General features: G+C 41.1%; 2 protein-coding genes and 1 long non-coding RNA gene across 10 annotated transcripts; 2 read left to right on the top strand and 1 right to left on the bottom strand.

Annotated features, from left to right (window-relative positions):
- Positions 1-26,313: 26,313 nt before the first annotated feature.
- Positions 26,314-29,939, bottom strand: LOC135981102 (uncharacterized). The gene is made up of 3 exons (XR_010598066.1): positions 29,814-29,939; positions 28,236-28,343; positions 26,314-27,824 (listed from the first exon to the last, which is right to left on the bottom strand). It is a non-coding gene; the product is annotated as an uncharacterized LOC135981102 (long non-coding RNA).
- A 60,985-nt stretch (positions 29,940-90,924) lies between these two features.
- On the top strand, positions 90,925-93,012 carry LOC135981350 (uncharacterized). Its single transcript, XM_065583475.1, has 2 exons — positions 90,925-91,448; positions 92,443-93,012. Exons 1-2 carry the CDS (start codon positions 91,046-91,048, stop codon positions 92,916-92,918), a joined length of 879 nt encoding a protein of 292 aa, XP_065439547.1. The 5' UTR covers positions 90,925-91,045; the 3' UTR covers positions 92,919-93,012.
- A 255,603-nt stretch (positions 93,013-348,615) lies between these two features.
- On the top strand, positions 348,616-952,639 carry ZNF385D (zinc finger protein 385D). 8 transcript variants are annotated; one of them, XM_005297057.5, is made up of 9 exons: positions 348,687-348,940; positions 491,252-491,530; positions 763,076-763,218; positions 830,132-830,242; positions 870,677-870,839; positions 942,290-942,520; positions 944,784-944,962; positions 946,528-946,629; positions 950,464-952,639. In XM_005297057.5, the coding sequence occupies exons 1-9, from the start codon at positions 348,877-348,879 to the stop codon at positions 950,695-950,697; spliced, it is 1,506 nt and encodes a 501-aa protein (XP_005297114.1). In that variant the 5' UTR covers positions 348,687-348,876; the 3' UTR covers positions 950,698-952,639. The 8 variants fall into 8 exon arrangements, with proteins under 8 accessions (XP_065439546.1, XP_005297114.1, XP_005297116.1 ...); XM_005297058.5 differs by having other exon boundaries at positions 348,799-349,164; XM_065583473.1 differs by lacking the exon at positions 348,687-348,940 and adding an exon at positions 490,408-490,719.
- The last annotated feature ends 21,932 nt before the right edge of the window (positions 952,640-974,571 follow it).

Below are 974,571 nucleotides of genomic sequence, written 5' to 3'. Positions count from 1 at the left end.
CAAGGCGAGGGAGGGCACAGGAGGCAAGGATCTGCCCTAGGTCAGACAGGTGGTCTCTGGAGAGTTTCATCATCCTAGAGGGAGATTTGGAATTTCCCCTTCTGCTTTTTTTTTTATTTATTATTATATATTGTAATAAGTTCCAGAGGCCCCAATCAGGATCAGTGCCCCATGGTGCTGGTTGTTGTGCAAACACATAATAAAAGGCCATACCCCCAAAGAAGTCAGGTTGTAAATTAAAACACGATGAAGCAGAAGTGTAGCACACAAAGGAGGACAAAGCGTGGCTTCTGTCTCTTCCACCAAAGGACAGAGGAAGTAGGAGAGAGAGAAGGATAACCATAGTAAGAGCACATGGGAATGCAGATTAATGGTCTTTCTTCTGTTTCTTTGTCCCCTCTGATTTTCTCCCTCTCCTCTGCTCCTCACCGCTCTCTCTGATCCTGCCAGTGAGTGCTGCACACTTTTAGAGTGCCAGTCCACCCCCTCCTTTCATCAGTCCAACTCCTGTTTCTGCCTCAAAAACATAGCCAGGGAGGGAAGCCAAATGCCAATCAGGGAGCAAGACCAGAGTAAAGAACTCCCTGATGGATGCTTACATCCTCACACTGGCGGTGTGTTTCAGACGTGAGGGACAAGAATGGAATAGTAATGTGCTGCACAACTCCACCCCAGGAAGGATTGAGGGATATGGCACAGTGCTCTGAACCCCTGTCCAGGGTTTAAAGATGCCAAACATGTTAATTTATAATACTAAGCATTTGTATTTACCTGAATGATTTAAATCACAGGGCTCTGCAGTCCATGAGCAGAGCTTGATGATATTAACAACCTGGGGCAACTAGCAACATAAGATAACTTGAAGAACCCCAGTTGGCCATAGGTACTGTGGGATAACTATTTTAAAGTAAATTAATATCACTTACCACATGCAGGTAAACATTACATTTAAGAATGGGAGAGGCCAAAATGGGAGCACACATGAATGAGACAAGTTTAGATGTATTACGAATTGTGACATTAACCGGGAACTAGACAAACCTGTAAAAGAATAGATTATGTTATTGAAACATTGCTATATCTTAAAAGATAATACTTAGATTCAAAGCATTATATAGATGTTAATTCTTTAATCTTCTCATCATCTATAATTAATTTTAGCTATATTTCACTAAACTTTTTATTAATACAACCCCCTTTTCAATTAACATGGAAGAAACACAAACAATAGATAAATATTTAATGATGAATCACCATATTTTCCCTTTTTTGGTATCTAAAGTTTTTTTTTAAATCTTCACACTCTTCCACATTTACATTTCAGTGCTCATCTCTATTTTAGGTGCAAATCATGTCACAGTACTTATCCTAATTGATGGATGTAGACTACATGGAGATCACAAATATAAATCTCAGGAACCACTGCTGATAAACCTAAACACTGGAAATGCTGTTGACACATGTCTCTGGATGCTCTCCCCATTCTTCCTAAATATTATTTCTGTATGTTACTGTATAATAAACAATCTTTCTCTCCTCTGAGAAATTGACTATTTTGAAATAACCTGTTTTCATGTCCTAATCACTCTCATTTACAAGTTTCTCCTAGAGAGCGAGCCTGGTTTCCCATATTGGCCTATCTAGGGCACAGGCATGAAGATCCTGGAGTCAAGGGCTGGTAAGCCCCAAAAGCCTGAATTTGGACTAAACCTCCAGTGTGACACTGCCAGACCTGGCATGTTGGACTCAGGCTTGTTCCCAAGGGCAAGGAAAGCCAAGTCTCAGGAAGAGGCAGCTCACCACAGGGCCAGAGCAACTGTCTGCAGGGACACCAAAGGAGTAGGAGACCCACTATACCAAGCCCAACCACAGTGGCAGACTTTTCCACAGGGAGTTTTCCCATTGACTTCAATGAGGCCTGGATTTCGCCAAGGGAGAGCAAAAGTAACCAAAAGGTACCTTTGATCCCCTACCCTTGTCCCTACAGGTGTAAGAACTGAGTAACTGAGAATCAGGCCCAATATTATTCCATCAGTGTCCAACCTCTGGCTCTGGGCTCTAAACGGTAGCCTTCAAGGACCACTATGTTAAGAAGAAGAACAGGAGTACTTGTGGCACCTTAGAGACTAACAAATTTATTAGAGCATAAGCTTTCGTGGACTACAGCCCACTTCTTCGGATGCATATAGAATATGTTAAGAAGAAAATTTGTATTGGATTATGAATTGGCAATGTGTTCCCTGAGCCATGCCTTGCAATTTTTAAGCTTAAGTTTTTGAAAGAAACTAAACAGTGTAAATGGGGTAGAACAGGGAAAACCATCTGCACCAAAATATTGATTTTGGCTTTTTTGAAATAATGGTTCACCCTCAGACAGAAAAGGTTGGTTACCACTGTATTATTCAATATGCTTTTGAAAACGTTTGTAATTTATTAATATATATGGTGAAATCCTGGCCTTTTGAAGTCAATGACAAAACTCCCATGATGGATTTCACCCATAATGCTGGAATGCTAAGACATGCACATAAGAATATTTTCTGTCCAGTTTTACATGTTTTTTAAAAACTAATGCTATTTAGAACGTTGGAACACAGTAAACAACTTTAGTTTTGAATTCTTATAAAAGTTCATGGCTTCCTGAGGTAGAGACACCACAGTTGAGATCATCCAAGGTAGGGTCCCCTGGCTTAAGCATCTTATAAGCAGCTACATACTATTGAGTGAAGGACCTTTCTGTTAAGGTTTCTTCATTTAAGGAAGCCTCTGTGGGTATGTTGCCACAGGGATTAAAAAAAAACATGGCTGGCCCAGATCAGCTGACTTGGGTTGGCAGGGCTTGGGTTCTGGGACTGAAAAATCACTGGAGTCTGAGATCTGGGATTCTGCGAGGGTGGAGCATTTGAGTAGCCCCTTAGCAGGTTTGAGTAGCTTCAGGGCTTTGGCCCTGAGGCTGTTCTGCCAACTGAGTAGAGTAGCTGACTATACCCCCTTTTTCCTAGCTGTGCACCTATGCCTGGAGGCTGAGATTGGAAGGAGGGTTGACGTAGGAGCCTCTACAGTAGCTCTATGTTACCCAGGGATTCCCCTCCTATTGCTGGTTGCATGACTCCTTCACACTGCTAGAATAACACAAAGCCAAAATAGACCAGAGGATATGTGGCCCACTACATATTTTCTTTTTTCCCTTTGCTCCCGTACTTTACTTTTCCTCCCTCTTTCCAATTTGGTTTTCCTCACACTCTCCCCAAATGTGTGTCTCTTCCCCATGATTTCCTGTTGCTTTTATTGCTACTTGGCTAAACTCTGCTATTATGCTGGCAACTGTAAAGAGAAATTTACAAGAATCCTGATCTCTGAAGCACTGAGACGCAGCAATTCAGAGATCAAAATTCTTATTCATTTTACATTACAGCTGCCAGCACATAGAGTGGAGTGCAGTGGACCAGCAGGGAAAAATCTTAGGGCAGTAGCAACAACAGAAATAATATTAGATTTTCAATTTAATTTCATGAATTGTGATTGCTAAAAAAAATCATGCTCGAAATCAAAACAGTCATGGTTGAATCCTGAACAATGACAAGCTTGTTGTTTTCCTAGTGCCTTGACAGAAAACTATTTTAAGCAAAGTATTTTTCCTACCATCCTAAGGGAAAATAATTTTATGGGCACGGAGACAAGTGATTAGTAGTTTGTCGTCTTTATTTGTTCTGAAACAGAACAAAAAAAACCCCCCAGAAGATTGGATTATACTTAATTATCCCAATTTGTTCAAACCACTAAATATGAAAATACACTTAAGTCTCATGCAAACACCTACAGACCTTTTTTCTTCCACTATCCCTATAAAATCAGGACTCTTCAGTTGCTCTTCCTCTCCTGTGCTCTGAAGCAGCTTTCACTAACTATCATTCAACTGGAACCAGAAGAAAAAAATTAGAACAATAACAATGTGGAATCAGCGATCCTCACGGGTCTCAAGTGCTTTACCATCCAGGAGTCTAAAGAATAAAGATAAAACATATTAGGGATGGGTGGGAGTGGGAGGGAAGTAATAACTTGCTTCTGCGTTCTTAATAAAATCCTGACTTTTTCTTCAAGGTAGGAAATAAATCACTGCTTAGTGTCAAGAGTGGAGGCTTGTTTTTACGTGCTAGTTTAAAGCCTAACTTAAGATAATTGCAGAGGATAATACCATGATAGGTTAAAGACAGAAACTGTTAACAACTGAATCCACTATTTTAAGAATAATCTCTTCTAGCTGCTACAGCAAAAACCTTTATTTTTAATGCCATTCTAATGCAGTGGCTGCAAATGTGGAAACACTCTTTGCATTATCTATCTAATTCTGAGGTGGAAGAAAACATTGAGAGGTAAGGGTAGATAAAATAAGTCAGTATCTTCTGTCCTTTTCCAAATTCCTGTTAGTTTGTACTGGCTTCATAACCTCTTTAACCACATGATCAAAGATGGGTTTCTAATCTAAGATGGATAAAATACAGAAGAGCTATTAATTCTTCTACCTATGGAGGAAATGGGACAAACAGGTTATGCATGGTTGAGGAGAAGGTTTCTACAACAAAAGAAATCAGTGTCCAACCTTTTCAGCATGAGAGCTGAACATATTTCAAAAATCTCAGGGGCCACAATCAATACTTAAAGCAGATTGTATGCTCTGGCCCTCTTCCTTTGTACTGCTTTAGGCAGTGTAAAGGAAACAGAAATTACCCACAAATTCTCTGCTGGGGATTCCCCTAGAGAAAGGGAAGTCCCCAACAGCATCAAGACAGTATAGCCAAAGCTTATACTCCCTCCCTGCAGATCCTGGCACAATGGGGACATTGAAGGTGGGCAGAGGTGTACTGGGGCTGGGAAAGGGGCGTGGCTGGAGTTCAATACATTCCAATTATCCCCACTGGTTTATTGAGGATTGGGGACCATAACCAGTTTATGTAACTTAGGGCAGCCACCAGCTGCTCTAACCAGATGCCAGGCCTAGGGCCAGGGCCAGCTCTAGGTTTTTTGCACCCCAAGCAAAAAAACAAAAAGAATGGCCAGAATGCCGCCCCTGGAATTGTGCCACCCTATGCACATGCTTGCTTTGCCTAGAGCCGGTCCCGCCTAGGGCCAAGCAGAGAATGAGGGAACCGTAACTGGTTGTTGATTCTCAGTTTCTCTGTCTTTTGCCCTCTCCTGGACTGCGCTGGGTAACTGTGGTGTGAGTGTTGCTGTCCTTTGCTACATGCTCCCTTAAGCACAGGTAGAGCCCATCAAACTCCTATCCCGTGCTCCCTTGGGATTCCACAGGAAGCAGGAAACAAAGGATCAAGAATTTTTATCTCCTCCTTCCCCTGCAATGCAGCAGTTGGCCCACATAGGAGCTATTGGAGCAGTTGGAGCAGGGAAGGGACAGCAGCCACATAGAGCTCTCTTAAATTACATCATAGCTGTTCCTGGGCCTGCAGGGTAAGTGGTGAGAGGTAACTCGGAGGCAACAGGGGTGGACAAAGTTTTTGGCTCGAGGGCCACATCTGGGAATAAAAATTGTATGGTGGGCCATGAATGCTCACAAAATTGGGGTTGGGATGCAGGAGGGGGTGAGGGCTCTGGCTGGGGGGGTGGGCTCAGGGTTGGGGCAAAGGATGAGGGGCTTGGGGTGCAGGAGGGTGCTCCAGGCTGGGATCAAGGAGTTTGGAGAATGGGAGGGGGATCATGGCTGGGGCAGGGGGTTGGGGCGTGGGGAGAGGCTCAGGGGTGGAGGCTCTGGGCGGCGCTTACCTCAAGCAGCTCCCAGAAAGAGTAGCATGTCCCACCTCTGGCTCCTCCACGGAGGTGCGGCCAGGCAGCTCTGCACGCTGCCCCATCTGCAGGCACCACCCCTGCAGCTCCCACTGGAGAACATAGAAGCCAAAGGGGGGCCATGCCGCAGCTTCCGGGAGCCACGTGGAAAGGCCCCCGACACTTCTCCCTGGCTGGAGTGCCAGAGCGGGGCCATGCGGCTGCTTCTGCGAGCTGTATGGAGCGACCCCCGACCCTGCTCCCCAGATGGAGCGCCGGAGCGCAGCCACGTGGCTACTTCCACCAGCCATGTGGAGCGGCCCCCGATCTGCTCCCCGCCTGGAGTGCCGGAGTGCTGGAGTAGGGCAAGCCCCAGGCCCTGCTCCCCAGCAGGAGCTCGAGGGCTGGATTAAAATTGCTGGCGGGCTGGATCCGGCCCACAGGCCATAGTTACCCACCCCTGTGCTAGAACAATTTGTATAGTGGGGTTGTTCAGAGCCATTGAACCAAACTGTAAACTCTGTATATAATGGAAACCATTTCAAGCCACTCGGTGGGGCAGCACCCCCAGCACCACTACTTCCGTCACCTGTGGGAGGCAGTGCTTTCTACTACCTCCCCATAGTGATGGGATTGATTCAAATATTTCAATTTAAAAATTGCAACTTGTGGCTCAGGGAAACACATTTTCTTTTTACAAATAAAAATACATTTTTTCTTTTTCACACAGTTGCCCTCAAAGGGCACAATTTAGTATACCTCTATCCTGATATAACGCTGTCCTCGGGAGCCAAAAAATCTTACCGCGTTATAGGTGAAACTGCGTTATATTGAACTTGCTTTGATCTGCCGGAGCACACGGCCCCGCCCCCCTGAAGCACTGCTTTACCGCATTATATCCGAATTCGTGTTATATCGGGTCGCGTTATATCAGGGTAGAGGTGTACTATCCCTTGAACACCAGAAATAGACCCCTGGCCATTGGTAGGACCTATGCCATAGAAACTGAACTCAAACCAGATCTACTACTCTAAAGCTTGGCCAGTTATGATGCAATCCTCAAATGCTAATTTAAGATTGGACATTTGAATATTAGCCTATAAGAAAAAGGACAGAGCATATTTCTTGTGGTCTATGGCTACTTGGTTTGAAAAGAGGTCATAACATTTAAATGGGCTACAAGGAAGTATTGGGTGGGAACTGGAAGAAGAAAAAAGCCTGTTTTTCGTATTAAAGAATGTTCTGGAACTTGATCCGCATTCATATCTTTGTGATACTTGGCTGCACCTATGATTCTGAGAGAGCGAGTTTGGTGAAAGACAACATAAATGAGAGCAGATTTTAACTGGAAATCAAATAAAAGACCTTCCTAAGATATTCCTTTGTAACTAAGTTTAGGCCCATCTAGCTATACTTATTGCAATAGTTTAAACTAGCTGGGCCTGGTTCTCTTCTATATTTGCATCTTATATAGACATTTCTCCCTGTGCAAAGTGGCTGTAAAACATTAATACATTTTACATTTACATTGCACAAATGGAAGGTAGTAGAGAATCTGGCCCACTGTTTTTACCTTCTCTTTTAAGTTTATTTTGATTTTGATTTTCCACTTTATGAAGAGCTTTTGGGACTGAATCCTGAGGGAATGGTTAGTGCCCACTCAGATCTCATGGGGGGTCCTCTGACTTCTAGATTTTAGTTACAAGGTCAAAACAGTAAAATAAATTTCAGAATGAAAGTAGCAGAGATTCAAATATGCTGTAAAACTGAATACTAATACAGTGTCTAAGACATCCAAGTATCCAGATCAACCCAAATGAGATTAAGATGCCTGATATTACAGATGAAGTGCCACTTACTGTGAAGATTACTTTTCCTTAAAAGTTCCTGAAGTATCATATTAGTGGAAATGGCTTTCAATAACCATTTATTTTTGAATAAGAGTGTTATTGTGACTAAATACACTGACGGAGTGTAACTCTGAATCTAACAATTTCTAACTTCAGTTAATATAGCTGTCATATAGTAATGCACTGTAGAGCCATGTTCTTTAGATACAGAGTAATGTTATCTTTACAAATCCTGTATGGAAAAGCAGAAGACAGTCACTCCTAGGAATGTCTACTAATTCAGATGGGTGATTATTATATTCTGCAATCAGCCAGCCACCGTTTATTATTCCTTTGAGATAATAGAAGATATAATTTGTTTTTAGAAGAATTTCAATGGTAGCTTTGCACGCCTGTGAGTCTTCAGAATTGGCTGCACTGCTTTACTTGCCTAGAGTTCCTTAGTGCAGTGGAGACCAGCTAAATGGTTTGCTACATTTCATCTCCCATGAGGTGAAATGACACAGAAGCTGTGAGTATCTCAGCTGCCTGTACATCTGCTTACTGAGTTCAGGAAAATGATGGACCAGAAATTGGCTGGCAATTTAAATATAATGGACTGGTCATTGCTGGCAATTAAAAATACATTGGTCGGAGCCCAGAAGGTGAGATAGACACATGTGGACCATCCACATATTTTCTCCCTCCTCTCTGTATAGTGCAAGGACCCAAAGAATGGTGAACATTCCTAGTAGGTCCTGATCCAAAATCCATTTAAATCAATGCAGCTATTCCCATTGACATTAATGGGCTTTGGATCAGGTCCTAGTTGCCATTGTAAAATCTTTTATAGATGCTATAAATTATTTGCCATGTATGTATTTGAATCAAACAGCCCATAATACACTCTGGGGAATATGCGCCTTACATTGTATGTTTATAATAATAAATAGAGATATCCCATCTCCTAGAACTGGAAGGGACCTTGATAGGTCATTGAGTCCAGCCCCCTGCCTTCACTAGCAGGACCAAGTACTTATTTTGCCCCAGATCCCCAAGTGGCCCCCTGAAGGATTGAACTCACAACCCTAGGTTTAGCAGGCCAATGCTCAAACCACTGAGCTATCCCTCCCCCCAACCATAACAAGAGTTCTGACATCAGAATTCAGGTTTTCTTTGTTTCTGCCCCAAAGCACCATTAAATTTTATAGGAAAAATAGAGAACTGTGCAAAACTGTGTGGGCTATGCAAGGCTGTTGTTGATTCATAAGAGTTCACACCCTCAAGTATGACTTTGGGTTTAATTGTCAAAAGTCAAACCAAACTCAGTCAAAAGCATCAAATATAATCCATTTTCATATATTTTACATCATGGTTGGTCACCAAGCCACATATCTGGCCAGGTTTGCTCAATCCTGGGTCTAGATTCACTCTAAAAGTTCACAAAAGTCACAACAAGTCTGTTGGCAAAGCTGCACTGAGTCTTGAGTTTGTATTGAAACCCTAAACCAGGTTACTTTTATGTGGTTTCAGGTTGCGCGGTGAACATTGTGGAGGAAGAATGGTCTTTTCCATTAAGTATGGGGGGTGGAGACCTAGGCAGATTGACTGTATGACCTCAGACAAGTCACTTAATTGCTCTCTTCCTCAGTTTCTCTTTTGCAAAGCGGAGATAATAATACTCAGTTCCTATGAAAAGTGGAATCAATTAACTGATGTGTGTAAAGCACTTTCAGAGCCTCAGATCAAAGTATAATTATTATAATTCTTGAAAATGAAAGTGAACACTACAATAGCACTGGTTTACTTTCATTTTCCAGAGTGCAGTTACAAAAAGCTGAATTGTGCTACACTTTTCACTCCAGGAATAGGGGGAAATAAATATCTGAGATCTCAGATGACAGTTTGCATTTGCACTAACAACAGTGCATACACTTTGAAAAATGGTATGGGAACTCAGAAATCCTAAGTGAGTGGGCTAAACACCAAATGGTTATTCACTATTCAAGAGCCTCACCACTCCCGGGACGGATTGGGAGGGACTGTGCCTGAGCAAAGGCTCCCCTTTTTTGCTCCCAATCCCTTTCAGAATTTCGTTGTACACAAAGGGGCTGCGCAGGCTGCACCAAACTGCACCTTCTCCCCCACAGTGAGCCCAATGGCAGAGCCATAGCCCTGTCTCCTCACCTGATCCTTTTGCGACATTTTGTACCACCTAGAGATGTCTGGAGTAAGCAATCCCTGAGCACCTCTAAACACAGGCCCTGCAATTGTGGCTGCTGCTAAATAGGCATTGGGAGTGACGGAGATTCCTTGCAACCCATGCTCTGCAGACCTGTGTAAAGAGCAGCCACAATTTGGCCCTAAAAACTTGAAAGTCTAGGCAGACTGAGACAGGTTATTATGATGTACGCAGACTCTGTTTTATCCATTTCACAGAACAGATGAGATATTATAATTTGACTTGTCTGTCAGTTTATGGTCTCATTTATTTATTTAGTAATAAATGGCTTTTGACATCTGGAATGAAGTTCTCTTTTTGCTCACTAACTCGAGAAAACAGATAGATTTGAGTGTTTTCAACTTTAACAAAATAAAACTCAACATGTTAAGGAAAGTGAAGAAGAGTTGTGTTGGGGAGAAACAGGATGTGATGAATAACGGGAACATCTGGGGGCCTTGTCTTGTTTGACTTATCTTCCCATTGGCTTCTGGCACATTTTTGCACCCTTTTATCTCTTCTCTCCTTTCCTTCACCTTCACACTTCCCTCTTACCTTCATACCCATTCTTTGCCATTCTTTCTCCACAGCAATGACCACCTCAGCCCTTCGTTGGCTTCCTGCCTGTCTTCCTACCTCAACCTTTTCCCACTTGCCTCCTTTGCTGCTTCACTTCCCTTTGCCAGTCACTCTCTTGGCATGTCTTTCTCTCGATTACTTTTCCACCTCCTAATCCAACCCCTTGGTTACTTACTCCTCACAAGTGTGGTAAACTTAGATTGTAAGCTCTTTGGGGCAGGGACTTTTTGTTCTGTGCTTATACAAAGCCTAGCAGAATGGGGTCATGGTCCATGACTGGAGCTTTTACAATAATACAAATAATAAGTAATAAGAATTGCCTTAGACCAGCACTTCTCAAACTGTGGCTCATGGACAATTTGCTGGTAGTATGTGGAGATTTGGCTGATTACATAGTGCTGATCTCTTCCTTGTTTCCAGCTGCTAAATTGCATTAAAAGACAGCTAAAATACATCAAATACTTTTCTGATAGTATTTTCAACATAACCAATCACGGGAGTGGCCACGGATGTTATGAAATCATGAAGGAGCAGGCCCATATAGTTGTGATCGAGACAGGAAGTTCTCCATGAGTCAATAGCTCTGTTAACATGTGACCCACACTATGAAAATGTTTGAGAACTCCTGCATTAGACCTTAGTAGCATTGCTAATATCCAGCATTAGAAGTACCACCACCGACAACCTTCAGAGGTGAAACCATTTAGATTCTAGTGCTGGAAGTCACCAAAGATATTGATAGTACTAGCAGTGTCGAAAGGTTGGATGTCTAATACCAGTATGGCAGCTCATGTCTAATATGAGTAACACTGTAATGAAAGGTTGGAGTTCTATGCCTAGGGATCAGTCTCACAGCCTGACAGAAACCATTCCATATATTGGGGCCAAAATGTGGCCGCATGGAGCCAAAGAAGATGTAAGTTCCATTCCCCCAATGTCCCTGAATTGCCTTCTTAGGCTCTGCATCCCTCAAATGAGTGAGTGGGGAGCCTTGACTTTGTCCCCAGTGCACCAGTCAGCATAGGGTTGATCAGCAGTGTAGGAGCAAAGAAAAAGAGAAGGAACGGTGCCTCTCTGAAGCATGAGCCTTTCCTTGTGCTGCTTCTGTGGCAACACATGTACATTTTGCAGGGCAGATTGTAATTCCACACTTTAGCTCTTACACCTCAATTCAGGGCAGCACTTAAGCACTGAATTGGGATGCTTTTCTGAATCAAGGCCTTAATGAACAGGAAGCCAGTTTGTGACCTGTTTTCTTATAAACTGGGGGTGGGGAGGGGGGGAGAAATTCCCTCTTTAACTTTGGAGCACAATAAAGTAATTTCTAAGAGTGGATTCACATGCAGAACAAAAGCACTCTCTCCAGTCAAACTATAAATACTATACATATTTCCAGAATCTTTATTTCAGTTGTGCAATCTAGCCCTAAATATATATTCACCAGATCATCTATCATGTCTTTTCTTTAACACATTTTCATGGAGCATTCCTTCTCTTTCTTAAAAAATGATCATTAAGTTTAGAAACAAGATATACAAACAAAGGGTCCACTGCTGATTTTAAGCTGAAACAGCTCAATAGTGGTAATGTGATATTGTGATAAGCTTTACCCACACTTGTTTCAGTTGGGTAGCATACTTATCTTCAGGGAATACTTCAAAGAACGACGCACAGCAACTGGGAGGATACTTCTTTATCCACCGCAGGCAATTCTCACAGACTGCATACTTGCACAGCCTTGACTCACACCAATGATTCCATCATCTTCCTGGATGGTGGTCACCAGGAAGTATCTAAATTGCTTTCTATTCAATGCTCTTCTGTCACAGCATTATTTAAGCAGAAAAATAAGATTAAACAGGATCAATCTTAACTGCGGGATGCAAAACAGTCTTTCATGACCTTTTACTATAGGAAATTAACATAAAGCTTTTGATACTGTCTTGCATGACCTTCTCATAAACAAACTAGGGAAATGCAACCTAGATGGAGCTATGGTGGGTGCATAACTGGTTGGAAAATTGTTCCCAGAGAGTAGTTATCAGTGGTTCACAGTCATGCTGGAAGGGCATAATGAGTGGGGTCCCACAAGGATCAGTTCTGGGTCTGGTTCTGTTCAATATCTTCATCAATGATTTAAATAATGGCATAGAGAGAACACTTATAAAGTTTGTGGATGATACCAAGCTGGAAGGGGTGCATGTGCTTTGGAGGATAGGATTATAATTCAAAATGATCTGGACAAACTGGAGAAATGGTCTGAAGTAAACAGGATGAAATTCAATAATGACAAATGCAAAGTACTCCACTTAGGAAGGAACAATCAGGTGCATTCATACACAATGGGAAATGACTGCCTAGGACGGAGTATTGTAGAAAGGGATCTGGGGGTCGTAATGGACCACAAGCTAAATATGAGTCAACAGTGTAACGCTGTTGCAAAAAAACCGAACATCATTCTGGGATTAGCAGGAATGTTGTAAACAAGACACAAGAAGTAATTCTTCCGTGCTGATTAAGCCTCAACTGGAGTATTATGTCCAGTTCTGGGCACCACAATTCAGGAAAGATGTGGACAAATTGGAGAAAGTCCAGAGAAGAGCAACAAAAATGATTAAAGGTCTAGAAAACGTGACCTATGAGGGAAGATTGAAAAAATTGGGTTTGTTTAGTCTGGAGAAGAGAAGACTGAGAGGGGACACGATAACAGTTTTCAAGTACATAAAAGATTGTTACAAGGAGGAGGGAAAGGAATAGTTCTTCTCAACTTCTGATGATAGGACAAGAAGCAATGGGCTTAAATTGCAGCAAGGGAGGTTTAGGTTGGACATTAGGAAAAATTTCTTAACTGTCAGGGTGGTTAAGCACTGGAATAAATTGCCTAGGGAGGCTGTGGAATCTCCGTCATTGGAGCTTTTAAATAGCAGGTTAGACAATCACCTGTCAGGGATGGTCTAGATCAGGGGTTCTAGCAACACATTTTTGGATGGCCTCAGAATGGGGCCACCAACTCTTTCTGGTTGCTGCTCTGACAATTTTTCCTAAAATACTTAATTAACTTTAGGAAAAACAAATATATATGCGCATATACACGTCCAAATCATTGTAATTTATTTATGTAGGGTTTTCTTGCAGACTCAATAATTAAAAATAATGTACAATTGTCTATTCATTACTGGACCTAAACAGAATAGAAACACAAATAAGGTTCTTTGCATGTTTTGCTTTTTTTTTTTTTGGTTGCTTTTTTTTCCCCCGACTTGCTAGCTAGTAAGTCGGCTGTGAAAAGTGACATTTTGTATATTTGTTAATATCACTTTTCACCGCAGACTTACTCAGCCCTGGCAAGCCGGGGGACAAATTAAGCCCTGGATGGGGAGGTGGGTAGGGGGCCAAGGGGCTTAGATGGGGGATAGATGGGAGGCAGTGGGAGTCAGGGGAGATGGGGGAGGTGAGCCCAGAGCGAGAGCCTGGGGCCCTGGTGCACAGATGAAGACTGGAGGAGGCAGCGAGGGCCGGGGCGATGTGCAGGGGGTGAGCCCGGAGCCTGGAGTCCTGCAGCTGGGGGATGGAGCCTGCTGCTACATGGCCAGAGCCTGTCGCCCACTACCCCAGGGCTTAAGCCTGAAGCCCAAGCCCCACTGTCCCCAGGAAGGTGGGAATTCACGCTGGCCGCCTGCTCCTACAGTTTTGTGGCTCCAGAAGGGGACAGAGACCAGCCCCTGCTGGTGGCCCTGGGGGAGGGTTACTCCCCACCCCACCCCCATCATCATCCAGGAGGTTGTGGCCACAAGAAAAGCCCCTGGTGGCTGCATGTGGCCACGGTGGCCACATTTGAGAAACGCTAGCCTAGATAGTACTTGGTCCTGCCATGAGTGCAGGGGACTGGACTAGATGATCTCTCAAGGTCCCTTCCAGTCTTATGATTCTATAATCTCTCAGGCCCACTTTATGACACTCTCAGAACATGTCTACACTGCAATTGGTGATGTGATTGCTGCACATGTAGACATACCTGAGCTACTTGTGCTCTAGCTAGCTTGGGTACCAATAGAAGTGAAGCCACAGCAGCACAGATTTCAGTGTGGGCTAACTGCCTGAGTAAGCACCTAGGGCAGGCCTGTACAACCCGTGCTAACATGGCTTCACAGTTATAGGTAGCAGAATTAGCTCGATCAAAGCTAGCTTGAGTATGCCTACACATGCTACAATCACACCTCCGATTGGAGTGTAAACATACCTTAGTAACAGTGGTGTAAGATGGCCACTAGTAAAGTACTACTTAGTGACTTACTATCCGTAAGGGGCGCAGAATCTGACCCTTGATTATACCAGTGTAAATCCAGATGAATTTAACAATCAGATTCACACCGGTGTAAATGAGAACGGAATTTGATCCTTGTTGTAGAAAACGGCACAATCTCTTTGGCATCCACTCAGGCAGGGTTCTGCTCTGTAAACAGCATTCAGCTTCAATGAACTTTTAGCTATTAATATTTAATCTTTCATGTAGGGTAAGCCATAGCTTTGGTTTCCTTTTTCAACTTAAGTCTCTGGAGAAGATTTTTTCCCTCCAAATGAAAGTAAAAATAGCTGCAAACTAATCTATCACTTGACTATTTTTGGAATGAAGTGGCCAGAACTAGGGGGCTGGGAGAAGGGAGGAGCTGAGAGGGAGGGTGGCAGGGATGCAAGAACTTCCAAGTACTTCTGATCCTCATTGCACAAACCAATGAAATTAATAACCATTGCTAAACTCATTTGCTGCCGAATTTGGCCTGGCCTGAGTGGACAGGATTAAACCATGTTACTGTACAATCTAATTAAAAAAATATATTCTAGATTAGTCTATATCTTTAGCTCATGTATTCCACAGCAAAATGATAACAGAAAATAGAATTTGGAACTGCACATGTTAATCAGGCTATGAATTAGAAGCAAATTTTACTATAAAGTAAGAAGAGCATTTAAACAACCAGGTTTTCAAAATAAAAATGGCAGCAGAAGACTTTTTTTTCCCACAGACCCTTCTCCTTCTCCTGTCTCAATATTTTTTAAAACAATTCTGATGTGGAAAAGCATTTTCTCTAATAAAAAACTGACCTTTTCTATAAACCGATTCCACTTAAAACTCCACTTTTTTACAGCAGTGAGCAGAGGTTAAGACACACATTTCCTGCCAATGTCAGCAAGACTCATGAGATTGAATATCCATGCAATGCTGACAAAATTTTGTGAGACAGAGTTTGCTGAATAATTTATAATTAATCCTTTGTTCAGTGAATTTTTCTGATTGTGAATTGTCTGGAAACAAATCACAAAAGTTTCAATTAAATTATCCAGACCACTCTCTCCATTTTCACTATTCAGGCAGTGCAAAATGGGCAGATTCTGGCTGAAAACGTGCAAGCACTCAAACGTTTGCAGAAAGCATACAGAAAAGAATCATGAATATGGTCAAATCAAAATGTTAACAAATAGCACAAATATATGCTTCCACTGTTTGGTCATCTGTATAAAAATACATTTTTTACATTAAAACTGAAAAAGAAGCAGCAAAGAGAACAACACATTTTTAAACTAATCTAATCTGGTACTAATCACTGTGGTATCAGGGCACTACATTGTTTAGATCAAAATTCCTTTCTTTAGAGCTTACTTTAATTCCTGTTTTATTTCATCTGTAAAAATTATTTTGGGGGTTCATCCCACTCCCTATTTGTGTAGAATAGAAAATCATTGTCAAGAAAATCAATCTCTAGTCAAGCAGGCCGATATCATCACAGCAGTATGGGGAAAACTGCACTATGCTCCTTCCAGCCTGTGCTATTGTTTTCTTTTGTACGGACTATATTCACTTACACATTTTGGGAGGGAAGAAAGTTAAAGTAATAGTTTTAACACTCGTTGGGTCAAATCTGAGGTCCTTACTTGCTATTAGCTCAACACTTGGGCAAACACTTATCGTCCACAGGGAGGATCTGAGGATTTGGCTTGTAGTGTACACTCATGATGGGAGAAGCTTCTCCATTCTTGGCAGAGCACCAATTCTAATTTACTTTCAATTTCCAGAAGAAAACATGTAAAAGAATCCCCCCCCCCATTGGTCAGAGCAGTGAAATGAGTTGCAACTGTGCAATCTAAATTGCAGCAAAGGAACCAAAAGAGGAACATTCAGCTCTGCCAGTACTGGTGATGTCAGCAAATCAGTCTCCTGAGAACAAACAGTCAGCACAGCAACCTTTGTTGTATTTTTTTTCTTTTGGCAAGTTCCCTTTAGCACATAGACTTAATGTTAACAAAACAGTGATGTTGACACGTTTTCCACGTCACCTTCAGAACTAAACAACAATAACTGTGGGCTGCACACTGCCTTGGCTCGTGTGCCGAGGAATGGAGAGCAGAGGCACAAATCAGTTAATGCAATGAATTCCTAAAAACGTCATGTGCAGGGAGGAAGTGGTATGATACGATACTGTCTCACCACGGTGGTCCCATTTGCACAAGACTAATAAACAGAGAAAAAGGGTTGTGCGGTCAGTAGAAAGATGTGAGAAGTTGAGAGACAGTTTAATTTGGTATAATACCTCTGAAAAGCTGCCCAGTTCACCAGAGGGAAACATAACAAACTACAGTACTGTTCTTCTAGGCAGCAGTACCTGCAGCCTGTGCACCTTGAGGCTCCATGTCAGTACCAACTGCAGCTGGCAAATGTCTGATTGTATAGAGCAAGGGCTTCAGAGAGGTTCTCCTTATAAACATTCAAATACCCTGGTCCCGCACCTGATCAAGCCCTTGTGCAGCAGCTCAGGGCTATGCAGTCTCTCTTGAAGTAAGGGCTCTGTACAATGGGTCCTTGAGCCATACCCAGTAGGACAAACTCTGTTTGCAGTTAGACCTGGGTAAATCTAGAGTACTTCCACTGAATTCAGTGAAGTTGCTCTGGATTTGCACCAGCATAAGTGATAATGCATAACCATGCCGCTATGGATAGCATGAGGATCAGGGGGTATGAATGCAATGCAATATCTGATGTTTTTTGTCATAATTTTTAGCACATCTCAGTTGCCTTCTCTCTGATTTCCACTACAGGATAGTGTAAGGCTCACAGTATCCCCAAATGCTTACCGCAAGGGTGAGTGGTCACCAAACAAAGAAATTCTGAAGGGATGACCCTACCTGCTGAGTTTCAAATGGCAGCTGAAACGGATGTAGTGGGTGAGGATGGAACCCACATGAAAGTGATAGGGCTCAGGATTCCCCCCACCTTGGGAAATTAGGGTAGGAGCATCCTTCAACTGTCCCGCACTAGTGATCCTGGGGGAGAGCTTCCAAATCTACCTGTTAGCTTAAAACACACTCATCAACTAGGAGGCAGCGTTGTACTGTAGAGCGGGCGCAGGACTGGGACTTGGGGAACCCGGGTTCCATTCCTGGCTCTGTTATGGACCTGCTGGGTCACCTTGGGTAAGTCACTTCACTTCTCTGTGCCTCTGTCAGAAAGGTGGGATTCATTAGTCATCGCAGGCAGTTCCTGTAGGAGAAGGAAAACTCTGATTTCAAACTAAGACTATCAGGCCGGGCCAGATGGTTTGTAAAAGTTGTGCCAATCACACCTGCTCTATGGGTCTGCACTGCTGACCCCAGTTAATGGGACAAGGCAAAGCAACTACACCAAACCCATCCATCTCTCCATAATGGGGCTGTAGAGCATAGGTTAGCTCGGCCCTAGTTTGGGGATTCACAGGCTTTTTTCCCTCTGGGTATGGCTGGGGTACAGAGAGGATTAGCTGCAGGATAAAGAATTGTGGTCTGAGGAAGACAGAGAGAGAATTTACATGAGCACTCACTAATCATTTGCAGCTCTCTGCTGTTTTTTCCTTTTGGCCTTGTGCTGTATAATTTTGGCTAAACAGGCCTTTAAGTCTGTATTTGCTCTCAAAAAGACAGCAGCTCATATTGAAGCAACTCTGCCTATGTGTGTAGAATCTTTATGTCTGATAACAGATTGGAAGCCACTGGCTGCCTCCAAAACACATGTATCAGTTGTAGTAGAACAAACAGGTTGGGTATTTTTTAATCTAAGAATTATGTTTTTGTGAAGCTTGGGGGAAACAGGCTATTTCTACTTAGACCTCTTAGAGGATGAAATTTCAGCATTATGGAATTATCTTGATACGGAATTTTGAACACATATATTTGTCCAATTTTGGCTCCTAATACTTTCCATGATTGAATCCTGATTGAAATCCACACTGTGCTTGCTACTTTACTCCATTGTATTATAATTCCCCCAAGTACATTTTCTTAACACCAGGTTCTTATATAGTATTGTTTGCATATTTATAATTATGTAATCTTACAGTGTATCTTGTGCGCACCTCTGTATTTTGTATTTTTCTGTCCAAATGAAAAAAAAATCCATTCCTTTTATTAGCATCATAATTACATTTTCACAGAGTTTTGCAAAACAGGGGAAGCTTGAAAAGTAATTAAGAGATTCTCAAGAACAGCAGGAGTTTTTTGTTAGAAAAGAGAACTAATTCAAACCATAGTTTGAAGATATACGAGGAGCTAGGGCTTGAATCCAAAAGACTCCTAATCTTCAAGAAAAGTAGCTTCTCTGAAAACCATGGGGAAGGAGAAGTTATTCATATACTTTTATTTTCCTTTCAAAAAAGAGCAAACTATTAGGAGCTTATCTAACAATTAAAACATCTGGCTTACAAGGAAAGCAAACGTCAGTTTGTTTTATTTTCATATAAAGAACGTATTTTGTTACATAACTTAATTCAGATTTTTTTTTTAAATACTACATTGATTTGTGTTCTGAAGAAACTACTGTTTTCAAAAGGTTAATAACAGGTTACACACATACATCTTTGGCCTAATGACATAAATTATAGTTCCCAAATACACATTTGATATATATTTAACCAAATTATGCACAGCCCACTGTACACATTACAGCTATAATTCAATCCAAGGATTCTGGTGCCCAATTCTGGTGTCATCATGATGTGTTAGCCTCTTCTGAACTGCAGTCTGTTGAGCACAATTTTGCACAGTTACAAATATAGATTGTAACACATGGTAACAAAGAACCCATTTATAAATCTTTGCCTCTCTTGTTACTGCTTTCCATATCTGCCCTGCCCTCTTCTGTTGCTTTGCTGCTATCTGCCACTTCTCCTGCTTCTTTGGCCCTACTAGGCAGATGCAGGTTTTATTAGCACTTTTCAGCAGCTGTGCTTGCCGTTAAACGTTTATTTTCTAACAAAAATACAAGTCTGGAATCATAAAAACTATTTTAATAGAAAGAATAAATTGGTGCAGTCACTGGTGCTATATAAGGTACTGCGGTCCTTCAGAATTCAGTTTCATTCCTTTAAATATAATAATTACCTTTTAAAATGTACATGTGGCTTAATCTTTTTTTATGGTGTATGATAATGGAGGAGTTTTATATGATTCACTTATAAATGGTGATAAGACTGTACATTGTAGATTATTGCTCTATCACCATGCACTAGAAAAGAGCTCCCTTATGCCAATAAAATAATAATGGGATTGATTGCCTTCTGAAACCCACAGGAGAGCGCTACGGGGTTGGAAATCTCCATGAGACTTGGAGCACAAAGTATCCCCTGCCCTTAAACTGCTCTGTTGAGGGACCAAGGTTTACTTGCCCTATAGAAAGCCGTAGGTCCAGCCCCTAATAGATCCCCAAGAAGCGGAAGCCATCGTCATAGAGGCTCTGTGCAAATTCTAGTTGTCCAGCGATATCTCCCCCTTCTTCCAGCAGCACTTCCACAGCCAACAGCTGCCCCAAGACTTTGTTTTAAATTCTCCTCCAGCTGCGTTTTGTGTGGAATTCAATTCAGTTTGAGTTCTATGAGGTGGCCTCTGAGTATGCCTACCGGATCAGTTCCCACCACAATTGCCAGCTTCCAATTTTCCCTGGGGGGTGCTCAATTCTCGCTCAGACCCAGGACCCGCCCCCATTCCCACTCAACCCCTTCCTCCAAGGCCCCACCCCCACCCGCCTCTTTCCATCCACTCCCCTGAGTGTGCCCCATCACCGCTCCTCCCCCTCCCTCCCAGTGCCTCCTACACACCGCAGATCAGCTGTTCCACGGGGGACGGGAGGTGTGGGAAGGGAGGGGGAGGAGTTGATCGGCGGGGCCCCTGGCAGGCGCGAGACACTGGGGGAAGAGAGGGAGCTAATTTTTTTCCGTGGGTGCTGCAGCCCTGGAGCACCCACTGAGTTGGCACCTATGGTCCCCACAGCTGAGAAAAGCAGAAGAATGCCTAGTTTGTGAATCCCACTGGGGCTTAGCCATGAGCTAAGGGAATGGATATCGGGATTTAGGCAGCTGTGCGCATGCCCACCAGCAGAAATATAAATGCTTAGGGAATTAGGATGCCTACAGGGTTAGGCAGTAGCTGAGCGGGGCTTTTGGGGATCTAAATTTTGGATTTAGGCACCTAAAGTCCACTGTGGATCTAGCCCTAAATGTATGTGTTAAGCACTGCCAGCAGCAATCTTCTCGCATACTGTTCTGTGTGTGAATATGCTGAGCATAGCCCCAAAAGAGGGACTCCTGCAGGCAGCATTCTGCAGCGCCAAACATCAGTGTTGATAATTCTTGCTATATTTATTATTAATTACTATTATTATTTGTATTACTGCTTAGGAGCTCTAGTCATGAATCAGGGCCCTGTCGTGCCACATGCTATACAAAACATATTTAGTGTTTTTCTTAAAGGCCCAGCTCCTGGAGTCATGTGATTATTGGAGAATCTCTGCTTTCATTTAAAAGAATAAAAATGGTTTTAGCCCTCATGGTTATCAAGAAAAGCTTGAAAACATGAACCTTACAGGCCCAAAAGGCAAATAAAAAGACTCCAACATTTATTATTTTTACAATCTCATGATTTTTGAGCCAATATAATGAGCTTTAGGGTCTGACATGATTTTTGCATGCTCGGGGTGGCAATATTGCTATATACAAAAGCAGAGGAGACATTGTGGCTGATATCTGATGCCTGGGTGCCAGGGTTGGGGCCTCATGCCAGATCAGAACAGTAGTCACAATCCTAAAGTACATTGTGGTTAATCTAGCACTGTTAAAAAGGCTTCTCTCAGATGTGTCCTACCTGGGGAAAGTCCATGGGCACAGTGCCCTGAAGTGGCTACTAATTAGAAACTGTTAGAAAGTGGAGTGGAGCAAGGATGTGCCACAGAGGTGTGCTGGTGAGAGGCTGCTCTTTATTGCATTGCTGCAATCACATGGCATGGTTCACAAGAGGTTTACCTTTCTTATATAATAGTAGTCAGTATCTCCTACCCTCCTTATGGTGGATCTCTTTATGTCATGTGATTGCCTCCACTTTTATTGCAAACAAGTATGATCACTGCCATTTATTTACACTATATGCTGTTATTTTGCCTTGGTATGAATTTATAATTAGCTTTAGTTCTGTTTTTTCACTGCTTGTGTAATCCATTGTTCAGTGTGTGTTACACATGCCCCTCTATTATTGCCCTCCTCTTGAGAGTTTAGCTCAAGCTGTAACGTCTTATGCTTTTAGCTCTGGAAGTCCCCAGTTCACTCCCTGTTTTGTCTTGGTTACTATAAGGCTGTCATATTTGCTAATGTGTTCATCTGAGATGTATAGTTTTCACTAACCTTGCAAATATCTACTATCAAGTCCATTTCTCACAATAACCTTGACCTAGTTATCAGTTATGCCACAAATAACTTGGTCTCCAGTTAGTCTATCTGTTAACTATTCACATTATTTAGCTTCATAGGTCTGTAACATACTGGTCAACGATCACAGCTTATAAAGACTTGCAAAAGGCGCAGTTTGACAGTTTTGCACGGAGCAAAACTTTTTCTGAAACTTTTGAATGACTGTCTTCATACTCCCCTGCAGGACACTGTAGATTGCCAACACATCTCAGCTTGCCATACATCGCACTATGGAGGATTTCACCTTCTCCAGATTTTCTGGAATACCATTCACTTCCAAGATTGTGAGCACCACTCCTCCAGTTCTCTGCAATGTTCCTTGGATACTTAGGGATTCAGGTGATTTCGCTCATTCCATTTTGCCCAAGGTTAAATTTTCCATGATATTGAAGGCATAACATAAAGGACTGCTGGCAGAAGACTGATTTTTATTTCCTGATCCCACTTACATGGCATGGGGCAATATCTGCTGACTCCAGTGGCTGCTGCTACATAGCATGGGAGGGGACCAGGCAGGCACTGGCTCTCTACTGCTACTGTAACTGGTGCAGGACTGTCTTGTAGAGAAGTGTACTGTATGTGTTCCAGTGGCTACCAGCTGGGGCTTGATGGGCAGCTGCTTGCTGCACCGATGGATTATGAGAAAGGTAGGGTGACCATCTTTCCCAATGCTGAATATGGGACACCTGGTAAAATTACTCATATTCAAGTGAGTTCAATGGCAACCAATTAGAACTATGCAGTACAAAGGTTCAAATTAACCTCACATTGACTGAACCCCTATTAAAAAGAAATACTGTGTAGTTGAATTCTTTTTATTTACTGTCTTATGTTTAAGACTTTAGGGTTCACACAGGGAGGGGTGATACACATAGACCCACTCCTCCCCCACCCCCCAAAACACACACCTCTTATACAAGGGCTCCTTGTTAGCTGCCCCAATCTCAGTTGAGCTGAGGGAGGAGGAAAGTGAAGGCCTTCAGCCAGGTCAAGAAGTCAGGGCATGCACAGGTGGTTTAAAGCCATCTTTGCCCCTTTCCCTCCTGGAACGCAACTCCTGAAAGATGCAGCTCAGAATCAGTACCTATTCTTTCATAAACCCAGTTCAATTTTTCAGTGTCTGTTTTCACCATTTTGCCATTTAAAATTTAGCAATTTCAAAGTTTTGTAGCCATATTGTAATTAACTCCACCCAAGTCAAGGAGTCTTGGAAAATAATCCTATGCCCTTCATCGATTAATAGTTTTTAAGGCCAGAAGAGACCATTAGCTCAGTCTGACTTCCTGTATGACATAGGCCACAGAATTTAATTCAGTTACCCCTGTACCCCAGTAACTTGTGTTTGCCTAAAGCATGCCTTCTAGAAAGGCATCCAGTCTAGATATGTAGATTTTGAGAAATGGAGAATCCACCATGTTTCTTGGTTTGTTGCATGACCAATCATCCTTAATCCTTCCACTGGAGTCTATGTGGCTAGGGATTACAGTTTCTGAGAGACCATTATTAGCATGCCATATTTAAACACTTTGAGGTTTCTGACTTTTCATGTGCAAAATTCATTTGGCTCTTGTAAACCCCTTTCTAGGCTGCTGTGTGTTTTTTATTTTATTCCTCTTGTTCTTCAAGCAGGAGAGTGAGAAGTGGCATGAGGGCCCTTTCCTCCTACCACTTCCCTGGAAGTGGCAGCAGAGACTCAACCCCTTGGGATTACCAGGAGCCCTCTTTCCTCTCCACAGAAGAGCAGGGATGCCTCCCAGTATTTACTGCAGCAACCAGGATGTATTCTCTCACCTGTGTCCTCTGCTGGGGTAGTAGTAGCAGCAGGGTCCCCAAAGTAGTGGTTCTTGGAGTCATCACACCTTTCAGAGCTAATAGTCTAGGCTGTCTGCAGACTCAGGCAGACCTCACTGCATGGGTCTATAGTGCCTATGACTTAATCTGGCTCCATGGTTAAACTTTCATTCTTATCAGCTATTTATACAATTGCATTTTATTTATAAATAAATATTCCATAAAATCAGCTTTTTGGCAAACAATGTCTGAGGGGCTAAGTTTCAGGATACAACATTTTTTACTGATTTGAATCCAGCCCAAATTGTCACAAGTGAACAAATAATGTATTCTAAATTATTTACATAGTGAAGATAGCTTTTTTTTTTTGGTGAGTTGTTCATTGGCAGACTGAAATTCTTGAATATATTTGTAATTCAAAATTATTCACAAATTTCTTTAAATAATTCTTAGTCTGAAAATTATGTATGAAAAGATCATTATAGCTTTAGCTTGAAGTGACATGAAGGAGTGGAAAATACATTTGGATCAAAATTTGCTTTGAAATTTGGATGAGTAGTCTAGATATGGTGAGAGCAATATTCATTAGTCAATGAATTTGGCATTTTTTTTTTTTTTTTTGGTATTCAACCAGCTCTGATATTCTTAGAGAATTCCCCTCTTACCCTCCCCACCCCCCTTGCCTCACCTCAGCTGAAAGCTTTGCAGTCTGACAGTTGTTTTGTGGCCTATATGAACTGGATTGGTTGTCTCATAATTCCCAGTGGACAGGTGCACCCATGATGAAAACTATGACCACAGCTAGCACTAACTGGCCTTCTCAGAAGCTGGCCCTTAGCCTCAGGGCTGCATGGCCCAATGGCTGGAGTCAACAGGACTACCCACTGACTGCCAGGCAGTGCAGCCCAATTGCCAGAGTCAATCAGGGGAGAGAGGTAGTGACGAATGAGTTAGCCACCAAGTTGGCAGGAAATCCAACCAAAACACACCAAATGCTGCAGGGACACTGGCTAGTCCCTCCCTGGGCTACTTCCTACCATAACTTCCACAGTTGAAGTTAGGGTGTCTTCAGAGTCTCCATGCTCCTTGGGTGGCACCACTCCCGGCAACTGCAGTCTCCCTGGGGTGTCTGCAGGTACCTGGGTGCCTGTCTGGGCCTCGGTGTCTCCTGCTCCCGCGGTTCAGGATTCCGGCTGCTCTGCAGTTGGAACCAGCAAGGTGCATCCTTCCTCCTCAGCAATCAGCCCAGACTGAGCTAGGCTGCTTCCTTTTATACTGCAGCAGCAGTTAGAGTAGGGTGACCAGATAGCAAGTGTGAAAAATCAGGACAAGGGTGGGCAGGGGTGGTGGGGGTAATAGGAGCCCATATTAAAAAAAGCCCCAAATATCAGGATTGTCCCTATAAAATCAGGACATCTGGTCACCCTAAGTTAGAGCATGCCCAGCACAGGCAAGAGGGTGTGGTTTCTGCTGCCAAGAGTACTGTCTTAACCCTTTTGTTCCCAGTGTGGGGCAAGTACATCCTGTCACAAGCACTTTTGCCCTCAGTCCCATTCCTGTTCTTTTGTTGTTGTTGCTGTCCAAAGCCATTTACTTGACCCTTGTGTCATTGTGGACCTTGTCCTCAGTTAAGCGGGGGGGGGGGGGGGAGAAAAGGGTGGAGATCACCACAAGGATGTGGGTGAGCTCACAAATAAACTGTTCCCTTTCACTTGTCTAGCCTTTTCTGGTCAGCATCCCTCACTAACTCTCTCCTTCTACACTTCCAGCCCCGCCCTACCCCCCCGGGTGTTTTCTTTTGTCTCCCCACTTGATTGACCCCCCCCAATTTCTTTTTAATCCTTCCCCTCTTAGTGAAAGTATGGCTTTTATTGGCCCAGGCAGGCCTTTTTCAGGGGCCTTCACTGTTTACCCTACATTTATTATCTGTATTACAATAGCAACTGAAGTCCCTATTAGACACTGTAGATGTATATAGTGAAAACACAGTTTTTGCCCCAAAGAGTTTAGAATCTAAGTACGTTAAGACTGGAGGTTAAACAGACCTTTCACATAACTCTTTAACAAGTTAATTTAGTGTAAGTAAAAAAAAAAATAGATTTTAAATGTCAATGCCAGGTTTATAAATATTTAGTTTAGGAAACTTACTATTCTGAAGATTCTTACTTATTTAATAGTTGACTTTTATTCTTGTGTTGGCAACTTTACCATTTTATTTATTTTTTTCCATTCCATCACTACAACAGAATGGTTACAAACCCAATTATTTTGGCCCTCTGTATTTAATGCCTCCTCACTCAATTCTTCTTCCTTGGTACAAGTAGCCCTCTACAAGGGGAAGGTGGGATAAATACTTTTATCTGAGCTGCAGGTGGTGAAAGCCATAAAACATTAGAATGTGTCCTTTTAAAACAGCTGTGAACCAAAATGATGCTAGTAAACTGAAATACTGCTCTTTTGTTTGGCCTGAATTTTAAAATAGTTTCATGAGGTAATTGAGCCTGAACGGATCTGTTTTTTTTTTTTTTTTTTTAAACTATATGATGTTGTTACGTAGTTGCCACAGGGGGAGCATATCTTAAAGTTGCCAAAAAATCTAAAACTAGATCCTCAGATGTTAAACAGATTAGATTAAATCTTAGACTTCAGCTCTAGTAGAGGCATGCACAACATTCATCTGAAGCCTGAGACTGCTATGTCCTGGAAAACTCTTTCTAGAGAGATATTCTTGGCTGCATTAGAAGACTAAACTGGGTCACTTACATTCATACTCTGAAGTTTCTAAGCACCTTTATAGAACTTCTCAACTGAATATTTTCAAGTTCTAAATTTAGTGGAGCGTGGCAGCCGTTCTTTAAGGAGAGTTGCAAATGAATTCTTTAATCGAATAATCTTCTAAAAGCACTAAAATATCCTCATATTCCCATTGATATTACTGGGCACCAAATATAGAAATTGACATCTGATTTTTTTAAGTTTGTTAAAATAGTCTTGACTGTAAAAGGAATTTTGAGTCTATAATGAGAACCTCTATAATTTATGCTCAATATTTATTATTTTACAGAGCCAAGCAAATTAAGAGGCACTTTACAGAACAAAAAGACAGACATGGTCCCTCTCCTGGGTACGTTATCATCTAATCTGAGATTAGAATGAAAGTAATAAACAACAGAGGAGGGATTGAGGAATTAGCCCACATATTGCAGCAGGTTGTGCTGTTACATTGTTTGTGAACATCTTGATTGCTCAATTAAAAGTGTTTATTTAAAATAATTATGGTTATTGACTCACGCTTGTAGGCATCACAGACAGGAATCTAAAGGAGGGATAGAATGAACAGAGGTTACTTAGTTGGTGGAACAGAATCAGAAGGTTATTGTTGGAGAATGGGGGTGGCATGGAATAAAGACACTGACATGGTTGTATTAGAGGTGGATCAACAGGACATAAAGACTGACATCACTGGCAAGTGGAGAGGGTAGGTGGGTGATAGGAGAGAGACTAGGTTGTATATGTAGCGGGAGAGAAGTTATGAAGGGCCTTGAAGATGAGGGCACAACTGTTATGTTTGATGTGTTGGAGAAAGTGAAGTCGGATTAATTCAAAATCCACTTAAGTCAATAGGAGTCTTTCTTCTGACTTCAATGGGCTTTGGATCAGGCCCTCAGAAAGCAGAAGTCATATTGCCAGGTGAGGAGCATAATTGTAGAGGTTACACTTTTGATGGACTGGAGGGGAGGTATGGCATTAAAAGGTGTAGCTGGAGATAGAACATAGATGAGAGCATTAGCCATTGGGGGTAGAAGGTTGGATCTTCAAAATGTTGCGTAGAAAAAAAAATCAGCAAGATTTGGACTTGGCTTGGATCTGTAGATGAAGGTGACAAAGATGATCCTCGGGTTACAAGTCTCATTAAAAGAAAGTTAGTATCTAATGGTTGTTTCTATCTATTCTTTTCTGTAGCATCCATCACTATTATATCTTGGAGCAGATTTGGTGACTTATAATTAAGGCGAAGATTGGCATTGTTATTTTTAGTAAAAGTCATGGGCAGGTCATGGGCAATAAACAAAAATTCACAGAAGCTGTGACCTGTCTGTGACTTTTGCTGCTGTGGCTCCATGGTTTCCCCCACTGCCGTGGTGGCTGAGAGCTGCAGGGTGACCATATTTCCCAAAGAGAAAATGGGACACCCCAGCTGCTCGCCTGAGGCATCCCCCTCCCCACATGCGAGGTTGTCGCTGGAACCCTGAGGAGGCCCCCTCAGGAGTCTGTCACCTGTTGTTGGAACTTTACAGGGGGCCCTCCGTCACTTGTTGCTGCTGTCTCCGGAACCCTGCCAGGGCCCCACTGGCTGTCAGCTCCAGAGTCCTGCAGCTCCTGGGGCTGAAGCAGAGAATGTCATGGAGGTCTCTGGAAGTCACGGAGTCCGTGACATAACATAGCCTTACTTATAAGCAATGGGTTAGTGGTTACACTTCAGTTCTTAATGGAGATATGAGTACATCACAAAAAATCCCCTGGCAAGAGGCACCCACATTTCCTGGCAATCTCAACAGAGGCGCCCAGGACTGAATTTGCAATGAAGACTCAAAACTCCCCTCTTCTAAGTTAGGGTCAAGGCACGCTGTCAGAACAGTATGGGGAAATTCACACCACCACTGATCATGTACTACCTGTTCTGCTAAGAAACAGAAAACTTTAAAAGGGTAAATCTAGCAACATTAAAAAAATATAAACTCCAAGTTTCATTTTGTATCATAGATCAAAAACATTCTTCTTGCTAATTTTTAAACAAGAAATTTGGGCATCATAGGTGATCTAACTTGTATTTCAAGTCTCACAACCTCCTTTGAGTCTCTGAGGGTTAATATCTTGATTTTGCTATGTTGCTGTATCTTGTATACTGTCAAGCAGCACTATGTCGATTAAATCACACTCAAGAGAGAGTTAACCACAAAGTTGTAAGTATTCTTGACAGGGCATCCTTGCTTGTGCTTGGTTTCTCTTGTATAAAGATTAAAAATCTTGTCACAGCTGATAAAGAACGAAGTACTTGCAAAACCATGGAGCATCAATAACTCATAGAAGGCACTTAACTAAAGTGGCAGAACTCAAATGTGAAGGGGTATACGTTAAACAAAATAAGACAGAGTAATGTCAAAGATATTTAGAGTACTGTACAATAGACTTTAAGGATTGAATTCAAGTTTGAATTGATAAAGATTGTCATCAATATGATGAATACATGAGGTTTGTATGTTTAGTACTGTACTGAGTCAAGGCAAATAAAGTAATTTGAATTTTGTTTTATTTGCACAATGGGATTTCCTAAATATGCATTAACAGTAATATCTGAAATATATTGGCCCAGAGCCTATTCTGTGGTAGGGCTGATTTGCACTGCTCCTCCAGCAGAAAGCAACCCTAAATCTGGCAGATCCAGACATTAGAGAATTTCCCCAGTATGGGGGACTGTAATGAAGTGAGACTCAACAGCATGGCACCTCCTGCTGGTTATCCTGGAAATTACCCTCAATTCCAGCTCAGAGCACCCTCTACAGGCTGGTGGCTTACCTGCCTCAGCCCCCCCCCCTCCATATGTCCCTCCCAGACCACAACACCCCATTATCTCAGGGTTCTACCCCCTCAGTACCCCACAGTCTGGGTCTCCCTTCCCAGGGGAACCCCCCCAACCCTCTAACCCCACCTTGCCTCAGTAGCTACTGCCAGTCATCATCTAGCCCCGACTCATGGGGTCAGACTGCAGTCTGTCATGACCACTCATCATCAGCAAGGGGGTTTAGACCAGCTGCCTCTGCCTAACTCCAGACTGCACCTCTGCAGCCCCAGTACCTTCTTTAGGCCTTCTGCAGCCTGGTGAGTTGCCAAGCTAAAGCTCCCCAGCTCCTCTTGCCTTTCCCCAGCACTGCTCTACCTCTAGTATGCTGCTCCCAGGTCCTTCTTTCTCCACTGCTAGAGAGAGACTACCCCAGTGCCTGGCTCACAGCCCTTTTATAGGGCCAGCTGTCTCCTAATTGGGATTGGCCCCAGCTGTGGCTGCCTTCCCAATCAGCCTACCCTATTGACTCCCCTGGGCAGCCCTTTCCCAGGGCTGTTTTAACCCCTTCAGGGCCGGAGCGGGGTGACTGCCCCGCTACAGGGACCCTTGAGTCCCCATCAGGTTCCCTTCTTTTGACCCTCTGACCGCCCTCCTGTCCCTGTTTTTACATTAGTTGTCCCCTGAAATCAGTTTGATTTCATCAGTTTGATTTCAGGTCCTGTGGATCCTCCCTTTAGGCTGGGGGGGTGGATCCTTTAACAGTGGGCAGGCTTCCGCCTGCCCACTTCCCGGAACCCAATAGGTACAGGGACCCTTGGGTAATGTTGTGGTGCCTACTCTACTGCCTCCTGCTGGTTGCCAGTGTGGGAGGCCTGGCTAAGGAAAAGGAAGAGTGGTCAAGTCATCCTTACACTAGGGCTTATTCCTGCCTGTGATAATGTGCCTTGCAGGCTGTTGGTAGCTGGTGTAAATTAGAGCACCCCTTAGACTGCTCTGACAACAGGCCTGGTACCTGGAAAGCCCCAGGATCAAGGGAGCACAAAGTTGGCTCAAAGCCCCCTTCATAGACAGCCCTCCATGCTTGCATCAAACATTCTTCAGCTGTACTGGAGAATTGGGGTTCTTATATCTACTTTGCTTAACACCTTTTAATCTAAACAATTTACACGTACAGGAAACACTGCTGAAGCACAGTGCTGCCAGCTCTGGGGTAATAAATGACAACTGTTTCAGTGTTTAGCAATGTTACATTATAATCTAAAACAGAAATGAAGGAAGGATACAATATCCATTTGATACTGGTGGGGGAGTTTATGTCTTCAGAATGTAGTTACCAACAGAATTAACACCTCTACTCTTGGGGAAAAGTGCTCTAGGAGCTTTATGGACCATAAGCAGTCAAGTCCCTGGATTATGTTTTATTTAAGAGACAGGACTGTCCCCTAAAAATACACTAGAGCACTTGTTTGGTATTGATGCAGAGGGGAAAATGTTCCTTCTGATACTGAATAACCAAAACGACTTCTGGGTTTTTCCTAGAGATTTTCTATCCAATTAGGCTTGACTCTGCTCTACCTCATGAAAGCCAATGGGATCACAGCCTGAGGTGGTAAGACTGCAGGCCATGATAAAAAGAAACCCACAATATTTGAGATTGCTCTTCCATGTTACTGTTATTTCATATGTAGTTACACTGCTGCAAACAGAGTAGATGTGCTTGTGAGTTTGAGGTTCTTCTGTTCTGTTTAAATTGGCAAAGGATTGAGACAACCTTTCTAAGTAATGGGAGGGCACACAGCAATCCAGGATATGTCACGCAGCTTCTGAGGGTCCTGTGCAAAGTTAGACATGCTGGGCCTCAGGCAGATTTCTGTAACCCACATAGCAAATCACCTTTGCGGGTGTGAACATTTGGCAGCTGGATGGGTCAGGGTTGCTTGTGATTATAGGAACACAGCCATATTTTAGCATTTGGGGAGGGGGTTGAGGTTGACCAGTGTACTCATCATTACTGGTGGGATTGGCTAAAAGGGTTAGGTTTTGTCTTGATTAGGATTTAAAGGTGGAGTGTTTGATGGTGTTAGTTAGTTCAATCTAGCCAACCTCTTCTGAAACTCTAGTCAAGACAAGGCAAGTTGTATTAAGCAATTAAAAAATTAATTGTGATTAATTGCCCTGTTAAACAACAATAGAATACCATTTATTTAAATATTTTTGGATGTTTTCCACATTTTCAAATACATTGATTTCAATTACAACACCACAGTGCTCACTCTATATTTATTTTTTATTACATATATTTGCACTATAAAAAACAAAAGAAATAGTATTTTTCAATTCACCTAATACAAGTACTGTAGTACAGTCTCTTTATCATGAAAGTTGAACTTACAAATGTAGAATTATGTACAAAAATACTGCACTCAAAAATAAAACAATGTTAAACTTTAGAGCCTACTTCTTGTTCAGCCAATCATTAAGACAAACAAGTCTGTTTACGTTTACATTTGATAATGCTGCCTGCTTCTTATTTACAATGTCACCTGAAAGTGAAAACAGGCATTCGTATGACACTTTTGTAGCCGGCGTTGCAAGGTATTTATGTGCCAGATGTATTAAAGATTCATATGTTCCTTCATGCTTTGACCATCATTCCAGAGGACACGTGTCCATGCTGATGATGGGTTCTGCTCGATAATGATCCAAAGCAGTGCGAACCAACGCATGTTCATTTTCATCATCTGAGTCAGATGCCCCCTGCAGAAGGTTGATTTTCTTTTTTGGTGGTTCGGGTTCTGTACTTTCTGCATCGGAGTGTTGCTCTTTTGAGACTTCTGATAGCATGTTCCACAGCTTGTCCCTCTCAGATTTTGGAAGGAACTTCAGATTCTTAAACCTTGGGTTGAGTGCTGTAGCTATCTCAGGGCCGGCTCTAACTTTTTTGCTGCCCCAAGCAGCAAAAAAAAGCGCCGCCCCCCGAACCCCTCCACCGAGCGCCGCGCCGCCCCCCCCAGCCGAGCGCCGCCGGAACCCCCCCAGAGCGCCGCCCCCCGCCGAGCGCCGGAGCCCGCCCCCCCCCTGCGCCGAGCGCCGCCGGAACCCCACCCCGAGCGCCGAGCCCCGCGCCGCCCCCCCCCACCGAGTGCCGCGCCGCCGGAGCCCACCCCCGCCCCCTGCCGAGCACAGCCGGAAACCCCCTCCAGCGCCGCGCCCACGCTGCCCCCCCTGCCGAGCGCCGCGCCGCCGGAGCCCACCCCCCCCCCCCCTGCCGAGCGCCGCGCCACCGGAGCACCCCCCCCCCCGCGGAATGCCGCACCGCGCTCCCCCCGCCGCCCCTTACCAGGTGCCGCCCCAAGCATATGCTTGGGTGCCTGGTGCCTGGAGCTGGCCCTGAGCTATCTTTAGAAAGCTCACATTGGAACCTTCTTTGCATTCTGCTGAAAGGTTGCAACAGAATACTATTGTATTTCTTAGAATTCAGAATAACACACAGAAACACAGTTGCCAACTTTCACAATAAGCCAAAAATTAAGCTAATCCCATTTCAAAACAAGCCAATCCCTAAAAACCCCAACACTCTATGTGACTAGATTTCCCTGGCATGCCGTCTAGGACTGTGCTGGGCCCATTCTACACCCCATACTCTCTCCCTCCCGTGCCCCTGCTTGCTTGGAGCTGATTTAAAAAAAAAAAAAAAAAAAAAAAAGCAACAAGCTACAAGCCAAAAACTAGCCAACAAGCAACTCACAAGCCAATTAAGCCAAAAACTAGTCCAATTTCTGCATTTTTTTCCACAGGTTTGGCATGTCTGTACCGAACCCAAAACAGACAGAGAAAAAACAAGCTACTCCCTTAGGCAGTGAGGCACAATTCACCCTACCTTGCCTTAAGTTGGTTGGCTCCAGGTTGGCTGGCTATTGACTGACTCACATGACCCAGATACCATAACTTCCTTCAGAGCCACCTGCAAGCAGAACTAGGAAACCCCTCACAATTAAAGTGACAGTTTGACATTTTTAACCAATTTCCAACACACCATCTTCCCTAGGTCTGTCTTTAAAGTGATTAGGGCTAGATTGTCCCACAACTATCCTCATACATCACTGCAAATAATTCCATTGAAATCTTGGGGTGACTCCAGGAATAAGTCCTACTCAGCATGAATAAGGGCGAAACAAATTGGACCTTACTGTTGTTACTGATTAGACAGACAAGAAAATATCAATAACAAAGCTAGTCTTGCCATCATATTTTCTCCTTCCCTGTTATCCATGATGCTCATTACATGATGTCAGAGTAGGAAATAATCACCTTTTTGTCATTAACGCTGCTTCCTGACCCACTGTTTAAGCCCTCCCCCCTTGAACAATCTGATCCACAGGTCCATTGTATTACTGAAAACAGTCAGTCTCCCTTAGCTTCTCTTTCATTTTGGAGAAATTAGAACTTTAATCCTTTAATTCATTAATGTCCCTTCAAAGACCCTTTTAGCTAAGCACAGATAAACAATGAATTTGGTGAATTTAGTAATTTCCAACCTGGGATTGGAGTGACACCTTCAAAAAGGCTTGAATAAATTTCACATCAGCTTTTGAACTGCCCTAATGTTTGGAAGTTTGCCCATCATTACTTCCTAGGTGATCTGGCAGGATACCACAAGCAACTATCAAATGTTAATCAAATCTCAAGTAGAACTGAAGTAGAGATCCAGTAATAGGAGATCATATCTTGTAAACTGATTCAGCAAGGGAGAAAGAAAGTAACTTGTTGCCTGGTGGATTACAGTAAGAGTTCAGACTACATAACTGACCAGTAAAGGTGAAGTAGCTATAAGATTGTGACATATAAATTTCCCAAATTGAATGCTACTGATTGAGAGCCTTTAGTTGAACTACTACAAGCAGTAGAGGACTGTGGTTTTTGGAGTGTTAGGAACAGGTTTCAAGCCTTATCTCCTTGTATGTGTGTGATTTGTATAATAATTATGTCTGTGTGCAGAAAATTGAGTAATTATAGAGTGGTGCCCCACGGTTGGATATACATTCTTGTGAACCTTACAAGTATAGGATATTTGGTCTAATAGGCAAGCAGGGGAAATATGTAAGATACCAGCTTTATGCAAGTGAATCATGTTCCCAACTACTGACTGACCACAGAGAACAAGATCCCTACTAGTAGCAAAGTTAAAGGAGCTCCTCTTTAACTTAAATGGTAGACATCTGTGTTGTTTGAGACTTGGGGAGTAGAGTTTTAGCCCTATCTTCCAGGTTAAATAGGAGTTAGTAATTGTTGCAGTGGGAATTGTGAGTGCTCAGGATTTTTAAAAATACAGCTACTAATTTAGGGTTTTAAATATGGATTTAGGAACCTGTGATGGGAGGCGGGGGGGGACACACTGGGACAGAAAAGGTTATGGAGTGGTTCTGTGCCCAGGTGACTCTACCCTATTACACCTGCAGAACCTGCTCCAGCTGGAGGAGGAGTTTAATAGGGACAGGGCCGGCTCCAGCCACCAGCCGACCAAGCACGTGCTTGGGGTGGCACCTGGTAAGGGGGGCAGGCAATCTTGGGGTGGTGGGGGGCACTCAGGGTTTTTTGTTTTGGGGGGGGGTTCGGTTGGGCGGCGCTGGGGGTGGGGTGGGTTGTTTTTGTTTTGGCGGCTGTGGGGGATTCGGCAGTGGTGCTCCGGGGGGAGAGGGGTGTTCGGCAGCGCGGCTCGGCGGTGGGGATGTTTAGCGGTGCTTGGCGGGAGGTGTGTGTGGCAGCGGGAGGGTTTGGCGGCGCAGCGCTCCGTGTGTGTGTGGGGGGTGTTCAGCGGCGCTCGGCGGCACTCCGTGGGGGGCTGGCGTGTTCAGCGGTGCTCCGCGGGGGCTGAGGGGGTTTGGTGGCACTCCATGGGGGGTGTGGGGTTTGGCAGGGGGGGGGTTCGGCGGCGCTCCGCGGGGGGCTGGCATGTTTGGCAGCACAGTGCTCCACAGGGGTTGGCGGCGCGGCGCTCCGTGCGGGGACGGAGTGGCAGTGCGGTGCTGAGGGGGTGTGTTATGGTGGCGCTATGGAGGGCAGCACTCTTTTTTTTTTTTTTTTTTTTGCTTGGGGCGGCAAAAAAGTTAGAGCCGGTCCTGAATAGGGAGCCCTACAGTTCAGAAAGGTGGGGGTGGTAGAGAGGAGGACAGGCTTATCTTGAGAGCTGCTGGGTATGAATATGACAGAAGTCCTTTCTGCAAGTAGCAATGACCCTACATGAGAGCCCAGGGAGGAAATCTATGTAAGAGGGAACTTGGAGCTTTCTCTTTTGGAAGAGAGAGAGAGAGAGAGAGAGAGGGGCAGAGGCTGAGTCATGAGCTAAGAGTGAAGAGCCTGCCTGAAGACAGGCTGATCAGGGCCTGCAGCCTGCCTGAGACCCTGGGTAAAGGGTGAGGGTGACAGACCCCAGGCAGGGAAATGCAAGCCAGGAACTTGCCCAGGTGTGGAGCTGGGACTAGCCTTCAAAGAACAAGACTACTAGCTGAGCCTTGTTGGACTGAATATTCATTTTTTTGCTATTTTATGTCAGACTTGAAGTGAAGGAATTGAAGGCCTTGTGGGCAACTTGCTGCTGGAAGTGGCTTCTGAAGGGAGCCTCAAAGCATTCCAGTGGGTTTGATATTGCCGCCTCTCCTAGGGCACTGGGTTTGAGCTTGGTGGAGAGGAAGAGCCTGGGCTCTCCTACCAACCACACAGTATGTGGAGGGGTATAAACTCCCATCACCTTTCCTGTTGTAGAAATGGAAAGGGTAGAGACAGTGTGAGCCCTGAGCCAAGTATCTCACCCACAGTGGCCTGGACATGGCTGTTTCTGCTGTGGGACCTTGTACTATATATATTTTGTTGGACTCTGTTACCCCAGGAGGGGGTGAACTCAACTGGTGACTGCTTTGGAGGGCTGAGTTTGCTACCTACCAAAAGGGGACCACAGTGGAGTGGCTAATGGTGGGGGATGATGGAGGCAGGGGAGAGCTGGGATCCAGTAATCTAAACACTAAGTGACACCACTGGTAAGCCCAGCCCCTGTCACAGAGCCTAACTATAGGCACCCATTTTTAAAAAAAATCTTGACCAGAGTGTCTGTAATATGTCACAATTATCACCCTGTAACAGATTGGTAGCTTCTGGGGTCCTGAATAGGAATTCAGGGTTTCTCTTCTGAGCCACCTTAAACTTTAGGTGATCCTGAATAAAGATGCATAGTAATCACTATTTACATATGCTGGCAGGTGGATTGTGTTAGCTCCAATCAGGATATAAGAAAGAATGGTGTCTCCTCCTGAGACAGAAAAAATGCAGGGCTGGGACAGAAGGATCCTGAGGGAAATGCCTAAGAATGGCCAACTATGGGAAGAAAACTGTGATGTTTGTATCTTGTTTGTTACCAATAAAGCCACATTTCAAGAATGGGGTAAGCTTATGATACACATTGGGCCAGATTCTCAGTTGTGAACTTTCGTAGCTCCATAGGTTTAGCTGGAGTTATGGCTAAAGATCTGGTGCAGCGTGCATAGACTGTGTTCAAAGCACCACCAACAATTTTTGATATGAGTGAAATCAGTTTTAAATCTGCAGTACAGGACATGGAGTCTGGTAGGGTCCATCCCATCATGAAATCAATAGTGGACAATGGATTGTACAGCTAAAGGCTGTGGACAAGATCAAAAGAAATGACTGAGTAAAGTTAGGGATGTAAAATACAATGCTTCTGTATTATCTCTTGAGTTGACTATCAAATTCTAAATATGGCCTTTAGTATCATTTTAAATTGGTGTAGTTCTTGCATTCACTAATTTGTTAGTCCACTCTGCATGTTTTCACATATTTTAGTTTATTCAGTCATCTCCGAAGATTTACTTACACCTGTTCCTTAGGCCTTAGGCACAACTCATAAAGTAATGAGGGCCATATTATTCCAAAGAAAACAGCTGAGGGTTGAAACCCCTGAGCACCGCCAACCCCCCCCCACAGCGCCACCCAGCCCCCCCGAAACACAACACCCCCCGTGCTGCCCGCCCCATGGAAACAACCCCTCCCCAGTGCCGCCGAAACACCCCCGCCCCCCAGTGCCACCTGCCCCGTGGAAACAAACCCTCCTTCCCCAGTGCCGCCCCACCGAAACAGCAGTATTGAACCTTGGTAATTTTTATAGCGGGCCCCTAAGGTAGTATAATTAAGGTAAAAGAAAAATGTCTTTTTGCTAGAAGTAGAATAAGATCTTCTCCCCCACTTTGTAATCGATTGCCCTGTTGAATGAATGAGGTGGGAATGAGGAAAGTGTGGAAAGCAGGCACCTCCAGACAGCTGCAACCCTTGGAGAGGGCAGGGCCTGCTCTAGGATTTTTGCCGCCCAAGCAACAAAAATTTTGGCCGCCCTCCCCCCCCCCTTTTTTTTTGTGCCCCTCTGCTCCCGGCCCCAACTCCTGTGGGCCCCCCGCGACCTCCTGCCCTAGCTCACCTCCGCTCTGCCTGCTCCTCCGGGCGTGCCACCGCTCCACTTCTCCCCCCTCCCTCTCAGGTGAGGGAGGGCAGAGCAGTGGCGGAGCGGAGGTGAGCTAGGGTGGGGGTCGCAGGAAGTAACGGGGGGGGGGTAGGAACCGCTCCCAGCTCCAGCTCACCTCCGCTCCACCACCGCCACCTCCTCCGAGTGCCCGCTGCTCAGCTTCTCCTCCCTCCCTCCCCCCAGCCTTGCTGTGTGAAATAGCGGTTTCGTGTGTGGCAAGCCTGGGAGGGAGGGGGGAGAAGCAGAGCGGCGGCGCGTTCGGGGGAGCAGGTGGAGCGGAGGTGAGCTGGGGGGGGGCACGCAGGAAGTAACGGGGGGGGGGTAGAGGAACCACTCCCTGCTCCAGCTCACTGCTGCCGCCTCCCCTAAGCGCCCCGCAGCTCGGCTTCTCCTCCCTCCCAGCCTTGCTGCACGAAATAGCGGTTTCGCGCATGGCAAGCCTGGGAGGGAGGGGGGAGAAGCGGCGCGGCGGTGGCGCGCTCAGGGGAGCAGGCGGAGGCGGAGTGGAGGCGAGCTGGGGCACTTTTCCCCCATGCCCCAGAGTCGGCGCCTATGATGGCCGGCGCCAGAATGCCGCCCCTAGAAATGTGCCACCCCAAGCACCTGGTGCCTGGAGCCAGCCCTGGGAGAGGGGATGGGAGCCAGACCAGATCAGTAGAACAGGTCAGCCACCGATTCGATGCTCGCCTCCTCAACCCCCGCCACTGCCTGCTCGCTCGCCTCCTCAGCCCCCCACCCCTCCGGTTCACCGGCTCACCTGCCCCCCCGCCACAGCCCACCTGCTCGCCTACTCAGCCCTCCACCCCCCCGCCGGCTTGCCTACTTATCCCCCACCCGCTCGCCTACTCAGCCCCCCTTCCGCACCCACCACTTGCCTACTCACCCCCCACCCCCACAGGCTGCACAGTGAGCCCACCTACTCAACCCCCACGGGCCGCAAAGTGAGCACACGCGGAACGCATGTTGTGCAGGCCTGCTTTAGACTCACTGTGGCAGGGTGCAGGGGTATTTATTTGGTTCCTAGTGAACAAAGAGTTAATTTCAGTTCAGCTTCCCCCTCACTTTGCACAGGTGCTCAGGGTAAGGACTGTAAATTGCCAACCTGAGAACCAGAGTGGTAAATGTCTGTAGAAGGCTGGGCTTTTTACTCAGGACTAGAGGTTAGTTAAATACCCAAGGGAGTGTTTTCCTATTGCTGTGTTGTGTATGTTAATTTGCCTTGATATCCGCCTACACCCTCTGAGGAGAAAACTTTGCTGACTCCTCTGTTTTATTTCTGCTGTGTCATTCCATTTTATTTTCACAGTTGAGGGTTGTATGGAGTTTTTAGGGGCTAATTTTATACTCTGGGTGATGAGTTTGCTGCTTTATAACTCTTTTTTTTTTTCCTGATGATCCTGCCAATTGCTGTATGTGGTGTGGAAAATGGAGGATTGCTCCCCCTTGGAATTTTGTCAGACTAATCCTTCCAACTCCTGGAGAATGGATACCAACAGGCTTCAGTGGAGTGGACTTTCTCTAAAAAAAAGGAATCTTCTCTCAGTCTGTTAACTGCTGAGTGAATAGGCATCTGATAGAGACAAAGGGGGGTGGGGTGGAGGGAAAAAGGGACAGGGCCGGCTCCAGGGTTTTGGCCGCCCCAAGCAGCCAAAAAAAAAAAACAAAAAAAAATCTGCAGCGGCAATTCGGCGGGAGGTCCTTCGCTCCGTGCTGGAGTGAGGGACCGTCTACCACCGAATAGCTAGACGTTCTGCCCCTCTCCGGAGTGGCCGCCCCAAGCACCTGCTTGACAAGCTGGTGCCTGGAGCCGGCCCTGAAAAGGGACATACATTTCTAAAATGGGGAGGAGGGGAGACTAAAACAAAAGAGATGCAAAATCACATGAGGTGTGTGCTACTCAGCACAGCTCCAAGGCCTAGCTCTTTGTTTTTTAAATATATTTTAATATGATATTGTGCCACCTTATTCATCGTCTTAATGGCTTGTGTTGTTTAAGGAAATGCAAGTAGGGAGACAGTGGGGAGATGCAAAGCTAAGGTTTTAAAAGCAATAAGACTGGAGTACTTATTTCAAGCATGCATGTTTTGTTTATTTTTTAAAAGGTGCTGGTGTGTGGGTTTTTATTTTTATTTTTTTATTTTTATTTTTTTATTTTAGTTCTTCAACTGCAGTCCAGGGTGCCAAATGCCTCACTAGCCAGGCTAAGAGGGACTTCAGTGGAGCTGCAGCAAAGATCTGCCTAAGTTGGGCCAAGGTCAGTTTCTGTGATTGTTCTTGTGAAATATCATCCATAAATATAGGGTTTTGCTTTTAGAGAGGAAAAGAGCTGTGCAGCTGAAAGGGCCTCTGAGGGAAGAAAGACCCTCTGGTTTAGGTGTAATTAAGACATGTAAAATATAAGATGCTAATAATGCAATTTATTCACAGGGAGTGAGTCTGAAAGCAGAGAATATCTTCTGTATATTTTACACTTGTCATCCTACCTGAAGATCAAGTACTATGGGTAGTCAAATTAACTGTGTCTAAAATAACATGCCAGTTTGTGTCCTGGGGTAATGGAGACAGAACAGTCCTGACAATCATCCATATATTTATTCCATTTGTGCTTTGGTCTTCACACCATTGTATTTCAAAATAACATTATACAGACTACCCTCTAAGAAGTTTATCTCCATATCATGTTATCTGTTTCTCATTCATGAAAGCCATCGTACTGAACCAAAAAAGCCATGTGAAGATCTGTGTAGCTTGAAAGCCTCTCTCTCTCTCTCTCTCTCTCTAACTGCAGTTGGTCCAATAAAAGATATTACCTCACTCACCTTGTTTCTCTAATGTTGTACAGTTTGGCTAACATGATTATAGACTAAAACAATTACTTCTATTGTTTCTGTCCTGATTTAAATTGACAGAAATAATATCTATTGCCTGCTGCCCCCACTCCGGGGGCCCAGTCGTGTCTGGGCTGCTGCCCAGCTGGTGCTATCCCACGGCTGTCCCAGAGTGGGGGCAGCAGGCCCCAGTCCCCCAGTCCCGCTCGGGTCCTGCAGGGGAACGAACGAGGCTGGGCTGCCGATGCCTCCGCCTCAGGGCTGCCATGGGATAGCACCAGCTGGGCAGCAGCCCAGACGCGACTGGTCAGGGGCTGAGTGCAGTGTGCGCGCCAGAGCCGCAGCCCCCGAGCTTGGCCATTGGCCGCTTCTTCCCCCAGCGGCAGTGGGAGCTGCAGCAGCGGCTGCTCCCGAGTCCCGCTGCCCGGGGGGGGGAGAACAGCTGCCACCTGGCCTCGCGGGTCGCCCCCCTACTCTCCCTACCGCCCGACTGAGTCCTGCCTGCGCTCGGGGCAAGGCCGGACTCTCGCTCACCCCGGCCCCGCATTTCCCCTGTGTCTCCCGGGCCTCCCTCCACAAGTGCCAGAGGGAGGAGGAATGGCGAGCCTGGGGAAGAGGCGGGGATTTGGGGAGGGAGCCAATGGGGGAAGGAGGGGGCGGAGTCGGGGCGAGAGCACTTCCAGGCTCTGGAGTATTTGCTTGTTTGTCCAGTGTCCCGACCTAACATTGGTCGGGACGCGGGACAAACAAGGAAATATCGGGACAGTCCCGATAAAATCGGGACATCTGGTCACCCTAATTGCAATAGGGACTTGTTTAAAATTCCTGAAGTAGTTCAGTGGATTAACCTGATCTATGAAGTTTACAGATCTCTGGAATAGTAAATATCTTCTTGGTGATAAAAATACAGCCTTGATAGGGAAAGATGGTTTTAAAAAACAAAACCTTTCCCTCCCCCCACTCCCAACAAACAAAATCCCACAAAAAACAAACCCCAACAAACTGGGTTTCTATTCTAGGAGCGGATCAAAATCACCTTAGTAAGAAGCTCAGTCAAGTGAGTAGCTTAAGTTGAAAATAATAGCTTGCTTGTTTGTTTTTAGTATGACTTACCTTGATAGGGTTCATAAATAAATGCTTTAAGTTGTATATACTTACCATGTATGCCTATTTCAGTTCCCGACAGTTAAAGAGGAAAGTCTTGTTATGTCCTTGATGTAAATTTTCCATCCACTTGCAATATGTCTGATTTGAACTAGGTCATCAAGATCACAAGCACTAATTTTCTCTATAGAGGAAACAAGTGAACAAATATGGAATTCTATTATTTAAAAGTATCAGATAACATAGAAAGAAATTCAGTTAGTGGTAGCTTACATTTTTAGAAGTTAATCTATTTTATCCTGAATATACTTTTTTTCTGCGACAGGGGAGCTCCATTAGTAAAGTAACTGTTCACTAATAGTGAACACATTCCCTTATTCATCAGTCATAGGGAAGAAGAGTACCTCAATATGTTTACCAAATATCAGCTACATTTGACCTGAAGAAACATTTGCTCTTTTAAATAATTTGATTATATGCTAGCATGAAATAAGCATTGATTCATTATAGGGTGACATGAGCTTCCGGTCTGTTCTTGCCTCAGATTTTCAGATACAGTATGAGTGCAGCAAGGAGGCTAAGGGTGGTGTGATAGGCTTCCTTCTCTTCCTCAGGAGATATCAACCTTCCAAACCCATCACCATCAAAATGCATGCTTCTATCTCCCCTGTACACGTCTGCCACTCCTTAAGGCATTTCCCAGTGAAAGAGACAGACATCTGCCATACCTTCTCCTGGTGTGATTCTTACACCATCCTGACATGAGGTATGGATGGCAGGTAATGGTCTCTAGGGGTATGTCTACACTGCAATTAAAAACCTGCATCTGGCCCAGGCTGGCTGATTCTGGCTAAAGGGCCATTTAATTGCTGTGTAGACACTTGGGCTAGGGTTGCAGCTGAGCTCTGAGATCCTCCCACGTAAGGAAGAGAAACAGGGGTGTTCACTGCAGCTCACCTTTGTTGCCATCGCCACCATGCACACATACCTACACTGAGGAGGGGGAACCTCTTTTGGCCTGTGAAGGGGGATGCTTTAACCAGTTTCAGCACCTGCCCTGCCCAGCCCCGCCCAGCCCAGCGTGGAGGAGAAAAAAGAGGAAGAGAGATCTTTCCTATCTCTCCACCCCATGAAGACAAACAGCTTCCCCCTAAATGAGAAGAATCCAGGGTTTTCATAGCTAATTCTCACACCCTATTTCAGTGGGGGCTATCATCCTTGGTCTCATCTTCTGACTGAAGGAGGGATCAAGGAAAACAGGCCTGGCTCTTGCTTTTCTCCTCTGCTGTAATAATGAGACTTTTAATTGATCCTAAGTTAGCCGAGGAAATCAATATTTGAGAAGCATAAGTTTAAGGTGGACTAGCTCCTTTAGAAGGTGGAGGAACGTCAGTACAGAATGCATGCTGTATTAAGTTCTAGTTAAGAACATAAGGGTAGCTCTGTTTGTGCTCTTTCTTGAAATCCAGTCAGCCAAACGTGTTTAAATGAACTGCACTCACTTAAATTGGAATAAATAACTGGAGGTCAGCCTAGATGAGTGTAAAGGTCCCCTTTGGTCTGAAAAACAAAATTATAAACACAATGTAAAGGAGAAACAAAAGCTAGCTGTGAGTAGGTTATTATTTACAAGATACCTCCAACCTCACTTATTCCTAGGTTCACTCTCCAGCCTCAACTCTCGCTGACTAGCAACCAAGAAGTCTTTTTTAATTTGACACACCCAACATTCCATGCCAGTTGCTACACCCAGACACCACCCTTCTTAAATCTCCATATGTTGGTGTTTATACATAATATAACGCAGGTACTGTACAAAATTAAAATACAACAAGATAAACACATCCTTCATTAAGTTGAAGTACAAATGTAAGTAGAAAAATGTCTAAAAATTGTCCGACACTACAGAATATGGGTGTGGTGTTTGGAATATGTAAATATTGGGTACTGTACCTTTAAGGGTATGTCTACACAGCATTGTGGAGTAAGCAGGAGCAAGCCTCCCACCCTGGGTCAAAAGACATAGGCTAATGGGGCTTTCACAAGTGCCGTAAAAATAGCTGTATACACAGAGCTTAGAAGTTGTGGCTTGGGCTCTGAAACCTAGGGTGGGCTTAAGAGCCTGAGCATCAGCCCAAACCACAACTTTGAAGTGCTGTTTATACTGTTGTTTTTAACCAACTAGCCTGAGTCTATTGACTGAGCTGAGAGCCTTGCTCCCTTTTGCTCCAAAATGCTGTATGGGCGTACCCTACATTCCTAAGAAGCTACAGCCTGCAGGGAGGGGTAGGTGCCATTTTGTGAGGAAGTGCTGATGCTGTATGTTACAGACAAGACACATGGGATTTTCTCACAGAAACCTTCTTTTTTGCTGTCCTGTTTGATAGTTCCCTTTAATCTAAAATAAATCTTTCAGGCTGAAAGATAGACAGGTAGAATTGCTCTTTGCATATGGAAGCACATAATAGTGCATTATAATACTATTAACTAAGCTCACAGCAACCTATGCAAGGAAATGTGATGATTGATGGGTATGACACTTACCTGCACCAGAGAGTAATGGCTCACGACCTGTCTAACTGCTGCTCCACTGGCTGAAATGAAACTTAAACTCCTTTAAGTTTAAGAACTTTGTTAAGGAAGTCCAAGTGGTTGCTGCATGGCTTGTCTTTTTAAAATAAATAATCTACACGGCCAGTGGCAATGCAAGCCATTGGGGAACCTCACTATCCTGTCCAGCTGCCTCAGTCCTCATCTAAAGGGAATACTTAGAGGATGGTATAATTCTTCAGACATGGCCCCTCTGCTGAGACTGCTAACAAAAACTCCAATTAACAGCTGCTGTAGTGAACTTCTTTTGGGGGTGGTGAGGTGTTCTGAATAGCTGGTAACTGGCTTGAAATTGAAAAAAACCTCATTGTATTTAGGCCAACCAAGAAGACACATACAGTAACTTTCAGTTGCTACAGTGTGGGTTGGATATGAACTAGCAACCCACCGGACAATGAAATCTCTCACCATTATCAAACCCCCAGTGGAGTCATACAATCGCTCCAGAAAATCTCACTTTTATTTTATTTATTTATTTAAAATAACCATGTTGAGGTTTGAGGCTGAACTGTGTTTTTTAACTACCTTTAACCCCTAGATCTGGTTGAATAGTTTTTTTTTTAAAAAAAGCAGCAAATAAAAGCACCAAGTCTGGTTTGCTTTGGTTTGTGGGTTCATGATACTCATAGATGTTTGTATAAAATTTTGATTACCAAGTTTTAGTACAAATTATTATTCACCTGAAAATTAACTACAAATTCATTTTTAATTTTTTATTCCCCTGTTTAAAATCTTTCAGGGAGCAGAAGCATGTCATGTGTCATGCTACCAGTTGCATTCAGTAAATACCAAATACTGGGTATCTGAAGCAAACAGGAGAGAAATTATTAATTGAAAGCATGCAGCAATCATTTTGATTAAGGGATACACTAACAGGATTTAATATTAGTTTGTGAATGATTCATTACATAAAATAGGGCTAATTAATATTAATCATGAACTTCATGCATTTTTGTGGTCCAGTGAAGAAGGTATCTTCTTTTTATTTTCTTTTTATTGGGTAGTAATAAAACATCTGCTTTAGATAAATGAACACACAAAACCACAAGCCTGAAATTTCATCTGTTTGCTAAGTCTATCAACCTCGACAAGGTTTTTTTTTTTTTTTTTTTTTTGAATATTGCTGAACTTTCCCATTCAGATTGGATGCTCGTAATTAGAGAGCATTCTCTTATATGTAAAATTGACAGTCGTACTGATCCTGAGGTCAAAACTATGAGCTACTTTCTGTTTGTACGACTATTTTTATTATTATTATTAAAGAATTCTCCCTGCAAAAAACTCTGCAGGATCAGTCCTCCCCTCATACTGCCTCCAGTATATTTTACAAATTGAAATAGCAGGGTAAAAGTGAGCTCATGACCTTGGTGGCTACAGAAAGACTTTTAGCTGTTTAAGTTATAGGTGGCAGAAACCTTACACTGAATCATTTTAATCCCTAAATTGCTTTCTAAAATCTGGTTGCCTTACACCAAACTCTAAATCCCAGAACCAAAGAGATCTTGATGTACATCCTGGATGGTTCAGTAGTTCTAATTGGAACTGACACGAATTAACAGAAAAACACGCCTTTCAAAGGAAGAGAAGGTTTGATTGCAGGAAACACATTTTTAAAGGGCCTCTGCTTCTTTATCCTGGTGGTTTGCTACTGCTTCTGGCCATTGGGTGGCAAAATCCATGAAGGTAAGTATGTACAGCTTTCCTCTGGGTGTCTTCTTAGGGAAAGGACCCAGAATATCCACAGCTACATGCTGAAATGGAACCTCAATTATGGGTAGTGGCTGGAGAGGGCCCTTGACTTGGTCTTGGGGCTTTCCCACCCTCTGGCATACCTCACAAGACTGGACATAAGTAGAAATGTCCTTGCCCATTCCCTCCCAGTGGAATGACTTCCCCAAATGGTCTTTGGTCCTTTTCACCCCAGCATGGCTACCAGGGTGATCGTGGGCTAAGCTCAAGAGCTTTTCTCTATACTTAGTTGGAACTACCAACTGTCTCTGAGAATGCCAGTTCTCCTTGTGTACACCAGAAAGGGTTTCCTTGTATAAGAGTCCTCCTTCTACAACAAACCTGGACCTAGCAGAAGAGCTGAGAGGTGGTGGGTTGCTCCGTGTTGCCATTCAAGCTCCCTTGAGGCTTTCATCCGCTTCCTGCTCGGTCTGGAACTGCTCCCTTGATGCTGGTGACATTAGTTCCTCGCTGGGTTGTGGGCTTGGGCTTGGTCCCACTGGAAGTGATGCAGGTGATGGGGGTGTCTCCGTCCACTGTGAACCACTCTCTGCTGGTGCACTAAGTTGTATTTTAGGCTTCGGCTGAACTTCTTGCACCGGTTTAGCTGGCTCTTTTGGCCAGGTGTCCACTCACTTCCTTTTACCTATGCATAGCAGTGAGACTTTTTAACCCTTTACAGGTAGAGCAATTAGAGAACAGCTACTAAGAGGGATTTTATAGAGGCTGGCTTGGTGTGCATAAAAGGAAGCTACCCCCCCCCCCCCCCCACTTCATTTATCACACTTATTATATATTATCTTGCTGAACCTCTTTCCTAGAGTATGTATTGATTCTGATATGTGCATGTACCTAATGGTGCGCTTAATAACAACAGACCTGACTCCCTAAAAAGGAATCTCTGAGAGCCTTGTTGAGCCCATAAGATATACAGCTTTGTGGTGTATGAGATTCAGAAGATCATGTTTATTAGTTCTGTGCTGGGCAAACCTTACCAGAATGGTCAGCTCAGTAAGTAGAGGTGGGGAAAACTCCCTGTACTTCTGAGATAGGAGCATCAGGATAGCTTGGAAGGGAAGGGTAGAGTAGGGTAGGGTAGGGTAGGGTAGGGTCGGGGGCTAGGGAGATGTCATTTAAATGAATTCAAGGCACTCCGCCACTTACTGTATTCCTAGTTTCCTTATTTCCCACAGACCTCACAACCAGAGACTGGATTTGTTAACCCTCCAGGCTTGCTGCAAAGCTTCTCTTCCAAACCTGTATTCAGGAAGGAAGAAGCTCAAGGATGAAGGGGCTTGAGGTCAAGGTGCTGACCACCAAACCACCTAAGGATGCGGCTAACAGTCACTGTTGCCAATTCTCATGATGATCTGTGTTGATCTGAAGTCTTGGCTGCTGGAGGGACTCAGCTTTAAATTTAAAAAGAGCTAGTTTCTTGCCACCTTAGTTGTAGAGAAAAGATAGAAAATGTGACCCCAGTGTTAACCTAAAGGCTCAGAAACCACAGAACAAAGAAAGAACCCCAAATGTATTACTTTCTAAAAATCTCATGCTTTTGGGGAGCCAGTGGAGGGACGTAAGAAGAAGGCTAACGTGGTCAAAACAATGGACAATGGCATTTTGAACGGATATGAGCTGGGCAAGATTCCATTTGTCCAGGCCAGAGAACAGGATGCTGCAGTAATCAAGATGCAAGATGACGAGAGCTCTAGCTGTGTGGATAGATGCATCTTAGAGATATTACACAGAAAGAATTGGCAAGAGTTAGACATAGCCTGGATATGAGGACCTACGGAGATGTCCTTGTCGAAGATGACTCTCAGCTATATTGAGTAACAGGCAGGATGATGGTGGTGTCCACAGTGATCAAGAAAAGAGGACAGCTTAGCTGATAAGGCAAGGCCTACACTTGAAAATTGTGCCAGTGTAGCTATTTTGGTTAGGAGTCCGAAGTATGTTTGTCTCGTCTGATATAGTTATATAAGTACAAACTCTAGTGTGGCTGCAATAATATTGATGTAAGATTGTATTATACTGGTATAACTTATTCCTCTTCCTACTCAGGGTAGCCTTCTATTTGGATATTACTGGAAGGAGAGCAGGGAGAAACAGAGTACTTTAGAATATCATTTGATGGGTGCACATGGAGTTGATTCCTAAGGGCTGGTCCACACTAACCCCCCAGTTTGAACTAAGGCTAGGTCTACACTACCTGCCTGAATCGGCGGGTAGAAATCGACCTCTCGGGGATCGATTTATCGCGTCCCGTTGGGACGCGACAATAGATTCCCGAATCGACGCTCTTACTCCACCAGCGGAGGTGGGAGTAAGCGCCGTCGACAGGAAGCTGCAGAGGTCGATTTTGCCACCGTCCTCACAGCGGGGTAAGTCGGCTGCGATACGTCGAATTCAGCTACGCTATTCACGTAGCTGAATTTGCGTATCTTAAATCGACTCCCCCTGTAGTGTAGATGTAGCCTCAGATACGCAACTTCAGCTACGTGAATAACGTAGCTGAAGTCGAAGTACCTTAGTTTGAACTACAAAGTACTTACCCTGGGTCCACACGTGGCAGGCAGGCTCCCCCGTCGACTCCGCGTACTCCTCTCACGGAGCAGGAATACCGGCGTCGACGGCAAGCACTTCTGGGATCAATTTATCACGTCTAGACAAGACGTGATAAATTGATCCCAGAAGATCGATTGCTTATCGCCGAACCCGGAGGTAAGTATAGATGTACCCTTAGTGTCCTTAAGCTGCTTTAAAGGCATTAAACAAAGATAATGAGTCTGCTTAGGACAGTTTCCTGTAGGTAGATGAAAGCAGCGTGCTATTGAGGTGCCCTGGGAGAGCTCCGGAGACTGGGGGTGCTGGTCCAATTTTTATAGTAGGGTGCTGATGTAAACCATGTATTCGGTGTTTGTTATTACTACTTCAAGCCAGGGAGTGCGGCAGCACACCCAGCACCCTTAGTTCCTGCACCACGGGGTACAGGTTCAGAGACATGAGGCTTGTTATGGCTCTTTGACCTTTGGTCCCCAATGGATGCTGCAAAGTGATGTCCTGGGAATTTCCTCAAAGGGGAGAAAGGGAAATGAGCTGCCTTAGACAGTGCTCATTCGCTCTTCTTTATGCCTCAACCCAGTCCAGCTGTGAATCTGGTTCTGTGTAGAGTCGTGTGGGGAGGGGCTTCCACAGAGTCTGAGACAGGGGTTGGCTAGGGGAAGTGATGTTGCATAGTTGTCAGTCTGCCTTCGGCAGCCCCTAAGCAGAGATCCACTGGGGCTTTTTTCCATTTGCCCATGGATGTGAAGAAAAGGCTCTAGCTCCTGGTCATTAGTTGACTTGGTCTTGTGTTAGTTTTATGCAAGTAATGGAAATCTCTAGAGGCAGGTATAAATCAGTATGGAGATAACGAGGTTAGTTCAATCAGGGAGGGTGAGGTGCTCTGCTAGCAGTTGAGGTGTGAACACCAAGGGAGGAGAAACTGCTTCTGTAGTTGGAAAGCCATTCACCGTCTTTGTTTAATCCTGATCTGATGGTGTCAAATTTGCAAATGAACTGGAGCTCAGCAGTTTCTCTTTGGAGTCTGGTCCTGAAGTTTTTTTGCTGTAAGATGGCTACCTTTACATCTGCTATTGTGTGGCCAGGGAGGTTGAAGTGTTCTCCTACAGGTTTTTGTATATTGCCATTCCTGATGTCAGACCAGACTCCAAAGAGAAACTGCTGAGCTCCAGTTCATTTGCAAATTTGACACCATCAGATCAGGATTAAACAAAGACTGTGAATGGCTTTCCAACTACAGAAGCAGTTTCTCCTCCCTTGGTGTTCACACCTCAACTGCTAGCAGAGCACCTCACCCTCCCTGATTGAACTAAACTCGTTATCTCCATACTGATTTATACCTGCCTCTAGAGATTTCCATTACTTGCATCTGAAGAAATGAGGTTCTTACCCACGAAAGCTTATGCTCCCAATACTTCTGTTAGTCTTAAAGGTGCCACAGGACCCTCTGTTGCTTTTTACAGATTCAGACTAACACGGCTACCCCTCTGATACGTGTTAGTTTTAGTTGACTATATAGAAATTCTCAACCAAGCAGTAATATTTCTCACTGAATTCTTCTGATGTATTCTCTAAACTAAACAGAAAATCTAAGATCACTTAATAGTTTTGTTTCAAACTTGTTGAGATCTATGACATTTCCTTATAACTCCCCTCCCCCTTAATTTGTTGTCCCCATTAAGAAACAAAACAGTCTAAAATTTACTTGGAGGGAAAGGATGAATATTTTATTAACTGTCCTGGTGAAGCAAGATGAGCCATTTAGCTGACATAGATATAGTGGGTTTTAGCATCATCTCTACAATGGCTTTGTCCCAGGGTCTGCAAAGGTAATATGCAGTCCAAAGGTGGCTTTATTATAAACCAGTTGGGCTTGCCTGGTTGTGTACTTGGTAACAGTGAAGCATTCAAGAAGGGAGGAACAATGGGAGGCAGGGAGTAGCACTCCCATATGAACAGTGGGAGAGAAAATACACTCAATAGGATTAGCACCACATGCTCTCCAGAGTAAACTGCCTGAGTTAGTTTGCTGAACCCAGATATTTGATTATGGTAAAGGCATGGTGTATTTTAAATAAGCCAATAAAGGTGAGCTGATAGGAGAGGCACCTGCATTCAGCTGAGGAAAGGAGGTGTTTAAAAAACCCAACCAACCTAGGGCCATGGGGTTCAATCACTCTGAATAAATCACTGGCAGTTTCTTACCCACAGATTCCAAACTGTTGGAGCTCCAAGAAGCCGTATGGCCAGCCTCATGAACTTAAAAATAATGAGATTTTAAAAAATGTTTTTAGTCTGTATTTTTGACTTTAACTCCTGAACAGTGTGTGTGTGTGTGTGTGTGGTGACTTCAGATTTAAAAGTCAGCCTTTAATGTACACACATGCTTGCCTTTCCTTTGATGCTCATATGGAGACTCCACTTATCCCTTCCTAAAATAGGGGAGCAGTGGTTCTTTTCCTATTTCTGTCTTGACTTCCTCACCTCCTAGTTTCCCACCTTTGTCCCCCATTTTCTTCTCCTCAATCTTCTTCCCTGAGCTGCTCCTACCCTGTCCCACATTCTCCTGCCCACCTGCACCTTCAGAAGTAGAGCACTGTGTATTTCACAAATGCAAAATAACATGATATAAAACTAAAAAGAACGTAAAAAAAAAAAAAAGGACAAAGAAAAACTCACCCTGTAGTGGCATTTGCTGACTGGGCCTGGCTCCCCTCTTCAGACGTTGCAACCTCATGCACAGGGTCACAGTGCTGATCAGGTTTGGCCTGGCTGACCGTCCAGCATGACAAAGGATAAAGCACTGAAATCATAATTTTATTATGGGCAAATCATGTTTACCCAAAAGAGAAGCAGTCCATAGTGGATGGCACTTGTGTGGCTTCCACCTAACTGCACAGGTAGGAATATGTTTGAATCACAGCCCTAGAACACAGAGAAAGCCTTAATCTCATTCTAAGAGAAGCCAGGGAGATCAAGAACGGGATGACAATTTTAGCTTTGTGGGTGGAAAGAGACAGTTGAAAATGCGTTGGAGGAAGAAGTAGTAAGAGTAAGACAGGGTCTAGTTATGTGAATTGAAGATGATTCCTAGCTTAACAGGAAGGTTGCTGTTGTGCTCAGCTGTGATGGAGACTGGGGGGAAAGGGGAAGGTAATAATCTGTAACATTTTTATTCACTTCTGTCAGTTCTGGGAAAGGTGAGCCATCTATTTCTATAGCTTGAATGCTAAATTGCATGCAAGTGCTGAAAAAGTTCATGCTGTTGTATTTAGATGTCTGTGGCTTTCCTTGGCAGAGGAAGGGTAAATGTTGTCTCCCTCGTGTTTTAGTGGTCTGCACAAACTGCAGAGTGAATCAAAGAGGCAACAGAAGGAAAGGGTCCTGGCTCAGAAAAATATAATAGTGTATCAGGTTTGCCTACCCATCTTCAGATATTCCTATTACCAGCCTCCACTATTCCTTGGAGGGAAAGCTCTGAAAGAGGTACCCAGCATAGAGATCAGTTTTGCTGCAAGCTTTCAGGAAAATTGGCAATGTTCAAACTGCATCAGTATTCAAACCTGTGAAATGAGAGAGGGGCAGGAGGTGACCTGTAACGGGGAACAGACTCACATCTGAGATGCTGCTTCTAAAATGGAATAACTTAAAGTAGCTAAGAATAGTGATACAGAATAATTCAGATAATTTCTCAGAAGAATCACTTTCTGTCTATCCCAGTCTTGCTGTTTCTACTAATGTCTAGTGGAAGACAGAAAATTTTTACTATGGGCCCTGATTCAGCAAAGCTTGTAAGTACATGGTTAAGTGAGTCTATTGTCTTCAATTACTCACGTGGTGGAAGTTAATCAGTTGCTTAAATGCTTTGCTGAACCCAGGCCTTGGTTCTTTGTGAGACAAGAAAGTTAAAACTTTCTTGTAACACATTTTCAAAGCCATCCATCAACTGAGCTAAATAAGCTACTGAGCAGCACAGACCATAGATGGGAAAGAGGATCTCACACAGGTTTCACTGCATTAAAACCATTTCAGAGTGAGAAGGTGGGTGAGGTAATATCTTTTATTGGACCAATATCTTTTATATCTCTAACATCCTGGGACTGACACAGCTACAAGAGTACTGCATTAAAACAGCTTCCACAGACAGAACAAGTTTTGGCTTTCTGGCCCTCCATTGCTACTCCAAACCAGTCAGGACTTGCTTCTATCTCATCTCTTCAGGTGTTGAGTGCCTCATCGGGAAGCTCTATGACAAAGAGACCTGTCAGTATCTGTCAACTTTTCTGACCTTAAATACACCTATATACCACACATGAGAAGTTGATCATTTTAGCTAAGAATAAATTGTCACAAATGATGACTAGAGCTTGTCATCTTTCTCTGCAGTTTGTACCCAATGAGTATGGAGGCTGTTGAATTTTAGTTAATGTTTGCAAAGCACTTTGACATCCTCTGGTGAAAGACACTCTAGAAGAGTATTAATATTTATTATTTTATAACCTCCCCTCAGGGCAGGTAATTACTGAATGTATCTTTCTTTTCTGTTGCAGTCATTTCATATAAGTTGCAGCCCATTATTATACAGAGTTTGTCATAGGTTTTCTTAGAGATTGAACACAGAAGCCAAACAGACAATAGCATCTGTGATGGCACATGATGCAAAAAGCTATTTTGGGCAGTTTACTACACTAATCACTTAGTGTTGCAGAAGAATCCAATCCAACCATGTAAATTCAGAATCATCCCACAATATCAATGGCCAGTTTATGCCAAAGGTGCATGTGGTAACTGTGTGTGTTTGGGTAGAATGATGTGAACGCTTGAAGTTTTCCTCAGTTTACCGCCATGATCTTTATACCGGAGTGTACCAAGGGCATCTCTTGTAACCTGACACTTAGAGGTCAAAAAATCTCTCTGGGATATATCCTGTTCTGATAGCTTTCATAAGAAAATTTACCTCTAATAGCTGTTATAGGAATGATGATGTGTACCTTTGCACTCTGAGCAATATGATTCTCTCTCTTCTTGCCCTCTCCCCATCTGGCTCTTACCTGAGTTGAAAGTATGATGCTAAACCTGAAGCAACCTCAAGGGTGACTGCTTTTTTTAGGCTAATGGAGCTGAGCCTTCTAATAATGTCACAACTATAGCTGGTCAGAAAAATTTCAATGAAATGGTTTTTTTGGGTCAGAATTTGACAGCTCTTTGAAATAGAAATGTTCTGCAGAGATGGTTCTACTTTGAAGTTTTGATGGAACTCAATCAGGGTTTCTGCCAGCTTGCCTGTCCAGCTCGTCAGCAGTCCTGGCTCCCTATTCCATTTTCCTTTCAAATATTGAAATTTTCCATGAAACAGAATTTGCCTTTCTTCACATTGCTCTAGTAGTTGGGTCTAGCCTAGTTGATGCACTTCCAATTGTTGACACCATGGGACTCTTGGTAGAGCTGATCATATTCCAGTCCTTTGAGGCTGCAGTACATCTGATTGGCCCTACTTGACTTCTGGCCCTGCAGCACGTGGACTTCAAGAAGCAGAAGGATGGGTTACAGACCTGGAAATGCAGGTTTCTGTGGGGCTAGCTGTTACGCTCTCTTTCTGTGGTCAGTCTGGACATTTTCCCTGCTGCCTCTGATCCTTCTGTTTCCAGACTCAGAAATTAGTAATGAGGGCTTCTGAACCCAGTGATGGTGGGTCTCATGTAGGAGAAGAAAAGGTTCTGAGTCTGGAGGTGGGTTTTCTGATCCTGGAAGGCTGCATGTATGGGAAATCTGAGTGTGGGGGTGATATTGGGTGGGAGAGTGTTCAGAGATTAGTGGATGGCTGCTGTAAAGAGTCTAAGAAAGAAGAGGGTGATAAATGTGTGTGAGGGATGTTAGGCTGCTGAACAAAAAATAATTGTTTGCTCAGTTCTAATCAAGATCTTATGGCCATTGGTTCAGTCATTCCCTTCTATGTTAAAAGGTGGCTTGTACCTTAACATCCAATTACTGTACATTAAAACCATAACTCCCTCTTTTGTTAGGAACCTGGGTAGAAGGAAAATGCTTTGTAATATGGAACAGAAATGGGCCCAAGCTGCAGAATTTGGACCCATCTGAACAACAGATAGTGACAAATGCTCACAACTTGACAGGAAGCTAACTAAGTTCCTTATCTCATTCTCTTAAGCAGGAAGTGAAATTGGATTTATTAATAAGAAAACTATAGTTAACTTTTCTAATTTTTTGGGACCAAGTCTTTGGTTGCTTGTCCGGAAGCAAGATTCTTTCCAGCTTGAAAACCTTTTAGTGCCACTCTTGTCCAGTTCAAAACTTGTTCTGTGGTTCATGTCTAAGAGTGGTTAAGTGCATATTTCATGCTCAACATGTTTCCTTACAACTGTAATAACTAAATCAGTCAAACTTTGGAAAATTATAATCCTTTTGAAAGGATATTAGTCATATTTAGTAATATCTTATGGTCTCAACCAGTACATATAATTTCCATTTACTTTTACTTTGTGTTTGTTTGCTTCCTTTAATCTGACACTAATATTAAGAGTTTCAGTGAATTGGTCAGATTTTTCTTGGTTCTTATATTTTGGGACCAAATTTTGCCCTTAAATATATGCATGCAACTCCAATGAAAGCCAATGGAAGTTGCATGCTTCTATCCAATTGCAGAATTTGGCCCTTACGTTACTGTGCACCAAGTTTTTAAAAGATATATTTTTAGAGCCATTTTTTTAACATAGTCTGATTAACCTCTAAGGTCTTCATTAGTAAAATAACTTCATTTATTTCTTCACTTGGGAATACACTTAGAGGTTACAAAGTATATTTAATTCTTTGCTTAGTAATTTTATTTCATAGTAATTAAGATTCAGGTGGCCCTTATACCCAAAGGCTTTTTTTTTTTTTTTTTTAAATAAAGTCGCAATACCATGTAACCATTTCATGTGAGAGAGAGTGTGATTCACATACAACCCTGAACCCAGCTGCAGAAGTCAGCAGAAATTGGGGTTCAGTTGAAGCTTTGAATATCAGCCCAAATTTGTGAGTGAGTCACAAACTTGGCATGATGTATTTTGTACAGCTAACCCTCACCATTCTTCACAAATCCCCAAGCTGCCCTCTTGCATCCAGACTATGTGAGCGTCTTGGGGGCTAGTGGCCTTACCTGGTCTTCCTGCTGCCCTCCTCCTCAGTGCAGACATTATTTAGCACTCACAGCGATGGTAGTAATTTGATCACTGCGAAAAGGTGTACAAGACCAAATTCATCCCTGTTATAACTTCACTGATATCAGTGAATCTGCCCTGTAGTGTCAATTACATTCAGTATTGATCCTTCTCCACAGAGAGAGACATTTGTTCAGACACATCAGTGACTCATAGCTGAACAAGGGCTCAACAATGAAATTTAAAGAACTGCCCCAATAATCCATTGTTAGTTGGAGGAAAAATATTTTTCTTTCTATTCCTTTCTCCTGCCACCAAAAGATTGATTTCCTTTTTAGCTAATCAGCTGTCTGTTTCTGGTGTCAGAGTGGTTTTAATTTTACACACTGATATATCAATTGTTGTTGCCCACTCTTGTGATTTTTTTTTATTGTGATATGTGATACCCATGTGATATTTGGTGGGGTGTTTTTTTTTTTGGCTGCTTTTTTTCTTAAAGCCGCAACTCCTGGAGTTTTTGAGAATCTCAGTTTTATTCTTTTTTTCTTAAATTCAATTTCTTGCTCTCATGACTGTGAAGAAAAGCTTGGAAATGTGACTCTGAAAGGCTGAAAATAAAAGGGCAAAGAAAAAGAACTCAAAATATGTTTTAAAATATCTTATGATTTTTAAAATAATCTCATGATTGTGGGAGGGCATGACTCATGATTTTTGAATATTTGGAGTTGACAGTGCTATATATTTGTTTGACAGGCAGTAATCCTTATGACCGTGGAATAAATTGCTGTTTTATTTCTTTATACCTGCATGGTAAGGTGAACACATGTATTGAGATTTTACAGATGCTATTTCTGTTTTAGAGTATTATTTAGTAATCACAGCAGAGTAAATTTACAGTGACACTCTTCTCTTCCTCTTTAAATTGCTGTGCTTTCCTCAGGATTTTTAGACAAGGTTGAATGTTTGTGGGTATAATTCTGAAAAAGTCCCCCTCCCCAAACCAATCAGGAATTGTAGCTAAATGCTTGCCAAAAATAATTCTTCCCCTTTAGAGAGATCCTACACTTCATTTGAGTAGCTGTGAACAAAGGCCCATTAAAGGTACAGCTGGTGTCTTGTTACCTTGGGCAACTACTTTTGATTTGGGGTCAAAGACAAGTGTGACGCATGTTTAGGAGTTAGAGAGAGTATGATTTGTGTGTGTGTGTGTTTTGTGCCTCTAAGTGGCACAGCACAAAACTTGCATGTGTGTGTGTGACTAAATTGGGTTTCAGGCACCATTGTGTCCTCCAAGTTTTGGGCTGCTGCAGGTAGGGTGACCAGACAGCAAGTATGAAAAATCAGGACAGAGTGTGAGGGGTAATAGGTGCCCATATAAGAAAAAGCCCCGAATATCAGGACTGTCCCTATAAAATCGGGACATCTGGTCACCCTAGCTGCAGGGGTCAATGAGGTCCTGGTATAACTTAGCCTGGAGGTGGAGCCTTGTTTCCTATAGATGAAAGCACCTGCTAGAACTTCTGTGGTGCTATGTGATATGCCCTTCCATCTCCACTCCCAACATGATCACCAACATGCCCCCTGGGCTTATGGCAGGGGCCTCATAGAGCAGCATAAGTTACCTTGTGCAAAGCCTGCATGAGGGGGAATTCTCACTTGACCGGTTCCAGGAATCTAGTGACCCTTCTAGACTGCAGTGTAAAAGGGATATATCAGGGGGGAGAATCTCTCCATGATGAAGTCTTTCAACATTTTTCCCCATAATTTTTTAATATTCTGAGGAAAAATGTTGTTAAAATTGTATTTTGGCACTTGTATCTTCTTGTTTGCCTTTGTGTAAAATAATAATAATACAAATCTAAGTGAGGGCCATGTGCTGCCAGCTATGCGCTCTGCCTAATAGTGTTGATTGGGGTAGGTGTGTTGCCTTCCTGCTTATTGCTTCCTGTTCCTGTTTGGTTTCTGGTTCCTGCTCTCTAAACAGTGTTGCAGTTTCTTTGTGTGTGTGTGTGTGTGTGTGTGTGTGTGTGTGTATATACATACATTAGGGTTGCCAGGCATCCAGTTTTCAACCGGAACACCTGGTCAAAAAGGGCCCCCACAGCTCCGAATGGCATCGCCGACCGGGCTGTTAAAAGTCTGGTCGGCGGCGCAGCGGAGGGCTGGGGCTAAGGCAGGCTACCTGCTTGCCCTAGCTTTGCACAGATCCAGGAGACAGCCGCCAGGTTCCTGCAGCCCCTAGATGCATGGGCAGCCCTTTGCATGCCTGCACATTGTGTACCTGCTGCATTTGTGGACAAGATTCTAGCAGAATTTCAATGCATTTGGGAGGTGGTAGGCCTAAGGGTTGGAGTTCACTCATGGTGATCCTCTACAAGAAGAATGGCAATATTCGACTGTGCACAGATTTTAGGCCCCTTAATAAATATGTGACACGTGAGCAGTTTCAATTACTAACCTTCCAAGTGGTGACTTGCTGGGTAAGTAGATCTTAGATTTTCTCTGTGTGGGATTACCAGTATGGTTATTGGCAAATACCTGTGGCTGAAAGTTGCAGTTACTGACTTTCAGCATGCTAGTTTGAAGGTAGTGCTATCAATGACTCTTTTTGGTTTAGTCTCTGCTCCTGATTTCAGAGAGAAGTCTCTCAGTTCCTTGATAATATCCAGAGTGCATTTTGCTATTTGGATGACATTCTCATCTTTGCTAAGACCTTTTGAGTATAATGCTCTTCTGGATGCTAACCTAACTCCAAGATGGCATAAAGTTGAATGTGTCCAAGTATGGTTTTGCAAAAGATGCTGTAGAGTTTCCAGGGCATTTTCTATTGGTTGATGGTGTGAAACCGACACCTGAATGGCTACAAGCTGTTGCTCCTCTACCATTACCCACTGACTGTAGCATTTTTACATTCATTCCTTGGCCTGGCTCAATACAATATATAGGTGGCTTTGCTCTGCCTCATTTTAGTATCCTTGCCAAGCCTCTGTGGGATTTAGCCCAGGATCAGTTGATTTGGACTTAATAGGCAAATCAGGGGTTTGAAACTTGCATCAAGCCCCCTGTTGGATCCAGTCCTGTGCTTATTTTGATCCAAGGAAGCCTGTAACAATTCAGACTGATGCATGCATTTGGGGCCTGGGTGCAGCTCTGCTCCAGGAGGGATGGCTGGTTGTATTTGCATCCTATATTCTCACCCCAACGGAAGCAAAGTATACCCACATTGAGAGAGAATTCTTGTCGATAGTTTTTGCTACTGTATGCTTCAGTCTTATTGGGAAGACATTTCACATTAGAAACTGATAATTTTTTTAGGCCTCTATCATAACGTCATTGACCTGCTGAATATGAGGTTGTAGCGGTGGATTATTCAGCTGCAGCAGTATGACTTTAATTTGGTACATATCAAAGAAAGACGTAATTTACTTGCTGATGTCATTTCCACATATGACTACCAATCCAACAGAATTTCTTGAAAGAGCACAGTAAGCCATATCGTTCTTACTTAAGGTTATGCCATTGACATAGGGCAGACTGGTGATGTCACTCTTTAAGATGCTGTACTGTGCAAGGTGATACATGCTGTACAAGTCGACTGGACAGCCGAAGTCCTGAAGAGAACTTTTTCTACATTCTACAAAATATGTTCTGAGCTCACAGTGAAGATGTGTGTTACTTGACATATCTTATGCAAAGCAGTGCAGATGGTCATCCCAGCAGAGTTGCGACAAACAGTCCTGGATGTGGCTCATGAAGGACATTTGGGAGTTACGAAGATGAAGGAACTTCTGTGTAGTTATGCTTGGTGGCCAGGGCCACACTCACACATTGAGCATTGTGTGAAGGCATGCTCAGCCTTCACAGTGCATAGAACTACTGCTTCTCTGTTCCCTTTGAAACCGGCAGTCATGGACAGACCATAGCAGAGAATTGCTTCCTGCTCCCTGAACTCAGTGTTCTAATTCCTGTTCGCATGAGTGTAGGATCTGCTGCTACATACCTGCCATTTGGTTTTATTTTGTTTTGTTCGTACTGTTGCTGACTTAATTGGTTCATGGTGGTGTAGTTGAACGGACTGCCCCACTCCCTGAGAGTGTGGGCTGCAGCAGGCCAGTGTGCCGGCACAGACAGGGAGCCAATTGGAGAAGGGCTTATTGGGAGCCAATCAGGGTCCGGATTGGAGGCAGCCAATCAGGGCCAGGCTCAGCCCTATAAAAGGCTGCTCAGGGAGGGAGCAGTCTGTCTGTCCCAGGCCTTTGAGAGGGGAAGGTCTGTCTCCAGAGGGGGAGACTAGCACCTGGGACAGTGCAGTGCTGGGCAGGCCTGGGGGAGCAGAAGGGAACTCCAGCCCGGTGTCTGCCAGACTGCAGGCCCTGAGGGGAAGGGCCTAGCCGGTGCGAGGGGCTGTAGGGGAAGCGGCCCAGGGATGTGAACAGATGGAGGGGAGAGAAGGAGGACAGCGAGGCTGCCGCCTGAGGGTCCCTGGGCCGGGATCCAGAGTAGAGGGCGGGCCTGGGTCCCCCCCCTTCCTTTCTTGCAGTACACTGAGCCATTGGCTGTAGGGAGCAGCCATTATAGACTACACCAGATCCCTGACAAGAGGGATTAGACTCAGAGGGTGTGGTTGGACATGATGGCTGGGGTGTAGGACTCCTGATCACTCCCCTGCCCTGGAAGGGGGTGTGGATGGACTGAGGGGTCCTGCCGGAGGGCAGTGGTCCTGAAAAGGACGCCGTGAGTTGGTGAGTGACGTGGGCTCAGATGCCAACCGAGGACGAGACAATGGGCGGGACACCACCAGGAGGTGGCGCACCACTGGACAGAGCTAATTCCCAGAGACATCCAGCAGGAGGCGCCAGGTGGTGAGTCCCAACACCGTTACAAGTGGTTACATGTTTTGATTGACCACCTACTTGCATGTCTTTCTTTGATTTCTTTGTGTTTTGGGATTGCTGTTCTGAGGTGTCTCAGAGCATAATACTGACCTGAGCAAGGGGTATCCTTGTCTGTCTGAGCCCAGGGAGGGCAAGTGGGACACTGAACAAAAAAGTGTCACCCTGCACAGTCAGAGAGCTGGTCAGGAAACAATTGGTCCTCCCTCCACCCCAATTTAGATGGAAAGAAATCTTTTTTCATATTCAAAAATTTTCATTTTAAATGTTATTTTTTGCTGAAAGCTTTCAGTTTTGGGGTTATATTGGCATAAGCCTGAGAAATGTCAGACAAAAAAACTTTTTTTTAAAAATCCCATTTTGTCAAAGCCATTTCTGAAAAAATATTTAGATGGAAAACTTTTGACCAGCTACAGTGAGATATAGGGAAAGGAGAGCTTCTGTGACTAAGTATCAGAGGGGTAGCCGTGTTAGTCTGTATCCACAAAAACAATGAGGAGTCTGGTGGCACCTTAAAGACTAACAGATTTATTTGGGCATAAGCTTTTGTGGGTAAAAAAACACTCCTGTGTCTGGTCCCCAGTTAGGGGGAGCACAGTGTTATTCAGAGAGATTCTCCACAGATCAACCAGAAGGCAGGCGCAACAGGCAGCCTGGCCAAAATAGTCTCTTTCAAAACTGTGGGTCAGATTCTGCCCTCAGCTATGTGTACGCAACACCCATTGGAATCAGTGGGGTTGGTGGCTATAACTGAGAGAAGGATTTGTCCTCACATGTCCATTTCTGAGAGTGTCTTTTTGCTCTCTCATGTCTGAATTGCACTAAAAAGAATGTCTTGTGTGGAAAAAATACTAGGTAACATGATGATTTAATAGGTAATATAGATTTACATCTCGGCGCTGCTAAGTGCTGACCACCCTCAATTCCCTTTGAAGTCAATGATGGCCAAAGGTGTTCCGCACCTCCTGGGAACCAGCACCTACTATGAAGTAAATTTTCTTTTAAAAATATATCCACAACTTCACACTGAATTGTCTGATAACCAGAAAGGGTTGCAGGTACAAGTGAAGTCCTTCAAAAGAGAAAAAGGACCTTTTTAAGCATTGCTGTTACTTCATGGTTGTAATAAAAAATGACAGCAAAATGTTTTGATTTTGTTAGTTCCTTACAGAAAACTCCAGACTTCAGATTCATGTGGCTTTCTGTCATACAGTAATTGTATCCGCGCTTTAGCTTTCTTAATTACTCAGGATAATAGAGAGCTTAACATTCTTTAATATGCGACTGTCTTAGGTTTTTTCCTAAAGCTATTACTAACATGAATTTATCAGTGTGTCAATTCTTCCACTTTATTTGTTTAAAACAACAACAAAAAAGTCCTTGAATTGTGAAAAGACTTTAAAGCGGGGTGCCTCAAACTAGACAATCTCTTCATATTTACCCACTTAGTGAAAAAATAGGGTGGGTCTTTGTGCTGTGCAGTCCCCTCTCCTCCCACACCTTTAAGTGCTTAATTATGGATATGAATGTGCTCCTGAGCAGGGCCGGCTCCAGCATTTCTGCCGCCCCAAGCAAAAAAAAAAAAAAAAAAAAAAAGCAATTGGCGGCGGCAATTGGAGTTCAGTGGCAGGTCCTTCACTCCTAGAGGGAGTGAGGGACCTGCCGCCCCTCTCCCTTGGCCGCCCCAAGCACCTGCTTGTTAAGCTGGTGCCTGGAGCCGGACCTGCTCCTGAGATCCATGCACAGAGCTCAAACAGTTCCATAGCACCACTGCCCCACTCTGGGCCCTGTGGAAGACTCTCTCTCAAAGTCTGGATACCTGCTTGTTTGGGAGCAATGATGGGCTAGGTAGGACTATATGGGCTGGGGGAAGGATCTGTATCATGCAGAGAGAGAATGCGTGTGTGTGCACACAACATGTCCAGTAGAAATTTCTCTGCCTCTCCTTCCTACCAGCAGATATATGTAGTGAACCTTCAGATATGTGCTGTTGGGAAAGGAGATGGGGGCGAGGGGAAATTCACCAGTGTGCGTGTCTGTGTGTTTATGACTACCCACTCTGTGGTGGTGATTCTCTCCCTTTTAAGGGAGCTTTGGGGGACAGTTCAGGCTAGAGAAAAACCTGACAACATTGCTGCATTGGAACCACACTGACAAGAAGTATTGTGGGGGTGGGCAGGTCACTAGAAACAATGAACCCACCTGGATGCATGCAGTCTCTGTGCTAATGGCCTTGGTCTAACCTGATGCCTCAGGTTCTATGCAGTAACTCTGCTTGTTTGTTTTGTTACTTACACTTACCCCCTTGTGTGGGTTTTTTCCCTGGGAGGGGACAACTGAGCCCCATAGATTTAGGGGCCTAATTCTAGGCATCCAAGTTCAAACATGCTGTCCTTAGCTTTTATTTAGCTTGCCATATGAGATCAAGCATGTGATGTGGTCTACAGTGATTGTAATTGCTGTTTGGGTTCTAATTTCTCATGTGCCCAGAGGCGGCTTGATGGGTAGCTACATTTTTACAAATCAAGACATGGGTTAAAAATATATGGAGCTCTAGATATAAGGTGTAAACCACTAGAAGGTAAAAGAATTGCATTAATTATAAATGGGGAGGAAGGATAGTCTTGGAGCTATGGTACTTGCCTAGGATTCAGGACACCAGGTTCAATTCTCGACCCTGCCACAACCTTCCTGTGTGACCTTGGGCAAGTCACTTAATCTCTCTGCGTCTCAGTTCACCATATGTAAAATGGAGTGAATAATTATACATTTTTCTGTCTTCTCTATTTAGATTTTATTTCTTCAGGGCAGGGAGACCGTCTTTCACTGTGCATATATGAAACCAAGAACAATGGGGCCCCAATTTTGGTTGACGCCTCTAATTGTTACTATCATACAATTAGTAAATGAGAAGGAGGTAAGATTACAATGTTAAGGTCAAATTCTGCTCTCTGTTACACATGTTCTTTCCCACTGAAGTGAGTCTGAGGGCAGAATTTGGCCTTTTAAGTTCAAGATATATGTATTGTACATTTATATTGAGAGTAGAGTATGAATATGTTTAAAGGTCTGTTTTAAATCAAAATTTTGAGGGCTTGCCAAAATAACAGAGATGGAGATAGGATCTTTTGTACTATTAATTGAAGGCATCACCTTCATTTCCTTTCATTTTTTTTTTAAAAGCCTCCCTTATGTGGTGGAAAATATCTTGCTGCTGCTTGGATGGAGTCCAAATGGTGTTTTCCCCTTTAGCTAGTGCAGGAAAATGTATTGGGTTTGGTTTCTTGCTAAGAATCTTTTGTTAAATACTCATACTTCAGAGTCTCAGATACCTTAAGGTGAAAGGGAAATGAGATCAAGATACTATTAACTGCCACAAGGAAAGAAACGCACAGTAGTGTCACATGAGTTAATAACTTTAAGTAGCCTATAAGATGCTGCAGTGGAATTAAATGCTTAACAATAATTTAGAAACGGCTTATAGAAATTTAAAAATGTGGATCATTTAGTGTGGCTGAAATTATGCTCCTGGCAAATATGTGTGACACATGAGAGCACTTACCTGGAAATTTATTACCCAGCTCTGAGCAAACAAAGCATGACCTACATTTGACTAAAGTCAGCTGTCACTGGCTAATCCTATGGGCTTCTTTTTATTAATGTCACAATTACTAATATGGTATAACATTGTCATTACTGAATAGCACAGCGGGATAAGCTGCAGCTGTTATTTCTTTTTCTATACCGACTAACTCATTAAATCTGAGTTTTGGGGAATACAAATTGTAAAGATTATTCAAATTCTGAATGAGAAATGGGACTACTGGGAAACTGTAGGTATATAAAGTAAAACTTTGAATCAAGGATTTTTGGTTTTTTGTTAGCCTGCAATATTCACAACTGATCTTTCTCTTTCCTTGACATTTGACTCCAAATTAAACATGAAGTAGTGTTTCAAGGAAGGAAATAGAAGGGTAAAAAATTATTGCATGGTGTAGGCACTACTCTTTTTGAGGCAAAAATGAGATATTAATGCTCATGCAGGGAGAACACTGTATAAATGAGCTTTGTTCTAAAAAGGATCAGTAACACTAAGTATTCCATTGTTTTAAATATCATTTTCTTAAACTGCAGCGCTTTTGGGGGTGGGGGTGGTAAAGATTGTTTTCACTAATTTCTTTAAATTAGTACCACAAATTTGCAAGTATTCAAGCTTTGATATTTCCATATAAGAAAGTAAAGGAGTGAGAACTGATTTCTCCAAAAATAACAGAAAAAAGCTTCCAAATGCAGCTTCTTCAATCATACCTAAACATGTTTCATACAGGGCTGAAAAATTGGTGTTCCTTATTCTGTGCAAAGTCTAGGCTTTCTCTGAGCTCTTAGTCATAACGGCATTGCTGAAATTCTATATTCTTCTTTTGTTGACTTGCAGATACATAGTTTTAAAAATTCCTATTAATTTTAGCATTTGGCAAAGATGAAGCTTGCCTTTCCTTAATTTTATTTTCCTTACATTTTAATCTTATCCAAATCTGTGGCAATTTATACAACCATAGATAGGCAGTAACCATACTCTTGAAAATAAGGGTTCAGTTTCCCAATGCTTTATACTGGCTGTGCTAGCTCAAACTGGCTGCAAAACAGTCCCATGGCTCCCCCCAGGGAACACCAATAGCGTGCACAGAGCTAATTACCAGGTTCTGTGCCTCTTCTGCAAAAGTCTAGCCAGTGATAGGCGGAACCAGAGCTGCTATTTCCTGGCTGCCACTAAGCCCATAGAAAGGGTGTCAGCAGGGCACAAGTTAGGTCAATGCTCTGAGGTCAGGCTGGTGGAGTTCAGACGATTTACACAGCTGAAGATCTGGCTCTTAATTTCTGTTCCCTTGTTACAAAGGGCCCAATCTGCTGCTTTACCCCAGTTTTCTACTGGTGTATCTTCACTGATTTTAATGGAGTTATACTGGTACACAACTGGAATGAGGCAGTGATGAATTGGGGCCCAACCCAAGAGTGTCACTATATTGAAATAGTACTGGGAACAATGATGCAGTTGGATAATCCAGAAGATTGGATGCTTGAGATTCTCTAAAACATGGTTAAAAATCTATCTACCATTTAGGTGAAGGGTCATTAAAAAAATTCTAGGCAGTCATACACATACTTGTATTTTTGCCATATGTCATTCATTTATGTATTTGTGCTTTCAAGATGGTGTTGCTTGTGGGTTGGTGGGTGACTGTTGGGGGTCAGAGTTGAGGCTGCAAATTTGTTGCTGATTGTGTTGGAGCAGAATATGTGTATTGTAGTGGGTGAGCATGAGAAGGAATGATGGTGCATATTGTAGGTTGGGGAGGAGGAATAATTGAATTGGTGTTGCTTAGATTGTAGAGATTATGTTGGTGGGATTGTCCGTTGAACAAAACTCACTGTAAACTGATCGGTTTTGTTCTGGGGAAATTCCCAGGTTTTTAAATAAATGTATATTAACACTAATAGGGAAAATAATACACAAGCCCTCATTCCCCTGCTATGCTACTCCTTTTCTCCCTTCAGGATCCCATTTGCTCCCCTCATCCCCCCTGTATGAACAGATTTCCCTCATATTCTCTCCCTAGCATAGCCTTACTCCTCATAGCCTCTACCACAGCCTGCTCCTCAAAATGCTCATCCTCAAATGCTGTCTTTACTACATTCTGGTGTTAACATATATTGATACATATCAACTTTTTAAAGCTGAATATGGCAAGAGAGTGGCAGTACAGAGGTGGGGGGGGGGGCAGCATGTTGATGGTGTTTGTTGGGGAACATAGGAATCATTTTGGGAGTAGGCACTGTACATAGGGCAATGAAATGCATATGAGGAACATACCTCAATCATACTGAAAACAAATTGACTTCTAGGTCCTTGGTTCAAATCCAGCTGAGGTTGGTAGTGAGAATAAATATTTTTTCTCTTCTGGCTGTCTGGTAGCCTGTGTGAAATAAGATGGTGGCCTCAGGAGCAGATGTCCTTAACATTCATTGGCATGACTGCGACTGGCACATTCCTTAGCTGGCGGTACAGGGAGGCTAATGACTGAGGCTATGGGTACACTACAGAGCTTACAGCGGTGTTGGTGCAACTGTGGCTTAAAGCATCTGCACTAGCAGCGCTAATGTGAGAGCTCTCCTGTTGACTTAATTATCTGTTGGTAATTACTTAATTACCGCGAGTGGCTGTAGCTATGTTGGCAGGAGAAGCTCTCCTGCTGACACAGTGCTGTCCACACCGGCACTTAGGTCAGGGTAATTTACATTGCTCAGGGTGGTAACTTATTCACACCCTTGAGTGACATAACTTATACCGACCTAAGCTATAGTGTGTACACAGCCTGGGTTGGTTGAGGGAGTGAACTAAGCTTTCAACCGTAGTGTTGGTCCTTTCAGGGCATGGTTTTGAAATACAGTTATGTATGGAAGCTGGAAAAAGAGGATTTCAGTGTCCTGTAGGGGCTGTAAACCTGTAATGTGCCACTAAATGCCCTAAATAAATGCATTTAAAAACAAAATGAGTTAACTATTGTAGGTCATAATACAATGAGTACCGGAGAAGCTACAGAAGTTAGCCACACTATATATTACTATTAGCAAGTTTCCAAACACTGGTTTGCGTAGGTGCTAGAACTAGGGGTGCTGGGGATGCTGCCGCATTCCCTGGCTTGAAGTAGTAGTAACTCAAATACATGGTTTCCATCTTCAGTACCCCCCCCCCTACCCATATAAAAGTTGTTCCAGCACCACTGCTGGTTTGTGAGACATAATGGCTTCTCAAAATGTGGGGTACCATTTTTCCTCAGTTTTTTTTTCTTTCCTGGTCTTTCTCAGTAACCTCCTTAACAGAGAAGAGAGAGGATTTGGACAAGTAAACAGAAGGAATTCTGTCCTGCGGTACCCACAGATGCAGGCTTTCCCTGGCTCACAGACTGAGACACACAGCTTATATAGAAGAGGTTTACTCACGGGCTGTGTCTACATCCCCACCTGTACAGAACAATCATAGAATGGATTATTCCCCAATCCTCCTTTTCCAGCCCATGGTGTGGGAGTGTGGCTTGTGCAGCTTCCTCATCAATGGATCATTTCTGTAAGCGGGGGAATGGTCCCGCTATTGTGGGGAACTTTCCTGGTTTATACAGTACCCTGGGGAGATGGGCTAGTGAAAGGATCTGAGTCCTTGCACCCACTTCCTTTACCCAGAGGCCTGCCAGACCTCCAGAGCTCCCCTTCCACTATCCTGTTTGTCAGAGTCCTCGTAACCCCAACAAGGCTGGGCCCAGGATTCCTGGGGGGCCCAACGCCCAACCTTGTCGTGGTCACTTAGGGCAGGGGTTAGGGTCTCTCTACTCCAGGGTGCTCTCTCTGCACTGGGCACCTCCCTGACCCACTGATCATTTCATAAAGTTCAAAGCAAATACAATTTATCAAACAGAAATCAATTTAAAAGAATAAGGAAAACATGGGAAAGGTTAAAGGAAAATACATAACCCAGCTCTGTGGCATGGGGACATCACAAACAGCGTCTCTGGAACGTAAGGGAAGTTCACAGGCTGTTCCTTACAAGTCCCAGGCCTCCTTCTCAGGCCTTGGCTGTGCTGCAGGGATGCTGCGGGTCAGACACTTGCTCTGGTGGTGGCCACACACTCTCAAGCTCTAGGTGGCAGGACCCTTCTTCCCAGCGTCAGCCTCCCCCCACCCTCCCGTTGGGGTTATGATCTCCCTGAGTCTGGCCTGCAAGGCCTCTTGTCCAGGGACATTTCCCTGCGCTGGGCCCGCTGCCCATGGTCCCCCCTCACTCTTCCCAGCTGCTCACTGCACCCGACGCCAGACTGCTCCAGCTCCACTCTGCCTCAGCATTGATGCTGCTCTGCCTCCAGCCCCCTGGGCTGCTTTTTCTGTCCCCTCTGGCTCTGGTTGCTGCAGCTCTCCTCCCAGCACAGGTCTGCTCTCTGGGCTGCTTCTGTGGCTCTGCTCCCAGCACTGATCTGCTCCCTGGGCTGCTTCTCTGGTTCTCTCTGGCTGGCACAGCTCTGCTCCCCAGCTCAGCTCAGGCTCCTTCTCTCTCCTTAGCTCAGCCCCCCCCCGACCCCTGCCAACTCTGTTCCAGGCAATTCCAGCTTACCCGGAGGACAGGCCCCCTTTGGCCCCCCTGACTCCCCCATTAGCCTGCCTGCCCTGTCCGTCAGGCTGACTTGGAGCATTGGCCTCTCCCCATTGTTCCTGGGGACTGTCAGTCTCAGGGTCCTGATTTCCCATCAACCCTTCCCCTTTCTTTTGGTACTGGGAGCTAGCCAACCAAAAAAATCCTGCTGAGTCTTAGTAAGGGGCCAACAGTCCCCTAACATTTCTATTCCCTCCCATGGGTGGTTTGCTCCCTCTGACTGTAACGAGTGTCAAAGCATTGATTATAGCAGACTGGGAGATGTGAGATTTTCACTTTCTGCTGCAGGAGCTAATGGTAGGGCCACTTGTAAGTTATGTGGTGCTGTGAGAAATATTACTCAATGGTGGAATTTCTGTGAGAAGGGCTATAGCTTTCTGAAAGTCAGAGGTATTGACTGATTGATCCCTTTTATAGCCTATGCAATTGCACATGTGGTAACTGAGTAGGTAAAGGGACACTGTCAACTTATGATTTGTTCAATTTCACAGAATCTTGGCAAAGTGCATCTTCCTCTGAATAGCTGCTCCAATTATTTAACCAAGTTTTCCTAAGGTTTTTTGGTTTGGCTGTTTTTCTTGACTGCTGCAGTTTGTGGGCCTGGTGGGGGACATCAGTGAAAATGTGAAACAGCCCTTTGTCTTGTGCTGTGCACAGGCAGCTCTGGGAAGTAGCTGGAGGCAAGTGCCTGCCCCTTCTGCTTCCTGGATCTACTGCTTTTCTCTGCCTATGGGTTCCATGGAGTCGTTTTGGGGAGACCACCTGCCTATTTCCACCCGCTGCTGCTTCTTTCCTTTGCCTCAGGTCTCCCCAGAAATACCAGAGGACCATATCAGGTACTGACAGCCATTAGTGAATAATTGGCTGAATTAAGTTGTGGATTTGTAACATCTCTAAACTAGGCAATTTACTTGTCCTGATCCAAAGAAACTAAAAATTAAGGCATCCATTAGTAAAAAACAAAACAAAACTGTTTAAAACAAGACCTATACATTACCTATTAAAAGCATTGTTTGCAAATGCATACATTAAATAACTTAACTGAGAGATAGTTATACAGCAGAAACCAAAAAAACTGTAAACCAGCTGTGGTTGCACAGTTGGACTCAGTGTCTGAAAGAGTGAGTATGTTAGATTCTAGAGCCATGCATGAGCAAGCTAATATCCTCATTCTAGTACATAAGAAAGGGAAGTAAAGCAAACACTCAGTGCAGAAGTGAAACTGATGGAACATAAAAAGCTGTCATGCAAAAAGTACACAAACTGAAAAAAAAATAACTAAAAATATATTTTCTTTTCTATAATTAATTTGTAATTTTAAAAAAAGACATTTGTCATCTTGGAGTTGATTTTCTTAAATAAACATGGCAGATACTTTGCACCATAATGCGTTGTTCCTTGTAACATCAAGAAAGACATTTACATAACTACAACCATGGCTTGTTACATTTGGCTTGACAGAACCTAAACCGGAATTCTTTGACGTAATATAATGTGTTGCTGGATATCTTGCCCCAAGGGGGGAAAGGACAGCTATTGTGCCTGTGAAAGGCTATTTTAATTCAAATATCTCTGTCCAAAGCTCATTCTCTGAAATAGCTGATTTGTATCTGAACACAGAGTGGCTTTTATGAACATACAGATTAGCTACATCATGTTATGAAAGTACCCATTTGTGACTAATAGCAATTATTAGACTAATGCTGTCTTTGTTCTATTTTCATTATCCTCAGAACTAATCATTCTTGCCTCGTAGTGTATTGTATTTTTGGTGAGATTTAATTTTCTGTAATAAGAATAATGAAGGAAAAGCAAGACTTAAAAACAATGTTCTTTGTATCCAGTGGAGATTAAAACTACTACTTGCCACAAGGAGGAGCTAAAGTATCAGAGTAAGAATTACCATCACCAGATATAATTTTCACACTGAGTTATTTGGTTGTCTCTAAGGTAGCTTGTATAAATGCTTTGCACTAATTTCTGTCCTGAGATGTATACACATGGTTCCTAGTGAGTCTGTGGGAGTTGCACATGTGTATTGAAGGGCATGATTTAAACTTGTGTTAAGTGATATTTTTTTTTCTAATTACTGTGCAATGTATTATGATATAGAGATGCATTAAAGTGATATGAATGTCTCTTCAGGAATGCTTTGAAAGCAACTGCTATTATATTGTCATCTATACTCGTCTCTACAATGTGTTATGACATTGTATGACTCTTTAGGAAAAGAGTAATTCATGTTGCTCAAAGAACTGATGCTGCTTGCTGCTGAAATCCTTGGGGTGTATTTGTTTGTTTTGTTTGCCAAGTACACTCTTTTGCTAGTCAAGTCAGGGACTTGAGGGCGCTCAGCACCTTGCAGGAGATGCAGTGTCTCTCACAATCAGCATCTTTGTCAGGTACAGTGTGCATGTTGCCTTCACTGACATGTTCTCAAAGATAACTGTTACTGCTTCTCCCCCGACTCCTCCTATGCTGTGGGGGATGGAGTGAGAAGCATAGAAGAGATGGTGCCTGGTTATATGTAGTGGATGCAAAGGAGCTTCTGGGAGTGCCCAGAGTGGAGAAATCATGCAGTGGTGGTGCAATAACACCTAAATGTCTATGCTTCTCATCCCGTTGTTAGTATTTGGCTTGGGTAGTGCTTAGTGGTCCCAGTTGAGATCAAGGCACTGCTGTGCTGGGCTCTGTTCAAACATATAGTAAATAACGGTCATTGCCCTGAACAGTTTAGTCTTTCTGCCCACTTCTGTTCCCTTTCACTCACCTAAGGGAAGCATCAAGTTCTGTTTTGTAGGAAGAGGATGTAATTTAAACAGCCCATGTTGCTATTGGCTAACTTTCCTCTTAAGTGGAAGTTTTGGTTTGTGTAAAGCAGGGGTTCTCAACCTTTTTCTATCTGAGGCCCCCCAACATGCTATAAAAACTCCACGGCCCACCTGTGCCACAACAGCTGGTTTTCTGCATATAAAGGCCATGACTGGCATTAGGGGGTAGCAAGCAGGACAATTGCCAGGGGCCCCCACGAAGCTAAGTTGCTCAGGCTTTGGCTTCAGCCCCAGGTGGCAGGGCTCCGAGCCCCAGGCTTCAGCCCCATGCAGTGGGGCTTAGACTTGCTGCGGTCCAAGGCAGAAAGCCAAATGCTGGCCATGCTTGGAGGACCCCCTGAAACCTGCTCACGGCCCCCAGAGGGTCCAGGACCCCTGATTGAGAACCACTGGTATAAGGTACTCCAACTATATTTCTGAGAATCCTAGAAGCTGATAAATAATTGTGTTCAGACCCAGAGCGAATTCATTTTTTCCTGACCAAGTCCATCCTTAAATATTACCTGTATGTACATCCTGCAATGATTATGAAGCTTGACAAGTTATGAGCTTTTTGTAAATACCTTACATGTTACTCTTTATGGATAAATATTCTGCAAGACATGTTTGGTGTAGTAAGTTTGTTGGGTCTGAAGTGAGAGTTGTTTGCAAAGAACTGGGGACCCTTTGCCAAGGATCCTCTGTCCCAGTGACTGCAACAAAATAGTATGTGAAAGAGAAGGATGAAAGCAACCTGTTCTAAATTATTAGTCATGACCTGGCAGGTTTTATGGTTTTGAAATGCTAATATAGGGCAGGTACTGAATGATCTGCACCAGCAACTGCAAAATACTGTATATTATGTTTTTAAATTAATTATATATGGTGAGATAGAACTTTACTGCTAATGTCTGGTTCTACTGGAATAAATATGGGTTGTGGAAAAAGTGTATTAAAAGATATAACAAACCACAGAGTAGCATATATTAGGCAAGGTGTATTAGGTAATTTTGGTGTTTAAATATGGATATTTAGGAGCCTAATTTTGGGTTTCTATTCTCAAAAACCTTGGTTGTAGGGTCATTCTGAAGTTTCTGCTTAAGTCAGTGGGAATTTACTTGAGTAAAATTGCCCTGAGAATTTGAGTGAGGCCCTCAGGGTTTGGCTCTGAGACAATTATTAAGTGATGTCCATTGCCCCAGAACCTAGGCAGTTTGTGCTAATGAAAAGAAATGCAAAAGTTGCAGAGGGTAGCTTTCTATAAATTAAGGATTTCATAAAATATCTCTATACTCTATTTCAGTAGTTCAAACAGTCATTAAAGCTTCATGCAAAGAAATAGGGCGTAAGCTTCACTTTGAAGGTCTCCAAATTCCGTAGTTCTCAAAGGACCTTTGGCATAGCAGGAAGTAGTGTTAGTGACTCAGAGGGAAGAATCCCCAATGGACCAATAATATCCCAACATGGTGCTAAGTAGTAGTGTGCTGATGACTTTCAAAAGGGCTATTTAAAGGGCAATGACCACAAGAGATCAGTACTTAAAGCTGTTATAATTTTCAGAGGGTAAGTGTTAATCCTTATGTTCCAGACAAATTCCAGCTCAAGTAGTAATTTTCTCCCTACCTGACTCCCTACTACAATTTCATTTGGTTATGGTATTTTTCACTTCTTACCCTTAATTGTTGTATGGTGTCTGTGTGCTATTCACAGCTGCTGCTTATCACACAATGGGTGGCTATATTTCAGTTATCCCTCTTATTTCTGGAGAGTTAATTGGTTAATATTTGTAAAGCTCTTTGAGATTGTCAAACAGAAAAAATTATGTAAATGCAAAGTATTAACTTTTTAAAATAATTTATAATCTGGAGGTCCTTCCACTTGACTTCAATAGAGTAAAAATGAAGGAACTGGAGTAAGGGCTGAATTAAAAAATGAGTCAGGGCCTCGTGGAGCTGGCATTGCTAGATTGATGGGAAAACCATTCTGTTAGTTTAGGCTTTGTCTATGCAATGAGGTAATGCTGGTTTAGTCTCTGGAGTATAGACATACCCATACTTTTGCCATTTAGCCTTCTAGTAGGCACATGGTATGCTTTATTGTACAATAGAATAAGGAGCCAGAAATGGTCCTTAAAATGTAACTTGGAAAGTGGGATTATGCTCCTTTATATTTCTTTAAATATATATTGAAATCCCAGCAGTCTTTGTTTCTTCTGCTCATGTTTCTGATATGTTAGAAATTCAAGTGTTGTCTACTCTGAAGACCATGCTGATTAGAGAGTTAATGAAATTATAGCATTTTGGGAATGAAAATTGAGCAATTGAAGGGGAAGGGATTTTTAGTCAGACTGTTTGAAATTCTGTTTTTGTTTTCTTAACACCTATTTAACATCTATGACTAAAATTTTGGAGAAAAGGTGTATTGTTAAAGATTCAGCACCCATTCCCTTTTAGCTAAGAATATGTACCTTTAAGACAGATAGGATGTCCTCTGGCAAAACTAGGGATGTCCTGGCTGGCATTTCTGATATTTCAAAGGTAAAAATAAATAAATACCTTTTCTTTCTTAAGGAATAAAGGAGTACTGGGTTCTGAGACAGTTATGTAGGTACATTCTGCTTCTGTGATAAAGTAACACCTCAGTTACAGCTGGTCAAAAAAGGGCAATATTTTCATGAAAAGTATTTTTTGTGGAAAACTTTGTTGCAGTTTTTAGTTGATATTCCAAAATTGTTAAAAATTTGGTTGGAATAAAGTCATATTTTGACTGCCTTTAACCTTAGGTTGCTCTGCAGCTAATCTATGGTAATTTGGGAGTGGTTTTAGAGGATTCCGAAGGGAATCCTGTTCAATCTTACTTCAAAATGTCAGTGTAATACCAAAATAATGGAAGGAAAGACTGTCAATGAGATGTGGGTGGAGGGGAGGCCAACACTTTCAAATTTGTGTTCCTTAATGTTGGCACTTACATCCATATTTGGGCATCTAAAGAACTACTGATCCCCCCCCCTCCCTCCCCGAGGTGTTCAACTCCCATGGAAGTCCATGTGTCAGGATTTTTGGGACTTGAACCAGTGCTTGATGCTTCCACCAGGCAGTGCTTCATGCTTCCACCAGGCAGCCACAGACAACTCACCATACATCCTTGAAGACCAGTCACTGGAAGTATTGCTGCTCATGGTATTGATAACTGAATGCCCTTCCCATGACTTCTGATTGGCTCAAATTTACTATTTAAGCCTGGAAGGAATACCAGGAACGAGGTGGGGTCGGCATCAGGAGCAGGTCAGGGATCTGCCTTGTTCCTCACCCTGTCCTCAGGTCCCTTGACTACGGGCTCCGGCTCAGCCCTTGGTTGCTGACTCTGCCTTGACCCCCCTCAGACCGACTGCCTATGCCTCTAACCACTGAACCGGACTGCCCATATCCTGGTTCTTGACCCAGTACCAGCTGGAGGTGCTTATCACCTCTTAAAATCAGGTCAATTATTTAGAGGCCTGAGCATAGATTTGCCTATTTTTAGGCACTCAAATTTGAGAATTTTGGCCCATCAGCTTGACTATATATGTTGCTTCACCTAGCAGACTTTATTGAGTGCACATGTGCATTGGGGTTAGCCTGACTCAAGCAGAATAAGAAATCCGCCCCCTGAGAGATTCTAAGCATTCTACCTATTATGTGCTTAAAGAGCTACCCTGACATCCACCAGCTTGCATGATGAGATGGTGCATGATTAGCACTTATGAAATCGCTGGGTGGGAATGGAAAGAATAATAGTCAATGGCTTGAGGTGATTTTTTTTTTTTTTTAAATCTCTCCACTGTTTGAAATACCTTCTGAAGGTTGAGACAGCAGAGGAAAGCTAGTTGTGGTTTAAAAATAAAAAAAGCTTTAAAAGGAATTTTTAAGGCAGCTAATTTCTTCTGCCTGAGAATGAAAACTCCACTATGTTCTCAGAATTTAAATCCAATTTTAATTAAATGCTTTAGTAAATCCACCTTTCGAGATGCTGTCCTCAGTCTTGTTGCAGTATTAATATGTACTTAGAGAACGTTTGAAAATCTTCTGCAGTAATTTTCATAATATTAATAACTTACTCATTTACTTTTTAATCACTAAATGTCTTCATGTTAAACCTGTGCCTTTTCATTTTAAGTACAAAAAGCCATTCTTTGAGTCAAAAAATATTTGTACTTCTAGCATGTCATTAGTTTTCAATGGACACTTTGATGTGCTGTCTATGACCCTAATACTCTAAACAATTCAGCACACAAAACAGCTGAAATCATGTGGGAGTGTTTGCACAATTGGTTGCTAATATAGCACTTCACATCCCACGGCAAAGGAGTGAAATTCTAGGGGATCTGTAACAAGGTGCACACCATGGAGAAAAGACACCTCCACTACTTTCATTTCCTTTTCCCCAAAATTTCCATACAAACCTTTTTGTGAGGATTCTGCTACTGAGCAAGGCACAGGCCTACAGGGATGAACTCCTTCCCAACCCTATGGGACTCTTGTAGGTAGAGTATTGCCTAGGGTGACCATATCTCTTGGGATAGTTATACAAAACATAGCATTGTTTTGTGCCCCATATTTTTCAGCTCTTTGGCCACCTAGAGGAGCCACTACAGGTGAGCTAGTGAAAGATGGCAGACTTGGTGAAAATAACTTGTGCAACTCCAGGACCAACCCCAACCCAGACCTGTTGCAATATTGCCAGCACCGAGCATTGAAACATCATAAGTCAAACCCACCAAAGTCTGTGTGTGTGTGTGTGTGTGTGTGTGTGTGTGTGTGTGTGTGTGTGTGTCTATATAAAAATATAGAGGTTTCGTTATTTGCCTTCTCATTTATGAGCCTTTAGGGTTCATGTTGTCAAGCTTTTCTTGACAACTGGTAGGAACAGAAACTTCTTTAAAAATACATAAAAAGAACTGAGACTCTCCTTTAATAACATGATTCCAGTGGCTGAGGCTTTCAGAAAAACCTAGTACCAGTAGCATGAGAGTAACAAAACTGCATTGTGTATTGCTGCCCTGCCTTTCCTCCCCTTTCCCACAAGGTCTTTAACTGATCCCTTATTCTGTCAGTACTAGACCTCATGTGACTCCCCACCCCCCGCTGCCAGAATTCAGCTTTGCACTCCTCTCAAACCTTCCCAGAAACCTCCCTTCCCCCCTCTTTTATTTGTATGCTGCCTATTCAGGGCTTATTCCTGCAAGGCGCTGAGTGCTCTGGACCCGATCTAAGAAAGCCTTTAAGCTTTGCTTAACTTTAAGCATGTGAGTGTTCCCATTGATAAATCAATATTAATAATAGACATAGTAACATTTATCAGCATGGTAGGCACCTTACAGACAGGTGTGAAAACAGATACTGCTCAAGAGAGCTCAAATAAAACAATATTTATTTCAGTGGGATCAGTCACCTTTTTGATATTAAGTGCATGTATAAGTGCTTTACTGGACCAGGACCAGAATGTTCAGTACTCTGCAAGGTCAAGCCCTTTTAAGGGGCCTGGGGCAGGGACTTTGTTTTTAGTCTGTACACTGTAAAGTGTCTAGCATGCTGACCGGGCCGGACTAAGGTTATGGGGGCCTAAGGCTAATGGGAGGGAAGGGCCTAAGTATGAATTACATATCACCAAAAACAATTATGAAGTCAGCACACATTTATCTACATACATGTTTACTTATTTATTTATGTAAAATTAACAAGTTTATTCTACTCTCACTACTCAGTTCTTCAAACAAACAATTCTCCCCCCACCTCCCAGCTTTAGCTCTGGCAAAGTCATGAATGATGTCATCGTAATTCAAAGACCTGACAATTTCATTTTGAATGCTCAAGAGGGACAAAGCAATGAGATGCTCTTGAGTTGTGGTGGATCGGTGGACATTTTTGACCCTTGTTAGAAGAGAGTGTGGAAGCAGAGAAAGAACTGACAGGAAGGGGATTGCAATGCATGACAGTTCTTTATCTGCTTCCACAAGAGAAGGAAACGTTCTCCACTACAGTTAGTGATCATTAGTGACAAATACAGCCGCAATGCAGTTTCAACATTTGGGAAACATTCTACCACATTGGATTCAGTGGTAACTCAGTACATCCAAATAGATTTGCTTTTGTCATCTTTTCTCTCTATATCTGGGAGTGATGGAAAATCAACAATTACTCTGAAGCAATTTGAAAAAATTCTTTAGTAAAATCTACTTGGAGATTGTCTGGGTACTTCTGAAACACACATTTGATACCTTCACTGACTTCAGAACTTTAAATGTTAGGCGAAAAATTTGTCAGAAGATGTTCTAATGAACTCTTCAGTTGTCGATGATTGTGATGACGGTATTAACTCTGAAGGCCTCCTTGTCACTGAATGAGTGGGCAGTTGCATCGTCGCATGTCTTCTGTCTTTTGTGACATTTGGCTGACTTATACTCATGGTTAGCAGTCCTTGCAGCCCCCTGAATTTCATACTCATCAAAACTATCCCGCATTTGTTGAAGAACAGTTCTAAGACTCCTCATTAGGTTTACAGCAGTGGAAAAGTCAATTTGAGCACTTTTCAAGCTGAGACTGCACCTGCTGAATGGCTGAAGTATATCATTCTAAACCTCACACAAATACCAGTTTTCAAAGTGTGCATTGCATCACTCAAGAGATTCACATCTTTTCTTGTTGATGATTTTTGAGATTCATCATCCTTGATGCTCTCTAGTTCTTCAAGGATGTTGGGGTATCCCAGAACAACTGGATTCACAGCTTCAGCATTGGCTCTCCACCGTGTTCCTGAGAGTGATTTGGGCATTGGGCATCCCTTTGGTAGTGAATCGCTAAGAATCCTCCAACGACTGGTTGATGCAGAGAAAAAATTGTACAAATCCCCTGCTTCAACACAGCAATCCACAGTAGACTGGCCAACAAGGTTGAGTGAGTGTGCAGCACATGGTATGTAATCAACCAACGCATTGCGCTTTTTATCTTTGCCTGCATCCCTGCATATTTGCCACTCATATTACTTGCATTCTCGTAGCTTTGGGCCCAACAGAGGCTGAGGTCAATCCCATTTTTGGTGAGGAAATCGAGTAGGTACAAGGCAAGTTTCTCCCCTGTGTGGCTGGTGATGTTTATGAAGGTCATGGAAACGCTCAACTGGTCCGCTAGGTAGCACATAATGCAAGATGACAGTCAGCTGATCTACATGTGACACATCTGGTGTTCAATCGATGGACACTGAAAAATATCTCACATCTTTGATCTCAATGGCTGATAGAGTCTTCTTTGCCAGCAGTGCAATGAATTCATCACAAATAGTCTCTGATAGATATGATGTATGGCCTTTTCCATGATTTGCGTGTTCATTGATGTGCTGAGCTAAGAAAGGGTCGAACTTAGTGATTAGCTCTAAGTCAAGGTAATTGCCATTGTGTTTCGATCCAACAGTGTCATCTGAGCCACAGAATGGTAGACCACATTCAGCAAGAAAAGCTATGGTTTCAACTATGCATCTGAGAACATTCTTCCAATAAGCACAAGCTTCCACAAACTGATTTTCCATTTGGGTATCAATTCTGCTACTAACTTTCTTTTGGGCATGGTAGCTGCTAACTGACAATGTATGCTGCTCACTCATTCCATGATTGGTAATGTATGCAGTATTCTTCTAGTCATTGAAGCCTTCGCAGAACATTCCCCACTTAAACAGTACACTTTCTTCTTAGAAGAGCCATTCTTGCTTGCCAGTCTGTTAGACTCCACATATCTGACCAACTCAATGTTTGAATAACGATTCTGATTGGTGTACTCTTGCTTTGTCAATGAAAAGTCAGCATCTATATTCTGGCATTTCTGAGGGCCCTTCTCAGTCCAATATGCATCAAGATCTTGAGAAGTCATGTCCCACTCACCTGGATTGTTGGAGAAGGATATTTTTGCATGACTATCACTGGGAAAGTCTTCAGAGGAGTGGGGTGAGACTGCAGCTAGAGAAGTCACAGGAGGCTGCTCCTTTTCATCAGGTATAGACGCAGCAGATTCACTTGGGCTGGTATTCGCCTGGACTTACTCACCACCAGTCTTAGTAGGAGGAAAAAACGTTAGGTGAGAAGGAGTACCTTTCAGCACTACATCTTGTCTTTGTCTTTCTTTGGCCTCCTTCAATTTCTGACATCCTCCTTTCTTCGACATGGTTTCTATTGTCCAGTGTAGGCCTACTGTGTACAAAGTTCAATATTGCTTAGGCCCCCAAACACTTGGTTAGCCCACAAAGACAAAATCACAACCACCATAAATTGAATTCACAATCTTGATGGATTAATTTGTACAAAGTAATATCTAATGAGAGACACAAATTCTGATGGCCCCACTACCATCGCTTAGCTGTTACTTTAATATGGAATGGAGGGCCAAAAGTAGGGCCTAAAAATAAGAGGGCGGAAGGCTATAGCCTTATTAGGCTATGGGATAATCTGGCCCTGCATGCTGATAACTGATAGTAATAAAATACAGGACACAGTTCTGCTCCCATTGAAGTTAATGGGAGCAGAATGGTCCCCACAAAAATAATTTTGTGCCAGATTCATGCTTTCCAAAGGTTTCTACTCTTTTGTGAGTGGGGGGGTGCTGAAAGACTTAACTTATATTGGGGCATGGGGTATCCCTGTTTGTCTAGTGCCTCTTCTAAGGAGAAAACAGACATAAACACAACAAGTGAGCACAAGCTATCTTGCCAACTATGACAGATGAACAGACTTTACAGAACAACACTCTGTCTTATGCAGTCAGATTGCTCACTGCCCAGCCCTGAATAACTAAGTGGACAACCAATCATGAGGCACTAAATATACGTGAGCCTCGCCTGAATGACTCAAATAGAATGTAACCTTTACTTTTTAATATATCTTTATATTGTGTCCTCTGCCTCAAGGCTTCCAATAGAAAAGAATTGTGAGTAGTTCTACATCTAGTGCATCTATAACACAAGTGGCCAGTAAATTGCTTCTCTATTATAGTGTATTCTACATTACTGGTGATCTATCACATGGATAATACTACTTGATGTTCAAGGATTTATATTGTAAGTTGTGTGCTCATACAAAATCCTACAGGGTTTCTTCTGACCCAATTGCTTCGCTAATACACTTCTACTTCCCTTGTGAATGTAAATTTAGAGGAAACAGAGGGATGGGAGTTCCTGCATTTTTCCTCCCTGTTCATTTATTGCAGGTAGAAACCTCAATGGGATGGAAAGAGTTTAGTTTAACAATGTGTATTTTTGTGAATTTCATTCAGGACAAATTTCAGTTTTCACCAATGAAGGCAACTGTTTCTGGTGGAAAGAGTGAATTTTAATACCAGTGCAAAATTCAGTTTTTGTGGATTTACTCTAACAAACTGGAAAATTCCAAAGTTTGGGAAGAAATATCCTTATTTTCTCATCAAGAACAACTGTTCAGGGTAAAGTACCTGTGAAAACTGACTTTTCTTTTTGAAAGCAAAATGTTTTAAGAACTAAAAATATTTATTTTTCTTGAAAAATTTGACCTTTTATCAGCCAGGATTGCTTTTCTATAGCACTAATATGTTCTAGTTTAAAACAATGTGTCTTAAGAGGCCAACCCTCCCCCCCCATAATCCATCAATCATTTGTGAGTAGTGATATAGACCGATTATTGTCTCAATTTCCACTTAAATAATCCAAGAATATGCAGCTCTGTTACATCATAGAAATATCTTACATTTACACAGCATGTTTATAAATCTAGGACTGTATTCTCCCTGCTAAAATGGAACAAAACATGCTTATTAAGCAATGTGTCTTTCCGTGTGTCACAATAACTATTGTAAATCCTCCCAAGATGTACCTCTTTTGTAACCTTAAAGCATAACCCCTGATATGCCAGAGGCTCATTATAGGTAATATTTTAAGTTATGGGAGGAGTTTTGCATTTTAATACCATGGGACCTTATCAAGGCGAAAATATTTGACCTTTGACATAGAACTAGTTAGCATATCCCATGCAGCTTCTTATACAGATATATTCGATTTACACATTTTCTTAATGAAATTAGTAAATCCAGAATTCTTTGAGAGCAAATAGCCCAGTGATTAGTGCACTCCCCTGGGATGGGGAGACCTAGATTTAAATCTCTCTGCCTGATTTAGAGCAGGGATTTGAACCTGGGTCTCCCACCTCCCAGGAGGGTGTTGACCTACCCACTGGGCTATAGGTTATTTTGGAGTAGGTTTGGGTGTGATCCATCCTAGACCTGAGAGTTTTTATCAAAACTGATAATAAATGTTTCACGGAAATGTAGGTTTCAATGAAAACAGCATCTTTCGATAGGAAAAAAATCTAGTCTTGAATATTTTTTTATCAGCTCTAACCAGTAGCCATGTTCCCTATCTGCCCTAGCAGAGCTGTAGTAACTTGAGGGATTCCACTAGTGTAAGCACTTTTCTCACATGGAGCTGCAAGTAGATCTGCAAAAGGCGTTGTTGTCTTTTCTCTCTACTGCCCTAGATAAGGAGGTGATCATTTAAGATTGGGATTCAGTGTTGCAAGAAGACTGATGGAGGGCTTGTTTAGCTGGGAGACTGGTAACGTCTGAGTTTAAAGATGAAAGGGTTGTGAATGTCTTGGCTGTGTGTTTTTTTTCAAGCAGGGGTTTGTTGGTCCTCAGTAGTAATATTACATAACTGTATGCCCAGTAATTGGCATGGTCACTCTGTTTTCCCAGCCTAGGGCCGGATCCGTAGTTGATGTAAGTCATTTTAGCTCCATTGAATGTACTGGAACTATGCTGACTTAAGTCAGCTGAGGATCTGGCCTCTAACTTCTACCTAGGTAAAGGGTAACACTTTCAAAAGTGCCTAAGTTCTATTTAAAATGAGGTTGAGGATCCTAAGTGGCTATGTCAATTTTGAGAATGAGACTTATGGCTTGTCTACATAGTGTATTAATCTGCACCAGAGGGGTGTAAATTTTAGTGCGCGCTAACATGTTGCGCACTAACTGGCTTGTGTGGACCCTACTAAAAGTGCCCTAGTGTTGCAATGTATCAATGTGGGGGCAGAAATTAAGAATGTTATGGACCCCTGCTAAGAAGTCACAGGTACGGCTGTCTCTGAATTAGGATTTATCACCTAATTGACCTCAGTGCAGATAAGAATAAGGGACAAGAAAAGCTAAACTAAAAAGATGCTTTATTTAACATAAGGTAAGTATATGCACAAAATATCTCAGTGGCTTGCATGGGCATGAAGCCCAGAACCCTCTCCCTCTACAAATGACAGACAAAGGTACTTCTACTTTACAGATCAAAGTTCGTCTGATTGTCTACCTCAGCCTCGAGATGTTGGATCCGGACCTACTACTGTGCTTGGAAATGACAGGTGGCACAGGAGGGACTCGGACCTTTGACTGTTGGACCAGGATTAGGATCAGGATTACTTCTCAGGTATGTAGCTGTGGTGGTATTTCTCAGAGATCTTCCGGTGGTTCTTGATCTGACAACGTGAACGCGGGCTGCAGCTAGGGAGGACAGCATCCTAGAGCCCATGTCTGGGGCTTATATATCCTCTACTCTTTAGGGAGATTAGTGACCAGTCCTTTTCCCACTTTTCCACAAAAGAGTGCCAAACTCAAACAAAAGGGCACCAGAGTTCCAAAGAGAAGGGTAGCCAACATGGCTGCCAAACAACTACTAGACACCATTCAAGATGGTGATTTTAATGAACTTTTGACATTACCATTTCCCAGGTAAATAATACAAGATACCACATAGACATAAATCAGAGCATGCATATTAAAACATAAATACATGAATAATGCTGTACAGTAGTGTGTGATGATGTAGTTCCATTTCAAACAATACTTTAAAGTGCAGGTCAGCAGGGTTCATATGGCTAGTTAGTGTGCGACACGCTACTGCGGACTGAAATTACACTCCGCTGATGCAAGCTATTGCACTGTGTAAACAAGCCCTTCGATTCCTAAGTCACTTCAGAAAATTTTACTCAGTCTATTTTATTGTGTGCCATAAGGGTGGCTTCTCATGTATCCCCAGAATACCAGACATTATAGTACTTGTGAGAACAGCATGATCCAACCCCCACTTATGACTTCACGTGCACGGTGTGTCCGAGGTCTCTCTGCATAGGGGATGCATTTTGAAGAGGGCCCTGCCCAAAAGACATGACCTTGCATGTGAGGGCACATCCCAGAGGGACAGGACAGTGCATTCTTCAAAATCGTGTCCCTTGTGCAATACTGGACAAAATCACATCCGGTTTTGTTTCAGTACCAGATGAGGGACAAAACTTAGAAACGCAGGACTGTCTGGTTTTAAACAGGATGAATGGCCTGCCTATGTGTCAGCCACCCTTTCTATAGTACTGCAAATTGCAATAGAAGAAACATAGAAACTTAAATATTAGATGTGCTGAAGGTATATAAACTGACTGGTAAAATGGCCTTTATAAATGCCTCAAAAAATGCTTGAGAATTTGAAACTGTATTAGAGAATACAGCATAGGGAAATCTGGGAACATAGACAGAATTGTGTCAGCAAAAATTACAGCCTATAAGAAACCCCAGTGCTTAATGGAATAGGAAAGTAAACTAGACACTTTCCACTTTAAGGGACGTAGATAGTGAATTACAGAGCTTTGTCTCTTAGGGAATCTGAAAGTGTATTAGACAATTGTGTGCATAAGGGGAGCTGGAAGTTTATTACTGAGCTTTGTGCTTAAGAGAATCTAACACTGTTTTAAACCCTTCTATGTGGAAGGGAACATGGGCGAAAGGGATTATTACTACAGAGTTCTTTGTAAGGGAAACATTATTCTTCCTGTGCTTGAATTAGTGAGTGATATAAAAGTTATAGAAGAAGCATGTGACATGGGAGCTGGATGGATCAATAAAAAGGATACAGAGCCTTTTACCATTAGCTCAGTAGTTTAAATCCAGGCCAGACAGTAGTGATAAAAAATGGTTACTGTCCCATAACTGTTTGCAATAGTGTATTAAGCATATCTGCTGATTTATGCCTTAAACTCTGAAGCCATCAAATGGTTTTTTGGGGCCTTACGTTTTTTGCCTGATCAAGGCCCTGGTTTTACCTTAATCCTTAGAACTGGGCAAATAACTGACTCTTCGGTTCGCTGGCACTTGCAGAAAAATAAAATATCAGTTTGGGTCTGTGATGGGGCTTCTGCCCCACACTGGCCCTTATAGGGTTAAAACCCAGCCTGGCGGGCTGCAAGGAAACAGCCAATTAGGGCAGTGGCTGCAGCCAATTAGGGCAGCAGCTGGACCAGCCCATCAAGGCCCAGATGGCCTATATAAAAGGAAGCTGCAGGCCAGAGCAAGTGAGTCTGATGCAGGGAGCCATAGGGAGAAGACTGGCTTCCTAGATGGCTACAGAGAGACCAGTACCTGGAGAAGGGCAGATGCTAGCAGGGAAGGAGTGGCCCGGCTGTGGACTGCCACACTGCTGCGAGGAGTGGCTGGACTTTTGTTGGAGCAGTGCCCCGGAAGGGTGAAAATGGATGGTGAGATGGGTGGAGGGCTGTGCCATGAAGCAGACGCTGAGGGAAAGGAGCCCGTAACAGGTCTGCAGGTGGAGACAAAGATGGGAGAGCCCCCACCATCTGAGGGCACACCTGCTGGGACTGAGCTAATTCCCAAAATGCCCAGCAGGAGGCGCAAGTGTGATGAGTCACCTCCTGAGAGGGTCACACTAAATATGAAAATTGCAAGACATTTTGGTGAATTAAATCTGCTTCAAGTCTTAAAAATGAAAACATAATTCAACCAAAAACATTTTCTTTGTGGTATTTTTACAGGCTGACATTTACAATATGAGGTGATGGTGCTGCCTCCCTTATCAACTTTAGCCCAATGGCTAGGGCACTCACTTGGAATGTGAGAGACCCAGGTTTAGTTCCCTCTCTGCCAAGGGTGCCCATATGCCCTGTTTTGGCCAGGTCTCTCACGTTCTGGGTGAGTGCTTTGACTACTGAGCTATTGGGTAAAAAGTGTGTCATTCATGCACCTGAGTGTTGCTAGTCAAAGGAAAGAGACTGAAGACCATGTGAGAACTTGATTTCCTGTCCCCTTCCCCTCCAATCTTGCATGCAGCTTCCTACTCAAATCATTAAACAAGTCACAGATGTAATTCTAATTCAGTGCTGCTTCAGAACTAGTACTTTCAAGATTATCCATTGGAGGACACTAGAACACAACAAATCAGAGGGAGCAGGTACACTATGACTATTTTAAAGATATTTGTGGAGTCCACATGTACTTAAAAAACCTGAAAGAACAAAACGTTTTGTTTACCTAACACAGTCTGAGTATCACTTGGTATTTCATTGGCTATTTCACCAATCTCATTTCCTGCTCTGTCTTGGCTTGTATTTGGGACTGGTTAGGATCTTACTTAATGGATGACTGCTGGCACAGTCACTTGTTTTAATTTTAGTTATTACCTTAATGGGTGAAATACTTTCTATTATTATTTTATTATCTATTAAATGTTTAAACTTTATCTTTTAAGATTATAATTAATCCTAAATTTTTTACCTGCTTCTCTCAACCAATGTTTATAGATGACCAAACACTAGCAATATGACCAGAGCTTACTTAGTTCATTTTGATCATGTTACACTGAGCCAAATAAACTCCGATATGTTTTTGTCATGGTGATTACATTTAGTTATGTAGGAACTGGATCCAGTCCGTAAAACTCTCATCTCCCCTCTAGATGATAGCAACCTGCTCCATTTCAGCCTCTCGGATATCACACTGTCGCTATTCAGTGCATTCAAATTGCAGCTGCTAAAATAAGCCTCTTTCCCCATCTATTTGAACATATTTGTGCACCCCCCACGCTTTCCCCTGATGGCCCCTCCTTTTTTCTACCCCATCAAATTCAAGCTTTTTGTCTTCACTCAGGAGACCCTACACAGCTCTTCTCCTCTCTGTTGACCAGCTTTTGTGTCTTACCACACCAATGACGGCAGCCTCAATGACCTGTTTATCCATTTCTCTCACAATCGTCTTTGCACTATCATGCTGCCCCTTGCATTTGGAATTTCTTCCTTAAACTGGCCATAAAGCCATTAACTTCTTCTAATTCCTGCTCAGGATCCACTCTGACTGTGAAGCCTACAGGAAATTGCCCACTGATAACACTAGGTGAAGGTCTAGTGGGGGACTTCTGGTATTTATTTATATGAGGGGGGACTTAAATATTTTGGAACCATCAGGTTGTGCGTTTGGCTATCCTACGTAATTGCATGATCCTAGATCATTGTTACTCTCTTTCTGATCTCTTCTATTTATTGAACTTACTCCTTGTATCCTGTGTTAAGTTAGATTACACTTTCTTTGGTGAAGGGACCATGTCTAATTTGTTTGTACAATTGGACCCCAATTCCTACTGGGGACTCCAGACACTACTGTGATGCAAATAGAGAAATTAATGTTATTTAGACAGGTCTATATTTCATGAAACTGTACATAAAATATTTATCTTACTGCTAGTGATAATGTAGTAGCCTTTAAAAAGGGTCCTTTTGTAGAATACATTCCACAAAGATTTCAATTATATCATTCTCATTGCTTTTTATTTTTTGCGTAAAATCAAGTTCTACCTTGCTAACTATCTTTTCTTTCTGTGACCTTTATAAAACTGTTGATTTTACTCCCAGGACTGGATCAATGTGTCACACAAAGTACCATTTTTGCATCTTTGCCTCAGAACATGCTTCAAATGCATGGTTACAAGGGGTGTGTCTTTTTTGTTTTTATTTTTTGTTTAATAAAAGGCAGCCTCTCACTTGGCTTCTTTGCTAGGAGCATTTTTGCCAGATTTCTAAAAGGTTTACAAATAAATGCATATGCACAGAAGTAAACCCATATGAAGCTACTATGTTTGTGTGCACAAATCAGATTAGGGCACACATGGTCTAGCTGTTCTTTTGCATGTGCATTTCCTGTTTATTTTAGTGTGTGAGATCTTGGGTATACCTTTCTATCCATATGCTTTGTGTGCAGAACTCAAGCCTCTGTATTTTGAAAACATCAGCCTTTGTATGTAATACAATGGTGAACAATAACTACTTATAAATGGAGGCCCCTTAAGAAAGGTTGCTTTACAATAATGTCTGATATATTTCCCCCCTTTCTCCCTGCTACTATCCTCGTTAGATGATTTTCTGTTACTTTGCCCAAACATCAACATGATTAATAGACCTGTTAAGATATTATTATAATTACTGTATAAAACTTGTGGTTTAACTAGTAACGACCACTACATATGGTGTTCAATCCCGGATGCTTCAGTACTCCCTATTGAGATCAGTACAAGTTCTGTGCATGAAATAAATGTATAGATGACAGACACTAAGATTTTAACCTATTCTAACTATAAAAGGCCAAATTGTCCCACCTTTACTGTATTCCTCAAGTTATTCCATTGGTTTCAATGGATCTACTCTAAGAGTAAGTTACTATTGGGTCTGAGTAGGGGTGGCACCATCTAGCCTATTGTTTGCAGGTAAGATTAGCTTTAAATATAACAATATGAATTATTCAGATATAAAACTGCAACACAGGAAATGATTTAAAACTGTGAATAATATTAAAAATCCTGAAGAATACATAAATCCTTCTAATCTGGCATTGGAAATAAGTATGCACAGCCATCCTGTTTATAATAATACCTGTGAATGGTTCCTTTTCAGTGGTTATTAAAGGTTTCAGCTTTGGAGACTAACTATTTTAAGTTGTTAGAGATTATATAATACACCTCCAGTCTGATATAACATGACCCGATATAACACGAATTCGGATATAACACGGTAAAGCAACGCTCTGGGGGGGCGGGCTGCGCTCTCCGGTGGATCAAAGCAAGTTCAAGAACGCGGTTTCACCAATAACGCGGTAAGATTTTTTTGGCTCTCGAGGACAGCGTTATATCAGGGTAGAAGTGTATTGGCAAACTACTGCAGCTTCCCAAAGCTTTTAATGTCCAGTACAGTAACTCTAATTCTTGGTCATCTGCATGTCACCAGGTACAATGCTATGTGCTTTGTAACAGCTCACAGATAGAACTGAACTCTGCCTTTACATTAATTGCTAGTGACTCCAACTTAATCAGCCTGAAAATAAACAGTACCTGTCTCAAACCTGCGGGCGCTAACCATGAAAATTATGACTTAATATGGCCAAAGAATTTACTTAAAATAAAAGGGTATTTGATTCTAAATTAAGGGACATTCTTCTGTATTTTTATCCAATGTCAGCATTGATTTGAGTCCAAATTCCTTTTCCTTTTTTGTTCTAGATTTAGGTCCCTCTTTTGTTTCTCTTAGTTACACAATAGAGGTTCAGAGATACAAGGACTGCATGGAAAAACACTTAAGGTCATGAAACTAATATGAAGAGGCATGTTGTCATTTGTAAAAGATCAGGTATGTAAGCAGAACCAAATTCAATTTAGCTACAGGCAGTAAATTGGAGGATAATTGACAGGAGTCTGCTTACATTAGATAGCAGGTTCAATTTACTGGAACTATAATGGACTGCAACAACTACAGCAGATTATGAAGTACACTTTGAAAGCTGGATTCTTGTGCCCGCCTCGTGAACATGAGAAGTGATTGACGTTGGATTCTTTAAGCTGAGCATAATTGTTTGAATGGAGGGGGAATAAAAAGGGATTTACTCTGACTCCACTTCTGTTCCTCTATGAAATTTGCTACTTTGTCACATGAGGAGAGAGAACAAGATGGGAATAACCTGCATCGGAATAACCTGTATAGACAACTTGTAAGTGGGCTGGCATCATTCCATAGTGGGTTGGGGTTTCTTACACACACACACACACACACACACACACACACACACACACACACACACACACACACACACACACACACACACACACACACACACACACACACACACCAAACAGGGATTTGTCCTAGCAGAACCCCACAGGTCTGCAGAAATACAGAGCTCCACAAGCTGGCCCTTAATGCATGGGCTCTGCTGTTTCTGAATCTGTTACAAATTGCACAGTTTCTACAGGATCCTTGCTGATGGGGATTACTATGTTAATTAGTGGACCTGAAGCCACTCATAAAGGAGAAATTCCACAGTGCAGAGGAGAAAGGTGGATAAATTAATCCTGACAGGGTAGATCAGATAATACTACCGAATGTTCTGTGGAGTTGGTGATAGGATGATGTTGCCTTCATGACTGTCTTACTGTTGTCACCTCCAGTCTGCATGTGACCTGTTACTTCTCCAGGCATGGATCCTACACTCCAGCAAATCTGTGTGCAGGGGGAAGGCGAATGGGGCTCTAAAGTCAGCACTTTACCTTTTTGTGCTGGGAAGGGATACACTAGATCTCCATACCCTCCAATCCTAGAAGCAGAGGCCACTCTGACATAGAGTGGCCATCAAGAATACCTAGGCACAGTAACTCATTTGAAATGTTACCATGTTTCCTCTAGGCCTGGTCTACACTAGGCGTTTATGTCGAAGTTAGCGCCGTTAAATCGAATTAACCCTGCACCCGTCCACACTGCGATGCTATTTAGTTCGACATAGAGGTCTCTTTAATTCGACTTCTGTACTCCTCCCCGACGAGGGGAGTAGCGCTAAATTCGACATGGCCATGTCGAATTAGGCTAGGTGTGGATGGAAATCGACGCTAATAGCTCCGGGAGCTATCCCACAGTGCACCACTCTGTTGACGCTCTGGACAGCAGTGCGAGCTCGGATGCTCTGACCAGCCACACAGGAAAAGCCCCGGGAAAATTTGAATTTGAATTCCTTTTCCTGTCTGGCCAGTTTGAATCTCATTTCCTGTCTGGACATCGTGGCGAGCACAGCAGCACTGGCAACGATGCAGAGCTCTCCAGCAGTGATGGCCATGCAGTCTGTGAATAGAAAGAGCCCCAGCATGGACTGATCGTGAAGTCTTGGATCTCATCGCTGTGTGGGGCGATGAGTCCGTGCTTTCCGAGCTGCGATCCAAAAGAAGGAATGCAAAGATCTACGAGAAGATCTCTAAAGACATGGCAGAGAGAGGATACAGCCGGGATGCAACGCAGTGCCGCGTGAAAATCAAGGAGCTGAGACAAGGCTACCAGAAGACCAAAGAGGCAAACGGACGCTCCGGATCCCATCCCCAGACATCCCGTTTCTACGAGGCACTGCATTCCATCCTCGGTGCTGCCGCCACCACTACCCCACCAGTGACCGTGGACTCTGAGGATGGGATACTGTCCACGGCCGGTTCCTCAGACATGTTAGGGGACGGGGAAGATGAGGAAGGAGATGAGGAGGGCGAGGCAGTTGGCAGCTCTCACAACGCTGATTTCCCCGACAGCCAGGATCTCTTCATCACCCTTACAGAGATCCCCTACGAAGCGTCCCCAGCCATTACCCCGGACACAGAATCTGGTGAAGGATCAGCCAGTAAGTGTTGTAAACATCTAAACATTTATTTTTAACAAAACAGGAATATTAACAATTAAAAGAATGGGTTGTTCATGATTAGTGTGCCCTAGGCGCTTAACGGTTTAGTAAGGGGCAGTGCAAGTTTTGAAAAGAAATCTAGCAATGTCCGGTTTTCAGTGATTGTCCTGCACAAGCCGCTCTACTGTGTATTCCCTGCTACTGCAGCTACAGTAAAATGCGGTCTATATGTGCGGGGATAGAGCAGTAATCCTCCTGGGACATCTCGATGAAGCTCTCCTGGAGGTAACTTGAAAGCCGTTGCATGAGGTTCTTGGGGAGAGCGGCCTTATTGGGTCCTCCGAAGTACGACACGTTGCCGCGCCACGAGATTATCAGGTACTCGGGGATCATTGCTCTGCACAGCAGGGCGGCATACGGCCCTGGTCTTTGGAGGCTTTCCCGGAGCATTCTCTCTTTGTCGCTCTCGGAGATCCTCATCAGGGTGATGTCGGCCATGGTGACCTGCTTTTAATTAGGTAGGGGAATGTTAGTGTTGGGACTGCTTTCCCGTTCCTTTACAGAACTGTCACCGCTGGTTTGCAGCCACGCGGTGGAGGCGGGAGAGGGGCAGCCGAAAGGGATCGTTCCCGGGGACAGCCGCGAGGGGGTGGGACAGGGGCAGAGTTCCCGCTTGCCGGATTGCTGGCAGCAGGGACTGACATTGATTTAAATGTGAAATGAGGCCAGTGGTAATATAAAAGTTTTAAACTGCCACAAGTGTACGGCTTACCATGTCTGCCTGCAACAGAAATTCCGTTGTGCTGCCTCGCTTCTCAAATGTGCTGTTCAAGACCCCAGGCACAGAATGCGAAGGCCGAGAATTCGACCTTGTGCTGAGTGCGCATGTGAAAGGTGCTGTGCATGGTCTTGTTCACAGAGAAAGACTATGTTCTTTGTTCACAACTACATTTATCTTTCAGAGGAATTCACTCCCTTTTTCCCATTTCCACAGCCCCGTCTGCGACTGTCTCACAACCTAGCCTGGAATCACACTCCCAGAGGCTAGCGCGGATTAGGCGTAGGAAGAAGAGGACACGGGAGGACATGTTCTCTGAGCTTATGGCCTCTTCCCAAGCCCAGGCAGCACAGCAGACCCAGTGGCGGGAGAACTTGACCCGAATGCACCAAGCCAACATGGATCGGGAGGAGAGGTGGCGGCAGGAAGACCAGCAGGCGACTCTAACGCTGCTTGGACTACTGAGGGAGCAAACGGACACACTCCGGCGCCTTGTGGATGTTCTGCAGGAACGGAGGCAGGAGGACAGAGCCCCGCTGCAGTCCATCTCTAACCGCCCTCCCCCGCCACCAAGTCCCATACCCACCTCACCCAAAGTGCAAAGAAGGAGAGGCGGCAGAGTCCCTGCTAACTCTCACTCCACCCCTGCAGAGAGCTCTAGTAGCAGAAGGCTCTCATTTCCCAAAATTTGAAAAGTTCTTTCCTTCCCGCCTGACACAAGCCCACGTCCAAGTTTCACCTCCCAATGCCATGTGTAGTTGATAATAAAAAATTCGTTTCTGTTAACTACTGTTTCAATCATGTTCTTTTGGAGGAGGAGGGGAAAGGGGGTTGGAAATTGGACAGGACAGTCTCCTTTGGCAGGGTACATAGTCGGGGGCAGGCACAGCAGCAGGGCACATACACAGTGCAGTGATGCAGTGACTAGTTGCCCCGGTTAGTCTGGGAGGTTGTTTTGATGTAATGTTGGGGGGGGTGGGTTGCTCTGTGACTTTGTGGCGGGGGAGGGCAGTTACAGATCTTAAGCGCCGGTCCTTAGACAGGATCACAGAGCCACACAGCATGGGATCTGTAACCGTCCTCCCCCTGCCACAAAGTCAAATAGACCTCCCATACACACAGTCCCGATCAGGAGGGGTGACAGGCTCCGTTGAAACAAGCATCCCACCGCAGCGGAGCCTGTCAATCCTTGAGTTTAGAAGCTGCATTCGCATCACAACACTAGACCCGCCCCGCACCACAGTCTGCGTCCCAGTTTTAAAAAATTCCCGCTAAAACAGTATTAAAGAAAACGGTGTGCTTTAACAAAGTAGAACTATTTTTATTTCGACACGTGTGTTGGAGGGGGGGTGAAGGGGGTATGTAACTGGATAGGATAGTCAACATTACCTGGGTAAAGAAACGGGGGCAGGTTTAGCTTCTCAGTACACAAACTATAAAATCACAGGTTACCCTGCTCACTCAGGAACTTTGCTTTCAAAGCCTCCCGGATGCACAGCGCTTCCCGCTGGTCTCTTCTAATCGCCCGGCTGTCTGGCTGTGAGTAATCACCAGCCAGGCTATTTTCCTCAACCTCCCACCCCGCCATAAAGGTCTCCCCCTTGCTCTCACAGAGATTGTGGAGCACACAGCAAGCTGCTATAACAATGGGGATATTGGTTTCGCTGAGATCACAGCGAGTCAGTAAGCTTCTCCATCTCCCCTTGAGACGGCCAAAAGCACACTCCACCACCATTCTGCACTTGCTCAGCCGGTAGTTGAAGAGTTCTTTTTCAGTGTCCAGGGCGCCAGTATAGGGCTTCATGAGCCAGGGCATTAGCGGGTAGGCTGGGTCCCCGAGGATGACTATAGGCATCTCCACATCCCCAACAGTTATTTTGTGGTCCGGGAAGTAAATACCTTGTTGCAGCCGTCTAAACAGACCAGAGTTCCTGAAAACACGAGCGTCATGAACCTTGCCCGGCCATCCCACGTAGATGTTGGTAAAACGTCCCCTGTGGTCCACCAGTGCTTGCAGCACCATGGAAAAGTATCCCTTTCGGTTAATGTACTGGGTGGCCTGGTGGTCCGGTGCCAGGATAGGGATGTGAGTTCCATCTATGGCCCCACCGCAGTTTGGGAATCCCATCGCTGCGAAGCCATCTATGATCGCCTCCACGTTTCCCAGGGTCACTACCTTTGGCAGCAGTACATCAACGATTGCCTTCGCTACTTGCATCACAACAACCCCCACGGTAGATTTGCCCACCCCAAACTGGTTCGCGACTGACCGGTAGCTGTCTGGCGTTGCAAGCTTCCACAGGGCTATGGCCACTCGCTTCTGTACACTCAGTGCAGCTCGCAACCGGGTGTCACTGCGCTTCAGGGCAGGGGACAGCAACTCACAAAGTTCCAGGAAAGTTCCCTTCCGCATGCGAAAGTTTCGCAGCCACTGGGATTCATCCCAGACCTGCAGTACTATGCGGTCCCACCACTCAGTGCTTGTTTCCCGTGCCCAGAATCGCCGTTCCACGGCATCAACATGACCCATTGCCACTGTGATGTCCTCGGCGCTGGGTCGCCTGCTTTCTGACAGGTCTGTGCTACTCTCAGACTTCAGGACATCACCGCGGTGCCGTAGCCTCCTTGCCTGACTTTTCTGCATCTGCCTCAGGGAAACCTTTATGATAAGCTGCGAGACGTTGAGAGCGGCCACAACTGCAGCGATGGTCGCAGCGGGCTCCATGCTCGGAGTACAGTGGCGTCCGCGCTGTCAATGACTGGAAAAGCGCGCGAACTGTTTTCCCGCCGGCGCTTTCAGGGAGGGAGGGCGGGAGTGATGGACGGATGACGACAGTTTCCCAAAAGCACCCTCGACTCATTTTGTTACCCAGAAGGCATTGCCGGCTACACCCAGAATTCCAATGGGCAGAGGGGACTGCGGGAACTGTGGGATAGCTGACCACAGTGCACCGCTTCGAATGTCGACGCTATCACCGTTAGTGTGGACGCACAAAGTCGAATTACTGTCCTTAGTGTGGACACACACGTTCGACTTTGCAATATCGATTACAAAAATTCGATGCAAGTAAAATCGAACTACTCTCGTAGTGTAGACAAGGCCCTAGAAATGTAGAAAATATTGTGCACATAAAACAAAAGCAGCAAAACTTGCTCTGTTGCTAGTTCTGCATATGCCAGGAAAAAAAAAATCCACTTTCAGCAAGGATGCTTTTATCCCTCTGACTCCAACTGAAAAGCCATTTTCAAGAATTGTTTTGGTTCACTTGTCAGAAGCAAAAGTTGTATGTCAGATCAAGGAGGTGAAGATCAAAGTTTAAATGCAAGTTGCACAATCAAAGCTAATATGAACTTTTGAGATTACTGTAAATAGAAATGATTGACTTCAGATAAGCCCTGTTTTCATGAAAGGTGACCTGAGAGGAAAGTGGGCTCATGCCCTTTTTTTTTTAATTTCTTGATGATGTAGGGAGAAGCCTAAAAGGTTGGGTTTTGTTGTTGTTAGTTTAGGGGTGGGGGTGGGATAAACCATTCAGGTCTGGTATACCTGGAAACTCCTGGAGATAACTAGTGTGATTATGACATCACAATACTGTACATTGAAAGTGTAGCAATTTTAGAGGGGATGGGATTTTTGTTCAAACTGTTAAAACCTTTATTCATTCACGCCTATTTAATTCCAATGCACAAGAAATACTTGGGAGAAAAGTGTGGTAAAGGGTCCACATTCTCACCCCTTCATTCAATGGATAGAGAGGTCACAACTCAAGTTTGAGACCTGACTTCCTTAACATCTATAAGGTTTAAAAAGCAAGCAGGAAAAAGAATTTTCTTTAGAAGTCATAAAGAAGCAACAACAACAAAAGACACTAATTATTTCCCCCTGGCAGTCCATCTTTAAACTTCTTTTTTTAATGTTCTGAGGCCTTCACTTTCACTTGTCTTGGATGTCTGCCAGCATGAGTTTAAGTTTAATAAGGTTCAGCTTTTTATTCATAGTGACTACAGCAGCACCTGGTAACACCACTGAAGTTAGGGGTCCATCAATTTTTCCATTATCAGCCCCAGTTCAGAAGTGTGTTTTAAATTCAGCCATAAAAACTTGCTCACTGAAATTTGCCATACTTATGCAAGGTCTTAGCTCTGGGATTATTAAATTACATAACTGCGCTAAAATAGAAGTTAGGGACTGACTTAATTCCCCAAAAGCAAGGTAATTCAGAGTTAAGGCTTAAATCACATCTTTGTCCTGAAGAGGTTTTCAAACAGGGGGAACAATAGGGAAAGTTAAAGACAATTTTTTTAGCCTTAATTCTAAATTTCTTGACTCATGAGTCAAACCATTTAAACACAATTTTTTGTGGTTCAATATACTAGAAATCCAGTTTGACAGAAGCGTCAGATAAGATCACATCACCTCAGTGATATTAAAAGCTGAGAGAATACTATTTCTGCAACTGTTATTTCCAGATAGTGAAAGCAGGATTAGTTAACCCCTTTTCATTTTTATTTTTACTCTTTTTTAGATGCCATAATGATGTGTAATGGTCAGTTTGCATAGATCTTTTTTGAAAAGTTAAACATGACTTCTTTCAGTTAACATTTTCCTCAGAAATCCTCATTGTCCCATACTGCACATAAGTTACGCTGCTCTGTCACGGGGTGCACACACTGCTAAGGACTTGTCCTCCTGGCCGCTCTGGGGATTAGTTCTTTCCAAGTGCTGTGCCCTCCTCTGGTCTCTTCACCCATCATCTTCTCTCACCCTGCAGCACCTCTCACTCCAGGAGCTGCAGCTTCCTGTTCATGACTTGGCCCTCTGGCCAGGTCACTATGGTCTTCCTCTTCCTGTGTATCAAAGTCTTCCAAAGCAAACTGTCCCTGACAGTCTGCTCTCTGCTGTCTGGTCTGTGCCACTTCCCCAGTGCCTGGTAGGGGAACCTGGGCCCACTCTTTATCCTGGGTTCCAATTTCCAGCTCAGGGGCCCTCTTGTCAACAGCCCAGGTCAGCCCTATCCCATACCTTGCTGCTTTCCCACGGAACCTTTCCTACCTTTCTGGCTCTCTCCCCTCTCTGGGTTTGCCAGCACAAACTCCCTCCTCCCTGGGAGTAATGGTAGGCTACCTATCTCTATAGCCTCAAACACACCTCTCTCTCTCCTCCCAGGGAGTGACTGCAGACTACCTCCTTTCAGTTACTGGGCATAATACAGGCCCTTCCCTGAGCCTTGTGTCTAATTCACTGTGGCCTGGCTCTCTTCCTGATGCAGCCTGGGGAGCTAATTGGCCCAGCTAGCCATCTTAACGCCTTTAAGCCTTGTGTGGGGTGGACACCCCATCACAAGCTCCATGATGCATTGTGATTTCATCCAAAAATGAGACAGAGAGCGAAAAGAAACATTATAGAATTAAGATAAAAATATTTGACACTATCATTCTAATCACTAGCATTGGTGGGTCAAATTTCTATATGGTGGTATCTTGACGCAGACAACATTAGTTAGTTCACCAGGGAATTTCCCGCGATGAGCAGTTTCTTAGTTGTGGCAAACATGTAAAATATTCACTTAGTCTCTCTTCAGGTAGAGTACATCCCTCTGATCTTGCTAATCTAAGTAAATCATTCTCAAATAATAATAGAATACATGCGTTCCACTCTCACCCCAAACATACACGCACAGTTGCAAACAAATTTTTTCCATTAAATGTCACCAAGATAAATTCTGAGATATGAAAGAGTTCCTGGGTCTGTGGAAGTCTGGTGGTGGGAGAGGGGGGGTCCAAGAGACAACGAAGTGTTCACAGTATGTTGCGTAAAGCATGAAGACCAGATCTTCAGGTAGTGTAATCAGCTACTGCTCCACTGGGCTCTAAGTCACTGGAACAGAAATTGCCATGATTGCAGACATGGTCTAGCAATGAATGAGTAAGTGGGGAAAGTCCTTAAAGTGTAGTTCCACTCAGAAGTCTTATACCATTAGACTTCATTGACTGGAATGGGGACCTGGCTTGAGTCCCTGCTATGTTCCTATGTTACCTTGGGCAAGGCTCTTAGCCTTGTGTTCAGTTTCCCATCGCAAGAGGGGATAATAGTACTTTCCTACCTCACAGGGGTGTTGTGAGGATAAATATATCAAGGATTGTGAGGCGCTCAGATGCTACAGTACTCAGGGCCACAGAAATACCTGAGATGGAATCACTCCTGATTTACATCAGACTAAAATCACAATTAGGCCTCAATCTGTGTGATCCCACTGAGGACAGAATTTATCCAGTAGAATCTTTATTATAGATAGTGCCATGAGTCAGAAAAAATACAGCTCCACTTAAAAAAATGGAGGGAGGTGGGAGGGAAATGGAGGTGCTTGAGCAAAACTCCCTCTGACTGGAGAGCTAGGCTTAACACAATTTGTAAACTGAACAAATTTGATTTGGGCTTGTTGAAAGACAATAAGCATGCAATCTTGCAATGGCATTTCTACGGAGTCCCTTTTCAGAGGATTGCCACACTTCAAACAACAGCCCTGATCCAGTGTTTAAATTCCTTTGAAGTCAATGGAGTAAAACTGACAAAATGCAAAGGAGAATCAAGCACTATGTGTACAAAGTTGAATGGACTTTAGTATAGATTTTACTGAGTGTGAGTTCAAATGTCGCAACCTAGACTGTCTGGAAAGTGGGAGAGAAAAAAGAAAGTGACTTGTGTTTGATGGAAAACTTTTTAGAATTAGATCAGGGGGTAGCCATGTTAGTCTGTATCTACAAAAACAACAAGGAGTCTGGTGGCACCTTAAAGACTAACAGATTTATTTGGGCATCCGAAGAAGTGAGGTTTTTACTCATGAAAGCTTATGCCCAAATAAATCTGTTAGTCTTTAAGGTGCCACCAGACTCCTTCTTGTTTTAGAATTAGATGTGACTTCTCTTTAGTCTGTAGTTTTAAACCTCCATTCTCTGACTCCAGATAAAACTACTGACCTGTGAATTTTCCTTGTTTCTTGTGCTTGAAGGACATAAACATTCTCCTACTGTGCTATAGCCACCATTTGTGGGCTCAGGCTCTGCATATATGGCCTTCATTAGAACAAATACGGTATACACATTTAGATTTTTAGAATATTTCAACCAAGTTTTGTTCATGTTTATGCTGGGTAAATTTGGAGTAGCTCCACTGCATTTACCTTTTATGGAAGATTTTAGTTTTTTCCTTTGTATGGCTATCTAATATAGTAATGCCATAGAATTTTTTGTCTTGCATATTTATTTTGAGAACAAAGGGTCAAAAGCTGAGGTGACTCCAATGAAGTCAATAGAGTTATTCTGGATTTACCTTATTTGTCCCTAAGGGTATGTCTACACTACGAAATTAGTTCGAATTTATAGAAGCCGGTTTTATAGAAATTGGTTGTATACAGCCTATTGTGTGTGTCCCCACATAAAATGCTCTAAGTGCTCTAGTCGGCGGACCGCGTCCACAGTACCGAGGCTAGCGTCGACTTCTGGAGCATTGCACTATGGGTAGCTATCCCACAGCTATCCCACAGATCCCACAGTCTCCGCCGCCCATTGGAATTCTGGGTTGAGATCCCAATGCCCGGATGATGCAAAACAGTGTCGCGGGAGGTTCTGGGTACATGTCGTCAGGCCCCTCCCCCTCCGTCACAGCAACGGCAGACAATAGATTCGCGCCTTTTTACCTGGGTTACCTGTGCAGACAACATACCACGGCAAGCATGGAGCCCGCTCAGCTCACCGTCACCATATGTCATCTGGGTGCCGGCAGACGTGGGACTGCATTGCTACACAGCAGCAGCAGCTAACTGCCTTTTGGCGGTAGACGGTGCAGTAGACTGGTAGCCTTCATCGGCGATCTGGGTGCTGGCAGCTGTGGGGCTGGCAGCTGTGGGGCTGGCAGCCGTAGGGCTGCATTGCACCAGCCCCTTGCCTTTTGGCAGTAGATGGTGTATTACAACTGGTAACCGTCCTATTACAAGTTGGATCATCGCACATTAGCAGAATCTTCCCTGAGCAGCAGATTGTGCAATAGGCCTGAAGGCCATCGTAATACAGTAACTGCCAAGCGCCCAGTATTTGCTGCCAAGCACCCAGAAAGATGCCGAGGGCTATCAGTCACGTTGCACCGTCGTCTTAAGATGTAAAAAATAGATTTGCTCTGTATTCATTTGCTTCCCCCTCCCTCCATCAAATCAACGGCCTGCTAAACCCAGGGTTTTCAGTTTAATCTTTGGGGGGACCATTCTGTGTGACAGTTGCTTGTGTTTCTCCCTGATGCACAGCCACCGTTCTTGATTTTAATTCCCTGTACCTGTACGCCATGTCGTCACTCGGCCCGCCCTCCCTCCCGCCCTCCCTCCTTCCCCTAGTCCGTCAGATACTAGTTTTGCGCCTTTTTTCAGACCAGGTGCCATAGCTAGCACTGGGATCATGGAGCCCGCTCAGATCACCACGGCAATTATGAGCACTATGAACACCACGCGCATTGTCCTGGAGTATATGCAGAGTCAGGACATGCCAAGGCGAAACTCAGACCAGCCGAGGAGGCGATTGCAGCGCGGCGAAGAGAGTGATGAGGAAATTGACATGGACATAGACCTCTCACAAGGCACAGGCCCCAGCAATGTGGAAATCATGGTGTCACTGGGGCAGGTTCATGGCGTGGAACGTCGATTCTGGGCCCGGGAAACAAGCACAGACTGGTGGGACCGCATCGTGCTGCAGGTGTGGGACGATTCCCAGTGGCTGCGAAACTTTCGCATGCGTAAGGGCACTTTCATGGAACTTTGTGACTTGCTTTCCCCTGCCCTGAAACGCCAGGATACCAGGATGAGAGCAGCCCTCACAGTTGAGAAGCGAGTGGCAATAGCCCTGTGGAAGCTTGCAACGCCAGACAGCTACCGGTCAGTCAGGAATCAATTTGGAGTGGGCAAATCTACGGTGGGGGCTGCTGTGATCCAAGTTGCCAGGGCAATGAAAGACCTGGTGATATCAAGGGTAGTGACTCTGGGCAACGTGCAGGCAATAGTGGATGGTTTTGCTGAAATGGGATTCCCAAACTGTGGTGGGGCCATAGACGGAACCCATATCCCTATCTTGGCACCGGAGCACCAAGCCACCGACTACATAAACCGCAAGGGGTACTTTTCAATGCTGCTGCAAGCCCTGGTGGATCACAAGGGACGTTTCACCAACATTAACGTGGGATGGCCGGGAAAGGTACATGATGCTCGCGTCTTCAGGAACTCTGGTCTGTTTCGAAAGCTGGAGGAAGGGACTTTCTTCCCGGACCAGAAAGTAACCGTTGGGGATGTTGAAATGCCTATCGTGATCCTTGGGGACCCAGCCTACCCCTTAATGCCATGGCTCATGAAGCCGAACACAGGCAGCCTCGACAGTAGTCAGGACCTGTTCAACTATAGGCTGAGCAAGTGCCGAATGGTGGTGGAATGTGCATTTGGACGTTTAAAAGCGCGCTGGCGCAGCTTATTGACTCGCTCAGACCTCAGCGAAAAGAATATCCCCATTGTTATTGCTGCTTGCTGTGCGCTCCACAATATCTGTGAGAGTAAAGGGGAGACATTTATGGCGGGGTGGGAGGTTGAGGCAAGTGGTACAGGCAAGAGCATAGTGCTCTAGAGTTCTTTTCACCAGAGGCGAGGTTGTGGAGTTGTGGGCCTGCTTCCGGCCTACTCTGCCCCATTTCTGCTTGTTTCCTCTCAGGAATCTGTGCCTATCCCTGGAAGGTGGGTGGAGAGGCTCTTGTCCCAGATAATGCAGGGGGGAACCACTGGTGGGCTAGCACTTTGAAGCAGCTTCCATCTCAGTTTAGGAGATAGCAGGGCTGGTGGTGGTGTGTACCTACTTTCCCCACTGCTACCAGCATGCTACTTCTCAGCCTTCTTACTGGTTCTCTCTTCCCAGGGGTCTGGTCCTATCCTAGAAGGTGTGAGAGGAACTAGTGAATCTTAAGTCCTCGTATGGACAAATGCAAAAATTGGTATTAAACCAAGATTCTACGCTAATGCCAAATGGGAACCAATTAAAAGGACAAGTGCAAAACAATGGACCAAATGTCCTTCCTTTGGGCCAAATTCTTCTCTGTTGCACAAGTATATCCCCACTGTCTTAACAGACTTGGCTCCCTGCCCCCATTTACTTCAGTTGGGTTTCACCAATGTAAATGAGAACAGAATTTGGCCCATTGGGAGTTTTTCTTATGTCAGGACTACAGTATTCATCTCTTTGTTAAATAACTCTTCTCATCCCTTTTCCCCCATTCCTCCAGGCATGTTTCTGAAGTGCTGAAGCGAAGATGATACCTGTGGCACTTACTAACTGGTGTCACTCAAACGCAGTTTAAGCAGCCTTTCATCCCACAGTATGAAATTTCCAAAGTTACTCTAGTGCAGCTAAGAATTGGCATAAAAACACACTGCATATTTGCATTCCTTTTCTGTGCCATCTAATAGGCTAGAATTGTGGAAGGTCATCTAGAGGAAGAAGGGAATAAAATTTTCCAAGACACTGTGCAAACATCTGCAGATCTTAACCAAAAAAAAAAAAATAAAAATAAAAAATTGAGCTATGAACATGGGCTGCTTACAAACAAGCATAAATATTCTACATAAAGCCAGACATTTCAATAATACAGAAGTGAATATAGGGAGTTCAACTGAGTACTGGCTTTGGTGATCATTCATTTGGGGGAGAATCATGGAGTGATATCAAGTAGTAAATCTTCTTATTAGGATTGGGAGATGTGGTAATGCTCCAGTATGCATTCCTTAAACGAGTGGATTGTGTTGTGTATGTTGTTTCCTCAGTGGGTTTGGAAGGAAGCAAACAAACCTTTGTACATAACAGTGGTTTAGAAGGGAGAGTAAAAAGGAGACTGGTCTCTTTTTGTGATATGATGGGAATTAGGGGAGCCAAGTTATGTCTCATATAATTGCCCCACTTGTGTGGGTGAACAAAGTGCCATCAAGTTGACTCCTGCCATGGCACTCAGTACATCATATGTAGATAACCTGCATGTTAGGTCAATATTCCTGTCTCTTACACCAGCATTGCTCTCAACTCCACTGAAAACAATGGGCCAGACCCTCTGCTGCATCTAAGCTGGGCTTGGTGCAGCCCTGTAGGAGGAAAGGTACAAAACCACCTTTATGTACCCCCTGTTCAGGAGCCAATTAGCTATTGATCTACTCCCAGCCCTGAGCTGCTCGACTTTATGCTGGCAGTCAATAACGCCCCTCCCCCCGCCCCAGGGATTGTCGTTGGGCAGGTATATCCCAGCCAGACTCCTTTCACCAGTGGATGGAGGGAGATGGCATCAGAATTGCTGTTGTGCTCCTGTGCCTCCATAATATTCCCAAACGCAGCATGGCTGAGAATTGGAGACCATGTATTTTCACAGGTGAGAATATTCAGAAATATTCTAATATAAAACCAAATTTTGTTGTTTGTTTTTTTTAAAAACAAAAACCGATTAACCTTGCTTAAACCCAGATAATTTGTAGGAAATCCAAGCCAAAATCTACTCATTCACTGAAGGCCTGATTCAGCTGCACTGTGCATTTTGTGTTATGTTACGCTCTCATGAGTGGAGGTGCTAGCATCTCTTTTCTAGTTGGAGTTTTGCTCAGGTTTATAATTGTTTCCTGTAATTAGGACCTTCAAACTCCTTCAAAAACATGTAATTGAAAACAAGTGAGCAGAGTTTGTGATTGATATATATTCTAGTCAACTTCCTGGATTTTTTTTCTCCTCACACACAAGAGCCCTCTAACAGCAGTATGATTATCAATGGGAGTTTTGCCTGAGTCGAGACTGTAGGACTGAGCCCTTACTTGCACACAAGTTCAGCCTTGTATTAAAGGCAGAGACTAATACAAAGTGTAAATCCTGTAGAAACCTCTAAATATATTATTATAAATAACCTAATAATATCAATCCAGGTACTTGTATTGCTTTCATTACGGTAATGCGTGCCTAATAATAATGTGAGTAATATAAATCAACTAATGTAGAACTAATGTCATCCCGTATATTGATTTATTTTCAGTTTCTGAGAACAGATGTAATGGATTATGATTGGATGAATTATTTTCTTTTAAATTTGACCAAATGCAAGATTGTGCTTTGCTGTTGTAGTTCTCATTCTGTAAATATTTTGTAAATCCTGTTGGAATATAATCTCTATTATGGGATTAAAGCACATACTAGCAAATTACACCTAGGTATTAATATTTACCTAATAGAAAATTAAATCTCAATCATAAATTTACTGTACCATGCTGTTAATAAAAAATTAACACCACAGCTGTGATGGGCAGTAGTAATTAAAAGTCCCCACAGCATCCTTGTCTGCATATTTATCAGTGAGTAATAAAAATGTGAAGAAAAGCAAGACTTGGAAATGTTCATTATGAAAATATTTTCATATTGAAGTCACATTTTTAATGTTAACATTCAGAGCCATTGATTATTGCAGGCAAAAGCAATGTTGAAATAGAAATTAAAAGCCACAAAAGTCAAGAAACTAAATGTAAGCTTTTTACAGCAACCTTGGCTCTACCCCTTGAGCACGTGGTGAGACATAGTCATTACAGAAAGGGAAGCCTAATTAGGGAGGCAATTAAAACAAAACAAATCATTTCTGTAAAGCCAAGTGCTATTTATTTAAATTAATTAAAAAGTCATACAGTCCCCCCATTCCAGTGCTTCTATGGGGTTAAGGACCAATCACATTCTTGTGTGACCTAAAATACCTCCAAATCAGGAACTCTGTGTTTCAAATGGACAGTTCTGATTGCAAAAGGAAGTGGTGTACATACATGCTAGCTAATTCATTTAGTAATTGGTATTTTAGATGTTCTTTGGGAAGAACAGAGCACAGCCAATCAGCCACATGGATGGCGTTTTTTTGGGGGGGAAAGGTAGAATATGAGCAAGTTAGAAAGGCCCAGATCCTCAAAAGGTATTCAGGAGCCTAACTCCATTGAAATCAATGGTGCTTAGGTATCTTTGAGGATCTGGGCCAAAGTGAGTCACTCTAATTCCTAAGCTTGCTTTGCTCTTACAATGTGTTTATTTTCCTGTACAGCATTTTAATCAAAGAAATAAAAATTGTGCATTAAATTAGGCACAATATACATTAATATGATTATTTATGTGCAGGATCATAGTGTCACATCTTGATGTTTACCCTTCATTGTATTTTTAAAATAGGATTGTGGCATTGCTCACAAATGTAGAAAGACTTGTCTTCCCTACAAAGAAAACCAGTGGCTGAGAGGGTAGGGTATGAAATTCACCTTTTGACAGAAGGCCCATATACGGTATTCCATGTCCCTGGAGCCCTGAAGAACTCTTTGTTGTGGGTGCTCTAGGAAGTGTAGCCACATTGCGGAGGGGGTGAAATGGGTGGAAATGAGTCGCATTCCAACAGTCCCAGTACCCTGCATTGGGTCCAACTAGGCTGAGAAGTTCTTGGTACCCTCTGAGAAATGGGCACAGAGGGCAACAAGCAGTATTCCATACATGGACCATAGCCTGGTTCATAGTGTGGATTCTGTTTTTACACAGTCAATCTTGCTTAGTTCTCCAGGCAAAGCTCATTTACTCTTGCTTTGAACAGGGTGGGAGAGGTAGCCACTTTCTTCCAATATGAAGATAAGTCATTATCTTAAAAAATTCTGTGGGCAAAATCTCACTTTTGTGTGCTCAACTGCTATCAATGATAGTCAAGGGGAGTTATGTGCAGGTAAGAAAGAGGCCAGACTTGTGAGACATTTATGAAGTCAAGTATAAATAACTAAAGGGAATTGTATGTGCTAGTCCTGTGTTGAGATTCTACTTTAAAAAGTGGCATGTGGTCTTTGTGCATTCCTATACAATGAAACCTCCATGTAAGTGTCAAAATACATCCAACCTACTCAGTGTTTATCAAAGCCCAAATGAGCAGGTGCATAGGGACTGATTGTCACTTACACTAAGTCCCCTTTACACTGCGCAGTGTAAAGGGTCCTGCAAATGAGAGTTAATCAGGGTCAAGCCTGTAATGCTTTGAAACCCCTTGCATTTAGAAATTGTCTGGAGAATGTGGATGTGAGGGGAAGCTTCTTTTTGAGGCTTATCTATCTAATGGAAGGATTTTAATTAAGGAAACATCCTCTCTTGTGTTTTCTGATCTGTCCCAAGAGGATAGCAATGACAGTAGAAACTATTCTAATGTAAAGCGATGTCCTCTTTTAGCCTCTACCTTTCAGCATGTCAGTACATCACACATTATAGACACAGGTGTTTTAAAATGATATGCTTACCTTAGTGTCACCCTTAATCATTTCTATAAAGGGAGGGTGCACGGCTGTTATCTGTGAATGACTTTGTAATCTGTGAGCAACCGTTTCCTGTCTGTACATCTTATTTTATGTTTTCTGTGGTGTGGCTGCCAGTTCTGCATTCTACAGACTGCGTGTAGGTGTGTTTAACTCCTTGTGATTGCTAAAGTTAATTATCCCTCTGTAGATATTGTGCTCCAAAAGGAGTGGAAATCCATATATTGGCCATTATGTGGATTGTTAAATTAATTTACAGGTTTCTTCTCTAAGGTTGGTCCAGGCTATTTCCCAGGCAGCCAACCATCAGCTATGCTTAATTTTGACTTGGTAAAGTTGATGGCTCAATGACTGAGACTATTAGTCCTCTGCTATTGGGAAGTGAAGTTTGGTTCCTAGGCAATCTCTCTGATAACAGCAAATGGTGTCAAATTTGCAAATGAACTGGAGCTCAGCAGTTTCTCTTTGGAGTCTGGTCCTGAAGTTTTTTTGCTGTAAGATGGCTACCTTTACATCTGCTATTGTGTGGCCAGGGAGATTGAAGTGTTCTCCTACAGGTTTTTGTATATTGCCATTCCTGATATCTGACTTGTGTCTATTTATTCTCTTGCGTAGTGACTGTCCAGTTTGGCCAACGTAGATAGCAAAGGGGCATTGCTGGCACATGATGGCATATATAACATTGGTGGACGTGCAGGTGAATGAGCTGGTGAGGTAGCTGATCTGGTTAGGTCCTGTGATGGTGTTGCTGGTGTAGATATGTGGGCAGAGTTGGCATCAAGGTTTGTTGCCTGGGTTGGTTCCTGAGTTAGAGTTGTTATGGTGTGGTGCGTGGTTGCTGGTGAGAATATGCTTAAAGTTGGCGGGTTGTCTGTGGGCGAGGACTGGCCTGCCTCCCAAGGTCTGTGAAAGTGAGGGATCATTGTCCAGGATGGGTTGTAGATCACTGATGATGCGTTGGAGAGGTTTAATCTGAGGACTGTAGGTGATGGCCAGTGGAGTTCTGTTGGTTTCTTTTTTGGGTCTGTCTTGTAGCAGGAGGCTTCTGGGTACACATCTGGCTCTGTTGATTTGTTTCTCTATTTCCTTGCGTGGGTATCGTAGTTTTGAGAATGCTTGGTGAAGATCTTGTAGGTGTTGGTCTCTGTCTGAGGGGTTGGAGCAGATGTGGTTGTACCTCAGCACTTGGCTGTAGACGATGGATCATGTGGTGTGTCCGGGGTGGAAGCTGGAGGCATGAAGGTAGGCGTAGCGGTCGGTGGGTTTTCGGTATAGGCTGGTGTTAACGTGGCCATCGCTTAACTTCAGGACCAGACTCCAAAGAGAAACTGCTGAGCTCCAGTTCATTTGCAAATTTGACACCATCAGATCAGGATTAAACAAAGACTGTGAATGGCTTTCCAACTACAGAAGCAGTTTCTCCTTCCTTGGTGTTCACACCTCAACTGCTAGCAGAGCACCTCACCCTCCCTGATTGAACTAACCTCGTTATCTCTATACTGATTTATACTTGCCTCTGGAAGTTTCCATTACTTGCATCTGAAGAAGTGAGGTTCTTACCCACGAAAGCTTATGCTCCCAATACTTCTGTTAGTCTTAAAGGTGTCACAGGACCCTTTGTTGCTTTTTACAGATTCAGACTAACACGGCTACCCCTCTGATACTTGAGCAAATAGGATGCATTTTTTGTTTGTCTTACAGTCTTGTCAGCCAAAGATTATTTTTCTAAGCAATTGCTCCTTGAGAGAAGGAAAAAGCAACAGGAAGGTATTTAGTCTAACCTTGTGGTATTGAGCCAGAGTACCAGCATTGTACAGAATAACTTGCCAGCAATGCATTGTGGGGAATCCTTGCTGATGCTCAGTACCTGACAGCATCAATGAAAAACTGGGACAAACTGATAAATTTAAGGTGAGCTTTTATCAGCAGGAGAGAAAAAGAACTGTTTGTAGTGGTAATGAAAATGGCCCATTTCCAGCAACTGACAAGGAGATACGAGGAACTGTGTGTGTGTGGGGGAATAAGCATGGGGAAATAGTTTTACTTTGTGTATGGTAACACCCATTGTTTCATGTTCTCTCTGTGTGTGTGTGTGTATGTGTATGTATGTGTATATCTATCTTCCTACTGTATTTTCCACTACATGCATCCGATGAAGTAGGCTGTAGCCCACGAAAGCTTATGCTCAAATAAATTCATTAGTCTCTAAGGTGCCACAAGTACTCCTGTTCTTTCAACTGATATGAGTGTCCCTTTATCTCTATTTTCATAGTCTTGGAGCCAAATTTTTCTGTTGCACTGGAGCAAATCCCTTGATATCAGTAATCCTGAGTTACAGATTTACATTGGCACCATTGAGAACAGAATTTGCCCCTCTCTCTGTCTCTATTATAATTCCTGTTGCTGCGAAGACACTTACTGATAAGAGCAAGCTGATTAACTACAGTTTCCCTAACTGTTAAACTCAGACAATTCTTGTTACAATTACAAGTAGATATGTCTACTATTTAGCCCCGAGGGAGCTTTTTTCATCCTTTTCCTCTTTCCCTTTCTCTCCCATTCACCAAAGTTTCATGAGCAAATGCTAGGATAGCTAAAATCCCAGAACATTGTCGTTTGACACCAGATAGAGTGTTGTTTGAGTCATTGGTTTGGGTTTTAAATTGCTTTCCTCTTGAATTGGAATTGAGATTTTGGAACATTAATCTGCTGAATTTTTTAGCAGGTTTTTGTATTTGAATACTTTTTGCAAAGGTAGCTTTGTTTACACACATTTAGACTTTGAAAGAACAATTGTGTGTAATTGATGTAGGTAATCATCTGATAGTAGGCAAAAGGATACTTCTTCCAGTAATTGTACATGTACATTCCACTCTTGGTGACAGTGTGCCAAGTGTATGACTACTGGAAACTTTCCCCCTCAGCAGTACCTGTTGAGTGGCTTGAGCTCCCTCTGCTGCCATGTTCCACTACATGCAGGTATAAAGAGCAGAGCCTCCCCCAATCTATGTCTACACTTACCGCTGCAATCGATGCAGCAGGGGTCGATTTAGTGGGTCTAGTGAAGACCCACAAAATTGACCAAAGGGCACTCTGGTCAACTCCAGTACTCCACCGAACGAGAGGAGTAAGGTACATCAACGGGAGAGTGTCTCCCATCAACACAGTGCGGTGTAAGACACTGCAGTAAGTCGACCCAAGCACAGGTGTCAACTTTCCATTGTGCCTAGGGTGACCAGATCACAACAGTAAAATATTGGGACACATAGGTGTGCCATCAGCTCTGCCCACAGTCCACCCCTGCTCCTCCCAGACTCCGCCCCCACTCTGCCCCAGGTCCCGCCTCCTCCCCGCTCGGCTCCCCCCCACCGCACCCTTCCTCATCCCCCTAGCTTGCCACTGGCTTGCTGCTTGCCTCCTCACCCCCCTGTCTGCTACTGCTATGGCGCCGACTTCCCCTCTGCCTGGTGGGTCCTCGCCCACCCCCCACCTCTTCCTGCCCCTGCACTGCCCTTGCCCCACCCCCATTCCACCCCCTACTCCCAAAGTCCCTGCCCCTGCCCTGCCTCTTCTCCGCCTCCTCCCCTGAGTGCACCGCATCCCTGCTCCTCCCCCTCCCTCCCAGAAAGTCCTAAGCGCCAGGGAGCCTTATCTTTCACACATGCCTAACCCATCCCTGGGACCCTTATCCTGTGAAATCCTAATCTTAGCCCTGTGAGCTCTATACTTTGAAACCCTAACTCTAGCCCAGGTAGCCCATCCAGACAGAGGCCTAACTCTAGTCTAGGGAGTCCTACCAGCTACACGTCTAAACTTATCTCAGGGAGTCCTACCCTGTGTAATCTCTGTAGCACTAACCCTAACTAGGGTAGCCCAACCAGAGGAACGCCTAACTCTAGCCCACGTGGCCCTCCATTTGTAACCCTAAGCCTAGGTTGGAGAACTCTACCAGTCCCAGGTCTAACTTTAGCATGGGGAATCCTATGCATTCTTACCCTAACCCGGGTTCCCCTGTGAGATACAGACCTAACCTTCTTGTTGGGAACCCTGCTCTTTGTAACACTAACCCCAACCCTGGGAGAACCTACAAGAACCACGCCTAACCCAATAATGGTGAGCCGTACCATTTGTAATCTTAAATCTAGGCCAGTGGCGGATTAGCCACTGGGACCCATGCCCAGAAGCACCAGCCAATGGGGTGGGGGATGGCTTCCGCCACCCAGCGGTGTGGTAGGGGAAGCCTCCCATCCCCAGTAGAAGCCGCGAGACAGGGGAAATCCCCGCAGCACCCTCCATCCCTGGCAGAAGCTGCAGAACGTAGGAAGCTCCCCCAGCGGCCCCCGACCCCATCCCTGGCAAAAGACGCGGGAAGCTCCCCCAGCAGCCCTGTCCTCGGCAGAAGATGTGGGACGGGAAAGCCCCCCAGTGGCCCTCTGGCCTGCTCCCTGGTGGAAGCACCTGTGCGACGGAAGCCCCCCTCCCCTGCGGCCCCCATCTCCAGCAGAGGAAGCCCCCAGTGCCTGACCCCATCCCCGGAAGACACTGCAAGGTGGCAGGGGAAACCCCCATGCCCGACCCTGCTTTCTGGAAAAAGTGCTGGGTGGGAGAAGACCCAGCACCTGGACTCTGGTCCCCTGCAGAAGCGTGGTGGTGGTGGCAGGGGAAATCCTTGCACCTGGAACCCCGCTGAGACCCTAGTACTGGGGGAGCTCTCACTTCCTGCTGTGGCCCCAGGGCGGTGGCGCAGGGACAGAGCTTCTCCAGTCTTGGAAGCTGCAGTGGTGGGTAGGGTTGCCAGGCTTCCAGTTTTTGATCAGAATGCCTTGTTGAAAAGAGAACCTGGTGGCTCTGTTCGGCACCGCCGACTGGGCCATTAAAAGTCCAGTCAGCAGCGCAGCAGGGGGCCGAGGCTATGGCAGACTCCCTACCTGCCCTAGCTCTGCGCGGTTCCCGGCAGCGGCTGCCGGGTCTCTGTAGTCCCTAGGCTCATGGGTGGCCAGGGAGTCTCCACACTCTGCCCCCGCCCTGAGTGCCAACTAAGCAGCTCACATTGGCCGGGAACTGGTGACACCTGCAGATGTGAGGGCAGCACATAGAACCTCACCGGCCACCAATGTGCCTATGGGCTGCATTGTAGGGACCTGGCCACCACTTCTTGGGAGCCGTGGTAAGGGCCACTGGGAACTCTCACCCCAAACCCCACCTCTCTGCCCCAGCCCGGAGTCCCCTCCCGCATCCCAACCCCCTACCCCAGCCCAGAGTCCCCTCCTGCATCCAAACTCCTTCCCGGAGCCTGCACCCCACCCCGTACACCCCAACCTCCTGCCCCAGTCCACTCCTGTACCCCAAACCCCTCATCCCTGGCTCCACCCCAGAGCCCGCACTCCCAGCCAGAGCCCTCACCCCCCTCCCACACCCCAACCCTCTCCTCCAGCCTGATGAAAGCGAGTGAGGGTGGGGGAGAGCGAGTGATGGAGGAAGGGGGGGGGATGGAGTGAGCCAGGGGCAGAGCCTTTGAGAAAGGGCAGGGTAGGGGCAGGGCCTTGCTGTGGAGCAGGGATGTTTGGTTTTGTGCTGTTAGAAAGTTGGCCACCCTAGCAGGGGGCAGAAAGGATCAAATGGTTGTGGGGTGGGCAGAATGGGAGAGACAGGATGGGGTCCCAGGGAAAGGGGAGAAAGGGTGGGGCTGTGGGTGGGGCCGCAGGCAGAAGGGGTGGGACTGCTGGCAGAAGGAGTGGGGAGGGGACCCCCACTTGTTCTGGCCCAGGGCCCCAGGAAACCTTGCTCCCTGGCCTAGGTTAGAGGTGGATTCTTACCAGCCAGAGGCCTAATTGTATCCCAGGAACCCCTACATAGTGTAACCCAATCTTAGCCCTGGGACCCCTATCTTTTGTAACCCTAAATTTAACCCAGCGAGGCCAACCAGACCCAAGTCTAATCCTACCCTGGTGAGACCTAACCTTTGTAACCCTAACTTTAGCCCAGAGAGCTGTACCAGTCCAGGGCCTAACCATAACATGGGGATACATACTCTTTGGATTCTTAACCCTAGGCCATGGAGCCATAGTGGCTCCAGGCCTAATCCTAGCCCAGGGACCCCCTTCCCTTTGTAATCCTGATCCTAATTGAGGTGCCCCTACCAGACCTATGCCTAACTGTCGCATTGGGACTCCTATCCTTTGTAACCTGAACACTCACCCAGGTAGCCCTACCAGACCCAGGCCTAACTCTAGTGTAGGGCAACCTGAACTTTGTAACTCTAGCCCTAGCCCAGTGAGCCCTACAGTCCTGAGGCCTAACTCTATCATAGGGAGCCCTACACTGCAACCCTTTGTAACCCAAATCCTAGCCCAGGAAGCCCTGTTCTTTGTAACCCTAACCACAGCTCGGTAGCCCAACTAAACCCAGGTCTAAGCCTACTATGGGGAACACAATCTTTTTTATCCCTAATAGTAGCCTGGTGAGCCCTACTAAACCCAGACCTAACCATGGACTGGGGATCCCTACTTTTGATAACTCTAACTAAAGCCCAGGAAGTGGTACCAATCCCAAGCTTAACATAAGCCTGGCAACCCTACTGTTTGTAACCAGGTACCCCAACCAGACCCAGGCCAAACCCTCATGCGAGGAGCCCTATTCTTTGCAACCCTAATCTGGGGAACCCTATAAGACCCAGGCCTAACCCTAATATGGGGTGCCCTATCCTATCTAACTCTCTCCTTAGGCCAGAGAGCCCTACCATCCACCGGCCTAACCCTGTCCCGGGACCTCTCGCCTGCGTAACCCTAATCCTAACCAAATAGCCCAACCAGAGCCAGGCCTCACCACAAAATTCAGCCAGAGGTTTTCCTCTTGCTGAGTGTTCCAATAAATGCTCTGAAGCAAAGAATATAAATTCCAGTGAACTGAATGTAGTCAAGCTGAAAGAAGTCATTCTTTTGTAAGTCAATAGTGTGATATCCAGGATTTAGTGCATGCAGAGATACAATATTAAAGCTCAACAGAAATAGTCCCAGTGACCTTGAAAATGGCCTGGCTAAGGTAAAAATATATTGACACAGTCTAGAGTGACCTGTAGAATCAGCAAATATATAGCAGTTGGTGAATATACTTTTTAGCTTTATAATGTACCTAGAAGATTAATCAATAAACCTGACTTTGGGAAATACAACCCATTTCCTCTCTCTGCAAAAATATGATTTACACCCCCTTGAAAAACTAGTTAAAAAGTGCTTTTCCTATTTTCAAAAACATTGAATCATGTAAAATACAAGGAAGGGAGGTTCTTGTTGCAGGATTTTTTTTTATATTGAAAGCTACAGGGTACTTCTATTTTCCATCTATATACATCTGTATAAATAAAATACTTCCATGTCTTGAAATCAAGCTTGCGTTAGGGCTTTACCATCCACCTGTCACTTGATAAGGATTTGCTCAAAATCTGAGACTTGATAAAGAGATTTGAAGTTATGTGCATTGCAGCTTGCTTAGTTCCTTAACACTGACCTGAATTAGACCTAAAAATGTGAACCACACAGGATCATAGACCCAATGAAAATTACTCACACAGAAAAACAAAAAAATGCCAGAATCCTCTTCATTGTCAGCAGACTGGTCACTTTATTTCTGATTTTTTTTTTTTAAGAATTAGCACACTGCCCCTCTAGTGCAATGGTCGCTTCTGAACAGGTTTTGATAGGCCAGTTCAGATGCCAGACAACTTTAATGGTTACTGTCCAGAAGCTGCTTACAACACATTCCTTTATAGCAATGGCTTTCAAGATTTTTCACTGTGTGGATGACCTCTTAACAGGGAGATCATCTTGTGGACCACCCTCCTGTCTAATAATAATCCCATTTCCAATCGTGTCACATTCTTATGTGAGCCACAATTGATTACAGGGGCAAGTTATGGGCTGGATGCTGCCACTTCATTCTCATTGTTTAGTAGCTTACTCTGAGTTGTTCCATTGATTTCAGTGAGAATCCTTGCAGTGTAAGTCACTGTTCAGTTTGAGTAAGAGAGGCAGAAGTCAGTCCAGTGTGTCTCATCTAATGTCTCCACAGAAGGGAGTAAGAAGAGGTATAAGGTGCCCTCTTCTCTGTGCCAGATACCAGCTTTGTGAGTAGTGAGGGGATGGGGAAGCAGCCTCTAAAGAGTTGCTAATTTCTATTCCTTTCAGGTGGATGGGAAGGAGTAAACTCTTGGTTCTTGCTGGTGCCAGGTATAGGGCTGATGCAAGGCATGTCCTTCTCTTCCTTTCTCTCCCACATTGAGCTGAGGGAAAATGGGGAGGCAGATTGACTTCCATAGCTGTGCTTCCCCATACACAAGGTTTGTATCAAAGCCACAGTTTAGCCCTATAATCAGGAAGATGCTTAGGTATTTTAAAGCAATGAACATTTTGTCGTTTGTGAAAGAATTAATCACAGTGTCCCTTTGTACTTCATTTATTTCTTCCCTCTTCCTGTTCCTTTCTGTCTTGCAGCTCCCATGCACATTCTTCCTTCCCTTATCTCCTGATTACCTTCTCTCATGCTCCTGCTGTGTTTTGCTATACCACATGGTTCACTTCTACCATGGTTCATGGCTGCTTGGGCCATCTCTCCTGTTTCACTGTATGTGCCGACTGTATCTGAGTGTGGTTAGATGACACTGTAGTCAAAATGTTAGTGGTTGGTGTACACTACAGTAACATTTCCATAGTTCCTGGCACATGTGGCACTGAAACAGTGGTGGTAACAATCCAGGGCGGCTCTATGTTTTTTGCCGCCCCAAGCACGGCAGTCAGGTCGCTGGTGCCATGCCTTTGGTGTCCCCGCCGTCTAATTGCCGCCAAATCCGTGGGACCGGTGGACCTCCTGCAGGCATGCCGCCGAAGGCTGTCTCACTGCTGCCCTCGCAGCGACCAAGAGGCCTCCCCCTGCGGCTTGCCGCTCTGGGCATGCGCTTGCTGCGCTGGTGCCTTAAGCAGCCCCTGGTAACAATGGAAAATGTTGTCAGGGGGAAATAGATTGGTGCAGACAGTCAAAAAGTGGTAGAAACTGTTGCTGTGATTTCTGTGTTTGAATATTCTTGAAGAGTGCATCTAGGCAAGGCAGATTATCACCACCTTGTTTGTTGAAAATGACAAAATTTGAGTTTGTATCCAGTCTCACATTTACTTGGGATTTGCACTGGTGTAACTGAGCAACATCTGGGTTCCTGTCTCAGTTCTCCAAAGGTTAGTTAAGAGTGCTTCAGAAATAGGCAAAAGAGCAGATATTTGATTTAGGTTACATTAGAGATCAAATCAGTGCTAGGTTTTATTTTAGCTTCAGTAGTGTAATAATCTCACAAACTGTTCTCATGAGATTTTACAAGCATCCAACTTGAAAGCCTAGAAATAGGGGCATATTTCGGTCTAGGGATTAAAATCTGAGCTCCAGGCATTTGAAGACATTAGGATTCACGGTTCTGGTTTTGACCCGTCATCTTCATTACATCACTGTGATATAAAATGCTATGAGAAGGAAATATTGTTGTAGTTACTTTTAAATCTGCATTTTTTATCAGACCCGATAGAAAGGCTGGGCCTTTGGAAAAAACTGCTTTTTCACACGGGCTGCCTGTAAATCAGAATGAGTTAAGTTGGTCCTATTGGCTTTTAAAGCTCTTAACTTTGTAGGTCTTCATAACATCTGACACCACCTCCTTGAATCTTTCCTGGCAGGTATTGGCATTCTAAGACTACCCATCTTTTAGGGATCCAGGAGGTGACTGTGCCAGCTTTTGCTGTGATGGGACATAGGTTGTGGAACTCTCTCAATCTTGATATCTGATTAAACAACGTCTTACATTTTCCCTGCCCAGAGTTCTGTGTAGCAGTATGACAGTAGTATGAAACTGTGGGATCCAGAATTCTATTTCCTTCATTTTCCTTTTCTTTTTCTGTGTTGCATCCCTGCTTCTTTTTTCCTGTGATGAGTGATATTTATGAGGTTGTTGTGGAGAGTAACAACATTATTAATTACCACCGTCTTTGGTGTCGGAGGTAGTCCTCAGAAGGTGGCAAATTGTGATTGTTCATACAGCTAGTGCACGCACAAAGATACTAGTTTTGTTTTTCTGTCCTTCTTTCCTCCTGCTCACCTGCTCTCACCACATTTGCTTCATGTGTTTCACCCACCTATTATAGGCTGCCTTTAGATTGTGAGGTGTCTGAGGGAAGGGACTGTCATTGAGGGAAGAGATTGTCATTTATTGTGTTTGTACCATGCCTGACCAATCGAGTCCTAACCCAATTGAAGCCTCTTGGTCCTACCACAGTATAAATGATTGATGGTAATGCTCCTTCCAATTCAGAATTGAGGAACATTGGCTTAGTGTGGCAACTTGAATTCCTGACACTCATGCAGTCCCCCATTCAGTGGATAGAGAGAGGACTTCATTGTCTAGGGCTATCAATCCAGGATATTTATTGAGAATGGAAACTAAATTGAAAATGCAAATATTAGGGAGGCAGGATATCAATCTTTTGACCTACATCACAAATCTCATACTTGTATGCCAGTTCTGTGAATATTGAATCTAGTGTGTGTTTCAGGCTCTCTAGGTACTAAGGTTTTAAAAAATACCTGTCAGAACTTTTCAGCTGATGTGTTACTGGAATCTGCAGGGGTTTAATCCTACTGAAAGCAGAAACCTGATATATCACTTTTATGGCAATGATTTCTTTTGCTGATAATGTTAGTAGCACAGCTTAGTGCTTTCTGTAGCTAGCTTTGGAAGTCATATTCTATAGAGCTGTTTAAGACTGTTTATACAAGTCAGGGGACTGGATGAATCCAAAGATTTGGTAATGCAGCCTTTCACTTCTAGGTCTCTACTTCAGATCCAGCCCAAGGGCTTGATCCTGCAACCTCTTCTTACCAAGCATAGGGCTCGTGAGTAGTCCCATTCATGTTGGAACTATTCACAATAATAAGCACTTTGGCAGTAAGTGGCAGCATAATCAAGCTCCAGTTAATAGTGTTTGAAAGTCATTTGGTATCTAATGGCTATTCAGTAGCTTATGTGAAATGGGTCTGTGGTCTTAGCTGATAACCGAGGGGATAGGTGTCCATAGTACCTGTGGCATTGTGAGTTATTGGCAGTTGCAAAGGTATAAATTGGGCTTTCGAATTTTTATGCACTTTGGTGCTGCATAAGGGAAGTCTGGATTGTTATTTCTTTAAAAATCAGCTTTTTTTTTTTTGCATTTGAAATTTAGGTCTTGTTTACTCTGAAATTCTGTAGGTAGCTGGAGAACTATTCTTGTTTAATTTATAATTCCATGAGACTGAAATGTGAGCAGTTGAAGGTGGGGGGACATTTGTTTTTAACCAATGTTTACCTGTGACAGGGTTGGGACTCACCACCGCAGCGCCTTCTACTGGTCGTCTCTGGAATTAGCTCAGTCCAGTGGAGCACCCTCTCCTGGTGGTGTTCTGCCCCTTGTCTCTCCCTTGGTTGGCATCTGAGCCCACGTCGCTCTCCAGCTTGCGGCGTCCTCTTCTGGACCACTGCCCTCCAGCAGTGCCCCTTTGTCCATCCACACCCTCTTCCAGGGGGTGGGTGATCAGCAGTCTTTCTATACCCCAGCCACCATGTCCAACCACACCCCCAAAGTCTAATCCCTCTCGACAGGGATCTGGCGTAGTTTGTGATGGCCACTCCCCATGGCCAATGGCCGGGTGTACTGCAAGGGGAGAAGGGGGGGACCCAGGCCTGCCCTCTACTCTGGGTCCCGGCCCAGGGACCCTCTGGCAGCAGCCTTACTGTCCTCCTTCTCTCCCCTCGTCTGTCCGCTTCCCTGGGCCGCTTCTCCTACAGCCCCTTGCACCTGCTAGGCCCTTCCCTTCAAGGCCTACAGCCTGGCAGGCTACGGGCTAGAGCTCCTTTCTGCTCCCCGAGCCTGGCCAGCACTGCGCTGTCTGTGGTGTTAGTCTCCCAGCTCTGGAGACTGACCTCCTGTTGAAGGTCTGGGACAGACTGACTGCTCCCTTCCTGGGCAGCCTTTTTATATAGGGCCAAGCTGAGCCCTGATTGGCTGTCTCCAATCTTGGCTCTGATTGGCCCCCACTAAGCCCCTTTCTTATTGGCTGCCAGTCTGCGCAGGCGCTCTGGCCTACTCTAGCCCCCTCTCGCATGGGGGTGGGGCACTCGCCCTGCCACATTACCTTTTGAGAGACTGGGGTAGGGTTAAAAATGTATCTAACTCAAATGTGTATCATCTAGGACAAGGGATATCCTTGTTAAATATTAAACATTCTCATCTTTTTAATTAAGTTATGAGCTTCCAATATACGCCTGAAACCTCCAACAAGTCTTCCCCTGAAAGCAGGGCAAGCTCATCCTGACATTCCAGGTATTTTAAGATAAAAAAGCAGAACACAAACACTTTTGAGAGAGAGAGAGACAGACAGAGATAGAATTACCCTTTAGATCCTCAGAGGAGAAACCTGCATTTCTACTTGCTTTATAAGGAAGTTTGACTTAATGCACTAAGATTCAGTAGTAAAGTACTTAGCTATAATGTTGACCATGTCTCCAATGTATGAGTATTCATGCAGCTTTGACTAAAGTCTGAACATTCTGTCCAGCATGCACTGAGCTTAGTGTGAAACCGAGGCTATATTCATTATCTGTATGTATGTTTCAAAGACCTGGAGGTACATCTTCATTACATTACATATATAGATAGCAAAAATATGTCTTTACCCTTAAGCAGCACCTAACATACTGCTTTATTAAAGGTTATTATGTTCTTTCAGCAGATTTACAGGATATTTTAAGAAATCAAGCATAACACTTGACTCTTTTGCTCAGTCCCAAGGACCTTCACTTGCTTAATGCCATTGGAAAGATTTTCTGACAGTCCTAAATTAAATTTTTTTAAAAAATTGAGACCTATTGGTTACAAGATAATTTCATAGTATGTAACTCAGCAAATTTAATAATTCTTCTGTGTAGAGTATTCCTATAGGAAATCTTAGCAGTAAATGAATACACAAATCAAAAAGATACAAATAATATAGACCTTCATTTCACAAATACTTTTGCATGAAGATAATTTTATATAGGTGAGTAGTCACATTGAACTCTATGGAAACACTTGCATTCTTAAATGTTTGCAGGACTGGGCCTTTAATTTCTGAACTCTAAGGCTATTTGACTAGTATAAGTCAGTGTAAGAAGATAATGTAACACTGCTCTACAGCCAAAATGCTTCTGAAATAAATGTAGTCAAACTTTACTAATTCTGGGTCACTGAGAATGAAAATGATACTTAAAATTGTTGATTGGCTCTAGTTTTCAAGATATGCTATTGGGTCAGTATATACGACCCTTGACTTGGGAATGGTGGAGGATAAGTGAGTTATAAAGGGAAGGGATCTCAATTTAAACCAGAAATGACTAAAATACATCTTTGACTGGATCTATGAATAAATCTATGACTGGGTTTGGACAGTACTTGCTTTTTAGGCAAAACAATGAATGATGCAATCTGAAGCTGGTATTGCGTCATATATGATAGGAATTGCATCATGTTATTCCTAGAAGTCATGGATGATGCAATCATAACGAAGCTTACATCACTCTGCTGAACAAATTGCCCTATATCAGCTCTAGAAATCATACAGTGTCGTGCTCTCTTATTTGTCAGTGTTTGATTTTGCAAAGGGACACATTTCTGTTTAGCCAAAGTGAGCAGAGATGCCTCGTACTTGTGTGAACAGTGTAGATAACTTCTGCTATGTTTGTGGTGAAGTGACTTTTGCATCACAAAAGCACAGTATAACCAGTATGGTTAAGAAAGCCTATCACCTTTATTTTGGCTGCAAAATTGGAGATCAGGACAAGAGGTGGGCCCTACACATATGCTGCAACACTTGTGCAACAAATCTTCACCAGTGGTTGAACAGGAAAAGGAAATCTAGGCCTTTTGCAGTGCCAATGATTTGGAGAGAGCCAACAGATCATACCAGCAATTGTTACTTTTGCATGGGGCCTCCAGTTGGGAAAGGTGTGTCAAAGAAGAAAAAGTGGACTGCATTATCCAAACATTCCATCAGCTATACACCCAGTACCCCACGGAGAAGGACTGCCGGTTCCTGATGCACCAGAATCATTCTCACTTGAGTCAGATGAGGAAGAGGAAGAAGATGAAACTTCTGGTCCTGAACCATCAATGTCACAGGACCCACATTTTCTCCCATCCTCCTCCTCTGAACCACACCTCATAACACAAGGTGAACTGAATGACCTTGTCAGGGATTTGGAACTACCCAAGAGTAAGGCAGAGCTGTTGGGCTCCAGACTACAGCAGTGGAATCTCCTGGCAGGTGATGTTAGGGTTTCCATGTTCCGTGACTGTCAAAAGGATCTTGTCCCATTCTATTTCATGGAAGGTGATCTTGTAGCCTGCAACAACATCGATGGTGTGATGGCAGCCCTCAACATCGTTCATGATCCAGATGAGTGGAGACTGTTCATTGATTCATCGAAGACGAGTCTTAAAGCTGTTTTACTGCATAATGGCAAAGTTTTGCAATCAATTCCTGTTGGTCATGCAGTCCATATGAAGGAAACCTATGACAACATGCAACAACTTTTGAGGTGCATAAACTATGACCAACATCAGTGGCAGCTTTGTGGCGATTTGAAGGTTGTTGCTCTCTTGCTTGGTCTGCAGAATGGATACACAAAGTACTGCTGTTTTCTCTGCGAATGGGATAGTCGTGCAAGAGATTCCCACTACATCAAGAAAGATTGGCCACTCCGACAGTCATTGGAGCCTGGGAGGAAAAGTGTTCAGCATCCACCACTTGTTGAATCAAGGAAGATTTTGTTACCACCCTTACACATCAAGCTAGGTCTGATGAAGAACTTTGTCAAGGCCATTGACAAAACACAAGCAGCTTTCAAGTACCTCCGTGGAAAATTTCCAAGGTTAAGTGAAGCTAAGATAAAGGAAGGTGTCTTTGTTGGTCCTCAGATTCGTGAACTTCTTCGAGATGATGCATTTGACCATGCACTGCGTGGCAAGGAAAAGACGGCATGGAAAGCCTTCCAGTTAGTGGCAATAAATTTTCTCGGAAACAACAAGGCAGACGACTACAGGTTGTTGGTGGAAAACCTCCTAAAGGCATACAAAAGCCTTGGTTGCAACATGTCACCAAAGATACATTTTTTGCACTCTCATCTAGATTTTTTTCCACCGAACTGCGGAGCAGTGAGCAACGAGCACGGCGAGCAATTTCACCAGGACATTGCAACAATGGAGAAACGCTATCAGGGCAAATGGAGCCCATCAATGCTTGCAGACTATTGCTGGACAGTGACAAGAGATGCTCCATTTAATGAATACAAGAGACCAGCCAAGAAGCGCCGAGTAGACACTGAATAGGACTAAACTATGTACATAATAGTTTTTTGCCTTTTGTTTCATAATAAATTTTATTTATATAACCCTTTTGCTGATTTTTAAAATGTTACATAAACAGGACAGGTGAAATATTATCATGTAAAGCAACCATAAACACATGAAAAGACCTAGGTTTACAATTTATGATTAAAACTCTACTATCTACACAATGTACATAGACATAAAATGTAAAAACTTAAATATCTTAGAAACAGTAGCCAATCAGTTGTTTTAATTGTCATATTTGAATTCAGCACATCAAAATACATAATAAATAGCACATTTTATCTCTGAAGCAGACGACTTCTCAAAAATTGTAGACCAGTGTAATCAGCCATCTTGCTGAGCTTAAAAGGAAGATGGGCCTCATTCAAAGCCTGCTGAAGTCAGTGGGAGTCCTGCTGACTTAAAAGTGCTCTAAATCAACAGAGGCATTGCGTGGGGGGCAAGCGGGGGTCATGTGCCCCACCCCAGATTTGCTTCTTGGCTTGTACTGAGCATGCTTACATGGACTGAGCATGCTCAGTAACACTGCAGAAGCTGGTTGCCCTCACTCTGTCCTGCCCACTATCGGCAGGCACAGGTCATCTCTGGATCAAGCGCACAGTAGTCACTTACCCATCCCAGTCCAACCCACTGTTCAGCTATTAACTCAGCTATTGAAATGAAACAACTCCTGTTGGGTTTAATGGGCATTACATTGGTTATTCAATGGGTAAATTATATCACTTGTTATTTAAGTGGCATGAGAATTCAAAAGTGGACGGGAAAAGGAAAAGGAGGCTGCTCCAGCACTATTCTGTAGACATCAGACTCAGGGGATCCCTGTAAACCCCTATGCACCCTGGTACCCTCTACCAGTTGGCACCAAGAGATTCCTGGAGCACAGTAACAGCACCAAGCTCAATGGAGTTCCAACCAGTACTGGGGCTTTTTTGTGCTATCCCATATCACAGATTTGATTTTTTTTTCTGCACTGAACAAAAATAATGGGCTATAGAACTATGGTGACTTATATGAGCTGAGCATCTGGCCAAGAGCCCAAAGCCATCAGTGCATAAAAAAAAATGCATCATTTTAATATTATGGGACTTGTTCATTCGGTGCTATTCAACATAAATCTTCAACCCTCTATTACATTTTTGCTAACTTACCAAACAATTGATATATCACTGTATCATAATGTAAATTAATCTTTTGTTATTCTGCTATTTCCAGAACAGTATTGCCCCACAAACAAAACCCCTCATACTTCAATCTAAAAATCTAGTAATATTCTGTCAATGAAAGACCAGAATCACTGACCCAAACAGGCAAGGATAGACGCCTATAAGAGCTGTTTAGAATTTGCTGAATTTGTTGTTTGCTCTGTCACACAACATAACACTCAAGACTTCACTTTTGTATGCTTTTCAGTTTTTTGTTTCAGTTAACATTAATAGAAGTCCAAATTCAGTCTCCAAAACCAAACACCTTTAACTTTGGGGATAATCCAGATCCTTATCTCTAGACCAGACCTATCTCTTGGGCTTTGGATCTAAAATATTCAGAGATGAATTCAAGCTAATGGGTCTGGAAGCTGCTCCACTTTCTTTTCCCAAGTCAAGACCCAATCGTGGAGCCTGTATTGTCCCACTTTTACCCTGCCAGTCAGTCCATGCTGAACCATTCCAATTGCGCCCTAGAAGCCATCAGGAAGGGGACTAAGAGGCATCCACTTCTTCAGTGATTACTTGCTGGCTAATTTCCCCTACTGGCACCTTTAGGAGGAAGCACAAGGTCAGCCCACTGGCCTTCTTAGTTCTGTGAGTTTTTTTTCTGGGTAGATAACCAGCTTGACACTTAAAAATACACTGCAGGATGGAGCAGCACCATGAGTTTCCTTCTATTCACTCTGTCACCAGTGACTGTAATACCAACCCCAAAACATTTTTCCATTTGCTGCTTTGGTGTGTCAGATTTTGGTACACAACACTAAACTCTAAAAAGGCCCTTGAAGAGATAGAAAAGACTAAGCAGAAGCAGCAAGAATAATGCAAAAATACTTGGAAGGTTAATATATGCAGAAAGGTTGAGTAAATGGACTATATTTGCTGGAGGACGAGGTTGCTATGACTGAAGTATTCAAAATAATAAATGAGATAACGAGGTATACTATGGTCACTCAGACAAGTTACTTAAAGGAAAGAATATAATTAGGCACAGCACCTACTTAGGTAGCTGGGTGGATTTAATAGATCCCTGAGGATCCATATCTGCTCCCAGTTAGACACAATCTTTTATTGAGTGTTGTATGAACAGTTTAATCAGAATTCTTTTGTTAGACTTCTTTGAGGGGGGTCAATAAACATCTGGACAAGGGTGATCCAGTGGGTATAGTGTACTTGGACTTTCAGAAGGCCTTTGACAAGGTCCCTCACCAAAGGCTCTTAAGCAAACTAAGCAGTTATGGAATAAGACGGGACAGTCCTCTCATGTATCAGTAACTGGTTAAAAGACAGGAAACACAGGGTAGGAATAAATTAGCTGTTATCACTCAAGAGAGAGATCTTGGAGTCCTTGTGGATAGTTCTCTGAAAACATCCACTCAATTGCAATCAGTCAAAAAGCTATCAGAATGTAAGGAACCATTAGGAAAGTAATAGATAATAAGACAATAAACATCACAATGCCTCTGTATAAATTCATGGTATGACCAAACCTTGAATACTGTGTAGAGTTCTGGTTACCCCATCTCAAAAGTGTATATTGGAATTGAAAAAGATACAGAGAAGGGCAACAAAAATGATTAGGGATATGGAACAGCTTCCATATGAAGAGAGATTAAGAAGACTGGGACTGTTCAGCTTGGAAAAAAGATGACCATAGGCGCCGACTCTGGTAAGTGTAGACAAGTCCTTAGTTTTATATAAAAATCACTGAGCACACATTGACATAAATATGTTAGCATGTCCATGTTATCTGGAGCTCTGCATCTCTTTGTATGAGTTGTTTAAATAAACACACTGCTTGCTTAAATCCCACTAAGTGAAAACAGGCAGCTTACAATATAGTTCCTGACATCTGGTAACCTTACTTAAGTTGGTAGACTGATCACATATGATGACAGACAGGCTTACCGCTTAGAATCATAGAACCATAGGTTTAGAAGGGACCACAAAGGTCATATAGTCTAACCCCATGTCAAGATGCAGGATTTGTTGTGTCTAAACCATCCAAGACAGATGGCGATCCAGCCTCCTTTTGAAAACCTCCAGTGATGGAGCTTCTGTGACCTCCCTAGGTAGTCTGTTCCATTGTCCTACTATTCTTACAGTTAGGACATTTTTCCTGAGGTTTAATCTAAATCTGCTATGATGTAGGTTGAACCCATTGCCTCTTGTCCTGCCCTCTGTGGCAAGAGAGAAACTTTTCTACATCTTTTTTATGGTAGCAGCTTACATTTGTCTTCGCTGAATTTAATTTTGTTGTCTATAGCCCAGTTCTCCAATTTATCAAGTTCTCTTCGAATTTTAGCTCTGTGCTCCAAAGTGTTTGCAATGCCCCCCCACCCAATTTTGTGTCATCTGCAAATTTGGTCAGTATGCTCTCTATTCCTACGTCCAGCTCATTAATACAGATGTTAAATAACACTGGACAGAACAGATCCCTACAGAGCCCCACTTGAGATCTCCTTCTAATTCCATTAATAGTTCCTCATTGTTTGTGGTTGCTTAACTAATTATGTTGTTCACTTAATGGTAGCTCCGAGCTCACATTTCTCCCGCCTACTTATCACAGTGTCTTCTCTTCTAGAAAAGTGCTATTGAATATAATCAGGAGATGCCAATAGGCTTCTGGAGAAATTTAATACAGTTCTATAGAAATTATTCTAAAACCTTGTCGAATTTTATTGGGAATTTTATCTAGAGCTGGTCAAAAACTTTTCTGACTCTTGAAAATGCTGTTTTTTTCCCGAAATCTACACGTTTTGCAAGAAAGTATTGATTGATCAAATTTTCAACTGGAAAAATCGAACCTAATCACTTTGACTTGTTTCACTTGGATAAAGCTGAAATATTTTGTTTAATTTTTGACTTATATAAAATTATATTTAATATTGTAACATATATTAAGTAATACAAATTATCTTAAGTATGATAAGTCTAAATGAAATGATTCAGCATTATTAAAACAAAATGCTTCAATAGTTCTGTGTCAGAAATGTTCAAAATTCTAGTTTAAGACAAGCTGTAATTGTCATTTCTATAGAATCTTTAACCATCTTATAGACTTTAATAGTGAATTCTATCCATCCTGTAGAGTTCGGTAAGATGGTTTAAAATAAAGAAACAAACATTTATATATGAATTTTTGGAAGAGTCATTTGGGAAGGAACCTCAAGAATCTAAACAGGAAGTGATGGTTAGGAGAAAGGTGAAGCAAGGGAAGATGCCTGCTTGATCTTGGGACTTACTGACATTTTTTGCCTACCTATTTACTCTACCTTTTTATAGGTCAGTTGATTTTGGACTACATGAAAAACAGCCCACTAACTATCCGAGCCTTTTGCTTACCCCAGTTTTACGTTACTGAGGGATAATGAGCTGTACAGTTTTGTCTGTTACGTGCTGTTATATCTGCATTGACCAAAATTAACTGTCTGTAGCTAAAATAATAAATATCATCCTGTAGATTAAGGGGATTTTAAATTGAAAATGTGCATTCCTGGACCTCCAACTATATAGTGTAATTTGTGATCATTTGAACTTAAGAGGAGATTAATGACCTCATAGTAGATAGTTATCAGTAAGGTTAAGATTTTGTCACGGATATTTTTAATAAAAGTCAAGGAGCGATTGAAGGCAATAGAAAAAAATTCATGGTAGCCTGCAATCTGTTCTTGACTTTTACTAAAAATACGCTGGGGAGAGGACTAAATTTCCAGTCCCAATTGCTGCTCTGGCCCCGTGGGCTGACGGCCAGTCCGGGGGCTGCTCCTGTGGTGGCCTACTGATCCAGCCCAGAGGGACTGACCCGGCAGCCCTGGCCACTGCTCTGGTGGCTCCGGCAGCAGCTGCTCATGCTCCGGCCCCAGCAGCCCCTGCTCTGGATAAGGGGGCACTGGCCCATTGGCCCCAGACTGCTGCTCCAGCCCCTTGGGCTCACCTGGCCCCGGGACTGCTGCTTCGGTGGCTCAGGGGGCTGACTTGGCCCTGGGTCACCGCTCTGGTGGCCCCAATAGCCACTGCTCATGCTCCAGTCCCGGCAGCTACTGCTCCAGCCCAGGGGGCACTGATCCGATGGCCCTGGGCTGCTGCTCCAGCCCCAGGGACTTACCTGGCCCTGGGGTCCACTGCTCCTGCAGCAGGAGCTGACAACTGCTCCAGCCCCGATTGCTGCGAATGTCACAGAGGTCCCTTGAAGTCACGGAATCTATGAACTCCATGACCTCAGTCACAGAATTGGATCCTTAGTTATCAGTTAAGTGTAACAGCAAAGCAGTCTGTCATGTAATTTGTAATCTGTCCTTCAGGAAGACAGCCTTCAAACTGGTCTATAAACTGAGATGCAGTGTGGTTATCTATTTTACATCAAGAAGGAAGAATGCAGACACTCTTAAAGCACTCGTGATCCTGCTGAGACTGTCTACTAAAGTTTCCCATTGATTTTTCTTGAAGTGTACTTAAAAATCCAAAGACTGAATTTAATATTCCTGAGAGCAAGAGGAATGCAGGGAGTGCAGCTAGGAGACAGAGCACTTGAGGAGAGTACCTCATTGCCAAGCAATACAGAGGAAGGCATAATCCAATGTGAGGCATTCTACTTCCCGGTGCTGGAGGGAGCATATTGGGTAGGAGAACTGGTGCACTTGTATTACCAGTATAATGTGCTCCATCCCCAGTGTTAGCTAGTGAGCAGGAGGATATCACTCCACTTCTGGCCAGACACCCTCTCTATGAGATGTGGAGTTGCAAATCCCTTCCTGTTTTTGCTTTCAGAACAAAGGCAGCAGCATTTTGGCTGTCTCTTACTTGGCTTCCTTGGGTAGTAAAAATGTGATTCCTTCTTTTTACTTCTTCTAGTTCTCTGCCAGGTTCCTTTCCAAACTGAGGGGTTCAGATAATATCTTTGGCATAATTTTTGCAAAGAGCCAGATTTCTACTGACACAGAGGTTCTGACAAGAGACTGATCTTTATTGCCTGGCTCCAGATGTTTGAAATAATGGATCTTCATAACTACCACTTACTGATGAGCTGATTTTCTTCAAATGTGACTTATTCCTTCGATCACAAAATAAACCATGTTGAACGAAAAATTATGCAGTAATTTTTAATTCTGCATGTGCAACAGCAACTTAATAAATATTATGCTATGTAGAAAGGTAATCATATTTATTGACTTTTGTTGTGTAGCTACTCTAGCAATCCCTGCCAACATTTCAGATATTATGGTCTATATAAATGTTCTAGGAGCTAGACAGATAACCCATGTAGATAAATGGCTATTGGTGAGTATGCCAGACAGAACAACCATTCTATTCTTGGACAGGGAATGAAGATTTGATTCCAAATGTCATCCTATTGTAAGAGTGTGTGCAATCAACATTCCCACTATCCATCTTTTATTGCAAACTATTATACATATTAATATAAACTGAACTAACGGAACCATTTTCATTTTATATGCTGTCAAATGCTTGTATACAGACTTCCTTACAGGATTTTTCCTAAACATATCATGTACTGTGAGCAGACACCTTTCCCAACCTACTCTTTAAACAAGTCCATTCTTTACATAAAGCCAAAACTCAGCCCTTTCCTGGGGTTTGGTTTCATTTAGCAAAGAAAGCAAAGATCATCACAAACCTTCTTCCCAGGCTTGGCTGCTCAGTCAACATGCTAGATTCTTCCTAAAATGTCACTCCCTTATAGGTAGGTGGGTTAATGAGTTAGCTGCCTCTGACAGGCAAACACTTTTAGCATGCAACCTATATGTATTTCATATTAGGGGCCATATGGTGTCCTTCACAGTTTCTCAAAATCCTGCTGGACATTAACATAGTAAAATCTGACTTTTTTTTAACTTCCAGTAGGAATGTGTGACTAGGATTTGGAATGATGTGGATATGCAACTTAGACTGGCCAGGAGCAATCTTTGAACTTTCTCACAACAATGTCCTAATGCTACTAGCCTAAGTGTCTAGTTTTCACCTATAAGGGAGCCCAAGTGGTTATACAAATCTTTGCAACCAGATAGCTTCATTGTCATAGCCATTAGAACCTTACGAGATACTTCCACTTTCTTGGCTACATGATGTTGTATGCCTAAAACATTCTAATAAGGTTAATGGCTTGCCCACCATTGTTTCAATATGCAGTATAACCATGTATAGATGACTAATATCCAATTTCACATTAACATAGTTACTGTCCTTTTGCCACTCCATTGAAATGGCCAACAGAAGCAGGAGCTCATGACTAGCTTTTAAAAAACGTGTCAGTTTCTGCAGTATCTGACCACTGAGGTGGTTATCTCAGATAATAATTAAATTGCATTTCGATAGCACCTTCTATCTAGGGATTTCAAACTAATGACCTAATCCTAGCACCAGTGCAGTTAAGCAGATATTTTGCTGACCTTAGAGATGAGAAAATTGAGGCACAGAGCAGTTAAGAGATTAAATGACTTGCCTAAGACCATACAGGAAGTCTATGGAAGATCTGAGAGCATAACTCAGATCTTCTTACTTCCAGTCCTGTGCTTTACTGACAAGACGATCCTTTCTCCATTACCTCAGGAAGGGGCAACTTCATTGTATACATCTGCATCTTGAAGATTTACCCCACATGCTCTGTTAAATTCAGGACTAGAGTGGAATAAAAAAGAGCAGGTGGAGCAGACAAAGCATTTTTTTATAATCAATATATTTTATTCTGTTACTATAGGTGTGCGGCAATTCTCCAAAAAGGGCCATGTAGTTGGAGTTTAATGTACTCACCCTGCACACACTGACATGATATATCATTTGAAAGCTTATTTTATGTATGTTTAGATGAGGTAAGATGTGGAGTGGTAAAGTGGTGCTGTAAGCCTGTAGGCAAGGTGAAACAATGATACCCAAAATGAGTGTAATTTTTTGCACAGGTCCAGAAACACAAGTTGTTATGGTTTAAGTTAATTTCAACACCTTAATCTGGTGTTTATTAATCTGATAAAAGCAACTAAACAAATATGTATTAACATATTTTTTATTGGTTTTGCATGGCCAAGTATTTTTTCCCCAGAAACTATGAAGCTGTTTAACCTGTGGCAAAAATGGCGAATATTAACATTTTGCAATATACTAACATGAAATGTTTTTCACATTGCATATTCTTAATTGCCAAAATATGCCACTAGTGATTATAATATTCGTCTATATTTTCAGTTGAAATTTGCTGACTAGATCACTCTTACACTGAACCAGTAACAGTATGTTGCATGCCCACAGTCTGTACTGCACAGTGGGTGCATAGAAATGTATGTGAATTCCTAATGTAATTCTTCTCCATTTGTAAGCTTTTGTACATACAATGTAGCATCTAGTCTGCCTGGTAGAAGGCTTTAATTTGTGATTGCCTATGCATGCATTACTAGCCTTTGAAATAGTCTAGAGACTAGCTTTTTAATTCAGTGACACATGTGCAGGTCAGTATTAGTGTTAGAGATGATAACACACAGCTTCTTGTTATGAATATGCAAAAGCTCTGAGAATCAGATGTGGACTAACAAGAAGTACTGAAGACAGAAGTCCACAAACAAATCTTTGCCTTTGCGCTGAAGAGGGATGAAGAACATGCTATAGCTCTTACCAACCATGTCATCAACAAGATGACAAATCGATTTGACCCTGAATCACATCCAGAGGTGCTTATCAGCATATCTACTGGACTGCATCAGATGTACAAGAGCCTTGACTGAAAATAGCAGATGTTGGTGAAGAACAAATGGAGAGATTTATGAGAAGTGCACTTGATTCTGACACGAATCTGACAGCCCCTTCAGCCCAGTCAAGAAATCTGGCATCACAGCATTTGCTGACATTACCAAGAAGACCAAATTTAAGTCTTGCAAGGGAGGGAGGGACAATTGCAGCAATTATCAGTCCAGAAATTGATTTCCACAGCCTGCTCCTTAGCAAGATGCAGAGATGACGTTTCAATGGCAACTCTTCTTAGTCCCCAGTAGGACCTGTGCCTGTGTCCCTCTTTCATGCTGATTAACCAATGAGAAGAACAGACAAAGCTGAATTAGAGCATCAGCTGGAAGCGCAATTTGAAAGAATCCATAAGAGTTAAAGAGCATGCAACAAAAAAACCACAGTGTATAACAGAGATGTCATGGCTGTCATAGAAATGATGGCTGGAGACAAATTCCACACATTCAAAGAACTGGCTGCTTAGTACGTGAGGCAAGTCCTAAAAGGATTTGACAAAGCTAATTTTGTAATTGAAGTTTTTGACAGATATGACAACAGTAACTCTGTCAAAACTGCAGAAAGATAGCACCAGACAGGATCTAAGGTTGGATGCAAGAAATACTAAATGAATGCTGGATGCCCTGTGCCTCCGTGGAAAAAGTTTCTAAATGTGGCATCCAACAAGCAGTCACTTGTAAAATTCCTCTGTGAATATCTAGTTCAAAATGTACCTGAGAGTGTAGAAGCACACCCAACACAAATACTCCTCCTTGCTGGATTCTTTTCCAATGGTGAAGTAGCAAAGTCCATCACAGTAGAGGTACTGAAGAAGCCCAAGACTTGTACAGTAATTGAGGAAGTGGTCACAAGGATTCTTCTACATGCTGTATGTACCAATATGGCTTTGGGGTCTCCTGGTGTCAAAGGAATCATAGTAATTAGGTCACCTGAAACAGATGGTTTAGTCCTTGCTGGTCACTACTATCCAAAAATGGAACACCTAGATGACATGTGGATTGAAATAGGCACTGTTACCAGCACAACTTACAAGTGTTGCTTCATACCTGTGCATGCAATTTGTGATGCACTCACTCCTGACTTCTGCAACATATTTCCTACTGTACATTCGTTAACAGGGTGTAATTATGTCATCCCTATTTGGTTCAGGGGAAAAACATCTGTTTAATGTTGTCAAAACAAAAGGAGCTTCCCACTTCAAGGATTTTGCCAAATTGAGAGAGAGAGAGTGATGGACAAGCCACAATTTCTGCAGCAAGGAAGTTGGCAGTGGTGCTGTATGGTCAGAGCAAGAAAGAAAAGGAGACCCACAGAGACCTGAATTGCTTGCACATCAAGCTAGCCATCAAAAAGGACAAATCACTGCTCAAACTCCCACCATGTGCAGATAGTTTTGAAGACCATGCCAAAAGGATGTCTTGGCAAACAAAGATTTGGATGTCTTCACACCATAGGTCCTGGAACAATTTTTATAGTGGGGGTGCTGAAAGCCATTGAATAAAACTGTAAACCCTGAATTATGATTGAAACCACTTCAAACCAGGGGGTGCTGCAGCACCCCTAGTTCCAGCACCTATGCTTCACACATAGGTAAACCAGATATGGGATCATCATAGCAACATGGATGGAAAAATGTGAATGATGAACTACTTCCTGTATTCTTCAAGGTCCCAGTGGCATCTGAGCTTCTATAAGATTTTATTTGTGCCTGAGCCAGTTGGGGTCACTGCACAATCAATTGTGTCCGTAGTCAGAACAATCTTCCCTGCATGGAACTGTGTACATGCCAAAGCAACGAGGACTGTGATAAGCCAGGCATTGTCAACAGAGTTCATAATGATGAAAATGATATTGGCTAGAAATGTCACCAGTGCTATTACATCTCAATGATACCTGTACAAATTTATTATTAGATTTTGTTTTACCCTTTAGATTGTTGGGATGATTTGAGGCCACAAAGGAATCCAAATTTATATCTCGAAATAATACAGTCATTAAACTAACCGAAACGAATGCATTTTTTTCAAAGTGGTCATTTTAAAGTGGTGATGGTGTCATTGTTTATCTCCATTTCTATGGTAATGGCATTACTTGACAGCTCCATGTCATATGCCATCTTAACATAGACATAATAAGCTTTCAAATGCTATATGATATGTATGCAGAGAGCCTCTGAGAGAGGGTACAGTAAGTTGACCACATCAGTGGTGTCTGCTGCTTGCCTACTAGACACTTGTGTGTCTAGCCTTTGCCAGTAAGAGAATAGGATTAGTATTTTCTTCAAAACCAGAAAAAAGGATTGTAACATCGAAAGTGTGAAAAATGATCATTGTGCTCAGATTGAGGGCTCATCTGTGGCTTGTACAAAAACAGGCTCTTGTGACATCAGTGTCAGTTTTAGGATGGTACGTGGGAGAGCTAATCAGGAATTTTCTGACAAAACAGGTTTTCACTGGAAAGTGCCAATTCATCTAACCTGAAATGTTTTGTAGAAATGTATTTGGTTTGATGAACTTCCAATGAACCACAGGTAGGGTTCTGATGGCAACCTGCGTGGTAGGCTACTAGGGAGCCTGGGCTTTGACAGTTCATGGCTTCAGGGCAGGCCTGCCATGTGGACCTCCCTGGAGCTGGGGACCCCAGGGCTGCCTTTGTGGAGCTGGGGGGATTGAGAACCTTAGCTTGAGCCAAGCCTTCTAGGCTGCCTGCAGAGGAGCTGGGAGCCCCTGCTCCCAAACTCCAAAGCTCCTGGCTCAGCTGTGGCTCCCAGGCCTTCCAGGCTCTCAGTTCCCCATCAGTTCACTAAGGATAATGGGGAGTTGGGAACCTAAGAGCCTGGGGAGCTGCAGCTGAGCCAGAACTTGGGTTCCCAGGCTTATTCCATATAGAAAATTTCAAAATGAAATGCTTCAGTTATTTTGAAACAATCTTTTGGGGGATTTTCCTTGCCCCGGGAAATTTTGAAAATTCTACTTTTCATTCCAAAATGGAACTAAATTTTTTCCAGATCTTCAGAATTTCCCACAGAACAGAAATTCCAGCTTTTGACCATCTCTAGCCCTGGGAGCCCAGTGCCAGGAAATCAATGTCCTTGGGGATCAAAGAACATATTACTGATATACAGAACTAACTTCCTTTGTATATTCTGTCCGTGGAACTGCTGAATGAAATGGCTGCTTGTTGCCTCTTCAGATATACCGACTCTGTCTCTCATTCAACAGTTGTCCATGGCAAACTGCATTGAATGCTAATTGAGAGCAACAAGGAAGGTGAGGTAATATCTTTTATTGAACAAACTGTTTGTGGAAGTGATAAGCTTTTGAGCTTCACAGCGCTCTTCTTTGGGTCTGGGGAAGGTAACCGGAGTATCTAAGCTAAATACAAGGTGGGACAGATTGGTAAGCATAAGAGATTCACACATTCTATAGGACAGTGTTTCTCAATGACTAGTCCATGGATTGGTGCCGGTTCCTGAGATTTGTTTAAGAAGGCAGCAAACCAGTCCCTGTTATCAAAAAGGTTGAGAAACACTACTGTAGGACACTTAAAATGAAGTGGGCACTTAAGGGACAGCAGGCAGTAAAGTGTGTTGCAAATTTTTGTAATGAGTCTTAAAACCAGTGTCCCTGTTAAATCTGTGGATTTTAATGGCCATCAGAGTTATGAATTTATGTTCCTAGGCTCATCTATAGAAGGTGTTGTGCAGGTTTCCTTTGAGGATGAGGACTGAGAGGTCAGATATGGAGTGATCGCTTTGTGATAAGTGTTCACCCTTGGGTGAAAGGGTATATTTTGTCATTTATAATTTTTCTGTGTGAGTTCATTCAAGAGTGTAGTGATTGTCAGGTTTTACCCACGTAGTTGTTGTTGGGTCATTTAGTGCACTGGATGAGGTACACCACATTTTCTGATAGAAATGTGTAGGACCCAGCGATCTTGAAAGGTGTGGTTTGGGGAATATTGATCATTGTAGCAGTGGAGATATGTCTGCAGGTTTTGCATCTGTTGTTCTAGCAGGATCTGGTGCTGCTTTGAGCTGGTTGTCCTGGTTTGTGGGGAGTTTGCTTCTGATGCTCCTAATCCTAATGGTAATTTTGTCATTCTCGACCTTGTGGTATGTACAGTTTACTAAAAAATAGCATGGTTTGAGGTAAATATGCTCTGCGTAATAGGCTTAACGTTTGCAAACAATTTCCCAGGCAAAGATAACACTTAAGTAACATTAAAAAGCATTAAACACTCAGCAAGGCAAATATGGATATTTGCACATTTCTCTTCAAATTTAGGGCGATGTCCTTGTTAAAAGACTGTTTACGGAAAAGCACATCGTCACTGGGAACCCTTTTGTGAGATGCCCAGTCTTTTCAAATTAATTACTATTTAAACCACTTGTGCAACATGAACAGTATGTGGAATTAATTTGAAAAGTGTTTAAAAAGTTCTATTAAGAAAAGAAAATCCCAGCCCTGATACTCCTATGATAAGCAATCATTAATTTTCTAAGGGAATTATTCACTTAAGTCCCACTGAATTTTAGCAGGAGTTGAGTGCCTCAGGGTCTTTTGAAAAATACCAGCCATGGTACTCAAGATCAGTCTCTCACTCTAGGACAGTAAGAGTCAGCAAGCTTAGCCGCTGGGGAGAAAAGTACCAAGCATTGCTGTCATGCCACAGAAATACATGCAAGTAGAGTGAGTTGAACTCACTAAAAATACTTAAATTAGGCCTTGTTTCCTGGCCAGCCTCCTTCAAGATGCCTGTGTCCAGAAGTATCCATTACATCTCTCTCTCTCATCTGCTGAGAGAGTCACAAATTTGCCCCTGCTGTTACTCATTTCAGCAGAAATGTCCTTGAAAGCCAGAGATGCAGGGAGTGAACAAAATTTACTCTGATGTTCCTCCTCCCAGCCACAGTGAGGAGTGAAGAGGTGCACATGAGCGGTGAGCGGCCAGTCAGCTGGCGGGCAGGTGGGCAGGAGCAGTCTCGGGAAAGGGGGCGAAGAGGCGCAAGTGGCGGGCAGGTGGGGGGACTTTGGGGGAGAGGGTTGGGGTGGAGTGTGGGTGGGGCTTTGTGGGGAGGAGGCTGATGGGAGTGGGCCTCGGAGCAGGGCCATGATCTGGGCAGGCCCAGCTGCCCCAAATGGAGGAGTCACACATCGCCCATGAACCTGAGCTCAAACCTGGGGCTCCAACATCCACACTGCAGTACGCAGACCGAGCTCAATCAAATCCCAGACTTCCTAACCCTCTCCCAAATTGTGGCTGCTCTAGCTCTTTGATCATGGTGCAGTGTGGGAAAACTTGACTGTCCATCCTGCACATTACAGGGCATTGAACAGCCTGCCAACACATCCTTCAGAGCTGTAATTTTGGTCTGTGTGCTCCCAGCAACCAAAGACAGCAACACGGAGGAGTGACTAGTTGAAGAACTTCTCTTGCTTGCATTCTCACTCCTGTTTCAGGAAACTGGCAGAGCTTCCATGAGACACTGGTGGACATTCTAGGGCACCAGACAGAGCAAATGATGGAGGAAGAGGAGGACACAGACAAAGCAAACTTGAACTGGCTGATGCTGTTCATGACAGTCAGCCCCCCACATAGACCGACATTTTTGGAGCAGGGCCACAAGCACAGCCTGGGATGATCATATCACCTTGCAAACCTGGGATAGCCAGCCGTGGGTCCAGAATTTTCACATGAAGAAAGCTAAGTTTCTGGAGCTTTGTGAACAGCTTGCCCTGGTCCTCCAGTGTAAACATGCAGTTGGCCTGCTGATCCAGAAGTGAGTTGCTGTACCTTTTGAAAGCTGCCTACCCCAGACGACTACATGTCTGTTGCCAACCAGTTTGGTGTAGGAAAGTTGACTGTGGGTAAAGTTGTGGTGAAGGTTTTGAGGCAATCAGGCCTATGGTTTACCCCAAGTTGGCAGGCATAAAAGATATTCCTGAGGTAATTGTTGGCGTTGAGAGAATGGGGTTTCCAAACTGCACCAGAGCCATTGATGAGACTCATGTGCCCATAGTTTGCCATCTTCAAGGAGCACGTGAGTACATACACTGCAAAGGATGCTGCTACACTGTTATGCAGGCCCTTGTGGACCACAGAGGCTGACTTATGAACATCAGCGTAGGCTGCACTGGAAAAGTTCAAGTCATGCCAGGGTTTTTCACTGATTGGGAGTCGACAGTCATAGAGAGGCTGGGACACTATTCCCACTAAATGATCTTGTCATAAATGGCGTTACTGTCCCCATCGTTATTCTGGGGGACCCCACATACACCTTTTCGCCTTGGCTTATGAAACCGTAGCCTGATATTAAAGGCCCTGACAAAAGAAGGTTAATTACACTCTCAGGAGGTGTAGAATCACCGTTGAACGTGCGTTTGGCAGATTGAAATCCCATTGGAGGTGTCTATAGACACATTTGGATTCCATCGTCTTCAATGCTGTGCCCATTACTGGGGCTTGCTGTGCTATTCACAATCTTTGTGAACCCAAAGATGAGCCATTTCCCCCGGAGTGGAACTATGAAATGACAGACTGCTGAACTGCACACTCAGTGCATCTGTCATAGCTGGAGCTAGATACACTCAGGCAACAGAAGTCAGTGATGTTTTGTGCTCCCACTTTATGGACTTGCATAGGTCAATGAAAAGAGTAGAAGAGTTCCTTTATGAATGTGCTGTGGGGGGAGAGATTGATTGCTTTGTGGGGAGGGGTTGATTGCCATGCAATGTACTTATGAATGACCTGACTGCTTATCAGATGGGAGGGGATTGATTTACAGTATGGGTTGATATAAGGAAGTGATTGTTGTATGGGTTGATGTAACTAACTGTATTGAGGAATAGTATTTGCATACAAATTCCCAATTTTCCCTGATGATGTATTTACCTTTTTTATTTGAAATACACATTGTCTGAGGGGATGCAGTGAGAACAATAAGCTTTTATTGATAAGCATAAATAGAGCTTTTTATTTTATCTTAGAAAAGTACACCATTAACTCATTGCCAGGCAGGCTATCTGTCATAACCCCCCAAAATGCAAGTAACAACAAAACCTTTTAAAAGAAAACCCCCAAAACAAAGTGCATGCTCAAGTGAAAATAGTGAAACCATGTACAAAACAGAACCCCCCCATGCTTGCATTTCCCCTGCCTCCCACCTTTCCTTTCCCTTCCTTCCATATTTGGCACCTCAGTATGGAGGTCAGCATGGTCACAGTTGACCTGCCCAGCTGCTCATAGGGCCTGATTGCATAAGCCACACAGCCATGGAATTGTCCAAGTTGTTCCTGGACTGCAGCTTCTTCCCTTAGCAGCCATTCCTGTTCCAGGAACTGCAAAGCAAATGCCTGCTCCCACGCTGTAACCCTGTCCTCAAGCTATGCAGCCAGCTTGAGTCTTTCCTCTTTCCTTTTGCCATGACTTTCCACTAGCTGTAAGTCCCTCTGCCTTTGGTACTGGACCTGCTTGTTGGCTCTGTCAAGAGCTTCCTCTTGGAATGGTCCATGAAGGTACATTGAGCCTTGGCTGCTGCTGCAGTGTGGGCAAGCTGTGGAGGTACTAAAGCCTGTAGAAGTCACAGGGCCTGGAATAGGACAAGACACAGAGGGTTATTGTCTCAAATAGCTCAGTGCAGGAGCACTAAAAAAATCCATGCAATTTCAAGGACATTAAATATTACTTTTTAAAATTGAACTTAAGTCTATCAGACCACAGAAGCTCCCTGAACACAGTTGGATTAATCTCAGCGAAAGAAGTGGAGGGGAAATGATAAATTAAAAATCACAGCTGCTTTTTATTCTAAAATTTGCAGAACAATTTGGGATTGGGGCAGCAGTTGGTGGACATGCTACAAAAGAGTTTCTCTGTCATTTCAGGCATTCCGCACTTTGAAGGACATGACAGTTGTAGTGCCTGACTGGCAAAGGGAGGTATTGTTCCAAGCTGCCTGTGGGAAACAAGCAGTGTACACTATTAACTTAGAATGTCATGGTTGGAAGGGACCTCAGGAGGTCATCTAGTCCAACCCCCTGCTCAAAGCAGGACCAATCCCCAGACAGATTTTTGCCCCAGATCCCTAAATGGTCCCCTCAATGATTGAACTTACAACCCTGGGTTTAGCAGACCAATGCTCAAACCACTGAGCTATCCCTCCCCCATATTCAAACATACAGTGCCTGAACAGCACATCTCTGAGTGGTGTGGGCTGGCCAGCTACTGAGGTGGCCCTGGACAATACCCCTTCCCCAAAATGTGATTACCTATCTGGAGTTCCTGCTACAGGAAAAGTTTGCAGCTATCAGCACCCGAGATTGGGTAAGAAGTCTTGAGGGAATTAACAGCATGCTGCTGTAGCTTCCACATGGCTTAGACCTGTTATGACTTCATACAAACACACAGAACTCCATGGCCATCCTCCTTACACCCTCTCTCTCCCCTCTCTTCTGGACAAATTTCAAATCCCAGTCATATTTGGGATAAATGATATTGTCACCTTTGGACTACACGGATTACATTTAACTGAAATTGACTAGATTTGTGAATGGTACACAATTCCGTCCCACAATGGTCCACCCCCTCTTTTCAGGCAGCTCATTACATTGTTGAGTGGTTACAGAATGGAGTACTTATAAGGATGACAATGTAAGGTTATTATTTTTAAGAAACAGGGATGCCCTAGCAAAAATGTGCACCTTTCAAGTAAAAATTCAATTGTAAGGCTTTTTTTTTTAAAATTGTTTGCATTTCCTGGTCGCCATTTTGAATTCCACATGGGTGGGGGAGGGGGGAACCAACATGCCATTAACGGATACAAGCTCCAGCTAGCAGCGTATAATAATTTCTGTATTGGTCCATAGAATGGAAAGCCCTCCCATTCCTATATTAATACACATTAAAATGGAGCCAGAAACTTAACAGGTTCTGGGATGGTGTCTACCTCTTCTGTTGCTGATTCTGCAGTGGGCTGCTCTGGGTGGGGAGGGGTCATCAAGCAGCACCTCTGAGTACAGCTCTGGGATGTGCTTCAGCTGCTTCTGCTGCAAGCCTCCTCTGGGATCGGTGTCAACAGAAGAGTCCCTTCACTGGCCTCACTCAGCAGTACTTGCTGCTGGCTCCCATCAGTTCCAGTGAGGGATTCTGGGGCCAGCAAGTGGCCATCCTGGCTGACCAGGTCACTGTGTGCCACTGTTAGCTCTGTGCTCGGCCAGTACCCAGCACCCCATTAAACTCATCATAAAATGGGCATGATGTTGGTGAGTTGTCCAAGGTGCAGCTCTGGTCCCTGGTTTTCCAGTAGTTGGTCGTGAGCTGCTTAATCTACTCCCTGCATTGGTGACCAATCCAGTAAATTTCCAACACTGCCAGTTTCTTTGCTATTTGCTGCTATGCATGGTCATTCTTGGTACTCTTTCTAAAATCTACTGTTTTACTGGCCATACCCCAGATATTAACCAAAATCTGGCTGTGCTCCTGTGACCCTAAAGCAGCATGTGTGGAAAAGGACTTCCTCTGGTCATTGTCCATTGCAATGCAGAAGGCTCTCCAAAGGGTTTGCAACTCGGTGGTCAGAGTACAATGGAAGGGTTAAACACTGACTTGTTGAGAGGCTGCACTACAACAAGGGGGATTGCTTCTGTTTTCCTGGAGTCAATTGGTGATTCTTGGGATAGAGAAGTTGTCCCATGGGATTATGGGATACTTTTCGTGGACTCCCAGGACCCAACTCCAGGGTGGGACTGCATCTACATTGCAAAGTGATAGGGCTTAAACCCTGGGTCCTGGCTTGACCTAGGCTCAAACCCTCCACCCTCACAAGGCCCTAGAACCCTGAGTCCAAGCCCAAGTGCCTTGTGTGTAAGATGGAAGGGAGGGTTGGGCTCAAGCCTGGGCCCTGGCTTACATTGCCATGTAGACATAACTTTAGGATGAAATACACTTTCAGAGCTTCACCTTGCAAATGACATTTACATCCGGAGCATTCACTGTATTTTCTGAATCCTACTGCACAACATCTTCACCTTCTGCAAACACTTCATTCACCTGTAAAGTTTTTGTAATTTAGGGTTTTTTTAGCATTAGATTCATAAGACGTTGTCATAACTTCCTTTCTTAAAAGACCAGCTATAACAAATTGAAGCCTACAGCCACAAGAAGTGGTTTTTTTCCAATTCATGATTGGCCACTGTCTCTTTAAATGCCAGAGGTTCCTACTGTCACCAATATCTTTTAATGATGATGCCAAGAGGAAAAGCTGCACTTCGAAATGGATTTTTTCCTGTCAATTTCCATGCAATGACACACTCTGGACTCATTCTCTGAACTTCCTCTAGCTCATCAGAAGTTCAGTCATGAGCAATTTTCTAAACTTTCTGCATCAGAGATAGCAGTGTTTGCAATTCTCTAGACACAGCCACTTATCTGCTTTATTTCACCAGCACTCTTATCAATCTGTCAATTTATCTTCTTTCACTCTTGGTTAATGCAAAGTTTACATGTATATTCTTTATACTGGACATCTATTTTAGATAGTGCATAAGAATTCTCAGGTTCTAATTCAGTGGGGTTTCACCTAGAAATCCTTTTTTTTTTTTTATTGCAATATCTCCCTCTGGATTTTTGCATCTTAGAAACTACATGTAGGTGATTGGAATAGCAATTGGTGTAGAAAAAACTCACAACTAGCTGAGATTAGAATGTTTAGAGAAATATATTGCCATGGGGTGTATGTACCCCATGGTGACTCAGTGACCAAAGGGTTAATACAGGCACTGTTGGCCACTGTTGATTAGAAGCCTCACAGCAGCTGGGAGGATAAAAAGGCTGGGAAGCATAAGGGTGGGATGGTTACCAGAGGAGTGAGCATGCTAGAAAAAGTAGCTCTTGCTGGTAAGCTACTGAAGAGCTGCCCAGAGACGACAGCCCAGGAGGCGATGAACTGACTAACAGGCTGGAGAGCCTGCAGAGATCCAGGGGAAGGTAGGAAGCCGCTCAGGGTCCTTGTCAGAATTGAAGAACACTGACCCTGCTTATCTACCTTGAAGGCCCTGAGCTGACACCCAGTGGAGTGGGTGGGCCTGGGCTCCCCTACAGACCCCCTGCTGAGCTTGGGAGTGAAGAAAGGGTTTTTCAGATTTCTGGGCACCAGGAATAGACTGACAGCCCTTTGAGGCTATTTGAGCCCATGGGCTACAACACACTTGGGTTCAGTCCAAAACATTCCCTTGCCTTTGATTTCCCATCAAACCTACTGGGAGTTAGAAGTAGGGCTGGCAACTTTGGTTGGGCCAGCATCAGTCTTTAAATCTAACCAGGGCCGGCTCCAGGCACCAGCCCACCAAGCTTGTGCTTGGGGCGGCACCTGGAGGGGGTGGCGCAGCGCTCCGGCCGCCCTCCCTCCCGGCGCCCTCCCCCCGGCTGCTGGGGGGAGAGCGGCGAGCCCTGGCTGGGGCTCGCCGCCCTCTCGCCGCCCTGCCCCCTGCGCTCTGGCCGCCGGGGGGAGAGCGGAGCCCCGGCCGGGGCTCGCCGCCCTCCTCCCAGGGCTCCGGCCGCCCTCTCCCCCGGCACCCTCCCCCCCCGGTGCCCTCCCCCCGGCCGCCGGGGGGTGAGTGCGGATCCCCCGCTGGGGCTCACCGCCCTCCTCCCAGGGCTCCGGCTGCGCCCCCCCCCACGGGGAGGGGGGTGGGCGGCCGGTGGCTTTTTTGCCTGGGGCGGCAAAAAAGCCAGAGCCGGCCCTGAATCTAACAAGGCTCTGGGCCTCTATGGTCCAGGGATGTGAAGTGAATTTTGACATGGCTCCGAGTTGGAAAGACCCAACCAGAGTACACAGCTTTTTAAGATAGTAGTTGGCCTAGCACAAACTGCCAAGTTTAGTGGGACCCTGTGAGAGTCTTGACAGAATAACCTAAGATTAGAGCCTTTGGATCATCCCAGAGGATGAGGGAGAGATACAAAGGAAATGGACAACAAAAAACAAAGGTCAAGCTTTGATGGCTAAAAGCCAGAGACCTGGTTGCACTCTTTGGGAGGGGAGGGGGTATGATCAGAAATGAAATGTGGAGAGGTCAGGTAAGGGAAGGATGAGATCAGAAGGAGGCTGTCTGGTTGCTCTGGGAGAAAGGAAAGAAAAGGGTGGTAGAGAAAGGGCAATCACAAAAGATTTTGATTAAGCTCCCTTTCAGAGCATTCATACATATGGGGACTTATCCTAATCAACCTGAAACGCTGAACCTTGTGCAGATTTGCTCATCTCTAATTATAATGACATTTTTCTATAGATCTATTTAAAAAAGGAGAAAGGAATAGTTGCTGCTAATGTTTCTAGTGACACAATAGTTATGCTTGACTGCCTACCCCCAGCCATGTATCTATCCACATTGTATATACCCAGGAGAAAAAGTGATATAAAGCAGAGCTACTCACAGATCTGTGTCATTGCCAGAGACTTATTCAACTTTTGGAAAAACTTCTTTTAAAACAATGAATTGCTGCTGTAAGTTTGCAAATGGGCTGTGCCATACATGCAAAACCAGGAATAAAGCTGATAATAGGAGCTAATGCCTTTCAATTGATTGGCTTACCTAACATTAGTGGGGTCTGGCCAGTACTGCCCACATTTTGGTTGGCCCAGAAACTCCATTTCTTATTAATGCTCCATCCCAAATAATTCCCTTTCTGAAATAACTTCATTCTTATAATAGTTTCAGGCTGGAAGCCATATCCACATTTCCTGCTCCAAGGGTTTAATATAAACCAAAGTGACACTTAAAAAAATGAAAAGTAAATCATACAAAATGTTTTCTATTAACCTTTCACAAGTAGCTCCTCATTATGTAAAATAAATCGTAGGTCTTTAAACCCAGAAAACTTCTGTTTAGACATAAATACTGTCTTCCCTATAGCACCTTGCTTTGCAGCTAAAGTGAGAGTCTGCAGTCCTGAGTTCTGTTTGTGACTTTGTTACTGACATTTTTGTGTCTTTAATTTTAGCTTTCCCAGCGCAGGCCGGCTTCCCAAAGATAAGGACTCTCCCTCAAAATTCAGGTCAGGCTGTGCCACTGCACATGAAGATAAAGCTATAGTTTGGCTGTTTAAGACATTGGTTATCTCTTTCATTTGCTCAATATCGTAATTTTAATTCCAAAATCTGTATCCTCCCAATCCTTTCCTAATAAAAGTGCCACTTGTGAGATACAACTTGGGAACTTGAAAAGTGATCTAATCTCTGAGTTTTATTGATTCTGCAACTAGCCTAGATGTTGCTTATTTGCTGGAGATTTTCAGGTACTAATTTGGAAATCTAACTGAGGGATCACTTACACCAAGGGCTGCAGCTTTAACCATATAACATAATTCCTTGGCTAGGCACAGGAAAATTATCCAGCTTTAACCATATAACATAATTCCTTGGCTAGGCACAGGAAAATTATCCAGCTTTAACCATATAACATAATTCCTTGGATAGGCACAGGAAAATTATCCATGAAACAAAAATGTCTCAGTGTAAGACTCTGACTCTAATTCACAGTTTTTTAAGTGTTTCATTTTTTAAAATAAACCCATGACGATTTTTGCATCAAGACAACACCGCTTCCAAAAGGATTTCAATAAACAATCTAATCTATTCCAATGGCCTTATTTATCTGAATTATACTTTCAAAGTTAGCTTAAATAATCACTTTTAGTACAGATGGAATGATAGTTTTTAAGCTATTGTTTTTACCTTAAACACAATATTACAAGGGGACTTATTACACTTTAAAGGAATTTCACTTTATCGAGACTGAGAAGTTATCCTCTAATTAATTGGCCTTCACACACACAACAACAATGGGAAAATCTAACTCCAGTGTATCTTTATCAGACTTTGCAGCCACTTGCATATCGTGATGGAGTATACCCCTCTTGTCATTTCCTACATACTTTTGTTATAATGTTTTTTTCAAGGTACAGCTTATAAGGCATTTGAAAACTCATAATTCGCTGGTCAGTATTGTCCTGATAAAATATGAGAGGCAATATTGTATGTGAAGTTATAAGATTCCCCATATGATGTTTTCAACACATGTTCCAAACCCCACATCCCTGCCTAGGCAGAAGTCAGCAAACAGGTCTGTCTTGAACAAAGGAGTGTACGTTTGCCTTAATTTGCATTTAAACATCAAGCAGGAAGGGAAACAAAGGAAGCTCAAACAGATAGAAAAAACAGCAGGGAACATCCTTCCACTTCCTTCTTTGTCTCCTAGTTTCCAGCTGGAAATATTTTTCAAGAGGGGGACTAAGACTATAAAAACAAGGGGCAAACACCCAAGACATCCCTCTCTTTCTCTCCCCCGTCTGTCATTGGCATTGTAGTTAAGAAGATCAAAGAAAACAGCCATTGGATCTGGCTGGAGTGGGGGGTGGGAGTGGGCAGTCCTGACTTTAAGAGTTTGGTCAGTAGCCTTACTGGAAGCATGTGGTGAGAAATTTTGTTTGAATCTCATACAGTTTGTTAAGTTAGGCACTAGTAAGCATTTTATCTTTATTACTTTTACTCACTTAAAATCTATTTGTAGTTAATAAACTTGTTTATCTAACTCAGTGTTACTCCTGGGGGAATTCTGCACAATGCAGAATTTGCACAGAATTAAATGGCTGCTGGCTGCCACTAGTGGCTGCTGGACCTGGCAGAACCCAGCTCCTCAGTAGAAGACACTGCTTGGGGGAGTGAGCTGGAGGGTTCCCAGTAGCTGCAGTTCCTGGCATGCCCTAAAGGAAGGAGGTGGCATGCAGAAAAATTCCATACAAGCCTGGGACCCAGCAACAGACTGTTCCTCCCTCTGTATCCCTGGGATCTCGGGGGGGGGGGGGGTAAGGGGTGTGAGTGTCTGGGATGGGGAGGCACAGCTGGGCTCTGGGGAGTAGGGGTGTGTGTGTATGTCTGGGCTGGTGGACATCCAGGCTCCCCACAGCTAGGCTCTGGGGGCTAAGGGGGTAAGTGTCTGGGCTGGGGGGGCACAGCTGGCTTTGAAGGGGAGGGAATGTGGGTGTCTGGGATGATGGGGGAAGGGGACCGTGGCTAGGATCTTGGGGCCTGGGGCTATGGGGGTCTTCCCCTCCCCCCCCCCCGTGGGGTTCTGTGGGAGAGGGGACAGAGAAACAGGAACTGGGTCATCATAGGGGTTTATTTAACTTTCTGCTCCTGGGGGAATTTTTGTGTGTGGCTGTATTGTTACAGACATAGTTGGGGGGAGGGATAGCTCAGTGGTTTGAGCATTGGCCTGCTAAACCCACGGTTGTGAGTTCAATCCTTGAGGGGGCCACTTCGGGATCTGGGGCAGTACTTGGTCCTGCTAGTGGAGGCAGGGGGCTGGACTTGATGACCTTTCAAGGTCCCTTCCAGTTCTAGGAGATAGGATAGTTGCTGTAGGTATTTTGAAATAAATTACCCAAATAATTGAAACTGATATGATTATATAATGTTATTTTAACAAATAAAATACGCAGAATTTTGCAGAATTTTAAAATATTGTGTGCAGAATTTTTTATTTTTTTGGTGCAGAATTCCTCCAGGAGTACAGTGTGTTTAAGTTGGCGTATCTAGCTAACTCTATTAAAGATAATACGCTGGTATATTATACCCTTAAAGGAATAATGGACTTAATATATTTGTATTGTACAGGAAAAGGTAGGGCAGTATAGGACATACATTTCCGGGGGAAAATCCAGGACTAGGGCTGCATTGGGGTAACCCTGCAGTATAACCTAGGCTGGTGAGAGCCAGAGTGTAACTGACAGGCTGCAGTTGTACACAGACAATCAGAGTGTGGCTTGCATATTGGAAGGCTGTTTGTGAGCATCCCAGGTGGAGCAACTTCAGGAAGGCATTGTAAGGCACCCAAGGTTGCAGGGCAGGGGTGACACAGCCCTTCACTGTTCTGAACTGTATCCTGTTATGTCACACACATCTAATCCAAATTAAATGATTTCCCCTTGGAGAATTAACATCCTCACTCTTCACCCTTTCCTCTCGATTCTGTGCTGCAGCTAGTTCTGAAGTTATGGTTTATCTGGTAATTTTCTGGGCTACAAATTTCTTGTATTGAGTTTTTAACAAACTGCAGTGCATCTAGTCTTAATATTGCAACATTTGATACTATATATACTACAGTGCTCCATGAAATGTTTCCTGTTCTAAAGTCTTTGCCGGATCTACTAATATTTTCAGATGTCTCAAATCTGAACTGTGTCCTATTTTTAAAGTATATTTCCCTCACCAAGGGACTTTATATGCTCAACCTTATGCAGGCAGAAGGCCCAGTGACTTCGTTTTAATAGTCCCAAGTTGTCATGTGTGACCATTCATGTTCTATCACTCTTTCCATGAACTTCAGTTTAATTCAGTTATGTTTCTTATCTCCATCTTTGTAGTAATATGACCACTAAGGGCTGGAGTACATTACAGGGGGGTAGGGTACAGTTGTATGGACCTAGAAGACATTCTGGCTTCTGGGGACATCCTGTGGCATAGGGAGTGAGTACATTATCTTGCTGCTCCCTGTTAAGGAGCTGAAGCCAAGGCCACCTACTTTCCACCTTGTGTTGATTAGCATCCCCTAGGGATTAAGGGGAGCAGATCCTGAGCACTGGGACTTCAGTTCTGCCCAGTCTTTACACTGGCCATGCGAAAGGTAGTGGTGGGGAACTTCCCTCCCCTGTATTGTACCCATGTAAAAGTTAGCCAGAATCTAGCCCTAAAATTACTGGATCTTGTTTCCTTGCTTTTTAACCATGGCTGGTTTCCTACCCTGAGTTTGGAGGCATTCTAATGCCCCTAGTAGTTTGGCCTCTCATTGTGGCTTCGTGTTGCCAGAAAAATTCTGCACCGATTGTTTTTTGTAAATCGTGCAATGTTTGTTATCCTGTTCTAATTTCCAAACTAACATTTATTCTCTTACTTCTTGTGACTCACCTATATTGAAATCTGAAGCACTTGCTGCCAGGGGATCTGAAAATCTTACCAGTTTTCACTGTCTTGCCTTGAGTTGCATGTTCCAACTTGGGAGGAGAAGTGAGATGTAAGGGAAGTGCACCAGTGTCTGGTGGTTCTTCAGCAGATCAGAGAACGAAGAAGAAAAGGAAGAATCATTATCCCTTTGAACATGGACTCAGAGCAAGTTTTGTTTAATGATGAATCTGAAAGAAAAGATGACGTGCACTTGTTGAATCCTGGTGACTTTGTTGCTTGTTCATAAGAACACAAGAACAGCCATACTGGGTCAGACCAAAGGTCCATCTAGCCCAGTATCTTCTCTTTGACAGTGGCCAATGCCAGGTTCCCCAGAGGGAATGAACAGAACAGGTAATCATCAAGTGATCCATCCCCTGTCGCCCATTCACAACTTCTGGCAAACAGAGGCTAGGGACATCATCCCTGCCCATCTTGGCTAATAGCCATCCATGAATTTATCTAGTGTTTTTCTTTTTTTGAACCCTGTTATAGTCTTGGCCTTCACAACATTCACTGGGAAGGAGTTCCCCATGGATGACTGTGCATTGTGTGAAAAAAGACTTCCTTTTATTTGTTTTAAACCTGCTGCCTATTAATTTCATTTGCTGACTCCCTAGTTCTTGTGTTATGAGAAGGAGTAAATAACACTTCCTTATTTACTTTCTCCACACCAGTCATGATTTTATAGACCTCTATCATATCCCCCTTTAGTCATCTTTTTTCCAAGCTGAAAAAGTCCCAATCTTATTAATCTCTCATATGGCAGATGCTCCATATCCCTAATAATTTTTGTTCTTTTCTGAACCTTTTCCATCTTTTTTGAGATGGGGCAACCACATTTGCACGCAGTTTCAAGATGTGGGCGTACCATGGATTTATATAGAGGCAATATGAGATAATAAGACAGAAAATATATCCCTTTCTTAATGAGTCCCAACATTCACTTCGCTTTTCTGACTGCCACTGCACATTGAGTGGATGTTTTCAGAGAACTATCCACAGTGACTCCAATATCTCTTTCTTGAGTGGTAACAGCTAATTTAGACCCCATCATTTTATATGTATACTTGGGATTATGTTTTCCAATGTGCATTACTTTGCATTTATCAACATTGAATTTCATCTGTCATTTTGTTGCCCAGTCACCCAGTTTTGAGAGATCCTTTTGTAGCTCTTCACAGTCTGCCTGGGACTTAACTATCTTGAGTAGTTCTGTATCATCTACAAATTTTGCCACCTCACTGTTTACCACTTTTCTGAGATCATTTATGAATATGTTGAATAGGACTCGTCCCAGTACAGACCCCTGGGGGACACCACTATTTACCTCTCTCGGTTCTGAAAACTTCCCATTTATTCCTACCCTTTGTTTCCTATCTTTTAACCAGTTACCAATTCATGAAAGGCCCTTTCCTCTTATCCCATGACTGCTTGCTTTGCTTAATAGCCTTTGGTGAGAGACCTTGTCAAAGACTTTCTGAAAATCTAAATACACTGTATCCACTGGATCCCCAGAGGTAGGCAGTTATATGAAGAAGAATTTATAGATGAGTTGGTCTCTGCAAGCTGGTTTAAAGAAATTTGTCCTTCTTTAGCAGACTGATGATTCATTTGGCCAGGACTTTCAGGGGCACCCTAGGAGAATCTATATCAAAAGAAGCAAGACTTTCTGCAAGCTTAGTTTGAAGCTCCATGACAGTTGGCACTTTTCCTTGGGGGCAGTGGGGTGGAGGAGAGGAAGAAAGCAAAATAGAAATGTCCTATTTTATGGGTGTAGAATTTTTTGGACATCCTGATTTCACGCTTTGATCCCTCCGGAGGCAGAGTCTCTTCTAATATTTGTACCATTCTATGAAGATGCCTGTCAAAACCTTTTTAACCTTCTATCCACATCCTTCTCAAAGTCTAGACTTGCTATAGGAGCCATTTTTCATTTCGTTTAGCCCTTTAACTTTATTTTCTTTTTTATAGTGCCTGACTTTTTGCGAAGTTTCCATTTTTAGCATTTCTATTCCCTGCATAGCCTTATCTCTGACCCACATTATATCATTCTCTAGACTTGTGATCTTTTTCACTAAGCCTCAGTGAGAAGATTTGTTTCCCTCCCGAGCCTTGGTTTGAACATTTTAAAATTAGTTTGGAGTATTTTTTTTTAAATTCATTCTGACCCATTTCCAGTGTCTCCTGAGCCCATTTCATGTCACTTGGCATTTGCACTGAGGATTATTCTTATCACTCTGTTCAGTCTTTATGTTGCCTAGTTAGCCATTTAATTAATAACTTTTTGTTAAAGAATAGGGGGGAGGGGAAAGAGCCAATTTTAACCCAGGGTCCTATGTCAATATGCAATGACATAGATGACTCTTTCTACCTGCCATTTCATTTCAGGACCCTGTATAATCACACACAAAAGCTGTTGACTCTTTCAACTGTGCATTGCGTTATAGCAATTTTCATCAAAGATCTCTACTCCCTACTGTAAATTGGACCTTCATACCCCTCTCTGACACATGGAGTGTACAAAATCTTTGAGAATTTATCGAAGCCTGTGGCTTTGGCTCCAAGGGGATCTACTCTGTCTTGTCATGTGTAAATAGGAAATCTTACCACTGAATTCCTACATGTAGAACAATGCCTGTTTACACACTGTACAACTAGCCCATGACTGTATTCAGTTGCGATTTTTTTTAAACTAGTGACTTGATTTACAAATTCTCAGAAATAAACCATCACCATATGCACATCACAGATGTCCCATTTTAAATAACCTTTGATCATTATTGCATTACCTTAGCTCCAGTTCCACCAATTAGCTAGGAGAGCCCTTTTATGTATCCTTATCTATTTTTGTATTGCGAAGGTTTTTATAATGGGTCAGCTGAGCTCTCTCTTTGAACTAGCACCATTGAACCTAGCACGGCTCCTGTTGGTCTGGCTCAATCCCTAGTTAGAAAATGTTTTCTTGCTATTTAAACACTCACTGACCATCAAGTGCAGCCTTTTCAGTACATGATTAATCATCTAGTCAAAGTGCTTTTTGCCAGCTCCCATTAAAACAGTTAAAGGGTTTACAGCATTTCTATGTCATTTTCATTAAAATGTTTCCCACTTGCAAATTTCTCTGTGTTTGAAATGGAACTTCTCTGTGTTTTTGCTAACCTGACCTTGAGGGAAGAGATTTTTATTGACATGTAGTATGCCTTACAACATGGCACTAGAGAAGCTCTGACCTTGTTCAGGAAAGATTAATTCAGCTGGAACAGATGCAGAGAAGGACTGCTAGGATGATCAGGGGACTGGAGAGCCTATTTTACCAGAACAGACTAAAAGAGCTGGCTTATTTAGTCCAGCAAAATGAAGGCTGAGCAGGGATAAATATATGGAGGAAGGAGAACCTATTTAATCTAAAGGATAATGTTGGCACAAGAACAAATGGGTATAATACATTTAGGCTCGAACCTAGAAGGATTCTAACCATCCAGAGGAGTGAGATACTGGAACAGCCTCCCAACAGGAGTAGTGGGGGCAAGAAACTGAACTAGTTTTAACATGGAGCTTGAAACATTTATGAATGGAGATTATATAACAGAGTGGCCTGCAATAGCAGGGAAATGGACTTGATGACCCAGGAGGTGCCTTCCAGTCCTATGTTCTTTCCTACCAACTTCCCCCCCAAAAACAAAACAAAAACCCTGTATCCCAAGCAGAGTTTTAACCCTGCAAAGGGACAAGTGGCAGAAACTCCAGGAGTCTATTTGCTATTGATTTTACATGGAAGGTGCTCAGATAGTACAGTGAAGGACAGCAGTGTAAAATTCTAAGATAGAAGACGGATAGAACTAAAAGTATGACTGTATTAGATGGGTCATAATGTTTCTTTAATTCATTTCTGAAAGTAAAAGAAGCCCCTTCAGTGGCCTTCTAAAGATAATATATGTCACTATTTCAGAATGGTGCATTTGCACGACAGCTAATGGGTATTGACAAGGGACGCTGAGACGTTTGTAGTGGGCCATGACCATGGGGTGAGTATTGTAGTTTATTTATCATGGTATGCAGACATTTTTGATAGGCTAGTTTTTGTAGTATCTCATTTCTGTGCCAGAAACTCATTTCATTTAATTTACAGTCATTTTGCTGCCTCTGTTTGGTGTTGTGGCATCCTTGTTTTATGCTTAAGAAATGACTAATAATACTACGGCGAGCCATTTCTTAAGCAAGGTGGAGGTAAGCTCCCATAATGTAGAAAGTTATTACGATCTTTGCTTTTCGATGAAAGGACTAGTCTCACCATTACCTTTTCTATAATTATTAATGTCCATAAAATGAATTGTATCATCCTTGCTCTATTCCATTTTGAATTTAATAGAGATTGTAATGAAATTTTCATAGTAAAACAACTTACCGGGAGGTCGAGAGAGCAGAAAATAAAATGGGAATGGAAGTCATCTAAATGTCCTTTTCTTTTTCATTTATGATAATAGCACTTCAAGCTGGAAAATGTGCTGCGTGCAGATTACCAGAGATTGGGAGGAGGATAACATGAATACAGCATAAAACATTGAGAACCTGTAGATACCTTTGCAAAACATTGCTAAGAATGCTTCATTGTGTGACTTGGCAGTGTTGTAAATTTTGTGTTGGCTTAAGTGCTTTCAGAATTACTATCTTTTTATTAACTCTATGAATGTTTCATAATACCTTGAACTCACAGTTTTCATTGCTGCAACAGCATCTTCCTGAAAGGTTGAACAACCGACTAGGTAAAAACTATTAAGGCACCAAGCAACCCACAAACTTTTAGTGTCTAACCTGCAAAGCACAAAAACGTGACTTGTTTAATTATTAAACACTTAAGAAAAATGTTAAAAATATTATCATTGTATATGTACTGTGTGGTCAGAACTAGTTTTTTTTGTTTTCACTTAAAAAAGAAAAGAGTATTTTGCTTTTAGCAACGTTAGTTGAGTTTTTAGTAGACCTCAAATGTTGTGAATTGAAGAATCACAAAGCACCCACTTGGATTTCCTTAAAAAGGAAATTTAATTTTTGTGTTTTGTTTTGTTCAGAATATTAAGAAACTTTAGAAACAAACAGCAGTCTGTGTTAAGAGCATTCAGCCAGCTCAGAAACTAGCATCTTCCTGCTACGTTTCAGATGCAGCCAGGTTTGATTAGACTGCTGCAGGGAAGAAGATGCAACCCAGTTTCACCTTTGAGTGTTCCCAGAGCTCACATGGACTAGAGTTCAACTCCAGAATGTATTTCAATCCCTTAGTGCCAACCCTGCAAGATATAGAGTGACCTAGACTTCAGTGGGCACTGAGGTCGCTCATCACCTTCCAGGACTGGGCCTTTTGATGCTGAAGTAAATACATTTTGTAAAGCACATACTACCAAGATCAATATATTGTGTTTTCTTAAGCATAACTAATATCAGCGAGAGACATATGTACCTGCTGTACTGATCAGCAAGAAGCAAATGTATTACTTTTTCTAATAAACAATTTTATATGAGTGCCAAATAGATTCTAAGCCATGTGCCACCATCTGGCCCTTAGAATTTGTATAAGGAGGAAATAAGATTTTCCCCACACACATCTTCTGTGGCTTTCCTGCTTTTCTAATGCAGGCATGTGGGGAAGGCAGGTGTGCTTAGTCAGGTCCCTCCTACCCCAACAAACAGGCAGGGAGTGGTTCCACGTCCCCATTCCTTGCATGCACCTGCCAGTGCAGCTAAGACGGTGATGATGAAAGAGGATAGTAAACTGCTTTTGCTTCCCTGGGAAACATGGAGGGAACAGGGGAAGAATTTGCACCTCAGAGAGGCTATCCCATTAAATGCCCCCTTACTGGGATCAGGCAGCAGTATAGCACCCTATACACTACCCCTAGATCAGGGCTAGGCAAACTACGGCCTGCGGGCCATTTTAAGCCGGCCTTCAAGCTCCCACTGGGGAGCAGGGTCTCTGCTTGCCCTGCCCCAGCGCCGCAGACAGGGAGCAGGGTCAGGGACTGCTCCACGCAGCTCTTGGAAGCAGCGGCATGGCCCACTCCGACGCCTACATGCTCCAGTGGCCCCCTCCGGTGCTCCAATGGGAGTTGCAAGGGCAGTGCCTGTGGACGGGGCAGTGTGCAGAGCCACCTGGCCACGCCTTCGCATAGGAGCTGGAGAAGGGACATGCCGCTGCTTCCGGGAGCTGTTTGAGGTAGCACCGCTTGGAGCCTGCACCCCTGAGCCTCTCCCCAACCCCCTGCCCCAGCCTTGATCCCCCTCCTGCCCTCCAAACCCCTTGATCCCAGCCTGGAGCACCCTCCTGCGCCCAAACCCCTCATCCCCAGCCGAAACTTGCACCCCTTCCCGCACCCCAACCTCTTGCTTCAGCCCTGATCCCCCTCCGAACCCCTCAGTCTCAGCTTGGAGCACTCTCCTACACTCCAAACACCTCATCCCCAGCCCCACCTCAGAGCCCGCATCCCCAACCAGAGCCCTCACCCCCACCCACACCCCAACCCCAATTTTGTGAGCATTCATGGCCCACCATACAATTTCTATTCCCAGATGTGGCCCTCGGGCCAAAACGTTTACTCACCCCTGCCCTAGATGTATTATGAATATATTACATACTCCTATTTTAACAACATTTTGGAAATATAAATGCCTTGTAAAGAATTCAGTATTAGACAATATTACTTATCGTTCTTCAAACATGTAACATGGCCCAAGGCACTCAAAATTAAAATATATAGATATTGGTCCCTCAACTGCACCGTAAGTGGAGATAAACAAATGTCTTGAACTTTTAGCTTCCATTTAGACAAGAGAGTCAAAACCAGACTTTTTTTTGAAAAAAAATCTTGAGGAGTTGGAATGAGGAAAGAGAAATAAAGTGTGTATGATATTCAGTAACAAATGAGTACCTTTGCTTATCCACTACCAAAATTATTTTCTGGATGTTGAGCAAGTTCCAGTTAGTAGTTTTACATATTGTTGAGGTCTTTGAAATCATTAGCACATTAATAATGTACCTGTAGAGTGAGATATTTTAGGTGCCTCTGTAGTGTGACATGCAGTAGAATGGAGAAATTGGTTCAAGAGTTTGTTGCATTATATACCTAGTTGTGAGTACAACTATAATCTTCCTTTATTCTGTAAAGTACATTACTATTGTGAATAGCACTGCAGTGCTCTTACTTTCCACCACAATGGAATCCAATATAAACATTTTTATGTGGTTTTAAACATCTCAGTCTTTAAAGTTATACACACCATACAAGTGTGTTTCTTTCACACTAATTTTTTTTTAATTATGCTTTCTATTGAGAATTTTCAATGCTCAGACACATTGAAAGCAGATTAATATATTGCTTTCAATTGGCAAGTTCAATCCTAATGATTTTACGCTATTCTTTGATAGCAAAGAACCCAAAATTATATACATTTGCTGCAAACAAATTTTATGTTTGTCACACACATGATTGAAAACACCACAACTGTTGTTTGATTCAATCTTTAACCATCTTTGCATGGTAAGTGAAAGCTGAAATAAATGAGGCATCTTTCAAATTCATCTTCAGATGCCATTTAGGGAACATGAAGAATAAATTAAAAAATAAAAGACTGAAGTGCTGGGATTTTAGCTTCCAGCAAAGTTATCTTTAAAGTCAATAATCTGTTTTTTGAATCTCTCTAAGATGCACAGCTGGGCAGTTCAATAAGTCCAGGAGGGAGTAAGAAGCAAGGCCTTATCAGGCATTTACTTGGAGTGCTTTCATCTCCTTGGCACTTCATTCAGTGAGACTGTGTATACAGAAGACAGATTGGTGTTTAGGCTCCCAGTGGACCATATAATATTCCTCTTTCTGCTGTCTTCAATGACTTCAATAAGGAAAATCTGCCAATCTCTTTTTAGACTGGTTCACTGGAAAATGGTATTTTGAAGAATGAGCCAGGAAGAAATTTTAAGGCTGGAGTCTGGGAAACTGTTCACTTTTTCTTACCTATCAACCCTGCCACCATCACCATGGCATTGGAATAACTTTAAATGAATACAATTGCAAATGTAATAGTAGCACAAACATCTTCTTTCGTTTCTTCATTTCCCTAATCTTCTGAAATATTCAAAGGTGGATGCTATGGAAGAGATGGGTCTTGTATGTGTTCCTGAGGGCAATGATATTCATGATAGCCTTACACTCTTCTGGGAAGAGTTCCATGACTATGGACTTCCTCTGATCTTCACTGCCACAAGCTTTACTCATTTGGTTTGCAGTTCCAGAGAAGCACAGTTGTCAGGGCCAATCATGATGTTTGTGAGAGACTAACCAAGGATATGCCAACATTGTGATAAAAGACCCACAGCATGGTTGGGGCTGACCTGGGTCAATGGGCTCAGGTTGTGGAGCTATAAATTTGCAGTGAAGATGTTTGAGTTTGGGCTGGAGCCTGGGTTCTGAGACCCCATGGGGGGAAGGGTCTCAGCGCTGAGGCAACAGCCCAAGCCCGAATGTCTATACTGCTGCTTTTAGTCCCTCAGCCCGAGCCCAGCTCTGAGACTCAGTGTTGAGGGGTTTTTATTTCAGTCTAGGTGTACCCTAAAAAGAGCCTGGGCCCATTTGGTGAGGGGCTTGAAAATCATTATAAGGGCCTTGAATCTGGTCTTGCAGTGGATAGGGAGCCCAAGAAGTGAGTGTAGTACTGTGGTGATGTTCGCCTGAGCCTGTTGTAGTAACTAATGCCCCCAAATTATGAGTTTTTACTATTTAATAATTGCTCAGGCATTGAGGCTTTTTAGAAAAGATAAGACAGAGAACGGAGATTCACAGAACGAAACAAAAAACTCAGTCTAATGGCAAAATTTCTTCAGAGTTGCCAAGTAGTCTGAGGAAACTCAGAATTTCTGCAGCCTTTTGTAAGTGAGCACTGTAGGTGCAGCTGAAGAGACTTTCCTTTTAAGTGAATGAATTAAAATATAGATATCAAATATTAAGCTACCATATTACATTGTCAGATACCATAGCAGGAAAAATAGGGAACCAGCCTGAATCAATAATTGTGATTAAATGAAGTTATATATGTAAAAAGGAAGTAGATTATAAGTGATATAACTTAGAGCAAAATATTGTAAACTTTAATGATGTGTTTACCTCATGAGCAATCCTGTTAGGGAGAGAAGGGGGTTGCATTCATATTTTCTTTTAGTTTAGTGAAGAAGTAAGGCTAATATTTGCAGTCAAGCATGCTTATGCTATCAAGTTAGTGAAATACACCTGTGATGAAAGAGGAAGTAAATAAAAGGAACTGAAACCAAATAGTGTGTTTATAAGGACACTTGGTCACTGAGTGAAATAATCAAAAATGTAACCCTTTGATCAGTAATGCACAGACAACCCAGCCATACATACCAAGGTCTCCCCCCCATTGTTGTAAAACAAGGAGAACAGAAATGGAAGATTTATACAGATGGAAACCGACTTGTTGAGGTATGTTGCTGACTGGAGCAAACCAGCCACTCTTCAATGTATGTCCCAAGATGGTGGTACAAACAGCTACAGCCTAACTTGTCTTAAGCAAGCTGGTATGACAAGACCAAAGGGACTGGAAAATTCCAGCCCCAGTTGCAAAAACTCAGAGGTGATGCCTCATTCCTTAATTGGATAGTGAGTGAGGACAATTCTCATTTTGGTTGGATATTTTGAATCTTCATCAGAAGAATGGGGCAGTGTCTAATTGGTTCATGCCAGCATCTCCAAGAAGAGGAAACAAGTTGGACTACCAAGCAGAAATGGGATAAAACAATCTGTCTCCTGCAGCACATTGTTTCCCAAAAGCTGAAGACCCCTGAAAGGGAGAAAAATGAGGTCCTGGGCTGGCCACTTGGGCATCCTTCTAGTGATATCAAGTACCTATCTCAGATAGGCACTTTTAACTGTCTCTATCTATTTTCCAGCAATTTAGGCTGCCTGCTAGCATGCCAGGAAAAGACTATGGTCACATCCATCCTTCATTCCATATGTATTTACAGTGTCCACTCCTGCTGTGAACAGTAACTGAACTGAAAGCTAATGGCTGAGCAAGGATCTGGTGATAAGTATCACACAGACATTTTCTTGGGTGACAACCCAAATCAGATGGTTGACTATTTCCTAAAACCGAGTACCTAATTAGAAAAGAAGTGTACATGATTGTGTATGTGCTTTAAACATTGTCACAGAGTTCCAGTGCATGTCCTTGTTTTGTAACAGGGTTCAATCTAGCATGTTGAAAAGTAGCTTTGAAACTGAACAAGTTACTGTTAACTAAGATTGTGAAACACTACATTTGTCTACCATTGTTAATAGGTTCATACTGCCTTTCAAGTTCTAGATATATACAGACACAGAACAAAACCAAGTGTAAAAACCGCTTGAAATGCACTCAGTCTATACACTGTCATAAACAGTTTGTCATAACATGTATGTTAGTTAGGAGTGCTAATCAGATCCTGGGGCTAATATAATTCATTGGGATGTAGGTTAAAAAGGTTGATTACTATAGATCCATTGGGAAGGAGATCGGGTTGAATTGTCAGGAAAGTAATTGACCAAATTGTTTTAGGCTTTAGCTTTATTGTTTTTCCTCTGTTGTGTTAGCAACACCAGAGTTGGCACAAGTGGGAGCCAGGATGGTAGAGTATTATTTTCTATTGTGGTTGTATTATCTGATTCTGAAAACCTGGGTGGTTATTGTATCAACAAATTTTCTAGTTTGTTAACAAAACCATAGTCCAATACTATTTTTGCCATTGTTATATCTTATCTATTAGTTGATATTGTTAAGGATCATAATAAAACTCTATAAAATTAAATTCACCTTGAGTACTTTTCTTTCATTAAGCAATCTAAATTCAGAGATCCCTAAGAAAGGTGATACGCATGATCAGTTAAGCATTTTGCTTAACTAAGGTTTGTTTCATACCCTATCTTTCTTACACTGTGTTGCTTTGCAGGTTGTCCTCCAGTATTTTGGATAATTTGATGGTCCAGGGCTGTACAGGCAATATTTAGTCCATAGAGACCATTCTTATGTACATAGCACTGCTGGTATAAGTTACAGCAGTCATAGGCTGCTTAAACTTGTGCCATTAGCTGGTTTGGCCTCCGGCTCCACACAGAATCATACAGAGAGAAAAGTGGTTTGGAGCATTGTTTGCTTCCTTCCCCTCGGCATGAGCTTGACACAGTCAAATACCGAGCCCTGGATACCTAATAGCAGTGAAGAGTCCTGAAGATCTCAGAGCAGGTGCCACTGACTAAGAGTTTTGACCAGTTCTTTGGAGACTCTTTGAGATTAGTCTGAGACAAAGAAGTGTAGCCAGCTCTGAGCAATAATTCTCCCCCTACCAGGTCTCTAAGATGTGGCAGAAGCACTTCAGGCTACTGAGAAGATAAGTAGGATACTTGGAGAGGTCTGCCCATTTATCCATGGTGGAAATAGATCAATCTCTAGTGCAATCTGTCCCATCACCATGTTGCATCATGCTTTGAAACCAGAATGAGAGGGATACAGGCTGCAGGCCAGTTTTGCAGGAGGCAGCATTTTGCCAGATTGTCTGTGACTTTACTCAAGAAGAAGGGGTGGATAGTGGGCAACAGTTGGACACATTAGTTGCATCTAGTGAAGGCTTCTGGAGCAGTGCTTAAACTATTGCATGTTTTAAAAAAGATGGTAGGTTGCCCTCCCCAAAGGAGGTGTTGACTATACCAGTTAGCAGGGAGCAAAGATGTTTTTTGCTAGCCTAGCCACTCAAGAGTTGCACGTGGTGGCTCTCACATTCTTCAGTATCTTAAAGACTTTGGGTGGATGGGCTGGTTTCTGAGAAGGGGGCATTTTGGTGTGAGTCCGTTTTTACCACCTCTCGTTTCTGGGATCCAAGGAGGCTGCCCTGGGTGTGGATGTTCTCTTCTGATATTTTTAAAATATGTTGACGTAGCTATGGACGGTACTAATTTTCAGGAAATCTGTGTCCTTGTCTAAAAATGAGGGCAGCACAGTCCATTGATAGAGCAAATACTCAACAAATGAGAGAGAATAGATTTACCTTTTCTGATTCTAGTGAAACTCACTTTCAGTTTTCTCATTTATCATCTAGCATATATTGGTAGCATATTTTTGACAGCAGGTTGTACAATGACAAAAGTTGTCATGTCAGAACAATAGTATTGATTATTTTTGTGAATGACTTGTACAAAGACTAATAAACAAAAATAGTTTATCTGCATAATATGATGATTGGCAGCTGAAGAGGATAAGTAATATAGGTGAATTAGTACAGCTGGGAGCCTTTCAAGGGCTGATTTTAAACTGCATAGATACATTAAATATGGAGGAAAAATAACTCACAGGAACAAAATTCCCATGCATTTTCATGTGTTTTTCTCTGTGAAGCTCTATCCCATTTCAAAACAGAAAAGCTTTTTAATGCCATCAACATTTCTCTTTGAAAATCTGTGATTGGTATGTGTGTATCAGTGCTATATGAATATAACATGTCTTAAAAATAAAATAGTTCAATTGAAAACAGTGGGAAATGGTTGAACAGAACAACAGATAAAAATGAAATATTGACACGTTTTACTAAAGAGATCAATAATGCAAGGAATTTTAGAGTGTAAGGAAAATGCACCAAAAGTAATGAGCAAAATGAACAAATGTATATGTGGAAGAATTAGTACAAATAGGTAGCATAAGATACCTGAGAAACATACATGTTCTGTCAGGTGCATTGGGTTAACACATGAATTCCTTTCTGTAGGTCAGAGTTCTACTCATATGAGCTATTCTGTTGAAGCTACCTAGTGAAATTAAAAGAAAATGTACTCTTAGTTATACTGTTGTAAACATGGGGTAGATCCATTAGTTTCAACAGAGTTACAGTACAATTACACTGGTGAACTAGTATTACAGTCCATTTAAATTTGTTTGTGCTAATCATACTTTTCCACAAAATAAGTAAATAACCCTGTGGAACTCACTGCCATATGATATTATGGAAACAAATAGTCTAGTATCATTCAAAAAAGGGTAAGACATTTATATGAAAAATAGAAATACAGCTAAAACAGCTAGAGTTACAGAGTCAGATTCTCAACAACACTGAGTTTGGATTTCACACAGGTCAGAAAAGCAGAGGATGGAGGGAACTGATTTTCTGCCACCTTTCTGTTCCCCCAGTCATAGACTAATGATCTTTTTTATTGAGTCTGAGCTGCATAGAACCAACCTAGCTGTGCCTATGCCAACTACTCCTTCTCCTGAACTTGATTTTGGAGATATCTTGGGGCATGCTGGAGACAGGATGAGGCATGAGTAATATGCACTGATTTCCAGCAGTCCCCACCAGTGTGATGGCCTTTTGGGGATGGTTACAAGTCAGTGCAGCCTAGAGAAGCCCTGATATTGCTCTTATTTGTGTAAGGGACTGAACAGGCCCCTGGTTACTCCTAGAATCTGTAAGATGGCAGAAAATTACCTTTGTTCCCCTCTTCATAAGCACTGAACACACTGCCATCATACCTGAAGATTCAGCCCAGGGACTATCATTCTAAAAGATATTAAAGTACAGCATTATCCTAAAAAAGGTACTTTTTCTCTGAATCTGCCTTATCAGCCTGTGATGGGGTGCCTTCCCCACACTGGACTCTAAGGGGTTAATAGAGCCCTAGGGAGGCTGTGCAGAAGGCAGCCAATCACAGAGGGGTTTATAGGAGCAGTCAATCAGGGCCGGGCAGGCCCATATAAGAAGAGCTGCAGGGCAGAGCAGCTTCAGTAGCTGCCTGGAGCTCGAGGAGGGAAATCAGGCTCCTAGCAGGAGGAAGGAGCACCAGCACCTTAGACAGAGCAGTTCTGCTAGCAGTAACCAAGGGGAGCTAACGATGGCTCTGGGTTGGGTGCAGGAATTTGCAGGCTGAGGCCCTGAGGCAAGAGCAAAGAGGGTGCTGGGGGCCATGGAGAAGTGGCCCTGGGAAAGATACTGAGAGGTTTGAGGGGACGCAGCAGGTGGCTGCCATCTACAGAGTCCCTGGGCTGGGACCCAGAGTAGTGGGCAGGCCCTGGTCTGTCCGTCCCCACCCCTGAGGGAAGTGGCTGGACAGCAGACTACAATACTGTCCCCCAGGAGAGGGGGAGCACAGAGTGCAGCACAGCTGGAGTCCCATGTCCAGAAAAAGACGCTGTGTTCCTTGGAGTGACGTGGGTCCTGGAGCAGAAGTGATGGTGGCAAGACATCTCCAGAAGAAGGTGCACTGGCAAACAGAGCTAATCCCCAGGACAGCCAGCAGGAAGGACTGCAATGGTGAGTGAACCCCATCACATAGCCCATAACAAGTACATAACCTTATATACTAATGGAAGGACTGTTTTGTCCTGTTTTGACACAGTTTCAAGTCTTTGTGTTTTCCTTCAGAAATGATGATGTGAGGTCCCAATGCAAGTATACAGGGGGAAAAAACCTTTCTGTAAATAAGGGATTGCTTCCTTGAAGAGGGCAGTATGCAAGACCAGTGTTTACTTCATGGAAAAAAATACCTTGCAGGCCATTTATTGAGTTAGTACTGGAGGATGGACTTGTGAACAGGGAAACCTCTTGGTACTTAAAAAAATACCTGATACAGCTTTAAGTCATAAGAGGATGCCTCTGCTTTTGACAGGCAGTCTACGAGATACTTTGATTATCATATAAGTAGGGAAATAAAAATATAAACCAATATTTTATATAGGCATTTCCAGGGCACACATCACCTTACGACCATTTGGTAGTACCATCAGGTTTGATGTCCATCATCCAAAGTGAATCGTTCATAGTGTGTGCTGATTCACCTAAAAATATTGAAAAAAACCCACAATTATTTTTCTTTCTGAGTTTAGGTCCGTATTGCTAGCTGTGGCATGAGAGGTGTTGTATTCTTTCTGCTACAACCTATGCTTTGGACCCATGTCCTTCTTGGCTGGAGAAGGGCAACAAGGAAGGCCTGCTGCATTCACTGTCAATGTCTTCCTGAAGAAGGGAAAGTTGCTACCTTCTATTTAGGAAGCTGTTATATGACAAGTCATAACCCTCTCTCCTAACCAGCCCCTGCAACATTTGATGTTAGCATTCTAGCCATCTATTCCCTGGTTCCTAATTTTCCGTTCCCTTTTAAGTTTAAGGTGGTTTTTGACATGTCAGTCTTTGGTATCTGCCTGCCTCAGGTCTCCTGAACCTTTTATCCATCTGTGTACAGACCTAGGTATGGCACAGAGACTATGCTGTTATCTGTAACAAATAATCTGGCAATGTACGATGATCACTTCTTCATGCTGATACTGTTAGATATTTCAGCTGCCTTCAGCATTATTGATCAGAAGCTCAGGGTGATTAGAAAGCTGGCTAGACTGTCATGCTCAATGAGTAGTGATCAAAGGCTCAATGTCTAGTTGGCAGCCGGTATCAAGCAGAGTACCCCATGGGTCGATCCTGGGGCTGGTTTTGTTCAACATCTTCATTAATGATCTGGATGATGGGCTGGATTGCACCCTCAGCAAGTTCACGGATGACACTAAGCTGGGGGGAGAGGTAGATATGCTGGAGGGTAGGGATAAGGTCCAGAGTGACCTAGATAAATTGGAGGATTGGGCCAAAAGAAATCTGAGATTCAACAAGGACAAATGCAGAGTCCTGCATTTAGGACTGAAGAATCCCATGCACTGCTACAGGCTGGGGACCAACTGGCTAAGCAGCAGTTCTGCAGAAAAGGACCTGGGGATTACAGTGGATGAGAAGCTGGATATGAGTCAACAGTGTGCCCTTGTTACCAAGAAGGCTACAAGGCTAACAGCATATTGGGCTGCATTAGTAGGAGCATTGCCAGCAGATAGAGGGAAGTGATTATTCCCCTCTATTCGGCACTGGTGAGGCCCCATCTAGAGTATTGCATCCAGTTTTGGGCCCCCCACTACAGAAAGGATGTGGACAAATTGGAGAGAGTCAAGCAGAGGGCAACGAAAATTATTAGGGGGCTGGGGCACATGACTTATGAGGAGAGGCTGAGGAAACTAGGCTTATTCAGTCTGCAGAAGAGAAGAGGGGGGGGGGATTTGATAGCAGCCTTCAACTACCTGAAGGGGTTGGGTGGGGGGTCCAAAGAAGATGGAGCTAGGCTGTTCTTAATAGTGGCAGATGACAGAACAAGGAGCAATGGTCTTAAGTTGCAGTGGGGGAGGTCTAAGTTAGATATTAGGAAAAACTATTTCACTAGGAGGGTGGTGAAGCACTGGAATGGGTTACCTACAAAGGTGGTGGAATCTCCATCCTTAGAGGTTTTTAAAGCCCGGTTTGACAAAGCCCTGGCTGGGATGATTTAGTTGGGGTTGGTCCTGATTTGAGCAGGGGGTTGGACTAAATGATTTCCTGAGGTATCTTCCAACCCTAATCTTCTATGATTCTAGGATCCTTCTATGCTTTAATTGGCTCACCAGTGAACTCTAGTGGGATGTGCTGCCTTTTATGGCTTCAGTCCTATCTTTGAGAGATTCCAGAGGCAGTGATAGACAATAGCTTTTCTGCATCTTATCTCCCATCTTTTTCAATGTTATCCAATAAGGGGGATTGGAAAGGTTAGCGGGGAGGTATAGACTATGGCTTTTTCACTACGCTGATGACACCCAACTCTATTTCTCAGTCTAGTTCAATTCCGCCAGTGCTGTTGTTGTATGCCTTAATCAGGGTGTGGTAGAGATTGGGATATAGGAGCTGGCTGAAGCTCATCCAGATAAGACTAGTTGATGGTAGTGGGAGCAACTGGAAGACTTGGCCAAGGTTATACCTTTCCCCTTTAATTGGACATTTGTCCCTGTCCATTGTTATGAGAGTTTACAATGTGGGGGCATTATTAGACTCCTCAGTGGCTGTCAAATGACCATACTGCAGCAGTGACCAATGTCTCATTTCAATTTGTGTCTAGTCTGAAAATACTGACCAGTTCTCTCAGAAGTGAACCTTGCTACTATAATCCATCTTTGTCACCTCAAGATCAGACTAATGCAATGCATGACCTTTGCTTGGGGCCATATTGTTATATCAACGTGAAACTGAGGCTGGTGCACAATGTGGCTGCCCACATTTTCAACTGTATATTGTGTTGGAGCCCACAATGTTAGGGCTCTGGGATCTGCACTGGCTTATTGTCAGTTTTAGAGTGGAGTTCAAGATGTTTACTTTTGAGCTATAAATCCCTACATGGCTTGGGAGGTGCCTGTATATGGGGGTGGGGGTGGGGGGAGAAGAGAGAGAGAGTCTCTCTCTCCCCATGTCCTAGGGCCACAGTAGAGGCCATCAAAGGCTTCTCAAAGTTGGAGCCCTGGCAGTGAGTAGGCTTGAATGTATTAGATTTTTATCGGTAAATGTTGATTTCACTTTACACACACAAACCAATGAAAACATTTCCATTGATGATAATCTAAATGTACATATAGGCAGAGTAAGGAAAATGATGCTTGAGAACTTACTTGAGTTTGATTTAAGGATATTTACTTTGTATATTTTAACATGTGAAGTTGACAATTTGTGTTTTAATGGTTATAAAGCTTTAATTTTTGACACCAGGGTCTACTGTCATTAAATAATTGTCTGATACACTCCATTCTCTGACTCCCCCAATAATTTCCTGCAACTGTAAAAATTTAAGTTGATAAAAGCTAAAAATTGCTTAAATATAAACGTTGATATTATCTGTCAAAATAAAAAAAAGTCAGATGTTAGTAAACCTAAATATAAGTGAGAGCTGCCAACACAACTTGTTCCATGAGGGCTCCTCAACTTTTGAATTCATTTCCCACTCCCTTTTGACCTAACAGAGTGCATGTTTCTTGACATTTGAGGCTTTTTGTATAGCCCACCTCTTTGTTCTGGCAATCAGATGAGGGAGTGGCACAGTAAAGGCTGGTACTAGTGGGTATGGCAAGATATTGTATTGTTATCGCTGATTATCTTCTGGACTTAGGGGATATTATTGGCTTTTTATGCTTTACTTTTAAAATATAGTGCTCATGCCTAGAGAGCTTGGTTAGGAACCCCGCTCCCCCTTTTGTTATAAATCTAAACAAATAAATGAAATAACATTAAATGAATGCCTGAAAACCTGACACACATAAATGTTTTAATGACATTCTTTTCCCTTTCTGTATATTTGGCAATGATTTCAGTGCTTGATTTTTTTTTTTTTTTATACTCTGTCCTTACCACACAATTTCTGAAGAGGGAGTATAGTCAGAGGAAAGAGGTGAAAATGAAGAGATACTGATGGCTGTAATCTTACTTGCATTACGATTCTAGTGTGCTTGGAGAGCCTTTCTGTGGAATTATAGGTTAAAAAAATCTCTGACAATGGAACAGACAAATAAGTTATTGTGGGTTTTTTTTTTTCCCGATGTAAGGCTGGTTTTCAAAAAAACATTAAAAGTGTCTTTGTTTAAAACAAAACATGTTGGGCTCTTGTATAGAAATCAGTGTATCAGTCAAAATGGATTACTATGTAGAGTATAATGTATAGTGCAGCGTGATTAACTTTTTAAATACATTTTTAAATTAAAAGTGATTGATATGCCATAGCACTGATGAGGGACTGTTGCACTGAGGCAAATGCAGCTACTCTTCCAGCAGAGCTGTCTCACCAGCAGTAATTTTCTATGTTCAGGCACCATGTAATCTTTCATGTGAAAGAAAAGCACAATGTATTTAGTAATTTGGAAGAATGGTTTGCGATAGGCTGATTGCTCACTCTCCTTTTTTTTTTTAAAGGGGTGATGCAGCCCCCTTCCCAATCTTCTGTAATGTGACTGATTTCCCAAACTTAAAGGCAATTCTAAGAAGCCTGTGTACCAAATCCAGGCCTCCACTCTTCAGTAGTTCTGATGAAATATTGTCAAGACCAGTTGCTTTATCTTTGCATAACTGTTTGACTGCAAGAATCACTTCCTCTTTCATTGGTCTGTTTTTTGCTGGGTTCAGTTGTAGTTTACTTCTTGGTGTGGATCTATTCACTAATTCACAGAAATGCTCACACCATTGCTTGAGTTGTGCATCAATATCTTAGCAGTATTGTCTGTATTTGTTCTTAAATGGCAGAAGTGGTGATAATGGATGTGCAGTTAGGACCTTCAAAGTCTCAAATACATATTTTTGATCATATCTTTCAGAAGCTGCACCATACTATTCCACCACTGATTACGATCCTTCCAGCAGGTTCTCCTGACTGCTTGCTCAAGACATTTTTTTCCTCTATTGCCCATTTGCTCCTCTCTTCATAGACTTCACTTTCTATGTTCTGAACTGCAACTTCTTAAATTCTCTGATAATTTGATAGTATTACCTGTAGTCCAATGTTGCCTTTTCATTCTCCTTAGTCCAAGTTGTTCTCCAGTAATCTCTGAGATAGACTCCCGAAAGAGAACCCACTCTTCCTCCTCTGTAGACAGGTCATCCAATATAGAATATTTGTAGGAAATGCTTTTAACTATTAGTGATCACTTCATCAAGTAACTTAACACTGAAGCATTCAGATGCAACCAATACTCATCTCTGGAACTTTATTAAATAGAACATTATAGTGGCTCTTAGGAGTCAATTAGATTCCAGAGCAAGGCCAGCATGCCTATATACACGTACATCCTGGATGAGTTTAGTCAAAGATTTCTGAACTAGAATGTGATGCAAAGTTGCATTGTTGCTCAATGGCTATTGAAATGTATACTTACGGGAATTGTGCTGTAACCAAATAGCTATTAAAAATAGTCCCTATGTGGAACCAAATTTTAATAGATGCACGTTATCTGATCTTCCTTCCAGTAAGATATGTGGCTCAAGTACCAGTTCAAATCCAGTTCTATCATGGCCAAGTCTTGCATTCATATCTCCTAAGATGACAATATGAAGCCAGGGTGACATACTAGAGACAATGTCATCTAATGTGTCATAAAAGGCATCTATTTCAGCATCCCGTCTGCTTAAATTATAGGGAATAATGCTGTTGTCTTCTCGGGTGCAGAGAATGCAATGGGCAGTGAGGGGGAATGTCCCCAGGGGTATGTGTCCTTCCCTTTTATAGTTTGTCCCCCTCTTGAAAAACATTTCCAACTGAGAACCAGGAGACAAAGTCTATGTGGAAGGATGTTCCCTGCTGTTTTTTTCACCAGTTTGAGCTTCCTTTGTTTTCCCTTTCTGCTTGATGACTGTTTACTACTTAAATGCAAATTAAGACAAGCACACATTCCTTTGGCCTGGGCTACACTAGCGGGGGAGGGGGGGAAGGGGTTTGAACTAAGATACGCAACTTCAGCTACGCTATTTGCGTAGCTGAAGTCTAAGTATCTTAGTTCGACTTACTTGGCCGTCCTTACAGTGGCGAGTTGACTGCTGCGGCTCCCCCGTCGACTCCGCTTACTCCTCCTGCCGAGGTGGAGTATGGGTGTCGATTTGCGGATTGATTTATCACGTCCAGATGAGACACGATAAATCAATCCCCAATGCATCGAACACTACCCGCTGATCCGGCGGGTAGTATAGACATACCCTTTGTTTAGGACAGACCTATTTGCCAACTTCTGGCTAGGCAGGGTTGTGGGGTTTGGAACATGAGTTAAAAACCATCATACAGGGTAATCTTATAACTTCACATACAGTGCTGCCACACATTTTATCAGGACAATACTGAACAGCAAATTATGAGTTTTCAAATGATGCCTTACAAGGCATACCTTATACAAAGATTATTACCACAGTGTGTAGGGTGTGAATACAGGAGTCTATTCCATCACAGTATGCTCTACTTAATGTTATTTAAAAATGACTCGTGTGACAAAAGGAAGTTAATATTGTGTCTATAGACTTTGCAATTGCTTTAGTCTCAGTGCATTGATCAGCACTGTGGATACTGCTACATCAGCATAGGGTGCTGGAGGACTTAGTTGAGGACTTGTACTGTGATACATTTAGCTGTGTGAGGGTCAACAGTTGCATTACAGATTGGTTTTCAATAGATTCAGGAGTACTCCAGGGCTGTGTTGTCTCACCTACATTATTAAAAATAAAGTAAATTAATGGAGATATCCTATCTCCTAGAACTGGAAGGGACCTTGAAAGGTCATGGAGTCCAGCCCCCTGCCGTCACTAGCAGGACCAAGTACTGATTTTGCCCCAGATTCCCAAGTGGCCCCCTCAAGGATTGAACTCACAGCCCTGGCTTTAGCAGGCTATCCTTCCCGCCTTATTTATTCCTGTTCTAATAGGCTATCTGATGAAAAAGCTGATTGAGGACAAAGTTGGAGGTGTGAAATCTAAAGATTCATAGAATCCTGGAACTATAGGGCTGGAAGAAACTTTGAGAAGTCAAGGAAGGACCAAGTAAACCTAGATCATTCCTGATGGGTGTTTGTCCAACTTGTTTTTAAAAACTTCCAATGACAGGGATTCCATAACCTTCCCTTTGGAGCCTATTCCAGAGGTTAACTACCCTTACAGTTAGAGCGTTTTTCCTAATACTTTCTTTAGAAGCTCTCAAGTATGCATATGCTATTGCCTGTTTGGAGAGACTACTGAATGTGATGCTGCCAGACCATGTGCCAACTCATGCCAGTTTGGTTCACCTGTGTGCTAGTATTATTAAAATAGGTATTAAACTTATAAAAATGTGTTTAGTGTTTAGACTTTGTGGAATACTTATAAGTTGCTGCATGCATTAATCTCACTGATAATATCTGTATCCCATGTTACAAGGTAATATTTAAGTGTTTGCTCTGTAATGGTAAATAAGCAGTCAAGAGAGAAATATTACCAAGTGTGAAATACTAGCTCATCACAGGAGGTGTTATATCCTGCCCAACAAAAGAAGGCCCATCTATACCAGACAAAACATTGTGAGCATCAGAGGACCACAGACTTTGTTGATTGCTCCCTCTATGAAGAGGAGACTGCAACTGAATTCTCCCAACAGCTGAATTTATAACTTGAAGCAGAAGTGGGGAAGGAATAAAAGGCCCTAACAAGGAGAAACTGTATCTTTTATGCTGCTTGCACACTAAGGGGCAAGGATTACAAAGCATAAGCAAAAGATCCCCAATGCTTGGCCTGGGTTAGCTCTAAAGGACATATAGAGCTTGCCTATTATAGAGGCTTCTATTACCTTTTGAAGCATAAGACTGGAACTCATTTGTGTATGTACGTTTAACTGCTTTAACCTTGTAAATATCTCATTTCCTTTTCCTAGTTAATAAATCTTTAGACAGTTTATTATAGGATTGGCCACACCAAAGCGCTGTCTTTGTGAGATCTAAGGAACAAGTGACTGGGGTAAGTGACTGGTTCTTTAGGACTGGGAGTAACATGAATATTGCTGTGATCTTTGGTGTAAGGGACCATATATCACAAGGGGAAGCTTACCTGGGTGACAAGATAAATTGGAGTACAAAGGGGACTGTCTATGGCCGTGGCTACACTCAAAACTTCAAAGCGCTGCCACAGGAGTGCTTTGAAGTGCAAGTGTGATCGCACGCCAGCGCTGGAGAGAGCTTTCCCAGCACTGCAGGTACTCCTCCTCCACGAGGGGATTAGCTGGGACACTGTTTACACTGGCGCTTCACAGCGCTGTAACTTGCTACGCTCAGGGGTGTGTTTTTTCACACCCCTGAGCGAGAAAGTTGCAGCGCTGTAAAGCGCCAGTGTAGCCAAGCCCTATGACACTGTGTTAAGGCTGTTATAGTGCTTGAGAAAGTCACACCTGGCAATTGGATGGTGAAATCTAAGTATAGAACTCACAACCAATTTGGGTTTTGCGTCCTGCTTCTGAATGGTCCGCTCTGAGGTTGATACTCATGCTCTTGAACCAATGATGGACAGCTTGACACTGACCAATTGTAGCTAATGCTGAAAGAGCTGGGGCAAAAACCAGCAGAATCTATGGGATTTAAGATCTGTCAGGATAAAACCAAAGCTTCGCATGCCTCCTATAAAACAGGAACAAATGACCTTCTGACGCGTTATGTACATTGTGATGATATTGAATGAGTGAATAGTTTTATCTGTCTGGGCAGTTGTTTGACAGTGGGAGGTGCTACATCTAAAGAAGTCACACATCAGCTTAGTTTTGCATCAATGGCATTTCAGTGTCTTCAAAGGCATCTGGTTGGTGGTGGGATGTCTGTGGGACAACAAAGATATGAGTGGTAATGATAACTCTGCTAGATAGAGCAGAAATGTGGCTGTTAAAAGCAGATGAGAGGAGGGAACTAAACTATTTCAGGGACAGAAGTTACAGTAAATTCTTAACACAATTTGGTTTGATTTCCTCACAAAGGAGGAGATACTTCAATGATCCTGGCAACTTGCCGTAATTGAGAAAAAGATGACTACAATGAGGGGCAGGGAGTCATGTCCAATGTGCAAAAGAAAGGTACACTTTTTCAGAAGTTTTATAGAGCTGAAGTAGATGGAAGTAGCGCATAAGATCAACCATGAATGAGACTGGAAGGTGCAATTTTGAGGAATATAATAAGCCTAAATGCTCCCGTACTGACCCTTGCTGAAAGAAGACTTGTGTGGAACCATTCAAGATAGAGGTCCATTCTATATGTCACCATGGCTACTTCATAGTCAAGCAATGTGCTGCTGCTGCTTGAGACAGGCCAAGTTTACTATTATCCACACACTGTTTTCTTCTTGAGTATCATATGGCTGATAAAAGGATTTAGTAGTAATGCATTTGGTGGAAATGACGGGAAGATGGGCCACTTGCATTTGTAGATGCTATAAAGGCTAACATCCTGACTGAATAATTGAGCGTGCTTGCATGGACTGAGTGGAAAAGGAGAACAAATTAACAGTTCCCAACAAATAGGTAGAAGCAAAGCAATAGGAGAGAGGACACAGAGTACAGTAATAGAATTCAAATATTTAGAAAATTAAACATTAGGGGGCCAAGAAAGAGACCATTTTGTTTGAAACTTTCCTCAGAATTCCAGTCTAGTATTAAAGTCTAGTAACTGTAGCCACAAAATGTACTGTTTACACCCTGAGGACTTGGTTGGGCTGGCAGGATTGTCTATTATATTTTGGCCTCATATGCAGCAGCTTTGTACCACCCAGGCCTTGCAAAACAGCGCTATTCCTCTGGCTTCAAGTGGCTTGCACCTACAGCTTGCACCTGTTTCTATGGCACTTGCTCCCCTCCTATTAGTGTAGGGGGAATTCTGAGGCCATGTGAGGGGATATAGCTGGAGCTGTTGCACTTCAATAAGTCATGATTATTAGAATGGCTCCTTGGGGAGCCTTTCTTGCCAGCATAACTTAGAGCAGCAACGCACAGGGCTGAACCTGTACCCAGCTCCTACAATGCACAAATGTGGAGCTTTAAAAATCTCCTGTCCTGCAGGGTGGATTCCATTCAGTAACACTGAGTTCCTGTAAAATTGACACTTCCATCCTGCAGGACAGATGGGATTTTGAGTCTTCTGGATTTGGCAGTGTTTTAAGAAGTTTGTTAAAGCCTTGTTATATAGTGAACATTATCTTCATTTTATTTCTTGTACATACTTGGTGGAGTACAGTAGCTTGCTTAACATGGTATATTATCAATATACTTAGGGTCAAGTTCAGTGCCTACTTACCCTAGCACAACCTCAGTAACTTCTCTGGATTTGCAACCTAACTGGAAAATGGATCATTGTTTGTAAATGTTTGCATATACTGTAGAACAGAGGTTCTCAAACTGTGGTCCACGGATGAGCTCCATTTAGGTGGTCCACGGATAGCTCCCTCTAAGGTGCACACTGGGTGGCCACACACAAGAGAATGAAGGGCCACCCACCTAATTACTGGAGCCACACAGGTGTGGCTCCACTAATTAGGTGCCTGGACCCTGGAGAAGACGCACATGTAAGGTGACATGGTGGTCTTGGGGGGAATAGAGGGTAGGTGGGAGGGGGCAGTGGGGTGAGAAAAGGGGGGTGGGTGCAAGAAGCCACGGCCAGCACATCCCTCGGCCTGCACTGCGTCCTGCAGCCCCCATTGGCCTGGAGCAGTGAACCGCGGCCAGTGGGAGCTGCGGTCAGCTGAAACTGCGGATGCGGCACGTAAACAAACTGGCCTGACCCGCTTACCCTGGCGAGCCGCGTGTCAAAGGTTGCCAATCCCTGGACTACTGATATTAAAATAAGAGTTGTGTGCTTTTATTTAACATGTTAATAAGTTTTTTTCATATAGCGGTTTTATCCAAAGTGCTTGACAATAGTTAGCTAACGGTACAAACATTTGGAAAGATCATTAAGTGGTCTGCTGAGACCCTCAGCAATTTTCAAGTGGTCCACAAAAAAAAAAGTTTGAGAACCACTGCTGTAGATGATGAAGACTGCAGGCCGGCATAGTTTTAAATACTTCCACCTTTTAATATAGCTTGTTAGCACACATGGCAATATCAAATATGAAATGGCTATGACATTAGCCAACAACTTTGCAGAATTGGAAAAAGAGAAATAATTGGTTAATTACAGAAGGTGGAACAATCATGAGAGCATAGTCAAGGTTGTGTCAGTTTTCAGTTTCACAGCATAACGAATTATGTTCAAAAATCTTTTCAGATTAATAACATATAGATTAATAAATTAAGAGAGAGATTAATACATTAATAAAATGAGAGATCATATTTTTGAAAGAGCTCTAATTTTTAATGTATTTGTTATATACAGGTGACTTGTTTTCTGAAATATTTGTTTCAGAATAAATTGAAATATAGATTTAGGGCATGAGTGTCCTTCTTGGCAAATATGCCTATGGAATTTGAAAGAAATTTCAGCTACTAATTAATGTGTGTGGAGTGATCGGCAATATGTATTTTGTTTTGTTTGGTATGAAATTTGTGATTTTGTGAATTGCAGGGACATACATCAATTTCATGCCTTTGTGTTTATAACGCATGCCAACTTTCTTTCTAAGTGAGAAATTTGCAAGACAGAAAACAGATGACATTTGCATGAATGATATAAAGACTTTTCTTAAATTGTGTGTTTTAGAAGATTACAGTTTTTAAGGAATAGCTTGCTCTTTTATTATGAAAGACACATTGACACTCTTTGTAAGGGAAAGTAAGATATGTTGACATTCTTTATAAAGATAAAATCCTTTTTCCTCCCGTCATGTTTATACAATCTAACATTCTCTGTTAAGGTAATGAATGATTGAAATTACGATGTTTTGAAATAACAATAGCAGCATTTGTCTGGGAAGTTTTATATTTTTATACACCGGTATCAGTATTGGTATGAAATAGGTATTTCTATAACATTTGTCATGTTTTGCTAAAAAATTTAAATAGCTTGTAAATAAAGACACGGAGACCACTGTGCTTTTGTTCATAGTTGTATTTATTGAGAAACACTAAACTTCATTTATTAACATTGAAGGCTTTCATAACAACTTTTCCCCATCTTTTGTCAGTATGTTCTTCTGGACACTGCTTTTCCTGTGTAAACCAAAAAAATGTTTATTCAAGCACTTTTATAATTAAAATAAAATAAACAGAGGACTAAAGAAGCATTTCAAGTCAGTAGTATTCATCCAACTAAATGGAGCAAGTACTTTCGCCCTGTTACAAATTTCACATAAAACACCATTGCAGGACACTCCAGCATTCAAGCACGTGAGTCTTGCCAAGGAGCAAGAGCAGACCTTCCCCTTTGCAGAGCAGGTAGGAACTGCAATGAACTGACTTACCTGGACTTTGCTCTTTCCTTATTTTAACAGTAGTAAGAGCATGTATTTGGGTAACTTGTTCTGCCAACTTTTCTTGCAGGTTCCCAGCAAGCCCTGGTGTAAGTGATTCATAGCTGTTTGCTAACTTGCCCCAGAGTTCATTAATTCATTCAGGACCAATTGGTGGCCTAGTGCTGCTTGATCAGGACACGCTGGTAAATAAACTCCATCCCTGTCTCTGCCATTAAGTAGCAGGTTGCAACTTTCATAAACTTAACCCACACCCTTTCACCACACTTTGACATACCAGGCATTAAGTGATTCCAGTATGGGGTTACAGGACTCCCACCATGTAACCCAGAATTTGAGGTAGACTCTCCTCAACCTACCCCTAAGACTCAGCTCACTCTTGATTTTTTTCATACCCTCCCCCTTGCGAGGGGGACATAGGGTACTAAAAAAGGGGAGGACTTCGGCTCATGAAGACCACAAGATCTCTCACTACCCCATAAGCACAAGATCCTTCAGTAAAATCCCAGGTCCTTGTCTTTAAGGAATTGGCCCTTTTAACCACACTGGAAATCGGCCACTGCGAGCTCCAATGACTAATCTGGTTGCATCCCCCCTCCACACTGTAAACACTTGTCTGATCCAGTGTTATGCTTATAGGAAGCACATGGAAATTTTTTTTAGGAGATAAGGCAATAAATAAACACAGTGTAAGTAATTTAAATATTAAAATTAGCATATGCTTTTATTTTTATATATACACATTAAAGGTTTTGCAGCTGGATTTTATAGTTACTAGTTTTTAGCATTGCTTAGTTATAGTGGCTAGGTGAAACTGCACACAAGGAAGGGGAGGAGCTGGATCTCTGTGGGGTAATAAGTTTTTTTTGCAAGTTTATGGGCTTTGCTGTGTTATGCTGAAGTTGTTAAAAGGCAATAGCTAAGGTTGCTTTTAATTAGCATGATTTTGGGTTGTTACTGGGAGCTTTTGCAGCTGTTTTATTTTGTTTTTTGACCGTATTTTTTAATTTTATTTTTTGGGGGGGTATGTCTTTGCTTTAGGGTTGTTAATTTGCTCCTTTTTAGCTATTAGAGCAATTTTGATAGGTTGCTGCATTGGTTTTTTTTTTTTTTAATTATTTGGCCCATTTGGTACTGACATTTTTTATTTATCTGTTAATATGCTATACATTTTTATTTACATATAAAACAGTAAATAATTTTAAAAGCAAGACTTTACAGAACAACAATTTACAATTCTAACCTTACTAAACAAAATGAAATTTTTTTTACTAACACTAAAACAGAATAGAACCATTTCTTTTTACCAATTTAAAACATTTTACTAACAAAATGCAAATATTGCTACATAAAACAATTTTTATATTACTTAAAACAATTTTGTTAGATTTTTGGGCTTAGGCTTTTGGGCCTACACCAGTTCCTCATATCCCACAGCCAGATGTCAGTGCTGGTGTCTGACAAGTGCACTCCATGGTCCCTGGAAAAAAACAGTCTGATTATCACACCAATGAGAGATCCTCTTTTAGGATGTCATATTTTCAGCTAATTAGGGTGACCATATTTCCCTAAGCTGAATATGGGACACCTGGTAAAATTACTTATATTCGAGTTAAATGGCAATCAGAACTATGCAGTACAAACGTTCAAATTAACATAAAGTTGACTGAGGCCTTTATAGCATCTACAAATGCAAGTGGCCCATCTTCCCGTCATTTCCACCAAATGCATTACTACTAAATCCTTTTATCAGCCATAAAATCCAACTACGCAGCATTTCTTTTTATTTACCTTCTTATCGTTAAGGCTTTAGAGTTCACACAGGGAGGGGTGACACACACACACACACTCTCTCCCATACACTGCTCTCGCATGGGGGTGGCAGGAGGAGGGGGGATGGGGACCAACTGACCTGACCCACCCTGCCTGGCCCTCTCTGCCCTCTATGCCTGACTGGGCCCCTGGGACAAACCCACCTCTCCTGGTACCTGCTGCCGCATCTTCCCAAGGCAACACTGGGGGTGGGAGGGGCATGCAGGGTCACATGCACCCCTCCCCAGATTTCTGCCAGGATTCACACCAGAATGCATCCAGCAGCAGCCTTTCGGCACTGTTTGGGAGAGAAGGAATGGGAGCAGCTTTGAACAGGGGAAGGGGAAGATAAGGGATGACCTGGCCCCCACGCCCCATCCACCCTCCCCTGTGGCTCGAAGCAGCTTGTACCTTCCTGCCTGCACAGAAAAGACCATTGTGATTATCTAGACTGGCCTCCTGCATAACTCAGGCCATAAGACTTCCCTGAATTAATTCCTGTTTGAATTAGAGCAGCTCTTTTAGAAAAGCATCCAATCTTGATTTTAAAAATGCCAGTGATGGAGAATCCACCACAGCCTTAGTTGATTAATTATCCTCACTTTTAAAAAAATGTTTATTTCTACTCTGAATTTGTCTAGCTTCAGCTTTCAGTCATTGGATCTTGTTAATACCTTTCTTGCTACTATGAAGAGCTCTCTACTACCAAATTTCTGTTCCCCTTGAACGTACTAATAGACTCCGATCCAGTCACCCAGGAACCTTCTCTTTGATAAACTAAATAGATTGAGCTCCTTAAATCCTCAGAAGCCATGTTTTACAATCCTTTAATCATTCTCACGGCTCCTTCCTGAATCCTCTCCAGTTTTTCAACATCATCCCTGAATTGTGGATTAGAGCTGGGCAAACAATGGATTTTTGATTCTCTATTGGCTATTCAAGGGGAAAAAAGGAGGGGTTTTTGGGTAAACCAAAAAGATTTTTAAAAATTTGATTAATTGAAAAGTAAAAAAAATAAAATCATTTCTGGTTGAATGAAATGTTTCATTTTAATATCGAACATTTTTGTAGTTTTTAATTTAATAAAAGCAAAGGGAATTTTGAAACAAATTCAAATCAAATAATCAAAATGTTTCATTTTTGAAAATGTCAGTGGTTCATTTTGATACTTTTCACTTTTTTAGTTTATTTTTTTTATGTAACTAATTTAGTGAAATCTACACAAATTCATGAAATAGGTCAGTGTCACCAAATCTACATTTTTAGCTGGAAAAAAAAATGTAGGTTGAAAAATTTTGTTTAGTTCTACTGTGGACATTGGAGCCGGACACAATATTCCAGTAGCTTTCACACCCATGCTAAATACACAGGTAATATCTCTCTACTACTCCGAGATTCCCCTGTTTGTACCTCCCTAGTTGCATAAGCTTTCGGAACCTTCACTGGTGCAGTTTCTGCCTTTGGCTAATCTGCAGATGTGAAGATAATGAGAAACTTGTTTATAGCAAACAGACAGGGAAATTGGTCAACATAAAAACTATCACAGCAAGAACTTGGAAGGTGACAATGTTTGTGTGTTAACTCCTTGCGAGCAGTATATTGTGTAAATGATGTGACATCACTGCTTTCTATTACTTTCAAATAATGATATATCTCCCCCGAAGGTTACAAGGGGGGGCCACAGGAGCAACTATAGAGAACACATACTTGTCTACGCTACACAACTTTTAGCAGCCTTGTTGCTAAAAGTCAGCTTTTGTGTGAACGCTCTTTTGCGGTATTTTGTCGGCCCTTTAGCCAACAAAATACTTCCAGCCCCGCAAGAGGCATAAGCTTTGTCGGCAGGAGAGCGCTCCTGCCAACAAAACTGCATTCACACTGCTGCTTGCATCGGTAAAACTTTTGTCTTTTGCGGGGGTGTCTTTTTTTTAAGTACCTGCGAAAGACAAAGTTTTGGTGACAACTGTGCAGTGTAGACATACCCTTATGGGATGGTCAGTCTTCTCTCCCTGGGGTGGGGTGTTAAATTGCTGTCCCCAGTAGTTCACTGTGATCTTCCCAGCAAGCCAGGCTGCCTAAAGGCCAGCACCTGTACTTTTCTTTCTCTTCAAGGGCCAGTAACAGAGTACACCAGAATTTAAAAATCACCACATGACTATTTCTCAGCAAAGCACATTTATTCGGTATAAGAAACATATAGAGAAAACAACAAGAGGTCCTACACACATACCAAACATGCCAGGAATTGCCCATCAGTCCTATGGTTAAAGTCTTTCCAACCTTTCAGCAAGGGTTGCTCCCACATTCTCCTTGGCCTAGAGGTTATGTCCATTTGCTTGATCAGAAAGAAGGCCCTGGGACTGTTTAAATTCAGCTTTTATATAAAAATAATTGCTTTGTCTCCTAAAAACAGGTAGAACCAGTCCCTCCCTCTACCCCATGTGGTCATGCTTCAAGTTCTGGTTATCTGCATTGCCAGCCTTGAGGTTTTTATATTAACCCTGTCTCCCCAGTAATTCCAGGAACACACAAATACACATCACTCATATTGCTACAAAGGGCTATGACTATTCTATGGGCTCCTACGTCTGGCCCATATTTTTAAAGATATGAGGAACACAGGCCTATCTGTCACAGTCACGTCATATTCAAAACTTTTAGCTGAAGTTTAATCCTTAACTTTGTTTCTTTCTTTAATGATCTGATGAAGAGCAACCATAATGCATGTTACACAAAGTTTTGTTTCTGATTAAGATGGTACATACAGCCAGGACAATCTGTTTTGTATATGTGCATACTCTCTGGATAACATTACTCTATTCCTTTGCCTCAGCGGCAGGTTTAGAGGAATTTGAGAGCATGGCACTTCACTCGCTGGGCTACATAAGTTCAGAGGATCCTGGAGAAATGTGGGATACATCAGGGACCTCACTCAAACATTTGTTTTTTAAAGGCTCTTGTTGACTACGTGATTGCAAGAAGCCTAATAGGAGGATGGAGTATTTGCAATAGATGTAATATTGCATAGACGAAACAGGATTTTTTTGTTTATGCTCATGGTACAATTTGTAGAAGCATGCTAAACTTCTGAAATTTTTTCCCCAAGCTGCAAAAGTTTTGCTTTTTACTATTAAGCCCAACTATTTTTCCCAGTGCAAATAACATTACAGTGCTTGCATAATATTTTTGTAGACTCTGCTTAATATATACTGGTTTTAAATAATTCATTATTGAAAGAAATGATAATCTGTCCTTGGAGGATTGAATAGTTTGGAATATTTTTAACAAGTAAAATATTTTGCAATAGACAAAGAGAATAAGAGAGGAAATCTGCTGCCTATTAAACTTTTTAGACCTATTGATTTTATCAAGGAAATTTCTATAAGTAAATCTGTGTGGCTTTGAAGGAGCTTTGGCACTGACAGTTTCACCATTCACTCCTGAATACCATAGTTACAGGATTGTTGGTATTTCTATTATAAGCTTTCTTGGGGAAATGGGGATTAATTTGGCTTATGCGGTATAAGGCTCAGCCTGGGAGCAATGTTTTTTTCCCCCTTGAGTTTAAAAAATCAAACCAAACCCTGTTCTGTGTTTTTTACTCATGGGCACAAAAATATTTATATACATAAAGAAATAGAAGTTGGTGGTTTCAGATACATGTGTGTGCTCTGGGCTTTGACCCAGTCCTTAACATTACTTTCATATAGCTCAGCATATGTGGCTAACTTTTTTGCATTACTTAGGTGGAAGTTCCAAAGAATAACAGAAAAATTAGAGTTAATAGTCTTCAAGACATGGTCCCATGATGGATCACACGTTCATTGAAGAAATAAAATGCATAAAAAAGAAGCTTGCCTTTTTTATGCGGTTGAATCCACCAATGTATGTGTTAACCCATCATGTTACCATGCCTTGAAGACTATTGCCTCTTTCTATAATTTATTATACAGTATCCTGTACCCAGGCTGTCAGGACTTACAGCCCAAAGTTGTGATCTTGCGAAACTCTCTTTTGGGAAACCAAAAGACCCAGGTTGATCCAGATAACATATTGTATTTACTGCCTAAAAGAAATCACGAGGGTGTGGATGGAGCTGGAATAGGCCTGTTTCCAGCCAGCACTGCTTTTAAATAGTGATGCCCATCAGCCAACCCAAGTGCTTATGGCAAATACCTGGATTGACCAATGGGAGCCATCCTTTCAAAGGAGGAATCCAAGTGATGAACTTCTGTTGCAGCACACTGTCACTAGGGCAGCCTCAAGGAAAGCCAGTCAATTGTACATACATAGGATACCTTTTTATCCTGTCTATGGTAACTGTGGAATGGCCTAATTATCCATATATATGTCTAATCTTTAAAAAATCCTTCTTTTAAAAAAGGACTTGGGCTTAGTGCTTTTAAAAATTATTAAATAAGTATATTTTTAATTATACATAATTAAAAATTAAAAAATAATTAGTTTTAATACTTATCTTAATACTACTCATATCCTATAGTAGTGGGCCCTGCAGGTTAATTATATGTTGTCAGAAAAGATGTATGTCCGTTTGCCATGTTTAATTGTACTGCTTTTCAGTTTGATGTTCCTGTGTTACATTAAAGAATTACAGAGCGCCTGATCAACCTTCTGCATACTAATCATTATTTTGAATATTTCTCTAATACTTCCCCTGTTCAGTACTGCGAACTCCAAGTGTTCAGAAATCATGACTCAGGGCCCCTGAAGTTATGAGATGTTTAAAAACAATAAACTTGGGTCTTTTGATTTACCTTCTGTTGATTGACAGTTGGAGGTCAAGTTCTCAAGCTCTTTTTAGCAACCATGAGGGACAGAAACTTATTTTTTTCCCAATAAAAGCTGAGATTCTCATAGATTTACAAGATGCCAGGGGTCAGGGCTTTAAGAAAAGCACCAGTTGTGAGACTCGTGATAAAATTATGAGAGTTAGCAACACCGCATCTTGTTAATTTCCTCTCTCTTGAAACAATTCTGTCTTTTTAAACTTGCTTCATAATCTCAGTCATTTTCATCCTCTTTGAATCCCCCTTTTTTTCTGACAGATCCTTTTGAGGGTGACAAGACATGAATACAATATTCCAAGTGAGGGCATACCATCCATTTATATAAATAGTACAGAAAATATAATGCTATTTTCTGTCTTAGTTCTTATGTATCCTACCATCTTGTTTGTTTTTTGACTACACCTGCACAATGAGGTGTGTACACAATGACTTTAACCTCCCTTGTTGCAGCGGGGACAGAGCTAAGGTTCTTTATCTCAAGAAACACTGCCCCAACCACTAGGCTGTTAATGCTTAGAAGTTGACACCTAGTTAAGATATTCTGATTCAGTCCAATACAGGGAAGCCATAAGCTTGTAAACTACAATACAATTAATTGCTTCTGTTGATGGGAGCCATAGAAGTGGCTTTTATCACAAGGGGAATAGAGAAAAGATTTTATGCATGGTCATTAACATGTGGGTAAACAGAAATGGAAGGTTGTTTTTTAAATTGCTATAGTAAATGTATTAGTTCAAGGAATGCTACGTTATGAAGAGGAGATGGAGAGGCATATTAGGTATATTGGGTTTGGGAGAGCGAAGAGAGCTGTATCTGATACTGAGTCTGTATAAAGGTAAGATTAAAGAAAGTGATGAGACAATAAGAAATACAATAAATCTACTGTTGTTTCCATTATATACATTAGACTAATCCTAGACCCATCCAACTTTATACCTTTTTAGAAGACTTCATAATTTTTTTCTTTTCTGTATCATGATTTTTTCTGTGTGGTGCCAGTTCTTTTTTTATGTGCTATCTTTGCAGTCAACATACCAGGCTATGTCATAATATTTATACAGCCACCTATGGACACATTTTAAGAGGGCCTTCAGAAGTTACACGTTTGAGGTACAGTTACCACGAAACACATTAGGTGTTCTTTCACCTATCTCTTATAAATTATACATATTTACACACTTATAGTTTTGCAATAGCAAACGATATGCAATGCACCTTGCACATTACAGACTTACTAATAGCTGAGCCTGGGAAGGTTGGTTTGGTATTATATAACGATATCACTTTGCACCTATTGGTGAATTATTTTTTCATAATGTTTATTTGTACTTTCATGTATGTTTTCAGCACCAGTTGAATAACTGGGAGGTGGGAAAAGAAACTACTTTTGATCTTGATATTTTTATATTTCTGAAGCACTAACTCTCCAGATTGGGAGTTGTATATGGGATGGGATCTCCTCGTGATAATTAGGACTTTCAGCAGATTAGGAGTGTTGGCAGACTTCAATAATGCTTGATTTTACATATTTTTGCACACAGCATAATTTTTTTCTACATTACTGCTATGAAAATCCTGGTGTGATTTTCTTTTTTTAAAAAAGCACTAGGATTGTGTTGAGACTTATTTTAATATATTTAAAATTTTTTAGAACTTCTTTATGACAGTTGATGAGAAAGGGAGGAAATCAAGATGGAGCTCTAGAGACGTTCTTCGGAGTCTGTACTTAGAAGTGAACTGAAACTGTCAGTGAAACTTGTTAAATAAAAAATGTACTGCTGTGTACAAGATCTCATGTAGCCATAATATAAATCCAATCTAAATAATTGCTGAATGCAATTGTGAGCTAGTAAATCTTTTTCTTAAAGTGAAATGGCGAGCCGGTAAAATAAACAGCTTAGGGTTAGGCATATGCCTGAAAGAAAACTGCTGTATATTCCTTCCTCTAGACCTTTAAGGTAACGGTAACTGGATATTCAAGGGGCAAGTCTTTCATGATTTTAGAGAACACAGAGCTTTCTCCAAAAAATATAAATAACTAATTTACATGGGAATAGTGTGGCATGCCACACAGGTCTGCAGGGGGATGAGTGACCTGCCATCTTGAATTTACACTGTGAAAAGAGAGAAATCCCATGTTTGCTTTGTGACTTTATTGTCATTTGAAAAAGCATCTTTGTGCTTTTTACCTGCTCGGATGACTTTGGAACCTAAAACAAATGTTTAAAGCTGGTAAAATTGGTAATTGGACTTCAGCCTCTCATGGAAGAAATTAAGAAAGGTAAGATTTGTCATAGAGTGATAGACTTCAAGGCTAGAGGGTTATCACTAAATCATCTAGTCTGACCTCCAGTATATCATAGGTCACCAACACCTCTTGACACCTGCACACTAAATCCAACAATCAAAATGAGAGTAAAGTATTAAAACCCACAGGAGACTAGACCATTATGTGTCACAGGGAGAGAACAGGAGGAAGTGAGGTGAACCAATGGTTGAGACCCCACAATGTGAGGGAAATTTGGATTAAAACTTTTCCCACAGTCTTAAGATGACCTCCAACTTTTCATATGTCACTGACTACACGTGAAGAAGTAAGTGTGCTCTTATTTTGCATTTGCAAATTTGGGTGCTCCAGTTGGGTGCACCAGTGTGCATTCATATCTGTGGATGCAAGTAGTTGCATGTACAAAATTGGAGGTTAGAGCTGAATGTTTTATGCCATGGGTCCTAGACTGCAAAATAATGTAGGACCTGCAAATCTCTCACAACTTCAAAGTACCAGAACTTTACCTTTTCCCATGTAAACTAAGTGTAAGTGAGATTAAGTGTAAAACACTAGATGTAACTAAATTCTTTGTGACTGAAGTTCCAACACTGTGATGGGATTAGATTAAATTTGCACTATTCTGATTCTCATTACAATCCCTGTCAGAATGCTGGATTCATTTTGTGCCATTTTGTGTTTTCATTATCATTTTTGTCACAAGAGTGAAGTTTTAAATCCATCATACACCCAGCAAAAGACATCAGCCAGCAACTGTATTATTGTGACCTTTCCAGTGCTCTACAATTTGACAGGCTGTTCCTTTCTGCTTTATTCCTTTTTACAGTTTCTCAGCCTGTGAAAGAGGGGATGACCATTAATCTCAGTGAATAGAAAATTGAACTGCCTGTCTTCAAAGGAATACAACTGTCTCTGCACTTGTGATGTCCTGTTCTCATTTGCAGTTAGAATGGCCTCATTGGTCCATAACTAACTTCCTCACCCTAATAATGTTGGGGGTGTCCTTATCTGATAGGTTAGTATATTAGTGATCTCAGCTTATTATCATATACATCAATTCATTGCCCAGGAAAGTTTCTGATTGTAATTTGCAGATGTTCCTATCCTAAAATATCCAAAAACTGGCATCAGTGCATATTCCTGCAGTAACCTAGTATTATTTTATACAAAAAAATCTCCTCAGCGTAATATTCCCAGTTCCCCAATAACACTGTTGGGTAACTCAATTTATGCTAGGGTCATAGACCTCAACGCTTTAATTTAACTACTTAAGCTAAATATTTTACAGGATAGGCCTGTAGGTTTCTTGCATTACTGCTACATAAAATATCTTTAAGCTGTGTCTATAGGCTACAGCCCAAATAAGAAAGCACAAAGGGCTGGACTGTAACCCTACAATCCTGCCTAAGTAAGGGACAGTTCATAGCTGCACTGAGTCAGGAGTAGAGCAGGAGCCAGAATGTAACTCTCCTTGCACTTCCATCTGTGCTGCCAGTGTCCTTAAGAGACCTTTTTGGCAATACAGATGTTAAATAATATGTGATAGTTTCTGCAGTTTCATTGTAAATATTTTGACTATGTTATGCTTTAAGAGTTGAAAGCATCAAACACCATGATCAATCTTCACATCTTCCTAAATGGTTGGACCAAACTAGCACACCCCTGCATCAGTATATCACTACATTGAACTAATGTCACCATCATAGAGAGCAACTTTTAAAAGTGCCATATTTTGTCAAAGTCATTGGCCACCAGTAATCTGCTGCAAACACAGGAGGCCATTGCAAATAAACTCCAAACCAATGCCAATTCACTTGCATCTATGTGTAAACAGGTCTATTTGTTTGCTGAATACATTTGCTATATAGTAACACTGTTGCAACTGCTAAGGAATCTCCATCATGCTAATCCCTTTTTAAACTACTCATCCAAATAAAGTGATTTTTTTTAAAGTGTCTCTCATTGCCACTGCTATACAGAATCATCCTGAATGCAGAGTTCAGCTAACTCACCAGAGACTCCATTTCAGACTCAGTCTGGCTATGGTATGTCTACACTAGGTCTATAGGACTAAAGCATGCAGGCTCCATGTTTTTAAGCCTGCACCTGAGCTTCCACATTGAACATTGGTTAGAATTTTTGGACCTGGGTCTCATACCCAGGTGCACACTGCACTACACAGACCTGAGTCAACCCAGGCTGCTTCGTGCCTTCCCTAGGTGTAGCTGCTTTAGCCCTTTGTTTGTGGTGCACCATGGGGAAAACTTGACTGTCCATCCCACAGCACTTTTCCAGAAGTCATCTCAGCCTGCTTACACATCCTGCGAAGCCATCTTTTGGGTCTGCATGCTCCTGGCAATCATAGCCAGCAACATGGAAGAGGCACCGTTTGGAGAACTTGTCCTGCCTGCACTTTCACTCCTGTCAGGAAATGGTCACAGATTCTATGAGACGCTGGTGGACATTTCAGTGGCATTACTATAGGCATCTATCAGAGGAAGAGGATGATACAGACGTGGCAGACTCCAACTGGTTGATGCTGCTCACGACTCTTGGCATAGTTGCTGATGCCCCCTGTGTAGACTGGTGTTTCTGGATCAAATCTTCATGTGGCCCTGGCATGATTAGCAAGGGGTCCAGAACGTTTGCATGAAAAAAGAGACATTTCTGGAGCTTTGTAAGTGGTTTGCTCTGACCCTCCACTGTCACGAAACACACACAAGGCCATGCTGGTTCACAAGTGGGTTGCTATAATAATCTAGAAGCTGGCTACTTCTGATCACTACACATCTGTGGCCAACCAATTTGATGTTAGCAAGTTGATTGTGGGGCCTGTGGTGGTGGAGGTTTCTGAGGCGATCAGGTGTGTGATTTACCTGAGGGTGGGGGCATAAACAATGTCCCTGAAGTCATTACCGGTTTTGAGAGAATGGGGTTTCCTAAGTGTGCTGGGGCCATTGATAGGTCTCATGTGTCCATAGTTTGCTGTCCTCAAAGAGCATACGAGTACATAAATTGCGAAGGGCACTACTTCATTGTTATGCAGGCCCTTATTGACCACAGAGGCTGATTTATGGATGTCAGTGTGGGCTACAGTGAAAAGTGCATGGTGCCAGGCTTTTCCACCATTCAGGAGTTTACCTTCACTTCATAGACAGGCCGGGACACTATTCCCACCAAACGACATTGTCATAAATATAGTAACTGTTCTTACTGTTTTTCTAGAGGACCTAATGTATCCCCATTTGCCTTTAGTTATGCAACCATATCCTGATCTCCAAGGTCCTGGCAAAAGAAAGTTTAATTACACTCTCAGTTGGTGTAGAATGATGGCTGATTGTAAGTTTGCCAGATTGAAATCCTGCTGGTGCTGTTTACAGAATCATTTGGATTCCAGTGTCATCAATGCTGTCCACATTATTGTGGCTTGCTGTGCTCTTCACAATCTTTGTGAAGCCAAAGATGAGCCATTTTCACCTGAGCGGACCCATGACAGTAATGAGTTGCTGAAGCACACTCAACCAAAAGTGCACCTATCACAATTGGAACAGAATGAACGTGGGGAACAGAAATCAGGGATGGTTTGTATGCCCACCTTATGGACTAGCAGAAGATGGGTTATAGTATGTTTATGAATGTGCTTCTACAGCAATGTTAAAGGTAAATGAAATACTATTGCAGTACACTATGAGTGGGGGATTGTGATACATTTTTAATTATGGATGAGTTGACTGCTTATACAGTGTGTGTGTGGTGGTGGTGGGGAATGGTGGCTTTTGTCATAGGAACTGTGGATTTTCATTATGGATTGATCTGAAAAGATATTTTGAGAAATTGTGTTTAGATACAACTTCCCAGTTTTGTCTTAATCTTTATTCTTTGAAATACACGTAATATGATGTGAGGCAGTGAGGGTAATAAAGTTTCCTAATGAAATAAATGCCTTTATTTGTTACCATGGCTGACTTACCAAATAGATAAATAAATTAAAAAAATTAAAGAATTGAAAAGCAGGCCAGGTCTCATGAAAACACAAAACCCAGTAATAAAATAAAGTGCATAACATAAACATTGAACAGTGAAACCTATGCAAACAAATAAATCAATCTCCTTCTTCCATGTGTCCCCTGACCCTCCCCACCCCTTCTCCTTTGCCTTTCTCCTTTTTGCATGTGCTTGGCACTGCTCCGGGTGTGTGTGTGTGGGGTGGGGTGGGGTAGAAGACTGCAGGGGGGACATTTGTCTTGTTCATCTATTGTTCAGTTCTGATTGCATGGGCCACCTAACCACAGTATTGTCCAATGTGTTCCTGATCTTCTGGACATGGTACCATGAAGGGGACTCAGGATGTGGTGCGGGTGGAGCAAGAGCCTGAGCTCTTGTGGTCATTAGTTCAAGCAGCCTCGCAGACAAGCCTTTCTGCTGCACTCTATCTTCTTCCCTCAGAGTTAAGCAGAGTGTATAGCCTGCACTCATAAGGGTAAGGGGAAAAATTATAAATGATATGTTTAAATATTGCAGACCATTTTAGCCTTGGAATAGGGGAGGGAGACAGTTGCCATGGTTTACTACCAATGGTTTCTCAACTCTTTCAGGCATTCCACATTCTGGAGAACATAAGAATGCTGGAAGTTCCTGAATGGCAAAGGGACACTCTAGTCCAAACTACCAGGGGTAACCCAGCAGTGTATGTAAAAGAGGTTTTCAGGCTTATGGTGACTGAGCAATGTGTCTACAAGCACAGTGGGGGCTGGAGACCTAGAGGGGAGGGCCCAGAAAATATACCCTGCCTCAAAATGTAACTACCTATCTGGAGTTTCCTATTATAGGAAAAATTTGCAATGATCAGCAGCCGAGATTGGGTGAAAATTTATGGGAGAATTAACAGGATGTTGTGCTAGCATCTGCATGGATTACTGCCTCCCTGTAACCTGCTGAAAACTTTCTGCAGGTGCATCTGCAGTTTACAATACGGCCTGCTCTGACTGCAATGGATTACATGCAAACGCACATGGCAATACATACTCTCAAAGAACTACACAGCCAGCATGCCCACTTCTCTGGCATACTTTTGGACTGCGTATAAGCCCCCCAGCCATATTTTGGACAGAGATTTCTGTCTCCCATTTACTACATTTCCCCTTTCTCCTTGTACAGTTTACAGGCAGCTGGTTACGTGATGTCGCCGAATTGTACAATGCAGCATACTAAAAGGGAAAGCAATATAAGGTTCTTACTTTTAAGACACCCAGCATGTCTTTGTAAGAATGTGCAACTATCTAAAAATTAATGTTAAAATGCTACTTTAAATGTTGTTTTCGCTTTCTGGTATCGATTTTGAAATCCATGTTGAATTGGCGGTGAGGAGAATTCAAAGTGCTGGTATGCATTCCAACGTTAACAGATACAAGCTGCTACCCATGGCTTGCAAAATCATTGCTTTGGGTCATAACCTGGAAATCCCTCTCATTCATATATTAATAACAGACATGGAGCCAAATGTTTACCAGGCGGTAGGGCTACTTCTGCCTTTTCTGTTGCTGCTGCCGCCATTTCCACAGTGGGCTGCTCCTCTGGGTGTCATCAAATGGATCCAGGACGTGCTGCACCTGCTCTGATGGCAAAGCCTCATGGGGACCGGTTTGAGCATCAGAGTCACTTTGTTAGCCTGATCTGGCAGCTTCTTGCTCCCCTTCAGTGCTGTGTTAGATTTGGGGGTCAGCAGGTCGCCATCCGAGCTAACCTGGCTGTCATGAACTGCTAGGAACTCACAGTACCCAGCACCCAGTCAAATTGATCATAAAAGGGGCAGGATGACGGGGAGTTCCCAGAGGTGTGGTTCTTATCCCTTGCTTTCTGGTAGTCATTCTTGAATGACTGCTTAAATCCACTCCGTGGTCAGCAGTCAGGTTAATCTCCGATTCTGCCAGCTTGTCCGCTATTTCTTGGTACTCAGCGTCATTTCTAGTGCTCTTACCAAAGTTAAACATCTTGTTCACCTCACACCAGAGGTTTACCAGAATCTGACTGTGCTCCCATGACCGGGTAGCAGTTCGCTTGGCAAAAGATGCCTTCTTGAAGTGGTCCACGTTAACGCAGGAGATGATTCACTGTGTTTGCAGTTCTGCAGTCAGAATAAAATGAAAGGGTTAAATGCAGAGCAGCTGTTCTTGAACCAAGGTGGTTGTTTCCATTTCCTGAGCATCGACTGGCTAATCTTGGGATAGAAAGGTCAAGCAACACTGGTCCATGGGATTGTGGGATAGCATTGGTGGACTCTCAGGACATGAGTCTGGGAACCCGGACCTGAGCTCAGTGGGACTTGGGTCAGACCTACCCTTGCTAGGTCCTAGGGTCTGGGTCCTGAGGGCTTACTGACCTGAGTCAGACAGATATGTGTGTAGACAAGAGGGGAATTGAGCTTGAACCTGAACATGAACCCGAGCTTACATTGCAGTGTAGACATAACCTATGTTAACCTAACCACATATGACGTTAAGACCTTGAACCACATCTGCTGACAACCTTGATTCCAGTCTTACTATAGCTTGTTCACTGTATCCTGTGCCTAAGAAAAATTGTTAGTTTACTCTGAAGTGATTTTTTCTTCTGCTAATAGGATGCTAGTTAGCCTAAAAGGTATGCAACATCATTTAGTACCTCTGAGTATGTCTACACTTCACATTAAAACGTGTGGTGCTGAGTCTTAGAACCTGGGTCAATTGACTTAGGCTAGTAGGGCTCAGGCTGCGAGGCTAAAAACAGCAGTGGTGACATTCCTGAGTCACACTACTGCTTGTAAAACAAAGAAAGAAACACCATTGGGCCACATTCATCCCTGAGGTAAGTCAGCTGAAGTTTCACCAGTGATAGGGTAAGTCTGTTTTACCTTCCTCGGTATGTGGGTGCTTTCCAACATTGCTAAACCTGTTCTGACCAGTACTTTGAAATTTCTCTCAATATTGACCTATTTATATACTTCCTTGCAGGATGCCTACTGCCTATTTGTATTAGTGTAATAATGAAACCTACACTTAAAGCTTCCATGTCAGCAATATTTTCTATTGCTATTTTTGTTTTGTTTTGTTTTGTTTCTGAAGGGGGAGGAATAACTGACTGTACTGCCTCAGGCAAATCAATGGTTGTGAGTAAAAGGACACTTACTTCTGGTACTTCTTTCTATCTAATTGGAAATTAAAATTGATTTTATTGCAGTCTGTATTTGGGTCTGTTTATATGCTGTAGTGCATTCCAGCCCTGCTAAATCACTGTTTAAAATAATTTTGGGTTGTTTTTTTTCTCCAACCAGTCTAATCAAAAGTGTTCTGGTAGGAACTTAAAGGCCCTTCTTTTTCTTGTTTGTTTTTTATGAAGGGCCATGCCTACATTCTAAGAAAAGATGAATGAAAAGGACACACATAAAAGCAAAGAGAAGAAAAATATAGAAGGCCAATTCAGATTTGCAGAGAAGAAGTCAAAGCAAAAGAGAAGAAAAAGGGACAATGCTAAAATCACACAGAGAGCAAGCTGAATATGAGACAGAAATATCCTCCTGGAAGACCCAGAAGCACAGTTATAGTTTAACTTGCCCTTCAGATAAAATTTATAGTTATGGGTCATTGGACTTTCCAGGATTAATAAAAGTTAAGAGATGGTATGTTCTTCCAGGCCCTCAAAGGGTTGCCATATATGCTTCTTGATTCCGCTGGTACCACACATCATGACCAAAATCAATGGAACTGATGAGGTTGGCCCATTATGTTATTCACTAGTTTCTGAAATTATTTGCTACACTAGGGTCTGATTTTGTGTAGTTTAGTATATTTTCTATAACTTATAATTTTCTATAACCCATGCAGACTGTGAAGAGCTACAAAAGGATCTCTCAAAACTGGGTGACTGGGCAACAAGATGGCACATGAAATTTAATGTTAATAAATGCACATTGGAAAGCATAATCCCGACTATACATATAAAATGATGGGGTGTAAAATAGCTTTTACCACTAAAGAAAGAGAGCTTGGAGTCATTGTGGATAGTTCTCTGAAAACATCCACTCAATGTCCAGCGGCAGTCAAAAAAGCGAACAGAATGCTGGGAATAATTAAGAAAGAGATAGATAATAGGACAGAAAATATCATGTTGCCATTATATTAATCCATGGTACGCCCACATCTTGAATACTGTGTGTAGATATGGTCGCCCCATCTCAAAAAAGATTGACTGGAATTGGAAAAGGTTCAGAAAAGGGAAACAAAAATGATTAGTGGTATGGAACGGCTTCCATATGAGGAGAGATTAATAAGACTGGGACTTTTCAGCTTGGAAAAGAGACTGCTAAGGGGAGATATGATTGAGGTCTATAAAATCATGACTGGTGTAGAGAAAGTAGATAATGAAGTGTTGTTTACTACTTCTTATAACACAACAACTAGGGGTCACCAAATGAAATTAATAGGCAGCAGTTTTAAAACAAATAAAAGGAAGTCTTTTTTCAAACAAAGCACAGTCAACCTGTGGATGTTGTGAAGGCCAAGACCATAACAGGGTTCAAAAAAGAACTATATAAATTCATGGAGAATAGGTCCATCAATGGCTATTAGCCAAGATGGGCAGGAATGGTGTCCCTAGCCTCTGTTTGCCAGAAGCTGGGAATGGACAACAGGGGATGGATCACTTGATGATTACATGTTCTGTTCATTCCCTTTGGGGCACCTGGCATTGGCCACTGTTTAAATACTTCCTTGCAGGATGTCTACTGCCTATTTGTATTAGTGTAATAATGAAACCTACACTTAAAGGTTCCATGTCAGCAATATTTTCTATTGCTATTTTTGTTTTGTTTTGTTTCTGAAGGGGGAGGAATAACTGACTGTACTGCCTCAGGCAAATCAATGGTTGTGAGTAAAAGGACACAGGATACTGGGCTAGATGGACCCGTGGTCTGATCCAGTAGGGCCATTCTTATGTTCTTATATGAAATGCATTTAACTTCCTTCACCTTCAATGGGATTCAAAAGCATTCAGCACTTAGGGCTTGTCTACACTTACAGCACTACAGTGGTGCAGCTGTACCACTGTAGCTCTTAGTGAAGACACTACCTACGCTGACAGAAGAACTTCTCCCATTGGCGTAGGTACTCCATGCCCCTGAATGACATAGTTATACCATATAAATTTGTACCTACGTTGCTTTCATTTTCCGTTTTAAGGAATTTTTCTCACCATCTCTCTTTTGGTGCAAACTGAATGACATAAACACTCATTTTATTCTGTGACATGAGGGGGTTGTGTCCTTTCTTTATCTCCACTTCCCCAATTAATCTTGTTTTGCTATCCGCTTTTGTTACGGAGCAGCACAGACCACTGTGATTTCGTTAACAATGATGAACTTCCACTGAAACCAGAGAAGAGTTTAAACCCCATCTCAGACCAACTGTCATAAATGCATGATTAATGGCATGTTGTCAGAGGGTGACTGGCCACATTAAGGGCAGATAGTGCCAGCCTCACCTGTGCCATAATTAATTAGCTGCTTCTTACCTGATTAAGGTGGGTCAGGTGATAATTTAATGGCTACCTGGGCCTTATAAAAGGACGGAGAGAGCTCAGACTGGGAGAGGGAATTACAGAGAGTAAGTAGGTAGGTAGGTTGGTTCTGCTGGGAGACCCTGAGCCTGGATCTGCTGTAGGTTGAGTACTCCAGGGGATGGAGGGCTCTATACCAGAGCAGGGAAGGAAAAGGCACAGAGCCCAGAAAGGGGCTGATAATGGTACTCTGGGGGAAGCAGCATGGGGGCCAAGTACTTTATACCAGAGCAGGGGAAAGACTAACAAATGTAACCCACCAGGGGCTGGGAACAGGGCTTACAGAGCAGGGTGAAGTAAAGCCCCAAAGTGCAGAGGAATCTTTTTCTTTGCTTAGGACTCTTTAGTTGGACCTTTGTTGCCCTGGAAGGCTTACATTTGTTTATCGCTTGGCTGGAGGGAAAAGCCACATCTTCAGCACAGACTTGTGTGTGGAGAGCTGAGGAGACCCATCTTTGGGAGAGACACTGAGGCAGGGAGTGCTGGCAGTGTCATGCTTGGCCAGCAGGGTGCTATGGGGGGCAGCCATGCCCCTATGACACATGTCCACAGAATCTATAGCCAATTGGATGAAGCCATATAGCAATCAACTTTAGCAAGTCAGAGAATAAGAAGCTATCCGTCACATTATTGTGCTGCTAAAAAATAATGTATTTTTTGTTTGTCTATTAAAGACTGTTTTGGTATTGAGATGTTTAGGACAGTGGTTATATATGTGACACATTTTAGGTAGGTGCATATCTCAATTATATTTCTTAAACATCAGTTTGGGAAAGTGATATACTAATGATGATGTTGTAGCCATGTCAGTCCCAGGATATTAGACAAGGTAGCTGAGATAAAACCTTTTATTGGACCAACTTCTATTGATGAGAGAGCTTTTTGAGTTGGTCTCTCCCAAAAAGAAGTTGGTCCAATAAAATATATTACCTCACCCACCTTGTGTCTATAATATACTAATGAGGAAGATATGTTTATATACAGGGAAATATATTTAAAAGTATCATAATTAGCCTCAGATGTAATGTCAGTGGAGTACAAAGAAGCTAGATTAGAGTTAGGTAGAGGGGAAAACTACTGATTTTGCTTACTTGTTTACTGCCATGAATCATTTATAAATTGTCATGAATCACAAATTTCATGGCTATATTTATCTGGTTAGGGCCCTCAATGGTGACTTTGATTTATTTAAGTTGTCGCGACAACATTAAAAATTCCGTTTTTGCCCATCATGCCTTTGTAATTTATTTTCAAATCTGGATGCCTTGCTCTGAATAGAAACTGCATGGAAAATGCTAGAGATGAGATGGGTTTTCTGAATTTTCTGAAATTCTGTTGGATGTAGTTTTTACAGGCTAATAAAACTCAATTATTTTGAGCCAGGAATAAATGGTTCCATTTAGATGTGATAAATTAAACAAAATAGTTTTGAACTTTTAAAATATACTTAAAAATCCATTGAAGACTTTAGTATAAAGAATGCTATAATAAGTAATAATTTAAAAAAAACCTTGTACCCAGAAATGTAAAGTCAGAATTTGCAGCAATTGGTTTGGACACCATCAGCCCAAAGCTATGTGGTGACTGAAAGTTTTGGTGACTTGTGGTGTTTTAATGACCTCTCCTATGACTATTCCTGTTCAGGAAGACAGAGTGTATATCTGTCCAGGTATTTACTGTACTGAAAAATCAGATTTTTCCCTTGGGCTTTTTCAGCTTTGTTCTACGGGATTAACTGAAACAAGGAGTTTTAATAAGACCTTGATTCAACTTTCCCGAAAGTAAATAGGCGTAGAATTTTCAAAAGTGCTTGAGTGACTTAGGAATGTGAGTCCCAATGAATGTCACTTAGGTCCTTTTTGTAAATCACACTCTAGATGTGTAAAGTAGTCGCCTTGCAGGATGCATGTTGGATCAAACTTGAGAGGCATTGAGAGAAGCATGGCATCTGCATTTTTTGCTTCTGGAGTTTGCTCTAGCTTCCCTCAGGCTTGGCCCATTTTTTGTTTTAAATTTGATTAGAAGACCTGAGTCAGAAAATGCTTTTCTGTGATTTTTTTCCAGAGGTATTTCCAAGTGAAAAGATGTGCACTAATACATACATCATTGTTGAGGTGTAAAGATGGTGGGGTGGGGTGTGCGTGGAAGGGAAGGGAAAGGCAACAGTCTGGAGGGAAAGAAACTGCTTTTAATCCCCTCTTGAAAGGTTTCCAGAATGCTTTTTCTAACCCATTTTGAAAGCAGCGTGGTCATCTATGACAAGCTGCTAAAAGAGAGTGGCTGCTCTCTCAGGCGAAAGAGAGGTAGATGAGAAGAAGCCAGGTACAGATAGAGGATCATACCTAAAGGGAAAAAATATTGTGGCTGAAACCCTGGCCCCAGTGAAGTTATTGGTAAAACTCCCATTAATTCAATGGGCCCACAGTTTCACTCTAAACATTTCAGAAATGTATGCTTGGATTATTGAACTCTTTCCTATAGAATCGTAGGACTGGAAGGGACCTCAAGGGGTCATCTAGTCCAGTCATCTGCACTCATGGCAGGACTAGTTAACTAGACCATCCCTAACAGGTGTTTGTCTAACCTACTCTTAAAAATCTCCAATTCAACCTCTCTAGTCAATTTATTCCAGTGCTTAACTACCCTGACAGGAAGTTTTTTCTAATATCCAACCCAAACTGCCCTTGCTGCAATTTAAGCCCATTGATTCTTGTCCTATCCTCAGATGTTAATGAGAACAATTTGCCTATCTCCTCTTTGTAACAACCTTTTATGTACTTAAAAATGATTATCGTGTCCCCTCTCAGTCTTGTCTTTTCCAGACTAAACAAACCCCATTTTTTCAATCTTCCCTCAGAGATCATGTTTTCCAGATCTTTAATCATTTTTGTTGCTTTTTTCTGGACTTTCTCCAATTTGTCTACATTTTTCCTGAAATGTGGCACTGGACATAATACTCCAGCTGAAGCCTAATCCATGTGGAGTAGAGCAGAAGAATTACTTCTCGTGTTTTGTTTACAACACTCCTGCTAATACATCCCAGAATGATGTTTGCTTTATTTGCAATAGTGTTACACAATTGACTCATATTTACCTTGTGATTTAATATGACCCCCAGATCCCTTTTCACAGTTCTACTTTCTAGGCAGTCATTTCCCATTTAATATGTGTGCAACAGATTGTTCCTTCCTAAGTGGACATTTGAAAAACATTCCATCTGAGGAGAGATTAATAAGATTAGGACTTTTCATCTTTGAAAAGAGACGACTAAGAGGGGATATAATAGAGATCTATAAAATCATGACTGGTGTGGAGAAAGTAAATAAGGAAGTGTTATTTACTTTGTCTCATAACACAAGAACTAGGGATCACCAAATGAAATTAATAGGCAGCGGGTTTAAAACAAACAAAAGGAAGTATTTCTTTACACAATGCAGTCAACCTGTGGAACTCCTTGCCAGAGGATGTTGTGAAGGCCAAGACTATAACAGCACTCAAAAAAGAACTAGATAAATTCATGGAGGATAGATGCATCAATGGCTATTAGCCAGGATAGGCAGGGATGCTGTCCCTAGCCTCTGTTTGCCAGAAGCTGTGAATGGGTGACAGGGCATGGATCACTTGATGATTACCTGTTCTGCTCATTCCCTCTGAAGCACCTGACATTGGCCACTGTCAGAAGATAGGATATTGGGCTAGATGGACCTTGGTCTGATCCAGTATGGCTGTTCTTATGATTACTTTGTATTTGTCCTTATTGTATTACATCCTATTTACTTCAGACCATTTCTGCAGTTTGTCCAGATCATTTTGAATTCTTATCCTATCCTCCAAAGCACTTGCAACCCTCCCAGCTTGGTATCGTCTGAAAATGTTATAAGCATACTCTCTATGTCATTATCCAAATAATTGATGAAGATATTGAACAGAACTGGACACAAAACTAATCCCTGCAGGACCCCACTTGATATGCCTTCCAGCTTGACTGTGAACCACTGATAACTACTCTCTGGGAATTGTTTTCCAACCAGTTATGTACCCACCTTAGCTCCATCTAGGTTGTATTTCCCTAGTTTGTTTATGAGAAGGTCATGTGAGACAGTATCAAAAGCCTTTCTAAAGTCAAAGTATACCACAGCTACCACTTCCCCACATCCACAAGGCTTGTTACCCTGTCAAAGAAAGCTACTAGGTTGGTTTGACGTGATTTGTTTTGACTGTTACTTATCACCTTATTATCTTCTAGGTGTTTGCAAATTGATTGCTTAATTATTTGTTCCATTATCTTTCTGGGTACTGAAGTTAAGATGACTGGTCTGTAATTTCCCAGGTTGTCCTTATTTCCCTTTTTACCAATTGGCACTATATTTGCCCTTTTCCCGTCCTCTGGAATCTCTCCTGTCTTCCGTGACTTTTAGAAGATAATCGCTAATGGCTCAGATGTCGCCTCAGTCAGCACCTTGAGTATTCTAGGATGTATTTCATCAAGCCATGGTGACATGAAGACATAACCATGCATGGTGTCTACACTGATACTTTGTCAATATAACTTTGCCGCAAAAAGCTCTACGCCTCTCATCGAGGTGGTTTCATTTTGTCAGCAGAAGGCGCATTGCTGTGTGTACACCTCCACTATTTTGTAGACAAAACCTGACTTTTGTCGAAAAAAATGTGTAGTGTAGACAAGGCCTAGAACTAATCAGGCTTAAGTAGGGACATTCTCCAGAACTCAGGGCAGATTAGGATCTTGAAGAGGTGCTGACAACGATAATCACAGGATATGACTATGGTCAAAAGAGGAAAAAAACTACTGTGTTATAGGAGGAAGGGCACAGAACAATAGGAAATTCTTCTAGTGCTCAATGGCACAGTTTGGACCCATTAAGATTTTGTGCTGACTTTTGAGCAGAGTACTATAGAAAAGCCACTGAAGAGTAAATAAACAGGAATGCTGTATGGTTTGACTTAAGCAGAAAGCCTGAATAAAAAACGATTTGTGAAATCTCTGGAGAAAAGAAAACCTCTTGCATTTTAAGATGCTAAAGGAGATAGTGAGAGTAGATGTACTGTAAATAACATCTTTGAATTAATGTTAAATCACAGGACTAGAGGACATGAGCTCAAAATAAACAAGACTGAAAAAATTACGTAGGTATAAAATTATCTCATAAAGAGTGGAGAACTTATAGAATTGTTAAATCAAAGGCTGCATTACAGTGTCTGCTACCACCATTTTCAAATCAGAACTAGATTCATATCTACTGAGAAAGAATGCATGTATTATTAGTGGATACAGCCACAGTAGAACTGTCATACTGGATACGTTCCCAATATGCCTCTGGTCCATAATTTTCCTAGAAATTGTTATCAGGGATAATGTGCAGTACCTGGCTTACTGAGTGAATGTCAGCGTGGCTTTGCAAAACAAAACAAAACCCAAATCATGTTGGATTACTCTAATTCCGTTCTTCAAAAGAGCGATAAGGAGAATGGATGAGAGGAAAGCTGTAGTCATGATTTAAATGTTTGATAAAGTATCCCAGGACTATGATCTTGATCGTGGCAGAAGTTCAATTGTGCTTGTGGTGAAAAAGGCAAAAGTCATGGAAACAGAATTTAAAAAGTCACAAGTAATGGATGTTGCTTTGTATCATTTCCTGAATCCTCTCATTCCAAATGCAAATAACTAGAATAGATCTAAATGCTTCAATAATTTTGAGCCTAGGATTTGACGTTCCATAGCCCACTTCTGTAACGCAACCCTTTTCTCCAATTATTTCCTTTCTTTTGTTTTACATTAGTGTTGTTTAGAGGGGGGAAGATGTGTTTCATGTGTGTTGAGGTGGACAAAGCTCATGAATCCTTAAGTTAAAGTCTTGTGGTTTGATCTTTGCTGTTTAACTCTTTTCTCCCTCATCCCTCCTTCTTCTTCTAGCTCCATGTTTCCATTGCATTCTATTACTTGTATTAGACCAGCGTTTCTCAAACTGGGGTCCGCGGACCCCTGGGGGTACTCCAGGGGGTCCGTGGGCCCCGCTGATGAACTCCTTCCCCTCCTTCCCGCAACTCCTCCCCCTCCCTCTATCTCCCAGAGGCTACTGAAGCCAAACTGGAAGATTTTAGGTGCTAAAAGTCCAGCAGCACAATGGAGCTAAGGCAGGCTTCCTACCCTGACTCCACGCTGCTCCTGGAAGTGGCTGGCACATTCCTGTGGCCATGGGGTGGGGGCGGGACAGAGGGTCTCTGCACTCTGCCCCTGCCCCAAGCACTGACTCTGCAGCTCCCATTGCCTGGAAACTGTGGCCAATGGGAGCTGTGGGGGTGGGGCCTGTGAGCAGGGGCAGCGCGCAGAAACCCTCTGACCCCCCCGCCTAGGAGCCGCTACCGGAGAGATGTGCCAGTCGCTTTCAGGAGCCACCTGAGGTAAGTGCCGCTCAGCTGAGCCCACACCCCTCACCCCTCCTGCACCCAAACTTCCTCCCAGACCCTGCACTCCCTCCGGCTAGCAAGCTCCCTCCCAGAGCCCGCATCCTTCACCCCCTCCTGCATCCAAACTCCCTTCCAGAGCCTACACCCCCTCCTGTACCCTAACCCCCTGCCCCAGCCTGGTGAAAGTGAGTGAGGGTGGGGGAGAGAGAGCGACAGAGGGAGTGGGTATAGAGTGAGCAGGGGTGGGAGGAGGTGGGCCAGGGCTGGGGCCTTGGGGGAAGGGGTGGAGTGGGGGCAGGGCCTGGAGCTGAGCGGGAGGGCTTGGAGGTCTCCCAAAATTTTAAATCAAAATGGGGATCCTCAGGTTACTAAAGATTGAGAACAGCTGTACTAAACAAATGCCTCCGGACTTCAAAGTGCCTCCATGCTTCACCTTAAGTTTTTCCTACTGTTTTCTAGCAGACTTTCTTCTATCAGCCATTGACCTTCCTTCTAATTGTCTTTGCCCTGAGTCTATCCCATTCACCCCTTTGTGTCCTTGCTTCCTTCACCATTCTGTCTCCATCCTACCTGTCTATCTCCTTTTCGGTCCCAATATACTTTGGGTGTTTTTCACATCATGCAGGGATGGAACAGAAGATTTGTAGAAAAGAAGCCAGGCTATAGAAGTTTCTGGCTTGTAGAAAGCAGGCACTTAATTGTTGTTCTTGTGACCAGAGCACCGTAGTCTACAACTGGCATTAATGTACAATCAGTTGAACTTACTTTCTCTTTTACAGTCTGTCCATTCTGATTACTTCAATAATGTGACAACTTGGGAATCTGTCTGTACAGTTTAGGAACCGTGTTTGATACTGGGGGCTCTTTGTATGTAGCTGATTCAGACTGTAAATGCCACTTTGAATGTGCAAATCTTTGCCTTCTCTATTCCCTGTTAGCCTCTAAATTGGGCTGAAACTCCAAAGGCTGGTGGCGAAATAAGAACAATAAGGAATAGTTAAACTTTGATGATCAACCATCCAAAAGACATTGGGTCAGTGAGAGCAAACAAACTCTATAGCCTGGTAGTTAGACCACTCACTTGGAAACCCCCATGTCAGAAAATCCTATATCCCAGGGGTTAGAGCACTGACCTGAAGCATGGCAAATTTGTGTTTAAAATCCTTTCCCTCCTCAGGAGGAGAGGGGTCTTGAAATGGGTCTCCCACATCCCAGGTGAGTACCCTGACCATGGGGCTAAAAGTTATGAGGGTGGTCCTCTGCCTTCTCCTCTGATCACTTTTTACAAGCTTGCCTAGAGGGGTTTGATCCAGTAGAAAACTTACCAGATCAGTCCCCTTTGGCAAGCTAGGTGGAGGAATGCCAGTCTTTCTCTGTTTCAAGCATAGCTCTGGGGCTGCAGTGTGCATGTCCAGAGGCAGAAACATAGCCATCTAAGGAACGTTTACTGCAAAAATGTAGGTGCCTACAGGGTTTGAGGACAGCTGAGTGGGGGCTTTGTGAATCCCAGTGGGTCTGATTCTGGGATTTAGGCACATAAAGTGGTAATTAGGCACCTAGATCCTTTTTGAATCCAACTCTTTGTCTCCAGGTATGGAGGAGAGAGAAGCAACCCAACATTTAGGGGCTGAATGAGGCAGGAAGCTCTGCCTGTTTTCCTAATCCCAGGTGATCCCAAGGAAAGAGTGAGCTAGTATGGGGCACTGCAGTGAGGAAGTATGTTTGTCTACTAAATGATCTGTACTCTCTCTTGTGCTTTGTATGCTTAAGTGAAAGAGCAAATGTGTTAGATTTCTGTGTAAAGTGTGGTCGGGATGTTTTATATGCCTCTCAACTACTGTATGCCTCTGCAGAGGGTTACACGGTCACTGAGAAGCTTTGGGAGAAAGTTTGTTTAAATATGGGAGTCTGAGGGTTCAGCAATGCTTCTAGGTGCTAGTTAGCTGGACAGCAGGTGCAAACTGTCAGGATGGAGAACAGGGCACAATGTCTGTGCCCCGAGAGTGCCTAGGTACCCCCCAAATTGGGACAGTGGCTGGACTGTGTTCAGGACCAGGGACCCAGAGGCTCGGATTCCTCTCTTAGCAGTCTGAGGGGCAGCTGGAAGGGGGTGCCTGACTGGATCTGTGAAAAAATGGCATTGTTAAATCACCTGTGTCCTCAATTAGCCATAATTAATTAGCCATAATTAATAATGAATGTCATTAATAAGCTATGGCACCAAATAAAATATTTGGTATGTGCACAGTCACAAACACATGCATTTTTATGATGATCAATAAAAAATTAAAACATGATAGTGAGCATGTGAGCAATTGTGGTGGATGTCCTGTTTAATTTCTGTATATAGCAATATAATCCTGATTGGTATTGTTACAGTGGGAGCAATATGAGTTATCAGTTTAACAATTGCTGCATTGTTAACTCTAAAGGTTTAATAGTCAGTTGTAAATATGATCCTGTGACGGGGTGCCCGCCCCACAGAAGGCCTGCAGGGGTTAAAGTGGCTAGGCAGGCCAATTAACTGCCCAGGTTGCACCTGAAGAAGGGGACAGGGAGAAGGCCACTAACTGGAAATGAGCTCAGCTGATCAGGAATAGGAGGAGCCTGTATAAAGCCCAGGAGCTGTGAACGCATGAGATTGCAAGGAAGTAGTCTACAGTCATTCCCTAGGCGGGGGGAGCTTGGCCTGGCAAACCCAGGAAGCACAAGAAGTCATATAAGTAGGAAGAAGCTAAGGGAAACAGTAGCAAGGGGTAGGACAGTACAGACCTTGGCTGCTTGTTATAGGGTCCCTAGGCTGGAATCCAGTGTAGAGGGCAGGCCTGGGTTCTCCTACCAGCCACTGGGAAGTGGTGCAGGGCATTGGAGATGCCAGCCAGACAGCTGCTCGGGAAGGACATTAATGAGCTGGCTGGAGGCCAAGCCACGAACAGGAAGCTACAGCTCCAGAAGTGAGAGAGGCTGCAGGATGAAAGAGACTGTGGGTAGAAAAACTGCTAGAAGATGGCAGCGCCTAGCAAGAACGAATCCCCAGAACCATCAGGAGGAGATGCCATGTGCAGTGAGTGGCACCCCCTGACAAATCGATTGCCTTTCTTAGAGATGAATAAAAATAGGCTGTGGCAGGGTGGAATGGGCAGAGAATTTAAATTTAGTTCTGTACTGGATAGTTCTGAGGATTGGCAATAGCCAGCTGAAATGCAGCCCAGGTCAACAATGACCAAACTCCTTGCTATCTGAAGGATGATCTTTGGCATGTGCAAAGATGTGCAAAGGAGAGGTGTCCACAACACACACAACCCCTAGAATGTGATACTAATTGGCCCCATTGATGGCTGTTGTAGCAGGTAGACCAATGATTGAGTACGCCTGGAGAGTAAACTACGCTTTTATCCTCAGAGCTGGTGCATTCTGGTCAGTATCGAGTTGCCTGGGGGAAGCTTGTGCCGCTCTGTTGTTCAACAGAGCCTGCCAGTTTTGAGTTGCAACTTTCACAGACATTAATGATTGATTGGGTCAATAATGCAGGGTGGTGTTTGTCACCCAAGTCAGTTCAGGGGCTTCAGTGCCCCACAGGAAATACTCAGCGCCTCACAGTACTGAATCCTAGCTTTGCTTTTATTAAGTAAACAAACTCTGGCAGGCATTTAAAAAACATCTTCAGCTTGCTGTATGAAGATGCTGTTGTAAATCATCAATTTATTTGAGGGGAGAGTAAAAAGGAGAAAGGAGACAAAAAACACTTCAAATGTTACTTCATTATACAAATGTAATCTCCAGTTCCAATTCTTCCTCTGGAGGAAAAAGAGCCCAAACAATCCATTTTTTTTCTTTTAAAAATCAAATAAAGCCTTCAATTGCCCAACAGAATAAGATGGTTTTCAGGAATCTGCCACCATGAAATTAAGTATAATTACTTTGTTCCTCCTTTATATTTTAAAAAAACATTTGTACTGAATTGCTAGCAATTAAATTACTGTGAATTAAAAACACCATTTTTGCATTGTGGAAGGAAGGGGAAAAATTCCTTATAAGAAAAGAGTGCTAGTCATATGGCTGTCCCTAAGTGCAGGAGGCTCCCTGCTGCTGTATGTGCTTACTGTCAATATTCATCCACCTTGCAATTTCCATTTCAATTCCAAATCTCAGAATTGCTGTGCACTTGTATAATACACTGCTGGCTCTAAATCATGCTACCTACTGATGTTTAGCGACCTGAATGAAATTGTTTGATGTAATTGACTGGCACACTCTTATATATAAGAATAAGTCTGCTCAGCAAAGCCTAAATTGTGTTTTTAGTTATACAAACACAGAGATGCTTCTCTCTCATATATTGAAAATCAACATAATTCCATAGTCTTCCTGAGCAACACTATCTCTGAGCATCAAAGGGTGCAACCTTAAAAGCTGTAGTTTTACAATTGAGTGCTAATTTCCCCTTCCTTTTTTCAAACTGTATCTTATCCTATCCTGATAGACCTTTTTCTGGCCTGATCAACAATCTGCTGCAGGTAATAAGGGATAAAGCATCAACTCCCCTGTGGAAGTGGGTTAGCCATAATTATTAAACTGAATGGAAAAAAAAAGTAATGGAACCTTTAAATGAAATATGTTAATTGTGTTCTCTTTGGTATTAAGCCATAGTGTTGCTGTTGCTAATTTTAAAACTACTGTAGTTCTAGCTTGGGTTTTAACCAAAGCAAAACATTTAAAACCTAATTGGCAATAAATTAATATACAGTCTCTTGTTCACTATGTGGTTTTCTGTTATGTAGCTATCATCTAAGGATACCTTGGCTCTCAACTCTATAAAGTTCCATTATAATCCCCCCCCTCTTTTAAAGAATACATTGTGCTATAATATGAGATTTCTTCCCTCCAATAAGCAATTGGTTGTCAGTATTCGAAGAGCCCCAGGAAGAATCAGGTATTCTAGCTTATGGAAAAATCTTAGCAGAAGAATGGAACCAAGTGACTTTGTCTGCAACATCTCACTGGTGTGCAGCCCTAAAGCAGTGAGTCACTTTGTCACTGACGGCCATTGTAGAGAGAAGTAAAGCCATACCATGGTAGTGTGTTACCATTGTGATGTTTATAGGTGCAACATGATGTCTCTGGTACTGTGACAAATCCACACCAAAACATCACAATGAAATATCCAGATGTTGCACTGTGATTTTGTTTCTTTTTCATGGCTATCTGGAATTCCACTAGAGCTGGTTTCTCTGCCATCCCACATCTCTGCCAGAAGCCACTCTGTGTGTGGGGAGAAGATGTTAGCTTGAAAAGTTTGGATTCAGTTTGGGATAGGGGATGACACGTGGCCAGTTTCTTGTGGCTACTATCCCATAATTTTTTTTTTCTGCTAAAGAATGATTTCCTTCTTCAATTATGTGGGATAGGTAAACAAGGGGAAATGGGGAAATTATGAAACAAAAGCAATGGTTTGGCTTCCCTTTTAGAGTTGTCAAAATGCAAATGTTGGTATTAATATTTGATGAGGAAAATGGTGCTCAAAATTGAGTTGTATATTTCTGTGCATCTAAACAATTATGAAATAGTTGTTTTTCCTCTATTACTAGCATGATGGGTGATGATACAACTAAATATGGAATTTGTGAGTGGGCTATTGCAAAGGGGCCTTGAATGAAAACTCACAAAAGAGTGGCTGGGAGAAAAAAACTGAGGAAACTATTCTGAAAATCAGAAGGAAAAGGCATTTCTTTTTGGTAAGATATGGTATGGCTAATGTGGATACTTGTGGACTTTCTTTGCATGTTTAAAATAAATATTAACATTTCTCAGAAAGCCAAATCTTTACTTGGATTTCACATGTAATGGGACTTAACACCCAACAACAGCCCTGTGTTACTCTTCAAGTGGCCCTGGGCAGAGATGAAATGGGAAGTCTCATTCTGAGATCAATGGGAAGTCTCCAATAGATCCCAAAAGGTGATATCAAGCAATCACTCAAAGGCCTTGAGGGCACTCTTGGGGGGTCCTGTTTTATAACCTCAGCTGTTCAATGAGCAGGTGAAGCTTCTGGAGAGCTGGAGACATTTTTGAGTCTGATGCCATAAATATGCAGATTCTACACAGCTTTACCTCTCCTTTTCACCAAACCTAGAAGGTGAAGTCTGTGTGGCTACAAGCACACAATTCCATTTTAATATTAATGCAATAAATAAAGTGTTTCTAAAAACTGAGAATACAGTTGGAGTTCTTGCCCTATGAGACAGGCAGTGTAGCTGGGGATCGAAAGGAAAATAGAAAAGTTGGTTGATTCAGATATCCACTAAGAACTTACAGATGCTGGAAGCAAAACATCCATGTTTCAGTTTGACACATGAAGATATTGACTAAAATGTCAAATTGTGGTATCTTAAAGCCAGCTGATTACCTCAGAGCCTCACAGAATATACTCTACATCAAATTCTAATAAAACCAAAACCATTTAATACAGCCTGCTCACCATACGTCCCTTTACCTCCTCAGTCCTTTTCTTCTAAATAATATGGATAGGGTCTAAAATCTTTGACTGTTAGTCACACTTATAAGATACTGCCCAAGGCAGCCCCAATTTTTTGTGGGTACAATTTGTGTCTCTTTACATTTTACCCACAACTTAATTGTAGGTAACACCCCCTCCCCCCGCAAAAAAACTGGATATAATATCTGATCTATACCTCCAGTCAAGTGCTTAGGCATCTAAATGATAAGACCTGAAGCCTACAATTAATTGTAGGTGCAAAATAAAAGCAGATTTGCAAGAGAAAAATTACCCCGTCAGAAAGGCAGGCCTGGCTGTGACCAGTGGAACTGGGGCTCACAGTACTCAATAAATTGCTTCCTCCTTTTTAAAAAAGTTTGGAAGTTTATTGTTTCTGAAAATTTCAGGTTTGCTGTTCCAGCAAGCAGATGTCCTTTATTCATTGACCAGGATAACGGAGGGGCACAAAGACTTTGTAAGCTTCCCCTGCCACCATCATCCCACTGTGCTTTACCTTCCTCTAGAGGTGAGGGGTAGCTCAGCTTCCATGCTCATCCATTGCTTCTTTTTTTTTTTTACTCTTCTACTGTGAGGCAATATGGTCTACTGGTTAGAGCACTGGACTGTGTGTTGGGCACAGTAAGTTATCTTAAAATCTACACAGGGGTGGGCGAACTTTTTGGCCCAAGGGCCACATCAGGGTTGCAAAACTGTATGGTGGGCCGGGTTGTGCCTCCTCAAACAGCCTCCTCAAACAGCCTGACCCCCGCCCCCTATCTGACCCTTCCTACTTCCTGCCCCCGACTGCCCCCCTCAGAACTGCCAACCCATCCAATCCCCCCCTGCTCCTTGTTCCCTAACTGCCCCCTCCTGGGATTCCCACCCCTAACTGCCCCCAGGACCCCCACCCCCTATCCAATCCCCCCTGCTCCCAGTCCCCTGACTGCTCTGACCCCTATCCACACCTCCGTCTCCTGACTGCCCCTGCCCCAGAACCTCCGCCCCATCCAACCGACCCCTGCTCCTGTCCATTGACTGCCCCCCTACCCCTTATCTAACCCCTCGTCCTCCTTACCATGCCACTCTGGCAGCCGCGCCACCTGGCCGGAGCCAGGCACGCTGCTGTGCTGCCCTGCTGGAGCACACAGCTCGCCACCCAGAGCGCTGCCTGTTGCAGCGGTGTGGCTGCAGGGGAGCAGGGACAATGGGGGAGGGGCGGGAGCTAGCCTCCCTGGCCAGGAGCTCAGGGGCCGGGCAGGGTGGTCCTGCAGGCCGGATGTGGCCCGTGGGCTGTAGTTTGCCCACCTCTGATCTACACTGCCAAAAGAAGAGGGGGAGTGTTCTTAACTCGGGGTAGCTAACCGATGTTAAGTTAAAGTGATAGAGAAGACATGGCGATTGGGCTTTTAAGTCAGGTTAGTAGCTTGAATTTAAGTCTATAGAGGAGCTTGAGAGCTGAACTCAAGTTGCTTATCCGAGATGGCTAATGGGTTAACTAGCCTGAACTAAGAACACACTTTTTTGCAGTATAGACATACTTTCAACCTTACTCTAGCTTCATGCAAAATTGGTGTCATACAAAATAACATGATGTTTTTGCAGGACGATCAGGAGATAAAAACCATTTGGTGCAGGTGATCAATTGGTACAGAGTGCATGCTCTCATAGGAAAATTGTAATATCCACACAAGAGACTGTAACGCAACAAAAATCTACAGCAATCAATAGTTTGGCAGGGGGGGTTGGGGAAAGGAATAAGAAAAAAAAAAAAATCAGCACCGAACCGTCAATGACACCAGGAGCGAAAAAGAAAACACATGTTTTGTTCTACAGATACTATCCATGTACCCACAATGTAGTAAAGTTCATATTTATTGAATGTGATGTATATTTTTTTATGATGGAAATGTCTCCAATGTTCTCAGTTTTCCAGTGATGGTAAATTTTGTCTAAGTTGACCTCTCCCTCTCTATCCCACATCCACCCTGCTTTTCCTCCCCATGGCCACCACCCCCAGGTGCCCCCAGGAAGGAGTTATTATTATAGCCTGAAGTGAACAGGAGCACACAGACTGGGCATCCCCTGTTCCAAAAGCAGCGGCCCAGGATCCCCTTGCCATAGGTCCATGCTGGGCCCGACAAGGAGAACAGCCTGGCTTGTTCCCCCCCCCCCTCCCCTGCACTCCACCCCAAAAATCCTTACTGCTCCCTGCTGGCTCGAGGTTTCCTGCCAGTCCTCGGTGCCAAGAGGAGCTGCCATGGCTTTTGGCAGGTATAGTGTGGTCTAGGTGTCAGCCATGCTTATAGCCGCATGAGATGTGTAGGAGGTACCACATTTCTGCATGGCTGTGTGTATGCATGGCTTAAAGGGGATATTGCCCCAACTGACAGTGTTATACTAGTACAACTTTTATGTGTACACCAGAAATGTAACCTGTAATAGCAGGGGAGAGAGAGCAGGAGAAAAAAATCTGGATCCTAGATTAAAAGGCTGATCCTGCGCCATGGCTCATGTGAGTAATCCTCTTTAAATAGGACTACTCATGTCAGCAAGTTGGCATAGATCTGGCCCCTAAGTAAGAAAGGCACACAAGCAGCACAAGTTTTATTTTTTGGCTATAGTTATGTTTAGGGTGACCAGATAGCAAGTGTGAAAAATCGGGACAGGGGTGAGGGGTAATCAGCGTCTATATAAGGAGAAAACCCAAATATCGGGACTGTCCCTATAAAATTGGGACATCTGGTCACCCTAAGTATGTTAGAGATTACTTGAAACTGAACAGTGGAACAGAATGCAGATTACTGTACTACAGACACTAATAGGAACTTACTTTGGATACCAGTATTCTAAGAGAGAACTAGTCAATGAGACTAATGATTCTGCAGATACACTGTTTGTTCTTATTCTTGGGTTGTAAGCAGTAGGTCTATCCGGTAAGCCAGAAGGGAGAACTTCCTCTGGTTGAAGAGTTGTATGCAGTCTTCCTTAGCTGGAAGCTGCTTTTTGTGTACAGTATTATTTCTACTTTTGTATGTTGCACACTTGCATTTCTGCTGGAGAATGTTGGAGTCTTGTGATAGGCACACGTTTCCAATTAGCAGACGAGAGCTTGAGTCAATTCCTGCAAACACACAAGTGCTTACTCTGATTGATGTGAGTAGTTCCACTGACTTCAGTTGGATTTCTCACATGCATAAAGTTAAGCTAGTGAGTGTTTGCAGTATTGGACCCTGGAATTTATATGGACCTGTTTAAATAATATGTGTATTTTGGCTACTAGCTGGAAATATAAGAATATCTATTGTCCAAACAAAAATGTTTTGAACTAGAGTTTGTGTTTTGCAGGTAGAAGAATAGCTGAATTTCTGAAGCTACATACTTGGGACAAACAGAGAGATGAATAATTATTTGGATGGGTGTTAAGGAAAGAATTTTTATGACCAAGAATTACAAATAAATGCAGTCACTTTTTCCAAAGTAGCAATATGTGACTAGCCTTGTATAGTGTTAATCTTCTTTTATGATCAGGATAGTATTATTTGTGTGAAACTGAAGTGGCTAAGATGAGAGGATATGGAAAAGACGGAATATAGGCAAAGTGATTTCCAAGATGTCAGATGCTAAGGATCACCTCTGGGCAACAATGCCTTAAAATACTTTTCCATCTCCTCACATTTTGCAGATCAATCAGCACCTGGTGTACAATGGAAAATAGCTCATAAATGAAATCTTGGATGGAAAGATCCTGATGAAAACATGATTTATAGGGAAAAAAACAAACCTGTGCTTTCTAAGTTAATGTTTAACTTTTTTCCCCAAATGCTGAGAATAAAAAGTAGGTCAACAAGTGCATTTAAATAGCTCATTCCACAGTGTGGTTTAAATGAGTGCTAGTGACAAGTGTATGATGTGCCGAGCATTTTGGTTTTTCCTTTTATAGACTATTGGTTAAATTTATACTTGTTCAAAGAGGCTGTTATACATAAACCTCCAGGCAAATCCTCAGATCTGTCAGGTCCCTTTTTTTTTTTAACACTTACACCATTGTGTCATTGTCACCATAAGCAATATGTTTTATGCTACCAAGCAATTATTGTAATAAGCTTTAGTTTGGCTTCTACAGTGGAGCTCATTGTTCAGAGTACTCATTTGCTAGGAACCTGAGGATCTGGCCTTTAGCTTTGTTGAGGACATTCTCCTGTACAGTGATTTTAATTTAGAATGCTTAACTATGACCAGTCTGAACCCATTCAGAAAAGTGTTGCATACCACTGAGCTGGGTTCAGGTAATTTTACTCCCCTTGCAAAATTACTCTGAGTCACACAGTTTAGATCAAACAAATGTCCTGAGATGAAACAGTATCTTGGAGAGCTTTTGCAAGAGTTTGTCCTTAGCTTCAAAAGCCATTCTCTTGACCTGCGACTTCTTTCTGTCTCCTGAGGATTGTCAGAAACAATGTTGGCCCTAACGTTTGCAGGGGTGGGGCTAAAGCTGAGAGTAGAAAGAGCTTGTAACTCAGTTAAGACGAACTTTTCTTTCCTCATTACTCTTCCTTCATTGTTTGCTGTGCAGGGAGGGTTCTCATCTGTGCTGTAGCTGGAAATGTTGAGATATCACCAGAGTTGAGTGAATAATGAGGAAAACTACTCACTAATGTTCTGGCAACTTCTAAGTAGAATTTTTCTTAGCTCTTGTTTAGTCATTTTTATTCACACTCATTGTTTCTTTGTGAAAATCTGTGGGAGTGAAGTGTTTGTTCATAGGAATGATTGTAGAGAATAACTTTTGGACCTGTAGTTGAGATTTCTCCCACTGCAAAAGTAGCTTATTACAGGTTATATCCAGTAAGAGAGCAGAAGCAAAGAATAAATTCCTGTATTAAGTTCAAATGTGTTATCTTTGTCAAGGTTGTATATCATTCAGCTCTCACCTACATAGCATCATAGAAATGTAGCCTGGAAGGGACCTCAGGAGGTCATCTAGCCCATCCCCCTCTGCTGAGGCAGGACCAAGTATACCTAGACCATCCTTACAAGTGTTTGTGTAACCTGTTCTTAAAAAGCTCCAATGTTGGAGATTCCACACTCTTCCTTGGTAACCTATTCCAGTACTTAACTAACTTTTAGTTAGAATTTTGTTCCCCTAATATTTATTCTAATCCTAAAGCTGCAGATTAAGCTGAGTATTTCTTGCCCTACCTTCATTGTAGATGGAGAGCAATTGATCATTAGCCTCTGTATGCCCAGTTTTTAATCTTTTTTCATAGGCTAGGATTTCTAAACCTTCTATGATTTTCTTGCTCTTCTCTGGACTCATTCCAAATGATGCATATCTTTCTTGAAGTGAGGTGCCCAAAACTGGACACAATACTCCAGCTGAAGCTCACCAGTGCAGGGTAGAGTGGAACAATTATCACCCATGTATTACACATAACACTCCTGTTAATTTACCCCAGAATGATACTGTCCTCCTTTGCAAATGCTTCACATTGTTGGCACATATTCAATTTGTGATCAACTATAACCCCCGATCTCTTTTTTTAGTATTACTGCCTAGCCAGTTATTCCCTATTTTGTAGTTGTGCATTTGATTTTTATCTTCCTAGATGTAGTACTTTTCACTTGCCTTTATTGAATTTCATCTTGTTGATTTCAGACCAATTCTCCAATTTATCAAGGTCATTTTGAATTCTAATCCTGACCTCCAGAGTGCTTGCAATTTCTCCCATCTTGGTGTCATCCACAAATTTTATAAGCAAACTCTCCACTCTGTTATCTAAGACATTTAGTGAAAATATTGAATAGTACTGGATCCAGGAAAGATGTCTGCTGGACCCCACTAAATATGCCCTCCCAGTTTGACAGTGAGCCATTGATAACTACAGTCAGAATACGTCTTTTCAACCAGTTGTGACCCATTTTATAGTAACTTCCTTTAGACCACACTTCCCTAGTTGGTTTATGAGAATGTCATGTGGGACTGTGTAAGAAACCTTACTAAAATCATACTATATCTCATCTATTGCTTTTCCTCCAACCCCATCCACTAGGCCAGCAGCCGTGTCAAAAGGGGATATTAGATTGGTTTGTCATGATTTGTTCTTGACAAGTCCATGTTGGCTCTTATAATCCTATTATTCTCTAGGTTTTTACAAATTGATTGTTTGATAAATTTTTCCAATACCTGCCCAGGATTTGAAGTTAGGCTGACTGATCTGTAAATGCCCAGGTCATCTTTGGTCCCTTTTTTAAAGAGAGGTACTATGTTTGCCCTTCTTGTTTCCAAAGTCTTATGAGACCTCCCCCATCCTGCAGGAATTCTCAAAAATAACCACTACATGGTTCTGATGCACAACAAATTTAGGTCAATGTAAGCTGCCTTGTGCTGACCTAGTTGTGCATGTGTCTACACTTAAATTTGTCTCTAAGTGCCCCATTACACTGATGTAATAACACCAGTTCCCTGAGTGACGTTGAGCCATGGCTCAATGTATGGAGGTCAACTCCGCATGAGTGTAGACACTGTGTTACCTATGTCAACTTAACAGTCCTCCAGCAGCTGTCCCACAATGTGACTGAAGCGGTCATTGTCTGGCAGTGGTTAACTCCACTGCCCAGGGGTCACACGTACCAGACCAGAAACCTCCTCCTTTTAAATCCCCTGCAAACTTTTGAAATGCCTGTTCCTGGTTGTCCAGCTTGGTGAGCACATCTCTATTTGCTCTTTGTTGTTGTGCGCAATTGCCCAGCTGACCATGCTGGCTACACACTTCAGACATGCTCCTGCCTGGAACAGACAGGAGATATTGAATCTCCTGGGCCTGTGGGGAGAAGAGACTGGGCAGACACAACTCCGAACCTGGCATAGAAATATTCACATCGACAAGCAGATTGGTTGAGGGATGCGGGAGAAAGGGCTTGAAAGGGACCAGCAGCAGTACTGAGTGAAAACCAAGGAACTGCAGCAGGGATATGGGAAGGCTGGGAAGCCAACAATCAATCCAGTGCTGAGCTGCAGACCTGCCACTTTTGCAAAGAGCTGCATGCCATACTTGGTGGAGACCCCACCCCAGCTCCCCGCACACCACTGTGGATACCTCCGAGGACTCTGAGTCACAGGCTCCTGTTGTGAACCGCGAAGAGCAGGAGGTGGAGGAGGTGGAGGAGGAGGAGTATTAGGGGTCCAGCTATGTCGCAAGCCAGAACCTGTTTTTGACTCCACTGCAATCCTGTGAGTCCCTGTAGTTGAGCCCGGATGAGCCCGATGCAGGCGAAGGAACCTCAACTAAGTATGTAAATAAATTTTCCCAATATGGTGATGGCACTCCCGACTTAGCAGGAGACAGCTATCAACTTTTCATTAATTTACTCACACTACAAGAAATAGTGATACAACAAAGAGGTAGAGTTGCTATCTGCTTTTCATTCCCTTCTTGTGTTGGAGTTGGGGGGACGGGACATGCAGAACAGTTTATGTACACAGGGATTGTCCTTGAATCCTCCTGAGAGATCTTGATGAAACTTCCATGGAGGTATTCTGCAATCCTCTCCCTCAGGTTTCTAGGGATGGCAGGTTCATTCCTTTCTCTGTGGCAGGATACTTTCCCATGCCAGTCAGGAATAACTTCAGCAGGCAACATTGCCATACACAGGCTAGTGGTGTATAGACCTAGGTGAATTCAGAACACCAGCAGCAGCTGTGCTCTTTACCTTTGTTACCCTCAGGAGTGAGATATCAGTTAAAACCACCACCTACGGAAAAAGGTGCCAGTATTCAGTGCTATCACCCTATTCCAGTAGTGCCCAAACTTTTCCTGTCACGCTGCCCCCTTACCAGTAATGGAATTTGTCTGCGCCCCTCCTCCATTACTGCACAGCCAAGGCTTCCTCAGCAGGGGAGCTGGGGGAAGAACTGGGGATGGGGGAGGAGCTGGGGCTAGAGATGGAGCTAGCTTGAGGGCAGAGAGGAAATGAGGGCAGAGCTGGGCTGGGGGCGGAGTGGGGCTGTGGCTGGAGCTGGGCAGGGGGCAGAGCAGGGACCGGAGTGGAGATCTGGCTGGGTGGCACTCCTTCTCCACCCTCCATGGGGGGCTGGCCCAGGCCCTGCTGGGTGCCCCGCAAATGTTCCTCTGTGACCCAGTTTGGGAACCACTGCCCTATACTCATAGTTTCATGCAACTGAGCAATTCTCTCCTCATTTCCTTCACCCCTGCTGGGTCGTACTCGCCATGGCTTGAGCTGAGAGTGGCCCCGGCACAAGCACTCTAAGCAGCACTGTCAATAAACATGTCTTGTTTAACACTTTAGGGGAGCAAGGGAAGGGTGTGTGTGTTCTGAATCTTAAGTCTCACTCTCCTTTCCTACTATATTGACAATGGTACTTCTGTGTTTTATCTGTAGCTATGGCCAATGCAGCCTTGAGGGGTTCCTCCTTGTGATGGGGTATACCTGTTGCACCCGGGACAGGAAGAGGCTAACCCTATATTGTGGGCTGAGAAATCCATGCCCACTCGCCCCAGCTGGACATGCTCCCACTGGAACCATAGTATAAAAGGGAGCAGCCCAGCTCAGTCTGCCCTGACCAGGGAGGAGATAGAACATGCGTTGCAGGCTCCTGCCTGGGAGCTGTTGGACTCCCAGACTGCAGAGGCCAGGCACACAGAGACCCAGGAAAACCTGCAGAAGCCCCTGAGGAGAAGGAGTCATTGGGAACTTCGCCGGCCAACTACCTCAGAGGCCCAGAGGACCCTGAGGACTACAGGGCGAGAAGAACAGGTAGGAATCAGGGGAACCAGACATTGATTCAGTTGTGGAGCTGGGAACAGTTTCATTATGTTTTGGAGGGATCCCTGCTGAGTCAGTAGTGGATAGACTCACCACTGATAGGGCCCTGGGCTGGTACCCAGTGGAGGAGGGGGTGCCCAGATCCCCCTACCCTGGCTGCCAACCCTCCCTCCCCCTTGGCCATTAAGCCACACTGTCTGGCACAGAAGGACAGTCTGAGTCTGGCCACTCTACCATACTGCCTCATTAAAGGGCAGCCCCGTTGACTCTGGCCACTAGGCATGGAAGTGTGGTCCTATTGGCTCTAGCTGCTAGGCAATACTGTCTTGACTAAGAATAGTCCACTGACACTGGACATTGTGCCACACTGCCTTGACCTACAGGGCTCCCCTTGCAGTCTTAGGCCACTAGCTGGGCTGCCTTGAATCTAATAGCAGCCCCCTCCCCACCTCCGACTCGGACCATTAGGTCATACTGCCCCAAGAAGAGGCACAGTGATTCAAAGTTGGCCACAGGGCTGAAGCATTCCAAAGGGGTGACAGGGCACACCTGATGCCCCACGGCTCCGCTCTACACCCATGGAATGCCTGAGCCAGATGAGGAGGAGAAAAAAAGGAAGTGGGAGGACATGTTCTGCGAGATCCTGCAAGCCAGTGCTGCATCGGACCTTGAACAGAGGGCCTAAAAGGTGAATATTGCAAACTGTATGTGGAAGGAAAGAGTGGGCAGGAGAAAGATGCAGGAAAAGGGAGATATACCAGGACATAATGAGGTTTGTCCAACAGTAAACTCAGATGCTGCAGACTTTTGTGGACCTCCAGGTTCAAAAATCCTTAGCTCGACCTCCCCCCCCCCAATGCTGACTGTGGGGAACTGAAGCATAGTGCCTCCCTATACATCTCTTCAGCATTCCTCAGGGACTGAATGTCTACCCCTACCACTCCACACCAGGAAAAAGTATGTGAAGCTGTGATTGTCCATGTGTGAACTTCATAGACTTTTTAAGTTCAGAAGGGACCATAACGATCATCTAGTCTGATCTCCTGCACAATGCAAGCCACAGAATCTCACCCACCCACTCCTGAAATAGACCCCTAATAGACCTCTGGCTGAATTGAAAAATCTTCAAATCATGATTTAAAGACTTCAAGTTAGAGAATTCACCATTTGCAGGAGTTTAAACCTGCAAGTGACCTGTGCCCCATGCTGCAGAGGAAGGCAAAAAAACCCAGGGTCTCTGCCAGTCTGATCTGGGGGGAAATTTCTTCCCAATCCCAAATATGGTACTCAGTTAGACCCTGAGCATGTGGGCAAGACCCACCAGGTAGACACCTGGGAAAGAATTCTCTAGTAACTCAGAGCCTTCCTCATCTAGTGTCCAGTCTCTGGCCATTGGGGATTATTGCTACTGTTCATCTATGTGTAGCTCCGACATACATCAGTGTTCCTTCCTCTTGTTTTATTAAGGTTCTTAATTTTTTAAAGTTTAAAATATATTTACTTTTAAGGCCTTCAGGTTTTATTGGAGCTGTTTTCATATGTGAATAAAACTTTTTGTTTTGAAATATATACAGTAATGTGTTGTAAACTCAAAGATGAATAACACCTGCAGGCAGTAAAAGTAGTGGTCTTGTACACTCACTACCCATAGGATCAGTCCCAAACAGTGTAGTCATCATAAATATACAGCATGCACTCCACTATTAATAGGTGCACTGTCAGTGATATATATGCGCAGATCTGCAGCAAGCACTACCCATTCCTCACAGGCCCCCAAACTGCAGTGCCAGGTTGAGCACAATACAGCACCACATGTCATTATGGCTTGCTGTTAGTGTTCTTTCCAAGCCTCCCTAAGCCATATAACTCCACACTGAGCTCATCTGATAGCCCTTGTGTCTGGCTGTTCAAACTCTACCTCTGCCCTCCGTCTGTGTGGCAACTTTATGCAAAACACAACAGGTAGATATAGCCATTGGGATATTTTTCTCATCGAGATCCAATCTGAGTAAACAATGCCAGCGCCTTTCAATCTGCCAAAAGCACATTCAACTGTCATTCTGCACTTGCTGAGCCTGTAGCTGATTTTTTCCTTAGTGTTGTTGAGGTGGCTGGTGAACGGCTTCATGAGCCAAGGAATAAGAGGTAGGCTGGTCCCCCGAGGGTCACTATTGGCATTTCAACATCACCAGTGGTAATCTGCCTGTTGGGAAAGAAGGTGCCTGCTTGTAGCTTTCTAAACAGTCCTGTGTTCTTAAAGATGTGAGCATCATCCACCTTCCCTGAGCAGCCAACACTGTCAGTGAAATGTCCCCAGTGACCCACCAGCACTTGCATAACAATGGAAAAGTAAGCCTTCCAATTGATATACTCTGTGCCAAGGTGGTCAGGGGACCAAAATAGGGATGGGTGTGCTGTCTATTCATCTACTGCAGTTTGGGAACCCCATAGCTGGAAAGCCATCCTCTGTCCTGCACATTTCCAAGAGCAGGGCTGGCCCACAACATTTTGGCATCTGAGGCGGGGAGCTCAAATGATGCCCCCATATCCCTCGCTTGGGCCAAAACTTTGAAAGTTCTCACTTCTGCCTTCTTCCTGTTCTACTCCTCTTATGATACTGCTCTGCTACCTACCCTAATAAAGGAGAACTAACAATTTAAAATGCGTTCGAAAATTTTAAGTAACACTTAACTTTCAAACGCCTGAACAGTAAATGTAACTTTTCTTGTCTGCATAGTAAACACTGGACTTTTTATCTGTTTGAATAATCAAAGTGGTGCTTTCTGTGCCTTCTTGGTTGCAAAGATTTGAACTGCTTCCTGAAGGTCCACAGTCTGGGCCAGCTCATGCTCTATTGAGATGGTTGCAAGGCCGACCAGCCTCTCCTGTGTCATTATGGAGCATAGATGTGTTTTTATTAACTTCAGCTTGGAGAAGTTGCGTTCTCCACTGGCAACTGTTACAGGAAGTGTTAGAAGCATACACAGAGCAACAAAAGCATTTGGAAAGAGGGTGGTCATCTTATTTGTGCACATATATTCCAGAACAGCCTTTGGAGTTGATCCTGCTGAAATGCATCTTGAAAGGGCTTTCAGTTCATCACCTAAATCACTTGCATCAATATTGCACATGTCATCATGTGTTAACACTGTCTCTAGTGCCCTGCATTGCTGGTGTAGGTCTTCTTCAGGTATAGTGAGGAGTTTTGGAATATCATACAACATCCCAAATATACTGCTGTATTCCTTGAGATGCATAAAACGTTCTTCAACTGACCGTATTGCACAATCTAGCACCTGATTAAAGAATTCAACTATGAATTCTTGTTTGGGGTCTTTTATGGGATTATCCCATGCCTCGTAACAGGGGTGGTTCTATGTTTTTTGCCGCTCCAAGCATGGCAATCAGGCGGCCTTTGGCGGCATGCCTGCGGGTGGTCCGCAGTCACACGGATTTGGCGGTGTTTCTGCGGGTGATCTGCCGGTCCTGCGGCTTCGGCGTATCTGCTGCCGAAACCACAGGACTGGCGGACCTCCCGCAGGCACACCGCCGAAGGCCGCCTGACTACCGCCCTCACGGCGACTGGCAGGCCTCCCCCCGCGGCTTGCCGCCCCAGGCACACACTTGCTGTGCTGGTGCATGGAACCACCCCTGCCTTGTAATCAAAATATCATCTTCTTCGGTGACTCTTGTATTCTTGAATGGGTGGGAAAATAGCTTCAGTGTGAAGTTCCTCTGCCAACTTCTGTGCACTCTTCAGAACATTTTGAAATCCCTCATCTGACCGGTAAAACTGTAAGTATGACTTTGCTTTGTCTAGTTGTTCCATTGCTCCAGATATATCAAGGTCAACACTTTGGAGTCTCTTGCTTACAACATTTATTTCAAACAGTATGTCATGCCACAACACTAAGCCACACAGAAATTTGAAGTTATGTATGTTTCTAGTGATTCCGTTTCCCTCTGCCACTGTTCTCCCACGTCATAGTTCCTGTCATAGTTTTATCCTCCATAATGGCAACTATGGCATCATCTATCTTCCCAATTTGGTATTTGATAGGCTTTATCGCCTCCACTCAACTTTCACATCGTGTGGCACTCTGTGATTTCAGTGTCAGAGAGAATGTTCCCAGATGTTGCTTCAAAATTTGCCTTCGATGAGTTGATGCAGAGAAAAATTCATAGATACTTTGAATTACATTAAAAAATTCAGCAGCCTCACTAGAAGCTGATGCTGCATCATTGATCACCAAGTTTAATGAATGAGAACTGCATGGGAGAAAAAAAGCTCGAGGGTTTAACTCTCAGATCTGTGTCTGCACTCTTCTGTTCTTTCCTCTCATGTTGGCATCATTATTGTAGCCTTGACCTCTCATGTCAGCTATCGTAATTCCCGTATCTTCCAGCTTTTTAAGAAGCACACTTGTCATACCAGCTCCTGTAGTATCATCAATGTCAATAAATTCTAGAAAATGCTCTGACAGTCACCATTGCAGGGACATTTTCACTAGGTTCTGTAGTTACAAAACGCACCATTAAAGTAATTTGTTCTGCATGGCTGATGTCAGGTGTGCAGTCCAGAATAACAGAGTAATATCTTGCTGACTTTAGATCTGCCACAATCTTCTGTTTGACTTTTCTTGCCAGTAACTGTATGATCTCATTTTGAATTTGTTTTTCCAAGGTAGTGGTGTGTGTGTTTCTTGGGTGGTGACTCTTCTTAGATGCTCCTAGTACAGCATCAAACTCAGCCATCAGCTCCACAATTTTAAGGAAGTTTCCATTGTTTGGCACATACAGCTGATCTGAAGTGCCAAGCAGTGCTAGGTTTTGGGTAGCAAGCATTCGCACAATGGCTATGAGCCTTTTCAGAACATTTTGCCAGTAAGGAGACTCTGATGCAATTTTCTCTTGATGCTGATCATCTATGGTGGCCTTTAACCTTAGTCTGATCTCAAGCTCTTTCCACCTATCGAATGCTCTCTGGTGATTTGCTGCCTTCTCATGGCATGCCAGATTCCTAGCCAGATTTTTCCAGTCCTTTGTTCCTGTAGAACCCTATGTGGCTGGAACATTAGACCGGAAGAGTTTTCAACAAAAACAGTATGCAGCATTCTGGGTTTTTGAGTACATAAGCCATGGCCTCTCCACTGTGTCACCATTGGGGATTTCACACCAGTAATGTGTTGGATGGAAACTTCTATTTTCATTGTCTTTGGGGAACATGAATTTTTCACTTGCTGTGGGCCACGCAGTACAAGGAAGTCCCTCAGGCTACTGCTCAAGTGGGTCCACAGTCCTGGATCATCTAGATTTAAGGAACTAAACTCAGCAGCAGCTGTTTCTTGCGCCTCCAGCACACTCTTCTATGATCTACACTTTTTTTCAGGAATGTGCATGGTTACATCCATTTGAGATGGAGATATGGATGCTGCAATAGCTGCCAGGTCACTTGCACTCTGACTAACTGGAAGATCAGGCATCTCCTCACCACTCACATCCTCACTGGGTCCAGAAGGCTCACCGTGAACATTTGTGTCTATGTATCTCAGGAGAGCTTCTTCCTGCTTAGATAGAAAAGCTTCCTTTGCTTGCTTTCTTTTTCTGAATGCTGCTGCAGAGGGGCATTTTCTTCTTTCACTCATGACTGCTGTTCTGTGCCAGCTATAGTGGCTCTCAACACTCAATTGAAGGGGACAAATAAGCAGGCTGGTAGCAGGGCCTGAGTGAGGGAAGATATCAGTGTCTTAAGGGCCTAACTGGCTCCTACTACTTCAGTTGACTGCCTGTTCTCCTCAAGTGGGAAGCAGCAGGAAACAGGAAGCTCCCTGAGAAGCTGGTGTTAATCAGTCCAGGCTCCTGGGGGTGCTAGAGAGGTACATAAGAGGCTCCTCCTCTCTCTCCCTGCAGCTCCTGCTCCTTCACTGACAGTGCAGCTCTCGTTTTGATGTCCTGAGTTGGATGGCTGAGGTGAGTTTGGCACGCAGATCCAGAATGTGGCCTTTCACATGTGAAAGTTCTGCAGCCACAGCTCATCATCCCAAACCTGAATTATGATGCGATCCCACCAGCCAATGGTCATTTCTCAGACCCAGAAGTGGGCCTCTACTGTTTGTAGCTGCTCCATGAATGCCAACAACAACTTTTAATTGGTTCTTGCTATGTACTACAGCGAACTGACTTCCAAGAATTTGTCATGGTCCCCCCCAGTTCTTCTTGTGGCTCTGCGAATACTGGAGGATCATGCATCCTGTGTTTGCAATGCTTATGACAATAGAGCAGAGCGGTGCTGGCTCCATGCTTCTGTCTGATGGTGGACAGGACAAGTTTGGCTTGGGTTCATGGAAAATTGAAAATAGGTGCAAAAATTATGGGATAGAGATGATATTTAGTCAGCACGTTTGTTTCATTGACTTCAGTAGGATTTAAGCATGGGTTTAAAGTTAAAAATGTGCTTAAGTGTCCTCCCTGAACAGGAGCCTAATTCCTTTGTTGAACAGGGATACACTTAAGCATCCCTGGACAATGATGCATATGCTTAAATGCTCTGCTGAATTGGACCTTAACTAGCAAAACTTTTATTTGGAAGTCCAAGAACCAGAGGCCGTAATTTCCAATGGGAATGTGTCTCTGGAATTTAATAGGCGAGCTCTATACACAGTAAAGCAACAATAAGTTTACACTTGGCTCTTAAAGTCTAGCACAGCTTCCTAGTGGTACCATTTCCAATCCACATACCTTTTAAATATTTAAAGTTCTAAATTGACCTCTTGCTGTTCATTTTGCTGCTCCCTGTCACAGCTTGCTTTTTACTCTTTGAGCTAAACTCTGCTGGCTCTCTTACTGTGAAAGAAAATAACTGTGCTCATCCTTTAATAAATGATTAAACTGTTTTGGTGTGTCACAGACTGGCCTTCCCTAGCAGCAGAAAGACGGACAGAGCTATCCAAAAGAAATATTTATTACTCATAATGCATCGAGATGACTCCAACTAAAGCAAACATTTCAAATTTGTTTCATGTGCTCCTAACACATGCTGCCTATCCTAATCTGCAACAATGAGAACCCAAAAATTTATGGCGTTTGACTCTGGGGAGAAGGTTTTTAACAGGGCAACTTGCTGACTTCTGTCTTTTCATGTTACTCCATTTGACAGTAGATAGTTGCACTAGACTGACAATGTGAGAGACTGAGTCAGAGCAAACATACCAGTCTGATCTTCTAGTTTGTAAAAACTGTTTTTGCCATTACATTCAGATCTGGCTATTGTAAGATTCAAGCAGCTAATAGGTCTGTCCTCCTTGCATTTTATTCTGTTTACAATTTTTCAAAGTTAGTGTATGTAAAGGTGCCAGATTTGCAGTCCATGAGACTGGAGTCCTCTTTAGCTACAGAATAGGTGGCAGGGCATAAGACTTTCCCCCCTCCCCCCACTGCTCAAGCTGTACATCTCCTCATGGACCAAATCTAGGAATGAGAGAGAAATCCAGTCTCCATGCCCATTTGTTTTCTGCCTATGGTGCCTCGGCTGAGAATACGAACAAGGGTTCTACTCAGTGCCAGTTGTGGTGATGGCTTTGTGAAGACTTCTCTGCAGGTAGGGGTAGAGCTGAGTGAATAACTGATGTTTTTCCATTTGATGGCCGAACCAAAAAAAAAAAAAATCGCCCGTCCCCCAAATTAGGTTCAATATGAATCAAAACTGACTTTTAAAAAATTGTTTATCAAATTATAAAACTCTAAAAATATTTTGAATTGACCAAAATGTTTCAGGTCGACCTGAAATGAATATTTTTGTTTCAATTTGCTTGGTTTGGGGGTGCTTTTTTCACCCGTTTTTTTTTTTTTTTTTTATGGCCAAACTTCAAAAAGGAAATGAAAAAGTTGAAGCAAAAGATTTCAAAATGGTTGAAACAAAACATTTAGATGTCTTTGAAATTTTCCTATTTTGGCCAAAAGCATTAGTAGAATTTTACCTGATTTTTGTGAATAATTATGGAGCCCTGAGAAATGCATTTTTCATGGCTGTCTTACTTGCCAAAAAAATTGACTCAGCTCTAGTCTAATGCTCACTTAATGTATGTCACTAAACTATAAGGAATTTCAATCTGTTACAGTTTATGCCCTGATCCTGCAAAGACTTATGAATGTGCTTAACCTTACTCATTGCAAGTAGTCCCATTGACATCAGTGGGACTATTCACAGAGCATGAAACTAAGCTTGTACTTATATCTAAGGTTAGATTTGGACTGGCAAATTATGGTAGAGGTAAAAGACTTCATATTTAATGATCAGTACCCTGAGCTATCCAGTTTGTTCTTTTGAAAATATTCATAAAACACTAACCTGCCCAGTTTCTATCAGAAATGCATTTTAAGACGTTCATAGTATGTTACTACAGGGTGATTGTGTATAAGAAAGGTGACCATTTATATCACTCTTGTTACCACTGTTACACAATTTCAATAAATCTTTATACAAAGTATGTCATAACTTTTTTTTCTATTGATACCGTATGAATTGCTAAGTGTGTTATTTTGTTTGTATCTGAAGTTCTGAATATTGGCTATGTATTTGTATCTCAAACATATGTTGTATACCTGGGTGACACTCTCCAGATAAATTTACCTCAAGGCTAGCCAGCTATGTGTTGATGGCCGATTTAAGAACACTCCATTCTCGGAATGGGCCATTGAAGAAACTCCTCCCACCCATAAGGCCTTTCCTGTGGATGCCTTAGACAGCGAGGAGCCAATGGCCGCCCTTGTGATTCAGCAACCCATGTAAGGACATGTGACCTAAGACTCCATCTTTTACCAATAACTTTCCATGCTCATGTGACCCTGGAGTCCATATTGGGCCAGTAACTTTCCATGCACCTGGGCTGGGCTATAAGTTGCAAGCTGTGACATTACCGCTTGGTCTCTTCCTGCTGCAATTCTCTGAATTATGGATTTAGAACTAAAAGGAGTATTTGGATCTATGGACTGAGGACCTTCCAATCTTTTGGAAATTACGAAAGAGACTTTTGTAGCCCGCAGTCCATTCTATCACTGCTACAATCCTGATATAAGGACTTTGCAATCATTTGTATGGATATGATCTATTAACCGTTTTAACTCTTCTTTTATTAATACATTTTTAGTTAGATTATTAAAGATTGGCTGACAGTGTGATATTTGGGGAATCTGAGATGCATATTGACCTAGGGGTACGTGCGTAATCCTTTGGGATAAGAGACAACCTCACATATGGTGAATTAGATTTTCAATAACCTCTCACTGTATTAGACTTGTTTATCTGGATGGGAGCCGAGAGATGGAATGCCTAAAGAGGGCTATGTTTGGCCTCTGGTTAACCAGTGTGGTACTTCAGAAGCTCTTTTGTTACTGGCTTGGTGAATCTAATTATAGAATAAACCACCAATTTTGGGGGATTGTCTGCCCTGATTCTTGCAGTCTGCCCTGAGTGTGACATTCTCAGTGTGGTCCATCCCAGGCACACGGTCAGAACTCCATCATACATTTTAGCAGATACGAATCCATCTAAATTTTATCTGTTGAAAGCACTACAGCATTTCAGACTTCCTTTATCAGTCATTGTTACTAGAATCCCTTTAGTCTACTTTGTGACTGCCTCTTGGGGAATGATGGATGATGAAAAATGATGTTCCCATTAACTTCAACTGCTACCAATAAACCCTTTACAGATCTCTAATTAATATGAAAGTTTACTAGATCTTGTGCATTATGGGATCCTGCTTAAGAATCTAGGTAATTTTGCCAATACAAGCATGCAGCCTATTAATCTTCATGGCTCTAGGATTCCCAATATGTCCCATTATGATGAAAAAGGGGCATCTGATGTAGAACGTGTAAGTACTGTATAGAGAGTTAATAAGTGTTTCATTCTTCACTGGTGAATTACAGTTTTATGGCACATACATAAATCAAAGCTAGAAGAGCTAAAACATGAAACAGGTGTATATCATTCATAGGACTATATTTTTCCAGAATTAAATTGTTTCCAATCAGTGGGACACATTTTTCATCATAAATTTGATTATTTTTCGGTGTTGTCAGAAGCTGACTTTCACCTCATGTTTCATAAAGATCAAAGGGCTGCTGACTGTTACTAAACATATGCTGGTACTAAACATAAATGCAAATTACTGAAAATCTAGATTTTGTTGGCCCACAGTTTGATCTAAGAAAAAAGTAGGATGGATCAAAGATCGGTAGGTGTTGGTTGGTGCTCACCAGCTTCACTGGCCAACCATCTGCCTGTTTGGGCTTTTTGGACCACTTAATGTCTATTGTAGGATATTCCTTCTTACTGATCAAAAATAAAAATCTCCACTTCTGTGTAAAGGAGATAGATATGAGAGTATATGTAGGAGGGAAATGGATTGTCTGATAAGAAGCCAGAAACTACAGATGCTTTATTTTTCAATTCACTTTTTAAAAAATTGTTGGCTGCGTTAGATATGGGCTGACTTCACTCAGAAAGCTGACGGATACTGCACCTTAATCCAATCATGTGGTTTTAGTCATTGGTGCCATTTATCTCTGTTTTTGCTCTCATCTGGGATAGATTAGTTAGTTGAGCTATCATGGTGATTCAGGAAGCTATTACAGAGGGTAGCATACACGATCTAGTGTGACCGGCTCTCAAGAAAGGCAGTTGGAGGCCTAGTGCAGTCTGTGATTTTTAGGAAATGTGTGTCTGTTGTAGTAAAGCAGCAGCAATAGTATTTTTCTGTTGGGGAGAAAGAGTTCACCAGTGGGACTGTGGCCAGACCGGTGAGAGAGTTTAAATAATTAAGACCTCCTTTCCTACCGTCACTCTGAAGCTGTGTGTGGCTCAAATGGCAGTGAACCCAGCATAGTTTGGTTGAGGTAGAGGGGTAGGATGCATACAGCATCTGTATAGGAGGCCAAACTCCCTACACATTGCAAAACTGTCCTCCTGATCCACAGTAGCAAGATGGGAGATTTTCAGTCTGGGGCGTGTTGTGATAATTGGTTCTACAAATTTACCCTCTGAGCTTAAATGCGAAAAGCGAGTAAAAGTTCATAAAATGTCACAATAACCTGTCACAACAAATGTTGATGGGCAAATGTGCCAAACCCCCCCCCCCAAAACACCACCCCCCAAAAAACAGCAAACCACCAGAACAAGTGAAATAGTCCAAACACAAAGGACAGTGTAAGACTGAAACTCAGTGAACAACAATTGGTGTATCTCAAATTAGGCCTTTTAGTGAACAACAAAATCAAAAATGGGCTATTCTGCTCAACACTCCCTCTTGGGGATATTTAAAAAAAAATTGGGAAAAATTGACAGTAAAAGCAGCTACATTGAGGGTTATCATGTCTTCCACCCTCAGTGTCTTGTGGGGTGCTGGACCGTCTTCCTCTTAATCCTAAAAGATGTCCTGACTAGACCAGGCCCAAAAAATGGACCCAAATGTATGTCACCTCCACTGACTCTGGATAAATCCCAAACATAGTCATAGAGTTTAAGGCCAGAAGGGACCACCAGATTATCTGCTCTGACTTCCTGTAAATCTCAGGCCACCAACACCCGCACACTAAACCTAACAACCAAAATTAGACTAAATATTATGGTCCATAGCAGACTAGACTGTTATGTGCCACAGGCAGAGAACAGCAGGTGCACCAGTGCCAGAGGGCCCTCGCAGTGGCAGGGAAATGCTCAAGTGAGATATAGCCAGATAATCCTGGCAAGTGAACTTCACCCACATGTGGCAGAGAAAGGCAAAACCGTCTGACCAGGGGGAAATTCCTTCCTACCCCACGTACAGCGATCAGCTAGACTCTGAGCCAGCCAAGCAGATGAGAGAATGAATGCTTGGCACCACCTCTGAGCCATGCTCCTCCCCATCCACTGTCCCATCTCCAGCTGTAGCAATTCCTGATGCTTCAGAGGAAGAAGATTAAAAAACCCAACAACCCAGTATACATTGTGGCTGGTGGGGAAATTCTGACGCCCAGAAGCATGAGCTTTCAGGGACATAAGACATAAACCAGAAGTGAGCCCCAGGACTGCTGAGCTCTACCCCCCACCATCACAAGCAATCCTATCATGCAGCTGTACTCAGAGATTTGTCCTGCTCTTTTTCAAAGTAATTAAGTTATTTGCGTATCTCCCCCACCCCCCAAACTCCTAGTGGGAGGCTGTTCCAGAACCTCACCCTTCTGATGGTTAGAAACTTTCTAATTTCCAGCCTGAATTTGTTCATGGCCAGTCTCACCTGGGATGTGAGATTTCATCTCTGCCTCCCGCCCCAAATGTGTCCTCTTCCTTTTCTACCTTATTTCTTCTTTCCTATCCCTTGCCTTTTTTCTTCTGATTAATAAGACTCTGGCTTAGCTGGCCAAAACTGCATATTTTGCAACATTGCTGTAACCCTGTGATGAGTAAGGCAGCTAAAGGCAGTGCCCTGGAAAGCCCAATGCTGATACAAGTTTGCCAGGTCTCAAAATGGCTAATAAGACCATGAGCTGTGTCTCTGTTTTTGCAGCATTGAGGCTGCAAGTGGTAGTCAACATCAGAGACAAAAGTTGCATTTTTTTTTTATCTTCTCTGTTCTTTTCTTTCCCCTTTTGTGTGTGTCTTGTTTTCTAGAAAGTGATAGACATTTAACACCAACTAACTTCTCTTTTTCCCCAAAAGGACAGTTATTACCATATTTAATAGACATCTAAAAGAATATCAGACAAAGTTGTTTTTGTCATTCTAAAGATTCTCCAGCTAAAGGAAAAAAAGGGATGTTGTTAAAAATAAAAGCTGTATTTAATAACTTACATTTCAAATGCTTTAACTGTTTTTCCTTCTTTTTCATATCTTTAACAAAAGGATAAAAGAATTTTAATGATGTTTGCACCATGGGACTAAGCAGGCTAAGGTTTCTGTTTACCCAATGTCAGACCTTGTTTGAGGTTCTTTAATGTTGGACTGTGACAGGGTCAAGTCAACACCTTTGACTCTGTGTGCCACTTTATTCCTCTTAAATCAATACATTAGGCAGCACATTGGTCGTGTAGGAGTGTGACTAGTGGATCTGCAACAATGTAAATTCTCCCCCACTCTTGTGTTGGCTGGAGAATGGGGTTATGCAGCAACTCCTGAGGCCATAGCACTCTAATCTGTAATAGTGGCTACAGAGTGGTTTGTGCAAGGAAGGAATATTTGGTCTGGATGGAAGGATTCCACATTCCAGAGTTACAGTATCAGACAGAGGAATTAGGATCTTGAAGAATTCTATGAGTATTTAGAGAAACTGTCCAGTGGCATAATTCCTACGGCTGCTGAACCTAGTGAGCTCATAGGTGCTATGAAAAGAGTTTTGTCTATGGTGCAAATCCCTAATACACTGCTCCTGGTATGATAGTAAGGCACAAGCACTGTTTCACATCGGTGCAGTGTAATGATGTAATTACATTGGTGTAAATTTCCACAATCTAGAGAACCCCTTTGTAATAACGAGGCTCAGAGGTTTGAATCCATCTTGATAAAAACCCAGAAGTCAGATATTGCTCTGAAGTTCATGGATGTGTGGACTAGAGCTGGACATTTCAGACTCGGACAGAAATTCCACCTGAGTTTGTGGTTTTCAAGATTTCCAGCCCTAGTCTGCACATCCACGAAGTTCAGAGCAATATCTGACTTCTGGGTTTCTATCAAGATGGAGCCAAACATCATTACACTGCACCAATGTTTCTTTTCACCTAACTGTAAGCGTAAGGGAAGGGATAGTGCTAATTAGTTTACACAGAAGACTGAAGTCAAGAAATTTGTGTTCTCTATCCAGCCCCGCTGCTGACCTGCTATATGTCCTTAGGCAAGACTCTATGTCTTATTTTCTTCATCTGTAAAACTTCTATGAACAGGTATTCATTACCAGTACAAAAATCTGCGATACTTTACTATTTGGGTTCAGCAATGCCCTCTACACCAGCTGCTGCAAGGCAGATGGCAAAGAGGAATATTGCACTGATTGGTTTATTAAGTTTCATTAGTTATTTCAGTAAAAATATCCATTTAAAAATATACTTGAAACTGCTGCACAATTCAGCACTAGAGCGTCACAGAAACCAGGAGCTCTTTTTGCAGAATCCAAGTCCAATTTGCTGCAGGGTACACTGGCCATGATTGTACCCAATGACATAACCAGTCCTTCTGAGGTTAGAAAATTGCAAGTGGTGAAGAGGGATACCATCTTCTCATTTCTAACATGTGGTCTCAATGGGTTTTTTTGTTCCTTTTAAAAAGGATTGTCAGACATACCTTCCACCCCTCTTTGCTAGCTGCCAGAAAGGTAATGAGACCTGAGCTAGAAATGCAGTGAGTGACAAGAGCTGAGCAGTCCAATTCAGTATATTGCTCCATACAATACTTTAAAACTGGCAAACATAGTTATACACAAGACATAATGATGAGCCCAAATGGAATGGGAAAATATTTGGATATAGCAACAAAGAGTCCTGTGGCACCTTATAGACTAACAGATGTGTAGTCTATAAGGTGCCACAGGACTCTTTGTCGCTTTTTACAGACCCAGACTAACACGGCTACCCCTCTGATATTTGGATATAGAATTTTGCTCTTAACTTTTCTGGTCTTCCTTTAGTAAGCAGGCAGGCAACGGCCTCCAAAGTTAAAACCAATGTTATTTTTTTGGCCAGCTGGGACAGAGGATTCCATTTCACTGGAGCCAGCTGGCTATCTCCTGCCCTCCTCCTACCTACTAGACTGAAATATGTCATCCTTGAGAAGTGACCTGAATCCTGGGTCTCCGAGCTTATTTCTTTGGCTTTTTCTGTTGGCAGCTGAAGTGCTAGTAAATATTAATTATTAGTGCTGTATGTGCTGTGCTTTATATACATACACTCAGATATTAAACACACAAACTATGGTAACAAAACTCCAAGTCTACAGCTTTAAACATGGAAAAATCAGGAAATGAAAAAGCTAAGGTTCTCAAACATCCTAATCTTGCCTCCCCTATGCTGCACACGCAATACTTGTAAATACTTTTGGGCTGTTAAATTTATACATAAACATGTACAGTATGTGTAATGAGAGGGAATAAATGTTCTGAGGTCCATAATATTTTAATTTCCTGAGTTTGGAGCATTTAAGTTATTAATCTTAATATTCCATTACTGATTTTTTTGTACTTGTTTTCCTTTTTTAATAACTATAAGTAGTAGAAGGAAAGATAAACTGCCTGTTTTTAATAATGCTGGCATTTTAAATGTCCCTTGTAGGCTCTGAAAGTCACATCTAGAACAATGAGTTGAATGGGGCCTGTGAAGGGTGATTTTGTATCTTTTCTGATGCTATTGTTTGGCTGAGGTCCGTTTTCTGCAGAGGCAGCAGCATATCAGTTTACACTGTGAATCTTCCCAATGATAATTTAGAATATGCAGAAAATTACAGATGATAACTGGAGAGAGTTCAATCACTCTTGTGGGTGTGGGTATGTGTGTGAGGGAAGTTGCGGGGAGGTTGGTATTTCAATAAGACACTTGCATTTCCCTTAATTGAATTGTCGGAGTAGTCAAGAGCAACCCTTTTTCCTGCTGAACTCCCCGTCAAGTCAGGCCAGGAGAACGTGCTGTTCACCCAGTACCCTAGTAACATCCCAGAAAGATGCAGGTCTTCATTAGGCTGCTAACATCTCAGGAGATGCCACAACTGAGCATGTGGAGAAGGTAACTTTTTCATTTTTTTTGCAATTTTCCCCTCAGGCTTAGTCACAGAGAGAATCATTTCTCATAAAGAATAAACCACAAGTAGAATTCTCTCTGTGTGTATCCAGATACTTTCCAATAATGTTGATTGCTAAGATAAGTTTTTGCTTTGTTTCCTTTTTTTCCCCTGCTGTACAAAGGTGGTAGTGGTATGTTTTATTTTAACTTCCTCTCATAATTGGACTCAGACTCAGAGATTTTAGGGCAGATGCATTATGAAATAGTCTTCAATTACATTCATAGATTAGATTCATGGAGTTTAAAGCCAGAAGGGACCATTAGATCATCTAGTTCAGGGGTTCTCCAACTTCATTGCACTGCAACCCCCTTCTGACACAAAAATTACTACATGACCCCAGAAGGGGGCACCGAAGCCTGAACCTGTCCGAGCCCCGCTGCCCCAGGTGGGGGGTCAAAGCCAAAGCCTGAGCCCCGATGCCCCACATGGAGGGCGGGCCCAAAGCCCAAGGGCTTCAGCTACAGGCAGGGGGCCTGTAACCTGAGCCCGCCACCCAGGGCTGAAGCCCTCGGGTTTTGGCTTCGGCCCTGGGAGGTGGGGCTTAGACTTTGGCCCCAGGCCCCAGCAAGTGTAATCCAGCCCTGGAGACCCCATTAAAACAGGGTTGCGACCCACTTTGGGGGTCCTGACCCACAGTTTGAGAACCGCTGATCTAGTCTGATTTCAAAAGTCCATACATTTCACAGTTACCCTTATACAGTGATGGAACTGGTACATGAGTACCAGAGCCGAGGCAGTCAGAGGTAGAATCAGGGACCAGGAATCAGAGCCAAGGGCCAGGAACCAAGCAGTGAAATGGAACAGGAGTAAGGCTAGTAGCAGGGTAAACCCAGGAAAGATCACAGCTGTCGCCACGTGCATTGAACAGCTGAAGATCAGTTGTTTCTGTTGGGCTTAAGCTCAGGCTTACTGACTTCCTTGGCCAAACAGGTGAAGTGGTCAATCAGAGGGCCCTGCTTTGGCCCAGCTGTGCTCACAGGCTTCCCGGAGACTGGGCAGGTGCAGCTGCAAATCCTTATTCCTGACATATGGAGCTTATGTTTGATTAAAGCATAATTTACTTTTGGATAAAGCACATTTTACAGAAGAGCATCCAGTCTTTATCGGAAGACATCAAGAGATGGAGAATACATTACTTCCTTGGTAATTTCCCCCCAATGTTTAATAATCCTCATTGTTAAAAAATCATGACTTTATTTCTAATTTGAATTTGTCTGGTTTCACCTTCCAGCCATTTGTTCTTGTGATGGCTTTCTCCATCAGATTAAAAAACCGTTTTAGTAGCCAGTGTTTTTTCCCGGTGAAGGTACTGTAATTGAGTCACCTTGCAATCTTCTTTTTGCTAAGCTAAACAGAGCAATTGCATTAAGTCTCTCACTGTAAAACATTTTTGCCAGTCCTCAAGTCATGTTTGCGGTCCTTTCCGTACCCTCTCCAGTTTTTCAATATGCTTTTTACAATGTGGACACCAGAACTAAATGCAGCAGTCTAGTATTGCTCATGCCATTGCCATATCCAGAAGTAAAATCACCTTCCTATTCCTGCTCATTACTCCTATTTGTACCCCCCAATGATCACATTAGGATGGGTTTTTTGTTTGTTTGTTTTTTTTGTGATAGCATCACACTGGGAGCTCGCATTGCGTTGCTTGTCCATTATGACCCCACAGTCTATTCAGACTCACCTTGTTCCAGGACACATTCCCCTAGTATGTAGGTATTGCCTGCATTTCTTGTTCCTAGATGTATAACTTTGCATTTGGCTGTATTAAAATGCATTTTGTTTGAATTGAAGTGGTCCAGATAACTCTGTATGGCTACACTGTCTCTCATTCTTATTTACCATTCCTCCAATCTGTGTCATTTTCAAATTTTATTATGAGTGACTTTATATTTACTTGCAGATAATTGATTAAACTGTTGAACTGGGCTTAACAGAACCTCCACCCCTGCAAACACCTCCATTTGCTGATGATTCCCCATTGATGACTACTTTTTGAGATCTGGTAGTTAGTCAATTTTTCATCTATTTAGCATGTCTTTTATCAGTGTTGTATAGTGCTAAAATTTTAATCAGAATGTTGTGAAGTACTAAATCACACACTTTACAAAAAGCTAAGCGTAGTACATCTACTCAGTTACTTTTATCAATCAAACTTGTAACTCATCAAAGAATGAAATCAGGTTTAATATTTTTTCCACAGCACCCTTGTCTCATCTAGGTTTAGGTGAGAAAGTAACTTCCTCCCCAAAATTACTAAAAATGTATACTCTAGAGAAACAAAACAAGGCAAACCACAACTTAATAGCCTTAACATCAATTCATGGGGGGGTAGAGGGGGAAACAATATTTTAGTAACTTGGGGTTCTTACTACACATTAGGGAATACCAAAATTAAAGACAAGCAAAAGACCCACAATTATAAATTGACTATTAATAAAAAAAGACAAAAGCAAAATAAAATCAAAACAGAAGCAAGCAGTAAACAATGATTACTTCAGCTACAGTCTTCTCTGTACATTTCTCAATGGAGAGCTTTCATAGGGTATGTCTACACTGGCAGAGTTACATCACCGGCAGTTACCGCGCCGCTCAGAGAGCGCTGAAGGGAAATCGCTGTTGTGTGTTCACATTGTCAGTTGCCTGCACAATAACGTGTTCACACTTGCGACACTTGCAGCAGTATTCAGAGCGGTGCACTCTAGGCATCTCTTCCTCTTCTGCTGCTAACAGTTGTGGGAAGGCAGAGGGAGTCACGGGGCATCCTGGGTCGTGTTCCAATGCTTTGTGATGCATTGCTTGGCATCCCAGCAAACCCTGTGCTTCCGTCTGCATTTGGCACCATCTTTCAACAGTTTGTGTACTGCACACTCTGCCTTTTTGGTCTGCAGGAATGGATCCCGCACTGTGGACCAATATGCTGCTCACTCTCACTAACATGTCACGAGTGGCAGTCGAGTTATTTCTTAAACTACAAAGGCAAGAGGAGTGTGACATTGATCTTGCCACGAGTAGTAGCTATGATATGAGATTGCTTGTGGCATTCACAGAGGTGCTGACCACAGTGGAATGCTGCTTTTGAGCTCGGAAAACAAGCACTGAGTGGTGGGATCACATTGTCAAGCACGTCTGGGATGATGAACAGTGGCTGCAGAATTTTCGGATGAGGAAAGCCACATTCATGGGACTGTGTGATGAGCTTGCCCAGCCCTGCGGCGCAAGGACACAAGAATGAGAACTGCCCTGTCATTGGAGAAGTCTGTGGCGGTTGCACTGTAGAAGCTGGCTACTTCAGACTGCTACCGATTGGTTGCTAACCAGTTCGGAGTGAGAAAGTCGACTGTTGGATGCGAGTTGACAGAAGTGTGCAGGGCCATTAATTGCATCCTGCTTTGAAAGACTGTGACTCTGGGCAACGTGCATGATATTGTGGATGGCTTTGCACAAATGAGCTTTCCTAACTGTGGAGGGGTGATAGATGGCATGCATATTCCAATTCTGGCACAAGGCCACCTAGCCCCTGAGTACATTAATTGGAAGGGGTATTTCTCTATGGTTCTCCATGCACTTGTGGATCACCGTGGGCATTTCACGGACATTAACACAGGCTGGTCTGGAAAGGTGCATGACGCACGCATCTTTCAGAACACTGGTCTGTTCAGGAAGCTGCAAGCAGGGACTTTCATCCTGGGCCAGAAGATCATGGTAGGGGAAGTCAAAATGCTGATTGTGATCCTGGGAGACCCTGCATACGCCTTAATGCCGTGGCTTATGAAGCTATACAGGGGAACCCTGACAGGAGCAAGGAGTGGTTCAACAGCAGGCTGAGCAAATGCAGAATGACTGTTGAGTGTGCTTTTGGCCGTTTAAAGGCCTGCAGGTACTGCCTATATGGGAGGCTAGATCTGGCTGATGATAATATTCCTATGCATATAGCCATGTGCTATATGCTCCATAATATGTGTGAAGGGAAACGTGAAAGCTTCATTCAGGGCTGGACCGCTGAGGCTCGGCACCTGGAGGCTGAATTTGAACAGCCAGAGATTAGAGCTATTAGAGGGATGCAGCACGGGGCCCTAAGTATCAGGGATGCCTTGAGGCAGCAATTTGAAGCTGAAAGCCACTAATATTGGCTATTGCTATGCTCAGGAGTGAAGTGCTTGTAATGCTCGGAGGTGATTGTGATTGGTGCAGATGATGCACTATGAAGGTTTAAGAAAATTGCCTGTTGCTTTGCAGGGCTCTGTTTGCTTTCAATTAATGGAATAAAGATTGCTTTCAAACCAAAACAATTATTTTATTTAAAAACAACAACTGGAGGGGAGAGAGAAACAAACAAACATATCAGCATTGTGGGGGGAGGGGGAAAGAAAGGGTCCCAGGAGAAGGTGGAGTCCCGGGATGGCTAAAGATTTGTATATGTCCAGGTATCATATTCATCCTTGTCCTTTGGAGTACAGTGCAGCGGGTACTGTACTTCATCAGGGCTAAATTGCAGAGGAATGGGTGTTGAGTGCAATGGGTACTGGAAGTCCGCAGGGCTGGACTGGGACAGGGCAGGAGTGGATTGCAGCGGGTACAGACTGGAGCCAGGAGGTTGATAAGAGTGTGTTGGTGGTGTCTGGGGAGCTTGGTTTGCAGTACTAGTAGTGCCTGGAGCATGTCCGCTTGGTGCTCCATAACGTTTAAGAGCCGCTCCGTGGCTTCTTTCTGACGTGCCGCGTTCTCCTTTCGGTTCCTCTTCTCGCTGTCCTGCCACTCCTTCAATTCTTGTTTTTCGGCCGTGGATTGCATCATGACATCACACAGAAAGTCCTCCTTAGTTCTTCATGGCCGCTTTCTAATTCTGCGCAGCTGTTCATAACAAAGAGGGAGGCTGGTCTCCCAAGATCATCTCTGTGAAGTTTAAACACAACATTTTACAAAAGCAGTATTGTTTGCAACACAGAAAACACTGATTCAGTGATTTAAAACACAGCCAGTACTCACACACCTGTCACTAACTGGCTGACTCTAGGCAAGCACACATGAGCCACAAGACCCCCAAAATGATGAGTAGCCACAGGGGCAGGATAAATTAGTGTTCCTGGACCCTGCTGTACACTGGGCATGTGGCTCTTGGGGAGAGCCAGCACTGTAGGGGGGGCTGATAATCATTCCTGTCCCCACACTTTCCACAGAATGTGATCATTATGGAAGATATCTCACTGCTGAGGGTGAGCAGTGAATCAAGGGAGGGTCTTCTCTAAGACTGTGGCTTCCACCCTGGCCCTTATGCGACTCGTCTGTGTGCAGCAATTGTTCCCCACCCCCACGCCAGTGACGGCAGAGTGGCATGGGAAAGTTACCCTTAATGGGGCAAAAAACAAAGCAGCTCTGCCAAAGAACCTGTGGCAGCAGATTGCCCAGTATCTCCATGAAAGTTTTGTGGAGATCTCTGAGGCAGATTCCCATGAAGTGAGGGAGTCAATCAACAGCCTGTTCCGCTGCTCAGACTAGGCATGTGGTGGTACGTGCATCATACAGACAAAAGTCTGTTTTGTGCAACCCTCCTTCCTCTAACAACTTGCTTCAGTGATTCCCAAAATCAAAGCCACTTACCCAGGGGCCTCCTCTCCTGTTTGTGCTTTGCCAGGATCCAACTGCAGTGACTGGCTAGCCTCCTCTGGGGTAGAGAAGAGCTCCTGGCTGCATGTATCTCTGACCTCTGAGTCGTCCTCTGCTTCTGGGTCCCCCTTTCTCTCCACATCCTTGTCCAAGATTTCCTCCTCCTGGCTCAGTCCACTCTTGACTGGCACGTGAGCCATCGAAGTATCCACAGGGGCCTTCGCAGTGGAAGTGGGGGTCACCACCAAGTATCACGTCCAGCTCTTTGTAGAACCGGCAGCTCGTGGGCGCAGCACCGGAGTGGTGGTTTGCCTCCCTCGCCTTGTGGTAGACGTTCTGCCGCTTCTTCTCTTTGATCCTGCACTGCAGTGTGTCCCGGTCATGGCCCCTTTCTGTCATGCATTGTGAAATCTGTCCGTAGGTATCATAATTCCTACAGCTGGAGTGCAGCTGGGACTGGACAGCCTCCTCTCCCCAAATGCTGATGAGGTCCAGCAGCTCAGCATTGCTCCAAGCGGGGGATCGCCTGGTGCGTGGAGCAGGCATGGTCACCTGGAAAGATGCGCTGAGACCACTGCATGTGTCACTGAGCAAACAGGAAGGGGACTTTCAAAATTTTGAAGGAATTTAAGGGGTGGGGCTCATGGTAGGTGAGGGCAGTAGAGTTCAAACTGATGACCAGAGAGGCGAGAACAGGCATTGTGGGACACCTCCTGGAGGCCAATCACAGCACTGTAATCGACCAAGGTGTCTACACTGGCACCGCGGTGCTGTAGCCCCGGCGCAGAAAGCTCAACGCCTCTCGGTGGGGTGGTTTTTTACAGCACTGCAATTGCGTAGTTTCTGCGCACTAAGTGGCTTGGCAGTGTGTACACCTCAGGACTTACACTGCAGAAAGCTGCTTTACTGCACAGAAACTTGCCAGTATAGACAAGGCCATAGAAGATATGTCTACACAGCTGACGTTAAAGTGCTGCTGCAATAGTGCTGCCACAGCAGCACTTTAATGTGGCTGTGTAGTTGTGGCACCAGCGCTGGGGGAGAGCTCTCCCAGCACTATAATAAAACCACCTCCCAGCACTGTAGCACTCTCTACACTGCCACTTTACAGTGCTGAAACTTGCATTGCTTGGGGGGAGGGTGTTTTTTCACACCCCTGAGTGAAGAAAGTTTCAGCGCTGTAAGTGGCAGTGTAGACAAGGCCAAGAGTGGTCTGCCTTGGTGGGGATGTTCTTCTGTAGGTAAACCGAGAGCAAAACATATAATTCCTCAGTAAGTAGTGAGTCCTGTCTTAGCCCGGGTCTACACTGGGGGTGGAGGGTGGGAATTGATCTAAGTTACGCAACTTCAGCTATGTGAATAACGCACTTAGGTCTACTTACCGTGGTGTCTTCACTACGGTGAGTCGACTGCTGCTGCTCCCCATGGACTCTGCCTGCGCCTCTTGCTGAGCTGGGGTACAGGAGTCAACGGGAGAGTGCTCAGAGATCGATTTATCATGTCTAGCCTAGACACGATAAATCGATCCCTGCTGGATCGATTGCTGCCCGCCTATCTGGCCGGTAGTGAAGACATACCCTTAGTGTATCATACATAAGTAAACAGTTTACAGAAAGACAAGAGAATGTCTTTTAAGAGTTGTTGAGTCCTGTTTTCACCATCATTGATTACCTAAACAGTTTATGAATGGGCAAAGATAAGTAATTTTACCTAACTCCTATTAAACTGAAGAAAGTATTTAAATCAGTTACTTAAAAGAAGCCATTCAATAGTTATACATAAAATTATATTTCTTTTTAAACCCACCAGTTCATTTTAAAGAGTGGTTCTGTAATAAGCAAATTAATCAAAACTGAGAATCTGAAATAAAAATTATAGCTTACTATTTCTCTCTGTTTACTAAGGTTACCTTACATCTTCTGCCCAGGAGTACACAATCTTCTGGTGTTTAACAGAAGAAGGTGTTACTACCTTAATCACAGTAGTGTTTTCATATCGCCTTAAAATAATTTCAAGTACAAATTGAAATCTCATCTTTGGCAGGCTTTACAAAGCACATCTTCCCAATGATGTTGAAGTCTCGATGATGACATGTTGCAAAAGCAATGCTGGGCTGGAAGGTCGCTTCTTGATGCTGGGTTGTGGCTTCTTTTATTTTCTGTTCTTAGTGATTTTATTGCTGCTGCTGATTGCTTGGCTGAGCTGAGAGAAACAGGCAGAGCTGAGAAGAAAGTGCTTAGGATGAGGGTGCTTAGGAGAGCATAAGAGAGCAAGTGTTTCAGTTCAGAGAAATGTGTATTCATCTTTTTCCCTAATCTCTCAGAAGATGGAAGACATACCGGTACCTCTTTCAAGGGTTTGACTGGATTAAAATATTTGCTGTTGTTGCCTTTCACTGTCTCAGCACTTCGGGGTTGGTCTTGGTAGCATCTTCAGCTCACAAATATGTAATTTGCTAACACACAATAGCAAGGCGGTACTTCAACTTTATGGTTCTATTGCTTTTGTCTTTGTGTCAGGAAATAGTGCATTAAGCAACATGACTAACAACTGTCACCTATTTGTACTCTTATCCTCTCTCCAAATGTACAGAGTGGAGTGTTTTGTTTGGGATTTTTTTTCAATCAGTTTGTAATGTAATTTCGGGAAAGTATTATGGCGATTGACACCAACCACCACACTTAAAAAAAATATCATGTAAATACCCTTTAGAGGGAGCGTCATTGTATAAAGAAGTTTTTGGCTGAGTTAAAACAAAGCAGAGTGTGGGGGCATAAATCAGTATAGCTGCATTGAAGTCAAAGACTTCCTCTTGCAGCCTTCTTAGATATGACCCATCTCTCTATTCCTCATTATCATTATTTATTAATAATTTGTATTACAGTAGCACCTAGAAGTGCTAGTGCTAGACACTGTAAAAACACACGGGGAGACAGTCCATGCAACAAGTTGCTTAAAGACAGAAAGGGGGAAAAAAGCGGGAGAAAGGTGGGAATAGAGCTACAGAAAGAATTGGTGACTTGCCCAACCTCAGAAAACTGGTGGAGCTAGGAACTGAACCCCCATCTCCAGGTCTCCATCCACTGTCTCAACCTCAACAGCCTTCCTCTCTCAATTTTTTTCCACTCCCATTTATTTAATGTCACTTTCATAGTTGCAGCATCTGCCATTGTGGCACCTCTGCCAACCATGACTATGTCGTAGCCAGTGATCCTAGGATTTTAAAATCTGGAGACCTGAGACCCTGAAGTTTGGCAGGTCTAACTGTGACTCAGGCTAAGCTATTTGTTTCTCCTGATTAGCACAGTTGACATTTCTCCCAGCCCTGCTTGTGAGAACAGATATCTCAAGTTAATACACTAAATGCAGATGGAGAAGGAGGCACCCAGATAACATCTGTCTCTGTAATGCTGGGTGTTCAAGGTGAGAAACAGCTCATAGGCATCTATTCCCCCCCCCCCCAGCATTTCACCTACCCTAAACTATTTTACTGTTTCACAATAACAAGAAATAAGATAGAAAGAATGAAAAAAGAAGTTTAACAGAAATAAAATCTGAAAGAAAGGAACAAAGCAATTAGGAAGAGAAATGATATTGAGGCTGTGATTCAATGTGATGTTTTGCAATGTTCATCCCTTACTTTGTTATATCTACCCCATCTTGTACACAGCTCCTCAGCCCCAGGGCTAGAAGCAGCATATGATAAAACCCTCAGTTTGTTTCTTCCCACTCTGAACACCGTTAACGTTTTTCTTGTTAACAGTGACAAATAACATACTTCAGAATAGCAATTTTGATTATATTGATCTGTTGGTAATGGGGTCAGTGTTAGATGTTGCTAACAGTATGAGTCATGACCAGGCTTAACATTGCAACTTCATGCTGACTTTTTCTGCACCTATTTTTTTTTTGGTTCTGAAAGCTCTTTAGTTTTTACAGAAAGAAGAATACATGTATCTTGCTTTTATCTTTAGGTAAGTTCCATTCATGTAACATGAGGCTGGATCCTCACTTATACTACAGCCCCATTCCATTGCTAGAATGGTCTATATGTGCCTTAGAGTATTTTGAATGAGAAACTTTTGGACCACAATTCTCTTCTACATGAAAGGTCTGATCCCACACCTATTGAAATCAATGGCAAAGTTCCAAATGACCTCACTGGCTCTACAATCTGGTCCTAGGTCAAAATTGTTCATCCTGGAATTTGTGGAATTTTTGCCAGTTACTCAAAGGGGAACATCATATGCCTGATTCTTTTCTCACACCAGTGTAAGTTGGGAGTAATTGCCCTGTAACACTGGGCCTGATTCTCCACTGTTGCACCGGTTTTACATTGGTGTAGATGGTGTAGTGGAAAATAGAAGTAACCTGATGGAGAATCAGGCCTAGTGGAATTACACCAGTGTAATTCCAATGGGTGTAAAGTGAGGAGAGACTCAGCCTGTAAAATTTTTGTTCTACCATACCCTATCACTATAGTATCTGTTGCCTCACTATGAGAGGTGCTGAGCGTCCACAGCTGTCATTGAAGACTATGGGGGTTGCAAACAATCATGACTTCCAAGGTTCAGTTGCATGTGCAAAGGCAGAGAAAGCAAAGAGTTTGTTAATATTTTTAAAGGGAAAATCTGTGGCAACAAATCACTCTTCTTCGTTGCAGGGTCTTTCAAACATCTCATTGAGATAGAGAGTGTGGTTCTCACATTGAATCACAATCAGAAAATTCTTCTGAATAATAGTAACTTTTATGATTTTGTATGTGTTCCTTTGTTTAACTCTAGTGAGGTATCTTGTTCTATGTGCCTTTTATGTTTAAAATAATATTTAAACAAGGTTTTGGCAATGGATGAGGTGCCAATTCCTATTATGGTTTACAATATGCCATAGGCTAGAACTAGAGATTTAAATTGGCTTGGCAGTGTCTGGTTGCTGTTTTTTAAAGTGCATAGAGCTTTAGGCTTCCCAAATGTTACTCCATCCGCCTTAGGGAGGTGAAAAAGGGTTTAATCTGTGGTTCCTAGTCTTTAAAGTATTCATGCAGAATTCACACTTCTTTATCCCTGCTGAAGTAGAGGTGGGTTATATTAAATATATTTGTGTTATGACTCAGACCACCTGGAGGATGTTATACAGAGTAAGGATGAGAAAACTCATCAAACAATAAGTGTTTTACTGAACTGGAAATCTGTTCCACAAGGTAGGGATTATGACTTCTTCTGTGTATGGAAAGTAACCCACACATTATGGGCGCTGCTGGAAATAAATAATAAAATAGAGATAATAGTTGAATCTTGTATCAATATATATGTATTAGTTTTTACCACTGGTTGAATGTAATCTTATCATTTTGGGCACTTACAGTTAGACCACGCAGGGCAAGCTATCCTCCCCTTTATGCATGAAAAGTCACTAGAGTTACTCTGGATTTATACAAGGATAAATCACAGCATAATTTGTCCCATAGAAAGCAATAAATAATATTTAGGATGTTAGATGGGAATGTGTTTAGCTCTTTGAAGATTCCTAAAAAACAAAAAATCCAAACAAAACCAAAAAACCTCGAACAACCCATATATACATATGCACACACATCCTTTGTCTCCTGGTGTCAGAGACGGTCACAGGATTTCAGGCTATAGTCACACTTTTTCAATTATTTTACTTTTTGTGGGAAATGTAATAAATAATATAGTGAGAAAAGATAGCTTAATGGAATTGTTTTTTGTAATTCAGTGAATTTGTTGCTCATGAAAGTTACCAGATTATCTCCTCCACTGTTTAGCCTCAAAAGAATAGACTAACAGCAGAGCAAACTTTCACCAAGCTTGAACTGCTGATAAAAGGTACTTTAGTCTCCATGCTGATTCGATACTTGGTTAAAGTTAAGTAAAGTGTGTGTATTTGAGAGATGGAAATATTTATTTCAAATTTAAAAGCAAATTTTGATTCTTTTATGTTTCTTCATGACTAAGGCCTTGATCCAGCAAACAAGTTAAGTATGTGCTATCTTTAAGTATATGATATGTAGTCTAGGGGACTACTTGTGCTTAGAGGAATGAAGATAGCTTTGTTAGATTGCTCATATGCCCTGAGCCTTGCCTCATCCTTGACAGATCACTCAGATCCCCAGTGGACTCTGGAAAACGTCCTTAGGGTCAGATTTACAAAGGCATTTAGCCATCTAATGTCAATGGAAGTTAGGTGTCAACATATCTCAAATTACTTTGTAAAGTAAACTGCCATGGGAGTCAATGGGAGATAGATGTCTAACCTCCTCAGCGACTTTTGGAAATCCCACTAAGCTCCAGTCTGCATCTTCAGGAGCCTAAATACTTTTGTAAATCTGGCCCTTAGTTTCCAAAACTACCCCTTCACCCCTGGGGTTGGGTGTTATTGGTAACTCAAGAACTACAACACAGCATAAACCTCAGCCTAAGCTTCCAACTTGTCTCTGGGATTTTCCTCCAGAACCTTCTCTGTCCCTGCTCCCCAACATTCTCTCCCCTAGAGATCTGTTCCAACTCTTCCTTCTAACCCACGTGGTTACTAGTTGAACCTGCCAAGGTGAGTCAACAGAGCATCAGCAGCTTTATGCAGGGTTCTATGTAATCCCTTAACAAAGTAGGTCACCCAAAGTGCCCTGCCTACTGGTACAATGACTCTTTCATGTTTGCTATCTATTTGTGTTCACTTGCTATGAATGTTGGAGCACTCAAACTTTACTAGTATGAATATTCATATCTGACAAGAACAGAGACAATACCACCTTATTTCTGGAACTAACATGATGTGAATTACAAACCTTACTGCAATTGCAAGGATATAATTCAACTTGGGCTGCACTAGTTAGTTATGTAAGCCAAGGCGTGAAGTATTGTTTGTTTCATGGTAGACGGTTGATCCAAAAACCACTGAAGTCACTGGAGGTCTTTCCAGTGGACTTTGGATCAAACTTTGTATCATCACAATCTGAACTTCGAATTGTATATTTAGTTTTAATATTAACAATTTGCATTTCAAAATACTCATTAATTGCATCTAATCAGGGAACAGAAACAATACACAATGGGTGAAATCCTATCTTCACTGAAGTTAATGCAGATTTTGCCACGATTTCATTAACACCAGGCTTTCATCCAAGATTTGTGTGACTCACTCAAACAGTAGAAACTCACAATTCACAAATGAGTTGCATGCCAAAAATTATTTTCTAAAGAAATGGATAAATAATTTTGAAATGAGCACACGTGAAAATTGCAGATAATTCACAAATAGAAAACAAATCAAAATTAATGGAGCAAATAATTTACTCCAAAGTATTTCCTTAGTTCTATCCTTCTGCCTGAGATTGGTGACCAAGGTATTGATTATTGATAATTATACTTGTTTTAAAAAGTTATCCTAAAAACAAATGTTTTGATTTTGGTAGTATAGCCCAGTCCTGAGCTAAAGTCTATGTACAAAAATGATTGCAAATTTATAAAAAAAAGTCAGGAGGATAAGAAATAAAGATATTAAGTTTCTGAAAAGAGGATGCAGATCCAGAATGTTGTTTTTTATTTAGGAAGTGGACATAAATATATAAGGATGCTTTATATGGTAGAAGAGTGTTCCAGATAAATATGCCAAGAATATAGACATGTAGAGCTGGAAAAGACCTTGAGAAATCATCAAGTCCAACCCCCTGTGCTGGGGCAAGACCAAGTAAACTTAGGCCATCCCTGACAAGTGTTTGTCCAACCTGTTATTAGAAATTTCAAGTGATAGAGATTCCACACGTCCCTTGGAAGCGTACTCTAGAGCTTACCATGATTTAGCTGGGAATTGGTCCTGCTTTGAGCAGGGGGTTGGACTAGATGACCTCTTGAGGTCCCTTCCAACTCTGATATTCTATGATTCTATACCTACCCTCATAGTTAAAAAGTTTTCCCTAACATGTAATATAAATCTCCCTGGCTGCAGATTAAACCCATTGCTTCTTGTGCTACTTTCAGTGGCCATGGAGAACAATTGGTCAACCTCCCCTATCAGGTCTTTTCTCAAGACTAAACATTTCCATTTTTTTGACCTTTCCTCATAGTTCAGATAGTCTAAACCTGTGTTCATTTTTTCCCTCCCCTCTGGATTCTCTCCAATTTGTCCACATATTTCCTATAATGTGGCACCCAGAATTGGATACAGTACTCCAGCTGAGTAAATTTCTCTGACTTTGCTAAAGTCCTCTTTTTTGTAGTCCATTGGCCTTATTCTGCTGCTTGCACTCCTTCCTTTCCTTAGAATGATGAAATATGTCATTTCATGATCATTTTCACCCAAATTGCCTTCCACCTTCATATTCACAACGTATTCCTCCCTGTTGGTCAGAATCAAGTCTACAATGGCTGTCCCCTGGTTACTTCCTCCACTTTTTGGAACAAAAAATTGTCCCCAGTACATTCCAAGAATGTGAAAAAGCTGATGTAGTCACAAGGTTTTATTAGTTTTAAAGTTTTATTGTTACAAAATCAATAATGGTTGGAAAAGAGCACAGTCTATTAACAGTCTCTGTTTTTATTATTAAAGAGGAGTCTTTTTCAAGATTTCTTAGTGCATTCTTTAAGAAGGTGCCAGAGTGAAAGCCTGAGAGACCTCTCTGAGAATGGCTATTGTACAGCTCAGACAGTGATAGTATGTGCTTTCCTGCCCCAACCCTGATGTGGAGGTAGGGTCCGGGTGAAACCTGGCCCCATTGAAATCAATGTGTGTTATACTGTTGATTCAGTGGAGCCAGGATTTCACCCTCCATCTCTAAGGGGGATAGGGTGACCAGGTGTTCTGATTTTATAGGGACAGTCCCTATTTTTGGGTCTTTTTCTTATATAGGATCCTATTACCCCCACCCCCGATCCAATTTTTCACGTTTGCTGTCTGGTCTCCCTAAAGGGGGAAAAGTGTTGTTCGCTTTCCATGCCCAATTGAATCCTTGGGCATTCTGCTAAATTTCAACAAAGGTGTCAGTTCTCATGTTGGCATTCTTATTGGAGATCAAATATTGAGTGGACAAGGGAACCTAAATTACCCTTCATCACTAGAGGTTGTACTTCATGGTCAGAGTTGAGCCATGTTAGCGCAGAAGTGGAGGAACCTGCAATGCCAATATTTGTATGTACCTGTTCTGCGGATATTAGGGATTTTAATCATCTGGGGCCTTATTCTTCCCTCACAAAATAAGAGTAATCCCCATTCAAGCTAATGGGAGTTACTCCTATCCAAGCACACTTTGCCAGCATTAGATTCACACAAATCATTAAAAATCAAAGCTGCCAAATAATGCTCATTGTAATGATGGATCTTGTCATGTGAATGCCTATGAGGTAGGAATAAGACTGAGACCACTGACTCGTTTCACATAAGCTATCAAACAGATATTTGATAATGGCTTGAACCACTACTAAGCAGGCCCAAATTCAAACTAATCACTTTGTTAGTGTCCCAAGCCTTTATCTAAACCACATCTCTGCTTTTTCACAGTATCATTCAACATCCTCTCCAAAAATGGCTAGGTGGGTTTCACCCCAATGATCCTGGGCAATTTGATTAATAATAAAATAAGTCTCTGCAAAGACTGTAGACTTTTTGAAGCTTCTTTTTATATTTTAGTTATATCTGTTTCTTTTATGCTTTGTCTTTAGTGCCCCTGCTATGCAGTGCACTATGACTGAGAGGCCAGAGGATAGGATGAATAGAAACATTTTGCTTCTCATACATGAGTTGTTGTTGGCTAGTGCAGTCAGGAACATGAAAAGAAGGGTGCCCATTTTAGTGTTTCTTTTTCTTTAACATCACACTGTATTTAGTGCCACTTCTGCAAAAGTTACTCTCCATGTCACCCTCTCAGCTTTACAGCAGGTTTACACCATGAATTATCTGTTAAATATTGTATAAAGTCATAGCTCAGTGGTTTGAGCATTGGCCTGCTAAACCTAGGCTTGTGAGTTCAATCCTTGAGGGGGCCATTTAGGGAACTGGGGTAAAAATCTGTCTGGGGATCACTCCTGCGGTGAGCAGGGGGTTGAACTAGATGACCTCCTGAGGCCCCTTCCAACCCTGATATTCCATAATACACAAAGATGACCTAAGCATCCCTACTACTAATTTGAAATGGGTTCCTTGCGTCTCTTCATTTTAACAAGCTAGGACATAATGTTTAGAGCCCAAGAAGATGCATGCTTGGCTCTAGTCCAGTTTGCATTTGCACCAACCCAGACACTGAGCAATGCAAAGGAGGCTCATTTTTCTGCCTTCTGTAACAGTCTTGTTTTTTTTTAAAACCAGATGTCAAATGGAGAATCAACACACTTTAGTTGCTTTTAAAATAATAAAAAGGGAAGATGATGGAACATAATTGGCTTGTTCTCTCTCAGCACAATTGTTATTGATTTTTCAAGAATGCAAAACAGTGTGAAATGAACATTTCTCTCATTCTGGACCATATTCTGCCATTCCTACTTTCACTAAATAGTATCTTATTCTGCAAATAGTCCTACCAATTTCATTAGGGCAACTTGTAATGTAAGCTGCTACTCAGTGTAAGGGTGGTAGAATCTGGCTTTTTGTCTCTCAGTCCTTCTCCCATTGAAGTTATGAAGTTATTGGCAAAACACATGTTGACTTCAGCAGTGCAGGACACGGACAGTGAGCAGCACCATTAATGCTTCTTTATTCACTTTTTTGTTGAAAGCACCATTTTCATGGCTTTGGAAGGGAGAGCTCTAAAAAGTGAGAGACTCTCAAGAAGGGATAGGCCCAAACCAAAGCCCTGGATATATAGAGCCCTGAACTTCATGGAAGCATGAGTTTGGATCTAGAGCCAAACTTCACAGCTCACCTCTATCTTTTTTTATTTTAATGGGCGGAACCAAAACAGTGAACCTGAACATCCACAAATTTAGAGTAAGTTGTCCTCTGAACTATGATCCAAATTCTGTGCTTAGGGTCCAGTCCTTAGGAATGTTACCAGCCATCTATCTATCCTATTTAATGAAAAAATTGGCGCAAAATGGGGATTATACAAATCATAGTGAATGACATGATAACTATGCTGAGGAACATGGAGTGCAAGTGGACTCTCACACTATACAACCCTGCAGCACAAGTGGCCAAGAGACCCATCATAGCAGTGCAGCATCGGTTCTTTGGGAACAATATAGCAGCAGCACAGCTGATTGCCCTGCATTGCTCTTCATTTATTTGTGTGGCTGATTCAGGAACCGCATTAATAGGCTTCTGAGGATTCAACCTCTTCTTAGCTGGTGGGGCATTGTGGATAAAGCCAAGTCAAGAAAGTAGATCATTTTAATGCTGAAAAATGTGCATGGGAGAACTCATGGAGCAGGTGTCTGGAAGAAAAAAACAAAACAATTGCAGACACAGTAAAGACCCCTTCAAGAGTTTCCTATATATTCATTAAGTACACTGGGTGTCATGAATATTGCTAGTGGGGAGCTAACAGCATGTAATTAAATTCAGTAGATATTTCTGGACTAAGCCAATTTTTGAGCAGGGGAGATACAATTTTGTTAAAAATGAAAAGGCTCTGACTTTGCACACTATCTACTCTCAGAAATGCCTCGTCTAATCATCAGCCCCCAATTTTCCAACAAAATTTTCCTGTTGCAGTCAACTTCACATGAGAAAGTTCCAGTGGAATGATTCTATTTTGGCAAAGTGGGGTGGGGGTCCTAATGAATGGAAGGCAGTATATAAAGGTAAGTCACTTTAGAGCATTGATAAAAGGGAGTGGAATGGTAATGGCAGGCAAATTTAAAAACATTTGTGCTAGTACCAAATAGCATGATCCACTCCATTAAGAGTAATTTATCTTCCCCATCACCATCAAGGAAATATGATCTATAGTATAGGTCCCACAAAATATCTAAATGGTCTTTGCTTCTATTTTCCTAGAAGATGTTTCATTCCAGAAAACTCATATGTAAGTAATCTCAGTGTCTGAGGCCAATTATAAACAATGGACTGTTTCTGGAAGCCCTTTTCTGTATAAGCTTTCTCATTCTGTAATCTTGGCCTCTTTCCCTCTTCCTTGATTTGTCACTTGAGAATTCACATAAAATGCAGCACATTCAAAGGAAAGATCCTGGAGCTGAAATGTTGCAGCTGTTCTGCTTCTGTCATCTCTTAAATCAGAGTCCCAGTTTCTATTGCTTGTGCTGCTGAGGATTAAAAGTCTTGAAAAGTTGCTGTTGACATGGTGTGGTGTAAGGCACCCCCATTCCTGATATAGCAGGGAGGATGATATTGATGGCTGAATTCTAACTATTGGAACATATATAGTGCTCACACCCTGGCTTAAGGCTGTGATGGTGTCTTCTGCTAATGACTGCTGCCAGAACGATTAGTCATGAAATTAAATGTAATAAAGGATTGAAGCCTTTGCAAGACATCAATATCCTTCCCTTCTTTACTGCTAAAAGGCTGCCCAGATAGCGAGCATGTCATTGGTTTGTACTCCATCATGTTTCTTTGCCCAAATGGTATTTGACATGCTACAAAGTGTAAATCATTAAGCAACGCTCATCTATACTGATGCATTGTAATAATTTTTACATACTTGAAGTGTTAACATTCAGAAGAATATTTTCCCCTTCACCCATTAGCTGGGTTGCAGATGGGGGTGGCTTGAGAGACTGGGGGAATGAATGAAAGGTGGAACAAAGTATTTTTGGGGGTGTACTGTCATAAGCTCCACAAGAGATAAGCATTGCTATATGATAGCCCTAGCTGCATTAAAGAATGGTGCAATGTTGAAGCATTTCATGCTCCCCTTATTACAACTGAGCAAATAATTGATTTTTCATTTCAATGGCCAAGCCAAACCATCTGGGAGAAAAATTGGTTAGTTCTGAACTGAATTTTTCTATTTCTTCTTGCTGAAACCAAAAAAATCTGAAAAAATAATTAGAGTTCATTTGAAACATTTTGACATTTCAGCTAAAACAATTTGCCAAATTTGACCCAGCAAATTTACAGTTTGCTATACAAAATTTGCCCAGCTGTACCACCTATTACAGCCTCATAGGTATCCAAAGGAACATGGAAGATGAAAATGGAAATATGCACACTGGTCTACATGTACTGTATAGTACTTGATAGGGATTGCAGAGATGTAAATTAAAACAGATTTTGGCCCTCTGTATACAGTGGCCAGAAGTCTATAGCAGTGAAAGACTGGATCACGTAATCTGTTCCTTTATGCATGAGAGAGAACAGACACATGCAATTTTTATCCAAATGGAACTTTAGCATATTAAGCTAAAATTACTTTGGTGGGACCAATTTAAAAAAACAAGACAAGTCCAAACTGAAGAATTCAGGTCTAGATTCTCAACGCATCAAAGTTAGTGGGGATGGAAATAGGATCTTGGTTCAGGGCTGTTTTTAAGTTAAAATATAAATAAATAAAACTCCATCTGTACCATTGTCATCAACCTTCCTGACATGGTTCCCCTCTCCAAATGCAACCTAGCCATATATTTCCCCCCTCATCAACTCTACACATATAGGCAACAGAATAACAGGTGGGGTTTTTTTGGGTTTTTTTTCCTCAGGAAAAAATGTTTTGGGTTCAACAAAATTTTGTTTGCAAAATAAAATGTTCTGGCTTGGTTTGAGAATTTTGAAATTTTTTAAATAAAATGAAATGAAATGTGAAACAATGATTTTTGAACGAAAAAAATCAATGTTTAATTTAAAAAATGTTAAAGCAAAACATTTTTGACATTTTTGGGAAATTGTTTAGGTTTGCTGGAACAATTCAGCTACACTAACATAAATTAATGAAGCGTTTTGGTATTGCCAACTCCCCTGCCCCCTCTGCTCCAGAAAAAAACTTAGGGTAGGTCTACACTTACCGCCGGGTCCGGCGGTAAGCAATCAATCTTCTGGGATCGATTTATCGCGTCTTGTCTAGACGCGATAAATCAATCCCGGATCGATCCCAGAAGTGCTCGCCGTCGATGCCGGTACTCCAGCTCGGCGAGAGGAGTACGCGGCATCGACGGGGGAGCCTGCCTGCCGTGTCTGGACCCGCGGTAAGTTCGAACTAAGGTACTTCAAATTCAGCTACGTTATTAACGTAGCTGAATTTGCGTACTTTAGTTTGAAGTGGGGGGTTAGTGTGGACCAGGCCTTAGTATGAGATATTTTGCCCAGTTCTAGCCATTAGTAACTTACACATCTGAGAGGGGCTTTTTGTGCTGCTCTTTTTATATAGAGGGAGAGAGAGAGAAGCTGATGTGTGTCTTAAGCTCGGCACCCAAAACTCTGAAGCATTCAAGGTGTTAGATGTTTTTAGAAATTTAGGCTTGTAAGTGGTTACTTTTACCTTTAAAGTGTAGAAGATTGTGGGCCTGATTCTTCCATTGTTCTGAACCTTGTGGGTGAAAAGGGTGTAAAATGGTGCTCTAATGCAGTAGTTTTCACACCCACTTTGCTCTCATATAAATTTCTACCCAAGGTGCAAGGCAGTGAAAAATCAGGGTCTGTGTGGCACATTTAAAAAAAAACTTGTTAGTTAGCAATTGAAGTTAGAGACTGAACCCAAGAATGAAGTGGGTGTAGCTTGTACATAAGGATCCACTCACTGTGCTTGATTGTTTTTTTTATGTTTGTTATTCTTAATCAGTAAATGCCATTTTAGTTAATTAAAAGAACATGACTGTCTTATTTGGATTTGGAGACATAATATATGACATCTCTATTGACTCATTGTTCACATCTGTTTCAGAGACATTCTCTTCAGTAAGGCCATGTCTACACTAGCAAGCTTACAGCGGCACTGATGCAGCTGCACTGCTGTAAGATTGCTTGTGTAGCCACTCTATGCTGGCTAGAGAGAGATCTCCCGTTGACAAAGGGCTGTCCACACTGACGCTTCTGTCGGTGTAATGTATGTTGCTCAAGGGTGTGTTTTTTTCACATCCCTCAGCAACATAAGTTATACCAACAGAGGTGCTAGTGTAGACAGCCTTAGGCTAGGTCTACACTAGGGGGAGAGATCGATTTAAGATATGCAAATTCAGCTACACGAATAGCATAGCTGAATTCGATGTATCCTATTTGACTTACCCCGCTGTGAGGATGGCGGCAAATCAACTGCCGCGGCTCCCCCGTCGACGGCGCTTACTCCTCCTGATGAGGTGGGAGTACGCGCGTTGATTCGGGGATCGATTTATCCGTCTAGATGAGACGCGATAAATCGAACCCGAGAGATCGATTTCTACCCGCCAATTTGGGCGGGTAGTGTAGACTAGCCCTTAGATTCTAGGTGAGGATTAAACTGCAGCTACCAACTGGGGTAGAGCTGCTAAATGATAGAAAGTGAAAGACCAACAAAAAATCTATAGCCTGGAATATCCAGTGTAACACAGGGTGGCTAAAGCTATGTAATAAACAGCATGCTGAGTGTTAATTCCCCGTTAATGCATCCTGGTTCTCTCCCTTAGGAAATTGAAGTGCCATAGAACTAATAAGGTTTTTATTTGAAGGAAAAGAGTCCATGCTTAGGCTCACTCAGGTAGCAGAACCTTGAGGAAGGTAAAGTCGTGAAAGAGTTTTCCAAGACTATTTTTGTTCAGCTAGGGACTCCACACAGGTGCCTGACTGGAGCCTCTCCTTGCCTTGGCCCCTGATCGGAGCTGGGTAGTGTAATGGCAGAGCATGACGAAGGGACAGCTGGGCCAAATTTGAGTGGCATTGTGACAGACACATAGGAAAAAGATAAGTACTGGGGCTCACAGAGCTGTGTGGCCCCTGGTTGGGATCAGGCCTGCTGACGGGGGTGATGGTGTAAAGGGGGCAATTGCCCAGGGACCCGGGCGATTTAAAAGGGCCTGTGGGCCTTTGGCCGCTCCCGCTGGCAGTGCAGCGAGGCTAAGGCAGGCTTCCTACCCGCCCTAGCTCCGTGCCACTCCTGGAAGCGGATGGCACATCCCTGCGGCCCTTAGGGAGGGGGTTTCTTCATGCTGTCCAAGCATCAGCTCCGCAGCTCCCATTGGCCAGGAACTGCTGCCAATGGGAGCTGCAGGAACAGTGCCTGTGGGCAGTGGTGCACGGAGACCCCCCTAGGCTCCCTGCCTAGGAGCCGCTGCCAGAGGGGCATGCCGGTCGCTTTTTGGAGCCGCCCAAGGTAAGCGCAGATCCCCTGACACCCACCTGCACCCCAAACCCCTGCCCCAGCCTAGAGTCCGCACCCCCTCTTGCACCCAAACTTTCCCAGAGTCCGCACCCCCTCTCGCACCCAAACTCCCTCCCAGAGCCCACACCCCCTCCCAGAGACCTCGCCCCCTCGTGCACCCCAACCCCCTGCCCTAGCCTAGAACCCACATCCCCCCCACCCAAACTCCCTCCCAGAGCCCAACACCTCAACCCCTCCCGCACCTAAACTCCCTCTCGGAGCCTGCACCCCGCGCCCCCTCCCTCAGCCAAACCCCCTCCCAGAGCCCAACCCAAAAAAATAAGAAAACACCAGTCTCTTTACTGTATGATTTCTTATTGCCAGTTTCTATCCAGCTATCTCCTCAGTGCATATTGTTACCCTTTCTTAAGCCAGCAAAGTTACAGTTGTCTCTTACTCAGCAGAAATGGCAAGGTTTCAGCCTGGATCCAATTCCCAAACATTTGCAAAAAAAACCCCCCGTGTCTTAGATACAAATACTAACAAAGCAGAAACTGATAATTTTACAGAGCTCTGCTTTCTTCTTGCCTTTGCTTTTTGTTTCTTTCCCCTCTTTCCTCAGCCAACTGCCATGTAGTGCCATCAGAAAGGTCAGTCCAGTCTCGACTAGACAACACTAGTCTCAATGGGAGATTTACAATCAGGGGACAAATGGAGAGATATATAAAATGAATGTGAAATAGCCTCGGAAAAGTTGGAATTTACACTTGAAAGGGGTATGCTACTTCTAATACTACTTCATACTTACATTGAGCATTCATCTTAAGATCACAAAGGGAGATGGGCAAAGATCAACTGGCTGTCCAGCAGAGGGGGAAAGGCGCTAATAGCTGGCAAGTGCACACACAAGGAGCTGATAGTCCTGATGTTTTTAGAAAGAGCAGATAGTCCAACAGTAGGGATCAACGGCACCTTTTACAAGCCTGAGAAAACTGAGGAACAGAGAAGTTAGGTGACTTGCCCTAGACTACATAAAGAATCATTAACAGAATTCTCTCTTACTCTACTCCTATGCCAAATGCAAGAAGGAGCTGCGCATTTGTAGCAGGTGTGTGTGTGTGTGCGCGCCTGGGGGCAGGGAGGGAGGAGGAAAGAGGGGGCAGGCTGCCCAGCCTGTGGCATAAGTTAGAGAAGCCTCAGGGTTGATTTGACATATGCACTGGTTGCACCGTCACTTGGGGAAGGGCACCCACCAGGTGACAATAGATGGAGCACAGTAGAATCATAGGGTTAGAAGGGACCACAAGCAGTGTTCCCTCTAATTTTCCCCACTCATGTGCGGAATAAATTTTGTTATGTGCACCAATATGGAGGTGATGTGTGACACATCACCTCCATATTGGTGCACATAACTAAATGTATGTGGTGGGGCTGGGGCGAAGGGGTTTGGTGTGTGGAAGGGGGCTCAGGGCTGAGGTAGAGGGTTTGGGTGCAGAGATGTGAGGGCTCCGGCTGGGAGTGTGGGCTCTGGGATGGGGCCAGGGATGAGGGGCTCCGGGCTGGGGCAGAGAGTTGGCATGCGGGGGTGTGAGGGCTCTGGCTGGGAATGAGGGGTTTGTGGTGCAGGAGGTGCTCCAGGACTACGGTGTGGAGAGAGGACTCCACCCAGCTCTCTCTCCCCGCAGCAGCACCTGGGCTGGGGGGAGAGGTGCCTCTCCCCACTGCGGCAGCTCCAGGGCTGGGGCTGCAGGATAGGTGCCCCTTCCCTGGCCCCAGCAGGTCCAGGACAAGGCTGGGTTCAGGCCAGGGGAGGGGCACACCAGCTGTGCCTGGGTCTGGGCCGGGCCGGGCCGGGCTGCTCCGGCTGCACCTGGGTCTGCGCTGCCTTGGGTGTGGCTGGGTTTGGGCCAGGCTGCCTCAGCCATGGCTGGGCTGGGCCGCAGCAGAGTTGGGGCTGGCGGAGGGGCACCCCGGCTGTGGCAGGTTGGGGGCTGAGCTAGATTGGGGAGAAGGAGAGGGGCGCCCATCCCCCGTCTGGTCCCAGGCCGCAGCAGATTCCAGCCAGGGCGGGTTCCCTGAGCTCCTGCACGGCGCTAAATAGGCTGCTGCGCAGCTGCGCAGCTTACAGGGAACTTAGACCACAAGGTCATCTAGTCTAACCCCTGGCCAAGATGCAGGATTTGTTATGTCTAAACATCCAAGACAAATGGCTATCCAACCTCCTTCTGAAAATCTCCAATGAAAAAGCTCTCACAACCTGCCTGGACAGTCTATTTCATTGTCCTACTGTTTTTACAGTTAGGAAGTTTTTCCTGAGATTTAATCTAAATCTGCTGTGCTGTACTTTGAACCCATTGCCTCTTGTCCTGCCCTCTGTGACAAGAGAGAACAACTTTTCTCCATCTTTTTTGCCCTTCAAGTATCTGAAGACTGCTAGCATATCCCCCCTTAATCTCTTCTTTTCCAAACTAAACATACTCCGTTTCTTCCACCTTTGCTTATATGGCTTGCATTCCATCCCTTTAAGCATCTTTGTCACTCGCCTCTAGATCTTTTCCAGTTTCTTTATATTCTTTCTATACATTGGTGACCAAAATTGGACACAGTACTCCGCCTGAGGCATAACCAGCACTGAGTAGAGCAGTACTCTACCTCCCATGACTTGCATGCTATGCCTCTGTTAATGCAACCTAAAATTTCATTTGCTTTTTTTGCAACAGCATCGCCTTGCTCACGTTGAGGTTGTGATCCTTTACAACTCCCAGTCCTCCTCAGCAGTGCTGCTGTCAAGTCAGTTATCCCCCATTCTGTTTTTGTGCATTTGGTTTTTCTTTCTTTGTCTTTGTTGAATTTTGTTTTATTGTCTATAGTCCAGTTCTCCAATTTATCAAAATACCTCTGAATTTTAGGTCTAGCCTCCAAAGTGTTGGCAATCCCCCCTAGCTTTGTGTCATCAGCAAACCTGATCAGTATGTTACCTGGGGTTTTGCTGAACCCAAATCTCTTGGTAACTTTATTCTTTGCACGACAGTGGCAGGAAATAAATCCGTAGGGATATGGCACATCTGGCTGATAGATAGTTGATGCATGCAGGCAAACAAGTTCTTTCACTTAAAGCTTCTACTTTATTTAGTCTCCAGCACTTACACACATCTGCAACTGGTAAGTAGAGCACCCCAGATTAATCCCAGATTAATAGTTCCCCAAGGTCTTGAGGTGGATTTCTCTAGATGTCCATTGGCCAGCCTTCCATCTGCAGGGGAACTTGAGAGGTGTTCAAGTATCCACCAAGCTCAGATTTCTTCCTCTTTTTACACCCAATTTGTTAGTATTACATAGATTATCAAAAAACAAAACAACAACAACAACAGAGAAAAAACACCCTGCTCAGCAGGTTTTTAAGTTGTGTGGAGTTTTCCAGCTGGTAAGGTAGGGAATTTTCCATCAGCCAACCAGCTGTGTTTCACATAGCAATAGTTAACTATTGCAAGACTTTCCATCTTGCAAAACTGTATGCATCAGCAAAAAGCTCAAGACAGGAGGGTACAAGGTCATGTTTACACCTCATAGTCACTCACTTTCCCTCTCCCCTTTTCAGAAATGGCCTTTTTAGTTGCTTTCAGCAATGAGCATAACAATTGGGTTTCCAACTGCAAGCAGTTGTCTAGGCATGTTACTGGGCTCTGGGCTATCAAAATTTCCCCCCTCCTACAACTATGCTCTCTATACCTATATCCAGGTCATTAAGAAAGACGTTAAACAACATTGGACCCAGAAGAGATCCCTGTGGAACCCCACTTAAGACCTCCCTCCAATCTGACCCATCATTCCATTAATAGTTACTCTTTGTTTGTGGTTGCTTAAGCAATTGTTTATCCACTTAATGGTAGTTCTGTTGAGTTTGTATTTCTCCAACTTATCAGAATGTTATGCAGGAGTGTGTCAAAAGCCTTGCTGAAGTCCAGATATATTATGTCCATCGCATTCCCCCTATCCACCAAATCAGTTATCCTGTCAAAGAAAGAAATCAAGCTGGTCTGGCATGATTGTTTTTGGTAAATCCATGCTGGCTGCTAATGATTACCCCTTTATCTGCCAGGTATTGCAAATTGAATGTTTTATACATTGCTCTAGTAGATTCCCAGGTATTGAAGTCAGGCTGACAGGTCTATAGTTTCCTGGCTCCTCCTTTTCCCCCTTTTTCAAGATGGGCATTATGTTAGCCCTTCTCCAGTCTTCTGGGACCACTCCTGTCATCCATGAGTTTGTAAATATTATTGCCAGTGGCGCCGATATTTCTTTAGCTAATTCCTTCAGTACCCTCAGGTGAATATTATCCAGCCTCACTGATTTGAATTCATTCAAATTGGTCAAAAAATCTCTGACATGTTCTTTACTTATCCCTTCCCCTTTATTGTCTATGTTAACTTCGCTAGTTGTCCAGTCATATGTTGTTTTTTGTGAGAACACTGAAGCAAAGTAGGCATTGAGCAGCTCTGCCTTCCTATCATTTTCCATTACCAGCTGACCTTCTCTATTGAACAGTGGACCCACACCGTCCTTGAGCTTTCTTTTTTGTCTGACATGTTTGAAGAACCCCTTCCTGTTGTCTCTTGGGCTATTGTAAAGTCATTTTAGTAGCTCTAAGTCAGATGGAGACCCTCTTGGTGACAAAGGCAGATTTTAAGATAACATTTATTTAATTAGAAAAGCAAGAAAAACAGAGTACTTCTGTAATCTAGCCTATTTGGGCTGTCTGTCTCAATCTGTGCAACTAGTTCCTGACATGGTCAGAGAAAGTTAACAGGAAGTGCAGCATTGTGTTGTATCCTGGCAACTTTAAACTTCCTGCTGAAGCTTACCCCTTCATAGAAAAAGGTGTACTCACAGGGAACAGTCCCCTTTACAGTTGTCAGTACTCATTAGTTCCTTGTGCCCTCCCTCCTACTTGTTCACCTACTCAAGTTCCCTTAGTCCATTGTGCGTATTTGTTTATATTAACACTCTCCACCTCCCCAAAAAAATCTCAGCATCTGCTAGCACAAAAAAAAAAAAAAATAAGTTGTTGTTTCACAGTTAAACAGTTCAATCTACAATATGATGCAATGTGTTTTCAACCAATTAATGCACATAGAGTGTTGCCCAAAATTCAGATACATTTTGGAAGAAATAACAGTTTGGTTAAAATTGTTTTTCTGTTTAATGTTCAAACACCTCTCTACTTCTTGGCTGCTTCTGGCGCTAAAAGGAGAGGTACTGAAATATCATGAGGGAAGTTGTATTCCCAGTATTTGACCTGGCTCAGTAAGGAACTATTTAGAATACGCTTTCTTGTAATTTTTTTTAAATCTCACCACCTGATAAATAACCCTCTTTGTTGTATTAATTAATATTTCCTGTGTGTTTTGTATTAGGGGGGGCACACCCCCATTTCACTAGGTTCTGTGCAGACACCTAGTGAAAGATGGTCCCAGCCCCAAAAAGGTTTGGTGAAGTATTCAAATGCTAGGGTGTTTGTTTAAACCATGCTTCCTTATTGTTCACTCATTAGTTCTCAGTTCTTGTCTCTCCCAAGATTTTTATAATTTTAGGGTTGAAACATACTCTTTCTGGGTCTCTTTGCTGTCATTGGTATTGCTATCTTTTCCCTGTCTCTATGGAGTCAAATTATAGAAGTTCTTTTGTTGTTAATGTCCTTAATGTTTCTATGTAAACTGGCTTAATACTATGACTTCCCCCCCAAAGCTTTGGTAATTGTAATTGTAACAAATGATGGGAAGGGGGTTATCTTTTATCGGCTAAATCAAACTTCAAAGACTTATGTTCTAAAGTTCTCTTTTTATCAGCTGGTTAACATAGTGAAGAATGTTGTCATGAAACATTTCTATCCTAGCTACAGCTCATTCTATAGGGTGTTCATATTTCTGAGCAGGAGGTGAAAACATTGGCAAACATCTAAAATAATATTAATAGTTTGCACTTTTAAGGTCTTGAATAATTGTAATGTGCTAAGAGATAATCTGATAGATTCATCCTCAAAATGCCCCACGTTTCCCCCATTTTACAGGTGGGAAAACTGAGGCACGCTTACATTTGGCAGCTTATGAAAGGTTACACAGGAATCTGTAGCAGAGTTATGACTCCAGGCTCCCAAATGGTAACCACTGTCTACTCTGATTTCCCTATCCCCCTCAACCCTTCTACCTGCTCATTGTATTCCTATTCTATAATAAACATTTGTCCATCTCACAAAGCCACCACACGCTATAGTACAATATGGTACGGTTTCATCTCCCTTCAAGAGAGGCCAAGGGCTGGAATGACAGAGGTGTTGCGGGTCAGGGTTGAGACATATTAGTGGAACTTTGGGGAAGCTCATACCTCCTGTAGTTGAACTATTCCTGGCTCAGCATAGTGATTAGTCCCTTGCTTTCTCTGAATACCAAACTCAGCCACAAAATGTCTGTGGGGGAAAATAGATATATACAATCTCAAAGTAGATTAAATTTATATTTTTCTAGGTTGTTCTGAGTGACGAACTTTCCTATGATGAGCCTTCATTGGTTTTTTTTTCAAAAATATTTCTGCTACAACCCTCTCACTCTTATTTCTTCCAGTGACTTACTGTTAGTTGTTCCATTTAATGCTGTATTACTTTTTACTAGTATACTGCAAATGTGCTTTTTGTTCTGCAGTTTGAACATTTCAAAGATAGCTTGGGCTTCCCTAAAGTTTCATGCTATATTATTCTCTTCAGTATTCCATTCCATTTGTAAATGATATTTTATATAGGTTTCTCTAAAAGTGCTCTGTGTTGCTTTCCTCACTTCTCTCCCCACCATAAGTCTGGTTTCTTCTGGTTAATTTAATACCTTTGCCACTAGAAATAGCCTTGCAAATTTCTTATGCATTCTGCTGTGTTTTACTGTGCTCATTATCTGTCTCATTGTTTTATACAAGTTTGGTACAGTGCATTCCCAATGTGTTTCCTTGCTATGCCTCATTTCTGTAGATGTTTTTCAGTATTTACAAAGGGATTTTTTTTCATTTGTTTGGCTGATGGTTCCTTCCCTGCTGTTTTGAATAGCACATTGTAATATAGTCTTCATCAGCTTCTCATTTCTGATTATCTATTTGGTCGTCATTTTCTTCCAGAGCTTCAAATGTTTTCTAAAAGTGTGTCTTGAAGTGCCTTTAACTCTTGTACCAGTTTTCTTATATGGATTTATAGAGCTATTCAAGTGAGCTTTCCAAGGGAATGCTGAATTTTAAGATATGTACATACATATTTATTATTAAATCCTTGTAGTATCTAACACAATCCAACTGGCTGTGACAGGGTCACTTAAAAGTTTGCTGCCCTGTTACTGCAGTTGAGTAATACTTGTATTTGTGAACTACAGTTCAGACTGATCTGCATTTGGCTGAGATAAGATCAAATGATATTTTTCTGAGTAGCCCACAAAACATAATCCTCTAGGGCATACTAGTGTCAGCCTAACATGAAATGTAGTAACAGTGATAGTATTCATTGCTTGTATTACAGTATTGCCTGAAGGCTGCAGCCAGTTTGGGGTCCCATTGTGCTAGGCACAGTACTTCGTAATAAAAACACAATAAAAAGTCCTTATCCACATATTGTACAAATGTAGCACTAAAACATGATTCTGTATGAATCTAACTGTATCCTAGAACATTTGTGCACCTGTATTCTCAATGAGCTCTTGAATGGAGCAAGCATCACAAAACATACAGAGAAAATGTTGCTTGCACAGAATGCTACATTTCTCTTTGAAGCCCATAGCAGAGTCCCTCATATGTAATGCTTAAACCACCCTCATAACACTTATTTTCATACAGTGCAGACTTTCAGAGCAATAAAGTGTTTGTACAATCTCTAAAATAGGAGCCTCTGGATCTGATCGCCTAAATTCTATGCCTAGGTTTCTACCAGTGTGTTATGGGCCAGATTCTGCTACCCTCATGCACACTGAGGAGTACCTTACTGTGCAAACGCTGAGGAAAATGGGACTACTCAGAGTTAGGAGTAACTACTCAGAGTGAGGTAAGAATGGCTGAATCTGACCCTATTTTAAGTTGGGCAAGTCGCTAAAGCCCAGATCACCAAAGGTATTTAAGTGCCTAACTCCCATTGGAATAAGGCACTTAAATACCTTTTGAGGATCTGGGCCTACGGTTTGTGCAGCAGAGAGGAAAATCAGTCTTCTGAGATATGTTAACCCAAAGGGATTGTAGGTGAAGACTGAAATGAGCAGACCTATTATGAGGTTAGCCCTGTGCACTAGAGTCAAAACTTTAACAAAACAATCCACTGCACAGACAAGAGCTGAGCAAGTGTTCAGAGGGCTGGGAATTCACAAAGAGAGCTCTCTGTCATGTGAACAGCCTTATTTCAATTTGTTCTTCCACCATTCATGTCCCAGGCCTACTTTATTAAATTTATTTTATTTATAGGAGTGTTTTTTCTATTTGGTGCTCATCATTTTGTCTGAACACCTGACATATAAATATAAAAAAAATTATTTTGTCCTCACAAAACCACATTGAGGTATGGTAATATTGTCTCAGATGAGAAACTGAGGCTCGGAGAGGTCACATGATTTTCCCAAGATCCCACAGGAAGTTTGTGGCAGAGCCAGGAACAGAACTCAGGTCTCCAGTGCTGTAGTCTCAATAGCTCTTCCTCACTAATACCACCTCCTCTAGCACCCTTGGAGGTCAACCATTTAAGCAAGGCTTAATCTTATTTAGGCCTTGCCTACACTACACAGTTTTCTCAGCAAATGGAGCTTTTTGTTGACAAAACAATGGAGGTGTGCATACTACAATGCTCCTCCCACCAACAAAACTCTCCTGCTTTGCCGAGAAAACAAAACCACCTCGACAAGAAGCTTTGCAGCAAAGTTAGATCGACGAAGTGTCAGTGTAGCCACTATGTTCATTATGTCGCTGTAACTGGCCTCCAGGAGGCGTCCCACAATGCCCACCATAACTGCTCTGCTCACCGTTTTGAACTCTGCTGCCCGGTATCCAGCTATACAGGCATACGCCCCTCCCCTTTCAAATCCTCAGGAAGTGTTGGGGGTGAAATTGCTCAGCATGGATAGCCCCTATAGCTACTGCCCAGCTGAGCATGCCGGCTCCTGGCAGCAAATACACTCCTGCCTGGACTACAGGGGAGGAGGTGCATCTCCTTGGTCTGTGGGAAGAGAAGGCTGTGGCAGAATGTGGGAGGGAATCATGGAATCAAACACTGAAGAGGAATCCTGCTCTCCCCAGCACTAGGACTGCAGCTGCAGGCAGGCAGGCAGGCAGGCAGGGCGAGCTGCTGCTGGGGTGGGGGAGACACTCCTGCTGTGCAGAGCTAGGGAGGGAGGTGGGGGCTGATGTCAGGGGTGTCTCCCTCCTCCCCACTGGTGTACCGGTCTCCGCTGAGCTGAGGTGGTGGTGGGGGGGAACACACCATCTGTCTGTACACCGGCTTCTGCCTCAGGATTGATTGCTTCTGGCTGCTGTCTGAATAAGTGTTCAGGCTGATGAGTGCTATACTTAAAAAAGATACAGCATGCTTATGCGCTCACTGTCCCTTAACACACACGCTGTCTCTCTCTCTCTCTCACCCTCAAACACTCCCAGGGGCACTGGAACAATTTGTATAGTGGGGATACTGGAAGCCATTAAACCAAACTGTAAATCCTGTACATGATGGAAACCATTTCAAGCCATGTCAAGGCTGTATCCCCACTTTGAACTTTAGGGTACAAATGTAGGGGCCTGCATGAAAACTTCTAAGCTTAACTACCAGCTTAGCTCTGGTCCGCTGCCACCATTTCCCAATTGGATTCCCTCCCTGGGAAGCCTTGAGAAACCTTTCACCAATTCCCTGGTGAATACAGATCCAAACCCCTTGGATCTTAAAATAAGGAGAAATTAACCATCCCCCCTCTTTCCTCCCACCAACTCCGGGTGAATACAGATCCAACCCCCTTGGATCTAAAACAAGGAGAAATTAGCCATTCCCCCTCCCTCCTTTCACCAACTCCTGGTGAATACAGATCCAACCCCCTTGGATCTAAAACAAGGAGAGATTAACCATTCCCTCTCCTTCCTTTCACCAACTTCTGGTGAATACAGATCCAACCCCCTTGGATCTAAAAACAAGGAAAAATCAATCAGATTCCTAAAAAGAAGGCTTTTAATTAAAGAAAAAGGTAAAAATCATCTCTGTAAAATCAGTATGGAAATTAACCTTACAGGGTAATCAAACTTAAAGAGCTCAGAGGACTCCCCTCTAGTCTTAGGTTCAAAGTACAGCAAACAAAGATAAACACTCTAGTAAAAGGTACATTTACAAGTTGAGAAAACAAAGGAAAACTAACACGCCTTGCCTGGCTATTTACTTACAAGTTTGAAATAGGAGAGACTTGTTTAGAAAGATGTGGAGAACCTGGATTGATGTCTGGTCCCTCTCAGTCCCGAGAGCGAACGCACACCCAAAACAAAGAACACAAACAAAAGCCTTCCCCCCCCAAGATTTGAAAGTATCTTGTCCCCTTATTGGTCCTTTAGGTCAGATGCCAGCCAGGTTACCTGAGCTTCTTAACCCTCTACAGGGAAAAGGATTTTGGAGTCTCTGGCCAGGAGGGATTTTATAGTACTGTACACAGGACAGCTGTTACACCCTTCCCTTTATAGTTATGACAAGCCATGAGGTGCAGCAGCACCCCTGGTTCCAGCACCTACGCACTGCCCCCAATCCCCCCACTTCTGTGGGCTTTTTGTGTTAGTGTTCAGCAATGTCAGTTTGGTCATATTACCGAGTGCTACTTTAAAAAGTGATTTAAAATGTGTTACTTTTCGGGCACACACAGCCATCATTACAAGGTTCATGGCACAGAGCAAACAAACAACGCCAAGTTTAGCACACTACAGCAACACACATTACTGTGGCTCAGTGTTAATATGCTCCTTCAAGGCATCCCCCAGCCAAATAGCCCCCCCCACCCCCTGCTGAGCTCTTGTGTTCATAATGCACAATACTGAAGAGCAGTGCAGGATCCATCCGTTCTGACTGAGATAGCTGGCTCACAGGTTACCAGAGCAGTTGAAAAACAGCTGGCAATCTTGTAGGATGCCCATGGAATGATGGGATTGAGAAACGTTCATCACGTAACGCTGCACCTGACCCCAGGAGGCATTGCAAACTCTTCCCAAAGCACCATGGGGCCAGTCTCACAGGGGGATAGCTTCGCATGGTGCACTGCTCTGTGTTGATGCAAGAGCTTCTATTGTGGATGCACTTCACCGACACAAGAAACATAGTGTGGACATGTAACAGCCGTTTAATTACAGTGGTGGCCTATTTCAGTGTAACTTAAATCGACTTAACTATGTAGTGTAGACAAGCCCTTATCTTGGAAGTGCTGCCGGATCCTGCTGGCAAACTTCATGTTGTGCAGCCCCCTTTAAAGATGACTTTCAACTAATTTTTTAAAAAATCACTTGTAATTGTTTTGAATTTATTTTTAATTCTTTGTGATATATGACAAAAGCCTCACACAGTTGTGTTGTTTCTTAAAGAGATTTTTTTCCTCTGATAATTTTTAACTTTATCAAGAACATCAAGTCTGGTGTTCCTTGGATTTGCTGGAGGACAGGTTTGGGCTAGGGGAATGTACATTAACTGTCTCCCCTTAATTGAAGGAGGAGAGCAAACTTTAAACAAGATGTCCTTCCTCTAGTCGGTCAGGTTAAATGCGTGTTAAAAACTAATAAGAGTTTTTAGAACAGTTGGACTAAAATATGCCTTCCTCTGTCAGTTTCTCAGCTTTCACTCTGTAGGCGCTAGTGATGTCATCATTTCAATAGTTCTGTAGATGGAGGCCTGAAAAGTACTCTCCTCTGCCTTTTGTTGTTGTTGTTGTTAAAAGTCCAGATGCTGTTTAAACATAAATAGGCACAAACAAACACACAAACACAATTGTTTTTCCCTTTCAGGTCAATCTTAGAACTTCCATAGCCAAAAACTGTCAATGTCATTCCCTTTTAAGCAGCCTGCCTGATGCGTTGTTGTCTCCTCCCTAATCTCTCTTAAACTACTTCAGTTTCTCCATGTGTAATAATGCTTCCTATTCTCAGAGTGGTTATGAGACTTATGACTGGAGTGGTCCTGTGGGTGCACAGGAGGGTGATTGAGCTATGAGACTTGTATCCTCCCACACAACCTGTATAACAGCTAGGGACAGGTGCAGCCCCTGTGGTTTGTAGCGTCATAACTGGTTGCTCACAAAAGCAACAGAAGAGAGAATGGAGGGGCTAGAGCTAGGACTCACTCGGACAAATTAATAGATTGGGGCCCATGAGATCATTTCCCCCTTAAATGTGGTCAAGGAGGGTTGGAGAGAAAGAAAATATTTCAGTATTCATCCTGCATATTTTTAATTAATGTAGTAAAATTAATATATTGACACCAGTAAATCTGTGAATATGCTCTGCTGACATTTTCAGGGACTGGGTGGCAGAGCATCAAACTCAGTGACAGGCTTCAATCTGCCCTTCTTGGAGTGTTTGGTGAGCAAGGTGATTGAAACTGCCCAACTGAACTGAAAAGAGGACACCTGCAATGTTTGGAGGATTCTTAGAGAGATTGGGTTCTTGTGAGTGAGTGAGGGGTAAGGGCCTCTACAACATGATATACTTTATTTTTATATGGTATTCTTTATGAACAGTAGCGCATAGTTATCAGAAAGTCACATGTGAGAGCAGAAGCAAGGAAGATTTTTAAGAGAAGATATAAAGAAGGAGCCCCTTGCATCCCATTAAATCAGTGAAGAATTTGGCCCGGGAGTGTATTGGCAAAGATGAAAGGGAAGTTTGTTGGATGGCACATCACAAGTGATAAAAAAGTGGCTTTCAGTTGTGGAGAGTCATGGGAAGGTGACAAAAGCAGCTGTGTGTGATGCTCATGTTCAGTTTGGCTTGGATAAACACCCTAAAGTCTAATTTCACTCAAACCTTTTTGGTCTGAAAAATTGAGCTGGAAATCCCTGTACTGTCTAAAGGTATTTAAGCACTTTGGCTTCCAATCCTGAGCTGAACCCAGAAGTTTCACAGAGAACAAAGATAAGGAGTGTTGAGAGGGCAAACGATGCTGAACTGTTCAAAACTAAAAGCTGTTTGGCTTGGCTTGGCTTTTGTGTGAAGGTGTTGGGATGTGTACAAGAGGGCAAGGGGTAATTTATCCCTACCAAGACAAGACAAGGCAGGAGTGGAGTCAATGGGCTGATAGTGGGGAAGTGAGGTCTAATGGCTGGGACAAAAACTGGGGGTCAGGAGACCTGTATTCTGTTTTCAGTTCTGTACCTGAGTTTCTGTGTGACTTTGGGCAAATTTACATTAGCTCAGTAGCTCAGCAACCTCATCTCTAAAATGTATAATACTTCCATTTGTAAAGTACATCAAGGTTCTCTGATGAAAGGCATTATATATCCAAAGTGTTGTTATGATGGTGTGAGTGGTGAGTGGAAGACAGGATGAGACAGATTATCTAGGGAGGAGAACTTGTAATCAATGTATTCTTATGGGGGCTATTTATATCACTATTAGTTAATATGAGGTTTACAATGTAAGTAGGTTAAATTTAAACTTTTCTGCAACCATTTCCTTTGTTTATATTTTGTTGTCTAATTCTTGACATAATATCAGTAATATACCAAAACTCCTTCAGTAGCAAATAATTATCTTGTAAAAAGAATGAGGATCCTACTTTTAAAAAACAAAATCTAAACCTTTTATGATGCATTATTCACTATGTACATTATAGACACCAGCATTGTGTGTAAAATCTGTTCATATTGCACTGGGATTTCTACCTTTAAAAATATTTTGCTTTTGTCCTAGCAATTGCACCGAGACTTACTACACTTTTAATAATAAAATAGTTGTGGAATAAAACAATAGCTATAGGATAATGGCATTGGTTCAACGTTTTTCATATAGTTCATAGGAATTGCTAAGTTTAATCACAGCCACACATCTCCAAGGACTTATTTGCTTTGAAATAATTTAGTGTTGCAAATTCAGACATGGAAGTTCTGTGACCTGAAAGTTTGGCAACTGAGAGAACAGAAAACAGTCTAAACGAATTTAAGTTTATTGAAATATTTTAGAATGTAATAAAAATGTTGATAAGCCAGCAGGGCAGATTCAATTAGGTTTTAAAACTCTTTAACGTAGTTTGGATTAGATATTTTGCATTGAAGAGGTACAAAATAGATGCCTTTTAAGTGTGAACTTTAGTGATTTATTAAATTTGTTCCCATTCGGTAAAAGTGACTGAATGTTTTATGCACCTTACATCTAGGCAACACAATGAAGCCTTCTGTACACCACAGTTTAAAGTAGTTACTAAAAATAATGGACTGACTGTGTACAATCAGGATTTCACACCCCCATTTGAATAAATTTTAGGGATTTATTCTGGTTTAAATGTTTACTCTGCTAATAATAATAATAATAGTAATAAAATAGAGCTTAGCTCAATAACCTTGAAGCATATAGATTTTTCAGTGTGTGCTTATATATATAGTTATCTAAATACACACACACAGATATCCCTTTTGTGATGAATAGATTGAGGGAAACTATTCACTTGAGCTTGATACCCCTGTATTAATATAAAGCTCACAATTCATCTTCCTGTTTTATTAATGGACTCATTATTTCTCACTAACTGGAGCAGCAAATCTGAACAAGGATATGTGGACTTATTCAGGAAGCTCATTGAAACATATGAAAGTGGGGGGAAGCTGAAATGCAGTTGTAGAATTTTCATTCTAGCACCTTCCATATCTGTCAGTCTTCACAATGGAGCATTCCCCAGCTCCATGGTAACTTTGATCTACCCCAGATCTGTGCCCCTAGCCTCATCTTCGTATCGCCCCTCAGGAAGAACTCTCCAGAACAATAGCTTCCAAAGCTGAAAAATACTAGCTCTATAAAAGTGCTATTCAACTCAAAACACTTGCAGCAGAGTCCTGACATGAATTTTAGTGATTTCTGAAGAAACTCTATTCCTTTCAAACTACTTAATAAATGAACAATAGCCAGAAAAAAAAATCCTGGACATAATGCAGTCCTCTGAGAGAGGGCCAGACTATCCGACATGTAACATCCTAGAATGAAAATTCACAGGTAAGAGAAAGTTTTCCCTTTCTCAGTCCACTCCATATCAGTCTTCACAGTGACTTATTTGTGTCACTGTGAATCATAGGTGAATCATACCTAAGGAGGGAGGAGGATTCAGTTTGCCCATGTAGAACAGTGAGAAGCAGGGCTGGCTCTAGGATTTTTGCCGCCCCAAGCAAAAAAAATTTTGGCCGCCCCCCCTTTTTTCGTGCCCCCCTCACTCCCAGTCCCACCCCAAATCCCCGGCCCCGCCTCCTCCCCCAAGGGTGCCGCATTTCTCCCCCCCAATTGCTTCCTGTGGCCCCTGCCCGCGACCTCCCGCCCTAGCTCACTTCTGCTCCACCTGCTCCCCCGGGCATGCCGCCGCTCAGCTTCTACCCACTCCCTCTCAGGTGAGGGAGGGGGGAGAAGCGGAGCAGCGATGCATTCAGGGGAGCAGGTGGAGCAGAGGTGAGCTGGGTAGGGGGGCGCAGGAAGTAACGGGGGGGTAGAGGAACCGCTCCCTGCTCCAGCTCACCTCCGCTCCACCACCGCCGCTGCGTTCCCCGAGCGCCCCGCCACTCGGCTTCTCCTCCCTCACAGCCTTGCTGTGCGAAACAGCTGTTTTGCGCCCAGCAACCCTGGGATGGAGGAGGGAGAAGCAGAGCGGCGGCAGCGTGCTCAGGGGAGCAGGCGGAGGCGAGCTGGGGCAGCGGGGGCACTTTTTCTCCATGCCACAGAGTCAGCGCCTATGATGGCCAGCACCAGAGTGCCGCCCCTAGAAATGTGCCGCCCCAAGCACCTGCTTGTTTTGCTGGTGCCTAGAACCGGCCCTGGTGAGAAGGAACATAAAGGCTACTGCCAATGGGGCACTCTGTTTTGTAACACCCTTCGACCAAATGCTGCATCATTAGGGGTGAGGATGTCTGCTCTGTAGTGTCTAAGAAAGTGTGGCTGGAAGACCCTGTAGTAGCCTTACAAGCCTCCTCATAAGGTGTATGATCCATTTCCTCCCAAAAAACAAAACTGCTGCTCTTTTCAGAGTGCATAGTAATGAGAGGAGTTGTTCTTGGGACTTTGACTGCCTCTGTCTGAAGAAGAACTCTGTGTAGGTTTGAAAGTTTATCTCTTACCAACAGAATTTTGTTCAATAAAAGAGATTTCTTCACCCACCTTGTTTCTCTGCTATATACACATTTATTCCTCAGCCTCAAATTTATGTATTTCTACTTCCTTAAGATGTTTGGATTGAACCAGAAGGGCAATAATTCCACTTCTTCTTATAGGAGGAAGATTGTGGTGAACTTGGCGCAGAGGCCTGTTTAATTCACAAAACTACCATGTTTGACAGAATGTGAAACTGAAGTCTCATTAAGAATATGCCAAACTCTGTAACTCCTTTGGACAAGAAGGTGGCAAGTAGGCAAGATGCTTTCAGTTGAAAGGTAGTTTTATTAGGGCATATAATCCACAGATTAAGTTCATGATAGGAATCTGCATATTGATAACAGATTCCTGAGGACCAGGGCTGGCCTTAGGGAAAATGGTCCCCTGGGTGAACTTTCTTTGGTGCCCTTTAAGTTCTTCTCCCCGAGCAGCTGGCAGACGCTCAGAAGACAGAACAGCAGCAGGTGGAGCCGCAGCAGCACTGCAAGTGCCATGCTGCCAGGAGGGTGGAGAGGGGATGCATATGAGTGCCTGGCTCCCACCCCACAGCCCTCTTTATCCCCTCCACCTGCCTCCGAGGTGGGCCTGGTCCTTCTGCAGCCTCTTGACTACAGTGTCCTGCCTGCCCATGTCACCCCCCCCATAAGGTTGGCCATGCTGAGTACCATCACTCTTATGTGACAGTGATGAGAGATTCTCATGGATTTCTTACAGTGCAATATGCCTACAGTCACTAACTTGTCTCTTCAAAAGTGCTGGCCTTGAGCCTCATGGCCAAGCCATCTTGTAAAAACACGAATATGTATTTTGTTTCAGCTGACTTTGCCCTAATGTATGTCCCTTGTAACATCAAGTGATACATAGATGTTGTTTGTGAATTTCCTCAGAGATTCTAGGAGGGTTTTGAACACCTTCTTAGAATGAGTGACTGTGGTTCCTTCTTTTTAGCTTCCCAGCTGACAGGTTTAGGTAGCACTGGATATTAGTTCATGATAGGTCTCTGTTGCACTGTTTGGTTTGTGTTTTGGTATTTTGAGAGACGGTTCTAGTTACATCCAGATTAGACCTCAGAATCAAGACCTGAGTGTTAATGGAAAGGAGATTATGTTCCCCTGGGGTCTGTTCCTTCATGATCTTCTTTACCATCTTTTCACTCGTTGACTGAGGGGGAGTAGGGGAGTGGAAAGGCATAAAAAAGGCCTTGTACCCTACTTCTGAGATAATGAGACGATACCTTCCACTTTTTAGTGTGTCTTCATTCCATAATACTTCTTTTGGTTTTCCAACTGGACTTGGATCCTAATAGGTAAATCACGACATTTCCAACCTGGCTTGTGATGCACTGAAAGGCTAGCTAAGCTAGACTGCATACCCTTGTTTCTAAGTTTGTCTTGCTGAGCCAGTTGACCCTGATTTTCCTTCTTGTTGTAGAACCCTAAGGAATAGAGTGAGACACTGCCTAGATCATGCTTCTCTAAGCTGTGCTGAAGGCTTTCTGCCTTTTTAGTAAATATATACATCCCATGCTGGAAATTGGGAATGGGGGTGTGGGAGCTCTATTGTCCATTGCATGAGACAGGTTATACACAACGTTTCCTCCTTGGGCCACACCATATAGTGATACAGTCATATAGGAGTCCAGAAGATGCCGCTAGGTAGATAGTTCTTTATTCACATGTACACAATGGCATCCCAGATGAGCCCAGAATTGCACAATAAGCATTTCCAGCCAATATTCTCAAAGTTGAGGGTGCTGTTTCCAATTTAAGTCTTAGTGATGATCTCATTCTACCTGTCTGTGGGTTGGGCAGGAATATTCTGCCAAGTTATTAAGTCCTTTACTAAGAAGCAGGCCTAACCTTAGGCTGAGTAATGTGGACCTTTTAGAACCTTAGGTACAGTCTTGATAGGGAATTCCCACTCCACCTTAATTACACCCTCATCAGTCCGGTGAAGAAGTATTATACAACTCTTCCCTCTTGCTTCTTCCAAATAACTTTTTCACGGTCCAAAGTACTTAGAGTAATATTCCCCTTTTTGAGGTCCAAATTATTAAGTCCATATAAAAATACAGTCTCTTTTGGCCCCCTAGCCCCAAACACTTTCCCTAGGTTAAGGGATTCCACAGACCTCCTTCACAGGGTTGTGCAATGGCTTAAGTCCGCTTCCTCGACCCCTCCAGTAGCTGGCTTTTAGACCTGCTTCATGGAGCTTCTTTCCCAGAATCAGCTAGCTGGTGTATTTTTAACTCTTTTAGGAGATAGCTTCCTGATTAACACCTGGACTCTATTTCCCAGTTTGTCTGCTGCTCCCTTAAATACCTATTTACTTAAAGGGGCCATGTCATGGAACAGGGTCACTGGCCTTGAGCCCTTCTACTCCTTAAAGGGGGCAGAGCACCCTGTTACAGGATACCTCAGGGAGAAGCAGGGTGAGCTTCAAAAAAACTTACCTTCAGTTTCATGCCACTGATTGTAGCTTGTCCTCAGTGAAAGGATCCTTCACGCAGCCTGCTCAACTGACTCAGCATGGATCTTGCTCACACATCAGCTGGAAGCCAGGTTTCACATCTCAGCGAACACCCTAAACATGGTGAGTTTGGCCCGGGTTGGGCGTTCAAGAAGGGGCAAAGGGGCTAGGTGTTTTTTTAAGGGGATCAGTGCAAGTGACTAGGACAATATTGTAAATTCTGCCACCATTTTCCACAGGCAGAGATAATTGAAGCTGATATCTCACTCCTGAGGGAAAGCAAGGCTGCAAGGGGACATCTTCTGCACGTGTGCAGCTTAGACCCAGTCCCTATGCTGCTCGTCTGCACAAATGATTGCCAAGTGGAGCGGGAAAGTTTCCTATATTGGGGGAAGGAACAAAGCAGCTCTGCCAAGGAACCTTCAGCAGAGGATTGGCAAAAACCTCCAGGAAAGTTTCTTAGAGACCTCCCTGGAGGATTCCCATTAAATCTTGGTATAAATCTTTATAGACAAAACTACTATATATAGATGTAGTATAGATAAGGCCTAACAAACCTTGGAAAGTGTTATGAACTTCAAAGCTCTCTTAGAAACAATGTGCTAGACAAACAAAGTTAAGTGGGATTCCAAGGAAATTCTTGGGGAGGGGGAAAGCAACTTCTCACCTCCGGACCCCTAATTTTAGAGTGGTCCCATAAGGAGGAAAACCTTTGTCTACTGCTGTAACATAAGGATCAGACCAGAAGCTCAAACTGGATAAAAGAAGGATTCACAGTTTGGTGGGGGTGCTTGTTCTGAGCTAACAGCTGTTATGAACTTGTTACCATAGAAAACCCCCTGGGTGGAGTTGTAAGGACTGCTCATGAGCCAGAGCCCCTGTTGGAGTTGGGGTGATCTCTGGTACGCTTATTAGCATGCATGTTGGTTTTTGATTATTGTTTATTTAATGTGTTTTCCCTGTGTTGCTTTTACCTTAGGAGTAAATGAGCAGTGTGTTAACTTACAATGGTGGCAATTACACTGTTTATGACCTTTGAAGAGTAAGAAAAGCACAGACACTGGCCTGTTTAGGCGGTCTGCCTTGCTGGGGTATAACACTGTGTAGGTAGGAAACTGTTCAGCCAGGAAATACCCTAGTCAGGAGGAAGAGAGGTGTGTGTGATGGCTGGGGAGGGAAGCCAGAAGTCTAATAGTGGGGGCCCTTGCTGGACCACAGAGGGGGAATACAGGTGCAACTGCCCTGAACTGTGACATTGCTTACTGTAATATACCCTCAGAATGACCTTTTCCCTTCTTTGAGTCATTGCTCTCAAAATTTGGAAGAAAGTAGAAGCTGGCAATGCCTTTAAATGTATGCATATTAACCATTGCAACTGGATACTCTTGTTTAATTTATTAGGGTAAGTAGTTCTGTTATTGGCTACACAGGCTGACAATATAAACAGCAGCAGAGAAAAGAACTTGTATGCTGTGGTTACCTTTCTTTGCTCTCCTCATTTATTACTTATGCTTAATTTTTGGCTTTTTCATTGCATGTTGATAATACGCTTGAAATTTAGCTTGGTGTGGAAATGGATAAACTCTATTATTATTATCATATTATTTTATGGTTATACAAGAGCACATTTGAATTGTCCTTTTAAATCAGCCCATGATCCAATGTAAAGATCTTAATGTACTCTCTAGATATGCATCCGTACTGAATTAAACAGTAATTTGGCAGTCTCGTCTGCTAAATGTAGTGAGATAGCTAGTTAGCATGATATGCCCAGGCAAAGATATTGTGTTGCAGTGATAGAGACAATTCCCTGTAGGGATTACACTGTCAGTTGACTTGATTCTTTTTGATAAATTGACTCTGTGTGTCCTTTATGTTGAAGAAGCACAGATGTGCTGAAGAATCTCATAATATGAATGCTAGTAAGTGGGGAGAATATCACCAGCCCATGAGCGGATCCTGAAACATACTTTTTATTACATTTTTCTTCACATTCCTTTGAAAATGCATTCTATTGTGTAATATACTTAATTGGAAATTATACATACATGATAAACTATTTATGCAACACGTTTGGGTTTTCAGATATAAAACTGTTACACTTTTTACCTTTCTATTGCCAAGATTTGATTCATATGTACATTTTGATGAAATCCTCCAGGCTAGTAAAGCAGTGTTTTAAAAATCTCTCATAGATGAAGTGATACATTATTAATGCCTTAATGTAACTGGAAATATTTAGTCTAAGCTGCCTTTATGGTTTAGTTGAGAAAAATGTCATTTCAGACTGTCAAGTGCACTAAGAGTGGAAATGACTAAATGACTAAGAATTTATTTTTTGTAACTGAATGTTCATTAGACAATGTCAAGTCTTTCCATAGAAATGGTGTTTTAAACAAACATAACAATTCTTTAGGCCATGCTAGCTTAGAAAAGGTACAAAGAGAGAAAGTATTACTGCTGATTCCAGATGTACAGCTGAAAAACACTATCTTTAGTAGGGCATTAGCACTTCTCCACCTCCGTGAGTTCCTGCCTCTGTATATCAGAAATAACTCTAGCTAGTGGAAGGTGAAGATGGAATAGAAGGAAAGTGCTTTTTGTAAATATGAGCCAGTGAGATAATAGGATTAAAATAATTTACCAAATTCTTTTTTTGTTCCCAAGGACAAACAATGTTGTTCTAAAGTATTTCATGTATTTTTCCAATTGACACTTAGAGAAACAGTTATGGGCAGCATATGCTCCTTTATCTCAACTGCTGGTTAAAAACAGATTCAGTACACATTACAAACTGTTTTAGAATTGTGATATTAGTTCATGAAACATAAAAAAGTTAGGAGGAAAGAAAAAAAACTGCAAGAAGCTGTCATCAGTAAATGACAAACAGCTAACAGGAAACACAAAAGGAGCAAGCCAGATATGTACACTAACAAACACCTTTCATTGTCATTAAGCCGCTGGCTTTGGATATTAAAGATGATGGTTCATTTCTTGGCCTTCTGCTCTCTTCTAAAATATCTGATGTACTTTCACCCTCTCAGACATCCTCAACCACTTTTATACTGAACTATTAAACTATTCATGTCTTCCATGAAACACCTTTAATGACTGCATCTCTCTACCTTCCTTGATCAAGTAAACTTGTGGCTTCACCTCAACTGCCTTTAAATAAAGTTTTCATAGTCAGTTATACTTCTCTTGGGCAAAGGGAGATGGATGTTTAAGGATGCTTTCTCTTCTGTCTCACTCAGTGACTGCCATTCCATTGCCTCCATGATCCTGTAAGCATCTCTTGTTATCCAGAATTTTTTTCCCTGTCCTACCACATATTCTGTGGCAGTAGCTGTGCATATCTCCCCCTAGGCAACATTGCCCTGGAGTACTATTGTTTTTCACCTGTGCTAAAATCCTGATCCATGCCTTCATCTCCTGTCAACTTGACTATAGCAACTCTCCTCTTGAAGGACCCTCCAAATCGCAGTCCTTCACATGCCGGCATGTGCAGAAAGCTTAATTTCTCACAAAAAATATCTGACCACTCCTCTTTAAACACTTCCACTGACTGCATGCATTTCAGAATCCAGTTCAAAACTGCCTGTCTCTATGCAGCTCTTTTTTGTACCCGCCTCTTCTCTGTCCCTCCTTGATGTAGTCTAACCACTGTTTGTGTAAGAGCTTCTCCTTTGCAGCATCTGCCATCTGAAACAATTTTCCCTTTATCTCAACAACTCTTCACCTATTTTAAAATCTCATCTGAAAATGTAGCATTTCTCCTTTGCCTAAGCCTCTTAATTTCTTTTTCCCTTCTGTTATTTTTTTATTTAATTGTGTAAATGTAAGAACTCTAAAGCACGTTGCACAAAGGTGCTATAACGAAGTTGTACGAGCATGTATTATTTTTTCCATGTTTCAGAGGCAATGGAATTCATTTTTAATTTTTTTAAAAAATGTGCTAAAGACTCAACACTTTGCTGGTGTGTGACTTGTAAAATTAACTGCTGGGTCTGCAGGTTTGTGCAGCCAATGATTTTAAAGATGGATAGTAACACATGTCCTCATATCAGAAATCAGAACTCAGCTCTAACAGGGATTCCTTCTGAGACCTCTTTCCACTTGGCTTCACAAGTACTCCGTTCGATTCCAGCCTTTGTCACTAAGGTATCGTTATTTGGCATATAGAAGTACGAGGCTGAATTGATCAGACTCAAACGCTGGGAGGATGAATGCAGGGTACATCATAGCCACAAAGTTGCACAAAACCATTCTCCCTTTATATATATTACACCTCTCATTGTATTTATTATACATTGCATCACACATTTTTGGATTGGATTGGTTACTTTGCAGGAACCAATCCCTGTGCAGCATGCACTGTCCACACAATGTCCATGGTTAGACTTCCTTTTTACCTCATCTCTACATTCCTAACGTATTTTGTTCCTAGTTATCTAGTTTATAGAAATAGTTCCCTGTGTTCTCTCCCTCTTATTTTAGTTGGCGCAAACATTCTGTCATCTTAGCCTACTGACCTATTTACTTCTCTTATTTAGCACAAACCTTCTGTTTTCAACCCGATGATTCATTTACATTCATAATTCTATCTTCCAGAAAATGAGGCTTCCCTCCGTGAGTTAATTATTCATGTTGGTCTGGGCCTCAGCTACAGGACAGAGAGAAAGTTTAGTTGTGGTGGTTAGCAGAAGCATCAGTGCCCTCAGAATGAAGGGATGTATTTTTCCTGTTTCCAGATGCCTGTAAAGACCTCTGCCAAGAAAATCAGAGGGTAGGATTCTCTGGTTTGCTACGACCACTTTGCACTGCTCACAGCACTAAGTGACTTTTCTATGTATTTATTTAGGAAGCTTTAACAACTTCACAAATCCTTGCCATGTAAATAGTAGCTGCTCTGCTATTGGTAGCTTCTTATTGGAAAAAGAAAAATAGTCCAGCCATAGAGAAATGGTTCAGAAAAATATGGGAGGTTGTGGTTATGGAAAAATTAACACACCAATTAGAGAGAAGATACAGATAAATATTTGGTTACCTTTTATTCAATATTCAAAGTACATTCACCTGTAAAAAAAACAAACAAAAGCCAACTCCACCAGTCCAATTTTTTCAATATTAACATTTGATGGATGTGTCTGGTGTATTATATGCATATATAGAGATGTCACTCAATTTAATAAGAACACTAGAAATGACATATCATAGGGGTTGTAATGATGCTCACTCTGCAGTATGGTAAAACACTGTCTGGAGATTCCCAGTGGAGAATTCTCCCTGTATATGGGTAATGTCTGCTGGTATAGCGATTTCCTGCCTTCTATACAGCTGCAGCTCCCATCTTGTGTAAGAGGCGGGTATGCTGAGGACAAGCAGATCTTAGCTCTGTTATGCATGCTCCTCAGTTGGCATAAGGGACCTTCCACTGGGGTTAGGGCCCTAACTTACATGGGGCCTGTATCAAGCAGCTGCAACTAATTCCCTGCAGCTGCCCTTCTTCATTACGTCCATACACAGGCCCATAATATTTAATCATAAACTACTGAGAAAGCTTTGTTTCCCACTGCAAATGTAATTTACATATTGAAGCCTTCTTACATTTTTAAAGTAAGAAGGAAAAAGAGGGGAAAAACGAACTAGTCCGTTGACAAGTTGGAAATACATTTTTAAACTGGCATATGACACAATAGACCGGATTCAGCATGCTTAAGAGGATTGAGTACCTTGCAGAGAATCTGTTTGACATGTTCTCTTCTTACAAAAATGATATGGTTCCTCACATCTTAAAATCATTATTTTATTGTTTGATAGTATCCAAGAACTTAAACAAGTTTGTTTCATGTGTTGACCCTTTTTGATAGTGTTTGAAGATGTGTGTCACCTTTTAACTGATTAGTGATGCGATAAAATGTATAAGTTTTAAAATATGAATACTGTATATTTGAGTAATGTGGTCATATATTAAACCTTGGAATTTGTGTTATAGGCTTTGCATATCATTTTGAATTTTTTCTTTACAATCCTCTTTAATTTGACTTACTTTATATATTTTGCCATTTAAGAATTCATGCTTTTCCTGATACATTGAACATCAAGAGTTTGTTTTACAAAATCCATTAGAGAGATTCCAATAGATTTTGCTGATCCCCAACTGTGACATTCAAGTTGTTTAACAGCAGTCTTTTTTTTGAGTTTGTATTTATAGAAAAGATGAGCAAGCCTACAGTAATAGCAAAGGAAAATTACAGAAAAAAGCCTGCCTGTCCATAATTTGTCAGCATAAAATAAAATTTAATCTATGTATAATGTATTGAGTTTACATTCTCAAAATGGGGGGGGGGGGAGGGATAGCTCAGTGGTTTGAGCATTGGCCTGCTAAACCCAGGATTATGAGGTCAATCTTTGAGGGAGCCACTTAGGGATCTGGGGCAAAATCAGTACTTGGTCCTGCTGGTGAAGGCAGGGGGCTGGACTCCATGACCTTTCAAGGTCCCTTCCAGTTCTAGGAGACAGGATATCTCCATTAATTTATTTAAACAAAACATAGTACTCAGGAGTGGCAAACCTCTGGCTTTTGGGCCAAATTCAGTGCTGAATCAAAAGAATGGCTCCATGCCCATTGACAAATTTCATTTGTGCAGAGCTCTCTAAGACGCCCTTTTAAATATTCATTGGTTTTGATTTAACTTTATCTAGTATATTTCTGCCTGATATTCCCTGCCCCCTCTCTCCTCACACCTCTAGCTTGGTGTGATGGGAGATCGTTTCCCTAGACACAACCCTTAATGGTCAGAGTACTGGCTAGCCATACCACCTACTGGTACAAGCCCAGGAACCTGGGCCCTCCCACTCCTCTGGGCCCCAACCTGGAGCCCTGGGACAGGCAGTTCAAGTGTGCAACCTGGGCCAGGTATCTCCCAACGTACTCCCTGGGATACGTCCTGTGCTTAATTTGTAATGAAAGAGGTGCTAGGGCTCAAGCACTTTTTTTTTTTTTTTTTACTTTCATAACTGATGCAGCAAGCCAGAGGTGCCAGGGCTATGAACTGCCAAAAGCACTGATTACTTCCTACCTTCTCCAGAGGCGCAATGAAGGCTCTGAGTTGAGGTCTGCTTCAGGGTGGCGTGGGGCTCTTAGTGGACTCCTGGAGGAGCTATCAGTTCAGGTCTGCTCTCTTGCATTGACCACCCTGACTGAGGTGTGCTGCTCCTGCACCCTTTTAAGCTCCATCTCCTTTGAGAGCACACCCAGCAGGTGTGCTGGGTGGAGCCTCTTATGACCAGAACTGCTCCTTAACCAACTTGTCACAAGTGTGGGGTTTGTACACCCCATCACAGTTGGTGAAAGTTTCTTCTGCAATTCTTCATTTCATAGCCTTCCTGCACTACATGAACAGCTTGCATACAAATTTAGTTCAGTTACATTTTTATCTCCGTCTCTCTCTCTCTTTTTTTTTTTTAAATCCAGAGCTGAATGTCCATGTATCCTCAGGGCCCTATCACATTGGAGCCTTGCTGTCAGATCCTAAAATACCAGACACATTCTGTGCTATTCTAGCAACTCTCTTAAAAGGACAGATGTAAACAAATTACAAAGTCAGCCGTATGATTACGTTCTACATATGAACTTCTAAAAGGCATTATACAAATCTGCTTTTACCATATATCTATTAACAAGAAGGTAGTCTTGTGGCTCAACCATAAGTCTGGGAACTGGAAGTTCCGGGTTCCATTTCTGGATCTTTCATAGACATCCTGTTTGTCTATGGACAAGTCATTTGGCCAACATTTTCAACAGTGATTAAAGTGCCTCAGCTTTTGGGTGCTCTGCTTGAGCCAGAGGCACCATCCACCTGTGAACATCAGCCCCGTATTGACTCAGATAGAACACAACAAAATTGAGGCACACAAATGTTGGTTCCATTTCTAAATATTGGCCTTTTTATCTCACTGAAGCTCAAGGACTTTTATGTCCCCAACCATAAAATGTGGATAATACTTGTCTACACTAGAGGGTGTTGTGAGGCTTAATTCTTTAATTTTTATAAAGTGCACTGAGATCCTCACAATCTTGCCAGCTCTTGAGATTTTTATCATGAGTCATGCAATATATGATGTCCTTCAGCCTCAGCTTCTGGAATCATGTGACTGTGAGAGACTCTCAGCTTTTATCTCTTTATAAATATGTGTGTATGTAGCCCTTATTGTGGAGAAAAAGCATGAAAATGACCACACTGCACCTTTAAGTGTGGGGGGAGTTTGGCTGGCAGGCTGAAAGAAGGGAATAACACTTTATTGCTGGGGGGAGGTGAGGTCAAACTGCTGCAAAAGGGGACAAGGGGCAACACTAACTTATCCCCTGGAATACAGATGGGCGGAAAGGTTTAAAAGGGGCAGCGGGTGCAGTGAAGCCTCCTTTCACACAGAGCAGGCTGGGGCTGGTGAAGCCTGGGGTAGTGTGTTTGATTACCAAAGGCAGCCCCCTACGCTGATGAAAGGGGTGGCTCCAGGTGAAGCAAACACCAGTGCAAGTGAGCTGGCTGGGTTTGCTGGTGGGACAGTCAGCAGGGATTTGATGCAAGTGGCCAGGGCGATTGTGTCTGAGGCTGTTTCTGCAGCATTATAGGATATACAAAGTGTAAGGGGTCACCCAGAGCCAGGATATTCGACTCAGGTGATTGCATGAGATGATGGAAATGCTGAGTGCAGGGGTGAGTTGAATTAACAACAGAGAGAGGTTCCTGATTGCAGGGATGCTTGGATCTGCATCAGGTGGAGGCTGCAGGTGGTACAGGTGGGCCCTTACCACATGATGTGTGAGACACGGGGTCTGGGCATTATGGGTTCCTCTGAGGCTTTACCTGGCGAAAATGGGGATGGACCTGATGGGGTATTGAATGGGTTGGGGCAAGGATTGGAAGTCTTAGAAGCTATATTAGGCTCATCAGGGGCACACACCTGTAGGGAAGCTCACGGTATTGCACAATTGCTACAGGTTAAATTGCAGTTGTTGCAACAGCTTGGGACACCCACGGGAGAGATGGTTTGCCAGGGTGGTGTTGCAGGCATAAGGAGGGCATGAGTTGTGGAGACAGGTGAAAGGCAGGTGGGGCAGACCGCTTGTGCGGGGTGGGGGAGTACTGGGAAGCTTTCTGCTTTTCCACTATCAAGGACTGTAACTACATGGGATAGAGTTGTTGTTCCTCAGGTAGCCGGGGGGGGGGAGGCAACAGGGCAACAAGGGTGCCACAACGGTCAGTCCTGTTCACAGTTATGCTAGGATGGCTGACCCAATGGGAGTTCACCTTCTTAATACTACTAAGGTAAAATCCTGAGAGGTGAATATGTGGCTATATTATCACTGTTTAACAAGGAGGTGTTGGCAGACAATAAGCAGGGATTGAATAAACAGAACAGAGAGATGTCCAAGTGGCCAAGGGCCCGTAGAACATGGGAAAATTGGGAGACTGCCTTCCTTATCGATGCAGGTGTTATAACTGAAGCTTACCCAGAGAGAAGCCCTGCCTTGTTTAAATATATGGATATCAGGCGGACACACAGTACATTATGATTAGCAGTTTAGATTGAGGGCAGCAACACAAAGTGGGATTCGGTGGGACATACCACATCATATGCTGTGTTTGGAATGAATGACACTGCAGGGACCTGGTGTCCACACAGACAGTGGCCTGTTCATTCCATGGCAAGCCCAGCAGGGGCCTGGGTTCCATGATGGTATTTGCTGGGCATTTAATGATAGCAGTTGTTTTCACAGCATCGGTAAATTCAGGCATGCTTGCAAAATGTGTTTTGGGGATCATACAGTACATTCATGCCAGAATGGTAAGGGGAGGTCCCAAGGGGGAAACAGGATGGAGGGTAGAACAAATGCCACCCACAGGTTTGGCTCAGCAGGAATGGGGCATAGGGGACAGAACGCAAGTGGGGGCCGGGAGTAAACAGAAAACAGTGGAATAAGCAAGGGCACCATTTCCTGTTAAGCTGGAAGTGTTAAGGGCACTCCTGTGGGACTACCCTAGCAAAGGTGATGGAGTGGATTTATGGGTGAGGTTTAATGGGGGTTTCTGATCCCCTTTATGTTTAAAATAATAATTGAAGTCAGAGGTAGGGATTGGCTATATTGTTAATACAATGATTCCGCAGGAATGAATTGAGGGTAGGGTGGCAGGGTCATTCAAGCAATTGCCTGTGGAGAACTTGTGAGGTTTTTCCCCCACGGCTTGTCCCCACAAGAAGTCTCCAGGAAAATATAGATTTCTTCATACCTTTCTGGGGTTGATAATGGCAGAGGGCTTGTCTCATTTTCAGATGCACAGATTTCTAGTGCTGGCACCAGGAGCCATATAGGAATCCAAGCAGATGCCGCTAGCTCTATGGAACCTTAACAGAGGATGGTTGTCTGTGTGGTGCAGAGATCAGTTGCTGAGCTATGAGAGAAGTTCTAATGATTTCATGCAATTTCAGGGTCGGGAAGGCCGGTCAGCAATGTAGCCTATTACAGAAGAGCGGGTGCTGAGGTACATGGTGTTGTTGGCAACCCATCAACTAGCGTCCTCAACAATCTCGAATCGTCTTTCTGCCATTACATTAATCAGTAGCCTAAATGGTGATCCAGATCCTCATAGTATTTTTTTTTAGTTTTTGGCAGGGTGGTCGCATACCAGTGGCTCCAGGGAGGATTCACATCATCCTATCACAGTTTACATGCTCAGGGATCTGGTGCAGATCCTTGGCACTGTATGTCGTAATGGAAAGAATGCTGGTTCAGGGCAGCATTCTTGATAGCATTTTTTTGCGCTTTCAGGATCAGTGAGCTAGTACCTGAGCATTTAATAATATTACACTTGCGAAGGTCAAAGATGGATCAAGTAGATCAGGGTGCATCTGTTATCCTATGGGAGGGTAGTGAGCCTGAGGTCTGCCCCATGCAGGCTTTCAGGGCCTACATGGCGATACATCGGGGGCTGGGGGGGGGGAAAGGTGAGAAGGGCCCCTTTCTATGCATGGTGACAGGAGTCCCCTCACAACATATCAATTTGTTACAGTGTTGAGAAAGGGACTGACTAGGCTGGGGCTGCCAGCCCACAAATTTGGTTCCCACGCATTCAGACTGGGTCAGCAACAGCAGCAGCACAGCTAGGTATGGGAGCAGAGGCAATTCAGGCAATTGGGCACTGGCATTCAGAAGAGCACCAAATATATGTGAGACCTGAGGTGGTAAGTCAGCATTAATTTGTTGTACTCTCATTCCAGATGTTGGACGACCAGCCATGCAGACAGTGGTGTGGATCTGCGGGCACAGGATTGTCTTTTGGGTGCATAATCAGGCATCCAAGTTGCCTGAGGGTTTGCAGCTGAGCTTTGGCGGTGAGACAATGCTGAGTTGGCATGGAAACAGGGGCATGTTATGGATCAGCTGTTACCACAGCTATAGGCTATGGGGCCGGTCAGAGGCCACCAGATATAATTGTGGTACAACTTGGGGCAAACAATTTGGGAATGTGTAAAGGGGTTGAATTAATGCTCAGAGCAAGGAGGGATTTGAAGCTGATCCTTGAACTTTTTCCAGGAGTTAAAATGGTATGGTCAGACATGTTTCAATGCAGGGTCTGGCGGGGAGCTGTGAGGTCCCCCATGGTGAACATGGCAAGGAGGTGACCAACAGGGAGGTGGCCAAATTCCCTGGGACCATAGGGGAGGTTGTAATTTCACCTCCTGGCATAGTAGATGGGGTACCAGAATTATTTCGGGAGGATGGGCTTCACCTGTCAGACTTAGGCGCAACATGTTTTTGGCTGATATAAAAGAGGGCATTGTGAGGTGTCTGGGAACCTGATTGGGTTTGGGGAGGAGGCAGCCAAGCAATTTACTGGTGCCTCCTTGTGGTGGCTGTCCAGTGCAGATACTCCATAGGGAAGGTGTACAGAGACCAGATAAATGGCTTGGTAAAGGGCTTAAAAAGGAGGTGTTGGTTAAGGGAGTGGAATGGGGGCAGGGAGGGTTCAGGGCTCCTATGACTGGTATGGCAGGGAGTCAACCCTCACCTTTCTTATAGCCCATCTTAGCCCTCTTACGAGGAGGGGGTGAATAGTAAGGTCCCAGCAATAGGTTGGCTGGGGGACCTGGATGGAAAAAGAGGGGGGGGGGCTGGCAGAAGCCCCCTGGGAAGTTATTGAATGAACATGGGGTTACTGGCATTGTACACTTTTATCTAACGAGTAGTCCCTGACATCTAATAATAAAGTTGCAGCCTGAATAAAACCACATGTAATGTCTCCTGTCCTTTAGGTATAGCTGGACAACAGTTCAAAAACCAGAAAGCAAGTAGAAGAAACAGAAATGTATTATTTTTAAGCCAATCTCTTGATTTTGGGGGTGCTTTGCTTGACTGCTGGGGTTGTAATGACTATCTTCAAATGGCAGGCATCATGAATTGCAAAATATTATTACTTTTATTAAGCTCAGCGAATAACTTGTAGGAAATAAAGTCCATGATGAATTTAACTTCTTTTTATGCGTATAGAATGTTTGAACCCGGATTGCAATTTCTTTGCATGTATTTGTTCACGTTTACTGAGATTTTCTTACAAGAATACTTTACGGTATGCATGTGAAAAGTCAGCCTACGCATCGGATAAACATGATTTAAATTTTAACTGTTGGATAATCGTGAGTAGCCACAATATCAATTCCCTATGTCACCGTGGCTATTGCTTCTCCTTGGCTCCAAAGCATGCGTTGCCATGCCCAGTCAGAGTCAAGGAGGTTTATTTTCATAACAGGTTAACAAAGGAACAGAACACAGTCTAAACTAAATCTTTGGCAACGGGCTTCAGGGCCACCCCTCACAGGAGCCTCTGGCTTCCAGCTCCTGTCAACTTCCTAGCCTCAGCTGGCTTTACTCCCCTCCTTGCTCCAGGGATCCACCACAGCTACCAACTAGAAGCCCTTTATAGGCCTAGGTGTAGCCCAACCTTTTTAATTAGAGAGAGAGAGAGTGTATGTCACAGGGTAACTGGTCTCTGTGGATAGACAAGCAGGTGAGGCCAATCCAGCTAATTAAAAATCAGCAGAAGACTTTGAAAAAAAGCTATTTGAGGCTTAAAATCTTTCAGGGAGACGAAGCAGATAAGCATGATATGGGGACTTCCTGAGAATTTGGAAACCTTTTCTGCACTACATAGATATTGCCCAAGACATTAGGTAAAATTAAGCTAATTTATTGACTGGGTGCAGAGTTCAGAGTTTATATTTAATGTTCTCTCATCTCATTAATACAAAGTAGTAGTGTGATTGTATAGCCCTGATTATGAAATATGCAGTCAGGTCCTTTCTTCTAACTTTTTAAATTTCTTCATCTCCAGGGCTTTGGTGTGGGGTTTTGGGAATATTATCCTGCTGTATTAAGCTATGTCTCATGCCACATGAAATAATATTGCATGCATTACATTTACTGGTGTGTATTTCTCTGTCAATGCCACAAAATAAGTGTGTGCTCTGTAAGGTTTGAAATGCTTGTGTGAGTGGCTGATATAACTGCTTTTGGCAAGGGATTTTGGAAACGTCATTACCTCGCAGAGTTAAGCAGCATCCCATGTAAATCACATTGCATTGTGTACCATATGATTTTTGCATACTTATTGGATCAACTGCAGTCTGTGATAGAAAAGAACAAGAAGCAGGCTTAACAGGTTGTATTAAGGTTGATATGGAGTTTGCTCCTGGAAAACAGGCAGCTGTATGTTCCTCCTCCCACTTGTGATACTACTGCTAGTAGAGTTCTTTTTAGGGGCCTATGTTTGTGTGGGTAATATTGTTCAAAACATACATAGTAGAACTGCTTAGAATTTTTGAATTTCAAAGTGTTGACAATATTTTTGTCAATTTCAATTGAGAAAAAAGGATACAAGTTTTTTGATGAAATTTTCATAAATTTCACCCCCCTGTTTTTTCGACCTGCTCTGCTTTATATTATATGACATTAGCTAAAGTGCCTGCGTGTTGCCCCATTGTTTTCAATGGGGTTCTGCATGGACACAGTAGTCTGCCCACACAGATGACAATGTAGGATCTGGAGAGCCTAAAGCAGTTTTTGTGAGTGTGGTGTAAAGAGCTCTATTCTGCATAGGAGTAAAAATGCTGGAGCTGCACACACACGTTTGGATTGGTGAGGCTCCTACCTTGGGAGTGGGGAAAGGAAGCTTGGACTTGCTGTATAAGTGATGATGGTGCTGCTGGCAGAATTCTATTCTGGGGGCCATACTGGTCAATTATATTGCTCTGTGTGTGTGTGTGTGTGTGTGTGTGTGTGTGTGTGTGTGTGCGCGCGCGTGCACGTGCAGAGCACACATATTGATCAATTATACTTGGATTTAGTAGTTATGAGAGATGGTAAACTGCATGCTATCTAATGCTTCAGACAAACAATTATCTCTGAAATCTTGGCTGCCAAGTGATCAATTGCATTTTATACCATTCCATTTGTGGCTGAATTCCATTGGCTGAATTCTACACTATTTCCTTTTTTAAAACAAACTGGTGACCAAAGCAAAGATTGGCACCAGAAAACACAAATACACCAAACCACATGTTCATTCATCAATACCTGCCTTCCTAAAAAAGACAAAACAATAACAAAATCCTAACTAGAACCAACTAATTTTAATTTCAAAATCATGCTGACAAATGACAAATTTTGCTTTTTTTTTAAAAGACGCTCCATAATTTCCAATTTAAAACCACTATCATATGAGAGCTAAAGCTAACAGTATTATTTTAAGTGAAAGAGAAATCTGTTCTTATAAAGGAGAGGGTTTTTTGCTAAAGGAAAAAATAAAAATGCTTTAATCCAACTAGCATTCATTTTTCTCCACAAAAACTTCTGAACTCTTATATTCTTTTTTATAATTTGCAATTGTAATTTCTGAAAAAATGTAAATGTTAAAAATGTAACCAAAGAAAATTCTTAAAAAAGAAATCTTACTCCCTTTAATTCCCCCCCCCTTCATATATATAATGTTGGCTTCCTCCCTACCCTCTCCTACAAAGTAATTTTGTTACATGGCCACATAAGGACTTCTGGCATGATTTTAAAAATCACTATCTGTAAACATTGAACTTATGATCATAAAACTTGGTCTCTGTGAGGATTCAAACAATCAAAAGATAATCACTCAGTTTTCCATGGAAAGGAAACTCAAAAGGGGTGCAGTTTGCTGAAATGACTTCATCTTCAAATTCAAGTGAATGCTTGCACAACTTTTTAAATTTTGTTTCTGTAGTCACCCATCTCATTATTTTATAGATATATAATCTAGATACAAAATAACATGTAGATGTCATGACCCGTGAGTCTTGAACCCAACTGTGCTCCAACCCTACAGCTGGCAGCTAGCCTGCAGTTGCGTACCTTCATTCCCTTGGATATCTGAAACACATGTGTTCAGAACAAAGCGAAAGGGGTAAATCACAGTACCAGAAAAACAAGATGGAAAGTGGATTGGTTAAATCTAGTTTCAGATGACATACACAGTACCTCTTACTTGTAAAGAAGTAGGGTACAAAAAGATGGCTTTAGGGATGTAACTTTGGGAGCATACCTTCTGCATAAGGTAAAAGTAACATTGTTGCCCACAAGATGGCTTCACAGAGATTGATATTATATAGAACCTTGTTTCCTGTACTATATTATTGGGTTATACTTCTAGCAATAAATCTGACTGCCATTGGTTATTTGGTATCTTGAGTATATTTCATAATGAACCACAGTGTGGTCAAACAATTGACTGTACCATTTATCAACAGCTTTAATAGTCAGATGATCAGGAGAGCTCTGCTCCCACTTAGGCCAGACTTTCATATTGAATGTTGAGCTCTTTTTAAGATTTGACTATCAGTGTCACAGTGGGAGCTGTCAAAAATGCTCAGCAACCACCAGTCTGACCTTTATTTAAGCACCCAAATGGAAGCTTAGCTCTTTTGAAAATCTGGTCCCACATGCCTCCCCTCTGCCATCCCCCGCTACTCTATTCTAGTTATTCCATCACTGTGTTATCGGACAGCTTTGTCATGAAATAATAAGAGAAAGGGAGGGAAACTAAACATCCAATACAATCATTTTATGTATTTGTGTTTAATAATTACTTCTTCTGCTCACCCATACATACAGTGATACATTAATAATTAAAAAGTGAACAAAGATTGGAGAGCCAGAAAATATCCCTCTAGTTCCCTACATTAGTGCTGTGAATTTCTCATGATCTGTGATGGACTTACTACTCAAAGTTTTACCATAACTCCTCAAGAAAGAATTGGCTGAAGTAAATTAAAACATGATGGATTTTGTATTGATTTCAAGTGTCCATGTATAAGTGGCTATGTTTGGGTCTGAAAGATTTATTTAAATGGGCACCCACTATGTCCTAGACATTGAATTATTGAATGGTTTATTTAGTCTGGATCCTTTTATTCTTACAGAAATGTAAATTCCACTTAATGTGAAACTGAAGGTACTGTCAGTTATGATGATACAGCAAATGTGTTTTCAGTATTGTCCCAGAAAGCCACAAACCTGGTAAATAGTTTACACACCTTAAGAATTTTACAATGATGCAAAATTTAAGTGAGTAGACTTCATAAAATAAATATAAATTAAACTGGCCTTTGTGAAGTGTTTTGAGATCTATTATTTGTATTATGGTAATGATCAGAGTTGCCAATCAAGATTAGCACACAGTATAATGGGGCCCTGGTCAAAGATACAATACAAGATAGTCCTCACTGAGAGGAGCTTAAAAACATAATGGGAAATGAGTACAGCACACAACCAAGAAAGAAGGGCGAGGAAAGACAAAGGCAACAATAATCAGAACACGTTTATATTGCATCAATACTAGATTTCAATTTCAAATTATTTTTTTCTTCAAAGCACATCATTTAGCTTTGTTTTCTGAGTAGAAAGCACTAAAGTGTACAAGTGTTCGAACAGCAATACCATTTAAGCACACATGCGGGCATGCACCAACCTACCATGGAATGACGTTCCATAGCCTTCCAGGGGTAGAAAGTCAGGAGTGACAGGAATTTCTGCTAGGGCAGTATCTACTATTAATTGTACTAAAGTAGCACCGAGAGTTCCCAACCAGCTTGGGGCTCTGTTGTGCTAGATGCTGGGTAGACATATCATAAAAGGAAGATTTTGTTTAAGACAAAATGCAAGAGGAGAGTGAAACAAAAACCAGGGGTGAAGAGAGGGGACAGGGTAACTGTAATGGGACATGTTTTGTAGGTGCTGTGTCCACAATTTGTGAGTCAAGAGTTTTGCTTTAATTAGGGCAAATAACCAGATTAATTCCATTAATGGAATTATTGTTCCCTCTCCATACACACCTAGAGGAGGAAATGGAAGAGAAGTCACTCTTTCATTTATACTCTGAAAATGTTCCCTAGCCCTTGATGCATTTACTGTTTCTACAGTGTTATTTTAAAGCTGCTTTGTTTTCAACCTTTGTTGCAAGCAGAGTGCAGTTGATTCTCTGGTACGGCACAATTGTAAAATTTGTTACTCTATTGATCACATTATAGCACCCAGGGCACATTTGCTACAAGAAATAGCAAAGAAATGGACAAGTGTCACAACTTGCTTTGTTTCCTCAATTTTCACTACACATCTCTGGTGAAATCGTGCCCGTATTGAAGTCAATAGCAGGTTTACCATTCACTTCAATGTACTATGATTCATCCATCTTCTTTACATTTAATTTGTTGCAAAAATTTTCCCCATCAAAATCCATGACCAATCTCAACTCCTAGGTTATGTCAGCGTTCTCAATCTTTTGATACCAGGGACCAGCTTGCTGCCTTCCTAAACTGTGTCAGGGAAATCTCAGGGACTGGAACCTGTCCACGGACCAGTCATTGAGAAACACTGCATTATGTGACAAGCCATGTTGTCTAGTACATAAACTTGGTCCAGGCCCTGCAGCCTAGTGCACATTAGGAATGTTCTTACTGACTTTTCAGCACTGGTACTACCAATAGAATAGTTTTAGTGTATATCAGGTTCAGACATTTTAACCTTTGATTATCATTAGATGATACATCGTGATAAAAACTAGTTTACCTGGTCCACAGTAGATATATTGCAATACCAGTGCAGCTACGCCACTACTGAAAAATGATTATGCAATTTCCAAATATAGGTGCACTCTAAGTACTGTAATTCAGCAGCAGCACAAAGGAGAAGTATGCAATGTGAGCAAAAGGCTGCATTCAGATAACCAGAGAACTTCCCAGCATATCCACACACTCATTTGCCATTGTATTTATTAAATGACAATTTTGTTATTCATTCTCTTTCTTCCCTTGCTGTGACAGTTCTCATTGTTCAAAAGTTTTAAAGAAGAATTTCAAAGGAATTCCATTTTCAATAATACATCAAACACAACCAACACATTCAGGAGTGATTGATACCATTGTAAATCACCTGTTGTGAAAGCCTCAGCATCCAAATACATTACTCAATTTCTTCAAGCCATCCTGTAAGACCCAAATAACTGAAGCCATTTACTGTCATGGCTGAGTCATGGGGCCCAGACCTAGTCATCAGAGTCAGAGTCTCCAATATTGAGACAAGAGTCAAGAGTGAGCTGGGTCAAGATATCGAGAGGTCAGAAGCAAAAGACAAACTGGAGATCAGAACCACAAGTCAGATGCCAGGAGTCACACTATGTCAGGATGGCAGGAAATCAAACTGGGGGAGAGGGAGCGGGTGCAGGAACAGTGGGGAGCTCAGTTGTTCAGACTGCTTCCTGTTCCTGCTGCTGGCTTATGTAGGGTCATTGGACCAATCATCCACTATGGGATTCCACCAATCAGACCTGGGGGTGGAACCTCAACCAAGGGCTGGGCTTCTTGTGTCCCAGATAAGCAATTGTCAGCAGGCTGTCAGATAGGATTCATAGGAGGAGCCATGCTCCAACCCTGAGGACCTGGGTTTGCGACCCCTGGTCATGGCATCATTCCTTTCCCTAGGAGTGCCTTCCAAGTGACAAGGGACTAGGTTTCTGAGGGTGGCTCCTATGGAAGGCCCAAAGCGGGGCAGGAGCATGCATGTTTTCACCTGGCTCCCAAATGTGTTCCTCTGGGCTGTAACCTTCCCAATCAATCAGGTACCATAATTTGTCTCATTTACTCGTAGAGTAGAGGACTTCATGAACAATATATTCCTCCTGACCTTGCACATGTACCAGTGGGAGCAGTAATTGGGCTTTATGGGGAAATCTGTTCTCAGTGTATGGTTTTTTAAGTGAGACATGGAAGGAAGGGTGGATTGTAAGGGATCAAGGAAGCTGGAGCTCGAAGGTAACCAGGTTGATTTGTCACCAAATCTGGTATGGGCAAAGGAACTGATAGTCTAGTTTCTGTGAGGGTCTGTCTATGCAGAGGTGTTCTGTTGAAAGCCATACCTTTTATCCCAATAAAGTAGGTAGGTCCCAGTTGTCTATGTTTGTCCTCATGCTTTTAGAAGTCCTCCTTCACCTTGTCAAGGTGTCCCTTTATCTCCTCTTGGATGAGATGGATGAATTGCACTAGATCCAAGAGAGATGGGGTGTGGGAGGATGTGGCATTTCTAGGTGACATTGGGGTGGTACTGTGACTGGGGACACTCACCTCTCCTGAGCACTTCGTCAGTTGGGTGTGAACCTGCACACACACACAGTCTCTCTCTCTCTCTGCTCCTGCACCCTATGTTAACCTCATCAGATTAGGTCACTGAAGACCTGTCTCAGACAGTCAATATGCACAAATGAACCGCCCCCCTGGGGTAACAAAAGTACCTCAGGGCCTGTCCCTGTACCTTTATTAAAAAGTTTTTAGTCCTGTCTCTGGGCTCAGTCCTCAACCACTTCTGGGCTAAGTAAATCTGTGCCTGCCCTGGTATAGAGCAGTGCCCTAGGGCTTTCTCCCTGGAGACTTATCAGTTCTGTGGTGTCCCAGCTCTACAGCCAAGTCACTCCTTCACTTCAGTCCCCTCTCAGCATAACAAAGTTTAACTAATGATTGATCTTCTCCAGGGTCTTCATATCCCATCTCTAGGCCTGTTTAAATTCCAGCCCTTTGCTTGGGCTCCAAAATAAAACTTGTCCACTTCTCAGGACTTTGGCCACTTCACCAGTGGGGGGGACCCAGGTCTGCCTACTTCTCTAGGTCCCAACCCAGGGACCCTACAAATAGCAGCCACATGCTGCTTTCTTTAATATCTATTGCATTCCTGGGGCTGCTTCCTACTCTGTCCCATCACCTTCACCATTACCTTAGGGTTACAGTCCTTGGGTTCTCTGTCTGTTCCCTGCTTGAGCAGGATCTTTCCCAGGTCTCCTTGCCTGGAGACTTTTATGTCCTTCCTCAGTCCTCTGGTCCCTCTCAGCAACTGATCTGCTCAGCCCTGCAGCTCCTTGTATTTGACCCTGCTGTGCTCTAATTGGCTGCTTCACTGCAGCCTTTCTAGGCAGGCCTAGAGGACCCAGCTTTACTGCTCCTTTTCCTAGGGCGGAGTGTGGAGGACTGCAAGGCCTCCAGTGGGGGGCCTCAAAGGTCCTGGTACACCCTGTCAAAGGAACCCATAGTGGATAAAGAAGGGGCCACTCAGAGACTCTACCAGTTGGACCTCAGGGATGGACCCTCAAGATGAGACCTCCTAGGCTGCTAGTAGGATAGAACAGTCCTATGTCGTCTTCTCTTTCTTTAGGACATTTCAGTACAGACCTGAGAGAGTAACTCCCTTTCTGTTGCTATGATAAAGCACTCAACTGTCCTGATCTTGACAGCTTCCCTATTTGCTCAAGCCAAAACTTACTTCAGTGATTGGAAGTGAGCAGGGTTATGTAAAAATCATAGACCAAATTCAGACTATAACTGCTATCATGTTTGTGTTTAATGCATACTACTCAGCATATATTAGTCAACAAAGCCAGTTGCATTGGTGGCAGTTCATATACTACATGTTATTGTATGATTCATAAAGGTTAAAGAAAAGCAAATTGTAAGTTCTTCGAGTGATTGTTCATGTCCATTCCAAGCAGGTGTGTGCGCGCCGCGTGCACGCCAGCAGGAAGATTTTTCCCTCAGCAGCGTCTGTAGGGTCAGCGTGGGTGCCCCCTGGAGTGGCACCCCCATGGCACCCAATATAGGGGCCTGCCGACCCTCCACCCCGTCAGTTCCTTCTTACTGCCGGTGACGGCTGCCTGGAACTTTGCTGCGCTTTTGCAGCAAGCCTAGCAGGGTCTCAGTTCGTGTATATGGTTCTGATTCTCATAGTTTTTATAGTTAGTGTTAGTTGTAAGTTGGTTAGCTAGCTGTTGGGGGGGTTCCCCCCCACAAATCAACCCCTGCCCCCTCCTGGGGCATGCCCGGGACCCCAGCGTTTAAACTCTGTGCGGTCTGCGGAAAGTTTATGCCAAAGAGTGACCCGCGCTCTTCCTGCTTGAGGTGCTTCGAAGAAGGCCACCAGAGAGATCGGTGCCGTATCTGCAAGGGGTTCCGTCCCAGGACTCTCAAAGATAGAGAGCAGAGACTTCGCGGTCTCCTGATGGAGGGGGCCCTGCGGCCACATGTGGACCACGAACTCCAGCACCGCTAGTAAGAGAGGAGGCCCAGTCTAAGGACTCCAGGCCCCGGCACCAGAGAGACTCTGGACATAGGAGATCGGCCTCCATGCGGCACCACTCACCATCCCTGGTGCCCGCGAAAAAGAAGAGGGTAGTGAGGGGCTGGTCACCCCACCAGGACCTTAAAAGGCTGGCAGCGTCCACAAGTGTGGTGGGACAAGCTGCGCCACTGGCATCTCCTCCCAAGGTCACGCTGACTCCTTCCCCTGTTGGGGTCCAGTCGAGTCCGGACTGGTCCAGGTCCCCGAACCATTGCGAGGACGTGCGCCTCCCATCGACACTGGAGGCGTTCGAGGCGGCTTCAGACCTGATGAGCCTGCCAGTGCCGGCCTCCCTGTGCAGGAGGGAAGAGCCACCAGTAACTACCCAGCCCCCAATCCAATCAAGGGGCAAGCCGACCATGATGGCGCCACAGTCCCCGCCTATTGCCATTCTGGCACCGCCGGTGCTGAGGGAAGTGCCTCCCCATTCCACGGCCTCACGGCACCACTCACCAGTACTGGTGGGTACTGCCCCCCCTTGGTCTTCATACTCAGAGACCTCGGAGTCAGAGGGGGAATCCTATCACTCCAGCAGATCAAGGCGCCGGAGGTCAGCTTCACAGAGAAGTCAGCAACCTTACCCGACGCCGTGGCAGCAGCATTGGCAGCCACCTTCCCAGTGGCCTTTCTGGACTCCCTGGGCTTATCATCAGACCCAGGGGCAGGTGCAAGGTCCATACTCCAGGTCCACGTCAGTCTCCGCGACTTTGTTAGCTCAGGCGCAATTGCCTCTACCAGTGGCACTGCCGTCCGAGAGGGGTGTGCCACCTATTCAACAGGACCGGCACTGATGGGGTCATGTCTTTGACGCAACAGGCACCGCCCAGCACGCCTCATCATTCGGCGTCGACCCCGGTACCGATCGCTGTGCTGCGCCCTCCATCTGCACTGGCCACGCAACCCGAGTACCGTGTGCTGCGAGACCCTGCAGGAGCTGAGGGTAGCAAGGAAGGTCGTCTGCCGGCGACTTCCTCCTCATCCTCACCGGACGAAGCCGTTGCGGAGACTTTGATGGCACTGGCTCTGGAGGACAACCGGGTGCTTCAGCAACTGCTCAGACGAGCTGCCCAGAGCCTGGCTATTCAGGCTGAGGAGGTCGAGGTGGATGTGGACCTAGTAGTGGACATTTAGCTCCCTCGGACCCATCTAGGGTCGCTTTACTGTTAATCAAGATGGTAGTAGACAATTCCCGCACCCTATGGCTGACCCCAGCCTCTCTAGCCCCTACGGCCAAAAGGACGGAGAGACGTTACTTTGTACCCTCCAAGGGGCATGAGCACCTGTATGCCCACCCTCCCCCAGACTCTCTGGTCATCGATGCAGCCAACCAAAGGGAGCATCAGGAGTTCCAGGGGTCTACCCCAAAGAACCAAGAGGCCAAGAAGCTAGACCTCTTCGGTAGGAAGGTCTACTCAACGAGGGGCCTACAACTGTGCATAGCCAACCAACAGGCTATAGTGAGCCGGTATGGATACAACACATGCTCGGCCTTGTCCCCAGGAATCGCGAACAGAATTCTCCGCACTGGTGGAGGAGTGGAAGCTGATCTCACAAGCATCCCTCCAAGCGACCCTGGACACGGTGGATGAGCCTCCCGCACACTGACCATCGGAGTGGTGATGTGGCAAGGGTCCTAGCTTCAGGTTTCCGGCCTTCCCCACGAGGTCCAGCAGACCATCCAGGACCTTCCCTTTGAGGGGCCCACGTTATTTTCTGAGAAAACGGACAAGCGGATCCATAGCCTAAAGGACTCAAGGGCTACTTTACGCTCGCTCGGCCTGCACACTCTGGCCACTCAGCGTAGACAATTTAGGCTGCAGCCAGCCCCGTGGCTGTATCAGCCCCAGAACCGCCCAGGGGCCTCATGCAGGAGGAGTAGGAGTGGCAGGAGGAGGCAATATCCATCTGCTGGACAGTCCTCAGGCCAACCAAGGCCTCTGTCAGGGCCTAGACCCCAAATTTGATGGTGCAGTTGAGGACAACCTACCAGTCAGGACTTTGGATCCTACCAACCTTACCTTCTTGTCCCGTCTATCCCCCTTCTACCGTGATTGGTCCTGAATCACATCGGACTGCTGGGTGCTCCGCATGGTAGAGAGGGGATATTCTTTCCAATTATCCTCCCCATCGCCCCACCATCCCCCCTCCCCGTCCCTCTTCAGGGACCCCTCTCACGAGCAACTTCTAGTTCAGGAAGTGCAGTCCCTCCTCACTGTAGGGGCAGTGGAGGAAGTTCCTCAGGAACTCAGGGGCAGAAGGTTCTACTCCCGGTATATCCTAATACCGAAGGTGAAAGGGGGCCTCAGACCCATTCTGGACTTGCAGCATCTGAACAAATTTGTGAAGAAACTCAAGTTCCGTATGGTCTCTCTGTCCTCCATCATTCCCTCCATGGATCAAGGAGACTGGTATGCCACCCTCAACTTGTACTTCCATATCGCGATAATACCTCAACACAGACTTTACCTCAGATTCGTGGTGGGCAACACCCATCTTCAGTTTGCCGTCCTGCTGTTTGGTCTGTCGACAGCCCCGAGGGTCTTCACAAAGTGCAGGCTGTTGTTGCAGCCATCCTGCGCAAGCACCAAATTCAGGTGTTTCCCTACCTCGACGACTGGCTCATCAAGGGCCGCTCCAAGGTATAGGTGGAGGCTCAAGGGTCTTTATCAGACAGACCTTCCTCACGCTCTCCCTCTTGATAAACGATGCCTAGTCTACCCTGTCCAGCGGTTAGAGTTCATAGGGGCAATCCTGGACTCGACTCAAGCCAGAGCATACCTCCCAGAATCCAGGTTCCGGTCCATGTCCGACATCATTCTCAGTCTCAGGCACTTTCCAACCACTACAGCAAGGAACTGCCTGAAGTTGCTGGGGCACATGGCTGTGAGCACTTATGTGGTGAGTCACACCAGGCTCAGACTGTGTCCGCTCCAGTTCTGGATGGTGACTGTGTACCGACCAACCAGGGATGCGCTGGACTCTGTGCTGACGCTGCCCCGTGCGGTGCTAGACTCCCTCTGGTGGTGGCTTGACCCGCGGGAGGTCTGTGCGGGAGTGCCCTTCACCAGCCCTCAGCCCTCCCTATCCTTGGTAACCGATGCGTCGGACCTGGGGTAGGGGTGCACCTGGGGGGTCTCAGGACCCAGGGCCTCTGGTCCTCAGAGGACCTCACCTTGCACATCAACGTCAGGGAGCTGCGGGTGGTGTGTCTTGCCTACCAGACTTTCAAATCCCACTTGGCAGGCAGGTGTGTCACGGTTTTCATGGACAATACCTCGGCGATGTGCTATATCAACAAACAGGGGGGTGCACGCTCCTGTCCCCTGTGCCGGGAAGCCCTCGCACTATGGGACTTTTGCATAGAGCATGCAATTCACCTGATGGCGTCTTACCTTCTGGCGGTGCAGAACGGCCTAGCGGAGACCCTTAGTTGTTCGTTTCACGGTCACGGATGGCCTCTCTGCCGGGATATGGTACATTCAATCTTCCATCTCTGGGGCTCTCCCCAGATAGACCTGTTCGCCATGCGGGACAACAGGAAGTGTCAACGGTTTCTGCTCCCTCATGGGGCGCAGTCCAGGGTCACTCGCGGATGCCTTCCTCCTCTCGTGGGAGGGTGGCCTGCTTTACGCTTTCCCACCGATCCCGATGGTCCACCGGGTACTCCTCCAGATTCGCAGGGATCACGCTCAAGTCATACTGATAGTGCCGGCGTGGCCGCGCCAGAATTGGTTCACGACGCTGCTGCAGATGTCCGTATAGGCGCCCATCGCGTTGCCTCTGCTCCTGGACCTGATTATACAGGATTGAGGCTGCCTCCGGCACCCGAACCTGGAGTTGCTCCACCTCACAGCCTGGATGCTCCATGGCTGAACCCTGTAGAAATGGGATGCTCCCATCAAGTTAGGCAAGTCCTCCTTGGTAGCAGGAAACCCTCTACCAGGGCCACATACATGGCCCAGTGGAAACGTTTTTCCATCTGGGCAGCACAACAGGGACAGGCTCCATTGCTCACCCTGGTCCCGCTCAGACTAGATTACTTCCTTCACCTGAAGCAGCAGGGACTTTCACTCTCCTCAGTTTGGGTCCACCTGGCCGCCATCTCCGCGTTTCACCCAGGGGCTGACGGTTTCTCGCTCTTCGCGAACCCACTGGTCAGTTGCTTTCTCAAGGGCCCGGACAGACTCTTCCCGCATACGCGACAGCCTGTCCCGGCTTGGGACCTTAATTTGGTCCTTTCTGCCATCATGGGCCCCCCCTTTGAGCCCTTGGCTATGTGCTCACTGCTGTATCTCTCCTATAAGGTCGCGTTCCTCGTGGCTATCACCTCAGCTAGGAGGGTCTCGGAGCTCAGAGCCCTAACGTCCGAGCCTCCCTACACTGTCTTTCATAAGGACAAGGTCCAATTCAGGCCACACCCGACATTCCTTCCTAAGGTAGTCTCCCAATTCCACATGGGCCAAGACGTTTTTCTCCCTGTGTTTTATCCTAAGCCACACTCTTCCAGCAGGGAGCATAGACTGCACTCCCTGGACGTTCGCAGGGCCCTGGCATTCTATCAAAAGAACCAAGCCATCCAGGAAATCAGTCCAACTCTTTGTGGCGGTGGCCGACAGGATGAAGGGATTCCCTGTCTCGTCACAGCATATCTCCTCATGGATTATGTCCTGCATCCGTGAGTGCTACAGACGCTGCTAAGGGAAAATCTTCTGGCTGGCATGCACGCGGTGCGCACACACCTGCTTGGAATGGACATGAACAACACATCTTGAAGAACAACAGTTACGAGAAGGTGAGTAACCGTTTTTTAATAGATTTTGAAATGTTAATCTTTGAGTGAAGAAAACTACGAGGTTGGATTTTCAGAAGTGCTGGGAATCCACAACTTCTTGGGAGCTTCTAGTGCACAGCAACTCTGAAAATGTGACCCAAAATATCTAGCCAATAAGGTGATTTTTTTTTCCCATTGAAAAGAGACAAACTCAATAGTGTCTAGCCGGTGGATATAATTTTATTCTACATGTTGACCAACCAAATTAGAGTGTTTGTGTTGTAATTAATTACATCGGAAAATTAGGATTGCATTAAAAAGCAAGGCGTATACAGATTTCCTGTAAATAATGGATGAAATCTTGGCCCATTAAAGAATTTTTCCACTGATTTCAGTAGGACCAGGATTTCACACTATCTTTATGTAGTTAGAATAGTTCATATAAAAATGGAAGTACTTCAGAGGAGGGAATAACTGACTCTCCTATCCAAGTATAGAACAGGTCATTACTTAGCTGTCCCAAACTTTGGTAATCCAAGAGTTAGTATCAACTCATTCACACTGGCAACAAAAGAAGCTCTCTGAATAATTGTAAAGAGGGTACTACTTCATAAGATACTCCCTTGGCTATTTAAGCAGTTCTGTGTCCATATAGGTTTGTCATAGTGAAGAAGATTGGTATGTACCTATCACATGATTACTTTTTTGTATAATCATGCATTCTGAATATTTCTGTTTCATAGTCAATATATATAATTTTTGCTTGTATTAGCTCTGATTTAACAAGACACTTAAGCATAGGCATAACTTTAAGCACGTGAGTAATCCCATTGATGTCCTTCCACCCACGGGTAACCATGACCAGCTAACAAGTTTGTAAACAAGACCATCACTAGGTGCTAAACTGTATTTAACAATTACATGTTGGTTCACCCATTTTCTAACATGGGGATGCATTTTCCCAGGGAAGCCAAGGCCACTGTCCCTCAGAAAAGAACTTTTGTATCCAGTTTAAAGAGCATTACTGACATTTAAACTTCACTCAGTTCTGTCTCTCATGTGTAGTTAAATGCACCTCATTAAGTACAATGATCCTGGAACATTCCACAGTGCAAAAAGACTAGGGTGAAAGACAGTTAAAACTATATTTCAGTAACACCTTATATTAACAACAGCGATACCACGGGGACAAAGGGAATCCTTCTGTCATAATATGAGCTCTACTGACTTGGGCAGTGGAACTCTAGAATTTTTTCACCCTACTCTTCCTCACCTCTTTTGGGTTGGATAAAACCCTCAGGTGTGCTAGTGAGGAAAATCTCTGGTGACAGACCTTGACATTGATGCAAAAATGATATTACAATTAATACTTATTAGTCATTAAACTTGCCTGTTCTTTTACTGATGCTTAAAATATATTTATCATTACTTTCATAAGTATGGTGCTAGGAGAAAAGTACCTCATATGCATATTTTTTGTTTGTTTAATTATATGAAATATTCAAGCTAACCAAGGAATTCCAAGGGGCTTCTACTTTGTCTCCAGGGATAATCTTCTTTAAACATAAAGCCATGTTTATTACCCCAAGGGTGTTATAGAAATTCAGAGAAGCTGCATTTGAAACATTACCTTGCTTTAACTTTAGACCATTTTCTTTTCTGCTATATTTAAAAGAGAGATTGATTATTGAAATTTGTGCTTTTTACAAAAATGTAATTGAAGTTTAATTGCTATAACAGAGATTAGGCGTTTGGGCCAAGAGACAACAAAGCCCTAAGAGTATCTTATCTAGACTAAGATATTGCAAAAAGGAATGTAGGAATGTGTTATCAGAGCAATGAATCTAGGTTGTAAAGTGGGCCTATGCCAATCCCCATTTCTTTTAAAAGGAAAACCTCTGCTTGTGTCTTCAGAAAAGTCTCCTAGGAAACCTATGTGTAGTCGGAAATATTGTAAGCTTTTTGTTTATTTCTTCAATGTTGAAATGATAAACATCTTTGTGAAATGCATACTTGCAAATATGTTCGTTGAATGAAAAGCTCCTAATATAATTTCCTACTATCAGAGCTATGTAAATGGTTAAATGCTTTATGTACCAACATGAAATCTAATAAATTAGATTATCAAGGTTAAGAAGCCATTTAAGTATGGAATATTTATAGTATAGAATATTTATATTGATGAAGAATTAATTAAGTAGTAGTAGTGCTCAAGCAAGAATCTCATCCAACTCAGGAAGACAATATCCACTACATCTCTCCAAAAATTGTCATGTAGAATCAACAACTTCTTTAATAATATTTAAGATAAATACTCTCTTTAAGAATTATTTAATACTAACACTGTTTACAAAAAACCCTCAAGTTTTATGGAAATAATAGGGGTGCTTGGACTTGTGGAAAACAGAATTTTATTCCCTGTCATTCTTTCAATTTTATTAGAATTTAGTCTCAGAAAGTGGACTGAATAAAAACTTTTAAAGTTAGTTTTAACTCTCTCTTTTCTGATGCTTCCCCACCACAAGAAGAACAAAGGCATAAGAATGTGTGGGACTTAAACTAAGGTCTGTAGCGCCTGGGACTGCTGACATTCGTACATTGCTATCAGAAGGCCATGCACCGCCACCTCCAAAGAGAACTGTGGAGATTAAGCACCGCAGGAAGTACTGCTCAAAGGGTCCAGAGGAACAGCACCCTGTGGCCTTCTGATTGGCCCATGTTCACTATTTCACCCCTAAGAGTGTCCCAGGAAGTTGTCTGGGTAACCATGTAGACCTCTGGCTTGCTATGACGCTAGACCTCACCTTGTTTTCTGACCGCCAGTCTGACTCTGAGCTTGACTCATGCCTGCTGATTCAGGCTCTAGCAATTACTCTGATTCCCGCTTGCTGTCTGCCCCCTTGTGGCTGTCCTCGACTTGTGAACACCAGCCCAGCTGTGACTGCTAGGCCAGACTTCCCATGATCTCGTCCCTTATAAAATAATTAAATATTGTGTACTTATTAGGCAGATGGTATATTCAGGAGCTGAAGGTGTTATCTAAGACAACCAAGGAGGCATGGAGCCAGTGAAAGAATAACAGATAGTTACTAGACTCATTGACTGTGAATCTAAACAAGCCTGAAAGAGGCAAAATAGGAAGGAAAAGAGTATTAAAAGCTCTGAAGTGAGCATCTCTCTCTCTCACCCACCCACCCACCTTCTGCTACCCTGCGTATCTGGTACACGCTCATCAACTGAGTCTGTCCATCTCTACAGAAGCAACCATGACAGTTAAGGAAAACAGAAAAGACTCAAGAAGAAACCAACCCAAGGGTACCTCCCCAAGATTTCAACATGGATTGGTGAGTGAAAGTTAATTGAGACACTACCAAGGAATTAGATTTAAAACACTTGTAATGAGTTTACTGGGATATGAAAAAGCTGTAACTTAATATTTTAAGTTTCTCCTGTTAATCACCAAATGGTGATACTATATATCCCTGTGTGAACAAAGAAACAGCAGGATTTAATTGGATTTAAGATTCTTAATATTTGTGATTGGCCTGTCTTACATTCCTTAAATGGCTTCTTCTAAGTAACTAATTTAATTTTTTTTCTTTGATATAATAGGATTTAGTTAATATTGCTTACTTTGCCCAATTATAAACTGGTTATTAATAATATCCAACAGGATCCACCTGCCCTTAAACTCTTTTGCTCAACCATTATCCTTCTTAATTATCTAAGGATAATTCTATCTAAGACTGGCTTCATGACAATCTTGAGAAATAATACCTTGGTCTCAATTTATCAAGAGTGAAGTGCCCCACCAAATGTGAGTCCGCTCTCCAAGGTGTTATGTCTGTTAAAAGCTCTCCAGAGAGGCATACAGAAGACCTTGTAACAGAAGTAATCAATTGCTAATGTGTTGTCATCTGTGTTGTGGTGTTTAATATTTTCTTTTCCTTTTTTAATAATAAAATAGCCATGGTTGTTAATCAATTATTTTGCTTGGTCTTGATCATGATATCCCCTAAGGTACTTAAAGAACCCCTGTGACTAAAGCAATGGGAATTTCATCTCCTGAGATTGTTTTATGAATAGTCTGTATTAATTCCATCTTTTGATTTGGTTTTCCCTGCTTTGCCAATGAGAGAAACAATTAGTAAGAGTGAGCCTAATATTTCTTTTTTCTCTAAATTAAATATTCGTAGTAATTTTTAAAATAAAATTTGCTTGGTGTCTAACAAAATATAAAATTGCCCTGTTTCTTACCCCTGCGCCCCCAACTCCTTGTGCTTGGCTAAGGACAAGGACTTCAATGCTGGCCAGTCCTGGTTAGCAGCATAATGATGCAGTGTGGTGAGGCTTGGGCTTTTTCCACCAATGAAAGTGGGGAAGGCACTATCTAGGCTTTATTCAATTTGTGTTACTATTAATGCATACTATTTCTAATATGAAAAGTCTCTTTAGGTGTAAAGATAAGATACTCTTAAGATCACTCTTTCAAATGTGATTATCTTTCTTGTGCTTGCACTCACAAAAGGGTAGCTATGCTTTATGTTGGATGTTTTTATGTAGGAAAATACCTGGCTTGGGTATTCAGTTGCTGGAGCACCCACACGGAAAAAAATAGTGGGTGCTCAGCACCCACCAGTGGACCCCACCGATCAACTCTTCTCCCTTTCTCCAGCACTTTTCACCCACGGACGGGCCTGCCGATCAGCTCCTCTACCGCCCGCCTGCCAAAGATCAGGTTCAGCGGTGTGCAGGAGGCGCTGGGGGGAGAGGGGAGTGAGGGTGGGGCACGCTTTGGGGAGGGGGCAGAATGGTGTGTGAAGAGGTGGAGCAGGGGTGGAGCAAGGGCAGAAAGAGGCAGGGTGTGGGTGGGGCCTGTGAGGGAAGGGATGGAGTAGGGGCAGGATTGGGGCGGACCATCTTAAAAAAAAAAAAAAAATACAACAGAGAAAAGTAATGAATAGATAAGTGTGACAAGTTTGGGTCACTTTTGTCCAACCTATAAGTTCCAGTTGCAGAAAGCAGCTGCCAAGGGTAGTCAGAAAACAATGTCACTGACTGCAGGCCACACTTGGTCTTCTAGCAATGACTAGAATAAATATTAAGTAAACTCAAATTTGAAATAGTAGTTTGGGCTTGATTCTCATTTACAGTAAGATCCCTTCCAAAGGTTAGTGGTATAAAGGAGCCTTTATATGTGTACTTTATTTTCCCTTATGTTGAAATCAATTTTTTTGGTCAGTCTCTCTACCCTTCCCCCTTTCTTCAAATAATAAAGCCCTGAAAATAGGGCAGTTTGATATAAGCCTTAGTTCTATTGTTTTCCACTAATATGTAGATTTTTCCTGTATGTAACTCATTGTAATGCACAAACCACTTATCACAGAACAAAGACAATTCTTGGTATGCATGTTACCAGACAGAAAAAGAAAGCAGAGATGAAAAATGTCTGTTAACATTTTTGTGTAAAAGGATTAAAAATGGAATGTCTGTTTCAGACTTATTAAAATTATATGAACAAGAAATTTTAAGCACTGTACTGAGTCAAAAGAGTGAAGAATTGTATAATATTTTTATGTATCTAGTATGCAAATTGTAACTGTTCCCTTGACCTATACATATTTCCATAAAAGGAGGTTTAAATTTGATGAAACAAGGTGTAAGAGCTAATATATATATAAAATCAGAATTAGCATATATTCTATGAAACAACGCTCTCTGGAATAACCCTTCTTTGCCTGAGGCAAAATAGGGTTCAGTAGAATTTGATCTAAAAATTACCATGAACATTTTAACAACTCGTGTAGATTTGGTATGTAAATGAATGAAACAATATGTAAAAGTGAGCCTTTTAAGTGATTTATTGATTAACTTATTAGCAATCTGTTCTATCCTTTATTATCTGAATTAGTTGCACCTGAGGCCCGATTTTAAGTACTGTAAAGATGTCTGATGATAGTACCTGCTGACTTTAGGAGCTTGCAATCTAAGTCTCTGATCCTGCAAAGGCTTACACACATACTTAACACTTCTTGTTGTCCCATTGAAATCAATGGGACTACTCACAATATGTAAAGTCAAGTACATGTGTAAAACTTTGCAACATCCATGATATGATGTAGCAAGTGGATGAAACAAACAAGGGATTGAGGAGGCATAGAGCACAAAGTACAAATATGTTTTTCATAGACTAGTTCTATGCACAGTTTGTAGTTAGAGTCATATATTTGTGTGTGTGTGTGTGGGGTGTATTTTGTTCTTAGTAAATGAAAACAAATAAGCTGATCGGTAGCAGTAGCCTCAACTTGCCACCTGCCTGACCATTATGATCTGGCAGTGTTTGGAGGGCATACAAATCATTAATAATAATCATGGTAGAAGTAAATCTTAAGGGGAAGGTGAAAGAGGCTTTTATAGATTTATTTATTGTCAGGGGAGGGCATTCCACATGCAAGGAAGAAAGCATGAAGATTCTTGGTGAAGTGGACAAATGGGCTAAGGGGCTTTTATCAGAAGAGCAATAGGGCATTGATGTCATAAGATGATAGGGTGGAGTGGTAGGGCAGGGATACATTGTGGAAAGTAAGGACAAGAAATTTGTACTTGTTTGGTATTTTTGTTTTATGTTCTCTTCTGCTCTCTTCCAGTGCTACTTCCCCTCTTGTGTGTCCCACTGAGGTGGGAATGGCGAGTTGGTCAGGAAGATGATGATCTGAGCAGGATTCTGAATGGCCATTTGCTGGACAATTGCAGCAGTCTAGGCTAGAGAAGAGATAGTTGAAATAAAGGCATGGTAAAGAGTTTTGAAAGTGTGGACTAAGAGGAAGGGAAACATCTTTGGAATGTTATGTGGGAAGTAATGGCAAGATTTAGGTATGGTCTGGATGTGAGAGTCCAGAGAAGTGGCTGAGTCAAAAACATTTGGAATTCGCACTGTTTAATATAAGATAAAAATTTATAGTTATCCCATTACACAGCATGAGCCCAACCTGTATTCCCTGAGCACAGAAAACTCAGACTGAAGTCAACTAGAGTTTTGGGTGTGTAAGGAGAGTGCCTAATATGCCACTAGAAATACCCTTACTTTTGATTTTTATTCTCCTTTTAATCTCAAAGATAGACATTGATGTTTTGTTTAATAAAAATCTTTATAAATTATACATGTGAAAAGGTAATTATAGTCTCTCTTTAGTCTTGAGACTTCCCCAGTGTTCTTGTCTGATTTCTATGTATAGAACTGTACAACTGACTGCTTCCTGAAAACTTGAGCAAAGAATCCTTTTCAGATTAATTCATTTTTTTTTATTTTGGAAAGGGGTAATTCTACAAATTGTGACATATACAGTAATTCCTCACTTAACATTGTAGTTATGTTCCTGAAAAATGTGACTTGAAGGGAATCCAATTTCCCCATAAGAATTAATGTAAATGGGGGCGGGGGGGTTAGGTTCCAGGGAATTTTTTTTCACCAGACAAAAAAAAACACGATATCATATATATATAGATACACACAGTATACGTTTTAAACAAACAATTTAATACTGTTCACAGCTATGATGATTGTGAAGCTTCGTTGAGGTGGTGAAGTTAGAGGGTGGAAGAGGGAGGGATATTTCCCAGGGAATGCCTTGCTGCTAAATGATGAACTAGCACTTGGCTGAGCTCTCAAAGGTTAACACATTGTTGTTAATGTAGCCTCTCACACTCTACAAGGCAGCAGGAATGGAGGGGAGGGGAGACAGCATAGCAGACAGAGACAGACACACACCTTGTGTGTGGGAGAGAGAGAGAGAGAAATGCGCACTGCCCCTTTAAGTAAGCTGACCCACTCTTAAGTGCATTGTCTTTTTAAGTGGATCAGGAAGTTGAGACAGCAGCTGCTGTCCCAAGCTCTCTCTGTCTCTCTCTATCGTGTCCCCACCATGCTCTATATGGAAGATGGGGTAAGCAGGGTGTAGGAGCAGGGGGGAGGGGGACACCCTGACATTAGCCCCTCTTTCCCCCCCCCTGCACAGCAAGCAGGAGGCTCGGGGAGCAGCTCCAAGGCAGAGGGGGAAGGGACAGCTGAACTGCTGGCAATTGATAGCCTGTTGGGCAGCTGCTGCACAGGGAACTTAGGGGAGCAGGGAACTGATAGTGGGGCTGCTGGTCCATCCTGGTTCCAAGCCCCCACCAGCTAGGTCCAACGGGCTGCTCTTCCTGCAAGCAGTGGACAAAGCAGGAGGCTGCCAAACGACATTATAAGGGAGCATTGTGCAACATTAAATGAGCATGTTCCCTAATTGAATAGCAATGTAACAACGAAACAATGTTAACCAGGATGACTTTAAGTAAGGAGTTACTGTACATAAATGATCCATTGTAGTATCTTGTAAAAATGTATATTTGTCTGCCAGTATATCTGTACATAAATTATAGCATTGCCCCTCTTGACCTGAGTGGCAAGTCAAAGTTTGGTGCCCTAGGAATGTTCCATTTGGAAGTAGAAATTGGTGATAGGTATTTCTTTCTTGCAGTTTTGTTTACAAGGAATGTACAAAGTCCTCTGAATGTGGAAGGAACCAAGAACAAAAATATCAGTTTCTTAGCTTACAGCCCCCAAGCCTATTGAGCCAGAAGCTCTCTAGCTCTTTCCAAGGTCACACTGTGCTTACAAGCTCTTCCTGCTTGGCTTCTCTTGCTTCTTTTCCTATACCTCTGTTCTTGTTTGTCACCCGAGACTTGGTCTACACTACATACTTATAACTAGGTCACTCAGAGGTGTGAAAAATCCACACCTCTGAGTGACATAGTTATACAGACCCTAATCCCCCATGTAGACAGCACTCTATCAGCTGGAGAGCCTCTCCCACCAACATAGCTACCATTTCTCACAGAGGAGGAGTTATTAAGCTGATGGGAGAGCTTTCTCCCATTGTCTTGTGTCTTCACCAGACATGCTGCAGCTGTGCCAATGTGAATTTGTGGTGTAAACCAGATTCTATATTCACATACAGTGATGTAAATCCAGAGTAACTCAGCTGACTGTAATGTTATAGCTGAGATCAGATTGTGACCCTTACTGAGGAAGAAACGTCTATTGGGAGTGAGATATTAATTCCTCCAAAATCATAATGCTTAGGCATAGATCTTTGCTGGCCCCTGTGTGGGCTGGCAAAGGAATGAGAAGGCAAAAGGAACTTCCATTCCTCCTTAAAGGAGCAGAGAAAAGGTAGAGTCATGCTTTGCTTTGACACTGAATGGGTCTTGCTGAATCTCCTTAAAGGGTGATGCACTGAGTGCACTCTTTTTGCATGCCAGAGAGCTGTCTTGATGAACAATCTTTGTTGGCACTCCAATCCTGATGTTGTAATTCTACCCCACCTTGAAGTAGACCAGTGCCCCTTACTTTTTGTCTTGGATATGTGGAAAGAAAGACTAGATACACGGGATGTAGTTTAATTAGGCTACAACTATATTAATTTAACTTGTTTTGGAGTTACTTGACAATAACTTGTATGGTGCAGGTCATGATTTCCTCCTTAATTGTTTCCATCTTGTGGAAGGCTGCCATTAGCCCCAGTCTCCTCCATACCAGTCTCCTCCATACCTGTCTCCAGGCCATTGCCCACCCCTTGTATGAGTGTTAAGGGCAAGGGCAGGGGTAGGCAACCTATGGCACACGTGCTGATTTTCAGTGGCACTCACACTGCCCGGGTCCTGGCCACCAGTCTGGGGGCTCTGCATTTTAATTTAATTTTAAATGAAGCTTCTTAAACATTTTAAAAACCTTATTTACTTTACATACAACAGTAGTTTAGTTATATATTAGACTTGTAGAAAGAGACCTTCTAAAAACGATAGAATGTATTACTGGCACATGAAATCAGAGTGAATAAATGAATAAGTGAAGACTCGGCACACCACTTCTGAAAGGTTGCTGACCCCTGGGCTAAGGAAAGGGCACTGTCTCCTCACTTACTAGACGTTGAGAGCCCCAACCCCATTCCCCAGCTTCTTTAAGGAGCTTAAAGGAGTCACCAGGTCCTAACCAGACAAAGTCCCCCTACACACCCTATCTTTGAGGTTTCAGGGCTTACATTTTTGTTAGCAATGGAAGTTTCCCTCCAAGTTCAGTGTGAGTTTGATTATTTCTCAAACCATTTACTAATTATTAGTCAGAGGTAAAGTTCACAAATCAATTTTAGTGATAGTTGCCACTGGAAAAATGTCAAGAACAGCAACCGTCAAATAGAGAACCTGTGTTCAGTACAGATATCTCTCTATCTTAGGTTTTTTTGGTCAAGATTTTTAACAGATCATGTTAATTTGGGCAGTTGGGGAAGAGGGGATGAAGACAAAAACATAAAAAAACCCAGATATTTCCTTCCATCTGGTTTGCCAAAATATAATCCATTACCCATGGTCCTTAATAAATTCAGATTTTTACATTTAGTTGACTCAAAAGGTAGGAAATGCAATCTTGTAACTGTTTAAATTAAATTACTTCAAAAACTTGCATGGCTGCAGATCCTCATTGAGTGTCTCAGGCCTTGGCTACACTTACCCGGTAGTTCGGCGGCGAGCGATCGAACTTCTGGGTTCGACTTATCGCGTCTAGTCTGGCCGCGATAAGTCGAACCCGGAAGTGCTCGCCGTCGACTGTGGTACTCCAGCTCGGCGAGAGGAGTACCGCGGAGTTGACGGGGGAGCCTGCCTGCCGAGTGTGGACCAAGGTAAGTTCGAACTAAGGTACTTCGAACTTATTCACGTTATTCACGTAGCTGAAGTTGTGTACCTTAGTTCAAATTAGGGGGGTAGTGTAGACCTGGCCTCATAGATGGGTGTACATTATCTTTTATGTACAGATACACATACATAAATTGTTTTTTGAAGCATAAATTGTTATACTACTCTATTACTTTACAGTGAATCATAATGGGCAAGGTCCTCAGCTGGTGTAAATTGATGTAGTTGCACTGACTTCATTAAAGCTAATATACACTAGGTTAGGCTCTGGCCCATTATGCATGTCACAGTCGTCTTGTACTCTTCTCTCTCATACATTGGTGGTCAATAATGCTGGGGAATTCTTCAGAAAGTCAGCATCAGAAAGGGCATGGCATCTAGTGCAGTAGTTCTCAACCTTTCCAGACTCCTGTACCCCTTTCAGGAGTTGGATTTGTCTTGCGTACCCCCAAGTTTTACCTCACTTAAAAACTTACAAAATCAGACATAAAAATACAGACATGTCACAGCACACTATTACTGAAAAATTGCTTACTTTCTCATTTTGTCTGTATGAAATTTTAGTTTGTACTGACTGACTTGGTGCTTTTAATGTAGCCTATTGTACAACTAGGAAAATATCTAGATGAGTTGATGTACCCCCTGGAAGACCTCTGTGTATCCACAGGGGTACACATACCCCTGGTTGAGAACCACTAATCTAGTGGGTCTTTTGTGCAGTGATGCAATATGCGTAGTCCATAACCTGCATTATTAGTTGGAGTATGTGTGTTTCAGTGGAAGAATAGACTTTCCTGACATTGATTTGAAAGTTTGTGATGGGGCAGGTGAAAGCAATAACATGCTGGAAACCAGACAGAAGAAAGCATTCAAGATGTGTCCATAAATAAGAGAAACTCTATTATCCCACAGGAAATGTACAAATATCTGAATGATTTACATGGAGGAATGGAATGCTGCAGGAAATCACACTTCTGATTTTCATCTGACAAAAATGAGTCGCTATATGTCTACTTTGATATATCTTTTTTGACTCTGAGTATGTGTGTGTATCGTTTAAAAAATATACAATTTCTTAGTTATTTCAAGGCTAGATTATTGTAGTTCTCAATTTGTAGCTCTCCGTGAGCATGTTTTTCATAGGATGAAACTTACACAAAATAATACAGCTTGCATTCTCACTTGTATAAAGCTCAGCACATGACTCCTGTATTATCATTTTTACATTGGCTTCTTATGAAATTTGATTCTTTTTTAAACTTACTTTATTCCCATATAAAGGTCTTTAATTTTAGACAACCTACCTAATCAATCTGTGATCCCAATTAGTCTGAATTAAGAGTATTCAATATATAACTTTTTTTAAATAATTGAGACAATAAAATGAGAGCTGGAGATTTGGTTGTCCTTTCTATCAATATTTGATATCAGGAATAGCATGGGTATGATCAAAATGGAGACTATATCTCTGCCACTCTCTGCATCATAAGTAACAATTTTAGATGCACCAGGAGTAATCTTTCTTATGCGGCTCCCTGACTTGCATCTTCTTAAAATGATTTTAAGTTTGTTGGAGGAACCAGTTGTTATAATTGATGTACAATTATAGTTTGTTGTAGTATAGGTTGACAGCCACCCACCATTTCAATAAGTAGAACTAAGATTATTCAAGTAGTAAAATATAGGAAGAAATTGTTTATGGGTCTTTGAGTATAGAATGCAGAAAGAAGTCTATCCTGGAGGTAAAGAACTAATTCAATTGGCTCATGCTAGAAAAGATTGTCCCAATCTTTTTTAATGCTACCATTACTGCAAGGTCTCTTTGAAGTTCTCCTAGGTTTAATTCAATTCCATTCATTTTATATTTACTATGTATACAAGGATGTTACATATTAGCTTAGTTGCAGAGTAGATCCAAATCTTTGATAACTGCATTTGCTGTTACCTCTGTGTTCATTGCCCTATGTTCTCTGTGCCACCAGCAGTTTGCTGGTGGTTCCTTTCTCTTGCTCTTCCCTAGGGATCTGAAATAGCAGAACTCTAAAACTTACTCCTGTTGAGAATGAAATAATATAATTTTTGCTTTATTTTATTAACACTTCATTGGTTATGTCTACATTATGAGCTGGCTGTGTGATTCCCAGCTCACAAAGACGTACCCATGCTGGCTTTCATCTGGGCTAGCATGCTTAAAACAGTGTAGTTGTGCTACCATGGACAGCGACAGTAGCGACACTATGCTAGCCACCCAAGTACAAACCTGCCTGAACCTCATGGATATGGACTGGTGGTTGCTAGCACATGCCACCAATGCCACTCCCATGCTATTGCAGTAACACTACTACTAGTGTGCTAACTCAAATGAGAGCTAGAATGGGTATATCCATGGGAGCTGGGAATCACACCCCAAACTTCTAATGTAGACTTAGCCTTATTTGGATTATGATAGCACTCACAATGTGATAAATGTTCTCCACACACTTAATTATATGAAGACCCCCAAAAGCTAACAGTCTAGGAAGACAAACATACACAAAGGGTTAGGGATAAAACATACAACCAATTTTTTAAAATAAGTCATCTCTTCCACTGGTCTTCTATACACACATGATTAGCTGGCCCTTGTGTTAAATGTAACTTTATTTCTGAATAGTTTTCAGCTTTCCAACACTTTGACTGGTCCTGTAGACAATGTCCTACCCTAAGACCAAGTGCAGTACATTCCCTTTTAGATGAAGGGGTTTTGTCCTACCCTAGTTTTATCAAAGCCTTTCTGAGAGCCAAATACATTGTATCATTTGCTATCACCGGTCTTGCCTATAACTTCAAACTGGTCAAGGGTCAGATATTTCTCATGAGAAATATTAAAGAAAGATAAGTAAAAAAGAGCTCTATTGAATGTGTCATCAGCTAAAATGTTATACTCATGCATAGTGAGGGTGCTTGATTTGAGAATGATGCATCAAATCCAAAAATAAAATTACATTCTTGCTTCATTGCTTCATGCAATTTTAACACTTTATTTCATATTTTTTCTTCTCATATTCCCTGCCTAGCCAAGATATTTTCTTTCTAAATCCATGTTGGTTCTCCAGTTACGTGATGATGAATAGACTTATCTTCTAACTTTCAGTCCATTATATTATGTGTTACACAGCTGTGACTCAACTGTGAGTGTCAGGATATTATTAACTCTCTAAAATATCTGGGTATTTTTTATACAGTCTTGCAAGCTACGGTGAACCAGTAATAAATAGCAATAATAATGCAACTGGCTTTTGAAGTCCAGGTAAGAAGATTTTCATCCTGTAAGTATTAAGGGAACAGCAGGACTGAAGGGGAAAATAAGTTCTTCTATTAGAAATGTCATCTCTCACCAAAACCCAGGAGAAGTTTATAGGGGAAGATATTTTTATGAAGAATATTAATATTGCCTTAAAGGAGATTAAAGGGGAAATATAGACTAACAAGCAAAGTTGGTATTAGGATCTTTTACAGCTATAGGTACAATTCTGAGTAAGAGGTACAAGCCAACAAATGGAGAGAGGTCTGGGTCTCACATTTACTGTATGTGAGAAGACCCTATTTCCTACCATGTCATTTATTTCTGGAATATATATTCTGCTTGTGACATTTTCTTCCTCTGTGGTCATCTCTTGTTTCCTGGTGAGTATCATCAATTTACTATATATTAGTATTATTAGTAGAATGATGAGTTATGGAAGAGTAAAAAGCAACAGAGGGTCCTGTGGCACCTTTAAGACTAACAGAAGTATTGGAGCATAAGCTTTCGTGGGTGAATGCCCCTTCATCAGACGCAAGTAATGGAAATTTCCAGAGGCAGGTATAAATCAGTATGGAGATAACGAGGTTAGTTCAATCAGGGAGGGTGAGGTGCTCTGCTAGCAGTTGAGGTGTGAAAACCAAGGGAGGAGAAACTGCTTCTGTAGTTGGATAACCATTCACAGTCTTTGTTTAATCCTGATCTGATGGTGTCAAATTTGCAAATGAACTGGAGCTCAGCAGTTTCTCTTTGGAGTCTGGTCCTGAAGTTTTTTTGCTGTAAGATGGCTACCTTTACATCTGCTATTGTGTGGCCAGGGAGGTTGAAGTGTTCTCCTACAGGTTTTTGTATATTGCCATTCCTGATATCTGACTTGTGTCCATTTATCCTCTTGCATAGTGACTATCCAGTTTGGCCAATGTACATAGCAGAGGGGCATTGCTGGCACATGATGGCATATATAACATTGGTGGATGTGCAGGTGAATGAGCCGGTGATGTTGTAGCTGATCTGGTTAGGTCCTGTGATGGTGTTGTTGGTGTAGATATGTGGGCAGAGTTGGCATCGAGGTTTGTTGCATGGGTTGGTTCCTGAGTTAGAGTTGTTATGGTGCGGTGCGTGGTTGCTGGCGAAAATATGCTTAAGGTTGGCGGGTTGTCTGTGGGTGAGGACTGGCCTGCCTCCCAAGGTCTGTGAAAGTGAGGGATCATTGTCCAGGATTGGTTGTAGATCACTGATGATGCATTGGAGAGGTTTAAGCTGAGGACTGTAGGTGATGGCCAGTGGAGTTCTGTTGGTTTCTTTTTTGGGCCTGTCTTTGTAGCAGGAGGCTTCTGGGTACACGTCTGGCTCTGTTGATTTGTTTCTTTATTTCCTTGTGTGGGTATCGTAGTTTTGAGAATGCTTGGTGAAGATCTTGTAGGTGTTGGTCTCTGTCTGAGGGGTTGGAGCAGATGCGGTTGTACCTCAGCGCTTGGCTGTAGACGATGGATCGTGTGGTGTGTCTGGGGTGGAAGCTGGAGGCATGAAGGTAGGCGTAGCGGTCTGTGGGTTTTCAGTATAGGGTGGTGTTAACGTGGCCATCGCTTATTTGTACTGTGGTGTCTAGGAAGTGGACCTCCCGTGTAGATTGGTCCAGGCTGAGGTTGATGGTGGGGTGGAAGCTGTTGAAATCATGGTGGAATTCTTCCAGGGTCTCCTTCCCATGGGTCCAGATGATGAAGATGTCATCAATGTAGCATAGGTAGAGAAGGGGCATGAGTGGACGAGAGCTGAGGAAGCGTTGTTCCAGGTCAGCCATAAAAATGTTGGCATATTGTGGGGCCATGCGGGTCCCCATGGCGGTGCCACTGGTCTGGAGGTATATATTGTCACCAAATTTGAAATAATTGTGCGTGAGGATAAAGTCACAGAGCTCAGCAACAAGTTGTGCTGTGTCATCATGGAAGAGTGTCAGGTTCCAACAATTGTTTACACTAGGGTAACAGAAGATTATTTTAAAGAGACTCAAACACATCTTTGGAGGGGCTGGATGGTTCATGGGAATGGTCAGGGGCTTTAAATCCTTTCACCTTTGTCATCACTTCAGATCCATTACAGGACAATAACTAAAAGTTGTGTGGCTGTGCAATATTCTGTAGTCACAGTCTAGAGCTGTGAGAAGAAAGGTTTCTGTTTCAGAGGATTTCAAAATTTCAAAGTTCTCCATGAAGGGAATGGAGCCATGGACCCTAAAAGCTTTGAAATCCTTGGCTCCAAAGCAGTCTGCCTGGTGGGCTGCCAGGGAGTCTGGAAGCCCTTTGGGTGTCCAACTGCGAGGCAGTCTGGCAGGTGGGTTGCCAAGGACCTGGGCAGATGAGCTGGCAGGAAACCAGGTAGGTGTCTATTGGAATCCTGCCTGAGTTCTGAAGGAACTTTGTCAAAAACAAACAGTCTCCAAAATATTTTTATTTTGATAAATCAGCAAATTCTGATTGGAAAAATTCTGGCAACACATCTCTTTTAATCAGCTCTATATCAGTCCAATTTCTAATGGACTGGTATTGACATCAGAAAAATACTGCAATGCTTGTATTAGCTGGTACCTTTGCTGGCAGCCTAATGGTACGTCTACGCAGCAAAAAAGGCCAATACTAGCAAGTCTCAGAGCCAGGGCAACTGACTTAGGCTTGCAGGGCTCATGCTGTGGGGCTAAAAGTAATAATGTAGATGTTTTGGGCTTGGGCTGGAGCCTGGATTCTGAAACCATGGTGAGGAGGGAGGGTCTCAGAGCCCAGGTATCAGCCCGAGCCTCAGTGTCGACACTACTATTTTTAGTTCTGCAGTGTGAGACCAAGTCACTTAAGCAGGGCTCTGAGACCCACTGCTCTGGCTTTTTTTTATTTTATTTTTTTTGCTATTTAGAAGTACCCTCTGCTAACAACGAATGGACAGAAAAACTAAACTATCGTACTGCCTGAGGGGGGGTGTATTACGAATGTGATTTGTCTTTTGCTAAGCAGTGACCATGTGCTAGGTACAAGCACAAAAAGGAAAGTATCTGTCACATAAAGTTCCCATGCTGAAGGGCAGACACAGGTAAGTCCAGGCACAGGAGGTCCAGAGGAGGTGATGGCTTTACAATGTTTGTTATTGCTTGGAATAAATCTCTTCCAGGTCAGCAAGGCACATTGATGGCCCAGCATGGGGAAGCTTGCACTGCCTCTGCCATTGGTGGGCCTCTTCTGTGGATAAAGATTACTTTCTTCTCCGTTTTCTCTTGAGCATCCATTTCAATTAAGTGATAAATTAAAGGTTTTACATTCACAGCATTAGTCTTTTTGTTTTTGTTGTTGGAGAGAATGGTTGAACTATGACAAGGAAATGCATTATAAGGTGATCTGTCAGCGTGATGATTTAGACCTTGAAAGGGGAGAAAAGATGATGAAGAAAATCAGATCTGTGTTGCACTGTGCAAATCCATTATCCCTCTAGCCAGGCAACAGCCCTAGAAATAATCATATTTTTAGTGGTTACTATATTTTAAATAATAGAACAAAAGCTTTATTAACTTCATGAGCAGGTAAGAACTGCTTATGTGAACTATCTCCAGTTGAAAGAGGCCCAGGAGGAGCATGGTCTTCCAAACAGGTTCTCGCTAGCTGTTCCGCCACATGCGAATATCCTGTTTTAAATTTAACTGGCACATCTCATGGGTCATCAGAGCCTTTGCTGAAGTGCTAGGCTCTCAAATGAGGTGTAAAACATGAAGAATCTTGAATAACTCAATTCACTAAAGATCTCAGAACTTTTTGCATGACTAGGACTGTTTAATTCTGGTTTTCTGGCCTAATTCTGGCTTGAGTTCAGCCTAACTAAATTTTGCCTTTGAATTTCCATACTACTGGTATTGGGTGCAATATTCTCTTTTCACTGCCTGTCTGAAATTATTCAGTGTTGCATGATTTTACCTACAGGTGTCTGCATTTCAGCGGTAGATAAAGTGTTTGTTTTCTATACAAATCCTGATCTTAATAATGTGGGATCTCAGCACTTCTCAAGATTAGGATAGTAATTTGCAAAGTGCTTTGGGATGAAAAGTGCACTATGCTGTACATATACTGAAAACCTGGTGTGATTGACTGAGTCCAGTTATTTCTCCTAGTCTCTAGTGAGCTGAAGTAGTTGGATCCCATTGGTTCTCAGTAAGGCTGCAAGTCTGTCATAGAGGTCACGGAAGTCATGGATTCTGTGACTTTCTGGGACCTCTGTGACTTCTGCAACCTGCCGGTGTGCCTGACCCCAGGCCAGCTGCACCGCCTCCCTCCCGCCCCAACCCAAGCATGAACGGGTGCCCTGGAGCTGCCCCACTTCCCCAAGCACCCAAGATTTAGTCAGGGATATATTGTACAAGTCATGGTCAGTTCACCGGGCTGTGAATTTTTTTATTATCCATGACCTGTCCATGACTTTTACTAAAAATACCCATGACTAAATCTTAGCCTTAGTTATCAGTTATGCCATGTTGTAAAACAGTGACCTTTTAGCTCATAGTATGCCACTTCCCTCTACAATGGATTGTGCACTTTTGATGTTTAAAATGGTCTGTAAATAGGTTAATGTACCTATCTTCTTGCCCCCTGGGAGATTTGTGTCTTATCTTTAGGCATTTCTACCAGTAATACTGTTTACATTTCATGGCTGTGACTTCCTCATATGGTAGGTATAGCTTTATTTTCCTGTAGATGTTCCCTGGAGCCAAAGGAGAATGAGGGGGAAATCTTTGCTGTAAAAGTCTTATATTTATGAGGCTCATAGTGACAAGGAGGGGAAAAAATCCTTAGAAAAATAATGCAGGTTTAAAAACAAGCAATATTCACATTTTAAAATGATTTGTGGAGCACAGTATTTTAGGTCTATAAAATAAAAATAAAAATCTCTTTGGATGTTGTTAATAAAGCAGGTGGCACATCTTTCAAAATCCCATTTTAGCCAGCCAGTGATTTTCAATGAAACCTGACATGTTCATTTTTGCCAGATTTAGCAGCCCCCAAGGCCTGTTGAAAGTCATCTGAAAAAAGGCCTTTTTAATGGATCAGAGTTTTCTTTGCTGAAGCTATAGAAGCTCCCTATATTTATAGAGATTTGGTTCCCTTACATCTGTATTAGTTGAGCAGCAGGCTAACTACAGCGATGTAGCCTAACAAAGTAGGCTGGTTATATAACAGTTTAAAAAAAACCAACAGTTTAAACAGTTTAAAAAAAAATCCTGGAAAACTTTACAATTGTCCCTTTAAATATTTGCTACTTTATTTTTCTTTTTACCTAAACAATAAGGAAATAGTCCCTTGGAATTTATAACTATATCTACTGTCATCTGAAAAATTTGGATTAGATTGTGAATCTCCAAGAAGACACAATGTTGATTAGAGCTGGTTGGGAATTTTTTTGGTGGACTGTTTTCCTGTCAAAAATGTTGACTTGTTGAAACCAAAACTGTTCACAGGAAAGAGTCCGTTTTGATGAATTTTGTGTCGGTTTTTTTTTAAATAATTGAAATGTCCTGTTTAGGACTTGTTTTAAACTCAAATTTCTGGTTTCCTAGTTCAAATGACTTTTTGTTTCAAAAATTCAGCTAATCTAATTGAGTCAACAGCTAAACAGAACATTTCAAAATTATTGAAATGAATTATTTTGATTGACCTAAAATGACTTTTTCATATGGTGGTTCATAAAATTTTTTGCTTTTTCATCTTTTTTTCTCCATCTCTAAATTGGACAGTAAATATTTTTCAAAATCTTGAATATTTTCCTAGGATGGGAAAACCATTTCCTGAACAGCCCTAATCTAAATCTCCCTGAGATTTACAAAGCAAACAAAGATTGATTACATACAAGGGTAAGGGCTGTTATTCAAATTTTGTCTGTTTGGGATCAAAGTATATAGAAACTGCCCCTTAGATGATTCACATTTCTCTATTGCAACCGGTGAAATTGTAAATACAAAAGCATGTATAATATGAATTACACAGGCCTGGGGACTCCAGGTCCCATCATGCCCCACTTTTCTTAGTTGAGGGACTTTTCTCTCCAACCAGAAGTGTTCTGAGAATGGATCAAATGCCACAGGAGTGGTTTGGTGCAGCATCTGTGGCTGTCTTAGGTGAGGTGTGGATGTGACATCTTGAAATTGGAAGTAGGAAAAAGGCCTGAAAACAATACCATACAGCAGTGGTGCGCATCAGGGTAATCTGATTGTAGGCTGTGAGACATTTTGCTGACATTGACCATCCGCAGCCCTCCGCAGCTCCCAGTCACCATGGTTCGCCATTCCTGGCCAATGGGAGCTGTGGGAAGTGGCGGCAGCATGCCCCTGTGGTTTCCCACAGCTCCCATTGGCCGGGAACTGAACCATTGTCACTGGGAGTTGTGGAGGGCCGTGCCTGCAGATGGTCAAAGTTAGCAAAATGTCTCGCGGCCTACAATCAGATTACCCTGATGGGCCACATGCAGGCTGCAGATTGCCCACCACTGCTATACAGGAATAATAAGTTTTGAAGATATCATTGTTTGGATGCTTGTTACCTGCCTGGATTCATAAACTCACCCACATTCTTCCTGCAGGATAGTGCAAGAGAACGAATTTGTGATTTTCTGCCCTTTTCTTTTATAATCCAATGAACCTTTGACTTGGATTCTTTTTAAGATCACTGTTCAAAGTAAAGTTTATCCAAAAGGTGAGGAAGTCAACATGGAGTCCAGTGGTGAAGGAGGATCCATGCACTTTCTTCCCCCATTAATGTTTGCTAAAATGCAAAGTGTTCTGTTCCCTGCCATCTCCTCCCCCTACTGTCTTGAGGACCCTGTTTACTAGTTATATATAAATTGGGGTAAACACACATTCCTTTGTTTGGGATAAATCTATTTAACAACTTTTGCCTAGTCAGGACTCTGTGCTTTTGAACACAGGCTAATATCATACAAGGGAGATTCCTAACTTTATATATAATGTTGATACATACATTTCACCATGATAATATTGACCAGCAAATTGTTAGTTTTCAAATGCTACCTAACAAGGCATCTTTTGTAAAACATTATTACAATATCATGTAGGGTATGAATATGGGAGTGCTTTTGGTCACAATTGCTACATTTGATTTGTGAACATCTTTCTACAGTTCTGCCACTTCCATTGGTCGGTCTGCACAGGAGTATTCACTTTTATCTCCAAGCTACAGTGACTTTGTTTGACACAGAATATTTGAAGTGTCCATGAGAAGCCTCTTGTAGAAGATGTGCCTTTGAACTTGCATTGAGTGTGAATGATCAACACTAGGCAACTTTCTTTTTTCTTTATTCTTCTTCCTTTTCCTTACATGTCAATACTTTTGCATTGGCACTCTTCCTTTCTTTTCTCTCCATTGATGTGCAGTGCTGGAATCCTTTTATTCATAGTGTTGAATTGGTTAAGGGAGAGAATCTACCCTCCCCTTACCTTGTTTGACATTTTAAAGTATAGCTGTATAATTAACCTCTACCTTTAAATGCAATAATTGCAGCATCCTGATTTAAGGTCAGAGGAATTATTTGGGCCAGACCGTGCCCTGGTAGCTTTCTACCACACACCTTAAACAAGTCAGTAGGAGTTATTCTGAAAATACCTGGGAATTTTATAAAATACAGCCTGAATATTCTAGAACTGTGTGAAATTCTGTGGTTTAAGTTTGCAGGCAGCTTATTCAAATATTTTTGTTTGTCTGTTTCTTGTGTCTTGCTTTGAACACCAGGTGAAAAATGAAACTCATTTGAAACTACCAAGCTTTTCTGGTGTTGGATTGAAATCACGTGAAGCCAAGAGTTTTTGGATTTTTATCCAAAACTGTAATTGGGTCCAAGTTTGTATTAAATTCAGTCCACCTATAACAGGAGCATGTGAACCTTTACTGAACCTGGCACAAGTTTTGCACATCTCTAAATATACCTCTTCCATTTCACATCTGGACTCCAGGAACCATGCTCAGTGAAGTGTTTGATCTTACAAGCTGCAGACTGAAGAGTTCCCATGTGACTGGGAGGCTTCATAAGGTAATTACTGAGTAGAGGGTCTGACATGGAAACCTTTAGTCCAGTGAACACTATACTCCTCCTCCTTTCAACCTTTAGATTGCAAAGAGTTTTGGTTATCTAGAGCTCAGAAATGAAGTTTATCTTGCTGTGAAGCAAGGATCTTGCAAGCACCACTGACAAACCCTCAGAACTTTTAAGCAAATAGCTCCACATTTTCTATTCCCCACTTTTTAAAAACCAGAGAAATTAAATGTTACTCCCATACACTGCCTACCCTCCCCCAAAAAGAAGCAAGCAAGCAGGACTGTTTATGCAGCACTGAGATTGCAAAATAAAATACTCAAAGACCAAAAAAGTGAAAGTACCTATTTGGATTAAAGGAGGGAAATTCTACAATTGCTTCTTTTAACTTCATTACTAAGGAAATTTAGATGAAAAATATTGTACAAATAAACAATTACAAGTTTAAATCTTTATTGGGGCTATAAAAGACAACGCTACCAAACTTTCATGTAGTCATTACTGTTAAATTAAAAATAACCTAAGACGGGCAAAACCTGGTATCATTTATCTGAAATCAGAATTGGGGGTTTAAAGTGAACCTAGACCTCCAGATCTGAATTATTTTTGATTTGGGTATTGCAAAACCCAAACCCAACAAACTAGATTTTTTGTAAAAGCAAAATCTCCCTGGTTTTGTTCTTACAGGAATGCTGTATTCTAATTTTCAGAACTCTCACGTTAGGGCTGAGGGAAAAACGTTTTGGGCTGTGAGAGTTGTATTTCTTTCTGCACTGATAGACTTGACATCAGTGTGTTTTAACCAGCATACCAGGCAGTTGTTTTGAAATTATTTTGGTTTAGAATATTTCTCTTGTTCAGATTTGTAGTGTAGTTATGCATTTTTTTGATTATGTCCATCTTTTGTTTTCACTAATCCTTAGAGTTCAGGACATATGCTGGCAGTCTGACATGTTTGCCCTGCAAAACTAAGATTTTAAAATAACCATTTTCCACCTTCTTTGTTTTCTTGATGATAAATCTGGAAGGACATGAATTTTCTGCCTTTCTAAAACCAGTTCTTAGTGTGATGAAGACATGGAATTCTCATAGGAATGTGCCAAACTAGTTAAGCTGACTTTCTGCTTTCCCCCACCCATCTCTCATCCCACTCCAGCAACTCACTGACAGACTGCTAGGCCTTTCTGTTATTTATATTGTCTTACGTTAATTCTTCAAGTAAATTTTGGGCAAATGAAAGGTCCTAGACTAATGATCCTAAACTCATATTCCTAGAAGTCTTATTTACTCACAATGTAATATTCCCTATGCTGGTGATTGTGTATGCTTCATTCGTAGCTGACACATCGGTAGGAGTAAAGGATAATTCCACTTCCCTGCTCACTTATTTATTAGCTTCTCTGAGACTGCTAACAAGGGACCTTATCCTGCAAATACCTGTTCATGTGAGTAGTCCTTATCTATGTGTATAGTCTAATTAAATGGGGTTAGTAGTAATTAGGACTACTTGTGAGTAAGAATTTGCAAAGATGGAGACCAGTGGTACCAGGAGTCATGACACTTCTCTGCATAGTGTGGTGGATATTTGTATCTTTGTCTAGATCTTCACTTAACTTTCTGTTTCAGATTCTCTCTTTCCAAACCAGATGGGTGGCCCAATAGGCATACATTTTTATGCTTCTAAGTATTTTCTAATGACTCAGCTTTGAAATTAAATGAAACCTTTTCCTGAATCATAGCTGTGATCCATTTAAGTTTCTTTTTAAGCACAAAATTATATTCTTCCAGTGACTCTGTCCTTTCTTCCATCCCTCTGAATCTTATTTCAAGCTTATCAAACAGCTAATGGAAGAGTCAATTTTAAGTCCATTACCTATCTTTTTAAAATTATAGTCTTATGAGCTTTATCTCCACCATCCAGCCACACTTTTGTCTGAGTGGCTATTCTGCAAAGTGTGAACCAGAAGCAAGGCATGGACAAATGCTCAACCAAGACTAGCTGTACCATGAGGACAGGAAAAAGGAGTTGCGTAGGCTAGCAAAAAGTTCAGTAACTCTTTATGTGGGACACCGTAAGCTACCAGGGTAGACATTTGCTTGTATGCCTATGAGGCTAGAACCCCTGGAAGTCATCAAGTACCTAATGTTGTTTCTGTTACTAATTTTTTTCCACAGTTCTTCAGTTGCTCTGACAAATAATTCCTTTGTAGGAATATTTCCAGATGTAATTGCTCTTGCCTTTTTCCAACAACCGAGAAGCAGTGTTTATTCCCCAAATCCAAAAACAAATAGTGACATTTCTTTTTGTTGGACTGTTTCTCAAATGTAATATATTTTGTTATTTTATAATAAATATACTAAAGCACAGTATGGAACAACCTTGGTTTAAACAGGCACAGCTCCATTAATTTCAATGGTTATTTCAGGGCTGAATTTGGCTATGTATATCTTCTCTCTGAACTGTGCACAAAGGTAAATATTTTAGCTTTTTAAAATAAAAAATTAACAGAAGTAATGTGTAATCAATAGAAGGGACTCCATTGACTTTATCAGGAGTTGGATAGGACTCTGAGAATACTGCTTTGTTCTATTCTACTTATGTTCAGAATTCCTCCAGTCATTATGTCCAGCTTTGTATAGGTTTTGAAACATTCATATAAAGTGTTTCAAAAAGTACAAATCACCATGCTTGTTATGTGATTTTAATATACTAGAATCCTCTCTTATTGCAGCTAACATTCTCATGTAAGTCTTATTCCTTACATTCCCATGTAAGGCCTATTGAATTAATGTAAACATGAAATACCTAAAATATATACATAATTAAAATAAACAATCCCACCCCAAAATTAGATGTCTGTCCAAGCTACCTCAAACTAATGCAAGACTTAATACATTGGTAAGTGAGGTTATTAGTCATGCCCAATTAGCAGGACAGGGATAAGAAGAAAAACACTGTCGATTTTCTCAAATAGTTGAGGCAATGATGTGAGATTTCTATTACGTTTGAAGAAAGGCTCTAGATAATGGCAGAACCAAGGTTTGGCGGGAAGGGAGCAGAAAGTTTGGTGTATCATACTGACTGTCAGACACATGCAATTGATTCTAACCTTTACTTTATCTAGGAGGGATCATTAGCAGCCTTGCTTTCTGCTTTCTTAGCTGTGAAGCAAGTATGGCTTTATTACTGGCAGCACCACAACTACCTTGCAACAGGTGCTTTGTTCAGACTCCTCAGTCTTGGGTCCATATTTCATTCTGTTTCACACAGATTGTGCATTGTCACGCAATCTGTTGCTTTAAATTAATATCAGAAGTACAATAATGAGATAGTTGTGAAACTGCTTACAGTTGACGCTATTTTCACATCCGTTGACAACTGCTGCCAGGTTCTTTTGTTGCACTAATGTAAACCTGGAGGGAGTCAAAATTGTAAGCAGTTTTCCTTTATAATCTTAGAGAGAAACTGCAGCTTCTCTGTAATATCCAAGACTGTTAAATCTGATAGTCTGTATGATTTGCTTTTTATATAATTGTAGATAAACATAATTTTAAATATAATTTCTGACATTTATTTTTGAAAATTCTTAAAATGCTTATAGAACCACCAGAACCATTATTTATTTTCCTCCTAAGCAAATATTTCTATCTGAAACTGTGGAAAATGTAAGAAGAAAAATGGTGTGCCTTTTCCTTAGTAGAGAAATCATTTAATGGGAGACTGCCAATATTTTGTTATGACTTTCTAATAAAGTTTGCCATAGCAAACAAACCTAACTCATTGATCAAAGAAGCCATATTACATGACCACAAAAGGACTTACAGAATACCACTCCTATTAATTACATAACCTAAGAAGTTGTAAACATGTAAAATGCAAGACCTATGACCACAAAGAAGGAACCAATACATTTTAGTCTAAAGGCGAAAATTCTGTTCTCATATACACTGATGTAAAACCAGAATGACTGCATTGGCTTCAAATATTTCCAATCTTCATTAGAATTTCATAATAAAACCCATCACGCATTGCTCAAAGCCACCTGTTCTTCATCAACATACAGATCCTTTGCAGGTACCAAAAATCTGGGTGCTAGCATTGGCTGTCTGTTGAGAAAGAGTCCTAATGAAGGGGGGAAGAAAAGGGGAGAAATATTTTTGCATGCGTTCCTGTAATCTTGGCACTGTGCATTTCCTTGTGTCATTTTGGTCAACTCCCTTTCAGCTGTCAACAGCCACCATTTGCTTGGACTGTTAATAATCCAGCGAAATCACCTATGCTTTGTTGCTATTCATTTTTTTTTAATTTTTTTGTAGCACTGGGAAGCCCCAGCCATGGACCAGAACCCTGTTGAACTTGGCAGTGTACAAAGAAGGAACAAAAAAACCCAGTCCCTGTCCCAAAGAGCTTTCAAGCTAAGTTCGTGCATGTTCTTCAAACCCTTATGACCTTATTTCTTTAAAAAAAGAAGAAGAAAAAAATCCTTAAGAAAAGGATAAATTACAAACATGCTACATAAGTTTGCCTAGATATGATTGTGTTTCTCAGCTCTCTACTATTGTACTTTATTACATATTTCCATGCCTTAACCTATACTGGGACTGATTCTGATCCCATGATGTTAATGGCAACAGTATAATTGGCTTCAGTGGAAGAAGAACCAGATCATTGTTAGTATGATAGCTGTTTCCTTTGCTAATATCTCATGAGGGAATCTTTCAAATATTTATATGTTAATTCTCACTATTTTGTGTGTGAACAAACATTCCATTAAAATAAAAATTCTGGCACAATCCTTGATATCTATGGATGGAAAGTGCTAACTAGCTAGCTACTTGTATGGCCCACATCACTGCACCATCTGAGCAACTCATAAACATTAACAGATTTATCCTCCGTACACTCTTGTGACATATGAAAGTATTATCCCTATTTTGCTTTAGCAGATGAGAAAATGAGGTACAGAAAGGTTAAGTCCAAGCTGAGTTCCTCAACCATAAGACTACCTTTCTTCCTTATATGATTGTCAAGTTGGCTTTATGATTGAGGAAGAAATAACATCATTTAGCCTAGGATAGAGACAATCAAAGAAAAGAAGCTTAAAATTTAAGGGGAGAGGGATGGGGTGAGAGGAGAGAGAAAACAGGAACAAATCTGCCTGTACAAACTGTATTGACACTGGAGAAAGTCACCACTCTTACGGATTTTGTTGGAGATAATAGTAGTTACCACCACAGTAATAATAAAGCTGTTTTGTCCATGTGTAAAAAGTAAGAAAAAAAGAAACATAGCAATTCAATTTGGCTTTATCTTTGCAAACTTAAAATTGTGAAATCCTAGTTCTATTAAAATCAAAGGAAACACTCCCATTTAGCTCATTAGGGACAGGATTTCAATCAAGGTTTTTCTGATGTAAGTCCAATGTAAATTGGACCAATCTTGTTTTGTAGCGAGTGGTAGTTTTACCACTGACTTCAATGGCAACAGTATGGGGCCCATTGATTTGGGTCTTATCCTGAAGTTAATGAGAATATTGTCTTAAATTAGGTCATATAGTCCATCCTTACTGAGATATAGTTCACTTTCTATTTAATAACTTTCTTGTTTTATGATTATAACAGGATCAGTTCCATTGTCTGTTTAGAAGTGAAATAATTGTCTTTCAATTTGCAAATTAAGGAATGCATAAAGTGATGAACTATACAATGTGCTCAACCATACTGGGCTAAATCTGTTCCTGGTGTGATTCTCATTGACTTCAGAGGAGTTACAGTAGAATTGAATTTCTCCCATTGTTTCTAAACCAGAACAGAAACAGAGTTTTATAAATCAAAAAACATTTGCATGATAACATTTACCAAGTTTATCTTACAAGGATTTTAACAAAAGTCGATTAGCAATCTGTAGCCAAAATGTGTCTTAAGAGGGATGAAGATCTTGTCTGAGATGCTGAAACAAAAATACTAGAAGGTTGTTTAATATTTATGTAATCCCTCTGAGCATATCAATCTTATTTTGTGAAAACTTCCTTGTAACAGAACCTCTTTTTCAAAGGAAAATATAGCCTAAAGAGCATACACGAACTTCATTTCAAAAGCCTGGAGAGATCTTCTCATTGAGATTCTTAGAAATAACTGGTTCTCCTTTCTTGAAGACAAATTAGTAAAAGAGTACTACAAGATTGGAATGTAAGAGAATTGCCAGGATCTCAAATTACTACTGCAGTTTTGAATGAAGAAATAGTTCATACAGAGATGTTTCCATATACAGTGTATGCTATCCAACAATATGCAGTCCATTTACTATACAGATATGCATCCATTTGTGGAGTTTGGCAGGCTGAGCATTCTTTACATACATATCTGGCTCTTTTGTTTTTCTACTTGCATTTTGGCATACAATAATATGCTGTATATTACTGGCATATATAAAAATACACGTTATCAATTATGTGCTTTATTGTATTACTGTAATTTAAAAAAGAATAACGTAGTCAAAGATGCACATTAAATTCCCTGACAAAAAATCTTTATGAAGTGTTAAGGTTGACATTGGATCTCAATGGAGTCCAGTAAACACCTAAAGAAAGTATACACATATAAATAAATAGACTGAAGTAGCAGCTAACAGATCTAGCCAGTTTCCCACTAGCAGATGTAACCTTTCTCACTATCTTCCCACTCAACCTTCACTTTGCCAGCATGTTTTGTCTTCTATTCAGATTGTTAATTTTGTATATTGTTTTGAAAGCAGTAAATCCAGGGTAAATTATTTCAGAATTCTATAGATTATAATAGGAGTTGTCTAATTGGAAAACAAGAAGCTTCCAGGAAAGTATAAAATCTCATTTCCTGTTCAAGGGATCCATGTCCAATATACAATAGTAATAACATTGTTTGCTGCAGAAAAATGACTTGTTAGTTGCTGCACAGTACAGCTAGTATATTTAAAAATACAAACTTGTAACTGGATGTTGACCTTGTATAAACCTAACTGCATTGATCTGTTTGGCGAAATCATTCTAATTATATTCATAAACATATTCTCCTCCACCTATATATAATGCTTTGGACTTGTCTTCACTAAAATATGTTTCATGTTTGAACATGATTATAAAGTCAAATTATCTAACCCAATGCTGATCCAGACTGACTGGTCATTGTAGATGGGGAAAATTTAGTGTATGTCTTCACTGCTGAGTTTACCCAGGTCTGGGAATTTGAGTTAGCCAAGCTTGGGTGTGAGCATTCACACTGCTATGACACATTGGATTCATAGCCATGTAGCCACATCCAAGCTGGTGTTGCAATAGCCCACATTAGGTTCTAGGATTTCTGTGGGCCTATCCCATGATTCTTAGCACTGCAGTAAACTGCTTTTTCTTTTAATCAGTTCATGTGTATTATGGAAGAACTTGTCTGATCTTCCCAGACGCCTATGCAGAACTTTTCTTAGCCCATCATTTCAGTAAACAAAGGCACTTTCAGCTCAGCATGCTACACACTGTCATCCCTGCTTTCATTCCAGCTGGTGCCAAATCATTGATCCAGCTCAGGCTGATGACCTGTTGGAATTAAAGCAACTCTCGCTTTGGGAACAGCAAGCAAATGCAGGACATGAGACATGGTGGAAGGAATTTTGACAGTGTCTTGTCAGCCTGAGAAGATGGTGTTCCTTGATGAGGAGGTCATGAAGGCTCCTGATGCAAGTTGTAGTAGCTGCAGCTTTCCCAGTATGCTGACCAGTGGTTCTGGAGAAGGACCACAAGCACCGGCTGTTGGGACTACATTGTCATCCAGACCTGGTAAGAACAGCATTGGGCCCAGAATGTTTCCGTATGGAAGTCTAACTTCATAGAGCTGTATGTGCAACTTACCTCAACCCTTCAGCTCCAAGACATGCAGATGAGTGAGGCTACTGCAGTCCAGAAGCAGGTTGCTATTGCCATCGGAAGAGTAGCACCCCAGACTGCTAGAGGTCAGTGGCTAATCAGTTTGGCATTTTCAAGTAGACTGTCAGTGCTGTCATGATGGAGGTTTTGTGAGGTGATCATTGCTGTGGTACACCTATGTACAGTGAAGATTACTAATGTCCCTGAAATAATAGCAGGCCTTGAGTGAATGGTGTTCCTGAAATGTGCTGAGACCAATGATAGCACACATCCATGATAGTAGAACAATATCGGTTCCATCAGCAATATCAGGGAAGTGGAGAGTCAGTAGCACAGTTTTTTGCTGCTCTAATGAAATTGTCAGAACACTGTCACTTTGGACAAACATTAAGTGGTGTCCGGCCTGACCAGTTAATCTCTAGATTTTCTAATGACCAGGTCCAGAAGAAGTTAATGACTATATTGATGCTTACTTCAACAGTCTTTTTGAATGTATCAGTTGCAACAGAAACCACAGAAAAGGATTCTCTGGAATTTAGTGTGAACCGAGAAACTAATCTCCTGAATCGGCAAGACAGCGGTCCATGGGGGGATGTAAAGAATTTCTTCTGTGTGGCCATTGTGTGCAAACTACGCATGCTGATAAGGATTACTGGGCACATCAGGTTATTTTCAGAAAGTGTCAGAAGAAAGGACACATTTCCATGACCTGTTGTACAAGTCAATGACCAGCAACACAAAGTAACCATACACCCAAGAAAACACCTATGAAGACTGAACATAAAAATGGAGGACAGGAGTTGGGAATTTATAATGTGGAAAAAGACAAGAGCTCTAATGACCCTGACCAAGGCCTAGCCCTATACATGTAATCCGAAGCTTGAGTCAGAGATGGCATCAGGGTCACACACTGGATCGAAGGAGTTTCTACGAGAAAATAGCGTGATGCAGGAGCTGCCATCTCACTGACTGCTGCATCTACCAATCATCAGACTTTGTCACAACTTCTTCTGGAAGAAACCTCCACAGTTTTAAAGATTTGTTCTGGGGAAAAAATTAGTTCCAAAAGATATATGCCAGTGAAAGTTCAAGTTCAAGAGATGGACAATCAGTTTTATCCTTGTATGTGATTGATGGGAAGTATCACCATTATTTGGCAGATCTTGGCTTGAGAAGCTCAAGGTGAATTGGACTGAGATCAAAGTGATCATAAAAGCACCTCAATCTTCAAGAAACACTGGACAGGCATTCCAAATATTTTGAAAGAGAACTTGGACAGATGAGAAAAGTCTTAGTGAAGCTCACAGTTAAGTGTGCCAGCCAGCCAAAATATTGCAAGCCCAGAGTTGTGTCTTATGCTCTGAAGCCTCTGGTGGAAGCTGATTCAGACCATGTAGTGAACACTGGAGTCCTGTCACTGGTTTCACACAGTGAGTGGGCTACATTCATCATACCAGTGATCCAGAAGGATGGCTCCATCAACATTTGTGGAAATTTCAAAGTGACACTGAATCCATTTTTATGTGCAGACCAGTGTGCATTGCCTCATTGGAGTTTTGTTTGGGAGGACAGTGTTTCAGTAAACTGGATTTGCTCATTCATATCTAGTAATGGAGATTGATCTGGCATCTCTCAAAAATCTCAGACCACTCTCAAGAAGGCTTATTTTGTTACAACAGTTTGTCTTTCAGTATCACATTGGCACCTGCCCTGTTCCAGGAAGCAGTGAATGAGATTCTGAAAGCAGTGAATGGAGTTCAATGTTTGGATGACAGCCTTGTTACAAGAAAGGATCAAGAGGATTATCTTCAAAATTTGGATGCTATCTTGCAATGTTTGGAAGACCATGGACTGAGAGTAATTCAAGACAAATATGAGTTTTTCAAACCTTCAGTTGGATATCTAAGACAGTGATTGATGGCATAGGCTTAAGGAAACCACCAGTGAAAGAGAAGGCATTTCTTCAAGCACCACCACCATCAGATCATGTCAGTTATGTTCATTTTTAGGACTGCTCTACTACTATGGTAAATTTCTGCCTAATCTGGCAACAGTATTGGCATCTTTACATGAACTGTTGCACTCTTTAGTCTACTTCCATTTTTTCTTGCATGTAAGTGTGCGTTTAAGGAAGCAAAGAAACTGTTGATATCAGCAGATGTTCTTGTGCACTTTGACGTTTCACTGTCATTGCAATTCATCTGTGATGCTTCATCATATAAAATGGATGCAGTTCTGTCCCACATTTTTCCTCATGGCATGGAGAAAGCAATTGTCTTAGCTTCATGAACACTCACTATGCCTGAGAAGAACTATGCACAAATAGTGAGAAGCTCTCAGCATTCTCTTTGGACTTCATAAAGTTCATACCTAGCTATATGGTAGACATTTGACCTTGCTGATGGATCATCACATCTTGCTTTCAGTTCTTGGACCGCAACATGGAATTCCATCGTTAGCTGCTGCTTGTATGCAACAATGGAGATTGCTACATTCAGCTCCTTCCTATTATTCAGTTCCATAAAGAGACTCATCACAGCAATGCGGATGGGCTGTCGTGCTTGCCATGCCCAAGCTCCTGTCAATGCACAGAAACTTTAAACTAAGTGTTCTATCTCAATTTTGATGGATAGGTTACCCTTTACTAGTGCGGACATCAAGAAAGAAACTGTTAAGGATGATGTGCTTTCTCTTGTGTAAAGAATGATTATGCAAGGTACAGTGACGGATGAGAAGAATCTCTGGTTTACACAGTTTGTCATGTCAACATGACCTATCTGTAAATTACAGTTGCTTTCTATGGGAAATGCGAGTGATAATTCTGAAATCATTTCAATCTCAGGTTTTTGAAACTCTTCATGAAGGTCATTTTGGCATTTTACGGATGAAGGTCATAACCCAGAGTCATGTCTGGTGGCCAGGGATCAACAAAGACATTGACAGGAAGACCAATTGCTATACTGAGTGTCAGCAAATTCAGCATGATCCTGGCCCAATTTGTGTACACCCTTGGTTGTGGCCTCAGCTTCCTTTGGACGCATATTCATTTGGACATGCCAGATCTTTAGAAGGTTATATGTTTTTGATCATAGTTTACACTCATTCGAAATGGCCAGAAATTTTCAGAATGACTTCTACACCTACGAAGACCACTGAATATCTTTGTACCTTGTTTAGCCTATTTGATTTTCTGTTAGTTGGTGAGTGACAATGGACCTCAATTCTGTTCTGTTCTGAAGAATTTCAAAGATTTCTAGCTTCAGATGGAGTTCAGCACATACATTCTGCTTCATGCTATCCTGCTACAGATGGACTAGAGGAAGGCTTTGAACAGACACTTGAGCATTCCTTAAACTAAAGTCTTTTTTGAGTCATCAGCAGAAATTGAACAATTTCTTGCTTGTCTACAGGAACACTACACATGTTACTGCTCGGGAGCTACCTGAAATTCTTGTCTTGAAGCAATCTTTGCATACCTCTTGGAACCTGCTACATCCTGATGATATTGCCTCATCTGTAGCAAAATCCCAAACTATGCAAATTAAGCAATCATGTGAGACTCATCATTTGTTCTTTTCAAGTAGGAGACTTAGTATGGACTCGTACAATTGTGGAGTGAAATGGGTACCTTGAACCTGTAAAATGCCTGGGACCTGTTTAATTTGTGGTAAAACTGATTGACAGTATTGTATGGAAATGACACATAGACCAGTTGCAGCCTTGGCAAGTACTGGAGTCTAGGGATGTTCTAGTCAGACTTTCTGTTTCTCTGATCTAACTGCCTCCTGTTTCAACTCCTGATTTTGATAACTTCTTGGGAGAAACTTTTTGGTACCAGATCCTTTTGATTCCTTACCATTGACTGTTCCTGTTGTTCAGGACACTGCCATACCACCACCACCACCACCTTGTCCCAAGAGAGTGCAAAAACCTGTGGTGTGCCTGGATTTGTGTTATTTAGTGAATTGCCCTATTCCAGGGCAGAATAAACCCTTGCAATTTGAGTTTGTGGTAGTCCACTTGCAACTTTTAGTTAGGTTATATAGTGTCTTACATTACTCATGTAAACAATGTGTCTATCTATTTTGGAAGTTTCTGAAAGTAGGGTGGAGGAATGTGATGTTCTGTCCCTTAAAACGTTTGTGCAGTCCTCTCCTCCCCAGTGCAGGACCTCACTTTTGTGTTTTCAGTTTTGCAGCCTGAACAATAAAGTGAGCACAGCAGACATCTGTGTTTTGATCTCCTTCTCTGCTGGGTCCAAATATAACAATCATGAAATGCTGTATATTAACACTTACCCTGGAAATCAAGTTTGTGGTTCAAACTGTAAATGTCAATTAAAGATTCTTTTAAATGAAAAACAGCTGAAATAGTCCAGTGTAGCAACAACAACTTATTGCTTTATAATAAAGATTAAAAATGGTCCAATAATATTTGTAAATACAAAAATTCAAAACATTTTCTTTTTTTATTTTGTGACTCGTTCAGGGACAAGTCCCATCATCTGTTATAAATTTATCTGGTACTCCTAAATATTCACCAACTAGTTAGAATGAATCACTTTCAGACTGAATTTTTCATCTTTACTGTTTGCTATTTATGGTGTGTGATTTGTCACATGACACTCTTTCTGCTCTCCGACTGAATGACTGAATTTCTTTCTAAGGAGAGTAAAACAAGCCACATGTTGAATAATGGATAATGTGCTTCCCATAAGAGTATTTGAAACTCGAAGGATTCACCAACATTTTCAGGCTTACACATGCGATAACAAATATTACATTCCTGCAAATTAAATTTGAACTTATTAGTGAATCTGTTTTACACATACTTCAGCCAGCTCTACTGAAGACTTTATTTTCCAAACTTACAATAGCTTTCTATAAAGTTAATACATATTTTAAGATTAAATCTGCATTCTTTGAGTATCCCAAATTTCCAATGAAGTTAATAAGAGTCTTGTATGCTGAAGGAATGCATAATAAGGCCCAACATATTCTCCAAATAGATATTTCATTTTTCTAAAGAGTTTACTCCATGTGAATAATGCTAGAATAATAGCCAGGTATAGGATCCTATTCATCAAAGCACTCAAGCACGTGCTTAACTCTAAACACATATGAAGTCTCAGGGAAATTAATGGGATTACAGACATGCTTAAACATGTATTTCAGAGCTTTCTTTCCTGGATTGGGGTCATAATAAGAGGGGAAATAACCCATAAGTAGTCTTGGGCAAAATTAGATTTTTAATTTTTTTTGGAACCATTAATATTAATATTTATTTTAAAGCTTTTTAAAACAATTTTCAGTTGTGGGAAGTTATGGGGGTAGGCAATAGAAGTGGTCAGACGATAATTGCTTATTGTCAGTAAATAATGAGATTCAAAAAGTTAAAGCTTTAGAACCATTTAAAATGCAAATTAACATCGGATGTCAAAATATACTGTATAAAGATCTTTAAATCAAACTGATTACAGAAAGTAAGAAAATGCTGCTTGAGAATCTCTGTAAATTTAGATTATCAATATTTTTCGTGTGTGTGTGTGTATGCTTTTGCAAACAGGGGCTGCTAACAGGGAGTTTTGCAAGGGAGTTTGGAAGGGGAGAGGGAAGGGAGCAGGGGTCCCTTGTCGGTTCTGTCTGTTTCCCTTTATTCCCCTTAAAACCTATAAACCAAACTACATTCAAAACTTCTTGCTTAAACAACCCTTTCAGTGGACAGGGGGCTGCAGACAGGGGAGTTTGAGAGGGAGTTTGACAGAGGGAGGCTTACGATAGTTAGGAAGACCCGCAACACCCGTGCCAGCACTGCTTCTGTCTCCTCCACCTGCTCCTGTAGCCAGACAGAGCAGCTGAGCATGGATGCTTCTACCCAGATCCTGGTGTGGTTTTGCAGAGACTGTAACTTGCAATTTCCACTTACTGATATCAAGGCTGGGGAGACCATCCAATGTGAAAGGTGCCTGCTGGTGGAATCTCTCAGGCAGCAGGTGGGAGAGCTACAGGAGGAGGTGGCTAGGTTGAGGAGCATCCTAACCCACGAGCAATTCCTGGACAGTGTCCATGTGGAGACAGCTGAGGTAGCTGTCCCAGTACACAGGATTGCTGATACACCACTGGTGGAAGAGGAGATGGCTCAGGGTGGACACTGGCAGCTGGTTACTTCTGGCAGCAGGCAGTGCTCCACCCTTGCTCCGAACCCTCCCGCCATGGTAATAGGTAACCGTTATGCTCTTCTTGATACAGGAGAGAAGGAATCACCCCCTACAGTAAAGGAGGAGAAGCCTCATACCCCTAAGGCTGGGAGGTCTGCTGCCACCACTGCGAATCGGAAACGTAGGGTAGTGGTGGTCGGAGACACTCTGCTGAGGGGGACGGAGGCGCCCATCTGTCGCCCTGACATTTCATCTTGGGAGGTATGCTGCCTGCCGGGGGCCTGTATCTGAAATGTTACAGAGGCATTGTCGAGGATTATCCAGCCCTCTGACTACTACCCCATGCTACTCATCCATATGGGCACAAATGATACTGCGAGGTGTGACACTGAGCAGATCAAGAGTGACTACAGGGCTCTGGGAGTACGGGTGAAGGAGTTTGGAGCGCAGGTGGTATTCTCTTCGATTCTTCCTATCAAAGGTAGGGGCCCGGGAAGAGACAGATGCATCATGGAGGTGAATGCCTGGCTGCGAAGATGATGTTGCCAGGAGGGCTTTGGCTTCCTCAACCACAGGATGCTATTCGAGGAAGGACTGCTAGGCAGAGATGGCGTTCATCTTTCAAGGAGGGGAAAGACCCTATTTGGACACAGACTGGCTAACCTAGTGAGGAGGGCTTTAAACTAGGTTTGACGGGGACAGGTGAGCAAAGCCCACAAGTAAGTGGGGAACATGGAGACCTGGGAGATGGATCAGAAACAAGAGGGAGCGTGGGCTATAATGGCAGAGAGAAAGGAGGGTCAGGGCAAAACTGGGAGGCAAGATCGAACCAGTATCTTAGATGCCTATATACAAATGCTAGAAGTATGGGTAATAAGCAGGAAGAACTGGAAGTGCTAATAAATAAATACAACTATGACATTGTTGGCATCACTGAAACTTGGTGGGATAATACACATGATTGGAGGGTTGGTGTGGATGGGTACAGCTTGCTCAGGAAGGATAGGCAGGGGAAAAGGGAGAAGGTGTTGCCTTATGTATTAAAAATGTACACACTTGGACTGAGGTGGAGATGGACACAGGAGATGGAAGTGTTGAGAGTCTCTGGATTAGGCTAAAAGGGATAAAAAACAAGGGTGATGTCATGCTAGGAGTCTACTACAGGCCACCTAACCAGATGGAAGAGGTGGTGTGAGGTTATTGACATAAACTGGGACCATATAGATCATTGTTGCAACCAAGGTCCTGTAGTGGCACCCAAATCTTGTATAAAGGGGGTCAAATGGGGTGTCTAGGACAAGGTTATGGTTTACTGGTTATAATTATGCTGTCTATATGTGTGTATCAGTTTTGTAGTTGAAGTTATGAATATTGGCTCTATACTGTCTGTATGGCAAACTTATGCTATGCTTCTGGGTGATATCCCAGACAAGCTGAGATTAGCTCTGCCTAGCCTGCTTGATGGCCCATTAAGGACCATCAGCTATACAATGGACCCATTGAGAGAAGGCAGATACGCCTTGTACCTCAGCAAAGTATGCAGGGACTGGCCCATGTGACTCCAGACTCCATTTTGCTGTAATTTTCCACAGTAAGAACAAAGAGGTGTTCTTACACCTGGAAAAAACTATATAAGGCTGATGCCTAATCTCCATCTGGTCTTCAATCCTGCTTCTTACCTCTGGAGAAACTTTGCTACAAACTGAAGCTCTGAACAAAGGACTGAATGACCCATCCCAGCTGGGGATGTATTCCAGAGACTTGATTTGAACCTGCAGTTTATTCCATCGCTGCTGCAAGCCTGAACCAAGAACTTTGCCATTACTGTATGTAATTGATTCCATTTAACCAATTCTAACTCTCATCTCTATCTTTTTCCTTTTATGAATAAACCTTTAGATTTTAGATTCTAAAGGATTGGCAACAGCGTGATTTGTGGGTAAGGTCTAACTTGTATATTGACCTGGGTCTGGGGCTTGGTCCTTTGGGATCAGGAGAACCTTTTTCTTTTACTGGGGTATTGGTTTTTATAACCATTTGTCCCCATAACGTGTGGCACTGGTGGTAATACTGGGAAACTGGAGTGTCTAAGGAGATTGCTTATGAGACTTGCGGTTAGCCAGTGGGATGAGACCGAAGTCTTAGTCTGGCTGGTTTGGTTTGCCTTAGAGGTGGAAAAACCCCAGCCTTGGGCTGTAACTGCCCTATTTTAGCAATTTGTCCTGAGTTGGCGCTCTCAGTTGGGTTCCGCCAGAACCGCATTGTCACAGGTGGATGAGGCTTTTTTTAAACAACTAACAAAATCATCCAAAGCCGAAGATTTGGTGGTGATGGGGGACTTCAACTATCCAAATATATGTTGGGAAAATAACACAGCGGGGCACAGACTATCCAACAAATTCTTGGACTGCATTGCAGACAATTTTTTATTTCAGAAGGTTGAAAAAGCTACTGGGGGGAAGCTGATCTAGACTTGATTTTAACAAATAGGGAGGAACTCATTGAGAATTTGAAAGTGGAAGGCAGCTTGGGTGAAAGTGATCATGAAATCATAGAGTTTGCAATTCTAAGGAAGGGTAGAAGGGAGTACAGCAAAATAGAGACAATGTATTTCAGGAAGGCGGATTTTGGTAAGCTCAGAGAGCTGATAGGTAAGGTCCCATGGAAATCAAGACTGAGGGGAAAAACAACTGAGGAGAGTTGGCAGTTTTTCAAAGGGACATTATTAAGGGCCCAAAAGAAAGCTATTCCTCTGGTTAGGAAAGATAGAAAATGTGGCAAAGGACCAACTTGGCTTAACCACGAGATCTTGCATGATCTAAAAAATAAAAAGGAATCATATAAAAAATGGAAACTAGGACAGATTACAAATGATGAATATAGGCAAACAACACAGGTGTGCAGGGGCAAGATTAGAAAGGCAAAGGCACAAAATGAGCTCAAACTAGCTACAGGAATAAAGGGAAACAAGAAGACTTTTAATCAATACATTAGAAGCAAGAGGAAGACCAAAGACAGGGTAGGCCCACTGCTCAGTGAAGAGGGAGAAACAGTAACTGGAAACTTGGAAATGGCAGAGATGCTTAATGACTTCTTTGTTTCGGTCTTCACCGAGAAGTCTGAAGGAATGCCTAATAAAGTGAATGCTAATGGGAAAGGGGTAGGTTTAGCAGATAAAATAAAAAAAGAACAAGTTAAAAATCACTTAGAAAAGTTAGATGCCTGCAAGTCACCAGGGCCTGAAATGCATCCTAGAATACTCAAGGAGCTAATAGAGGAGGTATCTGAGCCTCTAGCTATTATCTCTGGAAAATCATGGGAGACGGAAGAGATTCCAGAAGACTGGAAAAGGGCAAATATAGTGCCCATCTATTAAAAGGGAAATAAAAACAACCCAGGAAACTACAGACCAGTTAGTTTAACTTCTGTGCCAGGGACGATAATGGAGCAAGTAATTAAGGAAATCATCTGGAAACACTTGGAAAGTGGTAAGGTGATAGAGAATAGCCAGCATGGATTTGTAAAGAACAAATCGTGTCAAACCAATCTGATAGCTTTCTTTGATAGGATAACGAGTCTTGTGGATAAGGGAGAAGCTATGGATGTGGTATACGTAGACTTTAGTAAGGCATTTGATACGGTTTCGCATGATATTCTTATCGATAAACTAGGCAAATACAATTTAGATGGGGCTACTATAAGGTGGGTGCATAACTGGCTGGATAACCGTACTCAGAGAGTTGTTATTAATGGTTCCCAATCCTGCTGGAAAGGCATAACGAGTGGGGTTCCGCAGGGGTCTGTTTTGGGACCGGCTCTGTTCAATATCTTCATTAACAACTTAGATATTGGCATAGAAAGTACGCTTATTAAGTTTGCAGATGATACCAAACTGGGAGGGATTGCAATTGCTTTGGAGGACAGGGTCATAATTCAAAATGATCTGGACAAATTGGAGAAATGGTCTGAGGTAAACAGGATGAAGTTTAACAAAGACAAATGCAAAGTGCTCCACTTAGGAAGGAACAATCAGTTTCACACATACAGAATGGGAAGAGACTGTCTAGGAAGGAGTACGGCAGAAAGGGATCTAGGGATTATAGTGGACCACAAGCTAAATATGAGTCAACAGTGTGATGCTGTTGCAAAAAAAGCAAACATGATTCTGGGATGTAATAACAGGTGTGTTGTGAGCAAGACACGAGAAGACATTCTTCCACTCTACTCTGTGCTGTTTAGGCCTCAACTGGAGTATTGTGTCCAGTTCTGGGCACCGCATTTCAAGAAAGATGTGGAGAAATTGGAGAGGGTCCAGAGAAGAGCAAAAAGAATGATTAAAGGTCTTGAGAACATGACCTATGAAGGAAGGCTGAAAGAATTGGGTTTGTTTAGTTTGGAAAAGAGAAGATTGAGAGGAGACAGGATAGCAGTTTTCAGGTATCTAAAAGGGTGTCATAAGAAGGAGGGAGAAAACTTGTTCACCTTAGCCTCTAAGGATAGAACAAGAAGCAGTGGGCTTAAACTGCAGCAAGGAAGGTTTAGGTTGGACATTAGGAAAAAGTTCCTAACTATCAGGGTGGTTAAACACTGGAATAAATTGCCTAGGGAGGTTGTGGAATCTCCATCTCTGGAGATATTTAAGAGTAGGTTAGATAAATGTCTATCAGGGATGGTCTAGACAGTATTTGGTCCTGCCATGAGGGCAGGGGACTGGACTCGATGACCTCTCGAGGTCCCTTCCAGTCCTAGAATCTATGAATCTATGAATTTATATATATACCCACAGTGAATGCAACATTTACCAACCTTTGCTGATCAAAATATAATCCTTCTAAGCCTACATTTAAATAAGGATGCAAGTTTCAGTTCAAACTTCCAATAGACTGCAATAGTGAGGAAAAATATTTAAAAATGAAATTGGCACTGTGTCTTGATTCAACATAATATCAAAACCACAGAACAGTCTATTAACATGCCAGAAATATTTTAAACTTGGAATATAAAAAGCCAAGGGCCTGTTCTGAAAACCTTTGGTTCCATTAATAAATACTTATAGCGGTCCCAAATCCTGAAGCCCTTACTAGCTTCTCACTAAGTCTTTACTCAAGCAAAATTCCCATTTGACTTCAGTAGGACTAAGAACTAAGTAAGGTCTTCAGGATTTGGCCCAAACTGAATTTTGCTGTGCTTTTTTCATATTTAGACTTCAGAAATATGTATCTAAGAGGAATCATGGGAATACTACCCCATGTTTAATGTGCCATATGTTTGTCATATTCTTGAAATATATTTTTGTTATTGTGCCTAAAAGTTCAACAAACTGTGGTTTAGCAAATCTAATTAATAACAGTATCTATGGCAGGAGACTTTTACATTGTCAAACATTGTTGGTCATTGTTCATGCCATTAAATTTCATTTCAAGTTATGTAGAAAGGTTCAATAATTTTTTTTCTTATCAGGATATATAACACTTTTGAAGTTTATTGTGTTTAACACATAGCAAGTACTCAGTCCTGTAACTTTGCAACTGATAGGTAGTTTCACTCACATGAGCAGCCTCTGAAATTAATAGACCTACTTGTATGAATAAAAGTTTGCAGGCTTGAGATCATACTTTGTGAGCCAAATTTTCAGCCAACTTTGACCTCAAAGTTAACATACACAAAATTGCTCATGCAGCTGTTTCTGCATATATTGGGCAAAATCCTGGCCGCACTGAAGTCCCTGGCAAAATTTCCAGCTTCAGTAGGGGCAGGATTTCACTCAGTCTGCTTGTCTATACAAATAAAGTAATTGCAGGTGCAAAAACGAAACCACTTATTGACAATGTCTCCTTTTGAGTAAACGATTTCACCAGCAAAATAGAGCAATAATGGTAGAAGGATTTTCTGTACTTCTTGTACGAGCACCTTACAGGATTGTTACATTGTGCTGATGAAACCTAGTATCTTTTAACATTGTAGGCCTTTTGTTTCTGCTCTTATATAGTAGTGCTATATGAGGCACTTTTGGAAGGGAAGAGGGACAATAGGTGTGTAGGATTGCATGCCAATATTTATGCTTTTATTTTGCTTACACTGCTGCATTAGGATTTGTATTGAATTTGAGTTCTAGGAGCACATTTAGGCTTGTATTCAGAGGTAAAGTTTCTGTGTGTGTTAAAGCTTTGGTTTAATGGTTTTCTAGCAAAATCATTGTCTCCACTTTGTTATTTCTGTGGAGGAATGGGGGGGGGGGGGGGAGTTCTATCATTAAATTTAACACGTCACTGGAAACCTGACATTTTTGTCCAACATAGGGTGACCAGATGTCCCGATTTTATAGAGACAATCCTGATATTTGGGGCTTTTTCTTATATAGGTGCCAATTACCCCCCACCCTTTGTCCCAATTTTTCACACTTGCAATCTGGTCACCCTAGTCCACCAGGATAAGAGTGATTGCCTCATTACAAGAAGTTGTGACACTTGGATCATGGAGCAGGAGCGGTTACAATTATAATTGTTTTTGTATTAGCATGGACCTATGAGTTCCAGAAATGAAGCTTTGAAATACCAAAGCCATTTCAGAAGCGAAAACTAAAAAACCCACTGTATCTGTGTACATAGTACCTCTGAAATGTTTCAGACTATCAACTATGAAAATGTGTTCATCTTACACCCCTAATGGTCTTCAGAAATGTCATATGCAAATAAAAAATGATTTAGTGGGAGGTACATGTTATGTGTATAGCATCTCTGAGTTTTATAACCTCTTGATATAAAAAAAATCAGTTAAGTGATTACTCACTGTGCACATCTGTATTTGAGTTGTCTTTCTTAGAGAATCATATGATTCTTAGGTATGGTCATTTTCATGTACTTCTAGAATCTTCAGACCATAAAATCTTAATTTAAAATATGTATTTGGAACCCACAAAACATTAAGTACTAGTGTCCTTCTACCTCTAGCCCATAGAAAGGGCCAAGTTCAATTGTGCTACTGCAGGAACAGCAGTGGGAACTCTGCCTGGCCTTCCGAGAACAGTGATCTGTGACTGCCCCTTACCAATAGCATGTTGTTGTCCTTTGTGCCAGCACAGAGGCCCAGAAGGCAAAAGCTGTGCCCATACTTCACCCATCTCTTTTCACTTCCTTTCCACATATCTGATGAAGTGCTAGGCATGCAGACCCTGTTTTCCCTTCCCCATAATGCTTGCAGAGAAATGCAGGAAAACCATTCAGGGTGTGGAAGGTATTACTGTGATGAAAGCTACATGATCATATAGGTCAAGCCACAATATGGCCCTAAGAGTTTTGACTGGTGAGGCGGCCACCTGCTGCCCCAGTTACAACAGTTAGAAAATGCTGACATAAACTCCATTCTAATATTCCAGTCAGTAACATGCAAACAATTCTGGACTCTGCCAGCTGTGAGATGTGCCAGTCAATTTGAACATGACCTGACATGCATCATAATTCTGAACATTGCCAGCATCTGTCTTTTATGCCATGCCTAGATAATCTGTGTGTGTGTATGCGTGTGCATAACAAAATGTTTGCACAGCAATAATGTACATTGCCTAATGTACCGCTTAAGGCTCAGATTTCATCTTCTCCTGTTTGCCCCCCACTCCTCCTCCATAGACATGAGAGACCATAAAAAAACAGCAGAACTGCCGCATTTTTTTTGTATGCAGTGTTGTAGCTGTGTTGGTCCAAGGATATGAGAGAAGCAAGTGGGCGAAGTAATATTTTTTTTATTGAACCAATTTCTGTTGGTGAGAGAGACAAGCTTTTGACCTTACACAGATCTCTTCTTCGGGTCTTCAGACCTGGGTATGGAATGGCTATCCCGTTCCACCACTCATGCTGCTGTGACTACATTTTTATTTTTAGTGCACTAGCTCAGTCAGCACTAGTGTGGACATTCGAGCTGGGAATTACACCTCCAGCTCCGATGTATACATACTCGGGAGCAGGACTGTGGCTAGTGGCTTAACAAGTATACAGACCCATTAGCAAAAACTCCTGTGTGTTTGGTGGTTAGGGGGAAGTGTGTGTGTGTGGGGACAATGGGAATTATTTATACAGCCAAAATTGTTGCTATGTACTCATCATGGGGATGATTCTATTCCCCTATTCTCTGTAGAGATCTATTATGCATTTATTTAGTTTTGCTCAGTCCTTCAGGATTATGCCATGCTCGTGATGAGTGTGCTACTAAATGGATGTTTCTTTTTAAAGTAATCTGTTTTAGCTAACAGACCCAGGACCATGTTTCTGTGCTAGTGGTCTCTACTGTAAGATCAGGGCCAATGTTATGTGCAGTACCTATCGCTTGAAGAAATACTTTTTCCTCAATCACTCCAGCACATTAAGGGTCATGGGTCCAAGTTCCTGAGTGTCTCCTTCAGGGAGCCAGCTTCCACTGAAGTCTTAAAATGGGTAATCACAGTATGAAGAATAACACTAGATGTTCTAATAATTGTGTGGAGTCATTTTCCTGTTTACTTGTGTGCAGCTGAAAAAGTGATGCTTTTTCAAAGGATTCAATAGTTGGGGCTACCAATCTTTCTGTCCAGGAAACATTTTGTATATATAGAAGCTATTAGGGATTTTAATGGGAATTTTCAAAGTGTTATAGCTGGTACTTCTGGTTCTATATTCTTCAGCATTTCTGAACAGCAGCACCTAGAGATAATTTTTTAACCAATGTAGGCCAAATTGTTTTAACACTTATATAATGTACTAAAAACCATTATAAATAACATTTCAGTAAACTCATTTATTAAACAGTAAGGTGAATTATCAGAAGGGGAGAGATTCAAACAGACTAAACTAGACAATTCATGTCCGTATGTTTGTTTGTAAACAGTGAAGAAGTCTTCAAGGGAGAAATCATAAATCCATCTTTCAGAGGCACACATGATGAAATCGTATTACAATATCTTATCACACCTGGGTTGATACTGAAGTGCTCTCTTAAAAAGTGACTGCTCTTCCTTAAGGGCCAGAAATATGCAGAGCAATGTGGCTCTACTGGGAGTTGGGAGGATGCTCAGACCTGAGTATCTTATTACATTTTTCGTGCTAATGTACAGTTCAGTAAGCCTGTTGCTTAAAGTCACATTCAATGTGCATTTTAGCCAGGACAAACAAGGCCCAATCCTGGAGTCCTTACTCAAGCAAAACTCCCATGGTAGGCAGGATTGGATGCTTGATTAACCCTTGGCATAAATCAGAGTTCTGAGCCCCTTGTAGCATAAAATCTGCTGGATTTATAAACAATCTGCTGCCACCTGCCTTATGCGAGAGGGGCAAGACAGACGAAAGTTGGAGGATGCATGGCCAAGAGATGCAATGTTTCAGTGCACACCCTTTGCAGCATCTGGCAGTAGGGTTCTAATGGAGACATGAATGGAAACTAAAGCTGCCCCTGACTCCCAGAACCTCCAAGAAGCTGGCAGGTATAAAACAATCAGCACTTCTCAAGAATATGACTCCTCCCTCAAGTGCAATGGGCCTGTTTCAGTTATGTGCAATTTACACATTCATTCCCCTCCTGCAATGACTAACTCATTGGATCAAACTCAGTCTTCAGTTCAACCAGTGTAATCCCACTGATTTCAATTTCTAATAATTTTGAGAACTAAAATTATCACCAACAATAATCTTTCCATAAAACATGAGAAATACATTTCCAAACCGTGACAAGGAAACATCTTTATTATAGAGATCAAGCCAACTGCTAAGGCAAACTGACAAGCAACATAACAATTTAGTCTGTTAGAATTACAGATGACACCAAAATATGTGTTAGAAGGAATAAAGAAAGAGAGGGAATAAACAATTAGATATATCGGCTTGCTTGGGAATTAAGAATTTCAAGGAAAAGTTTCAAGGGAAAAATATATTTAATTAGGAGAAGGAAAATAGGAAGGAATGCCCTCCCTTACTTTTTCCCCCCCTGCATGTTTTTTTAAACTCCTTGACTAGAATATCTATAGGTTGAATTTAGCCCTTGATGCTTTACCTTTCAATTCTTCATACAGAGATCCACACTGATTTTTTCCCCTCTATATCTTAAAAACATGTCCTCAAGGACATCAAAAGTGGAGCAGCTACTAAATACCTATGGGTGAATTTGCCTCCATGGGACCTTGTTCCCCAAACAGTCTAAAGATCATCCTTTTTCTGATACAAGAGGTATTTTATCAGCTAATATGAGTGCTTAGGAAGCACTTCAGGAATAACCCATACAGTCTTGGGAATTTATATATTTTGTGCAGTAGTTGTGGGTTTCAGGCATCTAAAGTTGCCTGACCTTAATGGAAGCTACCCACACAATTTTTGTTTATACATGTTGTGTACTTAATGTGCACCCCTTGTTCTAGTCACCCTCCACCTCTGTTTGAGAAATGCTGAATAGTTGTGCACATATAAATATATGTACTCTTTCTGTAAATGTTTTGTGAAGCAGTTTAGAAATGTACTTGCATGAAACGTTTCAAATATCTAGCCATAAGAGTTATATTGCTGTGTGCTGAAATATCTTGAATCAAGAAGCAATGCGAGGAAAATTGAGCCTTGGATTAGAAATGTCCTAGGTATTCATTGTATTGGAAGGAAAGATGAAAATGTGCTGATACCTTTGTTCCATGGTAATATCGTCAGATAAAGGATTGAGGGGATTGTGATTGAGTGTATGTGCAAACAGCAATGAATCCTATCAGTGCTCCCATTATGATTTGCCAATATAGTGTTCTGAGCATTATCTTCCTAAGGCTGAAATCCTCTCCTCTGCACAAAGCCTAAGTAAATGGGCTTTCTGCAAGCAAGTTCTATAGGTGACAAAACTTCTCCAGCTCTGGCCTGCAGAGTAGCAATTAAGATGCTCTAGGGTCAGTACTGCAGCATACGGGCTTTCTGAACCTCTATATCCACTTTACTTTTTAACATAATGTGGGAATTTGGCTGGTGGGTCTCTGAGAGTGGGATTCACTTGTCACCCCTGCATGTCATTTTGTCCAACCCCTACTTCCCATGTCCCCTCTATGTATAGTAGATTGACATGGAACTCAACTGGGGAGTGCAGATACCATACATGGATTCTCTGCATTCTGTCGTGCATGGTGACAATGTACCGCTTCATTAGCTTTTGGTCTATGCATGTTGCACAACAACAAAGTAAGCAGATTTGGACTGAACAAAGCACACAGATTGGTAGGAGTATGGAGAGCAAGGTTATAGTTTGTACACAAGGTGCTGCTACTGCAGTTTGCAATCCATTTGTGAGCTGGTCTCATTCCTCCCTAGTTTCTGGTGGTAGAAGTGACATGCTGAAACTTGAAGACTTCTGGAAAGTCTGTGGAAATATAGGAGTAGGTGATCTGGGAATGGAACTTCGTGGCTATGCAGCTATGACACCATTTCTTCTAATTTATTCAGCTCATTACTAAATTACAGTGGTTGTTTCTCTATTCAAGCTCCCAGATGCAATGTTCTGACTCCACCATGCACATTCTTTTTAGTAGAGCATCTTTCAAAAATGTCCCCAACTGTCAGCAGCAGAAGAGGCACATTTTCAGAATTCTGACTCCTTGGCAGTACATATCTCCATGCCAAAGGAAAAGAAACTGTATCCCAAACATAGAGAAATAGTGGTATCACAAATTCATATACAGACATACATGCCTAAACTTCCCCCACCAAAAAAATAAAAATAAAAATCAAATGTGGTTAACATTCTGCATAGATTTGGTGTCCTCCTAATAATCAAATTCACTATAAGCAATGTGAAAACATACTTTTTTATTGTTTTTAATCACCAGTGTGTGCAGAGAGATTTTTTTCTACCTGTTTAATATGACTTATACCACTTTGCCAGGGAAAATAAATCAAGTTAATGCATGAAAATACATTATGTACATATTGAATTAAAAATTAACAAACAGAAAATACACACAAAAGCAAATGAAAACACACTTATAGTTCTACACCAAAAAAGTGAAAGTATGACCGATCAAATACTCATTTGTACTCTTCTCTCCTGTCACAGAGGCTCTCTTCTTCTCCATCACACCTTCTGTTAAGCTATATTTTGATTAAATATGGATAATCATATGGCCCTCTACCTCATATGTACCACACTGTACAAAAATATTCTAGAGTGTAGGAGGGCTCCTGCCCTTTTCATTCACTCAAAAGCAAAATATAATCTTTTAAAAAGGGGTAATGAACTCCCCCCCCCGCCATGGAAATTTCCACAATATCTTATCTCATTATATAAGACAAATTTAAATATATGAGGTCTCAGTTGGCATCATGCTTCTGTTTTTTGTTGTCCCATTTTTCTTTTATTCCTTTCCAAGAATTTCAGGATATTAATTCTACCTAACCTACTACAGTATTTTTACTTTCCACTCCCTTTCTAAGCTATCTACAACATCCCTTTACTATGACTCAACAGCACTTCTCCAATCTCCTTTTTAAAGTTATTCTTAGGGCTTGTCTTCACTTAGGCCTTGTCTACACTACAGGGGAAAGTTGATCTAAGCTACGCAATTTGAGCTACGTGAAATTGGAGAAGTGCTGTTGAATCATAATAAAGGGCTTTCCAGTTGGGTTATTGAGTTTGAATATCATAAATGTGCTTTTTTTTTTAATTTCATCTTATATACATCTTATAACAATGAGAGTGTTAAAGATAGGGCAACAAAGTTATGATAATGATGTACCCTTAATATCTTTCTCCATGAAGCCAGTGCAGTAAGGGACAAACAGACTGAATAGAGTGTCACAAAACAACAACAACAACAACAAACAAATAACTGTGTTGGCTCCTTAAAGCAGAGTTCATTTTCTTTAAATATAAAAGTCACTGGCACTTCTATGTGCCCTGTGCCTGCAACCCACCATGACTAATAAGAAAGTTTTCCCAAATGCTTGCTGAGAGGAATATCTGCTGGTTGCTCCAAGAAGAGCAATTTTTAACAGCACCTGTTGACCATCTTTTAAGTGCTGCTACAGTAACTACTATAATTTGGCACACAGGTATAAACACATAAGAAGGAATATAAACAAAAAGTTACACACCATACAGTTACATTACCACTCAAGTTACTAGTAAAAAGGCATAAATAGCTCTGAAATCTGCTCAGGACTACACTATCACATGTTTAAATGTATATTTTCTTGTGTGCAAATTTGTTTACTTTTTTGTGTCTGTAATTTACTAAACAGCACATGTTGACTTTAAACAAACAAACAAAATTTCCAGAGAACTTTACACTTCCAGAAATCAAAGCAGGAATTATCAACATTGATCAGTTCTGGGATCAAATTATTGTTTTGTTAAAATGTTTAAGGCCACAGCCAAAGTGAGGGAAGGCTCATATGGGGACATTCCAAAATTTCACTAAAGCAGTGAGTGATATAATTGGGATGATTATCACACAGCGAGTATGAGAGAAATTTTTAACTAAGAGGCAGTTATGTTGGGTTGCTTGCCACTGGGACTTGGGGGAATTATGTATAACAAATATTATGGATTGGAAGGGATCGGTAACAGGCGTTTTTCTTTAAAGGGGGTATAGGAGAGTTTGATAGCTCTGAAGGAGAAGGGTTATGTTGAGAATTATTATCTGTAGGTGTGGAAGGGTCCTAGCCCTTGAAACCTACCCCAGTTGATTGTGTCCCTCTCTTCCGCTCATACATCTCTTCCTCTTTTTAAAGCTGAAATTAAGCCTTAGCTGCCTCTCGGCTAGGAAACATTGTGGAGCATCCCAATGAAGCTGTAGTGTGCCATGAAGGTACTAAAGCATGGGTCCCTTAATACCCTGCTTTTGGGCTCCCTAGGCTGCACTAGATAAGCAGTTGGGGCATCCAAGGCCCAAATTAAGCTTTCAAGGTACAGCATCCCTTTACAACCACGGGCTTCCAAAATTTCCCTCTGGATTTGTTGTGACGTGTGCCTCCTCCAGCGTGAGGGTAAGCTCCAGGTTTGTTTTGATTATGCGGGCATGTAACACAGTGGGTGTTTGTGGGAGCATGCCCTTAAATGAGGATAGGCACTATCTGGTGATAAGAGGAGTTGGGGGGTCTCCGTGCTGCATGGCTGGCTTTTGACAGTGGGGAACCCGGAGCACTGGGACAGACGCCTCTCCCCTGTGGCTGGGGGCACAGACGGGGATGCCCACCAGGCACTGACCCGTGGGTTACTCGTTCCTGGAGGAAGTGGAGGAGCTCAGAGGCCAGTGCTGGGGATGGCGTCGGACCTGATTGATGCCAGGGCCTTGCATGTGGCAGGGGAGTCTGAAAGAAGAGGATGGCCGCGGTTATCACTCTGCTGCGCCCCCAGCCCAGAGGGGAAGACAACATAGGGGAGGAATGTAGCCGCTGAGCCTTGGCACTGCCTGTCAAGGCTCCCGCCTCCCTCCCCATCTCCCGCGCTAGTTCTAGCGGCTTCCCGCTCCCCGAACCCCAGCGAGCCCCTATCATTTTCGGGGGGGGGGGGGGGAGGGAGGGTGTTCGGCTTAGCCGGGTCTCCGCGGCTCACTGCGCTCGGGGGAGGCGGGGAACAAGTTGCAAGGCGCTAAGCCCGGGCCCCGCGCCCTGCCTCCCCCGAGGTGGCACCGCGCCGAGTGCCCAGGAGCCGGGCAGCGGCCAGCTCGCCCGCTGCTGATTGACATCCCGGCCGGAGAGGAGGCGGGACCGCCGGGACCACTCTGCACGAGCGGCTGTGAAGCTCCCCCCACACCCCGCATCTCTCCTCCCGAGGCTGGTCCCGCTCTCCCCTGTGCGCATCAGTCCCAGGCTGCTCGCCCTCCTCCCTGCGTGGCTGGTTCGGGGGGCAGGAGGGGGCAGCCTCCTGGAGGATGAAGAACTCAGCTGGGGGCAGGAGGGCAAAGCTGCCAGGAGCTAAATGCCAGCCCAGCAACGGTAAGTTAGGGGGACCCCGGCTCCCCCTTTCCTAACGTGGGCTGTCCTCATCTCTGTGTCTGACGGGGGGAACGACCCTCCCCATCCTCTGCATTTCCTGGCGGCAGCGAGCGGAGGAGGGTAGAGATTCCAGGTCTCTCCTTAGTGAAGCAGCAGCAGCGGGTGCTGTTTATTTTTTCCTCTGTTGAAAGGTGCAAAGACATTTGCAACCCCTCTTCTTTTAGGTGAGTAAATAATAAAGTGCTGGTATGGCGCGGGGAGGGGGAAGGGTTAAAGTGTTGAGGTCTGTGCAGAACGTGATTACTTATTTTGTCGCCCAGAGAATCTGGGGTAATTTCTGTATAAGCATCTTTGCCTTGTGGGACAAAAGCTGTCCTGGGACATCTCTGTGATTAAACTCCTTTAAGCTGCTGCTCATGCATTTTATTTACTCCATCCCAAGGCTGGATGGGACAAAAACAGTGTTCACATGTCTTTTGACATCGTGTTTTGATAGGGACTTTTTTTACTTGATTCAAAAGGATTTTTTAAGGGTATTTATGAACAGGCAAACTTCATTAAATCTAGAAGAGCCCTTCAAACTCTTATTGGCCCACATGTTAACGATCTTAATGTTTGGAAAGCATTTTTTTAAAACACTCTCCTTGTGTTGTTACTTGAAGGCAGATGCATATTTCAAGGGCTAACAGTTCTTCAGAAAGCCATTCCACACTTTGGAAATATAGGCAGTGAGCAGTTTTATATGAGCTATCGAAAATAATTGTTCAGGTTTATAACCTCATTTACTGAATGATGAATTCTTTTACCCAAAGACAAATCTGTTAAGTACCATTTCCTTACTGTAATACTTGGCCGTCATTGTTGTCTGCTTTGATGAACAAAACCAACAGTTTATTGATACAGGTCAGTTTGTTTTGAATTCTGTCTAGAATTCCTTGTAGTGGTTCATTGTCAGTGGGGTATTAAAACCACTATTTGGCCTAAATTAGATAAGTGTGTTTGTATGAATCTGGGGTATCTAACCACAAAAGACCAAAATGGACCACTTAAATTATGTAGATGCAGCTTAACATGTCACATTTTACAGTAATTTGTGCTGTTTGTTGCCAGATGTCTTTGCCAGAAAGTAACTTTGGTGCTATTCCAATGGAGATCACTAGGCAGCCTTAAGTATTCTCTCAGAGATATATAGTACAGTGTAAGAATAGCTACATTGGTAACGACAGTGTCATAATGAGTGAGAATTTAGCAATATTAAGTGTGTTTTGTTGAAGAACGCACTTGCTATGAAAATTAAATGCATGCTGTCATCCTGAAACCTAGTAGTCATTTAAAAATGAAAATTTAAAGTTGTTTTTGGTATTATACGTGAACCAAAATCCTTCTGCTAATAATCATGGTTTTACAATCACATATATTTTCTGTCTGCCCTGTTTTTCACAAACTGAAAGAGGAGCCAGAGTATATAAGACTACATTTGAGAAACTATGGAAAATGTGCTTGAAGAGCTATCAAGTTCACAAAGCAACCATATAAATACATCAAACATTGTTAATCTCGTTCAGTTACAATAATTTAAAATGTTACTTGTCACAGCAGTAGTGGAAAAATTCAGACAAAGCAGTGATGTTTTTTAAGTTGGTAGTGTCCCTTTAAGTTGTCAGACTCCGGAATGCATGGATATTCTGTAATAACCAACCACACAGGGTGAAATCCTGGCCTTATTGAAGTCAAGAAGAGTTTTGCCAGAACGTGAATGGCTCAAAAGAGAATGTACTGGCGATAAAATCTGAACCACACCCAAGCACTGGGAGTTCAAATCCAGTCATAGATAGAAATCTGAAATAAAGAATGGGAGTTTTGCCATTGACTTCAGTAGAGCCAGGATTTCACCCACAGATGTTATTATGTGAGGCATGAGGCCAAGCTGAGAGCCTTTGGTTGATGTTGTTGTGCCATTATGACAAAGTGTATATTTACTAGACTATGTTAGTGTGATTAAAACAGTTTTTAAATTATTTTACAATAAACTAGATATTTTAAATAAGCATTTTATAACTTCTGATCTGTTTTCATTCTAATCTAAAACACAAAATAGTGTCATGTTTATCAGTCAGTCTGAGAGAACACTTTCTTAATACACATGTTATGTAAAATCCATGCACACCTAAGGCATTGTATAAATAGTAATAGCAATAAATAATGTTTAATATTAAACTACAACGTAGTGGAGCACATCTATTTTGTATCTTATTTCATTTCAATGGTATTTTAAAAAGACAATTATTCTTTCTGCTGCCTTCAGTTGGAAAAGTGCACATCTATTTTGTATCTTATTTCATTTCAATGGAATTTTAAAAAGACAATCATTCTTTCTGCTGCCTTCAGTTGGAAAAGTGCATCAGTTTTATTTATGTAGAGCATTTGTTGTACACAGCCCCAAATGATGGCAAAGACAAATGTTAGGATAATTTGTATGATCTAATGCTAATTATGTGGTGCACTGAGTACTAGAAAATGTGTGTACAAAAATCTTAGAATGTTGTTCCAGTACACTTTTTTTAAATTTTAAATCTTCAACTTCAAAGAAACACTTTATTTTCTAAGTGAGACATCCTCAGATAAATGTTAGCATCTCTTAAGAATACTGATTATTTCTCTGTCAGTATAATGAAACTACTTAAAATGCTTAGGTTACAAAGAATACAGGAATTACAAAGAGGCAAGCAGAGTGTGTATGCACACTCACATATAAAATATGCAATCTTGTAAATTGTTATAAATATATAAATTATAACGTTAGTTTAAACATGTATGTGTGTGTATATATGTATGCATGTGTCTATATGTCTGTGTGCATGTATTTAAATAACATTGCAATGTGTGCTTGTTCCAGCAATTTTATTTATTTATTTTTTTAGCAGCAAACAGACTTGGACTGTTGGCTCATTGGTGCAGGCATAGAATTAACATAATGGTATTTGTAGAGGTCCTGCGGGAAACAAGTATCAGTCACATCTCAGAGTAGGAAAGGGAGCTATTAGGAAGTTGGAAAATCATGCTTTCTTCCTGTTCTCTTGCTTTGCTGTGAAGCAAAAACTGGTGGCCACAAACTCAGTTGGTGTAAATTGTCTTGGCTGTCTTGACCTCAGTAGATCTATTCCAATTTACACCATCTGAGGATCTGGCCCAATATGCCTATGTAACTTTGGATTCAAAATAATTTGTCTGATTTTTCTTCTGCTAGTAAGAATCTCCTTGCCAAATTTTCATTTGAAGGCTCTAATATTCCTGTGAGATGCGGAGCACCTTCAATTGTCAGTGAACCTACTAGGAACTAAGAAAACTCAGCACCTCACAGAATCAAGCCATAAACACTCAATATTGTTCAACATTTTTCTTCTCTGTATATGCAAGCACATGCTGTTTTATTATGAAGCAACTCATTACCAAATGTGCATGGGTAAAGCATAGAAATAATAGAAATGTAGGACTGGGCGGGACCTTGATAGGTCATCTAGTCCAGTCCCCTGGCACTGAGGCAAGACTAAGTATTATCTAGACCATCCCTGACAGGTATTTGTCTAATCTGTTCTTAAAAACCTCCAATGACACAGATCTCACAACCTCCTTAAGTAACACTGGTCTACAATTTTTGAGAAGTCGTCTGCTTCAGAGATAAAATGTGTTATTCATTATGTATTTTGATGTGCTGAATTCAAATATGACAATTAAAACAACTCATTGGCTACTGTTTCTAAGATATTTAAGTTTTTACATTTTATGTCTATGTGTATTGTGTAGATAGTAGAGTTTTAATCATAAATTGTAAACCTAGGTCTTTTCATGTGTTTATGGTTGCTTTTCATGATAATATTTCACTTGTCCTGTTTATGTAACACTTTAAAAATCAGCAAAAGGTTTATATAAATACAATTTATTATGAAACAAAAGGCAAAAAACTATTATGTACATAGTTTAGTCCTATTCAGTGTCTACTCGGCGCTTCTTGGCTTGTCTCTTGTATTCATTAAATGGAGCATCTCTTGTCACTGTTCAGCAATAGTCTGCAAGCATTGATGGGCTCCATTTGCCCTGATAGCGTTTCTCCATTGTTGCAACGTCCTGGTGAAATCGCTCGCCGTGCTCATCGCTCACTGCTCCGCAGTTTGGTGGAAAAAAATCTAGATGAGACTGCAAAAAATGTATCTTTAGTGACATGTTGCAACCAAGGCTTTTGTATGCCTTGAGGAGGTTTTCCACCAACAACCTGTAGTTGTCTGCCTTGTTGTTTCCGAGAAAATTTATTGCCACTAACTGGAAGGCTTTCCATGCCGTCTTTTTCCTTGCCACGCAGTGCATGGTCAAATGCATCATCTCGAAGATGTTCACGAATCTGAGGACCAACAAAGACACCTTCCTTTATCTTAGCTTCACTTAACCTTGGAAATTTTCCACAGAGGTACTTGAAAGCTGCTTGTGTTTTGTCAATGGCCTTGACAAAGTTCTTCATCAGACCCAGCTTGATGTGTAAGGGTGGTAACAAAATCTTTCTTGATTCAACAAGTGGTGGATGCTGAACACTTTTCCTCCCAGGCTGCAATGACTGTCGGAGTGGCCAATCTTTCTTGATGTAGTGGGAATCTCTTGCACGACTATCCCATTCGCAGAAAAAACAGCAGTACTTTGTGTATCCAGTCTGCAGACCAAGCAAGAGAGCAACAACCTTCAAATCGCCACAAAGCTGCCACTGATGTTGGTCATACTTCATGCACCTCAAAAGTTGTTTCATGTTGTCATAGGTTTCCTTCATATGGACTGCATGACCAACTGGAATTGATGGCAAAACATTGCCATTATGCAGTAAAACAGCTTTAAGACTCGTCTTCGATGAATCAATGAACAGTCTCCACTCATCTGGATCGTGAATGATGTTGAGTGCTGCCATCACACCATCGATGTTGTTGCAGGTTACAAGGTCACCTTCCAAGAAGAAGAATGGGACAAGATCCTTTTGACGGTCACGGAACATGGAAACCCTAACATCACCTGCCAGGAGATTCCACTGCTGTAGTCTGGAGCCCAACAGCTCTGCCTTACTCTTGGCTAGTTCCAAATCCCTGACAAGGTCATTCAGTTCATCTTGTGTTATGAGGTGTGGTTCAGAGGAGGAGGATGGGAGAAAATGTGGGTCCTGTGACATTGATGGTTCAGGACCAGAAGTTTCATCCTCTTCCTCGTCTGACTCAAGTGAGAATGATTCTGGTGCATCAGGAACCGGCAGTCCTTCTCCGTGGGGTACTGGGCGTATAGCTGATGGAATGTTTGGATAATGCACAGTCCACTTTTTCTTCTTTGACACACCTTTCCCAACTGGAGGCACCATGCAGAAGTAACAATTGCTGGTATGATCTGTTGGCTCTCTTCAAATCATTGGCACTGCAAAAGGCATAGATTTCCTTTTCCTGTTCAACCACTGGCGAAGATTTGTTGCACAAGTGTTGCAGCCTATGTGTGGGGCCCACCTCTTGTCCTGATCTCCAATTTTGCAGCCAAAATAAAGGTGATAGGCTTTCTTAACCATAGTAGTTATACTGCACTTTTGTGATGCAAAAGTCACTTCACCACAAACATAGCAGAAGTTATCTGCACTGTTCACACAAGTACGAGGCATCTCTGCTCACTTTGGCTAAACAGAAATGTGTTCCTTTGCAAAATCAAACACTGACAAATAAGAGAGCACGACACTGTATGATTTCTAGAGCTGATATAGGGCAATTTGTTCAGCAGAGTGATGTAAGCTTCATTATGATTGCATCATCCATGACTTCTAGGAATAACATGATGCAATTCATATCATGTATGACGCAATACCAGCTTCAGATTGCATCATTCATTGTTTTGCCTAAAAAGCAAGTACTGTCCAAACCCAGTCATAGATTTATTCATAGATCCAGTCAAAGATGTATTTTAGTCATTTCTGGTTTAAATTGAGATCCCTTCCCTTTATAACTCACTTATCCTCCGCCATTCCCATGTCAAGGGTCGTATATACTGACCCAATAGCATATCTTGAAAACTAGAGCCAATCAACAATTTTAAGCATCATTTTCGTTCTCAGTGACCCAGAATTAGTAAAGTTTGACTACATTTATTTCAGAAGCATTTTGGCTGTAAAGCGGTGTAATTTGTTCCAGTGCTTAACTACCCATATGGTTAGGAATTTTTTCCTCATGTCTAACTTAAATCTCCCTTCCTGCAAATTAAGCCCATTACTTCTTGTCTTTTCCTCAGTGGTTAAGGAGAACAGTTTTACTCTTGGAGGAATTCTGTGCCACTGCACGCATGCAGAATTCATGTCAGCTGCAGATTTCTTTGCTTGCCCGCAAAAAAATGACTTCTGATGGGGAAGCAAAGGGAAGCTGCAAGGGCCGCCATGCACCCATTCCTAGAAGTGCAGGCACATCATTTCAGGCTTCTGGAGGAGCTGGCGGAGAGGTACATCACCGTGTGTGTGTGTCTGTGTGTGTGTGTGTGTGTGGGGTGCTGGGGACACCCCGGCCTGTGGCTCCTAATCTGCATTGGGTTCAACTGCTAGTCCTGGCTGGGCTGGGGCAGGTGAGGATGGGACTTCCTCTTTTCCCTACAAGGAGTGGCCAAGACTGGGACCAGGTTAGACCCTTCTCTAGAAACCTCCCCTGGCTGCAGGAAGCTCCAACTCCACCCCACTAGCTTCCTGCCCCCATTGCTCATCAGCCACAGGGGAGTATGGGGAGCTGATTCCTTGTCCGCCCAACCCCCATGCATCCATACTCCCCATACCCAAGCCCTCCCGCCAAGCCTCAACCTGCACCCAGAACCCCACCACTGAGCCTTAGCCTCTGCATTTTAGCCCCCCTGTACCCATACCTCCCCTCAAGCTCCATCCCCTGCATCTGGACCCTCATTCCTGCACCCAGATCACTCCCCAATGAGGTCCCCACAGTTGAACCCCCACTCAGATGAGCCCCATCCCTGCACCTGGACTGCCCCAATGAGCCACTCAGACCCCTACCCTACTGAGCCCCAAACAGCTGCACCTGGACCATGACCCCACCAAGCTCCACTCCCCCAGCACCCACCCTCTGCTAAGCCCTCCACACCCAGACCCCCCACTGATCTCCATCCCACCACACCCAGACTCTCCTGATAAGCCCCAACCACCTTCACCTGGACCCCGTGGCAGAGTCCCATTGCCCCTGCACCCAGTACGCTCCAATGAGCATCTGTGTATCTAGATTCTTCCTGCACCCGGCTTCCCCCCCAAAGAAGATTGCCCCACACAGAATCCTCTCACCCCACACCTGGATCCCCCCACACTAAGCCCCTCCACACTTGGATCCTGCCAGACAGAGCCTGCCTGCTCACACCTGGCATGGAGAGGCAGGGCCCTGGAGTTTTTCTGGGGCAGGCCTGGTCCTAGTGCAGTGTCAGGGTTGGGTGCAGCCTCTCTGTCGAGTCTGTGTCCAGGCGGTGAGGTGCTGCAGGGTGATCTCCACCTCTATGCATCCAGTGGTCTGTGCTCCCCATTGCCTTGCTAGAGCTTCCACATTTATTTATTGACAAAATTTGCAGACTTTTAAAATATTGTGTGCAGAATTTTTATTTTTTGGTGCAGAATTCCCTCAGGAATAAACAATTTATCACCCTCCTCTTTATAACAATCTTTTATGTACTGGAAGACTTTTATCATGTCCTCCTTCAGTCTTCTCTTCTACAGCCTAACCGAACATTTTTTTCAATCTTTCCTGGTAGGTCATGTTTTCTAGACCTTTAATAGTTTTGTTGCTCTCCTCTGGACTCTCTCCAATTTGTCCACATCTTTCCTGAAGTGTGGTGCCCAGACCTGGACACAATACTCCATTTGAGGCTTAATCAGTGCTGAGTAGAGTGGAAGAATTACTTATTGTGTCTTGTTTACAATGCTCCTGCTAATACATCCTAGAATGATGTTTACTTTTTTCGTAACAGTATTACGTTGTTGATTCATATATAGTTTGTGATCCACTCTAACCCCCAGATCCTTTTCTGCAGTACTCCTTCCTTAATTAGGAAGTTGGGAAATCATGCTGTTTCTTCCTGTTCTTATAGTGGATCTCAGAGGGCAATCATTTCCCATTTTGTATTTGTGGAATTAATTATTCCTTCCTGAATTAATTATTCTTACTTTGCATTTGTCCTTATTGAATTTCATCCTATTTATTTCAGACCATTTCTTCAGTTTGTCAAGGACATTTTGAAATCTAATCCTGTCCTCCAAAGCACTTGCAATCCCACCCCACTTGGTGTCATCTGCAAAGTTTATAAGTGCAATCTCTATGCCATTATCCAAATCATTTATTAAGATATTGTATTGAACTGGACCAAGGACAGGTCCCTGTGGTACCCTACTCGGTATACTATTTCACCTTTATTGTGAACCATTGATGATTACTCTCTCAGGGCAAGTCTACACTACAGCACTATACTGGTGCAGCTGCACCGATGTAGCTGTGCCACCGTAGCATGTCTGGTGAAGATATGCTATACTGACGGGAGAGCGCTTTCCCATCAGCATAATTGGTTTCTGCCAAGAATGGCATTTAGTGGGTCTGCAGTTCAGCATCAGATTGATTGTTGGCCTCCCTGGTGTGCCTGTCGTAGTTCCTTGGCTTTCAAGCGGCACTGCTGTTGGCCCCTGTCTGAACCCTTCTCCTGCATCCCCCAAGCAATCTGCTCATAGTTGTTGACATTTCTATGACTGGTTCAGAACCGTGCCTGCACAATCTCTTCATCTCATGGGCCAAGGAGATCCGACAGGAGTGCATCTGAAGTGTGTAGTCAGCTGGGTAGTTGTGCTCAACAGAGAGCAGACAGAGGTGTGCTCACCAAGCTGGACAACCAGGAAAGGGCATTTCAAAAATTCAAAAGGGTTTGAAAGCAGGGGATGGGGATGGCAGGAGTGAGGGGAGAAGGCAGCTTCTGATATGCATGATCTCTGGGCAGTGGAGTTAACAATTGTGAACAGAGTGGTCAGTGTTAGGCATTGTGGAACAGCTGCTGGAGGACTGTTAGGGTTGACATAGGTAAAGTAGTGCTTACGCTCGTGCTTCGTCGACACCCATACATTGACCATGGCTCAACACCGCTCAGGGAGCTGGTGTTACTATGTTGACCTAGTGGAGAACTTACATCAGTGGGAGACAAATTGAAGTGTAGACATGTGCACAACTAGGTTGATGTAAGGTGGCTTATGTCAGCCTAACTTTGTTGTATAGACCAGGCCTAACTAATTGTTAATTTGTTTTTTTCCCTATTTTAGCCTCAGATTTTACCTCATTTACACTGATGTTCACTACATTAGTTGTCCAATCACTCCTAACCTTTTTGTTCAAAACTGAAACAAAAAAGACATTTAACACTTTAGCCTTTGCTGAATTTTCTGTTATTGTTTTTCTCTCCTCTTTGAGTAATAGGTCTACCTGTCTTTGATCTTCCTCTTCCTTGTAATGTGTTTGTAAAATGTTTTATTGTTACCCTCTATGTCCCTAGCTTATGCTGTCCTTTGGCCTTTCTAATTTTGTCCCTACATGCTTGTGTTGTCTTTTTTTTATACACTCAGACACACACACCCTCCAATCATTGTGTGTGTATGATGTGTATATATATCTATATATGTGTGTACATATATATTTTCATCCTTTGTAATTTGACCTTGTTTCAGCTTTTCATGTGACTCTTTTTGAGGTTCTGGTCACTGAAGAGATGGGTAAACTAGGATGGTCTCTTACCATACTTCCTATCTTTCCTGTTCACTGGGATAGTTTGCTTTTGTACCTGTAACAATGTCTCTTTCAAAAACTGTCAGCTGTCATGAACTCTTTTTCCCTTTGTTTCCCACAGGATCTTACCTACCAATTCTCTGAGTTCGCTAAAATTTGCCTTCTTGAAGTCCATTGTCTTTATTCTGCTGTTTTCCCTCCTGCCATTCCTTAGAATCATGATCTTTATAATTTTGTCTCTCTCCCAAGCTGCCTTCTACTTCAAATTCTCAACCAGTTCCTTCCTATTTGTCAGAATCAAATCTAGAACAGACTTTCCCCTTGGCGCTTTCTCCACCTTTTGCAATAAAAAGTTGTCTCCGGTGCATTCCATGAACTTGTTGGATAATCTATGCCCTGTTGTATTATTTTCCCAACAGATGTCTAGGAGTCCCCCATCACCACCAAGTCCTATGCTTTGGATGATTTTCTTAGTTGTTTTAAAAAAAAACTCATCTACCTTGTCTTCATGGTTAGGTGGTCTATAGTAACCCCATACTATTATATCACCCATGTTTTTTACCCCTTTTATACTTACCCAGAGACTTTCAGCAGGCTGCCTCCCACTTCTAACTCAGCATCAGTGCAAGTGTATACATCTTTGATCTACAGGGTAACGCCTCCTCACTTTTTTCCCTGCCTGTCTTTCCTGTACAAGCTGTACCATTCTGCACTAATATCCCAGTCATGTGAATTATCCCACCAAGTCTCTGTAATGCCAATTTTGTCATAATTGTGATTATTCACTAGTATTTCTAATTCTTCATGTTTTATTCCTCATAATTCTTTCATTAACATACAGCCATCTAAAATGTTCATTAGATTTCCCCTCTATATTTCTCTTGTTTCTCCTTTGTCCCTGCTATGATTGCCATGTTCCCCCAGATTCTGACCCTTCATCCAGGTCTCCATGCTCGGGATTTACAGTGGGCTTTTGTCTCCTGCTCCCATACTAGATTAGCCAGTTTGCAGCCAAAAATAATATGTATCTTCAATCTATATCCAGAGATCCAAAATATTCTAAGACACCGTAATACTGACATGAGTTCATCTTTACCATTTTAATGACAAAATGGCTTTCTTAATTAAACATAACTAATAATAAAATGAGCACATTACTAACATCAAACTTACATAATACTAATGGGTTTGTGAGGACAATGTTTTCTACACCAGTTAAAATACTTAAAAAGATAAGTACAAACATTTGAAATCTGTCCTCTGATGGCACACACACAAAGTCTTGTCTTGCATATTTAAAAAAAAAATCACCTTGGAAACTCAGATTTGGAGCAATATAAAATAAGATTAACATTTCCACTTGATATGGTCTAGACAGCAAGTTAGGACAGAGAGTTCCTTAAAAGGTGTAAGATCTTGCTAAGATTATAAGTATCAAAGAACTCATAAAAAGCCTGGTTTTAAGGTATTTAGGATCGGATGAGCATTGGCAATTTAAATTTAAAATCACTCAAAACTGGAAGATTTAGATGAATGGTTACAGGCAGAGTTCTATTACAAGTACTCTCAAAGTAGGTGTTAAGAAGTACTCTAATGAAAACCCTGGTGTAAATAAAGCAAATAGTTTTAGGTTGCTACTTAAGAAAAGTTTGAATTATTTGTATACATTGACAAAAAAGAGTATTGTAGCTTACCTTTTCTGAAGAACAGGTGTGGAATGTTTATGACTAGAAGTAGTAAAAAGAAAGAGTATTTAAATTATTTGTCAACATCAAAATAACTTTAAAATGAGCACAACATTTTGCTTTCATTCAAAAACATTGTGTTACAGTCAAGTTATACTCTTATAAGGCAAATATTTCTGCCTTTCTCTTATAAAATTTCCTTGATTTTTGAATACTTAGGATACAGAACTGAACAATGTGGGATAACCTACATGAATATATGTTGATGTTTTAACATATGGAAATATATGTATTCATTGACTGAATTTATTGTTCATGAAAGATGCCATTTCCTTGCCTAATCATATGTACACAAACTACTCTCAGTATCATGTGACCATTCAGCTCACCAGCAAATGCTCCACGGACAATTAGCTGTCCATGGAACAGTTTGTGAAACTTTGAATTAAAGCGTGATAGCCAGTTTTTTAAAACTAACAAACAACCTAACTTCTTTCTATTTCTGTACTTTATATTCTTTGTTGATGCAGAGCAATAAATCTTCATAAAGTGTATAGACTTGTTTTCTATATTTCTGAAGGTAGTTTTACATTCTTTTGTATTTCCAAGAGGCCCCAACAGAGATTAGGGCCCAATTGTGCAAGGAATAGTTCAAATATATAAAAAGAAACATGTAGAGTTTACATTCTAAACAAATAAGGTAGACAAAAGTTTTGACTAGATTAGGAAAAATGGCTGGGTTAGTTAACATGTTTTATCTAACCTTGACCTTTTCCTTAGTGTAGACTCAGATTGATACTTTTTACCTGGATTTAGCTGGTCAAGGTACATAATGGGTAAAATGTTCAACACTGCTTGAATGATTTAGGCACTTAGGTCCCACTGACCTTCAGTGGAATGTAAGCTTCTAAATCACTCCAACACTTTTGAACATTTTACCTAATATAACTAAGGTTGAACCATCTCTGAATATTTACAATGTTTGGAAAATCTGGACCTGAACTTCTAAACTACAGACTATTTTAAAATCAATTTTGGAATACTGTACCTATAAGATGACAGTGCTCTGCTTTGTCCACCAATTTATAAAATAATAATAAATCAATAAATACCTATTGCAGTGGCTATATATGCATTTTTACAGCTTCTGTAGGATTGGATAATTATGGCACTGATAAAACACTAGAGTAACAATTTCCATCGTTGGAAATAGGTATTTAATAAGAGGTGCACTGTGGATTGTACTAAGTCTGAATTTGCAATAAAGGGACAAACAAATTTTAGAACTTAGATGCATAATGTTTGTGAATGAAACAAATAGTATTCTTTTGAAGTTTATATGCAAAAAAATTCCCCTCTGACTCTTATTCAGTTTCACTTTTGCCCTGATAAGTTGTCTGGGCTATACAGAATTCTTTATAAAGATGATGTGGAGATTTTTAATCATGCATTGACCACAAATGGCTCTACTGGGACATGAAAGATGCTTTTAAAAAGTAGGGAGAGTTCTCTTCATTGATCATGCGGCTGTTTAAGTTTTGTATATTTGTGAAATGATTACTCTGACAGAACTATAGAAACTAACATATTTTACTACAGTTTGATGCAGTATGTTATGTTTTGAGTAACACTGGCTCAGTGGCATTTTATGCTCACATCTGGAAGTTTCCAGTCTTAGTATTCAGTTTGCTTTCTCTCTTCCTCTTTCCATTTAGCCTTGCCATGTTATAAAAATGAATCATCTTGTCCATTAAATAAACTTGAAATGTCTGCTCATACACTGAATTTGTTTCATCACGTCGCCATAATAATTTATTAGAATGCTGGCAACTCCAACTGCTTTCCCAAATGTATTTGGGCTGGACTTTACCCAGTGTTGTTTAATCCTTCCATTGCTCAGAACATCACAAAAACTGGAATTTGACTTCTTTCTCTCATGCAGATATAAAGTAGCATTTTTGCTTTTTGTCTTTGTGGATAATTGATCTGAAAATTATTAAACTATGTAATATTTGGTAATTAAATAAAATGACAGCAGAATTCTCTTAATCGATACATAACAATGTAAACAGGAACTGAACAAATAATCAATCATTGTGATTACCACAGGCTCATATGGATATATTGTGATATTTATTTCTATTTCATTAACTGATTTAAAATAAGCAGTGTTCAAATTGTTAACACATTTAAAAAACAAAAACACAAAACTATAGTCGCATAAGCTAAAAGATAACTGCGTGAACTGAACATACTGCAGGAAAATGTGTGCCAGCAAACTCCAGTTCACACCTGTCAACCTGTGAACAAGAGTGCTGGAACAATTTGTATAGTGGGGGTGCTGAGAGGCATTGAACCAAACTGTAAACCCTGTATATGATGGAAACCAATTGAAGCCTGGGGTAAGGCAGCACCCCTAGTTCCAAAACCTATGCCTGTGAATAGCTTTACAGACAGCAATAGTGCGCCATTTAAACAGACTTTTTGTAATGAGGGGTCCTATTGTTAAGTTATGGAAAGGCACTACACTGGCTGTTCCTTAGCAGTTTACAATATTGCCAATCCCAAATGTTAAAAAATCAGAAGTCAGGCTCACCAAAAACATGAGATTGGCTTTAAAATAATGAGATTATGTAAAAATAATAGATTGGGTGTTCTTTTTATTTGCCGTCTGCTTTTTGAGCCTTTAGGGGCAGTGGGGTCACATTTAGAAACTTTATTCACAGCCACAAGGGCTAGAAACTTACTTTTTATTTAAGAATGAAGGCAGATATCATCAGATATCCACTTGACTCCAGGAGCTGGGGCTTTAAGGAAAACAATAATTATCATGAGACTCGTGACAAAATCATGAGAGTTGATTATCAAGACATTGATTAAATGGATTCTACTCCACTTACAAGTACTGGCCATTGTGTGATATAAATTATTTCCATTATTTGGTTAGTGGTTTTTTGTTTGTTTTTAAGAAGTATATGGTTCCTCATAACATCAAAACACTGGAGAAGCTGCTCTCAATAAGTGGAACTAAAACATTGGCATGAAATATGTACAGTGTCTCAGCAAATATCACAGAGACATTGTCTCAGTGAATATCAAAGTGTTCTTTTGCATAAATGCTCTCAAGAGTAGCATTTGATTGGTTGAGAAGTTTGAGAGATTTTGATGTAATTTTTTTCTGGAAAGTGTTGAAAAACTGAAAGGTGGAGTAGGGATTAGGATAGTGGTGGGCAACCTGTGGCCCAGGGGCCACATGCAGCCCATCAGGATAATCTGATTGTGGGCCATGAGACATTCTGCTGATATTGACTGTCCGCAGGCACGGCTTGCCGCAGCCCCAGTGGCCAGAGTTCGCCGTTCCAGGCTAATGGGAGCTGCGGGAAGCAGCAGGCCAACATGCTAGAGTACCCTTGGAGTCAGTGCCTATGGCTTATCATGTTAATGAAATTCTCATTGAATTGAGTTGAGTTCCAGACTTGGTTTGTGCTGTGTCATCTCAGGCCTTATCTATTCCTCAGCATCTTTTGGACAAGGAACACCAGTCATCCACAAAGAAGCAAGAATGTGTTCCTGATGCCCCCCTATGGTGACATGTCTCTTGACATGGCTAACTGGTGGCCAGTCAAGAGACTGATGGTTTACAAAACTACCAGTGAAAATCATCTGACTTCCTTCCTATGTCCTTGATTGTGCCACGAAGGGCCACATATTAGTCCTAATCTTAGTGATAAGACTGTCATAAAAGGGCCGTGTGTTATCTGGTCTTGGTGATTATTTGGTAACAGTGTAACTAGTAATTTATTTTCCTTCCATGTAAAAGCTTTATTATGTCAATTCCCAAGCAGACACTGTATAATTTTTAGTATGAACACCCATTCTTTTTCATTCCTTGATTTTTTTGCTGTTAGTGAATATAATTAATATGTTAAAAGTAATTATATAGAATCATGTACAGAATAATTGTGCAGAATGTACCCATCAACTTATATTTTGTTTTCTCAAGCCATTCACATGAAATGTTGTCTGGAGGAAAATTCAGTTCTTTAGGGACACTATAAATGTGTTCTCCTTCATCTCCAGTCTAACAGTAATTTATCTTGTATTGTATTCCACCTATATTTGGTGTTCTCTAAAGTCTGCTTTTATTCTTTGAAATCAGTGGACTTGCAAATGTTTCTGTACTTTGTGTCTAAAATTAATATAATCCTCTATTTCTAAAATTTCTCCTCTCCATTTGTATTGTCCCTCATCTCCCCACAGCTGTTTGAGTCTTTACTCCTTTGATTTGTTCTAATTTTCAAATCCCATTTTTTTCCCCAATGTTTTACAGATTTTTGTCGACAAATAGATTAATACATTTTTAAGGCCACGTGAGACCATTATGATTGTGATGGTATGGCAATTTCCTGCAATATCCTTGTTAAACCTTATTGAATTAAGTTCAAGTATTTTAGAAGTTCATGGTATTAAAATACAAATGTTTATGTGCTATTGTACAATTGTATGTAACTTCTTTAAGGAAGAGGTATAGCTAAGGTAAATGCTGGGACCTGTTATAAGCTTCAAGGGACTCTTTGAAACACTGTGCTAGACAAATAGAGTAGAGGAATGCAAATGACCTACTTCTTGATCCACCCTTTTGAAGATGTGCCTTGAGCAGAAACCCATTGTCTGGTTGATTACTTATTCATGGTCTCCTTGAAGACTCAAACTGTATAAAGGTGTGACTCTCAGATTCATGAGGATGCTTGTTCTGAGCTGAAACTGTGATGAACTTGTGACCTCATGAAAAAAAACCCTGTTGATGGTTTGAAGGACTAACACCAGCCACAACATTTCTTGAAGTGAGTGGGTGATGTCTGGCAAGTTTATTCGCATGTGTGTAGGTTCTTTTACTGTTTTTAATATGTTTTCTCTGCAATGCTTTTACTTTAAGAATAAATGTGCTCGCTTATAGCTGTGTCATAATTGTGGAGAAAAAACTGAGCAGTCCTGAGCAGTCCAGTCGGAGGGAGTGTGATATGGGTGTCCGCCCAAGGGAAGTGATGGTTGAGGAGCTGGAACCCTAAAGTGGGTGCCCTTGCAGAACAATAGAGGGGAAATACAGGTACAGTTGCCCTGAACTGTGACAATGATAATCTAGTGTGACCTCCTGCATAGCACAAGCCAAAGAACCTCACCAGTAATCTCTGCGTCACACCCATAACTTCTGTTTGAGTTATAGCATATCATTTAGAAAGATGTCCAGTTTTGATTTAAGGATTTAGGACTAAATCTGCCAAGGAATTTAGAAGCCTAAAGTGGCAGTTAGGCACCTAAGTCCAACATTTAGGTGCAACTGAGATCCTCAAAACCCTGCTCAGCTGCTACATAACCTACATAAGATCCCTATGCCACAAAGTTTCTCCCAGTGGGCATGTGCGCAGCTGCCTAAGTCCCAATGCCACCAAGATGCTCAGTGGCCTAGGTCACACAAGTCTCACCTATCTCGCCTGATCTGTTTGGCATGCTGAGTGTACTTAGCAGATTGGGCAGCACACAAAAGACAGCATGTGAGACAGGGATTGTGTTACATTAAACTCAATAGAGCACAGGTTAGACCATGCATCTGGAGTGAGGGGGGACCCAGCTTTGATTTCCTACTCTGCCTGATTTGGAGCAGGGACTTGAGCCTCCCCCCAAATGGTGCCATAACGACCAGACTATTTAGTGTTCTGGGGTGGGTCTCTCGCCATATGTCCTGTTGTAGCTGTTTCATTTTGTATAAATAATCAAATATAAATTGGAGTAGGGACTTGAACCTCACTCTCCCATATCCCAGGGAGTTCCTTAACCACTGGGCTATCCAGTTAATCTCTAACTTTTTCTTCTCTTTCTGGCCTAATTAATATTTATTTATTTATTTATTTATTCAAAGTGTAATAGCTTCAGCAGGAAAAATTGAGAACGACCTATCCCAGAATACCAAGGTGGTTAGAGCACTGGTAGGCAACCTGCAGCCCATGGGCTGCATGCGGCCCAGCAGGGTAATCTGATTGTGGGCCGTGAGAGATTTTGCTGACATTGACCTTCGGCAGGCACGGCCCCCCGCAGCTCCCAGTGGCTGCGGTTCGCTGTTCCTGGCCAATGGGAGCTGCGGAAAGCAGCAGGCTGCAGGGATGTGCAAAACGTCTTGCGGCCCGCAATCAGATTACACTGATGGGCCACATGCAGCCTACGGGTTGCCCACCACAGGTTTAGAGCAATCTTGTGGAATGCGGGGGCCTGGGTTCAAATCAATCCTCCAAATCAGGCAGAAGAGAGATTCAAACATAGGTCTCCCACATTCTAGGAGACCGCTGGGTAATTCTCTGGTTTTTCACAAGAAAGAGCTAATCTGGTTTGTGTGCTTAACATCATGACAGAGTTCATAGCTGTGAATCCTAAACAGAAGGAGTTACCTGCCTCCAGCCTGGAGTTAGTTATCTAACTACCTTTTGAGGGGTAGGGCTTAGGACTTAGGCCTTCTCTGGGCATTTCCTATTGGCTAGTATAGGTAGCTCCCAGTCAGAATGCTGACTTCTGTGAATCCCTTTCTTTGGCATCTAACTGTCGCCCATACGATGCATGGGGAAACTGGGCGCCTAACTTGGGGCTGTGAATTCCATTGGATGACAGAGCACCTAAGAGTTAGGCATTGTATTGCCTAATTCCTCTTTATGGACCTAACCCTTTAAGTAATGGAGAATATCCCCCACCGCTAGGTAAATTATTACAATGGATAACTACCCTCACTTAAAAATGCATGCCTTATTTTTCTTCTGAATTTGTCAAAATTGAGCTTCTAGCTCTTGTATCTTGTTACGTCTTTTTTGTTAGACTAAAGGGCCATCTACTATCCAATATCTTTTCCCCATATAGCTACTTGTAGACTGTGATCAAATCACCTCTTAGTCTTCTCTTGGATAAACAAAATAGATCAGCCTCTTAAATGTCTCACTATAAGGCAAGTTTTGCAGACTTTGATTCATTCTTGTAGCTCTTTTTTGACCCCTTTTTAAATTAGTTAACATCCTTTTATGAAGTGAAGACACCACAACTGGACATCACAGTAATGGTCTCACTAATGCTGTACGCAGATCTAATACGCTTTCCCTACTCCCACTTGATTCTCCTCTGCTTATGCATGCAAGGATTGTGTTAATCCTTTTAGCTACAGCATCGCAGTGGGATGTTCAACTGGTTATCTACTGTGGTCCCTAAATCCCTTTCAGTGACATTGCATTCCAGAATACAGTCCCTCATCTTGTAAGTATGACCTACATTCTTTGTTCCTAGATATATTACCTTACATTTTGCTGTATGAAAATCCATGTTGTCAAATGAGCCCCACCTTTCCAAGTGATCCAGATCAACCTGCACAACTGAGCTGTCCTCGTCATTATTTCCACTCCACCAATTTTTGTGCCATGTGAAAACTTTACCAGCAATGATTTTCATTTTTTTTTCAAAAAAACTGTAAAGATACGGAATAGCATTTTTCCATGAAAAGATTCCTGCAGATGTGCATTAGATATGCCCGCACAGTATGATGATTCCAAATTTACAAATACTTTTTTGAGATCTATCGGTTAACCAATTATAAATCCATTTAATATGGTCTACATTGATTTTGTATAATGATAACTTTTTATATCAGAATGTCATATAGGACTAACCTATGATCACAGCAAAAACAAAACAAAAACAAAAACAACCAAACCAGTTTGTTTGACAAGACCTATTTTCCATAAAATCATGTTGACTGGCATTAATTATGCTACCATCCTTTAATTATTTACTGAATGCATTTCATAAGAACCTTTCCATGATTTAGTCTGGCATTGATATCAGGTTAAAAGGCCTATAGTTACATACATTATCCCATTTATTCTTTTAAAATACTGGCATGATATTAGCTTTTTTTTAGCAATCCTCTGAAATTTCTTTACTGTTCCAATATTTGTTAAAAAAATAAACCTTAGCAGTTCAGAGACCTCTTCAGCCAATTGTTTTAATATTTTTGGGTGCAAATTATTTGGTCTTGTATATTTGAATAGCAATTTTGCATTTAAAAGGGCCATGTGTTACCCTTCTATAGCCCTATAGATAAAGCCCAGGAGGTTAAATCATACATCACCAACTCATGGAGTTGCTATCAAATTGCTTTCCTAAAGGGGAGTTGATTTGCTCACCACAGAGGGAGAAGGCAACACAGTCAAGAAAACCAGGAGACCTTCTGGATTCACTGGGGACTCTATGTTGAAATTGGTTATGCCCTCAAGTCCTAATCCCTTGTTAGGAGCTAGAAAAGATGGGAGCCTGTCCCAGCTGGTTCAAGCAGCAGTAATTCTCATGCAGAATTCCATTCTGATATGTCCATATATTATTGCCCAGACAATGAGACTAGGATGCCAAATATAGCAGCTGCTCTCTTCCCAGTACCTGGAAAGCCTTTCTCCTTTCTAAACAGCAGAAATTCAAAGGAGCTTCTGCAGTGTCTAGTGGCAGGCAGAAGCACATATCAGAGTGGAGCTCCTTCCCTTCTGCAAATTGCAGGGCTTTTTTTCACCATTCTGCTCCATACTGCATCAAAGAGGGGAGCATATAACAAAACATTAGGAATCTCAGTATTTCAGTGATTAAAATGCCCCTGTTATCATATGTCTGTTAATTCCGAAATCTTTGTCCAAGTCACTCTGTACTTCCCCATTCTTTTCAGACCTTCTCTTAAACCTTGAAGATTTTGTGACCATATTATTCTGTTTGGCCAACCTCTGCTTAGCAAAAAAATAATAATTAAGAAGTACGTGGCAATGTGGCTTCAATCTTTAGGGCTGCTCTAACTTTTGCTGGGCTACCAACAGCCCCACAGATCTTTTCTGCTGTCAGTGATGTTTGGGGTGTAGCGATGCCCAGGCCAAGTACCATCCGCCAGTAATGCTTCATGTGCCACAGGATAGAAAGGGGAGTGGTGTAGAAGCCAGATGTTTCCCAATGCAGGGGAAATCCTCAGAGGACTGAATCTGCTGGTTTTGTGGTTGCCTTGCACTAAAGAGTGGCTGGCACAAAGTAGCCGGAGTGGAGTCCAGAATCTGATCCTTGCCATTTAGTAGTGAGACAAAATTCCTTTATTACCACACACTTAAAACTTCTGTGGAAATTTAACTGCTGCACTTGATAATTTATAGAAGGAAGGAAAGTTTGGGGTGGGTGTTCAGTAATCACTCAGAGCTTGGGAGCCTGGCAGAGGTCAGTCTCTGAGTTCTAACTGATTAGCAAACATTATGTAACAGGAGCCTGCATAACATAACCAGTTCCAACTAGCTTTTGCCAGAGCCTCTTAATGACACAGTTTCCTACATAGATGCGTGAGTAAACCAATTCTGGTATCTGAAGTACTTAAAATGAACTAATACATCCCTTCACATGTACTGTGTTAGCTGGTCACAACTTACACGTCTTCAAATCTGGTGTGGAAAAATGTGTCCCATACAGGATGACAAACAGAATTTTCAAACTCAAACATCACTATATACTGCATATCTGTGTTACTCTATTAAGTAACTCGTGTGCTTTTTGCTACAGATATATGCTATTGGCGTAGATAACAGGCTCAGCAAGGATTACGAGTATGACTTAGGACTCTACTGCCATCTATGCTAGCATTGTCCGTTAATGTTGTATGTCAGTTTTCATATATATGCATAGTTTAGCATCTAGTCACTACTATCATTATACAGTATATCTGAAAACAGTTATGCTGTGTAGAAAACATTCATTTTAAAAATAACTTTGCTTGCCTCCAGTATATAGCCTATATTTTTTGTTCTTTTACTATAATAGAAGTTTTGTATGGAAACAGAACTCTTTTTCTTACAAAAGAAATGGGAACTATTTTATATAAACATATTTTTTTCAAAGTTTTGCGTGAGCAGTGGGGTTTTTAATTCTTCATGGGATTTCTTCCTCCCTCCTCTCCACACATCTAAAAAATTCCCTATATTCTGTATCCTTGGCCAGTAGAAAATTCTCTCTAACTTCTCATAGGTTCTCTGTGCCTTCAAGTGACCAACAAAAGGGCAATCTTGTCCTAGTAACATTAATTCCTCACGGAGCTGAGCAGGCACAACCAGCTGCTTGTTGAGTTTTCCAGGGCTTTTATTTTTTCCCATGGGAGCTTCCCTGTATAATCTCCCTTTCCCTTCAAAAAACCACACCCTTTCCTTCCAGGGATTTCTTTCTAGGACATATCTCCTTATGCATTTTAGAGTGGGGTCTGCCCTTAGCTCGTCTACAAAACATTGGCAGCTGACAACTGGGACAGCTTCTTCCGTAATAGGGGTTAATTCCTCCCCACTTCCCACAGCCCCCAGGGCATGCTGCTTTCCTCTGCCATACATGACCTGGCCTCGGCCCCTCCCACACCTGGAAACACTGATTTCATCCTCTTCTCCCCCCCTTAGTAGTTTCGGGTCTTTGCCATTTCTCTCTGGGACCCCAGCACAGTATTTCTTTTTATTACAAGTTACAACATTAGCAGCCGTAGTCAGATGCAAAATATCATTCCCTCCAGCATTTCCATGAGGCTACTATTTGGAATCGCCACAGCCAAGTCACCCTCTAAACCTTCCCATTCCAAATGAACCTTAGCCAAAGGCACAAGATTTGTATGTTTCCCCAGTGCCAGAAACTCTACCTCCTGGTCAGGCAGCCTGTCAGTGTTTTGAACCATGCTTCCACTGACCAGACATATCTGGGCACCAGTGACTCTCCACCCTATGCATTCTTTGCCATTCATCTGGGCAACTTTAATACATTTTCAGGTCAACCCCCACAAGATCAGACCTCATAAAATTCATCAGAGGACCTGCAGGTGCCTCTTGGGATTTTGTGTTAAGTACAACTGCATTAACCTGGGCTGGATGGGGTGTGGATTTATTTTCTCTTAGCTTAGGGGAATGATTTCTCACGTCCTCGGTGGAGTTATACTGAAAGCACCTTTTTTGGATCATTTTCCTACACAGGGAGTCTGTGATGCGAATTTCTATGAGAGGACTGATTCTGAGGAGGTGAGTGCCTTGGCTCCCAGCCACCCTCCTTCCTAGGGGTAAAACTGAGTGCCCCCTTTACACCAGGCTTCTGCCCCTGCCTCTGTGGCTTGAGCTTATTAGACATTTTGGCTTGCACAAAGGAATCAGTCAGGATGGCAACTTCCTGAGCAGAATTAAAAGATTTGTCCCATATTGTGTCTCTGACTGCCTCAGAACATATGCTTAGGAAATGTTCTTGAGCAAAAAGAGCAGACAATTGGTTATAGTTCTCAACCCCCTTTCTCTTTGGCCATTTTACCAATAGGTCAAACATCTTATAGGCATATTTACTATGACTCATGCCAGCACTTTTCCTGAGATTTCTAAATTTCAATCTATACATCTCAGGGGTAATTTGAAACATTTGCAAGACAGCTTTTTTGAAAAATATCAGCATATTTCAAAGCCTCACCAGTTGTCATTTCATTCCATACATTTAAATCTTTACCAGAGAGTTGTGCAATCAGTGTGGGGATTTTTGTGTCCTCTGGAACTTTATGAACTTCACACAGGCTTTCAAAAGTGTTACAGTATTCTCCAATAGAGTCTGCTTCTTTGTATGCAGGGCACAACTTGTCCCAGCTGAGTGTTCCTTGGATGGAGGGAGTGATTGGGGACTGTGGGATCTGTCGATGACTTGCCATCATGTCCAGATTATACTGTGTCTCCTTATCCTTTTCTAGGGCTTCTTTGTCTTTAAGCTCCATGACTCACTAGTGTGATTCTTACTGCTGCTGCCTTTCTGTCTTCCTCTCTTTGGCTCTCATCTCTGCTTGCCACTTTTGATATTCACACTATTTGTCTTTCTGTTGTTTCTCCAACCTGGCCAGGTCTGGCTTTATAGTTGCTTCACTGGCATTCATAGTTATGATTTACTATTGTTTTATTTCCCTTATCCGAAATAAACAGAAAATAATAAAGCTATAACCTTTCTTGTGACTGTTCCCAGCCACCACACTTGAGACTCACTTAAAATTGTTACACCAGTGCTTAAAGTGTAAATCTCAGTTAAAATAACAAGCTGTGTATAAATCCTGTTTCAACTACACCACTGTGACATTCTGGGATGCAATCCAGACCAATGAGGGATTGTGTAGCCACCTGCTCTGCAACCTTGGGTGCCTCACAATGCTTTGCTGTTGTAGTTCCCAACCCGGGCTGTTCACCAACAGCCTAACAGTATACAGGTCACACTCTGAGTGGTCTATGGATAGCTGTAGCCCTGATTCAGCAGGTCTGACCCCAGCAACCTGTCAGCAACATATCAGTCACACTTTGGCTTTAATCGGCATGAGTTACCATTTTCAGGGTGACCCTACCACACTTCTAGTCCCAAATTTTCCTAAAAATGGGTTCTGCATTGTCCAGCCCTCTCCTGGCCAGTTCATTGCCCCTGTAAAGAGTCAATATTCAACAGTTTGCTACTTTATTTGGAGTTACCAAACAATTCAGTTTAAGCACAACACTGGATTAGTTTAGCTTAAAAATAATACATGTTTATTTAACTACAAAGAGAGATTTTAAGTGAGTACAAGTATAAGGTATTAAAGTCAGAAATGGTTACAAGAGATATAAAGATAAGTTTTAGCTACTAGAAAGTCTTTTAACAAGTTAGATCTGGTTCAAGGTAAAATTCTTATCACATGTTCCCAGCAACAGGGCTGATCAAATGCTCATGTCAGGATCTCCACCAAAAGTCAAAGTGCTGGTTCCTTTGTCTTCTGAGGTGAGAAAGAGAGAGAAAGAAAGCTTGGGGTTTTGTGCCCCTTTCCTTTATAGTCAAGCTAACCTTTGAAGTGGATTCTTCTGACCCTCAAAGCAAAGTTTATTAAAACAGTAAAGAAGGTGACATGGAGTCTGGTGGTGAAGGAGGCTTCATATTCTTTCTTCTCACTGGTGTTTGCTGAAATGCAAATTCATGTTATCTCCTGCCATCTCTTCTCCCTGCTGTCTTGAGGACCCTCTTTACTACTTATATGTAAATTGAGGTAACCACATTTAGGATAGACCTGTTTAGCTTTTGTCTAGGCTTGACTATCTGGTTTTGAACATGGGCAAATAACACCACACGGGGGAATTCATAACTTTACATATAATGTTGCTACATACATTTCACCATATTATTATTGACCAGTGAGTTATTAGTTTTCAAATGATATCTCATAAGGCATATTTTGTAGAACGTTTATTACAATAATGTCCAGGGTGTAAATATAGGGGTGCTTTTGGTCACAGGTAAAATCTGCCATGGAGGGATAGTTCCTCCGCTGCTACTTCACTTTCCCAGGAGGCAGCAAGTCACTGCCCTTGCTGTTCACAAAGAATTAAACTAAACTGGCTCCACTCCAGTATTCTGAGACTCCCCACTCTATTTCCTGAACATACCTGAGTAATGCTCTTTGCATGGGAAATACAAGTCCCTGAATATGGCTGAGCCATCTTTAGTACATGGAGGGTCACTTCTATATCCAGATCTTGGCCCACCTTACTACCCAAATTAGAATTTAGCTAGGGAACTGTAGTAAATGTATTTTATTTTATTTTTTCTTAAAAAAGGTCATTTCCTGGAAGTGAACATGAATGTGGAGACTGAATATTTTAAATTTCTATTCAGTTTTGTTGTTCATCTCTTGAAGCTGGGAACATGAGATACTGGCTGTTTTATAATATGTATATTTGCTCTGAAAGGTTACCGTTCAGGCTGAATATTAGGCAGTGGATTAATTCAAACATAACCATTCTTAGTTTGCATTGTTTCATTTATTAAATTACAATACGTATTATTTTGTAAGGTAATAAATTGAGAAATTGTGAATCTATAACTGGGGGCAGTAAGACTCATAAATAGAATTGTTAAGCACGTTGGCAAGGTTAGAAAATAACTTAAACTTGTTTATATTTGTTCAGTTATACAATGGAAAGAGAACTCTAAAAATATTTATAATGTTTTATTTTTCTCAGGTCAGACTGTATTGTAGCCTGCTATCATAATGGCAGTAGACACTACCATCTATAACTGGTCAAAGCCTCAGGAAATACCAGTAGCCCCTCCAGCCCCAATTGAGGAAATGCCATAAAAAGGTAGAAGAGTTAAACCACAATTTAACCAAAGGCAGCCACAAAAGAGAGAGAGGATAATAGGGAAACCAACCTCTATATTTTCTCCCAGGAGAACTATCATGACAGAAGAAAGGCATCCTGTTCCATGTGTGGTGCTGGATTGTGAGATCATCCAGAACCTGGTGCAGGATGGAAAGTGTGAGAAATTATACTGAAAAGGTTCAGGCCATTAGGAGTACCATTTGCAGTTACGATGATGCTATACCAAATCATTTGGGAAGTACAGTGCTTGATGTTTGCACGAGGGAAAAGAATGACCTGAAACTTTGTAAACGAATCACCAGAGCAGGAAAATGGAATATAAGGCATATGTATGAAGGGAAGCTCATCATAGTGACTAAAGAATTGGAAAGATGTAAAATAGATTTATGTGGAATCTCAGAATTGAGATGGAATGGTAAAGGTCCTTTCATGACAATGGATAGGAGCGTGGTGTGGTACTCAGGATCCAAGAATATGAGAGAAAATGTGGTTGCAATTATCTTATTCAACAAGGCATCAAAGTGTGTGCTTGGATACAATCCAATCAGCAATAGAAATATTACAGTTTGTCTTTGAGTACAGTGAGTTAATATGTCTATCATGCAGGTTTCAACAGCAACTGATGACAAAGTGCTTGAGTGCTATGAACTACTTGATGAGATGCTCACTAAAAAAACAAGCAAAAACATCATCTTCATAACATGAAAGTTGGAGCTGTAAGCTTTCATAAAGAAGTAATGGGAAACAATGGTCTGGGTTTACAAAATGAGAGTGAAAGGTCTTTACTCAAATTTTCCTGATCTAATCATCTGATCTTCACAAACACCATCTTCAACCTATATCCTAGACATTGATATATATATAGGTCACCTGAGGACATGACAAAGAACCAAATTGACTTTGCAATGATAGAGGGATGCTGGAAACTGAGCATCCAATGGACAAAGACTTTCCTGAGTGCAGACTGAAGGTCAGACCATCAAATGTTGGCCTAAAACATAAAATCAAAACTTTAAAAGATAAGACGTTTGGCAGGTCCACTGCATTTGAACTTGTCCAGAATCAACAAAAGCTGTAGGACTTCTCTCCAGAATGGGTTTTAGGCATTGTCACAGATGAAAAAGGATAACACCACACGGAAATTTTGGAATAAAATGAAAATTATTATGCTCGAACCCACCAATGCATACATTCTGAAAAGTGAGCTTTGGACTACGCCATGTTTAATGGAGCAGGTGTCTGAGCTGGTGAAAAAATGACGCAGAATGAAAGAGTGTATCTGAGAGACTAAAGAATGCAGGGGAGAATACAAAGAATTCCGTATGCAGATTCACAGGCAGACTAGACAAAACAAGAGCAAATATATCCAGGCAAAAGGCAAGGAACTACTAAAGAATTATAAAAAGAGTAATAATATAAAAGGTACAATCACAGTGGTCAGACTTCTTACTAAAAGTTTTCCCTGCCACCAAATATAACAAAAATCATGATGGCAGAGTTCTTACTGAAGGAGATGATATCAAATACAGGTTGCGAGATTACTGTGCCAATATGTTTACCTCATCAGCATGACAGAAAAGAGAGTATGGAGCCAGTACAATCAAGCCATGCTATTATGAAAATAAAACCTTGGAAAACACCAGGTAAATAATGTACCAGCAGAAATGCTTAAAGTGGTTGGTGACTGTGTTATTGGTCTGAGGGAAAATTTTCAGTGATGTATGGATGACTAGAAATTGGCTGGCTGACTGGAGAAAGGGAAACTTTCTGCCTTATCAAAGAAAGGGGGTATAACAGAGTGCAGTGAATATCATGCCATCTCCCTGATATTGTCTATGAGTAAAGTGCTGTTCTACGTAATATAGAATTGCATGAAACAAATAATAGAAACTGAATTACCACCACAGCAAGCTGGTTTCACAGGGAGACAAGGCACATGATCAAATTGCGAATATCTATCTATTATTGAAAAATGCAGGTAATATAATCACCTATTGATTATGTGTTTCATTGACTACTCCAAAACGTTTGATACCATCCAACATGGCCATCTCTGGATGATACTGGCAGACACAGGGATTACAAAGCATCTCATGGAACTAATTGCAAGTCTCTACTTCAATAATAGACCACGGTGTGAGCAGCAGCAGGTGACAGTGCATGGTTTTCCACTGGGCAGGGTGTGAGACAAAGGTGCATTTGGTCTTTTCAATGTGTATTCACAATTTATTATGAGACAAGCCCTGGAAAGTTTGAGAAAGTGGTAGGAGCTGGGATTTCCATTGGTGGACACCTCTTAACAAACCTCAGATATGCTGATGATAAAACACTCTGCCACAGCATCAATGCAATGCAATAAATATTGGAGACAATATCCTTGAACATAGCAAAAACTAAATGCATGTATGTAATAAATGGGAGGGGGGGAAGCTTCCTTTTATGGACACCCAGCCAGCCAATTAGCTATAAAATTCCTCTTAGTAGCTGTTCTCTGCTTACTTTACCTGTAAAGGGTTAAAAAAGCCCACAGATAAAAGGAAAGGAGTGGACACCTGACCACAAGAGCCAATGGGAGGGCTAGAACTTTTTAAAATGGGGGAAAAACTTCCCTTTGTCTGTCTGTTGTATTCTCCGGGAAAGAGGGGAACAAGGAGCAATTATGCTATGAGAAGCTTTAAGCCAGGTATGATCAAAAATTATCAGATCATACCTAGAATTACTTATTTGGAACTCCCAAATGTGTAAGTAGATTAGGAATGTTTAGAAAGACACTATTAGGTTTATTTCTGTTTATTTCTTGGCTTGTGGGCTCCTCTGTGCTAACCCCAGATGCTTTTGTTTTGCTTGTAACCTTTAAGCTGAACCTCAAGAGCGCTATCTTGATGCTTAATTTTTGTAATTGTTTTTTTTAAGAGCTAGCAAAAAGCCTAAGTTCCAACTGTATTTCCTTTCTTTTTGTATTTAATACATTTTACCTTTTTTAAGAACAGGATTGGATTTTTGTGACCCTATGAGGTTTGTGCATGTTGTTTAATTAGCTGGTGGCAAAAAGCTGATTTCCTTGGTTTTTTTCTCAGCTCTTCCCTGGGGAGGGTGTGTGTCAAAGGGCTTGAGGGTACCCCACAGGAAGAAATTCCCAAGTCTTCCTTCCTGGGTTCTCAAAAGGGGTAGGCGGCTTGCACTTGGGTGATGGCAGCATCTACTCATTCAAGGTCCGAGAGAAGCTGTGACCTTGGGAGTTTAATACCAGCCTGGAGTGGCCAGTATTAATTTTTAAAATCCTTGCGGGCCCCCACCTTCTGCACTCAAAGTGCCAGAGTGGGGAATCAGCCTTGACAAGGCAAATCAACCCAATCAATAATAACAGGATGCAAGTGGATATCACAATTAATGGTCAAGCTATAGAGGCAGTAGATTAAATTAATTATCGGGGATCATATGTGTTCAACCCAGGAGGCAGCTCCAAAGAAATCAGAAGACTAAAAGAGGTTCCCTCAGCCATGGGCTCCCTTATGTGTAGGAAAACCATAGCATCATGAAATGTACAAAGGTTTGACTGGTGAAAAGCTTAATTTTTTCCATAGCAACTAATGGATGTGAGTCCTGGGAAACTAATGCTGACAAGGGGGAAACTGACACCTTTGAGATGTGGTGCTGGTGAAGACTCTTGTGTATCTTATGTTAGAAATATTATTGGAGAGAAATGGACTTGGTCTTAGAAATGAACAGGTCCAAACTTATGTACTGGTCATATCAGGCAAAGTACAAACATATGTACTTTGGAAATAACCTTGAGGAAAGTTACCATGGAAGGAATGCTGGTGGGTCATCATAGTAGGGGATGACCAGCGAGGAGATGGGTAAATGGTGTATGACAGATCACTGTGAGATCAGCTGGTGAGTGCTCAAAGCTAGTAATAGACTGAGAAGGCTTCAGAAAATTCTGCTATAATGTCACCAGTATTTAGTCATGAATAAATAAACTTTACTTACTTACTTTTTTCTCCCCGGAATACTGAAGAACAGGACTATCTAAACGTACAAGACTTTAACTGTCTTATAAGCTGCAGTTATTTTGTACAGTTAGGATCTAGCTCTGCAACCCTGATAGGCCACATATCTGATGGAGACTATGTCTGTGCACTAGTCCTTGTGCAGCAAATTCTTTCCCCTAAGGGTTTCTCAAACGATTTCAGTGTGTGGGCACCTCTCCTTCTATTGACAAAGGCTCACCTTCCCTGTGGCAAAGATAAATATTCACATGCCCTCGCTGTTCATGCAGTGTCTTAAATAAATATACACTTGTAATATATTACATAGCATATTTCAAACATAATGTTCTCTTCTCTCCTCTCCTATAGAATAGAAATGTAATGCATATATTATGAGCCAAATTCCCTTATAAGAAAAACAGAAGATCAGGAGGGATCTCTGTTTAATATAATGCTGATCCTGTGCTCCACAAAACTTGTTAACATGAGGATACCCCCACAATATATAAAAAGGGTAGCATTTGCTATTCCACAAAACCAACAATTTTCATTTACATTTCAAAGAGAGTGAGCAAGCTCATATCTCCTATTCCAATATGCAGTAAAGCTAGATGATCATTTCTACATCCATCCTGTATGACCAGTTTTCATCAGTTTCATATGTTCCGTCTTTTCAGTTGCCTCTTTAATTGTTTGTTTTCTGTTTCATTGGCTTATGATCAGATTTGACAGTGACAGGATGAGCATAAATATATTGATGGTAGTGGCTGCAGCCATCAGATAGAATTGCAATTTCTTTTTTCCTTTGATATAATTCTATTTAGTCAGCATGAGTGACTTTGAAGCTTATGCATGTATGTCCAATATCAGTAATTCACCAGGCCATTCTTAAGTGCATCAGTTTACAAGGTTAGCTGTTTATTTTGATCAAAGAAGGCAAGCCCAGTATCTGTTTTCTGTGTAACAAGATGCTCTTCATGTTCTGGAAAGCTATGTTGCTTATTCCAAATGGATTAATTGTTCTGCCTTTGCAGCTCTTGGTGGCATGTTGATTTCAGTTAAGAAATAGACACTTGTGCATAATCATTCTTATTCCTGAACACTGACATTAACAATGCCAATACAAGCTCATTGTTTGCCATTTGTTGATAATCATCAATATGTATAACTTTGGGCCAGATCTAAGTACATTTGCAAGTGTTTCCTTCATTTTTATATGGCATGCAACAGTCTTTTCAAAGATTTTCAGCATGGTTTGTGTCCCTGGATGTTTCACACACAGTTTCAGCATTCTTAGGGCTTTGCATCTTCATAAATCCCAATTGAAGTCAAGGACTAACCGTACTAGCCATTGTGAAAAATCCCTGTTCCATCCCCTCACCTCTCCAAGCCATGCCCCCTGAAATTTAAGGCCCATATTTTTCCAAGACTTAAGCACAGGCTTAACTTTATGAATTGTGAATAGTCCTATAAAATGAAACGTGTAAGTCATTGCAGCTTCTAGGCGAAAATTTAGGACTACAACAGTTGTGTACTGTATTTAATTGTAAGATGTTGTCAATCCACTTCCTTTATAATATTTATTTATTTTTATTTACTATATCTATCTTGCTTTAGCCTAAACTTTTTTCTCTTCCTAGATTTGTCCCACTCTTTCTTTCCTGCCATAGTTCTTTCTATCATATATCATAGTATACTTTTTCCTGATATTGTATTTGGTGTCTGTTGTTTCTTCTTTTTCTTCATCCCTTATATCACTCCTTCTTTCTGTCCTTATATTGTATTCTCTACCTCCTTCCTATATAGTCTTTCAATAAAATCTCTGCTTCTCTCTCTTTTTTTTTTAACTTATCTTTTTCAATCACTCCCACACCTGGGCTTCTCACCCATGTCCCCACTTTTCCAAAAAGAGAAGAACTTCTCTGGCTCCACTTTGTGGAAGAGCAGAGACATGGTGGCCACTCAGCTCCTGACCTCTCTAACCAGTTCCCTCAAGGACTTGGAACTCATCTTGCTTTCCCATCTAAATTCCCCTCCAGCAGGGGGTCAAGAAATACTAGAAACTAGTGCTTCTTCCTCTGGGATGAAGACAAATGAAGTACTATTAAAATACAGTCAGTTTAGTTTAAAAAAACTTAGAGAAATTTCTGTTGTTTTTCTGAAGTTTTTTTTTTTTAGTTTGTTCGGAAGCTTAAGCCTTCTAAAACAAAAATTGTCAGTCTGGAAGAGCTCTACTCTGACTCTTTTTAAATACTTAAGTTTGGTTAGCCTTTGAAGCTGATGGCATTATCCAGTCTCACAGCCCTTGTTATGTAATTTTATCCAGGAGCACTCTTATTTTTGTTGGCTTTGTGGTTATGACTCAAGAAAGACCAACTTTTCACACCTTGAAGTTACAGTGTTACATAGGGCAAATGCTTCTTGGTTGAAAACCTGTCCTGTATGATCTGGAGGCCAATACTGCTAATGAATATTCTCTTTTGAGGATGCTGTTGTCACTAACAATTCTGAAGATAAGATATATTGTATTAGTAATGTTTTGTAAATAAATCTAACCATCAATAATGTATGAAAATTATAGCAGGCCAAGGGTCTTATCTGCATGTTGAAAACATGCTGGAGGATGGTGCCTAGGGGTGCTTTCCAGCAGGAGACTCTACGAATTCTAGCTACGACATCTGGAACTCCTCTTGGGAGCTGCCAGAGTAGCATCTCTGATATTGTTGGAATTTGCAAATTACTCTCTGGTCAGTGCCTGGCTAGTTTTGCTGACCATGATGGAGGTGGTATGGCCATGGTCCAGCCTTTATCCTACCCTTTGTTGGGTTTGTTGCACCTATGGAGACTCTAACTGGGAACAGGGACCATGATTCCCAAGGTGATTTTTGGCCAGAACGTTCAGACACTCCTGCAACAACTGATCAGATTCTAGCACTTAGAATATGCTGTACAAATCTCTAAATTAAGCATGAGTTGTCCCATTGACTTCAGTGGGACAACTCATGCTTGAATTTATGTGCTAGAAAACTTTACTGGATCAGGTCCTATGAGTGCTTTCTGGTATAAATTGGGATGGTGCCTCTTTGTTGGCCTGATTCAAATCTCAGTGAAGTCATGTGAGTGCTTCCATTGACTTGGATGAGAGCTGGATGGGGCCCTTTATAAGGTGGTTATTTTATAGAACTTTGAAAAGGGTAATAAAATGTTCCATGCAGTAAATCAGCATTTACATTTTCTTATTAATGTTACTTTTCCCTTCAGCAAGCTTTTTAACTGTAACCGGTGTATTTCTTTCTTTGCTGTTTTTTTTTAAAATTAATGTTATATGTGTTGGCGGCTATGTTATGTGAGGCAGCATTACAAGAATACAGATGGTACTCACCATAGGTGAACATTTGGATTGTGAAGAATCCTGCTAGTATATTACAGTGTCTGACTGACCATGAACCAGAACAGAACATTCTGGTAGATGAAAATTGCACTCTAACTGAGAAACACAAGTTAAATGGATTTTAAAAGAGGAAACAGATTGCAGGTCTAGTAGTTTGAAATTAAGGCAAAAGTGCAAACCACCACTGTTTGTGCTTGTGTGTGGTTTGGCCCTGTAAATAGACCTGTGATTGTAGAAGGTATAATTTGAGGTGAAAGACTGGAAAGATTAATTAACTGAAACTGCACTACATGTGCTCTTTGAGAGTCATTATTAAAACAGTAAAATTTCCTACTCTTAAACATTAAAATAAAAATATAAAGTGCCAATGTCTGTCACATTTGATGGGTTTTCAGCCTACTGTGCAAAGAAATGTCCAAACTTCTTACAAAAGGGCAAAACTGGCCATGAATCTGGGGCAGGATTTCGTGGTGGGGACATGTAAGGTGGTGTGCATCCTCTCTGCAGCACAGAGCTATGTGTATATGGAAAGTTAGACAAGTGGCCAGAGACCATGCTATGGCTTGGATTCTCCAGTCTTCTACCCTTTGACAGGAGGGCATGGAGAGCTGCTTCAGCCACTGAGTTGAAGCAACCTCCACAAAACATCTTGGCAGCTGCCTTGTAGCTCATGGGAAAAGATCCCTCCCCTTCTATTTCCCTACACATTTATCTGGCTGTTCACTGCAAAGAGGATTTGGCCCAAAGTTTCTACATGCTCTGTGCTACAAAACTCTCTCTCTCTGTATGTGTGTGTGTATGTGTTATATATATATATATATAACACACAAAAGATGACATTAAAAGAACATTATTAGGGTTGCAAAGTCAAACACTCAAATCTGGCATTTCCTAACTTTTAAGGCTGTTTGTGCAGCCATAATTTGACTTCCTTGTGCATATGCCTTATGATACAGTCTTTAATTACATGATCATATACTATTTTTTCCAACCTCTGCTTCTTTCAGTGGACAGGATGGATGGTGCTCAGCTAACAAGGAACTATTCATTATTTTGTTGTTTGATCCACATTCAATATGTGGCCCTATCCCTTCTTTACTGTACACCAGGGGTCGGCAACCTACGGCACGCGTGCCAAACACGGCACGCGAGCCGATTCTGAGTGGCATGTAGCTCCCCTGATGCGGTCCCGGCCCCCAGCCCCACTCAGCCACCCTGCCCACCGCTCTCCCCTGCGGGGGCAGGAGGCAGAAGCTTGGTTCTGCGGCAGCCAAGCTTCCCTCCTCCCCCGCTTCTTCCCCCAGTGTGGTGCTTTCCTGCCCCGCCTCCTCTCCCTCCCTGGCCAATCAGCTGATGGCCCTAGCAAGGGGGAGGGGGAAGAGCGGCAGCGTACACACAGCTCCGTTGAGGAGGCAGAGAGAGGTAGGGACGGAGCCTGGGGGAAGGGGGTGGAACAGGGCATATCCCTTCCAGCCCCCTGCCATGAGCCGCTCAGGGCAGGGGGCTGGGAGCACCCCATGAGCCGAGCACCCCAGCCCTCTGCCCTGACCTCCCCCACACACACACTCAGCCTTCTGCCCTGCACCCCCACATTCCCATCCCTCTGCCCTGACCCCCCCCACACACACTCAGCCTTCTGCCCTGCACCCCCACACTCCCAGCCCTCTGCCCTGAACCCCACCACCCCAACACACACCCAGCCTTCTGCCCTTCACCCCCACAGCCCCATCCCTCTGCCCTGAACCCCCCCACACACTCAGCCTTCTGCCCTGCACCCCCACACACTCCCAGCCCTCTGCCCTGAACCCCCACACCCCAACACACACCCAGCCTTCTGCCCTGCACTCTCCCCCCCCCCCAGCCCTCTGCCCTGACCCCTGAAACACCCACCCCCAGGTCTGGGGTCCCGGCCATAGACCCTGCTCAGCCAGCTGCCGACTTAGGGGAACAGAACCCCAGGCTGGCAGTGAACTGAGCAGGCTGGTGGTGTAAGATCAACATTTTAATTTAATTTTAAGTGATGCTTCTTAAACATTTTGAAAACCTTGTTTACTTTACATACAATAGTTTAGTTATATAATATAGACTTATAGAAAGAGACCTTCTAAAAACGTTAACATGTATTACCGGCACGTGAAACCTAAATCAGAGTGAATAAATGAAGACTCAGCACACACTTTTGAAAGGTTGCCTACCCCTGCTGTACACTATTCAAACCCTGCTCTGAAGACAGAATTTCCTCATAGACTTTTCTATGACACTAATCACCATAGCCTCTGAATGCTTCACAAAAAATGAATTTATGATCACAATGCCCCTGTGAAGTGAGGGGGGTTATTATCCCCAATTTAGAGATGGGGAGATTTGGTACTGACAGACCAAGGTAAAAGTGTCCATTAATTTTGGGTGCCCAGTTTGAGATGCCTAGGAGCTGATTTTTTTCAGAGTATTTAGCATTATATAACTTTTTATGTGTTCAAAGCACAACTCCCATTGACTTCAGTTGTAGCTGTGAGTGCTCAGCACTATTCCAAATCAGACACCAGGACCTCAGATTGGGCACAGAAAAATGAGGAACACACAATTGTTGACCACCTGTGAAAAGTTTGCTTTAAGTAACTTGCCCAGCATCATATAGGAACTCTATGGTGGAGTTAGGGATAGAATCTAATTATCCAGGGCATTGTTTAGCCTGTAAATTACATGGTCTTAGTCTTATTAAGGCACTGTCTACAAAGGAGAGATTTCTCTGAATAACTAGATATTTTGGGATAAACTTCCTCGAGTCCACATACACAAGGTTTTCCCCCCAAATTATCTGGCATCTTATCCACAATAATTGATCCAGTTTGGAAGTGAAATAACTCTGTTCTGGAATGAGTTGTTTTGGAATAAGTTTCATGTGTACATATCCATATTTTAAATTAACTATTCCCCCCTCTGGCAGTCCATTCTCTGCTATCTTACACTGCTTAGCTTTACACTTGGATTGGCCTTTCTGTTTAGCGGTGTGCTTTCTATTGCTTTGGGGTCATCTTGATTAGATGTCTTCTCCCCATATGAATGCTGTTGTGCAGCCAGCTTGTGGTGGGTTCACCCACCTAGAGGCATGTACTCATTGTAGCAGCCATGCCCTATGTTTCCACATGGACCTCTCTGGAAGTCCTGGACTTCTTTTTCCTATTCCTTGTCTGGGCCCATCTGAACAGGAGTCACTAGACTGTCTACAAACTGCTATTGTTGTTTGCAGTGTTGTTGTAGCCGTTTTGGATATTAGAGATACAAGGGGGGTGAGGTAATATCTTTTATTGGATTTTTATCATTTTTTGTGTGATTCATTTGAGATCACAGTGATTGTCTGGCTTCCCTTCATCCAGCACATTAAGTGCCCTGATAACAACTATGTGGGTGAAACCAGACAATCACTATGCTCTTGAATAACCTCAACAGAAAAATGATAAAAGACAAAAATACCGTATCACCTCTGGGTGAACACTTTTCACAAAACAATCACTCCATATCAGTCCTTGACTTCAAAGGAAACCTGCACAACCTTCAAAAGATGAGCCTGGGAGCATAAATTCATAACTTTGCTACACACTAAAATCATGGGTTTAGTAAAGACACAGGATGTATGGCTTATTACACAATCTGTAACCCACTAACCTGGATTTTGTCATATAACTGGAGAGGTGTTAACTGGACACTTCACCTTAAATGGTCTCTTACAATATGTGTTAACTACTTCTACTAAACAATCTGTTCCACCTTGTGTTTAGCTATGACATTCTGAAAACCTTTCCTTGAACTGAAAAAGAGCTCTGTGTAGCTTGAAAGTTTGTCTCTCTTTCACCAACAGAACTCGTTTCAATAAAAGATATTACCTCACCCACATTGTCTCTCTAAGGTCTAAAAAATGGCTGACTGAGCAAATGCAAAGGAAGGGATACTCCTGAATCACGGACCACTGCCATTTCAAAGCAAAGAAGCTCTGATATAACTCAGGAACATAAGGGACAAGTACAGGATCTCTGTTGTTGCTCCCACTATCCGCCCATACAATGAGGAGCTGTACAAGAGTTTTGTAAGAGAGGCCACCACTAAACACCCATATATGGTCTGGACAATGTGGGACAGGAAGGCCTTGGAACATTCCCAAGCAACCAGTGAAGGTGCCCAAAACAATCCTGATCAGGAGGTGATACTCCCAGGTAGCCAAGAGCTATTTGGGATGCCCAAACCAGAGACCCAGGTGCTGGAGATGACCTCTGAAATCTAGGAGGAGTGTCAGCCTGAAACTGTTGCAGTGGGCAGCTCTACTAGTCAGTATTATGTACTGTTACAATACAACTATCTAGGTGGATTCAATAACTTTGTTCTGGGTACTGGTTGAGAGATGCAATGTTGGGCAGATGTGAGCTACGTGCCTCTCTGTCTTATCCCCACCACCACTTTGCAGGTTCAAAATGGCATCTGCTTGGATAGTTAAACACTAAAGGGTTTATTTCCCTGAAGTATCAAATTCTGCAACCATCAGCAAAACAGCTTGCCCTTCTCTACCCACTTCCTGTGCCACTGGATTCTTGCAGTCAACTGCTGCTCCACTTCTCCTTCCTCCTACTCAAGAAGGCCACACCACAGGGGTTAAAAACTAAACACAGTGCAATGCAGACATGTTTACTGTAAAGACAGATACAGAAAGAGGAAAAAATTCACGGTTTGATCAGCATCCTCAACTTTTAGCTATATTTACAATTCATTAGATAAATTGTCAAAATTAGGCTACAGAGATATTTGAAAATGCATAGAGATTATAAGACACTCATGGTTATTTTAAATCAGGCCCTCTGTATTGTCTGCTGGACATGATGCAGAAGCAAACCGTTCTGCAGGAGAACATTGTGGCACTATGTTCCCAACCAGCACTCCAACCTAGCCATGTCCTGCACCCTGTGGCGGACACAGGACACTGGCAGCTCCCTTACAATCCCCCGGATGTCAGGCCCTGCCCATGCCAGTCTGCCCATCCCCCTGGACAAAGAAAACAGTTTTAATCCACTTTTATGAGCCCTTCGCCACAAATGTGTGAGCACTCAGCACATTAGACATGTTCTGCACCAGTTCCATTGGTTGTAAGTTTGTACTGTTGTGCTGAATCAATTACTATGAAAAGCTCTGCTGAAAAATTTCATTGAGGGTAGAGCTCCTCCTAATAACATCAGTTTCTAATAAAATGTTTACTCAAACACATTTCATTCATTATCTTGGTTACAGCCACATTCCTTTTTCCACCACTTCACTCTGGTGTCAAAGTAGGAGCACAACACATCCATGAGCCCCTTTCACAGACCATTTGGGGCACCATGTAGAAGTAACTGCTTGCTTTAATCTTCATCCTCCTTCCTTTACCCATATCGCAGCAACATCACTGTCTTGGACTTCTAACCCATCCAAAGCCATTTACCTGCATGACTGCCAATACATGTGGAGCAGCCTAGTGTATTAATGACAGTCAGAATAGCCAAGGTGAACAGTTTTCTCTGTATGCCCAACAGCAGATTGAAAATGGCGCTGTTCTGCAAAAAAAACCCAGATGACTTATGGGATGCTAGGAGATGATTCATGGGAATTATTTGCTTTGGCCCCAAGTCCCAAAATTCCAATAGGTTTTGTTAGGCATCCTAAAATGCACCATGAGAAAAATCCCAGAATGCATAAAGCCTGGCGGTAGGACATTATACTTCAGAATATCTGCCTAGAATGCTGTGTGGTTATTTCAAAAAGGCACAGAGCCTTGTAGACACATGATTCACAAAGGAAGTAGCTTAAGCCAGTGCAAACAAAGCTGTGTGGGCACATGCCTTTTCTATAGTAATTCCACATTAGTTAAAAACATATTCTGAGAAAACTTTCCTGTGTAGACAACGCCTTAGAGTCCCTTAGGTTGATACCCCAATGCATGTCACCTTGGAATTTAATCCACTGCATCTCCCTGAACCTGATGGGACCTACTATGATACAGCTGATGTGCTGACTGACTGGAAGAGAGGGTATGGTAGAAAAAGTGACAAAGGGAAGGATGTAAGTAGTTGTAACTTGCTAGGCACAATGTATACTCTGAATCAGATTTTACTTTCTTTAGCAAAGTGTAACGTACACCCATTGTTTAATTACTTGCATTATGCTGTGTAATTGTTTTTGCTATATATCTGGGACTATATAGCCAAAAAAAAATCACACAAATGTACTTTTGAATTTTTAAATGATTTCATGTGGAGTGTGTCCCATCTGAATTTTGGAAATAGCAAATTTGAAGCAAATACTGGCCAATTTTAACAGAAAATAAATTTTGAATTTGTAAACTTAAGTATTGCTAAGGTCTTGCCTACACTTAAAATGCTGCAGCAGCACAGTTGCAGTGGTGCAGCTACACTGCTTCAGTGACAAGACTATCTATGCCAACAGGCAGGGTTCTTCCATTGGTGTAGGTAATCCATTTCCCTGAGAGTCAGTAGCTGGGTTGATGGGAGAATTCTCCCATTGACCTAGCACTGTCTGCACTGGGGGTTAAAGTGTGTCACTCAGGTGTGACTTTTTCCGACCCCTTTGTGATGAATTTATACCGACCTAATTTCCTACTGTACACCAGGCTACAATCATCCAGTCAGGGAACTGCTTTGAACATATCCAATTAAGACCGATCAATGCAGTTGAATTTTTAATATAAAAAAAAAATCAATGATCTGCTCACAAAAGTTTGTAAAGCACAATTTATTTGTAGAAATTATTTGGACAATAACTTAAAATACAAACAAATTGAAGAAAAGAATGATCTGATTGTGGACAATTTGAAAACAGAAAAAAGCAACATTTGTTCAATACATTGTTACAGGTTTTTTACTCTGTTTTGGGGAATGGAAAATGAACAACATTTTGGGCTGCTCGCTCGCGCCGCTTCTCGCTGCCCCGATTGGCCCGGGACGGCGAACCGCGGCCAGTGGGGGCCACGATCAGCCGAACCTGCCGCGTCAGCAGGTAAATAAAACTGGCCCGGCCCGCCAGGGTGCTTACCCTGGCGAGCCGCGTGCCGAACGTTGCCGACCCCTGAACTAGACTTTGCCAGTCTTTAGGTAACAACAGGTAACAGATTCAATTCATTACCAATCCAGGCCTGATTTGAACTTAACAGTGAAAGTTTCTATTACCAATCACATGAGCCAACCAGTCTCATGAGGATTTTTTAAAAACTTTTATCTTGTGTAAGATGCATGTCTTCAATCCTGCACAGAGAAGAAGCATAGTTAAATATCTGAGACCATCTGATAGGAAATCCATGACTGATGTGAATGGTGCCAGATGGGTACCAAAAATAATTAGAATGTTGGTGCTTTCTGTTTAGGGTACTACTAAAGACCAGATTCTGGTCAGTCTGTGGAAATGTACTTTCAACTGCACCTAACTGAAACATATATTAAAGGATGAACCTAAGTTTATATGTTTATGTTTCTTGGAGCAATCAAATACCCTACTAGCATCATTATGCCTGTGATGTACAGGTACAAAGGCAAAAGCAATAGTTAAAACATTTTTTGAATCATTCTGCCTCTGAGTGAAAATAACTGCATGCATCTGGAAAAGAAATATCCAGGTCACATTGGTATTGTTTTTATAATTCAGAATTGCATTCTCATTATAAAATTTGACTCTGTCAAGTCAGTATACGGAGGCAGGTTTGAAATTGAAACTACAGTGTTTAGTTTTACAGGTAGTGATTTTTGGAGGGAACAATCTCCAAAAAGTGTTGCTTGATGTATAGTAGGTAGAGACACATGACTCCATTTAGAATACAATGAATCTTGTGACTGAGGTAATAAGGAATCAGGTGTAACATCTTTTAATCATACATTTTAGTAATCTCAAAAGAATTCCCACCCTGTGGTATAATAATAATTTATAATTAATGGAGATATCCCATCTCTTAGACTGGAAGGGACCTTGAAAGGTCATTGAGTCCAGCCCCCTGCCTTCACTAGCAGGCCCAAGTACTGATTTTGCCCCAGATCCCCAAGTGGCCCCCTCAAGGATTAAGCTCACAACCCTGGGTTTAGCAGGCCCATGCTGAAACCACTGAGCTAGCCCTCCCCCCAAGGTAGCTTTCACTGTTCCTGTCACTGTGCTTGGTTGGAGGCAGAATGATCTCTCTGTCTTAATGCAAAGAAGTGTATTTCCAGGTGGACTGCTTCAAGGCTCCATTTCTTGGGTAAGCAGCATACTAATTTGACTTAAACTAGAGCACATTTATTGCTTTTATTCTTCACTTGGTAGTCTTTTAAGATATTATTTGCTGTAGTGATGAAATAATCATTTAGAAAAAAAAATACTCATTCTGGAACTAAATGCAATGTAAAATCAGTTTTCAAGGAACAAAGGCAATGTAAAGCCTAAGTGACTGGAACATATGTGTTGCACTTCTGCTTAAATTTCTGGTAGTTGACATTAATCCTGCAGCCTCTTTAATCTGGAGTTTTAGCATTGATATGTACCAAAAAACAACCAGACACATCTCAAATTTATTCTTCATGTGAATATTCTATCCCAAGGGCATCCTCTGCTAAAAAGTTCAGCAATTAAATAGTTGATGCTGATATTTAAAGTATTATCATTAGGCTGTTAACCCTGAGATGAGGCTTCAATGGCTCTCTGCAGATTCAAGAACAGAACACTGTATTGACTTATACTTGGTTCACCCTTTAAAAGGTCAGAGTTTTTTTGCATTTCAATGCACTAGAAAATTATTTTAATTAAAAAGATGAAGGCTCAGATTCTGACGAATTTAAATGTGCCACGTGAGCGCAATATGTCAAATGGCCTGGATCCAACCTGCAAGCCTGGAGTTGACACTTCTGTCTTTTATATGAACAAAGAATTCTGTTATATAAGAATACCCTGACCAAGGTATATTTTCTAAGCATATGTGAGAGTACCAGTCTGTCTTTGGTATCCTTATTGGTATCCCTATATTATAAGAGTAAAAAATGCAGTCTAAATATGTTTGTTTTCCTGCTATTAGTGTCTTATATTTGTCATCCACCTTTTTTGGTGTGCATATTAGATGGCAGTTGTCACTGTAACATCATTTTACACATGTATAACCTCCACACAGTTCAGTGAATTGTTGTGGGGGGTTTTGGTACTAAACATGTTTAATGACTTACTTAATGACATGTCAAATAATCTTGTAGGACTAAACCTGTGACTACTGCAAGGAGTATAGCTAATCTCACTGTACAGCTAGAAAAGTTTTCTGGTTTCCTCCTTTTTTTTTGCTAAGTATAAAGGGGTCTTGTTTTCCTTCAACTAGAAATCTTTGGCTGGGGCATATTAGTATTTGTCTTCCAGGGGCTCATTTGATGTCCATCCTCCCTTCCTAATTAGTTTGGAACTGATTATTGGAGTAAATATTCATTTCATCCTTTGGCCTGGTCTACACTATGAGTTTAGTTCGGATTTAGCAGCATTAAATCGAATTAACCCTGCACCTGTCCACACAATGAAGCCATTTACTTCGAAATAAAGGGCTCTTAAAATCTATTTCTGTACTCCTCCCCGATGAGGGTAGTAGTGTCAAAATCGACATTGCCATTTCGAATTAGGGTCAGTGTGGCTGTAATTCATCGCTATTGGCCTCCGGGAACTATCCCATGGTGCACCATTGTGACCGCTCTGGACAGCAATCTAAGCTCGGATGCACTGGCCAAGTAGACAGGAAAAGCCCCGCGAACTTTTGAATTTCATTTCCTGTTTGCCCAGTGTGGAGAGCACAGGTGACCACACAGAGCTCATCAGCACAGGTAACCATGCAGTCCGAGAATTGAAAAAGAGCACCAGCATAGACTGTATGGGAGGTACTGGATCTGATCACTATATGGGGAGAGGATTCCGTGCTAGCAGAACTACGTTCCAAAAGATGAAATGCCAAAACATTTGAAAAAATCTCCAAGGGCATGATGGAGAGAGGCCACAATAGGGACTCACTACAGTGCCGCGTGAAAGTTAAGGAGCTGAGACAAGCGTACCAGAAAACCAAGGAAGCAAACGGAAGGTCCGGGTCAGAGTCACAGACATGCCACTTCTACACTGAGCTGCATGCAATTCTAGGGCGGGGCCGCCACCACTACCCCACCCCGACCGTGGATTCTGAGGAGGGGGTAATCTCAACCATGCCTGAGGATTCTTTGGACGGGGAAGATGAGGCGGAGGACGAGCTTGCGGAGAGCACACAGCACTCTGTTCTCCCCAACAGCCAGGATCTTTTTCTCAGCCTGACTGAAGTACCCTCTCAACCCCCAGACAATGAGGCCATGGAAGGGACCTCCGGTGAGTGTACCTTTGTAAATATAAAACATGGTTTAAAAGCAAGCGTTTTTTAATGATTAATTTGCCCTGAGGACTTGGGATGCATTCGCAGCCGGTACAGCTACTGGAAAAGTTTGTTAACGTGTCTGGGGATGGAGCAGAAATCCTCCAGGGACATCTCCATGAAGCTCTCCTGGAGGTACTCCAAAGCCTTTCCAGAGGGTTTCTGGGCAGTTCAGCCTTATTCCGTCCTCCATGGTAGGACACTTGACCACGCCATGCTAGTAGCAAGTAATCTGGTATCATTGCATGACAAAGCCTGGCAGCGTATGGTCCCAGTGTTTGCTGGCATTCAAGCAACATCTGTTCTTTATCTTGCTGTGTTTATCCTCAGGGGAATGATATCATTCATGGTAACCTGGTTGAAATACAGGAATTTAATTAAGGGGACAGAGGTGGCCGTTCCTACTGGGCTGGTTGCCCGTGGCTGAAAAGAAATCCTTCCTTGCAGTTAGCCAAGCGGTGTGTGGGGGGGAGAATCATTGGCGTTGAGCTTTTTGCGTTTGGCTAGTAGGGATCTTCCCTGATACCAGCCACGTGGTGGGGGGAGGGATAAAGCGATCATCCCAGAGAATTGGAGGGGGGGGTTAGTTTGGTTTCTGCTGCTGCACATTAACAGGAAAACCGCAGCACTCAACGGACTTTGCTTGGTATGTGGGAAAGGAGGGCGCTGCTTTTCTGAAGGCTACAGAAGCCGAAGACAATGGCTTACCATGACCGCATGCAAGCCGAATTCTGTTGCCTGGACCTGCGTCTGTAATCTCTAACACCAAAGCTGCAGACACTCAATATTAAGATGCAAAATGCAACCTTGTACTGAAATCACATGTGCTATGTAATGTGAATAGTGTTGTTCACCGTGAAAGAGTATAAACATTGTTTTGTAAAATGTATCTTTTAAAATACTTCTCTACCTTTTTTCCCTCCCTCCTGCAGCTGCAAATTTTTCAAGCCTCCCTCCTCCGTCCCGAAAGTTATCTCAGATAAGGCGGCGAAAAAAAAGGACGCGAGACAAAATGTTCTCTGAAATCATGGAATCCACCTGCAATGAAAGAGCTCATCTGAATGAGTGGAAGGACACAGTATCAAAGTACAGGAAAGATGCCAGTGAACGTGAGGCCATGAGGGATGCTCGAGATGAGAGGTGGCAGGCTGCAATGCTGGGGTTGCTGCGTGATCAAACGGACATGCTCCGGCGTCTGGTGGAGCTTCAGGAATGGCAGCAGGATCACAGAGTGCCGCTGCAGCTGCTGTATAACCTCCCTCCCCCCTCACCATGTTCCATAGCCTCCTCACCCAGATGTGTAAGAATGCGGGGGGGGGGGGTGCTCCGTGCACCCTCCCCCTTCACCCCAGTGGACAGCCCAAGCAAAAGGCTGTCATTACTTTGAACTTTTTTAGTGGCCTTTTTCTTCCCTCCTATCCTCCTTCCAAACCCCACCTGGGCTACCTTGTCAGTTCTCTCCCTATATTTATAATCAATTAATAAAGCATACATGATTTTTAAACGATAGTGACTTTATTTCCTTTGAAAGCAAGCTGTGATCGAAGGGGGGAGGGTGGTTTGCTTACAGGGAATGAGTCAATCAAGAGGGCGGGTTTTCAACAAACAGAACTTTCACACCGTAGGCTGGCCAGTCATGAAACTGGTTTTCAAAGCTTCTCTGATGCGCAGCGCTTCCTGGTGTGCTCTTCTAATCACCCTGGTGCCCGGCTGTGTGTAATCAGCGGGCAGGCGATTTGCCTCAGCCTCCCACCCCACCATAAAGGTGTCCCCCTTACTCTCACAGAGATTGTGGAGCACACAGCAAGCAGCAATAACAATGGGAATATTGGTTTGGCTGAGGTCTGAGCAAGTCATTAATGTGCGCCAGCGACCCTTTAAACGTCCAAATGCACATTCTACAACCATTCTGCACTTGCTCAGCCTGTAGTTGAACAGCTCTTGACTCCTGTCCAGGCTGCCTGTGTATGACTTCATGAGCCATGGCATTAAGGGGTAGGCTGGGTCCCCAAGGTTAACTATAGGCATTTCAACATCCCCAGCGGTTATTTTCTGGTCTGGGAAGTAAGTCCCTTGCTGCAGCCCTTTAAACAGAGTAGTGTTCCTGAAGACGCGAGCGTCATGAACCCTTCCCGGCCAGCCCACGTTGATGTTGGTGAAACGTCCCTTGTGCTCCACCAGTGCTTGCAGTACCATTGAAAATTACCCCTGGCGGTTTATGTACTGGCTACCCTGGTGCTCCAGTGCCAAGATAGGGATATGGGTTCCATCTATCGCCCCACCACAGTTAGGGAATCCCATTGCAGCAAAGCCATCCACTATGACCTGCACATTTCCCAGAGTCACTACCTTTGGTAGCAGCAGCTCAGTGATTGCTGTGGCTACTTGCATCACAGCAGCCCCCACAGTAGATTTGCCCACTCCAAATTGATTCCTGACTAACCGGTAGCTGTTTGGCGTTGCAAGCTTCCCCAGGGCTATCACCACTTGCTTCTCAATTGTGAGGGCTGCTCTCATCTTGGTATTCTGGCGCTTCAGGGCAGGGGACAGCAAGTCACAAAGTTCCATGAAAGTGCCCTTACGCATGCGAAAGTTTCAGAGCCACTGGGAATCGTCCCACACCTGCAAAACTATGCGGTCCCACCAGTCTGTGCTTGTTTCCCGGGCCCAGAATTGGCGTTCCATGGCTATAACCTGCCCCATTAACAGAATGATCTCCAAAGCGGTTTGATAGAATTCCATGTCCATGTCCTCATCACTCTCGTCGCCGCGCTGCCGTAGCCTACTCCTCCTCACCTGGTTTTGCAGGTTCTGGTTCAGCATAAACTGCATGATAATGCGTGAGGTGTTTACAATGTTCATGACTGCTGTCTTGAGCTGAGCGGGCTCCATGCTTGCCGTGGTATGGCGTCTACACTGTTCACCCAGGAAAAAAGTTGCGAAACGGTTGTCTGCCGTTGCTTTCCCGGAGGGAGGGGGAGGATGTACTCAGAACCACCCGCGACAATGTTTTTGGCCCCATCAGGCATTGGGATCTCAACCCAGAATTCCAATGCGGGAACTATGGGATAGCTACCCATAGTAGCTACACTCCGGAAGTTGATGCTAGCCTCGGTACATGGACGCACACCGCCGAATTAATGTGTTTAGTGTGGCCGCATACACTCGACTTTATAAAATTGGTTACCAAAAATCAAATTCTGTAAATTCGGAGTAATCCCATAGTGTGGACATACCCTTTGTGTAGAAGAGGTAGAGGATTGCAAGGTTCATTTAGAGAAGTAGCTAAGAGTTCACAGCTATCCCATGGCATGATTTCTTCTTGTCAGTGGAGAATATTACTTTTTGCAGATAAAGCTACATGGAGTATATACTTGCTGCTGCTATCTCACTCCTGCAGCCTGACCAGTATTTTTAACAAAAAATAGTTGTCTACAAAAGGCTTTAAAGTGAGATATTTACTTTAAAAATGATTGTTTAAAAATAACACCTTCTAAATCAATAGATCGCCTCCCTTTGTGTGTATTCAGAATCACATTTGCCCTCAGAGACTAGGTCCAGTTTGCAGGGCTAGCTGGTGTTAGTAAAATATCATTTTACTTGTAAACTGAGCACATCATCAGAGACGGAAATCATTGAGAGACAATATCATGATGATCCATGTTTGGCATTTTTCCAAAGTCACTTGGCAGGGTAGAGCAGCTCTTTAACTCCTCCAACAGACAACATCAAAGATGGGGGCGGGGGAAAGAGAGACATAACTTTAAACATGTCCATCATCCACCTGATTCCCCATTAATACCTGACTGTCAGTAGACGCTGTGTTCATGCAGAGTCCATATGTTGTCAGTTTAGGATTGGGGCCTAATTGCTTAAGTTTAAGCACGTAAGTAACCCATTCACTTCAATGGCACTATTCATGTGATGAATTTAAGAATGCAAAGAAGCAATCGAGCACTAATGGCATTTTGAGACCTATTCATAGAGGACCCCATGTACTACAATATTTGTGCACAGCAAACCTCAGTTAAAGATTGCAATTTCAATGTCTAAATTAATTTTTTTTTTAACCTGCCATTTTAAGTTTGTTTTTTTTATGAAAATCAATTTTACATACCAGTATCATTTGCATTATGCAACTGACTACTAATTTTGGGGGGGAAAGTTGATGTTAACTTCATCTTAGTAATCTTTTATTGAGACTCTCATATGCCTTCCAAAATTAAGCTATGTTTAAATCCACGTAATGCAGGATTTTAATCCCTCCTTGGTTTAACATTTAAACATGACAATTCATTCTCTCTCTCTTTTTAAAAAACTTTTTTTATTACTATAAAAAGGGAAGTTGAAGGAATTTGCATGTAGTGTTGCTCATATTTCATAATTATTGTGATACACAGATAACTTTTTCAAATGCAATGTGATCCACTGAGAATGGCATAGAAGCAGCCAGCTTAGCCCTTGTGGCAAAGTGAGTGTCTCACATTACTCAACTCTGGCTTCCGTCTCACATTAAAGATTGGTTTTGATGGGCTCCAAAGGGATCCCCATTCAGTCTCCTTTACTAGAGGATGCTGTTTATGATGTGGAGCCTTTAGAGGGTATGTGGAGGGATTAAGTGGTTGTGAAATGGATTTTCTATTGGGGGAAATAAACCACTAAAATATGTAGTGCCCTAATGTGAGTTTCAGTGGGAAAGTTATTTAAAGAAAAACTGTCAACCTTCATTTACATCTGTAAACCGTGCATACCTATGGTTATTACAGTGAACACCCACGCTCAGGCTTTTAAAGGTGTTGATGCATTCAGCATTGCAATGCCTAATTGTTTTAAGAGCCTAAATCACATTTCCAAAAGGAATTCAGGCATTTAGTAGTCAAAATCCTATTGACAGCTGATAGTATTTAGGCTGCTAAGTGCCTAAATCACATTTAAAAAATGAGACATAGGTTCCTACATCAGTTAGGCATTACTCTGCTGAGCACAGCAATCCCTACATATCTTCAAAAATCTGGGCCCTAGCATTACCATTTAAAGACTTAAGAGAGTGCTTAACTTCACTACTGTGACTAGTCCCATTGAAATAAAAAATAACAAGGAGTCCGGTGGCACCTTAAAGTCTAACAGATTTATTTGGGCATAAGCTTTCGAGGGTAAAACACCTCACTTCTTCAGATGCATGGAGTGAAAGTTACAGATGCAGGCATTATATAATGACACATGAAGAGAAGGGAGTACCTCACAAGTGGAGAACCAGTGTTGACAGGGCCAATTCGATCAGGGTGGATGTAGTCCACTCCCAATAATAGATGAGGAGATGTCAATTCCAGGAGAGGCAAAGTTGCTTTTGTAATGAGCCAGCCACTCCCAGTCCCTATTCAAGCCCAGATTAATGGTGTTAAATTTGCAAATGAATTTTAGTTCTGCTGTTTCTCTTTGAAGTCTGTTTCTGAAGTTTATAATCAAAGGGGCTGACAAAGGAGGTGCTGTAGTCATAATCCGACCTGTTCATTATGAACAGGAGGCTGCCAAGCAACTCTCCAACACCACATTCTACAGGCCACTATCCTCTGATCCCACTGAGGAATACCAAAATAAACTACATCATCTGCTCAAGAAACTCCCAGCTACAGCACGGGAACAAATCTACACAGACACACCCCCAGACCCACAACTAGGGGTATTCTATCTGCTACCCAAGATCCATAAACCTGGAAAGCCTGGACACCCCATCATCTCAGGCATTTGCACACTTACAGCAGGATTATCTGGCTATTTGGACTCTCTCCTCAGACCTTACGCTACCAGCACTCCCAGCTATCTTCGAGACACCACTGACTTCCTGAAGAAACTACAGTGCATTGGTGATCTTCCTGAAAACACCATCCTGGCCACCATGGATGTAGAAGTGCTTTACACCAATATTCCACATGAGGATGGACTACAAGCTGTCAGGAACAGTATCCCTGATAAGGCCACAGCACACCTGGTGGCTGAGCTTTGTGACTTTGTCCTCACCCACAAACATTTCAAATTTGGGGCTAACCCAAGCCAAGCAGCTTGGGGATTTCTTGCTTATTTCTAGGAATCTTTGCCCCTGAGAGTTCAGCTAGCATAAACAGACCCCAATTCCTTCTGGCTAGGGATTTTTATAACCCCTCAACCCCCTTCTAGAGTCCAAGCTGATGAGACAAGTGCTCCTGCACGTAGCCTCTTCATGGGTGAGTGGGGGAAACAATTGACAAAGTCTTTGTTCAAAAATGGTTCATTTGGATTCAGTAGTCCTTCCTGATGGACAGGATATAACAGCTCCTGGGGTGATCTAATATTTCACCATTGGTAACGCTTTTCCCTTGACTGTGGGGAATTTACAGTCTTAACAAGTATTTTTATAGTTACAGAGAAAACATTTAAACATTACCTTATAACATGGGATACAGACATTATAAGTAGTATTAATATATGCAGCATTATAAAAGTATTCCATAAAGTCTAAACACTAAATACATTGTTATAAAGCTAATATTTATTCTGATAATGCTAACACAGAGGTAAGCCAGACTGGTTTCCTGTTATGCATTTGTAAGTATTCAGTGAGACCTAGGGACCTTTGCAGGAGCTGACACCTGGTCTGCCAGCGTCACAGGTAGTTATACATATTTTTAGATTATCGCTGCGCAGAAGCTACTAAAAGGTTTGGAACAGTGATACCAAATCAGGTATTTCTGGGGTGGGGGAAAAATTTTCAGATCAGAGTTTAAATATGCAATTAAGAACAACTAGTTAACCCAGACACCCCTGCCATGAGTATCGGGTGTGTGTGCAAGAGTAAACCCAGGGAAGGGGGATGATTAATGTACCTGCCAAGCCCGGGTGGGACCCAGGGCATTTTGAGATCCCTCCCCCATGTCACTGGCTGGACCTGTTGACATTAATTCCCCAGCTTGGGGAAAGCGCTCACTGTCTGGGGGAGAGGCACCTCTGGTATTGGAGGCTGGCCCATGCAGCTCCCTCTGTCACTGCTGCTATCTGGGTGGGGTTGAGGAGGGGGAAGAAACAACATGGCAGCAGAGTCACTGGCTCATGTGACCTGGGCCAGCTTCCGAACTGCTGCCATTCGAGAGCATTAACACAGGCTCAGTTTTGGATGGGCCTGGATGCTAATTGGTTGGGCCATGCCCCATCAAGGACCACTTGTTGCTATGCCCCTACTTTGAGCAAGTGCCTAAACCTTAAGGGGAGCATTTGTCCTCCCCCCACATTCCTCCCTAATTGGCACCCTTTTTCTGGAATGCTTGAAATATTGTAAGTGAAGATGGATTGGAGGCAGAGCATGGATGAGGTCAAAGTTCAATTCCTTGTGGCTCTGCAATTTCTCATATGGATATCTTTATCACCTACTCTGTGTATTTATCAATCTATATCTCAGAGACAAGATCTTTTTCAGGTCTGTGCAATTTGAAAGTTTGTCTCTTTCACCAACAGAAGTTAGTCCAATAAAAGGTATTACCTCCCCCACCTTGTTTCTATCATTTCCTGGGACCAATACAGCTACAACAATACTGCAAATTGATATCTAACTATTTATAGTGTTTTATAACTTTGTATACAAGCACACTTTGCTTAATATATAGCTATGTTCTGTTCATATCTGGCTGGGGAGAAATTAAAAGATTGTGGGCATAAAATTTCCTTGTTTGCCTCTACTTTTATTTATTTTTTTGCCAGAATAGTATGTGCAGTAGTTTGAGGTACAGCTATTGTACACAGACTCCTCCTTGTGGTGATAGTGATTTTAAGTCTTGTGCTCCAAAATTCACTATTCCCTTCAACAGAAAGTCTTCTGTTGGTAGTGTAGTACCGATCAGAATGAACTTTAAACTTGAATATCTGTAAAAAGCAACAGAGGGTCCTGTGGCACCTTTAAGACTAACAGAAGTATTGGGAGCATAAGCTTTCGTGGGTAAGAACCTCACTTCTTTGAGGTTCTTACCCACGAAAGCTTATGCTCCCAATACTTCTGTTAGTCTTAAAGGTGCCACAGGACCCTCTGTTGCTTTTTACAGATTCAGACTAACATGGCTACCCCTCTGATACTTGAATATTTGTATTAACATTAGAAAATAATAATGTTGAAGTACAGTATGTCTGAAAATAAGTTATAACAAAGGCATAGTTCTCTTTTACTGTTCCATTTCTGTTTGTTTGATTTTCATTCAGGTTTCCATATCAGGAAGGACTAGCCTTATGGGCCCACTAAATAGTATGGGAAATTTCTAGTTCACTGTCAGCTTCCTTCTGTGAAACATAATTTGGTTTAAATATCTTAAAATCCAACTCTAGGCGTAAAAAGCTGTGCTGGTGAATGGATATTCTCTTTATCGCTGGATAGCTGAACCCACAGTTTCGCTTGGCCATCGATACTGGGGTGTAGCGAGGCGGTGGGACACCCCACAACCTATCAAGTATCAAACCTCCCCTAATCCCAACGTGGGCGGAGCCAACGGGTCCGGCGCCCGCCCCTCTGAGGTCACGGCCCCGACCCGGAAGTATAAAAGCTTGCCTGCAGAGCTCAGTGGAGCCCAGGCCGGTGGAGAGAGCAGAAGTCCATGGCCGAGCTCCCGCTTGAGAAACAGCCGCAGGCCACGACTGGCCTGCTGAGTCACCGGGCCGGTCGAGTCTACCTCTCGCCTGGTACCCTGAAGAGGACTGGCCAAGCCTGCCCCATGCCAGCTACGCCGAGGAGGAGCCGAGCCTGCCCCGTGCCAGCTACCCCGAGGAGGAGCCGAGCCTGCCCCATGCCAGCTACCCCGAGGACGAGCCGAGCCTGCCCTTCGCTACCTACCCAGAGGAGCCAATGCTGGTGGAGAACACCAACGACACCAAGACGGCCCAGGTACCATATGAGGGGGAGTGTGGAAGTAGCCCGGGGGCAGCCGACCCCAGTCTGGCTGCTGCACTGCCGGAGCCGATGTCAGTGTGTTGCGGCCAGGATCCCCACTGACAGCAGCGAGTTTCCGTCACTGCTAGGGCCCCGGGCTGGGACGCAGTGGAGTGGGAGGGCCTGCGTCCCCCCTGCCACCCATTCCTTGGGTGGCAGACTCCCCCCATTTTCCCTGGCCTAGAGAGGCTGGGGGCTGCCACAAACTGACCCAGACCCTGCTTAAAGGCCTGGGTACCTGACTAACTAGTTGCTTGTTGCCCCGCCCTGACCTAGGGCCTGGGCTGCCACAAACTGACCCAGACCCAGCTTAAAGGCCTGGGTACCTGGCTAACTGCTTGCTGCCCGCCCTGACTTAGGGCCTGGGCTGCTATAGACTTTGCCTCAGCCCTCGCTTAAGGGCCTGGGTTTCGGACCTCTTGACTCAGCCCCTGCTTATGGGCCTGAGCCCCTAACTGTGTGCCTGTTGTCCCGGACTACTGCCAGACCAGAGCGAGGCGGTGGGACACCCCACAGCCCCGCTGAGGGCCGAACCTCGGCCAAAATCTCCTACATGGGGAAATGTACACATAGATTTTGTGTGTGTGAAATATTAAACATTCCACATCTGTAACCTTTCATATGTATCTTGAGAACATAGGGTGAAATTTACCTAGTTGAGTGGGCCAGTACCAGGCCTAAGTATATACTTGCTTTCTCTGGTTATGCGGTATAGATATTATGCGGCTTTCTGTGACAATGCTCTATAGATTGCTGTTCATGAGCAAGGAGCCAGTTCAAAGGAACTAGGGCCCAGATTCATAAAAGGATTTAGGTACCTAACTTCCATTTTAGGTGCCTTAGTCCAAAATTTAGGCACCACTGAGATTCTCAAAACTTCTTCTAAATTGCAGACTTACCATAGAAGTGCATAAAGTCCCTCAGCACTTAAATTTCTACCTAAATCCCTTTGTGCATTTGTGCCCATGTGTCTCATGCAGCAAGTGTCCTCCTGAGAGGTTTCTTTCTTTCTGCCTTCCTTTCATTGCTTGAACGGTGTACCATAGTGAGTCTTGGTATATGAATAACTGAATAGTTGAAAATTACAGGTTATTAACAAATCATTAGACAAACTGTTTTTTTTTTCTGAAAGACAAACTGCAGAAAATTAATCAAGAATAATTATTGCTGGCACATATAAAAAGTTAGTTGATCTTTGCAGTCTTTTCATATATTTGTGAATAAGCAGTGAAAAAAGGACCTGATTAAAATAAATTGAAGTTGATGGAAAGTCTCACGTTGGCTTTAATGAGTTTTGGATCGGGCCTACAGGGAGCAGACAGGAGGTTAATCAAAGTCAACTTTTGTTGTTGTTTCAAGCCAATTAACTGAGCATCTTGGCACCCCGGGAACACTATAGTTTTCTACTTTATTACTATTTTGGTGTTAGTGTTTTAATAGGAATACAAAAATAGAAACACGGTTTGGATAGGGTCTCAAATCTACTGTAGTAATGTAGATTAATTACAGTTAGTTATAGAAGTGCAAGCTTGAATTAATATGCAAATTTTTTGTTTGGTTTTCTAAATCATAGGTATTCTTATAAAACACCCCCAAGCTTTTAAAATTGTTTTAAAATGATATATAAGCAGAAGGACAAGTTAAGGTTACTAGATTTCCTATAGCAATTATATGGACTACAAAGGAAGTGAGGGAAATTGTCCTTCAGGTTCCATGCACAAAAGGGATCATCTGTGTATAGATCTCCTGCTGCATGCAGTTGTGGACCTACTGGTCTTGCCTTGTTCCCAATTCCGGACTGACACTGAAGTCACTGTATGGAGCACCACTCCATGACATGCAATGGGTATATGTAGATCCCCCTGCATTGGTTCTTCATATACTACTTCCTTTTCCATGCATTAGGAATTGCATGACCATGGGGTAGAGTGAGCAGGATCCGTCTGATGCTTTTAAAGAGAGAGTCCAGAACAGCATCTTCTCTGTCTTGTCTCTCTCCCCTCACCCTTTTCTTTTCATACCTGCTGTATTGTCTGTTCAGGGCACTGTGTCCCATTGTGGTCTATCTGTATGGTGGGTTTCTAGCTGATAACAAATCATTAGTAAGTTTCACTTTGCAGTTGGTGGCACATAGTTATTTGCCAGTGCACAATTTCACCCTTTAGGCTTTTGCTTCTGGATCTGCTCTCCTGGCTGCAATCCCTGACTGCAGAACTGCCAATGAGCACACTGTTGTCTACTACTACTAGGCCCCTGTTCAAGCTTATTAGAGCTGCTCCCACAAGAGTTTGTTGGCAGCACCATCGCTAGTCTGACTCTATGAACGTAGTAGTGTCACTAGGATACATCATCTCTGGAAATGTGGAGCAAATGATGTGTCTTGCTCAAATGAGTTATTTTTATTAATAGCCTTTGATTAAACTTCCTTTTATTCATAACAATGTCCACTAAACATATAGCAAATCAGATAAACAGTAACATATAAATAGTGTTCCATGTTTTCAGTTTTCATTTGTAAAAATAAAAAAATCTGGGAATTTTTCTATATTTATTTTCCAAACATTAAAACCGGAATGAAATTGGGTTAAAAATAATTTTTAAAAATTGGGAAAAAATCAGGGAAAAAAGAACAAAAATATCCTTTCATAATACGCACATTTTACTACAGTATCATTGAAATTGGGTTTTTTTATGTACAGAGATATTTTTTGTATATCTCATATCTAGTAATTTTTCCAGAAATACTGGTTTGTGTACGCTTGCATAATTTTCTTCAAAGTATCCTCACTCATGTTGAGCCTCTTGCTGTCTTGGAGGTAGTCCAACTTTGAAAATAAGCACTCTGCATCAATAGATTCAAGAGGTACACTCAAAGCTCACAGTGCCGCTTTGCTGAAGTTGGGAAGTGTGTCTTGATGACTGTTCCAAAAAGCCAGCACATCCAGTTTCACGTTTTCAGGGTTAAGCATTAGTAATAAATTTCCCTTTCAGATTTGAAATTTCATCTTTCGTGGCAAATGGTAGAAACATTTTGGCATAACAGTCATAGTCTGTTGCGAAATTCACTTTGAGGAAGGGATGAAACACCTGGATGACATTCCAAAAAGAATCTTCATCACCAAACACTTCAGGGTTCAGATTATGGGCCACAGTTGTCTTCCATTTCTTTCTGAGCATTGTGTTGAAGGTTTTGAATGCTTTTTGATTTTCTAGTTTTCTGGGGTTGGAAGGATTTCTAGAAATCCAGATTTCCTGCTGTATGTTTCTCCTGCAGCTTTTGTGCTCATTTCAGCTGAGATTTTGCTTGTCAGGACCTGGTAAAAGTCTGTATTGGCAAACGTTTTGGCAGTAGTCAGAGAAAACTCCAATGTTTTCTGTGTGTCACACGGTGATTCCGAGTTTTCAACAATGAATGTTACCTTGGTGTGCAGAATCTGGTGATCATTTTGGTTATTTGCCAGTCTCTTCAGAGTTTCTGCTCTAGAACCAACAAATTCAGGATGATCTAGGAGACACATTAGCACAGTCCATGCGTTATTTACATGACAGCCAGTGAAGAAGTACAAGCTCAGCCATCCATGTGTCACAACAGGGGTAGGTAAATGGCAGTCGGCTCTGCACTCGTCTCGCACTGTGTAAAACAAAGCCTTCAACTTGTTTGCATGCTCCAGAACCCAATGATGGAAGATTTTATGTGTTTCATTTCTTCTGTAGCAGTAGCTGCTGACAGCGCAACATTGATCAGATGAACAGGACAGGTAATATATAACAGCTCTGGTTTCTGATTGAATGTAATCTCCTATGTAGGAAGCAGAATCTGTGTTAGTTGTGGCCACATTTTCCCAAGTTAGTTGGTACATCTTAAACATGTCAGTTATTGCTGTGCCCACAGATCAGGTGTCAGCAGAGGGGATAAATGTCACAGCAGCACAAAACAATGAGGGTTTATGCGCTTTGAAATCAAGAAATGAAAACACAAGGCCAAGCATCAGGAGACTTGTCAAAAAATCAGACTAAACACCACTTTTCCACCAATTTGTTCCATCAGTTTAGATACTAAAGCATCATCATTCTCTTTCAGTTACTTACCAGTGAGGTTGCCTGCATTAGGAAAGGTTTTTGCTGCTGGACAGTATTGTCTCACAAAAAGTCACCAATAGGCCCCTCTCCAGTTAACAGTAGTTGTCCAGCGAAACAAAGAGCATGCAAAAATTCATTGACATAGTTGTGCTGTGTCTTCTCTTTCATTAAAGCCCGGTTAAAGCTCCGGATATTGACTGTTTATCCTGATACTCGCTTTCTTCTTTAAGCTTCTTGTGTTGCTTGCTTTCGACATGCCTCCTTATTTTGTCAGCATGAGCACTGACCTCACTGCTGCAGTACTTGCAGCACAATGCGTTATCTTTACTCCCATTGTTACTTTTCTTGAACATTTCTAAGCACTGATTTTCTTGTTAGTATTCAGGCATAGATTTGTGCTTTTGCCCCATGTTTACTTTTGACCTTATCTTTATTTGTGGAGGATTGATTGCTTAAATTCTGTGCTGCATTAAACAGATGCAAAGAAATAGGAGGGCAGTTTCTCCTTGTGAGCTGATCATAGCGTGATATTAACATTGTTCGATCTTCTGACCTGCGCTGTATGTGGATTCTGTGTTTTTTACACTGCAGAACTGCTTCAGTTTCAGAGTGCAGGACACAACGGTCATGTAAAGTGTTGGTGTTTAACAAAAATTAGTACCCCCACCCCAAAATTGAGTGGATTGATAAATGGGTGTAAATCAGTAAAAAAGAAACTTCTTTAACAAAAGAAACCTGGCAGTTTTTGGTGAAAATCAGTAAAAACTGAAAACGCAGAACACTACATATAAACTAATAAAAATTATTAACACATGCCCTTGTATAAGGTAGGATAAGCTCTGTACTGGTAACATCTCTCACCATCTCTTACTGAAAGCTTTGTGAAAACCGAATGCCATTCCTAGGACCATGTCCAGGTAATATGGAAAGTTATAATTTTAAGATTATACTCAGCAGTTGCAAATCCTGATGCTGGGTGAAAGTATGTATTTGTGCTACATGGTACTGCAGAGGAACTGTGTCCTGTAGCATGTTTTCAAACTGCTAGCCTTTGATTGTTACAGATTGGCCAGCTGCTACTACCCAGTTCACAAGGGATAGAGAAGGGGAAATCATCGTCAGTCACCACGATAAAAGTGTTATCATAGAATCATAGGACTGAAAGGGACCTTGAGAGGTCATTGAGTCCAGTCCCCTGCACTCAAGGCAGGACTAAATATTATCTAGACCATCCCTGACAGGTATTTGTCTAACCTGTTCTTAAAAATCTCCAATGATGGAGATTCCACAACCTCCCTAGGCAATTTATTTCAGTGTTTAATCACCCTGACAGTTAGGAAGTTTTTCCTAATGTCCAGCCTAAACCTTCCTTGCTGCAATTTAAGCCCATTGCTTCTTGAACTATCCTCAGAGGTTAAGAAGAACAATTTTTCTCCCTCCTCCTTGTAACATCCTTTTATGTACTTGAACACTGTTATCATGTCCCCTCTGTCTTCTCTTCTCCAGACTAAACAAACCCATTTTTTTCAATCTTCCCTCATATATCATGTTGTCTAGACCTTTAATCATTTTTGTTGCTCTTCTCTGGGCTTTCTCCAATTTGTCCACATCTTTCCTGAAATGTGGTCCCCAGAACTGGACACAATACTCCAGTTGAGGCCTAATCAGCGCAGAGTAGAAGGGAAGAATTACTTCTCGTATCTGTCTTATTACACTCCTGCTAATACAACCCAGAATGATGTTTGTGTTTTTTGCAACAGTGTTACACTGTTGACTCATATTTAGCTTGTAGTCCACTATGACCCCCAGATCCCTTTCCGCGGTACTCTGTCCTAGGCAGTCATTTCCCATTTTGTATGTGTGCAACTGATTGTTCCTTCCTAAATGGAGTACTTTGCATTTGTCCTTATTGAATTTCATTCTATTTACTTCAGACCATTTCTCCAGTTTGTCCAGATCATTTTGAATTTTAATCTATTCTCCAAAGCACTTGCAACCCCTCCGAGCTTGGTATCATCTGCAAACTTTATAAGTGTTCTCTCTATACCATTATCTAAATCAGTGATGAAGATATTGAACAGAACCAGACCCAGAACTGATCCCTGCGGGACCCCACTTGTTATGCCCTTCCAGAATGGCTGTGAACCACTGATACCTACTCTCTGGAAATGGTTTTCCAACCAGGTTTTCACCCACCTTATAGTAGCTCCATCTAGGTTGCATTTCCCTAGTTTGTTTATGAGAAGGTCATGTGAAACCATATCAAACACTTTTCTAAAGTCAAGATTTATCACATCTACCGCTTATGGGTGATTCTCTCACAGCTAAACCCTCCTCCTCCATCATCCTTTGCTGTCTCCCGGACAACTAAGTGACACAGGCAACAGTGGACTTTGCTACTATCAGTTCATCTGCCACCTCCATCCTTGGCTCTGCCCATTTAACTTGCCTTAAGACTCTTTTAAACCATAGAACTTAGATAAAGAGAGATGAGATTCCACTAATCTGTTTAAGAGACTTCTCTGGCCCTCATTACCATTGTATCATTACATCTCATAATGTCCTTCTTTAATGTATTTATCCTGACAACACTCCTGTGAGGTAAAGAAGTACTATCCTCTCTATTTTACAGAGGGGGAATTGAGGCACAGAGAGATTAAGGCTGGACAGGAAATTGGTGGCAGAGCAGGGAATTTAATACAGGTCTGCCAAGTCCCAGGCCAGCACCCCAGCAGGAAAAGATTTCTGTGAGACTAGTTCAAACTTTTCTTATGTTTGTTTATATCAAATATCAGTGCCACAGAATATATGCATTTATTAACAAAAGCAATGCAAAACAAAATGCACAAGGATAAATATAAAAAGCCTGCTATTGTAAACAGCACAATGGTTAAGAGTAGCAATTTTATTATATAACATATGTAAGTGTGATTAAAATGATCATGATGTAAACCTAACCACTCATTGTGCTACAGCTATTTTGATTAGTACATACTAGAAAGATTTGGGTGAATTCTGGAAAAAAAATTGTACATATTTGTGCATTTTTTTAATCGGTTAGCTCCTGTTATGTGCATAAATGGATTCACTGGCAGGAATGTTTGATGAAATCACGTATTTTATGTAAATACACTGGAGAATATTCACAGAAAGCAAATTCCTAATTATGTTTGTATTTGCACCAGGCACATGTTGTTTTGTGTGTTTAAAAAAAAAAAAAGAGGAGAAAATTCTATTTTTTTCTGCCCTCATTTCAAATGGTCACACACCGTTTTTAGTTTCTTCTTGTTTGGAGGTACTTTAGAAATTTTGGACCAACTGAGGATAATGAATTCACATGTGGAATATATGTAGTATTTATTACCAGCCCTCAACCATTGAAAAATCATGAGTCAGCTCCCTCCTCCACCCTCCCAAAAAATAAATCATGATTGCCTTAAACATAATGGTTGAAATAATGGCTCTGTTGAACTCAATGGCAAAAGTCCCATTGACTTCAGTAAGGTCAGGCTTTCATCCCATGAGATTTTAAAGCCTAATACATTTTGAGTTGTTTTCATTTGCCTTCTGGTGTTTGAGCTTTTAGGATTCAGGTTTTCAGTCTTGAAACTTAATTTTTCAAAAAACATAAAAGTTGAGATTCCATGCAAACATATGAATCCAGGGGCTGAGACTTTTAAAAATCAAATAGAAGACTTACAATACAATAATTTGAGTCGACAACACTACGTGCGGGTTATAGATGAAAATACTGTACATGAGCCCCATCTGTACTCCACAGCCATAAGGACCTAAATTAATGGACTCTGGTGTGGCAGACTGGAAATTCTACTTCATTTTCATTTCAATTTTTAACAATGTTTTTAATGAAGTGAATATGGAAGTAGGTATTAAAATCAGTATTGTAGCCCAGTGTTACATATTTTTATGTAAATATGTCAGTTGTACATTGTTCCCAACTTTCAGTTTTCCATGTGCCCAAACCTACTTATTGACATTTCATAACTATCAGAAAAGTTGTCAGGTTCAAAGCTGGAGACCTGGTACCTGAGTGTGGAGTACTTGGGGCTTATTAAACTTTAGGATTACTGTACAGATAACATTTTTCAGTTTGCCGGCGGTTTAAAAAAAATTGGTTCAGACTGAACTAAATTTTTTTAGAATTTTCATTGATTTGAAAAAGTTAGAAAATGAGAGACCAATCCCTAACCAAAAGGTTATGGAGTACTTACCTGGGATGTGGGAGACCTGGTTTCAAGTTGCTGCTCCTGAGGGGGGATTGGAACCTGGATCTCCTATATTCCAGGGGAATTTGCAAACCACTGGGATTGGGGGGCAAGGATGCATCACCACCATCTACTCCTCTATGAATCTAGCCAGAAAAATCAAAATGTTTAGTTTTGATAATGTTGAATATAAAACAAAAACAACAATTTTGTTTTGGTCTAAAACTGTCTCAAATTGACACAAACTTGCAAAAAGTTTCAGTCAACCCCAATCTGCATTTTTCACTAAAAAAGATTTCATCCAAAAAAATCGCAGTGAGCTTTACTTGCTACCTCCCTTCCCCTCCATTTTCTGCTTCTCTGCCTACTCTCTCTCTCCCACCACCACCCATTGTGGTCTCTGTAGAGTGGAACAATCATAATGATTAGTTGACTAGGTGGAACACTCTGTGGCTCACCACGCTAGGAAAACAGTTAGGCTTTACTCCTTTTTCCCCTACCTTGAGCACTGTTGGCTCCAAGGCAAAGTGAATTTATCAAAGAGATAGGGTGTCTTGAACACCGTCTGTAAATTCCTACATAGGGAACAAAAAATTGATAATGGTATCTTCATTCTAGCAGGCAAAGGTATAACAAGATCCAGTGGCTGGAAGGTGAAGTTAGATAAATTCAGACTGGAAGTAAGATTCAAATTTTTAACAGTGAGGGTAATTAACATTTGGAACAACTTACCAAGGGTTATGGTGATTCTGGCAACTTTTAAATCAAGATTGGAAGTTTTTCTAAAAGATATGGTGTTGTTCAAACAGGAATTAATTTAGGGATGTCCTCTGGCCTTTGTTATACTGGTGGTCAGACTAGACAATTACAGTGGTCCCTTCTGGCATTATAATCTATGAATCAGTGATCTTAAAACCTCGTAGGTTTCAAACTGAAGATCTTTGGTGTAGACACCAGGAAGTGGTAGGAACAGCTGGTAGGTCTGCTATGCAGGAATAAGAGGAAGGATACAATATGCTGTGGGGACAGGAGAAAGGTCACCACTGCATGACATTACCCCTTCAGCGGGGCCTGACAGGTACAGTAACTCCTCGCTTAACATTGTAGTTATATTCCTGAAAAATGCAATTTTAAGTAAAACGATGTTAAGCAAATCCAATTTCCCCATAAGAATTAATGTAAAGGGGGGGGGTTAGGTTCCAGGGAAATTTTTTTCACCAGACAAAAGACTATATTATATATATGTATACAAAGTATAAGTTTTAAACAAACAATTTAATGCTATACACAGCAATGATGATTGTGAAGCTTGGTTGAGGTGGTGGAGTCAGAGGGTGGAAGAGGATGGGATGTTTCCCAGGGAATGCCTTACTGCTAAATGATTAAATAGAACTCAGCTGAGCCCTCAAGGGTTAACACACTGTTAATGTAGCCTCATACTCTGCAAGGCAGCACAAATGGAGGGAGGGGAGACAGCATGGCAGACAGAGACAGAGACATACACCCTGTGTGTGTGTGTGTGTGTGTAAGAGAGAGAGAGATGTGCATTGCCCCTTAAGTACGCTGACCTCACTCTAAGTACACTGCCTTTTTAAGTACATCAGGAAGTTGAGACAGCAGCTGCTGCCTACAAGCTCCCTCTGTCCTGAGCCCAGTCGTGTCCCCCTCCTGCTCTATGGAAATAGAGTAAGCGGATGGAAGGATCCGGGGGGAGGGGGACACCCTGATATTAGCCCCCCCGCAGAGCAAGCAGGAGGCTCCCGGGAGCAGCTCCAAGGCAGAGGGCAGGAGTAGCACAGGGCAGTTGGGGGAGGGACAGCTGAACTGCTGACAATTGATAGCCTGCTGGGCAGCTGCCACACAGGGAACTTAGGGAAGCAGGGAGCAGATGTGGGGGCAGCTGCCAAACAACGTTATAAGGGAGCATTGCACAACTTTAAATGAGCATGTTCCCTAATTGATCAGCAACATAACAATGAAACAACGTTAACCTGGACGACTTTAAGTGAGGAGTTACTGTATGCATGTGTATCTTGAGATCCAGATTTTTTAGAGAATGGAAGCACACTAGTAAATGATGTATGGAGGCAGCTGTCAGCCCCATAAACATATAAATAAAGCCAAATTTCTGCATTCCATAGTTCAGGTCTGATGATAACATATGGCCCACAAGCATTTAGAATTCTTTTCTGAAAACATGTATGCATCATTAATACTCAGTCCTTCTGGTAGCGAATAAAACAGTGTTTTGGAGCATTCCCTGAACCATTGCCTTTGCTCTCTGTCTCTGCATGTAGACTTTATTGTCAACCAAAGTGGCATGAAAAGCAATCCAAGACTATTTAAAAGACTCATTTTAAATACTGTGCTTCCACCATAGTATGCATTTTTCTTGTTACAAAATGTCATTTGCAATCAAAGGATTTTATTTCAGGGATGTGCAGAAAATGTATGTGGGTGACTACTATTCATGCTAGCAGCTACCTCAGTAAATCATCTGTACATCTATCAACACGTAGATATTGAGGCATCAGTGTGATTTATTGCAAATAAGCATTAGAGTCCACATTTTCAAAACTCAGACACCTAAATTGCCTTGCACATACACACATGCATCGGTACACAGAGAACAGGTAATTGTGTATTGGTTCAAGTAGGAAAAATGTAAATATATGCATGATAAAATTACATATTTTGTATGTACACATACATTATTTTTTTAACAGAAATCTTGTCCTTCAGAGGCCCTTTACTTGCAAAGACAGTTATTAACTTCTATATTTTATTTTGTTTAAATCAATGCAAATTATTCTCTTTGGCCATAGAAACAGCTGAAGAATTTATATTTGTTCCTGGAAATTGTCTTTTATATAATTGCCTTTTAACTTTCTTCCTAATATTGCTGGTTGCATTTCTGCTAGGGTCATCTTCATCCTGCATCTGTGACTGAATGTCCATTCTGTACCTGTGAGATTTGCAGCTCACTTGGATTGATGTTCCCAGGTTTCTGCAGGTGGCAGCCACAAACCTTTCCTTTTCCAACTTCTCTGTGCAATTCTGCCAGTTTGCCAACTGGCCCTTGTCATAAAGGGCATGGCTGGGCTACAGTTCCCACAGCTGGTGGAAGAAGGGAAACTGCATCACTGTGTGCTGTCTGGAGGACAAGTTAAAAACGTCATCAAACAAATGTGTTCCTTTTGGTCAAATATTTGATGGCTCAGTTCTCTTGTTGAAGCTACTAGTTCATGTATCTTAACCAAGACCCCTTGTACTCTGTAGTAAGCTGGATCTAACTTCTGTGGCAAGATTCCTGGATACCACAACACTCTGTTGCAACACACTGGAAATTCATCTGCAGCTTCATTTAAAATTTAAAAATGAAGATTTTAAATTAAACATGTGGATGAAGAATATAATCAGTAGACTAGCCTCTGTGATTTATGTTGATATTGAACTCTATTTATTTTATGTTGTCCCCTCATTTTCAGTTTTTGATTTTTGTATGGACAATATCTAACTGCATCATAGAAGCTGTCAGGAGTGAATCTGGAGGTTTTGGCAGCTGGGAAGGAAACAGCTGGGGCTTGTGGCACTGGGGGAGGCATTGCAGGTAGTTTAGGATTGTGGAATAAACCCATTAGCAGGATGTTTCTGCAGGAAATGATCAGCAGTGAAAGTTAACAATATTGACATTTAAATCGTCATCTTTAGGTTTTGGCTTTCATAAAACATTGAGATGATTGGGACAATTTATACCTTGTTTCTGACTATCTGAACTCTCAAGAAGATGGCAAATTGCACTGGTTTACACTTGTGTTTTGTTTCATGGTTTTGTTTGCAATTGTGAAAGCTAGATTTAATTTCTTTCTTTTTAAAAAAGGACAGCTTTGGATTGAAGCAGAGTTCTATAGAATCAGGTCAGCAAGGGTTGCATTCTGCAGCAAATTCCATGTGCATGGAAATGCTGCGTACAATTAGCCCAGCACCAACAACTATGGTACATATATGTGACTTCTGCCTTGTAAACTTTGCCAGTGAACTAGTGATTTTAAATGGTGCCTGCAGATCTTGTTTTAAGGTGCACAACTTTGGCTCAGTTAGTCCAAGATGCACAAGGACTATACAGTTTTACTGGGAGATACTGCAGCCTAGCACAGCCTCAGTTTAACCCTACAGCTACAGTGTATATATAGGCATTGTGACAAAGTTCCTCCTCTACCTTGGTGGGTCCTGCGCTTATTAGCGGATTTGCTCGCTTCACAGATTCACCCGGTGGGTCAGGAAACAGTCCAGAGACCTTCCCCTCTGGTAGAAGCTATAGTCCAGGTCAATTCCTCCTGTGTTTGATCAGGAGTTGGGAGGTATGGGGGGAACCTGGGCCCACCCTCTACTCCGGGTTCCAGCCCAGGGCCCTGTGGACTGCAGCTGTTTAGAGTGCCTCCTGGTACAGTTGCACGACACCTACAACTCCCTGGGCTACTTCCCCATGGCCTCCTCCCAACACCTTCTTTGTCCTCACCACCAGATCTTCCTCCTGATGTCTGATAACGCTTGTACTTCTCAGTCCTCCAGCAGTACGCCTACTCACTCTCAGCTTCTTGCACACCTCTTGCTCCCAGTTCCTCACACACACTTCCTCTCCTCTGGCTCTCCCTGGCTTGACTAGAGTGAGCCCTTTTATAGCATCAGAGGGGCCTTAATTAGAGTCAGGTGCTTAACTGCCTCACCTGACTCTTAGCAGGTTAATTGGAGTCAGGTGGTCTATTAGCCTGGAGCAGCCCCTGCTCTGGTCACTCAGGGAACAGAAAACTGCTTATCCAGTGGCCAGTATATCTCCTTTCTGCTACTCTGCTGTTCCCAACTGGTCTGGGTCTATCACATATCCCTCTCCCCTGCTCAACACCAAGGGGTTGGGCAGCTTGGGACGCCAGACAGTGTACACGTGATAAGCCATCGGTGTTGCCATGGCGACTCCCTGCTCTGTGCTGTATGCAGAACTGGAAAGGTTGGAGGGATAAGAACTACCTAGTTACCCTTGTGTTCTTTTCCTTATTCCGTTGCATCCATTGAAGAGGGGCATGGTCGGTCACGAGGACAAATCTGCGCCCCAGCAGGTAGTAATGCAGCGTTTCCATGGCCCATTTTACGGCGAGGCATTCTCTCTACCACTGCGTATTTTTGTTCCCTCGGAAGGAGTTTCCTGCTGAGGTAGAGAATTGGGTGTTCCTCTTCCCCAGCCATCTGCGACAGGACAGCCCCTAGCCCCACCTCGGATACATCTGTCTGAAGGATGAATTCCATGGTGAAATCTGGGGCTATCAATACGGGGTTACTGCAGAGGGCAGTCTGTAGGTCTGCAAATGCCCTCTCTGCTGCGTCGGACCATCTGACTGGATCCGGACCACGGGCCTTCACTAAGTCCGTTAGGGGACTTGCCCTTGTGGCAAAATGGGGAATGAAACACCGGTAATACCCCACCACTCCTAGGAATGCTCCGACCTGCTTCTTGCTACTTGATCGTGGCCAATTTTGGATGGCCTCTAACTTGTTCAGTTGAGGTTTCACCAGACCTTTTCCTACCACGTAGCCAAGATATTTGGCCTCTGTGAACCCCACAGCACACTTAACAGGGTTTGCCGTAAGGCCAGGTCGCCTGAGGGTATCAAGGACCGCCCCCACCTTCTTCAAGTGGGTTTCCCAGTCTGGGGTATGAATCACCACGTCATCCAAGTAGGCCGCAGCATAGCTGGCATGGGGGCGTAATAACTTGTCCATGAGGCGCTGAAAGGTAGCTGGGGCCCCATGTAGTCCAAAAGGAAGGACCGTATACTGGAAAAGACCCTCTTCTTCTTTGCATCTTCAGCTAGGGGACTCTGCCAGTACCCCTTTGTCAAGTCTAGGGTCGTTAAGTACTGGGCATTCCCCAGACAGTCTACTAATTCGTCTATGCGGGGTATAGGGTAGGCATCAAACTGGGATATCTCATTTAGTCGCCGGAAGTCATTGCAGAACCTTGTGGTGCCATCAGGTTTGGGCACCAACACTATTGGGCTAGACCACTGACTGTGAGATTCTTCAATGATCCCCATCTCCAGCATTTTCCTGACTTCTGCTTTTATTTCCTCCCTTTTGGCTGCTGGCACCCGGTAGGGCCTCATTATTACTCTGACCCCAGGGTTCGTGACGATGTGATGATATGTCCCAGTTGTGCGATCCGGCTTTGTTGAGAATACATCTTGATATTGGGTGATCATCTCAGTTACCTCTTTCTTCTGGGCTGTCGTTAGATCGGGAGACACCCTCACCTGTCCAGGGTTTTTGTTCTCTGGGTGTAGGTCTTCCCGAACCACTGTGCACGCCTCTTGGGTATGCCATGGTTTCAGAAGGTTGACATGATATATCTGTTCTAGTTTTCGACGTCCCGGTTGTCGCACCTTGTAATTTACTTCCCCTACGGGTTCAACTATTTCGTAGGGCCCTTGCCACTTGGCCAACAGCCTACTTTCGGCCGTGGGTACCAGTACCATTACTTGGTCACCGGGCTGAAACTGACGAATCTTGGCTTGACGATTGTAGTAGGTTTGCTGGGCCTCTTGGGCCTTTTCTAGGTGCTCCCTCACTATGGGAGTGACCCGGGCTATCCGATCCCTCATCTGTAGCACATGCTCTATTATGTTCTTCCCCTCACTGGGTTTCTCCTCCCAAATTTCCTTGGCTATGTCCAGGATGCCTCGGGGGTTGCACCCATATAACAGCTCAAAGTGGGAGAATCCAGTTGAGGCCTGAGGTACCTCCCGGATAGCGAACATAAGGTAAGGTAGTAGGGTGTCCCAGTCCTTCCCGTCCCGACTTACCACCTTCCTTATCATAGCCTTGAGGGTTCGGTTAAACCTTTCTACCAACCCATCAGTCTGCGGATGATAGACTGAAGTTCTAAGTATATGGAGCAGCGTACAGAGGTCCTTCATTAGCTTCGACATAAATGGGGTTCCTTGGTCTGTTAATATCCCTTTTGGTAGCCCCACTCGGGCAAAGATCCCCACCAACTCCTTAACTATCGTTTTAGAGCCCGTGTTTTGCAGGGGGACGGCTTCTGGGTAGCGAGTAGCATAATCCAGAATGACAAGTATATATTGGTGGCCCCGGGCTGTCTTCTCCAGGGGTCCCACTAGGTCCATAGCTATTCGCTCGAAGGGGACCTCTATGATGGGAAGGGGTACTAAAGGTGCCTTCAAGTGGGGACGGGAACTGTGCAGCTGACACTCCGGGCAGGACGCACAGTACCTCCGCACTTCTTCATGTACTCCGGGCCAGAAGAACTGTCGTAGGACCCTGGCCAGGGTCTTCTCTACCCCCAAATGTCCCCGTCCAAAATTTCCTCTCCCAGGGCTAATCTGCCCGAGAGCTAGGGGCCAGTCTCTGTTGCCTCTACTGGTTCAGAAGTGTTAGGCTGGGGGTCAGACTCGGGTGCTTCTCCTTCCTGGGTGGCCTCCTTTTCAGCTACTCGGGTCTGCCTACCTATGAGAGCAGAGGTCAGAGGTATCGAGAAGGCGGTCACATAGGCAGGTAACACTGTCCCCCTTGCTCAGACATGGAAAAGCCTTTGAAAAGGGATGTATCAGGGAAGATAGGTATCAGTGGTACACAAAGCTGTTCCTCTCTGAACCAACTGGATTTACAAATGGAGAACATACAAGCAGTTAATGATGCTCTAAGCCAGTGCTTCTCAAAGACGGGCCACTGCTTGTTCAGGGAAAGCCCCTGGCGGTCTGGGCCGGTTTTTTACCTGCCGTGTCCGCAGGTTCGGCTGATCGCGGCTCCCCACTGGGAGCTGCGGGAAGCGGCGTGGGCCGAGGGATCTGCTGGCTGCTATTCCCACAGCCCCCATTGGCCTGGAGTGGTGAACCGCGGCCAGTGAGAGCCACGATCGGCCGAACCTGCGGACGAGGCCGGTAAACAAACCGGCCCGGACCGCTGGGGGCTTTCCCTGAACAAGCGGCGGACCGGCTTTGAGAAGCACTGCTCTAAGCCACTTTTAACTTTCCATCCACACCACCTCCCTCACTTGGAATAATTATGCTACCTGAGGTATGTGGGATTCAATGGAAGGTTTGGCTCTCCATGATTCTATCCTGGTATCTCTGAGTAGGCAGCTAATGTCTCCATAAGGTCTCCAGTAAGACCCTTCTAATCAGTGGAAGTTTAGTAACTCTCCCCGGGTGAGGAATTTCCGTGAGGTGGGCTTTTACTCCTCTTAGAGGTTTTTCACCAGGGGGAACAATTGGGCCCATAATGTGAGAAATAAGGCATTGAGTAATAATAAATAAGTGGAAATTCCATAACGGCTGTCATTCAGAGTCCTATCCAGAGGTGTGAGCATCCACTTGCTTTTTCTCATTTTTTAAGTCCTGCTCATGGTGCAACTTAAAATTAGAGACCTTGATCTAGGGAAAGATTATTAAAATAAGTAATAATAATGGTTCTAACGTAACTGTAGGCTTTCTGAGTGAAAAACCTTCAACAACTCTGATTTGCAAAGCATTCATAGTAGCACTGTGCACCACAAATATACCCAGACCTTTCAGTTTATTCCCAGAGTTCAGACACCAGCACTGGCTTGTAAAATAGCTTTGAGGTTTGTTTATTTAAGCTTTTCTCACTGGGATAGCCTCCAGAGATGGAAAATTCATTTTCATGTCCTAGGGGGACAGCCGTCATGCGGTGTTATTTGAGCATACTTCAGCTGAGTATAATGCAAACCATGCAAACACTGTAATGCAGTATAGTGCAAACAACGTAATGCAGAGCACTCAGTTTAAAATATCACAGAACCACAATTGAGCTGGGAGTACATTTTGACTATTTGGCATGGTAATGCAAGATTGGGCTTTAAAGCTTACTCCGTGTTGGAGGTGAGGTTTACTGACCTAGTAGGACATCTTGCAGACACATTTCCTGAGGGGCTCTGGGGGAGCCTAAGCCAGAGTGGACCCTAGTGTACACCTTTTTACTGGGTATCTCATTTACTCTGTCCTGTACAGGGCTACATCTACTGGCTCATATAGAGAGCGCAGTGCCATGGCCGCAGCCTAACCCTGTTGTCTTTGGGTATACTGCTGTCAGCACTAGATGAAGCGCTTTTTGCAAAGATATATAACGCTGTCTGGCTGTTGTGTAGTAACACATGGTGGGAGAGCCTTTGTACTCTCTGCCTCCCCACGTACATCTGCACAAGGACAGTCAAAATTTGAGCTTAATGAGCACAGCAAGCTTTCCAGTTTACTTCAGAATTTCATGTCCTGTGCTTCCACCGCACTTTGCTCTAGGGGTAAGCTTAAACTAGACAAACTTCAGAATGCAAGTGTGAACCATTAGGACTTATCAGCATGGTATAACAACAAGGTAATATAGATATTCATCACTTCATATACAGATAGATATAATTTTTAAACATATTCATTGCTTTGTCACTAGATGTGCTGACTTCCATAAATATGTACATATGTAGACAGTATCATCCTCTTTCTATGTGTAATAAAGTGGCTGTGCTCATGGGATCCTGTCTTTCCATCAATGAATTGACCCTGGTGATGATAAGTTACTTGTTCAGTTAACGTGGTTGCGGCTTGTGCTTATGATACTGAAGGGCTTGGCTTCTACTCCTTTGGCAACTGTGAAGGTTGTATGCAGATAGCTACAGATTTGTGATATTTGTATGTCCTATATTACATATTTTTTTAAAAAATAAAAGACCTGATTATGACTTAATACCACACCCTTCTGTTGCTAAGCATTTCAAGTTTCCTCCTTTTATTTCTCCTTCAGAATCAAAATGTAATGACTAGCAATAGATCTGGGATGTCTGGAGAAGCATTCAAATACTGTATGGAGGTTTACTTACTGAAAATTTAACAATTTTCTTGACTGAAGAATATTAATTTAGTTTATATTTTAATGCATAAAATTATGCTTATTATGCATTCTTGGGGATTATGTTTATATTCCTCATAAGACAAAAGGTCTACTAGAATTCAATTATGGAAATGGAAATGTTACAAATGAATGCATGTACAGTAACTTTATGGTGATTGGTTCAGCACACTTAAGAAAAAGTTGAGCCATTCCTGGTGAATCCTCCTTTTCTGTAATATCAAATGGAAAAGGGTCTGTTATCCATTTTAAAGGCCCTGGTCCTCATGTTTTACAAATAGTCTCATAAAATCTCTCTGAGATATTTACAAATAAATCCCCCATACAAAGGTGGGAAAATGGACCATTAATGACCCCTCCACAGTGGGTTTGGAAGCTACAGGCAACATACCAATGTTTGCTGGGAGGATGATTTTCCCTGAGCTGTCGGCAAGTGGGGGAGAACATGGGACATTCCCTAGTATTGGAGGTGACTGAGGGAGCAGAGGAATGTACCTCAGGGCAGCCAGCTGTTCTTGCCAGGCAGATTCACTCCTTTGAGGAGGGAACTGAATGGAACAACTTGGTCCCTATCAGTAGGATAGATGAATAGGCAGGTTGTAGAACAGTGGATTGAGGTAGGTTCATTCTTGAACAGCTTTATCCAACACAATAGCCGATGCACATGGTGATTTAATTGATTGAAACACACTTGACAGCCGTGGATATAGAAGGGTTAATTTAGGTTTCAGTTCACTCCTCAGTGAGAATTAATCTCTCAGAAATTATGATGCGGTTACACTTGGCTGTAATTTTCTTTGGAAACTAATATGACAAACAGGGAGCCATTAGAGCATGTTTCCTTGGGAGCATTAAAAAGTGAAAGTGGAAATGACTAAATTATAGTTTTCAGAATGGTAATAGAATAAATGAATTGCAGAAAGATAAAGATTTAAAGCAGACTGAGTATGGCTCGTCAATTTTAAATTCAAAGAAATTAGACACGTACAACATAGAACTGTACTGCGACCATTCTGGCTGAAATGTATTTTAAATTTTTTATGGATGAATCTAACTCCTGAAGCAGTTTAAAGTAATTCCCATTGACTGTGATGACTCTTTAATTATGAGGGCAGAGCTAATCAACTGAAAGCTGCCCTCTTGCTGAATTCCGCCAAGAAACTGTCTTGACACCAGCAGATTTTTTTTTTGTCTTTTTTTCTTTCCTGTATTTTTTCAAGTCAATGAGAACCTTATGGCCCATTTTCTTCCTCGTCTCAAGAGCAAACTCAAACATTGCTAAGAAAGGGCAAGTGACTTGTTTGATGCAAAGATCACCAACCCAGCTGGTAGTTGTTGGAGTGGAACCAAATTCTATAGTAGTGCATCTTACAGAGTTAGATATTAGTCAGGTACAGAACTAGTTAGGATGCAGTCTTTATTAAGTACAAATGTATCAGACTTGCTCTGTTAAATGCATTATAAGAGTTATTGTATGTAATAATTACCTTGATTAGAAAAACAGTGCCTGGAACTAATCAAAGCACTCTAACTCATTGGTTTTAATCATTATTATTTTTTCCCCTTACAAAATGCAAGTGATTGGTTTGAGTGTGAGAATAGCTATGTTTATCTTCAAGTTTTGATTAATAACTAATTCTTTTGCATCATGGAAAAGAGCTAATCAGATATTAAATTTGCTAATCAGTTTCTCATTTTGATTAGTGACATACTAATCACTTAAGAAAATCAAACATTACATATACTTAAGATTGTGACTTTAAGCCACAGCCTACTTTGGGGGTGGAGGATGTGTATGTGGAGGGTCTGCTGCCTGATAGCAGGTCATGGAGGCCTTGTGACGGAGGCAGGTGAAATGCCTCTAAGAGTACTTGGGAAAGTGCATACTGCAGAAGCGGCTGCCTCATATTCTTTTACAAGGTGAAGTTGAGCATGTGTTTCCATGCCTGCTTAACTCCACTGGCAGGCCCTGAGTGAGGTGGTGAGACTATGTTCCTACCCCTCACTTTCCTTCCCTCCCTGCTTCCTTCTTGGGAAACTTAGTGGGACTCCCCTCCAATAGGTGTTTTGCCTACATGGACTATCTAGAGCCTTCTTTTCAGAAGTGTGGGGTACCTACAAATCAATGAGAGTTACGGGTGATTGGAAGCTCTAAAAAGGAGGCCCATAGTAATTAATTTTCTTCAGTCTTACATCATGATATTCATGAATATCAATTTTTAAGTGTGTTTGATTGTGACCATGTGTGAAATCTTTGCCCCATCAAAGTTCATGGCAAAATTCCTGCTCATGTCAATAGGGCAGGTTTTTGCCCAATGTACATGGCAGCCATTGCTACAGTGAGCAGTAGAACTTTCTCTCATGCTGTCCTAGGCACGAGCCTTTGTTGGCTCTTTCTCTGACTCTCTTTGCCATTGCTTCTCTGTGGCCTATTATAGAATCATAGAACTGGAAGGGACTTTGAGAGGTCATCTAGTCCAGTCCCCTGCATTCATGGCAGGACTAAGTATTATCTAGACCATCTCTGACAAGTGTTTGTCTAACCTGCTCTTAAAAATCCCCAAGGATGGAGATTCCAGCACCTCCCTAGGCAATTTATTCCAGTGCTTAACCAGTCTGACAGTTAGGAAGTTTTTCCTAATGTCCAACCTAAATCGCCCTTGCTGCAATTTAAGCCCATTGCTTCTTGAACTATCCTCAGAGGTTAAGAAGAACAATTTTTCTCCCTCCTCCTTGTAACAACCTTTTATGTACTTGAAAACTGTTATCATGTCCCCTCTCAGTCTTCTCTTCTCTAGACTAAACAAACCCATTTTTTCAATCTTTCCTCATAGGTCACGTTTTCTAGACCTTTAATCATTTTTGTTGCTCTTCTCTGGACTGTCTCTAATTTGTCCACATCTTTCCTGAAATGTGGCTCCCAGACTGGACACAATACTCCAGTTGAGGCCTAATTGGCGCAGAGTAGAGAGGAAGAATTACTTCTCGTGTCTGTCTTACAACACTCCTGCTAATACATCCCAGAATGATGTTTGTGTTTTTTGCAACAGTGTTACACTGTTGACTCATATTAGCTTGTGGTCCACTATGACCCCCAGATCCCTTTCCGCGGTACTCTGTCCTAGACAGTCATTTCCCATTTTGTATGTGTGCAACTTATTGTTCCTTCCTAAATGGAGTACTCTGCATTTGTTCTTATTGAATTTCATCCTATTTACTTCAGACTATTTCTCCAGTTTGTCCAGATCATTTCGAACTTTAATCCTATCCTCCCAAGCACTTGCAACCCCTCCCAGCTTGGTATCATCCTCAAACATTATAAGTGTTCTCTCTATGCCATTATCTAAATCAGTGATGAAGATATTGAACAGAACCAGACCCAGAACTGATCCCTGTGGAACCCCACTCATTATGCCCTTCCAGCATGACTCTGTAGACTCAGGCTCTAAGACTCACTGTCGCAGGGCTTTTTTTTTTTTTTTTGCCATGTGGACATAGCCTTATAGGCCCTGTCTCCAGACCTCCCACAGGAGCATAACTTGCTCCCAGTGGTTCTCTCTAGCCTGCCTTCACCAAGCCCTTCCCAGAGAGAGGGAACTCCCTTGGCTCCTGAGTCTTCTCTTATTGAGTTCTCTTCTCTCTTTTAGTCCTTTCTGATCCTTTTGTACTTGGGATCACTAGTTGTAATTAAGTCATCAGATCAGCTAAGGGTTAATTGCTATTTCACAAGCGAGGCTGAGCCTGGCTCCCCTTAAAGGACCAGCCAGCCTCTGATAGTCCTCAAATGAGAGCGTAGTTGGCTTGGTATGTAATACATTAATAGATTCCAAGGCCAAGATTCCATTGTGATCATCTACTCTGACCTCCTGTATAGCACAGGCCATAGAACTTCCCCCAAATAATTCTTAGAGCAGATCTTTTAGAAAAAAATCTCGATTTAAAAATTGACAGTGATGGAAAATCCACCAAAACTTTGGTCAGTTATTCTAATGGTTAATTACTCTCACATCAGTGACCTAATACTTAGCCAGCTTTTAATCCATTTAATGTGTTGTTGTTATATTGTTTTAGTTTTTTTAATCAAAATGTCATGCGGTACCGAGTCAAACGCCTTACAGAAGTTTAAGTATATTACATCAACACCATTACCATTATCAACCAACCTTATAATTTCAGCAAAAAAAAGATATCAAGTTAGTTTGACAATTTATTTTCCATAAACCCATGTTGATTGGCATTAATTATATTACCTCCTTTAATTCTTTATTAATTGAGGCCTCTGGCATCTGCTCCATTATCTTGCCTGGGATTAATGTCAGATTGACAGGCTTATAATTAATCGGGTCATTTTTTAAATATTGGCACGCCGTTAGCTTTCTTCCAGTCTTCTGGAACTTTCCAAGTGTTCCAAGATTTCCTGAAAATCAACATTAATAGTTCTTTTAAAACTCTTGGATGCAAAGTATGTGGATCTGCTGATTTAAAAATATATAACTTTACTAGCTGCTGTTTAACATCCTCCTGAGATACTAGTAGAATGGAAAGAGTATTGTTGTAGGATATGCCTACATCATCTCTTTGTTCCCCAAATACAGAACAGACATATTTATTCAATACTTCTGCCTTTTCTGCAATATTATTGATAACTCTACCATTTCCATCTGAAGGACCAATATCATTGTTAGGATTATTTTAGTTCCTAACATACTTTTTTTTTTTTTTAAACCCTCCTCCTTATTGTCCTTAACTCTGTTGCCCATAGATTTCTCCCTGTTGTGTCCCTTTGCTTCTCTTTTCAATTCTCTACAATTCCTAGCTTCTGATTTATATTATTTACTATCAACTTCCCCTTTCTTCAATAAATATTATATTTTAGCTACCTTCAATTGCCTCTAAACCAGGTCATTTAAAAAAAAAAAACAATATATCCTTCTTCCTTGATTGTGGGATTGCAGCTTTTTTGGGCTTCTAGTAAAGTGTTCCTAAACAATTCCAATAATCATTCACATTTTTCTGATTAAATTCTTCCTCCCAGCTAATTTGTCTCATAATGGAGGGGAAGGCAGTATCTGTGAGGTAGTTGTATCTAAATCATGAAGGGTCTTGAAGATTAGTGGTAAAACCTTGGTATGGATCTCTAAATGAGTTGAGATTGAGCCACATTGCTGTATCTTTTTACTGAAATTAAAGTTATGTGGAACTTCCACTGTAGACATAAGCATCCAAATTCTGATCAGATGTTTATTAAAATTAGACCATGAATTAGTGTTAATTATGTTAAGTGTTCTCTTCAGTTTGATAAAGGAAAGAATGTTTCTAGGATTTTTTATTTTAAATCAACTTTGTTTCTTTAACCCTTAGATTGTATGGTCTTTTGCTTGCCTACTGGCTAGTCAAGGCCAGGTCATGGATGAATCCTATTTGGCTGAAGTTCAGTCCAAATGAGATAGAAATATTGTTAGTTGTGAGCTAGGGTAAGCAACCAGAAGGAATGACAATGATAATAACTGACATTGTTTAAGACAGACTACATGTGTCTGCCTTTATTTACTACTTTTAATGATTCAGAGGTCTCTGATTCCTGAGCTACTTCTAGTAGACACGATGTCAGAAGTAGTCAAGGAATGCTTTTTCCAACTGCAGTTGGCTAGAAGCTGACAGATGTGGACCTTGCCACAATTATCCAATTAATTGCAACCTCCAAATAGAATGATTTATAATGTGCTGTATGTGGGCCTACTCCTAAAGTGCATTTAGAAATTTAAACTAAAGATGTAGAACAGAGATCTGTCTCTGTTTAGCGATGCAGGATCTTTCCCTCTAAATTGGGTTTTTTTTTTAAAACAAATATGACTTTCTTCCTTGATTGTGGGATTGTGGCTTGTGGGGCATCTAGTAAAGTGTACTCAAACAATTCCCAATTATCATTCACATTTTTCTGATTAAATTCTTCCTCCCAGCTGATTTGGCTCATAATAAAGGGAAAGGTAATTTCTGGAATCCGGTGGCTTAGGCTCCTAAGATGTTTTTTGAGGAGCTAGATGCCTGCCTTGCTCCACACAAAATGGTTGGAGGAAGAGGAAGTGATGCCCACCTTATCATTTTTAGCCCAGGGATTACAGCACTTGCCTGAGATATGGGATATGGTTCTGTGTTCATGCCACTCTATTCTGTTTGGAGTGCTAACAAAGTGTGTATTACTACAACTCCTCTAATACCTGTGTTCAAGGAGCACAAACACTAGGATTCTGACTGCCTCCTGCTCATGTGAACAGAAGACAGGAAAAGCTCCCCACCTGCCAATCTTTGAGCACCCACACAAGAACCATCAGAATCAGATCTTCAAAGTGATGAATTTCTATCATGTAGATTTATTGTTGTTCTATTTTTCATTGACAGCAACAGGCACTTTTCTTACAGGAAACAAGTATATTTGCCAAATGCAGTCAAAATGATTCATAACCCAAGTAAACTTCAGTAATGAGTATTCATGTACATCATGGAGTGTCTTATCAACCATCTTAATAAGCAGATATTTCTAATAAACCTAACATACTCTGGGTAATTAATAATGTGGTAGAAAGACATAGAAAAAGTAATTTTTTGCAATGGTGTCATGCTCAAAATAGCCTGAAATTTCATCACATTATAAATAATTCTGCATCTTTCTTCTAAAGAACAAGGGAGAGTTATAAAATTACTGCAGAGACCATGATAATGGTATTCAGAGTGATGTTGACATCAGCCTGGTGGTTCTTGCCATCACTGAAATAGCAACAGTTACCATTTAATTCTAATGCAGTAATATAGCCTGGGGCTAAATAATACATTTTTGATAGCAATTATTTAGCACAATCCCAAACTGCAAAATACATTTACATAATAATTTGTCTCTTCTAGAGCATGTAACTGGAAGTAGAGGAAAGAAAATGGCTCCAAAAGGATGGAATGTTTGCATTACTTCAACTATTAATATACCAAAAGCCTTTAGATAAAAATAAAATATAAACAAGTTGCAGATTTTAAACATTAAGTAGGCATGCATACAATATTTAACAACATTCCATCAAAGCGATTACCTTTTTATGTAATAGGAAATGTATGAATAGCAACACATTTTCCTCAATCCTTCAGTATGCAAGGCTTGATTTATTTTAAATAATTGAAGTCCATGTGGAAGAATTTGACCGTGTACACATTGAGCCAAGCCATCCCTGGTGAAACCCCATTGACGTCAATTTGAACAGAGTCTATGATTCAACAGAGGATACATCTATACTGCACACTTCATTTGGCAGTTTCTAGAGTATGTACTCAGGTAACCCCCAGCACAAGTTTAAGTTGCAGTGTAGATGGTGAGGTATGGCATATGTGAGTAGAATATAGACATTCCTGAAGGGGATGTACCTGAGTACCTACCGTAATGGCTCTCTACTCAACTTTCCATGCTGCAAGAAAAGACTGTGGCAACAGGGAAAGGCTCTGACAGCTCCCCAGTGCTAGAGCCTTTCCTCCCCAGAGGGAAAGACTCTGGTATCTCTCTGCTGCTGGAGCCTTTCTCTGCTGCAGGTAAGGACTCTGGCAGCTTTACCTCTGCCCCAAAGCTCCCTGCTACTGGAGCCTTACCCCGCCACAGGGAAAGGCTCTGGCAGTAGGGAAAGGCTCTAGCAGGGGGACACAGTGGGGCAAGGTACATCCTTTCACTGCTGCCTCCCCTGGCCAGAGCCTTTCACTGATGCATATAGCTACACCCTGCAATGTGGATCCAGCTTGTTTTTCACTGTGCATGTAGCTACACCTACCCTACATGCTGGAGACACACCAGGGAGGAATATGGCTTCTTCTCTATCAGGAAGAATGTTCAGCAAATCAATTAATTACTTAAAAAAAATAAATCAGTGTTACATAACTTAAAAACATACCATTAGAAATCAAACTGGAAGTAAAACATAGAGTATATTCATACTGAGCAATGTTCTTTAAACTGTGGGTTTTTGAATAGATGAAGAGGTCCAATTAGTGTTCCCTAGGGGGAGAAATTGGGTTTCATTAGGTCACCCGTGCCCCATCCTGCACTCATTTGCTTGTCCAGTGATAGTACTCTAGCCACTTTACCAAATAATGGGAAAAGCTGAATGCAGCACAGACTGCAACAAATCCAGAAAATGACTATATGCTGACAAGCCAAGAATAGCATTCGTACAAACTGTTGAAGCTCTCTAGCTTCAATCGAAAATAGGATTCATTACATGTCATGTATATACAGGGCACCACACAGGGCAAACAATATTGTACTTCACCAGTAAAACTATCTTTAGCTGAATCCTTACATAGAAAAGTTGTTCCTGACTTGCCTTACTGCTTCTCTTATTTTTTCCCCCACATCCCATTTCCTACTTCATTGTGGTTTGGCTCCTCTGAACCAGTACATGTCACAACACTTACTGATAACATCAAAAAATTGCAACTTTAATTCCATTGTCCCTGTATTACAATTCTGCAGTGTGTATTAGACAGACAGACACAAGGTCATATTTTTTTGTTTTGCCTTTGTTGTTGGACGAGCAGCTCCTTAATCTACCACATTAAGGCTGTTGCTTTATAGTCATTTCTTGTTCATATTTCCTTTTCAGGCAACAACAACAACAACAAAAACCCCTTTAAACAGAGTAAGTTTCAGACACACACAAAAATAGATGCTGTTAAAAAAAAATGCTTGAAAATATTGGAATTTGAAATTAAATCTTCATTGCCAGCTTTACCTCTGCCCAAAATATCCTCTTCATATACACTAGGGATTTTCCTTACTTGTTACTTGAAATGCAGTTCTGTTCTGGTAAAGTACATGAACTACAGCACTGTGGTTGGTCATAAGTGCCATACTGAGAAAACCAATCTCTTTTTCAATGTTTTCCCAATCTTTGTAAGGTCCATCTGCTTAGGTTTAAACTAGCACTGGGCTTCTATTTGTTTGATGTGTCAGGTAGATAGGGCACAGAGAGATGGGTAGTCTGTATGTGGGGAGTATGTATTTTTCAATCTGTATTGCGACATAAAAAAGAACATAGTATAGCATTCTCCCTATTTCAGGAGGGTGCAGAGGGTCCAGTGGTTGTTTTGATCTGTAATGGGATGGTGGATGAGGCAGGGGTATAATCTCTGGTTTGTATGAAAGTAGGATGTTTTGGGACTATAATGGAGGGATAATCTGGTGAGTGTAGAGTTCCAGTCCTATATAGACATGTTCTTTAGTGCTTTGTAAACTAGCAAAAAGTATTTTGTTGGAGAGGGTGGTTATCTGTGATCTGTGCTACATTTTGAGGCAGGGCTACTGGAAATCTTTATATAGAGAGAGGGTTGGTTAGGATAGAGCTTTAATAAGGTTTATTTTAAAAAAATTACAAAAGTCCATTAATGTTAATATTATCAAACTTACTCCTATCTTAATGACAGATTTTACCAGATCACCACCTGGAACAACAGTTGCAGGGAGTGGGGTGTGTGTGTGTGTGTGTGTATGTGAGGAACTGGTTGGAGTGTGTGGATTTCACTTGGTCAGTTGTGTGCAAGCAAACAATGTGTATTTTAATATAACTAAATTGTAGATGTATACATCTAGGAACAAAGAATGTAGGCCATACTTACATGATGGGAGATGCTTTCCTGGGAAGCAGTGACTCTGGAAAAGAACAGCAGAACATGAGCTTCCAGTATGATGCTGTGGCCAAAAGGTCTATTGAAATCCTTGGATACATAAACAGGGGAATCTCGAGTAGGAGTAGAGAGGATATTTTACTGCTGCATTTGGCACTGATGCAACTGCTGTTGGAATACTGTATCCAGTTCTGGTGTCTGCAATTCAAGAAGGATGTTGATAAATGAGAGAAGGTCAGAGATTAGCCACAAGAATGGTTAAAGGATTAGAAAACATGCCTTATAGTGACAGAATCAAGGATATCTATATATTTAGCACAACAAAGAGAAAGTTAAGGGCTGATTTGATCGCAGTCTATCAGCCTACTTGTTCCCACATGGGGAACAAATATTTGATAATGTGCTCTTCAGTATAGCACAGAAAGGTAAAATATGATCTAGTGCAGAGATGGGCAAACTACGGCCCGCGGGCCACATCTGGCCTGCAGGATCGTCCTGCCCAGCCTTTGAGCTCCCAGCCAGGGAGGCTATCCCCGGCCCCTCCCCCGCTATCCCCCCTCCCCTGCAGCCACGCCACCGCGCGGGCAGCACTCTGTCGGCAGGGTTGCATGCTCCTGCCAAGCAGCGCGGCAGCATGTCTGGCTCCGGCTGGGCAGCGCAGCTGCCAGATATGCTGCTCTGAGCGGCATGGTAAGGGGGCCGGGAGGTTAGATAAAGGGCAGGGGGTCCCAAGGGGAAGTCAGGGGACAGGGAGCAGGGGTCGGTTGGATGGGGTGGAGGTTCTGGGGGGGCGGTCAGGGGACGGGGGGGTTGGATAAGCGTGGGAATCCTGGGGGGGCCGGGCAGGGGTGTGGATAGGGGTCAGGGGATGGGGAACAGGGGGGTTGGATAGGGATGGGGTCCCGGGGGAAGTTGGGGGAGGTTCCAGGAGGGAGTGGTTAGGGTACAAGGAGCAGTGGGGGGTTGGATGGGTGAGGGATTCTGAGGGGGGCAGTCAGGGGGCGGGAAGTGGGAGGGATCGGATGGGGGCAGGGGGCAGGCTGTTTGGGGAGGCACAGCCTTCCCTACCCAGCCCTCCATACAATTTTGCAAACTCAATGTGGCCCTCGGGCCAAAAAGTTTGCCCACCTCTGATCTAGTGGCTGGAAGTTGAAGCTAGACACATTCAGATTGGAAATAAAGCATACATTTTAAACAGTAAGAATAATTAACCTTTGGAACAATTTACCCAAAATAGTGGTGTATTCTCCATCGCTGTCAATTTTTAAATCACGATTTGATGTTTTTCTAAAAGGTCTGTTCTAGGAATTTTTGGGGGAAGTTCTATGGCCTGTGTTATAGTGGAGGTCAGACTAGATGATCCCTTCTGGCCTTGGAATCTATGAACCACTTCAACTTCTCTGCACTTCACTTTCTCTACCTGCATAGAACCCAAGAGATGGAACCCACCCCCACGGATCCACAGAAAATCAGGACCATCCCCAAGAAAGTCCTCTTTTGAGTTGACTCTGGGTCTCCAACTCATAACTCATATTGAGTAATGCTGGCAGGATTCCCATACCATGTGGCTGCTCTCAAGGATCCTTTGAGTGGGACCTCCATCGAGTGTGAGGTGGAATATGGAAGCATAATATAGCTAGAGGCTGAGAACATGGGGAGATGATGCACAATTCCTCTCCCCAGTTGTTCCCAGATTGCCCGCTATGTGCTTTCTCCTTCTATCTGTGCCTGGAGCCGGGGGAATGCTTCTGCAGTGTAATGAAAGATACCTCCTTTCTAAAGTGAGGTATAGAGATCCATTTGTTCCATTTGTGAAGAGGATCCTTCCAATGGGAATCTTGTATGTCCGATTTGGCCCTATGACATGAACCAGTAGTGTCCTAATGGAACAGTTTCCTGTGCCAACATCCAGCTCTGGGCTGTTGAGATTTCAGTCATTTTTAAACAAATTTTGTCACAATGCCTTTGACTCTATTGGGCTTCTTGCTGAGACTTGGTGGTAATTTCATTAAATTGATCCTCTTGGTAATCTCCAAATTTCATTTTTATTGACTTATTAAATGGGTTGAATTTTTTTGGTATTTGAAAAATAAGAAAGCCACTTTGGCCTTTCATAAATGTTATGGTTTTCTAAAATTGTAATTGAGTTTTATGGAAGGACTTCTGCAGTTATTTTTCAGCTAGTTGACTGCATGTGTGTCTATAACTACTACTGAGACTTTCCCCCCCTATTTTTATTTTTTTTATTTTCATGGCAATCATTTAAGTGGTTTGTGTTTTTTATGTGACTCAAATGGAATGATTTTAAAAGATATTTTAGTTCACTTGATATAATACTTCAGAAATGCATTGATTTTAAAGTATATGTATAGCTGAAAGAAAAGAAATTAATAGCTATACTGTCTGAGAGTCAGCATGCCAGTCATAGAGATATTTTGTTTTCTGTCACTCTCTGAAGATAAATGTGATCTTTTGTTCTGTTTCAGGGTCGAACAAACAGTAAAACATAAGCATCAACAAAATGAGAGAAAGGGAAAATTAGTTTGACTAAGACACCCCAATGCTTCAAAACAGTCCAATTATACTGAATTAGTTTAAAGAACAGTTCATTTCAAACTGGAAGTTTAATCAATTAGTTCTTTGGGGCAGAGACTGTCTTTTGGTTATATGCAACGCCTAACCCAGTGGGACCTGGATTCCTTATTAGGGTCAGGGCCACCCAGAGGATTCAGGGGGCCTGGGGCAAAGCAATTTCGGGGGCCCCTTCCATAAAAAAAAGTTGCAATACTACAGTAACATGTATTTGGAAATGTAAAAAATAACCAGTGAAATACATTCAAAAATTAATTTTTAATAATTTGAAAATACACAAAATACATTATTTAAAAACATTAAATGCTTTAATAGTATGTATACATTTGCAATTACATAATGGGCTGTCGCTGGGTGATGGTGATGATTGGTGCCTATGGGATGTTGCTGCCTGGGGGTGGCGCTACTTTTGCCCAGGGCTGGGTGGGGAGCTGGGCTCTGGGTCGGGGGGTGCCCAGAGCTGGAGGTCAGGGCTGTGGGGGGGATGGGGTCGGGGGGTGCCTGGCACAGAGGGGCTGGGCTCAGATCTGGGGGTCAGGGCTGTGGGGGGATGGGGTCGGGGGGTGCCTGGCTCAGAGGGACTGGGCTCGGAGCTAGGGGTCAGGGCTGTGGGGGAATGGGGTCGGGGGGTGCCTGGCTCAGAGGGGCTGGGCTCGGAGCTGGGGGTCAGGGCTGTCGGGGGGTGGGGTCAGGTGGGTGTCCGGCTCAGAGGGGGCTTACCATGCTGCTTACTCCCACCTCCCCCTTCTCCCGGAGCCTCAGCGCGCTGCGTCCAGGAGCGGCCCTGGACAGCGCTTCAGCAGCATGGCTCCATGGGACTTGAGCTCCCGCTGCTCGGCCCGGAGGTTGGAGCCCCGCCCCCTTACCACGCGGCTCTGAGCGGAAGGAGCTCAGGCCACGCGGCTGCAGCACTGTCCAGGGCTGCTCCTGGACGCGGCGCACTGAGGCGCAAGGGGATGGGGGAAGGAGGAGGCGGAGGTGGGGGGGAGCCTCTGACATTCTCGTGCAGGCCCCTGCAGGGCCTGAGACAAATTGCCCCACTTGCCCCCCCTCTGGGCGGCCCTGAGTAGGGTTCCTAGGTAGTATGGTCACAAAAATAATTATTTCTAATAGTTTAATATCTTAATTAACAGTTTTAACAAAGCCCAAGAATTATATAACTGCCTGGCAACCTTAAACATTATTTGAGTCATTGCACATTTTATTTCATGAGTTGTAGTGGTGGAATGGATAAGCCCTTATTAATTAGAAATTTATAATAGTTAATAGGACTCCAGGTAAGCTGATGATTTAACTTTTCAGGGGCTATCTTCTCAGTGGAACTTTTTAAATTTCTCTACAAAATACTGATTTTTGGGTCAAGGTTTGGAGTTATTTTGAAACCCCAAATCAGGCAAAAATAAACTGCTTTTGAATTTAATTACAATAGTTTCACATCAACTCTCCAAAAGAAAAAGGCAAAATGCTGATCTTTAAAATGAAAAGGAGCTACAAAAGATAAAGAGACTAAAAAAAGCAGATCTTGGTGGTGAAGTGATACAGGTGGGGGTAGAGTGTGTATGTGAGGAAATTGAAGGATATGAGAAGAAAGAGGTGATGTATTGTTTCACTGGACTATACAAGCCACTCAGTAGATGCAGAAACATATTGTTGAATCGGGGGTGGGTGGGAAAGAGTGCATTTATGCTTATGTTTAGTCAAGGTTTTGGCATACTGCTAAGAGCTGGTTCTAGGTAACTTCAGAGAAGCTAAGACCCATCTGGTAGGGTAGAGTGGTAAAGTCTGAAATGGTCAGTTGGGTAGATCACATCTAATTTAATAAATCATGCCAGAATGAGAAGAGATTCCTCTTTTCCGTTTTGTTTTTGCTTTTTGTGAACTAATTTTGGAGCAATTCTAGCAGTATGATATATGCTAGCAAAAATGTAAGTTCTTAATTTTTTTTAACTTGCTGAAACTTCATCTTGGACTTTGCAATGAGACACAGAAATATAACAAATAAACTCCTTTGTGACGGACCATTTATTTTGCACACATCTATATCAGGTGCTGAGGGCTCATTGAGGGAAAAATACTGTCCCCAGGACATAGCTAGAATAAAAGGGCTGTATGCTGAGACGTCCGGGGGGGATGGGGGGGGGGGGGGGCGAAGGGAGGGAGACCTTAAATGTGCAAAAATATCTTCTATCAGCCTATGGAATTGCAGCTTTATGGCCTTTATTACAATCCAGAGGCAGTGGTAGCCTCTACGAGTCCCATGCCCTACTCCATAGCTGAAATGGCTGGGTGAATCAATCTATGTAGTTATGGCTTCACCACCACTGCATCTCTCCCACCCTGAGAACAGCCATACTGGGTCAGACCAAAGGTCCATCTTGCCCAGTATCCTGTCTTCCGACAGTGGCCAATGCCAGGTGCCACAGAGAGAGTGAACAGAGCAGGTAATCATCAAGTGATCCATCCCCTATCGCTCATACCCAGCTTCTGGCAAACAGAGGCTAGGGACAGGGGCAGCCCTAGACTAGCTGCCAGCAACTGGTGCCCTAGGCCCCCACCCCCAAACTCCAAGGGCAGATCTAAACTGAGGTTTTTGGTAAACTGTAGAACATTTTGCCCCTCTTTTTTCCTTATAATGTTTTTTTAAGCATTTTTTTTAAACAGAGGGTTAATTATTTGGCTATACCGTCCATCTGTCCAACCAATGTTTCTGAGATCAGATAAAATAGAGACACAAAATTTTCAGAATAGATGGGTTTCAGAGTAGCAGCCGTGTTAGTCTGTATCCGCAAAAAGAAGAACAGGAGTACTTGTGGCACCTTAGAGACTAACAAATTTATTAGAGCATAAGCTTTCGTGGACTACAGAAGTGGGCTGTAGTCCACGAAAGCTTATGCTCTAATAAATTTGTTAGTCTCTAAGGTGCCACAAGTACTCCTGTTCTTCTTTTTTCAGAATAGATGATATTTCAGTCCGATTTCAAATAAAAATGCATTAAAAATGTTAATTATAATTTTTATTATTACAAATCCAAAATAATCCATTACACTATCCTGCTTTAACTGCCATTACCACCACATCCAATCTAGAAAGAAATAAGAAAACTCTTCAATGAACTTTAACCTATATTTACAAAACACTCCGAATAAAAAACACTCTGTGCTCTTAAAACATGACTTTACTTGCTTTAAGTTTTGAAAATTCAGTCACTAGGACTTTTAGATCCAGTTTTCCAGCTATTTCATGCTCTATTGACATTGTGGCAAGTCCAACAAGTCTCTCTTGCACCACTGTTGAACTCAGATATGTTTTTATCAATTTTAACTTTGAGAAGCTACGTTCTCCACTAGCTAGGGACATTGGCAAAGTTAAAAGAATGTGTAGAGCTATAAAAATGTTTACAAAACTGTCTGTGAGTTTATTTTCACAAACAAACTTCGGTACTTCTTCAGGAGTGGAATGTCTCTTAAGTCGTCTTGAAAAAGCCTGAAGCTCACTACACAAATCTGTAGCATTAATGTCTTTTGAATTTTCATGAGTCAAAGCCGATTCCAGTTTTATACAAAATTCTCTTATCTGTTTTGCTGTTTTCTTTTGCAAGCTGTGGATATCATGTAGAAAGCCAAATACTGACTCTAGCTGCTGCATCTGTTGAAATCTTTTGTCAACTGAGTGAATAGCAGTATTAAGGACTGGAAAGTAGAAATTCACTTTGAACCTTTGTTTTGGGTTCTGAATGGGTGTGTCTCATCCTTCATATGAAAACTGCTGTTTCTTTTGCTGAATGCGAACTGGCTCTGGTTCAAATTCGGAAAGTCTATTTCTTCAGCAAGCTCGAGAGAATCTACCAGTGTTCTTTCGAACCCTTCATCACTTCTGAATTGCTCCAGAATATTTTTAGTTTGCTGCAATTTTTGAATAGCAGAATATATGTTCAAGTTCTTTTGCTGAAGTTGCTTACTAGTGAGGTTAATCTCGAAAAGGATATTATACCACAAAATGAATGAAGTCACAAATTTGAACTTGGAAAGGCCATTTGCAAGAGCTTCTGCATCTGAATGTGCCATATTGCCAGATGATCCAATAAAGTTAGTATCATCAGACATTTCAATTAGGGCATCATAAATGTTTTCAAGTTCATAGCTAAGAGGCTTCAAAGCATCAATGCGACTCTCCCATCTTGTCTGATTAATAGGTTTAGAGAATTCACATAGCGAGTCAGAATCTCCCAACGGCATGTTGAGCCTGAGGAAAACACATAAACACGTTGCACCAGGTCAAAGAAACTGCTTGCCTCCAAACAGCATCTAGCAGCAGCATTGACAACCAAATTCAGAGAATGTGCACTGCAAGGAACGAAAAAGGCCCTAGGATTGATTTCTATCATTCTCTTTTGCACACCATTGTCTTTACCCTTCATATTACTCCCCTTGGACGTGTACGTTTTCAACAGATAATGACATTGTTTCAAGCTCTTGTAGAATAGTCTTAGTCATAAATGCTACAGTTGTCTCCTTCAGTGGTATGAAACCCAAAAAATGTTCCTTTATGAGCACTTCAACATTCTCTTCATCTGCAGACTTTTCCATATCCACAAAACAAATGATCATTGTCATTTGTTCAACATGACTCACATCTGGTGTACAGTCCAGTATTATTTAAAAATATTTTGCAGAATGGGCAGCTTCTAAAATTTTCTTTTTAATAGCATTTGCTAGAATTTGAATCAGTTCATTCTGCATATTTTTTCCTAAGTAATGAACCTGTGTTTCATGATCAGTTATTTTACGTAGATACTCCTTCATGACTGGATCAAACAAAGCAAGGTATTCAACAAATTTTAAAAAGTTTACATTACCTGGAGTGTATAATTTTTCATTTTTACTGCGGCCGCGGAATGCTAAATTTTGCTCACTGAGAACTCTCCCTAAAGCAATCAGATGCTCTAATATTTGTTGCCAATATTCTTCTTCTTCCTTGATCACATGTAAATTTTCTTCATTGATAGTTTTTCCTTTTTTCAATCATAATTCAAGTTCTTTCCAATTTTGAAAACATTCCAAATGTTCTGTGAAGAGAGAATTTAAGATATGTTTTTCCAGTCCTTCGAACCATTTTCAGTAAGTGATGTACCAATTGCTTGATTTCTAAACAACTTGCAGCAAAAGCAAAACAGAGTCCTTCGACACTGAATGTTGTAACCAGTTTCGATGAATTTCTTCCCCATTAATGAGTTTCCTCTTGTAATGCTGAGCAGAGAATTTTCTTTTATTTCCATCCTTAGGGAAGTGAAATTTATGAACTTCTTTGGGTCCATGTTCCATGAGAATTTGCCGCACGCTGTCATCACATCTGGGCCATGAAGCTGGGTCCCCATACTGTAACTTGTTTGTAACTTCCTCATCTTTTCTTCCGTCTACTTCATTTACTTCAATTTCTGCTGTGTCTCTGAGCTGCGTTCATCTAGAAGTAAGTTTCCATCATCTTGAGTTTCCAAACTGCTTTTTTGTGGTTTGAGCTACCCTCATCTCGAAGTAATATACCTTCATCTAGATGTTCCAAACTGCTTCCATGCGGATGTGAACTAATCTTCTCCTCTCCAAGTAAAATTCCTTCATCTGGATGCTGTGAACTGCTTCCATCTTTATTTGGATTAAAGGGGAGATATTTCAGGAAGGATCCGTGCTGTTTTGCTTGGTCATTTTCCTTCTCAGCCTTTTGTTTATGATACTCAGGTCCCGAGGGTTTTCTTTTTCCTCTTTCTGCCATGGGATGTTTTTCCAATTTAATGCTGATGTCGTTTACCTCATGTTATTAAACATTTTCTGTTACACTCAGACTCCGTGCTTGCGAGAGGGGAAGTATTGCCTCTTAGAGGCACCCAGGGGGTGGTATGTAATTGTCCCAGGTCACTGGGTGGGGGCTCGAGCCGGTTTTGCATTGCGTTATTGAAACGGAACCCCTAGATACAGAACCCGGCCCTTGTTGCTGCCAGCTTAGATGGGCAGAAGGGTTACATATGTAATTGTGTGGTCTGGCTATGCCAGCTGTTGCTGCTGCCAGCCAGGCACAAAAAAGCCCGCCCCAGGGCAACAACCCTGCAAGCAAGGTTCAGCTCAAAGCCCAGGTAGGTTAACATCATGAAAGTTCCTTCTGTTTTGTCCTTCACTAAGGGTTTCTGCAACTATTTAGCCAGGGCCTGAAATGTGTCCAACAGGTGAAAACACTCATTTGACCCAGCTCGCCCTGTGAACAAAATTGTGCAAATAATGCACTATTTGGTTTAGTCCCACTGACTGCACCACTGCCAAGTGCAAAATTGTACTAAAGTTCTGAAAAGCTTCACAGGATACTGAACAGCCCATGGGCATAGCTTTGTCAAAATAAAATTGCCGGCAGTAAGCGTCTTAAACAACCACCATTATTTAAATGCCCAGCAAATACTATTATGTCTCTGGAGCCCTTTTGGGGCTTGTTGCAGTACAAACAAACCCCTGGCACCCTTGGACTTATGCCCTTGAACAAGAGTGTTGTGCCACTTTATTCCAGTTTGTGTTGCTGCACTTGATGGAAACTGCTTATTACATTCCCCCAAACATATTGGGTGCACGCCTAATTATATTTGTATAATTAACAAAGCCAGCCTGCTGTCTGGGTAGGCCTGTACCATAACACCCGCCTAGACGACGAGGGCAGCCTCCCAATTTTTTCATGTTCTAGGCACCCTTGGCCTCTTGGCCATACATCTCATTATCCCCTAAAACTCAGCACATATAGCAAGATCTTGCTTGCCTTACCCACAAATATCACCATAAAATTCACCAAGACTACTCACATAAGGCAGGGAAGGAAGGATTTAGCATTTCACTTCATACTGCACAATCAAGTGGCGTGCAGTGGTAAATTACTAAATTCTAGGAAATGCACCAGTTCAGAGAATGCTGCCTAAAGTGACTATGATGTGACTTCTGGACCCGCGGTTTAGGAAAAACTTATTTTTCAAATATTTTATTTAACTCTATGGTTGTGATTTTTAAGTCTATCTATCTATCTATCTATCTATCTATCTATCTATCTATCTAATTATTCGGAATCTTAAACAGTGTTTTTGATTTTTCCTTGCAATTTACCTTTAAGTTATTAAATTAGGATAGAAAAGCTATGGGCCAAATTCAACCCTTGTAGAAGTTGAGTGCTTACATTAGGGCTGTTTTTTTGGATCAAAGTTACAAATCTGAGAATACATAAGACATGTATTTTTAAGTATATAAGTTCCTTAGAGCAGGAACTGTGCCTTCTGTACTTGTATAGCACCCAGCATATTGTGAGAAATACATAATAGTGATGATAATTGACTTTCAGTATTATAATGTGTTTCTCACGGAGAGGCTCTGCTCTGTCCATGAGTATTTAGTACTATATTATTTCTGGGAAAAATAACAACATCATTGCTTTAGATTATTTCTGTCTATACTTTTAAAATAAAAGAGGTAGTTCAAGTAAATGCAAAGGCAGCCCTAAAGATCCTCATTGGTGTTTTCTTAAGGTGAACCGTTGATATGCTTCTTTGTATTTTATGGTTACTAGGACACCATTCTGGTTCTGATGCAAAGGTGGGTACTGAAAATATACAGCCGCAACACTGTAAACACCCTGGTTGAAATTCAATTCTATGCAGAGGGTCAGTGCAAGGCCCATGCTCAGTTTAAATGGCATTTGCCAAATCTTCCAAGACACTAAACACCCTCAACTTCCAGTGACAACTAAGGGAGATGAACATACTTAGTACTTTTCATGATGAGCTTAGCATCCTGCAGGATCTGGGCCAGAGAGTTTAACTAAATGGCTTAAAATCAGCATCTGGAATTTAATGAAAACCAATATTTCCACATACATATTTTAAAAAAGAAACAATAAATGGTTGCTGTTCTTATCTTTCAGTTATTCATAGATTTAACTGCAGCATCTGAGTCTATTTGCATAAAAATTGCCATTGCCATAAATCAGGTCAGCTGAAAGAGAGGTACACTAGAAAGAATGGTGCACAATACAAAGCAGAAAGTGTTTTGCTCATGTTGCACATCTGTGATACTGCATTACTTAAATCTCTCCTGCTACTTGACATTTACTTCTCCAGAGTGCACCTTGGAGAATGGTTTGTCATTGTGGCGACTTTTGTTTATAAACATGAGTATATTAAATTCAAACTACATCAATAGGTCATTATGACTGAGATTTACACACATAAAAGTCAGGAAACTTCAGAAGAATGGTTTCCACAATAACCATAACTTGTCCTGTTGCTCATACTGAGTATAGTGTTTTGTGTTACACCCTGCATAGGGATTTGTGGGTTATTAAGCACTCTTAAATCATCGGGTAGGATAATCTGTTTGCTGTTTCACATGCAGCATCAAATTCTGCTGAAATTTTAATGGGATTTTAATTTCCCTGGCCATATAAGATTGCAACATCAGTTGATAACATCAGTGAAATAAATATGATAAGAAAATACTATCCCTCAGTTTTTTCCCTTTCTCCCTCTCCTTGCTAATGCTCTTGAGGAAATCCTTATCCTTCCACACTGATCATGTCTGCCTGATAGGGGAATGCTGCTGTTTATGACACTGTGCAGGAGCCCAGGCAGAGCTAGTGGACCACTGATCACCATGCTTCTTCCCAGCTGCATGAGACAGGCAATTGTCTTTTCTCATACCACTTTGAAGTATTTGCAGAGGCAGAGATTTTTCACAGAACTGTATAGATTCTGTGGAAAATACAATGTAATCAATGCAATGTGAATGAGTTACTGTGGCTGTGGGAATGATAACTTGCAATTTCTTGACTATTTTATATGTAAAATCTCCACTCTAATATTGCACTAATGATTTTTTTTGGATTTGATATATTGTTTTTTATTTTAAAAGAGAGTAAGAAAGTTGTTGGTGCATCAGATGTTTTGTTATATTAATAAATTTAGATTTATAAAATGCATGCTCTCTATCTGACCAAGGCAACATGCACATAATATAACCAAAACCCACTCACATCTGTCTTTTAAAGGCAGAGAAGGCAAAAAAGGAAAACCTCATTTAAAAAAAAAATCTTCGTAGGACTCATATCCCAATGTCCTCTAGCAAATGCCTAAGAAAAAACATGCACACATTCAATAGAGATACACACAGATATATACACATTCAATCTATATATCTATACATACATTTCTTGAATTCTAGTGTTTTGCATCCTAGGGTTCATTGCATCTTATACTTCTCCTTTAAGATGATCCAGATATATGGTGAAGAGTGATTTTTTTCTTATTTTTAAACTAGGAATTCTTAATTTTTCTATTTTTTACAGTATGAATATTTGTCTGTATATGCTTTTGTACCGCTGAAGGTTGAGTTTTGCTGCAACAAATATTGTTTAGAAAAACTTCTGTGGCATTTGGTCTCATTGAGGGCTAGACTACACCCATGCCAAATTTCAAGTTTTACAAAATATATTTTGAGTTATCAGCATGCAAAAGGGTCTGAAAAAATATGAAGTGATGAAAAATATCCTTTAATCGAGGCTCAGGTAACTGAAAAATCAATAAATGTAATTTTAACAAGTCGCCTCCATGAAAATCATCTTGAGGCTAAACACATGCAGGAGAGATTTCAGCCCTACGGGAAATATCTTTTAGAAAGTTACAGAAGTGATTCACTGAAAGTTCCTTCTCATCAGCCATAACTAGTTTCACTAGCACAATGCTATAATGTAGTCTGCATTCTGTGTCTAAAAACTATTATGTGTTGAATAGCTGCCAGGTGCATTAGCGTTGTCAATTTACAGAGATTTGTTGTAAGTGAAGCTGCCTGCTTCATAAGAAGTTCAGATCTGCCTTGACACTTAATCTAAGTACTGTAGTTACAGGGATTTTCCTGGAGGTAATTTAGAGTGATTATTAGTTGATTAAAGTGGTTCTTTGTGTCAGCTTCCATCATGAATTGGCCTTATATGTACCAGAGTTGGAATTTATCATTCTGATTGATATTGGTGTTCAACTGAATATTTTCCACATAAATTGGAAAGAGTAGCTTGGTAACCTTCCCTCACAATTTTTAATAAAATCCTTCACAGTAGCTGTGTGTTCATCTCCTGCACAGAGCAGCTAAATATTAAATTTAAAACAGTATCCCCTCATCTTTAAAAAAATGGAATTCCATGTGCAGAAAATTGGCAGTATACTGAGTAATCTCATGAAATATAAATAGGCATTCCCCAATATGTTTTTGACACATCTAAATTTCCGGTAATACAACTGAGTTGGATAACATCATATTAACTATAAAAAGTAGAGTTGATTGTAGAGCTCACTGAGTTATTTTGAATTTGATGTACTGAAACCAGCAATGTGTTTTACTTATAAAGACTATAATCACAGCAGTAATGAACAGCACAGAGACTTCTGGGCCATGCAGTAAATAAATAAATTGTGCTTGGATCTATAGCAAAAGACAGTCCTGAGTATAGCTTTTCACCTGTTTTTTTTTCTGTTATCACTGAGAACTCTATATGCTTTGTCCTGAATATTAAAGATGATCTGCAAATTAAGAACATGATTCAAGCCTTTTATATTTTGTATATGTTTAAAGTTAAGCATATCTTAAGTGCTTTCCTGAATAGGGACATTTTCCTGATTTGGGGCCAAAATGGGTACATTTAATATACACTGAGAAATATATAACAGCAGGGTTAACAAGGCTAATAGAAACATTAAGATCATAAACAACTAAAAACTGACTTTTCATCCTCATTGCAGTCCTCTAAAATTAGCTATTCTCCGATGTTATCAATGCAAAACAATGCTAGTTGAATAGTGAAAAATCTGATTTGTGAATTTGTTCATGAACATGGGCCCCAAGATCAATTCTTTACTGTTTGTGGGATGTAATTAGTTATTTATGAGTATTCGGGCTACCACTGGGAATTCATGAAAATGTTTGCAGATTTCAGAATTGTCATGAATTTTTACACAAATCATTATTTGTATGAAAATTTATATCAGAAATTTAGTGTTCATTATTTATTATGCTCATGTTAAAATGTTTTTTTAGCAGGAACAATACTAATATGATTTAGATGACCAACTACACAACATATAAATAATAATGAATAGTGAAAAGACAAAGGAAAAACATTGAAAATAGTTTGTGCTCATAGTCTGAAATTTTATACATCCAAACTATTTGATGAATATCTAGGAATATATAAAAATATAACCCGGGCTACAGACCCCCCAATATTGGAAGGTCTGATGGGGAGGTGGAAAGGGAAAAAAGTGCAATGGTTCAAGTTGATGTGTGACCTGGAGCAGCTGACACTCCCTAGAATGCAAGGCTGGGCACAGAGGCAGCAGGGCTAAGGAAGTGTTGGGGTATCTGTGGAACCCTAGACTGTCACTGCAGACCCCTTGGGAAGTACAGTGGTAGTATTGCTTCCCGTGTGCGTGATTGTCTCCACTGTTGCAGCTCTCAAGCTGTAGCACTTTATTGTGCCTGAATGGTATAGCAAGACAATATGTACAAAACAAAACTACAGCAATTGTAAACTGCACAGGTTTAATACTATGTATAAAGTGCTTCACAGACATAATGTCTACAGATGACCAAAGCATCTATAATGGGCATGGGTGTCTTGGGTGTGTGAATTTTGTGCGATTTGTCAAAAATGGTTTGGGTTTTAGATTGATGTGTGAATGAAACTCCATGGGTTTATATAAGTGGAGCTTGTGTGGTGGTGATCTATGACTGTGAGTAATAACATATGTGAGTATATCTATGTGTAGTTTGGAGTTAGGGTTGCCAGTTTTGGTTGGACGTATTTCTGTATTAAGACATAATCTTAATTAAAGATTAATCTTTAATTCTGGGGGACTCCAGGACAATCCTGGAGGGTTGGCAACTCTATTTGGAGTGGTAAGTCTGTTTACTTGTACAGTATGTGTTCACATTATGAGCCTGATCTAATGCCCATTGAAATAAATGGAAAGACTCCCATTGACTTCAGTGGGCTTTAATGATCAGGGCAGTATAAGCTCCCGGCTCTAGGGCATCCTGCCAGCTTCCTGGCTTCCCTCCTGCTGGGAATCTGGGCAACTGGGGGACCCTCAGAAACATTTAGAAAAGGTGAAAAGGAAATATAGTTTTTACTTTTTCTAAACAAAATTTTGGAATTCGCATTCCATGCGAAATTTCATTTTTCATTCCATTTCAAATTGGAATTTCTTTCTTTTTTTCTTGAATTCCATTTTCTGGTCAACTCTACCAATGTCTCTTTCCTGGGCAGTTTCAATTAATTTAGAATCCAGAAAGGTGTCCAAATAATCAAATTATTCCTATGTGCATTAACTTTTTTTTATCAGCTTGGAATTTCATCTGCCAGTATGTTGCCCATTTACATAATTCCTCACAGTCAAATCTGGCCTTGGCTAACCTGCAAATTTTGTCACCTCACTACTTGCCAACTTGTCAAGATAACAACAGTCTATTAAACAACACTGGCTCTAGAACATAATCTTTTGCCCTGACAAAAAATGATAATGTGTTTGTTTGGTCAGTTTCTGACCATGACAAAAGTTTAATCTTATCCCCTGAATGAACTCTCAATGTTGATCCCTATAGTCCTCTATCAGTAAGGGATGTAGCCTTTATAAATCCAATGATTTGTTTGTTTTTTATTTTCTCCAAATACTTGTTTGTCATTGTTCCTGTTTCTTTTGTGCAACTGCTTCCAGACCATAAAGTAATATTATTAGGACACTGGTTTGATACATTTTTACTTTAGTACCTAACATCATAATTTTTGTCAGTAATTTCATCAATTTCTGTGGAACACTTATTGCTAAGGTACATCTCCATTTACCTCATCCTTGATGAAATTGTTGGCACTGATCAAACTTCCTAGGTACAAATAAGATTTTGCTTGTTCTATGACTTCACAGCTGCATTTCAACACTTTATGTATTGTCCCTTTTCCAACATATAACCACTTCATCTTCTTGGCATTTATTGTAAGTCTAAGTATACTACACCAATTTAAAAGGTAGTGAAGAGAATCATCATTAATTCAGATGACATCAGAAGGCTGGAGGCAGTAGAGATGAAAGTTATTTGAAAGATGGCAGGTGTAAATTGGAATGATTTTAAGACAAATGAAGACATTAGAAGGTGAGTAGAATAAAAAAGATGACTATGTTGGGGGCATTGTAGAAGAAAAACAGATGAGAGGATGCCAAAGAAAATAATGCAAACACAATCAAGATCAGTCTGACCTAAAGGCTGACCACTGACTAGAGGGTGGGACATTGTACACAGAGACATGACCAGGCTGGGCTCAGTGGAGGAATAAATCATGGAAAGAAATGAATGGCAATGATGTATTGCTGCCCATGTCTGCAAAGATGCTCTGGTATGAAAGAAGAAGATTATTTATGTAAGCTCAGTCTTTTTCAATTTGTCCTCATTGATACTCACAAACATGTCCGGTACAGATGCATTATTAATGTTCTCCTTATCAAATACAGATGCAAATAAAACATTTAGTTCTTCAACCATTTCTTATTTATGTTATGTGAAGTTCTTTACTTTATGCCCTGTTAATAGCCTCACTGGTTCTCTAACTTATTTTTAATTTTTTTTATTTTATTCCATCACTTTTCAATATACATTTTGTTTAGTTTTCTAGGTTTATAATTCATGAATTATTTATCTTGAAGTTTCTTTGAAAAATGAGTGGCAGGTAGATGATCTGGGTTTTTGCACCAGTGTTGGGTGAATATTGGATATTCAATAATTCTCCCCCATTTCCATATTTTCTACTTTGTATATTCACATGTGAGTACTCATTGCCAATTTTGGTGAAGGGAGAGGAAGGAAATCTCTTTGGCTAAAAGATTCTCTAAAGCACATAACTGTTTATAGATTCTGATCTCTTTACAAGTTTATGAGCGATCAAGAAAAAATAGATTGGGACTGCTCCTATGAAGTTGAGGGGGAAAAAAACAGTTTATTAAAAATGGAAGCATATAACGACTTCTCAGACATTTTCTGATAAGTTTAATACACTTTTGATGTAGAGAGAGAGGCATGATTATTTTAATTGTATGTCTTGATAAATCTGAATATATAATATTGTGGGATTCATATAAGGTGGGTTTTTTTGGAACAATGATACCCTGAATTGAGAAAATCTGTCAATTGAAATGTCTCTCCCTTTCATATATTGGATTTGGAACTCTGCATTGATAAACAATTGAATATACTGCAATTGGTGCCATGCAACCCAGAATGACAATATATCACATTTCGGCCAAGATTTTTTGAAAAATGACTAGTGGTTTTGGGTGCCCAGCCTGAGGTGCTTTAAAAGGAATTGATTTTCAGAGTGGCTGTTCTCAGTATTTTCTGAAAATAAGGTGTCTCAAACAGGACACTCAAAAATTTCTTTAAAAAAAATCTTGTCCTTTGTCTATAATTGGTGCCATCTGACTCAGACAAATAAAAAAGAAAATGTGGATGTAGCTTATTTTGCTGCGGAGACTTCTTATGGCTAATTCCCTTCTCAGTCCCATTCCACTCACAGAATTCCAGGTTCAAACAGGAGCCTGCTTCCCTCCGCCCTATTTTTTCCTCACATCCCCATCCCCACACCAAATATCTAGCCTCCCCTCGCCCTTTCCTATAAAACAAGAAATAGGAATCTTTAGGAGGGGCTGCTCAAAAGACACCACTCTGCAGTAATGCTGGCTGGGAATTTTTCAGTTAAATGTTTTTTTTTTTTTTTTTGGAAAATACCAGTTAATCAAAACGGAAAGTTTCATGAGAAAAGGTTGGTTTTGACAAAGCTCTTTTTGGGAGGCTTCTCAGGTCCAGTGTGGACTATCTGGTGTGAGAGAGCCACAAATAGCCAAGTGGCTAGGGCAGACCAGGGACTCGCACCTTGGTCCCCCACATTGCAGTTGAGTCCCTTAACCACAGGGATGTTCTGAGGCAGGGACTTGCTCTTTTTTGTGAAGGGTCCCAGTTTTGTCCTTACGGGGAACTGGAAAGTTTTTGAAATCTTGAAAACTTTTGCAGGATGGGAAATTTTTCCCACCCAGATCTATTGTGGAGTAGCATTATCTTTTCATAAATCTCACTGATATATAAAGTGGACTTCAATTGTATATCATTCTTGCAAACATTGGTCCATAATATTGGCACAAGGACGTAGAAATTACATAAATGCATCCCAGGCGAGATTAACTTCATGAAAGAGCTTTGAATTTCTCTTGGGAGGAGGCGGCTTTACTTTACAGTCAGGGCTATAGTGAAATAGCTGATCCCCTTAGTTTTGGCCACTTTTTTGGTCAGTGACCAAAAAGAAAAACAAAACAAAACAGAAAATGGAAGCAATTCTTCTGACCTGAAAGCAGGATGACACCTGGGATAGGTTGAAAAGAGTTGGGAGTCGTATAGAAAAATGGCTGAATTCCTGTAATTCAGGTTCAGTATAAGGCAAAGGTGGCAAAAATAGTATCAATGGGCTGTCTAAGCATTGGACTATATCCATTTTGTATATTTAGTTTTTCCTTTCTTCTACTTTACTTTTTCTATTATTCTGACATCATCAGAACCATAATTTAGTTGATGTTGAGTGACCAGACTTGTTAGTTACATGCTAAAGACAAGAAAATGCAAGGTATTTTTTTCTGCTCTGGACATAAAGATTATTTTAAAAATGCATTGAAAATTCTATCAGCTGAATACGTGATTTTCTTTTTTAGATAGATATAAGCAAACCCTCCAACAAGTCAATTGGCTGCTTTTTGTTAGAACAGTTTTATTTTTAACTTTGATTTTTTTTTCATTACTTGTACATAAGCCAATTATTCGTGGAATCAGATGACTCAAAAATTGAGTCCATCTCTGGTTAAAAAGAATTAGCTCCAAATCAGACTGAAGCAGTTATAATTTTGAGATAATCCAGTTATTGTCTTCTGTGATATTCAACTCTGAGTCAGCACAAAACCTACACATCAGTTCAGTCCCACTCAAGAACCATTTAAGCCCTACTTTAAGTGGTGTATAGTTCATACACTGTCTCCTTTCGCTGGAATGAATTTCATGTGAATGCAGTTAGAATTTTGTCACAAGAAAATAAAAAGCTGCTGGGAAAGGGAATTAATTTTACCTCCTATTGTGTAATTCTCTTTAGCATTGTTAGCTCAGTTGCCAGTATTTTCTAATTCTGGGGTTACAGATTTTTGCCACAGAATGTGTCTGCCATAGAGATATTCAGCTCTATGGTGCCTCCTTAGGAAGCACCAGTGAAGTGCTTTCAATATTTTTTAACCCTTTTATTTTATGGAGAAGTCTGGATGTCATGCTTTTTTCCCCAATATTCCCTAGCAAGCAAAGGGGTATTGATTTGCTTTACAACAATAATATTTATGTGTTCCCAAGGATTGCATACTGAAATTGTAGCAATTTATTACAAAATCTGCCTCTAAATTCTACACACATCTAAATCTCCTATTTATTATTCTGCCATAACAAGTCACACACATGTTCCCACACAGAAGATCAGCAAAATATCAGCACATTCAAAAATAAAAGGTGGTAGGGGATGTGGTCCGATGAAAAATTAGAAGAGTCAGGGTAAGGACAAAGTACTATGCTACCGTGACAACTCAAAGTATTACAGAGAAAACTAATAGCAAGGGATCCTATTTTCTTCCTTATGTAGCAATAATTCCTATAGATAGAAGGTCCTCAGAATTGTGGATCTTGTGCATCTCAGAAATCTGAGCATAAATGGATTCCCTATCTGTAAATGAAGATGCATATTATGGGATTGTACCATGGAGAACAGATGCCTTTCCCCAAAATCTGTGAAGTCAGTTAATTTATTATTTATTATTATTTATTTAGGCTTTTATACTGCATTGTAATATCTGAACACCTTCTTGTAGTGCATTAAGCAATGCAACTTTTGTCTGTCACATGTGGTTTGTTCTATTTTTTCTCCTCTCCCTAGATGGAAAGTTGTGAGCAGTGTGGGTTCTTTTAATAAATTATATGTGCACTGTGCTATGTGTTTATAGTAGCGAAAGCACTTGGAATGAAAAGTGGTAAGGGTTTTGATGCTTAGTTCCTGTGGAGGTTGATTCTACATGCCCAGTTCAGCCTCTGAGAAGTCTGTTTCCTGCACAAAAGAGCTTTAGTCTAGTAGCAGACAGCTCCATTGTGCCTGAGGAGTGGTGTTGTCAGCCATGTTCATCATCCCAGGGCTTCAGGCCATCTTTTAGGCATCAGAAGCCCAGTCTATTGAGTGCAATATGATCTGCTTGCAATAGCCTGTATGGCTTGGGGAGGTGTGTTGCTGCATTCTCTTCTAGCTGCAGTTTTCTGAGGACTGATGGCTTTGTGTCAAGGTAGACTGCATTCCTGTAGTTCAGCCCACAGTGAAGAAGGCTTAAATTACTGAGGTCATATCATTGTCCACCAGGATGGCATGACGTTCCCTTGCTAGCTGCAAATGGTAGAATGAGTTATTTGTGGTCTCTGTTGTGTGAGAGCAAGGAATTGGCAATGGGTCCAGGAGCAATACTAAACTCCAGACTGACTTGGCCAATTGTGGATGTGCTACTTCTATAGCTCAAATGTTAGAGGCATGTTCTGTTAAGGCTGAAGGTCCCAGGTTCAATTCACATTAACCAATGGCATGGGGTATTCATTCTTTTTAGTTATAGTACTGCCTACTATGTGCTAGGGCTCCGATACTCAAAGGTATTTAGACTAGGGCTGTCAATTGCGTGAGTTAACTGTGATTAATCAACTCAAAAAAAATAATCGTGATTAATTGCAGTTTTAATCACACCATTAAACAATAGAATACCAATTGAAATTTATTAAATATTTTTGGATGTTTTTCTACATTTTCAAATATATTGATTTCAATTACAACACAAATACAAAGTGTACAGTGCTCACTTTATATTACTTTTGATTGCAAATATTTGCATTGTAAAAATGATAAAGAAAAGAAATAGTATTTTTCAATTCACCTCATACAAGTACTGTAGTACACTCTCTTTATAGTGAAAGTGCAACTTTTTTTGTTACATTACTGTACTCGTTAACAAAACAATGTAAAGAAAAACAAGTTTATTTACATTTACGGGAGACAATGTTGCCCACTTCTTATTTACAATGTCACCTGAAAGTGAGAAATGGTGTTTGCATGGCACTTTTGTAGCCAGCATTGCAAGGTATTTACGTTTCAGATATGCTAAACATTCATATGCCTCTTCATGCTTCGACCACCAATCCAGAGGACATGCTTCCATGCTGATGATGCTTGTTTAAAAAATGTGTTAATTAAATTTGTGACTGAACTCCTTGGAGGAGAATTGTATGTCTCCTACTCCATGGTTTTACCTGCATTCTGCCATATATTTTGTGTTGTGGTAGTCTAGGATGATGACCCAGCATATGTTGTTTAATTTAAGAACATTTTCACCGCAGGTTTGACAAAACACAAAGAAGGTTCCAATATCAGATTTCTAAAGATAGCTACAGTACTCAACCCAAGCTTTAAGTATCCTAAGTGTCTTCCAAAATCTTAGAGAGACAAGCTGTGGAGCATACTTTCAGAAATGGTCTGAAGTAAATAGGATGAAATTCAATAAGGACAAATGCAAAGTACTCCACTTAGGAAGGAACAATCAGTTGCACACATACAAAATGGGAAATGACTGTCTAGGAAGGAGTACTGCAAAAAGGGATCTGGGGGTCATAGTGGATCACAAGCTAAATATGAGTCAACAGTGTAATACTGTTGCAAAAAAAGCAAACATCATTCTGAGACGTATTAGCAGGAGTATTGTAAGCAAGACACGAGAAGTAATTCTTCCACTCTACTCTGTGCTGATTAAGCCTCAACTGGAGTATTGTGTCCAATTCTGGGTGCCACATTTCAGGAAAGATGTGGACAAATTAGAGACAGTCCAGAGAAGAGCAACAAAAATGATTAAAGGTCTAGAAAACATGACCTATGAGGGAAGATTGAAAAAATTGGGTTTGTTTACTCTGGAGAAGAGAAGACTGAGAGGGGACATGATAACAGTTTTCAAGTATATAAAAGGTTGTTACAAGGAGGAGGGAGAAAAATTGTTCTTCTTAACCTCTGAGGATAGTTCAAGAAGTAATGGGCTTAAATTGCAGCAAGAGAGGTTTAGGTTCGATATTAGGAATAGCTTCCTAACTGTCAGACTGGTTAAACACTGGAATAAATTGCCTAGGGAGGTTGTGGAATCTCATCATTGGGGATTTTTAAGAGCAGGTTAGACAAACACCTGTCAGGGAAGTCTAGATAATACTTAGTCCTGCCTTGAGTGCAGGGGACTGGACTAGACCTCTCGAGGTCCCTTCCAGTTTTATGACTCTATGAAGTCTTAAAAGAGCAACACTCTGATGCAGAAACTACAGATCCCAAACCACCAAAAAGGAAAATCAACCTTCTGCTGGTGGCATCTGACTCAGATGATAAAAAGGAACATGCATTGCGCCGCATGGCTTTGGATCATTATCAAGCAGAACCTGTCATCAGCATGGATGCATGTCCTCTGGAATTTTTTTTTTTTTTAAATGGAGATATCCCATCTCCTAGAACTGGAAGGGACCTTGAAAGGTCATCGAGTCCAGCCCCCTGCCTTCACTAGCAGGACCAAGTACTGATTTTGCCCCAGATCCCCAAGTGGCCCCCTCAAGGATTGAACTCACAACCCTGGGTTTAGCAGGCCAATGCTCAAACCACTGAGCTATCCCTCCCCCTACTGATTTTGCTCCAGATTCCTAAGTGGCCCCCTCAAGGATTGAACTCATAACCCTGGGTTTAGTAGGCCAATGCTCAAACCACTGAGCTATGGTGGTTAAAGCATGAAGGGACATACGAATCTTTAGCATATCTGGCATGTAAATATCTTGCGACGCCGGCTGCAACAGTGTCATGTGAATGCCTGTTCTCACTTTCAAGTGACATTGTAAACAAGAAGTGGGCAGCATTATCTCCTGCAAATGTAAAAAAACTTGTTTTGTCTGAGTGATTGGCTGAATGAGAAGTAGGACTGAGTGGTCTTGTAGGATCTAAAGTTCTACATTGTTTTATTTTTGAATGAAGTTATTTTGTGTACATAATTCTACATTTGAAAGTTCAACTGTACACTTTGTTTTCTGCATTGTAATAGAAATCAATGTATTTAAAAATGTAGAAAACATCCAAAATATTGAAATAAATGTTATTCTATTATTGTTTAACAGCGCAATTAATCATGCGATCAATTGTGATTAATTTTTTTAATCACTTGACAGCCCTAATTTAGACACCTAACATGGGAGTTAGGTGCCTAAATACCTTTCATGGTCTAGACTTAGGTGTTTTCCAAACACTCACAAAGGACTGTCCTCATAATGAGACAATCTCAGTCTAAGGACAGACAAGTAGACAGAGATTAGGGGAAAGGGAACAGAAATAATAATTGGGAAATTATACATAAAGTGGAGCTCATATGGAGGGGCACCTAGTGGCCAGGTAAGGGAACGTGAGATGGAGAGGTGGTTCAGCAGAGACAGTGTTGCCATCCCTTGCACAGAAAGGGAAGATATACAACACTGCAACTACATTAATAGCCTTCTAGCAGATTCCGTAGATCTTGGAGGAATCCATGGAATAATGGTGTTGAACCCTTTGAGAAGGTGAAGGATATTCAGCAAGAGGCACTTCACTGATTTTTCTCCTCTTCCCCAGACCCTTCCTATGTGTTTTCCTGAGGAAGGCATGATCTAGGCATCAGAAGCACAATTTGCATGGTTTCTAAACTCCTGACCACCACCCACTGTAAAAAGCTCTCTTAAACTTACTGAATTCTCCCTGAGAAAATGTTATTGCAATGGGATTCTGATTAGGGCTAGCAAATTTGCAACCCCAGTATCAAACTTCAGTGTAGAAGCTTTATATTTTCCCTACCTATGCTTGTTGATTTGTCACCAGTTTTTACAACTAAGACTGAAAGTTTATATTTTCCTTCCATTTCCATAGAGTTTACTGTCCTGGTTCTGTTTTCACTTACATTGGTATTTCAGTAGTACTGCAGTGTAAAAACTGGTGTGAGATCGGAATCTCTATAAGCTCAGACCAGATTCTGATTTCAATTACACTGGTTTGACATCAGGAGAGTTACTCCTGATTTACCATGGTGTAAATAAGAATTAAATCAGTCCCAATATATCTGTAAATTGACATACACATCTGTGATGCCCTATGAATGTAATTTATTATTAAACTTAGTTCCTTTGATCTTGGTTCCCAGAATGCCTTATAATTCTGATTCAACTTACTTCATTAAATTCTTGCATAACTTTACCACTCATAAATTTAATTGGTTTTAAAAATATGGTTTTGTTTCTTACATTCCCCATATTAGAAAACAGCATTCCTCAGGTTACTAATGAGCCCCAAAAGTTGTAGCAGAATCTTCCTGAGATATGACAGGTATCTGTGAATTGTAATCAATATAAAAAACTAAATGACAAATACATTTGCAGTCAAGAAATATGATGATGCTGATAGTCATCCTTATACATTTTAAATCAGTGCTCCCTGTCAATGTCAAAGCAGTGACAAATGCCAAGGAAGGTTTAGGAAAATTTTCTGTGGTATGCATCATGTAGCTGTAACATGGTTGTCAGAATTGCATGCTAACAACACAAGATCAGACTCCTTTATCAGTAAATGCAGGAACAGTGACAGTATATGGGTCAGTCTAAATGCTGAAATTGTTTTCACAGACACCAATGCTGCCTCTAGCTGTGAGTGTACCAACTGTTACACTGAATTCAAAGGAACGGCAAACTCTCCGAGACTCTGTTTTATCCCTGTCAGTCAATTCAAACATTTTAATAATGTGGTAAAAGTTTCTTTCAGTCCTGTATGATTGTAGCTTGATGTTCTTGCAAAGAGCTGTCTGCAAATTTCCAGTTCAGTAAAAGACCAATCCACAGCCCACTGAAGTCAATGGGAGTCCTTCCATTAACTTCACAGGGCATTGGGTCAGGCCCTAAGTTAGCTAGTAAAGACTGTAGTGCAGGCAGAAGTCCATGCCTAAGAGAGAGGTCTATGATACGTACACCTTCCTTATTTCAGTCATTTTAGCATGAACCAAAGACAGGGCCGAAGGTCAACTGCCACTAGGAGGCCAATCTCCCCAATCGAGCAGGAGACAACCATAATGTGTCCGCTTGTGATCCTTGAGTGCAATGGGTGCGTATTTGTTGCTGTCTAGCTCTGTCAGCAATACCTCAAAAACCAGAGCTGGCATGTTTATGTCCCCATCTGTAAGCACAATGGCTAGTGTTGGGAGGTAATAAATAGGTGGACAGCATATTACATCTTTTAGAAGGGGATAGCAAGATCCACTGCTGAGCAAACTCCCCTTACTGTCCCAGAGACATTGTTTCTACATCTGTTTTGCCCAAGTGCAATGGGCCAAATTCATCCCTAATGTAACTAATTCAGTTGAGTTACATCAAGGATAATTTTGACCCAATGCGTTCGTGCACTGTTGCTTGGGTATTACATCCCTTCACCCTTTCCACAGGCTTTGTGAGCAGTATGTAATCCCACAGTACATAACCACAGGCAAGATTCTCAGTGTTAGTGAAACTTCCATGGGTGCCCATGGTGGGAACCGTATACACACCTGAATAAGACGGAATAAATGGTAACCAACAGTTTGGGCTTCATTTTTGCCTCTCTTTGCCATTGTTCCTTCACTGTAGCTGATAGGATATGCAGTGTTGTTAGTGATCAACTGTGATCCTTTAATATTAGCAGGGTGTTGCTGGCTGCTTCAATATATGCCAAAAAAAAAAAAAAACCTCTCAAAAAACCAACAACCCACCCTGAAGTCTAAATACCTCCCTTTGTAAATTTGTTTTCATTCCTACCCGCTACTACAGAGATGTGTTGTAGCATCTGTGTTCCAGTCTACAGATATTGCACATCAGTGTTCTAGTTCCAGGCAGTCAACGGCTGGGCTTTGGCTTTATCTGTAAGGAGTCTCCCCTTAAAACAAGTGCCCTTATTTCCAAAGAAAGCTAAGAAAACTCTGTAATCTTTTGTTTTTATTAGCGCTATCAATTAATCACAGTTAACTCATGCGATTAACTCAAAAAAATTCATCGCAATGAAAAAAAAACATTGTGATTAATCACACTGTTAAACAATAAAATACCAATGGAAATTTATTAAATATTTTTGGATGTTTTTTCTGCATTTTCAAATATATTGATTTCTATTACAACACAGAATACAAAGTGTACAGTGCTCACTTTGTATTATTATTTTTATTACAAATATTTGCACTGTAAAAATGACAAACAAAAGAAATAGTATTTTTCAATTCATCTTATACAAGTACCGTAATGCAATCTCTTTATCGTCGAAGTATAACTTACAAATGTAGATTTTTTTTTCACATAACTGCACTCAAAACCAAAACAATGTGAAACTTTAGAGCCTACAAATCCTCTCAGTCCTACCTCTTGTTTAGCCAATCGCTTAGACAAACAAATTTGTTTACATTCATGGGAGATACTGCTGCCTGCTTCTGATTTACAATGTCACCTGAAAGTAAGAACAGGCGTTCGCATGGCACTTTTGTAGCCGGCATTGCAAGGTATTTACGTACCAGATATGCTAAACATTCATAGGCCCCTTCATGCTTCGACCACCATTACAGAGGACATGCTTCCATGCTGATGATGCTCGTTAAAAAAAAATGCATTAATTAAATTTGTGACTGAACTCCTTGGGGGAAAATTGTATGTCTCCTGTTCTGTTTTAGCTGCATTTCATGTTATAGCAGTCTTGGATGATGACCTGTCACATGTTCATTTTAAGAACACTTTCATTGCAGATTTTTACAAAACGCAAACACATTACCAATGTGAGATTTCTAAGGATAGATACAGCACTGGATCCAAGGTTTTAGAATCTGAAGTGCCATCCAATCTGAGAGGGATGAGGTACGGAACATGCTTTCAGAAGTCTTATAAGAGCAACAATCTGATGCAGAAACTATAGAACCCAAACCACCAAAAAGGAAAATCAACCTTCTGCTGGTGGCATCTGACTCAGATGATTACAATGAACATGTGTTGGTACGCTCTGCTTAGGATCATTATTGAGCAGAAGCCATCATCAGCATGGACACATGTCCTCTGAAATGGTGGCTGAAGCATGAAGGGGCATATGAATCTTTAGCGCATCTGGCACGTAAATATCTTGAAATGTCGGCTACAACAGTGCCGTGTGAACACCTGTTCTCACTTTCAGGTGACATTGTAAACAAGAAGCAGGCAGCATTATGTCCTGAAAATTGTAACCAAGCTTGTTTGTCTGAGCGATTGGCTGTATAAGAAGTAGGAATGAGTGGACTTGTAGGCTCTAAAGTTTTACATTGTTTTATTTTTTAATCCAGTTTTGTGTACATAATTCTACATTTGTAAGTTCAACTTTTCTGAGAAAGAGATTGCACTACAGTACTTGTATGAGGTGAATTGAAAAATACTATTTGTTTTGTTTTTTACAGTGCAAATATTTGTAATAAAAAATAAATATAAAGTGAGCACTTTACACTTTGTATTCTGTGTTGTAACTGAAATCAATATATTTGAAAATGTAGAAAATATCCAAATATATTTGAATAAATGGTATTCTATTATTAACAGTGTGATTAATTACAATTATTTTTTTTTCATAGCGCAATTAACTTTTTAATCGCTCAACAGCCCTAGTTTTTATGAATAACCATTCTTTGCAACATTAAAGGGGTTATACAGAGAGTATAAAGATACATTCTGCTGATAAACACAATACTGAAACAAAGGACTATGAAAGAAAACCTGACCGAAAATACAAACAAGAATTGTAATCTTTAAAACCCAATAAATCAGTGCTATTTAAATAGTTATAGTGTATAGTGATGTGATATTCATATGTTCACATCCTTTCTCAAAAGAGAAAGTTCAAAAGAGCTACCTCTTGCATATATAAAATGGTAGAACCTTTGAGCTCCATAGTGATCACTCCTTAAGAACATGCAGAGCAACATACTTCAATGGCAAAAAAATAAAAGGGGATCTTCTGATACTGGTATGTATGTATGTATCTGACATGGTTCAAGTGCCTCTCTCCCATTCAGTGCTGATTTTTTTAATCTTTCTTTTCCGTATTCTGTTTTTCATCCCAACCTCTTGTTGGACTTGTGTCATGCTGAGGCCTCATGCTTTCCAATGCCTTTATCACTGCTAAATGCCTGTTTATAATTTATGTACCCAGCTGCGGTGAAAGCATATGCTAGTCAGAGGCTGGGGAAGGTGAGGCTTCCTTGCCGGGGCAAACTACTTGAAAAAAAAAAAACAGACAGCATTATACAAAAATAAATGTACTTGTCCTGTATTTTTCTGCAATTATAAACAATGTGCTTAATAGGTGCTTTCTCCTTCACAGTCTAGCATTTTTTCTTGCTTGATCCTGCAGTAAAGTCACAGTTAGAACTGGGTGAAATTTTTCTGCCAAAAAATTTTTTTCCTATGAAAAATGCAGATTAGATGACACTATAAAAGGTTTTGCAAATTAATGTCTGTTTCAGCAAATGTTTAGTGTAAAAAAAAAAAATCTGAAAAGTTGAAACATTTCATTTTGACATTTTTGAAACAAAGTATCTTGATTTTTTTGGTTTGAAATGATTTTTTGTTTAGAAATTTTCTTCAAATTTATTTAATTTCTTTAAAACTATAAACATTGTTTTTGGTCAAGTTGAAACACTTCCCCTCCCCCAGTTTTTCAGAATTGTCAGGAGACTGAACAATCCATTATTCACGGAGCACTAGCCATAGTCTTATGCTTACCGCAGAAGTCCCTGCAGCATTTTAACTTTGGCACTCTCGTTTATTATCCTTCCTTTTCCCCCCTCTGCCTTGTGTTCTAGAGTTTTCCCTTTTGCTACAAGCCTTCCCAAATGTGTGTGCACACACACTCATCAGATTTCTAGGCATAATGGCTGAACCTAGAGATGGCAAACACTAGTCTATTGTGTGATTCTGATAGATGAATTCAGTACTTAAATACTACTATTAGGGGCATATAAGAGATACCGAAACATATATATTTTTTCAACATCATTTACTAAAGAGATTTATGTGCCAACTACTTGCGTAAATTCTTCCAAATTAGGGACATCCTTCATAGATCCCAAGAATGGGAGATGGCACATAGAGCCACCAATTCAACAATCTTGCATTTGTACCTGCCAGGCATGTGGGTGCAGGAGACTTGCTTGCTACCAAGGAATTGCACCTGTATTTATATTTCCATATAACTATCATAAAATGAAGTTCGAAGGCCAAAAATTGAGCAGAATCTACAGAGCTCACTGAACCTTCACAAATTAGAGCTGTGGGAATAGTTTTGCCCACTTTCCATTTGGGGGGGGGGAGAGAGCTAGATTCAAAAGGGAACTTAGGTGCCATTCACAAAACCAGAGGAGGAGGTGATAGCAGTGGTGCATCCCTTATATTCTATAGTCCTGTGGCTATATCAGTCACCTGGGATGTTTGAGCCACTCTGCCTGATTCAGAGCAAGGATTTGAATGAGAGTCTCCTACATTGCAGGTCAGTGCTCTAACTACTGGTATTCTGGGGTTGGTCTCTTTCAGTCTTTCCATGTTGAAGCTGTTCCAGTTTCTATAAAATACTTGAATAGTCACTGGAGCAGGGACTGGTTCCCAGGTGAGTGCCCTAACTACCAGGCTATACAGTCATTCTCTCTCGCGCGCACGATCTCTCTGTCCCAATTAAATGGCCCAAGTCCCAAGTGAGTGCCTTCTAGCCTCAGGGCTAGCTAACCAAAATATTGATTATTCACACGTCTGTGTTCGGAATGCCACTATTTTTGATTCTGACATCAAGCTACATTGAGGAAACTATGAATAAGGTCAGTAAGTGGTGTGACTTTCTTCCATCTTCCCTCTCTTTCCTCCTCTTCAGTCCTAAATGCACACAAAAGACTGAAACCAATACATCAATTCTCTCTCTGCCTCCAGCGGTGAGCGCTGCTGGAAAACTGCTAATGCATGTGCAAATGTATTAGAAACAGTCAGGCTAGGAGGAATTTGTGGGGTAGTTTTGTTTTGGTAAGGGGTAAGCTGCAGACAATGAGAAGGAGTGGGATTCCTGTGATCCTGTTCTGGATTTACTCTCAGTTGAAATGGGTAGTTACATAAATGTAAAAGCAGTGTAAGTGAGAAAAGAATCAGTCCATCTAAATTCACTTTAGGATCAAACAGGAGAAGAAACTGGGCTTAGAGTCCTTAAACACAAAGGGTGAAATCCTGGTCCTACTGAAGTCAATGATAGTTTTGACACTGACTTTGGTGGAACCAGGATTTCACCCAAAATAATTGGGTAACTTGAAAACCTTCTGAAAAGGATATAGGGGTTTTTGGAAAGTTGGCTCCAGTGCTGCCCGATATGACATCTCTTACCTGGATTGTAATCATACCAGCTAACCAAGTAAACAAACCCAGGAAAAGGAATTAAATTTTGAACACTGTATTCTCAGCAGGAAGAATCTATGCGAAGAGACCAATGATAAACTGAGCTAAAAAAGCTTATCTACACCATTCCAAAGCTTCACTACCATCTCACTCACAAGTAGACAGTACTCTCCTGATATTTGCTCCTTGGTGACAGAAGACATTAATTGTATCTAGAGCAATGTTTCCCAAACTTGGGACACCGCTTGTGTAGGGAAGCCCCTGGTGGGCCGGGCCGGTTTGTTTACCTGCCTCGTCTGCAGGTCCGGCCGATCGTGGCTCCTACTGGCCACGGTTTGCTGCTCCAGGCCAATGGGGGCTGCGGGAAGCGGTGGCCAGTACGTCCCACAGCCTGTGCCACTTCTAGCACCTCTGATTGGCCTGGAGCAGAGAACCGCTGCAAGTGGGAGCCGCGATCGGCTGGACCTGCGGACGGGGCAAGTAAACAAACCAGCCTGGCCCACCAGGGGCTTTCCCTGAACAAGCAGCATCCCAACTTTGGGAAACACTGATCTAGAGTGAGTTAGGCTTTTACATCCACCATGAATAGGGAACAATAGCACAGCATTTAAATGTAGATGAAGTCACTTATTTTCTCTTGCACAGTGAAGAACAGTTATTTGCAAGGGCATGGATGGTGTTAAATGTATTTGTACAAGTTTGTCCTCTCTGAAAGTTCTTCTCTAATCATTTGGCATTGCTTTTGGCAAGGTGAATGTTTTTTGTTGTATTCCTAGTTACTGGGAATTTTAAAATCAAAATACAGATATTAGTGCACTGATTCCCCAATTTTTGACTAAGGAGACCCGCCAACTGCATTTTGTCTTTTTTTTGTGACCCACCCACGTCCAGATTTGTCCGAGGATCAGTGGAGGTCAAAATCATAAGCCATCATCCTTCTCCTCCTCTGATACCTCCTACTCTTCACTCCACCAACCACCTACAGCAGTACCCTCCACCCTAGTACCACAACCCTAGTTCTGGCCCAATGCAGAGGGGAGGTCCTAGAGATGGGGACTGGAGAGCGAGCCCACCCCCCACTTGCTCCACAATGATGGCTCCTGCCCAGTGGGGATGGGCCTTGCTCCCCACTCCAGGCATTGTGATCAGGCACACATGGTTGCGATGCCTCTCATGTTTGTCCTGGCTGCCCTTCTATCATGATGGAGGGATGGCTGTGCCAAACCTGAGTGGCTCTGCAACCCTGGGCAGCAGGTCTCAACATCATTCATTCAAACTTGGCCCAGCTACCTCTCCATCATGATGAAGGGGTGGGCAGGCCAAACCTGATTTATCTGTGTGCCAAGTCGCAATGCCTGGAGTGGGGAGCCAGGTCCAGCCCCACAGGACAGGAGCTGCCTCTGTTGGGTGAGTTAAAGGTAGGTTCATTCTCCAACTCCCTCCCACCAGGTCTCCCTGCAGCATTGGGCCTGCTACCCATTTAGAAACTTCCTACAACCTGACTCACTGTCTGGGAAATGCTGAGATAGTGAGTTATAGACTTGAGTACAACTGATCATATTCTTACTGTCTGGGTATGCCTATGCTGCAGGTGGCAGCATGCTTCCCAGCTCAACTAGAGAGACATGTACTAGCTGTGCTCAAGCTAGCACACTAAATATAGCAGTGTAGGCGGGGGTAGCATGGGTGGTGAATTGGGGTCTGGGTGAGTGTGTACTCAGGCAGCTAGCCCAAGCTGCCGCCTGTGCTACCTCTGGTTACACTGCTGTTTTTAGCACAGTAGCTCAAGCAGCTAGCATGTGTCTGTGTACCTGAGCTGGGAAGCAAGATCTCAGCTGCAGTGTTGATGTACCCTAAGGGTATTCCTGCTGTTCAAACTACGGGCCAAATCCTCAGGGCTGGTTGCAACCTCTTTGTGCCTCTCAAGTGACATAAAGGGCAGGGCCAGCTCCAGGCACCAGCCCACCAAGCTTGTGCTTGGGGCGGCACCTGGAGGGGGTCGGCGCGGCGCTCCGGCCCCCGGGGAGAGCGGGGCCACAGCCGGGCTCGCCGCCCTCCCCCCTGGCGCCCTCCCCCTGGCCGCCGGGGGGGAGAGCGGCGAGCCCTGGCTGGGGCTCGCCGCCCTCTCGCCGCCCTGCCCCCTGCGCTCTGGCCACCGGGGGGAGAGCGGAGCCCCGGCCGGGGCTCGCCGCCCTCCTCCCAGGGCTCCGGCCGCCCTCCCCCCCGGCGCTCTCCCCCCCGGCCGCCGGGGGGAGAGCGGAGCCCCCTGCCGGGGCTCGCCGCCCTCCCCCCCCGGCACCCTCCCCCCGGCCGCCAGGGGGAGAGCGGAGCCCCCGCCGGGGCTCGCCGCCCTCCCCCCGGGGCTCCGGCCGCCCTCTCCCCCGGGGCTCTGCCCCCCCCCCCCCGCCCCGCAGGTGCGGGGGGGCGGCCGGCGGCTTTTTTGCCTGGGGCGGCAAAAAAGCCAGAGCCGGCCCTGATAAAGGGTCTGTAATACAGATGCATCATCATCAGAGAAATCTCCTTGTTTAGAGGCACTTCCTGCTGATGGATCTGTTCCACTGCCACATATTGCACCTCTATGCCCCCACCTCCTGGTGCAGGGGTTGTGTTGAAGATAGGTCATTGCAGGGGAAAGGCATGGCACAGCTTCCCTCTGGTGTTTCAATCCTCTGCTGGCATTAGATCCATTAATACTCTAAGCCAGTGGTGGAAGTTAGAGCTGCCGAGCATCAGCTTTAAGTGTCACAGGGGCCAGGGCTGGGCCACTGACCCTCAGAATTGGGGAACTGGAACTGGTTTTCTGACATATCACACTTCCCTCAGATGGTGTATTTAGGAGTCTGATATTGAAAGTCTCTGTGTCTCTCTCCTCCCCTCCCCGTTTTCTGGTTCTGTATTGTTTTCTTCATATTTTTTCCATTACTTGCCATAAGAGACTAGGTAAATGTGCACCAATTAATTGTTTCTTGTGTACATCCGTGGCAAGCAGAAAAGTAGGAGACTGAGATAAATCAAAAAGTCTGGGGATGGGCACAATTTATTTAATAATCTAAACAAACCAATTACAATGAAAATAGGATAAAGCAGCTGGAAAGAGTGGTGTAAAATTATGGCCAAACCTGCAATGTTCCGAGTGTTCTTTAGTTCAAAGACCATTGGTGGAATTTGAGGGTGTTCATTACTTTGGTGAAACAGGCCAAATAAACATATTGTGCTCCCCAAAACTAGATTAACATTTTCAAGGTTGCACACTGTCTTTGCTATTAAAATATTTTCTTGTAAATCTCACTACTGTAACCATGAAATGAAATTACAGCATTATTTTTATTGGTGTAAATGCAATAGACTTTAAAGTGTCACTCCCAGAAAGGGAAATAAAGAAACACAGAAGGCATTCAAATCTAGTTTGTTACAAAAAGATCTTCACTTCTTCCATGAAAATTGGCTTAAATATACCTTGTTTTTTCCTAACAAATAATCAGGCTGGCAAGAGCCATGTCTATTCTATTTGCCTTACTCATTGTAGTGTCTGAGCAACTTCCAAGAGTAAAAAAAATAACACACCAACAAACCCAATTATAATTACGTCTCTCGGTTCCTTGTTGGTAAGAGGCACGTTCAGGGTTTTGAGTGTGTAAATAAAACCAAGAGAAGGCAGTACTAATTTGATAAAGTTCAAGTGAAGAGATTGGTTTTGCAATTAACTCCCCCATAGGGCATCGTTTACCCCCTCTATTTATGTTTCAAGCCATTTATCTTTCATAAGATTTTAAGGACATTGGGGGTACTGCATTGTTGGAGGAGTTAGTTACTTTTTGAGTAAGATGCAACTATTGATCACATGTGGTCTTGAAAGATCATAACTGGGGGGGGGGCAAAAAAGGGAAGAGATTGGAGATTTTTTTGTAATTTTTCCCTTTTTACAAATTTCAAAATTACAAATAGTCAACCAGCTCTAAAATGGGTCAGAAAACAGGGGGATGGGGGGGGGGGGGGAAGAATTCACAAAAACGTGGAAACTTTTTCACCTTTTATTTTCAGACTCCAAAATTCCAATTTTTGAAATTTCAAGTTGTGTGTGTGTGTGTGCACATTCAAGCTCTTGGCCTTCCTCTCAATATTTGAATGGAAGTGGCAACATCTCAATAAGATTCTGTCCTCAAACTGAGACAGAACTTCATACTGTCTATTGAGAAATAATTTCTATACAAATTGGAATAATGAAAAATAGGGTATTATGGAAAATTATAACCCTTTCACAATAAATAATGATGCAGAAAATAGTACCTTTTATGCACATGTTGGATGAACTACCCCTTAGAGAGATGGGGCTATTATCATATCAATTTTTTTTTCTGACAAAGGTATAGCCAGAAAAAGGTTGACAGCCATAGAGGCTCAAAAGAGCTTTTGAATTACTGACAGGAAAAATGAAGAGAAATTACTGCTCTGCAGTGGAGTGGGCCATTAATTAAATGTGATATACAATGTGGTTATTCCCAGAAAGGGACAGAGGTTAACATACTTCAAAAGATATTGCACTATGTGCATTATGCTCTCCTTGTGGATCTGACCCGTGACAGCATGGCTAATATGGTACTATGTGATCACCACTCACACTTCAGAATGACTACAGGAGCTCTTAGAAGAAGGAAGAGAAAGAAATGGTTTACAGAGGCCTCTTAGGTATTACAGTTGGAGAGCAAGAAAGAACCTGATAGAATGAAACAAACAACTCTAGGATACAAGTGAATTCTAGTTTAAATATATAACTGTAAAGTATCATATCTGGCTAACCTGACCACTTGCTGTATGATTTTATTGAGTTTCCTTTTGATTTAATATTACTTTCTCTGGATTTACAAATCAAGGTTTCTTCTGCGACCCTGTTGGTTTGGGATTGTTTGGGAGATAATTCACTGTTATGTATTCTCAAGAACAAGGAAAAGGAACCTTTGCTCCTCGTTAAGAGATGCCTAACTTGCAATACTAGCTCCAAGACGTAAGGGAAAACACTATGTGTTCCCCAAGAGTTGCTGCGAGGATGCTCCTGTGGTCAGCAAGATGTACAGAGAAAACCATGTGATCACTATGAGTGACAGGAATAAAGAAATGAAAATTATGGAGATATTTTGGACTTCTCTAAAATCAGATTAAATGTTGATTCTGTTTGTTTATACTTCTCCCTTCTTTGTGGGCCTCTTCAGTGGATTTAATTTATTTTTAAAAAATCATACTCTTGGCTTTAGAACTAGATGCATGAAAGCTTTTTATAATTAAACCTAAAACCAAATGAGCTGAGTTTCATTATCAAACAGAAATTTAGCCCAGGTTCACCATGATTTTTTAATCTGAACTGATTTTCATACATGCCCCCCTGTAATTCCCATTTGTGCTGGGCAGATTTTTATAATTTTAACTATAAATGAGTCAAAACTCTTCACCCCCCTCCTTCTCTTCTGGTTTGTTCAAATGTGAAGCTCAAAGCAAAGCTCAGGAGGTGTGAACCCACATAAATTAAAACCAAAGGTTTGCTTGAGCCCTGTAAACCAAAACTGCTGAGTTTCACATGCTTCATTCAGTTCTTCACTACTTCCAAGGATTGTTATAGTCAACCTATTTTTTGTATTATCAATTGACTGGGAGACTTTTGCACATCCACAGAACTTGAATGTTAAATTCAAGGTGAAGAACTAAGGAGAATTGCATAATAAACCAGTTAAAGTAATCAGAAAAGTACTTCAACCATAAGTTCTCTATGTTTCCACCATGGAAGAGTATGATGCAGAGGATGAATCTGTCAGATTTCACAGTAGTCCTCCTTCCTCCTGCATGGATGTACAGAAATGTGTTTATCAGCAATGATGAAACCACCCACAAGAGAGTTGGGCTGGACGATGGTGCTGGGAAATCAGCCTGCTTTATCTTCTCTCAAACAAACATTGAGACATTTGGAGCAACCCCTCTAGAAGCAAACGGTGCTGTTTTTTTCTGCAGAAAGTTGTGGTTATGACACCATTGGCATTGATTATGCAGAATTCAGACAATGTGTACTGGAAATGCTGCACACCGGTACAATTAAGATAAGCCTGATTCATATTCTGTGGTGCAGTAGAAACAATAAATAAACAAAGATGATTAGTTTGAAACACTAATCTCCTTCCCTTTGGGTACTTAAAATCAGCTCCAGAGAGTCAGTGCTAAAATATGAACAGGATAATGCAAAGTTATTTTGGGAATGCTCCTGCTCCCATTTTGTTCTTTTGACAGATATATTGATGACATTGTAAACAGAGTTAAGTTTACAATGGAAATGACTGAGACTAGGTCAGAGAATGATTCATCTGTCACATACCCATCAGCTCTCAGTTGCCTGCCCTTAGGCAATTGTGGTGTATGGTGGGGAAAGGAAAGGAGTTTGTGCACAAAGAGGATTGCTGATGTTTTTTGTTGAGCTGGTCACCTACTTTGATCCAATGGCCATTTCAGTTACAGTTCAGTTACAGTTACTGGCAGGTGCCAGTTTGTTTTTCAATGTGATAGTTTTTTTTTTCTCTTGCTGGGGTTTACCCAGGAACTCCTAAATTCTAATCTTGTCTCTGGCATTGACTTACTCTGTGACCTTGCAAAAGCCACTTAGCAGTTCTGCCTCAATATCTATACCTGCAGGAGAGGGACATTAATGTTTTCTCAGCTTCCTCACAGGGAAGTTGGAAGAATTCACACACTATCCTACAATGGAGTTGATTTGGAACTGCCCTTAAGGGAAGCTCTGAGAGGGAATTTACAATGTGCATGTAGGGATGGGAAAACATCCTTCACATACTGTTACTGTGGTATATCATTCTAATAACCATACCACTAGGAGGCTGAAGAGAGTCATTCATTACAGAAGCGACAACATTCTAATACAGTGAGACTCAGAGTGAGACTCAAGGAGCTGGAAGTGGCTCTTTAATGTGTCTCCTGTGACGCTTTGCAGCACATGATATTAAAACACTGTGATTTAATTGTTAACTAATCTAAGTTAGTAACCAGTCAGGATGCTTTTACTATGTTATTAACCAATTGTAGAATACTTGGTCAGTCATTGTGCTGTGAGAATAATTATATATGTATTCATATAGTAAATGAAACAATGAATTCACATTACTGTGGCTCTTTTCGGTAAAGCGGATGGCTATTTTGGCTCCTGAACCACTGAGGTCTGAGTATCACTGTTCTAATAAATTAACCTCTTTGATCAGAAAAAACAGAGATGAAAATGGTATAGAAGAGGAAACATGAGACATATGAATAAATGAAAGAAAAATAATCTAAAAATATAATCTTGCTCCCTAAAACAACTGGAAAAATAGTGTCTGTTAAATATGTATACACTCTGTCATTCAGCTGTCACCATTGTCCCAATTGCTTGAGCTCATTCAATATTTCCTTATAATTTTCTCAAAAGAAGCATAACTAAAAATCTGTCCTGAAAGACTGATTATAATAACAATAGTTAGCACTGGTAAAAACTTTACATTTTCAAGGCACTGCACAAACATTAACCAATTACTTTATTTACTTCTTTAAGTTAATTGATTATCTTCCCACTTTTGAAGCAGAATGTGCTTAGCACACATTATGACAACAATAAATGGATTCTAAATCTGTTTCAGCAGATTCAGAGGATGCACTGTACTGTCGTGTCTGGTGAATACATTTGGAAGAACATCTTAATCCAATATAATCAGACAATGGCCAAATGTAACTAAATAAGTAACAAACTATCCATGTAAATAATTTGATGCATTTGCATGCCTCTCTTCTGTAACTGGCCTGGCAAAGATTTTTTTTATTTAAAAAATTATTTATTATCTGTAAACATATATTTATGTATTCTCAAGTAGAAAACAAGGGGAAACACTGAAGCAAATCATATAACTCAGACTCAATTTATCATCTTTACTTTCTAGACACCTTGACCTATGTTTTCAAAAGTGCAGGTGCTTAGACTTCAAAGTGTCTGCAGTTAGGCACACAAAATCACTAGTTACTTTTGAAAATCTTGTCCCTTAAATGAAGACATTTCAGAGGTTGCACAAGGTTACTACTTGCAGGGCTCGGAGTATTATTGTATTTTCCACAAGTATCACTACTAATAAAAAAAAATCAGTACTGTTTGGATCCATCTCCCCTACACCTTCTGACAATCCTAATACTTCACAATATTACAGTACTTGATATTATTTTCCAGCATCTCAGGCTTATGGTTTAATAATGCATTTAATTTAAAGAGTTTCCTTCTATTCTATTTGTGAGTTCAGAATTTTTTTCCTCCCAGATTTCTTCGGAGAATCTCTCCATCAAGCCTGTTTTCTTTCTAACCTAATGTATGTATGTATGTCACAATGTACTGTGAGTAAACCATACAATTTTTAAATTAAAATGTTTGGGTTTCATCTTGAGGAGTTTGCTAAAAATTATCCACTCTGGAGCTGGGTTTTACCTTACTCACCTGCTTAACCCATGGATGTCCTAAACTCCACAGAGAGATCCCACAGAGGCTGGGATACTAGAGCAGAAGTCCAGTGCCTCCACACCTTCCTAGGCTACTGTCCCCCATAGCAATATGGATCCCTTGAATGGATCTGTGCAGATATTGGTTCCTTGCTTTTATCTGTGCAATTACCTTCCCCAGAGAGTTGGATTCCATATAATATAAGAATAAAGTTGTCATTTTTATGCAGGAAAGACCAGTGTGTTTGGAAACGGAAATGGTTACCACTGCAGAGTGGCTGTCTCCAGGATCCTCCACCTCTTACCATGCTCCCACAAAATGGTGGAGCCCCAAACACAAGAAGTTCAGGCAGTGACTTCTGCAAAGCTGGGGTATATGGGTGGGTAAGATGATAATGTTTTGGCACAACCTCCTCCCCCTGGCCAAATACACAATATTTAATAATAATCTATTTCATCCGGGTCTCTGCTGTTTTCATCCCCTTTGGGGGTGAGGTTTGTGGGAAGAGAGAAGAGGATCTGAGTCATAATTTAACATTAATTCCCTTTTCTTTCTTGACCAAATGCTCTGATGTGTGAGACTCCATTTTATAATATGATAACAGATATGGCATAATAAGTTATTGCTCCAATACTCCAATACACACTTTTCCTCACAGGAGAGTGACTTCTGCCACTCAAACCATGTGGTTTCTTTGCTTTTGCCTCAGTTTGCCTTCTGTAGTTAAGGTCATGCTGTTGATGAGGGTTGTGTCCACAGTGGGGCTAATTCTTAAAATATCCTTTTATAAGGATTATAAATGAGTGGAACAAGTTATGTGAAAGATTGAAATTTAGAATGGAAGCTGCTTGTTGTCTCCAAATTTTGTAACTTAGCTAATACAAATAGCAATAGCACATAACTGTGATTTACTGACTGTTCTTAAATGTGTAACTTAAACAGCTAGAAAGCTCTAGTGCCTTTGCTAATTATGTGCTCACTATCCTAACAAAACCAATTAGCTGTAATACAAATCAACCGTTCAATGTACAGTGAATGGTAATGGGACATAAAAACGTTCACTTCTTTGCCAATCCAAACTCAGCCCACGTTGAGCTATGTGAAAAAAACGTTGATCCTTTCAGTCTAGTTCTTAGTGGGCAACTACTCAGGGTCTTCATACAAAATTATCATTACTTTTATCACGAATTGACACCATTACTGGCAGGTACAGCAGAAAGGCCAAGGACTGAACGGTGTAGAAAATGGAGCTACTCCTATCATTCCTAAAGATATTTCCTCCAGGTGAGGGTATAGGCATACTGATGAGACAAAGTGGAGGAGTTTTCACTGCTGCCCCTGTTCCTGATAGAGGCCTACTTGGAGGATGATTTGGGTATTATTCACACCAAGCAATAAATGTATTTTAAAAAGTTATCTAGATATGCATTTATAAATATTAAAGTTTGATTCTTTTGCATCTAGGAATAAACTTGTATATTTAAAAATGTGTCTAATATCAAACAATCTACACTGTTAGGGTGGATGGGGTGAGATATTTTGGGTCTGTGTTTTCCTCCATGGTTTACTTATAGGTAGAAATGTTTGAAAGTGTAATTTTTTTTTTCTTCTTGGAAGAAAAATGCAGATCAGTGTAAAAATTCTTGAAATGGTAAAAGGGATCACTGCCCTAGACTGTTTGTGAAATCTTACCCAGGAGAAATATCAGAATCTTGCTGAAGCAGCAGGACAGCAGTAATGCGAAATGAGGTTCGGTCAATGAAGAGCGATAAGTGTAGTGATCAATAATCAAGTGATTTGTGAAAAGCGGTTGATGACAGTGAGTGTGTGTTGGTTCCAGATGTGTACTGTAGGGGCAGGACTCATTGTAGTACATAGCATTGCTGTGTTCCAAGGTAAGTCATTCAAATTTCCTTCCTGAGTGAGTGACAATTGCAAATTCCATTATTAGGATTGTTTTCAGTAATTTTAAGTAGTAGAATGATGATTTCATCTAAATCAGGAAGTGGCAGCTAGTGATGGAACAATCTCGCATCTGTAAAGGCTTGGGGGAAGGTCAGTTGTTCAATTGTTTACTTTTAGGCTGAATGTGTTTTTGATGGTTTTGCCTGCCTGCGGTGTTTACTCTTTATATTCCTCTGTAATAAATACACAAGGAAAGTGTGACAGAGATATCAAAAGAACTGCCATTAAAATAAGACAGATGTGTATGAAGTGTCTGGAAATTAATATAGGTTTTTTTTTGGGGGGGGGGGTTGTTTGTTTGTTTGTTTTTCTGGTGCCTGCACTTTATTCTAACCATTTTTTGGCATTAGAACATAGTTTTTCTTTAAAAAGAAACAAACCCACTGACAATGTAAATTTGAGCATGAAAACATTAATTCAGCACAGTTAATAAATCTTCCCAGAGAACTAAAAATAGCTGATTTGCTCAGGATTGATTAAGTTAATGGCAAACTGTTACAGGCTTTTACTGCAGAGTAATTAGCTCTTACTACTCAGTTATTGGAACATTTGTACAGTTTTATCATTTACTGTTTTATTAAATCTATTTAAAATGCAATCCTGAAAACCTTTTCACTTGAGAAGTCCTTACTCATGAAAGTAATCCCACCAAGTCAATGGAATTCTAAAGTGGAGGTATTTCAAACATGGTAAGTGAAATAAGTTTTCTTTAAGCCAAGAATTGAGAGATAAAATAGATTTTAAAAGTGACAGTTTTCATAAGCCATAGCAAAGAACCGCAGGAAGTCTGGTGACTATTTAGGTGTAGAACTACTGTAGGGATTTTTAGATTTAACTTGAAAATGCAGGGCCTGATATTGTGCCATTTTTATACCATTGAAACGCTATTGAATTCAATGGACCTACTCCTGTTTCTCATTTGCATAAATGACAGTAGAAACTGGTTTGCAGTCTTAAGGGATAAGGTGTGTTTAGATATCTATTGTGCAGTATGATATTTTCCCCATTGTGGAGTTACATCAGTAAGTTAGTATTTAAGGTTGTAAACCTTTTTCTGTTATAAATCCAATTTTTATACCTAACTTCTTCCAAAAAACTTTTTCAGATTGAAGTTTTGTACTGTCGTGCTTTCTAGCTAAAGCTCTTTTTTATTATTAGTTTATCAGACAAGGTATTTCTGAGATATGGGGCTTTAAAAGATGAGATGGATTACATTTTCTGAAAAGTCTCCAACCTTTATTTGTATAACCACTTCTCAAAACCTGCTTGTTCTAGGAATTTCAGTTTCATTTGATTCAATAGTCTTAAATACCCTTCACCGCAGAGGAATATTTTTAATGCTAATTTTAGGGGGTAATTTGCTATGGATTTGGAACAATCAAATCCTCTGACAACTCTTAGGGGATCTTATAAACTTCTTCTAATGTCTAACAAAGTTTATAAGTTTGTCCAGCTGAATCAGCTTTGATGAAGGAATTTAGAAACTTCTCCATAGGTCTCTGCCATGCATCAGTTCTTCTCAGCGGTTTTCAACAGAGTGCCAGCCTAGCTGGGGGGCTGGAGTTTGCAGTCTGCCAGCTGAGCCAGAGGAACTTGAAGTAGTTTGCAAATTCAGCAGCTGTAGCAGAGCCGCTCCAAAGGACAAGCATAGGGCACATACTTCATTATAGCAGTAGCTTCGTGGATCTAGTCTGAACAAACACAACAAACAGTAAGTGGGTGGAAAACCACAAGTCTGCTGCTGCTGGGGCAGGGTGGGCAAACTACGGCCCATGGGCCAGATCCGGCCCCTCAGGGCTTTGGATCCGGCCCGCGATTGTCCCCCGTGGCACCGCAGGCCCCACGCTGCTCTGCAGAAGTGGCCGGCACCACTCCCCTGTGGTCCCCGGGCGGAGGGGCAGAGGGCTCCGAACGTTGCCCTTGCCTCCAGGCATCGTCCCCTGTAGCTCCCATTGGCTGGGAATGGGGAACCGCGGCCAATGGGAGCTTCGGGGGAGGTACCTGGAGGCATGGCAAGGGCAGCGCAAGCGGAGCCCTCCGCGCCCGGCCCCCCCCCCCGGGGCCGCAGTGGTTCCTGGAGCGGCACGAGGCCGGGGACAGGGCAGGCATGCAGGGAGCATACACCTCACACTCCTCCTCTGCCCCAATCTCTTGCCCTGAGCCCCTTCCTGCACACCGCACCCACTCCCACACCCCGCACTCCCTCCTGCACCCCAACCCCCTGCCCTGGCCCTGCATATAATTTCCCCACCCAGATGTGGCCCTCAGCCCAAAGAGTTTGCCCATCCCTGTGCTGGGGTCTCTCAGGGAGTGGAGGAAAACATAACTTCTGCTTCAATGTGTATACAGAAACTCCTCGCTTAACCTTTTAGTTATGTTCCTTAAAAATGCAACTTTAAGCGAAACGATGTTAAGCGAATCCAATTTCCCCATAAGAATTAATGTAAATGGGGGGGGGGCTAGGTTCCAGGGAATTTTTTTTCACCAGACAAAAAACTATATTATATATATACACACACACACACACACACACACTATACGTTTTAAACAAACAATTTAATACTGTACAGAGCAATGATGATTGTGAAGCTTGGTTGAGGTGGTGAAGTTAGAGGGTGGGATATTTCCCAGGGAATGCCTTACTGCTAAATGACGAACTAGCATTCGGCTGAGCCATCATCAAGGGTTAACACATTGTTAATGTAGCCTCACACTCTACAAGGCAGCACAAATGGAGGGAGGGGAGACAGCATGGAAGACAGAGACAGAGACACACACCCTGTGTGTGTGTGTGTGAGAGAGAGAGAGATGTGCATTGCCCCTTTAAGTACGCTGACACCACACTCTAAGTACATTGCCTTTAAAAAGATTAGGAAGTTGAGACAGCAGCTGTGGCCATCTCTCTCTGTCCTGAGCCCTGTTGTGTCTCCCCCCCTGCTCTATATTGGAGAAGGGATAAGCTGGGGTGGAGTTGAAGTAGGGGGGGGGGACACCCTGACATTAGCCCCCCATCTTCCCCCCTCCCCTGCACAGCAAGCAGGAGACTCCCGGGAGCAGCTCCAAGGCAGAGGGCAGGAGCAGCACATGGCAGTGGTGGGAGGAACAGCTGAACTGCCAGCAATTGGTAGCCTGCTGGGCAGCTGCTACACAGGGGGCTGATAGGGGGGCTGCCAGTCCACCCTGGTTCCAAGCCCCCACCAACTAGCTGCAACGGGTTGCTCTTCCTGTAAGCAGTGAACAAAGAAGGCAGCTGCCAAACAACATTATAAGGGAGCATTGCGCAACTTTAAACTAACATGTTCCCTAATTGATCAGCAACGTAACAATGAAACAACGTTAACCGGGACGACTTTAAGTGAGAAGTCACTGTATGTGTATAGAAAAGTAATATTCTTTCCTGTGATTTTTATAAAATTCCTTTCAGAATAAAAATTACTTTTAAACTAGTGCTAGGATAAATTAGAAATAAAACTTTTAATTTTCTTTGTAAAAGACAGTGGGGTTTGGGGTCTGGAAAGAGACAGTTGGGAAGGAAATAGGGTAATGTGCTCCACATGGCTTTATCATAAATATAAATGGAGAATTTATCAATTTGAAGATGGCAGCCAAGACAGAGAAGGAATTTTAAGGAGAAAAAGGGAGTAACAACAGGTAGGAATCATGGGCACAATATATGGGCTGCGATAGCTCCACATGGGTAGAAAATGGAACAAATGTTTTTTTTTAATCTTGAATAAAACCCAAAATATCCCTCCCTCCATTTCTAAAACTTATTTTCTCTTTTTTAGCAACAATATGGCAGTATTTTTGAGCATGAAGTTGAGCAGACTCTCAGCAAGTTCCATTAACTTCCCAGATGTGGGCAGACATTGCTGAATAGCCTGTAAAATCATTTACTGTACTTGGAGTTTTATAGTGACTGATTTTTACAAAGAAAACAGAAACGCAAACCCATGTATTATAGGGCAGTATTGGCTTGAGGTCTATAACGTGTACCAATCCATTTTCCTTTTTTTTTTTTGTTATTGATTTTTATACATTCAAACCAACGTGTTCAGTTTCTGAGCATACACAGAGAAGGCCCAATCCTGTTGCCTCTAAGAAGGCAAAGCTTGTAGATTGATGAAGTGTTGTTTCCTAAGGTCAGCCAGATTTGACCTCATAATTTTTCCATAAAGTTTTGGTGCACCTGGAGCTCAACTACCCTGGAGTTAGTGAGAGAATCCTAACCAAACTAGGTTTCCTCTCATGTTATGTTAGACAACACTAGTGGGGACTGGATCTTATCATTGCAATAGAACTCAGCAAACCTTTATGTAACCAATTTAAACTTCCTCTTGTAGAAACACTGATATGATCTGGTCTCTGCAAACCCATTCTGATGCATTACTAGTGGTTAGCTATGATCAAAACCTGTAGCTTTACATTAATGCATTAGGAAATTAATGCATTAGGCTCTTCATAGAGTTATATTAGAATATGATATGCTAGGACACAAACTCAAAAGTGTTCTGTCAAATCAAAGTGTAAATCTTTGGGGAAATGCATTAATAGAGAAATATTAAGGACTCCAGGTTTAATACACAGTGTCCTCAGATGTTTGGCTGCGTGTGTTCCCTCTGTAAGCCATCCCAGCTCTGCACAGGTAGCTGGCACAGCAGACCTCGAGCAAATCGCCCAATGACCACAAGATCCATTAAGGTATGAAGGCACCTGACCGGGTTTATTTTCAATGAAACACGGTCCTAGTTCCCTGGATCAATGTCTACAGTTACACTAGCACGTGTATGCCCGTGACAATAGACGCAGCTCAGTGAATGGTGGGACTTTCCATTCCCCCTTCAGCTGGCCAAGGACACTTCCTCTGAGACTTGGTGGGGGTGTTTAAACCATACTTGGTATCAGGGTGTTCTAGTACCATGCTTCTGGAATGTGTTTGCGTGAGTGTCCTGTGCCTGGCCTTTCTTAGGAATGTGTATGTTTTTGCAATACCAGCCCTGTTCTTGCCAGGCTCTGAGAGTGTGTACACAGGCAGAGCCTGACTCCTGCTTACAGCCTGTCACTTGCTGATGTTGCTTTATATTAGCAAAGATTTGACCACTACTTTAGCTCAGGCCTCATACCAGGCCTCTGATACAAGGGCTTATGTCTCAGGCTTTCTTCCTACTACACATGGTTTTGTTGGATTCAATTCTTATCATTATGGGTATATACAGGTGAGTTTTCAGGGTCTGATTCAAATGTATGTAACTGTGGAATCTGTTCTGCAACTACCGTATATGCTCATTCATAAGCCGAATTTTTTTAGTAACAAAGGGAAGCACCAGAGACGTGGGTCGGCTTACAAACGGGTATAGAGAGGGAGAAGTGGGACACAGCCCCTCCCCCCAACAGAGGAAGCAAGGAGAGGCAGCACAGCCAGCAAAGCCAGAAGGGAAGAGGCGGGGCCAGAGTCTCTCTGCTTCTGGCCACGCTGCTCTCCCCCAAGCCTCCAAAGCAGCTGCAGTGATGGGCTGGCAGGCTGTACCCATGCTGCTTGGCCCCGCCACCCAGAGCAGGCTGTGGCCGCGCCGCCCAGCCCACCGGAGCATGCCGCGGGCATGCTGCCCGGCTCAGCCCACTGGACCATGCTGTGGCCACACCGCCCGGTCTGGCCCACCGGGGTAGGCTGCGGCTGCGTTGCCTAGCTTGCTGGAGCAGCTCCAGCCAGGCCAGAGACATCCTCCCCTGGCCCTCCCCAGATAAGGTGGGAAGGGATGGGATGGGGAGAGTGTGGGGATCCTGGGCTAGGGGTGGAGTCATGTAGGGGGTGGTCACAGGGGTTACTCCCCTGACTCGCAGTTCTCCCCCCCAAAAATATTTCCCCACCAGTTGCTGTTTACTTAGGTTTACCTCCGTGCCTGCGGACACTCGAGGTAAACAAACCATCTCAAGCCACCAGGGAGCCAAAGTTTGCTGACCCCTGAGTTATAGGGGTGGCTTATGAATGGGTTATAAAAATTTTCCATTTTTACTTATCCATCTTGGGGGGGTCGGCTTATAAACGAACTGGTTTATGATCAAGTATATACGGTATATATATATTGGTAAACTCAGGTTTCCCTATAGAATTATATTAAACTATGCCTATTAATCTATGTTCCATAGGATGCAATATAGTTTCTCAGTAGTTAGATTTCTGTCTGTTGGATATGCTTTCTAGAATCACATGACATCTAACTGTGGTGATATGCATATTAGAAATGTAATACTAACAGCAAAGTATTTTGTCAAATTCCTCCCTCTGTTATACATGTGCAACCCTATTGATTTCATGATCCATTGTGATTGCAGTAAAATACATGAGGCTGCCTCTGTAGTGAACTCTGCCTAGGTCAGCATGGATTAAGGATTAAAACTAGGAGAACCATGAAGAAGACTGTGGCCCAAAATTTGTTGTTGGGCTCTTTCCTGACTGTTGTCAAGAATTGACCTGTTTATGCCAGACATCCCTAATATTGCTGGAAAGATATGGGCAAATGATTAATATAAATACAGTAGCTAACATCAAGAATGGATCCGTTGTATCAGCCAGGAAACTCATGAAAAGGAGACATGAATTTTCAAGATGCATAAGGAAGAATATATTTTTAAAGTTATAGGCATTGTGTAATAGATTTCAAATAACTCCTAGTGTGTTTCCTAACAGGAGTTATGTACCAATTTCCACTGGCACTGTGGTAAAAATGTACCCTGTGCTGAATTTCTCCAAAGTCACTGTAGTAATTTTCAAAACGACATCATTAAATTTCTGGTACACACTAGCAAAAGCATCTGTTAACCTTTATTAACATAATAAATTTTTACTTTGATATGTTCACGTTGTTCAGAAAGTGATCTGGCCTCTATTAAATTCAACAGTAAATGATCCAGTGAGTGTAGTGAAGCAATAAAAACAATACCCTTGTTAAAAGTCAGATCTATATGAGCAATTTATAACTCATGGATAAAAACAATTGCTTGTATATAAATATAATTATAATTTTCAAATATGCACCTAAATTCTGTAGCTCTTACTAATGTTGAGAGTTGCAAAATTGATTCTACAGTGAGAGTTATCAAGGGGGAAAATTCAGTCTTGTGCTTTATGAAGAATGTCCAAAAGGTTTTTCTAAATAACAAAAAAATAAGGTAGGGGAGGATCCTTGTAGGTTTTGTTTTTTACAGTTGAAATGCTTCCAAAACTCCAAATCCTTTATTTGTGAGAGCTTACAACAACAACCCAACCCTGGGAGCCCCAGAAATCCTTTAGCTAAACTTATAAAATAATCACTCCCGTTATATCTCATGTGTAAAGAACAGCAATTAACAGTAAAATCAAATTTCAGACCTACTTTATAAATCAAAAATAATCAAAAATGTGCCCAACCCCAAATTTAAAAAAATCTTTTACTACCATTTTCCCAGCTGAGTCTATTTTCAACATACTGTCAGTTAATTTCATCAGAGGCAGTTTCTAATAACTATAATTCCTAGGTATAAAAAGGATTATTAGGGATGAAATTTCTGTCTCAAACCTAGATTTCTTTATTCTGGAAGGCATTTTTTACACATGTATACAAGTGAGCTTTTTTTCTTAATCTGAATTCCCTTAAGGAGTTTCTTTTTGTAGGTCTTGTTTTATGAACATGTTGTTGAAATGACAGCATGCTTAGCCACAAAGGAGGAAAAAAGTGACATGTTCTAAACAGTGCATCTCACCAGACAAGTAAATAGCAGTATTGACGAGTTTTGATAGTTTCATCCTTTCATTCTCAGCAGAAGGACAGCAATTGTAATGCAGTGGCTCAGAGGTCAGAGTTCAACTACATTAGAGTTGGCAGTGAATGAAGGGATCATTAGGATGCAATAATGATGCAGAGAACATTTTCCCCACATCTTTTTAGGGAAAAATGATTTGCCTATGAAGCTAAGTCAGTTGTGCTCACCCAGTGTTAGGCTATCACAGTCTATCCAGGTACTTAGATACTATGAAGATGAAAGAAATCAAAGTGCCTATCTAGCACCTAGGAGAATATTTATATGACTCCCTGAATATAGATTTGGGGATGATTAGTATCAGGGCTTTGTTGTGGAAAAGTAGCAGAGGAGATCGTCCCAAAAAATCAAAAGGGACCTCCAGAGTAGAACTGTGCAAATAACAGTTTTTTTAATTTCTGTGGCTTAAGAAAAATATGACAAAAATTGACATTAAATATTTTTTTTAATTTCAGCATGCCAAAAATATAAACAAATCCTTTGTTTTGGTTTGAATACATTTTTTTGTTTGACCTGAAACAAAACATTTCATTGTTTTTGAGTTTCTTTTTAACATTTTTAAAATGAAATTGAAGTAAAATTAAAAACAAAAAAGTTGTTTCAAATGGAAAAGATATTTTTTTTTATTTTTACTCTTTTGGAAATTTGTTTTTCAACTGTTGAAACAATATGGCAAATTTAACATGAATTTGTGATTTTTTTTTTTAAATGGAGATATACCTATCTCATAGAACTGGAAGGGACCTTGAAAGGTCATTGAGTCCAGCCCCCTGCCTTCACTAGCAGGACCAAGTACTGATTTTTGCCCCAGATCCCTAAGTGGCCCCCTCAAGGATTGAACTCACAACACTGGGTTTAGCAGGCCAATGTGCAAACCACTGAGCTATCCCTCCCCCTAGATTGTTTGGCCGAAATCTGCATTTTAAGGTGAACAAAAGTTCCCCCCAAAAATTTCACCCAACTCTATTCCAGAGCCTTCCAAAATCATTGCTGCCTTCTGCTGTATTGAGATCAAAGTTTAGAAATTAACATCTAAATGGGAGAGGAGAGGTTCGGACAATATCAATTTTAAAATAAGGTGCCACTTGTGAATACTATAATAGTAATGAACAAATTATGTTAAAATACTTGATAGCAGTGAACTTTCCTCGGTCTCCTAATCTACTTTCTCATAGGTTTCTCTTGAAGAATTTCCTTTAAATAAATGTTCTTCCAATGCCCATCTACTTAATGTTCTTGGTTCCCACCAAAGGGATTAAATTAAATATCTTCCTACTAGACTTTTCAGCTATTGACATTCTTTTGTCTCCCCCCTACGGTCTGTAGTCTCTGCTACTCAGACATTGCTCACCTCATCCTGCAGAAATATTGCTAGGTCTGTGGGAGTGGAGAAGAGTTGTGGAAGCTGGATTTGCTCCACAAAGGAGCAGACAGAGAATATGCCTGCAATAAAGAACTGCAGGATGTCAGAGCACTCTGCATTGTTGGGTCACTCGCTTCCAAGCCACAGTCATCTCAGGGCAATGCTGCCAGGACCTCCCAAAACTCTAATTAAAAAGGGTTTTCCAGGCATGGAAGGCCAGAGTCCATAGTAATAACAGTATGGGACTGCATTGACTTGTGTAAGAATTGCCTGTTGGACTGATGTGTGCCCTTCCTAGCTTTGTCCCTGACTAGAACTGGGTTGGAAAAAGTTGTCCTGTCCTGTCCAAAAATTATGATTTTGAAAAAAATCCCACTCCACCTTGACACGAAACTGAGGCCTTTAAACTATTTCCACCAAAAACCTGACAGAAAGCGAGACCTCAGAATAATCATTAGCTCAGTGGTTATGGCACTCAGCTGGCATACAGGAAACATGGGAATCCAGTTTAAGTTCTTGCTTTGCCTGATTTAAAGCAAGGACTTGAACTTAAGTCTCTGACATCTCAGATGAGTGCCCTAACCATTGAGTGCCAGAGACCCACCCAAAAAAATCCTCTACCCTGAGGGTCAAAGGGATGAAAATGATGCTATAGACCAGGGGTCGGCAAGCACCCTGGCAGGCTGGGCCAGTTTACTTACCTGCTGACGTGGCAGGTTCGGCCGATCGCGGCCCCCACTGGCCGCGGTTCGCCGTCCCGGGCCAATGAAGGCGGCGGGAAGCAGCGTGGGCGAGGGATGTGCTGGCCGTGGCAGCAGGTAAATAAAATGGCCCGGCCCGCCAGGGTGCTTACCCTGGCCAGCCGCGTGCCAAACATTGCCGACCCCTGCTATAGACTCATCTTGCTTTCCCTGCATGGGAATGGCAAGATTGTTGTATGAGGGGTCCTCTCTGTGCATGGATCACAGGGTACGGGGGATGGCTGGGCCCTCAGTTTTTTAGTCCTTTTGTCTTCAGTAGGAATTATGTCAGAATAACGACAGAATAAAAACCTAGTAGGGATTTCAGGGTTTGGCTCTCTGACTGTAGAGAGATTAGTCACCACAACAGTGCTTCTCAGATTTTAACAGTTGATGTTTGCAAATTAATTACTTGGTCTTAAATAGTTCCAAACCACCCAAAATGCTCCATTATGTTAACACAAGCTAGAGAAATAGATATGTATTGCTATCTAATTGAATAACATATGGTGTTGATTAGTGCTTAGTTCTTTTTATAGAACTCAATTAAAGACATGACTGCAGTATATTTTAAGACTATGAGATGGCTGGGATAAGGTTGCTTCTGGCATGTAAGAACTACTGAACCGAGAAATGATGAACTTTTTCTTTCAGTTTAGCTATAAGATCCTTTCAGAATTCATGGTGTGCAGTGTTGTGACTGGGAAATAGAATGGAGTCTGTTCATATGCTTCAATACTAAAACACAGTCTTGAAAGATTTAAGTGCTTTCCAGGCCAAAAAGAAAAAAAAAAAGCCCCAGGTTTTATTTTCTGCACTATGGCTGAAAATTACCAGTATATGGTGAACCTATCCCAGCTTTTGGGATTAAGTAGTTATAGGAATTAGTTTATAGAGAGGCTACCCTGGGATGAATTCTCAAAATGTAGACTTTAAAATGAAGGGGGAAAATAAAAAAATATATAAAACTTTCAAGGAAACCCACACCTTTGCTACTAGTAATTGATAATGTTTTTGCCCAAGAGATTCTTCTTCTCTTAAAAATAGCAAACACATCTGAATTTATTAGTATATTTTGATTATTCACATGGATGGTTGAGGTGGTACAACAGCGACAGGGCTAATCACAGTGCTCAGACTGGAAGGAGGAAAAGGTAATGGTAGGAAAAAATGAACAGAAAAATAAGGTAGCTATTTGCTCCCCAATCCACCAACCTTTTTTTCCAATCCATCCCTCTACTTTGTGGTGAGTGGGGGAGGGATAATCTTTTCTAACAGTCACAGAGAACATGATGATAGGCGCTTCAGAAATGCCAGTAGATTAGATATAGGAAACTGCAGTGAGAAGTACCAATCTCTGCCCCAGTTTCAGCATTGACTAATAACTACCAGGCCAACTTTTGGGAGTATGACCTGAGGAGCCTGCTAACGTTGTCCAGTTATGTAAAGTGTTTGTTTATTTCAGTTTCTCACATCGCATACTATATACTAGTTGCACTGACATCAATTTAAAAGACAACCATTAACCAACGCAGAACAAAACAGATCTTAAAGAAACAGACAATCTTAAAACAAAAACAAATCTTTCTGAGCTCATAAAGAATCCCACCACCTACTACTCCCTCCAATAAATCCATGCTTATCCACTTGGGGAAAATAAGTGAGTCTTGCAGCATTTCCTAAAGCTTCCTCAGATCATCTGGGAGGGAAGTTTGTTCCAGACCCAAGGGCCTCTCAATCAGAAGGCCCAACCGCTATCTCTCAATTGTTTAGTCCTCACAGTAGTTGTGTGACACTGCCACAATATTGCATAGGATAGAGTAGCCAGGGCACAAATCATACAGGGCTTAAAATTGTTGGCTCAAAATTCCACTTTCAATCATCAAGAGCTGGTTGGGAATTTTTTGCCAGAATGACTTTTCAGTTGGAATATTTCATTTTGCATTGAATCAAGCTGAATTTTAGTTTCTTGAACATCCATAAAACGTTTTATTCTGCAATTCCCTATGGTGCCCCAATGCCTCATCCGAGCTGTAGTTCAGGCATCTCATGCTCCCATTGTCTCTTATGGGCTCTGCTCCCTGATTGGACTGTATCTCTCACAACGCAACATGGTCTCACCTCTGACTGAACAATATATCACCACAGGAGATATAATCAGGCCAGGGTGCCTGGCCAATCGGAGAGAAAGGGGGCATGAGTTGCCTGAAATGCAACTCATATGAGGCAATGCAGCACTATAGAGAAATGCAGTTTAATGTTGAATTGACTCAGACTCAAAATGAAACATTTTGCCATTTCTGAATTAACAGTTTTCAGAACTTCTCATTATGTGAAAAATGTTGGTATTTCAACTGCACAAAACCAAGCTGGAATATTAGAATTTCCAGTGGGACAGAAATTTAAATTTTCACTCCACTGTAACCTGGAGCCAGTGCAGATTGGAAAGCACAGGTGTAATGTCCTCTCTGCCTGGAACACTGCCTTGCAAATGGGCACCTTTACTTTGTGCCTACTGCAATAGCTACATGGTTTGAACGTATAGCCCTATGACAATGCCATAATCCCTGCCTCGAGGTGACCAAGGCCTGGATAACTGTTGTACCTTGGTATTCAGACACATCTGGGGATCCAACAAGATACCCAAGTTGCAAACTTTAGAAACAAGCATGGGGCAAACCATATAAGTCAGGTCTGCTGATATAATTGCTATTATTGCTATTGCTTCCTATAACATGAGCATCATCTCAGTCTTGTCTGCATTGAGTCTCTTCTATGCTCAGTCTCTGTAGATACTGGACAAATTGTTTCACTATATTAGCAGAGTCTGAAGATATGGAAATATAGAGATGGGTGACATAAGCATAATAAATACCCATAACTCATACACTATCATGAACTCTTCCAAATATACTAGCTACGTGATGAATTAGTGTGACAGAACAAACCCTGTAATAGCCTCCATATCCGTAGGATAGATGAAAAATTGACCAACACTAACCTCTGCGACCTCTCAGAAAGAACAAAACAGAACCACTCATGCTACTCCAGCTACCCTGTAGGGTCAATAACTGGGTCAGCCACAATCTAAAAAATCAATATAGGCACATGGAGAATGAAGCAGCTATGTGTATTATTTTTTTATAAATATCATATGCACTTCAGTGTACTTGTTTGATATTATCCTACCCAATTGCGTAGAATTAAATCAAAGGAGGCTGGTAGGGGGAAGCAAACAGCAAATGAAACAATATCAGAGATAAGGCCCTTTAAGGGAACAATATGGGGAGCTGTTAAATTGGGAATGCCCCTGCCTGTCTCCATCCAGTCTAGCGTGGTTTACCCATCACAGGCCTGAGCCTAGGATCAAAGAGGATAATAAAATCTTAAAAGTCTTGCCCTAAGGTCCTTAGGGTACAAGGGGGATTGAGACAGATGTCAGCAGTTGCCTGTGGGGAGATGCTGATGCTACCAGAGACACACAGAAAGAGGGAGAGAATGCAGCAGGGTATCTGTTTCTCCCAGCCCAGAAATGGAAGTAATTGGGTTGAATGGAATTTACCAAAGTTTACAATTTTAAAGATTAAACAAAGAAAGGAGAAATATGCATATAGGTCTTTATTATTATAACATGTATCATTGATTGCTATGTACCTTTGGGTGAACAAATAAATAATGCTTTATATTGAATCTGTTTTTGTGTCACTTTAATGAACCACTGTCAGAGGTCCCCAGAATAAAAGAGTTTACAGTTGCCAGCACGGTTGTGCTTGTCAGGTTAACACAGATGGTAAATGGGACTGCAGGAGAGATCAAGTCTGGGAATAGTAGGTGGTTCCAGCTATGGCGGGTGAAGGTAGAGAAACCTGTAACTAAAGGGGTGGACTCAAGAGGGACTAAAGGGGTCTAACACACAGGTTGCTCTGTAATCATGACAACATATTCATTAATTGTCAAAGGGATATCATCAATCAACACCACCAATGCAGCTGCCAAGCCTAAAATCAAATTGATTGAGTTTGAAGAGACTTGAAGGGTCCAGCTATTACTGTGGGAGTTTTGCTACAACTTTCTTGATAACCTTCCCCCAAAGTAGGAAACTTGAGACAGGGTGATAATTGGATAGATAGTCTATGTCAAGAGATGGGTTTTGAAGCAAGGTTCTAACAACTGCTTATTTGAAAGAAGCTGACTCCTTTTGCTCCCTTTTGACATTCCTCTCCAACAAAGATCCCACTATCTCTCAAAAGGCTTTCACCAGCCAGGAAGATGCAGGATTAATTCACAGATCATGACTTAGGCAAACTCCAGTGCCTACAGAATTTCAGTAAGCGTCACTAACTGAAACTCAAGCAGAGGCAGTTTTGTGGGCTAGGCTATGCTACTAAGAACTCATGCTGTAACTGCAGAGGCAGACAGCTTACTTCCGATCCAAGCAATCTTATCTGCATGCTAGTTTGCAAACTCTTTTGCAATGAGAAACACTTGACTCTGTCACCAGATGTAAACTAGCTGGATTAACAAGAGTATTAATTGCCCAGAGCAGTTATGCCACTCTGGGTTTCAAGGACGCTATGGTGGAAGTGAATACAGTAAATTGTTCTTTGCTTCCTCTACAGCCATTGCTAAGCCCCCCAAATCTCTTTATGCTGCAATTAGTGGACTTTGCCACTGATTGTCTAGCTTTATTCTCTGTTTCATCTGTTTCAGGATATTTGTTTGCCATGGTAACTGGAGAAGACAAAGCCAAGGAAAAGAGGCTTTAAGAGACACCAGTATTTGGTTGTCTGGTTGTTGAGTATCACCAACCCACCAGTACAGTGGTGGATTGGGAACACTTTATTCTTCCTGTGAAGCCTGTTGCGCTCCAGTAGCCTCTTTAATGGACTTAATGTGCGTGGCTACGCAAAATAGAATAATAGAGAGTAATACTGACTTCGATAATTTTATACTCAGAAGACACTCAGCTAACAACATAATTAGCTGCACTTTAAGAGAACAAAGTTGTCTCTCCTTTTCACTGTATGGAAAGTGCACTTTTGTCTCAAATCAGGAGAGGTAATTGTTGGTTCATGACAGGGATATAATTTCTACCCCCTCACTTCCAATCCCATCTCAGAAACAAAATCCCCAGAGTGTAGTTGAGCCAGCAAACACCACAGATGGTAGCAGGACAGTTTTCTACTTTGCTCAAAGCTATCCCTTCATGCAAAGTTCATTTTACTGGTAAGCATAATTGAACCAGAACTGAGTTCAGAGCTCCAGGGAAAATAGGCCTGAGCATTTATCCACAATGCCATTTAGCTGGCTGAAATTTTTTAATTCTCAGTTTGCTAATTCAATTGTAGTGCACTACTGCTCTTCTTAACATCTGAGAACTTAGCTTGTGCTTCATAGTCACTGATCCAAAACAAAGCTGTTCACAAAGGTAATAACTATCCACATGTCACTTAATCTAATACAGTGAAGATAAGTTCTATGCTACAATGGAAAGGAAACAACTTTCATTTAATAATAGTTTGTAGGATAGATAACATAAGTTAGTTAAGTAATTTATATCAATTGAAAGTGTTTAACTTTTAAAAATAGGACTGTGTGCTTGCTTTTAAACATTTTGAACAGAATTACCAACTAGTATTAATGAGACATATTTCCTGCAGCCACAAAATGAACTTGCTTGTGCAAACAACCAGAATTGTATTTGAATATCAATTTGTGGGACACCCAAAAATAGAAATGTGTAACTGTGGGTATACACTTTTAGAGGCCACTTTTGAAGTGTGGCCTTCTGAAACTTCCTGGCTCATTATTTTTCGCCTCTATACTATATAGTGAGTAGTAGGATGCTAGTGTACCTGCAGTCCTCATGAGAGTCAACTACTACAGTTATACTGCTGGAGGCTTGACTTAATGGGTATTTGTTTACATTCCTCTAAAATAGTGGATTGACTAGTAAACATAATTTTTTAAAATAACATCGACAAACGATGTACAACAAGTTATCTCCTTCATCCCCTAGCCTGCTTTACCCCCTCCCCTTCAAAAATAATAGAGAATGGTCTGGAACCATAAAGTTTGGATCCAGACCAGTATCTGAACTTCTCAAAAAATTTGTCAGTTTGCAGTGTTAGGTTTTTGTTCAGACCATTTCTGTCCATAACTACATACAAAATAAAATTCTCAAACACTCCCATGGAGGTGCATGGGAGTGTTCCTAGAGCAGGAAGAGAAGTGGCTTGTACAGCCTGAGACTTATAGTATGTTAGTCAATACCTCCAGTAATGCTGTTACATAATCTGAATTCACTGTCCATGTGTGAAGACCGTGTCAGCATGGCATGACATGACATGCTTCCTGCGCCTACCTAAGTCATCCTGCTCTGCTGCTGCAAATGCTACCCTTGTTGCACCAGATTTCAGAAAGAGATCGCAATAGTCAGTGTTTTACCACTATAAGGCCATCACAGGTGTCTAATGCAAGCACTAATCAAATGATTGGAGCTTGAGTTATTTATTTCCAACATGGCATTTTGTTGCATTACATTCTTTTGCATTTTATCCTTTTCTAGAATATTTTGATGGTCTTACACTCCATACTGCAGAATAAATCATACAAAGTTGTCATATTTATCCTAATATCAGTGATGTCTTATTACACTATTGTTACTTATGTTGTCTGCTTATTTCTGTGAAAGTTAAGAAAAAGTATTATGCATGTAGGAGTACACTCACTGAGTAGGCATGTGTAATGGACTATATAATATTTACTTATAAAGCTGAATGTATTGGCCAGAAGACATACACATTACAGTAACTCTATGCTCATAATATTATAAGCTTAGAGAGATACAGTACTGCGTTTGTAATCTTAAAATCATACTGCACTCTAGTGGGGAATGCTTTCAATGCCAAAGATGTTAGGTATTGTACAACATATACAAACTGGAGTTTCTGACTAGTTATTATCTAATTAATTTCTAATAATAGTAGGAAATTAATAGTATGTTATTATTTATTTCTTCTGTTTGACATTTGATTAAATGCTAAATTTCTTCATTTAAAATTGTGTTAGATCGACAAAATATAACTCTCTGATGATGGATTGGTACTTCCAGCAGATTCCAGAGGAGTTAGACTTTGGAGGATCCCTTTTTCTTCCCTTGGGGATATTCTTACTTCCACAAAGAAGTATTTGGAGGAAACTCCACAAGAAGAATCTGAGTTTTCTCACTACCTCTCACAGGTTTTCCTATAAGGGAATGTGATCTGGCCCATAAAAGAGACACCATTATCACTGTTGGTATAATACATTTATTTAATGATAATTATTCACTTCTATGTTGTTGTTGTTTTTTTCATTTGGTGTTTGTCCTGGATCCAATGGTTTAATCTTCTTTTAGATTTCTGAAATCCTATACAATATAGAGAGTTAACTGTATTTGTAAGCAGAAAATAAGCCAATAAAACTGACTCAGCTGATCCTGAGAGATGCTGACTTTACTGAAAGTAGCAAATGCTGAGGCGCCTCTCAGGTTTGGGTGCTTGTTCTTTGCATAATTGTAGCAAACTGTTTTGAGTAAATATTCTTCAATTTACATAAATGAACCCAATATTAATTGGAGATGAAGCAAATCTGGAAACTCAGATTGAAACTCTCAAATTTTAGGACTAGAATGTTCATCTCTCAATTTGCCCTTTACGCTTTGGTTCCAATTCAGTGATACTCTCTGGTTCTGATATAGCCAAAGTCTTGAGATCAGTGGTGGGCAACCTGTGCCCCGCGGGCTACACGTGGCCCATCAGAGTAATCCGCTGGCAGACCGCCAGATAATTTGCTTACATTTGCACGGCCACCTGCAACTCCCAGTGGATTACCCTGACGGGCCACGTGCGGCCTGCTGGCCGCAGGTTGCCCACCACTGCTTGAGATGGTAGCTGGACACATGAAATGTCTACCATTTGGGTAAAACAGCTTTCAGTATTTTTGTGTAGTCCGGTGATTCTCAAATGTATTTGATCGCACTCTCACTTCTTTGTGTCTGTACTACTTTACGTGCTGTCTCCCCCTCCCACTACACAAGTACATATACCAATAAAAACATATGCAACTCTCTCTAAATATTAAAAACAGCCAGGCATTGATTCAAACACAGTCAACAATCCATTGTAATAAGAGCAAAAGCAAAACTGAGATTGTGGTCGATGTTTACAATTAAATGTGCACATCGGGTTAATGTACAGATGGCAATGACTTCGTTTACTGCTATGCAAGCTTAAAAGAAATCTGTCAAAATGCACAGCACCATCTGAGGATCTGAGATGTCTGGAGGAATCAGCTTTGATAGTTATTCATTGCTGTGGGTAAAATGTATGCAGTAAGTTTTTTTCCCTAAAGCTTCTCATGTCGTTTCCCCCCTTCCCTCTCCTGGGGAGTGAGAGGGAGGGGGACACCTCCCAGTTTGAGAACCTCTGGTGTAGTCAAATTAAAATCTGCAGCCTAGTTTTGATTCACTTTTGGAGTCAAACTGTGTCATAAACCTAGTCTGGCTCTGGAAATAAAGATGGCCTTTGCTAGCCCTCATGTATAGAAGCAGCTGTCTTTCACTTTCCTTAGTATGACTGACTTGACTGTATTATTGAGGCATCAAAAGGGGCACCATATTTGGAAAAACTGAATGCGACTGCACTTAAAGCACAAAGTGCCTTGGTTAAGTCTGTAAATATCCACTACGTTTGCAGAACTGGTATTTTGCCTAATAAACTCTACCTCACTGGGTACTGCATTCATATACCATATTCCTTCACTAATGAATTAATCTTGTTGTGTGTGCATAGAGCATGACTCATAAGTTTGTCTGACTTATCTGACTCCTGCCCACCCAGTTTTAGCTGCTTTAATTTTAAATGTTCATATTTGCATTTATTTCACTTTAGCTTCTAGGAGGCGGACTTTCCTCTCCCTTCTTCTCCACTGAGTTCATGGGAATTACTTTTGGTTCACCCTGGTGTGAGAGGAGAATCAGGGTCTAGATTTATAGATTAACCTTACCTTAAATTATAATTCATGAAGACAAAAATAAGAGACCAGTAATCAGGGCCGGCTCCAGGCACCAGCGCACCAAGCAGGTGCTTGGGGCGGCCAACAGAAAGGGGCGGCACGTCCGGCTCTGTGGTGGCAATTTGGCAGCGGGTCCCTCAGTCCCTCTCGGAGGGAAGGACCTGCTGCTGAATTGCCACCGAAGAATCAAGCGGTGGCGGTAGAAGTGCCAATCGTGGCTTTCCTCCCACCCCCCACCGCTTAGGGCGGCAAAAACGCTGGAGCTGGCCCTGCCAGTAATGCTTGTTTATTATTTCTCTTTTGGAGCAGAGCAGGAGAAAATGGGAAGAATCTAAACAAAAACAGAATCATCTTTTGATATTTTACTCATGATTTTATGATTAATTTAAATTTTGACTTGAAAGCAGTCCAGACAAATGCAGAGAGAGAGAGTAGGAGTTGTACAGTAATTAAAGTGATCAATACAAGAGTGATCTGTCTGCAACTTGCAAAGTCAGGATTTTTTATGCTTCTGGTATCTTCAGCATACTGGATCATAAGGACTGGAAATAGACTTCAGCCTTTCCATGGGTTTTGATGGAAATCTTGCAACAGGGCCTCCGGGGTTTGCCTTATAGCACTCCCACCAACAAAGCAACTTATTGCTTGTCCCCTGTAGCCAGACACAAAAATTGTATAAATATTGGAATATATTTATATGTTATCCTCCCCACAGAGCTTAACACTGGCCTTTTTATAGTAGTAGTTGATGTGTAAAACTCATAAAATGTTACTTAATCATAAAGAAAACTGTAAGTATGTTCCAAGGGGGTTCAGCCATCTCACATGCTCTTGGGGCCCTTAGAAGTATACTTACCCTTTAAGAACTTTCTTTCCACTGGCTCTCACTATCCCCAAATGTGGTATTCCACCCAGGCTTGGTAGCAGGATGCTGGGGAGTTCTAGCTTGTGAAGACTAGGAGATTGGAAGCCTGCATAAACTGGCAGGGTTCCCCCAATCTAGCAGTCCCGCCCCAATCCTCAGAGAAATTCAAGTCCTGCTTTTTGCCAGTTTGCTGCTCATGCAAGATTGTCCTCACCCTGTCTGACAACCACCCTGATCTGCCTGGGTTGAAGCTTATTATCCCAGCTACTACTGGTCAACCAATTAGCCATATCTAAGGAGGTAGCAACTCTGTCCCTTAACTCCTTCATGACTGGGGAAAAGTGGGGTTATACATTCCATCTCATATGTGAATGTATTTCTGTTACAGTAAATAATTGTGCTTTCTCAGGGAAGGTTACTGTTAGGCTGCTATAGAGCCCATTCAGAGCTTGCTAAGGAAAAGGTTAACTTCCCTTCTGGCAAGAAGAAGGAATATAATCACCTGTCCCTAATGCAGAATCCTAGGGCTGGACCAACTGTGGAGAATTGAGTCCTCCTAGCACACTATAAGAGGGAAGTGAGTTGGAGGTTGGGGATCTGAATCTAGTAGTTAGGAAAAAGAATCTCTAAGAAGAACTGGGGCTGAGCAGTAACCCAAGTGGATTTACTTCTCTCCCCTGCCCCCATTCTTCCTTGCTGAAGAAGTTGGGTGAAATAAGCCATGTTTCAAAACTTTGGTTTGGGCTTGGCTAAGGCAAGCAATGCCTTGTACCTTTGCTTTGTCTAAGAGAAGTACTATTGTATCTGTGTGTAGCTCACAAATAAACATATCGCTGGTGTGTTAAACTCCAGTTGTTATAATTGTATTTGGCATTATTTAATCCTCATCTATGGTACTCTCAGAGTACTTTATTAAGTCAGGTAGGCATCATTCTCTCTCTTTCTTTCTGCTCCCCTTCCACCCACAAACGTTTTTGCACTGGAGGAAACTGAGGTATAGAGAGGAAGTACAGTTACTTGCCCAAAACACAGTGAGTTATTAACAGAGCTGGGAACAGAAAAAAGGTTTCCTGGTTTCTAGTTGTGTGATCCTAACCACTAGAGTAATGTTCCATTCACATATGGTTCATTCTGCCCTTTTTGTTCAGCTGATGAACAAATACAGCAAAATAACTGGAAAGTCAGAATAGAACTTAATTAGAAAAGGATTTTGCAGTGACAGTTTAACTCCAGGGATAGACTTACAGGTCCTGTTAAAATGTGTAAATATCTGCCTTTGCTTAACTTTGGGGTTTAAGGAAGACTCACCAAGAGGAAGCAAAATGTGTGAAATGGAACTGTATACTTTAAGAGCTAAAATAAAATATGAAAACTAACCAATAGCGCTTCCTTCTACTTTCCAGGTGTTGATACTGTGGATCGTTCATGATTTTGTTTTATTTATTTTTTTTAGAAAATATGAAGAAGCCCTGGAGCCCTGATGTCCCCCATGGTAATCATTCTTACACCCCAGGTTTCCCAAGTGTACCAGACAGGGAAAGTGAGACAGAATTAGCACCTGATGACAGTGAGGAAAAGCAAGAGAAGGAGAAAAAACACACCAATTTCACTTTGTGCAATGTTTGTAACATTCAGTTGAACTCTGCTGCTCAAGCACAAATCCACTATAATGGCAAATCACATCAGAAGAGACTAAAACAGCTCAGCAATGGGAATCTTAAAAATGATAATGGTAAGCTTTAAAAATCTATATCTTGTGTCTTGTGTGAGGTGTATGCGCTTGTCTGCTTAGTTCATGCAGGCCTATTTAAACAATTTAAACTGTTGGTTCTTTGCAATATTAACTAATTGACTTTGTCAAATATGTCATGTGAAAAATGTTCATTATATCAGTATTTTTTAGCATTTTTTTGGTAGCACTTTTGGTTTATACGCACATCTACTTCAGTTTCTGTGCCAATAAGAAATAGAAGCAGCAAAGTTGATATCCTGTGCCTATAACACTGAGGAGTAGCATTAGGTTTAAGGTTTTTAAATGACTTAAATATGCCTCCAAGTAAATCTTCATGTTAGCATTCTCTTTTTGGTAAATATCAGATTAAAACAAATGGAACTAAACGTATGTCAAAATGTTCTCTGTGCAAGCCAAGTAAACTTGTACCACAATTTAGCCCACTATGTACTGTGTGGTAGGTAAAGAGTATTATTGATATGGATTTGAGAAAAATAACATTAAATATGATTTAAAGATGATATCAGCCTGATCCAAAGCACATTGCAGTTAATGGAAAGAATCCCATTGGCTTCAGTGGATTTTGGATGAGACCAAACCTGAGTGTTTAAGCCTGTTGCTAATGGTTTTTTGCCTGTATTGTTTCAAAGGTATTGGTTTAAACTTCAGTGCACACATTGTTGTTGGTCCAGGTTCTTCCTATACTCCACTTGCATTTTACATAGATTAAACCTATTCAGTGGCTTTTAGTGTCTTCAGATTTTGATTGAACTGTAAAGCCTGTTAATAGAGTGTTTACTTTTCATATTTTAAGGCAGTAGCAACACTTGTTGAAATTAATTGACTATTTGCATATCTGATTCTAGTTGTTGTTTTGCATATAGGGATAATACTCTAATACAGTGTATAAAGATACTTTTGTTGCTGGTGTATTTTACAGTATATGCCAAGAAAATCATTCCAAGCCTCATCCTGTTTGATTTACTCATTCAAGTCTTAATCCATGTCCCACTGAAGTTTATCAAGAAACTCTAATTGACTTCAATGGGAGATGGATCAAAGATTCTATTATGTTAACGAGACCAACTGACATCTGTGAGAGTTTTGCCTGAGTAGTTTTTGTCACTTGGTGCAGTGTTTTTCTATATTTAATCAAGGTGAATGAGATGCTTATAATATAAACATGGTTAGAAATTTATGTACAGAGGTAGAAGGAACCAATCTGAGATAGTATCTTTTAACATCATTTTGTTTTGTTTTGTTTTTCATATAAAAGGGAGAAAAAATATAGGTGTCATCTAGGATCAGTGTAATTATTTATTATTTGTATTGAAACAACACATGGATGCTCCAAATATAGTTAAAGGCTCCATTGTTATAGACACTGTACAAACACTGAGCAAAAAATATGGTATCTGACCCAAAAAACTTAGTTTAATATTAATTTATCTAATACCTTAAATTCTTAGGCCCTGATCCTGCAACGTGTAGTGCTCAGCTGGGCTGCTATGTCCATGCGGAGCTACATTGAAGTCAGTGGGGCTCTATCTGGTTGTAGCCAGTCTGTTTGCATGCTACAAGTTACAGGACCTTATATGAGATATATATGATTGCCTTGTGTTTTTTCTTCAAACTAAATGCATACCTTAAAATGTTCTGTAATAAAATCCACTTCTGGGGTGAAATTAAACTTGTGCATAGGGGTTGCCAAGTTTCTAATCGCAGAAAACCTAAACCCTTGCCCCGCCCCTTCTCTTAGGCCCAGCCCCCACTCACTCCATCCTCCCTCCCTTCATCGCTCACTCTCCCCAACCATCACTCACTCATTTTCACTGGGCTGGGGCAGGGGGTGCAGGCTCTGGCTGGGGGTGCGGGCTCTGGGGGTGGGGCGAGGGATGAGGGGTTTGGAGTGCTGGAGGTGCAGGGGAGTGCAGGCTCTGGGGTGGGGCCGGGGATCAGGGGTTTGAGGTGCAGAAGGGGACTCTGGGCTGGGGCTGAGGGTTTCGGAGTGCGAGAGGGGGCTCAGGGCTGGGACAGGGGGTTGGAGTGTGGGAGGGAGTGTGGGGGTTGGGTGGGGGAGGATGCTCGGGATTTGGGCGCGGGCTCCAGGAGGGAGTTTGGGTGCAGGAAGGGGCTCAGGGCCAGTGTGGGGTGTAGGCTCCGGGCAGTGCTTAGCTCAGGCGGCTCCTGGAAGTGGCCAGCATGTCCCTCTGGCTCTGCGGCCAGGTGGCTCTGCGCATTGCAGTTCCTGGCCAGTGGGAGCTGGGATTCTGATGCTTGGGGCGGGGACAGCGCGTGGAGCCCCAGTGACCACCCCTGTGCATAGCTTGCAGCCTGTCACCCCACTACACCAACAACTGGGCTTTTCATGACCCGGTCAGAGGAGCTGACCGGAGCCGCCAGAGTCCCTTTTCGACTGGGTATTCTGGTAACCCTACCTGTGCAAAGTACTAGCACAAGGCCTATGTGCCATCCACATCCTGAAAACAGGATTTAAGTTGTGTGTAGTCTTTATGCTGCCTCTGTGCACATGGCAGTAGTTCACCATTTGAGAATCTGTTGGAAATAATGTGATAATGTTGCAGAAACAAAGGGAATGAATATTTCACCACGTGTAGGTGAATGTCTTTTGTTTCCCTTTAAAACAACCCAAATGCTGTCTTTTAGAATTATAGGACTGCTAAAGAGTAGTTTTATGGAACTGTTCATAGTTCAGGTGTAGGCATAATCCCTATTAATTTTAATGGGAGTTGTGCACATGAATCAGTTGTGCACATGATTTAAACACCAACAATGCTGATAGTCAAAAGCACTGAGGTTATAAAAATAAATCATTATTATTATTAAATGTCTTCAATGAAGTGCAGATTGGATTATTGTAGTGAAATGTGCACTTATTTATGAGATTACAAAAAGTGCTCCTTGTAAGAGTACAAGTTTATTTTTGTACTTTTATGCCATGGCAGCAACAGAACTTGTTATGAAGCATCACTGAAATGAGTAATGTGTAAGATACACAGGACTTGAATAATATTGAAGTATTTATATTTCAGAGTTACCTGAAATATAGAGTATTTCTTCTTGTTTCCTCTAAAATATTCCCACAGTATTTATGGCTGCATCCCTCAAAGTGGAGGTAATTGCACATCTAGCTCCTTGTTTGTGAGTGCAGTTTTTCAGTTTGCTTGAAGAAATGCAAGATTTTTCACCCATACCAGTCTGTTTAGAAAACAGCTGAAAATGTGGGCCTGGTTAACTTCATACCATGTCTAGAGAGCATAGGAAATCCTGAAAAATCAGGAAGTCTCCACACAATGTATGGTAAGTGAATCTTTGTTGTGTATTGTCCTCTTTGCCTAACTATTTCTGTATCTCTGTTTTTGTACCCTTGAATTAGGAATTTGCAAGTCAGATGGCAAAATCTCAGCACTGCTGCAGGTTTTATTTGTGTTTCATTGTTTTCATTTCCATTCTGTTTTGCCATTGAAAATGGGTTAGACGTTACGCTTTATTAATCTGCATTTTCCCAGCAGACTAGATGCCAGAACTAGGAGTGCCCTGGCTTGAAATATTCAGGGTTTACAGTTTGGTTCAATGGCTTTTAGGACCCTTCCGATAAAAATTGTTCCAGCACCCTGGCAGAATCTCAAAGTCAATACAATGGTACATTTCAATTAATCCCTGAGAGCAGACAGGATATAGTCTAGTGGTATATGCTCTCATCTTCATACACAGGGATCTACAAACACCATTTCCATTAGCAGGAGTTACACATGTAAATCCCTGGATATTGAGATGAGAATGAGACTCCACCTTGAAACAACTAATTTGATCAAGATAATAGTTATAATTTGATCCCTTTCATTTGGGATATATATTAAAATATTAGGTGCTCTTTATGTATCAAATTCTGTACAAACCAAATATATTTGAGTATTAAAAAATCTTCAAAAATAGATATTATTTAAACAAACAGGGTCAAAGCATACAACCGTGTAGCCTGGGAAGTGCTGCTTATATGCAGAGTCAGTGTGGCAACACAGGGATCCACAGGGATGGCTCTGATCTCATGTGGATCCCCGGATATTGAGATGAGAATGAGACTCCACCTTGAAACAACTAATTTGATCAAGATAATAGTTATAATTTGATCCCTTTCATTTGGGATATATATTAAAATATTAGGTGCTCTTTATGTATCAAATTCTGTACAAACCAAATATATTTGAGTATTAAAAAATCTTCAAAAATAGATATTATTTAAACAAACAGGGTCAAAGCATACAACCGTGTAGCCTGGGAAGTGCTGCTTATATGCAGAGTCAGTGTGGCAACACAGGGATCCACAGGGATGGCTCTGATCTCATGTGGATCCCCGTGGAATCTGCTAGGTTTTGGGATAGGTCTCACATGCTTTTCCACCCACTGATGGGATAGTGTGGGCAGGAGCAGGCTCCGTGGGAGGAGGTAATCTAAACCCATTGAATTTTAGGCAGGATTTTACTGTGGACTTGTTTGCTTAAAAATGGAGAGTATAATATGGCCCTGAGTGAGATCTGGCCCATTTGTTTTATCACCAGTAATGTAGCTAGGGGGAGAGTGGGGCAGCGGCCACTCTCCCACTGAGCACAAGTGGCATCTTTTCAGTTTCTTGTCACCTTTTTAATTTTTACTCACCCGGTGGTGCTCCGGGTCTTCGGCAACGGGCCCTTCAATCGCCGAAATGCCACTGAAGACCCGCGGAGCGAGTGAAGGTCCCGCCGCTGAGGTGCCGCCGAAGACCCGGAGCGCTGCCCCGTCAGTAAAAGCGCCACCACGTGAGTAAAAGCGCCGCAGCTGGTGGCGCCTTTTTTTGTGATCGCTCCCCCTGTTTCCTCCACCTGGCTACGCCACTGTTTATCACATGCACATGGATGAATACTTTCAGCACTGTTTCTGCAATAACTGTTGCTTAAATAATACCATAAACTTTTAAAATAGGCTATTGAGCTGATTTCTTTATAAAACGCCATTATATATACATATGTATATAAAATCTGATTGTAAAAGCAGGCACTTATTAAGCCCAATGTACAAGTTTATTGTCCAATCATTCTTAATAGACTAAATTCTGCTGTAAATTAAATGATGAAAACAAACTAAAGCCTTTGTTTCATGAAAAAGTTTTCTAAAGCCTACACATCAGCAGTTACTGGGCATCTCCTGTGCTGTCTGGCACAGTGAAATGCTTGCCATCTGCAGTAGAAAATCCTGTTCCCAAGCCCAGTGATTCACTGATTGCAAAGACATCCAAGATCAGTGCAATGCAGAGGAGTATGCTTTTTTTGAAGGTAATACACAATTGCAAGGTTGGTGAAAATATTGGAGCGCAATTGCTCCTTGTTTTGTGTCACCTGTGAGTTATTCCCACAAAGCAAGAAGAGTTTGAGTGTTTTATATTGAGAGGGGAGTAACAGAAATTGAGAACAGATTTATGTGAAGTAACAGCCTCTCTCTTGCTTCCAAACAAATTTGCAATGGGCCACTGAATAGAAGTAGGATTCAGCTGTATTATGTTTGACTGTGTAATTACAGTCACTACAGTCTTTATCTTCAAAATATAAATCAGATAGACTAAATATCTGGCTAGATATAAACCAAATATATAAAAAAAAGTTACTGTACTTTAGTATCCATATATTATTTAATTATAAATTATATTGTCTTAGATATAAAGCCTGTTTATCAGAAAAAAATACAGGGTATAAACAGCAGCATTACCGTGCTAAATACTGCATCTCTTTGCAGGTATATCAGTGTCTGTATTGAATTTTTGAAACTGAGAAGGAAAAACACTTTAGTGCTTTCTTTAAAGTAATTGCTGAGCAATGTGAACGAATGAGGTGCTGCTACAACTAAAACTGCTTCCCTGTGCAATAGTTTTTGTCAATATTTTAAATAAGGTAGAAAATACTGGCATATAGAAGATGAATGTACAAAATGCATATGACGCCACTTCCCATGACTTTAAAAAATTGCATTCTAGGGCATTATTTGTTGTTTTGAACACAGGAGCCATTTACTTCAGTGAGGCAGTTGGCAGTAGGTCTTTTACCAAGCTCTGTGATTATTCAATTCCCGAATTCACAACCCAGACCAAGAATTATTCCATATAGTGAGTCCTATTTACTGTCTTATAAACTGAAATCTAAGTCTTTTCAGGAACAAAAAAATTCCATTTTTATAAACTAGATCTTAAATTTATTGTAGTGTAAGCTAGTCCTGTGTGTGTGTGTGTGTGTGTGTGTGTGTGTTCTTAGAAACTTATATTTTAAAAGGGTGACATATATTACTATTAAATGTTCAGTTTGTACATGCTGCTAATTGTAGAGACTTGTTACGCTCATAATTCAGCACTAAATATTGAGCATCAGTAGTCAATCCATAGTTATGTTTACATTGAGATTTGTGCTTAAAGTAGGATTAAAATCCATCTGTTTTACACTTGAATGATCGAATTTAGTTTCCAAATATAGCACAATCACGTTTCAGAGGACTAGCAAATCTTCCATATCACTATAGTAAAATTCTTATAACGTGGTGCAAAGGAAATATTTAAATATTAACCCGTTTTGAAATTTTGCCATAAGATGGTGACTTTTTCTATAGCTAAGAAACCTGAATCACTTCAAACTCCAGTATTCTGCTAACCTCTCACATGAAGGCCACTTTTCAAATATTACACTTAACACAAAAACTGTTACTCCCTTTGTGACACTGCACCCTGTATTCTTCATAGTAATATTATTATATGATCTGATTATGGAATAGTTATGGTGCATTTTGTACAAGATGGGGCGTATAAAGTGTCACTGGAAAAGTTATGATTTGCTGAATATGTATCAGGGGGTAGCTGTGTTAGTCTGTATCTACAAAAACAACAAGGAGTCTGGTGGCACCTTAAAGACTAACAGATTTATTTGGGCATAAGCTTTCGTGGGTAAAAACCTCACTTCTTCGGATGCATAGAGTGAAAGTTACAGATGCAGGCATTATATACTGACACATGGAGAGCAGGGAGTTACTTTGCAAGTGGAGAACCAGTGTTGACAGGGCCAATTCAATCAGGGTGGATGTAGTCCACTCCCAATAATAGATGAGGAGGTGTCAATTCCAGGAGAGGAAAAGCTGCTTCTGTAATGAGCCAGCGACTCCCAGTTCCCATTCAAGCCCAGATTAATGGTGTTAAATTTGCAAATGAATTTTAGTTCTGCTGTTTCTCTTTGAAGTCTGTTTCTGAAGTTTTTTTGTTCAATGATAGTGACTTTTAAATCTGTAATAGAATGACCAGGGAGATTGAAGTGTTCACTTACTGGCTTATGTATGTTACCATTCCTGATGTCCGATTTGTGTCTATTTATTCTTTTGCGGAGGGACTGTCCGGTTTGGCCAATGTACATGGCAGAGGGGCATTGCTGGCACATGATGGCATATATAATATTAGTGGATGTGCAGGTGAATGAGCCCTTGATGGTGTGGCTGATGTGGTTGGGTCCTCTGATGGTGTCGCCAGAGTAGATATGGGGACAGAGTAGGCAATGAGGTTTGCTACAGGGATTGGTTCCTGGGTTGGTGTTTCTGTGGTGTGGTGTGTAGTTGCTGGTATTTGCTTCAGGTTGGGGGGTTGTCTGTAAGCGAGGACTGGCCTGCCTCCCAAAGTCTGTGAGAGTGAGGGATCATTTTCCAGGATAGGTTGTAGATCGTGGATGATGCGCTGGAGAGGTTTTAGCTGGGGGCTGTATGTGATGGCCAGTGGTGTTCTGTTATTGTCCTTGTTGGGCCTGTCCTGTAGTAGGTGATTTCTGGGTACCCGTCTTGCTCTGTCAATCTGTTTCCTCACTTCCCCAGGTGGGTATTGTAGTTTTACAAATGCTTGATAAATATCTTGTAGGTGTTTGTCTCTGTCTGAGGGTTGGAGCAAATTCGGTTGTATCTTAGGGCTTGGCTGTAGACAATGGATCGTGTGATGTGTCTTGGATGGAAGCTGGAGGTTTTTACCCACAAAAGCTTATGCCCAAATAAATCTGTTAGTCTTTAAGGTGCCACCAGACTCCTTGTTGTTTTTGCTGAATATGATTATTCTATTTGTGTGCATGTATATTTTTGTATCAAGTTATGAATATTGACTATGTATCTGTATTTCACATGTAGTCACACCTGGGTGACACCCACTAAGCAAGATGCTTCCCATCTAAATAGCTGGTTGTGAAGGGTCCATTAAGGGTAATAGGCCAGTAGGGAAAACAATAGGCCTTAGGGAGAAGCTTATCCCCCACCTGGTGAGCCTTCCTGTGGATGTTTCAGCCAGCCTGTAAGTAATGGCTGCTATGACTCTGCAAGGGCATGTGACCAGCCCACATGACTCTGGACTCCATTTTAGGATGTCTGTATTTTTCCACAAACTGGTCTGGGAACCAAGTTTGAAACAAAGGGTTCCCACCATATGTTAAAGCTATATAAGGCAGGGAGTGACATCATCTGTTGTCCTTCACTCCCCCACAACTGAACATGTAGGAGAAGCTCCAAAAGAAAAGGACTTGGAACGGGAGTGGGGTTCCTAAGCTGCAAACCAAGTTCAGCTGGTGCCTCTACAATCTGCAGGTCTGCTTGTATCATCAGTCAGGGCGAGAGATTGTTAATTCAAATCCTATCCTACTTGTAAGTTAAACTTAGTTTGTGTTTTTGTTATTTACTAGATAATCTGCTTTGATCTCTTTGCTATCACCTATAATCTAGCTTCTTATAATTAAACTTATTTTATCTTTTAATCTAAATCAGTAAATTTGGAGTGAAATGCTTGGGAATCTTAGCTCAAGGGGCAGGGGTTGCTGCATTTCCTCACCACATTGAGGGAGGGGTGAACTCTATGACCTTACGCTGTACAGTTCCCTGTGCAGCACAAGATGGTATAATTTTGGGTTTATACTCCAGAGGGGGGTGCATGCCTGGGGAAATTTGCTGATGTCTGTTGTTGGCACTCAGCCCGGTTTGGGTGAGTGGCGCCACCTGCTGTCATGTTGGATGATAACTGGGGCTGGGAGCTGAAATATTTGAGGAATTTTTATCAGTTTCCCAAATTGTTAATGTCAACCCCAAAAATATAAAAAAAGTTGAAAGATTTCTATTTTTCAGTTTAACATGACTTTTCACTTCGAAATTTCCTTTAATAACTTTTTAAAAAAATAAAACTTGAAAATGTTGGAAATCAAAACACAATATTTTGTTTCAGCTTGAACAAAACATTTTTATTTGATCCAAAACAACTTTTTTCAACTTTTTGATTTTCTGAAAAAAAATTGGTTTTCGGTTGATTCAAAACACTTTTTAAAATGTCTCTGAATTGCCAGCAAATTGGACAATCAGTTATTCTTACAACTCTAGTCCTCAGGAGGGTTCTTACTATTCTGAACTCAAGTAGCTTGTCGTCCAAGCTTCTTTTTTAATCACACATTCTCAGCCAGTTCTGTCCAATCAGTAAATTCAGGATGACTTATCCCAGTGATTGGCAACCTTTGGCACACAGCCTGCCAGGGTAAGCACCCTGGCGGGCCGGGCCAGTTTGTTTACCTACTGCGTCCGCAGGTTCGGCTGATCACAGCTCCCACTGGCCTCAGTTTGCTGTCCCAGCCGGATGGGGGCTGCGGGAAGCGACGTGGGCTGAGGGATTTGCTGGCCACCACTTCCTGCCACCCTCATTGGCCTGGAGCGGTGAACCGTAGCCAGTGGGAGCCACAATTGGCAACTTGTGGACACGGCAGGTAAAGAAACCAGCCCGGCCCACCAGGGTGCTTACCCTGGCGGGCCGCGTGCCAAAGGTTGCCGATCCCTGACTTATCCTCTGGTTTAAATCTACTTTTTGACTCATAAAGCTGCTGACATCTGGAAAGAGGCCTCAGCTGAGCAACACAACAGGTTCCTCCTGGGTTTTCTATAATGACTTTCAAATGTCATAGCTAGCTATCTCTGGACAAGTGAGATCAGCTAAGTGCTGTGCACCATCACAAGTGCACTGTCTGCCACTGCAACCAGATGCTAATTTTTGCTCTTGTTGCAATACACTTGTCTGCTTCCTTTTCCATCTGACTATTATGCCTGTTACTAAAATATTAATATTAACTGTTGCTTATGAAAATATCTTACAAGTAAGATACTCTCTTTTTATAGCACTACCGCGTCCACAGTACCGAGGCTAGCGTTGACTTCCGGAGTGTTGCACTGTGGGTAGCTATCCCACAGTTCCCGCAGTCTCCGCCACCCATTGGAATTCTGGGTTGAGATCCCAATGTCTGATGAGGCTAAAACAGTGTCGTGCGGGATTCTGGGTACATGTCGTCAGGCCCTCCCTCCCCCCGTGAGAGCAACGGCAGACAATCGTTTTGCACCTTTTTTTCTGGGTTACCTGTGCAGATGACATACCACAGCAAGCATGGAGCCCGCTCAGCTCAGCTCAGCTCACTGTCACCATATGTCATCTGGGTGCCGGTAGATGTGGTACTGCATTGCTACACAGCAGCAGCTAATTGTCTTTTGGCAGTAGACAGTGCAGTATGACTGGTAGCTGTCATCAGCTATCTGGGTGCTGGCAGACGTGGGACTGCATTGCTATACAGCAGCAGCTCCTTGCCTTTTGGCAGTAGATGGTGTATTACGATTGGTATCCATCATTGTTGTACTCCTCAGTGAGTTCAGTCAGAGGCGCCTGGGCAGACATGTTTTGTCTCCTGGAGACTCAGTCCTGCCGGCTGTCCTATTGCACCGTCTTGACGATGATGGCAAGCAATCATAATGCAGCATCTTCTGCCAAGCACCCAGAAGATGCCGATGGCTATCAGTCATGCTGCACCGTCTGCTGCCAGCCTAAGATGTAAAAGATAGATGGACCAGATTTGTTCTGTATTCATTTGCTTCCCCCCCCCTCCGTGAAATCAATGGCCTGCTAAACCCCGGGTTTTGATTTCAATCTTTGGGGGGGCCATTCTGTGTGACAGTTATTTGTGTTTCTCCCTGATGCACCGCCACCTTTGTTGATTTTAATTCCCTGTAAGCCATGTCGTCACTTGCCCCTCCCTCCCTCCATCAGACAATAGTTTCGCGCCTTTTTTCAGCCCAGACGCCATAGCACTGGAATCATGGAGCCCACTCAGATCACTGCGGCAATTATGAGCACTATGAACACTACGCGCATTGTCCTGGAGTATATGCAGAGCCAGAACATGCCAAAGCAAAACCTGGCGAGGAGGTGATTGCAGCACGGTGACGAGAGTGATGAAGAAATTGACATGGACATAGACCTCTCACAAAGTACAGGCCTCAGCATTGTGCAAATAATGGTGTTACTGGGGCAGGTTCATGCCATGGAACACCGATTCTGGGCCCGGGAAACAAGCACAGACTGGTGGGACTGCATCATGTTGCAGGTGTGGGACAATTCCCAGTGGCTGCGAAACTTTCACATGCATAAGGGCACTTTCATGGAACTTTGTGACTTGCTTTCCCCTGCCCTGAAGCACCAGAATACCAGGATGAGAGCAACCCTCACAGTTGAGAAGCGAGTGGCGATAGCCCTGTGGAAGCTTGCAATGCCAGACAGCTACCCATCAGTTGGGAATCAATTTGGAGTAGGCAAATCTACTGTGGGGGCTGCTGTGATCCAAGGAGCCAACGCAATCAAAGACCTTCTGATATCAAGGGTAGTGACTCTGGGAAATGTGCAGGTCATAGTGGATGGCTTTGCTACAATGGGATTCCCTAACTGTGGTGGGGTGATAGACGGAACCCATATCCCTATCTTGTCACCGGAGCACCAAGCCACCGAGTACATAAACTGAAAAGGGTACTTTTCAATGCTGCTGCAAGCCCTGGTGGATCACAAGGGACGTTTCACTAACATCAACCTGGGATGGCCAGGAGAGGTTCATGATGCTCGCGTCTTCAGGAACTCTGGTCTGTTTCAAAAGCTGGAGGAAGGGACTTTCTTCCCAGACCAGAAAATAACCGTTGGGGATGTTGAAATGCCTATAGTTATCCTTGGGGACCCAGCCTACCCCTTAATGCCATGGCTCATGAAGCTGTGCACAGGCAGCCTGGACAGTATTCAGGACCTGTTCAACTATAGGCTGAGCAAGTGCAGAATGGTGGTAGAATATGCATTTGGACGTTTAAAAGCGCGCTGGCGCAGTTTACTGACTTGGATAGACCTCAGCAAAACCAATATCCCCATTGTTATTGCTGCTTGCTGTGCACTCCACAATATCTGTGAGAGTAAGGGGGAGACATTTATGGTGGGGTGGGAGGTTGAGGCAAATCACCTGGCCGCTGATTACGTGCAGCCAGACACCAGGGCGGTTAGAAGAGTACAGCAGGGCACAGTGCGCATCAGAGAAGCTTTGAAAACCAGTTTTGTGACTGGCCAGGCTACGGTGTGAAACTTCTGTTTGTTTCTCCTTGATGAACCATCCCTCCCTCCCCACTGGTTCACTCTACTTCCCTGTAAGCTAACCACCCTTCCCTCCCCCCTTTGAGCACCGCTTGCAGAGGCAATAAAGTCATTGTTACTTCACATTCATGCATTCTTTATTAATTAATCACACAACTAGGGGGATAACTGCCAAGGTAGCCCGGGAGGGGTTACTGGTTCCAGGTCCAGGGTGATAAACATATCCTGGCTGTTGGGTAAACCGGTTTCTCCGCTTCCTTGCTGTGAGCTATCTTCACTGTCTTCATCATCATCTTCCTCGTACCCCGAACCCGCTTCCCTGTGGCGTGCTTCTCCATTGATGGAGTCAAAGCACATGGTTGGGGTAGTGGTGGTTGCACCCCCTAGCATGGCATTCAGCTCCGCTTAGAAGCGGCATGTCTGCGGCTCTGCCCCGGACCTTCCGTTTGCCTCTCTGGCTTTGTGGTAGGCTTGCCTTAGCTCCTTAATTTTCACGTGGCACTGCTGTGTGTCCCCGTTATGGCCTCTGTCCTTCATGGCCTTTGAGACTTTTTCTAATATTTTGCCATTTTGTTTACTGCTACGGAGTTCAGCTAGCTCTGATTTGTCTCCCCATATGGCGAGCAGATCCCGTACCTCCCGTTCGGTCCATGCTGGAGCTCTTTTGCGATCCTGGGACTCCATGGTTACCTGTGCTGATGAGCTCTGTGTCGTCACGTGGGCTCTCCATGCTGGGCAAACAGGAAATGAAATTCAAAAGTTCGCGGGGCTTTTCCTGTCTACTTGGTCAGTGCATCTGAGTTGAGAGTGCTGTCCAGAGCAGTCACAATGAAGCACTCTGGGATAGCTCCCGGAGGCCAATACCGTCGAATTCCGTCCACACTTCCCCAAATCCGACCCGGAAAGGCTGATTTCAGCGCTAATCTCCTCGTCAGAGGCGGAGTAAAGAAACCAGTTTAAAGGGCCCTTTAAGTCGAATAACAGGGCTTCGTTGTGTGGACGTGTCCAGGCTTAATTTGATTTAACGCTGCTAAATTCGACCTAAACTCGTAGTGTAGACCAGGCCTCAGTTACTTCCAGTTCTATTGTATGAGTTCTATAGCCAGCCACTCTTGAATTACACTGCAGCACAACACCAGGAAATTCACAGTCTCAGACTTTCCCCCCAGAAACATATGTCATGTACTGCCCAGCTGTCTTCTGGTCAATACAAGCTCATATAAAATCCACCATTTTATTAATAGAAAATGATATGCACTAATCCTGTTATCCCAAATGGAGTTTCCCAAACACTACAGTCCAAATACACTGGTTTAGATAAAACAAATGTATTGACTAAAGAAAGATAGATTTTAAGTGATTACCAGTAATGAGGCAGAATTTGTTACAAGAGAAGAAAAGTAAAATGCAACTAATGCCTTATTTAACAAGCTAAAATAAATTCAAAGCAAAGGTCTCTCTCCCTATGTATTTCAGAAGTCTTATTGGCTGAATGTATTTCAGTCAGAATCCCTCCCCCGGTCCAATGCTGCTTCCTCAAGAAGGAACCTCAAGAAGTCGTCAAGTCCAGCCCCCTGCACTGAGACAAGTCCTAGTAAACCTAGACCATCCCTGACAAGTGTTTGTCCAACCTGTTCTTAAAAACCACCAGTGATGGGGATTCCAGAGCCTCCTGTGGAAGCCTATTTTATAGTTGGAAAGATTTTCCTACTATCTAACGCAAATTTCCCTTGCTACAGATGAACCCAATAACTTGTTTTCCTACCTTCACTCAACATGGAGAGCCAATTCATCACCATCCTCTTTATAACAGCCCTTAACATATTTGAAGAATATTATCAGATCTGCCCTCAGCTGTCTTTTCTCAAGAGCAAACATGGTTAACATGGGAGTTCTCATGGGAGTTCTCTAGCAAACTCATGATAGCTGCTAGGGAACTCAAGTGAGCACTCAGCTACTCTGTTAAGCCAATTGAGCATAAAGATTGCCATTATACCTAAGATAAGAAGTGCCAGAACTGAAGTTTTTTCTCCCTTCCTTGTGCACCCTCACCCTACATTGAACCCTGTCTCTCTGCTTTCATCTTTTCAACTCCTCTTTCTCATTCTGTTGCTCCTCCCAAACTTCCTTCTCCCACTATTCCCTTCATTGCTTTCTGACCCTTCTCTTGTCCTCTTCCTTTCTTACAAACAACTACACTCTCTCTACCTGAATCTGTGTTTAAAACATGCTTCTTCCCTAAAGATGTCAACAATAGTGTCCCCCCAAAATCTATTTTAAATCATATAGATTCCTGTATCACTTTGGGACAGATACTGCCATTTGATGCATTTTTTAGCTGAACTGAATTGTCTGTCCAATTTTAAATGAATGTTCCCTTAGGTAGGGATTGTTTTAATCGGTTTTGGATGCATTAAGCACACTTGAAACCCAAATACTAACATAGTTGTATTCGTTTCAGCTACTCTAAGAATAGTCCCATGTCCCATTTGTATAATTTTAAAGATGTATGGAAATTCCTAATCTGCCATTCTTCACTTCTTCCTGAGTGTGGCATTAGTATCATTTCTGAGAGAACTAGCATTTGAGCTGTACTTGTTTAAATTCCCCAACTGTTGAAGCCTGGTTTGTATGGCCTTCCGTCTCATTCTGTTTATATCATTGGTTTCAATATAGACTATGATGATTGTGAATTCTTTCCAAACCCTGTCAGTCACTTGTCTTCCTTTTTAATATGATGTCTTTTTCTGCTTTGGCATCTGGCGGACAACAAATCATATGAGTCATGACCACACACTATAGTTATTAACATTTCAAGGTATTAATTTCTCCCCAACTGTCCAGTTTTTCTCCCACCCTGTGTAGAGGCATATGTATACAACACTTATGTCTTAAACCTACATTTCCTTGTTCCGCCAACTGTGCATGCATTGTAATACTTAGGATCTCACAGAAGTTAAAATTCTGTTTGATAATATATCTTGTGAGATTTACATGGGTCATTACACTTTCCTTTCTCTTCTGTCCACATTAATCCAGATAGCACTTCTGTTCTTGGTCTTCTATTCTTCTCACTCAAAATCTGTCCTGTTCTTGGTAGTTGCCTTTCTGAATTTTTCATCAGCTAATGTTTCATTCATTGAATATTACACAGTGGAGCAAATTGGACCTCAAGATCCGGGTAAAATCCTGGCTCCATTGAAGTCAATGTCAAAACTGCCACTGATTTAATTAGAGTAAGTATTTCATCCCAGCTGTCCTTTTGTTGAGGCATTTCAAGCTGGCACTGCATGCACTTTCAGTGCTCCAGGTCACTTCAGCCAGGAAGTAAGCACTAGGTTTTAAGTTGCTTACAAATAGTACAGCTGCCTTTTATGCTCTTCGTTTCTCATACTCACAGGGCCACATTAATCTCTGCTGTATCATTATAATTTTAATTTTATTTTTATCATGGTAATACCTAGAGGCAAGCCAGGTCAGAAGCCTTTTGTGCTAGGTCCTGTATATACACTGAAGACAATGGGTTTACAGCAGGGATGGACTTGGCCCAGTGTCTTTTGCGCAAAAAAAAAGCTGAAGAAGGAGATATGCCAATTATGAGCAATTGAAAAGACAGCAAATCATAAGAACATAAGAATGGACAAACAGGGTCAGACCAATGGTCTATGTAGCCCAGTACCCTGTCTGCTGACAATGGCTGTTGCCAGATGCTGCAGAGGGAACGAATAGAACAGGGCAATTATCGAGTGATTGATCCCGTGTCGTCCAGTCCCAGCTTTTGGCAGACAGATGATTAGGGACATCCAAAGCAAGGGGTTGTGTCCTTGGCCATCTTATCTAATAGCCATTGATGGACCCATGCTCCATGAATTCATCTAATTCTTTTTTTAGCCTACTTATATTTTTTACTTTCATAACATCCCCTGGCAATGAGTTCCACAAGTTGACTCTGTGTTCTGCGAAGAAATACTTCCTTTTGTTTGTTTGAAATCTCCTGCCGATTAGTTTCATAGGGTGACTCCGGTTCTTGTGTAATGTGAAGGAGTAAATAATACTTCCCCATTCACTTTCTCTGCACCATTCATGATGTTACAGACCTCTATCATATGCTCCCCTTATCTCTTTTCTAAACTAAACAGTCCCAGTATTTTTAGTCTCTCCTTATATGGAAGCTGTTTCATACCCCTAATCATTTTTGTTGCTCTTCTCTGTATCATTTCCAATTCTAATATATATATATATATATATATATATATATATATATATATATATATATATATATATATATATATTTTTAGATGAGGTGAGCAGAATTGCACGCTGTACTGAAGTTGTAGGTGTACCATGGATTTATATAGTGGCATTATAATGTTTTCTGTTTTATTATCTATTCCTTCTTAATCCTTTTAGCTCTTTTGACTGCTGCTGCACATTGAGCAGATATTTTCAGAGAACTATCCATGATGACTCCAAGATCTCTTTGTTGAGTAGTAACAGCTAAATTAGATCCCATAATTTTATACATATAGTTGGGATTATGTTTTCCAGTTAGGGTGACCAGATAGCAAGTATGAAAAAATCAGGACAGAGGTGTAATAGGCACCTATATAAGAAAAATCCCCCCTATAAAATCAGGACATCTGGTCACCCTATTTCGAGTGTACATTACTTTGCATTTATCAACATTGAATTTTATCTGCCATTTTGTTACCCAGTCACCCTTTTCAGTGAGATCCCTTTGAAACTCTTCATTGCTTTGCTCTTTACAGAGAATCACTTGATATATTCCCTAATTGTGTAATCATCACCAACTGTAGCCTTATTAAACCAAACTGTTCATCTTCTTACATATTTTACTCAAAGAAATCCATCATCTTATCTTATATAAAATCTTAAGATTTTAACAAAGTGGTATAACTTTTCTTTTGGACTTTTAAAAAATATTTTTCGAGTCTTTCTTCTTACAAGCTTCAGAAATATAGTAAATGAAAAAGGACACAGAGACAAAACAAAAAAACAGCTTCCCTTTGGGCACAATCATGCAGGGCATTCAGTGTCTTCAACTTCCACATCCTTCTCACAATTGGAATCCATGCAGGATCAGGTCCTTGGTTGGTAAACCATTTGGGTATCTCCCAAAATGAGGCTATTTGGAAACCTGGAGGTAGTATATGCAGCTGGCTCTCCTCAACTTATTTCTGGCAGTTTTCAGTGCTGCTGCCTTTGTTTTACATTTAACATTTTTGATATTATTGGATTTAAAAGTGGATATTCTAGAAAAGATAGCAATGATTGACTGATGAAGTGACAGCATTCCTTCAAGTACTCTGAACCAGACTTATTATAAAGGTGATACTGACCAGACCTATGGACTAACAGAATTGAGGTATTTCAAGAAATATCCCACCAGCTAAGCAGTGCCACCTGACCCTGTGATGTATCTTTGTTGTGCAATATTTCCAAAAATATTAGAACTCTTTAGAAATGGCAGCAAATTCCGACAATGGCCACATTCAGAGACAGGTTCTGACTTTACACCATCAGGTCATCCTTTTCAAGTGTACAAGAGCTGTGTGATCTCATGTCCGGGAGAAAGTGTCTTGCAGCAGCTAATAGAGTGGTAGTTGTGACTGGGGATCTAAACGAAAGGCAGTATAAAATGAAGAATAAAAATGTGGAGAGAATCCTCAGGGATTAAAGAAAATGTTAGTGGGCACTCTGATTTAGCTAATATCAGGGACTGGGTGCATGGTCAAGTGATACTATGTTTTTTTTCACATAATTCAACATAAGTTTGACAATTTACACAAATAAATCTATGTTCTCAAAAAACCTTTGAAATGTAAGACTAAAACAAACTTTGCTTTAAAACCTCTTTAAATATTTTTACAGCTCTTTAAATTGCCTACATTGTGTTTTTGAATATACCAGTTACATACACAAGCTCTCTCTTACTCCAAGGCAAACTACCTAGTTTACATTAAATAGATAAGATCCTTACCTCAAAAAGATTAAATTAAGGAACAAATCTACTATAGTTTAGAACTCAGTCTTCTCCAAATTTTCTCTTCTCACACTAGTAGCAGTGACAGAGGGAAAAGTAGATAATGCAGGGGTCTCATCAGGTTCTCCATTAATCAAAGATACATTAAAACAAATATGTCTGTTCCTGGTGATGCACAAGAGTACAAATATTAATTGCATTTCAATATAATTCCAATAAAATAATTAACTTTTAAAGCAAATTATTGAAGCTACTAAGAGCAGAACCATTGACATATTTATTTATAATATAGACCAAATGGCTCTGTTTAACCATGGGCACATTAATTAAAAATAAGTTTGAATGTTTGGCATGAAAATATATGGTGGTTGGTTAATATCTAATGTTTTGTGTTGAACAAAACGTATGGAACATACAGTTAAAAATGTGGCATTTATAGCCCAGTATCAGAAGTACTGTATATCAGCACCAGTGTGCTCTAAGAGTTTGAACTTAAAATCTCTCACTTCTAGAGAATAAAAAATTGTCATAATAATTCATTACGTTCTCTCTGATTTTTATCTGCAACTCTTTTGATGTCAATGGCCCTTGTTTCATACAGACATGAGAAAGCCGAAGAAAAAATCATGGAAGTGCCAGGCTTGGAGAATAATGTATTATCCTGACTTGCAAAGCTGGAATTTAAAGACTTGTTATTCAGAAATGAAATTTCTGGAGAATAGTTGTAAACTTCTAAAGTTTTATGAACATCACAAATTAAAATTGTGTAACTTCAAAAGAAAACAAGCAGTATTTCTGTAGCTAAGTAAGAAGATTTAAATAAGAGAGGCTGACTCAACATAGAGGCCTGAATACTAGTCAGTATTGGAATATTAAAGCAGGGAATGCTTTTGCCCCCATAATCAGTCTCTCTCTCTCCTTTGTTTCTATTTAAAAGACTTGTTTGTAAGTAGTTATAAATTAGCCATAACATTTTGCTGTGCAGGCTGAAAATACATCTAGGCTGCAAAGATTCAGTCCAGTAACTTACCTCTCTCTAGTATCAGAGGGGTAGCCCTGTTAGTCTGAATCTGTAAAAAGCAACAGAGGGTCCTGTGGCACCTTTGAGACTAACAGAAGTACTGGGAGCATAAGCTTTTGTGGGTAAGAACCTCACTTCTTCAGATGCAAGACTTGCATCTGAAGAAGTGAGGTTCTTACCCACGAAAGCTTATGCTCCCAGTACTTCTGTTAGTCTCAAAGGTGCCACAGGACCCTCTGTTGCTTTTTACCTCTCTCTAGTGTTCCATCAAGACCCGCATCAGGAAATCTGCAGTGGGGCCTGGGCAGAAATTGTTTGCCCCCTGTTTTGACTTTTCTGAACTGAGACATGCAAACTGTTGGATGGCCCTCTGTGAAAGATATTACAAAAATGGTATTATGGAGTATGGACTAGGTCTAGGTTTATGCACATACACTTCTTGACATGACAGTGGTTTCTAGCCACAGTCCCCATCAGCTCATTCTTATTCTTAGTAGAAATACATAGATCTTGGGGCTAGCTTGAGCCAAAATGGTAGTGCAGTTCTTTTTGCAGGGTTACCCATTCAGATATTCATGTTTACAGGTGCTCATCAGAATTTTGTTGAATTGATTTTTGTCAAAGATCTAGAATAAATTAATTATTTTGGCTCATCAATTAACCTTCCAAACAGCATCTAATTGTGTCTTTAATTTGCTAGGCAAACAATATGGATAAGATTTGCAAATTCACATCAATAGGAATTGGGCATACAAATCCCTAAATTGGCTTTGAAACTCTTAGCCTACATATTTTAATAATTGACTCTACTTGTTGATAGTGTAACTGGCAAGTCCAATGAGTCAAATCACATACAATAATATATCAGAATAATTTTTTTCTTTTGTTTTTTAAATTTTTCTCCTATATATTTCCAAAAAATTAATCACCAAAAAAAATCATCTTCTTTGTATTCCAGTAATAACGTGGGTCTGATTTATGCCCATGCAAGGCAAAATAATTGAGATTAAAGATGCATCCGAAGAAGTGGGCTGTAGTCCACGAAAGCTTATGCTCTAATAAATTTGTTAGTCTCTAAGGTGCCACAAGTACTCCTATTCTTCTTTTTGAGATTAAAGACTAACTGTATCAGGGTCTTAACATTTCTAGAATGCTGTTGTTTTTATTAATGTGTTTTGATTTGTCTTGCAACTTTTGACAGATCTGTGTGACATCCTGAGTAATTGAGTTGTTGATAGTATTACTAATGCTAGTCGTACCTTTATGCAACAATGATTTCTGTCAATAGTAATATCAAGTGGTATAATTGCAATTCAGTGCAGTTAAAATATCTCTGGGATTTTAGTGAGAACAAATGTGCAGCTTCTTATCATTAAATTTGAGAGTAACTTCCATGCAGTTATTCTTTTCTTGTTTTAGGCCTTATCACTAATAAACTATTCTTGTACTACATATAATCATAGAGACAGCTCAAGAAATCTGACTAAACTGATCCCCAGTTACTCATGTGTAAATCAGTCACCATACTTTGTTTCTGGATACAGTGTGCGTTTCCATTTAATCTGTTCTGACAGGACTGTTCCTGCTCTACAGTCACTCTGTTATAGATAAGATGCCATTAAATGTCGATGGTTGAGGCAGTGCGTGCAAATGCAAAATGGCAGAAGTGATGAGCTTATAATGCATTTTCTGAAGAACAAAAACATCCAATCAAATAACATGTCTGCTTCACCTTTGACAACCCTCCATACATTGGTAACTTTTGAAAGATTGCATTCATAATGAAGTATTTCACGATGTTTTTGAGCATTCGCTAAAGTAGACAAGCAAAGTTAGACATGCTATAATAAATAAACACTACCCCGCTTGCGAGGGGGATTAGATGGACTCAGGCCATTAGGCTGCACTGCCCTGACTAAGGGGTGATTGCGTGAACGGAGGCCGTTAGGCCACATCGGGCCACCCACAGAGAGGCAAGCATGCGAACTTGGGAGTGGCAAGGTTCCAACACCTCATACTTCCGCCCCAAAGGGGCGATAAGGTTCCAGGCCTGTCATTGTCTCATTGTCTTCAATGAGAGTTTTACCTGAGTAAACACTTGAGGGGAAAAAACTAAGGGACATTCCATGCAGACCTTTCCTGGGCAACTTCTACTGACTTCAATGAGAATCTTGTCTGACAATAGGGATTGCTTGATTCGGATTTGAATAAGGACTTCAGGATTTCCTGTCTCTCTCTCCTCCTCCCCGCCCCCATGTGCATGTATAGATGCTCCAGCCTTTTTTTTTTTTTTTTTAATTCAGAGCCCATAATCAGAGGCTTCACATTGCACTAAAGCTAGAAAAACAAAACCACTCTGCTCCAAGCCCCAAGATAATCAAAACTGGAAAAAAAATCCCCTTTACTTGTATCTCTTGTTCTTTGTTTCACCACACCGCTAAGCAAATGTAAGGATTAAAAAACAAAGCAATCGTCAAACAAACTGTAACTTGTCTTGGTAGAAGAGGAATTTGTCTCATTTTGGAGGTTAGGTGATTTGACCATTAAATTACTGAGCAGTGCAACATATAATTCCTCACGTTAAAAGTTTGGTGATATTCGAAAGAAGTTTCTCATGGAAATATGACTTCAGATGCTACCCCCACTCTGCTGGGGGAAAAAACAACAACACTGAAATTTGAAGCAGTCTCATAGTATCTACAACAAATTGCTAGCATCAATTATAAGTCCATGAGTTTTTTAATTGCATAATCCCACAGATACAATGATCTAAAGGCAATATTAGATCTAATATGTTGACAATGTGTGTGTGAGGTGGTAGTCTTGTTATCTTGATCTCCATTTAAGATTGAAAGTCTGACAACTTCTGAGTAATGCTATCTGCAGCATAAAATGTTGGCAGTAACAACTGGGAATTTTAAAAATGAAGCTGAGAAGGGGCTTCTGAGGGGTTGGAAACATGAGAGGAAAAGACCTGAGAAAAGTTCTTTTCAGATTCATTTCAGAACAATTGGTTTAATGTTTTTTTTTAAATGACATTTCCCCAGCCTGCCCTTCTCTTGCTATTTTTATGTATCATTCCGTGTGCAATTTGGTTCCTGTCTATTGCCCCAGAGATATCTATATTTTAGTGATTATCTTGAAGTGTTAACTCCAGTTATGCAGGACCTATTAATTCCTTATTTAGGCAAAACTCATGGATTTTAATATCAATAAAGATTTGACAGGCACTTTGTTTATATGGGTCTCTTAAAAAAACACCAAGCTAATGGTAACATACTCTGTTTATCCTTTTGAAGATGGAGTAAATTGACATTTGTGGCATTTGAACCCAGGGTTCCAAGAAGTCTAGTCATTTCAATCCAAGCATTAAGCAAGTGCTCTGGAATGAACCTAAGAGAGAACTTGTCTCATGCTCCTTCCTTTTTTGCTTGCACTGAACACACACCACAAGCAAAAGTAGCTAAGTTCTTTAAATTCCAATCCTATCCTTCCATAAACACATAGTACTACAGGTAACTTCAGTATGGACCATTACAGTATTACAGTATCAAGGGATATGAAATGCTTACTGTGTGCAATGGGTGGAAACTTTTCTCTTCCCCTTTCCACTGAATAAAGTCACTTATTAGTGATATCTTCTATGGAGAAGTGGGCTATAGTCCACGAAAGCTTATGCTCTAATAAATTTGTTAGTCTCTAAGGTGCCACAAGTACTCCTGTTCTTCTTTTTGCGGATACAGACTAACACGGCTGTTACTCTGAAACCTGTCATTGTTTCTAACAAATCCCTCAGAAGCCCCCTCAGCTTCATTTCTGAATTTCCCACTTAATACTGAATGGCCTAGCAGCCAAACTTTCATGATATTTGTAGTATTACTCAGAAGATCTACCCTATGTGGAGATCAAGATAAGTTTTTTATCTCTCACAGATTGTCAGCGCGTCAGGCCTAATATTACCATATGCTCATTAGATCATTGTGTCTGTGGGATTATTCAGTTAGAAAAATGGATGAAGAATAACTGATGCATTGCCTCCTTGACTTATGGGGCTGCTATTGACTTTAATGGCAGTTTGTTTTGAGTAAAGATTTCAGGCCTGGTCCTTATTTTTCAAAGTGCTTTTGGAAAGGGGAAAGGAGCCCTATAAAATATCTTATTTATTTTTACATGATTCCAAATAATAGCCTTTTGGGGAGTTTTCTGAAGACTCACATAACCAAGTTACCCTTCACTGCACAGTATGAAAAGAGACTGTATAGTAGGAAAAACCCTCAAACTTGGGGAGAAGAGGAAGAAATGACTCTCCAGGAGAAGGAAAAGATGGGAAATTCCAGAAATCATTGGGGGACCCCTCCTTCCAAATGCATGCAGTATAGGTGCCTCAGCAACTTTTATAGTGGAAGATGCATGGGAGGAATTGTTGTGCAAATTCAGTTCTCTGTGGACCTGGACATATTTCCATTTGAAAATTTGCTTGTAAATTACTGTTCTTGGACCATCCGTAATTAGCCCTGCATGTATATTACCCATCTTAGAGAGGGTAAAATGAAGGCAGGGGAATTAATCAGTGCTGCCATGGCTCTTAGTAGTGACGCTATTGTTTTGTGTGTGGTGAGGGTAGCGTGGCGAGGATGGCTTTAGATGTTGTGGGTATGACTTGTTTTCTCATGGATCTTTGGTGTAAGAGAGAAATTTGCAGTTTTCCCTCCTTCACTCTTATTCCGCTCCCCTTGCCCCATCTTCTGTGTGCTTCTAAGCCTCTCAGCCTTGAGAGGAGAATGAGACAGGAACTCACAAGTATAAATTAGCAGGTTTTCTATGGTGTTCTGTCTCCTCCCTTGGGTTTTCCTGTTTGGGCCATAAATTGGTGAGAAAATAGTATGTGGAAAAGGCAGGAGAATTTCCAAGCAAAGTTCCACTTGCAGTCTCCCATCCACTGAAGATATACTATGTAGATAGAAAATAAGAGTTGTTTTTTACCTGTGTTTTCAGTGAACAGTCTTGAGCAATAAATTCAGGTAACTCACCAGTTCTGAACTATTTTGACTTGTTATGGAAGTACTGCATGTGGATATATGAGAAGAGGATCAGCTATTCGTGGTTATATTCATTTTGCTGAATGGAAAGAAGAATGGCTACATACATTATTTAATAATGTACATATGCTGCTTAGTACTGAGGGGGTTTTGGTTAGTTACTAGAATAACATATAAATCTCTGCTCCTTTAAATTCAGTGATTTTGAAAAGTGAGGATTCCTGACATATAAAGGTACAGCTTTCAGAGGGGTTATAATAAATCTCTTAATCTCCCTGGGCACTTATTCTCCTCTAGATTGTTCACAGGCATTTATCCACATGGCATTATGTCCAATCTGTATTTAAATCCAGGCATGAATGTCTGCGATTTGAGCTATCTGTTTTCATGCACTCCTAGTGGGGGCTTCACCATAACAACTCCAGATGAAAAGAAAAAAAAAATCCAAGCTCTGCCACATTTGGCTTCCATTTCAGCTTTAGCACCGTACAGTTCAACCTCTGCTTGCCCTTGGTGATTACAGCATTAAAGAATGCAATTATGTGGAAGAAAAACAGGCAGGGTCCACAAAAAGTTTTCTCCAGGCTTTACATAGAGCAGATGGACATACATTAGGCTACAGAACTTTGAATGTAATGTGTTGCACAGCGTGATGGGTCTGATTTGGGCCTGATAGCCATTTGAAACTGCTGTGTAAGACTCCAGCACTTTTTTATATTCTGTACCAAAACTGTGGTACTTATCCTCAGTTGCTATAAATGGGCATAACTCAATCTGTTCCTTTAAGGAAGCAGTAACTCACTGAAGGGTGTATGTTCACCAGACAGTATGCGCACATTAGGATGACATATGCTTAACTTGTGCCACCTATTTTTGTAATACAATTTTTAAGTCTGTACCCTTTGATTATATTGTAATTACAAAGAGAAACATCAAGGGCGGGAGTCTAATTGCACAGTTTAGAGGCAACTATCTCTTGAACATCCAATATTTCCTATTCTGTTGATATAAGAAAGTATCTAAATTTTGGCAACAGCATTGCCATAAAAAAAAAAATTAAGGAACATGTATGTAATAGTAGTAAGGAGAGTTCTCAGTTGTGTTTACCATACCTATATAATGTTCTTTGACTACAAATTGGCCCTCTATATATAACTTGTATATAACTGACACTATCAATGAACTGATTTGCTTCTGAATAATTGATTAGTTGTGTTGACATCTAGTCAAATCCTCTGTGCTAAACTCTGGATCTCAGTGTCTAACCAAATATTCTCTTCGTTCTTCTCCTCCCCCCCACCACCTAGTCCCAAACTACAAATTCCCCTCACCTTCACTGCAGCTGCAGGAAGTTCTCTGTTAATTCAGACATACCTATATTAATTCAAACTACTTTGCCTAGATAACTTCAAATACAATGGTGACCCTCAAAACCAGTTTATTGCCAGTATACTTAAGATAAACAAACAGCCCTCAGTACCTGCAGTATTCTCTCCTCTTTCCATACTCCTAGGCCTTGTCTACGCTACACAGTTTTGTCAACAAAAGTCAGCTTTCATTGACAAGAGTGGTATACACTCTGAAATGCTCCTCCCACCAATGTAACTCTCCTGCTATGCCAACAAATTCAAACACAGTGGCTAGGCAGGAACATTTGCTCACTACAATTAAAGCACAGGTAGTAAGCATTAGAGGGGTCATTCAAGGTGGCAAGTAAACATTGCCTGGTTGAACGCATCACATAAAGACACATTACTGGGGCTCATTGTCAAAATGCTCCTTCAAAGCCTCCCTGATTCAAATAGACTCTGCTGAGCCCCTCTAATTGCCCTGGTATCTGGCTGCTCAAAATCAGCAGCCAGTCGCTCCATCCCTGGGGAAAATTTTCCCTCTTTGCTTTGCAAATATTATGCAGAGCACAGCAGGATGCTACGACCATTGGAATATTTTCCTCATTAAGGTCTAACCTGACAAAAAGGCAGCGCCAGTGACCTTTTAATCTGCCAAAGGTACATTCAACGGTCATTCAGCACTTGCTGAGCCTGTTGTTGAAGCGCTCCTTGCTGCTGTCTAGGTTCCCGGTGTAAGGCTTCATGAGCCAGGGGAGAAAGGGGTAGACGGGGTCTCCAAGGATCACTATGGGCATTTGCACATCCCCCTTTGGAATCTTCTAGTCTGGAAAGAAAGTCCCAGCGTGCAGCTTTCTGTACAATTCAGTGTTCCTATATATGTGTGCATCATGAACTTTCCCTGACCAAACTGCATTGATGTCAGTGAAATGGTCCAGGTGATCCACCAGCACCTACAAGACCATAGAGAAATAGACCTTTTGGTTGATATATTCCGTCACAAGATGGTCTTGGGGCAAAATTAAGATATGCATTCCATCTATCGCCCCACCGAAGTTAGGGAATCCCGTTGCCCCAAAGCCATCAAGTATTTCCTGCACATTACCCAGAGCCACATCCTTCATAGCAGGAGGTGATTAATTGCCCTGCACACTTGCATCATCACAACCACACGGTGGACTTTCCAACTACAAACTGATTCATGACCGAGCAGTAGCAGTATAGATGTGCCAGCATCCACACAACAATCACCACTTGCTTTTCCACTGTGAGGGTAGCTCTCATTCTGATGTCCTTGCACTCCAAGGCAGGGGCAAGCTCCGCGCACTGTTCCAGGAAGTGGGCTTTGTTCCAGGAAGGTGGCTTTATACATCCAAAAATTCTGCAGCGAATGCTCATCATCCCATACATGCAATATGATGCGATCCCATCACTGAGTGCTTATTTCCCGAGCCCAGTACTGATGGTCCACCATGTGCAGCTGCTCCGTGAATGCCAGCAGCAATCTTGAATTGTTTCTTTCCATTGCACACCGCAAGGCAGATACCATAGATTCATTTTCTGTTTTGCAGCTCATGAAATATTGCAGGACTAACCGTGTTGTGTTCATAATACTCATCACCAGACTGGTCAGTAGTTCAGGTTCTATGCTTTTAGGCAGAGATGGTGGGCACACAGTTTACAGGGGATGTGCAAAAACAGTGCAAAATGAAGTCAGAAGCCCATGGAATGATGGGATTGAAAGAACTGCATCATGGGTTGGTGAGCATGCCCCCATGATGCACTGTGATCCATTCCCAGATCTCCCAGTGGCAAAGGGTGGCAAGTTGCACAGTGGGATAGCGCACTCCCACGATGCAGTGCTCTCTCTGTCATTGCAAGAGCACCGACTGTGGATGCACTCTGCCAACACAAGAAGCGTTGTGTGGATGTGCACAATCGTTGTAATTAAAACAGCTTATGATCATCAATGTAACTTAAATTGACTTAACGCGGGTATGTAGACATGGCCTCAGAATATGTTTACACTACAACTTAAGTTGGCATAACTTCTGTCTCTTGGAGGTGGGGTATCACCCCTTGAGTGATGTAAGTTACAATGATCTAAATACTGGTATGGAGTTTCTCCCGCCGACTTAGCCAGGGCTTTGGAGTGAAGCCCGGAGCAGCTCCGGAGCAGTTGAGCTGCAGGTTTTTGCCTGGAGCTGGAGCGGAGCTGGAGCACAGCTCCAAAGCCCTGGTTAGCTACTGCTGCTTACAGGGGTTGGAGTAGTTAAGCTGATGGGAGAGCTCTCTCTTGTCAGCTTAGAGTGGGTACATCAGCGAGTTTACAGCATACTCATATTATCTAACTTCAAATACTTATATAGCTACTGCTGGTAAATGGTAAGATTTGTAAGGGTTTCTTTTGTAAATGTATTTAATCTGAAATATTACGTTTGAAAATATTCCTACTAGTGTGTAAAGGATATTGGTGAGCTGTGCAACACAGACCTTGTTACCAATGGGTACTTAAAAAAAATTACAGGGCTTTGTCTCAAGCATAACTTTTAGTAGAAATCAAATTGTTAATAAAAATGTGATGCTTTTGTAAATAGTGACATGTCCTGCCAGGATCCTCCTCTTTAATGTTGAAAAAGTCTGACTCAGGTCATAATAGTATGACTAATCTTTTAGGGAGTATATACTGATGGACATTAGGAAGAAAATTGAATAAAGGCCCAATTCTGCAAGGTGCTGCTCAGCTTTCATTAGCATTAATGGGGGCAGGCCAGATGATGGAGGGGAGGGAAGAGGCATGGCCAGAGGCAGCCCTGTACCCTAACATTCCCTACTGCCATAAAACCCTCTAGGGGCTAAGATTATGAAACTTGCTTAACGCCTTCTAGTCTTTGTCAGATGCAGCACTAACTGGTGAACAGGAATCAGCTTGCAAACTTGTAGAATTATTTTCACTAGGATGCAAAGCTCTGGCCAACAGCTAATTTTGGTTCTGAATCATAAATTAGAAAGAGCATGGCTTATCTTGTCTCCAGTTTAAGCAAATATTTATATAGGAGTGGACTGCGTTTATGTAGCTAGGAAAGTATTGCTTAGGATCACAATTTTTATGAGATATGTGTATATTGCCTTGTGTACAACATCATATACCTATACAACAGCTTGTAAATGAATTTCATAATGTTCAAAGGTAAAATGAAGATATAGTTCTGGAAAACTAATCATACATTAAGTCTATCTGAAGTAGGACTCTTCCAAACCTCACAATGTAAATATTTTCTTTAGTAAAGTAATGTTCTATGAGATTGGTTTTTTTGGTCACACACAGTTCTTGTTTTATATTTACTACAAATTGCACTGCAGAGTGAAAATATTTCTTAGCAGTTATATTCCATGTATTAGCCATAAAAATACCAAAATATGTCTTAGACGTACATCTGTTTGAAAACACATTTAATTGGTAATTCAGAATAGTTTACCTGAAGGAAGAGGGTTAACATTCCTTGTGATGGCATTTATTTTACATTCATGACTGATGGCTGTGGGCAGTTGTTATCCTCATGATGTCTGAAGGAGCTGCAATCCAGATTTTCCCTCACCCTTCGTGAACTGTTGCCACTATAGTCTCTCTTTTTGCAAGCTGCAGAGTAATGGGAACTAAAAAAGGTTATATAGACTCTGATATTCCCTGGTGTTATCTGGACCGGTGATCTGCTAGGTCACCCCATCCTTGACTCTGGGAGCCAGACTTACTCTCCTCTGCTGTGAGAACCCTCATTCCTGGGCTGTTCATGCACAACCTCTGGCATGTAAGCTTTTCCTTAGATTGTGCAACCCAATGACACTAGCCAATATCTCTGGTCCCAGACACAACTCCAGGAACCTCCGTCTTGCAGTGTCTAGTTATGCCCACTGGATGCTGCAAGCTTATATGAGTTCATCAGTTTAACAAAGAAATTGTTACCAGGCTTGTTATCCCAAGAGGAGTCTCTGACACACTTCAAACCAAACACTGCTTCAGGTAGAATAAACAAACACATTTATTAACTACAAAGATAGATTTTAAGTGATATCAAGTGATAGGCAAAAAGTCATTGTGGTTACCAAGATAAAATAAAATATAAGCACGCAGTCTAAACTCTCAACCCTATTAGACTGGTCAACATCTAGATTAAGCAGTTTTTCTCACCCCACTGGATATTGCAGTCCTTAATATATAGGTTTGTTCCTTAAACCTGGCCCAATCTCCTCTGTTGGAATCTTGTCTTCTTCTCAGCATCTTAGTTGCTTGCAGCGAAGGTGGAGGCAGGAGAAGGGCCCAGTATGTGTCCACTCTGTCTGTTTTATACCTCAGTCTATGTGCTTGGGGAGCACAAGTCCAGGCATATCTGGGGGACATTGATGAGTCTCTCCAAGCAAGGTTGAGCAATTCCCCTGGTGTGGCCTCATGCAGGTGAGTCATTGCATTGTAGCTCCCTTGCTGGACAATGGCTGTTGATGACTTGTTTGACACCCTGCCTGGGCGTTGGTTACTTTCCTTGCTGTTGCCTCTGGGGAGCTAATATCTAGCTGTATGTTTTAGTAACCACCATACAACACAATTCTCATAACTTCATATGCATTAATGATACATGTATGTGGATAGAGAAATTACTTTTAGGAGATCATAACCCTCCCTCTGATATCTTACAAGGCATGCTTAATATGTAAGATCATGAGTGAAAATGAGGAATATGGGGGCTACAGTACGCTCCCCCAAGGTATAGAATGTCACATAGACCCATCTACTTAAGGCGTGAAAACAATTTGGGAAGTTCACTTCTGACTCTTAAGGAAAGTTATGGGCAGAAAGAACTCAAGTTTCTGTTCAAGTAATTTAGGGCTTTAAGTTGTCGTTATCTGGTGTACTAGCTTCCTTTGTTATTCCAGCATCTAATACCTATATCTAAGTGAAGATCTGTCCTGCTTATAACTACTGGCCCCTCACATTTCAATAGTCCACCTGGGTGAAATTTGTCACATGAATAGTTTATATGTGTTTCAGCTAACCTCAAACTATTTGTGAATTTGATATGAATTCACTGAATGCTTTCAGTGGTTTTTTTTTGTGTGGAGGGGGACACAAAGTCACAAGGGGACTTTAGCACATTCACAAAATGACTGGTGGTGATGGCTGTGCTAGTGCCCGCTTTAAAACATTTAGCCCTGTGGTTAGAGCACTCTCCTAGGATGTGGGAAACATGGGTTCAATTCTCCCCTCTGGCTGATGTGGAACAGAGATTTGAACTTGGGTCCCCACTCCCTTCCTAACCACTGGGTTATTGGGTATTCTTGAGCAGGTCTTTCTCAATCTTTCCTGTTGAAGCTGTTCTGCTTTGTATAAATAATGTAACATAGTGCCAGTAAGAAGGAGTGAGAATGGCCTGGTGGTTAGGCACTTATCAGGGAGGGGGAGACTCAAGTTCCTGCTCCACTAATATAATAATTTATACAAAATGGAACAGCTTCAGCAAGAGACATTGAGACCTCTCTCAGAATATTCCATAGTCCATTGGTTAGGGCATTCTCTTGGGAGGTGGGAGACCCCAGTTACAAATCCCTATGTCATATCAGGCAGCAGAGAGAACTGAACCCAGGTTACCCCCATGCTGGGTGAGTACCCTGACCATTGGCCTAAAATTTATAAAGGCGGCACCACCTTCCTCTGTTTTTTTGTGCATAACCAGCTCTTTTTCAAGTGCCTGGTGGAAAAAAAAATGTTTCAGGTTGAATCCATTCAACTTGAAATGGATTTTTTTTGATTTGCCAAAAACTCTGAAAAAAATCAGATTCGGTTCAACCCAAACTGAACTTTTTTTCTATTTTTTGGAACTTCCAGTGAACTGAAATATCGGTTATTGACCCAGCTCTGTTCAATAGTGCCTGTCTGGCTTTCTTGATATTTCTACTGTAGTCATCACTAGAATTTCTGCACCGACGAACTTGATATATCGTAAGGCGTTTGATTATGAATGTTGGAAGCAATGTGGCCTATTGATGGGAAAACGCCATACTAGTGGGTACAACAGATATCTTCAGTACACTGTCATGTGGACTAGTTTACATCAGTTTTCTAAGCTGGACATTTCTCTGATAGCCTTGCATGACTTTTAATGGCAATGATAATAGTGCTTACATGATGCTTTTCATCCATAAGTGGGCAAGTATTAATATAATTCTTTGACAGATAGGGGCCAGAAAATGAAGCATAAAGAAATTAAGTGACTTGCCCAAGGTCACACAATGAGTCAGTAGTAGCCAGGACTAGAATGCCAATCTCCTAATCCCCATTGCAGTGCCCTATCATTTCTTGCCTCCCTTTCAGACAGATGTAGTCTTGATCCAACAGATTTCCCCTGTATCCATCTCCTTATCTCCCTCTGAATAGGCTTACTTTCTTAACCACTCCCAGAATAGCAGTAGAAAGATAATAACTATTGTTAGGATGGCGTGGACTGCACCCTCAGAAAGTTTGCAGATGACACTAAACTGGGAGAAGTGGTAGATACACTGGAGGGTAGGGATAGGATACAGAGGGACCTAGACAAATTAGAGGGTTGGGCCAAAAGAAATCTGATGAGGTTCAACAAGGACAAGTGCAGAGTCCTGCACTTAGGACGGAAGACTCCCATGCACTGCTACAGACTAGGGATGGAGTGGCTAGGCAGCAGTTCTGCAGAAAAGGACGTAGGGGTTACAGTGGACGAGAAGCTGGATATGAGTCATCAGTGTGCCCTTGTTGCCAAGAAGGCTAACGGCATTTTGGGCTGTATAAGTAGGGGCATTGCCAGCAGATTGAGGGACGTGATCATTCCCCTCTATTCGACATTGGTGAGGCCTCAACTGGAGTACTGTGTCCGGTTTGGGCCCCACACTACAAGAAGGATGTGGAAAAATTGGAGAGAGTCCAGTGGAGGACAACAAAAATGATTAGGGGGCAGGAGCACATGACTTATGAGGCGAGGCTGAGGGAACTGGGATTGTTTAGTCTGCAGAAGAGAAGAATGAGGGGGGATTTGATAGCTTTCAACTACCTGAAAGGGGGTTCCAAAGAGAATGGATCTAGACTGTTCTCAGTGGTAGCAGATTACAGAACAAGGAGTAATGGTCTCAAGTTGCAGTGGGGGAGGTTTAGGTTGGATATTAGGAAAAACTTTTTTCACTAGGAGGGTGATGAAGCACTGGAATGGGTTACCTAGGGAAGCGGTGGAATCTACTTCCTTAGAGGTTTTTTAGGTCAGGCTTGACAAAGCCCTGGCTGGGATGATTTAGTTGGGGATTGGTCCTGCTTTGAACAGGGGGTTGGATTAGATGACCTCCTGAGGTCCCTTCCAACCCTGATATTCTATGATTCTATAATTACTAGTTGTTGTTTATTTTATTTGTATCACCAATACAGTGAGCATGATTTGGATGTATTTTCATTTCATCATTAATATTACCAAGATTAATCTAACACATGCTATTTGTATTCTGATCACTGTTTTAACTAACTTGTTGACTATCCAAAGATGTGTACCTTCCTTGTTTCAGTTCTATATACATATATCTGTATCTATATCCAGAAACTGTATTTATATATCTGAATACTTTGAAAGCTTGGTGCAAAACATTACATATAGTGACAGTCAGTTTGAAGGACTGTTTTTCTCCATCTCTTAAAGTATTTGAGTATGTCTGATTGCCTATCAAAAAGTAGCTTGTCGGGCTGGGTATTGCACACTGGTGCAGTGACAGTTTTAGGGACAGCCTGTGTAGGGTGTTGAGAGAGAGGATGCTGAATACTTTGCAGGGTCAGGCCCACAGATATACTTTGGAGCTTTATTCAACCCCACCACAGTCAGCAATTGCAATCTTGTTGGATGACCATCATGTATCTTTCATTCTATCCACAGTTTCTTGACTAGGGTCAAACAAACATGTGAGATATTAATCGTATTAAAAATTCAGATCTCAACCATTCTGGCTGAGTATTATAAAAATTTCCTCCATCAAGAGCAGGGAGTGCTGGTTCGTAGTATTGTGACAAACTTCCTCCTCTATCTTGGTGGGTCCTGCGCTTATTGGCGGATTTTCTTGCCTCAGAGATTCACCATGTGGGTTGGAGAACAGCCCAGAGACCTTCCCCGCTGGAAGAACCCACAGTCCAGGTCAATTGGGAGGTTTGAGGGGAACCCGGGCCTGCCCTCTACTCCGGGTTCCAGCCCAGGGCCCTGTGGACTGCAGCTGTCTATAGTGCCTCCTGTAACAGCTGCATGACAGCTACAACTCCCTGGGCTACTTCCCCATGGCCTCCTCCAAACACCTTCCTTAGTCTCACCACAGGACCTTCCTCCTGATGTCTGATAACGCTTGTGCTCCTCAGTCCTCCAGCAGCACACCCTCTCACTCTCAGCTCCTTGCACCTCTTACTCCCAGCTCCTTACACTCGCACCACAAACTGAAGTGAGCTCCTTTTAAAACCCAGGTGCCCTGATTAGCCTGCCTTAATTGATTCTAGCAGCTTCTTCTTAATTGGCTCCAGGTGTCCTAATTAGCCTGCCTGCCTTAACTGGTTCTAGCAGGCTCCTGATTACTCTAGTGCAGCCCCTTCTCTGGTCACTCAGGGAACAGAAAACTACTCATCTAGTGACCAGTGTATTTGTCCTCTACCAGACTCCTGTACCCCACTGGTCTGGGTCTGTCACAGTACATTACTTTAAACCTTGTGAACTCTTAGTATAGCTACTATCAGCCAACTTGGCATTTTGTCTTGTCCCAAAGAGAGCTATATTTATAGTGGCATATTAATAACATGCTAAATATAGTTATTACTGCTAGTGTAATAGAAACAAAAAAGTTCTCTGCATGGTCTAAACTGAGTAAAATATAGTCCCTGCTCTGAGGACTGTTGCTTGCATAAGTTCTTGCACTGTTAATAACATACTAAATACAGTTATTACTTCTAGTGTGATAGGAACAAAAAAAAAATCTCTGCACTGTCTAAACAGTGCTCTGAAGAATTTACAGTCTTTGCAAACAATTATGCACATGCTTAACTTTCAGCTGGTGAATCGTCCTTTACAAGTAATTGACGATAATGGGATTGCTCACATATTTAAAGTCAAGTTTGTGAGTGTTTACAGGTCTGGAACCTAAAAACTCAGAGGAGGAGTGTGAAAAATGTATATTCATACTGGTGATAGTTGTGAATGTATATTTATGCAGAAGATGACGGAAGTACATTTTGTATGTAAATATATTGCCATGACAGGCCCAGATTTTTCATATATATATATATATATATTTTATTTTACTTTTTAAAGTTATTTCCTAGAGTTGAATAAGATTTGACTTAAAAATATATTTGCTCTATCAAGAATCTGGTTGCGGGGTTAATTAAAATGACCATTTCTGGTGAAGTGGGGCACTTGAATATTACATGCCTGCACAAGCATCTATAAGATGTTATCTGTTTTCCCCTTCCTGAACCAAAACATGAGGTGAAAATGGAGGCTGTGAGTTGAAGCTGTTGTTCAACTTTTACCAGGCAAAATGCTGTAATTATTTGAAGTGTATTCACTTATATATACAAACATACATATTTTTAAAAAACTATGGTTAAGTATTCAGCTGTTGTAAATTGCTGAAGCTCCATTGACGTTTTTCTAATGGATCTACACTGACCTATATACTAGCCAAGAATCTGTCCCTGTAAATATAATGTGTGAAATGTGACCTAGGTTGGTGTTTTTGTATTTGTTTACATCTTTGTGATTGCCTCTCCCTGCTAATCACGATGGATTTACTAAACTTCTGTAGTTACTATTAATATCAGTTCTTTGGTGTACTTATTTCTATTTTTGAAAACTGTTTGGAACAAAGCTCTTTCTTGTATGCTTCCTTCTGTGTCTAATTTCACAGCACCATTTTGTTTTTTATTTTACGTAATAAATATAAACCTTTCAGAAAATGTCTCTGAAAATAATAATGAATTACTAGCTCCTACAAATAAACTAAATACTAAATCTTTACTCTCCTGAATGTATTTCTTCTATATATGAGTCCATAAAACCTATGAAGGTGTGTCTGAAAATATTTTTGGCAACAGCTTTTCAAACATTTTTTTTTAAAGTTCGTCTATATATATTTTTAAAACCTTTCAAATCTCTTCCCCTTCCATTTAAGTTGTATTTAACCTGGATGTTAGCTTTTGAAAAGTAAGAAACATTTATATAACTTGAAAATTCAACTCTGTTTATATTAATACATAGGTTAGAAATATGAATGTATTTTACTTGCTCTTGCCCTGAAAAATCATGCGACATGTCCAGTCCCTGAGCAGAGGCTTCTTTCTGGCTGGAATTTTTGGTAGTTGATTAGGAATAGTATTGCAGGTCTTTTGGGACCTATATGTGTGTTAGTTGTCAGGGATTATTGCTGGTGGGCAAGTTCTATCTGTGCAGATAGAAAAGGGAAATTTCTGGTAGACTTCAGGTTCATGTCCTATCAGGCAGGAATGATCCTCAATTGATAGTTGGAAAAATGACAGAGAAAGCAACCTCTATAGTTAAAGTTCACTGAAAATTTGTGATGCTGCTGTTCCTGAATTGTTGTGTTTGGAACAACAGTGTTAGGAGTCAGGACACCTGACCTTTTTAAATAGCGGAGTAAGACCTACATTGCTTTTTCTTTTATCTGACGGGATGGCCAGGCAGTTAGCATACAGTGGTGCCAGTGAGTCTTTTTTCTGAAGGAGGTATCCACAAAAAGAAATGTTGTAAATAGAGTTTCACAGCATCAATGAAAACTCAAAGGGACAAAAAGGAGCAAAGGAAAGTGATGCTGTAGGAGCTGGCTGATCATTTCAAATGCAAAAGCTCCTTTTGTGTGTCTGTTTTCTTCTCTAAGGAGAACCCTCTTTCAACGGCCTCTCTGAATCCGTAACCAGAGAAATGGGCTTTCATTGCTTGTTTTATTTAGACAAAATTCATAGAATGCTTTTCTAGCAAACCTGAAAGGCTGTCTGTTGACATTGCAACATGTTACCCAATGTTTTCCATTCTCATTTACTAGGTTACATTTTAAGATACTTTAATCAATACCTTTTCCATTTAAATTATATTAAGAGGCAATTTAAAAGTTTAATCAAAGTCTGCAGCAATTGTTAATGATTATATATGCTGAATTAGATCTTGGTGCAGCAAAGTGTGAATTGATTCATGAGTGAGGCACAAAGTGATAGGAAATGAAGTGAATCAAGTCTTTTCTCAGCTCTGTAAGGAGGTTTGCAAGTGAGGTATTGATCTATTTGCCTTTGTGCTTCACTGCTTGGCCAGTCAATTATTTACAGATGACTGAGACAGTGAACCTCCCTGATCGGTTGAATGGGGAAAGTTGAATCTGATGTACTTGGTATTTTGCTTTGGGCATTAAGGAACTAATAAGTAGTTCACTGCTTTGAAAAATCATGCTATGAAAATGTAAAAGGATGTAACAAGTCCATTTTCTAAATGAGAGCTTTGAAAGGTTGTCTTGAGCACACACACATGCATGAAGACTTTTTGCATGTTGATCTAAAGCAAGCCACATACACACTTAGCAGTATAATCTCCTCTCAGTGTGTGTTACTTTTAATGGAGGTTTATTTTAAAAGCAAAAAGTAACACTTAAAGCATGTTTATACTCTGAAAAGAGTATGTATAATGGCATTGCAGGTTTCTATTTTCCATTATGGGGTTCTAAATTACACTGACAGCTGGATTTTCACTCCATCATTTTCAACTGCCTTTACCATTCTAATTGGATAGGACCAACTGTGGAACAGCCAATGTGACTGTGGATGTAAAAACCCAGGGAAAGCAAATGTATAGGCAGGAAATTCTGTTCTCATTCAGTGACTTACAAATTAAAATCACCATTTTAGAAGATGAAAGGTTATTTGTTTATATGTCAGCACTGCGGAATGAATTGGGGACCTGAAAATGAAACTGTCTTTATAATAATTATCGTGAATCATTTAGATGAAGATGGTCCAAAGGCCTAAGTCAGGATTGGGGTCCTATTGTGCCACATGCTGTACAAGCACAGATGAAGAGATTATCTCTGTGGCCTTTCACCTCTCCACCAGAATAAAGGTTCTACGCCTAGAACTTAGTTAACTATTTTGTTGATTAACAATAAAGGGCAGAATAGAATGCAGCTCACTCTTGTATAGCTATATTAGCTATGTTAAACTGGATAAATTAATGGTGGTTAAGTCCATTAATTGCTATTAGCCAGGATGGGTAAGGAATGGCATCCCTAGCCTCTGTTTGTCAGAGGGTGGAGATGGATGGCAGGAAAGAGATCACTTGATCATTACCTGTTAGGTTCACTCCCTCTGGGGCACCTGGCATGGGCCACGGTCAGTAGACAGGATACTGGGCTAGATGGACCTTTGGTCTGACCCAGTACGGCCGTTCTTATGTTCTTATGTTAACAGCAGGAAAGCTTGTTTTCTCAGTAAACTAAGCTGATATTACACCAAGACAAATAGGGAACAGATACGTTGAGCAAGAAAGAACTAACAGATGTAATCACTTTTCTAGCCATAGCCATACTTTAAAGTTAGCAAACAGCAACCCGAAGACACGTTTTTAAAAGACGACTATGTAGAGTTTTGTATTAAACATTAACTTGCTGTCGTGCATTCCTAGCCTGAGTTGAATTTCTGGGGGATTCACAGATGCATTGTATTAAGTTACCAGCCATGCTAGATTGAAATGAGAGTCAAGTCTAGCTGCTAGTTAACAGGTGGAGTGCTTAGCATTTATGTTTTATAGTCCTATCATTTAGTAGGATCAAAACAAGTTTGATAGTCTGAAACTTTGTTTTATCCTCAAGACAAAGTACCATCTATTTTCAGTTCTCATAAAGCCATCTAATCATGACTAAAAGAAAAGATGTCAGGAATTTGTGCAGAGTATAGAGGGCAGAAGTGAATAAAAACATAGAAACTATATCATTGAACTTAAATGTGCTCAAGTATTTGACTAGTACTTAACAATTTAAATAAAAATCAAAATAAGACTGACTGAATTTGCTCTGACGCTTATAGCAATCTTACTAGAGCAGGGTAGATGCATTTCCATAGTAAAGAGGAACTATGTGACAGGGCTCTCTGGGCTCCATTTTAGCTTTACAGAGCCGAAACTATAAGCCTCCCAGAAAGGGAGTCTTGGATGCCCATTGTATTAATGCTTTCTGGATAGCATTCCCATCAACTACAAAGGGATCTGATGACTGCAGTCTTTGCCAGAGGAGATTTTCTTGTTTCATCAAAGATCTCTCATCAGCCGTGCTCTATCTTGGCTGGGCCAAGTAAATCCACATAGCCTGCACCCTTCCATAAAGATCTGCTTTGGGTTATCTTATTAGGAGGTGGGGAACACTATTTTGAGAGTATGATGACATTGCCTGTCTACCAAAACTGAAAAGGAGGGTGACATAGGAATGAATATTTGGATTACAATGATATATAGTAAAGTACCATATCGTATGTTAACAATGGGGTGAGGGGATAGCTCAGTGGTTTGAGCATTGGCCTGCTAAACCCAGGGTTGTGAGTTCAATCCTTGAGGGGGCCACTTAGGGATCTGGGGCAAAATCAGTACTTGGTCCTGCTAGTGAAGGCAGGGGGCTGGGCTGGGCTCAATGACCTTTCAAGGTCCCTTCCAGTTCTAGGAGATGGGATATAACAATCAAATCAATGGCAATGATTTATCATAGATGTGGAATAAATGCTTGCTGTAATTATTTACCTGTTGAGAGACCTGCTTAGCTCTCTCCCTCTGCGCAATTGTGAGAGTTAATAAAGCATCTGACTTGCTATACCTAAACAAATAGTGAGAACTCTGTTTTTCTCCGACATAGAACAGTTGCTGCAAGTTTGTGGGGCTTGAGGCATGATCCAATAGGATAACCTGTTTTTCCATAGACATATTTTAAGTAGGAATGAGACCCATAAGGAGATTAGTTTGTGTTTCGCACACCCATGCCTTCTCTTACGACAGTTCTGTATGCTCATACTGTACACTGTACTTTCAAGCTGGCTGCTTTTTTCTAAACTATCTCCCTCTCATTTGTAATACTACCAGATATTCATTCCTAGGTGCCTTTTAGTTCAGTAGTGCATAAAACCCCCCCAAACAAGAACACCCTGCTTAAAAAGTACTGTGTGTATGATTGTACTAAGCCACAATGATGTCTTTGCTATGCTGCCATATACATATTAATACATTTGGGTTCTATGTTCTCAAAACATATGTATTTGAGAGCTATATTTTTGTGTATCTAACAGAATTGTAAATATCTATGTTCCAAGAGCAACACTTGCTTAAAAGATAAACACACACAAACTCCTTTTTTTGAGTTAACAGTTTCTTAATGTTAAAACAGTTATCTTCAGACATTTCCAGATTATTTTTAACCCGTTAGAGCAACAGCTCATGGCAATCTATGTATGCTAGTAGATTGAATAATTGAGCTTCAGCATCTGATTTTTGGTTGGTAAGAGGATGCTCCCTGCTGAACTGGCTTGCCTGGTTTGCTTTTTATAATAAGATTTCAGTGATGAACTCTACCAGAGGGGCACGTCCTGATGATACAGTGGCATACAAAAAATCATTCAATATTTTCTTGACATGGAATGTTGCACACGTTTGCTAGGATATTATTGCTCCATGTGTTTGAAGATTTTTATTTTGTTCTTTTCATTGCTGAACCATACAGAATAAGACATAGATATATGTCTTGAAAGCTGCCAAAAAGATAAGAAATTCTTATGTTGCATGAAAACACATACTAATTTTTGTATGAAATTCATTGTTGGGGTGGAGAGCACCAAGAAGTTGTTAAAGAAATCGATATGAAAACTTAAGAGTTGTACAGAGTGGCTCTACTTGATATAATGCTGTTTGCATACTGGAAAGTCACAAACATCCACTTGGATTTTCTTAACTGAAGTTCTTTCTTACTAAACATAGATTTACCGAGGCTTGAAATATATATTACCAACTTCTATTTTTAGCTTCATCTCCAGCTTTAATGAAATATAAGTGCAAGACTTAGCAACTGATACCATACTGCAGGGGTTCTCAAACTGGGGGTCGGGACACCTAAGGGGGTCACAAGGTTATTACATAGGGGGTCAAGAGCTATCAGTCGCCACCCCAAGCCCCGCTTTTCCAATGGTGTTAAATATGTTTTTAATTTATAAGGGGGGTCTCACTCAGAGCCTTGCAATGTGAACGGGGTCACCAGTACAAAAGTTTGAAAACCACTGCTGTACTGTAACATATTTTTGTTTACAACACACATTAAACCTCTTACATGGTTCCTATCTCTTTATGGGGGATTTTTTTTTTGTTGGAAAGTAATGTCCAACACAGCATTGAAGTATAGGAGGTCCAACACCTGCAAGAGGTCGTGGAGTATTGCCCAGCACTGAAAAATGATTACATGATTTTTCAGGGCAAAAACAAGTAAAATACATGGTCTTTTTATAAGTTTCATTCTCAGATGGCACTTGCAAAGTTTTTAAGGGCAGATTTTTTTTGTGAAAGGAAAGGGTGCTGATCTCAGGCCTCCATTTCCCAAGGAAATACTTTTTCTGGACCTGATGGCCATTAAGACACACAAGCCCAGCCATCCAAACCTGGGAACAGCTCTCCCTGGGGCCATTCATTGCTGATTGACCAGCCTGGAGTTTCCTCAGACATGGCCAAGCAAATTTGAGATGGAAGGGAAAAGGGTTATCAGACATCTCCTAAGACAAAGAAGGTGTTGGAAAATACCATTAAGAGAGTCCCTGGGGAGAAAGCAGTTTTTTTCCCCCAGGAAACACCTTTGTAGTCCACAAAGTCTATTGTGAGTATGATAATTAGGGGCGAAAGGGGCAGTTGCTTCCCAACCTTGATTTTGCTTTTCCTCCCCTCCAACTCTTCAGATTTTTTTATGATGCATTTAAGTCTTCCACTTTTTGCAGCCCTCATGCTGAATTTGGGGATGGTCATTAGGAAAGCAAATGTTGCCTCTGCACCTTCAAATGTTTCTCAAATAATGTACCTGATGGGACAAAAGGAAATGCTCTTTAGCATATATCTGGGGGACTGGAATGCTCTCACAAATTAAATTGTGTGCTGACAGTTGGCTGACCAAGGAGGTCATACAAGAATTTACCTTATGTGCCGTCTTTTTTGTAACTTCAGGTGAAATAGCCTGTCTGAATTTAACTTTCAGCAAAGTGTAAAAATTACACATAAGGGAATACTTTTTATGTTTAAAACCTTTTCTCTCTAATGCTATATATAAACTGCTTGTGTTTGGAAGCACCCAACTGGGAAGCACCCAGTTTTTTGATCTCTGACAAGAAAACATGTTAGTAACTTCAGAGAAAAAAGAGAGAGAGAGAGATCTAGGAACCTAGGAGACCTACTCTTGTCCTGGTCAAAAGGGGTGTGAGTCAAGGGATCTTCTCCCAGCGAGATATATTGTAGATGGCTATGGTGGGTAATAATGAGAAACCAAGCTGGAGCAACAGGTACAGGTGTCCCAAAAGTTAACACTGCCCTTTTGTGTGCAGAACTGCCATGATTGTGCAGACTGGGTGCTTGCATGTGCAGATTGCTAGGTAGGATCTACACAACTATTGCTGGGCCTACAAGTCTTTTGTTTTAATAATTGGTCCCCAGGATCTGATAATGCTTTAGTTTTACATATAAAACTGCTTTACATCACGGTCATTTGGGCCAGATTGTATATGGTCCTCGAGTGGGCAATGAAATAAAATTAAGAAGGTATAAGAAACCTTTCCCCTCACTGCCACCACCACCACCCCTTCTGCCCTGCATAGGGGCCATAATGAGTAGAAAAACAGTTTGCTAGTCTGGGACTACTGGAGTGGGATGCATCTATAATCACAGGATATGTCACTGGATGAAATGACTTTTTTGTTATCTTTTTCTTTCTCTCATGTAGTATCTAACATCTGTCATTCAGATGAGAATACATGATTGTTATTTACTCTTTTCCTTTTTTTCTATTTCTCTCTCTTGTTTTTTTCCCCCTGCAATTGCCTTGTCATTTGTATTCTTTGTAAAAGGAGAATCTGGTTCTCTAGATATAATTTCCCAGACAACTCAGTGGGGCTTCGTTGAGTTGTTTGAGAAGTGACAGATTATTTAAAGCAGGTAAGATTTAAAAAGAACCCCAAAGGAATGATAAAACTTAGCCAGCCACACAGTGACTCACTAACACAGATTAACAATTACCTTTCTCTATCACTCTTTAATGTTTTTTAATAAAGGATACTGCTTAAAAACTTGAAGTTGGGTAGGTTAAATAGCTTAACCTACTATGTTTTACACCATTACCCTTTAACTACATGTAAAATTCCTGACATATAAATTTTATTTATCATTATCTAATGTGATTTCTTTTGGAAGTTTGTGTACAGCATATACATGTTCCTAAATTACTACATTTTTGGAGACAGTAGTATTTTATTTTATTAACTCTGGCCAACTTGAATATGCATTGACTATTCTAAAGAATGTTCATTTGTCCTGTGCAAATTTCTGCTGCTTCTGAACCCATTTTGAAGAATGTCATGTCAAAGCAACAAGTGAGACGCATGAGATTGTGTATTTACCAACTCTTTTTCCTAATCCAAGATATATTCGGCTACCAAACACTGCTTTATCTGAAAGTCTTCATTTTAACTATTCCACTGTGGCTTAATAGTGAACTGTTTTAATAATTCAAGTGTGGCTTTCTCACAATTCAACTAATAATCTGCCTTGCAAAAATTTGATACCAGTACATGGAAGCCCCAAAATATATAGTTAGTCTGGGCTATTAATTCATCTTTTTGCACTGTGTATGTCTTAAATAGAATCATAGGACTCACACGAACTCCTAATATAGACAATTGAGTCTTTTGTAAGACAGTCATTTTCATTCTCCCTGCTTCAATTTATTCTAGCAAATGCTTCCAAAAAGAAGCCTTTGAAAATGAGATTCAGTTGTTGTGGCTATTTTGTCTCCAGTGACATTATCCAGGATAATGTATCAAATTTTCCTTATTTTTAGATTGCTTTTACTTAATGTCATGGTAGTAAGACCCAACTCTGTAATTTAGCAACAGCTAAATTCAGTATACTGTACCTTTTTAGATCCACTTTTAACAAGATGCTTGTTCTGTAATAATCAATGCAATCTTTCTCCCCTACAGAAATTCATGGAATTTTTTGACTGCAAATATAATACCCAGAGCCTCTTTTTCTGTCAGAGCATAGGCTTCTATTTTTTTTTCTGCTTTAGCTCATTCTGGAAGTGGAGACAATTGACCTTTCAATTCCACCTGTCATTTTAAGTGGTACAGTGGGCTAACTTAAACTGTTTTTATCCTCCATTGTGACAATTCTTACTAGTTCCACAAGCATCCTTCATTATATGTACTACTTCAACTGCAGAATCTGTCAAAATGGAAAATAAGTTTTCTGACTGAATTACAGCACCTGTAGCTACAGATGTTACATGCTAACATTAGTTCCAAACTGGGATCAAAATGTACTTTGCAGATTTCTTTAGTCTTTCAGTCATTTCTTTAGTCTACTCAAATGCCATAAAATTGTCAGTCCAAGCCCAAATGGTGTCTTTTTAAAAACAGTGGAATAATTGGGTCTATCTCTGTACTCAAGTTCAGTTCGAAACTTTCCATAATAATTAAACAGGACTTTTAAAGATTCTCAGTTCTGCCACTTTAGTTGGGCAAGGCTTTAAGTCTTCTGCATTGACCATATGAGACAAATAAATCACTTGTGCCTGTAAAGAAAAGAGCTCCTCTTTTTTCACCTGCAGTCCCAATCTTTTATTCAACCATTTCAGCACATAATGTGCATTTCTGAAAAATGCTGCATCATTTGCACCTGTAAAGACTATATTACCCAGATGGCATATTACTCTGATCAAAATCTGTAATAGTTGATCCATTATCCAGATAAACCTTCTTGGCAGAGGTTTTGAGAGCACTGTGTTGGTTATAAGGTCACATTCCGAACAATAGCTCCCTTGTTTCTTAAACTTATTTTTTTTAACTGAATATAGTTTTAAAATCACTTACTTCTAAACGGTTGTCCGCACTGTTTTGTCTCTTTAAAAAGTCAGCCAAAGCTATTGTCATCAGTTTATGGTAGTGCAGTGTTTTGCATGCCATATACCTGTCATAAACTGCTTCATCTAAAATAGGCCCAAACTGACATTTTTCTGCTACTTCCTCTAAATTTGCCAGATAGTTGGAAAAATGTATCCCTTTCTAGCTGCTTTCACAAGTGTAGCTTGTAACAGTCTATAATACAGCTTTTGTTTTGTAGGTGTCCTGATTTCCCTCTTATGGGTTGTATCTACTATGATACTTTAAGAAACCAGTTGCAATTTTTTTATACTTTCCCAAATGGATTCCAACCAGATTCTAGTTTTGCTGCTGGACAAGACACTTGAATGGCTACCATCTGGAAGTGTACCTGGGAGTGCTGTGCTGCCATTGGATAAGAAATGCAGGAAAGAGTAAAGCATGGAGTAGACATTGATTGATTTTATGGTATGCATGGCTGAGGATGGATTGATTTGAGAAGTTTGTGGCCATGAAAGGTTTATTGAAATATTTTGTAGTGATCTGGAGATCTCCCAATGAAGAGAAGCAACTGACACCCTTCACTAAGGTAGTTTTCAAACACTGTCTGAAAATCTGTGGGATCAGTAGTAAATATAGACACAATCTGGAACATTTGTTGCAACAATACTTGTAGTTAGTAGTCACTTGTTAGAATTAATCTAGGTGCAATAGATTCCTAGTTAATCCATTAGATGCTGGAGTATAATATTGTGAGTGGACGAGTTCTGACAGCGTGTCCTCTTACTCAAGTTGTCAGGTGTATTTATTTCTCCTTTCAATTGTATGGTATCCATGAGAGGGCGCTGCAGCACTTGACTCAGATGTTGAGCAACTATACATGAGAATCTACAGTAAAGAATTCAGCCAGATGAGAGAAAACTTTAGTTTTCTTATTTATATGATTCTTTTTAAAGCACTTACCATTGTGATATTACACTGTACTATTTCATTCCAAACCCAAAGCTATTTGTTGTTTCTTAGCAAAGGTGAACAACTCTAAATAGGGAAAGACTTCACCGGCATTTAATTCTAGTATACAAAAAAATTGAAAAAAGTGGTGGTTTATGTTGGGTACTGAACTCCATATTTGAATAAAAGTGGCCCGACTTTTCAGAAGTGCTGAGCACATCCACACTCCCCACTGACAGCACCTAAATTGGAAAACTGTGGCCAGAACTCAAAACTTACTTTCCATTTTTATGGATTTTTTTATCGGGAGGAAATTCACATTTATCAGATTGTTGGCAGTGGAAAGGATGCATCAAGTTATTTTTTATCTAATTCACTAATAGGTGAAATCCTCCACTGCTGCAAATAAATATAGCTGCTTTTAAATTAATGGTGTTACACAGTTTACATCAGCTGAGAATCTGGCATGCTAAGTTTTTAAATTCTATTGCCAGAGCAGGAAATGGTTTTCCTATATGGACGAAATAAGCTAATAACACTAAACTTCCATTGCTACCCTGGTTGCCATAGCACTACTAGATGTAAGCCATTACTACAGCTTGGAGTTTGAAAGACATTCTACTGATAAGCAACTGAAGGCAGCACTGTTTTTTCATTGATTTTCTGTATCAACTCTCCAGTGTATATATTAAAATACTGAAGCTTAAAAACTTCCAATTTTTGGAGAGCTGAAGGGTACCTACCTCAGGATTCTTATTTGTAGCATTGTGAACTAACCCAGGAGCTGCAAACTCTTGAGTTATCAATTTATCATGGAAGAGCTTCTAAATAGATTGAGCAGTTTCAAGATGGATTTGAGCTATTACTGTCTAACAGAGAATTCGCATTTCATCCGAAGAAAGGAGTGGGGATGCTGAAGTTCTGAAGTTTTAACTCTATTGCTTTTGACAAGCTTTATTAATATGTTTTTACAAAGATTGTGGAACTGCATTTGTAACCATTTTATTATTTTCTAATATTAAATTGATATTGATTTGAAATTATTTAAAAGTACAGATTTTCCATTATTTTTTCCCATTGGTACTTTTAAAGGTATAAAATAATACCTTTCTTATGCAGTGCCTTTCAGACCCAAAGTTCACAAAACACTTCACAAATTTAATCAAATTGTATGAAAACACAAGAATCACTTCACCTGCTATATAATGCGCTCAGCTTAGAGAAGAAACGGAGTAGCTGTGTTAACAGTGTACAGCAATGTTACATGCAGTTCAGAGAGGCAGTATGAGCCAACAAGTAGGCACTGGCCTGGTCTGGCTCCTCTTCCCATGTCTGCCACTGACCTGCTGTGGGATCTTGGGCAAGACACCCAGGGCCAGCTCCAGGGTTTTGGCCGCCCTAAGCAGCCAAAACAAAAACAAAAACAAACAAACAAACAAAAGCTGCGATGGCGATCTGCGGCGGCAATTCGGCGGGAGGTCCTTCACTCCCAGGAGAGTGAGGGACCGTCCGCCGAATTGCCGCCGAATACCTGGACCTGCCGCCCCTCTCCAGAGTGGCCGCCCCAAGCACCTGCTTGAGAAGGTGGTGCCTGGAGCTGGCCCTGAAAACACCTTACCTCTCTGAGCCTCTGTTTCTTTTCGCACCCCTTGTCTCTCATGTCTGTTTATCTTATAAACTCTTCAGAGCTGGAGCTGTCTCTTTATGTATGTACAGTGCTCAGCATGATAAGGCCTTGTGACTAACTCCTCTTTAGGTTTTTAGGAGCTAAATTTCTAAATGTATCTGTGCCCAAGCTACCTAACATCAACAAATGAGAGGAGGGTTGAGTTTCTTTGTGGTGTTAATTACTTTTTCACAATGCTTAATTAACTTATAAATGGGGCACCAGCTTTAGGGTGACCAGACGTCCCGATTTTATCGGGACTGTCCCGATATTTCCTTGTTTGTCCCGCGTCCCGACCGACGTGCGGTCGGGACACTGGACAAACAAGGAAATGCGCCGGAGCCTGGAGCCCGGAAGTGCTCGCGCCCCCCCCACCCCGCCCCTTCCTCCCCCGATTGGCTCCCTCCCCGAATCCCCGCCTCTTCCCCGGGCTCACCATTCCTCCCCCCTCCACAAGCGCTGGAGGGAGGCCCGGGAGACTCAGGGGAAGCGAGACTCAGAGGAAGCGCGGGGCCGAGGTGAGTAAGAGTCCGGCCTGGTCCCCAGCAGGCAGGACTCAGTCGGGCGGTAGGGAGAGGAGGGGGGCGGCCCGCGGGGCCAGGCAGCGGCTGTTCTCCCCCCCGGGCAGCGGGACTCGGGAGCAGCCGCTGCTGCAGCTCCCACTGCCGCAGGGGAAGGAAGCGGCCATGGCACTCGGCGGCTGCGGCTCTGGCGCCCCCGAACCCCCCGGGTCTGCTGCAGGGACCCAGCAGCGCGTACGCTGTGCCCAGCCCCTGGCCAGCGTCTGGGCTGCTGCCCAGCTGGTGCTATCGTGCGGCGGCCCCGGGGCGGAGGCATCGGCAGCCCAGCCCCGTTCGTTCCCCTGCGGGACGGGGGGGCTGGGGCCTGCTGCCCCCACTCCAGGGCCGCCGCGCGATAGCACCAGCTGGGCAGCAGCCCAGACGCGACTGGCCAGGGGCTGGGCTGGGCGCAGCGTGCGCGCTACTGGGTCCCCGCAGCAGGCCCCGGCTCGGGGGGTTCGGGGGCGCCAGAGCCGCAGCTGCCAAGCGCCATGGCCGCTTCCTTCCCCTGCGGCAGTGGGAGCTGCAGCAGCGGCTGCTCCCGAGTCCCGCTGCCTGGGGGTGAGAACAGCCACCGCCTGGCCCCGCGGGCCGCCCCCCTCCTCTCCCTACCACCCAACTGAGTCCTGCTTGCTCGGGACCAGGCCGGACTCTTACTCACCCCGGCCCCGCGCTTCCCCTGAGTCTCGCTTCCCCTGAGTCTCCCGGGCCTCCCTCCAGCGCTTGCGGAGGAAGGTTTTTTTTTTTTTGGCCACGCCTCCTGCCACGCCCCCCCCGCGTCACACCCCCCCCCCCCCCCCCCCCCCGCGTCCCGATATTTGACTTGGGTGATCTGGTCACCCTAACCAGCTTGCTCTAAATTGTTAATTCTGATCTTTGTTTCACCTTACTTAGTATTTGGTATCAGTTAGTGAGAGTATTTGAAATAACCTTTCAGTTGGTTTTCCCTTTTCCTAATCTTAATTGTTACTTAGGGAATATAGAGGAACAGTGACCACGAGTATCTGTAAGGATCACATTTTTATGTGGCCTGCCATATATCTTTATTGAAGGAGTGCCCAAAAGGCATTTCATTAGTGTAACTGCAGGAATTTTAAATTATAGCTGACTGTACTCTAGATTGCTGATGAATTTCACTGACAGCTTCTGCAAATCAGACTGATGGGACATTTAAACTGTGGTTTTTAATTTGATATCTTATTCTAATTGAGTTTTGGGTGCATAAAGGAAATCTTTAAAGAAAAGATAGTATAACTGCAGTCCCACAATTCGCAACTTCTAGATTTGTGCCCCTTATAGTGAATATATAAGATAATAGATTTTTATGGCTTACAAGGATATGGATCTCAAGATGCCAGCAATTAGAAGAATTTGATGGAGGGAAGTATGGATGAATTGCTTAATATGTTTGTAATGCTCTTGATGGATCATTTTTGCCTGGTTGTCATCCAGAAGAAAAAAATACAGCCTGCTCATAATAGCTAATGTGAGGAGCCAGATGGCTTTGTCATATTTGCCAGACAGAAATGAAAGATGAAAGGTGTCTTCATTATTTTTTTAAACGTCAAGGAATCAATGTCATAACCACACTATTCTAGCTAAAAGCAATTGGAGTGAGTATCCTTAATAGGAATCTATGGCATGGTGTTGAAACCAAGAGCTTGACTAGTAGCACTTCACACCATTCTGGAGAAGCAGTTAGGTTTTCATAAAGGTCATTGTGCAGCAGGTCATGTCTTTGCCTTCCATCAAGATTCTTGCACAGCAGATCAGTTGCTTCAGTCCTTAGATTTAGTATAGCTAACTATTGACTGTGCCAAGTAAGCGACTGTGATGGCTGTTTTGGAAACCTATTATTATTGGTGTCTCTGTTTGAAAATGCTCATTCTGTTTTAATTAAAATAGGACACCCCAAATGCAACCAGTCAGACACTAGGTACCTTAAAGTAACAATTCCAGTCCAATTGACACCCAATACAAATATTTAATTATTTTATTTAATGCTTTATATTATTCCCACCTGACCTAGTTTACTGTAAATTGCACCCTTTCAACTGATCTTCAGGCTGATAGGTACAAATTAGTAATAAAAATATTTTTCTGCATTCAGTATAACACTCCACTCAGTTCAGTTATGTGAAAATAATGTAACATCACCATTCACCCCCAATCAAATAACTTAGACTTGGGTCAAAGTGTAGGCAAGTTGAGGTGAAATCTTGTCTCCATTAAGTAGGGTTTCACCTTAGTTATACAAATTTAGGCACCTAAACCCATATTTAGGAAAAATAAGCATGATTTTAAAGGTGCCAAGCTCCTTCGGCTCCCTTGACATTTCAAGGGATTTATGGGGCTTTTATACATCTAGAAATTAGGCTATTTTTATTTAAGAGCCTAAACTTATGCACCGAAATTTGACAATTTTGGAACTTATTTTTTAATAATAATTAAAAGCCCTTCATTCTTTACCATACCCAAATTCACTCATATTCTTTAGGATGAAAATGATCATGGAATGACAGATTTCATGGTTCTAAGGAAAGGAAGGAATGAGAGCAGAAGAGTAAGGACAATGGAGTTCAAAAAAGCAGCTTAAGGAATATTTAGATAAGTTAGATGTAATCAAGTCAGCAGGGCTGACAAAATTCATCCTAGGGTTATTAAGGAACTGGCTGAAGTAAGCTTGGAACGCTTATCAAATATCTATGAGAACTTATGGAGGATGGGTGAGGTCCCATAGGACTGGGGAAAGGCAAACATACTACCTTTAAAAAGGGGAACAAATAGGACCTAGGGAATTAGAGACCAGTCAGCCTAACTTTGATACCTAGAAAGATAATGAAATCATCAGTCAGTCTGAAAGCAACTAGAGGATACTATGGTTTTAAGTAATAGCCAGCATGGATTTGTCAAGAAGAAATTATACCAGATCAGTGTAATGTCCTTCTTAGACAAGGCCTAATGGATTGGGGGAGGGGGAGAGAGCAGTGGACATGATATATTGTGATTTTAGTAAGGCTTTTGACATGGTCACATATGACATTCTCATAAGTAACCTAAGGAAATGTGGTATAGATGAATTTACTATATAGATGGGTGAACAACTGGTTGAAGAACTGTACTCAGAGCAGTTATCAATGTTCCACTGTTAAACTGGGATATGATGTATCTAGTGGGGTACCACCAGTGTCTGCCCTGGGTCCAGTATGAATCAACATTTTCATTAATGAAGTGGAGCATAAGCTTATAAAATTTGCAGACAACACCAAGATGGGAAGGGTTGTAAGCACTTTGGAAGACAGGATTAGAATTAAAAATGACCTTGATAAATTGGAGAATTTGTCTAAAATCAACAAGATAAAATTCAGTAAAGACAAGTGCAAAATTCTGCACTTAGAAAGGAAAAATCAAATGTACTACTACAAAATGGGGAATAAATGGCTGGGCAGTAGGACTGCACAAAAGGATCTGGGGGTTATAGTAGATCAGAAATTGAACATGAGCCAACAATGATAGTGCCCTTTTTTGCAACTGCAATCTGTGGTGTATTAAAGGAGTGCTGTATGTAAGACATGGGTGGTAATTGTTACACACAACTCAGCACTGGTGAGATTTCAGTTGGAGTATTGTGTCCAGTTTTGGGTACCACACTTTAAGACAGATTTGGATAAATTGACAGAGCTGCAAAGGAGAGCAACAAAAATGATAAAAGGTTTAGAAAACCTGACCTATAAGGAAAGGGTAAAAAATCCAGAGCATCTTTAGTCTTGGGAAAAGAAGACTGAGGGAGGAACCTGATCAGTCTTCAAATATGTTAAGGGCTGTTATAAAGAGGACAGTGATCAATTGTTTTCCATTTCCACTGAAGGTAGGACAAGATGTAATGGGCTTAATCTGCAGCAAGGGAGATTTAGGTTAGATATTTGAAAAACATTTCTAACTATAAGTATGGTTGAGTACTGGAATGCGTTACCAAGGGATGTTGTGGAATCCCCATCACTGGAGGTGAAGAACACCTGTCAGGAATGGACTAGGTACTCTTGGTCCTGCCTGAGCAGGTAAGATGGACTACATAACCTCCTGCATTCCCATCCAGCACTACATTTGTTTGATTTTATTTTTAGAAGCTTTTATTCTTATATGTTGACACCTGAACAAAAAAGCTCTGCACAATGGAAAAGCTCAGGTTTCCTACCATTTTTTACCAGAAACAATAAAGCGACAGCTGTCACCATTTTTAAAAGTAGAAAATGTTTTCAACCCTCAGCTCACAGAGAGCCGAGAATACACTTGATCTTAAGCTCAGATACCTCTCTTATAGCTTACATTTTGTCTTGTGTATAGGGAAACATTGGGGAATCTTGTAATGTGGGGAAATGATTTGCTTTGTTTGTCTGTTTATGGTGGACAAGCTCTGCAGACAGCCAAGCTTTGAGCCAATGATAAGATTTCTTCCTCTTATACCATAGTGCAGCTCTTGTCAGGAGAGAGTTGGAGTGGGGTGGGCCCAGCAATTAAAGTTCCAGCTCCCTGTTACTCAGGGTTATTTCCAAGCATGACAGGTTAGAACTGCTGCCAGCTCAAAATTACACCAATGATATATGGTCTTTAATGGGCCCTATACCAATGAATAATAACTGTAACATAGTAGAGTTCTGTCGCACACATTCCTCACACTCTTCTGCCTTGACTTCGCCCTACAGTAGACAAGGGAAGGGGATATGCTGAGGCACAGTCGAAGACCAATCTAGTACACCAATGCCCAGCCAAGTTCCATTGTGGTAGAGGTGTTCTCTGTCAAGTACCTGCAGCCAGTGGCATAAAGAGGCCATAAACTCACTAGGGAATCTGACCCAATCTCTCTTGATTTAGGCTCTGCCCCCAATTACATAATGGTTTACTTTTTGATTCAAAATGACTTTTCATTTCAGATTTCACTTTAATTTTTTTAAAGAAAAAAACACTCAAAAATTTGGTCAAACAACTTGTTTTGTTTGACCAGAAACAATTTTTTTGACTTTCAGTTTGGCCACTGAACCAAAAAATTGTTTATTCACACAACTGTAGTGCCAACATATCTGCCACCTCCTGTTTGATCTATTCATGATTTGTCTGATACCATCAAAACCTTTTGCTCCAATATCCTGTTACTCAAATTCAGCTCTATTTCTTTGTTATGATACCTTATTTCATTTCAGTCTTTTCATAGAATCATAGAAGAGTAGGGGTTGGAAGAGACCACAGGAGGTCATCTAGTCCGACCTCCTGCTCAAAGCAGGACCAACCCCAACTAAATCCTCCCTGCCAGGGCTTTGTCAAGCTGGACCTTAAAAACCTCTAATATGGAGATTCCACCACCTCCCTAGGTAACCCATTCCAGTGCTTCACCACCCTCCTCGTGAAATGTGCCACCAGGGGCGGCTCTAGGCACCAGCTAAACAAGCTGGTGCCTAGGGCGGCAAAATGAATAGTGTGGCAAAATGCTGGGGCCTCACCTGGGCTGGATCCTGGGGTGCGGCGGGGCACGGAGCCAGCTAAGTGGGAAGTGTGTCCCCGCCACTCTCCCGCGGGCAGTGGCCACCCCCCCTCAGGCGGGCACCGGTAGCGCAGCCCTGCCCCGGCTGCAGAGGACGGACAGCTTCTCCTCGGCTTGTTCCCGCCGCTGCAAGCCGAGGAGCGGCCCGTCCTCTGAAGCCGGGGCAGGGCCGTGCTACCGGCACCTGCCTCGGGAGGGGGGGGTGTCCACTGCCCGCAGGAGAGCGGCACGAACAAGCCGAGGAGCGTCCCGACCTCTGCAGCCAGGGCAGGCCCGCGCTACCGGCTCCGCCTGCGGGGTGGGCGCTGACAGCGGGAGAGCAGTGGGAGCCGGTAGCATGGCCCTGCCCCGGCTTCAGAGGACGGGCTGCTCCTCGGCTTGTTAGCACCGCTCTCCCGCGGGCAGCGCCCCCCCCCCCCCAGGCAGGAGCCGGTAGCGTGGCCCTGCCCTGGCTTCAGAGGACAGGGGAACATGGCGCCCGGGCGGTTCGCTCTTCCTCGGCTTGTCCCCGCCTCTGCCTCCTCCCCTCTGCTCCGCCTCCTGCCAGGGGAGGGGAGAGGGGAGCAGAGCGGCAACCTGGGCTGAGCCCAGCTCGTGCCAGGGCCAGGACGAAGCCCAAGGATGAGCAGGGCTGGGATCCAGCAGCAGCCCCAACCCCTGGCCCTGGGAGCCGCGGTGACCGAATATGACTCCACCTCAGGCCAGATCCGCAGCAAGGTAAGAGTCGGGCCAGGTGGGAGGGTCCCCAGGACCCCTGGGGAGCTTCTGCCTGCTGGAGCCCCAGAGGCTGCTGCTTCCCTCCCCAGCCCCTCACAGCACTCCAGTGCTTGGAGTCTCCTTCTGGCTCCCCTCCTGCAGGGGGCGAGCGACCTGGCAGAGAGGGGCAGCATCTGTCCAGCAAGCCCAGCATCTCTTCCTTGGCTCCTCCAGCCACAGAACTCTTTCCATTGCATGCCCCTCGGGCTCCCAGCTGGGCGGCCTCAGCGCTGGGAAAATGCCAGCAGGGCTGGGTCCAGTGTGTATCCGAGCTCGTGGGGAGCTCTCTCGCCCCATTGACTAGCACCTTACCTATGGCAAGTACAGTAGTGCAAGTACAGTAGTGAAAAATATCATGTCACGTTGTGACACGGTCACTCAAATCACGATTACATGTGTGTACTGTGCTGCCCTATCGGCGCCAATCATGCTAATTTCCGTTTCGCGTCGGTGCCAGTGGTAATAGGGCTAAAATGCCGGGACAAAAATGAAAACAACTTTCTGGTGCTGCTTACTGGCAACAAAGAGAGAAACGGCAAAAAGAATTAGAAAAACTATCTCATACTTCAAAAAAGTATTTTTAAAAAGTTGACAATCAAGGAGAAAGCTCTAAGCAATGCACTGAAGGTGATTATTCATCAACTGATGAAGACCGATCGAACCAAAGATTACCTTTATCAGCTGATAAAGATGAACAACAATCTGACCAAAGATTATCTTCACTAACTGATAAAGACGAACAATCACAATCCATCCAAAGATTTACTACTTCAGCTGAAGAGTCCAGAAATGAAGAACTGTTATCCAAATCTAAAATTGAAGAACAATTATTGGAAGGTGGAGAGACTGACATAGGATCGGATCCAAGTACATGGCCGACAATAATTACTGATAAAATGCGAATTATTATTGTGAAAAAAGGTCCTTCAAAACTAGATCCTACATTTGAATATCCATTTAATGAATCGAATTGTCGATTTATGCCATCGAGTATGAAGAAAAAAATGAAAAATGGGGAACAAATTAATAGATCGTGGTTAGTGTATTCACAGACCAAAGATGTAGTTTTTTGTTTTTGCTGCAAACTGTTCTGTAACTCGGACACTTTTCTGGCAACCGCAGGTTTTAATGACTGGCAAAATTTGCATCAGCATTTGAAAGAACATGAAACATCAAAAAATCATTTATGCTCATTGACAAATTGGATTGAACTGTCAAACAGATTATGTATCGGTACAACAATCGATGCGGTACAGCAACGTCAACTAAATTCAGAAATTCTACGTTGGCAAGCAGTGTTGGAACGTTTACTGGCAATCATTAATTTCCTAGCCGAACAGTGCCTCGCATTCCGTGGATCCTTGGATATTTTATATGAGAATAACAATGGAAATTTCTTAAAATTGGTTGAGTTATTGGCAAAATTTGATAATGTTATGGCTGAGCATGCATGAAGAGTGAAAGATGGAGAGATTCACACCCATTATTTGGGTAAAAATACACAAAATGAGATAATAGAATTAATTTCTAATGGAGTGCATAATGAAATGTTATCGAATTTGAAACATGCCAAATATTACTCAATTATAGTTGATTGTACTCAAGATCTGAGCAAAACCGAGCAAATGTCAATAGTTTTACGATTTCTGAAAATTGATGAAAATGCAGAAGTGAAAATTTGTGAACACTTTCTAGAATTTATACCAGTGAATGAAACTACTGGGAAAGCCCTCACAGATGTAATTCTACAGAGATTGGAACACTATGGAATACCTTTAGAAAATATGCGCGGCCAAGGGTATGATAACTGCTCAAACGTGCGAGGACGACATGCAGGTGTACAGCAGAAAATACTGAATTTAAACAATCTAGCTTTTTTCATTCTTTCCCATGCGCATTCACTCAATCTGGTTGTCAGTGATGCTGCCAAATCATCTAAAGATGCCATTTCGTATTTTACCACAGTGCAAGCAATTTACAACTTTTTTAGTGCTTCCACACACCGTTGGGCAGTCTTGAAGAAGCATCTTGAACAAAAACTCACACTTAAACCTGTGAGTCAAATTAGATGGGAAAGCAGGATAGAAGCTATTAGACCATTCCAATATTCATCAGGAGAGATTTACGATGCACTATTTGAAATAAGCCAGGACTTGTCATATGATCCTTCATTTCAACATGAAGCTGAAACATTGGCTCAGAAAATGATGTAGTTTCAATTTTCATGTTGCGCGCTTATTTGGCACAATATTCTAAATCAAATTAATTTAACCAGCAAAGTTATGCAGAACATAACCATAGACATATCCGAGGCAAAGATGATTTTGAATAAAATGCTGGAGTATTTAAAAAAATACCATTCAGATGAAGGATTTGAAGAAACTGTCAAAGAAGCAACAACAAAGCAGAGGATCTTGATTTTGAACCAACGTTTGCACCTCAAAAATTCATTCGTCCTCGGAAAAAAACAAGACAGTTTTGTTATGAGGCTCATGATGATCCTATTCTCGATCCAAACGAAAGGTTTAAAGTTGAATGTTTCTATTGTATTTCGGATGTAGCTATAACTTCCGTTGAAGAAAGATTTTGTCAGTTGCATGGTCATTGTGAAACTTTCGAATTTTTATATGATATTGGAAATATTAAAAATCAGTTTTCCAAAGAAGACCTCATGAAGCAGTGCCAAGACCTACATTTAGCGCTCAGTACTGATAACGCTGCTGACATTGATGCAGTAGAATTGTATGATGAATTAATAGCTTTATCTGAGCTAATAAGTCCTAAAACTTCTCCTCTAAAAGTATTAACATTTATAGCAAGAAATGATTTTTTTCACTCCAAACACTGCTATAGCATTATGCATTCTTTTAACATTACCAGTATCAGTGACTTCTGGTGAGCGCAGTTTCTCAAAACAGAAATTACTAAAAAATTATTTGAGGTCCGCCATGTCTCAAAATCGTATCTCAGGACTGGCATTAATTTCAATTGAAAGTACTATTGCAAAAAAATTAGATTTCACTGATTTATTAAAAGACTGCACAAGCATAAAAACCAGAAAAATTCAGTTCATATAAATTCTTTTAATTTATGAGAAACTGGAAGACACTAACATTTTTCATTACAGTGTATAGTTGAACTCAAATTGTTTGTAATTGTGTTTTTGTTAAAATTAAATGTTAAAATTACACTAGTAGGAAATTGTTTTATTTCACTAACTACAAATTCTCTGTTTTCATTTTTTTTTAAATTTTAAACAGTCAAAACAAAACTGCAAAGTGCAAACATGTGTAAAAGCCAAAAAAAAGCACGGGGGGGGGCAGCCCAAAATTTTTTTGCTTGGGGCAGCAAAAAACCTAGAGCCAGCCCTGTGTGCCACACATATGCTGCAATACTTTCTTCTGTAACATGCATCTGCAGTGGACAAAGTGTTGGGCTTGGGGTACATATTTAGCACTGAAGTACCTAACAGCTCTTGCAACCTCCAATTTTTTTAAAACTCCAGAACCAAGGGAACTGCTTTGTTAGTTTTATTGAAAACTCATATAGCTGTCAACAATCTTTGATGGGCACCTTTTTCAGAAAAGTCATCATTAGCTCTGCATATGTGCAGCCGACAGACACACCGTATCCTGGGAGTTAGTAATAACCAGTTGGCAATTCTGGCAAAGGTTAAACAATAACAATTCAAGTGAAACTGAGATCGGTTCTGAATATGTGACATCATCTAATAATATAGAGTTAGAGTGTAGAGACCAAAAGTCCATGGTGAAAACAGTCTTGGAAGAGAGCAAAACCTTGTTTCAATTAACAAGAATTTTAAGGGAGAATCATAGCAAAATATCCTATGATAAAGGTTCAAGGCTATAACCATTGATATATCTATTTCTTTTATTCTTGGCTCATCTGATTTTTTTGAATGTGTTGAATGGTCATTACATTCCTCATGGAATGTAACTAGAAAAGGCTGACATAGCCAAACACCTCACTGCCAGTATAAATAAGCACATAGAGATAGACAACACCTTTATTACTGTGATAATAGAATGAAGTCTTGGGTGGGAAGGTTTTTCTAGTCAACAAAAAGAAAATTCCTTGTTTGCTACTCTTATTGCTTTATGAAAAGCCACCGAATTTGAGAGCTGTAATATGAAGTTGAAATAAAATATTGATGGTCCTCTACTCCGGGGTTATCGTTTACAAAATAATTATGGAGACATGCATCTGTGTCCTGGATTATCTTATTTTAGAAAAGGTATAGTTCCATCTGTTTTTAAATTGCCCTGTGATTTTACATGTTTATCATAGGCATCGTGGTTTTGCCACCTGATTATTTATGATATCCATCTGTAGAGCACTAAAACAGTTTATGGTAGGTGACATAAATTACATTCTTTATGAATGTTTTGTCAGTTTTCAGAACAGAACAGTATGTTCAGTGCACCAGTCTAGTATTTTAAACTTTTATGACTCTTTTTTGTAGACTATATTAGACAGAATATTTCTAGGAAGAAAGAGATTTGTATGCTATTTTTTGTTTAATAGCCATAAGTAAGATAGTTAGCTTAGAGTCTTTGTTATTCCTGGTTTTATTGATTTATAAAATATACCAGGCCATAACAAGCTCTGCACTTAACCCGATTGTTATTTCTGGTATTATAGTTAAGTCTGACCTCATACATTCTTTAAAAACTTATTTTACATTTAATTCTAGAACTGCATTAATAGCTGAAGGTGTGCCTGTCAATGAACACTACTCCAAGCTTATTGATGATGTAAAAATACAGGGAACCATAGTCTAAAATTATTTTTGATTTTATTCAAGTTTGTATAACTTCTCAGGAGTAGCAATAGAGCAATGAAACAGGGTTGAAAGCCAAGTGCCTTAACAACCATTGCTTACTTTTCTGAGTAGTTGAGAGCATTAGTATTAAAAAGCTACATAAAATCAGGAAAAAGGCAGAAAGAGATTAACCGTTCTCCTACTTTGAAATATAGATATTTGATTACATAATAAATCAGCAAGAAGATGCATTTAGACAAATTAACTGTTGATTCATGCTGATTTAGAGAAGCATAAATGGGGACAGCAACTTGGGCTATGCAGCAGTTGCAGTGGCTTTGTGCTGCCACATCTCAAGGGCTATTGTCCAAAAATAGGCAGCTGGACCAAAACATAGGGCACGGTGACCTCAGTGTAGCAGCTGTCTTTACTGGCCCACATATCAGCACCACAATGGAAAATGTGGCAGGATTTAAAACTGAGTCCGTTTTTTTCTGAATTTGGCTTATTTTAAATGTTAATCATACATGCCTAAAAAATTAATTAAACACACAGGTTACAAGGTCATACATTGAAAACTTTAGAAGTGGTTGGCAACCTTCAATCTTGGTTGTGCGCCCTCCCACCCCCCGTACATTTGCATTATGATATAATCTCTAACTACATGATCACGGTGCTATTTTTTCCACAGGGCCCCTGCCTCATTCAATGCACAGAATGGACTGTACTCTGATTAAAATTAAATTATGATTAAGGCCTACTTGAATTACAGGATGATTGTCCAAAAATTGCAGCTGAGTTACAGACAAGCAACAGAAAATCACAGAAAAGTAATAATAGACCTTATTATTTGTGGTAATAAGGTCCATTATTCCCTTTTTTGTGATTTTCCGCTGTCGGACGCCTGGAGCTGAGAGTGAGGGTCCCTGCTGTCAAAATTGTGATGGAAGCCTAATGTGGGATCTGCAATTACCACAATATTGCAAATTAAGTAGGGTCTTAGTTATGATCTGTTTGCCTTTTTACATTACAGGACTTCCAAAGAAACACAAATAATAAATTTAAAAAATAAAATGAGATTTAAAGTTCCAGATATAATCATAATCTCAAGAGAATGAGGTACAGTTACTACTCTACCTTTAACTCCCAGCATACATCTCAAGGTGTTCTGTTGCATGTGGAGGAATCAAAAGACACTTGAGTATGAATCATTGATACAGTTCATTGGATTAGCTTCTGAAGAGCTATTATATTTCACTGTATCAATTTGCAGCACAGAAATATTAAGTGGATCTTTGATGCAGTGACTTTGCAGCGATTATGATTTATTATGTCAACAGAGCTATTTCGGTGTTAATATGGATATGATCCAGATTTTATATTTTGAAGAATGAGACAGACAAGATGAGTGAGGTAGTATCTTTTATTGGACCAACTTCTGATGGTGAGAGAAATAAACTTTTGAACCTGCACAGGTCTGGGAAACATACCCTGTGTGTCACAGCTAACTGTAAGATGGAACAGATTGTTTAGCAGAAGTAGTTAACACATATTTCAAGGGACCATTCAAGGTGAAGGGAGGGATTGGCAGCTGGGCGGGTTGTTAGTGGGTTATAGATTGTTGTAATAAACCATAAATCTAGTGTGTAGATTCAGTCCATAATTTTGAGTGTCTAGCAGAGTTATGAATTTAAGCTCCCAGGATCATCTTTTGAAAGTGTTATGCAGGTTTCCTTTGAAAATGAGGACTGTTAGGTCACATATAGAGTGATAGCTTTGTGAAAAGGGTTCAGCCAGTGGTATTTTTGTCTTTTATCATTTTCCTGGGCGAGTTCACTCAAGAGCATAGTGATTGTCTGGTTTCACCCACATAGTTGTTATTGAGGCATTTAGTGCACTGGATGAGATACACCACACGTTGTGACAGGCATATGTAGGACCCAACAGAAGTTGGCCCAATAAAAGATATTACCTCACCCACTTTTTCTCTAATATCTTGGCACTGACATGGTTACAACAATACTGCATATTTTAAAGAATGTCATAAAGAAAGCATAAGGGACTTAATTCAGCTCCCACTGAAGTCAACAGGAATGTTTCCATTGACTACAGTGGGGATTGAATCAAGTCCATTATGTGCTTGCAATACCTAGTTTTCAGCATGTGAAGGAAAAAAGTGTGTTGCATTGGGAAGCAGATGGAAGGGAAGGGAACTATTGCTGGCACACGGGGTCTCCAGATAACTGCCCAATGATCCAGAGTGGGCTGAACAGGCAGTACTTCCCCTAGCTGCTGTGTTGGGTGTGACCAAATAGGTGATGCTGGTATTCTAGGAAAACTGGGGTCTTTGATTTCCACTGAGAAGGGCCTGTGGAGGAAGCAGCCATAGTGGATTGCTCTTGGGACACAGTCTCCTTGGACAGGAGGGGAGGGTTGAGCATACGCTATTTACATCCATTGTTGCCTTGCTGCTGCTGTTTGTTCAGTTGGCTTTGAGCACTGGCCTTTACTTTGTCACTCCTGTCCTGTTGATGAACTTGGACCCACAAGCCATACATATGTGTTAAGGTATTAAAGAACAACAATGTTAAAAAATAACTCCGTCTTGTGATTTTTTTGCAGTTGCAAACCTCATCCTCCTCTAACCTCCCCACCATTTCTCTCTGTCCTATGTCTGGGCAGACACTATTCTTTTGAATTTTCTCTTAAACACCAGCCATGCTTATGGTGCTTCAGAAATAACAGACAGACCATGTCAAATAATAAATATATATATTAACAATAATTTTTTTTTTTTGAAATTGCAGAATTTTGTAGAGACTAATATTGCTAATGTCCTATGTTATATTTTTTCTTGGTACTAAACATTTTAAAAATTAAGTTCATTCATTTGAAGTGGTTTAGGCAAATCATAGTGCAGTTACATAGTGCAGTTCTCAGAACTTTTGCTAGACTTATGGGATCAGTTCTTTGACAATAGAAAAGATTCTGTGCTTTAGACGTTATTATGCACATGTCCATATGGTCACTCTTATCTGGGTTGAAATGGTTGGATATTTAGTGTGTGAGACAAAAGGGAGACAGAAATCTGGGTAATGGCTGTAGTGAATGATCATATTACATTCACTACCACCATTTAAAAAAGTGAATTCAATGCTGGTGAAAGATACCAGACGGACAACTCCGAAGACCGAAGGCTTACTTATTTAATGAACATGTACAACTCTGACAGCAGTATTTCAATCTCTCTTTTACTTCCTAACTCTGTGCCTCAACCATTTTTTAGAAGGATCATTTCTCCAGTATGTTAGAAGGTAATATTGTCTTCAAGTCGTTAAATCCTTGTTTTCTGGGCAGAGGCTGGCAAACAAGTTGCAGAAGGGGTCAGTGTAAATGCAGCCACATAATTTGAATTGGAGTTAACTGAGGAAAGAGCCACTAGATGCAAGTCTATGTAAGATCTGTAGCTATTGTACTATTGAGCAGGACTAGTGGCCATGGATGGATTACGTTGTAACTCTGCAGTATTCCTCCTGCCTCCTTGATTGTGAGGATGGATCATTTGTATCTCTTCCCCTCCCCAGCACAATTCCATATACAAAAAGTCTGATTCCTTGGGGTTAGTGTGGAGGAAGATGTGTGAAATTTTGTCTTATGATTTTCTACAGAGCTTGTCACTGTTGTACCTAAGTGTGGAATATATAATCAGAGAACAGTACAAAACCCTAATGTAGACGGTCCATGGTGGATTTTGCTCTTCGCCTATCCCAGATTTTAGGAAGAGTGTGTGTGTGTGTGTGTGTGTCCTCTTTCTCTGATGTTAGTGTATCTCCTGCAATATCAGTGCTACCTTCATTTATGGTAGAAAATGTTGTCTGTTTGATGAGTCTTCTGGCATATTTAAAAACCAGAAGGTTTTGGCTAAGTCTTATATTTCCTTGTTTCAAGGTCAAATATTTTATCTCAGGCTGTTAAAAACTTTGTCCTAGGTCTGGTTAGCTGCATTGTTCCAGAAAAGCACAGCTGTCTTTGGGTGTCGTGGATGTCTTTGACAATGGTTCCCGGTCCATTGATGGCTTTGCAGATTAAGATCAAGGCCTAGAATTGGCACTGAAAGTAAATTTGAGATTAATGAGGTGTGTAGAGAATTGGTGTGCTGTACTCTCAGTGGTTTGCCTTCATGAAGAGGCATGCTGCTCATTTTGTGTAAACAGTTGGTGACAAATGTTTGGATAACTGTGACTACATCCTTAATCAATAGCAAATGGGATAATCTTGTAGAAATTTAAAGGAGGAAGACTGCATTTCTGCCACTGTTGCTATTTGAGCATCCAGGGTTAGTGAGGAGTTCATCAGAACCCCCCCCAGGTTTATACTTTTTACTGGTAATGAGTGAAGTGTGCAGATAATATGGATTTGCTTAGAGTGACACCAGAAGATAATCTAAGAATAATGGAGCCAAATGGGTAATATAGGCTAAATATGTGGAAAACCTCTTATTAAGACTCAAAATCTCCCCTTAGCACAAGTGCATTTAAAACTGTTAGACTGTGTAATAATCCCAAAGGAAAGTGATGGAAGCAATGTTACTTGAAACAAGATTGGACAAAACACAAGAAAATATATTGTGACATCAATCCTGAAACAGCAAGAAGCTGGACTAAATGGCTAACGAGTCTTTTTTCATTTCTAATTGGCTATTATAAATACTTAGGTGAAAACACAATATGCAAGGAAAGGTTTTAATTAAATCTTCAAAATGCAGTTAATTTTCAAAAAATGTTAGTGACCATTGACTTTAGAGACTTATGATCCTAAAGCACTTCTCAACATACTTATAATTTCAGCTTTATCTATATTGAATGAGTTGTGGCTTCAGTGGTGGAAGGGCACATAAAAACTTGCTATTTAGGGGGATAGAGAAGTACAAATGTTTTAAAATCAGAAATTAGTTTTATAACTTGGCTCCAACCAAGGGCGGTGGGTGGGTGACCTCTCCCCCGTATTGAAATACTGGCTTTTCTGTAAAGATTTGCTGCTTTTCCCTGAGCTGCAACAACTTCAAAGGGTTTGTTGGCATTAGCACAGCTTGGGTGGAAGCAGCCAACAGTTTGTTGAATATTTGTACAGGCTTTCTAATCCCACAAGGTCCCTTTGCTGTTTTATATGCAAATATAATGAATGATTAAATGAACAGAAAAAACATGAAACATATTCTAAATATACTGTTCCCCAAATAGATTATTTCAGATCATTGTCAGTCCCAATTGAATACCAGTGTAGTGATTATCAGTTAATTTCCGGTTTGATAGATTATAATCACATAGCTGGAATCCAATCAGGTTGCCTGCATCTTGTTTTGTTTTTTTACAGTGCAAAGTAGTTAAGTGCATCAGCCTGGTGTAATATATGAATTTATTATAGTGGGGCACTGATTAACTGTAGCCTGATTTAGGGTGTTATAATAATATTAATTTAAGTTATCAATTTTAATTTTTATTTAATATTAATGCTAATTTAATTAGTAATATTAATCGGATGGGTTTTAGGCTCGCCAATCTGTTTGATCAGAAGATAAAAGTTCTTGTCCCAAATCAGGCTACACAGAATTTACAAATGGCCCTCGGGGGTATGACAGGAAGCTCATACTTCAGACAGATATAGCCTTAAAGACTTTTTATTAAAATCAATAATAGTAAGTAAATGGTAAAATACTCAGACTTACGATTGCATTACTGCTATTTAAAAGAGACATATGATAATATAGTATTATATGCAACAAAGGTTTGTTAATATACTCACACCCTTCCTTGATAACCAGGTGGTAAGAGACACAGGACCAGCCTTGCAGTTCAGGTTTCTCAATTCTTGAGTGAGGGATGCAGTGCTTAGAAAAAGCTAATGCTACTTAGGGTTTACTTGACTAACTTAAACTTAAAATCAAAACCTAATAAACTAAGAATAAAAACTTAGGGAAACCAAGCTTAGCCTAGTTCCCTTGAAACTTAAAGTTTAAGAAAAACAAGTACAGCCTACTAATAGTAGCATTCATCGTAGATAGATAGAATAGATAGAGAGAGTGGAGGAAGTAAGTGAGAATAATAGAGCAGAGTGCTCTAGCAAGGTGGGTCACCTCTTTTATAGGGCACAAGTGCCGGAAATCCTTCCTCCTATGCCCAAATTTCATTCCTCACCTACAAAATGTTACTCCATAGGCTAGTATGTTTGAGCGTATTGATGACACCTATATACGCACATACGTTTTCTTGTGGTGTACCTGTTAAGTCTGGGGGTACAACATTGAAAAACACCATATGCCATTCTCCATTGGTCTAGATAAAAGGTCATAGACATAGGCGTGGGTACTTATCTATTTAGGTAACAAGATATACGTCAACTTTGCTTTCTGAGTAAAAGGTCTTAATATAGATATGCTAACTTTGCCTTTGGAAATGGCCTGTAGGTCTCTTGCATTACAGCCAAACTTATTTTTAGTAAAATTTATAAACCTATTATAATACATTAAATACTTAAACTATAAGAAAAATATATATATGCAAGCAAGCAGGTTAATCCTATAGGCTACATTACAAACACATTATGTTATGTATGAAATAAGTTTTCTTTCTAATACCCTGTTTTCTTCTTAACTTCAGATTGGTATTTCTCTTGCTTGGTTTCTGCTTAAAGAAGAATTTGGGGGAAAAGTTTGAGCAAAAAATTAATCTGTTTGGGAGTACAGAGAAAGTGGGGATAAAATACTTACTGAGACTTTAATGTCTCCATTGTGGGAGCAGTTGGGGGTAAAGTTGGAATTTGGCAGAGAAAGATCCCCATTGAGGATAAGTGATATGGAGTGTTCCAATGAACATTCTTTTTTCTGCATCTCAGAGTTAAAGTGCTACACCTCCTTCCAGCACAGCTCTGCCTCAGATAGCCTGGGGCATATAGCAAATATTTTATTAACTATTGGGGCAATTTTTATTTTGCACATACTTACAAGAAAGATCACCCTAAACATCACACACAAACTTTGGAAAGCAAAGAAATGCCAATATGTGGAGCCATAGCTTTTATGCCATTGCAGCAGGTGTTTATCTACTTGTTTCAGTGCATTCCAAGAGAAATTTGCAGTTCTGATAAATGAAGCATTAAGCATCTCTAGGTAGCAGATATGTTAAATATGTGTTAGAGTACTCCAAACATTATAATTTTATGTAATTCTTTCTGCAAAGAAAGCAATAACAAGAACAGATAAACTGGATTCCAGAAATCTAGCAATAGAACTCCATAAGTCTCCTCACCCTTTAGAAATAGGGGAAGATATTTTAGTGCACATCAAATAAGAGACAGATAAAGTCTGATCCAAAACCCATTTTAGTCAATGGAAGTCTCCCCAATTACTTACTGGGCTTTGGTTCAGGCCTTGGGAGAGGGAGTAGCATAGGCAAGTGACCATATGTTATCCTACTGAGCTCTGCTAATGCTCATTAATGAATATCATCTCTATTGAATTGTGCATGGGTGTGGATGCATTGGTTGAGATTTTCAAAGTAGTGCAGGGGATATAGCTACATTACATTCATTAGTGGAAGATGTCTAACTACATCATTGCATTGCTTTGAAAATCTCAGTCATTTTCATTCAGGATTAAATTGAGGCTAACGCTCATTTCATTTATAACTAGTGCTGTGAACCTTTTTGTGATGCCATTTAGCAATGGGATGTTTCTACGGGAAATTATTTCTGTATTTTTGGGCCCTGTGAGTGCTGAGTAACTTTAGCCCCTTGGCCAGCAGAGGACTGAAGGGAATATACTACCTATCCATCATAAGGAACTTATATGTCCCCCATTACTGTAATAAGTGAGATTTTTAATGTTTGTCCTCACAACCTCCCTTTGATGTTGGGAAGTGCTATTATCCCCATTTTACAGCTGGGGAACTGAGGCACAAAGTCATTAATGACTTGCTTGCAGTCACACAAGAAGTCTGTGGCAGGACAGATAGAACCTGACTCTTCCAACTGCTAGGCTAGCATCCAAACCACTGAACCATTCTTCCTTTCTAAGGATCATCTTTGTTGTGTCTCATCCTGATGTGAAGGAGATTGGTCTAGGAGTGGCTCTAGCAGAGTGATTTCTTGTGAGGAAAAATGAGGATTTTTCATTGTCTTTTTACGCCTTTTGAGCTGCCTTTTTTTTTTAATGTTGGCACAGCTCACCAGAGCAGTGGATGAGCATCCTGTAAGTGTGAATATAGGAGAGGCATTGCTGAGAATTCATTTGATTTTCATGTATCAGGGGGTAGCCGTGTTAGTCTGTATCTACAAAAACAACAAGGAGTCTGGTGGCACCTTAAAGACTAACAGATTTATTTGGGCATAAGCTTTCGTGAGTTAAAACGTCCGAAGAAGTGAGGTTTTAACTCACGAAAGCTTATGCCCAAATAAATCTGTTAGTCTTTAAGGTGCCACCAGACTCCTTGTTGTTTTTGATTTTCATATCACTGCAATGTAATTCACAGTGATTAATACATTTAGCATTTGTGTGACTATGAGATAACCCTCTATAGAGGTGCTCCTACAGCTGTACATAAGTATCTGCAGGAGGAGAGGGTCTTTAAAGATTGATTTGGAAGGGTCCTTTTACTACTTTTTTAACAAGCAGCTTTTAGTGGCTGTTTATGACTTTGGCAGAACTGTGGGCTGTCTCCTAGGACTACTCACATTTTAGGGAACAGGTGTCTTGCACATTGCTTTATTTGTAAATTAAGAGTAAACTTCACAGTCCGTCCACTGTGTATTTTGAATCACTCCAGCTGAGTGTTGCTAGCAATAGCCAGTTGCTTTGAGAAAAGAGAGCACTTTTAATATTTTCCTTAGCTGAAAGTTCTTGGGAGTAGTAATCTTGGTATGTTTAGTACTTAGTTTTTACAAACAAGTCTCCTTTCCTCCTGCCTCTGTTACTTTATTTCATACGTGTGCTCCATGGGAGACTGACTTTTCCTGTATTCAATTGAAATAATTATCCTTTTAATTATTGTCCATTTGTAAAGCAGAATGTGCAAAGGTTGCTAAAGCAGCTGGATGTACAGGAACAAGGGAAAGCAGAAAGCAATAATAACCCTCAGATTAATCTTCTATTCCATTCTCTTAGTTGATTGAAAAGGAGAATCAGTTATGAGCTGGTTAAAACAAAAAAATATAAAAATGTAAAAAATATAAGTTGAAAAATCTGAATTAAATCTAGTTGAGAAGAGTGTAATTTGGAGAGCAAGACATCCCTGTAAAGAGAAAACCGGAGACTCAGAGCTTTTGAGCCACAAAATTATGACAAAAAATTATTAGAAGACCATACTTTATAAATGATTTTTTAAAAATATTGCCTCAGGTTGTAAGTTCGAAGCACCTTTTTATTTCTATAGTTGGATAAATCAAACAAAAATAGATTTGACTAAATAATAAAGGGTGCTGTATCATCTGAACAGTGCTAGGAACTGGGAACGAATCAGAAAACCAAAACAAAAAATCCCTCAACGCTCGGGTGAAACAGTAAAGATGCAATTTGCATAATCACCTGAGTTCAGGTGCTCATTGAAAGCTTTTCTGAGCTCTTAAAGGCTCCTCTGAGACCCCCTTTCCCTCTCCCTCTCTGGTTTTCTAATAGTACCCTGGCTTTTTTTCCTTCACAACAAGTCTTGGCTCCCTTCCATCCTGCACTCTCATGCCCCAATATATTTGCTCTTATAATGGTTCATACACTCACTGTGTAAGTGGCAGGAACTTGAGGGAAAAGGCCTCTAATGTGAATGGCAGGCCTGTGTTCAGGTGGAGGCTTGTAGTGTCGTCTCCCTCTTTCCATGCCTCAGGAATCTCTAAGGGGTAGGCCATAGTGGGGGCACGCGTTCTCACCTTTGTTACCCTTTTTTTGTAGGCAGTAGCAGCAAAAGCCAGAGTGGTCTGGTGGGGTTCTGCAGGTCTGGCCAAATCTCTGCTGGATCATATGTTGATTCGTTGCTTCCCTACAAGTGCCTGTGTCAGCAAGTTTTCAGTCAAGCATGAAGCACATTTTAAAGTTGTTCTCTCCTGATGGAAAATCTGGTGGAAGGCAGGCAGTAGCAAGGGTGTCCCTCTGGGATAAAGGTTGTTAATGTCATGTACCTGCAGGCGTGAATTCATCGCTAAAACAGAAACACAGACTACACATTGTCTCTGTGTATTCTGGTACTAGATGAGCTATGTCCTTGGGGGTCTGTTTTGTGGTGACTTCTCAAGTTTTAGTGTTGCATTTGGAGGGTTTTTTTTTTTTCATTTTCTGTTTCAGTGAAATAGAATACCTCATCCTGTGAACATGAATAACTGTTGTGTATTGGTTAATACTGTACCTGTGGTACCAAAATGCCTATTGGGAAAAAAACTAGTGCCATTATAGGTATGGATGGTCATAATAGGTAATGCTAATGCCTTTGGGTATTTGGGGAGGAGGGGAAAACAAAATAGAGTTCCTTTGTCAAGAAAATTGCCCTCAGTGCACTAAAAATGGCATCAGTATTTCTGACATGCATTCTCAAGAGCATGTGCAGTGGCCACATTTGATGAGTCTGTCAATAATATATGGAGTAAAGAGTCCCGAAGTAGTTGTTGACACTGTACATCATAATGACTTCAGAGACTTTATAGTCCGTTGTGTCAATAATGCACAAATGTATGTGATAAAGTAGAATGGCTCACAGGAGCCATTAGAAATAGACATGTGAATAATCCAAGTTTTAAAAAGTGTCCAAATGGTGCTTACAAGGTAAACAGCTATGGCAAAAAATAAAATATAAAATAAAGAAATAAAATAAAATGTCCCCAGACGTAGTATTAATCCTTGCAATAGATAAGCCATTACAGTCAAATCAGCCAGTAATATACACTGACTCCTCTCACCACCCCTAATGCTAGTGGCCAATTCCAAGTATCACTGAAGTCAGTGAGAATTTGCTCATGACATCAGAGGGACCATGATTTGCCCCCAGATAACCACATGTGCCTATTAGATTTGCCATGAAGCTCAACAAAGAAGTTAATTACACGTGTTATACTTATTGCTAACGCTGCCAGCTTTGATACTCCTTTTGTCCCCTCCTTTCACAAACAGATACCTGCCTCCTTTCCATGCCATGCTTTAAGCTTGGAATGTACTTCCGAAGTCAGAACTCCCCCCTTGACTCATTCAAATCACTCTTAATGCTTCCTTGGCCACCATGACCACACAGAATGATATGTTACACTTTTTAATTAAATGATAAACAAAAGTTTGACCCATTTATATGCACGTCTCCCTAAACTGAGGGTACACGTAATCCTATATCTTTAACCTGCAACTTACTTCTTCCCTTCTTTCTGCTGCATGTTTATATCCTTATCTATCTGTCAGGTCCATCATGTAAATTCTAAGGGTTAGATGTACCAAGGTACATAGCTTCCTAAGTCCAATACATAAGCACCACTGACAGTCCCACAATCAACACTCAGTTGCCACATAACCCTGAAGGCTCCCAAACACCTACAGGTGTCAACGTTTCCACCAGTATGAATGCAACAAGCTGCCTGAGTTCTGATGCTAATAAGCTGCTTAGAGTTTAGGCATGCTCTGAGCATGCCAACCAGATTGAGCCTTTTAGAAAAGACAGCTGGGGCAAGCAGGTTGGGTCTGGATTGGGGAAAGATGACAAGCCTGACCCTCCCAAGGTCCAGGTGAGTGACCTCATCACTGGGCTGTAAAGTCCCTTTTTCCCTCTGGCCCAGTGAATATTTAATTCTTCATACAAGGTGGAACACCTCCAGCAGGAGAGATTGAGAGAGCCCTGCCCTGGAATAACCAATAGTCTGGTGTTTAGGTCACTCTCCTGGGGTTTGGGAGACCTGGGTTCAAGGTCCCTGAATCAGGCAGAACAGGAATTTGCATCTGGATGTTTCACATCCTGGTGGTTAACTACAATGGGGTGGGTGTGTTTCTGGTTTTTCATTGGAAAGGGATGACCTGATTTAGGCACCTATTTCCAGGAGAGGGTTTGCATCTGAGAATCCCGAGCAAACAGACCGGTTCCTCCCTCCAGCTCCCAAGTACAGATCAGTGGGCGTTAGATGTTTAAGGCCCTTTGTGAATTTGGGTCCTAAGCGCACCATACCTTCCCTCTGCATTTCACTCCTGCTTAGCTTAGGTGGCTTTTGCTGAGCTTGCTGGCTCCTGAAGATCCCTGTCTCAGGCTCCTAACTCTCCCCTGCATTGTATGAGGAACCTGGTTGTCTAACTCAGGGCTGAGGGTTCCTCTGGGTGGCAGGGCACCTAGGAGCTAGGCATTGTAATACCTGATTCTCTTTGTGGATCTAGCCCTACCTAAGCTCTTGGAGATAAGTACCATGTTTTTTGTGATGTGTGTGTGTATATGCCTAGCACAATGGGACCCTAAATCCTGACTGGGATTTCTATTCTGGACTGCAATACAAAAAATAAAGTTTTTTTTTTTAAATATTGAAGGATTGCTCTTTATTAGTGTTTTTGCCTGGGTACAATTGTCACTTGTGACAGAGAGTGCAGATAAATCATCCAAATCCTCCCTTTGATTTGGTGGTAGAATTTTAACATGATGGCTTGCAAACCTCCCTTCCAGCTTAACACTGAGTAACTTTGTTTTTAACATACTTATAAATAGACACCAGTCGTTATGATTCATCTTCAGTCCTAGTCTCAGATAGAACATGTTTATCGGACCAAAGCCAGACTTCAATCAGGTTTTCTAAATGTTCTGAAATTTTAGTAGCTTGCAGCTCATATAGGCCTTTTTTAGCCTGAACTGAAATGATATGAACATTTATTTTTTTATGGAGATCTTAGTGCAGCCAACAACTGAGAGAAAGATTTAAATTTAACAGGAGTCTAAATGTTTCTTGATTTACTCAGTGGACTTCAAATCCTATAAAAGTATATTGTCCCACTGTACCTACCAGGGTCAGTCTGCCCTGGACTGAAATGAACAGGATTCTACCAGTGAGCAGCTTTCAAGTTCAATGCCTTTCCAAGGCTGAAGTGTTGCAAGGCGGAGTTGTTGAAAAAAGCAAAAACATTCTGAAACTGTTCAGGAGGTAAATCCCAACTGTGCCACTTTTCCGTTACTGCTTAGTTCAACACACTGTTTAACTCTGCCTCCAAATGTTCTCTTGAGCCTCAAATCAGCATCAAACGGAAAAGCAGCATGGTACGGACAGTATTCTATATCTCTGACAGCTTCAGAACCCTTTTTTTTTTTCAGCTTACCCTCCAAACAGTTGAGTCTCTAAATTGGTATCACGTAGGTGACATGGCTTAGGAGAGTACATCTCTCATAGTATTAAATTGCCTATTTCCCTAAAAACAAAAATAAAATACAAATAACTGGATAAAACACAAATGCTTTCTGGCATTTAATGGAGCCTACGGAGCAGAGTTGTGAAAATAAGTACTTGTACAATCATTATCAACCTGGGCTTTTCCTTTACTTACCACTGACACTTCTGGAAGTGATAGTTTTCCTTAGGGGCCTGCTGTTTCTTGAGGTGCTATGTGTACTTTATGGAAACAAAAGGCTAGAATCAGCCTCCCTGCTAGTGGTTTGATTCAAGACTGATGAACAATGCTCTAGGATACAGGTTCAGAGGAGGTGAGGATAATTTCTGGGACCCTGCTCATTACCGTAATTAGTCATGCTGGACTTGAAGCTCATGATCTTCCTTCAGACCAATAAAAAGCTACAGATGGTTTCCTGGTCTGTATTACAGGGAGTCTACATCACTAGCTATTATGAGGGTCTCAGATATCATAGTGGGGACCTGGCTGTCACTTCAGTTTAATCTCAAATTCATTTGTTACTCGCATTTCATTAGCTCATATCAGGCGAAAAAATAAATGGGCTCTACACTCTAAAGCTCTTCAACACTGTTAGCTCCTGGTTGGAGAAATACATTTGTAATTGGTCCCTCATGCACTACAGGTATGGCAGGAATCATCTGGTACTTAGGGGATGGGATTCAAAAGGTGACCCTCTCTTTGTTAAAGGGCTTTGCAAACAGAGTAGTATTAGAAGCAGAATAGGCCCACTAAGTAGAGGGATGAAACTGAGACTCAAATCACTTGAAATACTGAACTCCTTTTAAAGGCTAGTTTCAGAGTAACAGCCGTGTTAGTCTGTATCCGCAAAAAGAAGAACAGGAGTACTTGTGGCACCTTAGAGACTAACAAATTTATTAGAGCACAAGCTTTCGTGGACTACAGCCCACTTCTTCGGATGCATATAGAATGGAACATATAATGAGGAGATATGTATACACACATATAGAGAGCATAAACAGGTGGGAGTTGTCTTACCAACTCTGAGAGGCCAATTAATTAAGAGAAAAAAAACTTTTGAAGTGATAAGCTAGCCGAGTACAGACAGTGTGATAAGAAGTGTGAGAGTACTTACAAGGGGAGATAGAGTCAATGTTTGTAATGGCTCAGCCATTCCCAGTCCTTATTCAAACCGGAGTTGATTGTGTCTAGTTTGCATATCAATTCTAGCTCTGCAGTCTCTCTTTGGAGTCTGTTTTTGAAGTTTTTCTGTTGTAATATAGCCACCCGCAGGTCTGTCACTGAATGACCAGACAGGTTAAAGTGTTCTCCCACTGGTTTTTGAGTATTTTGATTCCTGATGTCAGATTTGTGTCCATTAATTCTTTTGCGTAGAGACTGTCCGGTTTGGCCAATGTACATGGCAGAGGGGCATTGCTGGCACATGATGGCTCCTGGGTGACATTCTCCAGATAGATTTACATCAGGGCTAAACAACTTTGTGTTGATGTTCCATTAAGGACACTCAACTCACAATGGGTCATTGAAGAAATTCATCCGGCCCAGTAAACCTTTCCTGTGGATGCCTCAGAAAGAGTATGTGCAATGGCTGCCCTGTTAGTCAGCAAAGCATGTAAGGACATGCGATAAGGACAAGTGACCCTGGACTCCATCTTGGGCCAGTAACTTTCCATGTACCTGGGCTGTGGGCTTTGTTTAGGACAGTAAATTTCCATGCGGATCAGAGGATATAAAAGACACCTGACACACCTCCATTTTGTCTCTTTCCTGCTCTAATTCTCTAGACTGTGGATTTACAACTAAAAGGAGTATTTTGAACTGAGGACCTTCCAATTTTTTGGAAGTTACCAGAGAGACTTTTGTAGCCAGTAGCCTATTCCATCACTGCTGCAAACCTGATATAAGGACTTTGTCATCATTTGTATGTATATGATCTATTAACCATTCATAACTCTCTTATTTTCTTTTATTAATATATCTTTAATTAGTTTACTAAGGATTGGCTGACAGTGTAGTGTTTGGGTAAGATCTGAGATACATATTGACCAGGGGGTAATCGTTTGATTCTTTGGGATTAATAAGAACCTCACATATGGTGAAATGGGTTTTCAGTAACCCCTCAGTATATTAGACCAGTTTGTCTGGATGGGAGCCAAGGACTGGAATGCATAAAGGGGAATGCATAAAGGGGACTGGTTAACCAGTGTGGTACTGCAGAAGCTCTTTTATTTCTGGCTTGGTGAATCTTATTATTGAATAAATCACCAGTTTTGAGGATCATCTGCCCTGTCCCTTGCAGTCTGCTCTGAGTGTGGCATTCTCAGTGTGGTCCATCTGAGGCATGTGGTCAAAAGTGTGACTTTGGCAACTGGGATCCTATAAATCTAAATGGCTTTCCTTGTAAAATAATGGAACAAATATTATTTAAAAATGTTTCTGACCATCTAGAGAAGAACAGAACCCTGTGCAATAAGAATCATGGATTTCTAAAGAACAAGCAATGCCAGACAAACTGCTACCCTTTCTCATTTGGAGTAGCACACTACCATGTGAATAGTCCCACTGATTCCAGTGGGACTGTTTGAAAATTAAGGTGCTACTCTGCATTATATTAAGATCTGTCAGAGTGCAGAATATTCTCCTAAGGGAGGGGGCAAAGGCCATTACCTGAGACTTTGTAAAGTAGACTGAGCAAAGTACTAGGAAATGTACTATATAGAAAAATCTCTGCACTTTCTTCCGTCTCTGGATTCAGTTATTTCCATGGCTCTCTGGTGAGTTCAGGGGAGGAACATGGAAAAGAAGGACCATATCTCAGTAATTATGAATATTAAAATTGAAGTACTGAAGTAGACCAATTGCATTCTAATATGCTGACACTCATAGTGGTCTCTGTTGGATGCTTCAAAGATGTCTGTAATACATCTGTCCATTTCTTCAGTATGGTATCCCATGCTTGACCAGAGAGTAAGCCTCTGTAACTATTTTCATTTGTTTAACTGCAGATTCTGTTCTTGAGGCAAATACTGAAATCACTATTCAGTTTTTACTCTGGCAAAGCTCTCATTGACTTCAAATGATGATGTACTTGACTATGGACTAAATAAGGACCTGTTCTCAAAGATTATTTAGATACAGATAGAGGTGCCTGGTGGGATTTTCAGAAGCACCTAAGCAGTAGAGCTGAGCAAATAATTGATTCCTCCATTAGGTAGCCAAATCAAAACATAAAAAAGATGAAATGGTTTGATTCAAATTGAAAACTTCTTTTTTCCTGGCTTTCTTGCCAAAAAGAAGAAAACAGAAAAAATTGTGCAGGTTGATTTGAATCAACATTGCTGAAACAAAATATCAATTTTAAATGACATTTCAAAACATCTCTTTTTGAAAATGTTGAAAGGAAAATAAATGGAAACTATCAAAAAATCATCATATTTTATTCGGCCAAAATTATTTGCCAAATTTGACCTAACTTTGCAAATAGTTTTGATTGCCCTGAAACTGCACTTTTTGGTGTGAATTTAATATTTGCCAATAAATTGTTTTCCAGCTCTACTAACCAGGTTTGGCACTTAGCTGTCTAGTGGGATTTCAAAAAAACAACAACAAAAGTTTGTTGGGTTTTTTTGTTTGTTTGTTTGTTTGTTTGTTTTTAATCTGCCTGTTCAGGTGCTTAACTACATTTGAAAATCTGGCCCTTTAGGATTTGGTCTACTAACTGTTCATCTAATCCTTTTTACTATAAAGGATATAAAAATGATGAATATATTGTCATCTTAGTATTTTCTGTATTTTATGTCACCTTCCAAATATAACTTTACACCTTACTCAGCACTGTAGAAAATATACTACAAGCCCATCTGTTGTGCTAGCCCCTGTTTGCCTCATTCAATTACATACACATATATTTTTAACTACAGTAAAAACCTCATTAATTCTCACTTTGTTATTTTACAAACATGACAATTTTCACAAAACTCAGCAGTCTTGCCCCATTTCTCTGGAAAATAAAATAAGATATAATAAGAGAGTGCTGCAGTGAGGTCTCATAATTGCTAAGACATCAGAGAAATTCTGTGGTCTGTTATGCAAGAGGTCACACTAAATGGCCACATTCTGGCCTTAAAACCTCAGAATCTACAACTTTTACAAAATTTACTGTTGTTTGCTTGCACATTAGTGTTTGAAATATAATTAAACCAAACTACAGTTGTCAAAAATGATCAAAATGCACTTTCAGTACAATATCCTTGATTTGGTTTTCTACCATATTAGCTTGCTTATTTGCAAAATTCAGCAATCTGCAATGGGTATTCTAGTCACTAGTTTGAGCTGGGAAGATTCCACAGTATTTTCATCGCACCCACTGCTACTTTCAGATAGTTTGCTTATTTTTATTTATTCACAATGCTTTTATTTTTATTTTGTAAGACACAAGAGAGGTGCACCTGTGTGCGGACAGCTGTTTGTACTTTTGCGAATAGAATTGTAATGTTTTCACACTGGCATTTTCTGCTGTGTCCATTGCTGTCAATGATTTTTGTGGTGAGATATGTCAACTGTCATTGCAAAGAGATTTTTTATAAATTAGGATAAAATTAGTTTGTGGGTTGACCACAAGACATGTATGGAAGCTGCTATGACAGCGGTTTGATCAAAATAATGAAGAGTCTTAACAGATTTATAAACTAGCATTATAGAAATAGGAAATTTAAATTTTAGAATGCTAGTTCCACTGAGAGAAAAATGTTCCCAACACATGTTGTTGTGTAGCTAAAACAACCTGCACTCCTAACACTTTTTCATCCTTGATGAAACTTTGATTCTCCTTTGATACTTTCTGGGGGATCCCTGGGGCTTTGAGGCAGATCTATCCTCAAATCGATCTTCAAATCAATGGGAGTTAGACATGTAGATGCTTTTCAAAATCCCATCTGATGCCTGTCTGTGTCTTTCGGTGCCTAAATAACTTTAAAAATCTTACTCTAAATGACTTTCCCAATGTTACTCTGAGTAGAGCTGTTCCCCTAAATACCAGGTGAGCACCCTAACTACTGGACCAGCCTTCCTTTCAAACATGTGAGCAGAACTTCAATAGGAGTTGCACACATCCGTTTGAAGACAGGTATTAATTCCTGAAGCAACTGGAGCGATGTTGTTGCAGCAGGGATAAATTTGGCCCTTTTGTGTGTAGATAGAAGAGGTACAAAATTAGTGAGAATGTTGCAACTGGGGAAAAAATAATTAGTTTTAGTTTGAGGAATAAGCAATATAATTCAACTGAGATTTTATCCTAAATTCAAACAGTGGTGGTAAGAAATCAAAGTACAGGTGTGACTATTCATCTGTGGTGTTCTATCCTGTCACTGATAAGACCTGGTATTTCTTTACCTTGATGTCTCCTGATTATGTGAGGTCTTGAGAGACAAAGAGCTAAACTTTTTCATGGTGTAACTCCACTGAAATCAGTGAAGTTACATCAGGAATGCATAGGGTCCAAAATATTTAAACCAAAAAGAAACTATCACGCTTCAGCTACCAATATGAGATTGTCACAGGGTAGCTGATCCCTGTGCCTAGACTAGGTCCAGTGCCACTGTGTGGGCCCAATTGATCCGATTATGGGATGGGGCTACATCTGGGGCTATAAAGGCCTTTCAGAGGGAAGGAAGGGGAGGAGTTATTAGGACAGGCGGTGCCTGAGGAGAGGAATCACAGAGGAATGGAGCTAATTCTTGTTGTGGATCCCTGGAACAAGGGACCAGGTGCTCAGGGGACAGTGTTCCTTTTGACAGGGATTCACTCACTGTATATTTTGGGTCGTAATCTTAAGAAAGTTGTGACTTTTTTTAGAGATAAAAGTAGTAACCATTGGTTCTTTTCCGTATCTATTTTGAATATCTGTCCAGTTCTTAAGTAGTGATTTGTCACATTTCACGGTTTAAATGAAAAACAGAAAACCTAATTTTCTATATTAAAGTGAGGCTAAAGATACCTGCTTCCTGAAGAAATGAATGCTAATTTATGATCTATATTCTTTTAAATTGAATCATATTCTATCTATAGGTTAGTCTCTTCCACTAACTCTAAAGGGCCTTCTCATTTTTCAAAACTCTTTAAGGGTATATAGACGGCTGTCACATTTCTCAGATAACTTAACTGTTATTCACTATTAGATTATTATGGCACTAATTTAATTTCCTATTGGGATTTAGGCTCCTAGGTCCCTTAGGCACTTTTGAAAATGTTACCTGATATAAATAACTAGATAGTCAGACCATTTATCTTCTCTTGTAAGCAGACATCAGAGCTCAATATCCAGGTTCCATAAACAGAAGATAGCCACTGTATCAAGGGAGGGTAGGTGTTGTAAACTGCCCTCTAGGTGACTAATTGAGGCCCTCTTCCACAATGAGCTGATAGTTGTGTCAGTAATACGTGTTTCCTGAAGCAAGATGATGTGTGTTTCATGTTCTGTGACCAATTGGAGGAGGATATACTTTTTGGCTGCTGAGATTTTCTTGATATTGAGGTGCAGCACCATGAGAGCTGACCCCAGCACTAAGGTTTGTGATGCTGACTTTGAAAGGGACCCCATTGCTGGACTCCTTTGGGCAATACTTATCTTTCGCTTTTTATGATGAGAACTTGAACTTGTGCTTCAATTTTGCATTTTGTCTAATTTCAGTCCTCTTGTTGCTACGAATGGTTGGGGTGGGAGACTGACACATGAAGGCAGTAGACTTTCTCCTCTCGCTGACTGGAGAAGAGAGACTTAATGGGTATTGGCTGAGAGCCATTAATTTTTGGACTTTGTCTTTAATTTTCAACAAGTTTCATCACCTCTTGCTTTCAGGCAGGACCCAGGGACTTAAAGCTGAGTTAGCCATCCCTAGGCCAAACCTTTAAAATGGCCCTTATTACACACAGTTTCAAAGTCCCCCTCTTTCCCCATCTTCTCCTAAAAGTCCATTGTGACCCTAGCCACCTTTATCCCTTAATAGCTCCTCACAGCCTCTCTCTCTCTCTCTCTCTCTCTCTCTCTCTCTCTCTCTCTCTCTCTAAGGTGGTCTGGTAGGCTCAGGCAGTCCGTGTAATATTTTTTGGGAAGGCCTTTATACTCTCCTAAACTGTTTTGCAAGATACTTTATGTATCCTTGATACCACGGCCCATCATATGGACATCTTCTTACAGGTGGGTGCATACCAGCACTGTTTTCAGTTGTGCAGATACCTCTTCTGGCATGGATACTAATTTTATCATTTCATCCTATTGTTATAACACCCTCCAGTTATGGATAATACACAATTCAGAGAGGTTAATTGGATAGTTTTAAGCCCCTACTTTGTTCACTTCTTTCTATGTAGCACTGACATGCAGTGCTTTGCTGGCAGCATGTTAAATATTATTCCACATATGTATTGTGACACATGATTTTTAATTGAAAACCAGTGTGCACCTCTAAGGCCTGTTTAAGCATGCTGATGTATTAGAATGGGAAAAATGAACAGACAATTATGTACTGTGAGGTCTCTAAGGAAGATATGAAAAGGAGCTTTGAAGCAGTTACCAATTCTGAAGCCATGAACGGAAAGCAGTGAACAGCATTAACTGTCCCATGCTATTGCTCAGCTGAGCTAAAATAAACTGTCATATTATGTGACCTATAAAGTGGCATTAGGCATTTTATTACTAGCTTACTGTCAACTTGAGTTCTAAACAGTTATTAAAGATTATTTAGAGAAGTTAAAGAATGCTGCTCATTTTATTTTACAGCACATGTGGGATGGCCTTAATGTCCACAGACATAAAAGAAAGTAATGAGATAATTTTTAAAATGATGATCTAAGTGCAACAGAAAATATGATAAATATAAAACAAACTTGTGCACTCTTCCTTGCCAACAGCCTTTTTATATTCTAACACCTCTGCCATTATTTTTAGAGCTCCTTACCAGAATAAATTAGAAAGCAGAAACATTAAAAGAGTAATTTCACTATGCAAAAATGCGTCTTTAGAGTCACATTAGGTGCAGTATCGGAGTATGATCTTTGCTTTCATAATCCATTTAGTGGTTTGATGAATGTTCAGGTTGTAAGGATGCTAAACAGGGATGAAACACTTTTGATTATGGGCATCATTGATCTTGATGAAACACTGGAGGTGCAATTTGTTTTTAGCAATGCAGCTCATGTTTTCCGTAGAACTTGTTTTAGATTTCCTTGTAGCGATGACTACTTTGTTTTCCGTGTGCTTGGTTTGATCTACACTCTGCAGTTAATATCTCTATGGTGTCTGGGTTTTTTGTTTTTCCCCCCCTCCAAACCATTTTATTTATAAATTTTAAAAAATATATATATATAAGAGAAAAAAGAAACAGCTTTAGTGCCTATGAGAGGTCAGTAGCACTTGATGTCTGTTTAATCTTCACTCTCAGTGGCTAATGCAGCCTGAAAGGAATACATGAGTATGTGGTATGCATAATATTTGGAACAAGCAGTCTTTATTTTAATCGTCAATTCATTTAAAATTTCTCAGTAATAACCACACCACAGGACCAAGGAAAGTGAATTTCCCACGGGCTGTCCATTTATGATCTGCATGAATTTGAGATCACCAATATAACAATGTTTAGCTTCAGGTTATGCAAAGGATTATGAACTTATAAACCTTTGTTCACTGTAGTGTAATAATAAATATTAATTTTAAGAGGCTACTTTGGACTAACGGAGCAGTGAGGACATGCAAAGAATTTGGTTCAAGGTTTCTTTGGCCCTCTCTTCTCTTAAAATGACCCAGCTATAAATTAGCTGGAATTAATAGAGCAGTTGATTCCATAATATATGTCCCATCCAATAGACTATAATTTTTATTAGGTTTCACTAGGATACTTTTTTGACACATCAAATTTGGTATTCTAAGACTGGTTTTAGCAACTTTTGTGTTTTTTTATTTTGTTTTTGCTTTGGTTTTCAGTGGCTTATAATACATATAGTCCCTTCTAATTTAATTTACTACTATGTTAATATTTCCCCTCAAACAATGGTGAATTAGAACCCTTTTATGTAACTCAACATAGACTCTTATAGTCAGCCTGTTGTACAGCTGCTATGAAAACAGTTGCTTAACCAAACGACTTTATGCCCTGGGGTACAACGTGTCATGAATTGTGTTTCATTACCAGTATAAACAATTTCTGCTGCTGGAACATCTGCTTCTTACTTTGAAAGGCGTAGAAAACCTCACTATATAGTAATTGGATAATAAAGCTATTGAACTTGAGATAATTGTTTGTGGTAAAAGCAAGGATGGATTTTTTTTTTTTTTTTTTTTTTTGTGCTAAAGGCCAAATCCTTGTCTCAGATTCCTGACCCAGGTTAAATTAAATCAGTTGTTTACCAACTGTATGCAGGCTTTCATTAATTTGGCTTTGATAGCTGTCAGTTTCTGTAGGTCACAAAATTATTATTGTTTGCTATTGAAGAGAAAAGCTAATCAAAATACTATTCATTATACATAATGGCCCAACCCTGCAGACTTCCACCTTTACACAGTGAGCAGTTCCATTTAAGTCCATATTTATAATGCCTTTAGCTGTAGTGAATCTTGCACAAACCATTCATGCTTTTTTTAAAAAATTGTATTTATTAGTTACAGGAATTCACCAAATACTCTGTGAATGTCAGAACAAGGATGTGTCTGAGAACTGTTTGCTTTCATGGTGTACTGCTGTCACCTAGGCCAGAAGATATTGTTTAATTTCCTTCTTTGGGTGACTGATGGATTTTGAACAGGAGAGTAATGAATAAACAATGTCTGGTATCATGTATTTGTGCTTAAAATTATTTAACTCTTGGGATTCATCAACACTTTCACTCAGTAATACTGAGTGATTTTCCAAATACTTATAACTAAAGAGTTACATGACTCCTATAACCATAATAACCCAAACTCAACACCTTGGTTTAACTATTTGACCAGATCTCCCAAAAAGTACTGTTTTTAATGGACTGTATTAAACAAATTTAAGCCCGGATCCAGCAAACAGACATTTGTGGATGCCTTTGGGTTGGTGCTTGAAGGGCTCCCAGGAAGAGAACATATAACAGAGAGGAAACTGAGGTTGTGGAGGGCAAAGAATTCTTTTGTAAAAAGAAGTGAGCTCTGCCAGAAAAAGACTTTTCTTTTTAATCTACAGTAAAAATTTCTCTTGCCTTATTTAACTGGAACACTGGATTGCTGTTAATATTTTCTTCTCGATATTCTCCTATTGATATCTAACTGGCCCTTCTGTTTTGATCAGACTTCTCCCTCCCTGCCCTCCGTAACTTCTTCTCTTGGTGATGGTGATTCATTGACACAGCCACAGATTATTCTCCATTGTATCTGCCAAGGTTGATAATTATATGAGTAATAAGTGCTAGTTCAGTAATGTTTAGTCACTCACCTCCTCCATCACTATTTTTCTTCATGGGGAGAACAGTTTTGGAAAGCGCCTCTGTCCTCACCTGAGGTTTTGAGATATGAAAATTCATTTAGATCACAGTTACCATTCCTCACCCAGATTAATATGGTGAACTGAACCGAAGTTCTCAGAAGCAGCTGGCATAATTTGCTTGCCCGCTCAGTCTTCTCTGCTCGACTGACTGTTCTTGAATCCAGTTTATCTTGGTTCCATGAGAGCAAGCAGACTAATATAACAGGGTTACAATTACACTTAAATTTCAATGTCAGCATTCAAATAGTGCTTGTAAATTCATCATTTACTGCAATTTTAAAAAACATGCTATTGGAATTGTTTATTTTTTATATTGCTTCTCAACTCCCAGGAGTCAGAGGGTTCCAAGGATCTTCCCAATTCTTTTTTTTTTTTATACTTTAACTTTCTCTGCTCTCAAAAATCTCATATCTTGGTGACCTGGCTGGTTATGGAGGAAGGCTGAACATAGCTTCCCAGAAACTATGGAAGATAATCCTTATGTTAGCCAGAGGGTCACTAGGGGACAATGTGACACATTCCTTCCTCTCAAGAACTACGTATACCCCTGACCAGGAGCTCAGGACCTAACCAGGAGTCTGAGCTGTTTTCCATGTGGCAGTGTTGTAATGCATTTCATCTTACACATACTGAAAGTGAAATAACCCATATGCCCCAGCCAGCCCAGCTGTACTGCATCACTTTGTCTTAAACATTATCTACATTTGTTTTCCACATACACACACATTATACTCTCATACTACTTTGTCTCTGTCTCTCTCGTGTACAGGCACATTGATAAACACTTATTACTCCATAAAACTGTTCCTCTTCATAAAGGCTATTTTTGTTGCCAATTGATAGTATAAATTCAATAGATATTTATGCCTATGAAAAATGGAGATACAACAGTGGAAAATGAGCTATTATCGGGTGTGTGGGTAAAGGGAACGAACTCACAAATCAAACTTGTTCATCTGGCTCTAGTAGCAGCCACAGTCCTGTCCTGTACAGGTTAGTATCTTTTAAGGGGTAAGAACAAATTTTGTCATGCTAAGTGCTGAACTCGTATGCATTAAAAATGTGCAAGTTACCCAAATTCTGCGTGACGTGAGCCAGTGTTTGTTGAGCGCTAACTTGGAGACAAACTCATTTCGTGTAGACCTAAGTTTGAGCTTGACATGAGATTCCAGAAAGAAAAGCGCTTTAGCCGCTAACTTACAGTAGCCAAATGCTTAGGCAGAGAGAGAATTAAAAATGAAAAAATACTTGTTTTCCTCTGGCTCAGGATCTGAGCAAGAGTCTATAAACATTGCTCAGAAAACTGCATTATTTATTTTATATTTTGTTGCTGTTTTTTTTCTTAAGGGCAATAATAAACCCATAGGTAGCAATGTCTTATAGCAGGTATCTGTAGCAGTAAAGACATTCAGGATTGAATTGAATAGTTGTCAGGATTTTGATTTGTTGGCTGAATGATGTGCTAGATGTCAAGTCATAGGTTGTTTTATTGACTTTCCCAGCTGGGGAATAAATCAGCTGGGTTTTTATAGCATTGTCAATTATTGGACTTGAGTGGCTTTCAGCTGTAGAAAATAGCGAGCAGATTGTAGAAGGATTAAATGGACCTAAAACACTTTGATTTGACTGTTTGTAATACAGTACCATGGGGATCACACCAGTCCATTTTACAATACACATAATACTTTTATTTTACATTAGAAACGATTGTGTTGGAGTGTGGTAATTGGACCACACATATATTATTCTGCTAAAAAGTTCTATCAATACATATGCAACTTCTATACATAGACATCTGTATGTGTGTGTCTAAAATACTATTCCATTGTAAATTTTGTGTAAGATTAAGTAACCACCTTACTTTAAATGCAGATATTGAAAACACACTGATAGAATTTTAGATCTGTCAGGAAATGAACTATTCCAAAATACTTGTCTCTTATGACATGTTCAGAGCCTTTTTGCAATTGTGATAGCGGTTGGTTGGTTTTAGCGAGTGCCTGAAATGGTTGCATATTTGAAAAGATGAATCAAACCAGCAATATGAATACATGAATTTTCGTTTTGTCAGCTCTGTGGAAATATGGCTGCTATACCACATTGATTTTATTTCAGTGCTTCTCAATTTTTCAGTATTGAATGCAGTCCCCTGGAAGTGTGCTCTATGATCTGCTTTTGTTAGCAAGGACTTGTGTCATCTTTGACATGCAATTTATCAGTGGCTTTATAGAAAATTGATTAAAAATTGAAGTCACACACATTTTGATTGCCAATATTCATTATCTCTTAAACAGAACTTTATTTTTTGTAAAATTATACACAAAGTGTAGAAAAACTAATTACTAAGGTAATTTTCACTCCTTTCCAAGCCAGTAGTCAATGCAGCTACTGGGGAAGGGTATGTGTTCTGCATTCTTCAAAGAACCTGAAAGACACAAGTTTGCATGGCTTTGTTGTCATTTAAGAAGTTAAAAGCTGTGTTTCCAGAAAACTAAGTAATTGCATATTTGTTCAGGAAATACTTGTGATCATTTTAAAGTTCATGGCCTATGCTGAAGTGCAATAGTGATTTATTTCAGTAGAGGGCATCACACAGGGTGGTCAATATTAAATAATTAACATGTACAAATAGATATTACAGTTTGCCCCATATATTTAGAATAAGAAATAATGACCTGTGCCACTTACCAAATGATGACAGTTCAATGACAGCTATAGTATTTACAACTTTGGCCTTCTCTTACTCTTCTAGGTGCTTGAGGAAGTAATCTCTCTCTGCACTGGTCACAAAAAAACGTCCATTGCTCATTTCCACCTGAGCTTCCCTTTTGGCCTACTACATCCCCCTTTGTGTAGTACCTCCTCCCTCCTGGTCTATTTTCTTTTCCTGCCTCCTTTTTCAGCTTACTGAACCACTCCGTCCATCTGAACCTATGCCTCTTAATTTTTCTCTCCTGTTTTTGTCTTGTGATTGATTTAACCCTTTGGGACACTGCAGTTTTCTGCAGTCAGACTGAGAGGGAGAACCAAAGAAGCTGAGAGATCCATCCAACCTGTCCAGCCATGGGGGCTCAAAAATTTAGGTGTAATGTAATGAAACAAAGCTACTGCTCTAAAACATTTTTGAACTTGAGATCTTTGAAGGTCCTCCCTGCAAAAATCCTACTAATAGGGTCTGATCTTTGGGTCTAGCTAAGTTGACCTCATTTGAGAAACTGAGGTGAAGGAACCTTGAGAGCCACACTGGCCCCGCATCCCCAATGCACACACATTTTAGAACATGACTCAGGGTTGCCCTAGCCTGTTCTGGCAGATAATGGCTCCCAAAGGATTATAATAGACAAACACTTATAAGGCTTATAAGGTCCTTTCTCTGCCACTGGGGACAGGTCTTTGCTGTGGGCATCTTGCTACATGACTCTGGGGGGCTGGGAAGGAATTTCCCCTCATTTCTGGGTTGGCCTGGGCAAATTGTTTTTTTTTAACCTTCCTCCCAGCAGTCCAGAGACTTGGTGGGTAGATTAGGTTTAAAGTTAATTTGATCATAGCTGGCAGGTGCCCAGAGTAGGAAACTGATCAGTAGGTAGTCTAGTTGTCTTGCAAATTAGGACTTCAAATCAGGATTAGGAGATGGCATCTCCTAAAGAAGGTGGGGAATGGTAGTTGGGTCTCCTAATGGCAGGTATAGCGAGAACACAACCCTCTTTTCTCCACTCCCTTAACCTACAGAAGAGAAAGAGCAATGGGGTCTCAGGAGTGGTGTTGGGACCAGACTAATGGGATAGTGGGCTAAAGACAGCCCTCCTTCAGATGAGTTATTATTGGATAGTTCCCAGATGTGCTACTTGATAAAGCTAGAGCTAGCCAAATTTTTTTCATCTGAACAATTTGCTGATTAAAATTACCTTTTTCACAAATCCAATTTGGCCAGAATATTCTGGGTGGCTCTTGACAAGGTAGGTGAGGTAATATCTTTTATTGGGTCAACTTCTGTTGGTGAAAGGTACAAGCTTTCGAGCTTACATCAGGTTTTTCTTCAGATCTAGGGAAGGAAGCGGGACGTCTGATCTAAATACAAATTGGGACAGGTTGTTAAGCAGAAGGGATAATGCATGTTGGAAGTGATCACGTGACATGAAGTGGGCAATTGGGGGTTAGATTGCTATGCATAAAGTGTTTGAACTGGATGGCTCTTGACAATTTCATTTTCTGCCAGGTGGCAGAGCTGAGTGCTGGCCCTTTCTGCCTCCCAACCGCCTCCTCCACCTCTGAGCACTGGAGAGTGGCAGAGTGAGGGTGATCAGCCTCTCCAGGCTCAGGCTGTAGGGAGGCAGGGAAGCTGAAGTGCCCTGACTATCTGCCTCGTAGGCAGCTGAGCTGAAAGACGCTTGTCAATTTCACTCTCTGCCTGCAAGCTTTTCACCAGGGTTGCTGAAGCTGAGCTGGTGGGGGAAAGGTGAATAGACTGAGTACATGGGCTCTCTGCCTCTCTGGGAGCTGGAAGGGATGCTGGATGTCCCAGGTCTCCTCTTCAGAAGCTGGACTGGAAGGCCCTTATCAAATTTACAAAGCCAATCACTGATTTTTTTTTCAAGACATAGGAATGCTTGCATAGGGAACCAGATTGAGGCCTACTCTGTAAATAAGATAGTAGAATGTAAATAATGTATCCATATAGTAGCTGTATAGATATGCTTTTTTCTCAGTTGACGTTTTCATCGTTTTCTGCCTAACTCTTTCTTTCTTCTCTCCCTGTCCCTTTATTTTCCTTTCAAAAAGCCTTTTAAGAGGTGGACCTTTGGGATCACTTTAGTTTTCTCCATTTAATTGCTCCATCAAAAGCCAAGATGATCAAACTAGATTTTAGCTGTAGAGCTCAAAGTATAACCTTTTGACCTGAGTATGTACCGCCTCCACCAGCCTGAGTACTGAGCAGCTGATCTCAATACTTGTGTGTGCCCCCTAAGAATCAATGTATTCCACTGCCATTACATTTCCAAGCCAGCCCACAAAATGCCTTTTCTGAGGTTTTCTTCAGCAAGTGCTTTTACATATGTGCATATTGTGATTAGGGATATCACTCCGAGTGAGAATGCAGTTATGCCGGGATGCAGTAGGTGTCGTATAGAAAACCAGGCCAATTCAGTTGAAAATGTGCAAGAGTGTATTAGGGGAAATTCTTCAAGGAAAGGGGATGGATAATGTAATATGCGAATTTGCCATCTGTTTAGATGTTTGCAATATTTTTGTATTAATTCAGTGAGTAAACTGATAAAATGCAGGTATAAGAAGAACCAGATTTCCTCCTCTTTAAAGCTTGAAACTAATGTCTGTGTTTTACATTAATATTCTTGCCCTTAGTGTGATAGTGACTCAACATTAGTGTCTCATGTAGACCACTTTGTAGGCAGAAGCAGAGAAAGGCTAATGTTTGTTTTCTTAAATATTACAAACAGGCAGCCAGATACAAGAAGGACAAATTAAAATCTACACTAAAAAGTTTTAATTAGGCAAATTGAAATGACAAAACTACTGGAAGCCTAGACAAAAACAAACAACAAATGTCTTATCAGTGTTAAGAAATCTCATCTGTATAAAACCAGGTTTTTCTCTTGTGAATGGTTTTGTGAATGAAAAATTTAAATTACCTGGGTACTACAGAGCTGAGAGAGTCTGACAAGAAATCTCTTCTTTTAAATCTAGGTAGAGCTTCAATACGGTAACTTGCTCTTCCTTTAAAATATGATGTTCTGACATTAATGCTTTTTCAAAAGATTCAGTGCCCTGTCAACATGAAAGCAGGCAGATTTTAAAGTGACAGGTCATAAAGGTACAGTAATCCTGCTGTTGTGTCCTCCCCCAACCCCAGTGCCATTGCCAGTTCCCACCTTTATCTTTTCTTTGAAATCCAATAAGCACATGTACAGTGTTTAAGATAAAACATAATGTATCTCCCTTTCATATTTTAGTTCTGTTAACTGTAGATTTCAACTACCCGTAACACTGTTCACCATCTTCATTTATGATTTAATAATAATAAATATCTACTTCTTATATAGTACATTGCATCCATGGATCTCAAGATTTATTAAGGTGAAAATCATTTGCTCTTAAGCATTTCCTATCTGAAAATTCCCACCCATTGTAAGCCCCCTACTTTAAACTAGAATGTACTGTGGGTAAAATTAATCCCTGGTCTAACCCCAGTTAATTGACTGAAATTATACTAGGGATTCATTTGGTCCAATATAATGTATAATATATATAAACCATCATTCTGTCTTTTGCCCTTCTGTTTTTAGTAGCTGATTTTTCCTACCACCCCAATATAAATCTATGCATTATCACTTCCAATTTCTTTTCCTTTATGCCACGTTATCAACTGCAGCAAAATGGGACTGAAGCAGAGCACCTCATAACATCAGTAGTGCCTCTCCCTACCTCAGGATAAATCAGTTGGATATCATCACGGGGCAATAGAAGCAAGGTGAGGTGGATATGATCCTGCTGTGAAAATGGCAGAAGTGAGCCATACCTTTTCCATGCAAGTTTTGAGGTGCTTGTTTGCCAGAATTTGAGAGCCAGATTGTTATCTGGTAACATTGGTGTAGCTGATGTTAGAAAAAAAGATAAAAAGTTGGATGGCACATGAAATACACGAGCCATCCCTGTTTTGTGCCCAAGGATTTGTTTCAGAAGCATCTCATGCTTCAAATTTTTAGCCATCTATAAAATAACTGTCTTTTCCAAATTGTTTTCACACTGAAAAGCTCCATCTTGTGGGATATTTTCTGCTTACGTGTGCTTGTTTTATAAGCATGGAAAGACAAAATGGAATCCATCGTAAATTACTGCAGTTACATGTGAAAGTAAATCAAGTCTTGAAAAATAATTCATTATGCTTCTGGGATCAATTTAGATGTGATTCATTGCTAAAACTTGTGGAAAGCAGTGTATCATGTCTGAGGCGGTTGCAGGAGTGAAGTCTTTTGATTATAAATTGAGAACAGAAAATTCCACATGTTGTTTCCAAGATTTTTTTACCTTTTACAGAGCTGTTTCATTGATTTTAAAAAAGTCTGATTAACTAGAAATAACTGTTGTATGGGCAGAGACAAGTTACTCATTTATTCTTTTCCAGAAGTCAGTCTCTCTGGGTTGTATTCTAGCCAAGCAAAACATTTTTGTCCCAATTCTGTATTCTTATGTGTGGGTGTGACTCCCATTGAGATGAGAAAATGCAGTGGCTTAATGTAGGCCTTCACCTTTGGAGACAAAAGACCAGATCCTCGGCTAGTGGAAATCTGCCTACTTCAGTTGACGGCAATGGAACTATGTCATCTTACACCTACCGAGAATCTGGCATACAGGTTCTTATTGTTTGTGTGTGTGTGTGTATGCATTATGATATGGTTTTTAATTGTGTGATCACATACAATTTTGTCCACAGGACCCCTGCCTCTTAAGGTAAGAGAGTAACTGACAATAGTTGAGTATCAGAGGGGTAGCCATGTTAGTCTGGATCTGTAAAAAGCAACAGAGAGTCCTGTGGCACCTTTAAGACTAACAGATGTATTGGAGCATAAGCATTCACCCAAGAAAGCTTATGTTCAATACATCTGTTAGTCTTAAAGGTGCCACAGGACTCTCTGTTGCTTTTGACAATAGTTGGTTGCCATCCTCTGCGTGGACCAGTATAAGAGGAGGATGAGAGACATTTTGCCCGTGGTTTCATAGATATTTGCTGACAGCAGGGCCATGGTGAGTCTCAGGAATCATGGTTTCCATTCCAGGCTCTGGAGGGCAGTGTACTCCTGCGGTACAGGCTCTTCTGCCAGTTCACTCCAGGCTCGACCCCTTCTGCCCCATCCCCTCCAACTTGTCCCTGTTTTACAGTCCTGTCTGCTCCTCCCCTCTGTCTCCTTGTCCCAGTGCCAGTGTTCAGGCTTTTCCTTCCAATCCCCATTATCCTTGATCAACCAGTCTTAGATGCCCCTTCTGGGCTCACTCTCCAAGCCGCAATCTGCTGCTAAAATTAAAGTCTCTACTGAGCATGTACAAAGTTCAATTTTTCAAAGGCTTGTAACTTGGTCAAATATGGGTGGATTTTCATGGGGGGCATCAAAAGGCACATGCAAGGCCTAGCCAAATTTCAAGTCCCTGAAACAAAGCATAGGTCAGTAGAAATTTCCAAGGAAGTGGTCACCAGAATTCAATGTGGGGAAAACAATGTATTTTTCCCTAGCCTTGTTCTCATAAATGGCTAAACCATTTCAGCTGTAATCTTCCAATACATTTCAGCCTAAGGCAGTCATCTGGCATGGAAAATTTCAGCCCAAAAGGTTGAAGTTTCACAGAATTATAAGCCACTGAAGACAGGGTTTTATAGTTGGAAGTGTTGAGCAAACTTAATGATAGGAAGCACTACCAGCCCCATTTATAATAAGCACAAATGAGGGGATGTCTGTAGCTATGACAGCAGGAGGGGCTAGCTGTCTCGAGTGCGTAACCATCTGAGACACTAGGCATGTACTCAGTACCACTAGTTCCTCCTTTCACTCGTGCTACCATGGATACACTATTTTTAGCACTCTAGCTCAACCAGAATGAGCCTGAGTATGTCTCCTTGAGCTGGAATTTACCCCTTGAGCTCAAAGTGTAGCCATACCTTGAGTTTGGTCAGTCTCAACTGGAACAGATCTTTAAGGATTCTGACAGTATCTAACATACATAACTCCAGATCTCTCTAATAAGCAAGCAAGTCTGCAAATGGTGAATCCAAATTGTAATCAGCCCTTTGCATCTGGGACGTACAGGCTTGCATCAAGTGTTATGTCTATCTCAAAGCCAGTGGGATATACCATCTCTGCATTCTATGGGTGGGAAGTCCAGAGCTGCTAAGTCACTTAAAGATCACAAATCACACTGAAAATCAGCCTGCTGGGTCAATGGGATTTATGCTCTCAAATCACTTTGATGTCTTCAAAAATCCCAGTCTAAATTCTCTCTTCTCAGTAAATATTGCCTCCTCACCTCGACAGGGCTTTGTCTGCAAATATATCCTGCTGTAAATGCAGTGTGCCATGTGCCTGTGTAAATATAGCAACAAACATTGATTATCAATATTTAAATCTTAACCTGAAAGGATCTTCTCTGCAGTGGAGAAGAGTAGGCTTGCTATGATGTTACGGCTAGTGTTTCTGTATCACTGCTCTGTTGGATCAACTGTCACACAAGCTCAAATGTCTAATTCTTAACATTCAGTGGATGGCACAGAGATGATATAAAACAGCATAGTACTAGAGCTGATAGAAAGTCGTCTTTAGCTCTTGTTCTGTAATCCTGCTTCTTTTTTTTTAACCTGAAAGTTGAGAGTACACCTGTTATGTGTGTAAATCTATCCTATATAGCAGAAAACTTTTTTGAAATTTTTGCAAAATGATGTTACTTTAAAAAAATTAACTTTTTTTTTACCTGCTCTAGTTCTGAGTTATGTTCCCACCGGTGCCATGTGTAATAACTGTTGCTTTATTTATGTAGGTTGTGGATTTAGTACATTACACTACACTCTGATTACATATCAGAGTAGCAAATAATAAAGTCCCTTATGTGAAGGTAGCAAGAAATTATTTTTACCCATCTCCATATTTCTAAGAAAAACTATATTTTTGTAGCTGCTTTATTGGTCTCTTTGTTGGAGTCTGTACTGTAGAATCCATGAAATCTGGTCTTCATTGATACAGGAGAGTCCTTAAACTTGTGCTTCAGTTTATCCCTGTTCAGGATTGCACTTTAAGCTAAGCACAAATTTGTTTGTGACCTTAACTCCCATTATTTTCATTGGACTTAAGTCTGTCCTTAACTTTAAACCTCAGTTTAAGTGCAGTCCTGAATAGGGATCCCTCTATGTTCCTCTCCTTGTGGTTGGCATAAAAGAAACATCCTTGGGTCATAATTCATACTTAAACATCTTCCTGAATCAAGGCCATAATTAATACAGTGAATACTAAATATCTCACTTTTAAAATAAATCTTAGTTGTTTTCAATTGTTTAACATATGTAAAGTTGCATTTTTTTCTTTGAGAAGAACAAAGAGATGTTAAGGTTTAAAAATATTACAGTATATTTTAGAAGAAATTTACTTGTCTGTGTTGCTACTAACATCTTATGGGCCAGATTTTCAAAGGAAGGAATGCACAAAATATTTGTGTGCTCAGTTTAGATATGCACAGATGCAAAATTAGGATGACCAGATGTCCTGTTTTTAAAGGGACAGCCCCATATTTAAACCCTCCTACAGGTGTCCCAACTTTTTCTTAAAAATGGGAAAATTGTCCCATATTCTTTCTCTCCCCCATCCATCAGCACTGGCGGGTCCTGCTGTTGATTGGATCCCTGCTTACCAGCTACTCGCCCACCAGCGGTGAGTGGAAGGGTCCAGTGGCTGATGATGGGGGTGGTTATGCAAGGCTGGTGGCAGGGCAAAGCTGCAGCATGCAGGGCCGGCCGTTCACCTTGCTTGTCCATCAGCATAGCCCCTGCTGTGTGCCAGCTCTTGGCCAGCAGGGCCTCACCCCCTGTCCTATTTCTGGCCAGCGCTGACTGCATGCTGCGAGCTGTGGCAGCTGGTGAGTGGTGCTAGGCAGCAGCCAGTTACTTGTCGCCTCTACTTCCCACCATCAGCCATTTATGTGCGCCTCCCTCACTGTCCTCTCCCTGTTTTGCCCCTTCACACACACACACAGCCCTGCTGTTCCTCCATATCCCTCCTCGCCCTCACTCCCCCGCCCCCGGCAGGGCATGTCCCGCTCCCAACGTGGTGCGGAGAACCAGCCCCTGGTCGGAGTGCTCAGCTCACCAACAGCCTGGCTGGCAGGCTCCTTCCTTTCCCCACTGCTTCTGGCTGGGCTGGTACCCTAGGCAAGCCCAAGACCCTCTGGCATGTGAGAGAGGAGTACAGGAGTGTGTGTGTGTCACCTCTCCACCTGTGAACCCTAAAGCCTTAAAGATGAGGCAAATAAAAATAATCCAACTACACAGTATTTCTTTTTAATAGGAGCTCAGTCAACTTGATGTTAATTTGACCATTTGTACTGCATCATTCTGATTGATTGGAGTTGAATTTCTTGAATATGAGTAATTTTACCAGGTGTCCTGTATTCAGCATAGGGAAGTATGTTCACCCTATGCAAAATACAATCTGTATAGGGTTTTGTTGTTGTTTTGCTTTGGACTTTTCTGGAGTTCTTCTGTTATGTATGCTTTAAGTATAGTCATTCTAGTCAATGTATTTAGATTTCTTAAAATGTAAATATAAGCTATAATGGTCCACAATATATGCTGTACACAGGTCTGTAAATCATTCACTTTTAAATGCACAGAATGTGACAATTAATATTTCTACATCCACGTGTTCTTTCTGTTATAAAAACTATTCCGAAAGGGCAGAACATTCTACAAACAAAATGAAATTATGTATCACATATTTTAGTGAAAATGTATTAAATGAAACATGCTTATTTGAATTAAAATGCATTTTCAAATTATCTACATTTAATATGACAAGGAGGAAGGGAATATGTAATGGTGTGGTATGCTGGCTTTCTGGCAAGACGTCAGTCATGAAAAGTAAAGCCATGAGTGAGCTATATGATCACCCCAAATGAATGCTTATGAAAACCTTTATACCACATATCGTCATACTCTGTACATGCCACCCATTCTATATGAAAATGAAAAACTATTTTAGATCATCTTAAAAAATTGCATTGATAGTATGTCATATCCTTCCATCTGTGTTTGATATTCTTCTAACACAGGGATCTTCAAACTTCATTGCACTGCGACCCCCTTCTCACAACAAAAATTATTACATGGCCCCAGGTGGCAGGGCAAAAAGCCCAAGCCCCACCATCCCGGGCAGGGGGTCTGTAACCTGAGCCCCGTGACCCAGGGCTGAAGCCTTTGGGCTTTGCTTAGGTGCCGGACTGTGGGACTCAGGCTTTGGCTTTTGTCCCAGCCCCAGGACCCAACAAGTCTGAGCCAGCCCTGGCGACCCCAGTAAAATGGAGTCATGACCCATTTTGGGATCCCGACCCACAGTTTGAGAACCGCTGTAATCCCTGCTTCCCTTGAGCCCTACTGTACAGATCTTGGAGGGAGCAGAAAATTATAATAAAGTTTAGAAACTACCAGCTAGCCCTGAGCTGTTGCAAAATATTGGATCTGAAAGCTAGTACTGGGCCAGATCTAAATAATACCCTGAGTCCTGCACCTCAGACCAATGCAATTCTGGGGTCAGCTGACAAATTTGGAGGCTGCTTTAAGCTATTCAGAAATTTGAAATGTTAGAACTACTTCTAGTGAGAGAGCAGTGGTGAAGGGCAGTGAAGCAGTCAAAGATTCAGGATCACTTACATTATTCAGAATCACTTGGCTCTCGTATATCACCACAACATTTGTGGGGTCTAGGCATTTACGCTGCAGCTGTCATCTTGAGACATGTATATGAAATGCTGTAATATATACCGTATGTGTCTATCTACTGCATTGTAGTTATATAAACTCTTGTATACATAACATTTATTTTTCAAACAATAACTGGTGACCAGATAATGTACTATAACATGCAATGTTTCATCTTCTGCTACATTTATATAGTAAACAATTTGTTTCTAACTGGCTGTGAATGTTATGGCCATCTTTTTCAGTTTATATCACACCACATTTTAATAGCTTCTGTATTTGTTGATTGACATATCCAACAGTGGGTAGGTTTTAAGGTACTTTCTAGATGTTTTTCCTCTAGAATCAAGTTTTTCAAATTTCTCAACCCTTTTCTTGTCTGATGCAGTGAAAGCTGTGCTATTATTATTTAATTAGCAAACAAAAACTATGTTTAGTGGCCGGTATGGGTGATTCAGGGCACAGGCAATCCACCCCAAACCTTAACAGTATGGAGACACAAAGTTTTGGGGAAAGACTTATCCACCTTCATATTGCCTACAACATTGCTGATAGCATAATTAAGGCTAAGATTTAGTCATGGGTATTTTTGGTAAAAGTCATGGACCAGTCACGGGCAATAAATAAAAATTCATGGCCTGTGACCTGTCCATGACTTTTACCAAAATACCTGTGACTAAATCTCTAGTTCTGGAGCCCCGCTGCTTCAGGGGGCCCCTGCTCCAGTGCTGGGGGTTGACTTCACCCCAGCCACTGCTCCCGGGGACCACTCTCCAGCAGCTCTCCAGCTGCTATGTGACCACTGCTGCTTGGGCGGTTCCCAGGGAACCCCCAGGACAGCTGCTCGGGCACTCCCTGGAGCCAGCCACACCAGCCACTGCTTGGGCGGTCCCTGTGCCAGCTGCCCGGAGCCTCCCAAGCAGCAGCTGGTGCGGTTGGCTCCGGGGACCACCGGGGCAGCTGGCCCCGGGTGGCTCCAGCAGCGGTCGGTGCAGCTGGCTGTGAGTGCCCGAGCAGCTGGCCCCAGCCAACTGCTTGGGCAACCCTGAAGTCAGCTACACCAGCCGCTGTGGTAGTCACGGAGGTCATGGAAAGTCACGGAATCCATGACTTCTGCGACCTCCATGAAAGAATCGCAGCCTTAAGCATAATCCAGTACTCCAGAATGCTTTTACTTCCATCTCCATCAGATATCCAAAGAAATCCCGACTTCATCTGACTTGCTCTTTAATGCGTAACCTTAACAGGTTTTATATTAATATTAATATGCTTTTATATTAATTATATCAACAGAGCAGCACATCTGTCATACAGTCATTGTATTTGGGAAGTTATTTTGCTGCAACACTTCTGAGGTCACTGTTAAGTTTTTATTTTAAAGTGTACTCCATGCATAAAGGTAGTACGGAGGAAGATATGAAGACATTTGTGAAAGGACCCAATGAGCTGGCTTTTGAGGCTGCCACCAGTGGACGTGTGGAGAGAAGTAGGACAGTGGTCTGATAGGCGGATGAGTAGATAAGTAGGGAGAAGCTGTGTTCTGAGGAGATTTAAGATGGAATTTGATATGGTAGAAGAGAGGGAACTAGTGGAGGACTCAAAGGGTGGGTGTGGGAGTGTTATGGTTAGAGTGACAGGGAAGGAAGATAATCTCAGCAGTTGTTTGCCTGGATCAGAATGGGGCTGCCTTGTTTACATTTATAGTAGTCTCATAGTAGCACACTTGTGATTACTAAGATGTCTGAACCACCAAAGCTGCATCCATGCCATACCCGAGCAAAATTGTAGCTCAGTGTTTGTGAAGGATTCTTAATATTTTGTCTGAACATCTGGGCCATTTTGCTTACTGAAGAAGTTCTAGTTGACATTCCTGAGTAATATTTTTTCACTGTAATCTAGAGACTTTTTATTTTCTTCCATTTACATTTCTATACTGTATTGTAATAAGATTACAGTTATAATTCACATAAACTAAGAGACATTTTCTTATTCAATTATCACACAATTAGCATCATTTGGTTCTCAGTAAAAAGTTTAATATATCCTAGACACCACAAAAGATGTATGTTTGATAAACAGAAGAGAAGGGGAGAAATCCAGTAGGGAATTGTGATGTGAATGCATTATTTGTTTTTTTTTTAAAATGTGTAAAAGAAGAGTTCCTAATTTGTCATTTCAGTAGGATCAAAACTATACTTGAAAAGACTTCAGATGCCTTTAAACTAGCTTGCCTTTTTTTGGAAGTAGGAAGAAGGTTCCACACTGTTTTTTGAATCGGTTCATTCAAGAGGTTGTGGTCTAATCAGATGATAATTTGTCCATGCTTTGGTTAAGAAATGGAAAAATTATATACACTAGGAAAATAGGGCAATAAGAAAAAAAAATGGAGCTGAAATCATCCATAAAAGCATGACAGGTTTTTAATTGTGGAAGAGGGTTACAGATCATAGAAAGATATAGCTGTAATCAATTTGTAGCTTTTAAAAGATGTTAACCTATTGATACCAAAGAAGTAAATAAAAAAGCCTTGTTGATAGTGATCTCAAACTTAATATCACAGTAACATATTTTTCATGTTTCTTTTTTAAAAAAAATATTAAAGGTGGAAAAAACCCAAATAAAAATATTAAGTAGGTCGGGGTGAAGGAGGTCTTCAACCAGAACTGCAAGAAGTTAGTGTCGGAAATGAAAAAATGCACCAAAGATTCAAGAATTTGAGAGATTCCATTTTGGGTCAACCCTTGCTTTGCTTATGAGATTGGACAAGATACTAGCTATGGCAATACATAGTCTGGAGACTGTATTGTCAGCACCATAGTTAAGGCAGCATTGTGCTTTTCATTTCATTAGGGATGAAAACAAATATTTATCATAACCAGGATGACACCACTTCCTCTTAGGGTACAGATTTAATTATCTAGAAAGTCAGAAGTAAATGTATTCAGTAGCTTAGGCATTCAAAAGTTAAAATGATTCCTTTCCAATGCTTTTGAATGCCTATGCTACTGAATACATTTACTTCTGACTTTCTAGATAATTAAATCTGTCCCCTAAGAGGAAGTGGTATCATTCTTGTTGTTATGTTACCCATTTAAAATTTTAGGACTGATATCTAATGTTTCTCTGAAACTTTCTAATTTACAAACAGATGTCTTCTAACACGGAAATTTCATGACATTTCAAGTTTCAAAATGTAGTGCAAAGAGTAGTTGAAGGCAAAGAAAGTCCCTTTCTATTATGATAAAAATAAACATGTACAGTACTCTTCATCCACCCCCCCAAAAAATCAAATATAGAACACCTGATCTGAACATCTAAGAACCCTTTATTCAGACAGGCAATATAGTATCTATCGCTTCGAAGGAAAGAGGGCAATTTTTTCCAAATGAACTGCAGGCTCTGATGTGGACAATTAAATGTAATGATACAATACCAAGTCTCCTAGCAAAGCTAAACTTCTCTGATGTTTTTTTCTACTGGCTCTATTTGCCATCTTTGACACTGTTGATATTTCCTTCCTGGATTTGAGACTTTGGTCTCCTGCCTCTTGTGCTACCTCACTGAAGGCAACTTCTGCATCTCCTTTGTCATCACAGCATCCTTCCTTGTTTGAAAGTAGTGAAAACAAACTGAAAAGACAAGTAAGCAATATGATTCTCACAGTCAAGCCCTTAGCTAGCTTCCAGCCTTCTGCTGGAGGAAGAATATTTTATTTTCAATGTGGACTTTATCATAAAAAGAGCGGGTTGAATAATTTTCAATAGAGCAGTTTTCTGTTGGAAAATAGTTTTGTTGAAATCAAAATATTTCATAGGAATGTGTTGATTTTTGACAGTTTTCCTCAGGAAAAAGTTGAAATGAATTTTTAACTCTTGTTTTGATAATGTTGAATTTTAATGTATTACAATATTGTATTTTATATTTTATATTGCAAGTTTTGAGAATGAAACAATTTTACACTTTATAAATGAAACATTGCAGTAGATTAAAATCAATTTCTTTTTCAGAATTTTCATTTCAAAATTTCAACTTTTCATTCCAATTGAAAATTGTGGAACAGAAATTCCATTTTCCAATCAGCTCTAATCATGAACTTCTCTCTCATTATTCTTACAGCTGAAAAAAAACTCTTCCCCTTGACTAATCTTGTACATCTCCTCTGACCAGTATGTGCAGGAAAGGAGGAACCGTGACAAAATGGCATTCTGATGGGAAAAGGGTGCATGATATGTCCCAATGACGTGTCTTACTACCAGTTAAGAATCCATTTTAACCCCTTCCCCCAAAACTGCTCCAACCCATTTAAAAATAATAGGGTAACAGTTACACTCACAGGTACAAGTGAGGGCAGCTTTGTAAAAAACATTGTGAAAAACACTCAACACTACTGACTTTTGAAAATGGTGTTTTGAAAATCTCAAGAGGGGAGAAAGAGACCAGCAGAAATCCTTTTAAATTCCTTGCAGAAAGGCTGTTCAGGCTTTGTGCAGGAGGCAACTGCACTGAACCCTTTTCACTATATCATCATCTATCTTCTTAAATAATTGTAAATTAGAGAAGCTTCAAGCTTCCCATCCGATAAAGTACATTGCTACCAGGGTGTACATGACTGGCTCGTGTTTGGTAAAGTAGGTAGTGCAGTTTGTAATAGCCATGGCTTTCAATGTACTTTGATTTTTTTTTGCAACAGTGCTACTTACAGGTTGTCCCAGTACATCCTGCAATATTTTATTTCGTTTACTTACAGAGAACCATCTCTATGACAGACACAAACATGTGCCTAAAGCACTGAAGAAGGAAGTATCTTTCCATAATTATTTTTAGCACAGGCTTCACTTAAATTTTCATAATTATTTAAGATAGTTTTATATAGAATTTTACAGTTTAAATGAAAAATGAGAGTCAGAGGCCATGGTAAATTAGCTATTTTGCCATAGCATTGCAGTTCTTGGGTACTGTGGGATGTGGACACATTCATCTGAGCTCACATCACCCTGAATTGGGTATTTAGTACGGCAGATTCACAGCATCAGTCTGCTAAACTGGAACAATTTGCCGGATGATTTGCTGCTCTTACATATAACATGCTACTTTAGGAGAGAAATTGAGGCAGCATATCTCTCATTTCTTTACTCAGTTTAGAATTCCCTGGTGAGGGTCACTAATCTGCAACCTGGTTCCTTATCTTTTGGGGACAAATCGTTGTAAGGATGAAAAGTGAATGCATTGAAAGTAAGTTTAAAAGAAGGGTGAATTTTGTAAGAGAAAGTAACCTAATACACTAGAGTGGATAAAGCACTGGAAGTATTAATAGGGAAAAATCCTACAGTGACTGGGGGATAGATTGCATTATTTAATAGATTCCAAGTTCCTCTTCCATATAAAAACCCGTGGAAAAGGAAAAGTTGCAAAAATCAGTTGAAATTCATCTGCAGACCCTCACCATCTTATGGCTTAGTTATTGCAACTTCTCTGATCTTGCTGAATTCCCCACCCCACCCCTAATCCACACAAATCACAGTTACTGACTGTCTCCCCCATATTGGAATCCTTTAATGGGCTCCCTGGTTTCTTTCATATCAAATTCAAGGTTATTTTCCTCAGTCTTAAGGCCCCTCATAACTCTGTGTGTTCCCTGCTTGTCTGGTCTTGTTTCGTACTGGGTCGCTTCCCTCCCATTCCGCTTTTCAATGATGCCAGCCTTGAATAGCCATTTGTCTGCTTCTCCCTGCATGTTCTTGTACATTGCTTCTTCAGCAGGAACCACCACCAATGAAGTACTCCATAAGGCTATCCTACCCTATCATCCTTCATAACTTTCCTCAAGACCCTCTTCTGTTTTAGAACATACAAGAAATCAGCCGGGTAAAGATAGTTAGGCTGAGCAGCTGCCAAGGATAGGATGCATAGTTTTGTAAAGTAACAAAAACAAACAAACAAAAAAATAGAACAACAAAGCTTTCAAATGATTCCAAGTCATCACATTAGGTATATGCTATGTGAATATATTATTTTAGTACCCTCATCCTCCTCTACCCCCACTCTCACTGGTTTGTTTTTCTCACTTGTTGCTGTCTTATTTCAAATTTAACTGTAAGCTCTTTAGGGCAGAGATGATGGATTCCTATGTACAACAGGGACCCAATACTGATTGGGTAGCACAGCAATAAAGTCATTGGCAGAGAGGGCAGCAGTCAGCTACATGGAAAAAGAGTTACTGCACAGCCACCCCTTTTGTGTCCTTTCCCCGTACCACATTATGGGCTCTTCTGGCAAGGGGATGAGCTTTCTGAAGTCAATGGGACCACTCACATGCTTAAAGCTAAGCACATGCTCAAGTATATTGCTGTATCAGGCCAAGAGCATTCAGCACTGTGCCAGTCTGAGCCCTATGGCCCTTCTGCTGCTATCCAACAACAGAAGGGCACAGAAGAGTCTGTTGTTCTTCTCTCTCATCTAATAAACTTGCAAGTGCTGCAGATCATCTCAGTAATGGAACAACAGCTTGTGAATTGAGTGATTTTTACGTAAGAGAGCCAATATGAATCCTTGTGGTGGTGGGGAATAATGACTATGTTTCAAATGAAAAATATCCTCCAGAATGTTCCAGGAGGGTAATTTTTACATGGTGCATGCACACACAAAAATTACAGCACAGAGTGGAGAAGTGGATTATAGTGCATGGCATTGATTCTTCAATACTTACCCTCTGGGATTCATTTTGAATTAAAGCTGAAAATGAAAAGATAAAAAAACTGGAAAAAAATTTTACTGAACTGCTATAAAGGTCATATATAATGTGTTGCATTAAATCACCAGAACACATATATAGCAATCAGTGGCAGCAAAAGTAAAAATATAGTCTTGCTTAATAGTTTGACAGATTTCATCACAAGAAATGGCATGAGCTAAGCCAGAAAAGGGAGAAGCACTAATTTTATTGTACAGGGAGTAGCGAAGGCAATCTGGCATGGATGAAAGAAGAAAAGCATTGTATCGTAAGTTAGACCTTTACCTTGCATTATGTTTCTTTCTACCCCAGTGGCAAACAAACTGTTTTTCTGGGGGGGAGGAGAGGGAATCCCCAACACTGTTTTATGTTGTTGTTACCTCTCAAATTTCCTTGATGGTGAAATAGCTTTAAAATATATATTTTTACTTTAAATTACTGAAGTTCAGTTGAAGGATGAAAGACAAAATTACAAGCATTATAAATATATCTAAAGAAGAAGTATGAAAATACAAGACAGTTTAATTTTTCCATTTGGTGTGTACATGTTGGAGTGTTGACAGTACTATTGACAGAATTCCCAGTTTCTTGTGTGTGCAGTGGCCAAATATTGCTTCAGAATTGCTTTAATTCACTTCACTGATGTTACAAACCCAAGTATAGACATTCAAGATCTGTTAAACGTGGCTGAAGGCAGAAATGAAAGGAGGTAGATAGTCTCACTTTAACTTAGTAAGTTATATGGGGTTTCGTATAGGACTGTTAGGATCAGTCATATAAATTAGAGATGTTAATAGCCTACTTTATAATCCAGTCAATTCCCAGTGCCAGGATTGGATAGTTTCTTACGATACATCTTGCATTTTTTTCCAGTCTATTTTAAAAGGCACAAAGAGATTAGGGCTTCAACCATTAGTCCACAGCTTAAGGTAAATCTCCCATCAGGAACTGTTTTCCATTTGGACTAATTTTTCCTTTACTTTCATTCCATTAACTTCTGTTTATTCCGTGTAGTGGAGCCTCTCCCCTCATGTGACCGAGCAGCAATGTTGCACTTACTAATGCTTGGAAGCAGAAGTATGGATACCACCTACCATGCTGGTTGACATTTCAAATCCCAGAGGAGATATGGTCTCTACCAACCCAGTCAGATCACACTTGAAGTCCCTTCTAACCCTGTGGTTCTATAATTCAGCTAGCACATATGTTGTGTCATCGGCAGCATATTCAAGCCAGGGTCTGAAAATGCTTTTTAAGAGAAGTAGAAAATGCACCTAATAGTTTGCCAAACTATCTAGCCTTCTCTGTTAGTTTAGTATGATTCATATGCTGGCCTCATAGCTGGCACTGCTTTGCCCTCCCCTCCCTTTATGTGGCTACCTCACATAGTAGCAAGATACTGCCCCAAAAGGGTTTAACGGTATTTTTGGTGTGATGTAGTTCCCATAACAACAAAGAGACAAATAAGCATTTTCTTCCCAAACAGTTCACGTCTTGTCTGATGTGAGGATTTTTAACTGCTCACACCTGGGTCTCTGCAGCACTCACATAGATATCATTTTTTCTGGGAATTTTATAAGGATATTTAAGAGGAAGACAAAATGTTCTAATTTGGGTCTTACTCAGCCTATGACCACACAATCCATATGCCTTCTGCTTTACTCTAACCAACCATATAAATCTTTGTCCTTCGTAAGCAGTGAAATCCACTAACTTTTATAGTCAAAATTGTTGTTGCAAAATTAGTTTATATAGTATGGTATTTGCAACAAATACAGTCACACCTGGCTTGAGTGACCACATAAAAAGATCATCCAACTTCTATTGACTTTTTTGATTTTACCCTAAAGGCTCAAAAATCAAAAGACAGATTAAAGACCTCAAAATCATCATTTATTTTTAAACTCATGATTTTGAAGTCTAGTGCATGATTTTTTTGAGGCCTGACTCATAATTCTGAACACTAAAATGATTGTAACACCAGCAATATCATCTGATCAAGCCAAAAAGAAATAAAAACTAAGTAAGAGTACCAAAAGAAATAACAGCTTATCTTCAAAAGCCTAATTCATAAATGTGGAAGGAAAAGGAAAATTCCAACTTGAACCAATGGATGTAATCTCTCTGTTTTGCTTCGTTTAGTGGTGGTTGAATTTACAGTTGAGGACTTTTACCTTTGGCTAATTGTTATAGTAATAAAACAATAATACATATATTTAACTCAATTAAAAAAAGACCCTGGCACTTAACAATAGTTATCAAACTTGCAGAATTGCACGTGTCTTTTCTGACAGTCACTACAGTTACGTATGGGCACAATACACAGAATGTGGAATTCTACTAAGTTATCACTCCTGCTTCATCTGGTTGCAGAGAAGATTGTGCGTTGACTGCAGCTCTCAGATAACACAATGTAAGACTGCTGAAGTTGGCATAGATCTTTTAGGCTTTGGAGAGGACACCACTCACTTTTACAGTTAAAGAATATCGTCACATGCAGATTCAGGCACTGCATGAACGAGTATGACTATCACATACAGTCTGCTTCCTGCGTTGCACCTTCTGTGAGGCCATGAACCTGAGTGAGAGCATTGGTATGCCTTGCTTCCATGACAGCATGCAACTTCTCCAATATGTTGTGTTTCTTCTCATCCACATATGCAGTGTTATCTGCCAGATAATGATGTTGCTGCTGCTACTGAAATTGGCCCAGTGTGCACTAGCAGACACTTAATCAGTGGCCTCAGAGCTCTTTGAAGGTTTTGCAGCTTGGCAAAGATATGGTACAGGCTTTTTTGAGGGGGGAATTGGTGGCATCTGCCTCTAGGGAACAGCAAGAGCCATTATTTTTCAGAAAGCCCACACCTTACGCTTGGGGAAAAGGTCAAGCCCCAGCTTCTTGGCACATGTAGAATTCAGTAATAGGGTATTGGGTTTGTATTTGGTGGTACTTTGGGGCCTTCAAAATACATTCGGAATGGGCTTCCTGAGTTGTAATGACATTGTGTCTCCTGCAGGCTGTGCTCTACCTGAGTTATACTGCTCTTGGGTTCCCACCTGACCTCCGCATATACTTATGACTATATTTATTTTATGAATATGCAATACCCATTTGTAAGGGTTCTGATCCATGGCTAATCACCCATCTCAAGTTCTGATATATTTCACAACTTGCCCAACAAATATTCCCCAAATAGAATACATTTAATACTATTTCTCCATTATTTCATGTCCTTCTCAATGATGGACTTCTCCCCTTCTAACCCATTCTGTTGTTTCTTGTGCAAAGTGCTTATTTATTTATTTATTTATTTAAAAACAGCAATACATTCTATAAAATTCTATGACAAGAAAATGACTAAATTCCTGGAAAGTTTTAAAGGACCTGGAATTTGTGTTCCACAGGAAATTCTGAAATTTTGAAAAAAATTAGAACAAAAAGGCAAAATTTTGAAATCTCCCCTGAAATTAAATATTTTATAAAAGTTCATTTCTAGTCAATCAAAACACTTCTTTTGATTTTAATGGTTTTTTTATTTTACTTTTTTTGTAATTTATAATATAAGATTTTGAAATAGTCATTTTGAAACAAAGAGCATTTCATTCCAAAAGGCTTAAGCAGCATGTTTTGGCCTTATCAAAATGCTTATTTTTTAATTTTTTTCCTAAATGAAATTTTGTCTGACTCACATGTTTGGATACTATGGTATGTGTCAATTTTGATGAAAAAAATTGTCAGATTTTTTTTGACCAACTCTACTAATTATAACAAAGAGATTATTGAAGCTTAGCTGTATTAGTCACAGTAAGGATAGAACTGCTATTTTCATCTTCTCTCTCTTGTAGATTTTCTGATCTAAACAACTGCATACAAGATTTCCTGTTGTGAATATTTTTTGACCATTGTGTTTCTGGTACATGCATAAACAGAAAAAAGCAAGATCTTTTATCTTCTCCCAAATTATTTTAATTTGAGGCAGAAGGTATTTTTACACATTACATTCATTGTGCAAACAAATATTGAATGTCTGGCTGTGCTAAAGTGTACAATGCTGGGTCCGGGAACTCTGTAAAAGGACATTTTCAGTATAAATAGGGAACATGGTAAATAGTTACTTTTTTGGCAACTAATATATTACAGAGAATCTTTAGACTTGAAAAATAACTACAGCTGGACTAACAGAGAAGCTGCTAAATGGATTTCCTGTAGACAGAATAAGTGAGTCATTGTAGATGTAACTTTTTTGCATTTTGACTCTTAATTGCAAACACTTTTTTTGTGGTATACTTATGAGATTCTAATGAGTTACAATTTAAAGCTGGCCAGGAAACAGAATTTCTGTCCCATGAAAAATGAGTTTGCAAGATGAGTTTTTGGTGGGGCGGCAGAGGGGGGAGAATTACATTTTGATGTTTCCAAAATGAAATACGCTCCCGAGACTCCCAGGGAACAGGGCATTCCATCTGCTGGATTACCTGGCTCTGAGGCTGCCTGGACTGTTCGCCTCCCCCTCTGCCCACCTGGCAGGCTGCCCCACTCCTAACTTTTCCTTGGAAACCTGTCTGGTTTCCTGCCAGCTTACCCATTTGGCTCTTGGGCAGCTCACCTGGCTTGCAGCTCCTCATAGCTCAGGTCCCAGGACTCCAGGGTCCTCTGCTCCAGGGAGGAGAACAATAAATCTGTTTTACAGAGAATTTCAAAATTTTGGTTTTTCGTTCTAATTTGAGCAAAACCAAATATGAAATATCTGAATCCTCCATGCAATGTAATTACTGTTTTCTGGCCAGCTCTAGTCATGACTAGAGCTGGGTGAGGTAACTGATTTTTTTGGTTTGCTGGAAATTCCAATATATTTTATATATATAAATTTTCTATCCAAAAATTATGAAAAAATTGGCAAATTGAAAAAAATCCATTTAAATTCAACCAAATCAATCTGAAATGGACTTTTCCTATTTTCCTAGCAGAGATAGTGGCCTCCCTTTATAGCCTCTAGCCCAGTGCTTAGAGCACTTACCTGGGATGTGGGAGACCCAGGTTGAACTCCCTGCTGCCTGGTCTCTCTCAATTTCTCTTGTTCAAGCTGTTCCACTTTGTTTAAATAATTAGTCATTGGAGCAGGGATTGGAACTTGTGGCTTCCCCATCCTACATCAGTAGCCTAACCACCAAGCTCTTACTCTTTTCTGGGTCCAATGACTATTCTTTGTTATTGTGAATAACTATGACTTGCTATTGTGAATGACAGTGAACAGTAATTGGACCCGTGAGCACTCTAACCACTGGGATAAAGGTCATAAATATCTCCCTATCCTTCACCACTAGCATCACATCCCCTCCCCCCATATATATTTTTAGCTGAAACTATTAAGTGAATTCATCTCTTTTTAGCTTGCGAAATCTGAGAGGATCACAATGTTGGAATAACTGTTTTGGAGTTAAATGCATACTACCCCTTGATCTCTCACATGAACTGCTTTGATCATCTCAAATTTTCCACTCCCTGACAACAATACACATTTAGAATAAGAGCCTATACAGTGGCCTGGTTCTGAATATTACTTCCAATTCCATCACCTTTGGTTCCTAAACTTGGAAGAGTTTTGGTTTCCTATGAAAATTGTGGTTTACCCTTCAGTGTGCGCCTAAGTGGGCATATTTTTATCATTCAGGATGAGGAGTGTCCATGCCTTCTGACAATAAGCTAACAAGTCTTGACACGTTCTGTCAGACTTCACAACTCCAGAGCATAATTGATTGCAGTTGTTCATGGTTGTTCTAAAGCAAAATATTTCATGCAACTGGAAAGCCATGGTATATATTCGTTGTTCCTGTTTTTAAAATACCACCCCACATATAACCCTTATATTTGCAAAACTCTGTAAATAATCCCTCACACAATCCCAATGGTCTAAGTACAATGCTTCGCATACCTTTCCCAGTAGTTACCAAGTGGTATGTGAGATTATCATAGTTTTTTCCATATGCAGTTCTTAGGATAGGATATAGGACCCATAGAAGTTGTGACAGTGATTGGAAAATGCTGACTTTCCAAAATTTTCTACTGTAAATATTAATTTTCCCATTTGATATTTGGGCTAAATCCTATACTTCTTACACAGGCCAAAATCACAATGATCCAGAGACATTATTGTAGCTGCTTGAAGCACTTGCTCTCTGGCTCTGGACATCGGAGCTACAATTCATATTCATGAGTTCCCAACCAATTCTCCCATCAGGAGCGCAAATCCTATATCTAGCTTTTTAACACATGTTTTAGGTAATAAGGAAAGAAACCACTACATACATATTTGATGAAGTTTATATCTTGGCAAATTCTTTTAGACTTGGAATAGTACTGGAAGTTGCAATTTTGTAAAATTCATCCAATATGGCCATTGTGTTACTTCCAATTTATAACCTTGCGTTTCATTATTTATTTGCACACATGGAATGTAATTGGCTGCGAAGCATTTCTGTGATACAATTTATTTTGTGCATCTGTCTAAGAAAAAGTATTGTGCATAGTATAAATTCTCCCAGAATAAACAAACATAGTACATCAAAACAACATGACAATTAGTCTATGGACAAGTTTATAGTTGATTTGTAAGGAGTGCTAGGAATCCAAGAAAAGACACAGTCCTGTTCCCAGGAAGATCACTTGGGAAAACTTTCATTAATTGTAGTGGATGCAGGACTAGGACTGAAGGCTGAGTGAAATGGTTCTTAAAATGCAGAGTTACTTTAAAATGAAAACTTCTTATTCAACAGCTCTGGCCCCTGTCAATATTTGGGGTTGTATCTACTGATGTTAGTGACAAAATAAGGTTTTACTACTCTACTCCTGTTAGGCTTGTGAAGCTAACATAGTTCAGATGGAATGAGCTGGATTCTATCTCCTCTTGTACATCAGCAACAAAATTGTTTAGTAAACTCCATTCAGTTCATATGCTTTAGAACTTTTGCTCTGTCATGTAAGTTTTGGATTTTTTAAAATATATATTACATCTACTGGAGGAATGGGAACATCAGGTGGCAGCTTTCTTGCTAGAAAACAACTTGAAAATTCTGAATAAAGGATGAAATCAGAGCAGTGGGACTATATTAGTGAAATTTGCATAGTAAAGAAAATTGCATATTCACAAAGCAGTTATTGAAAAATAACTTCAGAATGGTTATGCAAATTCCTGCACTTTGATTGGTTAATAATGACTTTCAGGCAATCAGAGTACAGGGACTGGTATACTATGTGGTTATTTTAAAAATAACTTGATGCTGCAAATCAGACACCTTCAATCAATCAGATTGCAGGGAACTGGATAAAATCTTATGGTGATGCTTCAATAATTTAAAAATCCCTGTGCTCAGAAATGACTGGAGCATGGTTGCTGACACTTAAGCCATCCTGAGGCAGAGAGCAAGCATGGAGAATTTCAGTCTAAATCTTTGGCAAAATTGTCAGAGAGAAAGCATAGGCTTATAATGGAAAGTGGCAAGTAACCTCAACTATAGGCATTGCTACCTTTTCCACCTCTATTACTATTCAAAATGTGGTACAGTTTTTGGCTTTGCCATTAATTAAATTAACAAAATACCAATCTACAGATTTGGAAATAATTTCTGTGTAGGATGGATTTTTGCTTAGAAGAAAGCATTTCCTATTGGTTCCCCATTTCCTTAGTTGGACTAATCCTGAAACAATTTGCCCTGGCATTAGGGCTGGGGCAACTCTACCAGTTGACATCCAAGAAGGGATGTAAAAGTGGTTTAAGGACACATTTGGTACAGCTGTGTTCATTCACTGGTGTTGTATTGATAGAACCCAGGAAATTGTGCCCTTTGGTGCCGATACAGCTGCTCAAGCTTGGGATAATTTTATGTTGCCATAAAACAGAAGGACCTAGTTATCTAGACTGATTGGAAGGCAGGCCATGATTATTAGGAATCTCATGAAAAAGAGAGTTTGTGTAGCATGTGGATTCCAGGGTTCATGGGGAAAACTCATGTAGCTTGACAGGTTAATGCTGATATATAGAGGCCTAGTAGAAAGATGTGGCCACCAAACTTTCACTTGTTGCTCTTGCAACCATGCAAGAGTGTGATGTAGTTGATTTAGAATTGCAGATACCATTGTCAATTATTTACTTGTATAAAATATCTTAGGAATGTTTGTTTTTCATTTTGAAAAATGCTTTCATCATCTATGTTTAGAACTGATTGGAAAATGGTAGCTACATTCTGCCATCAGTTTTGAAAGAAAATTTTTTAAAAAATGAAAAAAACTTGAACTACAAACTGAAAAACAGCTTGGGTTTTGATATATAATGCATTTTTAGATTGTCAAAACCTAAATTTTGGGGGAGGGTTGATTTTTCATTGAAAAATGGAACATTTAGGAGGAAAAGAATGTTTATTTTGGGGGGGGAGGGAAGGACACCATTTTGAACTGGAAACAAGTTTAGATGGAAAATTTTGTCAAGCTCTATTTGTATAGTACTGCCCCACCATAATTTTGTTGTATTAAATCTAAATCTATTACTTCCTAATATTCAAATGCTTCACCTGCATATTTATAGAAACCTAGAGTTGAAACAGCTTTGATCTCTTATTTTTTCATATTTTCCTTTATTTCGGTACTATGAATATTAAAAACTAAAATTCTGATTATTCTATATACACAAAAGCTTCTTTTGTACTACTGTACTAAAGGCTCCATAGCACATTGTATTCCAAAGCTGTTCTTCCACAAGGACGTGCTGAGAATTTTTGTTTTTTTTTTTTTAAAGTAGAGGGCCTGTAAAGTTAACTTACTTTTAAAGAGACCTGCTTGGTGTAAAGGGCTCTGTTTTAGGATAAATGGCTCCAGGAACAGAAACCTCACAGATTCAATGGAGCAATACCCATTTACACCAAATAAGTATCTGGCCCACCTTGACTAACTATTTGGTGATTCTTGGCTGTTTAACTCTACATGTGTCTGAATAAATTGATCTAATGGGAAATTCAGTTAAAAATGAATACATGTGTAATAATAAATGAGGGTATAATGGTGGCCTAATACTATGTAGAAAAAAGCCAGTGTAACTCAGAGTGCTAATCAACTGCATTATCCCAGATGTTTCAAGTACTGTGGCATATGTTGCTGCTGGAATAAAACCTTCATGACGTCCTGCATCTCAAAAGTGTTTTGCATGTGATCATAGCAATTGTATCCATGGCCAGAAAAGACAGAAACAAACAAGTGAAAAGAGACTCTTCAGCAAAGCTAGTAACCCCAAAGCTAGTATGGGAATTTTATCTGCATAGGGAGGTTTATGTTTAGTAGGAGGTTCAATTCTGTCACCTGATGGGATTTAATGTAATTTCTGTCTATTTAACTTTTGTCAGTGATGCTTAAAACCCCTTTTTGTCGTGGTAGAAACCCAACAAAATAAATAATAAATTAAATAAATATTTGGAAGCAGCCAGTGAGGGCCGCCTGGCAAGGATAATTTACTTGATATTTTCACTGTGCAGTACACCGCCAGTTAACCAGGCATCAACAGTCAATTTTAGAACCTAACCCCAAATCCACTGAAATCAATGGAAAGACTCCCATTAACTTCACTATTTTTTGGATCAGGCCTTTCATCGGTAAATGTGCACTCAATATAACAAAGACAATTGAGGAGGCAGATGAATGTTTCTCTCTCCATGACCTGGTGTCCTGCACATGCTACTTTTGTAAAAGTGCATAGCACCTTTCTAAACTACAAGTTAAGGTAACGTATAGGGAAGAGTTATAAAAGAAGTAGAGAAATGGAAATTGTGAATGCAAAACCCTACAGACAATTGCATTCAAACTGACACAAAGGGGTGCCAGTGTTACAGGAATGGCTTAGAGCCCTGCTCAGCAGGGCAAGGAAGCATTAGTATTGAGCCATGAAGGAGCCCAAGCTATCCTTACACACTAGCCCATAGCCCAGTCGGTCTCTAGGGTCACCGTGAGTAATCTTTCAATATATTCCATGGTAAAATGAAAAAAATGACTTGGACCATCATTGTGCCCATCCTTTTTGGCTCAGACCCATCTCATATTAACCAATATGCTAAATCTATGCATGCTGTCTCTATATTCTGCAGCCTCAGAACAATTTGAAACTTGAAAGCTGGAAATTTATCATCTCTAATGGATGCTCTCAGAAGCTGGAGAATGGCCAAAAGGAAAGACTGGGGGATGGGGAGCTCATTACCATCAAGTGGAATTTTCTTTCATTTTCATAGATGTTAGTACTTACCATATTTATCACTACTCAAAGCCCAGATTTCCATGTGCTGTACAGGGATTCCTGTTTTTATTAAAGGAAACATAGCCAATATTTAAAATCTGTTTTAAAGTTTGTGTTGGATTAAACTTCAAATCACTTAAGAATAGAAATGCTCAGTGTGTATGTAGAGTAAAATGCTAAGGAAAATTATTCATTCCAAATTTTGCTTTTCCAGTCAGGTATTATAGTTTAAAGAGACTCAAATTTATATAAGAAAAGTTTAAATGAAAATTCAAGTTTGAAAAAATTCTATTTTATTTCCTAACAATACCCATTACAATAAATGTTCTTCTTTAGCTATTTCATTGGCAGGCTCCAATATACTGTATATGGTATCTTCAAAAGAGAATTCTCCATATTTTATCATTTTAAAACTCATTTCCTTTAGATAAAAGTACATGTACAGTATATAGAGAGTAATTTTAAATCATACTATTTAAAATCCAGTGTTAGATGCTCAGCTGCAGCTCCTAACATAGCATGAGAAAAATATATTTTGCAACATGCTTTTCTAAGTGCTAAGTATGCATTTTAATGTGAAATGAGAGAGCAGACAGCTCCCATGTTCTTAAGCTACACTATAAGCCCAGAGGCTCCACCACACTGCAGCTGAACTGCTCTTAAAATGCATCGAGAAAAGCTGCAGATTAACAGTATTTAGATGCACTGGTTTGATGTAATTTCAGGCTGCCTGAATTAATGTTCTGTGACAAGCCCTCCCTTGCAAACCTTTAGAAGCAAACTGTTTCTTTGTCTACAGTTTTAAGCTTGGCTACAGTCTCTCGTAGATTCTGCATTGTTTCTCACATATTGGTTTTTGGACAAAGTCGAATCATCATCTATGAAGGACTAACTGCCCAAAGGGTATACACCCAATTGCTAGTGGTTTATTCAGCTTTGACACTTCTCAGTGTGATCCTAACTGCCTTTTGTAAAACAAGCAGGCAAAGGAAAGGCTCAAGAGACTTTCTTCTATTCATTTCTGTAATAGTTTTTTTGCCACGGGAGGCTTAAGAAGATTTGTACTGCCTGCTTTCTTTTCATTAGCAGTGAGTGCAATGCTGTTGGGTAAGTTAATGTGCTAGACTCTAAAAAGAAAAGCACAGGAATTTGAAAAATATATAGTTCCTCATTAATCCATTTTAATGTTATTTTTCTTAACTCATTCAGTATAGGATGCAGACAAAAATAAACCAAAGTGTAACAGTTAAGATATTTTCTGTTCTGAGCCAGAGAATTAGATTCTAGCTTTAGTCTGTTTGTTGAATGCAATACTATGCTTCACTGATTTTTGGCAGGAGCATGTTAAAATTCTCATTATTAGACTGACAAGGAAACCTGATTGAATTTTCAACACAATCATTGTCTCTGTCATGGAATGTAACACTGTTTAATAATTCTTTGTATTTCTATATGCAACAAAATAGACCAGTCTTTCAGGGGCTTACTGTGACCACCACGTTGCATTAACCTGCCATGCTTAAATTTCTGTTAGATGTGTTTACTTTTTCTTTTCCTGACTGTCTACTTGAATCTGGGAAGGAAGATTGGGCAGATTTGTTAGTAAAAGCTACAACTGTAGTATACAAATTCTTATTGTGTACAGTACAATAGCTATTTGGATCATAATCACTTCAAAGGTTAAATTTGGCTGAGAAATAGAGGTACTTCAGCACTGAGTTTTATATGTTAGTATAGTTAATGTAAGATTTATATTGTCTGTACATATGATGGCATTCTTTTTGTATTTATACTGTATTATCACCAATATCATCACTTTCCCAAAATTTCAGGACACATAAAATTCCCCAGGAACGTTACTGATAACCAGCAAACGTAAATTAGTTTTATGGAATAATGCTTTCAGAAGGTGAATGATACATGTTAAACTCTACATTTGATAAATTAATACAGGTCACTCATCCAGTACATATATACATTCAGAAGAGTGACTCTAATGAATAAATGGTAATAGTCACTAAAAGAAGATTGCTACATCACTGAATTTATTAATCATACTGCTCATCAGCAGCAAATTGAATCTTTTTCTTTGATATTTTTTCCTCTTGGTGTGCTATGCATGTTTGCTGTGTTTGCATTCCACAGATATGCCCAGAATATAACTCAACCACTCTACCAGGAAATAGAGACAAAAATAATTACCTAGAAAAATACTGAGAACTCCAAGGAAACATTTTTGCGAGAATGATGCTTTTAAGAGAGTGAGCAAAACAAGTGTGACCTGAATTGTAGACCATAAGTTCAAGATTTATAAAGCAATTTCTTAGTAAAATATATACCAATAAACAGAAATTTTAGAGCAAAGTTTTATTATTTTTCCCAGAGTGTTTTTGGTGGTGTCTTTGACATTTTGAAATATTAAAGTAGAGATAACTTTTGATAGATTTGACTTAACACTATCCTTTATTAAAGAAATCATGTTACCACAGACCATACTGCTGTCAGCAACTCTGCATACCTGATGTCCCAGTTGCCCATATATGCATTGTATGTTGAAGCACTGCCAGAAAATATCATAAATCAAGAAACAAATTATATTCTTGCTTATGTTGTCTTTGAATTTGCATGCATACACATAGTTACAAATAATCACTCACAGTTATTAAGTCCTTAAACAACTACAGTGGCTTGTAGATGATTTCCCTGAATTCTATTTGTATCATTTTATAGGACGGAAGGTTGACTCACTGGAAACTGTAATGTAGATCAGAGCCTAAAAGAGACCATTACTCATGCATAGTTATATAGAAAAGGAAACAAATGGAAGTGTCATGCTCACCTCAGATTCTCTCTTCCCTCCCCTCCCCTCCCCCCCAATAAAATAGAAATAATATCATTCATTTCTTAGAAAAGCTGTTTAAGTCTCAAGTGGATAGAATTACTTCTTTTTAAAGATATGACACTTTATTGGCTTTCTAGACAACATGCCACTTTCCAAAGTTGTGCTACAGTGGTCTATTTCTGCCAGCTACAGTAACTCAGCAATTTGAAAAACCAGGCTACTCACCTGGAAGAACCTGGAATGAATCCTCGCCCTATTTCAGTCAGTAGCAAGCTCCTCCCACTTCAGTGGAACCAGGATTATTATTTACTCTCTAAACTAAAATGTGGAGGGGGAAAATAAGCAAGACTTACTAAAATGAAATAAGATTATAGTTTTTAAAGCCATGCAAGCCTGTGTGTACATTTATGTTTAAAAGGAATTCAGCAAGTAGTTGATTTCCCTATTCCTTTCAAATGTTTTTTGGCATGCTTTGCATTTTAAAAGTCCATGTACAAAACAGTACATCAAGAATACTATTGATAAACCAATAATCATGATAGATGTACCTCTATCGCTACATGCATTTACTGAAGGCATCATTGCATCATTCCTTTGAAAGGTGTAAGCTTTGCTTGTTGATTTCTCCTCATAATAATAGAAAAACAAACACAGTGCCTTGCAGCAAACATAACCTGTAATAATTTCTTGTACAGAGTATTTTTAACAGTCTCTAAGGGCCCTGTTCAGCATTCTTTAGTCACTCAAACTCCCATTGAGTTCAGTAGGCATTTTGAGGATTAACAAGTGAGTAAGGAATACTAAATAGTGCTCTAAGACAAGAGTTTATTCAAATGTGAACAAGCCTTTAGGATTACATTTTCAAACAAAATTATCTGATTCTTATGTACAAATGAAGTTTGTGCTCACATTAGAGTGTTTGTGGGCCAAAAAATTGGCAGTAGAAGCTCCTACCATCTTAGAAACTATTATTGTGACACTGTGGGCATAGACTGTTCCTCTTCAGATAAACACCTTCTCATTTTACATAGCAGTCCATAAAATATTGCCACTTCATTTTATCCCTTTAAATGACTATGTTCCAGAGGGACACATTTGAACTATACTTAATTTGAAAAACGAAGTTTAAAGTAGTTTCTTTGTATCCCACTGTCAGTTTGACATAGTTCACATTTTACTTTTGTTTTTTTAATTTTTTTCTTCTTGTACCAGGATGATTTTGTTCCCATTAAAGGCCAGTGGGGCTTGGCCAGCCCCAGTTCCATTACATGGTCACTTTAAGAAAACAGATGTTCAAGGGATCAGCAGACAAATTGGGAATGGGGGCCAGGTGTTAATAAAATGGCTACCTCCTGAATGACAGGATAAAACCAAGCTGTGAGGTGACTGGGGAGGAGGGTGTGTGTGACAGTCAAAGTCTGTGCTTGGAGCATAGAATCAGGAGAGCAGGTCCCTGGAATGGGGATCTGAACTGCTGGGCTAGGGAAGTCTGCTTGAATCACAGTACAGCCCCAGGAAGGAGGGTTGTGAGTTCCCTGAACCCAAAGGAAAAAAAGTGTGAGTGTCCAGGGACCAGAGCAGGACACCTATTTGAAAGACTCTCCAGGGAGGCCAGGAGCTTCAGTGGGACTGGCAGAACTCCACAGGTCAGAAGGAACTGGTGGGAGTGAGGGTACTGGGTACCTGAAGCCCTGGAGCAAAGTGAATTGGAGACCCTCAAAAGGAAGGTTTGGACCTGAAGGCTCAAAAGAGTCTATATTAAAAAAAAATGATAAATTAGACCCTAAGGAAAGGGGGATGTTACTTGCCCTATTCTGAGCTGTAGAAAAGTTATTGGGAGAACCAGAAGGGAACTGAAATGTCTGTAGTTCCATGCCATGCCACAAGGGTGTGTGCTCTGAGACTGCAGTCTGCAACTCTCCCCTAAGGCACACAGATATAACAGAGACAAGGGACTGACTATGCAAGGGGGAAAGTGAAACCGAATATATTCAAAGTCCTGTCAAATTAGCAAAGAAAGCAACTTGAAAAAATAGAGAAGCTCTTTTTCTCTCTAACCTCTTTCTGTTAGTGTTACTTGTAATTATAGTAGGTAAGAAACTTTCAAACCAAGTATGATTCCTAAGAGGCTGGTGTTCCTTTAATACTGCCCACTATAGGCCAAATCCTAAAATCATCATCAACATATCATTGATGTCAATGTAAGGATAGGGTCAACATTGAATAAGGATTTAAGGATTTGGCCATAACATACTCAGCAGGGTCTCAGTCCCATCTACAACAAGACCACTAGAAGGGGGGGTAACCTTTAATAATAACCCATTATCTAGCTCATTAAACCTTCCTGGGCCACAGAACAGTCTGTTCTTTTTTTAAGCAAGTAAAGTTGGGGAATCTATTTGACATAAATACTTCATTTTATTCGTCTGCAGGCAAAAGCGACCATTCTTGACATTCTTAACTCCATTAGGAAATTGTTGCCTGTTAAAATGTAGACAAAAGGATAGTGAAGATCTGAGTGGTGCTTAAAATATTAATCTATTGGTTATGGATTATGATGTGGATTACTACAAAGTGGATGGAAAAGTGAGAGGGAGGGGATATTATTAAGAGTAAAATTTGCTCGATTGGGATTAAGAGGATTAAGATTGCTGAAATAAGAAAGAAGAGTTTAATGGTGGCGAGAAGATGAAAGAGGTGGTTCTCTTTCTTTTCTTTTTTCTTTGAAGGTGTGAGCTCTATGGAGGAAATTTGATGTTTGCATTTTGTGGAGCAATGTTTTACAAGCAAGGACATTAGTTCTCACTATGCCAGAGAGGTGAGAGATCTATGTTTGGGGATGTTCTTCTGTGATGGTGGTGGAGTTGTACAGTACTACTCTGAGGAGGTGGGAGTTTCACAGGGAGTAGAGATTTATTTATTTGGGGGAAATGAGAACTCTAAAGGGGACAGTCTGAGTCCCTCTAAATTAGTAATTTGGGGTTGTTACCTCTGTTTTAGGAGGTAAGGAAGTCATTGTGCAGCCCCTCTTTGATAAACCCAATACAGCACACTAATGATATGGCCAACTCCTGGCCTGCATTGAATCTCCTGTTTTGGGAAAAGCTTTTTGAGAAAGCTGTTGCAGATCAACTCTGCTGATTGCCAGAATCTTCAGACTTCCTGTGTCCTGTTCATCCAGGTTTTAAGTCTGTGTTAGGGGATAGAAAGAGCACTGAGTGTTTTTTTTGTCCTGGCAATAGACTAGGACAAGATTTCCATGAAGAAATTGCTGGAATTGGTGAAGTGTTCCATACCTTTATTCTTTAAAACCCAGCTAGGGAACAGCTGTTTCCAGGCAGGTTCTGCTGTTCCTCTCCCTCTTCTGAACCCTTTCTTTTCTCTACTCCTCAGTCTCCAACTCCCTTCTCACGGGAGCGTCTCCCTGCACCTCTGGAGCTATTACAGACTGCAGGAAACATAAAAGTGCTGTTACTGTACTTTATCCTCCCACACTGTTGGGGTGCTAAGGACAGGACAGTTTCTAGATGTCTCCCATGTCAGGTGTCTGACTCTTTTCCTTTCTTTCTCCACCACAGTAGGAGAAATAGAGCGAGTATGCAGGCTGTGTATGCAATAAGTAGGGTGGTGTAAAGGGATCTGTGAGGCATCCAGAAGGATGAATGGCAGAGACACAGCTGAAGTGAAACTTATAAAACATGCATTATATACTTTAGTTATTTACATGCTTTTTCATAACTTGGGTACCTACTTCACAAGAAGCAGTTTAACCTAGAATAACTCATTCATCACCTGGCTAAAGAAAGTATGTATACAAAAGTATTTGCCGAGTCAAACTAGTTTGTGAATAAACACTACAGCCAGATTTCAAGGTTCTGAATGGCTGTTTGCTCAAGAAAGATAGGAACTTCAGTTCAAAGTGATATTACCTCAAGGTGGTATTACAGCTCTAATCATGGTCTAATATCAGCACAGACTTCCCACAGGGGCTTAATAGAAAGGGTTAGCTAGATTTTTTACCTGTAATGTGTCTCTATTGCTACAGAATGAGGGGTTGTTGGTGAACAGCCAAAGGGGTCCAGGCTGGTGACAAGCTATTTGTTGAAGGTGGTAGCTTTATTTTCTTCACTTTGATGGTGATTCATTGACCAGTTTCCTGTTCATAAGGCTCATGTCGACCAGTAAGAATACACTGGAATTGAAGTATTTTCACTGTTTGTGATTCACTCTAAGATAAGCCTTTGCAAAGCTTCCCGGGGACTATCCTGCCTGGTGGTTGGCTCCTTGGCTAGCTTAGCATGCTGCGTGTTCCTTTAACATAATGGTACGTCCCCTCTTTGCTAAGTCCATTTTTGAAGTTTTCTGGTTTGAAAATGGAGTACCACCACACTTTTTTGTTTTTATAAATGTTTTTAATCCTTTATACGTAAATATGAAGTCACTAAAGTAGAACCGCTGTGAATGTTACAATCAAATATTTTTCATTGGAAAATGCTAATTTTTCAATACCAAAACACTGAGGAAATGTATGTGTTGATGAAACTTTCATTGGGAAGATTTCACAGCTGCATGCTAGCCCCATAGCCCAGTGGTTAGGGCATTCACTTGGCATATGGGAGAACTGGGTTCAACGCCCTACTCTGAATCAGGCAGAAAAGTGTCCTAACCATCAGGTTATTAATCAGTATCTCAGTCTCTCCTGGTGAAGCTGTTCTACTTTGTGTAAATAATAACACTGGTCTACAATTTTTGAGAAGTCGTCTGCTTCAGAGATAAAATGTGCTATTTATTATGTATTTTGATGTGCTGAATTCAAATATGACAGTTAAAACAACTGATTGGCTACTGTTTCTAAGATATTTAAGTTTTTACATTTTATGTCTATGTATATTGTGTAGATAGTAGAGTTTTAATCATAAATTGTAAACCTAGGTCTTTTCATGTGTTTATGGTTGCTTTACATGATAATATTTCACCTGTCCTGTTTATGTAACACTTTAAAAATCAGCAAAAGGGTTATATAAATAAAATTTATTATGAAACAAAAGGCAAAAAAACTATTATGTACATAGTTTAGTCCTATTCAGTGTCTACTCGGCGCTTCTTGGCTTGTCTCTTGTATTCATTAAATGGAGCATCTCTTGTCACTGTCCAGCAATAGTCTGCAAGCATTGATGGGCTCCATTTGCCCTGATAGCGTTTCTCCATTGTTGCAATGTCCTGGTGAAATCGCTCGCTGTGCTCGTCGCCCACTGCACCGCAGTTCGGTGCAAAAAAATCTAGATGAGAGTGCAAAAAATGTTTCTTTAGTGACATGTTGCAACCAAGGCTTTTGTATGCCTTGAGGAGGTTTTCCACTAACAACCTGTAGTTGTCTGCCTTGTTGTTTCCGAGAAAATTTATTGCCACTAACTGGAAGGCTTTCCATGCCGTCTATTCCTTGCCACGCAGTGCATGGTCAAATGCATCATCTCGAAGAAGTTCATGAATCTGAGGACCAACAAAGACACCTTCCTTTATCTTAGCTTCACTTCACCTTGGAAATTTTCCACGGAGGTACTTGAAAGCTGCTTGTGTTTTGTCAATGGCCTTGACAAAGTTCTTCATCAGACCCAGCTTGATGTGTAAGGATGGTAACAAAATCTTCCTTGATTCAACAAGTGGTGGATACTGAACACTTTTCCTCCCAGGCTCCAGTGACTGTCGGAGTGGCCAATCTTTTTTGATGGAGTGGGAATCTCTTGCACGACTATCCCAGTCGCAGAAAAACAGCAGTACTTTGTGTATCCAGCCTGCAGACCAAGCAAGAGAGCAACAACCTTCAGATCGCCACAAAGCTACCACTGATGTTGGTCATAGTTTATGCACCTCAAAAGTTGTTTCATGTTGTCATAGGTTTCCCTCATATGGACTGCATGACCAACTGGAATTGATGGCAAAACATTGCCCTTATGCAGTAAAACAGCTTTAAGACTCGTCTTCGATGAATCAATGAACAGTCTCCACTCATCTGGATCGTGAACGATGTTGAGGGCTGCCATCACACCATCGATGTTGTTGCAGGCTACACGATCACCTTCCATGAAGAAGAATGGGACAAGATCCTTTTGACGGTCACGGAATATGGAAACCCTAACATCATCTGCCAGGAGATTCCACTGCTGTAGTCTGGAGCCCAACAGCTCTGCCTTACTCTTGGGTAGTTCCAAATCTCTGACAAGGTCATTCAGTTCACCTTGTGGTTGTGGTTCAGAGGAGGAGGATGGGAGAAAATGTGGGTCCTGTGACACACCTTTCCCAACTGGAGGCACCATGCTGGTATGATCTGTTGGCTCTCTTCAAATCATTGGCACTGCAAAAGGCATAGATTTCCTTTTCCTGTTCAACCACTGGCGAAGATTTGTTGCACAAGTGTTGCAGCATATGTGTGGGGCCCACCTCTTGTCCTGATCTCCAATTTTACAGCCAAAATAAAGGTGATAGGCTTTCTTAACCATAGTGGTTATACTGCGCTTTTGTGATGCAAAAGTCACTTCACCACAAACATAGCAGAAGTTATCTGCACTGTTCACACAAGTACGAGGCATCTCTGCTCACTTTGGCTAAACAGAAATGTGTCCCTTTGCAAAATCAAACACTGACAAATAAGAGAGCAGGACACTGTATGATTTCTAGAGCTGATATGGGGCAATTTGTTCAGCAGAGTGATGTAAGCTTCGTTATGATTGCATCATCCATGACTTCTAGGAATAACATGATGCAATTCATATCATGTATGACGCAATACCTGCTTCAGATTGCATCATTCATTGTTTTGCCTAAAAAGCAAGTACTGTCCAAACCCAGTCATAGATTTATTCATAGATCCAGTCAAAGATGTATTTTAGTCATTTCTGGTTTAAATTGAGATCCCTTCCCTTTATAACTCATTTATCCTCCGCCATTCCCAAGTCAAGGGTCGTATATACTGACAATAGCATATCTTGAAAACTAGAGCCAATCAACAATTTTAAGCATCATTTTCGTTCTCAGTGACCCAGAATTAGTAAAGTTTGACTACATTTCTTTCAGAAGCATTTTGGCTGTAGAGCAGTGTAATTTTTGGGCTACTGAGTCTTTGACTTTTAAAATTCTTTTAATAAACTCAGTATATAAACACAAGAAGTAAAAAGAAGAAAATATATTACAAATTCAAAAATAATTGCCCATCCCAAACAGTACAAAGTGCATTTCCAATAGCCCACTGCTGAATAAATTGATCGAAATAGCTTATGAGTATAATATCTGAACTCCAAATGAAGGTGTAAAACCACTAAAAATCTAAAAAAACCTGAAGAACTTTAGCAACCCCAGTATCAAATAATTTACATTTCCTTTTTTTAAATGTCCATCTTTGCTTGACCCAAAATAAAATTTGCAAGGCATACCATAGATCTATTTGTGAACGTATACTTAATAGCAAAAATAAATACAGTTGGAGAAAAATCACGGGACAATACCTGAGAAATACCACGAAGTAAAACAAATAATGGGTGTAACCTGGAACAAGTAAGAAAAACAGTATCATAAGACAGTGACACAACATGGACCTCTCTGGAGTCAAACAATGCACAAAAACATTTGTGACGATACCTCCATGAAGAATTCTCCATTGGAGATCACCCATCCTCTTCGTAATTGGTGGCTTGCATGCAGCTTGACACGCTGGTTGGCTGGAGTCCGTGCCCAGAAGCTGTCTTCTCCATATCATATTGGGATAATCAACAAGAGTTCAAAATGATTAATCTTTTCCACAAGCATATACAGTGACTTATGGCCTTAGCTATTAAAAGTTAATTCAGAAGGCCCATTGAATTGAAGGCATGCAAGCTGCCCGGCTTGTCAACATCCCAATCCACAGCAGGAACAACAGACAAGAAAATAAAAACATTAGTATAATCAGGAATGGCTCCCACAAGGAGGCAACCGTTTAGCCTGGCAATACTGCTCCCAGGAAAGGCTGATTCCACCTCCTGATTAAAATCGAGAAATCCAGGGAATGAAATGAAAACCAAGCTTGACAGCTAAGATATCCACTAAGACCCAGGGAAAATTAGCAAAATCAATTGCATGAACCAGTTTTGTTACACCTGCTGCAATAAGGGAAGAGACAAGACTCCTAGAAATAAGACTGGAATCCTCCTGGCTGGGTTATAAACAAGGGGTTCAGTATGTAGCCTTGAGAACTCCCGCTGCCTATCCTGTGGCCTCTGTTTAAAAAATCTCCAAGAATTAAAAAGGCTTTGATTAAAAACAAGGTAACACCTCAAAATTGAGGCACCCAGAGTCCACCAAAAAAGTTCCCTATCAAAACCCAACCCCCCTACCTGCTGAAGAAAAGCAAAGACCAGTTGTATCCAAGGAACAGGTTCATCCACAAACACCAGCTTCTGCAGAGACTGTAACCAAAAAGTAGCAACTCTGCTCAAAAGATCAATGAGACCTTGACCCCCTTCCACAATGGGCAGATACACCAATATTCTGCTTCAGCCAATGATAACCATCCCAGAAAAAGTCCAAAAGAATCTTCTGAACTTTTTCTAAATAGAGTGGAGGAAGATGCAAAACAGTTAAACATTTATGCCACAACATAGAGGCAATTAAATTATTAATGACTAACACCCACCCTCAGAAGAAGAATTGAGGAAAATACCAGTTCCACCTTTGCGACCTCTCCTCTAACCTTTCCATAACTCCCTCCCAATTCTGACCCAAAATATCATCCAGTCCCAGCATAATTCCGAAGTGCTTTAAAGCCAGTTCTGCTCCACAGTAGCCTCATTGGCAGGAGTGGGAGATCACCCATGCCCCCAGCAGGAGTGTGTCCCTCTTCCTCCAATTTATGTAAGTTGAAGAAGCCTGCTCAAAAGAGCGCTGACTTTCAGTCAAAAGCTGGACATCACAATCATGAGTAATAAACACAGTTACGTCGTCAGCGTGTGCAGTGATTTTCACTGGAGTACAAGCCTGAACAGGAAGAGAAAGGTCAGAAAGGCTCTTTTGCAACATAACTGAGGCTCACAGAACATACAATAACCCAGACATCAGATTCCTCTACAGACTGGAAAGGGGGACCTCAAAATACCATTCACCTTAAGTAGACTCTCTCTCTCTCTCTCTCTCTCTCTCTCTGTATATGTATGTATGTATGTGTATACACATACACTCTAACTGCAGGAGACAAACCTGGGCCCAAAATCAAAAGCACAAAGGGTGAGAAACAAATATCCATGATCTAAACAATCAAAAGCCTTCTCTTGATCAAGGGAAACCAACCCAACATGCAAATCAAGCATTTTTTTGAAATTACATCCAACAATAGGAAAAGTATACAAAAATGGACCTGTTGGGGATGCAATAGGTCTAATCAGGGTGCATGACCAAATCCATCTCAGTTTTCAGTCTGTTTGCCAAGGCCTTTGAAAAAAGTTTATAGTTGGAGCAAAGCAGGGAAACAGGTCTCTAACTCTTCACCTCCCCAAGGTCCCCTTTGTTGGGGAACAGGATAGGAACCACTTGAAAATAACTGAATGGCAATATCTTCTCTCTGATGCTCTCCTAAAAGACTTGGAGCAAGTCAGGCTCAAGAAGGATCCAAAGGGCCTCACAAAACTCAATAAGCAAACCATTAATGCCTTTCTTGGAGCAAAGTCATTTAGAACAGAAGTGTATTCTGAGAATTTCAGGTCCTGTTCAACTCTGTCAGCGTTCAAAGTTGAGTTCCTAGAAAGATCCAAAAAGTAGCCACCGAGTCTCAGATGGATATACAGGAATGATGGATGCATAGGCTCTGTTGCAGAAAAAAAGAAAAACGAAAAAATCCACAGCAAAGTTGCTAATCTACACAGGATCTGAAAGCACTCAGTCTGACAACATCTTGAAATGGACACATCTTCTGCTCTTCATTTTTGTTTTCCAGGCCAAAGAAAAACTGAGTAGTTGCATTCATTTAAGAAAGGCGATAAAATTGGGCCCTAACCAGTGCACCCTGAACTTTGCTATCCAACAGGTCCTTCAAGAGCTGTTTTTTTAAAAAAAATATTTCAGGCTCTTATGCAACCCAACTTCATTACACCATGAAAGCCTTTTTCAAGTTCCACAAACTCCAACTCTAACTTCTCCATACTCCAGCGAAGGCTACAGGATTGTCTGCTGTGTGTATTGCTGCCAAAAACATGTCATATTAACCTTACACACCACTAACCATTGTCTCCAGGAGGTAAAAAAGTCCTTTGAGGCAACTCAGGCGCCCCAAAAATAGAGAGTCTGGAAAAGGGTGAATGTTAAAATGCCAATATGGATTATGGGCTTGACTAGAAGGAAGAGACAACACAAGTAAGACCTGATCTGAAATCCCAGTAGGGACAGTACTACTGGAAAGTAAACAAAAATGGTGCCTAAAAACATTAAAACTGTCCAAATGGTCCACAAAGAGCTGACACTAACACTCAACCAGATATACTGCCGCACATCAGTCAGGTTAGAAGCCTGAAAAAAAGCTGCAAGTTGCTGAGCAGACAGTGGATGCAGTTCTAATTATTCCTATCCAATCTCGCATTAAAAGTACAAGTAAAATCACCCTCCCGCCCCCCAAATTAAAATATTACTTGTCAAACAATTTGTCAAAAGAGCACCCCAGGTCAGAAAAAACTCAGCCTGACTTTCCCTGCAGTAGGAGCATAGACATTAATTAAAAAAATAATTATATTGATCCAAAAGTAGCTTGAACTATCAGTAAACATCCTGGAACAACTTCCTGTACAACCACTGAATCAGGCTTCACCCTGTACGCAAAGAGAATGGCAACCCCGTGTAGCCATGACTCAGAAGAACCTCCCTTTCCCAATCAGCAGCCAATCAGTTTGGTTGCCTGCATCTGTGTGCATCCCTTGCAAAAATGAAATGTCCACCTTTTTCTGGGACAGATACTCAAAAAGAGCCATACGTTTTTTAATGTCCCTGCACCCATTCACATTGAGAGAGACACATATAAAATTATCCACCAGACTAATACTCATCAGAAAAAATAAGAAAAAGACAGACATAGAACTCCTCTTCCCCCCCCCCCCTGACCCCCATAAGAATGGCCATACTGGGTCAGACCAAAGGTCCATCTAGCCCAGTATCCTATCTGCCGACAGTGGCCAATGCCAGGTGCCCCAAAGGGAATGTACAGAACAGGTAATCATCAAATGATCCATCCCCTGTCGTCCATTCCCAGCTTCTGAGCAACCCCTCAAATAAAACCACCAAATTCTCCTAGATCCATGAATTCCCAACATTTCCATTGGTCAAAGAGACACACACTTTAGTCATCAGAGTATTTTTCAATTTGTAACGCTTCTGTTTGTCAGACTCAGACAAAAACATATGTCTCATAATATACTGAGCAGACAACAAAAACAAATTAAAGTTAAGAAACCAATCTGCCACTTCTGCTCCACATTTTCCTTTTGTCTCATCCAGAAACCTACCAAATAGTGTCCAGAATATATCCCCTTGAGCCAGTTCAGGACCCAAAGAATCTGTGAGTTTGTCATCCCTCATACCCTCCGACTGAGTTGCTACCGACCTCAAAGGGGGGAAACCTCAGAGAGACTGGAGAACAGTGTTATTCCTAACTGCACTGACCAAACTAGCCCATTTCACAGCCCCCTGTGAAGGGGAACTGGAGAAACTATAGCTCCCTCTTCCTTATATGCCATTTTTTGCTTTGCGGCTTTGAGTTCCATAGCAACTGGTTCAGCTTCCATTTCGCAGTTGGGTTCAGGCTGAGAGGCCGCTGAGTCAGGACCCACAGAACCAGTAATGTCATCTCCCCCAGGTTGCAAGGGGGGCACTAACCTCTCAGAAATATCCCCACAGATATCTGGAGACTCTTAGGACCCAGTCTCTGCCACAGCCAGCCCACCTTGTGCTTTACTCTCAGAAACTCCCACATTCCGAGGTACAGGGTCACTATTCTCAGAGGCAGTTTGCCTCCTCTTAGGGGACTAATTAACCAAATATCTCAGAATCCCACAACGAACACAGACCATGCCCTCAGTAGCAACAAATACAATATAGTCACACTCCCCAATCCTATACTTCAGGATTTAAAACTTTGGAAGCATTTTTTTTAATAATCTACAAATTTGTCTATGAAAGGACAAGATATGCCAAATCTCTGGGGCTTTACAGCTCAAAGGAATCACCCTAATAGGGCTAGTCATCTTATCATAGTTCACCAAGGCGCGAGCCAGCTGCTCATTTCCTAAAAAGGAAGGAACATTAGTACTAGTGACTTGAATAGCAGGTGTTGAGAGGAGGACTACAGGGACAAAAACATCCCACACAATAATCCCCTCCACAACCACCTGCTCAACAAGGCTAAGCATGGCAACAAACACAACAGCCTTGCTCATGTGGGAGGCATACCTCACATTTTTAAACCCAGTCGCCTTCCCCGTAGCTAGAACACACTCCTCCGCAGACACAGAGACTGGAGACAAAATCCACAGCCCATGGCCATGGGTTAAACCTTCAGAATCCACAACAAACTGAGATCTCTGTCCTGTGGACTGCCTATGCAGACAAAAAGCCTGCTAAAACGAAAGAAATCCTGAAGATAAACCCACAGCAATCACAAAACTTAATAAAACCCTCACGAAGCCCAAAATCCCATTACCCCTACAGAAACACAAAGAGATCAGCAAAGCACATCCACTCCCAGCCTAACTCCCACAATCCTCAGAGCGAGCGAGAGAGTAACGCTATAGAATGGGTGTTAATAGAACTGTGAGGGAAAATATCTGAGAGTCCAACATTTTTCCCATTTTGAATCAGAATGAAAAGTCATAATCTCAAAAATAATCACAAACTGAAAACCCTTCCCCACCCCATGTTAGAGTCATTTTAGATTTCCTTCCCATTCTAAGTAGCTTAAATTTAAAAAAAAAGTTGTTTTGGGAACCAAACCCCCAGATTTTTAGTTTAGAGAATGTGAAAAGGAAATGTTTTGACAATTTAAATTTTGTTTCCTTAGCTCTTTTTTTTTTTTTTTGAGGGAGTCAGGAAATGTCTGTTTCATGATCTGTTTTATTTTCAATGAAATGTCATTTTTCATGAAAAACTATTGAAAAATTCCTAACTAGCTCTACTGGTACTAGCTAGCTCATTCTTCTAGGATGTGATAGATACAGGTTCGAGACCCTTCTCTGATTGAACCTGTCCCTCCCATACCCCAACGGAGTGCCCTAACCACTAGACTATTGGATATTCTGGGGTTGGGTCTTCTCTCATGTTTTTTCTTCTCTCACACACAAAAATTGAGGGGTCTCATTTCTGTTCCAATGTAGAATTAAAACAAACATCAAAATATTTCATAAAACAGAAATATTGTTATCTGACCTGCTCTACACTTAGGTCATCTGTCCTTAAGAAGACAAAGCTTGGTGCAGCACCACAGGATGAAACAGCTGTATAAATCTCTAATCTCTATAACAATACCAGTTTAATCTATCTTCATTTATTTTTATGAACTTGTGTGCACTTCTAATCAAGAAGTATCTGTGCCCATTCAGATTCTTAGAACACATTTTGGTTAGATTTACCTTAAAGACTTTCACTTTGCATTGGCTTTTTCTAATATATAAAATACATTTTTCATCTAGTCTTTGATTACTTGAATATATTTATTATCTGTTGGGTGTATTAACATTCAATCATTTACTATTTCTTAAACCACCCATATACGTTTACCTTTATTACAGACGCTATCTTGTGATTATAGTCTCCTAGCAACAAAAATTTCTCTTAAACTGACAATTGTAATTTCAAGATGTCTGTGTCCAAATTACTTTGAATAGCCTTAATTCTCCATACAGCTTCTGTAATTTAATCAATCCCCCTTTTTGTCAATTTGATTTAATAACAAAAGCATTTGTTATTTCCTGAATCATCCAAAATGTGAACATTTTAGATCTCTATGGAATGAATACTTTGGCTTATTTAATCCTTATCATGAATGCATAGGAATATGTTGTTGTTGAACAGGATTCTTAAGTTAAAATTTGTGGAAATGTTTTTCAGTACTTCTTCTACGGAGGCAATACTCTGTATTTTATGAGTATCATCTCCTAGCCCTGCCTGAGGGAATAGGGTGGAAAACAAGATTGAAAGGGCTATATAGAACTACTTCCTATCTTCTGTTTGCTGGTAAGGAGAACTCTGTTAGCTCCAGATATGCTGATGTTCAGGGGAGCACTGGAGAGCAGCCACTGAGTCCATATCTGTGAGCAACGTGGAGCCTGTATGAGCAACATGGAGTAGAAACTGTTACTATTCCAACTCTCAAACTAGAATAGCAAATGTGGAGGGGTAGTCTCAAGACTTGTCCCTGGATAGAGAGTGGATTTTGTCCCACCACCTTTCACAGGGCACGCTCATGAAGCATTTTTACTTGTGAACATGATCAAAAAAACAATTAAATAGCTAAACTGGTACTGTAGGAAGTGTTTGTTTCTGTCTAACAATTAATGTTCCTTATGTAGTTCTATATGATTGATGCTGTAGTTCTATATGATCTGTGCCGGGCTTCTTGTTTTTAATGGTTTATTTGTGCATTCCAGGGGGAACATGCACTTGTAAATAAACATATAAAATGGAATCACAGAAATAAACATATTAGGTTAAGAACACAAGTACCTGGTTCAGTATTTTATATGCACATATATAAATATTTGTTGCAATATTATTTAATGCTGAGAGGCTCAAAGGTCCACAAACTAGGCTTGGGTGGGTTTTTTTTTTTTTAAATACATGTTGGTTACCTGAGTGTTTGGTGCAGACTAGGTATAATCAGCGAAGTATGCAGTATGTATAAAAGTGATATTGACATTGACAGGTATGGCACTGTCCTCAACAAACCTATTGAATTAAGTTAAGCCTTACTAAATTCAGTTTAAGTATTTTAGGAATTTGTTTAATTTAAAATACAAATGTTTATGTACTATTGAGGGATTATAATATAATTATATGTATTTCCCTGGGAAAAAACTGATCACAGCCCTCCAGGAACTAAGAACAGTGGGCGGTTGTTAGGCAAATTTACTCGGGTTGTAATGCCTCCATCGAGCTACAACCACCTGTCCAAGTGGCAGAGGGAGGGGTGGTATTGACTTGATCCAGTCTGGTAGTTTTGAGTAAAAACTATTATGAACTTGTGACCACAGGCTAAACCCTTGTGTGGGATTTGAAGGACTAATCACCAACCAGAGTCCTTGTTGGAGTTAGAGGGTGATCTCTGATAAGCTTATTAGCATGTTTGTAGGTTCCTTTATTGTTTTTAATGTTTTCTCTATAATGCTTTTACCTTAAGAATTTATGTGCTTGCTTAGAAAGTCCTGTGTAGTAACTTATAACTGTTGGCAATTATACTGTTATTAGTCTCGGAAGAGAAAGCAAAATGCAGATGCTGGCCATTTAGGCAGTCTGTCTTGCTGAGGGATATCACAGTGTAAGCCAGGGGCTGTGCAGTCTGGAAATGCTCCAGTGAGGAAGAAGAGAGATCTACCTAGGTCTCTACCCAAGCGTAACAGGGCCTCCTTGTTTCTGCTTTTGTCTCTGTCAACAAACCATACAAAGACCCTTGTGTTGGTTCAACACCCTGTGCAGTTTATTTATAATTGAGTCCCACCACCTTCACAGCAAACCTAGCACCTTTACAAGCAGGGAGAGAGCAATCTCTGTCGTCCTCTCACTGCCTGATTTCCCCCCTTTTCACTTCCTTCCTGTGCCTATTTGTGGGCTCTGGCTAATGGCTTCATTAGCCTTTTTGTCCTGTCCCACCCATAAATTAGGCACAGGTCTGCCTTGTCAGCTCCAATCCACTATGCCTGATTGGAGCTGCTGTGAACAGAGAGCTGACTCAGGGTTTCCTACCTAGCACTCTGTCACACCAAGTGGTGTGACAGCTGAAGATTTGGGAGTCTACAGTGGGTCCATTGCTGGATCATAGAGGAGGAATTCAGGTGTAGCTGTCATTAACTAAGACTGACATCATTCTAGACATAATACAGGGTAGTTTTAGGTTCAGCTGGTTTTTGTCCTTGTTTCTTGCACATAGCATATCACTCATTGACTGAAGCCCAGGGCTTCTCAAATCAGCTTGTAACTGCCTAATGCAAGCTGTGATCTGTCCTTATCAGTTTATCCTATTTTAAGATGTATTTTAACTATAGGGTCAATCAGCTATAAATCATAGTTTGGGACTACATTTCTTAGCTGCTATTATGATTTTGAATAAACATATTTTGTTATTTTGTAGGTTTTGGATGATTTTTTAATCCAAAATTGTCATTTTTATTAGCTTTTATGTATGTGGGAATAGAGTATGTATGGTGCTCTGCTTGACAGATCTAGCAGATGTTGGAACTGATTGAGTTCATTTTGTTTGTAATAATAAAAGTGTAATTACTTAGCACTGGAATTTTCTCCACGAGGTTAAGAAAATGGTAGTCTGCGCATTTTGGAAAAAATCCACCTCAAAATGAAATTTTATAATAATTTTATAATTCTTTTTTCCCTTTTCCTTGTATGTGCTGTGACTTCTCGATCCCAGTGCTATTCAGAGCTGAACAGAAAATGGCAATCCATCATTTTAAATCTGTCTGCTTTTTTGATTCTTTGTAATCATGATTAGATTTTGGCAAGGGTTGCTATATGTTGCCCTTTCCATTTTTGTGTTGAAGCTGAAAATATTTCTAAAAAGATTGCTCTTCTAGGTTTATATTATTGGGAACAATGTTCAGAAGATTTCAAGCCTGAAATGTGGAAAGACTGATTTAGCTAGGTCAGTTTTACAATAGCTGTAATCTTAGACTGTAAGCTTTTTGTTCTGTTTGTACAGCACCTAACACAATGGGGTCTTGGTCTATTGCTGCAGCTCCTAGGTTTTATATCACAATCCTGAGACTGGGTATCTGTCTAAAAGGTTGCTTTAATCTGACTTCCGGGAGAAATTCTACGCAGTGGTTCTCAAACTTTTGTACTGGTGACCCCTTTCATACAGCACACCTCTTGTGATTGGAAACTTACAAGGAACTGTCCCATAGTATAACCTCCTCAAAGAGCAATAATAAATGTGTCTCAAGAGATAACTCTCTCACTTCACATCATGGGGATGTATTAATGATAACAGTAGGACTGAATGTTACAACATTCTTGGAAACAATAAAATAAAGCAGCCCACCACACAAACTCATAAGCTATACTAGTGCATGTGTAACGCCAGTTGTCGTCAGGCAGGATAGAACCGGGGACTTTTGGAGCTTAGTGTATGAGCCTCTACCCCATGAGCTAAAAGCCAACCGGCTGTTAAGCAGACTCAATCTCTCTCTCTTTAAATTGTCTTGGTGCCATTAGATGGGACAGAACACCATACCCAGAAGGTGTGTGGGTTACACAAGCATGTCATCATTGTATTACTAACTCCTCTTCATCACACAGTCCTCCTCCTCCTCCCTTCCCTTTTTCATACAAGCAAAGAATCATCTGAAAACGAAATATACAGCTTCAGTTCAACTTTGTTGCAAGAGGCCAATATTGCATTTTCTGTTGCATGCTCTTTCCCCCTATTTATCCTGTAAAACAATTTTCAGTTCATAGCTGAACTTAGTGAAAAACTATTTATAGAAATAAAAATGCTTTCAATTTTTTTCAAAACACTTAAAATTCAATTTAAAAGTTTTGCTGATGTTTTGGACAAATTGACCTTCGGTGGAGCTCAGCATTGTCAATATAGCTTAATTACAGTTTGAACGGAGCAATCTAGCTACTACACCTGATTCTCATTAACATAATTAGGAAGTCTTTGTGACATTATCAATCTGAGGCTGATTTTTTTAATCATCAATATTTCAATGAGTCCCATGATTTTCACAACTGAATATTTGTAGATAACTCTGGTCACAAGTATATAATGTATACACAATTTATATATATTACAGATACCAATTAACTTTCAAAATTCTAGAACATAATTAAATTATCACTGGGCCAAATCCTAACATAGAATGGAGTGATTTAAATGAAGGCAATTTCAATCACTGTTTGAAATCATTATCTAAATCATTAATTTTAAACATAATTTTTTAAAAAATCATTAATTTTATATTAAGGGGAGACTTTATAAGACTTATTTGTGCTATTGCAACTTTATAACAAATTAATTTGTAAATGCCATTACTTACTTGAATTTTACAAAGCTGCAACAGGCAAAAACCCAAACTATTAAAATTAAGACCTGATCCTGCAAACACTTAAGCAAGTACCTCACTTTTTGCACATGAATAGTTCCATTGTCTTTGAGGGGCTTCCCATGTGCTTAAAGTTAAGCACATACATAGGTGTTTGCTGTATTAGAGAGTAATTTTTTATTATTAAAAAGTCTTTGTACCTAGGTTTACTATTACCAAAAAAATAATTTACTACTAAAAATGGTAAGAAAGAACTAGCAACATGTAAATAAAAATGTGACAAATTAAAATGTAATGAATGCTAAAGCATGTCAAGTGCAATTGTTTAAATGACTGTCTATAGTTAATAAGCCACAGAATAAGGCTGTGGACTGCATTCTGTGCAGATACCGTATTAAATTGTGGAACCCAGGTATACATTTTAGTCATTCAGGATATGGTTTCATCATATGCTATTAAGAAGCAGGAATAGCCTGGATATCCTCTCTTTCATAGTACTTTAACTGATTATCAACCTGTCATAACACTGAGGCTGATCTGAATAATGAAACTCCCACTGCATTGTAGATAAGGCATATAAAATATCTTAAAATTGAAAATCCCTGTGTTAAAAATACTGCAAGAAAACCACGGTTTGAAACGAGTAATTTTCTCATTCTGGAACTGAATCACTGAGTCTTGTATCACTGTTTCAGTTGCTCTGCTTATATTGGCCTTTTTGTTAAGATCATGCCTTTCAGCTTGTACAGATTATCCTATTATTCAATTCAAGAAAAAAGGTAATAAATTGTAACGCTTAAAAGTAGCAAGGGCTAGTTACAATTAGAGAACTGTGGAAGCTTAGGAAAATCCTCCTAGGAAACATATTTTTTTTTCTTCCATCAAAAGCTCTTTAAATTCCATAGTTTCTTAGCTTCACTAAGAGAAGAGCTCCAATCCTATGGTAACCGAGTATGGAGAATGGCAAGTACAGAAATAGTTTTAATTTTTTGCGTGCACTTCTGCAATTAGGTAAGCCTTAGGCTTCAAACTGTATGTAAGGGGCTATTTGTATGACATTTCCTAGCCATTTTTTTTTAGCCTCAAGAGGTTTGTGTATTTTGGGAAAGCTTTAAATAATCCTTGAACTTGAGTACTTCACTGAATTACAGCTCAAAACCATTTTTTTTAGATTCACCTATTTATGCTTCGAATAGTTTTCCAAAATCTATTTATCCAGCGACATTCCTAAATCTCATTTCTGCAGCCCATCCTTCCAAAAATGGGTGTTGAAATTAAAGACACAGATATCTGAGCCACATAGCGCACACATGTCTAAACCTGTCCTTTAATTTATGTCTGATGTGTATTACATCCTCACTTCCCTCTCCCATCCATGTTCATCATTCAGGCCCATCCTGCAAACACGTCTCTGCATGTATTACAATGGGGCTATTCATGTGTGCAAAGTTACTCATATGCCTAAGCATTGGTGGAATTGAGGCCTTTGATAGTAAACTCTTTGCACAGATACTTGTTTCTTGTGGAGTCCCTTGCACATTTGTAGGCACCATAAGATGGCTTCTAAAGACAACAGACTAGCCTTTATTAGATCTTGCTGCATAACACATTTTCTGTTGACAGAGACAAGTAGGTGAGGTAATTTTTTTTATTGGACCAACTTCTGCTGGTGAAAGGTATGAGCTGTCAAACTCTGGGTAGCTCAAAAGCTCATACTACCCACCCACTGAAGTTGGTCCACTAATAGATATTACCTCAACTACTTGTCTCTCTCAGATCCTGGGACCAACACAGCTACAACAACACTGCTAATTAATTTCTATTGGCTATCAACACTTGCTTGACGAAAATATGATTTTACTAAGCTACCATATATTGTATGATATCGACAGACATTATACTTCATTCAGTTAAGGCCAAAGTATTTGAGTCATAATATAGCATCAAAGGTGTTGCATATAGACCTTTTTTTCCCCCCAGCAAGGTTTCTCTCTCTCTCTCTCTCCTTCAACTATGAGGACAGATGTGTCATCTTATATCATTATTTCTACTAAAAGTGACACTAAAAATCTTCAGTGGTATACTTACTGTGCATGTATAACTAAGATGTACATGGTTCTCTACAAAAATGCTGTCTTAAAAGCTTAGAAATACTTCTTTCTCCTTTTCATATTATGTAAGCCTAATTAGTATCAGTCCTTTTAAAAAAAATCATGTCCTCTCCTTGATATGAGTGGAATGTGTAGCTGTAGCCTACCAACAAGCTAACAAAAATGAAAATATTCTTTTTCATGAATGGTTTAGCTGTAAGCAAAATGTCGCATTAAACTAGCAATGAAGAAAAAATACATTCAGAGAATTGAACAAAGTCTCAAATTAGGGCAATTTCACAGCTGTGAAGCAGGAATTGCATGTTGCAGTTAAGAGATTGGGGTAAAGTTTGCAAGAGACTAAGTCTCTTTTGAAAATGGGTCTTAGGCACTCTGGGCCAGATTTTTAAAAGTACTTAGGCACCCTAAGATGTGAATAGATGCTTCTGAAAATCCCAGTAGACACATATGAAAGTTAGGCACCTAACTCCCATGGAAACCAATGGGAGTTAGGTGCCTATCTTTTTAGGTGCCTTTGAAAAAATCTTACTAGGCACCTATCTGCCTCTGCAGGTGCCTAAATACCTTTGAAAATCTGCTTCTGAGGGTTGGTCCACACTAATCCCCCACTTCAAACTAAGATACGCAACTTCAGCTACGTTATTCACGTAGCTGAAGTCGAACTATCTTAGTTCGAACTTATCGCGGGTCCACACGTGGCAGGCAGGCTCCCCCATCGACTCCGCGTACTCCTCTCGCGGAGCAGGAGTACCGGCGTCGACGGCGAGCACTTCTGGGATCAATCCCAGAAGATCGATTGCTTACCGCCGGACCCGGAGGTAAGTATAGACGTACCCTTAGTCTCCTAAATCATATAGGTACTTTTGATAATTTTACTCTAACTCTTCTATGTTTTATCATAGACTTCAGTGAGGCCAGTCTTTCACCCCTGCCGTAGAAAGTAGATCGTGTGAAGCAATCACTTGGATTCACAAGGAAATATTTGGAAGAACTGCCCAAACAATCAATCCAGACTTATTCTTCTGATGCTGCCAGTACTCAAGCTCAGAAACAGCTGACTCCCCATCCTCTGTTTCATATCATAGAATCATAGAATATCAGGATTGGAAGGGACCTCAGGAGGTCATCTAGTCCAACCCCCTGCTCAAAGCAGGACCATACATGTCCATGCATGCTCTTAGGAGAGAGCACATAGTACACACAAGAACTTCACGTACCAAAAGGACAACAAACTCCAACTCCTCTTACCGAAAATGCTGTGCTGTTTGGGAAAAGAGCAATGGAAACCATTTCAAATTGTACATGGGATTTTAGTTATACAACTCTTATTGACTTTCATGACTGCTGTATGGCTAAAAGTTCATGTAATATTTGAAAATTAAGGGTTAATAGTTTGTGGTGCTGGAGTCTTGAAGCAGAGTCCTTCAAAATAAGGACCCAACTTCAGAAGAAAGTCCTCTTCCCCCAAAATTAGTCTGAGACACTGAATGGGGATTTTAATTTATTTTATTTTTTGACAATGAGATTTTCTGATTAATTTGTACTAAAGTGCATGTGCAAATAATTTTGAAAGAGAAGGGTGAACAAGACAACATTTTAAGTCAGATTATTTGACAACCTAAGATATGCAAAGACAAAATACAAAATAGGACTTTAAATAAAAAAAATAGGCATTGGAGCATCTATCTGGAAAGTGGAAGCAGTTAATAAGATGTTCAATAGAGATCTGCAACCTTATTTTGTTATCTGCATGCAGTTTATCATGCACACAAAATTTATGTAATAGGGATATTTGTAAATAATCATTATGAATAGGAATTACTCCAAATGTTCTGTTTTTAATTCAGCTCTAAGGAAAGAAGTATAAAAATTCAATTACAACTGAGGGATATATGCTGAAATTAGAGTACAATAACTTTTCTATTAAGGAATATATTATAAGTACCATATATAACTCTGAAAATGCATAACTTACTTATTACAACATTAAACCAGTACCACTACAGTTAAATGTTTGTTTCTACTATAAGTTCCAAATATGGGGAACTCAATATCTCAGCTACTCATTTGAAAGTTGGTCTTCTATACACTTTATGATGTGGATGAAAAGAGCTTTTTTTCCCCCTTGCATTAATGTATTTATTCTACAACGTACTTTGAGTAATGAAGCTATTTATATTAAATTCTTTTCATGAAACCCCAAACAAAAACCAGCTAACTTCACTGATGATGGTAGTGATCATAAGTGTGTACTTTCTAGGTAGTTATTTTGAAGGATATAGTATTAAAAGTGAGAGATATTAAAACTTGCAGCTGAACTTCTGTCCAGTGAGTTTATTAAGAACTTTCAAGATGTTGCATTGTTGATGACATTCACCTTGTTACAACTTACTGAAATTTTACTCAAAATAATAAGAAATTGGGACATAAAACCAAGAATCCAGCAGTCAGACACAAGCTGATCACTTTAAGGTTGTTATGATGTCCTTGCGCACATTTTTGTGCGTGGCTAGACACACCATAGTTACACTATTGCAACCTTATTCAGCTTATCTCAAAACAATGACTGATGTTACATACCAGCTGTGTACTGCAAATACCTATTCACAATGGAATGAATTAAGGATGTCATGGTAACCCTAATTTGCTTTTTCTTCTATTTTCTTGCTTTTGTGAGTTTATCCCTGACCCTCAATGCTACTTTAACAGAGTTACTTGGTATTTAATTGAATTATAGTGTTTAGAGATAAAAGTGTAGAGTATACAAGCCATAAAAGGATTTCTGGACAGATGGATGAACAGAGAACTCCACTGAGTTGCATTCTTTGAATACCATCTGGTTTAACAAATACTAGCAGAATAGAGTGAACATATGTTGCTTAGCTGGCCCTACGTCTTGCCAGGAAACACATTACAGACATGCATGGGACAATGGTCTGGGAAGATATGATTCCAGCTTCCCAGAAAAGTGAAGGCTTTAGATGCATAAATAGCTGCCATTAATATTAGAAATAAGCAGGGGGAATGGGGAAGAGTAGTTACCTCTGATTTTAGGTGAGTATGACGTAGGTCAAACTGAGTGCCTCTACATGGCAGGAGGAGGAGGGGGGAAAAACACCTGTGACAGCGAGTCTCGGAGCCTGGGGCCAAGACTTGGTCTTGCACTATTGTGCTAAAAATAGCTGTGTAGATGTTCAGGCTCAAGTTCTGAAGCCTGAGAGGGGGATGAGTTTCAGAGCCTGAGGCCAAACTTCTACATGGCTATTTTTAGCACCATAGCCCAAGCCCCCTGAGCTAGAGTCTGTAGACCTGGCCTGTGAGACTCATTGCTGCAGCTCTGTGGTGTTTTTGTGTTTTGGCTGTGTAGATATAACCCTCTGAGGCTGATGCATAAGGAAAACATTTTAATTTGTATTCTTTACTCATTTGTCTCCTGGCTATATTGGGTCCAGTTCTGCTGTCACTGAACTCAATGCCTTTCCCCTTCTCACATGGAGCCTTAGAGGTGGGGAGGCTTTGTCAAGGACAGCAGGGAAAAGAAAACCCCTTTGACCCCTTAAAGAATTGCACATACACCCTTCCTCTCCTCTGGGGCATGAGGAGGGGGGTTTGTGGCTGATTGGTTGGTCAGAAGAGATGCAGCATAACCCATTGGCTCCTGCACACCAAAGGGGAGGTGCTTATTAGCCCTCCCCCCTGACTAGGGACATATTCTACCCTGGGAAGAAACGCTCCCTCCCTCTCTACCCTTGGGATTAAAGTAGGACCTGGTGGATAGGTTAGGTTGTAAAATTCATTTTGTCATAACTTAGCAGGTGCCCAGTGCAGGCAATTGATCAATAGAAGGCCAGGTAAACTGGAATTGGAAGCAGATTAAGAAAAGGCCTCTCCTAAAAAGCTGAGAAATAGGGTCTGGTCTCCTAATGTGTGGTACAGCAAGGAGACAAACCTCTTTCCCAGCTATTTAATCCTCAAAGAAGGGATGGGGTCTGCAAACAAGTTTACTCACCACTATGCACCCCCTTAAAGTTAGGTGTGGCATAGCAACGCTCTTGTTGGGCTAGCACCTGCCAACAGTCGTTCCAGCACTCCTTTTCCAGTAACTCAGCCCTCTGGTCCGGTCATCCTCTTAAGTCCACCCCTTCTGGGGTTACTATTGTAAATAAATACACAACAGTTACAGTTGTCCAAACTGAAAGTCCCCAAAATGTCTTCAATATAGACAAAAATCCTTACTCCTTCTGGAGATCTTCCTCAGCCTGCCTTCGTCTCAGCCTTTAGACCCTTTCCTGGGCTCAATAACTCTTGTGGTGGGCTTGCACACCCCCTGCCTTGGGGGCATAAGGGAAACCCAGTCCCAACTTGTGTTCCAGCCCAGGGCCCTGTACTGAAGAGCTAGGTCTGCTCTTTTCCCTGTGCTGCAGTTTTCTGACCAGCCTCTTTAAGTTCTCCTGTGGGTGTCTGTCTCTTCCCTGCTCTCCCTGCCTGAAGAGCTTTTCCTATTCTCTTCCCTGTTTTTGTGAGGGTCTCTCTCCAGGCATGGATGCCTGAGAGCTTTTTCCAGACTCTGTGAGCTTTCTGCCTGTCTTGCTACCCAGCTAGAATTGCCAGCCCTCCCAGTTTTGCCAGGAGTCTCCTGGAATCAGACTCTATCTCCCGGATGCTACTGAAGCCAAACTGGAAGATGTTAGGCTGCTAAAAGTTAGGTGGCGCAATGGTGCTATGGCAGGCTCCCTGCCTGCCCTGGTCCTGTGCTGCTCCCGGAAGTGGCCAGCACATCCCTGTGGCACTGCCCACGCCCCGAACGCTGACTCCGCAGCTACCATTGGCCAGGAACTGTGACCAATGGGAGCTGTGGGGGTGGTGCCTGCAGGCAGGGGCCACAGGGACGTACTGGTTGCTTCCAGGAGTGGCATGTGGCGGGGACAGCGTGCGGAGCCCCCCAGCCCCACTTACCTCAGGCAGTGGCATAGCGGGGCTAAGGCAGGCTGTGCCCTCTCACCCTCTCCCACCCCACAACTCCTTGCCCTGAGTCCCCTCCCAGAGCTTTCACCCAGAATCCCCTCCTGCACACCAACCCTCTGCTCCAGGCTCAGCCCATAGCCCTCTCCCACACTCCGAACCCCTCGGCTCCAATCCTCTGCCCTACCCTGGTGAAAGTTAGTGAGCATAGGGGAGAGGGAGCGACAGAGGGAGGGTGGATGGAGTGAGCAGGGCGGGGCCTCAGCGCAGGGGCGGGGCAAGGGTGTTTAGTTTTGTGTGACTAGACAGTTGGCAACCCTATACCCAGCCAGACTTTATCACTCCTTAAGCCTGGTTTTCATTCCAATTAAAGAGCAGTAGGTGGCTGCAATATGGAGAATGTGCCTGATTCCTCTCAGGTCAGGCTCATTCTCTAATCAGGTTGACTTAGTCCCAGGATCTCCAGCCCACAGAGAAAGCCAACCTGTTACACTATTAGTGGGACCAGATTTAATGGGGTTGGGGACTGATGTCAGTCCTCCACCAGGTGGTAAGGATTACAAAGGAATGATGACCTGCACTGGATGAGTTATCAGATAGTTCCCAGATGTGTTGAGGCCTAATTAAACCACATTCCTAGTGTCTTGTCTGGCTTCCTGCAGTAGGGTGACCAGACAGCAAGTGTGAAAAATCGAGATGGGGGTGGAGGGTAATAAGAGCCTATATAAGAAAAAGACCCAAGAATCGGAGCTGTCCCTATAAAATCAAGACATCTGGTAACCCTATCCTGCAGTGTCTAGGACAATAGGAGTTTTCCCATTAATTTCAATGGATGCAAAATCTGCTCTGTAATCTTCATCTTCTGCCACTATGTCTCACTTTTTGTTGAGGACCAGAGATGCAAAATTCCTCTTGATTATAATATTTTTCAAACTTTATCAGGGCCTCTTGGCAAAAGGAGAGACTAATGGAAGCTTGCATATTAGTTTTTCAAGCTATCGTGCCACTTATAAATATAAATTGCATTGTGAAAAAAGTGCATTAAAATGTTAAATCCAAATGTAACACTTTGTGTGTGGAAAAAATTTGCTATGAAGATAGTTTGTATTCAGTGGATTAAACTGTTTCATTTTTGTCAAGCTTTCTCTTTACCACCTCTTTAACAGCAAGATAAAATATCTCTTTCTGTTGAAAGTACTAATGGTAATGAAATGGCACAATATAAATAGATTACTTTCATCATAATGCACTGTTTTTAGAAATGTTCATAATTTAAACAATTATGTTCCTTGACTTCTTGCCAATTAAGTTTAGTCATCTAGGGACTGTGAATTTTAATGAGGAAGCTGAATGGCCTTCTGCAGATATGATCTGTTGGCGGGGACACAATCAAATGAGAAAAGGTTTAATCTCATTTTTTCTGTTTCTTTAAAGGATTGTGAAAGAGATAAGAGTAAACATTTAAGTGACTGAAGAGACAAGTGCTGCACAGAAAATGTACTGAAGGTTTATGTAGACTGAATAAATTTAAAAAAAAATCTTTGCTTACTAACCTTTGAAGTCATCATGACCTTTCAACAGAAGTAGATATTTTATCTTGCTGTTTCAAAGATATAAGGTATGTTAAACACACCCAAGAGAAAATTAAAATTAGAACAAAACTGTAGCCAATAGCTATTACATCCTGATTAGTCAGACAGTTCTAATGAACTCTGCAAGGAAATTCTGGAACCCAAATAATTAAAAAATATTTCTTAAGTTATTTCTTATGGTAAGCTGTGGTGCATGCATCTAACTTTGAATGGACAAACCAGAAACCTCTTGTGGATTAGAATTATATTAGCTAAATGCCTAACAGCTGTCTCACAAGCATGAGACTAGATAAAGCAACCAAGCTGTAAATCTGTGCAAACTGCATGAAAGGCTACATAATGCAAACTGATTACTTTAGGACTTGCAATAATGTGTCTGTGAATAAAAATAACCCACCAACAAATCCTGTCCTAATTTTAACAACTACTGAAGAGAAAATCTTAACAGATGGATCATTATGAGGTATGAATCTACAATGAATTAATATTATGATCAAAGAAAAAACTCAGAATTACTAATCCCCATAAAGTAAGAGTCCTAATCTCTGAGCAGAAAGCCAAACAGTGGAGGCTTTATCATGACTTGATAGGAGCACTATCTGGAATACAAATGTCCTTTGTGGCAGGTTTATGGGTTTTTTGTTTGGTTATTTTTTTGAAACACTTTAGGATTTATATTTAAATAAGAGGGAAGGTTCATGATGTAGTTACTACATCATTGGGGACAATGTAGGCTATCAAAATGTGCCTCTTTAACCTCTGACATCTATTAGGAAGGATTAGTTCTCTGCAATTTTGATGTTAAACGACTTCAAATTAAGGATGATAAGAGCAGTGATTTAATTCATGGAGTCACTTAGGCCCTCACAGCCTAATTTCAATTCAGTTCCATAAATATTTCTAATGATACTTGTCTCTATAAAATCATGTCATCTAGTCAACAGAACCACACGATAGAGAAATAAGTTTCATTTAGTGAGTACTTTGTCTATGGTAAGTTTGTAGACTGAGACTTTATGTGCTAAATAGCAATAAAATGATAAAAATACAATAAGACCACCAAGGTATAGTCTCTCCTGTTACCCCAATTTTATTTACGTTTGGAGTGTTGAACTGCCTAATGCTGATGATTACTCTCCTATTACTCTGTACTCCAAGCTACTACCAGAGGGCTTTGTTTTTCCTTTGGGTTATCATGCTCCTATGTGTAATCAGAATGGCCTGACACTGAAGTGCTGAGTGCCCTCGACTCTGTCAACTTCCTTGGGAATTAAGGGGGTTCAACAACTCATAATTTTGCTTGCTCCAAGAATGCAGACACTTAGCACCTACCAAACATCTTCTAAGTAGTGTCAGCCATATTCATACCTGGAGTAAGTCCAGTAACTTCAGTAGATTTACACCAGGGATGAATTTAACCCTGTGTGTGATATCTTTGGGAGACACAATAGTTTACTGTACCTTTGCTGCTCAACTGCTGATTAAATTTCATGATGATAAATTCAAAAAATGACAGCAAAATTTGCCAAATCTGACCAAAAAATTTGTGCAATTTGGATAGTTTCACAAAAATAGTTGTGATGTGATGGTTTTGCAGAGCTTTACCATAAACACTGTTTACTGATTATAAATCATTAAAATGATAATACTCAAAGTACTATTGAACCTCTTGGACTTCACATATTGTCATAATAATGGACTGTTTATGTATATTACATAATAAAGAAAAGATAGTAAATGTGATTATTGTTCCTGTATAATCACTCCATCTGTAACATTAATATCTCAAACATTTTAATTTCAAACTTTCTCTATTATGGTTTATTCAAAAGACAAAACTGACTTTAAAATTCCCTGTTTTTAATATAGAATACCAAACAAAGCATCTGAAACTGAACAAAATACTAAACTTTTATTTAAAAAAAACCCCTCTGATTAAAGGAAAAACATTGCTACTGGTCCATTAATGAATACTGTGAGTTTTAGCTCCAGGCATGTTTTATGACAAAGCTTTCCATTCCTGGATAAAATAAAGAGATTCATCATGGAAATGCTAACAAAATCTTAATAATCATATCATTATAATGTTTCCTGCCTTGTAGGACTCCTAGTTATGTTACTCCTAGTTATGTATCACCAGCCATAATTCCTCAAGTACTGTGACTTTTTTTTTTTTTTAGGGAAACAAGAATATCATTAGCAAAGTCACAACATAAGCAAATGATGTTCAATTTCAGTTCAATGACAAGAAGATGTCCACATAGTTGATTTTCTTTCCACCTTGAACACATAAGCATAGTTTATGCAATCAAAACGGGATACATAATGCTGATAAACAGAAGCCTGACCTGTATCAGTAGCTTTGATGACATGTAGTTAAGGTCAGTCTAAGCCATTTGTGTTAAAAGTACTCATTGTTAAATTTTGGGATACAGTCTATTTGCACTAAAGCAGTAGTTCATTAGTTATTCACCCTTGGTGTATCCTATTTGATTTCCATTAAGCTCATGCATTTGTATTTACCTCAGTTGCCAGCAATTTCCCCCCATGGTTTGTCGTTCTAAAGCTGTACTTCAGGTTGTTTTATGGTGACTGTGTTCCATTAACATGGGTCACCACTGCCACTGTATATGGAGAACTAAAATACAGTGCAGCAGCCTGCTGAGCACAGAACAGAGTCTGTTGTAATGCTGTTAGTATTAGAGTTTGTTCATTTTGTTTTTTAAAAATCTGGCCTACACAACACAGCTGAAAACTTAATGTCTTTGCCAAATTCTCATCTATCAGAGGAATATTATCTTAATAGGGTGAACTCCTGCTGCATGACACAGAGAATGGCAATTTATACCATAACAGAGCTTCCTCAGGTGATTCCAAAAAGGGAAGGTGATTGTTACCCTGTGTGGTCCACACTGCACGCAGATGATTGTCTGGGTACACCACAAAAAGGACAGGAGACATTTGTTATGGATTTTAATCAGGCCACAACTTTATTATTAGATGTCTGGGACTACCAGGCAGATAAAGCGTACAGTGCAGGCAAATCCATGCTTATTCAAATCAATTCTCCGGGGCTTCCACCAGCCCCCCTTTGTTTCTATCCAGGTCCCCCAGCCAACCCATGGCTTGGACCTTACCATCCACCACCCTCGGAAGAGGGTTAAGGTGGGCTATGAGAATGTGGGGGTTGGCTCCATGCCATACTGATCAGAGGAGTCCCCAACCCCATCCGCTGTTCTGTTCCTTTATCCAGTACCTCATTTTAAGTCCTTTAAAAGGCCATTTATCTGGTCACTGCTGCCTTCCCTATAGAATACCTGCACTGAACATTCACCTCTCTGCATGGAACAGAGAGACTTGCCCCACCCAGGTTTCTTACCTTTATGCCCTTCGGATCACACATTCCTGGGAGTGGAGGGTGAGTCATTGCTGCAAAGCTGACCACCGAGCACCCTTTTTACAGCAGTTTCTGACCTCCTTCCTCCACCCCACCCCCCCATCTTCATCATAAAGCAGAGCTGTCCTTCCTGGGTACGACAAACTCTGCCCCACCTTTAGTTGTGGTGCAGTCATTTGCCTCCCTAAAACATGACATGGCTATTTTGTAAGAGCATAAATTGTTAATCAATTTAACGTGTATTTTTCAGTGTTGTGACATTGATTAGACATTAAGCTTCCTTTTATTGACAGTGAAGGCTTCTGAGAATACGTGTACACCTAGAATTCCAAACTTTAGTCTTGATACTCAAATATGCCACGAGTAGCTTTGATTGTGAGTAGTCTCCCTGAATTCAGTTAAGTAGTATGTGTTGCTTTCCAGGACTGGCCTTATCATTCAGTAGGACTGTGGATATGAATAGTTATGAATGTGCATAAGTGTTTGTGTGGTTGGGCCCTATTTCAATATTTTTCTTGAGGCAGGAAATTTAGAATTTAAGGATTCACAGGTCAGAACTTTATTAATTTTTATAAATCCAGAAAAGCAGAGCCCTTATGGCCAATACCGGATGCTTCAGAGGAAGGTGAAATGCCTGTATAATGCAACAAACTAGTTGTACAGGATTTTGTATGAAAGCGCAGGTGGGAAGAAAAGTAATTAGTTTTATGAGTTAGGTAAACTTTTTAAAAACTTTCATCATCATGCACTTCTTCACTTCCAGCCGGGAATGGAAGTAGAAGACCCGAAACAGCTTGAGTGGGTTTTCTTTGTTTTAGTAGTTCCTGACATAAGTTACAGTGGGCCTGTCCTCATAAGATTTCCACCCCTGACATGCAGATCTGAAAAGATTGGATAAGCATCTAAAATTCTCATTGCTTATCTGAATTGAACTTCTTAACCTTTAGAAGTAGACCATACACCACCAACAAAACAGTCTGCATGCAGTTTGGAATTCCACATAAAGACCACTTTGAGATTCTGAAATGTAGGGTCATACTTCACCGTGGCTGAGATTCTTGGCTCTGCTACAGAATCATGGGAGGCAAAGATGGCTTCACGTCATCTTTATGTTTCCCACTGTGGCTGCTGGAGGCAAGTTTAGTCCCCATCACAAGCTTGAGAATTTTCTAGGCTGCTCTAATGTACACCTATAATGCCTTGCTCCTTTCTTTGGGCTCAATCCTACTCCCATTTAAAGTCTTGGGCAGTTTTAGTCCCACTGATTTTAATGGGAGCTGAGTTGAGTCCTTGGAGAAGCATGACTACCTCTATTGACGGTAGTCTAGTGAAAGGCAGGAGGACAGAAAGGATTTCTGCAGGCTACTGTGTACACTCATACAGTATACACTAGTAGATTAACACAGCTGCTTATTGCCTCAAAATCAAACTCCTTTAAATGGTTGTTAGCAGATTGATGGCATTCCAAAGCCATACACATCACTTCAGGGGAGCTGGAATGTTGGTCAGGCTGCCTCTGAGAGTCCTCCCATCTGTGCATGTTTTTATTTTTTTCTGTCAGCATGATCATTGGAAAGAGCATGAGGCCATCCCTGCGAGTCACCTTCCATATCTGAGTGTTAAGGAAGAATAACTTCTTGTTCTACAGTGATTGGGAAATATTTCCGAGTTGCAGCTCAGAGAAGTAGTTAATGGACAATGGGCAGTCTGATATATGAATGAACTGGAGGTACTCTTATGTGATCAAAAACATTTGACATGTATTGAAACAGCGAAGTACTCAAACACATCAGGGAATCTGACATACAAACATAATTGATATATGATAACAGTCAGATTTTCTGAGTTCCCTGTATAACCTTGTACATACATATTTTTCAAACAAGACAATTGCACAAACACAGATGCATATGACGACCATAAGTGTTTGTGCTTTAAGGCTTACATATGTCTGCTTATCTGTCTAATCTACCTGTTTGCTGCCTTGTTAAAAAAGGGGTTAACCATTTTAAATAGCCTAATAAAGCAAGACACCATTAGAGCTACGTTATTGCCTCCAGGAACTCCTGTGCATACTTTTGAGCCCTGGGATCACGGCTAGATGAGCCCTAATTGTGTCTTGCTTAACTTGCCTACTTAAATTACTTATTCTTTTCTACTGTCTTCTTGCTATAAATATATCAGCTGACCCTTTTCATTTTAAAACAAGGCATGTTTTTGGAAATGCCATATGTTTTGGGTGGGATAATGCTTTGCTTTGTTTAGAAAACTACGTTAGAATTTTTAATGTTTTTATCTATCATTTTAAGTCTAAAATCAACAGAATAAATGTCAGTTTAAATACTAGACATGATATATGACATCAGATAAAATAATGTATTGCATTTCTGGGTGATGGGGTATACCAACCCCCAATAGGCCTGCAGGGATTGAGGACAGCCTGTGGGTGCAATCACCTCACCCAGCACACCTGCAGCAGTTGTCAGGCCTGGATGGAGGAGTGAAAAGGACTGTATCTGGCTCAGTTGAGGCCTGACCAGGAAAGAGAGCAGATCTCTGGATCTCACTCAGGAAGAGAAGCCTGGCTGAAGTAAGGGTGCTGAGGTGGACTGTAGGCAGATAAAGCCTCCCCAAAGGAAGGCAGGCCTGCAACAGAGAGCCCAAGGCAGCTGGGAAGAAGGGTCAGAAAGTCAGTCCATCCAGGACTGTATATGTTGGTGGAAAGGTCTGCGGGAAAACTTCATTTGAGTCAGGGACTGCCCTGCAAGGGGAGTTGAGAAAACTCTCCCATGACAGACAGTTCTGGCTAGCAGAAAGGGCTTAAATAGCTCTGCAGAGAGGTAGTGGAAAAGGCTTAGTGGGAGTGGAGTTCATATAACTCCTAAGGAAGAGGCTGAGGCAAAGGCCCAAGACTGGGCAAGGTAGGATGTAGTCCAGGGGTCTGTGGAGTCACACTGTGACTGCCTGGTCAAGGTCCCTGGAATGGAATCCTGTGGAGAAGGACGGCATTGGTTCCCCTACCTAGCCCACCGAGGAAGGTGGAGTGGAAGCCACTGACAAGCTGTAAGGGCTACCAAAACTGCCTATACCAGGTAAGGACTTGTAAGGACTCAGACTGAAGGGCCAATGTGAAATTGAACTGTTGGTTTTCATGGGAAGGGATGGAATGCTGTGTGACCCAATCAGAGGATTGACTAGTCACAAGAAGAAGCAGGCCACTGCAGGGCTGGAACATCGGTTAGCAGATGTCCTAAAGGAGGACAGCCATGCCCTGCTACCAACCAACATGCTAGACCCATTGAGTCTCTCATGTTACAATCCAAGACTCCTGTTTATTTGTTGAAGGTGGTAGCTTTATTTTCTTCAGCTTTGATGGTGATTTATTGACCAGTTTCCTGTTCATAAGGCTCACGTAGACCAGTAAGAATACACTGGAACTCCTGTTTCTTTGTGGCAATACTCAGTAAATGAGGATCTCTGTGAGGTTTGCGGAGAACTACATCTTTGTCAGAGTACCAATATAACCACCACTCCACAGTCCCTGCTACAGCACATGACTGACAGTAATGACTGTTCCTCTTGTGTGGGGTTTGCAAATGAATCCCCGTAATCATGGACCCCACTGGCCATGCACCCCAATCTCAGCTTCTGCTTTCCTCATATTGTTGCAGATGTGCCACAGCAGAACACTAAGGCTCAGCAAAACACATTATCTTTAAGCTATAAGTAGCTCCACTGAATTCAATGGGACTATGTGTGCTTGAATTGTAACATAGAAGAACTTCTCTGGACTGGAATGTAACCACTTTGTGGTATGGGGGGGAGGGGAGGGAAAGAGGGCAAAGTCCCCCATGGTGGCTTCTCCCAGTCTGCTTCTCTTATCAAATCTGCTTTAGTTGAAAGTGGGGATGGGAAGTAGACAAAAAAGGAAAAATCAACATGAACACTTTTTCTTTTAAATTGACCATAGACATACTGCTGTGAACGTGCTAAATAAGCTTCCTTCACAGTGAGCAAATCAGGAGGATTGAGAGGAAGGCAAATAGATATTTTTTTCACAATGCAAGCAGAATCCTAAGAGCATTTGAAGCCATTCATAACGAAGTTAACAGTCTTCCACTAGGCTATAGCATGTCTGTAATTAGACACAGTCAGGAATGTTCATATAAATTAGTCACCATGATGAGTTCTCATTGCCCTGTAAGTGTAACAGAAATAGTCTCACTGGTCAAAACAAAACAAACAAACAAAGGAAAAATCCTGCCTTCCTTCTGCCAGCTAAAACAAGTATGTCCCTCAATTGCACACCTGCTTGTGCTGCAAAACATACTTGGTATGTCCTGACATTCCACTGCTTGGAGTGTGATTTTTTTTTTAAGGTAGCCAAAGAAACACAAGGTGGGGTAGGAATAAGAGGAATATATTTTATATAGATTTAAAGAAAAGGACATTCCCTGCTTCTTTCTTGTTCTAGCTGCATGTCAAACATAATTAGCTGTTTTGTTTTGCAACTTAAAGTAAGTGTTTGAAATGTTTCATTCAAACACAAGAAGTTTTTGTATGATAAGTACAATTAAGAGGTTAAAGACATTAGCTATGCAGGTCACACTAAGGAAAAGAGCTGTGTAGAATTTTAAATAAAAATTGCACCCCTTAAGGGGGTTTGAACTTGCAACCTTCCAGGTATATAGCTGACACACTGTTGATTAGGCTACACAGTTTTAAATTAACAGCTATTCAAATTTGTGGATGTTTATTTAACCACTGGAGGGAGCCCAGATTCCATGAATGTTATAGAGCCCTACTGATAATTACAAAGAAAAAATGAATTTGAAATATTGTGCAGCTTTAAATGACAGTGTGTGTTCCTGCTTCTAACAGAATCTACATGTATGCAAAATTTCTGAAAGCCAGATTGTTTTTGCTTCTTAATGTATGAAAAAAGAAAGAGAGACAATGAGGAGGCTAGAAAAGCAAGGCGTTGTCTGCTTTTGAGTTACAACTTTGTCTCTTTTAAGATGACTTTTAGTATATAATATTTGAGTAAATTGATACAACCAAAATGAATATAGTTCCCATACTTTGTATATTCATGGTAATATCCTGTACTTGTATTTTTTAATATCCTAGATTCCCCATCAAGTTTGGTCCTTCATAGATAATAATGATAGTGCTCTTTTTCTAATTTGGCTGTAGTTGCTACTGTGACTCTTTGTTATAGCCGTGCTCTGACTTTTTTGATATGATCCAAGTTAATCAGCTATAAAGCAAGGCTCAGATGCCTAGAAAAGTTACTGGTGCAATGCTGTTTGTCATCATCTTATAATAACCAGTTGACAGGCAAGAAGGTATTAAAGCTTTTTTCTCCCTTGTGGATTATTTGATTTGTCATTCACTATTTCTGCAGCCGGTGTACTCAAACCAATTTGTGATAACATGACCAGAAAGCTAAATTCAGTACAGAGTTCATGCTGACATTGTTATTCCACACAAGAGGCCCCAGTGGGGACAGATAATACTATAATTCAGATAACATGATGAAATGAGATCTTGTATCACAAAGACTTTGGTGGATGAAGAAATGTAAACATCTTCTCCTTTAATATAAATTAGAAGGAGATGTGCGGTCATATTACAGTAGCATCTGTGCTTTTCAGACAATTCCTGTGATTTAGTAAGCTGCTTTGAATTGGGAAATGGTGTTAATTTTGTAGAGTTATATGCACACTTTTAAAGATACTGATTGGCTTTGGCAAGTTTCTTTGATTTCAGATGTTTGGATTAGGTCAGAAGAAAAACGTGCTGTATTTATCGTTGTGTATATTTTAAAACAAAATTTCAGAAGCTGGAAAGAGTTTTCAGTTTCCATAATTAAGCTATAATTTTTTTATCGTATAACCCTTAAGGGTTATTTTTGGAGGTTTTGGGACATCTTAGACTATCCCCTGTTGTTCTCAGCAAGCATTCCATAGAGAGAGTAAAATATTTTCTACTTGAAATGTGTGATTTGGAGGTTCATTGTGTACTGAAGATTTCACCCAGCTAGTCTTAGCTCACATATTTTTACTCCCCTCATTAATCACTTTCTAGCGGTTCCTCACATTAATAATTGAAATGTAATGTTCCATATCAGTTTAGACTACAAGGTTTATTCTCACCTCTGTGCATAACCACCCCCTTAATAGTAGGGGATTTCTTTATTTGTATAAGTGCCCTTCACATTGGTAGTGGGATTTCAAACTTTTCTTTAGATTTCACATAATTGCGTTGAAAGACAATCTATGTTTATAAGAACTATAGTTTTGTATATTAAAATAAAAATGAGGATAGTATTTGAGGACATTATTTAATGAGGAGAGTAAATAGGGATGTCTATCTTGTGAAGCAGTATTGAATTAAGGGCAGAAAAGTACATTTCAGAAATGATTATTCCAGACTTTAAATTCCCTGGAGATTTTATTCTTAGAGAATTTATTCTGACAAGCCTGAGGCAAGTCTTTTACTTCACTCTTTTTAGGATTCTCCAGTAATGTACTGGGGTGATCTATAGAGAATTTTACACTAAGGATTTCAGGAAAGGAGGGTGGCAAAAACAGAGATGTGATAAGTGCATGTAAACAGCTCTGTAAATCTGTAAATGTAAACATCTGTCTTTTTAAAATGCAAATAAGCAGAAATATTCATACTGAAGGGTTTCTGAAAGGTATGCTGCTTTCCAGGTAAACAAATGTGATGTTTTAGGTGTGCAAATTATAAACTCTACTGCCTAGAGAATGATATTTCAACATAAAGTGTCACGCTTTCAAAGGTGGGCTTCCGTCTGCTCTCATTGATCCTCAGAAAGGCTTTTCAATCTCTGTAGAGCTTTGGGATGAGATAATAATAATAATAATAATTAATACTTATATATTCTATCATTCTTTTCATCCGTGTATCTCAAAGTGTTTTACAGAGGAAGTCAGTGTAATTATCTTCATTTTACTCATAGGGAAACTGAGTCACTGAGCGGGGACAGTTACTTGCCGAAGGTCATCCAGCAGACCGGTGCCAATGGCTAGCGTCAGATTTCCAGAGTTCCAGTCCGGTGTTCTGTCCACTAGACCACATATGCAGGTCACTGGATATAGATAATCTCCACTTGTTGGAAAAAATCCCAAGTAAAAGGTGCAGATTCTTAGCACCTCTAAAAAACAAAGCAGCAACTGGGTTGCCTAGACCTTCATCTGCTGATTGTTTATCCAACTTCTTCTTAGACACAGTCAATACTGCTAAAGTCTACAATACTTATCATTTGGATTCAGAATTGGTTGTTATAAATTCAGTAAACCGAGTTGATCGACAAGATTTGGAAGACCAAACAAGGGGCCCAGAAAGTAGTTTCAGGCAGCCTCATGAAGAAGGCGCTTCTGTTTTATCTGCAGCTAAGTGTGAGGGAGCTGCAGGGAAAACAAAGTTATAATTAATACCATAATTGTGTGGCACTCTTCATCAGCAGCTCTCAAAGCATTTTGCAAAGGAGGTCAGTATCATATCTCCATTTTACAGATGGGGAAACTGATGCACAGAGAGGTGATATGACTTGCCCCTAGTAGGGAACAGAAACCAGCTCTTTCTGAGTCCCAATCCAGTTCTCTATCCACTAGGCCACACAAGTTCTGGACTGTCACTTAGAGAAAGGCAAAGTCTCCATGTTGAATCTGCTTATAAAACTCCCACCATTGGCAAGTGCACAGGTAAGACGCTCATTGATCAAAGAATGTAGATTACAAACAAGCTTCTGTCTCATTTGTTCCACCACAGAATAAGGGGTAAGTCAGCCTCCTGTTTCTACAATCTTTTCTACCTCTTCAAGCTCCTCTCGCCAAACAGTAGTAATGGTAGTTTCAAGTCAAATGTAGCTTCCTAGAATGCCTCTGCCTCATAGCACTATCTGCAGACTCACACCCTGCTCTCTCTGTTTCCTACTGCTCCCTGGGCTCAGTTCCTTCATTCTGAATACACTACTCTACAGCCAAAATGCTTCTGAAATAAATGTAGTCAAACTTTACTAATTCTGGGTCACTGAGAATGAAAATGATGCTTAAAATGGTTGATTGGCTCTAGTTTTCAAGATATGCTATTGGGTCAGTATATACGACCCTTGACTTGGGAATGGCGGAGGATAAGTGAGTTATAAAGGGAAGGGATCTCAATTTAAACCAGAAATGACTAAAATACATCTTTGACTGGATCTATGAATAAATCTATGACTGGGTTTGGACAGTACTTGCTTTTTAGGCAAAACAATGAATGATGCAATCTGAAGCTGGTATTGAGTCATACATGATAGGAATTGCATCATGTTATTCCTAGAAGTCATGGATGATGCAATCATAATGAAGCTTACATCACTCTGCTGAACAAATTGCCCTATATCAGCTCTAGAAATGATACAGTGTCCTGCTCTCTTATTTGTCAGTGTTTGATTTTGCAAAGGGACACATTTCTGTTTAGCCAAAGTGAGCAGAGATGCCTCGTACTTGTGTGAACAGTGCAGATAACTTCTGCTGTGTTTGTGGTGAAGTGACTTTTGCATCACAAAAGCGCAGTATAACCACTATGGTTAAGAAAACCTATCACCTTTATTTTGGCTACAAAATTGGAGATCAGGACAAGAGTTGGGCCCCACACATATGCTGCAACACTTGTGCAACAAATCTTCGCCAGTGGTTGAACAGGAAAAGGAAATCTATGCCTTTTGCAGTACCAATGATTTGGAGAGAGCCAACAGATCATACCAGCAATTGTTACTTCTGCATGGTGCCTCCAGTTGGGAAAGGTGTGTCAAAGAAGAAAAAGTGGACTGTGCAATATCCAAACATTCCATCAGCTATACGCCCAGTACCCCACGGAGAAGGGCTGCCGGTTCCTGATGCACCAGAATCATTCTCACTTGAATCAGACGAGGAAGAGGATGAAACTTCTGGTTCTGAACCATCAATGTCACAGGACCCACATTTTCTCCCATCCTCCTCCTCTGAACCACACCTTATAACACAAGGTGAACTGAATGACCTTGTCAGGGATTTGGAACTACCCAAGAGTAAGGCAGAGCTGTTGGGCTCCAGACTACAGCAGTGCAATCTCCTGGCAGGTGATGTTAGGGTTTCCATGTTCCGTGACCGTCAAAAGGATCTTGTCCCATTCTTCTTCATGGAAGGTGAACTTGTAGCCCGCAACAACATCAGTGGTGTGATGGCAGCCCTCAACATCGTTCATGATCCAGATGAGTGGAGACTGTTCATTGATTCATCGAAGACGAGTCTTGAAGCTGTTTTACTGCATAAGGGCAATGTTTTGCCATCAATTCCAGTTGGTCATGCAGTCCATATGAAGGAAATCTATGACAACATGAAACAACTTTTGAGGTGCATAAACTATGACCAACATCAGTGGCAGCTTTGTGGCGATTTGAAGGTTGTTGCTCTCTTGCTTGGTCTGCAGACTGGATACACAAAGTACTGCTGTTTTTCTGCGAATGGGATAGTCGTGCAAGAGATTCCCACTACATCAAGAAAGATTGGCCACTCCGACAGTCATTGGAGCCTGGGAGGAAAAGTGTTCAGCATCCACCACTTGTTGAATCAAGGAAGATTTTGTTACCATCCTTACACATCAAGCTGGGTCTGATGAAGAACTTTGTCAAGGCCATTGACAAAACACAAGCAGCTTTCCTCTGTGGAAAATTTCCAAGGTTAAGTGAAGCTAAGATAAAGGAAGGTGTCTTTGTTGGTCCTCAGATTCATGAACTTCTTCGAGATGATGCATTTGACCATGCACTGCGTGGCAAGGAAAAGACGGCATGGAAAGCCTTCCAGTTAGTGGCAATAAATTTTCTCGGAAACAACAAGGCAGACAACTGCAGGTTGTTAGTGGAAAACCTCCTCAAGGCATACAAAAGCCTTGGTTGCAACATGTCACTAAAGATACATTTTTTACACTCTCATCTAGATTTTTTTCCACCGAACCGCGGAGCAGTGAGCGACGAGCACGGCGAGCGATTTCACCAGGACATTGCAACAATGGAGAAACGCTATCAGGGCAAATGGAGCCCATCAATGCTTGCAGACTATTGCTGGACAGTGACAAGAGATGCTCCATTTAATGAATATAAGAGACAAGCCAAGAAGCGCCGAGTAGACACTGAATAGGACTAAACTATGTACATAATAGTTTTTTGCCTTTTGTTTCATAATAAATTTTATTTATATAACCCTTTTGCTGATTTTTAAAGTGTTACATAAATAGGACAGGTGAAATATTATCATGTAAAGCAACCATAAACACATGAAAAGACTTAGGTTTACAATTTATGATTAAAACTCTACTATCTACACAATATACATAGACATAAAATGTAAAAACTTAAATATCTTAGAAACAGTAGCCAATCAGTTGTTTTAATTGTCATATTTGAATTCAGCACATCAAAATACATAATAAATAGCACATTTTATCTCTGAAGCAGACGACTTCTCAAAAATTGTAGACCAGTGATATAGATGCATAGTTTCATAGATTCTAGGACTGGAAGGGACCTCGAGAGGTCATCGAGTCCAGTCCCCTGCCCGCATGGCAGGACCAAATACCATCTAGACCATCCCTGATAGACATTTATCTAACCTACTCTTAAATATCTCCAGAGATGGAGATTCCACAACCTCCCTAGGCAATTTATTCCAGTGTTTAACCACCCTGACAGTTAGGAACTTTTTCCTAATGTCCAACCTAGACCTCCCTTGCTGCAGTTTAAACCCATTGCTTCTGGTTCTATCCTTAGAGGCTAAGGTGAACAAGTTTTTTCCCTCCTCCTAACAAGTTTTCTCCCTCCTCCTAGTAGGAAAATCATCCGATTTCTGAAATTCTACCCAGCCTACATCTAAGATTCCTGCTGCTTTATTAGCTCTTAGAGAATAGTGTTCTTGACTCATGACAGGATGTGTAAAACCAACGACAGATCAAAACTCTCCTAATCCAGAGGACAAATTCCATTCTTGTTGTAATAAAGATAGAAAGAGAGCTTATCTCCAGTCTGGAGTGTCAACTCTCTTTTCTTACCTGAGTTAGGTTAATACCTCTGTAAAAGTTTGCAAACTCTAAAGCTCTTATATTCAGAAATTTAAAATAAAAATTACAAAGTGTACCCAAATGTCCTCAATTTCCTAGGCCAAACCAGCAGATAGACAAGTGGAGAAAAACTCTCATTAAAAGAATGTGAAGAAAATCACAACACACCAAGAATCTGTTTCAGAGTAGCAGCCGTGTTAGTCTGTATCCGCAAAAAGAACAGGAGTACTTGTGGCACCTTAGAGACTAACAAATTTATTAGAGCATAAGCTTTCGTGGACTACAGCCCACTTCTTCGGATTCCACTCTATATGCATCCGAAGAAGTGGGCCGTAGTCCATGAAAGCTTATGCTCTAATAAATTTGTTAGTCTCTAAGATGCCACAAGTACTCCTGTTCTTTTTTCAAGAATCTGTCTATTTCTAAAGCACCTACTGCCTGGGTATCCAAGAAGAGAAAACACTCCTTTTTGATTAACTCCTTATCCACCACAAAAGCTGAACTATCATTGCAGATTCGACAACAGCAAAACATTTCACGAGTACATGTCGGTTTTGTTTTGAATTGCTTGTGTGTTTAAAAAAAAATCCAAACATTTCATTTTGACATTGTTGAAATTAAACTTTTTGAATTTCTAATTTTAAATGTCCTTAACTTTTATTTTGAAAAGTTAAAAGCTTGAAATGAAAACAAAATATTTAATTTCAAATGATAAATACACAGGAGGGAGAAGAGTTATTTAAGTGCCAAGTACACAAGTACAAATTGATATAAACTGGCATCAACAAGTTAGGCTTAAAATTATGCAAAGGTTTCTAACTATCAAAGGAGTGAAGTTTTGGAACAGCCTTCCAAAGAGAGCAGTGGGGGCAAAAAACCTAACTGGCTTGATAACTGAGTTTGCTAAGTTTATGGAAGGGATGGTATGATGAGACTACTTACAGTGGCATGTGGCCCATCTACAACAGCTAGCAGCAAATATCTCCAATGGCCTGTGATGGGACACTAGATGGGGAGTGCTCTGAGTTACTATAGAGAATTCTTTCCCAGGTGTCTGGCTGGTGGGTCTTGCCCACATGCTCAAGGTCTAACTGATCGCCATATTTGGGGCTGGGAAGGAATTTCCCCCCAGGTTAGATGGGCAGAAACTATGGGGGCCTTTCACCTTCTTCTGCAGCACTGGGCATGGGTCACTTACAGGATTAAACTAGTGTAAATGGTGGATGCTCTGTAACTTGAAGTCTTAGTCATGATTTGAGGACTTCAGTAACTCAGCCACAGTTTAGGGGTATATTACAGGAGTGGGTGGGTGAGGTTCTGTGGCCTGCAATGTGCAGGAAGTCAGATTAGATGATTATGATAGTCCCTTCTGACCTTAAAATCTATGAGTCTAAATGAAACGTGGTTCAACCTGAAACAAATATTTTTATTCTTTTCATTTTGCCCCAAAATTGAAAACACGTTGGTTTTGGTTAGCCCAATACATTTTTTCCCAACATTTTGGAACCAACAGCAAACTGAAAAGTCAGGTAGTTGCGCACTTCTAATCCCAAAAGTCATAAAAACAGACAAAGTATCCCAGTAAATCAATCCATATAACCAGAAAAATTCAGAAGTTCTGCATTGTCCAAAAGAATAAATCCAGGTTTGTATTTGTCTTTAAGGGGGAGACAGCCTTGGCTTTTACTAGTCCAGGACATACTCATCCATCTGAAAAAGACGTCCTTGTCAAGGTACTAACCGAGAGAAGAATGCAGTCTTCCCTAAGAAGGAATAATAAGGTTTCTTCAAAGGCTCTTTAAGCCTTAGCTGACTCTGGTATTGTAGTCTAAGGCCACATCTACACTGTACTGCTGTAAGAGTGCTCATGTAGCCACGTTATGCCAATGGGAGAGAGCTCTCCTGCTGACATAATAAATCCAGCTCAACTAGTGGCAGTAGCTATGTTGACAGGAGAGTGTCTCCTGCCAACACATTGGTGTGCACAAGAGCGTTTATGCTGGCAAAACTTGTCACTTAGGGGTGTGGTTTTTTTCACACCCCTAAGCAACAGAAGTTTTGCTGACATAAGTGCTAGTGTAGACATGGCCTAAGGCGTTCTTGCCTGGTGTCCCCATACAATTACTCCTTCAAAGATAAAAAGCCTAAAATCTCTTTTCAGAAAATATTCCCTCCCCTCATCCTGAGACATTTTAGTGTCCGATTCATCCCTAGGCTGTCTCCATTTTGTAGCTAGATCTAACAGTGCGATATGTTAGATTATGCCTGGAAAACTGACTTCCAGCCAATGTTCCCTCTAATTTTTTATATCCATGCGTGGAATGAATTTTGTTATGTGCACCAATATGCAGGTGATGTGTGGCGGGGCTGGGACTGAGGGGTTCGGCGTGTGGGAGGAGGCTCGGGTCTGGGGCAGAGGGTTAGGGTGTGGGGGGGAGGGCTCTACCTTGTGGCTGGGGATGAGGGGTTTGGGGTGCAGGCTGCCCCAGGGCTGCGGCGGGGGGAGAGGATTCCCTCAAGCCCTCTCTTGCCTCAGCAGCCCGGGGCCGTGAGAGAGGCACCTCTCCCTGGCCGTGGCCACTCCGGGGATGGGGCTGAGGCCGGGGAGAGGCGTAGCTTAGAGGGATCTTAGCTTCCAGCCAACAGCTTGTGTTGACATCAAAATACCTCAGAGGCAAATTTGTTAGAAACTCATTTGACAAAGGTGTGGCCAAAACTTATGTCCAAGTAAACAGACAGACATACATGGCCAGATTTTCAATGTGCATTACTAAAAAATTAGGGAGCTGCTGGGTGCTGAATGTTTTTGAAAATCTGGTCAATAGTGGGTATTTGTGTACAGAGATATAGGCATATCCTGAAGAGATTCTAATTTCAATTGAGAAAGATAACTGATGGGACATTTAAGAATAGAAATAATTTATTTGATGTTAGATGCTGCCAAACAGAGATTGCATGTTTCACTGTTTCTCACAGTCTGGGAACTTAGGTTAGTGAGGATGAAGGCTTCTCTCCTTTTTGGCCAGTGGTCCCAAACAAACTCAGATGGACAGCCAATGGAGGTAAAATAACTTTGACTATTTACTGATTTACCAAAAGATGATCAAGTCCCTCTTGAAAGTCCAAAACTACCAAGGGGAAAAAATGAGATGACAGACACAATATATCATTTTATACACATAGCTACTCTGCATTGAGCAGATGTTTGCATTGAACTGTCCTAAATATGTAGGTCTTTTCAATGAGTGATCACAGGCTGAGAGCATTTTTCAGAAGCTTACAAAATCAAAAGCATGTTCCCTCCTTCATATCTTATGGCACACATGCTCAAGTGATAACAAAATGTGTGTCAAGAGTGCGTGTCAGGTGAAAAAGAATATCTAAAGTTTTTAATATTGTATGTACTAACATATATATGTATTGCGATTGTGTAAATTATCTCTGGTAGTTAGGAAGAACTTAGTCTGTGACTCTCAGCTCTGGTTCTGTCCTCTCAAGCTCCCATTAGGATTGGTTTCACCTGAAAAATTAGATAGAAGCTTGTTCAGGTAAGAACATATAGTATACACAAATGGCCCAAAATGATTTACTGTGTTAATCATTTGCAGTTGAGAGGAAGTTTGTCAAGCAGTTAAATACCCATTAAAGCACCAGAGGATTCTTGGGTTTTATTCCTGGCTATACCACTGACTCATCATTGGCTATGGGCAAATACTTCACAGCTTCTGTGTAGCTCAGTTTTCACATCTGTAAAATGGGCATTGTATTACTTATCTACCTCACTAGATTGGGCTAAACTAGTGTTTGTAAAGCACATTGAAACCCTTTGATTAAAGACATGAAAAATATAAAGTAATATTGACATGCGGATCTAGTCGTTCAAAGGAATATGGGGAGAGGACTGATTTGTTTTTGAATTGCAACAAGATTAGGCAAGAAAAAGAAAATAAATGAAAAGATTATGCAACTGGGAAAGGAAATGGTAACCCAGATTATGCAGCCATCTGCAGGGTATATTTTAATGACTAATACCGAACCATTTTTAAAGATTTCAAATTCTCTGGAATGCCAACCTGTTATTTACAAGTTGGCCTTGTTAAACAGCAAGGAACTACTATGGTTTTGGTATGTAGATGATTACACAAAACAAAACAAAAATAAGGTTGATTAGTGATTTAGGAAGGGATTTTAATTGCTCTGTGTGACACTGAAGTAAGCATTTATATAAAAGAAATAAATACTGTCTTTGATCTTAAGTAAAGGAAGGAAGCAAATAGGGAAAGAGAAAATTAAGGCAATTTGTACTTTAAATTAACAGAAATAAACCTGTTTCAAAATAGTGCTAAAATACAAACCAACAAAAGCAAAAAGGACTGAAATTCCTGTTAATTCTTTGTTGCTCAGTTTTTAATGCTTGTTATCATCATTAGGAGTTGTGTGACTTTAAGACTGGCAAATTGGATTCCAAGAAGAGAGTTCTTTTCTGTGCCAGTGCTAGGGTTGGCACGGGGACAAAAGAAGAGGTGGATTGCACCTCTCTTATTCAGTGATGATTGGGAGCCATTTCATGCCTCAGTCAGGTTAGTGGAACCCTGAGGACTTCCCTGACTTGGGCCCCCATGGCATTGGCCTTTATAGGCTGCTGCCATAGGGGAAGAATTGCCAAGAATAACCCATCCACTCTCCCTCCTGCCCACAGCTTGCCTCAGAATGCACCCTGATACCTCTGCAGCTTCCAGGGATATTTTCCGGGGAGCATGTCCCTCTGTCTTGTGGCCCATCTATGTCATTGCAATACTAAGGAGCCATAGGGCAACCATGAATCAGATCGCATATCTGGGACTGGGGGGTTTGTTGCTGAGTTATAACTTCCTAACAGCAGTTTGGAAATACTGATTCAGCTTTAAAGTGAGTGACTTAACTTAAATATGTGGCTACTGGTGTGTGTGTGTGTGTGATTCTTGAGTGGTATTTCTTAGAATTCAGTGGCTTTTTTAGAATGCATAAAAATAAAAGGAAAATGGATTTTAGACATTAGAAATGGCTATTCAAAAATAATGATTTTTTAAAAGAAATATCGTGGAAAATTCCCATTTCCCACTGCGCCAATTTTTGACTCAAAAATTTTGCTTTTGTGAAATTTCTAGGAAGTGGTAGAATGGTTTTGAAACATTATTTATATTAAGGGCAGCAGCTAGGGGCTCCCCATAAGATTAGAGGCCCTTGTGCTAGGCATTATATAACCACATAGTAAGAGAGAGTTCCAGGCCAAAGGAACTTGGAATCTAACCAGAGAAGAGAAAGTAAGAATAGAAGCAGAGGCATATGAAATTATGTGAAAATGAAATTTTTCAGCATTTATTCAAGAATAGGGTAATTTAAGTGAAAACGGGAAGATTTTTATTGAAATAACGGGCCCATTCTCGATTAGAAAACCCCCACAAAAATGAACAGATTTTCACAAAAGTGAAAATTTCACTAAAATCAAAACATGAACGCATACCATTTTGAGCATTTCCACTGTGAATATTTCAAACAGCCCTGCTTTTAAGGATCACATGGATTCATTCTTCTCTATGGAACAAATTGACTTTAAATAGTTTCTTTACATTTTCAAAGAGCACCAACCATTAAAATTTGAGTGGCCTTATCGATGCTAGGAGTTCTTTCCTGAAACTTCCCACCATGGCTACCATCAATTCATCTCCATTGGTGGGAGAAAAATGGAGGCATAAGTGTAGACAAAGTGTCAGCAGCTGCCAGTATTTTTAATCACCATGTTAGCCAGACCTGGCTATGAGCTAGATTAGAGGACATCATTTTAAAAATCCTATGGCAATGGGAGCCCTAGCTAGACTGGTTTTCTTACCACTAGAGCAGGTTAACTGGCTGTAGCAACTGTGGGAAACCTTTGAAGAAAATTCCTACTGGAGACACGTCCAGTAAATCTTATAAAATGCCATCAGATTGCAGATATAGTGAACCGCAATGGCAGTAAACAGAAGAAACACTGCAGATGAAATTTGTGGGGAGGGAGAAAAAAATTGCAATGTATCTAATTTTTAAAAATGCAAAACTAAATGAGCATTAAGAAGCATCAAGGGCTTTAAAAGCAATTTAACATTTCTTCCATGGGCTAATCTTTGTAGCGTCAAATCATTAAACAATAAATAATGGAGTTTTTGCAAGGATGACATCTCATGCTATCAAATCAGTGACATAAATCTGCCCATATGGATTAGAAAGTCATCCTTATCTACTTACAGTCTAATCTATTGATGATACATAGTGTGTTCTGTTGTCTTTTCTTTAATATGGTTGGAGCCGAAGAACCCATTAATCATTTCCAGATAGCCATCAATAAGGATTTTAGAATGATCTTTTAATGAAGATAATTTTTAACAGTGAATTGTGTGTAACTGCCTGACATGACTGATCAAGATTCAACAAAGAAAAAAGTAAATGAACTATTGTAATAAGATCCTACTTGTTGTCTATTATCCTAATGGTATTCCCCCCATCAGAAAAAATGCATGCTCAGAATCTCTGGGGATAGTTTGAATGACAGAAGTGTTGTACTTCTGTATACATTAAGATATCTTAATAATTGGCTAAAAGTTTAAAAACATGTCATATTAAAATGCTTTAGCAATGAATAGAAGAGCACTTAAATGGCTTGCATATCAGCCATGTTGGAAATAGAAAGATTACAATTCTTGCTGTACAGATAATTCTTTATTTTATAACATTTCCCCCTCTTTCATAGGCTTTAAAGCAGCACCAACTGGTGTGGGAGGTTTTAATGCCACTTGATGTGCTTTCTGCAACCTGCTTTGCATGATGGTTTGCATATGTATGGGCTCTGACTATCATTTTTCCTGTTAGCTGTATGGTTTCCACACAGCAGAACCCAAGCACTGCCAACTGCTTATTCTGACATAGGGATACCGAAATGATTTCCTTCATAACTCTTCCTTTTTTAGGGAGGCAAACTTCTAAGTGGTCAGGAGAGAAAGTGATGGTTGGATTGTTATCCTTCCCTTAATCCTCATTCTTCATCACCAGAGGCAGGGAGTGCTGAGGTTGTAAAACGGATCAGAAATATCCCAGCTGCATCCTGCAGTGGTGTTTGTAATTCTGTTGCTGAACTTAAAAGGTGATCATTTTGAAGAATGGAATATGTTCCTGGGTACCCTATAGTGTCTGGCATGTTGTGCCATGAAATGAGGTATTGTTTATTAATTGTTAGGCTTTTTTTTTTCCTAGGTGGCACTGTTTTCTTTAATTGAAGTAGTGTTCCATGACAGGAACAGCTGTTGAAGAACTCTTCTACTTATAAAATAAATCTGGGAGTTATTTTATACCAGATAAATCCAGATCATATACTGGCTTTATAATATTAGTTCATGTATTATGGTAGCATCAGTGACTTGGTGCACAATATATTTTAGTATTAAATAGGGTGAAAATTTGTTTTTCTTTTCCTCTTTGGTATGCTGCATTAATACACTGTTTTCAGTACAAAACAGCTATATTAAAACAAAGACAGCAGCAGCTGCAAAGGTAGCAGAGAGCCAACAGTATGATCACAAGGACAGCAATAAATTGATCCCTTGTGTCTTTTCGTGAGTATACATTCTGTCACTTAGAGAACTCTACAGTTGGGCAGAAAGTATTTAGGAAAATATATTATTTTATATTAAGCAACGCTATTCATTGAAGTGATAGGGTATGGCAGGCAGCAAAATGTGATCTTTTTCTATCCATTATTTTTTTAATCCAATGAGAGGCAAATTATCTCATCAGCTGACTGGATTGTTAGTGTCACTTTCTGATGAGCAAAACATGAAGGTTTTAACACATTTTACAACTTGGAGATATTTGTATGTTAAACCCCTCGACAAAGGTGTATATTTCAGTTGGAATAAAAAAATAGGCACTCCAGTTTTCAATGTTACCATGACAGAATATCTTGGTGGCATATGTAAATACAGTTGGGAATGATATTATTATAAATAATTACACAGATGATGAAGGGAAAGCATTTATGGTAATTACAATCCCAAGAACAGCTGACATGTTAACAAGTGAGGCTTCATTTTGTGTTGTCATTTGAAGGAAAACCTGCATAACCATTGCCAAATTTGTAAAACTGCTCCTTAATTCTAAAAGAGCGTGAAAAAGACAGTGTGTTATTTTATGACACAAAATTTCAAGAAAATGTGAAAATGGGGGAGAAGCAAGAGGGGAGACCCTGCAATTGCACATGATGAGTTTGTCTAGCCTGATCTAATGATATATCATAGTACCTTCTAAAAAGTGACAGCATGTTTGGAGTTAATTCTCCAAACAGCAAATGTTCATGTGTGTTTTTATTCCATTTTAATTTATCATATTTGTCTTTATTTTAAAATATGGGATGCAAGCTCAATAGCCACTGCCTCTAATAAAATACTGATAATCTTTTACAAGTGAATTAAAAACACTCCTTAATGTGTTGTGCATCAGGTTATTTAATTGTTCTTTCCTTTAAACCAACTAGAAGGAATTACTAGGTTCTCTTGTATGATCTTTATATCACATCATCAGGTAAATGAACTGTATAAGCCCATAGGCCTCTTTGCTCTCAAGTTTCTCATTAAATATATTTGAGAAAATATTTGTATTCCAGAAAATATAAGAATGGGCACTCTGACTCCATACCTGTCCTCTGATCACCTCACTCTCCTCCTAACTGGCTATTACATTTTTGGAGGTCAAATTCAGCCCTAATGTAAAAGGAATAATTCTGATTAAGCCCACAGCCAAGTTGTAACTGTTAATACCAGAACTGTGTTAAGACCTCCATCTGTAAGATCCACATGCAAGATTTTAGTGCAGTAATTCCCAGAAACACATAACTACATTTATCCTTGTAATGATTTCGCTGTCCTATACATGTAAAATATCTGTTAAAAATGTGCGTTTTGATGACATGTTTGCTCTAGCGTGGTATATGCCAAACACACACTCAATCCCTCTGGCTGAAAGCATTCAGACCTATACACTATTGAAGACTTCCTCCTAATTTTCTGGACTATATAAAAAGAGTAGCAATTAACACATGAACAATGTATACTAACAAAATAATGTAAGGACTAAATACGAGGTTGGAATGGGAATGATTTTCTGTTGGAAAATGCAGATTCTACAAAATAGAAATTTTCTCTGGGAAAATTTTCATTTTGCTGAATACTTTTGATTTTTTTTATCAGGAAAATGAAAATAAAATATTTCATTTCATATCCATATGACCCAAAAGTGGAATATTTAATTTTTTGAACTGAACCCAAATATTTTCTGTTGAGTCAGCACAACAAAACATTAACTGCATTTCTCTATGATGCCTCATAGTAATTGTAGTTCCAGCCCCCATTCTCTCCTATGGGCTGGGTTCCCTGGGGGATCTACTTATGCCATGACTGAGCATTGTGATGCATCATGGGAGTCACATGACTAGGTACATTATGTGATATGGAGTCTGGCCAGGAAACTTGGCCCATAGGGAAGAGTGGGGGCATCAGGATTCCAAATTAGAACTCCCAAAAAGCAATGGGAAAATGCACTTTAATGTTGAAATGTCTCAAAACAAAGCATTTTATGTCATTTCAACAGAAAAAATGAAATGTTTACCTTTTGGGGGATGTCCAAAACTTTTGTTTCAATTAAAAATGCCTAACCACGAAGCTATTGGCCACTTTAGGGTGTGTCTCATACCCCATAATACTTTACAAGCTGCTGGTTAGGCCACTGACCAGGGAGGGGGAAGACCTGGATACAAGTCCATGTTTTAGAGTGGAGAGTCAAACCTAGGTCTCTTACATTCCAAGTGAGTACCCTAATCACTGGATTGTTGAGCATCGGCACTACCACCTTCCTCTGTCACCCTTTGTTTCCCAAATTCCTTTGCTTTTATTTGAAGAAAATTAGAAATGGCTGGAAATTAAATGAAACATTTTACGGTTGGGTTGAACTAAACTTTTCATTCAACACAGTTCCCTGACTGTTCAATTTACTGAAAAATTCCACACACAAAAATCAGTTTATATTGACCCCAAACAATTTTTTTTCAGAACTGCCAGCTAAATTAAAAATTATTTGCCCAGCTCTACAGTTCAATCAGTTTGGACCATTAGTAGAGTGTCTTGCACTGTCTCAGGAGTTCCTTTGCAGTCTTTGCTTCCGGACAGCATCTCCCTCTCAGATGAATGTTTCACTTCAGCAATCTCAATGCTCCCTGGCATACTAATGTCCTGAAACTTGCTTTTCTCATTATCTTTATAGTATATTTTATATGAACTCTATTAATTATCAATTATACACTCAGAACAACCAGCTAGAATACAGATTCACATATATTCCCTTAGATACATAGCTGATACATGAAGGAGCATGAAATTTATCTTCTGAAAAGCTCAGGTAGACAATAACCACAATGACGATCTCACCTCTTCAGCCAGAGGAAACACATGGCTAGATGCCAAAGGCCATTAGGGTGAGATGCAAGAAAGTGGTTGATATTCATAATCTAATGTGGGTTAAATTCCCAAGTAGTGTTCTCTTGTCAAATACTGGCCCCATTGAGGTCAAAGGGCATTTTCCATTGACTTTAGTGGGGTGGAATTTCATAATACATTTTGTTGCTCATGCCACTGTTAGGCGGTGCTTGAAGGGGAACTGCAGACTCAGAGTTACTTTATAGGCCCGGGACAGCATCCAGAAGGGCACAAGGAACTAACACAAATAGGAATGGAATTTTTCTTGCATTGTTCATCAGGAATATCTTTGCTTAAGAAAAGGAGGTTCAGTAAAAACCTATATTGAAATAAATAGGTTTTTTTTATTTTTGGCTGAGGAATTGTACACTCTCTGTAAAGAGTGCTGACTAATTCTGAGAGGGTCAATGAGATCTGGCATATCTGCAACACATTGCATGCAAATACTGGATCTGGCCTCTTTGCTTCATTTTGGTCTTTAATATTCCATCCCAACACATACTGATTTTGTAAATGTGGGCAAAAACCACATTCCAGCTCTTTCCCTTTAAATTACAGGAAGATCATATCAGCTGCTCCTTCCCTGAGCCTATGCCAGATTCCTCTCTCAATTGCAGGCCACCAGCTGCCAGCTCCCCACCCCACCAGCTGCTTCTAGAGCTGTGTTGAACTCAGCAAAGGTGTGAAGCTGTGAACTTGCATATGAGAGAGGCAGCCAGCAGGGTCTAGGGAGGGGTGGCTTTGTAGATGCCTTGCACATAGTTCTGGGACAGTAGGCAAGAATACATTTTTCCAGTAATGGCTTTTAAACGTGGGACTACTCTAGCCAAACCAGGACCTTTGGCAGTTACAGGTGTGGATTTGGTCTCCTTATCTCATTACAAAGCCAGAAGCAAGATTAGGGATTGGGGAAGTGGGGCTATTATCAATAATAGAAAACACCATGTGACCTCTCACAGCGAACACAGTTTGAACATGAAAAAACCTTCATCATCCTAACTAACAAGGAATATTAGCAACAGGCTGTAGTTGGCAAGATTGCCAGTGTCGAGTGATGACTTCTTTAACAAAGGCCAGACACACGATTCCTTGACTGTTTGGCCCTCTGCCCTCCTCAAAGGAGGTGATGACAAACTCCACCAACACAGGATCTGATACGTCTAGCAAGGAGCATCGCGATCCAAAGCAAAGGCAGTGGTGTGAAGTTCTGTCAGCAAATCCAAACACAAGATGGTAGGGGAGGCTATTGTTCAGGTTACCCAATGGATGTGATTGTGAAGAAATGGATGTGTATGTTGTGGATAGTTACATTCTGGAACTGTACAGAGGTTTTGCTGGGGAGCAGCATACTCTGCTAATATATGTGGCTATGATGCCTGGGTAGTAAGATGAGAGTTGGGGTTGGTGAAGATAGCGCTTCCTGAACCAGTATCGACCTTCATTGCATTGTTAAGAAGTGAACTCGAGCAATCTTAACTCTATGTTAATTAATTTTTTTGGGGTGGGGAATTTCATGGGTTTTGTATGATGATTATTATAGTGTCCCCCGCTCTCCCAGTTTCTATGGACCTCTTCATCAGCTGCACTCTACCAGTGTACTTCCTAGATTCCTGCATCACTCCTGAATGCCTCCCTCCTGTGATTCCTCCAAACTTCCCTTTCAGGCCCCCTATCCCCTGAAATCTCATTGCCTCGGTGATCCATTGTACCCTGGTTACCTGCATGCCCCCTCCCTTAACCCCCTTACTGCCTCCCTTTTATGGTCCCTTATTCCTCATTTTAATGTTGAGATTTTAATATTTAATAATGGAACAGTGTAGGGGGCTGGGGAGAAGCACATGGCGGGGGAACTGACTTGGGGGAGCCATTGTGCCCTGTACATCTGATGAGGTGAGCAATGGGCCTGGGCAGGGGGCCTGTCTGCTGACTCCTGGGATGTGCTGCTTGCCTCGTCCAATTCCCTGCCCCCCCTGCTAGTCCAACTCCCAGTTTCATGAGCCTTTTCCTCCATTTGCTATTCCAAGATGAAAGATTGTTCATGTCTGGGAGGGTTTCTTATGAAAAAATTAAATATCCAAATAAATAACTGTAGAAAGTGGATAGGAGACGTGGAATTAGGAAATCAAACTTGGCTAGGCAGAGAGGTTGAAGAGGGGTGAATAGCAGGGCGAGGGAATCAGTGAGGAGCTTTATGTCCAGTTCTGCTCCTCCACACTCTGCAAATAAACATTTGAATGCTCCTTGGCTGGTCTGTTCAGGGGACTCCTGAGGTGATGATTTAAGTCCTTTGGGGAGGTGTGGACAAGCAGAGGGGCAGTGAAGCATCTAGTGTCAAAAACTACTAGGGAAAGAAATGGGATAGGAACATTCAGGAGGCAGCATCAGAGGATGGAAGCAGTTGGAGAATCTGGGCTATTCCTTCAGTTACTGTTTGCACACCTAAATTAGGCTAACACTAGCACAATGAACAACTTCTTTTTCTGTTGTATGTAACATTTGAAAGAGCCCCATGCCTGAGAATATTTGTCTGCCAATGTGCAATTTGTAGTGACTGTGGTTTAACAGTTACAGGGACCTGAAAGAACATTGAAGTGACAATGGGAAAAATCTTAAAAAGGGATGATTGTTTTAAAGTTTTTCTGCCAATGTATGTAAATACTTTATTAAACAAATATTATGGAAAATTTAGCTGTGCTCTGAAGCTGCTGTGTTAAAAGTAAAGACAAAATTCAATCGTCAAAGTGTGGAAAAAGTGGATTTAGAGCCTCATCATAATCTTAACTATGGAGTTTCATAGATTTATAAATTCATAGACTCTAGGACTGGAAGGGACCTCGAGAGGTCATCGAGTCCAGACCCCTGCCCTCATGGCAGGACCAAATACTGTCTTTGCTTATACTTACGAAGTTGCTCCCTACAACTTCATAAGATATTGCCCAAAGCCTTGAACCTGCAATGAGACCTACATAGGTCTGTCTGCATCCACAGACAACCCTGGTGACTTCAATAAATAAATACACTTCAAAATTGAAAGATATTTGTTAAGATGGAAGATCTGAGTCCAGGGTTTTGTGTTTCTCTATCAAACTAAAGCCTGAACTGCTTTAGATGATGATGTACTGCATTCTTGTGCCTACTTTAGATGCTTGTGATAGTATCAGCTCCTTGTAAGTACTTCATAGTTTTAAGCATTTAAATGTTTTGTTAGGACTAGTTTCCAGAGTTACAAACATTTAAATAAGTACTGTAAGTCACATGTGTATTTCAACTGGACATTACCACGTGGTGAGCTGTCTCTTTAAGGGGTGCTGACCTGTGCCTGGTTCCCCTTCACATCAGTTGTGTGATGGAGAGGGGAGGGGCCTGAGAGTCAGTTTTGCCAGGGGACTCTTACCACAGTTCAGCTGTGGCTTCCCACCTGGCCAGGGGGTGGGGTCTCGGGCGGGGAGGAGGAGGGGCTGGGGGCAGGGGCACGAAGCGGGCAGGGCTCGTGCATGTGTCCTGTTTTTGCCTTTTAAAAAAATGGTCACCCTAGGTGGCAGTGCTTTATATATCACATATGGGGTAGGGTCCTGGTATGCATAATGACCCATCTTATCCTTAAATTGTAATTACTGTTAGGTGAATTCAAGCACTTACATTTTCTGTAGCACTGGTTTGTGTAAGGAACCTAATAGTAGTCTGATTCTTGAAGGTATTGAGCACCTGCAGCTCCTCTTACTTTCAGTGACAGCTGGGGCTAATCAGCACTTTTGAAAATCAGACTACTATTTAAAAAACAACAAAACACAACACCAGGGGTGGGCAAACTATGGCCTGGGGGCTGAATTCGGCCCTCCAGATGTTTTAATCCGGACTTCGAGCTTGTGCCGGGAAACGGGGTCTGGGACTTGCCCCACTCCAGTCAGGGAGTGGGATCGGGGATTTGCCCCACTCTGCGTGGCTCCCGGAAGCAGCAGCATGTCCCCCCTCCAGCTCCTAAAAGTAGGGCAGCCAGGGGGCTCCGCACGCTGCCCCCATCCCAAGTTCTGTCCCCGCAGCTCCCATTGGCTCCTGCTCCCCCAACACCTCATCCCCAGCCACATCCCAGACCCCGCAGTCGAAGCCCTCATCTCTTCTCCTCCCCCCGCACACCAACTCCCTGTCCCAGCCCAGAGCCCCCTCCCGCATCCTGAACTTCTCATTTCTGGCCCCACCCCGGAGCCGGCACCCCCAGCCAGAGCCCTCACCCCCTCCTGCACCCCAACCCCCAATTTCGTGAGCATTCATGGCCTGCCATACGATTTCTATACCCAGATGTGGCCCTTGGGCCAAAAAGTTTGCCCACCGCTGCACAACACCATATGTTGTGAAAAATTCACATTTACTTAACAATCCAGGTAGGGGAGGAGGTCCACCTCTATATTCCACTTAAACCTTACTGTTACTAATAAATTTGTTATGCACAAAGTATGACCTGCACAGAACATTTTTCCCTTTGTTTTGACACTGCCTACAGTGCATAATATAATAACCTGCATGGCTGTTACAGCACATTTAAAATGCATAAATCTTCTTGTTTTCTAATAGCACCACATTTACCTTAAAAACAATTTACTATTGATTAGGTAGGACATTGTTTAATGATCCTTATTCAAGACAAAGGATGTCTTCTATCCATGTGCAATGCAAAACAAGTAATGGAAATGATTTGAGTTCAGTTGAACTCACAGTGCATAAAGTTAAGCATATGCTTAAATCTTTGCAGGATCTGAGCCTAAACAGACTAGAGAAAGAGGGTGGCAGAGAGGAAAATATTATCTGTATTTTGCGGATGAGGACCAGAGAGATTTGATGCACAAAACTGACATCACCACACACACATGCACAAAAGGCAATGATTGCAAATAAGGTAGGACAGGTAACAAAGGTTGCTTTGAGTTTGTTATAAACACACCTTGATTGTTAATTATGGCTAATTATAAAATATAAGTTAAATTGCATTTTATAAAGAAAAGTTGGTAAGGTGTCTGCACTTGGATGCTCTATACTGTAGGTGACTTATTTCTTATTTTCCTATTGAATGCATATTAAAGTGATCCGGATTTTCTGATGCATGTTAGTATTTGTAGGACACTGCAGCTAATAAGCCATCCAAAAAATCTAAAAACCTATTTTGCTGATATGTTTGGAAATACTGGTACTTACTATAGCTATAGAACATGACTGATGAAGAATCTTTGACGTTCTTTGCCAGTGTTGTGCTCTCTGACACTGCACCTCATCCCTGTAGAAATATACTAACCCATTAGCACTGGTAAAATAGTCTTTAAATTAAATGATGGGATAATCTCTTTCTGTTGCCTTAATCTTTGTGCTAATGAGTTTGTATAATGCTGCTTACTGCATTGTTATGCAGCACGCAAGTGTACTAAAAATAACTGGTTAATTTTTTTTCAATGCATACTGAAACAAAAGATATATTTTATCTTTCCTTTGATGTAATTCCTGCTGGCTGATATTCCTGTTTTTAAATGTCCTATTTTTCAAGATTCCCAGAGAATGTGATGGGGCCCCAAATCCCATCCCCACAAATAAGTTCTATTCCTGCAAGGCATCATTTGCCTTCAGTGCCTATCTAACAGATGGATCACATTTTCCTGCTACAGTAAAAAGCTGTTAAACTAGGAAGGAGAGCCACAGCAACAGCATTTTCATTTCACTGTATTTTCAATTAATTTTACTTATCATCTTCCTGGAACTTGTATCTAGTCTTGAGAAATGGATGATTTGCTTTCCGTGTGATATCCATAAAAATGTTCAAGGCAACGTTAACTCCCAGCCATGCCTGGAAATTACAGCTTGAGTGAGGTTACCTACCTCTTAGTTGATAGGGGTTCTGCTGTTATCCAAAATGTTATGCGACAAAATCAGGAGATTTTGAATAAATATAAGGGTGATACGGTGGTTGCATATGGTGGGGGGAGCTCTTCTCTCTCTCCCCACAACTTCCCCATTGCACCTCTTTTGGACAGGTTCTCTGCAATTACAGTTGCTGCACTTTGGTGAGCACAGGGACTCTTCTCTTCAAATACTCATCTGGATGCCAGCCATCTGAAATGGTCATGTCCTCTCCTCCCCACCATCCGGCAGAGCTGTAAAGACACACAGGTGGAGATATCCTGCACAATCTTAAGGGAGTGGGGCGGGGGAGGGAGCAGGGGAGAGGGGAGATTGACTTGTGTCCCGATATGTGAAAGTGGAGAAAAAACGAATTGACCTTACATGAACAGCAATATAAATTAAGAGAGAGGAAGTTTTTCCTCATCACTTCTCTCGTGGTTTTTTTTTCTTGCTGCATTTTTTATAGTATTAGCTTCAAAAATCAGGATAGGCTTAGTGTTTGAGAAACAAATGCCTCTAAGGCAGGAGTCTCAAAGTCAATTTACCTTAGGGCCAGTCCTCAGATCTTCCCAGCAGGCCAATAATGTCACTGAAGATGGTGTTCAGAAAAGAAAACGTTTATATTGTATTTTTTATTTTGAATTTCTTAGAAATAATAACTGTCATACAACTTTATACAATTCTTCTCCTGCCAGAGAGTTTTTAATATTTGCCAGACACCTGGCAATGCTTCAGTTCTGTCAGTTTGTTGATGTTTGGTCTCAGTGACTGAGCATTTGAAACCTTCAGGATTGCAGCAAGGTGTGCATCAGATAGTTGTTTTCGGTATTTTGACTTGTTTATATTCATTGTGGAAAAAAGTGCCACCGCCTCCATGGCTGACTCTGCCTGGCGACTAGTGATGGTATCTCTGTCCCTCTCCCCCAGCCAATGGGAGCTCCGGGAGCCGCGCCTGCAGCGGACAGAGCCGGCAGCGTGGCTGCATGGGTCTCTTCTCCGCGGGCCTCAGTGGGGAGGTTCTTGGGCCGCAGATGGCCCACGGGCTGGGACTTTGAGACCCCTGCTCTAAGGTCTTGATCATGATTACTGCCTTTGATTGATGACTTTATAACATAGATTCCTTTAGCTGCTTGGGTTATTTTGTAGAGATGTTAACTGTTAGAATTGGCAGCACAGGGCCTCTACATATCAACTACTATTACTACGGGCTGGTCCACACTAACACCCCAGTTCGAACTAAGACACGCAACTTCAGCTACGTGAATAACGTAGCTGAAGTCGAAGTACCTTAGTTCGAAATACAAGGTACTTACCGCGGGTCCACACGCGGCAGACAGGCGCCCCCGTCGACTGCGTGTACTACTCTCGCAGAGCAGGAGTACCGGCGTCGACGGCGAGCACTTCCGGGATCGATTTATCGCGTCTTGTCTAGACGCGATAAATCGATCCCAGAAGATCGATTGCTTACTGCCGAACCCGGAGATAAGTATAGACGTACCCTACATCTATAACCATTGTATTATTGAAATTCTTATTAATTAAAAAGAAAATATATCATCATCTACAATTTAGCTTATCTGGATATTGCAAGCAAACATTTAATGCATGCAGTAGTTGTACCAGGATAGAGAAATTGACTTCTAAACAGGTAATTGGGGGTGTCTGGTTTATCTTCTCTCTCCTTAAGGAACAGGGCCTGATTCTGGTCTCATTTACACCAGAGTTACACTGGTGTAACTCCATTGACTTCCGTGAGACTACTTCTAATGTGCTCAGCTGTAAAGGTGAAAGTCAAGTCTCTAATTCGTTTTTGACACACACATACATTTTATATATAGTTTTGCAAATATACTCACTTAGGATGAGAAGAAACTAGTGGTTAAGAATCAAGTGATTAATGCTGAACTACAATAGATCAAATACAGGAACACAATGAGAGAACAGAGAAAGAGATGCTAAAGGAGGAGATAAGTACTGGAACTCAGCTGTTCAACAAAAGGAGTTTGTGGAAGGACACCATTGGAGAGAGATCACATAATGGATTATGTCTTTCCTGGGTGGTTATATACTAATGGAGAAAGATGCACAACTGGAACGTAGCCATCCTGGAGAGAGACACTAATAAAAAGAGATGGAGCACAGCCAGCCTAGAGAGACATCCCACTGAGCGTGGTGGAGCAAGGTCTTAACACCTGATTATTCCAACTAAAATAAAAGAGCCTGATTCTCTTTTCGTCTTCATTGGTTTTATATTTGTGTAACTCAATTGGCTTCAAAGGAGTTACTCCTTATTTATGACAGGGTATATAGGAGAAGAGTCAGGCATGGTGTCTTCTGCTTCCTATGGAAAAAGAGCAATGACCAAACTATTGCACTGTAATCCATTAACATTATTTAATGCCTACAGAAATTTTTACACTTCCATTTAGTTTTAGGTATGGCACTTTAAGTTTTACATGGCAGCAGGCTTAGCATGTGGTTAGATTTATTACCATAGTATCTTAAAGCTTATACAAAGAATAAATGAAGAGCTGAAATACTCAGGTACCAGCTAACTCAGGGGTGAGCAAACGTTTTGGCCCAAGGGCCACATCTGAGTATTGAAATTGTATGGTGGGCCATGAATCTCACGAAATTGGGGGTTGGGGTACTGGAGGGGGTGAAGGTTCTGGCTGGGAGTGAGGGCTCTGGGGTGGGGCCAGAAATGAAGAGTTCAGGGTGCGAGAGGGGGCTCTGGGCTAGGGCAAGTGGTTGGTGTGGGGGGGCGGGGAAGAGGCGAGGGCTCCAGCTGGGGATGCGGGGTCTGGGGTGGGGCTGGGGATGACGCGTTGGGGGTGCACGAGGTTGCTCCATTCTGGGACAGAGGGGTTTGGAGGGTAGGAGGGGGATCAGGGATGGGGCAAAGGGTTGGGGCACGGGAGGGGGGTCAGGCGTGCAGGCTCAGGATGGCGCTTACTTCAAGTAGCTCCCAGAAGCAGCGGCATATCCCACCTCTGACTCCTACATGGAGGCACAGCCAGGAGGCTCTGCACGTTGTCCTGTCCACAGGCGCTGCCCCGCAGCTCCCATTAGCTGCAGTTCCCGGCCAATGGGAGCTGCGGGGGCAGCATGCGGCGCCCCCGGCTGCCCCTATGTGTAGGAGCCAGAGGGGGGATATGCTGCTGCTTCCAGGAGCCACGTGGAGCTGGACAAATCCCCGATGCTGCTCCACGGCTGGAGTGCTGGAGCGAGGCAAGCTGCAGACCCCACTCCCTGGCGGGAGCTCGAGGGCCAGATTAAAACATCTGGAGGGCCAGATGTGGCCCCCAAGCCGTAGTTTGCCCACCCCTGAGCTAACTCAACTTCAGGATCAATATGGCCCAGTTGGGTCCTACCTGCCATTCCTTGCAGCTGAATGCCTAAAATCCCTTTTTGTTACTGAACATCCTACCAACTTGGACACTCAGACAAATTAGAAACAACAAAAAGATAGAAATAAATAAAAGATAAATCATAACCTTCATGTAACTGTGTCATCCAGTGCTCCCTTACTTCCTTGAAACACTGTAGCCTTTATTACTCTTTGTTTATAGTACTATAGTTATACCTGGAGATATCGTATGTATGTATAAAACAAATACATCTGGGGAAAAATCCCGTCACCCTCCACTTCCACTGAGTAGTTCCACTGAAGTGTATATTCTATTAGGTAAAGAAAAGATGAAAGCAGCACTACTGAGCTTTTTCCACTTTCAAAATCATAGTTTCAGAACAACTTTGTTTTGTGGCAATGCACTCTAAAGTGCATCTGCAACAGAGCTATTGTGGAATTTGCTACTGATTCACAAATCTTACTTTACGAATGGCACAGCTGATTCTTGAAGGTATGTATGCTTTGATAGTGGGCACATTTCCGTCCCTTTCTGCCATATCAGTAATGTATATATACAATTGGTTGACACACACATAGTGTAGATAAACGTACACCTACATATTCCTTAGTATCAAACATAAGAAGGAATTCAGAGGAATAAGACAGTGCAAATAGCACATCAATGATCTAGCTAGATGGCAAGATGCAAACCCATCAGTGCAACCACATATGGAGTTTTGCACCATATGCTGAGATTGCAGCTGGAACAACAGACTCCTCAGCTTTGAATCTGGAAGCTTTATGTCTACTCTCTGTGTAGCTGTAGGTGCTGACCCCACTGCTGGAAGGAGTAGATAAGGAAAATGTTTTAATCTGTATGTTAATTATTTAAATTATTACTGTAAACAGATATTTTCAGAAACTTAAAGTTCTAAATAGAGTCTCTCCCCCCATCCCCCATTTGAAGTGCACTGTGTAATTGTATGTTATTTCTAAGGCAAGGGATCTTTCAAAAGATTCATACATTATGTATGGCTTACTACGCTGGGACACAGAATATATCATGCTCCATGTACTAGTGAAATGGGGGAATTATTCCATACACAGTTGGAGAACAGGAAAGAATTTTTTTTTCTTTTTTGGTGCTGGAATGAGACATTTAGATGTTAGTCAATGCATGTGTCTGAGGTTTCTTTGCTCTTTTTGTTTGCACCCTGCCCCCTAAAGTTTTGAATGGTAAAAATGTGAAAAGCTGATATAGTGGAAAGGAGAAATAGTGGCTAAATGCACAACACAGGCACCAGTTCTGTCCAGCATAGTTCAGGCACTCTACAAATAGACATTTTCATGTTTCTTCAAATGTATAATACTTACCTAGAACTCCTACTACAATATTCATTTTGGGGATATACAGTATAGCAGAGTACACTATCTTAGAGTCAGGAGAATTCCCATAAAGAAAAGTGGAACTGACTCAAACATGGTGGATCCCAATACTCTCCTAGTCTAACTTCATTGTCTTCAGTGAAGTTATGGTAGGGATGAACTTGACTCAGTAAGTTAGAGACTGTCTTATGAAGCTATGAAGTTATTAGAAGCAGGACCTATATGCTCTGGCTACATGCGAGCAAAATGTGCAAATGTACAGATAGCACTGAAGTGCCTTCCCCTCACATCAGTTGGGACTGTTCTGTCACCATTACGCCCATTTTCTTGTTTGTTTGTTTTTTAACCCTGGATTTTGAAAGTTTAGCGGTATACTCCAGCTTTCCTTTTCCCTAGTGGAATAATAGAGGAGAGAATTGTTGGTCCACTCAATTACACTTTGTCATCATGAAGGGCAAAATCCAGGCCCCACCAAAATCAGTGGTAAAATTCTTCTAACAGATATCTCCTAAAGCTTTGGATAAATCTGAATGGATAAGTAAATACCTGTAAATTTGCATAACTTTTAGGGATCCATCTTTTCTTTACATTATTCATAGAGATTTCAACTACAGACACTGGCAAAAGACAGACACATGCCTAATGTCTTGGATTAGCTATTAGTAGACTCTCCACTGAAATTTGCTTGTATAACTGATCACTTAAATGGCAAAAAGTTGTAAAGTCATTAATATGAAGAGTGATATTTTAGTGGCAGATAGGAAAATGAAATGATGTTAGAAAACTGCAAGAGGAAAATTATCCTAAACACCTACTCACTGAGAGTGGAAACCTGGAAAGCAATCATACTGAAAGAGATCTAGAGATGATAGTAGAGAACACATTAGACTTCATCTTGCAATGCAATATGGCAGTAAAAAAGCCACAGGCTACCTATCCCAGAAGTTTCACATAGCAGAACTTGGAAGCAATACGTTCTCGATAGCCCTGCTGTCACTGTATCTCCAGTATTAAGTTCAATACTGGATACCCTCCTAACTCTTAGCCCCCTTTGAAAATCCCAAATTATGTTAATCAAATAAATACATTAATTAAAATAACAATTAGAAGAAAGCAACATATATGTTATGGGGCTGAAGGGGGGCTGATTTATTGTAAGGACAATTTAAAAGAGCTAAATTTATATAGTTTGGCCAAGCAGAACTAGGCAGAAATATGATAAAACCACAAGAATTTGAATAAATTAACATCTGCTTGTCCGCTCTCAAGAGGGATAGGAATTATTTAGGATCTGGTCCTGCATGTGAGTGAATATATTTATATGAATTCATGGAGACTACTTAATTGTGTAAGGGATTGCAGGAGCAAGCCTTAGGAATAATGTCCTAAGGGAAGTAGAAGGAACAACCAATGGATACAGTTAAAAAATAGACTAGACAAGACACTAAAATGCTGGGGAGTTAAGCCAGTGGAGCTACAGTGATTTACATCAGATGAGGCTTTGGCCTGTAATGTTCTTCACTGGCAAAGATATGGTTATATTCTATATGACTAGATCTTTTTCATCTCTGATATCTTAAAAAGCTATGAGTAGACATGGTTGGAAATGTTTCAACAAAACATTTTTTTGCTGGAAAATGCCAATTTGTCGAAACCAAAACTCTCTTGCAGAAATGCATCAGTTTCAATGGGAAAGGTTTCTCAGGTCCAGGATAGAATTTCTGGTCAAAACTAGAGAGAAACCCTAGTGAAAAGCCCAGATATAGAGCAAGGACTTGAACCTGTATCTTCTACCTCCCACATGAGTGCCTTAACCCTCGGGCTATTGGCTTTTCTGAGTTGGGTGTCTTTCTGTATTTTTCATGAAAAAATTCAAAAGGTCTCAGTTTTATCATGATACAGAACAAAGCCAACTGCTTGAAACTGCTATATTTTTTGCAGAATGTAATGGTTGTTTTCTGGTCAACCTTAGTTATGAACAAATATATTTTTCTTGACATTGCTTTCTCCTCCTGACTCATAGCTTTGTATCTATTAGAGGACCATATGGTGGTAGTCCATAAACAAGCACTACACAGTTAGTCAAGGAAGACACTCGCCATATTAAAAACCATAACCATAACCATTTGCTAATTAGATTTTAATTATTTCATTCCATAGCTTCTTGTGATGAATTTTGTATTATACAGCATTGATTTTCTTACTCTGCATCAGAAGCTTCGGACGTCAAATGTCTCATCTTCATGTTTGATCTTTTGAACAGTGTGATATATATAGACAAGGAAATGTGAAGATATAAAGGTTGAAGACATATTTGGAGTTGAGTTAAAAAAAAAAGGTTAGTGTTTTTAGCTGTATATCTTAATTTCGCCACAATTTTAATTTTATATTTGTGAGTAGTATTACAAACAGTGCTCTCACTGGAAAAATGCAGTTTATCATAATTTATGATAGCATACTATTTTTGGAAAAGCAGGAAATTCTGGCAATATGTGGAAAAATATAATCTGAAGCAAATGTATCCATTGGTTGGAGGATGCTTAGAAATTCAGTAATGCAGAAAGACATCTAGATTTATGATAGACACAAATTAGATATGAGCTTTAAATGAAATATGTTTGTCTTAAAAAAAGAGTGATTTAATTTTGGATATTTTTACAGAGACATCTTTTCATGGCCTCGGGGCTACAGTCAGGTCTTAGGCCAATATATAAAATTATTCTGGTTTTTCAACAACTATCTAAACCCCCTTGTAGACCAGGTTGAGAAAGAGGAGGATGAGTACATATCAGAAACACCTTTATTGATGACGGATCCATCAGACTCTCTCCTTTCATCCTAACTTGGTGTGATGACTGTCTTCTTGGTCAGTACTAGGAATGAAATCGAGAACATCAGAGTTAAAAGCACTGCGCTAAACTCTCAAGTTGAGGACTATAATAGAACTATATTCTCTGTAGATCAGGCATACAGAAAGATGCATAACCAGTGCTTTACACTAACAGTTGTTCCCCACCCATTACCCTGGTCCATAGTAGTGGGAAACAGGAACATTTTACTAATTATTTTTACCTCATAAAATATCCATCTTGGAATATATAATTTACATTAAATGTTTCCACAGTACCATGTTTTGATAATGGAGATTCTGACCTGCATGTTACTGGTAGTTCTGGCTCACTTCAAACCCTGTCCCCTGCTGTTTATGCCTTAAAGAGTCAAAACAACTAAGAGGCATATTGTCTTTCAGATCAATTTGTATTACCATAACACTTAGCAGTCCTAAACATGGAGCAGGACCTCATTATCCTAAGCCCTGTAGAACCACAGAACAAAAAGATGGCCCTTCTCCCAACCCAAAGAACTTACAATCTTAAAAGAATTGTCCATTCAGTTTGATCTGGGGAATCTTCATTCCTCCTGATTATGTGTGAACCAGAAAAAATACAGTTTAACTTTCAGATCTTTGGCTGAGTTTGCATTGCTGTAAACTGAGCAAATTGTATACGGAGACAGACATACATTGGGAGATATAGCCCAAATATTCCATTTATACATTCACTTTTTGCCGCAGAGCCTCACTTTAAAAAACATAGCAGATTACTTATTCATCCTGAAACAACTGACAATTGTAGAGTTGATTATTCCAAGTTAAAGCTTCTAATGACTACTTCATAAAGATACTAATTATGAAATAAACATTGTGCTTCTTAATTACACACTACTCCATCACTGAGAAACATAAAGCAAGACAAGAAGGTTAAATAGGTAGACTTTATTAACCTCCAAACTATGTAAGATTATATCATGTCTGAGCTGTATGCTGATCTTAACAATAAAGTAGAGGTATATTATTACTTAACTAAATTGGTCAACTTTTAGGAATGCTAAATTGTGTGTATTGCTTCTTTGGCTAGCAAAGTTGCTATTTAAAATAGGAATTAGCTGTCTGTGATGAGAAGTAAGTATGCAGAGATTTAAATTGTGCCTGACTGAAGTATTCTCAGCACAAAGATGTGACTTCTTGCCTAATGGAATATAATAAGCATAATTGTTTTGGTATGCCATGAACTCATAAAAGCCCCAACTATGCTGTATCTAATACTAGTGCTATTATATTCCATTTAAAAAAAAAAGTCTTTTCAGCTATGGAAGCCACTAAACTAGCTGGATAGAGGCCTTACTAAGCAAATGTAAGTGTACATGGCATTAAATTTTAGTAAAATGAAATGAACAAAAGCTATACGTACTGACATTCAGCAAAGAAAGCAACCATCACTTTCAATCCATAGGAGATTTTTCTTCTGTTTTTGAATGCTTTAGAATGGATATGCATACACCGAATGAAAATATAGTCGAATGACCAAAGCCACAGAGTATGCTATGCTGCATATCAAGGTGCTGAATGGAAATGAGTGAGAAGATTTCAAATGTATAGATATAGTTAGGTTCTTTTATGCCTCCCATCACTCTAGTGCCCAGGAGAAAGAATTAGGAAAAGATTTATAATGCAACAATTAGCAAGGATTTTATTCTCTGAGAAGTTAACCCTTTTCTAAATCTCTACACTCCAGCCGTGGAAGTAGTTAAGACAGAGGACTGGGAGTCAGGCCTCTTGGGCTCTATTTCTGGCTCTAGAACAGATTTGGCATATTTGTGCCTCAGTTTATCATTTATACAATGGTTATATAAAATTTACTTATCTGCCTCACAGTTGTATTGTGGGGATAAACAAGTCGTCATTTTAAATACTCTGATGATGAAAAGCTGTAAGAAGAGCAAGTGGCATATATTGCTATTAATTATTATTATTACTACAAACATACAGTACACTGATTTAACTGTTTACCTAATCTCATTAATCTTTTGTGGGTTGGCAAGTTTACTTTTTCCAAAAAAATGAAAGACAGCAACATTTATTTTTTAAATAAAACAACATGTTGTATATACTACTGGGGCAACAATATAAAATTAGAACACAAATCAATCTGCTTTATTCAGAGGAATAATGTGAGCATACCTCTCTGTATTTATAATTAGAAAAAAGGAAACAATGTGAGTAATTGAACATTTCCATACATCACGTCCAGTGTGACTTCACATTCTTCACCATCGTATGTACAAAATAAAATACCTGAGAAGATAATCATTAAAATCTCCCCCCCCCCCCAAAAAAAAGCAAAAACAGAACAAAAGACCCCTTCAAATTAGAGATGATTCAAAAATGAAACCTGGAATACTAACACTTCTGAATTTTGTGAGGGGTAATTTGCATTTGAAACCCAACCCTACATCCACAGTGTCAGATCCAAAACTAAAAGGGGTTGAATTTTCTCATTCTGGACATAACCAAAATATTTCTATCTCAAGGTGGTGAAAATCTCAACAGCTCCACTGACTGCATAAGTTTGCCACCATTTTTGATTGAAGTGTCATGAAAATGGCTTATGAGATTTTGGCACCAATGATGCCAAACTTGGCCTAAATGAGATCTGGAGCCGTACACTCTCCCATACTCTGTCACCTCATTCTGTACCTGCTTGAAATATATAGTAGCTTTCCTCATGGGGAAAAAAAAAAAGACATCACCAAAGTAAAAGATCAAAACAATCCCCTAATTGCTATTACTAAATTAGAAGTAGTTTTGTTGGATGTTTTCGAGAAATCAATTGCTTGGCTATATCAAGCACTGTACTGCTTTGTTATTAAAGTAAGGAGTTTTGACTTGAAATACACAAGGAGCAGACGTTTTGAATAAGAAGATAGCTTTCTATGTAGCCAATTTTCTGTCCAGGACCACACTCTAATTTAGCAAAAGCTATTGCAGATTGACAGACTGGATATTGAAGTCCGCTATCTCTGCACACAACAGGTACTATAAGGTTTGGACATCAGCATATTTACATGGCAATATGATTTAGCCCTGACTAGAAGGATCATCTCCAGAGGGTAGGAAAGTAATTCGACTTTCATGGCATATGTACTCCTTGCCCTCTCTCCTGAAACTACCAATAAGGATGACAATTTTAGTGGTAATTTTTGTGAAGTACACACATGCCCACTTCTACAATAACTCTCGCTGGATAATTGGACTAGGACAATACCATCTAATAGATATCATTTAATCCTTCCCAATACCGTAATGTTGTTCTGCATTTAAAATGTATGCTGTTTTTATAAATTGTGGGAATCTACATCTTGACAAAAACAAAATATAGCCAGTTGCACATCTAATACATTTCAAATCATTATTAAAGCATTCTTATTTATTTATTGAGTTTTTAGGGAACCTTGTCTTACTGCTGTCACTAGCTAGTCTGTTTTTCGGGGGAGTATGCCCACTGCCTTTTGTATGCAGCTTGGAATCTATATCTTCAAAAATCTGTAATGTCCCTTCCTACAACATCTGCAGCATAATAATAATCGTAGTAACATTACACTCTTTTATTTGTTGTTGTTGTTTTGGTTCTTTCATCACGTTAAGTTCCACCCTTGCTGACAACTCAAAGACCTGCTGACACCTCATGGAAACAATTGGAAGCCATGCTATTGAGAGAGAGACAGCCCACAATGTATATACATTTTATGCTTTCATTATTGGGGATTCTTGCCTGAAAACAGAATTATTGGTTGAAATCCCAGCCCCACTGATGTCCATAATGAAACTGCCACTGACTTCACTGGAGACAAGATTTCACCTTTTGTAGCTTGGTAATTCATGTATGTCTCTGCTATTTTCTTACTCCTCTCTTATAAACAAAATTTTGAAAATCCCGACTAAAACGAAAAGTCAAACCACAGTTTAAAATAGGTGTCCTGACTCCTGTAAACTGAAAACTACATTTTATGGTGGTTGTCAGTATAATTTATCCTGGTAGCCCAGATCAGTAGCAAGGGTCTGACAAGGAAAGAAAGACATTTTACTCATAGTACGCTAACAAAAGGTACAGGAATTTTGGCATTACAGCATCAAAACACTTAAACATTGAACCAGATCTTCAGCTGGTGTAAGTTGACATATCTCCACCAGGTGAATAATTGGCCTGATTCCTATAAGTGGCACTTCATTTTGGTTAGGAATGGGAGGCATGCTAAAAAAAAAAATGGTGAGTAGTAGTCCATGTTAAATTTTGACTTGAAAAGTAATCGGATTATTTCTTGGAATTAAATTTTAGTGCCATATTCTACTCTCAGACATCATGTAGAATTGATATACCTTGCACGGAATAAGGATAGAAAAGTGTAATCTATTATTGTAATCCAGTTACTTAAAACAGTATTTACATGAAAATCAGTAGAAACTGTAACACTTTGTCATAAAACAATGTCTAATAAGGAAAATAGGAAAGAGTACAAACTCTGGCAGGTTAAGTGTAAAAGTATAATAAGGCAGGCCAAGAAAAATAATTGACAAGTAACATACTAAAGATGCAAAAACTAACGGTAATTTTTTTAAAATACATCAGAAATAGGAAATCTGACAAACAAGCAGTGGGGTCATTAGATGACAAAGGTCTTAAAGGAGCACTCAACAAAGATCCGGCCATTGCAGAGAAACTACATTAATTCTTTGCATTGGTCTTCACTGGAGAGGATGTTGGGGGAGATCCCCACATCAGAGCTGTTCTTGTAGGGTGATCTGAAATATTGTCCCAAACTGAGGTGTCACTAGAAGAGATTTTGGAACAATTTGATAAATTAAACAGTAATAAGTCACTGGGACCAGATGGTATTCACTCAAGAGTTCTGAAGGAACTCAAATATGAAATTTCAGAACTATTAACTATTCTATATAACCTTCAGTGACTGAAAGATAGCTAACATAATGCCAATTTTTAAAAAGGGCTCCAAAGGTGATCCTAGCAATTACAGGCCAGTGAGCCTAACTTCAGTGCCAGTCAAATTGGTGGAAACTATAGTAAAAAACAGAAATATCAGACACATAGATAAACAAGTTTTGTTGGGGAAGAGTCAGCACTGCTTTTGAAAAGGGAAGTCATGCCTCCCCAATCTCTTAGCAAGAAACATGTGGTTAAAGTGATCCAGTCGATATAGTGTACTTGGATTTTCAGAAAGCTGATGATAAGGTCTCTTGCCAAAGGTTCTTGAGGAAACTAAGTAGCCATGGGCTAAGAGGGGAGGTCCTCTCATGGATCAGTAACTGGTTGAAAGATAGGAAACAAAAGGTAGGAATAAATGGTCAGTTTTCACAATGGAGAGAGATGAATAGTGGGGTTCCCCAAGGATCTGTATTTGGACCTGTGCTGTTCATTGTTTGCCCCCTTTTCCAGATCATTAATGAATATATTGAAGTGACAAAGTTTGCAGACAATAGAAAATTACTGAAGCTAGTTAAGTCCAAAGCAGATTGTGAGGAGTTACAAAGGGATCTCTCAAACCTGGGTGACTGGGCAACAAAATGGCACATGAAATTAAAAGTTGATAAGTGCAAAGTAAAGTAATCTCCCTGAACATCACTTATCCATCTGTAAAATAGGAATAATAGTTTTTTCTTTCTTCAACCCACCCTCCATTTTGTCTGTATAGACTATTTAGGTGGTTTTCCTGTAAACACTAGCCCTAGTTGCTTAACTTTAAGCATGTGTTGTCCTATTGACTTCAGTAGGACCACTTACATGCTTAATGTTAAGCATCTGGGTAATATTTGCAGAATCAAAGTCTTAGTCTCTGTCCCACGTAGCTTACAGTCTATCTCTGTATTTATATAGTGCTGGGCACAATGGGCCCCTGACCTTGCTTGAAGACTCCAGGTGCTACTGAAATACAAACAATGAATAATACAGATACCGGAAGCTTTTTTATGATTTATAACCTGGCAATGTCAGGTTAAATCAACTTTGTGTTAACTGCTGTTTAAGTATCTTTTGTTCAGAGATTGTGCAGTATTTAAAACTGCTCCTGCTCCTGGAGATCTTGAATGATCATTATCGGTGCTGAGCATTGATATCTACTGGGGACTCAGGCTCTATAAAATCATGGATTTGACTGAAATAATATACTTTATAAGTAGTCATGATTCAATTAGTTACCTTTTTATTATTGCCTTTCATTTTATGGTTTGCACAGATGGCTGTCCTGCACTAGCATGAGAAGACAGAAACACATCCATTTTAAGATAATGGGATGCAGTACCTACAGTAAAAGCTTGGTTAGAATTGCCTTTTTTCCTCCACGCATCATAAAGTAGTTTAACAATCTAATGATTTCTCAATAAAATGACAAGTTCCCCCCAAGTTTGATATACAGTTCTGTACAATCCATTAACATATATTGACTTTCAATAAACCTAAGCAGTTGAGTCCCAATGGGGACTACAGAAGCAGAATATTTTCTGTTGCAACTTTGTGCCATGCAGTCAGATAATCTGTTTTGATCATATGTAAGTATTACTTGCTCCATTTGCATTTAGTGGTGTGTTATTTGGAAAGAAAGCCTTCTGTGGTTATGGAGTTTTCTGTTCTGATATTGTTATTGAATTTTGTTGCACTAGCTGAGTTTTCTGGTTAAATTCTGGCATATTTCTATTAACTTAGTTTCTATTAACTGCAAAATTAGTTACTTGGGCCAGAAAATTCATTGGTACACGGCCATGCTCAACCTGATCCCCAGAGAAAGCCTGCAATGCTTGATGAGAAAGGAAGTGAAGTAAAGCAAACTGCTTATATGTATTCTATATATACTATAATAGGAATGAGAGGGATTTATAACAGTGTGTCTATATTTATGTCTCTTATTGATACTTATTAATAAAAGCTAACACTAATTCAGAATTCAATCTCCATGGATTCTGTTAGGATAGTTTTTGTTTAAAGAATGTTTATTAAAGTGGGCTAAGGAAAGTCTCAATTCCATCAAAAGTAATGAGTTGAAATGGAGCACGAAGCACTTCAAGGTGATATGACTTAATCTGATCCACTCCTTCTCTTGGATAACTCGTGTGTATTCATTTACTGGTTCAAAGAATATGTTCACACATATGTTCTGAAGGTCTGCATAAATCAGCAAAATTGTTGCCATTCTGTTCTTGCAAAAAGCATATTTGGAAACAATCAGTTGCCATAATAATAATTGGTAATATGTATAATAATTGCAACTTTGATGTAATCTTTGAGTACCTGGCTGTGGCAGAATTTGCTAAAGAGTGACCCAAGTGGGTGCATAAAAAGACAGATACTATATAATTTTGCAGCATGAAATAACCTTTGCTGGCTTTTTACATCTAGAAAACACAATGTTGAAATGAAGCTACTTGGAGAAGTAAGTGTCCTCGAGACCAGCATTTAATTTGTCCGTAGCATAAGGCTCATAAACAAACACCCACATATTTCATTAAAACACTTAAGGGACGGATCTCACATAATTTACATGTGCTGTTAGTCTCAGGGAGAAATTCTTTCCTAGAGCTGGTTGAACAATGGAAAAATTATTTGTGATTACTTTGAAAAACACCCCAAATCAAAAAGAATAGTGACCAAGATTCTCAGCCATGCCAAATATTTGTTGTGTGCAGCTGGTGGGGAACTGGTTTCTGCTACCTTGGTGCCATAGAGTACTTTAGATCACACTTAGTGTTCCTCTAAAACAGTGATTCTCAAAGTTTTGTACTGGTGACCCCTTTCACATAGCAAGTCACTGAGTGCAACCCCCCCTTATAAATTAAAAACACTTTTTTAATATATTTAACACCATTATAAATGCTAGAGGCAAAGAGGGGTTTGGGGTGGAGGCTGACAACTCACAACCCCCCATGTAATAACCTCGCAACCCCCCTGAAGGGTCCCGACCCCCAGTTTGAGAACCCCTAAAATATGTTGTCGGGCTATGGACCTTAAAGCCAGGATGTAACCCAAGGATCAGGGAGCTGCAGCAGCATTTCAACTAGATCTCCTATGCCAGTGGCTATGAGTAGCCGGGTGATAGAGAAAGCAGCAATGCCAGATCTATGTCAGCTAGGGAAGGGAATTCTGACCTGCGCAGAGCTGCTGGCCACAGTCTATTGCAAAGGAACCAGTGTGTATAGGGGAGAATCTGGTCTCATATTCACAATAAACTATCCAACCAATTATATTCTTCACAACTTTGTGCAAGCCAGGAGAAGATGGCGAAGGGATATAAGAAAATGGATTGTTATCTTAGTCACAGAAATTAGCAGCTGAGCAATAGTAATGACTTTCTGTTCAAATCCAGGCTTCTTTATCGATTTTAGTGGGGTTTTTTTTATATGAATGCACTGTATATCTCTTATCAGCTTGATGCAGCTTCGGTTGGTTTGGCACTTTATGATGTTCTTGACATCATTCTTAGTAGTGTTGAGTTAAAGCTGAACAGTTTCCTTGACCTAAACAAAAATGTGACAGTCTTGGAGCTGAATTTAAGACCTAGTCGCACATCTTCAAAAGTATTTTGGAATTTTTCTTTTAACAAGTGACTAAGCTGAGCCCATCTCCAACGGTTACTATTGATAATATGGAAGTAAATATTCACCAGCTAGATTGGTACTTTCTAACAGAAATGAAAATCATTTGGAGGCTGATTAAACATGTCAAAAGGACAGATTCATTGATTTTGGTCAGGGGAATGTAAAGTATCTCTCCTGGTGGCCATTAGGCTCTCTGCACCATTCAAAGCCAGCAGGTAGTGTTGTCCATGATGGGAGGCTTTTCATCTTCCCCTAATGCATCTTGTATGAGTTGTCATTGGAGAGCATGTACTGGACTTGATGGTCCACGGGTACTATAGTATTGCCACTACTTTCCCTTGCTTGACGATTCTGCTGAGGAAAGGGGTTGGTTGAGTATATGACTGGGGGTTCATTGGTGCTCTCCGCAGAGGCTGCTGAAGGTATGTGCTGAATTAGCACATCTCCTGGTTGCCCTGGCCATGCCCACTTCTTTGTTGGGTAGGCCTCCTACTGTTCTTCTGGTGGAGGGGAAATTCTGACCACTTTCCAGCACTGCAACTTGCTCCCGTCTAAGACTTTCCACCTTCAGGGCCCTCCTCCAGGGTATGCACAATTTCCTTCCCTGGCTACTTTGCCCCTCTTTAAGGACGGTCCACAGCCCTCTAGCGTCTCCCACTGGCAGCAACTCTTTGGATGGACGAAACGTCACACAGCCACTGCTGATAGCAGCTGGGAAGGAGGTGGTCAAAGTGCATCATTTCTTCATCCCTCATGAACTCTTACATTCCACAAAAATACATCAGCTACAGTATGTGTATTTTAAAGTGATGGGGCTGAGTGCACAGCAAGGAGGCAGGAGCTGGACTCCACAACAGACCTAACCTGGTAAAAGCCAGCAGCATGTTTTGGGTGGTCCTTCAAAGGAGGCAGGATGGGTGGGTGGGGTGTGTTTGGGGGAAAGGTGGGGCACGTGGGAGTCAACAACAGGTTGGATTCTTGGTGGGGGAAAGAGCAAAGTGCCAGAGAGAGACCAGTCAGAAATGTCTCCAAGGAATTGTTTCTAGAGGGAGATGGCAATGCCTTTTAGGCTTGTGATTGGGGGAGGGAAGAGGGAAGGAACAGAAAAGCGGTGTGTCCTCTTTTAATAGAACTTTTCCACCTTAACTGATCGGCCTCAGCTGCAGAGTAACTAGGTAGCCACTATTGCAATCCTCAGGCTGTCGTAGTCTTTTCCACTTCTGCCCCTTGCTTTGTGAGGGCTGATAGATGCTACATTACAGCAGAGATCTACCAAAGCTCTGTTTTGCAGCAAAAAGCCACATCCATGCCCCAAAGATCTTGATGAACACTATTCATTGAATAATTTTCAATATTTGCATTTTGGCTTGACATTAGGTTACTGGCAACCACAAAGAGGCAACAGGAATTAAATACTTGAAGAATTAGAAAGTACTACAGTTCACTTGTAATGATCTAATGAATCTTGGTTGTGTCTTGGATAAGTTGTTTTTTTTTCCTGAAAAAAATATACAGTAATGATCATTTAAGTATTTGCTCTTTAATTTTCACAATATGATCACATCTTACTGTAAAATGTAATGAGGAATACAAAGAAATCCCATCTACCTTACTACAAAACTGTAATTTCTATGAAAGTGCATGAGATGTGCAAACTAAACAAATTGGTCACGTGTTAAAAAAATAATAAACATGGGACTTAACATACCATCATAAATTGTGGCACATGAAATAAACAGTTTCTATTGTACATGTGATAAATGTGTCTCTAAATGGTATTATGTGTTACAATTTATAGGGCTGTAGGTGTCTTTTTATTTAAATTCAGGGTCCCTTCTGTTTGTCTACATAGGTGTTCATATGACCTGAATTGGTTGCCTATTTTTTAGAAACTGAAATAATAACAAAAATTCATTCCTTCCCAGTCTGAAGGAGAAATTGCTTAGTGGTTTATAGGTTTTTGCTTGTTTCATTGTATCAGTTTGTTCTTTTGTTTGTTTGTGTTTGGATTTCTTGGGTGTGTCAAAGTGTGTCAAAGAAATTAATATTGCATTTAGTTCTGGTGAATTCTATGGTCATTATTATGTCTTGCAGGAATGAATTCCATAGTCTAGGTCCAGCTCTTGACTTTACTGCTAAGAAAGATCTACTTTTTCTATCTCAGGGTAACTAATGTGAATGAGCTGTCCCGAGGTACAAAACCCGGTGAAGACAAGGCAATTTAGTTTTACCTGGAGATAAACGTAGGTCAGCCCAAGGGAGGCATATAGTACTGACCTCACCTAGGTTTACCTCCAGGTGCCTTGTCTTCACTGGTTCCCACCTTCCCCCCCCCCCAACCCCCCAGGTTAGCTCATGCCCCAAGGAAAAAAAAAGACACCTTTTTTAGCAATGAAGAAAATGCCACAGGAAAAGGAAGTTAGATAGCGGTCGGCAGTTCATGAGGTCTCCAATGTCAAGTGATGATAATTTATTTAGTATCAATCAGTCTATTGCATGTTCTAGGGTGAGTGGTAGATTCCCCTCTTCTGAGGAGGTGTTGGCAATCTTTGTCGGGTATCTCATGATGTCGGCAATCTTTTTTACCATCCCTATAAACAAAGTGATTATGGGCCTTCTAATGTGTTAAGTTTAGCCACTTAGAGACTGCAGAAGGACTGGCATTGTACATGACAGCCAAAGGGCAGACTGCAAACAAACAAGAATCAGCGTTGATGGTTTGTATAAGAAAAAATAATCCCACTCACTCTACTTTTGATATACTTCAGCTTGCTATGGAAACTCTTCATCTGTACTTTGAATTTACCAATGATGCTAAGTCATTTTTTTCTTAGAGTTAATTTTGTACTTGACTGATTTCTCTGAATCATTACCCTTCGCTGATAGCTACCATTGCCACATTTCTGTTCATTTTAATTATAGCTTACATCAAGAGATTTACTTCTGTCTCAATTCCTGCTGACTGTCACATTTCACCATGTAAATAAAACAATTAAAAATTCACAGAGAGGCATAGCTGTGAATAATGTACACATAGCAATGGCTTACATAAGTAAGAATTCTCTGCTGCTTAGGGCATAAATGTCTTCCATCTTGCCTCTAAAATAGTCTTTGTAGATTAAGTATATAATGAGGCATTATTTATCTATTTTGTTTTTTTGACACTGCTAATCTCTCACTGTATCATAGCTATGATGCTTTCATAAAAGTCTTAATTTTGCTTTTGGGTGAGTCGATGTGAAATCCCCTTCGCATTTCAGCTGTCATATAATTACCTGACTATTAAGCCAAGCTCCATCAAGGACCAGAACAGATTTCAACTGGAAGTGAGGAATACAAAGCTACCTGTACTCACGTTAAGTGCAGGTTAGGTGGCATTGCTCCCATTGGATCCAAACGTTCCTACAGTTAAATGATCCCCGAAGGATAATTAGAGATTGTTCACAATCTAAATGTTGTACCTAACTTTGACTGTAAGTAGAAACTAGATCGTGTCTAGGGCCACGTTTCATTCATATATCTCTAGTCCTGGACTGCCTTTCCACCACTTTTCTGGGGAAGTAATTACTGATGCCAGATATTATATCAGCATATGGATGTACATGAGAAGAGTAGAAAGGCTATCTTTCTGTCCGATGTAAAAAATTACACCCCAGGGCACAGGCTTATGGGCCTTTAGGTTTTGCAAGTCTCTCCCCCCCACCTAAATATACACATACATACAACTCCAATCATTCTTTGGTGGGAGTCCCACTCCTGTGATGTACTTTCAGTCTCCCTGAATGAAGTTCCAAATATATGGCCCTACTTAAATAGGATAATCCCAAGGGGATGTTGAATATTTTTCTCAGGCAGACACAGGGGCAAGCTTCAACTTCAGAGACATATACTTGGGTTGAGAAAAGAATCACCCCCCTCCCCTTAATGTTATTTTATTTAAGAAGAAGAACCCTGGTCTGTGAAACCTATAGGGACAGTTTTGGGCTGCACATGGTTGGAAAGGTAGAGACAAAAACTTGCCCTTAAGAAAATGGGTTATTATTAATATTCATGTCTGAATTATGGAGCAAGAAATCCAAATCTGAATATTTTCCTCCATGCACAACTTTTGTTGATTCAACCAAATTTATGTACTGTTTAGGGGAAAATTGGAACTTATGCCTCCAGGGCAATTAGCTCAGTGTTAGGTCAAATTTTTCTGCAAATACATTTTTGTTAGTGAGTAATTTGTGTGCTACTTTCAGTTCCACTCTGTGACACACTATTGTTGCTCTACTAGATAATGGATACTTTTCATTTTATTTTTCCTTCCTCGTTTCATGTATGTATGTTAAAGAAGGCCAAACCACATTGGATGTAATAAGATACTAGTTAAGCTGATAAGCCAAAACTTTGTGGTTCAGATAATATTTTTTCCATCACTTTTAAATGATAAATTGTTTGGGTAATTGTCCATTTTTTAGATGATTATCTACACTGAAACAAACCTACAAACCTTCTGCAGTTGCACATCTGTGCATGTATTTGTTGTATTGGGAACAACAGTTTTTAACCTTGGTGGCAACTTAGAAAATCAACACCTGAGTTTAATAAGTACGCATGAGCAGGAAAAAAAAGTTCTGAGCTTCCACATAACCTGACTGTCCAGTAGGATATCAAGTGATAAATTCAGCATGTGAAACACTAAGCAAGCCACATTATGTGTTTCCTCAGAACAAGCTCCCTGTGGCTGTTCATAACTTGGTGGCATGATGCTGTTTCTAGGACCTTATGAAAACTATCTTTTACAAATAATTCTTTTATACTACACATTTCTTTAGTTTTTCAGATCTCTTTGGGCATTTCAGCTACAGTGCCTCTTCTTAATTTACTCAGAAATTTGTTCTTTTAAAAATTTCAGTTATCTTTTAAGCTGGTGCAATACTTGTAAGCTACAACAAGAATGATATTTTAAAGGGAATGTTTGTAATGTGTTTTGGTACGATTCAGAGACATGTTGTGATTGTCTTAGAGTAGTCGAAAATCTGAGGAGGCAGTTTAATGATTCATTGGTATATTCTTAACTAGTTCAATGTTAGCCCAATTTCCACCCCCCACCTCCATACATGAAGGAGATGTATTATGGTAGGATATGACTACTAAAGGGATAAATACATCAATGTGTATTTCTTCACAGTGTTTCCATAGCAGGTATTTTCATGGGGGTATGACTGTAATTTCTTATATGCTTTACATATCTGTACTGTATAGTAAACCTCATATGCTCTCTGAATCAAACCAGACATGCAATGTAAACAGTACATCGTCTCTGCAATTCATGCTGATAGCTTCAAGTGCTTTGCATTATTTATTTGAAAATGTCTGTTGCTTAAACAGTGATTTTGACTCTGTGTTTTTGAAGTGGCAGAAAGTCTTTCAGTTCAGATCCATTTAGAGAAAAGGGAAAACTACTTACTATAAATTTAAAGCACTACAGTAGGAAATGGTGTCAGCACGGATGGGAGTGAATCAAGTTCTTTATAGAAAAGGTAATTGAATCTTCCAAACAAATGGTCGTATCGCTATCTGAGCTTCAAGTTTCCGCTCTTTCCCCTCTGCCAATCGTATACTGAACATGTAATTTAATTATGTCATCCCCAGCAGAGTGGGCTACCCAAAAGTGAATATTTATTATTTCAAGTGGCTGGTTCTCTACTGCCAGCAAAAAGATTTTGAACTTTACTTAATAACTTGAATATACTTGTGGAATAATTGTTTATTTCTTGTGTGTAACCTTTGGTGACCCCTGTGAGTGCATGCATGATGTGGGAAAAATTCTTTATGAACCTGTGATAATAGCCGCAGAATCCCAGAAATGACACTAACTCCTTGAGAGTTGTGGGTCTCGGCCACGTGGTTACCACTTTCACCTTCTCTGGATCCATAGCTATACCCTCTGCACACACTATGTGTCCCACATAGTCATGGACATCAGGCAGAAGATAACTTGAGGCCAGCCTCTTCCAAACGATCCAGGACTTTGCACAGCTGAGCCCCATGTTTTTCTAAAGTGTTCCCAAACACTACGATATCATCCAGGTACACCAGAAACTCCTAACAGGTGCATGTCCCCTACCACTCGCTCCATGAGTTGCTGAAACATGGCTGGAGCCCCAGTCACTCCCTGGGGCATGTGATTAAATTGGTAAAACCCCCAGGGGCAGATAGCATTTATCTTCTCACGGTCCTCTGGTGCTGTGGGTACTGCAGAGATCAAGGACAGAGAGTTGGCGACTGCTGTTCAGACTATCCAAGGCATCATCCACCTGGGGAATTGTGTATTAGTCAGGGATCATCTGCCAGTTGAGGGTGCGATAGTTGACACACATCCACACCTTGCCACTTCTCTTTCGAACTACAATGATTGAAGACACATATGGGCTCCTGGACTCTTCAATGATACCTGCTTAAGCCAGTTCCTGTAGGTGCTGCCTCACATCTTTGATATCAGCGGAGGCTAATCGTCTTGCCTTTACTCGAAAAGGCCAATCATGCTGCATTCAGATATAGGGCTCCACATCATGCGCACACCCAACATCCTACTCGTGTGTACAGAAAACAGCCTTCTTCTTGACTAACTTCTTGCACAGGTGGTCCTTCCACTTGGCAGGAACAGTGGAATCCTCAAACTGGAAAATATCCCTCCCAAAAGGTCGAGCCTTGGTCTCCTCTTTAGAATGGGTGGCCCCTTACTCACTAGTATGCGGTTTTACATAAAGTGTGCATAAGCAGCTCCTGCAAATCATTGTTCCCTGCCACCTCACAGCATTTCCGTGCCAATCTCTGGAACAGGTTTGCATTTGTCCCTAAGATTAAAAGGTGCATATTCTGTTCCCTCTAGATCTGGGCAGACCAGCGCCAATGTTTCTGTTTCCTGGGTTACCCCTGCAATGTCCTTTGTAAACTGGACTTTCAACAGAATATATCCCCGATAGGGGCAGAAGTCACAACCAATTCTCCAGACTGTCAGGCTGGACAGGGGACACAAGGGTAAATGCCGCAGGTGTTCTCGGTAGTAAGATCTATAAAGTATGTGATCCGCTGTCCAGCAACGCCTCACACAACCGTCCTTCTATACGAATGGGTACTATAGCCAGGGCTCCCAACAGCCCATATGGGTAAACCCTGTCTGTGGTATTTGCTAGGGAGTTTTGGAATTTCAGGGTCTTGGGTTGCTCTTTCCCCAACCCCCCTTAGCATTTCCCTGAAGCTTCCTAATGGTTTGCTACAATCTCTGAGATACCCTTACATGATCTGTCTTGTTTTGGCAGTTCAAGGCATCGTCTCTCCCACAGTTGTAACAGAAATCTTCTCACAGGCTATCACCCCTCCGGCAGGTGGCACATGTCCTGAGCCTTCATCATGATCACTTCTCAAGTCAAATCTCTCAGAACTGCTGCCACTGATGGGGCCTCTTCCCTCCCTCCAAGCACTGTGGTGATGTAACTCCCTACCTTCTTCAGCTGCATCACCGCATCCACCTGCAACTATCGCTCATCCTCTTCACATATCTCTCGAGTGAGATGGTGGAAGGGGGTGGGTTTTGGGCCCACTCCCTCAGCTGCAGTCACCACAACATCAACATCAACCCATTTTGTCCACTAACTTTGTGTAGGACAAGAATTAAAATGGGCAGAGTATTGGAGTACAGATCACTCTGCCACAATTTGGAATTTTTGGAGTGAGACAATGAAATACTTATTAAACCCAGTATTGGGGTTCCTGAGGTTATTGTTTTAGGTGACTTCAAAATCCATGTGGTGATTCCTCTTATGATTTTCATGAGAGTCCAAAACACATTTTGGCTTAACACATCAGGCTAACTACACTTCAAAACTATCTCATCTTGGATTGAAGATTCGGGTGCTGAAGATACCTTTGTCATAGTTCATGGGTTCATGATTCCGAGAGTTGGTACTCCATGAAACTAGAGCTGAGTGACATTTTTTGGCCCAAATATGATGTTTGTCAAAAAAAATTTTTTTTTAAAAATGCAGATTCAGTGATGCTTAAACACTCTGCAAAGTCAATATGGCTGAATTGTGTTGGTAGATGCCCCTCCTCTCCCCATTCCCCAAAAAATCTGAATATTTAATTTCAATATTTTCAGAAAGAAATATTTTAATTTTTCAATTTGAAATGACTTCTTGCTTTGAAATTTCCTTTGATTTAACTGAAGTTATGTAAAATGTTAAAACTGCTCATATAATTTTTTTTTATTTATTTTTTCACTTTTCAGAATGGCCATCAAACCAAACAATCCATTATTTGCATAGGTCTACACGAAACAGTCTGTTCAGCTGTGGAAAAAACTGAGAATCCCTGTTCTTACTGGACTCAAGTCTATTCAACCTCTCAAGCATGCTGTGCTGCAAATTTAGTCTGATTATAAAATAATGAGAGGTGTGAGGTATTGCAGAAGGTGGAAGTCACTTTGGGGGTAGCAATTTTATTGAATTCTTTAATTAGATTTATGGTTGCAAATCCCTTTGGATTAATTTGTGAATTATAATTTTGTTTTTTAATTAGTTTTATGCACATGTACTTAGAGATGATCAATGGGATCATTTTATAAACTTGAAAAAATACAACAATTAAGTAATATAAATTTATAAACTCAATATCTACACACATGGCCCTATTCTGTTCCCAGTGAGATGAGTAGGAGTTTTCCCATTGCTTGCCAGTAGAAGCAAGCCCAGGGACATATTATGAATTTGTGTATCTTAAAGTATTTATTTATGTATTTTAAAAAATGTGTTTAGTGTTCTTCAGAAATAAAAATTGTTCTCTTTGAAGGTGCATTGCTACAAGATAACTGTTGCTCTTAATAATTGATAGATTGATTTACAAAAATAAGAATAACATGTTTTTCTTATGGTTTGGATTTGACATGCCTAATATACTCAGACTTTGGTTCAATTCTTACCATGTTAGAAGAGTTCCAAAGATGCTGACTGGTGCTGGTGGTAGGTCAAAAGGAGAAAAAGGATGAAATGGAGTGGAAATTCTAAACAAGGTCGTCTTCTTCTCTTCACAAGTCATACAAATTATCCTTCAAAATGCAATTAAATATCACAGTTATGGACCACACTGTAAGTCACTAAATGATCTAAGTAAACACATTAGCTTCCATCCAAATGGTTAATATAAGAAATTGTTTACTGAGGTGTTATGCAAAATTCTGGATTCGCCCCCCCTTAAAAATCATCTGAACTCCATACATTATTTTATCTATCTGCTGGAGAAAGATAATTTAAAATGGCATAATAGCATGTTTAATCCAGTCTTTATGACAATGGGCTTAATGTGTAAAACACACAAGACTCTAAACCGTGAAACCTTTTACAAATGTAACTGTTGGATCCAAAAATAATGTGTAGTGACATTTTTAAATGTGCACTGAACTTTGAACGTGATCACAGTGGTGGAAAAAAAATATGACCCATTGACTATTAAACCAGCACCTGTAGTTCCCAGTGCCAATGCCTGGAAGCCAGTACATTCTTCTCTATAAAGGACAGTAGTGTGGCCCTAACAAAATCTCAGAGGAAAATAAGAGGGTGGAGAAAGATCCCCTTAACCATTTCTTGCACCACTATAGATTGCCCCAAGGAGCAGAAAGGGTTGTGGATTAGGTCCAGTCTCCTCCAATGTGCCAGTGAGCAGAGCTGAGATGGCACATGAGGGGGAGACAGTATGTCACACTTGGGAAAGGTGTGTAGCACATTACTCACCCCCTCCCTCCAGAGCAAGGGGAAGAAGTATCACAGTTCTTCTAAGGGGCTCTTTTTAGGCTGCCACTACAAATAATAAAATATGATGCTTCATATTCAGGTCACTGCTCAGTCTCGACCGATATGTGGAGGCTTTATAGAATAGTTTCACAGTAAGGACATAAAAACTCCCACATTTCTGATTTAAAAGCACTGCAACTCCTATAGGCAAGTATCTGACACCCTTATTCACATTGAGTAGTAACTTGAAATCCATAGGACTAATTGCAGAACAATGTTACTATCCCCTTAGTAAAGTATTACTCAGTTTGTGTGAAGTGGCAAAATCTAATCCAAAATGACTTAATATTTTTCAGTGACAATTTTCAGACTTTCAATTCACACGAAAGTCTGTACTTGGAGAAAATATATCCTGAATGGCTGAGATGTAGTGGTTTGAACCACAATTCCCACATATTCATAGTAACTACTATGCTATGCACATTTAGTCTGGGAGTTCAGAATACCTGAATGTATACTCTTTCTTACCTGTCAAGATTTCAAGTGGTTAAAATGGGATTCAGCAGCACTGGATTTGGCCTGTACACCCCTCCATAGATTGAGACAGAGGGGTGGATGGGCCACCTTTGATTGGCGCTATGGCCCTGTGGGCTAGGTTGCAGCGCCACTCAAATTTGGCCCATCCACCTCTCCATAGAGTGGTGGCCAGGTCAAACTTAAGTGGTGCTGTAGTGCTGTGCACAAAGTTGCAATGCCGCTCAGTTTGAGGACCTAGTTAAACAGGGGGCCCAGGTCAAACTGCTCTTCAGTCAGGACAGAGGATTTTGGGGGTAAAAATAGGACAGTCCCACAAAACCTGAGGCGGCTGGGGGTGGTAAGCTCTTTGATTCTGAATTCATACATTCCTGTTTCCTTTTGCATTCACCACATAAGTTTCAAAGTTGGCTAGTGCCATGTGCTCCTAAGTAGAATATCTGCTTTTAAAGATAAGAAATCGTAGTGTGCAATGGACTGGACTGGCTCTCAGGAGATCTGGGTTTTATTTCTGATTCTGCCACAGACTTCCTGTATACCACTGGCAAGTCATCTAGGCCCTCAGCCATCAGCAAGGTACTTGAGCAGCAGCTTCAATAAAACTACTGCTCTCAAACTTAGTTACACTGTAGGATCTCAATCTCTTCATACTTCAATTCTTTCTTTGTAAAAGAAAGTTAATAATTCTTTTCTACCTCACGGGGTGTTGTGCAGATAAATTTCTTAAGATTTTTAAGGCACTCAGATCATAGAATCATAGAATATCAGAGTTGGAAGGGACCTCAAGAGGTCATCTAGTCCAACCCCCTGCTCAAAGCAGGACCAATTCCCAGCTAAATCATCCCAGCCAGGGCTTTGTCAAGCCGGGCCTTAAAAACCTCCAAGGAAGGAGACTCCACCACCTCCCTAGGTAACGCATTCCAGTGTTTCACCACCCTCCTAGTGAAATAGTTTTTCCTGATATCCAACCTGGACCTCCCCCACCGCAACTTGAGACCATTGCTCCTTGTTCTGTCATCTGCCACCACTGAGAACAGCCGAGCTCCATCCTTTTTGGAACCCCCCTTCAGGTAGTTGAAGGCTGCTATCAAATCCCCCCTCATTCTTCTCTTCTGGAGACTAAACAATCCCAGTTCTCTCAGCCTCTCCTCATAAGTCATGTGCTCCAGACCCCTAATCATTTTTGTTGCCCTCCGCTGGACTCTTTCCAATTTTTCCACATCCTTCTTGTAGTGTGGGGCCCAAAACTGGACACAGTATTCCAGATGAGGCCTCACCAATGTCGAATAAAGGGGAACGATCACGTTCCTTGATCTGCTGGCAATGCCCCTACTTATACAGCCCAAAATGCCGTTAGCCTTCTTGGCAACAAGAGCACACTGTTGACTCATATCCAGCTTCTCGTCCACTGTGACCCCTAGGTCCTTTTCAGCAGAACTGCTACCTAGCCATTCGGTCCCTAGTCTGTAGCAGTGCATGGGATTCTTCCGTCCTAAGTGCAGGACTCTGCACTTGTCCTTGTTGAACCTCATCAGGTTTTTTTCTGCCCAATCCTCTAATTTGTCTAGGTCCCTCTGTATCCGATCCCTACCCTCTAGTGTATCTACCACGCCTCCTAGTTTAGTGTCATCTGCAAACTTGCTGAGAGTGCAGTCCACACCATCCTCCAGATCATTAATAAAGATATTAAACAAAACCGGCCCCAGGACCGACCCTTGGGGCACTCCACTTGAAACCGGCTGCCAACTAGACATGGAGCCATTGATCACTACCCGTTGAGCCCGACGATCTAGCCAGCTTTCTATCCACCTTACAGTCCATTCATCCAGCCCATACTTCTTTAACTTGGTGGCAAGAATACTGTGGGAGACAGTATCAAAAGCTTTGCTAAAGTCAAGAAATAACACATCCACTGCTTTCCCCTCATCCACAGAGCCAGTTATCTCATCATAGAAGGCAATTAGGTTAGTCAGGCACGACTTCCCCTTCGTGAATCCATGCTGACTGTTCCTGATCACTTTCCTTTCCTCTAAATGTTTCATAATTGATTCCTTGAGGACCTGCTCCATAATTTTTCCAGGGACTGAGGTGAGGCTGACTGGCCTGTAGTTCCCCGGATCCTCCTTCTTCCCTTTTTTAAAGATGGGCACTACATTAGCCTTTTTCCAGTCGTCTGGGACCTCCCCCGATCGCCATGAGTTTTCAAAAATAATGGCTAATGGCTCTGCAATCTCACCCGCCAACTCCTTTAGCACCCTCGGATGCAGCGCATCCGGCCCCATGGACTTGTGCACGTCCAGTTTTTCTAAATAGTCCCGAACCACTTCTTTCTCCACAGAGGGCTGGTCACCTTCTCCCCATGCTGTACTGCCCAGTGCAGCAATCTGGGAGCTGACCTTGTGCGTGAAGACAGAGGCAAAAAAATCATTGAGTACATTAGCTTTTTCCACATCCTCGGTCACTAGGTTGCCTCCCTCATTCAGTAAGGGGCCCACACTTTCCTTGATTTTCTTCTTGTTGCTAACATACCTGAAGAAACCCTTCTTGTTACTCTTAACATCTCTTGCTAACTGCAACTCCAAGTGTGATTTGGCCTTCCTGATTTCACTCCTGCATGCCTGAGCAATATTTTTATACTCCTCCCTGGTCATTTGTCCAATCTTCCACTTCTTATAAGCCTCTTTTTTGCGTTTAAGATCAGCAAGGATTTCACTGTTTAGCCAAGCTGGTCGCCTGCCATATTTACTATTCTTTCTACACATCGGGATGGTTTGTTCCTGCAACCTCAATAAGGATTCTTTAAAATACAGCCAGCTCTCCTGGACCCCTTTGCCCTTCATGTTATTCTCCCAGGGGATCCTGCCCATCTGTTCCCTGAGGGAGTCAAAGTCTGCTTTTCTGAAGTCCAGGGTCCATATTCTGCTGCTCTCCTTTCTTCCTTGTGTCAGGATCCTGAACTCGACCATCTCATGGTCACTGCCTCCCAGGTTCCCATCCACTTTTGCTTCCCCTACTAGTTCTTCCCTGTTTGTGAGCAGCAGGTCAAGAAAAGCTTTGCCCCTAGTTGGTTCCTCCAGCACTTGCACCAGGAAATTGTCCCCTACGCTTTCCAAAAATTTCCTGGATTGCCTGTGCACCGCTGTATTGCTCTCCCAGCAGATATCAGGGTGATTAAAGTCTCCCATGAGAACCAGGGCCTGCGATCTAGCAACTTCTGCTAGTTGCCAGAAGAAAGCCTCGTCCACCTCATCCCCCTGGTCTGGTGGTCTATAGCAGACTCCAACCACGACATCACCCTTGTTGCTCCCACTTCTCAACTTTATCCAGAGACTCTCAGGTTTTTCTGCAGTATCATACCGGAGCTCTGAGCAGTCATACTCCTCTCTTACATACAACGCAACTCCCCCACCTTTTCTGCCCTGCCTGTCCTTCCTGAACAGTTTATATCCATCCATGACAGTACTCCAGTCATGTGAGTTATCCCACCAAGTCTCTGTTATTCCAATCACATCATAGTTCCCTGACTGTGCCAGGACTTCCAGTTCTCCCTGCTTGTTTCCCAGGCTTCTTGCATTTGTGTATAGGCACTTAAGATAACTCAATGATCGTCCCTCTTTCTCAGCATGAGACAGGAGTCCTCCCCTCTTGCGCTCTCCTGCTTGTGCTTCCTCCCAGGATCCCATTTCCCCACTTACCTCAGGGCTTTGGTCTCCTTCCCCCGGTGAACCTAGTTTAAAGCCCTCCTCACTAGGTTAGCCAGCCTGCTGGCGAAGATGCTCTTCCCTCTCTTCGTTAGGTGGAGCCCGTCTCTGCCTAGCACTCCTTCTTGGAACACCATCCCATGGTCGAAGAATCCAAAGCCTTCTCTCCGACACCACCTGCGTAGCCATTCGTTGACTTCCACGATTCGCCGGTCTCTACCCCGGCCTTTTCCTTGCACAGGGAGGATGGACGAGAACACCACTTGCGCCTCAAACTCCTTTATCCTTCTTCCCAGAGCCACGTAGTCTGCAGTGATCCGCTCAAGGTCATTCTTGGCAGTATCATTGGTGCCCACGTGGAGAAGCAGGAAGGGGTAGCGATCCGAGGGCTTGATGAGTCTCGGCAGTCTCTCCGTCACATCGTGTATCCTAGCTCCTGGCAAGCAGCAGACCTCTCGGTTTTCCCGGTCAGGGCGGCAGATAGATGACTCAGTCCCCCTGAGGAGGGAGTCCCCGACCACCACCACCCTCCTCCTCCTCTTGGGAGTGGTGGTCGTGGAACCCCCATCCCTAGGACAGTGCATCTTTTGCCTTCCAATCGGTGGAGTCTCCTTCTGCTCCCTTCCCTCAGATGGGCCATCTAGTCCACTCTCCGCATTAGCACCTGTAGAGAGAACATGGAAACGATTGCTCATCTGTATCTCCATTGCTGGTGCATGGACGCTCCTCTTTCTTCTTCTGGAGGTCACATGCTGCCAAACCTCCTCACAATCCTTCTGTCCCTGCTGCGCCTGCTCTGAATCTTCAGAACAATGTGGCCGTAGAAGCATCTCCTGACGTCTGTCCAGGAAATCTTCATTTTCCCTTATGCAACGCAGAGTCGATACTTGTTTCTCCAGCCCTCGAACCTTCTCCTCCAATATGGAGACCAGCTTGCACTTTGTACAGACAAAGTCACTTCTGTCCTGCGGAAGAAAGACAAACATGGCACAACCTGTGCAGGTTACAACAGCTGATCGCTCACCTTCCATATCACCGTCCTCTTAGGAGCTTCCTCAACTGTTGCAGGAACTACTCGGAGAAACCTGCAGATGAAAGCCTCAGTGCGCTCTCCCCACGCAAACTCCCAGGCAAACTCCTGCTGTTAGCCTCTGCTGTTCGCCGCTCAGCTGGTTCGCTGCTGACTGCCCTTATATACCAGTCAGGCCCACTCAAGGCCCACCTGGAACAAAGCACTCCCAATTCACACTTTTCAAACAAACAAGCAAGCAATCAAGCACACGGTCAAACTGACCAACTGTCCCAGCAGCAGGCACTCAGATACTCACCAACACAGCCCCCCTAATGCAGCACTTAGCGTACCTCCTCTTGGACAGCTCCCAGGCAAACTCCTGCTGTTAGCCTCTGCTGTTCGCCGCCCAGATACTGTGTTGGTGAGCCCAGATCAGTTCATATAAGATAGCTCTGGATGGTAGCAGGTAAAACATGTCTCTATCCTGAAGATCAGAATAGAGACATGAGTATTTGTTATTAAATAAATGCTTTAAATGCTCATTGAGGACCTGTGCTGTGAATGTGTGTTAAGAACAACCACAAAACTTTTTTTTTAATTAAAAGAAAAAACTCAAAACCAAGCTAACAGCTTTGCATGTTGTGGATCCATGTCTAATGGTACATTGAGTTTAATTTACATTTGACTGTTGTTCTTAGCACTTGTTTTTAAAATATAACCAAGTAAACAAACCTCACTAAAGGAATTAAAATAAGACTATTTTCTGAAAATCAGCAACACGTAGCCTGATTCTTTGCGATAGAGATAAATATATTTTCAGTAATATGCTTAAAAGGCAACTATTAGTTTTTAATGAATGTAAGAGATTTATTTTTTTAGCAGAGCTACTAAAATAATAATCATACATAAAGGAGTACTTCATACAAGCTCACGAAATTATATTCAGAGATTTAGCTGGGGAATTTGGTTCTGGTTTGAAAGATAACGTTCATTTATACATACAAAAAATGTTTAGTTCATTAGCATACTTCTATTCTGTAGACACTGAAAAGCTTTAATGCCCGAAAAATTACTTAGATGTAACGTGGTTTTATGAATTACCGAGCACTAAAGATATAAATGGTCTTATTATTCTGTCACATCTAGTGCTGTACTGTTCCAGAATGTAGCTATTGCACAATAGGAGGCATTCTAAAGTTGTTTTTTATCACAAATGTACCAGCATAGCTTGATTCTGAGGTAATATACTGACTACAAGTGGGTATAGGATTTTAAGATGTTTGGCAAAAGTGCAAACCTTCAGAGTAAAGCCTTTTGAATGTTTCAGACTTGTAGGTATTATATTTCATGAACTGAGGCTTTTATGTGTTTCATAATAAAAATAACCAGTAACAAAATAAGAATAATCCAGTCATTTTGAGTGATTGAGAAAAACCGGATGGGCCAAAAAGTGCTAACTTGCTGCTAAAATCACTCTGGGTCTGATTCTTCGATCACTTATATCGGTGTAAATAAGGAGAAATTCCACTGAAACCAGTGGAGTTAAAGCGGTATAGAACTGGCATAAATGAGAGGAGAATTTGGCCCATTATCATTTATCCTTTCAAAGCAGTGGGCAAGGACCTAGCTGGGTAACTCCAACAGATATCAATTGGAGTCATGTGACTAAAAAATGTGTAGCACTTTGAAACTTACCCCTAAGAGCTGAAATTTCTCTGCTCTCTGAAGCACCTCATGATATACTGGTTAGAAATTGGTATTTATCTTTTGTGTCTGTAATTAATATCATCAGCAGCATTGATTATTTCTGACTCTTTAATTCAGTTCAGATTATGCACTAACAAATCTGCTATCAACTTGTGTTTTGGCTTTGGGTTTTCTTGCCGCTCAAAGCTTTCTCTTAATCGTTGTGGGTACATCAGACATAACACATACATTTGGGATACACAGTTTTGAAAGCAATTTCCATTGTCTGGAAAATAGGCCTGAGAGTTGTTAATGGCCACTTTGTAATGGGGAAGTTTGCCCCTGTTTATTCACTGTTTTTTGTAAGCATTTCTTTTTAACTTTTAATACTGGCAAAAATTACTCTGAAGAAATGTTCACTGTTAATACCCATACTGTGCTAAATGATAAAGCTCTTATACCAGAGTGATAAGCACCTGTGTGAAAGAAACTGATTGCCAACGGAATTAGTCTGGTAATACTGATAACTCCATAGCAAGGTCTATAATGTCTGCAATGAAAAAAAAAAGTGTATGCCATGAGATTTGCCTACAACCTATATATTTAGTCTTTGCATACCATGTGCATGTCAATCAAGTTATTGTGGAAATGGCTTAACTTCCCAAAGATAGAAGTTGGCCTTGAATGTTTTCTTCAAATAAATGTCCCCCAAATCCTCCAATCAGTGGGGGGGGGGGCGGGGGGAAATAATGCTTCTTGCGCTAAATCTTTAAAGCTGGGATTTTCAAACTGGCCTGAGTTGGGAGCCCAAATCCCAGTTGTCACCAAACTCTCTCAAGCCTGTTTGGGAAATCTAAGCCTAAAGAAATGAAGCATATTTGTAACTAATGGCTGTGTAAATGAGTGGTGACACCCCTAGATATTAGAAAAGGGTCTATGGACCAGAATCTCTGCAGCCATTTTGTGCTATTCCACTGCATCATCTGGTCCTAAAGTCAGTTTAACCAGTCTTGCATGCGTCACCTCAATATGTGTGATCCTCAATGGCATAAAAACAGTATAGGGGCTCTTACACCACTTATACCCATGCTGCTGGTGAAGCAGGGGAACGGGCATGACCTGGATGTCCTGTACTATTTCTAACCCTGGCTAGCACTTTTGGGCACCTCTGGTTGAATGCATGAGCTGCTCTAATATGGGAAGAGGGACCAGCCCACAGAGCCAGCAGCAGGATCAGGGGAGTTCAAAGATAACTTTTAAATCCTAACTTGTGCTCTGTGCACATGACTCCAGGGTCTGGTGCTGTACATTTTGAAAGTAAGGGAGCTCAACTAATTGGATTAGAATTAAATAGGTTAAAGATGGTTTAAAAGAGGGCATTTAATGAACTGTATTTGTGTGGATTTGATATATGGCTTTGTAGATGTGATTCAGCATGTATATTCTATATAAGATTCATAAACCAACAATGTACAGGGGCATAAAAGCATGTGGGTAAAATATAAGTGATTACACAGCTATATGGAAAAATTCAAACTTGGGGGAAATGTATTCCTCTTCATGGCCACATCTGTTATTTTCACTAGCCTATTCTGTCTGCAGAATTTACATTGAACCTTGTTTAAGAATGTATGAGGTAGCTGATGGGTATTAGGCATCAAATGAGTCTGTCAAAGAGCTGACTGTTGATAAGGTATTGCAACCAGTGGCATGGTAAATCTCTGTCCACAAACTCCTTGCAATCAATACTGTATTAATCGTTTAGTCTCTGCTAGTTTAAAATGAACATCCTTCCAGGGACAGCATTCAGCCCAGTGGCATCCAGCGAAGTAGCAAACACTGCTGTATATTTGGAGAAGGAAGTTAAATTAAATGTGTGACACTCTAAATTGAATTAGTAGATTGAACGCAGCATTATGTACTGGAGTGTCAGTAATGCATGGTGATATAACATGGGGATGTGTATGTGAGCCATTCTTTCTGATGGGCCTCTCACCAGAGGCAGCGGGACAGACCAGAGAAGATAAGCACCAACAACAGTAAAGTCCTTATCCTAGCTTCTGGATCTATCCAACAACCTCTAAGGTGGAGGGAAATAAAGCAAAAAGAATGAACAGGAGCAGAGTTTGAGGACAGAAGTCTATTGCTTTGTGATGTGTCATTTTATTATCAAAAGAATAGAGCAGAATTTTTTTTTTTAAATTCATGATCTTGTTACCCCTTCATCACAACCGATAGGAAAGGAGGTGCCAATAGATGGTATAAGTATTACAAACCTGTTCTCCAGAGGCTGTCTCCCAGGTGTTTATTTTTTTTTTAAATTGCTTGTTTTCATTGCCTCTTTCAAAGCAGCCATTAATATTGCCCTTTTAGGGCTGAATCCTATTGTCAAATGGATCTGTGGATTGATCGCTCCAACTGTCTGGGTAGAGTTCTGCATAAGAGTAGGACAGAGAGATAGCATCCAAATCTTTCTCATCCTGACACATACAGGGTGTTCAATAAGCAAATAAAATTACTACTTTGCTTTGAAAAGAAGTGACACACACCATATAGAACCCAAACATATCCCTTTCCTGGAGTTTGGCCCTACTGATATCTCAGATACCAAAAAATAGACTTCAGCCTAAGCTTTCTCTCCTAGTTCAGTTTTTCCTAGTGTAGCCCCTCCCCTGAGATGTGGCTTAAGCCTCTTCCCTAGTGCTTGCTAATCAGCGTGTTTTCTCCCTCATCCTTGCATGGTTTGGGTCCTGGGTTCTTTGTTGTGAGGGGTGCTGTCCCTTGGGAAAATAACTAAAACTACTACTCTTAACAATGAGTATGACCCAACACATAAGAAACAAAATACAATCCGACAAATCCCAATAAATGAAATGCTACATGCGACAGTGAAAGGCTCCTGAAGTGGAGAAAGGCTTCAGCAGCGCTCCGCTGTCGGAGACTTTCACTCTGGTGAGGAAAGGCTCTGGTAGATGGGAAGCAGTGGGACACTACACAGCTAAAAATAGAAATGTAGATCTGGGCGGTATAGCTTAGGTGTATAGAGATCCTTGTAGGGTATATATCCTGGAGGATTCAGACGTGTAGGACACTATATTCACCTAAGCTGTGTCTCACTGTCTACGCTGCTATTTATACCTGTGCTATATGGGCGTGCAGTGTCTAGGCACACTGCCATAAGTGGCTTGAGGGACTGAACAGTCCTGGATCCTCGCTGGTCCTGCAAACTGTCTTGTATTAATCACCCCTTCAGAAGCCTCTCTGTTGACTTGTGCAGGAGTTTCTAGTCTATTCTGTTTGCAGCCCTGACTCTAAACATCCTGGGAATTGGTGTTTGGAGGCTCTGGAGCCAATGTTGTAGCCCATAGGGTAGGTGCCATACAGGCTCAGACCTGCATCCCAGGAGCTCTCAAAACTCCAAAAGAGATTACACTTGTGTTTTCCTGAAGGACTTCCTCTTGCCCCAGAGAAACACTCCAAAGTTAACCACCTTATAGCAGGGGTGCTGCAACAGTTTTTATAGTGGGGTGCTGAGAGTCATTGAACCAAACTGTAAACCCTGTATATGATGAAAACCACTTCAAGCCAGGGGGTACAGCAGCACCCCTCACATCCTTAGTTCCAGCACCTAGGCCTTATATCCTTGCTATAGCTAACATGGTCCACCTGTCCGCAGCAGTGACCCTGCAGGAGTGTAGCACTTGAGTTTAGGGTGACCCACCAGAGGAGACTTATATTCTATTGAGGTCCCCAGAACCAGCCACCCTGTTGCAGAAATATTCACAGATCTGTTCAGCTACCTGGGATAGCAGCAAAAATGAGTTATGTATTGTCAGTTCAAGGTTTCTTGACTGTAATTATTCTCCAATCCAAATTTATACAGAATATTACATTAACATTATCTGAAACACATTTACAGAATGATTTTGAACTGGTAAACCAGGGACACATCAGATAATCTATAAGAATATTCCATGATAGATCACCAGATACATTATTTTCAAAATTTCTAATCTCTTCCACAAAATTCAAAGATATTGCCAATTATTTACTGGCTGCTATGTCATGATATGCCACGTTCACTGTCCCGAAGGCTCTCTTTATACAACCAAATGTAGGAGCCCAGGCTGCAACACAACTAGCTTAAGCAATCTGAAAAATGTTAGCACAGTTTAAGATGGGTGTGGGAGGGCATCAGTTGAGTTAAGCTAACACAAATGAAAAGGTACCTTGTTTTCTCATGTAAACAGAAACCAGATTCTAGAAGCAAATAATAGGAACTGCACTATGTTATTCCCTTTATATGCATTTACATCTTATGGTCATTTAATCATCAAAGTATAAGTTTCTTATTCCTGTTACATGCCTGCACACTTTCTTTTAGGTGCTACCAAGTCTCAAAGGCAAAACCAAAAAAGCAGGGATATGTCATATTTCTCTCTTCTATGCATGCACACAAGCACAGGACCGGCTCTAGGCACCAGCAAACCAAGCACATGCTTCGGCAGTTGCGCTCTCGGAGGGGTTTTTTTGTTTTTGTTTTTTTTTGCTTGGGGCGGCAAAAAACCTAGAGCCAGCCCTGCAAGCCACAGAATTCTACCCTCTTTTTCACATATTGGTTGAACACTTTCCTATTCTATTGTCTGTCTCCTACTACAGGAACAAACACACACAGAGGAGCAGAGATACTTCTTACCTCTTTAACTTTAAGAGAACTTGTTTGAGCTACCGTATCCCTTTAAATTGGTTGAAAGCTTTGAGGGTAGGATTATACCTCTCCTAAATTACCAAATGCTTTGTGAAGGAACTAAAATCCCAAATCCACACAAAGTTCTTACGTGTCAATATTTGCAATGGGATCTGTACACAATCATAATGTATGTGTTCGTTCATCTGTATAATAGCTCCACATCTGACGACAGGGCTGCATACCACCTAAGAGCTGGAATAACTTTTGTTTCTGCCCTGTATTTCAACTGCTGGAAATATAGTAGAATCCAAAATTGTGCTAAAAAATGATCTTTCTGCCAAGCCAATATCTCCTTTAGGAGATCTGTTTGTGCCAAAGCAGATGCAGTATGCAACTAAACGCTATTTCCAGCATGGGAGCATCCAGCTGAATAAAAAATTCCCCGTTGTACAGCTCAAATAATCCTTCATTTCTTCCGTTTATTTGCGATTCACCCTGCTTGAAGATCTGATTGGGAGAATTTTGCCCTGAGTATTGAGGTAAAGTAGGTTTATTATCTTAAAAAAAAATAATAACTAAGATATTAGTAGGAAACTGTTACGTAAAGATTATTAATGCATTTTTGTGACAGAATATATATTGAGAGAGTACTCTTTTCATGGCAATATTTTTATTAGATTCACTGTATGTTTACGAAACGGTTGGCTACTACATGCCAGAGCAGCAGACTTATTCATTTTGCTAATATCAAGCTGTGATATGAGACTTTTCACATACTGTCCCAGCTTCCTAGAGTTTAGGAATTAGAAAGGATGTGAAAATCTCCATGCCTCTTTGAAATGTATGTATATTTTCACATATGGTATTTCCTCCCAGGTTGCCTAATCAGAATTGTTCTCTAGTGCATTTCAAGAGCTGCACTCAACTGCAGGTGGAGGCAAGACTTGCTTGATTGACTGTAAAATGCCTCCACGTTTAGATAAATGAGAGAGAACTATGAAGATAAATATGTGAGTTAAATATGAAATAAGTCCTTTGCTTGTTTCTGAACCAGAATGCAGCTACCACCATCATGAGACTGTGTGAGCTAAGGGAGGAGGAATGGAGAGATGGAAAAGGAAGGCAGGGGGAAAGGAATGTTCCATAAACATGCTATCTTAAAAATAAATATTGAATGAACAACAAAAGAAAAAAAAACTTTCTGTAAGACTGAGTAATGTGCATTTGACATAGATGCAGAAGGCAAAAAATAAATTCTAAATGCAGCTGAGATGCTACTTAATTTTATTTTTATCATGAGATCTTTCAATGGAAATGTGGTTGCATTATTGCAAGGGATCTACTAAACCACTAGGGCCAGAGCAAACATAGATTCTTGCCATTGAACCATTACACTATCTACCACACTGGCATGAAACAAAGCAGTGATGTCACTGCAAATCTTTTATTCTCTGACATATATTATCCTGCTTCCTTTGGCAAACACTTTTTCAGTATTTTTTTTTCACCTTAAACACTGTGTAAGAATGTGCTGCAATATAGTGTTTATGGAAAATAAACGCACTTCAGTAAATTGAAAATGGGTTCCCGACAAAGATCAATAAATGCTGCATACAGCAGAGTGAAGTTATCAAAATGCAAATATTTTAAACAAAATAGAATTTAAAATTGCCAAGATAAACTATTCCCTGAAAGCATACTGGTGGAGATATTTTCTAGTTTACATAATGTAATTAAATTCAAGCTTGAAAAATTCAAATTCGTCCCAAAGACACTATTGGCAACACGATTTAATGTGGTGATAAGGATGAAAATGTAGCATGTTTGAAGGCCACAAGAGTATTATAAAATTGTGTTTGAAAGCTGACAACAATTGTTTGCAAGCATTCTTAAGAAAGGCTGCTCACTAGTGGCATTATGAAAATAAAACCTATTTTCTTATTGGTCACCTCATGGAGACAATATGGGTCAAATTCATCCCTGATGTGACTTCACTGGGCTCACTGGATTACACTAGGGATAAATCTGGCCTGTTTTATCATGCAGAAAACAAACGAATGCAAATGTAGTGGATAGAAAAGAAATATGAATCAAAGTCTTCTTAAAACATTGTAAGGCATGTTGCTTATTGTTTTGCTGTATTATAGAAGAATGGTACAGGTGTTACACAATCTGCTTTGTTACACTGTTTTTTCTCATTCTTTATTTGATAGGAGTCAGAATGAATGCAGGGCTAGTAGTCCGGACTCAGAAATTCTAATCCTGGCTCTTCCACTGATCTGATGTAACCTTGTTCAAACTATTTTACAGATGGGAATGCAGAGGGTTAAATGAAGATAATACTGCCCAACATCCAGGGTCAGGAAAATAGGATTAATTAGTTTACATTCTTACAACACCCTTTAGAAAAGGTAAAGCACCAGCTCTGCTATGATTAAGGTTAAGATTAGTTTCTGTTTAAAGCTTGAATTTTCTAAATGCTCTAGAATCCTCACAGTTACTCGCATTCAGAGATGATCCATAACCCTTGATAGTGAGGAGAGGGCACAATTTAAAGGTTTAAACTGTGACTACAGTCAAGAAAAGGGCGGGCCTCAGAAGGCTTCCCCACACCCCCTCTGGTGGAGTTGTATTGCCAGCCCAGTCTTGCTTCCCTGTTCTGGGCACCATCTAGTGGGGCTCAAAGCGAGCGCTAGGTGCTGATGCCTTTCCCAGAGCACACCCCCCTCAGCCTGACTCCCACCCTGACAGAAATCAGGGGGGACTCTCAAGCATTTGAGACCCTAGTGTAATTATTTCAGTCCTGCTTGGATCCCTATGACTGCAATTAAAGTTACAAAGTAGGCCAACCTTTCGCAAAGCTGGTTTTTGGGAGGATAAATCTCAAGAAATCCTTGGTCCAATGGCTCTAAAATTAGACTAGTAATCAAATGTCCCCAAGAGCGGCATTTTTAGGTAATCTAAGCAGGGGCACCCATCAGACCCACATTCCCCTCTTGTGTGTGTGCCAGGATCTGAGGCCCCCCTACTCATCTCTAGGAGTTTGACTCCCCCTCCCCATGTGAGCTTCATTCTGGGGGTCTTGCCTTCTGGGGGTGGTCTGAGCCCCTCTCACTATCCTCCTAATGTGAGCTGAGATCTGGGGTCCCTTGTCCCTCTAGGAAGTCTGAGACCCTTTCCCTACTCCCTAACATGTGAGCAAGGATCTGGGGCAACTCTGACACTCTGCGTGTAAAGCTGAGAACAGGCATGCTAGAAGGATTCACCAAGAACACACTACTGACACTGGGGTGAGGAATTGAGAACAGGCATGCTTGATGCATAGCACAGGTTCTCCAGCCTAGGGGAATGGGGATGAAAAAATCCATTGATATGAATGGAGCAGTTTATACTCCTCAGAGCTATTGTTTCAGTTTATATTTGTCTCCATGAGTCTCCTGTCGGAACAGTGAGTTGGAAATGATAGCAATGTGGGGAATTATGAGGGATGAGGGGAGAAAAAGAGAGAGAGAGCCAGCAGTCTTTTCTCACATGCTTACATTTCCTGTAACAACCATGTAATAAAACTGTTGAATCCTTGGAACATAGAACATGTCTGAGATTTCTCTCACCAGCCCTGCTAGCAACTACATATTGCAAACATTTCAAACAACCACCATTATCCCCATTCTGCTATAACAAAGGGTGTGCCTACACTATCCGCTGGGGGCATGATTCCAGCTTGAGGCGACATATTCCACTAGCTCTGATTGAGCTAGTGCACTAAAAATAGAGAATTAAAGTTTCTCTTCCAGAACATCAAGTTCAGCAAAACTCACACTTGTGAAAACCAGGAAATACAGAGTTAAGGGAGTATGGGTGTGAACCTCAACTCTGTCCTCTTAAGTGATACCCCACTACTCTCTTAAAACATATACTCTGCCTTTACACTGTACTTAACAGGAGCTACCCACGGCCATCCTACACACAATCGCTTAGCCTACTCCACAGAAAGAACACCCCCATCTGCTAAATTTTATAGCCCCTTCAGTCCCTTTACAAACCCTTCACACTTATGCCATCAAACACTTTGTTTTCACTTACCCTTCGTTAAACTCACAGACCACATTCATCTCCTACCTAACTGCTGACAATCCCCATGTCAAGAAGACCTCTGTGACCCACTACTGCCACAACCTACACGAAAGAGCACAGAAATGAGGCATTCTGGATCTCTTAAGGCACACATAACACCTCTTTCCTTTGATCATACAGACCTGGATCAGAGAGGGGGGCTCACATACACGACCAGAGGGGCATGGTCCCCCTAGATCATTTCATATCACAATCACAGCTCTTCCAAGCTGCTCCAACTAATTCCTCCACCACTCAGTACAAGTACACCTAACACAATTAATTCAACTGGAGTACACGCAGATAACACTGGTCTACAATTTTTGAGAAGTCGTCTGCTTCAGAGATAAAATGTGCTATTTATTATATATTTTGATGTGCTGAATTCAAATATCACAATTAAAACAACTGATTGGCTACTGTTTCTAAGATATTTAAGTTTTTACATTTTATGTCTATGTATATTGTGTAGATAGTAGAGTTTTAATCATAAAATGTCTTTTCATGTGTTTATGGTTGCTTTACGTGATAATATTTCACCTGTCCTGTTTATGTAACACTTTAAAAATCAGCAAAAGGGTTATATAAATAAAATTTATTATGAAACAAAAGGCAAAAAACTATATAGCTGATGGAATGTTTGGATAATGCACAGTCCACTTTTTCTTCTTTGACACACCTTTCCCAACTGTAGGCACCATGCAGAAGTAACAATTGCTGGTATGACCTGTTGGCTCTCTTCGAATCATTGGCACTGCAAAAGGCATAGATTTCCTTTTCCTGTTCAACCACTGGTAAAGATTTGTTGCACAAGTGTTGCAGCATATGTGTGGGGCCCACCTCTTGTCCTGATCTCCAATTTTGCAGCCAAAATAAAGGTGATAGGCCTTCTTAACCATAGTGGTTATACTGCGCTTTTGTGATGCAAAAGTCACTTCACCACAAACATAGCAGAAGTTATCTGCACTGTTCACACAAGTACGAGGCATCTCTGCTCACTTTGGCTAAACAGAAATGTGTCCCTTTGCAAAATCAAACACTGACAAATAAGAGAGCATGACACTGTATGATTTCTAGAGCTGAAATAGGGCAATTTGTTCAGCAGAGTGATGTAAGCTTCGTTATGATTGCATCATCCATGACTTCTAGGAATAACATGATGCAATTCCTATCATGTATGACGCAATACCAGCTTCAGATTGCATCATTCATTGTTTTGCCTAAAAAGCAAGTACTGTCCAAACCCACTCATAGATTTATTCATAGATCCAGTCAAAGATGTATTTTAGTCATTTCTGGTTTAAATTGAGATCCCTTCCCTTTATAACTCACTTATCCTCCGCCATTCCCAAGTCAAGGGTCGTATATACTGACCCAATAGCATATCTTGAAAACTAGAGCCAATCAACAATTTTAAGCATCATTTTCGTTCTCAGTGACCCAGAATTAGTAAAGTTTGACTACATTTATTTCAGAAGCATTTTGGCTGTAGAGCAGTGTAATTTCCAGTTGCTATTCTCAGCTCCAGCTGGACTGAGTTAAAGATGCATGGGTGTTTAACCTTAATTCTGTATTTCTTGGTTTTCACAAGTTTGAGTTTTGCTAAACTTGACATTCTGGAAGGGCACAAGATACCACTATGCAACCTTAACTATGTATCAATGAAGGGTTATTGTTTTTTTTGCCATTTAATACCATAAGTATTAAATATTCTCTAGGCTTCTGACTTCTAGGAATAACATGATGCAATTCCTATCATGTATGACGCAATACCAGCTTCAGATTGCATCATTCATTGTTTTGCCTAAAAAGCAAGTACTGTCCAAACCCACTCATAGATTTATTCATAGATCCAGTCAAAGATGTATTTTAGTCATTTCTGGTTTAAATTGAGATCCCTTCCCTTTATAACTCACTTATCCTCCGCCATTCCCAAGTCAAGGGTCGTATATACTGACCCAATAGCATATCTTGAAAACTAGAGCCAATCAACAATTTTAAGCATCATTTTCGTTCTCAGTGACCCAGAATTAGTAAAGTTTGACTACATTTATTTCAGAAGCATTTTGGCTGTAGAGCAGTGTAATTTCCAGTTGCTATTCTCAGCTCCAGCTGGACTGAGTTAAAGATGCATGGGTGTTTAACCTTAATTCTGTATTTCTTGGTTTTCACAAGTTTGAGTTTTGCTAAACTTGACATTCTGGAAGGGCACAAGATACCACTATGCAACCTTAACTATGTATCAATGAAGGGTTATTGTTTTTTTTGCCATTTAATACCATAAGTATTAAATATTCTCTAGGCTTCTGACTATCCTTTGATCGTGTAGGATTATGGGTGTTCTCAACTCTCAAGTCATTTGGGAACTGAATCAGTGGGACTAGAGTCCTCAGCGACTTGCAGGAGGTTCTTTGCACCTTCTGGCATCTCATTACATACACTTTCAATATATACCTTTTGCTTGCTTGTTAGCAAGCATTTATAATCATAACTAGAATCAATCAAAGGGAGGAGCAATTTAGATCTCCCTGTAGTGTCTTCTTTAAAACATAGCATTTGTCTCTTTTGAATTAATTCACCCATTTCATAAAATCTCGATGGCATAATCCTCTGGTGACAATACATACAATATTTCTATTTGCTATTATTTGGCCAGTCTTTGCTTGTTTGTCTTTCAGCAAGCTTTGTTTTGAACTGGTTATACCTTCTCAGAATTTTTGTCTTCATGATTCAGGCAGGGTGTACCCTTTAACTCTCAATTAAATGTCCAAGATGCGTGATATGTTTAATATTTGTACATTTTCTTTTCTTCCCACATACCTTATTTCTTGTTGCACATTTGCCTTTCTTAAAATTCCATAAACACATATTTTATAAATTGTCCCTTCAATAATTTTTGGAGGGAAGGATTGTTCTGTGTCTTGCTCTCCAACCCTTTTCCCCTCAAAGTAATGGGCCAATTTGGTACATTAGTGTTTACCTTTTGTATACACTTCTATTTCTGACATTTAAAAAAAAAATCTCTTTAGCAGGTTTGAATGCCTTTGAGTCATGGAACTGAGATCAAAGACTAATCCACTAGTTTCCTCTCAGAATTGTCCTTGCCTGAGAGATACTCACAGAAAGTTGAAAACTAACCTTGGCAATATGTGTTGACTTCAGCGAGACTAATTCTGAAAGTATGTAGTATGCCCAGTAATTTTTCATTTGTTATTTACTTAGCCTATCCTGCTAAATAATCACATGAGTCATATAAACAATTGTGTATCTTTAATCTTGTTTGTTTTGTGTATTGCCTTATAGTTCTTTGAGTAATTTTTCCCTTGAAAAACTGAAAGTAGTCACTTCTATTGATGATCTGAGATAAATAGTGCACTTTTAGCTTAGCTGCTGGTTTTTAAAAATGCTTGAAACCATTTGATTTTGTTTTAAAATTTAAAATACTAAACCAATTCCTCACCATGCAGTGCATGCTTGGGGCCAATGCCCAAGCAGCCCACTGGGTTACAAGTATCTCAGACTGGACCTTTCTAACGGACAAATCTCATTGGGGCCCATCTCATGATTTGTTCCAGTGAAGATCTCAACTAGCTCCAGTGGCCTGGGTGAGTATGAAGACCGTGCCCCCTCTCTATTCTCAGGCCTGCGCAGGGACCCTGACAGAAGCCAGAGCCTGAAAGTGCTCCCTTTCTCCATTCTGGAGGTAGCAGAGATGAGATGAGTGAAGCCACAAGCTGCATGAGACATAGAGGCACACCCCCCTCAGTATGGATTGCTGTGCCTAGGACCATTGCCCAAACAACCCATTAGATTACAGGGGCCTCATTTGCACACACTTGGTAATCCACCAACTGCACAACAACTTGCTAGTGTTGCAACGGTTGTAATTTGAGCCTGCAAGACCAGACCTCTAGGATGCAGAATGAAAGGTGAAAACCCGAATGAGAGAAACATTCCTTCCAAACTCCAGGACTGTACTTCAGCCTAGGCACTGGTATTGAAGGAAATCCAGAACAATAGTTTAAGAAGGGGAGGAGTGGGACCCTCAAAGGGTTACTTGCCTTAGAGCAAACTGTAGCAACCTCCAGCTTCTCCAGGGAAGAGCCTATCACTGGCCCCATTACCACCCCTACTATCCAATGGCTGTAGTGGTGGGCGGGAAAGGGATTGGAAGGGAGAAAACAAAGAAGCAGCTGTCTCATCAACACATGCTGAAAGAATGAGAGGGGGGAGGGGAAGCAGAGGAGCACATGAAGCATTGCCCTAGCTGATCCTAATTGTGATCTTTTCCCACTCTACCCATCCGAGGGTGACTCCGCTACTCCTGGCCTCATCAAAGCTGCACTCTAGCTAGTGAGCTCAGTAGTTGCTCAAATTTGCTCATACATACCAAATATAATATTTACCTATCCAGTCAATCCAAACAAGATTTTTTCTCTCTCCTGCATGCACACACCTGCGTGTGCACACATATACAAAACAAAATCTTGTTTGGATTGATTCCCATGGAATATTTCATCACAAAAGACGGAGTTGGCTGAAAAAAATGATGTGCCATGGGAGAGTTAGAATGGAAACTACATCTCAGTCTTAGCTACAGAATTTGCTATTGGCAAACATAATAGGTAAGGTTCATTTGAGACATTACAGTTTATCCAATGCTTTTCTTGTGAAATGGTTATAGTGAAACTGTTACTGCAGATTTATAGCATGGCATGGGTACTTAACCAAAGAAAATAAGTAAGGATAACCAAATAACCATTTTGACTCTTATTTGTCAGTGAGCCTTTTTTGATAGGACCAAAACTTGTTTGGCTCAATATTACTTAAATTTGATATCCTGTCCTTGCTTTTATGTAACTGGAAAGTTTTTATAGCTCTATTTATACCTCAGATTTATTCACATGTTCATGGATGTCATGACTAGGCAGCTGTTGTGAAACTAGCCTCATTGTTGAGAAAAATAACCTATTTGGTTTCTTCTTGGTGCATTTTAATAAATGGAGAACATTTATATTTCATCATATATGGACCTAATTCTGATTTCTGTTTATAAGTAAATCCAAAGTAACTCAATTGAGTTTGATAACTGAGATCAGAGTTTCATGCTGTCTTGTATGATATACATTTCTTGAGCTGACTGATTATTAATCACATATTTAAATTAATTTGTTCAGAAATCGGTGGATTTTTGGTATACTTTTCTATCAGCTATTTTTTTTCTGCAAAAGACCTTTCAGACATAATTAAAATTTAACTTTTTGTATTGAGTTGTAACCAACATCTCATTATTTTCACATATTATACCACCTACTGTTGATGTCTGAAGAGTGGGCCAAACTTGTCCTTAAAGTCAATGGCATTGTAGGAAAATGAACATAAAACATGGCTCAGTTAATTTTAATGTGTAGGCAACTACTTTTAGTAAAAATAATTACTTGATGAAATGCTCTGGGGGTCAGTTCAAGGAAGGACATGATAGATAAGTAAAGAAAAAGAGTTCTAATACAAAAAGGAGCAACAATTTAAAACAAGATTATCTTTGGTGGGATGCTATAGTCTTTTGGATAAAACAGTTACACTGGGTTTTTCTGTCTCCTCCACCATTTTCTCTGTGCGGACTTTCCATTTAGCGATCCCGTTTTCTATTACTCAGAGCTAAATTGCCAAATCGCTGCAACACAAGAATGAGCTAGAAGTCACTTTTATACTGCAGCCAACTTTCCAGGAGGAGTTGGAAAAGAAATCCACCTAAACAAAACTCACTTCCCTCACCAAAAAATGAGAAATCAGGCTTTATGCATATGAAGTTCAGAGGAGGTGGGAAGGTGACAAGGCAGAGAATTGCAGTATACTGCCACTCACTCCCCAACACAAGTTTGCTATTCCATGTCATGGGTTAGAATGGTGGCTGCATTCAACCGTTCCCCTCAACTTTAGTAGGTGTTAAGTCACAGCATCCATGTTATCGAAGACCCTGTTTCCTTGCCGGACTGCCAGCTTCAACATCACTTTTGATTCTGGTTTGTGCAGAACACAGAGGCAGAGAGACACATCCCCCTAGCCCCATGCTGATCCACCTTCAAGCCCTTCCTCACTTTAGCTCCACTGCAGACCTAAAGTGATACACAGAGCTTAGTACAGATCCTCTGCACTGAGGTGAACTTCCCTCGACAGCTGGGCAAAATTTTTCAGACAAATAGTTTATTCGCCCCAAAATTCAGACTCTGGTCAACTAAACTGTTTGCAGATTTGAGACAAATGTGATGGTGAGTAGTTTTGGACAAAAACAACCCCCCTGAAGAAACAGCAGGGGGATAGATTCACAAGGGGCTTAGGTGCCATTCACAAAACAGTCCCCTCCTTTCACCCAATAGTACAGTGGTTAGGGCATTTGTTGGGAAGAAAGGAGACCCAGGTTCAATTCCCTGCTTTAATTATTATGTATTTATACAACATGCAACAGCTTCAAGGGGAGAGATTGAGAGTCTCCCCCTGCAAATAACCAACATGCTGGCACTCACTTGGGAGAAGAGAGACCTGGATTCAAGTCCCTGCTCCAGAGTGGTGATTTGAACCTTGGGCTCCTACATCCCAGCTGAGTTCCCAAATCACTGTCCGTCAGGGTGATGTGGATGTGTGTTGTTTGCATGCACAGTTGCATGCACAGTTGTCACTGGTTGTTGTTTGGGGTGGGGGTAAATCCAGCCTTTTGCTTTTATTTTAAAAAATGTTTTAAATGCCTGGAAATGAAACAAAATTTTTGTTCACTTTTTCCATTGGCCAGAAATTCAAAATATTTTGGTTTGACTCGAACTGATTTTTTCCCCATTTTTCAGAACTGCCAGTGAAGCGAAAAAAACAGTTATTTTCAGAGTTATACTTTGCCCCATAGATAGCCATACACTAGCAATAATCACCTTGAATGCAGTTTTCTTGGAGGTAATTCACTTACTAGATGAGTAATAAGCAACAAAGAGTCCTGTGGCTGGATGGATTTCCACTCCATATGGCTAAATGCAGTGCCTTGCATGGTGTCAAGTATCAGAGGGGTAGCCGTGCTAGTCTGGATCTGTAAAAAGCGACAAAGAGTCCTGTGGCACCTTATAGACTAACAGAAGTATTGGAGCATAAGCTTTCATGGGTGAATACCCACTTCATCAGACACATGTGGTAGAAATTACACAGGACTCTTTGTCACTTTTTACAGATCCAGACTAATACGGCTACCCCTCTGATACTTGACACCATGCAAGGCACTGCCACACTGCTGTAAGTGTGGACAGGCCTGCAGTCTTTTCACTGGGACATGGGAAACAGAGAGAATTACTTTATGGGCAGATATAGTGGCACGGTGTTTTCAGACTTCATAATTAAATTCAGAGATACAGCAGATCAAAAGGGACCAGTACAAAAAGATGTAACAAGACAATCAGGTGCGGATACAAATTAGAGTTTCTCTGTGTAAATGTCTTTCTGAATTAGAATTACAAGAGGCTCTGTTAATAAGATCAAAAGGTGGGAACAGAGATGAAACCCTCCTTTTAAAGCTAACTATTATAAACCAGATACAAAAGTATTTGAATGTTGTTGGCAGTGCGTTAGAAAAGCAGTGTCTTTGTTCTTCTTCTGTAAGAAAAGTACTGGAGCATTCAGAGTTTAAAAGAAATCAATTGTTCTTGGGTGAGTTTACAATATTTTTTCTTTTAAACAGTAAATGGCAGCAAGCATTTTGTGTTTTGATCCCATTTTGCCTTTAAAGATAAGCATGGATGGCCCATGTCAGTCCTCAGAGAACTCAGTGGAACACTTAGTTACTGTAGGATGCTGTATTGGCTGTTGTTTGGTCACAGTGTTCCGTCTATAGATTAAGGAACCAGTGCCTCAGCACTTTCTTAGAAGTTTGGAGATGCCATTCTTTAGTATGGGATGAAAAATTAAGGTCATTAAAGATCCAATGGAAATCTTGCAAGTGTAGGGGTGTTATTAACACAGTGTTCTCATCAAATTGTCAGTGGGTAATTTACATTCTTCCCACATACATTCCAGCTTTGGTTTCAGTGGAAGATATTCCTCACTTTCTGCTCTAAACTGCTGTGTCGTGCTGCTGTGCACTGTCACCAGCTGCCATGTTCATCCCAGAGATGGCTGGATTTCAGTGGATGTGAATGATCCAATAGTGATCCCAAGTTCCGAAGCCTCCTAAGGTGCAGTGTATAACTATATGTCACTGGCATTTTCTCTATATGCCAACTCATTTTTTTTCCACACCGTGTTATGTAGCACACAGGTATAGAAGTACAAGGTGTGGATTTAAGGGTCAAATTCAGAACTGATGTGAAAAAGTCAGTGTCAGTTGGTTTAAAATAGCTGTTGAAAGAGCAGAACGTGTACTTTATCTTACCCCATCCTTCCACCTACTCGGTACACAAGTTACTGGTGTGTTACAGCTTACTGCTGTGTAACTTGCCCCATCTTTTATGTCATCAGAATTTTGCCCAGAATGTTTTTCCTTTGAGGACTATACTTGACGTGTTGAATTTGTGCATGTTTTCCATGGAATTAATTAACATGGTTTGTAGCCTTCTCTTCTTCATTGGTATTTTATTGTATATTTAGGGTACATTCCAATTCCCATTATAATCAACAAAAAAACTCCCATTGACTTCAGTAGGCATTGGCTCAGACTCCTTCTTTGCAACAATTTCCAGTTTGGAATTACAAGTATAGAAGTATAGATTGTATGTTGGGAAAGAGAGATCTTAGTTCATTATCAGCCTTCAATTTTGGACCTTTCTGTGATGAATGAATCACTAGACTGGTTACCTAGGGACCAGTGATCATGATCTAATTACATTCAATATGGCGAAACAGAGGACAGTTCCCAGCCGTATATACTTGTGCTTCAAAGGGCCTAGCTTCTCAAACTGAGGAGAATTATTAATGAAGTTATTAGGGAAAAAATTCAGACAGAAAAATAAAAATGAGTATCAGGAGTTATTTATTTATCAGCAGTATTTACTAGATAGTTAAAAAGCCAGGATTCAATAATCAACAAAGAGAGTAACTTTAGCCTAAAGTCCATCTTGGTTCAGTGGCAAAGTGAAGGCTGCAATTACAAATAAGGAGGCAACATATAACAAAAGCAAAAAAAAGGGGGGGAAATGGATAGCAATCAATATAAATGAGAATTTATAAAGTATAGAAAATAGGAAAGGGAAGCCAAAGACATTGGGGGAGACTCCATGGGTGACAATACTATGGAAAATAAAGTTTTTAAAAGTATATTAAGAATAAAAGAAATCCTGGCAATGGTATAGGCCCATTACTAGATGGAGATGGTAAAACTGCCAATAGTGATGCTGAAAAAGCAAAAGTGCTCAATAGATATTACCGTTCTATACTTGAAAAGAAGCAGGATGATGTACTATGCCTGTCACAAGAAGTACTTTCCAGTCCATTAGTAATCAAGGAGGATATTAAGAGCTACTCTGGAAACCCATTTTTACATTAGAAGGCCCAGATAACTTGCCTCCAAGAGTCCTAAAAGAGTTGACTGAGGGGTTCTCTGGCCCCCTGATGTCCATTTTTAATACATTTTGGAACAACAGAGAAATTTCAGAAGACTGGAAGAATGCTAATGTACCAATATTCAAAAGGGCATGCAGAATGACACAGGTAACTATAGGCCAGTTAGCCTGACATCAATTCTGGGTAAAATAATAGGAAAGCTAATATGGGATTCCATTGATAAAAAATTAAAGCATAAAATGAATAGATTTCAAAGCCAGAGGGGACCATTGTGATCATCTAGTCTGACTTCCTGTATAACACAGGAGGTCAGATTAAAACACAATTAATGCCATCATCATCATTTTATGGTAAATATGTCTTGACAAACCTGATTTCATTTTTTATGAGATTACAAGTTTGGTTGATAAAGGCAATAATGTTAATGTAATATAATTGGACTTCTGTAAGGCATTTTGATTAAGACACTAGAGAGATACAAAATTAACATGTCGCATATTAAAAAGATTATAAATGGGATAACTGACAGTTCTCAAAATGTTATTATACATTATCGATCATAATAGAGAGAGGGTATGTTTCTAGTGGGGTGCCACAAGGATCACTTTTGGCCCTATACTGTTTAATATATCTATCAAGGACCTGAAAGAAAACATAAAATCATTACAGATAGTTCAAAGATGACACAAAGAATGGAGGAGGAGTAAATAATGAAGAGGACAGGTCACTGATATAGAGTGATTTGGATCATATGGTAAGCTGGGTGCAAGTAAACAATATATGTTTAATTATGGCCAAATGTAAATTTATACATCTAGGAACAAAGAATGTAGGCAATACTTATAGGATCGGGGGACAGGGGATTCTACTCTAGGAAGTAATGACTCTAAGAAGGATATAGGGGTCATAGTGGATGAGCAACTCAACAATGTTGTGGCAAAAAGGTTTAATGTGATCCTTGGGTGTAGAAACAGCAGAGTAGTGAATAGGAGTAGGGAGGTGATTTGACCTCTGGGTCCAGCATTGGTGAGACCACTAGTAGAATATTACTTCCAGTTCTGGTGTCCACATTTTAAAAAGGATATTGAATAATTGGAGATGGTGCAGAAAAGAGATACCAAAATGGTTCAAGGGATGAAGAAAATGCCTTATGGTCAGAGACTTAGAGTTCAATCTGTTTAGTTTAGCCCAGGGGTAGGCAACCTATGGCACGTGTGCCGAAGGCAGCACGCGAGCTGATTTTCAGTGGCACTCTCACTGCCCAGGTCCTGGCCACCGGTCCGGGGGACTCTGCATTTTAATTTAATTTTAAATGAAGCTTCTTAAACATTTTAAAAACATTATTTACTTTACATACAACAATAGTTTAGTTATATATTATAGACTTATAGAAAGAGACCTTCTAAAAACGTTAAAATGTATTACTGGCACGCGGAACCTTAAATTAGAGTGAATAACGGAAGACTCGGCACACCACTTCTGAAAGGTTGCCGACCCCTGGTTTAGCCAAAAGGAGATTGAGAGATGACTTGATGACAGTATAAGTATCTTCCACAGGGAGAAAATATTGGGTAGAAAAGGCTTTTTAATCCAGTGGAGTAAAGCATAATAAGAACCAATGATTGAAAGCTGAAGCCAGAGAAATTTAATCTGGAAATCCGTGAAGGTGATTAGTCATTGGAAGTGGTGGATTTTCCATCTCTTGCTGTCTTCAAATTAAGACTAGATGCCATTCTGGAAGATACGCTTTAGCCAACACCAATTATTGGGCTCAATACAGGGGTAACTGGTGAAATATAATGGCCTGTGATATATAGGAGTTCAGACTAGATGATCTAAGGTCCCTTCTGGCCTTATTTCTTATGAATCTATGCATAAGGGGGCCCTACATATTTGAATCCTTTGTCCTCCAGGATGGACCACAACCTGCCTGTACAGGGAACAGTGGTCTCAGAAGCAAGTAAAGGCCCAGTCTGCTGAAACAGAAGTGGTGGTGAATTTCTCATTAGTCCAACTAATATTCTTATGTGGATGGTCCCTGTCACTGCCACCTGAAGGAATGGATAAGGTTACAGTCTAGGGGCAATGGCACTTTGATAGGGCCAGTGGGTTTGTCTAGGGCCATAAATTGCCTTAGCCCAGATCTTGACTAAAATACACCTCTACCTCGATATAACGCTGTCCTCGGGAGCCAAAAAATATTACCGTGTTATAGTGTTATAGATTAAACCGCTTTATATCGGACTTGCTTTGATCCACCGGAGTGCGCATCCCCCCTCATCCCCCCGGAGCACTGCTTTACCGTGTTATTTCTGAATTTGTGTTATAGCGGGTCGCGTTATATCGGGGTAGAGGTGTAGTTATGGATCTTTTTTAAAACATTTTATCTATAACATGAACCATGAATAAGACTTATCACTTCCTGCCACCACTTTTTGCTTATATGATTATAATATCTCTAACAAATTGTGATCAATAGACATGATCAAAGAAGCTTCTACATTAGGCATATTATTCATTCTGATTTATCATCTTAAACCCAATCAAATACCTGAATGGGTCCCTTAGAGGAATAACAATCAGAGCCAGTGCCTGAAATGTTGGATTGAGTTTTTTTTAAAGGCACTGTAATAAACATAACTATTCATGAAGAAAAATGTGACCTTTCATTTGAAATATATCTATGTCCGGACTGTAAACTAGTATCAGTATAAAATTTAAACCACTTGGTTTCTACACACAAATGCATATTGGTGCTATTCATAGTTCTTAAACCTCATATTTGGAAAATCCTAACTTCTTACACATAACGTTTGCTGCAAGTACTGTTATTGAATAGATAAAGTCTGCATGACTAAGATTTGTAAAGGCTCGCCACGTCAAAAGGAGAGTCTTTGTTTATCTCTAGAAAATGCTTTTATAAGAGGTTCTGGATAGTCATTTCCAATAGAGAATGGACCAGTTGATCAGATAGCAGCTAAACTAATGAAAAGCATCATGGAAGTGACAGGAAGATTAATTAAGTTCCTCCAGTTGTATTCACGTGTGGCAGTACAGAGTTCCTTTGGGTACTGCTGCAGTTAAATGGTATTCATGGTGACAAATACTGCAGATTTCTAGAAGTGACACTTTTGAGTCAAGGGTAAAAAGCACATTTGGTAGTTTTATCCAGTGGAAAAAGACCAGAACAGAGATGAGCTACTATGCTAGTTACACACACACACACATACACACGCACACACACACCCCTTCTCCTTTAATTTAACCTCAGGGGATTAGTTAGGAATTACAAAATCTATGTTATTTTGTAGTAAAAATGCCATATGTCTTAAACTATTCCAGATGGCTTCAAAGTAAAAACAAACCAAACTTCTAGCCAATGTATTAAGTGTATTTGACTTCAGGCACAAATTTATGATCACTTGGAAACACTTCCAATTACTTTTGGATTCTTGCAAAATTGTGGCTTGGTTACTCTTCTTTCTGCACTGTTGTTGTTATGGCATAAATAATAATAAAATGTTCATTATCCATAATGTTCCCCCAGCCCCAATTTGCTTAAATTGTACTCAGTTTACCTTGAAGAGGTTTTTTTTTGTTTTTCAAAGGGAAACAAAGAGATTCCGTGTGATTTGGGCTGCTGCTTCCATTTTGTTTTCAGATTCAACACAGTACATTTCTGTTGTTCATGGTTGTCTGTGCACAATAGATGAAATTTATTTTGAGAAAAATTGGAACCCTCTCAGGTGTATAAGATCTTTTAACCTTCTATACGAGACACACAAACTGATAATGTTGTGTCACTGGTGTCTTTTGTTGCACGTTATTACATTTCTGCCAACAAAGAGTCCCTGGATGTGCTTCTGCACTCACCTTAAAAAAAAAAAAAAGTGTGGTAAGCCTCTCAGATTGAAATTCCTCAAAGCCAACCAGTAAGAATCTTGATATAAATCTATTATTGGTTGCTTCCTGGGATAATTCAAAACCAGAAGAGAGGTTTCCAGGAATCAGCAGGCACATTAATTTTATTAAATATTAATCAATGTTTGCAGTAGACATGTCTGCAAGTAGTTTTAGTTCCCAACATGGGGGCAGTATGTAAACTAGAACTAAAATGTGTGTGAAAAGAGTGGGATCAAAGTTAGAAAACAGGATGGTAGAGCATATACCTTACCAAGGGCTGTATTGTGGCTTTGGTCCTGAGCATAGGTCTGTGCCACCCCAGGAGAGAAACAGGGCACAAATTATGTCTTTGGGAAGTATAATTCCGAGCCTACTCTCCCTTGTTCTAGGCAGGTTGTAACATGCTGCTGACCTATACCTGCAGGAAATTATAACACCTCTGTGCCAGCTCAGCTCTGCTGGTCTATGCATCAGAAGGGGAGAACCCAGGGTTTTCCCTACCTGCCCACTAGCTTATTCCTGCATGCCCAGACGCCTTGTCTGAGTAGTGTACCCACGGGCATAAGGAAGGTTCTTACTTACTTTATGACCCTGCATAGCTCTGTGCAGTAGAGTCCTAAATGCTTGTCCTAAAACACCAATCACCGAAGGTTAAAATTACTGCACCAAATCCTGTTTTCCTTTGCAGCCATGCAATTCCATTCTGGGATCAGAATTTGGCCTGTGTTTGTTGGAGCTCTGATGCTTTCTGCAATTTTTTGGGAATTATACATGTGGTGAAAGCATGATTTTGCCCAAAGTATGTGAATTTGGACTATGGAAGCTTGCCATAAGAAAAGACCAGCCTCTTCCCTTGCATCTGCTCCATAATGGAAATGCAACGTTACTTAAATAAAATATCCAGTTCTCTTATGGCTGTTTTTGATTATAGATTTTCTTTGTTTATACAACAAACATATACTAACGGGAGTGACAGTTTTAACACATTAGAATATAAAAGTGAAAATAATCATCCGAACTGTATCTGTACTAAAGATGAGTTTTAAAAGGGACAAGATCCTCTAGTGGTGTAAATCAGCTAGGCTCCATTCACTTAAACAGAGCTACAGTGCTTTAGACCAGCTGAGGATCTGACCCAAGATACATGACAATTTACGATGACACAGGCAGCATTGCACATTAAGCAGCTGTTTAGAATGAGGAGGTGATGGTGTCTGTGCCGGCAACTAAGACGCAAATGCTATTGTGGTGATCTGCCCCTTTAACTATTTGGGCACTATGTACTGACCAGGTGCAGAGCCTCACTTTCGTTTGTCCCTGTTCATTGCCAGAAAAATAAAGCGACCACAGCAAATAGCTGTGTTACTATCAGCTTCCCCTATGTCTATAACCTTTGCTTAGGGTTACCAGATAGCAACTGTGAAAAAAAGGGTTGGGGGTGGGGGGTAATAGGCACCTATATAAGAAAAAGTCCCAAAAAACAGAACTGTCCCTTTAAAAACAGGACGTCTGGTCACCCTACCTTTGCTGTTAGGTCTAAATATAACAGCTACCTCTACCTTCCTTGGTGTAGAGGGTCCTCCTTCAGCATGCTCAGTGTACTTTTGCTGTGCAAGATGGAGGCTAGATCTGGGACCTCCTGTAACCTAAAGATCTGCAGAGATGTTGGGGACAGGCAAGGCTAGGCCAACAGTAGAGTTGGAGGATTTGCCATTGGATAGATCCTCTGGTCTTTTTGCCCTTGAGTAAGTCTGCTGATGATCTGTGAGGATTCCTTCCCCCTCCTCCAAAGATGTCACCATTTCTTATCTGAAATACTTGGACTGGACATCAGGAACCACATTTTCTGCTACAGGTGAAATATATTCCCCTGTACAAAGAGGAAGCAAGTGAGTGAGAATGACTTTATAGTCTGGTGATTAGGGCACACCCAGTGGGAGACCGAAGATCAAGTCCCCAGTCTGGTGAATATTTAATTATTTATACATAGTGGGAAAGCTTCAACAGGACAGGCTGAAAGAAACCTATGCCAGAATATCCCATACCTCACTGGTCAGGGCCCTTGCTTGCAAAGTTGGAAACTCAAGTTCAAATCCCTGTCCTGCAGAGGGGGGAAATTGAACCTTGGTTGCCCACATCCCAGGTTGGTGCTTTATCCACTGGGTAAAGGTTATAAAGGAGGCTTCCATTACCTCCTTCTCACCTTTTGTGAACCTGGCCCTTTGTTTCCTTTGCTTTTGTATCAAAAAGTGCCTGGAAACACAATGGAATGGTTCATTTTTAATCAACCAAAACATTTTGTTTGACCCAAAATAGTTTTTTGTTGACTTTTCAAATTGCCCATTTTTTGGAACACTTGGGTTTTGTTTAGGTCAAACTGAATTTTTTTTCTTGATTTTTTTTTTTTTTAGCTCTGCCAGAGGAAAAAAAGAGTTATTCATCCAGGTTTAGCCACGACCGCGATGCAGGGCTTTCTTGTCATGAAATTCATACCATGGCCCTTCCCTCCTTCAGACTGCCCTCAACAGTTTTGGCCTTTGTGGAGGTAGCATGGAACCCAGTCAAGTCTTGTACGGGATGTAGAGTTCCCTTGCATGCCTAGTATATAGCCAACAACTGAACTTTGTTTGGCTCCTTTGATGCTAGAATAATTTCACCCTAAGTAATTGGACCTCATAAAAACTGAACTTAGTGTAGTGTAGAGGTTTTAAGGATAAGAAGTGGAGCTTTAAATGAATTATACCATTAATGATCTGGATGATGGGATGGATTGCACGCTCAGCAAGTTCGCAAATGACACTAAGCTGTGGGGAGAGGTAGATATGCTGGAGGGTAGAGATAGGGTCCAGTGACGTAGACAAATTGGAGGATTGGGCCAAAAGAAATCTGATGAGGTTCAACAAGGATAAGTGCAGACCGACTGGCTAAGCGGCAGTTCTGCAGAAAAGGACCTGGACAAGAACCTGGATGAGAGTCAACATGTGCCTTGTTGCCAAGAACACTAACAGCATATTGGGCTGCATTAATAGGAGCATTGCCAGCAGATCGAGAGAAGTGATTATTTCCCTCTATTCGGCACTGGTGACGCCTCATCTGAAGTATTGCGTCCAGTTTGGGCCCCCTCCCACTGGCCACTACAGAAAGGATGTGAACAAATTGGAAAGAGTCCAGTAGAAGGCAACGAAAATGAATAGGGGGCTGGGGGACATGACTTATGAGGAGAGGTTGAGGGAACTGGGCTTATTTAGTCTGCAGAACAGAAGAGTGAGGGGTCATTTGATAGCAGCCTTCAACTACCTGAAGGGGGGTTCCAAAGAGGATGGAGCTAGGCTGATCTCAGTGGTGGTAGATGACAGAAGAAGGAGCAGTGGTCTCAAGTTGCAGTAGGGGAGGTCTAGGTTGGATATTAGGAAACATTATTTCACTAGGAATAGTGAAACACTGGGATGGGTTACCTTGGAAAGTGGTGAAATCTCCATCCTTAGAGCTTTTTAAGGCCTGGATTGAAAAAGCCCTGTCTGGGATACTTTAGTTGGGGTTGGTCCTGCTTTGAGCAGGGGGTTGGACTAGATGACCTCCTGAGCTCTCTTCCAACCCTAATCTTCTATGATTCTATGATATCTGTCATCCTCTTGCCTGTGGCATGAAAGCATTTATCCCATTAGATCCCATTATAATGAGATAAACACTTCAGTATACTTTCCTTTGTTATTTTTAGTTTATTTTTATTTATTTATCTTAAGTGTATTACTAGTGAAAGATGCCATACTGGCATCACAAAGACACTGTCCTTTACTGATCCACAGAACAGACTCAGTACATACAGAGGCATGGACAGTGCAGCCTCACCAGTGCTGCTAATGTGCATCAAATCTAACCTGAGGCATGACCTCTAGGGAAACAGGGTATTTCATTATCTATGTCTTCTGTCTTTCTTTTGGAGACTGCCAACAAAGATGCCAGTTGTAATAGCAGCTATGATCATGCGAGGATCTGTCTATTAGGACCCAGCTTTGTATCACCACATTTGTCACAGAGACAACAAACTAGCCATCAACTGCTAATGACTTACCAACCTGGACAGGACCTTGAGAGCTAGAGGTGAAAGGTTCTTAACCTCATTATCAATCTTTTCTGCCATCAAGTTTGTCTCTTGCATTTTTATTTATGGGCAGAAATCATAGTTTGAACAATCATTTGAGCACAACTGTATTTCTATTTATGATTTCTGGGTTTTTAAAAATGCATTTAGAGGGAAACTGAGCTTCAAACAAGACTTGGATGGAAACATCTATTTAACCTTTTAGGGGCTCATTCTGCAAAGTGCCAGCCACCTTCAGATCCCATTTAGGTCCATGGGAACTGAGGGCATTCAGTACCCTTCCGGATTGTGCTCTTAGTGAGGAAAATATGTTAACGATCTACATGCTATCTTTTCCCACCTATTACATAATTGACCATATTATGTCACTGAGTGCATTTATTACACACACACACACTCGCCAAACAGTATAAGATTTTAAGATTATTTTTTGCAAGCCGAGATTAGTTAAACCAGGACATTAGAACACCCCAATGGGAGCTAGTTAAAGAAAAAATCTGTTTGTTGTACTCTTAGTACTGATGTCACAGGCACAGCAAGGACATGACAAGGAGGAGTCAGATTACAGTAAGAATGGGCAGTGCAGCATGCAGCCAGAGTAAACGCTAAATCAGACCGGGATTGTATCAGGGATAAGACTGCCTGCAAAGCACTCATCCTGAGGAGGCACACTACTCACTCACTGTTCCTATGCTGGGAAATTTCCACGCAATGTAGAATGAAAGAGCTCTGTTTTACATGTCAGCCCTGTGCGGGAGCTAATGCTGAATACACAGCGGTGGGATTCTGACTGCATGATTAATGAGAAACATCATGTATTTTGGTAAGTGTTAACTATGATGATGTAATTCTGCTTCTGCTCATATCTTATCAATAGGAGTAATTATTTGAAATTTTAGATGCAAGAACATTTCATGCTGGCACGCACCTAAAACTGACAACTAGAAAACCACATTGGTTGTGCAGTTTAAAAAGGAACCTATTGTCTTAGAAAGGATTCTGTTTGAATGGGTTATGGCTTAGTGTTAGCTGCTGAAAAAAATGAACTCACCCTACAGTTTGTTTTAAATGAACTTGTGTTTCGTCTGCTCGGGGGGGATGAAGATTTGATGTGAAGCATGGGAAGTTACAGACAAACTTAATGAAATATATAAGCTACTATTGCATGGTTTATGGTTTGAAGTCTCAGTAAGTATTAGGTTATCATTCAGCATTTTGCTCTAAGAATTCTAAGACTGAAAGGAGAAACAATGCTTTATTTGTAATGGCATGTTTACCGAGTACCCTGCACTTTGCAGATCACAGCTATGGGGCTGGCTGCTAGCATTCCATGAAATACATGTTATTTTAAGCCTTTAGAGGTCTCAGAACTGTTAAATATTTGTGCAGAGTTTAGTTTCGTGGCTTGATGGAAATCTTCCTTAGGTTTGCAGCTGAACTGGCTGCATACCCAAAAACATGCTGGATCTTGGATATGTGTTACTAATGTAGTGCTGCAATACAGTGCTGGGATGTACAATCACACTGTAATACTGCAACTTAATGATGGAAAATGTTTTTAAAAATGTGACGAAAGGGAGGAAAAGCCTATCCTTTTATATTTGAAGTCTTATGCAACATTGGTATTAATGTATTGCCGCACAATATCTATTAATGAACAGAACTGGAGGATTTCTGGGACATTCAGCAGCTGTCTCTGTTTCCTTAAATATTAAATCAACAGTTCACTTTAAGATTAAAGTATTTCTTTGATATTATGATTGACTGTGAGTGTGATACTGTACATAGTAGTGGGGTTTTCGTGTAGCCATTATTTCCTTATTTTCTTTACCGTCCTTAAAAATATAGGGCCCCCAACTTATTTACTAAAGATGACGTCCATCAGTTGCCTTGAAAGCAACTGTGATTTTGCTGTAAATTGTCGTAATAGAAAAGATATTTTAAAGGCAGAAGTAGCCACCTCCAAAGATTAATTTCCTCTAATATATCCTCAGAAGAGTGGGAATAGATCACTTATGTACATTTGCTGAACTATTGTTTATGCCATAAACATTTTAGGTTTGAGTGAATTGGATAATTTTGATTGTCTCCTTATGATTAAAAACATGCTTTATTTTTTTATTTGGCTTGTTTTTATATCACTGCAAGTGCTTAATGTTTTCTTTGCAGTAAGCTTTGCATTGATTGCCTGCTTAGTTGTGGTAAGACTTTCTGGTTGATTGTAGTTGTAAGAGTTAGAAGTATTGGGTAGAGGTCAGCTGTACTATCTTAAATTAAAATGTATCTGCTGTTTTAATGACATTTTCATATCTATGTAACATGGGTCGGTCAGCGTTTACTAATGTTTTGCCATTCCAAACTGGGTGTACTGCCCAGTGATTCACATGGTAATTTGTTTAATTGTGTAATTCAAGTTTTTAATGGGGAAAACTGAAATGTGACCTGCTTCATAGGAAACCTCGCTTCTGAGGGTTCAACTAAAGTTTCTATTACGCAAGTTTTCAGTATGCTTTGTTCAGCCTGAAACTTCAAGTAACATTAGTATAAAACTGGCTTCCTATTTTCCTCCTTTTGGGTAACAAACCATGCTCTCGGGGGGAATGACACATTCATCTGCAGCTATTCTAGGCAGTCTCATACTCCAACTGTCAGAAACCTAAAAGTTCACCTGCCCTTGTAAAGTATTGTACCGGTACTGAGCAATACTGCACAAACCCAAGTGAAGGCAGAGCAGTGTGCATCACACACATACTAAGACCTAAAATTGAACCTTGTGCTCTATCCACCATTTACACAAAATAGACATTTTATAGTTTACGCTTAATTTACTGTAGTATTTTTTTTTATTTTGCTTCCAACTTTTTTTAAAAAATCTTTCTTGCTGCTGTTTCTTTTTGAATGTCTATTAGTGTGATGTTAATCTACTTTCAGACTAAAATAGGGGGGGAAAACCCTCCTCGGATTGCAGGTGTGTATGTACATGTTTTACTGGCTTCATTAGGCCTTACCAGCTAATTGGTGCTGATGTAAGGTAGCATGATGGTAGAGCATGTCCGATGCTGGGTGCCAAGTAAATATTAAAATAATTCCCATGAAAAAAATCTAAACCCTTTCCCTCTGGAAATATGAGTTTTACATAGTAAATATCCAATGATTGAAATAAGCCTATATGAAGCACTGTCTCTAAAGTTCTCTTCTATCAAAGCCAGGTTACTGAATGCAGAAGAAGTCAATAACTGTGCACTTTGCTATATTTAAACCTGCAATACCCAAGAAAATTTTGTGTAGGTATTGTATATATAGATCCACTATATAGTGTAAAACTTAGCTTTCAAACGATCGAACTAATGGACGCTCTTAATGACATAAGCTACACTCTTGCTTTCTATTGGAATTTCAATACAGTGATTTCAGGAACTGTTAATTTTCACTCACTGTGCTGCGATGTAGAGTCTGCTGTTCAGTCACTGTGGATATTTGTGTTACCTATTCTACTGACTGTGCATTCAACATTTTGAGTTGAATATGAGTTGTGGAATTAAAATAAAAAACCAAACCACAACCTTACCTGGCAGTGTATTTGGAGTTTGTGGAAACTAAATGAAAATAGTAAATACTTATGAAGTATTTTGTAACTAAATACTTTACACTGTTTTAAAAAAATTTTTTTTTGCCAAAGATGATTATCATGTTAATAATTTAGCAACCGATAAAAGTCTCTGTTGTGAACTTTCTCCACAGATTAGAGAAGAGAGACTGTGGGTGGTTGTCAGTGTCACAGAGCTGATGTTGCAAAGTGGTAACAGGGGATCTGTTCCAGTTCTGTGCCGTAATTTCTGGTTAAGGCGAAGCATTGTTATGACTGACAGATTATTTGCTCCTGTATGCCAAGTCTGTTTTAAAAAAAGGTCCAGTTTGGGATTGCTACCACAGCTTACCCCCCCTCTCCTAGCACCATGCATTTATATCACACCAGCATGACGATATGGGCCAGTGAGTAGAGCCTGCTTATTTTAAAGCACCATTGTAATGGTCATTGTTGCTGCTGGTTGGGTCAAAATATATATTTGGGGCAAGATGGTTGGGTCTAGATGTGATGTGAAGTTCATTCTTTTCAGGCAGGAGATGAAGCCACCAGGAGGGCATTTTAAGAAGGTTATACATGGTTGTGAGCTAGCAGCACATTACATGATTGTCAACCAGGGGATACGCTGCAGTGGTATTGCAGTTCAGGGACCGTGAACACTGTTCCTGAGAATCCAGTAAACCTGCAAAGGAATGGAGGGAAAGATTTTTAAAACAGATTAACACAAACTTTAATTACAAATGAAAAAAGTGGAACATTTTGCAGTGATGTGTGCCTGATTGAAGGTAGAGATAATATTCTGTAAGGGTCAAATTAATAAATAAAAAGAATAAATAGAAAAAAATCCCTAATTCTAGGCAACCTGAAATTCCATCACATTTCTGTTAGCACATTGGCTATTTCCAGGTCCAGTTTTATTTTCCAGCAAACGTAGTATTTTGTCTGCATTGACGGTACCACTCTGAGTATCACTTTTTACTCCTGGAACAATTTCTTGAAAGAGAAATTCATATTGGATGAGTCATGATGGAAAAAATGCTCCCGGAATCTCACAGGCTCTTTAAAGAAAATACATATTGTAAAAAATGAAATAAATCTTTCACAGCAGTTTTAGTGAAAACATTTTAACAGTTGCCAATTTGTTTTTAGAAGGTTGTGATGTATATGCTAGATTACATATAGCAGAGTCCTCCCTCACTAGTTCTGTTTCATCCTTCCTTACATGAAGATAATCAGTGAGCATCTTTAAGATCACACTTCTAAAAAATGTAAAAAACTATTGATACTGGGTTATGCACTGTACTGTAGTTTATTACCAGCCATATCCAATATAAAGTGTAGTTAATATATAAAGAATGCTGAATATGACAGAAGAATGTAGTTGAGAAGAGTCAAAGTATAGTCTCCTGAAATCTAAAGAAGCCTTATATTTATACTGAGAACTTTACAGTGTATATGTCTTTACAGAGTATTCGTCTTATGGAAAGTGAAGTTCATATCTTGAAACTTGAAGAATCAATTAACACACAAATACATAAAATAATAATAATTATAAATCCTGCTAGATACTTACCCAGTGCTGTGGTGTGTTCTATGCCTCCATCCAGATATCATGAAAGCTGGTTGTTAAAAGTTTCTTTAACTGGTTGCAATATACTTATGGAAATGTGGCGTGTGTCTATTTGAGAGATAAGTTCCCAAATTCATGAGAAATTGTGGCTCCCAAGGTTATCCCTTTGTGGATGGCATAAATGTTCCAAGAACAAATTCAAAATTTAAATTCGTGCTTTCTTGCTTCATTAGAGAACGTTTGGTCACAGCTGCTTTTGACTGCACCTCCCTTAACAGCAAATGTGTTTGTGTGTATTTGCTTTAACTGTGATGAATGGAGTTTTCCTTGTTTCGGGCCCAATCATATATCCTGCTCAGGAGAATCTCTCACTGCTGTTACACAATGCAGGGTCAGACCCATAGCATCCAGCTACCATCTCTCACTTTTCTTAGTTCTATCTCTATGTAGGATTCATAATTTTTTTTCTTCCAAATGATATTTAATACAAATTCTTTATCATAAAATACTTTAAAATAGGAATGTAGCATTTGACTTCAGAATTCTGTTTGAGTCATATGGCTTCTACTTCTATGTATCTGTGTTGAAATAAAAAATATATGAAATTTTTATTATATGGTGTAGCCTGTTCGCAATTATAGAAATTCTTGCAGTTGCAAAAACGTTATCAGGTTACAAGAATCCTTTCAAAGCCTCTGGCTCTCATTATGGCAGAGAGAACAGTGATAAAAAAGCAGAAATGTATTTGGACTTTGATCTTGAGAAAGGGAATGTTTCAGTTTGGTATTGGACCATGAAAAGTTCTTAAAAAACAGCAAAGGTCATACAGTCTTTATTTTTAAAAAGGGGTTATTACATATCATTTACTGCAAAGATTAGTTTTGCAACTGAATTTCACAGTTGATTGGTAGCATTAAGGGAAAATGCAGCATAAGAGGTTGGCTAAAAATATCAAAACCTAAAGTGCTTGAGATCCTAGTTGAGTCAAATTGCTAGGGTTGAAAATGGGAAGAAGCTTTGCTCTCTTGCAGCATTAATTATTATATAGGAGAGCCACATATTGTAAGTCCGCCTGTATTGAGCACAAACACTGGGTTTGCTGAGATTTGAAAAGATATTTCTACAAAATCTATATGGGGCTGCAAAATCTAATATATATAAAATATTCTAGCTCCATGTAGCACCCACATCTCTTCACCCCTTTTATTGTCCTCTTATCTCTCATTTTGCTTTATTTAAGGCTAACACAATCATAAATGTGGGATGGCAAGACACTAATCAAGAGAGTTTAGACTCAAGTTCTTGCCAATGTCAAAGGAAAAACAAACATAATTGCAGTTTGAAATTTGGATTATTAGGGACATTACTGTGTCCTTATAGCATCGTGAATACATCTGCCCTGTGTCTACCTTTATGCTTAGAAGCTATGATGATTAGAAGCTTCTATAATTTTGAAAGAAGTTAAGACTTCTGTAGTAGATGTTTATGGCTTTTAAATAAAGGTGTTTGTTAATTTTTCACTTTCCATTTTAGTAAGGCTAACAACTGTTTAAAAATATAAGCACTATGGTTATAACATTCTATTCAATCTGTTTATTTTTTAAACAACTGGACGGAATGGTCAAATCAGTGGTTTGGAAATTAAGGGAAAACAGTCGTCATTGTGGGGTCAGACTTGGATAGTCTTCCTCAAGTTGAGTAACACCTCACTCCATATCTAGTCACATTGATTTCAAAGTCTAGAATCAGAATCTTGCTGTCTTCAAATACAGCTGAAAAAGCTCCTTGGTATTTTATAACTTATGTTACCTTGATCTTGGAGGCAGAGTTACAAGAGACACAATAATGAGATCACCTTGCAGTGTCTTCTTACTCTATGTATGACCAGTTGATATTTTAGTGGGATGCATCAGAATCCAGAGGCTTTGGCTTATATTGAGAATTTCATATAGTGAACATATTCTACATAGAATAAAAGGAAATTGGGAAACATATTGCTCTTGTTTTCCTTCATAACACAATGTAGATCACAAAGGGCTAGTTTTGGAGAAGTCTATCCCACTATTATAAAAATCTGCTTTACCAAGATTTGAAGAAACAAAACAATGGTTGAGTTTAAATTAATGTTTAATTTCTACTCCATCAGTAAAAAGCAACAGAGGGTCCTGTGGCACCTTTGAGACTAACAGAAGTATTGGGAGCATAAGCTTTCGTGGGTAAGAACCTCACTTCTTCAGATGCAAGAAGATGACTTGCATCTGAAGAAGTGAGGTTCTTACCCACGAAAGCTTATGCTCCCAATACTTCTGTTAGTCTCAAAGGTGCCACAGGACCCTCTGTTGCTTTTTACAGATTCAGACTAACACGGCTACCCCTCTGATACTTTACTCCATCAGTGTTTGCATTTTTTTTCCTGTCCTGAAAACTACAGAGGCAGATTCCAGATTGTTCAAATGTTAAAAGCCATGGAATTATTGTTCAGTTTCTTTTGTTCTTGTTGACCTTGTTTACTCACAGTTTGTTTACTATGGAGTGCGGTAACTTATGAGGACAGAAGGAAATAATGGCTGTGTTTTCCAATACTGTTACCCATCTTTGTGTTAGGGATCAATATTTTAAAAAGCAGAACCTTGACAAGATCTGCAGTTGTAAATGCACAAGGGACAAGAAAAATAAAAGACTAGCCTTGGCACCACATTTGAGATCAGTGCTCTTCTTCCTAAGCCAAGACATTTGTCACTAACAACTTGAGACTGTATTGTCTGTATAGTCCAATGTCTAGCAAATGAGTTTTTGTTTGCCAGTATTTACCTGTGAAAGTCAATCCACTCACCTTCTCTCAGGACCAGCCACTTATCAGAAGCATTTAGTCTGTCTGATATGTGACTATTATATAGCAAGCACAGTGTTTTCCTATTATTATTGGTAAGTGTGCTGATAGAAGCAGCCAATTCTTCAAAGATATGGGTTATGTGAGCTTGTCTGCTGCTGAGAAGCATTAAAAACAGAAACAACCCCTCCTCAGTACAGCATGTGTTGTTTTTGGTAGCCATAGTTTCAGCCATAAGGAATACTACTACTACTACTAATATTAATAATAAAAATAATAAAAAAACACACCTAAACGTTTCTCAGAAATGCACAGTTTACTCTTGCAGTTTACAGGTCCAGTAAGGATACATTCTTACAAGCCAAAAAGGCTGTAGAATGGGGAGTATGTTTGTGTATGTGTGTGCCACAAAGTATTTTCATACTGTTTCTCCATTCTGTCTCTCTCTCTCTCTCTCTGAAGGAATGCCGGGCAGGCAAGTATCGGTGCCCTGGGGCTATTTTTATGGAATATTTTCAATACCCTGTTACACATTTAGCACCAAGACATGAAGTAATAATTTGACAAACATTGTTCTACTAATCCTGACCACAAACTCTATACCCTGCAATACTGAGTATTTAATCTACCATGCCACATGCGGTAGTGTGTCATTTACACTAACCACATCATAATATTTCCTTTCTATTGGACCAAATCCTGAGAGGTGCTGAGTACTTGCAATTCCTATTGGCCATTACAAGATGGCATACATACTCTCCCTTTTTTTTCCTGAGAGACCATGAACTAACTCCTTTTTTAAATGAGATTTTTAAATCTCTTTTTTTTCCAGATGGGCTATTGATTTTAATTTATAGTTTTTATAGTGATTTTAACTGTTGCTTTGATCTTGCATGTTTTTAGTCTTGGACTGAATAGTTGTTTTATTCTAGCCCACCAATGATATTTTTGTACATTGATGAAACTGGACAGATACTGAGGGGTGACAAGCAGCTACCCAGCATTTAGGATTCTCACTGAATGGGCGCTTTTAGAACCAGCAAGATGCTCAACGTCCCTCAGGATTTGTCTCAGAGTGCAGCATGTTGTGGAAGTAAGTCTAGTCAGACCTATAGAAGTGGGATTAGTGTTCTAGTGCAGACTGCTGGAGTTCTGCTAATAACTCTCTCCAGGCACATCACTAGTTTCCAGCAGAGCTGGGGTTCACAATTTATAATCCAGCGGCTGTACAGGGACACATTGTGGTACTTACGTAGCAGATATAAAACGTACTTTACAATAAAACAAACATAGATTAAAAAACTGAGAACACATACAAAAACCCCAGCAATTAAAGTCACTGTAAAACCCAGGAATGCAATCAAAATGCAGTTCCAGAAGGCCACATGAAATAAAAGAAAAAGAAATCTACCTTAAAAGGGGTTAAAAGTGCCCTGTCCTTCGTAGAGCAAAGCAGAAGGTAAACCCTATTACAGCTCCGGGTCTACAGAGGCAAAAGGATAGAGTGATAACCCACTTGCCCCTGTAAGACTCAGGTCACCACAAAAAATTGATTAATTTTTCCATTAATGACTAATTGGGCACATCACTATGGTCAGTTGCAAAGATCAGCATTTAGAGAAGAAAATTAATTTAAATGGTCTAGCATTACCCTCATGAAGGCAATGTATGGTGACGTTGTACATCACTGTTGACACCTAGACAATAATACATAAAGGTAATTGACGTCTTTACATTGTTTATGCTTTTACCACCTACATTTTATTCTAAAATAGAAATGTGAACAAACTGAAGTGAATCCAGTTGGTGAGAGGAAATTATCTTTAATATAGAGCTATCACCGTTAACAGTATATTCCAATGGGTACCACTAGAACTGGGTGGACATTTCCCATTAATATTCCAACAAATATTTAACTGAGTTTGCTATGACTGTGTTCTCGCAACTTTTGTGATTGCTTTCTGTGACTTTCTAGCCAGATAAGTTTCCTAGCTGGAACATTTCACAGAACCAGCAAATTGTAATGAAATATTATGTAATATTTGCAGAAAACTAATTTTAATTTTATAATAAAATCAAGAAAAATGATTTTAAGATTCATCCAGGCATGAAACAGAAATTATGCCATATGACCTTGGTGTCCAATCAACAAAGCTTGAATGCTGAGTATCAGATACGTTGCAACAAATGGGATTTCAAACACAAGCAGCAAGTTAAGAATTATTTGGTGTATATTCTGGCATTTTAAATACCTTTAAGAAAAATCACAAACAAAAATAAATCATATCCATCAGATGTTATTAGCCCAGCTCTAGGAAGCTAAATGAGTATCACAGTATTCCACAATATATAGAATAGTAGATACAGTGATCACTGTTAAAACTTTCCAGGTTGCCTTAAATAAATACAGTTGTTTCAATATGTACAGTATTTTTCAATTAGACCACAGTAAGTACCATATCTGGAACTTTAGGTAATACTGCAAATACTTGGGCAGCCTCATCAGTTCATCTAAAATAAAACTGGTTTTTAAGGTTGACCACTGCATGGGGTATGTGGCAACAGTTGGCAGATACCTTTCTGATACAAAATAAGCTATTAATCCTTGGAGTCCTTAGGTAAAAGGGCAGCTTTCTATGTTGGATTTGATTTCTAATGAAAGAGTCCTTCTCTTCAGCAATAGGGGAAGTATTGGGAGGAGGAAATAATCATTATTTGTAATGAACTATAGACTGTGTTGGAGAGAGATGGCTTCAAATCAATTCTGCACACTGTACCTAATCCTGCAGTCCCTGAGCAGGCAAAACTCCCATTGGCTCCAGTTGAATGGGAAATTTGCTTTTGTTGGGAACGACGGATCAGGGCTACTCTAATTAAAGTGATTGTAAAATAATTGGTAACAATTGTTAAGCATTGTAGCTTCAGTACAAATGTTTAAAATGTTAATTGAATGTTCTTTAAAGATCCTGAATCGATGACCTAGAGACTGAAACCCCTCATTTCTATAAAGATAAAGTTGTCTATAATAAAAGCTTTTCTGTCTATAGCCCTCCTGCCTGAGTACCTTAAGATTTTATTGTGGGGTGATCCATGTTTAATGGTAAGATGGTAGTTCAGTTTCCATGCCTGTTAAAGCTTTGGGCCCCTGTGCTGAGATTGCCAATGCATAACAAATAGTGCCAATTGGGCTGGGTTTTGTCTTTGAGGAAGTGACTTCAGACAGCAAATCATTTTCTAAAAGTCCACAAGCAACTTTGAAATCACAATAAGTTCCAATGATTATTACTATTCATGATTTTATCTGTTCCAAGCAACAGTTCAACCCAAGTCACATTTGACCTCCTGGCAACAATCTGAAAGACTCCATGTAACTTTTTAAGACATCTGAATCATTCACTTCCCCACATAAATATATATTCCTGTGTCATTGCCTTCCATTCTCTTAAAATCTGAAAACTAATGTTATTGCCCTTTTAAAAATGTTATACTTAGTAAAGAGTGATCTTTTTTTCCCTTTGCGGCTTATGAGCAGGGTCCAGTTCAGCTGCCCTTACTCACAAGAGTAGTCCTGATTGAAACCAGTTAATTTCAATGGGGAAAATTACCAGGTTATGACTTCACATATGTAAGGGGTTGCCAGAATGGGTCACACTGGCTTTTTCTTATTTGTTGATCAACATTATTGGTATTATCATTAAATATATCAATTCACTTCAGAGAACAGACTCAGTTGGTTATCTGGTGCTTCTTCGCTAGCTCACAGGCAATAGGTGTAAAGAAAAGCTATTGGTTTACATTTAAAATTATTTCTTGTAAGCAGAATAGTCTTAACATTTGTATAATAATGTCACCTGTTTAAGATTACACTTGCAAATCATATAAACACTCATTTTCAGGGGGTTGCAACTCTGCCAGAAAATGTTGTACTTGGATGAAACTTGATTTTAGTCTCCAAACCAAAATTTTAACATTTCCAGTTGTGTGTTTGAAGTGTATTAAAAACATCAACAAAAAAGGGTTTTTTAGTAAGAAAATTGTTTTTACTCATAACCGGAAAGTGGCTTTGACTTTTAAAGGAGTCATTTTTTAGAGGTTAAGCCATGTTACAGTGCTTTAAAATTTTGTGGGGAGGAAAAATACATCATAGTGGAAAGAGTGTATAACAAGAGGTCCAGGCATGTGCAAAGTGGGAAAAAAAGGTGAAAAATAAAATTAAAGAACAAAAAATTCCCAACTCTCTCTCTCTCTCTCTCTCTCTCTCTCTCACACACACACACACACACACACACACACACACACACACACACACACACACACAATGTACGCACAGACGTGTATTTTACTTTATATTACATGTTGTCACAGGGATAGTTAGCCCTTTAAGGGGTGGGACTCAGCTGTACCTTATGCCAGGCTCAGCCTTCCTCCCCATGTGAAGAGAACAAGTCCTGGGATCATGTAGTAGAAGCTTGTGACTGGGAACCAAGGCAACTTGAGTTAAGGAAGGGACAGGAAGGAGCAGAGAGAGAGATTCTCCTTAACTTACCAGTAGAGGCCCTGTGCTAGGCAAAAGGATTTGATTTATATGTTGAGTTCAGGGCTGGATTTAGGGGCAGGTGGTGCCAGGCTTGGGGGGGTACTGGGCTTGGGGTGTTGTTTTTGTTGTTGGTGACAAAAGGGAAAATAGAATGTCTGAAGTAAAATGTTTCAGGTCTTCTGTATGTGGATTCATTTTTTATTAACCTCCTAGAAGGTTCTGGACCTTTGTAGAATCTCATGGAACCTTCCAGACTTTCTGAGAACTACATTTTCCTTGAACCTCCTAGAATATTGTCAGCCATGCCCTTGCGGGTATATAAGGGGCGAGACAGGCTTATATGACAGAGATAAATCATGCATGCAAATTGTGCATGAAAGTTTTGAAATGGGCTACAAATGCAATACAAAATAGGGTATTCAAAAGTTTAACAAATGGAGGGGAGGGGCAGCTGGTCTAGGGCTGGTCCTGGTTGAATTTATGTAAAACTGTTTTAATTTGGAGAAATAAAATTCAACTCTAAAGAGAATGGACTGAAATGCTGCTGATACTGGTAGGAGTGATTTTTGATGCACTTGCTGGTGAGTTGGCCCACTGTCTTACATATGTTTTCAATATTAGTACCAGAAAATGTGTTCTAATTGACTAGTATGTGTACTGCAATATGAACAATTATCTTCTAATAACCTGAGTAGAAAACCTATTTATTATTTATGCCAACTGTTAATGTGTGTCTTTCCAATATGTATTTCCAATAGTGCAGGTGGATTCTTGCATCACTGCAAAGCAAGGTTCTTCCAGGGTGGATTCAGTCAAAGTTTGGGGCCTATGTCATGTCTGTCTTGGAAATATAGTTGCTTTTTCCATCTTTTTCTTTTTTAATGGCATTTTGTAAAGCAATAAAAGGAAGAGATAAAGTAGATAAAGTATCTAGTTAGATAAAGTAGTTTATGATACAAACTTAACAGAAGAAAGCCCATTCATGCCAAGTCTAAATCTCTGGTCTTGATCCCGAGTCTCAGTTTAGTAGGGAGAATCAATTATGTATTTGTTCTCCCTTCTGTTCCGATTCCTCTCCGTGTTTGGAGACAACCTAATTAAAAATGTTTAATAATTTTCTCCTTTTTTAAAAATGTTCTTTTTAGGTTGCTGCTTTAGTATATTTTAATTACATTGATACTATCATGCAAAATATTATATTATATTATATGGAGATTTTCTGCCATGATCAAATATAGGGTCTGATCCTGCTCCCATTGAGTCCAATGGAAAATTAGCCACTGACTTCAATCACAGCAGATCTGAGCCTATGTTGCTGTCCCACGTGCAGCATCATACATAATGGCAGGACATGTCAGAAACATAAAGAATTCTCCAATATCAAAATTTTGAGTGTGAAATCGTAGTGCAAATGTCATGTGACTCAAGCAAATCTGGAGTCCTCTGCATGCCATTAATCAAGTCTCTCCCATGTACAATAACTAAGCTTCAGGAGTAGGATAGTGTTGAGAGTCTTGAGCCTAATGCTGGACTTTCAAAATGTAACTCACTGAACACTCTCTCTCTCTCTATCTATATGTAAAGGCCTTAATATTAAAGAGATATGACCTTTAAGGGGGGGAATGTTGCCCTGGATTTGAGGGGTGTACATACACCAGATCATCCCATCCTACTCCTTATCAGCTGGCATGGCATAGTTGTTTGGAGTGAGAGGAGCCAGTCATATAGTATGAGGATGGAAAAAAGAGAATGTGTCCAGAATTAATGTACGTTTGTGGAGAAAGTTGTAGAAATAGTTGATGGAAGACTCTAGTTAAACAAGGAAAGGGGGGAAATTCCCAGGGCATCGAGTTATCCCCACATAGCAGTAAGCCGTACTTCTCAGCAGAAAGCAACTTGTGTACTTCAGTTCAGACCATGTGATACTGGAGCATGACCGCTGATGACAGTCATTTCAATCTCTTGCCTGTGAGCTGCAGTCTCCAGCATATAGGGATACTCTGAGGCTGAAGGTTTGGCAGTATTGCCTGGCCTGGCCTTGGCAACCGTTGGACAGAAATCACCCGCTGTGTCAAACTCCCATGCATAACAGGGTAGTTTACTGATGGAATTTGAGCCTGAACTCTGCTATGCCTTGCTTTTGTTGGATTTTCACCACCGCAGTGTTATTTTGCATGTAGCTTTCAGCTTGTGAATACTTCACAGCTCTGTTAGCACAGCTGATGCTTGGCCTGGGACATGGAGATTTGCCTTGCTTCTGCCATTTTTGGAAATGCATATGCTAATATAGTTAAACACCACAGCCATTTGAATGCTTTCTGTGAACTTAAATAGCACGCTAAGTAAGAATTCTCCTGGAAACAAAATGCTGATTTTTTTCTACATGCGGTAGCAACAGAATTTGCATAGCAACACTCAACAGCTGTGTGTGCTGTAGGTCGTCTTAAAATGGGTTAAGTATAATTTAGCTGTCTGAAGAGTATAATAAAGAAATCGTGACCTTCCCCATTTATATTCTATCTTTATCCGGGCATGAGTTCTAACAGATTTTGTCCAAGTACATAACAAAATGGAATAGCTGGCAACATACACACTCAGTCCGCCTTAAATATTGAATCAAATTCAGTCCTGGTGTAAAATAGCAGCAACTCCATTAAAGGCAGTGTAGTTGCACTGACTTATACCAGGTCTAAATTAGGTCCCGGGAATGTGGAAAGAACCAGTCTTCAATTCAGACACAGTTTTGTCACTAGAGCTATGCAAACTTCAGTTGTTTCAATTTGAAGAGGTTTGTGCAAACCTTGTTTTAGGATTTGGATTGGATTGTTCCACACCTGCTGAGTTTTGATTAGAGTTTCATGTTAAAACAGACCAAAGCATTCACTCAGCTCTGTTATTCCCCAAAACCATAAATCAGACCATGTTTGCTTGCAACTCCAGATTTGTAAACCTGACTTGAGTTTAGGATTTGGAATGAAACAGACAAATTATGCTTAGTTTCTGGTGTCTTAAAGGTTTCAGTATGAAATTTCTACATTGCTCAAATTGACACCTCTAGTAAACAGATTCAGTGAACCACAGTAATTGACCTTTAAGTTTATGGGTCAAACTAATCAATTTCATTAAGAGCATCCTTATACTAGGGATGCAGTTGGCCTCTTGTCCCCAAGACCTTTTCTTTGCTGTGAGTGTGATGTTTTTATACCTTTCCTAGATTCAAGAAACATGTTTTCATCTCTGGAATATTCCTGTTTCTTTTTAAGGATGTCATGTAGGAAATAAAAGATGGAAATTTTAATGTATCTTTAAAAGGACACTGCCAGTATGTTGAGACTAAGGATTGACCTAAACTCACATTTCAGGTTTCACCATATGGATTTCCCCAATACATTTTAATACATTTTTAATACTATGCGACTTGTTAAAGAAGCCAAAATGTCTGATGCTGTAAACAATTTTCTTCCTGTATACTACAATGTAGGTCAATTATTTGGGTTTTTGTTTCACACTTTACATTCACTATCTCTTATGAGGATTTAATTTATAGTTAATAGGGCAGTAATGTATGCTATTTAAGAACTGATTGTTATGAAACTTTTTGAAGCGCAATCATCTGAAAACAAAATTGGTGCCACTAGCGTCGTGCAAACAAAGTTTAGACCCTGGTTCTGCAAACTTACAGGATTAAGTTTGTTACTGTGAGTAGTCACTAGAGCTGGACAAATAACTGATTTTTTGGCTTGCTAGAGAGACAAGGTGGGTAAGGTAATACATTTTATTGGCCCAACTCCTGTTGGTGAGAGACAAGCTTTCGAACCACACTAAGCTCTTATTCAAGTCTGGGAAAGGAGTTGGCCCAATAAAAGATATTACCTCACCCACCTTATCTCGCTAATATCCTGGGAGTAACACAGCTACAACAATACTGCATATTTGACTTGCTGGCAATTCTAGGGGAAAATATTGGTTCAACTCAAAGTGAAATATTTTTTTAATTTTTTGGTGAATCAAATGTGTTGACAAAACTTCATTTTGTTTCTGGTTATTTTACAGCTTTTTTTAAATAAAAGCAAAGGAAATGAAGGGCTAGAGTCACAAAACCAGCAGAGGAGGAGCCCATCCCCCCTCTGTTATATTCAACAGCCCAGTGGGTAGTGCACTTACCTGGGCTGTAGGAGACCCAGGTTTGAATCCTCACTCTAGAGGAGGTACTTGTATCCAGGTCATTGTCTCTCCAGGTGAGTGCTCTAACCACCAGGCTACCGGCGGACAGGTTTCTCTCAATCTCTTCTGTTAAAGTTGTTCCACTTTGTGTAAATAAGTATTCAGTAGGTGTGAAAAAGAGAGAATGATTTTATAGCCTGGTGGTTAAGGCACCAACCTGGGTTCAAGTCTCCACTCCAGAGTGGAAGTTCCAGCCTGGGTCTCCCACATCTCAGATGAGTGCCCCGAATACTGGGTGTAAGGAGAGTGGCAGTAACACCTCCTCCTTCCTTCTATTGTTTTGTGTGTGGTGAGGCCTGAGCTCCAACATTCAGATCAGGATCTGATCTGAACTTCTTCAAAGTTCAGTGGTGTTAAGATCAGGGCAGGGGGTTGTACAGGTTCATCACTAATGAAAACACAGATTGATTATTTAATGTACAAAATGCAACTAAATGCACATGTGTCTATTGCTTAGTTTAAGTGATATTTTTAGTTTGAAGAAGAGTAAGAGGAGATATGATAGCAGGATGTAAAATAAAGGATGACATTAGAGGTCAAGTGGTGGCTCCTATTTATTGATTCCTACTACACAAGAAAAAATAACATAATAACAGAAAGGTAACCTGTTTAAAATGTATAATAGGAAACACGGTGTATGCAACATTTAACAACATCTGCAATTAGACTAGCTAGTGTATAAACGTTATAAAGATTAACAATTCTCATGTTTCAGGGCATAAACTGGTATCAGTAAGGGTCCATCATGGTACTCCACAGTATTGCACCATAAGGAGAATTAGGAGGCTTTATCCCTTCTCATAAGCATCTGGCATTGGCCTATGTCAGATAACGATGCTAGCCAAGATGGACCGGTGTTGGCAATTCCGTTCGAATACCTATTTAGGTCCTGAAGCAGAGAGTGGTTTAATAAAATACATGGTTGAAATATTTCAACCAAGACTCTTGCTTTGAGGTGTGGGGCAATTGTTAAGGACCAGTAAGTGAGGTTTTGATGGTTTTACTGTGTTACACCCTATATTTAGGGTGTATATTTCCAACACTTCGGCAGGGTTACACACAAGATTATTTAATATTCACTTTTGGAAATGTTCATGTCTCTGGATTGGTTCAGGCCTATTTCTAGGTATGTTATTTTTAGTCAGTTCAGAAGTTCTGTATTCTAGTCCACGCGCAACAGTTGAAAGAAAGGAGTAGTTATGTTACTTGCTGTATTTCTTGTAACACTCACAATTTAGGCAAATTGTTTTAGAGAATCAATAAATGCTCTTAATTTTGCATATAATACCACTAGAATTGTTTGATTAAGGAGCAGGATTCTTAGAAATCTTCCATCTCATGCCCACAATCAGCCCTTGAATTAGAGCTAGACTGTAACATTATAATATGCTCTGAGCAAGGGGGAGTGCAAAGCTCTGCTGACTCAGAAGCAGATCAACAAGGGAATTGTAACACTAAAGCACAATTCCCTCCATGGTAACCATCTTGCTCCAGGAGGGGAAGCAAGTGTCTTGCATATTGATTACTGTCCCCCTCTGTGACAGATCAGCTCCATTTTGGGTGATGGTGGGAGGGCAAGGCCCAATCTATTCCTTCATCCTTCCCCTAAGCAAGTGGGCAGCCAGGAGGCAGGTTGCTATCCCTTCCATCCACATACTGTGACCTGAAATATGGCTAGCCCAAGCAAGTTAGTAAGACGTGCCTTGCGTGAGCTACATTACTCCCCTGAATGGTAACATAAGGGCAGGTCACAATTCTGCCATAAATTAGAATGCCTGATATCTCCCTAGGGGATGTATTGGTGCCCTGTTCATACAGGTTATATTTCAGTGTATCCTCTATAAATGTCCTGTATTTGGTCAGTTAAGAAAACATGACAAAACCTTTTCAGAATATACAGCTAGAAAGCTAAAAATGTTCATTGGTAAATGTTGTCCTCTCTGAAAAAATGCTTTGAATGAGTTCAACAGTAGAATGGCAAAAAGACAACAGAGTGTGTAGTTATGCTGTAATAATATCACACCGTGAGAAAAGAGTATCCCGAGATTTCCTTTCCACGTAAGCAATGGAATAGCGCGCACATCACAGGTAGCAAAAATACAATCCAGCTGACTTTGCTGGTAGTGGCTGTAGGCTTTGAAAAGTTTCAATAGTTCAAGCTGCTTTACTAAAAGTTGTTATCTGCATGTGTCTTTTAACAGTTTGTATCGGTCAAGGACAGGTAGTCCTTGTAAGCTAACTGTGTGGAGGATGTGTCTTTATCCACTTCCCTGTACTATTCATCGGGGGCCTCAAGTTCCCAACCCTGGGCATCAGTCTGGAGCAGCCAAGAGGTCACCAAGCTGATCACTTAGGCATGCTGCTGCTGAAATGCTAGGAATCAGGGTCTTAGCACGTACAGATTTTCATCAGGCCCTACTTTTCTGTCTGCAGAAGGAATGAATCGCTCCCTGCCTCCTTGTTATACCAGAGGCCAATTTATTTGACCCTCTTGTGAGGACTTACCACCAGAGCAAGTAGGCATAAAGAGTGAGCCATACATACATACTGTAACACGCTGCTGGGGATACCCAGACCTATGAGTCACTGTGTTACCTCTCTGCCTCAGCAAGAGTCAGTTTAGCTGGCAATTAGACTGCATGTCAGCTCCCTGTCGCATCTTCCTCACCAGCAAACTCCTCAAGGCTCTCCTGGCCCAAAACTTGCTTAGCAGATAACAATCAGTGAACTCCAACCCCTGAGTTCCTCAGAGATGTTTCGCTGCAATGCATAGTCCCTACCACTGTGCTTTCACAAACGATATTAAGCTCTGTTAAAGAACCAGTACATCACAGCTTATTTATTTAACTGGTGGTAAATACACCCTTTCCTTCACACACAGTACTTAAATTGTTTATAGTGAAAATAAAACAAGTTTATTAACAAAAGAGCATGGATTAAGTGATACCAAGTAAAAGAGATAAAGGTAGAAATGGTTACCAGAAATAAAAGTGAAAACAAGCATCTAAAAGTCTAAAACTTAAATCTTTTACCCCCGTCCCAGTCTATTTTTCTAGCGTTTTACTGGCCAGCATGGCCAGGACCCATCACAGAGATCAAATCATTTAGTTTCTTTGTCTCCTGAGGTGAAGGATAAAGATGGAGTCTCTCTCTCTCTCTCACAGCACCAAAGAGATTTTTTTGTCTTACAAGTCAGGAACGCCTCCTGGGGATTCAGTCTGCTGCGTCTCTCTGGGGTGCAGGAGCCATGTTAATTCTCTGTCTCTAGTGTTCAGGAACAGGATAACTGCTACAGATTTAGCTTGATGGCTTTGTTTACAGCTTAATATGTAAATCGAGGTAAACCCACATTCCTTTGTAGGACAGACCTGTTTATTACCTAGGCTAGGTTGTCTGATCTTAAACATGTTACTAGATGTTACTAGAACAAGGGAATTCATTGCTTCACATATAATGTTAACACATGCATTTTACAATTATATGAATAACCAGTGTGGAACTTAGCTTTCATATAATACCACACAAGGCATATTTTGTACAAATATTATTGCAGTAATGTGTCGGTTATGAATACAGGGGTGCCTAGGGTCATATGGAAATTATGAACAAAACTGAAATATGGTACACTTTTGCAATACAGAAGCAAATTAAATAACACAAGGTCTTGCCTCCCTCTCACAGACAATGACACATAAATACCTTATAGCAAAACATCATCCATACTGATGGGGACAGAGATTGGTTGTGAACCTGAATGCAGGACTCCATCACTATGGGCTAGATGGTAGGAAAAGTAAAGTCCAGCTCAAGATAGGAACAGAAGGGTGGATCCCCACCCCTCTCTAATGCATATCCCTACCAAGGATGTGGGCTGCAAATGGACAGGCTGGTTGAGGGCCACATCCCTGGCTACCCCACCAATCAGGAGCTAGCAAGTCTAGAGTTTAGTCCTGAAATGTGGTAATTAATCCCTCATGCCCTTTTTAAAATGAATCTTTCCCAGCATCCTTTTCTGGTAGCTGGCCTTTTAAATTTGGCAGAGACAGCAGCTGCAAGTCCTAAATTGGTTGTTTGGCTGTTGGATGATAGATCTCCCTTTTTTCCAGCTGGTAAGGATTCCTCTGTTTCCCCTCTTATCAGTAAAGAGGTAACAGATCCTGACAGGCAGTTTTTGGCAATATAGTGAAGCAGAGCTTTTAGCTGAATTAGACTTCAATATGACCACTAGAGCTAGCCTGTAAATGGAAATCTCTTTCCATGAAAAATTGCACATTTTGAGGAGGGAGAAAAATCATCCTTAATCTGGATGAAAAGTGAAAAATGTTAATTTTTTTTATGGGAAGGGATTTCCAGAAAAACCCTATTACGGGAAAACCACAATGGAATTTGGGGGCTTGCTCGCTGCCCATTTGGAAGGCTCTTATCAATTTCACTTGTTGCCTGCAGGTAGATACTGAAACTGACAAGACCCTTTCAGGTGGGCTGCTGGAGGCTGAGTACTCAGCCCTCTGTCTCCCTGGCATCCCCTCGGTCCGGCTGTTGGGAAGGCAGAGAGCCAGGACACTCAGACTCTGCCAGTCCTCTTGAAAAGGCTCTTGTTAGTATCAGTACTAAAGAATACTGACAGACAAAGTGGGTTGAAAAAAGCTATACAACCTCCATAAAATGAAATATTTTTATTTTGTGCAGAATTTTCTAGTTTTTCTATTTAAAAAAAAAGTGTTTTAGTTCCCCCCCCCTTTCTTAATTTCCTCCCCCTCTGTTTTTTTTTCCCCCCAGGGGGAAAAATGGAAAAAGGAGAGAGAAGAGGAGCTGGGGACAAACAGTGACATGTTTTGGTTCTTCATTAAGAAACTGGAAAACATAAACCAAATTTAAAACTTTCATTTTGGTTGAAAAGCCATTTGTCATTAAAAAAAAGAAAAGAAAATTTTTGAGGGAAAAAATGTTGAGCAGCTCTACTGGAGAGGTGAGAATGGAGGGAGCAGCGCAGAGTGGTCAGATTGCTAGGGTTCCAATAAAGCATCTGTGAGCCTGTGAATAACAACATCTCATGCTGATCTTCAGGGCTTGGAAGTGTTTGTCTTCTGTCCCCACTATATGGTTGCAGACCCCTCCTCCTGAGAAGAGAATGAGGTGACAACTGGGCGAGCCTGACCTCATGATGGTTGGAAGTGTGTTTTCCTGCAGGAGATGATGGATTGACCCAGATTAACATTATTTTAACGGGAATGAAGATGTCTTATCTGTGAAATGGTTATCTATTGTGTGCATAGAAATTAGGCTGAGTGGGTCAAAAATCATTATTTATGTCCCATGAGAAATTCTGGCATTTCATCATCTGTTTTCAGCCCCAAATTGGGATGAAAAGTTAAAATAATGATTTTTTTTTTCCAGAAAAAATTTCAATTTGGAAATGTTGAAGCATTTCATTTTGGGCCGATTTGATATTGAACTGCATCTGTTTGACCTGCTTTGGTCCCTGTGAGAGTTATAGTTCTGGTACCTCATGTCTCCATTTTCTTATAAGGGTTTGGCCATCATCCCCAAGATAGACCTCATTTCCCATGATGCACCACAGTCATGGGGCATCCATGATGCACTCCAGTACTTCAACCAAAAAGAGATCATGGTGCATGAATCATGGGAGATGTAGTTCGGCCAAGGTGGCCTGCCAAAAATGAAGAGGGAGGACATGCATGAGGCACTGCAGCACCTCAGTTTTCTCAACAGAAAACCAAAAACTGGGGGATAGAATTGAATTTTTCCCTTGGAACATTTCAGATTTGCACAAATCACATTTTTCATTTAAATAAAAAAAGTTGATGGAAAATTCCAAATTAACTCTAATGTTAGGCTAACAGTCATTAGATACTTCTAATTCTCAAACCCTGAGCTGTTTGGACATCCTTACACTATGTGAGGATGGTTGATAAAATACTAAAAAAAACCCAGTAAATACAATGCTGAATCATTTGCATGAAACTGTGGTAACTTGTTTTGCATTTCAGTTGCGTAACAGAATTCATGAAAAATATCAGTGTATCTGACTTTTTTTTTTTTTTTTGGATGGGGAATAGGAGATTGGTATTGGCATTGGTTGATTTTAGTAAATGGGGTTATAGAGATGGACATTTTCTGTATAGTCATCTAAGTTAAACAGTGCTCTATAGTCATGACAATGTAATGAACTTGCTGGCTCATTACTGGATACCTTCTCCATTCAACTGAATGAACTGCAGAGAAAGTGTCTAGACTGCACTGTTACCCAGTTCAACATCTAGTTAGTAGAGGGCTACATAATTTCCAGAGCACAGTAAAGAAATATAATATCCTGAAGTGAGAGGGAACCAGGCCCAGGACACAGGAGAGAGAGAAGCTGTGTGAGAGCTGAAGGCTGGAGGCAGCAGCCAAGGAGCTGGCTGTGAAGGGAAGGCCAGGAAGCAGGCAGCCTGACAGTTGGAACTGGAAAGCTCTCTATAAATACATCGGGGGGGGGGGGGGGTAAATACAAGGAACGGAGAAGAGCTGTTTAAGCTAAAGGACAATGCTGGCACAAGAACAAATGGCTATCAACTGGCCATGAACAAATTCAGGCTGGAAGTTAGAATAAGGTTTCTAACCATCAATGGAGTGGGGTTCTGGAACAGCCTCCCACTAGGAGTCATGGGGGCTGGAAAAATTTATGTATGCCGGGGTTGCTTGTGATGGTGGGAAGGCAAGCTCAGCAGCCCTGGGGGGTCTCTTCGGGTTTATGTTTTACGTTCCTAAAATCTCATGCATCAGGGCTTTAGTTGGTCATCTGCAGCAGTCAGGAAGGGTTTATCCTTAAATGTTTGCTATTTTTTGGTCTCCTTTCTCTGAAGCATAAGACATGGCCACGGCTGGAGATGGGACACTGAACAGGGTGGGCCAGTGCTGAGGTGGCCCAAAGTATTCCCTCTCTCTGATGCTTGACTGGTTGGTTCTTCCTCACATGCTCAGGGTCTAACTGATTGTCATATGTGGGTCCAGGAAGGAATTTTCCTCCAGGTGAGATTGGCGGTGATCCTGGGGTTATTTCACCTTCCTCTGCAGCATTGGATGTGAGTCACTTCCTCGAATCATCTGGATATTCGCACTTAATCAATTCCCTGCCATAGCATCTTTGTTTTACATGTGGAAGACCAGTGCTTTGCCCACTTAGCCACCCAACTTCTCATATAACAGAAAACTTTCCTCTATATTAATATCTGCTCGATGGTATCCCAATATTTCCTTTTTCTGTTTACTCCCACCGAAAGCATAAGTACTTACTACTTTATAGGGTGGGAGTTTCTTGGTAATAACCCAGTCTTTGGTAGCAGAAACCCACACCGTTTTTGCAAGAAGATGTAAACATTTATTCATCAAGAGGCTGTAATAGATGGATTCCAAAGTACTGTATGTCACATTTATGTTTGTATTAAAAAAAATAACCTGCAGCCTTTTAAAAATTCAAAATACACAGAGCACCTTGTGTTATTTCAGTGAAGTATTTTAGCAACTGACTTAGCATTTTAAAATGCATTCGTTATTACTACCTTAAAATGCCACCAGGCTGAAAAATTTAGTAGAATAGGGTTTAAGAGGGGTTATGATGAACAATATTTTAAGATTCAACTAATAATTTATTTTTAAGTATGTTTTATGTTCCCTAATTAAACTTTATTAAAAGTGACTGGATATAAAATTTCTATAAACCATCCTTGTAATTTATTCCAGCCAAGGTTAAAATCTGTTCAGTCATTCCCTGCTTTATTTCCATTCTCTTTTTCTTCTTTCCCTTCTGCCCCCCAAATTTGATGTGACCCATCAGTTCTAAACTTGGGAGATTTATGCCTGAGTGTGCACTTGCCCTTCTTTCATGCTTGACCCCTTGCTGAACCCAAACACTGTGTGCTGCAGTCCAGGACTAGCTAATCATTTGCATCCCTGTCCCTTGTCAGCCCAATTCAGAATGGCAGATGTGTTGATCAGTACAGCAAAGCAAAGGTTTTATGACATTCAGTGACAATTGGCAATTTGTGGTGTTTAAATGACTGATTTCTTAATCCTAAAAGGCTGGTGTCTTATCATTTTGCATGCTTTTGCTTTACGAGTCATTTTTGATTTGTTACATAGCAGTGGTCCAGGTTAACCTGCAATCATGTGGTATAGGACTGTCGTAGATAATGTCTGATTTTATGTTGTCCAACCAAGTTTGTATGATTCAGGCTGGCCTGGATGAATTTCATAACAGTGAAGTATGGTGTAAAAATTATTCACAGTCCCTGGTCTTGTAAAGTTTACTGTTGAAGCTTTGAATATCTGAGTTTTGAATGCCTGTAGATGGAGCAAGCTGTGGTTCTTTAATGTAAACAGCTTATATTTAGTGTTTTAACACAGGAACATACCAGTTCAGACTAGTTGCCCATGTAGTTAGATATCATGTCTCTGAAAGTGACCAGTATTTCATTGGGGAAAATTATAAAATAACCTGCCCATTGGAGCAAATTTCTTCCAAACTACTATCCGTTTTAGTAGTTGCTTTATGCCCAGAAGTATGAGGCTTTATATCCCTTATAAATCTTATTCCTATCTAATGTGACTGTGGATGTTCTCATCCATATAAATATCCTTTTGTGAATTGTGTGCTTTTGGCTCCACTCTATTTTCTCACCCACTAATATTTAGCTAGAAACAATTTATCTTACCCCCCTGTCTACTTCTTAAGGGACATAAACCTACCAGACATCAGATTTAAACATTTATTCATCCAATATTTACTGCGAATCAAAACCCAGAGGCTGTAATAGAGGAATTCTAAAGTACAGTATGTCACATTTTGTCTTTTATGCACAAAAAATAATCAGACCTCTTAAAAGCTGAATTGTGCAGAGCACCATGCTTGATTTCAGTGAATTGTTTTGGGTATCTTCTAAAATACAGTAGAATTACTACCAATGCAGTGTTTTAAAGCAAGAAATCTATATGGGGGTTGAGGCAGGGAAGAATCATACCCCACAGCTGCATATGACTAGTATAAAGTGCTGCAGTACATCTTCTTTGTTTTGAATTTTCCATGCCCCAGTATAAGGGGTATGGTCTGGTGGATCCACTTAGCCATGTACCTGTTGGCCCCGTCCTGATTTCCCTTCTGCATCAGGGTAGAAGTTGCTTTCTGGAGCTGTCCTTGACATGGTTAGAGTTTGCTCTTCCTTTATAGACTTCTATCATCCTTCCCTCACCTAATCCTTAACTTCCTGGATACTCCACCTTTCCATCCATACACTGGTTTTGCTGCTAGCATGACCCTCCATGGATGGAGGCAGGTAGGATTTGCTCCTAAAAATATACATAGCAGCATAGCTGTTAAGATCAGGTCCCCTCTGCTCCTCAGTGCCTATGGCTAAAGAAGTGTGCAATGACAACAACCATTGGATTAATAATAACATTTTAAGTTCTCAAACTTCCCATTGCTGTTTGAAAATGGCATTGCTGTACACTACTAGCTTCATTGCCAAAGTTTTACTAAATGTCAGTGGAGTCTGTTGAAATAACAGAATCTCTTTTATGATATTTGTCATATTTGTTTCTGAGTTGTGTATCTATTTTCTTTAAAATAAAGATATCATAGCTGCAGAAGTTAATTAATTTTATTTTTTCCCAAGCGTGCTCTTGAAAAAGGGGGCTTTTTAAATAGCTAAGATATTCAGCATAAAAATGAAAAATTCCTCAAAAAACTGTTTGCGATATAGTGTTCCTCTGATTAATAACCCTTGCAAATGTGTGTTCATTATACCATAAACATGACCTTTATAAGGACATTAGAAAAATCCAACTGCTGAATATGCCAGGTCAAAGATTTTTAAATGTCAGCAAGTATAATGCTTTTAAATTAATGTGGGTTTATAGTACTCAACTGTTAGTATGATTTTTGAATTTTTTAAGGCTTCATGGTTAAGGTATATTAATGGAACCTGACACTGGAGGAGGGTACATTGGATTGACTCTGGTGCTGTTTAACAGGCTGCCACATGCAGGTCCACCGTGGGGTCCATGAGGTTTATAACAACCTTTTTGTTGAGCCCTGCATCAGTTACTCCATGACACTATCTAGGAGGTCTTTGATCACAATATATTATAAGCTTCTTGGAGGGTAGGGGAATCCAGAATGCTCCAGCTAATAATAAAGCAGTCAATCTGGTTCCCGGCAAAGATATTGCCATAACTGCTGAACCCCACAAAAGAAAGGGGTCGGGCTGAGTGAATGGTTTGGCTAAAAATCCAAGCTGGCTGAAGAGATCCTGAATACTTCAGGTTTTCCTCTTCTGATGAATGCATTTATATAATTGGTCATGCTGTGAGTTCATCACATTGCAATGCCAGCCAAAAAGAGCCAGTGCTCCTCATGAGAACCGGATCTAGCTGCCATTGCATTTCATTTGTTAAATATCCATTGACTTCAAATGGAACAGGACTGAGCATAGACACTGGGTGAAACCTGCACATGGAAGTGCCTGGCCAAGAGGAGTCATTTGGTTCTTTACACGAGTCTACATGGTCGAAAGAAAAGGGACAACTGCTTTCCCCTGTAGCTGGCCCTCTTCTGTCACCTGCACTCTGGACAAGATCCTCTGGACTGGCATTCTCATGTCATGATGAAAATGTTAGCATAATGCTATGGATTATGGGCTTGGTTTCAGCAAGCTAGTCTTTGCTGCTATAACCCAGGCTTCCCCATGATCACCTGCTCTAGTAAAGAAGTTGGTAGGGCGGAGTGGGGAGGGGGCAGAGAAGGGAATGGCCAACAAGAAATGAGAATCATTGTAGTTTGCCAAGAGGAAGGGGAGCTAGTGGAGCAGATGCAGACAGATCTTTCAGTTGTTCTCCAGAGTCTCAGTTTTCACTTAAAAAAAAAAAAAAAAAAAAAAAAGGTCTGATCTACACTAGGAAATTAGGTTGGTATAACTATGTCAGTCAGGAAAAAATCTGCACCCCTGAAAAATGCAGTTAACCAACCTAACTCCTGGTGTAGACAGAGCTAGGTCGATGGGAGAATTCTTCTGCTGATCTAGCTATCATCTCTCAGGGAGGTGGATGATCTACACTGAAAGGAGGACCTCCCCTGTTAGCATAGGTAACGTCTTCACTGAAGTGCTACAGGGTGTAGGATGGGGCATAAAGCCAGGATTATGTGTAAATTGCATAAATTAAGATGTGTAGGTCATTAACAGCACACCAGAGGTGCAAATGTTTTCATTTTCCTGAAGGTGAGGCTTTGCTTTGAAAAGCTTGAGAAACACTGACTTAATGACACTCTTTCTTCTTATTGTTCAACATACTAAGCCTACTTGGCATTTAAAATCAAATAAATATGTTTACCATTACTTTTCATGTATCTTAAGGATGGATAATTGTAAGACTCCATGCTTCTCTGGAAGGTTGCAATAGGCACGTTTTTGTTGTTGTTGTTGTTGTTTTTAAGAAAACCTTAAAAATAAAGGTTCAATGTAGACAGAAAGGGATGAGACCAACTTCATGATATTGAAAGAGCATACAACTCCCCTGAAATCATTAGAGCTGGGCCTGGTTAAGTCAGGGCTGAATTTGGCCTACGGCATACCAGGTTATTTTGTGTTTCTAAGACCTGGTTCAGACACAGTTATTCATGTAGTTAGCATACCATTTCTGACTAAAAGTTATACTTGAGCTTCCATAATTTCTGTGTCCTGTGATAATTATTGCACAGTAATTAATTCATAAAAACATAAGGCATATTAGACATTGTTGCATATAAACACTACATGTACCATAATTAAAAATACTGTCAGTTACTATATCTCCATTCTATGGAGCTATAAACAGATATCTATCTGATCATGACAAAACTCATTATAGGTGTTAACATATACAGCCCAGTGAATATGTGCTCAAATGCTTGTGAGACCAAGGGATGATGGTTCTGTGGTTAGGAGGCTGGTATGGAACTTGGAGAACCTGGGTTCAGTTTCCTACTCTGCCTCCAATTACTTGTGTGGCCTTGGAAAAATCCCTTAGCCTCTCTGTGTCTCAGTTCCTCATCTGTAAAATGGGGATAATAGCGTTTCCCCATCCAACATAGGTGTTATGAGGATATAGAGTAGACCTGTGCAGATAAAGTTAATTCTGTTTTGTGGGGGATCTGATCATTCAAAACATCCTTTCATTCTAGTTTGGAATTGAAAACCAAACATTTCTAAATTTTCTGTGAAAGAGATTGGAGCCCAGGCTCTAACGTGAGCTGTGCTGGAGCTGCTGGCCCTAGACACCTTGAGATCCCTGACTCTGGAGCAGTCTATATGGTAGGTTGTGGAGGAGCCAGGCTGGTGGGCTGGCAGAAAACGTACCTGTGTTCCTTTGGAACTTGGTTGAAATTGTACTGTCTCCACAGAACATTTCAATTTTGATGAATGGGCAAATTTCAACGGAAGTTTTGTAGGATTTTTTTCTGACCAGCTCTAATAAAGACATTAAACATTGTGATACACTTGGGTACCATTTATTCCTTGGAAAGCAATGATTATACATGAGATGTGGGGTACAATGGGTTAATATGCTTTATGGCTAGAATGTGTGACGTACTAGGTTGTGGGTTCAGATCCTGTTTTTAGTAGATTTTATATTAATTTGATTTTTTTTAAAATTCTTGTTTATGTTCCCCATATGCACTGTGAATCAGGAGTAGAGGGGATGTGAATGGTTCTCTTGTGCTAAAAACAGGAGGAGGTGGAAGGTCATGATGTCAGCTTCATGTGACTACCATAGGAGTTGCATACAAGCAGCAGAGAAATGTGCTCCCATACATGCATGACTATAGAGACAGATTCATTATCCTATTTAAATATATCTGTCTTAAAATACATGTTTATATCTCCCAACATGCTGCAACCATATTGTAAATGCAAAGAAATAACGTAAAACTGAGGGTGCATTACTTTGCATCGGAATACATAGTCCCAGGTTGCTATAAATAAATTAGAGTTTATTTTCCCAAAACAAGTCACTAACTTTGCAGGAATCACAATTACCTCTAGACAAAAATAATTCTCTAGATATCCACAGCTGAGGCACTGTCAAATTCATCCTCTGCAAAGTTATCAACTGTTAATGTGACCAGCTGCAAAGCCTATGAAAGAAAAGCATGGATTGCCGTATGTTGTACAGTTTTCTAGGCTTCCAACTTCCCTACTCATGGAAGTCAGGGGGAGTTTTGCACAAATAAGGACTACAGACTGGACCCTCAATTCTAAGGTTTATTCTCTGTTAGGGCTCCTGTGTCATCTTTTCTGAAATTAACAATAATTATATCACACATTTGTATTTGAAATCTGACTATTTTATTTTCAAAAGCATCTTTAAGATTTGTACAATATGAAAGAACAGCTCTAAAACCTGTAATACCAAATGAGAAATCAAGTGCATATACTTCTTTAAAAAACTTCAAAGAATTGAGACCTAACATTATAAATGTTAGGCATCATCATCAGACTTCCAAATAATATGTTGCTATTGAAGCACTGGACAAAGTAACTCAGCCCTAGTGTAGATTCATTAAGATCAACAGGGATGAATGCCAGCAATGAATTTAGTCTGCCAGATTTTAATATTTAAAATAGATCTATTTACATATAAATAATATATAGCATGAAAATCAAATTAATATTCTGTACGCTGAGTGTGTGCATGCTCTAAATACTAAAATAGTATAGTATAAAGGTCATTTGGCCTTTAAACAAAGAATATTTTACCAATGGAGGTTAAAATAATTCATCAGTGGATACTGTTTATTATGGAACAAAAGTAATCTTGAAAGTGCCAGTATAGCACTTTCTAAGAAAAGCATCTGTTGCAAAAATTAAGACCATTGATCCAAAGATGGGAGCTTGTTCAGAGCCAAATGAACACTTTAGCAGTAAGACCATGAGTAAGGGAATGTGACCTAGTGGTTGTAAGTCCTGGCAAATCACATTAGCCTGAAATATTCCTAAAAGGCAGATCTACATTTCATATCCTATGGGCAAACCAATTATTTTCAAGCTTCCTGTAGTTCTCCCCTGATCAAAGAGCCTTTTTCTTCTGTCTTGTTAAAATTCTTTAAAAATCTCCTTCCAATTTCTCTGCAGATCTGAGTGTAGTCAGCGTTTGTTCAGAAATTATGAAAATTTAGTATCCATCATAGCCAGCCCGTCATTCTTAATGCTTATATCTTTTCTTAATTTGTGAACAAGATCTGTTCAGACATGTCAAGAACACTTACTTGTCCTCACCGATGACTAAGGGTTAGGTCCACAAAAGGACTTAGGTATATGACTGCCCCTTTAGGCACCTCAAAACCACTGCTCAGCTGACATCTAACTCTTTAGGCACGGAGGGGACTTTAACAGCAGAAATTTAGGTGCCTACGTTTCTGCCAGTGAGCAGGAGTACCGCTACCTCAACCTAGGTGCCTATCCCATGCCTAAACCTGGGCAGGAACTTCAAACTAGGTGTTCTCCTATGGGTCCCAATTTGTGAAACATGCTCTGAGCATGCCTAAACATACTATCAACTTGCGGCAGAGGAGTTGGTCTCCTTATCCTCTTTTAGCTCAGTGATGTGAGCACTCACCCAGGCTGTGGGAGACCCAGGTTCAATTGCCCTCTCTGCCTGCTGTGGAGAAGAGATTTGAATTTGTGTGCCTAACCACTGGGCTGGGAGGTATTCTGGGGTGAACCTTTCTCTGTCTCTCCTGTGGAAGCCATTCCACTGTATATAAATAATTAGCCATTGGAGCAGGCAGACTGGAACCTGGGTCTCCCATGTTAGTACTCTAACTGGGCTATAGTCATTCTCATTTTCTTTGGCCCAATTAATATTTAATTAATCCACAGGGTGGCAAGGCATCTAGAAGTTAAGGCATTGCAATGCCTTAATTGCTTTGTGGATCTAGCCCTAGATCCATGACAAGTTTAAAATTTAAGCTGTTTTGAGTTTCAAAGCACAAAAAACCTTAATTAAAATAAAACAAAACAACATGCATACCCCTACCCAAACACACTTGATTACTGTAAAAAATGTCTCAGCTAATGTTGTTGAAAGTTTTCTGGGGAAAAAAATCACCTTTGGTCTCAGACTCTGCGTGATAAATTTTAGCTCTTAACACTGATTGACTGGCTGACTTTAAGGTCCTGTAGAATGATGGTTCTCAACCGGGGTCCAGGGCACCCTGGGGGGTTGCCAGCAGGTTTCAAGGGGTGGCTGCTAAGCATGGCCAGCATTAGATTCTCTAGGGCCCAGGGCAGAAAGTCAAAGCCCCGCTGCAAAGGATGCAGCCCGGGTCTCTGAGCTCCAACACCCTGGGCTAAAGCCGAAGCCTGAGCTACTTATCTTCGCAGTGCCCTCTGTGGTATGGGGCCCCGAGCAATTGCCCTGCTTGCTACCCCTAAACGCCGGCCCCAGCTTTTATATGCAGAAAAACAGTTGTTGTGGCACAGCTGGGCTGATAAATTTTTATTGCATGTTGGGGGGGCCTCAGAAAAAAAAAGGTTGAGAACCCCTGCTGTAGAAAAATGGGAGGCTTTTCTCTTGTCACCTTTGGCTCAGGTAGTAAAAACCCTCCATTAAAATGCAGGATTATTATTTCTGAGTCCCATTAGCTCCAACCAGGCTATAAAGGGAATATGTGTGTTACTGTGAGCCAGAAAGAACTAGGGTAAGAATGAAGGTGCTGGAGAGGATTCCTGGGAATAGCCATTTGGGAAGAAAGCGAATGCTAAGACTTACATTTTGCTATTGGTTTTGTTTTACTAAAAAACAGACTCCAGGACGGGAGTGAATTTAGACACTAGTTTAGGGTCTGGGTGATCTGCTGAGAATGGAATTAGGGAATCAGCCTATTCAGACAGCCTAAAAGGGAAAGTGTTTGCCAGGTAATGAAAGAATGAAAATAGAATTCAGAATTGAATTGTTCTTTCATCTTATCTTTGTTGTGGTGGCAGCTAGTGATGGAATAATTTTGAAACGATTCGATTAATAGATTATACGAGTTTAGAGTTTGTGCTGAGTTGCATAGCACCTAAAGGTTACAAATACTTTTGCAAATTATTTAAAGTGTTTGAGTCTGCAACACTGAAATTTCATTTCTGAGATATCTGGCTCTTCTTCTTCTGGAATTTAAACCTGAAGTTGAGGGAAAGGACTAGGAATGCGCATGTGCACGTGGAGAGGACATGTAGGCTGACAAGTAGAAAATCTTTCTCCAGGTCCAGGTCACAAGAATTGTGGTTGCCCAAGCTGTTCTGAGTAGAATGTCAGCGGGATTGAGGGATAAGGGCATTGAGTAGTGAGTAGGCCCTTCAGTACTCCCAGGCTATTTTCTGCTGTGTCATCATTGTGTATAGTTGATTTTGCTCCTGGTCCTAAACCAGATAAAGGGTAGCCATATTGTAATATATATATATATATATATATATATATATATATATATATATATATATATATATATATATACACATATATACACACTTAGTGTTTGTGTGTGTGTGTACACACTCCTCCTAACCTAGCAGTGACCTACAGAGTATATCAAATTTTCATTTGGAAACAACTTTCTGTTAAGAAATTTATTTTAAATTAGAATATCATACAATATAATATAATCAAAAACAAAAAGCAGAAGGTTTTTATTTGACCAGAAATGATTTATTTTTAATTTTATTTCATGGAAATTTTCAAAATTCTTTGTTAAACCTAGGGTTACCATATTTCCACAATCAAAAAAGAGGGCGGGGGGGGGAGGAGCCCCGCTCTAGCCCCACCCCTGCCCCATCCCATCCACTCCCTCCCACTTCCCACCCCCTGACTGCCCCCCTCAGAACCCCCAACCCCCCCCCGCTCCTTGTCCCCTGACTTCCCCCTCCTGGGAGCCCTGCCACTAACTGCCCCCTAGGACTCCAGCCCCATCTAAACCTCCCTGCTTCTTGTCCCCTGACTGCCCCCTCCTGAGAACCCCCCACCCTAACTGCCCCCCTAGGACCCTACCTGTCCCCTGACTGCCCCGACCCTTATCCATACCCCCACCCCATATTCACATCCCCGCCCCCAGACAGACCCCTGGGACTCCCATGCCCTATCCAATTGCTCCCTGCCCCCTGACAGGACCCCCAGAACTCCCAACCCATCCAACCCCCCCCCACCTGTCCCCTGACCAGGGCCGGCTTTAACCGGAGCCCAGGAATCAGGCTGCGCTCCGGCCGGGGTCGTGGGGCTTGGGGCTGGGCCGGAGGTGCTCGGCTGGGGCCGGGCAGGAGCCGCTGGGGCTAGGGCCGGCGCACTCGGGCGGAACCAGGGCCGCCGCCCTGGGGCCCGAGCCGGGCCGGAGCCACTGGGGCCAGGGCCAGAGCTACTGGGGCCGGGCCGGGGGTGCTCAGCCAGCGCCCTGGGGCCCGGGCCGGAGCCACTGGGGCCGGAGGGAGCCGCTCGGCCAAGGCTGGACTGGGCCACGCCGCGCCTCCCCAGAGCCCTCCTCCTCGCGTCCCCCTCCCTCGCCCCAGCTTACCTGCTGCTGCCTGCCTGCCCTTGCTTCTTTTCAGGCTTCCCGCGAACATCTGATTCGCGTGAAGCAGGGGAGGGGGAGGAACGGGGGCGGAGCGTTCAGGTGAGGGGAGGAGGGGGAAGACAGCTGCCGGGCTGGACGGCGTGCTAAGGCTGCAGGGGATGGAGGGAGCCGGGAAGGGGCTTTGGCTGCCGAGCGGCGCTTGGCCGCCGCTTTTTGATCTATAAATAGCCGACCGGGGGAAATCACGGACATTTTTAGATTTTTAGAAATCCCCCCCGGACGGCTATTTATCGATCAAAAAGCCGGACATGTCCGGGGAAATCCGGACATATGGTAGTCCTAGTTAAACCACGCTCCCTTTATGCATTACAAAGTATAAAATTGCATGCTATAGGGAATGGGTAGGAAAGGTGTTTCATGCACAAATCACTGCTGGCTTTGGAGTAACATCTGCTCATGTGAAATATACCATCTAGAATGTGAATCTTACGTGGCAGGAAAGTGCTGCGCCAAGTATAGTGTATGCTCACAGACATAAATGCAGTATTGTCTGCTGCACTTGACTTAAAATATTGCAAAATAGCCTTTTTAGTGGCAACATATTCAAATGTTGAGTTGGGAGTGAGTGGAATTAGTTGAACTTTTCAGAATTTCAACAAAAAAGTGTTTCTTTTGGTTATAGGAAAGGGCAAAGGTTCAGGTGGGTGAGTTTATTTTTTTCAAAACCAGTTCACTCATATTTACCCAGTGCTTAATTTGTAATGAAAGAGGTGCTGGGGCTCAAGCAATTTTTTTACATTCATAACTGAGGGGCAAGCCCAGAGGTGCCAGGACCATGAACTGCCAAGCGTAGAGGTGCCGGGGCTCAAATTAAGCACTGTATTTACCATGGATGTGTTGTCAGTGACTCTGGCAGAGGAACTATGATGCCTGTATTTTAGATTCTTTGGAATCTCAGCCAACAAATGATTGCCTCAAACTTAGTTCAAATACTAAGGTAACTGTGTTTCTAAACAGCAATTTATTTTCTCCCTTATGAAGAAAAAGCTGGGCTCAAACCTCAAACATGAACACTTCTGAGTTTTGTGGAAGTTCAAATCCAGATTAGGATCTGAACTTTTTGTTGGGACTCTGGCTGAACCACAATATCACTAGTCTGCAAATACTAAAGTATTAACAGATGTCTTGCCACTTTAAAAAGCAGTAGTATAGTCGGGGTCAAGAATAGCTTTATCTCAGGATAATTTTTGAGGGAATGTTCAGGGCCTCAAGCAGAGCCCAGTTCATAGCAAGACTCTGTTCTACCCCTGCTAATGACCTCTGAGAGGGGAGCCTATGTCTGCTTCAGGCACTAAGCACAGGGTATCAAAGACATGGTGTGAGGAGGACAATATTCCATTCTTAGTTATGGCCTATAGGATGGGATGTGAATATACAGTTGCGTATCTCCCTCCATCCACCGTGAAACTCCAACTACAGTCAATGAGAGGTTTGCAAAAAGATCCAGAGTAAATACCTCCTTCATGTAATAACTAAAACTGTGTAGGTATTGTTGTTACTAGCTAACTCCATTGTTGTCACATTCAGCATTGCTCAATGGGAAAATGTACTCACCTCTATGACCACCATATTTTATTTCTTTTCCTCCCCTGTTCTCCTTCCTCTTTTTGTCTCTCTCTTCTCTGTCTATCCTCATTTTCCTTCCCTCTGCTAGTAATGAAGTTAGATTCAATGAAATTAGACCTGCTTAAATAGCCACTAGTGCTGGTATACAACTGCAAACTGTATCCAAGTGTACTGAACAGGGTTGGCTCTTAGCAGGGAACCCACATCCAGAGTGATGTCAATGCTATGACAGCAGAACTCTCCAAAGCTCTAGATCCTGATTACATACAGCGATGTATAGGACATCATACCATAAAGGATAAAGTGACTCCTTCTATGATCCTTTATCACTGTCACATGACAAAGGCCTCAGCTACCTACTGCTGCCACCCATCTCCACATGGTGTCATCTAGTGAGAGGAACAGAGTTAAGAACATAAACTTCAACCAGCTCTACAGGCCATTGGTTGGGACTAGGAGCCTCCGGAACTGAGTTTAAAAACCCAGGACAATCCGGGCTTAACAGAGGACAAATATACTAAGCAGCCCAGCTGCTCCATGCTATTGCAGTAGTGTCAAACATTCACTCCACTTGATGTAGTTATGTATGCTGTAAGACTGTCAGATTCTCCAAAATTTGATCTTTCATTTTTTTATAAATTAAGTTTCTCATTTTTATGGGTGCAAACATTGCATTTGTTTTACATTTGGAAAGTAAGCAAGGGCAGCGCTGTAGTCCTGCGTCTGCAAACATACAGCCTGGAGCAATGGCCGTGCTCTCACATGCACCCTTTATCTCACTGGGGTGTTGACTCAAAAGCCTTATGATATTTCAGAATGTCAGCATTGAAATAGTTAGTGCTGATCGTTTAGCAGATGAGATGCGGAATGGGTGGAAGTGAAGTCCATGAAGGGGAGTCCTCAATAAGGTGTTAATCACTAGTAGGAGGTTCCCAATTCCTAATCTACTATAAATTTAAATCCCAACAAAGAGATGAGGAATATCTGGCATGTAATAGGCACCTTGGCTAGGACTTTACTTTTTAGTAATGGTGTGGGTGCTTTGTGGTCGGACACCACCTTGAAATAATATTTTGCAAACATCCTGGGACCCTCTTGCCTACCCATATACTTACCAAGTTTTCTTTCTCTGTTTGGCTGGATTTATCTTGTGTAGCACTACACTGAGGCCTGTCAGTTATGTTTTACATAGTCTACGTAATAATTCCATAATAACATTCCAGCAGTTCATCTAGTCTGGTATCCTGTCTCCAACAGTAGCCACTCCACTAATTTCTGCTATTATCAAGCAAATGATAAATAACTTTCTAATGGACTGTGGTGAATGCAGACTTCTTGTAGTGTTTTTATGTAGTCTCTTTATGCTCAGCTGCCTTACTGTACAGTCCTGATTCTGTGCACTCTTACACTAACGTAAATCAGCAGTAACTTCAACAGAGTCAGTGCAGTTACCCTAGTGTGAAACCAATGTGAGAGTATGATGAGCCCTAAGTTAATTCCTTTGGTCTACTAGTGATTAATGCATCCTTTTCAATAATACTTTGTAAAGTGTTTCATAGTGGAACTGAAAAGATGTTAAAAAATATTGTCTTTGATCATTTGGCTCCAGCTGAATTTATACTGAGAAGCCGAAATGCTGATGTCCCTGCTACAACTGGTTAATTAAATCTTATGCTGTTAGCCCTCAATTAGAAGCATTGAGTTGCAACTCTGGTTAGCAGCTTTGCTGACCAAATGTGGACAGATTTTGTGTGTCATTCTGACTGCTGTATATATGCACTCTAATGAAAAAAAATACTACTCATCTATGAATTAAGTGTGTGTGTGTGAGAGAGAGAGAGAGAGAGAGAGAGAGAGAAATTTTTGATCTGTCTTTCTCTGTGTTCAGTGATGGGGTAAAACTCCCTTTCCATTTTGTTCTTTGAATGTTTCTTGGCCTCCTACCAGCAGGTTTTTACAGTCTGCTGCCTGCCTCTCAGATTAGAACAACACTGGCATATTTCAACAGTTTCCTAGGATTCAAACAGTCTTTAATTAACAGTGAATTGATGTTTTGGAATGTAACCAGAAGATGGGAGACACTGGAAGCCGAGATTGGGCTTGAATATTTCCAGCTCTCAATCATCTGGACTATGCTAGGATCTGTGGCAAGGGGCAAACAAATCTGTAAAATCGTGGTTCATTACAAACAGGTGGCTGCTTATTGGTATGCAAGGGGATTTATTCATTTACATAATATTCCCACAGAACTGTTCATTGGCAGCTTTAGCAAGGAGGAGCTTTTCTGCCTTACAGAGTTCTGAACCAAGCCCATCTACCACAACAGCAAAAAAGTATCTGTCAGTACCTTTAGAACTGCAGTAGCATTCAGAACTTTGACAAACACCCGTAATGTGGAATTTGTTTTATAAGTTGCATTCACAATAGACTTTTACTGATCAACGCTTGAGGCACAGGTATGATTTGCTAGTTAGGTTTAAGTTTGTGCTGAAGTTGCTGAGCTAGAGAAATAAATGCGCATTTAAGAAAATAAAATTTAAAACAAACAAGTGAATGGAAGAGTCTTGGACAGTCACTAGCTGAAATCATTTTTACTGCATGGAAGAGTAAAAAAAAGTCTTTTGGAGCTAAATTGACCTGGAGTGTTTGAGTAAAGGTCTGTGGTTTCAGCTTTGATTTTATAATAGAATCAGGTTAGCTGAACATCTAAAGGAAAGTTTGACTTGAACTATACTAACATTTCAAGATAATCCAGGGGAGGGAAACGGAGGTTTGCTAGCTAATTTTAGAGAACTGAAAGACTGATATCTTAGTCAATTATCAGCAAAGAATCATAAACATTAGTTAATCCTGTTGCATACTTAACAAGGTAGTAATTTGATGGTAAATACAAATGTGTGTGTTTAACCTGCTATTGGCATAAAACTCTTTCTATATATTTTTTTCATACCAAGAATCACTTGCTTACTATCTTCTTTCCTATTTTTCCTTGAAGGTGGCACATGCCAGAGCCCTGCTCTTCCAGCCCTGGTGCGTACTCCAGCCCCACCATTACAACCATCGCTGGATATTAAACCATTTCTTCCATTTCCCCTGGATACAGCAGCAGCAGTCAATCTCTTCCCCAATTTCAATGCAGTAAGTACCACACTGATGGATTAATGTCTATTCCTCCGATTTACAATTCTCTGGAGACACAAGTAGGCTCCAAATGGAACTTTGTCTTCACTTAGGATATGAGGACATTTTACCAGACTAGGTTTTGGTACATGTGTTATGGGGTGGATCCAAGATGAATAGCTCTCATGATGATAGAATTCCATTGTCAGTCACCAACACGCTTCACTAAAAATCCTAAATAGTAACATATGTGCGTGAATATCGACAGCAAAACTTCAGGGACAAACTGAAGCAACAATGAAAACATAACTAATACATGCTATACTTGCAGATTTGAATATCAGAAAACAAAACAATGTATTTTTTCTTTTTCAGCTGAGGATTTTTTCTTTGTTTTCCCTTGAAACTAAAATCTATGGTAGTTGTATCTTTAATAATTGCTAATTATAAATGATCCATCACACTTTGAGAAAAATGTTACCACTTAAATGTTTCCATCCATTTTTTCTAACAAAAGCCTATTTCATAATCCTTCCATTTTTCCTATATCTGCTGAGATAATTAATTCTGTAAACAAAATTATAACTTGGTTTTAAGTTGATATCACATTTGCTGCATTTTACTACTTTTTGCCTGACTAAAATCAAGCAAGCACCCATTGCAGCACTAAAACCAAGCACCAATCATAGCCCTCTTTGCAAGATGCACAAAGCCCCTTGCCTTACATACAAATACTAGATATTGAAAAGGAATGACATTAAGAAAAGATAGAAGAAGCTGAAACTTCCAAATCAAAAGAAAATAATTCTAATTCATATATATATATAATTAGGAGTAGTAAAGGAACATGTCAATTTTCTAAGTAATTAATTTATAACAAATATCAGTAATTAAATATTAATTAATCTACTTGTTTATGATATTTATGGGTATTCTATTTACTATAAAGTTATTAAAATGTACTAATTGCTAATAATATTTACTAGTCTGAAATGCAAGCAATTAACAAGAACACACATTAATGAAGACCCCAGAAGCAGTAAGCTGCAAGCTGATTACTTTGAAATCCTCAGGAGCATAGCACCAATTCTAAACTATTCCCTAAAAGAGTATCCCTCTTTGAAAGACACCCTGTCGAGATAAAAATCATATCCAGAAATGTAGTAAGATTAAACCCCACAGTTTTTTCTTACCTGTGTTACTGATAACAAGTTTCGAAACTCAGGGACTGCAAAGTCCCATTTCAAGTATGTGTGTGTGGGGATGGGGGAGGGACATAGATTTGCCCCCCTTCTGACAATCCTCTTCCACACCAGCAGCCTGACCCCCCGGCCCATGAGCCCCTGTGCCCACCCCTTCCAAATCTGAGTGAATGGCATTTTGACCTAGCACAAACCTGAGTGGCACTGTGATCCAAGCACCAGGCTGCAACGCCACCTACTCAGACTATGACAGAGGGATAAGGGAGCCACATCTGAGTGAGTGGCATTTCAACTTGGTGCATGGGGTTGCAGCACCATTCACGTTTGGCTTGACCAAAAAGTGGTCAGGCCATAGCCTGGGTTTTTCTCACTGGCTCTGTGGCCTATTACAAAATTAAAAAATAAATTAAAAATCTGATTTACTTTTTATGATTTTTGCTGCTTGTTTACTTTTTGCATATAATCCAGTGTAGAAAACTGGCCAATTACACTATTATTGTTAGTTTCACTTGCCAGTTTTTGTTCACTAGCAGAATTGCAGTGTTGACTGAATCCTAAGCGTCTTCAAACTATGAAGCTACATGCACATCTTTTCTGTTTGTTTCTTTTTAAACAAAACCCCCATTTAGGGCTATTATGTCATGTACCATTACGTGGAACTTGCAAAAGCATACTAGTGCTGCAAGTGGCCGATGAGCAGGCACTATAAGGCCATTCCAGGAAGTGCCCTTTCTCAGAATCAATGCTTCTGGAAATGGCCTCAAAGGTAGGTAGGTAGGTAGGTAGGTAGGTGTGTGTGTGTGTGTGTGTGTGTGTGTGTGTGTGTGTGTGTGTGTGTGTGTGTGTGTGTGTGTTTGGTGCGTTCTGGGAGCTGCCTTCCTCCCCACATTTGCAAAAGTGGCAGGTATTTCTTGAGTGTCCCAACTCAAATTAAGTATTTATTAATTAAACATATACATTCCTACTATAGTACATTTTGAAGAAAAAAAAGGATGCATTACAATTATTCAGGAAATGAGAAAGTAAAAATGGTCTCCTACCAGTGCCCCTTTTGTTGCTCATCACCAAACATTTTTCTACTTGCAATCCTTTCTTTGCTTACCCCACCACCATGTATACTTAGACTCTCTCTGCTTCTGTCCCCATCTTTCTAGCATGCTGGGATTAATGTATCAGAACACCTAGTCCCTTGCCTGAAGTTCAGTCTCATGCAGTGTTACTTTGCTGTCTTTAAAGCCTGGTGTACAGTAGAAAATTATGTTGGCGTAACTATGTTGCTCAGGGATGTGAAAAATCCACACCTCTGAGCAGCACAGTTAAGCTGACTTAGCCCCCTGTGTAACCAGTGCTAGGTCAATGGAAGAATTCTTCTGTCAATTTACCTGCTGTCTCTCAGGGAGATGGATTACCTATGCTGATGGGAGAACCCCTCCCATTGGCATAGATAGCATCTACATTGAAGCCCCACATTTTAAGCCGCATGTTAAGTACAGACAAGCCTTGATACTTTGCCATCTGTTGAATTCACCTTTGCTGAAGGTGACATTCCTGAGCATGAGGAGCCAGTCTTCTCAGCTCTTGCCATCAGCATCCCCACATACTTCATAGCTGCAACATGACCCCTGCATTCTGATTTGCGGTATCCCGCTTTGAGTTCCACTTTTCCATCTGAACAATACAATATTGAACATTGCTACATTTAGTTTGTAAACCTGAGTTGGATAAAGGCATTCTGTAAACATGTATGCTTGTTTGGTTGGCTGAGAAATCCTGCATATTTCTAGAAATTCTTTCCAGTCTGAAAAAAATCTGTGAGGACATGTCAGCTGCAGTGGAACATAATCAGCCTAAGGAGAAGGTAGCGTACAAGCCAGTTTGGGTTTTCAACAGGACATTCTGACAAGGATGTACATTAGCATGAGAGAAAGAGAACAAATGTAAGATTTGACCAAGATGTCTTTCCCAAATACATTTGTTCATGTATGATCATGTTTTTGTAAATATGTAGAGTGCTTTATAACCAATGATCTCAAATTCCTTTACAAACCTGTATTAACTGAGTTTCACAGTGTCGTATGAATTAAATAAGTCGTGTTATGAGACTAAAGTAAAATCAAGCAGCAAGTCAGTAGTAGAATTGGGACTAATATCCATAACTCTGGCTTTCTAACCCTGTGCTTTAAATGCTATATTATACTCCATGTCGCTACTAGTGGAGGTACTCATTCCAATAGCAGATATATTAGCATTGACCAAATTACTGAGACCTAGAAGTGACAAATCCTATATGGGGCAACAGACCCTCAAAAAACCCCTCTGTCTCTCCCAAAGTCCTAGCAAACAGATGGGTTTTGTAGTATATGCATAAGATCAGCTCGTTTGGGCATTTCAGAGCAAATTGGGGGTAAGTTCCAGAGTCCTGGGCCCCATGCTGCCAACTTTCCAGCTCCCTTTCTTTTAAACCATGGGGTGGGGGTAAGGGGAATCTAGCCTAAATGCTTCTGCTTAACTGCAGCAGTGTCACAGGGGAGAGTAGACATCTCTCAGGTCGGCAGGTCCCAAGACATTTAGGGCTTTATCAGTGAAAAACAACTCTCCCTAGAAACATGCAGCCAGTGCAAAATCATAGTGCAATTAAGTAATGAATGTGCTTCTAGAGAAACACTCTGCTTAAAAGCAGGCTACATTAGTTTTTTAATAGATCCAAGGGGTGATGCTAGATGACTTTCTGGATCTAGTTGAGTTAGATATAAAAGCAATGTGGAGTGATGTGTATACAAGCAATCCAGTTTACTCAGATTGTAAATTCTCTGGGGTGGGGAGTGGCGGGGAGGGAGAGAGAGAGAGAGTGTGTGTGTGTGTACGTATTGTGCGTAGCACAATAATGTCCTGATACTGATTGGGGCTCTAGGAGTTACTGAAATAGAACTAAACAATAATGCTAACAATTATCTTTTATGTTATGAGTTTATCCACATTTCAGTAAAATCCCCAATACAATATTATTTTGTTTAAAATCTCTCAATTTGGGTCTCAGAAGGGTTAGCTGAAGCAATTACTAATGGGTGCCGCCGAGAAAGAAACTGACCTCTGGCCTGTGTGAAGACAGGGCAAGAAGTATCAAGCATCTGGGGTAGAAGATGTTGGGTATGGAGGACATGGGGAGACTGGTGAAAGGGGACAGGGAAAGCCAAATAGCTTCACTGTGTTTTTCAGAAAAACAACAAGGAATCTGGTGGCACCTTAAAGACTAACAGATTTATTTGGGCATAAGCTTTCATGGGTAAAAAACCCACTTCTTCAGCTGCATGGAGTGAAAATTACAGATCCAGGCATAAATATACTGACACATGAAGAGAAGGGAGTTACCTTACAAGTGGAGAACCAGTGTTGACAAGGCCAATTCAGTCAGGGTTGATGTGGTCGACTCCCAATAATTAATGAGGAAGTGTCAATACCAAGAGAGGGAAAATTGCTTTTGTAGTGAGCCAGCTACTCCCAGTCCCTATTCAACCCCAAATCAATGGTGTTAAGTTTGCAAATGAATTGTAGCTCTGCAGTTTCTCTTTGAAGTCTGTTTTTGAAGTTTTTTTTGTTGAAGGATGGGTACTTTTAAATCTGTTATAGAATGTCCACGGAGATTGAAGTGTTCTCCCACTGGCTTTTGTATGTTACCATTCCTGATGTCTGATTTCTGCCCCTTTATTCTTTTACGTAGAGACTGTCTGGTTTGGCCAATGTACATGGCAGAGGGGCATTGCTGGCACATGATGGTATATATCACATTAGTAGATGTGCAGGTGAATGAGTCCCTGATGGTGTGGCTCATGTGGTTGGGTCCTCTGATGGTGTCATTAGAGCAGATATGGGGACAGAGTAGGCAATGGGGTTTGTTACAGGGATTGGTTCCTGGGTTAGTGTTTCTGTGGTGTGGTGTGTAGTTGCTGGTGAGTATTTGCTTTAGGTTGGGGGGCTGTCTGTAAGCGAGGACTGGCCTGCCTCCCAAGGCCTGTGAGAGTGGGGGATCATTTTCCAGGATAGGTTGTAGATCGTTGATGATGCGCTGGAGAGGTTTTAGCTGGGGGCTGTACTGTGGTAGATGACTTCTGGTGGTGGTCTGTTATTTTCCTTGTTGGGCCTGTCCTGTAGTAGATGACTTCTGGGTACCCATCTTGCTCTGTCAATCTGTTTCCTCACTTCCCCAGGTGGGTATTGTAGTTTTAAGAATGCTTGATAAAGATCTTGTAGGTGTTTGTCTCTGTCTGAGGGATTGGAGCAAATGCGGTTGTATCTTGGGATGGAAGCTGGAGGTAAGTATAGCAGTCAGTAGGTTTCCGGTATAGGGTGGTGTTTATGTGACCATCACTTATTTGCACTGTAGTGTCCGGGAAGTGGATCTCTTGTATGGACTGGTCCAGGCTGAGGTTGCTGGTGGGGGTGGAAATTGTTGAAATCCATGTGGAATTCTTTAAGGGCCTCCTTCCTGTGGGTCCATATGATGAAGATGTCATCAATGTAGCGCAAGTAGAGGAGGGGAGCTAGGAGATGAGAGCTGAGGAAGCGTTGTTCTAAGTCAGCCATAAACATTTTGGCATACTGTGGGGCCATGCGGGTACCCATAACCGTGCCACTGACTTGAAGGTATAAGTTGTCCCCAAATCTGAAATGGTTGTGGGTGAGGACAAAGGCACAAAGCTCAGCCACCAGATGTGCCATGACCTCATCAGGGATACTGTTCCTGACAGCTTGTAGTCCAACCTCATGTGGAATATTGGTGTAAATGCTTCTACATCCATGGTGGCCAGGATGGTGTTTTCAGGAAGATCACCAATGCATTGTCGTTTCCTCAGGAAGTCGGTGGTGTCTCAGAGATAGCTAGGAGTGCTGGTAGCGTAGGGTCTGAGGAGAGGTCTAAATAGCCAGATAACCCTGCTATAAGAGTGCCAATGCCTGAGATGATGCGGCGTCCAGGATTTCCAGGTTTATGGATCTTGGGTAGCAGATAGAATACCCCTGGTCGGGGCGCTAGGGGGTGTGTCTGTGTAGATTTGTTCCTGTGCGATAGCAGGGAGTTTCTTGAGCAGATGATGTAGGTTTTTTTGCTACCCTTCAGTGAGATCGGAGGATAATGACCTATAGAATGTGGTGAGTTGCCTGGCAGCCTCCTGTTCATGTGTTTTTCAGGTTCTTGTGTTTTTCAGGTTATCTTTGAATGTTCATTCTGTGTCATGAATTTGACATTTTCTATTTTTAAAACAAAGCATAAAAGCAGCATGCTAATTAGTCTGGTAAGCTGAACGTTTGTAGGTGCTATATACTTAATTGTACAGCAAATGCGTACCACAGAGTCATACGTAAAAAGGAATTTTAACAACTTGGCCATTTAAATTGAAGACAGCGTGCTGCTGTGCAAGCCCTGAAGAATCTCTTTCTCTCTCTCAAATTCATCAGTTCAGTGTGAGTTTATCTGGTAAAGAAGCTGAACAGAGTTTTTATTGCATCTGGACATATGAGATTTTGGATAGAAACAGGATGGAATACTTACAGAGTTTGTTAATTAAAAAAAATGTATCATAACTTTGGTTACAGTGAAGAAGAATATCTGTGCAGTAGGAAAATAAATATAAGGAATATAAATATAAATAAACATCTCAAATGTGTTTATCATACATTTGGTATTCTCAGCGCGCCACACCTTTCAGCTACAAAATAAAATACTTTTTAAAAATATCTGAGCACTGGAGTCTTAGAAATATGAACTTAAAGCACTTTTAATTACTGCATTGAAAACTAACCAGTGAATTTCTCCAAGCTGTGTTTTTTTCTGATCACTCGCTACTCTGCAAAAGTTTCTATAAATATTACTTGACATTTTGTGGACTTATTCTGCTAAAGAATATGCCTATCTTATGTAATGTGAAAGCTAGAAAAAACAAATGTTCATAACTTCCCTGACCCCAAACAACTGTTTGTAGGCCAGAAGCTGGACATGTTGGTTGTGAAATTGCACATTCTAGCTTCATTCCACATACTGAATTCCCAGTGCGGTCAATGGAAAAATCTGCACCAAGATCGTGGGTAAGACAGGTCCAGGGGTGTGTGCAAGGGGAGGCAAGCAGGGGCATGCCAGGCTCCCCACCCAGTCAGGGAAGGCTCAGAACTCCTCTGGGGCTGGGGCGGGGAGAGCGAGCTCCTCTGGCCCCGGGCCAGGGCGGGAGATGACAGCTCCTCCAGCCTTGGGCCTGTGTCCTTGGGCCAGCTTCTCTGGCTGCCGGGGGAGGGCCAGCTCCTCTGGCTCTGGGGCTACAGGGGGAAGGGCGGAGAGCCAGCTCCACTGGCCCTGGGGCCGCAACAGGGAGAACCAGGTCCTCTGGTCACGGGGGAGGGAGAGCAAGCTCCTCCGGCCATGGGGGAGGGGAGAGCCAGCTCTTCTGGCCACGGGGGTGGGGGTGGGGTGGAGGGAGAGCCAGTTCCTCCAGCCACACGGGTGGGGGTGGGGGGGAGAGGGAGAGCCAGCTCTTCTGGCTGTGGGAGGCACAGAAAGTGCCCCTCCAAAAGCAGCTACATTTTTAGTTCTGTTCACCCCCCTGGACATGTCCTTTGCCAAGCAATAAACCCATGATTACTCTTTAGAGTCTCAGCTTGGTTTTAAAGAAGTGCAGCTATGTGCCAGAAATACAGTACACATGGATTTTTAAATGATGAAATATTCTATAGAGGCCTCTTGTTCAATATTCAGTTCGCCTTCAGTGCCTTGACTTGTCTTCCAGCCATTTACACACTGCTGCAGTATTTAAGGGCCCCGCATCTCTCTTCTGCCTATGGAGCACTTAGCCATATGGAAGAGGGTGAGGCATTAAGCGAATGGAGTTGGGAGACAAGAACTTCAGTGTCTCCTGGAAAATGCATGCACATGCTTGCCAGGCGTACTAATTTCCAGCTGTAAGTCAGATTTTACACCCTCCCTGAGTAGCTGATGCTCAGGTAACTGAGGCCTCCCCACCCCATCCCTATAGGTGTTAGCAGGGAGCAATTGTGACTGGCCCTTTTGCTGGCAGTTGCCTTTCTCCTCCTGCAGCCTTGCACACCTGCACAGGGGCAAGCCACTGTTTATTAGCAATTCAACTAATTAACACAGAAGGTAGCCCTATGGTTGCTTGATTGATGTAAGCGACCTGAGCAAGCAACTGGTAGGAATAGACAGTACACAAGGACTTGTTGCTGACCCAGGAATTTCCTGGGGGTTTAGGACCAGGACATATGGAGAAGAGGAGCTCACAAAGAGCCCTCCAGAAGATATTTTGAAAATCTTCTCTTTAGGTTCAGGGTCTCAGGTAATTTTTCAGCCAGGAAAGAGCCAGTTTGCTGTTTATTATGGATGAAATGTAGCTTTGGGGGCCAGGGCGATCAGAAATACTTGTGAGTTTTACAAACCGTCATTGCTGGCAGTAGGAAATTGACAAAATGAAAACTGGTTATTTTGCATTACTCTGCGTAATGACCAAACTGTCTGGGTTAACTAAATGTGACTATTTTTCTGCAGGATAGAATGTCCTTTAAAGTGCAGCAGTCAGAATGCTCTGGTTCAATGAAGGGATAGTCATGGCAAAACATGGCTTCAATTTAGTCTGAATCAAAACAGCATTTTTATACAAGGTCTTGGTAATAAGAACGAACTCTTACGTTGTCACTGATTTTTAACTTGGCTTAAAAGTGCAGGCACTCTGTCAGGTGAGGAGCCATAATGTAGCAAACCCTTTTAAATGTAATGGTGAAACAGAGCAGGAGGGATGTTATTGCTTCTGGTAAAGAGAAGAGAGAGAGACTCAAGATTCCACTGCTTGGCCGGTCAGTTACAGGTTTCTGTGAGCAGGATTTTTGTCTTTGGCTAATAGCAAAAGTCATTTGGGAGCTATCTTCACTCTGGTGTCTGATTCTTAGAGCCCACATCTCCAGCACTGTTCAACTGGAATATTTGCCAAAATGCTCGAAAAAGCTGTAATCAGACTTCAATAGAACTGGGTAAATTTAGGAATAATGGCCTGGTTCACAAACAGAAGAAAAAGGGGGTAGGGAGTAGCCAAACAAGCAAACAAAACAAAATCCAGGCAATTCAGACATTTTGTTTTGGTACTCTCAAATGAATGAATCAACATTAGTATGAAACATTCAATTATTTGCAGAGGCCAAGTTTGTTTGCTGAATCCTTTAACCCTTAATCTATGCTCTACGCCAGAGGTGACCAACCTGAGCACGAGAAGGAGCCAGGATTTACGAATGTACATTGCCAAAAAGCCACAGTAATAAGCCAGAAGCAGTCCCCATCAGCTCTGCCTCCTCCCACCTCAGCGTGTCCTCTTGGCCAACAGCCCCATGGATCAGCACCTCCCTGGGCCTCTTGCCCGCTGCAATCAGTTGTTTCACGGTGTGCAGGAGGCTCTGGGGAGCAGCCAGGGTGCGGCAGGCTCTGGGCAGAGGGTAGGAAGGGGCGTGGGCCTTGGGGGAAGAGGTGGAGAGGGGGCAGGGCCTGTGGCAGAGCCAGGGGTTGAGCAGTGAGCACCCCACCTCCCCAGCACATTGGAAAGTTGGCGCTTGTAGCTCCAGCCCTGGAGTCAGTGCCTATGCAAGGAGCTGCATATTAACTTCTGAAGAGCCACATGTGGCTCCGGAGCTACAGGTTGGCCACCCCTGCACTACGCCCTTCCTGAAATATGCCCTGACTCAGATCCTCTTCTATGGCTGAAGGGCACACAGCTCAAGAAGCACAGTGAAAAGGTGGTCATTGTGTTTACCCAGGCATTCAGTCCCCTGGAGCAACTTAGACCAGTTACTGCCAACAACCCCAAAGAAGCTGCAGCCATTCTCCTGTCTTTCATCTATAGCTTATGTCAAAAATCAGACATGGCAGGGATGCTAGGAGTTGCTATTCTGGCTCTGTACTACTGGTTGATCCTCCTATATTGGGGTGAGCATGACTGATTGCGGTTGCTTTAGGACTGCTTTCCACTGCTGTCTTTCTTTTATAGCTTTCAGCTTCTTTTAGCACCCAACCAACTAGGTCTCCAGCAGGTTTCAGTCCAGACCCCAACAATGGTGTCCTTGTAATCGCATTCTAAATGTTACCTTATGTTTCAACAGCTCTATTGGCCCTGCTCTTGGAGCTGTTTGAATTTCCTGACAGTTGGTTGGAGCAATGTTCTGCAATTTTCTTTTCGGATTATGCTCCAGTAAGAGAATTTGAAGCTGTTCTGTGCTTGTGATGAGCAGCAGACACATTTTGCCAGATGGATGGCAGTAGTCTTGCAAGGTTAGAAGGGCTTATTCCTGGGCAGAACTGGATGAATGTTGCCAAAAACAAATCCATGAAAAGTTTGCGTTTGAATTTAAATTATATTTGCAACAGCTGTGTTCATACTCATTCTGTATTTGCTTTCTACAGACATTCAAGTGATCACATTTCTTCCAGCAATGGGAAGCAAACTTTAAGATCACATTAAAATATCCTAGGTTGTTCTCTACTTTGAACAACATAGTGCCCATGGTATTTTTGAATCTAGGGTCTCCATACGTAGCCAGGATATAATTCCCTTGTTCATCTCCTCTATTTCCTGTTGTCTACCAATTGTTTGGCGTGCGCTATGTGTCAGTGGAAGATCTGTCTTTTCAGCTGCTTATGGACCATAAGTATGATTTTTCCCCAGTAGGTAGAATAGTGGTGTTGGCCAAAAAACAGCACCTTCTTCAGTGACCAGTTTCATGGCTTCGTTGAATGTCCCCATTGATGTCTCCTTACGGGTGGTCTTTGTGGGCAGTCACTGCAGCCTGTATTCCTTCTGGATCTGAGTATATCAATGCAGAGAGAAATGCTGTTCATGGAATCAGTTGAGCCTGTGGCGTGTGGAATTCCAACTCTTGTATGATAGCACGCAACCTCTCCAATATATTCCTGGCAGTATAATATTTCTTCAGTCACTCGTCGCGGCTTATTGGTGCTTGTTCTTGGTTCTGCTACTCCTAAGGCTGCCCCACTGATAGATTTATAACCTGCACCCACTGGTTCATCTGTGTGTAATTAGCCAAAGGTGCCCCTTGCCACTAAGTCTCAGTAGTTGTCAACCAAATGATTGGATTTGATTTGTGACCTGGAGGTGAAAACCTATGTGTGCCATTATCAGATCCTGAGCTGAAGTTGAGTCAGGGTAAATTGTCCTTTAAAAATCCCAAATGTGTCTTCCAATTTTCTGCTGTAATTTATTTATTTATTTTAAAAAATGAATAGCATCTAAAGACCTTATATATGCTTGCTTTTAAATTGATGGTTAGTAATACAGAAGGAATAAAGCTTTCCTACTTAACTATTTCTGCATTGCATATGTGCTAGCGGGCACTGCAAAGTGGGCTGGCAGGTAAGAAGCTATCTGAAAGTCATAGCATACTACTCGGCTACAGAGCAGCCCTTTGGGGGGACTAAGGATTCCTCAGACTCTGTTTTGCATGCAAAACATTCTCATAAAGGAAATTAAATGAAGTACTCTTCAGATTTGTCAAGTCTTAATGAGTAGAACTGCTTAAAAATAAATTTTAATAAAGCATTGAAAGCAATGTTTTAATCAGTTGATGTTTACACCCTTTGTCTTAATAGCACTCAGCTGAAAAAGATCAATGATTATTTTATTCTGCAAAGAAAATAAAACCTTTAATGGGTGGCATAATCATAAAATCTACAGTTTAAATATGGATGGCTGGTATTAACCTGTTTTTAAAAGCTGCAATTAAAGTGAAACGGAATCACTTAAAGAAATTATTTGATTACTGTGGTCTGAGGAGGAAAAGAGTGAAAAACATTCTAAATTCATTAATATTTCTGTTGAGACAAACATATTCACAGGGACTTGCTTGCATCGCTAATCTAGATGAATAACTGGTTTACTGAATTTATCCACAGTCTATGCTTTGTTCTTTTATGGACAAATTTCCAAGAAGAGGCATGGAAATAAGCATTCATGTTCAGCACAGGAAATTTTACACTCTGACCGAAAGCACCCCTTTGGCACCCTACACGCTAGTGTGATAACCTGTGTACAAAATATGCCTTGAGAGATATCATTTGAAAACTAATAACTCACTAGTCAATAATATCATGGTGAAATATTTGTAGCAACATTATGTAACCCCCAAGGAGATTACCTAGATTCCTGGGGCTCTGTCTGCTGGCAGCTCAGGGAGAGGCACACTGTCCCTGGTAGGGAGGGGGAGCCAAGGCAAACTCAGAGTCTGCCCGGCAACCAATAGGGAGTGAGATGCCCTTCCCAGGGAGTTCAGGAAAGGGGAGAAGCCACTTTTGAGTCAATCTGGAGCGAGCCAGGGCAAGGGCACTACTGGCTGTGTGGGGAGCTGGTTAGTCCCAGGCCTGCATGCTCCAGGGCTAGGGCAGGACTGGCTGTGTGCCAGCAGACAGAGCCCCAGGAATCTAGTTAATCTCCTTCGGGGTTACAATTATAAATTATAAAATCCCACTCTATGGTGTTGTTAGCACTTGTTGAAAACTACTCAGCTCGGACTAGGCAAAAGTTGTTCAACAGGTCTATCCTAAACAGAGGAATGTGTTTTTACCTCAATTTACATAGAAGTAGTAAACAGGATTCTCCAGATAGCAGGGAGAGGAAATGGCAGGAGAGACAGCAAACTTATATTTCAGCAAACAGGTGAGAGGAAAAAGCATGGAGCCTCCTAAACCACCAATCGCCACGTTCACTGTTTGAATCAATTTTGCTTTGAGGGGTAATCCTCAGAAGAATCCATGTCAGAGTTTCACTGGACCATGAGAGAGGAGCCTAAGAAGACAAAGGCACCATCACTTTTGGGCCACTGGGAAAGATGTTGACCAAGGAAAGGGTCAGTCACCATCTTGCTGGAAGACTGTAGGTGAGAAAGGCCATCTTAAACACAGCCTGGAACCAAAACTTGCTAGATGCATGATTTCATTTTTATTTTCTTGTAACCGTTTCCAACTTGATCTCCTGTACTTGAATTTATTTAAAATCCTATATTCTTTTGTTAATGAACATGTTTTATTGTTTTAAATCTAAACCAATCCAGTGCTGTGTTTAAACTGAATTGTTTGGTAACTCCATTTAAAGTTGCAAACTGTTGAATATTGCCTCCTTTCAGGAATCATAAACTGTCCAGGAGAGGGCTGGACAGTGCAGAAGACACAGTTTGGGGAAAATCTGGGACTTGGAGAGTGTTGGGGGGAGCCTGCAAATGATAACCAAGGCTGGTGGAAACCAGATTGTGACTGGTATGTTGCTGACAGGCTGCTGGGTTCACCGATGCTAGACCAGGGTTAAAGCTATATAGAAACACCCAGGATGTGACCTGCATGCCGGTAGGCTGTTTGTGAGGGGCCCAGGTTGGGAGCTACAACAGCAAAGCATTGTGAGGCACCCCGGAATGTGGTGTGCACATAAAAAATAACTTTTGAGCACATTTACCTCTTTGTGTGTGTGAATATATTTAGCAATAGTGTTGGTGCCTTTGTTTAAGAAGTTGGCCTAAACAACACACATTTTAATCCATGATGATAAATAAATACAAGATTTGAGATTCTTTCTTCCCTTCCCACAATTTTAAACCACAGTGATTTTGGCTGGTAAGTGACACATGGTTAGGAACACATTTATCTCATGTGTCATGGAATGACTCATAAAATGGAATATTTTTGTAGTGTCCATATTCTGTCTGATTTACTTTATCATCCCACCATTTTTTTAACAAGGAAAGACAGTCCCCAAAGGTTATATGTTGGACATGTACAGTCATATTGAGATTTTAAAATCAAGATTCTCATGCAGCTGCTGTTTTTCTTGGCATCTTGCCTTTGGCTCTGCTAAATGTTTGAAGTAATACTGCATAAAAAGAGCTAGACACATGAAACTAACAAAATAATTCATAATTAATTGTGCAGAAGATTACATTATATTGTTTTTAAAATATATGTTTATTATAAAACATTAATCAAATGTTTACTATATATCAAAAAGCAACATATTAATGGAGTGTCATCCCATAATTCAGGGAATCGCAAAGGTAGCTTAAAGCTGCCTTTGCCTCACTTGCACAAGTGTCAAAAATGCTTTAATGACCACAACTGGTGAGGAGTTCAGTTTTTGTGTCTCATCCAAAAGATGGAGTCCCCGACAGCAGAGTGTCCCTAAGCCAGTGCTGGGGCATGTCATTGCTTACTTAGAGAAAACAGTGGCACCTACCAAATCACCCACACAACTTCCTCCAGAACCCCCTATTTTCCTTTGCTGCTTTCCCTCCAAGTACTGATCCGACCTGATCTTATTTAGCTAGTGAGATGTGATTAGGCCACAGACTGAGTTGGTATGATCATGGAAGCAGTAAGTTTGCTTATGGCAAGTACAGCTTGATTTTCCTGACTGTTAACTCATCCCAGTCTCTAGATGGTGTCTGAATGTATCAGGGCAGGGAGACTCCTAGAAAGATTTCCCTTGAGTGACCTGCCTCTACTTAGAGGGGTTCTGGCAAGGACGGGTGGGACCAAGGATGGGGAGGAAATCACTCTCTGGCATCTATTTTAAGAGAAGCTTGTGGAGTAGAGGACACTGAGATGCTGCTGAGGGGAGCTGGATAGATGCACTGCGCTGTGCCTGGATAAGCCCCACAAAGCCCCACTTACCCCGTCTCACTGACTCTGCCACCACGCTGCAGCATTAAAGGGGAGTCATGCATGAGGCTCCCGCTGGTTCCTTTATAGTTTGTTGTTTTGAAACATTAGCTATATAATATTTGTTGTACAAATGGTTTAATGTTGTGATCCTAACTGCAAGCTCTCTTTGTCCTGCAGTATCCACCCTTTGCTGCCACCTCATTTCAGAAACTTTCTACCTACTGAGCTTTACTGGTTATGTAGCTCCTTTAGAAATTGTATATTTTCCCAGAGATTTCCAGGTGGAGGCACCAGACACTAGTCTGTCACCAAAGCTGCAGTTTTAGCCCTTGTCATATCCTGCCAACGCATTTGAAAAATAACCATTGTGACATTTAGAGTAAAGCCAGCTAAGTACTTCTTCCAAAGAAACTGCTCAGGTGCCATTTATAAGAAGTTGTTCCATGTCACAACCATGGAGTAATAAATAAATAAATTCAGGTATAAACAAGTTTGGAGTTATGAGTTGCAATTCAATTGTGGGGTTGTGGTGACTGTGCAGATGGCTAAGCCTTTATAACACCAGTGCTATATTACAAGAGCTGATCACTTCACATCAGTGGAACGATAGCCCTGTAATTCAGTTACCTGTAGAAACTGGTACACTCTGTGGCTTCTAAGGAAAGACAATTGCAAGCAACTTTGAAAAGGTCTGCTTGAGGAGAGACTAGAGGCAGAAAGCATGGGTGGGCACGTGATGCCCTAGGCAAATAGAGGGAGATCATCACTCATAACACACAGGCTTTCAACTGTGACTTGCTATAGCAAATAAGTCTAAGCATTGTTCTTAATAATGGGCACATGCAGGGTGCTGTGCTTTTGTGACAGTAGAGAATAGGTAAAAGAATGTCCTATATTCACTTTCTGGCTTGCATTTTGTTTTTGAAATTTACTGATTTGCTAATGGAACCAAACTATTACATTATTGGTGTTGCTAGGACTCTGGGATTAAAAGGAAAAAAACCCCAAAGGAGTACTGTCAAATCTAATCATAGCAGTGCCCTCCAGGACTGCAGCATCAGCACCAGGAAATAGCATTAGCTATTGTTGGTGTTCGGAAGTAACACAAAAAGTATCTGGAAGAAGAGGATGACAGTGAGAATGGCAGTGAAGAACTTGGAAAAGGCCATGCGATAGAGGGCATTGAGAGAGTCTGGGAGAGAGAGGGAAAGGAAGATAAGGCCTTGGATTTGGGATATTTCTAGGTCTTTGTACTCAGAGGTTGCTCTCCTGGACATTTTTAAATTGCTATCTTTGTTAGATGCACTTAGTAAAACAGTGGGGGGGAAAGACATGTAGGATGATTTAAACTTGCTTCACTATTATAAAGCTCTTACACTTCCAGAAAATTGTTTAAAATCAAAAATTAAAAATGTTAAGCATTTTAATTTAACTATAAAAATGTAAGCTGACTTATTTGGAAGCTACTTTGTTCTTTCACTACCTACCCACCACCTTCCACCCACCTTATTCTCTCTCTGTTGACTTATTCTCTCTTTCTGCAGTTGTGTCTGCTTGAAATCCAAATCTGTTTTTCAGCTTAATTTGCAAAAAAAAAAAAAGAAAAAAAGGAAATTATCCCACGTCATGTTGAAAACATGTCTCAAACTGCACTAAAATGAGTACCGAAGTAAAAATAGCTCATGCCTTTGAAAGGGAGTCGCAGTTATGAAAAGAATGGAAAACTCCGCTCTAGGGTGGCAATTCTCACCTGGTGTAAATTATCAACTCAGGATGTGCCCCTAGAAAAGCCTACCAGATGAAAAAGTTGCCCTTAAGTTTCCATCCACAAAGAGAAAAGCATGTACTCTTAATATTAAATGTATCTAGAGAACACACAGTGTGCATCTCCCTCCTAGGCAGCAGCAAAAAAGGCTTAGTGTCTTTTCAGACAGGCAGAGTTCTTAGGAATGTAAAGTGTTAAAAAAGTGGCCATTTCAAATGACACATGGTTACACCAAAGCTGTGAATCTGAGATGTTATTTTATTGTTTCTACCCTAAGGTGCAGTTTAGTTAGAAAATGTTGTTATTGCTTTCAGAAATATTCCCCATAGCTGATATTTCACAAAACATTGGAACTTTTTGAAAAGACTTAATGCACTCAATTTCCTTTTAAGGGGCTGCTCTGATAGGGAAGAGGTTTGCCACATAAATTGATGGTGACCCTAAGGGTGGAGAGCTCTGTATATGTAATGCTAAATTTAGTGTCCTTTGAGTAGTTCAGGTGAGAGTATTAAAAAGCAAAGCTGTGTGGTTAATACATATCCTTAGTTACACGTTAAATATTTATTAGCATTGCACTTAAAATATAATGAAAGAAGATCCAATTAATTTTGATCAAATACATGTTTTCTCCTTTCTCAGTTAAACATGAAAATGGTATAGGCTCACCAATTGGTAGCTCAAAAGCACATACAAAGTTTGATGTTTAGACAATTAAGTGATCTGATTACCTTAAATTAAAAATCACACTGCATATTATATACATGACTGCATATTTCTTGTCTTGCCCCCCAAAAAGATGCTATACTGTGGTTTTGCCTGTTACTTAAACCTGCCTATATGTGAAGCAGTATACACCAGAAAACAGGGGTTGTAGAGAAGAATCTCAAGGTTAGTAATTAAAGGTGTACTTAAAATATATTTAAGATTTCTATAAATTACAGTGATTAATTAGTAATGCAAAACACGCCTGATGTTAGTTACAAGTATTAGTTGGTGTAGAGCTTCTTTTAATATTTGTTTTTATTTAAAAAAAAGAGCAGTAATCATCATCTATTTTAGTCTTTGTCTATTACTTAGCAGTATTTGAGTCTTGAACCAAATCAGGGATTTAACATTAGATTTTTTTCAAGCAGATTGATCATCTGTAAAATAGTTTTTAGATGACTGCTACTAGTGATAAACATGCCTTTTTCAGGACAGAAGGCAGCTTTCAGTATACTTGAATACATCAGATGCTAGTCAGTATTAAAGAAGGAGATTTAATATAAATCAGTTTGCTTTGAAGTTATCAGTGTTTTAGGAATTGTCCCACTCGATTTTTTTCTTCCTTTCCTTACCAGATTTCAAAGCTATTTCGTGCAACCTTCTCAGGCATAATTCTGTATTTCAAAGGTCCACAGAAAAAATAGTCAGGATCAGCCCAAATATACATTTCTGAGTATCTTCCTTACCCATTTTATTACAGTGTTATAACATCATTTACTTAAGTTTAAATACTCCGGACTCTTACTGGTGTGGGATAAGACTCAGACCCTGTATATTTAACAAAATTAAAAATTATGTACTCAAGGAAGGATACTCTTATTAGTGATTGATCTTCAAAGGACTTGGTGCTTCCATTTGGACAACAGTTTCCAGTCCTGCAATAAGCTCCATGCAGGCAGATGCTGAAGTCTATAGTGCTCCATCTGGGTACAGGAGATCTATCTTTACAGAGCTCATTGCAGGACTGGGGACATAGTTTGGATGCTGTCTAAAGCTGACCCAGATCCTTAGGTAATAAATTGAGCTGTGAATTTAGTATGCATGTTGTTTCTTGTGTGATTTCCAGTAGGTCTTTTTTGGCTTTGTCTGGATCAGGTATACGACAAAAATACTCCTGCTGATAACTGCGTATTTTAATTAATTAGCCTCTTAGAGTTGGCAGGGCAACTCCCACCTTTTCATGTTCTCTGTATGTGTATATATATCTCTTTACTATATGTTCCATTCTATGCATCCGATCAAGTGGGCTGTAGCCCACGAAAGCTTATGCTCAAATAAATGTGTTAGTCTCTTAGGTGCCACAAGTACTCCTGTTCTTTTTGTAGAATATGTCTGAGTCAATCTGTCAGCTCTATCTGGAGGGGAGTGTGGAAAGGGAGGATACTGTGACTGCCTTCAAGAAAGTGCAGCCTACTGTGTTGGATTCCAGACAGCTGCCTTACCCAAGAAAGGTGCTTGACACCTTGGTGAAGGAGTATTTCAGAGAAGCAATCAAGACTTCAATCTAGGGCCATTGACTTTGATTCTGACTCAACTACTGGCTCACCCCAATGGAACATTTCTTTTTACACTGGGGCCCACAGGTGAGACAAATATGACAAAAGGGAGAGGCTGGAGCTTCTCAGCTGAGCACATAGCACAAAATGTACTGTACTTAATATCAGGGTTCTGCTCTGTTCAGGGGGGCTGACCATCACCACAGATAAGAAGGGCTTACAGGAGGGACTGCACTCAGCCTGAAACACTCGCAAATTTCAGACTCACAGGAAGGGCAAGATCAGACTAGGGAGGATCTATTTGAGCACTCTTGTTGTTTCAAAGGTCTGTGGTTAAGAAATTCCTTTGCTCAGCCTGTGCTCCTTGCTTTCTTGCCACATTTTTCCTAAAAGAGTTATCCCAGAGTCCACAGTCTCAGTACAGCTCTGGGACAGTATGTGTACATGACTGGGGGGAGGGGCAGGCTGGGGAGGTTTCAGACATTGATTTCAGGATTCAGAGCAGCTAATTGGTGGCACACAAGGATGGGTGTCAGAGAAGAGGGTTGAGACAGGGTGTCCGATATCCCAGGGATAGAAACAGCGAGTAGACTCCACCCAGATTCAGTTGGCTTGGAAGCACATGGGTCCACTAGTAACAGACTGATATCTGTACATGGTGCTGGGCCAAGTTGTAAAAATAATAATATAAGTAGGACTGAAGCTTGTGTGGGAATTGCTGTTTTTAATTAAACCTTGACATCATTCTCTGTTGGGTATTTACAAATTGTCTTCCCATCCAAAAGCAGCAGCACTTTTCAATAAATTGAAGTTTTATGTCAGCTTCAAATTAAGGAGTAGTCACTTCCAGGAGTGTGGTGCCTTGAAGGCAAACAACACTGAATACTGCTTATACACAATACTTCAAACTTCACACAGTTACTTGAGTAGAACATATGCTTGTTGCGTGATTCAATTAGATAGCGGGAAATTCAGTATTGGAAAGTTCACACTGATGAAGGAGAAGGTCACAGTTAGAGCTCTGAGACAGCTTCGAGTTCTACTTATTGAAACATCTGCTACTGCTGCTGCAAAATGGGGCTTTTGGAAAGGTTCAGCCTCCTTGAGCTATTTTCTCTATAATTTGATGTAATTTGTATTTAAATTGAGCAAATCTGCCTTTTTTTTCCCAGTAGAAAAATACAACAGACGGAAAAAAAAAATCAAAAAAGAAAATGTCACCCAGCAAAACAAAAGCTACACCTCTACCCTGATATAACGCAACCCAATATAACATGAATTCGGAGATAACGCGGTAAAGCAGTGCTCCGGGGGGGTGGGGCTGCGCACTCCGGTGGATCAAAGCAAGTTCAATATAACATGGTTTCACCTATAACGCGGTAAGATTTTTTGGCTCCCGAGGACAGTGTTATATCGAGGTAGAGGTGTACCACCTGTATGTATGTGTATTTGGTAGGGCCTAATATGATTTTTATTCAGCACAGTGTTCTTCTTTTACAAAGTCAGCATTTTCCAAAAGTCACCACACCGTGGTATGTGGTATAGCATGATTTTCCTGTGTACATAACTCCGGTCTTTCAGCCACCACTCTGTGGCAACTGTTTATAAATGCTGAATTTGTTATGGTGACCACTTGTATTTATGTTATGTACTTCATTGGAGGTGCCTATAACAAAAATTAGACTAATATTAACGGAGAGAGAGCCTCACCGATTACATTACATTATTTTTTACTATTGTATTTCACAATTCAGGACTACCTGTATTCAAATACACTGTCAGTTGTAGTATGTTCCAAAAATTTGATATAGCTATGCAGGAAGCTAGTAAACTACTTCAGTTATGTGAGTTAAAGGTGCACTAACAGTATGTATACTCAGAGAGACAAGGTGGGTGAGGTAATATCTTTTATTGGCCCAACTTCTGTTGGTGAGAGAGACAAGCTTTTGAGCTTTGACCTGAAGAAGAGCTCTGTGTAAGCTCGAAAACTTGTCTCTCTCACCAACAGAAGTTGGACCAATGAAAGACATTACCTCACCCACCTTGTCTCTCTAATGTCCTGGGACAAACACTGCTATAGCAACACTGCATGTAGTATGTATATGTAACACTTCACAAATATTAACATCAACACTTGTTCTAAAAGGGCAAAGGATGTGACTTTGACCTCACAGAGACTGAGGACTCAGAGAATTCCTGCCCAGCGCCATTAAATACTCATTGTGGAAGAACTGCCCATTCACATGCTGTGCTGCCTTGCCCTGCCATCTCATTCCTTGACATTGGCTGGCTGGCTCCCCCATTGTGGCTATACACTAATATCCCCTTTAAAGGGGTGGGATCTAGAAGCCATTAGGTAGACATAATGCTACAGCTACTTGAATAAATTAAAGGCAGCTGTTCTGGGGATTTACCACCCCCTTTCTGCCATCCACTCACATTAAAAGTTCATAATGTTTAAGCTACTGACTCAGTTCTCTGAATCTTCAGAGTCACTCATCCTGCAAGTTAGAATTGCTCTATTTCTATTTTCAGGACATGTTTTTAAGGACACCTATGAAAAGAATGTGTTGAGTGCTTTTTTTTTTTTTTAAAGGACATATTTTAAAATGGCAGCTCTTTGAAGCTGCTCAGGTGTTTGGAATGTCAGAATGAGTCGTAGGGAGATGGGTGTGTGTGTGCAGATCCAAGTGGTGAAGGATCCACAATAAACACAATTGATCTCATGGGTCTGCAGTTTATCACATAGTTACACACCACAGATGGGTAGGTGATATCTTTCTGTCTAACTTGAGGTACACCAAAGGTCAGACCTAAATATGAACAAACCGTAGCCACCAACTCCGTGGGTGCTCCAAAAAAAATAGTGGGTGCTCAGCACTCGCTAGCCACCCACTGATCAGCTGTTTGGCAGCAGGCAGGAGGTGCTCAGGGGAAGTGATGGAGCAGGGGTGGAGACTCGGGTGAGGGGGCAGAGCAGGGGCAGGAAGAGGCAGCGTGAGGGCAGGGCCTCGGGGGAAGAGGCAGAACGGAGGCAAGAAGAGGTGGAGCAAGGGTGTGGCCTTTGGGGAAGGGACGGAGTGTGGGGGGGAAGCCTCGGGCAGAGCAGAGGTGGAGCGTGCACCCAGAAAAATTAGTCAATGCTTGTGGAACAGTCCCTCCCCCCACGGTCCTTAAGTTTTCAAGTATTTGGATTGGAGGACCAGGATCTGGGACATTCTCTGTGGCTTTAGCTCCAATGCAGACCAAAGGTTCAGATATCTGTTTCTATGAGAAAAACTGTGAGAATGCTTTCCCCTTGCCTGCCTGCACCAATTTCTCCCCTCCCGCTTGCAGCCCCAACACTTACCCCTACAGACCTAGGCCAACTGTGGGTCTGCATTGTTCCTGGCTCCCTCACCCATTCAGGCTCAGTTCTTTTGTCTCTCCTTCCTGCTCCCCAGTTCCACACTCATACTAGAATGGAGTGGGCAAGCTTTTTGGCCAGAGGGTCACATCTGGGTATGGAAATTGTATGGTGGGCCATGAATGCTCATGAAATTGGAGGTTGGAGTGTGGGAGGGGGTGAGGGCATAGGAGCCAGAGTGGGGATGTGCCGCTACTTCGGGGAGCCGCACGGAGCAAGCCCCCGACCCCGCTCCATGGCAGGAGCTCAGGTGCCAGATTAAAACATGTGAAGGGTCAGATGCAGTCCCCGGGCTGTAGTTTGCCCACCCCTATACTAGAAGGTCCCATTCATTCAGCATGGGGGGAGTATTTTGCAGGCATGCAGATTCAGAGGTCAGGTTGTGCCCAGCCCCTTGGCTATGTGGTTTGCAAAGAAGAGAGTGAAGCAAGGAGCTTCCCTCACCTGCTTCTTTTACTACCTGCCACACAAGTGCCATCAAATGGAATTAAGCAGGGACTCCAAAGGCCATAGTCAGCTTCTCCAGAGGGGATGCATTCACTATCATGATCCGACTCTCCATACTGGCCTACAGAATTGGCTGCACCCTCTCTATCCTGGGAACCCATTACCATAGTATCTGAGTGCCTCATGTTTTGTAGCAGATTTAGCTTCCCAACTCCCTTGAGAGGAAGGGAAGCGTTATTATCCCCATTTTCTTTGCAGATGTGAACTAAGGCACAAAGGACTTTTCCAAGGTCACACAGGAAGGGGGAAGCTGGGAATTAAACCACGGTCTCTTGATTCCCAGACTAAGGCTAACTACCAGATCAGGAAGTGGCAGCTGCAGTCCCTGGTGAGCCCTATATAATGCCTGCATCTGTAACTTTCACTCTATGCATCCGAAGAAGTGAGGTTTTTACCCACGAAAGCTTATGCCCAAATAAATCTGTTAGTCTTTAAGGTGCCACCAGACTCCTTGTTGTTTTTGTAGATACAGACTAACACGGCTACCCCCTGATACTTGACACCATGCAAGGCACTAAATTTAGCCATATGGAGTGGAAATCCATCAACCTCAACAAAAAACTTGCACAGATACAGACAGACATCATCTTCCTCTCCCAATGCAAACAGATGGACATCATACCAAATGGACTGAAGGTAAAAAATCCATTGCAATCAACATACTACACTGACTATGGTGAGAGACTGTGCCACACCCTCTCAAAGAAACTGAGGAACCACCTGATCAGCATCCTGTACAGCAGACAGGAGAAGATCAAGAATGAGCTCTCAGAACTGGAGACTCTCATACAATACCAACTTTCCACACAAACTTCCATGTGGCTGGACTTTACAAAAATGAGACAAGCCATTTACAATGCACACTTCACTTCTCTACAGAGGAAAAAGGACAGTAAGCTATCTAAACTCCTACCTGCCAGAGGGGGCTACAACAGTGGTACCCTCAACTCATCTAACAACATTGTCAATCTTTCCAACCACACACTTAGCCCAGCAGAAGAGTCTGTCCTATCTCGGGGACTCTTTTTCTGTCCCACCATCCCCACGAACACGATACAGTTCTGCGGTGATCTGGAAGCCTACTTTTGTCGTCTCCGACTCAAGGATCCACGATCTACAACCTATCCTGGAAAATGATCCCTCACTCTCACAGACCTTAGGAGGCAGGCCTGTCCGCGCTTACAGACAACCCCCCAACCTGAAGCAAATACTCACCAGCAACTACACACCACACCACAGAAACACCAACCCAGGAACTAATCCCTGTAGCAAACCTCGTTGCCTACTCTGTCCCCATATCTACTCTGGCGACACCATCAGAGGACCCAACCACATCAGCCACACCATCAAGGGCTCATTCACCGGCACATCCACTAATGCTATATATGCCATCATGTGCCAGCAATGCCCCTCTGCCATGTACATTGGCCAAACCGGACAGTCCCTCCGCAAAAGAATAAATGGACTCAAATCGGACATCAGGAATGGTAACATACATAAGCCAGTAAGTGAACACTTCAATCTCCCTGGTCATTCTACTACAGATTTAAAAGTCACTATCATGGAACAAAAAACCTTCAGAAACAGACTTCAAAGAGAAACAGCAGAACTAAAATTCATTTGCAAATGTAACACCATTAATCTGGGCTTGAATAGGGACTGGGAGTGGCTGGCTCATTACAGAACCAGCTTTTCCTCTCCTGCAATTGACACCTCCTCATCTATTATTGGGAGAGGACTACATCAACCCTGATTGAATTGACCCTGTCAACACTGGTTCTCCACTTGCAAAGTAACTCCCTGCTCTCCATGTGTCAGTATATAATGCCTGCATCTGTAACTTTCACTCTATGCATCCGAAGAAGTGAGGTTTTTACCCACGAAAGCTTAGCTTATGCCCAAATAAATCTCTTAGTCTTTAAGGTGCCACCAGATTCCTTGTTGTTTTTGGTGAGCCCTGTGTCTCTGGGATTAAGTGGCGCTGTTACTACAAACCATAATCCTTTCTACAGATTTGTTAGCCTCCACTACCTGTGCCAATTTTGGCAGGGTACCTCCAGCATTCAGAGATGGCAAACTTTTCTTATCCAGTTCAGACAATGATTACTTAATGACTTAGGGTATGTCTATACTACCTGCCGGATCAGCGGCAAGTGATTGATCCAGCGGGGATCAATTTATCGCGTCTAGTCTAGATGTGATAAATCGACCCCAGAGCCCTCTCCCATTGACTCGTGTACTCCAGCGCTGCAAGAGGCGCAGGCAGGGTCGATGGGGGAGCGGCAGCAGTCGTCTCACCACGGTGAAGACACCACGGTAAGTCGATCTAAGTACGTAAACTTCAGCTACGTTATTCGTGTAGCTGAAGTTGCGTCCCTAGATCGATTCCCTTCCTCTCCACCCCCAGTGTAGACCAGGATTTAGATAGCTGAGCTATGTCTTTCTGACTCATTTCCAACCAGCAATGTTGGATATATCTGTTTAATTGGATTTCTGTGGGATATATTTTTAATTTAAAACGATTAGTAGAATCCCTCCATAAACAGTATGCTTGCAAGTGTAAAGTATATTTATATTTATGGTGGGATATAGTCTATTTCACCCTAGTCATTTGCATGAAGTCAGATTTGTTGCATTTTGGAAATGGTTATAACATTACTCCCCAAATATCACTATGTTAATATTTTTATTGCTGTGACACCCCCAACTAGCAAAGACTTATGACCTCTCATAAAACAACACTTTGCAAATATCATTAAGGGTTACATTGAGAGAAGACTGATTTAATGGAAACAATAAAGTCCTTATCAAACATTTTTCTCCTACAGACAGGCAGTAAATTCTATAAAAAGTAATGCATCCTCCCCACTTCAATATATATTTGGGAATGTGCCGTCTAGGTTTATTGTGTTGTCAGCATGGCCAGCTGTGCTCACTGAATCTTGGAATAAGCTATATTTAGATAAAACACATTTATTCCAGGAAACCTTTCAGTATTAATCCAGCAAAGCAATTATATATAAAAATCTGCACTTTCCTGAAATTGGCCCTTCCTTTGGCCAACTGATACATTATATGTCTGAATTGTATCGTGTATCTGGTTTAGAATCTGAGCCCTCGAGGCAAAGACCAAGTCTTTCTATATGTATTATGCAAGACTGAGCACACCTACTGTGCTCAGAGAACACAGGTTGCGATGTAAACCTACCAGAGCTGAAACATTTGATAAGGATGTCCTTAACTCATGGGTATCCCTCCAGGTCCAGCAGCTCATGTGAAATCAACTCTCATCTGAGTTACGTGCATAAAAAGTATTAGGAATAAGGTTGATTTAATTTTAATCTCATCTTCCTCCTCTTCTAAACATACCCTCAATTTCGTACTTCTTCAGAAACAAATATAGGCATCTGGATGACCAAAAGTGACAAGTATGGCTGTCGATTAATCACAATTTTAATCGCACTATTAAACAATAGAATACCAATTGAAATTTATTAAATATTTTGGATTTTTTCTACATTTTCAAATATATTTATTTCAATCACAACACAGAATACAAAGTGTATACTGCTCACTTTATATAATTATTTTATTACAAATATTTGCACTGTAAAAATAATAAAAGAAATAGTATTTTTCTGTTCACCTCTTATAAGTACTGACGTGCGGTCTCTTTATCATGAAAGTGAAACTTACAAATGTAGGGTTTTTTTTTTTACATAACTGCAATCTAAAACAAAACAATGTAGAACTTTAGAACATACAAGTCCATTCAGTCCTACTTCTTGTTCAGCCAATCACTGACAAACAAGTTTGTTTACATTTATGGGAGATAATGCTGCCAACTTATTATTTACAATGTCACTTAAAAGTGAGAACAGGCATTCGCATGGCACTTTTGTAGCTGGCATTGCAAGGTATTTACGTGCCAGGTATGCTAAACATTCATATGCCCCTTCGTGTGTTGGCCACCATTCCAGAGGACATGCTTCCATGCTGATGACGCTCGTTAAAAAATAATGTCTTAATTTAATTTGTGACTAAATTCCTTGGGGGAGAATAGTATGTTTTACCCATATTCTGCCATGTATTTAATGTTATAGCAGTCTCGGATGATGACCCAGCACATGTTGTTCATTTTAAGAACACTTTCATTGCAGATTTGACAAAATGCAAAGAAGGTACCAATGTCAGATTTCTAAAGATAGCTACAGCACTCAACCCAAGGTTTAAGAATCTAAAGTGCCTTCCAAAATTTGATCAGGACGGGATGTGGAGCATGCTTTTAGAAGTCTTAAAAGAGCAACACTCCAATGTGTAAACTACAAAACCCGAACCACAAAAATGAAAATCAATCTTCTGCTGGTGTCATCTGGCTCAGATGATAAAAATGAACATGCGTTGGTCCACACTGCTTTGGATCGTTATCGAGCAGAACCCATTATCAGCATGGACACATGTTCTCTTGAATGGTGGTTGAAGGCATGAAGGGACATATGAATCTTTAACGCATCTAGCACATAAATACCTTGTGATGCCAGCTACAACAGTGCCATGTGAACACTGTTCTGACTTTCAGGTGACATTGTAAAGAAGAAGTGGGCAGCATTATCTCCTGCAAATTGTAACCAAACTTGTTTATCTCAGGGTACGTCTATACTTATCCGCTGGTTCGGCAGCAAGCAATCAATCTTCTGGGATCGATTTATCGCCTCTTGTCTAGACGCAATAAATCGATCCCGGAAGTGCTCGCCGTCGACGCCGGTAATCCTGCACCGCGAGAGGAGTAGGCGGAGTCGATGGGGGAGTCTGCCTGCTGCGTGTGGACCTGCGGTAAGTACCTTTAAGTTCGAACTAAGATACTTCGACTTCAACTACGTTATTAACGTAGCTGAAGTTGGGTATCTTAGTTCAAACTGGGGGCTTAGTGTGGACCAGCCCTGAGTGAGTGAGTGAACAAGAAGTAGGACTGAGTGGACTTGTAGGCACTAACGTTTTACATTGTTTTATTTTTGATTGCAGTTATTTTTTGTACATAATTCTACAATTGTAAGTTCAACTTTCATGATAAAGAGATTGTATTACAGTACTTGTATGCGGTGAATTGAAAAATACTATTTTGTTTTTTACAGTACAAATATTTGTAATGAAAAAAAAGTGAGCATTGTACACTTTGTGTTCTGTGTTGTAATTGAAATCAATATATTTGAAAATGTAGAAAACATCCAAAATATTTACATACATGCTATTCTATTATTGTTTAACAGTGCGATTAATCGCTTTAATCGCGTGACAGCCCTAGTGACAAACAAACATTGTTGATAGAGAGCCATCCCCTTTCTAATTGGGGCCTCTCAGCCGGGGGGCTGAGAGTGGGATCAGTAATATTTTTTTTAATTAGGAAGAAAATAGAAAATGTGAGATTGGAGGTAGCTTTATGAGGAGGGGGATGAACCATCCTTGTGTTGGGCAGGAGAATGAAGGAAATGGCACTCTCATGTTCAGTGATTATCCCACTTTCTGTAAAAATATGTAAAACCAACAGTACTGTGAGTATTTTACTTTTTGCATGAGGTGCTGTAGCTGTGCTAGTTGTTCCCTATTTATTCCGATAGTAGTTTCATGCTTAGATTATGTCTAGGATTGGCAGAATTTGATTTTGATTTTTCATATAATTTTGACTCATAATATTGATGTTTATTTTAAACATTTCTTAATTTTTTAAATATATTTAAATTTTCACAGTTGTACAAAATTTGGGGGGAGGGGCTGTGTCAACATCACTTGTCAAAATATCAGGGTCTTTGACACAGAATGAGGTCCCACTGCTGTCCTCTGTTCTGTCTACACTGACGGTTCAAGCTCGGCTGGAGTCTGGGCTCTCAGACTCTGTGAACGAGGAGGGTCCCAGAGTCTTGGCTTCAGCCTAAGTCCGAACATCTACTCCACAATTAAACAGCTCCATAGCCCAAGTCCATGAGCTCAAGTCCACTGACATGGGCCAGCCCCAGGTGTTCAATTGCAGTGTAGACATACCCTGAGGAGAAAGTGACCCTGTTACAGTCCCTTAATTTTTGATCCTTGTACCAGAATATATAATTATCTCTAGCAACTTTACCAATATGTTTAATATTTTCTAAAATTCCTCTGTGGAGTCTCCTTATTACCAGTGAGAAGAATACTGGAATATTAACTTTCTCCAACTTAATTTATATTTTAAGTCCTTCAATCTTGGGGCCCAATTTTGCAAGGTCCTGAGCACTCTCACTACAAGGTACCATTGATTGGTATCTTGTAGTGGGTGAACTGTATAAACAAAGAAGAAACTTAGAACCAAGTCTGACAAGGTGGTGAGATACTCACCATTTCTCAGGACTGAGTCCTAGATGGCATCTTTGGTACCTGCCCTTAGGGTGACCAGACAGCAATTGTGAAAAATAGGGACAGTGGGTGGGGGGTAATAGGAGCCTATATAAGAAAAAGCCCCAAATATTGGGACTGTCCCTATAAAATCGGGTCATCTGGTCACCCTACCTGCCCTTCACCCTCTCCAGTAATAACTTTCCAGTTGTGCTACTTGTTGCAGGATACCAATAACTCACACGTATGTTAATGGGAGTTACTTGGCATCCTGTGGTGAGAGAATTGGGCCATAATGCTGCAGACAGTTGTCGGGATGGGTTTTAACTAGCACCATATAGTGTAAATGTAAAACACACCCAAAATAGGGCAAGTGGCATTTACCTGACTTAGTCATTTTTTAAAAAGCTCTTAAACACAGTAGGTTATTTTCTGCTGCCATTTCTTCCAGTGCAACTCCCACTGATGAAGATGCGTAACTGTGAGCAGAATTTGGCCTATTGTCTCTTAAACAGAGAAAGTTTGAGTGCTTTTCCCTGTTTATTTAATTGGCAATGCTGCACAAGAGAAAACCCTACATAAAACTGAACAGTAGACACTATCTGAGACCAATAATGACTTCTTTGGTACAGTTATATGTATTTATGATCACGGAGAAGGAGGGAGATATCTGTATTATTTTGGATTAATACTACACCTCATTTTACCTGCTTGATATTATTCTGGCTGACTGCACAAAGTTAAATCAGAGGAGGGGAACAAGAAAGGGGGGAACAAGAAAGAAATAGCAAGAAGAATACCAAGTATCCTCAGGAGAGCAATGGGTGAGCTAGTCATTGGGAAATACCCCCTGGCTGCTGACAAGCAGGCAGTTAAGTAACAGGCTTCTTTTTCCAAGGCCAGTGCCTAAGATCAAAAGAACAGTAAGCTGTTAGAAATCCCTGCCTAGAGGGAAAAGGGGGAATGAGCTGGCAGCCTTGTTCAGAGATAATGCAGGAAAGACACACAGAGAGAGGGAAACTGCAGAGGAGAGTCTGTCTCTCCCTGACCAGAGATAGGCAGAACCTGTGGAATTGAAGCAGGGGCTCTGTGGGATGTATCTGAAGCAGCTGGGCAGAGGTGATGAACTGTAAGCAAGACTCAGGTGTGTGGACCTTGAGTAAATTTAATCCTTCACTTTCTTTGCTGTGTACCTTCAGGTGAATGGATAATATGGGATAAGGAAGTGTTATTTACCACTTCACATAACACAAGAACCAGGGGTCGCCCAATGAAACAATAGCAACAGGTTTAAACAAAAAGAAGTACTTCTCATAACATACAGTTAACCTGTGGAACTCATTGCCAGGGGATTTTGTGAAGGCCAAAACTGTAACAGGGTTCAAAAAAGAACTAGCTACGTTCATGGAGGAGAGGTCCATCAATGGCAATAAGCCAAGATGGGCAGGGATGCAAAACCATGCTCTGGGTGTCCCCAGCCTCTGATGGCCAGAAGTTGGGATTGGATGATAGGGGATGGATCACTCAATGACTGCCTGTTCTGTTCATTCCCTCTGAAGCATCTGGCACTGCCCACTGTCAGAAGACAGGATACTGGGCTAGATGGACCATTGGTCTGACCCAGTATGGCCGTTCTTACGTTCTTATGTAATACATCTGTTTGGAAGGAGCTGTTTGAGCCATTTTAATCAGCCACTGATCACAGGCACCTGTAGAGCAGTGTCTCGACGGTCCCAACTGCACTGCCTGTCACGTCAACACAGTTTGTGAACAGGGTCTGCCACCTCCGGATCCAGTCTGGGTGGTAAAACCGTGGGATTCCACCCGGAAAGAGGCGAAGGTGGCAAAACCTGTCACCTGAAGGGTGCACTCATGAGGAACTCCAAGGGGATATAAGGCGCTGCTTACCCTGTAACCATGGTAGGTTGCTGGGAGTAGGGAGACGTCATAGCCTGCTGATCCAATCAAAAGGGGGGTGAATCAAGGAGCTCCACTCTGGGAAGTGTGCAGATAGAGGCCTGTCACTTGGATGGAGTGCCCACGGTGAGACTTGGGGTGGAGATCACACATGCCACTTGCCCTTGAGCAAGCACAATGCCCATTAAAATGTACATTATCTGACTATTTTCTCTTTATGGGAATTTAAAAATAAATAGTAATAATTACAGCTACTACTAGCACTTTAGCACTTTATATAGATTAATCTCTCACAGTGCTCCCGTGACACAGCTATTATCATCTCCATTTTACAGGTGAGGAAATGGAGGCAAAGGGAAGATAAGTGTCATAACAAGAATGTGCAGTAAATCAGTGGCCGACTGAGGGGTTAAACCAGGGATCGGCAACTTTTGGCCCACGGGCCGCCAGGGTAAGCCTCCTAGCGGGCCGGGCCAGTTTGTTTACCTGCCGCGTCCGCAGGTTTGGCCGATCGTGGCTCCCACTGGCTGCGGTTCCAGGCCAATGGGGGCTGTGAGACACCACGGCCAGCACATCCCTCGGCCCGCGCCGCTTCCCGCAGCCCCCATTGGCCTGGAACAGTGAACCGCGGCCAGTGGGAGCCACGATCGGCCGAACCTGCGGACACGGCAGGTAAACAAACTAGCCCGGCCTGCCAGGGGGCTTACTCTGGTGGGCCGTGTGCCAAAGGTCGCCGATCCCTGGTTTAGACCTCTTGTGTCCTCTAGGAGACCCTTGTTTCCTTTCTGTGCATGGTGCTGGTGATCATTGGGAGGAGATAAGTAACCGACAAAGGGACTCCATTCTTGCCGATATCCCCGCTACCCCCTACAGCCATAGCAGGGGTGATTTGGTGTGAAATACACAATCAGTGCATGAGGAGAGTAACAGATAAACAAAATATTGTATTGTACATAAGTACAACAATGTATCTTGAAACTAACATTTTGTAGTCAGGAAAACCTTGATGTTTTGTTTCATTGAAAAGGCAAAATGGAACAATTCAAGTGTCCTCACAGAAGTTCTCAGTACAGAGGATACCATACAAAATATTCACTTTAATTTTTTAGGAATATGAGGTCTCTAGGCTATTAAATGTTTGTTGAGAAGTTAGATGAGACCAGAGGTGTTTTTTAGAATTAACAGGCAGGCAGTTACTAACGGGAGACCGAGCAAGCTTCTATTGTGAGTGCATCCCTCGTAGGCATCTGGGCCCTTTTGTTGTCCATATGGACCTGTTAAAGTCCATAAGTAGCAGCTGCATCTGTGAGCCAATTGGCCAAGTCCATAGGTGTTGGGCTAAATATGTAGGATCAAATTTTGACACAACCCCTTTTGAATTCAGTGGGATTGCTAGGGTCATATTGCAGTGCAGACTCTGGACCATATTCATCTGGAACTCCTTTGCATCTTGTACATACGAGTTTACTTTTTGGTCCTTTTAATAAAAACACGGCCCCATCACCTAAATAGTTAAAAAAGGCCCACACAATTAAAATACACGTTACTGATAGTAACATATGTGTGACGGGTTGGATCACAGAAACCCCCTTGGGAGCTGCCACCCGATGTGCAAAGACTACCCCTGCTCCTGTTTTCCCTGCCAGCTCAGGACTCCAGCACCCTGTCTTGCTGAGCCAGACACTCCCGTCTGGCTCCAGACACAGACCCAGGGTCTGAATCACTTGTCCCAAAGCTGCAAGTTTACCCGAAAACAGCTCGCAGTAGTGCGCTTGTCTTTAGCACTCAGATGCCCAACTCCCAATGGGGTCTAAACCCAAATAAATCCGTTTTACCTTGCATAAAGCTTATGCAAGGCAAACTCATAAATTGTTCGCCCTCTATAACACTGATAGAGAGATATGCACAGTTGTTTGCTCCCCCAGGTATTAATACATACTCTGAGTAAATTACTAAATAAAAAGTGATTTTATTAAATACAGACAGTAGGATTTAAGTGGTTCAAAGTAGTAACAGACAGAGCAAAGTAAGTCACCAAGCAAAATAAAATAAAATGCGCAAATCTATGCCTAATCAAACTAAATACAGATAATCTCACCCTCAGAGATGTTTCAGTAAGTTTTTCTCAGACTGGACACCTTCCAGGCCTGGGCACAATTCTTTCCCCTGGTACAGCTCTTGTTGCAGCTCAGGTGGTAGCTAGGGGATTCTTCATGATGGCTTCTTCCCTCTGTTCTCTTCCCCCCCCTTTATATATCTTTTGCATAAGGCGGGAACTCTTTGTCTCTCTGGGTTTCCACCCCCCCTCACTGGAAAAGCACCAGGTTAAAGATGGATTCCAGTTCAGGTGACATGATCACATGTCACTGCAAGACTTCATTACTCACTTGCCAGCACACACATATACAGGAAGACTCACAGGTAAATACAGCCATCTGCAGACAATGGGAGTCATCAAGATTCCAAACCATCATTAATGGTCCACACTTTACACAATTACAATAGGCCCTCAGAGTTACATTTTATATTTCTAGTTTTAGATACAAGAGTGGTACATTTATACAAATCAGATGATCACACTCAGTAGATTATAAGCTTTGTAATGATACCTTACAAGAGACCTTTTGCATGAGGCATATCCCAGTTACTTACATTCACTTATTACCGTATTTTCTCTAAAACTATCTCAGTTACATTATATTGACTTATTATCAAGTTTTTATAAAACCATATAGACTGCACAACGTCACAATATGTAATCCTGTAGAGGGGGCTCCTGAAATACCACACTGATACTCTAGAGAACTTGCCCCTGGATTACAGAAGAGATGGCTACAGAGGGTCAGGACTCAGTTTCCCAGATTGCCTAGGTTCCAGGGCAGAGAGAGAGAACCAGCTAGCAACATTACCAGAACCAGTCAGAAGCCAGAACTCAGAGACAAAGGTCTTGGTTTTACTTTGGACTATGTTTGGAGTGTAGCAGGCAGAGACGCATCTCAGCCAGGGAGAACCTTTCTTCCCTGCACATTGCTACCAAGGGAAGACTTTGAGCCCTTTCGGGATTTCTTGAACACTGGTCAGCGCCATCTCAGCAGAGACCAGAAACCCAGGAGGCTGAGGTGAGAGTCATGGTCAGGCTACCAAGAGCCAGCCTAATTGCACATTGGAATCTAGGCCAAAGAGCCACTAGGATGATTTGACCACCCTTGGTAGGAAATCTTTGTAAGAGCACCCTGTTTATTTTTGTTGATATTGTGTTTTAAGCCGATTACCAATTTCAGTGCTGCACCGCCCATCAAAGACTGAGCCCAAACTCACTATTTGCCTTAGCAGGTGCTGGGAGGGAGCACAGGGTGGTTTGTACTGGCTGTAAATGTTGGGAGGGGTGGAGATGATGTATTGATTTGTATTATTCTGGTCCCATTTTCTCCATTGTCCCTTATCCTGAGTTCCCCATACCTAATAAGCTGCAGTCACTGTTTTATTATTCTTTGAATTGTGATAGCTATTTTATTTTTGGGTGTCCTAACTGACACCACTCTGTATTAAACTGGGTATTGAATATTTTCCCATTGGAAGACTCTCTGTTTTCTTGACATTAAGAAGGGATTTGTTAGGTGGAGGCACCAGGCACCCTTACAGGCAAACCTAGGATCCATACTCCTGAGAAGAAAAGCTGCCTAACCATTGTGGTTTCAGTTTATTCCTGGTGAATAGTTGTCCGTATCACAAAATCACCACAACAGTAACAGCATCCGTCTGTGTTGGAAGTCTTAGCAGAGACCAAGCATTAAAGACATAAAGACTCACCTACAGAGCAGAACTTGATTGGTACATTGGGTGAAGCTTGGTCACTGCTTGTATTTACACGCTGTTTGGCTAAATATAGAACTTCACTTTGCAGGGCTGTAAATCCAACACCTCTCACCAGGACAACATTCACTAATTAAAAACAAATAACTGCCAGTGATTAGACCACACTTCGAACTAATTACCATACTTGTTTTATTTTCTCCCTTTGCATTACAGAAGCATTAAGATGTCTTTAAACTGATGAATATCTTCTTTTTTAATGACACTTCTATTTGATGTTTTTAACAAATAAATTTCCTTCCTGGTGAAGACCTTACTTTCCTTTTTTGCCAAAGTTCAGAGCAAATTCCTGAACAGAGGGTTCTCAATGAGACAACCTTCAATATAGCAGCACTACTAGGCCCTGCAATAATATATCTTGTAAGCTAGAAGGGGAAGCTCCAGTGAAAGACAGAATAATCATTTTAAAAACAGTATTTTGTTTACAGCAGTACATTTTATAATCAGAAAGCATTTTGTTAAAAAATAGCATTGATTTGAATACAAATCATACATTACAGTGAAAACGTACCATACAGTACAATGAAGAAATTGGACACCCATTTTAGCATTTACTGCATTGCAGTCAGATCCATCCTGACAGGGTTTATCTGTTATCTCATTCAGTTTCCTCAGAAAAATGAAATTATGAATTTCCCTATATGCTCTCAAAGCAGCTGAATACACTGAGTCTGTATGCTTAGTATAAGGCTTACCATCATTTGCCTTCTTTTTACTGCAAGTTTATTGGCATTTGTAATTCTGTATGTATTTCCATCAAACTTCTTCTGCCATACTGCTAAAGACCGAATTCTACAGTCCATAAGGTAATGCTGACTGAGTTTGTGGGGGGATGAGATTTACAGTACAGCAATATTAGGGTGTTTGCTTGTATCTTAAGCACCAGAATTGAACTCTTAATGTTATAAAATATATTTTTGTGGCAGTGTAATTAATTTTTTCACAGAGTCATGGATTTTTTTTTCCTAAGTGGAAAATTATGCTAAGTCTTTGTGAGTTAATTAAAAACCTTATCTGTTAATTATCTACAGTGTATATACAAAATAGCTGTTCACATAAGTTCTGAAGTTAGGAGGTTTTATCACTGGCATCTTACAGACTAAGTTAGAAAAAATTATTAATATACTAAACTTTTGCTTTTATCATTTTAATTGGAAGGTATTTGAAATGGTGGTTGCAGTCAATCACCACATCTAAGTTGTAAATGTAAAATTAATTGCAATAAAATGACACAGGGAGTAAGTTTGAAAATAAATGACATTCCTTTTGTGTCTAATGAATCTAGGTTATATAAATATCCTATCTGCCACTAGTTTGGGCTCGGAGATATAGGATTAAAGATGTCCCAACTTTGTGGTGTTTTGATGTCATTAATGATCTGGAATGTTCTCCTGTAAGAGAATTTAGCTTCTTGTAAGTTCAGGACATTTATGATTTTCCTCACAATACATTCAATAAGCTTAGACTTGTAAGTGCTGATTTAAAACTGCTAAGTAATTCTAACTTGGACCAAACAAAACAAAACACCTTGTCATTCAGATGCAATAGGTACAAAGTTTGATTTCTTTTAATGGAGGTATTAATTTGAGTGTGATTTTTCTTTAAATGAGTCAAGACACACAATATCTACAGTAAAAGAATTTCTGGTAATTATTACCAGATTTAGTCTCTGTTTTAAATTCCTGGCATGTGAAGTGGCAGAGCATATATTCACAGGTAATAAAGACAAAAACAAAAGAGAGTCAAATGAGCATAGTGATAAGGGTTTGGCAGGAACAATTAAAATTAATACAAGTACTGAAAGAATAAAATTAGTAATCAAGTTGGGAGTCGTATGTTGGAAGTAACAAATGTGCTACATTATCTACAAAGATAACACACTGCATTCATTTTTCTTTGGTAGCTAATTTAACTACCAGGTTTTTATTGCTTCTCCTGCTCAGTCCTTCCATTATTAGCTGAAGTCGACATTTCCCACAAAAGTTCATCTTTGGTAGTGATAATTTGCTGCCGTATAAAATAAATGACTTTACATAAAATATATTACTGATTGCAGTGCCACTTGACAGTTTCTTGTTCACTGGTGAAATGAACACAGTGTGTTTCTATTATGGCCTATATGACTGTCCTTTAACAGCAATGGATATTGCAAGTGGTAGCATTGTTCCTTCTGTATATTTTTTTCACAAATTGTTCTTTATAGAAGAATGTTAATTAGTAACTGATAGATATGAAGATTGGCAGGGACAGCCCATTAATTCCATTTAACTTAATAGCACTTAGATCGTAGCTTGCAGTACAGCTGTATTCAGACTGGATTATAAATGTAATTTTTTGCATCATTAACTTGCTTGATTAATCTTAGACAGCATAAGCATAATTATAGAAACACAGGACTTGTAGTGTGCTAGTTTCAGGTTGTAACTTTGCTTCTTTATATTTGTAACATTGTAAGTAGCATAAGTTTTGATGGGAAGCTAAGAACTGAGTCCTTTTCTTTTCTCAACATGTAACCCATGGTAAGTAGAAATCATTTCTTATTTCTCTGTTTTTAAATTCCCTGCATACCATGCTTTGCTTTTGAGGAGCACAGTTATGGGGCATTTGCATAGTAATTAACCATCATTAGCAGTGTGTTCATGCTGTTCAAGAAGTATTGATGCAAGCACGTGTAGTGTATCTTTGGTGCCCTTCATCGAATACCATGGTTTCTGTGCAGGTTCCTCACGGGGGACACTTACTGCCAGAAGATGTCATTGTGATTTTCATGTCACAGTCATCGTGGATGTCCCAGTTGGAGAGCTGATAAGCAGTTCTCCATGTTGGACAAAACAAGAGCCCAAATTCAAATATCAACTTCAGATTTAGAATGGATTTGATGAGGTGCTGGACTTTATTAGTGACAGGCCTGGGAAGGAAATGCTCTTCATGACCTCACATTATCTGTTAATAATAATCAAGAAACCCGACCTGCCTGGTATCCAAAAGGTGTTTGTCAAGTTTTTTGTCAGTAGAATACCCCCCAAAATGAGTATTTGGCTTTGGTCCAAGTATTGTATCACCAGTATTAAATAGCACTGAATAAACACACACAAAAAATCCCCTACTGCATGCAAACACACACTTTCATATAAGTACTAGACATGGGCTTAACTGTCAACGTTAAGACCCAGAGTCAGATCTGGTTCTGAACCCCTCAAAGCTCCAGAGGGGATGGATTCAGTTCTTTGCATATGGTCACTCTCTAATACAATTTCTATACTCAAAGAAAAAGAGACGGAGGAGTTAAAAAGAACATAAATGCAGTGGTGGTCTTTTTACAGTCACACACAAATTTAAGTGGTGGCTGGGGTCGCAGAGAAATCATCAGAGAAAGGGTGTGACTGGAGTGCTCTGTGTCTGTAGATATGTAACTGGTTAATAGATTAGGTGCCGGTTGGTGGCTCTCAAGAATATGTAGCATAGTTCCTGGGTTTGGCAGAAACAACCACTTTTGTTTACACTGTATATGACTTCCTCTGTGCAGCTCTTTTCTAGAGTTTGAACAGAGGGAGCATTTTCTGAGATAAAGACGAAGCATTTAGCTAATTTTGGTTTTCCCAAGGGGAATTCAGATTAGTAGCTTAAAGGGTGGCTGCATGCTTACCTTTTTTTACTAATGCTAATTTTTCATGAAAGTAAGGCTCAGTGAGAGTGCACAGCCATCCTTAGAATTAAGAAAATACACTATTTTACTATTTACTGCTGTTTCTATAGTTGAGGCTCCTAACCCTCCTTTTTCCTTCCTGTTTGCAGGCAGGAGCCCTGTTCAAGTGGCCTGCACCATTGCCTGTTCAAGTGTCCTGCACCATTGCAAGGGTAGTGCCAGATAGGGGGGCAGCAGCTGCTGAAAGAGCTTGTAGCACTCCTAAGAAGACCAGGGAGGGGAGCAGGGAAGAGGTTTGGAGCACTGCAGGGAGGTGGATAGTAACCCTGACTGTGAGTGTTAAAATGCTTGCACCTCCTACTGTCGCTACAGAACAGAGAGTGGCTCCCAGTGCATTCTCCTCCCAGTAGTTCTTCGATCTGCTGCTGAGAGAGGGAAAGGGGATTTGCCCACATCTAGGAGCCCTCCCTTGGGGAGTGGGCGATGCATACATACCATCCGGGAGTGAAGAGGGTCCTGGGTTATCAGGGTGCTGGCAGCTCTGCGGGGAGCTTCTGTTCGGTGGGCTCTCCTTCAGAATTCCAAACACACACACATCTCTCTCTCTCTCTGGCCCCCATCCATTTATAAAGGGGGGATTGTTTTTCCCTGCTCCCAGGGGTGCCCCAGCCTCTTGGGGCTCTTGTGAGATGTCACAAGTGCTCCTTTCCAGACATTCTCCACCACCACTTTACCTGCCCCCCCCAAAAAAATGCTGTTGTAGATTAAGGTGACAAGCAGGGGTGCTGGAACTATGGTCATTGGGGCTGCGGCAGCACCCTCTGGCTTGAAGTGGTTTCCATCCTATACAGGTTTTACAGTTTTGTTCAATGACTTTCAGCACCCCCACTATAAACATTGTTCCAACGCCACTATTGGCAAGGTAGTGATGCCCAAACCTCTTGCTGTCTCTCTTCTGTGGCGGGTGGAAATATTTCTCCCCTGACCTGTTAGGAAGCACTGGATAGAGCAATGTAGTGGGACTCAATTCCGCTTTAAGACAAAGTCTTCCTACGTGAACTCAGGCCAATCACTTTAAGTTACCCTGGGCCTCAGTTCCCAAATGTAAAATGAGGATATTATATCCCTTCCTCACAAGGCTGTCAGGAGGATCAAATCCATGAATGATTTTGAGGTGCCCAGATGCTATGGTGATGAGAGCCACAGAAGCACCTAGACAGATACATAGAATCAGATCATTTTGGTGGGTATAGGTGCACCTGTCTCCTGATCATCTTCAAGTCCTTCAAGCAGCTGCTACTTTACCTGGTGCCTTCCACCCTTTCTAAGATGTCGGAGTCTATCTAGCCAGAGCTTCTACCTGCAAACATGAGGAAAAGGGAGAGGATCAGTCAGAGACCCCTATATGTCAAAAATTAATATTAAAAAGAAAGGACACAACTAATCTAATGATAGATTGTGTAGTCAATTGCTTGATTATACTTTGGTTCATTATTAAATATATTCAAGAGACCAAATGACCAATATCAGTTTCATTTAAGGCCAGACATAGCCCTAGTGAATTACATCAGAACAAAGTGGAGGATGCCGCTCTAAGTCTGTCTAAAATGTGCTGAATCTTCAGTATAGTATTTTAGATTGCACTGCAGAAGAAAAATCAATATTCTTTCCATGAAACTCAATATTGTGCCCCTTTTAGTTGTGGTGGTCTAGTTTAATAAAGGTCAGGGACAAAAGTGGGGGTGGAATGGAATTGTCTTGAAAATAGAAAGTTGTATTTTGATTAAAGCTTTGATTTTAGAGTCAAACAAGCCTAGTTTGTTCTTAGGGAAAAAATATAAAATTGCCTCATTCTACACTAGAGTGCACACTGTTAATTTCCGTCTTTTTCCAAATGATGTAAAACATGATGAGAATTATTTAATACATCACATTTGTAGGGTAGGAGAGGATAGAAAGTACTCTGGTAATGAATGAGCTGTAAATATATTTTCCAGAGCTGTTCACTGTGCTCAAGATCACTGTAATGATCTGCTCACTAAGTCCAACAGGAGATATGGAATGAACCTCAATGCAATCAATAGAAAATTAGACTTTTTAAGTGGAGTCACAGCTGTGGAGACACACTGCAGGTGTGAGTCTGCTCTGTTCACCAGAAGTCATAGTGTGAATAAAATTTGTGTTTCTGTATTAGTATTTATTTAGCATAGTAATAGAAGCCCCTGCATCAACCTTCTTTTAAAACTTGTTTGCAAGAAAATTGAGTTTCTGAAGAAAGGGGAATCTTTGACCAATTTAGCATCATCAGTGAGTGACAAGATCTACATCTAACTCTATAGGCAACAGAAGAATTAAATAAGTCTGTGCCATGCTCTTGATTTCCTGTGTTTGGAGGACAATACAATTCATCTCAGAAAATCTGGGACAACATTTTTATAATAACATCAATGTGTGGTAAATCTATTTTCCTTTCACTTTTCCCCTGCTTTTTTAATCCTAAAGGAACTGAAGCAGAAATCAGAGTGATAGTGTTTTTATCCCTACTTTGCACTGGTGTAAATGACTATAGAAAGTGCAGGCCAACAAAGAATCACACCCTCTGGTTGTATCTCTCTCTCTTATATCTCACCTAATTTAGCACCAAGGAAATCCTGATACTGTTCAGGCAATACCTGCACAAAGGTCTATTTTCATTTCTCTGCTTCACAAGCTACCACAGTGTACCTATGAGGGCCTTATTATGGTTTTCACACTTCGTCCTCTTCTCTTGTGTCTATCCTAGGGTATTCGAGAGACAAGATGGGGGAGGTAATATCTTGTATTGCACCAACTTCTGTTAGTGAAAGAGACAAGCTTTCAAGCTTAGGCTATGTCTGCACTACCGAACTGAGTCGACACAAGTTACGCCGATGATCATAAACTGCTATAATTACATTTCTTATGCATGTTCACACAATGCTCCTTGTGTTGGTGGAGCGCATCCACAGGTGGTGCTCTAGAAGTGAGAGAGAGAGAGAGCAGTGCACTGTGGGTAGCTATCCCACTGTGCAGCTCATCACTTTCTGCCACTAGGAGTTGTAGGAATGGGAAATAGACTGCAGTGCATCCTCGGTACGGGCTCACCATCCCATGATACAGTTTTTATCGGTCTGATCATTCCATGGGCTTATGACTACATTTCGCACTGTTTTTCAATAGCTCCTGTAAACTGTGCACCCGCCATCTCTGCCTGAGAGCATGGATCCTGCACTGCTCTCTAGTCTTGTGATAAGTGTTATGAACACAATGTGGCTGACCACGCAGTATTTCATAAGCTGCAAATCTGAACAGCAATTTGATACCTGCCGTGCTGTGTCCCATGGAAAAAAAACAGGGCTGTGGATTAATCGCAATTAACTCAGGTGATTAACTCAAAAAATTAATTGTGATTAAAACAATTAATCGTAATTAATCGCACTGTTAATAATAGAATACCAATTGAAATTTATTAAATATTTTGGATGTTTTTCTACATTTTCAAATATACTTATTTCCATTACACCACAGAATACAAAGTGTACACTGCTCACTTTATATTATTTTTATTACAAATATTTGCACTGTAAAAATGGTAAACAAAAGAAACAGTATTTTTAATTCACCTCATACAAGTACTGTAGTGCAATCTCTTTATCGTGAAAGTGCAACTTACAAAGATAGATTTTTTTTGTGTTACATAACTGCACTAAAAAACAAAACAATGCAAAACTTTGGAGCCTACAGGTCCACTCAGTCCTACTTCTTGCTCAGTCAGTCGCTAAGACAAACAAGTTTGTTTACATTTACAGGAGATAATGCTCCCACTTCTTATTTACAATGTCACCAGAAAGTGAGAACAGGCGTTCGCATGGCATTTTTGTAGCCGGCATTGCAAGGTATTTATGTGCCAGGTATGCTAAACATTTGTATGCCCCTTCATGATTCAGCCACCATTCCAGAGGTCATGCTTCCATGCTGATGACACTCGCTAAAAAAATAATGCGGTAATTAAGTTTCTGACTGAACTCCTTGGAGGAGAATTGTATGTCTCCTGCTCCATGGTTTTACCCACATTCTGTCATATAGTTCATGTTATAGCAGTCTCAGATGATGACCCAGCACATGTTGTTCGTTTTAAGAACACTTTCACTGCAGATTTGACAAAACACAAAGAAGGTACCAGTGTGAGATTTCTAAAGATAGCTACAGCACTCGACCCAAGGTTCAAGAATCTGAACTGCCTTTCAAAATCTGAGAGGGATGAGGTGCGGAGCATGCTCTCAGAAGTCTTAAAAGAGCAACACTCCATTGCGGAAACTACAGCACCCGAACCACCAAAAAAGAAAATCAACCTTCTGCTGGTGGCATCTGGCTCAGATAATGAAAATGAACATGTGTTGTTCTGCACTGCTTTGTATTGTTATCGAGCAGAACCCATCATCAGCATGGATGCATGTCCTCTGGAATGGTAGTTGAAGCATGAAGGGACATAAGAATCTTTAGCGCATCTGGCCTGTAAATATCTTGTGACACAGGCTACAGTGCCATGAGACTGCTTGTTCTCACTTTCAGGTGACATTATAAATAAGACATGGGCAGCATTATCTCCTGCAAATGTAAACAAGGGCATGGCTACACTTGCAGATGTAGAGTGCTGGGAGTTAAACCAGCCTTCAGAGACTGCAGCAGAGAAAACGCTGCTGTGCGTTTACACTGTCAACTGCAAGTTCACTGGCATGGCCACATTAGCAGCTCTTGCAACGCCACAAAGAGCAGTGCAGTGCATTGTGGTAGCACCTTCCTGAAACTATGTGCAAAGCTCGCCCCTTCCCTGCAGCACAAGGACACCAAAATGAGGGCTGACCTCTCGGTGGAGAAGCACACAGTGATCACTGTGTGAAAGCTGGCAACTACAGACTGCTATTGGTCAGTTGAGAATCAGTTTGCAGTTGGAAAGTCCACCGTGTGAGTTGTGTTCACACAAGTGGGCAGAGTCATTAATCTCACTCTGCTATGAAGGACTGTTACTCTGAGAAATGTGTGTGAAATAGTGGATGGCTTTGCGGCAATGGTATTCCCTAACTGCGTATATCCCAATTTTGGCCCCATACCATCATGTGACAGATTACATCAATGGAAAGGGCTACTTCTCTGTGGTATTGCAGGTGCTTGTGGATCACTGGGGTCATTTCATTGATATCAGCGCAGGGTGGTCAAGAAGATGCAAGTAGGGACTTTCTTTCCAGACCAGAAGATTCCAATGGAGGATGTTGAAATGCACATAGTGATCCTGGGAGACCCAGCCTACCACTTACTGCTACAGCTCATGAAGCCTTACACCAGAAACCTTGATAGCAGTAACAGGCTGAGCAGTTGCGGAATGACTGTTGAATGTGCATTTGGCAGATTAAAGGCTCGCTGGCGCTGCCTATATGGCAGGTTAGACCTCAATGTGGAAAATAATTCCATGGTCATAGCAGCCTGCTGTACTTTGCATAATATTTGTGAATGTAAGTGGGAAAAATTGCCCCAGGGATGGTGCATTGAGGCAGATTGTCTGGCAGCTGATTTAGAACAGCCAGATATCAGAGCTATTAGAGGAGCATAATGGGGGGATATTTGAATCAGAGAGGCTTTGAAGCAGAATTTTGACAATGAGCCCCAGTAATGTGTTTTTCGGTAATGCCTTCAGCCAGGCTTTGTTTACTAGCCACGTGGAATACCCCTTGTGATAATTGCTTCTGGTGCTTGATTTGTAGTCTGCAAATGTGCCAGTTGCCACAGTGTATGAATTCCAGCAGCAACCACTGTGTATAGGAGAAAAATAAAAATTCATTTCCTTTCTATGAGTACATTTTTCTTAAACAGCAATAACTAAACCACAGAATTTGATGTGTTGCAAGGGACAGAACACTGAGGAGCACTCTCTTAATGGAGGCTCTCATAGTTGTGTGTAAGTCCAGACCAACTTCTGCTTGTGAGAGAGACAAGTTTTCAAGCCAGACAGGGAGGAAGTTCTCAGGTGCTCATCAGGAATGTTTTATGTTCACTTTATGTCACTCTGGTGAAAGAAAGGGACTTTAATACCTGCCAAGCATGTGGTCCCAGACCCTTCATTTTAATTATTGGATGCTCGACCAGCTAACATGTTAAAATACAGCTTGCCCTGTCTATGCTAAGGTTTTAAAATGTGTGAGATGGAACATGTTAGCTAACCCTTTTAAAAAGAGTCCCTTTTATCCTAGACTAGACAATGGCTGGGATGAATGGGTCAGTTGCCACCTTTCAGAAACTATTGTTTCAAGCTGTCTGCAGAATCAGGCAAACACCACTGCATTGTTACACTAAGGCCATGTGTTCAAGGTGTTCTTCACAACCATAAGCACTAGAAACATAAATTAAATTAAAGCTGAGATTCTGACAACTTAGTGACTCCAGGAGTCAGGTCCTATAGTGCCTATGGCTGTTTCTACACTTGTGACTGTAAACAGTTACATGTGTGCGTACTGCTAGAGTGTATACCACGTACCCATGCTGAGTGTCCACATATACTGTGCTCGGCAAGGGAACACGCTGCACACAGGCAAATACCCATATCCACTCTGCCCTTTTTTGGTATGTGAAATTAACACTAAAATTTCAGGGGCAGCATTCCAAAGTTCTGTGTGCCAGAGCAGATGCTGTAAGAAATGCTTTGCTGCATGTTGCTGCCTTCAGGCATTTGATGATAGCTGCTCCTGCTCATCTCTCCCTTCTGCCAAACAGTGTTGGGGAAATGGAGCAAGTCCAAGAAGATGCGTTCCTGCTTCTGCTCCTGCTCTTGGGACAAATGTTTATGCACTGCAGTATCACATACTGGACAGAATTGGTTCGGAGAGTTGTCAGAGGGTGAAGACTGCTGACCCAAAGGAGGAATGACAATCCAGTCAGGTCCCGTGCAACAGATGTTTTGAATGCCAGAATTGCCATGGTACACACATGGATTGACCATTATTTCTGGTCACAGAGATCCAGCACGATGTGGTGGGACCACATCATATTCGAAACCATCATTCAATGATGATGAGGGCTGAAGAACTTCAGAATGAGGAAGCAGACCTTCATTGAGTTGAACTAACCCTCCAGCACCAGATCACTTGATTTTGGAAACCTATATCAGTGCAGAAGCAGATGGCTTTTGCCCTTTGGAATCTGGCAACACTTGACAGCTACTGGTCTGTTGCCAACCAGTCCAAGGTTGGGAAGTCAGCTGTTAGGGTAGTGGTTGTACAGGTTTGCCAGGCTCTCAATACTGCGATCTGCCCGCTGGTGGTGGCCATAAATTATAGCGGGATTTCAGAGGATAGGGTTTTCTGAACAGTGTGGGGGCCATTGATGGAACACACATCCCTGTATTTTGCCCACTAAAAGGGGCCAATGACTACATGAAGCACAAAGATTACTATCCACTGGTTCTCCAAGGCTTAGTGAACCACAGGGGTCATCGGTTCATGAACACGAACAATGGACATGCATGAAAGATCCATGATGCCAGAGTGCTCAGGAGATCGGGGTTGTACCGTAGGGGGAAAGAAGGGACTTTATTCCCCCGAAAAGGCATGACTATGTATGGTGTTTCCATGCCGACATTTGTTTTGGGGGACCCCAAATACCTGGTGCTACCATGGCTCGTGAAGCTGCACCCCGACATTGCTGACCCAAGAACAAGGGATTTGTACTGCAGACTGAGTAGCTGCAGAACAAACTACCATTGGTGATGCCTCTGGACCCACTGGGATGCCAGGGGGTCCCGTACTGTTTGGATTATTGTGATATGCTGTGCTTTGCATAACGTATGTGAGGCTAAAGGGGAATACTTCCATGAGGAGTGGGCACAGGACACAATTGCTTTTCAAATTCAGTACAGGCAACCTGATCTCACCCGCATGCACACTGCTTCTGGTTCCCAGGAAACCAGAGAAATTTGTGATGATGTGAGCTCGCACATAATGGACCAGTGGGGAGCCAGAAGCTTACCTGAGACTGTGCCAAGGTACATTATTGTGACACTGTGGTGCTGCTTGACAAGCTCAGTAGAGCATTGCCTTCTGTTGTGAGATACCTTGGGGTGGGTTTTGATCCCCTGCAGCTGATGTACTAACTGAAATCAGACAATTGGGGAGGACCCTGAATCTTAACAGCTTTGGCTGTGGTTTTGTGCTATGGGGACTTTTAACACACTTTAATATCATCCTTCAGCAATGGTTTTGTTTCATGTTAACTGTTGTGTTTCAGGTAGTTTTATGGGGAGCCCTTAAGCATTTTTACAGTACTTTTAAAAAGTTCTGAAAGGTTTTGGTAGGGAATTAACACATTTCTTCCTTACACGTCTTCTGTCTGCCACTGAGCTATCCCTCTATAGCTCAAAGCTCTTATCAGGTGCTATGTTGGATTGCTCCCACAGCATGACAGCTCACATGACTGCAAGTGGGAACTGTTTGGTGGGGTAGGGAGTCATTAAAGCACTTGGCTGTTAGGTACCTTCACTGTTACTTTTTTCCTTTGTCTGTATTCTCACTTAATTATCAACAGACACATAAAGATGTTTCAATTAACTTGTCCTCAGGTTTTCATTGTGGTGCTTTGGACAAGCAACAGTTATTTCACAGCATACATCATTATTATGAGCTCCCCACCCACCCTCCTTTTCTTTTAAACATTAGCCAATTCACAGCTGGGGGTAAGGGGAAGGGGTTGTGGAAGGTACAGAATTGTTAGCATGTCCATGGAACCAGATTTTTACAGAAATCGCAGTCTTGTGCTGTGAATACTGCTACCTCATCCCAAACCTCTGGGGATTATTGCATTATTCATACTTGGGAAAACAAGGTGCATACACAAGTGAAGTGAACAGTAACTTTTATTTACACATATACATGGGACATAGAGCTAAAACAGTTTGTAACAGGAACAAATGAACCCCCCCCCCCACCAAAAGCCATATTCTTGCAGAAGTGGGCAACCAATTCTGTCGAGGTGTCTCCATGCCCTTGTCCTCGCCCTGAGAAGGGGGGAACATCCGCAGAATATCGTGGGTAGTGACAAATGTGGACATCTCCTGTGTGGGGTTTGGGGACTAAGCCACAGCAACAGAATGGGGTTTGTCATTCCCCTCCTCCATGCTCTAGTGGTTCCCATGTGAGGGATTTTGGGTGCAAGCAGAGTATGTTGTGCTGGGCATCCAGCATTTTGTTCCCTGATGAAGGGTGGCAGGGGGAGATGCTGCCTAGGCAGCAGCCTGAGTATCAGCTGGAGGATGAGAAGAAGGGGGAGCAGGAGGAGGAGCCTGTTCTGGGAAAGAAGCCGTGGCAAGGGTAGTGGGCGGGCCCTGAAAACATTCTGCCACCAATTGGATTAGGAACTAGATGAGCGCATAGTCCTGTTCCCTCTTTGCACAGTCCCATTGCCTGTGCTGTCTCTTCATTTGTCAAATGCCTCATCTTGCCTAAGAGCCTGATCCTCCTTTGCCCTAAGAAAGTCCAACTGCTCCTGACTCCTTCTGTCTATGCCAACAAGTAGATCCTACAGAGTCCTTCGGCAGCTTCCTCTGCTCTCCCTGCAGTGCTGCTCCTGCCCTCCTGGCAGAATAGGTTCCCTCTTGGCATTGGAATGTCCTGCCAAGTCAAACAAAATATCCTAAATCCCCACATGTAACACAACTCTGTTTCCAAAAGCCACAACAGTGATGCTTTTTAGAATCCCGGGAATGCAGCTGTTACAGCCGCCATCCTTCAGACTACTTTTGCAACACAGGAGGAAGGAGCAGAGGTTAAAAATGGTAAGATGCCTGCAGGACTTTTATTAAAATGTTGTAATGTTTACAGTGCATGGATGGACTGCTTGGGGTGGGGTTTGGTTCCTTCAGGGCGATGTTACCATGTCACCTTTGTGTTCTTCAAAGGCTGGAGAACATAGTTATTTGAAGGTACCAGAATGGAAAAGAGAGGTGGCTTTCCAATACTGTGGACAGGACCGGCTCTAGGCACCAGCAAACCAAGCATGTGCTTGGGCGGCGGCACAATTTCAGGAGCGCATACCAGGCGCTCTCGGAGGTTGTTTGGTTTTTTGTTTTTGTTTTTTGCTTGGGGCGGCAAAAAACCTAGAGCCGGCCCTGACTGTGGAGGACACTCAGCCACCTATGCTAGAGGGACATTTCTGATAATGATGACCCCTCTATATGTTGCTGAGTGGAGGGGTTTGGTGAACTACGAAATTGAGCCCAGCACATTTGCCCTGCTTTTAAACCTCAGGAAACCAGCTTAAATTTCTGCTATGCCAAAAGTTTGCAGAATTAGTCTTACAGGACTGAGTGGCTATTTGAGAGGAAATTGACTGTATTCTATGCTAGCAGGCAGAATTGCCATGGAAGAGGAACAGATAACCACAGAAAACATCCACCTACCTCCTAGGTCCGGCCCATGTCCCCTGAACAGTATTGAAAGGGACATGGAAACAGATGTATCTTCTTCACTGAAGTTTTGGTTAACACTACAAGCCAATCACCTCTCCACTGGTGAAGGACTTGGAATTGTGTTTGTGCAATCCCTGGAGTGGATGCTTCACCCACACTTACTTCTCCTGGCTTCTGCAGAGCTGTTCAGTGTGGGGAGAGGACAGACACCAGGGACTGGGAATGATACAAAGCATTTGAAATAGTCACAGGGTTAACAGACGGCTCTGACTTTCTTTGGACAAATAAATAGTTTTCTTTCCCTTTCCAGACTGACACCTGAGCCACCAGTCCCTCCCTCCCACTCCCCTGGCTCCCATTCACAGGCTGAAGGAAATAGGTGGGGAGGGAGAGGAGTGGTTGTTGGTCTTTGAGCAGCCATAAGTATCATAAAACTGTTCTTTCCCCACCTGGACCTTTTCAGAACCCACATTCTACCTCATCACTTCTGCCCCAGCAGGTTCTGCCTAGGGACTATCGCCATTCAGAGTGCTGGCTGAAAAATTCACAGACAACCAGGAGCACGGGGACTGCTTGTTAATAATTTGCTACAGTTGATGATAAATGTTTTACAGTGGTTCTTGAGATTTCAATAAAACCTTTTATTTGCAACTGTGTCTTGCTCAGGGACCATGTCAGGATGGACTGAGGTAGGGTGTGGTGGTGGGGCAAGGGGCAGCTTCAGGCATGTATCACTGGAACAAGAAGGGATATTTCCAGGTTGTGTGGGGATGTATTGTGATTTACCAGCCTCAGGTTCTGGTTTCTGCTGCAGCTCAGGGCCTCCTCAGGCTCCTCAAGGGGGTCTGCTGGGCTATAGGAGAAGAATCATATTCTCCTCTCAGGGCTTCCTCAGAGGTCCCCGTTGCCTCCTCGTCTTGCCCCTCATCGGCATCCCATTGTATGATGAAACAGGTGTGGGGTTGAGGAGGGGATTGTGAGTGACCTTGGGCTCTGTGCCCAGAGCCCTGGAAAGCACCCAGTCCAACTCATCATAGCTGGGGCATGAGCTAGGTCCCCTCCCGGAGCGATTGTTTGAGTCCTTCAGGAGCCTCAGGTGCTTCATGTGTTCCCGGTGCTGGGACAGAGTCCGGTGAATGGCAGCCTCCTCCAGCTGCCATGAAATCTCCTGGTACAGATGAATGTTCCAGCCAACTCGGGCGAAGTTGCGGAGGAAGGTGTACTCTGAGCAAACACTGATCAGTTCCCAGGTGTGCTCCAGAGACCAGGCGTCTGCCCTTGGAACTTGATCCATGATCACCTGTACTGATCAATAGATTTCAGCAGAAAACTGTTCTGAAGTACTTAGCACAGGTCATTAGTACTGCTGGTAAAGGGACTTCAGTACCTTTGGGTAAGGATCAGGCAGCAAAAGGATTGATGCATTGTGGGAATGGCCCTGGAGGACTATCAATACTGGTGACCTGGTATGCCCCCTTTGCCCCCCTTCATACTGCACTGTAGAAAGGGGATGGGCCATGCCACAGCAGAGACATGTACATACCTGCACTGTCCTCCAGGAATGTGCTTCAGGGCTTCAGATGTGGACAGTAAGGGGGGTTATGGCACGGCCCAAAACCACTCTTGTAGCTGTATACACTTGCAAGTGTAGATGTTCTCTATGTCTCAATCTGGGCCTGCTTGAAACTACTTTTTAAAATTAACTGAATAACTCCAGTTGACACTGTCCCTTTAAGACATTTAGCTTTGCAAGATGCTTGCTATTTATGTACAGTAACTTCTTCTCAATGGTTTACTTTTACCTTACTTATAAAGACACATTCTATAAAGTGTTTAAATACTGAAAAGTCTTAGACACTATAGAATATATTATAATGTTGTTTGAATTCTCGCAGGTAAGAATTCAACATTTTTAAAATATTCTAATCACATATAGCATGTTGGATTATAATGGCGTTTTTGGAATCATTACACTCTATTGCATAAATAAGAAGTGTTTTTAAAAATTGCCTATCTGGGCATAGCAGTACTGGCATAATGCAATGCAGCCCTCATGATTAACAGTGAGAATTATTCTTCAGTCCCTAAACATGCCTTTCCATTAACAATTTTTTCAAATGTGTGTATGTAATAGACTGTAATGGCCTTTTTGGACTCTCATGCACTCTGAGGAAATGTTCCTTTCAGGGCCCAATTCTGTAGAAATTAATAAAATTTGTCTGGCAAACATCCTGCTTTTGTTTACTAGGAGTTATTAAAAGGATTCACTGTCACTAAAAACAATTATAACCTTTGGTCCAGTTTTTCAAAGTTCATTCACATATGAACATTTGAACAATCCTATTGGGAATGAGTTATGTAATCTTCATTACGCTTTCTGACCTTTTGTTCCGGACTCTATCTTAAAGACTAAGCTTGAAAATGCTCTTAGCTTTTTATTATTATGTTGTTTTCTCCAGACTTTATATGTGCTTCATTCTTGGTTGAACTTGTGAAACAATGAGACTTTGAAAATGTTAGAATTTTAACTTTATTGGTATCTTTACAGAAAGCTTAACATTTCTCCCTTTCATTGTTTTAGGACGTTGTTATATGTTTAATAATATGATTACCTCTGCCTCTCCTCATTTAAGTCTCCTGAAATACCACTTTTTCCACAGTGCCTACAAAAAAAATCCCATTGTTTTCCAGTACTTTAAGCTTGAGCTCTTTTATTCTTTTATGGTTAGAAAACCAACATGATGTATGTGTGGACCTTAAATTAAGGTACCACATTCTATTCTAATCTCTGTATGTATGTATACTGCCTTCATCACTGTAGCATCTGAGCACCTTTTGGTAGTGCATTAAATGACATGACAAACATCTGTGATGGGTGCTTTGTTCTCTCTCTCATCTGCTCCCCACAGGGACAGTTGTGTGTGCAGGGTAAGGTTTGTTTTGATAAGGTTTGAGAGGGTTTTTTGGATCTGCTCTGGGGATGAATCGGGATTGACTAGTGAAAGATGCTGTTGTCTGTAGGACCCCTGCCTCATTCGTTGCAGAAGTTGGAAGATGTGTATGAGGCAGGGAGTTGCAGGAAATAAAGGAGGATCTCACAGTTCAGGCAGCTGAGTGTTGCTCTAGAGAACTGGACTCTATCACTGCCTGTGCCACAGAGTTCCTGTGTGAAGTTAATCAAGTCACTTAAACCATTTTTTTCACAGGTGGTCACAAATTGTGTGTTCTTCGCTTTCAGAATGCCCAATTTGATGCCCTGCTGTCTGATTTGCAGAAGCGCTGAGTACTCTCAGCTGCAACTGAAGTCAATGGGAGCTGTGCTTTAAACATATTAATTACTACATAACACTAAGTACTCTGAAAAATCAGGTCCTTGGCATCTCAGATTGGGCATCCAAAATGAATGGATACTTTTGACTTTCACCTCCCTGTTCTTCAGCTCCCTGTCTGTAAATAAGGGATAATACTTGCCCATCTCAGAGGGGTGTTGGGCATTAATTTAATATTTGTGAAGCACTCACTTACTATACTGATTAGTGCCACAGAAAAGCCCAGGAGGAAACTAATAATTCTGTTTTCAGAGCAGGGTTTGGTTAGTGTGCGGTAAATAAGGCCCAGGGCCACACTTTGAGTAACGAGGAAGAAACATAATATTAAACAGCTGTTCATTAAGTGAGCACTGTCCATTCGGGGCACTGAATGAGGCAGGGGTGTCCTGAGGAAAAAGCATGTGATGAAATTAAAGACTGTATCATAATACAAACACGTAAGTTGGGCAAATTAAGGTTTGCCCAGGCAACCTTAATTCTGGCATTTCCTAACTTTTGAACGCTTGATTTTGTAACCATAATAATGTTCTTTTAATGTAGTTTTTGTGTATGTAAAATATGTATGCACAAACACGGGTGCACAGGTTTAGTCTAGTTTTACAATTCCTTGCATTTTGTTCTAGTGTGCCTAATTAGCACAATGATTGTGTCTTCAGACATTCATTTTTAGGGTTCTGCCCAATTTTAAATAATTACTTTCTAAAAAATAGTCCTTCTGCAAATACTGCAGATGGTGGTTATAATTGCTAGAGAGATTTTTCTCCTGAATCATTTTGTTTAATTTGGGTAAATAGTGTTTCTATATGAGATGTATGAAAAGCAGCACATTACAGTATTACACTGTTTCATTGATAAGATCAGAAACGGTAGATCACTAAGAAAGGTTGCACTTGTAATGTTGAATTTCAATTCACTGGGTAATTATTCAGCATAATTACTGAGGCAACACTGAATAAATTAGCAATAAGAGGATGAGCCATGCATGATAGCACATCTAGAACATGCATTTTAAACATCTGATATCATAGTTTTCCAGTTGCACATAAAAGCAAATTATTTGAGCATCTTTATTTTTTATTTATTTATTTGTTTTGCTAAGTCCTAATGAATGTCAAATGATTTTAGGGCCAGATCCCTGAGCTATGCTGACTTACACCAGTTGAGGTTCTGGTTCAGTTGCAGTAACTGCGTCCCCACCCTTTCAATGTGTCTCAGAAACAACATGGAGAGTTGCCCCATGTTCTGAACTGTGCAGTGTATATCAGCCATACAGTTTTCAAAGTACATGAAGTCCACCAAATTATTGGTTTTGAGGGAAAATAGCTTAGTGTAGCAATATTATATTCTATGTTATATAGTATTATGCTTGGGCATGGAATCTGTGTCTAGATTTGCAACATTCTTATAGTGTCACAGTTTGGATGTATGGAATTAGGGCTGTAAAGCGATTTAAAAAATTAATTTTGATTAATCGTGTGGTTAAAAAAATTAATCATGGTTAATCGTGCGATTAATAGCACTGTTAAAAAATAATAGAATACCATTTATTTAAATATTTGTTGATGTTTTCTACATTTTCAAATGTATTGATTTCAATTACCACACACAATACAAAGTGTACAGTGCTCACTTTATATTATTTTGGATTACAAATATTTGCACAGTGAAAAACAAAAGAAATAATATTTTTCAATTCATCTCATACAAGTACTGTAATACAATCTCTTTATCATGAAAGTTGAATTTACAAATGTAGAATTATGTACAAAAAATAACTACACTCAAAAAACAAAACAATGTAAAACTTTAGAGCCTACAACTCCACTCTGTCCTACTTCTTGTTCAGCCAATCGCTCAGACAAACAAGTTTATTTACATTTGCAGGAGATAATGCTGCCCGCTTCTTGTTTACAATAACAGCTGAAAGTGACAACAGTTGTTTGCATGGCACTGTTGTAGCCAGCGTCGCAAGATATTTACAGGCCAGATGCGCTAAAGATTCTTATGTCCCTTCATGCTTCAACCGCCTTTCCAGAGGATATGTGTCCATGACAATGACGGGTTCTGCTTGATAATGATCCAAAACAGTGTGGACTGACTAATTTCATTTTAATCATCTGAGTCAAAGCAACCAGCATCTTTCTTTTTGGTGGTTCAGTTCTGTAGTTTCCACATCAGACTGTTGCTCTTTTAAGACTTCTTAAAGCATGCTCCACACCTCATCCCTCTCAGATTTTGGAAGAAACTTCAGATTCTTAAACCTTGGATCAAGTGCTATAGCTGTCTTTAGGAATCTCACATTGGTACCTTTGTGTTTTGTCAAATTTGAATGAAAGTGTTCTTAAAATGAACAACATGTGCTGTGTCATTGCTATAACATGAAATTGCTATAACATGAAATATATGGCAGAATGTAGGCAAAACAGAGCAGGAGACATACAGTTCTCCTCCAAGGAGTTCAGTCACACATTTAATTCCTGCATTATTTTTTTAATGAGTGTCATCAGCATGTCCTCTGGAATGGTTTCTGAAACATGAAGGGGCATATGACTGTTTAGCATATCTGGCACATAAATATCTTGCAATGTTGGCTACAAAAGTGCCATGCAAATGCCTGTTCTCACTTTCAGGTGACATTGTAAATGAGAAATGGGCAGCAATATGTCCCATAAATGTAAACAAACTTGTTTGTCTTAGCGCTTGGCTGAACAAGAAGTAGGACTGAGCGGACTTGTAGGCTCTAAAGTTTTACATTGTTTTGTTTTTTGAGTGCAATTATGTAACAAAAAAAATCTACATTTGTAAGTTGCACTTTCACAATAAAGAAATTGTACTTCAGTACTTGTATGAGATGAACTGAAAACTATTATTTATTTGTTTATCATTTTTACTGTGCAAATATTTATAATAAAAATAATATAAAGTGAGCACTGTATACTTTGTATTCTGTATTGTAATTGACATCAATATATTTGAAAATATAGAAAAACATCAAAATATTACATTTCAATTGGCATTCTATTGTTTAACCATGCGACTCAAAGTGCAATTAATCACAATTAATTTTTTGCGTTAATCTCATAAATTAATTGTGATTAATTGACAGCCCTAACGGGAATTTATTCTTAAGGGGACCCCCCTCTACTGAGTTTTCAATTTTTGCTATGCAGTTCTGGAATTAAATTTTGATCTAAATTCATTTGTGGGCATAAGTTTTTCATTTAAGGTTTAAAAAGTGATTTACAATCACAATAATGTATTAAGAGAGTACAATGGGCAAGGGGGCATTTGTTCCTGCATTTTTGCACTTACCATTAATTGATGATGCAAAATTGCACACAAAATTGGAGCGCTTTAAAAAAAAAATCAATCCCTTAAGGTTATTTACACTATAATTATCATGCATTCTATTAGCATTTGGGAAATCCCTGAATATGAACATCCACCTACTTATCCCCTTTCTGTGCCTTTCTTTTAACTCTGGGGTGCTGCTGATGGGATCTTCTTTCATCTGGATTTCTGGGACAGGGTGTTGAGCCCCTCCTCTTGAGGCTATTGAGAAGAAATCATGTGGTGGGGCTGGGGAAGATTTTTATTTCTTTCACTTTTCTATAGGAAGGAGAGGTCTAGATGTCAGATCTTTAATGTCAGCAGCAGTAAGGGAGCCAAACAGATGATTATCCAGAAACCAATATAAACCTGTTGAAATTTAGTAGCATTTTGCTGGCTGAATTTGGCAAATATTCTTGCAATTCAACAAATTGATTTTCACCCAATCCTATTATACAGAGCCACCGATGCCTGGCAAATTGCACATACGTTATTGTAAATGGCATTGGGGACAGTGATGGAAATGCAACAGCTGATCAGTCTGTCACAAGCCTTACCTCTCTTGTGTCTCTGTGTCTCATCTGCATTGGTTTACATGGTCTGGATGTTGGAGAAAGTTGTTTTCTGTTATTGGCTAAACTCTTGAAACGGGGAGGGGGGGGAACAAAACACAAAAATAAAAATAAAAAAACCTACTTTTTTCTGCCTCCCATTTGAAACAGTGAAAATTGAAAAGGAACAAAATTCTTTGTAGGCGTAAACTTTCCCCCCCCCCCACAGCTCTCATGAGTCGCCAGATAATTAGGACATTATTTCTGTGTTTGTGATTAAATAGATATGCCTGGCAGATTTGTTAGTTAATGGCTTCAGTAAGAAGGATCATCAACAAAGGGAAGAGCAATTAATAACTATTTTCCAGAAATGATCCTTATGACTATTAAATTTTGTATCAACAGTTGCTATGTAGAAACTCCCACCCCAGATTTCATCCCTGTCATTAACAAGACCCCACACAGAGAGTTGGCTAGAGAGGACAACAGCTATGGTAACTCTAGAATAGTTGCTTAAAAACATTGAGAGGGACATTGTCAAGTGGTTAGATTCAAAATGTGGACTTTGTTTAACAATAAATGAATGGGAAAGGAAGAGTTTGGGTTAATAAAACTAAATAAGGGGCCAATGTCTGCCGTCTATATTGAACATTAACTCAGACAGTTACCAAAGCTACCAATGTAAGTTAACATGACTGAGTCTTGAAGAAGGATTATAGTATTTGACCAAAGAATAGAAATATTTTAAAAACAATGGAAAAAACCCACAAGCTTTTATTTGAATAATTAAAAACACAAACAAAAAACCATTGTACTAGTGCTTGGGTATCAAAAAGGAAAAGTGACTAAGATTGGAATGTGAAATTTTCCTACCTAGTAGCCAGAGCTAAGAAGAGTTCCATCATGGCTTTGCCACCAGCCCGGAGCAATACACTGTCCCAGGAGCAGACCAGATGTCACATTGTGACTCCAAAAGTCTCAGTCAGCCTTCCAGGTTCCTCCATGCTTCTAGGGGGAAATAACTGGTACCAGATCTAGATCTAGTGCAGTGTACTTTCCCCACTCCAGTATGCCAGCATAACTTTGATAGCATGTTAGTATGTGTGAAGAAGGAGAGACAAAGCTGCACCCATTCTCCATCCCAGCCAGTAGTGTGGGGGTTGGGACATATTCTACATATGGAGGCTCCATGCTGCAATCCACAATCCAGGAAGCCGGCTCAAGGAAGAGTAAGGGGGCATCTTACAATATCATACCCTCCAGCGTAGCCTCAAAAGCAGAAGCCTGATCTGTTCCTATGTGAATTGCAGTCTCTCCCTACCTCACACCTCCAACCCCGCATCCTGAATAGAAAAAAATAAAGGAGATTATTTTTTTAATTAACAAACTATAATAACATAGCACTAGTAGAACAGTAAAACAGATTTTATAAAATAATTGTTATCTTGATAGTACCTCTTTCAAATAAAAGCATATAGTTAGCACATAAATGATATTTAAAATGTGGGATACAATTTGCATGTATAATTAGTAGCAATCAGTGAACCTGAAAAGAGTTCCATTAAGCATCTAAATTCTCATCTGCTTCTCTAAACATTGGGAGGCTATTGCTCCCCTCAAACTTGCCTGCAACCCCTCCTCCCTAGATCCCTCTGAGAATTAACTATCTCCATCCATCTGTGTGATCCCAACAGGCCCCCCAAGCTTCTGCCTTCCAGTGTCAGTCAGTCCCCAGGTCCCATCAAGCAGCACTCAAAAATGTATTTGCTTTTCTCTGCCTTCCTACAACAAACTTTTGGATGCTTCTCTGATGCTTTTGAATGTTTTTTTTTTTAATCTGTGCATTGGCAGCGATTCCCAAATGAGATTTCTAGGAAAAAATAATAATGCCAAATATCACTCCGTCGTTCTCACTCTCACTTACAGTTGTCTGCCCTGACTTTATTAGGAGCCGGGTTTATGGAGTCATATTGGGAGAAGTAATTCTGACTTGCTGTGTCAAAGAGCAATTGGCAGAGAAAGGATTCCTGCATTTGAACCAGCTTTCCTTAATCACCTTGGAGGTTATCCAGAGAGCTTTGCTTATAGCACTACAAGCACAAATCATAAGGTTCACAATAGGGCCATGTTCTGTAGTGAGTAGGAGAAGTACAAATCTATACAAAAAGGAAGGGAAATACGCAGGCATGTATTTCTTTATCAGCAGGAAAAGAAGAGTAAATCTGTGGAGAATATTTGATCCTCTTTCCACACACCCTCCCCCCAAAAAAACCAACCAGCCACCCAACCAAAAACCAACTGCTTATAAAAGTTATGTGCTGCAAACTTGTTAAACCTAATGGGAGGACATTAGTTCCACCAGAAATCCAAGCCCCTTTTGAGTCAGCATCCTTACCACAGAGGTGGATAAACCCAAATCCTTGAGAGATTAGTTGTTCTAGTCAAGTCGTCATTGAAGCAGCTTTTGTATTGTACTTTAAGTGCTTGTTTCTTGGATGGTTGACTCCCTGATTTCATGTGAAAAATGTAGCGCTTCTGTGGCTAGTTTACAGCCTGGTGTGTTAATGCTGAGAGTCTAGGCCATCATCTGTGAAACGAGCACAAGTACTATAGCAGCTGAACCAAGTTCTGGTATCATCACCCAGCTATGTAGAGAGTCAGAGGGCCAGTGCATATGTGGGGGAAGGAGGGAAGAGACTGGTTGGGGAGAGAGGGATAAAGGAAGAGGAACGAGAGAGAAAAGAAACTGAGGGAAAGGACAGGTAGAGACAACAGATCAAGATCCATCACTACAGAACATTTCATATTGGAGAAATTAACTGGAAGATCAGTAATTCCCAGCTGATGTCACAGAACTTGTGGCCATATATGAGGCATGTAAAGCTGCAGACAAACCATCTAATCCACTTGAGAATCGGAGAGTCTCATTGCAGTTTGAGCATTAGTAGAAGAATCAGATAAGCCACATGTGTCAAACTCAAGGCCCGCGGGCCACATCCGGCCCGCCATACAATTATATCCGGCCCGCGAAATCGTTTTATATATCTGTTTTTAATGGCCCTGTGATATGACGCCCCAATAACACACACTACAAATCCCATGATGCAGTGCAATTGCCGCCAACGGCAAGCCGCGGTTCAAGTTCGCGGTCTGTTGATGTATACAACGCTAATATCAAATCAAAGCTAGACCCCAACAATGGCCAAGAGAAAAATTGATTCTGAAAACCGAGGCTTTCAAAGCCGGTGGGAGAATGAGTATATGTTTACTGAAATTGCAGGTAAACCAGTGTGTCTCCTTTGCGGGAGTAATATCGCTGTAATGAAGGAGTATAACCTAAGACGGCACTACGAGACGAAACATGAGAACAAATTCAAAAACCTGAGCACAGGACAGAAGCTACAAAAGGTAGAGGAGTTGAAGAAGAATTTGACATCCCAGCAGACGTTTTTCACCAAAGCAAAATCACAAAGTGAAGCTGCTGTGAAAGCAAGTTTCATTGTGGCCGAAGAGATCGCCAAATCAGGACGGCCGTTTAGCGAGGGGGAATTCGTAAAGAATTGTATGATGAAAGTGTGCGACGTCCTTTGTCCAGATAAAACGCGAGCGTTTGCAAATGTAAGCCTCAGCAGAAACACTGTTGCTAATCGGGTTTGTGAGATGGCGACTGATTTGAAAACACAGTTGACTGAAAGAGCAAAAGATTTTGTTGCATACTCCCTTGCCGTGGATGAAACTACTGACGCGACTGACACTGCACAGCTGGCGATATTTATCCGTGGTGTGGATTCCAATTTGTGCGTAACAGAGGAAATACTGGACATTAAATCGATGCACGGGACAACGAAAGGAGAAGACATCTTTGGAAATGTATTTCAAAGTGTAACCGACATGAAACTGCCGTGGGAAAAACTCGTTGGACTTACAACAGATGGCGCACCTGCTATGTGTGGTGAAAAAAATGGACTGGTGGGAAGGATGCGCTCAAAGATGCGGGAGGAGAACTGTGCCGGTGAGTTGACAGTGTATCACTGCATCATACACCAGGAATCGCTGAGTGCTAAAGTCCTAAAAATGGATCATGTGATGAACACTGTAACACAAACCGTCAACTTTATCAGAGCCCACGGTTTAAATCACCGCCAATTCCAGTCTTTTCTGCGGGAAATAGATAGCGAGTTTGGCGATATGCCATATCATACGGAGGTCCGGTGGCTAAGTCGGGGAAAAGTTCTCAAAAGACACTTTGAGCTGCGAGAGGAAATCTGCCAGTTCATGGACAGTAAGGGGAAAGACTGCACAGTTCTGCGGGATGAAAAGTGGAAATGTGAGTTGGCGTTCCTGGCTGACATAACGTCGCATCTTAGCGCTTTAAACCTTCAACTCCAGGGACGGGAGCACATAATAACCGATATGCATGATGCAGTGAAGGCATTTCAAGTGAAGCTGCGCTTATGGGAGACACAAATGCACCAATGCAACTTGTCTCACTTTCCCTGTTGCCAAGTAATACGGAACCAAGAAAGTGCCACAGTTTTCCCAAATGCCACCTTTGCTGAAAAACTCAGCGCGCTGCGCACTGAGTTCGCACGGCGCTTCAGTGACTTTGAGGCACAGAAAAGTAACTTCGAGCTGCTTCGCAACCCATTTGCAGTCGATGTGGAAACCGCACCTGTAGAAATGCAGATGGAGCTGATAGAACTGCAATGTAACGGGACACTGAAGGCAAAGTACGACACTGCGGGGCCAGCACAGTTCACTCGCTTCATTCCTGAAGCGATGCCGCAGCTCCGCCAACATGCGGCTCGAATCCTGTCCATGTTTGGCAGCACATATCTGTGCGAGCAGCTGTTCTCTGTGATGAAAATTAACAAAACGTCACACAGGAGTCGCCTCACTGATGAACACCTGCAATCGATCCTGAGAATCTTCACAACACAGAACCTAACCCCAAACATAAACGAACTTGTTGCAAAGAAAAGACTCCAAGTATCAGGCTCTGACTAAATAGGACAAGAAAATGGAATGTTATGATTTGTTATGATTATACTTTTGCTTTAAATTCAATTTTTTATTTATATTTTCAGATTTTTTAATATTCCAGCATGTACAGATTTTGAATGTATTGTATTGACAGGATATTTTTTTATGAAGAGCAAAATATTTTAAGTTGAAATGTATTTATTTTGGAATGATATCCTGTATTTTGGTTCATATTAATGGTTAAAAAACATAAATATTTAGTCTGTTAAATAAATGGTTATACTGTTCGGCCCGCGAGTTTTGAGTTTTGGCCCCCTGTGCAATTGAGTTTGACACCCCTGAGATAAGCTATGCTTGCTAAACCACTGATTGTGATCTGTTCCTGTTGGCAGATGAAACTAATTTCTCTAATGTGCCTGTGGATTATGTGTTACAAAAATTGATACTAATGTTTATTTTGATATTCCAGGTCCAACTTTATTTAAAATGTTGCTGATTAAAGGATAGAAGTTACGGGACTCAAAAAGACAAGAAATTTCAGGGAATAGTGATTTTTATTGCGGTAAGACCTAGAACCACCAATGAGGGTCAGACTGTATTATGCTAGGAACGGGGTAAACAAATAGGTAGAAATAATCATTACTGAGGAGAGATCACAATTTAATTTTAATCAGAACATTAAAAAAGATAGGATAGACATGGAATGGAGTGATCACATAAATCATCAACGTTTTTTAATAGATAAGTTATCCCCCAAATGCTGTTTAGCCTAGCAATTGTTAGCTGGTTGATTTCCTGAAGGTGTCTCAACAGAAGTGAGTCTTGAGGAGGGATCTGAATTAAAGATTAGGTCAGGAAGGGCGATCCACACATTAGAGGCAACATGAAAGAAAGCATGAAGATATTTGTGGGAAAACAGACAGGCACTCAAGGCTGATTTCACTGGCAGAGTCAAGGATGTGATGGGATAAGAGACATAAAAGACTATCTTTTAGAGGTGAGGACCAGCTGGAAGAAAAATATGTTTCTAATTCTCAGGAAGTATTCAAACACTGCACATTTTTCTTGTTTGTATACTTTGAGTATTAAGGTACTGCGATAAAAGTACCTCAGCCTTTCAGGGAAAAGGTATATTGGAAGAGAGAAAAGAGTGTATCTGTTCAGTTCTTGTAATCTGACCTGAGGTGATAGGGTGAGTGTGAAGAGGTTCCCATTTCTAGCTTGGGGCTAAGGGTATGTCTGCATTTGAGCTGGGAGGTGTGATTCCCAGGTTGTATAGACATATCTACGCCACAGTTCCCAAAGCCTCAACACCAATGAAATGTGGTAAAATCAGCCAAAGCAGACCCTGTGCTCTAGTGATGGAAGTCAGGTGGCACAAACAGATCAGTCTTCTTTTTTCCTCTCTGTACCACCCAGGAATGGACTGCTGAATTGCCAGGCTCTTTGCTTTCCCCATATAGCTGCCCCTCTCCTGCTCTGTGTTCTATAATACATTCTGGAGCATGGACTTTTCAAACATGATGTTACAGCGTGAAAAGATTGCAGCACACACATTAGCTCAAAGTGTGACATCATCACAGTGTGCCACAGCATGTTGTCATTACAGTCCTTGGTATAATCAAACTAATCCTTGTTGTTGTACATTATTTGTATTACAGTGGAAAACAGAGGCCCCAGTTGGGCTCAGAGCTCCATTGTGCTGGGCATGGTACAAACACATGTGATGTTTCTGTTTTGTTCAGCAAAATCTAACAGGGCTAGCAAAAGCTGATAGTTTCCCCACAAGCTGTTTGCAGAACTGTCATAGGGTTGGTCCTCCAGGGCACATGACGGGTTTCTGAACTCCCCCAGCCTTTGATCTCCAGGCTGCCAGCAGCATGGGTCTGGTTATAGGATACTCAGCCCTCCAACTGAGTCCATGGGAGTCTACCTTTCCATGGAAGGATTCTCTTCTTTCACAGACCTCCAGTAGGCCATGGCACAGTTCAGTGCCCACAGGCACGTGTCTCTAGTGTCTTTGTTGCTAAGGGGGCCTGCGTTTTCTCAAAGTGGACCTCAATAGGCAGTGATCTCCTGAACAGTTCTTGCCTTCAGCCAGGCCCTCTGTAGGAGCTGAGGGCTGAAGATCTGCTCTCTGTTCTTCAAAGTCTGCTACCAGCTGAGCTGGGCTTCTCCCTTTACATCTTCCCCTCTCCCCCCGACATGCCTGGCAGTTGTGGAAAGGTAGGGTTGCTTGAGTCCAGAGCAGTTCATTAACTCTCACTTGGCCAGTGTAGGTTTATACCCATGGAGCTTTACCACCTTGTGTTGTTGTTTTTATGATCTGAACACTTTTCCACCAGGGACTGGCCTAAGATCACAACCTATTTAACATGAGCTATTGAATAGCCATCACGTGATACAATGCTTCAATGCTGAGCTGGTCCAGATTCATACTAGAAGAGATGAAAAGCTCCATCTCCCTACTATTACAATTCCCCTGAATCATTAATTACCTACAGACAAAGCACCAATCCTGCATTTATCAAATACCTCATGTTGGTGCTGGTGTCACTAGACATAACCCTAGGTAACTCGGGAGGGTGGAAGGCCACTAGTGTCAATGAAGCCTTCCTGCACTAGGCCCAAAAGAACCAAACTTCTCCCATGTTTAAACTCTAATCGACCTCACAAGCCAGGTGCAATTGGAATATGTAAGCAACCAGTTATCTGTGTGCAACCCCCTGCTCATACCGGCACCAAGTGGTAATAATGAGGCCTGCATGTTTCTGGCTGAAGGGAAAATAACATTTCAAAGGGAAACAGGACAAGATAACGGTTTAAAGAAGTTACTAACAAGCTAGGCTTATAGCTGCCAAGAATGACTTAACTGCTTAAATGTAATTGCTTGCTACTTGCTTAAAGTAAACTATTATAGGAGAAAGGGAGGGTGAAGGGGGTGTGTGAAGCCTAACTGCAAAAGAATAAAAAGGGAAAACCGTTTGTCTCAGTGTGCTTGATCTGAGACGTGCCTGTCTCCTAGCACCACTTTGGGATCCCAAATAAACTTTGATTGCTTCTCCATCCTGGTGTGTTTATTGGCGCGAAGCACACTGGGCATCAGACCCCGCTGTTGCTGTCCTCGGGCACTCTGTGCCGGCAACACTCCTTTGTTGCCTTCTGAGAAGTAAGTGAACCATAGGGCATTAGTTCAGAACAAAATTCATTTTTTTAAGATAAATATAAAAATTACAATCTGAGTATTGGATGCATCATGGTTAGGGGTTGGATGACTCAGATGATGACTTTGTACAGCCCTGTGACAGCATGTCTCAAAGATAAAGATTACCTGCTGCTTAAATGAGTGGCTCATGAATTAGTATACAGCTATTTAAAATTTTTAAAAAATATAATTATCAAATGGTTCTTGTCAAAAAAGGAAGAGTCATGACAACTTTAACCTGGAGGTTTGTGGAAGTTTATTTCAGCATTGGTGATGAAATCTCATGAACAGTTTTTGTGAGATTTTAGGCCTAAATCATAGAATCAGAGAAATGTACGACTGGAAGGGAGTTCAGTACGTCATCTAGTCCTGTCCCCTGCACTGAGGCAGGATTGAATAGTCTCTAGATCATCCCTGACAGGTGTTTGTCTAACCTGTTCTTAAAAACCTCCAATGATGGAGATTCCACAATCTCCCTAGGTAATTTGTTGCAGTGCTTTCTACTACCCTTACAGTTTTTCTTAATGTCTAACCTAAATCTCCCTTGCTGCAATTTAAATGATAGATTTCTTACAGGACCAGCCAATCTTGCAAGGTTTTCTGCATCCTTTCCGCCGGAATGATGATTTTCATGAAAGTTTGGCCATTGCTGAAATAGAACCATAAAATAGGCTACCTATTGGATCTAACCATGGCACCAAAATCATGATCCAACTATGTTCCCCAGATCAGCATGCAGAGAGATTCCTTTGCTCAAAGTTCTCACCACTTGCATGGGAAAGAGGCACTCACCTTCCTTTACATTAGCAGCCTCTGCCCTTTTCCTGGATTGTGCAGAGGGTTGTTTGGTTTACGCATTGAGGGAGAAGACGGACTGTAGGCAGCAGACCAGATTTACACTTTATGTGCTCCTAGGCACAGCATCTTCAGTCCCCCACCCCGCCTACAGCAGACCTTCGTGTTTTCCATAAAAAATGAAACTTTTAACCCACTTTTAACTGTTACATGCCCCTAGAATGTGAGCGCCCCTAGGCATGTACCTACTGTGCCTAATTAGAAATCCAGCCCTGATAAGCAGCCCACAATGGGTGGGTATGAACCTGTAACACTGACGGACCCAGTCATTAGTGGGCGGGATCGAACCTGGAACCTCTGGAGCTAAATGCATGAGTCTCTACTGCATGAGCTAAAAGCCATATGGCCCTTAGCTAAGGCTGTAGAGCAGACTCATTAATCTCTCAGTGGTCTCGGTGCCACTAGATGGGACAGAGCACCACACCCAGGAGGTGTGTGGGTTACAGGTACACATGATCCCACTCTGGCCTCATGAAGATTGTCCAAGAAAGATAATAAAGACTATTTTGCCTTTCTCGCAAAGCACCCTCCACAGTGCTGATTCCTTCTTTGGGAGGGCTCAAAGAGCAGCAGTGACCAGAGAGGTTCCCTGATAGGATGACTGCATTAGACCCCATGCTTCCATGGCGAGTGTGTAAGGAGGATTGTGAGGGCTTTTGGAGAGACAGTTGGGGGAAGGAGAGAAACTAGAGTACAGCTAGTGGGGTCATGATTATAAGAATTGGCTGGCACGGGAGGAGTGTAAGTTTGGCAGCTGCTCAGCCAGCCATGTATTAAATGCTACACTGCACTCCACAGCCTGGAGGGGACAGGTAGGGTATCATTCCCCTCTGACCCCTGTTGAAATTCTTTGTGTAAAGCCCATTTACTCAGACTTTGTGCTGGGGAGCAGGATTTGATCTAGAGAAATGTTCTCTAAAGGAGGGATAAAATGGTTGAAACAAGGTTTATTTAAATGGCAGAAAAATAATCTTCAGACACTTGAAGGATGATTTGGAATTTACCCTGACTCTGACAGAAATTGCCTCATATAAAAGACTCATTTCTGGAACCTGGGACAATGTTGAAGATTTTCATAATATTTGGGAATCCTGCCATGATGCAAAGCCAGCTAAGCACCACACTGTATATAGAGTTGTTTATACATCCTTATTCACATTTCACTTCTTACTCCCTTTCTTTTTTTCTTTTCCCCAGGTTCTTATTTTATTTTTTTTTACAATTGTATTATTTTTACTCTGCTGCTTTCCTAAAGTAAAAATAGAAATTAGCATGTTGGTAGGTAAACATGTTCAGTGTTAACTGATTCAGCTTTCTTCACTGAAGTGAGATAGGAATGAATAGTAGCCAAAAAACTCTTTTCAAGGTTACTAATTAAATTTTTTCTTTCCCCCTTTTTATTTTCAGTAAAAAGCAGCAATAATAATAGAAAAAGAAAGGGAGAAATGTACTGTCACCAAATGAATAATGTTTGCTATGGATTGGCACTGGACAGATTCTCTTTAATACCATAAGTGGCATAGGCAACCTTCCAATGGAACAGAAAAGCTTTTATTTTTCTCTTTCTCTCATTACAGATGGACCCAATTCAGAAAGCTGTAATAAATCATACATTTGGGGTTCCTCTTCCTCATCGAAGAAAGCAAATCATATCATGCAACATTTGCCAGCTGAGATTTAATTCTGATGTAAGTTGACTATTTTGTATTAGTCTAAAAAATATGTATTAGTCTATGCTGGATGTGCAATGAGAGAGTCTTTTCTGTGTGTATTAATTTGAGCTTAAATGAAACATAATGATTTTAGACTGTGGATCCATAGTAGATGAGGATGTAGGATACTGTACACAGAGGCAATTACTTGGTACTTTATACATGATGGGTCAGATTCTCCCCTCGGTTCCATTCCTGCAAGTTTACTAATTTCAGTGGTGCCTCACAGGGTATAAGTGAGGGCAGGACTGATCCACCATCTTTAATGGGTGCAATATAGTTTCTAGATCCTAATGCCTCTACCAGTACTAGATAATTTGGCTGCACTATTTTTCCTTTAAGTACCAGAGGCACTTCAGCATTGTCCATATGGCTTAGCTGTACCTCTTCTGCTCATGCTCCAAAATTTGTACCTCCAGTAGTGTAAACAGTTGTGGCAGTTCAGTGCTGCTGTCTTATCCTCTGCAATCCTAACTTTTAAAAACAAAGGTTATTTTCATTATTTGTCCCCCACCTCATCCGCAACCAAATGATTCGAGGTAAAGGGGACTGCTCCCAGCCTGAAAACTCTCACTCTGTAAGGGGAAGAGGCTCAGAGTCTGGATGGTTTGTTGGACCTTCCACATCCTCACATTCCATCCAAGCCTTCTCTGCATGCACCTCCACAAGGGCAGATCAGTCATCTTCAGAACTTGGGACATGACCGATTGGACCCATCCTTTCCTATTTTTCAGGGATAAATCAAAATATCCCTCAACCCTTTCTCCTGGTTCAATCCACCTTCAAAAGAAAAAAAAAGTTCTTGGTTCCCATTCCACATTCATAAGTGGGTAATAATTGGGTATGGAATCTGCCATCCTTTCAGACTCCTCTTCTTCCCAAGAGGAAGATCTGGGCTCTTTCTGTAGGAGTGCCCCTGTGCTTCCTCTCCATTTACATGTTAGCCAGTTAATAGCACAGGGGCTCAAGACCCTCGCACGCAAGCTAGGACCAAAAAGATCCCCCAATAAGAAAAGAAAGGTGGCCCGGTGAGGAATAAACCACCAAATGCCACCAAAAAGTTCCAAAGTGTTCCAGATCTCCAGTATCTACCATAAGCTCCAGTTCCCCTCCCAAAGAAGCAGAACTCTTCTCCCCAGATCATAACCCTGAGCCAGAGAGAACAGACAAGATTCTATACACAGACATATTTAAAAGTAAGGAGGCGGTAGACTCTATTGAGTGCCAGGCAGAGGGAAGAGGATGAGCAGATTCAAGTCAGTGCAAACATCCCCAATCCAAACCTCTTCTTTTCTCCTTTGAAGATGCAAGTAGAAAGAATTAGGAAGTGCCTGACAAAGGAAAGAGGCTTAGCTGGCAAGCCCTGGAATACTACAGGGTCATAGAAACAAAATATTCTCTTCCACAGGCACTGCATCTTTCCTGGAGGCTTTCTCATATGAGTGGATTTGGCAGAAACTTATCTGCCTGTTCCAAACAGGCCTTGTCATTGACAGTTTCACTTGTTTGCCTACTAAAATAACCACTACCAATGCAATAGGTTAACTTTTGATCTGCTGTCCAATCCCAAGGTGATCACAACAGTATTGGTAGAGATAATAGGTTGAAAAATATTGGAGCTCGTCCAGGCCTATTCTTAGACATCATACTTATCAAAGCATTATTCTCAAGGACCTCCTCATGAGAAGTAATTCAGAGGAACATTAATTGCTTCAGCAATGAAGGTTTGTCATAAACTTTAAGAGGGGATCAGGAATCTCTTCTGTAAGTGTTGCCCCCTAGGGAGTAGGATAAATTCAAATAAGCCTAGTGTCTTCCTGATGACACTGATCTCCACAGTCAACCAAGTGTCATGCATTCATCTTTACTTGCAGTCCTGGATCTTCTGCTTTCATGTATAGAGATTATTCCCTGCACACATACAAGAGCTTCTTTTCACAGCCCTGGAACTATTTCCAACAAGGGATACAAAGATGGGTAAAGATACCATTCAGTTATCTGGCCTCTCAGTGCGTGAAAACAGGATACCCAGATGAAGGTAGGATCCTGTCTTTGTAATCCAAACTCGAGAATCCTACTATGGACACCAATACTTTCAGGATTGGGAGCTCACTTGGGGCATAGCAACAGAAGGGAACATTGGCAAAGTCAGTGAGGCTTCAGAGAATTGTTAACTCTAATGATCACAGCAGCCACTCTGGCCCTTCAGGATTTGAGTGGGGAGCATGTCCTGGTTCAATCAGACAACATGATGTGGCATATGTAAATCTGCAAGCGGGAACAAAATCCTCAAGTCTCAACACTGTAGTGATGATACACATCCTTTCCTGGGAAGTGTGCCACCTACTCTGCATCCAGATGGCCCACATAAAAGGGACACAGAACACACAATTGAACTGGTAAAGTCATTGGCAGACACTCAACTCAAAGTGGTCCCTGAACCGAGAAGTATTCCAGCTGATTGGAGGTAGGCTTTCCTCAGATGAAACTGTTCACAGCCATTTGAAACTGAAATAAAAAATATTCTTCATCAGGGAAGCAAGCAATATGTCACTGGGAGCCGATGCTGGCACGCAGATGTCTGAATCTGCTTTTATAGTCTTCCTCCTCTTCTGCTGCTAGGAAGAATAATTCAAAAGATGAAAATGGATGACACAATGGTCATTCTCAGAGGCACGTGCAGCTGCAAATAAACCAGTCCCAGAAGGAATCAGTTCATTCAGTACATTTCACAGCAGCTTTTTGGAAAGAAATCTGTAAAGCAGATGCCTGGTCATGTCATAACACCTTAAAATGCTACAGGCTTGAATTCCAGTTCCCTGGAACAGCATCCTTCTGCAGGATGAAGCTTTATGTGTGATCCCAAATTAGATAATGCCACTATTTTTAGGAAAGGGAGGATCTGTTTACTTCTCTCCCTTCTCCTTAATATTTCCCTATTTTTCATTGCATCTCAAGTGTCTCTGACTGAGGTAGAGGTCAGGGTCCTTAATGGAAAAATTGTTACCTAATGATTTCCTCTCTGGGATCATATCTCTTCCTTCTGCTCCATCCAAAGTCAGGTCTTTGGTATCTCTATGATGCTCTTTTTTGGATCCCAGAAGCTGGGACTGGATGACAGGGGATGGCTCAGCCAATTATTGTCCTATCCTGTACATTCCTTCTGAAGCATCTGGCATCCAGCACTCTGGGAAGATAGGCCACTGGGCTAGATGGACCATTGGTCTAATACAGTAAGGTCATTCTTATATTCTTATCACTGTTGAATTACAGAAATTGCTGTACAGATGCTTTAAAAACACTAGTAAGTATTCAGTATTTCAATATAATATTGCAAATACTTATCTGGCTTGTGGGTGGAATGAGCACAAACAAGCTCCGTAGCCCCATGGGTAAGTTTGAACTCCTTTCAGTATTTGGAGTACAAGAGGTGCAGCAGACTATGTTTAAATTGCATCTGGAGTGAGATTCCCATCCTAAGTTCACAGACTCATGCAAGTGGGCTAAAAACAGTTGCGTCAACGTTGCTTTGATGTGTGGCTTGGGCTGGAACTCAGGCTCTCAAGTGCCTCCTGCCACACCACAGCCCCCTGCATTACTCCCAGGGTTGAGAACCTGAGCTCCAGCCCAAGCCACAACATCAAAGCAACATCAACACAGCTGTTTTTAGCCCTCTAGATTGAACCCCATTGGCACAAGTCTGCGGACCCAAGGTGGGAGGCTTGCTTCCAGATGCAGTGTAGATATAAATGTCACAGGTTAGGGGAAAGGTCACTTTCAGAAAGGAAGGCATCAGGTAACAAGGTGTGATTAGTGGTACTGTAATATGGCAGATCTACATGTATTGCAAGTTTTTCTTCTCTTTTGAAGAAATGTTTGTGTCTTACTGAACATTCCTACCCTTAATTTCTACCGTGTTTTGTTGAATGTAATGTAAAGGCATAAGAACCAGACCTTACTGGCAGCACTACTGATGAAACTTTATTTATAGATCCCAGAGATAGGATTTATCAGCCGGTAATGAATAGAAACTCCATTTACTTACTGTATGAAAGTATTATGAAAATGTTTATAGTAAAACTGCTCTTTTGGATTTTTTTCATTCTTGTTCAAGATACAGAATTGTCTCCCTTTTTCTATAGATTTCTTTCAGCTTTTTTTCACCCAGAAGAGCCTTTTTTCTGGTTGCATGGTCACAAAATTAAGTTTAAAGGAAAAATAAAAAAAGCAGTACATTAGTCTAGAACTGTTTATATTCTTTCTGAAGAAGTTATGTACAAATCTTCATGTCAGCGGTATGGTCGCTATTTCTTTTTAAAATAAATCTCCTCATACAAGAGAAGAGAGGAATGAGCAAATAACTTGTGAGATGAGAAAGAACATTGAAACAGCAAAGGTGGCCTCTGCTCTATCTGTTTTTAGCAATGAGCTTCTTGTCCCACAAAGATCTCCATTCAATATCTGCATTCTCAACATGGTACCGTTCCAGTGAAGCATTTAAGCACATGCTGAACTGTAAGCACGTGAGTGATCCAAGAGTGCAGTTGTGCCAGCTGCCAGAGTAGTCTGGTGCCAAGCCAAGAAAACTGTTGAATAACTGCTTAACTTTAAGCATGGGATTACTCTCATTAAGTCTGTGACACTAAGAACATGCTTAAACATCTTGCTGAATTGTGATCATAGTACTAAGCACCATCCAGGATCAAGCCCCAGTTGACTTTAGTGAGCCTATTTATGTGCTTACTGACACACATGCTTAAGTGCTTGCTGGTTTGGGAACTAACTGCAAAAAAACCCCAGCAAGGAATGATTACTTACAAATATACTTATGCCAAGTTTTTCTAGTTTTTCTCCACCATTTTGGTTTCTGTCTTCTGTAGGACCAATCTTATTTTGCTAAGGTCACCAAGTCAACAGTGATGGCCTGTTAACTAGGTCAACTGTTACATTACAAACTCCTTCTCCTTTCACTCTTGAGTAATGGAGATCTCTGAGTGATCATCCAGTTTGCCTTGTGTTGGAAGGTTGGTCAGGAAATTTGGTGTGTGCATAGCACTAGATTGCCATTATGATCAAAAGTATAAAAGTATTTCGTACTGTGCTTGCCAGAAATAATTGTTTAACATAAATAGCAATAGTAGCAAAGCTCTCTTGAGCTGAACATTTGTCAGAAAGAACTTCTCAATCATCCTTTTGCCTTGTTTCCCCCCCTCACTTTAATATCGCCCTAATCCTGCAAACAAGATCCTGGAACCCATATGGAGACCAGCTGATGTCAATGGAATTCTAAATTGACACAGAAGTCTGTGCTAGCAAATACCACTGCAGGATGCATGCAGAATAAGGATGAATCATATTTTATCTGTGTTATTTCTTCCTTGTTTATAGCCTTTGGAATAATACTGATTAGTAAGAGTAAATTAGAGAAATGGAAGATACATACTAATTTTATTCTGGGGATGTTTTATTAGAAAATGTTGAAATGTAAAACTACTGAACTATTAGAGAGATAAGGTGGGTGAGGTAATATCTTTTATTGGTCCAACTTCTCACCAAGAGAAGTTGGTCCAATAAAAAATATTAAGCTTGTCTCTCTGACCAACAGAACTGGTCCATAAAAGATATTACCCCATCCACCTTATCTCTCTAATATCCTGGGACCAAGATGGCTACAACTACATTGCATGCTGAAATATTAGACATTTGGGCAGAGATTTCCAAAACCCCACTTAATGGGCAGGATCTGTGCATATTGACTGTTTAAATATACAGCTGTATTTGCATGGATAAAGAGGTAATTGAGAATTTACTTACGTGATGGGCCACATGGCATGAGTCACATTTTGTGCAGGCCTTTCAAAAATCACCCCATTAGGAACAGAAAAGGGCCAATCAGGGTAATACCCCTATTCTCTCACGGTTATTAAATTCCACCTTCCTGCTTTCACAACTATTATCCTTCAATACACTTTCTCTTCAGCTATAAATCTAGGTGGTGTTTGAATTCGTTTACACTATTTGCTTCAATCATCTTCTGAGGTATCTACCTCCACGTTTATCACTCTTTCCATGAATCAGTTATATCCTAATTGCTCCTACTATCCTGATTGTTTTTAGATTGTATCCATTAAATTTAGAATCCATTCTCAGTAGAAAAACATCAGCCTCTATTGTCATTCTAATAAATACCTTTCAAACTCAGTCATGATTATATACAGGCATGTACCATGTACTGCAAGCCACAGAGCAAAATTGTAACTGTTCTTAGGACACATTTCTGTGGTAACGGGTACATTTTTCTTCTTCTTTTATCCTTTATTAGTAGCAAAACCCTAGCTCTATGAATTCACTGTTAGATCCTGATTCTTGTGGCGGGGGGGAGTGGGGAATCCAAATCCTTATGCCTGCCCACCATCTCAGTGAGGTCAGTGGCACTCCAGTGGTTGCAAGAATTTGTAAAGGTTGTTCTCTAATTAGGATAATGGCCAATTGTGATCAGACTCTACCAGTGTAGATGCTCTGTGGGTGGTGAATAGCCCCTATGTAAACACATGTAATATTGAATGAAACATCTGCGTGTACCTTAGAGTGTATTTTCCAATAAGACTAAGACCAATTTCTCCTAACTTAATTTCTTCAGACATGGGTGTCGTACATTATTTTTGTCCTATTCTACATCTGTTCAGTGAAGCACCATCTTTCATTTAGTGTGGAGATCAACATTCAGGAGCAATTTCAGATTTCAAATATGGAATTGCACGTGCTATTCATTGGTGATCAGAACGTGACTCAAAATGGAAATATGCTTTTATGTCTACCCTTTTCCAGAGATGCTGGTTTAAAGCATTGACTGGAAAAAAGTAATAAACAGTAACAGAAAGTGACTAGATGTAGAGATGTCCAGGGAATCTCTAGCATCTATATCAGTGCATTGTAGCAACCCTAAAGAATTTCTGAAGAATAACTTGAGATATAAGATTTTGGGCATTATTAAAGTCCAGTAAAATAACCTAGAATACTTTCCACTTATAGAACATAAATAAAAAATTTGAGAACAACCCAATACATTTTGTTTTGGGTAGGAGATGGCTTCTGTTTTTATAGGCATATGCAGGACATTTTAACAAGTGTTACCTCCTCTTTCCTATGTCACAAAGTTTAAAGGCTTGGACAAAAAAATTCAGACAGAACCTGTGCAAGTCTCCTGACATACGGTAAAACTGGAACTGTTATTTTGAACTGCATTCTATATTTTGAAAGAAAACATTTTTACTTCATTTCTTTCTTCTCCTTGCCATTAGTTTGTTCTGTGTGGTTCTATAGGAGCCAACCATTTTTTTAAAATCTAGAATTATAGCTTCTAAATTATTTAAACATGCCAGAAATCTAGATAAGCAATATCCAGCTGCCATGCACACCTCCTGAATTGCCTCAGAGCATTTCTAAAATGATTACCAGAAAGCAGAAATTAAATGATTGCTGATCAGGGTAAAAATCATGTTATACAACAGGTGTATTTAGTGTATTTTAAAAGTAGGGTTTTTAATACAATATATAATATACCTACTTTTATAACATACATGCAGAGGCGACATTGTTTTGACATATTTGAAAACCATAGGATCTCAGCACACTTCATGTTCTATCTTCTTCTTCAGCTCTTGAGTATTTATGGGGCTCTATGAGCTGCATTCCCTGGATGAAATCCTGAGGGGTATGGGAAGCTCCTTACCCTTGCCTGATAAAGTCTAGCACAGTATGGGGCACAAAGATGCTCAATTGCTCTATGGCTAGCTGTTGCAGAGGGTCCATAAGGTGGGACGCTCATATAAATGACCTTCTCATTCCCTTCACCAGCTCTCAGTGGATGCCAGTGCCCCCTCTTCTCTTGCAGGGAATGTGGAGTCTACTGTTGTTCATGGGCTGCTTTAAGGCCTGCAGAGCTACCTCCCATCCACACAAAAGTACTGCTTGTCACGAGGGATGGTAGGGATGTTGTGAGGGGTTTAGTTGCACCGCCACCCTCAGACCTTCCTTTTCCTTAGGGTTGGGGAGAGATTTTCAAGCTAGTAGCATTGCATGTCAGCTGACAGCTCACTCTAGTGCTGAGATGGGGAGAGATGGGGAAAGAAGCTATTGATCTACTCACTGACTGTGTCATTGTCACTCAGTGAAGGAGACATCACCACCATTAGCCCTCCACCATACAGAGTTATCTCTGCCTCCCCAAACATCACTCTCCAGTGAACTGTGGCCACATATGGAGTCAGACGCTACCTCTAGGTAGGAAGTAGATTCGAATGCCCACACTACCATGGCTGGTTCAGAGGTGAGCCTGCCTGATCAGAGAGCTGTATGAGCACAGAGTCTGGTCAGGCTGGAGCTCTGGTCAAAATTTGGCCATATGTGAACTGTAGACAGACTCTCTCTAACAATTGCTGGGGAGCAAGGACGATAAAGGGCAACTGCCCTTATATTGACTTTTCAGGCAACATTGAGCATTGGGCCAACCTTTGTGGATGATTTCTCCTGCTCCACATTCTGCCTGTCCTACTGGTACATTTCAAAGAGATGTTCCTTTGATGTAGCAACTGTGCTCTGCAAAAGATCTGAGATCTTTCAAAAATGGCAGAGTTTTGCTGCACAAGATCTCTGAGTGTGCAGAGCCCTCCTCTTTTTAATAGTCAAGTTATGCAGAATTGGCAACGCTTTAAACACACGAGATCTGTCTTTTTTTAATGACCATTCTTCTAACTGTGGAGTATGGAGATGAATTGTTTTCAAAGGTTTCTGCTTCTAGCATGGAACTCAGAGTCTTCAGCATTTGCCCTTTGAAGAAGAAACTATTGATAGGCCAGACTCTCAGCTCATGCCTGGGCTCAAACTGTCTTAAAATTGTTAGGAGCAACAGAGGAAAGAGGGAAAGGCCAAGGTGAGAGCAGTTGGAGGAGTTAATTTAAAAGGGAGAAGGTCTGAGATGAGAGAAGACTCTCCCCCCACCATTTAAACACATCCAGACAATTAATATTAAAGCCTTCTCTTGTCCCCCCAAAGTGATGAAATTAAGGTGTCACTTAAGATACTAGCTGCTGCCACAAAAGGGGGTTGAATTGCATAATGTTTGGATTTAGCTGTTGTTATTTAATGTGCCATGTTTTATTTAATTTGCTTTATTTAATTTGTTGTTGTAGCTTTTTCTCAACATATTTATGTAAAAAAGACAGAAATTCAAATAGCAGGGACATTGAAGCACTGGACTAGTAATCATGGGTACAGTCCACACATTTCACATCTTGATAACAAAATGTTATCTGCTTGAGTCCCCATTAATCAATGCTCCTGCTTTTTGTCTCGTAATGCATTTCCATACTTAGGTCACCACACCTCACCTTTTCGGGGGGCTCACTGAGGACAGAAAGATGTGAGAGAGGAGAGTTATATATTATATTGTGGCCCAGAGAAGGAACACAGATCTTAACAGAGAATGTTTAGGTGTTTCATGTGGTGTAGAAGTGTCTCCTTCAAAATCAGTTAGCAGTTGTAACCCACAGTGATTCCCCTCCTCCCCCCGCCAAATTGTGTCCTAATTCCCTTTTGAACATGCTCTATACTAATTGGTCCTATGGTTGACATTGGTTGATTATACCCCTATATTAAGCACAGTGACACCTAATGCTCTTCTGCTAACTCTGGACACTTCTCTTGATGACCAATAAAATCTCATTCCCGTAAGAATTCTGGAAATATTAATCACAGTGCACTGTGCAGCCTCCTAATGTACCTAACAGAAGAATAGGCCCTTTGGTGACAATTACTAACAGATTTTACTGTATTCAGTAAATTAAATTCTACCTAAGAACCTGTAGGACTGACCCTTCCTTAGCTCCTGCATTCTTAACACTTGAAAAGTTTGTTACATTCTTAAGACAAATTGTGAGATATTGCAGTCACATGTGCCTATCTGCATTCCAGTCACCAACTGGAATTTGATTCTCTGTAGGAATGGGTCACAGTAGCCAGGTTTTAAAAGCTTTGTAATCAAATACAAAATGCATGTTCAAACAATGTCTATGACGGTGAGTTGCCTCTGCTCATGTGTAAGTTTTGAACTGAATTGAAAATGAAGTCTCTAAAGGTTTAAAATGGCCATAGGGGACTCGCTCCTTATCAGGGCTGAATCCAATATGGCAGTCTCAAGTGACTCTCCCACAGCCTTTGAAAGCTTGGTCTTCAGAACATATATTGAAAACCTAGACCAAACTCAGGTACAAACATACTGTTGCATTCATATATAATTGACTTACACTGATGAAGAGCAGATTGATCTTCATATTATGATTTAGAAATATAAAGATTTATTCTCTGTTGGGTTCATATATGTTTCAATGTACAGTGATGGAACAACTGCAGGTACGGATGCATAGTAAATTTACGTTTGGTTCATTTGTATTAGATCTATCTGAATGAGCATAAATGTTTCCTCATATTCTTTATAAAGGAGGTTTCAGAAGGTAGACTCTGAACAGGTTTTATCCTTTCCCCAGCACAGCTTATTTTCTCTGCATCAGTGAACTTGTCATGATAATCAACTTTTTTGTCCCAACCATCAATCACTCTTGATTACAGCTGGGTAGAAGTTCTGTTCTGTTGATCAGCTCATCAGTGCACATAATATTACACCTGGATACTCGTGAAAATCATCCCTTGATGGGAGAATCACTTGCCTTCAAGGCTTTTGTCAAAAGTACTTTCATTTACATTTGGGTCTCCTTGCAGTTGTCAATTCTAGCTTTGATTGTACCATTTCTTTTATGAAGATAATCCTTGTAAATTCAGTTGATCCTTGCCAAGATAATTAAAAAAACAACATTTTAGTTTTGAAATAACATCTTATGTTGTACCTTTTTTTCACTTGACTGTACAAATATTGCAATAATTTAAATTACATGAATTACAAATTAAATAACTACGTGGTACTTTGCAGGGAAGTAATTTAGCATAAATTTGCCCAGAATTTTTTGCAAGGGCCATTCTGTCAATTTTTAATAGGTTCCCTAGGAATTTTATTTGGTTTGTTTGGGATAATATTTATCTCTAATGTTTGGTTTATTTTAAGTGGTTGGTTAGCTAACTTCATAGTAATGAGAGCTTTAAAAATTAAACATATCTTTCATTTCTTGAAAGGAAATATGATTTATATTGCTGTGATCTTTGTTGCATGCCACGTTTAGGTAAATAAATAAATTTCTTTTGTGTTTCTAAAGCCAAATTTCTTTTGTGTTTCTAAAGCCAAATATTTTCTTGCTTGTAATAGGAGTATTAAGCAGTCATTATCAATATGATGTAACTTGGCCTGATTAAGTACTTTATACTTCACTAACAACTTAAAAATTACTTTTAATTAGCTATCAGGCTAACCAGATGTAAATTAATGTTGCCATACTATTTCCACTCAGTCATTCTTCTTATTCTAGAGATACTTTTTGTTCATTATTACCATAAGTTTAATCTTCTACAGTATCAAAAAGAACAATTTAAAAGAAGCCTATAAACATGACACTAAAAGGTTCAGGACCAAGTGTAAATGAAAAACACAGTAAAATTTGAGAGTATGGAATAATGAAGATTTGATTAGCAGTCATGTTTTTATATAAAAGGTTTAATTAGCAGAAGCTCATTTTCCTGTTCTTGCTAGCATTTCAGGACAGTGATATATTGCTTTATTGCACGGAGTCATGCCAACAAATAGAAGGTGTTATGTTTTCATTAGATGCAGACACTTCAACATTATTATCTCTAACCTTAATCTACACAATGGTACAAAACATAGTCAAATGTCATTGTTTAGTAGGCCAGTGATATATACAGTAATTTTAAAACTATGAAGTGTTCACTCAAAGGCTTTATTTTTTTTAAAATTGATGATAAAAGCACTAAATTACAAATCGAATAATCACTCAAACAGGCTCATTTCTTATGATCTGTCTTCTTGAATACCTCTTCTGCCTAGTACAGGATTTGATCACTTGTTCAGAAATTCTTCTTCCAGGGTGACACAACTGTTTATTTTTATGGTTTAATAATTAATATTAGTGCACTGCAGCATTATTATTTTACAGGATCCATCAATCTGTATTACCCTTCCATAGACCCATCACTCTTTATTATAATTTAAATAACAGAAAATTTTCTGTTGCTGCTGAATAGAGGTATTTGATGTCTACTGACTAAAATAATTCTAGTCAAACAGTCTACCACAAGATTCCTTTCATTGCTTGTCAATTTGTTCTGTAATGTGATTTTTACATCAGAGTTGTATGTGGTGATAAACAGTTACAATAAAGTCAATTCTAATAGTAAATAGCTGTTGAGAAGCAGCAATAAGTGAGTAGTAGTCTTTGGAGATATAGGAAAACATGGAGTATATTGAATTTTTTATCTCCGTCACTATTGGAGGAATATTGAATGTTACTCAAATTGACAGGGTTTTGCTGTATATTATTTAAGCCCCTGGGAAATCTTTTCCAAATGTAGATGCACATGACAAACGGTATCTCTTTAGTGCCTGCAAATTCTGAAAGGGTAAAATTCAGCTTCTCTCTTACAAAAGCTGAGTAATTGTGCCAGGTGTGTGGAGCTACATGTGGGGTGAAATTTGAGCACACTACAATGTAGGAAGATGCTCTAGGCTGCAGCACAATGCCCCTGTGGCTGTTATTTTACCCTTTAGGGTACCATAGTGGTTAGTGTCCCTCCATATTCCCCCTTGTCAATATTTTGGGCCACAGATCCAGTAGCCCTGCAATGACAAACCATACCCAGTGTCCCCCTACGTGTGAGCCTATTGGGGGGCTAGAGCAGAGACCATCTCCCTCATGCATAAAGGATGTGGATGTCTTCCTTGAATATTCTCTCCACTGACAGAAGGTTAAAGAAGGGCTAATGTGATGAGCAGGGTGCAGATGTCACACTTAACAGGAGTGTTACGGGTTTTGTCGAAGCTAAGAGGGTGAGAAGAAGATTTCTCAGATGATCATGATGTAAGTTTAGGCAATGCTTTTTGCAGTTTGTGTTGTACTTTTTTTTAGACTGAAGGAAGGTCATGTTTTTTGAGCTACCGGTAGCTGTACTTTGTGTAGATTTTACCGCTCCTGTACAGCAGCAGCAACCCAATTCTCAAAATCAAAATTAGCTGATGTTGAGAATGATCCTAGGCCACGATGGTAGGGACAAGAATCAGGGTCTTATCTCTTACAGTCCAATAGCAGAGTGAATGAGAATTATCAAGGGTGGATGCACCACATTAGCACCAAAAGGGAGTACTAGTTTGCTCCGAGGACTCTTATAGCCTAAGTTTCTAATGAGAATTCATCATTTTGAGATTGGTTTTCCAGCTGTGGCTGCATTGGTTATTATTATCTTTATTTTCAGACATCAGCCAGTAGTGCTTTAGATCCCAAGTGAAAATGAGGTCAGTGTTCACATTTTATTTCTTACTGAAGTGTATTTACATCAGCAAACAATAATCACACAACACACAAGACAGAGTTGGCAATGATTTCTCGAGGAAACCTGTATTAATAAGATCTACATTATCGTCCTAAAAACTGGGTGAGCGCTATTGTAAATGGTAGTACTTGGGACCATTACTGGAGAATACTATAGTCCTTTTATACAAGGAGAGTTCAAGAACTAAAATAATTATAAAAATCATGTATATAACACTGTAAATATACACAGTGCTTGCTTTGCAGACAGGGAGAACATGATCTTTGCCCTAAAGCGTTTACGTTCTAAGATACAAGACATGAAACAACAATTTAGGCATGGGAGCACAGGGAGAGATTATTAATAAAGTGATGGAGGAAGGAAAGCTTCCTGAAAGCAGTGGGTTTTAAACAGCTTTTTGAAGGACAGGAGATTTGACAGACAGAAAGTGGGAGAATAATTTAAGTATAGGGGGCAGCACGATAAAATACTCTAATCCAAGATTATAGAAGAGTCTATGGGCACATAAAAGCAAAAGGATTGGATGATGGCACTTAGGGGGTTGAGGCAATTAGGGGAAAAAATGAGATGTAGATTTTTTTTATAGGGCACTTACTGAAGGTGAGAACAAGGAGCTTAAATGTCATATGGTAAGAGAGAGGAAAACAGTGGTGAATTCCATGTATGATTGTGCAGGTGGGGTCGTATGGAGAGCATGACAGGAGAGGGCAATGACTGTAGGCATGCTGGTTTGGATAAAATGGAATGGGGAAAGGCAAGAAAAAAAAGTTCAGAAAGTACAAAATTATGGTGGGCAATTAGAGAGATGAGCCAGACTTGGGCAGGTTTTTTAGCAGAGGGTGTATATAAGAAATGATAGGATTTAATGATACTCAAAGAGCTAAAAGGCATAGGAGGTGAAATGGAGAAAGAGTCATAGATGACACCAAAGTTACAAACCAGGGAGAATGGAAGGATAGCAGAATTATCAAAGCAGGTGGAGAAGAAAGGCAGAGGAGAAGAATCAGGAGGAAAGAGAAGTACATTTTTAGAAACAGTGAGTTTCTGACGGCAGTGGGACATCCAAGAGATGTTTCAGAGTGGACTGAGCGAGCAAAGTCAGGAATAGACAGCAAGATCTGAGAATCAATCATGATGAAGTGCTTGTTGAAACAACGGGAGTAGTTGACATTGCAGAGGGACTGTGCATGTATATACAGAAGAGAGGAGAGGCTCAGGGACAGAACACTAGTCTAGCCATCTACTTCTCTGTCTCTAGCAAGTACACCTGGACCTTCTGCAATACTAGGTTCTGAACTCCAAGGATTCAAAGATCTTCCCTTAATTAATTTTTGATGGGACATTTTCTGGGGAGTGTGAATCGCTATTTTCTGCCGCTAATATTAAAGACTTTTATAAAGGTGAACGTTGATGCAGACACAGTCTTTCAATTCACTGTTTTCCAATGTTGCTACAGGGGACAGCACACAAAGGCACATCCAGCATGATTAAATCATTCACTGGATTAAAACAGAGTTTTTAAATGAATGTAGTGTGTATGTCCGTCCTTCTTTATGTGCTCCCTAGCCTCAGGTTTGTTGTTTCAGAGAGAGACACAAATTGCAAGATCTCCTGGAACTGAATGTGAAATAGATTTGTGGTTTTTTTAATCTTATAAAAAATGAAGCCATTAAATCGGTTTGAAAGTCAGTGTCTGCAAAGGTTATTAAGAAGCATGTAGGTGTGCCAGACTAGGAGCAAGGTGACAGAGTAACAGAAGATCTAAGTGACCTACACTAGGGAGTTACAGCCATGTGCAGTTATTGGCTATGAGCTTTGATTTCAATCTATATATTCTTAATGTCCCGGGTCATGGACTCTGAGAGAGTGTTCTGCAGGCATGCCCTCTCTTTCTTAGAAAATGAGGTCCCACCAATTACTGTATATGAATTATAAAATGAGCACCTTTACTTTAAACAGGAAAGACTGATTTATAACTGTAGCTAACATGCCAAAATGTTGTTGAACTGCTGGGCTAACAGAGAGTGACTACCTTTCAGTGTATTGTGCATTGAAACATGAATTGCCTGCAGGAGATGGGTGGCCTTTAGTTTCACCACAGCATGTTCAGCATGTGCAAAAGATGCATTTTCCACTGATGAGTGATGGGTTGGCACTGGAGGCCCTTTGGCTGGGAACAGAGGCAGAATACTTGCTTATAATTCTCTTGTATCAGCACCACACAAGACAGAGGAACAGTCTGGTGACCCTTTTATTCATGTCAGATCTTGATCCATTTTATCTTGATCCCGGCATTGCATATATAAATATTTCAGGCAGACCTATTCAGTAAAGGTTCAGCTATTTTGGATGAGGGAACCAGGCCTTTGGCCAATTTGGAGTCAGTTAAGTTGTTACACAACAAGGCCGCCCTTCCCACCTGTGTGTTTAATGTTTGCTCTAGGGTCAACTCTTTTTTTCATGTTTTAACTTTTTTAGGTTTAAGGGGTGCGAGAACATATTTTGATTTTTGATAAGGGGTGCGAGAACATATTTTGAGAACCAAAGGGGTGCAGGCTGCAGTAAAGGTTAAGAACCACTGCTCTAGATAAATTCTGCTGCAGGCTTTTGCAGTAATAAACAATGAACTCAAAAGACTTCTGGGACTAGTGCTGTGGTCTGCTTAGTGAGGGTGGTTTTAAGGCCCTGGCTCCTGAAGCCTGCATAAGTCATAAACCTACATGAGGGTGACTGAAAGGAATGTTCCATTCAATTGAATAAACTGTTCAGCTATAGATTAAATTCATCCCCAGTCAAGAGCTGCTTGCCCTACTAGCAAATTCAGACCAACAGGCTCCTTGGCTTAGCATGCAAGCTTTAAACCATTCCCCTGACTGGTTGTCTGCCTGAAGGAACCCATTAGATTTTCCATGTATAAGAAGCCCAAAGGTACTAATACATCTTAAACCTCTGAGCTGGAAGGCAATATCTGGTTTATATTTGGAGTGGATACAGTTTTATTTTGGGGGGGAAAGGATAGGGCAGTAATACTGAAGCTAAAATTGTCACTGTGAGAAGAAATTGAAGAAAGATTGAGTTAAAGACCAAAAGCTCAATCCTCCGCTTATGAATGGGGGAAAAAAAAAAACCAAAACATAACATTGTAACAATAAGTGCTGTGCCGGAAAGACATAGGAGTAGTTAAGCCACATCAGGAGCTCTAATGCAGGGGTTCTCAAACTGGGGGTCGGGACCCCTCAGGGAGTCACAAGGCTCTTACGTGAGGGGTTGCAAGCTGTTAGCCTCCACCCCAAACCCCGCGTTTCCTCCAGCATTTATAATGGTGTTAAATATATAAAAAAGTATTTTTAATTTATAAGTGGGGGTCACACTCAGAGGCTTGCTGTGTGAAAGGGGCCACCAGTACAAAAGTTTGAGAACCACTGTTCTAATGTATGTTTGTGAGGCTTGGCAGAACCAATGTGTAAAACCAAGTGGAACTGAGTACTGCCCAGTGGCTCTCCCCTATGTAAATGGTTTTGCAACACACCTGCAGACCTGCCAAATGTCACACATCTCACACCACACTGATGCATTTGGCAATCCTGTCATGCCTGCCTGCAGCTCAGGTAACATCTCAGGGAGAGAGACCCCACAAAATACCCTGTAGTGTAAAGGGAGATGTCCTGTGTCAGGAGCCAGGAAAATATCATTTCTGGTCTCATCTCTTCTACTGAACACTCTTCATATTGTTATGCAGCTGACAGTTTTCATTCCTTATCAACGCCTCTTATCACTAGGTAACTGTCATAGTAGAAACCTGCGTTCTATTCCCAGTTCTGCCTGAAGTGTCCTTGTGCATCTCTCTCCATTGTCTTATTTGTAAAATAGAGAAAAAACAAAGTCAAATCCACTCAGTCACGCTGCCTTTCAAAATGAATGTGTTAAATCTGTATACGTGGCTATATTGTCTGTTACCATTACTGCTAGATAACACTGGGCGTTCAGAGCCAGGAGGAGAACCAGAAATCTGGATACCCAGATGTTCCATGATTGTCCCACAAATAGTTGTGTAACATACTGGCAGAGTTTGTCATATCCCCATCTAGGGGTTGGTCCACATAGAATATAACAACCTACTGCTGAAACCAGTTTCTTTTTTAGCTCAAGTGCAAGTGTCTTGTGCTGTTGATCAAAAGATCCTGGACTCAATGCCCATTTCCAAACTTTGAGTGCTTGAATTTGTAGTCAAAAGATCTTTTAATATAGCTTATTTCCCTTTGTTCTATCTAATCTATGACCCACCCTTAAGTTAATGTGAGAACCCTGAAATAATTGTAATTCTTGAAATAATTTTATGTTGCAACACTCTCTATTTGGAAGTAAATTTGCATGTTATGTTAGTATTTAGTTCCCATTAACCAGAATACAAATAATAAAAATATGTCTCTCTAAGATGGTGTAGCTCTTGGACTACATAGTGTGACAGGTGACTGAAGGCAGCGTATGTGAGATTTTACATGTCTGTCTACAGAGTGAAAGACTGGCTGTACAAGCTCCATGTAGGTCAGAACTTCATCTAGTAAACTTATCTTTTGAGAATGACAGCCTCGTTCTTGATGATATAATATTAGCACTTACTGGGGTTTTGGTTGTCTCAGGGCATTGCTAATGAGCTACAGAGCCTTGCATCTGTAGGTCGATTTTTTGAATCCATCTGAGTTCAGTATGGGCTAAAAGTTGTTCCCATCTTATGCATGTTTGGTGGGCACCCATCTGAGATGAGTTTGGTGGCTCAATTCCCATTTCTACATCAAAAACTCACCACTGCCCTTGGACTAATTGGCAGAATCAGGAGAAGGCCAGGAACTGCAAAGGCTGTGGCTCCTGAACTACCTTTACTCTCCTTTTTGAGGAAGTTTCCCAAATTTTTAAGCATGCTAGCAGGGCAGTATTGTTGATAACTTGCCCTGCTGCTGCCCTGTGGATAAACTGAAGGCTTTATTCACCAGTGCTGTCAAGCCAATGTCTTTCATGAGCAATAAATCTGCACATTTTAAAAAAATCCTGAAGTTTATACTTGTGTATAAATTTGGAAATATGCAAATTGACTAATTATGTAATTTGCAGACATAGGACTTCAATGATCTTGGGGGGTTCTGTCTGTACTACTTCTGAATTGTGAATTAATGTATTAAATTGTATCATGAAATTACTGTCATGGAAAGTTTATATGTATGTGGATCCAAGGCGAGTTAGCAGAGTTGCGTCCAGTCTCTGCCAGGCCAGAAACAATGGTAGGTGATCAGCACTCAATGATCATCTATTCAGAGTAAAACACCTTCAGACAATGGGTTTGTTCTCCCTGTGAGAAGGCACTTCCTCTTGCCTGAAGGGAGTGGGGGTTTGGGAGCTGTGGAAAGTTACCAAAAAGCAGAACAAAGGAAGAAGGTGATTCCAGCAGGAATCTATGAATGCGCTCACAAGGGAGAAGTGGAGGAGAGAGCCACTTTACCCCATATAGCTGCTACAAGGCAAGTGTATGGAGGAACCTGCCCGCCTGCCTGATGGCACAGAGATGATCCCCCAAGGAAAGTGTGAGCTAAAGGGCTTTGTATTTCAGATGTTTTCTTGTTTTGTGTGTGATCTGTACTCTGTATGTTTAAGTACCAGGGAATCAGAGGGGCTAGGTGACTGGACAGCAGGTTCCGACACTCAAAGGAGGCCTGCAGACAGAAGGTCTGCGCTCTGATAGTGTGCCTAGGGACACAAGATTAGAGCAGTGGCTGGACTCTGTTCAGGATCCAGGAGCAGTCCCTGTGGGTGTGCAAAGAGTGCTCACTAAGATCTGTGAGAGAGCTATCCAAAACCTGGCAGTTATAGCAGCACAGAAGTAGATTAGAAGTAGATTGCTGCAAAAATTTACTATCCTGAACAAACAAGTTGACTACGTAATGGGGGCATTAGCTAAAAGGTAGTCCACTTTCCCTCATGCAGGACAAAACCATCGGATAAAGTGATACATGCACTCAAATGGGGTAGCTAAGTAGAACAACAGGTTTCAAAGCGCAGCAACAGGCTTCAGGTATACATAAAAAACTCCAGTCTGCACAGAAGTTCAGAAAGGTAATATCTTCAGACAAAGATGGCTCCTGAGTGAGAGTAGAAACTACAGGACTAAAGTACAAGGGTAATAGCAAAGGACCAACACAGACTGCAGAGGTCCAGGTGTATATGCCTCCCTCTGATCCATTTTTGGTCCCTATGTGGTGCTTCCAGTGAGCACTGTGGCTTTGCACCTGGCCAAAAATTGCTGTATAGCTAATTTGCAGCCCAAGAAAGGACAGGACAGAGGATTATCTGTTTGAAAGGCAGGAGGAAGCCTTGCTCAGCTTTATGGATGGATGCCTGCTGTATATACAACAAATATAGTCAGTATTGGATGCCTGCCTATCTTCTATGACATCTGTTCTGATGAAGCTGCTATGGTAGACACCAAGTTGCAGCAGCTCGTGTGCCTGTGTCTGTGTATATATTAAAATGTTAGACATTTGTCTACCAGTGACAGGCCACAGTTTGGCTTCCAGGATACACTAGACCATGGAAATATTCTGGCATGAAGAAGAACAGGAGTACTTGTGGCACCTTAGAGACTAACAAATTTATTAGAGCATAAGCTTTCGTGGACTACAGCCCACTTCTTCGGATGTGGGCTGTAGTCCACGAAAGCTTATGCTCTAATAAATTTGTTAGTCTCTAAGGTGCCACAAGTACTCCTGTTCTTCTTTTTGCGGATACAGACTAACACGGCTGTTACTCTGAATTCTGGCATGAAACACTTCTAATGGCTTGAGGTGTCAATGGCCCTAAACAGTGAATATAAGAACGGTCATATAGGGTCAGACCAATGGTCCATCCAGTCCATTATCCTATCTCCTGACAGTGGCCAATCCCAGGTGCTCCAGATGGAATAAACAGAACAGGCTGTCATCAAGTGAAGTGATCCATCCCCTGTCATCCTCTCCCAGTTTCTGGCAAACAGAGGCTAGGGCAGAGGTGGGCAAACTATGGCCCGCGGGCCACATCCCGCCTGTGGGACCGTCCTGCCCGGCCCTTGAGCTCCCAGCCAGGGAGACTAGCCCCCTGCTGTCTCCCCTCCGCCACAGCTACACTGCCATGCAGGCAGCACTCTGGGCGGCGGGGCTGCGTGCTCCTGCAGGGCAGCGAGGCAGGGGTCTGGCTCCAGCCGAGCAGCGCGGCTGCCACACATGCTGTTCTGAGCGGCGTGGTAAGGGGGCCGAGGCCGGATAAGGGGCAGGGGATCCCAGGGGGGCAGTCATGGGTCAGGGAACGGGGGGTTGGGTAAGCATGGGAATCCTGGAGGGCCTGTCAGGGGGCGGGGGTGTGGATAGAGGACAGGGAGCGGGGGGCGTTGGATGGGGGTGGGGTCCCAGGGGAGCGGTTAGGGTCGGAAGGTCCCGGGAGGGGGCAGTCAGGGGACAAGGAGTGGGGGGGAGGGGAGTTGGATGGGTCAGGGGTTCTGAGGGGGGCAGTCAGAGGATGGGAAGTGGAAGGGAGCGGGGGCCAGGGTGTTTGGGGAGGCACAGCCTTCCCTACCCGGCCCTCCATACAGTTTTGCAACCCTGATGTGGCCCTTGGGGCCAAAAAGTTCGCCCACCGTTGTGGTAGGGAAACTCAGAGCATGTGGTTGCATCCCTGCCCAAGAGTGGCTACTCTTTAAAATATTCCAAACATTTCCTGTGATATGTTTATGGAATAGAAATGGGGAAGAAGAGAATGGAAACAAAGCAATTAGAAAACACAAAAAGAGGTCAGTCTGCTTTCAGTCGAAAGCTGGTTCACAGACATTTGCCTAAACCACATTGGATTTTGTGACGGTTTTATTCATAGCGGAGCAATGTTATCAAATAAAAGTTCTAAGTGGGGGCAAAGGGCATGCCAAATCTGTACTGGCCTTAGAATCTATGGATCTGGGTGCCACAACTGAACAACTAGCAGAGCCCATCTCAGGCCATGTGCTTTGTGTAGGGTGAGGAGAGAGGAATTGCAGATACAGTAAAAGCTGGGATGTTTTTTTCTAAAAGGTGTACTCTAGGAATTGTTTGGGGGAAGTTCTATGACCTTTGTTGGATTAGATGATCACAGTCGTCCCTTCTGGCCTTGGAATCTATGAATCTATAAAAGGGAGCTCTGCACCACAATTAAACAATTACATTACTTTTTTCTTCTTGCTGCTTTCTGTTCATTTCCTCTCCTTTTCCACCTAGAAGAAGCCATTATGTATACTGATACAGGCTTTAATGCTATTAATTTATTGTTATACTAGTTAGAAAAGACCCAAGTAGCCACTAATTTATTCCATTCCCTCTCCCTTTAAATTCAGATTATTTTGACATTCCTGACAGTAGTGGTAAGCATTTTAGAATGAAGTCATGGTTTCACTGAAGTCATGGCAAAACTCTTACTGATTTCAACGGAGCCATGATTTCACCCCAAGCGATCGAGAATTGATATACTCAGTATCTATATTTTGCTCCCATGTGGCAGGACTGCTATCTTCATTACAACCTTAAAGTATCCACATGTCAACGGAAACAAGATGGTTGAGTGTTTATAGATTTTGGTTGATTGTGTAATGGATTTGTAGGGAGGGATTTATAAGTGATTTAAGGACTCATGTCAAGATTTGCCAAAATTTCTTTTCTTTGTGGAAAAGGTAATAAGGTTTTAGCTAAACTCAGAAAATATGTATATGAGAAGTTGGTCAAATAATATGCAGAGGAAGGAACTAATAGAACATACTGTAATATTTGAATAAGGAAGCTAAAATAAAGCAATAGGGCTTCTAGAGACATTTGCTAACTTTATCATTGCTTGATTTCACTATAGATTTCAATGGAGCTTGAACTATTCAAGCAAATAGCTCATTCTTGAAGTTCTTTTGTTGTTTTTAACACATTAAATTAGCTCATTACTGCTGAATATGTAGTGGAAAATAGCATCTGTTTACATTGTAATAATATAAAAATTACTTACCAGTAACAGAATAAGGAGCAATTTGCAAAAGCTAATCATATTTGTGCACTTGTCTGCAAAAAGTAAATTGTTAATATGTACCCAAGGGGAAAACCACTTGCTGATTTAAGCAATTTAGCGGTAGCATTAAGCATAATATATTAGAAACAAAACTATTTAGGAATGAGTTAAGGTCCTAAGTATACAAAAATATAAAATGTAACTGTCCCGGTCACTACGTCACCTTTAGTTAGCAATGGATGACCTCCAGAAAGTATCAGAAAGCTCAGATCCAATGCTGTGGAAACTATCCAAACATCTTGAATGTGCAAAAATTGGTTTGAAATCTAACAACTATACTCTTCAGTGAGAATTCTGGTGATTTCTGCTTCCATTCAGACTAGAAGTTACCATCAGAACAACCTTTCTCATTGCCATTTCTGGACCGAGTCACCAGGTGCGTTGAAATGAGGCGGCAGGTAGAGAGAATTAAAAACCAACCAAACTTTTTCCAAACCTAAAAGTTCAGTTCAGGTTTTGAATGAAGGTTGACGACAGTTATTATTGTATCCAAACTGGTTTCTCCATGTCAGAAGAAGGAATCCCTGACTCCTGATCTTGCTGCAACTATTTCCAGATATGAATTTCCACAGGATTAACTTGGGGTGAAGGCTGTGAATGGAGGTTCTGTGTCAGCCTCTTTGCAGACTTGTCCAGTCTAGCCTAGCTATAATGCCAAGTTATTTATGCATTGTTATACAGAGATCTCCACTGAGGCTGGGTTTCACAGCACACAGGCTGTGTGAAAAGATGTTTGTCCCCCAAGTCTGACATCTTCACACCACAGAGGAAATCCCCAGAAGTTGGGCTTAAGTGGTGCTTTGCTTTAGGTCCTTGTGCATTGGTGTGAAATTCACCCTTTGAGAGGCTTTACTGAGTTCTTTAAGTACCAAACTTTTATATGCCTTATACTTTTAAAATGCATATTGGAATTTTAAAAATCCCCACTTATTCATTAAAATGTTGTAGTGCCTCATTAATTCTGCTGGTACAATCTAGTCTTTGATTAGTCAGGTTGTCAAATGTCCATGACTAAACTCTGATAAAATGGGAGACAAATGCCATTCATACCACAGTGGTGCCACGTGAAAAAGTCAGCATTTCTTCAGGTTGTAAGGCCATATCTGCAAGGTTAAATTAACCTTGTCTTGGCAACTTGCAGTGCTTTGCTAGCACTTCCAAGCATTCTACTCCTATATCTTGGTGCAACTTGCCAAAAGAAAGTGACATGAATAAAATACAGTGTCACCAACATTTGTCTAAACTTTTTCGCTGTGATGCATACCTTGGGGTGTGGGAAAGTTGTATTTTTGTCTCTGTTACATTGAGAAAGTTGATGGAAATCAACAGTGAGAATTTATAAAGGGAAGAACAGCCTGAGGATAACACTACACAATAAATGAATGCATATTCATGAATAAATAAGAGACTGGTCTTTTTTACAGGCTGCTATGAAGACAAGCTCCTTGGCCCCAAAGAGTTTGCAAGCTTGGACTTGAATGTCAATGGACATGGGTGCCTAACTCTCCTAAGCTACTTTAAAAATTTCAGACTAAGTAAAAATAAATAGAAAAACACAAGGGGGAATTCACAGATTACGGTCAAAAGTGACCATTTAGTCTGGCATTATGTGTAATTCAGTGGACAAGTTAGCGATAGAAAGGTAAGGAAGGTGTCATTTGGGTCGTAAAAATCGACAGAATTATCATTTCAAAGGTATCATCCTATGTGGCGTGGCAGGGGGGACTCGCTGCCCCCTGGTTCCCAGCTCCAGGTTCTCCGATTGGTGAAAATGGTGATAATAACAGTGTTGTCAGACATGGGTCGAGTAGATTATCATTCGAAAGCCCTTTCTCCCATGAACGCAATGGTACCAAACATGACAAACCTAGAACAATTATGTAGATATATATCTTTGAGAAAATATTTAAAAATCAACTTTTTAAAATTATATTTTAACACAGGCATGTCAAACATGCAGACGTCCCAAACTAAGTTGTGGCCCTTGACTGATAATACTGTGGTATCAGTTAATGCTCAGAACATGATACCTGATTCGTTTTTTTAATGTTACAGATTACCAAAAATGGAAGGAGTGTTTCAAGTTGATATGTCATCTTTGGCACTCAAAAAAAGAAGTGGTTCAGTGGTATTGATTATCAGCTTTATTTATTATGCCAACAGAGTTGTAATGAGGCACTGGTCAAGATGTGAGCGTTCATCCAGAAATTACTGCTATCCATCCATAAATAGTATGAACATAGTTACATTACATTCATTATGTATCATAATTAATTACAATCACAAAGTAATTTATTACAAAATCCTTGCTTTCACTTTGTACCCTTTGTCTGCCCATTGATGCCTAAAAATGATCCAGACCGATCTTTAGAGAATACCAATGCTGAGGACCTGGTTAAACACAACACTCAGTGGCACTTTACATGCTATAAGAAGTGCGCCCATTAACTGATTTCAGCAAGGTTAGAGAGGAAGTATATTGAGCATCAGGAAAAAGTTGAAGATGCCAGGACAAGTGCCAGCTGTTGGCAAGACTTGCCTTATACTACGTCCCATAGCATGTATTCTGAGAAGAACATCATCTGCTTTTGTGGTAAGACAAAAACCCTAGGCATCCATTAAGCACGGTTCCAACATGTGAAACAGGTGAGAAACTGTATGATGTAGTGAGAACATTGCATGGAAAGTAAAGATAAATGGGTGCATTGACCCAAAAGATGCCCGCGCATATGGCAGTGAGTGTCACATCGAGTGTACATAGTGTGGTGTACATAATGTGGTGTATCAAAAAGTAAAAGCAACAGAAACAAATGCTGATTTTACTACTGCAAACTGTGTGCCTCAGCTGGAATTCATGAATTGCCTCGCAGAGGCTCTAACAGAGGGGAAGGTGGTGGTGATGGCTGATGCAGGGGCTAAATACAGAGAAATATGTGCTTTGAAGATGATCGAAGAGGAACAAAGGCTTAGCAGAAAGGCTCTTAAAGCACTTATTGAAGATGAACTAGTGTAGGATATGGGCATAGATTTTAGCAAGCCTACCCACAGAAATGAATCACAGCACATATCCTTAAAAGCTGCAAAAGACCTGGTGCTATCAAAAGTGGAAGAAAGTGCTGATATAACAGTAATATGAAGACTCAGTTTGCAGCTGCTACATTTTTACAGAAAAGAATTTTGTCCTGCAGTACATAGGCATTTCAGGGATCCATATGTAACCCCCTCTTTCCTCCCTGGGTTACTCAGGAGCAGGGCAACACTTATCTGTGTGCTTGGGCGCCTAATGTTGACATTAAAGGAGATCCTGAGTATCCCAGTGGTGATATTGCTTAGGTGAGTATCCTCTATCTATCCCTGTGCTGCAGTCTCTTTACTCCTAAAGGAATTTAAAATTGGTGGTGCCTCCAGCTGGCTGGCCCCCACACAAATTCAATGGTGTGCCTTGGGAACCTCCAGGAATAAACCCATTCTAATACTAATAATAATTAATAATAATCTGTGGCCTGAGTCTAACTCAAAAATACCAGTTATAAATCATATACATCCAATATATTTAATTAAACACATCTTTACTTAACAATTTAAAGAAACAGCACAACAGACTAAGATTAAATGTCACTTCTAATTTAAATCCACGAGAGCAGTTGAATAAAATCAATTGACAAATATAGGATACAGTGATAAATGAAACGTATCTAACTGACATTTACACTGCCACCACTTACCCCACCCCCTAAGTGTACAGTCCTCAGAATTTCAGAGTCCTAGACGCTTGCGTGGGCGCGCTTGAAGATCTGCAGCTGGAGACAGGACTCTGTTGGTTCTGTGTATCAGTCCTGCCAAGACAACAAGCTGCACAACCCCTCTGAAATTGGAGTTGGCCCCACCAAATGTCAGCAGCTCTGAGATGAATTAATTTAAAAATCAAAACCAGCAGGGTCCTGTTCGATGGGAAGATCACTCTACCTCTCCTCAGACTCAGTCTCTCTGCTGTGCCCCTTCCCTTGCAAGTACTTTCCCAAACAAGTGGGGAAAGTTACTCACAGTGGGGGTTACTCACAGTTCCTCCACTGCAGGCCCAGCTCAGTCAGCTCTAGGCACAGCAGCAGTCTCTGCCCTGGCTCCAGTGAAGCCACCAACAGCCTCTGAGGCTCCCTGCTCAAAGTCCCTACAGGCTCCCAGCAGCGGCTTTTGGCTTCCTGGCAGAAGCTCCTGGTATGGACGGAGCTCCACAGCAGCAATCTCACTCCTCTCCCAAACACCATTGTGTTGTGGAAGAAAGGGCTTTTGAATGATACCCAAACTCAACCCATTTTCAATGAAATTGTGTTATCAACATTTTCACCAACCGGACGAACTGGATCTGGGATGCGGGGGCAGCCATCCCCACTGCCATGCCACAGAGGGTGACACCATTGAAATTATGATTCTGTAGAGTTTTACAAACACTTGCTATCACTAAGTCACCCATAGAATAAGATTTTATTACATTATGCTTCCAGTCTAATTAGCTCATCTAGTCTGATCTCTGTGTCACACAGGCCATAAAATTGCATGCAGTTAATCCTGTACTGAGCCCAATAAAATTGTATTTGACAAAAGGAGATAAGAAACAGCAAAAACAATGTGATTGAGTTTAGGAAATTTAGCACATCTCTTATGTCCTGATCCTTCCAACACGTAAGCACATGAGTAAGCCCATTGATTTCAGTGGGACTATTCTTTTGTTTAAAGTTAAGCCTATGCCCTGTAGTTTCATGGTGTTTGTTTGGATTTATGTATTTAACATTTTTGAACAAATTAAGATTTTGAGATTCTAGTGTAATAACACTAGGCAGAGGGAAGAAAGTTAATGAAGGATAGGAAATGTAATGTAACTGTATTGTTAAGAGTAATGCCACAGAATATTTTTAAAGTCTGCATCCCGCATTAGGATCTGCAAATGTGGTCTCCCTATGCAGAGTCCAACTGATAGCCAAGAGAACAAATATTTTTGACTCCTCTGTACTGATAATAGTGTACAAGTTTGTTTTTTATTGCAAATACATTTTTCTCTGTATGCACAGATTTCAGACCTAAAAGATAGGACTTTAAATAAGAGCTTTGTCTGACTACACCTATGTACTACTGTAAAATGAAAATAAATTGTATAGAAAATTTTGTGTTCTATGTGATGGACATCTGTGTGATATTTGTATAAATGGTGGTTACTCTCAAAGGAACTGATCATGCAATGTATTATGTACTGACAGATCCTTGGGTTCATAAATGGTACTCCATTGACTTCAGTGGGGGTTCTGCATAGGTGCCGGGGTCCACCCATGTGCAGTTTATTTCAAGACTGTGGCATAAACAATTTCCATGTTGATGAGGGCTCTTCTTGTGCCCGCACTGCTTATTTCTTCTCTGTATTTTGACTGCTTTGCTGAAGATGTCTGCATCTTGTTTGCCAACATTTAGATAGGCATTAAGAAGAAAATAGTTACAGAAAACCATTTCCTTATTGCAATAATAATAATGCATATCGTTTAGGTATTTATTTTCATAAATATATACAATTAAAATTATTACTAGAATTAATTATTAATTATTACTAGAAAAATAGTATTAATTACTTTCACATTAACATGTTTTCACAATTAGAAATTACATTTATTCATTGACATTCAAAAAAAAAATCTACTAATTATACCTCTGAATCTGTCCCAAGGACAAGTGCTATAGACAAGACAGGTTGCTACCAAAAGGTGTTGTCACAGCAAAAAAAAAAAAACCACAAAAACAATAGCATGTGTATCTTCCAGATGTAATGCTGGCTGTGAGTTACATCAAAATTCTTTGAAGTACAAAGCAAAGAGGAGCACATCCAGAGCCCAGTGACTCTTGGGAGGCATTGTGGGATAGAAAACAATGCCCTGTGGAGGAATTGTTGGATATAAAACTTCATGCTTTAGGGCATAGGCCATTGGGAACAACTGGGGGCTAGGAGGAAACTTTTTCTGTGAGCAGGTTATTCCATACCCTACTTCAGGGTATCTGGAAGCTTCCTGTGAAGCAACTGGTACTGGCCACTTTTGAAGACAGGATATTGGACCAGAGAGACCATAGGTTTGACCTGCTATCGTAATTCTTTTGTTCCTAGAAACTGTGCAGCCCTTGTGTCAGGGCCGGCTCTAGGCACCAGCAAAACAAGCTGGTGCTTGGGGTGGCACGTTTTTAGGGGCGGCATTCTGGTGCGGGCCATGCCGCCCCTAAAAATGTGCCCCGGCCGCCATAACTCACCTCCGCTGCTGCCGCTCGCGCACCACGGTGCGCGAAACAGCTGATTCACGCGCCGCTGCTCCCCCTCCCTCCCAGGTTTGAGAGCCTGGGAGGGAGGGGGAGACCCCGAGTGGCCGCGGCGCACACGCTGCTTCTCCCTCTCCCTCCCTCCCTCCTAGGCTTGAGAGCCTGGGGGGAGGAGGCAGGGCTGGGGATTTGGGGAAGGGGCGGAGTTGAGGCGGGGCCAGGGGTGGGGTAAGAAAAAAACAGGGGTGTGGGGGTGGCCAAAATTGTTTTTGCTTGGGGCAGCAAAAATCCTAGAGCCGGCCCTGCCTTGTGTGGAGGCTGCTGCAGCCCCAAAGACTTGGTTTCCCTTTGGCCTTTGGGGAGGATGGAAGGATTCATACAGCATCAGACCCTTCAGTCCTGTGCCTAGCCCTCTTATGTCTTGCCCTCTCCCTCTCTCTGTGTGCTGCTGTGGAGAAAGTTCACATGGAACAGACCTCTGAAACACTCCATGCCCTCCAGGAGGAGGCTGGATTTAACCCAGGGGAACGTTTGATCCTGCAGATGGACTGGACATAGAGATCACTATTCAATGAGATAGCATTCACAAATCTTATTGGTGGCATTTGAATTTCCACACACTAAGGGTATGTCTATAGTGCAATACAAACCCCACGACTGGCGAGTCTCAGAGCCCCGGTCAGCTACAACTTGGGCTGTAGGGCTAAAAATAGCACTGTAGATGTTCGGGCTCAGATGGAGCCTGGGCTCTGAGATTTGCTTCCATGGGTCTTTTATTGCAGTGTAGACATAACCTAAGTAGAGCTGAACAACCCCTCCCCCCCACACACACAGTTTGAACATACATTTTCCAGGGGATCCCCCCACCCTCCCATCATCAAGTTAGTGAAGATTTCATTATAAACTCAATCAGAATTCTTCAATCAGCTCTCTAACAGGCAACAGGCAAAAAAACCCAGAAAACTTTAATAGAAAAATTTCAGGATTTTGCCCCCAATCAAATTAAAATGTAGAAAAAAAATAGTTGAAAATTTTAAACTTGGAAAATTTCATCAACTCAAATACTCCATAATATAAAAATAAAATATCTGTGTCTTTCCTGTTCATGTGTGCGAATCACAAAAGCACAACAGAGGAAATATCTTCAGTTATTAATTATACTCTACCTCTGGAGAGGAACTAACTTGCCCTTAATTCCAAATGATTTCTTTAAATACAAAATAAAGCACAATTTAAAATGTACACTTTTTGGCCTTTCCTGTCTTTATGTTAAGTTTCTCATGCACCACCTTTTTGTCTGAGGCCCTAACTGAATCAGGGAGATAAGATCCAGAGTTCAGGGAAACCATTGTTTTGAACTCAAGCACACAAAAGAAGTGGTTTCCCTAGCAACAGAAACCAGGTGAAAACACTCAAATTAGCTACACTAAACTCACCCACTCAAGTTTCCTTTAGTTTCAGTTCACAAGAGGAATCCAGGGAGAATCAAATGTCTAGTACTCAGTTAATGTGAAGTTTTCAAGTGTTCTGAGGGGCTCAGGAAAGGTAAGTCCTGTATATTGTTTGCTGCAACTGCAGTTGTGAACTGCTGAGGCAAGGATCTCCACTTGTGGCAAACTGACACTCAAAAAGGCACACACTTTATTTCAGTGACTGTGGTTCTCTTTGCAGCTGAGATCAGGAATTATACTCTGATCTTTTCAGTACTATGTAGAAAATTACTCTTTATCCTGGAGCAATTGCTATCGTGGATTTATCTTAAGATCAGCAGCACTTATCCTATATTTAAATAAACATGATATGGAAACAAACAATCTAAAAGCTGAATTACTTTGAGGTTATTAAGCCTGTTATTAAGTAAACCACCAACTTGTTTTATGTCACAACAATGTGAAAGTTTCTGTTTTTCTTCTGTTTTGTAGTTTAATTGTATGTCAGCTGCTCCAACTGAAATCTTCCAAGGCTGCCATTAATAGCACATCATTCAATTGATATGTATTAACATAATGAACAAAACATGTGTGGGTGTCATTACAATTACAGAAGAGAACATTGTTATATATATATATATATATATATATGTATATATCCTGTTGCTCAAGTTCTCAGTTCCGAATATGCCTATTATTTCAAAGCAATATACATATTTTACCTAACTGTAGACATTAAATGTGGATTAATTTATCATGTAAATTGCACAAATGAAATACTCTTCTTGGGAAACAGTCTACCCTACTGTCTTGGTTCATCTGAGTGGAAATGTCAAGTGAATTTCATTTGCTCTTGAAGCTTTGACTCTAACAAAGATTTAATGTGGGCAGAAGAATAGACAATGCTTGTCTGTCTGCCAATTTGTCAATGTATTACTGGTTAGATTATAGACTTTTATGTGCTAATGTTAATCTCCATCTAATATGCTGGTTTGGGAAGAGTAATCCCCTTCCCCACCCAAACAGAAAAAAACATTTTGCTAATACCCTAAGTGTTATGATTAATGATATCACGTTATAAGTTTACACAAATATAGTTTCTGCTATCTTGAATGTCAGTACATGAAGTCCTCCCTGGGACTTGGGAAGCTTACAGACATGCTTAAACTTGACCTCTCTTTACACATCAATAAGGGGAATAATAGATGGTGAACTGTGACATACCAATGTCCTTTACATATAATTACATGCCAAAAAAAAAAAAAAAAAAAAAGAACCGGGTTAAAAGGAAGTTATGTAGGAGGCAAAGCCAAACATTCAAAAGTTAGAAACTGCCATGGAAGGTTGCCTGTGCAACTGGAACTATAGTCCCTTGTGCACATGCATTCTGATATAGTCGAAAGCAAACTGCTATGTGAAAAATAGATGAGCAATGGTGATATTTGACCTTTTGTAATTTGGCCACATCAGATTGCTTTTCGCTGTCTCCTTGAAAATCCATCTTCTCATCTTCCTTGCCAAATGTCCAGGTCCTGCTGCAAACCACTGAGGCCGTAGCGTTTTTCAAAGACGGTTGCACTATGGTGACCAGTCTGATCTAGTGCTCAAAGGGGTAGAAGAGTTCCATAGTTGGGACCAATGGAGTTGCATAGTGAGGGGAGGAGCTCATACAAATGACACCTCTGGCCTTGGAACAGTCCTTTCTCTCATGTGCTTGAGTCAGAGTTCCTGCAGGATGAGTGGGAGGGGAGGAAAAGGGAGATTTGTTACTCCAAAGAAAGAGACACAAATTTACCTTGGAATGACTGGCTGTAGGCATTTCTTCTGTTCTCCCACCATTTGCCAGAGCAATGGGGAAGATTTATTCTCTCTGGCTGAAAGTTCAGTTTTGGTGCTTGGTCTGTTGTCACAGAGTTGACCCCTGGAAAAAAGGGCAATTTGTCCTAATCAGTCCACTCACCCATCCCAGGCCAAGAAGCCTTGCTGTGTCATAAATGTCTTTGGGGGTCTGTGCTACAGATGCAACTTGAGCCATGCAGTAATTAAGTTGTGGTTCTGAATTACAAGCACACTGATGTTGAGGCCTATACTGCACAAGAAGTTGAGATGTGACAGAGATTTAGAAGAAAAACTGGCTTTACAGAATGAATAAATGACAGAATATTTTTTTAAAAAATCAGATTGCTCTACAATAATTTCTGTGGCTTGGGCTTTGTGCATATTTTTAAGCACAGCTACAAACAAATATACTGTGTAAAAACACCCTTATGCTGTTGTAAGCTGGTAGAATTGAGTACTCTTCTAGTTGAACATAAAAATATTTTACAATGCATGCATCACATTTAGAAAAATAAATGATACCAAATTAAATGTGAAGATTTAGGCTCAAATCCTGCAATAACTTACATGCATGCTTGACTTTATGCACTGTTGGGCAGGTTGTTATACCAATAGAATAAAAACCAGCAGGATCTTATTAAGAGGGATAAGGCAAAGATGCCACATTTATTGTAAATATAATGATAAAGCAAAAGATAAAAGTAAACAATGTTGTTTGACTACTTAATCCTATCACTACTTATTCCTTATACGCGCGCGCACACACACACACACACACACACACACATTCATTCACACAATCATTCATTCAAGTTCTGTATAGGTGTTATAGTTACCAGCCTAGAAGTTGCTCATGCCAAGTTACTGGCCAGGTATCTTGGTCATGAGGATGGAGCCGAGTCTGTGTCAGGTGCACCTGACGCTCCTGGAGGTTGGCAGCAGAACCAGAGACTCAAAATCCTCAGTCTTGAGAGTCCATTCTTATAGGAATTAATTCCTATGTTAGTTTATGGGAGCTGTTTCATTCTGCTGTTGCTGACTCGATGGCACATTCCTGGTGGCTCCAAACTGTCCAAAGTTTGTGTTTCTCATCCTTCCAGGTGATGGGGTGGATCCCAGTTTACCCTCCGGGGGTTCTGGTGGTCCACTTTACACATTCTTCGGCCAATGGATACTCCCTTTCTAGGCTGGCACCTCCCTAACCATTCATGTACATCAAGCATTCATCAACATAGATTTCATAACTTAACCATATTTTAATTTACTGTCTCCACCACTTTCAGGGTGTGTGCTAATTCATTTGAGACTCCCGGCCCTTTAATCACAGGGGTGGGGGTCTAGGAGCCGTTGCTGTTACAATGAAGTGAAAGTCACTTAACAGCTTATAGTGTTTGTTTACATTGTATTAATTACTTCAAGAATAAAGTCAATTAACTTGTTTGTAAGTTTTACATAGTAATAAAGTATCTTTCACAGGATAGATACAATCAATGGTTTCTACAGACAGTAGCTTACAAGTTTTAACAGAAGACCCAAGAGATTTTTGTACTTGGTGAAACTGTTGGATTTTAAAGTGTGGGGGGCAAATTATTGGGGGGTCACTGTCACTTGGGGGAATCATTGTTAGTACCTTCTTTAATATCCCTACAAGGTCCTCAGCCAGTGTAAATTTGCAAGACTCCTTTGTAGTCAGTAGAGCTTTACTGATTTACACCAGCAGAGGATCTGCTCCTGTAAGTAGTCCCACTGAAGTCAATATATGCACTAGAAACAAACAAAATAAAAACCAACCAACCCACAGCATTTTTGGAATATTAAGTGACAGATTATCCTTGTAATGCAATATTAAAATATCACTTCTGTGAGAGGGGTTCACTCACCACAGGTGCCCCATTGTGGCTGAGGCAAGCTCTCTTCTTTCCTGCTGTCCTGTGTTGACAGTCGCTCTGACTCTGTGGCAGTCTGCCCCTCTTCTGATTCAGCCCTCCAGCCAGGTCACATGTATATGTCCACCTCTTTGGAGGTATATAAAGAGTCCAGCAACAGGGTATCCCTATGGGTTGGGTGAGGGGCTCTTGGCCGTCCCTGGGTTGAGGTCTCACAATCTTGACCCTTCTGTCTTTAGGGCCTTCTCTCATTTAGATTCCCAATATCAGGAAAAGACTTAAGTGTGGGTAGGGGAGCCCAGGCCCACCCTGTCCACCGGATGGTAAGGCGTGCACCCATAAGTGCTATACTGTTGCCTCCCTGGATCACTTCGTGCCTGTCCCTTTCCCAACAAATAAAATAAAGACATACTGAATTCAAAGGTAAAGTCTCTGACCTTCTGAGTGCCATTAATCTCTTCTCTGTCGGTTTGATAAAGTTGCTACAGCAGGGCCCCAGGCGTATGGACAGTAGGTCAGTTCACCTCCACAGTTTGTTCTCTTATTGAGCTGGTCTTCTCCTCTTTTAAGCTCCTCCAGCCCATGCATGCTTTACAGGTATGGTGGAGTCCAAAATCCAAAGTAGCTCTTTAACCCCTTTCTTTCTGGTGTAGGGTTTTTACATCCCATGAAAGCCCCAAACACTGTTCACTGGGGAAAATACACTCCAATACAAGAGGGTCCATGCAAGAGATTATTTATCCATCATCTTTTTTTCTTAGCTATTGCTGCATTAGGAGCCCTATCTGACCTTTATTAAGTCAATGGCTAAACTACTTTGGATTTTGATGGGAGCAGGATCCAGCAGTAATAAGGTATTTAGTTCTGCAGTCACATGCTTGGTTGGGCATGTGCAAAGCCCTCCTTGACTTCAATGCCTATTGCCTATCTGCATATGCAGATCCCATTGCATGATGGGGTGCCTGTAGGAGGCTTACAGCCTTGGGTGGGTTCTCTGCTCTGGGGCTGATTTCAGTCATTCCCCAGTTATCAATGGAGGTATGAAACATTCAAATCATTTTTATATCTGTTTTTTCCCCTTCACCTTTGACTTCACTGAGCACGAAGGTCCCTGCACCCGCCCAGAGCTTATGACAGTAATGAGGCCTAAAGAGCCAGATTATCTGTTGTTCTAAACCATTTAAAAAAAACCCTTAACTAAATATGATGCAACTTTTTCCACAGAGGGTGTCTGATTTTGATCAGAGTCTCTCGCGCGTGTTCAGAAATATGGCATTCCTACATTTAGCGTACAGTTGACTCCAATTGCACAATTTAAGGCAATCTGCAGCCCTCGGCACACCACAACACGAGTCCCCTACCACCTCACCTTGCAAGCCCTCCTCTTTGTGTCACAGACTGGTGAGTGTGTTACAGGTTCTCCTCTGTGTCCAGTATGTAGATGATGATACTTTGTTATGGACCAGGCTAGAGAGCTTTACCTCAACCTCCAACAACGTGTGCTTTTTAGCTTTGAAGGGTCCCAATTCAAGTCCGAGTGCATTGGCTAAGATGTCTACCATCACAGTTGTAACCTGGGAGTAACCTTCCTTCCCAAAAAGGCAAGAAAAGGGGTCTGTTCTTCCCACCAGGAGTGGCAGAAGCAACTTTTTCCTCCCTCTCCAAAACCTAGAAATGCAGGGGTGGCAGCAAAGTAGGGACCCAGTATCTACACCAGCAACTGGTGTGGAATTGCTTGGTTGATAGGCCAGGACTTCTGCACTCTTCTCCTGGCACACAGAGAGCCCTCTGTTGGGATGGTGTCCCTGAAGTCCCCTAAAGCAGTGCATCTTGGAGTCAACACCTCAGAGGGATGAACAGGGCTTCAGTTTTCACCTCTCACAGAGGTATTGTTTTAGGCTTTCTGCAGACTCAGGCAGACAACTCTTCTTATTGTTTATTGTATGTCTTATCAGAGCACCCAAGGGCTCACTACGAATGTTAGTTCCATGATTTTTTTAAATCTTTCTGCTTTGGGTTGAGTTTTGCTAAGAAGGGTTTAGCTAGAAGGAAAAACAAAGGAAGGGAGGGGGTGTAGATGGGAAGGGAGATAAGGCAGGGAACAAGAGGGAGGAGAGCATCAAAGGCAAGTGCGTCGATACTGAGTGAAAAGACAGTGAGAGCAGCGAGGGAGTTCTTTTATTTCATTATTTTAATTAAAGCTAAGGTTTTTATATAATCATGACCACGGGAATAGGGCCATAGGCCTGGGGGCTACAGTGCCTATGTATGACTTAATCTGGGCCTGCTCACAGGGCATAAAGTTAAGCACACGCCTAGGTCTTTGTTGGATCAAAGCCTAAAGAACATAACTGAGATGGTATATGATTTACTCATGTACACAGCTTCTCAGGTTCACAAGGTTCTCTTCAAGACTGCATTGTAGACATGATGAATGTAATTCTAGGAAAATACTGATGTCTGGCTTGCTTAAAATATTTCATCTGTTTCCCGTTGCTCACTCAGTGCCATTTGCTTGGTAATGTGATGCTTTTATGGTAATCGTGGTGCAATGAAATAGCAATATAACCAAATATGTAATTGTTCATATAGAAATGTGAAAAGTCATTTTAGCTGAGTTAATGCTGAAGTTTTATTAATTCATGTATAAATTCTACAAATTCAACATAAGCAGGTCTGATACGTTGCTATTAATGATTAGAATAAAAATAAATAAATAAAACGAGGGCAAATTATCTGTTTTGCAGAGGGTTTTTAAATTGATCTACACTACGGAGATTACTAGGAGCTCTTTATAAATAACTAGTGAAAAATTATTTGGCATTTTATGGCTTATCTGGCCTTGAGGTGGAGACAAATTCTCCTAGACTTGAACCTGTCCACACTTAGTTATGCGCAGGATCAGAGCCTTCAAAGCTTAATTTAGGATCCATAGATATCTAGCTTTGGGTATAACCTAAAAATCTCCCATTTGTAACGTTTCAGCTTGCTGCTATATAATCCATACTCTCTTACAACGTAGTGTAAGTTCGCATTGGTAATATTTTATATGCATCGCTGGTTTGGTTTCACATCATGTGACAGTGGCACAGCTTTACAATGCCAAGAGTGGTGATATTTATCAAATTATGAAGTCATGAGTAAAAAAGGAAATATTAAACTATATTTACATAGTTTATAGAGGCTGTACTGATGGTGAGAAACAGACTTTAATTTTAAGCAACAGGTCGTTGTTTTTTTGGAGGAGGAGGAAATCACAAAATATACTGTATTAAAGGAGGAGCTTCTTCTCATACTATTACCTTTAATCATTTTAATCTGATAGAACTACTGGTTTAGGTAAAATTAGAACAATATAATTTCCCAAGGACAATGGACCTCCCCTGTAACTGGCAATTAAAACAGGCAATAGTCCTTTTAAAATACACTGTGGTGCAAACCTACCTCCACTGAAGTCAATGGCAGAATTTCCACTGAGTTCAATATGTCCAGGATTTCAGCCAGTGCATCTCGTACTTGTACTCTTGTACTCCTCTAGCCAGGTCTTTTCCAGTTCACTTTTGTTTTCTGCCACTGTTATCTTAAAGAGCGTCACAGGAGTAGTCAGTTATTCACTCTTCTCGCATAGTTCTGCATCATGGTTTCCTCAAAAAAATCTGACTTATACCTTCCCCTCCTCGCCACTTTTTTTTAACAATTCTGCATGACATTCTGGAATAATTGTATCTTACAATCTATCTGATTTTTTGACTTAAGCTTTAAGTAGTAATGGCATTCTAGTAATGACACATATTTAGTTCTCTTTCATTCTCTAAGAAATGATTCAGTCAGGTGCTGCTATCACATTTTCTATTGCCACGCTGGATAGAATATTTATGAATCATTTTCCATTATTTCCCCCACTGCTTTCCTCCTGCTGGAGAAGACAATGACAGATTTTTGTAGGGTTCCAGTTCACAGTGTAAGCTCATTTCGGGCTGGTTAAATGCTTATGGAGCAAACTATCCCATCCCACATAGAACTACCATTAACCTGCCAGCTATGATTAACTTGAAAGAACCTCAGATGCCTTTGCAGCCCCACAAAGAATGGAAATGTACATTCTGAAATTTAAAAAAAGCATAAAAATCTTCTGTAAGTAGACTATGGTAAACTGGCAGCCCTCTGTGGGAAGTGAGTAATGGACAGTTCTCCATAGCAGCCATTTTTTACTTGCAAATTGAAGCAATATGTTTCTACTTGGAGCAATTCTGTTTCTATATTTTAGAACTCTGTAAAGATCACAGAGTCCCATGCAGGTCCTTGTACACTCAAAACTCTCCTTGAAGTCAAGTTTGTGGAGCTGTACCAAGGAATGCAGAAGTTAAGGGGAATGATGGTTGCACAAGAAATACAAATTTGGTTCTCTGAAGAAGCTTAAGAGAGTGTGTCAGTCTAATACCATATTAATAATCAACTGTGCATGGCCAAATTCTGATACATTTATTCACATTCGAGAAGTAAGGTACTAGTCAATGTAAGTAAGTATATCAGTGTCAGGGCCTGATTGAGCTAAATAAAATAGAATGCGTTTAAAAAACATTTTTGGAGTAGATAATCATACTTAGCTATAAACCATCGACATAGACATGATTCAGTAGTGGTATAAGGATGTACAAACAGTATTGTGCCATTTTAATGCAGTCATCCTAACCTGACATTGGTCCTTCAATTTAACAGTAATTAACATCACTTAACTGTTCATATTTGGCTTACAGTACGTCTCAGTGTTATGTGTTGGGAACTGTAAAAGATGCATGATTGTGCTATTTCTGTTCAAGTTGTTTCTAATTAATAACTTCACTGTCCAGTGTTCTTTCAATAAGGGTACCTACTGTAGCACTTTAATCATTTAAGGGATAGAGAAATCAATGTTTCAACCAAACTGAATGATGCATGTAAAAATAGAGCTAACGGCTTTTTGCTGGAGTAGATGAAATCTCTCTCTCCTACACTTCCCCCCCACCCCAGATCTCAGGCATCCAGGCAGGAATCATGACTTTTAATCAGTGCTGAGAACTATAAATAAACCGCAGTATAATATAAATATTGGCTTAGCATTTCCTGGCGTCCCCCTAGAAAATTTGCCACAAGATAATGTTCAAATAAAACTCTAAGAGATCCTAGATAACGCAGCAACCTCCCACTTCTGCAGTATTGGTTTACATTGAATGACTAAATCATGTTATGGCTTTGATCCTTTCAGTTCCATACATAATGAATTCCTGCTGTTTTCACTACAAGTTGCAATTCTACAATAGAACATACTTAGCTCTTGACTCTAAAATAACTAAAATTTGAGGTCTTTCCTGAAGAATTAGTGGTCTTGTCCGTTAGCAAAAAATGAGTTGCTACCAATCAGAGTTGAAATTCAGTAGCAGAAAGCTTGAGGCATCCCATTCATTTATGAACTGCAGGATTGGTTCCTGTTTTGCAGACGAGCTGTAAATAACCAGAGAAACTATTCAGGAAGAATATCCACAGAGCTCCACCATATTTTTAATAAGATACATTTTATACTTAAATACCCCCCAAAATCTGAAGCATAAATGAAGAGAAGAGTTATCACAATGAGCTCTTAAAATAATAGGGATTCAAGGTTCTTTAGAGTAGTGTGAAAATCTCTGCAGTACACATACAAATTTGGCCATGATCTAACATCAAGTAGCCAAAACACATCTGACAACACACTAGGCTTGGTCGGAGGGTCATACACTGAAAAGTTCCTCTCACCTTGAATTTCATAGGCTACCTTTGTAGCAGTTCGACTGAAGTGATCTAATTTGTTAAAAATCCAGACATTTGCACATCTGTGTTGTATTCAGTTAGTTCTTAGATGATGGGGTTTTCTGGACAGAGAGTCCTTGCTTTTCATTTGAAAAGTTCCTGCTTCCAAAGTTAGATGTAAACCATCTCGTATAGAAACCTGTGGCAAAGTTTGTAATAAAAAGTGTATAAACCCTAGACTTATCAAAAGAAAAACATATCTTCCTCCCTGCTCCTTGAGACTTTGAATCTTTATGTGATATAAAAAAGCTCTTGATAATAAAACTGATAAAGCGGATATATTTTACATGTGGTAAAGTAAAACTCTATTATATTGATCTGAAAGTAATATAGTATTACATAATATTTATCATATTGGGGTTGTTTGAATATGATTTTCATTGTTTCCTAAGCATCATTCTGCACAGAATTTGGTCACTGGCTATGTACTGTGAATGGTACCCATTATTGAAAGGTAGTCTGTATTTGTACTAATACAGAGAATGCCAGTTTAGAAATGAGCCTGATTGCATGGTTCATTTTGTTCTCCTTTGTAGAGCCAGGCTGCGGCCCACTACAAAGGCACTAAACATGCCAAGAAGCTCAAAGCACTGGAAGCCATGAAAAATAAGCAGAAATCTGTTACTACCAAGGACAGCGCAAAGACTACCTTCACTTCCATCACTACCAATACCATCAATACCAGCTCTGACAAAACAGGTTAAGCGATAATCTTTGTTGGTTTTTTATTTTTCTTGTTTAACTCCATGTCTGTTTGGTTATGTGCTTGCCACATTGATTCATGCTTGATCCATTTTCCTGTGTAATATTGATTTTGTTCTTCTTTTCAACACACCTGTGAGAGTAAAATAGTCATGTAACTGACTTCTCTTTTGTGAAAAGAGGCTTGCCATTCTTTTAGGCTAGAATGCATACATACGACTCAAGTAATATTTATGGCAAATGAACTATTAAATACGAACTGCTCTAAATCTTGTAGTTTGTATGCAATGTCTCTCTCTACATAATTACCTATGGCACATTTGTTTTAACTACAAACAATGCAGCAAATTGCACTAATTGTGTCTAGAAGCCTCTGATAAAAGCATTGTTGGTAAAAGACATACTGTCATAAATTTCAAGCATTGCATTATTATTTAAAGTGCATGATTTTGGGCTGGGTAATAGCTGTATAACCTCCACTATACATAAACAGGTAAGTGTTATTGATGCCAATTATTCTGCTACACTGAGTCTTCATACTGAAATAATATTCTTTAAATTATTGCTTGGGGATTAGGTTTTTTCCTTGCAAACAAAACCCATGCAAGTATCAGGTGAAGTCAATGGGATTCAATTAACCTGGCATTTTAAATATAGGCTACTGTATTGGAAATTTCAAAGGAAGGATGTAAGTTTAAAGAAGATAGTTTTAGTTGTTCACAAAAAATAATTGCTCTTATATTTCTGTGCAACATACGTACTGTATGCAACTCATGAGATGCATACACAAAGTCTTGCAGGAAAAAATAATGCATGATGAGCAAATAATGTATAATATTCTGGTGTTGCTGCTGAGAGCTGCTCATCTGGAACAAATTCTCCTGTGTCAATGGCTTTGGTGTTGTAAATAGAAATGTACAAACAATTGAAAGAGTTACAACAAAAATATAAGTATCATATAAACACGCATTTAATTCTTTTTGTAAGGTCTTTGCCGGAAGACATATGGTAAAGGCAGTATGTGTGTTATGTGGAAACTCATGTTATAATTGTGGTTCAAAAATCAAGGTGGGTTTTTTCAGACTTGTCATATGTCTGAACTTATAAAGGGCTTCCTGGGGCATCATGAGATTTTTCTAATACTGAATGTAGCCAATTTTTTAGTGACCCTAAAAGCATTAATAATTGTGGAACAGTGCGGGGAAGGAAGGGGAGTACTGAAACATAGTTACAAAAAATACAAAACTAAACTAAAACTTAACCATAGTTTTAAATGTTGGGTTTCTCTTACTTGTTAGTGAACTGGATATTCTGTTGATATGTCGAGAGTGAGTTTTGTGTGAAGGACTGACTTATTGCTTTATAAATGATCATGACAGATTTCTAATAGACAAGGGAGGAAGACAAAAGTGAAATATTTTAAAGTTGTAACTTTTAATTGTTAAAAAGTTTTGCCTGCATTCTTTTGTTTTGTTTAGCTGAGGCAGACATTTGTTCAGAGGATGATCCAAAGCACATCAAAATCAGTGTGAATCTTTCCATTGACTTTATGGGGCTTTCAGTCAGGTCCCTGACAGGTTTTATGATCTGCTGTATATCTGAACTCAGTATTTTGAATCTGTGATTATATCAGCATACAAGAAAGAAAACTGCAGAGGGAAGCACTGGCCTGGGGAGAAGTTCCTTTCACGTTCAGATCTCATTTATAACTTGCTGGAGACATTCCATAAATTAGGTGTATATCCTATGAGAACAATATGCCTTTGGTGGTTGTTTGAGCATTCTGTACTATCTTTGCCACTGGGGCCATTCCAGTGATTTAATTTTAATTACGTTACCCTGATATGCCAAAGTCCTATCCATGGCCCCAAACCCGCAACCCTCTAAGTATTTCTGTAAGTTTACTCATGTGAGAAGTACCAATGAGTTCAGCCATGCTACTCACAGAACTGACGTTCTGTATGTATAACTGTTTGCAATACTGAGGACCATGTTGTTAGGATAATATCAGATTAGTGTGAAAATAGGGATTGGTCATGAAGTCTTGGAAAGGAGAAGGAAGAAAAAGAGAAAATGCTGATTGAAAGATCTGATTGTAAAAGTACCTCTGCCGAGGAAGAATCTGTTTCAAGGGATGCTGGCATGATGCCAACAAACCAGAAACCATGGCAGGATCAACTGGAAATAAATCACAAATATAATGATAGAATTATTTTCACGAAATATTACAAACTCTGTAACTGTTGACATTTAGAGATACGATGCAAACAAAAACTCACCAAGCTTGCTCTTCTGTCACCTCTAAAATATATCAGCCAAAAGAAGGATCACCTGTGGACATTTGGAGCCCAGTTCTGTACTCTGGATTTCTATTGGCGTAACTGAGAGCAGAACTGAACCTTCTTGTTTAAACACAATGTATATAGAAAACATCATCTGCAGTAGCAAAGGAAACACAGTACAGAGATTTTGGGTAGCCAAGTGACTGACATTTCCTGGCAAAAGCAGGACTATTTGGACTCATTATCTGCAGGATTATGTGAATTTTCTTTTCAGTTGCCCTCCATCCCACGCGGGCTTCATAGAACTCTTCTGAATACAAATATTTTATGAAAGGCAAAGAGAGTCTTGTGCACCACATATATGTATTCTGAGAATGGTGGCCATAAAAAGCATGTACACTGAGATTCACATCACTGATCCGAATGTGTTGCTATTCCATATGGTTTCACTAATTTCTTATACAGTCCGTGATTTTGAGTAACCTCCATTACTAGTTCCTCCTCACATGGTCATTTGGAAATAGTATTTTTCTACAACTTTATGAAGCGGTACACAGAAGATTAATGCATGATCTCAAGTAAGCTGAGAAGGGGTCATGTTCACATCACCACTAATACATCATGTACAACAGTGGTTAAATGGTGGATTACATGTCAGTCATAGCACATTGGTCAAGATTTCAGTTCACTGGTTCTGCTTACCCTGTGCAATACCCACAACAGGAAACCGGCAGTGCCATGCAATAAAGATTGTGAAAAAGACCACATAATATACAACCTGATGCAGGAGCTGAAGCAGCAATTTGTTATGTTGCTTCTCCCGAAAGTATTTTGTCAGGCAGTGGTGTCAACATGTCTTAGTGCAATAAATAATGGTGACTATGCATCTTACCATACAAGGCACACAGCTTAAAATCTTGGACAAATGATGGCACTGCATACTAAGGGTGGAAAGCAAGATCTGGGGACATTTTGCTCATTCTGTGAAGGTCACTAATATCTTAACCTATCTGAATAACTTTTAAAATCAATGGGAGGCTTCAGCTAGTTGCTCTAAATGACTGAGATTCTTTGGATGTACTGGCAATCACAACAATTTGAAAGGAAGATATCCCTGCTCTCAACGTATTGGAACTTCGGTGATGCTAAATTTACACTGATACGGAAACCAGCACTTAAGATTCCTTCCCTCTGCTGAATCTGTGGAATTGTTGAGAGGTGACAAAAATGCATATTTTCCACACATATAGACATAGATCCGCATAAATATGCTCATATAAATCAAGTCCTGAAGGCATAGGGTCAGATTCTTTGTTCTACCCATCAGAGAATTTGAGTGTCGCTTCATCTTCCTCTGTCTCCATACGTTGCAGGCCACACATAACTCGTGGTTGTGTCCAGCATCTGATATCAATACAGCGAAATAGGCCATTGAAAATGTGACAGTCATTGACAGAGCTTCCACCCACAGAGATCAGCAGTTTCTATGTTGTTTCTGGATGTTATACAGTTAGGCCCAGATCCTCAGGGGTATTTAAGTACCCATCTTCCATTGATTTCAATTGAATCTCAATGCCTAAATGCCTTGGGGACTTAGGCCCAGATCCTCAAAATTCCCATTAAAGTACAATATTCCGAACACTTCTCTAAAAGCAGAACAAAAGTTTATTTAGGAGAACAGAAAAAGTATTCTATAAGCCATGGTGTGCGTGTGTGTGTGTGTGTGTGTGTGTGTGTGTGTGTGTATATATATATCCTTTTTTTTCTAGCACAATAGATATGATCTGAAGATGCTTTGCTGCTCACAGAGCTGCGGCATAATACATTATCTTCTCACGTATATAGGGCAACAGGTTGATACACATTCTTTTAAGCTTTAGGGTGCTGATGGGAAAACATTAGAAAAAATAATATGTGAGAATCTGAAGCAAAACGCTGACACCATGGGTGAGAAAGTTTAGGGAAGTTGGGATTATACATCATATGAAGGGTTAAAGGAAGCTACAATTTTTTGCTGAATGAATCTGTCAATTATTAGCAGACTTGTATAAGCCTTTAATAAATGGATTTATTGGAAAACTGAGAAAATCCTCATATAACAGGACATTTATGATGAACAGATGGCAGTTGGGCCTGAAATGGCACCCAATTTCAATCCAGCGTGCACAATTCTTAAATGGAATCCAGGTGACATAGGTGAGCCCGTTCAGCATCTGGTGCAACAAAGTGCTGATGTATTGGATGGGAGACAAGGAGGTAGGCTGAAAGAGTAAGGGGAATATGAGGAACTTGGAAAGAGGAGGTGACTGGGGGAAAACTTAGAGGAAGAGAGAGAGATAACAGGAAGAGGAGATGTCAAAAAATAGAGATGAGATGACACAAATGCCACAACAGCTGTATTCCAGCAACTATCTGTTTCATTTTTATATATTGTGCCTAAAAGATTTACCCAGCACTCTCCTAGCATATTCCTTTGTGAAAATTCCATGGGTTTATTGAGATTCGGATTTGCACTGGTTTTCAATTATGAAAAGAAGCCTTGGAACATACACTATTGCCATCACACAGACATGTGATTCAAATTGCATTACAGTAAGAAACAATATTGATGAGAATCTGATTGATCAAACTGCTAAGTGTCTTTTGCCTGCACTTTCAAATTGCTTCTTTGCATCTTTCTGCTGAAATACAAGAAAACATGAAACTGTAGATTTTGGCTTTCCCTGGTTTTCTCCGTGCCATATTTAGGCTCCATTGTCTTTGGATAGCTTGATCTTTTCTAATAATTTCCCTGTGGGTCAGACCTATCCAGGCAATCTGCACACCTAGCTTGGAAGATATTTTCCATGCTGAAAGGTCTTAGAAATTAGAAACTGAATTCAGATCTGATGTAAGCAGGTGCAGCTCCACTGACATCATTGTAATTTCATCCAATTACACTAAGGCTGAATTTGGTGTAGAGGGCTGAGAAACTGAGTTCTCAACACCCAGTATGTCCGGTGGCGCTGTTGCAATGGGTAACCTTGCATCCAGTGCAATAAATCATTTTTCTAGAAGTGAAACTAGTTAACTTCTCAAATTACCCAGTTGTCCCTCTGATTTATATAGTATGTGATGGAGAGAGTGACAATGATTAAGTAACAATTCAAGCTGAACAAACAATTCATAATTTATTTGCTGAGTAAATCTTTTTCAGCTCACAAAATGTCTGTGACCAAAACTGCAGTTTCCTCAGATTTGTTGTTCAAATTTCCTTGACAAATTTGAGTATTTTTACTCAACCGTGTACCGTCTTTCAGTATTTGATGCTGGAATATTAAAATTTGAGCTATGTTGGTTAGCTATGATTGGTCATAAATCTGCTGGTACTGTTTCTTACTGGATAAACATAACCTTTCTAATAAGAATAGATGGCCTATGAATTTCTGAGGGAGAGGAAACAGTTTAGGAGAAGTTGGCAAGAGATGCACAGGATTAAGGAATTGCTGAAAAATTTTAAATCCTCTCCATTCTAAGACATATACGCATTGGCCAAAACATCATTCCGAGTAAGAATGTATTGACTAGTTGCAGACTATAAATTTCAACTCTTTCTCATCACAGTCACACAAACTAATTAGTAGTGTAGAGTTCTACCTGTAAAGTCTGCAGTCAAGTCTTTGTCTGTGTGAATTGCAGAATCCTCTTTCTAGTTTGAATTGCAAGCTTGCAAAGTATGCAAACTTAAAATTCACCATCCACAACTGTTTGTGTGAGAGAAACTTAGTCAGACGGAAGTTAATGGACAGCGAATATAATAGGTGTATAACCCTAAGGACCCCTCAATGCCAGCTGGCAAAAGGTTTTATTGACGTGAAACAAGAAGTCGATCAGGCCTGATGTACTTACTACACTTAACACATTGTTGTCATAGTATTCATTGGTGAAGAATGTTGTATAAAGTATCAAATGAGAGTTTGTATCATACTGATCACCGTAAGCATTGTGAGATATATGTACAGGTGTTCTTTTCCTAAGGCAGAGAGGTAATCACGTCACCCATAGTTTTGGGAGCCCTGAGAACGTGTCACAAGTTGTGCAACCACTATCACCGTGAATTCATTTAAAAATTTCAGGAAATGAAATATAGACATTGTGTTGCTTGCCCTGGTATGTTTATAATGCTAATTGACTATTCCTTTCTCAAATTCCCTGAGTGAGCTCTCCTTGTCTAATACATTTATATTATGGCTGAAAATAGTCAAATCCATGTGTATTCCAGATATATGCAGAGCTGCATTTGTGATTCATCTCCAGGACCTGGCCTGGAAAAGGGCTCCCATTAGAAAAGGACAGCCAATTTCTTCTTGCTGCTCTCATTTGATCTCCCTCTCATTTCTCTGTGACTTCATTTTTACTACAAGCATCTGTTTCCCACTTATATCAATAGTGGATAGGATTGATAGTTTATGAAAGAGTCCTCAAATTTTGAATCATTGGATTATTTCTGTTCTTAGTGACATTGGTATAATTAACATTGGACTTTTCAGTAACCATTCATTTGTGTACATTAGAGTATATAATCTATTGTTCAAAGATCAACCATACTAAATTTTCCTCTCATAAGAAACCCAGAAGAAAGCATATTAATTTTTTCATGATGTCTTACAAGTAGTTATAGACAACTCCTCTACTTTTTAGCATTTTAGCAGCATAGCAGCTTTTTATGTAATCTTTCTCTTAACTAAAGAACATAAATTGAATTTATAGCAGTCCTAATACTTGTAATGATGATATAAATGTTTTATATATCTCAAATTCATAATAGTATTTTATACTAACTGAAATCTACTATTGGATTCAGAGCAGTTTATTGTACAATCCAAGTATAAAATTTGCCAAAATATTATAGACTGTGAATACACCTACAAATAGATAAAATTCTTTAATCTTCTAATTCCCAAAAGACAGTACAGTGCAGTACATGGTTATATAAATTAGCAATACTTTGTTTCATCATACTTTGTTGTATCATGAAGCATGCTGTGATTTTAACATATAATGTCTAAGTACTATTTCAGTCATTTAAGGCAGATCAGCATTAATGGACTGCATGCTGTGTCCAGGCTTGTAGAGATCACTGCTACATATTTCTCTTCCTTCACAAGTCCATATGTTGGTACAGATCATTATACCACTGTTGATTTTAAAGTCTGAATCTTTTAGGCATTTCTGGTTCATATGACCTCATTGGTTCACATATTTTGGATAGGGGAAACCAGAGTTGTATGCTTGGAATAAGATGTGAGTCTTTCTGTATAATTGCTTGGTAATTTATACATTAAGGGTCAGAGATTTAGATCGAGCTAGGGGATCTGGATGCCCAATTCTCATTAATTTTAATAGGATTGGGCATCTCAACCCCCTAGGCAGCTTTGAAAATCCCACATTAGGTGGCTGCCTTTTTAAATGTTATTTTCAAAGTCAAAGCTTTAGATATAGCCTTGCACCAACAGAGCAAATGGCACATTGTTTCATAGATGCTATCATTACTTGCCAGAGAATTACAGATTATGGATGAACAATTATATAGCTTCTTGATTACATTCTTGGAAAATTCAGTATAATGACCCAAATTAGCCATATTTGATCAAACCCCAACATCCTTGACTTTAAATCACCTATGCTTTGACTTTTCCATACTTTAAGCCATCCATAATTAATTGCAGCACAAAATGTTATCAGCATTCCGCAGATGGTAGTGCCATTTTTGCATTTGAGCTCTAATGGTAATTTGAGAAACAATAGATTCTCTTTTGATTTGTGTGTAGAAGTACTTTTCTTTCTTTTTCAGTGTAGTCAAATGGTAACATAAAATTACAATAATTTATATGTACATCAATTGATCATTAATGTGCAATAAAATCCTTTTTTATTGCATCTATATATGTTGCAACTATAAGACCTTCATCATATGAACACCATGTGCTTTCTGGGGCCCAGCTGCTTTTGATTGGGATTGCGTGGACACCAATTTTATGCCTGAATACTCCTGCAGATACAAACTTCTGTCAGTCACAAAATCTGGATCATCCTACCCAGACAGAAAGAAAGAAAAATGCTTTTGTTAGTATTGGACATATGAATGGAAAAGCATTTTATACTAAAACATTTAATAGAGCCTTTCATAGCATTTCAGTTGTCAGCTTGTTTGTTGCTAGAACGCTTGGAATAATGTCTAGTTTGTCAGGCGATATCTTTACACTCATCAGCTTTGCTATATAAACTGAATACCGGATACATGAATACCGGATATACTATGTCTGCCAGTGGTTCCTTCCAGATTGTGTATTGCTTTGTTGTTGTTTGAGCAGTCCTGAAGCTAGTTACAGAGGCAGGGGTCAAAGGCATTGTAGCCATGGGGCTCTTACAAGAGATTGTAGCATTGCAATACTTCCCCCATACTCTGTCACCTTTTCATTATAAACTCTTAGGATAAGAGATTTATTATATTAATCTGCTTGTTTATTTTCTGAGTTTATGGACTAATTTGCTATGAAATTGGAACCAATCCCACAACCCTATACTTGCAAATGGTTGTTGATTTCTTGAGTGTCTGGAAAACTATATCAGTGCTCTCCATACAAGTACAACTGAGGAAACAGATCTTCCTTCAAGCACTTCAGTATCTTCAAGCTTGCAAGTGAGACAGTTGGTAATGCAGGAAAATAACAATGATTATTTGTTTGTGCTTCCTGGGGGTGTTTTGTGTTTTTTACTTTGTATCACATATGGGAGGGAGGGTAACCGCTAGTAATGCAAAGAGTCCACATCTCCACAGCAGGTTTAGAACGGGTATAGACAACTCCTATGCCACACTCCTGTAGCCCCTAGTTTAGAGAGTGAAGAGGAGTGTGCTGGAGGCATGCTATCCTCAACTGGCAAAAACACTCTTCTAAAAATACTTATTCAGTATTTTATATTAGTACTACAGGAAGTTGATTGCAATTAAAGTGAACTAATGTCTAGAAACTGTAGAAAATTGATAAAGGAAGCAAGAGTTCAGAAGAAGAAATGGCTGGGTGGTAGAGTTAAGGATAGTAAGAAGGAGTTTTTAAGACTTATAATGGTATTCCACTACTGTCTGGAAAAGGCGGAATTGTCAATAATGATGCAGAAAAGACAAGTATTCAATAAAGGAGGTTGTATTCATATCATATGATGATGATGAAATATTTCCAGTCCAACAGTAACTAAGGAGGATGCTAACCAGCTGCTATAGTGGCTACTAAAATTTTTCAATCAGTGGGTCTGGATAAGTTGAATCCAAGAGTTTTAAAAGAGCTGTCCAAGGAGCTCTCTTGGCTGTTAATGTTGCTCTTTAATAAATGTTGGAACACTGGGAAAGTTCCAGAGGACTGGAAGAAAGTTAATATAGTGCCAGTATTTAAAAAAGATAAACAACATGATCAAGTAATTACAGGCCTGTCAGCGTGACAATTGATCCCAAGCAAAACTGTGGAAGAGCTGATAAGAGGTTTGATTAGTAAAGAATAAAAGGAGGGTAGAATAATTAATGCCAATCAACATGTGTTTACAGAAAATAGATCTTGTCAAACTAATTTTATATTTTCTGAGATTGGTTTATAAAGGTAACAGTGTTGGTATACTTAGACTTCTGTAAGACATTTGAGTTGGTACTGCATGGCATTTTGATTAAAAAACTAGAATGATCTAAATCATCGTAGGGTGCATTTCTAGCAGGAACTGGTTGTTGGTACTATGCTATTTAACATTTTATTCAATATGACATGGAGGAAAACAAAATCATTACTGCAAAGTTTGCAGCTGATACAAGAATTGGGGGAGTAGTAAATAATGAAAATCACAGGTCACTGATATAGAGTAATATATAAGTTAGCTGGGCACAAGCAAACAATATGTATATCAGTATGGCCAAAAGTAAAGTCATACATTTAGGAACAAAGAATACAGGATGGCAGGATCTATCCTGGGAAGTGCTGACTCTGACTTGGGCATTGTGGTGGATAATCAGCTGAATGTGAGTTCCCAGTGAAGCACTGCAGCCAAAAGGACTAATGTGATCCTTGGCTATAAAAACGGGAATATTGAGTAGGAGTAGAGAACTTTTATTACCTCTGTGTTTGACACTGTCCAGTTCTGATTTCCACATTTCAAGGAGAATGTTGATAAATTGAAGAGGATTCAGAGAAGAGCCAGAAGAATGATTAAAGAATTGGAAAACCTGCTTTATAGTGAATAGACTTAAGAGATCTATCTGTTTAGTTTATTAAAGAGAAGGTTAAGGGGTGACTTGATTACAGGCTATAAGAACCTACCTGAGAAACTGAAATTGATAATAGAGGGCCCTTTAATCTAGCAGACGAAGGTATAACAAGATCCAGTGGCTGAAAGATGATAGACAAATTCAGATTGGAAATAAGGTGCAAATGTTTAAGTAAGGGTGATTAACCATTGGAACAATTTACCAAGCAAGAACTAATTCAGGGTAGTCCTATGTCCAATGTTATTCAGATGGTCAGACTAGATGATCAGAATGGTGCCTTTTGGCCTTAAAAATCTGAATCTATGAATATATAATCCACTGAAGAAATATATGTTCATGACTCCCATCTTGGCCCCCCCACCCAAAAAAACACAGGCATCTGCCATGCTTGAAGACTTTACCTTTTCATCCGGTATATATATTGTGCATTTGAACTGTGCTGTAATTTAGGTCCCATTGTGGTAAAAATTTATGCTTATGCTTAACTTCAAGCAAATAACTAGTCCCGTTGACTTCCGTGAAACTACTCTCATGCTCAAAGCTAAAGATCGGGCCCTTCAATTGTATCTTGCTTGGTCAATAACTATTTATCCCTCTGTGTTTTATACAGCACTGGACATGTGTTGAGTGTTCAATAAATAACAAACGAATCAAACACCAACAAATTTAATTGCTGGTATAGATTTGTTCTTGGTAATGTAAGAACTTCCAGCCATAGAGCTGTATGCATCTTGTATCAAGAAGAATAATCTCTGTATTCTTAACCGTGTCATAAAATTGAGATTGGAGAATTTTAACAAGATTGACTGGAAGCTTAATTTTAATATTTTCTTTCTGTCTTGGGCAGACTTAGACATAATAAGACAATTAAAATTTATGTTCTTATTCTCCAAGGTCTACATTTACAAGCATTCTTATCCACTCACATCTTTCTATCAGAATTTAGTTTATTTTGTTTTTTCCCCATCCCTTACTTGAACAACTGGAAAAGAAGCATTTGAAGGGATTCAGAAGTATCTCCTACTCTGATCCATGGGATCTATGTTAATGGAAATGAAGATAATAACATCATTTTTAGCTCCCCTCTACTTGTTTCCTCTCAATACCAAGGGGAGAGCAATATTCCTATCAGTTGTACTTTTTGACCACATTTTCCAAGTTTCCATTTCTGCATGCAAAAAGATTTTCTCTTACATTAGAGCCCCTGAAAGAGCTGTTTTAGTTCATCTACCATATCATGGGAGTCCTGAGACATCTGCTATACAGTTTTAATCCATTTCTTTGCTATATCCAGCTTTTTACTATTTCTCGTCCAAATGTGTCTATTTTCTACTCCAATGGTTTAATGGCTGGAAGTGAAGTTTCTAGCATAGCCTAAGCAGATCCATTTGAAAGTTCCATAAATAGATTACTCACTTCATCCACCCTATCCAGTTCACTAGCAGGGGTTGCCATTAATAAATCAACATTCACCAACAGTTATTTCCTGATTTTAAATACAGGGAAATAACAATATCTCAGACAGTCACTGAATGCTAATCAGAGCAGCCCTCAACATTTTATGGCCGATCTTGCAAATTAATTTTTTGTCACACGTTTCACTCCATTCCACTCATTATAATCCATTACTTATCATACCAACACACACAAGACTGACCTAAGGATTTGGAGGAAAGTTAGCAAGATGATCCTTTGGGAAACGACCAAAACTTACTTAACTGTCTTCTTTTACTTAAACAGAGTGTACTGTATAGAGAAATGTTAAAGTAACAGCACTCCAGCTTCTTCCTGCAGAAGTGGTGTCAAGTTCAACTCTAGCCATTGGTTCACAAAGGAAAAAGTTCTAAACCAACTTTATTCTTAAAATTAAAACTGAGATTCTCTATTATGTTCCTGGTTTCCCCAGTTTAAGGGAGGCCACAATTACAGGCTGTATGGCTCCTAAAGGCTGATTATGGTGGCAACTGTTAGCAAATGTTACATTTTTAATGGCAAGCACTTTAGGATACCAAAGGGTCTGCTTAATTCCAAACCAGGGAGAGCTCAAGGTTTCTATCTGCTCCTTCCTCCTCTCTCCTAGTTGTGAAATCTATCCATCCTAATACCTCATGGCTTTATCCCTGTCTCCTTGTCTTTTCCCCAGTTTTCCCTCATCTTATTTTGTGACATTTTATCATATCTTAGTTAATTTTAAATGATGGAAGGAAATTGGTGGAGTTTCTCAGCTTTTAACTAATCTTCTCCCACCGTCTTATTAAATGTAAATGCTGTAAATACTCATGTTTTACACCAGTATCTTAGTCTGGCACTAACAACAATAGTGTCCTTCAGGGCTGGAAATCCAATTCTGTGTCTTTCCTTCAGGTAATAATTGTTCTAGTTCTTTAAAGAGACTTAAAATAAAAAAAAAAATCCAAACTTCACTTCCCTGAGAGCTTACAGAGGCCAATGCCCAACTGAGATATGCATGCTCTGAAAATCCCACAAACAGTACCAAAAGAACCCAAGAGTTGTAGGTACTAATCTAATCCATCCTGCACACGTCACAACATTTGCTGTCATCTGGCATGGATCTGTGCTAGTCTAAATTTAGTCTTTGTCACTTCCTTATACACTCAGAATGTATATCTATTCAAGATGTCTGTCATTATAGAACCAGGGATATATATTGCTGACATTTCCAGCCCTACATATTTGGGAGTGTATTTTTCTTCTTTTGGCAGAATGTCATGATCTGAACAATGGACACTATTCACCTGCATATTTTGGAATTGACAGAGAATGTGTCCCAGCCCTTTTTACTGTTTCCTTTTAATACAAGTCTCAAGAACATGTATTTATCTTTTGAAGTCATTATCTATACTTTTGGTGAGTCACTCTAGGCAGATACAAAATTTGATATTTTATTGAAGTAAAGAAGCTATTTGATTCAAATAGAGTACTTTTGGAGTTAGTTTCTATATCCCTTAATATCAACTGCACAAAGAAAAGGATATAGACTATTGTCAATAGTCTATTGTCCTCATCTGTGGTTAACTTAGTATACTACTATTAGTTCAAGCTCTGCTTTATTTCTATTTTATAACACTAAACATCTGCCTGATCATCTCACTTCTATTTATGTAGTGCTATGGTAGAATTCTGGCCAGACAGTTAGACTTGTAAACTTTTATTTAAATGAGAGAAATCCTAGGATGACCAAAATGTGTACTTTTTGCATGAAAAGTGTAATGCAGCAGTGGCACAAGTTAATTTAATTTCACTATATGTTTGATGGTTACCTCTGAGGGCCATGATTTAGAATGTCATAATAAGTTGAAAGATTTCAGTGGGGGCGGGAGGGAGGGAGCAACACAATAAGCTATGTCACCAGTGTACTACATGAAAAAAATGGAGGATGAGAAGTGTTGGAAGAGAAAAATTGATCCCCCATAATACACTTCCACACACATAGATACATGTACAAGTTCTGTATTTTTGAAGTCTACACTTTTCCTTGAGGTTTGGTCTCATTTTGGAATGTGTTTTACTCTCTTATTAAATGTAACGGCTACTACTGGGTTATGGACCATGGCAAGAGAACTATAGTGCAATATGTAGATTTCTCAAATGGGACACCATGAAAATGGTTTTGATAGAGATACCCAGCATTATATCATCTCTGCAGTTATGTGATTTCTTTTATTGTTTTTTGTCATTCTCATGACTACAAGTAATTTGTTTATTTGCCCCATCAACCATGGCTGACTGATGCCAGATGCACTTTCCAGCTTCAAAAGAAATGCCAATGCTCTTCACTTCATAATGACTTTAAATATAGACAGTTTTTCAGTTTTATAAATATAGACTGTATATAATATGTAGGGAGTTCTTTAAAGACTTATTAACGTGGCCCAATAGACCATAATAATGTACCTCATTCACATTTAGAGCCATTGAATGGTAAGTATGTATTTAAGTACTTCAAAAGATTTGGATTATTATTGACATGATTATGTAAATGAGTCTTCAGGGAGAACTTTAAGAAGGGGATTTTGCCCAGAACTGTCAGTCCATTGTACAAATCCATATTTAAGTGTCCCTATACCATGGTTTCTCATGTTATCATGAGTTGGATACATATATAGCCCAGTGAGCATTTGGTCTAATCATTTGTTTAAAACATGTGGCAAAACATTAATGTAATTCATGTAAGATCATTGGCCTTGTATGCACTGGAATTTAAATGCCTGTTTTCCCAGACAGGTCAAGTTATCATTTAATAAGACAGAGTTAGGTCCGGACTGTCAGACACTTAGTAAAACACTGTGATCCTAGATTATTTATCAATGCAGGTCTGTCGCAACTTACGCGCATTTAACATGCGCGATTTCAACTTTACGCGGTTGGCAAAAACAAAAACAACAACAAAAAGAGAAAAACAACAGTTTTAATACTATACCTGTAGTGCGGGCGATTTCACCTGCCATTGAACTCAATGGGGTTTTGGCTATACATGGTTTTCTCTTTACGCGCTAACCGTGGAACGGAACCCCCACGTAAGATGAGACAGACCTGTAAGGAACAATTCCAAATAGTGGTCTTCTCAAGGACAAAAATCTGCTTGTTAGTAACATAAAATATGGTTTAAGAAATCCAAATTAAAGAAAAATTTAGAAATGTTTTACTTCATTATGATGTCTATACTAGAATTTAAATGAACATGCTAACAAGAATCAGCAAGTTATATTTTTAGAATAACCAGAAAGGGTTCATGTCTCTCTCTCCTATTCTTTAATAATAGTCTTTATTCTCTAATGTGATTGGTACAAACTGATTTTAAAGATACATTTGAGCAGTGTCCACTTTTTCTAAAATTTATGTTGTTGGGGGTGAAATCAAGTAAAAAAAGTAGGGGTGTCAAGTGATTAAAAAAATTAATCGCGATTAATCGCACAATTAAAAAAATAATTGTGATTAATCACATTCTTAAACAATAATAGAATACTATTTATTTAAACATTTTTGGATGTTTTCTACATTTTCAAATATATTGATTTCAATTACAACACAGAATACAAAGTGTACAGTGCTCACTTGATATTTATTTTTGATTACAAATATTTTCACAGTAAAAAACAAAATAAATAGATTTTTTTCAATTCATCTAATACAAGTACTATAGTGCAATCTCTTTATCATGAAAGTTGAACTTACAAATGTAGGATTATGTACAGAAAATAACTTCATTCAAAAATAAAACAATGCAAAACTTTAGAGCTTACAAATCCACTCAGTCCTACTTCAGGCAATCACTCAGACAAACAAGTTTGGTTACAATTTGCAGGAGATAATGCTGCCCACTTCTTGTTTACTATGTCACCTGAAAGTGAGACCAGGCGTTCACATGGCACTGTTGTAGCTGGCATCACAATATATTTACGTGCCAGATGTGCTAAAGATTCATATGTCCCTTCATGCTTCAACCGCAATTCCAGAGAACGTGTGTCCATGCTGATGATGGGTTTTGCTCGATAACGATCCAAAGCAGAGTGGACCGACATATGTTCATTTTCATCGCTGAGTCAGTGTGACGAACTGGGACTGTTCTTACTGTGATCTTTGAATTCTGACAGGGGAGTGTGGCTAGGATAGTCTGCATTGGGGGATGGGAGACTGACCGAAGGAGAATACCTGAGCATGTAACATGAGAACCCAGGAAGGGGTTAGAGGCCAGGTGACACCTTTGCCCGGGAAACTGAACAAAGGCTGTGGGAGGGGTCGCTGAAGGCAGAGTTTCAGGAGCTGGCTGGTGATGTGGCTGGGAGGCAGACAGGGCTCTGACCTCCCAAAGGGGCTGGGGCACCCTGGGACCCCAAGATGGACCTAACTGAGGGGGGTCCTGTTCTCTGTGCCTGCAAGACCTGTCTTGGACTGTATTCCTGTTGTCTAAATAAACCTTCTGCTTTACTGGCTGGCTGAGAGTCATGGTGAATCGCAGGAAGCCGGGGGTGCAGGGCCCTGAGTTCCCCAATACTCCGTAACAACTGGTGGCAGAGGTGTGATCTACTGCACCCCGTGGACGGCGCTTCCTGCAGTAAGTGATTGGGGAGCAGTAAAACGAAGGGGGATTGACGGGGACCAGGCATGCTGAAGAGTCAGAGAGAGATGGTTATCACCCCTGAGGTGTGTGACCAGCGAGAAGGACTTTTGCAGTAACAGGGTCCCCCGGGGGATTGCGGTGAGTGGTCCCAGGGGTGGAGGAGTCTGCAGCTCGACCCTGGCAGAGAGGTGGTGACCTCGAGAAGGGCTGGCACACTAGGGGTCTCCCTGGGAACTGTGGGGAGCGGTGAGCACCCAGGCCTGTGAGTGACCAGCAGGAAGATGTATGCCAAGTGGCTAAAGAGCGACCTGGTGGAACTGTGCAAGCAGAGGGGGCTGCGCAGTGGGAGGCTCACCAAAGAACAGCTCATTGCCCAGCTGGAGGAGGGAGATCGCTCGAATGAACTGATCCCTGTCTCTGAGGGAAGCAGCCTGGCAAATGCAGCACAAGCACCAGTGTCTGTCCCATCTGGGAGTGGTCAGCCAGCTGCTGAGGGCTTCCCGAGACCCCTCCTTCCTATGCCTAGGGGAAGGGCAGGGAGGAGCCCAGCAAATACCGAGGGCGCGGTGACCCCCCCTGGCCAGCAGGGGATCCTCCCAGCGAAGCTCGCCGGCCAGCAGGGGATCCTCCCGGTGACGCGCGGCATCCGTGGAGTGGAAGTGGCTGGAATGGGAGAAAGCTAAAACTGAGAGAGCTGGAGGATCGTGAACAACAGAGACAGCATGAAGAGAGACAGAGGCATCATGAACTGGAGGAAAATGAGAGGCAGAGGCAGCATGAAGAGAGACAGAGGCAGCATGAAGAGAGACAGAGGCTGAGGCATCATGAACTGGAGCTGGCGAGGCTGAGGGGCAGCAAGCCCCCGGCTGCGGTGAGTGAGGGGGGACCCAAGACTGCACGGAGCTTTGATAAGTGCATCCTGGCCCCACGTAAGGAGGGGGAGGACATGGATGACTTCCTGGATGCCTTTGAGACGTCCTGCGAGCTGCACAAGGTTGATCCCGCGGACAGATTCCAGGTACTTACCCCCTTACTGGACCCCAAAGCCATGGCATTGTACCGCCAACTGGAAGAGGCGGAGAAAGGGGACTACGAACTATTCAAAAAGGCCCTGCTATGTGAGTTTGGGCTGACTCCTGAGATGTACCGGGAAAGGTTCCGGAGTCAGGATAAAACCCCTGAGATCTCATATCTGCAACTAGCCGTCCGCATGGAGGGATACGCCAGCAAGTGGGCAGATGGGGCCCAGACAAAGGAGGACCTGGTTAAAATGCTGGTACTGGAGCAACTGTGGGAGGGGTCGCTGAAGGCAGAGTTTCTGGAGCTGGCTGGTGATGTGGCTGGGAGGCAGACAGGGCTCTGACCTCCCAAAGGGGCTGGGGCGCCCTGGGACCCCAAGATGGACCTAACTGAGGGGGGTCCTGTTGTCTGTGCCTGCAAGACCTGTCTTGGACTGTATTCCTGTCGTCTAAATAAACCCTCTGCATTACTGGCTGGTTGAGAGTCATGGGGAATCGCAGGAAGCCGGGAGTGCAGGGCCCTGAGTCCCCCAATACTCCGTGACAGTCAGATGCCACCAGCAGAAGGTTGGTTTTCTTTTTTTTTCGGTGGTTCGGGTTCTGTAGTTTCCGCATCAGAGTGTTGCTCTTTTAAGACTTCTGAAAGCATGCTCCACACCCCGTCCCGATCAGATTTTGGAAGGCACTTCAGATTCTCAAACCTTGGTCGAGTGCTCTAGCTATTTTTAGAAATCTCACAGCGGTATTTACTTTGTGTTTTGTCATATCTACTGTGAAAGTGTTCTTAAAATGAACATGTGCTGGGTCATCATACGAGACTGCTATAACATGAAATATATGCAGAATGCATGTAAACCAGAGCAGGAGACATACAATTCTCCCCAAGGAGTTCAGTCACACATTTAATTAACACACTATTTTTTTAATGAGCATCATCAGTATGGAAGCATGTCCTCTGGAATGGTGACCGAAGCATGAAGGGGCATATGAATGTTTAGTTTTCAGAGTAGCAGCCGTGTTAGTCTGTATCCGCAAAAAGAACAGGAGTACTTGTGGCACCTTAGAGACTAACAGATTTATTAGAGCATAAGCTTTCGTGGACTACAGCCCACTATGCATCCGAAGAAGTGGGCTGTAGTCCACGAAAGCTTATGCTCTAATAAATCTGTTAGTCTCTAAGGTGCCACAAGTACTCCTGTTCTTTTTATGAATGTTTAGTATATCTGGCATGTAAATACCTTGCAACACTGGCTACAAAAGTGCCATGCAAATGCCTGTTCTCACTTTCAGGTGAAATTGTAAATAAGATGCACGCAGAAGTATCTCCCGTCAATGTAAACAAACTTTTTTTGTCTTAGCGATTTGCAGAATAAGAAGTAGGACTGAGTGGACTTGTAGGCTCTAAAGTTTTACATTGTTTTGTTTTTGAGTGAAGTTATGTAACAAAAAAATCTACATTTGTAAGTTACACATTCACAATAAAGAGGTTGCACTACAGTATTTGTATGAGGTGAATTGAAAAATACTATTTCTTTTCTTTATCATTTTTACAGTTCAAATATTTGTAATAAAATAATAATATAAAGTGAGCATCGTGCACTTTGTATTCTGTGTTGTAATATAAATCAATATATTTGAAAATGTAGAAAAACATACAAAAATATTTAATAAATTTCAGTTGGTATTCTATTGTTTAACTGTGATTAGTTGTGTTTAATTTTTTTAATCGCTATTAATTTTTTTAGTTAATCGCATGAGTTAACTGCGACTAATCGACAGCCCTAAAAATACATATAATCTTGGTGTTTAATTAACAGCAATTACCATAGTTTCTGCTTATATTAATATTGTCTGAGTACATTATAAAGCATTTGTCATAGCTAATGCATTCCTGTCAAATCAAGCAATATTAGAAGAGGACTTTTATAATGAATATTATTATGAAACAGCAGTAAGTGAAGTAAATTATAGAGGCATGTAAATTTAGTATTAGCTGCTACAGCAATGTAGTCTTTCACTGTAAATTAATTTCTTCCTATGATGTCAGTAAAAAAAAATTAGACCACTTGGAAGTCAGTGGGCACTGCTAAACACAGATATGAGTTTTAAAGTACTTTGCTCATATATCTGGCTCTAAATTAAAAGCTTTACTCACAAAAATTAGTTTACAATAGGTGCACTCAGGCCATCAACCCTGCAATTTTTTCTGCATAGATCTTAATTTCTTGTTCACACATCAAAACACTTATCTGCTATTCAGCTATGCACTGGGATATAGACAAGTTAAGGGATACATATAATAATTATCCAATGTATTAAAAATAAACGGTGTGAGTTTTAAATGCATAATCTCTTTATTTGATCCAGATTTCAAAAATCCTAAAATTTGGGTCGGGAGCTTAATCCCAGATTTTTTTAATTGGCCTGTTAAGAGGGAAGGAACTATTTGGAAATATGGGTCTGGATATGTGTTCAGTCTTTTAATATACCCCCAAGCTTGGCTCTCTGGTTTTGGTTTGGGCCAATCTCTGATTTAGTCTGTAAAATAAATTATTAGAAATCAAGGCAGGACTACAACATGCATGGAATTTTACTCATAAAATTAGGCCATGTAGCCTTGTCAATATTTGTAATGGTCTGCATGAGACTATACAGTTATCAATATAAATACATATGAATGAGTATTTAAATGAATGCAGTACTATACTAAGATAATTCTGCTGCAATAAGGTTGTGATTATTACTTTGAATATGATTTGAACCCTCTTTTCTCCCCCATACCATATGCTTCAGTTTAAGATATTAAACGAAGTATGAGTTGATTCAGTATAAAGATGGTTTCGGAATAGAGAGGAATGATGGTCCAGTGGATAGTGCCCTAGCTGAGAAATGGGGTTCAATTCCCTGCTCCACCACAAGCTTTGAATCTCACCTTAGGCAAGTCACTTAGTTTCTCTGTACTCCAGTTCTCCATCTGTACAATTGGAAAATAGCACTTTCCTATTTGTGAGGATAAATATAAACAGGAACTCCAAAATTGTGATGGTGGGGGCCATATAAGTACATTAAATAGAATACTGAATAACCAGGCTGAAATGTTATTGCTTATCTGCTGTGATTTGTATTGAAAAATTAAGATATTTATTTTAATACGTCATTGTATGTGGCATATATTATTAACAGATCAATTTCATTTTGTTGTATTTTATGAAAGAACATTGCAAGATACAGTTTTGACCAATGTCCAGTTTATATTTAGTGTTGAGACCTCCTGATGCATCTACCTTAGTAAACACAGTAGAAAAGGGGGGAAAGGGAAGTAGGTGACATATTCTTTTAAAGTATATTTTATTATTTGGATTTTAATAGTTCCTAGGGGCCACAACCAGAAATCAGGACCCCAGTGTGCTAGGCACTATACAACACATTCATATGCTGTTTTACAAATAAACAAAGGTGGTTTGACACCGCTGTACTCTATGATGGTGCAAAGGGGTCAGTGTTCTAGACCTCAAAAATCTGAGTTCAGAAATGTGTAGGTCACCATTGAAATGAATTTGGTAGTTTCAGTTTAGATCCCAGTGGATATTTGTCTATATAATAAAGCCACCACTCAATGTGACACAGTTGGCAGTCTCTACTCAAGAGATTCCCAGTACTATAATATCAAGAATGAGATGAGGATTTAAGTGCATTTTTAAATATGATGCACATCCGATGCAGTGGTATTGATAAAAGGCATTGTGATATATCCTGTTGGGATACAAGCTACCAGCCACTATAATGACCGTTTCAGTTTATTTCTGTGTAATTCCCACAAAGTCTTCTGCATCTTTCACCTTTCAGGATTAAACTTTTCCATGGTTTATCCGTGACCAAAGGTGAATATTTTTAGACAGTTGTTGAACAATTTGTATATGTAAAATAGAAAAAAAAATCCTATTGGATGGATGTTTGAATCTTGTAATACTTTTATTAACAGCTTTACAGCAGGAATAGCTAGAGATATAAAGATGAGAAAATATGGAGAGGAAATAGTTTTCAATGAAAAAAAAAGTGGCTTTGAAAATCATACATTGGGCACGCTGTAAATTTTACACAATATCCATCTAAAGAAGACTTTGATGCACATGTAAACAACTACAAATAATGAGGGTTATTTCCAGGAAGAATACATTTCATTTCTCTGTATTATCTCTGTTGAAAATTGTTGCGGTGAAATCTTGGCCCCATTGAAGTCAATGGCAAAGCTCCCACTGACTTAAATTGAGCCCGGATTTCACCCTTGACCTTTAATTCCCAAACAAATTAAGATTTAAGAGCTGTGAAGCACAACTGTTGGTAAGATGAAGCTTCAACTTTTCAAGTGAATGGTTGTGAAGCACATTACTTCGTTGGCAATGGTTTTTTTTAAGAGTTTTCTAGATCTTTGGAAAAGTCACAGGCAAAAATGGCTAGGGCTAAGGAAAGATTTTAAGGATTCAGACATGTGTGTGCTGTCTTTCTACTCTGTAAACATCAGATAAATCTTTTAAATCAAAAAAGTGATTCCAAGCTCCTTGCATTTTGATCTCTCACCAATTTTACCTCTGGGTAATTCCACTCATGTCAGTGGAGTTGCTCTTGATTTACACTAGTAAAGAGGGAACAGTCTTATACTCTCTGTCTTTTTTTGGAATATGAAGTGCTGCCCATGGGTCATGTTTGTTCTTTCCATCAAGTCGTTCCAATTAAATTGTTCTCCCCTGGACATGTCAACAAATACCAAGTTAATCCTCAGTCAAAGCAAATGACACTGGTAGTCCTGGACATAAATAAATAAATAAATAAGATAGTAATGGTGTTAATGCATGATCATCATTTATAAACTGATAAAAAGGATTCACTTGATGTACTTAGTTCTTATTGAGAAGCCTCAAGATATCTCTGAAAATTGTGTGCAATGGACAGTGTTCAAAAAGACAAAGAATTTTGAATAACAAAAGTAAGAGAAAAATGAAGGAAAAGCTAATACAGATAGGCAAACAAAACAAGGTCACATGTACATAAAACTACATCCTTGTAGTTCTGAAATATGTATCATCCTCAGCCCTTTTATTTAAAAAAATCATTAACATGACTAGAACGCCCTTTGTTAATCAGGTGTAAATCACGTCTAATAGCATTATTGTGACTTCAGTTGCGTGACTCTAGATTTAGGTGTAACTCAGGAGTGAATCTGGCCCCATATCTTTGTGATCCTTTCTAGCCTATTATTTTTGAGGCATATAATGAATCGCTTTCTGATATTGAGTTTCTTTCAGTTATCTACACACACTACCTGTCATTAGTAATAAGACTGAGTTGATTTGAAAGAAAGAAATTGCTCAAAATAGAAATGCCGCTCAAGACATCAGGGGCTGGTTCTCATCTGCATTTCAAGCTGCATAGTTGTAACTGGCTGTTTCCAGCTTGTTACATAATATATTGCCATGGAACACTATCTAAACATATTTCATTTATTTTTTCAAGTATGGGTTAATATTTGTATTGAATGGATCTAAAAACAAGACAATCCCTAAATGGTCTGTTTTTTTCCCTCCAAGCTAGCGAATAACAAAACAAGTATTATTGCCCATATTTAATAGCATATTCCATGTCTGCATTTTCAGTGATTTGCAAAGGACAATTTAAAACATCTCTTTCCCTCCCAAACTCCAAATACACAAGTTCAACATTTTCATTTATTTCATCAGCTTGGCATAAAAACATAGTGACTTCCCAGCCAAGCCACAAGCAATGGTTTATCTTGCAGATGCTGTATAACAATAACCTATCAAGAAGTGCAGGAACTTTTTCATTCTTAATCTCAGTCTTGTGGTCTCGCTTTACCATTTGGTTGCAAAGGAAGTTAAAGTAAAAAATCAGTAGTAGTTTGTGTCCTTGGTAAAAGCTCTAAGGAAGTTTGCTCAGGGCTAACCCTAACCCTAACCCTAACCCTCACTTTATATATATGTAAGTAAAATAGAGATCCCAACAAGGAATTGGACAAAAAATGTGTAGGAAGAGTTCATTGTTATGTTTTCTGTCTAGTTTGTGTGTGTGTGTGTGTGCGAGAGAGAGAGAGAGAGAGAGCACAAGGCACTGCCAGTTGCCCTATAACATGCTTACATTAAAAAATCTAAGTGAGAAGTTGTGTGCTAGCCTAGTAGTATAGCATTTATAATAGACACTTTAGAATATGTACTATATATATATATATATTTGTAGAGAAAAAGATTGTTGAGAACTGCTCTTAGCCTATGCTGTTTACATTTGTTGACCAATTAAAGGGAAAAAAATAAGTTGTAATAGTACAGTGGTCAACATTAGAAAGTCAGTATAGACTATTATATATGTAAATAGTGACCACTGTACTATTACAACTTCTTTTTTTCCTGGAATTGATATATTAACAAGTCAACATTCCATGCATACATATCAGAGGTATGCCTGTCAACTCATGGTCACTTAAATGTATTTGTTTCCTTCTTTTTGTAATTTTGACTTTAGATTTTTGTGTATGTGTGCCTTAGTAGCCATAACTAGTTTTATGTAAGTAATTTTGTATTTGAATTTTCCGAGTTTTTAAAAATATTTCAAATAAAGAGATTGCAATGAAAAGACAGGCAGTAATCTTAATTTGAAAATGAATTTGCTTTACCACCATTTACCTCAGCAAGAAATTATCCAGTTTTCCCCAGTGAAGCTAAATCTTCAATGTGGATGTTAGAGTACCCCTAATAAAGATGTCCACTGCTTCCCATTATTCTCAGTGCAAAGGAAGCTACAGAGTGTCTTTGGTTAAAGTGAATACCATTTCCCTAAAACCTTGTAAGAGGAAACTAGAGTGCATCTAGAAAAGTTGTCTATTTCCCTTTGTTTTTCAATGGAACTGAAGCCAGGCTGTCCTCTGTCTGCTCCAGGTTCCATGATTAGGAAACTGGTCAAGAAAATGTGAGGAGCCAGGGGCCTGTGACTATTACAGACATGCTCAGCAACATTATCATTTTGGCTGTATTGCTGCAAACTGGTTTGAAACCACTCAGTTAAGTAACCTTGTTAATTGTTGTTCATTTTGTTTTTTATGTATTTTCAGTGTCTTATTAATCAGAGAATAAAAAGTTCTTCATCTGTATAAATTTTCACTGCTGCAAAATTATTCTGCCAATTTGCACCAAAAGAATTCCAAGAGAAGATACCACCTATCTAAAAATTTGAACACTTTTAAAAAACTCTTATAACTTAGGAACCCAAAGCGCTTTAGAAAATAGTCTTCAAATTTATTATTTCCATTACTTTTGACTAAAAATATGGAAGTCAGAGCTAGTAGGTTACAAAACTCTCATTGAAAGGAAAACTCAGGCACAATCTTACTCAGGGGCGGGCAAACTTTTTGACCTGAGGGCCACATCGAGTTTCAGAAATTGTATAGAGGGCTGGTTAGGGGAGGCTGTGCCTCCCCAAACAGCCAGGCATGGCCCGGCCCCCACCCCCTATCTGACTCCCCTGTTTCTCGACCCCTGGTGGCCCCCCTGGAACTCCTGCCCCATCCACCCCTCCTGCTCTCTGTCCCTTGACCACCCCGGGACTCCCCGCCCCTAACTGCCCCCCGCCTCCCCATCCAACCCCCTCTTCCTTCCTGACTGCCCCCCCAGAACCCCTGCTCCATCCACCCTCCTGCTCCCTGACTGCCCCCAGAACCCCCGCCCCTGACTGCCCCCATCCAACCCCTCCTCTCCTTCCTGACTGCCCCCCCCAGACTCCCCGCCCCATCCAACCACCCCTTCTCCCTGACCGCCCCCAGAACTCCTGCCCCCATTCAACCCCCCCTGTTCCCCACCCTCTGACCGCCCCCACCCCTATCCACACCCCCAGCTCCTGACCACCCCCTGAACTCCCTCGCCCTCTATCCAACCTCCCTCCCCCACTCCCTGCCCCCTTACTGCGCTGCCTGGAGCACTGGTGGCTGGCGGCACTACAGCCGCGCTGCCCAGCTGGAGCCAGCCACACACTGCGCAGCACAGAATACCGGATCAGGTCGGGCTCTGCAGCTGTGCTCCCCCAGGAGCTCGCTGCCCAAAGCATTGCATCCGCGGCGCAGTGAGCTGAGGCTGTGGGGGAGGGAGGACAGTGGGGGAGGGGCCGGGGGCTAGCCTCCCAGGACAGGAGCTCAGGGGCCGGGCAAAACGGTCCCACGGGCCGGATATGGCCCACAGGCTGTAGTTTGCCTACCTCTGATCTTACTACTTGTATATATTAACATAATCAAGTAGTTTTCAGATGGTCATATCTGAGATTTCATATTCTTTTTTTATTTTATTTTAAGATTAGGATAATACTGCAATGTCTTGGATAATGCTGTGTACCAACTCTTGTCAAATGTTGACTTTTTAATGGCCACCACTGTACTTGCTCAAGGATTTATTCCTCCTTAAAATGTTCCACAAGCTCAAGGTGTGCAAGCTAAAAGCAGCTGTAAAACATACATTGTTACAATTGAAGTGACACTGGCTCTTCTTTCTTCCTTTTGTTATTTCTGCCACATTTCTGTGTCCTCTTTGCCTCTTAGTAGAGGGGATGATTTACTTCTCATTTCTTCAGCTAGAAAAAGCTAACCCTGAATGTTTTTTCTGTGAAAAATCAGAAACCAACTTGTATTTTCTTGCAAGAATCTACAGAGGTTCCCATAGATATTTATATAGTTATATCAGGGGTTCTCAAACTTCATTGCACCATGACCCCGTTCTGACAACAAAAATTACTACACAACCCCAGGAGGGGGGTGAAGCCTGAGCCTGCCTGAGGCTGCCACTCCTGGCAGAGGGACCAAAGCCCAAGGGCCTCAGCCCCAGGCCTGAGCCCTGCCACCCAGGACTGAAGCCAAAGCCTGAGCCCCACCTCCCAGGGCTGAAGCCAAAGTCTGAGCCCCACCTCCCGAGGCTGAAGCCATCAGACTTCAGCCCCGGGAGGTGAGTTCAGGCTTCAGCCCCAGGCCCCAGCAAGTCTAAGCCAGCCCCGGTGACCCCATTAAAACTGGGTTGCGACTAGGGTGACCAGATGTCCTGATTTCATAGGGACAGTCCCAATTTTGGGGTCTTTTTCTTATATAGGCTCCTATTACCGCCCACCCCCGTCCCAATTTTTCACATTTGCTGTCTGGTCACCCTAGTTGCAACCTACTTTGGGGTTCGAACCCACAGTTTGAGAACAACTGGTTTATACGTAGCTGATGTAAAGGACTACAGGAAATCTAAATACAGAATATGCAAAAGAGCAGAATAAGAATACTCAACTTCAGGTATCACCGTTTTATTTTTGATGATGTAGCCCAGTGAAGCACGTTGGCTCCTTAATGGGACACTCATTGTGGCTACAGTGCCCTCCCACCGAGGGGATAATATTGCAGACCTGGAGCTTGTGTACTTTTTTGTTTTTATTTTTCCCCTTTCCTGCTGAATTTTCCTTGTGTGGGGATAACAGGAACATTATTGTAAAATTAGAACTCCAAGAGGTATTACTGGATGTCATTCCCATCCCTCTTAAATTGTATTCCATATAGTCTCAAACTGTGTATATTTTTCAGAGGGGTAGCCATGTTAGTCTGGATCTGTAAAAAGCAACAGAGGGTCCTGTGGCACCTTTAAGACTAACAGATGTATTGGAGCATAATCTTTCGTGGGTGAATGCCCACTTTGTCAGACGCATGTAATGGAAATTTCCAGAGGCAGGTATAAATATGCAGGCAAGAATCAGTATGGAGATAACGAGGTTAGTTCAATCATGGAGGGTGAGTTCCTCTGCTAGCAGTTGAGGTGTGAACACCAAGGGAGGAGAAACTGCTTCTGTAGTTGGATAGCCATTCACAGTCTTTGTTTAATCCTGATCTGATGGTGTCAAATTTGCAAATGAACTGAAGCTCAGCAGTTTCTCTTTGGAGTCTGGTCCTGAAGTTTTTTTGCTGTAAGATGGCTACCTTTACATCTGCTATTGTGTGGCCAGGGAGGTTGAAGTCAAGTATCAGAGGAGTAGCCGTGTTAGTCTGAATCTGTAAAAAGCAACAGAGGGTCCTGTGGCACCTTTAAGACTAACAGAAGTATTGGAGCATAAGCTTTCATGGGTGAATGCCCACTTCGGGTTTTTGTATATTGTCATTCCTGATATCTGACTTGTGTCCATTTATCCTCTTACGTAGTGACTGTCCAATTTGACCAATGTACATAGCAGAGGGGCATTGCTGGCACATGATGGCATTGGTGGACGTGCAGGTGAATGAGCCGGTGATGTTGTAGCTAATCTGGTTAGGTCCTGTGATGATGTTGCTGGTGTAGATATGTGGGCAGAGTTGGCATTGAGGTTTGTTGCATGGATTGGTTCCTGAGTTAGAGTTGTTATGGTGCGGTGCGTGGTTGCTGGTGAGAATATGCTTAAGGTTGGCAGGTTGTCTGTGGGCGAGGACTGGCCTGCTTCCCAAGGTCTGTGAAAGTGAGGGATCATTGTCCAGGATGGGTTGTAGATCACTGATGATACGATGGAGAGGTTTAAGCTGAGGACTGTAGGTGATGGCCAGTGGAGTTCTGTTGGTTTCTTTCTTGGGCTTGTCTTGTAATAGGAGGCTTCTGGGTACACGTCTGGCTCTGTTGATTTGTTTCCGTATTTTCTTGTGTGGGTATCGTAGTTTTGAGAATGCTTAGTGAAGATCTTGTAGGTGTTGGTCTCTGTCTGAGGGGTTGGAGCAGATGCGGTTGTACCTCAGCGCATGGCTGTAGACGATGGATTGTGTGGTGTGTCCAGGGTGGAAGCTGGAGGCATGAAGGTAGGTGTAGCGGTTGGTGGGTTTTCGGTAAAGGGTGATGTTAACGTGACCATCGTTTATTTGTACTCCAATACATCTGTTAGTCTTAAAGGTGCCACAGGACCCTCTGTTGCTGTGTATATTTTGTATGTCTGTCATATTTTAATCTCTTAGCTCTTGTTTAAAGAACAAAACAACTCCAAATGACATTGGTGATAGGTAGTTTTGACATTCACTGCAAATTTCCTGGTAGAATGAACCAAAATTACTTAAAGAATTAAATATTGTCTACCTAAATTTGTGTATTTTATAAATATAGCATTTAGTATGTGGTAGAATAAGTATTCTTCTTTGAGCTTATAGCCAAAGGAAAGGAACATTCCCAGCAAACATTAATTGATTATTCTTCTGTCTCTGATTTTCATGCTAAAAGTTTCTCTGACAGGCCTTGTAAATATTGCTAGAAATAAGTCATTTCACTATAATTGTATGAGGACTAAGGAGTCCAAAGGGAAACATTAGCATGTAGACTTTAGGCCATATCAAGAAAGACCCTATTAATTTTAATTAAAGTAGTTGATGTTTTAACATGGGGAAAAAACAGCCTTGTAACTAGTTCTCTGGAGGTTTCAGCTCACTAAAAAGATTATGGATTGCAGATTAATTCAATACGTGAAAATATATTTGTTTATATAAGGGTAATTAAATAAAAGTTATATTGACCGATTTACTGGGGACAAAATCTCCACAGCCTAATACATCAGCATAATAGTGTGCTCAGAAGACCGGGTGACCTAGTGGCTGGCATGTCTGACATCTGGCCCCTTGCTTCCCTGGCAGAGGTGCGTCAGTCCTTACAGAGGTGTGATAGGGGGAGCCGAGCTCTCCCTCTCCACTGAGTGCCATTCCAGGGCCCTGTGTGAAACAAAGAGAATCTCCTGGCAGACAGTCTAAGTCCACTGCCCTGGGCTACTTCCTGCTTCTGTCTTCTCAGTTTTTACAACCAGGAATAAGCCACACATATTACCCATAGGCTTTTTAATATCAAAGCTCTGTGTGTGTTACACATCAACAGGAGCACTTTGGTTCATATCAAAGCACTGCTTGGAACTTATCTATTTACATTTATCTATTTCTAATGTCTAATTTAAGAGAACAATATTTCTCTCCAAAAGTATCATAGTCTTCCCCTCCGCCACTGTTTGTTCTTAAATGGGAATTGTTCATACTGGTGTTCTCCCAAGGAAAGTATGTCTGCCTATTCTGGAGTCATCTTGAATTAAAGGGAAACTTGTTCATTAAACCATATGGATAACATATTCAAATATGTTCTTATTTGTGGTGGTATGGATTTCTGTAGCTGGGGTTTCTTCACCAAGAATGCCCTGAACCCTGATACCAAGAGTTCCACCCTGGATTCCTTAAACTATAGTGTTACCATTGAGAGCAACATTTGTGGTGGGTTATGGACAGTGAGATGATCCTAGAGATAGCTAAACCCTAGCTTGTTGAAGATTTTACAACCAGAACCTTGAAGTTGATCCAGGATTGAATAGTGTAATGTGCCCTCATCAGTCTCTCTGATTGAAGAGGTGGGTTATTGCATATTGAACCAGTTTGACTTTTGGAGCCAATCCCCATGTATATAACACATTGCAATAATCTGGCCTGAAAGTGACAAATCATCTATTACTGTTTGTAGGTCTGCATCCAAAAAAGAAAGTGCAGAGTCTCCTGATCAGCCGCAAATGGAAATAGAGAATTGCTATAAACTGCTGTTCTTTGGGTTATTAAGTAGGATGCTGAGATTTCCCACCACTTTGACAGAAGTAAATTTTCAAAATAGAGGTCAGAGTTCTGGACAGCATTTCAAAGTGCTCCCTCTCCATAACAGCATCACATATGCCTTGGCCAAGGCCAGCTTAAGCCAGTTGATTGTAACCCAGGTATTTATTTCTCTTAGATAACTGGGCAGCTCGGTAATACTACTGTCTATCTTTAATGTCAGAGAGATAGAGATAGATGCCATTGTCAACACTAAGCAAGACCAAAGCGTCTTACAATGTCTCAACACATATGTTGAATAAAAGCTGAGATTGGACTGAACCCTGCAAGACACCGCTGGTCAGAGTTCTGAGAAAGGAAAAGTAACTACCCATCATGATACTCTATTATGTATATGAGTGGAATTAGCTAAGTCATCTTAATGTGGATGGTCATTACATGTGACTGCAAGGTCCAAAAGGCAAGCCAACAGCACCTTTTCATTAGTGTTGAAAGCTACCAAAAGATGTAATAGTGCTGTCATGGACACTTGCTATCTGCCTGTGGCTAGAAGAGAGTAAACCTGCAGCTTAACCAGTGTCGTTTCAGTACCATATCTTAGTCTGAAGTCTGACTGAGAAGGGTCTAGGGTACAAACAGAGATCAGGTACTATTGTTGTCATCTTGCCCTACCACCCTACTCTGCATACAGAATTGGTTCAAGACAGTGTGGTTATTGATTAGGTCATTTGAACCATGTGATAGTTTTCTGAGCCCTGGCAGGACAATTGTATATTTCAAAATTGGCATTAAACTGCTTTTTAGAAGACGACATTGATGATGATAGCTGATCTCGCATGACTGTCTCATAAACAAACTAGGGAAATATAGCTTCGATGGAGCTACTATAAGGTGGGTGCATAACTGGTTGGAAAACCATTCCCAGAGAGTAGTTATCCGTGGTTCACTGTCCAGCTGGAAGAGCACATCCAGTGGGGTCCCACGGGGATCAGTCATGTGTCTGGTTCTGTTCAATATCTTCATCAATATTTAGATAATAGCATAGAGAGTACATATATAATGTTTTCAGATTATACCAAGATGGGAGGATAGGATTAAAATTCAAAATGATCTGGACAAACTGGAGAAATGATCTGAAGTAAATAGGATGAAATTCAATAAGGACAAATGCAAAGTATTCCACTTAGGAAGGAACAATCAGTTGCACACATACAAAATGGGAAACGACTGCCTAGGTCGGAGTGCTGTAAAAAGTGAGCTGGGGGTTATTGTGGATCACAAGCTGAATATGAGTCAATTGTGTAACACTGTTGCAAAAACTGCAAATATCATTCTGGGATGTATTAACAGGAGTGTTGCAAGAAATAAGAGACATGAGAAATAATTCTTCCAATCTACTCAGTGCTGATAAGGCTTCAACTGGAGTATTGTGTCCAGTTCTGGGTGCCACATTCAAGGAAAGATGTGGACCAATTTGAGAAAGTCCAGAGAACAGCCACAAAAATGATGAAAGGTCTAGAAAATATGATCTATGAGGAAAGATTGAAAAAATTGGGTTTGTTTAGTCTGGATAATTGAAAACTGAGGAGGGACATAACAATGGTTTTCAAGTACATAAAAGGTTGTTAGAAGGAGGAGGGTGAAAAGTTGTTCTCCTTAACTTCTGACACTAGGAGAAGAATCAATGGGTGTAAAATTACAGCAAGGGAGGTTTAGGTTGGACATTAGGAAAAAATTCCTAAGTTCAGGGTAGTTAAGCACTGGAACAAATTGCCTAGAGTGGTTGTGGAACCTCCATCATTGGAGGATTTTAAGAACAAGTTAGAGAAACACCTGTCGGGAATGGTCTAGTGATTACTTAGTCCTGCTTTGAGACAAGGGACTGGACTAGATGACTTATTGAGGTCCCTTCCAGTCCTACATTTCTATGATTCTATAACAATGGATCCATTAGCTACCACCAATCAAGAGTGGGATTTACATGTTGATGTGCTCTTAATGGGGAGGGCAGAGCATTCCACTTCAACTAAGAGGAAAGTTTGCCAGAGGAGAGGTGGTGATGGATGGAGCTAGAGTGAACATTTCCAAACCAATTTCTCTCTCCTGCCACTTCAGCTCTACTCTTCTACTATCCCCACATTAACCCATGTTGCAACTTCTTCACCTCTTTGTCCTCACTGCTTCTGCAACCCTTACTTTCTATTCATCTTTCTCTGCAGCTGCTTTTATCTCCAACTCTTGCTGCCATGAGTCTGCCAGCCAGAGGCAGAGTTCTGCCTTGCTCATTGCTGGCAGCAGCGCTACATTTTAATTTGTATATTAATCAAAAAAAGGCTAAATAGGGAGTTTTTAAATTTCTGGATGAGTTTTATTAAAAATACAAATTACAATATTCAGCAATCACCCATAAATGTACTAGAAACCTGCATCCAGCTGGCAAATTAAAATTAAATATTTTTATAAATGGTCTGTTATTTTATTTATATTACATATGTTACTGATTTTAGCTGCTTATTGCTTCAGATTAATCTTCAGAGCAAATGACAGAAAAAATGAACTTCTCTATATTTATGCTTATGCTGTAGGAACCAGTTGTGCACTGGCAAGAGGAATGGACGAAATGACATAATAGATCTTTTCCATAACTAATTTCTGTGGTCGTTTGATCTGATAGGTGTTTTTCTATCATATGGCATTTTCAATCTGATGGCCGGCATTATTTGGCATTCATCATGCTTTCTTCTTTTTCTTCTTTTTAACTACCATCTAAACTAAATAGATCATTAAAATGAAGCTTTGTTTACTGGAATGAAGTTACTCAAATGAATATTGCTAATAAGTTTCACAATAGCTGTTTAAATACTAGAATTTTCATTCTTCAGATGAAGTAATTGGGCCCATTTAGCTTGCTGAAGTCATTGTGATCAAAGTTAAACCCATCAGTAGTTTGCACATCCGTGGCAACTCTGCATGCTACGTTCATTGTCAGTCCTTGCCTCCCCCTTAAATTTAAATTAAATAATTAGTTAAGTCTTGAGGAAAATATTGTCTTTCTTTGAGCTTACATTGTATTGAGTGGTTTAGATCATTGTGGTTGTATGTACCAAGGGCCCAGTTCATAATAAAAAAAAACATATTGGAGAAGTTCACTTGATTAGTTCCATTCTTCTCCCAAGAAATGACTCAAAAGAAGATAACACTATATCAGGGATCGGCAATCTTTGGCACGCGGCTCGCCAGGGTAAGCACCCTGACGGGCCAGGCCAGTTTGTTTACCTGTCGCGTCTGCAGGTTCGGACGATCGCGGCTCCCACTGGCCGCGGTTCTCTGTCCAAGGCCAATGGGGGCAGCGGGAAGTGGCGCGGGCTGAGGGATGTGCTGGCCACCACTTCCAGCCGCCCCCATTGGCCTGGAGCGGCGAATTGCAGCCAGTGGGAGCCGCGATCGGCTGAACCTGTGGATGCGGCAGGTAAACAAACTGGCCTGGCTTGCCAGGATGCTTACCCTGGCAAGCCGCGTGCCAAAGGTTGCCGATCCCTGAACTAGATAATTTTGGACTAGCATATAGGGCCTGATCCAAAGTCCATTGATGTCAATGGGAAGACCTCCACTGATTTAAATGTGCTTTGAATCACATCCTTTATGGTGACGACAGAAATTTAATTCAAAAGTGGCATTTGATTACGAAACACCAGGGGACAAATGATATCAATATCTGAGCTAAACAAGCGTAAGACAGTGAATCGAGAAGTTTAAAATAGCCAGAATGTATATTAAATAGGCACCCTCTGCAAAACACAGTACAGAAAAAGTATGTGTGTGTGACAGTGGACAGAACCAGTAAATACACTCTCACTATGCATAAATGAAGCTTAAAAAGGCAAAAGGAACAGAGCTGTATGAGGAGGTGAATAGAACACAAGTTAGAGGAAATTAGTTTAGAGCTCCATGAGGGGCTTGTTAGACTGTTTGGACAGCTGTGTCTAATTTTGAGCATATGTATAATCTTAGGCTGTGAAGAATACAGAAGAGACGGAAAAAGGTTCAAAGGAAGGCAATAAGAATGATTAAAGGGTTCGAAGGGTTAACAGAAAGCTTGGAAAGCTTGGAAAAACTGAGAATGCACTCAGGGAGAAAATGTGTAAGCAGAGTTATATTTTAGGTTTTTGAGATGCTAAGGATAGTGAGAGTTGATAAACATTATCTCTTTAAGGTACAGTGATGTTAAATCCTGGGACTAGGCGAAGTGGACTAAAGAGGAGAAATGGCAGTTAATGATATTATTCAGGCTAAGCTTGTTCATTCAGCAGACAGTAAACAAAATTGCTTGAAATGGGGGTGTTTTTTCCCATGAAAATTCATGCATTCCACCAATTAATATTGTGTGATTTATTTTCCTGAATATTTTTATTTTCGGAGAGAAATATTGGGTGATTGAAAATGATTTGAAGCATGGGAAAATTCAGAAATAATATTTTTACATTTACATGCACCAAAATATGTATTTATGAATTTCTCACAAAGCTGGAGCAGGTAGTACTGATTACATTCACAAAAGCCACCTCATTATTTATTATTACAATTGAGCCTAGTGGCACCAACCCGAATTAGGGCCCCATAGTGTTATGTGCTGTATATTCACATAGTAAGAGACATACCTTATACCAAAGAATTTACAGTGTAAAGCCCAATCCTGCGCTATAATCCATGCAAACACAGCCATCCATTGTACAGATGGGAAACTGAGTCACGGAACAATTAAGTGATGCACTCAAGGTCACACAGCAAATCTGTGATGGAACTGGGAAATAATCTCTTGGATCATGAGTCCCAATTCAGACATTTACCAGAATATCATCCCTCTCATCAAGCCTAGGAGCCTGGAGCTTATCAGTGCTAGAGTAAGAGGAGCTGCACATTCAGTGTACTGCAGTCCCCAACAGTTACTGGTTCTGGAAAATATCTGTACATTGGGATCCGTTCGGAGGCACCAGCGAAGGGTAAATAAAGATGTAAGGGAGAGAGATTGTAGATCATTGTACAGTATTAACAGTCGGGAGGAACTATGAGATCACTGAGCCAGTCTCTTGACAAACAAGGGGAATTTCCTGTTCCAGACATAGAACATGGCTTCCGTTCATTCACAGTGCTCTTTCCAGAATTGTCTGTCTTCTTCCCAATGCCCCGTCCCTCTCCACACATGCCCAAAATGATAAGATACTGTCTGTTCCTTATTTTTCAGTAGAATGAAATCTTCAAATGTATAGTAATATTTAAAATCCAAATTTTCTGGAGCCTGCCTTACTGGATATCCTGTTGTTGTCTTGCTACTGCTATCAAATGAGATTACTTGATATATTTTCTGACTGCATCCCTGGTGGAAGTTCAGTGTAAGAAATTGTTGAACAGTTTCTGTCCTGCTTATGACTGTATTTTTTTCTATTTGAACAATATGTTTAATATTTATGCAGACAAATTCTTCCATTTTATAGTTGTTCAGAACTCTGAGGAATAGGAAAAAAATGTAATGGTATGAAACCTGTAAAAATGCTTGAAATAGTTTGTGTACATATCTAAAATGTGACTCTTTAAAATCTGGTATCAGAGGACTTTCCAGGGCTGGAAGCAAGAGGTGAGTTCCATACTGGAAAACTTAGAAAACGCCTTTGGGTATAAGCCAGCTTCCAAGAATAGGAGGAAACTTTCCTTGGGGGCAGGTTATTCCATAATTGCTCACTGCAAGGTTTCTTCCTTAGAAGCATATAGTACTGGCAACAGTTGGAGAGAGGATACTGGACTAGATGGACCACTGGTTCTTTACTGGTGATATACAGTTCCTGGTTTATCCTCAGTGGATCACAAGACATGGATCTTATGCCTGTTATTGGTTATCTGTCTGGTAGGTAACACAGGGTAATTGTGTGGGAGAATTCCACAATCTACATGTGGGAGAAAGAAAGAAAACATTTCTTTTGGCTGGTTAAGATTTTTATTATCCTTTTTTTGGCAAATGGCAGCTGTTCGAAGATGCGTAGATGTTTGGAATCTTAGACACAGACCTGGGAGAGAGAGATAAGTAAGCAAAGGATCAGATGAAGTGCTCAAGGGTACATGACAAATGAAATATATTGCATGGCTCTGAAATTTATCATGTGGGTCCCAATCCTGCAATGAGCTCTGCACTGACAAGGAACAAACCCAGGACTGTGGCATCCCAGTCTAGTCCTTTAACCACAAGAACATCCTTCCTTTCTAAACTAAATTGCAGTTCCCATATTCATTTTTTTTCAGAGTGCATTTCCTGTTTTTTTCCCCCCTGAATGTTTAATTTTGGGGGTGGAAAGGAAGTCAGGATGTGAGCGATCCTTTTTATTGAAGATGACTGACTGGTTCAATTGAGGTAGCGGAAAGGACCAGGACATTTTAAATTCTAGGAAAGGCATTTGGAAGCTCAATTTTGCACTTCAAACGTATTTTAATGACTCTCGTGTTTCTTTGTTTCCGATTAAGAACTGAATGAGTTTTTAACAAACCACACACTTCTGAGTATCTCTCTTTGGCCCACCGGTGTGCTTAAATTTACATTTTGTACTAATCTGAGTAGGATAAATAAGAAATGGAAGTGTCCAGTCAGTATGGTCCATTACATTTAGCATAGCATGTATTTTGTAAGCATTTTCAATGAATGCCTGATTTGTTCATTTGTGAGACTTGTTTGCTATCCTTTTCAGTGCCTCACACGGTGTTTCTGATATGCCCAGTAAATGCACTAGCATTTTAATTGGTTTTAGTCTGAAAGTACAAATCTGTGATGGAACTAGATGCAAGGAAACACACAATTATCCAGTAAAAAGTGATCTGAATATAATTTCTCAAGAACTTCAAAGTGACTTGCAGGATTTAAATCACATTGTGGTTCAGAAGAACATCTAGACGATAAGTTCTAAGGGCTTAGTATTACACAGTAAGTGAACCAATAACAAAGTAACCATTAACTTGTATAAGTATTACATTAGTGGTACCAATATTGTACCAATTCTGTACAACTGTTAGCCTCTGCTAACAGTGACATGCGAATGCTTGGAAAATAGCAGTTGTCCTTTTTAAAATTTCTGAGTATTCCAAGGGGTAAGCCAAGGGGTATTAAACAAATCAGTTTTAGCTTAATATTTGAGAGTTGAGTGACCTTGGAAAAAATCCTCTAGGGAAAAATGAATGAGTGTATGAGCATGCTGTTCTCCTCAACAGTGGAGAAACTACATAGGGCCTGACCCTCGATTGGAGTAATTGAATGAAATAATGGAGAATGTTGCTATACTCACTGAAGAGTTTGGACCAGATTCTCAAAGGTATTTAGGCACCTAACTCCCATTTAATCAGGATATGGCCTTGCTCCTTAAAGTGTAGAGGAGCTAACATTCAATCTAATCCCTCCATCCTCAGACCTACTTTTCTGAAAGTATCAGGTAACAGAGTTACAAATCAGTGTAACTTCCTTCAGATAATATATCTTTGCCACACACATTCAAAGCCACTAATTCTCAGGGGTGGTTGATAACCAAAAATGATTAGAATTAAACTTAGGATATAAAGGGGTTTAGTTTTGTGAATTGTAAGGAATAGTGTATATTTTGACTTAGTCACATTTTAATTTAATCCTAGAGCAGGTGTTACAGATATTGTGCAATTAAAAGGGTTTTTTTCTTAAATTTTAAAATAGTTATACAAAACTATACACAATAATAACCAAAAATATGGACAAAACCAAAACCAAGCAAACACTTGGCAGAAACAAAGCCATAGATTGCTACATCACTGCACCCCTTCACACTTTTTTAATAGTCTCAGATATTTCTCACTTACAGGTGTATTCTCATTTAGACAGAGAGAAATTCTTCTCTTACCACATGAGGAATCTATGGTTTTTGTAGCAATGTTTGCCATATCAGTAGGGCACAACAACTTTTCTAGCTTCTCAAGCTTTACCTCTTGGCCCTTGATAGCACAACTGCAATCCATTTAAAAAATAAATTGTAGTCCTAGGGGGTGAAAAAAATTCATGTACCATATATAGTTCTGTCTCAGCTGGTAATTTATGATCTCACACTATTTTTATAACAGAACATTTAAGCAAACATTTCCAATGTTAGAACATTGCCACATAATGTGTGTCAAATTAACACCTTCATTCTCATACTACTTGCACATATCTCTGTCCACTAGGCCACATTTATGGCCTATACATTTATGATTTTAAAGTGATCTAACTTCATTTTAGATGCACTAGCAGTTGTTGTTGTTTAGTCTAATATATCTGACCACTCTTTATGTCATCAAGCCTTATAGTTAACTTACATCCCCATCTGTCTCCGAGAGACTGAAATAGACATGTTAGGAAAATATAACATCACGTACATTTGATGAGAGGAGGATGCACGTTTTAAAATTGCTATCAGAGATGGCTTAGTTACTCCAGGCAAGCAGGAATACTAATAACTTGAAATTATATGAAATCTTGGTTGTTGATTGCTTCTCAAGTTAAAGCCATTTTGCTAGGAGGTAAAGTAGCTGGTAAACCCTCCTAATATAAATCTCCAAGAGAAACTATCCCTTCCAATTGCCATTGCTTTTAGTAAAAGAACCTGCCCTCAATTTTTATGTTAGCCCCATTCCTGATTAAAAAACAGTGGGTTAATTCTGGTAAAACATTGATCAGTTTATGTGTTCTTACTGAAACATTCTTAAGACTGGCACTTTTTTCGTTTGATGTAACTAGGTAATATTGGGTTGGGAAAGATACAATTTCTACGACTTCTGAATGTATTCAAGAATGAAATGAGTCAGCATGTGAGTGTATGTGTTTTGGTTCTCAGCTGAACCAAGAAACCCACACCTTAGGCACAGAAGAGGCAATGGGGACTATTTTAAGAGTCATGCTTGCAGAGAAAAGCTGACAACTGTTCCCCATCTGGAAGCTGAAAGGTGGAGTTGACAGCTGGCATTTATTAAGAGGAAGCTGTAAGAGGCTAAAGGTGTCAGTAGGATGAGGGGTGACTCCTAGGAAAAAGGACTGGAGTGATTGTCCCAAAATGAGACAAGGGGGCATTGTTTATCCAACTTTGATGCAAAGCAACACATGGACTATTTAAGCCATCCCGCTGAAAAAAAAATTGAGTGATTAATTGTCCTGCCATAAGAGACAGACTACTCTTCTTTCCTTCCTAGGGAGGGAAAACAGAAGATATGCCCTGGGTTAGAAAAGGGCCCTGTTATATGCAGGTTTTAACATGTTTTGAGTTTGATTTTCCACTCTCTTTTTAAAGGATTGGTGACACTTATCCCAGGAGCAAGGCAGACACACTATTATGTAGTCACACCAACTGTGAAAGATCATTTGCAATATAGTCTAGTTCTATATTTGGAATCCCTAAACTACCTTTTGCTTTTTGGGTTTCTAATCTCTCCAGAATAACTCTTGGTCTTTTCCCTTCCCATAGGAAGGTCTGAATCATTTGCTAAATTACTGTAATTGGATGGGATTTAAGTGGCACCATACTAAAAAGTAATTTAGATTCCGATATTCTCTTCTCAGTGTGATGGTTTGCTGTTGACCCAATAATTTGCTCTAGTTCGTAAAGTGGTTTTGCAGTGACTGCATTACTGCAGTGATATTTTCTCATACTATAGGTGATAGTTCTTTGTTTAGCAAAATGCCCAACTACTCCATATACTTTGTTAGCTATTGGAAGTTCTGTTTACATAGTACGGTATTAGGCAGAATTCAAAACAGGAGAGAATTCACTTTGTTTGCCCATTTATTTTATACCCAGAACATTTTGCTCGGTCAAATGACCTGTGGATTTCTCTTAGTTAGCTATCAGGAAAGATACCATGCACATAACAAAATGTCTAATGTTCCACTTGTATAACTTTTATGCATTGGTTTTGCAAAATTAGGCTACTAATTTTGTTTGTTAAAACCACTGAGGACTTCCATTTGCTTTTGCAGGAGAGGAATTTGAAACTTTGTGATGAGAGAGCCCCACACCCCAGAATAGACAATAGCCTGCTGGTTAAGGTACTCAGAGAGGATGTGTGATGGCTGGGTTCAAGTCCCTGCTCAGTCGGATCAGATTCAAAGCAGGAGCTGAACCCAGGTCTCTCACATACCTGATGAATGCCCTAACTCTCAGGTTCTTGACTTTTCTGGGATGTGGGTCTCTCTCTTGTGTGTTTTGACCAGAAATTCCATCCTGGACCTAAGAAACCTGCCTCAGCAAAAGTTTTCTCAAACCTGTTCCTTCCCACAGAAAGTATTGGTTTCGATGAATCAGCATTTCCTAAAAAATTCTTGACCAGCTCTGGTTAGTAATCTCCTTGGTCTAGACTGTAACTATACAATCTTCTCTGATAAGGGCTAGTGCAGAGCTGAACCCCACCAGAAGCAAACCAGACAATGAAATGAGTCTCTGAGTGCATTCATCCTCCTGGGTTGCTCCTTGGGCAGCACAGTGGTGTTTCGCCCTTTAATCTGGGTTTGTGGGAAAGCCATTTAACTGGTAATTAAGCAAAATCTGCAGTCTGGATAGACTACTTAATGGATTCATTATAGGAACACGTTTCAGGTGTTGCTACCATCCGACAACTTCAGTTTTGAATAATCGATTAATATGTGACTATGATGCCTTCTTTAAACCACCTGAGAAGTATATTTATAGACTATTAACCTGCACCCTGAAGAGTTTTAATACTGTAGCAAGAGAGAAATTAACTAAGTTTGATATATATTGTAAACGTATTATTTCAAAATTAATGTTTCCTATCCTGAGGGAAATATTTGGGGCAATTATTGCTTCTAACATCTAAATTTTGTTTAATAAAAGTCATGTAAATCATCAGCTGAGAGTTGATTAAAGAACGTGTGCTCTCTAAAGGATATGTGTGATTCAGTGCTAAGTTCTCTGAATAACAAGTCTATGATCTCTGTGATCTTTGCTTTTGGAAAGCAAGGTACAATACATGTATGTGTTGTACACTCTTACCTTATATTTAGCTAAGGGACCAGTAGACTAGGTTCTAAGTAGTTATTTGACTATGTTCCACCAATAATCTTTCATGGTGGTATAATATATAAACTCTACATGGGGCTATTGTTCAAATAAGTACTGGAACTTTTCTGTTAAAAATAAATGCTTCTGCTGCTGAAATAAATAATTTTTAGATACAGAATCATGACATCATGTATTCAATATTGAGAAGCAAATGTTATGATTGGTCAGAAAGATATAGAGTACATAATTTTCAATGCTCTCCTTATTTGAAACTCATGAGCATAGTAAAAGTTTTATTTTGTTTTAAATTAAGGCAATATAAACATTTTTCAAATAGAACTCTGTTAGATTATACCCCGGTTCATGTGTGGAATTGTGTAGGTCATTCATGGCTTTGCCCCTCATGAGTATACCTGTCCTTAATACACTTGTGAACAATTTGGATAAATGTATTATTTAGAAGCCATCTACTGTATAAATAATATATGTTTATGGATGTGATGAAAAGCTCACCATCAGAAACAAGAAAACCCTTCCTCAGAAAGTCCTTTTATGTGGCTGTTAAATCTCTGCACACTGCTAAATGATTGCTTTGTCTCATTCTATGCTGATTTGGCTACTTTTTCACATAATCTCTATTCCTGGATCATATCATCTCTGTGCTTCACATGTACCAGGTGACTCCCCCACTTTTCTTCTTAAAACCCCTCTGTCTCTTAGCCTTCCATCATTTTCCTCTCTGCCACTCCACTTTACCTGCCCTCACTTTTGTGACTAATATTCTGAAGCCGAGATCCTGCAAAGACTTGTTTACAGGCTTAACTTTACACACATTCTGTAGTTTTATTGACTTCAGTGGAATTGCTTCAAGTTAAGCAGATGAGTAAGTCTTGGGAGGCTCAGGGCCTTAATTTTTTTTTTTAATTAGACTGAAAACTCCTTAGGACATGGCCTTTGTCTTTTGCATGACTGTAAAGAGCCATGTCTAATTATGTTACAATTTCCCATAAAATACACTTTTTAACCAATAGGATTGTAGTATGTAAATGAACAAATCAATCTATTGGTTTAAAAGCCTGATTTTACAGGAAATAGTTATATAACCAGTGTGCATGGGCCTGCAGAGTCATACCAAAAAGACAAAGGTCCTGCCCTAAGTTATTTAAATTTTACAGTGAAATCACACCATGTTTTGCGGTATTGAATTCAGTTGATTATACTGTGATAATAATTTCAGCAATAACTCAACAATCATTTTTAATTCAATACTTGAATTCATACCTTGAATTCAAACTATTAAAAAAAATTAAAAGCCAGCATTTTGCCATTTATTAGTAATGTCCTAAAAAGGGGTCATTATACATGTATTGATATAGATTTGTAAAATATTCCCTTTGAACACTTTTGTTCCAATAATAGATTCCCACACAGCCAACATCAGACGGTGCCAAGGTCTGGAAACTTTGTTTGTTGCAGGACCAACACAATCTCATGTTGATGGCAAAACCTAGGGCCCAGATACACCAATGGAACCCCAGGCTCTGGGCCTCCCAATGTGGTCCTCTTAAGAAACTCAGAGCTTGGAAAAATTGCCCTAGACATGAGCAGAAGGACCCAGAGATATCTACTGCTGATTGGTCTCAGGCAGTAGGCCTTCTGTGGAGTGTCGGGCAGAATTTAAGGCAGCCATTGTTTGGTAGAACAATTGAGAGGAGGTGATGACAAATAGTACCTGTGGCATCCTTCCCCTGGCATGCATCCCAATCACTAGCTTAGGTGCTTCTCGGAGTATATGGAAAAGGAGTGATGTTGCAAAGTGCACAACTTTCCAGCACCACCTTTTGTTTAACAGTCTGGTTTACAATATCATGGTCTATTTATTAAAGTACAAAATCACGGCATAAAGCATCACTACTAATATTGGGGTAGTTTGACACAATGCCCTAAAAACGTATGATCAAGGTTCAATGATATTTATGTATAGAAGAGTTTAGAAACCAATTTTTATCAAACAAATGGACAACATTGCTCAAAGCAGCAAAGTGATTTTAAAGAGAAAAATAAATGCTGATGAGCCATAAGAATAAGAAAAGAAAAAATCAATAATAAAAACAACAACAAATGGTATCTTCTTCATGCAGATAGAGGGAAACAATTTAATATTTCACAGGGTAAGCAGTGAGGTGTATCTGTGACAGACTGAATCACAAATGTAGCAGCTGTATGCTACTTAGCATCACATTTTATTACAGAGGTTTCTGCATCAACAGTGTGCAGGATCAAAATACTAAAAATAAAGCTTAGCTACAGCTCAAATTAACCCTCAATGATATTTGAAAACAACCACCACCCTCTCTCCCAAACAAACTGTACAAGACAGTAAAGCTAGTAAATTGTCCAGTTTTTTGTTTAATTTTGTATTTAAAAAGGCACCATAAGTGACAATGCATCTGGAAAGGATATGTTTAAAATGAATAAGGACATGATGCTAAACATCTATAATGCTTTTATTGTAGAGAGGGCATTGCTAAAATGAAATTGTGGTAGATGATTTTTTTGTAATATTTTAAAAGTTTTTCATAAGATTTATTTCATTCATCCTTAATAGTGCTAACAGAACATGTGAACCACACCCAAGATGTTTAATCTTTAACTGCTGAATTTCATTGGATTGGAAGGGTTTGGATTTCAATCCAAAGAAGTGCAAACATTTTTACTCTATGAATCTGATCCAAAATTGGAAGAGCCTGGTATAGATGTGGCAGAAAACTTGCAAGTGTGGCTCTTAGGAGATTTCATTGATTTCCCTCATGATTTTGTCCTAAAATCGTAGATTCAGAGACTCACAGAAATGTAGGATTGGAAGGGACCTCAATAGGTCATGTAGTCCAGTCCCCTGCACTGAGGCAGGATTACGTATTCTCTAGACCAGCCTTGACAGGTGTTTGTCTAACTTGTTCTTAAAAATCTCCAAATGATGGATATTCCACAACTTCCCTGGGTAATTTGTTCTCGTGCTTAACTACCCTGACAGGTAGGAAGTTTTTCCTAATGTCTAACCTAAATCTCTCGTGCTGCAATTTTAGCCCTTTATTTCTTGTCCTCTCCTCAGTGGATAAGGAGAACAATTTATCAACCTCCTCTTTATAATAACCTTTTACATACGAAGACTATCATATTACCCCTCAGTCATTTCTTCTCTAGACTAAACCTGTTTCTTTCCTCATAGGTCATTTTCATTAAATGGCAAAGATTGTGTGAAATTTGCATCGTTTTTGGCTGAAATTTTACAGTCACAGATCACAAGATTTTGATGTCATCATCTGCTCTGAACCTGTTAACAAATTTTCAGAGACATTGACACACTACACATGTAAGCCACTTTATGCTCCCTATATGCAAAGCAGGAAAATTGTTTTTTTAAATTGATGAGTATATCACACACTGACTACATGTTTGTAATAAATTTGCATCATAAATTGGTGCGCTGGCTTTTCAATCAGATATTAATGATGTAATGCAGTCTGATTTGTGTATGGATCAATGGATCATGCAAACCAGTACATAAAAATTCAACATGCATTTGAATTTTGCTCTGCTCTGCACTTATACTGGAGAGACAGTTGGTACTAAAGAATCATCTGTGCATGAAGCTCAAACTAGTCCATTGGTCCCTGCAGAATCCTTGCGTAAACAACATCAACAGAAACATGGACAAAAAAAGTGCAAGCCTGACATTCAGGGTAAATTGAGTGAGAACTTTGCAAATTTGACAGGTGATTTAACAGCAGCTGCTGATACTAGTGATACAAGCCAGTGCAGATCGAGACTTTGGTTATAAAGCGACAGCCTGAGAGTTACTGAGCTGTTAGAAAGAGGAGCAGGAGCAAAATTTCAAAGAACAAAGTATTGCCTAAAAGTTCACAAGGGAAAGCAGAGATGCCATGTATGCAAGACTAGTGGAAGTTTTAGTAGTTTATCCACAGATAAAGCGTGTCTGGGAAATGAATGCTTACAAAAAAAAAGCTGAAATTTATTAAAGGTAGAGTGTATAAGCCTCACAGCTAAATATACATTTTTTGTTTACAAGAACATTACTGAAGTATTTTTCATATTTTTTTTAATTATTTGATTTATTGTTGCTAATAACAACATAACCTCTTGGAAGCAGGGCTGACTCCAGCGTTTTTGCCGCCCCAAGCGGCGGGAAAAAAAAAAGCCACAATTGGCGGCACTTCGGCGGCAGGTCCTTCCCTCCGAGAGGGACTGAGGGACCCGCCGCCGAAGAGCCGGACGTGCCACCCCTTTCCGTTGGCCGCCCCAAGCACCTGCTTGCTGTGCTGGTGCCTGGAGCCGGCCCTGCTTGGAAGCTTGAAATAGAAATCAGATTTCCTTACCATGTGTTCCCCCCTATCATGCATGCAGATCGGTTTGTTATTGTATGGATGCTGGCATTATTTATTTTCTTTTTTTAGAAAAACATCATTGAAGCATTTGTTTTGGAAAAAACACATATAAAGAACTACATGGACTTTGCAAACAGGTATGAGAAATTATTTTTAAAAAAGGTGGGTCACAAGTTAGGCCTAGAATTGTTGTCAGCCTCCCTTCAGATTAAAATATCAGTTCAAACAATCATAAAGTTGACAAATAGGAAACAGCAGAAAGCATACAAGTGCAGCGCCTTCTTGGAAGGTGCCCCCTGTAGATTAAATTTTCAAAGGGGCCTCCTCAACATGGCCTCTGAAATTGCACGAGCAGTTTTCCATGCCCCATTTTTCAGTCTTGCCTTTTAGATGTAGAAAAACTCTGATTCATTAACTTAAACCTGCATTTGGATATGCAAATTGAGTAGCTAGGAATCTAGACACACTGAAAACTTGGCCTATGGTCAATAATGTGAGCAGTTTTACTTGATTAATTATATTGGTAGGTTATCTCAATGCATAGAATCTTAGAACAGTCACACATATTTTCATTCTATGTTCATAAATAATTAAGGCCTTAATTTTGATCTCCGTTACCCAGGTGATAATCAGGAGTGACTCCAATGGAATCAGGTTTCAGAGTGGTAGCCGTGATAGTTTATATCAGTAAAAACAATGAGGAGTTCTCGTAGCACCTTAGAGACTAACACATTTATTTGGGCATAAACTTTTGTGGGCTATAACCCACTTCATCAGATGCATTGAGTGAAAAATACAGTAAGCAGGTATAAATACACAGCACATGAAAAATGGGAGTTGCCTTACCAAGTGGGGGGGGGTGTCAATGCTAATGAGGCCAATTTGGTCATGATGGATTCAACGAGAAACTGCAGAACTGGAATTAATTTGCAAACTTGACACCATCAAATTAGGCCTGAATAAAGACTGGGAGTGGCTGGGTCACTACAAAAAATAATTTCTCCTCTGTTGATACTCAAACCTTCTTGTCAACTGTTGGGAATGGGCCACATCCACCCTAATTGAATTGGCCTTGTTAGCACTGACCTTCCACTTGGTAAGGCAACTCCCACCTTTTCATGTGCTGTGTATTTACACCTGCTTACTGTATTTTTCACTCCATGCATCTGATGAAGTGGGTTATAGTCCACAAAAACATATGCCCAAATAAATTTGTTGGTCTCTAAGGTGCCACACGAACTCCTTGTTGTTTTTCCAATGGAGTCAGTGAGGTTAATCCAGTATGACTGTGATTATTATTGCTATGAGTCAGTGAGTGTTTTAAGATAAGAAATTAATATAACCTTCAGTAGCTGATCAGAGAAATTCTACAAACCAACTAACACATGATTATCACCTAAACTGACATGATTTTACTAGTACTAAAAGTAAGACACATTGGAAAACATATGATGGAGTGAGGAACCTTCAATCTGGTTTGCTGATTTATTAGCTATAATTTTAAGTGGTGTGTGATTGATCGATCTGTTCTGAATAATCTAACAGACGTGTTTTCATAGTTATTCTTCACAAACGCTGGTGCCAAAGTGATCACTCCCAAACTAATGAATAAAACTTAATGCACTATGTTCCAATTACCTCCAGTGAAGAAACTGGAACTGTAGATTTTTGCAGTGTAGATGGAATGTCAGTCATTAAGAACCATGTGTTTAGAGTCCCTGTAGAGCAAAAGGAAGAACTTTGGCCAAATCATCTCATTTGGCACTGCTGCAGTTGCACAGTTGGACTTCTTTAAAAGTAATTTCTAGACAAAAGAATTGATGATCATTCTATCCATCTGCAGAAATCTTGACATCTGTTGTGTCTAGGTTATATCTGCAATCCCTGCTCTTGTTACCTTTCCTTTTTAATTCTGCTCTATCAGCTCACATTTGAAACCACTGCCACAGCCTCAGGTCACAATAGGAAAGACACTAGTCCAGTCCATTCTTTTTTTATTTTTTTTTCCGAATTAGCCAAAAAGTTAATTCCATGGAGAGATGCATTGATCAGTTGACTAAACTGAGATTTGAACATTAGAATGTCTCGGTTACCAGCTTGGAAGTTCACATGATTTACAGCGATATCAATGTTTCCATAGCTGTGGCTAAAGGAAAAGCTAAGCTCACAAACCTTGTTGTAATGGTTACTAGGAAGCTGGAAATGCAAAGTGTGTTGCAGGATGTGTGGTAAGAGAGAGCTGAATGTTGAAATCAACATACATGATTTTTCCACAGCAAGGCAAGTTGTCTAAGATTCTGCTTAAGACAATTTATTAAAGAATCCTGCCTGCAGTCATAACCCTTCCTAATATGGGGCTGCAACGTTAGTGATTATGCGCTATGTCTCTGGAGTCCCAAAAGAACAAAGAGGAGAGTGTTTTAATTTTCTTTTTAATCCACACCATCTATCTTGTTTGGCACAGCTAAACCAACTGTCAACAGCAGAATATGAGAGAAAGAGACAGAGGTTACAGTTTGATGAAGACAATGGTGATTATTATATATGGAAGCTTATAATAAGCTGATTGCAAGTGCCTGAGTGAAGGCTTATTATGTCAGGCTTATTATGTACTTTTCTAATAAGCAGAAAAGTAGAGATTGTAAGAACTAAACCATAACACATGCAATGGAATGAATAGGCTGCAAAAATTTCAGCAAAAGTCATTACTTCCTTTAAAAAAAAGGGAAAAGTATACAGGAAAACATTTTGAGCATTTGCCTTTCAGTGGCTTCATTTGACTATTGCCATTGCTAGTGTGTCTTCAGCAGCTCTAAACAAAACCCATGTGTATTTTAAAAACCTCCATAGCACTGCTAGTAAACTAAATCTGCAATTTTATCGTGGTGGTCTGGTTACAGTAACAAACCTCTGGAAGTTTCACTCTCAGAATTCACAGTGTCTCCAAAATACCTTGATAGATATACAGCCCTATTATGTAAAATTGGGAAATACATTATCTTTACACTGTGTTTAGGAATTCTTCCAGTATCCCAAGACATACTATTCTACTGTCTTTGAAAGGTGACATTACAGCATAAATGTAGTGTTGTTTGGAGAATTGTCAGATCATGCCTACTGTATGCTGAGGACTGATGAATAAAAACAGGAAACAATCAAGGAAAGAAAGAAGAGTTAAAAAATTTCCAAGATGTTCTGGGCTCACTTTAATTTTATTTCTTGCAGAGTTTACTTAGGATTTGTAGCTTGGTGCATTAAAATTATGTTGGAAAGATTGCAGAAAAGAGTTTATAAATAACACAAAATATGAGGGCACAACCTGTAGTCTCCAAACTCCCTTTTAGCTCCCTGAAATGATGGTAGTCCACTGATGGCCACTCCACTTCTGCAGAATTTAGTTTTTATGTTTAAAAATCACACATTATTAACACGTATGGCTACAAAACAAACCTTCCAAATGGACCTGGTGCAATATTGTCTCACTGTGTCTTCACACATATTAGCCAATTGATGGTAATCTGTCACTGCTCCTCATTTTAGCAGAAGAGCTAGTTAAAAGGTAGTGAATGTACCTATCCATTGTGGTTGAATATCATAGAAATTAAACATGGAAAAGACCTGCTGTACTAGGTTTGTGTTGAATAACACATAGCCCTTGGGCTGACTCTGCCCTTGTACAGTATATGTCTCCAGAGAAGTAGTACCAGTGGCAGTAGGCACAGGGAAGAGGTCAGATTTCTGTGTTGTAGACACTTGTTCTCAACCAGGGAAGTAGGTGTACCCCTGCGGGTACACAAAGGTCTTTCAGCGAGTACGTCAATTCATCTAGACATTTGGCTAGTTTTACAACAGGGTACATAAAAAGCACTAGCAAAGTCAGTACTAACTAACATTTTATACAGACAATGACTTGTTTATACTGCTCTATGAACCACATCAGTGTTTTTCAATCTGGGGGTGGCGACCCCCTGGGGGGTAACAGGATGGATTTAAGGGGGTCCCAAGTGCAGGACATCGGGGGTGGCAAGCACGGGTCCCACGAAGTTGAGATACATGCTGAAGCCCAAGGCCAAGCCCTGCCGCCCGTTGCTTAAGCCAAAGCCCGAGCCGCACTGCCCAGGGCTGAAATCAGACTCTTGAAACGGGTTCAGAAGTCTGGAAAGGTTGAGAACCATTGTTGTAGATCTGGAAGTTTCAACAGCAGCTGGCTGTGGAAAGTGGTAGAAGGTACATTCTGCGGCTATCACTCATTAATAGTCTGATGCTGCTTCTTGACTCTCAACAGCTGGTGAAACGTTGATTTTCAGATATTTGAACATATTAAACTGTAGAGGGGAGATGAGGATCTTTGTATGCATTTTCCAGGGAGGAGAAGGGAGTCCAGGGGCCTTTATTGGAAGGGGCAAGAGAATTGAAGCTTTTGCTGATGCAGGCCTTCTTTGTTTTCATTCCTGTTTCCTCGTCTGTGTGACCAATCGACTCTCAAGCAATATAAGTGTGTTCCTATGCTTAACAGATCAAGAGCCTTCCTGATTCATTTGATCAATGGCTCTGAGATTTTCAGAGGGACAAAATGACATTCAGTTTTGTTAGCTGGTTAATTTTCGGTCCGTGCTCCTCTCCAAGTAAATAAAGCTGAAGCCAAAGTACACCGAATTTTTCCAGGCAAATTTTATGAAGGAAACTTAAGCAATGTCAGTAGCCACCTGCCAAATGACAGACACCTACAGTTATGTCAGAGGGCTGCTATTTGTGTAAGTCTCTTCCAAAGTCCTTATATTTGTGAACAGAGCATTTGTAAAAATCTGAATCTGAACAAATGAAAACACTACCATTACCCAAGTTTCAAACCTGCATTTCATAATGTATATAGCCACCTCAGAGACTGTCATGCATAAAAAAAATTGTTTCAGAGAAGTAGTGTCATCTTACTATTTTTCTCTAAAGTCTTGAAAGCATATTCTGAATTTTGTAAAGTATCATGTACACTTTGAGTGTTCCAAATAAATTCATAGAGCTGTGTACATTTATCGCTGATTCAACTCCTTTGCAAATTTATGTGCAAATGAGGTGCTGTCCTTGAGCTCCTGACAAGTTTCTAATGTGGCATTTAGTGCTGGAAAAATTTTTCAAGGTTATATAGGTGCCCAGATATTTCTGGGGATGCTGCTGTAGAAGAACCTGAACAGAATATAGAAGTATGTTGTAGCTGCTGCTGTTCCCCCAATATGTTGTACTATTGTACCTATAGTCTAAGATCTTCCAAATTGGGTACCTAAAGTTAAGCTCCTCATTCCATGTTTAGACACCTAAATTAGTGGTCTGGTTTTCAAAATGTCTGAGGACACATTAACATGTAATTGAATTATCGTTGAAAATCTTGGCCATTCCTTGTGCTAAAGAGGGGTAAACTAAATCCAATAAAACAAAAAACAACCCTGATGCCAGATAAACCTGTTCAATGTCTAAAAAGTTTGATTCAATTGTTTCTGTTTTGGCCCTCTTTATGGGCAGCTACCAGAACTGGAATTGTCAAAATAACAAGAGAACTTGTTCCTAAGGGATTTCCAGCTTACTTTTGTTTAGCTTGGAACAAACCATTTCATGTTTATTGTTTATTTGTTTATGATAGTTGATTTATGATGCTGGGGAAAAACAAGAAGTAGATTTAATCATTTGTGTTTTCCATTTGTATCATAGCTCTTCATAATAATATAAATATTCCAAAATAATAATGCTTTAGCATCTTATGGAAAGAAGTAATTTCTAAGTTTCTACATATATATTGTTCAGAGCCATTTTAGATCCCCATAGCTTCCTATCCGGGGCTCCACTTCAGTGGGTTATTTAAGAACATATGTAACTTTGAGCACATGAGTAGCTTAATAAAAGTAAATTGGTCTAGTCACATGCTGAAAGTTATGCAGATGCATAAGTGCGTTGGGGCCAGATGCAACAGTATAAGCCCAAAGCACCATTTTAAAAAAATCTAGAACCAAGAATATAATATTTGGGTTTCTCAACCCAGTAAAAGTGTTAAGAAAACTACTTTGGGGCTTCTGCTGATTGTTTTTCTGAAGAATATTTTAATCATCCAAGTTAGTGGGAGTCTTTACATTAATTTCAGTGGGCCCTAAAACAGTAGAAGGAGAAGAAAAAAGAGGGGAAACAGTTCTACTGTTGTGTAGAGCTGATTGGTACTAGTGACTGCAATTATGTGCATTGTGGTAGTGCCTAGAAACCCCAGTTAAGGACTGGGAAATTGTTAGGTACTGCACACACACACACACACACACACACAATATGTGAATGTGGTCTCTGCCACCAAGAGCTGATAACCTAAGTATATGATGAGAGGCAATGGGATGATACAACAAATAGGGAGAACATATAGTACAGTAATAACCAAAATGTGCTTTATGACATTAACCTGTCCTCTGGCAATCCTGTGCATGTAGTAATACTGCCCTCTACTGAGAGGAATGTTAAACCTTTTCACGTGCTTATGGCTTACTACATAATGGCTGCAGTCTGCAGAAGGCATAAGAAATGCCCTAATACTGCCACATAGGAATGTCAAAGAGAATGTGTGTTCACCATCCTGTATAAGCACACTTTGGGTGTCCTGTGGCATGAGGCGCATCTAAGTGCACAGTTACATATGCGTATGTGCGCACGTTGGCTGTGAACACCCATCACAGAGTATATGATTGCACCTAAAAATGACCTAGTGCTAAAAAGACTTCCCCTTTGTTTTATCCCCTGTCCTCATCCCGAAACTAGATGAAGGAAGGGCATTGGGAATAAACAGGAAGAATTGGAAATATTAGTACCTAAGCTAAATTGTGACTTACTTGGCATCACAGAGACTTAATGGGAGTCCTTCTTTTGACTTTATTGGGGTGTGATCCAGACCCTGTATATTTACTTCTCCTTTAAAATGCCGCTCCTCCACAATCAAGTATATGGGGAAGAGGAAGAGGAAAAGTAGTAGAAAGTTTGTAAGGAAGAAGGAGAGATTTCAAAGCAGAGTGAGAGAAAATGGATTTGTGGTTGAGACAGAGGACTGGGAGACAGAAGATATAGGTACTTGTTCCATATATATTGTGGTCTTGGACACATTTCAGCTCTGAATGATGTTGGGAACCTTAGAATTGAGTGTCCAACTTGAAACACGTTGGAGGAGGCTGATTTTCAGTGAATGCTGAGCACCCACCCTGTGAAAACCCTCTGAAAACCATTTAAGCACCCAAAATCATTAGCTACTCTTGTAAATGTGAGCCCATCCATGCCTAAGCTTCCTCGTCTTTAAAGTAGGATGATAATCTATACCTATCTGTATCTCACAGGTTGCCCTGAAACTTAACTCATTGATATTTGTATGACATTTTGACACCGTCTGATGGCAAGCATGGTAGAAATGCAAAGTATTATTATTTATTATGAAGAGGATGACGGTTTTTAAAAAAATCATTGCTACTCAGCTGGGTGGAAGGCATGGCTATGGAATGGTGATCTGATTGTTGCAGCCACTTGATACTTTGAACTTGTGTATTCATTAGGAGATGATTACATGGCTGAAAGCCTCTTTTGTCGCTATCTTCCAGGACAGTGTGCAAACGTGAATGTTTGAAGAGATATGTTTAGTTATTTATAACAATGCTGCATTTTCAGAAGCTGAAAATGAGGACAACTTTTAAATGGCTGAACTTGTATCTCTACTTTTTTATTCTGAGTCACATACCTTTATTGGTTATGCTGTATGAGAGCGAGGACAGAGTGAAAGTGAAGAAACCAACTGCATAGTTTGTTAGACTCCCAAAATGCGCTTTTAATTCCTCAATTTTTTAGGACCAGAAGCTGAATTATGTCTGAATACCTGTCACTATCCAAAGAGGGGAAAATCCTAACATAGGAAATTAGCTGTAGGCTTTATTGGATGCAATCTCGTCGGCTGAGTAGTTTCTCTAACATTGGGTGAGGCCAAATTTAGAAAGGTAAGGTATAAAAACCATTTGTATTGCTACTATATTATGTCCACTGGGGAAAGCGTGCAGCAAAAGAACCATTTATAAAGGACAGTGTGGTGTAAGTAGAGAATGCCAATTTGAGTCTACCACTGACATTAATAAAAAGCAGTAATTACACTCACTAATATCCTCTTCTAGTGAACAAATTGTAAAAAGACGAAAAGCTATTATAGAAGCAACATGAAGAATTTGCAGTTAGTGGCTGTATTGTTCCTGTTACCTTATGATTGTTTTCCTCAAATGTCCATCTGTGCTGTCTCTTATGAGCAAAGACTGCAGCCTTCATTTAGCCCATGCCTAACAGCTGGGCAGCTCCACCACTTGCAATGCTTCTACCTGCCTTCAGCAAGAGGACAGAACCTTTCTCACGGACATTAATAATCAGTACCGTTCCCCAAAATTAACCATGTCAGTCACTTTGATTTTCCAAATCAAATAGGTGTTTAATGTCAACCGGCTTACAAGGGAAAGCATGCCAGAAAACCAAAACGAGCCAAACATTAAATGCTTCATTCAAGATCCTCAGAAGCGCTGCTAAAGCTATTCTGTAAACTTAGCTGCATAGGAAAAAGACAGAAAGCATAAACTGCTGCTATGAAGATGATTTTCCTTTAGACTCATCTGCTCTCTTGCTCTGTCAAAGCTATCTGTGAACTGTCATTTCTTTCTCAAGGTCCAGTCCCCATCTGATCTTTGAGTTGATTGAATGAAATAATATAATTTTGCTTTTTCTTAATTATAAGGGGAGTTGGTAGCACCCTCTATATTTAGGTTCCCTAACATTTACCCAAATAAAAAATTGTTGTGACCTTTCTTGAGGTGGTCTAATACTTGAATTGTTTGTAGCAGGCCTTTGTTATAATTGGCATGGAGCTAAGTGCCATGTAAAATATATGTACACACACCATTCTGCTTTTGCTGAGATAGAAACTGTTAAAAATAATTATTTCCCTTCTCTTATCTTAATGCCACAAGAAAATGTTGTCAGCTGCCAATATAATAATTGACCACATGAACATTCTAAGATGAACCACTACCATCACACCTGTAGCAGCCTCTCTACTGGGAACACGTGGGAGCTGCAAGAGCAGTTCTGGTCAGGAGTGGGAGACAAGACCCAGCATGTGGCCCACATCCCCACCTGGGGGCAGCACAGGGTCAGGAATTTCTCCAGTTCCCAGGGTCTGTAAAGAGGGAGACAGGTTATGTTACAGTCACCCCGCCATACCGCACCTAGACCTAGTGGCCCATTCTTGTAGTTAACCTGGTAACTGAATTGCTAGCAGGGTGTGCAGACATGGTAAAGGTTCTGGGGTCAAAGCCTGATTATGATGTACAGTAAGGGGGATTGTTACGGTTGTGTATAATAAAATTTGTTGTGAGTTATTTTGTTTTTTTTAAAAACGCTTAAAATTGCTTATAAAAACATTGTTGAAAGAAAGTTATTTCTTTAAGGTCAAGCACTTGAAAATTAGGAAATGCCAGTTTTTGGTTGCCTGCACAACTCTAATTTGCCTCCACCCCCCCGTCTACCTTGTGCAGATGAGGACCTCTGCCTCATTCAGGGCACAGGATAGATGCACTGTGCCAGATGGGAGGGTAGGGAGAAAAAAGTGGGGGATTAAGGTTGCATGAGAAACTGTAAAATTGGTATTTCCTAGCTTTTAAATGCTTGACTTTACACCCTACATTTTTTTTCTTTTGTCATTTTTTGTTTATATGTATAAATATTGATTGATCAGTTTATCAGTAACATAGTAAATTGTTTATTAATTGTGTCCATATCAATCATGGTTTTTGAAACTAGGATTGTAGTAACTGAGGTTAATATTTGCAGAAGTCATTAGTGATTTTGGAAAAAACAACGAGGAGTCCTTGTAGCACCTTAGAGACTAACAAATTTATTTTGGCATAAGCTTTCATAGGCTATAACCCACTAGTAATTTTGGGTATCTCAAATCCAACTAACGCACCTGAAAGGGGTCTAGATTTTCAGAGGGCAATTCCTTAGCATTAGCTGAGAACCAGGCCCATTTAAGGCATCTCAAGTTGGGCATCTTAAAATATGAGGTACCTAAAATCACGTCCCTTTTGAAAATCTTGGGCCGGAGCCTGTTCGAGATGTAAGAGCACACAGCAGAGATTTTCATATTAACTGCACAGATATTAATAGCAAAAGCTTTCCTCACAAGCTATCTGCAAAGTCGCTTAGGCCTGGTCTACACTGGGGGGAGGGGGGAGGGATCGATCTAAGTTATGCAACTTCAGCTACGTGAATAACGTAGATGAAGTCGACGTACTTAGATCGACTTACTGTGCTGTCTTCACCACAGTGAGTCGACTGCTGCTGCTCCCCCATCGACTCTGCCTGTGCCTCTCGTGGCTGTGGAGTACAGGAGTCGACGGGAGAGTGCTCAGGGATCGATTTTATCGCATTTAGACTAGACGTGATAAATCGACCCCTGCTGGATCGATTGCTACCCGCCGATCCAGCAGGTAGTGTAGACATACCCTTAGTCTCTTTCTTCACCAGTACCACAAGTGAGATAAAAGTCAATTTTCAGAACTTTCTAAATGGAGTACCAAAAATATGTACAGCTATTAGGTGGAGACAAGTGTGCCAATGGAAAGGCTCCTTATCAAACTGTGGAGATGGGTTGACAGTCCAACAGGGACTCAGAGTTGTTGGGAAGTGAAAGTAATGACACATTAAGTATTTACAGTAAAAATAGTATATTACCTCTTCCCCTCCTGCCCCAACTATTCTCTGTGTAATTTACCTACCAAATATCTGGGAGTCTTCCATGTATAATTTCAAACACCTATGTGCCAATGGACAACTGTAAGTATGTCACTATGGATCAATCTGCTATATGTTTTACTTAGAGTGCTCTCCAAGACAAATGTATGAAAGAATGCACATATTCTTCTCAATGCTCTCTATCACCTCTTCTTTCTATAAAGAAAATGATACTGTTACAACAGATGCTTATATAGCTTCTGACCGTTCTCATAATAGAAACAACATTCATTTGTTGCCAAAAACAGATTTACTAGCCTGATGCTGTCCTCTATAGGAAGTCAGTTTTTGTTGAGGGAATAACTTTAATTATTCCTGGACCAAGTACAGGGGAAATACCATGTGGTATTGCACTTAAGAGGGTTGTCAGAAGTTAGTACTCTGAGATTCTAGGTTCTGCTTGTAGTTAGTTGAATCTATTTTTAAATTCTAGGATTATAAATCTGTTGTAGAACTCAGTGTTCATACATGGGGTGTAGAAGAGGACATTGTGAAACTCTAGACTTGGTTAAAAATGGAAAAAAGGCATAAACTCCCTTCTTAAAATATGGAGAGAGCTTTTGCAAATTGAAATTCAGTTCACTCATTCTTTCCTCTCTTATTTCACTTTTGATTAATGAAAGCAATTTCTTTTCTCTTTTCTGTCATTGATGAATACTTCTCTGGACTTTTGGAGTATTATGGGTTTTTTTTCCCTTTTTCTTGTCCTTGCAAGATTGAAATAAACAATATAAAGGATTCCTTCTCTGGTGCCTTCCCATCACATCCAGGTGTTTTTTCCTTTCTAAATGGGTCTACCTCATTGTAGTGCTATTCAATCCCTGCTACCAAGCTCTGAGATTCCCACATTTAAAAATGTCCCTAATGTCAAGTTTTCAATAGTTGTGTTTGTTTATTTTATTGAGAATGAGTTTTGAAATCACTAATACCTTATGGCCCAGTTTGGGGCCCATTTTTTGTTCCTATACAAGGTGTACAAGGTGTCCCTTATACACCCCTGTGCCATCTTTCTGCTTTGCAGGTATCAGTGTAAGGTGGGGGAAAGTAGCTTCTGCTTGCTTGCCCATGGATGGGCAGAGTGTGGGCAGATCCCTTGCTCTGCCATCATCCCCAGTGAACCAGCCAGTTCAGCTGTGCCAGTGTGTGCTGAGGGACAGACACTGAGCCAGGTATAGGGCTGGTACAGGTACTTATCCCCATAGCTGGAGAAAGCACAGAACTGTGCACTGTCCCATTCAAGCGGTTTGTGGCAAAGCCATAGTTTAGCACTGTGTGGGAAAGTAGTCTTTTTAAGTCAGTCCTTTCAGCAGTATATTGACAATAGTATATCCACCTTTTGCTGTTAGTTGAGATTTAACTTCCTACTTTCTCCTTATTATTTCATTGGACTTCCAATATGAACTCCCTATTCTTTGCCCTGGAGAAATTGCTCTGGTAAATTCAGTAGTGACATGCATCAGACTATTCTAAATATACCGGTACTTAGTGGGAGGGCTTTCCCTACTTACCGCTGCTCCAGTTGTTTCCTCACTTCAAAATCCCACCCTCTGTAGTGCAGCACAGAAAACTGCTGACAGTGTACTCCATGCTTTCTCCCATTGTCCCACCTACCCACCTCCAGCTGCTGTCTCAACTTCCCTCTGCACTGGATAGTACACTGCCTAAGGAACAGTGCAGGATGTGCCCTCACTTCACACCAGGGAACTCTTGGAAGGAATGGAATTCTGGGTAGGATTTTGCCTCCTTCTTTGAGCCCTCCCTGGGATAGCATGACTCTGTACTGTCCTCAGTATGGGCCTGTATGTAATTCATACAGTCTGGCCTCCGTGTGTAGGTATGAATCTATGGAAACAAATGGCTTTAACAGTCCAGACCCCCTTAATGTGCTGTTCCCTCTGACAATCAATCATCGTGCAATTTCAATTCATTTATAGTGGAAGATATATGAGATATATAAATGAGCAGGAAGTTGGACTAGATGACCTCCGGAGGTCCGTTCCAATCCTGATATTCTATGATTCTAAGATAAAAGTACAATGATGCTTGTTTTTCTTTTGATTTAAAAGTATGGAAATGTATCTAGAAAATACATGCAGCTATTAGGCTCATGGCAGTTTGCTGATGTGGCCCTTGGTGTTGTGAAGCTTGGGCATCCTAGATACAGGTTAATGTAACATTCACATAAATTTGATGGTTTTGTGCCTTCTCTTCAAAGCTATGTTTTACATGATTAATCTTACACTGCAGTCTCCAAAATAACAATGTAGCTACAGAAATTAAACTTTATACTTAACCTTATGCTTAACCTTGAAGTCAGAGTCAGAGTCCAAATGTTATTTTAGCAGGTCAGCCAAAACTACAATCAGCAAAATCCTCTCTATGCTTGATTGTAAACTCCACCCTTTAAGCTAACTCTTTGTACTTTGTCCTTTGTCCTGGTTTTAAATTGAATTTTTCACTACAGAAGTCTCATTAATTAAATGGCAACAGTAGCTTCAGCTAGCAACACTTTTTTTCCCTAAAGCTCCTTGAGCAGAGACCCTTTCATTCATAGTTTCTGAAAGCAGGTTTTCTTCTGCCTCACAGATGAGAAATCTGTGTGATAGGCCTGAAAGGATAGCTCCCAAATCTACTCACAACCAGGAATTACTTAAAATATCTTGAGAATAAATTGATTCTCCTCCCCCATCTCTCTTCTTCTTCCTCTCCTTTTCCTTTTGTCTGTTTTGTAAGCAACATTTATCAGAAAGTTCCAAAATTCAGACAGTGTCTCACACTTTCCTCTCTTGCTCCTTGCCCTATGCCTTTTTACACCCACCAGTTGTGGTTACTGCCAGCTCCATTCAATAAACCTCAGCAGGAATGTAGTCCTCCCTTTTTTGTGGTTAATCCTTCTCAAGATTAGTGACCTATGCATTAAACTGAAAGGACTGATGGTAAAAATGTAATATAGATTTTATTCAAAATTATGCACTGCTAATTGAAGAAACAGGCCATATTAGGACATAACAGAATCCAGCTGAACTACAGAAGTCCAAAAAGCTCTTGCATGCAGTTTTCTGTTTTCCTTTTCGCCTTAATCTCTTTCAAAACACTTTCAGTCATTGAACATTCAGTCATCTTTTTCTGCTTGCTTCCTATTGACTCATCAGCAAGATATATCAACAGAGAACTTGTAGCTGAGGCATCCATGAGAAGAGGGTGAAATGAAATTACTGGTTTCTTCATCCTTTGCTGCTGAGTCACAAACAATTGAGTACATCAAATTGATGTGGCTTGTTGGAGAACTGAATAGCAGGAGTTGGTCAAAATAGTGTAGTCAGCACTCTTCCAATTAAACACCAAGGATATTTCTGGTACATAGGTGCTGCCACACCCTCTGGTTTGAGGTGGTTTCCATCAAATACAGGGTTTACAGTTTTGTTCAATGGCTCTCAGCACCCGCACTGTTCCAGCACCCCTGCTTTGGTATATGGTTTCTATGGCCAGAAGAAGTTGAGAGCATTGGAAAGGCAATATGCTGGGCCTGGAGAAGACCAACAGTCCTTATATAATAGAACATTAGGGTTGGATGGGACCTCATTTAGTCCAACCCCCTGCTCAAAGTAGGACCAATCCCCAGACAGATTTTTACCCCAGTTCCCTAAATGCCCCCCCCCTAGGATTGAACTCACAATCCTGGGTTTAGCATGCCAATGCTCAAACCACTGAGCTATCCCTCCCCCCTATTTAAAATTGAGAATCTTTCCATTGACTCTAATGGGCATTGGATCAGGCTTTAACTTGCTAGCCTATCATACAATATCAGGGTTGGAAGGGACCTCAGGAGATCATCTAGTCCAACCCCCTGCTTAAGTCTCTCAACAGTGTTCCTTCCATCTGTCTAGGGAGTAGTGTTCAGAGGTTCCAACAAAAGCCACACCTTATTCACCTCAGGCTGAAGGATGGTAGCCACGATGCAGGCCTCAACAAAGGGAAGAAAAAAAATATAGGCATAATGGAGTTTTATCAGGGCTTCAGTGAAGTTGAGAGAATGCCCAGTGATTAAAAGTGAAGCCAGAAAAGTCACCTCAGTAGTGATCTTCAAATGCTGTGCTGGTTTGAATAGAAATAATTCCGTTTTTTGTCCAGAGTGCTGACCTGTTATATTATATTCAATAGCATCCATCATGTACAATATTACTTTAATGTTTTTTAAATATCATATAAGTCAATAGTTGGAGATACTTAACTGAAGTACATGCCTAATTCTTCTCAGAAAAATGCCTAACTTCTCAGAAAAATTACTCTTTACTTGAAGAGTGAGTGTATTTGTCAAGGGACGGTTAGACTGCATTCTTCATATGTAGGAAAGTGAGTGAATCCCTGCTTTAAGTGCAAAACGCATCTCAGCCCTAATTGTGAAACAGCAACTAGAGATTCTATAACATTTATAACATACCAGGGTACAGACCAGACTAAAGAGGAGCTGTGTCACCCCTACCCTGCAACCTGGGCTGCCCTTTACAATGCGTTGCTGCTCACAAACAGTCTTCAACACATAAGTCACTCCCATCCATGTTTCTGTGTGTGCTGCAGCTAGCCAGCAACACCTGGACTTTTACCAGCTATAAAAATTACCACAAGGTGACCCCCAATACACTACCAGTCCCAATCCCTCAGAAATATATGTCTAGTACTGCCCAGCCCTCTCCTGGACAGGATGACTATATTAAGTCCATTATTCCTTTAAAGGAATAATATGCACACAACTTGTTACCCCAAATGGAGTTACCCAGGCACTTCAACTTAAAAACACTGGATTAGGTCAAACAAAAAATACATTTATTAACTACAAAGAGAGATTTAAAGTGAGTACAAGTAATGAGGCATAAAAGTCATAAAGGGTTACAAGAAAAATAAAGATAAAACACTTACTGATGCTTAACTTAACAAAATCTATTAGATTCAAAGCAAAGTTTTCTCACCACATTCTGTCAGCAGTCTTACTGACCAAACTCTTCAGGTCAGGACCCCTCCTCCAGAGTCCAACGACTGCTTCCTTTGTCTCTTCAGTGCAGTAAAAGCAATAGGCAGGGAGAGAGGTTGGGGAATCCTTTGGGGTGTTTGTCCCTCCATTTTATAGTTTCAGTCCCCGTGTTGAAAAACATTTCCAGACAAAGAAGGATATTCGCTGCTGTGTTTTTTCCACCTGTTTGAACTTTCTTTATTTCCCTTCCTGATTGATGATTCTCTTTACTGCTTAAATGCAAATTAAGCAGAGCACACATTCCTTTGTTTAGGACAGTCCTGATTTCTGCCTGGACAGGACTGGGTTGAAACATGTTAATAAAATCATATAGGGGAATCTTATAACGTCACATACAATGTTGCCATACATGTTTTACCAGGACAATATTGACTGGCAAATTATGAGTTTTCAAATGATGCCTTACAAGGCATACTTTGTAGAAAGATTATTACAGTAGTGTGTAGGATGTGAACACGGGTGTATTCTGTCACAACACTATACTACAAGACTGTGGGTGTGGGTGTGTGTAAGCATTTGGGGCCAAAATGTTCAAACTTGGGTGCAAAAATTAGGCCTCTAAATCCATTTTTAGTCATAGGGACAAATGTCCTGATTTTCAGAGATGGTGATGATCACCCACAGCTCCCAACAAGTTTGAACTGAAAGAAATGGGAGCTGCAGGGGTCAGCAACTTTGAAAACCAGACTACTTATTGAAGGCCCTGATCCAGTGAAGCACATACTTAACTTTAAGCATGTGAGTAGTTTCAGTGAAGTCACCCAAGTTTGAAAATGTTAGCCTACATATGTTTGTGAGAAGGCAGTTTTGTTTTAATATACTTTTCTGTTGCATTAATAGATGCAAATAGTACCTCATAAATGAATATAACTACTAGAGAGTACACTAAGAATGGGATTTTCAAAGCAACCAAGTTAAGTCCCATTGAATTTCACCAGGGTCTGGACAACAAACTCCCTTAGTCTCCTCTTGAAATCCTGGTCTCAAGCACCATAAACAGTCTGCTACAAGACGAGTTTCAGATAAAATGAAACCAGCGATGGAATCAATAACTTCTGAAGTAGCGGAATGTAAGCACTGTAATACTTCTAGTTATTATGATGCACTAAATTAATGAATATAGAATTACTTTTAGCTTTAAAATATTTTTATGTACAGTATATTGGGCCAAATCCTCAACTCATTGAAATCAATGGCAAAATTTCCACTGACTTAAATGGGAGCTTGTTTTGGTTGTATATGAACACATTAAATTGGATATTTAACATCCATGCCATCTGAGACTGTGGGAGAAAAAATAAGCTCATTAACAGTTATGATTTGTTTTAAACCAAAGAACACCTTCCTCGGTGGTGGGGGTGCGGGAGTGTACGTACAGTTTAAGAATGAAGGACTCTTAGGTTTAGTAATAAGAACTGATGGGTGAGAATCTCATTCTCAGAAAGCAGGGGGGGAAATGAACTAACTATAATTTCTGTGTCCTTAATCTAAAGAAAATTCATGAGGTGCTTATTTGGGATATAAAATTAATCCTGCTTACTTAAAAGGATCTTAATAACTCACTTGTGGTTTCTCATTTGAATTATGAGGTCTGTGCCTTATGGAATAAATTCATACTCACAGATGCTTTTTATGTATTCTCTGCTTTTGTTTTTATTATGAAAATAAATCTTTGATTTTTCCAGTGCTCAGGTCTTGTCTTTTATAGATTTTTTCTAAGTACTTACACTATTACTATATTAAGATGAGTCCATCAGTCCATTGTGAAACCTGAAGTGTTTCCTTTTATTTGCTGCTGACGTCCTATTCTGCACAATATAGTAATCTCTTTCTATGCCAAAGCCAAACAGTGACAGTTGCAATAATGAATATTTTCTGCAGGCATTGGTATGAAAATAGCAAGCCAGCGTCACCAGAAACAATTCTTTCACGTTCGCACTTTGAATGAATTTCAGGCTTGATTTTAGGTTATATATTATTGAAATAGCTCTTAAAGGGTTGTCATAATACATTGTTAATAGATGCTGATTCGGTCTTCAAGCAATTGTCAATTAAAATGACTGATTGCTGGTGTTTAAAATCCTTTATACGTTTAATGCAGCTCCCTGTATTGAGGGCACCAATTTGCATGCAGAGAGCAGAAACTTAATATATTCAAAGATCTGAATATTGGTTAACTTGGAAGAATGTTGGGAAAGGGATTTTAGTTTCCTCTTTTTAAACTGACTTGACAGATTTTAGTATGTTTCTACCTTAATCCTTTACAGACATTTCTAAAGTCTACATGAGTAAAGTTGTCTTTATAGCTTTAGACTTTGCATGACTTTTGACTGTGAACTAAAGTGTAATTTGAATAGTTTTCCCTTTTATTGGTTTTCACATTATTAATAAAACTGTATAAATGGAATGTATGTGGTTATAAGAGGGCAACTTATTGAAAGTGTATAAGTAAGATATATGGAGTGCACATTAGTGTTTGCTATCTGTCACATAACATGCTGGTGGCATTTGGCTTATTTAGTTAAATGTGTGTATAGGTTCTTGCTTTGAAGAATATATATTAAAAATAACTCAAATAGAATAAGAATTGACAGTATTTCCTTTTTCACTTCAAGCTAATTACATGGTGAAATGCAAATAAAAAAACATATAGGAGGTCAGATAGTCACACAGAGTTAAAACTAGATATTTCACTAGAAGGGTGGTAAAGCACTGGAATGGGTTACCTGGGGAGGTGGTGGAATCTCCATCCTTAGAGGTTTTTAAAGCCCTGCTTGACAAAGCCCTGGCTGGGATGATTTAGTAAGGGTTAGTCCTGCTTTGAACAGGGGGTTGGACTAGATGACCTCCTGAGGTCTCTTCCAACCTTAATCTTCTATGATTCTATGATTTATGCTTTTTATCATCCATTCCCTGAAGCATTTCCCATGTACAGAATATGCCTTAAGAAATGATGTTATCTGTAAGTTTTGTTTTTTCTCCTACTATATCAGGGGTAGGCAACCTATGGCACACGTGCCAAAGGCGGCACGTGAGCTGATTTTCAGTGGTACTCACACTGCCCGGGTCCTGGCCACTGGTCCGGGGGGCTCTGCATTTTAATTTAATTTTAAATGAAGCTTCTTAAACATTTTAAAAACCTTATGTACGTTACATACAACAATAGTTTAGTTATATATTATAGACTTATAGAAAGAGACCTTCTATAAATGTTAAAATGTATTACTGGCACATGAAACCTTAAATTAGAGTGAATAAATGAAGACTCGGCACACCTCTTCTGAAAGGTTGCCGACCCGTGTACTATATGATGTATCTGACTTTTAAACCAATAAAAAGCATTGCCTAGTACTACTGTTTCACAGTTTTGGAAGGAAGAAACTAAAGTTTTAAAGTAGTGGGAAGCATTGATGAGAATAGTTTTTAATTAGAATAATTTTGCTGCAGTAGTATTCAATAGAAGGAAAGACAACATCAACACTTGAAGGATGAACAGGCTGGTAAATATTCATCACCTATATCTCCCATAGATACCACCAAAATACAGCATATTATATAATTTCTAAGCACTCCTAAGAATCAGGATGTAATACAAATTCTCAAAAGAACTGCATCCTGTAACATGTCTTACCTAGCGAGGTCACCTACATGAGTATCATTATTCAGTGGTGAAATTTAAAAAAAAAAATGGCAGCTCTCATATCAGCCAAGTGTTAAGGCATGTAGCATAATACATTGTCCCGGTCTTGGTCTAAGCAGAACATTTTTTCCCTAGATGATATTGGGTTTGGGCATCAACTTTAATGTGCTTAAGGAGAAGTAAAATCCTGTGTCGTAGGATATGACACCAGCTACCTTGCTTAGCACTAATATTTTAAAGCAAGTTACCAAGGCTATTTCAAAAGAAAACTATGTATTTTAGACACCCATGCATTTCCCAAGAAAAATATGAACACGGTCTTCTTTGGATCTGTCCATATAATTGTGCTCTTGTAGGTGCTCTTTTCCAATCCCAGAAAAGCAGTACCATAATATGTCACAGATGGTTAGAGTATCCACTTTACAAACCCAAGAAGTTTTTATATTGATTTTCTGGAAATATTAACGAGAAAGCATGTATAGAGGAAATATATATATACACCCCATACATTGAGATCTCTGAGGCCAGTAGCACCTGTTTTACCTATGCAATAAGTGGCACCAAAAAAAGGTTATGAATGGAGAGAATTGTGACATGAGAAGTTGCATGGTTCATTTTCTGCTCCTTTTCTTCACTCTCATCTTTTTTCTTTTGAACAGCTTATTTCTGAGTTTTCCCATTTAATATAAGAGGGAAGTCACCCCTCCACTTCTCTCCCTGCTTGTTATCCTTTGGAATTGATGTGCACATTGCAGTGTCCTTGGTTAAAATATGAGTCTGCAGGACAGGAGAATAAGCAGACACACACATATTTTTCCAAAAAATATCATAGTTACATTCACAGCTATAATATTAAGGTTTTAAATATTGTAAACACTTTAGAGTCAGAAAATGCAAAATGTAAGGGCCTAATCCTTACAACTGTGAAAACGGAGTATTGTTTACTGCTGGCCATAGTCCGATTGATGTCAATGTAACTACGCTCACTTAAAGAGAAAACAAAAAGCCTCCACTGGATAGTAAGGCTTCGCAGGATCTGTCTAAGTTTATATTAATCTTAACATGTCACAATGCACACATAAGACCCCATTTTGCTTCCTGATATATTTGTTCAGCTTCCATTTAAGTTAATTAGAGCTGTGATTGCATTACTGAGCACAAAATTGCACCCATTGTATATTAAAGTTCACAAGTAACAGGATAATTAGTCCAACAAAATGTGCCATATAAGCAATGTAAGTGCGATGAGGTGGCAACTAGAACCTTAACATTTGCATTTCTTGATATTTCAGCTTTTAAAAATGTAACCTTACTGTTACATGAATTGAGGATTGTTTAGTTAATTTCTCTTATGTAAGAAGGAAAGGAATGGGATTGAGAGCCTGATCTCAAGACTTTTGAAGTGAATGGGAGTCTTTCTGTTGACTTCATTGACATTCATGTATATGTGTACTTCAATAGTTGCATGAGCAGCATTAAAATAGCAACTACTTCTACAGTATGTAGGTCAATATGTAGTGATAAACATAGTGAAATATATATTTACCCTGTTCCATAATTCCATAAATAGAGTAACATAGTAAAAACTTGCAAAACACTTTTCTTTTAAAAAAAAAAGTACAATCCATTTTTATTTTTTTAACTTGATCTGAAAGTTAACTTGAATGTGTGTAAAAACCTCCAAAACAAAGCTAGCACACACCACCACCACCACAAACATTTACAGCAGAAAAAAAAGGTAACTTTCATCACCCTTTAATAGCACAAAAATGGGCAAATAGATTTTATTCAAACATTCCAAAAATATTCATCTTTACATTTGAAAACAGAAACTATAATGGAGGTCTCAATGTAACCCTATAAAAGCATCCTGTATCCATATAAAAGCAGAGATACTATGCTATGAGTAAGACTATTTTAGATTTATTTCTGGCCTGACTGAAACCAGATCCTTCTTCTGAAATTTTTACAGCCTACTGACTAGACCTAAGACGTTCAAATAACCTTGGAATACCCAGTTGGAATGCGATATACGTAACCAAAACTTTGCATCTTTCAGGGAGAGAAGTAGAGGGGTGACTTCCCTCTTATATTAAATGGGAAAACTACCCATAATTAAACTAAAGGTATGCAAAAGAGCCAAACAGCTTGTGTCATTGTTTACAAATATGGGAACGGCTCCTGAAATGGAACTACATGTAATATGTACTATGATATAATATACTGATGTGAGATTTCTAAAAATAGCTACAGCACTCGACCCAAGGTTTAAGAATCTGAAGTGCTGTCCAAAATCTGAGAAGGACGAGTTGTGGAGTATGCTTTTAGAAGTCTTAAAAGAGCAACGCTCTGATGCAGAAACTACAGAACCCGAACCACCAAAAAAGAAAATCAACTTTCTGCGGGTGGCATCTGTCTCAGATGATGAAAATCAACATGTGTCAGTCTGCACTGCTTTGGATCGTTATCAAGCAGAACCCAGCAGCAGCATGGACGCATGTCCTCTGGAATGGTGGTTGAAGCATGAAGGGACATATGAATCTTTAGTGCATCTGGCACGTAAATATTTTGCAATGCCAGTTACAACAGTGCCATGTGAATGCCTGTTCTCACTTTCAGGTGACATTGTAAACAAGAAGCAGGCAGCATTATCTCTTGCAAATTGTAACCAACCTTGTTTGTCTGAGTGATTGGCTGACCAATAAGTAGGACTGACTGGACTTGTAGGCTCTAAAGTTTTACATTGTTTTATTTTTAATGCAGTTTTTTTGTATATAATTCTACATTTGTAAGTTCAACTTTCATGATAAAGAGATTGCACTATAGGACTTGTATTAGGTGAATTGAAAAATACATTTTTTTTGTTTTTTACAGTGCAAATATTGGTAATAAAAAATAAATATAAAGTGAGCACTGTACACTTTGTGTTCTGGGTTGTAATTGAAATTAATATATTTGAAAATGTAGTAAACATCCAAAATTATTTAAAATAAATGGTATTCTATTGTTGTTTAACAGCGCGATTAATTTTTGGTACTTAGCATTTTAAAATCTTACTTCTAATATGAAGTAAAATTTGAAAACATTAAGCCACGTTAACACAATGAAATAAAGAAGTAGAAGAAGGTAAGAAGAAAGGAGAAAGCTTTAAGACAAGAGGAGGCTATTTATTCTCTCCACTCCCTGTGCCTTCTCTGGGACTACGAGAGTGACTGCTCTCATTATACTGTATGATTATATCTCCTGCCTCTAAAGGCAAATTTTTGTTTCAACTCTAGTGTTCTTAAATTTGATTGTCTCCCTGCATGGACAGGTGACTTACACTTTAATCATGCTGAAACTATAAGAATAAAAATCCAAAAAGGAGAAAGGAGAGAAGATTAATAAATTCATAGAGATTACAGATGAAAATGACCGTCAAGTCCACTACATTGCTAATGCACGAGTGTCCCATACAATACATCTTTGTTCAGTCTAGTTTTAAAAATCCCAAGAGATAATGCCTGTCCCTTGCAAAACTAACCCCCTGGCTTAATGTCCTTACTGAGGACATTTTCTTGAAGTGTAGTCTGTTTCATTCCATGACACATGTTAATACATCCTCCAGGGGTGAAAGTAACATAAAAGTCTTACCGGTACAGGGGCCTGCTCTGGGCCCCCAGAAGGGGCAGGACCTCAGGTGGAAAGGTCAGGGCTGGTGATCAGCCTCCCGCAGTCAGCCCTTCTGCACTGGCCAGCCTGTGCCACCCAGGGCTCCGGTCGCAGCTGCAGTAGTTGCGGCGGCGGCTGGGAGCCCCGGGCCCTTTTAAATCGCTGGGCCCCAGGGCAGCTGCTCCTTTTGCCCCACACCCACCCCCTCGGTAGCCCTCGGAGTGGCAAAAGGGGCAGCAACATTAGCGCTTTAATGTCGGCTGTGTATGGGCCCGTACCGGCGGCCACTTCTTACCGGTATGCCATACTGGCCCACTTTCACCACTGACATCCTCACACCATGCTTAACCATTCCTCCCTTGTGTTTGTGTTTGTGTTGTTAAAATACTCATTGATCATTATCATTCAATTAGTTTTTGTGTTGCCAAGGTTTTTTTTACATGTTTTCTCATAAATCAGTCTCTTTACCCCCGTAATCATATATATATTTTTGCTCTTCTTTAAATTCACTATGATTTGTTGATGCATTTCTGGTGTGTGAGGGACCTTAAACTAAACACAGTATTTTAAGCACAGTTGCACCATGGATATATCTGGCCAGATTCTGCCATCCTTACTCATGCTGGATAGTACCTTTATTCCAGGAGTAGTCTCAATGAAGTCAAAAGGACTTCTAATGGAGGAAGGTGCTACCCAAAATGAGTAAATATGGCTAAGTCTGACTATTGGGCTCCAATTCAGCAACCATGCCTCTTCAGGAAAGCACTTAAGCACAAACTTAATTTTAAGCACACATTTGAGTTCTACTGATGTTAAGCACATACTGATGTGTTTTTCTGATTCAAGGCCATGAAGAGGAACTAGCCTCTCCCTGTTCCATGATCTGTTATGCAATCTACAAATGGCATTGCCTTGTTTTGCCACCATATTTTACTTCAATGTCATTTCTTATTTGCGGTCCAGCTTGATCCTTAGGTCTTATATATTATAATAACAAGTTTGTTACCAAAGTTATACAGTATTTCATGGCTAGGATGTAATTCGAGGGCTTTTTTTCATAGCAACAGTAGGATGTAATCGGGTTATATTTTAAAACCGTAAAATCACAGTCACAAAATAACTATTTCAGAATGTAAATAAAAAATCCCACCTTTTACAGTATTTTAACCCTTAGGACTGCAAATGGACTAAAGTAAACTGTGTTCTGATTGGCTGAGCTATCTCTAATGTCACAATTCTACCATCTCACTTGCTATAATAATTTGTAAATCAAAGTCTAGGGTTTTTAAACATTATCTGCCACCTTTTACTCCTGCAATTGTTTCAGTAACACTCAGAATCTTATTGTAAAAAATAAATATACAGGAGGTTGTATGGACACTTTGTATATGATTTTAATAAATACATTTTTTCTTGTGATAGTCTTAAAAAATATACAACTAAAGGAAAAATATAAATCCACACATCTCTGCATTCTGATGCCATCACAAAATACTATAATTGAGTTTTATTTCATTATTATAATGATGTCTACAGAATATATGTTGATTGTATCTTTAATTTTAGATTATTGTATTTGTAATTTAGGGAAAGGAGTCTCTAGGTGAGGATAGGTGCTTCTTTATATGGGAAATTTCTAAATAATTAAAAATATAGGTGTCACGTTGTGTATGATAGTTAGGATTGGTCTACACTAAACCCCCAAATCGAACTAAGGTACGCAACTTCAGCTACGTGAATAACGTAGCTGAAGTTCGAAGTACCTTAGTTCGAACTTACCTCGGTCCACACGCGGCAGGCAGGCTTCCCCGTCGACTCCGCGGTACTCCTCTCGCCGAGCTGGAGTACCGCAGTCGACGGCGAGCACTTCCGGGTTCGACTTATCGCGTCCAGACTAGACGCGATAAGTCGAACCCACAAGTTCGATTGCCAGCCGCCGAACTAGCGGCTGGGTATAGACGTACCCTTATACACACATTTTTTCTAAACAAATTGAGTGTGTTTCTACAGCTCTATGAAAAATATAAAGCCCTGTAAGTAATGATTGTTATTAATCTATTATCTTTGGCTAAGATCAAGAGTAATATCAATTTAATGTTTTGTCTTTATCTGACTCATTTCAGAACCACACATTTTTAAAAATAGTACAGAACATTAAAAGATTAAAAATCAGATAATACATAGCAGTTATGGCACTTTATCAAGCTCAAAGGACTGTGTACAAATATTAACTGCCTAATTTACTAATCAATGATATGACCTCTTTTAAGGGGTTATCCTGCATTTGTAAAGGAATGGTGTCAATGGTATAATATGACTTTTCAGTTTAAGAAATCCGTATGTCGTAAGTGTTTATATTATACAGGGGCACAGTATGTGTGGTGTTTCAATATAGCACTGTATTTTGCAAATGTATTCTAGTAATAAGAAAAAGGTCAAATTCAGTTGATTATCAGTAGTCAAAGTTTTGCCAAAATATTACGCGTCTCTTTGTAGCTGCAATCTTAACATGCCCAGTGAAAAAGGTCAGTACGTTTATTTTGTTTCCATCTCCTCCTTATTTTGACTGCAGACCTTACCACAGGGACACCAGCAATATCAACACCAACAGTGGAAATTCGGAAAAGCAGTGTTCTGACAACTGAGATCACCTCTAAAGTGGAAAAAATCCCCACCACAGCCACTAGCAGCAACACGTGCCCTTCCGTGGAGACTGAGGAAGAAAAGGCAAAAAGGCTGCTTTACTGTTCACTATGCAAGGTTGCTGTCAACTCCACCTCGCAGCTGGAGGCGCACAACAGTGGTGAGATGTAGCAATTTCTTTTCTGTCTCAAGAGCTCTGCAATTATCTTCCTCTGAATAGATTAGATCTCTTGCAGCAGGGGACAAAGAGGTGGCAGAAAACTTGCAATTACATGGAATTCATTAACTATTAAAGAATAAAAATGACAAGCAAAGAGTCTTTCATAAGGGGAAAAAAGGAAGTCTAGTGCCTGCAAGTTACCAGTTTTCTTAAATTTCACTTTTCGTTGCTTCCAAACATTATGGTGCTAAGTAACAGCTTATACTCTGTTACTCTGACTGCCAGAAGCTGGAACTGGACGACAGGGGATGGATCACTTGATAATTGCCCATTTCTGTTCATTCCCTCTGAAGCATCTAGCACTTGCCACTGTCAGAAGACAGGATACTGGGTTAGCTGGACCATTGGTCTGATACAGTATGGCTGTTCTTACCTTTTGGTGCTCAGAATTTGCATACTTTCATTTATGTCAAATAGCAAAGAGAATAGTTTGGTATAAAATATAACAAGTTATTCTGAAATAGAGGACATCAGCCAGTCAAAATACAAAGCTCAGAGATCAAATTTCTTGCTGAACAATAATTTTTGGTAACCATACAGAATAAAAAAATAATCCCTGCACTAATTGGCTGATGACGGCTACTGCTTGGCAACTAGTGACCGTCTTTCCCCTAGATGTAACACTTTCTTGCCACTGGTGTTAGTAGTGTCGGAGAGCCCTGGTGTAGACAGGCCATCATCTGTTGGCAGCATGTTAAACACCATTTTGATTCGACTTGTTGTGAGCAGGGTTAAGGATTCTGGTGTCAGCAGCCAGCATCTTGTCTATAATAGAACTCCCAATATGGCTAGCCCCAGTTTTGAAAACATTCCCTAATGTAGACAAGGCTGGAAAGATAAGACCTTAGGAGATAGCCAAGAACAGAAAGAATAGACTTGAAGAAGAAAGAAAAAGCTAAACTTAAAACCTGAAATATAACATAGTGATAGAGATTACTCAGTGTTGACCTATGAGATTATCTAACGTCTCATGAGTGTTCTTAATCTTGCTATAAGTAGAATGACACTGTAGGGGTATAGTATTGACCGGTGTGTATTTCATACTAGTTTGGAAGACACAGGTGGGCAAGTAGGTAAACATAATAATGGGGTTATTAGGCTAAAGGCCTTATTGTATTAGCGTGAGAAATCCAAAAGAGATAACCTTGGCATGGAGCAATGTTCATTTAAACTGAAAAGAACATGCTAATTTATTGTTTCTGATGGTGAAAAGAAGTTTGAGTAGTTTTAAATATTATGGGCCAGATCTTTAACTAGTTTAATTTGGTATGGCTCCATTGAAGTCAATGTAATCATATCAATTCAACATCAGATCAAGATCCAGCCTTGTGGGTTTATCACAATAGAAAGTCAAAAAATCTTCAAAATTTAGGTTACTAGTCTGCTAAAGTATATGTGTGTGTGTATTAATTTTGAACAAAGATTGTAACACCATTATTCACATTGAATAGTGGCTTAAACCATGAGTGGCCGCATTAAAATCAATTATGTAAGGTATTATTTAACATGAGTAAAGATATAACAATCATACCCTTTATTATTGATTTTTGTCTATTTTTTTTTTGTTAGTAACAAATGTGAGCAATGTCCATATTTCTTTTATGCTTTGGTTTCTGTCGCAGGCCCTTAAGATCCTTAGATTTCTGCCTGGAGCTTGTGCTCTGTCTGAGTTATTTATTTTTTTGGAAGCTCCAGGATTTGGGAACTGATTATTTAATTGCAGATTCAAGTTTCTGGTACTTAAAAAGTACTGTTTATCATCCTCATCACAGAAGCTTACAAATCACTTGCAACAACATCTTTAATAGCTAAATCTCTCTTCCTTTTCAACTACAGTTCATGTCTTATTAGCAGCAGGCGTTAATGAAAGAAGTCACACCTATTTAACTTCACCTCAGGACATCCTGAGCATGCCATTACTTATTGGTGGTGGCTGCTTGTTCCTGTTCTGTTGCCTAGATAGGTGCATTTAATAATTAAATTCCAGATAATTATATATTAAATGTGAAATATTGTTACTCTATTATCCTACTGATATAGGCAATGTGGACATGTTTCAAAGATAACACATTGGACAAAACTGAGATTTTATAGATAGATAGATAGATAGATAGATAGATAGATAATATGTATTTAAAAGTTGAAATAATAAAATGCAATCAACTTGCCCAAAATATCTCTTTCCTATTTGGAATCTCTCCAGGGACTAAGCACAAAACTATGTTGGAAGCTCGGAATGGAAGTGGAACTATTAAAGCCTTTCCCCGGGCAGGCGTCAAAGGCAAGGGACCTGTTAATAAAGGAAACACAGGCCTACAAAACAAAACATTTCACTGTGAAATTTGCGATGTGCACGTAAACTCTGAGACACAACTTAAACAGGTACTTAAACAGCTTGGACAACACTGAATCCTTGACTCTGCCTTGTTTTCATAAGGGTGGAGTACCTGTGCATTTAGCATGTGTCAGTGTGATGAGAATTCACATCTAAATGGAGCTTGCTGCTTTTGCCCCTTGCACTTGGGCTTGTGTTCTGTGTGTTTGTTTTCAGTATGATTTTCCATCAGATAAAGTACAATTCCTCAAAAAACTGCTGATTATATATATTTTTAAATGGTTATAGAATCTTTCTCTAAACAACAATGTTACAACTGTCCTTAGACTACCATTATTGTCATGGCTTAATAAACCCTGTCATTTTGTGTGCTGTGTGATATTTATATTCACGAGGATGTAGGTGTGTGTGGAGAGAGTCTTTTTATAGAACGTTGAAAAACCTCCTTAGCAGTGTGGGTTGTTTTTATCAGTGTTCCTCTGCAGCCAATAAGCCTCACCTCTAAATTGCAACTACACTAAGTTAGAGTCAATCATTCTCTCTCAGATGAACAAAGCCATTGTTCTGGAAAACACTTAGTTACTTTATGTGCCTTTTGGAATTGAAAACTTGTTAAGAAAAGTATGGAGATAAACACTCTGATGGACTACATTTGTACCTGTCTTACGCTTTCAGGGGGAAAAAAAGGTTCCTTTCCTTGTTTATCTTACTTGCTATAACTCTTTTCAGAAAAAAAAATAGAGAGAGAAAAAAACAATTCTTAGCATCTAATGCACCATAAAATCTGTACAGGAAATTACAGTATATTCTAATAGTTTATATGTATAGGCTCTGCATTGATATGGTTTTATTTTTAATTTACTATCACTCAGCATTCTGTGTGGCAGTCTTTCAGGTGAAATCTTGAAAGCTCCCGTCTGTCCTACATGGACATTAAAAGTCTCATGGCACTTCGTTTTTCGGTAGGGGATGCTCCTGGGTTCTCCCATCTCTGCTGCAAGGGCGGCTCTATGTATTTTGCCGTCGCAAGCACAGCAGTCAGGCGGCTGTTGGTGGCGCGCCTGCGGGAGGTCCAATGGTCCCGTGGCCGCCGAATTGCCGCTGGACCAGTGGACCTCCCACAGGCATGCCGCCGAAGGAAGCCTGACTGCCGCCCTCACGGCGACCGGCAGGCTGCCCTCCGCAGCTTGCCGCCCCAGGCATGCGCTTGGTGCCTGGAGCCGCCCCTGCTCTGCTGTGCAGCAGTTGGCTGCATTTCACAGATGCTTTAAGGTGCGATTTTTCAAAAAGGCCTAACTTTGCTCCCATGAAGTCAGCAGTGCTAAAACTCCCATTTGACTTCAATCAGAGCAGAGCAAGACCATGGCTGAGCATTTTGGAAAATGTCGCCCAAATACATGAAGCACTAAACGCTCCTTCAAGTTGAAATACATCTAAATGGTTATTAATTATTGCTTTATTTTATTTTAATTAGTCAAATTAATACTATTGTGGAGAGCAATAGTCTTCAGGACTGGAGTATGGCTGTTGAAAGGCAGGAGTTGAAGTGAACTATTAATAATGTGATACTGATTGAAAGAAGGTAATTTTTGTAATATCCCTTTTTTAACAGCACATAAGTAGTAGAAGGCACAAAGATCGAGCTGCTGGGAAACCCCCTAAACCTAAATATAGTCCTTACAACAAACTCCAAAAGGGAGCACATCCGCTTGGGGTAAGCAAACGATTTTCTCTTCCATGATGTCCTACCGAGAAGGATTTTCAGAAAACATCACTGGGAAAAATGTGCAAAAGTTGAATGACAGAGTGGGTTCCAGAGTGTGTGCATGCTGCGGGATATTGCACAGAATCTAGGTTTGATCACATTCCTAAATCTGTTGCTTACATCCCTTGGGGCAGCTCAAATGCATCCTAGAAGTGAGGAATGTCAGTTCTGAGTAATTGATGGAAGTGGGAAGTAGGAAGTGATAGTTCACTGTACAACTGAAGACAATTGGAGTCTTTCTGTTAACTTCAATGGACATTGGACTAAGCCCCATAAGCACCCTTTTTGGAGTGGTACTGTAGATGATCTCAGAACAGGGTTCCATTATAAAGGTCGTTAGAAAGAAAGACGATCCAAAGGGGTAGAAAGAATGATAAGGGCTGTAAAGATCCTACCTGCACCTTCCACAGTGAATGCCCAAGAGGTTAATGCTCAGATTACTGGACAGGATCCACCATAAAACACACAACATTTTGATTTGATTTTATTCCAATTTTGTATTTATTAAAAGTACCTAGATAAAATTAAACATAGTCAAAAATCTATCGTTTTATCTTGTGCAATTTCAAGCCAGGGCTGGTCACATTCCCCTCCCATGGGAGAAACTATTTCAGGCCCAGATCTTGTTAACTTCAAAGACTTGGGCCAAAGGAAAAATAATGTATATTTGCATTTAATAAAACCCTCCTAGTGTCTTGCATTAGTAATAAATACTCTAGCTCCCTGTAGCTCCCTGGTGGGATAGTGGAGTGTAACATAGCATCCATCTACCAGATGATCTACCTGGGAATTCTTCATATAGCATTGCTAATGCAATACAATTTTTCACTGAGATTCATTATTCTAGTATTTGATGGAGGCTCTTAACAAATCCCTGGTGCTGTACGTACCAGCCACTTGTTCGTGAGCTGCAGTGTACAAGGATCAGGGCTCTGTTGTGCTAGGTGCTCTACAGATGAGTAACAAAGAACACAATTCCACCCCAAGAGCTCACAATCTACATGCCAGACAGGAGCCAATAACTGGATGTAAGAGGCAAATGAACTGTGGTGGGAGGATGAGTTAGTAGTAAACAAGTACAAGTTAGCAGAGAAGCAGAAGTGCTATAACTTACTCGGGATAAGGTTAAAATAGGGGTTTTTTTGAGGGGTGGTGGGCTGTTTTAGTTTTGTTTTCCTTCTGCAAAATAACATGGACAATGCTGTTATTTGGAATTCAAACGGAATAGACAAAAAGCCAAAAATACACTGATCTTCCTTTGATTATAAATGTTTTTGGTAAGATCTAAAGCTGATTAACTTTCTTTTCTCAACATTTTAGTTTTTTGAACCATTTAGTTGCTCTGCCTCAGTTTACGCACCTGTAAAATGGGACCAGTAATACTTAGCTATTTCACAGAGATGCCCTGCATGTTAATTAGTATTTGTAGAGCACTTTGAAAATGTATAGTGCTATATACTGTATGCACTAAGCACTACTGCTATTTAATCTCTCTTGGAAATAGAACCATGAGCACTTCAACAAATGAATTGAAAGCCTATATAGTTTCAATAGAATACTAGCTCTTAAACTTTTCAAAGAATCAGAGCACCATGCTGCGCCATCTACATCAACAGTATCCTAAGGGGATTTTTTCCTCTTTTTCCAGTGGCAGAAATACACCAGAGTCACTAACAGCTTTGCTACATTCATAGGATCATAGAATTTAGAGATGGGGAAAGACTATTACAGTTCTGTAACTCATCTTGTTCAACATTCTACCAATGTAGTATTGTTCCCTAATGTATATTTTTCTAATGCTTGCCCAGTGTAGTTTTAAATGTCTCATACAAAGGGGCTTCACCACTTCCCTTGAGATACTATTACACAGTTTAATAGGTCTCACTGTTAGGCAGTTCCAGACTACATTGGGACTCACTCTGTCCCTCTCCAAACTGATGGGTCCTGCACATAAAAAGCTAATATGACAAAAATTCCAAGTTGTTGTGATTCATTTTCTCGCTTTTCAAATCCATTTTATTATATAATAAAAAAGCTCCCATATCAAAATGATTTTTCTGATGAATTTATTCTAAATAAAGATTTTTAAAAAACCCTATTTAAATATAAATAGAAAATGGGGAAAAATAAAATCATAGAAAGGGAAGTAGAGAGTTTGCACCAAGACCTGCTAAAGGGTGTGACATTGGGTGTTTCAATGACCAAGACGAAGACCTGGGGGTAGATTTTCATAGACACAAGGGGGGAGTTAAGTGTCCAACACCAAAACATCTCAATGGGGTTAGGTGCCTAACTTGCCTTTGTGCCTTTGAAAATTTCCCCCAAAATTCTTCAGCAAACTTGAAGTCAGCAGGTAGGGCAGCAGATACAAGACCTGTGAGCTGATAGCTGGTAGATAAAAACTGAACTTTTGGATGGTGGATAATGTTGATGGACTGCACAGGTGAAATTCACTGTTGATTTATGGGACAATCCTCCTGAATCCAAGGGGCCAAGCTGAGACAGTGTGGTGTTATTTGAACACACACACACACACACAGTCTATTGGCTGGGGTGAAATTGGCCCTATCCAATAAGTGAGAAATGTCCATATTTATTCCGTGGTGTACAATTTACTGAGAGAGAGAGTTGCAGCCCAGGGACACAAGGCTTGATCCAAAGTCGACTGAAGTCAACAGGAGTCTTCCACTGGCTTTGGAGGTGGCCCATATTCTCATCTCAGGTTGTAGTCTCTCATATTGGGATAGTTTATGCACGTATCAAACATCAGTGCTAATACACTAAAATGAGATCTACCCCAAAGTGTATTTTTAATTATACTCAGATATAGATAAGCATTTTGTACACATTGTGTGTGTTTGAAAGATGTAAATGGAGAGTTGCATGGTGCTGATGCTTTAAAAGCTGGTTAAAGAAAAAGCTGCAGTGCTTATCTACAATACTACATCACAGCTCACTAAATAGTGATCGCATAAAGATGTACATCAAAAATGAATTTTCAAAACCAAGTTTTTAAGATACCTGCCATTTTTCATTGTCTCCATAACTGAGAACAGCATCTCACTGAGAAATGCTATTTTACTGATTCCTACCAGCAGGAGATCCAGTCAGATGATGTAGAATAGGGAACAGGGAATGCATCTCTCGTTTGAATGCATGACAAATCAGGAGACATTCATAGCTGTTGTTAGGTAAAATTTGTTTATATTTTTCAGGGACAGGTGCTAATAAACAGTGGTTCACTGATTATCTTTTTTTTGTAATAGAATTTACCTAGCAACAATAAAGAAAGTACCTGCTTTGTAATGCATTCAAATGGGATGCGTTTTCACTAAATTCTAGTCTGCAACATCAGACTATCCAGATGGCTGCTTCCTCACTGATTGTCAGTTCTTCCTTATTCAATTTTTCCAGGGCAACTGCAACTCCCCTTAAATTTTGTGCAAGTTGAGTTTGCCCAGCCCCTGTCAGGACTCACTAAAATGTTGATTTGAAATTACGTATCAAATTATAGGTTTCCACGTTAAGATGTGAAACCAAAACCAAAATAATGTTGGGTTTCAGTAGCCTCTACCAAAACAACGTGGACGTGCTCCTTCCTAATTGGAGTGTGTGATCTAGCAGCTCTTTTGTTAGACAGATGCAGCTCACTTTTAGTGCCAGAAACTAATACCACTCCTCTCTGTCTATATTTTTCATATATAATCTAAGAAGAGTAACCTGTCACGTGGCTAATATGAACAAATTCTGCTTTCTCTGTTTGTTTTTTTCTTTTCCTCACAGGTAAAATTAGTATTTTCAAAGGAACCTCCAAAGCCAATGGCTCCACGAATCTTACCAAACCCACTAGCAGCTGCAGCAGCAGCTGCTGCTGTGGCTGTGAATTCCCCTTTCAGTCTTCGATCAGCCCCAGCAGCTACCCTATTCCAGACTACAGCACTTCCTCCAGCACTCCTACGACCAGCTCCTGGGCCTATACGGACCACCCATACTCCTGTGCTGTTTGCTCCTTACTGAACTCCAAACAGGAATCAATTGTACTGCAATAATTTTTCAAAACAAAAACAAACAAAAAGAAGCAAATCAAGAACATGGAACTATGCAGTGTTTATTTATAGTTTAAAGTATATATGAAGAGCCAAGACTTTTGATAGAGAATTGATCAAATTCTAAAAGAGGGAAGGGGCAGTATTTTCTCCAAATGAGAGCATTCCTCTTGAATATTGACCGTTTTAGAAGCGATCTCCAGCATTGACTCACAGTGATATACAGAACTTGTGAAGCCTTTTTGACTGTGCTTTTTGGCACATATTTCCCTGAAATGTCTTTCCTGCTTTATGAAACAACTTACAAATTTGTCTAAAGGGCATTAACTGGTTCCAATGTACATAAAATACTTTATTCTGTAGATTAAAAGAAGAAGAAGAAAAAAGAAACACTGTGAATAGTAGTACCCTTACTGATCCTTCTGCCAAATCAGCAGTTACTGGGTATTTTTCTGAACAAAAGTAGCTACAATAGATGTCTTGTACAACAATAGTATTGTGTCTCTATCTATGCCACTAGGTTTATAACTGAGTTGCAAAAGGTAAAATGAACAAATTATCTCACTTTGTTAAATAGGCAAAATGACAATGATAATGTGGTGTTCCTAGTTAGAAAACTTTCTTTTCCTCACCTAATAGAAAACGTTAAAGTACAGAGACATACAGTAGATCTATGGTTAAGACAAAATAAGAGATAAAGAACATTTAGTGCAAAAATTCCATATGCTGTACACTAAATAGGCACATTTCTATCTAAATGAAAAATATGTGTACAGTGTATATATCCCAAAGAGCTAATACTTACAGGATGGAACTAACATGAAAGGCATAAAGGTGGACAGCAAAAATATTCTGTTTTCATGAGTCACAGAGAAGTATAACTTCATTAGTGGTAGAACAAAGTGATGTCAAGAGTGGGTTACTCATGGTCATACCTAGCAAATGAAAACCAACTGTGAAAAACTGGCCCCATTGATGACAACAGGAGATTTGCCATTGACTTCAGAGGAGCCAGGATTTCACCCCAAGATTAGGACATATTCTTTTTATATCATACCAGTGGGACTGTCTGTATTAAGTAGAGGTCAAAACTTGTTTGTTATAGGTATGGTAATAGAAATGAATATGTTCTATGATTTTATTTCCTACTGATGTGATATAAAATATATATATATATATATATATACATATATATAATCTAAGCAGCAACACACAATATACATATTATGAGATAATTGCACATCATGGGTTTGGAGCAAATACCACTTTTAGGATCCTAATGGACCCTACATTCTGTAGCTGATCTTTGCTTCTTTGCAAGGTTTTAAAGCCTTATATATTCACTATGAGGCTTAAAGGGGTTGATAGTGTCCCTATAAAATAGGATTCATCAGGGGTATATATAGATATATTGTATATATGTTAGAGTAAGAAAAATAACTTATAAACAGAAAAATCTACTATATAAAGTAATTATATAACCATTCAGTTTCATATGTGGATCATTAAATAGTAACAAAGAGCAGAGAAAAAATGTGGCATGTCTTGAATCTCTGATACGTGCTACCTGCTTTTCCCCATAGGGATCTGAAAAATATCTATTAAGATTATGGAGTGGGCTGCTGAGTCTGATTCAGCCACTCGGATGTGTACCGTACTTTTAAGACAAAGAAAAAAATTGAAACCATAATTTAAGTTCAGGTGTGTGTGTGGGGGATGGTTTAAAAGATTTTATAACAATGCTTTTAATATAAAATAATGGCCATGTGGTCGCTACCTAAAAGTGCTTGGGGTTAACATTAGCAGTTTGGGAGATGTACAAGATGGGAATATGCAGCACCCTGGACTTTCAGGTTATTAGTGGGCCTTCCATACACATTTTTTAAAGCTTATCTGCATATATTTTTTTTTTTTACAAAAATAAATAAAGAGAGAAAGAAAAGGTGTTCCATGGATGGCTGCGTCCAAAGAATTCCAAAGAGGTGTGTTTATTTCTCTGTAAGGATTAATTAAAATAAGCTCTGTATTAATCATGTCTATGATTTGGTCCAGTTTATCTGCAAAAGTTTGTGCCTTGAAATCAAATTGGTTGATAGTAATCACCTTAATCAGATATAGGACACAAACTAGATACTGTGGTGATTTCAGGACTACTTAATTACATGAATTTCTTTGGCCCAAGATATTCATAAATAGGAGAGAAGAGTTAAGTTCCTAACATCATATTCAGGCACCTAAATAGGTGGGATGATTTTAAAAAGTGCTCGGCACCCAGCGGCACCCAACAAGGTTACAAATGGGCCCATTTCTAAAGCGTTGGGCCTGACACTCAGAGTATTTGCAAGTCAGTCCTCTTGTTTGGGTGTATAAATATAGTTTTAGGAGCCTAACTTTGATCTCTTCTTTTTAAAATCTTGGCTTGGGTCTTTAGAATATTCAGCCTATGTTCTGTGTGCAGTAGCTGTGATGTCATCAACATGTGTGCATATCCCTTATTGAAGAGGACAGTGGTTTTCAATCTATGCTCAATGACACCATTTGTCAGCAGAGTCTTTCCTACTGGTCCACAAATTGAAACATTTGAGAATCAAGAGGAGTACTGGAGTGTTGGGACGGAAAATGAAATAATAAGTAGAATGGAAAAGTAGGAGAACCACTAACCTATTTTATAGTCTTGTGCATGACCTACTGGTAGGGGGGCACATACTGTACATCCTGCCACGCTATCACAATGCCATTAAAATCAACAGACCCATCTTTGTGAACATGTTGTGGCCTGTGGCATGTATGGAGGCACAGTACTAAGGAGAGAATTAATAAAAGTTTTGCTAGAAATAAACAGCGTCATTCCAACTATTTCCACTTGCAACTTCACTTTCTGTTTCTTGGACCTTTTTTGTCACAGTGCTCTATGGAACAATTTTTGGTCACACAAGCCTCTTTTAAATTTCAGCTGTACACAACAATCTCAAACGTTTTTATGTCTCTTACTCACTACCTAATAAAGGATAAAGCCTGAATGTTAAAATGTATAGTGGATTTTCTGTGCCTTGCTGTCCCCCTATCTGTTGAGCAGCACCTGTTTGTCAGGAATAGATCAGCATCCATTGGGATCCAATCTCTCTGCTAAACAGCTGTTTGCTTAATATTTTAATAAATAAATGTGAAAACTACTAGCAGAGCAATCTGCTTGGTGAATGGTGAGTCCAATCCATGTGCATGACCACAGCATTTGGAATTGGAACTGTCATACTTAAGCCACATTATACACACTTGTGTCAATATGCCCATGGCAGCAAGAATAGTAAAAGAAAAAATGTCTTTTCTTATTTCATTTTAACTAAATATAAATAACACTACAGGACTAGACAGAAGCCTAAAGCCCATGGAAATGCGTCTCTTCACCCAAAATATGAATAAGTCATTGGGCTGACAGAATGAAATCATGGTTGCTGGGGAAAGGGCTGTGTATGTATTCAGACAAGCTGATATGTTCAATGATGTTTTCTCAGATTCCATACTAAGCTTTAAAAAATGATTGTTCTGGTCTGACCAGAAGTCATGATGTTATATTTATGGGAGGGGTTTTGTTTTGTTTTGTTTTTTTACAAACTATATTTTCTTATAAACCCTGTAATTTTCCAGGCATTTGTGCCTTCAGACATTTGGTCTGAAGATTCATCATTATTCTGAAAAGAGAGGTTAATTACTTTCCTGAGAGCTAGTGTAGACTTTAGGCTCTGCAAGGCCAGTAAGCAAATGTGTATTTACAGAAACTTCACGTGAACTGGAAAAGATGAACAATGGCACGGATGTGGCAAGGAGTATTTATTTTTAAAGTATACATCTTAATTATTTCAAAACAGTTGATCTACATTCTATACCTAGAATAATTAAATCTGTCATTTTAGAAGGGGAAAACCACAAAACAGGCTGCACATTTGTAAAGACATACAGTCTTTTCAAATGCTGAAGGCACAGAGCCAATGTGTGTAATTTTTATTGTCTCTCACTCATTCATATATTGATCTCCAGTATAAAAGGTCATTCTCTACCTTGATGGTTTTGCCTGTCTGTTGCACTTAAGTGACCAATGGGATTGCAGAACCTTGGCATGCCATTCCATAAAAGATCAAGCCACCTGTTAATATCTTATTCTTCCTCTGCCTTCTGTTCCCCAAACAGTAGACCTCTTTTTGAGTTTCCTTTGGAAATTTCTACCTCGAAAGAATTGGGGTAAAATTTTCAAAAGCACTTAAGTGACTTCAGAGCCTGTCTCATTTTCAAAAGTGACTTAGACACGTAGGACCAGTTTTTTAAAGGTATTGCCTTTCAATGAGACTTAAGCTCTTAAATGTCTAAGTCACTTTTCAAACTGTGACTAAGTCACTTAGGTGCTTTTGAAAATGTTACCCCATGGTACCTACGTATTTGCACCTTGTGTCCCAGGCCGTATTTGCTCATCAGCAAGTCCCATTACTTTGTTGACAGTGAATCATGGAAATCTCTGATTTAAGTTTTGGCCCACAGTTGAGGGGAACATTCCACCAATGATAAATTAATAAGTCTCCATTAAACTCGTTGCTATCTCAACCAGATCTTTAAGAATCTAACTGAGGAGAACAACTCTGCAAAGGAAGCACCAAACCTCCACTCTAAGAAGTTATTCCTGTACCGGACCTTGCTGTATTTAACCTTCTTCATTCCATAAACCAAGGAGAAAGATGGTTATCATGCATACAGAGCCAGAGGGTCAGTGGCCAGGGAAATGAAACAAGGCCTACTAGGCTTTACAGTCCCAGACCCAAAACAAGAACAGTATGGGATGTCTAAAGCCTGTAAAGTTTCAGCATGAACGCCTGTTCCTTTTGAAGCCAGTGGCAAAACTTCCTTTGACTTCAATGACGATAAGATTTCACCCTCAATAGCTGGAGCCTAATAGGCTGATACTAACCTCTTCACAATCATGCACCCTCCCAAGTGTCAGTCAACTGGGGGCTCTGAGGCGAGTTCAGATGACAAAAATGGATAAATAAACTTGGTTGAGTTTCAAGCCTGCATTAATGTCTGTCTAACATTTGCAACCAACTTTGCATTGGACTGCTACTCAGTGGCCAGGAAATGTAGGGAAAACAGGAAAAGAATTTGACCCCCCCATGGGCCTTTTTCTTTCTTATGTTTGGGTGAAGTGCATGAGGCATTAACAGCAAGGAAAATTCTGTAGCTGTTGGATGACATATAGGACCAGTGAAGTTACATGAGCTTAGCTTTTTAAAAATAATTAATGTGATGGTAAAGGAAACCTATGGGAGAGTGGTTGGCTCACATTTGTCAGTGACCTTGTGTGGGCATGACTGGAATCTAATATTTGTACTGTGCACAACTGGAACTGAACATTTGCCGGTATACTTAGGAACAAATCTGGATATTAGTGTCTAGTGCAATAGCATAACGTATAGGGTGCATGAGACAGATCCACACTTGGTGTAAACCAGTATAGCTCCATTTAAATCAATGGAGGTACGCCAGCTTACACCAGATGAGGAACTGGCCGTATGGATTGTATTTCATACATAGTTTTGTCCCTAAAAAGGATCTCCAGGATTTATAGTTTATATTTTGCTTTAATAGTCTTTGAAATTTCCACTATATTTCAACTGTCCCTTTCAAGCTTTCATTAGCAGTGCTTCTGTATTCATACATTCTTTTCATATGAGACTTTGAGTGCAATGTGGAGTTGTAAATGTAGATTGAAGAAGCTGGCATTCAAAAACCTAGTTGGTGAGCCATTGGATCAGAGTCAATAAATCACAGGATGAAGTTCAGGCAGTATTGAAATAATAATAATAATATATTTTCTATAGGGGGAGTATGTATATTACGGTAGAGTAACTGCCATAGTTAAGGTTTCGTGGTGCTTTCCATTCTAACCCCTGTTTCAACTGCTCACAACTTTCTGAAACATTCATCTTTTGGGCTTTAATATCTTCCAGGCTTCATCTCTGATTAAACATGAATTTTATTGTGGATGTGTACTAAACATGGGTCTACATTTTTGAGACCAAGGAAAATGGAAAGGGAATAAAAACCATTAACTATACATTAATTCTCACAACATTTTTAACAGTTCTAGCACCATGTCAGCTGGGAACAGAGAGTTGACAGTGGCCATGGAGAAGTGCCTTTGGATTAAAATTGGTTTTGACTTTTGGTTTGCCAGAGGCTACACTGCAGATGCTTCCCCTGGGAGCAACCAAATGAGAAGGGGCAGGGAGCAGGCAGAGCCATGGTTCTGATCCCCCCGTTGTGCTGTTCAGTGAAGCTGGCTAGCCACATAAGAGGAGTATGCAGAATCCCATAAAAGGGTGTAACAAATTACTGTTCCGCCTTTTCCCCAGACAACAGGGGATCCCGAGAAAGATCTGGAGATACTAGTAGTGCTCCCTCAGGGGCGGATGTTGGTAGGCAAGCTTAGAAAGTTTATAGGAGAGCAATTTGCCTCCTGTGGAGTTTCTGAGGTCCAGAGAGACAAGCTAGGAGTGGCCGCTTTCTTCCTTCACTGGTTGAGCAATAAGGCCGATATTTTGACGGAGAATGTTTTCACTGTCAGTTTTCCATAGAATGTTTCTGCTGAACTGATCAGCAGTGAAACAGTTAACAATGTTACCTGTATAGCTGTCATCCTTAGGTTTCAGAGTTAAAAACCTCAATGAGATAAATGCGATAATTCACACCTCTTAGGGCTATTATTTTCTAGCTGGCCACACACTCCAAAGACAATACTTAATTGATTTAAAGTTGATATGCCGTTTCAAAATTGAGCTATCTTTTCACAACCACTAAGACTACCCAAGAAGTTGGGGAGAGGGTTAATTGAAATCTTACATCTTGGAGCATCCATTTGATGGAAAAATAAAATTCTGAGAAGAGTCATTTTTAAACACTTATAACTTCCACACTAAACTGTATGTTCATTTGAAATGTCTCAGAAAATGCATTGTGTATGCAAAGAGCAAATGCCAGAAGTCTGGGGAGGATGGACTATATTACTGAAACATAAGAAAGGTGTAATCCTTGCTGGAAGTGCTAATCTCAATTTAACCATCACGATGGAGCCAGTAGGGCTGCTACATCATAAACGTATCTAGGTTTCATTTACTCTGCTTCTAAAATTCAATTTACTATAAAATCCTCACAAACTCTATAGTTAATTACCTGAAAAGATCAGTCTTCCCTGATACCCCTGCTGGCTGGAAGACCAAGGGGGAAAACCCTCTTGGATGAACTAGTATCTGCATATGCTTCCCCCTTGCATATTTGTTTTGATGATCCGTTCTAACCAAGTTTATGGTTCAGCTTCTATGTTGGCTGGTGGTGGGCACCCAGGAGCCAGTTATAGCTCCCAGATTCTCTACCCAGTTCTGCACCAGCTCGTGCCTCATCATTGTTTAGAGCAGACTGGGCTCCCCGAGCAACTGTATTCCTACTGGTGATTGAACTACAACCAAGACTCCTCCCCATCTCTTTCCATCCTCCATACAGCCCTTATGCAAGGGCTGGGATGCCAAATGCTGTGTGAGGAGGCTCTGCACCACCCAAGCTCTCCCCCATGCTAGGTGAATCATTAGCAGAGGAGTTACTGCTATTCTCATTCCCTTTGCAAAGCAGAGCAAATGCGTGGAGAAAAGAATGTGACTTGCATGTTTTACTGACATCCACAGTGTTTATCTGAACATCAACATTCCAGCAAACTAGTGGGATGTTGGTGATGGAAACAACTACCATAGACACACTTTATGTGTGTTTTCGTAAGAATTCACAGCACCCTCTAGTTTGCTGTATCTCTCAGACATGCATGATTCAGGGCCCATTCTGGAGATCTTGAACACTCTTAATTCCTAATGATTTCAATGGGAGTTGAGGATGCTCACAACCTTGCAGGACTAGGCCTTTGAAGCAGCAGATCTCTGTTTCCAATGAGCTTCAAAGCTTTCCTAATCACAAAAGCCCTCCAATCCTGTTCCATTTAAAGTCAATGGGAATTTTGCTATTGACTTCAATAAACGTAGGATCAAGCCCTTTTTTCCAAGTGCATTGCTAATAATCTTTCAAAACACACAACACTTTCCTCACAGCAATGTTTTTGCAAGCTAATATTTCCACAATGCCGTCCACAAGATATCATAGAGCTGTCTCTCATGAGTATACCCTGCGCCTAATGTGTATTGTATGTGAGGAAACAACCTGGTGAGTCCGTTTAATATATATAACCAGTAATTAACATCAGCAGAAGTCTCTATTATGTGCCCATGTATACGTTCATACCCTCACATACTGAACACAGTTGAAGTGTTTCCACAGTAGATGTTTCCACCACCAGACTGATATTTCACCAGCCCCGGTCTAAACTGCAAGTATAAACCATAGATGGGCCTGAACCAAAATCTAAGCTTTTAACATCATTAAAAAAACTTTGGGGACAGTTAAGATACAGATGCAAATTTCACAATTTGCACTATTAAATACACTTTTTTGTTACTTGAATGTGCCCTAGCCAAATATTCCATGGACTCCCCCCGCCCCAAATTCATAGTGATCTATCAAAAAAAAAACCCTTTAATTTTAAGTAAGGTGACAGTTTATTATAAATATTTTTCCATACTTCTATATGTATTCTTTTCTTTCCACATCTTTCACTTGATACAGAGCAAAGATTTGTTGAAGAATTTCAGAGCTGTCATGGGACAGTGGATCAGGTTCGGTGCCTCCTTGTATCATAATGCAATTTAAAATGATTCACTGAGTGCTAACTGCATGCCTCTCCAAAAGATATTCAATTACTTTTTGTCATGAGCTGAAAGCTTGGGGAGGAGTGTAAGAAATGTGGGTGTGTATATTTGCATTTCACAGGAGAGGGTCTTTTGAATACCAACTGGTATCTATTTCGGTTATCACATTAATTCTATTCAGAGTGGTAGCTGTGTTAGTCTGTATCAGCAAAAAGAACGAGGAGTACTTGTGGCACCTTAGAGACTAACAAATTTATTTGGGCATAAGCTTTTGTGGGCTAAACCCCACTTCATTGGATGCATGCAGTATAAAATACAGTAGGAAGATATATATACACAAAGAACATGAAAAAATGGGTGTTGTCAGACCAACTCTAATGAGACTGATCAATTAAGGTTGGCTATTATCAGCAGGAGAAAAAAAACTTTTATAGTGGTAATCAGGATGGCCCATTTCAAACAGTTGATGGGTAGGTGTGAGTAACAGTAGGGGAAAAATTAGCATGGGGAAACAGTTTTTACTTTCTGTAATGAGCCATCCACTCCCAGTCTTTATTCAAGCCTAATTTAATGGTGTCCAGTTTGCAAATTAATTCCAGTTCTGCAGTTTCTCGTTGGCGTTTGTTTTTGAAGATTTTTGTTGGAGAATTGCAACTTTTAGGTCTGTAATTGAGTGACCAGGGAGGTTGAAGTGTTTTCTGACTGGTTTTTGAATGTTATAATTCTTGACATCTGATTTGTGTCCATTTATTCTTTTGTATAGAGACTGTCCGGTTTGGCCAATGTACATGGCAGAGGGGCATTGCTGGCACATGATGGCATATATCACATTGGTAGATGTGCAGGTGAATGAGCCTCTAGTGGTGTGGCTGATGTGATTAGGTCCTATGATGGTGTCTCTTCAATAGATACGTGGACAGAATTGGCAATGGGCTTTGTTGCAAGGATAGGTTCCTGGGTTAGTGTTTTTGTTGTGTAGTGTGTGGTTGCTGGTGAGTATTTGCTTTAGGTTAGGGGGCTGTCTGTAAGTGAGGATTGGCCTGTCTCCCAAGGTCTGTGAGAGTGAGGGATCATCCTTCAGGATAGGTTGTAGATCCTTGATGATGCACTGGAGAGGTTTTAGTTGCGGGATGAAGGTGACAGCTAGTGGCATTCTGTTATTTCTTTGTTGGGCCAGTCCTGGAGTAGATGACTTCTGGGTATTCTTCTGGCTCTGTCAATCTGTTTCTTCACTTCAGCAGGTGGGTATTGTGGTTTTAAGAATGCTTGATAGCGATCTTGTAGGTGTTTGTCTCTGTCTGAGGGATTGGAGCAAATGTGGTTGTAGCTTAGAGCTTGGCTGTAGACAATGCTAATACAGTGCAAATAAGCGATGGTCACATAAACACCACCCTATATTGGAAACCTACTGACCTCTATACTTACCTACATGCCTCCAGCTTTCATCCAGACCACATCACACGACCCATTGTCTACAGCCAAGCTCTAAGATACAACCGCATTTGCTCCAATCCCCAAAAGAATAGTATGGCTATTGATTTAGATTCACCAGATTGATTGTATCCCTAATGTGAATGAAATATTTGAAGGCTATCAGAGTAGTTTACATAAATGATTATTTTCATTGTTTGTTCAGAAACTAAAGAAGTTTTGACTTTAAAAAAAAAACACACAAAACAAATTGGGCCAAATGTTGCTGGGCTTGAAATCAATAGGTGTTTGGTCTAAGAGCCTGATCCTGCAAGATGATGAATGTGGAGGGGAGATTCTGAGTACTTTGCAGAAGGCACCCCTGCAGGCCAGATTTTCAACACCTAGGTGCCTAACTCTCAGTGCTTTCAATACTAGGCACTGTTGAAAATCCCACTAGGTGTCTGTCTGCATCTTTAGGTGTCTAAATACCTTTGAAAATCTGTCCCTCAATGAGTCACGGGATCAGACTTTTTAGGAAGGACTGGGTAAATGTTTTGGCCCCCTGGCACTGGTTTTCAGCTTCCCATGTAATTCCACAAATCTTTTACTGTTGATAGGAAAAGTTTGGGGTCAAAGCTCAACAGTATTTTTCCTACTTTACTGCTTGATTTGGAATAGCATCAGTCTTCCAAAACACTTTGCAGAATTAAAAGCTTTGTGTGACTGCAATATAAAAACATGATTCAAAATGTTTTGGCTAAAAAAGGAAGCCTTCTGCTTTCTGTACAGCTGAGGCCAAACAATTTCAACTCTTGGCTTTTTAATTATTGTCAAAACCACAGTATACTGCATTTCTCAGCAAATAAATATTGCCGCATTAGTATATGCACAGTAGTTCTGTTTGTCATATCTGTAATTGGGCACTCTGAATGTGTGAGCAATTAGACCTCAGAACGTCATACTGAAGCTCATGCCATAGGTGACTGGGAAGCTAAGTGTCCTAGATTTGCAGAAATATTTGATGTGACTTGGTTTCATGAGCGGTTAAACATGCATGCTAAAAAAAATCCACTATTGTGTGTGTGTACTGTGGATGGGATTTTATTTATTTGTTTTACTATTTATTCATTTGTATTACAATGGTGCTAAAAGACCCCGACTGGGCTCAAAGTCCCATTGTGCTAGGCGGTGTATAAACATAATAAGAGCCAGTCCCTGCCACAGAAATTACAATATAAATAGACAAGACAAAGGTTGGGAGGGGAAACCAGCACCACCAAGAGGTAAAGTGACTTGTCAAGGGAACATAGCAGATCAATGGCAGAGGTTGGAATAAAACTTGGCTGCTGATCCACAGTCCAGTGACCTATCCGTTGGACCACATTGCCTCTCCAGTTAACCAAGATAAATTCTGAATGTGGAATCTCAGTGCTGTGAGAGGCCACAGTAAATGAATTTTACACATGGGATGAACACAGAAGCTCAGTGGGAGGTGAGGTAAAGTAGTGACTCCACACACATGCATACTATGTCTGCAGAGTTTGCTGAACCCAGACCATGTCCTGCCCTCTTTCCATAACCCTAGGGAGCATGTCTCACTGCATTCATTGGCCTTTAAAGGTCCTCCTAGGCAGCAAAAGCATAGTGGTTTGGTACTTTATCAGTCTTCTGCAGCCACCAGGATTCCTCATGCAATTAGGAGAAGTCCTGCATTTTCTTGTGCTGCACATAGCTATTTCCTGTATGTGCAGAGAGGTTACTTTACACAGTAGCTTTCTTTTATAAAAGCTAAGGAAGGAGACTATAATGACTATGTTTTATTTAAAAGTTCAGGTTCAGATCTCAGCTTGTGCAAACTAGTGTAGCTGCATTTTTAGCAGATCTATATCAATTGGCAACATCAGAGGATCTGGCACATAGGTCAGTTTGGTTATCGCTGCCTCATAATTTTTATCCTCAAACTGTGTCCAGAGAAATGATCCCTATTACAAACCTGGGCATTCCACAGTAAATATTTGTTGGCTTCCAGGAGACCTTGGTGATGTGAAAATGTTCCAACTAGATTGCTGTTTGAATTCTTTATTATTTTTTAAGTGAAGGTAGTAAGCAAATGCAGCTGCACCAAAACACAGCAGCATTTTAGGGTCTTGCAAGAAGACTCCTGATCTTCCTTATGTGTGTGTGGGGGGAGGTGGGTGTGAAAGGACACCCTCCCACTGGCCTGGAAGAGGCTAACAAGCTCTTCTGGGCCTGTCCTGTGCTAAGGAGACACACCTGAATGGCTTGTTAAGCCTGAAAGAGGAGGGGCTTAAAAGGAGGCAGTTTACCATGGGAAGAGAGTGGTGACCAGGCAGAAGGCTACTCTATGCAAAGGTTGCTAGTAATAGAGGCAGACTAGTTGAGGAGGAGACAACCAAGCTCCATCATTGCTTCTGGAGCTGTCCTGGCTGATAGCCAGGCAACATGCCCCAGGAAGAAGGATAGGAGATGGGACCCTATGAAGGGGCACCAAACTGACTGAGTCTGCAAAGCTCTATCCAGGGGCTGGCTGAGAGGCTGACCCCTGTTCCAGTCACATGCTCCTCTCCTGCAAGGGTAAGGGTGGAAGAGGAACCATTTCCCTTCCAGGGTGTTTCCCCCTCCCCGAGAACTCTCCCAAGTGTAGCCACTGGGGAAGTAGAGAGGGTAAATGGTGGACAGTAGGACCTGGGGAGAGGAATCTAGGGAGTCCTGCCCCCTCCTATAGTAGGGTGGTGGGTGGGGGAGGTGTTTGGTTGTTGTGGTTTTTTTTTTTTATTGGTAGGGAAGTACTATTATTTAACAGATGGGGGAACTCAAGTACAAATAAACTAAGATTCAGATCCTCTGAGGCATTTAAGCACATGACTCCCATTGATTTCAAACATGTGAGGATCTGGGCCTAAGTCCATAGTAGAGAAGGACTTGAAACCAGGTCTCCTAAATCCTAGGCTAGGGCCCCAATCACTGGACCATGCCATCCTCCTTCTCATACTGAGGAGGTGACACATTATTTATTCCCTTGCACCTGGCTTAAACATGCTAGTGCTTCATGTCCTTTGCTCCAAAAACAAAGCTGAAGTCAAGCTTGAGACTGACCCTCCTTTCAGATGATGTCATGGTATCTTCTCACATTGAGGACATTAGTAATGGGCAATTCGATTATTAGAAATATAGATAGTTGTGATGACCAGATAAATTGCTTGCTGAATGCAAAGCTTGCAGATCTCTGAGACATCTAGACAGGCTTATGTACAGTGCCAGGGAGGAGCATGTGGTCATGGTACATGTAGATAACAGTGACATAGGGAAAGATAGGCGAGATGTCCTGGAGGCCAAATTTAGGCTAGCAAATTAAAGTCTAGGACCTCAATAGTAGAATTCTCTGAAACATGTCCAGTTCCACACACAGCACCAGAAAGACAGGCACAAGTGTAGGGTACCAATACAGTACGTGGATGAGACCATGGTGTAGGAAGAAGGGGTTTTTAAGAATAGGGGAACGCTTTGAGAAAGGAGGATCCTATACAAGATGGGCTCCACCTAAACCAAAATGGAACCAGACTGCTGGCATATAAAATTAAAAAGGTTATAGAGGATTTTTTTTTAAACTAAGAGCTGGGGTAAAAAGCTAGCAGGTGTTGAGGAGCACATGATTTGGCTGGAAACATCCCTTAGGATGACTTTATTAAAGAGGGAGCTCTGTATCATAGTAACAAGGATAGGGAAGAAGTTGGAGAAGTTACAGGTAGGAGGTAGTGAGGAACAGTCAAATGTAAGAGTCCCATTGAAATATAGCTCATGAAGACAAGCAACTGAATATTGACGAAATGTACGAGTGCTTGTATACAAATACCAGAATTCCAAAGATGGGTGAACTAGAGTGGTTGTTGTCAAATGAGGATATTGCTATAATAGGCATCATTGAAACTTGGTGGAATGAAAGTAACCATTGGGATGTGGTAATGCCAGGGTAAAAATTATACAGGAATGACAGAAGGTTGCACTGGTGGGTGAATGGTATTATATGTGAAAGAAAGCATAGAATCAAATACAGTCAAAATCCTAAATGAATCAAACTCTACCACAGGAAAGGTAGGGCCCTAGCCTGCTAATTGACTGTTTTCTGTGTGACATAGTGAGGCAGAGTGGCCTCCCTCTGAGCCTGACTGGGAGGGATGACCACAAAATCACTACAGGATTAAAAAAAGACTCAGATAAATTCAGGGAGAATACTTCGACCAATGGCTGTTAGTCCAGATGGTCAGGGACACAACCCCATGCTCTGGTTGCCCCTAAACCTACAAATGCCAGAAATTAGAGCTGGATGACGGGATGAGTCACTTGCAATTGCCCTGGTTTTGTTCATTCCTTCTCAAAGTACGTGGCACTGTCCACTGTCAGGATATTGTGTTAGATGGACCATTGCTCTGACTCAGTATGACTGTTCTTAAGTTGGAAACCGAACTTTTCATCATTTCTCTTCCAGTCCTGCACTGGGAACTATCTATGTATATACAAATATAGCCCACTCCCTTGTTTAATGTTGTATGCATTACATAAGCAAGAAGTGACAGGTTGAAACAGAACAAGATTAATCTAGCTGGGGATGCTTGTAGTGGCATTACTTGGAGGGAGGGCAGTTGTTAATAAATAGCTATATTTTATTGATATATAAAATGACTGTGATTCTTGTTCTAGAGTTTATTTTACTTTGTGGTGGGGCTGGAAAGACCTCCTAGGCCATACAGCACTCGGAACCACAAACATGCTACAAAAGAAAAGTATGTACTGTACGACAGTGTGTATCTGAGACTATAGTTAGTCTGCCACTAATGTAGCCATTAAGTTTTCATGTTAGATTTTTTGTGCTGTCATGACAGCACTTTTCTTTTCTGATGTATCAAGCCACTACTCCAGTACATGTTTGTTGACATCTCATTTGTTTAAGGAAGGCAAGTGATTACAAGTTACCAAGGAAACTAATAAGCAGTATGCAAGAAGTGGGCTCCAAAATTCTACTTGGTAGATAACAACAATGACTTGCTTTAATTTCAATTAAATTACATCTACTTCTCATGTTGATAACAAACAAACCGTGTGCCATTATAGAAGAGAATTCACATAACTATATTCATTTAGCAAATGGAAATTAACATTGTTTTGTGCATTATACAGCTGGAAAATGTATACAGACACTTTGTTGAAAGACTTGTATATTATAATTTTACATGAAAAGGTATATATATAATGTGAATTTGTGGGAAACCTTCTGTTCCATACTGTAAGGTTCTAGGACTGTGTACCAAAGCATCTGCAGAAGTTTTAAAACTGAGACACAATTGGTTTTCTGACCCTGAATGGTGTACACCAGCATTATACAAAAGTTACAATATATAGTTGTTTGAAACGTGGCTTTCCAGTCTACTTAAATCCCACATTTTGAAATTTGCTTTCATTCTAATTTAGAATAAAAACAAAACAAAACAAAATGACACCCCCCCTCCCCTCCGGAACAATTTTTTGAAAGGGGGTGAGGGGTAATTGGGTCAACTGAAACCTTTTGTTCCAATAAAATCAAAATATTTTGTTGCAAAATAAAGTCAAAATTGGATTATAAATTATATAACACATTTTGAAATGACAAATCAAAATATTCTGCTCCAATCAGATCAAAACAGAATATTTCAACTTTATCAGTTTCTTTGTTTCCACTCTTTTCCAAATGAATGTATCAGAATCAACATAAACTTTCTGAAAGTTTCAATTTTGACAAAATGGCATTTTCTGATGGGAAAATGTTCAGTTGGAAAATTTTCGACCAGCTCTACTACAATACTTTTCATCAAATTTAAAACTTTTTAGTTTTGGTTTCTCTTTTTGTCATTTTTCATATTCTAACCCTAAGCTATAGTCCTCAAGTGCATTGAGGCACATTAAAAGAGGCAAATCTTTGATAAGAGAATAATTTTCCTGGGTTGTTTTTTGTGTGTGTGCAGAGTGAGATGGTGTACTGCTTGGTGTGAATGTGTGTGCAAGGGAAGCAGACAGCATACAAGCCACTTAAGAGGATGCAGTAGAATGAGCACTGTACTGTCGTGCTCCTCCTTAATGGCATGGAGGAGGAAGTTGGGGGTAGAGCAGGCCAGTGGGATGACGGGCTGGAAGATCCTGACTAAAAGGATCCATTGGCCAACAGCTATAACTATAGCCTATGGGCTGTGGAGGAATGGCACAAGTACTCCATGGCCTTATAATCATCAAGTTGATTATGGGTTGTTGTTTTTTTTAAGGGAGGAGAACCTCAGTGGGCTCTACCCACTGTTCTTCCCCAATCTGCTTGCTCTCCCAAGCCTTCGCAATACCCTTCCAGACCTGGAATGTGGTATCTTGCTAATTAGTGTCGCAGCTTCTATCTCATCCTCTGTTTCTAAGTTCCCACTCTCAGTAAAACCACCAGGGTATCAACAAACCAACTGGAGAACAGAACAAAGGCGGCAGACGCCTACACACGGCTTAAAACTAAACAGCAGTAGGCATAATGTACTTTGAGATGATGCTCATCTCTGTCCCTGTGGAGACAGATGTGAATAAGCACACGCCCACAGTGCACTAATGGGGGGGGGGGGGGGGGGAGAGAAGGCCAGGAATACTAAATACAATAATGTTGGCATTGCTAATGTTTGTTTGTTGGCTTGGGATTTCATTTCTTATTTGTTACAGCAATGAGTACCATGGCAACACTGTAAATAACACAGTCCAGTTTGGTACAAAACATGCAAGTATGTGGTACAGCTTGAACCAAACCATCTCACATTGCTTCCACACACACACCCCATCATGCACCCAACTAATGTCCCACTAACAGGCATGATATTGCAGCCCTTATTCATCAGTGGGTCAACAAGTGTGAGTAAAATATTATGGCTCCTGTGATACAGGAGGTCAGAGGAGCTGTTCTAATTGTCATTCTGCCCTTAAGATCTATGAAACAATAAAATAGTTTTGGTCCATTTTTTCATTTTTGAAAAACTTTGTCTCAATTTAAAAAAAATCCTTAAATTGCATTTTTTTTCTGTTTGTTTTTTTCCAACCAGCTCTAGAATCAAGTCCAACAAATGCCTACGGCAAAATCAGAGCTATGACCTATGTCACAATAAGAATCAAATAGATGGAATGTATAATATTCATAAAATATTCCAGCTCTGATGTCCCTCATAATAACATATTATTTATTGTCAGGAAAAAATTAAACAAAATATTTTGTTTTGGGTGCGTTTCCCACAAATCAGGATATTCTCATTAGTTGAACCAAAATGTTTCAATTTGAATCAGTTCACCATTCTGTAATTTTTGCTGTGTTGCCTCATGGGAGTTGTAGTTTGGTTGCCTCATGACCTTATTCTCTCCAATGTGCTAGGATCCCAGGCCAAACTACTTTTTCGCATGATTACAAGTACAACATGGAAGATGCAGTCCAGCTGGGTCCAAGACCATCGGGGAGACAGAGGGAAGAAGCGTAGAGTCCTGCACAGATACAAAATTTATATCTGCGGATATAAATCTGTATCTGAGGATTTGTGGGGCTCTACCAGGAACCACAGTGCTGAAAGCATAAGCAGGCTGGTGGGCCGCTGCTCCACCAGCCAGCGCCCTGTGCTGGCAGCTCCTCCAGCGTGGCTGTACCAACCCAGCCTCGCACACTGCACTACCACAACCAGGGATAGCTGCTGGCGAGCCTGGTGCCTGCCCCAGTGGGCAGGGCTGGGGATGGTACAGTTATGCCAGAGAAGCTGCCAGAGCGGGGCACTGGCTCTTGGGAGTGGCAGCCCGCCAGGCTGCTTCTACTTTCACGGCTGTGGTTCCTGGTAGAGCCCCACAGATCCTCAGATACAGATTTATATCCGCAGATATAAATTTTGTATCTGCGCAGGACTCTAAAGAAACATTTTGATTCAGGAACTTCAAAACTTTTCATTCCATATTTTAACTTTTCATCCTGATTTGGGAAAAACAAATATTGAAATAGAATTGCCCATAGCACAGAAATTCCCAGTTTTGCTCTACTCTAGCAGTGAATGTGTTAGGGGGTTGCAGGAAGAGAAAGGATAGTCTCATCGTTAAGGCAGTTGAGTGCTACCCTAACTAGGGAATTGGATTCTACCTCTGTATTTGCCACTGAGTTCCTGTGTGGCACTGTGCGAGTCACATAATAAAATCAAAATTTTCTCAGTTAGCCTCTGTGTGTTCCTCATTTCTGGGTGCTCAGTGTGAGATACCTGGGGCTAGGTTTTCAGAAGTGCTGAGCACTCACAACTGCAACTGAAGTCAATGAAATCTGTGCTTTGAACATATAATGTGCTATAAAATACTAAATACTCTGGAACACCAGGTCCTAGAAGTCTCATGTTGGGCACCCACAATTAGTGGATGCTTTTGACAATTCTGGACTTAATCTCTCTGTGCCTCACATCCCCATCTGTAAAAGGGGATAATATCACCCCTCACTCCCAGGGCCGTTGTGAAGATTAATTTGTTTGAGAAACACTCAGATACTAGGTTGAGAGCACGATAGAAATGTACAGGAGGAAATTAATAATATTCTGTTCAGTGCAGGGTTTTAATGGTGTGTGGTAAACAAGTCCTGTGGCCACACATTGACTGTGGAGGATAAAAAGAAATACTGAATAACTACCCCCTTCACAGAATGAGTCAGATCTGATGAGTCTTTTATAACATTTTATAAAATTGTGAACCTTCTTTTGAAATAGGAGAGTTCCCTAGGCATTTCTTCTAAAAAACTTTGCCAGATTTTATAATCAAATCTGGCCTCTTTGCACAACTCAGGAGATGCAAAATGGCTGAAAATTGGCTGCAACAGGGAACTGGACAAATCCCCTATTAGAGGGGAACTTATTGCAGTCATATTATATCTACTCAATTACATGGGATTTTCCTTTAGCATCAAAAAACCCCGACTACCTTGGCTATATTTGCAATTGAAATATATGCAAAGAAGTGTTTTATCAAATTTAAAAATACTGTTTGAGGATTACAACTACCTCTGCATTTATCAATTTTTGGTGCAATAAAAATGTGAATAATGGTATAGAACTAAAAATGCATATTCACTGTAAAGTGATGAGAGAGGTGTCAGAATAGGGGAAGTGTTTCATGGATGGAAAAACACTTTGTAATATAGGAGGAATTGTTGTAACAAATGTAACTGTTGGTGTTTGAAATATCTGAGGATCCAGTAGATTTGCCCCAGGCAGAGCTTTCTAACAGAAGTTTATGATGAGGTTACAGTAGATGAGGCTGTGAAGGAAAAGGCACTCTGCAGCATCTTGTAAAAAGTAACCAGGATTAAAATTATCATAGATATTGTATTCAGAAAACAATTATGAAAAGACAAAATGGAAATACATGCTCTTAAAGCATTAATCAAAGACAATAGTTACAGGATGATTTTATGCCAGTCAATCAAATTTCAGGCAAAGGGGGTGCGTGGTATTAAGTTTAGATTCAAATTAAAGAATTAAATTATATACTAACTCAGATAACTATTTCTGGATTTGTATAAGTAAAAGCCAGTCCATAATTTTCCCCTGTGGAATAAAGATGAGAATTTCAAAGGCTCCCTCCTGGCTAAATGCGTTTTACATAAATGCATAATGCAAAAGTATAAGCTGCAGAGAGAACCATTCTGGCTATATACAATGTCAAAATTATGTGACATTTAAAGTACAGCTCAGAATGTGCATATAAGTAACAGCGTTGGTTTATTTCTTGGACACAAATCAACAATAAAATGCTTTCATGGCAATCACTCCTTAGAAGGACCTTGAGGCTCCTGGGATCCATAAAACCAATTGCAACAGAGGGCCACAACTGAATATGTTCTAGGACTCCCCCTGCTATGGGAGATGAATCGTTGTGAAACTGTCAGAAACTCTTAAGGCAGTCTATTAAAGGAGGACAATGTAGTGAAAGGGGAAATTGTGATGGGAGGAACTCTTCAATATATAAGGGAAAAGGGGTGATGATGACCATCAATTACATCTAGCCTGACAATCCTTGGAATTGAAGTGGCATCAGCTTTAGAGTTAGTATCCACCACACAATCCAGGTAGTTACAGGGCAAGCTGTGCAGAATGAAGGACCTAGCTGTGTGTGTGGCATTTTTGTTTTTGTTTTTTTATAAATGTGCACCTCCATTTACTTCTGTGATATTATCCTTCCTGGCTGCATAGTTAAACCAAAGGCAGGAAACCATCACGAAACGAAACAATGGCAAAGATAAGGTACTGTCATAAAAAATGCCAATGGTCCTTGGTGAAACAATGGGGGAGATTATTGGGGGGGGGAGGAGGAGAGTGTTCCACAACTTCCTGTTTGCAATTAGGCTAGCAAGCTTTATTCTTCCCAGACCTAAACCTAGGATCAAAAGAAACACTAAAATCTTCTTGATGCCGGTCTAAAGTGGAAGGGGTCTTGAATGGGCTGTCAGCAACTACCCAAAGGGAGAGGCTGATAGAGACACACAGAAGAAGGAGAGAATGCAGCAAGGTCATCTGCTTCTCCCAGCTAGAGTCAGAGATAATTGGGTTGAATGGAATTTACCAAAGCTTTAAGGAAATATTAAGGTTTACGTATGGGGACATACATATAGGCCTTTAATGTTTTAACTCTTGTTTCTGATTGCCATGTACCTTTGCATGAATAAATAATGCATTGTTTTGAAGAAGCTACTTTTGAAATACTTTACTCAGCTGCTGCTCCTAGGGGCCCAGAAGCAAATGGCTTGTAGGTGCTAAACACAGTTGGACCTGTTAGGTTAACACAGTTGGCAAATAGGGGGCTGCAGCCCAGAGACCCAGTCTAGGAATGGTAGGACCATGTGGTTCCACCCAAGGAGGGGTGACGGTAGTGAAAAATGTCCCCAAAGGTGTGCACTAAAAGGGGTCTAAGGACAGCTTGCCTGGTAACCATGACAGAAGCATACAGTGTAACTAAAGTGAATGACATAAGGAGTGGGGGGAAAAACTGGACTATTTCATAAAACATGAAGACAGGATCAAAACCAAAATCACAGTTGTTAAAACAGTTCTAATTGTAATAATCTCTTTTGGTTGGTTGTCCGTTCTCAGAAATTGAAGAAAAATAATCAGTTTGGGTTAAAGCTAACTTTTTTTGAAATTTTTGGTGAATCCGAAAATTTCATTTTTGGTCAAATGAAACTAAATACAAACGAATTAAGTATTACAAGTGGTGTCCCTAAGAAAGCTTTATCCTGTATCTTTCATAAAGTTGTCTTTATCTCGCTGAAACATAGGTAGTTATTTTCTCTGAAAAGAGTCAAATCATGCAATCAAATTCAACTTGTGTTCAGATGACAAACTATTTTAAAGCAAAGGGCTAGAGATAATTAACACCTTCATTCAAGTGTTGATTTAGTACAAGAGAGAGTCTGATGTGGGATTTGTGTGATAGATATTCAGCATAGTCCCAAATTAAGTCTGCTTTTAAACCCTCTATAGACAAGTTACTTAGGGTTGGTCTACACTAGGGAGGGATCGATCTAAGATACGCAACTTCAGCTACGAGAATAGCGTAGCTGAAGTCGACGTATCTTAGATCGACTTACCTCACATCCTCACGGTGCGGGATCGATGGCCGCAGCTCCCCTGTCGACTCCGCTTCCGCCTCTTGCTCTGGTGGAGTTCCAGAGTCAATGGGGAGCATGTTTGGGGATCGATTTATCGCTTCTAGACGAGACGCGATAAATCAATTCCCCGATAGATCGATTACTATCCGCCGATCCATGGCTAGTGAAGACGTACCCTTAGTCTGACTAAGCTCTACTGAGAAGTAGTGTAGCAGAATGAGTAATTTGAAATCTGATACCTGTCCTATCTTTCAGGTTCTGTTTAAGGAACAGCAGAGTAGATGGCTACCATTCATCCCTGAGAAAATATTCATTTTAAAAAAAATGTGTATGGATTTTAGTGCTTGTGAATCCACAGACCAGGGTTTAGAAACTTCCTTTATAGCCGCACACAGAGTGCAGTATGAGCACTGCCAGTGCATGCATTCTTGCTAATGGTCTCTGACCTGGAGAGTCCACCTTGGTCCAAGACTGGCATGTTCATACTGGAGGCTCATGGCAGCCATTTCTGAAGTGGACTAACTCTACACTCCTTTGTTCCTCCTGTTCAAGTTTGGCATCAAGATGCGTGGACTCAAAGCCATTAGATGTGTGAGCCAAGTACCTCTACCTTGATATAACGCTGTCCTCAGGAGCCAAAAAATCTTACCGCGTTATAGGTGAAACCGCGGTATATCGAACTTGCTTTGATCCACCGGCGTGCACAGCCGCGCCCCCCCCCCCCCCCGAGCACTGCTTTACCACGTTATATCTGAATCCATGTTATATCAGGTTGCGTTATATTGGGGTAGAGGTGTATATACATTACATACATCCACAATTTGGTCACAAGGCAAGAAGTCCTGTGTTCTGGGACATCAACTTGGGCAGCAACCCTCCGCCCCCATCCCAGTTAATCTGCTGGTGGTCTATCTCTAGTTAAACTGGAGTTTTTATCCTGTGACTAGGAGGTAGGTTTTAGAAGGGTCTTTAAGTAAGAAGCTTTGGGTTGGTAGCTCTGAGCATTTTAACAGATTCTCCTTACTAAAAAGCAGTTAGACTGCCTGCTCCCCCTAAGTGCTGATCTACACTGAGTTCTCTCTAGCTGAAATCCATCCTCTGCAGAGGAGCAACATGAGGCCTAAGCACCTCTGAAAACTTAAAAATAGGGCTTAAGTTGTGCATTAAGTAGCCCTTTCACTGTTTGCTAGTGTAACTCACACACCTCCTGGGTGTGGTGTTCTGTCCCATCTAGTGGCACCAAGACCACTTAGAGAGAGAGATTAATGAGTTTGCTCTACAGCCTTAGCTAACAGCCAGTTGGCTTTTAGCTCATGGAGTAGAGGCTCATGCACTAAGCTCTAGAGGTCCCAGGTTCAATCCCACCATCTGATGACCGGGATCTGTTGGCATTACACTAGCACCTGCCTCTCTCAAGTCAAGAAGGAATTCTAGCTAAGTAGCTCTGTATTTGTATCTCAACAGTATAAATGCACCCTGCTCCTCCCACCTGCTCAGTTATAATCAATCATCTGCTCTTACCTATCACTCACTCACTTCAAACACAAGTATTTTAAGACTTGGCAGTATGTGGAGTTGTAAGAGCATGTTAATGGAAGATTACTACCAGAAATAACAACATCACTCAACATTGTCCAAGAAACAGATAAACAGAGTAGTGTTGGGAACCTGACAATCAGCAACAAAGCATTCAACAAAACAGATTTTTTTTTTTAAATCTGGCAGTCCTCTTAAAAATGTGTACCCTTTAAACATCTGGTACAGCTGTAGTCAATTATCTTCTCATATGAGAATCACGACAGGAAGAGATTGGAGATTATACCCCAATCCAAAATGTTATTCTGATCCTTAGTTTTATGTAATAAAGGAGTTCTGCCTCACGATGTCTGACCGCTACTAAAATGGTGATACTAGGGAAATGTAACTTCTTTCTTGAAAGACAAACACAAACTTGCCT

Source organism: Chrysemys picta, chromosome 2, assembly GCF_011386835.1.
Source record: "Chrysemys picta bellii isolate R12L10 chromosome 2, ASM1138683v2, whole genome shotgun sequence".
Taxonomy (NCBI): domain Eukaryota; kingdom Metazoa; phylum Chordata; order Testudines; family Emydidae; genus Chrysemys; species Chrysemys picta.
Note: the sequence above shows the minus strand (reverse complement) of the source record. Positions and strands in the feature narration are given on the sequence as shown.

Bases quoted from the DNA above. Each gene is read 5' to 3' on its own strand.
- LOC135981350 (XM_065583475.1), top strand. From the start codon at position 91,046: ATGGCAGAGAGAGGATACAGCCGGGATGCAACGCAGTGCCGCGTGAAA. The intron at 91,449-92,442 runs GTAAGTGTTGTA...CCATTTCCACAG, and splicing joins ATCTGGTGAAGGATCAGCCA to CCCCGTCTGCGACTGTCTCA.
- ZNF385D (XM_005297057.5), top strand. From the start codon at position 348,877: ATGAAGAACTCAGCTGGGGGCAGGAGGGCAAAGCTGCCAGGAGCTAAA. The intron at 491,531-763,075 runs GTAAGCTTTAAA...TTTTCCTTGAAG, and splicing joins GAATCTTAAAAATGATAATG to GTGGCACATGCCAGAGCCCT. The intron at 946,630-950,463 runs GTAAGCAAACGA...TTTTCCTCACAG, and splicing joins AGGGAGCACATCCGCTTGGG to GTAAAATTAGTATTTTCAAA.